Source organism: Microcebus murinus, chromosome 1 (assembly GCF_040939455.1).
Source record: "Microcebus murinus isolate Inina chromosome 1, M.murinus_Inina_mat1.0, whole genome shotgun sequence".
Lineage (NCBI taxonomy): Eukaryota > Metazoa > Chordata > Mammalia > Primates > Cheirogaleidae > Microcebus > Microcebus murinus.
Window position 1 is genome coordinate 133,340,975 of NC_134104.1, and position 1,153,433 is coordinate 134,494,407.

The 1,153,433-nt window shown below is 38.6% G+C and overlaps 4 protein-coding genes, 2 non-coding genes and 3 pseudogenes across 14 annotated transcripts; 4 read left to right on the plus strand and 5 right to left on the minus strand.

Moving 5' to 3' along the window:
• Positions 1-10,197: 10,197 nt before the first annotated feature.
• Positions 10,198-712,922, plus strand: RARB (retinoic acid receptor beta). 6 transcript variants are annotated; one of them, XM_076005783.1, is made up of 11 exons: positions 10,198-10,281; positions 40,147-40,224; positions 223,185-223,235; positions 337,569-338,024; positions 577,021-577,169; positions 614,871-615,012; positions 684,384-684,544; positions 694,901-695,077; positions 708,578-708,644; positions 709,461-709,619; positions 711,427-712,922. In XM_076005783.1, the coding sequence occupies exons 4-11, from the start codon at positions 337,847-337,849 to the stop codon at positions 711,621-711,623; spliced, it is 1,230 nt and encodes a 409-aa protein (XP_075861898.1). In that variant the 5' UTR covers positions 10,198-10,281; positions 40,147-40,224; positions 223,185-223,235; positions 337,569-337,846; the 3' UTR covers positions 711,624-712,922. The 6 variants fall into 6 exon arrangements, with proteins under 6 accessions (XP_075861898.1, XP_012641647.1, XP_075861901.1 ...); XM_012786193.2 differs by having other exon boundaries at positions 10,199-10,281; positions 708,440-708,644; XM_076005786.1 differs by lacking the exons at positions 10,198-10,281; positions 40,147-40,224; positions 223,185-223,235; positions 337,569-338,024 and adding an exon at positions 548,155-548,928.
• Positions 158,189-158,292, minus strand: LOC142874983 (U6 spliceosomal RNA). The gene has a single exon (XR_012922566.1). It is a non-coding gene; the product is annotated as a U6 spliceosomal RNA (small nuclear RNA).
• On the minus strand, positions 669,822-669,887 carry LOC142875473 (small nucleolar RNA SNORD5). The gene has a single exon (XR_012922826.1). It is a non-coding gene; the product is annotated as a small nucleolar RNA SNORD5 (small nucleolar RNA).
• A 52-nt stretch (positions 712,923-712,974) lies between the features above and the next one.
• TOP2B (DNA topoisomerase II beta) lies at positions 712,975-777,892 on the minus strand. Of its 2 annotated transcripts, none has more exons than XM_012786179.3 (36): positions 777,187-777,892; positions 759,142-759,297; positions 758,172-758,262; positions 756,831-756,894; positions 752,684-752,829; positions 751,419-751,516; positions 750,171-750,383; positions 747,597-747,770; positions 744,848-744,949; positions 744,629-744,766; positions 742,599-742,737; positions 742,108-742,265; positions 741,842-741,967; positions 740,808-740,918; positions 740,621-740,726; positions 739,594-739,703; positions 739,193-739,285; positions 738,976-739,090; positions 737,139-737,260; positions 736,781-736,929; positions 735,998-736,229; positions 734,184-734,318; positions 733,337-733,537; positions 732,125-732,320; positions 731,889-731,980; positions 728,975-729,130; positions 728,756-728,839; positions 726,396-726,590; positions 723,883-724,027; positions 723,481-723,642; positions 721,470-721,671; positions 720,075-720,154; positions 718,764-718,874; positions 715,969-716,094; positions 714,301-714,395; positions 712,975-713,464 (listed from the first exon to the last, which is right to left on the minus strand). In XM_012786179.3, the coding sequence occupies exons 1-36, from the start codon at positions 777,250-777,252 to the stop codon at positions 713,297-713,299; spliced, it is 4,857 nt and encodes a 1,618-aa protein (XP_012641633.1). In that variant the 5' UTR covers positions 777,253-777,892; the 3' UTR covers positions 712,975-713,296. The 2 variants fall into 2 exon arrangements, with proteins under 2 accessions (XP_012641633.1, XP_012641624.1); XM_012786170.3 differs by having other exon boundaries at positions 759,142-759,312.
• A 41,380-nt stretch (positions 777,893-819,272) lies between these two features.
• NGLY1 (N-glycanase 1) lies at positions 819,273-873,201 on the minus strand. Of its 3 annotated transcripts, none has more exons than XM_012786261.3 (12): positions 872,991-873,201; positions 866,386-866,500; positions 858,709-858,954; positions 849,474-849,639; positions 839,862-840,084; positions 837,610-837,731; positions 836,455-836,538; positions 834,372-834,493; positions 832,879-833,043; positions 829,412-829,597; positions 820,356-820,533; positions 819,273-819,986 (listed from the first exon to the last, which is right to left on the minus strand). In XM_012786261.3, exons 1-12 carry the CDS (start codon positions 873,119-873,121, stop codon positions 819,811-819,813), a joined length of 1,914 nt encoding a protein of 637 aa, XP_012641715.2. In that variant the 5' UTR covers positions 873,122-873,201; the 3' UTR covers positions 819,273-819,810. The 3 variants fall into 3 exon arrangements, with proteins under 3 accessions (XP_012641715.2, XP_012641707.2, XP_012641717.2); XM_012786253.3 differs by lacking the exon at positions 836,455-836,538 and adding an exon at positions 836,131-836,276 and having other exon boundaries at positions 834,372-834,482; positions 872,991-873,200; XM_012786263.3 differs by lacking the exons at positions 820,356-820,533; positions 836,455-836,538 and adding an exon at positions 836,131-836,276 and having other exon boundaries at positions 834,372-834,482.
• A 3,844-nt stretch (positions 873,202-877,045) lies between these two features.
• Positions 877,046-889,227, plus strand: OXSM (3-oxoacyl-ACP synthase, mitochondrial). The gene is made up of 3 exons (XM_012786283.3): positions 877,046-879,257; positions 880,113-881,126; positions 883,168-889,227. The coding sequence occupies exons 2-3, from the start codon at positions 880,123-880,125 to the stop codon at positions 883,568-883,570; spliced, it is 1,407 nt and encodes a 468-aa protein (XP_012641737.1). The 5' UTR covers positions 877,046-879,257; positions 880,113-880,122; the 3' UTR covers positions 883,571-889,227.
• A 35,774-nt stretch (positions 889,228-925,001) lies between these two features.
• LOC105883250 (heat shock cognate 71 kDa protein-like) lies at positions 925,002-927,008 on the plus strand (annotated as a pseudogene).
• A 20,572-nt stretch (positions 927,009-947,580) lies between these two features.
• LOC105883255 (ras GTPase-activating protein-binding protein 1 pseudogene) lies at positions 947,581-948,996 on the minus strand (annotated as a pseudogene).
• Positions 948,997-1,019,562: 70,566 nt separating this feature from the next.
• LOC105883261 (complex I intermediate-associated protein 30, mitochondrial pseudogene) lies at positions 1,019,563-1,021,114 on the plus strand (annotated as a pseudogene).
• Positions 1,021,115-1,153,433: the final 132,319 nt, after the last annotated feature.

Genomic DNA, 1,153,433 nt, shown 5'->3' on the forward strand with positions numbered 1-1,153,433 from the left:
CACCAATCTCTTCCTCTTCAGATCACTGAAAACACCAATCCTGTTAGCTCTACTTTCCTGCTGGTGAGAAAGCTGAGATGTCATTAGGGTGATCACAGAACTCACTTCTTGTACTGCTTTTCTTTCTTGTCTAGCCTATTGATCAATTCCTGTGAAAAAATAGTTTTTCCTAGTTTATAGTTTTTTTTGGTAGGAGGGCCTATCTGGTACCAGTTACACTGTCATAGTTAAAAGTTGAAGTCACTTCCAAATATGATGAAACAGTTTTCTGTAACATTTCTGTACTTTCTTAACAGTAAAATCAGATAGCATGTTAAGATATTTTAAATAACCCCCCAAAGAAACAAACAGAAACCTGATAACCCCCAATACACACACATTTGTCATATATATTATCAAAACAGAGAATTCTATTTTTTTGTATAACATGGATTAACTCTATTTTAATTAAAACATTAACATACTTGTGTTTCACAATTTGATTGGTGCCAAGATTTTGTATTTATACTCATGCAAAGATAGAAATATATCATATAAACTTCATATATTTATATTCATGAGCTATATTAAGCATTATGTTTTAAAATAGTATATCTTTCTTTAAGGAAGAAAAACTCCATTATTTTGATATTTCAGCAAATCACCTCAAAATAGTTTAAAAATTATGTCTAATTCAGATAACAACCTTTGTTTCATAAAGACAGGGTTCAACTAACCAAACCAATTTTCACCAGGACCTTTGCTTTCAGTGGAATGAAATTCAACAAATGACTTTGTTATTAATATTTATGTGTTTATGTACTAGAATAACAATCTACTGAAAATTTAAAACTATACTAAAAAAGCAGAATGTGGCATCTCAGATATTAAACCTAAAATTTAAGTAAAACTATCACCTGAAAAAGGTTTAAAAGTATTTACAATATATTTTACAGATTGTAGCTAAGAGCTTTACACAATTCATCTTACAGATATAGACACATTAATGAATTAAGTATATTAATTTTCCTCTAGCATTTAAAATTTATTATTGACTTGGTTTGGCAGTGAGAAGTTAAAAGGGGTTCAAGGTCCAAGTGAAATGGTTTTTAAGTGCATTGGGAATGATGAGTTATGTTCATTTTAGCATCACCAAGTTTTTTTTAAAGGCTCCATGTTGTCAATGTTAAAGTTTTCAAATCAGAACATCCTTTGATAAATGCCTCGGTGAAACAAGCAATCAAAAAAAAGCCTAGGACAGGCATTTAATAAACAAGGAAATACATTAGGCAATAAACTCGTGAAAAGTGCAATATTTTAAATATCTCCATCAATAATTAGGGACATGTGAAATAAAACCACAATGAGATCTTACCTACCCAACACATTGGCAAAATTTTTTTAAATGTAGGCAAGGATGTAAAGCAATAGAAAACTTTCATATACTACTTTCTTTGGTGAGTTGGTACAATCACTTGTACCAACTTGAAAAACAATTGGACATTTTTTAGTAAAGTTGACTGTATATATACAATACAACCTTGCAAATCCACTCAAAGTATACACTCTCAGATGAGTGGTGGGTTATTAACATCATGACGTGTAAACAAGAATAGTGATAACAGCATTGTTTGCAATAGACAAAAATTAGAACAAATTCAATATCCATCCAAAGGATAATTAATAAGGAAATTGTATTATATGTATACATTGGACTGATGTACTAAAAAGCAAAAAAATTTAACTACAACTACTCAAAAGAACATGGATGAATGTCTCAAGAATAATATTGAGTGAAAGAAACAATGTTAAAATAACACATATTGTGTTGTTCATACAAAACTCCAATAAGACAAACCAAACTACATTGTTTAGGGATGCATGCATCAGTGGAAAACTATAGAAAAAAGCAAAGCAGTATTGTAGAAATCAGGAGAGTGATTATTACCGAAAGTGAGGACAGAGAATGGGAGAGTGGTATGCTCAGGCCTCTGGGTAGATGGCTGTGTTTTATTTCATAATCAAAATGGTGTTTACAAGAGTGTTTGCTTAGTAACAATTCACTATACATTTATGTGCTGGATCATTTTCTGTAAATATGTTACTTTCATAATAAAAATGTTTTAAATATATCTACAAGAGTCAATATAAATTATTAGAAACAGAGAAAAAAGGAGAGAATGGATAAAAAAGCATTAAAATGTATTATGATGCTTTTGTCTATGAGAAGAGTACAACCTAATGCAAAATAATTGAAACAATAACTTTTATTATTTTATGAAGCAAGAAATCTGGAAATATGATGGTTCCAGGTTAGATTAATGTAAGAGCCCAACAATGTCATCAAGGACTCAATTTTCTTTACTGTATTTTTCATTGTATTATATTATCTAGTTGTTATGGTATGGTTGTCACAAATGCAGAACAGTGCCTATTTTTATTAATGAAATGAACCGTTTCCACATGTCCATACACACACACACACACACATACACGCACACTCTCACACACATATTTTTCCTCTTGACTCATTGACTGAACTGTATCCTATCTCCATGCTTCTAATGCAGGAAAGAGGCCACCATGATTGACATAGACCAATTATATTTTATCCTGTGTGGGATTTTGGCCTCCTCTCTCCTCTGAAACATAGTTTGAGAAGGAGTGCCCATAATGGAACAAAATCCAGGTTCAGTTAGATAGCATGAAGGAGTATGAATAGTATCTGTTACAAATTTTAAAATACAGACAATTTCCTTGAAAAGCTTGAGGGCTTTAGATGAATGCACTTTTAGAGTACCAATTAACATTGCCCAAAATGGTCCCTACCCAACCATTTTCTCAATACTTTTTTTGATTTTAAAAATTAAATTGCCATCAGGTAAATACCACATTACTCAAAGAAGAAACACAATCAGGTTATATCAGAATCTGAAAGCTAGAAATGATGGAAGAACCTCTACAGAATGTCAAGGGGAAAATACTCTTTATGTTTAGTTATATATATATATATATACACCTGATTAGTCCATTGTTTATGGTCAGAGCCAACAAAAAGATACTGACATGCAAATATTACCACCCCAAGAATCTTGATGAAAATAAAAATTGCTTGAAAAAGGTTGTCCCTGACTTTCTAGCCATGAAGGAAGGAATCAAACAAAAAATGTAACTGGGAAGGAGTTGTATTCAAAATGGCATTGGGTAATGAAACCTAAAATTTAGACCCTGCACCTACCTTATAGGGTTATTTTTGTATTAAGGGGAAAAAATACATATAAAATACTCAGTGCATTTACAGAAGCAGGAGAGTGACTTCATACCTATTAGTTATTTCAATAATTGTTATTAGTATTTCCTGCCCCAATCATAGAATCAGTCATTTCTCCAATAAACCCTGGTTCTATTTATGAGAAAATGGTATTAGAAACCAACATCTGAGTGCTAAGTGTGTTCGTTGCTCCTGTGTTGTCTTTGCTTCTAGGCTCCCCCAGTTGATAGAGCAAGAAGATATATACCTGTATACTAACAGATATATACTGACGATACAGATATATATCTGTACACTAACGTGTATATATTAATATTTCTACAAGTATTTCTATATAAGATCATCTGTATATATAATAAGCTAAGCATGAGTTTTTACTGATGTCTCAAACTCTAATCCATTACCTCATGGATCATTCTGCCTCCTCTCTTTGCTTATCTGCGATCTTCCACGCCAATAGTGAGATTCCTGTTTCCCACGACCTGCCAATCTAATATTTACTTAACTGTTTAATTCCAGTGTATGTGTATGGCAGCACCAAAATTGTTAACCCGTGTCCCATTAATTCAATTTCTAAACCTGATACAGATGTTAGATATACTTCTTGGAAGGGCACGTACAGAACTCAAAAAGGAGTAATAACATATCCAAATCTCACATTTCTCTATTTTTTTGTTGTTTTTATTTAGGATAATTTGGAGGAAAGCAGGTAATAAAGGTATGCAAAATTATTATCTCTCACAAGTAGTTTATTACAGATGTTTAATTCCTGATCAAGATAATGAAATATAGGTTAAAATGTCATTTAATAACATAGAATAAAAACTGGCCATTACAACTTCCAAATAATTAGAGGAAAAGGAGGGGAAATACTTAATCCTTCTAGTGAGAAATATTAAATAGAAATTTAAAAAATGAAAACAAGATTTAAATTCTAAAACTGTCTTTTGTACCAGGTACCATATTAATATGTAAGATTTCAATTAAAACGCCCAAATGATTACTTGTTTAGCAATCTACAGCTATAATTTTGAAGTTCATCTAGATAAAAATCTCATTATAATTGTGAATATAAAAAGTGTGTGGCATTTTAGAATATGCTAGTTGTAAAGAATTTCCATCATAATCTATGTAAGAGTTTATACAATCTGGGATTTTGGCTCTAAATCCCCAGCAAGCAGGGAGGGCTGTGTCTTGTTCATCTTTGTGATAACAATTTCTCGTACACAGGGAGTAGTCAATGAATATTAAATTGAAGATGAACTTCTTTCACTTCTAATTTAAGAAGAGGTGAATGATTTAATTTTAACTTTGTATAAAATCAAGAGAATTGTCCCATGGATGCACACGCAGGCACACACACACACACACACACACACACACACACACACACACAGTATAGTTTAGAATCACTGCAGACTTGTGATGGAATCTACTCCTAAGGTTCTTTAAATTAGTGTATACCATACAGGTATTTGTGTGTTGGTTTTACAGAGCATTAAATACTTCACAAAGAGACTCGACTTGTTTGTAGGCAGATGTCTGAAAATCTGAGGAGAAAGGAAAAAAGATACTTAAAATTGAAGCATCAGGATTTGAATATAGTGTTTTATGCTGAAATTAAAACACCTCTGTAATTATAACAGAAATCAGTTACACTACTGGTGTAAAATTTATAGAAATTTTATGAACATTTTTAGATATATCTTTTTGTGTTAATTGAAGTTGACTTAATTTCATCATTTTCTTATAAGCTAAAAAGAATAGAAATAAGATCTTTTGGGGGGCTGACTAAATCATTGGATGTTTTTACACATACACATATTTTAATATGTTGCAACATCCGCAACTTGGGATATTATGTGCATATGTTACACTAATAATTTAATTAATTAATTAATAATATACAAATAAATCGTGAGTTTACATTTGAATATTTCTCTTCCAAAACAACTATTCAATTTAGCTGAATTCATTAAGAAAAGAACATTTATGGATACAAAATTTGATGAGTGAATTATGTTAGACACATAGCATATTCCTCCACAAATACTGATTTTCTCAGGTAGATTCACATTTTCCCCTGTCACTGTTATTACTTTCCTGAAAACTCAGCCTTTAAGAAATAATTTGAAATGGGAGGGAAGATGTGTTTTTCAAGTGAGCAGTTTGAACTAGATCTTATGATTTTTTTTCAAGGAAATTTCAATCTTTGGGGGATTAGTAGCTCAGCCCCTTTCTGAGATTGTACAGTCTAATACTATGGTCAGTGAATAAACTTTGGCAACATATATTAAATTATTTTTTGAAAGCATTTCTTGGATAATCATACTAACTGACACCCTAAAAAGTGATATCAATAGGGGAAAAGGATAATCATGAGTTACTCACAGGTGGTGGATTGATTTTATGATCATTAAGGCAAGCAGGTGTGAGTTGATGCAGAGAGTAAGGAGGGAAGTAGTGGAAAACATCTTTATGGCATTCTAGTAAACCACAAACCACTCCACTTTTACTTCCATGATTGATGATGCCACTGAAAATCCTCCATAGGATGACTGTACTTTCTTGAAGCTCATACTAGAGACCATTCATTATGCTGTATATTTTCTACCCTGACCTGATATTGATGTACACTGTATTTAATGAATCATATTTATCACACTCTGCTTCAGCACAGGATATACTGTGTATCTTATCTTACACTCATGGTCCAAGTGGGAAATGGAGCAAGTGAGGTCTGGACATAGCATCTGACTAGAGGGCAGGTTAGGAAATGCCAGACAGGAAGGAAGAAGAGATAGAAAACTTGAGCTGGAATCTCTAGCTGCGGCTACACAGAGCATTCCAAACAGTGGTGAAAATGAACAGTGGGCTCTTGTCATTTGAATGGTGGCACAATGACAATGTCTGGAAAACCAGATTCTCCCAGCTTTCAGATTATCACGTGAATCAGTTTTCCACTAATGTTCGGAACAATTTCCCAAAGTGTTGAATCCATCTGCATATACCCAGGGTCAAACATTCCGACCAAAATAAAAGCAAAGTGTTTAAATAGATATTTTAAAGGAAATGACATATGAAAAGTGAGGAGAAGAAACTATTCTATGCACATTTCTAACATAGTGCTTTTCCTTAAAAGAAAGCAAATAATTTGACTTATATACAGTGTTTAACCACATATAGTTATATTATACATTTTCCTTAGTGCCTTGCTGAAGTTTTCAATATTTTGGGCACATGATGGTTGGGCAGGACAAGCCATGCCAGGCCACAGCCATCCCAATAAACACTGGTGTGAAGGCTCACTTAAGGTAGGGAAAGTTACTTGAGGACACATCATGGGAGGCAGCCAGAAGGAGTAAACTATTCCAAATACAACAAATTTATTGTACAAACTGAAGTATAAACATGAAACTATTATATTTCTCTTAAACCACTATCTCAATTGCATTATGTCAAGTCTCTCTTCCACATCAGGTTAGAAGACCCCTTAACAAGACCTTGGCAGGTTTCATAACTTCTGGGTTACTTTCAATTATTCACTTTCAGCTATTAAAAATCCATCAATTTCAAATTTCCAGTTTGTCTCCAATTCAGAGCTCTCTTTCTCTGATCACAGGCCAGTCTTGCGCCTAAGGAGCCTTAACTAGGAGGGGGACATGGCCCATTCTCATTCCTCTTTTCAAACCAGCAACAAGCATCCAAGGGGAACCCAGGTTTTGTTTTGAGATACCATATTTCCTTCCATTTTTAAGGCATAACTCCCTTCTTCTCTGGTCGAGGGCTGGCTGAGGGGGACTGAGAAGGGGGCTCATAGAGGAGGAAGAACAAATTCTCCCTATTTTACTGCCCTGTTGTGAGTTTGTCATGACTTCTCTGGCTAATATGGGCCAGTTGTCCATACATTCTTATGCCAGGCATCCAAATGCTGGCTCTCTTGGGTGACAAGGTTTTAAGGACACTGTGGAGTCTGCCTTCCTTTCAGTTCTCTGACATGACTTGACTTGGTCCAAGCCTCCTCAGTGCCCCCACTGTCCCACCCCATAGGACACCCCATAGCTGCTTTATGCTAAGGTTCCCTTTCTCAAGATTGAGCATTCTCAAGTAGGGGTTTTAGCCACTCAGCTCATGCCTGGTGGCCAAAATGGGAAATTCACCTACTGAAGTGGCGAAAGTCAGGAATCAGCTCAGATACCATGAAATCCTTTTTATTATTTTTGTGTGATATCCCACCTCTCCTAAATTTCTGAGTTCCATTGCTTTCAACAGCTAGCAACCTTGTCTTTTCTTTGAAGAAATGCCCTCGAGCTACTGGAGCTTACAAAAATTCCAAAAATTGTATTTCCCCTGGGAGGCTGTTTACCAATAAACTGTTCAGCAAGGAATATGAGTGCTCAGCTCTCTTCATTCAGTTTGGGGCAATTTAGAGGCTTAACTTAAACTTCAGAGCTTTCCTGCAGAATCAGGCCAAGCCCTGACTTTCACACCCTTGTTCAGCTTCTTCTGTTTCCCTGTTCTGCTTCCTGCCCCTCCTCCCAATTTCCTTCCTGGTTTCTCCTGGGAGCTTTCTTTTTTATTTATTTATTTATTTATTTATTTATTTATTTATTTTTATTTTAGCGTATTATGGGGGTACAAGTGTTAAGGTTATGTATATTGCCCATGCCCCACCCTCCTCGAGTCAGAGCTTTAATAAATCACTTGAATCCTTGCTCAGGTTTGTTCCTTTGGAATCTGACCCAAGAAACCTACCCCTGATATGCAGCTGGGAAAAGCATGGAGCTCTGTCACGTTGCTCCCCTTTTATCCTGCCACTTTTTTCCCAATTTTCTTTTGGATTAATTTCAAAGTACTGAGTAGCTATTAAGTTTCCTTTCCTTCCTTCCCTCCTTCCTCCTCTCTTCTGCCCTTTCTTCCTCCTTCTCTTTCTTCCTCTTCCCTTCCCTCCTTCCTTTCTTCCTTCATTTCTCCTTGTCTTTCTTTTTCTTTCCTATTCTATCTCCTTTCTAGAATGAGCACTGTGCTACCAGATTTCTAGTCTGTTCTCTTATATAGCACTCATGAAATTTTGGAGGGGAAGCTAAACTGCTTCTGAATTCTTTGATGAGCTGATTTTTTTTTTTTTAAATAATCAGGCTTCTCCTTTCATTACTTAAAATGGTAATGCTATTGGTGCTGAGAACAGATTGACATTTTTTATGAAGGAGAAACTGAGTAGAAAAGAGGTTTCTTGAAGGCCCACTTACTCTGGATACCACTGACAAGGCTTCTTTGAGGACCTGAACTTCAAGTTTCCAAATCTACCTAAAATAAAGTTCAAAGCCAGAATTAATTCTTAGAGCAAGCAGTGGAGGCCAAGGCAGTGCCATCATCTTCTTCCCTTGGCAAAGGATCATCAATTCCTCCAGTACAGAGAGTGCCAGGCACAAGATGGTTCAACTTATGCTTTTCCAATTTTATGATGGTGTGTAAGCAATATGCAGTCAGTAGAAGCAGTAGGATACTTCCTTGCGATGCTGGGTGGTGGTAGTAGCCACATGATCATTAGGGTAAACAACCAATGCCCTGCAGTGCACTGTGTTGCCAGACAATTTTGCCCAACTGTAGGCAAACGTAAGTGTGCTGAGCATGTTTAAAGTAGGCTAGGCTAAGCTATGATGTTTGGAAGTTTATGTGTATTAAATGCATTTTCAACTTATATTTTCAACTTATGATGGCTTTATTGGGACATAACCCCATCATAAATCTAGGAACATCTGTATTTAATAATGTCTAAAGATCCGGAAAGTGCAAGAGAAAGAAAGGGAAGGGGAACGCCTACAAATAAAATGGTAAAGTATGAATGGGTAATTTTTATGTGTTTTCTATAGTTTGAGTCTAATGACACCTCAGGAAGATGAAACAAGAAACCTGTACAACAGTTGGGTAATTAAAACGGCACATTGGCAAGAGATGGTTTCCCTAGTCTCTGATACATAGTGTTTATGAATGAAAGCATCAGCATCCCAGTGGCTCTCCTTTTGAACTGGCTCATCCATTACTGGGGTAATGATTTTCCGTCTGGGCAACAGCAAAGCCAAAGGCCTATTACACAGGCAACATAAAGTTAAAAAGACATTATGAATAAAACGTTGGCTCATGCCGGCTTTTGCCAAGCCTTCTCCAGAGAAGATTGCCTGATACCGACACTTGTTTATTACACTTAATAATGTTTACATAATTCTTCCTTGAGCTCATTAGAGCTGTCAGATCAGAAGTAAATGTGTTCCCCCCTCTGTTTATCTCTAAAAGACTTCGCAGTCAATAAAGCAAGATGAATGACATCCAGGGCTCAGAAAACGTACTCTTGAGCTTTGCAAACACTGCCAAGTTAAACCGTCGGCCCGGGTGGGCTCCTGGGTCTCAGGACCGAGGGAACATGTATCTGATCAACCACTTCGTTCTCTTAGCAGTGCTTCTCCAACTTTAATGTGCTTGGAATCACATCAAAGAACTGGTTAAAATACACATTGCTAGGCCCTATCCCCAGAGATTCCCATTCAATAGATCTAGGGTGGGGCCCAGAAATGTGCATTTCTAGCAAACTCGCTGGTGATGTTGATGCTGCAGGTGCATGGACCACGCTCAGAGTAGCACTATCCTAGAGGTCATTCCCAACTGTTTGTTGGCCATTTCGGACATCCTGGCTGGTCTATGGCATGCATGAGCAGCAGTGGTGACGGCGACAGGGGCCAGAGCAGCAGTCTGGGCAGCGGCAGCAGCGGCAGCAGCAGCGGCGGCGGCGGACGCTGTGGCCGCCGGCTCCGCAGCAGCTCACGCGGAAACCCCCTTGGGCGGTCGCTGGTGGCTCGGTGCGGTTGCGGGCCAGCGTGGAGAGGCGGGGCCTGGCGCCCGGGGGCGGGGCCTGGCGCCCGGGGGCGGGGCGCAGCGCGCGGGGCTCCCGCTGTCTGCTCTCCGCGGCGGCGGCAGGGGCTGAGGGCACAGCCAGCGGGCGGCGCGCCGCGGACTCCCAGGCAGCCCGCCGAAAGGTAAAGCCAGGAGAGCGCGCTGGCGGGTCTTCCTGCCGAGTGACTGCTGTCCAAGCCCTGAGCGTCTCTGGAGCCCCAAGATGCTTCTGGGCGCCCAGGGCATTTACATTGCATCCAGGGACCGGCTGCTGAGAGGGGCTTTTGCGTGTGCCGCGGCGGGGCCCGGGGCTGGGGGTTTGGGGGTCTGGGCGGGAGCCCGCGACCGATCCCAGGACATCGGGACTCGTAGACAACTTTGCGCAGCGGTCGTCTTCCAAGTTCCCTTTATTGCTATTGTCTTAGCGTCTCCCGTCTGACAGTCTCCCCGGACTCCAGCTTTGTTCTCATCAGGCCAAGCCCGCCGTCCCCAAGGGCGTGAACCCGGGAGTCGCTGGCAAGTTGCACCTGCCAGAGGATCTGTCCGGGCTCCGGTCGCATCCCTGCCGGGTCCAGCGCTGTTCTGCGCACACTAGCGCTCGGACCGCGAGACCCGGGGTCCATGGGAACAGGCGTTCTCGCCCCATTGCCCTGTGGGGTCTAAGCTCGGGGCTGGGGCCTCGGACCTCCAGCTTGAGCGTGATTTGGGGCCGGAGAAAGGGCGAGAAAAAGTTTGGCGCATTGGCTGGGCCTAAGGAGCCGGCAGCGCCAGGCTCCACATGGTAGGAGTTGGAAAGAGTGCTCGGGGCTCGGCGCCGGGCAGAGGGACCGGGACAGGGACAGAACCCTGGAGGCTGAGGCTCCAAGCCGGGACTGTCAGTGGGGATGGGGTGCTTGTTGGTTGCGCGCGTTGGCCGGGGAAGGCTGTGTGTGATCGCGGAGAAAATAGGTGAAAAGGAAAGAAGAGGGAGGTACTAGGGTTATATATAATTGTAGTGTACCCAACGTGCACTTTCTCCGCTCTGGATATTTTGAAAAAGCTGTGCACAGGATGCCTCCTACCCGAACTCCGGGAGATGGGGGTCGGGGTGGGGACGAGGGATAAGTTTTAGCCAGTGCTAGAGCTGGCTTGGAAAGCGAACAGGTGACAGAAGATGTGTGTGTGTGTGTGTGTGTGTACACGCGCGCAGCGACTGGGATGCCGCTGGTACAGGACCGCCCGCCGTGCGTCCACCCCGCCCCCTTCCAGCGCTCCGAGCCGGCGTGAGTTTCCCTGCCACTGCCCGCCGGAGACTGGCAGGCGAGAGGCGAAGTGATGGTCAGGGAGCGGAGCAGACAAAAGGGTGCACTTGGACGACCCTCGGAGGGCCAGGCGTCTGGAGTGTGTGTGTGTGGCTGGAGAGGGTCCCTTTCCTGCCTGCTATGGAGAGAGCCCTGAGAGAAGAGGGTGGAGGTAGGAGAGGGAGAAAGACAAGTGAGGTGGGGCGGAGGAGAAGAAACTGAATCGGAGGGAGTAGAGAGCCCGAGATTTAAAACCATCTTGCCGGTTTGGCGGTAGAATTATAAGTCGATTTTTTAAAAGATGAGAAAGAGAAAGAGGAGGTGGAGAAGAAGCAGGAGGAGGAGGAGGAGGAGGAGGAAGGAGAATGGAAAAGAAGAAGGAGAAGGGAGAAGGAGGATCTCAAAACCCCAAAGCTAAAATTTTGGGGAATGGGGGCTCAATAAGTTTGATTGTTTAATAAAGGCATTTTATCGAGCGATGTTAAAGTAAGTCTGAAACCTTCTCCGAAATTTATTGCTGGTTTTAGATAGTCTCCTTTGACACATCTTTCCAGCACCTACTTGGGAAGTACCTTTTGACTGTCAGAAAGAAGTAAAAGGCATATATACACAAATAAAATGCAGCTAAATGAAGTTTAAATGAAGCTTTGAGCAGGATTAAATGGCTTGTGTAACTGCTGAATGTTGCTAAAGTACTGTCAGAGCTATAAAATAGCCAGACAAAAATAAAGGAAAAAATAATTGTAACAAGAAAATGAAGGCTTTACAAGAACTTCAGTAATGAACACATAACAATTGATGGTATGATGCAGTAATTATTTTCGTATTTACGCCATTAACGATTGTAATTTAACGTTAATGTCCTGGTATTTTATTCCTTCTCATTTGCAGACAAAAGCACATCTGAGACGCCATCAGGGAGTAATTTGGTAATATAAAGTCATGAATAGAAAACACTAAACCATGCTCAGAACTCTGACAACATAAAGCGTGAAACAAAATAACCTCATTTGCTGTTTATTATCTGTCTTTATAATTCTGTTTACCATCATTTGCATAAATGAATAGCTAAATTGTATAGTATATCCCTTTTTGGAAAAAAATACTTGATGCTTATAGATATACTAGGGGAAAAACTAGTAGGTAATATAGATATATATAGTAGGGGGAAAACTAGTAGGAAAAAAACTTTGTGGGATTAGAAGGAAGCTGTCTGCAAATAATCAGAATGCAAATTTAGCCTACTTTAGGCATTCTTATTTTATTTAATGTGGCTCAAGTAGCTTTTATCCTTATATATGTAATTAGTAGATGGATAGATCCTAAACTTCTTTTGTAGCTAATCTTAACCAAACCAAACCAAACCAAACTGAAGTACTACACATTATATCATGAAACAGTTTTGTTAACCTGAAAAGCTCTTTTTTTTTCCTATTCAAACTTTCAAAGGGTAAATATTCTGAAAGTGAGAAGGAAGGAGTTTGTTAGAGGAAGCTCAAAACAAAATTTGTTTCAGCAGAAACTTAAGTTATTAACATTTAAAGGAAAATAAACATCAGAGTTCCTACATTTTTAAATTGTGCATGACTTTAACCTTAGGATATTTGTTAAAACTGCTTTACTCATATGATAAAAGGAACAATTAAAAATTGTATTAAAAGGGCTTTGAAGTAACATGCCAGCAAAACAGCTGAGTGAAATGTGTGGTGGGTTGGGAGAAATCACTCAATCACATGAATGTTTAAAAAAATCCATTTACTAGTACCAGGCACACACAATATCCCAATGATTGAATGCACCTTTTCCTTTCCATACAAATATGCTGGTCTCATGTGGAACAGCACAATGAAATCAGGACTACCTGAGAATGGATTCCATGTGGGAATAAGGACCTTGTATTTTAAGTACAGAGAAAAATAAAAGAATAAGTGGCAAGTGACCTGTTCATTTCAGTAGACTGGGGATTATGTAAGATTGGGGCAAGTTCTTAACAGTTTGCTGTTTATAAAGTTGGGAAGTGGGAGATGAGAACAAAGAACAATTTGAATGCAGGTTTAATTATAATATTCACCCTTAAAGAAAATTACTGTGTTATCACTTTTATATTCTAAATATTTGAAAGGCTGACCAATTTCTCTATATTTCCATTGTTCTTTATAACATTGTTTTGTAGAGAAGTTCTAGATTTTTCTTTATTTTAAAAGCCCAAATCTTGCTTTTGGTTAATTCAATCTTTATTCATTTCTGCAACATACATTGATTTAAAGTGTCCATTACTAATGACCAGATATTATACCAGGTACTTAGGACCCAAGAATGAGTTAGAGTCAGGCTCTCTTCTTGGAAAGTGAGTCTCATAATATATACACGGATTATTTTTCAATTAAAAATAAAGTAATATTTTATAAATGAGGGGGACAGTTATGTGTGTAAATAAATGCAATAAAATGTAAGAATTGGCAGTCTGTCCTAGAACTTTGGAATGAAATAGACTGGGTTCAACTTTCAGTTCTGCTTCTTCTTAGCTCTGTGAACTCGATTCAGTTATTTAACCTCTCTGAGCCTAAGTTTTTCTCATCTGGTAAATGGTGGAAATAACACTTTCCTAAATCACACAGTTGTTATGAAGATTATATGACAAGATATGTTTTAATGTCTTCTACCTTAAAAACAAATTCTGGATCCTATACCTCTCAGCATCCCTCAGTTCATTTCTCTGCTCCATGCTCCATGTCATTGTCAAACTTCTGGTGAGGCTTGTCTGCATATGCTGTATCCACCCCCACTCTACCCTATTTTCTGTCCCACTCCAGTGTGGCTTCTGCCTCCACCACTTATGAAAACAACTTCTCTTGAGGTCAGCAATGACCACAGTGATTCTTACTGTGAATTCTTCACAGTGAATCAGATCCAGTGATTCTTGGAGCATTTGAAAGAGTCGACTGGTCCCTTTCTGTCACAGGTTATCTTCTGTTGGCATCTTTCAATGACTTCCATGGCTTCTGTGAGATTATACACCTGCAGTTTCCCTTGCTAGGCTTTTATTATTTCTCAGTTGGCTCCTCCTTCATGACCTCATCTCTAAACAAAGGTCAGATCTTCCCAACCTTAGAGCTCTATCCTGGGCTCTCCTCTTATATCTCCTTCTCCCCTCTCCCATTAGGTAATGTCTTTCATGCTTCTGGTTTTAAGTCTTTCCAATGTGCTGACTCAATCTATGTCTCTGGTCCACACCTGACCTCTGAGCTCTAGAAACATCTCTTCAACTGCCTGTTTAACTTTTCCATGTGGATGTTTCACAGGCATATACAACTTTTTACCTCCAAAATCAAAGTCTATATTACCACTGCCAATAACCTCCTAAAATTATTCTTTCTTTTGTCTTCCTTATTTTGGGACATGACAACATCCTACACCCAATTGCTCAGTCCAGAAACTTAGATTTATCCCTTTGTCTCAACACATTTCTTAATTCTTCATCACATACATTGTATTCGGGGTAGGTGTTTGCCTGATACACACAGGTAGGCCTGCCAGTGTTAGGGGTTTATAGTCTGCATTTGTTCAGATGGGCCAGTGCTCTTGCCATAGCAGTTGGTAAATATTTTGTACTATTACCCCTGCTCATGCCTAGCTTCCTCCATTGCAACCCCCAGTGAGCAGGCCACTATCAACTCTCACCTATTATTTTTGTCCTGATATGATAGATAAAGTGATTTGCTATATTTTATAGATTATATAAAATAAATTTCACACAATCTAATATTAGGAGGTTGGACATCAATAAATAAAGACCTTTAACCTTGCAATGGTAACGCACTAATTTAATACTAAGAGGTTGAATACCCAAGTTCTGTATGGGCTGAGAAATATGCTTGGCGGATCCCATGCTAAAGCAACAAATTATGGAATTCCACTGTTGACAAATTTGGAATACAGTACTCTGCTTGCTTTGTAATCTTAGGAAAATGAAGTCATATTAAAGTTATACTACTAAAAAAGTAAATTTAAGTAATCATAATCTTAAATAGTCCATTTTTTTCTCCTAGCCTACAGAGTATATTTAATAAAATACCTAATCTAGTATAGAAATATAATGAAGAGACAAAGTAACAAGCATGTTAAATGTTGTGTACAGGTTTTTTTGACAAACAATAGAAAATGAAAGCAAAATAATCTGAGTGAGGAGTATCAGCGGCGTCAACTTCAGAACTGTTTGTTGTGCCAGTCTTCTGTTTCCTGGGAGGCCACTGCTCTTAGCAAAATGGGCTAAGTACATACTCCTTAAGGACACTTCTGTGCATCTGTGAAGTACAAGGTTTTACCTGAAAAGGGCAGTGACAACGTCAATGTAATCACGTAAATAAGACCCAAGTGATTGTTTAGTGATGTCATTGGAAGTCAAAGATCAAGAGAAGCCTAAGTTTCAATTTTCTAGAGATAGAGGTGTTTTCGTTCACAAAAGGGTCACAGGACCGCAGGAAGAATTTGTTCAAGTGCAAATGCACTTTATATTCTGTTAGTCTGATTGTGCCGATCCTGGATTTTACTTTTGCATTGCACTGGCTGTGGGACCAGTCTCTTAGTAACCTTCCTTTCTCCTTTTCCTTTTCTCCCTTCCTCCTCCTTTCTCTTCCACTATTTAGTTCCTCTTTTCTTCAGTTTGTCCTTTTGACTTCTTCATTTTCTATTGTGCCTTTTCACTCTTTCTCCCCTTCTCCTGTCCTTTATTATTTTTATTGTCTTGCTTTATCATTCTTATATAAGCAAAAACAAACAAAATAGGAAGCTCTGTGTGAGCTTTCACCCTGCCTGTTTCCACCATTATAGGATTTTGCCTGCCACACTGCCCTTGGCTTTCGTACTTGGTGATCTTTGCATCCATCACTTCAAACCGATACCAGAACCTTAAAATTCTTCCATCAGTTTCCCCTGTAACCACAAATAACATACAAGGGAGGGAAGAAAGGGAATTGATCAAATGTCTTTGTGGATCAATGCTACCCTGTTCTAGAATGACCTTTTTCCAATACATAGTTTTTACAGGCAGGTAATATAAAGGGCAGAAAGCCAGGCAAGTAACTTCCTGAGTTCAGATGCTGTTTTGGAAGATGCAGACCCATCTTCACAGGAATAGTGAAAATTAGAATAATGAGTTAAATGATGATACTATTTATTGACATGTATTATGGTCTTTATTCTTCACTCCTGGTAGGCCTATATTCTATGTGAAGAAACAGACTGAGCAAGGTTAAATGATTTGAGCAAAGATTGCAGAACTGAGAGTATGCGAGCAGCAATTTAGATCCTCTTAACTGGGGTACTCTACACTGTAGGAGAGGCACCTCCCCAGCAACACCCAGGTTCCCTCCATGAGTATATTCATATTGACAGTGAGCTTCAGAGACACCCAGACACCATAGTGCCTATTTTAATATGGATGGATGTAACTCAAAGAAATGATGGGTGGCGGGAGTGGTATTCATGGACCCTATGGGCTCAAGTTGTAGAGATTAATTGGGTAGAACTTAAAGTTAGATCTTTCACAGGAAAGCAGGGTACAGGCAACTCATCATAGACTCTCTCCAGTGTGGTTACTGAGGAAGCCTGAAAACTAGTGGGATCTTCACTCTGGGATGACCTAAGCATCAGAGGCTTTGGAAGTAATTTGAGTGGCTCCCTGCAAATGCTCTTCATTCAATGTACTTTTTAATTTTTGGATAAACATAATATAGTCTTTTATGAGAGTGAATGTGGATAACACTGTCTGAGCAGAAGAGAAATAAGATGACATTGTGTAAGTGAAATGAGCCCTGAGGAATGAGCAAAACAGAACCTCCTCTTCTGTAAACTGAGGCAATTGCAATTAGATTATCTCTTTAATCCTTTCTGCAGCAATGCCCCATGATCCTAGACATGGAGATGGACTGGGTATAAAAGAGAGGACAGTTGGCAATCAGTGCTGAGTGTCTTATAAGGGCTTCCAACATGACTCTTGTTTTCAAACAAAGTTTATTCAAGAACCTAGTTGGAATTACATAAGTGCATGGGCAAAGACCATGACAGTGTTCCACCAGCTTCTTAACTGGAGATCCTGTTTCCACTCTTGCCTTGCCTGGTGGCTATATTTGTCTTATTAAAATGTTCAACAGAATCTGATACTTATTATGCCAGGGCCCTCCAGCGGCTTCCCATCTCACTCTTACTAAAAGCCTAAGACCTTATAGGGTACCCTCAGGCTCCTTATGATCTGGCCCCTTGTAATCTCTCCAACTTCGTCCTTGGCCTGCTTTGTTAAATGAATGAGTGACTGAATCACTCTGGAGGAGCTAGAGAATTTCCAAGGTACTCAATAGTGTTCATTGAATAAATATAGAAGAGGAAAACTTACTGTTTTAACGAAGATACTTTGGAGACATTAGGGTTACAGAAAAGAGGGACAGTGACAATTTAGTGAGATAATGAGGATAAGAGTGCTATATTAGGACTTCTGGATGCTGCCCTAGATTTTTCATCATTTATTCATTCATTTAATAAGTATTAATATTTAATGAGTATCTACTATGTACCAGAAACTAATCTCAAGGCTGGATGTCCATCAATGAACAAAATGGCAAATTCACTGGCCCCTTGGAGCTGAAATTCAATTAGGAGACACACTGTAATAGATTAGACAAATAAAACTATAATTTCAGTTAGTAATACATCCTATGAAGAACACCTCAGCATAAAGTTTACCTCTTTGGCTTTATGCATTGGCCTCTTATGTTGAATGAATGAATGACTCTTGAGTTAGCCAGGGAATATCCAAGGTAGAGGATAGGTTTAAATGCAGTTCCATGTTTCCCTGGTATTAAATAATGAGTAACGTGGTCATCTGTCTACCTCTTCCCTGTGCTGCAAATGGTATAGATCACTTAAATGGGTAAAGTTCAGTCTTGTGTCAAGTGACTATATAGTCTTGTCTTCCTTAAGATTTTTCCACTAGTGAAATAAGGTATACTTTTAAAATGCTATTTCAAAAATCCACAGTTTGTTAATTTTAGAACTATATTAAATGTTTTATAGTTATAATGGCAATTGTAGTTTTCTTTTGATAAATAATTTAATAAAGAAGTAAAACTTAGGGTAGATAACTTTTTTCTTGCTTCATACATCAATACATTTAATATTATAGTTAGATAGTACTGAAAAATTTAAATTGAAGAACTTTAGCTTCCATGTGATTTGCACATTACTCTATTTTCTCAGTACCAATTTTGGCCCCTTTATTTTCTGTTTGTGTTAATTTTTTTATGGTAGTGATAGAAAACTAATACAGGCTCCAAATCACTATGATTGGCTTGACAACATAAATGATTAATGACATAGTCGCACCAAAAAGGAAACGATGATCCCTGTGCATGAAACTTTATGAGCCTTTCTGGTACTACTCATTAGAGTCACCAGTGGCCATGGGGCATGTATTAGTTTTCTATCACTGCCTTAATAAATTAACACAAACTTAGTGGCTTAAAACATCACAAATTCACTCTCTCACTCACAGTTTCTATATGTCAGAAATCCAGGCAGGCTTGGCTAGATATTCTTCTTAGAGTCTTGAAGTCCAAAAATCAAGGTGTCAGCCATCCTGAGCTTTTGGTTCAAGGGAAGAATTTGTTTCTAGCCTTGTTCAACTTGTTGGCAGAATGTAGTTCTATGTGGTCATGGAACTGAGGTCCCCATTTCCTTGCTGGCTGTCAGATGGAGATCATTCTCAACTTTCAGAGGCATTTTTTGGCTAGTGGTCCCATCCATCTTCAAAACCAGCCAACGGTGTTTGAGCCCTTATAGTTCAAATTTCCATGACTTTTCACACATTTCTTCTGTCTGCAGCCAAATCACTTTCTTTGCTTTTAAAAGGCTCATGTGATTAGATTGGGGCCACCCATAATCTAGGATAACCTCCTTTTTTAAAGGTCAACTGATTAGTAACCTTTAATGACATCTGCAAGGTTTCTTTTACCATGTAAGTTAACACAGTCACAGGAGTGACAGCTCAGTGAAAGATACCGGGGCCAACATTTTCCTTACCACAGGGCCCATGAGACCTATCTCTGGGAATATGGTTGTCAACTGAGACAGACCAGATAACCTGATAACTATCAGAAACTAAAACCCAACAACTATATTGGACAGCTATAAACTTTTGGCAAAGGAGAAAATGGTAGTTTTCTAGTACACCCTATAATAAAGCCACTGTAGATTAAAGATACCTACACTTTATTGTTAAAATTAATTGTTAAAATTAAACAAAACAAAAATAGTTTATTTAATTTTATGAGATGTTTCCTTCAAAAATAAGCTTAAATAAACAAAGAATGCTTCACGTGCTGGGGTGAAATATCCAAATGCTTTCAGGAGTCAGGAGGCAAGGGAAGCAGCAAGAATATCCGGCAACAGCAATATGGATTAAGAACATGAAAGAGGGCAGCCCTAACCCAACTCCAGGAACTTGCTGTCTTTGGAGCAATTTCAGCCTAGTAATGGCAAATGTCTGACTTTAAATGAGGATTTGGAAATATGGGTTTTTGTGGGAATCTGGAAATCTGTGTAAAATCTCCAGGTTTTTTCATGCCAACTAAATGAAAATTAAAAATAAAAGGAGCACCAAAACCTAATATATTTGGGGATTAAATTTGGCTGTGGGCTGCCAGTTAGCAATTTATGGTTTTAGTCAAACTGAGTAAAGTGCATATTTGAGTAAAAAAGTATTTAATATGATGGAAAATACTCAATTTAGGAATTGGCATTGACAAAGATACTAAATTACTCCAATATAGTAAGAGTAGGAAGTTTTTGGCTTCAGCTTTCAGTTGTAACAGTGCAACTTCAGTGGTCTACTTTTGTTAACCTATACTAAAAAAATAATAAAAAGATAAGATGATGTGATAATGTTGTTCCTGAATGTTTAACCTTACATGAGTATCTAGAATGCCATTTTTTTTTAAATGACTTATACTTTTCAGGTTTAGGTTTACACAAGCAAACGGGATCAGGATAAATTTTTATGAATTATCCACTGAATTTGAAAGAGTGGGAAGGAACAGTTTGGATAATTGAAACACATCCAGATCATTACAAAATTACATTCGTCTCAAAAGTGAGAGAGGATATCCTTTTAAAGTACATACTGATTTAAAATGAAAAATCCTTTTACAATGTATCAAAGGGAACAAAGAGGCTCAGAAAATTTATCCTACAGAGTTTGAGGTTCATAATTGAAAAAAGAAAAGTCTCCAACTGGGTGGGAGCAGGGAGTAGAATGGTATCACAGCTGAGAGCACAGCTTTGTGACTCAATCTAATCCAACTTTGGCTTATGGCTCTGCCACTCACTGGAAGAGTGACCTTTGATAAGGTCATTGCACTTCTCAGAGGCTAGGTTTTCTCATCTGCAAAATGGGACAATTAGCACCTAACTCAGAGTTTGTTGTGAAGATTGACTGGAATGATGCCTTTAAAGCCCTTAGATATTACTGCTATCATTCTTACATAATTCTAGATCTGGACACCTCACGTTTTTATCAACTACCATTACTTCTTAGGTGGTGGATTTAAAAATATTGCCTAGAGAAGACTAATACTTATCTGTTGCTTATTAAATGAAGTGGTGAGGGCTTGAAGGAACCAGACAGAGTCAGAATTGGTTGATCCTTCATTGCTTCTTTGGCCACTGCCACCTTAGTTGAGGTAGATGAGGAGTTTTCTTTTTCTCAGAAATTCCCAGCAAGGAATGTTGCTATGGTTGCATAGAAACAGTTTTGGACTTGGTGCCTAAGGACCTGGATGCAAGTATTGCTTTTACAACATTCTAGCCAAGCCATATGAATGTAGGAAGTGAAATTACATCCAAGTTCTCTGAGCCTTAGATTCCCTTTGTATGAAATGGAAAACCAAATTTTCTAACTCACTATAGGCTTGAAAGTGTTGTCTAAGACAATGTATATAAAAGCTTTTTATAGCCTTGGATTGTAAATGGTTAGTATCTGCTACTGCCCCTATTGGCCATTTTCTTCACTCCAGCATAAGTAAGAGGAAAAAAATAAAGATGACTTGGAGCACAAATGTAAAGATGACATCCAGCATAGCCATTTCTAAATCATTTAATAAATATTTACTGAGCATCTATCCTTTTCCAGTTATACTAAGTGAGGGGGCTAAACACACACACACACACACACACACACACACACACACACACACACACACACACACAGTGCCTAACACTTGGAAGTCATGTTCTGTATGGGAAAACAAACATCATAGTACACTGTGATTCACACACTAATGCAGGTTTTTGCAAAATATTTTTGAAGATCAATGGAACAGTAGTATGGAGAGCATGTCCAGGAAGACATCCTAATTGAAAAAATATTAAAATATTTTTTGCTTGTGATCAGATGTATCCTAGGAGATGCTCTAAAAGAAAAATCCATTAACCAAACAAAACTAAATGTTTCTCCATTTAGTTTCTTGAACTTTAATTACTGTATATTTAATTCAGCAATTCCATGGGAATTTTCTCATTGTTCCCACCTAAAGTAAAATCTCTAAAAATATTATATAAGATTTCAAAGCATGACAGATGAAAGGAATTTACCTGGTATATCTATAGCCCTAGTGACAACATCAACACAGATTGTACACAAACCCTGGTCTTCAGTCACAGCAGGTGGCCATGTGCTTGTAATTGATCAGAACTACTGCTTAGATGAGGGTTAGTAACTGCTACTCAAATTGTTGTAGTAAATGAGAAAATTCTTGTTTCATTTAGAATATTCCAGAAGGTATGTTGCAGTTTTGATGACTGTAAAAAGCCATAGATAGTAAGATCATACTGAGAAATATATTTTAAAGGGAAAAAAATTAAACCAAATTTATAGTAACCACTTATATAAAAAATTGAACACTATTCTGTCCATCTGATAGATAAGAAAAGAAATTTAGACTGACAAAAGTTTAGTTCATCACATAATTCTAATCCTAATAGTCTTTTAGGATGATTCTAATGTAACGGCAAATAACAACTAATAACATGGTTTACTATTAATGAAATAATTAGAAAACATATTTTACAAATATAAACAGGAGTTGTATATCTATGAAGGTTAGTAGATGTGCAGTAGGTTTAGAAAATGTATAACATACACATTTTAGAAATTATTTTGTATTTCTTTATTATGCATTTATTTTGTGAATTTTATATCCTTCATCTTTAATATTATTGCATAGACCTAATAAATAAAATTAAATGTGAAAGAACCTAGTGAGAAATGGCCCTTTTTTAGTTTTAATAATCAGAAGACAGAAAATATAATCCTGGATTTTTTTTTTTAATTGATGCAGTCTGTTTTCATGCTGTAAAGGCCTAATGACGCATTAAGAATTCTCCATTTTTGTTGGTTCGATTTTCTATTGAGCAACATTCCTGAGTTTAATAGAATGAAGTAGGGAAGGAAAAGACTGAGAACTGCTCAAGACTGGCTACAGTTATGAAAATAAGCAAATGATGGGAAATAATTCTGGTTATTTTCATTTTTAGTTTTATCAGAGAGTCACCGTATTTAGATACGAAACATGGAAACAATTCCATTATAAATTCAAAGCTATAGTTAGATCAGCACATTGAAAACTACTTTGAAATGGAATTATTTTACCATTTTGATTTCTTTATTTCCCTTATAGAAAAATAAATGCCAATTGGGCTGCAAATTTCTGAGGATTATCTTCTTTCCTTATAAGGGTTAGTAATATGAATATTATTTTGTGAGGAATTTGATTTGGCAGTTGAGGTAGTGATCTTATTAGCACAAGGCTCCCTTGGCCAATAATCTCATAACTATGGGATATATATTAAATCCTTTACTATTTATATTCTTTGGCAGGCCGTTATTCATTGTTATTGTGGAGATTTTGTTAAGTAATAGTTCTCCTGAGAAATCATGGGTACTTTTTCGAGGTCACAATTTCCTATGAACTTAAAGAGTGGGCCATACATCCTCTCTCTGTTAAGAATCCACTCTATACCCATTTTCTTTAACTCATACTTTATTTGTAAGGTTTCTGACACTCCTTTCTTCCGAGAACTTAAGAATGATATATCACTCTTTATTTTGTGAAGTAAAATTGATTAGAGGAAACAATAAACATAATTCTTTAACCACGAAACCCAATATATTTTGAATACTTGGCTGGACTGCATAACGATAGTCATATGTCCATTCTCTGGAGACTGAGGGGCTGAGCCAAAGGCTCCCAGTAAACAGTCTTCACAGTATTTCTTCTTAGAGTGGAAGGAATTTCACCCTTGGCCTTTATTATTATTATTTCCTTTGCTCTGACATGACAAAAATCCATCACCTTCTAGATATTGTTACCTGTTACCACTGCCAGGTCATTACCAAGAAGGGAAAGCCAGCTAATTCAGTGCTTTTTTTTTTTTTTAATTCACCTAGAGGTTTTAATGATAACCATGTGTTTAAAAATTGGATTAATTTTTAAATTAATGCTCCTGAGCGAAGAATCACATATTACGTTGTACTGAGAGTCAAGGGCCACATGAGGGCAACTCCTTCTTTTACATCTGAAGCGTTTCAAACAATCTATTGCACAAAGGAAGAAACCTTAATGGATGAAATGACCCCGTAGGGTAATAGGTAGAACATAGATTTTAAAAGACAGGAAGATAATTTCAAATCTTACCTTTAGTACTTACTAACTCTGGGACCCCCAGACAAGTTACTTCATTGCTCTGAATTTAAGTTTTCTCACCTGTAAAAGAGATGGAACAGCAGCACCTACCTGTGGGAATTAGTTGAATTTACGTAGTGAAAGTACCTGGCACATTGTAGGCTCATTATAAAGTGAGTTCCATACATTTATTTCCCTCATGGGCACATATAGCTCAGAATCAAATTTGTACCTCCGGCCTGCCCACACCACGTCAAACTAATATATCAGATCAGCATGAAAATTAGATAAGCCTTTTATCGCTCTATGGTCCTCAGATGAGCAGCATTACCATCATCTGGCTTATGGGAAATGTAGAATCTAGGACACAACCCCAGACCTACTGAATCCAAATTTGTAATGTAACAAGATACCCAGGTGATTTGTGCGTCCAGCAAAGCACTGAGACGGACCATGACATTCCTCTTGTGACAAAGTTGATCGATGGTGCTATTGGTTGTCCATTCTTTTTCACCATTCTCGTATTGTTTTGGTGATTTGGGGTGATAGACACACACACACACACACACACACACACACACACACACACACACACACAGGTATTCTCTCAGCACTTGTTCCTTGGGGCAGATCAACGCTTGTTCTCTTGCACACACATCAATGGAACATCCCTCAGCATAGGGCTTGGCACAAGTAGATCCTCAATAAATGTTTATTGAGTGAAATAAAACAGCCAACAGTCAGACAAGCAGACTCTCCCATCTGTTCTGCAGACGCACAGCAGCCCTAGAAGGGCCTGGAGAGAGATGAATGTGCTGGAGGTCTTTGCCAGGAGAAATTACCCATACCCAGTGGGGAGGAGGGGTTTGCTCTCTGCTGTTCTTGCCAGGAGATCTGCTGAGGTTCTGAAAGCCTGTCAAATGTGTGCAACCAGAACAAAGGACTGGGAGCTCTCTTTCTTTTTTCTTTGCCCTGCCTGGCAAGGCTGGTGCCACAATGCTTTGGGAGTTTTCTTTGGGTGATACTCTTTCTTGCTTTTAACAGGCAAAGGAGTAGGTACAATGACATTGCACCAGGGTTATGTTTTCCTCCATCTGGGACTAACTGGTTTATGTCTTAAAATCTCTATTGGTTTCAAATTTCCAAGTTGTTGGATCCCAGGCTGGCATAGGGTATAGTTGATGTAGGGGGAAAATGGGGAGCAGAAATTATCTAGAGAGAGAGGAAATAGCTGGAGTGAACTTGCTGCCTCCGGGACTGTGAGAAACAGGAAACTGTAGGTGTTTGAAGATTTGGGAAATGAAATTATAACCATAATTGGTTACATATTGCCCATAACCTTGGGCAAATAAAATATGGCACTTCTTTAATCTGTAAAATTGTGATAAATATATCTAAATTGAGTTTTATCCATTTATACACACTATATTTCAATGAAGTTCACATCAATAGTCTCTTCCCCAGTGAGTTAGCCCTTTACCACTCTTCTTTCTCCTTGCTGCCTAGGTCTGTCTTGGAAAAACTGTCAGGTCAGGCGACTTCTTTTTGGAGCCATCTCATATCACTTTCTGACTCTGCTTTGGCTTGGAAATCTGGTGAACTCCGAATGACCAGCATCTTCCTCTTCAGTAAAATCCTCCATCCTTGCTGCAAAATCTTTCTTCCTAGCCTTCTATCCAACAATCAAAGCTCTCATTTACTCAGTGTGGCCAATCCCAAACAGGAGTTAGGAGGAAAACAATCAGGTTAACATACCTACGAGAATCAAATCTCCCTAATCTGTACAAGGATCTCTTTCCTTTCTAACCTAGATGGAATCTTTAGTCATGGGAATTTGCAACAATCTAAGTGACATATTTAAAGTATTGCATAAGCAGATTTTTTGATAAAGGGGAAATTGCTCAGTATAATAGTTTGACTAATTCTAGCTATGGTATCAGGCAAATCCTCACGTTTCAGTGGCTTAATGCAATTAAATTTTAGGTAATATGTAGGAGGTAGTGTAATGATGGTATACCTGGACTAGGAAAGAACAGTAGATGAAAAAGTTATTCCATACAGTCATTCAGAGACCCAGAGAGACAAGGTCTCCACCATCTTCCATGTGTGGTTTTGTAGGTTCCTCCTGGTATTGACATCCAGTTGGCAGATGGGGCAAGAAAGAGAGAATCGTGCATGAGAGATGTTTATGTGGCATGAGTTCTCACATTTCATTGTCTAAAGCTGAATCTATGGCCACGCTTAACTGCAAAGGAGGCTGAGAAATATAACCTAGCTGTGTGCAACACTTGGAGATCATCAGTCATTGATTAGTCATTGCTGTACTCCTGTACTCACAGGAACAGCCCCGTTCCTTTTTTCTCTCTTTCCTGCAACTCCTCTGGGAAATTTGACATTCCTTCCCCTCGCTTGAGAGTCAGTTCTCTGCAGCAGGTAGACCCCCTCCACCCACCTGAAGAACAGGAATAGAATCTTAGCATGCCACATTTTAACAGTTGCCACCAATTAATCCAGACTCAATTTCCTATGTTTCACAAGGATGTTGTGAGCATTAATGAATTATTTGGAGTGATTATCACCCCTTTGATCATTGTCTTCATCCTGTGCCTTTATAGTTTATACAGTGCAGGCACAGACTTACATAATACCCCTGTAAGAGGCAGAGTGTCTATTGTTATTCTAATTACCACAAGAAGAAGCTGAGATGCACACAAGTTAAAAGACATTCTGTCCAGTGCAACAGGGTCACTTTCTATTAGTACAATTTTTTAAAAGCTAAAACTTTCTGGAAAGGAAAGGTAAGACAGGTAAGACAAAAATGATGATTTAACATCTTTCTTATTAACTGGATGAACTTGGGCAAGTTAATTAGCCTCTCTGTCTCAGATTCCCCAATGTGTAAAATGGATGTAATCATAAGTAGCTACCTCCTGGGTTGTTGTGTGGATTAAATAATATAATAAATGTTAAATATTTAAGATAATATCTGGGATATAACATGTGCTTCATAAATGTTAGTTATTACTATATTTTTAAAAAATTCCAGAACAATTGACATCTTATTCAGGAAACCAAAGAAGAAATAACAGTATATGTAGCCTTACATTACTGGTAAAAGGGAAGTAGAGGTAGAAAATGGGACCGTGGTGTTATCTATCTGCAGAAGGGAATGTGCTCTTTCTTAGTAAGGCAGACTGGCAGGAATCAAACCTTCCTATGAGCCACAGCCAATAAATTGCAAGAACTGTTGCAAAGGGCAGGGATTCTGAGGTGTGTCTGCCCAGTACATGGGCTGCTGGCACTGGCTGTGTCCAGATGTGCTTAGTCTGAGTGTGGTGGCTTCCCCTGGGCGGCTGCTTCCTCGGAAAGAACAGAAGACCTTATGTTCCTTGAGCCAGTGCAAATGCTCCTTCATTGCCAGTGAGAGCACTTTCTGTTTTCGGTGTTGAAGGTGAGTTGTTTCATCCATTCTGACATATGAATCTGTATGGCTATGAGGCTATGAACTTTCTCTTATTCTATGGATAAACTTAAAAAAAAAAAAAAAAAGGAAGAGAGGACCATAGAATACAGATCGGCTAAAAGAGATGGTTAAGCAGTTGTATTTATACATAGGATGCAGATTTAGCAATCCCTTAAGAGTGTCTCCTATATCAGTGCTTCCCAAACTTTACTGTGCAAGCAAATCACCAGGTTATCTTGGTAAAAATACGGATCCTGGCTCAGTAGATCTGGGGTGGGGCCTGAGCTTTTGCATTTTTAAAAAATTTCCTGAGATTTGCATGCCGCTGCTCTGGGGCCACACTGAATCAGGTGGTCGAGGGTGGGACCCAAAAGTCTGTATTTTACAAGCTCTGCAGGTGATTTGGACATCACTAAAATTCGAGAACCATTGCTCTACAGCAGCTATCTCTGGCTTTGAAAGGTTTGGGGATAATGTAACCAATCGCATAGAATGGCTCTGGACCCCTAAAGAATGTCTTCTGGTCTTTTTTTCTGTTAAGTTTCAAAATGGATTTCTTGGACTGCTATATCCTGGAGTGGAAGATCGGGTTTAAAGGAAGATTGTTCTTCGAAGTCTTGGTTTTCCATATGAATTCTTCCATCCTTGTTCTTCTACTTTCTTTATGTGGGGACCACATAAAACCAGAAGTGACTCCAAAACAAAGCCTGGGAAATAGTTTCAGGGTGCAGTGATCCCAAAGTGGTTCTTCAGTCTCAAGTCTTCCAGTTGAGAACTTCCTCTGGGTGTGGAATTTGGGTAAATGGGGTGACCAGTTGTCTGGGTGTGTCTGAGACTGCAAGGTTTTTCACTGTACTTTCAGTGCTTACCCCAGGCCTTGGGTGGTTGGTGACCCTGATTGTAGGTCATTGTTTCTCCAGCTTTACAGTGTGAATCGCTTGGAAATCTTGCTAAAACAGAAGCTCTGATTTAGTACCTCTAGGTTGGAGCTGGAGAGTCTTCATTTCCAACAAATCCACAGGTGATGTCAGACTGCCTATGGTCTGCACCTTGAGGAGAGCTGGCCTGTGTGCAAATAGATCAGGGGGGCCCCATAGTCACTCAAACTACAAGATGGGCTGCTCAGCCCTAACACATTTAGAGAGAATTTTAGGGCCACCCCCAAGAGTTTAGGATTATGAGTTTTACCTTCATATAAAGAGCAGCAATAAATCTACTTCTCTGGACTCTAAGTCTTTAACCCATCATATGCAAATGCTCTCTATTTTTACCTGTTCTTTAATACAAAGATAGGTGACTGCTGTGGCATCATGAATAGAGTATTCTTAAGCCCACTGACTCCTTAGCTCCTGTTGGAGTACTACTCAGTGCCTTTCCCTATTTGGGCTGAGCATCTGTAAGCGATGTGTTTATTTGTCATTTTTGGCCTTGTCTCTGCCTCACAAATGGTACATCTTGTCCTTCAGTTTACAGCTGTGGTTGACCACAAGGTCTTTTGCTGTTTGCAATGCTTCTGCTTTTCAGCATAATGAGCTTTGCTTTATCCATATCCCTTTTTCCTAATTGCAACACAGCAGCACATTCTATATCCCATCTGTTTCCATGATTGATTGTCTTTTACTTCAGGATGTCCTACAGGGTTATTTAAAAGAAAAACTCAGGCCTCAGTGTGACCTTTCAGATCATCATAAACTGTGTTTGTATCTATGTATAAACTGTCTGTACCTTATGGCCACCCCAAGGAACAAGCAACCATTTATTTGATGTTGAGTATGTGATTTCTTCTCAGTACTCACTCTGGACAGACTTGCACTGACTTGCATAATCATCCTTCCTGGCTGTAGTAGTCCCCCTTATTCACAGGGGATACTTTCCAAGACCCCCAGTGGATGCCCCAAAATGAGGATAGTACCAAACCCTGTGTATACTACTAGGGTTGCCTGGAAAGTATCCAGCCCTAATTTTCATAATTTTTCATATTACATGGCTGGGTACTTTCTGGACAGCCCTTCTATGTTTTTTCCTATACTTACAAACATACGATAAAAATTTTAATTTATAAATTGAACAGTAAGAGATGAACAAAAACTAATAACAAAATAGAACAATCATAATAATGTACTGCAATAAAAGTTATGTGAATGTGGTTTCTCTCTCTCAAAATATCATATTATACTCCACTCACCTAATTTCAGACCGTAGCTGATGATGACAGGTAACTGAAACTACAGTAAGGGAAACTTTGGACAAGGCGTGCTACTGTATTATACGCTTTATGTGATTATGGACAAAGTGAGAATGGTTGTGCCTGTAGTAAAGCTTAGTAATGGCTCTTAAGAAGTTCTGGTTCCAGTTATTTGTGGTCGTTTTGTTTTACAAAGTCACTGAGAATGCTGCATTAGCAAATACTGAGCCACTGTCCCTAGGGGAAGTACAGGGTTAGGTTCCTGTGAACCCCTGGTCACAACATTTTCATCAACTGATCAATATGTAACCTTGTTTTATGTGTGTTTCTGTTTAAAGACACCATATTTAATATATATTGATTCATTAACATTGAACTCACAGCCAGTAGCACTATAACTCATGCCTGAAGGAAGCTTATCTAAAGTGCATATTTTCTCTGTAAGGCACATCACAGCCTTCTTGTGCTTAGGGACAAGCAACAGCACTTCAGCCCTGTGCTTGGGTGCTATTTTGAACACTGAAATCACCAACAAATAGCACAAAATATGTGAAAAGCATAGCACTAAGAAGACCACAAAAAGGACATTTGTTTATGGTGTGAGAGCTAAAACAAGAGGGTATTGCCTTGTTTGAGCTCCGCTGATGTGCACATTGGGCAACTCACATTTTTCACAGCTTTATTCATATCCACAAATGACTGTGAAAATGCCACAACTATTATTTTGGGGGATTACTAATAAATTTTAGCAAGTAGACACATTCACAAATATGGACTCCATAAACAATGATGATATATATGTATTGTCCTATAACCATTCTCTCTTTTTTTTTATTTATTTCATTATATTATGGAGGTACAAATATTGTTAGGGTTACAAATATTGCCCCTGCCTCCCCCTCCCCCCAATGTGTCCAATCCCCCGGTGGTGTGCATCACACACGTTATGGAAGTATACACCCCTTTCTTCCTCCCCCTTACCACCTGCCCACCACCTGATAAAAAGTTTTGTTTTGATTTTTTTTTTGACATTTTGGTTACATTGTATATCTTTGCCTCTCCCTAAGAAGGGTTAAAGTTATGCCCTTCCCCTCCAAAATACTCTCCACCTCCCTAAGATTGGGTCTCCCCCCCACCCCCAATCCCTGGTGAGCATTGCCACCATTTGAAAACCATAGTTTTAATCAGTCAGTACCAATTTGATGACGAGTAGATGTGGAGCCCATTTCCCATGTCTTGTGTTGCCTCACTTTGGATAATGGGCTTAAGCTTAATCCAGGATAGCATAAACGGTGCTAGCTCACCGTCATTTCTTAGGATTGAGTAATATTCCATTGTGAAGATATACCACATTTTAATTATCCGCTCATGAATTGATGGGCTCTTTACCAATCTCTCTTGACAGCTGGTTCTGCTTACTCTATGAAAGGATAAGAATTCATTTATTCCACTCTCACTCAAAGGGGCAAAGGTGGTATAATAGCTGTTAGAGAATTTCAAATCCACCAAAGGTTGGTTAGCGTTTATCTCCCATTAGACTCCACATCTGTTTTCTTTTTATTTTTTATAATAAGATGTCAGCACCTAACACATAGTATGGTCTCAAAAAGTATTTATCTAATGACCATGGAGGTATTAGAGCTGGTCTCTCAAGACTTTTTTATATCATTTTCCAAATCCATAAATTTCTATGAGATATTTATCAAATGGAATTATACTACACAAGTCAATTAATTATGTCCCAGCTCTTAAAGACTTTAGTTTTGGTACACATTTTCCCCTCAATATTTTATTATGAAATTTTTCAAACAGGTTAAAATGATTTTGCAGGGAATGTCCATATATACATCATCTATATTCTATAAATAACGTTTTACTATCCTTGCCTTGTCATACACCTATCCATTCTTTTACTAATTCATCAATCCTTCTTACTTTGGGGGTGCATTTCAAAGTAAATTGAAGATATAAGTATATTTGTCCCCCAATGTTTTAGCATGTATAACATTAACTAGAGTTTTGTTTGGGGCATGACTTTTTAATATGTTTGTATAATAATTTCTTTATCTGTAAAAGTATAGGGTTGAGCTAAAAGATGTCCAATATCCCTGCAGGTGAAATTTCTGTGGTTTTGTGATTATTTCATGCTTGTTTTAGTTTGTATGGGCTAAGGTGTTAGATAAAAATAGCCTTTAAGTTTGAACCTTGAGCTAGTCAAGTTTTATCAGAACACCCATTGTCTTAGTCCATTTTGTGCTTCTATAACAGAATACCCGAGACTGGGTAATTTATAAAGAACAGAGATTTATTTTTCATAATTCCGGAAGCTAGGAAGTCCAAGATCAAGGGATTTGCTTCTTCTGGGGATCTTCTTGCTGTGTCCTAACATGATAGAAGTCAGGACAAGAGAAAATAAACCCATTCCTGCAAGCCCTGTTATAGCGGCATTAATCCATTCATGAGAGTAGAGCCCTCATGACCTAAACATGTCCCAAAAAGCCCTACCTCCCAACACTAGGAATATTGGGAATTAAGTTTCCAACACCTAAATTTTCAGACCATTGCAGCAGTTATACCCATTGACTCATGTAGTGTCCAAGGCTGCCTTCACACTGCCGTGGTAGAATTGAGTAGTTGTAAGAGAATTAGTATGATCTGCAAAGCCTAAAATGTTTACTATCTGGACCTTTACAGAAAATGTTTGCTGATCTCTGCTATAGAGAAATAAAAATCATAATGCAGACTGGGAATAATCTGGAAATTAGGATACGAATGATAATCCTTAAAAAATTTGGTAGAGTTGGCAGAGGAGGAAAGGGCAACCTAAGTTCTTGAGAATTCAGATGTGAGTGACCTCTAAATAAGATTCTTCTCTCTAGGTGTGTTTATTCCTAATTTTTTTATATTGAAAACAAGAAAACAGTGATTCAAAGCATATCAGTAAGTTTATGCTAAAATATGCTGTAACAAATGGTCCCAAAATCTCTGTTACTTTCAACAGCAAACCTAGCTGCCTTTCATAGGTCCCTTTTGGTTCTGTTCCATGTTGTCTTCTCTTTGAATATAACAGAGCCTCCTCCATGTGGGCCATCACTAAGCTTGTGACAGTGGAAAGAGAGAAAGGCCAAGGCGTCAACTGACTCTTAAAGCTTCTGCTTAGAAATGACATATATCATTTTGCTTACATTTCTTTGGCCAAAACAAATCATATAGGCAAACCTGGGTTCAACAGGATGGGGATGTTTAATACTCCCACAGGGAGAGGAAGCAGATAAATGTGAACAATAGTGCACTCTTCCTCAAAGGGGTAACAAAGTCAGGCGATTCTGTTGTTGATTTAAAAAAGAGTGGTTTTAGCATGTTTAGAGACACGGGGAAGAAACTCATGCAGACAGAAGAGAAGGAAGTGCTTTCTGAATGGTAAATGTCCCCTGCTATTACTCCTGGTAGGGACAGATTTTCAACTGGGTAATGTGAGGTTTGGAGTCTGTGAGTTAGACCTAAGAGTCTGTACTAAACTTAATAATCTAGTGCAGAGAACTAACCTAGGGGAGATTGTTAAAAATGCAGATTCTGATCAATAATAGTCAGGGAAGAGCCCTGAAATCCTGCATTTCTAACAAGCTCCCAGAGGATGCTGATGTTGCCATTCTGTGGAACATACTTTGAGTAGCAAGGATCTACATGACCAGATAGTCCAAAACAAAACGGGAGCACAAGTATTCATTAGCAAACCATCTGTGTCAAACAGAATAATCCAAAGGAAATGAGCAGACCTGTCCTGAAATGTGCATTTCAAGCCAGTGTTCAGAGAACCTTCAAGGCAGAGAAGAATTAGGCTGAGAGAGCAGGATGGCCTTTTGAATGACAAAGGACAGATCAGATGGAGTCACACTGGTGGTAGGAGAGTGAGTAGGTAGGTGAAGAGGTTATGGCCAGAGACGGCATCAAGGTAAAGATTTTCAGCTAGAGCAGTTCCATCCAGTGACTTTGGCCACCATTCTGCCAACAGCCTATTTGCAATGGAATACAAGCCAGATGAAACATCAATACTCTTCAGTCACAGGCGGGACTCCAGAAGCTGGCAATAAATGGTTTTTAAGTACTCAAACATGAACAGCAGTTGTCAGAATTTACATCTTTTGATGGTAGCAAATGATTCAGTACAGTCAATAAAAATCATTCAGCATTTTCATTGCTATGAAGTATGTTTCATTTGAGTTTTGATTGTCATAAATATCTTGCTGGTTAAATCCTGAATCAAAACTACAACTGTGGGACTGACATTTGAAAAGAAAATTTCAAGGTGAAATTGTTCTCTAGAATTTCAGTATAGTTTCTTCAAAGGATAATCTGTAGTCATTAGAAACAGTTGAATTTGTTTGTTTATTCCTCTTTTTAATGAACTTAGTGGAAGTACCTTGGCCATTATTAGTAAAATGAAGCCCATGCTTATATTTCAGATGTATCTTAATTTCTGCATGGGTAACTCTTGCATTTAAGTTTTGTGTCATATACATCTGGCATTGAATTCAGATTTTGCCACCAACTTGCTGGGATTCCATGGGCAAAATTTTAGCCTTTCTGAACTCTATTTTTTCATTTGTAAACTGTGGATGATATGTCATTTTGTTAATTATAGGTTAACAGTAATATATTTAAAGGACATTATACAGAGCTGCCCCTTAATAAATATTGGCTGTATTTTTATATTGGTGGTATAAATTTGAAAGTATTCTTTCTCACATTTCATCATTAAGAGTGAACCATGTATGACTATAATAAAAAAGATAGACAATAACAAATGTTGGAGGGGATGTGGAGAAACTGGAACCCTCATACATTGCTTGTAGGATTGTAATATGGTACAGCCACTTTGGAAAATAATTTTGCACCTGTTAAAATGTTAAACATAGATTTATCATATGACCCAGGATTTCAAGGAATCTACCCCAAAGAAATGAAAATATGCCCACACAAAGCGTTTACATAAATGTTCACAGCAGCATTATTCATAATAGCCAAACAAAATAAATATGTATCAACTGGTGAATAGGCAAACAAATTGTAATATATCCTTAGAATGACTGCTGTTTGGCTGTAAAAAGGAATGAAGTACTGATATATGCTACAACATAGATGAATTTCAAAAACATTATGCTAAGTGAGAGCAGTCATATACAAAGACAACATACTGTATGATTCCATTTCGTGAAATTCTCAAAAAGGCAAATCTATAGAGGTAGGAAGCAGATTAGTATCTGACTGTGGCTGGTGATAGGTAACTACAGTGGCCTTATCTTTTTGGGATGATGGAAATGTTCTAAAATTAGTAGTGATGGCTGCACAACTCTAAGTTTACTAAGAATCACTGGATTGTACACTTAAACAGGCGTAGTCTATGACATGTAAATTATACCCCAATGCTATTTTTTAAAGAATGAATGTGCTCATTTTTAGAGATTTTAATTATTTCTGTGTAGATCCTCACTGTTGTAAGGTAATGACAATTAGTGAAATACTTCTTCCAGCTTTCTGAAAGTGTTGGCTTCTCTGAGCTACCAAAGATGCTTCAGCTTTTTCCAATTCAGTGGAGAAGCCTTTGGTTTTTCAGGACAGTGAGCTTTACCCTGAAACTAATAGCCTGCAGGCTCCGGCAGAGGATACTAACATCTGAAAACAATAGAAAGTCCAATCAGTAAATGCAAATCAATAACACTGGCTGATGATTCCACATGAGTAAAAAGAGATTTGTAAGATGGAATGCCTTCACTTTAGCCATTAAACTTCTCATTCACCAGTTCTTCATTAAATGCCTGTCTTAAACAGGGCCATTGAATCTAAGATATCAGACATGTTTGAATTATGGAGATCAACCGCTTCATTGTTGGCCCTGGGCACAGGATAAAAGGAACTGAATTTAATATTCCCCCAGAAAATGATGTAAGGAGAGGTAATTGGCAGCACCTGGAAGATACCATCTTAAAGAGGACAGCTGCCAGAGATGAGGTTATGGAAGCGCAAGTACATTCAAGACACGCCAATTCCCAATTGTGTTAAAATTCTAGGGGCCCTACTCAAGCACCGGATTGAAGAACTAAGTCTGTGTGAGAGAAAGTGTGGTGTGTGTGTGTGTTAATTTTCTGGCCTTTATGAAAATTGGAATTGCATGACAGGTGGTTGTAGGACGGTGTGGTTTCATCATAAATAGAAAATGCAGGGACTTGCATTTGACAGTTTGTTTCTTTTGCACAGATCTCACCCGGGGGATGTAATCTGAGCATCCCTGGGCAGACTGTCAGGCCTGTTGGGGCAAACATGTGAACTCTCGTCAGACTTCTTTGGTTGGTAGTAAATGAGCTGAAGGGTCAATAGGAACAGAAGGGGTCTCAAATTTGCTGCCAAAAGAATAAACAAAAACAACTCTTGTGTCTTAATGTGTAATATAAGGATCCTCAGTGTCGAATAGCTGTGTGAGTGGTGGGGGAGTGCTGTTATTAAGAAATTAGAAACAAGTGACTGTACTATGCCACACTTTATTGCTGAAGAAAGAGAAGTAAGTAAAGAGACCATGATTCCTGCTTCAGGGAGCCTTCCTTCTGTTATTGTTCCCCAAGTTTCAGGCTGGGACCAATAGCAATTCACCTGGGTACTTAGTAGGAATGTAAATTTTCAGGCACTACATTGGACCTACCTAACAAAACAAACTCTGGAGGTGCAGGCTGACAATATAGATTTTAATAAACCCTCCAGGCCTTGATGCATAATAGTGTGTTTGAGAAGCATTCTTCTAGGACAGGGTTTCTCAACCTCAGCACTGTTGGCATGTTGAGCTGGATAATTCTTTGCTAGGGTGGCGGTGTGGGTGGTGCGGGCAGCGGGCTATCCTGTGCATCGTAGGATGTTTAGTAGCATTCCCGGCCTCTATTCTCAAGATGCCAGGTGGCTCCCCAACTCCGGCTGTAACAATAAAAAAAAGTCTCCAGATACTATGAAATGTTCCCTGGGGGCAAAATCATCCCTGGATGAGAACTAGTGCCTTATGGCAGGGCTGTTCAAAATGGGCTGCTGATCAGCACCATCAGCGTCACTTCAGTCGAGTCTCTGGGGCTGGGAATGAGTAATCTGGGCTTTGAAACGTCCTTCTGGGGATGCTGATGCTGGTAAGGTTTGAGAACTACCATCTTAGCAGGGGAGACAGGCAAGAAACCATGAAGTGTGTGTGTGTGTGTGTGTGTATATATATATATGCATATATATATAAATAAATAAAATAAATCCCTTAGAGTGATTAGTGTGCTTGCTATACACAAGGTTTGTAAGATGGAGTGTCTTCAATTTATTTGCTAAACGTTACCTCTCAGAGGATTGAGAAGGCAGGGAAGGAGAGCAGGGCGTCCTGTTGGAGGGCTGGAATTTTAAATACTATGGTCGTGGAAGGTCTCTCTGAGAAGGTGATGCTTGATCAGAAACTGAAGGAAGTGAAGAAGTCAAGAGATAATGGGGAAGAATGCTTCAGACATAGAGAAGAGAGAAGCAAAGGTCCTGGGGCAGGTGTCTGTCTGGTGAGTTCAGAACACAGTTTTGAGTACGCCAGAATAGGTGGCAGGTGTGGCAGAGAAATAGGAAGTGGTGAGAGAAAGAAACAATGAATGAACAAACTTACCTCCTTTGTGAACTTGACGTCTGTATGTACTGGCTGTGTGTGTGTCTTTGGGTGTGTTCTGTGATCTATTTGGACCTCAGCTTTTTCTTCTATAAAGTGAAATTAATACCTGTTCCCTATAGGTCTGCTCTGAGAAATAACACACTCAAATGATGATAAACTTTTGAGAAGGAGTAGTGCATATTTACATTTCTACACTTTCAGTTCTTAGCACATTATAGTGCTCGTAGTACACAAATATCACATGCATCGTTAAAAAACAATTAAGACTTACCACATCAGAATCTGATTCAATATTCCAGGTGGAGACTGGAGCACTAATAACAAGTTTCTCCAGGTGATTCTTATATATATATACAATATTTTGAGAATCTCTGTTCTTCTCATATACATGTACCATGATTCCCTCCTAATTATTTGAAATGCCCCTTGCAGGGGACTTTTTCAGGTAAGGACAGGCCAGGTTTTAGAGCCACCATGGAACTCTCAGGGGATTATGGTGAAGGACTATTAACTTCATGGTGAGACTTCCTGGTTTGAATATCAAGGGGACTCCTCAGAGGGAACTAATTCCTTTTTGGTTTGCTGAAGCCAATCAATAGTATTAAGGAATAGAAATACTTCTTGATCCATTATGTGATAAAAGTAACTCTGAGGTAGGTGTGATTATTATATCCCCCAGAATGACTTTGAGGTTGGCTGAAGTCATCCAAGACAAAAGATTCCTTGTACTGTATCTTGTACAAGGTATAAGATCTTTGTACTGTATCTAATTATCTCTTAAGTTTTCTTCTTCTCTGCACGCAACTCCCCTCTCTTGATTAGTTGTCCTGTTTATGTCATTATTCTTTGGTAACCTAATATGATTACCTTGAATTTCTGTAGCTTCTACCCTCCTAAAGGCTCCGTGTTCAGGGCCATTTTCAGTCCTTAAAAATAAAGCTTTCTTCAACATGTTACTCTGGTTATTTCCCTCAACCCTATTTGCTTTATGGAACCTCAAAGATGAAATCTTACCAAGTCTTGAGGCTGCAACAGTTTGAACTGCTAGGTTTTTCTGCCTTAATTTCCCCACTGTGAGTTCAGGAGGTCAGACATAGTCTGAGGCAACACTTAAGGAGTCTGTATGTTGAGAAGGCAACTGGATTAAGCTGGTTTGAATCCCTCTCCTTTTTTTCACATTGAAATGATGAGGCTGAGGGGGTGGGGGTGGAGCAGCATCAAAATGAGTTTTAAATTGATTTATTTGGTAGATAAAACACACCAAAGCTGAAGAGAAAAATGCCTTCTCATTATTAGTTGCTATACTACACCTGGGGTGTAGTTCATGATGGGGTCCAAGACTGGACCCGAACACACTCCGTTTTTGTTCATGTAATTTGCTTATAAATTAATTACACCAATCATTACAATTCATACCAAAACAGTCTAAGGAATTTCAAAAAATCAAGGATATTGCCATTTATCTTATAACCGGACTATCATTACTTCTAAAATTTCTCGTTGCAGGCCCATGCAACATTTAGATTTCAAACCCTCCATTTCTCAGATTGGAGAACTGAGGCTTGAAAGTATTTGAGGTCTGTTCCAAAGTTTTTAGGAACGTTTATCTTCCAAGATGAGGCACAACACACTTACTAAACTTTTTCCCCACTACTTGTTCACCAAGAATCATTTTGAATTGAACATGTTTCTAGGGTTGACAGATAAAATTCAGGATTCCAAGTTAAATTTGAATTTCTGATAAATATTTTAGCGTAATTATGTCTCAAATTTAAGTTATGTTCCAAAAATTGCATGGATATATACAAAAATGTGTATATTCAACACATGGTATAAACAACAAAATGTATTTGTTTTTTACCTAAAACTCAAATTTTCTTGGCATCCTGTATTTTTCCTTATTCTGGCAACTGAAGTTACTCCTCTTTGAATGAATCCTATTAAGACTTCAGGAATATTCAGCCTGTAATCATTAATCCTGAATCTAACAGCGTCTCTGAGACAAGTTATTTCGCTTCCCTATCAGAAGGAAATTAAGAAAACCTACTTATATTCTCAGAAAATAAAGGACAATTTAGAAGCTAACACTTTAAGAAAAAGCTAGGATTGGAAGCCATTGTCATATTTCCCTAAGATGGCTGAGGCAATAATTAGAGGTATTTCTCAGTAGACCCTAGGACTTATTTTATTATGTAAAAAAATGATGAAACCAAGAAGATTACAATAATTTTCCTTCTTTTAAATCTTTACGGGCCTGGATTATGGCAGAACTTCTATCCAATCTACTGTTAATTTGCTCACGGGTCAAAGGTCTACCCTAATGAGATATGCTCTATAATTAACATTTGCCACCTGTATGAATTATTTTACGTACTAAAGTACCTTAGCTCACAGCTGAGTTCGTTTGAAGCCCAGCACAAAGATGGCTACACCCGGTCACGTGATTTCTTCCCTCTTAAGGGTTATAGTTCAGTGGAGATGTTGCAGTTTGGCTTAAGGTCTAGCAGAGGAGCTTGGGGGTTGGTTTCCCCTCGTTTGGAGAAGGCTGAACATGTTACATCATGGAAAGGAGGTATGGTGAAGAAACAGGCAAAGACTTTGAATAATAAAGCCTATTTAAATTTTATTTTTCTGTCCTGTGATGTCTAAGGCTGCTAAATGAAGATAATTGCTATTGCAGGATCCTGAAGATCACCGTCAAAAACAGTCACCGACCCTGTTCATCTGGAGAATTGTTCCCAGGATCTACAGACAGGAGGTATGTTTGGATTTAGTCCTTTTAGACTTTGTACCACTTTTATTACAAGTTGTATTCAGCAGTTCCCTTTGTACTCAGCCCTATGTGGGTTTTGGAATATTCATTCCAGTTAATCAGTTTGATCCAAGGCAACAGTTTCTTGCTAGGAGGATCTCAGAGAGAAAAGTTGATAATCCTGCTATATGTTGAATTGTCTCTTAAAACAAGGTGGTCCTGGGGGTTTGAGAGTTTTGCTTCTGTTTAAGGTGGGGGGGGGGGGAGTTGTGACTGAGAGTGAGGATGGATTTGAGGAGTGGAATTTTGTCTTAGAGCTATGTGTTGAAATGTGCACTGAGTTTTTTATTACAACTCTCATGTTGTAATAGTTAAACATGAGAATGACTTGAGGCACCGTGTTATTGTACTCACCTGGAAGTAAAACAAAATGTTCTAAAGCTGTTCTCTCACCTCAGAGGATTTTCGTCTCAAATGACTTTATTCTGGCAATTCTAAGTGTGGTGATCTTTTTGGTTTAGTGTGTTCTACAGAATCCTAAACTAAACCGATGCACTCAGTATGCTTTGCTTAGTTCTTAAGGTTTTCCAGGGTGGAATATGCAAAGATAGTAAAATCTTAAACGTAAGCTTTATATACTTTGCTGGATGACTCAAAATTTAGATCATGTGTCTGCAAACATTTTCTGTAAAGGACCGGATAGTAAATGTTTCAGGCTTTTTGTGGGCCCAGTGTTCTCTGTCACAATTACTCAATTCTGCCCTTGTAGCAGTGAAGCAGCCCTAGATATAAAGGAGTGAGTGTGTCGTGTTCCAATAAAACTTTATTTTTGGACACTGAAATTTGAATTGTATTTTCTCATGTGTCCTAAAACATTTTCCTTTTTTTTTTTTTTTTCTTCCCTTCAGCTCAAAGGTTGAGAATAAAAACAAAAACTGGGTGGAGGAGTAGATTTGGCCTGTAGGTTCTAGTTTGCTCACCTTAGCTTTAGATAATAAAGCAAGTCAAGTTTTGTGAATCTCCGCTTAGTTCGTACTCCCTGACACTGTGGAGATCTTGTACTATGCTCATGTTATACTAACCGTTTCCCAAAAAGAGCTGGACCCAAGTCAGGGCAGTTAGTGCCTCCTAGAGTCAGGCAACTTACCTTCAGCTGTGTGTTGTGGGAGAAGGGAGGAACGCCAAATATCAAAGACACCTGAGGCATCTTGGGTATTGCTTCGGTAGGAAAAATCCTTTTGCGTTCAGGCCTCCTTCCCTCTCTCAGCTGCCTTTTAGCTCTTTGTCTAGTTAGCGGGACATGAGGGAATTGTTAGCTTGGCTGCTGCTTTTCAACAGGTCATTTGGCAGAAGGTCTCTTTACATTCTGTTTTTATTGCTTTTCTGTAGATGAAAGGGCTTCATTTCAAACACTTGGCAAGGATTGTTTGCCTATGTGTCAATGTAGGCAAACCCAAGTATAGGAAACTAATAGACCATATACCGCCCCGTCCCTTTTATGCCTTATACACACCTAAACAAATAAGCTAGAGCATGATTTAAAAAAATTCTTTACAGAAAGTCATTGCAGGAAATCCTTAAATAACTTTTAAAAATCATTGCAAGCCTTCTTTAAATAGTATACTCCTTAAATGTATTGAAATTAAGACTATTTAAAAATCAAGGCATAACTAACATGTATCAGCTGATAATGTGCTGTGTGACCTTAAATAAATTACTTTAACTCTCTGTACCTGAATTACTTTGTAAAAGGAGGAATTTTAGCTACCCGAATTCAAAGGGCTTCTTGTATACTCATGACTTAGAAAGGTAAGATAAGCCTTTAGAAATCACCAAATGGAAGAGCGTGAATTTCTTGACATGATACGTACTAAATTGTCTTAGCTCCAAATTCATACGTTGAAGTCTCAGTACCTTTCAGAATGTGACCCTGCTTGGAAGCAGGACCTTTAAACAGATAATCAAGGTGAAATGAGGTCATGTGAGTGGGCCTTAGTCTATGTGACAGTATTTGGAGACAGGACTGTCAAAGAGCTGATTGAGTTAAAATGAGGCCAGTAGAGTCCCTAATTCAATATGATTGTGTCTCTAAAAGAAGAGAGAGAGAGAGACCAGGGATGTGAGAGAGCACACAAAAAAATGGCCATGTGAGAAGGCCCTCTACAAGCTAAGGAAAGGGGCCTCAGGAGAAATCAAACCTGTCAACACCCCTCTCCTGGATTTCTAGCCTCCAGAACTATGAGAAATTTCTGTTGTTTAAGCTACCCAGTCTGTGTATCTTGCTATGGCAGCCCTAGCAAACTAATATGCATGCTATCAGAAAGGGTATGTGCAGGGACAACTATCTCTGAACTGGCCTCCTGGAGCAGAGGTGGTAGTATGAGCATTGCCCACTCCCCGTACCACCCAATCATGGGCAGAAGAGTTTGCTGGGGTTAGATTTGAAAGCAGAAGAGATTGGATTGTATGGACCTTACTTCCATCATTTGGAGAAAATGCTCAGTGTTCTGGTTATCAATGAAAAATAATGTGTTACGAGTGTTTCTTCACATGTTCTTAGCAAGAACTCAGTTCAACTTATATAGTCATGGGCAGCATAACATTTTGGTCAATGACGGGCCAAATATAAGCTGGTGGTCCCACAAGATAACACTGTATGTTTACTGGATCTTTGTTCAGATATGTGTAGATACACAAATCCTTACCTTTATGTTACAATTGCCTACAATATACAGTACAGTGATATGCTGTACAGGTCTGTAGCCCAGGAGCAATAGGCTAGACCAGGGGTCCTCAAACTTTTTAAACAGGGGCCAGTTCACTGTCCTCAGACCATTGGAGAGTGCACACTGTGGGCCCCGGGACGAGCCTGCTGCTAAGCAGGACAGGCAGCGGTGTCAAAAACACATGGCAAGCCAGATAAATATCCTAGGCGGGCGGCATGTGGCTTGCGGGCCGTAGTTTGAGGATGCCTGGGCTAGACCATACAGTCTTGGTGTGTGGTAGGCTATACCATCTAGGTTTGTGTAAGTACTCTGGGATGCTCACACAATGATGAAATCATCTAATGATGTATTTCTCAGAACACATCCCTGTTGCTAAGTGATGCATGACTGTGTCTTACATTTGGCAAATACAGTTGGCTTTTTAAGGGTTTTACATCCATGGATTCAACCAACTGCAAATGGAAATTATTCAGAAAAAACATCTATACTGAGCATATATAGACTATTTCTTGTCATTATTCCCTAAACAATACAGTATAACTATATAGCATTTATACTATATTAGCTATTATAAGTGATATTATAAGAGATACTTTAAAGTATACAGGAAGATGTGTGTAGGCTATATGCAAATACTAAGTCATTTTGTATAGAGACTTGAGCATCTGCAGACTTTGATATCTGCAAGGAGTCAAAAGCAAAGGACAATTGTGTTTATCTCATATCCTTATTGATATAGAGAAGCAGTTAACCAATGTTTTAGTGTAAGGACTCTCTTATACTCTTAAGTTGTCACAGATCTCAAAGATCTTTCATGTACATGGGTTGTATCTATTGATATTTACCATATTAGACACTGAAATAGAAATGCACATACTGCTTTATTTAAAATAAACTCACTATGTGTTAACAATTTTAATGAAAAATATTCCCCCAAAGCAAAAAAGTTAGTGAGAAACAAGGCATCCCCCCCCCCAATTTTGTAATTCTCTTTAGTAACTGGCTTAATAGAAGATAGCTAGGTTTGCATATTTGCTGCAAACTGTTGTGATATCACACATCACATGTAGCCTCTGGAAAACTTTACTGTACACTTATGAGAGGATGAGAATGAAAAAGGCAAATGACATCTTGGTATTATTATCAAAGTAGCTTTGGCTTGTTGGATGCCCTGAAGGGAACAACAGGACTCACTGGACCAGTTTGAGAATATCTGACATGGCAGTAAACCATGGACATATTTATGATTCTTTTGGTATAACTTGATCAGCTGTCCTGTTGACTAGTCTCAAACTTCCCACTGTGATTGAACTTTTGAAGTTGTGGTCTAAAGATAGTCATCAAAGGACCATTTTTAAGAAACCTAAGCTAACGTTCCAACATTAGCAGCATTGCATACGTGTGAGACACGTTGCTCTTTGCAACTCATAAGAAACGGCTAAAAACAAGAAAAATGAAGTTAAAGTGCTGGTGCTGCTGGTCTGAGTTGCCCTTAAGACTTGGGTTTTTTTTACTCTGGCTATGGATTTGTATTTATAGAGTTTAGTTTGATTCATCAGTAAGCAAGTGTTTGAGTGCAATTTAAGGCTGTACTTACTAGAATTACAGTTGTATGGATTTTCATCTCTCAAGTGAAGAAATGAATGTCCAAAGAAGTTAGGTGAATTGTCCAAGATTACCCAGTGAGGGTAATGCATGTACAGTAGTCCTCCCCCCACCCTTTATCGATGGTTTCTTTTTCTGTGGCTTCAGTTACCTGTGGTTAACTATGATCTGATAATATTAAATGGAGAATTCCAGAAATAACAGGTCTTAAATCACCCACCATTCTGAATAGCCTGATGAAATCTCTCACTGTCTCACCTGGGATGTCAATCATCTGTTTGTTCAGCATATCCACACTGTATACACTACCTGCCCCTTGGTCACTTAGCCATTTTGACCAGATTTTTTAAAAAAATTATTTATATATACATATAGATGCATATATAGGGTTTGGCACTATCTGAAGTTTCAGGGGTCCACCGGGGATCTTGAAATGTACCCCCTGAGTATAAGGGGGAACTACTGCACTGAACTTGAAATAGAAATAAGATTTTCTTTTTATATTGTGCTATACCTGTGGTATACCTTAGACAGCTTAGAGTCTCAAACTGGATGTTGTTCTGAACTGAAGTGTAGAGAGTAAATTCCAAGGCTGGACATTCAATTTTATAGAGACTTGTAAAGACTGGAGTCAGCTGAGAAAAATACTTTGGTGGGAATTGAGGCAGACTTTGAAGGGTGGGGAGGGATTGGGTAGAAACAAGAGTAATCAAAGTGGATGAAAATACTGGGGGAGAGGCACAGAGGCAGGGACAGCCAGAAAGGAGAACAGCCCCATGAACATGAAGAGTGAAAGTTGAAGAAGAGGAAAGAGGCGGATTGATGGGGTGCTGGCAGCCATATCCTCTTTAAGACAGGGGAGTCAATTCATGAGATGCCTCATCTAGCTGGGGCTGTGGATAAAGGGCTTGTGAACAGAGAGCCGTGCTAACAGAGCTTTACAAGGATTCCACCCAAGATTTTGGCCATTTAACTTCATGGATGAACCAACCAAGCTAACCAGCCACAGATGTTTTGTTTATAACCAGAGGAATTCATGTGAGCTTGGTGATGACAATTCCCTGTCTATAAAATGCTGATAGTTAAACAGTGATACTGTGCAAAGCACTTGGAAGTCTCTATCTTGAGAGGCAGTTCTTAAGTGTAATGGCTTAATGGTCATTTAGCATGATGGGCCTTCAGAGTGTAATATCATTTGCCTGCCAGTTAAAATGAACACTTCTCCGTGGGAAGTCAAAGATCGTGTCAGCGTAACCTGGGTTAGGTGAAGGAGAGCATCAAGAAATGAATGCCAAAATAGAGAATAGGGACTAAAACTTCTCATATGCCTAGCCCGTTCATAAATCCAGTATAATTGGAGAATGCCACTAATTTGCATTAACTGTGGGAAGATCTACTCTGAAGTGGTGACAACTTTGATTTATTTTTTTTAAAAGAAATGCTGTTTTATCTTCACTTTTCTCCTATCCCCAGCCTAACACCTTTTAAAATATTTGATAACCTTAGCCTAACACTTTTTAAATCTCATTTGATAACCTTAACTCCTACTTTGTTGGTAAAATTGATGTTATGAAAATAAGCTTAACTTCTTGCCCACCCTGACACTTCTGCAACCAGGTCTCCATTCCTCATGCTGCTATGTGGGTAGAGGGGGATGCTGCTTCCTGTCGAAAGCCAGTCCTTTCCCGGAGGCTTTTGGTGTGCCACCCCATCCCAATTCCTGTGTGACCCCAATACCTCAAGTCCACCCCCCTCTGTTATCTTTAATCTGTCTGCCCATGAATTTGAGTTTTGTTTTGCCCTAAACTTAGACAAGTTTCACCAACTTCTCCTCTGTTCTTTTGTTGCCCTTACTTTGATTGGCTGGTGATGTCCTGATCACAGGCATAATGGCCATTCAACCCTTATACTGCTGCAGGGGCTGGAACTCTTCATATCCCCATTCTCTCCTCCTCTTGACGTCAGGCGTGCTCTCCATCCTTCTTGGTGTTTGTCTCGTCAGCCTGGTTCTTACGTCTTGGTGTCTTGTCTTCCTTTGCTGTCAAGTCTTGGTGGTCCTCTGGGTTCCCTCCCTGGCAGTCCTCCTTGCTCATGCTCTGTGCCCCATGGGCAATGTTGTTTGCATGCACCATTTGAATAAGCATTTACCCTGTTTACTAAATCGACACCTTCAACCTTGCTGTTTCCTTCCATCTCCAGAACCAGATATTCAACTGAAAATTGGCATTTCTACCTCAAACTCATCATCTCAAACCCAAATTTAATTTATCCTTCAACTTTCTTGCTTCTTTGTTGCCAATCTCTGGTCCTGATGCCAGCTTCCTAGAGCAGGGGTCCACAAACTATGGTCAGGGGGCCAAATCCAGCCTGCACATATTTTGGTAAGCAAAGATTTGTTGGAAAACACCCATGCTCATTTTTGTGTTCTAAAAAAGATCAAACGGCCTGCAAAGCCTAAAATATTTCCTGTCTGATCCTTTAGAGAAAACTTTTGCCAATCCCTGTCGAGTAGCATAGAAATCATTTGGAGGGCTTGTGAAAACACAAATTGCAGGATATCAATACTTGATTCAGGGACCTAAGAATTTGCATATGTAACATTCCCAGTGCTGGTCAAGGAACCTCACTTAACAGCCTTTTTTAGCCATGCGCATCTGCCTATAATATGACAAGTTCTCAGGGTCTCCTTGTTACTCACAAATGTTTCATCAAGTTGAATAAGTTATAGATCTTAATAAAAGGATGGGGATGATAGTAGTATAAGCATGAGCTACGTACTCAGTATAGAAGGGGGATTGGTTCCAGGACCCCTTAGTATACCAAAATCTGTGCATATTCAAGTCTTGCAGTCTGCTCTGCAGAACCTTCTGTATAAGTGGTGTCACATCCTGAGACTACTGTATTTTTTAATCTGAGTTTGATAGGAAAAAAATCCACATATAAATGGACCTGTGCAGTTCAAACCCATGATATTCAAGGGTCAACTGTATTTTTTATTTTGTGCCAAGCACCTTACAACAGTAACTCATTGAATCCTCACAGCAACTCACTGTGATAGGAACTTCTATTATCCCCATTTTCCAGTTGAGCAAACTGAGTTTCAGTGACAATGCCACAGGGAGGCAGTGAAATCAGAATTTGAACTCGAGCAGTCTGGCTGCAGAGGCCACACTGTACTGAGTTTCTCATAGCACTCTCCCACCTCTCTGTCCCATGGTGATTTTGTTATTTTTATTATAACTTAATATGTACAAATATAAACCTAGATACTTTTATATGCTAATTTCTTCTGTACAATTATAAAACTGAACCAAAGAAAATACAAACACAATTCTTATTACAATTAAGGTGTCATATCAATTTAATGTTAACTTGCTGCTGCTTTTACTGAATAATTGGATTGTGTGTTGCAGCATGACTTGGTGTTGGTTTGCTACAATGTGGTTCTTGTGACTTTGACCTAATTGTGCAGCCTGAGGCATTTTATATCTGTTATTTCTTTTTCAAACTCCTGTGAAACTTTTATTTTCATACCATAATGTGATACTTGGCCTGAATGTGCCACACAAATATTAAGTAATATTAAGTCGACCTCTTTCCCCCTCATTAAACTCTTTCTAGAAGTACAACTTGTCGCCTACACAACCAAATGAAATACATTGGTCCTGAATGCCACAGGGATTGTGGATTTTAATGTGGTTAGCTATATAGTCCCCAATCTGAGGATGCTGGCCCCGAAGATGAACTCCTAGATTGCTGCTCAAACCCCTTAATGCCTGATCCTGCCCACCTCTCATTTTGTCTCACTCTCACACTTAAACCTCACCAATCCGAACTGCTTGTAAGCCAAGGTACACCCCTGATTGTCTCACTCTAGGCCTTTTCATGTCCTGTTCTCTGAATGATTCACTTTTCCAATCCTCAAGTCCACCCCTTGAATCCACTCTACTCCCAACTCCTATTCATCCTTTAAAATCTTACTTTATTTAGCACAGAGACCTCATGAATCATTAAACTGACATGCGTGGTGGATGCAAACTGACCCATTGTAAGGCACGGCCAGGCCCTCTGGGCTGTCTCTTCCCACTCGCCAGGGTTCAAGATGAATTCTAGCATGTCACACAACATGATTTAAGAAATTGGCTTCATGAGGGAAAAGGAAAACTGGCAAAGCCAGAATCGGAGTAGAGGAGATGTGAGTCTCCCAACTGTCCTCACCCACCAAGATGCTTCTGGGTCACAGTTATCTGTGAGCCTCGTAGCATGTGGAATTTTCTTCCAAATGCAGAGTATTCTTCTCTTATTCCTCTTTTCTTTCCAGGGAAAGCTTGAGGGGGCAATCTTCTCAGTGGAGGAATAGTCGGATCTGCTTGGAACCAAGCAGACTGGATTTTGGAGTAGCAGCTATTCAGAGTTGTCTTAGAAACCTGGCTTACCCAGAACCTGCATAAATCCCAGGGGAAGTTGCTTATCCTCCCCTGCAAGGGGAAGGGGCCATTGGTCCCATGGAAAGTGAACTTTGGGTGCAGGTCCCTCCTCTGGCAGAAGGGAGAGCTGCTTCAGTGTCCAGGCAACTCAGAATGAGACCTCAGGGTCACTTTTGGATATACTCGCTCATGTCTCCACTCTGTGTTCAGGTCCTGCCAGAATTTTTAGCAATCCATTAAATTGAAGAAAAAAAAATCAACTTTGGAAATTCTCTTGAGAGAACAACAAAAGGAAATGGGTAGAAGCTTGGGAAATTTCCACTGACTGCCACTGAGATCAAGTCAACTATTGGGCAGATTTCCAAGTCGAGTGTTGAATGATTCCCCATTGAGATAAAAGTAGTCACTATGAGATAACAAATGCCTATTGAAGTGATCAGGGTTGGAGATGATTCATCTTTAACCAAGGAAAAGGCAATTCTGTATCTCTGGATGAGTTGCAAAGAAAATGGGGCTTGATATCTGAGTTGTAAGAACTATCTATGAAATTACAATAATTTTGCTGGGACCATGTTAGCACTCACAATTCAATCTTTTTAATGCTGGTTCAATAAAACAGTATAAAACACATGTGTTGCATGTGAGTATTAGCCTCTTTTAAAATACATCCAGATGGTATTGTCCGGATATAGAAGATCTAGGTTTTAGAGATCAAAATAACTTAATACACAAGAAGAGAAGACACTTCAGAAACACATCCACACAAATGATGCCAAATTTAGTGTTTAATCCACTTAAAAGGCTGATAAGGCTTTAAAAAGTTAATCACCGTCAGGATACTTCATATGTCAACTCTCTTGTGGCTGCTTTCCACTTCTGTTTCTGTGAAGCAAGAATTCAACACTCTTCATTTTCTATCTTCCTTTTGTCCAGGAAACAGAATAATTTTTAATAAGGTGTAATCCCTTATTCACTTATGTAGGATGTCATTTTAAATGTCTTAAACAGAATATACAATTAAAATCATTAACTACAACTAAAATTTGCATGTGTAAGATTTTTCATAATGTGTCTTCAGTTGGTTTATAAATCTGGTAAACTTTGGCATTTGTGTGCAATATTTTTATATACTGGAAAAAGATTTTAAAGGAAGTGTTATTAGAGCACATTTTTAGAGTTTAGAATTTACAGTTGTCACGTAAATTCAAAATTTATTTAAACCAAATCAAATTATGTTTCCTGGTCTTTAGAAAATTGAGTATAACACTATTTTCTTTCGACTAAAGAATTACAACAAACTTGATGTTGAAAATATGGAAAATAGAAAGTCTGAAGGAGAAAATGACTCCCCTCACAAAACTTCCTAGCTTTTTAAAATGTACATACATATTAGTTAATCCCTCCCCAAATTAGAATCACATTGTAAATTGACAGTTCTGTAAGTGATAGTGTTTGTCATCAAATCTTTGAAACTGATTTTCAAATGTCTATTTCATTATACAGATGTATTATGGCATATTTAGCCATTCCCTTTTATTAGACTTTAAAATTTAATTTTTACATTTTATAAATAAGCAGTGAACATATTTGTACTTGTGTCTATCCTAACTCTGTTCCAAACAGAGCCTTAGCACTCACCTGAATTTTGTGTTAATGATGCCCTTGTTTGTGTTCTGTTATTTGTGTGCAAGCTGAGACAGTATATTAGTATTCCAGTTTTATGTTCATCAACCTTTTGTATTGCCAAACATCTTTATTTTTCCATACTTGGTTGGTGTGGAAAATCTCATTTTGACTTTAGTTGCCATTTATCTAATGTACTAATGAGGTTGTGTGTCATTTCATGTTCAGTGAATATTTGTGCTTCATTTTCTATGAAACACCTGTGATTCTATTGATTTCTAAAAGTTTTTTGTATATCCTGGAGACTAATTCCTGGTTAATTATACATATTTCAGATATCTTCTCCCAGTTTGAAGCATGTTGTCTTCCTATCTTTATGGTGTCTTTTGATGAACACAGTTTATTAATTTTAATGCATTCTAATTTTTCTTTTATGATCTACCTCTTGATAACACCTTCAAGTTTTGAAGAAAACATCTTCAAGTTTTGACTTTCACATCATTCATTTGGAATTGATTCTGTAGCTGATGTGAGGAAGGAATTCTATTGTTCTCATAGTAGGGAAACCAATTATTCCAACACTATTTTATAGTGTAAACTTATCTTTGATAAATATTGTTTATCAGATAAATTCAATCAAATTTCCGTGTGTCTTTCTAGGCTCTTAGTTCTATCTCATTTATAAGTTTTTATCAATAATGCTTTGTGTAATTACTGTTCCTTTATACTAAGTCTTGATTTCTGATAGGTTAAGCCTCTTATCTTACCCTACTTGAGAAGTGTTCTGGATTTTTTCCAAATTTCAGTATCAGCTTGTCAAGTTCCATGAAAAACTCTATAGGGATTTTGATTGGAATAGTTTCGGCTGTATGGATTAATCTAGGCAAACATAATGCCTTTTAATATCGAGTTTACTAACTTATGGATATGGTATTTGACTTTTTAATGTGTTTCAAAAACTTATTCATCTACATGGAAATTATACTTTGGTTTATTCCAATGCAGTACATTATTTTAGTGATATTATAAATGATAGCTTTTTTGGAAATCATGTTTTCTGTTTGTTCATAGCATATAAATAGAATTGACATTTATATTCAGAAAACTTTAGAAACTCATAGTAATGTTAATAATTTGTTATTGGCTCCCTTGGGATTATAGCTGTGATTCTCTTTTTCAATCATTTTTCCCTGCATGCATATGTTTGGGTGGAGAGGTGGATAAGTGCATCTTACTCCACTGGTTGAGAACTCTAGATATCCTTTAATAAAACTTGTGACAATGGCCAACCTTCTAATTTTTCAGAGAGCATTTTTGACCAGTGAGTTTGAAGGATTTTTTTTAATACAATAACTTATTAGGTTCAGGAAATTCACTTCTGTTTTTAATTTTTGTAAGAATTTTTATTGTTGACTTTAATTTTGTCCTTTTTTTCATCTAGCGAGATGATGTAGTTCTTAAATCTTTTGATAGATTGCATAGCTAGTTTTCACTCTTGTTTTATCTATCAGCTTCTGACAGAGTTTCTTAGTCGTTTGTTCCTGATACACTTTTTCATTTGGCTTTTTGGACCTTCCCTCGCCCTCACCCTCCTGGGTTTTCTCCTCTCGGTGATTGTTCCTTTTCAGAGACCCTTGTAGTTCTTCTTCTCCCTGATCTTTCTATTGGAGTGTCTCAGGGCTCAGTCTTTGAAATTCTCCTTTATAAACATTTGTGCTTTTGGCTTTCATGCCAACATCTGTCAAGTTTGTCTCATGCTCAGTGCCTTCTCCCGAACACCAGACTGGGATATCTAACTGCTCTAGTTGATGCCTAGTAGATCTCTCAGATTAACAGGTCTAAAACTGAACCCCTGATCTCCTTCCCACACCCACCAGACCTGCTCCATGAATGGCGTCTCAGTTTCTGTTATTGGTAACTTTATTCCTTGAATCAGTCAGACCAAATCCTTGGGGTTATTCTATACTCCTTTTTCTCTCAGACCTCACTTCTATTGAGTCAGAAAATCCTGTTAGCTCTTCCTTCAAAATAGATACAGAATCTCACCACTTCCACTGCTGTCACCCTAGTCTAATACACTGTCATCTCCTGCCTTTCAAAGGTCTCTGCTTTGTACCCTTGCCCCTCTACAAACTATTTTCATTATAGCCTTTAGTGTTTTCTTTTCTTTTCTTTTCTTTTTTTTTTTTTTTAGACAGTCTCACTCTGTTACCTGGGCTAAAGTGCTGTGGCGTTAGCCTAGCTCATAGCAACCTCAAACTGCTGGGCTCAAGCGATCCTCCTGCCTCAGCCTCTCGAGTAGCTGGGACTACAGGCATGAACCACCATGCCCAGCTAATTTTTCTGTATATTTTTAGTTGTCCAGCTAATTTGTTTCTATTTTGTTTTTGTTTTTTTTTTTTGGTAGAGACAGGGTCTCACTCTTGCTCAGACTGGTCTCAACTCCTGAGCTCAAACAATCCGCCCATCTTGGCCTCCCAGAGTGCTAGGATTACAGGTGTGAGCCACTGCACCAGCCATGTTTCTCTTAGAGAATATGTTAGGTCATGACACTCCTCTTCTCAAAATCCTGGGATGGTTCCCCATTTCACTTGGACTAAAAGCCAGAATCTTTAGAGTTGCCCACATGGACCTTCTACTCCACCCCACCTCCCCTCTAACACACTTCACCTCTCTGACCCCCTCCACTGTTCTGTCATCCCCCTTGGTGCACTGAGCCGGCCTCATTGCCTCCTTGCTGTGCCTGGAGCAAAGAAGGCTCACTCCTGCCTTGCAGCCTTTGCTTCAGCTCTGCCTTCTAGCTGGAACACCTTTCCACCTTACCATCCACTTAGATAATGCCTTCATCTCCTTCCAGTCTTGGCTCAAATCTCACCACCTTGTTAAAGATTACCCCATTTAATATTATAAACTATGCATGCATGCACATCCCTGACCCATCCCTACACTCTTACACTGATTTATTCTCTTCTCTCTTCCACAGTAGTTATTTTGCAACATTCTACATCGGGAATAGACTAACTTTCTTTAATGGTCAGGCATGATTTTTAGTTTTAGAGTGTGGTCTCTTTCACAGCTACACAACTCTGCAATTCTAGCATGAAAGCAGTTGTAGCACAGACAACCTTTAAAAAAAGACAACCTTTAAAAAGGCATGGTTGCTTTCCATTAAAACTTTATTTACAAAAGCAGATGGCAAGCCAGATTTGGACCATGGCCATTGCCTATTGAGCCTTTTTCTACATTTGAGTTATTATGCTTGTCCTTTTGCAAGATTCAGATTCTTATGTAAATGATTAGCACTTAAAGCCATCTAGGCCTAGCATTTTCTTTGTAGAAATACTTTCTTTGGTCCTAAAACCATTAATGAAATTATTCAGGTATTTCAGTTCTTCTTGAGTCAGTTTTATTTTAAATTGTTACTTACCTCTTTTTAATCTCCATACCTCTGATCATGTCATCTTTAAGTATTAATATATTCTTGGCAGAGAGTTTATTGCTTTGGGTGTTTTTTGTTTTGTTTTGTTTTTGTCTTTTAAGGGGATCAAATGGATTTTTCAGTGCTCTTAACAATAAGTTTTCTAATCAATTTATGTCATTGTTTTTATATAGCACTTTCTTTGGGTTTATTCACTTTTTCTGGATAATTCTCATTTATCCTCCTTTTCCCTCTAGTGTCTACATTCACAAATTTCTCTCAAATGACTCTACTCCATCCCACACATTTTGATACATGTGGCATCATTTTTGTTTAGCCTTAAGTGCTTTCTTACCTGTCTTTTCTTGACAATTGGGGAGGGTGTATTTTTAAATTTCTTAGTATAGATTAAAATGTTGATAATTAACTAAGTTGTACAGTTGGATTTCTTTATCCATGGGTTTTGCATTCGTAGATTTAGCCAACCACAGATTAAAAATATTCAGGGGAAAGAAATAACAATGGAACAAAAATACAATACACATACAGAATAACAACTATTTATTAGCACATTATACTAGATATAAGTAATCTAATGATTTAAAAAATATAGGAGGATGTGTGTATGTTACATGCAAATACTACTCCATTTATACAAGGGACTTAAGCATCTGTGGATTTTGCTATCTGTCAGGGCTCCTGAAACCAACACCCCACGGAGGAATGACTATTTTTATCAGAATAGAGTGAGGTGGTACTACTGACTCTTCAAAATTGGTTGGGACTTGCTTTATAGCCAAGTGTGCAGTTCAATTTTATAACTTGTGTTTGTGTGAAATGTATACTTTTTTGTGCTAAGATTGTTCATTAAATCAACCTTGCTAATTGTGCTCTTCATTAGTAATTGTTTTTACCTGCTAATCTATTGGTCACTGAGACAGTTTTGTTGGAATCTTCCCAGGTGATAGTGATTTTTTCCCCCCATATAGTGGTATTATAATGCCTTTCAAATATTTCAGTCATGTTAATAGGTACACACAAGTTTAGAGCTTGTATCATCTTCTTGAATTAACTCTTAATATTTTGCTGTGAATTTCTTTATTTCTAGCAGTACTGATATCATGAAGTCTAATATATCCTCATAAATCATTTTGATTAGACTCTGATTCATTTTACTATTTTTCTACTTTCAATTTTATCTTGCCCCTTTATATGAGGTGTTAGAGGAGTAAATGTCACATAACTGATTTTGATTTTATAATAAATTTTAAGTAAAGATAAAGACTAGTTCATTTGTTGTGATAGTAATTACTGCAATTTTAAAATTTACAGCATACTTTATCTTGATCTCTTTGTATATTCTTTGCCTTTTATTTTGTTTTTTCTCATTGCATTTTCTACTCTTACTCTAAAAGACACTTACTCATTTACTTCCTTTTAGTAATTACCTTAGAAATGAACAATTATGCCTAGCAAAAATCAAATGTTAAGATCTTTACCCATTCACAAACAATATGTGAGGCTTAGAATTAACAGGGGTAAATATTTTTCCAATTTATATACCTTTTTTAGACAGGATTTTAGCACTCGTTTTCTAATCTCACAAGCTTAACATTATTCCATGAGTTATATTTTTTAGATATATATACATGTGAGTCCTCTCATTTTAAACTTCTTTTGGAATCATCTTTGAAGTTACATTCTTTTACAGATTTTTATCAAAACCTGTGTTTGTTGCTCAAGTCCATATTTTATCTGCTGTGGGGTTAACTCTTTACAGAGTTTGACAAACCACTGATTATCGTCAGGGTTCGGTCATCTGTTAATATAGGTGATTTGATGTGTGTACAGTGAGTGATTCAGCCTGCTGGCTCTGGACTTATATTCTTTTAGGATCTTGTGGCAACAATATTGGGCAAGTTCCTTATACACTTTAAGCCTCAATTATTTTGTCTATACAATGGCAATTAGTTTCCATGTATAGTTTCATTGAAAGAATTGAATAAGATAATGCATTTAAGGTTCTTAAGACATTGCCTTGGCTAATGTAAACCTTCTGATGCAAGCTATTATTAGTTTGTGTTTATGACTTTTCAGTATTTTGTTTTTGTTTTTTAGTGTGAAATTATCTATTTTCAGGAAAGTTACAAAGATATTTCAGGGAATTCCATATCCTTTACCTAGCTTGCCCTCATGTTAATATCTTATATAACCATAGTACAATCATAAAAACCAAGAAAATAACAATATTACTAACTAAATTTAAAACCTTATTCAAATTTCACCAGTTTTCCCACTAATTTTCTGTTTCAGGCTGCACTGCAGGGTCCCACAGTTGACATGTCTTCTTAGTTTCTGATAATCCGTGACAGTTCTTTGTTCTTGTCCTAGATCTTCACTATTTTGAAGAGTACTAGTTACTTTTTAGAATGTCCCTCAGTTTGGATCTGATGATTTCTTAGGAATGGCCTCTGAGGTTGCCTATTTTTGCCTAGGATACCACAGAAGTGATGTGCAATCTTCAGTGCATCACTTCAAGGATAGGTGATGTCAATGCGTCTTCTTATTGATGACTTCGATGACTTGGCTAAGGTGGTATCTGCCGATTTCTCCACTGTGAAGTTACATTTTTCCCATTGTGATGAATAAGTATCTTGGAAAATTTGGGACTGTGCAAGTATCATGTTTCTCTTCAATTTCAACCACTGATTTCAGCGTCCATTGGTGGAACTTGCCTGCAACAAGTATTTATTAGAATGTTTGCTTAATGGTAACTTTCTACTTCCCTTATTTCTTCTACATTAATCGAAAACTTTCCCTATTAGTGAGAGATTCCTTCTTCCTCATTTAATGCAATTATTATTATGGGTTATAATCCAATGAAAATAAGTTATGATAACCTGAAAGGAAAGAGATAATCAGTCAGGTGACTTAGTCTCATGAAGTGTATTCAACTTATCAAATCAATGTTTGAGCATGTGAGCATATTACTGAGTAAGCATTAAATACTTTCCTTTTTAACCTATAAGTACCCTGGAAATAGGTCTTGGTATTATGAACTACACATCTTATTTCTCAGTCTCATGTGGTATAAACCAAAATGTGGCTTCTATTATAACTTTAAAAATATGTGTCCTTAAGGACCTCCATTAAGTCCTGCTGGAAATCTTAGCTTTAGGAAACAACTCACCATATTATAGCAAAACACAGTGTACTCTCATATATAGAAACAAAATGCTAATTAGAAAAACAGTTTAGACAGTGGCATTTTACTTACCAGATATTTACTACTATGGATATAAAAATTATAACATTTCATTCTCAGGCATCAGCATACTCAAAAGCAAAATATGTATTTATCATAAAATACTAAGCAAAAAAATTAACCCCAGTACCATTAATAGTTTAAAATATTAATAATATCTGACTCAGAGCTAATAGTACAAATGATATCTATAAATGTCATTGTTTTATCATGTATATTTCCTCTAATTTTTATTAGCAGTGTCCTAAGTTGGGAGAAAATTTAATGGTTTAGATATATGTGAAAGTAATACCTATATAATTTTTTTTTTTGCATTTGACTATTTTAAATTTAACTGGGAGCATTCCTTAGCTGCACAGTGATTCTTAGATTGGCTAAGTTCTCAAAGGTTCTCTTAGATTCTCTGTGTTCCCCAAAAAGACATACATTGAGCTCTGAGAAGTTTATTTCCTTGCACATCTGAAATTGGTCATAATAAATTATATATGAGAATGATTTTTTTAAAGTAACCTTTATCTTTTTATAAACTGAAAAATTTATTAGAAGTCTGTAAAGAAATAGCTTTGACTTTGGCCTCCTCCACAAAATCCTGAAGGTTCACTCATGAAGATTATGACACAACAAGAACATGCCAAGATAGCAGGTGCAGCTGAGGGTTGAAATACCATCCTAAAGGCTGGAGGTTTTAGTAAAAATCTACCTGCTGCAGATGGAGATCTCTAAGTCTGATCTCCCACTGATCTCTCAAAACAGTGACAGGCTGGCATACCTCTGAGAAGGGTGATTGAAGGTTTCTTTCTGAGAGGGAGAAAATAGACCTTTAGATAGTGGCAATTGAAGGCCTGTTAATGAAATAACCCACAGATCACTACACAGAAAAATCCGCCTATCCACAGGCTCCCAACATGCATGTGGATGGTCTAATCAGCTTTTAAACAGTAAGACTGTTCTTTATTTTCAAAATATACTGTTAACTAAGTATTTTGCAATGCAGACATGTATTTAGATGGAAATAAATTGGACCATTTTACTGCTCAGCTACCCTTCATCTGACATAAAGGAACAATATAAGTAATACATGTGCAAGTTTCCAAAATGAAAATGGTAAAGAAAGACACAAAATGTGTGTTTTGAGGCTATGTTGTTAGCTGCATACATGTTTAGAATTGTTATTTTGTCTTAATTAAGTCTCTTATCATAATGCCCCTTTCGTCAAGCTTTTGTCCTAAAGTCTTTTATCTATATTAATATAGCTAGACTAATTTTCTTTTTGTTGATAACTTCCTGGTATATCTCTTCCTATCTTTTTTTTAAACCTTTAGGTGTGTCCCTCATACACAGCATGCAATTGGATTTTGTTTGAAGTTTACATTTTCCTACTTGGCATGTTTCCAAGTTGGCTTTTTTTTTTCCTCTTTGCTTGCCTGTTTTCTTCATCTTCTATTTCATATGCCTTCCTGAGGTACCTGGTGAAAGCCTTGGTTGAGTGCTTATGATTTAGAGTGGAAATAAAAGCTGCCTGGAGGCCCTGAAAAGGTAGATGGGCCATAGCAATGGTGAGAATTGCCACAAGGCAGGATTCTCAATGTCGGCACTATTGACATTTGGGGCCAGGTAAGCCTTTATCAGGGGCTGTTTTGTGTACTGTAGGATTTTTAGCTACATCTTGGCCTCTGCCCACTAGATGCCATTAACACCCTCCAATTGTGGTAATCCAAAATGTCCCCTGACATGCTAAGTGTTCCCTGAGGTGGGGTGGGGTATAAAATCAACCTGATTAAGAACCACTGCTGTAAAGTGATCTGCATGTACCATTTGTTGGAGAGCTTTTACTGTCAGAATCTCTGCAGTTCCTCTTGGACCAGTAAAAATGCCCAGAGAGAGAACTTATTATCTTCTGCCTATAGACAAAGACCTGGTTGAAAATATTTTGTGTTTCATTTGACTGTTTTCAATTTTTTTCATTCATTTGTATAGTCTTACTTTCATTTCCTCATTTAAAAATATAAATATTTGTTGTGGATCTAACCATTTCAATACCTGAATTCATTGCCACTGACTCTCATATCTAGTTTTCTGTGTTTTATAGACACACATACATATATACACACATATGCATATACAGGTACGCATATACACATACGCATGTGCACGTGCATGCGTGCACATATACACGCACATACACACACATATAGTAGGTCTGTCAGGAGAGTATCCAACCATGTTAATATGAAAAATAGACATTTATTAAAGATAGAAAATAGAAGAAACATTGTACATAGGACAATGACACCTCAGTTCCCTTCAAAGTAGGCACCTCGAGACCTCACACGATTTTCCCAGTGTCTCTTAACCTATACATATTCAACGGTCTCAGGTGTTCTGCTTGTTGCAGGACTTTCAGAATGTGGATCACTTTCAACAGGTTCTTTGAAGCATTTGTGCTGCACTCATTGCATCATCCCCCAAAGCCTTCTGAATCATCTGAATAGTTTCCATGGAGGAATGTTCAAGCCTAACACAAAATTTGATGCAGATTCGTTGCTCTACTCACTTAGTCATTTTGAATGCAATGACCACACAGTACACAAGCCCACTTGGTGGCATCTAGCGTCCCACTGATTAGAACAGTGAAGTCATCACTGTTCACACATGTGCATCCGGTCCACTGTCCTTGGCTGCCAGGTTACACTGATGTCACATAAACCATTCTTGTTATATTAATAATGGCTGGATACTTTCCAGACCTCTCATACATACATATATAAAAATAAATAGACTTTTTTTACTCAGTGGATTTATGTTTCTTAGAATTTTATCTGTGGTGATCTTTAAGACCTAAGTTTTAAAATTGAGTTCCTCCAGGGAGAATCTACTGCTTTTTTTTTTTTTTTTTTTTTTTTTTTTTTATACCTAGGAGGACTACCAATCAAGAATCACTTTAAGTTCTTGACTTGAGAGGTTTAGGATCCCACTGGCAGGAGTTAATTCATGCTATAAACCTGGGTAAAGTCCTGCTAGAATTTACCAATTCTCAGTGGAGAAATTTTTCTTTCACATTTCACCAAGATTCAAGATACGTGGGTTCTGGTTTTAGTTTGCCGTTATGCTAAGGATGTAGAATTTTGGTGAGTGACCTATTTATTCAGGGAGTTTTGAACTGTTTGAGTCCCATATTACAAAATTCTTCAGCTTTGTGGTTATGCCGTCTGTACCCTACAGAGCCATGAGAACTGAAGCTCTTCTATTGAACCAGACACTAGAGATTTTCAAAAATGTAAAATGCCATTCTTCTCACTAATCTTATTTTAGAAAATACAGCTTTTTAAAAATAAAAGATGTTAAATATGAGCTTAATAAAAAAGCTTATTTTAGATTAAATATATATTTTCATTTTAATATCAACATGGTATAGATACAACCCTCATAAGCAGAAGCTCCTCATTTTTAAGCAGGTAAAGATTGTCTGAGATCAAAATGTTTTATAACTGCTGACCCAGGTAATTAGCCCAGGAGGTCCAACATCTGATAAATAGAACTTGAGAAAAGACCGATTTCTCAAATTCAGAACTTTTTAAGAGCAGACAAGAATTTGCAGATTGAGTGGACTCATTTAGTATTTAGCAATGTGAATTAATTTGCATACATGATACATGACTTTTCAAAACTCTAGAGACCAAGAGAAAATCCTGAATGTTTTCATAAGGAAAAAGCAAATTACATGTTAATGTTTGAGAACCATAACGGTACTGATCTTTTCAAAAGCAAAACTAGAATCCAGAAGCCAATGAAGAAGATGGGGGCTCCAAGCCAAGAAAGTGGGGGGGGGGAGAGCACAGCCCGTGTGCAGAGTTGGGAAAAATAGAGTCCCAGGAGTGATGACTCAAAATGATAAAATTGATCACTTCTCTGAACTGCTTAAAGAGAGTTGCACTTTAGAGTTTATGAATGAATGAATAAAATTAACAAAGCTAAACTAAAAATGGCTCAATTTTTGGCTCTAGGAAAAACAAAGTCTTATGAAAAAGATATGTAATCATGTACCACATGCCTTAGATGTAGATTATATAAATATCGTAATAATGAAATTGAATATTGAACAGATGCAAAATTTTCAAATAGTGACTTATATTTGGAGAATAAGTATCTACAGAGATGATAGGTAGAATGGCAGGGAAGAGTTAGGAAGCTAGTAAATAACATTCAGAATTGGAAATTCAATAGCAATATGATTTTTAAAGAAGATATATGAAGGGAAGGAGCAGAAGAAATAGCTAAGAGTTGAATTACATTGAATAAACATAACTGATTACAGTTGGCCCTCCATATCCAAGGTTTGCATTAGTGGATTCAGCCAACTGCCATTCAAAAATATCTTTTAAAAATTGTGTCTATACTAACCATGTACAGATTTTTTCTTGTCATTCCCTAAACAACACAGTAAAACAACTATTTGCATGGCATTTACATGTATTAGGTATCATAAGTAATCTAGAGACCAAGTGTAGGGGAGGATGTGCATAGGTTATAAGTACCACACCATCTTATATTAGTGACTTGAATGTCAGCAGAAGGTCCTGTAATAATCCCTCATGGATACTGAGAGATGACTATTTAGTTTTATTGTAACCTATGGAAACATAACCACATGCATTTCAATTTCAATGTCTTCTCTCCTTGGCTCAACTCAACTTTAAGCCAAATTTAATAGTTTGTGGCATATCTATTAAAGAACAGAATTGCTTACATTTTCCATAGTTCCACTGCCCCAACACCTTCAAGTCTGTATAGAAGGCCATACCTGTTACCCAGTCAACAGACATTTTCCACATCCTCTGTTGGTAGCATGCCCACTGGTTCAGGAACTCTACCCTCACCCACAGACATGCGCTTAACACAGGATGCTCCATTCTCCTGACCAATGATTGGTTGAGGAAGGCATGTGTGGCAGACTTCTGACCAGTTAGACGGAAGGGAGAGTCTCCATAGGTGTGATGGTGATGGGGTGTATTTGGAAAAAGTTTCCATATTTTTAACAAAACATAAGGATAGGTAGTTTTCTGATGATGTTGATGCCTTGAACTGCATGCAGCACCAGAGAGGGAAAGCTGGAGATGCAGAGCAGGGAGAGTAAGAATCCAAGACCTCATGGCATTGTGGAGCCACTAAATTAACCAACCCAGGAATCTAGCTCCAGATTTAAAACAAAACTTAGGTTTCTAAAGTCTCCCCTTTTTTTAAGCCAGTCAATTAAATCTGGATTTTAAAGTTCCAAATGAAGTCATTTTAACTGATATTTTTCCAAAAGCAAGTTTCATTTTAGAATTGACCTCTAATTAAATCCTTTCATATGCCTCTGGTCCTTTGATATTCAGGAGTGAAAGATTCACATTTACTTGGACATGTTGGAAGCCAGACTTTGAACAGTCAAAATGTGCACGTATGTTTTCTTTATGCCACTAAAGGAACACTTTTACACTCCAAGGAATCTTGGTCTACGAAGCAAACAAACTTTTAAATGTTATAAACTGAAGGAATGAAGAAAGAGAGCAAAGTGGGAACACTATTGTTTTGACATTCTAATTATAAATACATTAGACTTGGTGCAAAAAATCATCAAACCATCAGTCTTGGCGATGGTTAAGTTAATTCACTTTTTGAAGTTCAATAATTCATCTGCGAAGTGTCAGCAGCTGGGTCTTGTTAATGGTAAGCCTTTCATTCCTGTTAAATCAATTGTAAATAATAGAACCCCTCAGAGAAAAATGATGAAATAAGCATTGATTTCCAAATTGGGTGTCAGATACAGAGCATTAATAAAACACATTGCAAGCAAACAAGCACGTAATACACTCTGATCACTGAAATAGTAATCAGTGGGAGAAAAATCAATGATTTTTATGTAAGTTGCTAGTATTTTAACACTTCATTTATATCTGTGTATCATATCAAATTTCTCATTTTAGACCTTATGTGGTTAATTTTTATTTACAGCAAAAAGCAGGTAGTTTTGTATGTTGTTAGATTTGGTTCTCCCATCTAAATAGATAACAAACATCAGGTCGCATACGTGGTTCCCTGACACCTATGATTTTGTTGTATTTGATGCAATACAATAATCATTTACAGCAAGTCACATAAAGCACTGCAGAAAAATGTAACAGCTCTAATAAAACTTTTAAGGAAAATAAAGCTCTCTAGCAGGTGTCCATAAAAGTGCTTTATGCCCACAGACTCTATTAAATGTTAATGCTAGTGTCCTGTGAATACTACCTATGGGGTCTATGGAAAGGAAAATGTGTCTGAGACTGTAGATTTGTCAGCAAAGAAAGTTGGAAGGACAATGCCATATTATCTACTAGACTGAAGTATAAATGCATTAGAAGATCCACTCATTGTGCATTTTATGAAGGACTATTTTGAGGGAAAGTACATGAATTGTTTTTTAAAACCATAGATGGGACAGGGGGAAAATATTGAGGGCACAACTTTTCGAAGAACGTCACCAAACTTTTCAAAGTTGTGTAACACATTATTTTCCATGGATGGACTCTAAGGATAAAATAGCAGTGCCATAGTGATATGGTAGAATTTGGCTTGATTTTTATGTGTTTTACTGCTGTTTCCTCAAAATTCATTACCAATAGTATTCTGTTTTAGTCTATTGTGTGTTTTTTCTTATTTCCAGATTTCCTTCATGAAACTCCTTCATAGTTATTTAAATAACGTTTTAACAGTTATCAAATGGTTACATACCGTTGGGTGCTATTTAATGTCTTTGTCCTCAACAGGTTAATCAACTCTTTGTAGGAACCCCATTTTGAAAAGTAGGTAAGATACAAATGGGTACTGGAAAAGTAGTCAGAAATAGAAGCTATTACTCATAAGAAGGAACATATAACCAGAATGCAAGATGTGACGTGACTGTCAAATGCAAAGCAACATTCTTGGAGTACAGGGGATATGGGATCTTATCTTTCCCCCAAACCTCACAAAAACCAACTACGGTGTATTCAAAAGAGAAAAAGTTGGATGGTGATAGAACTTAAACTATGCCAGAGAAAGAATACTTGAAGGACCTTAACAGTACTAGCTAGGAGAAGACTCAATCAGGTTGTCTATCAGCTGATGAAAATCTGTCATATTAGGATTACTATAATTTTATTTACCAATTTGGGAAAAATTTGCATATAAAATGATTTTAATAACTGGATTGGGACAACCAGCCTATACAAGGATTGCACTGGGCAAACCAATTGTGTGATCATCCTGATTCTTTACAAAAGAGTATGATTGGCCTCAAAAGGTTCAAGTAGGGTCAAGTATGAGAGAGAGATCACATTGCAATATTAGGGAGATTTGTAAGGAAGGAACAGCTGAGTGGCTGAAAGGGGTTGCCTTTGGGAATTTGGTAGTTTCCTGTTAGTCAATGGAATTGCTCAAATGGAGATGGTGAGGCCATTTGATGAGTATATTTTAGTGGGGATTTAAGCATCAATTATGGCTGGACCAAATATGCTTTAATGTTGCTGAAAAACTTGAGAACCTGTGGTTCTAAATTTCAAATGGAGAATCCTCATGGAAAGCTGTAAACTCTAGGTCAAATTGTTTTAAATACGTGTTCATAGGATTGTATTCTAGAATCAGTGCCATCTAGCATGACTGTGGTGTAACTCTAAATCACTGACACCAAAATGAACCTAAATTTTGATGAAGAATGAGCTAGAAAAATACTTCAAGATCCTAATTTTGGGTTGCATGGCCCAGTGTTAGGATTCCTGAGCTGGAGTCAGAATTGAGTTAGACCTGAAATTAAGGTATAGATTGGAGATGTTGGGACATGAAGAAGAATTCCTTTTGCAGCAGGATCTGTACTCCTGTAGAATACTTTACTGGACATTTAGGAAGCCAGGTGGTATTTCAAATAAAATCACCTATCTGAAATTCTTTACAGTGAAGTTGGATCGTAAGTGCATCAAGCAACTTGAACTATATGCATATAAGGTAGTGCTATAAAACAGTGCTCTATATTTTTATGCATTATATACCATCTATTAACTTTGTGTTATATTATACTTCATAGGGTGACTTAGGATTTTCAAGGGTAAATCTTGACTTGATGGTTTTACCTTCATTTGCTGATGTGGATCTGAGCCCACATGTTAGGGGGCTTCTGACTTCTATCTGTCCAATACTTCCTTTTTTCCATGTCAGCTCATGCCTCATGGTCTCTGTGAAGTCTTCCCTACTATTTGTGGCTGAGGCTGGAAAACCCTGTCTTAGCCTCTGGCACTTCTTGTCTATGAGGCAAATTTTGGCATTGAAATATACCCGGCTTAATTGTTCATTTGTAGCTTGGATAGATCTGGACTCTAAATAGAATCTCCACCAAAAGATGTGCAGTCTAATTCACTCGTCTCCTTGGAGTATTCCCAGAATGTCATGCACCCTATGGATGGTTATCCAGTTGAGCTGGGCTCATCTAATCCTTAACTGCCCCGACCTCCCTGCTGAAAGTATCTCTAGATGAAACTTGCTACTCTTAGAGAGCTGCTTCCTCCATTTAGAAAGACTAATGATGCCTATAAAGGTAGTAACATAAAAGAGAATTTCTGTTTGTTAGATTAGTTTTAGGCTGCTTTCCTATATTAAGCTTTTAGTGTCCATAGTGAATAGATGATGTGCCTACAAAAGGTTTTGAATTGTTTTTAAATGTTCTATCTACCTTTGGGAGTTTTTCATACAAAATGGCTGATTTCATAGTTATGAATTCACATTTGAGATTCATATTTTACATAAAATATGGGATTCATAGTTTGAGAAGTATTTATCAGATAAGAACCATAGACTTCTACTTCTCTACCCATTCCTGCTTTTTTGAATTAATGCAATGGAGGCATGAAAATTGGTGTATTCTGAATGCCTAAAGATTCAGGTTTCATAAGTAAGGACCATCAATTACAAAATAGTCTGTGCATAATGGGATTGCAAAGGATTTAAAGTCACATTACTTCTGTTAACTAGTGTGCATGAGAAAAGATGATATATGGAGAAAACTTTCGTGGGGGAAAGAGACAAAAGGATACTTTTGAACACAATGGAAAATAATTTTTTATAAGCTATCACCTTGATGAAAGATTTATGTTTGTAATATATTCGAAGGTAAATTTTGGCTGAGGCCAATTTGTTATAGCATGTCTCATATTAACTCTGAGCAGTGCTTCATGAATGTGCATGTTGAGGCTTATATCTCTAAGTTTTGTTGCTCCTTAAGAGTTACAGTATTGAATGTACCTTTGAAGCTTAGCACTATTTTATGATAGAAAATCATGGTTATGCTATTATCTAATATGTATCAAACAGCTAGTAAATATGAGAAATAGCAATTGAACAATGGAGTTTTCACTTACTATAATGAAAGAATATCTGTAGGCCAAGTTTTGGAATAATCTAACAACTTGTACAACTGTTGCTGCTGGAAATAATGCTCAGTATTGTTGTTGGCTGTATGTTGTGACCCCTTAAGGCTTAAATTATCTTTTTACTTTGACTCCTTACCTACTGATATACTGCTGCTGCTGGCCACCTGGTGGAAAGGTACCATTGATTTGTATGTAGCAAAGCTGTCAGATTTGAGTTTTGCCAGCAGAGGTTTACTGTGTTCTTAGCATTCTTGGCATACGAGAGGAGGAAGCTCACAGCCTTGAAGGAGAGGCAGTGCAGCGGGATTAAGACAGCTACATCCAGTGGTTTTCTTCTGGGTCTTGGCCCATGTGTGTTCTGTGAGTAGCTGGTCCACCATCATCATTTGAATGCCCATAACATACAGGCACAGGTTGGATGCTCTTATGATTACATGACTTTTGGTCAGTGATTAAACTACCGTGGGTCTTTATTTTGGGGGATTAAAAAAACAGCATCCTTGCCGCATGGAAGTACTGGAATAGCCAGATATACAGCCCTTTCTACACATCCTAAAACCTGAAAGATGAGCTGGTTTACATAGGATATTAATTTTTTTAAAAAAAATATGGTAACTATTAATATAAAAAGGATAATGATAATAGCAAACCCTTGTATAGTTCTTGGTATGTGCTAAGCAAATGTTTTAATATTAAATTCACAACAGCTCTATGAGCATTGAGGCCCAAAGATGATATGTAAATTACATAGGTATTAATGATGGACCTGGGATTTGAACTCGGCTAGTTACAGCTTATATTCTTAACAACCATGCATAGTAGCTAAAATCTGAGGCCCTATAATAAATCAAAACTGGGTTTAAATGCTAGTAATGTGCTACTTAACACATACTTTTCAAAAAATCTGTAAAAAGAAGATAATAAAGTTTAACTATATAACATTGTTTTGGGAACTGTGGTATCTTTAATATGATCTTAGCTTAATGTTTATAATGATGGAAATACAAGAGCTACCAATTGGGTTATGAATCTGTCTGGTATGTTTCGCATATTGTGGACACACATGAGAGAAGAATTGTAGGAAGAAGTGAGAGGTGCCTGTGTTCTTGTTTTGGACTGTGTAGTTTAATCCTCTCCACGGGGTTCCTGTAGCAGGAGTGTGTAGGGAGACTTTGCCTCAGGCCTGTGGATCACCTTCCTGCATTTTTAGTAAGTTCAGCTCACTTTATAGCTGACAGTCCTAGATCTTACTCACCTGGAAAATGGCAACTGTAAGACTAATTTCTTCTTGATAATATTGTGAATTTCCTTTTCTAATTGGATAACAGAATTATAGGGAGTTTTGTAACTAGAAGACAGGACGGTCTACTGAGGGCAGGAAGGGATAGCAATGAGCTGTCCTGTCCGAGGGCCCACTGCACACAATCCAACCTACCAGATGGGGGGATTCATTAGAATCCCCCCAAACTACCTCTTTTCCTTTGTTTTGACTTCCTTTGCTTTCACCGCTGATGAGAGTGCTAGCACCACACACAGTAATTATCACCTCTTTTGGTGGTTTTGTTTTCCTTGACTAAGGGCAGTGGGGCAGATATTTTCACTAATAAGTCTACCTCATGGCTTTAAATCTGGGTTTTTCATCAGTGAGCCAAAGCAAGAGAGAAAATCTTGACTTTTGGAAAAACTATGTTTTTGCAACCTCCAGCTACTGCAGTGTTTACATTTTTTACCACCTTACATTTGTTAAAGGGAAGAAAATCAGCTAAGAAAATAGCAGAAGCACACCATAGTTTTATTATTTCCAAAGAAATGTTTATGCTGATGGAATTATATGGTACAAGACTTTCTGAATTTTAGTGCTTGTGAAATCTTTGTAACATTTGCTGAAAAGTATTTTTGTTTCATTTCTAATATTTGCATAGGGTCTTTCTCCTTTTCCCCTTCCTTTTAATTCCAAATACATTTAGTCATCTCTTAAATGTGTGTGTGTGTGCGCACATATTTAAAGGTATCTGCAGTAAGGGCACAAATTCTGATTTTTAGAGTGTACTTTTGTTTGTATTTTAAAACGTGATCCAAGATACGAAAGGGCTCTGGAAATAAGTTTCATACTATTAAAAGAGCTGTTGAGAATTTTGGCAGGCCATTCAAAAGTTACCTTCAGGCTGAGAGTAGGCATGTAAAAAAACAAAAATCAACTTGAGTTTCTTGGGTTGCCATGAAAGCAAACCTTAATGATGAATGTTATGTGGCATATCCATTTTTATAATGTGATCTGTAGTACACGAAGTAATTATTTATAACAACTCTCCATTACCAGATAAAAATAGTGAAGAATTAGGGCAATCTAGGTTAACTATGGTATACTACATATCGTAACATAGATGTGCTCCTTTCATTCCTAGAGATTCTTTATTGTGTTCCTAACCTCTGAAAGCACTAGCCTAACAGTCACCTTGCGAGTGCTGCCTACAGTGGTTCAGTGAGAACTGAGGTGCCTCTTCTTTCTTCCCAGTTGCTGAGCTGCAATCCGTATGTATTTCTAAGTTGTAGAGTTGCTGACTGTGGCTGGTGTGGAAGTGACTAAGACTTTGTTACTGATGAGGGGGCTTCCAGGAAACTCAAGACCCGCTTTCACACTGACCATATCTCAGGCTTTCTGAGAATGAGAATTTGGACTGACTTCTTTGGCAGCACCGTGGAGAAATGTGACCGCCATGTTTCTAATTGATGATAACCTTTAAGTACGGATCCCCGTTGGATGTAGGGAAACTTGGCTGAACAGAAAAATGGAAAGATCTAAGGAATATCTGGCCTTAAGCCAATTCTTGAATAGAGGGGTGTCCGTTCTGTCTCTTCCTGGACAGTTGTGTGGGTACGTGCTTCCTAAATGACTCAGCAGTATCGTGTGACCCGTGAGTGCAGGTCTGGAATCAGATAAGTTTGGTTTGAGTTTGAGTTTACTCATCAGCTGTGTCCTTGGACAAATTTCTTTCTTAAGCCTCCATTTAGTCATCTGCAATATGGGGATGATAAGGGATATTATTGGATAGACACTCATTAGCAGCCTGGTAAACCGTGGTACAACATTTGTGAATAAAGTAGCACCAAGGTTAACATGAACGTGGAAAAGCTCAGTACATTTAAATCTGTCTGGAAAGTCGTGATCAATGCAGCCCATAAAATTTGACTTTAAGCAAATGAATTCCTGAATGTAAAAAGTAATCCAAGTAAGGACTATAAATTTAAGTTTTGAAGTCATTATATATGTTTCTATATATCATTTAGATTGTCCTCTAAGCTAAGCTATGAGTCATTCAGCTTCAACTGGTACCCAGTTACCAGCAGGGGTTCTAGAGCCCTGACTGACTGCACTGGGAGCTTGTCTGTTCCACTTATTAGCTGAGTGGCTGTGGGAAAGTTACTTAGTATCCTTGTGCTTCAGTTTTTCCATCTTTCAAATGGGAAGAATAACAGTTCCCTTTAAGTTAGTCATACTATAAGACACTATTTTAAGTGCTTTGTATGCATTTCTCAGCACATAGTAAACATACAGTTAAATGTGACCCATTGCTTACGCACCCCATTCCTGTAAGTATATAGTTAATGCTTAATGCACATTTCACTTTTATCAGAATTTCTTTCTGTGGCTAAATAAAATATTGGCACTGATAGTGGGTGGGGGTGGGTCAGGCAAACATGGACAGATGCAGGGGATGCTAGAGAGAAGGCTAACCATTTTATGGCTTATGAAAAATAGGGTGATCCAGGGGAACAAAATGGTTAAACCTTCTTGAGTAGGTAAGTGCAGAAAGAATTGAAGGGTGAAGCGTCGTCGACTTTGTCTATAAAGGACCTGGGGACAGCCATCTCTCAGGCTGCTCTATAGCCTGGGGCTTACTTCTAAGGTTCAACTTTCTTGATTCACTCTTGATTCTGGAGCTGCACCCATAGAAGTCAGTGGGAGAGCATGGCTGAGAGTTTGCCAGAGGGAGTCCCTGGCATGTGAGAACAGAGGGCTGCTGCGAACACCGGGCCCAGGCCCAATGATGGCCCGGTGAGACCCGTGGAAGGGAAAGAACTTGTGGGGGGAAGACAGATGGTGGGTTAAGCCATCCCTGCGTATCCAGCAGGCAACGTTCTGGGGCCATGAGTAGCCAGATAAAGGAGGACTCTGTCCCCAGGGAGCCCAACTCATCCAGAGATAGGTAGAAAGCCCTTTCTCCAATTCACTTGAGTGTCATCTTAGAAAAAAGAGGGATGTGGGTGGCCTTCCCTCCATGCTGGACCTGACATACTTTTAGGGAGAGAATGCACTTAGGAGGTAGGAGGCTGAGGGCTGTTTCAGAGATGATAGATTTAGCTCTCTTGGATAGAAATGTATCATTAGGGTCTGCAATTGATGGTATAAACTGCTCAGTTGTTTCCTTACACCAACAAGATAGAGAGGACCTAAGAGAAAGGCCATATTAAGACAAAATAAATATGTTCTCTGCATTTTCAACTTAATCTGAATTAAATTTTGCAGCCTCAATCAGTAGGCAAGATATGTGGTTTGTGTGAATTGATCTGAGCATTTTATAGAAGTAATGACCAAAACATTCATTTTTATTCTCAAGTCAGTTATTTGAGTTACTCCTGGAACTCAAGAACCCTGGAATTAAGATTTTTGCCAAAGACGTGTGAAGAAAATTCTCAAGAGTATTTTATCTTAGAGTATAATTCTTGGTGTAAGGGGCAGTTCTTACCTCCTGTGTATTTTTTTTCCTGCATGCATTTATCTATAATGTGTGCTATTAAATATAAAAGATGCACACTCAAAACATGTTAAATTCAGTTAATGATATAACATAATATAGGGAGAGATGTTAGAGTTCTGAATCCATACGTCGCCTTAACCTGCCTGCCATTGGGTTGTCAGTGGGATATAAGTGACCTCTTGGCAATTGTTTTTCATTCAGGATATTGTTCTCCAAGGCTTCAGAGTGACCACACTTGGAGTAGCTAATTCAAGAGAATTCTATGTGTTTTCTCTGCCAGACATGTGTCACACCAGGGTGATGCTTAGTTATCAGGGGCTAAAGTCTTTCATATCTGCCCAAAGGATCCTTTGAATAAGCTCCAGTAATAATGGGACAATTGACAATTTCAAAAATGTTTCTCATCACTAGAATGTAATTAATTAACATCTGAACCATGTTGGGAGATGGTGTTACCAATTTGATGTCTTGACCTTGAAAAACATTGCAGTAGTCCCTGCAAGACATGTTAAGAAGGATCATTTTGTATTTGGTTACATGGCTCTGTTAAATAAACAAAAATATCAAAAATAGAAGAATAAAAGGAAGATTTAAAATGGATTATTTAATGTTCATTTGAATGTTGAAGACATTATTGATAGTTTTAATTTTTTTGACCACCACCCACACTCTGCAAGGTGCTATGGAATGTAAGATGAATAAGATGTGGCTCTTCACCCCAAACAGCCTACCCCTAGTGGGATAAAAATACCTGTAAATGTACAATTGATTTTATGCATGTAGATGACTACATGAGTTTTCCCCAAGGATGTTTATAACACTTTCATTTCCTTTCCAAACAAGCCAGTGACTACAAAAGCTCAAGAACAATCATAGTTTTAGTGTCCTTTTTGATGGTGATTATTCAGAAAGTTCTGTGACTTAGAGAGTTGACTTTTGGCTAGTGAGGATAAAAGTATACCAATAAAAAGGATTCAATTTTTTTAGCGTATTGTAGAGTAATTACAATATGGCCACTGTGTGTTAGGTGTCAGAGAAACAAAAATAAGGAAGATAATAATACTCGCCCTCATGGAGATCAGTATCCAATATAACAAAATGTGGTACATGCTATATCAGAGGTTTGAGTTAAGTATATGAGATAAAAGGAGAGTCAGATGAGATTTCTCGAAAGAAATGGCACTTAAATTGAGTTGAAGAACTTATGTGGAGAGACTCTTTGCTTTAGCCAAGGGGATATATTTAATTTATCCACTTGCTTTACTCTGTTATGTAGGATAAAAATGAATCATACAGGATTTAATATGCTTTATGACATTTAAAGTAAGGCTATTGATTAGCAGGTGATATGCTTAGTGCATTCCTAAGAATTATTTGATGTAATCAACCATTTAAATGGTGTTATCTCCATTCAGATGAAGAAAGTGAAGCTCAGAATTTTGTGGATTGTCTAATATCACACACCTAATTCATCAAGAAGGTGGGATAAAAATAGATTTGGTCAATTTATTTATTAAATAGATTACAGGTGTCTCCCAATTAGATTTGGGATCGCTTTTATTAATCCTGAGCTCTGGATTAGTGGTTCCCAAACTTTTTGTACATGAGAATCACCTGGAGGGCAGGAAACAAATTCATGGTTCTTACTCTTAGAGTTTCTGCTTTAGTAGGTCTGGGGTGGAGCCCTAGAATTTGGGTCTGCAGAGCACACTTTGATAACCACTGCTCTAGATTAAAGAAGATTTATTTATCTAAGTATTATTTAAAATGCACTCAGGGATTAATGCAAAAGTTACTTTTTCTTTTCATATACTATCTTTATCCAATTTGCTCCCTACAATTGGGCCTTAAAAGATACTGTGAACCCTTTAAGGATGGTTTTTACCAAATTGATGCGGAAAATGTCGGGAGCTGGGAGGCGGCCAATTGCTGCCTCCCCATAGTTCCGCATCTCTGGGGGCCAGTGCTGCGCATGGCCAGTTAGAGGCACGCTGCTAGGGCCGCCCAGGGCCCACGGCTGCCCTGGACCCCCAGTGCCGCCAGGACCCCTGCGTGCAGGAATGCCCCCAGGCCCTCAGCCACTGCCTATTTCCGGCCACGCTGTTTGCAGTGATCCTGATTGGGTAATTTTTGAATCCCACTGTTTTTGATTGGATGTTAAAGCTTGTTGATTGGATGTTAAAGCTTGTTGCTGATTGGATGTTAAAGCTTGTAGTTCATTGGATGCTTCTTGAGCCCTACCAAGGGTATAAAAGCAGGGGCAGAAGGGCAGGAAGGGGGAGAACATCGGAAGACATGAAGAGAGCTGTAAATACTAGGTGTGCTGAGCCTGCTATAGAAGAATAAAGGCTGTTCTCCGACTCTTCATTTGCTGCTCTGTTCTTTCGCCGGTCAAATGAATAAGAGCTGTAACAAGAGCTGTAATGCTAGCTGTACACACTGCCGCAACAAAATAAATAGAAAATAAGTGTGAGGATGTGGAGAAATTTGAATCCTTGCACATTGCTGGTGTGAATATAAAATGGTATATCTGTGGTGGGAAAACAAGGCAGTTCATCAAAAAATTAAACAGAACTAACATAATTCAGCAATCCCACAACTAGGTACATATACAAAAGAATTGAAAAGGGGGAATTCAAACAGATATTTATATACCCCATATTCAGGGCAGCATTTTCACAATAGCCAAAAGGTAGAAACAGATGTCTGCAGATGGATGAATGGACAAAATGTGGTATATACATATAATGGGATATCATTTAGCCTTAAATGGGAATGAAATTCTGATACATGCTGCAACATAGGTGAGCCATAATGACATACCCTAAGTGAAATAAGTCAGACATAAAAGGGAAAATACTGCATGATTCTGCTTATGAGGTACCTAGAATGCAGATCCGAAGAGACGAAGTTTGAAGCATGGTGTTACCACATGCTGGAGGAATAGGAGAAAGAAGAGTAATTATTTAATGGATACAGAGTTTCAGTTTGGGATGATAAAGTTTAGGAGTTATTTTAGTTTGGGATGATGAGGTTCAGGACAATGGTGATGGTTGCATAGCATTGTGAGTGTGCTTAATACTACTGATCTATACACTTAATATTGGTTAAAGAAGTAAATTTTGTATATTTTTACTATAATTTAAAAACAACTGTCAAGAATATGACACATACCCTTCCTATTCCTCTTTCCAGTATTTCTCCCAAGCATATTTGAATAGTCAAGATCAGGGGTCCTCAAAATTTTTAAACAGGGGGCCAGTTCACTGTCCCCCAGACCATTGGAGGGCTGGACTATAGTTTTAAAAAAAACTATGAACAAATTATGTACACTGCACATATCTTATTTTGAAGTAAAAAAACAAAAGGGCAAAAACATCCGCATGTGGCCCGTGAGCCGTAGTTTGAGGACGCCTGGTAGATGGTCTTATTTGAATGAACTTGAAATGGGGTAGTATATACTCCTACAGTGGAAAAATGAACCTATTTTAGATATGATTCATGCCAAGACTTAAGCTGTTATGGTAACTGAGCTAGAAAAGTAATGCATACATTGAGCTTGCCCAGAAGTTAACCCTTCACATTCAACTGGGGGTCAGGCTTTCAGGACAATAATATGTGTTGATTTGTCTGAATGGGAAGCCATTGTCGGTAAGTCTAGATCACAGAAAACAACTGGAAGTCAGAGACCGTCTGATTTGGCATCACAGAAGTCTGTCTCTGACACTTATGTCTAAATTAGACTGCTGCTAATTAAATAAACGCGTAAAGCCGGCATCGTGTCCTGTCTTTCCTCCTTCATAAAGCAGGGCATTGCCATTTTGGGTAGTTGTCTGTATCTATCATTTCATAATTTCTAACCTTAGGCGTAGCTGTTTAACTCAATTAAATGTGACCAAAATGAACTTTGCTGAAAAACCTAATAGTAAAATAAATGTATGGAGTGAAACGCTCAGGGGTGATTTCTGCAACTCAAGTTAGGGCTATTAATTTTGGACAGCATGTGTGGTTCTTGATTGTGACTTTTTAAAAAGAAATTTCTTCTGTCTGAATTATGCTTTTTTTAAAGGGGGAAATTCCTCTTCGGTTTAAATATCCTTCCTCTATTTTAATAAAAATTTGATCACTTTGAAGTGACCAAGCTTCTTCCTTGCAAATGCCATAACTGTAAACTATAAAAGTATATAAAAGATGAAAAACTATAAAAAAAACCATAAACATTTAGTTCAAATATTGAGTATAAGATTAATACTTGGTACAATAATAACTTTATGTGGTTATCATTCTTTTACTGGGTCTTCCATTGCTTTTATACTCAATAAAAATCTTAGAACCAGAGGGATTTTTGTTCAGAGAAGATCACAATATTTTCCACAGAACACAATGTTGTGAGAGCTATGAGTATTTTTTCTTGAAAGTGTTGTCATAGTTTGGCAAATTTTTTGGCTTAAACAAAACTTAACTGCCAAGTGTCTAAAAACCTTTACTTTACTAATTTGCATTGTGAACGGCCGAAGAGAAATGTGCTAAATTCAGCCATCCAAAACCTATTCATTCATTATGGAACCTTTTGTATTTTCCCACAGGCATCTCTTAGAAGTAGGAGAAAACATAATGGACCTTAAGAAAATTAGTACAACTTACTCCACTGGACAAATGGAGGAAATAAAGACTTTAGACCTCATGGTTTATTTGGCATTCTATGATCTTGAAAGTAGGTTCTTTTTCACTTTGGGATAGAGGAGTCAAGACCAGAGTTTTAGTCCCCACTGTGTTGGTTGGCTCACTGGCCCCCTTAGACATTTCTGTAACTCTGCTCCATCACTGCATTGGGGCATTGCTCCCTCTTGGACCCTACTCACAGGCCAGTTGCCAGCAGTGAGATCCCACTAAAGCAGGGACAATTTCCGACGATTATTACCATTGAAATGATCAGTGTAACTAGACAACAATACTTCAGTATGTGTTAACTGTGATTGCATCAAAGTACAAAATTTTATGTGTACTCTAATTACATGGTACTATTACAACAATGTAAACTACGTATAAAACAAATATTGGGAAGGCACAATGCCCACATGTTAGCAGTATTTTGTTTTGGTAAGGATTTGGGGGAAATGCTTTTCTTCTACTTTTCTTTTTTATATGCCAGTTGTAGTACATAGATTTCTTATTCTGATCATTTCTATTTTCTAGAAATTTCTCCTCCCAAAAGTAGATATATTAGTCCCAGAATCCCCTACTACGGTAGCAGCATTTAGCATTTTTTGCTAACATTTTTAACATCTGGCTTTTATACTCATTGTTGCAATACAGCTGCTTCACCACCAGGCCTCATATTGCATTTTAGACAGAAAGGGTTTGAGAATCTAGTTTCTGGAAGGGGGTTGTATTTTTATTGTGAAAGAGAGGGCCTGTCTCAGTAACCTCCTTTTACAACTCATTGGCCAAAATTGTTTCATGGCCACCTCTTGCTTGAAAGTAGCTTGGAAAATGAAATATTCAGTTTTCTAGTGTCTGGCACATAGTTTTCAGTGCTGTCCCCAGACCGGCAGCCAGTAGGATGACCTGGGATCTTGTTAGAAATGCAATTCTTTTAGACCCTGCCCTGGATCTTCTGTCAGGACCAGCAACTTAATTTTCAAGGCCCATTGCAAAATAAAAATGTATAGCCTCTCTTTCAAAATTCATTAAAAATTTCAAGACAATAGCAGAACGTGAAACCACGCATGGGGTCACACATGCATGGAGCTGGCCTTACCTTCTGTAACGGAGAGAGTAACAAGACTTCTGGGTGAGTCTGAAGCATGCTCACAGGCTTGAGAACCACTAGAAGAGCAGATCTGGCAGCCTGGAGTAGATACTTAGCTATTTCCCAGCCCTTCCAGCTTCTGGAGAAACCTACTAGGCTGTCGGTAGAAAGGTTCAGTCACCTATCAGTCAAGTGAAAGGCTGAACATTATATGATTTCCTTTGCTGCTGGTTAAAAGCATCTCTTGACATTTGTCTTTCTCCCTTACTGAGGACAAAAGCCTAGTGGGAACAGGGTAGGACCCAGAGGAGCTTCTGTCGGCCAACAGCTGTGGCCAAGGATAAATTCCAGACTAATAAGCTGGGTAGTGTTGCTCCCCTGATGAATGGTTGTTTCGAGGGGGGGAAAAAATTGCAGATGAGCCTTCAATGAAAGTGAAATTAAAGTCATTTATCCCAGATCATTTGGAAATATCAACTCCCTTCTTAAGGAAAATATAATAAAGCTCCCTCATAAAGATATAAAATATTTAACATGTGACTTCTGCTTTGTACCAACATCACCTCTTAATGGTCCCATTATTTTGTTATGTTTTAACTTCAATGAAAAATTTAGGAGAAAGGATAGGCGAATGTTTAACCCAAATCAGGATTTTTTTTTTTTTTTTTTTGCCTGAAATCTGTGATTACATCATTGGCACATTTATATTGCAAGACATTTTTACGATATAAGCATTTTTTCATTTGGACAGCAACCATAATAAATTGAAATAAAATTCAGTCTTGATTGATGTTGTAAGTGTCATGTACAGGGCAAGTCCCATCTATTAAGTGTGGTTTGCCAGGGCAGCAATAATAGTAGCATTTGAATGTTTTTCTTATTAAGGAGAAAAATGGTCAGTAACATCAGTGGACTCCAAGGACTGTGGTAAATGGAAAAATGCCTGCAGCATGTGTGACTCCTTCCCTGGCTTTAGGACGAAGGTGGTCAGAAGGCTGTACGCATTGTTTTTCCTTTTTTAAAAAAAAATTAGGATAAACTATTACAGTTTGTGGAATGAAAGAGAGAGGCTGATTACAACATAATGGAGTGTACCATATTCATCTCTTTGAAATATGACCTTACCCGGCCTTTTCCATTTTACAATCGATTCTCTCATTCCCTTAATGAACCTTTGCATTCATGAGTCTTCCTTGGAAGTATGCACATGAAGCATTGCTGGAGCAAAGAATAATTGTCTGCCAAGTAAGTAAGAACAAAGTGCCTCTCTTGTCGTTTGGTTCAATAACATTAGAAACTGTTAATGCATCATGTTGGGCACTGTATTGTTTTGCTTAATAATTATCTAATTTGCCAAAGCTTGCTTTAAAAAATGTTTTTTGAAAACTGGCACAATAGAGTTGTTTGCCTGTTTCTCTAGAGATGATGGGATGAGAGAGCCGATGTAAATGCGTTTAAGCACAATCTTAGTTCCTAAAAATGTTGCTAAAGCATGTCTAATTTGAGCAAAGTAGCACACTTAGTTTGAGCAGTGATAGCGTGAAAGTGATGTTATGATAAAATTATAGGGAAAAGTTGGGTGATTGTAGCAGGAATATGAAATAATAGCTCTTGGGGTTTTTTAACAACTATAATTCATTTACATAATTTGGAATGCAAGGTTCACTGATCCAGTATTGGAAGACAATATGGTAGGTTTCACATAACCCAACCAAGACTAAAATATGCTCAAGTCTCATCTTTTGGTGTCTTCCTTCCACTAGTAGGGATTTAAATATGCTCTGTTAAGTACTCTGCTTAGGTTTGCAACTCTTGGTATAAACTGAGTTGATGGCAGATGACATGGAAAAGGAAAGAAAAGGATCTAAATGTTATTGAAGTGATCAGTCACATGACAACTTCAAAGACCATGTCCTTTCCTCAGAAACCAGGAACTGCAGTAGCCAATGCATGATGGGACAGTTAAAGGAGCCCAGGCATACTATGGGTGTGGATGCAAACCAATTAAATTAATTTTTTCAAAGAAAATAAAAAGTAGAGGGAAAGACAGGGCATTATCATGGGACCACTATCTGAAAGGAGAACGATAGAACCAACACAAACCTATGGGAATTTTACTTATTTATGAGATGAGGTCCGTCTTGCCCAGGTTGGTCTCAAACTCTAGGGCTCAAGTGATCCTCTCACCTCAGCCTCCTGAGCATCTGGGACTACAGGCATGCACCACTGCACCCAACTCATATGGGGATTTTAAAAATAAAAATCTAAGTATGTAGTCACCAAAGCCGGTGGTAACCAAAAGTAACAATGTAAACTTTTCAACTATTGGATAAGAGCTTGTCCATGTATTTGAAACTGAAACACATAAGTATGAAATTTCTCTAGTATTTAAATAATACATTTTTATAGTTTTCCTTTACATTTGTAACAATCACAATACATTTGCCTTTTTTTGATATTTATAATTATAAATATTTTATATTTTCAACTAAAACTTATACTAAAAGTTTTCAGATGTCAGCTTAATATGAAAGGGGGTGCATGGTCCTTCAAACATGTATTTAAGGAATTATGCAAACAACACATTGAGAAAGACTGTTGTCTCATGCCTCCCTGATCTTGTCCAATACCCAGCATGGGGTCTGTAGAGCTTTAAGATCTTGATAACTCAATTGGAATGTATCATGTCTGATAAATATTGATCAGGGACAGAAAGGAGAGCATATTTAGAGAAATGTTAATATTTTGTGTCCAGTAACATGAAGAGACTGAAATATATTCACCATAGATTTTTAAAAGAAGCTTCGAAGTTTAAGAAAAAACATTTACCATTATAACAGAGTTTTAATGAGATAAATCATGTCTTATAGTCTATCCAGGTAAAAGTCATATAAACCCTAAAAGTAACAACCACATTGCTGAAGGAATGCTACCACTAGGTCATATATGAAGTCTGATTTTAAAGTTGGCCTTGGTTCCACCCCGCCATGTCTTACAGAATCAGCCTTCATCCTTAAGGTGGAAGAAAATCAAATGTTAATTTTAAAAATGACAAAAAAAAAAAAAAATCTTACCTAATTCTTCATTGTGGCTCACTAACCAAACAGAAGACTATGGTTGAGCAAGTTCTTTCACTTTTACCTCTTTCCCTCAAAATGGGAAAGATACCATTGGCTTTGTAAGATTATTTTGATTAAGTGATACAATATCTATGTTAGTCTAAATACTCTGAGAAGCAGACACCAAGATGGAGTGATTTAAATGTGCAAGGACACTTTTGGGGAAAAGTCTATGAAAAAATGGAAGAGGAAGCCAACAAAGACCATCATACTGCAGTGATGCGAGTCTGCCCTCATTTGCAGCTGGAAGTCTGAGATACAGCTTCATGACTGCCATAGTATATGAACGTGTCTGGCATATAGCTGATATTTTGTCCATTTCATGTTGCTTTTTATACTTTTAGTCATAGCTCATTCTTCTATGGCTTCAGCTTATTTTCTTAAAGTGTCTTTCTCTTTATTCCACTAAAAAAAATTAATGCCTCTACCACAGAGCTAGAGGTGAATCTGTGATTCATTTCATAGATAGTAGAGTAGATGGCCATCTCTTCCTTTCACAGGACGCTGGTGGTGGTGACGAGGGGGGGGTGGGTCTTGATTTTGTAGGTTCAGATGTAATGACAGTGATAGTAAGAATGAGTTTTCTACAAATCAAACTCAGTTATCTCACTTTACTCACCGTCTTAAGGCAGCTAGTTGCATCCTTTTAGCACAAGATGAAAACAACTCTGCTTGCTTTATGCATCTGACCACATCTTTTCTTACTCTATTCAACTTTCTGCTCCAGTGACAGTGCTGATGGTATTCAGTATTGATGGGCCGACTCATTCCTTTGTAGGGATTATGGCCAATGAAACATTGGAGGAGATTATTAAGTGGGGCTTTTGGATGAGCTTTTCCTTTTCTGATTAAGAAAAAAATAAATGGATGGTTTGAGCTTGCAAGTATTTTGTCCATTGCCCTTCTTTCCTTCTTACTTGCTGCACAGGCTTCAAACCTGGAGATGCAGTGGTCAGCTTGAGTGAGGCAGCAAGGACAAGAAACAACGCCACACAATAAGGATGGTTAATCATGGGCATAAATAGAGCCTGGGTCTTTGGACACATCTCTGAGCAGCTGTACTAGCCGAGGATGTTTCTCATCCAACTTAACATGAGTTTGATTAACATATATACTATTTAGTCAGATTTTTCTGTTTACTTGCAGCCAAATGCAATCCTGGCTATTTTACTATAGTAAAAACACCAATTATAGTAAGAGCACCAATTAAGACTTGGTGTTCTAATTGTTGATTTTCTTGTCTAAACTAGACAAGAGAATGAACTCTTTGATCAGTTTGCTGTGTGCAAGGCATTAATTTAAGCCCTGATACAGAAGTGGGGTCTGAGTTCCCCTCAGAAAATGCACACTACTCAACAAAAAATTTGAGCAAAAGAATGAATGTGGAAACATCCCGTAAGCATGAGGATCTAGTCTAGGCAGGGAGAATCTCACAGAGGAGGTAACTCGTCACCCGAGTATAAAAATAGCCAGGAAGGAGATAGTGACAGTAATAAGAATATGCAAAGTCCTGGAAGCCAGTGGGGGCTTGCTGTGTTCAAAGATCTGGAAAAACAAAACAAAACAAAACTGGGCATAGGATATAGATAGAGATGGATGAACGCACGGTAAATGGTGGAAAGGAGCAGGAGAAAAAGGGCCTTGAGGACCATGAGGAAGGATTTGGACCTTTTGACCAGTGGTAAGTTTTGATGAGATTTATGCAGGAGTAGGAAGGAGAGAGTCTGTGGCCACTTTTGCATTTTAGAATGCTTGCTGTGGCTAGAGCGGGGCAACAGGAGGGTGGAGAGTGTCTAGTAGGGAGAATATGTGAGATTCTATAGAGATACTGGAGCTTTGGGCTAAAATGATGGCAGTGGGTTTAGAAGAGGAGTAGATAGATCCTAATGTTTGGATTCACTGGATGCAGCAGATATAGGCAGGATGAAAATCCAGAATGCTTCAGATTTTTGGCTTAAGCAAAAATGGTACCACAAATGACCCAAGTCACAAATCCCCACTTTAAAGACATTATAGTTGAGACTGTTGGATCAAAAATACCTGAATGTGAATTGGAATTCTGCCCTTTATTAGCTTTATGATCTTGGGAAGATTAACTCTCTAATCTTCAAGATTCCTATCTTTAGAGCTAACACTAATCATATGAGACACTTCACAAGAAGCCTGGAGCACAGAAATAACATTCAGTGTTAATTATTATTGTTGGATTGAGTTAAGAGAAGGAAGAGAATGAGGGTGAATTTGAGAAGTGAAAGACAGTCAAATGTAAGTATCCAGTAGGAATATTGGGACCTGGGCTGGGGATGTAGACTTATTATTTGTTCATTTAATCAGCCAATATTTATGTAGCACCCAATATTCCATAGGTACTGTGCTGGGCACTAGAATTTTTATACATATATTAAATTTTTTTATGTTCTTTAGAGACAGGGTCTCATTCTTTTGTCTGGCTGGAGTGCAGTGGTGTGATCACAGCTCATTTCAGCCTCAAATTCCTGGGCTTAAGTGATCCTCCTGCCTCAACCTCCCAAGTAGCGAGGACCACAGGTGTGCACTACCACACCTGGCTAATTTTTAAAACTTTTTTGTAGTAACAGAATCTAACTTCTGGCCTCAGGTGATCCTCCCTCCTCAGTCTCCAAAAGTGCTGGGATTACTAGGCATGAGCCACCGTTCCTGGCTGTAATGCTGATGGCTATTAAAGCCAGGAGCAAAGCACCCTGGGTAAGCCCCTGAACAACCAGGATATTTAAGGACTATAGTCATAGTTCTCAAACTTTAGCATCAGAATCACATAGATGGATTGTTAAAAACAAAACTTTTATTCCTTATCCCAGTGATCTGATGTAGTAGGTCTGAAATAACAGCTGAAATTCTGCATTTCTGATAATTCCCTAGGTAACGCTGATGCTACTGGTTTAGGGACAGTCTTGTATCAGTACTGAGCTAGGAAAGAGATGTAAGACAACTAAGAGGGAAGAGCTAAAGGGATGTAGGACAAAGCCAAGAAAATGCAAGTTTTAAAAAGGGAGCAATAGATGTATCTGTTAAATGCTAAGTAGTCAAGCTAAAAAATTCAAAAACATCCCCTGGACTTAGTGAAATGGGCCAGAGGAGCTGAGTGGAAAGCTGGTTAGCATGACTGGAGGGAGGTGAGTAGTAAGGATACAGGACCGCATATGTAGTCAGCTTAAGAAACTTGCTTCTCTCCTGAATAAACAGAATCTTTGAACACTTTTTCTCCAAAAGTGCTATGGGGGAAGGGTAAATAAATTGTATTTGAAAAGAAAGGTTCAATAGGCAAGAAAATCTGGTAAATGCTGCCTGAAGTAAAGACAGATTTGTTTTTAGCAGCTACTCTACATCCATACCTTTTAATACACACATGAACTTTGTCGCCAATAGAGGCATCCAGTAAGCAATTTTTCCCAAAATTATTTAACAAAGAAATATTTTCCTATATGGCTCATAGGGACAAGAGGTATAAGGAGATGTTCTCTCTGTTATTTTAAATCTACTTTGTTGAGGGGAATCCCCAGAGCGAGGGGGTTTCACCTTTACCAGCGTCCCAGAGAAGCCCGGGGTTTGAGTGGTGTTCCTTTTATCCCAGCACTGTGAATGAGTCCTGGCACCATGTGGTCTATCAGTGCAGTATTACAGCACCTCCCAGTCCTCTAGATGGGGTCAGTGGAGAAAAAGTACTGGTATTTGGTCTCCTGGAAGTATACTTGAATTTTTTTTTTTAATTATTTTTTTTATTTTGGCATATTATGGGGGTACAGATTTTAAGGTTTCAATAAATGCCCATTTCCCCCCCTCCCCCCAAAAGTCTGAGTCTCCATCATGACCATCCCCCAGATGGTGCACATCTCACTCACTATGTATGTATATACCCGCCCCCCTCCCCCCTCCCACCTGCCCAATACCCTATTACTGTAGCACCTATGTGTCCACTTAGGTGCTACTCAGTTAATACCAGTTTGCTGGAGAATATATCTGGTGCTTGTTTTTCCATTCTTGGGATACTTCACTTAGTAGTATGGGTTCCAGCTCTAACCAGGAAAATATAAGGTGTGCTATATCACCATTGTTTCTTAGAGCTGAATAGTACTCCATGGTGTACATATACCACATTTTATTAATCCATTCTTTGATTGATGGGCACTTGGGCTGTTTCCACAGCCTTGCAATTATGAATTGTGCTGCTATAAACATTCGAGTGCAGGTGTCTTTTTTGTAGAGTGTCACTGGATCATTTGGGTAGATGCCCAGCAATGGGATTGCTGGATCAAATGGTAGATTCACTTGTATCGCTTTAAGGTATCTCCATATTGCTTTCCACAGAGGTTGAACTAGTTTGCAGTCCCACCAGCAGTGTAGGAGTGTTCCTCTCTCTCCGCAACCACGCCAGCATTTATTGTTTGGAGATTTTTTGATAAAGGTCATTCTCACTGGGGTTAAGTGATATCTCATTGTGGTTTTGATTTGCATTTCCCTGATGATTAGAGATGTTGAGCATTTCTTCATGTGTTTGTTTATACTTGAATTTTTATTGTTAGAGTGATTGACTTTAAGGCATTTTCTCCCTTAATTCTCTTTAAAACCGTGCCTAAAGTTGACCTCTGTGTAAAAACAATAGCTATATATCTTGGTGTTACTTTTTTCCCCCCAAATACCTACTTTCTTAAAAATATGTAGCAGTGAAATCTATACTGTAAGAGATTACAGTTGCCATATGCTCTGTACATTGAAAGCTAATACACTCACAGTCTCAGTCAACAAAAATCAATGAAGTAGGAACCTTAACAATTTGGATCTGTTCGTTGATAAAGACTAATTCTTGCATGTGGCTGGGTTCAATAGAAAGAAAAAAACTTAGCTGCTTTTGTTTGGAAATGCTTTTTTGAGGGGCAGAAATGAGGGTAAGTCAAGGATAGAGAGTAAATTGACATGATATACTAAAGGCTTTGTAGCTCTGAAATTAATAATTCTTGACGTAGCCAGTTCTGTGTATTTTTGACTTACAGTTAATTCACGTCATACAAAAAATCTAGGGAAAAACAAGTGAAAAAGGAAATGCATTGCCCTGTACTGGCCCTTAATACACATCTTACCTTTCTATTAAATAGTTCCATAAGCCACCAACATTAATGTAGCTAGTTGATTATTACTTGAGTAAAATTTTTTTCCAACTTCATTGCTTTGATCCATATTTTCTACCTTCCCAGCTCCTTTAACTGTCTATATTCAAGTTCCCATCATAGTCTAATTGAATCCTATTCTTTCCGTGAAGTGTTCATTTGCTGAGAACTTCAGCAGAAAAGGATGCTATTAATAATATTGATAACTCTCATTTGTTTAATGAATTAGAAATGTTAGAGGATTTTTCAAAAAAATACCCTGTTTACTCTTCATGATAACCCTGGGAGGCAAGTTATTATGATGATGGCCTCTTTGTGAGAGAAGAAAACCAAATCTATGAGAGATTGATAGTAAGTTGTAGAGTAGGGTCCAAGTCAAGACTTATGCTTCAAATTGTATGCTCTGTCACTTGCCTATTCTTGTTTTCACTGAACGTCTATGCACTTAGGCATCCATTCACTCAACAAATATGTATTGAGCACGTACTATATTCTGCTATAACACGTGTTTCTGTAATGTGAATTAGCATGAAAGATAAATAGGAGTGATGTCAATAAAATGGGGTCATCTTGTTTGTTTGTTTTTTTTAAACATTAACATTTAACATGTAAAAGCTCATTGACATAGTGAAATGTGGCAAGCTATGAAAGAATAGTTACATACATGAAACCCGTTTCCTACATTCTTCCTCAGACTCAGTGTGACAGGGTGTTCCGTCTTGGAAGCACTATTCTATTAATAGCTTTTTTCAACTTTTTACATTACCTTGTCTCCAAGACTCAGCTTTTCTTCTTTAACCTACTTCCAACAATCTAGCTCTTTTGTTGCTGTTGGTTGTTTATAAGTTAAAGTCCCTTTAAAGGTTATGGTTTTATTTACTTAGGGATTCATCCTGTCTTTGAATTGTGCCAGTTTTAAAATTAAGATTATTTTTGTGCTCTGGGTATGAGGTGCATCTATTTTGGGTGGTCTACCCTGACCTGTATTTTTGTCACCTCTTATTTTTGATGTATGATTTTGCCAGGACATAGGATTTTAATAATGTATATATTGCTTGTTAGCATAAATGTCTATTTTTGCTGAGTAATTAATATGCATGTCTATGTGTATGTATTCTCCACAGTAAAGTGCCAAACTTTCTGCATCTCTTTTCCTGAAACATTTGTGTCACAGAAGTAAAAAAGACTGTCTGCTTTCAACTGTTCTAGCTAGGGATTATTGAAAAGCTGCTACATACTAGGTATTTTGTCATTTTCCTTAATTCTCATAGCAACCATGTGAGTCTGAATCTTTCTATTCCCATTTTTGGCAAAGGATTTGAACTTCAGGCAGTCTAACTCTTCCTTTTTTTACTCTACCATATTGTTTCCATTTTCAATACACTAAATATAATTTTAAATGGAAAAATTGTTCTACCTAAGCCTAGAAACTTAGGAGGGGGGGGGTGCTGGTGAAAACATTAAATTATATTTGGCTTTCTACTATCTCCTCAAAGACTTTCGAGTAACTTTTACAGTTTTCCCACTCAGGTCCAGTCTCCCTAACCTTAACATCTAGCACTTTTTAACCTAAACTTTCTAATAACGAAACTCTTGGATGGAAACTCATTTAAAAATAAACACAGGAATAACTGGATGACGTGTCCTGATAAATACTGAGCACACATAATATGCTTTGCAATTTTTGAGGACCCATGAACATCTGTGCTTACAAAGGGGGGAACTATGTTAAAATAATGCTAGCTGTTGTAACAGACATTCACCAGCCCAATATCTCTGCAGCTTAGTAGAAGAAAAGTTTGTTACTCGTCTAACTGTCTAACTTGGGTGTTCCTGGTCCAACAGCTCTTTTCCAATCTTGAATTGAGACGCTGCATTTCCTTCCATTTTTTTTTAACCCTACTTTTTTCAATGCACAAGCCTCAGGCTTCCATGGGGATTTTCTTCATGACAGCCAACCAGATGCAGAAGCAACTATGGAGAGTTGAGAGGGAAGATTTTATATGGGGACCCCAAGATGGCATATGTCACTTCTGCTCCATTACACTGGCTAGAACTGAGTTTTGTGGCCACAACTAACCACAAGAGAGGCTGGTGGTCTGTGTGCCCAAAGGGAAAAGGAGCTTGGTTTTGTGCACACTAACCAGTTTCTGCCACAGGCCCAACGTAAGTTCTTAAGCAGCTCAAATTTTATGTCTAAAACCATTACTTCCAGCAGAATAAATTTCTCTTCGGCAAGCTGTGATAAATGTTATGACTTCATATTTTATTTTATAGCACCTCTGCTCCATTCCGTCTAAATTGCCTTATTGTGTTTCATTATGGGCACTAATGATGAATTAAGTTGGACTGCTTAATAATTAAAAGTATCTCTAGGATAAACCATCTTCTCTCTTGGAAGAAATGTATTTGGCTTTGTTCACAGCTGTAACACTCTAAGAGAGTTAGAATTAACAATTGAACCAACAGACCTCCAAGAAATGACATCGACAGGATTAGTTTGTCTAAAATTATAAAGGAAAGAAGTTTGTGTAAAATCAAAAGGAGCTTTTTACTACGATATACAAATAAATGATATAAACTTTTAATAACTTTGGGCATGCCAAACCTAGAATGGACTAAAATGTCTGAAAGAAAACTCTAGAAACAGCCCATTTCTGATGCATATTTGGGCAAAGATAGAAGAGAAAATAGTCCCATGGTTTGGGATCAAGCATAAATGTTACCTAATGTCAAACAGTTACCTGGTTTTTATTTATCTGCTTTTGCTATTAAGTAGTAACATCTTACATTAGAAAATTTTGAATAAACTTGGATCGTATGGTTCCCTCATGGACAGCATCACAGGACATTTGAATATGCCAAGTTGTGGGTTAAAATGTTTGGGCTCTCCTGGGAAGAAAGTCCACAGTTTTCATTAGGTTTTCAAAGCATCCTGTAATACTCTCAGTTTTAGGACTCTGATGTTAAGAAGACATGAATTTTAAGATTGGTGAAAACATACTCTGTAGGGTTGCTTTAAAGAAGTTCAAGTCTCCAGGCCTAGAAGATGACATTCCATAATGCTAAAAAGTGTGAACATGGGACCTCAGAACCATTTGTAGTAACATTTCCTTGTGTACATATTCACTAAACAAATATTGCTTGAGTGTCTGTTCCATTCCCCATGATGTGCTTAACTATCCTATGGTTAGAGTTGCCTGATATTTAGGAATTGAGGGAATGAGGCAGGGAGAAAACATGGCTCTGTAATAGTGTCCACGGGTCTCCAGTGTTGCCATACAGGGGTGCAAATCCCACATCCATTTATTATCTATCTGACCTTGGGTAAGTTAGGGAACCTCTCCATACCTCCATTTGTTCTGCTATGAAGGGAGGATTCATGTACCTATTTCTTTGTATTGTTATGAAGAGTAAATTAAATAATACACATAATATACTTAATATGGTACCTGACACACAGTAAAATCTTAGTAAGTGGTAGTTATTTGGTGTCTTCAAATATTTGGGGATCTGTTAGATATAAGGTGAATTGGGCTATTATGGCAGGCCAATGTGTCTGAGTTATAGGAAGGCATAGTTTACCTTAACATAGAGAATCTTATAATAATCATAGGGACATATAAATGTAACCAAGGCACAGGGAAATGAACTGCTATCACTGGGAGGATTTAAATAGAAAAAGCCACTACTTCTCAAGGGAAGAGAATCTTTGCATATGATTAAAACTTGTATCTGACATTCCATCTATTAATAAAATTAGTATTTCTATGAGTGTTTTCAATAACTACCCTATAGATAAGGGAGTCATAAAGAATTTGAATCTATTATAATGGTTTTGGTATTTGTGTGTGTCTCTAAGAAAAATGTTTTCAATGAGTAACTCATTAAATTTCTCAATTAAAGCAAGAGATTAGAAGATAGATAAATCATCTTATATGGGTACATATGTCACCTCTAAATGTGACCCATGATCTGCAGTGACGACGCACACACAAGGTAGTGATTTTTTGCTTAACAGTGGGTTCTTCCACTGGTATTTCCTTCAATTTACAGACAACTGTAGGAACCCAACAAATGTATGTAAGCAGTGACATACTCTTTCTTTTTGTCAGATCACCTTATAACAGTAAATCCAGAAATCCAACACGTGTCTCTCAGCTCAAGGACCGAGTGAAAAATGCACTTTCAGAAAGAATTTGTGTATCTATTTCTATAACAGCAAGATTGAAATCAATAACTCTATCAGAAAACATCATTTACAAAAAGTGGCTTCCTACTTGTGTCTGTCACAATTAGTGGATGGCCAAATGCCAGGATTTCTTCCATCAAAACGAAATCATGTCTTAAAGTGAAATGATATACTCATCTGAATCAGTTCAGTAGTCAACATAAAAATTAAGCTGATAATGGATATTCTTCATTATGGTCCTGTATTTTCAACATTTTGGAGAAAGATGTATCAAGATTAATTTTAATGATACAGAGTAACAATTCATAAATCTAAAAGTAGCATATAAGAATAGTGATGTCCAATCTAAAACAGTATTCCAGCACTACTCAGTAACATTCTGGATTTACTCACTATGTCTTAGAACTTTATGTAGAAACACAATATTTTATAAATTAAGCCAGATTGTCTGTCGCCACTTCTATACAATGGAAGTACAAGTCCTCCAATGTGGAAGGAAGCTATAGCCACAGGGAGATGGGCATGGCTAGTGCCAATCACACATGGAATCAATCGTGCAGTCCATGGCACTGCTTATATGACATTAGAAAGAGAAGGGATCTGAGATGCCAAAATTCCAAATCCTGTGCCACTGGACCCTCTGTATACCCCTACATGTTTTATTACAGCTCAGGGATCTGAGACATAGAATGCTTGAGTGATTCCACCCCCCACCCCCAATATCCCTTATTGATACAGCAAGGACCGACATATGCTCAAGTCTCTTGACTAGTAACATTTTTCTAGGGACTTACTGTGACATCTCAGTGATCAATAGGCCCTAGATTCAAAAATTTTGAATGTGAGGGCCGGGCGCGGTGGCTCACGCTTGTAATCCTAGCACTCTGGGAGGCCGAGGCGGGCGGATTGCTCAAGGTCAGGAGTTCAAAACCAGCCTGAGCGAGACTCCGTCTCTACTATAAAAAATAGAAAGAAATTAATTGGCCAACTAATATATATATATAAAATAGCCGGGCATGGTGGCACGTGCCTGTAGTCCCAGCTACTCGGGAGGCTGAGGCAGAAGGATTGCTTAAGCCCAGGAGTTTGAGGTTGCTGTGAGCTAGGCTGACGCCATGGCACTCACTCTAGCCTGAGCAACAAAGCGAGACTCTGTCTCAGAAAAAAAAAAAAAAAAATTTTGAATGTGGGTGTTGCTGTAGGATGACTGGAGGCAGGACAGCTGTGCCTTCTCAGATAGGCCTCACCTTGCTTATGGGAGGAGGCAAGTAAACTCCCTGGAATTGGCACCTAGAACACCTTCCACCAATTATGAGTAAAATATAGTCGTCTCTCGATATCCATGGGGATTGGTTCCAGGAGCCCCACAGATACCAAAATCCACAGCTGCTCAAGTCCTTGATATAAAATACTGTTGTATTTCCATTTAACCTATGCACATCCTCTGGTATACTTTAAATAATCTCTATATTAGATATACCCAATACAATGTAAATACTATGTAAATAGTTGTTACACTGTATTGTTTAGGGACTAATGACAAAAGCCTGTATCTGTCTGGTATGGATACAGCCATCCATCTTTTTTCAAATATTTTTGATCTGTGGTTGAATCCACTAATGTGGAACTCACAGATAAGGAGGGCCTACTGTACAGTGGCTAGAATGATGTGATAATCTCAGTACTAACAGATACTACTAGCCTGCCTCAACCACATGTATGTTACAAATATAATTCACTGATCTGTGCGTGTGACACTTCAGATCACCTTGGCTTTGCAAGGTGGACCCAGCTACCATGTGTAACATTATGGAGATACATGTTCTTTGGCTTTAGAAAGCTGATTTGAAAGACAGAAGTAACTATTTGAAACTATGCACCTAGTACAGGGAAAACACTAGTTCTGTTGGTTTTAGGAGGAGATGCTAAATTTGAAGTAAACAAGGACAAACTATTTTGAAAGACACTTTATTTTAAAATGCCATGGATCCCATGCTGTCCAATACAAGTGTGGTGTAAATCAAAAATGTAATTTAAAATTTTCTGGTAGTCACATTGAGAAGTAGACACAAGTGAAACTACTTTTAATAATTTAGCTTACTATATCCAAGATATTTCAACATGCAGTCAGTACTAAAAACTGACATATTTTATGTTTTTTATACTATATCTTTAAAATTCAGCATGCATTTTATACTTACAGTATTTCTCAATTCTTCAGAGCCACATTCCCACTGCCCAATAGTCATCTGTGCCTCATGGCACAGGGCTGCTCTAGACCAAAGGCCATGCTCCTAAATTGCTAGAAAACTATGCCTCAGCCATTGGAGCAATTTCAGACTGGAGTAAAATGCCCACATTTTGCTTAATGAAAAGGCTTTTTAAGCTCCTCAAAAGGGGAAAAACATCTGTAGACTTTAGGTATGAGTTGTCACATAGCATTGTTGGTGCTGTATATGACTTCAGATCAGCTCCAACTGATAACTGAGATGAAGTGACTTGTCTTAGCCATGATGAGCTCATCAAATAGCCTTCAATTGGAAATGCTCCTGTGTTGATCCTAGGTCTGTACACATGTAGGTGAGAAGGTAGGTAGTTGAATGATCCATCTGTCAAGAGATCATCCCAGGAAAAGGAATGGAGTTTCTGAAACCAAGAAATGAAGCCAGAAAAGGCAGGCTTATGATAGTGCATCAGGCGGGAGACTAAGAGAAGCAGGTCCACATGAGTCTGAGAGGCAGCTGCTGCAGGTAAGGCCTGCGTGGAGTGATACAGCACTTCAGAAGGAGAAAGCATTTGGAAGCTTGAAGGAGGTGGATTGACTCTGGCAGACAAGGAGAATTAATGAAAACTAGCCTTGTCAATAGCAGTTCATGTCTGTGTAATGAGAGGTACAAGCAGAGAAGTCTGTTATGTCTGAGCTAAAAAAAAAAAAAATTCACAGAAGGCAGTAGGGTACAGTAAAAAGAACCCCTTTTGTGACTTGGAGAGTAATATAGAGTATTCTTTTCCATTCCAGTCATAGGTGCAAAGAGAAAGGAGAAAGTTGGAAAGAACCTTAGAGACAACCAATCTTCTTTTCTACACCTGATTCTCTTAAAGTTCTACAGAAAGGCAATAGGAGAGCAAGATTCGCGTAATCTCATGTCTCCTGACTAGTGAGGCTTTATTCCAGTGCTTTTCCTACAGCATTTTAGTGTTCTAAGAGCGGCTGAGAAGGTTCTGGTCTCTGTCTGAAGAATGGAAGCCCAGATTGGTTATTGCCTATTCCTTCCAGGTACATTGGAGAACTATTCTTTTTAACCTCTGTGACACCCATGATGTCTGACATTCTAGTGAGTGAAATACACAGTATGCAAATTTTATCTTAAAAAATAAACAATATTGAACTCTAATGTTACATCCTTCAGCTTACTTTTGAAATGCATTAAAAGAGATGAACTCATTGGATGTACAGATGGATAGATATGTGATAGAGTACAGCAAATGTTAACAATTGTAAGATGGGTGTTCACTACATAATGTTTTCAACTCTTCTGTATTTGAAAATTTCTGTAATGTCTTAGGGGCGTGAAATTGTAAATACTGACAAATTAGTGGGAACAAGTTACTTTAGACTCTTACCCTATATCATATGCAAAAATTAATTCAAAATGGATCACAAATGTTAAGAGCCAAAAGTATAAGACTTTTAGAAGAAGAAAAATTCATGACCTTGGGGTTAAATAGAGGTTTTAGATATGACCCCAAAATCATGATTCATAGAAGAAGAAAAATGGATATATTGACTAAAGTTAAAACATTTACATTTACAAAACTAAATGAAAAGACAAGACTGCGGGAAAATATTTTTAAATCACTTATTTGATAAAAGGACTTATATCAGAATAAAGCACTTTACAACTCAGTCATAGACAACCCAATCAAATACAGGCAAAAGATTTGAATAATCACTTAAAAATATGCTCGATGTCATTAGTCTGTAGGGAAAACCACAATCTACTTCACACCCATTAGAAAGGTTATAAGCAAAAAGACAAAGCAAATAGTATTGTTGAGGATGTGAGGAACTTGAACCTTCGTGCATTGCTGGTGGGAATGTGAAGTGGTACAGCTACTTTAAGAAACAGCCTGTTCTCTAAAAAGTTAAACATGGCATTACCATTGTAAGCCTGGAAGTTCATACCTAGGATGCTATGCAAGAGAAATGAAAACATGCAACACAAAGGATTCAAAGTATTCAAAGGATTCAACGGCATTATTCTTAGTAATGAAAAATGGAAACAATCCAAATGTCCAACTGGTGAGTGGCTAAACAGTGTGGTACATCCACACAATGGAATATTACTCAGCAATAAAAAGGAACAAACTACTAATAGATGCTGGTTGAATCATGACTTGACCTGGTTCAACCTCAAAAACATATTGCTAAGCAAAGTCGGCCAAAGACCTCAATAGCATAAGCTTTCACTTATCTGAAATATATATATAAAATGCAAATCTATAGACAGAAAGTAGATAAACAATCTCCTAGAAGAGAACAGGGATTGATTGCAAAACAAAAAGAGGGGCCTTTGGGGGGTGATGGAAGCATTTTAACACATGATTGTGGTGATAGTTGCATAATTCTGTAGATGTACCAAAAATCACTGAATTGTACACTTAAAACAGGTGAATGCTTTGGTACAGGCGTCTTCAAACTACGGCCCATGGGCTACATGTGGCCCCCTGGGTGTTTTTGCCACCGCTGCCTGTCCTGCTTAGCAGCCGACTTGTCCCGGGCCCACAGTGCGCATGTGTGGAATGTGCACTGCACTCTCCAACGGCCCTCCAACGGTCTGTGGGACAGTGAACTGGCCCTCTGTTTAAAAAGTTTGAGGACCCCTGCTTTGGTAGATTAATATCTCAAAGCTGTTAAAAAAATAGTGACTAAAACTTTAAAAACTGATAGAACTCAATTGGATTCTCTCTAAAGCAATACAGTAGCAGAGTTGTGGCTAAGAGAACTAAATCTGGTATGGTATATAATATCCTTCATCCTTACTCTGTGACTTCTGGAAGTTACTTAACCTCTTTGTGATTTATTTTACTCCTCTATAAAATAGCAATGATAATATATACCTCATACTAATTAAGAAAATTGAAGGAGATAAACAGTACTTAGCATGACATTTAACACAGAGAGAGCTTAATAAATGTCAACTCTTACCACTATGATAATGATGATGTAAGGGAATTGGCCATAATTTCATTGTTTCTTTTTGGCTCAAAGTTGATAACCTTGAATAAAAGGCATTTGTTCCCAGAATTTGGTATTGGGTTGTGTAGATATCTTTTCTAAAAAGAACTAGAATGCCATGCTTTCCTAATTCCTTATCTGAGTTCTAATTTTATTTTATCTCCCTCTTGGCCATGGTTCCTTTAATTTCTTCTCATCAGACTTTTCAAAGTGCTGTCTCTAGCAGCTTCCTATTCCTCCTGCTCATTTGCAGCTTCCCGTGGTGCTGCTGAACTCTGAACAGCCTTGATATAATCACATATAAAAGAGAAATCCAAAATGGCTAACTGAAGGTCTGTGGTCTTCTCCTATAAAGCAAAATGTGTGGGTTTTAACATGTTCATTTTGCGATAACGTTGGTAGACACCAGTGTGTTTATTTTTTGGGATTTTTGTAAAGTAATTTGGGGCTTAGGTAAATTTAAATAAAAAAACTGCAGGAGATTGTTAAACTTTCTGGGGGGTCGGGTGGGTATGTGTGGTGAGAAGGGTTAAGAATTAAATCTCCGTTTACAGAGGTTGGGAGAATGCCAGTCATACAAGTGAAGAGACTGAATTTAAGACTATTTGAAAATAAAAAGCAAGTGTATCACTTTTCAATAACATTAACAATGTGAACTAGCTGTTAACCAAGTGTTTTCATGAAGAAGTCCTGCTGGGACTACTTTTAATTTGGCAATTAAGAGGCACCATTTACATACAAATAATGTGCTGAAATTCTTAAAAACAGTCCTACCTCTACCCCCAATTAGGGTCAACATCCAAAAGAAATCTGGTTAATCCTACTAATTTATGGAAAAAAATATTTCCTTAATAGACAATGGAAAAGGTAGTATTACAACCAGCTCAGAGAGGATAATCACAGATTTAAAATCAGAAAACTTTGAGTCAACAAATCTAAATATGTCAAAACCAGTAGCCTTTCCACTGTCACCTCCAATTTGCCATGTCTCTTAAACATTCCAGCTTCAGCTGTTGATTTCCTAAGGTTGTGGAAGCTAGGCTAAAGCTAGAAGTAAAAATAATCTACTCCAGTCCTCTCATGTTCCAGATAAAGAACTAAGGAGAGGGGTGACCTGACCTTGCTTGGTCAGAGAGCTTGTTGGCTTGTTGGTGGCTGCATTCGACTAGAACTCCTTCCTGACTGCAGTTGCATTTTCCATCCACTACCTTGTGCTCTGGTGGTTATGCCATGACTGTTTCCATTCTTCAGCTGTGCCAGTCATAACCTCCTCCAAAGAGCCAACTTGCACCCATGGCTCAGCTTTTATCAGTGATTAGTCTTGTGCTTATCTTGGTCATCTTCTAACTGGGTGCTGTGTTTATAGAGCATCTCCAACAAGAAGCAGAGGGAGGCAGCCAGCCCTGCTCAAGTGATATGAGTTGAGTGGCAAATTGAAGTCGTCCCTTTTGCTCCTAATTAGTTCTCTTAAGCCTTCTGTGGCATCACTTCCCCTCCTGCTGGCCTATAATTCCCATTATTATAGCTGTGCCTTTAGGTCAAGGCTTACTAGTGCAGTCGCCTACAAACCCCAAGCAGGTAAAAACAGGTCAAGGTGGCACCTGCCGGTTCTGCAGGGAGCTGTTATTGCTCAGCTCCAGTTAATTGCTGCCAGCATTACCAGATCTCCCTATATATTAAAAGAAAAAGGGCAAGATTAGCTTTCTATGTAAAATCTCCCAATTAGTATATTCTGGAAGATAATTCCATGTAACTGATCGATTATAGCTCAAACTGATAGCAGTTTTTGACTGTAAGTTTATTCATTATCGCACTCTAAATATATAAAGATATCCCATGATGTGTCCAGCACTGTGCTATATCCTTTGATTCTATAGCCAACGAAAAGCCAATGGAAAAAAATGCTGATTTTTTTTTTTTCCCCCTAGTGCAGTGAATTTGTCTGTATCTTCTCCTTAAAATTGGAGTTTCTGGAATAAGGCACTACACTACCCTCTTATCTCTCATAAGATCACCCCTACCCTAAACTCTGGAGCATATTTTTGTCTTTGGTTAGATAAAAATGAAGCATGCCTGTGACCTTGCATCGACACAGCCCATCGCTGGTCCTGCTGAGCTGTGCCGTGTGTTTACCAAGGAGCCTCCTGTCTTGCTCTGAGATCCTCTTCTCCTCCCTCTCCCTTATCCCAGCATCCAGTCAGTGCAGAGGTCCCTAGGGCTCTGGAGCCCCTCATTTACCCTCGATCCTCCAGCATGATGTAGCCTGGACCTCTGTATGTTTCTTCAGAGAGCTACCCTGATCCCCTTGACTTGAACGATAGTCCCAAACCCCAATTCATCCTACCGCTCTGTTCTAAGATAACAGTACTACAGACATTTTAAAAAGGAATGGAGGAGTGGGCCGTTACCGCTTGAGGTTTGTGTTCACTAACCTTGCCTTTTTTGTCATGTTGAGACTTACTGACATATCTGTGTACCTACACCAAGAAGTAAAAATAGGAAAAATACAATAATTTATTTAGAATAATCTCTGCCAATTGGTGATCCAATGCAGCAATTCTTAGATTATGCAATAGCTCTAAGAAATGATACATTTCAGATGCCCTGATTCTGGGATTAAGTGATCCATGCATTTGCTGACTTGGAGATTGCAGATTTGATGCAGCCTTACCTGCCCAATATTGCTGCTTTTCTCATAGATCTCAGTAGACAATACTGTTTTGGGCTCGGGAGATGCAATTGAGACTCTAGTTTTGCATGCTAGGATCCTTTGAGCTAAGGCAAGTTTATTTTGCTAAGGTATCATTTCCTTGTGTGTAAAATGCAGACGCCCCCCCCCACCTTCCTCATATCTGAAAGTCTGGGGGCAAGTGTTAAGAACATAGGCCCTAGAGTTCAACCTTCGTTCAAATCCTGATTCTGCCATGGCCATCTCTGTAAGCCTGTGAAAGGGAGATAAACATGGTTAGAAGGAATAATGTTTGTGAAATGCTTAGCGTAGTTTCTGGCACATAGAAGTATATATTAGGGAAGATGATGCCAATAATGGTGGAGGTGTTAGTTTTGCCTCTAACAGCATTCTTCATTTGTAGAGAAGAGATAATAATGAGAGCTAATGTATACTGAGCACTTGTACTTCCCCAGGTACTGTGCTGAGCACATTGTCACTTCATCCTCACAAGAGTGCTAGGCCGTAAGTATTTATAGGATGTACTTATTCTCATTGCACAGACTAAAACTGAGTTTGATTAGAAGTGTCTTGTCAACAGTAACACAGCTTGGGAGAGCTGGGATCTGCAAACAAGGATTCTGTCTTTAAATCTACTCTCTTAGCCACTAACTTATGCTGCTTCATGGATGGTGGAGAGAAGAGATCTGTAGAAGATGGGTCAGCTCAAAGGTTGATCAGGGAAAGGAGGGCTGCAGTGGGCAATTTAGAAATGTGACTCTCAAATACAGAGCTGTGCATTTCAGGATAGAAAGACTACCCATTGCTAGAGCTGGCTGCTTCTAACTCCGCCCCCATCTCCTTGGGAAAAAGGGATTGGGGGAGAGTGTCTCAGGGTTGTAGACATTTAAGGTCTTCATGGTCAACCTGGTCAGGAATAATCAAATCCTGGGACAGCTGGAGAAGACTAAATTTATGAGAAAAAAAATAATTTAGTAATCACAAATAAAAAAAATTAATTGACAGAGATTGTATTTTTTTCTTTGTTCTTGGATTCCTTATTTATATCCCACTAACTTCCAAAATGATGACTGGTGGCAGGTTACAACAAAAGACACACAAACAATAGAAATGTTCAGACAAGGGTAAAAGGTCAAGACAGTGGGTATTTGAGCTATTCATTTAGCACATTATTTTCCCAGCTGGGAAATCTGTAAAACCGCACTAAGATCAGAAGGGTGCTTCATAAATATATAGGTTAATTCTAGCAATATATTTGAAGTGCTTAGATAGCAAGCCTCCCTGTATTTCACTATAATGGCCCAGCTTAATTTGTCATCTTTTTTTCCCCTCCTTTTAAAGCATTGCTGAGACTTTAAGATACTCATTGTGAATTAATTTGGGATTTGGCATAATAACATTAATCATGCTAAAAGAATTCATTTGACAGTAATGCAGTATAATTAGTGATGTACTAAATCCATTGAGATCTACCAATAATTATAGAATCATTATTTTAAAACCTTATATAGGCACTCTTTTCTTTTTTCTTCTTCTTTTTTTTTTTCCTTTTCTATTTTGAATCTGCAGCATGGAGAGGCAAAGTCTCAGCTCTGACAATTTGCTTTTTGATATATTGGACAAAGGTATCAAGAATAAACCCCAGTAGACTTAGCACTAACCTTAGGAGGCCCTTTGCTTAGGGCAAGGTATAAGAATTGCCTTAAAGAGGACTATTTAATCCTGAAGACAGCAGGCCAAATCATGTGGAATTACTGGGAAGGCTTGCGAAAATAAACAGGACTGAGCAAACCTAGGGTTTAATAGTCCAGGAAGCTTAAAGACTGGTAAAGCATGAGAGAAAGTACCTAGAAATTCCTATTCCTAGATTGTGGCCAATGTTTAATCTTTCTTAAAAATACTAACAGTGAATTGGGAGTGGGAGGAGGTGAAGAGGGTGGTTTCTATGGTTGTAGATTTTTCAACAGAATGGAATCTCAGAAATCAACCAGCCCAATTGTATCATTTTAGTAATGAAAACTGAGGCCAATTAAGGTGGTATGGCTTGTTCAAGAATATGATCTGGTGACCCAGCCAAGTCTAGACTCCAAGTATCTGTACTCCAAAAACCACTGCTCCCTATTTTTGTAAGAGTTTAGAATCGGTTCTTTTGAACAGGACTTCCTAGGGAGGTATAAGCTCCAATATCTTAAAGCAGGCGTCCTCAAACTAGCACATTTATCTGGCCCTCTGGGTGTTTTTGCCACTGCTGCCTGTTCTGCTTAGCAGCCGACTCGTCTTGGGCCCAGAGTGCGCACTCTCCAATGGTCTGAGGTACAGTGAACTGGCCCCCTGTTTAAAAAGTTTGAGGACTCCTGTCCTAAAGAATCCTTTGCATCTAAAATGGTAATAACCATGTACTATATTTGAGAAAATAGTCATTCAAACGAATTTCCATTATTTTTTTATCTTTTTTTTTTTTTTTTTTTTTGAGACAGTCTCGCTTTGTTGCTCAGGCTAGCATGAGTGCCGTGGCATCAGCCTAGCTCACAGCAACCTCAAACTCCTGGGCTCAAGCTATCCTGCTGCCTCAGCCTCCCGAGTAGCTGGGACTACAGGCATGTGCCACCAGGCCCGGCTAATTTTATATGTGTGTGTGTGTATATATATATATATTAGTTGACCAATTAACTTCTTTCTATTTATAGTAGAGACGGGGTCTTGCTCTTGCTCAGGCTGGTCTCGAACTCCTGACCTCGAGCAATCCACCCTCCTCTGCCTCCCAGAGTGCTAGGATTATAGGCATGAGCCACCACGCCTGGCCACGAATTTCCATATTCTTTAGCTCAGCAGAGGAACCATGATTGAAAAAAGCCTTAGATTCTAGAATGGGACAGTATAATAGGACTTTCTGCAATATTGGAAATTTTCTATATCTGTGCTGTCTACTATGACTTTCTGTGATAATGAAAATGTTCTGTATCTGCACTATCCAGCATGGTATCCACCAACCAGATGTGGCTCTCCTAAGTACAGGAAACCTGGGTAGTATGTTTTAGAGGAAGTGATCTATAATTTAACTTTTTCTACTTTTAATTAATTTTGATCTAAAGAGGCATGTGGCTAGTAAATACCATATTGGTGGGCAGCACAACTTTATAAATATTTTTATGCTGAGTAAAAATATTTATGAAGTCACATAACAATTGTGTTGTCGATGATATTATACTACTGTATTTGAACATGCCTGAGTGTTTTAATCTCAATGCTGTGTTTGGGGAGGAGTATAGCATTGTACTTTACCTGGCATGATTTACAAGGCCAGGGTGTAAAACCTAGCTCTACCAGCTGTGTGTGAATGCAGGCTAGTATCTTAATCTTTTGTAGAGGAATAATCCTTACCCTATAGGGGTGGAGGGAAGAGTAAGGAGTATAGGGAAGCAGTTAAGAGATGTGAACTGCTTACGGCAGTGCCTGGCACACACAAGATGCTGACTGCATGGTGGTCAACCTCTACACACAATGCAAGCCTGTATCTCCTGTGCCTGGGCTGACTACCGCCACTGCCTTCTCCCCTTCCCCAATATCCTTTTGGCACAGAGGAGTAACAAAAGTCTAATGTTGTCATTGTCACTTTTCTCTTCCCAGCCCTCTTACTTGCATTAACTAGTAAAACAAAGATCATATCCCCACAACCTCACACTCTACCTAGCATACCCAAGACACTCAACTATCTACCAAATAGAAAGATAAGTGACTTCTCGATTTTTAAATGTAGTATTAATTATTAAATACTAGTTGTATAAATATACAGAAGATACGACAGACTCCATTTCCCCACAACTAGGTCTACAGAGTAATATTCTGCCATATTTTTAGATATCTCCTTTAAGAGAAATCTAATGATAGTATATAGTTTTGAAACCCCCTCCCACCATTTCTGGAATGCAGCAGGCTATTACTAGAGAGATATGTCTTTGCATTTTCATGTTCAAAACTTTTAATAGCTTATGCTTGCCTACAAATTTCACTCTAAAATAGAGTGTTCAGATTATTCTACGGTTTCATCCCAATATCCTTTTCTTCTTTTCCATCTATACGCTTGTCTCTCAGGTAGCTTGTATTTGCCAACATGTAAGTTACTTTGGTTTTAGAATTATTTATTCTTTAATGTTAATGTCCACTATCTCTAAGAACACCCACAGTGCTAATTATAGTAAGAAGCACACAGGTGATCTGAGAATATTTCCTTGCAAATCGAATTTGTTGTAGGACAACTCAAAAGACTTTGACACTTACAGAAAATGCAGTCTTTGGTATATTTTTTAAAATTCCATTTTTTAAATCTGCTTTGATTTGTAGGATCCTAATATTCAGTCTTCTTTGAACAGAGAATGGGGCAAAGCAGCAAGACATTAGTATATTCAAAATTAGGGGTATAGGAGGTATAATAGTTTGAAATAGAGATAGCAGTGGAGAGCATATGACATTGAAGTCTACTTTTGGAGTCTAGGGTACCCTGTGTGGTGGGAATCAAAATATTGTTTCATAGGAACTAACTTATTCTAAACAACTTGTTAAATTCTGTGGTGCTTTCAATACAAATGGCAAAATCTCTGCCCCCAAATACAGGTTCAACTGGAGAGAGATTACTGACCCACAAACATATCTGAATTGAGAAATGAAACAATTACCTGTGGATGCTAAAATATCACTGAAAATGTAGGCATGTCACAAGGACCTGAGGATTTACAACATAACTGTTAAACAAAAAGGATAAGTTAATGATGGCTTAAAGGTGTTTGAGACTAATTGAGAAAATGGGGAGAGAAATTGAGAAATGGGGAGACTAATTGAGAAAAAGGAGAGATGAAAAGTGAAAGCTATTTTTGTGGTAAGAGTGAGGAGTTTGATTTTGGATATATTAGGGTGGAGATGACAACAGGGCAGGCATATATAAACATATAGCATGCTCTTGAAAAACCAAAGCTCCTGGGTGCTATATTCTAGCTGCTGTAAGAACAGACCATACTGTTTAAATAGTTGTATTGTTAGATAAGGATAAATTACACAAATGAGGCTTAATATACTCTCAGCACTACCTTATTTGCAAACCAAATGTGCTTGGCTTAAGAAATTAAGTGAAAAGACCAGTCTGAATGTCATCTTCCCATAACTCATGAACTTCCAAATAAGAGTCAGTAAGTGTTGGTTCCATTAATATACAGACTATACACAAGATTCTTAAATATGGAGAAGAACGAACTCCTGTCATCTACCCTGTGAATACCCCAACAGGGCAGCTTGATCTGGTAATGATGCTACCCTAACCTCACAGATCCTCAAATTATACTTTTCTTATAGAATCATTTTTGTCCTTATGGTGCTAAATCAAATATTTCATCCAATATCTGGAATACTTAACTAGACTCTTGGATTTGCATTAAAAATTAGAAAAAAAATTAAAACCTGAAAATTTCCATGTAGTTTATCATTAAATTTATTTTTTTATGAAGGCATGACTTATTGTGAGTTGCTCAATTTCAAGTCCCTGAGTAAGTTTGTACACTATTGTCCCTAAAATGATAATTTAAAAAAGTAGTTGCATATAATGGACCTGTTTTCATAAGGTAATCCTGCAGCCCATGTGGTTTCTACTCAGCAATGGAATGCACGTGCATGATCTTCATCTTTGGTTACGGACACATTGCGGTTAAAAGCTCTATGTGACATATAGTTATTTATCAGGTTTTAAGAATTTGGATATCTGCAATAGTTCTGATAAGAACTGAAGACATATGGCCAGAGCCCCAAGAAACATGTAAAATAAGCTGTGGCTTGTAAAGTTTATGTAGCTAAGAATTATTCATACTCGAAACACATACTAAGACATACTGTTACTCTGAATTGATCTGTATATCTGTATGTAAATGCACCAGTCTATTCTTTTCCTCCTCATACTAATCTTGTTAAAGTGTATTTTTTAAAAGTGTACTACTTAAACTGATTTTGGTATGCATTCAAATGGGTTGCTGCGAGTAGGTGCTAGAAATTTTACATGTTTTCAATACATACTAGTGCCAGCTGGCAGAGAATAAGAAAACTTACTGTGCTCTACAGCAAATGTGACAAACACATAGCAAAGGATTCCACTTTTTTTTCCCTATAATATAGGTGTATTCCCAAACCAGACTTTCACTATCTTTGTTCAGAGTGATTGCTTTATTGATGGATCTAATAGGGAAAGGAGTGACTCAAGGGATTATAAATATTTTTGAGCAAAGCATTTGTAAGTCAAAGTTGATGTGTATTGATAATAGATAAACAATTTGCAAAAGCAAAATTCACATTGTGGTGATTTTGAGATCTAAGTGTGTTTATGCCATTGGAAGCCAGCAGCTGTAGACTGTCAGTTGTCAGTATTTCTATCACTTAAACAGTGCCATAAAGGGGTTGATTAACTTAAAAGTGTATCTGATCTCAGTGGACTTAAATGCCTTTTTTTTTTCTTTTTTTACAAGTATGATCCATCTATTAGGTACCAAAAGTGTGATTCATACCTGTACCAGAATATAATCCATCTGGTAAATAACTACACCTTAACAACTTTCAGTGTTCCATCAAATACAGAGATGGAAAGACCTAGGTATAACATGTGATCTCTGCCACCTGAAATGTTTGTACTTAAAAGATTTTTTTTTTCAATTTTAAAAGATTTCTCTTTTAGCTATGTGATTATTCCTTCTCCTCCTGTAGTCTTAATGAGTTTTTAATCGAGATTCAATTTCTGAAAATTCTTTCTTGTGGTTGGGGTTTTACAGCCTTAAGTTTCTTTCTCAGCGAAAAGTGTTGTCTCATTGTCTGCTTATGCTTTTCAAGGTCTCATGCAGCCGAGTAAGGCCCATATATCCCTCCACAGACAGATATTTGTGGTTAATTCCTTCCCACCCCCCAAATCCTCACTTAGATTCTATTATAGGGTAAATTTTTCTTCCATTTAGAGGTTCCTCTTCTTGTTTCCTTAGACCATACATTCTAAATAATGTAGCTTAACAAATCACCCTTATTTTGCATTAGTAATTCCTAGAAATTGGGTTGGTTTAAAGCAATTGTGTACTCAGACAACCTCGAAACACAATAGAAAGAGAATCTTGTTGCCCAGAAAGGATCACTATTAGTGTTTTGGTTGTGTTTTCTCCTAGTCTTTATTTTACACATTGAAATGCCTTTTTAGTTTAAGAGTAGCTTTAGAAAAGACATCCTGTAAAAGCAACAATATGAACATTTTCCCTGCTGTATTCCTGCCAAATTTACAATATCATTTGGAAATAATATATTAGCAAACACACATAGAAAGTATTTTCAAATAATTTCAAGAGGAAACAGAACAACAGGTTACTAATGGGATCTCCTAGGAGATGAACCCGGGTACTAACCTTACTTAATATTTCAATAAATGATTTGGAAGTTAGAGTGCATAGTGAAATCTTTGCATTTGCACATTATACCAGCTATTCTTATTTATAAATTATAGGAAAATCTCACCATGCTTTGAGAGTAAGCAGAAAAGTGACCCATGATCGTCAATAAAAATGCATTTTAGGGGGAAAAATGTTCTAAGCTGTAGATTATAATACGGTTTTGGAACTATCACTTATGAAAGAGCAAAGAGTGGTTTTTATTCTCCTGCCTTAAGATGATTTTAAAGCAAAACCAGCAAACACTGGTAATTATTCATTCATTCCACAAATAAGCGTTGAGTCCCCTTACGTAATTATAAACACCATGCTAGATTCTAAAGATGTAGCATTGAAAACAAAAGCAGCAGCAGTAATTGATGGTTCATTTCTAGCAGCTAGGTTACTGACTTCTTACTCGTCTCTTTTTATCCCATCTCTGAGATCTGCTCCTTCGCCCCTGTAGAGGGAACAGAGCTTCCCAACACGAATGCCAACGCCTCAGTTGTTAGTGTGGCCGGTCTGTAATGCCTGGCAGTGCTGCTGCATGGGCCAATGTGACTTCTTTGGGTTGACTTCTTAAAAATGTTTTCTTAGTACATATAAAGAAAGCACCTAGTAATTGCAAAGAGTGATTCTTAACAATTATGAAGAAGTGTGTATCTGATTCTACCTGTTTTAATATGCTGTTCTTAAGTCTCTTTTTCCTCCCATTTCTGGTGGTTCATTCCTGATTTGGTACAGAGTATGACTACTCAGTTACAAGTCTAGATATTTTTTAAAAGGGCTATTGACAGCACTCTGGAATCTCTTTTGATATGGAATATTTTAATTTTGATACAGAATATTTTAACTGAAAAATAGTGAGGTGTTTTCTTTTTTATTGGTCATACTGTCAAATAACATTCTAACACACTGAAATAGAAATGGGTCTATTAAAACAGAATTAATGACAAGAGGATATATAAAGTAAAATTCACACAACAGCTGTCTGAATTTAGGTGGAGTGCAGAGAGTTCTCCTTTGGGGGCTGAGTTGGAGGAGTCTTATCCTTTTATGATGCTGAATGAAAGCAAAATGGATCAGAGGTGGAATGCATCCACAGGCATGAGCTTTACCACCATTGTCTGTGCACATAACTGGAATTGCAAAATATGGTTGTACCTAGCATCATAAAATTCTCTACAATATTCCCTAAACCCAGATAATTTTAATTCATAATCATTAAAGAAAATCAATGAAAGCCATTCAATAGAGCCTTGAATGTTGCTTTGCTATAACTTCCATCATAGCAGGTGGTTCCTTATCTCTTCTTCAACCTGATATTTCCAATGCCTGGCATGTGATAGTTCAGTTAATACTTGCTTATCTGCCAAAAACAGTGCCTACTACATGCCAGACACTGTTCCAAATGCTTTCCAAATATTAGATATTTAATCCCTATGGCAACACTATAAGATATGCACTCTAATAAAAATGAGGAAACTTAAATACTGGAAGTTAAGTAATTTGCTCAAGATCATACAACTTGTAAGTTGCAGATTTGGGATTCAAACCCAGGCAATGTGGCTTCACAGTCTATACCTTTTCTATGCCTCAGTGAATTGAATATAGTCTGAGGAGAGCCACTGATTCATATAATTAGTGTCTCCATTCTCTATGTATATATTTTAAGTATATATGCTATTATTTCTCTCTACTGGCTAAAAATTCCCCCATCTTCAAACCACACAAGGCAAAGCTTATACTACTTGGCATGTCATTTAAGACTTTTTCTTATTTGGTTGTGTTTATTTTCCACCTTATTTCTCTGCACTTCCCCCATGACTAGGGTACAAGATGTATAAAGTATTCCAGTGTCCCAGATAGGCTGTTTTATACTTCAATGATCCTATCTTCCCTTTGTCAAACCCCATTTTTATCTTGGCCAAGTTCTACGGATCCATCAATACCAGCTTCAATTTTCCATAAAAGTCTACAGAGTTGTCTAATTTGTATATATGATCCAGAGTCTAGCACAATGGAATTACAGATATAGTCACAAAAATTTCCATTGAACAACTGTAGACTTCACGTCTTTGCAAGCATCTATGCATGTCTTTGTATATATTTTCACACCCATCTGCCTATGCATTCCCACAGTGTAGGATGGTGGTCCTTGGACTTGAGCAATGCAAACTGCTACAACAGTACAGGGCTTCCCTGCTAACAAGTAGTAGGGGCCAATGAGGTATTGTAGAATGAGAGTTAGGTGCTTGCATGCTTTCACAGGGCCAGAGAGTGATGACAAATCTGGCTCTGTTCCTGTTAGTTGTTTGGGGGTATCAACTGCACAGCCAGTTCCTGGACTTCCGTTTCTAAACTTACCTCCTCCCACAATACTATATTTGGTAGAACAATTGAGGTGATGCCAATTTCATGGCAAGCTATATCTTTTCATACCTTTGATTTCCTCCATGGTAAACAAATTCACAACTTGGGGAGCCCACTCGAAAGATAAAAGATCTTGATCTGTTTACCTAGTCCAAGTACCACATGCTCTGATGAGGAAGAAGTGATGGGCCTTGGGGTTTGGCCCTCTCACTCAGGATGACTGTAGTCTCTTCCTTGATCTACAAAGCAAGCAGAGAGAAAGGGGAGAAAGGCAGTAACTTCTAATAGTGTCTTAAAGTCGTTGCAAAACTGGACTGGGCCCCTCTCCCACTTTCAGCTCCCCAGAACTAAAACAAGGGGCCTGGGAAAATCTGGCACTGATATTTACAATAACTTTCACTTGTATAGTGACTTCTACTACCAGGGTCATTGAAGTTGTTAATATATTGTTTTATCATTTTAATATTCATATTCAATAGCAACTCTAAAGAATTCACTAAATGTGTATTTTAGTGTATTCTAAATACATACATATGGATGCATTTATATGCACACTGCTATATATTGAATATTTCTATAATTTTGCAGTGAGCTCAAACCCTTCTATATGTTTACATGACTCCTAAGTTAAGATTTATCTAATTTGGTATTTTTAGAAATTTTTAAGAATATGGGAACTGATAGCATTGTGCTTAACAAGTTACTCAGAGAGGACTGCTTGTTAATGAAGAGAGGTTTTGATATGTGGCCAGGAAAATACTATTAATTAAGCAAGAAATAGCCAGTGGGATTATATCACAATTAATTGCTACTTTTGTTGAAAAAACTGACTGACAGAATTCATGGAGGTGCTAATCTTTCTTTCATTATTTCCTTCATTCTTCATTTTTTATTTCTCTCCCTGTTCAGAAAAAATAATTAATGATTATGGAAGAGAGGAAACCCATATAATTTGTTTATCAATAAAATATCCTTAAAGGATACAGAAGAAATTCATTTAAGTGGGCAGAAGAAATCTCTCTTCCTTCAGAAAATTTAAACACAATCCTCCTCTAACTCATTTGTGACATTGCAATGTATAGCTACATTGTCATAAACAAAGGAAAAATAATTTTCTAGGACAAAGTAGAAACTTAAGGTTATGTTCCTATATGTGAATCTGTTTTATTAAAAGGCAATGAAAAATATGCAAATCCTACAAATCCTGCAAAACATTCTTTCAAATAACTCTCTGCATCTTTTCAGCCTCTTAAACAAGAATTGTTGACTTTTGATTTGAGAGAAAAGACTGATAAATGACACTTACTTCACTATAAACTTATTTTTAGATCTTTGTGAAAATGTTTGAAAAATGAATCTATTAGGAAAAACTATTTTGCCTTTCACATTGTTTTTCTAAGCCTATTCTAAAAATTTTCCTGAATGCTATTTTGCACACTGCTAAGAAATTTTTCAAGATGTCAGTTCAAATAAAATTGTTCTCAAACTTGTTAGCTTTGTTAGGTTCTCTGGTGACTTTCACCTTTCATGGTCTTGTCTTAGAGTTTTGCCTTTTGTATCATGATCTCTTGCAGCCAGGAGAGACAGTGAGGTTTCATGGGTAGAGCAAACGAGGATTCCACACCTCACACATGCACCTGCAGCTGAACAAAGATTAGAATACTGAGAGAAAGAAACAAATGTTCTATAAGGCCAAAGGCCTTATTCTTTATAAAATGGCTACTTTGACAATTTTTAAAATAGTTTGCTTTATTTTTCAAGGAAATTATCAATAGTTCTTTAATGATCACTTTTTCCATGATGTGTTTATTTTTTGGTAGTACGTAATAAGATGTAATGTAGTAAACAAGAACGCATCAGATAAAGTACTAAAAAACAAAAAAAAATATATTATAAACTCAAGTACACATAAAAATACATGCATTGATATTTCTCTGTATATTCCAGTAAGGTAATAAACTGTGTACAACCTAATAGAATAAAAATCATTCTTAATATCCTTGGAAACTTTATTAAACGACGTTTGTTTTGTTTTGTTAAGGAGACTTCCCACAGCTTCTCAATGCAGTTCCCTTTGAAGAGCCTGATGATAAATAACAGAGCTTTTTCAATTGTTATTTTGCCAAAAGGTATTGTCTGAGTTTTTGTGTTCCTCATGACTTGTGAAGTTCAGCTGTGTCCTGGTACTAGCTAGGCAGAGGAGTGAAGAGGCAAAGCCATTTCATTGTGCCTCTTTCTGGAGTGGAAAAGCAAATGCAGTGCTTTACCAGTTGTTAGTCTGATAACTGCTTGCCTACAATTCCGTCTGCAGGGTGGAAAAGTTACTGGTACATCTCAGGCTGATCAATGTTGCCCAGAGATATTCTGGCAGTTCTTTCTGGTAAGAATAGCTCTTCTTAATGTATTGCTTCGATGACTTTGAATATGTAAATTGCTTTTGTCTTTCTTAGTTATACATCTACAAAGGGATCATATCACATACTATGAATTTTTTACTAAACTGGATTTGATCTTGTTCTATCAATTGTGTATGAATAACCTCAAGTCTTGTCTCTTGATAGGAACTTCTGTCCTTTTTGTAGTTTTGTGCATGAAACCGATTTCACACTGCGTATGCTGCAGCTATATTTAGCGCTAGTGTTTTGCTTGCTTTCATAAGCAAAATATGAATAATTTTTCCTGCCATAAATAATCATATCAATTTTAATCTCCAGGAAGAAAATGCCTAGCCATATTCCTATATTGTTATGACCAAATACCATTTCATTTCCAAGTTTTTTTTATGGAGAAATTTGCTACACTGGAAAAAGTTTTTGAGCTATCACAAGGCATAAAATAAATTTAGCGCCTATGACTGACGACTAAGATTTATCAAGCAGCAAAAAGCAAATTGGTACATTTAAAAGTTAATGGTATTTTAGAGTACCAAATTACTGTAGGGATATGACAGAAATATTTTGCGATTCCAAAAAGCACCCTAAAGACTTGAAGCGTTTAACGAACTCTATCATGTGGTATTATAATATTGGTTTACATTCCTTTTGGACTATGATTGCATTTACTTATGTTTTCCAGAGGTGGAAATTTTTTGAAAGGTGGCTGTTTATTAATGTTTTGTCATTTTCTTTGTAAAGCTCCGTAATGGGCTGTAGCCGGCTGATTTAATCCATAAGGCACTTTCATATTCTGTTGCAGGTTTTAAAGAGAAGTCAAATTGCTTTGTTACATTCAGGTATAGAACAAAGACGTTATGTTATCCTATATGTGGATATCCTACCGAGCTCCAGTAGTTTAAAAAAAGAAAATAGTACTTAATTCCTTTCCATCTCTGGTAAGCAATAGCTATATGACCTCCAAAGCAAATAAAAAAAAATCTTAAGACAAAACTGTGGCAGTATATGAAAACCTAAAAGCCTGTCCTGTTTCAGCTCTGTCACTCAGCATCTCAGCCTTCTTTCGTATCACTTCCTTGCTCATAGAGTGGTCTGTTGTAAGTTCACAGCAGAAGTGAATTTAATTTTGAAAATCTGTTGGTAATATTCTGAAATATACCCCCTAATTCTATAGGCAAATATTGGAAAAGTAGGTTTGTGCTGATTTTTCACAATCCCTAGGACACAGAATGCACTGCCATATGTTAGAGTAAGATGACTAAATGATGGGAAACCGGTGCAGTGTTTTCAAGTAGGCCTGGCAGGATAAGGGAATCTCGTTAAAATTCAAAAATTGGATTGTTTGTTTCACTTTCCTGCATGATTACTCTAATATGGCACAATCATAACTGAATTGCAACAACATGGCAGTCTGTTGGCTTATTTTTATGGCAGGCCTGTTGGCAGAGAGCTCTGTCCAATTGTTCATTGTTTCTACTCATTTTTAATCTTATGTTAACCACCAATGAATTGGCTCAGGGTAGGTGAATTTCATTTCAGGATATATTGGGACAATATATAATTTGAAAAATTAATTTGAGGGGATCTGGATGTCTTCTGGGAACTTCGCTGTTGGAAAGCTCCTTTGGTTCCCGCAATTATATTTTAGAGATACCCCTTGACATTTGTTTTAATATTATAAATTGTATCACCCTGTTCATGGCCTGTGTTTATAAGGAATTTGACGTGGGTGCAAATGCTTCATAGGCAGCATGATAATTTTGAGATGTGTGATGGAGATAGGGGTATAGAATTATTCCTGAGATTCTGTTTGTATTATAAATTAACATCTTGTGTATAGAAGAGTTTCTGAATTTTATGCATTGGTCTTAGGTCACACAATAAAATAAAAATATCACAAGACTGTAATTTGTAGCATAATGTTATACCTTCCCAGGATACTCAACTTTAGATAATCTTCATTTAAAAGTCAGTAGTATAGAGGATTGAAATCCAGAAAGGCATTTTTCACATTAGCTTAACCAAGAGTCTTAACTGAGGCAGCTAACAGTCAGCCCAAATGACTAATTTGATTTTCTACTTCTCTTCCTTTCCTTAATCAGAATTCTGATAGAGGGATTAATTAGCAATAAAGCAACATGAGAAAGAGGGAAAGAAAATGAGGGCATAGATAATCCACAAACTATATATAATCATCTCTGCGTAATCAAAAGTTAACTGTCATTAACATGACATTTGCTTTTAGAGCCAGGCAGAAAATTATGATTTTTGGCACTAACCTAATCTTTAATTATAGCACAGTACCATTCTTTCCTTGTGTTAGTTCAGATAGTTATAAATTATATTAGTCTAGGGCTTTTGTGTCATTTCCTTTCCTTTTCCATGATTTATATAGTCGGAATACTGACCTATAATTAAGTGTACTTGAGAACGGTCTCCGGTTAATTAAATACTGTGGAGTGTGTAGGGTGTGCTTTGCCAAAATTCCAAAGGAAAAGGCCATTCCTGGGTTAAATATCTGAGAAGCCTGGATAAGTCTTCAGTGCTAGTCACATATGACTGTTGAAGCTGTCATGAGAAATAAAAATGAAGCTTTCTTGACTGCTTTACATTGTCTGTAAAAGAATGTAAAATTCATCTTTTTGTATAATTTAAGGCTATCACTTCAAAAAAGTGATTGTCTCATTTGAGGCATGTCCTGGTTTTTAACAACTGGGAAAGCAGATTTATTATCATAGGGAAAGAAAAAACAAGTTTTTGTCTACCTTCTCTTTAGTTTTGCTCTTTTATATTTCCCTATAACAAATCTCCACTCTCTGCCAGAAACTGCTAGTTGCCACTCAATTTGATTCGGTGTATGTTAGAGAATTCACTTCCACGTGCACTGCAGTAAGCAGGAGAGGAGCTCTCCACACAATTGGATCTTTTGTTCAAAGAGTCTATCCAGGTTGCAGAAGCTGCCCTAACTCCAAGAATAAGTTGAGATGATGTCCTACTTTATCTTACTCTTCATCCTTTCCACCCTCTCCCTGCAGTGCCCTCCCACTCAAACGCACCTACACGCCAGATGACATGAAACTTGTTTCTGTTTCAAGAGCCCAAGGCAAATCCTAGCACCTGGACCAACTAAAGAGGAAGGAAGGAAGGGAGCAGTGAGGGTATAAGATGGGATTTGACTTAAGAAAAGAAAAGTCTAGAACCTGGCCCAGGCTGAATCAAAACATTTATTGAGGCAACTGCTCATTGCAGTTGGGTCATCTCCATACAGCAGAGGACACAAACACTGGCAGGTATGTGGAGGGAGTTGGGCCCACAGTTGGTGAACTGGGCATGCAGAGTGTTTACAAGAAAAAAGGAGACAACATTTTAAAACTTAAGAGATTTCAATCTGAGGTCCAGATTTCTGGATTCTTTTTGAAAAGTCAGAAGATTGGCAACACAACGCCTGTCTTCTCCAAGCTGACCTTGAGAAGACTGAAGATGACAAGGGCAGCCGTGTTTCCTGATGACCTGCTGGATTCAGTACATTACTGCCTGGCCCTTGTGTGGATTGGAGGAGTGTGTATCCCATCCCCTTGTACCCACGTGCACAGTTAGTGATTTTCCTGGTGGGGGGTGGTGGTGGTGGTTTGAGGCGGAGATGGAGAGCTTGGGAGGTGACAAATTTTAACCTTGGTTGAACCCATAGTAAGATGACAGTGGGGAGGGTGTGGCAAGGTAGCATTCTAGGTGTTATATTGAATCATATAAAATTCATGTTTTTACAGATAAAAATCCCAAATATTGGTGACTTTATATTACAATCTACCCCTTCCCTTTAGGGTAAGTTACAAGTTTTTTTTTTTTTTTTAGAGTTTTTATTGCTCAGTGGGGTTGGCTAGAAAACTGTCTTCCTTTTAGACCCCTAGGATTTCTGTGTTCCCTGCTCCCATTTTAGGAAACATCTGTCCCCTTCATTCTGCCATAGATACATTTTTTATTTTAAGCCCAGCAGATATTCTGTTTCTCTCCAATTAAAGATAAAAGTAATAATTTGCAGATCTACCCAATTCTTTGTGATGCATAGGACCAATAACTCCAAACCCCAGAAAAACTATTATATATCCTTATTGTGGTAAAAATATAACCAAATTGATCATTTTTACATGGAGAATTCAATGGCATTAAGCACATTCACAATATTAAAAAGCCATCACCACTATCCATTTCCAAAATTTTTCTGTCCTAAATAGAAACTATGTACCCATTAGAAAATAATTCCATGTTCTGCCCTCCCACAAATACTGGTAACTTTCATTCTACTTTTTGTCTTCATGAATTTGAATTTGCCTATTTCAGGTACCTCATAAATGTGGAATCATACAATATTTGTCCTTTTGTCTGGCTCATTTCACCATGCATAATGTTTTCAAGGTTCATTGATGTAGCATATATCAGAATTTCATTCCTATTTAAGGCTGAATAATTGATTTTTTTTCCTGTATATATCACAGTTTGTTCTTTCATACGTTCACGGACATTTGATTTGTTTTCACCTTTTAACTATTGTGAATAATGAATTTTAAAGTACAAATGTGTGAGTCTTTGCTTTCAATTCTTTGGGATATATACCTAGAAATAGAATGCTGGATTATATGACAATTCTATGTTTAACTTTTTGAGAAATTATTACATATTTTATAGAAGGTGACAAATGCAAGCTGTATTAAATGGTCTTTTTAAATTTAAGTACAATATTCTCTTTATATTACAAAAAAAAAAGGTTTTTTTCTGTTTTTTGTACCATAGAAAATATTTATTGGGTCAGAAAAAGGCAAACTCTATGTAGATATTCTAATGAAAAAGTTTCACTGGAGTCAACTTTGATCAACACTTTCTATTTTTCAAGCTCCTATATATAGCACATTATGGTTTCACATGAACTGTTCTGGTAATGATATTTAAAATTTTAATTCCTCTATGAAAATCATCACAGATGATGAGCATGTTCTTTGCAAAATTAACAATTATACTCCTCTGGGCTCCCATTCTTCTAATGCTGGAAGTTAATTTGTTAGTACACTTTAACACATTCCATATACAGGTGACTTTATGTGATCGTACACGAACACATGTGATTTGGCCATGAGTAATGATACATGTACACATCGAGAAGTTCACAATACAATCTATACACACGAATTACATTTTGTGCCATGCTCTTGTAAGTAAATGCCACTCATTTTAGATAATTTTTTTGATTTCCATCAAAATAATGTTCTCCCTCAATTCAGCACACTTTAATGTTACAAATGAGCTCTGGGGATGACTGTAGAGTTAAAGTAAGTGCTGAAACCCTTCACTGTTTCAGTAGAAAAGAAATGTCATTGTTGGCAGTAATGTGGACATTTCTCCTTTAAATGGTGGCGGTGGTCTGTCTGCAATCAAAGGTGTGGCACGTCGTTTTATCTTTTCATAGTACAAAAGGAGTTTCATTTGACAATTTTATACCAAATAGTTCTTTCTATTCAGCCATGGAAATAATGGGAGCAGCTCAGTGGGTGGGAATTTCTTCATTGGCTCAAAAAAGACTCGGGACTAAGATACAGGTCTGTGATGTTGACGATGTAGAGGAGATTCATTGTGGGAAAGGAGGGAGCTGTCTTTTGTTTGAAGATCTAAATTAATTCAATTTCCTCCTTTTACAACAGGAGAAGGGAATAGGAAGGGAATTTCATACCATTTTCGTTTTAAAAATAGTCATTCCAGCGAACTGCCTGGCTGAGCAACAACTCAGATTTCCTCTCCTTCCAATTCCTTTCCTATGTTTTTTCCTTGTCTTGCATCTCTATGGCAATACTCCACAGGGCACCCTCCTTTCGCTGGACCCAATTGAGTTCCTGTCCATGTGTGTTCTTAGAATAACCAGCCAGTCTAACTTACCACATGCTGAGGGAAAGGCATGGACCGTAGACTCTCATTCTGCTGCCTGGCAGAGACAGGAAGTGGGGAAAGCGTGGGCTCTGGAGTCTGAAGTCTCGGGGCTGGGGTCTGTGGCTTTCCCTTACTCACTTTGTCAACTTTGGCAAGTCAGCTAACTTCTCAGAGTGTTAAGTTTTCCCATCTGATATGCTCTTTGTGAGAAACATAGAAATGTAGGGAGACAAAAAAAAAAAAAAAAAAAAAAAAGCTGGGGCCCAGGGAAAGAAGGTCAGGGAGGAAATTATCTAGGATGGAAACGCCCAAGGGATTTTTCAAGAGCAGAACCAACCAACATTAACTTTTAGATTGTTTTTAGCAGGCTACGCTGTAATATAGGACTTCCCTTCCATTACTACTAACTTGTAGGGGGAAGATATTACTCACATTGCTGGTACTTTAGAATGAGGATGAGTTTTTAAGAAGGAGTTCCATTTTTGAACCTATTTAGAGGCTGCAGGGAGAAAGGAACGGTCATAGGCGGAGGATATTGGATAGACAAGGAAATTCAGTAGAAACAGAAGACTAAAGTGATTATTTGGGGAAATGGTGCCTTCCTGAGCATTCTTAAAGACATTGGACTAACTTGAGCTGCCAAATTTTTATTATGTATAAGGGATGTTGTCAAAAAACATCATTTTTAAAAGAGAATATATTTTCTTTTTTCTTTTTTCCTTTTTCTATGTCTGAATATTATGAGGGTAGAAATGTCTTGGTTATATGGATTGCTTTCGTACTGTTTGAGTGAAAGTTGTCAGTGTGCCTATCACCCAGATAATATACATTGTACCCATTAGCTATGATTTCACCCATCCTATCCTCCCCACCTGCATGATTTCCATCAAGTTTAATTTACTACTCTCTGTACACATAAGTGCTGATTGTTTAGTTCTAATGTAACGATATACGTGGTGTTTGTTTTCCCAGTCTTGTGATATTTTACTTAGAAGGGTGGTCTCCAGTTCCATCTAACACCTAACCCCAGTGAGAGTGGCTTTTATCAAAAAGTCCCAAAACAACAGATGCTGGCATGGATGTGGAGAGAAAGGAACACTTACAGTGTTGGTGGGATTGCAAACCAGTACAACCTCTATAGAAAATAGTCTAGAGATTTCTCAAAGAACTAAAAGCAGACCTACCATTCGATCCAGCAATTGTACTACTAGATATTTACTCAAAGGAAAAAAAGTCATTTTATCAAAAAGGCACTTTGATTCGAATGTTTATTGTAGCACAATTCACAGTCACAAAGATGTGGAATCATCCTAAGTGCCCATCAATTCATGAGTGGATTAATAAAATATGTACACCATAGAGTACTACTTAGGCATAAAAAGAAAGGATATTTTAATGTAAAAATGTAAGATAATCAGAATAAGCCTTTTAAACTGAATAGAAATAGCTTCCTGTGTGGACTGTAGGATGCTTCATTCACAGACCAACATTTTAGAATATTGAATCTAGATTCCAACTCCTTCCTTTAAAGCTAAAGAGACAGATGCCTACATGAAGTAATTTACTCAATTTTCACAGTTGGGAGGCCAAAAACTTAAGGGTTAAAACCCAACTTTTGAATTTGCAGTTTTTTAAATGTCTCATCTAACTTCCTTGTGAGAACAAAGTGTAGCTAGTCAGGATTCCAGGCTGAAGAATTTAATTTTTTTTCCCAGAGGGAAAAAGTAGGTTCCACAGCACGGGAATGATTTAACCATATTGATGGAAGCTTTCTTAGATTTATTTAATCCTGTCTTCTCATTTCACAACTGTTTTCATTTAAGTTTAGAAGAGTTAAGTGATTTGTTCAAGATCACACAGCTGTTTTGTGGTAGAACCAGGATTGAACCCAGGTGTCTTGATTCCTGGTTCAGCTAGACATTCACTCATTTTAACACCTCTATATGCTGTCATTGCATTAGGTGCTGGGATATAATAATGAATCAAAACAGTTCTATAGCATTTTGATAATTGTTAGAATTGAGAAGATATCATTTAGAAAGCAATAATGATTGGAGTGTCAGATTTTAAATTTGAAATGCACCTTTGGATTTATTTACTTTAATTCATATTTGAGATGAGACCCTAATCTAAAGAGACAGCTTGGGATGGACACAGACATGAGTAATGCTAAGAGCCAGCAGGACTTGATGGCTAACATACCAGAAAAGCTTAAAGATACAAAAGTCAAAGATAAACAGAGAATTAAGAACTTGGCAGCAAGGTAGCATAGTGATTTAAAGCATGGACTTAGGAGCCTCGGCCATCACTACCTAAGTGACCTTACTCAAGTCATATGACCTCAACTTACTCATCTGTGAAATCGAGATAATTTCAGTTTAGAGGGTTTTGTGAGGATCAAATGGTATCATATTTAAGTGTGCATTAGGTTGCCTGGAAGGTAGCAAGTACTACTGTCAGGAGCATTAGTGGCATTGATTGAGGAAAAAATAAGGTATGTTGGTTTAGGGGAATTCTTTCTCTATTAATTGATGCATTCAATATTTGATTTGTGAAACCTAGAACCTGACTCCATCAACTAGCCATTCTTTTTCTTTTATCTTCCTGTTATCTGAAAGTTTTTTTAATTATTGTAGAGGAACCAGAATAGATTTGGGCTATTAGAAGTTTTGGAAAAGTCAGTATGGAAACAAGAATTCAATGAAAGATCAATAGGAAGACTGTCCAGTGCAAACCAGGAAAAAGTGGCCACTATGTATTCTACATTATAGATCATGAATCTTTAACGAATGATGCCAAAAAGGTTTTTATCGACTTAGATTCCTAAATCAGACCATGTAAAAGAATTTTGTTGGGGTAATCTTAATTGTGAGCACTAGTTTGTAAAATACTTCTGAGTTTAGGGGAGAAATAGTAACCAAAAGCATCACATAAAACAAACTTCTATTTCCTTTTATTGCACTTGGTGAAGGTTATTAAGAATGTAATTCTTTCTGCTTGCTATGTGATTAGCAGCCAAACCTTTTGGGGGTAAATTTCCATTGCTACGCTCTTGTTATCGTAAATGGAATTTGCATGCCTAATTCTCTTCCCTCCATATTGAATCCATACCCCTTCAGGTCTAACGGCATGCTAAAAATGATTCCAAATCTCCAATGTTGATTGTGGGCCATATGTTAGCACTAATTATATAAATGAGACTTGGTGGAAATGTGACATGCTAAGCATTCCGAGCTTAAGGAATTATCTAAATGAATTCTAGCTTGAGTTAGTGCTAGCAGAGGCAAGGAAATGCAGGCGCAGGTTTTGAGCAGATGTTAACAGGTCTGCATGGCTCTTCATTGTCTTTATTTGTCTAACGATAAGGACTGCTGATAGAACATTGTGTCAGAATATTTTAAGGTGCCATTTTCCTGAAAATTGCATTTTGCACCTACAGATGGATCCATTTTCTGAATAAGCAGAGTGGAATGACAGAATACCAAAGGATAGAATCTGCAGTCTTCTGTGCATGTGAAAATTTAGCATTCAGTGGGGTCAATTGTCATTATGTCATGGTGGCTGGAGACTTCTAGAAAGATATTTCATTTCAATATCAAACATTCCTAAATTTTAATCCTCAAAAGGAAAATGAATGAAGAAAAAAATGGTTTTGATTCAGAGCAAAAGTGAAAAATAACATTGTGAATATTCACTTTTTCTGTGTATAATAATTCAGGAAAATACTGCCTTGGAATGTATTGATTGAAGTGGCCAGGAGAGATTGGGGACCCTAAATCCTATCACAACTTAAGCCCAACTTGCCCTTTTTACCTGGAAATTATGAAGTCTTGGACCAGTCAATGATTGCCTGTTTCAGAGCCCCTGGCAGACATCTCTTATATTCGTGTTTCTCTCACAGACAGACTTTTTGAGGTTTATCTAACTGTCCTGTCTTATATGTTCTCCAGACTTTGATTGCCTTGAGAATATAAGCTCTGCTTTTCTTATTTGAGTCTCAAGCACAGAATCCAGTGCTTGATACACAATAAATAGTTGCTGAATGAAAGTTGGTAAACTCACAGAAATAACATTTATAGAGGACTCAACTATGACTCAAGCATTATACAAGGTATCCATGTAACAAAAATATTTGTACTCCCTTAGTATTTTTGAAATAAAAACTATGAATTAAACAGTTGACTAGCATTATCTCACTTAATCCATGTTATGCTCTTAGATGGGAGCTGCTTTTGTTGTCTTGCAATGTGGAATGCAAGGCTAAGGGGAGATTAGCCAAGGAACTTGTCTAACATCACAGAATTAGAACTGAGTGAACTGGGATTTGAACCTAAAAATGTCTGACTCTATGTCCGTTGTGCAGTCACGTAGATTATGAATTCTGTCTTTTAGAGCTACAGACCACAGCCCCCCAGCTGCAGATCAGTATTGGTCCATGGCCTGTGAGCAGCAAGGGATGTGTGAAGCTTCACCTGCATTTACAGCCACTCCCCATTGCTTGTATCACTGCCTAAGCTCCGCCTCCTTTCAGATCAGCCAGGGGCATTAGATGCTCATAGGAATGGGAACCCTACTGTAAACTGCACATGCGAGGGATCTAAGTTGTGCTCTTTTTATTACAATCCAATGCCTGACGATCTGAGGGGGAGCTGAGGCGGTGATGCTAGCACTGGGAAGTAGCTGCAAATACAGATGATCATTAGCAGAGAGGTTTGACTGCACAATAAACCTAATGTGCTTGAATCATCCCCAAACCATCCGCCTTCCTGTGTCCTATCCTCTGTCTGTGGGAAAATTGTCTTCTATGAAACCAGTCCCTAATCCCAAAAAGTTTGGAGTGTACTGTTTTAGACACTTCTGTGCAAAGTTGATATCCTCAAATCTGGGTCTTGATATATTCTTGAAGATGAGTGAGTTTCCTTGAGTGAGATGTCTGCACTTGTTTTTATCACAGTGGTAATTTAAGTAGAATGAATACAAGTGCATTCTTGATCATCTGGTTGTCATAGTGTGATGGTGTTTACTATGGTATTAGTGTCAACTAGCATTGTAGGTGTAGAACATTTTTCAGGGAAGAACAGCAGAGGCAGATTAGATATGGAGATAATGTGTTTGTGCCCACATAGGTTCAGCAACATTAAGGGTTTGGAGGGGTTTAAATAGAGAACAGGAGTGGAAAAAATTAATTTCCACGGGTACAAAGCAATAGTGAAGTGACAATACCATGGAAAATGTGCCCTTCCAGTCGGGACACATTCATATGGGAACAGTGGCATAGTTTCAAAACTACTCAACAATATTATCTATTATGTTGAAGTTATATGGTTAACTTTATTTTTCATTGTCTTATGGGCTTGTTTTTCTTTGTGAATTTCTTTTGGTTTATGGCTGTAGTGCACTTTAGACATAAAGAGTTTGCAATTTCATGTTTGTATATACGTCTATAGTAATAAACTGAACTTGTCAAGATTTGGGAGGGAGCCATAATATTCTCCCCTGCCCCCTTTCAAATGGATCTGTATACTCTTTGAGGTGAGAGTTGCCTACATCAGCCTTTGGGCATCAAATGATCCCCAAGGATGGAGCTGAAACTAGATCAGGATGACAGCAGTGTGTGCGTGCCTATGCATATGCTCCTGATAATGTCCACAAAACACAAGTGGCTGCAGTGGGAGTTTGAAAGGGTGGGTGGTGAGCATCTCCTTGAGTCCACCTATTGAGATCTTGACTCAAGAAACAATTTACGAAGCAGCTTTCCTCTCCCATATTATTCTTTCTCTGGATGTCTTATTTATCCAATCCATGTAAATCCAAAAGGCAACAAATGGATTTTCTTGAATGAATATATTTCCAGAATCTTATTCTTGGTGATCATCTTGCCAAGAATTAAAAGGGAATTCCCTTGGCACACTGGATCACTGCAACATCTTTATATGCTGGCCGCCAGCCACCAGGCAGCAAACCTGAGTGTAGACATATTTCTTGGTCTCCTTGACACCTTGTACAACTCCCTGCGGCTTTACTCCTCTCTAAAGTCTGTGAGGCATCCATGGGGCTTAAGGATGGTGAACAACGACACCACTTCATTGTAGTAAATATTCTGCTTGAAGCTGATGATTCATCCTCCAAGGTTTATCTGCTTCTTGTTCTCTTTGGAATTCACAGACTCTGATGTCTCAAGTCATCTTGAGAACCTCATAACGTATTTATATTAAGCATCATTGAATTTCCATTGGTTGTATAGTTAATGAACAAAATATTTTTTCCAGAGTTGAGTGTTAATTTTGTGAAAACTCAGCCAATTCAGAGTGATAAGAACATAACCAAACCCATTGCCTTTAAAAACAAAGAGGCAATGGAAAGTAGGGGACAGTCAGCATATAGGGAAGAATGTTATTCTTTCTTTGCAGAAGTTTTGCAAATACAGTTACCAAGCTATTTCCAATGCAGATGTTTCTGCTGTAACACAATACGTGTGTTTTTGAAAAAACCTGGAGTTCTGAAGAACGATACATTAATAATGACAAGGCTATGGGAAAAATAGAACAGACTTCCCAAAAGATAAGCAACCTTGTATTCTCAGCATGAATAAACCTAATTAAAAATTAGTGCTGTTGCAAAGACATGGTAAATTCCTCATAAAGAAGTGCTTTATATATATCTGAAACTTTACTTTAAAAATAATTTGATGGAGGGGTTGAGGCTGATGAGTTATGGAGATAAGACTAAATGGGGAGAACTATATTTATAAGCCTTTCTGGGATAAGGCATATGGCAAAATTGAGCCAGGAAGAGGAACATGGAGAACTGCGTAGAGTGCACAATGTTCTTCTGCAGAATTCTAAAGTAGAATATCTGGTGTTTAACTGCTATAATTTACTACTAAATATTAATGTACTGGGAAAAGTCATGTATGAACCTATATAATGTCTTTCTTAAGATGACATCATTTCTCCGTTTACCAATCCCAATCCCATAGTGTTAATTTGGATTACAGCTGCATATTTTGGAGCAAAAGAGACTGAGTGTATTGGGATATTGGAAACATAATTCATCTGATTGAACCTTGGATATTACGTGTGTGAAGACGAATGTTGCTTAATTTTGACAAATAGAACCGTGTAAATCATGAAGTCAGGCTAAGGGTGCTGCGGGCTATGAGCCAACATCTCCTTTACTTGATGAACACATGTACATCTTTATTTATGGTGATCTAGGGGATACCTTTTTATGGCTTCAAGGAAGGCTCACAAGTACAGATGACCTTCAGCAACAGTGGATTGTGGCAAAGAGTCTCCATCCAGTCTGGTATGGTAATAGCAGCATGGTTGGTTTCTTTACCCTAATAAAGCACAGTCTTTAGCTACACCAGTAAAAGGTAAGGAAATCAGTTAAGTCTTCTTGAGAGAGCAGATTCTCAAGTCAAACAGAACTTCAAGTCCCAACACAGCTGTTTAGTGGCTCTATGTGACTCTGGCTCAATTATTTAGAATGTTGTCTCCCTCCTCATGTCTATAAAATATATACCTCAGTTGGGTGGTTGTTAAGAGTAAGGCAGAGTTTGTGGTACATGTGCAATAACATTACCCATTATTACCTATTTATTTCAGAAGGCAGCTATGTAAATAACATACATGTAAGTCTGCTTAGGACCCCTCCTTGCTCCATCTGGACAAGCACATGATGATGTCTTTGCCATACTCCAGAGAAAACCCATGAGCCTTTTCTGGTCATGACCTTCTTTGAGAAAGAAGGACTGGTGCCTCCTGGGACCTAAAGTCTTTGTGTGCCTACAAGGTAAGAGTAGGGGTAGAAGGCAGATCCCTCTGCCCACAATGGTGGAAAGGCCAGGCAGAGGAAGGGGAAAAACACATGCAGATGTGATGAAAATTCTGGGTTCAAATTCTAGCTCCTTCATTTCCTAGCTGGATAACATTGGTTTTGTTTGGCCGTAGGATATGGAAAGTTGACTGCACAGGGTGTGCATGAATAGGAGCTGAGAGATACTTGTTTATGCCCATCCTTTCCATCAGGGTCCCTATCTCGTAGGCTAGGAAACCTCGAGAGCCTCTTTTCTATTAATCCAGACTGAAAGAAAATTTAAGAGGAAAAAATATTCTCCTGCTGTGATTGATGTTTTATGGCCTATCCCTACAACCCCTGTAATCGCTTCCCCTACCTATGCCCAGTGGGGAGATACTGTCTTAGTAGTTTTCCCTTCTGCAGAGCAAGGCCAGGAGATCCAACCTGATCCTGCTGAAGAACTGGGGCCTTCCCAGTCCCGAAAGCATTTGGCCCGTGTCATCAGCTGCCTCCTGACTTGGAAAACCTCACTGTACTTGCTCCTCCTCCTCTCGTAGAAGTATAGCTTTCCATTGTCAAAGCGACGGTTATAACTCCCACTGTAGAAAGGGAGTGGAGCTGCTTGTCCCTGCTGGTGACCTCAGGTGGCAGTGGCAGAGTATTAGCTGACTGTGGGAGGGGACAGTCATGATTCCCTTGCAGCTGTGTTACAGATGGAGTCACTGAAGGGAAAAATATTACAGAAACACACATTTTTCCCGGTCATAGCTAATGTGGGCACCCCAAGGACCTCCTCTGAAACAGGCAAAACTGTAATTCTCCTCCTCCCCCTGAGAAGATTGTGTAAAATAGGTAGACCTACAATTCGCATAGTTGGAAGAGACTGCATGGTGAAATTGAAAATCAAATTGGAGGAAAGAGGAATTGTCAAAATGACTTCATAGCAACCTAAATTTGTAAAGTGATTTCACATTTATATTTTATGCTCTTCATGAGGACATATGTTACATTAGAAAATTAAAAACAAAATGTCACTACTAAATTTTGAAGTGAGAGTCTATGCTTCTTGAATTCTTTGATTCATTCTAAAATTTATCTGAAACTTTGTTAAGCATTCCTGGGATTTCCCTCTGTGTAGGACATTACACTAGACCACTATCTCTGATGTAGAATAAAATACTCTCTATTTGCAAAAGTTAGAATCTAAGTTGGATTCTTTCTGGTCACAAGATGAATTTAATTTGTTCCTTTGATTTATTTTTTTTTTCCTTCAATATCCAGCAACTGGGTAAAAAAATAGTAGCCTAAATAGGAACAGGTAGGAAACTGACACACAATTCAACAGCCAGCCATATTTTTGTACCTTTGGATCACACCCAAGATCAGAGGGAAGAGTGAAGGGGCAGATTACAGCAGTTGTAACAATGTGTAACAAAAATATTGTGCCATTGAAATGCTAATGTAGGTGAGCATCACCTTGTAAAATTCATATTGTTAGAAAGCAAGCCTAACCGCTTGAATCACAAAGACTGATTTTTATGGGAGACCTCTCATTTTATTCTTTAGGTATTTCATTTTCATTCTGTGTTTTCTTTGGAATTAATAGAGCCTCTTAAAAACTGCTGTCTATAAATTTTCTCTCCTACATATGTCTCGTAACAGTTTCATTTCTTCATTTAAAACATTACAGCCATTTCAAAATGCCCTATTTTGTATTTAATTTCACCATCTCATATAAAATACATGTTCTTCACATAATTATGTAAAAATGGGTTTGTAAATGCCCTAGAGATCCATATGATGGGCACATTATAGGATTCTAAGTAATAATAATCTCCTGTTTACATGAGACCTGATTTTCATGCCAGTTTTTTACACTTTAATATATCCAGAACACAGCTTTGCTCAAATATGCTAGTTTATTCTGGTCCATGAAATGCATTTGAAATATCACAGATTAGTTTGCCTGGCAGAATGCACAGCTACATCTGATATTTTAGAGGTGAACATAATGGAGCCAGAGATGGGAGCCATTGTTGTCCTGTTAGCTATGAGCACAGCTAAACAAAGCCCAGCAGGGTGACTGGAAGACCTAAAGCACAGGCAGGAGAGGAGGAAGCAGGAGGGAAAGGGAAAAAAAAAAACCGGGGGAAAAATAGGTGATTGAGCAATAGAAAGAGGGAAAAATAGAGATTATATTATATAAATACTATTTAAGTGAGAGCTTGAGCACACCATAGGCAATTAATAAAGAGAGCACAGTGTAGAACAATGATTTTTCCAAGTGTGGACTATGGACCAGCACAGTCAGCATCATTTGGGCTTGTCAGAAATGCAAATGCCCCCACTATGTACTGACTCCAACAGTGGGGCTGATGTCCAGGAATTTGTGTCCATAAGCCCTGCAGGGTAAGCTGGAGCTTCCATACAGCCTGTGGAGTGTCCCAGAGATGCAATATGTATGCAGAGGGACACAGGCCAGTTTAAAGAACTGGGGACAGTCAGAGACCTAGAGGACAAGAAGGTGAAGAGCAGAGCACAGCTTGTGGAGATCTAGGGGAGAAGTTGTTCCCTTTGGAGAAAATGCATTGCAATTACCTTTTCAATGGCTTTTAAGATAACACAGGAGTTAAGGCTATTGTCAAAGGAGCTGTATGAAACCTGTGAAGGGAAGCTTGTCCTACAGATGGTTTTTGTTCCGTTGCTGGTTGTCCTCAACCAGGCTCAAGGTCACAGTGCTACAGTAGGCCAGATGTCCAGGAAGGGAGGCAGAAAGGAGGTTCTATCCAGAAGACACAGCCTGCACAGAGGAAGGGCATGGTGCTCTGGGGAATGGGATGTGAGTCAATGCATACAGAGCAGAAGAGGGGTCAGGGTGCCACAGCCAAAGACAAGGCCGTGTGTGTGTGTGTGTGTGTGTGTGCAGGGCTGGCAGGTCAGGTGTGTCCTAGGGCATTGGACACCCAAGGGAAGAGTATTACAGTCCTGGGAGCAATGTGATTAGTCTGTGAAAATTAAACGAGTGTAATAAAATGTTTGCAGAGAAATGCCATAAGATTAGTGTTCCCAGTGACAAAGCTTTGGGTCCTCTGATAAAAAAGATTGATGATTTTTTTATAATCCCCTCCTAGGTACCTATTGTGGGGCTATGGAAACCATCTCTGGTATGGTTACTCTGGTACACCTGGTTTTGATCTGGACCAAAAGAGCTTGTTTATATAGATACTTGAGAGAATGAAAATCATTTAGTCAATAGGAAACCAATGCCAAAGACCCCCACAAGGGGCAGATGATGTGAGAGAGAGAGATGCTGTTCCTTCGGTCATTCAGTCCCTTCTCTTAGATTTATCCTGAATATATTTATGAACATGTCAATTAGCCTTACAGGTAAAGCCAAGAGGGATTTGACTCACATTTGCTTTCTTGTTGAGAATAAATAGTTTCTATAAACTTGGATTATAGGAAACATGGTTATATGCCCTTGCTGTATGCAGTGCTTTGCAATTAAGCCTGTGTTAGAGGTGATTATCACAATATTTTACTGCCTGTTCAGCTAGATACAAACAACTAAGTCAACCTTCATAATTTTTCTTTTTATGAAGTGGCATTTGCAGCTGGGTATGGTGACACAAGCCTATTCAAGAGGCTGAGGCAAAGAGGATCTCTTGAGCCCAGGTATTCAGGGGCTAGTCTGGGCAATAGGGAGAGACCTCATTTAAAAAAAAAAAAAAGTGCTTAAAAGTAAGTTTGCTTCAGTGGTTTAAATTTAGACAATGATTAGGGACATGTATTCTAACAAATGTTTTATTTTTATCATTGCATAGGTCCCCCCCCCAGCTTCTGAGATTTTAGACTTGTTTTTGTCCTCTTCAATAATTCTGTTCCAGTTTTTTCTTTACTAAGATTTATTCTGTTCTCTGCTATGCCCCAGCGCCAACTACTTCCCCCCACTTAGCCCTTTGTGTACTTCAAATGGCCTCTCCCTCAAGTCCCAGAAGGGTGAGACCAGACCCTGTGGGTGTGGCTCAGCCTCTAGCACAGTGCCTGGCACAGCCGTGCTCAAGGAACGTTCGTGAAACTGATTAATTGCTACTGGAGACTGCTCTGTGTACCTGCCTTTTGAAGCTGTTCTCTCTAGAATTATCTCCTCTTTCCCTCTTTTCTTTATTCCTAATGGATTCATTACAGAGACATCAAACCCAATTCTCAATTTCTCTAAATCATCTATGGAACTCATTGAATTATGTTAAAAGGTAACAAACCCCCACAGTAAAAGTAATTTTTTTTTTTTTGCATCAGAAGCTGTGTAATTTAGGGATATAGCATAGCTCACAATGCATGTTAATTATGAAGGAATATATAGAATATCCTATTGAAACTATTCATTGTGGCAAAAAAAAAAAATCTTCTTGATTGTTTAGGATTAAATGGACTCCATTTAGCTGTAGCACCTTCCAGGGAGAGCTAATAGAAAGCAGGAGCTGGGGTTTGGGGGCATATAGATGCATGTAGATAAAAGAGTTCATGGGCAGGGTTTCATGAAATTTGAATGTGAAGTGGTATTATGCATCTCTTTCATTTAAATAACCTAAAATGAGTAATTCACTCCCTAGAACATTTGATAAAAATCCTTGGAAGTTTGCCAGCAGGCAGAGTGGGAGGAAGAAATGCATATTCAAAAGGAGATAAGAAAAAAAAAAAATAGGAAGCAAAAACCTGAAAAAGCGATGTATACCTGATTTATTTTCGAAAATAAATTAAAACGTCTTGGTTAGAATTGCTTTAAAAGGCCAGGGCCTCACTCTGTACCCCTAAGCAATGCAGCCTTCTGCAAATACAACCTTTGAAACACTAGTGCATTTAAGAAGGGCCCCCAAGAACACTTTCTTTGCATTGTGTTCACCTCAGGCGACAGATCCCCTGAACTCGAAGCTGGGTTCTGGAGTGTCAAAACACCTACCTGCAATGGTTATTGTTGCCATGGAGATAACTGGATGATAGATAGCTAGATGATAGATAGGCCCTGAATAGATAGTAGATAAATGATCTCATGTGTCAGAAGAGGCCTTTGTGCCTAGGAAATTAAAGATTTTTTTTTTTTTCAAAAACAATTCTTCTGTCAAAATCAAAAATAGAACTCTTTGCTCGACTCCCACCCGGTATGCATTCCCCTACTCTTCCAGAGATTTTTCTTATCACATTTATGATGTGCTACACCCATTCAATTCCTACTTGACTTCTTGTCTAGGTTAACTTATTTCAAAGGGTCTGATACTACCAGTGCTAGGGGACAAGAAGGTAGACTATGGCCACTAAGATAGCCTTATTTTATAATAAGGGCTTAATTTGTTATTTTTCTTTTTTCTTTTTTTTTGTACTCCTGCTAGTTTTTTTTTTTTCCTGCTTCCTTCCTTCTGTTTTTCTTTCTCTTTCTTATTTTCCTATCCCCCTTCCCCAGTCTTTTTCCCATCTGTGTGTCCCTCTGACTTCCCTGCCTCACTGTTTTCTGTCTCTGCTCTTTTTATGGGCACCTCTGTGAATTCTAGAAATTGTAACACCCTTGCCAGATTGAGTCCACTAGATTCTTGAAGTGATAATGGACAATTTCAGCAGATACATATATATGCTTTTTCAAACATGGTGAGCTAGGACCTTGGAAAGCCTACCTTAAAACTCGTCATATGTCCACTGGTCCAGATCATAGAAAGGACTTTGTGTAGAACCAGTGGGTAAGAATGAGGACTAAGTTCTATTATTTCTTCTTGTGAAATGAAGAATGACAAGGTTTATAAATTTGAGAAAGGAGAGAGCTTTATTTCTCAAAGGATTGCAGCCTGCAGGGTGGTCATTCTGACAGGCTGGGGAGCAATAGCCTTGGGCAAAAGCTAAGAGCTATGTACTTGAAGGGAAAGGCAAAGGGAACAGGAATTTAAACTGATGGGTGGAATTAAACTGGGGGTGGCCAAATATACATATTTAATAAGCTATGGGAGGAGTTATGAATATTTATGAAAGACACACGTGAAGGAGCAATTGAACTTCGTACTACTACATGGGATCCATGTTCAGAGAATAGCTGTATGGCATGATCTGAGGGTGAAGTTTTGGGCCCTGTACTGTCAAAAGGTGAAGCAGAAGGCAGAAAAACCCTTTGTGTGCATCTGTAGACTGGCCAGACAACTCCATGGTCAGTGGCCCATTATCAGGAAGGGATGCTGGTCAGTTGTAGTGCCAAAACTGCAGAAAGGGAGGAGCTGAGTACTCAGTTTTAAGGTTTCTCTAGGATCCCCTTAGCCCAGAGTGTGAGCCTGCTCAGTTAGTCGGGGAGCTTAGGATTTTATTTTTATTTCTCACTGTACAGCATAAACTCTGACAACCTAAAAAAATATCAGACACCATTTTATGTGAGACTGCACAGTGACAGATGGAGTCCTACTGTTCCTGAAAGGTGGGCACTTGTCCCCCAGGCCACATCAGAAGAACGAGGACAAGTGGTTTTAGGAGAAGCAAAGAGGAATTTATTAATTTGCCAGCAAATGAGGAAGTTGGCAGACTCCTATCTTAAAGTACCAACATCCTGCCGCTGAGCAGAAATACAGAGCTTTTAAAGGGGATTTTTCAGCTTCAGGCTATTGCTGTTCAACTAGAGTTGCTGGTTCTGATTCATCTCATATTTGGCTAAGACAATCTCATGACCTCTACCTGACCTCTACCTGACAATCTCATGACCTCTTCCCTTGAGCCATCTCCTGTGGTACAAAAAAACAAAGGATGCTTTCCCCCCGCCCCCCACCCCTCCTGACCACTAGCCTGGTGCAGGGATGCAGGTTTTAATTCCCAAAAGGAGTGGAGGATATTTTAGAGAGAAAAACATTTTTATCCTTTTGAGGCCATTCCCTGTTACACTACCTTGTGTTAGAAGCCATGGAAAATCATGAAGAAATCATGAGTTTAAGATGTGCTTCTTGGGGCAGCATTAGAAAATCATAAGAACAAATTCAATCCCCTCATTTACAGATTTAAAAATCAGGATGCAAATACCTTGTGATTTGCTTAGAGTTTTGTAACTGTGACAACTGCATGAGTCTAGAATCTGAGGATTCTGACCTGTAATCAAGTAATGGTTTAAGTCTACCCCATTATAGAACGGTGTGAAAGAATATAAAAAGGGGCTTGGGGGAGGAGGGAGCCATTACTGCTACTTAGATTTTGGGCTCCTCCCCAAGTTGAGGAAAAATGGAGAAAAACCTGTAGGGACCAAGAGAAACCTCCTTCACCTTCTGAAGGTCTGTTGAAAATTGACTGACAAAAGGCAGATTAATACGAAAAAAAGCAATCAAAATTTTATTTTAATATGCACAGCAGGGTAATGGCAGAGGAATGATGACCCAAAATGTCCTAGTGTGGTACAGAAGCTTCTGTGGTCTTTTTCATAGAGAAGATGGGAGGTGGGGAATGTGGACAGTTCTTTTGAGGGGCAGTAAATGATTAGGAAGAATGAATGGACCAGGAAGTGGGAGGCAGTATTAAGGGAGGGTGAGGAGCAGAGCTACACAGGGACAAAGGTGGTCTTATTATGCAGATAAGTCCCTTCTTAGAAGAACTAGTGAAAATTCTGTCTAGGTGCTCCCAGTCTCTTCTCTGAGGTTGCTCTTTCCTGGTTATTTGATGAGATTCCTAGGGAGAAGGTCTTAAGACAATTGCACTTAAGCTTCTTAGTCAGATAAAGAGATTCCAGAGAGTCCTGCCCAGCGCATCCAGAAAGAATCAGACATAAAGAGAATAGAGAGAAAGATTAGAGAGAGACCTTGGTTCTGAGGCTTATTTCTGACACCTTCCATTTTCAGAGCACTCAGCATGCTGAAGTGCCATATTTTGGGGAATCATTTTCTACGCCTCAACAAAAGAGGCACTTAAGTTTATCCTGCAGAGGATGAGACAGGAGAGGAACAATGTAGATGATAAGTAGAAACATTTCTGAGTCTTATTTTTGCCATGTGTCAGATGTGGACAACAGTATCTTCATCACAAGTCAGTTGACATGATTAAATGAGAAAATTATTTAGAGAACTTAATATATTACATACACTCAACAAATTGTAAATATTATTTTGGATTTGTGATTGAACTTTCTTTGTAACCACCCTCATGAAAAATAGTTAACATTCACATCTTAATGATTTGGAGTTGCTGGGGCTGATTTTGAACAGTGGAGTACAAACTATTTCTACTTGGCTCTGAAATAAGGATCTGAAACCTGGTCTCAAGCTGTTTGCCTCTTGTCATTGTAATCCCAGCCACAATTTGTGGCTTGAAACTTTTCTCTGGGAAGGTAACATATAGATGTGATGACTGTTTGCTAAAAATGATTAACTGGTACCACGTGCGTGAAAATACCTAAACCTTGTTCGTTCTTCTGATAAAGACTGATATATTGGATCTTCTTAACATTGTAATGACTGATCATAACCATAGGTCATATAGAGGCTTAGGAAGTGGACTTAAGTGAATTTCCCCAGGAAACAGACCCATCCGCTGGATATTTGTACATGGGAAGATTATTGAAAAGTTCCTTGGGTGTTCTTTTACCTGGAAGGGAATGAGGAAAGCTGACCCAGACAGAAGGAGAAATTCAATACAATTGCATCAGCCAGCGCGGTTCTCAGTCAGTTCCTCCGAGTTATGGAGTTGAGATGGTTCTTTGGAATGGTCCAGAATTGAGGCAGAGGAGTGGATCTTTGTACTTCGATATCAATCAGCTGTTAGATGCTGGCTGCTCCGGGAGAGGAGGAGTAACACTGAACAAGATATCTGCCTTCTGCTAAGGGAAATTGCCAGAGAGGCCCTTGGCCAAGTTTTGTCAGCAGACAACATTCCTGGCAGCAGAGATAATGAGTGCCGCACTTCTGAAGTGCAATCTGGACAGAGCACTACAAAATCCAATAAAGAAGCCCTAGCTACCTTGTAAATAGAGCAGCTTCGTGTGTTGATTTGCTGTTCTCAGGATACTATGAGTCTTAGAAGAAGGACTAAGGGCCTTTGAAATCCAAACAAAAGTATTATTTGTCCTTCCCCAAGAAATTTCAAACCAGAACTCCTACAAGTTTTAACACAAATTACTATTTTATAAATATCCTTGAGGGGGCCTAACTGGAAACTTTGACTATCATGGGCCCAACAGAGTTGTCAGTTTGTGGATGTTGGGAGATGCCAAATATTTTCCTGGTTTGCTTCAGCATTCTATTTTGCAGGTGACCAAATGGCAAAGAGAAAGATCCAATCTGCACAGCCAGAGTTGTGAAGGAGGAAGTAGCGAGACTGGCCCTGAGTAAAGCTATGATTACTTACGGAATTTGAAAAGACAAAACTATCTAGATGCTTTGAGCCTTCAAATTAATCTGTCATCTTGATTTGGAGGTTCCAAGCGAAGTCTTTTGATTGTTAGAATTTCCAGGCAATTTATTCAAGGTTGGCCTTGTTTTTTGGTACCATGGATTCAAGACTATTGCTCTAATATTCCATCTCTAGACCCAGTAATTTTCTTCTCACATATTCACCGAGAGTCTACACCCTCCAAATGGTTCTTTGTGTTAAGTCTCATCTCTATTTCTTTATGTAGCAATTTCTATGTCAATTAGATGTCAACTCAGTCATCTATTACATGAGTGAAGTGAAATGAAGGGTAAACCATTAAGTATGGACGAGTTAGAGAATATATAAATTGTGGTGAGCAGTAAAGACAATCTGGATAATTCAACTTTAACCCTGCTCTTGACACCAAATATGTTTACCAGGAACGTTAATAATCAACAGTTTTTTTTTTGTTTTTTTTTTTCCCCATGTGTGATTCTCTTGCTTAAAAGACACCTTTTTAGAAAACCCAGACTGAACATGGCTGAAGCAGGGCTGAGTGCCTCCCACTTCTCTTCCCTCTGCTCATCTCTTGCTGCTGCCTGTGCCTAGCAGTCAAGACTTGCTGAAACCATTAATGAACCCCATTTCTCGGAAGACAGCGCTGTCTTTCACCTAGTTATCAAAGACATAAATGTGGGAGTCATTTTAGATGGATTCTTTTATCTTGTACATCCAATATGTCACCAAATTCTCCCCATTTTGTCTTCTAAATATCTGCGTCTTCACAGTTTCTTCCACTGTCTGTCCTTTGGACCCAATTGTGTCTTGTCTAGATAGTTACAATAACAGGGAAATACTATACTTGGCTCAGTCCCTTGCAACCACTAGCATGAGAATGATCTCAAACAGATCCTTTATCGTTCCCCCTTTAAACTCCCTTCGATAAACTTTGGATCCCCGTGGATGTCAAAGGTTATTATACCTGATCTGACCCCTACCAGCTTCCTTACACATTTCCTGCCTTCATGGACTTCTGCTCCATTGACCCCAAACTATTTCCCCTCTAGGCTGTGACAGTTTTCCACAGCTAGCCATGCTCTTCACCTGCGGGCCACCAGCTATTCATCACCAAAGACTCAGCTTTAGCATCAGCTCCTTGATGAAGCATTCCCATGATGTCCCTGTGCCCACACCCCTCCCCTGCCAGACCGATTGCCTTGGTCTGGGCTTTCATATATTGATGAAGGCATTCAAATTGTACAAAAAAAAAAAATGGTCTGCATACATGTCTTTATCTCCAATTAGAAGGGAAATAAGCCTAAAGGGCAGAACTATCCTCTACTTCATGTTTACAGTGCCCAGAGCAGGGTTTCACACTTAATATTTGTCCAGAAATCATCATCAGTACAGCATTTTAGTGGATGAGGATGTTGTACATAGTGCTCATAGCTCCTTAAGGGAAGGGAAATTTGACTTTTAATTATAAGATAATATTAATCTCTTAATCAAATGAAACAAGATAAAAATTATTTTGATCAGGTTAATTTTTGAGTGTTTGGAGTTCTTATGATTATAAATGCAAGTTAACTTTCTTATGCTTTACAAAAGGAATAATCTATGAAAATAATTACCTATTTGGTTGATTCTAAAATTTAATATAATTTAGCAATTTACTTTCTGGATAATTGTGTTAGGTTTATTTTCTCCCAAAATCTTTCCAGTTAACCACTTCAGTTTGTATCTGGTTGTATGAAAAGGAAAGCCACTCAATCTATCTTGGGTAAGAGGCATTTACCATCAAAGTACATATGGGGAAATGGAGGAAACAGGGCCCCAAGAACAGGAGCCACCGTGCCTTGCAGACTTGGAGTATGAAACAGAGGGCAGGTCTGGAATTCCTCAGGGTGTATCATTAGCATGACTCAGATTAGTGGCCAGTCAGTGGATTGGCTGCTTTTTGGTCAGGTGCCCATCTGACATCCAATCAACTGTAGGGGCGGGGGCAGTCCCAGCATATGAAATGTGGCTGCCTATGATACAGGCAGAGTAGATGTCCTTAGGAAAGAATGGGTAGGTAGGACACAGTGATTCATGTTTTCAATATAATCACAGTAGTTCTCATTCCCATGATGATAATAGTATTGATACCTTATAGATAAAATAGATGTGAATAACCCCAAGATGATAGGAAAATATAACCAGAAGTTACCACATGGTGAGTTTTGAGAATTCATTGCCTTTGTCTTACTATAATTTGATTGTAAACTTATGTGATAATGTTTACTGGTGCTTGTGTTTAACAACCTGCCCACCCGAATCCCTGATAATTTAATGTCCAGCGTTCATGAACCAGGACAAGCCAGGGTCAGCACATCCCCAACAAGACTCCTGGAGCCCTGACTCTACAGCCTTTGATAGTTAAATTTTTGAACTCTTGAACTTTAGTGTTCACACTAAAGGGTAACGGAGAGACGTTCAAGTGTTGGACTTGTTAAAAAACATCACAGAGTCTGAGGAAGACCTGAGCCTTCCCCAGCTATTCAGGTTTGCTTGGCCATCACTGAGTACTCGGTGAACTTAAGAATTAAGTTTACTCAAAACTCATTCTCCTTACATGCCCTCTAATAAAGGCAAGGAGAAAACTGTTCTTTCTGTTCTTAATTAGTCATTTGGTTCCCAGACGTCTGCCAAAGCAACCATAAAGGCAATTTAATTAAACAAAAAAAATAGTCATTAAAATTCTCTTACATCCTGAGTTTTAGAAATGCATGCTACTCTCTTTAGGTTTTCATTTTTCATTTTCATTGGTTAGGAATGTCTCGATGGTTTCTTTCAGACTGACAGTAGGCAGTGCTAGTTTGCATAATGAGAGGTAAAGCTTATGGAGGATGCCACTCAAAAAAGCAAAGATCCCAAGCATGTGTTGAATTAAATAGAAGTTATAGACTCCTGGAGTTCATGCTATTTGAATTTGCTAATAAGATGTTTCTTGATGCCCAGTGGGATAAGGTCTTAGGCCATGAACACCACATAGCCACTTTCTTGGACTTGCACTAGTATTTGCACTTGAGATTTTTCATGTCTTTTCTAGGAGTATTTTAAGTCAAGCAGGTGGCTGGGAAGAAAACAAAAAAAGGGATAATTCACATACACACAAAGGTGGTGGGGGATTAGAAGCAAAGAACAAGAGGGTGAAGCAGGGAGGAAAATGCACCTCTAATGTGTTGCCAGCCCTTTATTTATTTTCATCTCACTCTCAGCAAGAACTCTATGAAATCAGTGTTGTCTTTACTTTTACATTTGAAAAAAAGGGTGCTGAGAGAAGTTTGGAGACTTATTCAAGATGTCTCCTTTGAAAATTGTATTTAGGGTTTGAATCTCAGTGTATCTACTCCCAAGACAATGGCTAATCCTCAAGAGATCGTACACATGCTGAACTATCAATAAGTCAAAGCAAGGGAAAGGATGGAACTGAACATGTAGAGACCTCCTCTTCTAATTTGTTGTACACTCTTCTTTCCTTTTCAAGTTCTTCTGAGCCTGTATACCTCCTGATAGTTACACTGGGATTATGGCTTTCTATTTGGAGGAAAAAGCTCATCTAATACTTAAATCAGTTTTTAATGCATGTATCTTTGAAATATCAGAATATTGCCTTTAAATGTTATTTAGACGCATCCTAAGAAATAGATATATTCTAGAAAAATATCCATGTTAGTGCTATCTGCTAACAGGAGTTATGCATCAGAGTGACTTTTATAAATGTTGAGATGTGTTCCTGGGAAAATTTTTGTTTCCCAGGGGAAAAAAAAGTCTCACTGAAAACATTTTCTCTCAACTTATGATGAGCTCCTTTGTTTTCAATTGACCAGACATCCGGCCAGTTTGAGTGTGTGCATGTGTGTGTTCACATGCTCTTTGTATGCATACTTGGGCTCAGGGGCAGAGCAAGGCAGAGAAGGCAGTAGAGGAGACAATATGGGAAATGGAAAATTGTGGACACCTTCCAGGTATGCTGAATTGAAATATGCAACTTATTGTTCCTGATTAAAACAAAACCAAAACAAAATGCAGTGGATGAAATGTCACACGTGGCAATGTAGTTACAACTATAGTTTGTGTAAAAGAATAGAAAATTGTAATTGTCATTTGAAAATTTGGTCTTTGGATTTTTTTTTTTGCTTTGATGTTTGACATGATACTTTCCTTTTTTTCAAATAAAACTAGGAATAAAATGTATGATTTTTAGGTAGAGTGTCTCTTATAAATATAGAATCTGTTTGGTGGGATTGGGAACAATGATTAGGAATGGCAGAAGGGAAAAGATAGCAGATTATGGTAGAGTCTGTGACAGGGCAGGCAAGGGTAGGATTTAAGCTCTTAGGTGTGCTTTCTTATTTGTCAAATTTGGTTAATCCAGTCTGTTTTGTTAACACTATTAAAGGAAAGAAGACCTGAGAAGGCATTTTCAAAAACTGCAAGTACTGTTTTGTCATTAGAAGCTACTTTGCTCTTATAATCATTAGTGATAAATAGGAACCTAGAATTGGATTGCAAATTTCAGTTGAGACACCCAAGAGTTTCTGTTGTTGAATTCAATAAATGTTTTTTGAGCATCTACTATTCCAGACACCCTGCTAGGATAATTATACGATAGCTCTAATTTTCTCCTCTTCTTCCAGACCAAGAGCAAATCTTAGACAAATATTGTGTAATGAATAACTGGAAATACCATTCATGTTCTTACTGAATTCTTCCTAACAGACTAATGGCTTCGTCACTCAGCTTCATGGGTATTAACTGATACTGAAATTGATAAATCACATTACAATTGGTCGTTCTCTGTATCTGAGAGAGTTTGTAAAAGCGGAATTAATTTTTTTAGATCAAGCAATCTTCTACTAATAAATGGTAATAACTCTTTATCTGTGGAGCGAATCATTTGAGACCTTCCAGGTTGTTCAGAGAGATGAATTCAGTGAAGCTCGCTACACAATGAATGAGAAAGGGAGGGAGGGTGGGCCACAGAGTTCTAATGATGGAAGTGTCTCAGAGTATTGGGAGTGATTGGGACCAACTCAGAATGTGGGATTGCTCGTGTGGTCAGGAAACTGAGGCTCCAAGAGGCCATTTGGCCACCAGCAAAACATATGGCGAAATGGAGTTAATTTGGATTATCTACTTTAAATCCAGGTTTAAGAACACCATGTACTTAATGTCTATAAAAACAAAGCATTTTGGTTTTCTAAAAGTGTGTGAGAAAAATTGCTATAACAGAATCTGCTTTCCCTTTGGGTTGCATGTCTCTTTTAAAGTATATCCTTAGATCAGGGTTTCTCAACTTTGGTACTGTATTGACATTTTGGACCAGATAATTCTTTATTGTAGGGGCTGTCCTGTGCATTGTAGGATATTTAGCAACATTCCTGGCCTCCACCTACTAGATGCCAGTAGCACCCCCCAGTCCTGGCAATCAAGAATGTCTCTAGACCCTGCTGAATTTTTCTGGGAGCAAAATCACCCCTGGTTAAAAACTACCTTAGATGGTACAATAAATAACATAAATGATTACTATCACATGCCAGACGTTCTTTTAATATGTTAACTCCTTTAATCCTCATAGCTACTTTATAAAGTAGATACTGTCATTATATCATCCCCACTTTACAGATGAGAAACTGATACACACACACAGAGGCTAAGTTACTTCTGGAGGTCACTCAACTATAATTTAATTCCTCCAGCCTGACTACAGAGCCCTACAATCTCAATCACTTACTCTTGTTTTGTTTTTGTTAAGCAATTTGTGCCTACTACTAAATCGTGCCTTGTAGTACCCTGTGGACGTCCCTCCTAGGTTTTTGATGTTCCTTGTTTTTTAAAAGCGAGTTGTTTTGGTGATGTTGCTATATGTTTAAAAGTGAGTTGTACCTTGTTCCACAAAGCATAGTGGATCTTTTCTTGGCTCTTGGAAATGGGATAAGCTCTGGGCAAGTTACGCCAGTGAATTAAAGAGGCTCTCAGAGAGGCAAGATATTGGGAACTCATCTATTTTTGTCCTCAGTCAGCTGTGCTGTATCTGAAGCACGAGGGCCTCATGGCTTCCCTTCCTTGTCACGCGCACGGCCTCTTGATCTAGTTTGCCTTTTTGTGCTTGCTTTGGTCTTACTTTAGCCTCCTCTGAAAGTGAGATTATTTTCCACTCCATTACAGCTATTATTTGCTTAATAAACCAAATTCAGGAAGCAGAATAACTTTTAAGACTAAACTCTCCAAATCCTGGAAAACACAGTGACCTTGGAGAATTTGAGAAAACTGGCTGAAGCTCACCTGTCAGACAAGAAACGTGTCCTGAGCACCCAGTGGAAAAGAGCTGGTCAGCGTGGACAGAGGGTCTGTGCCCAGGCATAGCTCTTACTTTCGGTCACAGAGATGCACCCATGAGAAAACGTCTAACCCAATTACGAGTCTAGGATAAGTGACTCTCTTCTCTTCAGAAAACAACTTGTTTAGGTTTAATCAATACTTAATTAATCTGTAAAAGAAATTTCAGAGACAAGTCCAACTGCAATTTTTTGGGGAAAAAAAGCTTTGCCTTGCTTATAAAGTCTTTTCCAGAGTTCTAATGAATCGCCTTGTATATAATCTTGACCAGCAGAGGGCTTCCATACCTGACAAATGATGCCTGAACAGAACAAAAGGGACACAGAATTTCTCAGTATTTTATGATTGACTTTCTTTCTCCTTGTTTTTTCTCCTGTTTTGATCACCAAAGTCCTTTCCAGCTGAGTTTTTACTGAACTAAAAAAAAGTTCATTTTTTGCCCACCCTACATATACTATGTGAGGTATAATCAGCCCTGTTTTGTTTGTAAAAAGTATGATTAGAATTGTGAGAATGTTATCTGCTAATTTGGTTAGATGAAGCCTGTTCCTAGAGTAATTGATATTTTTCAGGACTTTACAAATCAAATAGATTCATATAAATTGGTTCATTGCTAACTACTCATTAGGAGAGAAATACCATCTTTTTTACTGTATATATCACAGGAAGCATTAAAGCTTCATAATGCTATTAATATTTGCCTCTAGCAACTGCTCTTGAATCTTTTCAGTACCTTTCTGCCCAAGAGAACATGTTTTGTCAGACCACCACTCCCCATTTTATATTCTAACCCTTTTTAACATTGAGAAAACTTTAGATTCTGAAAGCACACCCAAGATTGGGAGGGCTGGTACATGGTTATTGTGAACATGCACAGGGGAGTAGATCGAGATGGCTTTTGGGTATGTTGATGCTCATGTTTGTCCTGTCTACAAGTTGGTACCCACAGGCTGCTGAAGTTGGGAGTGACCATTGGCTAATCTGATGAATCCTTCAGAGAAAACGTATGAGAAAGAGATGTGTAGAAAAGTACCCAAGCCATCTTCTGCCTGCTAGGCATCCTGCATATACCCATCATTGAAGTCCTCTAAAGGCAATACCCTTCCTTCATTTTCTCCCTCAAAGGAGTTCTCTAATACCAGGAGCTTTAGACCCTGTCAGCCTGCTGGGGAAGATATCTGTGGACAGGTTTCTTAGTTGACACTACATGGGCAGATACTTATTTGTACTGGTCTCACTTACAAGCTGTTTATGGTGATTGAAAGTATTGGCAACCAAAGGTAACATGAGAAAGTGAGTTGCTTTGATTCTAAAGACAGAACTGGAACTAAATGCTGGATTTCAAGAAACTGCCTCATATAATGCATTATCCTGTCTACACTGGGTGCTAGAAGTTTTAGAGCCACATTTACTAGGTTCACTTCCAGTAAGGACACAGGATCTCATGATATCAACATGTGTGCAGCTTTCATTTTTTCCCCCACTTATTTTCCTGTATTGAATATATTCTTGTCAGATACTTTGTATCCTTTTGGGTGCCTAGGATGGTATAAAAATAAATATGTAGTATTCCTAAATCCTGGAGTACAATGGTCATGCCACAGCGTAACAAAAAAGTCTAAATATTTGAAACCAGAAATATGTTTATTGGAGTCATTCATATTTAGAGGAAAGGCTAATGACTTTGTCTATCAATCTATGGAAAAAGTAGGTGGGCTTTGTCATCCAAGTTTGTGAGTTAAATGATGGTGGCAAAGCTAAGAGAACAATAGGTTTGGAATCAGGGAGCCAGAGTTTACATCGTGGAGAGGCAAATTTGATCATGGGGATGAAAAGCTCTCCAACATGGAGAAGCAATATTTTATGACTGTAGGAGCCTGGGCTCTGGGCCAGCTAAAATTTGGATTCCAGTACCAGCCCAGCGGTCACTGGATGATGGTCATCAAGTTACTTCTCTGTCCTTTAGTTTGGCCACCTGTAATATACAGAGAATTTAGTATCTGCTTCATACAGTTGTAGGATTAAATGAAATATATGTAAAATGTTGAAAAGGTGCCTGCTATGAAGTCAAAGCTCAGTAAATCCTTTTATTAGTATGACAGTTCTGTGGTTCTGTCACTTCAGCTGAATCCCAGTTTCCTCATCCCCCAAACCTCCAGAAAAAAATAATATAACTTCATAATATTCTTGTGAAGATTAAAGGAGATAATGGTGAAAGACGTTGTCATTGCAAAGCACCAAAGAAAAGCAATATGGTATTAGTATTTCATTTTTTTGTGTGTGTATGTCTTAGTTTTGTATTAGGAAAAAAAACACAGCTTAAGATTGGCTGGTCTGATGGTAGTGGGTTATCAGAACTTACATTAGTGTCACTAAAGTTGGTATACAATCCCCTACTGCTAAATTTGACTGGCTTAAAAAAAATAAAATAAAAAGGCACATTGGCCCAGATAGCCTCATTAAAGCATAGGAGTTGGGAAATTCATTCAAAAAATTTAGAATGCAGCTGAAGTGGCATCTCTATCTTTGAACCCTTTTTCTGTTATTTGAGGTTGCTAAATTGTTTTTCTTTGGCACTGACCTTTGACATTTTGAATACTTAATTGTAGAGCGATTTCAAAGCACAGAGTGAACATATAACTAGTACTGGAATTTGGGGAAGCCAGAAGGAGAGGGAGAAAGAGAAAGACTATTAGGTCAGCCAAGAGTAAGATTAAAGACCACTGCGGTGGGGAGTTGGAGGAGAGTAGCACCTAATTACTCACAAGAGATGATTTTAAAAAATGAAAGGGGGCAGGTATTGGTGTAACACTTGAGGATTTCTATTCATATTTGTCACTATCCCTTGTACGATATCAGCAGGTGGCTTGCATTTCTAACCAACCCCTCTCTCTCATTTCCCTGGTGATATTTTATGGTTTCCACACCTCAGTGTGTATTTTTCTTAGCACACTCCTTGGTCTGATTAAGTACAGGAATGTCAAGGGTCACTTCTGCCATCATCTGTGTCTGACCTTGGTTTACACTCTTCTCTCTCTGAAGTCTCTAACAAGAAGCAGAGCAGGAAAGATACTGGGCAGATGTTTAACAGACTGGGGGGATCTAAAGTAATAGCTAACCCACTTTAAAGAACAACAAAATTCACATTACATTTTTACCTTTTTGGTTATCGGTATACATTTTTTAAGTATTTAATAGACAATTATAATATGTTAATATTCAGATGGTTGTTATGTCCATTAAAAATCTCCTGCACCCTTTGACTATATTGAACCAAATACTTTGCCTTGAATTTGCTTTCCATTTTCATTTTTTTCCTACTTTGTTCATCCTGGAATACTTTCTATCATGGAAGTTACAAGTCAGAATTACAAATCCTACGTTCAAAATCTGTTGAATGCATTTCATTTGCTTTGTGTCTTTTATTATTAGGTACATGTACTTCAAAAGTAAACAACTTCACATAGTTATAGATGTCCATATTATCTTCAAAAATCAGAAGATCTGGCAACTCTGGCCCATGAGTTTTCCTAGCAATGGCCCAGGCTGCCTGGTAGCTGCCACTTTTGCCAGGGTAAATCTGATTGGTCACTGTTGCCATCACTCCCATTTGCTTTTCTTTCCCTTAGCTAGATTCATCACCTGAAAGTATCTGTCTCCTGTAAAGTTTGAGCTTATGGCCTTGGAATAGAAGCCCATCACCCCTCAAGGCTTCCCAGATTTGCCTAAGCCTCTCTTTTCCTTTAGCAAATTGTTAGAGTAGCATTTAATCTACCCCCTTCCCAATTGTAAATAGTTGCCTTGTAATTTGTCTCCACAACTCAGATGGTCAGCTCTTAATGGCAGAATCTAGTCCCTTCCCACTTTATCTCTAACACTAAGTACAGCGTTTTGCCGGTATACGTATGCCTTTTTCAGCACATTAGCCAGGGTAGAGAATGAAGTGGGTGAGTGATAGTAAGAGCCTAGGAATGAGTTATTACCCTATCACTGGCCTTTATGAGCTCCTCTGCAGTCATGTAATTAAGAAGGCATTCACAGTTTGCTTTATAGCACTATCAAAGTTTCCAAAATGAATAAAATAGCTTCATCATTAATAATTTGGATTCGTCATCTTTGACCCAAAGGCATCCCACGCTAGAGACTGCAAATATTATCTTAAGCAGTTTAATGGATTATCGGACAAGGAACTAATAGATTAACAGGTCAAATAAATTAATGGATAAATTGATGTGAACATGTGGTTGAATGACTTTCCAATTGTAATTGTAACTGTAAAAGGCAGACACCCTAAGGGGGAATTAAGCAGTAGCAACAAACACTATTATCATTAGAGTTTCCGGAAGCAAGCATAACAGACAGGATGTTTTCTAATGAAACTGTAAAACAATTATAATAGCTCTTTGGAGCTTTGGTGGCTTTTTTGTTTGGTTTGGTTTTTTTCCTAGTATATCCAAAGGAAGGAGCTGTGTTTGGATTGTCAGCCAGTTAAGTTACCACAATTATTATAAATAATCATCTACTAGAGGAGCAAAAGATGGACAGCAAAGTAGACAATTAAACATGTGCTATATAAATATGTATAAATCTAATGCCATCTGCCACATTGTCCAACTTGACTAGTTGTCTTTATATGCCTACCCACATATATCAGTTTTAAAGGGCTCCCTGAAGCAATGTTGCCTGTAATGACTGGGTAAAAGATCTTCATTCTTTTGCTAAGACTATAGTTCTCTTGTTTTCCCATGACAAAAATAACATACTTCTGAGGGTAGAGAATCAGTTAACTTTGCCATGTAATAAAACACCTTAGAACTTAGTGGCTTAAAATAACCATTCATTTAGCTCATGATTCTTCGGGGCAGTTTTTCTGGGCTAAAATAAGTTGGGATGATTTTAGCTGGGCTACCTCCTACTTCTGCAGACAGCTGACAGGTCAGCTGGGGGTTGGCTACTCCCTGAAGGCTGGCCTCACTCACATCTGGCAGTTGTCTGGTTGTTGGCTATGACACCATGGGTAAATGGTTTACATCTCTCTCATTCTCCTGCAGGCTAGCCTGGACTTGTTCACGTGGGGTTTGAGGGGTTCTAAGAGCAGCAAGAGAAGGCAACTCACAGTATGCAAGCACATTTTAATTTTCTGCTACAGAATTGCTACTGAACCATTGGCCAAATTAATCACATGACTAAACCCAGTGTGGGAGTAGACTACCCAAGGACTTGGATGCAAGGAGGCATAAATGAATGAGAGCCCATTACTCTACCATAAATATGCTTTCAAGTGTGTATCAATCAATTCACATTTATTGAATACCTCTTATGTACTAGCACTTTTCTGGGTAATTCTAAATATACTTGGCCATTTTTTTTTTAAGGTGATTTCCTATAGTCAATGAGTTATCCACTTAAGCATAGGAAGGGAAAAATGGTTATCTGTAATTCTGATACAATATACATTTTGAATCATTCATAAAATGTATAAATGGTAAATCTTTTGAAGTTGTACAAATCCATGTACATAAATATTATACAAATATAGAAATATTTGCATTGTCACATTTTTATTCATATTTCCCTCTTATCCTCAGTTTTCTTGCCTATGAAAAGAACATAGCAAAAGTACCTTCTCATGAGAGCTGTGATCAAAGTCAATGAAAACATTAATACAGTAGTCCCCAACCTTTTTGGCCCTAGGGGCCAGTTTCATGAAAGACAATTTTTCCATGGGCAGGGGTGGGGAGGATGGTTTGGGGATGATTCAAGCACATTACATTTATTGTGCAGTCAAACCTCTCTGCTAATGATCATCTGTATTTACAGCCACTACCCTTCCCTACCAACACAGCCTGAGCTCCATCTCAGATTATTAGGCATTAGATTTTCATAAGGAGCACACAACCTAGATCCCTGGCATGCGCAGTTTACAGTAGGGTCCACCCCCCTATAAGAATCTAATGCTGCCACTGATCTGACAGGAGGTGGAGCTTATGTGGCAATGGGAGTAATGGGGAGCGGCTGTAAATGCAGATGAAGCTTAGCTCACTGGCTTGCCAGTCACTTTCTGCTGTGCACCCTGGTTCCTAGCAGGCCATGAACTGGTACCACTGCATGGCCCGGGGTTTGGGGACTACAGCCTTAGCATAGTGCCCAATATGAAGTAAGCAATTTCTAAATGCTCTCTGTGAGGAACAATTTGACATAGCCATGGTGACTCATAGCACTGTCAACAGCTTCTTTCGTGGAAGTAAGATTTTGATTGTACAAGATCCATAAATCTATCTCTGTAAATCCAGCCATTGTTTCTCTGTAACTTGTCCACCTTTCAGATGTTAAGCTCAATCTCTGTATAATTTTATATAAGGGTTCCCTGGATCTTTTATTTATGTGCCATTTCATTTCACCATACCGGAGCTTAGATACTTAACGTCTTTCTCAATACATCAAATTGCCAACTAATTTTGTTTTAAGGAGGAGAAGTGAGATAGCAAGTGTGTTGAATTTCAATTACCATTTCCTCACTAAGCCTTCTCTAATTCCTAATAACTCTGATGAGGCAAGAAGTTCTGCTTCAGAGCTTTGGATAATAGGAGATGTGGAGAAGATGTTTCCTCAGAGAGTGGTGTGTCTATTTAGACCATTACAGTTTCATTGTTAAATATAGTCTTAGCTATGCATTTCCTTCCCAGTCAAACTTTATATGTAGCTGTGAAAAACTCTATCTACTATACAATGCTCAAAGTTGTCAGTTAAATCTTTCATTGGACAGGACATTATATGCCATGACCTAGTTGTTTTTTTTTTTTTTTTTCCCTTTAAAATTATCACCTAAAGCAGGAGTCATGAAACTTTTTCTATAAAGGACCAGACAGCAAATATTCTAGGCTTTGTGGGCTATACAGGTTCTGATACAGCTGCTCAACTTGGCTTTTCTGTAGCCACAGACAACAGATAAATGAATGGCTGTAGCTACGTTCCAATAAAACTTTACTTATCAAAATAACAGTAAGCCAGATTTGGCCTGAGGCTATAGTTTACCCATTCTTGACCTAGAAAGAATTCTAAATATTTTAAGCAATTATCAGAAAGAAAACAGCATCTATTTTCTAAAAAAGTTGCAGATGTTTTTGTAGTTTATGGGAGTTGAATTGAAACTACCATCCATGTCCCAGCTTCCTGTGGAGTATGATGCCTCCACAGTCATTTAAGATAACCAAACAAGATGATGATGATTCTGTCTTCTAAAATAAGTGCATATTTGGGGGTCTTCTCTGTGTCCTTTACATTTGGGAATTGGATATTGATAATGGTGTATTTAACTAGACTTCTGAATTTCAAAGACCAGTAAATAAAAGGAAAATATGTCAGACCAATACAGTTTCTGATTAAAATAAATTCTACTAAAGTCATGTAAACACATACACACACCCTTTGCCACCACCTACTATAGCATAGGAAAGGATTTTTAGTACTCACAGTAGAGAGAACTTAAAAGGGATAGACCTTTGAATTGAAAAAATAGTGTCATGTAAAACACTGTATTTTCCTTGTTTCTCATGAATAGTTTGTAATGGAATAATTCTAGTTAATAAGCTTGTATTTCAGACTGTTTGATTTAAAGACTGCTGTTTTATCTACTCTATTTTTGAGTCACAGAAAGGGAAGACCTCTCGGGAACTTGGTGACTTTCATATTAATTGAATAGCCTTCTACTGGATGCCTAAACTGTTCTCTCTCAGTCAGCTCATCAATTACAATTGTTCTTCTTTTAATTGTTACTTTAAGGGTTCTGATTGAATCTTCTCAAAAATCCTGTGAGAAAACGATATACTATTATATCAGTTTAAAAAAAAAAAAGGAAAATTCTGTGAGGTAGGCATTTATTAAATTATATTGATTCATAAGAAAACTGGCTTCGAGCATCTGAGGAATTTGCTGTAACCAATCAATGTGAGCTGGGGTTTGAACCCATATCTCTGATGCCAGGTGTGTTTCTTTTGCTACTGCTTCTCCTGTTGCCAGCATATGATGAGACCCCTAATGCTGTGATTCACCTTAGAGCTAGATGTGTCGTGTTGCTCACTCTGGTCCCAATTCTTCACCTCATTGCTCGAGATATAATTTTTCTAGTGTTCCATTGTACACTCCTATTGGGTTATATCCAGTGTGGGATACCTGGATATCATTTCAAATCTGGCACTAGTAAATCAGAGCCTAACAAATGAGACCGATAAATGACATCTCTACTGACAACTATTGAAGGGTTATGATGTGCTAGGTACCATGCCAGTTGTCTTCATGCATTATGTCATTTAACTTTCATGAATCCATGAACTGGATAATACAGTTGTTATTCAACAGATGAGGGAGCTATTTAATTTAATCCTTAGCTATTTGTTTTCCTTGATGTTTGGACTATAGCTTGATGTTATTTGAAAGAAAAATATGAGAAACAAAAACTTGTACATAGTGTTTTGGGTAATAATTATCCTTAAGAGTTTTTGAACATAGATATAACTTTAGTAATACGTTTAGGATAACATTAGTCTTTTAAATAAAAAATATACCAATAATACTAATTCCTTATGCATCTGATATTGTGGAATATTTATGAGTGATATTTCTAGATAATTAAAGCTTATTCTTTCAGTGTCAAACTTAACTTGAGGAAAAACTTGCTGTTTTAGAAAGGTGCATTGGTAGCCTTCTAAAAATTGGTAGTACATAGCTACCTAAGGGAGGTATTGATAAAGAAAGTGATCAACAGATCAGAGCAGTGGCTTCGGTTTCCTGGCATAGTAGGATATTCATCTTCTGACTTTAAAACAACTTTATCAGCGTAACTTGGGCTTGGTATGGGCTGGGTATTTGGTATACAAAATACATAACCTTATCCTAGAACCTTTTATATTCAAGGAAGTGAATAAAATTTGGTGATTCCATGTCATGCATTAAAGTAGTTTCAATCTCATGGGTACATAATTTTTTATTTTCATTGATACATAATATACATATTTTCAGGGTATATATGATAACTTGATACATACACATAATCAAATTAGGGTATTGGTATATTCATCACCTTAAATCTTTTCTTTACTCTACAAACATTCAAGTTACTCTCCTCTAGCTATTTTGAAATGTGCAATAAGTTAATGTTAACCTGTTCAGTAGATCAGCAGGGTAAATATAGTTTTCTTCTAACTATATTAGTAGCCATTAATCAACCTGTCTTCAATCCCTCCTTCTCCCTACCCTTCCCAGCCTCTGATAACTACCAGTCTACTCTCTCTTTATGAGATCTACTTTTATAGTTCCCACATGAGGGTGATAACATGTGATATTTGCCTTTCTTTGCTTGGCTTGTTTCACTTAAAATAGTGACCTCCAGTTGCATTCATATTGCTGCAAATGATGGGATTTTATTCTTTTTATGGCTTAAAAATATTCTATTATGTATATATACTACATTTTCTTTATTGGTGGGTAATGAGTTTGATTCTGTATTTTGAAATAATACTGTAATAAATTTGGGAGTATAGATATTTCTTCAATATATTGATTTTCTTTCTTTCGGGTATATACCCAGTAGTGGAATTACTGGATCATATGGTAATTTTAGTATAAAACTATTTTTAGGTTTTTGAGGAACCTCCATAAAGTTTTCTGTAGTGGCTGTACTAATTACACCTGCTGAATATATGTCTTCTTTTGAGAAATGTCTATTCAGATCTTTTGGTAATTTTAAAATTGGATTATTTGGGGTTTTGTTGTTGTTGAGTTGTTTAAGCTACCTATATATTCCGGTTATTAATCCCTTGTCAGATGGATAGTTTCAAATATTTTCTCCCATTCTCTGGGTTGTCTCTTTACTTTGTTTCCTTTGCTGTGCAAAAGCTTCTTAGCTTGATGATATCACACTTATTTTTTGTTTTCTTACTGTGCTTTTTAAGGACTTACACAAAAATCTTTGCCCATACTAATGGCCTGTAACATTTCCCCAATGTTTTCTTCTACATATTTCATAGTTCCAGGTATTACATTGAAGTCTTTAATCTATTTTGATTTGCTATTTTGATTTGCTTTTTATATATGGTAAGAGATAGGAGTCTAGTTTCATTCTTCTGTGTACGATTATCCACTTTTCCCAGCATCATACGTTGAAGAGGCTGCCCTTTCCCCATTGTATGCTCCTGGTGCTTTTGTCAAAAATGAGTTGGCTATAAAAGCATGAATTTATATCTGAGTTCTCTGTTCTATTCCATTGGCCTGTGTGTCTGTTTCTATGCTAGTACCATGCTGATTTGGTTACTATAGCATTGCAGGATATTTTGAAGTCAAATAGTGTGATGTCTCCAGTTTTGTTCCTTTTTGCTCAGGATTGCTTTTGCTATTTGAGGTCTTCTATGGTTCTGTATATATTTTACATTTTAAATTTTTTCTATTTCTGTGAAGAATCTCATTGGTATTTTAAGTTGTTTTGGGTAGTATTATGATATAGTTATTTCACATCTTTAGTTGATTCCTAGTTATTTTATTTTCTTTGAAGGTATTGTAAGTAGAATTGTTTTCTTGATTACCTTTTCAGATTGTCAGCTGCAAGAGTATACAAATGTTACTGCTTTTTGTATATTTTTATGTCCTGGAACTTTACAGAATTTCAGTTCTAACAATTTTTTGGTGGAGTCTTTAGGTTTTTCTAGATACAAGATCATGTCGTCTGTGAACAAGGCAAATTTCACTTTTTCCTTTGGATGCCTTTTATTTATTTTTCTTACCTGATTGCTCTGGCTAGGACTTCTAACATTCTGTTGAATAAAAGTGGTGAAAATGGGCATCTTTGTCTGATTCCAGATCTAAGAGGAAAGGCTTTCAACTTTTCCACATTCAATATGATGTTGGCTGCCAGTTTGTTCTATATGGCTTTTATTATTTTGAAGTACCCTGTTCGTTGAGGGTTTTTATCATAATTTGATGTAGAATTTTATCACATGCTTTTTAAGCATCTATTGAAATTGTTTGGTTTTGTTCTTCTGTTGATGTGGTGTGTTACATTTATTGATTTCTATATGTTGACCCATCCTTCCAAACCTGGCATTAATCCCTATTAATCATGGTTAATGATCTTTTTGATGTGTTGTTGAATTCAGTTTGCTAGTATTTAGTTGAGGATTTTTGCATCATGAGTATTAATTTCTAGAGATTCTGTCTCTGAAAAGCTCTCTGGAAGGGTGAGAGTTTTGCACAGTAGCTATTCCATTCATTTGTTTTTCACATTTCCTCATTCGTAGTTCTATGTACTTGAAAATATATGAACTGACAGGAATAAACTGACCTGACTCAGCACAAGCCTCTGAAGGAAAGGTGAAGAGAATCTATTTATTTTATTCAACATCACTCAATCACCTCTGTTAAATAATGCTTTCCCTCCCAATAAAGCTGTCTATGGAGCTGATACAGACAAATTAATCAACATATGCATAAGCAAATGTCCGATAGCCCTAAGTCTTAATATAGAAATAATACATAAGAAATTACAAATAAGTATCAGCACATGTAAAACTTAAACTTTTCTTAGCCACTGAGAGAGGTACAAGGAACGCTTTTGCTCAACCATTTACATTTTGGAGAAGAAAGCATTGGAGAGGTGTTCAGAAGTGGCTTGAAGATTTTACACTCCAGTCAGTGATATCAAGTAGAATTTTTGCCATGCTGGAAGTGTTCTATAAGGTTTTTTAACATCCAGAGCCACAGTGTCCAATCACTGTGGGAGCCACTGTCGCATATGATTACCAAATGGACACTTGAAATGTGGCTAGTATGAGTAAGGAAGTGAGTTTTAGTTTTATTTAATTTTAATTAATCAATGAGTTGCAATTAACTACTGAATGGATTGAAACAAGGATGCACTTATAACCCACTCAAAGTAAATAGCACAGGGATTTGGGGTTAGAATCTGTGTTGTTAGTATCACTTGAACTATTGAAATTAAATACTGGTTTTCATGGTGACAGGGTAGCATGGGTTGATGATTTTAATTCTATATCCTTAATGTTGCTCAATAAATGATAGCTTCTATTATAATTATTAGTATTTTTATTAAAGTTAATACTCTTGTTCTGCTTACTCAGGAAAAATTTCTGAACACCTACTTAGAACATGCCAGACACACTATTCTTGGTGTTGGGGATACACCAGAGAAGGAAAAGGTACAATCCTTGCCTTCAGGAAGCTTACAGTCCAGGGAATTACTACTAAGTTAAGTTATAATTCAGTGATTTAGTGACATGCAGATTTGTTTATGCTACACTGAAATACACAAAGAGAATGCATTGTGTGTATTGTGTTTAATTTTTCTATAAGTTGTTCTTATATTCTTCTCCCATTCTATAGGATGGGTGAAAGGAAAGACTTAAACACTTAATTTGGTTCTATCTAGCAATTTTGTCTGAGTCCAATGCAATAATTTAAAATTTATTTTGGAGAGTAACTAAAACTCACTTATTTAGGTAAAAATGCTCAGTCTCGTATATTTTTGTCTCCTTGCTGCTGAGCTCTCCTCGACGATGTCTGAGTGTCTAAAGGAGGAGTCTAGTTGCTGTGACCTTAAGCCAGTAAGGAAAGGCTAGGGAATCTTGGCTCTGCCTTCAATATATCCTGCGCTTTTCCCTGGGCCCTGGATAGCCTCAGTGGTGTCATATGTCTGCCTCCTCACTGCCTGCCCTGCTGGCATGTGTGGTCAGATGACATCTGGAGCTGGGGGGACTTGTGGCCTGGGTGCGCTCTCAGCTTGGTCAGGGTCCATCTGCTCTTTCTGGCTTACTTGGCTCCACCTCTGCTTTCACTGGTTCTACAGCCTCCCTTAGACCTGGCTGGGACTTTGACCCAGGTGGACCACCTTGTCTTCCTCCTGGTTCTACCTCCCAGCCTAATACCTTATCCAGGATCTCAGCTGAATTCTACTTCTCAAAGTGTAAGAGTTTCAGGATTACTTCCAAACCACAGAGGAACCAAGGCTAGTTTAGGAAAGCTAAACTCAGGCTCTCCTTCTGCCTGACCACACTGTGCTGCACAGTTAGCTTTGATGTGGTCATTCTCCAAGTGGAGCTAGGATGGGGTGGATTAGGAGGCCGTATCCTTTCTGAGACCTAAGTGGGAAGCAGAGTCTGTCTCCTTGGCTTTCCTTTCTGCTGTGTAATACATTCTCCTCTAGATAGAAAAGAGAATTGAGAGCCAAAGTATCTGACTCTTTCCCTCCATCATCTTCTCTTTACATAATTCCCTGGTGGTTTTTGTTTAACTCTTTCCCTCTGCCTAATGCCAACTTCTCCTCCATAAGTAGCTCTTAATATAATGAAAGTTATATTAATATCATACCTGGAGACATTTTAGAAATGCTTTCAGGTATATGGGGTTGGGATCATAGTGACTGAAAGACTCTATGAACATTTAGTCAAGGAAAGCCAAATGTCCTACTAGTGTCCCATCCCCGAATACACATGTCCTGTGTCTGCATGACCTTCAGATGTCCTTCTTGAAATTCACACAAGAATCCTTTTAACAATTATCTGAGCCTATGTTATAACTCGTTTTTATACAGAAACACATAAATATATTAAATAAACATTGGATTTTCAAGAATGTAGCAACCAAACAAATTGAAAGAAAATTTTGCTTTGTAAATTTACACACATCACTGATAGCAATGCCGCTCCTGGTATTTGAATTGCCAATAAAACACACACATGCTAGTCAGCATCTATAACTGTCACTTTCCTGGTGATATTGCATGTAGGTGTACACATCTGATGACCTTATGTATTCTGGTAGAATTATACCTGAACATGTATGTACCAAAATACATATTATACCTTCAATGCTTCCTTTTGTTTTATTTTTATCTTACTGTTACAGAACTGTTTCTTTGTGTGAATGATGTTTGTAGTTATACTTAATTTCATAGAAAATATAACCTATCTTATAAATACTATAAAAAGGTGAACCTTTGCTCTATCTTCTCTATGACCTCAACCTCATGTGTAAATCCTAACATGTGGAAGAGAGTGATCAACTTACCAAATGTGGGGGGGAAAGAGAAGCACCACTTCACTTAAATATGAAGATACTAAAGAAAATATAATTCAAAATCAAATAAATATAATTATAAAAGACATGTGGAAATAGTGTAATAAAATAAACCAAGTAAAAAAAGCAAGCAGTTTCCAATTCATTTTCTATTTAGTTTTCATTTTTTCCAATTCTCACTAATTCTAATTTTGGTTGTGATGGAACTATTTTGCCACTATCATTGGTATCATTATAGATTAATAAAATTATTTAGGAAAGCAATTTAGCTACATAATCCAGACTCATTACAGTATGCATTCCATTGATCTGGTAATTCTTTCCTGAAAATTTAAGCTAAGCCAAGCAAAAGAGAAGAAATAAACCAAACAAACCAAGTTGTTCGTTACAGTGTAAAAGTAACCTAAATGACAAAAGAACATGTGGAAATGTTAGTAAATATAAAGCAATAGCAACATAGAAGCAAACATAAAACTACATTACTACAAAAGTATGTTTATGACAAAAGTATGTTTATGTTTGCTCATTTGTTCAACTAATATTTGTTTATTATAGACTAATGAGAAACACTGTGTTAGGTGCTGGGACCATTTGAAGGATAGGAAAAGAGGAAATGTTTGGGAGGGTGGGGTTTCTTTCATATAACATCTTTATTTTTTAGTTAAACTTTGAATTTTTATTCTTAAATCATTTATTTTGCATGATCACACTTACATGTGGAATCTATCAAGTCAAATATATGGAAACAGAGTAGAATAGTGGTTACTAGAGTAGAATAGTAGCAAAGAGGTAGGGAAAAAACAGGTAGATGTTGGTCAAAGGCTATGAAGTTTGCAGTTACATAGCATGAATAAATCTAGATATCTAAAGTAAAGCATGTTGACTATAGTTAATAATACTGTATTTTGTATACTGGAAATTTACTAAAAAGATTTCAGATGCTCTAACCACAAAAAGCTATGTGAGGAAATAGATTAATTTGCTTACTACAGTAATCATCTTGCTATGTATATGTAAAACGTCATGTTGTATGCATAACATTTTTAGCTCAGTGAAAATGTAAGTTCCATAAGCAAGAGCCTATAACCTCCTATTGTGAACTCTGCTGCTAACCACCTGAGTTTCTCTGTGCAAGACGCTTCTCCCTTTCTGGGCTTAGTTTTCTCATCTGTAAAGTGGGAACTTTGACTTTCAGAATTCAAAGTGGTCATCTGGTTCATTTTATTCTACAAATGCCTCAAATACATGTTTGACCTTCTTGTCCATGTCATAAACTGTCACATCCAGTTAATGACACGTACTGCTAGAATGGAAATAGTGAGGGGTTCTTTGCAAAATATTAGCAGTCATTTCAGTTCATACCCTTTTACATGGTCATGTTCTAACTTACTAGTTACCTTAAATCACATAATTTCTCTCTTGCACCATAAAATCGAACAGCGTGTTGAGATTGCGTGTAAATATCTTAAACTTAAGAACAACTGGACCTGCTCTGATTCCATCACTGCTGTGGCATTTTGCTGGGGGTTATTTTTCACAAGAATATTTCCCAACTGAACAAAATTATGTTTGGGTTAAGCGAGTGAGATAGTTTCTGGGACTTTCCTGCTAAACTTGAGGAGAAAAACAAACAAACCTTTGGTATAATGTGTTAATGGGTAATTTTACACAAAACAATTTTACCTTACAGATTTTCTTGGGGGGGGGGAATTTTTCTGAGGATCATGATTCAAGAAATACAAAGTACATGTCAAGAGTCCCTTGGTTCGAACTTTTAGTTGGGCAAAATGTAAAGAAATAGATGTTGGCCTTTTTGAAAAAGGGGTGACATAGGTCTTTTGTCTCCAGAAATTTTGTTCATTTTTTCCACTTTGCAAGCCATGCCTTTTCCAGAACAGTCCCACTCTTTTGTACTTCACACAGTCACTACAGCAGCTGTGTTAATTAAATAGATATGTCACTGCACAGAGGCTGGTGCCTGCTGCCACGTTGGCAGCCATGGGCCTTCATGCATGGCAGTATCCTGCTGCAGCCCCAGTCCCAGACTAACAGGAAGGACAGGGCAAAATAGCAAAGAGAAAAACAATAAACTAAGAATAGAGACTTAGCACTCGTCTGTGTCCATATTAAATATACCATAAAATATTTATGGGATTATATATGAGCATGCTTTTCTCCCCAGCCTTGGAATATTTGAATATAATTCTAAGAACCATGGGTAAGATCACCTAGAGTGGTGGTTTTAAGTGCTAACCTATAAATTGCTTGATTCCGAACACTACGTAGTACAGTTCTTGGACTTAGAAAATATGTACTGAATGTCTATGAGTTCCTACCCTGTAGTGAGACTGAAAACGCAGGGGTAAGATAAAACTTTAAAATTATACAGAATGCGTTCAATTGCAATAAATGTTTCCACTGTGGTACAAATGCAAAATGTGTATGTACACGTGTATGACATTACTAACCAAATTCTCAACTTCCATCCCTTACGTCAAGAGAAAATCTATATCGGGCAGATATAGATCAAAGATCCAGAATGTGAAAATTATTTTATAAATATTAAAAAGTTCCAGTTCTGCAGTAAATTTTTGGCAGAGTTTTACCAAAAATCGGTCTTGGCTGTTTGTTGATGACTTTGGGATTAATGTCCAAATGGGTTTTGTGGGTTTAGTTAAAGAAATATTAATAGTAGTTAATGTTATGTCGCTGAAATTTAATTTGTCTTCTCTGGATTCTGCTTGCATAATGCTATTTTTTTTCTTCTAATTGATTCATAAAGATCATTAAACAAGAGAATAAAAACAATTTGTAGTTAATTTCTGGGAGATTGCAGCGTGTGTGTTTTATGGTTCAAATAACAGATGTTATTTTGGAGAAGCTAAGCAGTACTGTAACTTCACTGGAAATCAGTGTGGTGATTCACATCGCAGCCTTCCCCCTGTTAACTCCTGATTGCTGTGCAGTGAACTCCTGCCCTTTTGCCGAAACAGCAGAAAAGCAAACCTCAACAGTTTTACCTCTGTGGGGCTCTGAGCTTCAGCTGGGCCCAAGAAACTAAGAGTTAGCCTATCAACAATCTCATGACCTAAGAACATTCAGAATTCAAAGGGGGTCATCTTTTCATTCTCAGAAATCTGCTGCTTACTCAGAAAAATACAGATTTGATAAAACGATGTCTCTCTCTCAGGAAAATTCTTACTTAATCCTTCAGCTTTTAGTGCTATAACTCTCATTCGCTTTCCAGAAGTTACTTGTCTGAATCTTTGCTCAGTTGAGTGGAATATATATTTATAGCATAAAATTCAGGAAAAAATGTTTGTTTAGGAAAAATAAACATTTAGTAATCTATTTCTCTTGTGCTGGAAGTCTGTATTTCAAAATCAATATCTGTTTCTTTGGTATACCCCTCTTCTGTTTTTTATTAAAACATTTCAAGGTAAATATGACAACTAAGGCATATAGAAGGGTCACCAGGATAGAAGTCTAACAGGAAAGTAGTTTAGTGACTATTAAAAGGAGACCAGCAAAGAAGAAATCCCTTCGGAAGAAGCAATGATGCAGTGTGAAAAATGACCCCAGAGAAGTGAGATGGAATCTTTATCTTAAACACACACTGCAAGGGTTGGGGAGGAGAGGGGGACGGTCAGAGAAAGAAAGAGATGGTTCCTCTGATGCGAAACTATTATACTATTCACTTGCCTTTGGGCAATGTAAGAAATACATTCTATTTTTAAGACAAGAGACTTATATCCCTCCTGAGGGAGTGTACTACGCAGCTAACGGCCAGGTTGTGAGAGAAAATAGATGGAGAGATTATTTAGGTCTAAATCCTGGTGGGAAAAGGAAATGATTTTCTAAATTTGACTCCACATACTTTTAAATGGGCAAGTTGAAAAATAAGATGATAGATTTGAGCTTTGCCAACATAGTTCTCTTCCAGTCCCCTGTCTGAACCTTCTTGCTCCCAAAACAGATAGGACACAAAGGCCCCAAACACACATGTGCATGTGTAAGCACACAAAATTACATACACAAAGCAAAACCAAGACAAAATACAGACAACACCAACAAGAAAATATAGCTCTTTGCTTCTCTCCTTTAAGCATCAATTTTAAGGACTTTGCTCCATTTTCCCCTAATTATCGTCCTTAGTTGTAATTTATAATCTATTTTACTGTAAGTAATAGAGTACTTGAGAAATTGTCTTTACTTGGGAATGACCACATGGTTGAGATGTTAGATGTAGTTGTCTTGTGTATGCAACTCTTAACTAGATTCTTGAAACCTAATCCTTTCTCTGGAACACTCATGTCACAATATTTTCCATGGTTACCATGTATTTTCTGTATGTTACTATATATGAAAGTATAATTAATACAAATCTACTTGTTTACCATTTGGGATGATTGAACTTAAAGTCAAAATCATGGTGAGAGTACATATGGATATCTGTTTATTTTTTGGAAAATATGACTTTTTTCAGAATATTATGGGGGTACAAACATTTGGGTTACATGAATTGCTTTTGTGCCATTTGAGTCAAAGTTAAAAGTGTGTCCATCACCAAGACAGTGTACGTTGTACCCCTTAGGTATGAATTTACTCACCCTATTCTCCCCCATCCCACCTACTTGGTTTCTGCTGAGTTTTACTACCATATGTGCATGTGAGTGTTGATTGATTAGTTCCAGTTTAACAGTGAGTACATGTGGTGTTTTCCATTCTTGCAATACTTTGCTTAGAAGAATGGTCTCCGGTTCCATCCAGGTTGTCACAAAGGGTAGTTCACCATTATTTTATGGCTGAGTAGTACTCCATGGTATACATATACCACATTTTATTAATCCATTCAAAAATATGGAACTCTTCATGAATTTCCATGTCATCCTTGCACATGAGCCATGCTAATCTCTGTATTGTCCCAATTTTAGTATATGTGTTGCCGAAGTAAGTATGGATGTCTATCTTTTAATCAAGGTCAAGAATGCAAGGTTACTGGGTCATATTCTTTTTTATATTAATATATGTACCTGTTTTTAAAATTATATAATATTTCAAGTATACTACAAAATGTTCAGAAAAATGTAACATTGTCTTCCTTTCTACCAGACTTAATAAATATTACTTCAGAAACATTAAAATTAATTAACCAATGTACAGTCGAATATTTTTCCAATCCCATTTCCTTTCTTTGCTCCACGTGTAGGTAATCACAACCCTGAAGTTGACAAGTGTACTTCTTGTTCATGTGTCTGTTCTATTATAGCCTATTCTTGTTATCTTACAGTTTTGGTTCTTCTGTTTGAAAATTTTACCTTAATACTATCCCACCGTACCTTCCTTTTACAACTTTTTAAATTCAATTTTGTGTACTCAGTGCCATCTGATTATTAGATGTAGATCTAATCTATCAGTTTAACTGCTAAATTATAATGATCTGTTATGTGATTGTATAATTATTCATTCTCCTATGGATGGCAACTTACATTGTTTATTTTTATGTGATTCAGCAGTGATTTTCCTTGTACTTACACACATATTACTGCACTTATAGTGAAAATATTTAACAATCTGTATAGCAGAAATGCCTGCCCATCAGAATGGGGTACTAAATAACAAGAGTGGATGTCAGATACAAATAATCATCACAGCTGTATTAGATGTGCCAGCTGAATGATAGCCCTGGGTTCTTCAGTTCTTTTCAGGTAAATGCTTATTAGTAGGAATTATAGGGATAGGGAATTATAGTCATAGGGAAACACTACTCATTTAGAATTTTCTAACATTGTAGTATCAATTCTCACTTCCATCAGCAATACGCTAAAGTTCCCACTTCCTAACATCTTCATAAACACTTGATATTGCAAGATATTTTAATGTTTACCTGGATCATGGGTTTGAGATGTCATCTCCCCTGGATGTTTAACATATATTTTTCTGATTATCAGGTTGAATATCATTTCATTTATTTATTAACCATTCATATTGCTCCAGCTGTGAATGACTTATTCCTATCATTTACTCTCATCTATTTAGGTATTATTTTTTTGTGTTGGCTACTAGATCTATGTGAATTATATGCAAAGCAAATATAGGGCCCAGTCTATAGATTGATTTTTACATATTGTCATGTTTTTCATTTTAATATAGTTGAATTTTTTACATCTTATTTGAAAAAATAAATATTTGAAAAAATCATACTTAATCCAACATCATAAATGTACTTAGTTATACTTTCTTGTGAAGTTTAAAGTTTTGCTCTTACATTTTTGATCCACCTAGAGTTTTTTACAGCAATCAATGTGAAAGATCCGATTTGTTCTATTTTTGCATTTCTCTCACAAACCAAGTTTAGATTCATACATAGGTCTATTCTGCCACCTGCATTCTGTCTCATTTTGTCTACTTGTCTGGTTCTCGACCTGGACCATCGTTTCTTCATTAGTAGTACTTTGCTATTACCTCTTGTTTGTTTAGTGCTGCTCATTCTTACTCTTCAAAGTTTTCTTTCTACTCTTACTTTTTCTTGACCCTTTACTCTTCTATATAAATTTCAACTTAATATGACAAGCATCCAAGAAATCCTTCTTGGGATTTTGGTTTGGAACTGCATTGAATTGTAGACTAATTTAAGAAAAGATTGACATCTTTAAATATTGAAGCAAGGTTTTAAAATTTGCTCTATAAAGGTCTTGGACATTTTTGTTAGATGGATTGCTAAATATTTCATGGCTCTTACTGCTGTTGTGAACAGAGTTTTAAAAGTACATTTTCTAATTGGCAATTTCTATTGTACAGGAATGTTACTGTTTTTATGTTGGTCTTGTAACTAGCAGGCTTGCTGAATTCTTATTCTAATAGTCTGCAAATTATTTTTGAATGTTCTAAATAGGCAATTATCTATAAAAAGTATTTTGGTCCCTTCTTTCCAATATCCTTTTTATTTATTTTTTCTTATATTATTGCATTACAGTGAGATACAGTGTTCAAAAGAAAGTCAATCTTGCAATATCCATGTAGTTTTCCTAATTTTAAGGGAATTATGATGTTTCACATTAAGTGCAATTTGTACCACAGGTTTGGGAAATTTCCTACTATTGGTGTGATAAAACTTTTAAATGCATATAGGTAGCATATTGGATTATCAAATGCTTTTTCTGCATCTACTGAGTCAAATGGAGTTTCTCTCCCTCCACCCCTCTTTTAATGTCATATCTGACACTGCCTCTTTAGCCATTCCTTTACACACAGCTTGGCTGTGACACTGTGCTGGTCTGTTCTCTACTTCCCCCACCCCCAAGATTAACGCCCTCCCCCCAGGGTGACCAATACTCCATGCCAAACTGTCCCTCCTATTTGTACCCTTCCTCCCCTGCTAAGGCTCTGCGTCCTACCACTGCCTGTCTGATGGCCCATTTATCACTCCTCACACAGGGCACTCCCCAGGTGGGCACCCTTGCCACCCCACAAGGGCTCTGATACCTCTGGTTACCTTGACTTGCTCTCCCACCCCACCCTAATGTGTATGACTAATTTGCTTTGTCCCATGATAGCCTTTCCTTGTACAGAGGGGAAGGGAAAGAAGTAGAAGTAAATTTCTTAGTAGTCAATCATCTTTCATTTTGAGATAAACATTGCACTTGATTGTTTTTTAATATTTAGGACATTCGCATCTATGTTTCTAAGTAAGTTTGACATATGTTTCCTTTTTTGCCTATTTTCTCCCCTGGTTTTTATGTCAAGATAATTATAAAATGAGTTAAGCTTTCATCTTTCTATCCTCTTAAACAGCTTGTCTAAGACATTAATAGAGGTTGTCTATCAAGTAGTAGATATCTATCAAGTAACAAAAGAGTCTGATACTCATGGCTCTAAAGCCAAAGAAAATCTGGTGGGTATTTTTTGATACATTGAGAAAAAACATTACTGAACTGTTTCATGGCTACAGATTGTATTAGTTTGCTAGAGCTGCCATAACAAAATCCCATTGTCTGGGTGGCTTAAACAGAAATTTATTTTCTCACAATTCTGAATCTTACAGTCCAAGATCAAGGAGCTGATTTTTTTTCTGAAATTTTTCTCCTTGGCTTGTAGACGGCCATCTGCTCCCTGTGTCTTCCCACGATCTTGCCTCTGTGTACCCTAACGTTCTCTTCTTAGAAGGGCACCAGTCACATGGCATTAGGGGCCACTCTTGTGACCTCATTTTACCTTAATGGCCTTTGGTAAAGGCCCTGTCTCCAAGTACAGTCACCTTCTGAAGTGTTAGGGGTTAGGACTTCAACATACAAATTTTGAAGGAACATATTTCAGCCAATAGCATAGATCTATTTGAGTTTTCCACTTTCTTTGAGTCAGTGTTTGGTACTTACTAAGTTGTTTTATCTATGTTTTCAAATATTAGAATAAAGTTATTCATAATATCCACCTATGATTTTTTGTTTCAAAATACTAAGGGGTACAAATGTTTTGTTACATGGATAGCTGTTATAATGCTTAAGTCAGGGCTATGAGAGTGATCACCACCCGAATAGTGTTCATTGTATCTGATAGGTAAGTTTTTAGCTCTCCCCCTTCTTGACTTCCAATGGCCTGTGTGCTCATCAATTAATTCCAAATTATTAGAGAGTACATGTGGTGTTCCCTTTTGCATTCCTGAGATACTTCAATGAGGATAACTGTCTCCAGTTCCATCCAGACTGCAGGAAAAACATTATTTCATTTTTTTTATGGCTGAGTAATACTCTCTGGGGTGTGTGTGTATGTGTATGTATATATACACATACGCACACACCACATTTTGTTATGTATTTGTTGCAAACATTAATATAAAGATTAAATTGTGGCTTTCTTCAGTAGAGAGAAATTGTCACAGTTAAAGGCAAGTCTTAAAATGTCTTTACCCAAAATAAATAATACAAAACCAGCTGTGGTTTTTATTTCTGAGGGAAAACAGTTGCCAGGCATGAGAATATTTTAGCAGTGGCCCTGCTTCAAGAATGTGAAGACATTCCATCTAGAGTTCTAATTTGGTCAAAGGAACAGATGACTTTCATGAGAGGGTTTGATATGTTCCCAAACTACTCAGCAGAATAGTAATGTGAATACTTTTGCCTTTATTCTCTTCAACTGTCTTCTCTCCCTCACGGGGGAAAAATATGTGGGAGCGGTGGGAGAGATCTGTCTTACACATGGGTGTTGGTGAGCACCTCAGTGATGGACTGTGGCCCCATCTCCTTAGTTACCAGAAAGATGAGGTATCAGCCATGTGGTGCCACTTGCATCCTAATATGCACCACTGTGTTACTGACAAGAAATAACCCAGAATGGTGTGTCTGACTTCAGAAATGTTGATAAATATTGCTCCATCTCATCTCTGCTAACTGGAACTAATTTGCACATTTTTTCCTATCTCAAATTCCTTTTTTTTGTAGCTACTTTGATCATGGAAATGTGCTCACTGGATCCTATGACTACTGTTCATACATGGGCTTCACAGGGTGGTGGATTTAGAGAAGGGATATTTGGTTTAACCTGGGACATGACAGCATTCACTCAATATTTATTGTGCACCCCCTCTGTGACAGCCATACAGGGCAGGGTATGAAGACACAAGGGAGGGCACAGTTCACACTTTTGTGAGGTTTTCTATCTGCTTCAGGTGATACACAAGATCATTTGTACCTCACTGAAACATAGCACCCTGTAGACCACGCACCCTCAAACTGTGGCCCGCAGACCACATGCGGGTGTTTTTGCCCATTTGTTTGTTTACTTCAAAATAAGATACGTGCAGTGTGCATAGGAATTTGTTGATAGTTGTTTTTAAACTATAGTCCGGCCCTCCAACACTCTGAGGGACAGTGAACTGGCCCCCTGTTTAAAAAGTTTGAGGACTCCTGCTGTAGACATTTATTCTGACTCTGGAAATGTTCATATACTCCATCCCCAGTGCTTGGAACACTACCTGGCACAAAGGAGACACTGATGAGAAAGAGTGAATCATCTCAGGACAGTCACACCATCACACACTGGGCATCATCCAGCCTAGAAAGCTTTGAAGAGTTTAATTCACTAGGTTCTATGTGAATGCATCCATCTTATTTCATTTTTAAGTTAAAAATGGCCTTTGTGTAGATTATAAAGTTTATCATAGAAAATAGAGTTAAGTAATTTTAAAATTAAGAATCAGAAAGTCACTTAATCATTTGGCATATTTCCTATCAGCTTTTTCTATGGTACATATATACATGTATACATAATGTCTATACATATATGTATATGTGTTATATATGTATATCACTTATTTACATATGTATATAGATGTATATTCTGTGTGTACATATATAAAAACTTGAACAAATAACCTTAATGGCTTTGTTTCATCTATAATATGGAGATAAGAATATCTGTCTCACAGAGAGATCTACTAAATTTATATATAAAGTGCTTAGAAAAGTATCTGGTACCTACTTAATGTTATAGAAGCATTTGGTAGGACTATCTTTACAGTAAAAGATCCTTATACATAAACTTATTAGCCATGTAGCATTGTTTGAATAGATGCAATAGAACTTAATTATTCCTCAATCGTTGAATAATTTTTCTGATCTTTTGTTGTGTATAATGTTGTGATGCCATCAATTCACTTCTAGCCTTTGCTTGGCTTTGCTTCTCTGTGTTTTATAACTCTGCTTAAATTGTTGTTCTAAGGTAAAAGACTGTAATGCAAGGGGAAAAAACATGCTATTGAAATAAATTTCCTTAGGAATAATTACAGGGTATTTCATTAGGGAAGGAAAAGCAGAAAAGACATCATATAGTGAGACCAGCTTGGCAGGGAAAGCTCAGCATGTCAGGATAGACCTGGACTGAATGCAATTTATTAACATAGTACTGAAATTATAGTGTAGTCTGTTCTATTAAATGAAAAATAACCCTGGTAATGAAACATTGATATGTCATATTATGACAGCAATAGTACATGTAAATGTTTTAATGGGTACAACTACCAGCCTTATTAACATGTCCAACATTCATTTGGCACCTTCTATGTGTTAGGCAGTCAGAAAGGCAGAAAATGAAGATGAATACAAAGACCTCGCATTGAAGAAACTTGTAATTAAAATATGCTAAAATAAGGCTATTTACTAAACAAAAAATTTATGGAATGAATTAGTAAGGAAACCACTCTTTGCCTGAAGGTGATAGGGACAGATATATAGACAAAAAGCCACCAAAAAGGCTTGTAAAAGTTTGCCTCCATTTTCACTGATGGGATCAATACTTCTGGGCCCCTATAGTTTGGAGAAGTGGTACAGTTTAACAATAGCATTGAGCTCCCTTCTGGCCAAGGAATTAACCTGAGAAAACAGATTGGCCTCATCTGAGCATGTAGATCACACATGATAGTATAGGATAGGTTTTGCTGTGATAACAAACACCAAATCTTGGCAGCTTAGCCTAGGGAATGTTTGCTTCTCTCACAGTCTAATGCAAATTTCCTCCATGTGGAATTTCACGGTTCCAAGTTTTATCTTTTTGTGCCACCATTTCAACAAGTCCTAGTAGTAAGGGAAGAGAGAGCACGAAGGTTTTATGGAATGTCTTTGAAGGCCAGGTCAATTATGACCATGTCATTCACAGCCATATCTTATTGGGCAGAATATAGTCATTTGGCCTGAACTTAATAGCATGAAACTCTCAAAGATTCTTCCTGTATACCCAAAAAGAGAAAAATAGAATGAGATTTAGTGAAATGTGGCGTCTTAGTTTTTGTGCTGCTATGACAGAATACCTGAGACTGGGTGACTTACAATGAACAGAAATTTATTGGCTCATAGTTCTGTAAGCCAGGAAGTTCAAGATCAAGGGGCCAGCATGTGATGAGGGCCACCTTGCTGTGTCATCCTGTGGTGAAAGTCATCACATGGCAGAAAGGCAGAAAGAAGGCAAGAGTGAGGGCTGAACTTGCCCTTGTATGATGAATCCACACCCATAATAACAGGGTTAATCCATTCCTAGGGGCAGACCTCTCATGGCCTAATCACCTCTCAATGGCCTCACTTCTTAATAGTGTCACAATGACAATTAAATTTCAGCATGAGTTTTGGAGGGGACATTCAAACCATAGCCTATAGTATTGTCACTTCCACTGTGTGACATTTAGATCCCCATGAAACTGTCTAGTCTCCTCTCATTCCTAATAGTTAACCCTTCCCAAATTTTGAGTTGTTAAATGAGACAACTGAAAAGTTTAGTTGACAGTTTCATTGTTTATTACCTATGAAAGTCAACTACTGGATAGTATTTTTTTGAAGTGTTATAAAATACTCTTATTGTGACTCTTCAAATAGTGTTGGGAAGTTCTATGTACTTGATTATTTTGAATTCCAGTTTTCCACTTCTGTTTCTTTCAGTAGCTTCCCTTACTTAGCCAATGGAAGTTCCATTCTGCTGGTCATTCAAGCCCAAATCTTGTAGTTATCGTAGATTCATTTTTCTCATACCCCATATCAAATCTATAAGCAATATATTTAACATCTCAGCACTTCTCCCTATTGCTACCAATTAGTCCAGATTGCCAGGTTCTGAATGACTGAAATAGCCTCCTACTTAGTTTCTTTGCTTGTTCTCACATCACTGTTTTCACCCTTTCCTATGTCAGTTATCTATTATTATGTAAGAAATTATACCAATACCTAGTTCTCTAAAAAAAAACCAAAAAAACATCATTTCATTGTTTCTGTTGGTCAGGAATTTGGGAGCAGCTGAGCTGGTGGCTCTGCCTAACGGCTTCTCACGAAGTGACTAAAGACTTACCTAGGGCTAGAGGATTGGCTGCAAAGGTGACTCACTTAAATTGCTGGCAAGTTACTGCTGACTACAGGCAGGTAGTTCCTCACTACATGAGCCTCTCTGTAGGGCTCCATGAGTGTCCTTACAGCATGGTGGCTGGCTTCCCCAGAGCAAGTGAGCCAAGAGAGCGAGATGGAGGTCACAGTGTCTTTTATGACCTAGCCTTGGAAGTCATCTACCGTCATCCACATATATCCTGCTGGTTGGATGGGTCAGCCCAGTTCAGTGTGGAAGGGACTACACAAGAGTGTGAGACGAGAGGCTATCTTGGAAGCTGGCACTATACTCCTCATGGTATCATTTCTACCCAGTGTCAGCGCAACCTTTTTATGTGCAAATCACATGTCATTTTTCTGTGAACTTTTCAGTGGTTTCCAGTTTCACTTAACTTAGAAGTCAAAGCTCCAAAAGGCTTTATATTATGTAGCCCATTATGACTTCATTCCCACTCTTTCCCCTTTCTTACATACTCCAGCCACACTGGCTTCCTTGCTGTTCCTAAAAGAGGCCAATGATAGTTTCATCTCTGGGCTTTTGCACTCACTGTTGCCTCTGCCTGAAATGTTCTCCCGTCAGATACCCAAATGGTTCATGCATTTTCTTTTGGTCTCTACTCAAACGTCATCTTACATTTGGCCCTTTCTGACCACCTTGTGAAATAGTCTCCCTTCAGTGTATTTTCTCCATTTACAGCTTCATATGCATAGCATCTTATAGGCACTGATCCTTTAGTTTGTTTACCTAAACTCAGCCAAACTTTATAAAAACAGACATTTTGTCTATTTTGTTCCTACTCAGTATTTGTAAGTGTGCCTGGCATATTTTAGTTTGAACCGTAAGAAATTACAATGTGATTCACTTGATAGGAGAAAAAAATAAATGTTTAATCAATAGATATATAGCAGGTAAAATCTTTGCTCTTTCTAAAAGGTAAGGAAAACCATACATTCTGTAATCGAATGGTTGTGGAACTCAAACTTTGCTATTTAAAAATCTCTAAAAACAAAGTATCCTTTTATATTCTCTTCTAGTTGCTAGTTTAGGAACATTGGGATGGATGTTGCCCAAGAGATTGGAAATTGCATTTTTGGAGGTAAATTTGATAGCTCTTTCTATTTTTAAAATGATAAAACAGAAACAAGTAATCATAAAAAAGCCTTCAGTGTTTGGTCACTTCTGATTTAATCAAGGCCTATTAAATGTCCTATAATGTCAAGCAATGAGATAAAAAAATAATAGGTTTTGAATATAGATTTATTTTTATCTACTCTGTTCCTCTAGTTGAGACCACACTTATTCCAGGTGGACATTACACCTGTTTTGAGTGTTGCTGTTTAAAGTACTTACTTGATTTATAAACTCACCAAATGCAACTTTTTCAACAACACATATTTTATGTCCTAGAACTCTGTATATGAAAAGGGAAAAGGTCAGTGATTAAATGTCCTCTAATGTAATATATTGTAATAACCTGTAGTATTTATGTAGTCCTTTTGATTTTTGAGTATTAATTTTGCAAAGAATCCTAAAATGAACTGCTGTGACTTTCAATCCTGAGTTTGATTTATACTTTAAACTTTTAGCATCTGCCAAACCCAAAAGATGTAACACAAATGCAATGATATTTTTAAAACTTGCAATAAAGCAACAGGACACGGAGCCTGAATCTACAAATAGGAAAAGAAAGGAAATTGCAACATTGGCTTCTAATCTTGCCCTAGTCAGTGCACATCACTGAGGAGTACCTAATTTATAAATGATGTTATTCTAAATGTGGAACTCAATGCTGGCTACCAAAACCATACCAGTATTTTCTAAACGTGGTGCATACACTTGTTGTAAAACAATAAAATAGGAAAAAGAAGAAAACTTACAAAAGTTCCAGTGAGTATGGGCTTAGTAAGCCTCAAGTCCCATTGTACAGTGACTGTCATTCTTGAAAGGCACATCTTATCTTTGGTTTGGGGCTCAATGATGCTTTATCTTCATTCTGATTTGCAACATTTTAGGTACTTCGGTGCTCTGCAATCTGCATTGTTTTTGTACTGGGGAGAAGCCTGGACTTGGGGTCGGACGATCATAGTTGGATAGCATGTCCTGCCATATACCCATAGGATAACCTTAGGTAAATTTATAGAACCTGAGTATTGATACTATGATGACCATTCTATGCCTAACTGAGGGTTTTTATGGGTATGTTAAAACAAGAAAATGTAAGGCCTTAGCATAGCTTTTTGCCATATAAAATGCTCTATAATGTTAATTGAATCTTAAAGTCTCTTCTATAGATATTTGTATTTGTAGCTCCTGTAATAGGTAACCTAAACATAGATACCTTGGCCTGCAGGCTGAAAAATGACTCCTAAGAGTGTTTTCTTTGGGCAATACAGAGTTTTTAGGATATATGAATTTGAATGCCTTTAGGCAGGGCTTGCATATTTTACGACTTTGCAATAAGCCCTATCACTCCCTATAATTTTGTCACTTGGGTTGAAGCCTTCCTGTGCCTCCCTGATCCTACCCATTTCCTCCAGCACATTGATCATCCCTACTCTAACTTGAATCACCATAAATTTGTTTTGCCTGCTTTGTTTGCTACAAGAACTTGGCCTCTCAAGTCCTAGCTGCCATAGTAGCTCTGAACTCCAGTTCAATCTTGAGAAGATGATGAAAGCTCTGTCTAGGTTCTGCCTCTGAGTAGCTACCTTCCCATCTCTTCAGCTTCCTCAAGATAACTGCTTTAAAGGTTTTTTAATAACTTGGCAGAGAAATTGGTGTAGAATATTGAGTTCACCTCAGATTTTCTTGGTCCCTCAAGTCCTGGCTGCCTTGGTACTTCTCTAATACTTGGAAACAAGATCATCATCACCATTATTTCATCTGTTTTTTCTAGACCTCATCATCAAAATACTTTGCTCCAAGTCAGTCTACCTTTCTGGAAGATTTTCCTACCTTTTTAACCCCGTCTGATTCACATATTTATTACCAGCCTGACCCTCAAGATGTTTCATGTAAGCACTCCTAATTTAATGTAGCCCATGGCAGATATTTTTGTCATTGCAACATGACCTGTTCCTTTATATGCTTCCCAAATTCATATTTATCATTTCCAGTTTGTCATTATGTAGAACTTCTACAAGTAAATGATAACATTACAGTAGAATCCTTATTATAGCAATGAGTATCCTCTTCATTGGTTTTAATTTCTCAAGATCTGTTATTTCTAGTAATACTGAATTTGCTTCAGAGCTAAAAGCAAGGAAATGAAGTCTTTGCTGAAAAAGCAATGTGGTCTGTTAACTCCCTTGGTGTCTGGTACAGGGACCAAGAGACCAGATTTGGGATTTGTCACAATTGGTTGGTGTCTTTGAGCAAATCACTTAATTTTGGACATACTTGGCTAACTACAAAATAATATCTTTAAAATTCTGTAACTCTTAAAAAGAGAGAAGAAACCATGGGTGTAGGGATTAGGGATAGAAAGACTGACAGAAGATACATCTACTTGGGTCTATAATTCTTAGTTAATGGAGCAGTTTTCCCTTTAAAAGTAATCACACATGCCATTTTTACATATTAAAAATATTCCAATATTTAACCACATCCACAATTGCACTTAATCATGGCCTTCAGTCTCTCTCTTTTCTCCCTCTAGTCCTCCTCACACGTAAAATTGGGTAATGGTGATCAGCATAAAAGTTCAGATCCTATGGGTCTAGAATGCAGCTCTAACTTGAGGCAGTTGTTTTAAGATCTCTGATTTCAGGTCATTCCCTTAGGAACAGGAATCTGTAATTGTCAGGAGGCAGTCCCCACTCACACTTTGCCTTGGTATGTTACTGGCAACACTGGGGCACTGTGTCAGGCATTCCATAGCCTGAATCTCCAAGGGATTCCTACCCCAACCTCACCCTAACTGATCTTTCCTCACCACGTCTCTATTATCAGCTTTGGGATAAACCTTGTTCCAGAAGGCTTAGAAGAGGGATGGGAAATATGCTCCTTTGCCTTGTTCTGTCTGGCAAAGGTCAGAGTGGAATGACTGCAGTGTCAGGGTTAGGGGAAGCAGTGGAAGAGGAGACAAGCAGGAAGGAAGGGATAATTTAACTGAACCCAATTTGAACCTTTAAGCAGTTCAGTTCAGGGACGGCACTGACGTCAAAGCCGTTTCTTATTTTATAAAAGCCAGGCTGTCTCGTTCAAGTAGCCCCTCTTACCTTCTGCCAGTCCAAAATCCTGGGTCATGACCCTTTGACTGATTGTTTATTATAACCTTAGTTCAGGTAAAGGTTTTCTTAGTGTAACTTACCCTTTTCTTTCTCTTGTAATATAGGGTCCCAATATTCTGAGGCCCTAAGGAACAGAGGATCTAAGAAAGCCTTAAGAAACACATCTGATTAGTTTGACACCTTTACTCCATGAGAGTTCATATTTTAAATAGTCCATGCCTTTAGTGAATCCATGCCTTTGCAAAACTTAAATGAAAAATTTCTTTTTCTGTACTGTTCAAACTAGCACAAGTAATACTTTTTAAAAATTAGAATTAAAAGAATTGCTATGACAGTCAATTTTGTAACTATGCATTCACAAGGGTAAGAAAAAACTGTAATTACAACATACAATGAGTCTAATATATAAATATGAAAGTGTTGTCTTTTACTTTGTATGCATAGTTGTCTAGATACATGTATTTCCAGCAATTTAAATCTACGTCCACCATTATACTTGGTACTTTTGGGAGCAACAGATTATTGTAGGAATTCACATTCAACGAACACTGGAGGATCTTTTATCAGGTTGCACTAAAGTGAGCACTTTCATGTTTGTTACCTCACTTAACCTGTACACCTCCCCTGGAAGGGGGACTTTTTTCTTCTAGAAGAGCAAAGTGATGTTCAAGGTGGTTTAGTGATTCACCTAGTGTCACCGTTCTTCTTGGGTCAACTCCTAGGACACCGTCCATAAACCCTTCCTGATCCTTCTCTGGTCAGAACTAATCACTCCTTCCTTTCAACTCTGACAAAATATCGCTGTGGCTCTCCTTGATATTTAAGCAACTCTGCCTCGTATCATCTCTCCAGACTCTTCGTTGCCTCAAGAGCAAGGCCCTGTACCCCTTTTGTGACCCCTAAGGGCCAGCATGTACCATACTTGTTTATACTAGTGGCTCTGTTTGTGTTCCTTAAATTGAATCAAGCTAATCTATATCTGCTCCATTACTATTTGTTGATTCCTTGATTCAGCAACTATCCACTGAATGTCCATGATGTGCCTAGCAAGGTGCTAAGGAGATAGAAGGGAATGAAGCAGACAGAAACATTTGCCTTCATGGAGCTTGCATTCTAGTGAAGGGGAGCCAGCAATAAATGGAATAAACAAGTAGATGGTGATAGTGCTGTGGAGACCAATAAAAAGATCAGGGGGAAGTTGAGGAGAGGCTGCAAGCTGTAAATATAGCAGTCAGGGGAGGAGCTCACTGAGAAGGTGACATTTGAACAAAACCTGAAGATGAGGAAATGCGTTGTGTATATATGTCATTGACTTTTTTTAATTAATGAAAGCTTAAAATTTTTTTGATGGTAAAACCAAATGTATTTATCCATCCAACTGTAGCTATATTTAGTTAATATTAGGCTAGAAGAGACCTTAGGAGTTGTCTTTCCTTTCTCATCTCTATTTCATAGGTGAGAAACTAAGGCTCAAAGAGGGTAGGTGTGCAACTTTCTTTCTTCACCTTAGATTGACAAAGATCTCAGTAGCCAGCTGAAAATCCAATTAAACATTAAGATTCAGGTCATTCATCTGTCTATCCATGTACTTTCTCAGTGAGCAGGTTTTTATCTTGCATGCCTACTCTGGCAGTTACTGCTTCAAGGCTGCATGCAATGTCAAAGAAATTGGAATGTCCTTGGTGGACTTTATAATCCACATAGAAGACCAGCCCCACACCTGGGAATCATGTGTATCTAAGGCAAAATATGGATTTAAGTTAACAGCATAATCACAAAGGCATGGAGTTGGTCAGAGCTCTAAATCTTGATCCAGTCCCTAGAGAAAAGAGGTACCATTTTGTTCTAAGCAAAGAACATAAGGAGAGTACAATGTTAATAGGGCATACAGGGCTGACATTGCTCACACTGGATTAGAAATCCAACAATAAGAAATAGATGCTTCCAATTCAACATATGTCACTGGGGAACGTGGTAATTAAGCTTCATTGCAGACGTGGATAGAGTAAATGTCTCTGTCTTCATGTGTCTGGATTGTATTGGCCCCACTAAATACTGAACAGGAAATCAGAGGCATTTCAAAAGTGTCTTGATGCATATGTTAAATATTTCATGCTGATATTAACATCCTAAAATACTAATATGTAGAAAATCTTTGATTTTTAAAGCAGTTTGTTTCTTGTTAATAAGAAAGTGGTTCACAAATCTAGCTGCCAAGCCAAATCACCTGGAAAGTGTTTAAAAAGTTATTCCTTAGTCCCATACCCAGATGTTTTGATTCAGAAGGTCTTGAGTAGGGCAACAGAATGAGTATTTTCAATGAGCTCCATGTGAATGCAGATAATCAGCCAGGTTCAGAAACTGTAGTGGAGGGCTCAGTGTTCCACAGGATTGTTAGCTGCTCACTACTAGATGTTAGAAACTTGAATGATATACTGATTTCAATTTTGCTGTCTTATCACACACACAAAAGGCCTGAAAAGGAAAATGTCCTATCATTGCTGCTGCAGGTTGGCATATTTTGACTTTTTAATGAGTGAGGTTCTTCTAAATGTTGTTTGAGTTGATTTATATTTCTTTTCCTTTAGGTAGCAGGAAAAATGAGACACTTTATCCTATTTATATGGGAAAAGTAATCTACATAAAAAAGTGATAGGTACACAAAGGTTTTGTTTATAAAATAGAAAAATTTGATTTTCTGGCTTTGTACATGAACAATATACTGGGCACAACTAAACAATGGAAACAATAATAAGGCCAATTCCCTAGAGAAAATAAGAGATTGATTTTGAGTTGCTTGGTATAGTTTCTGGAACCATAGTTAGCATTCTTAATAATAATAGCTGCTAGTATTAAAGAATCTTCTTGATATTTTTCTCAGGTTGAAATCTGATTGACCTGGACACACAAAATAATTGGTGTATATGGGAAAAGGGTAGATGGGCATGTAAGGGATCCTAGCAAATTTTTACCTTGCACAGACCCACTTGTAGTATTGCTAACCTGACTAGTTCTGCTCAAGTCCAATTTCATTTCAATCACCACAGACCTAGGCAGCATGCTGCAAACAGCATTGCCTTGAAGAAGTAACCGAGTGGTTCCATTAGGTCTGGAGTCAGTGTGGGGTTTAAGATAAACTTTGGCATGAAGACCACAGTTTAGTTTTGCTTAAAACTCTTGGAACTATCTGAAATCCTTGGTCAACCTAGAAACACCTTTGGCTTGCTGAAATGGCTCAGATGAAACATGCATTTATATGCCATTACAGAGGTCTCCAGAAATGCACCTGGTTTCTCTGAATTCACCCTGATCTCTTCTGTTTTCCCTACTATTTGGCCATCTAATCTCCTACCTTTGTTATTTGTTTTCCTGTTTTGTTCATAAGCCTGCCATGTAGACCCCATGCTTGCTATTGCTTCCTGGGCCCTGACCTTTGACTTGGGCCCTTAATCACCATTTCCTCTCATCTCATTGACAATATCAGCATCAGCCATTGTGGATAAACCCTCAACCAGTTCTAGGCTAGGATAATTGAGGACAGTGTAACCTGCAGCCTGAAGATGGCCTTGCTAAATGGCTCTGCTAGAGAAGTAAGGGCTGGAGTTCAGACAATGCTCCCACCAAACTTTGGGGCTCAAGGGGGGATTGGACTAGTTCCTTTGCTGTGTACTGTGTCACTCAGGATTGTTTTGATTACAAGCGACAGGAACACAACTAAAACTAGCTTAAACATAAAAGGGAATGTTTTACCTCAAAAAAAATTGTAACGTCTAGGATAGTATTAGCTTGAGGCATGGTTGGATTTAAGAACTTAATATTGTCAGGCCGTTGTCTACCTTTCTCAACTCTGGGTTGGCTCCATTCTTTGTTTTTTACTCACGTGACAAGATGGCAGCCGGCAACTTGAGACTTATCCTATCCCCTTATCAACTCAAGCAGAAACAGCACTTTTTCCCCTGTTACGTGACTTAAGCCATTTTGTGGCTTTTCCCTCCAAAGATGGCCTTCAGTTCCACATGCCCTTTTTCAATGTAACTGTCTCTTCTCCCACCAAGAAATGTAGTCTGTTTCCCCTCCCCTTTGAAGCAGGGCTTTTCTTTTGACTTTGGTGGAACAATAGAATGTGCTGTGCCAGTTTGGGGCCCAGGTCTCAGGAGTCTTGGAAGCTTCTGCTTTCATTCCTTTTCTATCTTGAATTTTACATAAGAAAATTCAAGCCATCCATGTGAAGAGAAGCCTGTAGAGAGTCTCTGGAGGATCACGGACAAGGTGAAAATAAAGGTCGCATGGGGAAGAGCTGAGTTTTCCCAGCTGACATCTAGCACCAAGACCCCAGCCCTGTGAGGGAATTCATTTTCAATCTCCCAGTTGAGCCCAGATGTTATGCAACTGAATGAGTAAGTCCAGCCAATGTTGCATGGAGTGGAGATGCTCTAGCCCCACTAAGCCCTGCCCGTATTCCTGATATGCAGAGTTGTGAGAAATAAAATGGTTATTGTTTGAAACGACTGAATTGTGGGATAGTTTGCTATCCAGAAATAAAGGAATAGTCTTCATTCACCCATTCCTGGAGGTACAGGGTGTAGCAACTCGGCTACAAACACCAGGTTGAGAGTAGGGGCTTTGTGGCCCCAAGGAAAATGAGGATTTTATCACAGAAATAATTAGGCAGACAAAATCCTCTGATGTTTACCTTCCTGTCTGTTTTGTTTATATTTTTTTAATTTTGTACTTATTTCTATTTATCTTTATGGAGATAAATAGAAAATGAACCACGAAAAATGAACCATTTCTTCCTTTTTTTTGTTTTTCTCCAAGTATAACACAGGAAAAGAACATAGTTTATGTACAAATTTGAGTCCTTATAATTGGGAACTTTCCACATTTTGTGTACTATTGTCTTGAAAAATCTGGCTTTGAAAATGTGTGTATAAGAAGATGGTTTACATATAAAGCACACTGAAGAATTAAAGTTCTCTAGCCAAAATATACATGATGTGACTTCACCTCAGAAATAACCATTAATGCTAACCATAGTAACTTATATAAGATCAAAAGGCACAGGAGGAAATTAAAAATACTTATTGGTTGACATTCATTAAACACAAAGAATTTAACATTCATAGTTTTTCTAGTTCATTCTAAATTTCTCATTAGGGTATGTTTCATAGAGAGGTATGGGAAATACTTTGAACTTTCTAGAAACTGAATCTTTCATGAGGAGAGAATATTATGTTTATGACTGGTTAAAATAACTGAAATAAACTGAAGCTTTTTGTATTCAGGGTGGAAGTGCTAGATGAAACCCTCTTCCATTTATATGTAAGATTTTTGTTTCCTCAACCCTGTTTATAAAGGGAAACTCTTTAATAGGACCTGTCAGTAATTCCAAACTGATACGAGGAATTTATCTACTGTAATGTTCAGATATTGCCTACAAAATGAGCCTGGTTCCGTAGCCCCTCTTAATGCAGTCTAAAATTACTAAAAGCCATTTATTGCTCTCTATACTGCTAGATATTCCAACGAAGGAGCCTATTTTTTTCTGTTTCTGATCATATAGGAAGTAGATTTAGTGCTTTTTGACTATATGCACATGAATACGAACTGACAGGCATTTCAAGAAGTCAATGGACCAGCACATAGAGTGAGAACAGCTGATTGTAAACATTGTAAATATTGACCAACCCAAAGTGCTTTGCCTCCATGTAAGTAAATCAAGCCACATCATATTGACTCCTCCCACCAAAGCTCAGGTGTTCCCAGTGAGTTACTTTTTCTGATTTTGCTTTAATGCTATTTATAAGCAAAGCATTCTACAAAAACTTAGAATGTGTTACTTTGTCCCACAATCTCCTCATAAGGTCTTCAGATCTTTGGTAGAAAAATAGGTGCATACTATTTGTAGGCTAAATAAGTATGGTAGCATTTGGAGTTGGGCAAGGGCAAACTCAGTCTGGGTAAGGCAGGAGTTCCCTGTCTATAGGTCATAACAGTTTTTGGAAGTGCTAGCATTATTGTGTAGTATATAGGCATACCATACTTGTAATCTGAATGTGAAAGAAATGAAACAAAATTCTGGGATTAAAATATTAAACTAATTCATGTCTAGAGAAAGCTGTTGGGTGATTAGAGTTAAAATGGTGTTTCTCAACCTTGGCACTTTTGAGGTTTGGGATGTATAATTATTTTTTGTGGGAGGCTGTGCTGTGGATTGTAGGATGTTTAACAACATCACTGGCCTTTACCTGGTAGATGCCAGCAACACTCTCCCCCAAAATGAGGATAATTAAAAATGTCTTTGGACATGGACTCATTTCTGCTGGGGCACAGTGGGAGAAGGGAATCATTCAAGGTTAAGAACCATTGGTTTGGAACATTCACAGATATCACACTTGAGATTTGCAATCACATATCATGAATATACTCTGATTGGAACATCAATAAATAATCATTTTTCCTACGGGACAGTGGACACAGCTGACTACAAACGTGTGTCCCAGAAATACAAGTTTATTTTGGGAGAATTTGACTTAATTTCTATTGTGATACTGCCTCCAGCCTCATTCTGATAAGGTGGCAGAAACTTAATTATGGTCAATATAGTATTTCCCTCCCCCACCCCAGGGTCTGCTGAGCCACAGGGGACATAGTGCCTAGGAATCGGGCGTAGGAGACCTCCATTGAAACTCCTATTCTGTGCCATTCCCACTCTTCTTTTCTTTTTGAGACAGAGTCTCACTTTGTTGCCCAGGCTAGAGTGAGTGCCATGGCATCAGCCTAGCTCACAGCAACCTCAAACTACTGGGCTCAAGCAATCCTACTGCCTCAGCCTCCCGAGTAGCTGGGACTACAGGCATGTGCCACCATGCCTGGCTAATTTTTTCTATACTAGTTGGCCAATTAATTTCTTTGTATTTATAGTGGAGATGGGGTCTCGCTCTTGCTCAGGATGGTTTTGAACTCCTGACCTCGAGCAATCCACCTGCCTCGGCCTCCCAGAGTGCTAGGATTACAGGTGTGAGCCACCGCGCCTGGCCTCCCACTCTTCTTGATGACACAAGGAACAAATATTGATAATAGTTAAGCAGACACTAGTGGTTTATTATATTTACACTGTCTCATTAGACTCTCTACCATCTCTGTGTTCTGAGAAGGAGTGTCCTTTTCAAAAGACTAAGGCAGAAGTTACAAGGACTCTTTCAACCTAGCCTTAGAAGGCTATGAGCATCACTTTTGCTGCATCTTATTTGTTACAAATGCGTTGTTAAAGCCAGGCCTTGTTCAAGGAGAGGAGAATTAGATTCCCCTTCCTGATGTGGAGTGGCAGGGCTGCATTGCAGAAAAGCATGTGGGATGGGGAGATATTGTTGCTGTCATTGTTGGAAAATGCAACTTGTCATATTGACATTTAGGTGCTGGCACTGCCATTTAAAGGTTGGCTGTTTTTTGTTTTTGTTTTGTTTTGTTTTTTCTCTTTTAGAGCCTAAACCCCCCAAATTTCTAAAGTAATAGTTGAACTCAGTTATAACTAATTTTTCTTCTGGCTTTATATAAAATGTTCTCCATGTTTCCACATAGATCCCACATAACCCAGGCTATGTCTTCCCAAAGTTTAAACAAGTTATTCATCATGTTAAAAAAAGAAATAAAAGAAAAGAAAAATTGTGCCAGTTTGATGAATTTTCCATCAACATTAATTTAAACATAAAATTGAAAAGGATTCTGAAGGTTAGGGTTCTTATGGAGTACTGACTTGTCTGGAGCATTTTCAATATGTGTTCTAAGAAAGCAGTCAGTACACCTAATAACTATCTTGACTTCAGCTATTTGATCAAATACCTTTGAGTTCAAAGATGAATATCTATATTACAGGAGATAAGGTAGAAACGGGAAGACAGCTTGTTAATACTGTGTCAACAGTAATCTTTTTCTTTTAAGATAGCATAAAAGGCACATTTAATAAGTACTGCTAAATTTAGTGCCTCTGAATCAAGGCCAATCACTTTGTTTTTAAATGGAAGATCACAAAGAACAGTCTTAATTCTTACTGCTATGGTCTGAATGTTTATGTTCCTCCAAAATTCATATTGTCGAAACCTTACCCTCAGTGTGATGGTATTAGGAGGTTTGAGTCTTTGGGAGGTGATTAGATCATGAGGGCAGAACCCTCAGGAATGGAATTTAGTGCCTTTATAAAAGAGGCCCAAGGGAGCCTGCTTGTCCCTTCCACTATGAGAGTATGCAATGAGAAGGCGCCATTTGTCAGAAAGCCAGCCTTCACCAGACACTAAATCTGCCCATGCCTTGATCTAGGACTTCCCAGCCTCCAGAACTGTGAGAAATAAATTTGCTGTTTATAAGCCACACAGTTTATAGCACTTTGTTATTGCAGCTCAAATGGACTAAGAGACTTAACATGTAGGTAGATTGGAAGTTTTAGAAGGCCTACTTTTCAATGTTTAACTGGATGGATGGCCTAATTACTACACAGATGTGTTGCTGTTGAACAAACATATTGTACACAGGGCATAAATACAGTCAAATCAGACTCCCTGAAACTAAAAACTATTATAGGTAGTTAAGAGCATTGTTTAAAAAGGCAGGGCAATAATTCTTCCCTCTCTGGTCTCTCACCGACTAGAATTCCAGTTGTTGATCTGGTTATCATAGGCTGGGATCAAATATGACCACAGATGGGAAGAAAGATGAGTCAGTTTAGAAGGATTATTTTTAAAAGTTGTCAAGAATGTTAGTGTCTTGACAATGAGTCTCCAAAGTCTTAATGATGAAAAGGTATCAACTCTATTGACATACTTCCCTCTTGGAAGGCTGTTGCTAATAATAGACAATTATTAAAAGACATTGTACCTATATTCTCAGTTACTTGGGAGGCTGAGACAGGAGGATGGCTTGAGTCCAGGAGTTAGAGGCTGCAGAGAGCTATGATCGTGCATTGCAGCCTGGGTGACAGAGTGAGAACCTGTCTCTAAAAAAAATAATGAAAAAAAGACATTGACTCCTGTATCTTGAAACCTATGACATGTGAGCAAATCACATTCATTTAAAATATTAAGGTAATAATATTCCATATAGTTAAAAAAATTATTATTTATGTAGTCAGAAAATTGGGAAAACCCAACTTTAAATGTGTGACTCAGTCACCTGAGCAGCTATCCTGGTTGAAGTTTGCTAATATATACAATTGTATGATTCTTCCAGAGCTTAGGTTCTACTTCTATTGTCTCAAAATAGCAAGTTTTCTGGGTGATGGATGTTAGAATTTTGCAGGCACTAGCACTGAAGACACATACTTGAAAACTTTCATTTCAGTTATTTTTCCCCTTATCATCCTAACTCAAGAGTTTAGGTTTTTAAATGAGTGTATAGCATAAAGACTCCAAATTAAGCATATTCACATTTATGATTGGCTTAAAAGCACAGCATGTTTAAATTGTGAATGGAAGGAAAAATAGATCTTGTTCAAATATTGAGCTGGTTTTAAAGTTAAATGGCTTCAACTGAGAGATGACTCTGGGGAAATCACCTTTTCATTATAGCCATAGAGTTCCCACGTCATACCTCATTTGAACACTTCCCTGTAGCAAATACGGAGCTGTGGGAGGCACACAGAATTTTATGCTTCGTTTTGTTGAATATGATTGTTATTTTTTTAATGCCCTAAAAATGTTGAATCTAATCCAGAGCTATTTTTGAGTGTAATAGAAATTCAAGAAATAAAAATAAGGCAAAAGATAAAATAAAAAAAAGAAAGCCAATGTGATTGTTAGAGAAGCCCCTCAAAACAAAGAAAGATAGAATGTGACATGATGGATGAAAAGTAGCATAGAGGGAGAAAAGCCATGCAGTTGTGAATAGGGTCAGGTTGGAATTGGCATATGAAATCCAGTTTGTATTTAGGAGGGCGCCAGTGATGCTGAATTCCCTTCCTTTTTTCCCCTTCCTAGGTTTATAACCTTCTAAAAATAATTCTTTGTAGCTCAAGGTTCAGAAAGCTTAATTTGCATTAATACATGATGTGCTGTGAATGTGAATATCAGGGCTTTTTATCTGTACCTCTGAGAGAGAAGTGTAGACAATAACCAAACCTTGTAACTCTCTCAAAAGACAGACAGGTAGGGCATTCATTTCCATTCCCTTTTGCTGCAGGGGAGAGGGTGGAGGAGGCTTAGGCATAACACAATTATTTCCTTGCTGCTGAGGAAGATAACTGGCAAGGTACCTGACCAGGGCAAGATATTTTGGAAAGCAGTGTTACCCAGCTCAGGCTGACCAGAGCTGGATGGTTGGGGCTTTTAGTTGCTCTGAGTATTGTGAGGTCTTCCACGGGGGCACTTGCTTCAGGCAAATGGGAGGAAGAACTCAGAATTAGGACCTGGAGATTAAAGAGACTCACATCTCTTAGCCCAACTGGAACACTCTTAACTGTAGGGAGACACATCATGTCATCTTTGTGCATTTGTCTCACTGGGGACCTCTTCCAACCCCCACAGAAAATGTAGCTTTTCATATGTGAATGAGTATAAGCTGGGGATTTTACCCAAAACAAGCCCTCATAATAAAAGGTACATATTTACATGCAAGTCTTTACAAAGCATCTCACATATGGGACACTGTCATTGTCACTTTATTTTGAGCAACCAACAATCCTGTTTGGAGGAAAGAGATTAATATGTCCTCTGTTAATACTGGTCTTCAATACCTATGGGAGTCACCTCGAAAGAACTGCTCTTTTAAAAAGAGGCAAAGAAATTTAATACGGTGATGGCTTTCATTGGATACAGGCTTTTGAAGTTCAATTTCAAAAGCAACGGAGCAAGTGCTTATGTTTTGGAGATGAATAAACAAGTCACATATCCTGATATTTTTTAAATGAGTGCTTGAAGCTTAGCTTAAATTTTCCAGTGGCATCATTCTACTTGGATTCAAAAAGTGCAGCATTTCAAATGGAAGTAAAATGATGTATCCTGGAAAATTCTTATATTGTAAAAGTGCGGCTCTCTTGATGAAGATTTTGATGTAAAAGATGTACATGAAGAGTTTTGATACTATTGTTTCAAATGGGAAGGAATAGTACTTCTGCATGTAGTATATTATGAATGTAATTTAATTTTGCCTCCTAAAGTAGAAAATTAAATATCCTAAATAGGTATGTAATAGTCTAATCCCTAACCCTAGCAGTTTCTCTATTCAAATGAGTGAGGATTTTTTTTTTCTGTTAGAACTTGATTAGGAAAGTAGAAGATTGACTCACAAATGATAAGACTACAAATAAGTCAATTTTCTTACATTAGATCAAAAGTATGCTAAGATTTCTGCTGGTAAATGAGCTAAGAACCAGCTCAAAAGCTGTCAAGTCACCAGAACAACCAGATGCTGTTGGAGTCTGGGACTTACAAGTGATGAGTAAAGAGAAGCAGAAGTAGAGTCTGACAGGGTTATGATCTTATGACTTTAGGAATGGGCTTCTATACTTAGGTTTTTGCAACCACAGAGGGATAAATAAAATCAGATGTTTCATCTTTGTGTTTTTGTTCATTTGAGAGTATGCACACTTGAAAAACACTTAATCCAATTAAATGTGCATTCCATTTCCCACTTGTTCAATAAAACAACCACAAAAATTTGAGGGCCTATATGATATCTCGAATCTTGTACTGAGTGCCAAAGAAATGGTGGGGAGCTAGAGAAACACAAGACATTCTCTCCCTCAGCCAAATATGGGCTGGTCTTACAAAGTGAGTTCCTTTCCACATGGTCCTTGGCTTTCTAGGTTCGTGCTTTGGATTACTGAAGCTAGGTTGTGTCATCAAATAACCAGAGATTTACATCGAAGAGATGTAAAAATGTGTATTCATGCATTTATTAATTTGAATTTATCAAATATTTGGTAAATATTGGGTTAGGCACAAAGCAATAATGATTATTGCAAACCGAGCTTTCTGACCTCATGGAGCATTGCATTCAATCTAGACCGTAGAGAGCTACAGAGGCATTAGCCAAATGGTGATGCAAATCAGTAAAATCCAGACTGAGGTGGGGGTGGGGGGAGAGAGAGGGAGGGAGGGAGGGAGGGAGGGAGGGAGGGAGGAAGAGGGGGGGAGAACAAAGAATAAGTCTTTGTTATTGCTAGTACCTAAATATAGACATCTTGAAATGTTTTATCTAAGAATAAAACACATGTAGACAAGTGAACAAATCACAAATGCAACGCTGGTCGTGTTCAATTTGCTTTTTCACAAACAAATACAACATATGACCAGCATCAGTAGGCTCCCTTGGCCACCCTCTTCATTACTCACCCTCAAGGGTAACCAATATCTGGCCTTGTAAAATTATGGATTATTTTTTACATTTGTAAACTTTCTATAAAAGAAATCACATAATTTACATTTTTTGTATCTACTTTGTTTGCTCAACATTACCTTTGTGAGATTCATCCGTATTTTTGTATGTTAAGTTTTGAATAGTATTCCATTCTGTATGTACACTTCAATGTATTCTGTTGTTCTGGCCAGTGAGGGTAGTTTCTAACTTTTAAACTTCTTCTAATGTTCTACTTTTTAAAATTGTTGCTAAGCTGTATTCCACAGTGGCTGTGTCCTTTTGCATTTCCACCAGCAATGCAAGCGCATTGCAGTTCCTATACATGCTTCCTAGACCTTGATACTGTCTGTCTTTTTTTATTTTAACCATTCTACCGTGTTTTCCCCCAAATACGATAGGGTCTTATATTTTTCCTCAAAAAGACACCCTAGGGCTTATTTTCAGGGGATGTGTTATTTTTTTTAAGTACAGTACAACAATCTACATTTATTCAAATATAGTTAAGTTGTCGTCTTCTGGAACAACATCACAACTCTCCAAACACCAAATTCCATCCTGCATTTCTTGTGACTCTATTTCCTTTAGAACTGTTGGCCCCAGTCTCTCAGGTCAAGCTCTCGTGGGGCAGATGAGAAAGGCTGCTCTGCTCATCTTCTTTCCCACTCCCCAATGAAATGCATGGGTTGTGCAGATACGCTGCATAGCCATGCCCATCACCGGGTCTTATTTTCAGGGTAGGGCTTATATTGCGCAAATGCATAGAAATCCTGCTAGGGCTTATTTTATGGGTAGGTCTTATTTTCAGGGAAACATGGTGTTGAGTATATCGTCTCATATTGTAGTTGTGATTGCATTTCTAAAGAGGAAGAGCAGGGAATGCTCTCCTGAAGAGCCGACACTGGAGCCGAGACTTGAAACGATGGTATGACGATACTTAGTTAACTAGGAGAGGAGGAGAATGAAGAGCACTGAAGGAGGAAGTACCACCTCTGTATGAAGATAGGAGATGGCACGGTGGGGACGCTGGTGTGGAAGAAGCAGAAAGAGTGGGCAGTCAGAGGAGATGAGGATGGATGTGTCAGGAGTGGCCTGGTGGGGCACAGCCTTGGAGAACTTAAGGTGCTTTATCTTCATACTCAAGGCAACAGTAAGCCATCACCAGATTCTAAACAGAGAAGTGATCAGGTTTTCCCAGATCACTTCAGCTGCTGCAGGGTAGCAAATTGGAGGGGACCCCTGGGTGGTGGGAGGGAAAAGGATTCACATAGACTACTCAGGTATCCCAGGAGGCAGCTCCATTCTGGAGTAGAGAGTTCTCTTTCTATGGCTACTTGGCCTTCATGAACCTACAAATCCATACATAGTAGGCCTCATTTAAGAGCCTCGTGTCCCCACAATCTTAAGACTTTCTTTGATACATAACCTAATCCTCAGAGCTTTGGTGACTGGATTTTACTCCACAGTAATGTGAGAAAATTATGACCACAGTCTTAGCATCAGTCTGCTTAACCAAGAAACCTATTTTATAATTTCCAAGCACTTGAATAGGAGATTGATTAATTGACTAATGCAGTTAAAATGATGGGTTCCTTGTCTTTCCTTTATTTACTGAGGTTGAGGGGAAAGCTGGCTTTATCTTTTTATTGATTAAATAAAGGCCTGTGACTAATAGCTCAGTATGTGTTTATGAGCACTCACAGGATATACTGATGCAGCTGAGGTTTGCTTCAGCATAAGCAAGTGTAGGAGATATGACTTTATCATAAAGAAAGACTCTCCTTCCTGTGTGCCAATCAAAACTAGAGTTTGGGTTTGCAGACTCTGGCTTGCTGTTATTAGGAACTTGGGATGAGTCGTGCCACTGTGATTAGCCATGAGTATGAAATATATAAATGTGGCATAAGGATGTTTATATATGAGACAGCTATGAAAGAAAAGAGTGGAAGTTCTTTCTCTGAGGTCATCTAGTGAAAACTCAATAGATTAGAACAGCTATCTAAATAGTCATTAAAATGACAGCATAATGATCAAGAAATTAATTTAGGATAAATTAAGTAATATATGCAGGAATCTCTCTAGATGTGGGTGTTTTGGGAGGTGAGTGGAGGATGTACATGAGTGTGACTGTGCACATGTGTGTTATCACACTCTGAGGTTTACTATTAACTGTGTTATTGGGCAATTTACAGACTTTCTCCATATGTTGGTTTCCATATCTGTGAAGTGAAGGAATTGGCCTTAGATAAACCTTAAGGACTATAAAAGTCTAATGTCTGAGTCTTCTGTTATTAATCAGCCATAATAACATGCTCTCCAATGAGCCCTCCATAACAGCCTCATCCCTGACTCTCAAACTGGAAAATTAGGATGATTAAAACATGAAGAAATGCATAAGGTTTTTGTAGATTTCTTTTGTTGTAGCCCCAAGAAAAATTATAGATTTATCTTCTATGGTTTTTTTAAATGATCATTTGATTTAGTGGATGCAGCCAAAAATGCAATGATTTGGTTAGTATTATATATTGACTATTTGTCAATAAAACTATAAAAGAGTACTTGGGAAATATTTCTGTGTGTCAATTGCTTTAACTTTGAGACTATGGAGATATAATTGTTGTACTTTTTAATCTATATAAACTGACATGATTAAAAGTAATAACTTTTGAGAGTAATTATAGAGACGATTGGGAACATTAATTAAGCAACAAATTGTGCCTTTGAGATCAATTTCTATTTATTTTCTTTGCAGATAAGAGACCTAGGATAAGTTTCTTATCAATAAAGCAACCTAAAATAGTCTTTAAATATTAGAAGTAGCCTGGCAGGCTAGAAAGTCATTAGACAGTGATTTCAGCTGCAGCAAGATAAGAAATTAAATGAAATCTTGAAATTTATAGAAAGAAAAATTATTTAGGAAAACTATGTCTGCCAAGAAAAGTTCCAAGTATTCATATGAATACAGACTTGATATTCCTTCTTTGTTGTCCTTCTGAAATACAGGAATTATGATACTTAGTACCTCGAAGATGAACTTTAAGTGCAATTTAATGACATTCAGGTGATAGCAAATGCTTGTGAGAGTTGTCAGAAAATTATTTCATTAATAACTTTGAGACCAAATGATTTTGGATCTCGGAGCCTTTCTCCTTTTGATTTGTCTGCAAATGCTAAGTCATGTCTACACCCTGTCAAACTTAACCCTATAGGGTTGTGCTGAGCCCTAAGGGACCTACCTTTCTGGGCTTTCAATCTTACCCAAGATGATTCATTGTCTCTTTGTGTATGCCCAATTCTTTGAGATGTGGAGCTACCCAAAGTAGTAGAAAGTTAGGGTAAGAACTCTAAGTTACAGGGGTTATGCAAACAGATACACCGCAGGCAGGTATTACGAATGAGAAAAGTGGCTTGGGTGGAATATGGGGACAATCTGGAGCACGTGTTCCATGTAGTGGGAACAGCTACTGGGAGGGACATGGGCCCGTGTTACGTGATAAATCTTAAAGTTCTTAGGGTACTTAATTTTTAAATGTAGGTAACTAATTCAAACTACAAACAAACTTTGTAGAACAAACAATATGTTTGTCTGTGGCCCATATGAGTCCCATAAGCATCAGTTTGCAAAATCATTACACGCATAAGAAATCTGAAGGAGCATCTCAAGCTACATGTCAAATTCTGTTAAATTGAATTATAGGAAATGGCCATTTTTTTAGAGCTAAAAAGGTCAAATATTAATAATTTACTATAGTTCATGCTAATAGTTTGCGATTTGAAAATATTGACACTGATAGTCTGCATCAGGCGTCCTCAAACTACGGCCCGCCAGCCATATGCGGCCCACCGAGGACATTTATCCACCCACCGGGTCTTTTTGCCGCCGCTGCCGGTCCTGCTTAGCAGCCCACTTGTCCTGGGCCCACAGTGCACAGGTGTGGAATGTGCGCCACACTCTCCAACAGCCCTCCAACGGTCTGAGGAACAGTGAACTGGCCCCCTGTTTAAAAAGTTTGAGGACCCCTGGTCTGCATGGTCGAAACCAATGTATAAGTTAGATGAGAGAATAGCAAGTTCCCAGGTCTCATAAGTAATCATCCCCACTCCCCCACCCTGAGAAATTTAGTGAAAGTAGTAGACCTCCTTAGACATCTGTACTTCCACATAAATTTGTGGAATATGAGGAAAGGGAGTTAGAAAAACCTAGAAGTCAAGGATTTCAAGGTAAGAACCTATGTGTGAGGAGATCCAAGTATAGTGGTATATTAGTCTACTAGGCCTGCCATAGTAAAATACTGTAACTGGGTGGCTGAAACTATGGAGATTTTGTCACAATTTTGAAAGCTACAAGTTGAAGATCAAAGCATTGGCAGGTTTGGTGTTTTCTGAGGCCTCTCTTTTTGGCTTGCCTATATCCTTATAAGATATTTCTGCTGTGCACACCCATCCCTAGTGTCCCTTTGTGTGTCCAGATTTTCTGTTATAGGGACACCACTTGGATTAGGGTCACCTCATGACCTCTTTTAACCTTAAGTACCTCTTTAAAGGCCCCAACTCCAAATACAATCAGAGCTTGAACATAGGAATTTGGGATGTGACACTATTCAGCCCATAACAAGTCATGTGTTGGTAAATTTTTAAAAGCATCTCTCCAAGAGGAGAATCGTTACTTGCAGCATTTGCCAAATTTCTGTGGTGTGAATACTACCACCATGGCTGATTTCAGGTTGCCAGCATGATATCACTAAGCATGGACTTGGGAAGATGTGTATGATGTAGCATACCATTCCATAGCAATTCCACCATTTAGGTACAATAGACAAAAATAAGCTCAAGGACATGGATAACAGTAAAATGATTAGGAAGAAATGAGCTTTTAGTTTTTATATCATTTATTGTAAGTTTACAGAATTTAAGTTATAATAACAACTGTATTTAACAACCATCTAGCAAAATTCTTGAAAATTTAACAGTGGGCTCTCAAGAGCCAGTACAAGCCAGCCACGGACTACCACTGAGTCTTGTACCCCTTAAGTAGTGTTCTATCGTTAGGGATGAAGAAATAAGATAGCTTACTTAGGCATTATAAAGAGACAATCTACTGGACAGAATGACTGACAGGATGTGGGAGACCACAAGCAGTTAGAATACAAAATGAATAAATGAGAGAAGAGATGGAGAACTTGGAAGAGGGAGCTAGTTTGGATGGGGCAGTGAATCCGTGAGGCAGAGTGGACAGTGAGCTCTGGGATCAGGTGGCTTGAATTCCTATCCTAGTTCTTCCCAAACAAGCTGGGTGATTTGGGGCAAGATAGGGACTCTCTGAGCCCCAGTTTCCTCCTCTAAAATATATACCCCATGTGTGATTTCACAGGAGACATTCAACTCTAAAATTCCAGAATGCTATCACATACTGTACCACAACATTACCTAACATTTTTTTTCATTTTTCTGTCTCTAAAAGCAAGTTTAGAGAAAAAAATTTGTAATTGAGGAATGTGTCTGCTTTTCATGTATGATGCAGTCACCCCCAGAAGACATACTTTATGGAAAGGAAAAAGAGAATTCTGTCATTTCTATCAAAATGCACTTTGTTTTTGCTTATGGCCCACAGAGGCAGTTCCAGGTAACCCATTTTGATGTGCATCTGGCTTAGCAACAAGGTATGTGAACTATATTAGAGATTCAGGAACCCCAGAGGCATTCGCCTTTCAGTTCCGTAGTTAAGGCTCAGTGAATGCTTTATGATTTGACATCATGGCAGGGGGCCTGGTTGCTGTGCTCTTGAACAGGTCATTTAACAATAAAAATGGGGGTGTTGCACACTCAAGACCCTCTCTGAAAAAAACAAGTCTTCATTGGCTAATGGATTTTTTTCAAACTCTTCTGTAAGTATACGCCTTCACAACTGTCTAGAAATGGTTCTAGTCAACATATTGCTCTCTAGAAACAAAAATAACCAGTGTATAACTTGTTGGCTATACCATACTCCCACCTCCTTTGTGGTACAATCCTCATCCCAGTGCTTTTCAAGAAGTGTTCCCTGAACTAGTAGCATCGGTGTCACCTGGAAACTTGATCAAAATGCACTTCTCAGGCCCTACCTGAGACCTATGGAATGAGAATTTTTGTGAATGGTGCCCAGCAGTGAGTTTCAACAAACCCCCAGGTGATTCTACTGAAGGCTAACTGATGGGAAGCTCTGCCGTGTCAAATTGGTTAAAGTCAGGCTTTCTCTCATTTTTCTATCTCTTTATGCCAGTGGTTCCTAAAGTGAAGTCCCTGGACTGACAGTATCAGCATCCCTTGGGACCTTGCTGGAAATGCAAATTTCTGGGTCTCACCCAAATCTATTCCGTTGAGAATTCAGGAGAAGGGGGTTCAGCAAGAGGAAAAGTTATTGCCAAAATGTAATTTGAAATCATGGACTCGTGTAGCTCCATTTGGGATTAAGGTGAGAAAAACATTAGCCTGATAAAAACACATCAATCATGGGTACAGAGTGGATATTTGAAGGAGGAGAAGGAGCCGTCAGAAAGGATGAGTCTCGTTTCAAGCGTGTGAGAGTAAAGGGTGATTGAGCGAGAGGAGGAGAGCCATTTATACAGAAGGAAAGGTATGGCTTTTCCACCTGTTCTGTGCCTAAGGCAACATTGGAGGTTTTGTCATACAACTTTGAGGATGTCCTGCAGCTTTTCTGGAGAAGCCTGCTAGAGAGCTGGTTTTCTTTACTCATCACATTCTGGGACTCTGTAATGTACCAAACACGCCTGACCTTGTCATCTCACACGCTACCCTGCCCCCACCCCCTCCTTCCCTCTCCCGGCTCCAGCCCACCGGCCTGCCTGGCACAGGCACAGGAGAACCCAGACATGTCTCCCCACCATCCTGAGGTTGGGTTATTCCTGTTCTCCAAAGTAAAGCACCAGGGGGCATGTCCTTAGGCAGGCTTCGAGGCAAAATCCTGGCTGCTATGACCAGTTGTCTAACTTCAACTTCACTTTTGGACCTTTCTTAATCAAGTGGAACCAGATAGGACACTGACTATACTTCTAAAGAGGCCATTTTCCAAAGGAGGAAACTGTTCTGGAAAAGGTGTGCTCCGAAGCACAACTGAAGCAGAAACTGAATCACAACCCTTCTGTCACCCAGGACTTTCCCCACTAATCTCCTTACAATTCTCATAAAATCACAGGCCAGTGTTAAGGAGCCTAAGTGTCAAATGACTGCTAAGTTTCCTCTTCTTAGAAAGCAGGAGCCTCTGGCATAAAAGACAAACTCCAAGAATAAATAAATTTGATGAATTGATCTTGAGGTTGGCCCAACTCTGATTTGCATAACTGCTTCAAAACTCTAGTGACCTGGGAACAAATTCCAAGTGGAAAGTATTTCCAAGTTTTGTTTATGGATAAATGGTCCATGGGAGCCTTTTCCTGAGTCTTCACTGATGATCCACTTCAGGTTATTCAAATATGTGGCCAGCGGGGAGTTTCCTTTCCTCTATATGATTCTGACCCATGTCTCACCCACTTTGCTGACAACCCCAGAGCACCATTTAGCACTCCAAAATACCTTGCGTGTTAAAGATAATCCTTTGAGAGATCTGGGTCCATAAACCGGTGAGTAAGTCACGTGTGGCACAGCAATGCTGCTTTTCATCTTAGGAATGGGCAATGAGGGTCATGCTACTATTTCATCCAAATGGGAAAAGGAAATTAACATGGGACAGAGTAGAAGTCAGAAATCCTCTAGTTGCATTTAGCTTCCATAGAATGCTGGGTCCAAGAAATCATATCGGAGTGAAAATAGCTGCTTCATGATGTATGAGACAGGGCCACTGAATTTGGGGACGCATAGAATATGGTGTCAGGCAAGACAAATCACATCCTTCAGTTACAGTGCAGTTGGAAAGCCCTTTATTCCTCTGAGAGACAGATATCTCATGCCATCAAATTGAGCTTTCAGTGCTAGAATGGAGTCATGCAGGTGATCAAGTAGATTGTATTGCTGGTCAATACCTTTTCTATTATTATGTTACTGGAAAATAATTATTATTATCTTCAACTTGAGCCCGTGCAAGATTGAGAAAGATTGGGGAGAGGAAAAATACTGTACTGTTCAACTTGTGTTTTATATTCTGCCCTTACACATGTTAAAGCCAGCAATGCTAGCCGAAGATTACATATTTTTTTTAAATCATCACCCTGTAGTAGTTTCTTCTGCCTTTTAAAAATGACCATTAAACTAGATTGGAAATGAAATAATGAAATTCTGGAATTTATAATCAAAACACGAGTGTTGGACATATCAATATTTAATTTCACAATTCATAGGTTTGGTTTTGGCTTAAAACTGTACTTATGATCTTTTAATAATGATGTCAAAGATGTTTTAAAAAATTGTTGAATGAGGAAAACAGTTTTGAGGTTTAATTTAGTGAAGAGTTATAATTTGTATTACATTATCTTATGCCTTTTCCTGGCTACCATTAAAATTAATAAATTGGGGCCTAGAAAAGTACAGCTTTTTGCAGAGCTGGCATGCCTAACGGATGTTCGATGTTTTGCCGTATAACTTTGAGGAAATCCTGCCGCTTTCTGGAAAAGCTGTGGAGAATGTTGGGGCCTGCTGAAGAGCTACCTTTTACTTATGTCATGTTCTGAGACTGTCTTAGATTTACCAAATGTTCCTGTCTGGTTCCTATAAATGTAAGTTCTTCAAGAGCAAGGACCCTGGGGCATTTTTTCTAATTTGCCTTCAGTGCATTTTAAATACTCAAATATGTTGGTTAACTAAACAAAACAAAAATCCAAGAATCTCTTTTCCCTTTCGGTAGGGACATGCAGCAGAAAATGTCTCTGAATATTTTTATCCCCAGATATTTATTTGGTAGGCTTCTTCCCCATCATCTATCATGGGAATGAAATCCTTTGTTTTGATGGGCTGCAGTAGGGTTTCTCAATTCAGTGCTATTGACATTTTAGTCATAAGTTTTGTTGTGAAGGACTTCTCTGTGCATTGTAATGTGTTTAACAGCATCTCTGGCCTCAACTGATTGAGTGGCAGTAGCACCCTCCTCCACAAGTTGTGACAACCAAAATGTGTCCATATAGTGCTAAATGTCTCCTGGATTCTGCAACACCTGCCCCCTGCACATACCCCCATATTGAGAACCAATGGACTAGCTTGATGCCATTTAACACAGCTCAGTTCTCACACTATTAAACTGTTAGGAAACAGAGACACATGGGGCAGGTCCTGAGCTAGCTTAGTTGCCCCTTTTCTGGCCCATAAGCTTTTCCTACAAATTCCTAAAGGAAGAGAAGTGATTGTTCTGGTGCAAATATGTTATGAGTCCTCCCCCTTAGAAATATCTGGGGTAGAGAATTGCAGGGGTGGCTGGTAGGATGATGAGATGGCAAAGATTATGCAGTGAAAACTGAGTAGGTTCATTCATGTGCACTTACTGTCAAGCTCGAACTTTCTCTTACCTGATAGGTACTTTCCACCTCCCCTGACTGCGCAGCAAGCACTGAGGGTAGTGACCCAGGGAAGGGAACTGTCCATGGACAAAGGTGTTCCCATTAGCCATGCTTGACAATGTCAGAGTTTTTGTCTTACCACATAAAGTAAAAACAACTAAAAAGGGCAGCTGTAAATCGTTCCATGTCTTCATAAAATTGTTTCCTGTTTTAGGAATTACTATCAGTACTTAAACTAAAAATATAAAAACCTAGGCCTGACCTGAATAGAGTCTACATCAGGAAAAATATAACAGGAAAATTAATAAATTTGATTCTTCTTAACACTCTATTGTTATAGTTGATAATTTATTATTTCTGGGAGGTTTTATCTTGATTGAAGACATTAGAAGGAATTTTTTTTCTCAACAGCCACACCCATCTATTAAGCCTGGAATTGAGACATAGAATATCAGTAAAGCTAAAATTATTTTCTTCCCCCTCAAAAAACTATTCATGAGGCCATAATCATAAATTTACTAATGTTTTTCTTCTCACGCTAGCCAGTGTTGGTGACAATAGCCACCATTAAAATTGGAGTATAAAAGACATCTGCAATCAGTGAACTGTCTTATTCATCTTAATTAACTCATGGTCTGCACAATGGAGCCTGCTTTTCTCTACTTTCCTCTTACTAAGACAAGAATGGCAAAACAAAGACAGTAAAAGCTAATGTCCCTACGGGCTATGAAAATTAGCAGCACTTTTTCCCCCAAAGCCAGTTACAGTCATTAGTTGAAGTGCTACATAAATGCTAAGTATCCCTTGTTGGTTTATAAAGTTAATCCCATCTCAGGTTGAGACTGGCTTATTCACTGATTAGGTGGATCTGAAGTGAAGCAGAGATGAGAACTTCAGGCACTATTGCATATTCAAATGCAATGCTCACTTCAAACAACACTGGTATACCATTATGCTATCAGATTGGCACAGGCTGAAAAGTTTGAAAATACATTGCACTGGTCAGGCTGTGTGGGAAATAGACATTTTTAAATGCTATTGGTGGAAGTATAAATTGTTTAGAACTCAGACGGGGGAGGGTATTTTAGCAGGGGGAAGTGAGGTAATACTCAAGAATTACAGGTCAACCCACCCTTTGTTCTAGTAACTCAACTTCTAAGAATTTATTCTGTAAATATGTTCATAACAGCTCACAAAGGTATAAGTACTAGGTTGTGTTGTGGTAGCCACGTTTATACAAAAGAAAACAATTGTCAATTCATGAAGCAACATATGACCTCATGCAATATATTTAATATTTTGCAACTCACACTCAATGAAACCAGTTAAAGTGGATTGAAAAGTCACTCATCACATATCTACTTAACTCATTCCTTCTACTCAGTTATTAAAATAATCATTAAATGTCTTCTCATTGCCAGGTATTCATCTAGGTTTTAGATCTAATAACATTTGTACTTTTCTTTTAAAATAGAGAATTGGATGGTGCATGTCATATTAATGATTCTAAATTCTTTATTCAGTTAATATTAAGTATGATTTGCATTTTCCTGGTGGTTAGAGACGTTTAGCATTTTTTCCAAATGTTTATTGATCATTAGTTTACCTTCCGTTGAAAAGCTGCTGTTCATGTCTTTTGCCCACTTTTTAATGGGGTTGTTTGATTTTCTTTTTCTTGCTGGCTTGAGTTACTTGTAGATTCTGTTTATAAGCCATAATAAGATATCACCTAACTCCAGTGAGAATGGCTTTTATCAAAAAGATCAGAAACAACAGATGCTGACATGGATGCGGAGAGAAGGGAACACTTACATAGTTGGTGGGACTGTCAACTAGGACAACCTCTATGGAAAGTAGTAGTATGGATATACCTCAAAGAATTAAAAGGAGCCCTATCATTTTATCCAGCAATCCCACTACTGGGTATTTACACAAAGGAAAGAAGACATTTTATAAAAAAGACACCTGCACTCGAATCAACCCAAGTGCTCATCAGTACATGAATGGATTAATAAAATGTGGTATACAGTACTACTCAGCCATGAAAAAAAAAATGAACTAATACCTTTTGTAACAACCTGCATGGAACAGAAGACCATCCTTCTTAAATGAAGTATCACAAGAATGGGAAAACAAATGCCCCCATGTACTCACTATTAAATTGAAACTAATTGAACAGCACTCATGTGCACACATGGAAGTAAAATTCAATGGATAGCGAGGTTGGGAGTGGGGGAGGGAGGGGATGGGTAAATTCTCACCTGACGGGTATAATGCACACTATCTGGGTTATAGACACACACTTATAACTTTGACTCAGACTGTACAAAAGCAATTTAGGTAACCAAAATATTTGTATTCCCATAATCTGTGTTAAAAAAAAAAACTGAAAAAAGATTAAGTAGATACTGTTAGGGTCTAGAACAGGCATCCTCAAACTATGGCCCACAGACCACATGCACCCGGGTGGTGTTGCCTGTTTGGTTTTTTTACTTCAAAATAAGATATGTGCAGTGTGCATAGGAATTTGTTCATAGTTTTTTTTTTTTTAAACTGTAGTCTGGCCCTCCAATAGTCTGAGGGACAGTGAACTGGCCCCTTGTTTAAAAAGTTTGAGGACCCCTGAACTAGAGCCTTAAAAAGAAATAAGCTAGTCCTAGCTCCCAGGAACTTACAGGCAAATGGAGTAGAGACAATTAAAGTAGCAGTCACTTGTCTATTGTCAAAGACAGCTGTGTGGATCAGGGATAAGTGATATATTATAGGAATTAGCCTTCTCTCAATTGCGTGACAAGCTAGGAGGTTAAAGCCCGGAAGGGGGAGATGCTAAATCAGTGAAGTCACCAACCAGTGAATTGGAGAAGCAAGCACCTCCAGTCCCCAAAATGGGAGAGCGAAGGGAGTGTGGGGGGGGGGGGCTAAGAGAAGCCGTTGTCTCTATGCAGGTACTGCCTCCAAGCCCATGGCCAAACATCTGCTGAGAACCAGGAGACATTGTCAGAGAGCCAGGCCAACAGTCAAGAAGAGCTCCACATGGAGGAAAGCAGGTTCGAGCCTGAAGCATGTCTAAACACAAGGATTTCAGAAAGTAATGGCTGCTGCTTTATTTGTCTTTTGGATAGTGAGCATATTGCTCTCTTGACCAATCATAACTTGAAATCATACAGGGGAGGGGAACCAGGGAAACAAATTTCAGCCTTGCCAAGCTGGCACAGTATAAAATACCACAATAAATATTTGTTAGCATGAGCCTCTTAGCTTACATTACCGGGACAAACTTAATTTCAAGAAAGTACATGGGTATTCTCCTAGACCCTATTATCTCATCATGAAGTGAAAATTAGATGCTTTAAATGTTGGTAAAATGTATGTCTCCAGATGAGTGATTTTAAAAATCCTTATTTTTCTTAAGCCATGGGATCCAGTAACCCTCAATGGAGCTTGTGTTGCTCTGAGGGTGTTTTTGAGCCTCTGCTGAAATCTGTGAGGCCTGGATAGATCTCCGATTTCTCAGTTGTATGTCAAGAGGACCAGAGCATTGTGCTCTAAAAGGTGTTCTGCAGTTTAGCTCAAAAATGCAGTGTCTTTCACCTAATAGGTCAAAATAAATGCATGAGTGGGTGTGTATGTAGATGAAAAAACACAAGGACAGTGGTTTCTAAAGGCAGAGGAAGGTGGGTGCACATTTAATAGCTCAGTATTACTAAACGTGAATGTGCAAAGAGCAAACCATCAGCAAAAGTTTTTTTGTGGCTCAACAGAGCTACTTTCTGCCAATTCCAACACAAATATCTGCCATCTTCCTTGCCAGATACAAAAAATTCTTCTCCTTCCCTCCTTCCTCTTGTTCTCTTACCCAGCCAAAACATCAATAATGAAAACTAAAACCAAAAAAAACCTACTTGTATTGTTTTTGGCACACAGAGTGATTTGAAACGTTTTAAATCAGTTACCAACATTTAAAAATGGGAGGTTTTGTATAAGTATCCAAATCTCCAGTGTCTCTTGGAAATCCAGAAAAGCTGGAAACACTGGTGTGACATTCCCACGTGTCACTGCAGCTGGAGTATGGTGACAGCTGCTCCTTTTAGAAAGAGTGCTCTCCTGATGGCCACTGTCCCCACCACTTGGACTTGTCCCTCGACACACAGGCTGCACATCCCTTGCCATTTATCATTCCACATGTGCTACGATATTTCTTCTATGTAAAGAAATATTGATGGGTGATAATGATAAAGCTTCTACAATTTATTTAACCCTTATCATGTGCCAGGCACTGTGCTAAGTGCTTAACCTCCATTTTTTTTATTTAAGTCTCCTAACTTTACAAGGTAGTTAGTCCATCATATGGATGATAAAACTGAGATTAAGGGAGTTAAGGAACTTCTGAGTTACATCAAAGGAAGTGAAGTAGCCAGCATTTGGGTCCAGAAGAATAGAGTCTAACCTGAGAGCCCATGTTCATAAGTACTATGCTGTCATTGCTGCACCTGAGTTATGTGTCTATACAGCAACCAGCAGACTTTTTCTATGAAGGGCCAGATAGTGAATAATTTAGTTTCAGCATGTGGGCCCTACAGTTTCTGTGGCAATGTCTCAACTGTGCCATTGTAACACAAATGAAGCTTAAGGATATGTAAATGAGTGGGCATGGCTGTATTCCAATAAAACTTTATTTAAAAAAAGCAGGCATTGGCTGGATTTGGTCCCTAGGCTGTAGTTTGTAAACCACTGGTCAACTCCCAAATCCGTTCAGCCTCAGTGACTGCAAAAAATCAAGGGGGATCATACCTCCAGTAGTTACATGGTGAACTGCTATAGGGGACAGTGGATATCGTGATACGGCCCTTCACAACCATGGTCCTTCATAGCAGCTTGAAATATATAAAATTGTTGTTTGCAAATACTGGAAATTTCATCTAGTTCAACCCAAGTACTATGTCACTCTGTGAATGAAAACTGACCAGTATTTATTTCCTCATTATTTCTGGCTTTTTGTGTTACTTAAACACCTGAAATCCCAGCCATGGGGGCAAAAATAAGGAAATGAATACCAAAGTTCTGCTATGAAACAAGAATATCCTTGCAGCAATCTCATGAGATAGATATCATTAGCTCCCCTACTGAACTTTGAACTGAGAGTCAGAGACTCCTACAGGCCCAGCATGGTGGCTCACACCTGTAATCCCAGCACTTTGGGAGCCCCGGGTGGGAGGATCACTTGAGGCCAGGAGTTTGAGAGGAGCCTGAGCAACATAGCAAGACCCTGTCTTTCCAAAAGGCGTGGTGCATGCCAAGATAATTGCTTGAGGCCAGAAGATTGAGGTTGCAGTGAGCTATGGTGATGCCACTGCACTCTAGCCCAGGCAACAGAGCAAGACCCTGTCTCAGAAAATAAAGGCATACAAAATCAAACCACTAATCAAGTACCTCAAGTTAGAATTTGGAGCCACATGCCTGCGGCCCCAAATCCCAAATTCTCTTCATTTTACTGTAAAAATATGTGGTGTTTAAAACCATATATTTCTGAATTCACTTACATTCTTGAAAAGATACTACACCAATAGGTCATCTTTTTCTTTAAGTATTCATTTTTTTCACCATTATTTATTGATGGCCTATCATGTGCCAGGCACTAGGGGTGTGATGCAGAATAAAGTAGAAACACAAGCCAAAAGACTATTCCAGTGGAAAGACACAACAAATGTCTCTAAGCAGTGAAACCCCAGAACTGGCCACCTGGACCTCAAGCTCTGTGCCCGTGCCAGTATCTGAGTGTGGTGCCAACTGCATGAGTTGTCTTTGTGTGCAGGGCTGCTTGGGAGAGCGGTAGTCTGACTAGGATGTCAAAAGTATCACTGCAAGTCATGCAGCCCAACTCACTCTCAAGTGAGTTTGTTTATGTTCAGGGTGTGGCCTGGGGAATCTGGCCAAATTCTTTGGGTTTCTTTGGAGTCTTGTCCCAGAGATACATTCTTCTGTCTTACAAAACTGAGTTTTGTCTTCTAACCTGTGGTACTTTGAAGGTCATGTCTGAGAGGTGTCAGGTATGCTCAGTTAGGATGAGGATTTACTCAAGTTTGTATGTGTGATGGTTTTATTTCCCCCTTTTCAAAATTACTGCTGGTTCTAAAAGAGTCAAGAACTCAAACTTGCGTGAACTCTTCAACACCTTTCCAAATTCAACAAAACTGACATTTATAGCTTCGCTGAAGCGGAGACATGGCATTTGGCTTCAGATTGTTTGGACTGTAGAGTGTCAGTATAAATAGCTCTGATTGACTTTTGTATCGTGCACATCTGGAAGCAATTTATGGCATTCCAGCTAGATTAAAGCACGTTTTAAAGGAATTTCACCAGCTTTTTTTTTTTTTTTTTTCCTGTTGGCCATGGTGAATAAAGTTTCAAAGAAGGTTTAGCTGCTGTTCTTCTTAATGTAGACTGTGGTGAAGTCAAATTCAGGGCAAATGTGGGGTGGGGGGAAGAGGGAGGTTTGTTTTGCCAAAAGAGCTAAGCACAGAAGTGACTTTTTCTTGACTGTTTTGTTCACACTGAAATGAGAGATAAAACCTCAGACACCGGGAAACTGCTATCCCTACAAAGAAACCGTGAACTAAGTCATTTTTAAAGGGATGAATGGGTTGAGCTAGGAGAGTGAAAAGACCTAAATATGTGTCCCTTAGCTCAAAAACTAAAAGGGCTGGGGAAAAGCAAGAATATATTGACTTTTGTCTATTGACTACATACTGTGATGTTCATTTAGCAAGTGCTTATGGAGCACCTACTATGGGCTAGGGAAGAAGGAGAGATGGTGTGTGAGTGCACAGAGCTAAAGATAGAACTACTGCCCTCATGAAGCTTATACTCTGAAGTAGAAAGATGCCACATCACAAATTCCCTGCACATTATTTCATCAGAATTATGATTAACTTACAACAGAAGGACAGGGGGGTCCTGCGTGTTAGCGGGCCTGACTTAGCTGGAAGGAAGGGGGAAAGTATTCCAGTAAAGACATGAGATTTTATACAAGACATGAATGGGTAGCAATTAACCGGGGAAGAAAGTCAGAAGAAAGAAACAGGAGCAACATTCCAGGTGGTGGTGATGGGTCACTTTCAAACTCCCAGAGATGGTAAGGAGCAATGTGGCAAGTAGATAGTTTCCGTTTAGATACGAAGAAAATGACACTCAAATTGCTTATAGACCTAGCCAGTGTCACTCGGCTATTAACTGTCATCCCTATTTTAAAGCATCCCTTCCTTACCAGCCATTTAATCCTTTAGCACAGATGATAGTATGCATAGGTGAAGGCAAGTTACATTATATCTCTGGTCCTCACTTTTTCTAGTTTTATGATGAGAGAATTTGATAGACACTTGGTGAGTTGGACCACTTAGGAAGTCCAAGGAGTCTATATAAAAAGAAGTTGTGTATAATGTATAAATCATAATATGTAATTAATGCAATGGGAACACGACTGTTTACCACATTTAAAGATGAAAATTTTTCTAATGGACAAACGGGGAATAAAGCCTTTGGTGGAATGAGATCGCACCCTCAAGTTTCTCGAACTTAAATAAGAAAATGAAATATCTGTTATTAAATCTGACTCATACACTTGGAGAGACCAACCCTCACACATTGTTAGGGCTATAATATATAGGTCACTGTGGTCCTTCTTTTTCTCTTTGTTGCTGGAGGAAGGTGATGAAGTAGTGCCAAGAAAGTGGCAAATTGCCTTAAAAATCACATAAAAGTGCAATTTAGCACACACAGTTCTGCTGAAGAAAACCACCTTTGTTTCATTATTAGCTTCCCAGGGATTTCTTTCCTTGGTTGGCATTTAAGTGTGGAAACTTGTCCTTTTTTTCCTTAACATAATGAGACAGTTCTTACGTTTTAAGAACAATAGAGAAAGCATGAAGAGTGATCGATACATTACTTGAGATTTATTAACTACCAACTGGAGCCTTATTGCCAACCTCTGGGTATGATTTGAAAAGACAAGGAAGCATAAACGTCTGTTGTTTTAAGTAAAAATAGAAAGAAATCTAATCTTGGAGACCATAGGATGAAATATGTTCTATTAGGGATTTGCTTTGCCTTTTTACCCCTAATTCAGGTTCAGGCTTTGACCTATAGACAAAGGAGCAGCCACTTTACTTAAATGGTTTAGAACTAATGGGAAAGTAAACTCTGAAGTTATTTGTTGACATAATTTCTGGCAATATTTTCCCAGCTTCTGTTTCACTTCTCTTTCCACTTGTCTGTACAGGCTTGACAAAAATATATCAAAATAAAGCTGTGCTAATGTGCTCACATATCACATTTCATGTACTCTGCATTTGATTAGAGGGATACATAGGAAACAAAGAAGGGTGAGGCAGAGGCGAAGCGAGAAGGAAAGAATTTTGAGTCTTGTAAGTGGTAGCAGGAAATGGTTGGAGTTGAGACCAAACCTCAATGGAAAATGGTCTATGAATTAGACAGTCACGGGACAGATTAGTAAAACCTTTTTATTCTGATGAAAAATATGTTCTGAGTAGGCCTGGCCAGAGGGAGTTTATAGTGCAAATGATACATCCACTAACTTATTCATTCTTTTAATTCAACAAAACTTAAATGCCTCCAACGTGCCAAGAATTATATCAGGCAATAGGGCCACAGTAGTGAGGAGATGGATAGTAACTTAGAGCTCACACTCTAGGGGGACATGGACATTAAATAATTAATCACACAATGGTTTATATTGTTACAATTGTTTATACAATATTAAAAGTATGGAAAGCTAAGAAACCATTTGAGGATGAAAGCTGAGATCTGAAGGATAAGAAGCTTTTCTTTGCCTCTTTTATTATGGTTAATTTGCAAGTAGAACATTGAGCACCAAAGATCATTTTGGATTCCTGTCCTTGTTAAAAAGTTCCCAAGTCTGAAGAAGTATCAAGTGTGCGCATAGACACCTCTTTAAACAGAGGTGGGGGAAGTGGACAATCATTGCATATTTTCTGTAGAAAATTAGATTGGGCCCATGAGCAACTTAATTATATATCATTCTTAGCTGGATAGAAGACAAAATGGTCTTATGGATTTGGACAGAAAGTGAAGAAGAGGCAGCTATGCTCAGAGGAGAGTTTTACTTGGCTGAGAAAGAAAGAGATGTTAACTAGAGAAAGTCAACTTAATGGTGACAATGTCTTGATGTCCTGAAGGTGAGCCCTGCTGGCCAGGCCAGGGGCATTTATGGTAATGTGAGTTGCATGTACATTTTTATTTTCTGGTCTGAAATGTTGTGGAAGCAGTGAAAAAAAAAAATTAACAACATAATGAAGTGAAAAGTGGAGCTCCTTGGAGAGCAAATTATTCAATTTAGATGTTTCTATGATGTTGGAATCGAGACCCCTTTAGTACTTTGCTTGGCCTTTGTCATACAGTCTGTGAAGTCACCATTTTTCCAACAGATGTATATCAGGTTTGCATTAAGTTGAGGCCAATAGAAATATTTTGTGGCTCATAGGAGGATGGAATTCATTACTGTGGTTTCTTTTACATCATGACTGTCCAAATGAGTTGAATCAGTCATTGACATATTAGAATTTGCACAAACTTTGTAAAACCCTTTGATGTTACAAAGCATTTTCCTTGGCTATGGTCTTACTAGGTAGTCACAACAGTCCTACGAGGTGGACAGGCTGCCTGGTCAAAGGTCTGGAGTCCTATAAGCCTGGATAGTTGGAAGTCAACTCACTGTTGTAATATAAGCTCTTTGAGAGTAGAAATTTTTGGCTATTTCATTCATGCTGTATTAGCAGGTATCACCCAGAACAGTGTCTACCATAGAGAAGGAACTCAATAAGTATCTATTGAATTTATTGTATGATTAAAATTTTATTAAGAATTTTGCTTTCTCCTTAGGAATTAAAAGGGATGGGATGGTGAGCAGTGGAATCATCAGATCTATGTTGCCATCCAATGTTTAATATAAAAAACATCTGGGGCTGTTTAAACCTGAGGTTGTTGTGTTCTGGTTATCACTAATTGTTTCCAAGGCCTGGGGGATGTCACTAACCATCCTAAATCCCCTACCTTAAAATGAAGTGTCTTTTACAGCAGCGGTCCCCAGCCTTTTTGGAACCAAGGACCAGTTTCATGGAAAACAATTTTTCCATGGACCTAGGGGTGCGGGGATTGGTTTGGGGATGATTCAAGTGCATTACATTTATTGTGCAAATCTCTCTGCTAATGATAATCTGTATTTGGAGCCACTCCCCAGAGCTAGCATCACCTCCTCAGCTCCTCCTCAGATCATTGGACGTTAGAGTCTCATAAGGAGCGTGCAACCTAGATCCCTTGCATGCGCAGTTTACAGTAGGGTCCTGGCTCCTATGAGAAGCTAATGCTACTGCTGATCTGACAGGAGGCGGAGCTTATGCGGTGATGCCAGTGATGAGGAGCAGCTGTGAATACAGATGAAGCTTCACTGGCTTCCCCCACTCACCTCCTGCTGTGCTGCCAGGTTCCCAGCAGGCCGTGGCCCATGGGTTGGTAACTGCAGTTTTACAGCACTAACATTCTATGTTGGATTAATTTTTCTTCTGATACATATTCTCCACAGACTTTTCAAGTTTACCATTTAGCACTAAATATTTGAAACCATCACTTAGAACTTTCATTTGGAAAGTCTAGAGAGCAGGATTTCTGGATCTGGCAGCTCTCAGATGGGTATTCTGTCTTTGCGGACTAGCACAAATACCTAGTCTCATGTTTTTAAAACAGAGGGTGGTGGGGAAGACATTGGAGAACCCAGTTTGAGGGGGAAGAACATTTGTAAAAATAAAAGGTCTTACCCTTATTCCCCTACAATACGTAGAAGATCAAAATCTGAGTTGATACAGGGCTCTCCAGTGAAGGATTTCTTAAATTCCTGCTAGTCTTCTCAACTCTAAATTCCCCTTTTAGATTATAGAGTAATTAAGGATATAGAGATTATGCATTATACATCTATTTCTCCTCCCCCAACACACCAATTAGTATAAAACAATTCAAATCTATTAAGTGAATAAATATATAAGTAATTGAGCATGGAGTTGTAACTGTCACAAAATCCAGAATTAATGAAAATAAAGGTGTTCAGAGAAGCAGAGGTGGTAACATAGTGTCCATGGACCAGGAGAATGTAAAATACTAAGAAACACGGACTGAATGAATTGATGTTACAATTAAAGCTTGCAACTTAGGAATTGGCTGTCTCACAGCAGGGTACATACAGTTAAGAGAAAAACCCTTGCCACTGACATCCCTGGGTTATAACATCAGGAGTGGAAGAAACTATGGTAAAATAGGCATTACATCTCCATCATAGAAGCCACTGTGCTCCTGCTAATTGATGCTAATATGGGAACATGGTCAAAACTTCCTATTTTTCTAAAACAGCTGGATATCTAGCTTATGTAAAATCTGATTTTACACATTGGTAGTGATTTCTAATATTTATTAAATTTTGCACAGCCAAACAACCTCCCCCCTAGTTCTAGTTGTTTAGCAACAGATTTACTAAAGAGATAAAAACTATATTATTTATTTTGTTGATGTTGAAGGCATTTGGGCATGTAGATTAAGTTCTGAAATTGTGTCCAGAGCCAAGACTGTTGCCTCGCTAGAATGTTCTAGAATACTATCAGTGTTTAAACACCCAGTGGTTTTTTTGTACCTCAATGTCTGCTCATGACTCTCCCTTTGGCCAGTTGATCTGGGCCTTTTCTTTTTATCTGAAGCTGTCAATTCACGTTCAGATTAGAGAAATGACATTAACCTAACATCTAGATTTCTGATTGGATGGGACAGCTAGAGGTGGAAATGTCACTTTGGAGAGCTCTGGTTTGTGTCACTTGATGGACACCAAATAATACCTAACGCAATTATTGCGATATAATATGTGTAATTAGTTACTCAATGTCCACATCAACATGAATGGAGCTCCAAGAGTGTATCTGTCTCCTTCACCACCATGTCTCCATTATCTGAGATAATTTTCTCATTTTTTTTTTAAAATCGAACTTTTTATCCTGCATAACTGGAACTTTGTACCCTTTGATCATCATATCCCCACTTCCCCTACCCCTCCAGCCCTTGGCAACCACCCATTCTACTCTCTGCTTTTGTAATGTCTTTCATTCTGATGTCGAGATTTCATTGCCCTCTATAGGTAGAGCTTCAGATAGCCCTTGTCCAGTCCTTGTCTTCACAGGTGAAAGTACTGAGAGCGTAAGAACGGTTTTGTGACTCGGATGTGCCTTCATCCTGATGAAGGCAGATGTGTGACTGTCAGAGCCTTTGCAGTAAGAGGCTATTGTGATAAGCTCAAGCTTCCACATTGCTTTTCCTATAACATGATCGCCTTCTTTTGTCCTTTTTTTTTTTAAATAGCTTTAACTCACTAAAACCATGTTTTGACAAATACTCATTTTAACATTATTGGAATTCATTTCTTTTTTTAATGTTGAATTCACAAGCTGTATTTCTCTGACAATTATTTAGCAGTCACATAAAATGTGTATCTGGTCATTCTTAACAGGCTCATTTATACATGGGCCATGTAAAATTTGCATTCTTACACCAGTGACTCATTTATTAATAGTAATAAATACACCCGGCAACAGGCCAAGCACACTTCAGAGGCTTGTAACCTGAGAATGGTCAGAAGGGATGTAAAACGTAATGTGTTTTTTTTCTAAATAACATTTAAAAAAGAAAGAAAGAAAAAAAACTTTCAACAGGACTTGGAAGTGAATCAAAAAAAATAAAAGGAAAATTTGGGCTGATGTCTTAATAGATTCAAAAAGAAAGATCGTCTTTAGAAAGAAAGCTTATTCCTACCATGGAGTTCAGGGAGAGAGGAGAAAAGTAGGTATTACAGATCTTTGCTTTTTAAAGGAAGATCATTTATAATTTCACGATGATTTCATTAAACTTTATAAGGGAAAGCATCCTTAAACATTTATATGACCACCCTAAGGTGCCAAACAGGTTCACCCATGGGTCAGAAAAGGAGAGGAAACCTCAGGACTGTGGTAAGAGGTTGGACACATTCGATAAAAGGCAGTCATTTCATGAATATTGGTGAGAATTAATAGCACTTTATTTTGTGGCTCATTGAGGAAACGTGTGGTTGATGCTGTTCAGAAAAACTTAGTGGTTTTAATAGAAACCGTGTGCGAGGACGTGGAGTGCTCAGCCTCCTCACTAAGGAGCTGATGGTCTGCAGACCTCTCAGGTTTTCCCATTTCTTTTTTTAATTAAAGTTTCAGTCCACTGAAATCCTTTTAAAAGCAAATGAAAATGAGTAGACAGAAGGTAACCAAATTCAGGGAAGAATCTTAAACAACAAAACCCCTGCTGTCAATTTTTAATAAACTCTTCCCTCTTTTTTGGATGAAATTCTATTAAATACCTTACATCACCCTTTATGTCACCTTCAAGGACTAATGACAGCTGCAATTTTAGATGCATGTGTGATTCTTACCTTAATATCTTATTCCCCATTTGGGCAAAACATGGAAAATTGGCCTTGTATCACTGTTTTTAAGTGCCAGGAACTATATCTAGATCTGACCACTATTGTAGCCTCAGAGCCCAGCACTCTACGAAATGTATCTAGACCCTTCATTAATATGTTAAAATGGTGAAAGGAAGAAAAGAAGGAAGCCTATTTTTGTATATTATAAGGCTCCAAAACATTTCTTGAGCTTTTCTATAGTAATCAGAGCCTGCCATTCATACATCAAGGCTCTGTGTGCTAGGACCCATGGTGTAGGCATGGTGGCTTATCATAAATACTTGAAATATATTTAGGGAAGTCAGTGAGTCTGTGTGTCTCTTGTTCCCTGTGAATGTACTCAGCTTTGTGTAGATGAAATAAATTGCTAATTGAAATAAGTGTCCTAATATTACTGAAAGATTCCACAACTGTGTAGAACTTTCCCTTGGCAACATTGGGACCTGCAGAATGCAATAGGCAGCCAACTGTATAAGGCCAGTCCTAGAATCTCAGAACCATTCTTTCCCCCAAAGGGTGGTCCTATCTCTGTGACTCTCCATTGTTCTCAGTGAGTGTCCTATTTACATTGGACAGTTGATTGCTTGAAGAGGAATCACCAACCTTATGGTCAAAGTCCTCCAGGCATTTTTTAGTAGTTGTTCTACTTGGAGGAATGGACTATGACCAACAGCTTTTGAAAGACCAAGTTCATAAATCTTAGAAGTCTAGTTCAGTGACACTAGGAGGTGTGAGAGGAGAGGGATATGTCAGATCTGTTTCTAGGAAATCCCTGGTCTGAAAGCTGGGATAGCAAAGGCATGGTGCCTACCCTGCCAAAGCAACTGTCCTAGCTATTTGATGGAGAAAGAGTCTCAAACTTCCGAGCCCATAAGAAAACAAGATGTTGTGCATTTATAGATGTGTCAGTGAGATCCCTGACTTCCCTCTCCCTTTCTTCTCTCTCCTAATTAACAGAGATGAGGAAGATTGGGCGTCTGCACTGGGGCAGGAGGGGGTTGATCAAGAGGCCTTTCCAAGAGAAAGTGAGATAACTGCTGATACCTGAGAGGTTTAAGTTGATGGACAGCATGTTGGCTCCCTTCCCAACATTCAAAGCCAGAGCTCCCTCCCTCCAAAGAGGGTACTGTTTCTGTGTGTTCATTGTTTGGAGCCTCTGTTTGCATTCAACTGTCAAAACGACTTCAACTACAGTTTGTGTGTTGGTTTATATACCAGAACAATCAGACATGTCTGAACAGTTTCTTCAGATTTATATTTTCTGATGCCTTATGAAACTTTTTAAAAATGTGAGCTGTGAATTTGTAGAATACAAAATTCAGTGTCATGGGCTTGAATCAATTACTTCAGTAAATTACAAGCATATTAAATTCAGGGGCATTAGCAAAGCTTCAGACGTTCTTAAGACTTAATAATCTCATTCTAAATAAAAATGTAGCATTTTTCTTAAAATGTTTTAATGAATGTAAACTATGGAGGGCAGTTCTAAATACAGTCAAATTATGAACATGACTGAGTATTTTATACAGTGGAAAACAGCTTAATCAAATTTAATATAGATTAGGTTCCGCTGTTCAATAGCTTGAATAAATACGTGTTTCTTTTTATTAGAAATCTATCATACCCAGGGCATAGGCCACCATGTTTGCTTTGTAAATCATGCCATCTGCCCAGCCCTTTTGACTCTAGCACAGAAAGAGGCTTTTGCAAATCTTACATTTTGGGGGACTGACTTGGGAACTAGGAGAAGTAGGTCAAGAAAGGCATGGAGAGAAGACTGTGTTGGGCATGTTGGTTTCTGAGTACTACCTAGAGAATATCCCGGAGTAGATGGATAGGCTCAAAGATCATGGAATTTTCTTTCTTCATACACCTTTGAAAAACTGCAGAAAAGAATCAAAATGGGCAGTCTCCTAAATGATTCCCTAAGTGATTAGAGACGGAGTAACTACAGGTTATTCATAGAGCAATTTTAGAACCTATTGAAGCAGGGGGCCTGAAAACTTTTTAAACGGGGCCAGTTCACTGTCCCTCAGACCCTTGGAGGGCTGGACTATAGTCTAAAAAAGACTATGAACAAATTCCTATGCACACTGCACATACCTTATTTTGAAGTAAAAAAAAACAAATGGGCAAAAACACTAGCATGTGGCCTGCGGGCTGCAGTTTGAGGACCCCTGTCAGAAACCTTTGGTATTCTAGAAGATGGCACCCTCTAAAACTGATAAGGGGAACCCCCATCTGTTACTTGGTGCATCAGGCACTGGAAACCCCCACCACTAATGGAAGACCCACATCAGCATAATACTAACCTCTTTCCTGGCCCTTCAACTAGTCTATTGCGTGGCATCAGCATAACACTAAATCTATTGCCTGGTGTATCAACGTAATATTAACCTATTGCAAGACACACATCAACTAACCTACACCTAGTACCTCATGCCTCCTCAGACCACCCCAACTTAATAAAAGTGGGAAAAAATTGGGTAGATGGTGCTCAGAATTTGGTGGCGAGGCCCCTCTGAGCCCGCTAGCGAAATAAACTTTGATTCTCTGACTCGCCGTGTGCCCCCCTAGGCTTGTCCTCGGGACCACCCAATGTAACACTTGCTGTAACAAAACAAGGTACACTAGGCTTCCATTGGAGTATGGAAAAATATAATTTCTATTCATATTTGGGTTTTATAAAAATAAGTTTTCCATAATAGGTCAACCATAGCAGATGTATATAATTTATAAATACACATAATTGGGAATGTTTGCTAATTTTTTTTTTAACTAGTGAGGTATGTATTCAACCACTGCAGTTTTGGTTCAGGAACAATTATTTCTTAGAACCCAGTGGGGAGAATCTGCCTTATTATTTTATTGCATGCCTGGAGTCTTAAATATTTCTCCAAATGTATTTGTGGTGTATCATTGGACCACCCTTGTCACTAAGAGCTCCAGTGTCTCATTTGGCAAATGATAATATTATTCTAAATTCTCCTCCATTTGCAAAGACTTCTGGAGGAATTTCAGTCTTGAGCTTTACAGATTACTTACAGAAAAGAGCCCAGGAGTTATTGCTATCCATTGGGTAATTAGGTAGTTCCAAGGAAAATAATAAAACTATTTTGTGCCTGGGAGATTAGAATGGCACATGGTGACTCATATTAGTCAGCTGAGTAATTATGTAATTACAAAAGAAGGGGAAGAAAACCCTTCAGATTGTTTTTCCTAAGAGGCCCTTTTGGAAGCGTTCCAGCCCATCAGGTACTTATGTAATTAGGTCGGGGGCACAGTCCGTAAGGAAAAGCTAGGGGGGATTCATTAGAGAAATGTTTATGTAATAGAAACTGGTAAAAAGGAAAAAGACGTTTTAGAAGATTCACACAGGCTTCATACCAACTATTTTGGATACTATAGTAAACGTCGAGGAGTATGGTCTTTCACAGGATCTTGATGCCATACGTATGCAGGGGAAATGAAGGGCAGTAGCATATTTTGAAGTAATCACTATCTAGTTAGCCTGTGCTAGGTGCTCTCTCCCAATCACTCAGTGTAGTGGGTCTTGTATCTTCCCAGTTTTTGCAGATAATTAAACTGAGAGTCTCAAAGTATTTGAACCTGAGTCCTTTGAGTTTCGAAATCTACCCTTCCTGCTGCACTATGCTGCCTGCTAGCATTTCTGACCCAAATTATTCAGGTGGTTCTGCTTGTATAGATTAGCAGGATAATTCTTCGTTTCATCTCCTCACTTTGTATAAGTATTGTCTACACAGAGGAAAACACTGAATTGAAAAAGGGTTAACTTGGTGATTTGGGCCATATAATTTACCAATCTGGATTTCCTACATGGTCGATCTGCAGAGCTCTACCTTGATTAATACTTTGTACAAAGTGGCCTCCCTACCCAATATATAATATCTCAATTGAATGCATCCAACTTTCCCATGTATTAGTATGAGGATTAATACATGACATAATAGTACACATCAATAAAAACGATGTTTATTTTGAAGGAATATATTATGTCAAAGAACTGACTTCATTATACAGGTTTGCTTATATATATTTACTCAAGTTTTAAAAATATGTGTCATTATATCTATATTTCTGAGACATTGTGTGTTGACTTATGTTTGTGATGGCAGAAAACTAGTGGTTTCTTTGGCCAAACACACTTACTTTCAGATTTCTTACATCTTTATCTGATATGTTTCATCTAGCCATACTTTTGTAGTTTTAGGGAATAAAAAAGGTATTTATGCAGGGAAAGTTCACGCCACATTTTTATTTTAGTTCTGTAAAAGATATAATTGTCTCTGATACAGAAATATGAGCCATAGTTTTCAGCTGATTTGGAGAAATGTTGTGGATCAGGTCAGATTGAAGTCACTCAAAATAAGCAGTAGGTCTCCTTAGAGATACTTCTGCAAGAACTGAGATCCCAGGAACTGGGAGAAAGGAAATGGGTTTGGAAGGGCAGGCTGAACAGTTTCCTTTGCCAGTTCTGGAAAAAAATTATCTTCTGCTACTACAGACTGAAGCATTCGTGGGATTTGACTCAGTTGTCAAAGGTTTGCCAAATATTGATTTAAGTTTCCAAAAACTTCAGTGTTGAATCTGGTGGAATGTGTACAATTTGGATTGGCAAATTGTTGCTTATTTATACCACTTTGGCTCTTCTTTTTCCAATTGAGATACTTGTCATGGACAAGTTGGGAGGCTTTCTAGAATAGCCTGTGAAAGTCATAAAGGTAGGAGTGCATACTGTGAGTATTTTTTCTCTGTAAATGTATGTGTATTTACCACGTGCTTTTTATGTAGTGTTAAGAATTAAAGCATATTATTTTAGCTCAACATCTTCATGTTGGTTGGAACGTAACACCTAATCCAAGCTGCTATGTGGGCTATTGGTGATTTCCTGTAAATTGAGTGGTCATGTCAGGTACTTGATAGAAACTCTTCAATTTACTGAACTCATTTATTCGTTTGATAAATATTTTTGACACTGTCAAAAAGAATATGTCTTTCAAGGACCTCTTAAAGTCTAGTAAAGGGAAAGACATGTAAATAGGTAATCAGTTGTGAGTGATATGAATACTATAATCAAACATGGGAAGAGGACACTATTAACTATTTAGGGAGGGAAAGCTTCATAGACTAAGTGGCATTTCCTCTGGATTTTAAAGGCTAAGAGTTTTCTAGGCAAGTGAGAAAGGTCGTTTTGGAGAGATGGACATTTATCTTATATGCCAAGATGGATATTTTTTTTGTGCCAAGCTTGTATAAGTGTGGCGAGTATCTAGAGTCAGAGTTTTATTGTCAGGACATTCAACCAAAACCCGCCTGTTTGGCTTATCCCGCTCCTAAATTGAGCAGCTACTAATACTCATAGCTTGGTGAGGTGATTTGGCATTATACTTCTGATTTGTTGACTATCATGTAAATGAAGTAACTTTGGGGGCATACTTCTGATTGACTGACTACTATGTAAATAAAGTAACTTTTAGGACATACTTCTGATTGGCTGACTACTATGTAAATGAGGTGACTTTTGTGAAAACCTGCCATTGGCTAACTGCAACCCCCAAAAAGGTATAAAACTAAAAGAAAACGAAAAAGGGGTTCTCAGAATTTGGTGGCAGATAGAATGGTTAATTCTAAAGATAAGAGCCATAGTTCTTCCAGATAAATCTTTACTTCTTAGAAGACTCCTGATTTCAAAAAATTAACCTTATATACTGTGTAGTGATTTGGTTTTAGAACAAAAGTATTACATGTATTTGGTTTGAGAAGTCAGATAGTTCTACAAGACTTGTAACAATTCCATGCGTCACCAATTTCCAGCACTATTTCTGTTCCCCTGAGGCAACTATTTTCAACTTTTCAGCAATTTTCTTGTATTCCATTCTAATATTTCTACATTACTTGTTCACACTTTTAAAAATTCATTTTAGGCATCATTTACTGTCATCCAATTATAGAAGATAAAGATTTAACTCTTTGATATCATATTTATGTACTCATTTCCCCACCCCATTTCCAATATACTTATATCACAATTTTTATTTAATCAATATGCAGCATTTACATATGATTATGCAAATACTGCTCACAGACGCTAATGCTATATACTATGAGCACATATCTTTCTGTCATATAAATTAACTTGGTTCATGTTGCCCATCCACTCCTCTTCAACTCAACAATTTAATATTTTCATTCTATCTGGTCTTCAAAGTTTTCCATATGTTTTTCAGCTACTAAAATATTGTTGATATCTTTCATTTGCTGTTATCACCTCTCTCATTCTTTTTAACTTCATGGATTTATGCCTTTGGGGAAGAGGTCAAGATAAATGTATATCTTTGATATGCCATATTTAACAAGAGGAGGACTTTCTGTGTGAGGCCACAGAAAAGAAAGAACTAAGTGAAAATTTCTAGTCATCAGAGGAAAAGCAGGTGTTGAGATAAAGCAGAGTTTAAACCACTTGTCAGAGATAATAAGAAACACAGATAAACTACATATTATACATGTATGGAGGAGGAATGGAAAGATGTAATTGCTGTTGTGAACATTCTACTTGTTATCGTAGGAGAAAAGGGAGTGTTTTCAGCAATAAAATAGGTCTTGACCTGAGGGTTATAAGGAAAGAAAAAAGGAAGCTTATAAAACTTTTAAAGAACTATCTAAAGATGACATGCCTAAAATCCAAAGTTGAGTCCAACCTTTTTGAATCCTAAGTACATTTTTAAACAACTGTGAAAATACGAATATCTGGAAGAACCAAAGACATAATCTTTGAATTAATAAACATTTTATTAATAGAGCTTTGTTTTGTTACATACCATACATTCAATTCAATTGACATTGTTGAAGATACTATTAATTCATTAGGAACAGTGAGCTACCAGACAACAGACACCTCAAGGAAGTTATAGTTCAGAAAAGACCATGAGATAGGTATATAAATAAAATAATGCAAGGTAAACTATCATAAGTATAGAGAGAAAGGGGTGTGGTGGTAAAGAGAACACAATCAAGCTAAAAATTTATGCAGATGAGAAACTATTTCTATGCTTGAAGTAGCTAGCATCTAAAATGGGCTCTGAAAGAAACAGTATTTTGCAGTAACAAAAATACCAAGAACTGGATTCTGTGTGAAGAGACAGAGAATGCACAATGACACAAAGGCGTGGAGGGCTCGCTGCACATGGAGGACAACCAATAGTGAACTTTCAGTTTCATATTTTTAAGGAATTATTATAATGACTCATGAGGTAGATTGACACCCAATTGCAAAGGTGCTATTATTAGGGTGTTTTTGAGGGACCCGCCATATTATTTCACCTACAGGTTCTGAACATTTAGACACATAGAAATAGGCTAGTATGGGGGATTTGGTATGGAAACAGGAACCAGGCTTCCTAAACTTTTACCCACAGAGCATGTAGAAACACAAGCCCCTAGACCCAAGGGTGGAGTCAGTGGAGGCACGGAGACTAGGGACATCCCATAACAGATGACTTCCCCAAAAAATCAAGTGAAAGCTCAACTACTTCATACTGTATATATTTAATATTATACAAATGATCTTTATCTCAGTCTTACTAGGCTTGGCAGAAATGAGTACTCTCTCTAACACTGTTCTCCTTTGAAAGATAGACTGCAAATTGAATTCCTTCTATGGAAACGTGAAGAATTAAGTATCTCTGCCCACCCCCCACCAACAGCGTTGACTGTTGAAGGAACTGCATGGAGTTTGGGAGCACACAGAGAGCCACCACAAACATTAGACTAGGATACTAGGGTAGAGCTACCCGTTAGGAAGAAAAATTAGGCAGGTGTAGGTAAAATGTTTTAGGACAGGCAGAGTAGGGATGTGGGAAGTTGTGATAATAGGAGTAAAAATAAGAAGGAAAAATCTGAAGCAGCATATTGACTGTGGGTGTGGAAAGAAGGGACAGTATAAAACACACTCTAGGACAGTTGGAAGGGGAGAGCAAGAGAACTGAAAGGTCAGTGGTTCAAATTCAGGTAAATAGATGAATGATGACTCCATTCACAGAAATGGGAAAGGTATCAGGAACGGAAACTAGGGAGGAAAATGAGTTATCTGTAGGTGTGATGAATTTGAGTTATCAATGGGCTAACCATAGAAAAATGTCCAAGAGAATATTCGAAATGTGAGTCTAGATTACAGAAAGAACATCAAAGCAGAAAGAGGGTCTAGCCAGAAGGTCAATCGCTCACACGCTGTTTAGTTCAGTTGACTCCTCTTCCCCTAAGCAATTTTAGACTTTATCAATGAAATAAGTGATGTGTTGATTTACATTCTGATTGATGTTCCTTATCTCTTCACCAACTGGCCCTTTTAGTAGCTCTGAATACCACTGCCAAATCCCATGATGGAGACAGTCAATTGATTGAGGTCAGCCACTTGGTGTCCTTGTGCCTGTCTCCTCATGGATGAGATGGAGATAATAACAGTCTGTGGCCTGTGGTAAGTCCAATAAACATACTGTATCCTTGTGTTTTTATTTGGCTTTGGTTATTAATGAGGCGTTTGTATCTTACTGATTTTTATATTCCTCATAGTATTTATCGTCAAATTTAGCACACAACAAAAACTCATTAAACATTCACTAACCTGAATCTTGGGTTAAGAGAAAATCACCAACACCATATTTCTATGGATGCTTGGATCCACAGAACAAATCATCAAACATGATAAAGCTGATAAGTAGAAAGTTATTAAGACTTAAGTACAAGTCTTCTGATTTGAAATTCAATGCACCTTCCCATAAGAGCTAGGATATCCTACAAATTGCACTTATTTAGCCCTCTCCCCAAATATATTTGTCACTCATGCATGCTACATGCACACTACGAGATGCTGTTTATTGTGGATACTCAGGGACCCAGGCTAATGGAGGCTCAATCTCAGTTTATGCTTCCATGGTTACTAAGGGAGGAACAAGGGAACAGGCTCCCACACCCATTTCATTGGCCAAAGCTGTTGGGTCACACCTAATTTAAACTAAAGAGGAAATGGAATTGTACTTTACATCCTGAGGGGAGGAGCACGAGGAATATTTGGAAACAAGCCCCAATTATTATAAATACGTGACAGAAACAGGATGCAGATGATTGTGTGTCTGGTTCCAAAACTTCCACTCTCGACCATCCCACTAAACCATCTCCCAAATTCTATTACAGGCTCATTAAAACTCAATTTTGAGATACAAAGAAGTATAGTAATGGATTCTTGGACATGACAAGGGAAGAGAAACCAGGAATAGGAAAGGTGGGGTCACAAGAAAGAGGTGAAACAGAGTACTAATTTTTAAGAAAATAGTAAAAGATTGTAGACAAGTAAGAGGTAAAACAGTCACTTAAAAAAAAAAAGATCATAAACTTTGAGACGCGGAGAGAGAAGACAGTCTGGCAGAAGGCAATGAGATCATTCTCTCTCTAGGTTACCTGGACTCAACTTTTTAATAGCATGTTTATTTATTTATACTTTGGGAACATTCCTATTAAACTGAGATCTGAATTCAGAGCAGAACATTGAAAGTAATTAAAATTGGAAAGTGTCCCTGATAAAGAGGCAAACAAAAACCTGGTGTAGTCAGAGGGGCAATATTACTGTTTTTAAGCAAACACGGGCACATAAAGTCTGGTAGATAGCAGCACCCTGGACCACATGGAAATGTGGCCTATGGCAGGGTTTGACGGTGATAGAACTATTTGGTAAACATTATGGAAGTGTTCCTCCCTGCCTTCACCAACCTAAACCACCAGATGCACACATGTTCTCTCTTTTTCTCTCTCTCAAGAATTTAAGGACCAGTTCAGAAAATACATTTTTTAGCCTAGTTCCTCACCAATTGATTAGGTATAGGGAAAAAGACCAGGCACCTATCAAAACTCTCTCCAGCTCTTTGACTGTGTAATAAGTTATGAAATGAGAAACAATCTCTTCACGCAATCACATGCAACATTTTGTTCTCAAGAAAGGCTACTATAACTTCCTGCATCTGTCTTGTATCACACATAGTCATTTACCTGTCTTTCTCCCTCATGAGATCGTAAATTTTCCTAGGGGTAAGGATTGGGTTTTATTTATTTTTGTCTGATCACTAATCCAAAAGCAGTTCTCCTTGCTTAGCAGAGCCACAGTAGATGTGGCCCTTTTATAGAATAGAACAATAGTTTATTGAAGAGAACTGATTTGAATCCTTGGCAGCAGTGGCTAAGCCCCAAAGTATCACACTGGCATTGTAGCTGGAACCTTGGTTAGGAAAAGTCAGATATCCTTTGCTCTAGGAACCTATGAGCTATGATGAAAAACCAGTTATAATACTCTTAAATTATTTGCAAGTCATTTTTGTTTGTGTTTTTTTGAGTCAAAGTCTTGCTCTGTCACCTGGGCTAGCGTGCCATTGCATCAGCCTAGCTCACAGCAATCTCAAATTCCTGGGCTCCCGTGATCCTCCTGAGTAGCTGGGACTATAAGCATGCACCAACTCGCCCGGCTAACTTTTTTCTATTTTTAGTAGAGACAGGGTCTTGGTCTTGTTCAGGCTGGTCTCCAACTCCTGACCTCAAGTGATCTTCCCACCTTGGCCTCCCAGAGTGCTAGGATTACAGGCATGAGCTACAGTGCCCAGCCTGCAAGTCATTTTCAAGAGTTCCCGTGATACAAATGTTAATGAAGTTCTGAAGGGTTAGTGCTTTTCGAAATCACTTTGAGCTACATGCTTTGCTTTGAATGTTAGGTAAAAATTGTAAAGTTTCTGTAGCATACCCAAATTAAATAGGGACCCCCACGGCAAGGCTACAGTTTATAAGTAAGTCTACTATCTCTCTCCCTCCCTGACCTTAGAATGTGACCTCAGACACAGTGGTCCATGAAGCAGCCTGCTTGTACTCAGCTTTTGAATTGTAGCCTTTGGAAAGGAAAATATGAAATCACTGGGCATCATGATCCTGTTGGTTCTACAGAATGGCTTGAGCTTCTACACTGGGCCTGGTGCAGGTCATTGTCCTTGCTCTTGTAAAGTTTTCAGTTTAGTTGGGGCTGGGAGGGGATCTAGTTTCAGTATAACTTGATCAGGGATAAAAGCTATGGATAAACCAAGGCTCTCGGGTGAGTTAGAGTTGTGTTGGAAGAAGTAAAATAGTTTTACATAGCTAAAATGTGGACTCACAGACAAGCCTCTCAGACCAAATGCTCTTTCATTAATTCATCCGTTGGTTTATTCATTCAGACTTTTTTTTTTTTTTTTTTTTTTTTTTTACGGGAACATAGCTAAACACTATGTGAAATAAATAGATGAATGGCTTCTCATTCAGAAATGTAAGAAGCTGGCAGTCTGCTATGAAAGAGAAGGATGTAAGTGCCTCTAAATCAGTGTAAGAAGGTAAAGGAGCACAGAAGTGGTATAAAGAAGGCTGGGAGGAGAAGGATGCTCTCTTCTACCTGAGAAACTCTGCCAGGGCTCCCTGGAGATGGTGGTCTTGGGCATGAACCATAATCTCACTTTGGGAGTTTGGACTGGTAGGAAGAAGCCTACTTCAAACAGAGGGAAAAGGATAAGTGAAGTCAGAGAGACTAAAAATCTCAACAGTGTGTAAATGAGTGACTCCTATCTCTTGCCCTGCCCCCGCCCCCCCTCCCCCAGGTGGTAGGGAGGGAACAGGAGAAACCTGAGAAGTAGGGCAGCCATAGATGCTGAAAGGACATAGCAAAAATGCTGGGAACATGGAGTGCAAACTGTCTGCTTAGCTGCTTGCCAAAGGCCAGACAGCCCTGCTTAGGAATCTGAAAAGAAAACTCAGATTATTTATGTGCTACCACTAGCAATATATCGAAGGCCAAGAGGAGCTGAGAGTTATTGAGCTAGTTCAAAGCAATCTCGATTATTGAAAATGAATGAAATTGAATTCCACTTCCTACAGAGTCATTTATTGAGAGACAAAAGCAATTAATATTGAAAATAAAATAATTGTGAACTTCTGAACTAAATTACCATGCAGATATAATGTACTGTCTCATCAGTCTTTAAATACTTCATGTATTAGAAAATTGTAACACCAGTCTCTGAACCAGGGTCTTCTACATCGTTAGCACTTACTCATTTTGCTTTTGCTGGAAAGCAATTTTCAAGAGTAAAATATTAAAAGCCAGAGTTTCAGAACTATCAAAATTAAAATACACAATCATGTTGAGGTTTGGGATTTCGGTTTGTAAATTCATCCTGTCATTTGGTAAATTTAAAAAACTGAGAGATGAAGCTGACCTTGTGAGCTATCCCACAGTTCATTGATAGCAACAGAAATTTTTGCATATTATTGTAAATTTGGCATTGTCCTGGAGTACCTGCTGCCAAGAGCCACGCATATATTTAATGAATGATTCTGCTGTCAACAATAAGCATCATTGTAGAAATGATTTATGCAATGAGGGCCCTTAATAATTGAATGTACAATATATGTACAGAGTTGGTACATACGTTATAATTCACACAAGATCCAACTTGAGTCACTTTGCTTTATAAGAACACTTCAGGGTCTCTGAGTTAGTCACCCATTATCCTTATTCTTTCTCTGTGGAACTAGCTGTCTTAAGTAGGTTTCCCTAGAAACTAGAGCTTGTACTGAGGATTGGTGGAAGGAGTGGAACTGGAATGGAAAGGGAAGGGAGCCAATAAAGAGGCAATAGGAAGAAAAGTCCCATGGAGAGTAACTTTGGTTGATCCTGCCTGGGAGCTTTGGAATTATGATAGGGCACACTCTAGAATCATCTAACCAGGGGCTGGGGTGCTGACATATTTATACCTTCTCTCTGCAATGATCCTCCACAACAGTCCCAGGCACTGGCTGTTGGGAATGAAAGTGCATGGGGAGCTGATAAGCGATAAGAAGGTAAAGAGGTCTGGGAATATGTGGGCAGGTGCCCCAACAGCATCCACCTCACCAGCCGTGTCAGATACTCCCTGATTATTAAATGCTGTGGGAACAGAGTTTAATCTTGCCAATTGGTGGCAACAGCAAACAACTCTCTAGCAGCATGCTGAGGAACATGCCCAACTCTTGGCATTCTCTATTCAGAGCCTAGTGTTCAGGGAGAGGTTTCAAGGGGCCAGGAGTTCTATTTCGTGCTGGTAACAGGCTGGTCAAAGGGAATCAACACATGCAAGACAACCTATGTTAGGAAAACAGATGAGGAGAAGGGGCTCCAACCTCAACTGCCTTCGGAGGCCAGACAGATAACCTCACTGAGAGAAAGCTTTCCAATGGCTGGGTGTATGGCTGCAGGGAAGGGAAAAGCTTCTGGAAAGTCAGAGATTCTTCCCTAAAAGCAATGAAATTCAATCTTGAAGAGCACTGGTTCAAAAATATATTTTATAGACACAATTTGCCTGGTAGCCTATCAGTTTGCAACATTGAATGTCTAAAATAAATGACCTTTATATATGCATAAATCTGGTTTGGACATTGATAGAAAACCTTCCAGAGTACAGAAAGCCATTATGAAGGGAGGGGAGTGCTTAAATACGCTGGATTCTTGCCACCTGTTTAAAAGTTGGAACTCTGTCCCACAGCATTTAGATCCTCTTGGTAGTAGACTCCATTGTAATGAAATTTTAATATATATTTTATGTATATCAAATTTATATACTCATATATACCTCAGTATATCATACAATATATGTATGTATAATAGAATTGAACCCTTATTTTGACAGAGAGTTTTGGCATCAGCATTTTGAGAGGCTAGAATTCTTTTAATTATTCAACAGAATATAAAGTTGTCTCTTAAAGACAAAATACTGTCTTGGTGCAATCCGTCCTTTGCCCCTCCTCAGAATCACTAGAGAAAAATCTCCTTAATGACCAATAACCCGTAAAGTCTGTGTAAATTGGTTGAATGTGGTGCTAATTACTGTGCCTTAAATTAAACTACAGTGTTAGTGTTTGAGCCTTCATTGTTGGATCTTCCTGAAGTTGTATTTCATGGCAGTACTCTCCAGTATTTTCCCCATGTATGCGGACATCCTTGGGACTTGTGCCATGATTCATCATCAGTAATTGGGTAGATCATTTAAAGCCTTAGCTTCCAACCCTGAATCTTGTGGGTTGAGTCTAAATGGTCCTGCTGTTTCATTTAAGCATTATAAATATCTCTGCCGGAAGCTTCCATGCTTACTACATTCAACACACAAACCAGTGACTGTTGGCACTTACAAACCAGTAGGGACTAGAACTTTAAGAATCTTTTGCAATAAGCATTCTTGTGTACTCCTTACAACCTTTAACGTAAGATGCTCCATTGTTAAGAGACTTGTGTTTATCTCCACAATTTTTCAAATTATATTCGAGAATGGGAGTTAGGTTTTGGTGTCCTAGCCATTTTTCCCCACTTAAAATTCAAAACGTAATATTATCCTTGAGACTGAATTTTAAATCCCTAATCTTAGAAAAATCATAAGCAAAAATAGGTACAAAATAAAGCCTCAATTAACCTACATTGGCTTGTCTCACTGACTGAATTTGCCCGCTAATTGAGTTAGCTTTCCATTTCAATTTTTGCTTTGAAGACTTGGCATAGGAAAGGCTTACTCAAAGGATCCTATGGAATGAGAGCAGCTTCACAGGAAAAATGAGAAGAACTTCTTTTGTTTCAGTTTCTTGGCCTTTGATTTATATTTGTGCTTGATTTTATATTTTACAAATATGTCTTTATTCATTCAGACTTACTAGAGGAAGACTATTCCAAATGATCAAGAAAACTAAACTATCAATTACTTAAAAAGAAATTGAATATTTTTATTATGGACAATGTATTTAGAGCTTGACCAAAAAAGTTTTCTAAAAGAGCTCTTAGAGAAATTGAATTATTACTTAGATAAGAATGATTTATATAGAGTTGTTTAAAAAACAGATTGCTTACACTGTTAATTTGCTTAGAAAACTTGTTTGTACAGGTGATGCAAAGATATACTTCTAAACAATTAGCATTGTATTTGATTCTTTTTCCCGAATTAAACTATTTCCCTCTTGATATTGCCCAAACCAATATTTAATCATGCACTTCTACTTTGTTCGGGTTATAAAAATTGACTTTAGAGCATAAACTTCCTGTCCATTAACTTTCACCTAAATGGCACTGGGTTGCCATTTGGTTAATTATATTTGGAGTTCAAAGTTTTGATTATGTCTGATTTATCAGATGTAATCTTTTAAAGGCATAAAATTAAATAATGGCAGTACAGGTAAAGAAGGTTAACTTTCCCTCAGTCATCAAGATTAATGGTCTTGTTTTTCAGAAACATACTGAGTGTTGACAAAGTGTGCTTTGCTTTTGTATGGTTGGATTGTATAGCTCCAAATTGTGAAGTTCAGGGAATATTTGCCAATTTTACGTCATAGATTGCAGGAACTGACAAATAAATCTATGACTTCCAGTTTTAAATGTTACAAAGCTTAATTTTGTTCTTTTATCTCTTTACATTGAATAGATTTTAATGATATCTGTGCTAAATGAACCAAAAAGATATGACCTCTGCCCTCATGGAGCTTTGCTAGGCAGTCCAAAATAAAGTAAAAAGCAAATAAGTACAAATGCTACAATTTGTTAAAAAAAAATGCTTGGAAATTAAGAATCCATTGTTTTAAGACAATGATTGGGCTTGAGGGAATAGATGATCTTATTGTCTTATTTTCTTTATTGTTCATTATCACTAATTTTAATTGTCTATACAAATAAAAACCAGTTGATTATGCAGTAGATCAAAACTTTTTTATTAGATTCCATTAAAATTACATATTTTAATTATTGAAATGACTGGTTCCATACAGCTCTGTGATAGGTCCATGTGGATGGGCATAATCTAGACATTTAAAAATTATTTCTAAGTTTATAATTTATAGCTCCTAAATATTCTTATGGCAATATGATATGGAATTCAATGCAGAAAACTTAGAAGTTACAAAAAGATAAAAAAGACTTACTCATAATTCTGCCAAGACATAACGAGTATTAACATTTTTTTTTTTTTTTTTTTTGAGACAGAGTCTCACTTTGTTGCCCAGGCTAGAGTGCCGTGGCATCAGCCTAGCTCACAGCAACCTCAGTCTCTTGGGCTCAAGCGATCCTGCTGCCTCAGCCTCCTGAGTACCTGGGACTGCAGGCATGCGCCACCATGCCTGGCTAATTTTTTGTATATATATTTTTAGTTGGTCAATTAATTTCTTTCTGTTTTAGTAGACACAGGGTCTCACTCAGGCTGGTTTCAAACTCCTGACCTTGAGCAGTCCTCCCGGCTCGGCCTCCCAGAGTGCTAGGATTACAGGCATGAGCCACCATGTCCAGCCTGTATTAACATTTTGTCCAATATCCTAGCCACTTTCTGATACCATGCATAACTATTTACACATGTATACCTGTATAAGAAATAAAGTTCTACCATATATATTATTTTGCAACTGTTTTCCACTTTTTAGAATCAGAATTTTCCCATGATTTTTGACATTTTTAAAATAATTTTAATAGCTATATAGTATTTAATTACATTGTTGCATCTCAATTGAGTTAACCCAAGCCACTCTTAATGTACAGTTAAGTTGTTTCCAGTTTTTCATTTTTATAAATACTTGGATACCTATCTCTTTCCTTGCTTTTAATTATTTCCTTAGGGCACCCTCCTAAAGGTGAAATTGCTTGGTTAAACTCCTAAGACTTTGTATATGTAATGAAAAACATCCCCCAAAAGACTATACTGATGTAGACTTCCACTAGCTGGAGACAAGTCTACTCTCGCCATACGTCACTTTTACTGGGTCCTTGTTTTTATTTTTAACTTTTGTCATTTCAGTGGACAAAAAATAACCAACAAAAACAGTGTTCTTCACTTCATGGGAAACTAGAATATATATTTAATGATGCTTTATGATTTGTATTGTTGCTTTAAAAATAAAACTGGAAACAAAATCAAATTTAGAGGAAATGAAAACTAGGATATGAGCGTGAAGTTCAAGGTGATGCTGTTAACAAAAGCAAATCAACAAATTGCAAGAAAATGCAAGTAATAGAATCAGAACAACAACAAAAACTCCAGTTAAAAAAAAACAGGCAAAATCAAGGTAGAGAATTCTTCCCCCAAAATCAGAATTTGCTGTGATCACTAATGACAAATTTTTAGATTGAATTTGGTAAATACGGTTACACCTTAGCATTCCTGTAACTCTTGTCTTGAAATAGATTACAGTGAAAGAATCTAAATGATACTAAGAAAATTGAATGACTGTATTAAAGATAGTGATAGAATGTTAGAATTAAAGGGGAGTTGAAAGATTATCTAATCCAGCCCCTCATTTTACAGGTAAAATAGAGTGCTACAGGGATGAAGTGACTTGCCAAGGACTCATACCTGGTGAGTAACAAAAGGAAAAATAAATGCATCTAAACAAGTATTTTTAAAAACATGAAATTTCCCTATAATTTAACACTTCAAATATAACCATAGTTTGGCCTATGAATTTTGAGAGTGTTTCTTACGTATACATAAAAGCCAATGTTTATATTTTTTTCCAAATATGCAATCAGCCTATAAAAATTTTGTGCACATTGTTCTTTCGCATATATTTTGTATAGACAGAATGTCTTATTTTCTCTCAGCTAATGTGTAGATGGAATATAGAAGAGGCTGACAAACTTTTTCTGTAGGAGACCAGATGGTAAACATTTTAGGTTCTGTGGACCCTGTAGTCGTGTCTGTCACAACCGCTCAGATCTGCTGTTGTATCACAGAAGCAACTATAATTAATATGTAAACAAATGGTGTGACTGTGTTCCAATAAAACTTTATTTATAAAAGCAGGCTGCAGGCAATGTTTGTCTAGCAGGTTGTAGTTCACTAGTACTTGGAATACAGAAAGAAAGTTGTTTTGGAAAAAAATGCAGTATGAGGAGGAAACATGATGTTTATCCTGGTTATAGATGGTAGTGAACAGGTTTGAATTTCCATGTTAACTTGACCTTGATTAAGGTAGTTAAGGTACTCACTGGACTCATGAGTAAAGTGTGGGTACTAATATCTAGATTGCAGGTATCATTTTGAAGATTCATGTAATTCATCTTTTGGTAAGAAAACTTTCTTCTTCCCCGAGGGATGGAGGTTTAAAAGCAGTATTTATGCACTAACATAGATGAACCATTTGGACAATGAAGAAGTGGCCAAATTGATTTCTCAACAAGTCAAAGATTTATATCATGTAGATCCCTTTAAAAGTCATCTCTCAAACTGTTGGGTAAAATTGGGTAGACATTACTGTATCAGAATGGTTTTGAGATTTCCTCAGAAAGGATTAACATGCTTGGCATGAGAACTTTTGTAATAAAGGAAACACTGTAGTTTAATTCATAATGATTTAAAAAATAGAAGATTTTTGAGAGGGGAAATCTAATTACAGTGAAAATAAAATTTCATTTACTCATTTCCTTCATTTATTCTGGGGGGAGATAAATATGTAAGGGTATACAGCAAAGAAAAATAACATGTACTAAGACAAAATAAGGAATTAATGTAATGCTGCCTAACTATAAATTTTTCTTATTGTAATCATATTTGTATATAAACTTCAAATGAACCTATTGGGTAAGTTCAATTGGTATTTTAAGACAAAATTTCCATAGCAGTTCCAAATAACTTTATTGCTTTTTCTAATTCATTTTGAATGTAATGCATTTTTTATGACTTGATAACTTTATTTTCTTCTGCTTAGGTAGTTATACATTCAGTTGAGTACTTTAAGATTTGAATGCAGACAGCTTCCTTCTGTTTTGTTGCTTTTTATTCAGAGCTAGCTTCTTTCATCCAAACTTCAATGTAAAGTGGAATACTTTTATTAATTTATTGCATTTTAGTGTCAATATTGACCCCGTTAATTTTACATTTTGGGGGAATCAAAGCATTTTATCCTAAATATTATTAATGATGACTATATTTTACACTTAAGACGAGAAATGCTAAGTGATTCAAGATAATATGTTAATTTGTGAAAATAAGTATATGAATATAGTTGAGACATTTTTGAAAAAACTTACCCAATTTAATATCAGAGCATATACTCTAATAAAGCTTAATTAATTCAAACATTTTGGCACCAGCTTTTAAGAGTAAAGAATGAAATCAGTGGAACAGAATAGAATATCCAGAAAGAAATCTAAATATTGGAATTTAATACAGAATAAAAGTAGTATTTCCACAGAGGTTAAACTAGTTTGCAGTCCCACCAGCAGTGTAGGAGTGTTCCTCTCTCTCCACATCCACGCCAGCATTTGTTATTTGGAGACTTTTTGATAAAGGCCATTCTCACTGGAGTTAAGTGATATCTCATTGTAGTTTTGATTTGCATTTCCCTGATGATTACAGATGATGAGCATTTTTTCATATGTTTGTTGGGCATTCTTCTGTCTTCTTTAGAAAAGTTTCTGTTCAAGTCCTTTGCCCACTTTTTAATGGGGTTATTTGATTTTTTCTTGCTGATTTTCGTGAGTTCTAAGTATATTCTAGTTATCAGCCCTTTATCGGATACGTAGGATGCAAAAATTTTCTCCCATTCTGTAGGTTGTCTGTTTACTTTCATGACTGTTTCTTTGGCTGTGCAGAAGCTTTGTAGTCTCATCATGTCCCATTTATTTATTTTTGTTGCTGCTGTGATTGCCTTTGGGGACTTCATAAACTCTTTGCCTAGGCTGATGTCTAGGAGAGTGTTTCCAACATTTTCCTCTAGAATTCTAATAGTTTCATACCTTAAGTTTAAGTCTGTTATCCAGCGCGAGTTGATTTTTGTGAGAGGTGAAAGGTGTGGGTCCTGCTTTAGCCTTCTACAAGTGGCTATCCAGTTTTCCCAGCACCATTTATTGAAGAGGGATTCTTTTCCCCAGCGTATGTTTTTGTCTGCTTTGTCAAAGATTAGATGGCTATATGAGGATGGTTTTATATCAGGATTCTCACATCTGTTCCACTGGTCAATATTCCTATTTTTGTGCCAATACCATATTGATTTAATTACTACAGCTTTGTAGTATAGTTTGATATCTGGCATATTAATGCCTCCCATTTTGTTTTTGTTGCCTAGAATTGCTCTTGATATTCGGGGTCTTCTTTGGTTCCATACGAAGCGTAAAATTATTTTTTCTATATCTGTGAAGAATACTGATGGGATTTTAATAGGTATTGCATTGAATCTGTAGATCAGTTTGGGTAGTATAGACATTTTGATGATGTTGAGTCTGCCAATCCACGAGCATGGAATGGATTTCCATCTGTTTACATCCTCTGCTATTTCCTTCCTCAGTGTTTCATAGTTCTCCCTGTAAAGGTCTTTTACCTCCTTGGTTAAGTATACTCCTAGATACTTTAATTTCTTTGTTGCTATTGTGAGGGGTATTGAGTCTTTGATTTGGTTCTCAATTTGATTGTTGCTGGTGTATACGAATGCCTGATTTCTGTGTATTGATTTTGTATCCTGAGACTTTACTAAATTCATTTGTCAGTTCCAGGAGTTTCTTGGTTGAATCTTTGGGGTTTTCTAGATACAATATCATATCATCAGCAAACAGTGAAAGTTTGATCTCTTCTGCCCCTATTTGGATACCTTTAATTCCATTTTCCTGTCTGATTGCTGTAGCCAGGACTTCCAGCACTATGTTGAATAGAAGTGGAGATAGTGGGCAGCCTTGTCTGGTTCCAGTTCTAAGTGGGAATGCTTTCAGTTTTTCCCCATTCAGTATGATGTTGGCTATGGGTCTGTCATATATGGCTTGTATCATTTTTAGGTATGTCCCTTCTATGCCTATTTTCTTAAGTGTTCGCATCTACCCAAAAGATCCAATGACACTCTACAAAAAAGACACCTGCACTCGAATGTTTATAGCAGCACAATTCATAATTGCAAGGCTGTGGAAACAGCCCAAGTGCTCATCAATCCAAGAATGGATCAATAAAATGTGGTATATGTATACCATGGAGTACTATTCAGCTCTAAGAAACAATGGTGATATAGCACATCTTATATTTTCCTGGTTAGAGCTGGAACCCATACTACTAAGTGAAGTATCCCAAGAATGGAAAAACAAGCACCAGATATATTCTCCAGCAAACTGGTATTAACTGAGTAGCACCTAAGTGGACACATAGACATATAGGTACTACAGTAATAGGGTATTGGGCAGGGGGTTGGGGGGCGGGTATATATACATAATGAGTGAGATGTGCACCATCTGGGGGATGGTCATGCTGGAAACTCAGACTTGTGGGGGAGGGAGTAAAGGGCATTTATTGAAACCTTAAAATCTGTATCCCCATAATATGCCGGAAAAAAAAAAAAGATAGTATTTCAACTTGATAGGAAAATAATGGTAGAATCAGAATCAGTGAAGGGAAAAAAGGAAAACAAAAAAGTTTAAAGTAGCTTTCTGACAAAAGATAAATGAAGCTAAAGCACTTTTGTAAACAACAATGGAACATGTTCATGTAGACAGATCCATAATAACCATATAAACAATTCAGTTAAAAAATAGACAAACAACATTCACTGCATATTCCCAGAAGAAATATCAATGGCCAGTAAATAAAATGAAAAAAGTGTTCAAGCATACTGATATTTAAATGTATATAAAAAGTATATTTTGTATTTTGCCTTTTATTGGCAAAATGTAGCCTTGCTGACATCTAGCAATGGCAAGGCCATTGGGAAATCTGCACTCTCATTTATTGTAGATGGGAGTGTAGCATGAAATAACTGTTTTTAGAGTGAAATTGGTCAATATCTATTAAAATTTCAATATAGGCACCCAATAACTCAACTGCCTCACTTCTCAGAAAATATTCTGTGAGATTACTCAAGTTCATAAGATATATATTCAAGATTTTCTTTGCGCTTTATAATAGAAAAAAATAGAAAGCTGGTTGAGTAAATCATGATACCTTAATATAATGACATAATCTATAACTTTTATTAAAATACATTAAATATATGTCAGATGACATAGAAATATGTCCGTGGTAAGTGATAAATGCAAGTCACATGCACAGCATAATCGCGTTTTTATTGTGAACAAAACATTGCCATTTTAAAAATGCTTGTCTTTGGGTATGGAATTAGAGGAGTAAGTGTGTGGGTTTGCCCATTTTGTTCTCCATTATATTTTATACCTGTGCTGATTATAGGTGCTTGCTACTTTTTTCTGTTTTTAAATCAAAACATATAAACATATAAACATGGCAAAGTAAAGAAAAAGAAAGAATAGACACAGGGACCTATTTTATTCTTGTGCTGCTTGACTGCAAAATTATTTTGATATATAGCTTCAAAATGGAGTTTTCATAAAAAATACACACCTTCAAGAAATTCCACTCATGGGCATATACCTAAGAAACATGAAAATGTATATACACGTGAAACTTGTATCTACGTTTATATGCAGCACTATTCATAATAGCCAAAAAGTAGAAACAACTCTGATCTCCACCAGATGATGAATGGTGGGTAAGTAAAAATGTGGTACATTCATGTAATAGAATATTATTTGGCATTAAAAAGAAATGAAGTACTGAAGCATGCTACAACCTGAATAAACCTTGTGAATGCTATGCTAAGTGAAATACACCAGTGCAAAGGACCGCATGTTATATGATTCTATACATATGGAATTTCCAGAACATGCAAATCTGTAGAGACCAAAAGTAGATTATTGGTTGCCAATGGTTGGGGCTAGGAGGTGTGGGATGGTGAGTTACTGCTAATAGGGACTGCATTTCTTTTTTGGGGAAATGAAAATGTTCTAAAACTAGATCATGGTGATTGCACAGCTCTATGGATATGGGAACCATTGAATTAAACACTTCAAATAGGTGAATTTTATAAGATATAAATTATGTCTCAATATTTCTTTAAATGCACATTTTCAAAACTAGGAATAAGGAGACTAAGGGCATGCATCTCTTGGAGTTCATGAAACTTTCCTTTGGCTTTTCAGACAAAACAAGAACTGTGCAAATTAGAACAACTGCTGAGATTGCTTCTTAGAGATAAGGGGTAATAAAGGGTATCAGTGCTTCACTTGTCTAGAGTTGAGTCTGAAAATGGAACACAACGCTTTTTGATAGAGATACTTTCCCAGCAAATGGGATCTATCCTAGTGGTAGTACCTGCAATGATTTAAATCATACTAAATCCTGTAGCAAGGAAATTATTTTATTCCCCTTATAATTCTCCTCTAAAACTTCTTATTCTCTTGATAAGAAAGGTGGTTTGATGGCATTGTGTCTTCTATAGCTCTTCATAGCTAAGACAAGTCTGGAGACTGAGCTTTTCTCGGACCAAGCCATCTAATCAGGACTCAGTTACATTGTTTTGTTTCCGTCCTTTTTCCTTTTATGGTTTACCTTCTATTAGAGATAGGCAAAGCTGGTTTAGTATTACATTTATGGGAATTTCATAACTTGTGTATCTTCAATACGTTTATTAAGGTAAAACCAAAAATGTGCAAGCTTAACTAAAAATAAGAGTGAAAACTGCTTGCTGACAAAACAAAATTCATGCCAGTGGAGTGTGAATAACTGAAGTTTAAGAAACAGCTTAAAGACGATAGTAATCACAACATCTTGGGGCTCAAAGGTGTCTGTAGACCATTTACTTTGAGACAATCGTTTTACAGAAGAGAAAACAGACCCTAGAAGGGTTAGCATCGTGCACAGGGTCACCATAGGTCATATGTTCAGACACGGCTTAAAGGTAAGAAAAGCATTAGTAGCTGTTCTTATTCCTTATCACTGGGAGTCTCAGAAGATGTAGTTTCGGACATCTGAACCAGAATTAGGAACTCCTCTGTGACTTAGCAAGACCCCGTTAGGGAAGGCTCTGATTACCAAATGCCAAATTGCAATTATCTCCCCATTTCTGTTTGCAACTGAGTATTCTTGAAGTTTTGTTGTCCAGAGGCAGCCATAGAACAAGAGAAGGAATTACAAAAGCATGGGGTGGAGGGTGTTGGGGGGATGGGGTGGCTAGAACCCAGCCTGCCTTTTTGTAAATGCTACAGCTAATTTCAATGATTGCTTTAGTGATATAACGATAACCAAGATTAAAGCAAGCAGGCATCCACTTTAGGATATGAGAGCTGGAATTTTAGATTTCATTATAAGATTGCCATCTCAACAAAATAGTACTATAATGGCAATGGATTTCCATTTTTTCTCCATTTCTTTTGAAATATTATCTCATAAATATACTTTGATACAAAAGAGATCTCTCAATTTTATGAGAGCTCTATTTTATTCTTATACTGATTTATCCCCAAAATACCTTTTTGATGAACAGCTTCAATATTCTTGCCCATGTCCATGACATCAGCAATCAAAAATAGCATTTTTTAAAATGTCTTTTTCATATAGTTGTAGGTTATCCACACACAAAAAAAAAAGACTCCTGCTTAGTGCTCGCTGAAACTTTCTTACAGTATTAACCAGGGATGTTTATGGCTCATGTAGCTAATTATTCTAGAAGGGAGAAAGAAACATCCCTGAAAGGGGTCAACTTCACCCAGTGCTATTGTGAAAAGTGAGGGAATGGGGACAACAGGAAGGGAACTAATATCTTTATGTATATTATTTTATATATCAGAAGGAATTGTTTTTCCAAACTATAATTTAGGAATCCAGAGCTCTGAGACCACATAGCCAGAAAGTGGCAGAGCTCTGTATCTCTCTGTCTCTGTACCAGCAGCCCCACAAATCGAACTCAATACCATTCCCATATGGGTCAGCTTTCCCAGGGCTCAGAATGTTTTACCCACTGAGGCTGTTTACATACAAAAATAATGAATGCCATCATCTGTGAGATCCGTTTAATTGAAGAAAACAGATTGGTTAAGTAGACTTTGAGTACTATCCTAAAACTTTATATTTTATTCAATGTCTGGGGTCACTTCTACACTACTGTGAGGATTTTCTTGATCATTATTACTTTAGTTATTAAAACCCCTTGCAGAGACTCTGAGAGTATCCTGGTTTGTATATAATTTCTCTCTACATCAAGTGGTACCTTAGTTGAAACTCTAGCTCTGTGAAATACTGGCCTTAAAACACTAGTTATTGAGTTAATAACTATGCTTTTATTCTAGACAGTCCATTTAAGAAGAAAGCTGAATATATTTTGATACTCAGAAAATAATGTTAAGCTACTATAATAAAATAAATGAATCTTTGAAGTATACAAGCAGCACTAGCTATGCATAGTGCTAATAGCATTATACTGATTCAGGCACTATAAACATTTTTTCACTGGATGTACCAGGTATTCTAGTATTCTGTTCACATCATCATTGAACAATCTTGACCAAGATACAGACATGAACATGATTATTCCACCCAAAGGATGACTGGAATTTGTGACTTCATGACTACTTACCACAGTGGGCAGAGACTAAAAGTCCTTCAAATAAATACATAGTTAGGTGGTATTTGGTGCCATAGGTGAGAATCGGGGTTGTGAACGCCTTATACTAACCCAGCTGACTTGGACCACCTGCACGAAGAATGATGTCAAATGGCTCACAGGTGGAAGGAAGGCTGTGTTGGCCATTGTCAAACCTGATGGAGAAGGAAACCAGTGTTACCTGGCACACCTCATGATTTTAATACTTTGGCCATTAAGGTTACTCTGTAGATGACTCTCTTACCAAAAATGAAAGTTTTTTTTTTTTTTAAAGAAAGTACTTCCTCTATGATCTATTAACTAGTGTAGAAATGTCTTTTTCCCCAGCCAAATGCAAAGGAAAGGAAGTTCATGCGAACATGTAGAATAAACATACTTTTTTGTTTCTGAATGACCCAAGATTTCCTTATTACTGTGGTATCTAAAGCTGCTGCTTTTTCATTTTAATGTGGAAGACATGTAATTTTCTTGTTTTTTCCAAGGCCATCAGATCATAAACAAATTAATTGCCTTTGATGAAACATGCTTGCAATTTTTCCAATGTGATATTCAGTTTTAATGTTTATAAGGGGTATATTTTGATGGCTTGAATTGGTTGAGTAGGATGTTGGTGTCTGTTATCCATCAGTAAAGATTACGGACTGAGTTAAAATTCAAAAGAACATATGTTACTATCAAATTTATTCATAAATACTTTTTTGTAATTAATACTTGAAAATCAGGAGTGACAGGCCATTTGAATAAATAAAATTTCTTATTCTAAAAGTCACTTAGGAACAATCTGGGCAAATATTGGAATTTCAACTTCTGGAATTCCTGCTACTAGATCATATTCCTCTTTTACATTTCACTACCCTGACTGTATGTCTTTGTGTGTGTGTATACACACACACACACACATACATATACCTTTCTCTCTCTTGCCCTTTCATACATATGGCATATTTCAAAAGAACTTTGATTTTAAAAAAATCCCCAATTACAAGAGCAGTATATAAAATTGTAGAAAATTCTGAAAATATAAAAACCAGAAAAGTTAAAAATCATCTTTATTAATTTCCATATACATTCCTTTGTCCTTATCTTGTTTAAATCTCAATTAATAGATTGTCACCTGAAAAGTTGCTCTGGTAACTATCTTATCTTAGTTCACCTCCCTAGTTGTGTATTCACAGTGCTAAAGCAGAATGGCCCAGCGCCCCAGTGTGTGGGGTGGTGTGTGCCTTCCTCCCCCAAGCCCTGCCCCAATTCCAGCCAGCAGTTGAGCAAATGGTGAACACCTGCCACGTGCCAGACCCCATGGTAAACACTGAAAACACACAGCTGAATAATGAGCTGATGGATGGAGACTGACATATACTTACTGAGAAAGTACCCCAGCGAGGGTATGGCTAATTCTGAGTGGGGCCCTTAGGACAGGAAACATTCCAGGTGGATTGTAGAGCGAGAGGTCTGTCTGGAGAGAGGATTTGAGTGTCTTTGGTGTATTAAATGTAATTGATGCCAGAGGTTGAATGATGTTGCCTAAAAGAGTATGAAGAAGAGAAATGAGCACAGGACAAAACTTTGGTGAAGTTCCAGTTAATAGTTGACAAGAGAAGATGAGCTTGCAAAAAGAGACTGGGGGCCGGGCGCGGTGGCTCACGCCTATAATCCTAGCACTCTGGGAGGCCGAGGCGGGCGGATTGCTCGAGGTCAGGAGTTCGAGACCTGCCTGAGCAAGAGCAAGACCCCGTCTCTACTATAAATAGAAAGAAATTAATTGGCCAACTAATATATATAGAAAAAACTAGCCGGGCATGGTGGCGCATGCCTGTAGTCCCAGCTACTCGGGAGGCTGAGGCAAGAGGATTGCTTGAGCCCAGGAGTTTGAGGTTGCTGTGAGCGAGGCTGACGCCACGGCACTCACTCTAGCCTGGGCAACAAAGCGAGACTCTGTCTCAAAAAAAAAAAAAAAAAAAAAGAGACTGGGAAGTAGTTGGAAACCTAGAGAATGTGGTACACAGACAGCACAAGAAGGGAATGTTTCACGATGGAGGAAGGTGGTCTATTGCGTCAGACACTGACCAGAGAGAGCTATTTGATGATGGAACATACGAAATAAACCAGATCAACTGGATGTAGAGGTGTTGGCAACATTTCTATATGCCTTTTCATCACATTTTAATGTAATTATTGGATATACAGTTCTGATGTTTCCATTATTTAAAACATGCGTTCCTCGAAATGCATTGATTATCTGTTATCTCCATATTGCTAGTCATGGTACCACTCCTACGCTATACAAAGTGTTCAGTAAATATTTGAATGGGGAATAAATCTTCCTTTGCAAACCTTCTCCTCCTCTGCTTTCACCACTGTTTCCTCTTTGCCTTTGATTTCCTCTCTCTCCTTGCTTCCTACACTTGATAGGTTGTCAGGTTATGTCAATTCTTCTGTAACATCTATGTCACAGTTTTTGGCTAGGGACAAATTAACTTCCCTTCCTCCAGGAAATTAAATCTTCACTTAAGAACTAAAGTTTAATAAAATCTCTCCCTCCATGTCTCCCCCTCCCGTCTTCTGTATCCCCCTCCTTCCCTCTCTCTGAACACCTCACCCCTTTCCTTTCCTCTTCCCTTCCTCTTTCCCTTGCCATTTTTCTAAGAATTCAAGGTCCATTTCGACCCAGATATCTCAGTTTACAGGATATATAAGTTGAAGAGCTAAGGACAGATTTCTAATCACTACACTTGTCCCATGCAGAGATATTTGAAAGATAGCTTGTGGAGAGAAAACGAGATTGAGATAGAAACTAAGAAAACAAATCAAAGTAGGGGGTGGACTGTAATATCTGAAGAATACTTAGAGTAAATAAAAAGGCTTAAATTCCATATTCTATAAGTCTGCTGACTTCTTTTCTGCTTAATGACACCAAGAGAAAATTAACAGAAGTTATGAAATGGGGTATTAGCTGTAGCTTTCTTCTGTCCGCCCATGATAATGTTTTAATCCTTAGATACCCATTAACCGAAAAGGACTTGACGGAGCTTATATGTCCTGTGGTGCAGTCCCTCAGCTCAGAGCACTGCCTGGGCTGCTGAAGGATGGATGTGATTGAGGCAGGAAGCGCCATCCCTAATGGAGGCGTCATCTGTAATGGCGGCCCGCCCTCACCTCCCATGGTGCTCAGGGGAGGAGCAGCTTATCTTCAGGATGGCCAATTCTTTATGGTTAGTATCAGAAATGAGCCTATCAATCAGCCACATGAGACCTTTAAAGGGGCACCAGGGCCATAAACTTTATGAAAAAGGCTAGGGATTGCATTTAGCCCTCAAGCAGATACACAATTACCCTAAACCTAGTTCAGGGCAGGGAAACTAAATCTTCTTTAAAAAAAAAAAACCCCAAAAAACTCACAAAGTCCCCCCACACTCAGGATGGCTTTTAAAAGCTAAGAGGTAGGAGAGAGCAGTTGTCAGACAAATCTTTTCTCCTGTAGCTATGCAAAGAAAAGGGCAAAGAAGGAGAGAAACAATGAGAGAGAGAGAAAGGAAAAAGCAATCAATTAGGCTGGAGCATGAGGAGGAGAAAAGAGAAAGATTTTTTTTTTTTTTTGACTGTAAATACTAACCTGCTCATGAAATAAACTCATTGATATTGAGGGAACTTGAAAAATCCCACTGATTTATTCACTGTAGGCAGAAGTTAGAGAAAATCTCATTTTCATGAGCTTTCCTTCCTATCACTCAGTTCCCTGGTGACACAGAAAGTAAACCTTTTCTAAGGGCTTTCCCAGACAGTTTGACATTTTGTTGAATTAACTGGCATATATTGTACCAAATTTATATGCTGCATCTTTCCACCAAAGCAAGGAGTGATTTCATACTGGATAGAGTTCTTAGGTCACCGAGAGAACTCTGGAAACTTCCCAGAGAGATCTTGCTCCCCAAGCCTGTCTCAAAACCCCCCCATGTCTCACTGCCTACCTGCCTGGATGTAAAGGGGAGAGCATCGTAAATCTCCGTGGGATTGTACTCTGACACCCTGGGAGGCTCCCTGTGTACACACTGTCATAATGTTTTATCTGGCATATTTCAAGAACATCTCAAGGGGGGGGGACAGGAAAAGTAGGATGAAAGAGCAGTCTTTTCGATAGCACAACTGACTGTTTTGCCACTTCAATAGCAAAATACTCCAGTTATACATGTTGAGCCACAAAATGAGCACTGCGTTTTGTGCTGTGCTGCTCCATTCAGTAAGCCCATCCGACCCAACTACTGACATGAAGGACTCAGCGAGGCTGAATTGTGACTGTTGTTGCCTGGGGCTGTCGTGACAAAGTGACACAAACTGAACGGCTTAAACCAGCAAAAATGTGTTCTCTCACAGTCCTAGGGATTTAGAAGTCTGAAATAAAGGTATCAGCAAAGCCATCCTCCCTGTGAAACCAACGGTAAGAGTGTCCTTTCTTGCCTCTTCCTGACTTTTGTGTTTGCCAGCAACCTGTGGCATTCCTTGGCTTGCAATCTCATCATTCCAATCTCTGCCTTCACCAGCACATGGCATCCTCCCTGTGTGTCTGTCTTTGCAGAGTGGTCTCATTACAAGACTCCGGTCATACTAGATCAGATGCCTCCCCTACTCCAGCGTGATCTCATCTGAACTAATTATATCTGCAGCAACCCTATTTCTAAATAAGGTCACACTCAGGGGTTAGGGCTTAAACCTATCTTTTTTTGGGGGGGGAGGAAGGGATGAAGGGGAGTGGTTGTTAGGTACAATTTAACCCATAACAGTGATGTTTGTCTGAAAGCTTAATTGAATAAAGTTAAAGACACTCTTCTCATTCAGTTCAATAAGCACTTACGTAGAGATCATTGGTATCAAGGACTGTGCTAAGTGCTCTTTGAGTTACAGGTCATGATCAAAATAAGACCCCTTCCCCCATACTTACAAGTGCCTGAATACAACAATGTCCTGTTATTGAAGATCTTTTAGATAGAGGTACAATTATATAAAAAGCTTAGCACTTATAGTATAAAGGACATAGAGGATACAGCAGTAATTAGTAATAGTAGCTAGCATTATAGCACAGAAATATTTGCCAGACACAATCCTTGAGTGCTTTACATTCATTTAACCCACATGACAACCCTATGTAGTAGGTTCAAGGCAGGCAAAGCCTGTTATTTATGGAGCTACATCCTCAAGGCTTCTTGGGCTCTTTTTTAGTCCCTGTTGTCTTCACTCATTTTATGTGTAAAATAAGATGAAATAAACTCTATGGTCATTCCCTATTTTAATAAGCCCAATGTAGTAGTAATGTTATCTCCATTGCCTTGTTACAGTTGTAGAAAAATCCAGGTATTAGCATTTAAAACGTAGCCATTAACCTATCATCTTTAGAAAAGTTCCTGTTTCTGTCCTTTGCCACAAAAATCAATGGTGATCTAGCACCTCTTGTATTATCCTGGATAGAGCTGAAGCCCATTCTACTAAGTGAAGTATCCCAAGAATGGTAAAACAAGCACACGTGTGCTCACCATCAAATTGGTATTAACACTTAAGTGCATATATAGTAATACTCATTGGGTGTCAGGTGGTAGGGGGAGGAGGGGATGGGTATATACACACCTAATAGATGTGGTGCACACTGTCTGGGGAATGGGCTCCAAGTTCTGACTTGGGGAAAGGGCAATATACATAACCTAAACATTTATACCCCCATAATATGCTGAAATAAAAAAAACATAGCCAGAATGAATTCCACTCAAGATCTTCCTTTGACCTGGGCTGCTGAGTTGATGTTTACCAAACTGGGTCCTCTGCCACATTTGTTCTGGGTCTTGAGTGGCACTGACAGAAACTAGTGCAAAATGGAGCTGCTAAAACATAAGAATCTGATGGTCTTATTAAAAACAAGACCATTCAAAAGTGAGCCCTATGCAAGCTTGGATTTTTCTTTCTTCACTGCTATTTCTGCAGTACTGGAAAGTGAAGCCAGGACATTAGTAAGTGCTCAATAAATATTTCTGGAATAATGAATGCTGGTAAATAGCAGGAAATTTAGATTCAAAGCCCATGTCATACCAGGGAAAACAGTATTATTAGCTTTTGATAATTATAAGCCATTACTATGAAATTAAAAATATAAATATATCATGTTACTTTAGGTTTCATCTGAAACTTTGCTGAAAACACAACCGAACTAGAAAACCAGGTAACACGCCTTTCCCTCCACACCCAAACCACCACAGACTGATCCAAATGCCCTGTCTGGTGTGACTAGTTGTGTGTAGTGTTCCTGCTTGAACTCTTCCTTGTCAAAGTGGGAAAACATAAGCAGGAAGCTCCTCCTCAGAAACCTTAGTTCTTTCACTTCCCATCCAGACCATAAGGTTACACCATTTTTGGTAACAATATAATCACTTGGCTTAGATGGGTGATGGTAAATAATGGAATACTGACCTCTGATATGATTAAAAGGTAAAAAGTACAAATTGGAAAATACTTAGAGAAAAAACTCTAGTCTTAGAGTATAATGAGAACCATTGTTAAATTCTCCTTTCAGCCCAAGGTGATGAAGGATCAAATAAGTGGCAGAACATTTTGGTTTAAAAAAAAATCCCAGCTTCCCAAAGATGCTGGGGAACCATTGATGTTTTGTCTACGTGTTTGGGGGACCTCCTACTTTCAAGGCAAATCCTGCTATGCGTGGCATGTGCTATTTGGAAAATTCAGGTGGGGCACAGAACATGCTGCCTCTAACCTTTGCCCTGCAGAAAAATTCTTGCTTGTTCTAGCTCTTCCTCCTAGAAGGCTGCATGATGATGTGCCAAGTGTCCCTTGTGGTTTTCTGATCTTTTCCAATCTTTCTATTGCCTCAAAATTTACAAACTTAAAATATAATTTTAAAATTTAGAGAAGTTCAGTAACTAAGATATTTTTAATCACAAAGCTGGGTAGTTTAACATGTCAACTCAAAAGAGTAAACATGATATTTGGGGAAATGAATGAGAACCCATCTGGAGAGCCAGTAGCTTCCTTATGAATGCAGTCTGCTGTGGAGACCCAGTACTATTTGTTCGTAGATGAGAGAGTTCACTCTGGAACCCCATAGACTAGCAGGGCAGCCAGTCATTGGGAAGTGAGCCTAAAATGATATGAAATAGGAAATAAGGAGTGATACAATTTAAAAGTATAGACCCATTTGAAGGGAGCACAGATGAACCACTTCATAGAGGTAACTGGTAACACCCCAAGATTCCCATAATGTTTTAAAAGCTTTTGGATTTTCAGATACAAAGAATGGGGTAAATACCATTTGGATGCCAAGGGGCTGATAGAAGGATTTCTCTGTTTCTGTGAAGTCCAACAGGCATAGAGATTATTTCTCCTAGCTACAAAGGGGGTTTTACTTTTCATGCCATTTGCATGCTGATGTTCCTTTCTCCAAAAAGAGCATTAGAGAGAACTAAATGATTAAGATACCCCAGAACAAGAATTCCGAAATCAAGAATCTACAGGAAGCAGGCAAAGGGTGGGGTGTATGTGTATAAAATGACTTGGGAGTAATACAAGGGGAATGCCAGAGCCAAAACGAAGCAGAGAAAGCTCGCCCCTCAGGAAGGAGGTTAGCAAGGCTGATGCTATGTGGAAATGCAGGCCCACTGACATTTCTCTCTCTTCCCTTTAATGTGTGTGATCCCTCGGCGTTAAAATGCAAATTCTATGCAGGTCATCAGTTTGTAATCTGTGTGTTAGGATGTTGTCTCGGTGGTGTACCTCAGAACACTAGTTCTGCAAGATAGCGAAAACTTTTACCAAAATAGGTTTCATGGTTGTAACAGTTTGGGAAACACTGGGTTAAACGGAGTTAATTTGGTTTCTCTGCTGTAGGGTCTCTCAGAACCTTAAGTATGTCACTTACAAAGTGAACCTCTAAGAGTAAGCTCAGAGTATGAAGCATTTCCCAAACTCATCTGACCCTTGGACCTCTTTCTGTGGATAGTTCATCAAAGTACTTTGGAAAACCACACCATAATTTACTCTGCAGTAAATAATGTGAGAGTTATTTCTGTAAGTGAAAATCCTAAGGGAATTGTAGGTGTTGAAAAACAAATAGCCGGGCGTGGTGGCTCACGCCTGTAATCCTAGCACTCTGGGAGGCCGAGCCTGGAGGATTGCTGGAGGTTGGGAGTTCGAAACCAGCCTGAGCGAGACCTCGTCTCTACTAAAAATAGAAATTGACCAACTAAAAATATATATACAAAAAATTAGCCGGGCATGGTGGCGCATGCCTGTAGTCCCAGCTACTAGGGAGGCTGAGGCAGGAGGATCGCTTGAGCCCAGGAGTTTGAGGTTGCTGTGAGCCAGGCTGACACCACGGCACTCACTCTAGCCTGGCCAACAAAGTGAGACTCTGTCTCAAAAAAAAATAAAAAAACAAACACATATCCTGGCTACAATGAGGATGCCTGCAAGTGGCTTCGATAAATTAGAAACCTCAATATCAAGGTGTAAGGTAGAAATGGGGAACAATTGTGATTTTTTCATCATCTATCTTGTGAATTAGACTTTAACATTCCCAGAGTGTTTGGATTTTTAAGTTTTAAATTGAAGGTGCGTTTTAAGTATGAGACTAGATATGGTAAGTCAGGCCTTTATGAAATCTATTCCCTGGTACATGGCAAAGTCTTCTCTTCTGATACTCAACATAGATTTCTCAAGCACCTACTGTGTGTGAGGCAAGATGCCAGGCACTGAGTAGAGCCTGGATTTAATTACTTACCTAGCTAATGCCAGTTCTAACCTAAACCAGGAGTCAGCTTAAAGTGTATGTTTTCAATTCACAATTTATCACAACGGAAAACTGCTAACACACAAAGGAACAGTGTTTCCTTTCCATAAGGGTTTTTTTGACATTTGGAAAAAAAATAACTTGGTCCATGACTATGGACCAAATCATAGTATGACCTGCCATGGTGGGTTTCAGTTACATAGATGGCTAAAAATAGTGTTTGCTTCCCCACCAGCTACTAAAAATCAGAAGGATAGGAGCGTATTTGTTTTATCCTAGACGGTTGCTCCTGGCAATTTAAGAGTCCCAGTGCTGTTTCTTGTGGCTAGGAATTCACTTCTCTGTACATCCTGCTGGTATTTATTCTTCCTCAGTGTTACTCTGAATCTCCATGAAGCCCAAATGATATGCCACATCTATATCAAGTCACCTTTGAACCTTCCAGCTGGTGAAGGCTTCACCCTTCCAAGCCTGCGAAGTTACAAGTCTTTAACTTTCTTATGGCTGCTGATACTTTCTCCCTTATACAACAAATATGGATTCATTAATTTAGTCCATAAATGTATATTTAGGTCCTGTTATGTATACTGCACTATGATACTGCTGGCAATTGGGGAAGAAGCAGACACCAAGGGACACGTGATTCCTTTCAACCTGACAATTGTATCCTCATATGCTTTTGAATATGTCTTTGCTTAATTTAAGCTATCAGGGTCATTGAGGCCGGGACCTATTTTCTATACATGTAGGTGCAGTGACTTGTACATATTTACCAAATAATTTAATGAACATGAACTGGATTTTCCTCATATACCTCAGTCTTGGTTCCCAATATTATGGTTAGATGACACTCAGCAAAGAAGGTTAGCTTTCCTGAAAATAGTTTGTCAATCAGTTTTGAAAATCTGCTGACTCCCTCTCTTTATTTCTTAGATTTAAACTATATTTATAGGTAAAAACATACTCTGTGCTCAACCATTGAGCACAGAAAATGTACAACACAGTCTAAGATGCAGATGTGGGGTTCTTCCAAGAATTCGGCAAGTGCCTGCCATTTGACAAGAAAATTACGACTCAATTAGAGTTGTATCTGCATGCGTTTTGTCTTTGAGTTTGCTAAGCTTGTTTTCTCATGCAGATCCAGCTCTGCTCTCCTATACCTCAACTTTCTCTGTTAATGAAAATTGTCCTTCAATCCTCTGTTTATCCTTTAGCCAACAAACTAGTTTCAGTGGCAGCATTATGGTTACAGCCCACAGAAACCTTTTCTGCGCAGTAATTTAGCTGTCAGTCTGCAAGTGGTAAAATAGCAGAGAGATGGATGCTGAGCCTGGGGCGTGCCTGAGCTGATACCCTGTGTGTCCCTACGTGGATGTGCACTTATTAAAGTAGATAGGAAAAATATTTCCCCCAATTTATCTTGGCCATTGCTACATTGTAGCCAGAGGAAAATATTTTTACTGCAACTCTGCTAATTGCTAAGAACCCTGTTATTATCCATACAAGAGTGGGGATGGGAAGGTAGAGATCATTTAGTCAGAATTGTCCTTAAAAAAAAAAAACAAAAAAAACTGTAAAACCAAATGACTATGACATTTGTTGCAGAATCCCCTGATACAATATTATTGCAGCACACTGTTTTGGAGATATCTGGCACGGAAGAGAAAATATGAACTTGGGAGCTTTCTGTAGAAGAGCTTGTATGCAAAAAAATGATGATTTTTAGGCCCATCCACTTGACTGATGATGAGTCAACAAACTGGTGAATTACCTCTCTTGACACGTCAGTTTGTAAACTAACAAGTTATTTGTTTGTGCCATTGATATCTGAAACAGGATGCTGGAAAACCCACAGTCAGCCTCTGGTCATCAGAATGAATTTTCAAAAAGTAATTCAGATACAGTCTATAGCTTTATAATCTCAAAAAAGGTTTATTAGGATAAAGCAATCATAGATTCAAGAATTTAAGCCCTCAGTTAAATTACAAGCCTTTAAATCGAACACTAAGGAGTATCCACAGAAGCAGTTAATTTTTAAATTTGAAGTCATTATATATGCCTTCTACATATAATGACAGTTACTAGAATTCTGTGGCTATTTTAGATCTAAATTTGCCCACCAACCTTGTTTTCTGTGGACCTTCTGTCTGCTGAGACTTTTAGTGAATAAATGATTCCATGCTCAAATATATTAGAAAAGTTTTCCCAATTGTTTTTCCATTGCTAAAGAGTTACCCTGAATATTTGCATAGTAAAGATTCTGAGGTCTTGAAATTAAAACTTTCAAAATTTTGAAAGTTTGCTACAGACAAACATCATTGTAACTAGGGACGTTAGGTCGCTTCTTTGCTTTTCTAGTATTTTAGATTATTGTTAGAAAAAGAACCATTTCTCTTAGAGTCATTTGCTATGTCATCTAAAGTAAGCCAACTCTGCTTTGGGCCCAAAAAGAGAGGTTGGCCTTTCCCCATATGATCAAATCAACATTGATAATTAATGTGCTCTTCAAATAGCATGTGTATTCCTATTTTTCTTATAAGCCAAATGCTTTGGAACATTATTTTTTATGGTTCTATTAGTCAAGGTATAATGTGCTCATAGTAAAATGCACATATCTTACATATAGAGTTTAATAAATTTTGACATGGGTACATAAATGCAAACAATGTCCCTATCAGGATATATTTCCATCCCTTCAGAAAGTTCTCTTTTGTCCTCAGTCTCCTCCATTCCCCACTCCAAGTTCAATCAATGTTCTGATTTGTTAAGATTAATTTTTTCTTGTCTAAAAATTTTATGTAAGTGAATCTATCCTTTTGGATCTACCTTAGTATAATATGTTTTCTAGATTCCTCCATGTTGTATGATTTGGTCTTTTCCTTTTTACTTCAGAGAAGTATTCCATTGTATACCTCTATTGTATACCTCTATTTATTCATGGACATTTGATTATTTCCAGTGTGGGGTTTTATAAATAAAATTGCTACGAACATTTTTATACAACATTTTGTAGATACGTTTCATTTCTCTTGGGTGAATATCTGGGAGTGGAATTACTGGATCATACAGTATATGTATATTTAAATTTATAAGAAATTTCGAGCATTTTTCAACACTGCCTGTCTCTAATGAGAGCTTTGGTTACTCCATATTATCAGCAATGTTTGGTATTGTCATTGTTAATTATAATCATGATTTGGTATGAAGCAGTATCTCATTTTGGCTTTAGTCTGAATATACTTACTAATGTTACTGATCGTTTTTTCATGTACCTGTTATTTATTCATGTTTCTTCCTTTCTAAAATCATTATATAAGTCTGTTGCCTATTTTTAGGTGCATTGTTTGGCTTCTATTATTCTAGAGTTTATTTTCATATTCTATTTTGTGACATGTACATAAAAAATACTTTCATCCTATGGATTTCTTGTTCCTTTACTTTTTTGGTAAGCAGAAGTTTTTTGACTTACTGAATTCTAGTTTATCAGTTTTTTCTCTAATGGTTAGTGCTTTCTGTATTGTAAGAAATCTTTGCTTATTCAAAGGTTAATATTCTTGTTATTTTCAAGAAGCTGTAAGATTTTTATCTTTTATATTATGATCTTTAACTCACCATAAATTAATTTTTGTATGATACAAAGTTGGGATATATGTTCATTATTGATAAATATTCAGTTTTTGCAACACTTTTTGAATAGATTCCTTTCCCTATTTGAATTGTTTTGTTCCTTCATCAAAAATCAATTGACTGTTTGTGTGGTTCTATTTCTGAATTTTCTATTCTCTTTTATTGGTATATTTGTCTAATTAGCACATGCAGATCCAGCTCTGCTCTCCTATACCTCAACTTTCTCTGTTAATGAAAATTGTCCTTCAATCTGTTTATCCTTTAGCCAACAAACTAGTTTCAGTGGCAGCATTATGGTTACAGCCCACAGAAACCTTTTCTGTGTGGTAATTTAGCTGTCAGTCTGCAAATGGTTTTCCCATGCAGATTCAGCTCTGCTCTCCTGTCTAATTAGCACCAATATACCAATAAAAGAAAATACCGCACTGTCTTGATTACTGTCACTTTAAAATAAAGAAATGCGAGTCCTCCAACTTTGTGTTTCTTTTGCATGATTTGTTTTGGTTATTCTAGGTCCTTTGCAACTCCATATACATTTGAGAATCAGCTTGTCAAACTCTACAAAAGAGGCTGCTGAAATTTTGATTGGAATTGTGTTGAATCCCTAAATAAATTTGGGGAAAACTGACATCTTAAAAGTACTGAGTCTTCAAAGCCATGAATATTGTATATATCTATATTTAATTAGATTTTTTTAAATAACTCTCACAATATTTCATAGTTTGCAGTGTATGGATCTTACACATACTCTATGAAATTCACCTCTAAGTGTTTCATTTTTTGTTGGTATTGTATTTTACCTCAATTTCTAATTGTTAATATTTGGAAATAAAATTGATTTTGCATATTGATTGTATTTTTCCACTTTGCTAACTTTGCACAGACATTTTTTTATAAATACCTTAGGGTTGTCTTTGAGCACATCATAGTTGTGTTGTCTTTGAGTAAAGACCAATTACCTCTTCCTCTTCAAACTGTATGCTTGTTCTTTTTCTTGCCTTATTGTGCCAGATAGAACCCGTAGTTAATGTTGAATAGAAATGGTAAAAGTAGATATTCGTACCTTTTTCCTAATTGTAGGGAAAAAGTGTTTAGTCATTTACAATTAAGTATTATGCCAATTGCTGTTTATCATTTACCATTAAGTATTATGTTAACCTTTTATCAGGTTAAAATAGTTCTCTCTCAATTTCTAGTTTGCTGAGTTTGTAATAAATGTGTGTTGTAAATTGGTAAATGCTTTTTCTCCATATCTACTGAGATGATCATCTGTATCTTCTTTATTCTGTTATATGCTGAATAACACTGATTAATTTTTTTAATGTATTACCATTATTTTAGGATGAAACCAAATTGATCATGATGTAGTATCCTTTAATATATTGCTGGACTTAATCTGCTAAAGTTTTAAGATTTTTGTGACTATGTTCATGAGGGTTATTAGTCTATAAATTTCTTTTGTAATCATGTTTGATTTTCTTAACAGGAGTATCCTGGCCTCATACAATGAGTTGTAAAGAGTTCTTGTCACTTGTATTTTCTGAAAGAAATTCAGTGGCATTAATGTTGTGCAACCATAATCATTATTTCCAAAACCTTTACATCACCCCCAACAGAAACTCTGTAATTGTTAAGCAATAACTCTCTCATCCCGTATTTCCCAGCCCCTGGTAACTATGTGCTTTGACCCCATTAAATTTACATATTCTAGGTATTTCACATACGTAGAATCATACAATATTTGTCCTTTTGTTTCTGATTCCTTAGCAGAATGTTTTCAAAGTCCATCCATTTTGTAGCATGTATCCTTTTGATTGATGAGTAATATTACATTCTATTTATGTAACACATTTTGTTTATCCATTCATCTGCTAATGAACATTTGAGATGTTTCCACCTTTTGTTTAGTATGAATGATGCTGCAATGAATATTGGTATAAAAGTATCTGTTCATGTCCCTGCTTTCAACTCATTTCGGTATATACTTACGAGTGGAATTGCTGAATTACACGGTAATTTTATGTTTTCCTTTTGAGAAATTGCTAAATTTTTTTCACATCGGCTGCGCCATTTTACCTTCCCACCAGCAAAGTATGAGACTTTCAATTTCTTCACATTCTTGCCAACACCTATTATTTTCCACTATTTTTAATATAGCTATATTAGTTGGTGCATTATCATATAGCATTGTGATTTTTATTTCTTTTTCCCCTAATGATTCACTGACCAATGATGTTGAGCATTTCTTATACTTATTGACCATTTGTATACCTTCTTTGGAGAAATACCTATTTAAGCCATGGGCCCATTTTTGAATTGGGTTGTCTTTTTATTGAGTTGTAGTTCTTTATGTATTCTAGGTATTAAAACTTTATCAGACACATGTTTTACAAATATTTTCTTCTACTTTTAGGCTATTTTTTTTTTACTTTCTTGATATTATCCTTTGTACAAAAGTTCTTAATTTTGATGAAATTCAATGTACCTGGGTTTTTTTGTTGTTTTTTTTGTCGCTCACACTTGGGGTTATTAATTTTATTAATTTTTTTTAAAAAGACTTGATGTGGTCAACATTTCTGTATTTTATCTGTCTTTTATTGATTTCTGATTTGATATCTCTTATATTTATTATTTCCTTTTGTATATGCTGTGGGTTTAATTTTCTCTTCCTTTACTCTCTTATGGTGGAAACTTATATCATTAGATCAATTTTCCTCTGAGCACTGCCTTAGCTGCATCTCACAAGTTTTATTACATTGTGTTCTCTTATAATTCAGTTTGAAATATGTGTAAATTTTCTGTGTGCTTTTGTTTTTGATCCATGGGTTATTTAGAAATATGTTGTTTAATTTCCAAGTATCTGTTTGCTATTGTATCTAATTTAATTATGTTCAGAGAATATACTCTATAAAATATTTGATATTTAACATTTATTAATATTTTGTTTTATGCCCAGCATATGATATTTCATGATGACTGTTCCATATGCTTCTGAAAAGAATATATATTTTATAGTTGAGTATACTGCTCTTTAAATATTACTTTGATGGATATTACTTCTGCATCCATACTGATTTTTGTTTACTTGTACAGTCAACTACTGATAGGGGAACATTAAAATTTCTAACTGTAATTGTACATGTGTCTGTTTCTCTTTACTTTTGCTAATGTTTATTTCATATATTTTTAGGCTCTATTACTAGGTGCATATACATTTAGGATTTTTATGTCTTTCTGGTGAATTTACTCTTCATCATCATGAATTATCCCTTCTGTCTCTGCTAATATTCTTTGTCTTGAAGTCTACTCTGCTGATAATTATATAGCTACTCCAGCTTTCTGAAAATACCAGTTTCCAGTGTGTATTTTCAATCCTTTTTTCTTTTAACTTCTTTATATTTAAAATGTAAATTGTAATTGTAAAGTGTAAAGTATAAAATATTTATGCTTATAAAGAGTATGAAAGTGGAACTTACTTTTTTTTTTTACATGTAGCCAATCCCTTCTAATTAAGTATTTAGTCTATTTACATTTAATATAATGATTGATATGGTTGGGTTTATATATACCATTTTGCTATTTGTATTGTATCTCTCCCATTTGTTCTTTACAACTATTTTTCCTCCTCCCCTGCCTTTTTTCAATTGAGGTTTTGGTTTAGTTTTTAGTATTCTTTTTTTTTTTTCTTCCATAGCTTTCTTAACTATACCTCTTTATAATTTTATACTTTTTATAGATTATAATATGGATCTTTAACTCATATTGATTCCGTTCAAGTATTTTGATATTGTATCTCCCCAAGTATGATGTTAAAACCTTACATTATCTTTTTTATTCCACTCTTGTCCTTTGTATTACTACTACTCGAATATCTTTCACTCTGAGATCTTTTATGAACTCTAGAGTGCACACCGTTACTTTTGCTTTAAGCAATCACTTGTCTTTTAACAAATTAAGAAATAAGAGAAAACATTGCTTACACAGACCCACGTGTTTATCTTTTCTAGAGCTCTTCATTTTTTCATGCATTCTTGAATTTCCTTTTGATAGTATTCAATTTCAACTTGAAGAACTTTCTCTGATATTTCGGAGGAATATCTGTTAATATATATGATGTGAGTCTATATAATACATTTTTCCTGATGCTCAAGTATTTAAACTCTTGTTGATCTGGAAAGTGTTTTTATACCAACTTTGTTTTTGAAGAATATTTTTGTTGGATGTAGAATTCTGGTTTGAAAGCTGTTTTGTTTTTTAAATTTCAATAATTCAGAGATGTTTTTCCATTACCTTTTTGCCTGCATTGTTGCTGAAAAACATAGGTGTTATTTTTATCATTGTTCTTCTGCATATATTTTTTTTTCCTTCTGGCTACTTTTAAGACTTTATCTTTTTTTCCCAATATTTTTGATGGTGTTATTAGGTGTGGCTTGCCACCCTGTTTTTTGTTTTTTGTTTGTTTGTTTGTTTTCTGTTTGGGATTCATTAAGATATTTGAATCTGAATGGTTAAAAAGTAATTTTGAAGAATAATATGGAACATTACTGACCATTTTTTGTTCAAATATTTGTTTTGCCACTGTCTTTTGTCTGGGGACTCCAGTGACATATATGGTAAGCCATTTCATATCGTCCCAATGATTGCTGTGGCTCTATTTCTTCTTTTGTTCATTTTTTATCTTCTCTGTGCTTCATTTTAGGCAGTTTGTATTGATCATTCTTCAAATCTCACTGATATGTTCTTTCAGCATTTGAAATCTGCTATTGTTCATCCAGTGTTTTTTCTCCTTTTAGACAGTGTTTTTCAGTTCTGAAATTTTTATTTGGTTCTCTTTGCATTTCTCTGTTGGATATACCATTTGATTACTCATTATGTCCATCTTTTATTTAAATCATTGAATATACATCATAACTTTAAAAATCATTGATAATTCTAACATCTCTGCCATCTCTCTGTTCCTATATTGTGTCTCTCATGATCTCTTTTTTCCCTTGCTTTCATTGTCTAGTAATTACAGAGTATATGCTGGACATGGTAAATGCTGTATTATTGAAAGTCTGGGTTGTATTATCATCCTTTAAAGATGACTGGGTTTTGTTATGGTAACTGGAGTTTCAGCTTGGCTTTAGGTCTTGTTGGGACAAATCCAAAGTAGCTATTACTTTAGAGCTAGAGTTGCCATAGGTTGCCATACTCCTAAGTTTCAGCTAGATGCTCTGGGTATTCAGCAAGGTTTACGACTTTGGTAAAATTGAAATTTTTTCCAGTACTGTGTAGCCTTTGGAATCGTCATTCATCTCCCAGCTTCCCAGAAGTTATTCTCTAGCAGACATCACTTAGTCTCATCCTCTATTCGGTTATCTTAGTATTTGGTCATAACTCAATGACACCCCAATACAGTCCCGTGGGGCTCCTTCCCTATGCATCTCTACTTATATGGTACCCTATTCTTTAAGTTCTATCCAACTCAGCATCTCCAAGTTCCAGTCTCCTCTCTTTCTGCCCAGAAAAAACTGTTGCTTTCTGTTTGAGTTCCTCTTCCCTGTACCCATTTTGCAAATTTTTCCCCAGCAAGAACTGAACTCACTCATGTGTTTCCTTTCCCTCAAGGATCACAGTCCTCTTTTGTGTGCAATACTTGAAAACAGCTGCTTCATGTGTTTTATCTAGCTTCATAGCTGTTTACCATAGGAGGTTAAATTTGATACCTGTCACTCTGTCATGGCTGGTACCTATAAGTGTAGGAATGATTTTGTTTTTGTTATTTAATTTGTAATGTTGTTTAATTTGTAATGGTAAAATTTACCTCTTTTAGTTGACTTTTAATCATCTGTTCAGACTATACTGGAAATATGTTGATACCATCAATATTTATTCTTTACACATAATTCATCTTCCTATGTGCAACAAAATATTCTTAGATACTTTTATGACTAGAAAATTATTGCTATTTTGGGAGGGAGTTTGTGAAACACTATTTAAAAAGAAATGTGTGAGCTGTTCTTTTGGAATTCATCAGGAATTTTTGCTATTATTTCTCTGATTTTATATTGCTATAGCATTTTTCCTTTTTTATTTTCCATCTGTTTGGGGTTTTTAAACATTTGTTTCCATATCTTTGGATTTTATTTCTAATTTTAATATGTATATATTTTAATCTAAATTTTTAATTAGATTTTATAGTCAATTCATTTTGAGTACATTTCTAAAAGACCATTTGCCAACTCGTATAGACCTCACCATAAATCGATTTATTTCCTTAAATATTGACAGTTTTGCCACTATTTCACAATACATTCTCTATGCAATGATTATGACAAACAAGAAATCATTCGTCTATAGTCCTTTCAATACAAAATTATAAAGCAGAGCTTGCAGTTCTTTAAGTTGGATAAGCTATAGATAAATAGGTTCATTATTTTGAAGATGGCATAAGGCATGCATCATTCCCAAAACAGAATACTAAGAAATGATGACTATAGATGTGCCACCTGAGGTTAAAAATACTGAGTTATCTTATCAATTGCGATTTATTCTTTGACAAGCAACAGTGTCATCTATTTGAAATACGAAAATAAAACAATTTATTTAACAAATACAACAATGTGAATATGAGCCATAAAATGGTAACACATCCTACCTTGAAGCATAAACGAATCATTCTCAGGTTAGTTAACTTGTGGAGGGGGTTGTTCTTTTTTAATAATGACTATATTAATACTTTTATCCACCATTTCATCATATGAGAAAACTCTGAATAAATCATTCTTCAAGGATTTTCTAGATTCGGTAAGGAGCATGCTTGGGAAAATTAATGTAATTTTGTTTTATCACTTTCACAATTTTGCCTTTTCTCTTTCCTCCTCCTTTCCTACATTTTCCTTGTTCTATGCTCTCATCTGCCCCCTGCCAAATTTTTTTTATAACTTGACCCATTCAGTTTATTTCTCTTCTTTTATCATTTCCTGAATACAAAAGTAAAGGTAAACATTTCAAATTTAAAAAATATATATATATAATGCCCTGGTCTTAATCAGTGCCTACTTTCCCCTAAATGATGAAGTAATAAACACTTGGCTTCATCATCTTCCTTTTATCTTACTTGTGATCCAGCCCCTCCATAATTATCCAGATTTGTTTCAAATCCACTTCCATGATTTTCATTTTGGCTAATCTATTGAAATAATCTAAACTTAAAGTGTAGCTGAAATTCCTTGGTACTGTTATTGCATTAATGAAGGTAGGCTAAAGTCTTGTAACAAATAGATCAAAATATGTTTAATCCTGAAGCAAATTTATTTCTTGTTTATGTAACAACCTACAGTAGATGTTCTAGGTTTGGAAGCAGCTCTCTTTTATGTAATGATTCAGGGACTCAGGCTTCTTCCATATTGTGGCTTTGCCATCCCCTATACCCTTGAGTCCGTATGGTCAAGACAGGTTCACCATGTCCACATGTCTTGCTGAAAGAGGTAGGAAAACATAATGAAGGCTCACCCATGTCTTTAGTGGCCTCAGAAATGACCCAGATCATAGCCATTCACATTACCCTCTAGCTATGGGAATGTTGAATTCCAATTAGACTTCAATCCAGTTCACCCTGTCTGGTTCCCACAAGAACAACATGGAATGGACTATGCATAGGAAAGAGCAATTCTGTTATCAAGATAAGGAAAGCAATAGTAAGCAGAACAAATTCAGATGTTCAATACAACTTACAATTTTCCCTTCCATATTTACATATTGTATCATTTGATTTGATTTTTACAGCTTACTAATGTAAAAAAGTGACTAGGGGAGGTCAGGACATTTTTCCTTAGGAAAATGATTTACCTTATGAAGATTTTGAATGAAGGTTGAATGATTTGGTGAATACATATTTCTGTTTTTTTATGCAAAGGTGAAGCTAGGTGTAGTGCTTAAGATTATGGATTCAAGAAGCCATACTTCCTGTGTTCAGAGCTAGAATCCATCGTGTCTTACTTAAGCCATGTAACTAAGGGCAAGTTAGCCTTTTTATGCGTCCACTTCCTCTGCCATAAAATGGAGAGGTTAATAGTAAATACTTTATAGGTTTATTCTGAGGAATAAGTCAAATCATATACCTAAATTGCTTTGAAGAATAATAAATGCTCAACAAAAGTTATGGTAATGGTGATTGTTACTAGAATTATTCATTTTCTCAGCCAAGCACATACATATTTTACAGGTATGAAAAATGTTTGTTCTAAAAGAGAAAGCTCTTGGTTAATATTATATCTTAAGGATTTTAAAAACCCACAGGAAAATATAGCATTATTTATTTAATGTCATGCCTTCTGTCTGCTTTGCCTTCTGATGATATTTCCATTTGTTTTCACAGAAGTCAGTATTTTCCCATTTCTCCCCCTGTAAAATAGAATTTTATGTGGGGCATGTAAACAGTATCTGAAACAAGTGAAATTAAAGTCTCCCAAGTGTAACAACAAAATGTGAAGAAAGATAGGAGCCTGAAATCATGGTTCTCAGGAAGGTTGTAAAGGACAGTAGTTTTCCTAGCAAAGAAACCAAAAATAAATAGGAAAGGTGGATAAGAAATTTCATAATAGGGATCTAAAGCAAAGGGTCAAATTGACATGGATATCAACATTATTTGGTGAAAATTTGTTGCCTTGAAGGAAGAGCTTCATTTGGTTTCATATTAGCTTATTCACACTTCTCTTTGCTGTTTTCTCAATCAATTCTCCAGTGACTTGATATACCATGTCTAATTCTTCATAAATCAGCTAAACTTTAGAGTGATATTGACAGTGGCTTTCCCAACTCCATTGTTTTCTGTCAAGAGTTTTATTCGGCCTCAAAACAATCTGCCGTGAACACCCTTGTTTGCTTGCCACGCTGGTCTTTGTTCAGGCTGAAAACTTTGATTTATAACTGTATATAATTGATGGCTGTGGGGTAGGGGGACTATAGCTCTTGCTCCTCCTCTTTTAATCTAGCTTTGCTTAGAAATCCATGTAGTGGAGCATTCTCAAGGGAACCGGGCTGGGAAATTTTCCATATACCCAATGGGAGGCCATTAATCATGGTGAGGAGTGTGTTTGTGAAAGTAAAGAAAACAAAAGTCAGACCACCTCAAGATGGCTTATCAAAAGAATAGATGTTAAAGCTAATGTATTCATTGTGGGGCATTTCTAAAGCAAAGCTGAGCTATTTGGTGAACCAGATATATTTGCTACTCCAAAAGCAAAATTTGACATTAGTACTTCAAGTTATTAGTATTGAAAAGCTGCTCCCAGAGTCCCTGACAAGGTGCTAAGTCGTTGACTGGGGAGCAATTGAAAGCTCTTTTTAAATGGCACAAGTCTCTTTTTTTCTAATCACGAAAAAGGAAGGAAAATACAGATTTCTTTTGGCAGTTTTATCACAATGCAGCTTGCAGTACCTGTCATTCTCATATTTGCTGAATTTAATGCTATGTTCTCTCCCCACCCTGCCCCCTTTAAGTTTTACTAACTCAGTAAAAGTCTGTGGAACTTTCTAAATTGACATTTCTTTAGGGTGCAAAGATTGATCCTAAGTTTCTGAGAGTAATTACAGAGTCTTCTCAACGATTTAAAAGAATAGAAGGAGCCAATTTTTTTAAAAAAATATTCATTGTGAAGAACAGACTTTATAATTTATTTTGGGGTTATTTTGGTTTTCTGCCATAAAAATTACCTTGCAAGCTATTTCATTATATTTCAATAGCTTGCTCAGAAAAAAAAAAAAATATATATATATATATACATACATATATATATATTTGACAATGCCAAAATTAGAGTAATATTATATATCACAGGAATACAAAATTAGAGTAAATTAGATATGTAGTAAATTTTAGGTCATTTATTTACCATTTCAACATTTTAGGGATTGAGAATGTTGTTTCAGCAGGGATAAATAAAGGAAGTAACAAATAAAAGAGAGTCGTAAGCACTGGTGAAGACTGGATCATATTCAGTAAAAGTATCCCAAATTTTGAGAAGAGTATGTTGTGAAATGTTGCTTAATATCTGTTCACTCTATTTAATAAGTAAACAGCTCTTACCGTTGAAGAGGCACTTAAAATGGTCTGAAGCCTGAGTGTTGCAGTTCATTTCTTCATGCACGTATTGATACAGGCATTATTTAAAGTTGTGTTTTCTTTTTCATCATTTTATCTTAGCGAGGTTCAGCAATAGCAAGCCTTTCCTTGAAAGAGAAGCCAAGAACATACAATTCATTTCCTCCTCTTTAAAGGAGTTTGAACTGATAGTTTCCATGTGAATGATGCTGGAGACAAAATAGAAATAGTGCTTTTCATAGATTGTGTTTCTCATTAAATCCAAATCCTTTGAAATTAAGAAAAAGGCAGTTCCCAGATATTGGTACATTAGCACTTAGAGTCCCCACTTAATGACAGAAGAATCACTGGGCCTTGGAGGACAATCCCTTAACGTTGACCTGATGTGGGATGTGACTTCAGTCCAGGTCTACTGGTGTGACTTATCAGAAAAATATCCATTCACCAAATGACAGAAAGCAGTAATTAAAATCCATAGTTAATCTGAATGAAAGTACAAAATAACAGACACAGGACAACTTTGAAGAATTAAATATCCATTTCCTTGAAGGGTTTAAAGCTAAGATCTCAAGGAGCTGGTTTACCCCTTGGCACCTTTGATATCATAAAAAAAAAAAAAAAAAACTTCATTCAAAATAACCCCTCAGTGGAAACCATGCATTCTGGTGTTTTCTAGTTCTTTCCAGGGAAAAAACAAGTATTGAAGGAAAAATTCTAACATTGGATATTCTCAAATCTCTCCATACCTCTAACATTTGTTCTTTGTTCTAACAGCTTTGCATTTCAAAAATAATACTTGGTTTGCACAAATGTATTAATCTTAAGAACTATTGCACTGCCTGTGTTTAATGTGTAACTTTCCTGTCTTAAAAAAAATCTGTCACTTTTGTCACAATCCTCTGTGTTCTGAAGATGTTAAAGCTTCTGAACAAAATATTCTGGACATTTTCCACTGAACACTTTCCTGTTGTCTGATGCTGTCACATAATGTGGATGTGGTTTTTGCCTTAGGGGGCAAAATTTTTTATTTTTTTATTCGACTTTTGGGATACAACCCTTAATATAGACAATGAATCTCCTCTCACTTCTTGTATTCACAGTTCACATTACACAGAAACAAAATATTCATGGTACTAAGGACATGAGAATGCCCTCCCCCAAATAAAAGCTAACTTTTTTTTAACCATAAGCAGAGAATAATTTCAGAAACAGCCAATATGTACTTAAATGAATAATTGCTGTGTGGTGTATCACAACAACCATCTCTGGTTCAAACTCACACTCCATTTTTCATGTGGGGGAAAGAAATGGTTTCCTTCAAGAAATGTTTAAAATAATCCATGATCTCAAAAGTACTACATGTAAATTATTAAAGTAAAATATGAAGACGATTGGCTGTGTTCCAGGAAAGCTGAACTAGGTTAAAAGGACATAATGAACAGTTACAGCCTCGCGTGCAATTATTTAATTGGGGAATAGATTTTTCTATCACTGTCCCTGGCAGTAGAAGCCACTTGATCCTGGGGCTTGGATTAAATGTTTCATCAGTAGTGCCTATTTAAGGATCTTTCTGGAACAACAAGTCAGTCCCCTGGGCAAGCCCATGTCAACTGCAATAAAGAGATCTGCACGAGTGAGTTTTTTTTTTTTTCTTTTTTGCAAGATGCACAGAATGGAACATGCACGGTGCTATCCAGACGTTTTCTGAGGTTTGAGGGTATACTGTCTCTGGATGGCAAGGTGGGAGGCTGAACTGAGCCCATCCATGGAATTTTATGGTTTCCTTGGGAAAATGAATTCCTAAGCTACTTGCCCTCTTTCTAAGCTCAGGTGAGTCCTTGGCAAACAGGAAAAGTGTGAAGAAACTGTGACTTACCTTTTTTCCTAGGAAATAGCAGCTTGCAAACTAAACTTTAAACTGGACAGCTCATTGCTTTATGCCTTCTACAAAATCCACCATCTGTTTCACATGGGGTAGACATAAATTTTATAGACTTCACAATTAGGCTTTAGTTTGTTTAGGTTCCCCCCCCCACTTACTCTCCAAGTGCTCGTAGACATAAATGCATGCAGCTAAGGATGACTGGAATATTTGTGGAGTGGGCACTAAAAGGCATTGGTTACATTAAAACAGTTGGATACATTTAAAATCATTCTGGAAATTGAAATCTGAACATCTGTATAAAAAAAAGGCAAAAAAATATAATCTGCTGTTGCTACTATCAATATTCATGTAAACAGGTTTAATTTGGGGTTTATTTTTCCCTCTGTGGTGCTGTGATCATATTGGTTTGGTCTGTGTATTCTGCAAGTTATCTCAAAATTGATAGAAGTGCATCTTGCAGAGTGGTTGAATCAGAAGATGTTGAGTGGAGATTTTTTTTCAGGAACAGGGGGATTATGTTGGGGCATGCTGTTTCACTCAAGTTAAGAAACCAATTGCAACACAATGTTCTTTTATGGACTTGTAATATTTGGATAATTGAATGGCTATTCTCTGCCTCACTATAGCTTAAGAGGCATCTTTGAGATTGGGAAAAGTGGAAACAAGTGCTTTTACAGCCAGGCTCCAGGAATCTGCTGATGAGGCACTTAGGAGAGAAGAGGCGGTCCTGTTTGTTGCTCAGAAAAGTTCACAAAATCTTTCCCATCTGGTTAAGTGATGGGAAAAAAGTATTTGCAACCCTTTTGGTTGGATTGCAAACTATTGTGGTGTTCCAGCTCTTTTGAGAATAAGATGGCAAAGTAAATACTCCAAATGCCTTTTTCTCTTCCTTTCATTTGGGACTTTTTGTTTGTTCATTGGTTTACCTAAGATCTTAAAAAGTGAGGCTCTGTTCCTATATAAAGTGTTTCTATTCTGCTGATTTGTAGGCAGATATTCCTCCAGAATTTAGAGGAAATTGAGGCAAAAATAGTTGTCTCCCTCTTTTATTTTTGCTATTGTTTCTAATACTACCTTTCCCAGTTTGTCAGTAAGGTATACAATACTTGTTAACTCCAGCCCTCTCCTCAGGCTTGCTACCCAAACATTGTAATTTTTGATGCACGTTACATGCTTGCTCCTTTTTATTCCAGGAGAGAACATAGGGCAACATTTTATAATTATGCAGAAGTTTTGCAAATACCCTATTTTTGATAAAATATGCCTCTCAGAGAAGGATGTTTTCTTGCTATATAATTGGTGTTTGTTATGAGGACATTTTCCCACTGAATGGATTCCCAGATAATGTCACTTGAACGTGAGTTTCAGGTGTAAGGGAAGGATGTTTGATGCAATGATCGTTTTTCCTTGTGCCCTTATTCAGTGCCTCTAATGTTCATTTAGGAGGTTGGGGGAGAGGACTAAGTATACAACTCAGAAAAACTAAGACATTTCTTATGGCATTACTGAGATACAGGAGAAAAGGGATTTTAAATTATATTCCAGTTGTTTTGTTCAACTTAATGGCATTCTATCTTCACTTTAGAGCACAAGGGTTGCTCACAGTGATATTTATTGACTATGGATTAGTCTCATGCCATGGTCATCCCGTGTCCTGGTACAGGGGGTAAATCAGGATTCTCTTGCTCGTGGTGGACATGTTGTTATTCATGAGTTTTGCTAGGTTCACCCTCGGGAAGAGTAAGTTGTAATTGTTTTATTTTTAATTCTGTGATCCAGCATTATTTAAAGCTTTCTTATATTTCTCCTGTTATACAAATATCTGGATTGGCATAGATTTTTGTTGTTGTTTCTTTAATTTTTATTTATAAAATTAGGTAGGAGTGATACTTCTCAGGACCTCTGGTGAGAATGGAGCTTATAAACCATCAGCACAATGTTATGTAGTCTAAAATATAGAACTTCCTATCACTAGCATTACTCTGGGATTGAAACATACTTAGAGCACCTTTCTCTTCCTTGCTAATGTGTGTTGCATTGTCCATACTCTCATTGATTTGTCAAATGCCTACTATGTGCCTCTGGGTAGGGGATGCAGAGGTTTGGGGCAGCACTTCTCAAGCTCTAATGTGCATCAGATCACCTGCAGGTCTTGTGAACATGTAGATTCTGGTGTAGGAAGTCTGCGGAGGTACCTGAGTTTTTTTCAATCCTAAGAAGCACCCAAGTGATGGGGGTACTCCTGGTCTGGGAGTAGCAAGGGCATGGGACACCCTCTGTGAACTCACAGTATTTCATATCACATATGAGTTTACACAACAGAGGAGAAACTGTGAGGACGGAGACATTTCACAAACATCACTTACTCTGTGCAAGTCACGTGCTATGCTAAATGAATATAGGATGGTCCCTGATCTTTATGAAACCTTCTACCTAGTTTAAAAGAAAAGCATGTTAACCTTTAATTGCATTAGGGTGTGACAGGCAGAGCTGAGTACCAAAGATGGCAGTGGTAGCTGGGGAGGGAGCTCGTTTGCATGTGTGGGTCAGGAAAGCATCACAGAAGGTGACATCATGCATCTGGAACTTGTAGGGTGAGAGGTTTCCAAGCTGATGAGAGAGGAATGTGCCCATTCAAAGGTAAAGGCACAATGCAACCTAGAGGTTTGAGGGAGCTTACAATTTCTGGGGTAAGAGCTGAACATTTGAGAGTATTAGGAAATGCAGTTTACATTTGTAAATATAAATATATACACATATGTGCCTGTCATATGCTAAGCATTTCATATGTATTCTAGCCTTGCAACAAATCTGAAAGGGAAGTAGCATTGCTCCCATTTTGCACATAAACTGAGGGTCAGGGAGGTTACAGAACTTGTTAACGTGTTCACAACTTGTCAGAGGCTGGACTGGACTTCAGTCCCAAATTCCTATGACATCAAAGCCTCGGCTATTGATTGCTCCTCTGCCAAGCTTGGGGAAGTCAGCATAGGCTGGATCACAAAGAGCCTTGTAAACCACAAGGAGTTTAAACTGGATCCTGTGAGCAGTGGGAACCCTAGGAGGCTTTTAAGCAGAGAGATGGCATTTAGATTTTTGAAAGATGATTTTGGAAGCTTTGTGAAAGATAAATTTAAAGGCGGTGGCTGGGGGGCTTCTGGAGGTAGATGAGAAATTGATGAGTATTAAGCACCCAGAATCATCAGCCTATGCATGCTCTAGGAAAACATGAACTTTGTAAAATTCAAGGCATTTACGGTCTGGGTCCAGGAAAAACACTTATATCCCTGAAACAAAATATCAAATGTAAGATAAGTGTGTGCCCCCAAGTTCAGAGTAACACTCCAAAATGTTGTGTCTGAGGAAGAAACCAGCTTGTAAATGGGTATTGCATTTAGACCTGGCTGTTCTAAGGACTCTGCTGCCTTAAGGGACCTAGTCAGTGACTGACTTAACCTGAGTTGCATCTTCCCATGTCCACAGTTGCCTGTTGTCTGCATATGGGAGTTCTATTCAATGCTATTTTCTAGCCTATTCGCTGTTAATATAGAGAACCTCTGAAATTCTTCCTATGGGGATGCCTTCTCTGTTTCTAGGGATGGTGGCATATAGAGTATACACCCCCATCAAATACATCTAGTTGCCATTTATTGGGCACCTGCTATGTCCTGGGCAAATAGCATAATTACTCTGGAAGAATCCCACGAGGAAGGTGTAATGCTCATTCTCATTTTACAAAAGAGGAAACTGCAACACAAAAAGGAGTCAAATAACTTGCCCAGGTCACAGAACTACACAAAATCAGAGTTCTGACCTAGGTCTTCCTACAGCCAAAGGCCTTGCATTTTACTCTTGGCTGGACTCTCTCTCTCTCTTGATGCCTTACGTTTCTAGGCTGCTTCCTAATTTTCAAAACCATTTTACTTGAGGAAAAGATGATATGGTTATGCCATTTGACAGATGAGAAAAAAGACTGGGGAAATAAAAGAGTTTTCCCTAGATCACATTTCATTGTTGCTGCTATTCCTTCTTTTCTGGACTCTGGTCCAGTGCTTTTTCCCTTTGGCTCAAGACTCCATTCCAAGGCTGAGTGGTTCCCGAACTTGGCTGTATATTTCCATCACCAGGAGGTCTTTGAAAATTACCTATGACTGGCTTCTACTTCAAGATGTCTTGATTTACTTGGTAGAAAATGAATTGGAATTTTAAAAGCTCTTCAAGTGATCCTAACAATGCAGTAGAATTTGGGAACCAGTGCCATAGCTTTTGAGATAATAGGTTTGGGATTGGTTTAGAGCAGTGGTTCTCAAAGTGTGGTCCTTGGACCAGTATCATCGACACCATCTGCGAGCTTATCACAAATGCAAATTCTTGGGTTCCACAACAGAGCTATGAAACGGATACTCTGGAGGTGGAGCCCAGCAATCTGTGTTTTAATAAGCTTTCCAAGTGATTCCAATACGAGCCAACTCCCTTCCTTGGCCATACATCCTCCCAACAGGTTTATGATGTGGAACATGATGACCAGCTGTCTGCTATTTCTACTGAGGCCAGAGCTTGGGAGAAATATGTTTAAACCCAAATGACAGTACAAGGCATTCAGATTTGTATTGAAAGATGGATTTCCTGGTGGCGTAGGTTGCCAACAGGAAAAAAAAACTGAAGGAGGATTTTGGAATCTTTCTGGGGGTGGCCAGAATACCGCACCATCAAAAGAAAAGAAGAAATTGGCTTTTGGAAAAAAAATGAAAGCAATAAGTATTGTCATCTGACTTCACTTTAGTCATTTACAGTCCTTCCTGTGCTTTGAAGATAATGATGATGTCTTCTTAACTGGCACCTTTTGTTTCCTTCTGAAAATCTCAGTGCAGTTGGAACCTACATCTTCCAAACAGTTCTGTCCTGATGGCAGAAAACAGGTCTCCACTGCCTGGGAAGTGAAGGGGCTGGGTTATGGATGGCAAAGTGACTTCTCTCCTGCCTCTTTCCCATTACTGGGCTACTTAATTGGCATCATTTCCCTGCTGCTGCAATTATTTTTTTCAACATTATAATTTTAAGTAACTCAGTATATTAACCAATTTCCCTAATGCCCTGTGTTGCATGCTCATGCAATGTGGCTGGTTTTTGTCATATTTTTCAAGTATTCCCCACTGGACTTCACTCAGTAGCTGCTTGGGTTAGGTTTCATTGGTCCTTATGGCAATGATTTGTGAAAGAATTAAGATTCTAGAATATTGGGCTGGGGGAGGACTTAATGGACTACAATTGTTTAAACAGAACTTTCATTAGGTTGGTGCAAAAGTAATTGCAGTTTCAGACCCATGAATTTTAAATCATAACTAGGCTCAAACACATCTTTATTAATCAAAATAACCATTACAATCAACATGTTGTTGTCAATGATAAGTAAGTTTATTCCTGCAGCATAAGAATCCATGCTTCAGGATTTGACAAACTCTTGGAAAGCATTTTCTGCATCCTGCTGGTTATGGAAGCGTTTTCCCTGCAAAAAGTTGTCGAGATGCTTGAAGTGGTAGTCGGTTGGTGAGAGGTCAGGTGAATGTGGCAGATGAACAACTTCGTAGCCCAACTCATTCAACTTTTGAAGTGTTGGTTGTGTGACGTGTGGTTAGGCATTGTCGAGAAGAGTTTGGCCCTTTCAGTTGACCAATGCCGACTGCAGGCGTTGTTTTTTGGTGCATCTCATCGATTTGCTGAACATGCTTCTCAGATGTAATGGTTTCACTGGGATTCAGAAAGCTGTAGTGGCTCAGACCAACAGCAGACCACCAAACAGTGACTGTGACCTTTTTTTGGTCCAAGTCTGGCTTTGGAAAGTGCATTGGAGCTTCTTCTCAGTCCAACCACTAAGCTGGTCATCACTGGTGGTTGTATAAAATGCACTTTCCATTGCATGTCACAGTCTGATCGAGAAACGGTCCATTGTTGTGTACGGTAAAAGAAGACTTCAAAATGACGATTTTTTAAAAATTTTCAGTCGGCTCGTCAGGCACCCACTGACCGAGTTTTTTCACCTTTCCAATTTACTTTAAACGCTGAATGACCATAGAACGGTGGACATCGAGTTCTTCGGCAACCTCTCATGTAGTTGTGAGAGGATCCTTGCTCCCAGCTGGTTGTTGTCAACTTCTGATGGCCAGCCGCTGCACTCCTCATCCTCAAGGCTTTCGTCACTTTTGCAAAACTTCTTGAACCTCCACTGCACTGTACCTTCGTTAGCAGTTCCTGGGACGAATGCATTGTTGATGTTGCGAGTTGTCTCCTCTGCTTTACGACCCATTTTGAACTCAAGAAAATCACTCACATTTGCTTTTTGTCTAACATCATTTCCATAGCCTAAAATAAATACAAAATAAGCAGCAAGCAATAAGTCATTAGCAAAAAAGCACAAAGGGAGAAATGCACATTAAAATGATGTAGAACATAACCACACTTATTTAAGAATATATTCCAATATCAAATGGCAGATTTCAAGGACGCTAAAACCGCAGTTGCTTTTGCATGGACCTAATATGAAGCCTCAGGAAGGGAGAAAGGGGAAGGAGATGCTTATGCATGGCCGGAGACCATTGAAGAGATAGTGGCAAGAGTTGGGGGAAATTGTATAGAAGTTTATTGTAGCGATTCAAAAAACGCAGCTGTTTGACATTAGTCTCCCGTTCTAAGATGCTTTGTAATGTATGCAAAATATCCCCTTATAATTTAGTAGATTATTTTTAGTCATACCATTTTTAACCAATAACTGACTTTGAGTTTTGACTTGGACATCATTTGACTTCTTCTGTTTCAATCACATAGTGAAGAAACTTGTGTTTTAAATGTAGCAAAAATGCTGAAGAGAAAGAGGTAAGAAGGGGTGGGGAAGAGGGCAGCTTAGCCGCCTTTACCTGGGCTTTGAGTGGGTGTGTTTCACCTCCTAGTATCTCAAGATGATTAATCTGGGGGTGGACCTGCATATTAATCATCTGTCAGTTGAGGCTCCTGGGAAGACTAATCTATTCATAGACGCAACGTTGTCAAAAGAGAATAGGCTCCACAGTGGGGAAATGGCTTGCAACTACTTCATCAACTAAGAAGTGATACGGGACATAAAATGTTTTCCTTCCAGTTACCTTAAACCTCTCTGGTGGAGGCTTCCCCAGCCTGTGAGGTTTCTGCCTTTATCGCTCACAGCTGAAAATAAAAGAGGAGTCTCCGCACTCCTCAGTAACCTTGCTCTATGGGCTGTTACTTTTAGTTTTTGTAAGCGATTTAGCTAAAAGGGCACAAGTGATTTGAAAGGTAGAGAAAAAGCAAACAATCAGAGGCAGTAAATATTTCTGCCCTTCATGTTGGGCATGTTGGGCATCTTTGTGCCACCACTCAAAGGCGCCTTGAAATAATATGGATATGGCTTGATACACGGTGTGCTGGGGCTCTTCGTGGAGATGAACCCAAAACTATTTGACAGCACCCAATAATTTAAAGTGGAGAAACTGAAAGAGAAGCTAAAACTGGAAGAATGAGAAGTATGGGTTAAAATAAAAATCTAGTCAAAGCAAATCCCCAGGTTTTAAGAGAGTAACATGAAAAAACATTGAGGGGGTTACTAGAATATATGGCTTCATCGTGGGAAAGGAAGGAAAATGATTTCACGAACATTCTATATTAAAATATCTTCAATCAAAAATACTTGCCAACTCAGAAACCAAAAAGTTACTTCATGGAGGGCAGTGCCGCTAATAAAGTGACAGGAGACTCTTGGGTATTCCCCAAAGTAGGTCCCAGTTCCAGTCGAACCTGCCTCACTAGGCTCAGTTTCACATCCGTGCCTGAAGGCACAGGTGGTTCCTTTCAGGAATGTATTTTTCATCTCCCTTTATGCTCCTTCCAATCTTACCTACTTCTTGTGAGTTTTGAGCATTACTGCACATTAAAACTATATTGGGCCAGACTTCAGATTATAAGGGAAAACAGTGATCCCTGACTTTTGAGTTGCTCACAGTCCTTTGGGGAGTAGTACATAGAAATAACCAGTCCACAGTGCCATGTGGTAAGTGCTGTCAATTTTCATTTTACTTTTTATGGAATATAATGTACATGCAGAAAAGTACACGCACAGGGTTACTTAAGTGTTTAGGCCAGGAACAATGGAGCACTGTAGAAGGAGATTCTGAGTTTGCCTGAGAAATCTGGGGAGGTTTCCCATAGGAGGTGAAGCTGGGGGTGACACCTGAAAGGTGAGTAGTTACTATTTACAGGTAGGCAAGGGCAGGCAGCAAAAAGGAGGGTGGATATTCTAGGGCAGAGATTCTTTTCTAGCCTACCTTCTCCAGGAAGATTTCCATAACCATTCAAATCTCACTGATCAACTTCTTTTAGTCACAGCTAATTACCCAAATTATAGCACATAATTTAGAAGTCAGAGACCTCTACCATGCTGTATTGTCCATGCTTAATTTTTTGCCCTTTTGGCTTTATTCTCCAAGTAGATGAAGTCAGGGGTGTAGGGTGAGTTAGAGCAATTTCTACCTGTGTAACATTGGGGAAAGCAGTTCTCCTGTAAGGCTCAGTGTCTTCATTGTAAAGGATTACTGGGAAAAGATGAACATAGATCAGGATTAGCAAACTATGGCTGGAGGGCCAAATCCAGCCTGCCACCTGTTTCTGTGAATAAAGTTTTATTGGAACACAGCTACGATCATTTACACATTTTCTATAGCTGCTTTTGCACCACAATGGAACAGTTGAGTAGTTGGAGACTCTCTCGCCCACAAAACCTAAAATATTTACTATCTTGTCCTTTACAGAAAAGTTTTGCTGACCCCTGACCTGTATATGTAGCATGTATTTATTACTATTGTTATTAGTTCTTAGTAAATATCATTTAGTGCCTGATATATTATCTTCCTCCTCAATAGCAACTCCCACCTCTGCATCCAACTTAAATTATAAATGTTCTTCATTTTATAAGGTGTGTTGTTAAAGAAAAATTTTTAAGATGTCTTTCTCTAAGATATTTAAGATGCTACAACCCCCATGGCATCCCTACTTCGAGCAGCTAGCACATCAGCTCCATGAAAGCAGAGGCTTGGGTCCGTTCCCTGCTGCAACCTCAGTGCTTGACTGTGTGCCTAGCACAGAGAATGCACACAAGAGTGAGTCTGTGAGGGTGAAGTGATTTTAAGTAGTCACAACTGGAGGTTGTGAGCATAAAAGCAAAGATGGGAGCAGAACAGGGAGCCACTCGCCAGACCCCTCAGGTTTGCAGATAGCAGTTCATTTGTCTGGCATCCCTGAGGAAAATTGTCTGTTCTCTTCTTACCTTTTCTGCCTTGTTGACCAAAGTCCAAAGTTACCTGTCCATCCTGGTTTCAGGGGAGACATGGACCTATTGTGGACATCCATCGGTTTTCTTATGCCACCTTGGGTAAAGGAGAGGGTTGGATTGCCAGGACAAGCTTTCAAAGGAAAAATATTAATATCACAGAATATGAATGTTCTGAGTGAAGCATTTCATTTATAATGTCTTAGAAAAGAACAGCTTACTGGGGGAAAAAGTTCATCTGAAAAATACCAAGATTAAGATGCATATGTATCATTGAATCAAATTATATCTTCTTAGATATTATTATACTATTAACATTTTTCCATTACTGTCAATTTTCCTCTAACTTTCTCATGAGTATTTTCAGCATTAAAAAAAAAAAGCTTTCATTATGCATTATTTAGTAGATGATGCCTAAACATTTGAATAAAGGTTTTATGGATGTAGGTCTGTCCATTCAAGGTCATTGGAGTTACCCCTTTTTTTCAGTCCTCCAGTGCTCAGTAATCATGGACAAACCTGAACATGTCACATCTCAGAAATGCTTCTAGAAAGCTTGGCTCACCTCCACCCTACATTGTCTTGCCTCCATTCGGGGGTACAATCCCCTGCCTCGGAGATGCTGGAAAGCTGTGGGAAGACACTAGTGGCTGCTCATAAATAACATTTCCTTATGGGCCACCTTGGCCCTTTGGCCTTCAGTCTTTAGTCAGTTTAAAATATCATTTCCTGGGTTCACGTGGCCTTTTTCCTGCTAAACAAAAGCAGTATCTGCTTTGCCTTTTTCACCGTCCATCAGAACATCTAGCTACCCTTCTAGGGGATGAGAGGTGACAGCACTCATTCATCCCCTCCTTTGGTTGCCACGTCCCTCCCAAGTGGCAAAGTTACTGTCACTTTAAGTTTGACAATCAAAAGAAGCATTTGTTTTTATGACATCTACATTCTGAGGGTAGGGGATAATTCAACAATAACTGAATTAATAAGTTAAATGATAAGTGATATATAGTCAATTTAAATCTGACAGTGCTTGGGTGAAGGGACAAATATGGGTGCCATTTAAACTGGATCTAAATAAGAAGAGACTAGCCTGGCATAGATGAGGAAAAGAACAGTCTGGATAAAGGATTTAGCTGAAGGCTAGAATGTACTTTGGTTTTTTGGTTTTTTGTTTTTTTGTATTTTAAGTATTTGAAAATGGATAGCTTAAGGAAAGCAAAGAAGACTTTAAACTCAGAATAATAAAACCTGAAGTGTATAGTCAGGCATCCGATTCTTAAGAAATACATCTGCTAGCAACATAACCAACCAAATCGTTTTATTTCTTTTATATATCTCTACTGGACAGAAAGGGTACTATTAAACACAATATGTGTGGTCTGGCAATGAAAGTTGACTCTGTTTTTATTATTGTCTTTCTAATCCAATTGCAATACCAGGTAAGTTTATAGCAGAGTTAAATTTCTGGAATGAATTTGAATGGGTCCATAGAAATTTTCCTCCTGTGATTACTGTTCTGTTGAAAGTAGGAGATTCCCATAACCACTCAGGAAGTGTTGGAGGAGAAAACACACAGGTCATTATAGACCAAGATGTAAGCCATCTCTCCCATGCCTGGTGACAGGGGGGAAATAGGAAGTGGAAGAACTTGCTTCATTACACTCGTTGAGATTTAATTCTATTCATCAATCAAAGATTCCCATTGGCTCTTAGCACCACACTCAGAGCTGAAGCACAGATCATGCAATTGGATTAGAAAGGCCAAAATATATTAACGTGCCCAGGATACATTTAAGGAGTAGTGGGAGATGATTATTGGATATATTTGGTAGAAGGTCACCTTTGGAATTCCATGTCATCTCGGGAGTTTTATTGTTACTGACATATCTTGGGTGTATCTTAAGGTCACTAGAGGTCAAGATTAACAAGAAGGTTAGAGTTTTTGGTGGCTAGAGGCTTCCCTCCATGGCACTTCTAGTCTCAGGAAAGGTGTTTGATGACCTGGATGATACCTGAGCATGTGAGAATTCTACAGACTTTCTGGGAACCAATAGTATTAGCAAAACATGTACTCAGGAAAGACAAAAGTGATGAGCATGTACAACAAAAGGCAAAAGCTTCCATCTCTTACTGTCATCCCTAAGCATAACTACCTATCATTTTCCATAAAAATGTATAAGAAGAAAATTGTCTTGTATAGAATATAAGTATATCCTCAGAAATTGTAAGTCATATATACGAGGGTTGTCCGGAAAGTATCCAGCCATCTAATGGGAAAATTACATGTTAACAATGGCTAGATACTTTCTGACAGCCCTAGTGTTGTTATATATGTATTTTTATATATTATATACTGTCTTGCAAATTGCTTATTTCACTTAAAGATTTATCTTGGAGACCTTCCCATCTTATTATATACAGATTTATATCATTTTTGGTTTTTTAAAAGCAACATTGTGTATTATTTTATATAGTTTAACCAAAATTTATTTAAGTTTATTGATAAACCTTTAAATTGTTTTGATTTTATATTTTTCTATTATATTTGATATGGCTTATCCTTGTCATGGGAAGCTGGACAATGGGATTGCTGAATTAAAATTCATTTGCATTTTAAATTCTCAAAGAAAATTACAAAAAGCCTTTCAAAAAGTTTGAACCAGCATACATTCCTACTAAGAATGTATGAAGGTTCCTACTTCCCCGTATCCTCTTTCACCCTGGGTACTTCAACATTTTTATATTTTGGCTGCTCTATTAGGTTAAAACTTACCTCTTTGTTTTGATTTATATCTCTTTAAAATAATTCAGAATAAAGGGTAAACATTCAGAGAACATGGAGTTTCAGAACAAGATCTGTTGTAAGGCTGGTACAGGTCTGCAGATTTTTAGCCAACGCTTCTGGAGCCAGATTTATTTAAAAATTAAAACATTTTTGAATTTGAAAGATAATATGTACAGATGGCATAAATTAGGTACCACTCCCAACTCCGTCTGGGCCAGCACTCCTTAAACAAGCACATCAATACTTTTACAGCAAAAAGCATAAATGTCCCACAAAATGGTGCAAGTAAAGATGATAAATACCCTCATATCAGTTCAGGAAAGGTGTTTGTCATGAAATACATCCAGATTAGGTAAAGCCTTGCCTCTAAATGAGTTATGAAAAGGCAATTTGGTATTGAGAGCTTGTTCTGTTTCATAATTTCAGTTACGATATCATGAGCTTATCTAAAGAACTGCTTCATGAATAAAGAAGGAAGGAGACTCCGCTAGGATAAAGTAGACAGCACAGAGGTAGGATCTGTTGGGTGGGGGGAGCTTAGGATAAGGAACCTTAGAACCACACAGAGGTAGCTAAAAGGAGCTCCCAAAAGCATCTGATTATTTTTCCTCTGTTCTGTGTTAGTTTCTTTGGGCAGGAGCACCTTTGTACCATTGGCCAGTGTTTGTCCTCATTGTTGCTCGTGAAATAGTTTGAGGAGTTATGCTAAGGACTAAGAGTAAATATGTACTTCTTAAAACATATCAAAGGTGATATATACACCATTATGAGTGACAGGAGAAATGGCATGGCTCCTTGTAATTCCATCATGGAACCCCCTTCCCTTCGTCTTTCATGGTTCAAGATGATTTATATGATCCAATGTGCCTTGCTTTAGACAAAAATCAGGAAAGATCTTATTTCTTTGATGACTCAGTCATTTTCTAAACTCCTGCCATCTTCAGCAGGATTTTAAAGAGCTCACTAATTCAAGAACAGGTGGATTAGTAGAAATCCTGAAAGATTTGTCCCCAGGAGACAGAAAAGCACTTTTGAGCAAGGGAAAGGAAAATAGAACTAGAAACAGTATGGATCTTTTCTCAGTTGATTTTCATCATGTTTTCTAGAGATGAAGTAACTTGCCAGGGTCGCTCTGTTCAATGATTTGAACATTGCTGCTGTATAAACATTGCTATTGTAAAGCAAATCATAGCTATCTTATGAAGTCAATATCATGAATGGGGATCTTCATTTCTACCATGGTGAATGGTAGATCTGAAATTTTAACTTAAGGTAGTCTACCTCAGCCTTATCCACTCTCTCTGCCTCTGCTTTTGAAATGCTTCATCTGGTCAATGAGATTCTTCTTGTGAGTTCATTTCTGATTATTTGGGCATGTTTAATGAGTTGTGTTGGGAAGGATTCTGCAGCTGAATCCAGAATAGGTGCTCAATTAGCAGAGTGTTCTAACGGTATGGGAGAAGGGTAGGGCTCAAATGGAACAAACCTGCCATACGTTTGCTATTCTTGGACTGGATCCTCTTTGAGATTCTTTGCTGTCTCAGGATTCTGTAGAATATACATTTATTTCAAAATATAATAAAAAGTCTCACTCTGCTCAACACTGTTAGTCAGCAGGGAAATGTAAATTAAAACCACAGTGCCATTATACCACACACGCTAAAATGAAAAAGGCAATACCAAGTTTGGTGAGGATGTGATGTGGCTAGAACTCCTATATGTTGTTGGTGAGAGTATAAATTGATACAGCCACTTTGGAAAGGCTCTTGGTATCCATTAAAGGTGAACATGCATGTATTTTATGACCCATTGATTCCATTCCTAGGTATAAACCTAACCAAAAGGACTAATGTGTTCTCCAAAAAGCATTAACTAAAAGCTCTTAGTAATACTATTCCTGATAACCCCAAACTGGAAAATGCCTAAAGGTTCATCAATATTAGAATCAATCAATAAATTATGGTATATCCATAAATTGGAATATCATACATCAATGAGAATAAACACAGTATGACTGTATACAACATGAGTGAATCTCACAACAGTGTGTGCTGTTTGATATCAGCGAGTATAGACACTTGTGAACAACCAATTTCTAGTGTTGGAAGTGAGGGGAGTGATTCCCCTGGGGCAGTGGAGGTAATGACTGCAAGGGGAGCTTCTATTTGTTGGTCATGTTCTATTTCTTAATCTGAAAGGGGGTTACAGGGGTGGTTGTGGAAATTCATTGAGCTGTACACTTGGTTTACATCCTTTTCTATAAGTATAGTTTTATTTAGAAAGTATAAAATATTTTTAAAATCCTAATGATGAAGAAAAATCCCTCTAATTCAAACATTTTTACTCTACAGATAAAATATTTCCGTAATTATATTATTTTTAGTGTTCGGGAATTTTTCTTTTGGCTCCCCACAGTTTATACCACATACAAATATCCTGAATCCCCACAGAGAATCTACATGCTGCTGGACTTTATTCCTCCCCTACCTAATGAGCTTTAGGATGTGCCTCCAGGCTTCTCTGAGACCCACTGTAAAAGGGGGGAAAATATAGTAAAAAGGTAGTAAAACAAGTGCTTTGATAGCACTTTTAAAAAATTCATAACAGGTATAAAAAGAAGTGACAGCTGTTTAGTGTATACATGTGCGAACAACAACAAAAAAAAAAAGATTTGTGATGCCGTAAAGGGCATCAGTCATATGTTTTGCCAAGTAAGACTGTACTGCTTCTGATATAATAGTCTTAGTTCTTTCCTTGGCCTTTATCTTGTGAATAATGGATTCAGCTGTTTATAGGCCTCAGTGCATTTGGAGGGAGGGATTGGAAGAATATGATTACCGAATTTGCACTCCCCTGACATTTCCCTGGTTTGTCAGAAGCAGCAGCTGCTTTTATCTGCCTTGCAGTTGGGATTATTTCCCATTCCTTGTGTTTTTACTTGTCAATCTCTCTCTCTTCCTAGGCTGGCTGGTCTAAATCATAAATGCACATTTGGTGGTACAAGCATTGCTATTATAAAGCAAATCATACCTTACCTTATAAAATCAGCATTATGATCCAGGTATCTTTTCTATGCATTATAAGTTTTAATGTAAGAAGGAAATTAAAGCTTGCATTTTCCAAGTATAGAAATGAAATGTAATCTAAATGCAACCCTCAGGTCCATTGCAAGGCACAATTTGGTCGAATGGCTGTTACTCATCCCAGCAGGAAAGCAGCACAGATCAGTTACGCAATTCACAGTAGACTAAAACCCCAGAATGACAGCAGCGGGAAAGGAACAAACACGGAACGTGAGCCTAGGCAACAGCTTGTGAGAATGAGCTCTTGTGATTCACATCCACTGAAGAGGTGGTTTGTTTCACTTAAAATGGGATTAAAAATTTCAAAATGAAGGCTGCTCCTGATACTCTGCCTTGTATCAAATCTAAACCACACCTGAGTCTCCTGGAAAATTTATAGTTGTGATGTTTCAAAGGGCTTTCTCAGATAAATGCACAGTAACGTACCACCATTTAGGAATCTGCTGTTTCATATAAGTAAATTTAATGGGCAGCTAAAGCACATCCCTTAGGTAGCAGGATTATTTTTTAATGGTGACCATGTCAGTTGGAAAACGTTCACAGACATATTGTGACACTTTGTTGCTTTCTTAAACAGAGTTTAGGGTACATGCTTTAACTTTTTGATAACTTGGTCATCATTATAAACATCAACTACTGAAAGGAGCAATTATACTGTGATTCCCTTAAAGGTTGTAAGGGTTGGTGGAACTGTGGCCTTATACCAAATAGCCCCAGACAGCCTATTTGTCTTCTTATATGGTTTATGTGTTGCTTCTGCCTTGTCCTTTACCATCAAGCTATCTGTTGTCAGTTCTTGGTTTTGTTGGTGATCTTACTTAAGATAAATGTACTTTTTCTGGTTTTCTTCCCCTAGTATAGAGATTCTGAGAGAGGGCCGAGAAGGTCTTTCATAAATAAATACATGTAATACGCTTAGGCCAGTTCCTAACATTTTTAGTAGGAGCTTAATAAATATTGCTGCATTATTTTTTTAATATTGTTATTAATATAATTACTAAAACTCATGTACACATTAGTTAAGGATAAATCATGCAGTGGAAACAAATACAGTAATCCCCCCTTATCTAAAGAAGATACGCTCCTGGCCCGGCGAGGTGGCTCACGCCTATAATCCTAGCACTCTGGGAGGCCGAGGCGGGCGGATTGCTCAAGGTCAGAAGTCATCTCTACTATAAATAGAAAGAAATTAATTGGCCAACTAATATATATAGAAAAAAATTAGCCAGGCATGGTGGCGCATGCCTATAGTCCCAGCTACTCGGGAGGCTGAGGCAGGAGGATTGCTTGAGCCCAGGAGTTTGAGGTTGCTGTGAGCTAGGCTGATGCCAAGGCACTCACTCTAGCCTGGGCAACAAAGCGAGACTCTGTCTCAAAAAAAAAAAAGAGATGTTCCAAGACCTCCAGTAGATGCCTGAAACTGCAGATAGTACTAAACCTATACATACATATGATAAAGTTTAATTTATAAAAGTTTAATTTGTAAAATGTTAACAATAACAATATAATAGAAAAAATTATAACAATATACTGTAATAAATGTTACCACACATTGTGGCCATAACTTGTACAGTTTGAAGTGAAACAGCAAAACTAGCACAAATATTTTTCTTCAAAATTTTATAGCTCAAAGATTTGTTCTTACTGTAGATCTGAGCAACCTCAGCCTCTGATTTTTTTTTTTCTTTCCTTACTAGGTCAAGAACTTTCACCTTTTCATTTAAAGGAAGTAACTTTACAGCCTCTCTTTGTCGTATCCGCATTGCTAGCATTTACTACTCCTGCGCTTTGAGGCCATTATTAAGTAAAATAAGGGTTACTTGAACACGAGTGTGGCAGTATAACAGTCAGTGTGATGACCTGGACATTTACTAAGTGATGGATGGGCCAGTGGCATCTACAGCGTAGATATGATGGACAAAGGGATGATTCATGTCACTAGCTGAAGGATATGAGATTTCATCATAATGCTCAGAATAGCACACAATTGAAAACTTATAAATTATTTCTTTCTGTAATCTTGTATTTAATATTTTCAGGCCATGGTTGACATTGGGTAATTGAAACTAGGGAGAGCAAAACAGTTGCAGGGAGGATAACTGTACACTCAAACATGAAGTGGCTTAGTCATAATAGAAGTTTATTTGTCCTGTAGAAAAGTGTCCAGAATAGGGCTTAAGTCATCAGATAGTATTTTTCACAAGATGATTGAGTTGTCCAGGCTTCTTCCAACTTGGATGGCCTCTATCACCTAGAACCTTGACAATATCTGTATTCATCTAGAGGAAGGAGAAAGAGATGAAGAAATGATGGTGGAAGATTTTGTAGGCCAGATCAGGTGTCACACCTTACTCACTCTCCTATTGGCTAGGACTCAGTCATGTGGTCACACGTAACTGCAAGGGAGCCTGGGAAATATACTCTAATTCAGTGCCCAGGATAAAAAGGAGAATAGATTTTAATGGATGGTTTATCAGTTTCTGTGATGGTATTTTTTTTTTATTTTAATAGACTTAGGGGGTCCAAGTTGAATTCTGTTACATGTATATATTGTATAGTGGTGAAGTCTACGTTTCAGTGTCAAGAACTTTCACCATCACCTAGTGTCCTTTGTATCCCATGAGGAATTTCATATCCTAGATCCCCTCACAGCCTCTGCTGTTTTGAGTCTCCAATGTACATTATACCACTCTGCATGTCCTTGTGTAGCCATAGTTTAGCTCCCACTTATAAATGAGAACATGCAGCATTTATTTTTCTGTTCCTGAGATACTTCATTAAGAATAATGGTTTCCAGTCCCATTCACGTTGTTGCAAAAGATGTTATTTCATTCTTATCGCCAAGTATTACTCCATGGTGTGTATATACAACACATTTTCTTAACTCTTCAATTGATGGGCACTTAGGTGGTTTTCATATCTTTGCAACCATGAATTGTGCTATGACAAACGTCTGAGTGCAGATGGCTTTTTATATAATGATTTCTTATCCTCTGGGTGGGATTACTGAATCAAATGGTAGATCTACTTTTAGTTCTTTGAGAAGTCTCCATACTGATCTCCATAGAAGCTATACTCGTTTATATTCCCCCCAACAGTATAGAAGCGTTCCCTTTTCACCACATTCATGCCAACATCTACTGTTTTATGACTATTTTTCATTTTAGCATATATGGGGGTACAAGTATTAAGGTTATGTATATTGCCCATGCTCCCTCCCCCCTCGAGTCAGCCTCAAGCATGCCCATCCCCCAAATGTTGCACATCTCACTCATTGTGTTTGTATATACCCATCCCCTCCTCCCCCTCCCACCTGCCCTACACCCGATAAATGTTATTCCTATATGTCCACTGAGGTGTTGATCTGTTAATACCAATTTGCTGGTGAGTACATGTGGTGCTTGTTTTTCCATTCTTGAGATACTTCACTTAGTAAAATGGATTCCAACTCTATCCAGGAAAATACTAGAGGTGCTATATCACCATTGTTTCTTAAAGCTCAGTAGTACTCCATGGTATACATATACCACATTTTATTAATCAACTCATGAATTGTTGGGCACTTGGGTTGTTTCCACAACTTTACGATTGTGAATTGTGCTGCTATAAACATTCGAGCACAGGTGTCTTTTTCATAAAGTGACTTTTGATCTTTTGGGTAGATGCCCAGTAATGGAATTTCTGGATCAAATGGTAGATCTACTTGTATCGCTTTAAGGTATCTCCATATTGCTTTGCATAGAGGTTGAACTAGTTTGCAGTCCCACCAACAGTGTAGGAGTATTCCTATCTCTCTGCATCCACACCAACATTTATTGTTTGGGGACTTTTTGATTAATGGCCACTCTAATTAGAGTAAGATAGTATCTCATTGTGGCTTTAACTTGGCTTTGTTTGATTAGTGATGTTGACTTTAAGGGATCCTCTATCCCTCCTTGGAGCTATACAATGGCTACAGGTATGCCAGGGTTCCCTGGTGTCTAGGCTCTCGGAATGATGCCCAGCTCAAGCTGCCTGAGACCAGGATGCCTGTGGGGTTCAACATGGGTTTCCTTTCTGAAGCAACATCTCTGTGTAATCTCCAAATAGCTCCTTACGTTAGGCCCAAGACCTGCCTGGCTCTGGGGGTTCTATTGTAGCCAAGCTCATCTAAGAGTCTGGAGCCCTGGGGGCTTCTCTCTTACTGTTTCCCTGCATCCGGGAGCTTCTCCTCGTTCTTAACCAGACCATAGCTGGGCAAGTTGCCTGAATCGTCTCCTTTCCCACTTTGTTGACTCTTAGCATTCTGTCCTAGGCAATCAGTTGAAAATGTAAGAATCTGCTTACTCTTCTGGTTCCTCTCTATGGAGGAGGCACATACTACCTGTGTCTAGTCAGTCATCTTGATCCTCTGCTATGGTATTTTTGTGAAGGGAGTTTGCAGTATTACTTTCAATAACTTTGAAGTCATTTTTTTCTTCTCTATAGTTTTGACTATGTTCAAATTGTATAAGTTTTTAAAATTAAAACTGTATATGAATTAACCATAATACTTTTTCTTTTCACCATTAAGCTAACTTTTAAACTTACTTTGCTAAAACTGCTAGTGCTTAAAAATTAGCCTCATCATGTCCTAGCAGTATTTCTGTATCTCTTTCTGCAAATACTCTCTGCCAGTTTCTAAGTGGGCACTCCATATAGAATTAATCTTAATATATGAGAACAGTGAGTTATAGAGCAAAGATCTCAGGCTTTGGAGACATTCAGACCGTATTATATCCCTGCATTCTCACACATCAATTGTAATATCTTGAAATGGCACTTAACCTCTTGAAGTTGCATTTCAGTAAAAGACAGATAACAGTAGCTCTAAAGAAAGTAAATTAATGATATATGTAAATCACTAAATTCAGTGTTTGCCATATGATAAGCATTTACAAAGTAGATATTGTTACCTAATAATATATTATTAAAATGGTATAGTAATTTATATTATCTAAATAAAAGTATATAAATATATTAGTAACATGCTGATCTATTTGTGAATGTGTATATGATTGAAGGTATTAATTGGTTTGAGCTGTGTGCTTTTGTTTGCAACACCTGATGAAAATTGATGGGTCATTCTGGTTCTGTGCTTTATTTCCTAAGTAGAGTAAAACATTTAAAGCATGACCCACAGTATCTTCAGAAAAATCAGTGCCATTTGGAACTATGATCAAGGAGGATCAAATCAAATATCATAATAAAAAATGGTAGGAACTCTGGTTAAATAGTACGGCAGTACAAAACACTAAAACTTAAATGTTGTTTAAGGCACTCTCTTGGAAAGCAAAATCAGATACTTTAATTCAGTGCTTTCTCCCCTGCATTATAACTACCTTTCAGAAATGTTTCTAAAGTACCAAATGTTTCGTTTTTAGAGAAAATTTTGTTTTAAATATGAAGACTTCATTCAATAAGGGAATGGAGGGGCAACTGACCTGGCAAAGGGGCACCATAATCCAATAAATTTACTTAGTCTAGTCTTGTAGCTATAGCCAGCCTCAAAGGGTTATAATTATATCTTATTCTGGGAAAAAAGTAATTTTTGGCTTTTCCATTTTAAAAGATATTAAATTTCAAAATCTCAGGAAGGAGTATTTTGTGTATCGTAGCTCAGTTTAAACTAATCAAGTGTTAGTAGTAAGAATCTGTTCTTAATTACCCCACACAAATTAAATAATCTTATCATTGCCCCAGGTATCAAAATATCCTCATGTCTCAGGGAAACAATGAGCTGCATTATGGGAAAGGCACACAAAGCTCCAAATTTAAGTTTACTTTGACATAAGTAAGGTATACGTTTACAACTGTGTGTATAGATCATGTACATTTTTATGAGTTTGACAGGAGAACAGTGGGAATAGGGGGAGATTTCTAACATCTTGGCTCTCTTTCCAGCTTCTTGAGTCTTTCTAGGGCTTGGCAGGATTATTTTCTTACCAGTTAAGTACTTGTATGGCTACGGCAGCAAGGAAGTCCAGAATCCATATCAAATCCATCTTGTTTTTTCAGATGCAAGTAATCAATCCTAATATTGTTTTGATTTCATTTACTAAGAGATATATTTTTATAAAGCTTGTGGAGGAAAATTTAGTGGCATAATTTTAGAAAGTGCTTCAGTTGTCTTTGAGAGTCAAAACAACATTTCATTTCCGGAGTTAATTACCAGCAGCTATTTTTAAGTTGTCTATCATCTTGACCACTATTAGTAAAGTATCTGTTTTAGCCACCAAATTGCTGTTGACATAGGTAGCCCTATTTGTTGTTGTGCTTTGGAACTTCTCTCTCCAGAAGCCTAGCAAACTGACTTTAAATCATTTCTGAAAGGCCATGCCCTTTTGCAAGGGATTGTCCAAAAGAAAACTGACAACTCTATAATATAGATTGCAATGTACATTTCTTAAGCTAAACTGGCTCCATTTCTGACAAATTTTATATTCATTCTTCTTCCCTTTGACTTCCAAAACAAGATGAACCTTCTTCTTCCCTTTGACTCCCCAAACAAGATGAACCTTTGATTGGATATTATTGGAAGATATACATCAATTTTGGTATTGCTATCCTGCTTTGGAATGTCATACCCACCAACATCAGCATGTTTGTATTAGATTATGAATTCCTAGGTGGCAGAATTCTGTATTTTCTCTCACAGTCTAACTTGTCACCCCATCGATAGTAGCCAGCTGTTCATTGTTTTGATTATGATAATGATTTTAAATAAAAGAAAGAGCAGGCTCTTGTAAAAGTTAACAATTACTTGGACATCGGATAGCTTAAACCAGTCATCCTCAAACTACGGCCTGCAGGCCACATGCGGGTGTGTTTGCCCATTTGTTTTTTTACTTCAAAATAAGATATGTGCAGTGTGCATGGGAATTTGTTCATAGTTTTTTTTAAACTATAGTCTGGCCCTCCAACGGTGTGAGGGACAGTGAACTGGCCCCCTGTTTAAAAAGTTTGAGGACCCCTGGCTTAAACCAAGATCTGTAATTAAGACCAGATTCAAGTTACTGACGTGGACCTGAACTAGAAGTTGACCATCCTTATAGTTACATATTCACGGGGGAAAGACCCTACCAAAAATACAGGCAACATGATGAGCCATGCTGTTCATATCATGGGCCACAGAACAGCAGCTACAGCATCACCTGGAAACTTGTTGGAAATATAGATTCTAAGGCTTTGGTTTCAGCCCACAGAATCAGAATCTGCATTTACCTGCTCCGGATGATTTGAACATACTACGAAATTTGAGAAGAACTTATACAGAACATACACTGGCCTTGAAGCACTTTAATGATATTTATACTTTGCTAATAGTATATTAGCATCAAGTAACTTTCATACTTTTAAACATAATCTACCTAAACTACATTTCTACCTAAACTGCGTAATCTACCTAAATTATGTTGCAGCTTGAATAGCTTTCTCAAAATCTTGTAACTTAAATCTTCATTTAAAATTTGATATAAAAATTAGAGGCATTTCTGTGCATTATATACAAGTTTTTCTAATTGCATCATAGAGTATTAGATATTTCCTTATAAAAAGCGATAGTTTTCCTCACCCTTGTGTAAAGAAAATTGGTATTAATATTCCATTTTAGGGACAGAGTCATATCAGCCCAATTATATAAAATGATATAGACTGTAAAGTCTTCTGTGTTCTTTCTTAGATACAAACTTAATTTTTTTTCTGAATTTTAGAGTATTTTTATTTTTACCTAGTAAACGTCTGTTTTTATAGTGTTCTTCATAGGAGATAATCAGCTTCATAGAGAGCCAGTTTATTTTCATGTAGTTTTTTTCCTAACTTGCTGTTTATCTGGAAATGAATCACATTATAAATTGATCTGTCATATGGTTTATTTTTGTTCTGATTTTTTTTTTCTTCTTGTTCCCGTATCTCACTGATCATTTCCTTGCCTTTGCCCCTTTGTATCTGTATTATCTAAACCAATGTGGTCTGGTACCAATTGTTCCAATTAGCAATCAGTTGCTTTTCTGCATTCTCTTTAGGAATTCTTCTGCTTGGACACATTCTGTTCCCAGTTTCTCCTGGGAGACACTGATAAGGAAATTAAATTACCACTGAATACAATATATTTCAGCATCACTATAAGTTTCCTAAAAGTCTAATTTTATTCATTCCAGTTTATTTTGACAGTCCCAAAACCAACCGTTTCTTAACAATAAACATAGAGTGGAAATATTTTTGGTTGGTTTTCTTATTTGGGAAATGAAGTCATCTTCCCAGTATAAGTCCTAAGAGAAAGATGATTGCTTTATTTCGTAGAAACAGAATAACTTGTAATGTGTTTTTCTGTGTACAACTTCCTGTTAATAACCGACCTTCCACTTAATTCTCCAATGCATTAGCTTCATCTCATCTTGATAATCTCCACTGCGTGCTAGTTCCATGTGCCCAGAATGCTCTGAGCTAGCCCCTACCCCGGGGTTTCACAGTCAGTCCTGCCTGCAGCTGGGACGTAGACAACTGATTGAGGAAAGGATCTTGAATTAAAGGGTGCAATAGGTGGAAAGCAGTTCCAGAAAGTTCCCCAGCAAGAGGCAGTGGACACCAAGGCAGGAGGAAAGGACCCCGAGTGGAGAACAGGAAGGGTGGTTTACATTGCCAACACTCTTTCATTCTTCCTCAGAAGACCGAGGCCAAGACAGTGTGTGCAAGGGACCTCCCAGGATAGAAAGATCTGTCCTTTTACCCTGGAGACAACTGGTATCATTTCTAGATAGTATGTTGGAAGGAGATTGTTAATTAACCCAAAACGTTTGAGATCTAGAGATGGTATATAACTAGGATTTTGTCAACCTACATACCTCCTTAACTGGTTTGTGTCTTGGATGTTTCAAAAGAATGCAACTTGCATTGTCTTCATTATTTATAAGGAAAGGTGGAGGCTGGGGTAAGGCAATGATGTGTTTAAAATATTTATGTTTAAAGTCTTTTCTATTCCACCCACCCATCTCTATGCGGCTGGCAGAAGTGGAAAGTATCACCCTTCGTGAATCTTCTGCCGCTTCTGAATCAGCACTGCTTGCACTCAAGTTCGTTTTACTGAAGAAGTACTCCAGGTACCCACCTAGACACTTGCAGTAATTGAGGCTTTGGGTTGATTATTCTACCACTCAGATACTCGACTTGTAAGAAGCTGAGAGTTTTAACTAGTTTGAAAATGCTCTAAAAATGTATTCGATTTAAAATACTTATTTTAGCAGAATTAACAATCATCTAATCTTGTAGGGATTTTACTCTGTGTTCTGGGGTAACATTGTATTTCACTGATTATGAGATAAAATTCTTCCTTGCCATTCCCCTCCTCCCAACACACACCCATTTTAGTGTCCCTAAAATCAGAATCCAGCCTACAGTTTACAGCACGTTGCAGCTGTTGACAGCAGCCATGGCATAATTGTCATTCTTTGCATGCATGTCATTTCTAGTTGTATGTCTAGACAACTATGTAAGGACCATTTGAGGAAGGAATATTACCTTGCTTTCTGAACATCTTCTATTGACATCTTCTAGTAAGATCAAGAGAAGTCTGGCCTAAAACCTTGCCAAATGGTGGTTGGCAGCTTCGAAATAATAGTGGAACATTCTTTTGAGAAATACTATATTACCGTTGCTTTTGGTGTCATGGCAGGCATTAATAATGTTGTGTAAAAAAACGTAGTTATGAAAGACTGAGTTGAAAAGTGATTGGAAAATACTGGAATCAGAGTATAAAGTTTTAGGAGTACCTTAACCAATATACTTAGCTCAGATTTTCCTTTTAGTGCTCAAAGATGATAACTACTAAAAAAATCAATGTCTACCTAAATCTAAAAGAGATATTTGAAGAAGCATAAAACTTAAAAAATGTGTTAAGAAAGCACTGCATCACCATTTTATTGGTAGTATTTTCTGTTTCTTACTAGTACATAAAAAACAATGTGCTTTATAGTATTAATGACATTTTAAAGCCCATAAAATTCAGTAGTTAGAAGTAGATAAAGTAGGATGAGAGTATGTGCGTGTGTATGTGTAAAAGATGGCTACTTAATTGAGCTGAACCTATGTGCAGAAGAAGTCAGCATTTCTAATTTTCCTTAATATTCTTCAGTTTTTCATTGTTGAAGATAATCTTGATTCATCTCTAAAGAGAACCCTGAGGATTCTGTCTCACAGAGAATCCTCTATACTTTCTCCATAGCAGCCTGTATTTCAGACCATCCATGTGTTTGATGTCTCAGTAACTAAACTCTTGCTTTGCTAGTTCATATTCCCCTGGTTGCAAATAACAGAGGTCACTACAGAAGAGCACAGGGCAATCTCACAGGACATGGGAGTGGGCTACAGGTGAGTCTGAGAAATTGAGTACTATAAGCATTCCTGAGTCCTCTCTCCATCTGCAAGTAGCTGAGAGTTGTAACTAGTTTGGAAATGCTCCGTAAGCAGCCTTGAGTTAAAAGTGCTTGTTTTAGAAGAAGTAAAAGCAATCAGGCCTGTATTTTCTGCGTTTGTTTTTTTTGTGTGTGTGGTTTTTTTTTTTTTGCAAGTCATGACCCATGACCTAGGTGGTCCCATATGTATCAAATAGGAGCATTTCATTAGAGTTTATGAACAAGCAGGAGTTGAGAATGTGGGAAACAGAGAGAGTGAAGCCAAGATACCTGTTGGTCCATCCTAGACCTAGTTATGTGCAGGAATAGATATATGTTACATTGTCTTTCTTTGTGGTATGTTCAGAAAAGGTAACAGAAGTCTACTTAAAGTAAGGGTGGAAATGCTTGATGTCATGACAAGGTTGCATTACACTGACTATGCAAGAGGGTGTGAGGCTACCATTGACTTTGGTAAGTAAATGACATCTTTGGATTACTTGGTGTAGTTATCTCCTCTGTTTTCTCTCTCGCAGACAACCAAAGTCTTCCTTTAACTCTCATTCACTCAGTATCCCTTGATAAGAGAAAAGATCTCTGAAGATTGACTTTGTCTTTTATTGCTGCATTACCCTGGGTAATTTGTGGCAACTGAATAAGGAATAAGATTAGGAATGATATGTTGTGTGAATTTTCCTCTTCTCTATTTTAAAGCGAAAATATTTGAAGATAAAAAAGGAATGAGCAAATGTAATGAATTTTTTTTATATATTCAACTTCACAGGTTGTTTCATTAAACTTGTAGGTCCACTAATGATAAACCAGTCAGAAATCTTTCTGATGCTTTAATGATTTGTCTCATTCAGTCAATCATCCAGCCAATATTTGAGTACCTATAATGTGCTCAGCACTGCATTTAGCACAAGGGATAGAGCAGTGAATAGGGCAGACAGGATCCTTGTCCTATATCTGTACTTCCCAAGTAATAACTGCTTCTGAAGGCATGTAACAGGAATGTGTAACCAAATCTAAGATGCCAGGAAAAGGAACATGTAGACTGAGACTTGAGTAAAAGTTAGTTACGAGTGTGGAATAAGAGTGCTCCAGGCAAAGGGAACATGTGCAAATGTCTAAAACAGGAAGAAAGTAAAGCAGTGTTTTATGGACTAGACCAGAGAGCACTCATTCCATATTTTGTAGGGACATGTAAGGTCTACTAGGGAATTTGGACAGTATCCTAAGGTCAAAGAAAAGCCATTGTAGGGTTTCAAGCATGGCTGAGGGTGAAGAGAGTTAGTTGAATGGGGGCTGGCTTTGATATGAGGGGATAAGAACAGGTAAGCTATTACAGTGGCCCAGGAGAAAGGGGGCTGGTGGCCTGGATTTAGAGTAATGGCAGTGAAGAAAGATGTTGCTGAATTTGAAGGAGAATCAACTGCAGGCTTAAGGGGGAAGAAAGAGTCGAGGATGGCTTTCAGAGTTTAACGAGATCATTAGTGGAACCTGTCACTGGGGGGACAACGCCAAAGAAATTAATTCTACACTTTTTTGTTCAAAAAATCTGACTACAGTGTGTTTCTAAAATCTTTTCAGTATGACAAGAGAGAATAAAATCAGTTAATAGATGAAGGAAGAGAAAGTTGTGATTGGAGGGTTGAGACAGGGTCACTGAGTTGGGCCAGCACATTACTTGAAGTCTAACCTCCTCTGTAGAGAAGTGCCACGCGTTTGACACAGCTTTTCAGCACACCAAGATAGAAGGCAAACATGATTCATAGTGTTCATAAGCGAAATGAAACCAATTGCTTGGAGAGGCCCCATCCTGCCTGATATTGAGACCAAAGAGAAATTTCTCCAATAAGTTTTTCTAGGGAGGACATCGTATAATGTCATGAACGACATCCTCATCATAAACACAGTGATAACCTTCATCAGCTCCTTCCTATACAATTCCTCAATGTGGACCAGTGCACCTGCCAAGATGAAATTAATTAAAAATCAATTCTGTGGGAAAAAAAGGGAGTGTTTTCATCAGATTTGACCTGATGTGGTCCAGAATTTGTCACTTTCTCATGGTCTGCCATCAATCCCGGGATGGAATATGGAGTATCTTTTTCTTAGCTTGTGTCTGTGAGGTCCCTGAACTCTTATAAATAGTGGGTATATACACTTTGTGCAGGATTTTCTTCGGGGGGGGTGGGTGCCAAAATAGAAAAGACCACTGCATCTGAGCAATAGATGTAACTTTGAGGAGAATCTTCCATAAGTATATCTTTTCTCAGCCAAGTTTCTGAAAGATATTACTGGATTGGTAATGAGTTTAAGGTTATATTTTTGAGAAAGTATGTGGAGGGCAGCAGCTCTGCTTGTTAGGAATTGCTAAGCCATGTGCTTTTCCAGCTAAGTTGGGGATGGAATTAATATTGTCTTGTGGAGGTTGGAGTGTTTAACAATGAGCTATGTCTCAGTAGAAGGATATCTGGTTTTACTCAGCAATGAGCCATATAACTAGTCCCAGGCAACCCAAGATCCTCCCCAGAAAGTCATTTTAGGTCCATTATAATACAGACAAATGGGAAATGGAGGTCCCAGAGTTCCCTGTTTTAAGGCATAACTTTAATCTTTATCTCAGAAAAATTTTAAAGCAGCTATAACCAAATGCCCATTTCGGTCATAAAAAAATAAAAATCCCAGTAAATAAAGTATCTGGAGGACATAGAGCTTTGAGCAGTGTCATTCCCAGCACAGGCTGAAAAAAATAATGCAATTTTTTAAAATTTCCATCAAAATTTTTACCAATATTTCAGGATGTTTAAGCCTAGAAACAGTAAGCATTTATTGTTTTTTTTCATTACTAAGCTAGATAGGAATATGGGTAGTCCTGGGAATGTGGTAGTATTATAGTTACATTCAGTTTGACAGCTCACTCAATAGATTGCTAGCAACACCATGGATTTGAATGTGTTTGGACAAGAGGCTTGGTTCTGCTCGATGGTCACCTACTGATGAGCTGGCAGGGGTCAAGGGGTCAGGGGTAAGGAGAATATGCTTACAAATCAGATTTTCTGGGTTTGAATCCCTTCTCCTCTTTTTGACCTTAGCAATTTACCTAACTTTTCGTTCCATGGTTTTCTGAGCTATAAAATGAATATAATAATAGCATATGCTCCATGGGTGTGTTGAAAGGTTTAAACAAAATAATCAGTGTAAGAGATCTTTGGTGCAGACAGTGCTCAATGAATGTCGGCTGCTATCACGGATCTTAATTGAACTATGCACCCTGACCCCCATCCATCTTACAAATGCAGGCGACAGGACAGGTGTGGGTCAGATGAGTAGGTGTGACTTAGCCCAACTTAACACCACTAGTAGGAAGTGATCACAAAGACATCACTCCCCTGTCAATAGTAAGAAAGTTATCTTTCTATTTGAAAACCTGCTCATTCAGTCAGGTACAGCAAATGGCTACAATACACATTCAGATGGACTTCCTAATACAGCTTAAGATGCTTACAGCTGATGCCTACATTTTATCATTGAAAAATGAATGCATTTGCATGTTTAAAAAGATAAATCTGGTAAGTAGATAAATGAGATTACATGTGAGGCTGTGGATAATCAGAAGGCAGTATAAGGACTGGAGCAAAGGAGAAAGTGATGGTTCAGGCATAAATCAAAAGGAGAATTTGGGGCCCACGCTTCAAGGCATGCAGTCTTAAAATTCATTCATCACAGAAATTGGTATGCCTAACCCTGAGTATACAAGACAGGAGTAGCAAAGCATGTGTAGGTACAAAGAAAGTAAAGGACTTGTGGTCTGAAACATCCCAAGAATTCTTAATACCATATCAGAGTTGCAAACCCAAATGACAAAAGGAACCAGCCAGGTAACATGAAGAATGAGGCCAGGCAGGTATAAGAGGATAGATGGCAACTGACGTTTGGGCTGAATGTTGGAGAGAGACAATAGGAAGCAGTGATGCCTGTGGAAAGCTGGAGATATTTGCTGCTTTTAAAAGGGGCACCTGCTACTCAGACCCAACTGACTGTCACCATAGGGGAAGGTGGACAGAATATAGCCATGCCTTCTAACTTGTCAGGAAAAACAGCAGTTATAGTTCTTTTTGAAAATTGTTACTATCTCTATTTTAAAATATTGACCAAATAAGTCTAAAATACTGTATGTGTCAATACTACAGGTCCAAAACAAAATACATCTATGGGCCCAATCCAGTATGCTTTCCTGAACCTGTAGTTCACCCACTTCACATTAGATGTACGCTATATATTGTTAACTAAAGCCCTTTCCAAAACTTTGCAGTCAAAAATGGATCCTATTGTTCAGGTATCACCTCAGAATTTTGCGAAATGGCTGAAAGGGGACCCAGAAAATTCCTTGAAGACAAATGTGCCCTACAGAGACTTCATAAGCTCTATTGGTCTTACTGTCTTAAAGATTCAGATCAAGAGTCCTCAAATCATTACCTTTGGCCAAATCTTATCCAGCAGCCAAAGTTGTACTGAAACTAAGCCACATCCATCATTTGCATATTGTCTGTGGCTGCTTTCCAATGGCAAAGACAGAATTGAGTAGTTGTTACAGAGACCGTATGGCCCACAAAACCTAAAACACTTATTATAAGTCTCCTTCACAGAAAAAGTTGGCCAACCTCTGATTTAAGTAAACACATCAACCACAAAATGGTGATGTAATTTGAAAAGCGCTGTAACAGAAGCTTGTATGCATGAATCCGGGTGCTGTGTGCTCATAAAAAGTGCTGAGGAGTCTAGCAGAGGGGAGGGAGCACTGCTCCTGGGAGCACCAAGGAGGGCCCCACTTGAGACTGAAGCCTGGAAGGACAGGGCAGAGTTCCCCAAGTGGAAATGGAAGGACTTTCAGGCATAGCTCGCTTGGATCACAGCTAATGATTTAAACTTACAGAGGGTAGAAGGCATAAGAAGGGTAAAGATAAATCAGGAAAGCAGTGAAGAATATTGCTCACCTCCCTTTCAATTTTAAAACCCCTACGTTCATATTTAGATTTTTTTTAAGCAATAGCTCCTTTGACTCAACTTTAATAGTTGAAAAATAAAAAAACATTAATAGTTAATTAATGTGTGAGCAGCCCAGTAAAGAGGCACATATATAATACGTGGTCCCAAAGAAGAATGTCTAAACACACTAATCTATTTTCCCCCTCAGGGATTGAGATTAAAAATGCTGGACAGTTGATTTTTTGGCTTAGCAAGGTATTAAAACCCAATCAGTGGAATGTGGATTTGTTCTTCCTAAGAAGAGTTTGCAAAGAATATATTCTACATGTAGTGGTACTGTGTATTTTAATATCCAGTAACTTGTACATAGTAGGTGTCGAGTAAATACTTGGTGAATTAATAAATAGGCTATTCAAAACAATTTTTAGTTGTTGGATAACCTACTCATTTCTCAGGATTTAAGGTATCTAAAGGCCATGTGGAGGTTCATCATACTCTTTGAAGGATTGCATGCCGGAGTGTATCTGCCATTCTTTCACTTTCTTTCACATTCTTCTTTGTACATCTTAGTTCGGCCCTAAAAAAGGCAATAGTGTCTGAGGGAACTCCATATCTCATTCTCATTCAGCATGACATTTTCTTGTGTTTCTTTGAAAGCCATCCAAAAGTTTAGCCAATGTATTAGTTAGAATAACGTTAATTGTTACAACTAAGAAACTGAAAATGCAAATAAGATAGATCAGTTTCAACCTCAGGTCTCACACTGCATTCCTTTCAGTGATGTCGTGCTTTTGCAGAGCTGTGTTTTCAGCAATTGTGATTGTAAAAAGCAAGTATGGTGCAAAAATCAATATCGAATAGGAAATAAGGTTGGTGGTATTTGAGAAGTTGTGCAGTACTCAACAGATGGACAAATTTCATTAGTAATGATGGTTAACAATAAAATGCGGATATGTCTCACTCAATTTATTAAGACATGTATTATTTTAAGTGACTGCTAGATTGTTAGGACATATATATTTAAGTTTTTAAAAAACTAACTACTTTTAAATGTAATAACTAGATATTTCTTTTGGCTTGGGGGTCCTGTGAGACCTATAGGTTAAACCTAAAGGTGTCATGGGCTGAAGAAGTTTGGGAAGCTCTGCTGTGGGGCACTCTTGCATGCAGGATGTGTTTCTAGATAGTTTTTACATATGTCTATGTCAGACATATGGCAAGGGAAAGGAAAGTATGAGAAGCAAATCCACTCTCTTGAATGTCCCCCCCCGTGGTACTCTCGTATCACTTTACTTGTATTCTCTTAGTGAAATCTCATTGAAATGGTTGAAAGTAATGGCAAGAGAGGCTGGGAAATGCAGTGTAGCTAGCTAACTGCAGGCCCAGGCAGCTACAGAAGAGGGAGGATGGATTTTGGAGAGCATCTGAGTCTTGGCTACAGTCTACCCTCCTAGCCCCACGTAGAACATTATCTGCTTTCCCAGGGAAGAAACCAGAAATCCCCTAGTTACTACATCCAGCTTGAATCCAGGGTCTCTGGTGATGCTAAATTGTTTCCATCAGGTCTGGAGTTGGCTCCTTGTGGTCTGGGCATCTATATAATAAAAGACAAGTTATCCCAACCCACCCACCCGGCACCACAACAACACACGCAGTGGTGAACTCAGGGCAGTAACTGCTATTCAGTTCTTCAGCAGTAACTTAATTCTTCTGCACAGGCATTGGGATACACTTGGACTTGGCAGTGTGGGTGTTGGCAGGGAGGAGTTCCTTAACCTGTGTCTGCTGTCAGGGCAAAACTCCCCTGCCCACTGTTTTCTGTGGCCTCTGGCTCCAGCTGTGGACAGGTCCTTCTGGACCATTTTCCTCCATTGCTTCATCTGAGATAAACATTGGGGTGTGTGTTTCATAGCTCAGTTTCTGCTGATGGGCTGGTATAGTCATAGGGGTTTGTAGGCCAGTGCTGTGGTTTCTGTGGCAATATGCTTTCCTCAAAATCATAGTGGACTTCTTCTCATCTGTTTGTACCCAGTCACTTCCTCGTGCCAGGAACTACACCCAGTGTTCTTTGCTAAACATAACCCTCCACCTTCTTTGCTGCTGTGTTTCCTTTTTTTCCCCATGTCTCTCTTTCACACTAATGGTTGCTGTATCAAAGCTTCTTGAAACGTTCATCGTTGGGAGGAAATCAACAGCTGTATCACCTTTTCCAATCATCCAATTTAGCGCCTAGTTGCTGGACTACTCTCATTCCCATGTTTCTGCTTTGCAAACTGAAAACTTCTCATTGAAGCGCATCTCTTGTGATACCTCGTGAAAAGCAGCAAGGATTAGCCAACACCCACTAATAGGCTGGCTCTTTTAAACCAGTCATCTTATAGCTATAGGCTTAGTGTGTGCAGATCCATCTTTTCAACCATGTCATCTGGAATGTTCTTTTCATCTCCCCCATCTGCCATTTATAACGTTGATGGTTCTTCACATTCCTATGGAAGAGGCTAACTTCCTGTGGCTTTCTCTGAAACTTTCCAAAAAGTCAATAGCAAGTGTCTTCTCACATCTTACTGGCTAAAATATCTCAGTCCCGAACCAGTCAGTGCCAAGGATAACTGTGAAATAATCAGATATGCCCCTTCAGTACAGGTGAATTCTTCAAACTATGTTCCAAGTACTCAGCCAGGTAGGAGTGGAGTGGATGTTAAGAATGTGAGCTCTTCACAGGGTTCATATGAGACCTGGGATAGGTAGAAGAAGCACAGTGTGATGGCCCAAATGGCCTTTCAAAGTCTGTGCTAGCCCTAGACCTCTGATTATTTAGCAATGAATTTGTGAAAAGCTAGGGAATATTAATAACCCTAATTAGACATTCTTTTTCAACTCGAATGTATTCAATGCCCCACTTTGTATTATAAATCAATACACTAAGCTCCTTCTAGTAATCTTGGCAGGCAAATATATTAAACCGATGAATAGAAGACACTGCTCATTGCTGCCCATTTTTACCATTATCAGTGAGTCTGTGATCTCTGTGGATGTTAGCATTCATGGACGGTGTCCTTTATTTCTCTACTTCCCAAACTTTTGCAATGATCTTTATTACTTTTATAATGGAAAAGTACATTTAACAAATTGATATGCATTTGATCCCATACTGGGAATTTTATGGAATGTACATGCAAATCCCTCTTCCCACCCTATATGGGCCTAATAGATCTGGAGATTCAAATTGGCTGCTACAGAAGTTTTTTCTGGTTAGAAACAAAAGCGTTTCAGAATTTCTCCTGCCTGTTAATTCCAAACTTCTCTGTCTTGCTCCCTGTGAACCCATTAAATGTATCCACTGAAATGCAGCTTTGAGGTTTTGACCTGGAGACAAGTTTAAATTGAGGTATTTGCTTTCTTTTTCCGTTTGATTTATGTTACTTATTTGTGGTGCGTTGGCTTTATTTGCCTCATATCTGTTGTCAGCCTAGCTGCACCTGTGTTGTAGTTCATGTGCAAATTGGACACCACACTGCTGGCTCACCTTTGCGCTCCCTAAGTATTTTTACAAAAAGATTGGTCTTTTCAGGTTTCTTCTTGGCAACATATAATTCATTTGGTTAATATAGTAGACAACAAATAATTTTTTAAAATTTTATTTATTTTTAGCATATTATGGGGGTACAAGTGTTAAGGTTACATATATTGTCCATGCCCCCCTCCCCCCTCAAGTAAGAGCTTCAAGCGTGTCCATCCCCTAAATGGACAACAAATAATTTTAATGGGAATCTTGATACTGATGACTCATAAGTTGACCTTAATCGTTTAGTTTTTAGTAACTGATGAAAATTCTTCTTTGAGATCATCTAGTTGACTGAGAACAATCAAAAATTAAATAAAGTAATAAAACAGTACTAATATTGATGATTATTGAATGATTAGGACAGCTTAGATGTAGGATGAGAAGCCACATAAAAAAAAAATGTGGGTTTTTTCCCTGGACAAATACACTCTACCCAGACATACATACTGTTGCTGAGTGAATGAACAAATGAATCAAAAATTCAGAGAAAGATGAAGTTTAATCAAGGTGTCTGAAATAAGAAGGTGGCAATTACTGGAGCAAAGAAAAGATTTTGACAATTTAACATTCTTATGTATTCATTCAACAAATAGTTATTTACCTGAGAGGGTCCTCCACTAAGCAGCTGGTATTCATTGGAGAACATATCAGACCAGCCAGCCCTGTTCTCATGAGTATTATTCTAATGGGAAGACAGAGCACAAGCAAATAAAGATGCAGAAAATAAAACTACAGTGTGTAGTAAGTGCTATGAAAGGAACTATTAGGTTATATGAAAAAACAACAAGGGCAAAAATTGCCATTCGATTGAGTAGATAGAAAATATTTCCCTGAGGAGGGGGACATTTAAGTCATATTGCTAAATTCAGATATTTGAAAAGAAGAGGAAAGGAAGCCACCCTTAATTTAATACTCCAACAGTGGGATTAAATCTCCATAGTCTTGAGCATTTTAAGTTTTAAAGTTCACCTCTTTTGTCTTTGAAATTGTCAATGTGGAAATTTCTCAATCAGCAACTTTCAGTAGCTCTATGTGCACATAATTCAAAAAAAACTTAAGTATTATAGGTGTTCAATAAATACTTGTTGACTTGAACTTAACTTTGATTAATAACCTCTCTGTGCAAGCCAATACAGTGATATCAGCACCACTGCTCTGGAAAACATCTTGATTTGGTTTTTAAACAGATGGATTTTGCATTCAGTTTTTAGGTGACTTCTCCAGGAAGGAAACACAGATTTGGGGGGAAGTGGCCTTCTCAGGAAGGTTCCCCTGAACTCAAGGAAAAAATGAGCTGTATATAAATGGTTCCATTCTCCATACATTCACTGTCTGTTGCAAATGTAGTTGAGTACATAGATTTTTATTATAATTTTTTGCCGGTCTGGTGTGTGTGATATATTGAAGCACTGGCTCCTTTGCCTTTTTTTCATTAAAAACATCATAAAACATTTAGGGGTCTGTGCAGAAATTGCTGTGACCTCTATTTATAATTAAAGAAAGTAATGTTTCCTTTAAAATATTACTGGAGAGTAGTATGTCTGACCACAAGACCCTGAAGCCTGGTAACCAGATTTGTGCATATTTCCATTCTCTTGTGTGCAATTACTAAAATAATGGGAAAGTAAGACCATGGGAAAGGGAAAGAAATCTGGTAGGTAAGGTGATTTGAAGCAAGCTTATAGGAACTAGGTTTAGTGTTTTGTTTTGGAATTTTGCTATTGTTCTTGTATAAACCTCTGGTTTTTAAAGGTCACGAATGCTTAAATAAGCATGGTGCTTTTGTATATTTCTTAAAACAAAAGATGTGGCCCCCAATCAGCTAGAATATCTCTTTGCCCTTACATTTCAAATGTTTGCATGCACCTGCACAAAGACGATTCTGTTTCAGTGGTGTCTCGAGTGAGGGCAGAGACTCTGTCTTTCCAACCAGGTAATCCAGTGCTGCTGGTTCCCAGACAAGACTTTACGTAGCAAGGTTCTAAGTGATAACTTTCATGTCTCTTAAGGTAAACTACATCCCTGGTCAGTGGAATACCAGGTCTGTGTTTACAAGTCTGGCTAGTTTTTGCCATGTCATGAGACAGTTTCTTTTGCATACCTGGCCGGGATCTCTCAATTGAGTTACTCAGCACGTGCTGCTTTCATCTGAGAATGAGTCCTAAAGGCAACTAAACAGCAAGGCAAAACCTTTCATCCTTTTGGATCTTCCCTCTCCTTCACACCACAGCAAGTGCATCAGCAAGCTCTGTCAGCTGTACCTTCAAAACATACCCTATATCCATCCTGTTCTCTCTGTCTCTGCCACAACACAGATCCATCATCATCTTCACCTGGGCTCAGTAGACTCCCTTAACTCATCTCCCTGCCTCCACTCTCGCCCTATGGCAGCGAGATGATCTTTGAAGAGTATAGATCAGACTGTGTAACTCCCAGCTAAAAATCCTCCAAGAGCTTCCCACATTATCAGAATAAAACCCAGACCCATGGTGGTAGGCTACAAGTGGACCCTGATCTGGCCCTGCAAACGTCCCTCGCCACTTCCCAGGACCCTGTCCCTGCTGGGACTCACTCCAGCCACCAGCCTTCTGTCTCCTCCTGGAACTTCTCTGGGTGCTGGTGCTTCCTCATTCTGTGGCAAGCCTTCGAGGCCCTTTGTAAATTAGCCATGCCCCAATTGTCTTATATTTCATCTGCCTGCTGTATTTCCTGTTTAGCTCCTATCGCTGTCTGAAAATATGCTTTATTTTGTATCTCTGTTTATTTTTTGGCTCCCAGCTACCACAGTAGGCTATAAGCTCCACCTTGAGGGCCTGTGTTTAATAAGGGGGAGGGAAGTGCTGGGGAAAGCAGGGAGACAGGAAGAGGGAATGGGCAGGCAGGTCGGCTACCTTTGATCAAAATGTGCTCCATTTTTCAGTTTGATACAAAAGTGGTATTAGAAAATATTCTTGTGTTCTTGGGAAGACAGCAACAGACATTACCACGTGTAATTTAAAGCTTAATACACACACACACACACACACACACACATATATATATATTTTTTTTTTTGCAAAGAGTTCATTTCTGTGCTGAGTTTTAGTAACATCATTAACTTTTATTTCCAGAAACTCAAATGAGTTGAAAAAAGGCACCATTTGGGTAAATTTACATAAGAATGGCCCTCCTAATGAAGTTTCTCCACTATGGACAGATAATGCCTTTGTTCTGATAGAGCTCTAAGCTTGCTACGGGGACAAAAAGCAAACATTAGCTGAATGGTCACCTAAGGCTGAGATGGGCTGTGGTCACCAGCCGTAATGAAGTGCTCTGGTTCACTTGGGTATTAAATCCCTACTCTTGGCCTTCTACATGTTCTAACCTACTGACAACCGATGATAGAGAGGAATCACACCAAATAATTGACTACTTGTGGGGTGGTACAATGAGTGTGCACTTCAGAATCTCCTAAGTCAAACCTTGGCTCAGTCATCATTAGTTATCTGACTCTGCAAAAGTACCTGAACTTTCCTAAGCGTCCTTATTCTCCCCTATTACATCAAAATAAGAATCTCTTACAACATTTTAAAGTCATACATGTTAAGTACTTAGACTTATATAAAATATGTTATATATAACATTTTTCTACCATATTTTTTGTATTTGGGGGGACCTGGAAGACTACATGATCCCGGGAGGCAGCCTCTATTTTACAATCCATGTAATTGTCACTACCCATTCCATTTTATCTATGTGAATAGTTCCCAGGAGCAACAAATCAGGGTACATAATTTTACATGGAATATGATACAAATGGAATTATCCAAGGAGGTGGGCCTTGGTGAATTAGGTACCTAGATCAGTCCTCTCAATTAAAGCAACTAAATACTCTCAGAGAGTTCTGAGATAATCACCGTAAAGAGATCTAAAGGACTTGAGGACATTTTAATAAACATTTTTAAAAATCAAATCAAACATACAATAATTAAAAATTCAGTATGTGAGGCAATTAGAAGACTAGAATCTGCAAAAGAGAGAATTAGTTAACTGGCAGCTGGGTAGGAAGAAATTACATAACTAGCTGAGGAAGGCAAAATGATGAAATACAAAAGAGAAATGAAATGATGTGGAAGAATGGGTAAGAAGGTCCAATATAAGTTCTAATGAAGAGGCACTATCTGGAAAAATAATGTTTAATTCATTCTAGAAATTCAGTGAATTAGAATTTTATGTTTGGGAGATAATGTTTTTCTCTGTTATGCTAGGTGTGTTTCTTATTGCTTTATTTGTTGTAAGGAATAAACTATTAAAGCAGAAGACAAGTTTAGTCACAAAGGATTATTTTAATTATTCCATACTTTTGCCAAATTTTTTCCTGTTTGTAAATACTAGAACCCATGATTTTTATTTCTGAATTTTCATACAAAGATGGATTTTTAATTATCCTCAATATATAATTTTTAAAGCCATCAGTTAGTATGTGTGTCTTTGTAGAGAAATGGTTTCAGATTTCCTGAGCTTTCACTTATTTAAAACAAAGTCTAGAGGATAAATATCTAATAGGCATATTTAGAATCAGATTATGTAGGTTCAATTTGTGTTAAAGTAATCTCAAAAACCAAGTTAAAATAGTTTCAGTAGTCTTAGTCTTTGCATTTAAACTTATTCTCACCTTAATCTTTCAATTTGTCCAAATTAGAGTCTATGAAATATTTCATTATAAATGAGCACAAAAGACCAGAGCTATAACTAGCCCTTATCATATGGTTGGCACTTAATAAATACTTGTTGAATGAGTGAATTAATGGCTACTGTAAATCAATATTTAATTTTGGGAAGCTTCATTAAAATAAAAGTTTTAAAATCAAGGCATATTTTTATATCTGGTTGGAACTTGCTGTTTTCCTAAGTATTGTAGTCATCATTTGTCATTTTTGGTATTAATTGCACAGCCTTTAGGCACAGAGTGATGGAGGAAGAAGGTGATTAGAAATTGCTTAGAAAATTTTTCTGATAAAAAATTGGTTTTATAAGGCTTTATTCTGGAAGCCCTCCTTTATATGGCTTTTCCTTCACTGAACCTTCTTCAGTTCTCTTAATCATAATCAAATCTTTGGATTTGAAAACTCAGCTTGGAGTATCTGCAGAAAGACCCTAATAGAGGCCTTATTGACATCTTACTACATTAGTATAGGAAACTGTAGGCAACTTTTAATCTACTAAAATAAGTCTGTGGCATAGGACAAACAGGAACGTGAGGAGCGTATTGAGTGTCCAGTCTATTTTGTTCTTTTCCATGTAGAGAAATAAAACAAGTATTCCTTTAGTAGCACCTGTCTTTACTTTTACACACCTTTCACTGTCTTAGAATGCTCTCTTCCCTAGGAGAAACTGCCAAAATCCTGCTAATCTTTTAAGACCCAGCGAAAATGCCACCCACAATATACAGTGTTCCCTGAATGCTCTCAGCTGACCTCTGCTGCATTTTCCCTCTGTGACTAACTTTGACAGTTAGAAGCTTAAGAATTGTTCTAAGGAGCTGCTTTCTGTATGACTTTTCCGACAAGACTGAACATGTGTGATTTTTTTTTTTAATAAAATTGCAGCTGGATTAGTTACATACCACCTTGTATTTACTCTTTTCTTCCTGCCTTACTGTATTTTTTCTCTCTCTCTTTCTGAGCATTGTGTGTCACCTTTCATAGTTACTGGTATAAATGTCTTGCAGTAAATTCTAAGAGGCCAAAGCACACCGTCTCACTCATCTTATCTCCTGCAGTCCCCTCCTTGCATATAGAAACTACTTGATCTGGAAAAATATTGAATGAAAAGAATTGCTCATCTCTGCTTCTACCTCATGTAACATATCAGTGTGTCCCAACAGACCTGGCAATATTTATCATGAATTCTTCCAAACCTCTCTCTTCTTTATGCGAAATCAGACTCAGTCTTCTGAAAAGCACGCCTCAGGGAAAGTCAATTGAGATCTTAGGCCATGCCCAGAAATCAAACCCGAAAGTTATGCAAAGTAAGGTACCTACAGAATCCAGCCACATGTTGGACTAAATTCACAAATTTAGAGCCAAGGACAACAAGATTCAGTGAAGTCCTACTGGTTTCTGATCATTTTGTGTTTAGCTTGAGTCATTCACTCTTCAACATCAAGCTCTTCGGTGACTTGGCTCTCTCTGCAGATACTGCACTAAAAATCATGGACTTTGGAAAATAATCTTGGCACAGCCTTGTTTCTTTATAAACATTGTTGATCAAATGTAGGGTTTTATAGTCATATTGTTTGTGAAATGCCTTTTCTGTACATTTTTATCATGGCAGTGTTTATGTTGCATGTCTAATTAGCTTCAACATACCAGATGAATTGTTTAAACCCGTCTGGCATGCTATAATTTTTCAGTTTCTCATCTGCTAAGAAAAATATATTTGTAAAGGTTTCAGATTTCAGGAATCAAAAGTCTATGATGGGTCTTAGTCACCAAAAGAAATACATCAAGGCAGGTAGAGGGTGAAGCCATTTGCCAGGCTGGCCAGCGGGAGGGCAGACAAGGCTCCAAGCACTTTTGCAATTCTAATTTGAGAATTAGCTATTGCCAAGATCAATAGTTCCTCCCTTTTTCACTCCCATCCCCTCCCCAAAACTAAGGACAAGGAAATACTGAGCTGAGAAGTTTCTCAACATTACCAGCACTAGCTGTATTTGGCACAGATAAAGGCAGAGGAACTTGCAGATTCTTGGAAGAAAGGAGAAAAAACGGAATTAGTGGTGCAAAAGAGGGTGAGGTTCATGAAGAAGATGGGTTGAAGCCAAGAAAATAGCAAGGGTCTGAAGGTTGTGGCTCCATTCAGAGTCAAGTACTTGACTGCTACAAAGTCTTCTATCTTAACACATCACACTATATTGATACTCAGTTTCAAAAAATCTTACAAGTTAAAAGAACCGTAGAGACTATCTGATCCCAACCTCTCTTCCTCTCCCCAGTGAAGGCTTCAGTCTCTTCCTTATTTCAACCTCTGCTTGAACCCAAGTAGTCGTTTCTCTACCAAAGTGCTCATGATCATGAGAGGAGGATCAATGTTGTTGAACAGCACCAATTACTACGATAATTACGAACAGTAATAGCATATGTGTATAGCAGTTTTCCATTTCATGCTTTCATGATAATATTGCCTTTGAATATCCAATGGCCCTGTGGGGTCAGGCAAGACATTTTAGACTCAAGTTGGCATCCAAGAATTTTGTGACTTGCCCGTGTTAACGCATATTTTTAATAGGCACTTTTATTTATTAGTTATTACTATGTGCTAGACATTGTGCTAAGGGGCTTTCCCTGTATTACTGCTTGTCATCCTCACAAACACACTATGCGAGGTACTTTTATATCCTCATTTAAAAGACAATGAAATTAAAAATCACTATGTAAAATGATTTATCCAAGGATTCACAGATGAGAAGATTGATACAGCATGACGACTATAGTTAATAATGTGTATTTCAAAATAGCCAGAGGAATGGATTTTAAATGTCACCACAAAGGAATAAGTGTTTCAGGTGATGGATATGTTAATTAGTCTAATTTGATCATTCCACAATGTGTATGAAAACACATTGTATCCTATATATATATAGTTAATATTTGTCAATCTAAAATAAAACTAAAATTTTTTTAAAAAAATAAAAATCTTTAAAAATCAAAAAAGTAAATGATCCATGACTTGTTCCAGGTTTGTGTGACTGATGCTCTAAGCCACTATGTTACAGTATTTTTATCAAATCTAAACTAAGGTAATATCTCTGTAAGACATACTATTATTTTATGTACCTATAAGAAGTTAAAAATACTACCAAACTATGGCACAGTACTTTCTTATCACTTTGAATTTTTATTATTAACATAGAATGGGATCCTTTTATTTAGACAGATATTTTTATCATATCACCCATAACCATATATAAAAGGCAAAGTAAGAGTGAAATAAATTGGTTAAGATGTTCCCAAGTCTCTCCACATTTAGATCGACTCTCCTCAATTACTTTTTAGTTCAGAATCACTGATTATTTCCCCCAAGAGTATCATCCTCTGTGACATTAAAAACATGGGTATACAGTATATCTTGAGAGTGCTCCACTATTTTCGCCAGGAATTTTTTTCAAGCCTATGATACCCACCCTGCACGTTTTGAGGTGCATACACGGGCAATGACAATTACATCACAGCAGCACCCTGGAGGACAGGAACTGTAAGCAGAAATATTAAAAGGAGAACAAATATGTGGTTTAGAATCAATGATGTGGTTTACTGCCTCTTGGGTGGAGGTATAGCTGAGAATAAATCTCAGATACTTATGTCTTAAGTTAGCTAGAAAATTCACTCTAACCATGTCAGCCCTTTTTTTCCCTTTAAAGTTTATATTCATTTTTTTAAAAATTTGTTTTCTGTAACTACATAAAATCCATCTTGGTTTTTTTAATACAACAGCCCTTTAAAGATTCAAAAGGAGGATTATGAAAATATGATAGTTATTGGCAAAGCTACACATACATACACAGACACACTTCCAAGTAAAAAGCTTGATCAACACTGATGGAAAAAAAATATGTATATGAATCAAGGAGGAGGGGAAAGATGAGTGAAAAGATTGTTCATACTACACTAAAACATTTAAGAAAAATGAGTATAAAATGTCATAAGTTGATCCAGCTGTGAAGTTAATTAAATATTACAGTCCTGGTTGAACAAAAACAAAAACTGAGATTTCCTGGAGAGCACTGTTTTTATTAAAAAAAAAAAAAAAAAGACATTTGCCATGATTTAAAAGAGCATTCCTTTCTTGCAGCAATTTCTATCAATCTTCTTTTCTACTTTTTACATTTTCCGTTTATTTGCAAAGGTAGAGAAGTGAACTAATTGTCTGGCATTTTGTAAAATCTCTTTGGTTACTAGCACTTTATTTTAGTGAAAAGAGTGCTCGTAATGAAAATCAGGAGATCAGGTAACATGTAAACTGTTTTCTGAGCCAATGAAGAAAATACTGAATGATACCTAGTTGAGTTTGGGAATGGTGTGATGAAATCTTTTATCTAGTCAAGAATTCAAAAGCTCATAAATGGCACATAGGAGATTGAAATAGTGAAGACACACGTTGTAGAGCTGATCTGCCTGGGTTTCCATCCAGGTTTTGCTGCATATTAGCCAAATCACTTGGGTGGGTTGTGGGTTTTTAAAACTTTTTTGTGCCTCTGTTTATCTATTACACAATAAGAATATTAAAATGCCTTTCTAACAGGTTGGTTGTGGGAATTAAGTGAGCTAAGACATGTAAAATGCTGGTACATAGAAATCACTCAAAGGTGTTAGCTGGGATGGCAGCACAGTAATGTAATATGTGGTTATTCTCTCTCTACTAAAATCTTTTTTATTTCCCTGAAAACTTGATTTTCCGTTCTTCCTAATAAGGAAATATTCTACTTTAGGAGCAAAGAAAATAGCTGTGGGGAATCCAGATTAGATTAAAATTAAGTGATTTTTTTTTTCTCCCCCAAACAGGATGCTCCCTCACTCCCAGTCTTCACATCCATTACAAGAACAATCAGAATGTAGCCAGGAATGGATTTGCCTTTAACTATCACTGCCTCTCCCTGGCCTGAGTCATGAAACCAACATCACATCTAAAGCTTTCTTGCTGTTGCACAAACTTTTTCCCCTTTAGTAGATTTTTGTTCTATGAATTTCAAAGAAAGATTCATAGAAAGACTATAGGAAGATTAAACTCTACTTTATGACACCATTGTTTAAAAATTAGGTAATAAGAATTTGGGACAAGCATGATAAAGGTCCTTCACATCCCATCATTTCCTTCCATTTTCTTCTTTTTTATCAATCTAAGTTCAATAGGCCTAGAAACATGTATCCCATAATCCTTCAAAACATATTATCCAGCAAAATTTTCTGTGATGGTGGAAATCTTTTATCCATCTGATACAGTAGCCCCTAGCCATGTGTAGCTATCAAGCGCTCAAAACGGTGCAACTGGGGAACTGAATTTTTAATTTAATTTAGAATTAATTATAATTTAATTTGATTTCATTTTAAATATATGTGGCTAGCAACTATCATATTGGATGGCACAGTTCTAATGCATTCATTCTTCTTAGTATCATCTCTTTTTTCTTGGGAATCATGGAAATAACCTCACTTATCTGGACATCTGATTTTCAGGAAATATAAACATTGATCTCCTAGCTGAAAACTGGAGATAAGTAGGAAAAGCCTGAGAGTGGCAAGTAATGGACCATTATTACCCCACAAAATATTATTCCAAAAATTATTCTTGGTAATGTCAAAGTGTTCTCAACAGGAATAGGTTAAGCCACTCTGGAATTCTTGTCTGAACAATTGTGTGTAAAATAAAACAGCCAGAAAGTCCAGAAACACATTGATGTCAGTAAGAAGATACAGCTAAATGGTAGAAAGAAAAAAGCAAAGACTTTTTTTTTAACAGCAAGTACTGCATTAAGTCATTTTTTTTTTGAGACAGGCAGTGTATGAAACACAAATAAAAATGAAATAAAACAGAAAAAGTAGACAGTGGAACTGTAAGGACATATCAATCTGGGGCTATTCACCAAGGGGAAAAGCTCAATTTAGGGCAATCTCCAGGAATGTCACCAGTATCATGAACAGCATTTATAAATTGAAAACAAATTTGTCAAGAAAAAGCTTGGATTGTCTTTGTAAAATTCCTTTCATAAAATAAAATATGAAATGTTTTCTAAAAAACATTTAGGATGTCTTGGCATTAGGAGGGAGAAGCAACATTTATACACGGAACCACTACTTATCTGATCCAACCTTCTCGGGTTCAGCAACTTTCATTTCTGACACCTCCTTAGAATATGAGTAACATACAGTCTAAAAACCTCAGAATAGAAAGTATTTATTGGCCTATTGGCCCCTCAACGTGACAGGAAAATAGACTGAACCCTTGACAGACATATGACAGGAAGCTTTGCCCAAAGTTCTTATTAAAAGCTCTATTGAAAATAGTATGTGCAGGTTGAACTGTAAGATTAATACTCAGCAAAAGCCAGGGGCAGGGCTTGTGTGGATAAGCCATTTTCTTGTGTTTGTTTTTTATATATAGAAAAAAAAATCCCTTAGTTTTTAACTAAGAAATGGTTGTATAAAAATTTATATGATGGTCCATCTTTTAGTGGATTTATGGCTTATTCTGAAAACTTTGCTTGGTGTTTACCTTAATTAAGGCATCTAGTTTTTTTTAAAAAAAAAAATAACCAGTACAGAATGTTTGGTTGTTTTGTTTTATAAATGATAGTATTTCTATATTACTAGATTAACAACTTTATAAAAACATAATACGTTACTAGTTACATGACAATCATCGAAATGGCCATAGGAAACCATGATAAAAGAACCAGCGGAAAGCTGGGTGTATCCTGTGCCCCATACCTTCAATTAATAGTACAGATTACAGGCAATGTGTAAAAGCAGGAAAGGAAGGTGATTTAGTAGGTGTGGTAGGACTGGATTTCAATAGTGAAAGCTGAGGAGAGTTTGGGGATGAAGAAGGAAGACCTTGGATGAACGATCATTGGCTTAGAATTTGGGCAATGTTGGGGTAGATGGTGTCCACAGCAGATTATTCAGTAGAGAAGTAGAAGGAGATACATTTGGAGAGTTGGGCCAAGATTGTGAATGGCATCAAATACCAAGCCGATTTCTTGGGAGTACAGAAGATCCAATGATTTGATTGTACCTATTGTTGAAGAAAAAAATGATTGATAAAGGAAAAAAGTGTTCAAAGCAGTGCAGACAGATTTTCAAACTGTTTATGTAATGACTAAGGTGCTCAAACATTGCTTTCAGATGAAGGTACATTGATCTTAGATTGTCTAATGCAGACCAAAAGCCCTATTGTCACATTCAAACACTGAATATTTCTACCATTTCAAAAAAATGTTTCACTGTGCCTGAGTTGTATTTAAAAGGACAGCCTTACATGGCCAAAGAAAACAAGCTTTAAGGACTTAAAATTGAAGGAATTGTTAATGTAGCTGAAATGCTTATAATTTCTTACTTCTCACATAGGGCATAGCTTGATATTATAAGATACATTTGCTGCTTCAAATGTAAAATGAAACTTCAGTAAGATGTGGTTTCTGTCCCCTTTTCCTTATCTTTAGAAAGCTGATTAATGCTGAATTCAGGAATACTGGGTCATATATGTTGTGAGTTTGGGTTTGTTTATTAATATTTTGCAGTAACTTACAGAAAAACCCAGTGAAATCAATTTGGCTATATATGAAGGAAGCAAATGAGCTTTGGCTTCAGTATAAATTTTTGTTGTTTTCCAAGTGGATGTCAAAGTTTGAAGAGCTTTATAACCTGTAAACATATTCTTGTTGAATTCAACTGTGATTTTGTATTAATAGAGGAAATTAATATCTTAGAGCAAGATTTACTGGACCCATGAGTGCCTGTTAGTTGCAGCTTCATTTACTGCCATTTAAATAACAATGTAATAAGAAGCCATATACTGATATTGAGGTCCTATTGGTATTTCATAAAGAATGTTGGCCAAAGAATCTCCTCTTCTAATCCCCAATTATCCCTGTCTTTTCAGCCCTCATCCATGACTGAGAGGCGGAACCACTTAGTACAACACGAAGGCAAGGGTTGGTTGAGTTTAAAAGAAGTTTCTGCTTTTGAAAGACTAGAGCTCTCTCAAATAGCCTTTGTCTACCCAGGAGTAAAGATACTCAAAACATCCTTTTTACCTAAGATCAAATTTGAGATCTCATTTAAGGGAGGCATGGTCAGGTGACTAAAAGAGATAAAAGACTCTAGCAGAACAAGTCAAGAAGGCTTTGTTTTGACTTCAGATGATATACCTTGGGGTTATTGGGAATTCCGGTCTTCAGGGAGCTATAAGCCTGCCTTTCAAGCAATTCTCCAACATCTGGCATGGCCCAAGAGTCAGGAGGTGATTGGAGACTGGTGGGGAATGCTCAAATTACAGTTGTACATAGATGAAAGCAGATATATCCATGAAGAAATTACTAAAAGTTAGCTGTTTATATCTTGCCTGCAGGCTATGATACATCCTTTTTAAAGCAGTAACATAATTGAGATATTTTTTTAAAAGCCAAAGGAAAATTCTGCCAGTTTCTAGGTTGAACATTGCTTCAAAAAGGACTGCTCATTTTAGTCCCTGCCCCTGGTTTTTAATACCAGTGTACAGAATAATGCAAAATAGACCATTATGCAGCGTGCATTTAGTTTTTACTGTTTGTGTTTAAGATTGCTTTTTTTTTTTTTTTTATGGGATAAAATCTTGCTCTGTCACCCAGGCTAAAGTGCAGGGACTATGAAGGTGAGCTACCACACCAGCTCTATTTAATCTTTAAACTCAGCATTCAAATTAGTAACATAGTAACAATTAGTCCCCTTTCTTGATAGACTTAAGCACAAAGGGACATTTGAAAACAATATTAGTTTCTAAGAAAAGAAAATCAAGGTGGATGTTTAAGATTATGTTTATTGTAGTTATCAGTTATCTGCAGAAATTGTTATCCTAATGTATCTGCCTAGACAATTATTTATAACTGAAACCACATAAGCAAAAGAGAACAGTTAGTTTCCACCTTAGCTTGACTAAATTAGTTAACAATAAGATTTTTGTACAGGCATACCTCATTATATTGTACTTCACTTTGTTGTGCTTTTCAGAGACTGCATTTTTTACAAGTTGAAAGATTGTGGTCACCCTCGGTTCAGTTAAGTCTGTCCGCACCATTTTCCAACAGTATGTGTTGACTTTATGTCTCTCTGTGACATTTTGGTAATTCTTACAAGATTTCAGAGTTTCTCATTATTGTATCTGTTAAGGTAATCGGTGCTCTTTGATGTTACTATTTTGACTATGGGGGGCGCACCAAGAACCCCACACCCTTATAAGAACTCAATTGTTAAATGTTGTGTGTGTGTGTTCTGACTGCTCCATCTGCTGGCCATTCCCCATTCTCTCCCTCTCCTCCAGCCTCCTTCCTTATTACCTGAGACACAACAATACTGAAATTAGGCCACTTAATAACCCTACAATAGCCTCGAAGTGAAAAGAACAGTCACACGTCTCTCTAAGTAAAAAACTAAAAATGATTAAGCTTAGTGAGGAAGGCTTGTTGAAAACCAAGGTAGGCTGATAGGTAGGCCTCTTGCACCAAATAGCCAAGTGGTGAATGCAAAAGAAAAGTTCTTGGAGGAAATTAAAAGTGCTATTTCACTGAGCGCATGAATGATAAGAAAGTAAAACAGCCTTATTACTGATACAAACAAAGTTTCAATGGTCTGGATAGCTGATCAAACCAGCCACAATATTCCCTTAAACCAAAGCCTATTCCAGGGCAAGGCCTTAACTTTCTTCAGTTCTGTGAAAGCTAAAAGAAGCCAGAACGCTGCAGAAGAAAAGTTGGAAGCTCGTAGAGGTTGGTTCATGAGGTTTAAGGAAAGATGCCATCTCCATAAGGTGAAAGTGCAAGGTGAAGAAGCAAATGCTGAGGTAGAAGCACTTACCAAAAAGATGTAGCTAAGAAAATTGATAAAGGTGGCTACACTAAGCTCTATATTTTTAAGGGAGATGAAGCAGCCTTCTATTGGAAGAGACGCCATATGGGACTTTCATAGCTAGAGAGAAGAAGCCAGTGTCTGACGTCAAAGCTTCAAAGGACAGGTGGACTCTCTTGTCAGGGGTTAATACAGCTGATGACTTTAAGTTGAAGCCAATGCTCACTGACCATTCCAAAAATCCTAGGGTATTTAAGAATTATGCTGAATTTATTTTTTCTGTGCTGTAAATGGAACAACAAAGTCTGAATGACACTCCATCTGTTTACAGCATGGTTTACTGAATATTTCAAGCCCACTGTTGAGACCTACTGCTCAGAAAAAAAGTCTATTCAAAATATTGCTGTTCATTGACAAGATACTTAGTCACCCAAAAGCTCTGATGGGGATGTACAAGAGGTGAATGTTGTTTTCATGCCTGCTAACACATCTATTCTGTAGCCCATGGAGCAATGAGAATTTTAGGTCTCGTTATTTAATAAATACATTTTACAAGGTACAGCTACCATAGGTAATGATTCTTCAGATGGACCTGAGCAAATAAAGTAAATTGAAAAGCTTCTAGAATGATTCACCATTCCAGATGCCGTTATGAACATTAATAATTCATTGGAGAAGGTAAAAATATCAACATTAACACGAGTTTGGACGAAGTTGACTTCAACCCTCAAAGATGACACTGAGGAATTCAAAACCTCAGTAGAGGAAGTAACTGCAGAAGTGGTAGAAATAGCAAGAGAACTAGAAGTGGAGCCTGAAGATGGGACTGAATTGGTGCAATCTCATGATAAAACTTGAATGGATGAGTTGCCTTTTATGGATGGGCCAAAAAAAAAAAAAATTTCTTGAGACAGAGACTCCTCTTGGTAAAGATACTGTGAACATTGTTGAAATAACAAAAGATTTAGAATACTATATAAACTTAGTTGATAAAGCATCATCAAGGTTTGAGATGACCCCAATTTTGAAAGAAGTTCTGCTTTGGGTAAAGTGCTATCAAACAGCACCACATACTACAGAACAATCTTCTGTGAAAGGAAGAGTCAACTAATGCAACAAATTCTATTATTGTCTTATTTTAAGAAATTGCCACAGCCACCCAATGTTTAGCAACCACCACCCTGATCAGTCCACAGCCATCCACATCAAGGCAAGACCCTCCATCAACAAAATGGTTATGACACTTCAAAGGCTCAGATGATTGTTAGCATTTTTTAACAATAAAGTATTTTTAAATTAAGGTACATGAATTTTTAGACATGCTATTGAATACTAAATAGACTACGGCATATTGTAAACATAATTTTATATGTACCGATAAACAAAAAAATTTTTGAAACTCACTTTATTGCAATACTTACTATATTATGGTGGTCTGAAATGGAACACACTATCTCCAAGGTATTCCTATATTCAAAAAGGTCTCTTTTATCATATTCTGCATAAAATATAGTTCTTTAAAATATGATTCAAAAACACTGAGATGAAATTCATGGTCACAGGAAACTGATGTTTTCAGAACACATTTGCCTTTCCTTAGTTGACTTTGGACACTGACAATTATAACATTCTGTCACTATTTGAATTCAATATACTAGATGTATAAGCATGGTATGAATAGAATTAACTCTAGGTTCCTTTAGTTTGTTTTTAGCTTAACTTTATATTTCTAGTGGTTTTTGAAGAAGCACCTGACCTAATTAGATTGACCGAATTCACTCACTTTCCAGGTGGCCACTGCTGGGTAGAAAGATCTACCAATTTCAGAGAGACTTTGGAGAGGCAGCATCCATTGAAATCTTGCCTCTCATTGATGGGAGAAGCTAAAAGCCTAGGACCACAATAGACTTAGTCATTCAAATATAGAGAAAATAAAAGGGCTGTCATTTCAATCCTGTGGTATTCACTCCTTTCCACAATTTCCCAATTTAGATATTTCCCAGTTTAATTATAAATGGTCTCCTGTACTTCTGTATTTAAATTGGGACTTCAAAAAAAAAATCATATTTCCCTATTTGGAGAGTTTTCTACTTCTAGAAATCCTAAGGTGAATTCTTTTTAAGAGGTATAACTCAGTTTGGTAAATCCTGATTTTCATAAAATGAAGCTGCTTTTATAACAAATGAAGTATCTCCCTAACCTTCTATAAGCAGTGTAATGGCATGAAAATCAGGTGGATGGGGTATTTGCATGTGACAGATTTGTCAGTTGTAAGATAGGCATTGGAATGTATAGAGTATTCTTACAGTCTTGATAATCCACATGTGGTTCAAGACCAGCAGCATCAGCCTCACCTGAGAGCTTGTTAGAAAAGTGAAATCTTGGGCCCCACCTTAGCACTACAGAATCAGAATCTGCATTTTAACAAGCCCCCCAGGTGGCTGGCATGCACATGAATGAATGTTTGAGAAGTCCTGCCCTATACCTTCATAAGCTATGTCCTATACCAATTTGTTTATCTCTCACAATAATAAAGAGGCAAAGGTATAATCTCTGTGTCTTTCCTCCTTCTATTAGCACTCTCTCCCAATGCAGGAAATCACTGCTAGTATTTTGTTGTTGTTTGTAAATATCCCATAGATAGTGTATCTGAGAATATAGCCATTTGCTGTCATCTTTAGCTTTGGGGAAAAGTATTATAACTTTGAGTTGACAGACAGATGGTATTTTCACCTTTTTAAGGGGTAATGCTGCCCCCTGAAAAAGCATCCAGGGACCAAGAGCAGAACAGAGCTGTGAGCAGGTAGGCAGCAGTCCTATAGCTGGCAGGTTTGCATTTCATCTCAGGATATGCAGTCAAGACAAGGAAGAAAATGGGGCCGCCGAGGCAATGCAGCCTTTAGTAAACAAAACCAGAGCTGTCTCCATGTCTTGACCTCTGCTGGGTGGTTGGATTCTAACCTCAGAGGTAGGGATGTGTACATGGAATATACATTCATTTTTTAAAAGAATGTCATACCAGTGATAGGAATCTTCTGGACTGCTTCCGAAAGAAGAATCGAGTGCTGGAGCAGGCAGAAAAGTTGAGTTTTAGCTAAGGGGCATTGATTCTGAGTAAAAGTTAGCTTGTAGTATCCACTGATACCAAATAAATCATCACCTGCCAAGGAATTCTTTGCTTGCTTTGCCATTCTGGAGTCTGTACTGAGACACACATTCCCAACTCACCCAGCAGTTTCTCTGAGGTTATAATTTAGCTAGCAGCTGCTAACACACTGAGGCAAATTGAAAGAGGCAGCTACTAAACTGCTCTGACAACATAGGATGAAGAGGGAAGGTAAGTTGCTGAGGCAAGAACTGGATTTCCTGGGTATATCCCAACTAGAAACTATTTGTCTGCTTTCTTCCCTGCCCCTACATTTCTAAAACTCCTCTTGTTGCAACTCAGTCAAGCAGTATGATTGAGTTTGGCCTTGAGTTTCGATTTAGATCAATGTCTACCTGATCTAGCAAAGGGCAATGCAGCATCCATGGGGAGCATTCCCAAAGTGCATGTCACACGGTTTCAGCTTAGGGTTGGGTCACCTGGTACTTGGGCAGTGCTCCTGAACCCAAGGCTGCCACAACATGCCTTGGTAGCCTCTTTAGGTCTTTCCCTTCCCTCTTTCATAACACTGAACCTGAGCGACCCAGAACCACCTCACCTTCAGACCTAGAAGAAGTGTAACTCAGTGGATCAGTGGATGAGTATGTGTACTTTGGAATTACACTGCCTGGATTGAGAGGCTAGTGACTCTTGGAATTGTGTGACTTTACGAACATACGTAGCTCAACTTCCTTAAGACCTCAATTTCCTCGTCTGTACAATGGGCTGTTGTGAGGTTTAAGGGAAGTAATGGGTATAAGATGCCTGACATCAAGGAACGAAAGCTAGCACAGTGCCCAATGCTCAGCAATCTAGAAATGTTCATTTCCTTTCAGCTCTAAATGGGGGAAATCAACCCAGCTCACTTTCTATAACATATGCATAACCTTGCAGAATCCAGAAGAGAAATTGTTGTTGTAGGAACAAATTTGCCTTCCTCTTTATCTGGGTAACGTCACCTATTGCTGACAACCTTCAGTTCATACATTCAGCAAAATTTGTTGAGCAACTGTTCATGCAAGGTTTCCAGCCTCAAGAATTGTAAGTTCTTGCAAAGATGATTTATGTAAGTATCCAAAAGGTTAATACAGAGCAGAAGATGGCAGGGGAGTTAGCAGCCATACAGACCCAGTACTCTGTGGATTTGAAGCCAGGCAAAGAAGCTTCTTGAAGAAAATGGTATTGCCACCATTGGGATAAAGAAAGGCCCACAATCCTTTTCTGGGATTCTGAGCAAGAAAAAAGCAGTATGAAAGAGGTTCTGGAGTAGGGATGGGGAGTGAGAGGATTTGTACTGCAAGGCAAGCTGTTCCCAAAGCACAGGGTGCTAAAGGAAGAAGTGGTCAGCAAGGAATCAGAGACCAAAGTTCTCCAGGTAATTCAGACCAAATCCACATAATCCAAAAAAGAAAAAGTAGCAATGTGATGCAACAAGCCCCCCGCAGCCCCCAAGAAAGTTTTACTAAATTGTACACTCTGCAGATAATACCTGGGTACCTGGCATAGTGCCAGGTGCATAACATGCTTCTCTTGACTGACATTGACATCAGGTAGACCTAGCTAAGCTCTTCCATGGGTGAGTAACACCATTGCCAGCCTCATCAATGGCCTCATATTTTCAGTGTCTGGTATGCACTGTAAACAAAGCTCGAGTGTAGTCTGGCCCGTATGAGCATGTGGTCAGGCTTTGTAGCTTGAAGCTATCTATACAGGCTAATGAACAGTAAATTAAACCCGTGCAGGAATTTTGGTGGGGTGGTGTGACTCAAGACTCTATCCACCCTTCATTTACCTTTTCTGATTAACACTTGGCATTTAGTATGCCTAACTTTTGGAATACTACATTTTGAAATGCAAATTGACTAGAACAACATAGATCTGTTGTGGCTTTTGTCTGCGCCTAAGATGATGGGGGCTCTATTGTTAGTGGCAGAGGATCCAGAAGCTACTCCCAAGGCCCTGTTGTAGACTGGGTTCTCAGAGCATATAATTTATGTTTCCATTGCTTTATCGGCTTCCTGTAAAGCAAACTATTGACAATAAAATTGCGATTATTGTCTTCCCAGCCGCCGCGTGGTTTTTGTTCCTCTGCGTCTAATGGCTGCATGTTCTTCTCTTCCAACTGCCTCCCTGTTCCCTTGACAAAGAGCCACAGCGATGGTGATTCCAGAATAATATCTGTAATCTTTCCCAGCGAACTGTCCATCCTGCTGACCCTGTGGAAAACTAGGAGCATATTGAATACATCACGGAACACATTAAGGGTGTGAGGCTTGATGCAGCCAAGGAAGTGATCATAATGCCATATGTCTGGGAGCCTTGAGTGGTTCTCAGAGTTCCAGCTTACAGAGTTAGTCATATTGAACACTGTAAATTTCAAAAAAGAGAAAGAAATTGTATAGTTCAGCACTCACCATTTTTCAAGCTTGCAAAAAGAATGAATCCTTTTCAGTCTGACTGCTTCAGTGGACATGAGGCACAAGGGAAATGCAAGTGGTGGCTCAGATTGTTCAGACATCTGTCTGTCCTCCTGACTTACCACTCACTAGCTAGAAAATTGGAAGGATATTGCTCTTCTTTCACCTTGTCAAAAAAGACATGCTTAAGAGACATACCGATTAAACGGAAGTATGTATGTAGGTCCTAGAGTCAGACAGCCTGCATAGGGTCCTGCCGCGTGCCTCACAAGCTCTGTGACCTTAGACGAGTGTCCCAACAACTGCAAAGCGCTCAGAACCATGTCTTGTATATCATCAGTATTTATTATTTATCAACTATGCCTAATCTTAGATGTTCAGGAGTTGGTAAACTTTTCCTATAGAGGGCCAGATAATAAATATTTTGGGCTATGTGGGCCACCTGTTATCCCTGTCACACTCAGTTCTGTCATGGTAGGGTGGTAAGCAGCCATGGTAATAGGTGAAAACACGAGGGGGGTGTGTGACATGGCTATGTTCCAATAAAACTTTATTTACAAAAACACATGGGCTGCAGGGTTTGGCCTGCAGGCTATAATTTGCCAATCACTGACTTAACTTCTTTGGCTGCCTCAGTTTTTCCCTGAACTGTGGTACTGCATCTGAGCTCGTATACCAAAGCCCCTTCCTTTGACCTAGTGCAGCTGCTGTCTGACCTGCACAGGAGACTTGTCAGAGATGTTCTTAAAAATATTGGTGCCTGGACCATGTGCTGTGATATTTGGTTGAGGGTGGGGCTGGCTCCAGTGGTTGGTGTGATTCGGACACGCTCTCCTGATGATTGCATTCTGCATGAGCAGCCAGGATGCAGGACCACTACTAGTGTTCCCAAACTCCATGTGGTGGTAAAACTCTCTAGGGTTACTTATTTTAAAAAAAATTAAAAAAACTGATTTCCAGACCTCTTCCCTGCAAATTCTGATTCAATCTTGGTTGGGATCCAGGTTGTCTGTGTTTTAATGAACACTTCAGAAGATTCTTATCTTCAGGCAAATGAGGGGAACTTGTCCTTCACCGCCCGTTCTCTCCATTATATATTACTTGTCCTGTAAGTTCTAGACTCCGGCTAATTTGTGAATTTATCCATGCCAGGGCAGTCTAGTATTCTAAGGTTCTATGGCCACATTTCTAGGGGTGCCACATACTGGCTAACAGAGTTACCTCTTCTAGAACAGGAATTTTGAGTAGTGTTCCAGCCTAGAAAGCATGGTTACTCTGTGACAGATTTTCCTGGGGGATTGAGTTGAAGTGTTATGTCTCATTTTGAGAATAAGAATTCCCATTTTGAAAGAAGGAGAAGTGTTACTTTACCAGTTGGGCAGATGGTTTGGGGCCAGTAAGTCTTTCTATTATTTCTTGGCTATGGGGGATAAATAGAAATCACAGGAAACCTGACATCTGTGTGTAAGTGATAGAACTGTAAACTGGCACAAGGAATACCCAGGCATTGTCCCATATTGCTGTTTACTAAAGATGCTAAAAGAGCTACTCATTTTCCCAGCTTCACCTGCAGCAAGGGCTAGCCATGTGACACAGTTGTAGCCAACGACACTTAAGCCAAAATCTTCAAGGTCATTTTGAGAAAGCTTTGGTTTTCCTGGTAAAAGCTACTTTATACCCTTTTATATCCTCTGCTCTTTCTTGCATTGAACACAGATACCCTCTGTGACCATGAGGCAAAATCAAAAACAACATATAAACAAAAATAGGGAAAGATGAAAGATTGGAGGATCTAGGGTCTTTAGTGATTTCTTTGAACCACACTCATTTTCTTGTCTGCCTTGTCTGTAGCCTGCTGTTTATGTCATCTAGTCAAACACTTTTGCTGCTTTTAAACCACTCAGAAATGCTGTTACTTGCAGCCAAAAGAACTCACAACTTGGTATGTAAGCTATACCTTTCTCTATTACAGAAGGTGCAATAGTTAAGAGAAATTAACACCCTAATGTATTGATGTAGTAAACCTTCTGATGAGCCAGTCAGGAGGGCACTTTCTGGCAGGTCTGAAAAAACACATTTGTTCAATCCATTGGCCAGAGGCAGGATTGTTTCAACTAATAGTGGGCAGAAATTTTTAAAAAATGTATTGATGAACATGGCTGCTACTTAACACAAATAATTTTTAAATGCTGCTATAAATTATAATTTTGATGAATTACAAAATCATTGGATCAGTGGATCCTATTGAATCAGTGAGTTTAGATCAGTGAGAGACAGTTTTTCCAAAGATTTTAATGGCTCTCTATGCTGGATTTTCTTTTAATTTGATTTCCTACACTATTTACTGAGATAATCACTGTGGCTATTCTTTTACTGAAGCACGTGATGCAGTAAAAGAATACAGGTACAGACTTCCTTTTAAAGACTTGCTGCCTTTGTGATCTTGAGCATATCTAATTTCTCTGTGCCTCAGTTTCCTCATGTGTCAAGAGTGGATAAAAATTTATTGCCTCTCTGCATTACTGAAAGGATTGGACAAAATTATACAGGCAGTCCTCAGATTATAGGCAAGATATGTTTCTGAGAAGATCCTTAGGTCCGATTTGTATGTAACTCAGATCCCTGATCAACAGCACATATATGTCATAATAATACTATAGCAGCAGCTCACATGTGGCAATAATAATACAGTGTAATACTGTTATAATAATACCCCTATACTGTAATAAGGACTTACAGAATCTACTATGCTTTCTTTTCAAACAATCAGAATGTAAAAATAAACTCATACAAAAAATATAGATAGGAGATGAGAGAGAGACATTTTAAAAAAGAATGTTAAAGGTTAATATTTACCTAATGTTGCATCAGTGTCTTACTTCCTAGGAGGGGCATTTTTGAGGCAAGGAGGTGGCTAACATGCATTGGAAGATGATGGAGATGGTGCTGGAGAGGGTGGAGCCGGGGCTGGAGAATTAGGATTTGATTCTGCTGCCGGAGGAGGGGAGCTTACCACTGAAGTCACTTTCTTGAAAAAGGTATCTAGGGTTGTTTGCACAGCCTTTTTCTGTTTTTCATCCTAAATGGTTCTGTAGCAGCTAATATCCTTACTTAACTGTTCAGTAAACCTTTGTAAACAGCTCAATGTTAGGATCTTGCTCCTCAAGCTTAGCAAATCCTGCTTCAATGAGACAAAAGGCTCCAGCTAATTCTCGTGTTATAAACTTTCTGGGCTCTGGATCTTCTGATTCTTCCTCTCCTTGTATTTTATCAGCTGATTCTCTATCCATCTGTGAGGCTAGTTGCTAGTGTAAAGATGCCATGCCAAAGAACCACTTACGCCACATGGATTTGTTTACATGCACGCAAAAAAACTAGCTCCCGAATTATTAATTTAATTTAATTATAAATCATCCTCACAAGGAGCCTTGGGAACCCATTCATTAGTATGGAACACTGTAAGTCGGGTCATCCATAACCCAGGGACTGCCTATATGGGAAAAAATGCCCATCATAGAGCCTTGTACATTGTAAGTAGCTGCCAAATACTCCCTTTCCCCTTTTAAAGCCACAGCTTAGATGTCTACCCTTGCCCAGCTGCCCTCTGAAAGAGGCTGCTTCTGTTATCTTTTTCCATTTTATCTCCTTCCTCTTAGCTTACTTCAAATGTTCTTCTCTGTGTCTGGCCTATCTTTGTAGCCTCTGGGCAGTAGAAAGTAGAAAGACACAAGATAAGTAAAGAATTAGTTTTACTCCAATACACTAAGGACTGGAAACCACCTAGCAACAACCATCTTGTCACCTTTTTTTGAACTTCTTCCAGAAATAACACTCTTGAGCAGGGAAAAAAATTAATCGCCATGTTTATACATTTTGGTGACAGAAGGAAGATGAGTGAGGAGAAGGAAGAGGAGGATGTAGTCTATGGATAACATACATAGGGTCGTTACAAATAATCTTCCACAGGAATCAGTTCTAAAATTTGTGCAGAATGCTTCTGTTTGACAACTGAGTATTGTTAGAATTGCCTAGAAAGTTAAATGGTTCATGTCTGGTTTATCATCTGCAGTCCTTTGCAGTAATGTCTGTATGTCAATGTACAGCCTGTAGAATAATACATAGTAAATAATAAAGAGCACATATCCCAACCACAGTTTTACCAGAAAATGTGACTGTGGACATGTTACTGCTCTGAGCCGTTTCCATAATCTACTAAGTGGGGTGATGCATTGGAGCTGGTTTCAGGAAGTGGAGGGGGTTCCCAAGGGAGCATACAAGCCCAGCACCAGCTCTGAGAGCCCCGTGCCTGGCGGGCATCAGTCTACCTTTTCTTTGGACGCTCAAGCTAGTGAAAAAGGTCATGTTTAGTCTCTCATGATCCAAATGCTTTAGGTAGGGAGAGGATCATCTACAGACTCCTGGCCACTCAGAATGACAGATTCAAAAGAGATCAATCTGTCCTGACTTGTGGCAAACTACGGACAAGAACGTTTTCTCCTTTGCTCTCCTAAGAAATCCAGCCCAGCTTTCTTATGTATAATCATTTGAGAAAATGGTCACGGGTAAGATATTAGTGCATTGGCTGTGCATTCACAAAGATCTTTTTAAACAGAATTCCAGGAGACCAGGAAAGAACTTCTTTGACTTTCAAAGGAGGGGAACAGCATATTGTGAAAGTAATCCGAAATGCTTAAAGAATCCAGCCTTCTGGTAGTTTTAGAAACACATGAGGCAGGACCACAGTGTTGGCTCTGTTTAGGAAAAATACCTAGACAACTATTTGCATGGAAACAAGTAATATGTGAGCTGAACTATCCAAAAGGACCCATTTTTTTTGAGTTCCTAAGGCAGGTATGTGGTATGCACAGGGTGGGGGTGGAACCGATCTACACAATATTTTTCCATTTGCAGAAGTGGGCAATTGGCTCTGTGTACATACTCAGATCCCCTCTGACTAGATTGGCCTGGAAAAACCATTTTGTGTTCTGTCTTTTATGGAGATACAGCTGGTCACACCGCCCATTTTGCCCCTTGGCTTCCAATTTGGCAGACACTATGTGCAGGTGCCGCATCTCTGAACTAATGCACTGCATTTGGTTGGAGGAAGGGGAGGATGGAGCCTCCTGGAAATGTTTAGAGTGACAGTATGAGGGGAGTACTTTTGTCTTGCACAATTATTTGGTTTCTCTGACTGTCTTTGCATTCCCTGAGGCAAATGAGAAGAATACTTTGTTGCTTAGCCTGCTTTGGAAATGTTGTGTTTTTGTGGGTTTTTTTTTTTCACCATTTCTTTAATCATTCACAAGAGAGAAAGCCCCTTCATGCCAGGGCAGGAAAAGAAATAAGTTTCACTTAAGCAAGAAGAAATCCTCCAACATCTTGTAATACTTTTCCCTTTAAGAGTGTCATTTCTTCCCTCTCCAGCTGCTTTCATCTCTTTGATACATAAGGGTACACTAAGTTGAATCTATAAACAGAACCCACTAATTAAGAGTAATTGCTTAGGAGATTGGTACAGACGATTCAGCATTATATGCGTGTTCTTCTCAGATATCCATTAGCTGCTAATAAGATACTACAGATGTGCCAGTCTGTTTCCTGTTTCCGTCTATTGTACCTTTATTGCCATATATGGACCAATCGGATGGGCGGAACAATAAGTGGATGTCCTTTTGCTCCCTGAACACGTCTCAAAGGAATGTTTGTTATTAGATTGTTTTTTCTGTTTAGTTTCACATCAGTATGTTAATAAAGAAAACATAACACTGAGAAAGTTTTTTGTTGCTTTGCTTTTCTTCACTTCTACTACCGTTAACTGGTTTATTGTTTAATTAAATCCCTTTTTATAGGTTTTTTTAAAAGTACATAATGAAAGTGTGCCTGGGCAACATGAGCAGAGGGAAAATGACATTCTTCCTCCTTCTCTCTTGAAAAGAAAAAGTTTCCATCTAAATGTTTTAAGTACTTAAAAATTCAGCATGAATATCATGTTGCTATATTTGACTGATTTACACTGGAGGCTTGGTAAAAAGCCTATGAATTATTCATTCCCAAGTGATTCTATAAGCCAGAACACCAGAAATCATATCCCCTGTTGAAGTTTATAAAGTGAAATAGTTTAAATACTCTCTAGACATGTGGATGTCGGCAGAGTTGGGTTTTTTCTCTGATTTCAAATTGCTGTGTTTTTAACTCACTTGGCTTTTTATTTTAGCAAAACTTAGCTAAAGATGTTACCCTTTTCCACAATAAACTGAGTTAACATATTTTTAAGTCAGTGCAAAATGTTGTTATAAAGTAGATTAGTAATTGGTACTTCTCTGATCCAAAGAAGTTTCACTTTGTTGTAAGGAAGAAAAAACAACTGAAGGGAAAATGATCATTGACTGTCTTTTTCTTTTATTTATATTGAACTAAAAGTGAGAAGAAGTAAACTACAATTTATTAGATATAATTAAACACTACACTTAGAAAATGTTATTCCATGAAACTCTGTATGCATGAGCATATATGTATATACACACACAATATGTGTATATAAAATGTATATTTTAATACTTATATATACATATACATACATACACAGTAATACCAGCTGGCCCAGTACATTAAAACTACTTAATATTTTAAAAGTCTCTATACAGCTTCTATATTTTTGAGTCTACAAATGTGAGTCTTGGTGGTTGACCTTCTATGGGAGTATATTAAAATCACTTCAAATGCTACTAAGCGCAGTAATTCTTTGACCTCTGTGCTCATCAGAATTCATACACTAAAGAGGGTCAGGTGGGGCCAATAGCCAGATGATGCTTCCCAGGAAAATCTAAAGTTTCTAAAAATATGCAGACTGCAGTGATAGATAGGAACTTTCTCTACACATTATTTCACATAGAGCCATGACAAATTGTTTGAGGTGTGAGTCAAATTCCTCAGGGGAAAAGTATGGAAGAATTTTGACTCTATTGATAAGTCCAATTCATTACTACTTTCATGGAATTCTTCATTGCTTGTCCAACATTCATAATCCAAACCAACCAAGTATTAGAGACAGGTGAAGGGTGTGTGTGTGTGTGTGTGTGTGTGTGTGTGTGTGTGTTTTCAGTAGAGGAGAGTTGTCCTGAATTCTGATCCTTCGCCAAGAAACGTGTATAACATTTACGCATACACAGAGGCGCAAAAAGAGAAATGTTTTGTTTTGTGCGAATCATTCCCAGACCCTAAAGTAATTTCCAGATCAGCTTAGTCATCAAAATATACCAATACACTGTCTGCCAAAATGTGGTTCAGAATTTAATTCCTTACTAACAACATGCAGAGGTAATTTATTTATTGAGTTATTGGTGTAATGTACCCTGACTCAAGTCCATTTGTACAACTTTTGTTTCCAAAGGATTTATCAGAAGCTGACAATTCAGTGAAGTTAGGATTGGAAAGTTTTATTTTGAATGTCTGTGGGGTTTGGGCCAATATAAAACAGTAATAAGAATGTATAGCTATAATTAAAGAATGTGAATGTGAATGAATTTCTGATTTGTTTTGATAATGTTTGCTGGTGCAGTTGTTAATTTCTGTTTTCAGCAGGCAAATGTATTACATATTAGATTATTAAGTATGAAATGTCTGATTTTTTTTAACTTCTGGCAGTTTTGATATCTTTGACATTTCATTTTGACATATTCTTATTTTTATTGTGAAGGTATGTCCTCAGTTTTTCAAATGCACATTTTGGCTTGTGATTATCTTTCAAATTTTTTTTAAGAGCACTTTTTGTGAAACCATGGATAAGTCAAAAATACATGTTATTTTCAAATATGAGTTTTGTCATGGAGCCAATGCAGCACAGACAGCTTGAAATATCAACAAAGTGTTTGGGAAGGATGTGGCTAATGAGTGCACAGCGCATCTATGGTTTGAGAAGTTCCATTCTGGTGGTTTTAATCTTGAAAAGGAGCAACATGGACGACCTCTGAGACCAGGGTGCATAACGATGAGCTGAAAGCTGTAGTGGAAGTGAATCCATCTCAACCTATGCATGAATTAGCAGCAAGGTTTGACATTACTATTCCAACAACATTGGACCATTTGAAACAAATGGTCAAGATGAAGAAGCTAGATAGATGGGTTCTTCATGAATTTAATGAGTGTCGGAAGAGAAATTATCTGGAAGCTTGCCTTTCTTTGCTGTCTAGACATAAAGGTGAACCATTTCTACGCCATACTGTTACATGTGAAGAAAAATGGATTCTTTCTGACAATTGCAAGCATTTGGCACGATGGTTGGATACAGATGATGTGCCATAACACAGTCCAAAACCGAATATTCATTAAAAAAAGCTAATCGTGTGTGTTTTAGTGATTCAGCACTGGTATTATCTACTACAGCTTCATGAAACCTGGTCAATCAATGATAGTGAGTGTCTACTGCAACCAACTGGAGGAAATTATAAAGGTGTTTGTGATTCGGTATCTGAGACTGGTCAAAAGAGACAGGCCAATCCTCTTGCAAGTCGGCGCTAGTACGGGTGTGCGCCTCAACACTGAGGGTGTAGCAATGTGTGTGCTGGAAAGGATTCCTGTCCCCAGAGAGCTTAGACTCTAGTGGAGGAGTCAGCAAACTCCTGTTTTCTTTGCTCAAGATATTTTTATTGGATTCTGAAATACATAGACCTGTCAGGGGATGGAGAGAAGGAATAATCTCAATGGGAATAAAAGTACATGCATTGAATTGAAAATTAAAAGAAAAATGTAAAATCTGATCTAGTTAATAATATCAGTGTTCTTTTTGTCATCTTCCTTCTGGTACTTCATTATTGAAGATGTAACTAAAAGAGAAGCTCAAATCATAGTCATTGGTTAAATTATTGTGAGGAAGTGGCTATACTCACAAGCAGGATATAGAGTAGTTCTGATATTAGAGTAATTTAGGGGGAAACATGATTTTTGCCTTATTGGCCCCGGTTGTGTGTCTGCCTCATCTGAATTATGGGTAGCTCTTCCTACGCCAGCACTGGGATGAGGCAAGTGGGGCACCCATCTCAGATGTAAAATAGAAGGGGATACCAAAATACTCAGTAATCAAGATATTTTAATGCAATATTTTTTAAAACCAATGCAAAAAATCCACAGTGAAAAAATATCAAAATTTGAATAAAGACCAGCTCAGTATTACTGCCCACTGTTCACTGTGACTTTTTCTCCTACCTGCCTCGTGCCAAAATCCCATAGCGCTTTGTCCATTCATCATCTCCAGGCAGGTGTCATTGTATATTATGGCCATTTGCATCCATGCCCTATTAACCACAGCAGGGAAAGTCCTAGTTAGGGACAAAGCCTTCTCTATTTTGGTATTCCTCACTTCCCCAAATATTGTGCATTGTACTTAGCAAGTATTCAGTAAGTGTTGATTAAACAAAAGAGCCAGGCAAGTTAGAGCTCACATTGTGTTGACATGTACTGAGCCTTCTAAAGAACATTGTCTTTAAAGAGATGCATAAAAGAATGCAGATAATTCATGCTGCATTAAAGCCTTTTGCATTTGAACTTTATCTTTGTATGCTTTTTGTTTTTATGTTCATTCTAGATTACTCTTTTCCATGATTATGCTGATTTTTAAGCTAAGTTGGGTATACAGTTAAAGATACCTTGTGGGTTTTTTTTTTCTTTCTCTGTAGAGTTTGACTTGTTTTCATATCAGCTGATGCTGATGACCATCTCTACTGGTATTCTCCATGGGCACTTTGATTAACTCATCTAAAACTGCATTCATCCTTCCCTGAAACCTCTTGCTCCCTCTGTATTTCCTAGCTTGAGGAAGGGTGTACCATCATTTGGTTAGTTTCTTAAACCCAAATTCTGGAGTCAGCCTTGATTCTTGACTGTCCTTTTACTCCATGTGTCCAATCTAGATCTTGCTTTATCTTTGCTGCTCTCATTAATATCCTTTGGATTCATCATGGCTGAGACCAAAGTCTCAGGCTTTCTCAGCAGGACCATTGCAGCAGTCTCCTACCAGCTGTCCAGCTTCCAGGCTTTGCCACCAATCCATTCTCTACACAGCTGCCCAAGTGGCCTTTGCAAAATGCCAATCTTACAATGTCACTGCCCTACTTCACACCCACTGATGGCTCACTGGTAGGAGAACAGTCTTCAAAACAATGTGTGTAGGGTCTTGCACTCAGATCCTTCCTTTCCATTCTCATCTCTTACTACTACCAGGTTGATACCTTACATTTTCTGTGTTCTGTGTCTACACAGACCCTTGCCCAGTTCAGTTGTCACCTTTCCCTTACCAGCCCTTTGTTGGATTAGATACTTACCCTCTGTGCTTTCCTAATACTGGTCATCTACCTCCTTAGAGCATGGAGCAAACCCTAAAAGGTTGTCTTTTCCCCCCTAAATCGTGAGCTTCTTGGGAGGGAGTTAGAAGTGACATGCGCATGCCTTTTATTTTTATATGTCAACATCCAATGCGGGACTGACATATAGCAGTCATTCATGAAATGTGCCCAGTTCATTCAATCACTTGTTAAGTTATGTTATTCTCACATCCATCTCCATGTTATTTATTCTCATTGCCATCCTCTAGGTTAGATTTATCTAACTGTATTTCTGTACATCTTATATTCGATCTGAACTTGGACTATTGCTATTCCCCAAATATATCTGTCTTCTATTTACTGAATTCCTTTTTTGTGTGTGTCTTTCAATATTTATCTTCCATGCTCTCTGCTCTATCTTTGCTGCTTTCCTACTGTGAAAGTGATCCCTCCTTCTTTGACTAATTCTATCCTCCCACCCCTCACCCCCACCCCAGGGCACACACATTTTATTTCCACTGCATTTCTATAATTTGTGTAGCGGTCATCATTCCCTTGTTAGATTGTGGGCAGGGATTGTTCCTCCCTTGCTCTCTTCCCACCCCCCACCCCACGGGTCTATCTCAGTGCTTTGGTCATAGAAGGGGCTCAGAATTGAATTGGAACTGAACTGAATTGAATAAACTATCCATTTATGAAATAATTTGCTTTAGAGTTGCTAGAATTAAATGGCTACTCCAGTGGCAATATTACTCTAACTCACTAATATCATTTGATCCACTGAGGAGCTAGTTAATGAAGTAGGTGGATTAAAAATATAATCTGCTGGAGGAATAATGTTTTGGCTGGGACCCACACACTTTTTTTTTTTTTTAAAGAAAAGCATTATGATCTCTCAGCTATAATTCCTCTTGCTTTCCACCCAAAACAGCAATAGAAAGACTCTTTCCATATGACTGTTGATGGCTGGCTTAGGAATACAAGGCCATACACCTGTGTGCCAGATGTGGTCTGCAGCCTGGCTGCTACCCCAGCCCATCTGCAAAGCATACCCCATGCTGGCTCCTTTCTATAGCAAAAGGGGCATTGGTCCCTCCCAGCCTTTTTACACGATAGGTTCCCTGGTGCTTGCCTGTTTTCCTTAACTTAAAACCCCCTTCATTGAATTTCAATGTCTTAGGTGACCTTTGCCAACACAGGAGGCCTTAGTCCATTTGCTTATTGGTGAGTTCCCTTTTTCTCTGTGTGTTTAATTTGTGCCTGGCACTTTTTTGACTTGTGTCGCCACTTGTGAGAGTGCTATTTAGTCTTCTGTAGCCAAACCAGCCACATCAGCATCAATAGTAGTTAATAGATAATCACATCCTCAGGATTTCCATGCAGTGCCTGAAGAGTGTCATCTGATACTGAATGTAGCTTCAGCAGGGATGAATGGGATTTGATAACGAATGGGTCTGCATTGATGGACACTGGGGACCAGGGTAGCTTTGTGATCTTCTTTGTTTCTGTAAGAATGCCTCTGCAACCGAATCCAGACCATTTCTATGCCAATGTGCTAATAGTTGTGGAATCTCATTCATCTCAACAGAGGCCAGTTAGCACTGGAATCCCATCTGTTTGAGTGGATGCAATAAAATGTCATGGAAATGTGGCCATTCATTCACATCACTACTGAGAGCTTTCTTGCTATTAATTTCCTTTCATTTTAAGTGACTCTAATCACACAAATTCTTGCACCAATTGCAAAAAAAAAAAGCATTTGGAGTTTTCATTTAATTTTTTTATTTTAATTTTTAAAGTGCTTGTCCACAAAGGGAGAACTAAACAGTTATAAAAAGAATATGCAGAGTCTAAATGGAGATGCTCTCATCCCTATGACAGATTCAAAAAATGCCTCAGCCAGTATTTTTGAGTCTTTCTTAGCATAAGATGCCCAAGGCTGTGTTTTGGCCCAGAGGAATTTATAGGCTGAATTTTTTTTCCCTCCTGAAAATAGAGTTTAAGCAATACAGAAACAGGCTGAGTCTTAACTAGAACAAGGCTAAAAGAGGTGCTGTCTCTTGCAGATTGCTTGAGTGACACAATAGTTAGAAATGTGGCAGACCTTTCAGTTAAACTCCTGGCTAGCTGGATAGCTGAAATGCTGGAGCCAGGTCAGGCTAGAGATTGTAGCAGGTGCTTATAAAACCTCAGTCAGGGGAAATAATGACCATTTTCATACATTTGTCATTTTCTTAAGAAGTTTTCTAAATTGATTTTTAAGTCAAGAAATATGATTTTTAAACATACATCTGAAATAAATGGATGGGTAGATAATAATATAGGAGATAATAGGGTATTTGTTAAAATAAATATGAGGGAAAGTGGTTTATTTCCAGCTATATATGAACATGAACTGGCTTAACCAAATATGCTTAAAGTTATCAGGCATTTTCATGGACTGAACAATATTAAGAATATTTAGTGCTTCCTAAGTGCCAGACATAGTTCTAAGTACTTACATTAACTCATTTGTTCTTCATCTCAAACTTGCGAGCTGAGTATTATCATTGTTCCCATTTTTGAAATCAGGAAATTGAGACTCAGTGGAGATTTCAGCCTTTGCCTTTAATAATAGCTTTATCATTATGACATGTTTTCTTGAAAAAGATTCACCTCTTTTATTTTTAAGGAGGGAATTCACAAAGCAATGTGTCTACCAATTTTAATCAAACACACCACAACTGATGGAGGAAGACTGTTGTTTATCCAGAATGTCTGTAATTTGACACATTTTGAATTAATAACTTTTGCAAAATGTGGTTATCTTGACTTTGAAAGAATGCAACAGTTAATAAATAGCATTTTACCCCATAATATGATATTTATATAACTGAAGTTAAAATACTAGAAACATAATTTCCTGCCAAACACATAAACAACTAAAAAACATCATAGCTCATTCCTTACCAGCCAAACTGTCAAGATAATACTTCTGTATTTCCTTACAAACTTTCCTTTTCCTATCTGTATTCTGAAGAACTAGCTACTGTAATTTCATCTGAAAGATCACACCATAACCTTATGCCATACCAAAAAAAAAAAGACATGCTTCAATTATTAGAATGTTGCAGTTATTAAAATGGCAATTATTTTAAAATTTTATTTTTCAATAATTCTATGGCTTTAATTCTGTTATCCATTATAAACTCTCTCATGTATTCAAATGAGTGTTGTTGGTTTCAAAGATGATTCTTGGGGAAGCTGAAGACTTATTTCAACGTTGCTGCAAATGACCAAATTGTTTTTGGAATTCCTCTTTTTTGACTAAGTGGCTTTGTAGCAAGCATTAGTTTATTTGGGAAGGTGACATCTCTTCATTCTTAGGTTTGCTTTGAAAAAAATTTCAAAAGAAAATCTAGTTAATAGGGGCAGGGAAGATTTGGGAATAAATTGAAGTGCAAATGTAAACTCAAGTGATTATTTTTATATAATGAATGACTTTATTAGTCTAGTTATACACCTGAAAATTTCAGAGGCTCAACACAGTACAGATTTGTATCTCACTAATGTCACACTCCAGTGCTGGTCCGTAAGAATCCGTGCTCCATGCAGCCATTCAGGAACCCAAGTTCCCTCCCTGTGGTAGCTCTGATATATTCTGGGTTCTTAGAGTTCTGTCCTGGACCCTCTCTGCATCTAGCCGGCAATAGAGGGAAAGAGAGAGCCTGAAGGATTCCAAAGGAGATTTTTCTCAAGGCCTGAAAGTGGCATATGTCACATCCACCCACATTCTACTGGCCAGAACTCTGCCTTACGCCCCCAGCTAGTTGCAGGGGAAGTTGGGAAATACTGTTTGCCTGTATGACTGGAAGAAAAAGGAAATGGGATTTGGTGAGAGTAGAGCATTGTCTCTGCCACATTTCCTCTAGCAATGTCTTCTCCCAAAACAGTGTTCCAAAAGGGTCTTGAGTAATAGCAGCATAATCTGAATAAATGGTTGAGCCCCTTGCTATGACTACCTGAAAGGAAAAGGGCCACTTAGAAGGCCCTTCTGGTAGACTTGTTAAATTGGTTTCATGTTTTATCCGTGTTGCACACTTTGCTCTGTTCAGGTAAGGTAAGCAAAGCATTTCGAGATTGGTCCTTTTTGATCTCTCAATTGTCCTTTGGGCATCTTTCTGTCAAAAGAAAACGTAGAGAGAGGAGGTTCCCATGATGGCATTAGAGGTCATGTAGCAAAACTGCCAATATCAAGGAGAAAAAGCATTAGGATAACTGAAAATGAAAATAAGTCATTTCCTGATGCAAGACCAAACTTTACTATTCAAATGAGCTCAGACCTTTTATTTTTCTTCTAGCTACTATTTCTTCCCCTTGCCCCAAAAAGAATAAGAGGAGATAATTCAGACACATCTTTATTTGGGAGGAAGAGGTTACCACCTTCTCTTTCTTTTACTCCCAAGTCCCTTGAGAATCATAGATAGTAATTAAGACAGCAAAAGAAATTCTTAAGTAAAAAAAGTAAAAAAAAATTTTTTTAAAAACCCATGCTGAAGTTTGCTATTTTTGTTTCATACTATCTCTACAAACTCACACATGGGTGCACAAATCCCTCACTCTTGCCTTTAACTGTCTCCATCATATCCATTTCAGGTTAAATAGTTCTATCATACATTGTGCCTAGGCTCCGGCAATGTTCAGGATAGCTTTGAGGGTACAGATCAGTAAATGACCTTGCATAACTTCCACATCGCATGGCAGAGAAGCAAAATAGTCAAATGAACATTTTTAACACTTGTTCAGGAATGGTTATGTTACCACACTCTTGCATCTCCTGACATTGCTTTGACACCCCCGGCTGCTTCTAGAGCCCACATCTCCTGTAGAACTGACATTTGTCTTATCTCTGCTTCAGCATTGTAGAAGATTGTAGTAGCCAGTAGTGAGCACCTTCAAGTTTTTTTCCCACTGACTAATATCACACATTAGGCTTTCTCTCACACAAAAAGATACAAAAAATAATTCTAATGGGGCAAAACTGGCTGTTGACTTCAGGATATGTAATCTGTCAGTGTTTGTGTCTCAAGTTCTTGATTAGGTCCTTTAGGGCTCAGAGCAGGCTGATATATTGGTTTCCTATTGCCACTATAACAAATTGCTACACGCTTAAACCACACATATTTATGCTCTCATAGCTCTGGAGGTCAGAAGTCTGAAATCAGTTTCACTGAGCTAAAGTCAAAGTGTCACCAGGTTTAGTTCCTTCTGAAGGCTCTGCAAGAAGAATCTGTATCCTTGCCCTTTTCGGCTTCTGGTGGCTGATGATTGTCCTTGGGCTTTGGCCCCTTCCTCCACCTTCTAAGCACAGCACCCCAAATCCTGCTTCTACCTCATCACCTTCTATAATCAAACCTCCCTTTGCCTCCCTCCTAGAAGGATACTTGTGCTTACATTGGGCTACGTGGATAATCAGGATAGTATTCTCATTTCAAGATTTTTGATTTTAATCACATCACAGAGTCCCTTTGTCATATAAGGTAACATTCCCAGGCTTCAGGAATTGGGACATGGACACCTGTGGGGGCCATTATATAGTTTCACAGAGACCTAACTGCATGTCCTTTTTATGTTAAAGTAGGACTACAAATCAGAAATACTGCGGCTTCTCCAGACTTTCTTCATGGTCTCCACTGGCTCAGAAATGTAAAATTCTCATTGTCCTCTTCCGTGGTTTTGCTATCCCACTTTTCTTACTATATATTCCTGTGCCTACCTCTTTGCAGGGCTAGTTTTGTGTGTATCAATATCTTGATCACTTCTTTTTTTTTTTTCTTCAAAATATTGAATATATTTTAAGTAATGGATGCAAGTTTATAACAAAATATCTTCCAGGGAGAATAAGTGAAAGAATATTAAAAGTGCTGAATTGAAGAATTCAATAAAATGTATAATAGGTGCAGGAAGGAAAAAGGAAAGGTTTTCTGAAGATGAGCAGAGGACGGATGCCCATGAGGTCTGTGCATGGTGAGAACCCAGACCTATATCCCTGGCACATCCTGCTGCAGACGAGAGCCCTTCCTGGAGAAGTAACTTCATGTGCCAGTGGGGAGGCTAGACCCGGTGCCCACACTACAGAGACCAGGACAGCCAGACACACAGGACAAACTGACCTCTCACGTTGGGCATGAATCAGCAGAACCTGTGTGGGCTGAGCCCTAAGAGCCCCACGCCCAGGGGTTGGTGGGTTGGTTGGTGTATTTATGCATACCTATTTTTTTTATTCATTAAGAAATAATTCAAATAACATTCATCCTTTTAAGATGTACAATTCAGTGGTTCTTAGTCTATTTACAGTTGTTCTACCATCATCTCTAATTCCAGAATATTTTCATGACTCTAAAAAGAAACTCCCCCTACCCATATGCAACACTCCCCATTCCTCTCCCTACCTTCCAGTCCCTGGCAATTACTAATTTACTTTCTGTCTCAGGATTTGCCTATTTTTGGCTTTTTATGAACATAGAATTATTTACTATGTGGCCTTTTATGCCTGGCTGCTCTAATGTAATGTTTTCAAGTTTCATCCATGTTATAGTATATCACTACTTCATTCCCTTTTTATGGTCAAATAATATTGTATGGGTGGGGACCACATGTTGTTTATCCATTCATAAATTTATGGAAACGTGGAGATTGTTTCTACTCTTTGGGTATTATAAATGATGCTGCTATGAACATTCGTGTACTAGGTATTGCATGAACATATATTTTCAGTTCACTTGAGTTTATACCCAGGATTGGAATTGCTGGGTTATGTGATAGCTCCATGTCTAACTTTTTGAGGAACTGTCAAACTGTTTTCCAAAGTGGCTGCAACATTTTACATTCTCACCAGCAATGTTGATGGGTTCCAATGTCTTCACATGTCTATAATACTTGTTGTTGTCCTTTTTCTTATAGCCAGCCCCAATGTTTTGCACTATGTGAGACACCAGGTCCTTTGTATAACCCTGGGAGGGAGAGAAAACTCTAGTAATAATAGTTTGAATTCTCCACTACATGGTGATATAAGTATTTAGAGTCCAATTACATCTGGTTTAAAGAAAATCAGAAATTAGGCATTTCTTCCATACCTGAAAAATAAAACAATATATTTATTTGGTCGTGCCTTCCTTATACAGTGTTATAATTCTAAAGTAGTGCTTCCCAACCTTTTTCACACCCTACACACAGAAATTAATAATATTTTCATGGCCCATGGTGGCAATCAAATAATCTGCTGATGGATGGGCACATTAAATCAAGGTCCCTGTTCCACCTTCCTCATCCTCAGACTCTGTTCAGCCACTAGAAACTGGGAATATCAGAGTTGCTGACATATACTTCTAACCCATTTTTTTGAATACTAATTGAAAAGTTCTCTTCTACTGAATATAGCTGTGCTATTTCTTTTGATCTTGGGAGGTAAAGTTAATGGGGAATGAAAAGAACATGAGATAGGAGAAGACCTGAGCTATGGTAACTTGCCTAGCCATAGGTTTTGTTCTCAAAGGAGCTAACTGTATGATGCTCAGTGTCCACATGGATATTGATCCCTCTCCAAGAGGGCCCAGTATGCTAGATGGAGTATAGACCAAGCTACAGTGACTGCAGACAGAGGTGGAAGGTCAAGGCTATGTGGTAATAGTTCCAGATTACCTGTCCAGATTGACATGAATACACAGCCCCTGGAGCATGAGGATACAGTCCAGCCACTGGGGAGAAGGCAGCTGGAAAGAGCTGGGTAGAGTATGTTAACTTCAGCCAGAAGGTGCTGGGGGCCAAGTGACAGGGATCCTATCCCAACTGAGAAACTGATGAGAATGTGTTCAAGGATCACCCACAGCTCACTGGATATTGGGCAGCAAGAATAATCCAGGATCCTGACTGCCATCACAACCAGCCGCTAGGGTGCACTTAACCTGGTTCATATATAGGTGGAAAGACCAACATTGGTGCCAGAACCTGAGTAGACATGAAGTGGGCATGAGTAACCCATGTGCACAGTACCCTGACATTCTGTGGCAGCTCTGATGGTCCCAATTCCTTATTAAACATGGAAACCATGTGACCATCTCATATATTTGACAAATACAAATAACCCAAATGTACCTTGAAAAATTCTTGCTCTTTTTTTTGTCTTGACTTTGTAAATTCAAGTGAGCAAATTTGTTAAAAATATATTTATAGTTAGACCTCAGTTTCTAGAATAGATATACCCCCAAAAGTTATAAGCATGCTATAATATTTAAACACTATATTAATATTAAGTAGTATTTAAATTCACTACTTTGGTGACTCTATTATGACTTCAATTATATGAATTTTCCTATTATAAAATGAATAAACATAAATTCCCTTTCAAGTAAAATGGGTATGTATACATGGTGAGTTTGATTTTAGCAAAGTATCATATGTCTGTCTTTATACTCTCATTGTTAAATTATACACTGTAAGGGTCCAGGAACCTCAAATGTCTCTTTTGCTCTTTCCTAGTACAGTGTCATTCATAAATGGAAGCTTACAAATCCCACTTGATAGCATTATGTCAGTCGTAATCTCAATATAAAAGTTGATGTTCCATCAGTGGTCCATGATCACGGTTAACTGAAGGTTGAGTACATTTTCCTTCCCAAAGATGTAGAGTTAAATACTCGGTTAATAAGGTTCTTATGGGGTCTAAGACCTAGAGATGAAATTTAGAAGTTTGTTGTAAGGAAGAGGGGAAAAAGAAAAAGTATAAACCAATTTGAACAGTTGAACACATAGGTCTTACAAAATCCAGAATGCTTTTCTTGACAGGAAAGCCAAACTTAGCACCTTTGTAGCTATTGTGACTCATGTTTTCTGTTTTTACCAATACCTTGGTTCTCTGTTCTCTCGGTCTTGTGTCTCTTGTTTACACATGATTTCTCTAGTCTCATGACTTCTGCCAACTTACTTCTCCATATCTCTTTCCATTTCTATGCTAGTCTTTTCTCTGTTTTGATTGGTGTGTTGCTCATTCAAAACCAATCAATAGCAAAACTCTGAGAAGTAAGATAGATGGGTCACCACCAATCAATGTAGAGACTCCTCATTGGGAAGACTACTTTTAAGCTATCTCACAGGTCTCTAACCAGCCTATGGATGGCTGAATTTCTCTTGAGAACCAAACTCTAGTTTAGTCTTCTGCTTGGTTTGACAGAATTCTTTGACACACAGCATGGAGAGTATTATACAAAGAGTTGGCTGCTGCCACTTTTCTCAAAAACAAGCAGTGATACCAGCAGACATTTAGTTCAGTACATAATCTATACCTTACGTTTGGGAATCTATGTAAGAATAACCTTAGGTGAAAACTAACTCTTTGGATATGTGTGCAATGCTAGCATATGTAACAACTTTGGGCTGAGCGTTGACTCCCTAAAAACCCATATTTACATTCCTGTTCTCATAATTTATTGAACTAAAATCTTAAGAGTTTTATAAATTCTGGTATATGTGTGTTTCCACCTGTTATTTTTTTGAAAGTCATATTTTCATTTTGTGTGTAACAGATGGAATCTTATAAAAGTGGCCTAAAAAGGAACACAGGGACATTCTGTATATGCTTTTTAAAAATCTTTAGTATATCAAATGACCCCTCCTGATGTAGAGAAAGCTATTTAGATTTCATTCTGTGCTCACTTGGTGGTCTAAGGGACTCTAAATGACTCTGTTCTATTTCCTTCATTCCCAAATTAAATTAAAAGGAGGTAAGGAATATCTCTTGTTGGCCAAATTCAAGTTTTTCCATGGCAGCTTCTCTTTAAGATGAATGTAATTTTATCAGCAATATTTATGATGAAGATGCTGAATATAAGAAAGGCTGCAAAACCAACAGGCATGCACAACTGTCTTCTTTATAGCCATGTTTCTTTTCTATCAAGAACAACAGCAAAAGCAACTGACAGGATTTGTGCTGAGTCTGGCATTTTTGCTGAACACAGGTATTTGGCTGAATGCATTTGAAAAATTTTAAGTGGCATTACCTGGAACCAATGCCTTAAATAAATAGGGAAATTTGAGTTAAAATACATTGGAAAAGGAGGCAATATGTGTGTAGTGTCTGTTGAAGCAAATATTTTCCCATACCAAGTTCTAAATCAGCCACAGAAACACTGGAGAATTTCCTATACTCCCTCACAAGACATTCTAAAAATCTGTATTTTTCACTTATTCCTGTTTTTTATGTTAGCTACATCAGCCATGGTGCTGCTAAATTGTACAGGAGGAAATGGATACAGCTTTTTCTCCAAAAATCTCATCTATTTTGTCACTTGGATTACACTTGAAGGCAGCACAGTGAAAAACAAACACTTCTTGCCTGTTAAAGTGTTTGGTTCTGATATCTCAGGGAAGACTCTAATAAGAATGCTCTCTCCAAGTTGGAGTCTTCAAGAAGGCATATATCAAGTCATGAGTGCATTAAATAGTATTTCTAATTATCCAATATGTTTGCAGATGTATGGCTAAGGCAAATGAAATCCCACCTTTATTTATTTACTTGTAGGAATTACTTGACACATACCCCTGCCTGTCCATGATGGCAGGCCAAATCTCACTTTCTTTTGTTCCATTTTAGGTTGGGGCCATTACTGTCTTTCTCTTGCCATGTGGGAATAGCAATTTAGACATTGATTGATTTAATCTTACCTCAGTTGGAGTCTTCAGTGAAACTTTTCCTCATAGTTAGACTCTTCTTTTTTTTCATGGCATGGACACATAGTTCACATAGTTAAATTTTCTTCATCTCTCTTTCCACAGAATGAATTTAGAACTGAAAAGGATAAGGAATCATCCAATCTAGGTTTCCCAAATATATCTGACCACAGGTCACTTTTTTTTTTTTTAATTTAATGAACTTCCAGTGAAATATAATAAAGACATGCATTTTTTTCCTGGTCACTAATCTTCACTAAAGTGCCAGGGGAGGTAAAAAGCATAAACCACCAAAGATAGGAAACTAAGTAACAATAATTACAAGACATGGCAGCAACTGTTTTTGAAAATTAGAAAGTAGATGTGCTATGATAAATAAATTAACAAAGTACAAAAAGCAGACTAAGTGTCTAGAGAAGAAGACAAAAAGGAGAAGCAAGGGGATATAAGCAGTGAGTTCTTGGACATTCCCCAAGTAGAGATACCAGATATCCTGAAAGGTGGGAGATATGATTGAGATAGGAAAACCGGTTGATGTTCTGAATATGGAGCAATTAAATCCACTCCTTATCGTATCCTGGTGATTACTATAACCCAACCCTGGTAAGAAAGGTAAATCTACTTGCTGAAGAAACTGAACTAGAGGAGATACTTGAGTTCTTGACACCAGACAATGGTGTGGGGAGGAAGAAAACAAGGGGAAAACATGAAAGTCTACATATTTAATAAGTCCACCAGCAGCCCTAACCTCATTCCTCCCTTCAACTACCAGAGTCTTTCAATAAGGCTTTTTCTTTTTTCCCCACCCTGGGTAAACACTTAGAGGCTTTCTCAATGGAGTTATCAGAAAGTCCCAAATATAAAGCCCATAAATCTGACACTTGGGGAGTTCCAGAATGAAATATTCCAGTTAGATCACTTTATCATGAAAACTGGAGCTTGCAATAAGCTTTCTCTTTTAAATATGAGTGGACATGGCTAGAGAATTTGGCAGACAATACAGTTGAGAAATACATCTAATGTGAAAGGAAATAAAGCAACAGAAAAAAAGAAAGAGAAACAGTTAATGTAATCAGAATAAAACATTAAAAGGAACTATTCTTAATATAATAAAAGATATCAGAAAAGACATGGCAGTCATGACAAAAAACAATGTATAAATGAAGAAAAACTCATAGGTGTTAAAAATATGTTAGCATATATATAAAATTCAACAGAGTAATTGGCAGCTAAAGGTGAAGATACCTTCCAGAAAATAGTGCAAATGGATGAAGTGAAAATGGAGAGAAAATAAAATTAGAGAATCAATTCAAAAGATCTGTCATCTATATAAGATTTCTGAAGGAAAAGAACAAAATAGAAGTTAAGGAACATATTTTCAAAGGAAACGCAAGTTAAGTCTTCTCTAACAGGACATGAGTAGCAGATTGAACATCTCTACCAAGTGCATAGCACAAAACAAAAAAAGATACATAGGGGATAAATAGAAGATTATAAAGGATCAGAATTCAGATATTAGACTTCTCCAAAGTTAAAAGCTTGGGAAAATGGTACAACACACTTAAAATTCTGATTAAGAAAATTATTTCTAATCCATAATTTTATACCTAGCTAAACTATTAAGTGTGTGAGGTATAGCATAAAAATATTTTAATACCTGCAAAGTCTCAAAAAAGTTACCTCCCATCTCCTATTTTTTCAGAAAACTCTTAGGAAAAAAGCCACCCAAATAAAGGAGAAAACCAAGAGAGGAAGACATGAGATTCAGGAAACAGGTTCGGACAAATGAGAGAAGCAATAATAGAAAGTCCCAATTTGACATCTGTGCATGAGGCTAGAAAAGAAGCCAATGAGCCTGGAGCAGGAGGAATGTGTCCAGTTGTGGAATTCATTTATCATGTGACATATCTGAAAAAATTCAGAGTTAGAAAAGAATTATTCAAAGATACAAAGAAAACTAATCAAATTATGTAAATAAAGCAGTTAACTTCAGGAAACACAAAAAATTTTATAAGAAAGGAGCTGCTAACATAGCACATCATGTGGCTCAGCTATAACATTATCTGGGCATAATATAAATGATTTTTTATTAAAATTGTGATAAAATTATGTTGGGACAAGAGAGGAAGAGTTTTGCATGTGTAGGGGCAAAAACCTAAGATAGCTAGATCATATTTGTAGTAGAAATCAATAGTTAATAAAGAAAATTTTATAAAATTGTGAAAAAAATAGTTTATGTATATTATCTAGATATATACATAAAAAACAGAAAAAAGCCAAAAAAGTTTCAAGTAGTTCCTCTTACGGAGGGGATCTTAAGGGTGGGGAAGGGTAGAGAGCTGTTGTTCTTTAATCTAAAGCAGAGATCAGCACACCATGGCCTATAGGTCAAATTCAGCAGGCTGCCTGTTTTTGCAAATATTTTATAATATGTTAACATTTTATGTTAAAACATAAATAACATTTTATAATGTTTTGTTGGAATGCAGCCATGCCCACTCATTTATGGATAGTCTGTGGCTGCTTTTATGCCACAAGTAGTTGCTATAACAGAAGAGTTGAGCAGTTGAGACAGAAACTGTATAGTCTGGAATCAGAAATATTTATTCTTGCGCCTTACAGAAAAAATTCACCAACCTCATGTCAATATCGATAGTGGTAGTTCTCAAACCTTAAGTGCATAAGAATCCTCTGGAGGGCTTTTTAGAACACAGGTCGGAGGGGCTTATTCCAGAGTTTCTGATTCAGTAGGTCTCTCTTGGGTAGGGCTTGGAGAATTTGCATATTTAATAAATTTCTGAGTTGATGCTGATGCTGCCAGCTCAGGGACCCACTTTGAGAACCACTGGAGTAAAGGAACTATTTAACTTTTAAAAATCATCTGTGAGTATTATGTTTATCAAATAAATATTAAACGTTGAGAAGTATCCAGTTGACCACTTATGTGAAAATTCGAGCTAAAACTAATAAAAAAATAACCACTGGTGAATGAAATGTAATAAGAAATTACTAAAATGTCATTTTAAAGAGCATTTCAATGGAACCAAAACATTCACAAATTTGGAGACAATATACATAAATATCTATGGAGAAAATTATTTTATTAATGAGATATCACAGATGCAGGCATAAATATTGAGATTTGTAAAGATTACTGAGATCCCACCACTGAATGAGCATCTATCATTCAAGCAGTTGGTGGGTAGACCTATCATGCTACCTCCTGATTGGCATCCTATTCATCAAAGGCAGATTATTGCAAAACAGTATCAACTATGCAAACAATTATTTAAAAATATTTTCTCCTTAAATACTATTTCAGCATTTTTTTCCATTTAGTATGTTTTTGTGAAACACTCGTTTTAGACAATGCAGTTTAAGAAAGTTGATTTAAAGCCACCTCCACTTGACTCCCTTCACAAATGATGAAACTGATACCCAGAGAATCTCATGGGTGGTAGATCCAAGACCTCCTAACCCAATCCCACTTCCTTCCCCTCTTCTACCCTGCTCCTGTTTGCTTTGCCTCAGGTGGTAGAGGAAAGAGCCCCAGATGAGCCCAAACTCAAATCAGGCATGAAGAAAAAAAAGCACTGCTAATCTTTTTTTCTAAAAGCCTGAAACAAAGGAAATTCTCTGCTTCCAGGAATAGCCTTAATCAGTCACATATGTGAACATAGACCCAGTGATTGCTCAGACAATTTTCCACCAACCCAACGGGATTTTCCCAACACATTGCTTTTTTTTTTTCTTTTGCCTATTATAAGTAGCTAAAAAAAAAAAAAAAAAATCCCAGGCATGATAACCTTCTAGGCAGGCAAGATGCTGACAATCTGCAGAGTTTGAAAGCAAAAAGAAATGAAGGATTATTGAGGGTAGAAACTCCCTGGTTGGTAAAAAAACAAACAAACAGCTTTAAAAATCAGAGAATTGTGCCCTGCGGGGGTGGGTTTGCTGAACTGTCAGCTCCACCAGTTAATGAGGTAGTTTGTCAAAGGGAGATAGAAAGACCATTTATAACAATGCTGGGCTTTGTGTGTGATTTAAAAATCAAATTGAGTGGAAATGCAGCAAATACTAAATGGTTTTGTTTATTTTCTAATTAATTTGCTGCAAACTACAAAGTAAAAGTATTAGATACATTGGATGTGTATACCTTTTAGAAGAAAAAGCCACCGAAGACATTTACCTCTGAGATAACATAGACATAGAGTCCATATACTCTCTTTCTATAAGAGAAATCAGTTGTGGTTTGAAAGTTTGAAGAAGGCATTGGTAGTTGGAGTGGGACACCATTTTTAGAGTTAGTGTGTTACATAAGCCAACCAGGAATGTAGTCTCCTTTGTAAGGTTCTGCAGAGTTCCAGGGAGCCTGGGGCCATATGGTCTCACTGTTGACAATGTTCCTTGTTAATATTAATAAGCCAGGGATTCAAGGCCCTGGGGCAGATTATCATCTAAGTGAGGACAGAAGCAAACACCACAACTGCTCGTGGAGTTTTTCCTCTGTGGGGTACAACCAGGATAACATAGGCATTCAAAATATAGGAGCTCTGCCTAGCAGAGGAAGAAAAGCAGAGAAAGGGGGTTCAAATTCTGGCTTACCACAGGCTGGTGCCATGACATTAGGGGAAGTCACTAAATCTCACTGAGACTGATTTTTCTCATCTGGAAAAATAAGAATAATAGCTGCATCATGGGACAGTTCTAATGGCTAGAGGTTAGAGCCCATAAGTGAAGTGCTTGATACATGGTAATAATAAATGGAAGTTATTATCGATTGGAACATTTTAGGGTTTATAATAACTAAACTGGCTCACTTCACAAATGGAGAAATCAGTAAGCCTTAATGGGTCATTGTTTTCACTTTACCCAGATCCCTCCTTTTCTTCCTTCTGTGACATAAGTTTTATTCCTAACATCCTTTTTCTGGGGCTACTTTGATGTGGTCTCCTCCCTTCCCTGACCCCAAAGCCTCTTGTCTATTCCAATAAGCTTGTTCTGACAGTATATCTTTTGATGGTACAACACATATGTTAATAGCAAACTTGTACTTACTAAACACCAGGTGTAAATAGTAACTACTTTGTACGGGGCACTGTTCTTCTGTTGTATTTACCCCATTTAATCCAAATGATACCCCTCTGAAATAAATTCTATTATTATCCCCATTCTATAGGAAAAAAACTGACATACTGGGAAGTCAGAAGTAATTCTGCTCAAGGGGCAGAATTATGATTTGAACCTGGGCAGTCTGGCTCTGGAATCGTGCTGTTAACCACTCTGTGCGGGTGTTGAGGTGGTATTCTTATTTCTTGCCACATGGGGTCTATTAATACATTGAGAGTTTGCCCTTCCACAGGCTCCATGGGAGATTCTGATAAATATTGGCTATCAGAATAACCAATATTTATTGGCCAAGATGAACCTGTAAAGTCCACAGCCAGCCCACCCTAAAATCTATTTTCGGCTTCTTCCCTTCCCAGTCTCATGGAATCCTGTGTTGAGCATCCCTGGAATGTCCTTTGTGGGGGATGGGGCAGCTTAGACTTGCTTAACAATCTGACTTCAGTCAGGAGTTGTTAAAACTGGAAACTGCATTGAGGACAGAATACTAACCACGTTAGTATTCTTCTACACTGTATCTCCACTGCCTACTTTAGCAGCTGGCACACAATAGTAAGTTAAGAATTGATTGATGAATGGGTGATTGGACAGACAGACAAATGGGCAGAGGATAGTTGTATGGATCAATCAATGGATAGATGGATGGTGTCCTTACAGTAAAAGTGGGTATGTTAGTAATAAGGAACGGATATAAAATATTTCGCTGTGTCTGTCTTTCCTTAGGTTATAGTTTTCTCCTATGGTTTTTTTTGTTGTCGTTGTGGGGTATGTCATCCCAAATGGCTGCAGTAAAATCCAAAGTTCATATAAAATATGTAAAAGCTTAGAAGCCACATAGGTTAGAGGAGCACTACATAATCAATTTCCCTGAAAGAGCAAGAAGAAAATTTCATTCATTCAACAAGTATTCATTAAGCATCTATCATTTGTCAGGTACTCTTATAGGAGCTCGAAGCATAACTGTTAACAAAACAGAAACACTGCCCTCCTGGTGAGTATACGCTAATGGGGGAGACAAACAAAAATGAACACTCCCACATGTAATGTGTCAAGTTGTTTAAGCGCCATGGAGAAAAATTTAGAGGGTAAGTGATACAGGGAATGATGGCAGGAGTGGAAGGTTTTGCTATTTAATGTCAAATGATCAGTTATTTTGTGTCAGTTTTAATCTGCATTAGAATATGAGAACTTTAGAAAATTAAGACTCTTTGCACAACAGTATAGGGGAAAAACAATATTAGAGGGTTTAATCTGCATTAGAATATGAGAACTTTAGAAAATTAAGACTCTTTGCACAACAGTATAGGGGAAAAACAATAGTAGAGGGTTTTTTTTTTTTTACGTGATAGCTTGATATAGAGGGAAACATCTTGACTTTGAGATACATATATATATGTGTGTATATATTTTGTTTTTGTTTTCTTACAGGATTAACATGTCTAAAATTTGAGGGTGCTCCTGTTTCCCCAGCCTTAAACTGAGAAGCTGAACCAAAAGGCATCCTTCCTGGAATCAGCATAGCACAATGAGAGGTGCAGAAACCATGTTGGGACGAAGCAAGGTCATCGGCTGAGCAGTTTTGCCTTTGGCCCAGGACGCAGCCCAGCCTCAGCTCCTGCCCTGCCTGTGCCTCCCTCACTTTGGCTCAAGACCCGGAGCGATGTGTTCCTGCCCCAGAGAGCTTTTCGCTCTGTGAGGCCTGAAACATGACCACCAGTAGCCACGCATGTCCCGTCCCAGCGGTGAATGGACACATGACCCACTATCCAGCCACACCCTACCCGTTACTGTTTCCACCTGTCATCGGAGGACTTTCCCTGCCTCCGCTCCATGGCCTTCACGGCCACCCCCCTCCGAGTGGGTGCAGCACTCCATCACCAGCGAGTAAGTATTGCTGCCGTTTGTTCTCTGTTCTCTTGGGGGACTGGCTTAACAGACCTGAGAAAAAAGGTTGGTTGGTAGGCGGTTTTTTGTTGAGTGCTGGTTTCTCTTGGCCTAGAATTTGTACCTTTAGATCTGTGGGAGGAAATGTGATATATAAAACCAGGTAAGTGGTGAAGTTTTAGAGTTTTGCCCATTCAAAGCTGCTTTCGTATTTTGCTCTATTCCGTAAAATGCGAACTTATAAAATGATCAGCAGATGTGGCCAATATATCTAAAGAAATTGCCTACTTGATAAATAATGTGAGCAGTAAATTAGCAGTAAATTAATTTTTACTAATTATCATTAGTAAAAAAATCATTAATGATAATTCTAGAGTTAAAATCCATTCTGGTTGGGATTCTCTGATTTCCTGTGTGCAGATGATATCTGTAATTGTTCCCAACTTCCCATGGACATTTGCTGCCAGTTCACTTCACATTAAGTTTTTGTAATGTCTTTGACACCTTTGGATTCTGTACTAAGCTGTTTCTTACCTCTAATCTCCTCTTAAATTGTACGTCTAAAGTACTACGACATAACAGTAGCCAGACTTAGAAGACTGGTATGACTTAACACTAGTTAAGTCATCCATTTAATGTGATAAAAAAGCATCCATTTAATGTGATGGAAAGCATCCATTTATTGTGATAAAAAAGATTCTGCCTGTCTAAGGACAAGCTATGGTAGCCAGGGAGCTTTTCTACCTTCTGGAAACAATTTGCCTGGGATGGCATCTGGAGGTGAAAGGACATATTGACTCAACTGTGCTCTGCCAGGCACCCAACGGCGTGTTCTCCACGTTCTTCCTGGCTTGCAGAACCACAGAAGCTCTTTGCAGCTCTTTCTGGTCATGATTTCGCATTCTGCTTCTTCTAAGGAGTTCCTCCAAATATTAGCATGATCCTTAGAAGTTTATCTTTCGAAGTATCGCCTTAATCTTTCTGTGTTGCGGTCTTTGTGGCATAACTTCTTCCTCCTACTATATCCTTAGCTCCACGGGAGCAGGAAGCTGCTTCTACCTAAGTAGAATCACAAGTGTAGTGCCTTAAAAAATAGTATGGGATAAATGTTTGGAGGAGTGGATGAATGAACAGACAGACTGACTTTCACTAAGGGATGTTGATTAGAGTCACAGTATTATCATGCCTGATAAAGACTGACTTGTTTTCAGTCTTGGAATGACTTCACTATGATTCTTCTGTGTTTTGGATTTCTGGCCTGAGCGTGTGACTAATAATGTCTTTGGAATTGCTTAAGAACCGTTTTTTCATGCTTCTGCGGTTCAGTTTGAAAGTAGGTGCAGCTAAAGTGGCTTGTGGACTATCAGAAGAAATGGAAAGAGTACCTATATTCAAAATAGCCTGCTGGTCCAGGCTATTTTGTATAATGAGGTTGCTTTTAGCTAACACATGGGGTGGTGTAGCCAATTGTTAAAGTGATTATAATTTCACCCAAGAAATTATCTAATTTCTGTATCTAATTGCATAGCTTAGCCGGCCTGATAGTACATTTTAACAGGTTTCTGTCCTCAGAAGTCTATTTTGTAGATGTAGTCAAGGAATTAAGCCATGAGTAAGACTCACATCCTGGGTGATCAAATCTAGCAGATTGAAACTCTTAAGCAACCTAAAGCCCCTCAGCAGCCAACAGCAGAGCCCAGCACCTTTAGGTACTGATTCTAAGAAAAATGCAGAGGGTTTAAAGTGGAGGCATGGTTGAGTTATATCATATCTTAGGCTTCTTTCACCTCTAAATACAAGGCAATTCTTTTCATTTCACAATTACTGATGAAGCCCCAGATGCTAGATTGAATTATAATGCAGTTGCCATTTTTCTAGATATACTGGTCAAATATTGACAATTGCATATGATTCAACTTTTAGAAGGAGGGGGTTTGAATTTCAAAAAAAGAAAAAAAAAGGTTAAATAACTGATGACAGTTTTTTTCTGAGGGCCTTGTGGAAAGGGTGCTTGAATGGTGGTGGGAGAAGGGACAGGAAAGGGACAAAGTACAGAAAATTTAGGCTTGCATTGTCAAAGTTGGCTTACCTCAGACCCTAATACCTTGTGTTGTTTCTTGCTAGAGTCAAGGCAGATGAAAGCTGCTTAGATGGAAATCATTAAAAGAAGCCACCATTAATATGTAGTCTGGTATTTGGCTCTCAAAGAGGGAATTGCCTTTGTTGTTAAAGCCTGTGTTTTCAAAAGATCCTTATAAAGGGTAAAGTCTTAAAAGTTAACCTCAGACTTTGCTAAAAATAAATTTAAAGTTTTATTCTTGTACTGGGATTAGTTAGGGAGGCAGCCTCATTCTGTAAAGTCTCAGTAACTAGCAACACACATGCTTGGGTGGAAAAGCTGGCTAATGTAGAATGAAAAGGTAACAAAGATGTCAGGGAATGACTCCATAAAGAGGTTCATGTCATTAAGCTATGGGACTCGCTGCTGGTGTGTCTTTCATAATCGGTACACATCTAGATTCTGTAGCTCAGCCAGATGGAATAAATTCTCCTGCCCTGTACCAAGGTTCTATCAGCACCATGTAATTGTGAAGGCTCAAGAACCTTCCACCTCAAAAGTGAGAAGAGCAATTTCCATAGCAGCTACCAAGATTACATCTGTCCCTTACTCTTCCCCCATTCACTTCAGATTCTCTGGTTGCCTCATCTCCTAGACCAGGACCTGGATTCTATACATTCAACTTCTTTCAGCGTATAATACAATAGTCCTTTTCCCACATCTGATGATGTCCTTGATCCTATGTCTAGTTTATAGTTGTTTAACTTTCCTGAATTTCTGTTCTGTCAGCCATGAAATATTTTTCCTTAAAGGATAGTCTTTTATATAATATATTCAAATCTTGCAGGTTGAAGGTGGGATCTAAGTTAGAAAGAAAACTTATAAAGGGGTAAAATCAGATCATGTCCAAAGTATTTTCAACTCTAACAGGTGAGGATTCTACATAACTGAGGTTTCTCCTGCTCACCATGTCATTTGCAAGCAAATATCCTACCTTTCCTTGGTTTCTGCCAGTGGTGGGCCCTGTTCTTTTGCAGCACGGAGTAACTGGATATTGGTAAGAGTGTGTATGACCACTCACAATTGAGAGGGAAAGATGCAGCAAATTCTCAGAAAGTCTGTTCTCTAGCCTTCTACCCTAGAGAAGAAAAAAATTATCTGCAGGAGAGAAATGAGCTTGCAAGGATCTTCTCTGTGCATATGCCCTTATCTTTGCATTCTGGCCTAATTTTTAGGAGTCTGGAGTCTCTATAATCTTAACACACAGGAAATATATGAGAAAAGGTGGAGTTAAAATATATAATAAGAAAAACTCCTGGATCATTGAACACCACCTGGATCATTCCCAAAGAAGTCTTATTTTTATAAATAAAGAGCATGAGGCTTAGAATCAAGAACTTACAAATCCAGTTAATGTTGGGGTCAAACTCCAAACCCCCCAGATCTTGGGATCCCAAAGTGCATACTTTTCCCAGTGTTTGGGGCAATAAGGGCAATGTAACCCCTTGGATAATCCACAGCTCCACCAAGGGCATTTTTTTCCCTTGATGCTCCAGGGAGTCCTTGGAGATGATGGGTATTTAAAGGACCTTGCAACTCCTTTAGTTTCACCAACTACTGTGGAAGCAGCTCTCATTTTTCATCAAAATGGGGGGTTGGAGGTGGACCCCATAGTCAGGATGCCATGCTTCTGGGAGGCATGACTTCCAACGGGAGGAGAGCCTAATACGCTATGCCAGGGAACACTCAGTATTTTATGTTCCAGGGCTCTCTGTGAGAGTTGGACAACTGTCCGTCTGTCTCTCTTTATGTTCCTTTCATGGCTGCTTGTTCTGTTTTATTGCTGCACATGTGCTTTTTTATAGGTTGTTGCAAGCTGGAAAATATTGTTAAGCATTTTGGCTTCAGAGCCTCGCTCCAAATGATCTCAGTTTAACTCCAGCATCTTAAAATGAGAATTCTTTTCCCTTGCTTCTTTAATGATCAGAAAGTGCTCTCTTGTCAAAATCACAAAATAGGGTATTCGCTTAAAATTTCTCAACCTTCTGGAGAGACAGGCTGTGCAGTCTCAGAATTACCAATGACAGGACATAAAATGAGTCTTATTTCTATTTTTTTTTTCCTAAGCTAAGAGGAGCTTTGTTACCTCACTTGTCTAAAGCAGGATAGGCAGCCAGATTGAAATCCCGAAATTACATAAAAAGGACAAGTGACCCAGAGGTGTGGCTCATGTTTTAACTACATGCAGATTAATGCCAATTCAAACCAACTCATTGATTCGTATTACCTGTCACCCTTTGCTCTGTCGTCTTGCCTTTTTTCTGCTGAGCCATATTTGTCCTTAAACTTCCAAAGTGACCCCACTGGACAGGAATCAGATCTGGTATTAGGACGTTCAAGACTTAATATATTGTTGATATTTTGTGAATGTCAAACATGGCCCATATTTATGTATTCTTCACATTACGAAGCTAAATAAAAATAAAATGAGTGAAAGTAAAAGAAACTTCTTAAGAATTTGAGTCAACTCAGTTATGACAGTTTTGCCCATTTCAACTGTCTTTGATCATTGGCTTAGGGAGGTTATACTCTTTACCCAAATGTTTGAGAAATAGAGTTCACACTTCTGACATGATGGGATTATTTTAGTGAACTTGTGTAGACCCAGAGCCATGTATGTGTTACATAAGAGTCCATTCCTAAAAGGTGAGCAGGTATCGATTACTTCAGTCCCTCTCTCCCCCCCCCAAATAAAGGAAATTCTATGTCATCTTCATGTCTCTACAATTTCCCCAGATTCTGGTTGATTATAACATGTTACCTTCAGAGTAGTTCTACTGAGGAGCTGGGCTCATTCTGTTTGTTGAACTTTACCCCAAAGGGATCAAACATATATAAGCATGAATTAGAAACAAAGATTATTATTCAGTGTCATCAAATTAACCACAATGCCCAAAGGAGAATCCTAACTGTGGAGTGTGTCTTTAAATAGAATAGGCTTTCAGACTGTGAAGGTGATCCTAAACACAGGAATGGATTTACCTGTGAGTTACTCCTGTTAATGTTTTTTTCCTAGAGAGGAGCATCATCAGAAGAATACATATAAAGAAAGACCAAGAATGGAGAAAAGAGAGAAAGTGTGATGGCTTAAGAGTTTATATTAGAATTTCTTTAGATAAAGCTATTCTATTTAGATGGTTAAACAGAAACATTTCAAAGAGCATTTTTGACCTTATGAAAATTTGACCTCTGCAAAATGAGAATCACTACAGTGTCTGAGTTAGGTATGAGATGTGAGATTTCCTATGTGTTTCTAAGTTCTGCCTCAATGAACTCATCAATCTGTAGCTCCTATAGACTTCAGACAAGCTATATTCAGATGGCCTTGCGTGATGAGAGATTACCGTCCATACAGGTAGGCAGACACAAGGATAGGTGGAGATGCCACCAGGTAGCCACCCTCTGGGCCATCTTTGGGATATATCTCAGTCCACAGAAGCCCTGGTGGTTTATGCTGTGTCACAGATGTGATGCCATTCCCTAGTCTGTCTTTGCTTCTGTCTTGTTCTATGAGTTTTCACTATGTCCAAGGTATCAGTTAAGAGATGAACAGATTACTTACTCTACATGTCTTACTCTGCTGTCTTTAGTTGTTTTAGTAGCTTTTCTCCTCTGTTTATCTCTTTACCTGATACCTTGGACATAGTGAAAACTCATTACATGTTTGGGGAATGACTGAATCAATGGTTCTTCTTGGTGAAGGAATTTTGGAAATTTGTAGATGTGCTTTTGGATGTCACAATTACTGGTAGCACTGTAGGCATTTAGCGGGCAGAAGCTAGGGGCCTAGATGTCCTGCAGTGTGCACAATAGCTGCTAATAATAAAGATTTGCCTCACATTCTCATGACTTTCCAGTGTCCTACCAGACATCCATGAAAAAAAAAAAAACTCAAAAAGAAATTATGATGAATTGAACCTAAACCATAACTCCATTTTATATATAAACGCAAAACATTGTTGTATGCTTTAATAATACCCTGAATTATTTAGGACCATAATTGTTGTGCAAGTCAAGAGTAGGCCAATCTTTGTTTTATTTGGAACTTTTCTAAGAGTCATCCACCATTTTATAAAATCATGCCACTGATGGCACTGCTGTTCTTGGCATTTGAGTCACCAATACCACATACTTTTATCAGTACGGGTTTGTAACTAAAACTTTAGCTGAAATTCTGCATATAGGGGCAAGCATCTTACCACTTCTTTATGCCTGAGCATTTACACATTGGAATAACTATTATTTTATTACAAATTACTTTCTTTTCATTTATCCTTGATATTGCAGTCAGGGCATTATGTTGACTTCTTTGAAATTATATGTGTAGGTGGCCTGTATTATCTATGACTTTCATTTTGGGAGTAGTACAGCAGGTGTTATAAACTATGTTACTAAAAGAAGAACTGGGTCCAAAATGTTGAGGATTATTAGCATGAATAAATGAATGAATATATGAATGAATCAGTGGACAGTAATAAACAGTGCCAAATAAACTGCCTAGAAAATAAATGCTCTAGCTGTTGAGAGGAGAGGAAGGGAGATTATAAGTGGAATTGTCAGGGAAGGGCTAACAACAGCAAATACAGTGATTATGCCAGGCAGGGGGGCAGCAGACATGGTGCTGGTCAAAGCCCTATGCAGAAGACCCAGAAAAAGTAAGGAAGCGATTTAAGTTCCTGTCTTGAATGGTACATAGGGTTAGGAAGGAACCTCCAGCCCTTGCCTCCATTTCTTGCTATGTAGCCAGTGTCCTGAAGGTATACAAAAGGGAATCAAAGGTTTCATTATTTGTGAATTCACACTTCCAATATTTATTTAACACATATGTGTTAGGTATTATGTTAGGCACCTTAGAATCTCTGTAAAGGTTTTCTGGGTAAATCTGTCAGAGTGATCGGTTCTTACTTATGTGTCATGTCAGATTCTACCTCCAATGGTACAACATCTTAGCATTTTCCAGGAAAAATGTACAAAAAAACTATTATGAGTTGAATTGCATCTGCCCAAAAGATGTTGCAGTCTTAACCCCAGTACCTGAGAACATAGCCTTATTTAGAAATAGGATCAAATCAAGATGAGGTTAGTAGGGTGGGCCCTAATCCAATATGACCATGTTCTTACAAAAGGGAAATTTAGGCACAGATGGACACACATATGAAGATTGGAGTTATGCTGCCACAAGCCAGAGATTGCTGGCAAGTCACCAGAAGCTAGAAGACAGTCATGGAACAGATTCTACCTCTCACGGTCCTCAGAAGCAGCCAACCCTGCCAGCACCTTGGTTCTGGACTTCCAGCCTCCAGAGCTGTTAGTGGAATTATGTAACAGTAGCTCTAGGAAACTGATACAGGGACCAAAACTTCCTACCACTGAAAAAGAAGAAACTGCATTTGATCTTCCCAAAATATCTATTAATTTGTTTATTCATAATTCATAAAGAAGAAAGTGCATTTGATCTCCCCAAAATATCTATTTGTTTATTCATAATTCATAAAGAAGAAACTGCATTTGATCTCCCCAAAATATCTATTAATTTATTTATTCATAATTTTATCACAATGACTTTTTCTATTTTTGGCTTGAACTAATGCATAATATTTGAGGAAAAGGTTTTTTGTTTTGTATTGTTTTTGTTTTCCCCACATAACCAGTCTCTCTTGATCCTGGCAGTAATCCAGTAATCCATGGTAATCATTCACACTGTTCACAGTTTTTTTTAAAATTTATTTTAGTGTATTATGGGGGTACAAGTGTTAAGGTTACGTATATTGCCCATAGCCCCCCTCCCCCCTCGAGTCAGAGCTTGAAGCGTGACCATCCCCCAAACGTTGCACATCTCACTCATCTCTATTCCTCTCGTTTTCTTTTTGTCTTATCATTAGATGGCAAACTCCCATCCCCTTTCTTGACTTCAACAAGTTCTCATAAAGCTCTATTTTATTCTTCATTTTAAAACCTTTCCTGAAAACTCTTCAGTTGGAAAACTCACCATCAGTTGGAGTCTATGAGATTGTACAGAAGAACCACTCATTCATTTTGAAATTCCGGTCACTGAGGGACTATTTGTGGTAGGGATCTGGTCATTATAATTATCAGTTCTTTATTATCTTGAACATCACCTTGTCAGCTTATCTGGTAGTCTCTCTTTAGAATCTGGGTTATAAATTTAGTTGATTTTGTCTAACCTTTTAGTGTCCAGAATTCTTGGACACTCTTTGAAAAGGTAAATGATAGCAACTCCCCTGCCTGGCCCCTGGCATCTCTCCTTCAGTAATACACTCTTTTTCTTTATACTTAGGGCTAATTTTGTCATGTAATTAGTTCTGTACACTGTTTGTGTCACAGTCTTTATATCTACCCCCATTAGTTCTCCACACCTAGGATTTTTTTTAGTTCCTTGTGGCCAAAAGCCTGTTTAAGGTTTTCTGAAGCAACCTAGAGTTTCACCATATGTAAATATTACTGAGGGATTACGGGCCTAACTAAACTTTTCCCTGGTACTTTGCCCTTACCATTGTCTTTTTATGTAATAAGATGAATCAAATTTAATAATATTAAAATAGGCATATGTATTTTTTTCAATATAGTACCTAAATCTGAAAAAAAAACCATTGTACTATTAATATTTGGTGGAAATGACCGCTGAGAATGTGTATTGTTAATTTAGTGCTGAGATACCTTGCCAAATGCCCATAAGCTTTGCAAATGTGTAGACAAAATAAAATTTTAGGACATTTGGAGAACAAGGACAGTAGTTACCTGGGGACCTCTGGGTAGTGATGACAGCAGTAAGTTATCCAGCCATTGTTGCATGCTTAGTCACATGGGGTACCTTGAGAGGTACAAGGCTCCCCCTAACCTCTAGGACCTTGCGGTCTAACACAAAGTACTTATTAGGATAGCTCCATCTTGTTGAACCAAAAATGGTATTAATGTAGATAATCTGGGCATGGGGAGAGTTTGCAGGAGCACAGGAAGTTGGAAATAGGGACAAGAGAGAGGTTGCTGTTTCTGAACCCAGTCTATGTCCTTGTACAAGATTTTTAACCTCTGTGTGCTTCATGTTCTTTGTAAAATAAGGATAATAATGGTATGCTCCAAAGATCATGAGATTTCCATCAATTGATACAACAGTGTTATAAGAGCAAAAGCTCAACAAATAATAGCAGTCGTCATTATTCTTGTGTGTGCCCTGTAGTCATTATTCTTTCACTTACAGGCAAAAACTTCTGCTGTTACAGGACCGTCATTCCATCAGTTGTGCATTCTAACGTTGCTTCCAAAATGCAAAGGTCTTTCTACATGCACATATGCTCTTCTACATATTTCTAAAGTCTACATGAGGCATATGGAAATTTTCACTTCATGGAGTTCATACCCGGCCAAGATTTTTCTTTAACTTACAGAATTCTCCAAGGGGTAATCTTAAATTTGGGTGTTGGAAAAGACCCTTTTTCATGAGTGAACATGGCCTGATGAATACTTTTGTATTTATCACAAAGACATCGCATCCAAAAAATACACATGCATTCAAGGTTATCTTTCACAGATGAATGTTTTTTAGATTCAGAGAACTTAGTCAAAGGCTGAATTTCCCTTTTGTCTAGTCTGCAGTTCACTTTGTTCTTTATAAACAGCCTCTGATATTACTTGATTTCAGTGATGTTTATAATAATGAGTATTTCTCAAACACTAATGTTAATTGCTTAATGGTTATGAAATTGACCAATCAAAAAACAGTTACCTAAGGAAAAAACCCTGACATTTCACAAAAGTAAATAGTACTTTCATGGGAACCATATGGTTAAAAGGAGTTCTACCCTTAAGCATATTTAGTAAACCTCTCTTACCAGAATGAACCGATATATTCGACAAAATGGGAGTGACCTTCATAGCCTCATTGATTTATATCCTGATCTCCTGTATGTAATTTTAGGATTTCTCTTCTATTTCTTCTTCTGTGAGAAATCTTAATCTAGGACAAAAGCCAAATAGAAAATCAAAGAAAGTATGTACTACTATTGATTATATTATTTTGTTCAATTCTGAATGCCCGAATAGTTTTAAGTATAAGTGCATTTGATATGTATTATATCATAATTATATACACATAATCATGACTTAGCATTTGGCTGCAAAGGTTAACATCTTTAGTAATTGCCACCATTTTTTGATCCTAACTTTGAGAATAGAAGACAAATGTGTGTCCTAATATTAGCCAAACAGAGAAGTGATGTGGAATAATGGGAAAAGACTAATATTTGATGGTGGGAATCCTAGGACTCCAACTAAAATATGACTGACAAAGACAAAATATATGATGAATATGTAAAGAATTTGTACAAATCAGAAGAAAAAGACAATTCCAATCAAAAATAGACAAAAGACTTTATTTTTCTAAAAATGAATTCAAATGTCCTATATCAACCTCATATTCATAATCAAGGTGATATACATCAAGACAACCATATAACGCCATTTTAAATCTATTGTAGTTGCAAAAATACAGAAGTGTTAGAAGACCAAATGTTAGAAAGGATGTGGATCAACAGATACTTTGAGATACACTGCTGAAGAGAGTCTATATCAGTACAATTGTTTTGAAAATGACTTAGCACTGTCCTATAAAATTGATATTCAGATTACCTATGACCAAGCAATTTGATTTCAAGGTATTGTCCTAGAGAAACTCTTTAGTATGAATACCAGTATTTATGTTTGAGACTGTTCAGAGATTGTAAAAAAATAAACATTTGGGTGGTATTCCAAAAATTGGATATGATCCAAATATCTTTGAGCAGACAATATTTGAAAAAACTAGTGGCATAGTCACTAAATTGAGCATTATTCATCAGTGAAAGTTACATTACAGGCAACAATGTGGATAGAGCATAGAAACATAATGTTGAATAAAAAGCAAATCCTTTAAGACTAATTCAGGATGCTAACATTTTTATAAACTATAGAATAGAAATGATTTTTTTCCTCATCCATTGCTAGATCCATGCCTGAAGTGCCTATAATAAAAGATTAACAAGAGCAAAGCATACAAATATAAGTTTTATGTGACATGTATATATGTTACATTTTTGTAGTTATTAAATGTACATTCAAAAGATAAGGAAAAAGTAATGGCTATATCCTTCATATGTTAGAGATAGGAGAAAGGGAAAATAAAAAAAGGCAGATGGTTAATAAAAATATTTTTAAAGTTTCAGTCTTAAAAGTAATTGAATAAATGCAATTTTACAAAGAAATGTGAATTAAGATTTTATTTTTTATGAGAAGGCAAAGATTTAAAAGATTTCCAGTGTTCTGTAGGCTAGAGAGAAATGAACATTCATATAATAGCCTTGATGGGGAGAATGAAGATTGATATCTCCTTTCTATGGAGAGTCATTTTGCAGTAAGTAACAAGGGCTTTAAAATATTCTTAACTATGACTTTGCATTTTGTTTCTATGAATTTATTCATAAGAAGTAAATGTTTTAGTATGCTTAGGAGAACACAGATATTAGCACAGATATATTTGTAATTAAAAAACTGGAGATAACCTTCCTGGCTAATAAAAGGCAACTGATTAAAATATAGAGAGAATTAAAGTAATACACAGCCCTTTAAAATGTTGATGGACAAATGAATAAATGTAGTAAAATGAAAATGTTCAATGGGGAAAACAAGTTACAGAATTAATAGAATTAAGTATTAAGGCTACTTAATATTCCATTTTTAATAGTTATATATTGTATATATTTTGGGTGTCTATGTCGGTTTAGGACAAAGTGTGAGAGCATATTATTATAGTAGTGCTCATTTCTGGGCCATGGGACTATCTGTGATGTTTTCTTCATCTCAGTTCAGGGACAATGACCATCTTGCTCACCACCGCGTCCTGACTGCTTGGCGCTTGGCATATAGTAGGTGCTCACTAAATGTTTGTTATATGAATGAATGTGTTTAATAATAACTTGTGGAATAATTAAAATAAAAGATGAGAGACCTTTTATTGAGCTAGTCCAGTTGTATTCAGCTGAACCAAATATTCTACTGAAATCAGGCTCCTTGCTCTCCTAGAGCTAAGTGTCACATTAAAGATATTCATGCCCAGTGGCATTTCCGAGGAATTAACCCTTCAGAGGGAAATTTGCATTTTAAAATACTAACTTTCAGGCTAAGGTTCTGACTCTGCAGTGGTAGAATTTTCAAGAAGATATTTTGGAGTAAAAATGTTACTCTATCAGCCTCATCAGAAACTATACCATGGGGGAGAGCGTGCATGGTGGCTCACGCCTGTAATCCTAGCACTCTGGGAGGCCGAGGCGGGCAGATTGCTTGAGGTCAGGAGTTTGAAACCAGCCTGAGCAAGAGCAAGACCCCCATCTCTACTATAAATAGAAAGAAATTAATTGGCCAACTAATCTATATAGAAAAAATTAGCCTGGCATGGTGGCACATGCCTGTAGTCCCAGCTACTTGGGAGGCTGAGGCAGAAGGATTGCTCGAGCCCAGGAGTTTGAGGTTGCTGTGAGCTAGCCTGACGCCATGGCACTCACTCTAGCCTGGGCAACAAAGTGATATTCTGTCTCAAAAAAATAAAAAAATAAACAAAAAAAACTATACCATCTGATACCCATGTTCTCCATCCATGACTAAGTCCTTTTTTGTTTTAATTGACTCCAGATAGATTACAGTTATTATCATTACTATCTGTAATAGCTGTAATTACCACCCACATAAGAAACTATATATTATCATATATTTTTCACAGCAGATAAGGTATTTCTTAACCTATTTCCATGTACCATGTTTTATTTTTTTTTTAAAAAAAGGATTTTATGACCAATTACAAAAAGGTTGCATGTGCACCTTTTAAAAATCATAAATGAGTACATTTGAGGAAAGAGAAAATAAGTATGGCAAAATGGGTTGAAGCCTATTTGAGACCAGTGCATTAAAGTGCATCTTCTTATATAGATAATAAATATTGCTCAAATGACCTAAAAGCCTGTCCCAAGAAGAGGATCCACACAGTCACATGGTTGAAAGGGTTCATAAAATGAGCTTGCCCAGGCGCCTAGAGAAGCACAGATACCTGTATCATGAGCTACATCCCAGCTACAACTTTATAGTAAATATGATTCCTTATGTGTGTTTGTGTTTTTAATAACATCTTTCAATGTAGGCCAAATTAATCATTCCAAAGCTCAGCTAGTGAAAGCAGGTCCCCGCAGGGGTCCAAAATAGTGTCTCCAGGTACCTAGCTCTGTGACAATCTGAGTTTAATCCTCAAATAAATATTAGAGTGTCAAGATAAATAAATGATCTTCATAGCCTGCAGGCAATTCTCCATAAAAACTATTTTCCTCAACTAAAGGTTTCTGAAGCATTGAGAAGCCATGAATTTGAGGTTTTACCCTTTGAAAGGGACCTGAGGAACCCAAGGTCCAACCCCCACCCCAGGAACAGGGGACCAGGCAGTACGCAGGGAAAGGCCAAAATGTTCCCTCACAGAGCAGTTTTGAATCCGCTCCATCAGGCAACAGGTAATGGAAAATGTAAAGCAACGTGTTTAAAAGCTTAGATCTTGCGGTCAGAAAAGCCTCCCTTGTGGCCCAGCAATGTGAACTTGAATCAAAACCTCACCTCTCACTGTCCTCTTGGCATTGCTGTGCCCATTTTATTAATTTCTGTCTTGCGCAGGGCTGGCGTTAGGACTAAATGAATGAATATATGGGAGGTTCTCTGCATAGAGCCTCAGTCAAGCCCAATTTACCCCTTAGCATGGATCAGTGTATTGATTGGGAGGCAAGGGGTGGGGGAGGAGGGGGAATAAGAAGAACTTCAAGGCAAAGTGCAAATGGAGACCAGGCGCGGTGGCTCACACCTTGTAATCCTAGCACTCTGGGAGGCCAAGGCAGGCAGATCACTCAAGGTCAGGAGTTCGAGACCAGCCTCAGCAAGAGTGAGACCCCCGTCTCTACCGTAAATAGAAAGAAATTGGTTGGCCAACTAAAAATACATACAGAAAAAGCCAGGCATATGGTGGTGCATGCCTGTAGTCCCAGCTGCTCGGGAGGCTGAGGCAGAAGGATCACTTGAGCCCAGGAGTTGGAGGTTGCTGTGAGCGAGGCTGACGCCAGGACACTCTAGCCCTGGGCAACACAGTGAGACTGTCTCAAAAAAAAAAAAAAAAAAAAGCAAATGGAAAATCACATTACCTGAAGTGAAGACTCTTTCTCAGGGGAAGAAGACTACGTCAGTAGAAACAAATGGATTCAAGAGTGCATTTTTTTCACTTGAGTTTTCTTTGGACACAGGAAGAAACACCAGCAAGTATGACTGCATGTTTCCCTCTCCTCCCCTCCTGACCCCATTCCTGAGACAGTCACAGATGACAAAAGCACTCGTGGGAGAAGATGGTTTATGTTTCCAAATGCCACCTTTGGTGTGGCCATTTAGGTACTGATGTATATATACAACCATATATATTTGTTTTTAATTGGGAGGAAAACATGAAGTATTTCTAATCTTACTGTGGGTGTTGCCATCATAGAACACAGCAAGTGATGACGTTTAACTGGCAAGTTCTGTCTGAGGTGACAATGTGCTGCATTTTTTCATAGAAAGCTTCAACTGCTCAACTAAGGAATGTATTTAAGAGGCAAATGAAAAAGAGACTGCCAGGTGATTCCTTGAGGTATGCTTGATTAACTCCAATCTATTAACGTTGACAATTTTGTAGTTTTCAGTGATGAACAGTTGTCCCTTCCAAAAGGGCTTTCTGGGGAGAAAAGGGTCTTCTCCCCTGCCCCCAGATGTTTTCTTCTTTGTCCTTGGCTACTTCTATTGCGTGCCGCTCAGGATGAGTTCAAACAGCAATAGTCATAAATGATTTACACAAGTAATTCCTGTCTAATCACTTGGGACTTGGAGTTTTTTATGATGTTGCCAAATGTGCCATCAAACAATATCATCCGGTTCAGAAACTTGTGATAAATTGAGTCAGAGTCAATCCATCCCCTGAAGGCAAGTGATTGGTTTGCATGGATTTGCATTGGGGGCCTCGCCCATCTTCGTCTTCTCTTTATCTTTTTGTTCCAGCATGTAGGAAACGAGCTCTGTAAATAAAAGTTATTAGGAGGCTGTCAGCATGTGCTGCAGACTGGTATGACTTCCGTGTTTCTCTCGTGTGTTAAAAGGGCATTTTAGCCCAACAAAAGGATAAGAGGGGAAATCTTACAAAGCCCCAGGCAATCCTATTTCTTGTATAGACTCTGTCACTTGCAATACTGGTGCCAACGTTGCATAAAAACTCAGACGTTGCTTCTGGGATATATTCTTCCCATTTGAATGAAAGTTCCCCTGAGAACCTACCTTTACTTCCTCTGGGCCCATATCACATAAGCTTTATACCTCTAATAACGAATTTTGCGTATTCCATCTTATAATGTAGTCTTTGGTTCCATGAAACATCCGTTCCATGAAATTGTCCCTCGTTGAGGGCAAGTAGCACATTCTCTCCTTCACCAAGGATGATGCCTTCACCAGGGAGATTCTCGCTAATTTAGTCGAATGAAGGAACGAATCCAAAAATGGGTAACTATGAATTTTCATTCCAAAGCACACAGGGGAATAAGTAAAAAGCTCCATATCGAGCTTTTAAACCAATTCGCTGGACTGTGTTGCAGAAACTAGGCTGGGCAGTAGCTAAGTAGCTTGCATTGGAGGACGACTTTGACTCAGTCTATGCTATACCCTCTCTGCAAGGACTCGAAATGGCACCTCCTAAACCAAGAATTCTGCGTTCCTAAATTGTACTCCCTCAGTGGAGACTAAAACTTCCATGATCCAATGCAACAACACACAGTAGTGTGCTTTGGTGACAAATTAAATCTTTGGGAAAAAGTTCCCCATGTTAACTCTGATTATGTAGTCAAGGAATCCTGTGAATTTGCTGATGTGTAAGTTTTCCTGTAATGTAAAGCAGGCAGAGAAGGTAGGGGCTGGAGAAGACAGTCTTAGGGGAAGAGCCTGCGTGTCGACTTAAAGAGCCACAGCAGTTCTTCTGGAAGTACTTATTTAAACAGCTTTGCAGGACTGTAATGATGATTGAGAGCTTTGAATGTTCAAAATCTAATATTTACATGATTCTTTGTCTTTGGATCTTATAGAACATAAAGGTGGGGTATTTTTGCCTAATGATGTTGTGAATATCAGACTAGAAATAAGAAACCTTTTTGGTATGATTCTTTAAGTACAGCTAAATAACCTCTCATTGTTAAATAATTTATAGATCTGAGTAAAGCATTATAACCTCTTGGGGCTACAGCCTATGAGCTAAATATTCTTCAGATTTCCTGCTACTTTAAAAAGATTTTGATGGATAAAAATAGCATAATTGTTTGAAAACTACTGGTTGATAATTTTATGGCATAAGCTGTGTTTTCAGGGACTGTATTTATAGTAAAGATAGTTGGACATTGGCCACTACAATGTAGATCATTTTCTCACACAGTTATGATTGGATTGGATTTAAATTACTTTCTTTGGATACATTTTCAAGAATGAAATGACTGGCTTAAAGGTTTAATGCTGACAACCAATACCAATCTAATTTTGTATTTTTTTTTGAAGGTAGGAAAGAAAATTAATCAATGATTAATCTATATTTATGGGTAGACTAAGGATATAATTATTACTGAAAATTTACTTCTCAAAGGAAATCATTAAAAGTTTATATTCTCCATCTGTTCAGTAAATATATCACTTCCATGTAGAGTTAGGCCAAAATAAATCTGGATTTAAAAGATCTGGAAACAAGGTAAATATCCTCCCTGGTTAGTGGAAGAGAAATGCTTGAAAATCAGGTATATATCTTCAATAAAATACGACATAGCCATTAAAAGTAAACTTCTAATATGCCTCTAATTAAAACTTTGTTATCAAGAAACTACCATGCTATTTAGTAATATAACATTTAGTAACTCTCTTTACTCATGTGTGTTTTCCATCAGTGGTTCTCTACTGGCTTTAGAACCTTCCCCCTGCAGGTATTTGCAATTATGTAGGCGTGTTTTGACTTGCCATGATAACTGGGGGCTGCAACTGGCAATTAATGAGTGGCAGTCCAGGGTGTGCAGCACCTGTACTGCCCCACACAGCTCTGCACCACAAAACATCCCAACCAAAACAAAACTTGTTCTGCTCACAATGGCAGTGACCCCCATTGAGAAACACAAGTGTCTGTAGGCATGGTCTTACTGATCATTGGGAGTAGATGATGGGCATGGTGTCCAGTCTATTGTAGACAAATAATCCCTGAGCACCTACTATGTGTCAGACACTGTTCTAGGCACTTAGAATATACATCTGTAAATGAAACCAAGAGCCAGGCCCTCACGAAATTTACATTCTAGAAAGAGCCTCTTAATGAATGTTGCTTTTCAAGCCGAGTAGGTGGAAAAAACAAGATACAAACTTTCATTCACCATATGATACACAAAAGGAAACTTTGAGTAACAGGCATAGGGGCTTTCAGTGATTGCTAATATTCCAGGCAATGGGAAAGCATTTCATCTTTGGCCCCATCCGCCACTTTTGATCTTGATCCTTTGGGCTTAGCTGAGTGTCACCCTTTTGCCAGTGGGAAATTTCTCCTAACCCCTCGATTTTACATTCTTCCTCGTTGAAAGAAAATTATATTCTTACAGAACAGAAGCCAACTTCTCGTGAGTATTTAGATACATCAAAGATTGTTCTAAGGTAGAAGGAAGTCTTTAAAAAAATTAATTTTAAAGCAAAAAAATCTATTTTCACTGGAATGAAAGGCTAGAAGTATTAAAACATTAAGTTCCTAAAAAGTTCAGGAATCACTTCTCTCTGAGTAAGATGTTTCATTGTACCCACCATCTGATTGTGCTTTTTATTGTTTTATATGTTTCAATTAACTCAATTGTAATTGCTTGTCAGCATCTCATTCTAAGCAATAAATTTGTCATAAAAAAGAGTAGAAATTATCAAATTTTATTGTTCATCATTTTAGTATTTGTTCCTCTCATCTGTTGCTGCTACATTGGAATATATTCTTTGCTAGCAGCTGTTGTGATATATTTTATGGGGAGATATTTTAACAACTTCCATTCTAATTTTCTTTCCATTATGTATGTAGGATATTGTTTTTCAGAGTAAGAAAGAAAATGATCAGACGGGAAAAGAAAAAGGGAAACAGAGGAGACCAAACATGTACAATGTGGGTATTTTTTGTATTTAAATGACATATGAGTGCACTACTCATACTCAAAATATATATCAATAAATATTTAAAATTATTTATGTAATGAACCACTTAGTAAGATGATTATTTGGCTACACAACTTAGATGAAAACATTTATTTGTATTTTAATATTAGACTCTCCATTATTCACAACAGCCAAGATATGGAAACAAAGTGTCCCTTAAGTGATGACTGGATAAAGGAATTGTGGGATACACACACACACACACACACACACACACACACACACTGGAATATTATTCAGCCTTAAAAAAGGAGGATATCCTGCCATTTGGAGCAACATGGGTGAATCTGGAGGACATTATGCCTAGTGAAATAAGTCACACAGAGAAAGAAAAATACTGTATAATCTCACCTAAATGTGGAATCTTAAGAAAAGTTGAGTATATATTAACAGAAGTAGAATGGTGGCTACCAGGGCCAGGAAGGAGGAGAAAGTAGAAGGTAGGTAAAAGAGTACAAACCTGCAGTTGTGTGGAATGAGTAAATCCAAAGAGGTATAGCATGAAGACTATGGTTGATAATATATACTGAAAATTTGCTAAGAGAGTAGATTTTAGATGCTCTTACACACAAAAGAGGTAACTGTAGAAGGTTTTTTTTGCTTTAAAATTTAGATTTTTTTTGCTTTAAAATTTAGATTTTTTTGCTTTAAAATTAATTTTTTTAAAGACTTCCTTCTACCTTAGAACAATCTTTGATGTATCTAAGATAATTTGCTTGACAGTAATCATTTCACTATAAATATGTATATCAAAACATGTATACCATAAATATATACAATGAAAAATATTATCTGGAGACAAGATAACTTTAGTGTCTGGAGATGAGAAGCAGTCATAAGAGTATAATTAAACTGAGAGCTCTTTGAAGACACCATCCCTGTTTCTTTGATCATTAAATCTCCAGTTCCTGATGCAAAGACATTTCAAACAAATGTTTATTGACGAGAAGAATGAACGTATTTTTATGAGCATTCCAGGGTCATATAAATTAACACAATAATGCTTTTCTAATTAAAAAAAGATTGGAGCATATTGCTGGTATTGGTGAACCTCAGTATCAAGCTGTTGTCCTGGCTGCTCTGGTCTGGGCCTCCTTGAACACTCAGTGGTACTCTGCTCTTCTCCGGGCTCACCTTGTCAAAGGATGCTCAAGGAGGAGGGCAGGGTCACCCTACTGCTCTGGAGCCTGCACCCGCCCACCAGGGAGATAGCAGCTCTAGCCTGGCTCTATCACAAGAAGGTTGTTGATCATTACAAGTATCCCAGAAATATGGAGTCCCTTTATAAGACATCTAAGAGTGTTGTAGTTGGATTGATGGGGGCTCTAACATGTTGTGGTATAATGAAATTGCAGATTCAAGTGGATAAAATGGGAAAGGTGGTAGATACCAGGTATAAAATATTTGGCTGCAGCTCTACAATTGCCTCCAGCTTGTTAGCGCTGAATGGATGAAAGGGAAGAAGGTAGAGGAAGCCTTAACCTTGGAAAACACAGATATCTTCAAGGAATTCTCCCTTCCTCCTATGAAACTGCACTGTTCCATGCTGGCTGAATATGCAACCAGGGCCACCCTGGCTGATTACAAACTGAAACAAGAATCCAAGAAAGGAGAGGTGGAGAAGAAATGAGCACTTGGCAAAACCTCCAGCAAGTCACAACAACTGTTTGCCCACCTTATATTCGTTATGTAAAAGAATATAAGAGCAAAACAGAGCATGTTTGAGAGTGTGGTGGAAATGCCACTAATTCAAACTAAAGGGTAAATGACTAATATGGCTTGCTGTCTTACACCTGCAATGGATATTTTACTTCAACAAAAATAGAAGTTTCAACACAAAAGTGTAAAATGTGTCTTTAAAAGTAAGTGTTTATCAGTCAGTAATTAGAAGGCAAGAGATCTTTATAGTACCACTGAAATCCCATCCCACAAATTGTTGCCTATCTTCTCTGTAGACCTTGATATGAGAATTTCTCTTGCAAACAGTTTTACCTAGAGATATTTATTTCTTAGGAGCCTACTAATTCCTCATAAACTCAGGCCTATACTTGAAATTGGATCACTTAAGAATATGTAATGGCTTTATATGCTAAACTTCTGACAATAATTTATAAAGAGCTTTCTTACAGTTATTCATGGGCTAAGGAAATAGCTTTTTAATGACATTGGATTTGGTTGGTCGATTTCAGCAGTAACATGCTAAAGTAATATTTCTTAATATGATTCAAACACTCAAAAAAAGTACTGTGGCATTAGCGTGGTTATCCCTAATATCATATTCAATTTCTGAATTTATTCTAGATAAATTCATCAAATTTCGTTCCTATTACTATTTTCTTCATCTTTACTGAATTCCCAAGCATTTTCTTAGCACCTTATAAAGTTCAATGAATTTAAAGTGCTTTTTATGGAACAAAGGTACATTGAAAGTTTAAGATGATAGTGAATTTCAGTTCAGTGGATTATATTTTATACTATTGAGTTACTGTGAAATTATAATTTTATTCCCAGAATGAGGAGGGGCATTAAGTCTAAATTAAAATTACATGTAGAAATTCTATGAATCTAATCATAGGTTTAAAAAAATGTTTTGAAAAAAATATTGGTAGTGATAAAATATTAAATGTAAACATCTTCCATAAAATACCCAAAGCTACATATATTATATGTGAAGTATATGCAATGTGGTGTTTGTAACTCTCTTTTAGATCCAATTATTTGGTTAGTAAACAAATGCACACAAGCTGTTTTGGAATTTTGTGGTTATATTGCTTTGTTCTGTTTGCTTTAATTTGTTTAAAAACTCTTCGCTGTGGTCAGTATCTATCAATAGATTAGGTTAATTAGGATAATTATCTGAATCAGTTCTAAATTTTCTTTTATCTGTAGATGAGTATTTCTGCATAGCTCCTGCCTTTTATGTAAGACACTCTTTTCTTCCCCAGCATATTGTGGGGGTTATATAAATGTTAAGGTTACATATATTGCCCTTGTCCCCCCTCCCCCTCGAGTCAGAGCTTCAAGGGTATCCATCCCCCAATTGGTGCACATCGCATTCGTTATGTATGTAAGACATTCTTAACCCTTGCTATTATTATGTCACTGAAAGGGAATTATTACAAACCAGAAAAAAATAATAATCATTCCAGGTGCATGTGCTAGTTTCTTAGTTGGGGTTGCCTAAGTAGCAGACTCTGAGACAAATATTCGAGTTATATTAGGAGATACAAAAAAATTATAATAGGGGAATGGGAAAGTGAGACGGGGAGGTGAAACAGGGAAGAGAAGTCAATAAAGTGTGCATTATGCAAGTTACTCTGTGGGCAACTGGTACTTTATACTATGGGAGGACTATGAGAGACAGTATAGAACATGCATCCTTCAGTTACTCCACCCAAAGGGCAAGCAACTCGGATATTTATTCACCAACTCAGTGACCAAGGTTTGAGGGAGGATTGCCTAACGCTTCCTGCTACCTCATCTACGGTGGCTGTGGGCTCGAGTGGTCAGTGAAGCCTTCTGGCAGGAAAATACAGGTGCTGTCAGTTGGCACGCACTGAAAGGATCAGCGACGAGGGAATGTGGGCTGGTGTCCCCAGTGATGAATCTGCTACAGGAGTTACTTACTACCCGGGGCCATATAGTCTCTTGATCGTCAGAGAAGTATCGCAGTGCCATTGCCCTGCAAGATGGAATGATCGATGCACCAAAAATATTTACAAAAATAGGATAGATACCTATCCTCAGAGGCCTTTTCTGGTGTATCTAATTGCCTAAGTATCTATAAACTACAGGTGGTCCCCAAGTTGGGATGGTGCAACTTATGATTTTCTGACTTGATGGTGGTGGGAAAGCATGCAATAGAAACCATACTCGAGTACTCATATAACTTTCTGTTTTTCACTTTTGGTACAATATTCAAGTACATGAGATGTTCGAAACTTCAGTATAAAATAGGCTTTGTGTCAGATGATTTGGCCCAACTGTAAGTGTTCTGAGCACGTTTAAGGCTAAGCTATGATGTTTGGTAGGTTAGGTATTCTATATTAAGTACATTGACTTACGATATTTTCAGCTTACCAAGGGGTTTATCAGGATATAACCTCATCATAAGTCAAGGAACATCTGTATAGATGATAATATTATAGTTAAATATTTGCCCAACTCTAATTTTTCAGCACTGGAAAAATTCCATCTCAGGTTACCCCCATCCCTGGTTCTGTTTGCCCATGCAGTATAAAACAGCCTCTGGAATTTAAATTGCTAGACTCCTTTCGTTAACTTGATATTTTAAAGGCTTTAACAAGTGACATTTCTAATTCTAAAGAGGAAATCTCTATTGCTCATTAATTTTTAGTTATAAATTATGCAGGACACATTTTAACATTCAGGTAAAAATGTGTAAATCATTACTGCTTTACGTTGGAGATAAATGACGGGGTCCTTTGCCTATAGATACAGTTCTAGCTCAGTTCTATTCATAATAAGTATATTTTCATTTTGAGCATTTGCTGAGGAAATCTCTAGAAGTCATCCCCTGTGCCTCTCTACCCATTTCAGATTGCTTATCTTTCTGAGCTTCTTGCATCTTTGAGAAACCACTTAAAGACAAGTAGATTGCTGACTTAGTATTTGGATGAGACATAATAGCTCAATAAGAGACAAAAATTATGTTGATATTCATTGTAGAGGAAGGTACCTCAGAATGACCTAAATTATTTTTTCTCGAAAAAATATAGTAGAGTACGGCCACAGTGCTGGGGTGCTATGAATGCTCCGCATGCCTGACAGCTTCTAGGAGATGCCCCAAACTCTGGCTCTACTTTTTCTTACCCACATTTACCATTTACACCTGAACTGATGGCTACCTAAGAACTGGAATCAATTGCTAGTGCTTCTGCAGTAGGCAATCCCAGGCACACCTGCAGCTACTCCACCACATAAAGTGGATTACAATGAATTTCATGAAAGGAAGGACTTTGCAGGATTTCTCCTGGTACATTTCTTTTCATGGTTGCTTACCTCTCTCCAAATAAGACAATGGCTTATTCTTATAATCACAGAATCATGAGGTTAAGAAAGGAAGGAACTTTAGAAATAAATTATCATGTTCAATGCCATTATCTTAACAACGAGGAATTTTACATTGAGGGTGGCCTCCTACTTTGCCCGAAGTAACAAAGCTGGTCTGGGAAACATGTGGTCACATCTTCTCTTTCCTGTTTCAATGTTCTTTTTATATGTTATGAATAATACTAAGCAAGTTACATATCAAATACATAGAAAAAGCAAACTAGTAAATTTACAAAATAAAATAATAAAAATGTCACTATTTCCCTTCCTTCTTCCTTTATTTTCTCTATACTGCTTAAACCTTTCATTATACCGAACCCTTTACTTATTTCTTTTGTTTCTCTTTCCCTAATAGAAGGAAAAATCCAGATGAGTAAGGATTTTTGTTTATGCTATTCCCTGACATACCCTGAGCACTTACAAGAACATCATGGTGCTTAGTAAATGTTTGTTGGATGAATGAATGAATGCAATCCAGCCTCTTCAGAAGGATAGAATATATTATTGTTTTGAATTAAACCCTAAGGATTCAGGCGTCTATGTTTCTATCAGAGGGAGCTAATTTTTCTTCTTCTAATGTTCTGAAATTTTGAATGATCAGAAAATCAGAATAATTTGCTTTGGATATCAAGATACACCAAAAGACTCATCCACTTACAGCACCCACCAGGAGCAGGAGGACAGCTAAGGAGGGGTGGGAGAGCTGATTGCTCAACTCTATTCCAATGATAATGTTGGATTTCTGCTGTTGATTTGTCAGGCAAGAAATTTGCTCTAATTTTGCATCTCTTTGCTATATTTAAAAATTACACCAGTAAGGCCCACTTTAGAAGGTAGCCCCAAATCTGGGATGTAGTCTCATCCTAAATATCAGTGCCATTCTGTGCTGAAATAAAATATTATTCCCTTCTGCTCTTTTTATTTGTTGTTCTTTTATTTGTTGAGAATGTCCCACTGCACCATGTATTCATTCCAACTCTCTGACCTGACATTTTTATCTTCTTATTTGCTTTATAGAAGAAATGTATTTCCTTTCTTAATCAAAGCAGTAGGATCACTGAGCCCCTCAGACGTTGGCTGCCAAGTTCCCAGCTGCTGGACTTGTACCTTTTCTTGACCATCAGGGGAAGGTGACCTGGACACAGGGCCAGCCGTATTCGTGGGAAGCCCCTGACTGCTTCATTATCCTTCGAGTTCATGAAAAGGCCTTTTCCTCTTATCAAGGAACTTTTCACTTAATAAAGTGCCCCCTACAAAATTCATAAACAGCAAACTGCCCTGGATTTAGTCTAATGTTTGACAACAAACATGAATCGTGGCTCCTTGTGTTGAGACAAGAGCTTTAAGTTAAAGGGAAACAGAAAGCTAAACATGACGTGGTACCTGTTCTCGGTGTCATTATGGCAAGTGGCCACAGATATATGTGAGTCCACAGACACCAGTTCAGTCTCAGCTCAGCTTCACATTTTTGTGTGTTTCAACCACTTGACCTCTTCGTCAGTCAGCTGGAACTCTGTTTTGCTGATGACTGAGTCAGATTAGTTATGCAGAAGGTCTCTGGAGAAAGGTACTGACTTGGCCAGTTCATTGATTCTGGGTTACTATTACTTTATCTAACTTCTTTGTCAGGAGCTTGAGCACCTTCTTAGGGACACAGGCATCCTGTGGCTGTTGGAAACATCTGGAAGTTCATTCATCTTCTCTCACAGATGCACATGTACATGCAATGAAGTCCCGTAGTCATAGAGTCTAGGATGAGATCGTACTTCACATCCATCGAGTCACAACCCCAGCATTTACTGAAGTCAATGTCTTATAGGACTGCGGATAAACCGTGGGGTGCTTTTGTGAGAATTGCTAAAGGAATCACCCCAGAGGGAGGCAGACCCCTGGACACATGGCTTGGAGAGTACATTTCAGCCCTGCCACCCCTCCCTAGCTGGACCTCTGCCCCTGCTCGGTGCATCACGCACAACAGTGCAGAGTGAGTGGACTTGGGTGGTATTTCTCTCCCCCATCCCCCACCCCTGCTCCCCACCGCCTAACTTTGAAAATCTACAAAAGACGGAGTTCTCAGACTTACAACACAGTTCTATTCAAAATAAACTTGAAGAGACACTGAAAACGTCTCCCTTCCTTGTATTGAAAGGAGGTTAGTTGGCCTTCAGAATGAATTTCGGAACTTTTGCACCTGTCTGCCTTTTAATGCGACCGAAAACGTCGCCGGGCAGCTCTCGTTTTCCATCTTCCCACATACAACTTTGATTTCAAAGTTTAAAAATTCTGTAATAAAAAAGGTAAATTTGGGCCGGGCGCGGTGGCTCATGCCTGTAATCCTAGCACTCTGGGAGGCCGAGGCAGGCGGATTGCTCAAGGTCAGGAGTTCGAAACCAGCGTGAGTGAGACCCCGTCTCTACTAAAAATAGAAACTAACCAACTAAAAAATATATATACAAAAAATTAGCCGGCATGGTGGCGCATGACTCGGGAGGCTGAGGCAGCAGGATTGCTTGAGCCCAGGAGTTTGAGGTTGCTGTGAGCTAGGCTGACGCCACGGCACTCACTCTAGCCTGGGCAATAAAGTGAGACTCTGTCTCAAAAAAAGGTATATTTGATAATCCCTTTTTATGACATATTACTGTAGCCAGCTTCTTGCTGAAATTACCCCACAAGGAAGGCTCTCTCGGACATTTTTTACAAACATTTTCCTCCTAACTGGTTCTCCGTTCTGAAGGTGAGGTTTCAGAATAGGCTCCATCACTTCTCAGATGATCAATTTGAGACAGAAACTGATGGCATTTGGTATTAGCTAGCAGAAAAGGTGTGTGAGGTGTGAAGGCTGAGGAGGGAATCTCTATTGCAGTCTACAGTTAGTTGATTCTAAAGAAAATGATCGCCATACTTTCCTCACACCCAGCACAGTGCTAGGTACATAGAATAATAAAATTGATAGATTAGTAGGATCATATTTACCAAGGGTTGGCAAAGTACCACCACAGGCCAAATGTGATCTGCCACCTGCTAGGGTAATAAGATTTTATTGAAACCTGGCCCTGTCCATTCACCTATGTATTATCTGAGGCAGTTTTCTCACTGCAAGGCCTGAGGTTGCAGAGACCTGATCCAGTCTCCAAAACCTAAAATATTTACTCTCTGGCGCTTTATAGAAAAAAGTTTGCTGACTCTCACTCTAGACCCACCACATAAAAGTCCACTCAATTCGTATTATTTTTACTATTGACATGGATTCTTCTGGTCCAGAAACTAACTAGCTGCATGTCTTTAGGTAAATTGCCTTTCTGCACCTTTGTTTCCTCATGTTGTTAAAATGAAGACAATAGTGTGTATCTGATACAGTTGTGAGGATCACTTAATAAAGGCGAAGAGCTCAGAGTCATGCCTGGACATAGTAAGCACCCAGCGATGTTAACTCTTGTTCATCAGATAACTTGATTTCATTGATGCTGTGGATATGGTCCTATTACCAAGGACCAAGGCATGTTCAAGGCACTTGGTTTACACTATTTATTTCAGAATGGCAGGAAAATGAAGCAGAATAGGACCCTAAAACCTGTTCTGAGAACAGGCTGGATGCTGAGCACGGGAGAATTTTATAAGCCGCCTTGGTTAGCATAGATTTGTGCCATTTCTGCAAAGATGTGACAATATTTTCTGAATATATATCATCCTTATATATTCTGAATGTATAGCACCTTGGAGATTAATTACAAAAGCATTAGAAGGTATAGTGCCCTACATATAGTATATTTTGTAATATATTACAGAAGCATTATGGTCTAATGGAAATCTATTAATTTAAAAACATGTGAATTTCCTTGTAGCATGAGGACTCTAGCCTCAAGGATAGAATAGCCACCTAGTGCATCTCTCCATGGTTCAAATATGAAATTTAAAATTTAAATGTAAATTTTGTCATTTAAATCAGACGTTGGCAAACTTTTTCTGTAAAGTGCCAGATAGAAAATATGCTTGGCTTTAGGAGGGTCACATGGTCTCTGTTACAACTATTCAACTCTGCTGTTATAGCATAAAAGCAGCCACAAATAATACCGTGTTTCCCTGAAAATAAGACAGGGTCTTATATTTATTTTTCTCCAAGAAGACACCCTAGGCCTTATTTTCAGGGGATGTTATTTTTTTAAGTACGGTACAACAATCTACATTTATTCAAATATAGTTAAGTCGTTATCTTCTGGAACATCATCATAACTCTCCAAACCCCGAATTCCATCCTGAATTTCTTGCAATTCTATTTCCTTTAGAACCATTAACCCCAGTCTCTCATGTTGAGTAATAGGGCTCTCATGGGGCAGATGAGAAGGGCTGCTCGTCTTTTTTATTGCTCCGAGATGAAATGCATGGGTTGTGCAGGTACGCTGTGTGGCCACACCCATCACTAGATCTTATTTTCAGGGTAGGGCTTATATTGCACAAATGCTTAGAAATTCTGCTAGGACTTATTTTATGGATAGGTCTTATTTTCGGGAAAGCATGGTATATAAATAAATGAGTATGTGTCTGCTTCAATAAAACTTTATTTATAAAAATAGGCGATGGGCCAGATTTGGGTTCATGATTTATAATTTGCAGACTCATGATTTAAACAATTACAAGTCATATTTTCTTTTTCTTCTTTCCATCACTTTCCAATTCTCCTGTATACAATTTTATTTTCCTTAAAAATATTCCCATTTTCCAAGAACATAAGTTCTGAATGAAAAGATATATTTTACTATCTAAATTTCCATTTGTTATATTAAGTATTTCTGTTTAATTGGGTTGGAGTGGATGGTGAATTTTGTCAATTTGTTCTAATAAGTTGAAATGACATTGTCAAACACTAATGGATAAAAAACTGGCAATGGACTTTTATTAAAAAGTTTACCTAAACTCCATCCCTTTTTCTCATATTTCTAGAATTAAACTGAAAGGTAAATGAAAAAAATTACCTAAGTAAATAAGCTAAGTGCAGAAATAAATTCAATAACATAGACCATTTATGCTAAATTGAACATCAATAATTCTGACGGTTTGCTATTTTACATCACCTATGTTACAGAAAGAAATGAATATCTTATTAAATCTGAGACTGTATGCTATCCAAAACATTATGTTCCTGAATCTTCATATAATCTGTCAAATTATATCTTCATCTGGTGCTATGTCCATGAATATACCAATTATTATATTTTCCACTTGTTTATGAATGTGAAAGAAAAAATATATTAAAAACCTCTGATGATTAGCTTGAAGTCCATTTTCTGGTGAAATAAAAGACCAAAGTAATTTAACTAGGGAAACTCCAAGTAAAGCTATATAGAATAAAGCTCTTAATTACCAAAGGTCATTTACTTGGGAACCTGAACTCTACCCCAGAAAGGAAATAAGGGGTGCCCCTGAGCATCGTGACATCTGGTGTACTTCTAGGAGAACCTCAGGCTTTCCTCAGAGTTCACATAGTCTTGAAGACTATTTGCTTTTTTTTTCCTTTGTTCACCATAGCTTTTTTTTTTTTTTTTCAATAGAGGCATAATATACACACAGGATAGTATATATAAGAATATAGTTAAATGAATTCAACGGTGTAATCCAGTTCAAAAAAGAGAAAATTGCCTGCACCCGAGGACCCCCATTTCTCCTCACTCCTTTCCTGCTCCCCGAGATCCTCACTGACCCGTCTTCTGACAGCACAGATCTGTGTATCCTGTTCTTGTATCTACCTACTGCAGTCACACGGTCCGGGTCCCTGAGTGTCTGATTTCTTTAGCTCAATATTATATTTTTTGAGATTCATTGTACTGTCGCATATAGCCATAGCTTATTCTTTTTCAGTTCCCTGTGGTGTTCCATTGTATGAATATGCCATCTTTTATTTATCCATGCTATTGCACAGACATTTGAGAAGTTTCCGATTTGGGGCTATTATCAATAAGGCTACTCTGAGCATCCTTGGACATGTCTTTTGGTGACCATATGCACATTCCCACTGGGTATATACCTAGAAGTGAAATTGCTGAGACATGGAGCGGGCATATGTGTCCAGTTTTCATAGTTTCTGCAGGACAATTTCCTAAAGCCCACAGCAGTTCTTAAACAAATTGGAAGTCAGTCCTGCTGAGGGCAGGCAGACCAGTGGCAGCAGCAGTGAGAGCTGAATGACATTTCCAAGTGCTCTGAGCACAGACCATTGAGCACAAGGGCATCGCTCTACCATGGCATGACAGCAACAAGTGATTTCGACAATGATGACTTTGACTCACTGAGAATGTCCAACCACGGTTAGTCACATCCATCCAAAATGGTGAGAGTGGGCACTTTCCATAATGTAATGATTATTTTTTAAAGTCTGAACACTTATAAGCTTCTCTCACCTGGCAAGGTCGGTTTTATGAAACCACTCTTACCCAGGAGGATCCACTCTTTCCTCTGTGAAGAAATAAATGGATTTTGTGATATATTCCCAGACACACTGTTGGCTTGCCAGAGCATAAAAATACTAGGAAAAATTGTGACTGCTTACTAATCCACAGGGGCCAACTCACCAAAACCATGCCTATAAAGCATTTTCTTTTTTTTTTTATGGTTCACTATGTAGCATTGTATGTATTCATATTTATATATTTAATTATTTTTCAAAATATTACAAGAGTACAAATCTTTAGGTTACATATTAATACATTGCCTTTGTACCACCCAAGTCAGAGCTACATACCTGCCCATCCCCTAGACAGTGCACACTTCACCCATTAGGTGTCTGTATACCCATCCCCTCCTCCCCCCTCCCACCTGACCAACACCCAATGAATGTATTTCCATATGTACATATGTGTTGATCAATTAGTACCAATTTGATGGTGAGCACATGTGGTGCTTATTTTTTAATTCTTGTGATACTTCACTTTGGATAATGGGCTCCAGCTCCATCCAGGATAATACAAGAGGTGCTATATCACCATTGTTTCTTATGGCTAAGTAGAACTCCATGTTATACATATACCACATTTTATTAATCCACTCACGTATTGATGGGCCAGGATAATATAAGAGGTGCTATATCACCATTGTTTTTTATGGCTATGTAGAACTCCATGTTATACATATACCATATTTTATTAGTCCACTCATGTATTGATGGGCACTTGGGTTGTTTCCACATCTTTAGAATTGTGAACTGTGCTGCTATAAACATTCTAGTGCAGATGTCCTTTTTATAGAATGTCTTTTCTTCCTTAGATGCCCAGTAGTAGGATTACTGGATCGAATGGTAGTTCTACTTTTAGTTCTTTGAAGTATCTCCATATGACTTTCTGTAGAGGTTATAGCAGTTTGCAGCCCCACCAGCAGTGTAAGTTTCTGTGAAGATGCAGTACTTTGACTGTAATTTCATAGTCAGGAAGAGGACCTTGATAGATAGAAGTTTTGAGGTCAAATGAAAAGTGTGAGTTCTGCCAGCAAAGCAGCAGTTTAGAAATTTAGAACTTAGACCAAAGGCGTGTGCCATGACTCATAAGGAAGCTCTCTACTGATGCCCTGTCTTTGGTTTCTTTGCTTTCTCCTCCGTCCTGGCAGGGCTATTGTTAACTTCAAAGGGAGAGCCTCTGGCCAGGTCAAAGAAGCTCTTGAGGGATTAACTCCAGGTGAGCAAATGAGCTGTGTTGAAGCATTTGTCACCAGTAACTGCCTGTCCTAACTGAGAACACTTTGCTCATTTTGAAGTTACGTTAATAACAAGTATTTCAACTACACAGAGAGACAATATTTGGGTAATTGGGTTTGATAGTTTTTTTAAAAAAGTAAAATATCAGTAAATATTAAATATAAATACATGCAATATGAATATTCATTTATTTAAGTCTGTACTTTTCACATTGAATTCAGGTACCTGCAAGAAGAAATTTCCCTACTATAAGAATCCTGAGCATTTTGACTGGGTGTCATAAAATGCCCGTGGAAAGGACTTCAGCACTTGGTTGGAGTGGCACAAGTTACAAAGTTCCCATGTTTTGAGCTCTCACTATGAACTAGTTTCTTTTCGAATGTTGTTTCTCATCTTTGCCGTAACCCTGAAAGGATAATGTTGATGTTCCCATTTTATGTATCCAAAAACAGAGGCTAACCCACTTACCTAATGTCATGTAGTTAGCAAGTAGTAGAGCTGTCACCTTCTGCTATCTCACTCTTAACTCAGTGAGGAGTACCAGAAGGGTGTGCGTAAACCACGCACAATAGCTACAACATGAATAACCAGGCAAGGAGAAAATGGTGGGTCTGAACATATGTACATTGAATACCAAATCAAAAATCCACAAAGAAAAAATAAAACACCTATAAAACGGGGCTGGTTGATTTCGCTCAAGTTAGTAAAAATCCCAGCCAGTGATTCTCAATCCTGGCTGCATACAGAACCACTGGGACTCAGGCAGCAATACTTTAGTTTCTGTTTCAATGTCATTTTAGACTGAAAAATCTAAATCATGAATGTGATTTTTTTTTAAGAAAGGATAAAAATAAAAGCATATATGGGAAAAGGTTTGACAACCTGCAGACTGTCCCATGCATGACACTTTAATGAAATAATAAGTGGAAAAGAACATAATTTATGAAAGTCAACTGACATGCAGTTCGTCCATAGTAACTACCACTCACATAGTTGTGAATATGGACCAGAGGGTGAGAGCCCAAGTAGCCAGTGGTCTGTGTGATCACTGTATGGTCAGACAAGGCGGGAAGGACTGGGGTTGATGTGCAGGAGGAGGAGGAAGGTCACCCTTGAGAACACATGCCTGGGGGACTTCATGGGACTGACAGACACAGGCCATTTTGAAGGCTACTGAGGGGAGACTTTTCTTTCTGTGATGATTTGAAGCCAGGTTTTCCTGGTGCCTGGCCCAGCACAGTCCCCCTGGCCTTCTGTCTATGGAAAGGAAATTTGGAATGCAGACGAGCAGATGCTATAAAAAAGGTGGAAAAATAAGAGGCCACCAGGGTCTTGGAGTCAGCAGGATCAGAATTGTTCCCTGGAATGTTTGACAAATCGAGCATCTCTGTGATTTAAGAAAGTAATGCCTGGCATGTTTTGGTACCAGACTCCGGTGTTTGTTAAACCAAACTGGAAACTCACAGTTTATAGAGACAGAACCTTAGGATTTTCATTTTAAATAAGCCAAGTTTTAAAGAGGAAATCTTTCCAGAAGGGCATTTTGTACTCAAGGACAAGGAGTAACTTTTTTAGGGCCCTAAACTTAAAAATATGTGCTGGAAGTAAGAGAGGAGCGAGTATACATAAGTACTTACTGTTAAAATAACACAGATATGTGGCTTAGTTATTAAGGTAGACACCCTGGTAACCACCACCATGGAAAGAGCTAGACTTTACTAGATACCCCAGGCGGCCCCCCAGTTGCCACCTCCCAAGCACAACCCTCCCTGCAGAAAAGAGAAATCACTGACTTCTATGGTGATCAATTTGTTACTTTTCTCCTCTACTTTTCTTTATACTTTCATCACCCAAAGTTACATATCCATAAACACTACCATTAGTCTTATTAGCATTTTTTAAAAAAATATATCATTTAGATCTCTTTTAACCTATAGTTTTTCCCATTCATCTCTTTTTACTTCATTGCAATTTATTTGTTGAAGAAACCAGTCATCTCTTCTGTATGGTTTCCCTCAGCTTAGAGTCTGCTGGTTGCTTTCCTACCATGTAGATTCCCATGTTTTTCTGGCCTCCATATTTCTTACAAATCAGTAGTGGGATCTAGAAACTTAATTACGTTCACATTTGAATTGTTTGAAGATGGCTTCTGGGGTGGTGATGTGGTGTTTATCAAGAAGTACATACTTCTGACTGCCTTTTCATTGATTCTCAGTCCTTACATCCTTGATTCATTAGGGGTAAATGGTGATATTCCAATTTTATCATTCTTCATTTATTTATTGCAATCAATTTCTATACAGAAAAACTTCCCCTGATCTACTATTTGGTCACCTGGTGGTACAGTTTGTAGAAGAAAAACAGAATGAATGCTTGACTATTTCACTTTACCAGTGTTCCAAATAAACTGTCATTTCCCTAGCATCCTTCCAAAAAAGGTGGCCAATTCATTATTTTTGTAGCATTTGGATCTTGTGTATATTTGAGTTGTTTCAGTGCATTGTAGTTGTTTAATATCTCTTAGGAGAGTGTTTTCATGGTTGCACAATAGCTGAAATTATGCCTGTACAGCCAATACCCCAGAAACCATGGAGAAGGGATAAAAGGGGCCTGAAAATGTCTACCCATCCCTTCTGGTGCTTGAAAGTTACATGACCAAGGGAGGCAAGATGGCCTGGTGGAGAGAGGTCACTGACGGAGACTTGGGCTTGCATCTTTGCTCTGTCAGCCACTAGTGGTATGACCTTGTGTCTCCCACTGAATGTCTCTGAGACTCCTTATCTGCAAAAGTGAGAGTAATAACAATTGCCTTAACTCAGCGACATATATTAATACATATATTAATTGAGAACAGGCACAAAGCTGCAGCGCAGTGTCTGAGGCACAAGGTCTTCAGCCCAGGTTCTTTCCCTTTCCTGAACTCTCCTTGCAAAGCTCTAGGCTACACACTCAGTCCTAGAAGCAGCGAGTGAGTTCCGGGCCTGGCCATGGGCAAGCTCATGGAAAATGGAAGCACATTAAGAAGGGGTCAATCACTGGACAATGTGATCAAAGATTGAAGCCCACAAATGCATGTGGTTCTCCTTTTTTTTTTTTTTCTTCTCTCTACTCTTTTTTGTTTTCATCTAAAGGAAGTTTTCATTATTGCCATCCAATAAAGTTTATTTTCATTCCCTTTGTTTTCTGAGGAAAGTGAATTGGTATTTCCTAGAAGCCTTTTATTATAATACAAACCAGCTTCTCCAGCTTTTGAAAAGGATGCCCTTAGCTACAGCACCGTGGGCTTCCCAGGCAGAGGACAGTCACCCCCACTTTTATCTAGTTTGAAGGACTCCACATTCTAGGGAGGACAGTTTTCCCTGGCACTGTTTCAGAAACATGAGCCGCCAGCCTTGGACCCCCACCCTGCCGGGACACACACACTTACCCCTGAGGTTGCTTTTTTGTTGTTGTTACTCCCCCCCTCCCAAGCCCTCCTTTACATACCCAGGGTGCTGCTCTACATTTTCCAAGGTGTTTCTTTTCACTTCTGAGAAAGTATTATTGTAAAATATAAGCATGCTTCGACATGGCCGTTTATTTGCAAAGAGAAAGAAATTCTCCTTTCTGAGCGCTGTGGCTGAAATCAGAAGCAGCTAGACAGACGCCAACCAGTGGTTTACCCAGGCTGGATGACCTCTATCTAACCAGCAGAAGAGAAAGACCCCAGGGCACTCTGCCATAGTCACAGAAAACTTCATCAACCCTGAGAGAACAGAAGTCATTTGCTGTGGCTTTGCAGTGCTGTAGTGTTTGACTTTATCCAGGCAAAGGCTTCCAGGTTCCCTGCTGCCTATGGTCTTTACGACAATCCCGGGGAAGGCCATGGAGACGCTTCTGTTCCCATTTTATAAAATAGGAAACAGGCTCAGAAAGATGCCTCAGAGTCTCAAGGCTGCTAGATCCAGGTCTAACACTTGAAATTCCTTACTCTCATCCAAGGGTCTTTGTGCTTCCCCAGCCTGGGCCTCCACTTTTCTCCCAGCAGTGTGAATTCCTGCCTTTACACAGGCCTTGCTCCCCTGCTGAGATGGCCTCTGCCCCAGGACTTCTAGCTGATGCAGACATTTGAAGCTTATCACAGTCCCTTTGTCTCCTCCTCATGTAGGAGTCCATTCATTCAACTATAAGTATTTATCCAGCACCTCCTATGTGTCAAGCACTGTGCCTTCTTTAGTAGGGAGCCAAACACCTGCAAACTGCTCGTGGTCAAGTAGAAGAAAAATGTTATATATAAAAAATATAATAAATGCATAATGATATCTGAAGTTTTGTATTAAGGTCAATTCTTAATGATTTTCTCTCATGAATAAAAATTGATAAAGGAGTTGCCTCTAGGTTAAAAAATCAATGTGTATCCATGTGCCATCTTATAGCAAAGACTAAGGAGGTCTCAAGCTACCTTCTTTTCATTTCCTGGCTACTATTGTATACAAAAAGAAGAGTATAGATGCAGAAAGCTGGAGGATAATCATTTAACAGTTGTGAGTTATTTTGGGGCCTGAACCATTTTGAGTCCTTACAATTTGAAGCAATGTTAATTAATTGTGGTCTACAGTCAACAATTTGCTTTATAAAACCTAATGCATCTCTTGGTGCCAAAAGCCGGGATGTGGGGAGGGAGGACAGATGGGAGAGCTATCCCTTTATTGTTGTTTTATCACACTCGCTGAAGGGGCTGTGTGCTGTCCCTACCCCATTCCTCAAGCCCAACCCCCATTGTATCATAATCTTCAAATAAAACATGTGCTCACTGTTTTTGTTTTCAAAAATGATATTTTCTAGTCAATTGTGTTAAATCATGAACCACAACTTCAAGGCTTAGGCAAGTCCCATTAGATTTGTCAAAGAACCATACTCCTGAGTGGTTTCAGAATACAGGCTCCTACATGCTCACCCTGCCAGCTCCACTGTGGTTTTTTTAGATTGCTACAAAGGAGTCAAATGTGATGCTTGCTATGGAAAAAAAAATAATCTGGGAGCAAAAACAGAAGTGAATCTATATAATGTGGCACATGCTTTATTTTAAAACTATTATTACTGTGCTCAGAGTTAAATACTCGAGAGAAATGAATTTACTTTTTTCTAAAGACAATTATTGAATGGGGATATAGGATTATCTTAAATGGAAGAATATCAGCTTACACAACAGGAAATCTACGATTTAACATGTTTCATAAAGTCCTCATCTGCAGCCATTGATTAAATACTATTATTGAACTGCCTTTGGACTACTTCACTGCTAACTCAAACCCAACTAGCTGGTCTGACAGCTGTATTTCCCTAACAACAGTGGTTCAGAAGACATCAACTAATAGAAAACTTTCTTCTGTTTAATAGTTGGAAAAATTTTTTCATATGTGGGAATTCATCTTGTGGTAACTTAGCTGTTATGTTTTAGCCAATATTTAACAGTTACCAAAAGTCATTTGATTAGTATAGTGATTTTTATGGAGAAAGCATTATATTAGGGAAAGAGAACAGATCTTTAGGTTACAAGACCCAGGTTCAAAAGCTAACTCAACCATCTATTCTTTATGCGATATCGGGCAAGTCATCTAATAAGTAGAGATGGTCACTCATGGTCTTGGCTATCTAATGGGGTCACTGATGCAGGTCAAGTGAGCTGAACAAATAGCACTTGCAAAAGTGGAAAGTAATGGATGGTATAAGACATTTTTCTTTTGGTTTCATTAAGTCCCCCCTCGTGTGCATGTGCACGCACACTTGCATACACACAAACTCTCAACAGCTTTGCAAATCTACTCTTTTTGAGTTGTAATTTATGTTCCACTTTCCAAAAAAAAAAGAAGTAGCTTATAGCACAAGATGCAGATATAATAGAACTCATCAAACAAGGATGTGTGACCTGCAGCCAGATTCTGAAGGCAAGTGATATTAGGAGGAACTACTAACATTAAGCATAAAACTTCCCAAGCTTCCTTAGCAGTTAAAGCAAAAGAGAAAAGACACTTTGTGTGTGTGTATGTATGTGTGTTTTTTCAGGCTAATTGAGAGAGAGAGAGAACCCTTTTTGTCTTTGTGCTATATTAGCATGTAACTGAGTGCTACTAAGGTAGCTTCGTGTCTTAACACAGTCTTCATGAAACATTGCAAAACACTTCTTTAAGAAAACATGATGTCTGGTCTAGTTCCTTGCCTGACACAAAGTAGGCAACTAAAAAATGGTAATGATTACTATTAGAAGCTTAATAAATATTCCTCCTTTTCTTCCTCATGTTTTTCTTAGGCTGATACCAATCCTGTCAAAATTCTGCACAAGACTAAGACATTGGTGGATTTAGTTTTAAGTCTAATCCATATGAAAGTAATCTGTCATTGTGAGGAAACAACTTATATAATAAACTGTTTCTGCCAGTTTTAAAGGGAAGTCACTGTATTCCTCCTCCTCCCTCCCCCCATGTCTTTTAAACCAAATGTTGTTTCTAGGACAACTTGATTGACACAAGCACTTAAACCTGCGTCTTTCAGGTACCTGTTTAGAGATCTACTGTGGAAATGTGTTTGTTTCTTTCAGCCTAGAAACTAAGTGGATTCCAAGGTGCCTTCTCATCTTGAGATTGTGCATCCTCTGTGAACATTTCCAAGTGTATATAGCAGAGCAATAAATCATATTTTGATCAGTGCCAAAAATACGGTGCCAAGGAACATCTTGACATTACTATTAGCGTATGTTGTATCCTGTAATTAAGCAGAATTGGCTTGTAGATGAGTTCTTCTGAAGACAGAGCCCTCCTTTCATGGGAGTGTAATCGGAATGAGCTATAGCTCTCATTAAGTTACTTGGCAATACATCACCGGTGTGACCTGTCATTCTAATGATTCATTAGTGTAATTCATCAAAAGGGTGAATCCCACTAATACAGTGTTACTCAGAGCAGGCGTCCGTCCTCAAACTACGGCCCGCGGGCCACGTGCGGGCCGCCTAGCACATTTATCAGTCGTCCGGGTGTTTTTGCCTCCGCTGCCTGTCCTGCTTAACAGCCGGCTCATCCCAGGCCCACAGTGCGCACTCTCCAACGGTCTGAGGGACAGTGAACTGGCCCCCTGTTTAAAAAGTTTGAGGACTCCTGCTCCAGAGGCAGGGCTGTCCAGTGCAGAAACCATCCAAGGGCAGATGTGTGGTGACTGCAACGTAAGGCCCAGAAGGCTCTATACAAAGGAGCCTAACCTCCTCCTTACTATATGAAGTTTATCTAAGTTATCCAAATCAATAACCAACTGCCCCCAAACTCTTCTAAGTTTTCCTTTCTGACTAATCCATGATTCCTTTACTGGTCCAAGAATATTTGACTTTCATTTCTTTGGGCATTTAACTGAATCACTTGGTTCTTTCTTGCAGATTTATAATTCAAGGAGGATCAGTTTCATAGCTGAAACTCTCATAGGCATATAATCCAAGTGCCTGTGGATTTCTGTACGATTCAAAGCAGACACATCTAGATAAGTTGTTTGTTTGTTTGTTTATTTAAAAAAGACCTATACAGTGATGCCAGTTTAATAAAAAGAAGATAGGAAGAAATGATACTAAAATTCAAAGCTCGTATAGTTGATGCGATTAAATATTATACTTGTCTCTGAGCTCAGAGCAAAATTAACAAGGGATGATGGATTGAAAGAATGAACACTATTTCATTTAGAATCTTTCTTTCTAATACTAAATTCTTACAATTGTTTATTTAGGCCCTTATATAATGAACCTTAAAGAATTTAATGGACTTTTCCTTCAATGGTAATAACACTGAAAATGCAGTAACATTTCTCATAGTGATTTCTTAGTCTCAACTTCTGATAAAACCGAGGATATATTATAATTAGAACATTATCTGTTTAAGGCGTTTTGTGAAAAGCAAAGTTAATACAGTTCAGGTATATAACTTACTTTGGGAATAGACTTCAGAAAACTTAGGAAAAAATTCATTCCTCTATAAATGAGATCATTTTTTTCTGCTGTTTAATATCATTTCTCTCTTCTGAAGTTTTTTAGAAGGTGATTAACAGTTTATGATTTTTTAGCTTTACTGAGATATAATTAACAAGCAGTAAACTTTACTCTTTGTAAGTACACATTTTGATGAAATTTAATAACTGCATTTGCTCACATAACCATCACCACAATCTAGATGCTGAACAGTTGCCTTTGCAGTTTTCCTTTGCAGTGGATCCCATTCCTTGGCCTCCAGCCCTAGGCAAATCTCCTTCCTGTCATTATGATGTTGCCTTTTGTAGAATGTCATATATATGGAATCATTCATGTGGTCTTTGGTGTTTGACTTCTTTCATATAGCACCTATGTTGTATGTGGTCATATTGTGTTCACCTTTATTGCTGAACAGTATTTCATTAGGATTTATTTTTATGAGAAAAAAAGCTTTAAGGATATTAAGTGTAGTGGCTAGAAGGGATATCCATATGAATTTGATAACAAGCACAGAGGTGGTAATTTGTATTCTTGCTTGGGTAGAGAACAAATGCCTTCTATTCCAATATATTTTTTTAATACTTTACAATGACAAGCTTGAAAGCTAACTGATGGCAGGAACCATGCTCTCTAGCTTGCCATTATATCTGCAATATCTAGTCCAATGCCTGAATTTAACTAGGTGCTTAATAAATCATTGTTAAATGAGTCAATGAAGACATTAATAGATGCTCATCATCCATGTACAATAGTCACATGTGAAGAGAGCAGTCCCTCAAAATAAGTAACAGTAAAATATAAAGAGAAAAGTTACATTAGTTACCACTTATTGAGCACTTATCATAGAAGTGCTTGTAAGTGACTTGGTTCTCTGCACATATTTCAGATTCCTTTCAGATCTATTTTTAGCTCTGTCATCTGAGTATTTTTAAAACCTTTTTGATCTGGTGTATTTTATCCTGAATTCCCAGCTTTCGGATAGCCAACTCGGTACATTCACTGTGCACTGTCCTTTCATTTGCCCTAAGAGCATTTCTAAATATTTAGTAATTTTCTGAATTATGCACACTCTTCAGTTCCAAGAGTTTTTCTAAACATATAAAGTATAACCAAGAAATGATATGCTTGGAAACAGAACACCATAAAATGTTAACACTTGAAGATGGTTTAGTCTAACCACCCTCATGTTAACAGAGGAAGAAGCTGAACTCTTGAAAATGACTGGTCCCGATTCACACGTTTGGCAGAAAATTTTGTGCAATTGAATATTTTTTTAATAGTCTATTAATCCCAATAAGCAAGCAGTGAGTTTGCAGAATTGAACTGAAAACAAAAGAGATCACTTAGTTTGCTCACGTGTTCATATCCAAACTTTACTGAAGAGAACTTGGAGTGTGCAGTCTATCATATCAAGTGATACTTTAGAGCACCTCAAAGGGGAAAAAAAAAAAAAAAACTTTCACAAGGAGCCAGCTACAAAGCTCAAATTAGAATCCATGTGAAGGCAAGAAAAACAGACAAAAAAGCTAAATTCTGTACTGCAAGTACACCAAGCCTCAACTCTACCGGACATCTCAGTGAATTACAAAATATATTAAACATGTGCTTAAACTATACATTTGTTTGCCATTTAAGATTTTTTTCTCTCTGCAAAGTCACTAAGTATTTCAGAAATTAGGTTTTCAGGTAGAAAATGAAGTTCACCTGAAAACTCAATACATTAATTTTGCCTCTTATTATTTACCATGTCTGTTCACAAGGATTTATATTTAGCATATATAAAACATCTTCAGATGTAGGCTTCTGCAATACTCTGAATTTCATAGTTCTAGTGAATCATTAAGATAGAACTGAATTGTGTTGGTTTTACAATTTCAATAAGGTGATACCCAAATCAGTGCTATAGTGTCCCACCTTGCCACTAGATAAAACCCTGCCTTAATCCATTAATTCAAAAATTATTCATGAAATGCTTACTAAGCGCTTAGGTGCTATAATACACAAAGTGCTCTGATAATGCAAACAGAAGAACAAAGGGTTTCAGTGTGGAAAGGGAATTAAGGAAGACCTTGAGAGGAGGTGATCTGTGAGCTGGCCCTTGTGGGAGGAGAGTTAATGTGATGAAGTTGATTCCTGGAGATGCAAAGAAATGCTACGAAAAGGGCAATACACAGGATATCTTCTCTCTGGATTCCGTTTTGGAAAGATACAAATGCTTTCAAGGGGAGATGTGCATCCATAAGTCAAAATCACTCTGACCATATTTCAACACCTAATAGATGGAACTCAGCAGCATTGTAAGATCCTATACTTTCTGGGATCCTTAAATTCCCAATAATTAATATGCCATAATAAAAATGTTAAAGTCTCTCAAAATAGGATACTGGTAGAACAAAATGTCATGACTTGACCTAGAATTTTATGATATAATGTTAAAACTGAGTAAGAATTTTATGTACAACATGGCAGATAGATATAGATGATATAGACGTATAGCTACACCCACACATACACACCCATACTTGTGATAGAGATGACCAACACCAATATTGACAATAGTCCTTTCTGACCAGTAGGGTATTTTAAATTGCTTCAGTGGCATGATGATATTTTTTATTATTTCCCTTAAAAAGGAAGTTAGATTTGAACAACAACAACCTTTGTCAACTCACCCAACAGCCTAGCACCCCTTACAGATTTTTGTGTTGTGAACTTTGGTCATTTGCCAAATAAGGATTCATTTATTATCCTTAAACTAAAAAAATAGATATATGATAAAGTAATTGCAAAATCTCTGGTGGCTTAAATATTTGCGGATAACTATAATTGGTAAAGACAAATGTAGCCTTTTTAGGTAAACTGCCCATGTAAAAATTCAATTTTGCAGAATGCACAAGGGAAGGAGTATATACTTTTTAAAATTTTTTTTAAATGTTTCATTTTTCTTATTCACTCAGATAATCAGTTGAGTTACAAATTTCTTCAATTAGACTTTATGTTTATTCTGTAAGATGGGGCATTTCTATTACAATATCAAAGTTTATTTTAGTAGGTATTACAAGAACCTTTATTAAACAAACAATGAAGCTAGATTACAGTTACTTTAAAATACCAGTGAACTTGCTCTGACTCCAAGATAATTTAGTTTTACCTCCAAATAGCCCCATTGCAATATTTCTCTTAGGAAAAAAAGTACTGTGGCCAATCTCTTTTGAAGGGGGACTTAAAATCAGCTCTATAATGAATTTCTCAAACGTTTTATAGAGATCTCTGAACAAGTTTTCTTACTTTCTCAGAATAAAACCTGCCAATCTGCCAATCTTAATATCTTAGCCCAATCTATATCACATATATGACAGGCGAACAAATACAACATCTGCTGAGGGACATGGGTTTGATTTTTACATTCAACTTGTCTTCAGGCAGGTTGGCTCCTGTCTGAATTGCTGGTGGGTACTCAGTCAAAAATAGTATCTCCCTTCACTTTTCTGGCAGGTTCTCCCAAACTCCATGTTCTTTCCTATCAGGCTGTTCTGTGAATCGAACATAAGGAGCCACACTAAAAACAGATCAAGATGTTGTGACAGGTTCAAGAGGGCTGAATATAGCGACTTTGGAACTACCTACAGTTATCTGTAACTGCACCCCAGGAAGGCTTACCTCTGTGGTCTTCCTCAGAATTCAGAACATCACACTGTAAGAGATTAGTTATATGATAACCAGCAATATTTAAGCTTAGCATGATTATTGTTGATTTATTTAATTAGATGCTTTGCTTTCCTTGGTCAGCCTATTTACTTATTATTTCAAGTTTTAGTCTACTATTCTAGAAGTGGAATGTTAGACACCTTAAAGAAGTTGCTTAGGAGATCTCAGGTCTGAGAGAGCGTGTACCATTTAACAGATGGTAGCTTGATGGGCTCACTGATGAGGTAAGTATGTCTGCTGAAACTATGTTGAAAAATTTTTTAAAGCTTGAGAGAAATCAATGGAAAGTATGAATACTTTAGCTTGAGTTAAAATAAAGGAAATGTTTACAAGAAAATAAGTTATACAATAAAACAAATCATCAGCTTGTCCTGTTGGCTAAGCACAGTACGTGAGTTTATCCATTCAAATGGGGAATCTATTTGATATTAATTATAAAAGCACTACAGAAATTTTATACTGTTCATCAGTGTTAATGGGTCTAACTTATTAATCCTATCCCCCCACCCACCAAAAATTCACAATTAGGATAATATTACCTGTATATTTCAGTAACTATTTTTTTTTTTCATTTCTCATAACAGATATTCCGCATGTTGGCATATAGGGATTGATTACCTTTAGATGATTACGTTTAGAAAGGATGATCACCTTTAGAAAGTAATCATTGCTGTGAAATGTAAAGACAGTGGCTAACTTATATTTCTTCCCATTCCTGTTGCAACCACACCTTATGTTTGCTGTATTATTAGACTGGCATTATGAACATTTATAAAATTTACATTTTATAATCGTAATTCCCATGTTATTAATGGTTTATCATTAAGTTTCATCTCAATTTAGATGGGACCAAGTCTCACTAACAATTCTTTTATCTTACACTTTCTTCTTCCTGAGTTGTGTATCCACTTCATTCATTTCTTGATGGGCTGGATTCCATTATCAGTCAGGTTTTACCAAGTATTTACTGGTTTAGAATGACTTTTTTTCTGTCTTTAAAAGTGACTGAACCATAGGCTGGGTATATTAGTTTTGTTTTTCCACTAAAAATCAGTAGACATTGCTTTCCTGTCTTCTGGGAGTCAGTGTTGCCAAAGGGAAGTCTGAGGCCAGCCTGATTCTTATATCCTGTAAGCAATTTAATACTTTTTGTTTCATTACCCTCAGATTTCTTTCTCTATCCCTATATTTCAAGAACTTCAGAATACATCATTCTACTGATTAGTCTGTAACTACCTTGTATGGAAAACTGCTATGCCATTTGGATCCACAGAGAAAGAACTTCCTTTTTCTTTTTATTAATTTTTAATTATTATGGGTACATAATAGTTATATATTTTTGTGGAGTATATGTGATGTTTTGATAGAGGCATACAATGTGAATTAATCAAATCAGGGTATTTGAGGTATCCATCAGCTCAGGCGTTTATTATTTCTTTGTGTTAAGAACATTCCAATTCTACCCTTTTAATTATTTTTATTATTATTATTATTTTTTTTTATTTCGGCATATTATGGGGGTACAGATTTTAAGGTTTCAATAAATGCCCTTTCCCCCTCCCCCCACAAGTCTGAGTCTCCAGCATGACTATACCCTAACTTATTGGTTATAGTCCCTTTGTTGTATCAAATATTGTCCATTCTAACTAACTATATTGTTGCACTCATTAACTATCCACACTTTTTCCCCCTTCCCAGCCTCTGCTAGCCATAATTCTATTGTCTCCATGACATCAATTGTTTTTTAACATTTAGCTCCCACATAGGAATGAGAATATGTGAGATTTGTCTTTCCGTGTTTGGCTTATTTCACTTAGTATAACGCCAAACTTCCCTTTCGTTTGTTTTTTTTTTTTTTTTTTGGTTGTTCATTTGGTCCATTTCTCTACTTTAAGGATACTCTACTCTTTGTTTGCCATATCTAGTCTAACTTCCATTGATTTTCCTTTGCACTTGCTATGTTTTCATGCTTGCCCTTTTCATGATTGCCTCTATTTTTAGTAGTATACATTCTACTTCTGTTTCTAATATGATTTCCTTTTCTTCAGTGATGATTTTATGGCTTCCTTTAATCTGTTTTCTAAGCATGGGCACAGTGCCTTTCATCTCTTTAATTATTTCATCTCTTCTTTTATCTCCTGTATTGATTCTCTGATATTCTCCAAGCCTACTGAAGATTCCATGTTTCTTTCCATTTCTTAAGAGTATAGAGGAATGTTTGTCTGTAGTCTCCTTCATTTCCAATCCCCTGAAATGTATTGATTGCTTTTTATATTCCCTTTTGACTTTTTTTTGGTGGTAGAGCAGGCAGTGTAATGGTGACCACATGTAAGTGCCATGTTTGATCTTTGCTGAGGACAAGTCACGTATGTGTGACTTTCTGTTTGCTCACCACCAGTTTTAGTAGCAGCACCCATGTATGGAATAAATTGAAAGTGGTATATACACTCCCTCACTAATGTACCTTATGCTCTAGAAGAATGTTCTCTTCTGGGAGAGCAAATCACTAAAGCAGTGGTTGGGGGTGACTCCTAGTGAAGATTCTTCACCAAGTTGCTATTTGTTTCTCTTCTGTTTTTCCTCTAGTGTTTTTTCTGTTTCACTTCCAGTCTAATAAGTGTCTTCATATTACAAGGAGCAAAAACTCTGTAAGGATGTTTCTTTGTCTCTGATGTCCTGTCCACTAACTCAGTCCTCACTCTTCTAAGGAGTGGACTGTTGTCTGGGTCTCTCAGTGCCTGCTCGCTCACCTGCAGAAAGATCTATATCCTGGTAGAGAAGTTTGCAAAGATTTATTGACAGTTGGTTTTTAAAACTCAATTTGAAACAAATGATGTCTCAGGCAAAATGTCTTCTTAGCACATGATTAGTGCTTGTTTTCTAGTTTAATTATATATTATATTTTCTACCCTATATTTTATTCCTTTTGTTCATTTCTATGAATTTTAGGAAAGAGATATGCATAGCATTTCTTCATTATCTTTTACTACATGAATTTCTTGTGACTTCTTGAAGGTATACAAAAATACAAAGATTCCTAAATTGAATTTGACAAATACAAACAAGTTTTCTCTCAAATTGATGGTAGTAAATTATAGTCCTTCATATAAACTACCAGCATTTGCAATTATTGTTTACAAATTGGAATCTTTTATTGATTTATTGATTTTTGTCCAGCTAAATATATAAGTAAGCATTTCTACCTCAGTAATCACTGGCTATATTGTATAGTGCTATAAAGATGTGCAGATCTTTTGCTACTTTTTCCCTGTCAAAGATAAAGTGATGAGGGTGCATGTCAGTGAAATTAAGTTCTAGGCTTTAACTGGGTGATCTTTTTTTTTTTTTTTCTTTAATGCAACAGACTCTTTCTCCCCTCCAGCAGCCGTTGTTAGAAAGCATTAAATTGAGCATTGAAGATTAATTCCTTGGCAGGTCAAGAGGAGAACAGCATGTAGCCAATCCTACCTTCGTGTTCCTTCTTAATGGCTTCAGCACAGTGTGAAAAAGTAAACAGTTGTGACAAGAGATGTAATGGATGAGCTGGGTGTGACAGGTCACCCCAACTGAAGCTCATCCTCTCTTTAAGTATACTCTGTAATGAAGTGTACTGTAGCTTTGGAGATTATCAAAGACTTGGGTTGCAAAATATATTTCTAGAGTGGAGAAGGATCTTGAGTAAATATATTATGAATGATGGTGCCCAGTGACACTAAAGAAGTAAAAATAAATAATGAATGTAGTATGCTTATCCTGAAGTTTTAATAAGATCCCTCTTCTGTCTTCTCTATGCCTTCCACTGTTCTCTTTTAGGTACAAACACACTCTATTCCAAATAGTTTTATTTCATAATAATTATTTGGAGAGTGGTTTTATAATTAAGGCCAGCAAAATTATGGCATTTGTTCCCTCAAACCTAACATATCTCTTGCTCCTAACATATCTCATGATTTTTTACACACTGAGAACCCACGGATTTCTAGGAAATTAAGTGGGTTAGTGGTCAAGCTGTCCTTCCCCATTTCACGGAATTATAAATAAAAACGAGACACTTTCCCTTTCTCTCACCAGTCCCCAAATCTCAGGGAGATAGACTGACATGAAGAAATAAAAATAATGTTCTATTCGCCGACATAAATTGTTGCTCATTCTTGGAGTAAACTATTTCAAAATAAAGCTAAATTATTTCAGTTAGGTTATATTTGCCCAGTGGTCAGTTTCTAACAAGAATTATCATTATAATTAGTATCAATTTAGTATTTATGATGTGTCAGGCACACTGATAGGCATCTCGCACGCATCATATGGTTTAATCTTCCCAGATAGAAAGTATTCTTTCATTAGTTTATGGAAAGCTGAGATTTACCCAAGGACATAGAGTTGGAATGAAAACTACACCCTTCCAGACTGCAGGGCCCACAATCTTGTCTTTATTCTCCATGGCTACAGTGCTGTCCCATGTGGCAGTCACTAGCCGCTTGTAGCTATTGAATACAAGTGCTCAATAATGTAGCTAATGTGACTGAAAAACCAAGTTATTAATTTTATTCAATTTTACATTTGAGTCACCACACAGGACTACCATATTGGACAACACAGCTCTGGTTGGTCTTTTATAAGATTCATTTTTTTTTTCTGTTATGCAGCAATAGATAATCAATACACTGAACAAGAACTGTGAAACCTCTAAAATCCCTCTAATCTTAAAATGTTAGTAAAGAAGACAGAATAATGGCTAACAAACATATGAAAAAATGTTCAACATCTCTAATCATCAGGGAAATGCAAATCAAAACTGCAATGAGATATCACTTATTTCCAGTAAGAATGGCCTTTATCAAAAAGTCCCAAGACAATAGATGTTGGTGTGGATGTGGAGAAATAGGAACACTCCTACACTGCTGGTGGGACTACAAACTAGTTCAACCTCTATGGAAAGCAATATGGAGATACTTAAAGTGATACAAGTGAATCTACCATTTGATCCAGCAATCCCATTACTGGGCATCTACCCAAAAGATCAAATGACACTCTACAAAAAAGACACCTGCACTCGAATGTTTATAGCAGCACAATTCACAATTGCAAAGCTGTGGAAACGACCCAGGTGCCCATCAATTCATGAGTGAATTAATAAAATGTGATATGTATTTACCATGGAGTACTATTCAGCTCTAAGAAACAATGGTGATATATAGCACATCTTGTATTTTCCTGGAGAGAGCTGGAACCCATACTACTAAGTGAAGTATACCAAGAGTGGAAAAACAAGCACCACATATACTCACAGCAAACTGGTATTAACTGAGCAGCACCTAAGTGGACACATAGGAACTACATTAATTGGGTACTGGGTGGGTGGGAGGGGGGGAGGTGGGCATATACATACATAATGAGTGAGATGTGCACCGTCTGGGGGACGGTCACACTTGAAGCTCAGACTTGTGGGGGGAGAGGGGGCAAGGGCATTATTTGAAACCTTAAAATTTATACCCCCATAATATGCTGAAATAAAAAATGAAAAAATAATAAAAAATAAGATTCTTAGGAATATGAGAAAATCTTAAACAAAATAAATAACATGCCTTATAGGTGTGTTTCATTGGCTCTGAGCTACTGGGTATATCCCCTCCTTAAAACAAACTAACAAGCAAACAAATATTTCGCACCAAGTAACCAACAACACATTCACACTTTGCTGTTGACATTTTAAGGGTTATTCAAAAAAAACCCTTTGAAATTAAATACACTTGTGAAAAGTTATATTAAAGCACAGGCTAGCAAACCAATGCCTGCTTTTTTTAGAAAATAGAAGTGTTTGAATCTTATTTAAAGTTAGCTTCTTTTCCTTGTAACCACACTGATCTTTCCTGTTTAGAAGTGCCAAGGCAAGGTACCTTTAATCACTGTCTCCTCCAGTGATCTCAAGTCAAATCCACAAATCCTTGTAGACCTTAGTTTAACTTTCTCAAAGCCAAGCAATTCTCTGTTAGACAGCAATCAGTTCCCTGAGACCTTTGGGGTTGTTACTTTGAGAAGTTAAGCTATATCAATAACTATGAATATGTAAAAGTTCTGGTTGATCTGTGTCTTGCCGGTACTTGGTAATGTCTTTTGTTTTTAATATCAACCATTCTAGTATGCAGTGGTATCTCATTTTAGTTTAAATCTGCATTTCTTGAATGACGGTTAAAGTTGAGCATGTCTTCCTTGAAAAGTTCAAATCTTTTATAAATTTTTATATTGGATTCTTTGCTTTCTTGTTGAATTTTAAGGGTTCTTTATACAATCTGTCTATATGACATTTTTAGAGATGAGATTTGAAAATATTTCTTTCTAATTTGTGTTTTTTTTTTTTTTTCATTCTCGTGACAGTGTCTTTCATAGAGTAAAAGTCCCTACTTTTGATAAACTCAAGTTTATCATTTTTTTTCTTTTGGTATCATATCTAAGATATCATTGTCCAACAAAAGTCACAAAGATTTTCTTCTATATTTTGTTCTAAAAATAATATGGTTTTATGTTTAACATTTAGGTCTGTATGGTATTGCTTGAAAATCTTTTTTTTTTTGCATCTTGATGTCAAATTTTCCAAGGAACAGTTGTGGAAAAACTATCAGTTTTTCACTAAACTGCCTTTACTCCTTTGTAAAAAAAATTAATTGACTATAGTGTGTGGATCTATTTCTGGGCTCTCTATTCTGTTCCATTGATCTATATGTTTAACCGATACTATACTGTGTTTATTGTTATAGTTTATTGCAAGTCTTGAAATCAGATAGTATGGTTGCTCCAATTTTATTCTTTAAAATTGGCAACTTCATTTCTTTTGACTTTTCATATAAGTGTTAGACTCAGCTTGTTGGTGTCTACAACCTGATTCTGAATGTGATTGCATTGAGTCTGTAGACTCTTGTGGGAAGAAGTGGCACTTTGATAGTATCAAGACTTGTAATCCATGAATTTAGCATATGTCTTCATTTATTTAGGTTTTATTTTATATCTTTTATCAATGTTTTATAATCTTCATCATACACATCCTGCCCATATATTTTTTAGATTTATGTTTAAGTGTATTTGTTAATGCTATTATAATTAGTACTTTTAAAATTTTTTATTTCCAATACTTATTGCTGATACACAGTCCACAACTTACAATTTTTTCACTTTGCAATGGTCCAAATGTAATGTACATTGAGTAGAAACTGTACTTTGAGTACCCATGTAACCATTCTGATTTCCACTTTTAGTATAGTATTCAATAATTATATGAGATATTTAATACTTTGTTATAAAATAAGCTTTGTACTAAATGATTTTGCCCAGTTGTAAGTTACTGTAAGTGTTCTGAGCACATTTAAGGTGAGCATGGCTAAGCTATGATGTTGGGTAGGTTAGGTGTACTAAATACATTTTCAACTTAGAGGTTTTTCAGGATATAATGCCATCATAAATCCAGGAGCATCTATATAGGAATACAATTGATATTTTTTGGTGTGTTTACCTTATATCCTGCAATCTTGCTAATATCACTTATTAGTTCTAAGAGGGGTGTGTGTGTGTTTATAAATTCCTTATGATTTTCCATATAGACAATTATCTCTTAGGTGAATAGAGACAGTTTTATGTCTTCCCTTCTAATGTATATGCCTTTTACTTCTTTCACTTGCTTTTAGTTCATGGCTAAGAATTCGAGAGGCTAAGAGTTTGATAAGAGTAGTGAAAACAGATATACTTGTTCTGTTCCTGATGTTAGGGAAAAAAGCATTCAGTCTTTCACCCTACACTATAATCTATGGGGTGGTGAGAGTTCTCATTGTAGATGTCTTTAATTTGGTTAAGAACATTTACTTTTATTCATGGTTTGCCAAGAGTTTTTTTTTAACATGAATGGATGTTGAATGTTGTCTAATGTTTTTTCTGTTTCTATTGAGAATTATATGGTTCTTCTTCCTTAATCTGTTGATACCATTAATTAATTGATTTTTGAATGTTGAGCCAGCCTTGTGTCCCCAGAATAAACCCCAGTTTGTTGCTATGTATTATTCTTTTTATATTTTTCTACATTCAGTTTGCTAATATTTTTTGAGGATTTTGAGGGCTGTTTATGAGGAATATTGGTCTGTAGTTTTCTTGTAATATCGTTGTCTAGTTTTGTTATCAGGGTAATGCTGGCTTCCTGAATAGAATTGGGACATATTACTTTCTATTTTATGAAAGAGATTGTGTAGATTCGCTATTATTTCTTTCTTAAATATTTCCTAGAATTTACCAGGGAAATCATCCATATTTGGAGGTTTCTTTGTTGAATGTTTTTTAACTATGAATTCAATTTCTTTAATATATATAGATTATCCAGGTTATATATTTCTTGAGTGAGCTTTGTTGTTTTGTGTCTTTGAAGGAATTAGTCCACCTCATCTAAGTTATCAAATTATGGGTCTGTAGAGTCTGTAGTGATATCTCCTCTTTTTTTCTTAATATTAGTAATTTGTCTCTCCTCTCTTTTTTTTTTTTTTTTTTGTTGGTCAATCTGGCTAGATGCTTAACAGTTTTATTGATCTTTTCAAAGAACCAGCTTTTGTTTTCATCAGTTTTTCTCTGTTGATTGTCTGTTTTCAATTTCATTCTATTCTGCTATTATCTCTATTCTGTCGGTCTGTCTTTGAGTTTATTCTATGAGTGCTTGGTTTGGTGGCAAGCACGGAACTTGTTTCAGTTTCTAACACCGAGTTAGGGAATCCCCTTCTCTAATCCTCTCCTCCCTGGGATTTTCTCATACTCCCTGGTCCCAAAGGGATCACTTTTCCTCGTTCCTCTGACCAGAAACATGGGTTTCTCCCTTTAAACTCTTACACATTTCTGAGTGACTACATCTGCCTTTGAGATAAAGCAACAAAAGAAATAGAGGTTTCTCTCAGAGTTCCTGCTGCCCACGCCCACCACATTGTTCTCCACCTCAGGCCAGGACGATTATCCTCAATTAACCAGAAAACTTAGTGGGACTGGTCATCAAGTTCTGACTTTCCTCCCTATCTGTGCATTTGTTTACTTTTCAGAATCCTCAGATAACTTGTGTTTTTTTAATTCTGTCTGGACTCTTTGGTTGCAATATGTAAAGAGAGAGTCTGTAGTGGGCTTGCTCCATCTTGGTCAGTACTACAAGTTCTTGTTATCAAATATCACAAGCAAAATTTTACTCAGAAGACCAGAGAAGCTCCTGAAAGTTGGGATTAGAATGATAGTAGATTCAAAAGGTTGGAGACATTTGAAGTGAGTTAGAATACTGGACTATTAAAAAGAAAGCATCTTTCTCCTCACTGAATAGAGACCGGAGATATTTTCAGAGTTCCAACAAAGGTGAAGGGTGTTCAGTCGTCATTACGGTTGAACTTCAGCTACCCTTTATTTCTGTGTCTGTAATAGTCATCATGCTTTTTACTTACTCAAATCACAGACAAAACATTCTATAGCTGTAATAAGCAAGTCTGCTGTTTCATGTGGTTAACCACTTTTCTATTATTTATTATAGTTCTTGAGTAAGATTACAAGGTAACGTGGCAGAATAAAGACATATGTGCACACGTGTGCACACACACTACACAGGATGGAAAGCCTGTTATAAAGCCCTTCTTTGACTATTATTCACTTTTTTGCATTAAAATATAACTGGAAATCTCATAATTTTCTCCATAGTACTTATATCTGTGGGTGTACAATGCCACCTATTACTCCAGTATTTATTCAAATACTACAGACTTTCATCATCTGTTTTTTATATTTAAAATCAACTCCAGGGCTGTATAAATCAGACATCTCTAGATATTTCATAAGTTAACCAACCTCAAGTCTACATAGCCTGTAAAAGGAGTACATGTGAATAGTTCAGCTGATCTTAGTTTTATCTCTATCTTCTTTGGTCTTTCTAGATACAGTCTTTGTGTATTCCTCAGAAATATCCTTCATATTTATATTAATAGTTATATCTCATTGTATGAATAAATGACCTTATAAATACAACTATATGCCATGCTATGTTCACTCAACAAATATGAGTAGTAATTGTTAGAATTAGAGCAGTAAACAAAAACAATAGATGTGGCGGATAAGTAGGCACCTGCCAAATTTTACTCAATAATTCCAGATAATTTCAAAGGTGGTGATCTCCTGTCTATTATCTCAAAATAATAGATGAATAATGTGTTACTTTACATAACTGTGGCCAAATATTTATACTCTGCTGACCTTCTAAAGACTGAGAAGTCCTCTTCTAAACAGTCTTAAGGCCGGGCATGGTGGCTCATGGTGCCTGTAATCCTAGCACTCTGGGAGGCCGAGGTGGGCGGATTGCTCGAGATCAGGAGTTCAAAACCAGCCTGAGCAAGAAGGAGACCCCGTCTCTACTATACATAGAAAGAAATTAATTGACCAACTAATATATATAGAAAAAATTAGCCAGGCATGGTGGCACATGCCTATAGTCCCAGCTACTCAGGAGGCTGGGGCAGAAGGATCGCTTGAGCCCAGGAGTTTGAGGTTGCTGTGAGCTAGGCTGAAGCAGCGGTACTCACTCTAGCCTGGGCAACACAGTGTGAGACTCTGTCTCAAAACAAAAAAAAAAACAAAACAGTCTTAAATACCAAAACAGAAACCATGAACAAGGTGTAAGTGGTAGTTATCTTTTTCTCTTCTTTTTTTTTTATATGGTAATTCCATTTTTGATATTTTGAGGGACCACAAGACTATTTTCCACAGCGGATGACTATTTCACATTTCCACCAACAGTGTACAAGGGTTCCAATTTCTCCTCATAAGCCATCCGAATAGGTGTGAGGTGTTTTGAGTTGCATTTCCTTCATGATTAACAATATTGAGCATCTTTTCATGTGGAAAAGGAAGGAAGGAAGCATGGAAGCTAGTGGAGGAGGAAGGAAAGAAAAGAATAAGGAAGAGGAATGAGAAGGGGAGTATTCTTTTCTCCCCTTACTGTGTACTTTAATACATATGAAAGTGCTAGTGCTCCAAACTATTAATACATATGTGATAGGGAAAATAAATTCTAAATTTTGTATCAGTACATGTTTGCTGCTGTTTCAATTATTGAGCATTTCATATTGAATTTGGTATTTGGTGGAAGGTATAAAAAATACAGTGGATCTTCTCAAGCAATACATTTTACAAACATTTGCTAGGACCTTTTTTCACTTTAGGTGTTGTTATTTATCTATAAGATCTTGCATCATTTTTTATGGTTAATATGTTTTTCAAATATGATAGTACTCATTTAAAACCCCCCAAATTTTAAGAATAACATTCTGATAATTGTTTGCTGTCTTATCCTATGTCTCTACCTAACTCTAGATATAGGTCTCCCATTATTGAACTAGTCAGACTGTGCACTTTCCACATTTGATATTTCTCTGTGCTTTTGGTATTGCTTGAAAGAGAATATCTTATGCTATTATCATAATTGCTATCTTTCCACTTAATAAAGGTATTCTTTTATCTGAAAAGATTTCTTTTAACAGTTAAAAGCTTTCCTGCATTAATACTTCACAACAGAGGGCTTCTATATAGTATAATATCCAATATACTTCAGCTAATCCATTTAGAAAATTTGGTTACTAAAGAACCAAGGTGATCTCATAATAAGCTGGTGGCATCTATTAGACAATCCCTTAGGGTGGGCTCCCAAAACAGCATTATAAATGATATTATAGTAACCAGAATATTCTTTTAATAAATGTCCTACTTTTTTCTATGTCAACACTTTTGTCATTAATTTTTCTCTTTGTGCTTTAATATTCCAAATTTCACATCACATTTTACTATATCTTACAGAGGATGAAAACTATATACTTTAAACATTTCTTTGTTTTATATGGGCTGGTAATCTTTAAAAATCACCCTTCTAAAATACAGTGTACAAACTTTTGGTCAGAAACTCAGATATATTCTTTTTCTTTAAATAACAGCTTTATTGGGTTTTCATATCATAAAGTTTACCATTTTTTTCACTTATTTATTCATTTTATTAATTTTGCATTTTACTTTGTTTTACAGCTTTATTGAGATACAGTTCATATACCATAACCTCACTTTGTTAAAGTGTACAGATTAATGTTTTTTAATATATTCAGAGTTGTGCAACCATCACCACTATATAATTTTTCAATACTCAAAAAAAACCCCAAAACCCATACCCATTAACATTCATCTCCCCCACCCCTTCTCTACCCACCCAGATCTACATAACCACTAACCTACTTTTTGTCTCTATGGATCTGTCTATTCTGAAGTTCACCATTTTAAAGTGTACAATTCAGTGGGTTTTTAGTTCCTTCAGAGTTGTACAACCATCACCACTGTCTAATTCCAGAACATTTCATCATTCTGAAAAGAGACCACAAGGAGGGGGCAAGATGGTTTCTAGAAAATGCCGCTTACTAGAGGGTCCCAGAGGAAAGGAACAGCTTCAGATAAAGGAGAGGAGGGAAGAAAGGACACAGCTCAAGTATAGGTTGGAGAAAGAAGTACCAGAGCCTGCCAGGGACCTCACAAAGGAAAACTGCAAATCAGGGAAGGAAGAGGAAAAGGAAAAAAGGGGGGGATAGCATCAAGGATCAAACCCAGAAAGGCTCAGAGCCTAGCAAAGGGGTAAGAGGGGATCACTTTCTCCTTCCCACACTCCTTCAGTGATGGGCAGACTAGAAAATTATTAATACTTGGAGTTTTTTCCACCCCCATGAGCCCAAGCACTGTGGCAGCCACGAAATTGTGAGAACTTGCATGATTCCAGAGGTTGGACATTCCACGCAGGGTTCTCCTCCAAGGACAGTGACCTGAGAGGCTGGAGAGCCGGCTTTCTTCCATTCAGAATTATCCTCCCCACCTGCTCTCTGTCCCACTGCAACTAGGAGAGCAGTTTGAGCTGATAGTTTGGCTTGTCCCCAGATGGCACATCCTCCAGTCTGAAGTTTCCACAGAGAGTGGGGCCCACACCTTTCCCCTTGAGGACCTGCCGTGGACCTGGGGTACCCGATCTGAGAGCTCCCTGCCTGCTGGCATTTCCTGGAGAATACATGCCAGTGGGTCAGATACACAGGCTGAATCCTGTCCACCCAGGACTGAAGTGGGTTGGTAGTGGGCAGATTTGAGAGCCAGACTCGGGAGGCGAAGGAGCCCATACAGGTAGAGTTGACAGCAGACCACAGTTGGGGTCCGAGGTGTGGTGATCTGGGGGAGCACCCACCCTCCCACAGGAAAGCCACGCTGTCGGACTGGGGCAGATCCTCTAGCAGGAAAGATCGTAGCTTGCAGTGCCATAGCAACCAAGTGCTATAGCTTGCAGTGCCATAGCAACCAAGTGCAATGGGTTCAGGCACCCATTTGCAACTGGACGTTGGAGGAAAGGGGTAACACCAGAGGGGTGGAGGTCACTCCCAACAAGCCAGTTGGAGAACTACAGCCCCTTCCTGATGAGCAGCCTTCCTGGTTTGGAGAACCTGCCTTGACCCACCTCCCAGTAGCTTTCCCTGGCAGCTGGGAAAACAACCTTGGAGCCCTGCTGAGACTCGAAGTTACACTGCCCGACTAGGGCAGGTCCCCAGATGGGGAAGATCCCAGCCGTGGCACCATAGCAACTGAGTGTGGAGCATTCAGGCCCCTGTTTGCAACTAGACAATGGAGGGCAGGGATAGTGCAAGAGGGGCAGAGCTCACTCCCAACAGCCCGTGAGAAAATTATAACCCCTTTCTCATGAGCAGTCATTCCAGTTTGGAGAGACTGGCTCGACCCTCCTCCCAGCGGCTCCCCCTAGTGGCTAGGGAAATAACCTCCGACCCCTGCAGAGGCTCTGCAAAGCCTTCCAGGCTTGCACAACCTAACCACACCTAGCCTCGCTCCTCTACCCAACTCTGCTGGGGCAGAGATTAAGCAACTACCTGGGAGCTACAGGGCCCCTCCCAAAGCCTGGGCTATCAAGTCCTCCTCCTGAGGGACTAAAGCTTATTACAGGCACAAAGGGATATCTCTGCAGTTGGTTTGTTCCTATAAGCATCAACCTCTTGCGGGGAGAACTCTATAGTTCATTATAGTAGCTACCAACTCAGACAAACAGGACATGGCTGACTCTTACAAGCACCACCCACCATCTCAGAGATTGAGGTGGGGTCCCAATACAGTTCACACTGCTGGGAAGAGGGGAAGACAGCAGGATAGAAGCAACCTGAGAGAACACTGCTTTTTAGGAGAGAAACAAAACTTATAGGCAGCTCAATTTTTGAGGAGTCCCCTTTTTCCACTGCAGACCCCTGGGCTGATCGGGAAGCTACTCAGAGTCTTTGGAGAGACTTTTCACCAGAGAGCAGGTGCGGCAGAGATCTGGCACCTGCCAGTCCTAGGTTTCTGCAACCGACTGTATCCTGATCACTGTGACACATGGAGCCAGGGCCACTCTGGACCCACCCTTCCAGCAGTAGCCTTTGCATCACCCCTGCCAGGCCAGGAAGGGAAAAGACACTCCCCTGTGTCATGCCCTGTGACTGGGGGCTGAGCACACCTCCTCCCCCACATGGGAGCTGAACAGAGGAGGAGCGCCAGACACCACAAGCACCACCTGTGCTTCAAAAACTCAGTTAAAAGAAAAGGGGCATCAAAAACTCAGTTGAGGAAATTATTGAGGAAAACTTGCCCCTGTATTGCCAGAAATTCAGAAGTACAGATACAAGATGGACGTTGAATACTGGGAAGATTTATAACAGATAGGTCATCTCCAGTAGTAATCAACCTGGCCAAAGTCAAAATGAAGGAAAATATTCAACAAGCAGGAAAGCATCAAATAACATACAAAGGAAAACACACCGGGCTAACTGCAGATTTCTCAGTGGCAGCCTTACAAGCCAGAGGGATTAGGGCCCCATCTTCATTCCACTTAAACAGAACAACTGCCAGCCTAGAACTTTGTATACTGAAAAACAAAGTTTCACAGTCGACAGGGAAATTAAGTGTCTTCCAGACAAGCAAACACTGAGGGACCTTGCCATGACCAGACCTGCCCTGCATGAAATACTCAGGACAGCATTATGCACAAATCAGCACAATAGATTTTACACTGGTGCAGTGGTATTTGTAAGGATATGAAACTATCTTTGATTCTGGGCTCTGCCACCAATTGCCTTTCTAACCCTGGGCAATTTACATGTTTCTAGCATGTTTGGTGTTCCTCATCTTTGAGCATATTAATCATTACTTAAATTGATAAGGAATTTGTATGGACCATCCAGTACAGGGTCTGATATAACTAGTATGTTCTCAACAAATATTAGCATCCTGTAGCTGTCTCTCAGTCTGCACTACAGGCTTCACTCACTTGTTGCCTGAGAAGTCAAATTTGCTGACTAGTTTAAATTGGGACTTGCCTTTGGGGTCACCCTCACAGATTTCTGTCACTAGGCATGAGCATCAAGTGACTGACTGTCTAGTTAGTTCTCCCATACAGTCATCCCCCTACATTCACAGATGCTGTTCTAAAGAAATATGAATTTTTATTTGGAGGTCAGGACCTGGGTGTTTAATCTGTTTTTTGAACACAAAGTAGGTCCTTAGATCTACAGCCGTCTCAGCAGTAACTAGCAGTGGATGATCAGAGATCGTTCTTTGTGATGAAAACAATTTCCCTCACACCTTGAACATCATTATGAATTTGTCATGAGGCTCTGTTATTATCTGCTTTGTGTCACTTTTGTGAATTTCCTCCTCTGCCTTCCCCATCCCTGAGAAAGGGTACAATTACAAATTCACAAAACAATTGAACTTCGAGTTTGAAGCGGCATTTCACCCTTGGCAACCAGAATCTTTAATCATTATGCACCTTGTAAGTGAAAAAATAAAAGCTAATACTTTATCTTGGTGAATAAAAGTCAGTACTTGCTGTGTAGGGGTCTCAAAGTGCTTAATAATATACATGAAAAAAAGAGATAATTTTAGATTTTGATTGTGGAGACACATTGTATCATATTAAAGTGGTTTATACAGTGCATTTTTGTTTTTATTAGTTGAGCTGTTAAAGCCCAAAGACAACTGGAACCTGGTCTTTCTTAATGTATAACTTTTGAAAAAAACTAATGATTGATTACTTTTATAAACTTTTGATATAGGCAAGTAACATGTATATGTTTGTCAATGCACTTATTAATTTGTTGATTTACATTTATTAATGTACAATACGTTTGTAATGGTTATTTCCAACAGTTTTACTGACTTTTTAGTGAGATTGCTTAAAGGCAAACTTTTCCTCCTACATTTGGATTTATTTGTGACACTCTCGATCTCTCAGGTAAATGTCTATATGTTCGTCAATGTTTCTATGTAGTGAGGGTGTTACACAGGGAACAAATCTCCAGTATCTTAATTGCTTCAACTAGTGAATGAAAGTCTGCATCTATTTAAACAACAAACTGTTATGGTTGTTATTCAAAAATATTCAAAGAGCACCTATTGTATAGTTGCCACTCCACTATGGTGGAAACAAATGAACCAATATTCCACAGAAAAGACATGGTCCCTTCTTGCCATTAAGAACATTTCAATTTATGTGAGAGAAACGAACTAAGTTTTCACTTCTTAGAATTTTCATTTCATTCTTCTTAGACATAAAAAGTCTAAGAAGGGGGGAGGGTGAGAGTGAGGGATCAAAACTTACCTATTGGGTACAATGTACCCTGTTCTGGTGACAGGTACACTAAAAGCCCTGACTTCAGCACCATACGTTTCATCTATGTAACAAAAAATACTTATACCCCCTAAATCTACTGAAATAAGTTTAAAAAAAAGAAATGAAAAGAATCTATAGGACATGCTGTTATCTTATCTGTCTTTTCTCATGTTACTTCCTCTAGAAAATCTATTTACTTTTGTTCTTCCACCCTTGTTGACATAATCTCCTAGAATGCCAGGGAAGCAAAGAAGGAAACTTACTAAACCATTGAGGAGGTATTAAATGAATTAAAAAGAAAATGATTAAAGAGAGATCCTTTTAGGGGTGTCCATGTTGTTTTAAAATTCACATTGGAAACAAAACACAGTGCTCATAATCAGTGCCTCATAATTAGGCATATAACCATGACCTCAGAATTTTTCAATATTTGAGTAAATACAAGTATTTGAGTAAATATAGTAGAAATACATGACCAACAACTCAAATGACAGTCTTCTCTCAAAAAGGATGGGGGGGTGTCAGAAATGAAATTCTGACTGTGTAATCAGTGGAGTAGAAAAGATAAAGCAAACCCAAGAAACCGATTGGGCTGCATTATAGAGTTCTCTGATGAACTTGTATATAAAACTGAAAGATGGTAAAGAGTGGGGGAAAAATAAGAATATTCAAGGATGAAGATAAGGAGCAACACAGCCTGTTTTTGAGAAGCATTGAGTATTAGTTTGTGGAGTTCTGTTTCAGTCTTTTCTCATTCAACATAATTATCAAGAACTTAGATGGGCTGGGCGAGGTGGCTCACACCTATAATCCTAGCACTCTGGGAGGCCGAGGCGGGAGGATTGCTCAAGGTCAGGAGTTCAAAACCAGTCTGAGCAAGAGTGAGACCCCGGCTCTACTAAAAATAGAAAGAAATTAATTGGCCAACTAAAAATATACAAAAAAAAAAAAATTAGCCGGGCATGCTGACACATTCCCAGGAGTTTGAGGTTGCTCTGAGCTAGGCTGATGCAATAGCACTCTAGCCCAGGCAACAGAGTGAGACTCTCTCTCAAAAAAATAAAAATAATAAAAATAAAGAACTTACATGGCATCCTACTTGTCATCCTTGCTCAAAACTAGAAGGACTTTTCTAAAAGCTCTTGACATCCAGGAAAAATGGACCAGATCTTACCAAAGGAAATGTAAGCTGATCAATGTGAAGTTGTGTACCCACATTTAAAAAACATCTGCCCCTGAATGAAATAGGGAATGAGATTACCAGCAGCATACATGGTGGTTGACGGTAAGTTCAGCGTGACTCAGTAGTGTGGTATGTGTGCTTGGTAACCTTATTTGATGCTTGAATGCAGATCAAAGATTGTACTGGTGAACCACTCTTGGAGTAGTGTGTTCCATTCTGGGTACCACATTTTAAGGGGAATGTTGACCAAACGGAAAATGTCTAGCACAGAGGACTGAGATAAGAATGAAAAGAGAATCGCAAACAACCTCACAGAAAAACGCATATGAAGAAGGCATTTAGTCTGGAGAAGAGGAGACACTCTTGGAGATGTAATAATTATCTTCAGATTCTGGAAAGGTCGATCTCTGGAAAAGCAATTATGATTTATTTCTGTGTCCATGAGTGTAAAACCAGGACAGGAGGGTAGAAACTAAGAGTAAGGCAGGTTTGGGCTAAATATTAAGAAGACTTTATAATGTCAAGAATTGTCCATATAGAGAGTTGGTTTCATCAGGAAGTTTGTCTTATTAAAGATGTTTAAACAGAAGGCCCTGTGTCCAATCCCTCGAGGTCCTGCAGTCTACCTGCTGCCTCCACTCCTTCCCAGGCTCTGTCTGCCTCTATTTCAGAGTCCTTCCAGACCTTCCCTCTCCACCATCTCATCCTCCTCCTATCTTTTCTAGTCCCTTCATTCCTTCACAAACCTTCTAAGTCCCCTCTGTCCCCCAGTCCTTTATAATATTCCTGATACCATCCTAGCTTCTCAGTCTAGAGAATTCGGCCTTTTCCCTCAAAGCACAAATGATGTGTCTACTCTTGAAGCTAATTTAGTCCCTCCAGCATCTGTATTTCCACAGCTGTCCCTTCCTGCCATTTACCTACTTAGATTGTAATGATCCATCTGTATACCAGTCTCCCTTATTAAATTATGAAGTCAGGGACTCTGTTATTCATCATTGTGATGTCCTCAGCTTCAAGGCAGTGCCTTGAGACACATGCTGAATAAATGAATAAAGGTTGAAGAATAGCTGGCAGAGGCCTGGTAGAAAGGATCGAAGCATTAGATAGAACATTGGACTGGGGGACCTCTGAGGGTCCCTTGAGGTCAAAAATTCCATGTTTTTATATGACATTATGTCTGAAGATGATTCCAAAAGGAGAGTTCCAACACCATCTAAAGAAACGATAAGTTCATTACGCCATGTGGCTAGTCACCCCAGTGTGACTGTTTTGAATAGATAGCAGTCTCCCGTGATGTTGTACATGGTCGCATGGTCACCATTGATATTGTAAAGTAGATAGAATTCATGAATCCTAAAGGGAATGTTACTCGGAGTGGAAGCCATTGGGAGGTTTGTTTGATGAGATGATCTGATAACCTGATCCAGCAAGAGTTAAGAATTAGCTGATACCGTGAAATTCTGATTATGGTTCTCGGGGGAGTACCCATCCTGAAAGGGGCACTGGTAATGTATGGTGTTTTGAGTTGTCGTGGTATCTTAGTTTGTCTTCTGTGGCTGTAACAAAATACCGGAGACTGCATCATTTATTATAAAGGAAAGAGGTTTATTTAGCTCCTGATTCTGGAGGCTGGGAAGTCCAAGATGGGGCACCACATCTGGCTGTCTTCTGGAGAGCCTTGTGCTGTGTCGTAACATGATGGGGAAGCGGAAAGGGAAATGAGCACATCCAAAAGAGACAAAATAGGAAAGGCAGACCTACTCTTGTGTTTAGATGCAGCCACGTGACTGAGTTCTGACTAACCCATGATATGTAAGCAAAAGTATCATATATCACTTGTTGACCTGGTGAATACAAATCTCTTGTACAACCCTCCACTCTGTCTTCCCTTTATGCTATATGCTGGATGCCAATGCCCAAGGCAACCTGGACCCCTCATGTTGCAGGTGACAGAACTACCTTTAGCCTAGGTCCCTGAATGAATGCCTAGAACAGAGCATTGCAACTCTTCTTCCTATTTACCAATTGGACTTTACATGAGGAAAAATTAAGCTTCCATTCTGCGAAGCTGCTGGTGTTTCAGATTTATCTGTCACAACTAGCGTTATCTTAACTAATCCACATATTTTCAAATAAATGCTTCAGTTAGGCTGACTTCTACACATAAATAATATTAAAGATGTTCAAGCATTTCTGAACTTTTTTATGCAAACCCATTTTATCTTATGCATGAACCGAAACCATCTTCTTTCTCAGTAGAGTCAGAGCTCTCTACTGGTCTCTGTTACTGCTTTCCAAATAAGTCAAGAGATTTAAGCTCTCTTCCTGGGCAAGATCAGGGAAGCTTTTCTTTCTCAGGCTTTGTCTCTCAGGCATTTGGGAGCCGGGGCAGGGTGGGGTGAGGGGGGGAGTGCAGTCAGTGTGGAGCCATCTTCTCAGCCAGCCTTTTTCTCTCCTCAGTTTGTTTTTGAAACTTTTTTCTCTTTTCTTCTTCCCCCATGGTGTGAGTTCGTGTGTGGCTGGTTGTCTTGGGCACAAGGCCCAGCTGAGTTTTAGCTTTGTTTGTTGTTTGTACTAACTCTGTTCTGAGATCAGCCTCTGATACCCGGTGGTCAGTGTTCCCTGGAATCGGGACTCTGGTTGCATTCCTTTAAGCCTGGTTGGAAGATAGCGAGTGCAAGAACACCAGGGCTTTGCAAGGCTTTGTTCATGGAGGGGAAAAAAAAATCTGTAGTATTTTGGGTAGGATAAAAAATACATAGATATGTGTTTTTGGAACCTCCACGTTCTGTTTTAAGCCAAGAAAGAATTCCTATTTGAAAAGAGAACTATCCCAGATTATGGTAGCCTAACCATGCATACATAAACCAAACAACTAAAAAGTTGAATTAGTTGGAGTTTTTTCACACTCTTTATTATTAAAAGAAGAAATTAGCAAATCTCCAAGGAACAGAATTCCCCACAACCCCATAAGAGACAGAGACCCACCAGGCTGTCAATCAAAAGTCCAAGAGGCCACACCATAGGAATGGGAACAAACCAGAATTGAGCCAGAGTCTTAAAAACTGCAAACCATCCCCAATCCAGCTCCTCACTTCATCTGTCTACCAGAAGGAAGAGGGTTCCCCGTCTTGCAAGAGATGTCATCTGTTCAGTTGCACTCATGTTGATTGGTTTCGATGTGCAGACCAGTTTATTCAGACTGATCTCACCCATTCAGGCCTGGCACGAGCTGGGTGACCTTGGGCAAGCTGGTTAACGTTGCTAGTTCTCAGCTGTTTTATCTGTCTAATTAGGATGATGGCAGAACCTACTCACTGGCTCGTGTATGGCAAAAATTAAATGAGATGGGATGTGAGACAGGAGAGCTTAGTGGTTAAGAACATGGCCTCTGGAAAGCCTGGGCCCTATGACTCACTAAATGAGTAGGTTTTGGAAAGTCACTTAACCTCTCTGTGTTTCCTTTTTTTTTTTTTAATCTGTAAAATGGGGCTAATAATGGTGTCTACCTCATAGAGTTGCTGTGTGAATTAAATGAGTTAAAACTTACAAAGTACTTAGTTTTTGGTAGGAAGTACATGTTCTGTATGTGTTGGTTAAATGAATCATAGTTCTTAGCTCCTAATGAATGAATTTTTTTTTTTTTGAGACAGAGCCTCACTTTGTTGCCCAGGCTAGAGTGAGTGCCCTGACATCATCCAGGGCACTCCCTGTGGGTAGCTCACAGCAACCTCAAATCCTGGGCTCAAGCAATCCTACTGCCTCAGCCTCCCGAGTAGCTGGGAACTACAGGCATGGGCTACCATGCCTAGCTAATTTTTTCTATATATATTTTTAGTTGGCCAATTGATTTCTTTCTATTTATAGTAGAGACGGGGTCTTGCTCTTGCTCAGGCTGGTTTCGAACTCCTGACCTTGAGCAATCCACCCGCCTCGGCCTCCCAGAGTGCTAGGATTACAGGCGTGAGCCACCGCGCCCGTCCCATAATGAATGTTCAAGAAGTGCTTTTGTCATTGTTATTGTCATTGTTATTATATGATGATGATCATGATTTTGACCATCATTGTCATCATCATCACCATCATCATCATCTAATTGGTATCTTCCTAGACCCTATTTATTCCTCTCTCCTCCTTGAAACTCTCTGTTCTCTTGGCTCCTGGTACACCATGCTTGCTAGACCTCCAGGCTGTTTCCTTTTCATTTCTCCCCCAGCTTTTTCATGAGCATCTCTGTTCTCCAGCACCTCTTACGTGCTGCTGTCCCTTGTGATTCTAACTTCAGTCTATTCTTCTCATTCCGAAGTGATGTCATTCATTCTGTTAAATATTCTAGACTGTTGTAGTTATCTCCCATATGCAATGAGATAGACTCCTCATTTCTGATGTCAAACACATCTCATCCATCCATGCTCCCATAGGTTTCAGAGGCAGTCATCTGTGTGTCTCCATTTGGTCATCCCAGATCATCCAAAAGAGAGTGACCATTTTCCCCTTAAATCAGTTCCTCTTCCCTTATCCTGTAACTCCTTTGAAGGTACCCTCATCTCCCTGGTCACCCAAGCTAGAAATGCAGAGGTCATCTTGGATTCTTTCTTCATCCTCATGCCTCACATCATAGCCACCACTAATGCTGGGCAGTTTTGCTGGATGTTTGCTTCCTTTCTCTTTAGACTCCAGCTGCCCTAATTCAGTCTCCACAATCTCTCACCTGAGCCTCTTGTCGGGGATCCTTTCTCTTGCCCTTCCCTTTCCAAGCCTATCCTCCATCCTACTTACCCCAGTGATGTTTCCAAAACACAAAGCTGACCTTTGTTCTCTGGACTAAGTTCCTCTGAGGCCTTCTTTTTTTTTAACAGGTTAAAGACCAGACTTCCTGTTAGGGCAAGCTCTCTGTAACTGTAACTCTTTATGTCTATCCAGCCTCATATTCAGTGATTCTGCTCCTTAAACTGCATTCATTGAGTCAGTGGAACTTCACCTGGAAGTTCCAAACTGGAACCTCTGCCCAGAGTGAGTGCCCTCATTATGCATAATGACTGTTCATCCCCTAGCACTCGGCTTAGCTACGCCCCCTCCCAGAAGCTGCTGCCCTCCCCATCATTCCCCTTCCTTTCCATCTACAGGTTTGGTTCTATTCTATGTTAGTTTTCTGTATCTGTTATAACAAATGACCACAGATTTAGTGTCTGAAAACAATACAAGTTTATTGCATTTCTGTATGTCTGAAATCTAATAGGGGTTTCGCTGAGCCAAAATCAAAGCTTCAGCAGGGCTCATTCCTTTCTGTAGGCTTTGGATAGGATCCGTTTCCTTGCCTTTTCCAGGTTCTGGTGACCTCTTGCCTTCCTGGATTCATGGTGTTCCTCTCTCCATGTTCAAGTCCAGCAATGGCTGGTGGACGCCTTCTCAGATCACATCACTCTGACCTATTCTTCTGTTCCCCTCTCCTGCATTTAGTGACCCTTGTGCTTATATTGGGTCCACCTAGAAAATTTAGGATAACCTTTCTGTCTCAAGTCAGCTGATTAGTGAGCTTAATTCATCCATGACATGTAATGACATGTTTCATAAGTTCTAGGGATTAGAACATGGACATCTTTTGGGCAGGCTGTTATTCTGCCTACCATGGTGTCTATTTTCATGGGCTAGTAAAACTTTATGCTTATCTCTATCTTTCCACATAATAAGTCTTATAGTCAGCATTTGTGTATCGGTTAGTCTCGCTAACTTTGACCATCTTAAGATCGTATTCATTTTTTAACTCCCTATGTTAAAAGCAAATAGTAGACCTTCAGTAAGGTTTTTGATAATAATACAGATAACTCAAATATCCAGTGATAACCTAAGATCCCTCTAAGAATCAGCACTGAAGGGGAATTAACCTGTGCCCAGTAATTAGAGTTATTCATGTTAATAATTCCATTTCTATGAAAAGTCATTCCTTATGTGATATTTATAATATATGTTGCATTACTCTTATTGTTTTAGCTAACATTTATTGTGTCTCATTATACAGCAGACATTGTTCTTGGTACTTTTCATGTGTTCATTCATCTGGCTTTTACAACAATTTTCTGGTGTAAGTACAATGATCGTGGTTCACTTTATGAATATGGAAACTGAGGCATCAGGGATTAAATAACTTGCCTTGTGTCCGCCAGTTTAGGATACAGTAACTCTGAGTTAACCATTCTGTCTTGCCAACCTAAACAACCCCTTCTGTGTCCAGTCTACATAAATGGGAGGTCGCTGTAGTTAATTTGAAATTTTGTTTATTTCTCATGAAACCCAATAGCCTTTAGCCTCATGAGTTTAAGAAAAGAACTAAGTGAGTTCACTAGCTCCATCTGAGATTTTTCAGCCAGTCAACTTCTAAGACACACAGGCAATGGGCCTCTGGTATAAAAATGAGCTGTGTATTATCTTTCAAAGCCACCTTGGTCTTTGGGAAAATCCTTGAGCCTAACCGTGAGTCCACACATGATCATTTTGTCAGTTTGATGAGAGTCAGTCCCAGGGGAAGGCCAGTGCACCAGGGAGGAAGGATGGAGGGAAGGAGCACATTAAATCTGTGGTTGCTTACAGCATCTGCCTTTGATGCTGTCTCTGGGGGACACACTGATCGCCTCCTCTCCGTCAACAAATTCTATGTCTTCTCAGCAGTTCTGAAGGGGGAGAGCCCTTTAAGGCATTTTGTACTGACAAGCTTATTTCTCTTAGAGCTCTAGAATGTAATAGAAACCATCAAAGGCAAGGGATATTAGGAGGTTGTTTTGCACGACGGCAACAGAATTCATAAGTTTTCAGACGACTCCTTCACTTATATCAGCAGTTCAATTAGTGGCAGAGTAAAGTAATAATGTGTATTTGCCATTTGGGGCATTTTTTTTTTTTTAGACATTGATTCTGTTTTGTTACAAACCATTTTGTTTAGAAAACAGATGGTATTTTTTACTGAATGCAAAGCTCTTGATAAACTGTGATCTGGTTGATTTCTCATTTAAGGAGGAAGGGAAAAAAGCATGAACAACATTAAGTCGATACCGTCATCCCAGTATTCCCTCAAGAACCGTGAGATGAAATGGAAAACTGGTTTTCCTCGGCTCCATAGACATGGTGGGCATGAGCTGCTATTTTATTTTCTTATATGAGAGAAAGGCTAAGGCATGCCTTCTTGCAAAAAGCTTGAACAATGCCACATGAATTCCATCTTCCTCTTTGTTTTCTGTTTTGGCATCTTCAAATAGCCTGAGAAAGCTACATAGGATAACTTGTTCATGATTAACTTATTCTTAATTACTTTGAAGCCAAAAATGACATATCGTTTCATTTTATTTTAATGCAATCTAATGCAAATGTCTTTACCTTTCTAAATCAGAAACTAACACTTATTGATTTTTATAAAGTTTAAAAATTCTAAAAACATATAATTATGGTAGAAATTGGCATTCCCCTGTACTCTCACATGTAAGTATGCTGCCAATAATATGAGGATATATCCTTCCAGATGTTTTTTTTTTCCTTCTGTGTGTGCATGCTTACGCACTTCTTTTTGTCTTCAAAGCCAAATCACTGGAGAACATAGTTTTCTCTGATGATATTCAGTGAAGAGCTTTCACTCTTTGAATAGACGTAGGCCTTCATTATCCTTAGTGCTATAGACTGAATGTTTGTGTTCCCCAAAATTCATATGTAGAAGCCTAGTCCCCAATGTGATGGCATTTGAAGGTGAGGCCTTTGGGAGTCATGCAGGCAGAGAAATGAGATTCATGCTCTTACAAATTAGTCTCCTGGGTATGAACCCAAGAAATAAGCCCTTCCAAGACACTAAATCTGTTAGTGCCTTGATCTTGGACTTCCCAACCTCCAAAACTGTAAGAAATAAAGTTCTGTTGTTGATAAGCCACCCAGTTTATGATATTTTGTTATAGCAGCCCAAATGTACTAAGACACACAGCAATAGCTCTGTAGTATTCCATGGTTATGATGGGGCCCACTCAGGTTGTATCCAGTTTTCTTCTATTTGCAGGAATAGTGAAAGAGAAATTGATTAATTGTTTTCATGGAATGAATTCATGAAAGTTAGAATTTTTAGATACAAGAATATTAACATTTTATATGTGATAAATACTTACCTAATAATAAAAAGATTTGTATCAGTTTATATCCCAGCAAGTTTCCCCACTTACTGGTTTCCTTTGCTACTGTAACAAATGACCACAAACTTGGTGACTTAAACCACACAACATTTTTGATCTTACAGTTATGAAGGCCAGAAATCCAAATGGTCTCACTGGGCTAAAATAAAGGTGTTTGCAGAGCTGGCTCTTCTTCTTGGAAGGGCTGGGGGGTGGTCTCCACTTCCTTGCTTTGTACAGCCCCTAGAGGCCACCCACAGTCCTTGGCTCATAGCCCCATTGCTTTATTTCAAAGCCAGCTCGTTAGGCTTAGTCCTTCTTATGCTTCGATCTCAATAGTTCTCACTTCCCATTCCCCTTCCATCTTTGAGGACCCTTGTAATCATATTGGGCCCATCTGCATAATCCAGGGTAAATTCACTATGTTAGGGTCAACTGACCTTAATGCATTTGCAACCTAATATATTGAATACCACATAACCTAGCATTCAGAGGTTCTGGGTGTTAGAACATAGACCTCTTTGGAGGCTAATATTCTGCCTACCACAGCATTAAGCATTCTATGCCTTTGGAATCTAAAGTGGAACCTTTTTATATGGCTTAAATTTAAAAGTGTGATAATGTGTGGGTATCCTTTCATATCTTTGTCCTTTTTCAGTGATTGAATTATTCACACTTCTTCCTCTTATCTTTGTTAACCTTTTATTTTTTAATTGTTTATTCGAGTTTTTGTATATTAAGAATATTAATTATATGTATGTGACGTATGCTGCAAATATTTTTCTTAATTTTACGTTGTTTTGTGACCTCAGTACAGAAGTTAATTTTAATGTCCACATTCCTTGGTCCTTTTATGCATGCTTTGCTGTCATATCTTGAATTGAAACCATTGTGGCTATGGATTAAATTGTGTCCCCCTGAAATTCATATGTTGAGTGCCTAACCTCCATATTACTGTATAAGAGATAGGACCTTTAATGGGGTGATTAAGGTTATATGAAGTCATAAAGGGAGAATCGATCTGATAGAACTGGTATCTTTTTAAAAGGGGAAGAGACACTAAAGCTCACTGGCTCTCCCCACCATATAAGAACAGTGCAAGAAGGTGCCCGTCTTCAAGCCAGGAAAAGAGTCCTCACCAAAACCTGACTGACCATACTGGCGCCCTCATCTGAGAGTTCCATCCTCCATAACAGAGAGAAATACATTTCTGTTGTTTAAGCCATCCAATCTAGGATATTTTGTTGTGACAGTACAAGCACACCAATATAAACCAACTTGGAAATACTTAGCAACCGCAAGATGTCTATATTTCAGTTTTTCCCCTTTTTCAATAGTCTGTGATTATGAATCCTTCCCTGAAGTTCTTTGGGAATAAATGAGAAAACTATCTGCAAGTGGCTTGATACAATAAACTACTCGGCCAGGCACAGCGAATTGTGCTGAGCATCCCATCATGAAAAATTCTAATAGTGAAAGACTAATTTGATTTTGATTCAATATTTATTAAGCACCTACATTTACTCAGACTTTCTTTACAGAGTACATAATATTAATTTTGAGGAGCTGTGGTATAACAGGCGTTGTATGCTAATGGTGGCAATGCAGCCAATGATGGAAAGGCTTTGATTGTCACAGCAGTGAAGGCCTCCCTTGGAGGACAAATCATGGCCCCAACTCCACTCTGGCCTTTGGTAACTCCCTTCTCCCGCCTCACACTACTGTCCGTTCCCTCCAGAAGTCCTGAAGGTTTACATTTTTCCATCTTCCTCTCTAGGTTTAAACTATTTTCCTAACTCTCCCACCTACTTCTTTGATCTGCCTTCATTTTATTACCTCTTGTTCAGTGTTCTCTTTTTTTTTAGAATAAAATTCTATGCTAAACAATGGTGTTTGGAGGCAGGAATCCTACAGAACCCATTCTTCCCCACACTTGACTTAAGGTTCTTTTTATTCTGTAGCAAACATGACCGACTCCTTTTGGAAAGAGACTTTTAATGTTTGGATATTATTCTGAAATAGTCATTTACGTTATTCAAACTTGGGAGTTATCTTGGTGGGAGTTCATTGTATGTGAGCTGAAGGGCTATAATTTATGATTACTCCAGTATTTGGTTAAATATACAGTAAAAGTCAGAACAGAATATTTAATAATGACACAGAATTAAGTACTCTTATTTTCCAGTGTTTCTGGGTTAAGCTACTCAGAAACAACTATAGAAATCTATTATAATATGAAAAATTGGCAAATGTAGACACAATATGGAAACATTTATTTTCTTAATTTTGATCTCCAGGTTTTTGTCAAATGCTAGAAGAAAGGTCATATATTTCTTAAATTATCAGTGGTTATAATGTCAAATTTCTTGGAACATATAATTGAATGGTAGTTTTTTTTAACATAAAATTTTCCAATCTGAAAAAAACCAAAAAATGTACTTGAGCACACAGTATAATACAAACCCTGTGGATGCGCTTTTAATCTTTTTAACAAATCTCCATTGTAGATCTCTTTTATCCTTCTGCACTAGACAGGATTTGGTGACCAGCATTGATTTTTTTTTTTTTTTTTAAAGAACAGGTGGATCCATCCTTGAAGGGCTCATTATTTGATGTAAAAGGAATGAATCTTAACTTGTGTGGGATATATGGATATGTTGGTAAATGCACATATTAATAGTATCTACAGTCCAGATTTAGAAGTGCTTTACTCCCTGGATAATTATTTTTTGTTCAAATCACTTCTGATTCACAGTTCACCAGAAAATAGAAAAATAATTAAGGTACCATGTGCTCCATAACAACAGATCTATGTTTCCCATATTATTTGCCCCAACTCTGATCTTAGATATGGTATATTTCAACCCTGGTCCCCACTACAGTGTACCCCACCACATGGTAACAGTGAATCATGATATCAAATCATGGAGGATTCAAGGAATGGCAGAGTTAATGCATTTTAGCCCCTTTTCATGCTTTCCTACTCACCCTGCCTGCCTTGTTGGACAAACATTCCAGGGAGGCTCCTGTCTCAGAGCCTTTGCACTGGTTGTGCCCTTAGTCTGAGATGCTCTTTATCCGTTGTTCATTTTTTCTTGTTTCATTCTGGTCCTTCTCAAACATTGTTTCATTGTAGAAACCTTCCTTGACAGCCCTGTCTAAAATTTCAGCTCCTCCCCACCCCTTAGGACCTCTCTCTCACCTGCTTTATTCTTCTTCCTAGTCCCTACTGTTACTTGACATTGAAGTATTTATGCAATCATGTGTTCACTCTTTGTCATACCACCCACCCCACAACCTGGCAGAGCAGGGCTTTATCTGTTTGTAATCCTGGAACCTGGAAGAGCCCCTCACACATGATGTACATTCAAAGATTTGAGGAACAAATGGATGAGGTGCAAATACTCTCTTCTGGTAGTATATAAGAATGCTGAATACCAAAAGTGATTATGAAATTACCTTTCACCCTCTAGTGTAATGTCAAGCTAAGACAGAGTGATGTTGCAGAATATGATTTTTCAAGTTTGTACCAAAATACATCTCAACTTTGGGCTATTAAGTAGTAACAAATGAATAGACATATTGCCAACTCCAGAAGTCCATAGAATAGTCATAGAAATGAATCCATGAATCTTCTTAAGTATTATGAAATGAAAGATCATGAGCAATAACCTGTTATTTATTGTTCTCTAACATACATGTCCCATAGCTTCATCAGTGGATCATTGAGTAGCATCCATCAATGAGAGGTGGTAGAGTGTGGTGGTTGAGAACAAGGACTCTGGACCCCAGCTACTCCAGTCCAAACCCCATTTATTCCACTTCCTAGCTGCATGACCTTGGGGAAAGTTACTTAGTGTATTTATGCCTCAGTTTCCTCAACTGTAAAGTGGGGATACTAGAAAGACTAGCTTCATAGATTGGTGTGAATATCCAGTAAGTTAATACATGTGTACCAGTTTGCACAGCACTTGGAAAATGGTTAGTCTTCAGTCATGTTAGATAAAATAGCAATAATTATAAATAATAAAAATAGGAATAATAATGGGCTCATTTAAGCATTACTTTTAAGGAGATTATTCTGTTGCTGTTAGATCCTAAAGCTTTTTTTTTTTTTTTTTTTTTTGAGACAGAGTCTCACTCTATTGCCCAGGCTAGAGTGAGTGCCATGGCGTCAACCTAGCTCACAGCAACCTCAAACTCCTGGGCTCAAGCGATCCTTCTGCCTCAGCCTCCTGAGTAGCTGGGACTCCAGGCATGCGCCACCATGCCCAGCTAATTTTTTCTATATATATTAATTGGCCAATTAATTTCTTTCTATTTATAGTAGAGGCGGTGTCTCGCTCAGGCTGATTTTGAACTCCTGACCTCGAGCAATCTGCCTGTCTCGGCCTCCCAGAGTGGTAGGATTACAGGCGTGAGCCACCGCGCCCAGCCCTAAAGCATTTTTAAACAAAATGTATATATATTCATTGACACTAAGAATATCATGTTTAAATGGGCAAAGACCTTGAATACATATTTCTCTGAAGAAGACATACAAGTGGCCAATAAGCACATGAAAAGATGCTCATATCACTAATCATTAGAGAAAGGCAAATCAGTCAAATGAGAAAGGCAAATTAAATACCTCTGCACATCATTTAGTATGACTATTATTTGGGGAAAAAAAAGAAAAAGGGTTGGCAAGGATGTGAATAGATTGGAAATTCATTTCTAATTGCAGCATAAAATGCTGCAGCTGCTATAGAAACAGTATGTCAGTTCCTCAAAATATTAAAAATAAAATTACCATGCCATCCGTTAATTCCACTTCTTGGAATTACCATTCCATTACTTCTTGATATATACCGAGGACTCAAACAGATATTTGTACACCAGTGTTCATAGCAGCATAATAGCCAAAAGGTAGAATAGCTGAAATGTCCATTGGCACATGAATAGATAAGCCAAGTGTGGTCTGTATGTACAGTGGAATATTATTCAGCCTCGAAAAGGAATGACATTCTGACACATGCTACTATATGGTGGAATCTTCAGGACATAAGTGTCTTTACATATATTGTATGATTCTACTTATATGAGGTACCTAGGATAGTCCAATTCATAGAGACAGAAAGTAGAATGGTGGTTGCCAGGGGCTGGAGGGGAGGTAATGAGGAGTGATTGTTCAATGGGTCTAGAGTTTCAGTATGGCATGATGAAAAAGTTCCAGAGGTGGATGGTGGTGATGATTGCACAACATTATGAATGTACTTAATGCCACTGACCTATACACCTAAAAATAGTTAAAATGTTAAAATTCATGTTATACATATTTTACCACAATAAAAAAACATAGCTATGTATTTAAGACTGCCATGTTTGAAGCAAATGGTATGTGTACATATTGATTCAAATCTACCATAGACCTAAAAAAAAAAGGGTTTATTTGTAGGACTTAGTGGGGAAAGAATAGGCCATGTTATCCCATACTAATAACTAACACATAATACTTTCTGTTTACAAAGCACATACATCACCTTTTGATGTTCTCAGAGCCCTCCTGGAAGTAATACTGTTTTAACCTCTTTAGTGTAGATAAAGGAAGTAGATCTAAGGAAAATTAAGTGGTGTGGTGTTCAAGGTAATGTTATTGGTAAGTTTAGCATCAGGACCAATCCCAGCCTTTAAGCTCCTACTCCTTCTCAAAATTATACCACCCCTTGGCTAGGTCTTCTTTCACTCCATAAATGAAATACCCCTTTCAGCAAAATGCAAGTAATACTCCTTGGCATTAGTGTTGGCAAAGAGATCATGGGTTTCTTGTAGCCTCTTATTTTTACACCAGTAAAGTGATGTTGGTCCAAGATATTATATCCACCAAGTATGATGGAATGTGGCTTTAATTTTTATTCCCTCAATTTTTATTAGTGTAAATCAAGAAACACTGTCAAGTATTTAAGAATGAGATAAAATACCAAGATAGACATCACAGCAGGTTTGCATTTCCGTGGGCATGATATGGTTTTTCATATGAAAAATAACATGCTAACCAAAAATAACTAACTATTGGAATGTCATATAGGATAAGCATACCAGTATCCTAAGAATCTCATCTCAAATGCAGAGCCTACAAGACAGTGTTTGTTTCTGGAACTGAAAGAAGTGACCGGAAAGTTTAGTCATGTTCCTTGGCCAAGGACCTCTGCATTAGGAAAATTTGATGCTTTCTGTGTTTCTGGGAGAAGAAGTTGATATTGGCATACAACTAACTTTGTTTTGGAAGAGTTTATGTGGAAAGGTAGTTGGCAGATGAAACAATGGCTGCATCCCTGCTTCATTATAACTCTTGTAAGCATTTGAGAGGAAGGCTAAGAGATATACTTGATATTCCTAAAGCTCCTTCTCATCACATACTTTAATATTCCAAGGTAAGAAATTCCTTGTTCAATTCAGTAATCTTTTTCATTAAAAGAAAACCAACCAAACAAAAGCACTTTAAAAAAAATCAATGTTATCTGTGCCTTTATTATCAAAAAAACCTCACTTTCTAGTAAGGTTTTTTTAAATGTCCAATCTTGCTGAATAAGCTAAAGGAGTGAGTAGGCAACAGCATAGTTTTAAATTGAAATCTTTCTCTCTTTCATCTCCAAATTCTATGTCTCCTGCCTGCATGGGACAGTTCTGAAAAAATCTTTGCATTGTCCAATCAATACATTGTTCACTAACCAAATGTGGCCATTTAAGTTTAAATGTAAAATAGTTGCAATAAAATGTAAAAGTTCATTTTCTTTGTCATATTCGCAACATTAAGAGAACTCGGCAGCCACGTGCAGCCAGTGGGAACCATTTTACCGAGCACAGATACAAAACATGGCTATCAATTGCAGAAAGTTTTACTGGTAGTGGTGTTATAGACCTTTGAAAGCTGAATATGCCTGCTTTAAAAACGTACTCATCTTAGGTTGTGAACTATACTGGGGAACCCAGCACTGATGAGGGGGAACCCACTTGGACACCCACAAAGCTGCCATCCACTGAGCGGAGCTGGTGGATATGCTACGGTCTCCCTCTGTGGGCAACAGCAAGGTGACTTTGTAACTCCCAGGTGTCTGTCTGGCAAACAAAGTGTCATGGCCTAGATAATATTGCTGAGTTGATCTCTGCCTCTGTAACAGGCCTGTAGATGGACCTGGGCATGACAGTCACCTCAGGCAGGTGATGCCCTTTGAAAGCCAAGGTCTGTCTTTTCCTAGATCACACAGGTAACCCGTAGGCAGTGGCTCTCGGCTGTATATTAGAATCACCTGGAGAGCTTTCAAAAACACAGATTCCTGGGTCCCATTACTGAGAGATTCTGAATTAGTTGCTCTGGCATGTGATCAAAATTTTTCAAAACTTTCTTCAGAGGCCGGGCGAGATGGCTCACGCCTGTAATCCTAGCTCTCTGGGAGGCCGAGGTGGGCGGATTTTTTGAGCTCAGGAGTTCAAAACCAACCTGAGCAAGAGCGAGACCCCGTCTCTGCTATAAATAGAAAGAAATTAATTGGCCAACTAATATATATAGAAAAAAATTAGCCGTGCATGGTGGTGCATGCCTGTAGTCCCAGCTACTCAGGAGGCTGAGGCAGGAGGATTGTTTGAGCCCAGGAGTTTGAGGTTGATGGGAGCTAGGCTGACGCCATGGCACTCACTCTAGCCTGGGCAACACAGTGAGACTCTGTCTCAAAAAAAAAAAAAAAAAAAAAAAAACTTTCTTCAAGTATTCTGATTATGTGGCCAGGGGTACAGAACCACTGCCCTAAGGCCTGTTCTCACACCTCAAGTGGCTTTATTCCAAGGCTCCTGAGCCCTGGGTCAGCCACAGGCAGGTAGCGAGTCACATTAGAGCACTGAACAGGGACGCTGGAGACATGGGCCTGATTTCCAGCCCTTTCACTGCCTCGTTCTGTATCTCTGGATAAGTCACTGTTCCGGCCAAGCCTCAGTTTCCTCCCTTGTTCAACAAGAGGGTTACTCATTACTCACCTCTAAACTCTATCAGTTTATGAAATACCCATTCCTCCTTAATCTGAGCAGATAGAGCTCTTCATATCAAATTGTGGGGAGAAATCTTTTCCCTTTTGACATCCCAACCCGTTCATTTCCCTGAGCCTACCCAAATAGCCCCCAGCTTGTGTGGGGTATTGGGAGAACAGAAGGACCAATTCTACGCAGTTCCATACACCATCCTTAGAATCCAGCCAAATATTTAGCACCTTCTATGTGGACGCACATGTCATGTGAAGTGTGAGATCATCCCTGATGTCCGCATGTAACAAAGGGCTCTAGCTGGCCTCGGCTACTGCGCATGATAAGCTCATGTTTCATTTTACACCCCAAAGTCTTTCCAGCTGCTCACTTATGCAGTCATTTCATTTCTCACTCCAGAAATTTTTACACATAACCTCTAAAATCATCACCTAACGGGCACTAAGGTGAAGGTTATATTTATCACGACATTCTGGTATGGTTATGACTTGAGTTTCTTCCCTCTCGCCTGTTGCCAGAGCAGGCTTGCCTTCTTAGAGGCTGCCCATATGTCTTTGAATGGGCCCATACTTCACGGTGCTGTTAGAAGTGACATCTCCCTGCTCGGACCGTCAGAGACAGTGATAGGAGAGCACCTTTCAAGGTGACAGTGTTTGTGACAGCAGGCGGAAGGGAAAGTGTGCTCACTGGCAAAGATAAGGAATGCACTATCATTTGGTCTATATGTCTCATCACCGAAACTGCTTATGGTTTCAAATTGCCCATGAATCAACCTGTAAGTGCCTTAGAATAGGAAAGCAGTTGCTAGCCGGCACTTGACTGCACTATTGCAAATAATTCACCTCCTCTGCGTCTGCCAGTCTCCTCTTAGAACCTGCCACCAATCATCTCGGCATCTTACTCTCAGAGAGATCCTTTTCTGGCACCTCCAGGATGCAGCCGCAGCCCCTAAGCCTGGTGCTCGGCCTTCGTAACCTGTCCGCTGTGACTCCCTCTGGCCTGCCACCCATGCCACTGCCTGCCCTGTGTGCCCCACTGGGCTGCAAGGGACAGCCCGACCCCCTCCGGGATGGTTCTCATTCCTGGCTTAGCTCACAGCCTGGAAAACCTAGCCCAGAGCTGCCCGGTAGACATACACTCTGAGACACATATGAAATTTTAAACGTCTTGATCACCACATTAGGAAATAATACAAAGAAATGGGTGAAATGAATCTCAATATGTTTCATTTAACCCAGCATATTTGAATATTGTCATTTAAACATGTAGCCGGTTTAAAGATTATTAGTTTACATTTTCTTTTTCATACTAAGTCTTCAAAACCCAGCGTGAGTTTTATACTAATAACACATCTCAATTTGGACTAGATACATTTCAAGTGCTCGGCAGCCACATGTGACGAGTGGGTACAGCCTGTCGCGATGAACAGTGTGGGTACAGCCTCTTCCCACCTGCTTCTCCAGGCTTCTCCCCATTCATCGTATAAGACTCAGATCAGGAGTCACCTTTGAGAAGCTCCTCACTTACACAGAATGATCAGAAGGGGCTCTCTTACCCAGGACTTCTGAGAAGGAAGGAAAACTATTATAAGACAAACTTCTGGAGTCTGGGAAGGGGACCTGAGGCACAACTCATGCGTATTTGCTGTAATAATGCTGTGAAACAAACAACACCCAAATCTCAGTGGTTTATAACAGCAAACTGGTTTGTTGTGATGTTTTGTTTTGCCTTGTCTTGTCTTGTCTTGTTTGTGGGTCAGCTGGGCCCCAGAGGGCTTTGCAGAGCTGAATGGGAATCAGCGGGGCTTGGCTTTGCCTGTCTCCTGCTTCTGGGGCCAGCAGGTGCCTCTTGACATGCACACATTCCTCTCATGATGATGGCAGGAGAGCAAGAGGCAGGAAAGGAAACACATAAGGCATCTTAGGGCTGAGGCTTGGGACTGGCACACGGACGTTTCTACACACACTCCACTGGCCAAAGCAGGTGGACATGACCAAGCCCAACAGCAATGGATGGAGGAACAGTGAACTATGGCAAGGGTGGGGAGGAAGGAAACAGTGTGAGCCCATAGTCAACCTCTTATAGCATGTAAAAGTGTTTACCTGGTCAACCTTTGCTTGAAAGCTTGAAATTACTGTATTTTTTTTTTATTAAGATATAAGGCCTCTCTTGGCCCCATGTTCTTTGTGGCTTCCATTGTGTTCTCAGAGGTCCCTAAATGCTTCTCAATCACAGTGCTGACCATTTGATACTCACAGGCTCTCCATGCGGTTCCTGTTAAGAACTCAGGGTCCTAAGTCATTCAGTTCTGTATTTTTAGCACCTGGCTCATTGTCTAAACCCTCTAGAAGCTACTCCTTTATACAGCTAGCCGTAGGGGAAACCTTTTTCTCTGTCTGCTTTGATAATGTGTACCACCTTTAGAATCATGAGCATCTTGTCATGTACCTGCTGGCCACTTGTATATTTTGAGAAATGTCTATTCACATCTTTTGCCCGTTAGGTATGCTAACTACTCTGATTTGGTCACTATGCAGTGTATACATGCATTGAATCATCTACACTAAAGCCCATAAACAGTGAGATTGTTTCAGTCATTTCCTTTCCTAGCTCTAGTAACAGGTACTTAGAGAGGTAAGCCACAGAAAAGTGTACACATATGTCTCAAAAGAAATGTACAAGGTAGCTTGTAGCTGCCATGTTCATAATGGCCCCCAAATGGAAAAATCCCAAATGTCCATCCTCAGTGGGATAAATAAATACACACAAACAGAACACTATATCCTGTAACAATGAGAGCAAACCAGCTTCACAGCTACCCACACAGAAGGAATGAGTCTCTCAAATACTATGTTAAATGAAAGAAGGCAGATACAAAACAGAAAATACTATGTGACAACACTTATATAAGTACAAAAGCTAGCTGTAGGAAGTCAGGAGTGGTCATATTTGGGGGAGAGTAGTGATTAGAAAGAGGGATGGGGGTCTCTTCTGAGGTACAAAACATGTTCTGTTCCTTGACCTAAGTTCTGATTACTTTTGTGTTTAGTTTGTAAAAATTAATCGAGTGGTGCACTTAATGGGCTATATGTTAATAAAAATTTACAAAGAAATAGCACAGGGACCTACACCGGATAACTAACTTGTGTTTTACTACAGCAAAAAAAAAAAGAAAAGAAAAGAAACCAAACACTAATTACTATCTATTTTCACAAACTAAACATTTTGAGAAAGAAGAGAACACCACTCAAAATAGGAAGGATGCATAACTTTTACACTGCATAAATTAACTTTATGAAAAACTATTTGTGGATTAGCCTTATTTTGCTCATTGTACACTAGGCCCATGAGAGTCTTGTGAAGCCAAACAATTTGCAAACTATTTCTTTTGTTGTTGTTACATGGATACCTTATATAATGCTTACTTAAGTCAGGGCTTTTAGTCTGCCTTTCGGCAGCATAGTGTTCATTGTACCTGATAGGTAAGTTTTTACTACTCATGCTATTGCCATCCTCCCCCTTCTTGGTTTCCAATGTCCTGTGCATCTCTTTGTGCCTGTGAGTGCCAGTCATTTACTAGTGAGAACATGTGGTATTTGTTTCTCTATTCCTGAGATACTTCTCTTACAGTAATGGTCTCCATTTCCACCCAGGTTGCTGCAAGATATTATTTCATTCCTTTTTTATGGCTGAGTAGTACTCCATAGTTTACATATCCATATTTTATTAATCCACTCATGAACTTATGGGCACTTGGGTTGATTCGATATCTTTGCAATTGTGAATTGTGCTGGAATAAACATTCACGTGCAGGTGGTCTTTTTGATAAAATGACTTATTTTCCCTTGAGTAGATAACCAGTAGTGGGATTGCTGGATTGAATGCTAGGTCTACATTTATTTCTATGAGGAATCTCCATACTGTTTTCCATAGAGGTTGTACTAATTTTCAGTCCCACCAACAGTGTGTAAGTGTTCTGTTGTCTCTGTATCCACACTAGCATCTATTGTTTTTTGACTTTTTAATTTTGGCCATTCCGACAGGAGTAGAGTAGTATCTCATTGTGGGTTTTTTTGTTTTGTTTTGTTTTGTTTTTCTGAGACAGAGTTGCCTGGGCTAGAGTGCTGTTGCATCAGCCTAGCTCACAGCAACCTCAAACTCTTGGGCTCAAGCAATCCTTCTGCCTCAACTTCCCGAGTAGCTGGGACTACAGGCACATACCACTATGTCCATCTAATTTTTCTATATATTTTTAGTTGGCCAATTAATTTCTATTTATAGTAGAGACAGGGTCTCACTCTTGCTCAGGCTGGTTTCGAACTCCTGACCTTGATTGATCCTCCCGCCTCAGCCTCCCGGAGTGCTAGGATTACAGGCATGAGCCCACCTCACCCGGCCACATTGTAGTTTTAATTTGCATTTCCCTGATGATTACTGGTGTTGAGAATTTTTTCATATGTTTGTTGGCCATTTGTCTATCTTCTTTTGAAAAATTTCTCTTCATGTCATTTTTCCATTTGTTAATCTTTTTTTTTTTCTTACTGATTTGTTTCAGTTCTTTGTAGATTCTCTGTGGTGAGGATGGTTGAGCTCTAGTGATATCTTATATTGTTTTTTAGGCATTTCCTACTCTGCCTTGTGTTGTAATACCCCACTGGATGATTTTGTCCTAAGCTTTGATAAAATTATATTATACATGCTATGTCAGTGATGCTTTAAAAAATGAAGAAAGACAGGTCAGTCATGGGCCTGAAGAGGAAGGTCAAGTGGACCAAGAGGCTGAACAGAGAGAGAAGGTTGAGAGAGTGGTAGGAGAGGAAAGATTTCTTGCCCTCACCCATCACTAGATCCATGGCCGATACCCCTATAACAAAAGACAGCTTAACAAGAGAAAAGCATACAAATTCTATTAATCTAAGTTTTATATGACTCGGGAGCCTTTCTAAGGAAGTAAAGACCCAAAGATGGCCGGGCGCTGTGGCTCACGCCTGTAATCCTAGCTCTTGGGAGGCCGAGGCGGGCGGATTGCTCAAGGTCAGGAGTTCAAAACCAGCCTGAGCAAGAGCGAGACCCCGTCTCTACTATAAATAGAAAGAAATTAATTGGCCAACTGATATATATATAAAAAAAAATTAGCCGGGCATGGTGGCGCATGCCTGTAGTCCCAGCTACTCGGGAGGCTGAGGCAGAAGGATCACTCGAGCCCAGGAGTTTGAGGTTGCTGTGAGCTAGGCTGATGCCACGGCACTCACTCTAGCCTGGACAACAAAGTGAGACTCTGTCTCAAAAAAAAAAAAAAAAAAAAAAAAAAAAAAAAAAAAAAAAAAAAGACCCAAAGAAACAGGTAAACTTGTGTGTATTACGCTTAGGTTTGATGAAGAGTGGACAGTCACAGAAATATGACCAGAGGAGACAAGAGGCTATGATCTAATGATAGTAAACTGGGGGGAGACGGCGAGGAGAGGTTGACGGTGACCTTGCTGTTACTGTTTTCTCAAATGCCAAGGTGCCATGGTTTGGCGTAGTGTGTCCTGAACCCCATCAGAGTGCAGAACAGGAGTGCTGAATGAAATAACCCGGACATAAGCCTCCTTAGGAATGCTCAGAAATGTTGGAAAGGTCACTCAACTTCTCCCACAACATGGGATATGATATATGAGGGTCAAATCATTTCAGCTGGATATTGAGAAAAGCAGTGACCCCCACAAAGCTGGAGGACTCCATGACATAGGTTACCTAAATATATATATTGTATTATTCAAGTTAAGATCCAGGTACCCCAATCTTTGAAAAGCCTATGGATTTTTATTTTTGCGTTTTGTCACCTTCCGTTTTATTCTTGCAGTTACCCCTTGTTCTTATTCCACTGAAAAATGACACGGTTTACCATTATTTGCTTGCTTGCATGATCAACCACGGACGTGTGCAAAGCCAGAATCCTCGTGGTGTGGGACCTTTCTGGACTGTACCCGACCCTGGATCTCGGTGGGGTGTGGGGTGTACGTGTATGTGCGCCTAAGAGAAGGAATAAGCAGGATCACAAAAAGAAGGAAGATAATTTACCAGCTTAAGGACAAACTTGTTTACTCTTAAACATGCATTTTTTCCAGAGTCAGCAAAAGCCAGAGCCATTGTGCCTATGAAACTGCATTTGCATTTATAGTACAAACAAGAAAAATGAATTCTAGTTAGAGCATGTCCTTAAAGAGATTATAAATCCACTCTCTTGACTGGAGTGCGGGCAGTTTTTTGATTGGTATATGAGAATTTGTGTTGCACTTAAAAGTTAAGGCCAGCACGAAATTTGGGAATGGAGCCAAGTGGGGATATTTTGCCATGGGAACAATTTAGTGACAGAGAGCCATCTCTTCTATTGAAGCTGCTTCTACCTTGCTAACTTTGTAGACGTTTATTCCACGGTGAAGTTTGGCTGGTGATGGGTTAATAATTAGATACTCCTTGTGTATAGTTCAAGTGAAGGCCACTAGCTATGACTTCACTTTGGCTGGGGTTTCCCTGTAATCCATTTAGCAAATTAAAGAGATTACTTTGATTGGTGCCATTATCTCCTATTCTCTTGCGGGTGAACCACTTAACCTGTGCTTAATTGAAAGAGATAGAGAGGGTACAGTAACAAATACAATCAAAAGGAAGGGGCAATAGGATCTGTAGGCCAAACAAATGATCAGCACTGGGCTAACAATAGCAGATTAGAGGTGAGATCAATTAATTAGAAGCTATTGTAGGCGTTGGGTGGTTGCCAAGGTTTCTAATAGCCTAAGCCATCATGCCAGCTCTGTTTAGGAGGATTTTAATGACTGGGAGTTGATGTGGTTATTTCAATAATTACTTACTTTTATAATTACTTCATTAGAATACTAAATGTATTACTTCAACCAGGAAGATCTCTATCCCCCCACATACCCAGCCATATTGGAGGCTGTATCCTCCCACAGAGATGTCTCCTGTTTGGAAGAGGCAGTGGTTTGGAAATAGCTGTGCTCATGTTGTGTTAATAATCATATATTTAAGTGCCTCTTCTGCAAGGCCCCGGGCTAGGTATTCAGATTACAGAGATTAACGAGGCACTGTCTTGGGGTGGGTGCAAATAAAAAAGCATCATTTCAATGTGATTAGACAAGGGTGAGAAGAAAATTTTGCAAAGGCTATGCATCAGCCCCAGTTTAGTAGAGGAAAGAGAGCATTCTAGTTGTTTCAAGCAGAAAGGGATTTAATATAGGGAATTAGGTACTGGATGGGGCCGTCTATTACCTGACTGACCCCATCTCTTGACTACCCCATCCCTCCCTTGCCTTGCTGCAGCTACCCTGGACTCCTTCCTCCTCTTCAGATCCCCCAGTCACGCTCCCAGCGAGGGCCCTGTGCACTGGCCGTTCCCTCTGTCTGCAGTGTTCTTCCCTCAGATCCCACTTGGCCGACTATTTCATCCTTCAAATCTCTCTACGGATGTCACCTTCTCGGCAAGGCTTGCCCCCACTGCCTAATTTAAAATTGTTACTCTCAGAAAAAGTAAAATTGTTACTCTCATTTCCAACACTTCTGGCGCCTATTACACTGCTTTGCTTTTTCCATTTTTCATAGCACTTATTTTTTAAAGTATAGAATACTTACTGTGCTTATTGTTTGTGCCCCTACACACACTAGAACGTCAGCACCACGGGCAGGATTCTGTGTCTCTCTTGTGCACGGGTAAGTCCCAAAGGCCAGTGTTAGTGCCTGGAATATAGAGGTGCTTGCTAAATATTTGCTGAGTGAACCAGGTGCCTACAGCATTACCAGCAGAGCTGACAGAGAGGAGCAAGGGACTGCACTAGACATCTGGACTCAAGGTCACACCAGCCAGCTGTGACCCAGGGTTCAGGAAGCTATTGCTGCTGTACCATCAGCACACCACTGGGACAGCTCTCCACTGCCACCACTCATCTCTGGGAGCTTCCTTGTCCGCCTTTGATGCCACAAGAAGGTGGCTCTTGCTTCACTTCCCCCTTCCACATCTCAAGGGAGATAATCTGGGAAAAGGTAGTGTCAATGTTTTCAACTTCTGCAAATCAAAAGATGGTAACATGGACTCTGGGGAAAGCAACCCAGCTGTCCACCTCTGGGCATTCTAAGAACATGGAGGAGGGACACATTCTCCTCTTGACAAGTAAATATGTCACATAATTCCTAATATCAGAGTTGCAAAAATTGATATCAACAGTAGTTTTATCCCAAATTACAGACAAAGTCTCCATTTAATAAGAGTTTAACAATGTCAAGGCTGATATAAAATTAGGTGTATTTTGAAGTATGCAGTACCTTATTATTAACCATGGTCACATGCTGTGCCATAGATCACAAGGATGTATTCCTCCTGTCTGCCTGAACTTTGTACCCTATGACCAACATCTCCTTGCCCCGTCTACCTACACCCATCTCCTGGCAGCCTGCTGCCCAGAGTGGTTACATAACTTGCTTTTAGGTCTTTCAAGTAAGTCACGGAGCCAAGGTTAGCCCTCGGGGTCTCCTGATCCTGAAGCCCTTGGTTTACTCCAGATCATCCATTTTGGCTGCTCACAGCATAGTACTAATAAGGTCCAAAGCAAAAGTGTGAGTCCTCAGGAAGGCCTAGTTCCCTCCTAGAATCCTGGCAGTGATCTCTAACTTTTGCCAACCTGAACCAGACAAGAAAGCACAGCTGGGCTTGTGGAAAACCGATCAGAACTCTGAGGACAGCAAGTCAAAGCACGACCTTTTCCATGGCAGGTCGTTTCTGCCCCCATGCCCAGTCCACTTAGGTCAGAGAACATTAAATGGCTTCCCTCTCCATTTGGGGCCTGGCCCCAAAGTGGAAATTCTTCAGTTCCCCTGTATCTCAGCCACAGTGCCCCCTGAATCTGACAGGAAGCGACGTAATTGCTGAAATTAAAACATAATACCTGACTCCACAGAGGTAGCTCACTGGAATCTGTGAATATTTATTTAATGGAAATGGAGTAAGTATGACCTTAATGGGTCAGACTGTTTCTCTCCCTGGCATACCTGGTGAAGAAACAGAAGAATTTTAAGCCATGGATCAATAAGGCCACCTGGTGCAGGGCTGCTGCCCTGAGCTAAGTTATTCCATCATCGGGAACAGCTACAACCATTTCTAAGGGGCCAATTTGTGGCCCAAGCAGGATTGGGGCCACAGTCACTAAGTAGCTCTACTTTGCGCATCTGTGTGAGTGGGGCAGGCAGCCATCTGTGAGGGCTCTTGGTGATCCTCACCTCCTTGTTTCTCCTCCCTTGGGTGACCTCTTCCCCTCCCTTGTGTGTGTGGAGTAGACCTAGTGACTCCCTCCTGACAAATAGATAGCATGTAGCAAAACAGATCAGTTGTCATTTCCAAGCTTAGCTATAAAAGACTATGACTTCTCTCTTGCTGTTGTTAATCCCTCTCCTTCCCCATCCTCCTTCCCTCCTTCTCACTATGCTTTCGTGAATTAAACTGCCATGTTGGACAAGGCTGCTTGGCAACTAACATCTGTCAGGGAGCTAAGACCTACAGTCTAACAGCTCAGGAGGATCTGAAGCCTGCAAAGAAACAATGTGAACTTGAAAGTGAATCTTTCCCCAATCAGGACTTAACGATGACAAAACCCAGTCACCATCTTGACTACAGTCTGTAAGAGACCCTGAAGTAAAGGATCCAGTTAAGTCATGCCCAGATTCCTGACCTAAAGAAACTAGGAGATAATAAATGCTGTTGATTGTAGCCACTAAGCTTTGAGAAATATTTCTGTACAGCAATACTTAACTAGCATAGTGGGGGTGGGCAGCATTCTAAAACACAGATTCTTGGCACTCCATAAATCCCAGCAAGATGAAAGGTAGGGGTAGATTTCAAGATACTTAGTAAAGCCATTTGGACGTGCACTTGGGAACATTCGAGATGATAAGTCAAAACCTTGACTCATGTTTGAATAGTAACTACATTTACCAGATGTCCTTAAAGAGCAGTTGTGTGAGAGAGGTCCCGATGTTTGTTCATTCGTATGTAGATTCATATAGTCATTCATTCACTTCTTCCCCTTTGTATCTCCAGGAACTGTGTGAGTTACAAAAAGCCCTCATACGTGAGAGCAGCATGACCTCAGTGAACCCAACAGTTAAACCTGAGATAAGTTTTCTGAAGTAACAGAATAGTCTATTAACAAAAGATTTTTGACTCATACTGGGGTGGGGGCAGGGAAAGCTTTGCAGTGGAAGGGATGTGGTGAATTCTGGAGAATAAATGAACTAGGTAAATTGGGAAAGGAAAAGCATTCTAGTCAAAAGGAATAGTGTATCCAAAGGCCTTGTGTTGGGAAGGCCCATGTTTGTCTGAGGCGCTTGAGAGAAAGGAGGACAGATCGGTGGGACATGTAGGTGGAGGAATTCGTAGGGTCTATGACAACAGGAAGCCATTTAGGTGGGTAGTTGGTAGTGACATGATAACTTGGAAAAGGTCACTTTGGCTACAATGTGGAGAACTAACTGGGGAAGAACTCAAGTCGATGATGAGAGACCAATTAAGATGCCCTTGCAGTGGCCTGGGTGTCTTATACTAAGGCGATGGTGGAGGGCTGGAGAGGGGAGCATTGGAGAGACTTACCAGGTGAAGCAGACAGGCTGGGTGATGAATTGGAGGTAGTGTGACTATGCCCTGCTTACAGATGAGGCACTAGGCCTTAGAGGAGGTGCCAGCCTGTCCAGAGTCAACAGCAGAGCCAAACAGAGAAGGAAGATTACAGATGCTAAGATCCAATTTAGAAAAACTGAGCATGACACTTGGCTTTCTCCTCTTTCTGTCTCCATCCCTATAACCACTGATACACATGTACACATACATGCTCACTAACATGTACATGAGCATACACGTACACATGCAAACTCAAAAAATGCCTTACACCCTGTCGCTTTTTCTGCTGTCCTTATTTTTATTTTTTTTTTTAACCCCTCTGTCTCAGAGGCCATTGTCTGGCAACCCAACCCTATTTCAGCTCATTGCTAATCTTGTTCCTTCTCTTACAACCCCTCTTAAACGTATTCTGTGCCATCCCTCTCTACTGCAACCCCTCTAGTACTGCAGAAGCCTCATTCTTCTGCTCTCCCGTGTGCCCTGTAGTACATTGCTGAATTGGTTTTCTTCTTCATAACACACCCTGCTCCAAAACTTTAGTTGCTCCCCTCTACCTAAATTTAAAGTCCCACTCCGTACTCTGCCAGTTAGGCCCTCAGAGGGCAACTCCCTAGTTATTTTTCTGTATGATTCTTGGTTTCCCCAAAATTGATTTAATCTTTACCCACTTCTAAGTGGCCAGTTGAACACTTTGTCACTAGGAGTTGACAAAGTGCTTTCTAACGTTTACAACAACCTTTCAAGGTTCATGCTGTTACATTTCACATGGAAGCAAATCGAGGCTCTAAGAGATCAAGTCCACAGCCTTGAGTGGTACCTAGACTATAACTCTTTTCATATTTCTCTTTAAATAAATCTATGTTTTTACTTACATGTATTTATTTTACAAGGAAGGTGATATATCATGGAAATGAAAAACTCCCCGTTGCTTAGGATGTTCTCTCTCTCTTTAAAGGGAGGTCAGAGAGTAAAGACACCTGGCAGAGAGGAAGGACACCTGGCTATAAGTAGAAGCAATGGAAGAGGCAGTTTGCTCCCCACTGTGTGACTCAGTCGTGTCATTTGTATCTGTGTACCACATAGATGAATTCACATCCTACCAGGGGTGCAGGTCTCATATCGCCAGGAATGCATGTTGAAATGCATATCATCTTGAACAAAGTTAACAACTCATGGCACTTGACCGTAAATTGTGATGCTCCTCTTTTGCCAGCAGACACCACATTTATCCTCCTTTCTCCATCTGAAATTCATTTCTGACATGGCTTTGCTTTTCCCATATACTCTGTATTCCAAACCACATTTCTTCCTATGTTTCCACTTACAAGAATGAGAAAGAAGCTAAATTTTTGGAATAAGCAATTTCTCTACAGGGAGTCCCAAGGCTGCACTCATATCAAAACTAAATAACCTCTCATTCTAAGGGATGTTGGTCCCTCAGGCCAGAAGTGAGGTCATTAGGAGGGCAGGAGGGGGAAGTATGGATGGTAACTGCTTCCATCCATCCCGTCCTGGTCCACACATGGACAGACGCCCTCAGCCCACCTCAGTATTGAGCCAAGCAGCCTTGCCCAGCTTCAAAAGTCACTTCACAAATTCCACCTTCTTTTGTATGGATTTCAAAGAATTTAAAGGACTTTCCCCTTTGTCAACCGATAAAAATGCATGGAAAACCCTTTGTAAATTGGAGAGTAGCCTACTTAAATATAATGTCTTCTGTATTGCATATTTTCTACTATTCAGTTTTCTGTTAGACTGTATCCAGGAAAGATACAAATAGACATATTGAGAAATGATTGCAGTTTGTGATAGAGACATTTCTCTCCCATTTGTTAGCCATTTTCAGTTACAGCATGATGCCAGTAGATTGTGATCCTAAACGTTCAGACAGTGCAGGTAGGATCACAAACTTAATTCACTGTGTGTTGTAAAGTGGAAGGGGGAAGAAATTTTTTCACTTATTAAATTTTCCACATAGCCAGTAGGTTTTTAAAAATAAAATCCATATTTAATAGAAGTTAAATATCTAGTGTGTTCATACAATTAAAAATATCAAGTTTAGAATTAAAATCAAGTGTCGAATATAACACAATGTTGTCACAGAAATTCAAGCTGCGAGTACTATAATGCAACTACAGGGAATTGTCCAGTGTAGGTTATAGGTAGTACCACATTTAGCAGTAAATTTTGTTTGCACTGTAGGCCCCGTATTGGTGAGAAAGGAGGGAAATGGCTAAGATGTTCTGGACTATAAAAAGTAAAAATAGCAGCTAAAGAAATGATCTAGTGACACTCTGGAGCTGAGTTCCAAAGCAGACCATAAGGCAATTGATTTCTCCATTTCCCCCTAATCATGTGAGGTTGTGGTGGTGGGTATCACTGGGAGGCTTTGGAGCTAATCAAAGCAGGGAGGACACAGTCAATGTGCTGTTTTCTTTGGTCCAAGTCTTTAGTGCAGGACGTTCTTGGTATTTTTGCTGCCACTTGAAATCAAATCCCAGCTGCATTTATCCAAACAGCCCTTGAGCTCAGGATGGGACTTGGGCAATTTGCATGTGTGCAGGACTCTGCCCCAGGTGGCATCCATTTGGTGAATGATTACCTGGCCACAGAAGCTTCCTACACTGGAGATGCTTCCACCCCCTTCATCAACATAACTCCCTGAAACAGAAATAATAAAAGTGGAGAGCCAGGCAAAATGATCCCAGAGCTATCATCTCCTAAGAGAATTTATCATCCTTTGGAGCTGTCCTCTTCTAGTTTTTTTTTTTCCTCCTCCTCTCATAAAGATTGAAAATTCTGCTTTTGGCTGGGCACAGTGGCTCACACCTGTAATCCTAGCACTTTGCAAGGCAGGAGGATCACTTGAGGCCAGGAGTTTGAGACTAGCCTGAGCAATATGGCAAGACCCTGTCTCTACAAAATACAGAAAAATTAGGGCATAATGGTGCATACCAGCTACTTGGGAGGCTGAGACAGGAGGATCTCTTGAGCCCAGGAGTTTGAGGTTGCTGTGAATTGGGATGATGATGCTGCCCTCTATCTCAGGCAACAGAGCAGGACCTTGTCTCCAAAAAGAAAATTCTGCTTTTTTTTTTTTTTTTTTTTTTTTGAGAGAATGCCTCGCTCTGTTACCCAGTCTAGAGTGAGTGCCATGGCATCAGCCTAGCTCACAGCAACCTCAATCTCCTGGGCTCAAACAATCCTCCTGCCTCAGCCTCCCAAGTAGCTGGGACTACAGGCATGCGCCACCATGCCCAGCTAATTTTTTGTATATATATTTTTAGTTGGTCAATTAATTCCTTTCTATTTTTAGTAGAGACTGGGTCTCGCTCAGGCTGGTTTCAAACTCCTGACCTTGAGCAATCTGCCCACCTCGGCCTCCCAGAGTGCTAGGATTACAGGTGTGAACCCCCACGCCCAGCCAGAATTCTGCTTTTAATTGTCCCTCCAGAAATTTGAGACACTGGTCTTCATCCCAACTATTTTCTTATCTTTAGCCCTCCGATTTAGGCAAGTTTCTGAAGAACTGGCCATTTTCCAATAGGCAGATGACCAGAACTCTGTCTTATTTTCCTACCATTCATACTTCACCTGTATTTAGAGACCTTAATTTCTAGAATAATAATACCATGAATGAATGATGGTTATACTCAGTTATGCTGTCCCACCACTGAGGCAATGCTTCATGATGTCAAAGTACAGGTAGTTGGCTGGACCGGGAGAGAGGAAGCCTTTCCACGTGTCATGTAGTGGGGTCAAAGCCCGGGTTTAGAGCCAAAATTGAGTTCAAATATCAGCTCCAACCCCGTAGGCTATGGTACCCTGGTCAGGTTTCTTCGTGCATCTGACTCTATTTTTCCATTTGCTAAAAATGACAAGACATCCCTCACAGGGATGCTGTGAGGTTGAAATGAGATCTGTGTGCCAATGGTGGACATTTGGCAAATTCTCAACGAGGCTAGCTTTATTTACTAGGGGCTGTCCAAAACAGGGATTATCCATGTTCCCCATAACCACCAACCACCTTTCAACCAGAGTTCCCTTTTCCAGGAAAGCAAGTTTTTCCACAGATGTTTCATCGTGTTCTTGTATATGTTGCCTGACAAAACCAAGCTGCAAGAAGGTCTGGTTCAACACAATGGCATGCCATCATTTATTAAACTTTGGCAAAAGAGGATTCTGTCCTCCATAACTCACATCCACTTGAAATAATTTCACTTGACTTCATTAAGCTTGAAGAATTGCACTTTTCCTTCAACCCTTTCTTCCTCATAGTTACTTAGCCTTTATAACTCAAAAGATAATTGCTCTATTAACAAATGTTTATAGCATAATAAAGGAGTGGGATGAGGCAAAGGATTTTTTTTTTTCTGTCTGGGCCATTCCCTTCTGTTTCTTGGAAGTACTGGAGAGCAGTGGAATAAGCCATAATTAATTTTTGGACATAAACCAAAGGGTTTATTTTTCAGCCACTAGCAAGCAGTTCTTAGCTAAAGATTCCAAGACCTTCTGGGGAATGAGGCTACCAGGAATTCTTGGTGGCTGAAAGGGTGTCACCACAGCTCTGAGCTGGGGAGAAACCCTGGCTTTACTGGAAATGAGGAAAAGGCTCTGGCAGGTACTGGTTAGGGCCTTTGGAAATCCCCGTCTTGGTCCTGAGGTTGGAGATTTAAGAGAACTTTCTAGAGAACGAATATTCCCCTTTTCTTTAGGCTGATGAAGTGTTGGGCTGTTGATACAGACAGCTCCTTTAATTGTGTGTTATGGGCTGAATTGTGTACTCCCCACATTCATATGCTGAAATCCTATTTATCCCCCAGGATCTAAGAATGTGACTGCATTTGGAGGCAGGGCCTTCAAAGAAGCAATCAAGTTCAAATGAGGTCACTGGGGTGGGCCCTAATGCAATATGACTGGTGTCCTCATGAGAAGATGAGATTAGGACACAGACATACACAGGTTAGAAGCCCATGTGAAGATACCCAAAGAACAGACATCTACAGGCCCCAGAAAAGAAGCAACCCACACACACTTTGATTTCACACTTCTATCCTCCAGGACTATGAGGAAATTAATTTCTTTTGTTTAAGCCATCTAGTCGTGGTATTTTGTTATGGCAACCCCAGCAAGCTGAGTCACTGTGTTAAGGGACACAGGTAACATACCCTCATGACTGGGGAAGTGGAGTCCTTCATGGTTCCCCCAAAGCCATTCAGAAGGTGTTACAAGGAGTACCCTTGATATAAAAAGGCTCCACGCCAGGTACATGGTAACAAGGTTCAGGAGTCAGAAGTGATCCTGATCATATGCAGTTCACCTCCAGGAAGTGACAGTGTTTTATTGGTTGATAACAGTGTCTTGGGCTGTCTTTCCTCTTTTTTATTAAGGGGCTTTGACAGTGAAGGGGGTGTACTTAGCTTTCTGCTCAGTCCTCTGCTTCTTCCCTTCTCTTCCGCCTTCTCTCACTCTCCCCCAGAACATAAACTTTGATTTGTCTTCGAGCCAGCGATAATGTTTTCCTTGCGAATTATATGGGAAATTACACCATCATCAGTGTTCGAGCCCTCTCCTCACCTCTGACCCTGAAATTTTCTACAAATTGCTCGTGTGGTAGGGGAATGATGGCAAGAGTATTGGTAAAGAGACATATTGTGCCCTACCACAGATCACCTATGTCACACTTGGGTAAATCTCCTTTCTCAAATCCCTTAGCTTCACCTTCTGGAAAATATAGGGTTGAGGCAAAATTATCTTTAAGATTCCCTCCAGCATTAACACACAATGATCTAATTCATCTTTTCAGCAAAAATACACACAGGCACATGCATAGATACACACATGTATGTCTCCCCTTGGATCATGAAAGCACAGCTTATTTTTGAAGCTCAGTTTGAGTTTAAACATTGAAGACTGTGCATTTTGTAAAATAATTTAAGCAATAAACTGCACTTGCAGAAGCCGATTATTAAATGGTCCCATGTAGAATAATGAACTTTTCTTTGCACTTATGTTTTTAAGTGATCTAAAAATGCTTGCCCTAAGTCTTGGATGTAATAAGTCATAATTTAACAGATATGGGTGAAAATGCTTGAGCCAGATGTTTGATTTTTTTTTTTTTTAACACACAGCTTGTTTGCACACTGCCTTTTACTCGCTGCAGCAGTTCGGCCTCAGAGGATAACTAAGAAAAACCTCTGAGATTGTTAGAGGGGAGCTTCACCTGCCAGTCTGGGCTGCAGGATCTCTATAGCAACCAAACATAAATCAAGAAAATGGCCCCTTTTGTAAGTTGGTTAATAGGCACAACATGCTTCTTTAGAAAATCCAACCATTCTTTCAATAGACTTTGATTGAAAGTCAGCCTTTTCTTCAGACACATTCACATTCACATCTAGTAGCAGCTTGTATGGCTGTCCACGGGCTAATTTATTACCCTTTAAAGATCTGGCAAAGAAAAAATGGCTCTCAGAACAATGTTTACATTCAGAGGCATAAGCGCAGAGCCACAAAAGAGCATCCTTTTGTTCTGAACTTGGAATATTAATCTTTAACCCAGGACTTTAACTTTCCCTCTCTTATGGGGTTTGACAGGACCACTCCTCTCATTAAAATTTTACCAATTTAATACGATGGTATTTCTAATATTGGGGTGGGGGTAAATATTCCTCCCATTGTTTTGCCAAACCTTGATAGAGATTAATTGTTTCTCAAACTCCCTGCCCTTTGCTTGAAGAATACTCTGCCTGGGGCACTGCTGATGAGGGGAGCTGGCCCTGTCTCGTTCCCAGTAGGAGAATCTGGCTAATTAACAAAAATACAAGGGGTGAACTTCAACTATCGAGATGCGATGAAGGCAAGGCCCACTGGATGCGGAGGTGGCTCCCCACACCCACACCCCACCCAAATGTCATTTGGAAATGTACCTAAGACGTGTCCCACACTGAGCAAGTCCTCCCAGCATCAGAGTCCATGGGCGCATGGGGTGCACACAGCACTTCCTTTCATGTGGGCAGGGTCATGTCACCCGCAAGTGGTGAGCTTTCTCTCAAGCCAGGAGCCAAAGGCCATACCCTGTCTTCCTTTGAGTGGGGAGAGGAGATGGGGAAAAGCCTATAGAAACCAACCTTTGTAGTTTTGTTTTGTTTTTTTTTTTAACGTAGATTATGAGATGAAAAAAAATCTAAAACAAGAGGGAGCTTGCATTTGCTCTGTGTAACTTCATATCACAGACAGAGTTGGGCAAGAAAAGATTTATATTAATGCCTCCCTCTTTCGTTCCCTTAAGTCCTCAGAAACCAAAGTCTTCAGAAACCAGTCCCTTCGGGAGCTCCCTTCCCTTTGATATGGTCAGCTGTCCCCACTGGCAAGTGGGAAAGAAAGGGCCTTGGGTCGGTTTCAAAACGGGCTTGTTTAAACATGCCCTTTATTTCAGTTACAGCCCTGTGTTGTGAGAAAATGTGGTCCTGCCCTATTCAGGGTTGGTCACTTAGAAATAGCTTTTGCCTTAGCATCAGCCTGAAAATACCTCCAGGGTCTGTGAAACTGAGGGGCCTCCCCCAAAACTGTAATGCAAACTAGGCACGGGATGATCCCTGCAAGAGCCAAAAAGATTCTAGACACTCCGTAAAGGAGATCGAGTTTTGTTTTGTTTTTTTTTCCTGTGGCTGGAGATCCCATGGAGACAAAAAATTAGCCATCATAGTCATTCCCAGCCTGGCTGTGTGGTCAAACAACCAGATCAGACACCTTATGTATAATTTCCCACCATTTGCCTGTGTCTGTGTTCTGATGGAATACAGAGAAGCATAGAATACAGCACTTAACATGGGCAAAGGCACTGAATTATTAGTGTTCAAATCCCAGCTCTCCCACTTATTGTGTCACTGTGGGCAGAGACTTCACCACTCTGTGCTCAGTTTTATCATTTGTAAGATGAGGCTATAATAGTACCTACTTCATAAAGTCCTTATTCAACGTTTGATAATGAACCACTTAGAATGGTGGTGGGCACATCACAAACCCTCAAATGTTAGTTGTTATTAATCTTTTGAATGCTTCTGTTGTAGTTGATGCTGTTATATTGTTGACTACAGGAAGAATGCCCATTATCCAACATACAAATAACATTTTCCAAGTTCAGATGACATTTTGCAGAACACTGGATGAAAAGAAAAGAATTCCCCAAGGCTAGAGTTGCTCCATTAAAAAAAAAAAAAAAATCCAGAGATAGGAAGCAGCTGTGTCTATGACAATAACTAATCCCATTTGCCTAAAACTATTATCACCTGGTATCTCTATCCTTGCCTCAATCTCATAGAATGGAAGTATCTCAGGCTTAGGAGTTTTAGCTAAATGGTTGTACATGTGTGTCTTCTGTCTGTCCTCTGCCACCAAAATGAAGAACTGGTTCTCCTCATCTACCCGAGCCAGTCTCAGAGTCTACTTGCATTTTTGGAATTCAAGCCAAAAATGCTATGGCTCAATTTCACATGTGTCATTACTGGGAGTAGCTACTCAGAGCTCATTGCTTGTCCTCACACTGCTCATTTGTTCTAAGGGCTTTGTTCCTTTCAATAAGCCTCCTCAGCTTCAGCCCAAGTATCAAGGAGACAATAACTTCAGAGGAGGTAAAGAGGGGAGGTTCACCAAAGGATTCACCAAGAAAAATGCAGCCTGTTTCCCAGGAAAGAGCCCCACATCTGTAAGAATTTCATGAATAAATCAGAACTTTCCAAAGGATCAATGGAATTAGAAAACCAAAGGGAAGTGAGATAAAGCAAAAAAACAAAACAAAACCACTATATTTTGGTTGTCATTAGTTAAGAATTAAATTTACAAACATTAGGTACTCACAGAGAAACAGCATATCCTAGTAGTAAAGGTCCAGGCTTTGAAGAGGGACAATTGAACTCCAAGAGCTTAACTTTAGTACTTACTGCATGGCTTTGGGCAAGCCTTGGTCTTGAATTCATTCCAGCTGTCTATCAGTCAGCATCCAGTAAGGAAAAATAAACACCATTCCAACTATTCTAACAGAAGGAATTTAATATGGGGAATTGGTTATATGGTTGATGGAAGAGCTAAAAGAGGAAATGCAGAACTGAGGCAACCCAGACATTAGCCACAATAGGAAGCTGCTTCCCCTTTCTCTCCCCAACCCCTTGGTTGAAGGGACTACAGGAAGAGATGGTACTACTGGAGGTTAAGAGCAGAGGCAGGCAGTGGACTAAAACCACAGAAGAGAGTCAGTCATTGTAGGAGAAGCCATCTAAGGTAGAGGGAGAGAGACCCTGGCTTCTGCCCTCTCCTGCTTCCCATTGGTGGAAGCTTCCTGGAAGCCAGCTGGCAGCATATTCATGCTTTGCCAGTCTTTTCCCCTCCTTCTCCTGTAAAAGAAGGAAGGAGGAAGAGGAGGAAGAAGAGGAGCAGGAAAAATTTCAAGCTTTGCAGATTTGTCCTCAGATTCACCCCTTGCCCCTACCTTGCTCTGTTCTTTATCACAGAGTATCATGGCATGTACACAGATGATAGTGCCCCAGTTATCCCTGTACTATGTGATCAGTTTTGTTCTGTAATCTCATGGGATACCAGAAAGTGTTTCTGTTTTTCCCTCTAAAGATAGTCTTCATCTATTCATTTTCTTGAAAGGATGATATATAACCCTAATTATAAAGACTTATATGTTTCCATTTACCACATAAGTCTCTTATGCTAGAGAAGCATCCTGTTGTAGTGGTTAGGAACAAGAGCTCTTAAGTACTTGGGTTCAAATCCTGGTTGTGCTTGCTGTGTGATTTGGGGGTAATTTAACTGCTGTGGTCTGAATGTTTGGGTCCCTCCAAAATTCCTATGTTGAAATCTCAGCCCCAATGTATATGATATTAAGAGGTGGGATTTTGGAGAGGTGACAAGACTCTGCCCTTATGAATGGGATTAGTATCTTATAAAACAAGCTTGAAGGGAGCCCCTTTTGTCTTTCTACCACGTGAGGATGCAGTAAGAAGGCACCACTGTGGGCACCTGATCTTGGACTTCCCAGCTTCTATGACTGTGAGCAATACATTTCTGTTGTTCATAAATTACCCAGTCTAAGGTATTTCGTTGTAGAAGCCTGAATGGACTAATACATTAACCCCTCTGGTTCTCAGTTTCCTTGTTTGTACGGTGGGATTAAGAATAGTCCCAAACCTCATGGCATTTTTGTTTTATCTACCTGATATATTCTCCTATGCATTAACTGAAAGTTTCCTCAGGCCCTGCCTAATATTCTAACATATCAGTGGCCCACTTTTATTGCTGTGATAAGATGATAAAATGGGACCGTTTCTGCCTTGGTTTTGACTAAGGCACCACCTGTACACTATATACCAGGTCCCAACCCACGTGTGAGGCAGATCATACAAACCAGGAAAGAATGTGCTGAGAACAAGTTCCACGACTCTTCAACCCCATCGCCAGCAGCCACAGGAGAGTTCAGAAATACCAGGAGGGGGGAACAAGGATATATGGAGACGGAGGGTTTATTTGGAGAAAAGGGAGCTTAGCTTCACATACCAAAGGCATTTCTCAAAAGCTTATCTTGTTGACTAACTCAGTACTTGTCCATGGCTTTCTAGACCAGAGACTTTGGGACTAGTTGACTGGGGACAGGCACCCAAAGAGGCACAACTTGAGATTAGCCTTGAAAGAGAAAACTTAGAAAAAGGGTCAGGAGACAAACACATCATAAAATGTTCCAGAAACAAGGAAATGTCCTTGCCACCTCACAGTGGAAAATCTGAAGGGCACAGCAGCATGGAGTGTGCCAAAAAGAATTTTTGTCTTAAAAAAGCAGGAAATTAGGGTTTTTGCTGGGAGCTCCTGCTTAAAAGAAAATTGGCCTAGCCATATCTTACAAGACAGGTAGGGTGGGAAGTAACTTCACCATTTCCTGGCAATGAAAACTCAGGCAAATTGTCTTCCTGCCCTTCTGTTTCTTCTACAGAATGTTGATTTTAATTGTATGTACCTCTTGAAGGTGATGTGAGGTTAAAATGAGTTCGCCCGTGAGTGTGCCTAGCCAGGTAGCAAACATTCAAAAATGCTTAGTTCAATTATTTTAATTATTTGGTGGTTTATAAAGAAAGGGCTGGCAGAGAAGGAAGGGAATGATGCGGATCACTGGAGGAAAAAAAAAAATCTTCATTTTACCTAGGAGGGTCAACTTATTCCCTGACCAGAGTGCTTCAGTGTTTAATTTAGTGGTTCTCAGGATGCATCTCTAATCTGACCCATGAATTGGTCCATGTCATTATTACTTGTTGTAACTTGGAAGTCTTATTACTTTTGCTTTATTATCTGAATCATGATACATTCAAGTGAACCAGACTCCTCATGGCTGTGCCATCCCAGCAGTGCTTTACTTCCCGGCTGTTCTTGGCAGGATGTTTTACAGGGGCAGAGAAATGCGACTTCAGTACCATGGCTTGTCCATGAGGTCCATGAACCAAGGTGGGTCCTGGAGACTTTGAGTTTGGCATAGGGCTCTCATTCCCTACAAATATAGTGTCCATGGTGTAGCAGGGGTCCTCAAACTTTTTAAACAGGGGGCCAGTTCACTGTCCCTCAGACCATTGGAGGCCCGTTGGAGAGTGCAGCACACATTTCCACACATGCGCACTGTGGGCCCGGGACAAGTCGGCTGCTAAGCAGGACAAGCAGCAGTGGCAAAAACACCGGGCGGGCCAGATAAATGTCCTTGGTGGGCTGCATGTGGCCTGCTGGCCGTAGATTGAGGACCTCTGGTAGAGAAAGAGCTAAATGAGCTACAAAATAACTAAAGATCCAAGCCCTCTATCTGCCTTTTGTGGTTCTTTTTTTTTTTTTTTTTTTTTTTTTGGAGACAGAGTCTCACTTTGTTGCCCAGGCTAGAGTGAGTGCCATAGCATCAGCCTAGCTCACAGCAACCTCAATCTCCTGGGCTCAAGCCATCCTACTGCCTCAGCCTCCGGAGTAGCTGGGACTACAGGCATGCGCCACCATGCCCGGCTAATTTTTTCTATATATATTAGTTGGCCAATTAATTTCTTTTTATTTATACTAGAGACAGGGTCTCACTCTTGCTCAGGCTGGTTTCAAACTCCTGACCTTGAGCAATCCACCCGCCTCGGCCTCCCAGAGTGGTAGGATTACAGGCATGAGCCACCACGCCCAGCCAATGCCCTTTGTGGATTCTTAAGAATTCTAGGTATATAGACTTTACAAAATCCATGAACCTGTGTGATGGGTACCCAAAATGGTATGTGTCCATGCAAATGTATGTCTTTCTTAGGAGAAGATTAATTGCTTTCTTCATATTTTTAGATGGTTGAGAAATAACTGGTTCAAGATAAGGGAATTCAGGTCTAGGTTCCTTGCCAGCAAAATAATCAAACCTGCAATTGAAACATAGAATATTACAGGAAGAAAGCTTATAATCAATGCAGGTAGCTCTACAACATCCCTCTCCTTACTCCTGCCATTTTGTGATTGAAAATCTGAGGACCTGGAAGCCACTTTTCTTTTCTCTAACTTACAGTTTACTTTTAATTTTACTTTGGATTTAGACTGGTCGAAGGCATTCCTGCCTTCTCCACAGAGATGCAATATAATATAAACTCCTAAGAATCATGGTTTATTTTCTTGTAATCTGAAACAGCTTTTATCAAAAACCTAATTCCTAAGGAGAAGCTAATCATGTACAGGAAAAAGCAGATCTTTGTGGGGATTTTTTTTTTCCCTTTCCTTTAAGATATCAGGACTATATTTTTTCCTTTTGTTTTCTTCCCTTTTAAAAGCAAGAGTCAACCCAATTTTTTCCCCCTCATTCTCCAGTCTAGTCTCACGCATGGGACTAATTAGAGGAGACAAATCACTGGAAGAACATTTATCTTTATCCAGGAGGTTGTTTTCAGAATTTTTTGATGTTGTCCTAGATTTCGAGTTTTTTAGTGGCTTTTTGTAGTGACAGATGGGCTCAACTGCTTTTAATGCCTGGTGGGGCAAGGAAGAATTGCATTCACTTATGTGTGTATATACATATGAGAAACATTAATTTTTAATTTACTCTGTTTACCTTGAGAAACTGCCAGTGAGTGATTCAGATATTCCACAGAAAGGGACTTTTCTTTTGTAATATAGGACAGAGGACAGCTAAGCATGTGTTCTCTCTTCAAAGCAGAGGTTCAGGGTAGGGGGAATAGTATTTATTTGTGCAGCTTACAAAAGGACTACTTTGACTATGTAAACACTCATATAATTTTATTAAGAGTTGCTACCAAATCTTTTCATCTAGTGTGTGCTTAAAAACTAGGCTTAGATACAGTGACAGAGAGCCAGGGCAGGCTGTTCCCACATTCCTTTAATTCAACAAGCTGTTGTGTATCTGTGTTGCAGAATCTAACCTCAGGACAGTGATTTGCCTAGTGGTGATTTTTAGTCTCAAGGTATGACACTGACTTTGGGAATTCTAGCAGTTCTCCCTCCTCCTCTGCCTTGCACTTGGGTGCTCCAGAAAGCTAGATGCGTAGTGTCTGCTGATTTCAAGGAGGAGCACAACTTCTCAGTCTCCCCAGGAGAACTCAGGGATGGATACTGCAGCATTCCTAAGGGCTTTCCAATAACTGCTGGGTATAACCTGATTCATGGACTTGGAGGCCTCTTCAACTCTCCCCAAATTATGCAAGAGCACCCACAGGATTCTCCAGACTAAGGGGAGTCAGTCCTTATTTCTGAGCAATTCACTGCTATTGCAGCTGTGCAGCGCCCCGTATCAAGGCTGCCATGTATGATTGTGCTAACGTGCGTTCCACACCTAAGGGGACCCTGTTCATATCATAGATACCATAGACTTGTGTGGCTGTTGAAACCAGTTTTCTGACAGAAGGCATTAAGGTGACTTGTTCCAACAAGGCCACTCTATTAGCCCAGGTTTACATAATGTGAAAACTGTTGTTATTAGTGTAGGTATTGTTTTTATAACAAATAGCTAACATTTAGTGAGTATTTACTGGGGAATGGTGGTTAATTGCTTTTGACCTCTGTCTTCAGGACAGGCTTCTTAACCTGGATTCAAAGGATCCTTCAGCTTTGATAGCAAAAATGCGTCTTCATAATCCTCACTCCTAACAAATTTGCAATTGGGAATGGGACTAACCACAGTATTACAAGCAGTGCCTGATTTTTTTCTTCATATCATACTTAATTGTTATAATATCTCAAAATATTGTTTCTATTTATCAGTATTCCAAAATTATGCTAATTGTTAAGACCTACCACTAATATGTTATTTAATGAGTTAATAAAAGGGAACATCTATTATAATATCACAAATTTTTTTTAAAAACTTTGTCTTTTAAAAATATAGGTTAAAAAATACCATAAAATTTGTTTTCTTTGTAATCCTATATATTTTATTTTAGAAACATTATTCTGGAAAGAATTTATAGGCCTCCCCAGCCTACTAAAGGGTCTGTGACCAAAAAAAAAGTTAAGAGATTCTGCCCTAGAAATTAAAGATTAGGAAATAATAGATAATTTCTTTATCTCTCCTTTTCAAGAATCATTTGCACCCCTCTCAACTGACTGTGGAAAAGTCATAATAATTGTAAGAATCTACCTGAACAGTTTGCTTTTTATGCAGTATAATTACAACTATGCATAACATTAAATATGTGTTCAATTGATTTTTAGTTCATTTGATTCGATTTCAACACTAAGCTCTGTTCATTTAAGCATAGCCTTCACAGTTTCATAGTTTGTGTCTTGGTAAGATATGGTCGAGGAATAGATAATATCACCTGAAATAACTCAAGAACCACTTCTTTAAATATAACCTGTGTTTCCCTTATCGCCTCTCTTATATGACAAAACATGACACAATTTTCTGCAAAATGTCCTTGCATTACAATTTTTTCAGCACAAACACATATTCCTCAATGTGGACAAATGATTAAGATGCTTTAAAATGTGGTATACCTTCTAGATTGTGTTTTTATGGAGAAAGAGTGAATATCTGCTGAACAATACTCTGATTTTTCACAGTGTGCAAGGTCTGACCATGAACAGAGAAAATTTAGTGTCTGAATCATTAATTCCAAATTCTAGAAGAAAGAGTATAATTGTCCAAGTCCAGTGTCCTTCTTGGTCCATTCAGGAGCACAGAGGGGCTGGGTACTGTGGCTCACACCTGTAATCCTAGCACTCTGGGAGGCCGAGGTGGGCGGATTGCTCAAGGTCAGGAGTTCGAAACCAGCCTGAGCAAAAGCAAGACCCCGTCTCTACTATAAATAGAAAGAAATTAATTGGCCAACTAATATATATAGAAAAAATTAGCTGGGCATGGTGGCACGTGCCTGTAGTCCCAGCTACTCGGGAGGCTGAGGCAGCAGGATTGCTTGAACCCAGGAGTTTGAGGTTGCTGTGAGCTAGGCTGACACCACAGCACTCACTCTAGCCTGGGCAACAAAGCGAGACTCTGTCTCAACAACAACAACAACAAAAGGAGCACAGAGGACAAGGTCCCACAGTACAGACAGTCCTGCAGGGACCTCTGTGGGTAGAGGGCAGTTCTCTGGGAGGAATGGAGGGGGCCAGAGCTTTCTGTAACAGGCTAGTAAAGGCTTCCTAAGTAGACACCATAATGGTTACTCAGGGAGGCTAAGACTGTATGCATCCCTGCTGTCTTAGTCACTTCCTGCTGCTGCTACAACAAAATACAGACAATACCTGACTTACCATGGGTCAACTTATAATGGTTCACCTTAACTGTGAGATTATCAAGACATGGCCCCATTGTAAATTCAGGAGCATCTGGAATTATAATGGTTCTACTTAGAATTTTTCAACTTTGTGATGTGTTTATCAAGATATTAAATGCATTTTTGACTTATGATATTTTTGACTTACAATATTTTTGACTTACAATGGGTGTGTCAGAACGTGACCATTGTAAGTTGAGGAGCATCTGTACCACAGACCGAGTAGTCTGTAAAAAACAGAAATTTATGCCTCGTAGTTCTAGAGGCCAGAAAGTCATAGATCAAGACACCAGCAGATTCAGTATTTGCCAAGGGCTACTCTCTGCTTCTGAGATAGTGCCTTGTTGCGGTGTCCTCACATGGTAGAAGAGCAAGAGGGCACAAAAGGCCTGGCTGATTTCCTTTGGTCCTTTTTCAACGGTACTAATCCTGCTCATCACTTAATCTTCCCCTAAAGACTTCTCCTCTTCATTGGATCTTAGTTCTAACAAATGAATTTGGGGGAACATACACATTCAAACCATAGCACCCGCCTATGAGGACTGACAGGATATCTTCTTGGTGTTCCTGACTGGCACAGAAATCTGAGCAGAAAGACCAGGCTAGCAGTTCTTATATTTTCAGATATATAGTAGTCTCTTGGTATCTGGGGTGGGATTGGTTCCAGGACCACTATCAACCCCTCCAAGATACTAAAATACGCAGATGTTCAAGTCCCTCATATAAAATGGTGTAGTATTTGCATATACCTATGCACATCCTTCTGTATATTTGAAATCATCTCTAGATTACTCATAATACCTAAAGCAATATAAATACTATGTAAATAGCTATTATAGTACACTGTTTAGGGAATAAAGATGAGAAAAAAAATATCTGTACATGTTCAGTAAAAATGCAACCATCCGTTTTTTAGAAAATAATTTTGATTTGCAGTCTGATGAATTCACACATATGGACCCCAGAGATACAATGGGCTAGCTGTATATTCAGAGAACATAAAAGGACCTTTTGGCTAAGAATGGTGGCTTATGCCTGTAATCCTAGCAATCTGGGAGGCTGAGATAGGAGGATCGCTTGAGGTCAGGAGTTCAAGACCAGCCTGAGCAAGAGTGAGACCCCATCTCCACTAAAAATAGAAAAAATTAGCTGGGGGGCTGGCACACACCTATAGTAGCAAGTACTTGAGAGGCTGAAGCAGTGGGATTGCTTGAGCCCAGAAGTTTAAAGTTACAGTGAGCTAAGATGATGCCATTGCACTCTAGCCCAGGCGAGAGAACAAGACTCTGTCTCAAAAAAGGCAGGGGGTGGGGCCTTTTACATGAGTGACTCTGTGTTAGATAATCCTTATGTACATTGTCTCATTTAATTCTCAGATTTTCCCAGGCCACATTAGCCATTATTTCTCTGATGTCAATCTTCTTGTTTGAATTTCTTTATAGGATTCTAGTCCTCCCCTTTAAAGCCTCTTCAAACTATTTCTGGGAGTCCCCAGCCTCATACACAGGACAATTTCCTGACATCCCCTGTGGGTTTCTCATTTGTGACAGTCAACTTCACCCATGGAGGCCATTGTCTTCCTCTTCTGCCAGGTTCCATTGAGAGGAGGCAGTCACTGTTTCTGGGGCTACTGGAGGTATTTCTCCAACACCATGATTCCAGTGCTGACACCAATGGTGACACCTATGCCAAAGATACTTTCTCTGATCTGACACCAGTGCCACCTTCCACTGTCATTGAAGCCCTTGGAAATGGAGGCTGCCACCACCAGAGCCTCAGATGCCTCGGGGAATGAACACAGCCATCTTTGTTCTTCTCATCAACAACAGCACTTTTAAGTCCCACTGATATTCTGGAATCCTGAATGTTCTAACGCTCTGCCTTATTTCTAATTTAAGATGGTAATTGGAACACATGCAAAAATCAACTTCAGACCCACCCCCCACAAAATGCAGAAATAAGAAATATAATCAACAAATGAATTATTACATCCACAATGTACAATAAAACATGAAGAAGAGATATATTCCACTAAGTAAGAATGAAGGAAACAGACAAGACCTCATGTTAATTGTTATGAGAAGAAGACGGCCATGACACAACCAACATAAAGCTGTGAGTAACTCTGCACCTGCTGTAAGAGCCTGAGGCCGCAGTGCCTCAGCATCCCCTAAACACTAGGCTGTAATGGCCCAAACATGCAAGGGAGAGTCCTCCTGTGGGAGATGATCACAAAGCTGAGAGTCCCCCAAGTAGCTGAGGGAGACCAGCTCCATGAGAAAGAAACTGCAGTCTCAACAATGGAAGGACTAACACCAACTGAAGTATGAATATTGGAATAAATTTAAATGGACTTCAAAATTTAAGAAATGTAATAGCCTCAGACAGCCAAAGGAAGGAATCACATCACTAAAATCAGAGTAGGAGATTATATTTTAAAAGAACAGAGTTGTGAAAAAAATACACGCAATTAGAGATCTTAGAAATGAAAAATATGATTAAAGTTAAAAACTCAGTAAATAACCCAAATAGTATACTGGACTCAAGTGAAGAGGTAGAAGATAAATAATGAGATAGGAAGTATCAAAAATATTAAGACCCAAGGACAGATCCAGGACTTCCAACAGTCATAGAATAGTACAAAAATAGAGAATAGACACATGAAAAGGAGAAAAAATAGTGACCGTGAATGTTTTAGCACATGGGTCCTGTTGTAGTCCATTTGCGCCGCTATAGTAGAATACCTAAGACTGGGTAATTTACAAAGAACAGGAATTTATCTTCTCGTAGTTCTGGAGACTGGGAAGTCCAAGATCAAGGTGCCGGTAGGTTTGGTCTCCATTTCCTAGGTGGTGCCTCCTTGCTGTGTCTTCTCGAAAGGAGAAACACTGTGTCCTCACACAGCAGAACAGGAGACAGAAAGCCCACTCCTGCAAGCCCTTGGTATAACAGCATTAATCCATTTACAAAGGCAGAGACCTCCTGACCCGAATACCTCCCATCAAGGCCCCACCTTCTAGCACTGTTGCATTGGGGATTAAGTTTCCAACACATGAATTTTCCGGAGGACAAAAACATTCACACCATAGCAAGTTGTCCCACCAAGTTCATATTGATGCCAAGAAGAGTAAATAAAAGTGAGTCAGAGCCACCTTGAGATACCACTTTATACTCATTGCCGTGACCAAAACCAAACAGACAATAACAAGTGTTCGCAAGGATGCGGAGAAATTGGAACCCTCATACATTGCTGATGGGATTGTAAAGTGGTGGTACAGCAGCTTTGGAAAATAGTCCAGCCTTCCTCAAGAGGTTAAACATAGAGTAAGCATATAAACCAGCTCCTAGGATATATCCAAGGGAACTGAACATATATGTTCACACAAAAAACCTGACCATGGAAGTTTCTGCAGCATTATTCAAAATAGAGAAAAGGAGGAAACAACTCAAATGTTTATATCAACTGCTGAATGGATAAACAAATGTGGTATATGCAATAAATGGAATATCATTCATCCATAAAAAGAAATGAAGTGCTGATACATGTTACAACATGGATGAATCTTAAATGCATTATGCTAAGTGAAAGAAGCCAGTCACAAAAGGCCACATATTGTATAATCCCATTTAGATGAAATGTCCCAAATAGTCTAATGTGACAGAAAGTAGATTAGTGGTTACCAAGGTTTGGGGACAAGTGACTGTTAATGAGCGTGGGGTTTCTTTGGAAGATGATGAAAATGTTCCAGAATTAGATAGTGGTGATGGTCACATAACTTTGTCAATAGACTTAAAACCACTGAATTATAGACTTTAAAAGGATAAACTTTATGTTCTGTGAATTGTATCTCAATTAAGCTATTATTAACAAAAAAAAAAAAAAAAAAAAAAAAACAAACCTCTCCAAAGCTGGACTATGCCCCATGGAGGTCATACAGGGTCCTGTGAGAATAATTCTTCTTATCCGCAATTTTGTGGTTTGGGTGTTAAAGTGCTGTTCCCCATTTGTCGTGGAATTTATTTGTGTGTATGCAAGAGAGAGAGAAATTGCTTTTTCAGTATTTTTCTTCACATGTGAGTTTTTCTCAATTTCTCAGGGGGCTGGACTAGACAGTATTCTGAATGGCAGGCTCAGTGCTCTCTTTAGAATGACTCTAACCCTCCGTGGGCCATCGGAGCCCAAATTTATTCCCCTATTTCCTTGAGTGCTTTCCCAGGAGTCTCCTTGGTCCTTTATACAAACAGCCTCTTGACATGTTCAGCAATTCCAGCCGCAGAGCCCATTCCATTCGAAAGGACTCTGGGAAGTATCATCATCTCCGCTTGCAGGTGAGAAAACCCAAGCCCAGGGACATTGTGAGCTGAGAAGCAAAGACAACAGACACTGGTTTTTTTATCCTCACAAGTTTGCCAAGCCCCGTTAATCTGATTCTTCAAGTGCTTTTCACAATGAACTCCTGTTGACTACATTTGTGACAGGCCTTTCTGTTTGGTACGGGCTACAACTAAGCTAGAACATAATATTTGACGACTAGTCCAAAGAGTAAGTAAAGCAAAAGGCCAGGACTGAACGAATGCCAAAAAGAAGACCGGAGTGCTCCAACTTGAGCTTTTCTCTCTAATCTCCCGTGATCTTTAGCTGGGCAGACACCAGCCCGGCACCTGTCGTATGGTTGAAGCCTCATCAAGTCATAATGATTTCCTTTCTGCGTTGGTGGTGTTCTTCATCTCTCTCCTCTCAATAAATGGGTTGTTGAGTTGCTCAGGTTTTTCCCTCTTTGTGAGACTTGGATACAGTGACAGCTCACCACGATCACTGGCGGCATTTCAGGAGAGCTACTCCGGGCACCAAAGAGCCACAGCCAGCCTGGCAGAACGTTTGGATTTTGTTTGGTTTCATCTTGGTTTGTTTCTTAATTGCAAACTGCAGAGTGCAGGGTTCAAGGGTGAGGTGTGACCTCCCACAGGTTTAACAATGCTTGAGGACACTGCCAGGTCATATTCAATGCACTCCTGAGTCTTAAGGGAGATACCTGCTATGAAAAAGAACACCAGACAGCTCCAAAGCTCCAGCCAAATGAAGAACACGGCAGGTCCCCTCACGTCCATCTTGACCTCAGTAATATGAGGACGTGCGTAACTTTTCTTTACCAACCAGAAAAATAAAATATCCTTATCATAAACAGACAGACTTAGAGCAGTAGTTCTTAAACTCTGTGGCACAATAGAATTACCCCAGGAGATTTTTCCAACCTGATGCCCAGGTTTCAGCCCAGATCAATTAAACCAAGATCTCCATAGGCATTGAACCCAGGCATCCCCAATTTTTTAAAACTCCCCAGGTGATTCCAATGTGCAGCCACAGATGTGAACCAGTGCCTTGGGGGCAGATTTGCACCATATTCAGGGCTTGCTTACATTCTAATATCCAAGCCAAAAATTGAGAATAGAAAAATTATCCCTTTCAGAACCAAGATCTACAGGCATCAAGGAAAAATTTAAAAAAAAAATAAAAAAAGTTTAATTAATTAAAATAAAATAAGAAAAATTATCCTTGAAAATCCTTTTGATTGCCCATGAAGGTGAATATAAGTGGTTTTGTATTTATAGCCCTGAATGGCCAACATAAGTAAAGATGCTTAATGTGCTCAGAAATGTACAGCATATATTAAATGACACATATGCAAAATATAATTTTGCTATGTTCATTAAATAACCCAAATCGCACATTGAGTTGAATTCAGGTTTTTCAAATGCACAGAAGATGGGGTTCTAATGTCCAAATGAAGGAGGTCAAAATAGTATCATATAAGTGAGTAATCTAGAAATTTTGTATGACCCAGTGTCAATTTCAAGATCTTGCGAGTTTTTATACTATATCTCTGGTAGAAACAGGTATTTTTACAAGTTTCCTGAGGCTCACTGACTGAAGTGACCTGTCTTGTGATACACAGATTTTGGCTGAACCCAGAACCTGAGTGTTCAGACTCCTATTCCATTACTGAACAGAATTATCTGGCAGGGACCAGGCCTTCTCAAACCCCCAACTCCTTTATCGTCATTTTCAGTGGTGTTTAGGAAGGCTGCTTTACTCTGTTCTGCTGGTCTCCTCTTTCCTTGGCATTAAATGCCCTTTTTGTCCAAGCTTTTTCTCCTGCTTAAAATGCCCTTTAAAATCCCCCTACCTGCCCACAAACTCAACTCTCCCCATATCTATACCTCATCTGTCATAGCATCGGTGCCTAGCATTGGCCTCTTCAGTATTCAGCTTGTCTCTGTCTTCACTCTTTCACCCTTTTTCACCAATCTTGATCAATGCCAGTTGGTTAGCCTACCCCTTGGAACAATTGTGGGCTCTTTTATTCTCTCTTGCCCGATATCTAATGGCCTCTGTCTTTAGTGTCACCCAGGATCTGACCACTGCTTGCCACCTTCACCATGACCTCCCTAATTCAGGTATCTTTTGATGTCACCTGGGTTATTGTAATAGCTGCCTAATTAGTCTCCTTGCTTCCACTCTTGCTTTTACAGGGTGTGCTCTGCATAGCAGCTAGAGTGATCCTTTTATAATATCATGCAAATCCAGTCTTTTTGCTCCCTATTCAAAGCTCTCTGATGGTTCCCATCCCCTTTAGAAGGACATCCAATTTTGCCAGGTTCTGTCAAGACACAATAGCAATTCAAACTTTCTCCATCGGTTTCACTATTCATATTAATATTAGCATTTAACAAGTTTTTTCTCCTGTAGGAGGCGCTGTTCTGAGCCTTTGAATGTTCAGGGTTGCTGAACCCCATAGGGTAGACCCACAATTCAGAAACTGAGGCACAAATAAGTTAGAAGACCTTCACAACATGCACAGCCAGTAAGTGATGAGCTAAGGTTTGGACCACGAGAGTGTCCACTCTCCCTCCACCATTGCCCCACGCTGCCTCGGGACATAGGATACACTAAGACCTGCTGCAACCCACACAAGCAGACCTTCATTTGAATTTAAAATGTTTCAATAAGGATCCCAGCACTTTATTTGTTTTCTTAAGTTTGCAAATGTACCGATGTGTGAATTTAACTGAGGGAGGAGAGGTTTTACGGAAGGAAAAAGAGAAAAGGGCCGGAGCCTGCATTAATGAGGTAAGCCCACTCCTCCAGACAGCAGTGCCCAGAGCCAAGCTGGAAGCCAAGACATTTGTTTGAAAAATATGATATCTCCCAAGCTGAAGATTACGTCAAATGTATGGTGATATACCACCCAAAAGTCAAAACCGCAGTTTGCTTGTTTAAAGGCTTGTCTTAGGTTGGCTTGGCTGCTGCTCAGAGCTGCACCACAAGCAGTGGGCTACAGTTTCAGTGCATGTCTTGAGAAAAGGAACTGTGGTGCCACTCCGGGCTTTGTACCTTTAGTAGGATTGTCCCTGTCCCACAGACACTCAGGCCAGCCAGCCTGGTAGCTAGCTGTCATTATTGCCACATCTGAACAGTAGTGGCCACCACAGTCCTGCCTAGTTGGGGGGGGGGGGTGTGGAATTCCATTTATTGAGTAGCAAAAGGAGCTTGGGGATTAAAATTCCCTCAGAGGAGTAAAAAGTGGTATAAAAAAATAGGGAGGGGTAAGCGTCTTTGAGTGTTGTGTTAGTGGTCTAACAAGATTGGGGACTAAAAGGCAAGTGGCTGATGTTTGAAACATTCAAGCATTCAAGTGACCCATTCGTCTGGTACCCGTCTTGTCCCGAGTGCCAAGCTCTTCTGTTGGTTCTGGTAGTTAAGAAAGACGCTCTCCAAGTGGCCACTGGGGCAGTTTCACCGGAGCCTTGCTAAGTAAGTATGTAGGGGAAAGAGTTGGGGAGTGTTCGCCTGGCCTCTCCTCGGCTGTGTTGTAAACAGTTGTTATCTGACACAATTGAGAACTCAGGAGGCAAAGGCCCAATTACACACCAGGAAGTCTAGCACCCCGTTTCTGGAGAAGGAGGGGGCAGGGAGGGCATTGGGTTTCATTGATTGGGTCTCCATGGCAGGCCGGCTGCCCCCCAGGAAGGCCTGGTATTCCTGTCCTCTCCGTGAACCTGCCTGAAAGGGATACAGGAGTTATTGGGTAATCAGGACTTGTCAGCACCTCGGTTATGCAGGATGGTTCAATCCGATAATGTGAATGGAACCTGTAATAGGGCTGATGAAAAGCACTCCAGTTTCAAAAGGGCCTTGAATGATTTTTTGTTCATTTTCTGTTTACATGTAATGCGTTATTGATGTCATTAACTTATAATATGGCAGCTTGTTTCATAGAAAAACCGGGAATTATTCATTCTTTTTTAAAAAAAAAAAAAGGTGAAGAAGAAGAAAGGAAGGAAGAAGGAAAGAAAGAAACCCCGTTACGTGAGGAAAATTGCATTCGAATGCTGCAACTGAAACATATTGATTTTCTGGCACTCGACTTTTTAGATTAAAAATGCCAATACTAAATCCTTTCATGACCTATAGTTCATATGAAGTTCGCATGTCATTTACTATTATTCTGGGGGAAAAAAAGCTGAATTTTTAATGAAAACATAGTTGGAAAGAATGTCTGCCGTTTCCACAATTTGCATACCATTATAATAATGCCTGATTATGAGCTAAACACGCTGATAGTGGGATGGGTTGAACATTTTTCTTATTTTAAATCAAAAGCCATTTTTCTATTTGAATTGTCTGCTTGTCTTGGCTCCATCTTTGGTGGGAGCTGTGGATGTTCACTCTTTCGTCGTTCAGGCTTGTTAAGGTTGGCACGTTAAGCTACCCATGCTAAGAAAGACACATTCCTTCACATTCTTCTAAGGCCAGAAATCTCTGCACATCTGGTCTTACTGTAGTCCAGAAAAACTGATGCTACCTATTAGTTATTCATCCAATTTAGTTTAAGAATTGTAGTACCATCACATAAGTTCCTGGCATAGTCTTGGTTTTATTGCACGGTTACTCACCATCTCAGAAATCCCTCAGCCAACAAAAAATGCCTCGGTGGCATCTCTGGTTGCAGTTTTTTGTTTTCTTACAGTGTGCCATGAGCCAGGCTTGAAAGTTAAGCAAAAATATCTTTTCTGAAATCCCATTTCCTTTTATTATAGTCTTCTGTGTTTTCAAGCCATTATTGCAAATAGTCATGCTTTGTTCAGAGGATTCTCTACCTCCTACTAAACCAGGGATTATTTAGTTTCTTTGTCTTTGGACAGTGATAAGTAGGTCCTATAACATTTTGCCCTCTGTGTTTTTATCACTAGAATGAGGATGAGGCACTCAGGGGTATAGATTTCTTGGGATAAGCAGTTTTCTCTAGCTAGAATCCTTCTCCATGTCTATAGCAGGGATTGGCAAACTATGGTCCACAAACCAAATGTTCCCCAACACCTATGACAAGTAAACTTTTATTGAAACACAGGCATGTCCATTTGCTTACATATTATCAATGGCTGTTTTTGCACTGTAACAGCAAAGTTGAGTAGTTGCCATAAAAATCACATAGGTAGCGAAGCCTGAAATATTTACTATCTGGCCCTATACAGAAAAAGTTTGCCACTCCCTGGCTTATAGTATTGTATTCCTCTAAAACAGGGGTCCCCAAACTTTTTGGTACCAGGAACTGTTTTGTGGAGACAATTTTTCCATAGACCATGTGGAGGGGGAATGGTTTTGGGATAATTCAAGCACATTACATTTATTATGTACTTCATTTTTGTTATTATTACATTGTAATATATAATGAAATAATTATACAACTCACCATAGGTTGGGAACCCTTGCTCTAAAATGTCCTCCTAAATTGTGATGCCTAAGAGTAGCCACAGCTGCACTTCAAGGAGTGAGCCCAAGAGTAGGTAGATACTACAGAATTTATAATCATGCATTTTTTTTTTTTTTTTTGAGACAGAGTCTCGCTTGTTGACCAGGCTAGAGTGAGTGCTGTGGCATCAGCCTAGCTCACAGCAACCTCAAACTCCTGGGCTCAAGCAATCCTTCTGCCTCAGCCTCCCGAGTAGCTAGGACTACAGGCACGCGCCACCATGCCCGGCTAATTTTATATATATATTAGTTGGCCAATTAATTTCTTTCTATTTATAGTAGAGACGGGGTCTCGCTCTTGCTCAGGCTGGTTTCGAACTCCTGACCTCGAGCAATCCACCTGCCTCAGCCTCCCAGAGTGCTAGGATTACAGGTGTGAGCCACCGCGCCCGGCTAATCATGCATTTTTGAGTGAGAAGGAATCTTAGAAATCACTTAGCCTTAATTCCCAACTGACTGATGTTTGATTACCACAATAACATTTCCTGTGTTGGGAAAGCTATTAAATCCCCAAACATGCCATTGTGTATTTGATAATTCTGCTAGGCATTCTTCCTGTATCAAGTACAAATCCATCTCCTTATAGTTTTTTCCTTTGGTCATATTCCTACGTCTTGCAGTCATACAGACAAGTATGAACGTTCTTCAACATAATAATCATTCGGGTATTGAAAACTATTGTTATTGTCTCCCTGTGTATTTTCTTCTTCAAGTTAGATATTCCAGTTTACTTACTACCTTTGTTCCTCTTATAGTAGAGCATTGAGTCCTTTAACAATCCAGTCATGTTCCTCTGGATGCATTAATCCATCAGGAAATAATGCGATATCCCAGTAGTAGTTCTACCAACATGGACTTAGGCAGAATTATCACCTCCATCATTCTAGAAGTTATATTTCTATTAATGTAAACTAAATTTCTATTCACCTTTGGGGGAAAACACACGTTACTGTCGATTTAGACTGTGCATGAAATCAACCAAACTCCTTTGTTGATATATAGAAAAGTATCTTGCTGGTTTTCCTAACTTTATCCTTGTCTGTCTCCGGTCATTCCTGTCTGGACTGTGCCCCTATCTTTACAATGGAATCTCATTCTTTAACATCTCTTTTTTCCTAGGAAGGAATACAATAAATGTCTCTAATTCTTTCTCCCTTCATCTGTACATATGAAGGGTAGCTTCTTCAGATTGTTTTCTTTTCTCCAACCTACTTTGCCCACTTTAAATGGAAGTAAAGGAAGTGAAAGCAAAGATACTTCATGAGAGTCACAACAGCTGTTCTACGCTTACTTCTTACTTTTCTTTTGCCAGGGTGGTAGGATCACCCTTGCAGGCCTCCTGTGGTTGGGCAGGCCATGTGATGAAATCTGGCCTATGACTTTCGAGTGGAAATGATGTGTGCCACTTCCAGGCCAAGCATTTAGCTGCCAATTTAAAACCCTCCTGTGTTCTCCTTCTCATTGGCATGGTGACCTTAAGATGGTGGCTGTGTCACGAGGCAGGTCCCAGAGTAAGGTAGTGTGGAGCAGGGTCCCTGCTAACTTACGAATGCAGAGCATGAGTGAGAAGTAATTCTTCCTTTTTGTAAGTTGTTGAGATTCAGGGGGTTTTCTGCCATATAGCCCAGCCTGTATGACTGATACTCAGATTTTCTGGGCACTCATTCATTCAACATCAGGCACATTTCTTTTGATACTTACTATGTGAAAAGCACTTGGACTATCACAGTGAACAAAAGTCTCTACCCCTCTGGAAATAGAGAGTTTGGACATTTAATGTAAATGGCCACATCAGATGAAAATGTTAAAAGCTACAACACTAGCCATCTGTACTACCTTGTAGTATAGATCTTGTAGTAAAGGCTATCTTCATTTATTTCTCCATCAAAAAGGCCTCCCATAGCTAAAAAGAGCTTTGCAGATCTGGACCCATTCCTTTTGACACAGATTCTCAGTTTATAGTTTTTATTCAATTAACAATAGCTGTAGTAGCAAAGATGTAGATGTTCCCTCCAGACATTGTCCATGTTGGTGGCCGATATGGCACGTCAGTCTACGGGTGTCAGCTGAGGGTTTCCATGAGGGAAGCGAGGTGAGGCTCAGCCTGTCTGTGCACTGTAATGAGCTGTTTGTGGAAGGGAATTATGGAAAGGAGTGCCACTGCCAAGTGGGTTCCATTCTTCATATAAGGGATGGCTTTATTTTGCATTTCAATGAGAATGGCTGTCCCCAGGCTACATATGGTGCATAGACAGTTCAGGCTCATGACACAAACTCTCAAAAACGCCAGGAATGACAGTGGGGGATACAGACACTCAACTGCCCCTGCTCAGCCTCCCGGTTGACCTTCTAAGTAATCCTGCCTCCTCGTTCACATTGGATAGTTTCAAGTCTCCAAAGAAAAATTCAAGTTAAAACACAACTCATGAATGTACTCGGTTAGGAAAAAAGAGTAAAAAAATTATGTGAAAACATAAATGCTTACATTCAAAGTGTGAGTTCCTTGAGGCAGATGAGTTGTTTCCTGCAGTGTTAGGGGAAGTGGTTAATGAACTTATTGAACACGAGGCAATCATTTTTGAAATGCCAGAGAGGATGGGGGTAGAATCGGAGACGGAAGAAAAATTAATGTGTTATTTTCTATAAATGGAAAGGGGGAATTTGGGCTAATTACCTTTCTGAAAATTAAGGTGATCATTAAAAATAATATACTGACTTTCTGTAGATCTTGATAGTTTTCAAAACATGTTCAGATCCATTTGTTTCGTGGAATTCCCATAACAACCCTGGGAGGTAGACAGTATATTTTTTTATTTTTTATTTTTCTTTTTTTTGTTTTCATTTTCCAGATAAGGACCTAAGATTTTGCAAAGTTAAAGGACTCACTCAAGAATACATAACTAATAGGCAGTTACATCGGGACTAAAAACCCTGACCTTCTTACTTTGATTGGGTCAAGTAAAGAGGAAAAGCAAAGCCTGGGACTTAATAGTGGGTTTGTAAAATGCAATCCATTTAAGGGAGGAGGTATGGTGATGTAATTTCGTGGGCAAAAGAGCTCACTCTGGAGCAGAAATTGTAAATAGCAGCCTGAGGCCATAATCTAGCAGCAGATGAGTTGGCACAAGTATGGCCCAAACAATATCTACAAAGTTTTTTCCATTTTTAATCACATTTAAAAGTCAGAACATGTCACAATGAAATTCTAGATTTCTGACCTGTCGTTTAAAATCTGCATCCATGGCTTCATTGAGGGACATCCCCACACGCCACAACAGCAGGAGTTCAGGAGCAGCTGCCTCTTCTGCTGTTGTGGCATTGTGAGCATGTCCCCCAGTGGAGCCATGGGTGCAGATTATGAAAGACAGTTCAGAAATCTAGACAGACATTAGCTTTCTGGTTCGCCTCAATCTCACCGCTCCCTTTTGTCCTCATCTTAGAGACTAATGATCAGTTGAAGATTCTCACTACACTGTGCTGTTGCTTTTCTCCTACCCCTCGTTGGGTTCTGGAGGCATTTGAATTTGTGCCTTCAAGTCTGGAGACAGCCTCCGGGCTCTATCAATTTCTAGTTATATGCAGGCGAATTACTTTCAATCTTAAAGATTCCGTTTCTATTTCCATTCTCTGAAATAGAGATGATGATGGTGGCACTGTAGTGGATATTTGGGTATTTTTTTCTCCTTCAACATGATTGTTTCCTTTGGAAGTTCCCATCTTACGGGTATAAGGAGGCCCACTGCTTTTCCAGCCTTCTTAGCATTTATGGCGAGTGACCCTGGCTCTTCTACTTCCAGTGAAATGTAGATTTAAGAGTTAGTGACCCACACGAATGCACATGAGCATGGTTCATTCAGCAAGAGCTACAGCAAGTTTCTGGGGACAATCATGGCAGATGTGTTAGAGTACCGTTTGAAATCCATCATCAGTATGTTGCTAGTGTGAGCTGTGATGTGTGTGCCCAGTGTAGAGAGCATCTGAGCTTCCCTGGTATGATGTCAGCGATCATCTCTGATTGTGCAACTTCCACTCTTGGTTCTCTGGCCCTCTCAGAGAATCTGTGAGCCCCTTCATATATTGCAGTGCTTGTCTTTTGCCTATTGTCTCTCAGATCCCTTCCTCATCTTTCCCTTATTCCATTCTGTATTGCACAAGGTAACTCTATAAAATTCATTGTCCAAGCTCCTGTGTCAGCAGGTTTATAGGGCCTGATGTTTATGTAATTTGGGAACCCTCTTTAATGAAAATAAGACTAAGTTATAAATACAAAATTATGTGCAAAATGGAATATTTGTTTTTCATGAGCGACAAAGCACAACAAATTACACAAACTACCAAATTTACTTAGAATGCAAAAAACTGGAAATAAAAATTTAATTTAAAAAACAGCTAGAAAAATAAGATCAAATTTTATTAGTTAACTGTTGAGATATAGCTCATAATTTTTTCCTAGAATTTTTAGCTTGATACTGTTTGAGTATCTCTCTTTCTATGATTATAATTTTATATAGAAAAAGAAGAAATGCAATTGTCTTTCCTTAATATGCTGACTTGAATTTACTTTTTTTTTTTTTTTTTTTTTTGAGACAGAGTCTCGCTTTGTTGCCCAGGCTAGAGTGAGTGCCGTGGCGTCAGCCTAGCTCACAGCAACCTCAAACTCCTGGGCTCAAGCAATCCTGCTGCCTCAGCCTCCTGAGTAGCTGGGACTACAGGCATGCGCCACCATGCCCGGCTATTGAATTTACTTTTTATTACTGATAATATGTTTCCATTTATAGCATTATTAATGCTATTTAAATTGTTAGGATCATTGTCAATTGTGGGAAAGCCCCTATCAAGTTTCTTTCATTGAAAAGCTGTAAGATTTTAAAGCAATTTAAGTTTCTTGTGTTAGAATCAATAAGTTCGTCATCAGTGTCTTGGTGTTAAGAAATCCAAGGTGAATGCCAGGTAGAATAATAGCACAGCACTAAAAACCATTTTTTACCTATCTGAAAGTCTGATGGAACATTTAAAATTCATGCTAGATGTGGAAAAATTCTTAGGGGTATGACTCTGATCTCTATAGCATCCCAAGACTTTGTACAATAAGTGGTACTAGCAACCACAACCAGTGACTTAAGTCTACACGGAAATAACCATGAGCCACAGGTATATATCCTGCTAGTCAGGAACTAAATGAATCCTCAGCTCAATATCTAGCCAGCCCCTAAAAATTAGGATCCATCTAACTCAAGAAGTATGATGTAGGGGATGCCAGGGTACAAACAGAAAGCATTTGTAACTATTTGAGTTAAAATGCCATATTTTTTTCAAATTGAAAATATATGAGCATGGACACAATTTGCTAGCACTCCACCTAGGCCTTGGAAGGGATTGACACAGTGAGTGGCCCAGAAGCTTGAAGCTCAGTAACTTTGCTCTCAATCCACTTCTCCTTCAGCCTGGTTTGGCCAAAAGGAAGTGCTGGAAGGGATGGAGGGCTCCTGGCCTTTTGGATAAACCATCTCTTCCATTTATTTGTGCAGCCCTCTAGGATGGGTTGTGTTCCTTGCCTATGTTAACCATCGCATTCGGTTTTTAGATTATCTAAAATATTTATAACTAGTTGTCATATTAAATGTATTCTATTAGATCACCTAGATCTAGTAGACTAACTGGATCCTAATTCATATTTCTTTCTTTGCTTAAAGGAATATGCTTAGAAATATTTGTATATTTCTGAACTTGGCCTAAAGATTTTGTACAAATAGATGCCTGTTGTCTTTGTAAAATTTTTATGTGAGGAACCTACCTAGTGGAGCCCACAGGTTAATCTGAGGACTGTTATATCTATGTATCTTTATTACATATTTATATAATTCTGTCTATCTAAAGATAGGGACACTTTCCTCCATAATTGACAGAGCACACAAAAGCTGACATATGGTGGCATTAGAGTAAATCCTTAATGGTAGGTGAGCACAATCTAGAACCCCCTAAAAGCACACAATATAATAATACATGCAATAGGGCTAAATTATAAAAAATGGTACAAAGTGGTGTCTGTAAATATTTTAAACCAAGTAATCTAGTGAGATTAGAGCAAGGAAAGAAAATGAAATTTTATTTAATTTAGAAAAGCATGCCCAGGGGAAATAATATATAATTCATATGTATCGGGAGAAGAGAAAAGCCAGAATGATACTGATGCTGAAAGAGGTTTTAGAATAGTGGCAACAGCAAATTTGGTGTTAGCGCTGTAATCAGATGGTAATAATTTTTTAAAGAGCATAAACTGGACTGCAAACTGATGAGAGAACAGCAAATTTAGTTGATGGTAAAAAGACAAAGCAGTATGGATTGGATTGCAGTGGGGACTAACAAAATACGATAATGATATGATTTTGTACTTTTGTATTTTTTGTCTTTTTTGTGTTAAAGGCATTTTATAAATAGGACAGATGATAAAGGACAGTGAAAATGATTTATGTTGTAGAATTTGAGAAGAAACTCTAGAAACTGCCTGGTTAACCCTGTCATTGTATAGATGAAGAAATGAGAGCTAGAGAGGATAAATAATTCACATTAGGTCCTTAAGCCAACTTGGTTTATGTATAAATTTGCAACTCTGTAAATGTTAACTGAGGGAAAATATAACTGACTTCAAGTATTCTATGATTATAAATGGTGTAAAAGAACACAATGTTTTTGCATAGATGAAAAGAATAATGTAATCATTGAAAATATCTTATTACAAGGGTAGGTGCCCTGTCTTGTCTTCACTGTATACTTAGTGCCTACCTTGTGTCTGGCATGGAGAAGACATTAAATAGATGTTGGATATTTATTAAATAGGTCATTGGCTGATAAGTGGATGATTGGTTGGTTGGATGAACGGGAGAGAGGAAAAAAGGAGGGGAGACAAAAAGGGGGAATGGATGGGTGAGTAACTTTCAAAGGAGAAATTTAATCTGTTCTCTAATTTCCTGAGGCAGTATCGACTATGCCAGTTCTGGGCCATGCTATCTCAGATTGAACACAGCAACAAACATACTACTTAATAATCTTGAACAGCCAGGCGTAGTGGCTTACACCTATAATCCTAGCACTCTGAAAGGCCAAGGCAAAAGGATCACTTGAGCTCAAGAGTTCAAGACCAGCCTGAGCAAGAGCAAGACCCTATCTCTACAAAAAATAGAAAAATTAGCCAGCTACAGTGACACACGCCTGTAGTCCTAGCTCTTTGGGAAGCTGACGCAGGAGGATCACATGATCCCAGGAGTTTGAGGTTGCTGTGAGCTATGATGATGCCACTGCATTCTAGCCCAGGCTACAGAGTAAGACTGTGTCTCCAAAAACCAAAAAAATCCTTGAACAGCAAGGACTTCCCATCAGGTAACATAATAAAGTTAGTCTCGTTGCATGATCAAATCTCCAAGACTTGAGATTCAAGGGAGGTGTCCAGGAGTGTCAATAGCATGGATAGTAACCATCTACCTGAAATTCTAAACAAGACCTCACTATCCATGACTAAGTGGGCACATACCAAATTTGTGAGGAATCTGAATTATAGAATACAATATTATTCCTTTTAGATAAATATAGGAAATGGGAGTAGGCTAATAAAATATCTAGAAGAGATCATTGCAGAAAACTGTTTTTATTAATTGACAAGAATGTACAACTATCATCTCAATTATAAGGAAACGAATGCCTCCTACAAACTTTAGGATGTTTTTAAACAGTACTCTGGCATAAAAACATTCTTCTAGCACCTCTTTTACATGGTTAATTAGATGTGCAAACCTTTTTCTTGGCACTATCTAGCCTGTCTGAATTTTCATAAATTCATTGGAATTAGTAAAATTAGTCTGAAATTATGAAGCTTTCTAGGATACTGCCATTGTTGGAAACAACTGGCATCCCATTGAATAGTTAACTACGGATTTTGAACATGTATTCCTTACAAAAAGTTTCAGTTGAGCGTAAATTCCTCCAGCAAAGTTTGTCTGTCTCACTGATTGTGTAATTATTAATCTTGTACATTTTTTAAACTAATGAACAGAAAATTAGAGGAAGGTCTGACATTTTTCTCCCTCTTTCCTCCCTCTTTATGTGTAGCCGAGTTCAGTTACCATCACCACTAAATTCCATTCAGAGTTCACAGCCGTCACGATAGCTGGTGCAGTTTTAGGTTAAGCATATTTTATCCATAAATTGCTATATTTGGTTCTCGAGTTATTATTGCAGTTCCTTGGGGTACATTTAAATCCACCTTATTGTAATAGATTATGGAATATAGTGGCTAATGTGTCTAATGTAAAATAAATGACTATAATGATTTATGATGCGACACTTCATTTTTATTGAACATAAGGATCATTGTACTAAAATGGATGGTGTATTGCTGGTTTAGCATAAAATACTGAATAACATATTCAAGAAAATGAATGGCTCGGCCAGTTCATAATATTCTGCCCCTTCAGCTTAGAGGTCTTTAATAAGCAAGAGTGTCATTACACTTAGAAATATATGTGTAGGTAATCCATTATCTAGAACAATGACAGGGATCTCCTCAAGTCCTTATTAAAGAAGGGACTCTTTAGGAGAAAATGCAGAATTCTTTGGTCTTCCTGAAAAGATGATTTCCACCCAACGACATAGCTTCGCAGAATTGTAAGTGGCCCCCACATTTAAAAATTATCACTGTGGAACTCTTCTTTGACCTGCAAGAATTCAGAAAGGTTTTGATTTTTTTTTTTTAGCATTGTCATCAGGCAACATCCTTAACGTCCTTTTCTCTGTGTGTCCATTCACCAACCTTTTATTTTAACTCTTATAGCATCCGACGTATACAGTAACTCATGCTCTATCTTTCCCTGAACTTCACACTTATGTTGGATTACTGAATAATAAGGTATGTTTCGGAAGGCCTAATTTTGCTGTTAATTCTAATTAATTGTAATATTGGAGATGGTTTTCAGTGATACATTTGGCTAATTTGTTTTCATTCTCCGACCTAGGAGACGTAAGGAATTTCTTATATGGTGATTGATAGGTATAGATTAATGATCAAGTTTATTCTCCAGAAAGAAAAGGAATTGACATGCATGTTTTCTGACCTTCTCATCTTGATGATCCTATGGTCCTGCCCTCACAGCCCTGATACCCTCCTGGGACACAGTTTGAGGGCATGGCTAATTCCCATCTGATCACAAAGTTTTTGTGGGTGCGCCTTAGTAGCATCCATCTCATTCCCTGAAAAGATAACTATTTTCCCTCCTGTGGAATGGCCACGCTGAGAAGGGGTGAGGGAGTCTGAGGACTTTGAACCCTACTGCTTGAGTCATGGATAAGACTGGCATCAGCTCCATTACCCCTACCCCTCCTCAATGCGTTCTAAGTGTTAAGTCTTGGGTCATGGTGAGAAAGTAATCTGATGAGGGATGAAGTGAACACCAAGTTTGTGGAGTTAAGGAGTTTTATGATCGAGAACAGAAAATGTTGACAGTGGATTCTGTGCTGTGTGAGTTGCAGACGTTTATTTATTCAGGATACACTGTCAGGCCATTTTTTGGTTATTATTTTGAAAAGGTGTTATGGCCTGGAACTACTCATTATAGAAAATAACTGGCAGTGTCTTGATGTCACAACATAATTTAGGTAATCAAAAGCTTACTGTGAATCAGGCTATTTTCAGAACAGTGTGGTCATGTTCTCTGTAATCAGCAACTAAATATGAAAGTGATAAGGACCATCTTTTTGCTCATGGATGTTTTGCCTTTGGATCTCTTGACACTTTGAGGTGAAAGCTGCTGAGACACTTCCTACCCCAAAAGGTCCTCTGACCTCTACGATCCCCCACCTCGAGTCCCTAACCTTTAGGGTCCCTCTCCACAGAGTATTCTATGCAGTCATTAAAAATTGTCAGAATGCTTTCATAAAGAATATGAGGGTGTTTTCCTTTTTCCTCACACCTTCAGTATTTTCCCTCAAAATATTATAGTAAATGAAAACGGCTCAGAAGGTCTTACCACCGCCCTAAAAGACATTGTTTTCTCTGCATTAGTGTTCTCACACCAGCCTCAGTCTGAATTCCAGTCTGATCATCTTTGGGACTGATCCACAGTGTTGTGACTGCAGAAAAGGAGCGTGCCAGGAATAGAACACACCGTCTAAAGTTTGGCCAGTGAGAGGCCCTTCTGCTCTGATTCCATCACCAGGTCACCAGCAGTACTCCCCAGGACTTCTAGCACGTTTCCCTTCTGCCATTTCCTTGCCTTTTAAATTGCTCATCATGTCAAATAGTTACCTTATTCCTTCTAAATTCCATGTCTGTCTTCTAGTATCAAAGTAGTATTTAGAATCCAGACTTCCATTCATGTGAAGAATTACTAATGTTCTCATGTCTCTCAAAAAAGTGCTACAGGAGCTTTTTCTGAAACCTGGGATTTACACACACACACCCACACACTCATATTTTTTAAATCAGAGATATGATTTGGCATCTCCCCTGGTGAACTCATCCAACAACTTCTTCCTTTAGTTTTGAAGTATATAGTATGATCCCAGGTAAAGTTTTGCTGTTCATCACTTAATACTTTCAAAACATTTTGATTTACAGAACAGAGCATTGTCCATGGGAAATTTTGAGATACCCACCCAAGGTTGATATTTAAGTGTTGTTTTTTTTCCCCTTCGTATCTTCTTCCAAATGGTATGCTGTATAAGTCCATCAAAGGAGCTTTGTGCTTCTCTGTGGGATCACTGTTTTTCCAAGAGTTACAGCCCCAGTGTGGAAGTCTGCCTGGGCTCAATAGGCAGACTTTTGAGTCCTAGGTACAGTAAGTTTGGGACAAGCTTGGAAACCAACAAGGCTATCAAGTGTGGTTATTCCTGAGCTAACCAGGACAAATGACCCATGACAAGTAATGTGTGGTGCATTTAGACTTTGGGAGCTTGACCAAAATGACTTAGACATGTATGGGAAAAAGCCATAGGTGTTTCCTTGGACAGAGTGGTAATGTGTCTGCTTCCTTCAAGCCAGAGGAATTGACTATTTATTACACACTGCCTTTCTGTCAACCAAAAAAGTTAAAATACAGAGACCAAAGGAAAAAAAATTAAATTGTGTTGTAAGCCACTGTTGAATCCATTCACAGATACCTTGCTCTTTGGTGGGAGAGCTCAGTGTTGTGAAGTTGTGGCTTCTCCTAGAGGGAGATATACATTCAGTGTGATGTCCTCCGAAATAAACAAAAGATGTCTGGGGGATTTGTGGAGGTGGGCAGTTGGAAGATGCATGCTAACTGGATGTTATAATTCTGGAAAAAATTAAAAGATGATAATAGTGAAAGGAAAAAGTTTGTAAAAATAATAAAAAAAAAAAGACAAGGGAGGACATTCTTTCCATATAATAAAATGCATTATAAGCAGCAGCAATCAAAATAATGAGTTAGTGGAATAGCAAGATGAATGGTGCAGCATTGAGTCTGGAGATAGTCCCAGATACATATGGAACTCATTACATGAAGTGGCCATTTAAATGAGTGGTGAAAAGATGTACTATTTAATAAATGTTAGTGGGGGAAAATAAAACAAGCTTCCTATCCTACCTCATTCCTTCCATCAAAATAAACTTCAGATAAACAATAGAGAGATAAATGATAGCAATGAAAAAAAAAAAAAAGCTGACACTGCAAAATTCAAAAAAAAAAAAAAAAAAAGGACCTTTCTGGTAGTGACATGAAATGCAAGAGCTGTAAAATAAAATGTGGATATATTTGACCACAAAATAAAATTAAGTTCTCATCCAAAGTCAAAAGACAAACAACAAACTAGTAGTACGAGATATTTGTCATACATGCTACTGTGTCTAAGATCTGATTTTCTTATGGAGCCAAGTACATTCCTTTATATATGAATATATACATAGACACATATACATATATAAATATACATATACCATTTTAATTTCTCCAAATAGATTCCTAATATTTGTGTGCTCTGGAAGGAAAATAGAAAATTTTTACCATAGCTTTGGAGCAATCTTTTATTAAATATAATATTACAATTGTATGTTTATAATAGCATAAACATGTATTATTTTTATAAACAGAACCTGAAACCTGCGTTGACACTGTGTTTAACTCTGAAAGATCCATAGGTCAGTGGTTCTCAGTCTTCTTGGAGACAAAGACTCCTTTAAGAACCAGAAGCTGTGGGCTCTGTCCTTTCACAAGTACACATATGTACAGATGGCCAAAATGCTGTGCGAGTTATAAACCTCTGCTCTCTAAATAGTTCTTCTAAAGTGAGTTAGGTATCTGTTGCTGCATAATAAACTCACCCCAAGCTTAGTTGCTTAAAACAAGAACCATTTTATTGTTTATGATTTTGTGCATCAAAAATTCTGGCAGGATTTGGCATGTACAGCTTGTCTCTGCTCCAGCTGAGGCTGTCTGCGCATCACTCGGGGCAAAAGATCCAGGAAGGCCTTATGTGCATGCTTGGGCCCCTGGTCCTATCTGTGGGCTAGGATGCCTCAGTGCTCTTTTATTGGCCTCTCACTCCAGCAGAATAGCCTGAGCTTACATGGGCTCATCCTGGGAGGCTCGAGGCGAAAGTGGAAGGCACGTGATCTCTGAAGGCCTGAGCCCAGCCATCACACAGCAGCACTGTCACCACATTCTGTTGGTCAGAGGAAGTCACAGGGCCAGCCCAGATCCAAGGGGAAATGGACTGGAGGTAGGGGGAGGAATGACACAGTCATGTTGCAAAAGGACATGTGGGATGGGAGGGGTTGCTATGGCCATTTTTAAAACAATCTACCACAATGTCCTTCTCTGAAAATGTGCCACTTACAGCCAACAGACGAATTTGCTTATTTGTCCCCTAGCATTCATGCTCAACGAAACATAGTCATTTAAGGATGACTACAAAATGTAATAGTAGTCTACTCAATTTAAATACCCAAGGGGTTTTTGGCAACTTATTCAAAATCCCCCAAAATAAAATAAAAACTATGAATGTATACATGGAGTGGGAAAGTAGATGCTTGATAAGAAATATTTTGTCCATAACTTGGAAAGCTCTAGTTTGAGAACTTTTCAGAAATCCCCTACTGTCCTAGAAAATGAAGGGTCGCCAATTTTATGCTGGCCCATCATGCCCACACCAAGAGGAAGAGCTGGAGGGAACACACACACTATGGCTCTAAAATGGATGAATATAGTGATAAGATTGAGAAATTAAACCAAGTTTATGATGCCAAAGCCCAGAGGATGTCCAGTTAAATGTGGTAAGTTTAAGGACAAGTTTATCTCCCTTCTAATACACCACTCACACACTGGTACCTCACTCTTAAAATACCAGTGGGCATCAAGCATCACGAAGCATATGGGGAAAACTTTTGATGAACTAGAGAGCAAAAGTAAACAAGAGATGAAGCTGAAGGAAATAGAAATAATAAAGGAAATAGAAGAAAATAATGAAAATCACTAATGTGTAGTCTCAGATAAATGAGGAGATGTATATTAATAAAGAGGAAACAGGAAAGAAAGGAGAAAGTGCTCTCGGAAATAAAGATAAAATCGCCAAAGTGAAACAAGTTGTTAAATGCAAATTCTCAGTTTTAGATAAGTCCAAGATGAACAGATTCCAGATCACCTGTTTAGTCCATACCAGACAATGTGAGGCTGGCTTTGTATCCCTTATCGTCACCCACCTTAAGCATCTGTAAGATAAGATAAGATTTATTGAAGGGAGGCCAATAGTGAGAATTCCATAAAGAGAATTACCAGTGTGTTCTTTGTTGCTCATCTCCTTGTGGGAAAAGCAAGAGGATTGCTCTCATCTCCTTCTGGGAAAAGTAAGAGGATTGCTCCCCGTACCCATGACTGAAGTGAGTTGTTTTTGGAGAATCACTCAAAGATATTGCCATATATCTCCCTAAAATTCTTAGGGGCAGAATGATTGGTATCTAACTTGACCTGAAAAAGTCAAAAGTGGATGGGAGGCTATCTGGGGCTGCCCCTAGCAGCAGAACAAAGAGAAAGGGGTACGGGGCTGGGGGGGGGCTCACCACATCCCATTGATAGTTGAACAAAGGTTCCTGCTTCCTACGGGGTGCCTGTGGAAACCATGGGAAGGAGCAGAAATTGAGTCATCCAGAAAAGGACCCCTGGGAAGGCAAGATGTCCCCAAATGTCCATTGAGACAATTGTTAATTAAGATTATTTTAATACCCAGAAATGGCCCAAGCTCTTTTCAAGGTCAAGAAGTCAAGAAGAAGAAATTCAAAACAATATGGTTGACGGGCTATGGTATTAAAAATTAAATAACTTATTTCCTGATTTACACCTTACAAGTCCAACTATTTTTCAACAAACTTGCATTTGTGGTGTCAGCATTCTTTAGCATCTTCTTGGTACATCTGTTGGCACCCCTTGTTTTCTGCCCTTGGAGTCTATTGCAAAAGACTCAGATGATCAGAAAAGTCACAGTAAACATCCTTTTATGGAAGTGAAAATATTTAATAGGCCAGGCAATATCAAGAAATGTAGGATAAAGCAACAAAGGGATTATAAAATGGGATGGGCCAGGGAAGAGAGAGTTAGATCAACCCAGAGGGTTTAATATTTGTTAGGAATTCCAGAAAGAGACAAGAGAAAATCGATACAAGAAAATTATTTAAAAAAAAAAAAAAAGAAGATAAAGGAAAAGTTTCTAAGAACTGGAGAATATAAAGTTTCAGACTGGAAGAGCACAACTGTGTAGATCCATACCAATGAATACTACTGGGATATTTCAGAGTAACAGACATAACAAGACTCTAAAAGCATCCTGAAAACAGGGCGGAGGGTGGGGAGTCATAATCAAAGCAGTTAGAATAACAAAGACATAAGACTTTTTAATGGCTATATCTGAAGAGAAAAACATATAAAAGCAATATTTTTATAATTCTGAGAGAAAATTATTTTCAAACTAGAATTCTATACCTGCCTAAATTTTCAATCAAGTTTGAGCATGGAATAAAGATTTATTTGGATATGCAAGGCCTAGAATCTTTCTCTCCCCTTTCTCTTTCCTAATCTGATCCTTGAGTTTTGGCTTCAGCCAAATGAGACAGTTAACTCTGAGACAGAAAGGATCCATGGAACTAAGTATCTAACACAGGAAACCAGAAATGTAAATCAATATCCAGGAGCTAGAAAAGTCCCAAATGACAGCTGTACTATGAAAGAAATAAGTTCAGATCCAAAACAAATGTAATTGGTACATTATCTGGTCTGTTTGACTATGGGAAAATAATAATGAAGCATATGAAAGAAAATTAAGAATGGGCATACAGAAAACTAAGCAAATTTAAAAAGACAAGCAACTATGAACTTGCAGAAAAATTAACATTTGCACAAGAAATGAAAGTACCTTACTTGGCTCTGCAGTAAATGCTTATACCATACTTACACATACTATTGATTTAACTTTATCAGGAATTGTAAATATTCTTAATATATCATTAGAAATATATTTTTTAAATGGGATGAGAAGGAGAACAATATCAGAAAGCTAAATCTTCATGTCCCATAAAGGGTATCAATATACAAAGCATAAAATTGACATATGAAGAAACAGCACTATGAGACTTTTGGCAACCTGGAGGTCAGAATAAATGCCTAAGAGGTCTAAGTGGTTGCCTTTGAAAAGTAGAATGGGGAAGGGAAAGAAGTGGGAGTTCAGGGGTGTTGAGGGGGAATTTTTTTTTTTTTTTTTTTGGAGACAGAGTCTTGCTTTGTTGCCCAGGCTAGAGTGAGTGCCGTGGCATCAGCCTAGCTCACAGCAACCTCAAACTCCTGGGCTCAAGCAATCCTCCTGCCTCAGCCTCCTGAGTAGCTGAGACCACAGGCATGCGCCACCATGCCTGGCTAATTTTTTCTGTATATATTAGTTGGCCAATTAATTTCTTTCTATTTATAGTAGAGACAGGGGTCTCGCTCTTGCTCAGGCTGGTTTTGAACTCCTGAACTCAAGCAGTCCACCCACCTTGGCCTCCCAGAGTGCTAGGATTACAGGCGTGAGCCACCGCGCCCGGCCTGTTTTATCTTTATGTATATATATTGCTTTGACAAAGAAATGAAAAGGAAACAAAAAGAATAATATTCATCATGGCTTGATTCAATTCAAGCCCACATTATTTATTGGTCACCTTCTTTTCTCAGATCATTGTGACTTGTGGGAGATTTGAAGATACAACACAGTCATGCTTCTTGGAGGGTTATTTAGGGAAGGAGAGAGGGCATGGGGGAACTGAAGAACATGGCCTCTGGTGTCAGACACTGGTGTGAGTTCGAGCCTCTGCCTGTGCTGGTTGGCTGGGCAACCTCCCTGTTTCCTGGACTATAATATGGAAATGATAAGAGAACAAGCATATTGAGTAGGTTTGGTGGGGGGCTTAAAAGGTTGAACGGGTGTCCAGTGGGTGCTTCAGTGCCTAGAACATACTAAATGCTCAAGAAGCAGCAGTTATCACACTGTTTTAGTTAATAACACACACATCATGAAATGGTAAGCATGATGTTAGAAGGCCACGCAAAGTGCATATGAGGCAGAGCCCGTGGATTTTTGGAAACTGATTCTCAGATGAAAATAATTATAAGTACAGGCTGCTGATTATGAACTGAAAAGCTTGGCTGAGGCAGTGCCCCATGTGACTGGCTTCTGAAGCCCAGCACGTTGGCGAGTATTTTCTTGGCTTCTGTCTCCCGCCTTGTGTGTGTCAGGCCAGGTCTGGCACTTCGTTACCTTCTTTGGCTCCACAGTTCCATCATGCAGCCACCTCTTCAGTTTTCTGCCCTAGGGTAACTGCTAACTGCATTCTCCCCATCTTCTGGCTGTCAACTGGAAGGCCACCGTGAGTTCACTTCCTGAGAGGGGCCCTGCTGGAGACCAGATAACCCGGCTGAATTGCCAGAATCCCACGTGTTTACTTTTTGCCGACAGGGAAACACTGGGCTTCTGCCTCTGTCGACCTCATCTATTATGATCTCTGCTGTATTCTGTTATTGAACTGATATTTTGTCAACTATGTGACCAGGGAACAGACCACAGGGAAGCACAGTAGAAAGTGTGGAGCATCCAAATGCAGAAAGTCTATTGGAATATGCAGTAGCATAGCCATACATAAATTCTCAAAGTCTAATAACCATCTCATTTATTTGAGTATTTTTCAGCCTGTAAAACAGAGGTTTTAAAAATATCCCAAATACGCTATGATCTTAAGAGGAAAATAGGAAATAAAATTGTGTGTTCCATATGATCTTATCTATGTAAGAAGGAAAAAAAAACGGCAACTGGAAGGAAATGTTTTAAGAGAGATCATTCTGGGTTCAGAGATTGAGTGGGTTTTATTTTCTTCCTTATACTTCTTATAGAGAAACTCTATTATTTTTTCATGAGAAAAATATATGATTTAAAAATAAGTAGTAATAATGTCAAGATAAATAACATGATTAAATTTAATCCCACAAAAACTTGAATATTTATTATATTCTAATATTGCATTACATGCTTTTAGAATTCAACACACTTTGGTAATGACATGTATTTTATTTAATATTAAGCTTAATGTCTTACGATTGTCATATTTCCTCAGTAGATTTTAAACCTCTTGTAGGCAAAAAACAAATGTTAGGCGTGTCTGTAACACAAGTGTCTGGCCCAGTTCTTTGATATTAAGTGCTTATAAATATCCCAGCTTTGGACAGAGAGAGTGGGTGATGTTCCTTCCTCTTTGCTCACCAACTTAGGATGTTTAGAACAAATTCTCAACAATGACAGGACCGATTTGGACAATTACGGCCACCTCTCTCATTATCTGGACCTCCACTGAACTGTTCCTGAGTTTAGTGCCAATTACCTAAAGGTTAATGTGACCAGGCAATACCAGGAGAATTGGGGTTTTTCTGAGAAATGGTCTGTATCACATTATGTTCGGGCCGAGAGGGTGTGATTGACAATGCAGAGCTGCTCACTTGGGAGGCCCAAAGTGCCCTGCTGCATTCCTCTCAGTGTCGTGTCCTGCTCTGGGAAGCTTAGGAGAAGAAATTCAAAGGACAAGGACTTAAATGAAGCTGGGCAGTGTGTTTGCGTGCATTCAATTATATTGGAATCATGATGGATGCAGTAATGAAGAAACCCCTGCCCTCAATGAATTTACATTTTACATTCTAATGGAGCTAAACTCCAGTGGATCCCAATCTGTTAGAGTGAGATGTCATTGAAAAGTGAGAGCTATGGGCCTGTACTAAATCAGAAGAGGCAGAAATTAGAAATGCACATTTTACTCATATGTAAATATGTCAACCATTGTCACTACCATCCTGCTTTTTACCCATCCCCACACACACACAAAAAAACTTAGAATATAGTCACTATAGAATAGCATGGCAAATCATTCCATGGATCAACAATAATAAAGGCCTTTTTTAGGAACGTGATTCTCCAATTCAGAATCCTCATCACCACCCTCGTAGCTAATGTAGGAAGCATTTAGTTCTTCAGAGAGAATTAATAGCATTTATTTTAAAAGTTCCTCAATCTGGTGGGAAGACCTAATCTTGTTGGGGCTTTAGCAAGAGCCCCAGTTAGCCCCTTCCTACACTGTCACTCGCATTCACTCTGCCAAGGGCACTGGATTTCTCGATGTGACGGAAACACACCAAGATCATCCCCACCTCAAGGCTTTTGCTCTTTCTGCCTGGAAAGTTCTTCCACCAAATCTTGACATGCCTCCCCCTCTCATGTCTTTTTGGTTCTTTGTTCAGACATCGCCTCCTTACAAAGGCCTTGCCTGACCAGCCTCGTGAAGATGCCCAGCCCCCTCTAACCCCTCACTTTGCTTTAATTTTTTATAGTACTTACTATTACCTGAAATTATAAATACATATCTAGTTTTCCCCTAGAATATGAGTTCCAAAAGTTCAGGTTTCTTGTTTGCCCTCTTTCCCTCTTCATCCCTAGAGCCTAGAATGGTATGGAGAGGGCACTCCACAAATATTTGCTGAATGAATGAATGAATGAATGAATTTAGTTGAACTGAGTTTACCTAGAGAGAATAATTGAAAGCACAAGAAAATTAGATCTAAAAATTGTAAGTTGTCTCTACAAATAACCAACCCTGTATCTTTCATTGATCACAGGCTTCAGAATGAAATCACCACTATCAAGTACTACAGTCCACTTGTGCCCACACACACACACACACACACACACACACACACACAGAATTAAGCAAAGCCCCAAAATGTAAAATGTTTCCTGGGACCCATGAGCTACATTTTGGTCACTTGGAGGATAAAAGCCATCATTTCCAAATGCAGCAAACTTTTGTGTTTCAGCTCCTTGGGCAGCAGGCATCCATGGGAAAACTAGAGATAACATCTAGAGGCTGTGTTTACCAAGAGGATGCTCTGGCCTGGAAGTCCCCTGGCTATTGTCACACCGTTTGTTTTTCATGATTGGAATGTGTGGCACTACTGGAGGGTGGGCTGATGTCTAGATTGAATGGGTGAAGAGAAACAGAGAGACGCTCTCTTTTTGCCACCTTTGTAGGTAGGTGGCTGCGGAGTCAATGTACTGAATTACCCACTGTCAATTATTTATGGGTTTGGTTGGAATCGTTTACACTCTCTAGTTACTTTGACATGTGGCCAAAAGGCTGCTGCCAGCCTCCTAGAAACCTCCCTTTTATCCATAGGAAGTCCAAAAGAAAAGATTCAGCAAACCAAATTTACCCATATAAGCTTCTATGGATGTCTGGAAGACTTAGGACAACCTGATTATTCATAAGAGTCTAAGTCATGCATTTGTTCATTCATTCCTTTTATATTTTTGCCAAAGAAAGTAAGGCTGATACTCATCAGTTTGCGCCAATACAACTCTATTGGTTATTGAAATACTTACATACCACTTGGTAAGTGGCCACTATCCTTACCCCCCACTACCACCAAGGTCCCTGGGTTTTCCCACAAGAACCCCTTTCCAGACCCTCCACAAATCACCAGTAAAAGGTAATGCCTGGCACGGCAGGAGGCCTTTAGGAACAGGTCTCTGAGAGAATCACTGAGGTCCATATAATATTTTTTTACCACTCCACCCAAGACTGTAATAGCAATAAAACTTTTGCTTGAAAGTTGTATGTCCTTCATAACAAATCCAAGCCTATTTAACAGAAATGGAAGTCACATACTGAAAATATTAAACTGTTTTGAAACACCCTAAAGGAGAATGTTCCCAGGATCTAGTTCTTTTGCCTTGCCCTACAAAAACAAATCTCACACCCTTTGCCTAAAATGAGAGCATTTCCAAAGAAAGGACATTCTGATTTTAACACACATGCCCACAAACACACAGGGATCTCTCTCTCTCTCCCCTCTCTCTCTCTCTCTCTCTGCTGTACTGTAGCCATGGCTGGGATAGATGAGTCAACTGTATTACATTCCCAGGCTCCATAGCATTGCATTTCCAGAGAAGAGCTGAGGACTGGGTCCAGCTGACCACGTATACTGCAACGCTTGGCAACCTGTTCATTTTCTGGAAAAGAAGTTAGTCCTCAACAGCTTCCACGTAACTGCATGAATCTCACGTAACTCTGGTCACAGTTTCTGTGCTGTGATTTAGATAATTTCTCAAAAATAAATAAGAGCCCCACTGTGGAGACAACCATGAGCTTGAAGCATGCAGGAAGTCCTGAATCAGCTTCAAGGCTCTTGCATAGGCCTAGGAAAAAAGAAGACCTCCAACCTACTAGCTATTGGTAAGGAGCAATAGCAAGCTATTGCTATAGCAAGCAATAGCAAGCTATTGGTAAGGAGCAATGTAAAGCAAGAGAGAAAGCTTAGGACAAATATCATTGACATCGAAGTCCAAAGACCTGCTGACATGTTTCTTCCTCTGAAGAATAGTGAGGAGCCTGGTGCTGATCTACTCTGTTGTTACATTGGGCTGACTCCAAAGGATTCTGAAGGACTAATAGACGAAAAGGGGGTGACTTTATTGTACTACTGTGCTTACCTCCTTGCATTGTTTCAGTGATTTTTATTCCTCTAGGGAACTCTCTTGATGAGTTGCTTTTGCCTCCATGGGATTTGCATATAATTTCCCATTCACTTGAGGTCTAGATTTAACCACCCCTCCATTCTAAGCTCTGTTCCCTTTAAAATTTCAAGTCCATTCTTCAGTTCACAAGGGATCAGTTCACCATCAGGCTCCCTTTTGTAGAAAAAGGAAATAGAAATGCATGTTCTTATCAGTCCTTATGCCTCTGGTTTTATTTTACAAGCAGCTTGGACATGTGAATAAATGTGTGGTCCTGACCAAAACAAAACATTATTTAGGAAGCAAGAGAGGACATTGTTTTTTTTTTGTTTGTTTGTTTTTTTCACTTAAAGTATCTGGCTCTACAAGCAGGAAAGAAATACTTTGCCTCACTTCAGGTTTCCTGACTTGGCAGTTGACTTGGCTAGACAGGTAATAAACAGAGACTTCAGGGGGAAGCTCCATCTGGGGCAGCGGGAGAAGGAAGGAACAAGAAGAAAGTAGGTAAAAGTCTAGCAAGAAATTTTAGAGAGGATCTCACTTCGTGGAGCTATTGACAAAGTCTGAAGCAAATGAAAAGCAAGGCTCAATTTATTCAGCAAGTAATTATGAAGAATCAAGGTTGGTGGAATTTCCACTTTGGGTGCATGTTGTCCAAGTGAGTATAGAATCATTGTCATTAATCATTTAGTATCAGAATTATCATCAATCAAATCTTTTGCAGATATTCTCTCCGTAGCCTCTTAGGTGCTGAATTGTGAGCTCAATAGGCATTATCCTTGCCTCTCAATCTGTTTTCATTTGAAAGGACATTCAGCCAGCAGAAAATAAATGATTGAACACTCAACTTTGCTTCTACAACTCCTTCTATATTGTACCTGAGTGAAGCAAAAGAATGAGTTCTTGGAGACTACAGGTCTTCCCTTACTCATATTTAAACTATGGCCTCTAGGGCAGTGCCTGGCAGTGCTCAAAAGAAAGAAGTCTAAAGATGTCCATAAAGTCTGGAAACATAGGCGCATATACATAAGGTTATCATGAACATCTTCAATCTGTGAAAAAGTGAAATAACATATCTATGTTTCCATACTTCACAGACACCCTGTAGCTTGTGAAATGCTATGTAGAAAAAGGTTGTGGGCATACCATTTATTCAGGGTGGGAGCCAGAGGGAATTCGCCACCTATTTTTCAGTTATTTGGCAAAGACTTCTTAGAAAAAGTAATTTGTGAAGAAGCTCTTTGAATAAAGCAAGAGGGCTTAAAAAGATACCAAAGGAAGGGGTTGTGGTGGACACTGAACAAGAATGGATGATCTCTCTGTGACACGACTAAGTCCCCTAGTCATCTTCCGTCTTTAAATCAGTGGGCCTCCACTGGTGACAATTTTGTTAATGTTTGCAGCTATTTGGGGTTGTCACAACTGGAAGGGGAAAGTTATTGGCATCTAGTGAGCAGAGGCCAGGATGCTGCCAAGCATCCTAGCGGTGCGCAAGACACCCCCACAGCAAGGAGCTATCTGACCCAAAGCGTCAAAAGTGCCGAGGTTTAGATGCCCCAGTTTCAGTACATGTTGGGGATGCTTTTCCTGACACCCCTCAAACTATGCTAATTGCCCACAACATCCTCATTTACCTTGTACTTCCCCTCCGTAGCATCTATCCCAGTTGTAATTGAATATATTTTGTCTCAGTCACAAAAACCAAACTCCATAGAAGAAGAAACGTGTGCATCTCATTCACCACTGCTGTCCTAGTATCTGTTATGATGCCTGACACAGAGTAAATGCTCAATGAATAATTATTGAAGAAATGAATCAAGAAATGACTAATATTGGAAAGTGGGCAAAAGTGATACTCAAGTTGTTAAGTAGAGCTGTAGTTCGGTGAACAACTGAAGTTGGCCAGGTGGTCTTGGATTTCTCTATTACAGTTCAAGAAAGTGAGAGGTTCAACCACAAAATGAAGGAAAGGTAGACAATTAATACTCAAACTCATGTGTGTATACACTTTTAATGTATAGCCTTTCTGCAGTACTAGAACATTTTATCTCTTTATTACTAAAGGAACTTGGATGTCAACCATGACAAAAAAATCTTTGGGAGTTGAACCAGGATTGATCTCGTGGCAAAGACTCCTCATCGGCTGCCAGGACATCCATTCAGGCTCACTGTCTCATTCTCTTTCATGGCCATGTGACACCATTCTGGTCAATGGGATAAAAAGGAGATCTGCTGAGACAGGAGGCCTGGACACACTTTTGCTTTCCTGATAAAAGAGATAACAAAAGAAGTCAAAACAAGCACCAACCTTCTTTTTTCTCCTCGTTGGAACCAACATCAGCCAACTGCCAACACCTGGACTCATAAGTAAATGAGAAAAGTAACCCACCTGTGTTTAAGCCACTGTGTTTAGGTTTTCTCTTACCTGCCAGTGAACACAGTCCCACTTGATGATCATACTCCTGCCTTGGGGAGAAACCATCTTTCTCCATGGGCTATTTAAGGAGGCAAGGGCAGAAATAGAGATGGTAGCTAGCACAGCGTGACATGGGCTTAATCATCTGAAGCACAAAGTAAGTAGAAGAATCTAAGGTAGTAGAGGTTGGGGCCTTGAAAGATAAGTCGTGGAGCCCAGTGCTACTTTGTGGTGAGAATAATAAAGACGGGCCAGAGCTCATGGTTTAAGAGGGGAAAAATCCAAGTATTCATGATGCAAGGTGGACCTGGCTGACCTCCCATTTACATTGGTGGGCACTTTTTTTTCCTTGGTAGTGAGGGGGTGGTTAGAAGATGAGAATTTCAGATGCAGTTGTAAAGATTCTGCGTGGAGGGAAAAACCTTAGCACAAAGTGGCTACTCTACACACTGTTATGGATACAGACTTCATAAAAGTTCTGCCTCCTCCTGCTCTTCTCTCCATTCTTCTCTGCTAGGCTGTGAGAATATTGGAGATAGGAACCATATCTTGTTGCTGTCAGTTTCTCTGATCTCTGAATATCTTACAGTGACATGCCTGTAGCATATTCTCAGCCAGTAGCTTCCCAATTGGATACTTACACTTTTCTCCCTCTTAGTCTTTCAAGTGCATAGTTGTAAAAAAGAAGAGACATAATTAAAGTCTGGAAGAGGAGATTAGTTTCATTTCTTTCCCTCGTCTTTTTTTAAATCATCTCAAGAAGTAGTTCCTATGCTTTGAATAGAAGAGAACATGGAGCCCCGAATTAGGGAAAATCCTTAAGAGAAAAAAAAATTTATTTAAGAAAGGAATATTTTGAAGAGGGAAATTTCCAAAATTATATTCCTCAGAACCCAGTTCCTGTAAAGAAATAAATAAGTAGTTTGGGCCATACTAGTTTAAATAGTTACTGTCTTTTCTATGCTAGTGTGTGCTAAGTCTTTCCTAGAGGTATATGGCTTGTTATTCTTCAAATCTCTATTTAATTGTGTCACCCAAAAAGGGTTGCAGGATAAAAAAAATCATGAAATAATGATTAGCCAATTATTCATTCACTTGTGGCAAAGTTGGGAAAGTGCTGTTTTAGATCATAAGGCTTATGATGAGAATAAAGGGGCATATGGATGGAAGGAACTTAAAGGAAAGGAGAAGGCAGTTCAGAAAATGGGGAATTCAAGCAGAGGGAAAGTCACAGGAGTTATATCAGAAAAGTCTGAGTTTCATGCCTGCCATGACAGTCTCTAAATGAGTGGCTTAGCATGGAGACGGAAGAAAGTATGGTGGCCGCAGCTTTAAGAGAATAATCAGGAGCCTGGCAATGTATTCCAGAAACTGTAACTGACATGAGTCACTTCTCTAAGCTGATTGCCCCAGGAGTATTGGGGTGATTAAACTCTTCACTTCTTCTCTCACACAATAATAATTGAAATGAGTTAAAAGTTAAGTTGATTGAGAACATTTGAGTCAAGAACAGAGTCAAATAACATGCATGAAAAGACTTGGGACTTTGTTTAAAAAAAAATTTATTAATTTTTGTTTGAGTCCACTGAGAATCTTGGGCAAGTTTCATACTAAAAAAATCAAGAACAATTAATTTTTTTAACCTCATCTGGCAAAATGGAAGAACAATTAATTTCTAAGTAGTGTTTAGGTCTGAGAGATTTGCAAGTGGCTGGGCTAATAAACAAAAATGAAATAACTTATCAAAATGCACCTGTGTCAAAGTAGCACATTGAGCCAGGATTGGGACTACCATTCATGTTTCAGAAGTGTTGAGTTTGATATCTGTTGACAAATTTTAAAGTTCAAATAAACAAACACGTGGTTTTTCCCTTTGACTGAATTTAAAAGCTCCAAGATGAGAACCCTAAAGCCATAAACATTTACACAGCTTGGCAAGCTCCTCATTATGTAAATACTTTGTGAAAACAACTTCAGTCCATAAAGTATTAATGCTATTTGATAAAAATCAGTTTTTGTTTGGTGTGTCTTTTGAAGCTAGTGTAACTCCTGGTTATTCTATATGACTATAAAAGCTTTTTGGAATCAAATCCTAATCCCAACATGTTTTTCTTGTTCATTTAAACCTTTTATATACATGTGGGAGCCAGAGAGAGTGGAAAGCTTTCAGGGTTTAAGCTTAAATTGTCATTCTCATGCATGCTCTCTGAAAAGTATTTGGCATGTTTGTATTTGTAAGTTAAAATATACATTTATGTGCTTAAGCATTTTCTTCTTCTCTTTATGCTTATTTATTTGGTTTACAGATACAGACTGCCTTATAATGAGAAAGCAGACATGCTGAAGTTTGGATTGTTTGACTTACCACCTTGTAGAAAATATCTGTGGGTGTTGATTTTCTAGGTTGGCCCCTGATGCAAGCTTCCAAGGAGAAAAAATGTTCTCAACCCAAACTCAGTAGTAGTACTACTACCATTGTCCTGCCCTCAGGAGCATAAAAAAGCCTAAATAACATTCACAAAAGCTGTTTGTTCAGTGCTGTAGGAGTCAAATTTAGCCTCTGGAAAATTTTTGGTTTTTGTCATAAAAAAGAAGCAACTGAGGCTGCTAAGCAGAAATTCATAGCTCTTTATTCTTCTGCTATGGCTATGATGCCCAATAATCATAATATTGGCAGATACGGTTACACTATAGGAAATTCATCAAAGGACTAAATTTAAGTGGATTCAAGAAAAGCTAAAAAGATGTTTTTAATATCATAAAGCTAAGATTGAAATATTTGCTTCTCAGAAGGTGACTGTGAGTGAAATGAACTGCATCCATTAATTTTTGCTGCCTAAGAAACACCTCTGAGACTTACTGCTTAAAACAGCCACCATTAAATACATACAATTATCATATGGCAATTAAAAAACAACACTCATCTAGTTAGGTCATGATTCTGAGGTCTGCAGTTTTTGGTTGGCTCAGATGAGTGAAATTTGTGACCTGGACTGAAGTTGACTGATCTCAGTTGGATTTGCTCAGGAATCTGGTGGGTTAGTTGTAGATTTTCTGGTCTGTAGATTTTCTGAGTCAAGGAAAGACCGCAAACCCACAGGGCCAAGGCAAGAACAGTGGAGACCTCTCTCGATGTGGTCTCTCAGCCTTGTCCTTATTCAGATACAACTTCCATCTCTTTTCCATTTATTTTCAGTTTCTCCATGTCTCTAAATTTCTTTTGTCTTTTCCTTAATCTGGATCATATGAGAGCATCTCCAGAGGCAACACCTTCTATCTCAGTTGCCTGGATTTTCTTGAGACGAGTAGAGAGAAAGCCAACATTTCTCGTGACTTATTTTTAATAACCTTTATCGTTGTGGTATTTGTGTCTTTTTTATGGTCATCGGCTCCAAATGCTTTCAGGAAGGAACCACAGGCCAAACAAAACTAATTAATTAATTAGATGGTCAAATGATTAAAAATTGATGGCTAAATGAATTAGCATTTTTATTGCGTTTTATTTCTACTCCCCGTTTCCTGTGTGTCTCAGATGAGCTCACCGGTCCCGGCAGTTTTGTCCTTAGAAAGTTCATCTGATGGCAAATGTGGGACATCACTTCAACTCTGCAGCCACTGCAGAATGTGCCCTAATTGTCCTGCACCAATTAATCAGGAAGCTCGAAGTGACTGATTGCTGCCTCTGTCAACACAGGATGTTTTGACACAGCTGTTTGGACAAGGCTGTTGGAGGCCCCCTACCAGGCTCGCTGGCATTTGGGAAGGGGACATACCCAAGGGTCAAGGTTTGAAAGCAGCCACTCATTTCTCATCAAACAGCGAATGCTCAAATGCATATTGGGGCATCTGCCCTGTGAGAGGCTCCCAGAAAGAGACTGGTGAGCAAAACCTATGCCAGCTCTGTCCTCATGGGCTATAGATAGTCAAGTAAATAAGAGGCTTCTGCATTAGCAATCTTCCAAATAGGTACACAGACTCTAATGTGTGTTGTAAAGAGAAAGCATTGGGAATATAGGCTGAAGGAGAGGGAAGAAGGTTTAAAATGGTGGTTGTTGAGAATGAAGGAGCAGGTTCACAAGGAAAATATACCAGATTACCAGATGGTAAAACTGACTCCAGGGATTTCCCCCTAGGAAGGTTCAGCTGTCCAGATGCAGAGCCTAAGAAATAGGACAAGTAGATATATTCAGGGTTGGCTGGCTTTGTGCTGATTGGATCTGATGAAATTATTAGGGTACAAGAGAGTTTAAAAGATGCTAAGGGAGTTCTAAAATGAAGGCATGTGGAATGGAAGCTCAGTAATGTAAGGTGAAAATTGTTGAGGCTACCTACCCTTCGTGGCAGACACGATTAGCGATCTTGAGCCTTGCAGAGGTAGAGCTGGCAATCTTGACCTGTGGTATATCCTGTCTAAAGGTAGTCAGCACCGCTCACCTGGAAATGACACTTGATGATGGTGTTCTAAGAAAATTATCAATCATGTGTAACAAAGAAAATTGCTTTTAGTCACACTTAGATTTTTAAATGAAGTTTTATTTTCTCTGTCTTATTTATTACTACTTTATAAGAAAGTTCACTTTGTTCAAACTTATTTTTCCGAACATGGTGACAAGGGAGTCCAAGTTACCAGCCAAAACGCAGTGGAAAGATATAATAATGGAAACTTAAAGTTGAGATGTGTTGTAAAATAAGCAAAAGGCCTGAACCAGCCTATGCTATTTAAATCCATGCCAGTTTCCAGGATTTGTATTTCATGAAGAGGAGAATCAGTGGAAGAATGGATACAGTGACAGCTCTAATCATTCACTTGTGCTCATTCACTGCCTGCAAGACACACGGCAAATCCTAGCACTGGTGATATCATGGAAGACTCTTCTCAGGAGAGTTCTACCCTATCTGGCCTTACCGCTGCCTAGATTCCTTGATGACTCCGTCTTCCCAGAATCATTGCAAACTTTCTAATTAATATAAATTTCCAGCCTGGTTCCAATCTTGTGTGGTCAACCTGTATGTTCCATCATGATCTCCTTAGTATTCACAGGCTAAAAGAACACATTGGGATAGTCAGCTGATAGCAACAGGCTGTGAGGTCCAACAAATGTTTCAGAGTTTAAGTCTTGCCCTTAGATTTTTAGTAAATTTATGTAACCTCTCTGAGCCTCAGTTTCCTCATCTGAGAAATGGGATTGCTCAAATACTGAGTTGATGAAGATAAAAGCTAAATCACTTATTATATACAAGATAGCTTAAACTCTAAGGATCTGTGAATGTTTCTTTGTAGTAATTTCTGCTAATATTATTGATTAAGCACTGATAATTAGCATTGATTCCGTTTAAGCCATCCTTTGGTATTTCATATTTATACACTAATCTGTATGTGAGTATCCCACATTGCTCCTGATTGCTGTGTTTCATATCTTCCACTTGCCTTGAACAACAAACATAACTTGGCTATACAATGTCCAGAACTTACTGTGTATATCTGGACATATGCTACCAAGAAATTCAATTTAAAACAGTGCAGTGGAGTCTATCAGTATGTTCTGTCAATTAAAGGTATTGAGACGGAGTCCCCAAGACATGTACAGGTTATATACAAATGTATTCCTATACTAATATGTTTTTATATTATCAAACCATATAAAAATACATATTGAACTAAAAGATAAAATGCAGGAATAAAAAAAGAAAAAATAAATAAACTAAAAGATAAAAATGAAATAACACCTTAAATATTTTAAATTTCATTATATTAAATAAAAATTTTGTACTCATTAAGATACTATTTTCAATAATAGTTATAGTGGAAACCACATGATAGGGAACAGATGGTAAGAGTATCAACTCTGCCTATTTGCTTATCTGCTAGAGCTTGGTGGCTTCTTTGCAGGAATCTTTTAAGCCACTTGAGCATTTGAGACAAGTTAATGAAATTAAAACTAGGTAATATAACTTGTAAATCCATCGGTGGGCATAAACAGAGTTATACTTTACAATATGCTGAAAGTGAATGAAAGTAGGGAAAAAAATAATCTCAATTCCTTTAGGTTTTGGAAATTGCATATGACATCTGACCTAAGACTTGAGGAACAAATAACAGGAGAGTCAATGTTAAATGTTAGCAAAGCTTAATGCTTTTTCTTTTAAAATTAAAAATAAATAGAAGTTCTGATTTTTTTTATTCCTAAATTTCCACACATTAGTGGTTCCTAAACTTGAGTGTGCATCTAAACCAACTGGAGGGTTTGTTAAAGTGCAGATAGCTGGGTCTCACTCCAAAAGTCTCTGATTTGCATTTCTAGCAAGTTTTCAGGTGATGCTGATGCTTCTGGTCTCAGGGATCACACTTTGAGAAACACTGCAAATAGATCCCCCGGCCTGCGCGCAGTGGCTCACACCTGTAATCCTAGCACTCTGGGAGGCCGAGGCGGGCAGATTGCTCGAGGGCAGGAGTTCGAAACCAGCCTGAGCAAGAGCGAGACCCTGTCTCTACTATAAATAGAAATAAATTAATTGGCCAACTAAATATATATAGAAAAAATTAGCCGGGCGCGGTGGCACATGCCTGTAGTCCCAGCTACTCGGGAGGCTGAGGCAGGAGGATCGCTTGAGCCCAGGAGTTTGAGGTTGCTGTGAGCTAGGCTGATGCCACGGCACTCACCCTAGCCTGGGCAACAAAGCGAGACTCTGTCTCAAAAAAAAAAAAAAACAGATCCTCTGGAAGACTCCCTGGCTCACATCCTCTCCCAGATCTTAGAGGTATGTAACACAAATCTCAATAGGAACAGTGCCATCCGAAGGCGATATTCCCTTTATATTCCAGTTTATATGATGCATTCATGTCCTGAATTTCCCTACCACCCACTCCAGGCTGTCCAGTGCCCTTCCCCCACCCCATGGAGGCGGAAAAGGCCCAGAGGACAGGGGAAGGATGGTGCATCCTCTTTGTGAATGCATCTGACAGTTTGCACTACCTGGTGAATTCATGGCCTCAGCATGTTTCCCCGGGGTGAATTAATTGCTTTGCTTTTCCTTTTCCTTTGCATAAAGCCAGGCAGAATTGCCCCTTCTGTTTGAGCAAGACCTTGTTGCCAGCACTTTCGGAGGATGGCCAGCAAGTGGCTGCTGTATGAGGTTGATAGTGTTGTCAGGAATTCCAGGGTGGAGTGTTGTCACTTGAGTTGGGAAATGCTAACCGAGGTCAATTCTAGTTCAGCTTCCTACCTACAGAATTATGGCAGGACGTAAGTTTGGCCTGCGTGAGATGAATAGGTCAGCAGAAACGTATTCTTGTCTTCCTCGTAGGAGACATCTCTATTTTTAAGCCTTAAGTCAGAACGTATTTTTTCCCCTGTTTGAGATCCAGCAATTCAAGTCCTCAAATGAGGTTTTTTTTAAAAGCAAAGGCACAGACAACAAACAAAATTCTTAACAAAAAAAAAATTTTTTTAAGCTAAAGCTGTACATTAAAAAATTATATATGTTTTTATATGAAATTGAAAGTCATAGTTGTGGTTAACTATTGCTGAATAAGAAAACCACCCCAATATTTAGTGGCCTAAAGCAATTCTCTTGTTTCTTTGCTTATCAGTCTGCCATTTGCACAGTCCTCAGTAGGATGCTCCTCTATGTGGGCTCATGTTAAGTGTGGCTCAGCTTAGGCAGGACGATCTATTTCCAAGTTGGCTTCCCTCATTGGGATTGACAAGTTGGTGCTGGAATCATTGCCTGAGGCCTTGGTCTTCCTCTTTGTGGTCTCACCACATGGCTAGCTTGAGCGCCTCACAGCAGGTTGGTGCCAGGGTGGTAGAACTTCTTACAAGGTGCCTGGCTGTGTCCAGTACGCAAAGGCAGGCACTACCCGACCTTCCTAAGGCTTAAGCTTGGACTTGGCACAGCATTGCTTCCATCACATTCTGTTGGCTAAAATGAGTCACAGGGCCAGCCCAAGCTCAAGGGGAAGCTCATGAACACCAGGAAGTATGGGTCTTTGGGTCCCACCAAAGCGACAGCCTACTGCAGTCATGATGACCTTAGATTTTCGACTCCCTACTGTTTCAGAGCTCTTTGCATTCCACACCACAGTCAGGCCAGATCAGCATAAACAGAGGCAGGTTGTTAATCTCGGGATGGACAATAATGCTTCCCAAAGAGGGAAAAGTGGCTTTGACTTCAGTCGAGAGAAAATTGTCAAAGTGCAAGGACATGGATCTGCTGAACAGACAGCTCTGTTTGACTTCCTGCCAAACATTCTTCTAGTGACTCTCTCTCCCCTTACCCGTCGTTTCTTCTTCATAGCACTCCCCACTGCCTAATGGTTTATTAAGGAGTTGTTTACTCGGTGATTGTGTGTTTTCCCCAAGTCAGATGTAAAACTCCCTGGGGAAGTCACTCTGCCTCTTTCGTTCCCTGCTGGATGCGGAAGCCCTGAGAGCAGAGCCTGGCACATAGAAGGCTCCGCGTAAATATTTATTGAATGAATGAATATATAAATTTCACATTTGGGAATATGTGTGTGTGAGGCAGACATGACAACTCCAAAGTAAGTTGCTGTGATGCAGGGGCTAAGGCTGGGGCTGTCTCTCTCCATAGAGCCCAGGCTGCATGTCCCCTTGTTGTGCATGGTGTGTCCCCTCTGCCAGTTCCCATGGTGTCATTGTACGGAGGTGTCAATGGACATCAATCATGGGTTCAGAGCGTTTTTTCTGTACAGCCTCCAGCTCCTTTATTTGGCCAATTAGGCTTTGTGCTCCCGTTTCCAAACACAGAGGTGGGAGAAACCTGAACCTGGCTTTATCTAATGCCTTAGTTTTTAAGGAATAAGCCTCTGGTGCAACGCTATATTATTTCCAATTAAAACTTGGATATCCTCATCCTTGCTAAAACTGGTTAGTGAGCATTAGCTATTCATTCCTAAAAAGAGGCTTAACCAGATAGTTTTTCATTATGTTCTGCTTTTCACTGGGATGTGGGGAGGCGGGCGGGCAGGCCGGCGGGCTTGCTTGCTTTTTTTTTCTTCCTGTCTGTCTGTCTTTGCATTTTTCTTTCTTTTTGGCTTGCACTAATCTCTGTGTTTTTCTTTTCTTTTTTACTATGGCATCTCCTTGAAAACTTAGTGTTATTGGTTATAATCCTTGTTTGTGCTCATCCTCCTGTCCATTTGCTCTTTTGATTGTTTATTGATCACAGAAAAACAAATCAGATTTTCTTAATGAATTTTATGTGCTTGCATCTGATTTGGTTACAGGTCACCTATATCTGTCACTTGTGGGGCCCCTCTTTCTAATGCTCAGTCTGTTTCTTATCATTTACGGAGTCTTTATCTGAGACCCCTTCATCCTGGCTCTGTACAAGTGGTCCTCAGTGCTGTGGTTTTCAACCATTTTATCGGCCCTGAAAGCATGTGTGTGTTTTTGAATGAGGTTAAGAAATTGCTTTAAAAAGCATCTTGAAGATTTCTGCTGAGTTGTTGTTTTCCTCCATGTCTGTTTTCTCTTGTTCCTCCCCTCTCTGCACCCCGACTTGGGCCTCTGCTTGCATTACTGGGTTATGGCCACTCTACCACAGGACCCTCGGCCTAGCTGGGTTCCAAAAGGAGGGCATCTGGCTAAGAGTGTTCTGTTCTAGCTATGAAGACCTTAGCCAAGTTCTTCAAATGTGCTATAGCTGCATATCAGAGTTTTCTGAGGCATTTCAGATGCTAGCCCTAGAGTTGCTAGAATACAAGGTATGTTTTAAGTCCAAATAAGAGACCAACAATGTCCTGGGGAGTTTGCATCTTGCATGCAAACACCATTCCAAGCTGCTTACCCAGAACCAGCTGTGAGTTGGTGAATCTGAACTTCTGCACTGAAATGGTTCAGTTGAGCTTCTGAAAGTGAAGCAAGGCAAGGTCATGGGCATTGTAGGACTTCAACAAAATGGAGTGTGGAAACCCTAGTTCCCTTTGGAGTCACTCCAGCTTCCTTTTTCTCTCTTTCTCTCTCCCTACCTGATTCCTCATCTTTTCTGAAGTGACCTTGTTCCCTGGCTTTTCAAAACTAGGAGAGGGAAACAATCTCAGATTCTTTTGGCAATAGCAATCAGGCCTCTGATAATGGAAATCTACCAAAAGCTAGTTTAAAACCACTTATTATTTATCTTCTTGCCTCCCCTTTCTCAAGCAAGTCTGTCTTTAGCATTGCTTCTCTGATTCTTATAGGTTTAACCTGCCCTAGTTTGTAAGGAACTTAACATTTTCTTTGCCTTTTTCTTTTTCCAGTTCAGTAACTAATTAACTTATTGTTCATTATTCTCAAAACTCACCCATGTAATATCAGCAGCACACAGTTATTAGGCAGCTCTGAATAGGACTCCATTCAGCCTTATAAACCTTCCTTTCCAATGATTTACTGCATCGGTCTCTGGAATATATGATAATCACTTGTTACTTTCCATTTCCCTTTTGGGCTGTGTGTACTGAGGGAAGAACTTTAGACTGGGAGCTGAAAAGCCTTGAATTCTAGATGTGGATCTGTGGGCTACCCTTGGACGTTCACTTCTCCAAGACTCAGTTTTTCTCATCTGTATAACAGGAATGATCACGACTACCCTGCCTATTTTGGAGATAGTGAGCAGCCAAGTGAGAGGCAATAGCTTTCATCTACTCAGCAAACACTAGTTGGAGGCACTTCTATTCACAGAAATATAGTGAGACCCCTGCCTCCCTTTTGGAGTGAGTCTAAGCATTCTCATCAACATGTAGCTGTCTTTACTTCAAAGTTCAGACTCATGAGAGCATGGTGCCCACAGTTGGCCTCTTGTTGTCTCCTCCACCTCTCTTATTGATGGTGGGTGATGAGGTTGACACCAACAGGCAGGAAATCCAGTTCTGAATCCCCACAGTATTTCATTGGCACTGCTTGACAGAATCTGTTGAATGAATTGCATATCACTCTATCATAGAGTCTGCCATAGTAGGGTCTCAATGGAAACTTACTTAAATTAATTCATAAATAAACCACGGATAAGTGAATCAATGATGACATTTTATACTAGACCATTTAAATTTGCTTTCTGTGCTTGGCAGTATCAATGGGGGACCTTCCTGGGAAGTTCTCTTTTTCTTTTTACTTTCCTGTTTTCTCTAATTCCAGTTAGTTTCACTGGTAATTGAGTCTCTTCATTTGTTAAACTGAACTATAAGATTGATATCCCTGGGGGTAGGGCAGGAGTAGGAAACTGATGCTGAGATTTTTCATTTTAACCTAAGTGGATTCAGTAATATTTGTGAAAAAAACAAAGTAATTGAAATAAAAATTCACATAATTCCTTGCCTGTCTGATAACTCTTAATGTTGAAGGGGGTCATGATAGCTGTATATTTCCATACTTCTAGCCCCTAAATTTCCTTCTTTGGCCAGGTAATTATAAGGAGGCAAACAGTTGCTAGTGGTAGGCCCAGTGGTCTTTGATCCAGTGGTAACAATAAACCTTCAGGTAGTTCTATACTGTCATCTTAAGCTGTCCATGTAATTCCATTAGAGCCTGAATATACAAAATGCATTCTAAGGACAAAAGTAATTCATAGGTTTGTGACTCCCATAAAATAAAATGCAGTATATTATGACTATGCACCCATGCGTTTTTCTGGGGAGTCCATTCATAACTTTCATTGAATTCTAAAAGGGATCCTTGGCCTGCCTTCCTGTCCTTCCCTCCACCCCCAAAATGGCTAAGGATGCTTGATTAAAAGACTCTTGTCCACTTAGAGAATGTGATTTCCAATGACTAACATATTTTCCTCTTCCCAGAACTGTAGCAGTAATGAAAATGTAACCCTCCAAACTGCCTAGTTGGTAAACTTCAAATTAGGCAAGTCTATCATGTGCCCATGAAACTTGCTCATGCTTTTACATTCGATAATCAGAAAAATCCCGTGTAACTTTTTCATGCTTCTAAAGACAGTAATCAGGAAAATCCTTGAGGAGACTGTGGTTTTAAAGGATGCTAAATCAGGTTATGATCGTGTGTACCCTGATGATATGTTTTTCCTCTCTGGAATTTCCTCTTGGGGGTGGTCTGTTCTTCTCGTTTCCAAAACTTGTATCAACATCCTCTTGAACCCAGAAGTGTAAGCTACTCATTTATTTTATTTTATGTTATTTTGGATAAAGGAGAAAAGGAGTTATCGTAAGCCATGGAAAACCTTCCCATGGTACAAGCAAACCAAGTTATTATTCTTCTCATACGTTGTAGAACTGAAAACTGAATTTGCTGGTCTCCCCTTAAGGCCTGCATTTGAGGCACTCAAACTGTGCATCCCAAGTTACCTCTTCTGAGTTAAATGCCCTAATTATTTTGTTTTGCCTTTGCATTTGACAGATGGACACACTTAGGGACCATGGAAGTAATCATACTTAAACAACAGCCTGTATTTTGCCGCTATTCCATTGTTAAAGGAAGCTCGCTAGGATTACTGAGTTTCATGAAGTGGGAAAAGTAGGAGGTTTAAACCACGTATGGTCATTTACAATGTCTTTTTAAAATTTCCTTCCAGCATAGCATAGCACAGCAACCATGAACACATACTCTGGATTCGCTGTATGGGGGTGGAATCCCAGCTCTGCCACTTAACTGTGTAACTTTGGACAAGTTATAGCACCTCTCTGTGTCTGTAGCTATCATAGAGAATAAAGATACCATTACTGCTTGCCTCTTAGGGTATATAGGAAAACTACATGAATTAGTGTCTGCGAAGCTCTTAGAATGCTGTCTGGAATGTACAGACTGCTGCATACGTGATTTTAAGATAATTCTGATTACAGAGGGTAATATTGGAGGTTTGTATGGACGCATGCTGTCAGGGTTAAAGCATGACAGGCCCAATTACCACCATTGTCATTGTTGGGTTTGAGGGGTGTTTTTTTGTTTGTTTGGGGATTTTTTAAAATCTTTTCCGTCCATCTTTTCTGAGGGCAAGGTTTTCCTTGGCTGGCCTCCCATGCTCCAAGAACTTTCAGATCTGAGATAATCTGATGGAATCTCCATATTTTAACCTCTTTGTCTCACACAATGAGGCACTTCAATCAAAGCCATTTAGCCTCTTCTTGACAGGAGTTTCTTTGGCTGGAGGGTTTGTTTGTTTTTTGTCCGGTTTCCACCTGTGTTTGACTTCTAACCACTGAGCCTGATCTGACCTCTTTTTTAAGATTACCATTATTCCTCATTCTACAGACAGTGTCCCCAAATCAGTTTTAAGAAGAGCCATTTGTAAGTCATCACAATGTTCATGATTATATATGATCCTCTGCTCTTGGACTTGAAGAGAAAAGAAAGCAAGACATTGTAAACACAGTGCTTTTTAAAACCTCATAATTAGCTAAAATAGCTTTTTTCTTTTTCTCTTACATGTTGAGCTAAAATAGTTTTAATGTAAGAATCACAGGATCCAGTTTAGTCATGCAAATTGTATCCTAAATCTCGTGAAATACACTGGGGCCAGAACACTCAAGTAGTAGTTCTACTTGTAGCTGTTTGAGGTATCTCCATATTGCTTTCCACAGAGGTTGTACTAGTTTGCAGTCCCACCAGCAGTGTAGGAGTGTTCCTGTCTCTCCACATCGAAGGAGAGATACTTTCCATTTACAGGTCCTGGCAGTTGAAATATGAAAGTCTAACGGAGAGGGGTTTAAAACATAAAAGAACATTTTGATTCAACCTAACCAATGTTTTTAGCAAGCAAAACAAAGGGCACAAAATTGTATAGGACACAATTTGAGGACTTTAGTGTCCAGGAAGGAGGATGAGAAAAGTATACAGAAAACTATAGAGAATAATTTTATTTGCCTTGTGACTAGGTCTCTTATTGTTTTATAGGATGCATCTGTAATAGACTTAGCTGTTATTAATTTTTTAAAAAATGTTAAACAGTAACTAAGAAAATAACTTTTTTACCCCTACATAGAAAATGTTCAATATCATCTGAGAAAACTTTTATTTAAAAAAATTCTCTATTTGCAAGTTAATAGAAAGGAGTTGTGGTAAAGATTACTTACTACAAGATCTATTTCTTACTGATATATATATTCTGATCATATTTAGCTTTAAGCAAAGTAAATGCTGTATCTCTAACAATTTTAGTAATTTCACAAGACTCATTCTTAATTTTTCAAAAAGAAATATGTATGGTATTTTAGAATCTTCTAGACTAGTTTTTTCATCTTTTGGATGAGAAATCTGAGACTTACAGAGTGGTAAAGCTAAGTGCAAGCAGAGTATAAAAGATATTTTTAACTGTAGGAAGGGAAAAATATTTAAATGTTGCCTTTTTCATTTTTTCTAAGTTTTATTTACATTAAATATACTTGGTTTTTTAACAATAGTCTATTTTTATTTTCAAGAGAATTTTTTTTGATAATTTGATCATCTTTGGTAGTCTTTAACATTAAAGAGAAAATAAAGCAGCTTAGAATTTATGGCAAATGTTGGTAAGAAAAAAGTGAATTTTTATCATTTTTTAAAGTTTTTGTTTTTATTTCAGCATATTGTGGGGGTATAAATGTTTAGGTTACATATATTGCCTTTGCCCCACCCAAGTCAGAGCTTCAAGCATGTCCCTCCCCCAGATGGTGCACACCACACCAATAAGTGTGACTATACCTACCCCTCCTCCTACCCACCTGTCCAACACCTGATGAATGTTACTACTAAATGTGCACATGAGTGTTGATCAGTTAATACCAATTTGATGGTGAGTACATGTGGTGCTTGTTTTTCCATTCTTGTAATATTTCACTTAGTAGAATGGGCTCCAGCTCTATCCAGGACAGTACAAGAGGTGCTAGATCACCATTGCTTTTTGTGGCTGAGTAGTACTCCATGATATACATATACCACATTTTATTAATCCGCTCATGGACTGATAAGCACTTGGGTTGTTTCTGTGTCTTTGCCATTGTGAATTGTGCTGCTATAAACATTCTAGTACAGATCTCTTTTTTATATAATGTCTTTTTTTTCGTTTGGGTAAATAACTAGTAATGGGATTGCTGGATCAAATAGTAGTTCTACTTGTAGCTGTTTGAGGTATCTCAAAAATATCTATATTGCTTTCCACAGAGGTTGTACTAGTTTGCAGTCTCACCAGCAATGTGGAAGTGTTCCTATCTCTCCATATCCATGCCAACCTTATTACTTTCCATTTATAGGTCCTGGCAATTGAAATATGAAAATCTAATGGAGAAGGGCTTACAACATAAAAGAATGTTTTGATTCAACCTAACCAATGTTTTTAGCAAGCAAGACAAAGGACACAAAATTGGATAGGACACAATTTGAGGACTTTAGTGTCCAGGAGGGAGGATGAGAAAAGTATATAGAAAACTATAGTGCATGGGTGTGGTGTGCACCATCTGGGGGATGGACATGCTTGAAGCTCTGTCTCGGGTGGGGCAGAGGCAATATATGTAACCTAAACATTTTTACCCCCATAATATGCTGGAAACAAAAAGCTATAGTACAAAGAACAATGTAAAAATTTTCACTAGGGAGATACAGCCGATTGTTGTAAAGGGTCAGAGAAGGGTCGTAGGTTGTGGCTCCCCATAATATCTATAACTGATGGCTTTCCATTGTTCTCCAGCCAAAACTTCCCTGGAACTCTTGACTCACACATCAGCTGCCAACCAGACATCTCCACTTAGACATGTAACTTAGTGGGTCCAAAACTGAATCCCAACCTTGGCCCCCAAAACATTCTCCCTTCCAACTTTCCCCATCTGGGTTGATGGCACCTCCATCCTTCCAGTGGTCCAGGACACAGACCTTGGCAACAACATCTTTGTCTCCATCCTTCCTTCCCCGTAGCACATCTGATCTGTGAGCGAGTCCTACTGACTACAGCCCCTCCACTCCTCTGGGCTGGGCCAAGCCACCATTGTTTCTCGCCTAGATGTAGAAGTAGCCTAGTAGCTGGTTTCCTTACCTCCACCCTTTCCAGACCTTATAACATTTTCTCAGTGCAGATCAGATCACATCATTCATATCTGAGAAACTTCCCTGTGGCTTCCCACTCCTCTCAAAGTCCCGCATGTCTGTAGCGTTCCTCAGCCTCATCCCTGCTGCTCTTTACTTCCCTGACTTAGCTCCCGCCATGCTGGCCCCCTTGCTGTTCCTCTTATGTGCCAGGAAGATTCTCATCACTGGGCCTTTGCACCGGCTGTTCTCCCCATCTGGAATGCTCTTTTCTCAGATATCCATATCATTCCTTAGCTTCCTTCAACATATTGCCCAAATATCTTAATAGGTCCTATCCTGACCATTCTATTTAGAATTGCAATGCCTCCCTTAGCTCTTTGGGTTCTACTTACAGTTTCTTTTTGTTTTTTGTTTTTTTTTTTAGCATAGGATTTCTTACCTTTTACCATACTATATAATTTATATATTCATTCTTGTTTTGTTCATTATGTGATTTGTTGTTTACATTCTTCTGCTAGAATATGAGTTCCAGGAGGGCAAGATCTTTCTTTGATTTGTTCACTGCTATTTACCAAGTGCCTGGAACAGTGTCTGGCACATAGTGAGCACTCAATAAATACTTGTCAATAAATGAATAAGTAAAGGCCGGGTGCGGTGGCTCACGCCTGTAATCCAAACACTCTGGGAGGCAAAGGCGGGCAGATCGCTCAAGGTCAGGAGTTCGAAACCAGCCTGAGCAAGAGCAAGACCCCATCTCTACTATAAATAGAAAGAAATTAATTGGCCAACTAATATATATAGAAAAAATTAGCCAGGCATGGTGGCACATGCCTGTAGTCCCAGCTACTCGGAGGCAGATGGATCACTTGAGCCCAGGACTTTAAGGTTACTGTGAGCTAGGCTGATGCCACAGGACTCTAGCCCAGGAAACAGAGTGAGACTCTGTCATAAATGAATGAAGGAAGGAAGGAAGGAATGAAGGAGGGGAGAAGAAGATGGCTCTTAAACAAGTAGCCTGTCTCATGCCTTTTCATGCCAGCCAAAAGTTCATATTCCTTCTTGACAATCTAAATCTGTGAAACTAGAGATCTAAAGAGATTCTTTCTGGTATTTTCTCAGGTTGGAATAACACCAGGAAAAGCAAAAGACAGAGCCGCTTATCATCATTTACTTGAAAAATTGAGTTTTCAGTGTTGGCACAGAGCAGCATTTTTGCAGACAATTCCAAGCATTTGAGCAATCTCCTTTGATGCCCAGCATAATGGCATCAGTCACACTTAGTCACAAGAATGTTCTTCTTATGTTCTGGTTCTTGCCAGGAACTCCTTGCCCTGAAATGGCAAAAGGGAGCACAGGAATGAGCACATGTTAACTTACAAGATAACATTTCTGCTTTTTTATTCTTTGGCAAAGCACTTACTTCAGGGCTGAGAACATAGTAGAATCTCAACAAATGCTGGTGGAATTGTATCAGCCCCCTAGCCTAGTAGAAATGTGACTACTGGATTTCATAGGGGAATTTCAAAAGAATCAAAAGAGTATTGAGGCAGCCAGACTAGAAAGGTGACTCTTCAATACTGGTTCTCGAGTTGGGGCTTGCAGGTGATGAAGTTTTCAGTGCTCCTCTGAAATGAGAATATATAAGAAAATACTTTTTTAAACCTAAAATTTTTATAAACCAAAATTTCTTCAAGCTAAAACGCTTCCCTTTATTCTGAGAATGTTCTTCCTGACCCTTTTTGAGGGGTAGAGTCTTAAAAGTTCTGCTTTCTATGAAATGATGATGGCAGTAAATAAAAGTTGTTTTTCCTTCTTAATGTTTTCCCTTGGCAAACTGAAAAGTTGGCAAGTCGTGGAAGAATATGGAAGACTCCAAATTTGTTTATTGGTTAGCTGTTTTAATTAGTCCATAAAATATAAAGGTCTGAGAATTTCTAGATGAGGCAATTGAGAACTTTTCTCTTGCATTTTAGAGAAACTGAGGAATTCTTTAAACAGTACAGTAGACAACACTACCTGCTTTGAAAAAAAAACTTAGTATTTCTCATTCATATATGTCATTATTAGCATGTGTATTATGTATACAGCACTACACACAAGCAGGCAAGTTCACTGTAACACATTATTTAAATATGCACACTCAAACACTTTCATTACATGAAGACCACTGATATATCTATACACATATGCAAAAGGTGGCAATCTGCTTATAAGGAGTTATACATGTTTTCATTGAAAACCTCTGTCATCACGAGGCATTCCTGGTTCTTTGCATACTGATCTGCTGACACATCATACTGGCCTTGATAGATGAGTTCATTATCCCTTTCTAATTGCAAGTAGAATTCCAGGTGTGTCCATTACATTCTAATGTTGACCCAGTGGTCAGCTAGTAGGACCCATTGCTCCTCTTATTCTATCCTCTATTTCATTCCTGCAAATTCTAACAGATGACCCAGACCCCTTTGAGTAAGTCCCTACTGTAGAATTGACTGTCCACATACATTACTGTGGGATTGCAAGTAAGGAAACTGAGCTACATTGTTTTTCTATGTTCTTAGGGTATGGGGGGACTTCACTTTCATGTAAAACAATTCCATATTTAAAATACTGGTGGCTGGCTGGGCGCAGTGGCTCACGCCTGTAATCCTAGCACTCTGCGAGGCCAAGGCAGGCAGATCGCTCAAGGTCAGGAGTTCTAAACCAGCCTCAGCAAGCGAGACCCCATCTCTACTATAAATAGAAAGAAATTAATTGGCCAACTAATATATATATACAAAAAATTAGCCGGGCATGGTGGTGCATGCCCGTAGTCCCAGCTACTTGGGAGGCTGAGGCAGGAGGATTGCTTGAGCCCAGGATTTGAGGTTGCTGTGAGCTAGGGTGACGCCAGGGCACTCACTCTAGCCTGGGCAACAAAGTAAGACTCTGTCTCAAAAATAAAATAAATAAAATAAAATACTGGTGGCATGTTATGTACTGGATATGTGAAATCCTCAATTACAATTGTTTTCAATTGGTGGGGGTGGGTAAGTAGAGAGCATAGTTTCCATTTTTAAATGACATAGCAATTTTTTTCACCTATCCTGATTTTGATGAGCACCTATACAGTCATCACAGAACTGAAAAATATGGTGTATAGTGCTGAGAATGTTTTTATTAACTCAACAATAAGTATTTTTGAGCACACATTTTGTATGAGACATTGTAAGGCATCATGCACACAAAAAGTAATGGATGTAAGTAATGGATGAACCATTACTTCTGTCCAGAAGAAGCTCAGATTCTGCCAACAGGGAGAAATTGTCATCCATCGTGCAGATATTTATAAAATGCCTACTGTATGCCAGGTGCTATTCTAGGAAGCTGGGAATATGACAACGAATGAACAAGGTGCTGATCCTCATAGTGCTTAGACTCAGTGGATAAGTTAAGTAAAAAACATAAAGTGAGTACATTCACTCCAGGCCCATGGTGATGGAAGATTTGGCAGGATTTCTAAAATTTTAAATATGTGCATATTCCAGTGATTCTGCTGCTTTGTGTCTGCTGTAAGTAATGCATCTGCTTGGGATAAGCAAGCAGATTCAAAGATGTTTACTTTCACATTGTCTGTAGAAACAGCGAATTGGAAATAGCCTGAATGTTTGATTTTTATTAGAAAATCTGAGTGAAGAGGCACAGAAGAAAACAAAACACATACACTATTTATATAGCATGTGTTGTGTATATGTGTATATATACACATACATGGATATGTATGTATAACTTGTATTTGAAAACACACAAAATAATACTATGCATTTTATGAGATTTACTTATGTAGATAAACATAAGTAAATATGTAACATATTTAAATATGTTTTGCCATATCACATATCACATAAGTAAACCTGTGATATAGCATGTGTTGTGTGTGTATATATTCACATACATGAATATGTACATACAACTTGTATTTGAAAACATACAAAATAATACTATACACTTTGTAAGATTTCCTTATGTAGATAAACCAGATCTGAAATGCAAGCTATAACTCTGAGAGAAAAAGTAGGGTGGAGTTTGTGGGTAAAGGGGCATATTAGCTTTATCTGTAATCTTCTTTTTAAATAGAGATTGTATTTATGAAATATTTGATAATGTAAATTAGTAAAATTGGTAAAAAACAATTGATCATCAAAATACACTAGCATAAAAATTAGTGTTGGAGTAAATGTATGTACATCAAGTTATGGAACTACCATAAAAAAGTAATTGGTACCCTAAGAGTAGTAAGATACTCACAGAAGTACCTTAAGGCAGAGTGAGGAACCAGGGGACTCTAAGTTGGGCTTGAAATATGAGTAGGAATTTTCTAGCTTAACTAGAGTGGAAAGGGATTGGAGGAACAGGACAGGCAAAAAGACCAGCTTCAGTATGAGGGAGGAATGAGTTTTTGGAGAACATAATCCCCTCTGGCTCAAGCACGGCCTGTGGCCCATGTGGCGGTGCCAGGCCCAGGAAAAAGCACAGCGTGTGGAAATCAGTTACTGAACCAGAGGATGAGCAGGAGAGCAGGCAGAGACCCATGCCAGAAGAGCCTTTCGTGACAGCCAAAGAACTGTGTGGGTGCTCGTGTTAGTTTCCGGTGGCTGCTGTAACAAATGACTGCAAATTTAGTGGCTTAAAACAACAGAAATTTATTCTCCTACAGTTCTGGAGGCCAGAAGTCTAAAACCCAGCAGGGCTGCACTTCCTCTGGGATCTCTAGAGGAGAACCCTTTCCTGCCTTTTCCAGCTTTGGGTGACTCCAGGGACCCCTGGGCTTATAGCTGTATAGCTCCACTCTCTGTCTCTGTCTTCACATGGCCCACTCCCCTTCATCCAGGTGTCTCTCCTCTGTGCCTCTTGTAAGGACACTTGTCTTTGCATTTATTTATTTATTTATTTATTTATTTATTTATTTATTTATTTATTTATTTTTGAGACAGAATCTCACTTTGTTGCCCAGGCTAGAGTGAGTGCCGTGGCGTCAGCCTAGCTCACAGCAACCTCAAACTCCTGGGCTCAAGTGATCCTGCTGCCTCAGCCTTCCGAGTAGCTGGGACTACAGGCATGTGCCACCATGCTTGGCTAATTTTTTCTATATATATTAGTTAGCCAATTACTTTCTTTCTATTTTTAGTAGAGACGGGGTCTCACTCTTGCTCAGGCTGGTTTTGAACTCCTGACCTCGAGCAATCCGCCCACCTCGGCCTCCCAGAGTGCTAGGATTACAGGCGTGAGCCACCACACCTGGCCTTGTCATTGGATTTAAAGCCCACTTGGGAAAAAAAAAAAAAAGCCCACTTGGATATTGCAAGATGATTTCATCTAGAGATCTTTAACTTAATTATATCTGCAAAGACCATTGAATGTGTCCCCCAAAGTTGATGTGTTGGAAACTTAACCATCAATATAAGTGTTGAGAGTTGGGACCTTTAAGAAGTGGTTTGTTCATGAGAGCTCTGCCTTCATGAATGGATTAATACCGTTATCTTGGGAGTGGCTTAGTTATGGTGGGACTGGGCTCCTGGTAAAAGGAGTTCTATTCAGCCTCTCTTCCTCTCTCTCTCCCTCTCCCTCCCTCCCTCTCTCTCTCTCTCATACCTGTACCTGCACACTCTCTTATTCTTCCATCTTCTGCCATGGGATGATACAGCAGGTAAGGGTCTCAGCAAATTCAGGCCTCTTAATCTTGGACTTCCCAGCCTCTAGAACTAGAAAAAAGAAATCTCTGTTCTTTATAAAGTATTGAGTCTCAGTATTCTGTTAGAGCAGCACAAAATGGACTAAGACACCCTTTTTCCAAATAAGGTCACCATCACAGGTTCTGGGGGTTAGGATGCGGACAAAGCTCAGGGGCGGGAGGCACCGTTCATCCCACAACAGTGCTGATGGAGCGAGTCATAAGCAAAGCAGTGATTTGATTTCTTGAAAGATGGTGCTTAGCAGGTCAAGCCTGAGAGTTCCTCAAGGACTAGAGATGCTTTTGGGTTATTATTAAGAGCAAAGTACCTTTCACAGTTTCTGACTTACTGATTATTGAATTAATGAAGAAAAAAAGAATTTGTAAGCCAGTAAGGAAAAGATTGCAAACATTTAAAGATGAAGAAGGTACTTGTCTTGTGGGAGGGGTTCACTAAGTGCTTTTGAATAAATGTTGGCCCTGGGGCAAAAATTATTCTCAAATATAGGTGTTCCTTATTAGGCCACTCGAAAGCACACAAAGCCAGTCAACCTTTACTGCACAAGCATGAAGTTAATTCATTTAACAAATATTTATAGAGCATTTACTGTGGCCTTGTGGATAAAGTTTGAAAATGTTCCCAGCTCCCATAAGCTAACAATCAGTATATAAATAATAGGTAAACCAGAAAATAGAGTGATAAATGCAAAAGGAAAAAATGTGGTGTGAAAGAAAGTGTATGAGGGGTGTTTGAGGTTGGGTGGTGAGGGAAGGCCTCACTGAGCAGGTGCATTTGACATTGAACTCTGGGATATCTGGGTGTTGAGCATTTCAGGCTCACAGCTACTGCTGATGCCTTGAGGACTAAGCCTGGCCTGTTTGAAGGAAAGTAAGAAATGGGAAAAAAGGGTAGGTAGTGAGGCCCAAGGAGCATATAGGGGCCACATCCTTTGGAATCTTGTAGACCATGGTAAAAAGTTTGGATTTTAAATACAAACAGAAGCCACTGGAGTTTTTTTGTTTTTTTTTTTTGTTTGTTTGTTTTTTTTTTTTGAGACAGAGTCTCGCTTTGTTGCCTAGGCTAGAGTGAGTGCCATGGCGTCAGCCTAGCTCACAGCAACCTCAGTCTCCTGGGCTCAAGCAATCCTTCTGCCTCAGCCTCCCAGGTAGCTGGGACTACACAGGCATGCGCCACCATGCCCAGCTAATTTTATATATATATATATATGTTAGCCAATTAATTTCTTTCTATTTATGGTAGAGACGGGGTCTCACTCTTGCTCAGGCTGGTTTTGAACTCCTGACCTTGAGCAATCCGCCCACCTCGGCCTCCCAGAGAGCTAGGATTACAGGCGTGAGCCATCACGCCCGGCCCACTGGAGTATTTTAAACATGAGCATGACATGATCTGATTTTTATTGAAATTATGTATTTTCAACTTCGGCATTATTGACATGTTGGTCTGGACAATTCTTTGTTGTGGGGACTGTCCTGGGTATTGTAGATGTTTAGCACCATCCCTGGCTTCTATCCACTAGCTGCCAGTAGAACCTATCATCCACAGTTGTGCAAACCAGAAGTATTTCCAGACATTGTTAGATAACCTCAGGGTGTCAAACTCCTCCCAGATGAAAATCACAAATTTTAAGAAATCACTCTCTGGCTACTGTGAGGACAAATTTTTGTAGAAAACATGATAGTGGAAGGCAAAAGACCAATGAGGAGTCTGTAGTATGCTCCAGGCAAGAGAAGATGGTAATTATTAATTGCAGAAAGAGTGAAAGGGACATATTTGGAATATGTGTTGGAGGGAGAGTCACAGGAGGGACTGGAAGAGTGAGAATAAGGGAAAATGAGAATCCTAGGAGGTTTGTGACCTGAGCACTTTGGTGAATGGGGTTATCTTTCACTGACAAAGAGAAATTTGATACAGGAGCAAGATTTAGTGGGAGACACAGAATGAAGGGGAAAATCACATGTTCTGATTTGGAAGTGTTTGTCTGAAATGTGTATTAGACATCCAAGGAAGACAAAGTCAAGTAGGCTGTTAGATACAGAGTCTAGAGTTGACAGAGATTGTGGCTAGAGATATAATTTTTGGAGTCTATGGCAATGCAGACAGTAATTAAAGCCATGGTCAAGATGAGAGTTTTGAGGGGGAGAGAGAAAGAGAGAATATGGATACAGAAGAGAAGAAGGGATCCCAGGAGACTTGGCTTGGGGTCTGTTGTACTTAAGGTTCTGCCAGAGGAGCAACTAACATAGGAAATTAAGAAAGAGAGTCCAGTCAGTGAGGGTCCAGAAAAACGATGAAGAACATTGGAAGACATCTGGAAGATCTTTACACTTTTGAGATATTGCTTTGTTGAGTAGAAAGACAAGGACTGATAAGAAGTTCCCAGAAGTCAGAATAAACAATCTGATTAGTATTGAGAGATCCTTAATGCTACTTCATTTTAATCATTTTTAGCTATAAAATCTAGTCTGTAGGTCAGTCGCCCAATGTTCTAAAGCACTTAAAGAACTAATTGCTTCATGGTCTTGAGATGTGCATTTTTGGGTATTCTTCTCTGTAATTGAAAGGAAACTACAAACTACCTCTGCTACCACGACAGGGAATGGACCACATAACCTCTCACACTCCCCTTAACTTTGTGAGTCAGTGTTCCTGTAGGAGACCCAACAGGGACTTGAACTATCTCCAGACAGAGAAGCCATTTGTCTTCGTCTTGGTTTGACTTCCAGCCCCAGGCGATAGGGGACTAATAGGCAAGAACAGAATGAACCATAGATCAGGGTAGCTCACAGATGAGCAACCAGAGCAATACCTGGCTAGATAGAGTACCTGGCAATACCTGGCTAGATAGAGTTGGAAAACCATCATTTATTAAATTACCAAAAACAAAAAGAAAGTGAGAGAGCTCATGATTACATTAAATCCTTAGGTAGATTTGTCTGTTTCAAGCTACTCTAGACAAAGTCAAGTTCAAACTGGAATCCTACTTAGACTCTAGAGGCCCAAACAGAGTCATGAGCAGGAGGATGAATGGTGTGGGTAGGGCAGCTGAGTGGACAGAACTGGATGGGGAAGTACGGACTGGATCCCATCAGGAGCTAGAGAGCACCGCCAGGCACGCAGACACAGTCATTCATACACTATGCCCTGACTGTGTGCCAGGAAAAACAGAAAAGAGGGTCCGAGGGTTGGGAACAGGTAGTCAAGTCTCAGTACCAGCTGTGTCAGGGGAGACTTTGCATCAGGGAAGTTCCCAGTAGGAAACAGGTAGGCTAATTGAGGAGAATCCAAAGGTATGGGTGGGGTTAAGAGGGATCCATAAGAGATGATGAAGTACCCTGGTACTAGCGATGCCCAGGCTTGGTTAGCATCCCTAGAGCTGAAGGGTGAAGGGAACAGTTTCCAGGTCCTGGGGAGAGCCACCCACACAAACTGGGGGCCTTCAGCATATAGCCCACCTGCTGCCCCCAAGTGGAAGGGAACTGGGGAAATTAACAGCTCACCCTCAGTCTCCCTTTTTCTGCCAATCAATCTCCAATGAGAAGCCAGCATAGATGTTCACCTCCTGGGACAAGAAGAAGAGCAGAGAGTAGATCTAGAGGTTCAAATGGAAGACATCCCTCCCCCAAAGACTCCTCTGACATGAATAGATCCAGCCTAAATATGTGTTCTCTTCAGAATGAACAAGGTGTCTTTCTTCAGGTGCTAATGACTTTAGCAGAAAATTTAACTACACTGAGCAGTTCCAGCCTTTATTTTGCCTACAAAAGAACTACAGGACCACATCCAGAAAACACTGCTGAGAAGACTCTTAAGATTATTTTATAGTTTTTCTTATTTTTTGTGGGTCCCTTTTCAGAAACTCACTGCCTTTTATTTAGTGCAAGATGCACTGATCATCTTCCAGACTGAGAATAGCCTTTACTGAAAACTTAAAGCAGAGAGAAATAAACAAGGTTGTCAACAAACAATGAAAAATCATTACTCCATGGTGCTAGCCACCAAAACTGCGTTACAGGAGATCTGCCAGGGAGAAAATAAAGCCTGGAAAATTATCATCCATCAGCATATTCCACCTCTGAAAAATCATTAGCTTCAAACAAGGCAATAAATATAGGACCCTATGCATAGTAGGTGAGCCAATGCCTTCTCAGTGATAACGATGTATTTCTACCACCCTGTCGTTGGAGCTGAATTACCTCATAATGATGATCTATTTTATGTCTTGAGAACAGTGGGTATTCTAGGAGACATCACAGGCATCAATCCTTAACTGTGAGGGTTTCCTGTACTAGGTGCTATTATTATTTTAATATCAATGGTTACCACCTTTCTAAGGAGCTCTGCAGTAATAAGATGATTGGTGAGTCAGGCAAAGTGATCAGTTTCTTCTGGATCCCGAGGTTTGTATGACTAATTATTGGGATTGAAGAAGCATCCTTTCACCATTTTGATGGATAAAGGGACTCAATGAGGCTAAAATATATAGGTTAAATAATGAATGCATTCGTTTGAAGCAAACTTGGATTCTTTGGGGGTCTGCACTTCAATATCTATCAGTTAATAGATTATCACCACCAGTTAGGTGAGAGAATCAGTATAATCCCTTCTACCTCTAAATTCTCTATGTCTAAACATATAGATGTATTCTGGAGCACACATACCATGATCAGAATTGTGGTGTTACTTGTGGTCAGCTACAGTTAGCCATACCATATTTTGAAAGGGAATGATTGAAAGCTTGGACTCTGAAGCCAAACTTCCAGGATTCAAGTGTCCTCCTACCATTTACCAGCTATGTGGCCATGAGGGTTACTGAACCTCCCCATGGTTTAATTTCCTCATCTCTGAAATGAGGATAATGTTACATCTAACTCCTCAGGATTAATGAGGAGTAAATGAGCTAATACATGCAGAGCTCTTAAAACCACGCCTGGCCCATAGGGATCACTCTGTAAATATTAGCTCTTAGAGTATTATTTTATTGCAGGTCTAATGATACATGGCATTGTTTGTTAAGAAAACCTCAAAGTCAAGCTGTTATTAACTTGTGTAGAATCAGTCACATAAAATGGTATTTTGTTCACTCCACTTTAGATACATTACCATTCCCTTACCCACCATGATACTACTTCTCTACCTCCCTGGAAGCCTTTATTAATTGCCCAGAAAAGTGCCTAGGGCATAACACATAGTAGGGAACTCTATTAATGTTTGTGGGATGCATGTAGTCTAATGGGACATAATTCCAATTTGTTTCAAAATATTGTCTTTCGTTAGCGCAGAGCACACCGAAACAAGAAATTTTTTGTCTCTGAGAGTAATTACCAGTCTTTACGGCCCCAGATACAATCTTGTCTTTATGTCACCTTGTAATCCACTCCTTGCTCTGTGAAACTAAAGTCCACCTGGGAGAGTCAACAATACACATGCTGTTCCTGAGTAGTGGATTTTTTTATTTGGAAACAGGCTTTTGCTGACAGATGTGTAAAAGTGCACCTACCTATGCAATTCCCTCTCACTTCGACAGCTGTGGATAGTCACTGAACCACACTATTTCTTCTCAGCTGGCATTAATGGACACTTGAACTCTTCTCCCCAGGTCTACCTATTTCTAATGGCATCAGGCTGTCCCAAGAATTGTTTGGCTTGTTCCATCCATTTGGGTTTTCCACACCCCTGTGGAAGCAATTCCAACACAAATAGAGAACAGGTGCAGGTCTGAATTTCCATTTCCTTCTGAAGGAAGTGAGAGCTACCAGAGTGTCCTAAGACGCTGGTCCCATTTCCCACCCAACCCCATGGTCCCCAGAGTTGCCCACTATGCCATGTGCAAGATGTGGGCTTGGTGGGACCTGGGTGGCTCATGTCATAGTAATGTAAAATGCCTTGTTTTTCTTCTTCTTTCAATTTAATGTCATTTTTTTAATGTTTCTTGAAAATCACTGAGTTAGTGATTAATAACCCATTCTTAGTTTTGCTTTTTCTGTCACTGGCTTATAAAGAAATAATGTGACCTACAGATGTTTGGACAAATAGTACATTGTATTAATGACAGATTCTGCTCAGACATGCCACATGCAATTGAGCTTATCAGCAGCAAAAGAACAGATATTCCTGGACTTTGTCTAATTGCCTTTTCTTGGCTTTTCTTGTTAGACTATATACCAACCCACATTGAAAAGGTGACTTGACAAAACAGTGTTCAGAGCTGTGTGTTACTTTCATCCTTTACAAGGCAGCCAGAGGAAGAACTGTGCAGCCAGACGTATGTGGAGGTCATATTAACAGTCCTAACAGAATTGGGAGCATTCTTACATGCCAGGAATGGCACTGTGGACATTAGATATTTCTTTATATAAGTTGCTTTTTTAATTTTTAGTTAAAGGACAGTAATAGGAAATAGGTCATCTTAAGCAGATAAAAATTACCAACCAGAGTTAATTAAGTCATCTTTTATACTAAGTAGCTTCATTTAAAATAGGTGATTAATGATAGCTGAAAATCTCTGGGCTGGTTTATATAAAGGTTTAGTTGGGATTACATAGAAGAGAAAAAGGGAGGAGACACAATTTCCAAATTGGGTCATGTTCCCTAGACAAGAAAATTCAAACAAGGTTAGAAATACCCATGAGAGGAGTGTGGTGAAAATGTAGACCCCCAATTTTAGAACCAGCAGGGGCCTTTGAGTCGTTGAACCCAACACACCTTTTTTTCCAAATGGGGAAAATGAGGCCCAGAAAGTTCAGTCACATGGCCAAGGTCACGTGGCCCATCAATAGCCAAGAAATAGCCAAAATCCACTTTTTTTTTCAATCTGAGAGACTTACATTTTCCTACATTGCTGCCCACTACCTTTTCTAGTCACAATTTTTTTAATTCACAATTATTTGTCAAGCACATACTAGGCATAGGCACTGAAGTGTAGCAATTTAGATTAAAAAAACAGAACATAAGAGTTCATCACATTAGCCATCAAAGTTATGTTTTTCATCTGTAGAAGGGAGACAGCTGCAAAGCATTTGATCTTAACAATGACAATTAAAATGAAGCTTATTTGAAGTTGCAAAATCACCACGTTGCATTAGCACAAGACTCCAGCATGCATGCACGAGGGCACTCTGCAGATGGCTTGCAAAGGCTTCGTTTATGTAGGCACTTTAGGGAACAGATGGAACCTGCAGCGCCCCATGGTAAATGTGGATTTATAGCTCTACCATCATCAGCCAGAGTGGCTCTCTTCTACCTGATGGGACAGCTGAAACGGCGTGATGCCTCTGGCTTGTGAATTACTGGCATAGGAGTCCCTAAAGGAAATTCTGTCCCCAGTGGGACCACTGGCTTCATCCTGTACCCCTACAATGAATGCATCATTAATGGGTGTTTGATGTCAACAAAAGATCTATTTTATTTGAACTTTATAAAGGTTAAACAAGCATCATCCAGAAGGCTAGAAAGTTGAGAGAGAAACTTGCATTTGTCGATCTGTTCTCTGCTATTTTCATAAAATCCTATGTGGTATTTTTCCTCCTACTTTTGTGTTTAGTATGTCTTGTATCTTTTCTCTCCCCCAAGTTTTCTGTCCCCAAATGTTTTAAGGGCTCGAGATTAGAGAATTAAAGGAAAACACATATAAAGCTGAGCTTCATGAAGACTCAGCTAATAGGTAACTTCAAGGTGTTTTGTCTGTAAAATACTGATAAGAATGCGTGTCTTGGTTCTTCACAAGGTAGTATTTCAGTGTCTCATAAAGAAGCTATCAGAGAAGATAGCAGCTTGGGAGGAAAAAAAAAATACCCACACATAATATCAAACAAAAGGGATCAATGAGATGGATGCCAAAGCTATTATAGCAAATGTAGAATATCCTCTGTATGATGGCGTCTTCTCTAATTATTTAAGATTGCTTGTAAAATTGATTTTATGTAAACACAACAACAGTCAGCAACAGCCAGCTCCTCCACAGGCAGGATTTATTGACCTGTCGTTCACATGTGTTACTTTACTACCACTTAATGGTCTGTTTAGACAGTCTTGGTGTGTACAAACTCCCCACCATCAGCTCCAAGCACCACACGTTGACAGGTAGCTGCCACAGAGATAAAATAAGGGACCCCACGCCAGAGCATACGGGGGGGGGGGGGGAAGGAAGCATTTGTTATTTTCTAATCAAATGCAGGATTTTCCTCAGGAGCTGGAGTGGGGTGGAAGGAGTCCTTGTCTTTCTACCCTTTACTATTTCTTGAACATGGAAACATAAAAAATACTAGACGCTAGACGAAGAACTAACTTTCGGGTCCTAGTTTCAACTCTTACTGGTCACGTGGCATGGCTGTGTCAGATTGTGTCTCCAAGCCTCAGGTAGATCAGCTCTAAATAGGGAAAATCATTCCATACCTGCCCAGTTCCTGAATTTCCTGGGAATACTTAAGGGCAAAATGGCGATAAGGCATTATGCAAATACATGATCAACAATAAGGGTAAAGTCAATTCAAGAGTTGTCACAGGCTGGATTGGGAAATACAGAGACCTATTTGCCTTGGGGGGAGGGTGTGGCTTAAGAAGGGAAGGATGAAGACACAGTCACTACACTCCAGGAGCTTACATTGGACAGGGAAGATGCCACATTTTGAGGACCTAAGACATTGTTTATTTAACATTGTAACATCTCTGAAATTGAGGTGTATCTTATAACTAATGACATATCTGAGTGTAATAAGCATACTTTTTCTTTTGTAGCAGCCATGAAATAATGGGGTCTTAGATCCCACAAAATTTCATAATATTCCTCTCAGATAACTCTCCTCTGGGAGTGAAGGGGTCCTGAGAAAAGGGAGGTAGATCCCAGAAGAATAGACTCTGAAAGGCTGCAGAAACTAACATTGCAAGCTGCACAGCTGGAAAATTAATGTTGAACTGGATAGGAGCTAGTTTTAGGGGGAAAGATAAATTTTGCAAACATCTTATTTTATAATCTTAGACTTTCCTATTGCATCGAAATAGAAATGTAAATAAAGAAAAGAATCTGACAACTAATGGAACGGGGATAGAATAAAAAGCGAGGGCTGCCCTCCTCCCCACCCGCTATCTTTCTCCCCATGTAATGAAACAGCCAACTCCTGAGCAGGTCCCAGAGTGATGGGATCCTCACATGCAGGATGGCGGCCCTCAGACTGGAGCTGACATTATCCGTGCTCATTCCCACTCTGTACCCGTTGGATGAACCCAGTTCTTAATCTAAAACAGAATGTGCAGAGTCTCAGGCTCTGTGACTGGCCTCCAAAGCGACCCCAACTCGATCCCAGGGCAGAACAAACAGCCTTAATGCAGGTTTAGTTTTTCGCAGGCCTTTGCTTTCAGGAATGCAGTTATGTGGCCATTTCCCTGACCCGGCCCTTGTCATAATGAATCCTTCCTTCCTATTGAATTATTTTCTCCTCTTTCCTCCAAAAGATTTATCCCACATGCCAACCTTTAGTGAAACTTTTCTTGCTCAAGAAAAAATAAACAAGCAACCAGGACTTGAGCAGCCAGAGTTAGGACAAAATCAAATGGTGTTTCCTGTATTTTAAAAGATTGCAAAATATTCTAAAGATGAAGACAAATGTTAATATAGCTTAAATGCCCAATTATAATAACTGGAGTTCGAAATCCAATTAGTGGCATCTTTTGTCTCCCTCCCCTGCTAATTTCCTCTCCTCCTTGTTTCCTCTATTTTCTCCTCTTGACTGGTTTTCTCTTAGATTTTACATTTCTATTTTCTCAATGTGACATCTACCCAGACTTTTCTGTCATGCATGTTTAGTTTTTAGATTTTTCCCTCCTATCTTTATCTCACATTTTATCTACCTCGACCTTTCCATCTGGTTATTTTTACCCTTCTGCCTATTGCTTTGTTATTTTCTCCTTCCTGTTTATTATTTCTCTTCCTTCACTCATGTTTTTGTTTTTCTATTTGTCAAGTCTTTCTACATTCCTTGTAAAATGATAATTATTGAATCAGGCATACTCCTAAGATGACAGGGTATAAGGGCAAATGAGAAACTCTGCTCTATTATAGTTACTAGGTATTAAAAATAAACTTGACCAAGGCTAATATCAAACAGCCTTGAGATTTTTAACATCGCATTTCAGACGAAGCCAACATCACCCTGATACCAAAGCCAGAAAAGAACTCAACAACAACAAAAAACTATAGACCAATATCCCTTATGAATATAGTTGCAAAAATTCTCAATAAAATCCTAGCACATCGAATTCAGCTGCTCATCAAAAAAATAATCCATCCCAACAAAGTGGGCTTCATCCCAGAGATGCAGGTTAAACATACGCAGATCTATAAATGTAATTCACCACATAAATAGAAGTAAAAACAAAGACTATATGAGCCTCTCAATAGACACAGAAAAAGCATTCAACAAAATTTAGCACCCTTTTTTCCACAGATGTAGCCAATCAAAAAAAAAAATAAAAAATAAAAAAAATTTAGCACCCTTTTATGATAAGAACGCTTAACAAAATAGGCATAGATAGGACTTACCTGAAAATGACAAAAGCCATATATGACAAACCCACAACCAATATCATACGAATGAGGAAAAACTAAAAGCATTCTCACTTAGAACTGGAACCAGACAAGGTTGCTCTAGATCACGGCTTCTATTCAACGTAGTGCTGAAAGTCCTAGCCGGAGGGATCAGACAAGAGAAGAAAATCAAGGGCATCCAAATGGGGGCAAAAGAGGTCATACTACCACTCTTTGTTGATGATATGATCTTATCTAGAAAACCCCAAAGATTCTGCCAAGAGACTATTGGAATTGATAAATAAGTTCAGCAACGTCTCAGGTTGCAAAATCAATGTACACAAATCAGTAGCATTCATATATGCCAACAGCAGTTAAACTGAGAACCAAATCAAGGACTCAACACCTTTCATAATAGCAACAAAGAAAATAAAATACCTAGGAATATATTTAACTAAGGAGATGAAGGACCTCTGCAGGGAGAACTATGAAACACTGAGGAAGGAAACAGCAGAGGATGTAAACAGATAGAAAACCATGAAGAACCCATATAGCTAAAGCAACCATAAGCAAAAAGAACAAATTGGGAGGCATCATTTTACCAGACCTCAAGCTACAAAAGCATACACTGGGGAAAATAATTTCTATTCGATAAATGGTGCTGGAAAAATTGGATAGCCACATGTAGAAGACTGAAACAGGATCTGTACTTCTCACTTCTCACAAAAATCAGCTCACAACGTAGAACAAACTAAACCTAAGGCATGAAACCACAAGAATTCTAGAAGAAAATGTTGGAAAAACTCTTATAGACATCAGCCTAGGGAAAGACCTAGCAGAAGGTCAGCCTAGAAGAAGACCCCCAAGCAATCACAACATCAACAAAAATAAGTGGGACCTGATCAAATTTAAAAGCTTCAGCACAGCCAAAGAAACTATCACTAGAGTGAATAGACCACCTACAGAATGGGAGAAAATATTTGCACGCTGTATATCTAATGAATGGCTAATAACTAGAATCTATATAGAATTCAGGAAAATCATCAAGAAAAAACACAACTACATTAAAAAGTGGGCAAAGGACAGGAACAGAATCTTTTCAAGGGAGGATAGACTAATGGCCTATAAACATATGAAAAAATGCTCAACATCTCCACAATGAGATAATCACTTAACTCCATTGAGAATAGCTTTTATCAAAAATTCCCAAAACAAAAAATGTTGGTGTGGATGCAGAGAGATAGGAACACTAATACACTGCTGGTGGGACTGCAAACTAGTACAATCTCTATGGAAAGTAGTATGAAGATAACTCAAAGAACTAAAAGTAGAACTACCATTCGATTCAGCAATCCCATTACTAGGTATCTACCCAAAGGAAAAACAAGACTTTCTATAATGAAGACATCTACACTTGAATGTTTATAGCAGCACAATTCACAATTGCAAATGTGTGGAAACAATGCACGTGCCCATCAATACATGAGTAGATTAACAAAATGTGGTATATGTATGCCACAGAGTACTACTCAGCCATTAAAAAACTAAAAATGAATTACCTATTACCCTGGATGGAGCTGGAGCCCATTCTTCTAAGTGAAGTATCACAAGAATGGAAAAACAAACACCACATGTACTCACCATTAAATTGGTACTGATTGATCAGCACTAATGTGCACATACGGAGAGTAACATTCATACTGTGTCAGCAGGTGGGAGGGGGACAGTTGGGGATGGGTAAATCCACACCTAGTGGATGCAGTGTGTACTATCTGGAGATTGGCCACGCTTGTCAGGCGGTACAAAGGCAAGTCATATAACCAAAGCATTTGTACCCCCATTAATACTTTCAAAAAAAAAAAAAAAAAAGATTGCATTTCAGGGAGGTTCCCAAAGAGTACTTACTCTCTTATGGGAATTTTGTCATTTACCCAGGGATGAGGATAATGTTGGAAAAAAAAAAAAGAGTTGGAGGGAGAGGCAGTATAGAACAGTAGCCATAGCCTCTGGTGCCAGACTTTCTATGTTCGAACACAACTCTAATACTCACTTTAGGAAAGTTATTTCTCTGGATCACATCTATTAAATAGAAATGCTAATATAACCCCTCTCTTATACAATCTTTGTAAGGATTGTATGAGTTAGTTGCTTGCTAGATTTGATAGCCCCTGCATTGATAGCTTCTGCTCTCCTCCAGTATTTCCTCAGACTTCAGCAGTGCTACCTTTTATTGTGATAACAAAATGTTTTATATCTATGCTATTCAATATGGTAGCCACTAGCTGAGCAACTACATTTTTTGTTTTAAAATTTTTACTTTGATGTACTTTTAAAAATTAAATTTTTAATTTTAAATTTAGATGAAATCATTTTTTTCCAGCTAAGTGTTAGGATGGATTCTATTTGTAGGAAGAAAAAAAAAACAACATAATTTAACTTCTGTCCCTTAAACTCTTAAACCAACACGCAGAATCCACTTTTGCCCAAATACCCAACGTGTCTATTTAGAATGACCTGAGGTCATGCCAGGCACAGTTGCTCACACCTGTAGTTTCAGCTACTTGGGAGGCAGAGGCAGGAGGATCTCCTGAGCCCAGGAGTTCAAGGATACAGTGAGCTATAACTGCACCACTGCACTCTAACCAGCAAGACAGAGAGACACCCTTCTCTTAAATTAAAAAAAGGAAGAAGAAGAAGAAGAAGAATGATCTGGGGTTCATGGACCTCCCTGAAGAGTCCCCATTACAGCATGGCAGTCATTAAGCTGCCTGGTGTTCATCTGAAAAGTCAGTGCAGTGGCCACTCACGTTCTCTGTGTGCGTGTCTCTCTCAGCAAGCGTTATTTATTAGTGTTATTTCCTGTTAACCAACCGAGTGGGATAAGAGCCAGCATATAGACTAACAGTGAAAGAGTTGTCCTCGGTGTTCGGCAAAGGCTTTGTACGGAGAATTATAAATGGGGCTCTCAACTCCTATCTTTAAAAATGCAAAGGCACAGGTAGTGATGGCTCTACACAGCTGTTTGATGACAGGGGGTGGGGACCTGTTCCTCAGCTCCTTTTTTCTTTAAGGCATCAGAGCCCCAGCTCTGTAATCACACCCACATGCAGGACTGGCTCCCCTTTCTCTAGAATGAGGCTGACATCCCTTCTCACCTGAGAACTTCTTTTCTCTGCCAGGAGCTTGCAGTGGCAGGAGGTGGGCTGATGTGTGATATATTTGGCACCAGTGAGTTGCAGTTTATTTCAGTTGTCTGTGTCTATGTTTTTCTCCAGGAAAAAAAAAAAACAGTTCCAGACATTCGAGCCTTCTTTATGCTTTTAAGGGTAGAAGATCAGCTAGCCAAATTCTGTTCGTCCAGAAAGCTTGAAAGGAGATAAGAAATAAATTGTTTATCCAGTTAGGTGCATTTCTTTCCTGCAGTAGGAGGCTGATAATAATAATGTATGGAGGTGCACTGGTTTCAAATGATTACATTCTATGTAACATCTATGATCTGTTTTGGCGTAAATGCATCATAAACTTTCCTTTGAGGTCATACGTTGCATCGTACCTCATGGCCCTAATGGGTACTCATAGGCAGACTAAAGCATATACCCCTCACTTCAACTTGTTGCTATTTACTGTCTTTTGTGGTTTGTCACGCACTCCAAGTACCTGAAATTCTAATTGCATAGCCATTGAGCATTGCTGAGATGTTCCTCTTACCGTACCAAATTCAGACTATTCCCTTTTTCTCAAGCACCTTTTCCTGACTTCTCCACTTGCCAAAGATCCATAGAGAGAATCCTACCTTTACTCACTTATTCCATTCACACTGATGGAGCATCTCCACTGTATGTCAGCCACTGGGCAAGGCACAGACAATAACAAGGTGACAGCCTAGTGTCCTGTTTACAAATCAGGCTCTATCAACGTCTAGCTGATAACAACTTTGGGCATTCGGCTTAATACACCACACGTGGAAAATCATGAGAATGCTACCTCCCTTGCAGATTTGCCATAGAGGGACGAGATGACACCCCTTGACTTAGCTGAAAGGCTGGCATATGGTGAACACTGAAAAGTTGCTTCCTTCTCCTTCAAAGTTCTGCCCAAATCCCACCTATTCTAAGGACGCTCCCTAAGTTTACCTTGTTGGAATTCATCTCTCTCTCCTCATCATGCCTGTAGCATGCTTCAAATAAGGAGCACATAATTCCTTCTGTTTCGTCCCAGTTGTTTGTTTTTGAAAGTTTTATTTATTTATTTATTTTATTTTAGCGTATTATGGGGGTACAAATGTTAAGGTTACATATATTGCCCATGCCCCCCTCCCCCCTCGAGTAAGAGCTTCAGGAGTGTCCATCCCCCAAACGTTGCACGTTTTACTCGTTGTGTTTGTATATACCCATCCCTTCCTCCCCCCTCCCACCCTCCCGACACCCGATAAATGTTACTCCTATATGTTCACTTAGGTGTTGATCTATTAATACCAATTTGCTGGTGAGTACATGTGGTGCTTGTTTTTCCATTCTTGAGATACTTCACTTAGTAGAATGGGCTCCAGCTCTATCCAGGAATATATACAAGAGGTGCTATATCGCCATTGTTTCTTAAAGCTGAGTAGTATTCCATGATATACATATACCACATTTTATTAATCCACTCATGAATTGATGGGCACTTGAGTCCCAGTTGTTTAAATGATCTTTGGACCTCCTTAACCAGGCTTTGGGTTCTTAGAGGAGATTGGTTAGGTAGTCTGTCATGAAATTCAACTTATAATTATTAACTGCCTTCTTTGTGCCAAACACTGTGTTAGAAAAAAGTGAATAAACCGTATTTCCTGCCTGCACAGGAGCTGTGGCCAGGGAGACTGTACTGGGCATTGTTGTTTTTGTCTGCTTAGCACCTATTCCTTCCTCTGGAAATTGTATCACCCTTCCTTTGAAACATATTTCCTGTAATAGCTAGAAGCATTGGCCCCCAACCTTTACCCGCTTCTGGACCCATGCCCCTTGCCGTGTGACGCTGCAGTTCTTCCTACTAGAGGTAGGATACCCTTGCCCACCGTTTGACTTCACCCTCAGCCACGCGACTTGCTTTAGCCAATAGAATGACATAGAATTCAGTGTGCCACTCCCACGCCTGGTCCTTAAGATTCACTGTGGACTTTCACTTCCTCTCTTGCACTTCTATCGCTGCCATAAGCGGAGTCTGCACCTTCAGCCTGGGCCCCAGAATGAGCATTCATGGCATAGGCCTCAGCTTGACTCACCACAAGGAACTGGGCTCTGTCAGACCTGCGGATGAAACCAGAGAGCTGCCAGGTCAATACCAGCCAACCTGCTGTAGTTGCATAAAAAGTTTAAATGCATTCATGTCCAGCCCGGGCCACACAGCAAGACCCCATCTCTATTACAAAATAAATGCTTGTGGTGGTTTGCCATTGAGATTTTGTGGTGGTTAGTTTTGCAGCAGAAGGTGATGTACTTAGCAGGCTCCAGCCCTGCCCTGCTTCCGTTCTCCCCCATCCCCCTTCTTTTACCCATGGTCTTAAAATGCGGTCTGAGTAGGATTCGCCATCTTCTTTTATACTCCCTAAACCAGGGCCACAGTTCTTGGTCTAGGGCAAACACGTGACCCAAGAAGAAGAAATCAGAATTCCTACAGACACACCGAGACCAGTGGGCAAGGCCCCAAGGCAGAATCCAGAGATCTGGGAGGGGCTGTTTCTGCCCTCAGGCTTGTTTGTTCAGCATTTTCCTCAGTCTTGTGAGCTAACCCAGCCTCCAGTAAATTTCCTCTTTAGCTGAAGCTGATTTGAGTTGAGTTTCTGCCCCCTTGCAACCTTGGAAAATCCTGAGACAAAAAAAAAAAAAAAAATGACCAGGCAGTACAGTCTGGTAAAGACATGCCAGGGGCACAAAGGGGACTGTGGGAGCACAGGGAGGAGGGGGGGTGACCCACCTCAGGACGTCAGAGACAGCTTCTCAGGGAAAGGAGCAATTAAGCTGAAACCTAAAGATTGGCCAGAAAAGTGGAATGGGGGTGGAAAAAGAGGAACAGCCTCCCAAAAGCCCAGAGGGCGGAGGGTCACAGGGAGAGATGAGGTGGGAAGGGCTAACAGGGGCCAGCCTGGAGGACCTTGAAGTTCCACATGAAGAAGTGGGACTGTTCCTGATGGCAGGCAGGAGTGACTCAACAATTTTAAGAATGGGAATAGTAACCTTTTAGAAGGCTTTTATTATTATTAATTATTATTATTGTAACAAGGCTGCAGACTGAAGATTGAAGTCAAGAAACCAGTTAAGAGGCTGTTAAAAGCATCCAGGCATGAGAGGAAGGTATCCTGGATTCAGGCAGAGACCATAGGCTTTCAAATGGGGCCTTCTCAGAGTCAGTGTGCAGAATTTGTCTGTTGAATTGGAAATTGGAGAATTAAAGCCATTTTCTGAGGCTCCCTTTGAGAGGAGCCTTGCCTTCCACATAAGATTATGAGGAGCCATGCTTTGATAAGGGGACAGTTTTTTAGCCACTTGTTCCATATTTCTCCTTCCAGGTGACCCTTCTGAACATGTACAACCTGGGGTGTCACCGCCCTCGGGCCACCAACTCCTTCTCATTGTTCAAGATGTGCTGGGTGTTACATTTGCCCAGAATAAAATGATTCTCATTTACTTACCTAGCAGCTGTCAAAGCCTGAAATTTCATTCTGTAGGCGTAAGCAATTTTTCCCCTGTAAACGTGGCTTCATCTCGAGTTTGTTCTCTGCCAGCCTTTCTCCTATGAGCAACAGTTAAAGACCCATTCTGCTGGAGTACAAATGCATCTGTTAGCAATTGTCACTCTTGAGTCATGTGCCCAAGAGGTTTAATAGGTTTTCCGGAAGACCTCCAGATGAAGAAAGGGCTCAACACGAAGCATAAACCCAACAGGAGGATGCAGTGGCTTAGCTCCTTTTGGAGCTAGAGAGAAGCGTTCTGTTTCCGGGGTAGACCGGGAGACACCAGCTTTGGGAGAATGCAGGATCCAGCTCGTTATTGAGGAAGGTGAATTCAAAAAGAAGACATAAGGCAAAGTGCTTAGATGAGCAAATCTGAATTTCATCCAGATTGGTCTTATTCCTGCAGCACTTCTGGGTGCAAAACACATTGGGTGAATCACATCCAGAGAACTGATGTGGGGAGGAGGTGAAGCAAGAAGGGGGAAAAAAATTGGTTTCTGGGTTGTGCAGGCAATCAGTCCTTCAGGGTTTTATGGTGTTCCTCTCCCATTTATAATACCTTCCACGTACTTCTCTAGTGTAGACAAGAATGAGATCTGTCCCAGGCACCTCCCCGCCAGTCTCTGGACATAGGAAGGGTCTTGGCTTTGAAATCCTCTCCCAGCAGGCCCCTGTGAGTGTTAAGTGGTTCACCATCAGGTCCTCTTCCCCATCTCTTTGGGTCTTTTGACCACACACATAATGAGGTCTCACTTCAGCAATGTCTTTGTTCGACCCTAAATGGTGTTCCCACCCTCCTGACAAAGCAGCTTTTGTGTCTTATGTCAAAATAATCACTTGCCAAAAATGATGGCCAGGCTCAGAAATATCCCTGCTTTATCCCTAGGGAATAGAAAAAATAGAGTGCTAAATGTTTAACCTGGATTGATGAGGTTTGCTGAAACTATTGGATAAAATGAAAACTTTCCTAGAGGCATAAATCACAGGGGAGATTTTCCCCCTGTCTCATTGATTTTTGGATTCGGTTAATGATTCCAGCACCGAGAACATAAGGCTAGGTGGAAGTTAAAGAAATGGAAAGGCCACATTAACCTCTAAATTTTACCTATATGTTGTTTTTTGACAGTGAAATACTATAATTAACCCAGACTATTTTCCAAAGATTTAATTTTTTGCTGATCTTCAAAAGTATTGCAGAAAAGCTGATTCCTAATTATTACATACAGCATTGCATAAATTTCTTCCTAATTAAAAAGCCTCTAAATTCTAAATAATCAATTTACAAAGACATATGGTTTTGAAAAATTAGGCATTTAATTTCTAAAGATTTATTAGTAATTTGTACCATAGCTAATTAATTATGGTTATAATACTCTTGCAGTCATAGTAGAGATTGATGTAATGATATGATTGCAGATTTATTTTGATATGTCTTCTTTAATATCAGAGCATTACAATGTACTTAGTTTTCCAGCCCATTCTTAATTATGCTTGAAAGCATTCGTTTAATGAAAGATAAGAGGGCTTGATAAGTGTACCATCAGTATTTATTTGAAAAACTATTTGCAACATGAAACAAACAAATTATATTTTGCCCAGGCAAAATGATATTTGTAGTTAGTAATAAATTAGCAGATAGAAATGCCTTGAAATTAAATAGTATTTGATGTAGAACTTCTCATTAACCATGGTGACAATTCACAGAGAGCTTAGCATGAGAAAGTAGTTTAACTGTACAAGGGAAGCCTGCTGACAAAAGTGAATAGAACTCAACATAAACAATGATGGCCTTGTAAATGTTCACAAACGCGTGGGATAGGTGGGGAAGGTTTTTTTTTCCTATCTTGTTTGTCAGTGAATTTCTAGGCATTAAAAAAATCTAGAAACTGTTCTGAATATTACCAGTTTTTTCTCTGAAGTTGCAGGAGGAGAGAGAGGTTTGATTTAGTGATAGAAAATGCCACTGATCTGTTTCATTGAACACAAACACTTGATCCTTCTGAATAACATGGGGGACAGAAATGTATTGCCGGCTACAAGAAGAAAGGAAAAGGAAGATGGTAAAAATAGCTTTGTGTAGTAGACATGGAGCTCAGAGGACAGCATGCCACATCTAAGTTGGCTAAAGGACACATTTTCACATGCAGAGGCTCTAGGAGGGATTCCTGGGGAGGTGGCAGAAATTCTTAATATGCCCATTTTCCTGCTCCAATTCCAGTTACCAGAGTTGACTGGGTGACCTGTGAGGTCATTGGCAGCCCCACCTTCCTCATTTTACATGGTAACACATGGTAACACACATGGTAACATGTAACATGGTAACACACCATGTTACCACGGTAACACACCATGTTACCATGGTAACACACTTGGAACACATGGTAACACACTTGGAGTTTTTGTTCTGCTGTGTATTGCTGTGGTTATTGTTGCGACTTTTAGCCAGCCAGGTCCATTTTATTTCAAATTTCTTCTCTAGTTTTTTCATAGCACAGACATTTGAGAGATTTCTGTCACTGGCTGGCTGAGTCACTTTGAGAAAGTCACTAAACATCTCTCAAGTCTCAGTTTTCTCATCTGTTAAAGGGTGCCAGTAATAGAACCAGCTTTGTAGTGTTGCTGTGCTGATAAAATGCAGCGATGCATGCTAGCAGCTCTGCTTGGCACACAGAAAGCTATCATAGTACTTAGAGGAGAGGACCAGAGCTGAGAACTGGGTATTGGGACTGTGGGAGGCCTTGGTTTTTCATTCATTCATTTTACAAGTATTTACTGAGCATCCACTCCATTCTCAGTACGGGGATTATTTGCTGTGGACCCCAAAATAAATAGAATGTATACATATCTGCCTTCTCAAAATTCATAATCTAATAGAAAATGCAAGTGTGTACATAAAAATAAATAACTAGTTCTTTCTGGTGTATATTGGAGTGCAAGGGAGAGAAGAGTGTTAGAGAGCTTTGAAAAGGCCTAAAAAAGAAGATAATGACATTTGAGTTTCGAACGAAGACAAACCAGGTGGGGAAAAGTACAGAGTAAAGCAAGAATGGGGGTTCCAAGACAGGTGTTGAGGAGCCGTAAGAAGTTTGGGTTGGTTGTGGCTACAGGTATGAAGCAGGTTGCTGAAAGATGAATTTGAAGGCTTGAATAGGGGCTAGTGTTATTTATTGGGTACTGTGGTCTGAATGTTTGTGGCTCCCCCCAAAATCCATATGTTGCTGCCTAATTCCCAATATGGTAATATTAAGAGATAGGTCTTTAGGAGGTGATTAGGTCATAAGGGCTGTGCCCTCGTGAATGGGATTAGTGCCCTTTATAAAAGGGCCCGAGGGAGCCTGTTTGCCCCTTCCACCATGCGAGGTTGCATAGAAAGCACCATCTCTGAGGCAGAAGTACTCACCAGACACTCAATGTTAGCACCTTGATCTTAAGACTTCCCCTCCTCCAGAACTGTGAGCAGTAAATTTCTGTTGTTCATAAATTACCCAGTCTAAGATATTTTTCTATAGCAGCCCAAATGAACTAAGACTTTGGGTAAAAGATAACCCATGAGGATGTAAAAACACCAAAGGTAACTGTGTGAATATTAGAAAAACATTAGAATATTTTTCCTCTTCAAAAAAATAGTACAGGTTTTAAAACATATAGTAGAAATCTACTCCAGATGGAATGACTAAAAGCATATCCCATCATATTTATTAAGCTTAGGCTTCCCAGTAATAAAATGCTCATCAAAGGAAAAAATTAAAAATTACTCTTTTGGTGTATTTCATCACACCCACAATAAACTTGCAGTGTACTTCCTTTAGTCAACAAATATTTACTCAGCACTTATTAGGTATTGAGCACCCTGCTAAACCCTGTGTGACTACAGTAGTTTAACCTTTCCTAGTATTTTTCAGTAAAATGAGAATAATTTTGATAATAGTTTTATATAAGCTTAGCTTTGTGCTTTGCATTTTAAAACCCCAATATTGAATTTATTTTAAAAGCATTGAATATCCATCTGTCCCAGTCATGCATATATATTTGTCAAGTTCCACATTATCATAATGTTTTCTACGTCCGTGATCAGGGATTACAATTACCTGTACAACTTCAGGTAATTCATTTAACCTTGATGGGCCTCATTTTCCCCTCATTTATAAAATAAGTCCATTTCACAGCCCTTTTCCAGATCAAAAATTGTGTGATTTGTGAAAATGATTGTGCTCTTTTGACTAGCAAAAAATACATTTCTATAAATTTTAAGGGCTAATATATATGACCTTTAACTGGTTATAACTTTACATATAACTTTAAAAAGTTGTAACTTTTCATATAGTCTTTAGGTAAAATTTAGGCTGAAGCTATAATAAATCTTTTGGGTGAAAGTTCCCTCAACTTTGGAACCGCTTATCATATAATTTTACATGAAACTTATTTTCATTCCATCTCTCTTAATTTTATTTCTTTGTACTAGTTTCCACCAACATAAAAAAGGCAGAAAAGCTCCACGTTTGGGGACTAGCTAAAAGAGATGTGACCAGGTACCTTCCCATCCCCCTGAGAGCTTAAATAATTGAGACAGGCTCCTGAACTCCGGGCTGCGGTGTGAGGCTGGTCCATCACCATTAACTACTGGAGCCACATAACCACTCCGTATGCTCCAACATAACTCCCATTATTATCGATAAAAGTTGCACTACTATACCAAGGGGAAAGAAAGGCCGCAATAAGGCTTTTAAAAAGCTATTTAATATATCAGCTTTCACAAAGATAGACGGTATCACTAAGACAAAACAAGAAAAGATGTGCCCAACTTTACAAGGTATTGGCACTGTTAATCATATTTTGAAATATTGCCGGCATATATCTTGGAAAACACAACACCATTGCCATATTTCCAATGGGAGAGATGACAGTTTTAATGTTGAGATACACTGATAATTCCAAGCCCTCTTTTTTCCCTCCCTGTATGGGATAAACCAAGCCCTCTTTTTTTGCCCCTATATGGGAAGTAGATTAGGCAACCGGCTGAGTTCCAGAAGCTTAAGTCTTGAAGTGAAACATTGTAAATTCCACCACATTCCATTACAAAGATACCAAAGTTTCATTAAACAAATAACCACATACATACATATGTCTATATATGCTTTGTTATGTATTATCTACATTAATATATATTTTATTTACATATGCAAAATGTGAAGATATTATAAATTCATATACATATATAATTTTAGATTATTAAAATAATTACCTGTTTTTCATTCATATTTCTCCATTTTTAATTTTTTAAAATGGCATAACAAAATGCACAGATCACCAGATTTCAAAGCATTTCCACATTCACTATTTTGAACTTCCGAATTCTGTGAGATGGATAAGACACATGCATTGCTACCTGTTACACTTACAAGGAATGTGCCGTTAATATCTTAACCAAAGTTCCCCAGACTATATATGTGGCAAAAGCAGGATATGGCTCGGTTCTTCTGCTTCCAAATTTAAGGCTCTTTTCACTGTACCATCCTGGCTTTGCAACATGAGATTATTCACAGATAGGTAGATATATAGACCTGATCCAGGAGGACATAGGTTTCTTATTCCAGCTCCATGAATCACTATGATGCTTCACTGAGCAATGTGGCCCACTGGGCTTGCTGGTCTTTGAAGTTCTTTCCTCTGACTTCAGTTAGAACTTTAATAATTGTGGTAGATATTCTGGGTTGCTGTTCTCTCCTTAGTCCTTACTAAAAGCATCTTTATTTTCTTCAGTGTAGCAATGTGTCCCTTTAAAATATCCCATCTCTCAGACCCGCTTGCAGCTGGGGGTAAACCATGTGACACAGTCCGAGCCACCTCAATGTAGAAAAGTCACTGGGTGGGGCTCTGGGAAAGCTGTTTAAATGGGAGCAGAGTTTCTGGCTTTATTCTTTATCTTATCCCCTTCATCCTCTTTCTTCTTCCTGCCTGAAATACACAATACTGAGGAGATATCTGCCAGCTTGCAAGCAGGAGGGGGCAGTTCCATGTTTAATTAAGAGAGTACAAATGTTAGAAGGAGCCTGGTTCCTGCAGAGCATTCTGGAGCCACTGTGTGAGTCCTGAGCTGCCTACCTCCAGACCCCTTGTTCTGGTAAAAAAGCAAAACAAAAAAAAGCCACATAGGCCCTTAGCTTGTGAAGCCACTGTAGCTGCTGTGACCGAATTCACTTCTTATTGATACAGTAAAACAAACTAAAAGTGTGAAGAAGAAACATGTTAGCTGGAACTGGAAGAAAATCCAAGGTTGGTCTCTCAGACAGAGACTGTTACATACAACTAGCAAGTGTCCCTTCGACTATGTACCCCTGGCTGGGGTCCACTACCTGGAAGGCTTTGCCAGTTAAGAAACTGGGGTCCATGCTGGGCGTGGTAGCTCGCGCCTGTAATCCTAGCATTCTGGGAGGCCCAGGCGGGCGGATCATTTGAACTCAGGAGTTCGAGACCAGCTTGAGCAAGAGTGAGACTAAAAAGTTAGAAATTAGCTGGACAACTAAATATATGTGTGTGTGTGTGTGTGTGTGAGTGAGTGTGTGTTTGTGTATGTGTGTGTGTATAAATTAGCCGGGCATGGTGGCGCATGCCGGTAGTCTCAGCTACTCGGGAGGCTGAGACGGAAGGATCACTTAAGCCCAGGAGTTTGAGGTTGCTGTGAGCCAGACTGACACAACAGCACTCTAGCCCAGCAACAGAGCAAGACTCTCTCTCAAAAAAAAAAAAAGAAAAAAGAAAGAATCTGAGGTCCACAGTCAGTATGCCTTGAGTTAGAGCCTCAGCTCATGTCTCCAGAGAAGTGAACTTTATGGTTGGGTTTTTGCAACTTTACCACTCTATGCCTCTGCTTGCAAAATGGGGATAATAATAAGACCCATCTCTAAGGATTGTTCTGAAGATTTAATGAGATGATACAAATAAAGTGCTTAGAATAATACCAAGCGTACTGGAAGCACTTAATGCTACCCACTGTTACTATGATCTGGAAAAGGCTGATCATTATTGATTCTGCATGGCACACAGAACCAAGTCCCAGAGACGCAGTCCCAGCAAATCTCCCCTTTCCATAGACAGGACCCCATAACTAGAGTCACTTCCTTCTCCCCATTCTTTCCCACACAAAAGATGGAAGTATGCTGAGGGAGTGATCATGATGAATATATGTATGTGTGTGTGTGTGTGTGTGTGTGTGTGTGTGTGTGTTTACTATATAGTGATTTGGAGGTTTCAGCATAAGTATCAAACCTAGTTCTCTTCAAGGAATTCATGATCTGGTAGAAGAAGGGAGTAGAGAGTAAGGAATAGTTCGTTAAACAATTCAAGCATTGTGACATGTTCTGTAAGATTCTGGTAATAAAAATATGAGGCTTCATAGAAAGACAACCTCAATATATGCCTAAATCTTTCATCAAAGGTGTATTGGAGGTCCTGAACTGAGCATTAAAAATAAGCAAAAAGCAGGGTGCAGTGGCATACAACTGTAGTCCCAGATACTCGAGAGGCTGAGGCAAGAGGCCCACTTAAGCTCAGGAGTTCAAGACCAGCCTGGCAATATAGCAAGATACTGTTTCTGAAAGTAAATGAATGAGTGAGTGAGTGAGTGAAAAAGAGAATAAGACTGGAACAGAGCCAAACAAATGTACCTTAGAAGAGTTATGATAGGATGTGAATGCCCCCAGGGTAGGAATATTATTCATTTTAAAAACCCAATAAAAATACAGTTCCTGGCACATAAAATGAATCATCCCAGTTGGGTTTTGATAGTTTTCTGCCTCTAGGATTTTGCCTTTGCAAAAGCAACAGTTATTTAGCACTACTTCTTCTTGCACTCATGAAGCAGCTTGTAGCAGACCAATGCTCCCAGCAAGAACTAGAAAAGCCAGACATTATTGAAATGAAAATCTCCTTGAAGGTATCAGAGATCTGCCAAGACATCCAAAATTTGAGGGGCCAATCCCTCTAAGAAAGGAAGACCCCAAACTCTTTCCTCTTTAATAATTTTCTCATTCTTAGTTGCATAAGATAAGAGGTTCAGAAGCCAAGCAAAAGAAAAGCTGCCAAAACCAGAGTGGAGTTTTCAGAATCTCGTGGTGCCAGAAAGACAAAACTTGGAATTCAGGAGTCCAGGCTGCGGTAAACATCCAGGCTCCTCTTGAGAACTCCCTAGAGGGTAACACCTAAGAGCAGATGAACCCAAGGTAGAACCAGCCTGAAAAAATAAACTTTCTCTGTGGTCAGCTAAGCCCTTGATTTGATTAAGGTAAACTCCCCTATTCCAGTAATTAGGTTTACTTTCAAAGAGGCTAAATCCTTTCTGAGGGAAGACAGGATCATCCAGATCCTTTAAAATACACAGTGCTCCTCATTCTGCCAAAGTTTACCAAACAGGATCAAGAAAAAATAGATAACAGTAGAGGACCACGAGCAATCCAGATAGTATGCTTATCTTTAAAGCAAATGTGATTAGTATATTTAACAAATAAATGATAGGATGGGTAATTTCACCAGAAAACTGTACTTTGTTAAGGAATCAAATAGAAATTTTAGAAGTGAAATATATAGTAAAATGAAGATCTTTCATAGCAGATTGGGTTGGAAGCAGTGGCTGACACCTGTAATCCTAGCACTTTGGGAGGCCAAGGCAAGAGGATCACTTAAGGCCAGGTGTTCAAGACCAGCGTGAGCAACATAGCAAGACCCCATTTCTACAAAATAAATATAAAAATTAGCCAGGCATGGTGGTGGGCACCTGTAGTCGCAGCTACTCAGGAAGCTGAAGCAAGAGGATTGCTTGAGCCCAGAAGTTTGAAGTTACAGTGGACTATGATAACACCACTGTATTCTACCCTGGGCAATAGAGTAAGACCCTGTCTGCAAAAAAAAAAAAAAAAAAAAATAGCATATTGGACACAGCTGAAGAGTAGATTAGTGAACTGTAAACTAGGTCAGGAGAAAGAATTCAGACTGAGGCACAAACAGATGAAGGGATGAAAAATGCATATTGAAAAGTTTTAACATATGTATTTTGATTCCCAGAAAGAGTGAAGAGAAAGAATGGAACAGAAACAATTTCAAAGAGAGAAAGACCACAAATTTTCCAAAATTGGAAGAAGATACCACTATAGGTTAAAGAACACAATTTGAACTTCCAGCTGGATAAAACCCAATTATTCAAAGCCAGTTTCATCCAATGCTATAGATTTGTTCATGGTTTAGAAGTAAAGCCTTGTGAAGCCACTTGAATTCATGTTACTTAGACTAGAGAAGGAGATGTAGTGTTAAATTTGACCTTAACTTTGCCTTTAAACAAGAGAAATCCTAGGCAGATCAGGCTCGGATAAAGTTACCCTGGCTTACCTTTTGAACAAGAATAAAAATGAAAATTTCAGCTCTGTGATTTAACTTTTTAATACACTCTGAAGTGAGAAGACACTATGTCCCAAACTGTATTACCATCCTAATAGCTTTTTCAGCTTTTTTGATGAGTTCCGATATTTTCCTGGAAAATCTTGCCACCTTTGACATTTGAGTGCTGGGATTTAGCACCATTATTTTCATTTCTTTTTCTTGTATGAAATCAGCCATTATCTTCATTAAAAAGGAAAAAAAAAAAAGATGCCAAGTTTTACAAGCTATGAATTCGTTTTCCTTTAAAAGGATCAAAAAAAAAAAAAATTGAGTGTGCTTTTCCAGAAGCTCATGGCTAGAGGGCAAAGCTTCCCTAATAATTTTTACTGAATATTTCAGGATTTCTTTTTTTTTTTCTTTTTTTTCCAGGACAGGATCCACCTGTAGCCTTTCAGAGGCAGCTGATAAGGCAGGACGAGCCCAGTCTTGGACTGTGAAAACCTTATTTAGTAATTGCTCTTGCTTCAGCTGCTTGATTCTGATTTGAGGAAAGCAGGGAGGAGTGATATTTGTCAACATGTCTCTGGATTCTCCGGTTGCTTTACACTTTCTTGGGTGATCTTTGTTCCTTCACTCTTTCCAGGGCACCCTTCTCACCGATGAGTGCTCCTGGCAAAGAGCTAGCGGTTTCCTTCCACATTTACAAGTGTTGGCTGCACTCCACTCAGCATTCCAACAGGGTGAGCTTAGCTGCCCGGGAGGGGAGAGTTGTGTAGCCAACAGTAACACACTCCCTGGTAGAAAGTTGACTTGCTAATGCTTACCCTCCTTTAACTCCCTGGAGCCACTGTTTCTTCCAAGAGTCACTGCTGACTAGACCAAAAGGAGACATGATTGGCTAACGTTGTATCTTCCATTTTTAGGAAGGAGAGAATTCTAGGACATAGAGAATTGACTCAGGGTAGAGAAGGTGAGCCTAAATATTCTTCAGTATTCAACAATCAATGAAAAAAAAAAAAAAAGAATCAATGAAGAGGAGAGTTTGAGCATTTTTTTGAGCACCTGCTATTTGCAAAGTCCTTGGTGCAGAGACTGGCGGTGGGGTGCTGAGGAAGGAGATTCCAATCAATTAGGCCTGGCCTCTGGGTTTCAAGGGTTGGCCACAAAGAAAAAGACCCTCTCTGATGGTAGCTCAACTCATGTTGCAGTCACGTGAAACAAGTGAAGTTTTTCAATATTTCTATCCTGGAAGATCAACCTCCTCTTTATATCTAGTGCACCCCCAACCCCAGTTGTTGATTGATTCTCAAAGAACCTAATTTGCTTGCTATATATTTTTTTCAGGAACCCAGTAGGTCTCATGCTCAGCCAGTATTTGTGTTTTATCCTTTTTCCTATCCATGGAAAAGAAAATTGATTCTATAAAGACCTGAGGGAAAAAAAAATGCCAGGAATATAATCCTAAATCCCCTTAGGCTGATTGTAGGTCTGGCTAAATGGCATATGTAGAAATGACAACTGAGCTTCGTTTCATTTCTCTGCCTGCTGCATGAGACATGAGCCCTAAGAGGCCAAAGCTGTGTCTTAACCATCCCTAGGGTCTTCAGACACTGGAGCAGAGACCTGGCATCTAGAGGAACTCTAGATGAATGCCATCGAAAGCTTTTTCTTTTGAGCCACAAGATTGTCAAGTACTCTGCTGTATCAACAATCCAACACAACATGGCAGCCATGATTTGCTTGTGAGCATATCATAAGCATTGCTATACATCAGGCCCTGAGCTTGGTGATGTGGGACTATAAACTTACTTAAGAGAGAACCCCTGCTGTCACCTGCCTTGCTATGTGGCTGAAGAACGTCCTGTGCAGAGATATCCATCATCCAGGGCAGTGACAGATGAGGCCAGGGATGGCGCAGCCAACAGGCTATACCTGTGTTGCCAACTATGCTAGCTATAGCCACATGTGGCTATTGAAATGAAGTGAAAAATCCTGCTCTTCAGTTACACCGTCTTCATTTCGAGGACTCAATAACCACACGTGGCTACTGCAGTATGATACTGCAGTATGATAGAGCACAGACATTCCCATCGTCACAGACAGTTCTGCTGGACAGTGCTACTCCAGAAGGTCAGAGAAGTAAGAAAGCACTTCTGTTAGGTTGGTCAGGGGGGGTTCATGGCAGCTGTGGCGAAGGAACCACCTGCTGGGGTAGGGGCAGGACACTGATGAGAAGGTGGGAAGACCTTGCAGAGGGATGGCGTGAGCCAAGGGCACTGTGGAAGCATGTCTGGTGTGGAATTGGTAGCATGGTCATTATCCTGAGATGTTCCCTCTCTTCCTCCTTTGGATGACTCCCACCTCCTAGCCATGAGGAGAAGTGTCCATTTTTTTTTTCTCTCATTATTCTTTCTCTTTTTCGTGCAATTGCTGTCTCTTCATTCCCATGACTCTGATCTTTACCAACATGCCCGGGCATGCTTCTGTATCCAGGGCTGGCCACATTCAGGTCACAGGTGTACATCACCTCCTGTCGGATGTGCTCCAAACCTTTGGGGGTAAAGTAAGGGGTCACAGAAGACCTGACCTCCTCTGTGTGGGAAGGCTTCTCATTCTGAGGAAGCACATGGCCTTTATCGGGGATTGCATTTGTCTGCTCAGGCTGCCATAACAAAATACCACAGACTGGGCAGCTTAAACAGCAGAAATTAATTGTGTCACAGTTTTAGAGGCTGAAAGCCCCGGGTCAGGGTGGCAGCGGGGTTGCTTTCTCTTGAGGCCTCATTCCTTGGCTTGCAGACGGCCACCTTCTCACTGCTGTGTCCTCACGTGGTTGAACCTCTGCGTGGTGCACCTGCTCTATTTCTTCCTCTTCTTATAAGGGCATTGGATACTGTAGTCACATTGGATTGAGACCTCACCCTAACACCCATATTTTATTCAATCACATCTTTAAAGACCTTGTTGCCAGATGCAGTGACATTCCGAGACACCGGGGGTTGGGACTTCAGCAATATGCACTTGGAGGAACACAGTTCAGCCTGTAAGGGAAGAAGGGAGATGGAGACATCGGCGTTGAAGCCAGATTAACCCCAACATCGAGCAGGACTGCGGAGGCCATAGCCGCCACCGTCACGACAGGAGCCTGTGCTCAGACAGTCTGCATTGCCTCAACTGACTCGAGGTGACACCAAGGCATCCCCGTGGCTGCTAATCCACAACCAGCGCCTTGTTGTGTGATGCGTCTGAGTTATCTTCACTCCCCTCTCTCTGCCTTCAGTGTGGAGTGATTTCCAATCCTGTACCATTTTCTGGAGCAAATATTGTCTTTCACAACTATCTTTTTTCTGTCTCTACCGCCACGTTTTCTGACAGTTACCTAGTTGGCTGCCTCCACCGCAGTCTTTGCAGGGTACTTTTGCCAGCCACATCACGCGCCTCTCTCTTCGAAATGCCTTCAGTGGCTCCCCACCACCGACAGTCCAGTATTCGAGGTGTTCCTGATGGCCTCTGCAGGCCTCCCTGCTGGCAAACCAGTGGGCTTACTCTAGGCAGTGTGGTGGTCAGAAAAGCTCAATCTTCAGGGTCAAAACAGACTGAGATTCAAACTCTAGTTTGCCCATTACTCACTGGGGGTTTGGGGCATGTTAACTGAAGTTCAGTTTCCTTGTCTATAATAGGAGAACAGTAACACTTACCTTGAATGTGGCTGGAGAGGTACTTTATACAAGGTGCCTGCTTGAATATGATAGGTTCTCAGTTAAATGCACAATAATTATTATCATCCATGACCCTACTTTGGATATCTTCTTTCTGCCCCTTGAGCACACCATCCCACCTGCTGGCTGTGACCTATCCCCTTTTTATACCTATCTTAGTTCCATTCTTCAAGGTCCCCCACTTTTTATGTCTTTGAATGCACACACACACACACACACACACACACACACAGTTGTAGACAACTGTCAGAGTCCCCTTCATACCCTTTCATCCTCCCCCCTAAATGTCAAAGCCTACTTGCCAGGAACACCTTCGCTTCTCTGCATAAAGGCTTTTTTCCTGGCCATGAGAACATCTTTGGCCCTCATGCAATAGAAGCTGGAATCATCAGAAAATTAAGCAGCCCTCAACAAGGACAGATGGGAATTTGGTGGCTAAATCCTCTTGCCCTTCTAAGAGGGTAGCTCTCAAGTAGGTGTACGCTGCGCCGTCTCCCAAGCGTCCCAGCAGGATTGACCTCCGGTCGCCCACAGTGGTAACTTCTCCATAACACACCCTTTGCTGGCCTCTATCCCTTCGCCATTTCACTTCCCCACTTCTCTGCCATTGTTTCCCAGGATCCCCCACGCAAACTGCTTGCACTCAAAACCTTGCCTGGGTGTTTGTTTCTGGGGGCACTCAACCTAATACACAAACATAACACGTGTCATCTTTCATCAACTACACTGAACAGGCTCAGTCTCTCATCTCTTGTTTCTTCAATGACACCTAACAATAGCCGCAAACAGCTGGTGCTCATTCCACACAATTGCCACAGGAAGTTGGAGTTATGATTTATGCAAGGTTTCCAGTGTTACTGAATTTCTTTTCCATGAAAAAAAAAAAAAATTGTGAAGGGAAGACTTGCCTGGCTCTAGGCAGCAGGCAAATCAAGCAACAACAAAGTAAATGCTCCCACGGCATTAAAAAAAATAACAGCAACTGAAGCTGGGATGCTATCAAACGCTCAAGAATGAAAGTGCCAGTGCAGCAGGTTCTTGGTGATTCAATCTGATGACCTGGGACCCACTGGCCACAGTGTCCTAAGCCCATTGCCATGAGCTCTCTGTTCCTTATTCCTACCAGAGGAAAATGTATAGCTTGTGAGTATCTTTCACTGACACAAGAAAAAAAATTTTCACCTATGTTTTCTTATTGTTTTCTCAAGAGACGATACAACTGACTTTGCTTTTGTCATTGAGCATCTGTTAGCCAAGGCTCTGCAAACCTTCTTCCCCCTCATCAGATCACACACCATATGCCATCAGCTGCTGGGGTTGCACATTTTCCTGGTTGACAGTCCCTGTAAACTTTTTTTGTGTCTGGAACACATTCATCATCGACTCAAGACTTTATTCAAAATTTGTGTTAACTCTATAGTGCCATGGAGTATAAGGACCTTCTTTGATCAACTTGAATATTCGGGGTTTAGAGAGAACCTGAAAACTCAGAAACCCCTCCCTTTTAACATTGGCCAGTAGCACCTCTAAGGTGGGACTTTGTGTGAAGTTTCTGAAGATTTGAAAGCACTGAAGAAGTATGCAGAGTATAAACTCAGCAAAATTTTTCTTTCTTTTTTTGCAAAGGATTTTGTATTGGTGCCCTCTCTAATAATGTACAGAATTCAAAGTAGCTGAAAAGACTTAGGGCCATAGGCAAGCCAACAGAGCAATTCCCCCACCTCTGCTCTCCAAAAATTTCACCATTCATGTCGCCATAGTTAAGAAAGTACTTTAATGCCTTTTATGCAATGGGGTCTTACTTTCACATCCCAGAAATCCTTCACTGTTCTTTAGCAAGGAGTTGCAGAAGCAATGGAAATGTTGCTCATTTTGGCCTGGACAAATCCTAAGTCAGACAAGTATCTGCGTCAGTTTCCCTTTGCTAACAGATCTTGATCACTTTTTCATGTCTGAGCACACATACACCAGTCCAGTTCTTGTTTTCACCCATTCTTTTAGCCAGTGTAATCCATTCATCATTCTCTCTTGATGAGATTTTGTACTCTTGCCAAAACACATTACACAGATCCTCCAATCCTGAAAATGACTGATAACAGAACAACTGAGTGAGGATTAGCCTGTCTCTCACAATAGGTGGCCCTTTCTTTGATTAACAAACATTTTTACAAGCTAAGATACCACTGAGTAGGCCTCGTCTGCCTCCCATGAATTTCCATTGCCTGGTGAATTAAATGGTGCTTTTCCAGGTACTGCCCTTAAACAAGATCACAAATCTGTCTCCAGTGTTTTCTTTCAAGCTGGCAGCAGAATAAATGTTAGAAACATATTGCCATGTCCTTTAGCTCTCATCTGAACAAGGTGGGGTTTTTTTTTATCCTAGAATCTCAACTGCTATCAGCGGACTTTGTAAATAATTATTCAATTCATTCTTGCCTTCATTCTTTTTGAATCTCGGAGCGGTAAATTATCGGAGCCTTTCTTTCCCATATTTGTTTGTTTTATTTCTTCTTTGCCTCATTTCTTTTATGGTCCCCTTAAGCCCTGTTAGAGTAACCTAGAAAAATTGGGATATCTAGGCAGGTATTTGGTAACTAATGAGTCCTTAGATCCTCTCACCTGTGTCATTTCATAGGAGCTAATTTTTGGTTTCTCCATCCAACTCTATATCCAGTGATGTCATGTTGTTTGATTCTTGAAGTTGGCCACAGTCACAGTATTTGCACTGTGGAAATCAGCAAACACTGCAAATCAGGGCTTCTCTCCTCCTCCTGCCCTATTCCTCCCCCATAGAGAGCCACTTGTGAAATATTTACCAGCACACCCCTGGGCAAAGGTCAGCCTATATTTGGCATAGGAAATCAAGGCCTTGCAGAAGAATGTGAATAATTTTCAGAAGAATTAGAGCTGTTTCTCTAAGTCAGTGGCTGCCATCCCTTTGAGACCTAATATTTCCTTTATATAGTAAATATTTTATAACATATCCTATGCCATTCTGAAATGAAGTTCACCTGTGCGAAGCTTTTTTTAAAAAATCAGTGTAACATCCCAGTGATAATATAAGTGAGGGCCAGGCATGGTGGCTCACACCCATCATCCCAGCACTGTGGGAGGCTGAGGCAAGAAGCCAGGAGTTCAAGACCAGCCTGAGCAATAGCAAGACCCTGTCTCTACCAAAAATTTTAAAATTAGCTGGGTGTGGTGGTGCTCACCTGTAGTCCCAGCTACTCGGGAGGCATAGGTGGGAAGATCACCTGAGCCCGCAAGTAGGAGATTGCAGTGAGCTGTGATCACGCCACTATGCTACAGCCTGAGCAATAAAGTAAGACTCCATCTCTAATAAAACAAAAAGGAAAATATAGAGAGGGAAAATGAAATGAAAGTAATTTATAATAAAGTAGTTTGTATTTTAATATGTAAATGTTTTGGCAAGACTACACTGGAAGATAAGCCAGATGTTCATAACTTTATGTAGAACCAGGATGAAAGCAACAGCTACAATGCAGACTGACAAAGATGAGGTTTTGGTGAATAAATGTGATTTTCTTTTGTTGTTGTTGTTTGTTTGGGTTTTTTGAGACAGAGTCTCACTTTGTTGTCCAGGCTAGAGTGAGTGCCGTGGCATCACCGTAACTCACAGCAACCTCAAACTCCTGGGCTCAAGCAATCCTACTGCCTCAGCCTCCCAAGTAGCTGGGATTACAGGCATGCGCCTCCATGCCTGGCTAATTTTTTCTATATATATTAGTTGGCCAATTAATTTCTTTCTATTTATAGTAGAGACGGGGTCTCGCTCTTGCTCAGGCTGGTTTCGAACTCCTGACCTCGAGCAATCCGCCCGCCTTGGCCTCCCAGAGTGCTAGGATTATAGGTGTGAGCCACCTCACCCGGCTTAAATGTGATTTTCTGAAATGGTGAACAACTCTTGGTAAAATTCTACACAATACAAAATACAATCTTCCCTCAATCCATAAGGTAATCCCATCTTGGAAAATCCAATGCATGTTGAATCCATGGGTTTATTAATCCACTTAGTGTTGCTATAAAGGAATTCCTGAGGCTGAGTAATTTATAAGACCAGTGCTCTAACCCCTGAGCGATGATGGAGCCCCCATGAGGCTGGGTAATTTATAAAGAAAAGAGGTTTATTTGGCTTACAGCTCTGCAGCCTGTACAAGGATCATGGCACCAGCATCTTCTTCTGGTGAGGCCTTCAGGATGCTTCCATGCTTGGTGGAAGGGGAAGGGGAAACATGTGCAGACATCACATGATGAGACAAGATGAAAGAGAGAGAGGGGGAGGTACCAGGCTCTCAGGAGAACTAATAGTGCTAGAACTCACCCATTACTGCAAGGCCAGCTCCAAGACATTCATGAGGGATCCACCCTCTTGACCCAGACACCTCCTATTAGGCCCCACCTCCAGCATTGGGGATCAAATTTCAACATGAGGTTTGGGGAGACAAACATCCATCCAAACTGTAAAGGTGGCTATGTAAGAAGGAATTAGGTTCTAGGCTCAGGATATTTACGTGCATGAATTACCTGCGTTCTAAGTCACATGGGATGCGGATAGTTCTTCATTGTATAGAATAGCTGACATCTCTGGCATCACTAGCTAGATGCCAGTTGTGCTCTCAAACAGGCAACCAAGAACATCTCCTGAAGACTCTCAAGTCACCCTGGGAATAGTACTCCCCTGGTTGAGAACCAGAACTCTAAATCAAGGCCAAAGAACCCACCCCAGAGGGTCCTGACCTGTACCCCCTTGTCTTGGTGGGTTGGTATAAAAAGGAGAATGTATTGGCTGGAATCACAGAGACCCCTGGACATCAGAAATAAGGTCCCAAACTATCCAAACTCTCAGTGGATCTAAAGATGCAGGGTTAACTTTGGAGAGACCACAGGGGGCCTTGAGAAAGAGGGGCAGTATAACAGGTTATCTAGGATCTTGGGGGGCCAGGAAGAGGGCAGAAGCAGCTGACACTGGGGAAATGGGAAACTACAAGTGGCATCACCCCTTTTGCTTTGCAGAATTGTCTTTTGTAGCAATTGTCTTAAGTAGCATGAGGAGCAGTCATTATGAGCCATCACAGAACTGAAGACTCCCTGGAAATGACTTTGCAAATTATCTAATGGCCCATGGCTTCTAATAAAACTGTGGTCAAGGTGGTTCTTACTGTGGAATTGACAACAGGCAATTTCCTAAGGGTAAATAGATAATTTATTGTTCCTTTGCCCTCTGTCCCTCATTCTCTTCTTCTTCTTCTTTTTTTTTTTTTTTTTTTTTTGCCTTTATTATAATTACTGAGATATTTATTTTAAAGCTAAAAATTACATCTTAACACATTGAGGCTTTAGTGATTTTTCATTGGGGGCCTAGTTATGCAGATGCTGACATGCAGTTTTAAAATGCTCTTTGTACTTTAGAGTTAAATATTCAAAGCTGGTTCTATAGTCAGCCCCAGCCTTCCCTTTTCCCAGCTCCCAGTATTTGACCTGTTTGTGGTTGAGAGTTTCTTACCTTCTCAAGACTGTTGACCAGACTAGCTGTTCTCAAACTTTTTCAGTTCAAGGAGCAACCGAGAAGAGTTCTTAAAATCTGTGAGTTACCTGTCCGTCCACTCTTTACTTCTTAACTAAACACTTTTATTGAAATAAAACATACGTAGAAAGAAGTGCACAAATCATAAGTATACAGTTTAATGGATTTGGAGTTTGTTTGCAGCTGAACACAAACATTTACCCAGCACCCAAATCAAGAAACAAAACAGGAGCAGAACACCAAAAGCCACCTTGTACCTTCCTCTAATCTTTAACAAAGGGTAACTGGTATCCTAACTTCTAACAACATAAATTAGGCCAATTTTTAAATTTTATATGAATAGAATCAGAGTTGTATTTTTTGTGTATTTCTGGCTTCTTTCATGCAACATTATGTTTGTGGCATTCATTCACACTATTACATAGAGTTGAAGTTCATTCGTTCTCATTGCTGAGTAGTATTGTGTGGATATATTACATTTTGTTTATCCATTCTGCTATTGATTAGTATCTGAGTAGTTTTCTGTTTGGGGCTATTATGATTAGTACTGCTATGGCGATTTTTTTGTAAATCTTTTACATGAACATAAAAGTATTCTTTTTATTGAGTATATACATAGGAATGGAATTCTTAAGTCCTAGAGTTTGAAGGTATGTCAGATTTCGGTAGGTATTTACAAATGATTTTCCAAGATAGTTATATAAATTTTCATTTGTTTCAGCAGTGTATGAAAATTTGGATTTCTCCACATCTTTGCCAACCCTTGGTATCTTGTTTATTTTCATTTTATCCATGTTAGTAGATATATGGTGCTATTGCATTGTGGTCTTAAAATTTATTTCCCAGAAAACTAATGCAGTTGATCATTTATGCAACCAAGGCTGGTTACTATTCAGCTGCAATACGCTGGCATGGCCAGCATTTATTCTCAAGGGTTAGTGTCTGTAGCGTATTTGTTGATAAATAGCATATTTATTTGTTAAATGCTGTTTTCCATAACAACTTTATTGAGGTATAGTTGACATACAATAAATTGCACATTTTAAAAGTGTAAAATTTGTAAGTTTTGACAAACATGTATACCTGTGAAACCATCACCACCATCAAGATATGAACATATCCACCACCACCTTCCAGAAGTTTCTCCATGTGTGTTTATAATCTTGTCCTCCTGCTCCTTCCTTTCTCCCCAAGCCCTGTCTCTAGGCAACCACTGATTTTCTCTCTGCTACTGTACATTAGGTTGCATTTTTTTTTCAAATTTCCTAACATATATGGAACCATACACTTGATACTATTTATGTTCATCTTTAATTTAGCATAATTCTTGTGAGAGTCATCTACAATGCAGCATGTATCAGTAGTCCATTCCTTTCATTGCCAAGCAGCCTTCCAGTGTGAGGATATACTCATTTGTTCATCAGTTCACCTACTGATGGACAGTTGGGTTGTTTCTATTCTTTGGATATTACTACAAATAAAGCTGCTATGGACATTTATGTGACTGAATGGAAATATGCTTTAATATCCCTTGAGTAAACACCTAGGAGTGGGATTGCTAGATCACCCAGGAAGTACATGTTTAACTTTTTAAGAAATTTCCAAATGGTTTTCAAAGTGATTTATGATTTTATTAATATATGTCTGTGGCAGTGTATGAGAGTTCCAGTTTCTCTACATCCACTGCAATACTTTAGTATGGAAGTCTTTTTAATTTTAGCAATTCTGATAGGTGTATAGTAGTATTTCAGTGTGGTCTTAATTGACATTTACCTAATGACGAATGATGCTGAGCATGTTTTCGTGGGCTTATTTGCCACACGTATATTGTCTACAGTGAAATCGTTTAACCATTGTGGGTAGGGGGAAGGGTGCTTGCTTTGTTACTATTGAATTTTGAAATTTCAAAATTCTTGATACAAATCCATTATCATATATATGCTTTGCACGGTTTTTTATCCTAGTCTGTGAATTGTCTTCTCATTCTTTTACCAAAGTCTTTCAAAGAATAAAAGTTTTTACTTGCGATGAAGTTCAAATTATCAGTTCGGTTTTTTGACAAAGCATGTCATACTTTGGTATCATATAAGAAACGGTTTCACAACCCAAGATCACAAAATATTCTCCTATATTTTCTTCTAAAATTTTATGATTTTATGTTTTACCTTTAGGCCTGGGATCCATTTTTGAATGACTTTTGTATATGTTATGTGCTATGGATCATTGTTTGTTTTGTTTATTTATCAATTTGAACCAATAGCTATGTCATTGTTCTAGTACCATTTGAAAATACTGTCCTTTTTCCTGGTCTTCATGTAAGTTGAACTTCCTCATTAGTGAGTTAAAAGCACAACATTTTTAACAATGTCTTCTAAAAATCAGTCCTGATCTTATTTTAATTACAGTGAGGACATTCTAAGTGCCTTGAAACAATAGGTCATAGTTTTTGCCAATTTTAAGCTTCTACCAAACTGTACATTGCTCTAGTCCTCAGTGTCTTCCAAGAAGTACTATTTGTTCATTCATGTATTCATTCAACAAATATTTATTGATGATTATCATGTGTTGTGTAGTGTTCACATTGCTGGGGTCACGGCAGTGAGCAGGATTGAGTTGCTGCTCTTGAGACTTTACAGGAGATATACAGTGAAGAATAAACACATGCTAGGTAGGGCTATAAATAAAAAATGCAGGGCCAAGGAACATAGTGTGATGGACATGGCCTAGAGTCCTATTTTAATTAGGATCACCAATGTCTCAGTTAAGGCAACATATTCAAAAAGAGCTGGAAAAAGGGATAGAATAAGTCATGTCGATATCTAAGCAAAGAGTATTCCAGGCAGAGCAAAAATAAACTAAAAGACACTGAAGAAATGTACTAGGCATGTTTAAAAAAATAACTGCTGAGGATTCTCAAAGTATTTGAATTGAGAATTTTAGACCTTGAAGAAACCCTTGATATTATCTAGTTCTAGGATTTCTGGTAGATTTTATTTTCACAGCCAATTCAGTAGATTGGTAGTGAATGCCTAGAGTCAGCGTGTTTTTTTTTTTCTGTAAAGGTACAGGTTATATATATTTTCAGCTTTGGGGCCATACAGTTTCTGTTGCAATCCCTCCACTCCGTTGTTGTGTGAAAGCAGCCACAGACAACATGTAAGTAAACTTATGTGTGATTGCTGTGCTCTAATAAAACTTTATTAATATTTTACAACAACAGGGCCCTTTGTTTGGCCTTTTGAGTCTACAAATCTCTGGCCTAGAATATGGTGTTAGGCAGCCTTACCCAGATCTTTCAGAGGAGCACATTAGTAATTCTGTCATGGGCTTATAGGGGGCACGTTGGCAGTGTGTTTGGCATTGTGAGTCACAACAGCCTCTTCATATTACCCATAAAACCACAGAAGTTCTCACAGGCTGCTTAGTGGAAAGTTAGACTCTGGCCTCCCAACTTAGTTTTGTTACAATAGCCTGTCCTTACCCCTCCGTAAGTGCCACAAATCATTTCACATATTTGATGATGGAGCTTTGGGGCTGCCTCCCTGTCCAAATGCAGTCCCCATAGCCTGAACCAGCCCAAGCCTGGAACTGAGCCTTTCCTTAGAAGCCACTTGGTAACATTCAGAATTAGAAGTGAGGGCTTCTATGGAGCTCTGTCATATTCTGTTTATGCCACATTAAAAAAAAATAATTAAAAACTGTCACTTGTGTCTGAATTTAGAGCATGGGTGGGAATGGAAAACAGCTGTGTTGCCTGCCACTGACCAGCAATAAAGGAGGAAAGAACCTGGGGGAAAAGAGTAAGTCTGTAATGCAAGGGAGCTTTCACTGTGGTTGGGAAATTGTGTGAGAAACACAAAGATCATCTTTCTTCTTATTTTAAATTTTAAACAAATTAAAGAATATGTGATTAATTAGAAGATAGATTAAACTTGATTTTTTTAAAAAAGACCCAAAAATACGGTGGCATAAATAAGACGGAATTTTACTTCTGTCTAATGTAACAGTCTAGAGGTAGGTGGTCCAGGCCGCCAGGACATCTGTGCTCCACATGGACATTCAGGGACCCAGGCTCTTTCCATCTTGTGGCTTTGCCTTCCTGTAAGCTGCTGTGCTCATCTTTATGGTCTGTGCAGAGTTCCACAGCATTCCAGCTGTCAGGAAAGGGGCAAGACTGCAAATGGAAGGGGGGAAATTACTTTAAGGAAGTGACATAGAACTTGCATACAACACTTCTGATAATGCTTTGTTGACAAGAACATGGCCACACTAAGGAGTTTGGGAAATGTGGTATCTATCTAGGTGGCCACGTGCTCACCTAAAATCCTGTTATTATGAAAGAGGGAGATAATGGAGCATGGAGGAGGGCCCTGGAATTAAGAGTCTGCCACAGAGTTTATAAGAAGAAGTGAAAATATTTGTTTGTATATTTTTATCTAATGTGTGATTAGCATCACCTACCATGACATGGTACTTTAGAGTTTACAAAAAATATTTCTCATATATTACTGCATTTAATTTTTCAACATTGTCTTCCTTTGATACTATCATTTGAAGCAGACATTATCTTCATTTACAAAGAATAGTCTGGGCATGGTGGCTCACGCCTGTAATCCTAGCACTCTGGGAGGCTGCGGTGGGATGATTGCTCAAAATCAAGAGTTCGAAACCAGCCTGAACAAGAGCAAGACCCTGTCTCTACTAAAAATAGAAAGAAATTAATTGGACAACTAAAAATATCTAGAAAAAAAATTAGCCAGGCATGGTGGCGCATGCCTGTAGTCCCAGCTAGGTTGAGGCAGAAGGATCGCTTGAGCCCAGGAGTTTGAGGTTGCTGTGAGCTAGGTTGATACCATGGCACTCTAGCCCAGGAAACAAAGTGAGACTCTGTCTCAAAAAAAAAAAAAAAAAAAAGACTAAGTGAGGCTCAGAAATATTATGAGCTTACTAAATCCACATAGCCATAGCTGGTCAGCACAGAGTCAAGACTTGAACCCAGTGCTTTTCATACCAGGCTCACAGCTGTACCATTTCTGTTCCCCATAACCTCTTTCTTAATACCTGTTTATGAAAAAAAATTATTCATGACACTGTTATAGATGGTAAGGCAAACTTTATTCAAGGGGGACCATGGCGACAGGTGAAGGGACCACTGCAACTAGGTCTTGCAGTGGCAGAGGAAGACTGGACTCAACTCTGACTCCAGGGAGGACAAGTGGGGATTTATAACCCAGGAGCAGTCTGGGATCAGTGGGTGGAAAATCCTAAGAGGAAACATAAAGGATAAAGTGTTTCTGGCTAACCTGACTTGATAGGATCATTGCTAAAGACAGGCCCAGGTGATAAGATATCAAGAGTAGTCAGATGCTATAGGGGATGAGAAATGTCTTTCTTTCCCATCCCTAGGTTCATGGTTGAGGATTCTATAACAAAAGAAAGATTAACGAGAAAAAGGCACACAGATTTATTTAAGTTCTACGTCACATGGGAGCCTTCAGAAATGAGGACCCAAAGAAACAAGGAAACTTGTGCATTCTTGGGCTTAGGATGCATGAAGAGTGAACAGTTGCGCAGAAGTATGACCGGACAAAGGGTGTATGATTACATGGGAATAAACTGAGAGTGGGGGAAGAGGAAGGTGGTCTCAGCAAGGCCTCTTTGTCCAATTCTTCTCTGTGTCCCCAAGATAAGGGTGTTCCTTTCCTCCAAGCATAGGGAAGCCACCTCTCAACTTCAGGTCTCATGACCTGCCTCAGGGAAGAAAGACAAGGAAGGGGAAAGTGAGAGTGACCTTCCCCTGCTGTTTCCTCAAATGCCAAGGCACCTCATTTTGGGGCAGCATTTCCTGAATCCTCTCCATACCAAGAGAGAGAGATTTTCCCCCCAAATTGTGTTAGCAGAATTATGGCTCAAACTGGATTCTGCAAGGACAGAGAGGAAGCCTGATGTTGGGCCTAGTCAAGCAGAGGAGCCTGACTAAAGTTTTTGTCAAGGAGAGTTTTTGTCACACCTAATTTTCCAGAGGTTCACCTGTGTCTTAATGTTCACCAAGTGGAATATCACATCAGGTCCAAGGGTCTGACGTGGTATGGTGTGCAGAGTAAAACATGAGGATCCTGATTACAATGCAGATTACCAGACCCCAACCCTACAAACTTTCTAGGTAGCCTCGCTTGTGAAGCCCTAGAATGGCCATGCTTTCAGAACCATTGTGACTGAGCTTATTAACATTGTATCATCGCATTTTGCTTAAATAGAGAGGAGAGCTATTTCATATTTCTGTCTTTCCCTTTTTTTTTGCCCTGCCATGGTTATGTGTTACCTTAAATTTTAAACCGTTGCCTTCTGAAATATCTTTGCTGGTCTTTTTTGAAGCACCTCAAACTCAAAAACCAAGCAAACAAATGCAAACTGCAAAAAAATGCAAAAATCTAATTTTGGAAATTCTCTCAATGTCCTCTCCAAGAAAAGTTTTCAAAGTTCTTTATTGAGGTAGAAGTTGAGAAGGTGGCTTTACACCCTGCAGTTTGAAAAGAGAGAGAGAGAGAACTATTTTTTTCACCCAAAATATTTATTTTGTACTCGCACTGTGTATGTGTGTGTAATGTGCTTATAAACATATCATTGTTTCCCCAACAGAAATTTCACAGAGATTTCTATATGACTTAATGTTACTCTGACAATTCCCACTCAATCACATTGATCTTTTTTATTTGCCTTTTTCTCTGCCAGACACCAGGATGAATTTAAACTCCATTCCTTCTCCAACTGCCTCTCTGATGTATTTGCACTTTTTACATTCCCTTTCCCTGTAGAATCTCAAGGAAATTCCTCTGGGCCCCTAGCTTTCCCCACGGAGTCAGAAACTTTTGTGTTGCTAATAGAACATGCTTCATTAGCATTTCAATCCTGGGATGCTCTTAGAGATCAGAGTCACATCTGAGGGGCTCTCTAGCCACACAACCTGATATATCCAACCTGTTTAACTGAAATCCCCAGTAGCCAGTGCCTTTGACCTTATTTCTGCCAGCACATCACATCAGAAAATCCTTTTCAAGGATTCTAGAGAAAGATACATACATGATCTGAGAAGTTTTCCTTTGATCCCTCTCTATATTGCCTGCCAAAAAGCCATTCTCTGCTTCTTTATTTTCGAGGGTTAGGTCATGGAGAGGTGATGGGTCAGAGGATGGATGAATGGGTAGATGGGCAAGTGGGTGGATGGGTAACTAGAAGGGTAGATGGATGGGTAGATGAGTAAATGGATGGATGGGTGGATATCAGGTAGATGAATGGGTGGGTGGATGGATGGATAGATGAATGAGTAGGCAGATGGGATGGATGGATGGAAAGATAACAAAAGATAAGACAAGACAAGACAATATCCTTGCCATTTAATTAACTATAATCGCCTTTAAGTTCCTGAGGCTTAACACCACTTATGCAAAAAAACGAGTCATGTGATCAATTTCCTGCCTCCCACAGGAGCAACAGGGTGGGGCTTGTCAGATATTTCATTGCCATTCTGACTCAGTGTCTGCTTTGTGAAAGAAAAGAAACCATCCTCCTTTGTACAGTGTGTAAAAATGCCTCAGTGCAGTGGTATTTAACCAGGCATCTGCAGCAAAATCTCCTGGGGAACTTGCCCTCATTGCATATGTGTGGACCCAGGAAGCCTGAAATGTGCATTCTGGTTGCAAACAACTGCTCTGACAGAAGATTCCGTGTGTCTGGTGGCAGTAGTGCTTGAGTAGTGTTGAGCAACGTGCACCTGACTTCATTTCCTCCTTGCAGACATTGCACTGACATCTTCTAAGTACTAATTATATTTCAGGCAATGTTCTAAGTGCTTTTAACTTGTATTACCTCATTTAATCTTTACCACAACCTTTTGATGTAGGTACCATTAATATCTCCGTTTTACAGGTGAGGGAATCTAGAGGTTAAGTACCTTGCCTAGGGTCAGACAGCTAGCAAGAGGCGAAGCTGCAGTTTAAACACAGTCTGTGTACAAACTCTGTGGTCCCACCCACCGTGTTACACCGCCTCTCTAATAAATAAGCTGACCTTTCAGAGCACTGTGGTCCAACAGAACTTTCTGCGTTGACAGAAATGTTCTATATCTGCACTGTCCTATTAACGTGATAGCCACTAGCCACGTGAGGCTTTTGAGCACTTGAAATGTGGCTGATAGGACTGAGGACCTGAGTTTTTAATTGTTTGATTTTAATTAATTTAAATAGCACAGTTTAAGAGCCAGCTAATAGTCTCTGTTCATACATATGATCTCAAAAAAATGAAGTGCTGAACTAGGAATTAAGCAGGCTTCTCGGTTATAGACATCATTCTTTATTAACATGAAATAATTGCCAAGCACTCTTAGACTCCTTTGTGCTTCATTCCATCCTTGAAAAGAGTCTAGCTGTTCTTCTGAACACTCCACCAACTAGGTGGCACATCTAATCTTAGCTCACTGGAAGGTGTGTTGAGATGAGACCAAAAGAAAATTTAAAAATCAGGCAGAATAATACAGGAAAGTCAAGAACAAACTGCAGCATGGTAGTGCCATTGGCATTTATTCTCAGGAGGGACTGTCATATTTTCCATCTCCCAAATGCTGCCATCATATATGGGGGTGGTTTGGGGCGCTGATGGAAATAAGGGACTTTAAAGCAGGGTTTGGTGTTGGAAGAGAAAGAGTAGGGCATCTGTGCACACTTGGAGATCCCATCCAACACCTTTTCTTACAGAAGGAAGTAAAGAAGCCGGATGCAGTGGCTTGCACCTTTAATCCCAGCTCCTCAGAAGGCGGGAGGATCCCTTGAGTCCAGGAGTTCAAGACTAGCCTGGGCAACATAGTCATAGTAAGACCCTGTCTCTAAAAATAAAAGGAAGTAAAGAAATTACAAGCCAAGAAAAAAGATGATGATGATTCTGGATGAAATAATATAACATATTCTGGATAAATAATACAATAAAAGATCCATATTTTTCTTTATAATTTGTCTTTAAAAGTAGACAAAGCTTTTAAAGGCGAAGGAAAAGTAGAGTGTTAGCAAAACCCAAATGTATATAGCTAGGATAGAGACAAGGCAATGTAGAATTTAGCGAAATTGTTAAATGCCGGTTTAGAACAGAGGTGGACAAACTACAGCCCCTGAGCTAGACCTAGTCCACTACCAGTTTTTGTAAATAAAGTTTTATTAAGCACATCCATGCCCATTCCTTTATACATGGTCTATGCCTCTTTTAATACTACAAGGGCAGAGGTAAGCAGCTGTGACAGAGACCGTATAGCCTGCAAAGCCTAAAATATTTCCCATGGCCCTGTACTGACCTTGTTTTAGAACAGAAGAGAAATATATATTAGCATAACCATTTGGAATACAATTTTGTGTGGCTATCAAATGTTAAATCTTTGTCCTGGCAGCACTGCTACTACAATTTTATCCAGCAGATACATTGGTACATGTGCCCACAGGGCTTCTTGTAGTACTAAAACCTAGAAACAATCTTAACATCCGTTAGCTGGACACTGGTTAAATGAATTACAGTGCATTAATATAAAGAGATTCTAGTCAATTATTTTTTTAATGAGATAGTTCTACACATACAATTTATTTTGAAGAGATGTTCAAGAAATATTGCTAAATTTAAAAATGTTCAGGTCAGGTACAGTGGTTCATGCCTGTAATCCTAGGACTTTGGGAGACCAAGGTGGGAGGGTCACTTGAGCCCAGGAGTTGGAGACCAGCCTGGGTAACATAGCAAGACCTTGTATCTACAAAACATTTAAAAAGCCAGACATGGTCGTGTGCAATCTGTAGTCCCAACTACTCAGGAGGTTGAGGCAGGAGAATCCCTGAGCTCAGGAGGTTGAGGTTACAGTGTGCTGTGATCCCACCACTATTCTTCAGCCTGGGTGACAGAACGAGACCCTATCTCAAAAAAAAAAAAAAGTGTTTGGAACAATATGTATATACGACAATATCAGGCCAGGTGCAGCAGGTCACGCCTGTAATCCTAGAACTCTGGGATGCCAAGGCAGGAGGATCACTTAAGGTCAGGAGTTCGAGACCACCCTGAGAAAGAACAAGACCCCGTCTCTGCAAAAAATAGAAAAATTAGTCAAGTGTGATAATGTGTGCCTGTACTCCTAGCTACCTGGGAGGCTGAGGCAGGAGGATCACTTGAGCCTAGGAGTTTGAGGTTGCAGTGAGCTATGATGAAACCAGGGCACTCTAGCTAGGGTGACAGAATGAGACCCTGTCTCAAAAACAACAACAACAACAACCAATATTGCTTGTAAAAACAACAATAAACATTCTCCCTAAAAAAGACATATAGATATAGCCCAGCACCTATCACGTTGCCTGGCTTATGGTAGGTATTCAACATTTGATAAGTGAGTACAGAGGACTTAAGCATATGTTTTTACTTTGCACTTTATATCTTTTAGACTAGACTCTGAATTTTTATGCTTATATATTACTTTTTAAAAATCTAAATATAAAAAGAGAAATATAAACAAGAAGAAATAGCCAAAGGTAGGTCTCCCCAAAACTGATATTGAGATGACGCCACCAGGAGTGACAGTGGTGGCAGTGGTTGGGAGCTCTCAGCTCCATACTGAGGCATTTGGGAAGGGGTGTATTTAACTTTCAAGTTGGGATCAACAGACACTGTTGGGTTTGAAGAGGTGTCCTTTTTTGTTTTTGTTTTTTTTGACAGAGTCTCACTCTGTTGCCTGGACTAGACTGCCATGGCATCAGCCTAGCTCACAGCAACCTCAAACTCCTGGGCTCAAGCGATCCTTCTGCCTCAGCCTCCCGAGTAGCTGGGACTACAGGCATGCACCACCATGCCCGGCTAATTTTTTATATATATTTTTTGTTGTCCAGTTAATTTCTTTCTATTTATAGTAGAGACAGGGGTCTCACTCTTGCTCAGGCTGGTTTCGAACTCCTGACCTTGAGCGATCCTCCAGCCTCGGCCTCCCAGAGTGCTAGGATTACAGGCATAAGCCACTGTGCCTGGCCTTGAAGAGGTGTCTTTATGAGTCATATACAGCAGAAGTCCCAGAAAGACTAAAGAAAATAATTCAAGGCCGGGTGCAGTGGCTCACGCCTGTAATCCTAGCACTCTGGGAGGCCGAGGTGGGAGGATCGTTTGAGTTCAGGAGTTCAAGACCAGCCTGAGCAAGAGTGAGACCCCATCTCTACTGAAAAAATAGAAACAAATTAGCTGGGCAACTAAAAAAACCAACATATATATATATATAAAATTAGGCAGGCATGGTGGCGCATACCTGTAGTCCCAGCTACTTGGGAGGCTGAAGCAGGAGGATCACTTGAGCCCAGGAGTTTGAGGTTGCTGTGAGCTAGGCTGACGCCTCGGCACCCTTATCCTCGTAGAACAATGTTTACAAGTAACCACTTGTAAACAGTAAGAAATAGTTTGAAAACTTTGTGGAGGAAACCCTGAAAAAGCAGAGAGCTAAAGAGAAAGGAGCCAAATGAAGGACACAGTGGCCCACATTCAAGGTGGAGAGACACTTTTGAGGAAGAATACGTATATCTTGGGTTTCTAAGAAGACCCAGTCTGTACACAGATGTCTAGTGCCACCTAAGATCCGTGGACATCAAGAGTCCTGTCACATTAGCAAATGTTCATATTGCAGGGCCGGAAGCAAAGTTTCGACGTGTTGATTGGCGTTAGAACTTCTCCCTGCTGCCGACACAGAAGCAGCTCTGCCTGGTGACACGGCAGCCCTGGGAACACCCTCAGTACTTGCCTTGTGCTGGCAGTGTATCCCTGCCCTGGCTTCCCTACCGAAACACACACACGTCACTCACTACTAGCCTTTTATTCTTCTGGCAGAACTGTGGCAAGAAGGGATTAACAGAAAAAAAAAATTTTTTTTAAACAAACATAAATAAATCAAAGACAAAAAAAAAAAAAAAAACCACAAAAGAAGTAGGTGTGTCTTTAAAATAATCAGTGTCTACCTCCCCCAGCCCTACCCCTGCATCTGCCTGCACTTTGCATGCCTTGTGCCTGGCGGTGGGGGCTGGCGGGTGGGAAGGGATATGTCTGCGCCTGTGAGAATCTTATTTAGACATCACAAGGTATTAGCCCAATTTCTAACATGACTGACTATCATACTGGTGTACAGAGATGCCTGTTCTTTCTTCAGAAAACTCTCCAGTTCAAACATGTTTGCAGAGCCGTGATTCATGGTGTTTCTTTCTGGATTGTCCAGTGGGTAATTGCTGTACAAAAACCAGAGAAACAGATGTAGACCCTGAACCCTGGCTATAAATTTTTGTTTTATGATTATGGGTTTCAAATGTGCTGTGTCACACTGACAAATATACAGTTACTCTGAAACAAAATGGATTTTGCTCTCAAACTTTTGCTTTTTGTTTTTTCACTTTTTGTGTGCTCGTTGGGTGGAAATACTTTTATTAGATCATTGATCAAGCGCAAAGAAAATAGAGGAGATGACACGTATCAGAATGTTATTTTATGCCATGCCAAGAAGATATTTGGGAAGATTTCTTCCAACTGTTTGACTAATGTTTAAAATGGGTGTCAATAATTTAAACTTTATTACGGACAAATTAGTCCATTTTTAATTTTCTACACTATTCATCAGTTTTTATAGTATATCATTATGTATTTAAATAATTGTGGTTCATTCATATGTCTTCTTAATTTTACCTAAGATGAAGAATTTGGAGGAAGAATCAAGTTTTTAAGAAGTGTGAGAATTAGATTTACTGATGAAGAAATAATAAGAAATGTGTGACTAAATTATGGGTCTGCTTTATAAATTAATGCTTGGATTAATAGCTCTAATCATTGCTATCAGCATAATTAATTCATGATGAGAAATGATGAATTGACTAGTGAATACAGTCGCATTATAAGAAACTCATAATATTCCATTCACAAGGATTTAAATACTGATCATTCATTTCAAGGCCCAAGTTCATTTCTCTACAGGTAAGAGAACCTCAAGGTGATTATAAATTTAAGATTATTTTGTGGCCGGGCGCGGTGGCTCACGCCTGTAATCCTAGCACTCTGGGAGGCCGAGGCGGGCGGATTGCTCAAGGTTGGGAGTTCGAAACCATCCTGAGCGAGACCCCGTCTCTACTAAAAATAGAAAGAAATTAATTGACCAACTAAAAATATATATACAAAAAATTAGCCGGGCATGGTGGTGCATGCCTGTAGTCCCAGCTACTTGGGAGGCTGAGGCAGCAGGATTGCTTGAGCCCAGGAGTGTGAGGTTGCTGTGAGCTAGGCTGACGCCACCGCACTCATTCTAGCCAGGGCAACAAAAGTGAGACTCTGTCACAAAAAAAATAAAAATAAAAAAAATAAAAATAAAAAAAAATTATTTTGTGCAAAGAAAGAAAACATCAAGTCTCCAATCCCTACCACAAACAGAAACATACAAACTATGTTGTTGTTTCTGTGCAAATAATACAGTATAGTGGTCAGAAATTTGGGAGCAGCCATCTCTCTCCCTAGATGAGGCTAATTCTCTAGCTTAAAAAATGAGAATGAACAGAATTCTTGGGACACTCATTCCCATATTCACTTCCCTGTGACCAGTGCATCCCCACCCTTTGGGAAGACCTTAAACAAGAAGTGTGGCAGCTCCCTGGATAGGAGCTACCTGTATGCACATAGCTGTCCCTGGTGCCATGTTTCTTATCTCTAACTCAAGTTCCTCCCGCTATACTGTAAATGTAGCTGCTTCCTCCCTCTCATCTAACAACTTTTTTTCCACCTCCATTATCACATATAAATGGGCCCAGTTTCCAAGGAACTCTGAGGACCTTAAATAAGCATTTAGAGCTATAAGCCTCATGGAGCAAGTAGAAATTGGCACATAATGTAGTGCTTTGTGTATCTTTACAACTATCTTAATGACAGTGTGTTAAATGTTTTGTAAATTCCTCTGTGCTCCCTTGCTTAAAATGTGCGTTTTCTTTGTAGTTAAAGAGTTTCTTATAATAAGGGTCTATTACAAATATAAAAGAGAGAGGGAGAAAAAAAAAATGACAAACACAGATTCAGCAAAATCTCACCCCTTTATCGCCCTGAACTTTTCAATAGCAAGAACTGAGCTTGCTGGGCTGAAAATTGTTTTAACGTACCTTCATAAAAGGATCTTTGACTTGGTAAGTGTGTGCGATGCATACTTTTCATGTTACACCATGAGTGCCACTTAGCAACTCCGCTAGACAGAGCAGCTTCCAGCATGGGGTGGGGTGCCCCCTGACAGGCTTTTAAAAGGCCTGGATGCCAATGCACATTCCAGCACTATCCACAAAAAGGAGACTGGAGCAGAGCTCTTTCCTGCAAGGGGCAAGCAGGCTCTCCCTCCCTGCCCACCTAATTGCCCGCCTTGCTTTGTGGGAGAATTATAAGTAAATACTAGAAAAGTAGTGGAGGAGGGAGGATATTTTAATCCCTCCCCAGAGTTTCCTTTCTTTGATGTGTGTTGTATCCTTTAAGCAAGTTGTGCAAAGCGGTCTCGGGGTAGATTAGGTCTCCCTTTTACAGTTGTGAATATTGCATCTATCCTCAGCATTTTAAGACTGGCTGGAAATTTTTCTCCTTTCTGTTGGTTGGGTCAGTGTAGGAGGTATTAAAAAAAAAAACATTTTCTCATAAAATTACCCTATTTTAACAAATAGCCAAGATTAGGCAGGGACTGGTATGGGTGAAAACTGGTCCTCGAAAATATAAAACCCTCATACTTAAACCAGTTTTCAAAATATGTGTTGAAATATATGGTGAGCGGTGTGTACCTGGATGATGAGAGAAGTCTCCAACTTGGAGGCTATTTGGGCTGCAAGCCTGTGGGAACAGCAAAGAAATTTTCACATTGGATTGGGAACCCCGGGGAGCTGGGTTTTAGTCATGGTTTTGAGCTGTGTGTCCTCAGGTTCCCTGAGCTTCTGTTTCCCTAGTTGAATAATATAAGTCACAGGTAACAGTCATTCCAGGATATTTACTGAGTGCCATCCAATCATTATTTCTGTCCTCCCAGTAACCCAACTGAGGTGGGTAGAATTATACATGCCCATTTTACAGCTGGGAAAACTGAGGCCCAGAGAGGTTTATATACTTGCCCCAGAACCCACAGCTGGTAAGTGGTAGAACCGCAATTGGAATCTAGTTCAGTATTGACTCCCAAATCCATGTCCCTGATTGCTATGCTATGTTTTCTCGGGTCAGGATCTAAAATCTTTTTTTTTTATCTGTGTGACACTGTGTTTGCCGTGCGTGCTTTGTGGTGCAGTGGTAACTCATTCTCGACTACTCCAATAGGCTGCCTATAGCCTGGAAAAGGATTTTTAAAAGTAAGCGAATCCCCCCCGAAAGCTGGACTGGATGGATTGCGAGGCAAATGCGATCCCTTCAGCTGGGGCTTGCAAGAGGGAGAAAGAGAAAAAGACTACCGAATGGAAAGTTTCTTAACCCAAGGCTTCCCCAAGGGGTAGCCTTTTTCTCTGTTCTACAGCTCAGGGCTCGCATGTGCTTTTTCGGGAGTGGAAAAATACATTAAGTTACGAGGAATTTCACAGACAGCGAGGCGCACGGAGGAATTTAAAGGGTGGGCTAGGGGCGAGGCGAGGCGAGGGCGGGAGGCGAGCGGGCAAGGGGGGGATCGCTCGCTTCCAGGCTCAGCCGCAGCGAATAAAAAGGCGTAAAGGGAGAGAAAGTTGGCGCTCAACGTGAGCCAGGAGCGGAGTCCCGGCTCCTCCCCTGCTCGTTTTTTAAAAGCACTTCTTGCATTGTTTTTTAAGGTGAGAAATGGGAAAGCGAGCGCCGGCTTGCTTGCTTGCTTGCTTGCTTGCTTGCGCGCTCGCTGCCTGCCTCTCTGGCTGTCTGCTTTTGCAGGGCTGCTGGGAGTTTTTAAGCTCTGTGAGAATCCTGGGAGTTGGTGATGTCAGACTAGTTGGGTCATTTGAAGGTTAGCAGCCCGGGAAGGGTTCACGGAAAGTTCACTCGCATATATTAGGCAATTCAATCTTTCATTCTGTGTGACAGAAGTAGTAGGAAGTGAGCTGTTCAGAGGCAGGAGGGTCTATTCTTTGCCAAAGGGGGGACCAGAATTCCCCCATGCGAGCTGTTTGAGGACTGGGATGCCGAGGACGCGAGCGAGCCGGGCAGGGTTTGTCTGGGCACCGTCCGGGTAGGAGCCGGGACGCATTCGGAAGGCTTTTTGCAAGCGTTTGCTTGGAAGGAGAACTTGGGATCTTTCTGGGAACCCCCCGCCCTGGCTGGATTGGCCGAGCAAGCCTGGAAAATGGTAAATGATCATTTGGATCAATTACAGGCTTTTAGCTGGCTTGTCTGTCATAATTCATGATTCGGGGCTGGGAAAAAGACCAACAGCCTACGTGCCAAAAAAGGGGCAGAGTTTGATGGAGTTGGGTGGACTTTTCTATGCCATTTGCCTCCACACCTAGAGGATAAGCACTTTTGCAGACATTCGGTGCAGGGGAGATCATGTTTGACTGTATGGATGTTCTGTCAGTGAGTCCTGGGCAAATCCTGGATTTCTACACTGCGAGTCCGTCTTCCTGCATGCTCCAGGAGAAAGCTCTCAAAGCATGCTTCAGTGGATTGACCCAAACCGAATGGCAGCATCGGCACACTGCTCAATGTAGGTTTATTTTCTTCCCTTCTTCTACCAAGAAAAAAAAAAAATTAATTGTCTCTCTTGCATGCAATAAAGACATTGGAAATAAACTGCACTGGTAGCAAGACAAAGGGTTTAATGATTTAGTGCTGAAGGGGTGTGATATGCTGGCCGTGCATATTGATTCCCTCTGCTGAAAATTTCCTGTTGAGATGTTTTCTTCCCCAATAACCCCTCCCGCCCCCATGTTCCTCTCCTTACCAACCTTACAGTCTCTTTAAAACATTTTCTAAAATATGCATGGAGGGGGGAGGAAAGTGGAGAGTGACCACAGGACTTTGAAACATTCTTCAAGTAGGGCAATTTGACACATTGTGCAGTTTTTACTAAAATATATGCAGAGGGGAATTTAACTTTGCTGCTCTTTGGATTAGCTAGCTACTAGTTGTATATCTCCCCCCACCCCTTGTGTATTTCAGCAGTCCAAAGTAATTAAAATATGACATCTTCCTTGCAAGGAATTTAGCCTAATTAAGGTGGCTGCTGCTCCCGAAGTTCATAAACAACCAGTTCAGGCTGCTGCCTCCAATGTTTTCCTTGCTAAGGGAAGGCAATATTTCTTAGCATTGACCCTGCTGCCACCTTTGCGAGTCACTTTGTTGGTCTAAGAAGTTGCTGTTTTGCTAGAAAACTACTGGCAATGAACACCCCTTGGGCTGAGCCATCCATTATTTCCATATCTTACAATTCAGCCAGGAACCTGGACATCAGTTAAAGAAAAGGAAATATAAGTGGGGTAGCCCGGTTTTTAAAAAAAATATTGACTGTTTTGTTATCTGATGCTGACACGGTGCCGAGGCACGCATCTGGTCAACAGTAGCCTGGCTGCAGGCTTGAGAAATGACCAGGAGTCCCAGAAAATCCCACCTTCGGGTGGTTGTACTGGGAGCCTGCAGGATGCTTCGCTGCCCTGACAGTGATTTAGATAAATGGCTCAGCTATCTATCAAAATGTTTTTAGTACTTTATTTGACAATTCATTGGAGCATTAGCCTGAAAATGACATTTTAAATCTTTGTTTTCAAAGAGGTCAAAGTTTAACTGGAAGAAATTGAGTTTTCCTAATAACATGGTGGCTTATCTAAAGAGAGAGAAGAAAAAAGGAGAGGGGAGACAATGACAGGATTTAAACTGCGCTCTCTGAAACTTTTTCTTAAGACTACAGACTTGTTTCTTGGGCCAGGAGATCAACAGGTTTGTAGCTGAAAAATCAATAACCATTTGATGCCAACAGTCTGGCTATCTGACTTAACATTTCGTAGAGCAGTAAGCAGGGTAAAAAGAATGTGGTTTTCAGAAGGCGCCTTAATCTTCAGCTGCTCTCCAAATGCCTTTTCTTTCTTGCTGCCTGTTTTCCCTCTGGAGAACTCAAAGAATTTTCCAATCCACTAACATCTTTTAGACCTGTTCTCTCTATAGCAATTAAAAAAATATGAACGATTTCTGTTGGAATCCCAGGGAACTGGGGAGTCTCTGAAACTTTTTCTTGTTAGAGAAAGTTGTAATGAAACATACTTTTTAACAGAGAGGGGGAAAAAATTGCTCAGGATCCTCGCCAAGTTATTAGACTTAATAGAGCTTTTACATGTAGACATTCTTCCTTTTGTAATTAACCCTCCAAACATGCCTATTAAGTTGTAAGAATAGGGGGGAAAGCTTTGTTTGTTCTTGAACAAGTTAAACAAGGGATTTGCTTTATCTAGGGAGAGCGAGTGGTGAATGTGTCATTCGCCTAAAACTAGCCGATAAGCAAGAAGTGTTGATAACAGCAAAGTTTAGCTAATCAAAGAAACTTGCATTAGACAAAGTAAATAAAGGGATTTGACAAAGGGATTTCAGAAATTCCAGTGTCTTATTTTTGTAAGCAGGGCAATTAGTTCTTATTGTGGTCAATTTCACAAGGGTTTGAATCCCACACCCCAACTTTAGGTTAAATGAATAAAATGTAAATATATCTTGTGCCCCTGAAGAGTTGCTTTATCCTCCCAAAACCACTTTATGACTGGTTAGTTTAGTTGTTTCAGCAATTAAGTTGCTTTTTATTTTTTTAAGCATAAGTAAAACTAAAACGTTTTTTTAAAAAAATATTCTAACAAATGTCTGTGCCACACAGTGTCTGGTTCAGGGTGGTATACCTAGTTAGGGCTTTTGAAATAAAAGCATATTAAGGCTACGTTTGTATAAGTAAGAACATAAAACCACAACCTTTTCCATTTTACTTAATGGCTGTTTTGACGAGAAGCAGATCTGTTTGTGCTTTTAACACAGAGGAAACAGTGGGCAAAGGGATAGAGAAAAAAATAGCACTAAATTCCAACCAAAACTATTTTCAGTTCTGAGATTCTACTTATTTTTTTTTTTATGGGGTGTGTGTGTATAGAGTAATTAGAGTAAAACCTTTGAGCGTGGAAAACACCCCCAGAAGCTTACTTTGAAAGGTGTTAGAATATTCCCTTTATTTTCTTTTTAATTTTAAAGACAGAAAAATGATATGCCAACCAGCTGCCGTTTGTAGTAGGGCCTGTGAATTGCTTGTTATACTCATTCAAAGTCAGGATTAAGGGGCTACTAAGGGAATGTGGCATAAATATTACGATTGAAGACTACCCCTGGAAGATACAGGAGTACGTTTCTAAGATGCCCCCTGTATTGTCTTGGTTTTAGACTGCTCCAGCTGTTTTCAGCATTAATTGCTCAGTGGCCATAGGATAAATCTTAATATTTTGTGGTCTAAATATAGTTGCTTTTGGTGAAATCATGAGTGTGACAACTTCTTGGCCCCTTTCCCTGCCTTCTCCCTACTCAACACATCAAAAGGAAAAAGAAAAAATATACTTTCTTTTTGAAATAAGGTTTTGCCTATCAATGAGAAGAAATTATTTTTAAAACAAACGGTAGCGATGTGTGATTAAGTAATGAGAAAAGTCCCCTTTTTAAAACCCTGGGACCCAAATTTTGAGTATTAAACAGTATCTAAATCCTCTCCTAGTGAGATATAAATTGGGGTCAAAGTGGCAAAATCAAAGATACCCTCTGAAAGAAAGACTAAATAAAGACTGACAGCCACCGTATGAATTGAATGGGGTTTTGAATAAATATTTCAGTGAAAAGGCCCAATTGTTTTTCTAAAGTAGGACATAATTTTCTGCTTCTCAGCCACATGACGGTGGTAACTAATACCACCAGAAAGCAGAGAAGGAGGAGAGGGACTTTTGCTTAAATCTCTAAGAGTGCAGGACAGGGTTGTTTGAAAACAAGCGGAAGATTCACAAAGTTTTCCTTACTTGTAGGGAAAAAAATATTAAAATATTGTCAAGATCCAGATAAATTGGTACGTTTGACAGGGGAGTTTAAAGCATGAGTTTAAATTTTATTGCCAGAAAAGAGTGGATTCCAAAAAACAAAACAGTAGGAGAGGTAGACATCTGTTTGCTTAAACTTAAGCTACGGAATTGATTTGGAAGCTCTTGTTAGAATTTGACTTGCCAGCTCTAATATAAAGCCTTTGCGTTGAATCGAGCCTTTTTTTCCTTAATAGATAAATGACCAGAATGGCAATTTCTGATAGCTAGCTGACCTGAATCAGAAGTTTCCTTTTCATTTCTAGAAACCTAGTTCTGACCATATACAACCAGTCGGTATTGTCATGGACTTTTCTTTGAAGCATAAGAATGAAAGAAAGTTCTTCTGGATATCAGACACTTATAATATGCCTTAAACACATGTGTTAAGCTGAAAAAGAAAACCTTACTGTTTTCTCTTTTACACATTCCACAGATGTCATTAAACTCTATCCGTGAGGGGAAATACATGATTAATAACACAGATTATAAATTCTGTTCTCAAGGAATTTGTAATTTTTAAATCAATTTTTTAAATTAGAAACTTTTACTCTCTGAGAGGAATATGGAGTTATAAAACCAAGATACAAAATACAAAACTCTTCAAGTTGTACAGGACTTTAACAATAAACACAGTGTTCCTTTTAGAACAACTGAGAAAAAAATCTTCTATAGAGTAGGAGTTACACGTAAGTTTCAATAAATTTATCCTTAAATGGCATTTTTATACGTTAAATGTTCTAATATAAATTCAGTTAACTATCAATTAAATAGATTATTTCAGAAATGGGAGTTTTTGATGAAGGTTAATCAGAAAAATCTTGGCTGGAAACCTTTCCTAAGATACTAATGTAGAATCTTGCCTTTCAAATTACAGGGTAGTAGTTATGGCAATCATATATCTCTTGATTTTCTAGAATAACCCACTTTCAGATATACTGCCACAGTTCCCACATAAATCATTGAAATATGCCAGATATTTAATATTACGACATCTCCTAGGCTGCCCCTTGAACCCAGGAGTGGCACAGAAACTCTTTGTTTGGATTCTATAGTCAGTATAACTAGAGCACTCACAGCTTAATTTTTCCATTATGACTGAAGATCGCCTTGTGTTTCTGGGTCATTCTTCTGAAAATGAATTCCTTTTGTAGCAAACTATAGATCTGTAAACAGAAGGCATCCCCTGCAAAATGGTTTGGACTGTGGTTCTCGCTCTAGCACCTCTGTGTGTGTGTGTATGTGTATTGGGGATGGGGAAGAGAAATAGAATTAAATTGAATTGTTATGAACAAATCTGTATCAGCACTTTAGCCAGCTGCTTGTTAAAAAGTTGCAGTTGGGGGTGATGGAGGGAGGAGGGCAGAACTAACTCAGGTTTCAGATTTATCAGTATCCTGCCTGTAAGTGGCTTGGTCTAAGTACCTCTTGTTAAATGGGAGATGAGATAACCTGCCCCATCTGTAAGATCTAATGACGCGACCTCATCAGTCAATGTGTTGCCCTGAATTCTCCTCTCTTCATTCTCAGCTTCCTTACTTTATCATTAAGAACCATGGTTCTTATCCCATCCCACCCACAAATCTCTTTTCTTTTCTTTTTCTTTTTTTTTTTTTTTTTTTGAGACAGAGTCTCACTTTGTTGCCCAGGCTAGGGTGAGTGCTGTGGCATCAGCCTAGCTCACAGCAACCTCAAACTCCTGGGCTCAAGCGATTCTTCTGCCTCAGCCTCCCGAGTAGTTGGGACTACAGGCATGCGCCACCATGCCTGGCTGATTTTTTTCTATATATACTAGTTGGCCAATTAATTTCTTTGCATTTATAGTAGAGACGGGGTCTCGCTCTTGCTCAGGCTGGTTTCGAACACCTGACCTCGAGCCATCCCCCTGCCTCGGCCTCCCAGAGTGCTAGGATTACAGGCGTGAGCCACCACGCCAGGCCACACAAATCTCTTTAAATGAATGAAAAAGAAAGTTGTAAAAGTTCTCTCTACTTAGGAAGCAGTGGAAGGTGAGTCTGCAGGCATTTTATTATTTTTCTTAAGCTTTCAGAGCTTTTTAGATGGGCATTCAAACAGGCAGTGGAACTGCTGACTTGCTTTTTCTCTGGCCTTGCAGGGTGGGGAGCCGAAAGGGGGTCACTCAGCAAGATAAGACTCTCGGCCCCCTGCACGATAAGGCAAGGATAACAGGAACTGACGTCAGCCAGGCGACCCAACCTGGCCAAGCATTTCCTCTAGTCGGGGAACAGGGATCCCAGCAGTCTCCAGGCCTCCCACAGCAGCCCATGCGGCAAACTAGCTCAGAGCAGGGAGAAAGAAGAAAACCACTTATCATTTTTTTACAGGAGTGAGAGTGGGTGATAACGTTCACGATTTCCAAAAGCAGATTTCTCTAAAGAGAACACTTTCTTCTTCTTGGGGGTGAAGAAAGTGATTTTTTAATAAAAGCGGATGCTGAGACTGTTCGTAATTTTACATTGTCACAGAGTAGATATTTGTTTCACAGCTGTCAACGATTTCCCTGCTGATGCCTCTCATAAGACAGTTTATCTCGCGATCACCAAATATCACCCACCCACAGATCTTGCCAACTCTCCATATAGAACAAAATGTGAGGGAATTCACATTGTCAGAGTTAATCCCTGGTGCTCCTGTTTACTTTTGTTGTGGGTGGGGGAGGGAACGTTGTACTCATCAGATGACAACGTCCGCTGAAGCCATTTCGTTTGCCACCAGCCCTGAAACTACCTAGCTGTTTTCCTCTCCTCTTTCTGTCTTCCTTTTCTGTTGAACCCAGACTTTTTTTGCCTTCCGGAGTATCTCTGACTTGAGGTTTAGAGAAGGAGCAACCCAAATGAAGGGGCCTTATTTTATTTTTTAAAATTCACAGGTTCTCCTCTGTCTACTTTTGTCATAAAGAAAGATGGCTCCTTATTTTTCATGTTTTAGTACTGAACAAGGAGTTACTCTCCTAATTTGACCAGTATTTAGTGGAATATTAGTTTTTTTGTTGTTATGCTCAATTACTGTTCATCACAGATTAAAATTTTACCAAATCAGAAAAAAAAAAAAGCTAAATTCAAAATAACTGTGCAGGTAAGAACAAATAAAATGAATACATCAATTAACTGGGAACAGAAGATTTGGATCACATTTATCCTAATTTTTTTCCAATTTCTGGAGCAAATGAAGACCCGTATATTAGATCTATCTTCTCAAAAATATTAAAGCTTTCAGTGGCTACAGTACCTTTGTCATGTCATCAAAGTCCATAATTATAAAAGGGCTGATGATCTGAAGGCTGTTTCAGCTTCAAAAGATTTTTTAGGGTCTGGTCTATTGGAAAGCTTGGGGGTATAATTAACTAAAATGGAAATGGAGGCAGCGAAATTTAGTTCCTGATGTTTTAATTTAGCTCAGTACTGCCGTGTGTTATTGAAGAGAATTCTTAAAGGCAAACATAATTATTTCATTATGGTCCTCAGAATGCTTTCATTGGCTTTAATGACAAGAAGATGTATAAAAAGGCATACATTTTAATTAGTCCTTATATTTACATCAGATAAATAACAAATAATTGATGAAAAACAAGTCTTTGGAATGGATGATTTCACATAGCGCGCTGGTTACAGTTTAATGATGAAACATTTCTCCGTTGCTTTGCATTTTAATTATCTTTACATTACATTACAGTAGCGGTGCCATGGAGCTAAAATATCGTCATTGCCATTTTATTACAAAAAAAATCACGATTAATGCCTACAAATTGAAGGCTCAAAAAGGTAGCTAGACACATCTCCGAGGAAGTAAATTGCCAGTTCCATTAATTTTACTACGTTTGTTAGAACTCATTTTGATCACTTTTATCTTTTATGCTTCATCTTTTTGGGTTAAGACCGTCAAGGGTTTCACGTGCGTTTTTATGACCACATCTTCTGAACACCTTCCTTTCTCTCTTGCTGCCTGTTTTGAAGACTTAGGTGAAGGTGCTTTGCCAAATGTGTGCTGGAAATTCAGAGAGCCTTTTTCCATGTTATGGGCCGGTTTTTACCTTTGATTTTATTTTATGAAAACCCATTTCACATGATTCATCCGTTTTGGTGTACAGAACACTAATTGTTATTATTGATTTTAAATTCCGTGACCATTACAAGTAACCCAGATGACTGGCAGATAAAGGGTAATAATCCATGGAGTTCTGGAACTGTTTCATGTTTGTCTGGAGTACTTTATGTGATCAATATTAACTGCCCCATTGAAACTAACTGCTGTATCAAATAACAGTCAATCAAATGAATGTGCTTAGAGATTATTTATTGAAAGCTTTAATTGTTCACTAGGGCCCTGCTTATCAGAGGAAACAATAGGAACTAGAGATAGGATGAACAGGTTTGGATTTGCGGGGAAAGTTGGAGGATGCAGATGAACAAGGCATCTCTCTGCTACTCAGGCAAGAGTTCCCAGAGACTCATGTTGGGCTTATAGTGGGTTTACAAATACTCTTGCAGAGATTATATTCTGTCCCTGGAATGCCGTCTAGAGAAGAAGGTATAATAATGGTTTTTTTGCCCTCAGCAGAGGCTGTGAAAAGTTGTTTCTTTGTTAAGAGTTTTCTTGCTGCTTCTCGCCACTCCTCACTCTCCTCTGCATCTCTCTACCTCTGCTCCCCCGTTATTGCCTGATGGTCTGAGAGAATGGAATAACCTGGCTTGACACAGGATGGATTGTTATAGCTATGAAATGGGAACAATAGCATCTACATTGCAGGATTTGAGGAAGGATTAGAGATCCCTTAAACTAAGATTCTATTTGCGTCTTGAAAACATGCGGAAGTCACAGAGTGGGCCTGCCTGCTCTGATTTTGGCAAGACACTTGTGGCTTATGTGTCTTTGCTGAGAGTGAACAGTATTTTTTTTTTTTTGTAGTCATATCTAAATTAGTAACCTCTTTTCCTCAGTGAAGTGGTTCCTCTGTCTATAGCTCATAACCTAGGTGACAGTCCTTTCTGTTAGTCAGGTGGCACTGTGGCCTGATCCAGAGGCATCATTTACCAAACCCTCAGATTCCAGACAAATGATTGACTTTTACAAGGGGCCGTTGTCACCTTCAAGGTTGTCACAACACACTTAGCCCAGAGATGCTGTTGTGGCACAGTACATTTTTATTGCTCGCTGATGGATTAGATCTTGCAGTGTGCCATTCAACAAATGGCTCTTGGGCGTCTGCCATGTGCCAGCCTCTTTGATATGATCTGTGGAGGGCACCGAGATGAATCAGACTCTGTCCCTGCTCTGTTTGGACTTACAATGTAAAGGGAAGAGCTTGTGTACACAAGTTATTGTGACACAGCCCCTTTATTGACACCAGCGCAAAAGTCTCCTCAGGACTTTGAACCTGAGATTGATGAAGGAAAGAACTGAATACCACCGAGAACCACAGATGGCCCGTAGGCAGGTGATCAAGTGACTTATACATTTTTGTCACAATGGAGCAGGCATAAAGTGCTTCTCTGTGTAGGCCTCATAAGATAATCTCTAAAAGTAGCTCACAGAGAGGAGTTTTTTAGACCTATCTTGAGCGATGGAATATGTGCGTACCTTCCAAACTTGCTTCTTGAAGACTCTCACATGGATATTTCTGGAGTAAGTTAAGTAATTTATACTCTTTTGGGGTTGGGTTTGATTAACATTGAATTTTTTTTAAAATCATTTATTTATTTGTTTATGATTGTTTCTGTAATTTATTGTCGTGTAACAAGCCATCCCCCAAACTTAGTGGCCTAACAATTTATTATCTCATTCTGTGGAATGACTGGGCTCAGCTGGGCAGATCTTCTGCTCTGCAAGGTGTCCGCTGGGGCTGCATCATCCAGAGCTAAATTGGGCTGGAAGTCCAAAAGGGCTCACTCACACGGCTGGCAGTTGATGTCGGTTGTCGGCAGAGGGCTCAGCTGGGGCTGTCAACTGGAGCACTGAATCTGCATGTGGCTTGGGCTTCTCACAGCGTGGCAGCAATATTCCGAGAGGGAGCGGCCCAGGCATGAGCCTTCCAAGAAGGAGGCTGCAGAAGCTCCTTGTTCCCTTAAAAGCCAGATCCAGAGCTGGCGTGGAGTCGCTTTCACTGTGCTCTACTGGTCATGCAGTCACAGAACCAGCCCGCATTCAACGAATCTACCTTTCAGTGGAGGGGTAGCAAAGAACGTCCTGCCGTCTTCAGTCCACCATGACAGTCATAGCACCTGTGCCCTATAACGAGAAAGAAAACATCATCTTCTGAAAATGACTTAGTTGTAGAATGATTGTGAGGTTTTTTAGTGAGTTTGGGTTTTGACTGGTTAAATATTTAACAAAATTCTTCTCTAATGACTGTACATACATTTGCAGTTAATCCTCACAACCCTAAGCGGAAGATACTATCCTCAGTTTAAGGACGAAGAAATGGAGGCTCAGCGAAGCTGAGTAGCAAGCGTGTCTGCAGTCACGCAGGTAGTAAGGTGGAGAGCTGGGTTGCATGTCCCAGGCAGGGCTTTTCTCTTGCTCCATCTGCTGTTCTTCACTTGGGGGTCCTCACTTCAGCAGCTTGACTCTGCCGTTCCTGCCAGGGGAGTGAATCATTCCTGAAAAAAAATATTGAACGCCCTAATAATACCAAGAGAGGACCGTAGAGTGTTTTGGTGTGAGGGGAAAGGTAGAAAAGAGAGAGGTAAAAAACTATAAGTCGCATAATTTCCTCTGATTACATTATTTTCTCTAATATAAACCACAGTCTTTTAAATTGTAGAGGAAACTCTGCCCAAACTATGAGGCTGTTTTACTCTTTTGCCCTTTTGTTTTTACATCCTGTTTGCTGTCGAAGTCTATTCGGGCCTCATAAGTGCTGTGGCTCGTGGGGGTGAGGAGCAGGATTAGTCTGGTGTTTACTGAGGAGTTGCAAGAAGATGGGAGATGGGACATGTGGCTTTTCATGTGATTCTAGTTTACTCCTAACCCTCATCTAAAGATAGGTACTGATTGCTCATGCTAGATGGTGCCTCTTAGTTAAGCAGCGCTGTTTCGTCTTCCATTACCAAATAGAAATAAAAAAAGAAGAGGAGGAAGAAAGAAAACTTTCTGAGAGATAGTGAAGTTGATATTTGCCACCTATTTTAAGTATCCGTTGTGTTTAGAGGATCCCAAACCTAAGTTAACAATTAGTCTTTGGTGAAATTTACACAAATCATAATGATTATTAGCCTCTTAGATAATGCTCTTATTTCGGTGACTTCAAATATACTTTAAATGCAATATGTTATTATGTATTTTGGATTTGTGTATACTATGTTCTACCTGTGTTCTACCTGTTTCTTTTGTTTGAAATCTTACTGTTGTTGAATTATACGTTTTGAGGAAATAGAGACACACGAGGAAATTGAAGTGACTTGCTGGAGGTCATACAGTGGGTTCTAAATGGAAGCAGATCTAAATCTATAAGATTCTGACATGTGATACAGTGAAGTGCAGCGCAGTATTGTATGACACAGGGGAGTTGGGCAGACACCCTTCATGCGCTGCCCTTGCTGTGCGAGCTTGAGCTCCAAGTTGCCTCGGTTTTTTTCATCTGTAAAATGGATCCATAATGCTTACCTTGCAAGCTTAAGATCAGAGTCTTCATCAAAGACTTAAATAAGAGCGTGTACTTGGCACATAATGCTCAGTGAATAGATTCTTTTCCCCCAAGTGTTATTATGAAAACATTTTTTAAATGCAAAGAAGTTGAAAATTTTTACAGTAAACATAGATACTCACCACTGTATCTATCATTAAAATGACCAGGGTTTTTCCCTGTATTTCCACCCTTTTTTTACCTTTTGTGTGTGTATGCATGTTTTGTTTTGTTTTGTGTTGCATTGTTTTTGTTTTGTTGACTGGGTTCCCTCTCTAAACTGGGGAAGTCTTTGAGGTGTCAGGTATTGTGTATTTTCCCAGTGCTTGTGTAGTACTTAGTCTGTGATCAGCGCTCAGTGAACTATGGTCGAATCCACAGATGGGTTCAAGTAAACGACCCGTTCATGTACTCGCTATCAGTGCTCTCCAACAAAACTGTCTACGGTGATGGAAATGATCTATAATTCTATGTTGTCCAATACGGGAGTCACTAGCCATGTGTGGCTACTGAGCTCTTGAGATGCAGCTAATACATCTGAGAAAGTGAATTTTTTATTTTATTTCATTTTAATTTAATTTTCCATGACTACATGTGGCTAGTGGCTATTGTATTGGACAATGCAGCTCTATTTACTTCAGCCATTTTTTTTTTCAATATTTGTTCCATTCTCTTTGTTTATTTCCCTCTTTAGCCTTTTCTCTCCTGTTGCTATTAACAAGCTCTAATTATCTCTTTATGTAGCTGGTAAACAGACTGCTGGAGGATGTAAACAGAATACTGTAGGGTGGTGATTTCATTCATTGTTTAACTCCTTTTCCTTCTGGGTGGAACTATTTTTCCTGGGGCCTGGCAAATATTTAGCACTTATTTTGCTAACATTTATTTTTGCAGGGTTAAACCAAGATTTTTACAGAATCCCAGTTGGCTGGACTTAAATTATATTCCTTGTAGCAATCTTATCATGGTGCTGTATCCTGTGTTCCACACCTGCTTGGTTTTCAAATGGAAACCTGCTTGGTTTTCACAGCATTATCTTCCAACATTTGCAAGCTTTCAGCTCAGCTTGGAACATCTCAGTAAACTTCAGGGGGGCAGAGAGGAACAGGCCTTACTCTGTGGAAGCCTCAGGGTGCCTTCTAGAAAATGTCGCATGCTCTCTTGCATGAGCTCCTTCTCTTACTCATATATGTGTGCTGTGCTTCATAGCCTAGTCCTTCCACACAGTAGGTGCTCATTAAATATACTGAGTGTAGTTCAGTGACAATGAATTTGAAATTCGGAACATCTCAGGTAGTCTCTGCTTTACTTGCTTATATATTTTGGAGTCACCTCAAAAAACACTCTAAGCAAACTTGAGGGGTCGTCAAGAACTTTGGAGGTTCAAGTTGGCCCTTGCGGCAAGGCAAGCCCATATAAATGGGTTTGCTGTAAAACTGTTCTGAAAATACGAGAATGAAATATTTCTTTGGCTTCTGGCACTTACTTTGGTGTTATGGGAATACATTTTCTTATGGCACTTACTGTTAACCAGGACATTATTACCACTCCGTTCTACCTTTCTTTTTCTTTTTCTTCTTTTTCCCTTTCCATCCTAGAAATGGTGTGAATAAAGGAAAGTAAATAAAAGTAAAGCTAAAACAACAATCAAGAGAAACTTTTGAACCAAAGTTTGCTCCCCACCCCCCATGATTTCAAGTTGTGATTGATTTTTATTAACATGAAACAATCACTATTCTCATAAATAATGTTTATTAAGTGTTTACTATGTGCAAAGTTCTAGAAACAAACTGTTACCTGATCCTCACAACAGCCTGAGGAGAAGGGCACTGCTGGTCCCCTACCCCCATCTTACAGATGTGGACTTCTAGGCACCAAGGTGTTCCAAAAGCGACCTCAAACCTTCTGAGTAGGAGAAAGTACGTTGGAAGTTCCAGGCTCAACTTTGTAGAATGCAGGGTTTCTTTTCTTTGCCAACACTATGAATTCCCATTTTCTTGGTGGAGAGAAGGGGGACAGGGAAGGTTGGAAGCCTCAGAACCCACAGAATAATAAAAAGGTTTCCAAGTGAAAGCTGGAAACAATACATTTTTAACAAAATGGGCAGTTACTCTAATTGCTGTGCCCCTACTGTTCAATTCCTTTTTATGTCCTCATTCATTAAGTTATGTGCACACACAGGCTTATTATTTACAGATGTATGCACTTTTAACTGGCTCATATGGAACAGATGTTTCACAAAAGGTAACAGAGAACAAGTGATCGAAGCCCTCCTTTAGTGGGTATCAAGTGGGTATTATGGCCCATTACCTGTAAGTCTTTTGCTATTATTTTGAATTGCCATGTCCAGTGTGGGGAGGAGGATTCAGTTTGTCTCCTGGAGGAACAAATAAAAATATAGCAGCCCCCTAAGCAAACATCTGCATCTCAAAACAAAAGAGGGTGTGTGCAGGCAATGGACAGGTGGTGTTCACATGTGGGCTCAGGTGGATGTGTGAGTATTATAAGCAATTTGAGGAGAAGAGACTCATCGCAATAGCAGAAGTGTGGTTCATTGAGCAGACCATCTTCGGAAACCAGTACTGTCATACCCACTAGCTGCAGAAAGAAATGCATACCTCTTTTTCAAAACTAGGTGACATGGCCTAATAAAAATAAACACGACCCATTCACCACATTGACGCACGCTTGGTGGCATAGATCAGTAGAGAGTTATTTCAATACTTCTTCAGAATATTGGGGAGCAATAAAAATTGCCCCTCAAAGTCCACATGGGATTTATGGTTTATGAATTGTCAGGAGTTCCCTAAACAAAGAAAATTGGAGCAAAAAGATGGCTGAAATTGTGCCATTTTTGCACATTGAAAGCTGGAAACAGTCACAACTGAAATATAAAATGGGACATGAAATATTAAGTGACATATCAGGTTTATTGCATATATGACCATGAGAGTGCATTTTATTTTGTCTTATGGAGCTCTAAAAAAATCCATGTAATGGATTAAAGGTATTAAAACTCCCATATTCTGCCTGGCTCTAGGCCAGGGAACAAGGCATGATAAATAATCCCAATAGACAGAATATGTAGGAAGGAATTTTAAAATGTATTTATGGCAGACATATTGACCTCCTTAACTAATAAAAATGTATACATGAGGTTAGTTTTGGAGGAAACGTGTAGCCCTTACAACATACTATAGTGTTAGTATCTTTAAAATATTGCAGCCCATGTCTCTGTGACATTTGGCTGTCATACTCTGTCTTTACCTGAAAGTGAGGAAAAGCATGAATGTTATAGTAACATGTGCAGCCACTCTAAGGCAGTGTAGTTTTAATTTCCTTTATCTTAAAGCAAGAGTCAGCAAACTGAGGCCAATCTGGCCTGTAGCCTGTTTTTGTAAACAAGCTTTGCTGGGATGTGCTGTGTCTGTACATTTCCATCTTGTCTGTGGCCGCTTCTCCCCACAGTGGCAGAGTTGAGTGGCTGTGACATAGACCATAGAGCCCACAAAGCCGACAACAGTTACTCTCTGGCCCTTGCAGACCTTGCCTTAAAACATTAAAAAATTAGTAGGGGCTGTTAGGAATGGAACTGAGTGCTTTGTTTCTCATTTGTCCACATCTAATCTTGTATGTGGATTCAGGAGGCCAATTTGGGATCGAGCTATTTCCTAACTGGGTGACTGTAGCCAAGTCATTTAACTTCCTCTAAACTTCAGTTTCCCCGTGTGTATAACAGAATAAGAAAACTGACTGATCGTGATAATAGTCCCTGCTCTTCTTCACACTTGTGTCACGAGGAAAGCAAGTGGGATAATGTGAGTGAAAATGCACCACAAGGCCGGCGAGGTGGCTCACGCCTATAATCCTAGCACTCTGGGAGGCCAAGGCAGGAAGATCGCTCAAGGTCAGGAGTTCGAAACCAGCCTGAGCAAGAGAGAGACCCCATCTCTACTAAAAATAGAAAGAAATTAATTGGACAGCTAAAAATATATAGAAAAAATTAACCAGGCATGGTGGTGCATGCCTGTAGTCCCAGGTACTCGGGAGGCTGAGGCAGAAGGATCGCTTGAGCCCAGGAGTTTGAAGTTGCTGTGAGCTAGGGTGATTCCATGGCACTCCAGCAGGGGCAACAGAGTGAGACTCTATCACAAAACAAAACAAAACAAAAAAAAGGAAAATGCACCTGAAGTCATTGCCACCATGTGTGTGCTGTTCAGAGATTCTGCTGAATTGGCTGACACTATCATTTATTTGACATTGCTTATAAGGAGTTCTATGCAGATTTTATTTTTTCCATTCATTCAGTTTTTTTGACCAACAGTTATTGAACCCTCGATATATATAGAACACTCTTTTCAACCCTGGGTATTTAAGGGCAAGGTAGCCGAAACCTTTGTGTATGCTACTAGTACAGCCTCGGGCCTCCATCAAATCCTCCCTCTAGCAGCTAGGGCCTTTTTTGCTGTCTGGTATTTTTCACTTGTCTGTTTACATGGCAGGGGTTGGTGTCTTCTAACCTCCTTTAGAACCCAGCATATATCACAGGGTCTGTCCCCTGCCAGGTGCTCAATAAATACTTGTCGGCAGCTGGATGTTGGTGACTGACAATCACTGGTTTGTGCTGCCCCACCCGATGGTCCACCCAAAGGTTTGGGACTTTGAGTTTTGAACAGCGATCGCAGGCTCTCGAGAGATCACCGTGGTAAGGAGGGATTTAAAGAAGCCATTTCCGAGGGTGCCAGGCAGCATGGATTGGGGATTAGCCAGGAAAACCCATGAGAGAGGGCTGTTGCAGCACTTTGGATTAATGCCTTGTGGGGAAGGAAGGGACAGGGGGGAGAGAGGAAAAGCCGACATGGCTTGCTTTACTCACATTAGCTTGTAGAGACTCTCTTGGGTACATCAGGAGGGAAAACTATTTTGAAGGGGAAAACGGAAGTGAAGGTCAGCAAATCAAGACTCGTGTGAGACTGATGCACAGGAGAAAGATGGGAAGGTGAAGAGCACTGGGTTTCATCAGCACAAGTATGATACAGTCATGATTCTGCTTGTGTGACGCTACAGTGTGGCATGCATTGCGTCACGTGCTTTTCAATGATGTTAGCATTTAATGCTCGCAATGATCCAGTGGCGGTATCAATTTAAACTAGCAGAAATGGAGGCTTGGAGAGGTTACATAACTTGCCCAGAGTCACACAGCTAGTACATAGCAGAGAGAGGATTAAAATCCAGAATGGCTGGTTCCAGAGTCCATACCTCCAACCAACCACATGCCTCAGACAATTTGTCTGTAAAGATGGACAAGTTCTGGGAATATCCAAAAAAAAAAAAATCCTTGGAGCTTGCTCACAGTTGGAAGGTTGGTGAAAATTTCTTTGAATTATTTTTTCCAAGTTTTCCTTAGCAATTTTTAAAGAAAACTAAAGCCCTTTCTCATGTCAGGGAATCACTATAATGAAAGAAAAAAACAATCAACAATGTATAGCACTTCTGTAAACTGGACAATTCTATTAGATATAGAAACTTGAGAATCTTTTCAAATGAAATATCATCAAGCGCATCCTTTTGAACTGATGCATTATGCTCAGTTCCAGCAGTAATAATATTTTCCTGTTAGAAGGCACAGTAAGGATGTTCACTGTCTTTCTACTTCTAGTCACTTCTCCCACCCACCCTGGTCCCCTTGGGAAGAGAGTAAATCAGCTCCTCATTTGGGGCATTCTGATTCTGTAAGGCAAAGGCAGAAGAGCTATCACACAGCTTTAGAATTCTGGATAGTTGGTTTCATTCCTGCGCCAAATAAACTTTGGTTAAGGGAGTGCTTGTGGCCTTCAGGTGAGGGAAGGAGAAGCAGCTTAGGGACTGGGGGACACTGAGAGTCCTCCTCCCTCTGCCCCCCAGGAGAGCCCTAAAGCTGGTGGCTGCACAGACTGCATTTGGCCTGAGTTACTGGTCCTGACAGTGTTCAGCCACACACCCTTGGGCCACCGCCAGAGGCCTTTGGAACCTTGGTCTTAGCTGCTGCCATTCTCCCTGCCGAGGGTTGGTTTCTCGGCAGGGAAGATGCAGGAGGGGTTCGTGGGTATGTTTGTGTATGCCTTCTAATTCCTGTGTTTGCTTCTGGGGGACTTTCCTACTTTATTACTCTGACTGGAAAGAAAAGGGCGCATTATTTCTGTCTCCATAGCTTCTTTTTAGTTTTCCAGTTTGACTTTGGTCTATATGCTGGAATAACTGTGTGTAAGTGTGTCTGTCTATCTGATTTAGACATATTCTATATACTTGAAAACTTCCCGCCAGGGACAGCTGCTTGTGAAAGAAGTCCTGGGCAGTCGTGAGACAGGATGTCATTGTCTTCTCTCAATACCAGGGGCAGACCCATTCTCTGGAACCCAGCACCATTCAAGTTCAAACCCATGCTCATCAGTTAGTAACTATATGCCCTTGAGCGAGTTGCCTAACCACTCTGTGCCTCTGGTTTCTTTCCTGTAACAAAGAAATACTGAACCTAATAGCTACCTCTTAGTGTCACTATGGGGATTGAGTGAATGAATATATTTTCAACGCTTAGAACAAAAGAAGGGGCATGACTAGCCCATAGTACATGCTCCATAAATACCAGCTATTACTATTGTTGTAATGTTATTACTTTGGAGATATTTCTGTCATTTTCTGTGATGACAATATTAGTCACATAATTAAGAGACAGATTTACCCACCTTCCCCAGATAGTCTAATAATAAAGTGTTCGCTATTATTTTTATATGTTTTTATATTTTTTTGTAGTTTTAAAGTGTAAACCCTGAAGTGTAGCAAGCATGATTGGCATCTCCAGTTTTCAGATTAGGAAACTGAGGATCAGGAAGGACAAGTGACTGCTAGTAAGAGGCAGAATTAGGAACTGAGCTTATGCCTTTGCCCTCGAGGATTCTGCACTGTCCACTTCTGGAGTAAATTATTTTCTTTGCTGCCCCACTCCTTAGTCCCAGTCTCCCCACCAATTGTATCCTTACCCTAGATCAGGGTTTTTCAACCTGAGCACTATTTATAATTTGAGCCAGATAATTCTTTGGTTTTTCCTTTTTTGGGGGGAAGGGCTGTCCTGTGCATTGTAAGATATCGTCTAGCATCCCTGGCTTCCAGTTCCTAGATGCCAGTAGCAGCCCCCAATTGTAACAGCCAAAAACGTCTCCAGATATTGCAAAATGTCCCTTGAGGAACAAAACTGGTGCTGGCTGAGAAGCCTCACCTTAAGGTGAAAAGGAAGTGTGTTTGGGTGGAGGAAGGCAGGAGGTGAAGGTGGGAACTTGTAATTATTTATTGAGCACTTACTGTGTGCCAGGCAAATTGCAAATACTGTCTCCCTTTTACCAGCAGGAATTTGGGGATTATTTGCATTTTCAGGAAGGAAATACTGGGGCTCAGATAAAACCCTATGACCATTAAATTAGTAAATGCCAGAAGAGGGATTCCAATTCAGGTCCACCTGGCAACAAAGCCCATTAACTTCCCATCACCTCCTCCATACAATTTTCTGCAGGCTTGTGGCATTTTCTTTCTTTTTAGAAACCAAGAAAACCCACACAGTGAGGATTAAATTAGCTCCACATTTATTTTGAGGCTGTTCATATGGTACATACCTGTAAAAAAACAAAACAGAAAAACTTCTTTGCAGCAAACTTGTAACTGAGTAAGCAGAGCATTATTTTGTTGAGAAAGTGGGTTTTGGCTAAATTCCAGTATAATCAATCACACTTGAACCACTTCAGAGCTGAGAGGAGTCTGCGAGGCACGTGACAAAGCATAATTTCATTGTTGTCTTCCAAGTATCTCTCCATTACTTTTCTGTAAGGCCGGTACCAACATGGTTTTCTAATATGTTTACAATACATAAGCAAAGAATGTGTATCTGGAATTATATACATGGCAGTGCTTCTGTCTTAATCTACCTTGTATGCAGGAAATTTGACCAGATAAAAGAATGTCATTTATTGGTGTGATAATTGCTTTTTAAAAAATTATCAGAGTCTTGATTAGAAGCGAAATACTCTGGTTTCTCTCTTCAGATCGAATAAATCTTTCGCTTTTTACTAAAGAAGTGGAATATGGAGCTGATTCATTTGGTGTCCAAGATAAACTCTTCAGGGGACCTTAATATTGAGAAGCAATTAGCTTCATCTACACGCGACTCTGGAGACCTGCTCCAGCGTTTGTTCACTTAATGCAGTTCCATTTCCGATGCCTCACAGTTCAGATCATTAATAAGCAGTTAGATGTGTTGGCCTGTTAAGTGACTTTAAGGAAGAATTTATTTGAACCCTATCATAAGCTACCTTAGTGTGTCCTAGAAAACAGTGACATAAAACATTGTCTGTTTAAACCATCACGCAAAAACAACCCATGAGATAATTTTTGAGTATGTTCCTTGAAGCAAGAAGGCATAGTATAAAAATGAAATGTTGGTGTTAAACGTGTCATGGTCCCTTATGAAAATATGACAGCGCTTCCCATGGTAAAAGTCAATCCTGGGAATAATTTCTCCTGCTGGCCGTGAGCCCAGACAGGTGTAGCTACAACACAGAGTGATTAGTGGGTCTTGTGCCTCGCTGTCTTCCTAAGGCCTAAACTTATCTTGTCCAATTTAACCGTATCTTGAATAAAATCAGTGTTTGGAAAAACGATAACCCATGAATTAAAGAGTTACAAAGTTCTGCCGTTCTCAAATTTGAGTAAGTAGGCTTGACCAGACAAAATTCAGTGACCTTTCTGCCTAGAAAATAAAAGAAAATAGAAAATGAGAAGTTAAAAAGCTATAGAGGGTTTAGTGAAATAAGAGTAATACACATTAAGTCATCTAAATCTCATTTGAAAAGGCTAAAAGCATTGTTGTGTTTTTAAATTTCCTAATTCTAAGGTGCTGAGTTCCTCTTCCCTCCTTTCCCCAGGGTTTCGGGGAGGAGTAAATGAGTTAATATCTATTAAATACTTATCACAGCCCCTGACACATAGTAAGTGCTCAGTAAATAGTCATTACTATTAGTTTAGGCTCTTCCGGTGCAACTTTGAACCCAGTGCCAACTAAAAGCCACTGCCAAAATTCCATGGGAGAGAAGGCAGCTTCTGGTTTATGGTGAGCATAAACACACCCAGCCTGAAGATCTTAATGTATTAAGTACTTAACAAGGTGAAGTATTTAGTAAGGACCTGTGCGAGGGGGAAACTGACAGAGCTCCCAAGCCAAACTGACTCAGCAACTGTTTGAGATGACAGGAAGTTTGGGACAAGACATTTTTATGTTAGGGTGTCTCAAACATTAATGTGCATAAAAATGACCAGGGGATTTTGTTAAAATGCCTATTCTGATCCTGCATTTCTGAGCTGGGGCCCAGATTCTGCATTTTAACAAGTTCCCAAGTGATGCTGATGCTGCTGGTCTAGGACCACATTTTGAAAAGCAAGGCTTTTTCTTTAAAAACTCGAAAATCAAAGTGTTTTCCCCCAACCCCTCCTTTTGTCCCCTGCCTATGTTGGGCACCTGTTGCATGTGTGGTCAGAATAGCAGGGTTTCTCATAACCCAGCTCCAGCCCTCGGCCAGGATCCCGGGTGACCCGGGCAAACACACACTTCTTCAGGGTCATGGGCAGGTTACTGAGTCAAGACTGCCAAAGCCCCACGATGATGTTTTCCTTCACTCCCCAACCCCCTCCCTCCCTTGCCTGCCCCAAACCCGGCACTGATCTTGGAGCGGCTTAATAATAACAAAGCCAGCAGCCGGGTAAGGCAAGACAGTTTCAAAGCAAAGTTTTTCTTGTTTGTCAATTACTTAATTTCAGAATGAGATTCACAGATTTGCAAAACCCATGTGTGTGGAAACAAAGTGCTTCTCCTGAAAGGCGATTAAAAGCAGATCCCTTCTGGAAGAGGCGACATGAAAATTAAGTAAGCCACACCCCCACCCCCAAAAAACCGCTGGGAGGCATGTAAATTACATTTAATAAAATGTCTACACCCGCACTCACAAACGCATGCGCACATGCGAAGAAGCGGAGGGTCTGGTTCTAATTACTTGTACTTTAGTTGAACTTTGTCGTTTCCTTTGACTTTCTCCCTAATGTATGTGAGCTGTAGGCTTTGCAATCCTGCAGTGAATCCACAGAAAAAGACGGAAAAAATCCAGATCGGCTCCCTTTGGTGCCAACAAAAATGAAGAACAACTGAGTGTTTTGAACAAATGCAACACTTTGCTATTCTCCCTTAATTAGCTGAAATTACTCCCTCCCACGGGGGACCAGAGCACTGGGCTCAAAATTCCCCTGGGGCCATGCAGGAAATGTCTTTTGCTTTACAACTCCTTTTTCTTTTAAGGCTCAGCTGCCCAGAGAGTGCATTAAAATACTGTCTTAATCATGGAAGGTTCTAGTAAAAAGGCTGGGCTTTCATAATACATGATGCCTGCCTGCCTCTAATCAGGCCCAACATAAAATCCTGAAATCTGTCAACATGGTTTAGCCAGCCGTAAATTAGCTCTCACAAAGAAAAAAAAAAAAAGTATACTGAGCTCTCTTAAAAATGTTATCTGCTACTTAATCTAACCTTTAGAAAAATGCCAAGCATGTAAGGAATTGTGAAGGGAGCTATTGTTGGAGACTTTCTGTGTGTTTAAATGACACTCAGGTGTGTTGTAACAACAAGGACATTTATACTATGTTTTCTCAGGTGAGTTAAGTTCTTAAGTGCCGAGCCCTCCTAACAGGCAGCAACGTTAATTTCTTTTTTTTTTTTGCTTTTATTTTGGGAATGAATCCACCCCCTAGAGTTGTGGCAGTGTTGGAGGCAGCTGTGTCCGTGGGAGCCCTGGTATTCTGCTTTTGTGCCATCCCAGTCAGTGGAGATTTTGTTTAGCTTTGTTTTTGTTTTGTCTGTAAACAACCCTTGAGTTTGAAGTCCGTTTAGAGCAGCGCCTCTCAAAATGCAGTCTGTAGACTCGGGGGCTTGTTCCTGAACTGCCTGTTGCCAGTCCACGGTGAAAAAAGTGCCCATATCGAGAGAGAAAGTATTTTGAAACTTGTGCAGCAATTGGACAGAGTCATTTTATGTATGTTAAATCTAATTTTTTTTTTTAAGTTGGAGCTCATGGTTTGGACGTCTTTGTTCTTCCTCAATTCGTTTTCCATCGAGATTCATTTTTATTGAACGGTATCAGCCCACGAGGAGTTGTGGGCAGGGGAGACTACGAAATGATTCTTCATCATTGATAGTTTGAAAACCAACTTATTTAAAGCAGAATCCTGGCTGCCTACCCCCAGGATTTCTACTGCTAGTCTGCACTTTGAGGAGCATTGATTTAAGGGCAAATGAGTCCCATGACTAATTTTACAAGGAAGGTGACTCTAGCTTTGTTTTCCTTAGTGACAATCATCTGTGGGATGATTGTGGGAGTGGAGAGGTTTAAAATAGGGGCGAGAAGCTCCGGACAGTGCAGGTTTGTTCTCATTTCCCTTAAGGTTCCGTGTCTCCAGTCACGTGTGAGCAGCCCGGAGGAGCCCTGTCAGCCTTGCCGGTGCTGACTCGGCTCTGGGCTGGGGCCCCACAGAGCCGAGCATCCGTCTCAGCCGAGGAGCAGAAGTTCCTCGGACTTGGCCGTTCCCTGACGAAGCAAGGCAGCCCATCTGCTTAGCACTGTGGATGCCACACTGGAGGCTGCCGCTTGTTGGGCATGCAGTCACCACACGGAACTGAATAAGTCAATAAGTAAGCAAGGAAATAAATAAAAGCAGGAGACAAAAAGCAGATCCGTATTATTCCTCAAAGGCTGCTTCCCCAAACTGAAATCACATCAGGATGGCTGCATTGTCGTTGTTTTATTGAATGACACAAGCCTCTTTTCCCCCTGGGAAGTCTAAAAACTGCTTCTTTGGCCTGCCCGAGATCGCTGAATGAGCTAATACAGAACACATTGTCTGCTGAGCCGGCAGAGTTTTCGAGCAAAAATTTTATCATTCCATAGACTGATTGTGCTTGCCTGGAATAAGGAACAAAATGTTTGAGGCCTCTCAAGGGCATTTGATGAATCTAACTCTAATTTAAAGGGACTAATAGATTATTGATTTAAGCAGGATGACAGTGAACAGATCAATGGCTGAGCACTCTGTATCTACCTTAAATACCAAATATGACCAGTGAAAGGGGAGCCCTTGGGCTGCGCCCCTCCCTTGTTTCCCACTGTCTTTATTGGGGGGGTGAGAACAAAAAGGGAAGAAGAGCTCTAATAAATTTGCCAAAGTATGTTTTTGCTACATTACCAGAAAGGCAAGAGATTGCATTAAGTACAAATCTTTTATATTGATGCCATATCCTGGTTGTAATTCTAGAACTTGTCTTGGCATGTTTGCCTGAGGCTAGCTTTGGCGATCTGACTGACTACATCCACCACTGAAATTTTCTTTTCTGCCTTGCTTTGTTCCCAGTGTTATAGGCCACAGAGAGGAAATAAAGGACAGCGGACTGTCCATTTTGAAGGTGATATTTTAATGTAGAGTCAAATATTTAATTCTTTACTACCAGGGGGAAAATTCTTCCAAAGATGATTATTTTTAGTCATACGTAAGACTTTTCTATTTCTGTGCATGTGGGATTCACTTATTGCATTTGTAGGATTCAAATTATAAAACACAGTAGAAGGAACTAATTCATCCTTCAAAACACAGTCCGGTCACCTCTCTCAGGAGCCTTGCTTGATTTCTCCTGGGCTGAATAAGACCTGCAATTCTTTCTGTCGTTATATTCTATCACTGGTTCCCAAGCTGCTTCAATTTGGATTTACCTGGGAATATTTTTTAAAAATAGGGATTTTTGTCTTCCTTCCCCAGAAATTCTGGAACAGTGGGTCTGGGATACAATTTCAGCATTAGGATGTTTGAAGACTCCCCAGGTAGTTCTAATGTGCAGCCGAGTTTGGGAACCACTATTATCATATTCTAATTATTATTAGAACCACTATTAACCACTAGAACCACTATTATCATATTCTATTATTATCATATTCTAATCATTGGCTTATTCTCTATTAGGCCAGATTTGTCAAGGATAAAGGATTATACCAGGCACTGTCTGTAGCATATGTTATAGTCACTCAGCAAAACAAATGATTGAACACATGAACAGTCTGAGAATCCATGGTACTAATATGGGAAAGTTCATAGAATTACTGGTGAAATCACCACAGTCTTAATAAAAGTTTAGGGCTCTCACTATTGATTGCTTACAATAGAACATTTTTATTCGTGGCAACTGTTCAGGGAAAGCCTTCTGGATTCATTCATTTTTTATTAATGACTCTCATCCATAGAAAAAAGCTTTTACCAACCTTTGTTGAATGTTTGGGGGTTTTTTAACATCCAATAGGCCTCACCCTCTTAGTGTGCTTTACCCCAAGCTTTTTGGATATTAAATTATGCACAATTCTGCTTCCTTTAGGAGGATGAAATGCTGGACTCCCTTCAGTGTGTGTATTTGAAGTGGCATATTTATGGAAATTACCACCCACTTCTGAAATTCAGGGCATAGCTCTGACAGCTGAATCCAGCCCTAACAGAATTCTATTTACAACTTTCCTAGACGAGCCAGATTAGCTGTTCTACACGAGCAAGTAGAACATGAAAACACACACACTTCACCTTGCTTCTGTGAAGAACATAAAACAAGATTGATCCTAGCGGCAATGACATGGCTCTGTCAGTTGTTGAAACACATAGGTGAAAGTAGAAGCACGTAAATCGCACCAACCCAAAAGATTTGGAAGCATATAGAGAAAGGCTTACTTATTTATGCTGATGTTAGGGGTGTAAACTGAGACACCCTTTCTAGAAGTCAGATTATCAATGTGAATTAAAAACCAATAATATTTTTAAAGTAACATACCTATTGAGCAAATAATTACACCTCGAGAATTTATTCTAAGGAAATAGAGATGTGCTGAGATTAGCTACAAAGATGTTCATCACAATGGAATGTCTTATGGGAAAAATATTTATTGACAAGGAAATAAATGCATGACATCCTAAGTTGAACAAAGTCCCAAACAATCCCAGTATAACTAACACTTCCATAAAAAAACAAAACCGAAACATTTACATACATAGGAAAAAAGTCTGGAAAGTTATATACCAAGGTGATTACAGTGGATTTCTGAGTGAAAAGATTGTTGGTGATTTTGTGTATGTGTGTGTGTGTGCGTTTTCTTCAATTTTAACAAAGAGTGATATATTGTTTTATAATTTGAACAAGTAGTTTTTTCCTGTTAATTTGCTTTCAGTGAAGCTGATTAGCTCAGTGTGAGGAATGCTTTTGCATTTACAGCTTGATAGCTAATAAACCTTAGTGACATCTCAGATGCCAACCCGTCTATAAAACACTTGCCACCATCATGCCAAGTTATTCGCAATGAGAGTTTCCTATTTGCCGTAAGAAATAATGCACTCAAGATTGACATGTTCATCCCAGATACCTCAGTTCCAAAGAGTAAAGACTGTAATAGAGTTATCTACTAGGACCTGCACTACTCTAATGAATTCGTTCCAAGATTCCTCTGAATTATGAAAATACTATAATTATAGTTGATTCTGTTCCAAAGGGCTAATTAATTACTTTTTTTGAGGAAGCAAATGAGTATAAGAGAGCTATTTGATTTTTAATTTTATCATTTAACAACTTAGAGGGGTACTTAGTGCTTGGAATGAGGAAGAAAATGGAAAGGGAAAAAGTTCATACATTAATCCAACAAATATTTATTGATTACCTGCTATGTGCCAGGACTTTATATAGTCCTGGAGCACAGGTGTAAACAAGGCAGGTGAGTTTCTTAGCCTCATGAAGCCTAATATTCAGAGTGTGTTTGTGTATGGCCAGGGCGGGGGCAGGGTGGCAGCAAATGTAGAATATAAAATTGTGCACAAATAAGCTTTTAAAATTTGGACCCTAATTAGAGTTTTATAGAAATACAATAAAGTAATGGGATACAATGACCAGGAGTGAGAAGGGGCATTTTAATTAGAGAAGTCACCTCTGAGGAGGCAACATTTACTCTCAGATGCAAGAGATGAAAAATAACCAGATGTGTAAAGGTCTGAGAATTTCCAAGGAAGGAAAAATGTGTAGTGTAATAGCATTAAGTTAATATGAGAGCTTGGCCCTTTCAAAAGACAGAAGAGAAGCCAATTATTTAGAATTCAATCAGCGAGGGGAGTCATGGAATACGTTGATACTGCTGAGGGGCCATGGAGTGAAAAGCCTTGTGGAACATAGTAAGGAGTTTGACTTTGACCCGATTGGTGACTGTAGGAGGGCTTTAGATAGGCGAGTGAAGGAGATTGATTTTAGCTTTCGAATCATTATCTTGACCGCTTGTTTGAAGAGTGGACCCTGGGTAGGAGGAGTAGGCCTGAACAGACCAATGAAGAAGCTATTGCAGTAGTTCAGGCGAGAGATGATGGTGGACCACCAGCCTGGTGTGGTACTGGGGTAGTGCTGTGGGATTAACGGCTGGGGTAGAGTTGACCTGCCCTGCTAAAAGTTTGTCTATAGGATAATCCAGTCAGTATAATATCTTGGCAATTATAGCAGCGGAACAGCCAAAAATATTATACTCTGAAAATTCCACTCTATATTATAAAGTAATCCAGAGACAAGAAGATTCTGGAACATTATTAAACCATCTTTAATCACCTTCTTCCCAATTTCCATCATATTTTATGAGCATTTTTTTGCCTGTGATAGGAGTAAGTCCAGTTCTTGCTTTGTCTTTGAACAAAACCCTGAAGAATAGGTGCGGAGATCACTTTGGTGGTATATTTTGTGAATTCAATTTCCTTGTGGAATTTGGGTAGTTAGACAATGAAGCAGGAATCGTGTATTTTTAAATATAAAATAAACATCAATATGACCTAGAAGTGAACTGCACGGCTTTATGCCATCATGAGGTGTGTAACCCACTGCTTCTCAAACATTAATTGCACATGCGGTCAAACTGGGGATTTGGTCAAAATATGGATTCTGATTCCATGGGCCTGAGCTGGGGCCTGATACCATGTTGTCTAGTACGTTCTGAAGTAAGGCTGATGCTGATGGTCCGAGGAGCAGTCTCTCTGAGGAGCAAAGGCCTTACCGATATTGTTATCAATGAAGATCAGTTATGGCCACGTCATGCTGAAGGCCCTGGCCATATACTTACTTGTCGAATGACTGTGTTGAGCATTTCCATCATTTTTTGTAAGGAAATTGACTTTTGGTTGAATAAGCAGCAGATTCAAACAAGTCATTTGAGACTCTATATGTAGGGGAGACAGAAGAGTAGAAAGAGCCTGGGCTTTGCAGTATGAAGATCTGAACTGGCCTCTCAGCTCTGCCTCTGCCCTGTTGGTCTTGGACAAGTCACTGCCCTTCTCCGAGTTTCTGTGTCTGGAGAGTATGATGGTGATAAAAGCCATCACCATAGCAGTGCTATAAGAGAGACGTCTGAGGTTGCTCTCTAATTTGCAGAACACCACATCTGTGTCCGTATCACCACTGCTGTGGCTGCAATGATAACTTTTTTTTTTCTTTTTTTTGAGACAGAGTCTCACTTTCTTGCCCAGGCTAGAGAGAGTGCCATGGCGTCAGCCTAGCTCACAGCAACCTCAAACTCCTGGGCTCAAGCGATCCTTCTGCCTCAGCCTCCCTAGTAGCTGGGACTACAGGCATGCGCCACCATGCCCAGCTAATTTTTTCTATATATATTAGTTGGCCAATTACTTTCTTTCTATTTTTAGTAGAGACGGGGTCTTGCTCTTGCTCAGGCTGGTTTCAAACTCCTGACCTCGAGCAATCCGCCCACCTTGGCCTCCCAGAGTGCTAGGATTACAGGCGTGAGCCACCGTGCCCGGCCCATGATAACTTTTTTATGGGGTTATCCCTACTAGTGTTATTGCTGAATTTGGGGGGGAGACAAGTGAATTTACTTATGAATATAAAAAAAAAAATGAACTGAAATACATTTTCTCTTCTTTCCTCCCCCCCTGTCCCATCCCACTGTAGCAATTGAAACCCAGAGCACCAGCTCTGAGGAACTCGTCCCGAGCCCTCCATCTCCACTTCCTCCCCCTCGAGTGTACAAACCCTGCTTCGTCTGCCAGGACAAGTCATCAGGGTACCACTATGGGGTCAGCGCCTGTGAGGGATGCAAGGTGAGTACTCACATCTCTGTGCCTAACGAGCCATTTTCTCCCTGTACTCTCTGGAAGGGACCCACCCAGCTCCAGAAATGGGCTGGGTCTGTAACGTCACCTCCAATCAGTGTGTGGGTTCAACTGTATCTAATAGTTTTCATTACTTCTTTACATCTTCGTAGCGTAAAATTCAGAAACTTCTGCAAATGACTGATTGGGGCAAAAAGTTTTAGGGTCCTTAAAATATCCCTCCATAATAGTTCTTTTGAGATAACAAGAACCTATTGGAGGAATCTTGAAAAGCGTCACCCCATTTCTCTTTAGAACGTGCCGCCTGGTGTCTGTAGTTTTGTTTTATTTTTAAATATGACTGACGGTCCACTGAATCAACTTGCAGAGAGTCCAAGTTTGAAATTGGGATTTATATCCTGGCTGTTTTCTCAGCCCTGTGGCCTTTGAATTACAGTTTGATTTTCAGCCTGTAGAGACTTGCTACTGTATGTGAATCGTAAATTCAGCAGAGCTGGGTTTAAAATTCCTACCTACAGAGTACTAGAGGCTGAACATGTGTCAGAGAGTATATGGCTGCTTTGAATCAAGCTAGACAATTGTTATCAAGTCTAACAGGCTTAATCGAGTGAAAGAGCTGCTGCTTTTTTTTTTTTTTTTTTAAAGAGACAAAAGAAACAAAGAATGACTTCATAGGCAAATTCAACTCATCCATAAAAATTTCTCAGAGGAACTATGGCTGTCTTGAGCTAGCCCTTCCCTAGATATATAATTTCTTTAAGTCCTCTCTGGATGGTTGTTCAGATCTGTTGTTTATACATCTAAATTGCATGATTCATTTGTAATATGTTGAAATAATATTACAGGTGCTCTATGGCATTTTATATCTGACTTGTCAGAGTTAGCACTTACTGTGTGTATTGATTAGGCACTGTTGTGTAACAGATTGTCCTAAACCTTAATGGCTTCAGACAACGACTCTTTATTTAGTGTATAATTGGGTCAGCAATTTCGGCCAGGCTCATCTGCATGGTTCATCTGGACTTAGCTATGCTCCACCACGTGTCTCTGATCAGCTAGTTGGCCCTGCCATTGGGGATGCTGGCTGTTGGCTGGGGAGTCTCAGCTCTCCTCCATTTGGTCCCTCATTCCCACCAGGCTGGCCTTGGCTTATTCACAGAGGCAGGGCTCCAGAAGAGAAGCACACAAGGGTTCCAGAGGCCTTGGCTCAGAAGCAGCCCACTATCACTTTTGCCACAGTCTATGGGCCAAAGCAAGTCATAAGGTTAGTCTAAGTACAATAGGCAGGAACATAAACTCAGCTTCTTAATGGGAACAGGTTCAAAGTCACATTATAAGGGGTATGGATATAGGGGAAGGAAAATGGGGGTCATTTTTGCGTTCAGACTACCATATTGCATGTCTAATTGCATATGAACATAAAGTGGGTAGAGACCCTAGCTGCATTGCCCAGCGCCTCACACAGTCTGATGTGTGGCAGGCACTTAAAGAATGGAGATTCAACAAATGCATGAATGTCACTCAGCCCCTCAAAGTAATTTTATGGGATTTCCCTTCTTTTCAAATTAATTAAATAAACATGCTTATTATGGTTTATTACTATTCTAAATAAGGTAAGGCCAGTTTGGGGAAATTCATTAAAGACATAGGAACATCTGTCTGCCTCTGGGATTGTGCTGGTTATTTTAAAGGAATTCTCTTTCCTTCAGTAGTTTCTGGTATGGTAGTCAGGAAAGTTCTATGGGCAAGCCGGGTGGCAGCTGGCTAAAAAGTGAAACATTTGTGCATCTAATTATTGCTTTATTATTGGTAACCCTTAGTTGAACGTACTTAAATTTATCCTGCTATTTGTAAAGGTTTCAGCAGAATACCAGTTCACTTTGTCCATTTGTTGTGCAATATGTAAATAAACCATGTTCTAATGCTCATTTGAAAGTGAAAAGATACTCCTTTATTTCCAAAATTTTTTAAGTGATGACCATGTCCAGAAACCTGAATAAGGTATGTTAACTCAACTTACTTGTTCCCATGATGTCCTGGGGAAAGATAGTATCCAACGTGTCTCTGTAGCAGATACCAGAACATGCATATTGAGCTATTTCACAATCTGTACAGTACAAACTGTTTCAGTCAGCTCGTAGTCAGCTAATTCTCTGACCTCTTGTTTTAATTCGGAATTCTGATTCTTTTTAGGAAAAATCCCAATGAAAATAAAACCCATACCAGCACAAACAACTTTGATAAACTCAGTTAAGTGGACCGGAGTCATATTATGCTATATCTTTTTAACAGAGCCGTAAACCCAGTAAGGTCAGATGAGTTCACCAGCCAGTTGTTGAATTTGATAATTTCTGTATCGCGAGTGGACTGCCTTTCTCCCTGGTTATTGAGAAAGACTTGGTCCGCATTTAGGCTTGCTGGGAAAATAAAGTGCCAAAGTTTACAGAACTGAAAGACAGGAGCAAGTAAATGTAAACTGTAATAGTCAAAAGAAAAAAAGAAATATAACTTTTTATTTTTTTTATTTAAAAAAATTTTTTAAAAGCCAGTCAAATTTAGTAGTGAGGGGAAATATAACTTTTTAAAAAGAAAATGTAATTTTTATTGTCTTTGAAAATTATCTATATAGTACAGAATTTATGGTATAAAAATAGAAAATCCCATGATTCTACACTAGGAGAGAAGCCCTATTCAAACTCAGTTTTTCTATGAGTATATGCATGTTGCTATTTTTTGTTGTTTTCTTTTGTTTGTTTTTTACAAAAATAGGATTTTATGTTGTATACTAGTTTCAGTCTGCTTTTAACATTTAATCTCTCATGACAAAAATTTAACCAACTGTGTAGTTTTATGATTATACAATTAATATAGTGGTTTAAGATTATATCATAATTTATTTAACTAATTCCCTGTTATACAATTAAGGTGTTTCTAATTTTTATCTATTATAATGAACACTTTAATATATAGCCTTTAGGTAACTTTCTGATAATTTCCTCAGGATAAATTAGTAGAAGTGGAATTTCTAGGTCAATGAGTTTGTATGTTTTTAAGGCTTTTGAATCAAATTGTCAAAATGTCTTCTAGAAAATATGTATCAATTTATACTCTATCAGTCTGTAAAAAGTTAATCCTATTGGAAACTATCTATTAGGAATCTCTCCTTTGTGATAATAAGGTAGTAAATTAAGGAGCAACTTCTCTTCTGGAATTCTGCCTGTATTTAATTTGTGGTTTCCTATGAGCCTCATGCATGATACCAATTTAGACTACCGGCACATGTACCATGAGTCCTTGGTTGACCTGTAGAAAGTGACCTGACCTTTGGCTAAAGATCAAAGGTCGTTACTGTGGGCTGGGAACCTCTGCTCTATAGCTGGACTCCCAAAAAGAACCTAGTATATGCCTTCAAGAAGAAATGCCTACAGTGACTTCTGCTTGTCATAACCAGGATGACCTTAATGACTACTATTTGGGGGAGAGAACCTTCCATCTTCCTAGGGACCTGGTGGCAGTCTCAGCTTCTGCTGCAGCCACATGCTGGTGGTCAGAATTTAAGGAATGGGTTGTGGTCCACCTCTGGGGCTGGTAGTGGCTGCTGTATTGACACAGCATGCCATGGCAGCATGACCCCTAGACATGTTGTAGCGATGAGCCTTTTAGGGAATTTCCAGCTGAATGATGGCATTTTTTGTGAGGGACAAAGAATGCATAAAATGAATGTGTGATATAGTTAGCCAAAAAAGGTTTCACAATATAAAATAATAAAGCAATCTTAAAAATTAAGACAATATAAAATGTCTTTAGAAAGTAGTCTCATTGTTCATAGCTAAAATTCATGCACAATTTTGGCCTTAATCATATTTTATATTTCCACTTTTATAGTTTTCAAAGAGTGTGGAGTCTAGACTGAGAGTACTGGAATTTGAATACTAGCTAGGCTACTTGCTAGCTTGGTGACCTTGGGCAAGTCTCTGTTTTCTCATCCAGACAAATAGAGATAATACCACAAGCCTCATAGTATTATTGTGAGGATTAAATAAGTTACTATCCATAAAGTATAGAACAATACCTGGCACATAGTAAGTGGCATATATGCTTAGTTATTGTTTGTATTATCCTTAAGTTATTATAATGACTTTTGCACACAGTGATGTAACATCAGTTATAAGCATAGTATTCTCCTCATATGTTCTTTCAGCAATTCTCCATTCCTTTATACCAAAATAAACACTGCCTCTTTCCTTCAAGACCTAACCCACACCATGGAACCTCTGTGGATTATCCTAGTACAGGGGTTGGCAAATTCTTTCTGCAAAGATCCAGTTAGTAAATATTTGAGGATTTGAGGGCCATATGGCCTCTGTCATAACTATTCAGCTCTGTCATTGTAGCATGAAAGGAGCCATAGACAATATATAAAAAGGATGATGTGGCTATGTTCCAATAAAACTTTATTTACAGAAATAAGCAGTGGGCCAGATTTGACTCTTGACGATATGTCTCTTCTCTCAATTTCTAAAACTCAGAAGCTGGTAGCCCAAACCTCTCATGTCAAAAATGTCAGGCCAGCTGGTTTCGGTGGACTGGAGGCCTGGGATTGCTGCACCCCCTCCCTACTGCTGAAAAGAGTTGATGTCCACCTGCCTGGTGCATCATGGCTTTGAAGCTTCAAGCCATGTTTGGCCATTCCTCCACCTGTCCAATCACACTCACCTCCCACCCACTTCCTCATCATGCAGAGTCAGAGAAATTAGCAAGATCCTTGTAATTGACCTACTTCTAGAAATACCTGGCATCCCACTTTGGAGGAGTTTGTGGAAGGTATTCCATGAGCTGCTCTATCAGTTAGCTTTTTCTGCTTAATAAATAACCCAAATGGTTATTGGCTTACAACAGTAGGCATTTACTTTTCATTGTAATTGTGGGCACATCTTTTTGTCTGAGTGTCTTCACTGGGTGTCCAGGATGGCCTCACTCACATGACAGGGGGCTTGGTGGGATAAGTAGATCCTCTCCCCATGTTGTTGTTCACCACTAGCCTAGCCTGGGCTTGTTCATATGGTGGTGGATGGGTTCCCATCAGTAAGAGAAGGCAAACGTCAGTGTGCATACACTTGTCAACGTCTGCTTGCATCACATTTACTAATGTGCCCTTGGCCAAACAATTGCATGACTAAGCGTAGATTCAATGAGTGGAGAAATAGACTTCACCTCTTAAGGGGAGAAGTGGCAAAGTCACCTTGCAAAAGGGTGAGCCTACCAGAGCTAGTATTTGATTATACACTGTTTTCTAGTGTATAATCTCCCTAATTTCATGGACAAATCTCTTCTGACAACTGTAGTCACCATTCAGTCATCCTTTGCCATATATTTGTTGAGCACCTATTAAGTTTCAGGCCCTATGCCAGGTGCCAGAGATACAGCAGTGGAAATGACAAAAGTCCTCATGCAACTTTCTGTCAAATGCAAGGGACAAATGATAAACAGTTCAAAATTGGAAGAAAATAAACAGAATGATCTGATAACAAAAGGATAGTTGAGGGATATTCAATTGGGTAGGGGTTAAGGAGGCCTGATTTGATGGGGGAGGGGGGTCAGGTGGAATCTCATCGCTGAGAAGGAACCAGCTGTGTGAGTAATAGAGAGAAAGCATTTGAGGTGAGAAACCACATGACAGAAGCCATTTCTACCTGTCCTGGCTATGTCTGTTGACTTTTGTAGACCTAAGCAAATCCACAAGTTTGAACTCAGTCACATGCCAAATATAAACATAAAAATGGTGAGCCCAGTCGTTGCCTTGACTTCCTGTTAGGGATGGCTTATGTGGAGTGGGAGGTCCCTGGTGTTTGCAAATCCAAGTGTAGAATAGGGGACAGAGAAAACTACCTTTTTTGGATGGATCTCTCCCTACACTAGGCATTTGGGCCCATTTCATTTAATTCTCACCACAGCTCTGCAGGGTAGGCTTTATGACGCCCATTTTACAGACAAGGAAACTGAGGTTCAGAGAGGGTAAGGAACTGTCGGCCAAGGGCATGCAACTAGCCTTTGCTGGAGCTGGGATTAAAATCCTGTTCCTGTTGGAAAATATCCCACTCCTTCGGCCGCACTCAAACAGAGTTATGTTGTGGTTCTAGAGTGAGTGTTCCAGAGCCCACCAAATTGAAAAGAAAACAGGTAGAGGCAAACTTTAAAAAAGGAAAAAAAAAAACCAAAAACCTATTGTCTTGATGATCCCATAAAAGAAATGATATCTTTTACAACAGAAAAATTTAAAAGGAAGCACTTACAAGGCAATCTTTCCCAAGAAGGGACAATTAACAGACAGGACCCACACATGGGCACGTACCCAAATGTTGCTTTGTTCTTGCTCTCTCCACATTTGCCATCAGTGGGTGGAAACTTCCCATCTTTAAGCCACTGTTTGGGAGTCACCGGGCCCGCCCCGACTGCAGAAGCCCCCAGGGCTCAGCCTGGCTCAGCCATGATGGCTCTTCTCTGCAAGGGTGCAGAGGAAATGCTTGCTGAAGGTCATGTTGGTAGCTTTCTATTTAAAGCAGCCTTTAAGAGTTTAAACTCTTAAAGCCCCCTCAGTCCCTCAGGGCTAATTCTGTCCATTTTCTCATCTGCCTTTGTTTTGCTGGCCTCTGAAGAGAAGGGAGGTCCTCGTCTCCATGACTGCCTTGCGCTGCTGGGCTGGGTTTTCCTGGCAGGCAGCAAGTAGTATGCTAAGTCACAGAAAGTTTTGCAATCTGGAAGATGGATGTCTGCACTTAATTTTAGAACTTCTATTAAATACTATAAATGTGCTTAGTGATTTTATTTGACCAAGGCCAATTAAAACTACATTTTTTTTTAAAATTGGTGTGGCTAAACATGAACATTATGCTCTGTTTGGAGAGTATTTTTATCTTCCTCACTCTGGTAGTTGCTTCTGTTTTAGGGGTTTGCTACAGTATTGATCCCCAAGAACAATAGAACATACTAAAGGCAATAACAAAAACAGGACAATATCTGGGTGCTGTTCCAGCTAAAACTGAATCGTGAAGCCTGCACAAAGTTCATTATGATAGTCACACACGGAGTAGGTTCCATCAAAGACCCAAAGAGGTGTTCTTTATTGTTAAAATTGTCCAGCAATGGAGACTTTAATTATCCCTTCATTCATTAGACATTTATTATGCACCCTCTATGACAGTGGGCCCCTAACTTTTTGGCAGCAGGGACCAGATTCATGGAAGACAATTTTTTCACAGACTGGGATGGGAAGGAAGGATTTGGGGATGATTCAAATGCATTACATTTATTGTGCAGTCAAACCTCTCTGCTAATGATAATCTGTATTTGCAGCCACAACCGAGTGCTAGCATCACCACCTCAGCTCCACCTCAGGTCATCAGGCATTAGACTCTCATAAGGAGCACGCAACCTAGATCACTCATGTGAGCAGTTTACGGTAGGGTCCACCTTCCTATGAGAATCTAATGCCGCCACTGATTTGACACAGGAGACGGAGTTCAGGCTGTAATCTGAGCGACGGGGAGCGGCTGTAAATACAGACGAAGCTTTGCCAGCTCACCCGCCACTCACCTCCTCCTGTGTGGCCTGGTTCCTAACAGGCCACGAACCAGTACTGGTCCACAGCCTGGGGGGTGGGGACTGCAGCTCTGTAAGGATATAGAAACTAAATGATTTCGTGTATTTTGTTCCCAAAGTTGTATCCCAGTGCCTAGAAAGTACAGAGCCGTGCTTGTCAAATAGCAGGAACATAGTAAATAATTTGTTGAGCCGATGCATAAATGGACAGGCAAGGAAACAGTGCACTGTGCCAGGCACTGTGGCATTTGCCGTTAAGGGGAAGGTAGGCACAGGGCAGGAGCCTCAGATCTCTCTGACACAGTTGGGAAAGCTTTGTGAGAGATGGTTTTAGAAACGTAAGCGTTTTCCAGATGAGATAGGGGAGAGCCGTGTTCCAGGCCAAAGTCCAAGATGGGGCTGGAAGGCAAGAGAACTCAGAATGAAATAGGCTTTTGAACTATGGAAGAATGGAAACTTATCCATTCTGTGAACATTTATTTTGTGTAACCCTACGTAAGCAATTAGGGGTCCACAAGACCACGCTGAAGACATTCAAAAGGACTCATTAAATATCATTTCCTCAGGGACACCTTCTCTGGAACTCCCAGATTAGGTCCCCCTCTTTTACATTTACTACTGTTGTTCTTTGTGGCACTTAACACAATTAAAATTAATTCATTATTATGAGTCATTTATTTACTATCCGCCTCCTCCGTCACATTATGAACTCCAGGGAGAGCTGGGGCAGGTCTCTCTTGTCACAGTTATTTATTTATTTATTTTTTTACCAGTGCCTAGCACAGTGCCAGTGAGGCACGCAGGGCCTTAATGTATGTTTTTACCATAACTTATATCTAATTATGCAGTAACTAACAAAGTTATAAATTTCATGAAATAAAGCAGATATAGTTATATGATAATGTTTATAGTATAATTTTATACATTTTATCTAATTATGTAATGAATCTAATTACATAGGGTTTGTGATGAGACATTCATGTAAACTTTCATGAAATTTTATAAACAGGATAAAGCCTTGGGTGACCAAAGTCCAAAGTTCTTAGTAATTTCTGCCTTCCACGGCAGAGTTAACCTTCACTGCAAAAGATCTGTTCTCTTTGATAATTGTCTTTAAACAAACACTTAAGAACTGGCAGCTGGAATGATACACAGGAATAAAAGAACCCTGGTGGGCTCTTAGTGCTTTCAGGCCAGGCACCAGCACTGGGGCAGGGCCCTGGTATGGGGACTGCAGCTTTTAAAGAACAGAAAAACCTCAACTTACAGAGTCTATCTCGATGTCTAGGAATATCAAGACAGCTGACATGACAATCTAGCTTTTCCTAGTAAGAACTCCTGCAGGAGGAGAAAACGGTTTTCTTCTGTTGGACAAATTTCATTCTAAAATGAGAAATCATTTGGATTGAAAAAGCAAAAAAAAAAAAAAAAAAAAAAAACTGTCTTTTTTTTCCTTCTAGTGTATGAATAAACAGGAAGTGGAGGGTGAATTCTGAATTAGCCTGCAACTCTGTTTTTTTCTCCTAGTGTTGGTTGGGTAAAAATAGTTTATTTAATTTGGTGGTTTTCAGAGGTTTATACATTTTTTTAATGGTTAATAGTTCAGGAATGCTTGTTTAAATATTACTTTGCTTGTTTGTTATCTAGAGCACTTTGATTTGCTATGCTTGTTAAATTAAACAAACTAAATTGTTGGTAAAGTTTTTTGTCTTTGTCACGCAGTAGAGAAACAATTTCCAATATTCATGGTTAACTTGTCAATTCGAAAATGGCTCATGGCTCAATGATGTCACAAGTGTCTGTTTTTATGTTGTTTTGGTCAATTAAAAAAAAATCACCCAAAATCAATACTCCATTTTATGATTTGAAGCAAATGGTGGAGAATGCAATACGTTGCTTTCCCCAAATTCCCAGGGACAATCATCTAAAGCTGAATTGTGACAATGCTTTTACAACTACATCAACAAAACACACCTAAAATTCTTTTTTTTTTCCAGAGAAATGAAAGTATATTTTTAGACTTTCCTGAGAGTGATATAAATCATGACTGAAAATCATTTCTGTTTAAAATTTATACCATGAGCTGGGTGAAGTGACTCACATCTGTGATCCCAGCACTTTGGGAGGCTGAGATGAGTCACTTAAGGCAGGAGTTGGGGACCAGCCTGAGAAACATAGCAAGATCCAGTCTCAAAAAACAAAAAACAAAACAAAACAAAACAAAACAAATTAGCCAGACATGGTAGCTCATGCCTGTAGTTCCAGCTACTTGGGAGGCTGAGGCAGGAGGATTGCTTGAGCCCAGAAGCTCAAGGTTGCATGTGGTGTGCTAGGATTACACTACTGCACTCTAGCCTGGGTGACAGAGTAAGACTCTGACTCTAAAAAAAAAAAAAAAAAAAAAAAAATTGTTTCAATCCCCTTTCTTTCTCCACCTTTTACTAGATGGGTTAAACAGAAAGCTTTCTGTTCAATATTTCCTTCTCCTAGATGGACACTTGTAAAGAGGTGATAAGTAAAATCAGCTGGGGTGGCCTTCCTTTTTTATCACACACCTTCTCTTCAGCAGGGTAGGACTGTGAGTCTCTGGTCTTTTCATTCTCTCAGGTTGCCTCTTTCACCACCCGTATACATGTATTAATATAAAACCACAAAAACAATAAAATTATCTTATATTCCTATAGCCTCAGTGTTTCTAATACATTTTCATGTATGGAATTAAATTAGGCTAGGTTTAGCCAAAATAAAAATAAACTCCAAAATATACAATGCTTTCTACAGAATTTCTTTCTTTCTCATGTAATAGTCCAAGGCATGCATTCCTGGTTGGCAACCATCTCTCTTCCACACAGTAGTTAGAAACTTGGGCTCTTTCCAATGTTGTAACTTGGCATCTGCTAGGGCCTTAGCATCATTGGGTTCTAGCCACTGGAATGGAAAAAAGCACAGACGAGGCTAGATACCCACTTCTTAAAAGCCTGGGCCTGGAATGGGATACATCATTGGCTACAGCTGGTCGCATGACGAAAATCAACTGCAGGGTCGACTGGGAGATGTAGTTTAGCCATGTACCCAGTAACTGACTTATTATGGAAAGAAATAATGGCTTTAGTGAAGAACTAATGGTTTCTGCTTGTTTTAATTTTTTTTGATCCTCATAATAATAGATAAGTAGGCAGAATCCATTTTTCACCCCTCCATTTCACACATGAGGAAACTAAGAGTTTATGAGACTAAGTTCTACCATCCCTGGCCTTGATTTGTAATCTGATGTGTTATTAAAATAGTTACTGTGGAAACCTCCTTAGAAACCTTTCTGCAAGTTTCCCTGAAATATATCAAACTATCTTTTCAAAGCCTGTGATTCTAAACATCTCCGTATTCCCAGTAGGTTCCATTTCGACATCTTGAGAAGGCTGGGAAAGCCTTATCCAGTAGAGTTAGACCTTTATCAGGGGTTAGGTTCCAATGTTAGGCCAACGAAGCAAAAATCACATGTAGCCAAAAAGACTCCAGAAAATCTGTTTGGAAAACAAACTTTTGGAGACTGACATATGTCTCTCCATAGTCCCTACAAAGCCAGTTCTTCCTCCAGCTCTGAAAACAGATTGCTGTTGCTTATAAGGAATGCCAGATGAAATAGTTTTCTATTCTCATGTTGTATCAAAAATATATGTCCTTAAGCACAAGAATCATACTAGTACAACACAAAGCTCATGTCATGAAAATCACACATCCTTGTAGATGTTTTCTAGTCTGAGTTTCTTTTACCATAATAGTTTCCTTGAGATTGGAATTTTTCTTGTGCCTTTTATGAACTGTGTCTTTTGTTGTTGTTGTTGTTCAGTATTTTTCCACTTCAGAAAGAAGACGAGATGTGTCGTATGGATAAGCAATGCCAAAAAGGGGAAATTTTTGTTCCGTGGACCCTAGAACTTATCCATGAAAAAAAATCTAGAAAGGGGAATAAAAATCGGTGTGCATCTTCTGCCTGTACAATGCTAGCATTGTCTGGGGTGGAAGGGAAAAGCTGGGGTTCTGGCAGGCCTGCCCCATTACAGCCTTGTTTCTTGTTCCATATTGAAAAGATGACATTCCTCTGCTAGCAACGTCCTGCCCAGATTTCTGGCACCAGTTCTATGACCAGCACTATCGGCTGGGGCATTTTTGTTTGGGTTGGTTTTGTTTTATTTCAAAAGCAGCGAAGTGCAGGCTGCATAAATGTACAAGGTAGAACTGTTTTTATAAAGCTTGTCATCAAACTTGTCAGTACAGTCAAGGTGGCCCGTCTGCCAGGGCGTCTGCTTCCTATTCACTGTGTCAAAATTCGAGAAGGCGTATACAGAAAATTTAACTTCTTAACTTGTTCTTAAGTGTTCCTGAGGCAGCCCTTGTGTTTGAACACGGGCCCCCTCCTCCCTCTCAGGATTTCATGTAATGCTTCATTTATAACAGAGATTGGTGGATTTGCAAAGTAAATATTTCAATAAGAAAAAACACAATCTTCGGTGACCCTCTCAGTTCTGCTTCTATGGAGGCATTTTCTATGTCTGGGAAAAAAAAAAATCCTCTATATCGGCTGCAACTCTGAACTGGAGCGTGTAAAATGTACTTCTCAGGTTCTGTGAGCCTTAAAATAATGAGCAGTAGAAAACTCCGAGGTGGGTCAGCGACAGAGAGAATACCATAAAGGATTTTCATGGTTAAACAAATTGGGAGCAAACTAGAATGATCAAGCAATGTTCATTCTCCTCTGTGCTTTTGAATCTGAAAATAGCAGCAATTCTAAGCACACAACACCACCATTCATGCAGGCCTGGAAAGTCCCCCGAATCATGAAAATTATCCTTATTAGTCAAACCCAGCAGGGATCATCTGACTGTTCCTCAGGGGAATGAAAATTTTTAGTTTGGATCCCACATCTCTGTGTCTTACCCAAATTGTGGATGAGCTGTGCTCTATCTGGAGACTTTGGAAGAACAGGCATACTTTTTGATAAGAAATACTTTTGAAAGCTGCTACCCTTAATTGTGTGTGTGTGTGTGTGTGTGTGTGTGTGTGTGTGTGTGTATCACTCCTCATTAACATGAAGACACAGATTCAGAATAATAGCATTTTGAGGGAGGGGGCATGTTTGTTTTATGTTTATCAGTTTCTTTGTTGGGACCCTAAGTTAGCCACTATACAGTCCCAGTACTCCATAAGACATCTTTCGGTGACATCTATTTCATTTGGATCCACAACTTGTCATGTTTATGATTTCATCAAAAACATTATGCTAAAATATGTGAATAGCTTTCAGTATGTTTTTCCTGTCGAACTGTGATGGAAAAAGGAGGAAAGTTTTCAGTCTAATGCCAAGAATTATGGGAACAGGGTATCAGAAATTAAGAGATTCTGCTAATTCTGATTATTTCCCTGAAATGGAATTAAATGTACTATTCCTTATCCAATTATATTCTGGTCTTAAATTATCATTTCCTGCTCTAAGAGTTATCCTGTTTAAATGCTTATTTGGTGAGAATTCTTACCTGTTGAACAAAAATTTGAGTCTCGTATGTAATATATATATGTACAGATACTGAATTTATTTCTGTAAGTATTTGTGGCAGGTAGGATCTGTGCAAAATTATCAATTACTTAACAAAGCCTTAATGGGTCTTATTGTCATCACCACATATATTTGGTTTTAAACTCAAACTCATAATGAAGTGATTCCTCTCGCTATGCTCATATGTAGGATGTTTGCTGTTAGGGAGTTCACGGTATTGATATCACGGATCTGGTAGTTTAAGAAACCTAAAATACTGTTTTTGAATTAGCACCTCTAGATCAGGTGTTCCTTTGGTATTTCATTCTTTTCATCCATCTTATCCTTTATGAGCTCTGGGCCTCAGAAAGAGTATTCCTGTCCTGCACTAAGTACACTATTAGAAATAAGAGCGTTGGCAGAGGGATGATAGTGACCTCCAAGGAACCAAATGTTTCCCTGCATTGTGTCGGAGTGGGTAGGCTACTATCCACATAATAGAGGGGGGGAAATAACTGAAGGTGAGTTATGTTTAAGTCTATAAGTATTATATATTTAGTATTTTAGAAACTTATTTTAAATAATAAAGCTGGAATTCCTATAAGGATATATAAAACAATTTGGTTTTTTTTGTTTTGTTTTTTTTTTTTTTGAGACACAGTCTCGCTTTGTTGCCCAGGCTAGAGTGAGTGCCATGGCGTCAGCCTAGCTCATAGCAACCTCAAACTCCTGGCTCAAGCAATCCTCCTGTCTCAGCCTCCCGAGTAGCTGGGACTACAGGCATGCGCCACCATGCCCGGCTAATTTTTTGTATATATATTAGTTGGCCAATTAATTTCTTTCTATTTTATAGTAGAGACGGGGTCTCGCTCTTGCTCAGGCTGGTTTCGAACTCCTGACCTCGAGCAATCCGCCCGCCTCGGCCTCCCAGAGAGCCAGGATTACAGGCGTGAGCCACCGCGCCCGGCCTAAAACAATTTAAATAGGAAAGTAAAATGACTTAGATACATTTTCAAAATTTGCTCTTTTGTAACACTTGCTTCTTTTTCTTCGAGCCATCTGGGGAACACCGTCAAATGGGTGTGGGTAAAACCTTGGTTCTGAATCCTTGCTGCAACCACAAGTCACCTCCTTTCTCCCCATCATGAAGGACCTCTGCTGTGTACATGTTGAGCAAGAGTGTTCTGAAGTAGCCTTCAAGATCAGTCTCCTTTGCTCTGCAGTGCTAACGCTCCTGCTGGCAGCGAATCTGGGATTTCTTATTCTCACAGTGACATCCTTCCTTCCATCACAGTTGAGAGGATGGCTTATCTTTGCTTGGCGCTTTTTGAGGCTTCAGCTAATGAGACTCAACATTGGGGTTGACTTGATATGTGGGAGGTAAAATCATTGGAGGTGAGTCTTCAGTTATAGGTCTGGTAGTTGGTGTTGCCTATTGATTAAGTTCTCAGGTACAGCTGAGAACACCTACAAGTAGCTTCTTGATGTGACATAAAACCTCCTCTCATTGGGATAGTGCCAGGGTTAGTTTAAAAGAGCATCTGGTGAGGAGATATAGTTGTGGCCCCCCTCTGGAAAATTTAGCCTGCTGCAACTGGGTTTAGTTTTGAACCACAGGATATTTCTTCAATTAGATGCCAGATGAAGTAGGTGGCTGGTTCTTAAAAGCCTGTTGTAGGGGAAAATATGCTTCTTTATGTACTAGGAAGACTCATGGCTCTTCTGAAAAGCAGGTGGGAACTGAGAAAGGCTGAGGGAGCCATAGGTTCCCACCACCAATCTTGCCTTTCTTCAGGACATGCACTCACTGAATTAAATGGCAGGTGGACATGTGGCTAACACCACCCACCTTTAAGCCACCGTGAGTGGGTTCTGACTTCACAGGTAACTGAGAAAAATGAAATACACTTAGGATGTACATGATGCCCATGGCAAAAGAAAGGAAAAATGTAAATCAGAAGGCCCACATGAGACCATGCTCTGCCAGCTTTATGGAAACAGACTGCTGGCCAATCTCTCAGGGAGTGGTCTCCAGTTCAGGCCCCCTTTGTCCTGCCTTGCGTCAGATTATTACCATATTGATTCTAGGCCACTGAGCGAATTTTTTATTTTTACCAAATGTGGGTTCTACTGTGAGCTGCTCTGGTCCCTGTGTTTCCAGGGTGCTCCCTGCCAAGATAGTTATTTATTCCTTTTTGGGAGAGCTATTCCTGTGCATGGTCAGGGTGCTGAACTTTTACTGACTTCAACTAAAATTCTCTTTGGCCTCAGTTTGGAAGTTGTCTATGGGCCTTTAATTACACCCTCTGGCAAAAGAGAAAGAACACTTGAAACATGCATAAATTCTGTACATATTTCCAAGGCTAAGCTGTTTAAAAAAAAATGCTGTATGTCTGTCTGTCTTCTTTTTTTTCCTCTTTGAACTTGGACATGAATTTTTGTGAAATACAGCATGTCAAAGGAAGGGCAATGAGAAAATATGCAGGGATATTTACTTAAAAATTACTCAGTGAATCCATCATGGTATGTTCATGGGTTTCAATATGGTATACTGTTAGGAAATGAGGGATGTTTCACTGTATTTTAAGTGACTGCTTTTTAAAATCTCAACCTTGTCATGCTTGGTATTAAGCAGTCCATGTCTGTCTCTGTGGATTTTATTTTCCTTGTCTTCCTATTTCAAATTTTATTAAAACACAAGAAGCTGTTTATTAATTTGTTCCTATTTAAAATTTGAACACAAAACCAAATGGAATTTTGTTCAAGTCCTTATAAGTAAAGTACAGGCAATGACTTTTTATAAAGTATTGAATTTTATGTATTTTAAGGTGATCTAGAGGATGATGGAAGTGTTTTTGACAGCTCTTAATTATTACTTGGTTAGGCAGAGTTGAGAGATCTTAGAAGCCTTCAAATCTCATACTTGGTTCAAATATTTCATAGGGCTCCCACCTACCATTGCTCCATTTTCTCTTGTAAAGGAGGCTATATTATCACTGACCACATAATCAACAGGCCATATTATAATAACTCCACTGTATGTTTCAAATCCTTCTCTCCTGGATGTGTTTAAATAGTAGTCACATGAAACAGACAGATTTGACTTCCTCTCTCTTTTTGCTCCCATGCATGGATTACCAGCAATGCAATGACCAAGAAGCTGGAAAAGAACTTTAATGACCCACAACATGACCATTACCCCCAAATAAAAAATGGTTGGCTGTATTTTTCTGGAAGTGAGAGATTTTTATACTTTACAACAGGCTCAATTTTGGTGAAGTGAAATATTTTATTGGTGTGGTTTCTGCTTTTCCTATTATTGGTATGCATCCCCTCAGCTTGAGCTATTCTCATAGTTTCCACTGGACTGGGAATCAGATAACTTGGGTTCAAATCCTAAGTCCATCACTTCGTTGGACAAGCCACTGAAACTTAGTTTCATTTTTTGTAGAATGAGGATAATAACTTATGAACAGTGAAATTATTTTGAGAAATAAACAATTTTATATATGCATAGTGCTTTTTAAGTAATAAAAGTATATATGTAGAATTTACCATGTGCCAGACACATAGTAAATTTAATCCTTGTAACAGCTCTATGAAGTAGGTACTGTTACTGCCATGTTTTCCAGGTGGGACACAGTACCTGGACCAAGTCTGTGAGCCCCCAGGTTACTTCTCTTTCTCTTTTCCCTTACGAACATGATTCTCTATCTGTGAGATGAGCCAGGTGAGGTTCAAATGGCAACTAAGATTACTAACTTCCATCTTTAATATTCTCTGATTCATTACTCCTTGAAAGTATGGCAAGGATGCATTTTGGTCATGTTTCATATAATTTTAAAGGTAAGGCTGGGCGTGGTGGCTCATGCCTGTAATCCTAGCACTTTGGGAGGCCAAGGCGGGAGGATTGCTTGAGCTCAGGAGTTCGAGACCAGACTGAGCAAGAGCGAGACTCTGTCTCTACTATTAACAAAAAGAAATTAGCCAAATAACTAAAAATAGAAAAAAAAAAAATAGCTGGGCATGGTGGCACATGCCTGTAGTCCCAGCTACTTGGGAGGCTGAGGCAGGAGGATCGCTTGAAGTCCGGGAGTTTGAGGTTGCTGTGAGCTAGGTTGATGCCACGGCATTTTAGCCTGGGCAACATAGTGAGACTCTGTCTCAAAAATAAATAAATAAATAAATAAATAAATAAATAAATAAATAAATAAATAAATAAATAAATAAAATAAAGGTAAGAGTCAGTACCTATTCTAATACATTTAATTAAGTTTAGGTTTTCTGCAGGAATCAGCCCATTGAGTAGTTGTATTTACTTTTTCTTATTGGAGTTAATTTTACTTAATCAGGTTTGAGAATTCAGGTGCTTTTTGGGGAGGGCAGGGAAGTGAATGATCCAGGCTGATTTAGTACAATAGAGGGTGGTGGGGAATATGGCAAAGACAACAGCTGTCTTCTAATTCACTGCTACCCTGCGTCAATGGAGTACAAGCTTTGGCATGGATCAGAATCGCCTGGATGGCTTGTTAAAGGGTTGGATTTCAAGGTCCTACTCCCAGAGTTTCAGGAGATCTGGAAATGTGCATTTGTAACAAGCCCCCAGGTAATGCTGCGTGCTGGTCCAGGGACCACATTTTGAGAGTCACTGCTCTATGAGAATATGGAACTAGCATTGCCAGATTTTCCAATATTTCAAGAGAATCCCTCTGTTACTTGAGAACTGTGGCTTTTTCAAGGTATTTTCTGATTCTTTAGACATTTCACTAAAAACACTCAGATCATACAACGATTAGGCAAGAAGATATTAGGAAAGAACATCAAGTCAATTTCTTTCTTAATTGAAATCTAAGTTTTAAATGTTGGTGATGTATTTAAAAGTTTTTAAAAGACTGTGTTGACCTCTACTGTCTGAGCCAAAATAGATGTGTCCGTTAGCTCAGTTCAACTTGCAGATTCGCAGTTTGCAACCTCTGCTTTAGATGCTAGGAAGATATAATGGATGAGAATAACAGAATTATGTTTTTTGAATTTCTTTTTTGCAATTAAAACTATTATGAAAAACATTAGCACAATTAAAGAAAAGCTAGTCCAGAAGTTAGTCCAGACACCCACAGTGTGTGCTTTCTTTTTACGATCTGAAAAGGAAATCCATAAGCCATTAGAACTAAGAGATTGTTGCCTGGGTTAGGCATGTGTGGCCTGTGAGTTGTGGTCACTGAATGAATAAGCCTATCAGCTAGTGGCAGCCACAGTTTGTGTGAAAGATGCTAGCCGGGCCACGCTCTGCTCATTCTCAGCTTATTATTCCTGTGGGTAATAAGACTTTTTTCCTTTTCTCTCCACCTACATCCAACTCGCTTTTCATTGCTGGTCTCGCTTTACTCTTTGTTTCAGCTTCCCTTGCACCTTTTGCCATTTCCATTTGCTTTGTGAAAGCCTTTGTCTGCCCGTAAAGGTAGACTAGTAATACTAATAATAACTGATATTTTAAGGTACTATTTTAGGCTCTTCACATGTATTAGCTCATTTAATCTCCATAACAACCCCATGGGATAGAAAATAGTACTGTCTCTATTTAAAAGATAAGGAAGCAAGGCACAGAGAGGTTATGTGACTTGTCTGAGGTCACACAGCCAATAACAGGGAGAGACAGAACTTGAACAGAGGCTGTCTGGTAGCAGGGCCCAAGCCCACGATCACTAGATTGCCTCCACAGTAAAGCTTCCAATCCCTTGTTTTTCAGGTGCAGGCTGAGACCAGGATAACTCCTCTTTGAAATGTCTGGAGTTGCCTTATGGAACTCATATAGGAATTATTTGGTCAAAAGCTTTGCTATTATTTTTTTTTTTTTTTTTTGAGACAGAGTTTCGCTTTGTTGCCCAGACTAGAGTGAGTGCCGTGGCGTCAGCCTAGCTCACAGCAACCTCAAACTCCTGGGCTCAAGCAGTCCTCCTGCCTCAGCCTCCCAAGTAGCTGGGAATACAAGGATGCGCCACCATGCCTGGCTGTTTTTTTTCTATATATATTAGTTGGCCAATTAATTTCTTCCTATTTATAGTAGAGACAGGTTCTCGCTCTTGCTCAGGCTGGTTTTGAACCCTTGACCTCGAGCAATCTGCCCACCTCAGCCTCCCAGAGTGCTAGGATTACAGACGTGAGCCACCAAGCCCGGCCAAAAGCTTTGCTTTTGATAATAATAATAATAATAATAATAATAATAATAATAATTTTGGTCATTAGCTGAGCATGTACTCAACAAAAAGCTTCAGGCATCATTGCATTTAGGACTCACTAGACCAGCACCATCCAATGGAAATATAATGCTAGCCACAAATATGAGTTACATATATAACTTTAAATTTTCTAGTAGCCACATTTTTAAAACAAGTAAAAAGAAACAAGTGAAGTTAATTTCACTAATATATGAATACCTCATCTAATACAGTATCAAAAACACTAGCATTTCAAGAAGTAATATAAAACTCTTGGGAATTTTACATTATTGTTTCATACTTAGTCTTGAAACTTTGAAGTTTCACACTTCCAGAACATCTCAGTTTGGATGAGCCACGTTTCCAGTGCTCAATAGCCACATATGGGTAGTGGCTGCTGTATTAGACAGAACACACTGGACCAAAGAGATGTGGGAATCACACACAGCCAAGCAACACCGGCAGAAAACCCCGAAATGACAAGTGCAAATGGAGACAGAGTATGAGGCAGACAAGACTCAAGAAAATATCTGGACGGAACTGTTTCAAGGGTAGTGACTTTGAAGGAAGATAATGGGAAAACGTGGGGACATTTTGCTAATTGGTAGAAAATCTAGTTGAAAAAGTATATGTGTATGTTACACCCTTTACTGATTTTGTTAATTGAATATATTTTTATTTGAAGCTGGAAAAAGAATCGTGTAAACTGCAGTAGAGGATGTCAGAGCATAACCAGAGACAACTGTGGAATTATTTGAGGACAAGAGTTATTCCATTTGAATGACTTAAGCTTCTTGGCCTCTAGACCCCTTTTGCTTTTCTAGATCAGAAAAACATAATAAAATTTTAAATCATATTTCTTTTTTTCTTGAAAAAAAAAAAACAAAACAATGTGTGCCGTTAGTTCCCACAGAGCTTCAGGTTCAGATGGTGCAAATAAAACATTGGCTTTCTGGGCCTTGTTTTGGTAGCACAGAAAAACAAAACCAGAGATAAGAGCAAGGGAGACGGGAGGATGTGATTATGAGTAAAACTTCTGTGGATGCATAATGTCAGCAGCACAAACTGTTTTCATTCTCCATGTTAGTTAATGGCTAATCTAGAGATTGTACTGCCATTTGCTGATAGAGCACAGTTTAAAATATTTTATCATTAATGTGACAGGGAGTTGGATAAAGAAAATGAAGCGTGATTATAAAATGCTAATTATCGTTCTCAAGTGCATATTGGGCACTCACGAATATTTGCAGTGTAATTTGCTTTATTTATTATTTCAGTTTGGTTATAAATGTTAATTCAATTGCAGATGGTATGTTGGCAATTTACACAGCTATAAAGTTATTTGGAAATCCTAATATTTTCTACCAAAATGTTCCATTAGTGATGGATGAGCTAAATTAAAAAGCCCCTGCTCTTTAGAGTTAAATACATTAATTGGCAAGTAGGCTGTAGGGATTTCCAGATCCTTGCTGGCTACATTAACTCCTTAAAGGAGGGGAGGACATGATTTCTAATTTAGAGTGGGAATTTTCCTTATGAGAAGGGATCGGGAGGAAAGAGGAGGCCTCTTTTCCCTACCATCCTTATAATGTTTTTTAAAGGATGAGGTTTTCTTCACATCCTGGTTCATAGAAATAAAGAGACGTGCTTGAAGTCACATTTTTTGTGTACTACATCAATAGTTTCAGAGACCACAATGTTAATAATTGGGATATATGTATGCGTGTTTGTGTGTGTGTGTATGTGTGTGTGTGTGTGTGTGTGTGAGAGAGAGAGAGAGAGAGAGAGAGAGAAAGAGCAAGAGCAAGAGACTGGGAATAGGATGAAATGTGAAAAAATCTACAATAATTAAAATATAAAAGAAAAAAGTTTTTAAAATACAAAAATAAAAAAAAAATTTTTAAAAAGAGCAAGAGAAACAGATCGTGTTTTCTCAGACCTCACTGATTACTAAAAAATACACATATGTTTTAGACCAGAGGTTGTCAAACTATAGCCCATAGGCTAAATCTGGTCTGCCGCCTGTCTTTGTACAGCCTAGAGCCAAGAATATTTTGCACATTCTTAAATGCTTAAAATTTTTTTTAAATTTTGTGACACATGAAAATTACATGAAATTCAAATTTCAGTGTTTATAAATAAAGTTTTCTTGGAACACAGCCAGTCCCATTCATTTGTTGTTTGTGACTATTTTCAGCCTATGACGGCAGAAAGGCGTATTTGCAGCAGAAACTTGTGTGATCCACAGCCTAAAAAGTTTATATTTGTTTGGCCTCTTACAGAAGAAGTCTGCCAACCCCTGGATTAGACTATCTAACGTGTAGTTTACAAAATGGAAGCCCTAAATTTTATTTTATTTTATTTTTTTGCCTCAATTATAACATGCATGGAAGCATAAGAATTTTGGGAACAAATAGTTTTATAACATGACTCTTCATTTGTGAAAGCTGGGAAGATTATAAATATGAGTCCTACCTTCTTTTTTGTGGGGGTGTTAATAATTGAAAGTGTTATTATATTACTAATGTAAATTGTGTGTTTCACCCTCACACTCAATACATTCAAAACATTCTCTTTGCCCCCAAAATAAAGGATGAAAGTAAAAATTGTTTTCTTCTATTGTCAAATTAAAAACATAAACTAAGCTGTGTTCCTGAGTTGTTGTATTTGTGCTAATAATTAGGATCCGTACATGGAAGCACAATAATATCACGAAATATGGCTACCTTCTATAACTCGTTTGGAAAAATGTCATTCTTTACTAAGAAATACTGTGCTTAATTAATTCTTGCTCCTAGGAGGTCAACTTGGGGCACTCATTATGGCCTTAATTGGTGATATAAATCCTGAGACCCCGGAGGAAAAACACATTGAGTGGTTAGTGGTCTCTGGCCTTTTGGGTGAACGTGTGCTGGTGCCAGCCTCATCTCAGAAAGTGACAGCTTCTGGTTTTGGTGGCTTCGGGTCTAGCCACACTGATATTAGGTTTAAAGGCCAATGTGCAAAAAGAAAAGAAATGCAATGACTTGTACTGGTGTTTTGCATTAAACAGTGTGAGACAATCCAATACCTTCAGACTTGGAAAAATGTGTTTCTGTGAACTCCGGTTCTTTGTATTAAATTATATTCATTATACGGCCCATCTGGAGTCTCCTGCCAGGCCAAAAATCATCTTACAGACATTAGCAAAAGGAAGTTAAATGTAATTTTTTTTAATTGTATACTTTTCATTTCCATTTATTTTTTTTTTTTCCTTTTATTGGAGAAACCAGATGGAGAGGAAAGCAGGATCCTTTCCCTCACTCTGGTTCCCTTCGGGACCAGAGGCAGAACATTCCTGGCTGCCGCTCCTCTCACACGTTGGCTAGAGGTGATGATGGGGCTGTCTAGATTCCGGGGATAATTGCTGGAAAGGTCAGGAGTTCAGTGTGAAGCTCACACTGGTTGGGGTGGTGGGGTTTGGAGGGTAGGAACAGTGCCATAGCTAACATTGGGCTTTCATTGAAGTGGGTTGCTACAAATATATTTGATAGTGTAGAAATGAAACTCACAAATATCAAATATGATGCAGTTCACTTTTGTGTCCTGTGACCCACTTGGGTATTTTGCTGCGAGTTGTCTTTTTGCTGGATTTTGACTCGATGCAGCAAGGATTCATAACTGGGAGACTTGACTCTCTTCAGCTCCCTGCATCTTACTCAACCACCCACGTCCCACACAAGGCACAGAACTAAGGCTCCCATCGGGGACATGATGGCTGGGTGTTCCCTTTTTCAGACACAGGGAAATCTCAAACATCAGCGTTAGAAGGCACACAGAGATCATTTCAAACTTGTGAAATGGAACTACAAGGGAGTAGTTCAACAGTTTGCCCAGGATCCCAAACCCAGTTAAAGGCAGATAGCAAACTAGCCCGCAAACCCTTGGGCTTCCACTTGGGTGTTTTTTTTTCTCTTCAGCTATCCTACAGCCCTGGAAGAGGACATTTGGCAAACTGAGTCATGCCCCCATGCAACCCTCCACTTAACCATATGCACAATTATTTACTGAATGCCAGGTAAGATACTGGATTTGGTGCTGAAGATACAAAAAGCTGGAGAATTATGTCAAGTCTTCAACTTAAACAACTGTATCAGAGGAATTCTGCAGTCGTTATCTGTATATCCCCTACTACTCATCTGTCAGTTCGCCCAAATGAATTCCTGAGTTGCTGGGTGTGGGAAAGTCTTTTAAATTCTTTTAAATTTTATTTATTTTATTTTTTTATTTTTTATTTTTTTATTTCAGCATATTATGGGGGTACAAATGTTAAGGTTACATATATTGCCCATTCCCCCCCATCCCCTCCCACCTGCCCGACACCCGTGAATTCTTTTAAATTTTAAATGGTACTTTTGGGCAACATACCAACCTATCCAGCACGTGGTTGCACTTCTTGATAGTCTTGGGATTGAATGGAGAAAGATGGGTTAGGGCTCATTTTGAATTTCTAATAATGAATCCTGTATCCCATGGGTAATTTTATTTCGATCAGTTTCCAATCACAGATTAGTAATTTTATTGCATCATCTAATGCATGTTCATTGCTCTAAATATTTTCCTTAGATTAGGACAAGGTTTAGATTAGGTCAACCCTACTAGCGATGATCTCCTCTGATTTCTGTCGCTTTAAGACACACCTGAGATTTGGAGTGGAGAGAGGAGGGACTCTGGGCAAGTTCCCCTTCAGTCTCGTTCACACTCCCTGCTTCCTTTGTGCTCCGATGGTGGCGTGAAGCGTCTGGTGTCACGGATTCAGTCGGCTAAGAGCTTCTTCAAGGAACTCAGTCCTGTGCTACTCTCATTCACGTTTGACACAGTAAATAGACGCACATTACAGACATAAATAGCAACTCCGCGTTTTCCCTTCCTTAGCAGTGTGTTAAAGTTACGTCCACTAACTGGGTTACTTTGGCTTTAAATAATACACCCCATTGCTCCTCTGTTCCTCAGCGGGTGACGCGGTTTCACCTACCACTCTCCGCTTTCAACAAAGCAGATAAGGTATCAACACAATTAAAAGTGAAAAATAATCTGTCTGCTTTGCCGGTAGTGAATGCTTACAGAACACACACTGATACAATAGATTTTAAATAATTTATGTCCGGCACTTTTTTTTTTTTTTTTTTCCCCCAATCTGTAAATGAGGACACCTAATGCGGAATGGCCGGCATGATACTCTATCCTTCCCCCATTAAGATAACAAGATGAGAGGCAATGATTCAGATCGGTATATTTTTGGAGCACTGCGTGGATAAAAATTAAAAATTAAAAGAGATGATGTTCTGAAATACTTTGGGTAAGCAGGCTCATAAAAGCCGTTTGGAAACCTGAAATTACAAATTAATTCCGAATCTCCTTCTGAGGGGCTCCTAAAAGCCCTTTCTGTTTTCTTGGCAGGATGAAAGCCTTGCTTTTGTGTCACTGCGTGGTGTTTTCACAGGGTCTATTCTAATGCTTGCTAAGGTGTCATGCTCTGTTCTAACTTGTCTCTCGCAGCTGTCTTTGGTTGGAATCAAGTAAACTTCAGGTGATGTTGAAAACAAATAGAAATTAATATAGGATGCATTATGTCTGCCCTCTATAAGTACGTCAAAGCTAAAATTACCAGGATAATGTCTTATTCATGGCTTATTTTCCAGCCCTTGAGAGAGTGATTGGTTTGATCCTGAGGGATTTATTCAGCTGCTATAACTCTTACGGGCGGTAAGGAGAATTGTCCCCACCAATCCCAAAGTCCAGGGACAGTACTGTCCCACGGGAACAAAACTGCCAAGCTGTTTACAAAAGGTGATTCAGTCCTTTGGTGGTTAAATGTAGTTTAATCATGATTTATGGAGACCCAGATCTTTTTCCTACACCTGCCGGAGGACATCTCCTAATTATTCATTTGAGAAAACTCTGGATAAGAATACCAATCCTGAAAACGTGTGTGTTCCAATGAAGAAAGCCAACCATGGCCAAGGAAATGTTCAGTCCTGTTTGATCTAAGGAAAATAGTTCCCAAATTCCATACACAGGCAGATGCTTGAGAGAGACTGAAGTGCTTTTGGATGAGTTCAAAATAAACACACCCTCCTAAGTTATCTTCTTTGTCCTTCTGGAGAAAATTAGAAGGGTAAATGAGGTTCCATGGAATGATCATCTGAAGAGAGCAAAATTAGGTTGAAACACACGCCCCAAACTCCCCGATGAGTCTTCCTGGCCTGAAGGGCAGGATCTGACACCCCGTTTTCTGGAGTGGGTTATAACAGCAGGGACCACCACCCGTTAACAAGCCCATCCTGGGCAGCAGAAAGCTTTGTGAAGCCGGATGGGAAGTAGCCACCAAGGAGAAAAATGTAATTTTGATACAGGAAATAGAGGAAGAACAGTACAGCTTTTCTCTGAAGATGTATGTTTCTTCTATCTAAAGCCAGCAATTTTTGGAAAATGAAGCTAAGAGTTTAAAAATAAGGACTCTGTCAGGGAAAATAAAACAGGTCCCCCTACATCCATTAGGCTGCCTTTAATTGAAAACTGGAGAACAATCTAACTAATTGGCAGGTACCTCTTTTATTACTGGGACCATTCTCCCCCTTCTCTCTAGTGTAATCAAAAGGCTGCTCCTCTTTTTATCAACTACAGTCAGGTCCAAAATGGAAAAACAGAGAAGCAACACTTAAAAAATTAATTGTATGTATTCTGCTAAATTTTCTCTTACCAAATAGGTTTGGAAAGTACAAAAGTTAAGGTCTTTGAAACAGCAGTAGCTCCAGGAGTGTATTTTTATATAGCATAGTGCTTAGGTGGAAGCTATAATGTGCTAATTGCAGTCAAGTTCATGTTGTTTAAAAGAACCTTACCTTTTGCATGGGGGACCTATTTAATTTCAAATCTTGGCACCGTGCTGACATAATATAGCTACTTTAATTTTAAAGATCAAGAAAGGGGAGCCTGTGGGTGAAATTTGAGCCTATTTTTTGCTAATTTGGAATAAGAAAGAAGGGAGTTTGGGATAAATCATTAAGTTAGCATGGCTGCCTGAATTTATGATATTAGAGTTTTACCACTGAAAATACAACTTTCTTTTTCCTCTTCGTTTTTTTTTTTTTTTTTTATCCTCTCCCCCCTCTTCTTATACTTAAAGAATTTGGGTGGTGCTTATATTTATTGAGTTTAGGTGTCTTGGCCGATCTTCCTCCCCCCCTTCCTTCTACATGGAATATCCATATTATGATATTTTTTTAATTATAAAAGTAATATATGCCCCATCACAAAAAAGATCGTCACATCCCTGCCTACAAAGGACTCCTGTTTGGAAGAAGAAAGAGCCACAGAGATTAGTATTGCACTGTTGTAGTGTTTCAACAGCATGTGCTGATAGTTAGGGTCTGGGGGGAGCCTGGCCTCTCTTGGTGGCTGTATCTTGGAGCTTGAGCAGCCCTGAACTGAAAGACAGGGCAGGGAAAGGGACTTTGAGTCATAGGGCATGTGCAAAGCACGGAGAAGAGAGAGACACTCTAGGTTCGGAGGGTCTGGGTAAGAGTGACAAAGGCCCAAGCAACTTTGAGGGGCTTCAGAGCATTCCACTCCTGACCTCAGTATTTGGAGACTGATGCTCTCTCATCATTATCATGCCTTCGCCTGGAGTCACCACGGCTTTTCCATACAAGGAGAGAATCCATTTTGAGAGCTGGAACTTAAGCAATATTTTCTCAATAAACGTAGTGAGATTTTTGCACTGTCAGAACAGTGTCTGTGGTGAAGAGAAGCAGAAGGTTACATCTAATAAATCCTGTTATTTTTCCAGTTGTTGGACTCTTGAAGACTTAAATGCCTGACTGGCTTCCTTTCTCCTGCCCTCACATCCTCCATGATGTCTTCCTATTTTTCTTCAGATTCAGGAGGCAACCATGTATCAGTGAGAAAAATTCCAGTGAAAAGATCCCAAAATGGCTCTGAAAATTAAATAAACTTGGAAAAAAATACACCAAGTTGTAGACAAGCATTTTTTTCCCCTGTATTAATAAGGTCCTTAACATCATAAAGCAATGCAAGTACATCATAATTATTGGGCTCTCTGAAAGGCCTTTGAATTATGCGATATGCAGTGTTGCCATGGTGATGTGCATTGCCATCAACCAGCATGTTATGATAGACCTAAGTCCAGGCTTTGTTGATGGCGAAATGTTGCATACCAAACTTCTAAAAGAGCTTTTATAATTCATGATCTTTGGCCAAGAGTTTAAGTATATTTGAGCATGTTTTGGCTTTCCTTCTGCTTACCTTTTTTTTTTTTTTCTTTCCTTTTCAGTACAGATGAGAATCTTTAATTTGGGTCCAGATGAGACTTAGTAATTAATGTGCAAAGCAGCTGGGGCCTGCTAACTCCTGGGCTGTAGCTGAGGAGCTATTTTGGTGCATTTTCTCAGTAAAATAATTGAGTATTTAAAAACTTAAAATTCATTGGCTTGTTGCCCTGTTATATTTAGAGTAATCCTGATAATAAATCGGTAACTATGGGTTTCGCTGAGGAAGGGCACAAAATAATTGACCCAAGTAATTTAGAAAACAGATGTCTTTAGTTGGTTTAAAGTAAATTCTCAAGACCAGATTTAAAGGAAGCATGTGGAGCCCAATGAAATCTTCCATTTTAGAGTTTGTTTTTTTCCAGTTATATAGTTTTTCTTCCTACCACATCTTAACTCAAACTCTTGACAAGAGGTGAAGTGGTCCCCAAGATATCATATTTATAATACTTAACCTGCTGCACAAAAATTCTTTGGATAACCAATTACTCAAGCTCATTTTCTTTAACTTCTTTACCTTCTTTTTAATGCACTCTTTATTTCGGTGGCTCCCAAGGGGCAGAGACACCTAGGAGATTTATGAATGAGCTTTTGGAGATCTTCTTGAAATTGTGCCTAGATATGTGTGCTATTTGGGAGGAAATTTTATCCAGTTCCAAAGATGTTCTATGTGTTCTCCTCACTCTTCCCACTTCCACTGTCTCCCTCAGAGTCCCATGTCCATGTGAGAAATAAAGCCCAGTAGTAAAACATAAAATACCTCCTGAAAGGTTTTTCTTTCTGGCTCTTGTTGAAGTAGTGGAATTTCTCAGAAGCAACCCCAAGGAACCCTGGGGGAACAAGAGTGAGTGAGGTAGACGGCTTAATTCTGTCTGATCTACCGTCTTAAAACTAGCCTTCGGGTAAACCCGAGGAGAAGAGAGAAGGTTGAGAAGGAGAAGGAAAAAGGTTGAATGCTTTTGCTGTAGATCATATTCTAGAGCCAGGACTGGCTACATAATTTGCAGGACCCTGTGCAAAATGAATATGCTCGTCTGTTGATCAAAAGTTATTTAGAATGTCAAGACAGTGACAGCAGAGTAATAAACCAAGTGTGGGGCTCCTATAATTGTAGGGCCTTATGGAACTGCACAGAAACAGGCCTGTGAAGCCAGCCCTGCCCAGAACATACCTCTTCACCTTTGAAAACAGCCAGTGTTTACTTGCCTTATGAAATTTACCCCCCCCCCAAATTTTGTTTTGAGATGATTGGTCACAAAACCTGCTGGATTTGCTGCCTGCCCATTAGGAGGGGGTTATGATAATCCCCCATACGATACCTGCTACATTTTTTTTAAATTATTTTTTTATCCAAGGTCATGCTGGGAATACAAAAAGATATTTTTCCACCTAAATGAAAATATATCTTACCCAAACAAATCATCTCTCCTTACTGTTGGTTTCTAGTTTATGTGACCTACTATTATTTCTTCCCTGCATCATGTTCCTCTAATATAAAGAATGTTGTGAACTGAATATGTTGGCCCTGTGCCCTTCCTGGGACATGACAGAGTTTGGAAGTTTATACCTTGATCTCTGGTGATGCGAGTTCAGGTTTTCAGTTAAGAACATGGGCCACCTTTTCATTGGTATTCCCAGGGAATTTTAATTAATTGGGGATTAGAAGAATTGAGAGCTGTGGCCTCTGGGTCTAACAGGGGTTGAGCTCTCAGGGGTTCACCTGACAAGGTCAAGGAAAATGTAATCAAACTCTTCTAGAAAGATTAGTTTGCACAAAGATGATGTTTTTGCTAAATCTGTAAGCACTGCCTTCTTTAGAGCCATCTTTCTAGGCATCTTTCAGAATACAGACTTTGCCTTTCTAACATGGGCAAGAATAAGGAAGCTTCTGGACCAAAAGGATCAAAGGGAGATAGTTAGGCTTAAAATCCATGGTCAGGTTCCAAGTGAAGGGCCCGAAGAAACATCTTCTAAGACAGCAGGCAAGACATGCTGTGGCCTAATGGAGCTTATAGGAGCCGTGGCTATTAATAATCAGAGCACAGTCTTCACTGTGGCCATTCATCATTCATTCATCTTCACCAAATCCCCAGCAAAGAGATCATGGCCCAGAGGGGATTTATTTACTTATTATTATTTTTTTTAACACAAATAAATAATGCTGAGCCTTTACCCCTGGGAAAGCTCAGCTTTCTCGCTTGGAGTATGAATTTTGCATTGTTTTCTTTTTTTGTGGCTCAGAGTTCGGTCCCTTCCCTAACTTTACTTGCTCAGTGTTCTTTGCATGACATTCGTGCCTACCCTCCCTGCTCAGAAGGAAACTCACTGTCATCAAAATAGTAGCCTGTTTTTCTACTTTCTCCCTCCCTCTCACCCATTGTCTTTCCGTGGGGTGAAAAGGTCTTCACTTTTCTCTTTCTCCCCCCAAATTTTGCTATTAATAACTTAGACGTTGTCACGCATAGACTTCCACTCACGCCAGAGGGTGTTTTTTGTTTGTTTAAGGCAACGTGTTTCCTGGTCTAAAAAACCATGTTTCCCAGAGTAGCCGTGATGGGATTATTCCACACTCATCTCCTACTGGCAGCATCTTTGCTTCTGGCTGGAAATGGGAATTCTTGGCAGCTCCGCGCTGGCCTGGGGTCACGCTTCACAGCACCCGGCCTGACGGCATGGGGGAATGACTACCTGGAATGGCCACCTGGTTGCTCTTTGATTGAGATGAGGTTAGAGTCTTTTCCTTTTAATGACTGAGGAAAAACTGACTAAGTACTGCTTCTCACTTTCTTTTTTCCCACCCCTGCTCTGGCAGGAGAAATTTACCCTTTTGAACTTTGCATGGGATAGAAATTACCTCTGCGGTTGCCCAGGTCACACGGATGTGCTTCCCACGCCGCTTTCCAGGTGGATCTCCCCGGACCCGATACTTTTTATGACTAAATATGATGCCAACTTTACTTTTTTAAAAAAGGAAAAAGTTTTTACATGGTGCCTTTCTTCAAACAGTCTTGACACATTCCACACGTGTTAAACCGACGTAAATGGCTATTAAAGTTAAAAAAAAAACAGCCTCCATTCAAGACACCACAGTATGAATTCTCACAAGCAATTGTACAATTAAATATGAGTCAGCTGATTGCACTGTTATTTCAGAGAGCAAGGATTTGAGGCTACAGTCCTGCTCAGACCCCCAAGGGCAGCCTCAGGGTATTAGATATCTGTGCAGATACCCAGAGTTCAATATCTACTTTTAGTATGTGTTAAATTAATGTGTGATGAAGTCAGTGACTCACAGCTTCCTGAACAATCTTGGGAGACTATAATTCTGACCATAGCCCTCTCCTGCATAGGAGAGTGCAGTGTCTCCCTGGTAAATGCTTGGCATGGCCTTCAAGATCTTCCTCAGCCTGCACATCAACCCCCTCTTCCAGCTGTGCTTTACACACACACACACATCCCATCATGCCCGTCTCTGTTGACCTGGACCACTGGCTCCCTTACCTCTGACCTCCGTTGCTTACCCACAATAGTCCTCTTGGGGGAAAGCTTGCCATTCAAACCCTACACCTTCATAAGAGCTGCGATTAAGTGTTAGTCCCCTTCTAACTTCTTTGAATTCTTGTGGTCTTCATTTGCTCACTAAATACTTTATGTGTGCCAGGCACTATACCAGGCACGTTTTCACTTCTTGCTTCCATTACAGTTCTTACCACACTGCTTGGTGGCATGGCTTACATAGTGTTCACCTGGCTCATGGTTTATTGTAGATTGAGAAAGAACAGGTACCGTACCTTATTATACATCTGTGTGTACCTCAAGAGAGCTGACTATATCCATTCCACACAATGGGCCTTGAGTGAATGAATCCATAAGTAAATACAGAGATGGCCTTTGGAGTCATGAGGTTGTTCTTGCCCCCGTAAGAGCCTGTATTGTATAGAGATTCAGAACACTGTCCCATTCTATTTTGGAATCTTCATTTTAAACACAGAATGTATATAGGAAATTGCCCAAAAGAAAGCTTTGAGGAGAGAAGTTTTGTCAATAACAGTAGTTATCATTCACTGGGCATTTACTTGCTATGGGCCAGGTGTTGTGCTAATATTTTGCATACCATGAGGTAGGTACTTTGTAATCCCCTTTTTTACAGATGAGGAAATTAAGGCTTAGCCTAAATCACTCAGGATTATACAGATTTTGAGTGGTAGAGTCACAGTTCAAATCCTCATATGCACGAACTAAAGCCTAATTCTTAATGTCTAGGCCAGTATCTAATCAAACAAACAAAAAAATCCCCTCCTTGGGTGTTGGTGGAGATTCTTATATGTGATGGCATTTGAAACCTAGAAGGTGAAACACTTTGTGTATGGGGAAAAAAAATCTAAGACAACAATTTGAGAGCACTAGAAGAGGGAAGATGGTCCAACCTAGTCCCTTATCTATTAATAAATACAAAGAAGGGAAGAAGATGAACCACTTTTCTCCATGTCCTTTATAAATTTGGGATTTAAGACTAGTCCATCAAGAGAACTATGAATTTTGCATATTTAGGTATAGAAGGATATTTAGGTATAAAAGAGATAGTTTTCTTTTGCTTTAGGCTTGTTTTGGCACAGTCGATAATAGGAGATGATTTAGAGCAATGGTACTTTATACCCTCAGGGGAGAGAGAAGTATTCTGAGTAAGATATGGGCCTTCCAGAATTACTGCTAATACATGAACCAAATGGCTCTCATATATATATATGTATGGCCTTCTTTACTGTAAGAGTGTGTGTTTTTTCTTTTTGGTCAGACCCCAGCTCTTTGATACCAAGTGTAGAAGAGCATGAAGTAAGAAATGTTGAAAGATCCATGGTTAGAAAATACTTGACTCATTTCGTAATACAGATCTATCTTCTTGATCTAGGTAATTAGTGTTAATTGTGTTACTGCCTTTGACTATCACAAACAATAGAAATTATGGTTAATCAAGTCCTGATTTAGCAACAAAAGTCATAATTAACCAACAAAAGTCATGATTAAGGAACAAAAGTCATAACTAGCCAACAAAAGTCATGACTGAGCAATAAAGGTCATGTTTAACCAACAGAAGATTAATTAGCAAAAATCGTGATTAGCCAACAGAAACTGTGATTAACAACCAAAGTCATCATTAACCTGCACAAGTCATGGCTAACCAACAGAAGTCTTGACTGACTAACCTGATTATAACTCAAATTGGTGGGTCTTCTACTAACTTCACAGAAATCTACTTGTTCAGTTTCCTAAGTACAGATAATACCACCCTCAAGGAATACATTTACCAATGAAGAATATTTTAAGGAACTAAGGCATAATAAATCCAAGCCTATTACCCTGGCTCTTGTTATAGTAGGACTTCATCATTCATTCATTCAGTCAACAATTATTTATTGCGTATCTACCATGTGTTGGGTTCTGTCCCAGCCCTGGGATATTCAGCTGGCATGGACCAATACAATTTTATTAAGTGTTGAAAAATTGAAATACTTTCCTACCAGTTGTTGATTAGCCTTTGTCTTGAGTCTTCCCTCCTTCCCATCTAAGTACACTGTCTTGGTTCCAGAAAATCCATATGAAACACTGCCTGGAGGCCGCCTCAGGCCCACCAATTTATCGTCTCTGGTTCCCGGGAGCCAGCCTTCATGCTTTTCCTTGTCCTTTGTCAGGGAGGCATGGATACCAGTGAGGAGGATCGCATTCTTGGTGGCACTGTGAAACCCTAATGGAGAAATATAATGCATGTGCCCGTTGGAATCCCTGAGACTGTGACCACTGGCTACAGACTGGCATTACCCTATGTTACCCATGTAACCTCTGAAGCAGACTTTAAATATCATCCCTGAATAGGTGTAAAATGGAGGGAAAAACAAAATACCAAGGTTGCCAAGGGGAGGAAGCATTTGTATGTGCTTAGATCAGTCAGAGAAGACTTCCTGGCTGAGATGACCTCACAGAAGTTTCCTGGGTTTACTGGGAGAAGAAAGTTCCCATAAAATGAAAGCGTAAAATTGTGGTGTTGGCAGCTCTAGACTTGGTATCAGAAAACTAGGTCTTAAGACTTCTAGCCCTAAGCTCTTGGACAGTATTGAAGGGTTCCAACTTTAGTCCAGCACAGGTACTGAATCAGGTTCTGCACAGAGATGTTGTGATGCCTCAGTTCTGAGTTAAATGTAAATGCCATCTGAGAACACTCTTGTTGGTGTCCTTTAAGCTCCATGCTGTTCTCAAGAAAATGCCATTCTTGCCCATGCAAGTGGGGAATCTCTCTTTCCTTAGTTTTCAAACACTACCTCTTCCTTGGCCATTTTTTTTGCCCACAGAAACTCCCTCAGTCTCATTCTCAAGCCATCCCAACTCATCACTCCGTGGTGTGATGATGCACTTGGAATCCTCAAAACTTACAACTGGAAGGGACCTTGTAAACAAATTACCCAGGTCTCATTTAGGAGAGCATTTGGCCCCATGGGGTTGTGACTCGCTCGAGGCTTCACAGCAGCAATGAGAAGGCTGCAGCCCAGGGGCTCAACGCCTGGTCCAGCCTTCTTCTCCTCCTGTGTCTTATCTCCTCTCTCCTCTCAGGTTGCTGCTCCAGGTGGGACTAAATTCATCCTCTTTACATGGTCAGCTTTTCAGTCTTTCCTCCTCCAGATGTGTCTTCAAGAATTATCCCTGACGTGTCTACCCATCCATCAGCTTCGGGATTATCCTGCTTGAACTTAGTACTTCTTAAGCCTATTTTGACATGTGACAAGTTTTGGGTTACAGTTTTGCTTCCCAACGTATGAGACAGCTACTTTTAGCTGGGTCAGGTCCGTGGCTTTAAATCACATTGAATCACATAGTGAGAAACGTGTTTATTTTCTCTGAATTCCTGAAAGAGAAGGTCTTGAGTCAGCGCTGATATGTCTATACTACTTGTTCAGCTCCCTTTTCAGTAAGGAGGGAGGAGGCCTGGGGCTCCAAGCCTTCAGCAGACCTAGTATCCATACCCAGTGAGACTTAAATGACGTCTGATTTTTATATTATCTGGTTTATTCTATGAGCGCCTTCTAATATTGAAAGTTGTTACTGGTTTTCCAATGAAGCCAGAGATTAAAAATTTTTATTTTAAATAATGTTAAAAATAAAGGGAGGAGTCAAGTTAAAATATTAACTAAGTAAAATTCGGATGACATGGGGATATGTTCCCATCCCAACACACCACACACACACACACACACACACACACACACACACACACACTCATTCTGAGTCCTCAAAGCTGTGTTCTACAAGGGAGCAAGGTTTATGTAGCAATGTCTAATGTCCACCAAGGAGAAGTAGCACTTGTATGATGCAAACCTCTCTTTGGCTCAGAGGGCATTTCTGTGTACCCAACCCATGTATAAAAATACCTCCCAGCATGTATTTTAGTCAGCAAGTATTCTTCCATGGTAGAAATGATTTACTGAAACTTAGACCTTCCCCTGAAATCCAGCCAAAAATCTGATTTGGAAAACCAAGAAGTCCTATTGAGTTTCTACCATCCTTGTTACTGAACCACACTGACTGGGTAATTAGTGACATATAAAGTTCTTTAATTCCCTCTTCTTCTTTCCTTTGAGCATCATGAGATTGTTTTTCTCTCCTCTATGGTCACCCATGAAGAATTTGCTGAACTGAATATTTGGCTCTTAATAAATGGAGGGGGGTCACTTTTGCCCCTACCTAATTTTCTTCACACACGCAGGGAAGACTGTATCTTCCCTTGTGTCAGTGTTTATTGGCAGAAGAGCATTGGAGGTTTCTTTAAATTGAGTTTGTACATCTGGCAGCCAAAAGCAGCCCCGTAGGTATTTTTTTGCAGGGAAAGATATGTTTTGAGGTGACCACTCTGCACAGATTCTGTGAGGGTTTCAGTGTATTCGTAACCTGTTATTTTAGATTCTGAGCATATATATTTGTAGCTCCAGAGTTACAAAATTAAACCGTGTTTCTTTGGGAAATGTGTGTGTCTAGGATATGTGACTGGATTTGCAACCTTAAACAAGATTTCCAGGCGCTTACAGTTGAACCATGCCAGTAAAAATATGTTTATGTAGACATTAAAATCCTGGGGTGCCCACGTAAATATCCTAAACAATGTGCATTACATGAGCTTTCTTTGCTAATGTGCTTTAGCTTAGAATTGTTTTCAGTTCTGGCTCCTGCAGTGTTAATGTACTGCAAGGGAAGTTGAACTCAGATGGTGAGTCTTATTTTCTGTTCAGCACATTTAGTGGTGTTTTTCTTACATTCAAGAGAATTGTTTCTAGTGCGGGTTTAAGTCACCACTCAATAGTCATTCATCTGTGTATTCAACAAGCTTCACTCAGTGGTTTGTTGCCAGCAAAGCTGTATGGTAGGAAAGAGCAGGGCAAAGAGGTCGGGGACCCTTGCTCCTAGAGGCCCACATCTGCCTTATTTCACTAGTGTTGCACAAAAATGCTAGTGTGCCATGGCGTCAGCCTAGCTCACAGCAACCTCAAACTCCTGGGCTCAACCAATCCTGCTGCCTCAGCCTCCCGAGTGGCTGGGACTACAGGCATGTGCCCCCATGCCCGGCTAATTTTTTTTTCTATATATATTAGTTGGCCAATTAATTTCTTTCTATTTTTAGTAGAGACGGGGTCTTACTCTTGCTCAGGCTGGTTTCGAACTCTTGACCTTGAGCGATCCACCAGCCTCGGCCTCCCAGAGTGCTAGGATTATAGGCGTGAACTACCACACCCAGCCGATAAATTGCTTTTTGAGTCAAAATATAATTGTCAAAAAGTTTTTTTAAAAACCTCATTGAAATATTCAGTAAACACATGTCAAAGATTTATTTAACTCATTAATGAGGGGAACAGTAGGATGCCAAAGTTGGTTCAAAAGAGAATATGAGAAAAATACCCAAGTAGGTAAGTAGGAAGGAAAGAAGGAAAAAGGAATGCCGGAATAAAATTGCAAAGTTAGAAATAAAATGGTTAATGCCCTATGAGGCAATAAAACAGTAGTCTTTCGGGTTATAATTCATCTGTGCAGAAACTCTTTTCACCTACACTAGTCAAAATTCTGTGTAATTTACCAGTCTGCTACAGTCTGTACAGAGTCTGGATCCAATCAATAGTAAATAGTAAGTCAAACCAAGTTACACTTTTCAACAATGTTAGATGACTCTTAGATGGGCTTGTCAGTCAATGCTGCAGTATAATACTGCCCAATAGAACTTTCTGGAATAATGAAAATATTGTATGTATGTGCTGTCTAATATGGTAGCTACTGGCCAGATGTGGCTACTGAGCATTTGAAATGTGGCTAATGCAACTGGGGAACTTAATTTTTAATTTTATTTAATTTCCATTCATTTTTTTATTTAAACAGCCACATGTGGCTACCATATTGGATAGTCAGTGCAGCTCTAATATGCTATTAAATGGGCAGTCTTTTCTGCCTTGTTTCCAATTTTGGATAACTTTTTTCCAAACACTTCATAAATTAAATATTTTAAGTGATGTGACAGGAGCTAAAAACATAAAAGAACTCAGAGAAGACTCCTTCGAAAAAGACCTAATTCTTATATGAAGCAAATCATTTCTTCTGCAAATCTAATGCCTGACGTATTGGCTTTCTTGATAGTGGGCTCACCTGAAATTGCTCTGGCCAGCAAGGGAGCCAATTATGAAGCTAAGCCTGTTTGGAAGGGTCCCAACTCTGCCTGATGTTTTCCAAGTGAATCAACTTGGAATTAACTTTCCTTTGGCTACATATTAATGGTCGCATCTAGTTTTGATTACAAGGGGCCTTTTGGTTTGCAACAAAGGGAGAGCTATTGATATTTCACAAGGATTTTAAGATTTAAATAAGTTAGCTTTGCTGCTGCCATCACTTCATTATTCAAAAAGAGCAATCAGTGCATTGATAAGCTTGGCTTTGATTTCTCATGGAGCTCTGTTGATTTATTTAGTTTTCTCATCTTGCTTGCTTGCAGGGGTTTTTCCGCAGAAGTATTCAGAAGAATATGATTTACACTTGTCACCGAGATAAGAACTGTGTTATTAATAAAGTCACCAGGAATCGATGCCAGTACTGTCGACTCCAGAAGTGCTTTGAAGTGGGAATGTCCAAAGAATGTAAGTGGAGTCTCAAAAAAAAAAAAAAAAAAACTTTTCTCTGTTTGCCTTATCTCTAAATATGATTTGCTCAGCTTCCAAAATCAAATCATGAAGGACGTCAGTGTGTGGAATTCAGACTTGACACTAATGATATCTTGCCAACAGTAGGTGTAAACAGAGATGACATAAAAATGGAATAACTGTGGAGATTTTCAGATAAAAATTGAGTGGCAGTTGGTGAAAAGGCAGGAGTTGGGTGTCGTGGATGGCAGATTTGTATTGCAGCACAGTTACTCACTCACTGTGTATTCCGGAGCTGTAAGTAACTCAAGCAAAGCACTCAGCTATTAGTGACTCCATTTCCCCATCTTGACCATGGGTATAAGGATCTTTGCCTCTATTTGTGAGGATAAAATGAGATGAGAGGCATGAATATTACAAGGAGTAATAATTTGCCCTTTTGCAGAGGGGGAAGGATTGTATAGCTTCAGGTGTGGAAGAAACATTTCGAAATTGAAGGCATTGGCATTTTTCCATCCTTGACTTAGCTTTTCTCCTCCAAGCCATCTCCTTCCAAACAGTAATACATTTTCTTAATGCAAAAAGATTATATTTTAATAAACTAAAAATTGGCTAGTGGGCCATAAACATCTGATAAGAAGGTTTTGGAATGTATGTGCTTTAGTATAGACAGAATATATACACTACCAACAATTTTATTATTTATTATATATTTGCTCTTTGATGCATTCAAATGTAGGGAACAAGAAAGCAACAGGAGAATGGCTTGGCACGAGCAGGGCCAGGGAAGACAGGATTGTGTGCCAGGGGAAGAGCCTGTGGGATTGCTGATTTTTCATTTACTCCCCCCTGGGGATTCGGGGAAGGCCTACCACGCGTACAAGGCACTAGGCTCGGTGCTGTCCAAGCACCCTAGAGATGCCTGAGACATGGCCGCTGCTCTGAGAGCATGGGACAAAGAGCCAGGTACTCAGCCCATGATCCTACAATGGGGTTGGAGGGGATTATGTGATGAATCAAGGGCTCTTGGATTTTGGAACTGGGAAATGTGTCCCTGGGGAGAAGACTCAAGAGGGGAAACCCCTATAGCCAAGCAACAGCGATGCTCTGAGGGTGCTCAGCTGGGAGACTGGCCCTCTACTGGGAGCTGGTGCTCAGGGATTGTAATGGGTGTGTACTGCCACCTTTCCTAACCGTACTCAGATTTCAGTTTGCTTTTATACCCCTTGAAGTTTCTACACTTCAAGGAAAACCTCAAAGTTAGGATCAGTGCAGTTGACTCAAGCCAATAAGCATATTCTATGTTCTAGCCGCCGTCATGGTTCATTGTGTCAGCATGACACAATGCTCCACTGGGAGGGAAATCAAGAGTCAAATGTAGGATATTGGAACATGAGTACCCTCCCCTCTAATGTATGTGAACAAGGAAACAAGTAGCCACAAGCACCCCTGGTAGCTATCCTCCAAGCCAGCTACAGGGAGTCAGCTATAGGACAAAGCAGGCACTGTGGCTAGAAAAATAGCAATCAGGCCCTTAATGGCATCATTAAATTGCTAAACCAGCCAACTCTGGGAAGGCTACTGCCTCCGGGTCATTTTGTTATATTTGCCCAGAAGTGTCCATCAAAGCCTCTGGAATTAGGGTCCTGTTCATATTTAGAGTCTTCATGAACGAGAAGGGACCGGACCAGCAGACAGGAAAGCCTCCTGCATGTGCCATGCCTTTTAGAAGTGTCTTTTTCCTCTGAGCCACTCTCTCTCTGCACATGATGGGTTACTTGACCACATTTCATCCAGTTTCCTTTGATCTCTCCAAACGTTAGAGCTATTGAATAACTTGAAATCAATCAGTGTGGAGATATGGAGCTAATATTTAATTAGCCTCAAGCCCCAGATCCTACCACTGAGGAGAAAAGCATGATGACCTGAAACAGCCCGATTATTTACATGTGTGAGACTCACGCGTTGATCACCTAATGCTCCATCTTCGGTCTGGTGTTCTGTAGACGTGGATGTCATGCTGCATTTCTGCAGGAGAATTCGAGTTCAGGCTGAAATTATAAATGAGTAAGCCAGATGTGGACTCGGAGGAAAATCAGTGCTTTTGCATTATTTTGTGTGGGCTGGAGACCCATTTCCTGCTTACATTACTTAAAACCCATATCCTGCTGCTCTGTAAAAACTGGCAGCTTGGTTGGCAATTAAAAAAAATAATGTTTACACCCACAGGAAAACTCTAGCTTCAACCCTCAAGGAACTTATCACCTTAATTAGATTTAAAAATATAGAAATGGAAAGAAAATGGGGTCGTTATGTCCAAGTACACAAAAATAAATATATTTTTCTTCCAAGAAAATTGAAGGGGAAGAAATAAACACTTGGAGTATAGGGATTGGAAGTCTAATAGGATATTTTTAAAGTTGAAACAGAAGGAAGCAGGCAAATATGAGAATCAGTAACCAATTATACCACAGTATATGCAACTGAAACAAACCCAAGAATAATAGATACTCAGAGAATGTTAGAACTGAAAAGGGATCATAGAGATTGATTTTCACTCACCTCTCTCATTTGACATACAAGTACACTAAGACCCAGAAAGATGACACGGTTGGCCCAGCGATGCCCAACTGGCTAAAGACAGACCCGAGACTACAGTTGAAGTCTGCCGCCTCTCCTCACCTTCCCTGCAATGGCAGGATTAGCAAGATTCACATTCAATTCTGGTCATAGGACATGTCAGTTCATTAGTCTGTGTCAGAACCTTTTCACTGCAAGTGACAGAAAACCCAGCTCAAACCGGCTTAAGCTAAAAAATCAGCACATGTAACTCAAAAGTCCAGAGTGACAAGGCAGGATCTGAGGACACGAGGGTGTTGTTTCTCTTCAGCTCTCATAGCTGATTTTTGCTGTGTTGGCTTCATTCTTGAGATTTCCTCATTTGGCTAACAAAGATGGCCCCCAATGGCTCCAGGCCAATAGTCTACCCAGCAAAAAGGGAGAGACTGTCAGATCCCAGTAATTCCATCAAAGCCCAGGGACCTATTCTTATTGGCTAACGTGGGTCACGTGCCCCTCTGTGACTGCATTGCCTTGGCCTAGGGATAGAATATTGTCATTGGCTAGGTCTGGATCATGTCTCATCTCTAGACCCCAGGATCGAAGTTGCCTCCACCCAAACCATGAGGGCCTGGAGTATGGGAGGAAGAGTTCCTTGGTGGGAATCAGAAAGACAGGAGGAAAAAACAACCTCATGTCCGCCAGGATAAGTCCCATAGTGCTGTTCCCTGCGCATTCCAGAGAAATCTAAGAGTCATATTATAGTAATAGCTAAACTAGACAAGGTGTTTTCTGTGTGCCAGGTACTACACTAACCACTTTTAATGCTTTGTCCCCAGTGGGGACAATTCCTTATAACAGCCCTATGAGATAGGTTAGTGATAATCCCTCCTTCCTTCCCTCCCTGCTCCCACCCTTTTGGGGGCAGATATGGAAACTGAGGCACACAGAAGTTAATTAACTTAAGGTAACACAGGAGCAATGCTGGGATTTGGAACTGGGTAGTTTGATTATAAACTTTGCATTCAAACTGAAATATATACTGCATGCCATAAAAAGCAGCTTTTAAAATTTCTAGTTCCTTTTTATACTTTATTTTATTGCCTGTTAATAGAACAATAACCACACTCCTTGCTCTATATTAGAGATGTACCCCCTAGAAAATCATGTGCAAATTTAATTTTTGTAGATCAAATTTGATTTTAAATGTGTAAGAAGATTTACAAGTAAAAGAAATCCTTTAACATGGCCTACCAGAACAGTATGATTATTTCTTCTTTTTTCTGTTTCGTAAATGCTGATGAGTATACCTTATATTTTCCAAGGGCTTTATAGAACTAGGGGAAGTCGTTTTGTAGAGGAATAGCTATCTGTCAGACCATGGAATTTGAAAGTGGTAATGGCAAGTGAAAAAAATCGATTTTCAGCAGCATTCTAAAAGTGGTACAAAAATTTATGAAGAATTGGAGAAAGAAGCCAAAAAAAGCAAAATGATTCAAAGTTGAGTGATGAGTTTCTGCTGGTAGGGTGGGAGGCTTGTAACAATGTCAGCAAAGAAAAGCATGTGGCACAGCCCTCAAATAAAAATAAGAAATAAGAAATAAAAAGGAGAAACAATAAATAAAGGCATAACATGTGGGATTGTGAAAGAGATGTCCAAACTTAGGATAAAGATACACAGCTAATTGTGCATGATGAGGAAGAAGATTTATGACAATGCTATTTAGAGACTGTAGGAATGAATGAGTTACAGAAATACAAATGAACAGTTCAGATCTGTAAGTCAGGGTCAGCAAACTGTTTTTTTTTTTAAAAGAACTGGCCCTTTTTTAAAAAAATTTGAGATTTTAGAAAATATTTTTGGCTTTGTGGGCCATAAGGTCTCTGTGTCCATGACTCACCTCTACCATGATAGCACAGAAGCAGCCATAGAAAATATATAAACAAACAGGTGTGGTTCTGTTCCAATAAAACTTTACCAAAACAGGTGAAGGGCTAGGTCTGACCCACAGGCCATAGTTTGCCAATTCTGCTTTAATCCCTCCCCACCCCCGCCTCCCAGTAGCCAAGGATGCCACTATGGCTGCTGCTCTGTGATCTCATCCAGGTCACCTCCCACCAAGACACCCCAGCTTCCAGCCACACCGGACCATACTGACCCATGAGCCTTATGTCTCTGCTTTTCTAAGGCTTCCACCTTCCTCTCCTTCAGTTGAACCCCAGGAGCTATCAAAATGTCATTTTCTCTTTGAAGCCTTCCCAAGGCCTCTTCCCACACTCTAAGCAGAGTTATTTATGCTTTCCCCTATGTTCCCAGAGTGCTTTGCACATGCCTCCATGACCCACAAACTTACATATGTGTAAGTTTCACACGGACAATGAGTCTCCCTGGCTTCACCCTAAACTCCTAGAGGGCAAGCATCAGGTCTTTCTCACCTTGTAGCTCCAGAACTTAGCACGATGCCTCGCTCAGTGCAGTCAGAGTGGTCAAGTGCTTAAATGTGGCCGGTTTTGAAAGACAGCCAAACCCAGCTTGTCCCTGGCTTCACTTCCAGAAACATTGTCAGGCACAAAACAATTCTGGGTGTGTATCTGTTCAAGTCATAGTCATTCACTTGTCTGCTACAGACCCAGAACAAGTTATTCAGCTTCTTTGAGCTTGTGTTTCATACCCAGGTAAGAAAAACATTGATATTGACGAACAGCCCAGGCATGTCATGAGAATTGATGCTTTTAATCCTGTTTAGACAACAGTGTTTCCACAGACTGCTTCCTCTTCCCTGTTCCCTCCCCTAGAAGATATTAGATCTTCTCAGATCCAGTTATTAAAAGGATTTGTTCTGTAAAATTTGGATTCAGTCAAAAGGCTGCACTCAGGGATCCAAAAGGCCACACGTGGCCCCGAGACTGCAGGCTCCCCACCTTTGTATCTAATGCTTTTGACGTGAAAAATGTTGAGCTGTGCAGGCATCATGTGTGACCGTGTGTGGCAAGAGCCCAGTTAAGATGGGGAGGCCGAGATGGATAGGTGGTGAGGTCTGGGTCACCTTCATGAAACCTTGGTTATCAAGGTGCTCACTGGCAAAAGAAGGGGAACCAGGGATAGGTCGGGTACAGGGGTTTGCAGGCCAAAAGGAAAAGGGAAGACACGAATTAGGCCAGAATCAGGACTTGTTGCTATGATGAAGGGACAATGGTGGGCCCTGGATACCTCCAACATTTGGCTAGGTTCCTGTGGCACTCTGGTCTCCCACTTTGGATGCCTTTCACCCCATGTCTGTAACAAAGACACTCTGGAAGGTACTGTGGCTACCACACTCATTCTGTTTCTTCTCTGCTTTCTGAAAACCACTTGCCATTAATTCGCACACAGGGGACCTCTTTGTATTACTCCTCGAGGTTATGTTTATGTGGCCCATGCCCTTGAGTGGTGGGCAAAACCTGTCTTTGCTCTTGTTTGAGAATGCTGTTTAAGGTTTATTTCACAGCATTTTTTTTTCCTATGACAGTTTTGTAAGTGTATTTGTAGAATAGAGCAATTGAATAATCTCCAAATTTAAGAGTCCCTAAGCACTCATTGACACCTTCTCATTTGGGGCATATTGAGCTTAAAAACAGCTTTTCATAAAGTCTCTAAATTCCGATTTATACTTTAGACAGGAACGTCCCCATGGGTCGATTGGGTGGAATGAATGTGCTTTGTTCGGACACTTAGATACTTCCACGGGAGAATTTTGTTGTTCTGCGTTTCTCTCATTTCCCCTTTAGTGTTAAACTTACATTAAAACAAACCTTTTGGACTAAAGGCACTTAACCTCAGTTAAAATCACCTTTGCTGGTGCACAAATTATATTGATGTGCTCATTGGTTCTACTGCTGGATTTTACTGGCTTAATAACAAGGAAATTCATATTGTAGGTTGCCCTGTGTACTTGGGAAATTACATAAAAATCATCATCAGGGCACTTAATGTCTTTCTAATTTTAGTTTATTTCTTCATTTGTTCCCATGTTACATCCCAGCCTGTTACTACGTTTCCAAGGTTCATTGTGATCATTTTGTTCTGCTCAACGGAGACTACCATTAACCCCCACCTTCTCCACTCGCTCCATGGCACACAAATCCCCAAAGAGGCCCCCAGAAGGAAGCCAAAGGTTAGAAACCTCATATTTTTGTATAAAAAAAATGTCCTAGAAGCTGGAAAATAAAAACCTGCCTTTTTCTACTTGCCAAGTGTTAATATTTGCTGCATCTGTCCTGGAGATTAAAAAAACAAAAAAACAAATTCCGTTTGGGCACCAGCAGCCCAGTGATGTCAGTGCCACTGTGGGACTCAGAGCCCATTAACACTCACACTGCGAAGGAAGTATTAAAATTCCTTCAGCTTTACTAACACATTTCTCCCCACTGCCTGTCTCCTGGAGGAGGGACACTCGGTACATTCTCACCTCAGAAAAATGAGAAATTTCCATTACACAGCAGAACAGAGCAGGGGAAAGAACAAAGGGCTTTGAAGTTAGCCTGAGCCAGGTTCAAATCTGCCCACGCCCTCTAGCTTTGGGGTCCCCAACCCCTGGGCCGTGGCCTGGTACCCATCCGGCCTGTGGCCTGTCAGGAAGACAGGGCCCCACATCACCGCCTGGGGTCTGCCTCCCTCCCACCCCACCACCCCCAATCTGTGGAAACACCGTCTTCCATGAGACGGGTCCCCGATGCCAAAATGGTTGGGGACTGCTACGCAGCTGTCTCAACTTGGGCACGTTGCATACTTTTGCTTCAAGTGGAATGAGCTACCCCACGGCATGGAGGCTGTCACATCAACCTTGCAGGATTGGTTTGTGGATTGGACCTCACGAGGGTAGTGCGTTTAGCATCGTGCTCGGCCCACAGGGCGCGCTAAGCAGACGACAGCGGTTCTATCAGATTCTTCCTTCTGGGGGTGACTCGGGTTGGTGCTGCTGTTGCTGCCGCCACAGCTGTGTTTTATTATAGCTACCGCCTTGATTATACTTCAGGAGGAAAGTGAAGAGTATAGAGGCTGTGTTTGTTTTGAATTGTTTATAACGCCACAGTGTAGATGTACAGCCCCAAATATTACACCCCAGCATTAAAAATAAAGCTTGCGAGCGTAGTTTCTAAAATAAATACCCGCCTACCTTGGCTACTGCAAACGGAGAGGCAGATGGCTCGTTCACCCAGAGATGCCGAGACTTGTGTAATCAGAGAATGGGAGAGTATCCCAGTGTCGTGGAACCCAACTCCACGGAGAAAACCAAACTGGGGTGTTAGAAGGGACGCCCAGCTGCTCCTTGCGTCAGTCAGCTCAAGGTGGGGCCAGTGGGTCTCACAGGTAGTACTGAACCAAGAGCCAGTCGCCGCGGAAGCAAAGTCTCCCCTCCTTCCCAGCATCATCCTTTCTTCATTCATTTGGAACCTTCATCTCTCCTCCTGCTTTATTTGGGACCCTGTGGCCTGCCCTTTCTCTGAATCCATCATGTCCCTTCTCCCAGCCAGATCCAATCCACCCTCTGGCCTCTTATAACAAGACTGTTGGCAGTCAGCCACGTGAGAGGAAGACATCAATGATACCATGATCCTTAATGGCCACAAGGTACTTTGCCACCAGCACCGTCTCCTGTGACTTCGGGTCACCCCATGTGGCAGGTGGGACAGCAATAGCATTCTGATTCTCAGTTTCCTGAGATTCAAAGAGGGTAAGAGACCGGCCTAACGTCACAGCTGGTTTACACCCGCAGGTCTTAATTCCAGTCCCCAGCGTCCTTTCAACTATGCTTTGCTTCTAGAACAGTGGACTTCTTGCATGCATTTAAGGCTACAAGGTTCTCAGGGTCTTCACCCATACTTGCTCCCAGATCAAATATTCCATCATTACATGTGTGATTTGATTTGATATATATACTAGTATAACGCAGTATTTCCCTGAATGTAAACTCTATACGTAGTGCTATGAAGCATAACTTAAGGGAATAATGAATTTGGCATGGATAGTGATCAAATCATATAATGAAAAAGTTCTACCCTTTTCAATATTCAATCAGTCTTTTCATTACCAATGAGAAAAATCTAAGTTTGATGCCAGTACATCCTTAATTAATACCTTCCAAACCTTTGCTAGTCTCTCTTTTTAACAGAGAGAAGACAGGCAACGATACCTAGCTGGGACTATATTTATTTCAGAGGTCTGTAAACTGTTTCTTAAATGGCCAGACAGTAAATATTTTAGCTTTTGTGGATGGCTCAGTGCTTGTGGCAACTGCTCTATTACACTGTGAGTGCTTCACCATTGAGCATGGCTTTGTTCCAGTCAAACTTTATTTAAAAAAAAAAATGGCAGTTGCCCTGAAAACTCTGTTTATTTTTTACCCTACCTTTCTATTTATGGCAAATGATACTAATTTTCCCTTTATATTAGTAATATAAAATTTTCCTCTAAATTTTACTTAAGCAAAAAAGAAAAAAAAATCAATTGACTCAGAAATCATAAAGAGTATAGTGGCCTAGGATGTGTGCAGGATCATGAAGGCCATACAGAGAGGACTGAAGTTTGAGAAACACTGGTTTTATATGTTGGCAGGTCCACTGTTCTAGTACCTTAACAGGAGTAGAAACGGAGTCTGGGGCTCAGCCCCTTCTTGCCTTAGTTGCTGGTCATGAGCCCACGGCCCTCCCCTGCCACTGCACGCCCCACCCCACCCCACCCCCAGCCCTTCCTTATGTCCTGAATAGTGCACAACTTGCGTATGGGGAGTGAGGTCTTGCTTTTCTTGGATCCTCGGGGTTTAGCTCTGTCCTGATAAAACAGAAGTTCAGTAAATAGAAAATAGGTGAATCTGTCACAGTGGGATTTGAAGCAACCAGATGAACTGATGGAGGGAGCAGGATAGCTATGGGGACCCCTCAGGTTGTCCCATGTACTGCACCTCCTGAAGAGTGGCCGGGCAGTGTTATGGTTAAAGCATGAGTTCCAGGGGCAGCCTGGATTCAAACCCCAGCCCCCCAACTTGCTTGGCTCTGTGTGATCTTGGGCAGGTCACTGAACACGTGTGTGCCTCAGGTTACTCGTCTGTAACACGAAGAGAAGAATAGTGCCCACTTCATGTGGCTATTGTGAGGAGGAAATGAATTAACATATGTCAGTTGCTAAAAACAGTACTTAGCTAAGTGTTAGCTCCTGTTCTTCCTGCTATGATCCTGAGGCATCCTGGCCAACAAAGAATAGCATATTTGTTCATCAGTGGGCCTTAGTGACTGCACAGAACAGCTAGTGCTCTTTCCGGCCCAGTGGTCCATTTTCTCAAAACAAGAAGTACTCTTATGTTCCAGATTTGTCCTTAGGGGCTCAGGTCCACATCCACAGAGGGAAGTGATGGGTAGATGGGACCAGAAGCGAAGTTTCAGCTCTGAGCCAAACGATCCCGTGTTGGAATTCATGACCCTTCGTCACTTAGAGAATCAACTCCAAATGCATCTGTGGGGGCAGAGAGCCCTGCACAGCTGCCCCAGCATGCCCTGACACTGATCTCTTGTCACATTCCCCAAAAATGTGCCATGTAACTAGCCATCACTAACCACTTGGTGTCCCATCACGTGATGTAGCGGCCTCAGGGTGTGCCTGCTATTTTCTCTGCCTGCAACACCCTTCCCTTCCCCTGCTCTCCTTCCCTGTTCCTCCTTGAAGCCACCTCCCTCCTAAATGAGCGTGCGCACACAGGTACACACAGATGCACACACACAGACACAACACACTTGTCTAACAGAGAGCACATGTGGGTTACTGTCACCTCTCCACAATGCGACATGTTAATGGCACCTCTGTTGGGATGACTTTCAGAGTCGAACTTGGTTGTGAGTGTGTGTGTTGTGTCGAGAGAGAACCCACCACACGGCAGCTCCCTGTACTGACTTGAGGACAAGCACAGAGTTTGATTTTCATGTGGGTCCTCAATTGCGAGCCTGATGCCTTGTACTTAACAGAGATTTCCAGAATGGATTGGAAGCAATGGGTACTTGAGGACTTGGAGATTCTGGAACTTTTGTCTGATCTTTCCAAGAATTAGAGATACAAGCTCAAGAAACCTTTAGGTCCCATTGCTATAGTAAGCCCATTTTTACCTTTTCTACTTTGCCTCCTTTCCTACTTTGTACCGTCTGAATAATAGCATGTTACCCCTTTCGTGATATGATGTCCTGACATTGTTTGTTCCATGTTGGATATAACCAGATGGACCTTGTAAATAGGCCTAACAGAGAAGATTTGCTTTCTCTGAAAACTGTGTATGTGTACATGCACAAATATTTCATTCAATCTGTAATTAAAGATGCACTATTATTTTATGTACCAGTAAAAAGAAAACAGCACCAATTAAACTAAGAGACACCAAAGATTGTGAGACAGGTGGCAATTTCAGAGCAGGAAAGAAGAAAAGAGAGAGAGAGAGAGACACCAGATATCAACCCTATAAGAAAAGGGAAGCATTTCACATTCTAAATTGGAAATACTCTGTGTTTTCATCTTGAGGTATTTTTCATCCTGCTTTAAATAGACATTGATAAAACCTCAGTGCCCAAAGACAATCCCCAGCACAGAGAGTTGGCTGAATAAATATGCAAGTGCTTCTAAAATAGCTGGCAGAGAGCCCTTTGTTTGGAAACAAATGTCTCTGTGAAAATAGCAACCCGAAATTCTCCCGCAGTCCCTGTGTTCTGGGGCGATGAACACGGCCCTTTAAGTACCTTCTCCCAGTGACAGTAATTCTCTAGAGGGTGGCTACCTAAATCACTCAATAAATCCACGTGTAGAGTATGGTCTGGAATTTGCTCTTCTTGGAGTGGTATTGAGCACTTAAAGCTTGTCTCTTCTCCCTCTGCCATCACAAAATATTAACTATCACTGGTTATTTCTTTCATCCTTCTCCCTTTACAGCAGGAAAACAAAGAGTTGAGCAATTATCTGATGAACTAGATTAATGAAGACAGGCATCTTTTAGTACTGGGACCAAGGAAAGCAAACACCCTATTTCCTCAAGAGAAGGAATGTTTTTGTCCCAAATACCCTCTTGATTGTTCCAACGGTTCATTTTACCAGTGTAAAATACCTTCATGACTTTTGAAAAATGTCTATTTTATTTTAAAAATGATTTTAGGACAAAAATGTTTTATTGATATTGAAAAATGCAGGTGCCCCATTTTTCTTTGCTTTTTTTTTTTTTTTTGAGGGGCAGGGGATGGTTATAATGTCACTTGGTCTGACTTCTAAACAGTATTTTGATTCAGCAACATTGTTTAAATCTTAAAATAAAATTAAGGAATTTCGGTGGCATTTCAAAGTGGAGCCATTTAGGAGTCCGTCATGATATAGCCCCTCCAAAGGAAAAGATCAAAGTTGCTTCTAGTAAACTCTGTCGACTCAGGGGATTCAGTGAGGACAGGGAGAGAATCAAGTGCAAAATGTAATGAGTGAAGGATTCCCACTCTGCGTCCTGACAAGGCTCTTGCGTAATTTTAAACGGAGTGGAAACTTGGCTGTGGTGCCCTTGGACTTTGAGCTCTCAGAACTCTGCAAATATGCAGGCTCAGAATGTACCCCCACCCCCGCCCTGTTGGATGCACCAGCACGTGAGTCATTGCAAGAAGGGACATCAGAGCTTCCTCCTGGCTCCTGGGGCCAGCAGCAATCCCTGGAGATGGCCTTCCCCACATGCCTCAGGATAATAATGGTGTCCAGGTCTAGAGAGTTAAAAGCCCCTTTTTGTTCTTCCAAGTGGTACCTTCTGTGTGACTTTGTGTTCTTTAAAAATAGAGCTGCATCCATCAGATTGAAACATGGTGCTTTACTTTAGCAGAATGACTGATATTAAAAGGACTGACAGTAGCAGGCATTGGTAAACTATGAAGCAACTGGAACTCTCACATGTGGCTGGTAGGAATATAAATCAAGCCAAAGTTTAGAAAACTGTTTGGCAATATCTCCTAATGCTAAACATACCAGTGTGACCCAGTAAGTCTACTCCTGGGAACTTAAGAGAAATGAGTTTATGGACCCACCGAAAGACACATATAAGAATGTTCACAGCAGCTTTGTTGGTAATAGCCAAAACCTAGGGAAAAACCTGTATGTCCATCAATAGTAGAATGTGTAAATAAATTGTGACGTATTCAAGTAATGGAATATGCATGACAGTGAAAAAGGACAAACAGCATAGATAAACTCACAGATCGAATACTGGGCAAAAGGACTTAGAATAAAAGAGAAGAAGCATTCTATATGATTCTGTTTGTTTAAAGATTAAAAACAAGCAAAATTAAGCTATGTGATTGAGACGAGAACCGTGGTTACCCGCAAAAAGGGGATATTGACTGAAAAGAGGCACATGGGGTTGCCTTAATCTAAACCTCAATCCGATATAAACACATTACGATGTGTATATCTCATACTTCAATCAAAAAGAAAAAAAGATTAAAATGTGGAAGTAGCAGGGAGGCCATGGATAGCCCTTCCTTCCTGTGCATAGAGAAATTGTGTTGTCACCAAGCAGAAGTGTTAATACCTCTCATAAGAAGATTCTTCCTCCCTTTTAACACATTAAAATTTCCTTAGGAGGTGTTTGGACATCCCTGCATTTTGCCTTTTCCTCTGCTTTGAGACCCTTTTCACGTGGAACTTTGACTACCTGAGGAGCACTAGAGATGGGCTCTGATCCTTGACTTACTCTGAGTTCTCAGAGGGTGATTATCTAATACCCAGAATTGCATCAACCCACCTAACTAGCTTTTCCTTCTGGTGCTGTGCATTGCAGATTAATAGTCCATGGATCCAGTTACAACTTGTTATGTTTGAAAAATTATTTCAGCCATCAGATAATAAAAAGCTAAAAATAGATAATATACTGACACTACTGATGTTGTTAAATTTCGGTAGAGTCCGTGAATTCCTCTGATATGTAATATAATCAAAATGTGATTGATGAACTCATGAGGATTCTAGTTTAATAATTAGTTGACTGTTTTTTCCATAATTAAGACAAATAACAAGGTGTCTTTTCATTGTGATTCATTCATTAAAGGCAACTGGGGCTTGAAATTAGTAAATGATCAAACTGAGACTGGTTTAGGGAAGTTTGCAATAATAAAAGCATTTTGCTGGTGGGATAGACAACAACAAAATTTTTTTTTTTTTTTTTTTGCAGCCATTAGAGTAATTTGCTTGTAAGATTGCTTACACTTAAAGAAAATGTTCTGGATTTATCAAAAGTCCATCTTCATTTCCTTGTCCTTTTTTTTTTTTTTAAGTGCTTAATATATACATTGATAGCAGAAAAGAAAGCAGTAAAAATGGCACATTTTCCCCTAGTACCAGTAGGGAGAATATGAGCAATTAATCTAGCATCTGAACTTCAGACATAAAGACATAGAGCTTGTGGTTTGATGGCATGACAAATACAAGTTGATTTGGGATATGTAATATATCACTTTTAAAATACCAAAACTAGTGGAGTTAGTTATCTCTGCAACAAGGGTGAATATAAGCAAACTCCAACCCTTTTTTTATAAATAGATGTATTTATTTTAATGCTATCTTCAAAGAATACAATGGGGCTTACAAAAATATTGTTAAAAATGATTTTAACTCAATAGTAAAAAGACAAATAACTCAATTAAAAATGGGCAATGGATTTAAATAGACATTCCTTCAAATAAAATATGCGAATAACCAATAAACACATGAAAAGATGTTCAGCATGTTCACTCATCAGGGAACTGGAAGTCAAAACCATAATGAAATACTGCTTCACACCCATTAAGATGACTGTCATCAAAAAGATAGGCAGTAACAAATGTTAGGGAAGATGTGCAGCCATTTGAACCCACACACACTGCTGGTGTAGACATAAGTGGTATATGCCCTACAGAAAATAGTCTGAAAGTTCCTCAAGGAGTTAAACACAAAGTTACTATATGACCCATTGTGTCTGCTCCTAAGTATATAACTAAAAGAAATAAAAGCATGTCTACACAGAGACTTGACAGAAATCTTCATAGCAGCATTATTCATAACAGCAAAACATGAAAGCAACTCAAATGTCCATTAATTGATGAATAAACAAATAAAATATGCAAACACAGTGGAATATTATCCAAACATTAAAAGGAATTAAACATTGATAATATGTTACATACAATGTGGATGACCCTTGAAAATGTTATGCTTAGTGAAAGAAGCCAGATACAAAAGCTCCCATATTCCATGAATTCACCTATAGGAAATGCCCAGAAGGAGGAAATCCTTAGAAACACACAGTAAATCAGTAGTTGCTCAGAGTTGTGAGGGAGTAGCAGATGGGGAGTGACTGCTAATAGTTTCCTTTTTGGGGGGATGAAATATTCTGGGCTTGGTTTCATGACTCTGTGAATGCATTAAAAACTATCAAATAACACACTTTAAAAGGGTGAATATTATAGCATACACGCTATATCTCAATTTAAAAAAACAGCCAAAGGATTTTAAAACGTTATGATAATTGACTTAAAAAAATAGGAAAATAAAGCTTGGAGTGTATATGCTAGAAGAGGGCTCTTATTTGGTTCTGGTATTTCTGGTAGTCAGAAGTAAAAGGGGATGAGGTTGGTGACAAGATTCCTGGTATTCACAAGATGAAAACAGCCTCATTATTCAGAAGAATCACAAATTTCCTAGATACTGATGTTTGAGATGAATGTTTCCCATGGGTCCTTATAAAGAGAGTACTGGGAGATGTCATTTAGGATGTCCTTGACATTTTTCGTTGCTGTTTCTTAGGACATCCCTTCATGTAGTTAAATATTGTCTGTTTTCCAAATTGGAAAAAAAAAGGTATGGAAAAGTAAAGCAATCATTATGACCATAGCCCCCAAAAAGAAAAAAAAAATGAGCACAAAATTAAAGAAAGTACAATAATAAAGATGGCTTCCTCAAAACAAGAGTTCACCCTCCTCGTTTTGTTTCAGATTTTATAATCTAAAAGCTTTCTCCTTCAAATACTGCCTTCATACTTATTGTCTCGATTGCTATTTGCTTTTCCCTTTTAAAGTAAAAATCAACTGCATATTTTAGAACATTTCTTTTTTGAATTGAGGTATAACCTAATTAAGATATATACCTTATACCTTAATTGAGGTATGTCTTAATGGCATAGACCTTAAGTCTACTAGTTAATAAGTTTTAATAAATATAATATTAATATATACGTGCTTTAAACCATCTCCTAAGTCAAGAGTAGAAGCATATGGGAATCTTCTGGAGTTGGAACACTCTATATATTATTGATTTGAGTGGTGGTTATACTTATGGTAAACAGTTCCGATGTCTGTCACCATAGGTTAGTTTTGCTTGTTGAACTTCATATACCTGGAATCACATAGTCTGTGCTCTTTTGTGTTTGGCTTTTTTCATTTATCATTGTGTGTATAGGATTTTTCCATATTGGTGCTCGTCGCGATTGTTACTCATATTGCCGAGTAGTATTCCATTTGATAGATATGCAGTTCTCACTTTAATGGACATTTGGATTATTTCCAGTTTGGAGCTATTATGAATAAGGCTGCCATGAATGTCCTGTACATGCTTTTGGGGGGGACGTGGGCACTTATTTCTCTTGGGTATGGACGTAAGAGTGGAATTACTTGGTCACAGGGACACATGTGTTATTAAAAAGTCAGTTTTCCAAAGTGATTGTTCTGCCTACCGTTTTATACTCCTTTAGAAGTGTATGTGAATTCCAGTTGCCCGACATCCTTGCCAAACTTGATATTTCAGTCTTCTTTGTTTTTTTTTTTTTGGGACAGAGTCTCACTTTGTTGCCCAGGCTAGAGTGAGTGCCGTGGCGTCAGCCTGGCTCACAGCAACCTCAATCTCCGGGGCTCAGCGATCCTGTTGCCTCAGCCTCCCGAGTAGCTGGGACTACAGGCATGTGCCACCATGCCCGGCTAATTTTTTGTATATATATTTTTAGTTGGTCAATTAATTTATTTCTATTTTGGTAGAGATGGGGTCTCGCTTAGGCTGGTTTCCAACTCCTGACCTTGAGCAATCCGCCCGCCTCGGCCTCCCAAAGTGCTAGGATTACAGGCGTGAGCCACCATGCCCGGCCTCAGTCTTCTTAATTTTAGACATCATACTGGGAATGAAGGGATATTTCATTGTGGTTTTGGTGTGCATTTCCCTGATCACTAATGATATTGCTTTTCTTTTTAATTTAATAAAAACTCAAGCTATTGTTAACTTAGAAAATCTAAAACATAATTATGCACACTTTGATCTCATTGGTAAAAACAGAGCTTTTTGAGCTTTTATGTATTTTTATTTTGTTTAACCTTAGTGTACATTTGTTGGTTTTGTGATAAAAAGAAAAGCTATTTTATTTTTAAAAAGGGAGTTAACTCAGATTAATCTCAGGTAGAACTTCAGTTTTCCTAATTTGCTAACACTTTGAGTAACATTGGGTATTGACAATGCTTTAGATAGAAATGGTTGAGAATATTGATGACAATACAGTTTTTACATTTATTTTGTTTTCCCAAAGAGGATCCAAGCCATTCCTATATATTTAGACATCTTGATATCTGATATTGCACTTATCTCAATGATTTCATATCCATCTCTATGATATCATATTTAGGTCAATATAAAAGACTATAACTAGGGGTTAGCATACTTTAGCCTGAGAGCCAAATCTGGCCTGCTGCCTGTTTATATCAATAAAATTTTATTGGAACACAGCCACATACATTCATTTACGTTGTCTGCTGCTGTCTGCTCTAACAACAGAGTAGAATAATTGTGACAAAAACCATATAGTCCACAAAGCCTAAAATATTTACTATCTGGCCCTTTACAGAAAAAGTTTGCCAGCCCCTGCCATAATCTATTCACTCTCTTTAAATTTTCTATTTTAATTCAAACACTGGTTATGAGAGTTTAGTTTCATGCCAAACATATGTGCAATTTGTAACTGCAGACTTCGGTTTCTATCTGATTCACATAAGCTACTCAGAGGTTCGGTGCCTTACAACCATATCTTGACAATTCAGTAGGGACTTTCTGATTTCAACTTTGAACTAAAAATTTATAAACTAACCCTCTCCCAGCCACACTCTGAAATCCAGTCATTTTAGGAGCAGGCAAAGCAAAAAGGAATTTGTTCCAGATAGAAAGGCAGTTAACTATAAAGTTGTGTCACTTTTTAAAAAGCACACAGATGAGACTTAAACATCCAACTGATAACTCTTTTTTAGATAAAATAGTGACTGTGAATAAACAAGCTTGATTTCTTGTCTAGAAATTGGCTCCAAAGGCAGTTCTAGAAGAGAGAGAAAAATGTGGTAAGCAGTGACATTAGAGTTGGAATGGGTAAATCCCAGAATGACTTTTCTTAGTCTAAATAGTCATATGTTAAGTAAAACCCCACTCATTCATAGCCATACATTGTATACAGTGAAATGCTTTAATGTTTACATGTCAGCTCATGACAAACATATTACCCTTCACCGATGCCTTTAATAAACTACCAAAGAGGCACCTAAATGCCCTTAAATAAACTAGCAAAGTTTGGTCCAGTACTAAAATGGTACTGGACCATTTTAAAAGATGGACTCCAAGAAAGAACAAACAGCCACTGCATCCGTTTTATCACCAGTAATAGAAGATCTACATTTTTACCCTTTCCACAACCGAGGGAGTTTGTGAAAACAAAATATAAGGTGTATCAAAAAAAAACTGCAAGTGCTTTGACAAATCAGGATGCTTTAGAAACGAATATATAATTGTGGTTCATTTCCTTGGTCTGGACACTGTAGAGCAACCTCTTTCTGGGACTTCTTCCATCTGACAAGGAGGACCAGGTGTGTGTTACCTTTCAAGTGAAGCCCACATCACCCAACACTTCCCATCTGCAGAGCTCGTCTCCAGCGAAGAAACATTCACTCTGCATATTCTTGTCACAGGAGAACTTCCCCGGCCCACTTAGCTTTCAAACTTTGCTCATCTAGAAAACACATCTTTCTCAGAGTTCCCTCCTAGATCTAATTATACGAAACCGGGGGTGCCTCAAGCATTGCCTTCCATCCAAACTTATCACGTACCTTCCCTTTTCAAGGGTGAATCAACATGTGAACTTTTGCTGCTGCGGGAAGCTAACAGCTGCTTCTGAGTTATTACTGGTACCTCTGACAGTTTCTAGGGTGTCTGAGAAAAAAAATAAGAAATAAGAATCCACTGGGGCCTCGGTTCTGCTAGACTGTAATTCATTAATAACTGGAGAAGAGATGCAAGCAAAGAATAAAGATATAGTACCACCTTTAGCCTAAGGTGATAGCAATCTATTAAAAAGCCCTTCCCTGGGAAACTAGAATGTGAGCCCCAGGGGCTAGCCATGCCCAGCTAGCTTGGTGGCCATGGGCCAGTCCTTTATCCTCTCTGGCTACCACCCGTCTGTAAAACAAGGGTGTTGAGGCAATAATTGGTAAGATCCCTTCCAGACATTGCACAATCTGAGACAATAGACTGTGTAACATCCCTTTAATTAGAGTCAGTAAAAACTCTTCATTGAAAATCATATTTGCTTCCGGGACATAATTACAGTGAAACCTAATTTATACTGTGCTTTGCTCCTAATAAAGTAGACAGAGAGTTAAGTGGTTTTCAAACATAATGATGTGCCAAGATTGACTTTTCTTGCTGCTTTTTTTTCCCTCATATGTCACCTTTTTATGTGGGGATCTCTGAACATTTTTGTCATGGTGTGCTATAAAACAATATAGCACAGTATATTGCATTTCAGAGATGAAATACCTGAGACACAGAGAGGTTAATTACCTTGCCCAAGAAAATACATGAAAACAAAATACTTCAAGCAGAAGTGATTGAGAGGAAGACCTATATGCTTGGCGTGGGAGATAAAGTAAAGTTGTAATTATGTACTTTACATTTTCCAGGGGATCAACCATGAATATGTCGATTTAAAACTTCATCAGTAGTCCCGGCATGGTGGCTCACGCCTGTAATCTTAGCACTCTAGGAGGCCAAGGAGGGAGGATCGCTCAAGGTCAGGAGTTTGAGACTGGCCTGAGCAAGAGCGGGAGCCCTGTCTCTATTAAAAATAGAAACAAATTATCTGGACAACTAAAAATATATATACAAAATATTAGCTGGGCATGGTGGCACATGCCTGTAGTCCCAGCTACTCGGGAGGCTTAGGCAGTAGGATTGCTTGAGCCCAGGACTTTGAGGTTGCTGTGAGCTAGGCTGACACAATGGCACTCTAGCCTGGGCAACAGAGTCTCAAAAACAAAAACAAAAAATCTCCATCAGTAGATTAGTCTTTGCTGCACCCCCTGCCAATAGACTGTAGTTGGGAAGGCAGAAACTAAGAGAATGAGTCTAAACAACTCTTCAGTAAGGACAGGGAACGGGGCATGTTTTATGAGTAGGTGACAGTATACCCCCATCACCACTGCCCTGGGTCCCGAGCAAAGACTGTTTGTCTCTGGCTTCCCATCCTCAACATTAAAGGTTTTTCCTCACTTAGCAGTAAGATTTCTTTATAATCCCATGAAAATAGTTCTCCAGGGAAAGGTAGCAAGTTTAATCACTTCTTGATCCTTGAGAGGAAATAAAGTGTTGGCTCCTCTTACAGGAGGAGGGAGGAAAGGAGAAAGATTTGAAGGTACTTTGGAGGAGGAGCAAAGATGGAGCACAGTTGGGCAGGTTTGGCCAAGACACAACCATGGTTCAGAATTGCTGTCTAGAAGGACAACCTTGGGTCAGGGAGAGGTCTGTGGGTCCTCTCGGAGCCCTCCACTCATGAGGTGCCCCTGTCCTTCTCTCCTTGACCACACCTGTAAGGAGACCCCAAGCTGTATTTGAGTATATGGGTTGTAGCCCTAGATTCCTGGCTGAAGGTACTGTCCACAGAGCAGGAGAGCCAGGCTGATGGGTCTACAGGGCATGGCCTCCAGTAGAAACTGGATATGGAACAAATGGGCATGTGATTAGAATCCAGTTTAAATGTTCTACGCTTTTATGGTGCTGTCTAGAAAGTTCTTTTGGTCACCAGGGCTCATATGTTACACATGGAAATGTTTGGTGTGCTGACAGCTTTTCTCAAAAACACAATGTTCAACACATAAGTTGGGTCATAATAAACATGTACCTGAATGTTTGAGAATATCGCTGAGTTAAGAATATCACTGGTTTCCAATAAATCCTGCCAATGTAATCAGAAGTATTCTCTCTTTACATATGAGGAGTTGAAGACTTCTTCCAGAGGGATTGGTCCTCTGCCCTTATTTCTACTTGATTTCTGGCCTAGTGGGGTGAGACTCAAATCCTTATAAATAGAAGGCCTTTTTTTCAGATGCAAGGGATGAATGTGTAGGTAAATTTTGGGGGTTTTTGGTGTTTTTTTTTTTTTTTTGCAGAGTGAATGGTCATTTATGATATGAGTAATCACCTCCAGGTAGTTTGATTTTGGCAGGTTATCATGTGAAGCAAGCAAGGAAGATACTGAAATTTCTATTTAAAGATGCAGGAATATAAGATTTATAGGACTACAATGACTTGGCCAATGTCAATGGCTAATAAGTGGTTGTTCTAGAAATAGAACCTGGCTGTCCTGATTCTAAGGGGAGTACCTTTATTACCACAGCATCTGACTCTTTGGAGAGAGTTTTTATCAGCTAAGCTGAATAAACTGCAAATTTAGGAGTATCTAGAAGTCAGAGACCACGTCTACCCGATGTACTTTATGTGGTTCCCTCAGAAAAGGCTTAACAAATGCTTTTTGAAAATGATGAGAAAATAGCTTACCTATCACTTTCCTATTTGAATAGAGTCAGCCATCATTCACACTTTCAGAATTAAAAGGGGGAAAAGATAACTATAAAATTTCTGCATTGATTTTTACAAACTCTCTTGTGCACAAGACCTATTAGTAACACTGCAAGATTTTTTCAACAAGCCATTTTTAGCAATATAAGGGGGAAAAAGAATCTCTCATTCCCATTCCTATATTAAGCACAGTTTGAAAACTGCCTCTTAAAAAGTTGTAGCATTACCTCCTATGGGCAATGCCTAAGGCTGGTGCACATTGAATTTTCTGTGGGGTTTCGCTGCTGTGCCCTCAGTGCAGAATTGGTTGCTCATTGCATCTAGAAGGGAATTTGTTTAAAAGGTGAAGGGAATTCTTGAAGTATCCAAGAAGCATTTTGAAATCAGAACTAAATGAAATGCTGCCTTTCCATCCACACAATGTGTGGCGGATGCAAACACGCACTTTCTCAGGAGTCTGAGCTTAGGTAGTTACCTGACAGTTCTAATGGACTCAGAAAGACGTGCAACCAAATCACTGTGACCTACTTTTGTTACCATGGCACCCTGCATAAATGATCATTTTTAAACTACTTGAAAAATCAGATTGAACAAAAAGTACTTTTACAGTCAAGGTCAAGATGCTGGCCAGAAAAATAAGATCTAAAGAATCATTTTATTGGAACATTTTTCCAGCAGGAATTAAGGTTAGGTTTGAAAACTACCAGCAGCCCGGCTGGTACCACCATCTTCTCCATCTTGGTTGGAAGAAGGATGAGGCTTCTAAGTAGTAAAATTTTTTTGTTTGTTTGTTTTATAAAAGTTAAGGACTAAAACCACAGAGTAATAAGCACGTTCAAAAAAAAACAAGAAAAAAAAAACTCTTCCCTCCCTCCTCCTTCCTCGTCTCCTCTTTCTCTGTCTCTTTCTTTGCACATTTTTAAAAGGTTGTCTTTTATCGCTCTTGGGAATGAGATCAGAAATTATACTTTATGTAGAAATGTTCAGTTTGTTTCATAAATCATGAAGTGTTCTGACAAAGCTCTTCAAAAGTCCACACGCTCACGGTGTTGGATAGATGGGGGTGGGAATAGAGCCCTGTCCGTCTTGAAGGCAGAAACAAGACAAGCAGAATGAAAGCCTGGTGTCATCTCGAGGGAAGAAGGAGAGAACAAATGGGCAGAGAGCGTTCGTGTGGAAGGCGTGGAGAGAGGATGCAGGGAGGAGAAATTTATGAGACATCAAACTGTCCTTGTCTCCTGTCCTCAAACCCAAAGCTCCCTGAGGTTAGAAGTTTCACCTTCATTGTCGTCTTTGACCCCTCAGCAGACAGCTTCCTGCTGACACCTGCATGAGTTCACTCATTTAGTCATGTATTTCCCAAGTACTTACATTTAGTCTTTCAACAATCAGTACTGGCAGGGTGTGGTGGCTCACACCTGTAATCCTAGCAATCTGGGAGGCTGAGGTGGGAGCATCGCCCAAGGTCAGGAGTTCGAAACCAGCCTGAGCAAGAGAGAAACCCCATCTCTACTAAAAATAGAAAGCAATTAATTGGCCAACTAAAAATATATAGAAAATATTAGCCGGGCATGGTGGCACATGCCTGTAGTCCCAGCTACCCTGGAGGCTGAGGCAGGAGGATCGCTTGAGCCCAGGAGTTTGAGGTTGCTGTGAGCTAGGCTGATGCCACAGCACTGTAGCCTGGGCAACAAAGTGAGACTCTGTCTGAAAAAAAAAAACATCAGTATTTATTGTCTGTCTACTATATGCCACATGCTGTTTTAGGTGAGACAATTCCTGAGGTCATGGAGAGAGACAGGTGTGAGTCATAAGCAGTTTTATATAATATAATGTATAAGGTGGTCGTCGCTGCTTAGACCTGTCCTGTACAGTATGGTAGCCACAGGAATTTAAAGAAAAACATAAGGCAGAGCACCATGGGGATGATGGGGGCTGTTTTATAAAGAGTGGTTACAGAACATCTGTGTGGCAAGGTAACGTTTAGCAGGGACCTAAAGGAAGGAGGGAGTGAGGCAGGTGTCAGGAAGAGAATGTTCCAGGCAGAGGAATAGCAGTTGCAGAGCTCTGTGCTACCTGCTGGGGGTTGAGGGGTAAACAAAACAGGCACAATCACGGCGCATGCTCTTTTTTGGGATTTTCCTTTATAGGGAAGCAGGACATTCAACTAGGAAACACGTACATATGTAGTTAAAAATCAAGCTATGGTAGAGAATAAGTAGGGGAAGAGACTTAGGACTCACTGAGGAGGGAGAAGGCGTGAGTCTGAGAGGGAGCTGAGCACGGGTATGGAGGGAAGAGGGCCTGACAGGCAGTAGAGCACATGGGAGAAGGTCCCAAGGCAGGAGTAATTCTGGAGTCTGCTGGGAACCCAGATGAAAGAAGACCACTGGGGATGGGACACAGTAAAGGAGGAGAAAAGTGATCCAACCTGCCATCGGAGAGGAAGCCAGAGGCCAGTGCCCCTTTAGCCCACTTGAAGGAGTTTGATTTTTATTCTCAGTGTATTGTGCTCAACATTGAGTGATGTGGTCACAACTGCAGTTTGAAAATATTGGTTGCTCATTCTCCTGCATGGAGAGTAGATTGGGGATGGGGCTGAGAATGAAAGTAAGGTGGCCAGTTAAGAAGGCCCAGCAAGAGGATGATGATGGCTTGGACTAAGGTAGTGGCAAAGGAGATAAAGAGAAATGAAAAGTTAAATTTAAAAATGAAGAGAGGTGAGTAGATTTGATAAACAAATTGGAGATAGAACCAACATGAAATAACACATAAAAAGCACATGGAGAATGTTGGATGGATGGGTGGGTGGGTGGAAGGATGGATGGATGAGTGGCTGGTGACCAGTTCTCTGGCATCCGATACAATTCTGGCAGGACAGTCTCAAACTATAAAGAGAATAGGATGATATCTAAGCTGGTAGTTCTAGGTTTTCACTTCTTCAGGTAGATCCTTAGTTTCCTGTGATTCCTTACTCATGATTTTCATGATGGAGTTCTGCTGGTGAAGGTGGTGAATTATATTATTTACCAGTGAGTGTTCTTGCTAGAAAACCTGTATTTGTGGATAAGCATGCAACTGGGAGCAGGGTGGGTGGGTGTGGTTACCCCTCCGTTCAGAGCCAGCAGTGGGGATGATGGAGTTGCTGAGAGCAGTGCTTCCCAAATGGACGGTGCACGCATGTCCGTCATCCGGGGATCTTGGAAAAATGCAGATTCGGGAATTGGCCAGTCTGGGATGGGGGCCTGAAATCCTTGGGTGTTCTGACAGGCTCCCACATCATGCTGATGCTTCTTGCCCTCAGGCCCCACTTCGAGTAGCAAGGCCTTGGAGCAGTGATCGGCATGGCGAGATGGCAGATATTTTCAGCTTTTCAGGCCCTGTGGTCTCTGTCACAACTACTCGACTCTTCCATTAAGCGTGAAAGCAGCCGCAGACACTACCTAAGGGGGACGAGGATGGCCGTGTTCCAAGGAGACTTGATTTGCAAGATCAGGCAGTGAGCCAGCCCTAGAGAGTGGGAATCAGGGACGAGAGAGAAGGTATTTAGGACAGAGAGAGTGGTAAAGATGAGGGATGAGCCCCCGCCAACAAAAAGAAACTTTTAGGTTTGGAAAATGTGCTCACAGCACTTCAGATGAGTCCCGTCAGGAGTGGCCGTGCAAGGGCTCGGCGTGTGCCAGCCTGGAGGGGACGGCGCCTGCAGGAGGGAACACCCTGCTTGCCTTAAGATGTGAGGGTACAATAGTTGTCACATCTGAAGGGGGAGTGAGGGGGCTGCTGTGAGGGGTGGCTCTGGGTGTCCAGGTAACTGGACGAAGCAGCAGCTGTAGGTGTGTCTGCCTGCCTGCCCTGAGCTGCAGGGAACACACAGAACCCAGCCTCCCTCGACACTACATGCCACTTCCCTCCCTGGGGACAGTTGGGGCAGGACACGGTGGCACTGGGAGTAAAGGCCAAAAGCATCCTATAGAAAGCCAAGAAGAAGCTCTGTCTAGTGCCACCTCATGCTCTTGTCCACCCCACCCATACCCCCTCCCCCCACATTCATCTTCTGTATCTAGTGATAGGAATTTTCTCTTAAGGAAAAAGTTATAGTGACAAAATTTGACTGAAGCTTTAACACAAAAAAACTTTCTCTTCCTACAAAGCAGAGGAGAATGGGTGTTTTCCCCTCCATCCTAAATACACTCTTTTCCTTGTGAGCCCTTGAATCACCGTTTGCTCGATAGAGTGCTGTTGTCATTTCTCAGTGTGTGTGACGTCAGGATCCCAGGCACCCCGGGGCACCTCAGTTCCATGTTCCTCTGTCCAGTGTCCTCAGACCACAAGAAGGAAGTAGAGAGCGGACGTTTGTGGAAGTTCATGCTGCGCCAGGCACGGGGCTGGGTGTTTCTCAAAGGCCACTTCAGGTCACCATTAGAAGTGTCCTGTGAGGTCAATAAGGAGCCATCTAGCTCCTTATAAACCCAAGGAACCTAGAGCTTAGGGAAGCCAGGTCACAGGCAGTCAGTGGCAGGAATGATGCCCTCCCTAACGCAGATGTGCAGTTCAGAACCTCCACTGTCTACTCCAGTCAGCCAGATCTCAACCTCCAAAGTTTGTTTTTCTGTGGTAATTTAAGTGACCAAGATTTTGCACCTGGGCCCTAAACTATTCACTGTTCTAGCATCTTTCGTCAGTGAGGCAAAGGCTACAGAGGTCTCCTGTGAGCTAACTGCCAATGTAAACCCATGGCGGGCCCCTGACTATGGCTTGATGTCATCGTAGGGAAACCTGGCTGGGGAGGCCTGTGATTGAGAAACACCAAAAACAGTAGTGCATTACTGCATTTTTCATGTAAATCAATTCCCTTTAGGATAGAGGTTGAGAAAGCTGGCCTTTGAAGTTGGTCAGCTGTGGGCTCAAGTGTGACTCCCAACTGTCTGTGAAGGGGAGCTTCCTTAAGTACAGACTTCGATAGCGTGTTGTGAGAGAGGATTAGCTTATCCGGGAAGCATTTAGTCCAGAACCTTCCAGGCATAGGGTAAATGGAACAAGGGACAACTGTTATACCCTTGTATCTTAAGGCAAAAAGGGTCTTTTGAGGTTTATGAGGGTAAGTAAATGTTCTTGGCATTCCTCTAACAAACCTAAATGTGATTATTTCTCCTTGAGTGAATAAAAATTAACTGTAAGTGATTATCTTTGCCTCTATGGATCTTGAGAGAGGAGGGGAAAAAAAAAAGCGAAACTCGCTCTGTTAAACCTCCAAATGAAAGACTCCCCCTACCCCAACCCCCCGCCCAAGTTTCTTGCTGTTTATTTCTTTACCTCAGTCTCTTCTACTCACAGCATAATGGGCACTGTGTTTGCTCCAGCAACGAGGCCCTCCACAAAGCCAGGCGGGAGGCCTGCAGATGAGGTGCTCTGCAAGCTGAGCCAGGGGCCTGAGGAAAAAGCTTGCCAAACACTGATGTTTGACTAATTGGTCATGTCTGGGGAGTTGGCACTGGGAGAAAAGAAAGAAAAGAGGCTGGTGGACATTGATGAAGGAAGAAAGCCAGACTTGAAGCCAAGCATCGAGATCTTGGAGAAACAGGTTGGCCAACATGGAGTTCAGGGAAGTTTGGCACACTGTTTTGACATGGTCAATTAAACCCCTGGACAGTGTGCCCGCGTTGGCAGCGTTAGTTTTTAGAGGCGTTGGACTGCAGGAGACTGAGGCAGGAATGTGGGTGTGAAGTCTCAGGTGCGCCCTCTCGAGGCCAAACAACTCCGTGCAAAATTGTCCCAAGACTGTTACAGCCTCTTAGAGGCACCAGCCTGGGGCGGTGGGTCAGGGGAGTTCCAGCACTAGCCACGGGCTGCGTTTGGAACCAGCCTTCCTCTAGTTGTTAAGCTGAGGTAACTCACCCACCCAGATGTCTCCCTCTTTCCAGAAGCAGAGGAGGGTTCCCTTCCTGCCACCCTGGTCCATCAGGTATGACCCAATTAGGTGGAACCTCAAAGAGGTCTCCTTCCACTTCCTGTTCTCAAGAAGTTTTGAGTGCAGTTGCTCCCTTTCCTCTCCAGGGGCTTTCATATTCCCCGTAGGAGGGAGGCTGGAGATTCTTCTACTACAGTTATGTTTCTCCAGTGGACCACTCTACGCAGAATAACCTAGTGTGTCCACTTCCAGAAGTGGCAACCTTTAAAAGGCAGCCATTATTCTTAAAATGGAAACATAAAGACCCATCTCACTAGGAACCCTGCTATGAATGTGATCTGATCTTTTCAAGTTAGAATGTTTTTGTCCTTCACATTCTTTAGCCATGTTACTCCCATGTTTTCTCTTGGTCAGAGTAGTCTTTCTGAAGCACAAATAAACAAACAAATAATGTAATTGTGGTTCTCTCCACAATTACAATGAGATGAAGCGTAATTGGAATATTATTTACAGCTGGTTGGAGGATAAATGGAACAGCAGTTTTCAAAAACTACTTAGTATAATATTATCCAATAAAGTGGAAAATGCATATACCTTGTGACCCAGGAAGAAAATATATGTATATATATCTCCTAGGCATGTGTATGTATATATGTGATATGTGCATGTGTATCTCCTAGAAAAATGTGTACAAGAATGTTCCTAGTATCACTATTTAAAATAGCAAAATGTTGGAAACAACTCAAATTTCCAAAGCAGTAGAATACATAAATAACTCAAACAATGGCATACTATACAACAGTGAAATTGTACAGTAGAATACATGAATGAATCTTAGGATTCATCCTAACATAGGACTAATGCACAGAAAAATGTTTTTATTGATATAAATTTCAAAGCATACAAAACAAAAATGTTTTTTTCTTTTCTTTTTTTCATTTTTTTAATTTTAGCATATTATGGGGGTACAAGTGTTAAGATTACATATATTCAAACAATGGCATACTATACAACAGTGAAATTGTACAGTAGAATACATGAATGAATCTTAGGATTCATCCTAACATAGGACTAATGCACAGAAAAATGTTTTTATTGATATAAATTTCAAAACATGCAAAACAAAAATGTTTTTTTCTTTTCCTTTTTTTCCTTTTTTTTATTTTAGCATATTATGGGGGTACAAGTGTTAAGATTACATATACTGCCCATGCCCCCCCTCCCCCCTCAAGTAAGAGCTTCAAGCATGTTTTTTTTTTTTTAATGGATGGAAATGTGGTAAAATTCAAAAGGAAACTGAGGAAATGATAAACATAAAATTTAGAATAAGATTACCTCTAAAAGATGAGGAAACAGGAAGGGAATGGAGAAGTCACCCATGTGATGGAAAACGCGATGTACTGTCTAAAAAGTCCAGGGTGGGGGTGCGGAATTTCTGGAGGTGATGGAACTATTCTATATCGTGATCATGGTGGTATTTCCATCACTTTATACATTTGCCAAAACTCATAGAATCACGTGCTAAAAAGGCTGAACTTCATAGCATGTAAATTATAGCTCAGTTGAAAAAATCTTGATAAAGAAAAGTGTATGGTAGGCACACAGGTGCATTTATCATGCTGGGATTTTTATACTTTACATATAGTTTATATTCTTTTATATCCACTCAGTCTACTAAACAAGCGATTTTTAAAACCCCTGAGTGCTTCCCCATGTTTCTCAGGCTAGAGTCAAGCTGCTGACGTGGCCCATGCTGCCCTTCACGATGTCCTGGCCCTTGACACCTGTCCTGCCCTGGGCCAACCCACCCTCTGCTCTTCCTGCCGCAGGGCCGACCTTGCTGGACTGTAGTTGCCTGTGGACATCTCTGTATCCCACTGGACTGCAAGTCGCCAGAGTGTTATCTGCCCCCAGGGCTGGCATGTCATCCGGCACATCACAGGAGTTCAGCAAAGATTTGTGCAGTTGTGTTGGGATATGCCGGCATCTCCTTTGATTCCATAGGAGAAAAAGTAATGGGAAGAATTGGGTGGGAGGTAAAGAGTATATACATGGTGATAATTACTTCAAACTCAGCCAGCTCTGCAATTTTTATGGTTGGTTAGATTTCTGTTGCTGTAGTAACAAATAACCACAAATTTAGTGACTTGAACCAACACAAGTTTATCATCTTACGGTTCTGGAGGTCTGGAGTCTAAAATGTTTCTCATTGAGCTAAAATCAAGAAGTTGGTGGGGCTGCATTCCTATCTGAAGGCTGTAGGGGAGAATCCATTTCTTTATCTCCAGTTCTTAGAGACTGTCTGCTGCATTCCTTGACCTATGGCCCATCTCCAGCTTCAAAGCCAACAGTGGCCAATTAAGTCCCTCTCACATAGCATCACTCTGAATCTAACTCTTCTGCCTTCCTCTTAAAGGATTCTTGTGATTACACTAAGCCCAATGGATTATCCAGAATAATCTTATTTTAGGGTCAGCTGATTAGCAACCTTAATTCCACTTTGCCATGTAAGGTAATGTATTCACAGGTTCTGGGAATTAGGATGTGGACATCTTATAGTAGGTGGGAGGGGCATTTGGTATGCCTACCACCAAGGGTAAATAACTAATAAAATTGTCCTTTGAAATTTAAGAGAGTGACAGCATATAGCAGATGCCACCTCCTGGTTGCAAGATCACATTGGATTTATGTCTTAGTCATACACCCCAGAAACTATATGAGTGCATATAGTTTTTGTTTTGTTTGTGTGTTTGTTTTATATAATCCCTGGAAACACTGGTTTGGAAGGGGAAGGAGATAAGGAAACAAAGACAGCCAGTAGAGTGTGTTTTCTAGGCAGTTACACTGTGTGCAAGAGGAACAACCCGGGGAACTTCAAAAAGCAGTGGAAAATACAAGCCTCAGAGTTATCCCACCAAAAAGCATCAGTTAATTGTTGAGGGCTGCTCTTGGGAGAACTTAATTTTCAGGACCTGTGGACTACTTGGGCTCCAGGGCCAAAGCAAACCCTCAAGCAAAAAGATACAAGCATTGACAATTAGAAGTCAGGTCAGACAGAATGTGTTGAAAAAAATTAAGGCCAAGAGGGACATGGATACATATATGTTAATATATACATTCACACATGTATACATGCACACATATATGCACATGTATGAGGGATACCAACAACATCTGTTACAACTTGCATTGGACTTTGGACATCCAAATGTAGTAAAATCATGGTGCTGGGTAACTAAATGGGATCTTTTAATAATAGTTCAGGAACTTTCCAAGTATTTCTGGAAGATTTTGCAGAGACATCTCAGGCTTCTTGCAGGAAAGTCCCCAGCCCATCCTCACTGCAACCAGAAGAGCTCCAGTTTTCTGTTTTTTATTTTGATACATTTTGTTTGAGAAAAAGAAAAAAATATAAACACTTTTTTTAAAAAAAAGTGAGTACCCCTTTCTTGGCCTAAAAAATTATAAAAATTGTGTGTCAGGAATCTTTTCTGTGAGGTAGGAATTTGAAAGGGCCAAAGAAGAGCTTGGTTTAATTTCCCTCAGGGTCATTGCTGAAGGGACAAGAACAGAAATCTGGTTTTAGTTTTGTTGGTAAAAATAATCTTTCCACAGAAAAAAATGTAAAAAGCTACATTGTTCAGGATCTTTGGACCTATTCATTTCAATACAGGCTGAAAGGTGGGGGTGGGGAAAGGAGATTCTGAACTGTGTAGCTTTTAATGAAATGTTTAAGGCTGAAATAATGGTTCCATACAGCTCTTGACGTGATTTATTCTATTTTGCGTCAATTTGCCTAAAGTGTGTAATGTTGTGGCATTCCTCTGAGGGAGGGCTGTAAAGGGCTCTCACCGAGTCATGGATTATAATTTACATCTAGAAAGTCTACACATTCCATAATTATGGTGTGCTATGAATTAGTAGAGTAATATTGAATATCCCTAAACCCCTTATTATGGCTTCTCACTTGAAATATGTTTTCAATATACATTTATTCAGCAGTGCTTAAACATGGCAAGTCATAAACACATGCTTTTTAAATCATGTGGCTACATTTTCTTCCTGCTTAAATGTAAGATCAGATGTTATTAATAGCAGATGGGGAAGAAAATGAGAGGGGGTGGAGCTGTTAAAATACAAACAGTGATTTTTATTTTAAAAGATACATCTATTTATGATGTTGTTTCCCAAAAGCAAAAGAGGGGAGACTATTGTAGAGGCTTGTAGTAGTTTCTGTGGTAATTATTTACCATTGTAGCACTTTGCCTCCCAAGAGCAATGTATGTTTGAAATCTGCTGTATATTATGTGAAAATGCTTGACCAAACGATTTGGTTAGCAAATGCTCTCTGGCTAACATCCAGGAAGAGGAGCTAAAGATCCAACTCTCAGATTATTAACAACAATGGTCCAAATGGCTAGAGCCCTAAAGAGGCTTCCTATAACTTATCTCTAAAGTGAGAATTTAACTTCATTCTTTATGGAGAGTGGCCCAGACTGAGCCATAAGATGAGGAAATTCCTCTCAGGGAATACAGTTGCATATCTTGGAAAGATATTGCTCTCCAAGACATTTAAAAAATTCACTTTAGAGACTAGCCTCTGCATGTGTAGCACTCCTGAACCAGCTTGAGTCCTTTGCTTGCAATTTCAGCATACTGACACTAGGTGGCAGGCACTACCAAAGTCATGGCAAACTTTCTATTATACATAGCCACAGTTCCCTTACCTGAAGCCAATGAGTCAAAAGGTATTAAAGACTCAAAAGAGAATTCTTTATGAAAGAATAATATGTATAGGTATAGCTATAAGTACCTATAATCCCAGTGATTTGGGAGGCTGAAGTGGTAGGATAGTGTGAGGCCAGGAGTTTAATACCAGTCTGGTCAGCATAAGTGAGACCCACTCTCAGAAAATAAAAAAAAATTAGCCGGGCATGGTGGTGCATGCCTGTAGTTCCAGCTCATCTGGGGACTGAGGCAGGAGGATTGCTTGAGCCCAGGAGTTCAAGGCTGCAGTGAGCTACCATCATGCCACTGCATTCCAACCTGGACAATAAAATGAGACCCTGTCTCTAAAAAATAAATAAATATATAATGATACTTGCTAAAAATACTGTAAAGGCTGTCTCTACTTTTAAATCTAATGTAGTCATTGTGAAGGCCATGTCAGTGCACACTAACAAAAAGCTCTATTTTTAAATAAATATACTGAAAATAATGAGGTGGTTTATAAGGAGGGACATATTTTGTTTATGTAAACACAATATTATACTTTATACCATAATTCAATAAGATATAACAAGTTATATATATGTGGTTATGTTTTACAAGCCCTGAAAAAATATGAAATCCCACAGATAAATATATTGATACCAGGAAATGCTGGAATATAGGAGGATTATGGTAGTACTGAAAACATTAAGATAATGGGACAAACTTAATTTGATGAGTTGCCTGGCTTCTGGCTTATTATTTCACAAGAAGATAGCGCGGCTTATTATTTTACATCTTGGGCTTTTACTTTTCCATGGGTAGTACCAGCACATAGAATGCCAAATTATGTTTGACTCGTGAGAAGCAAGTGGGAAACTGGGGGATTGCATCTTATGTGTCGGCAAAAAGAATAAGCTCTTACTTTTCAAATAGTATATCTAGGTTTCTACTTTGATGCTTTCATTTTGCGCAGTCACTGGCAGAAATTACAAAATAATCAGGTAGAAGGAGCAAAAAGTAACCCATAGGTGTATATTAGACAGTGCTAAATGAACGAAGAAAATCAATTACAAAGTTAAAGTTAAAAGCAGAGACTATATAAATAAGTTACTATGCTATATAATTGAGAGCATGATGTAAAGAAATGTGAACTCCTGGGCAAAAGTAAATATCTTATTTCCTTACATGTTAACTCTTCTTAATTAACCTTTTTTTTTTTTTAGCGTATTATGGGGGTACAAGTGTTAAGGTTACATATATTGCCCATGTCCCCCCTCACCCCTCGAGTAAGAGCTTCAAGCGTGTCCATCCCCCAAATGTTGCACATCTTACTTGTTGTGGTTGTATATACCCATCCCCTCCTCCCCCCCACCCTCCCGACACCCAATAAATGTTACTCCTATATGTCCACTTAGGTGTTGATCTGTTAATACCAGTTTGCTGGTGAGTACATGTGGTGCTGGTTTTTCCATTCTTGAGATACTTTACTTAGTAGAATGGGTTCCAGCTGTATCCAGGAATATATATAAGAGGTGCTATATCACCATTGTTTCTTAAAGCTGAGAAGAACTCCATGATATACACATACCACATTTTATTAATCCACTCATGAATTGATGGGCACTTGGGTTGTTTCCATTAAACCCTGGTTTTCTCTCTTGTGCTAGTGACACTGACTCCCACTGAAACTTTCAGTGTTCTTATGGGGCTTCTCAGAGTTCCTCCATGGACGCAAAGCTAAGTCCTTGCTCATGTCTAGCATGTATCCCAATTTAAGAAATGCTTTTATTAATACTATATATTCCTTGAAGAAACACCAGATTACATTTGGCTCAGTGCAGCTCTGACTTCCCATAGAATTAAGGGTTCAATTTATTTTTTCACAACCAGTCATCATCAAGTGAGAATCTTATCAAGAGTATAAACTTTGGAATCCATGTGAATTGGAAACTCAGCTTCACCATTTGCTGACCATAGCCCTTGAGCAAATAACCAAGAGCATTTTTAAAATTAGAGTAATAATAGTACCTACCTTAAAGGTAGAAAAGGTTGGATGAGAACCTGTGTATCGTGCTTGGGTACTATGTGCCTGGTACATAATAAGTACTCGATTCAATAAATATTAGTTATTATTGCTATTATTATTATTAATGGGTTTTCAATTGCCTTATCTGAATTTGAGAAGTACTCAAAGTTCTTAAATTTTTTTTTTTTTAATACCATAAGTCAAAGCAGAGAAATGTCACTGCTTCACAAATCCTATGGCAATATCACGTGCACTTTTCCCACTCTTCCTACTTTTCCTTCCTCCATCAAGTATCTGGGTGTAACTGGTTCCCTCATCAGTGGCTCTCCTGGGCTCCCCTGGCACAGTGTTTACTGAACCCACCTGTTTGGGTGCAGACTTTTGTTTTGACAGAGACCAGATTCATTTTCAAGGAAAGCTTTATAAAACCACATTTCAAGTTTATATTTTGTTTTATGCAAAGAGTCCTTACATGTTATCTTTGAGATCAGCACCTAATAGTTGATCATCTTTAACTAGAAGGACAGACTACTGGGGGCTGTCAGTGCACTGAAAGCTGGAAGGAAGGAGCTCGTGTTTCCCCTGGAGAGGTGGCATCAGGGAGGGCCCAGTCAGCTCCTCCAAAGACCTTTCCTTTAGGAGGACTCAGCTGTGTTATTCTGAAATCCCAGAACCAAATCTACATACTTGCCAGTAAAGTGAATAAAAATGATCAAAACATCCATGTGGCTGTAGAAGAAACAAAATAAAGCAGATGGGATTCATTATATTAATATTAATGGTACAGAGTGGTGGGAGATGAAAGCAATCAGGGTTGGGTTTCCCAGAGAAGGAGAAGCCGCAAGGACAGGGGCTTGGTTTTCACCCAGCTATTATTAGCCAGGCCAGCTCAATGCTCTGTTGATTTTTTGATTTCTCAGGAGTTCAGGTCAATCAATAGTTATAGAACTTGTTTCTCTTTTTTTCTTTATTGACAATGATGAGTTCTGAATTGGAACTCTCTTGGTTGGGGTCAGTGGCCACTTACTTGGGGTGATGTCAGAGAGGGCAGTATTGTGTGGTGTTTAGGTGTGCAACCTGGCTATAGCTCCTGGCCCCACCGTCCACTGGCTGTGTGACATTGGACAAGTAACCTGTCCATGCCTCTTTGTCGTTACCTTCCAAATGGGACAGAATATGAATTCCTGCTTCAGCAGGTTGCTGTGTCAATGAAATGAGTCAATACAAATGGTCCCCAACTTAACAGTATTTATCGGGTTGTAACCCCATGGTAAGTCGAGGAACATCTGTACATACAAGTGGGTTACAAGAATGCTGGACAAAGAGAAAGCCATCTGTAAACATTTGTTAACTGAGGTGACAAGGATATAAAGGTGACAACAGTGATACCAGGCTCCCCCCATCCACCTTCACCACCATCAACTATCTCTTTTTCCTACCTACTATTTTACCATTCGAAATATATTCAGTAGAACTCAAGTGTTTGGGTTTACTGGGAAACACAAATGCATCTAATCTCATTTTAGGGATAAGAGCCAAAGCCAAGAATGGTTAAGTCCCACAGCTAGTTACAGACAAAACCAAGTCTAGAAACCATAGTCTGCAGAATTCCAATTCATTTCAACCCCACACACTAGCTTATGGCAGAGCCCATAGAGGATAGGGGGCACAAAAGCAAAATGGAATTGAGACGTTTGGAGAAGGGAAAAATGTTCCACGTCAAACCATTCCTCAGAAAAAGTAGAGTACAAAACTAGATAAGATTTGTGGTTCCAAAAAACAAGCAAACAATTGAAGTTTTTGGGGTTTTTTTTGTCTTTTTATCTCTGGGCTCTGTTGAATATGGGGGAATTAGTTTGTTACAGCTAAAAAAGTTAAACTGTAATGAAACATAAAATGCAGATGTGTTGCTGTTGTGAGCAAATGCAGCTGGGTATTTCTGGAAGAAATACTCCGAAATTCATCGGTGGGGGCACGAGGGGTAAGGTTTGTGAGGTAAGTGGTGAGGAGTTCTTCATGGGAGTTTTATGAGCTCCCAGGAGTAGAGGACAGTCACCATGAAATAAGAGTTTGAGAAGTCCCAGAAAAAGAAAGTTGGGAGTTTTCCAGTGAAACTTTAGATTGAGAAAGAAAATAAACCCATGTTGTTCTAAACAAGATGGTGGATCCAGTTCAGAGAAATTGAGTAAGCGATGAAATTTCCAGAATCACAAGAAAAATCTAATAACAGATTTTCCCCGAGGAGCACCCAGATCAAAAAGCTGACTCAGGGGGTCTCTCTCTCTCTCTACAGGTTGCTGAGGAGGGGCCTGCCGCAGTTGGAGGCTGGAAGGGGGGTGGCTTGGAAGTGAGTCAAGGAAAGACCCCAAACCCACAGGGACAAAGGGAGTTGAAAAGCGTGGTTTGGCTTAGTGGAAGGAAGAGAGGTTGGTCAAGAGAGGCCTGCTGACAGGAAAGCGGCCGAAAACAAGAAGCATCTGGAAAGGGCCACTTAATGCTTTAAACTCATGCCAAGCTAATTGAGTAATGCGAGCTTATGTTCTTGTAAATTATTTCAACTGTATATAGTTCTTCCCCTGAGATTGCCTTACCCTGCAGTTCAAGATTGGTCGTGTGTTTGAGTAGGCTGTGAGTGTGCTGTACTCTGAGTGTGCGTGCACACCATTTATTGATACAGTGTACATTCCCAATACTGCGCGCGGACTCGTTCAGTTTTCACAAGTGAATTATTTAACGTAGCAGGTACTGTGATTCCATGTTGCAGATGTAGACACGGAAGCTCTTCCTTGCAGGGCTGTTTGACTGTGGCACCCTTAATTCCTAACCCCACACTTTGCACAATGCTTGTGCAAAGAGGAGAATGTATTACGAGTATGTATTTCTGCAGCTCCGTGTTGCAAGGAGGCTCTCTTCTTTCAGCCCAGCTCTGAATCATGATGTCATTTGACTGAAGAACCTCTTCTTGAATGCCTGGACCATACCCCTCAGTTCCCAAAGCTGAGCATGGAGGTTCTAGCTGTGATCAAAATGAAGAATCTTGCTTTTCTTCACGCAGGGCCTTCCCCCAACCCGGGTCTCCTACCCCTTTGCTCTCCTCCCAGGCAGCTCCCAAAATCTCAGCCTTCCTGTTTCGTTTGTGCATGGAAGTCAGGAAATCTAGGTCAGTTTATCCAAGTAGAAAGTGTTATTTTATTGAGTTAACTCTGTGTAAACTGCGCCTCTTTGCTTTGTAGAAACAAAGTCCCTTGTGTCCAGGACATTGTCTCTGGAAGTTTTCAGAGCCTTCCAAGTAATCACTTAGATTAAAGTCAACAATGAAAACTCTTATTTTCTCTCTCTCTCTTTTTTTTTCTCAGAAATAGTGTTTCCCAGTAACAAGTGTCTGTCTTTTTGACTGTTTTATCAGACACTAAATCAATTCAACCTTTTGACTGTGAAAGGACTTTAAATTGCCAGTGCCACTACATCAGTGTCCGATCAGAGAAAGATTGGAATCCACCTGACAGAATGGGAGAAGCTTAGACCCGTTTCATAATTATAGAACTTCCTTATTATTCCTGTAAGTTGATCCAGCAAATATCATTAAACCCATCTGGTTATCAAAAGAGAAAGGGGGCCTTTCAGTTGCTAACCATCATTTTAAATTCTATTATCTTCTCATCCCAGTTATAGATATCTTATCATTGTGATTTTTTAAAAAAAAAAAGTCTTGATATTACAATAGTGCTGTTTATGATAAAACTTTTCAACATTTTAGAGCAGCGCTACTCAAAGTTTGGTCCGTGAACCAGAGCTGGCTCAGAAACCGTTTTGTTACCAGGCCCATCGAGATCAGGACAGAAGCTGAGGGTAGGCATTTAGAAACTGTTAGCAATTGGATATTGCTGCAACATTCAAGCAGCATTTCATTTTCCTAGTAGTTATTCTTTACTGTATTTTAATAAAAGTATTTGTCCAAGATAGATTAGAAATGCAGGATTAAAAAAAAATCACAAAAATCCTTGTCCTTTATCACAGTAGTTTGAGAAAAAAAACTGTCGTGTAGCATTCATCTCATTTGACGCTGCCTAGTTTTGCAAGGGAGCTGGTGATTGCATTTTAAGCCCCGTTTTACAGATAAATAAACTTGACGTCACTGGTGTTGTGTTTTAGTTCCTCTTACCAGAAACCAGCACTTTACAAGGTACCACTTTGCTAGTCATGGACAAGTTAAAGCAAGATCATGTGCAGACACTATTGCCTAAGCTTTCTGTAAAAGGAGGTTTCTCTGTGTACAGCTAATCTTGAATAGTCTATGAACAGATAACCTTTGATGACACTTGAGTTCTCTCAATTCATAAAACCATTTGGACACAAACAGACTGGCCCATTCCCTGTGCTTCCCTAAGCAGTTGAAATATCCTAATTGCCTACAAGTCTTAGGCTTGAAAGAGACCCCAGGGTTGACCACACAGCCCCCTGGCACTGACTCATCTAGAAGACAGCCTGGGTACCACGGGACAGCATTCTGTTTTGGGGCAGCAGGGATGATTAGAAAGTCCCTTCTCATGTCATTCCCACCCTTGCCTCTCTAACTCCTATCTCTTGGCCCTATATCTGTCTTCTCAAGGTATTGAAAATAAGTCCCAATATTTGGTCATAGACATTGTGCTCCTTCTGAATCTCCTTCCTCTACCCCAGACCAAATGTCCCTAGTTTTTTCAATGGTTCCTTATGTGGGATGGCTTCAAGAATGCCAGACTAGGGGGTGCCTAGTCTCACCACCCTGCCACACTCTGTACATTCTCTTTAGTCAAAGTCCATCCTAAAGTAGGGGAGTCCCATTGACCGAACCTGAGTATTCCAGAGGTGGTCTGTCCAGAATACAGGAAAATGGTCATGTCCCTCCATCCAAACACTATATTTTTTATAATTCAGTCTAATACTGTGTTGCTATTTTGCATCCTCAGCAGGTTGATGTCTTACAGTAAGATTAAAGTGTTGAGTTGTTTTAATATGAATTTCTCCATTTGGTTAATTACTTTATTATTGGCCCACTGATTTACTAATTGATTGATTGATTTCTTCCTTCACCTACCATCCAACGAAGCATCCAGCCAGTCAAGCAGTGGAATCTGTAATATCTACTTCATGATTTTAATCCCATAAGATATTTTGAGAAGAAATCATGCTCAGTGGAAGGAAAGCAGTTTAGGCCTTTTAATCTTCCCAGTAAGTTTGATCTGGAGTCTTAGTGTCTGGGCAGGCCCCAGTTCTTTGGTCCACACCTCAGGGTACAGTTAGCCAATTAACTAAATCCCAGCTAGCCAAACTCTCTAGAATCTGAGTTGATCAGTGAGCTCCATGGTAGACATTTGGTTGTTTTTAACTACCACCCTCATCCTCCTTCCTCTTTAGAATCACTAATCAAGGAGCTCTCTTTGCTGTTCATTTTGTGACATCTGTTTTTTTAGCATCCAGATCCAAATGTACCCAGCACCCCTGCCTCTGAGGACATGGTCACTGCATCCTAGAACCACACCAGACATTGTATGTGGGTTGGCTCAAGGGGCTGGGATGGAGGAGGAGTGGGAGGGAGATTAACATTATTGTTTCACATGTTATAATGAGCATGTATGATTTTGTAATCAAGAAGAGTAGTAACAGAAAAGATTAAAGAGGAGAAAGAAATCACCCCTACTGGCTTGTTGGCTAGGGTCTATTCGGATCACAGTGGGGCCTTCCTCCTTAATGGCTCCTTAATGGCTTACTCATGTTCCAGTCATTTCTTAATTCCTTGCATTCGGGCCTTTACCCCTACCATTCTACAAAAGGGGGAAAAATACTTTTTCTGAGTTCACTAATGACCTCTATCAGGGATCAATAAATTGTAGCCTGTGGTTCTAATCCAGCCAGTCGCCTGCTTTTGTTGATAAAGTTTTATTAGAACACAACAATGCCTATTCATGTATATGGTTGCTTTCCCAGTATAACCACAGAACTGAGCAGTTGTGACAGAGACTATGTGGCCCAAAAAGCCTGAAATATTCACTATCTGGCCCTTTCCCTTTACATAGATCATTATGTTGACTCTTACTCTATATCAATTAATCCATTGATTTGGCTGCTTCCTTGGCCCTGAATCATTTCTCACCCTCCTCAGCCTCTCAGCTGCCTTTGCCTCTTAGGACCCCCATTCTGGCAAATATCTCCCCTCACCCACTGTAACTGAATCTCGTTATTCTCTCCTGTTTCCTGTGACCATTCTTTTTTCTGTCTTCCATTCTGACATTTACTCACCTTTAAACGTACATGAGGGCGCAGTTTTTTGTCTTTTTTGTTCCTGTCTGTCTCACCAGTGCCTACAATAGCACCCGTTAAGTGGATGAATGAGTCTAGCGGTTGAGTCAGAACTCTTCCTTTCACATTACCTTGTAGAAAAGTCCTATTTGGACTTCATGGGTGAATAGGTAGATCCCAAAAGAGGAGAGTCAAAAGAGGAGAGTTTACCTTGGAATCATGAACATTTCCTCTTTTATACAGCCAAGACTCTGGGTTGGCTCTTTTATATAGCCAAGACTCTGGGTATTTAAGGAACCGCTTTCTAAATCTTTGGTCCCAACACTTGACTCCTTATTGTGACTTATTGGAAATATGTAGAGGATGCAGGCAGGCGGTAGTGCTTCCGTAAATCTACTCCTGTTCACCTCCTAACTTGGTTCAGTCTTCCCACGTCTTTACAAAACCACTCTCTGGTCCCTTCTTTCCATGGACTCCTAGGCCTCCTTGTGGCCACCACCATGGTACTAGATGAAGACTCTGCCATTCATTTTGGGAAAGTTGACTTACTTTTCCCCTGTCTACCCATAGCTGATTTAGATCATGTTTGTCAAATAAATTACCATCCTAAGAAGGAAGAGAAGGAGGGAGGGAGAAAGGAAAGCTAAGTATAACTTAAGCCGTTTCTTATTACAATTAGCGTTGGCAAAGAGGAGTTTTCACTTTGTGTGCTAATGCTGATCAGTTAGCAGTGGTTGCTGGGATTGGTTTGCTTCACTGGATTCTGAGGCTGTAGTGAGGTTCAGCGGGAGGGGGGGGAAGAGCTATGACCAATTAGTGCTGTCTGCTGTGGTTGTTGAAAGAAGGGAGTTGCAGCTTACAGGCCATATTTTTGTACTCCACTTTTGAGCTTTTAAGCCAATGTCTACAAAAATAGCTTTTAAGAATGATTATGTGAGTAGAATATTAGGCTGCCTGTTTTGGAACAATTGGGCCACCTCATTCTCTGCAATAAGCAAATGGGACAGGTACCTGGATTTTTCATCCTATCAAAATCATACCCAGTAGGGTAGAAGTAATTTTTCCAAAGGAAATTGGGATGATGGTAAGGTGGAGAAATAGACACAAAGAATTGCTCCCCCAATAACCAGCCAAACTGTCTAGGGCCCACTACAGGGTACAGTCAAGAGTCTCCTATTTCTATTATAGTATTAATAAAAGCTGTTCAGTTGAGTCTTAATTTATCTGAGAATGGCTCAAGACTGCTGGAGTTTAGCCAAAACACAAAATTTAATGTAATGAGACTTTGCAGCTATTAATACATGTGCAGACACTTCTGAAAAAGTCATCATCCCTTTACCCTCACCTGCGCCCTTGTGCAATGGATATTTCCCTGGATGCGGCTACGAACATGCCTAACAGCGTGAGTGACTGCCGCGGAGCAGGTTATTAGTGAGTTTATGGAGCGCTTGCTAAGGGCCCTATCAAGTACTTTACATCCGTTTTCTTGCATAATCCTCACAACAGCTCTGTAAAAGTATGAGTTATTGTCCCTGTTTGCAGCTGATGAGCCAGAAGCAAGGAAAGCTAAGTGGTTTGCTCACATAGTTAGTAGTGGTGGTGATCTGTCTGATTCCTAAGCCTGTGCTCTTGATCACACACTAATTCAACATTATAACATTTGTGTATGCCAATAAATCTGAATTGTGGGCAGTTTTGACGCCCAGAAAACATTGGCAATGTCTGTTGACATTTTTGGTTATTGCAACTGGTGAAGGTGCTACTGGCTTCTAGTGAGGTAGAGCCAGGGATGCCACCAAGCATCCTGCTATGCACGGGACGGGCCCCACGACAAAGAATTATCTGAATGAAAATGTCAGTCATACTGAGGCAGAGGAACCATAAGTATACACACACGTGTATGCATGGTTTGTGACCGCATAAAGTACACATGGAGCTTTGGCGTCTGAACAGGCAAATGACTTGGTTCTTAAAAGACAAAGCTCACTGTGAGTAGGGATTGGCTGCTAATATTTTCTTAATTAACTAGGAGTTGCCAGAAAGAAATCTTTCCTGATGTCCCCTCAGCTTCGACTCTCCTTGACACACATCCTCCAAAGAGGACAGAAAGTCCAGTGAGTCTGTTCAGGCAGTGAAACTGATTAAGTCCTGCACTTCAAGTTGGCCCTTCCATGAGTGCCTCAATAACTCTGCAGCCCGGAGGGGCAGCCTGGCAAATGCACTCTTTCTGGGTAGTTGGCTGTTTGCAATGCAAGGCTGAGGTTGGCCAAGGGGGTCATGGTTGTCCTGTAATCAGATTATGTTGCTATATCCGCCCATTGCCCCTCTGTGGCCCACCGGGGAACCATTAAGCCAGCAGTGCTGACCTAAGTGAGATGGACGATAGCAATGTTCCTTGGAATGACGGATTGACTGGAGGGGTGGTGTAATAGCATGCCAGTGGGGGTTAGCAGATGGGCTGCTCTAACAGGAGTGGAGCTGTCTGCTCTCCACAAAGAAGAGTGAGATTGGAAATGCCCAAGTGACCCCATCTGTAGAATGTATCCTACAATCTTCAAAGAAGGGTAAGCACCAAGCCCGCGGCAGACTGACCTAAGCTTAACACTAGAAACTACCTATGATTTGGTCTTGTATTGCGATAGCCTTTATAATCTCCTTCCTGGAAGCTATCTTAAAAAAATAATGAAAAATATATACAATGATGATGTATAAAGATGTTCATTGCAGCATTATTTATGTTAGCATAAAATGCATAGTAACACAAAGGACTAGCAAGAAAAGATTGGCTATATAAATTAACTCATACCCACACATGGGAACATTACATAACTATTGAAAGCAGTTTTTTCAAAGTCTATTTAATGACATAGAAAAATATCCATATATTAAGCTTAAGTGAAAAACAAAATCAGAAACATATGGATATTATATGATCTATGTTGAAAAAACATATAAAGACATAAAAAAAACAGTAGAATAAAATAAATCAAAATATCAATGGTTTATTTCTGGGACGTGGATTAATTATGATTTATGTTTTCTTCTTTGCAAATTTCAGTACTTTCCAAATTGTCTGCAATGAGCCTATGTTGCTATTTTTAAAAATAGTACTATTTTTTTCTTTCAAAATAAGCTTTTCTCTGATGCTGTTTCTCAAACTGTATGAGAAACTCTGGGAAGCTCGTTACTCAATACCTAATGTAGCAACTGTCCCCACCAAAAACCAATCACTGCCTAGAAGATTGCTTAAGTTAGTTCATCTCCTGCCTGTGTCTCTTGTCACACTCACCCCAATGTTAGCTGAACACCAAACAATCCTCCTTCTCTTTCTTGTGCAAGTCAACTGCATAATTTCTGGCGAAGTCGCTGTCTGGCCTATTTGATGTGGTCATTTCCCCAAAACCCCTCCTCATAGTGCTGCTCCAGTGCATGCACGCTGCAGGCTATATCTCCAAGGGGGTGGGTACCTTTTCTGAGCACTTCCAACTCCTTTCTTTTTGGACCAGCTCTCTCTGGAATGTGTAGGATTTTGTCCTAAACTTAGGACAGCTTTCCAAGCGGCAGCCTATGGCAGAATTGGCGGTTGTTGTCGTTGCATGAAGCTCACCTAATCTGTTGGTTTCAAGAACTAGGACATAAGAGATCTGGGGATTTGTTCTGTTCTGTGTCCGTTTTCTATTTGGCTCACCTTTGTACTTTTCTCCTAAGAAAGATGGCAGTGACGGGCTCTACTAAATTGCAAGAAAGCTCTCTTTGTCTGCTTTGTATCCTTGCCTCTTAGAGGTACTCAGGGTGGCTCAGGAGCCTGCCTGGGCCAGGCCTCTTAGCCTGTCGTGATTTGCCGCTGTATCTCTCCTCCCAAGCCAGGAGCTGCATGAGAACCTGGGTTAAGACTGTTTAACTAACACAGTGTGACTTGGAGAGGCTCCCTTCTCGGGCAGCCAGCGATCAGTTCACATGCCCTTCACTCTCCTTCCCTCTGTGCCCCTGTGCGTGTGGGTGGCATTGTTCTGAGCAGCAGGTGAACACAGAGAAGCAGGGCAGCCTTGGGATCAGGGCTGTGAAGATCAGACAGAATGTCTCTGCACTGCAACCCTCCCGCAGCTCCTACATGGGTAGCTGCAAACCCACAGACGAAGAACTGCACCTCCCCTCTCTGCCCAGCATGCGGCTTCCACTTCCAGAACCTTTATCTATAGCAAAGATTTGCTGATCGGTGAGGATGCATCAGACACTGTTCTGGGTGCTAGCGATAGCATGGGAAGAATTCCTAAGATTCCTGTCCTCCTGGAGCTTACATTTTATGGGGGGAGGGAGATGATAAAGAAGACAAGGAGTGAAATCCAACCAGGAAGGGGAAAAGGCTTGCAATTTTTTTTTTTGAGACAGATTCTCACTTTGTTTCCTGGGCTAGGGTGCCGTGGCGTCAACCTAGCTCACAGCACCCTCAAACTCCTGGGCTCAAGCGATCCTTCTGCCTCAGCCTCCCCAGTAGCAGGGACTACAGACATGTACCACCATGCCCGGCTAATTTTTTCTATATATTTTTAGTTGGCCAATTAATTTCTTTCTATTTTTAGTAGAGATGGGGTCTTGCTCTTGCTCAGGCTGGTCTCGAACTCCTGACCTTGAGCGATCCTCCCGCCTCGGCCTCCCAGAGTGCTAGGATTATAGGCATGAGCCATCGAGCCCAGCCAGGGTTGCAATTTTTGATGAAGTAGTCCAGGAAGTCCTCAGGAGACAGGAACATTGCATAAAGACTCGAAGGCGGAGAGAGAGAGAGTGGCTCTCCGGGAGGAAAGGAAAGCGTTCTAGGCAGAGGGAACAGCCAGTGTGAAGGTGCTGAGCTGGAGTTGTCGGATGTGTGGGGCCATCAGGGATTCCAGTGTGTCTAGAGGGGAATGGATGGGTGGGCCAAGGCAGGAGAAGGAATCCGAGAGGCCACAGGAAGAGATCCTGTGCACACGGGCCCATGGGACTTTGTGCAGACTCCTGACTTTCCTCCAGGTTCAACGGTGGCAGGTGTCTGGGGCAGGAGAGTGAAACTCATGGGTGAAGGATCTAGCTAGCTGCTCTATTAAGCACAAACTGATGGGGAGGGAAGGGTAGAAGCAGAGAGAGCTGTGAGAAGGCTCCAGAAGCTAAGCAGGTGAGAGACACTGGTGCTCTGGACAGGTGGGAGCAGCGAGTGGTGGGGAGGGATCCTCCTGTATCACAGCCCTCTCTACCACTCCCACATCCAGGCCTGGTTTTCTAAGACTCACTGAGAACCGGATTAGTGCTACAGAAAAGCTAATTTCTTTTGAACAACAAAAATACCCTTTTAACAATAATTGAAGCAACATAAGATAACTGCAGACAATTTGGAAAGGACTCAAATTTATAAAGAAGAAAATATAAATCACAATTAATTTCTAGAAATACACCTTGTTAAATTTTGATTTGTTCGGTTCTCCCCCCTCCCCATACACACACACACTCAGATTTTTCTGATCTCATGTTTTAGTTAAACTTAACATTGTAAATATTTCCCCCATGGCATTAGTCTTTGAAAAGATTGTTTTAATGGCAACATAATGTTCCTTCATAAGGACGTGAGTTAATTTATGTGGCCATTTGCTTATTGGAGGATGGAGCTTACATGGACAGGCCCTGAAGGACTTCCTAAAATATCACCCGCAAGTCAGATAAGCTCACCTGCCCAGTGAGGGCAAAGCTGGTACCTGAGAGCCTCTTCCCAGGGCAGAGCCTGCTCTTGGGAGCTTCTGCGCCATGCAGCAGTGGTCCCCAGCCTTTTTGGCTCCAGGGACCGGTTTCATAGAAGACAGTTTTTCCACAGATGCCAGAGGTGTGGGGGAGGCGGAGCTCAGGCAGTGATGTGTTGGGTAGCGGCTGTAAATACAGATGAAGCTTGGCTCACTTGCCCGCCACTCACCTCATGCTGTGCACACTCCTCCCCAAGTTTCATGCAAGACAATTTTTTCATGGATGGCAGAAGGGGTGGGGACGGCAGAGCTCTGCAGCCCAGTCTCAAACAGACCGAGGACTGGTACCGCAGGTACCAGAGATTGGGGACTGCAGTCTTGGAGAACAGGCCCATGCGCCCTTCCTGCAGGTAGGCAGGCAGGCACGGAGAAGGCCTGGAAGAGCTTGAACCCAGAATGCCAAGTGCCCTTCCTCAGACTCACCATGATAAGCCTCTCTTCCTCCCTGGGAAAATGAGAGAGGGAGGCCAGGAGTGGCACCCTGGTGAAAGAACTGTTCAAACATGAAAACCCAAGGCCAGGGAAGCAAAGCTGCCCTCCTTCCATTGTGGTTTCAGTGAACTAATGAATGTCAAGTACTTTGTCCTGGCAAATGCTGAATAAATGTCATCTTCCCCCTTTCCCTGTTACTGCCAGGGAAATACCAAAATTTCATAAAGTAAACATTCCCATGTGCCACTCTAATGGGTGAGGCTGAATTATTGGGCAGTCATTTCTATTTGTGCCAACCGAGTGAACCCCGTATAGAATGTAGGACCGGTTCTGTGAGTTTCCCTTGGGTGTCAGAGGTCACCCTTCTCAGCTTGCATACATTTGAGTATACTCAAGAGAAGAAAGAACAATGATCCCCCAAGCAGGCCAGTCTCTTGGTGACCTCAGTTGGAATTCAGTAATTCTTTATGGATGGATGGATGGACATGTGGAAGGAAGAAAGGGAAGAAGGAAGAAAGGGAAGAAGGAAGAATAGAGGGTGGTAGCTGAAAGGAAGAAAGGGTAAATTAAGATAAATTCATTGTTTCTTTTTTTTTTTCTCTGAAAAGATGTGAGGGGAGTAATGATTTTACATAATCCAGTGTAGTCTTTTTCCTCAAGTGATATAAAGCCCCAATATGAAAATCCCTCATTTCTATTGGAAGAAAGTAAAGGGTCACATTATGATCTAAATAGCATATTTTATCTGTTTGGGCCTAGGAGAGGGAGATGGGTGATTTTCTAGCTTGAGTGACATAAATCTGTGCCCCCCTAATACAATATATTGGTTTTGCTGTGATTCATTTGATTTTTTTTTTTTTTTTGAAGTGGACCATGGCTTGTGTGCAGTGGATGAAGTAATTGGAGTGAGTGCTTCTCCCTAGAGACAGAATCAATCACTGTTGTAGAAGACGGTGACATTTTAGAAAGAAACTCTGAAGAAAATGTCATGCTTAAAAAATTAGATTTAAACACACTGGCTCCAGATTGATTTTTATTACACTCAAATGGATCCCCTGATTGATTATCAGTCTTACAAATGTTTAGCACATTTCTCACTTCTCTAATAATCAGAATAATCTAATTTTCAATGTCATTTAATGTACTCTATTCAAGGTTATAATAGATCATATTTCTAATAAAACACAGCAATTATGTAATGAATAATACAGGAGGACCAGCGTTCAGATTCCCTTGATTTTAAGGCAGTGCCAAGGGAAGGCCTTAGACAAACCCATTCCTCTAAATGTGATGTGCATTCTAAGTCTTCGCCTGCACCATATAGGGTGTTTTTGGTTATTTGTTTTTCCTCCTTGCTGGTGACCTAAATGGTACTTTGCCAGAAAACTTGGCCCTACCCCACACACACAGAAAAAAAGCATTTTGGGGAGGAAATAGCAAGTTTTGAATCTTTTTAATATATGTTATCAGTGCATCTAAAGAAAAGTGCCAGGTTGCTAAGTTATTTATTGAGTCTTTCTAGTAATTGCTGCTTTCTTCCCATTTTTGATATACACTCCCTAGAGAAATACCATATTTTAGTTCTGAATATTTTTCCAATATCCATTGTAGCAGCAGCTGACATTATAGATGTTTTAGGGTAAGCCATGGGGTATCTAATTTGGGGGAGGTTTGACTCTGTATTTGGAGCCTAATACCTGATTATGTTTACTTTGGTTTTGTTTTTGTTTTTTCCCCCTTCAAGAGGCCTGACTCACTTTGGGAAGTAAGTTGTGCTTTTTATATTTGTGGCTTCTTACCAGTTCCAGTCATGTCCAAATCTAGTGATTATGGATTCCCCTATGGCTTGCAGCTCTGTTCGACTTGGCATGTATGAAGTGGTATCAAAACCTGCTGGCCCAATGAACAATAGCACTTGAGGAGTTCCTCTTTTTGTGCTGTGTTCTCAATGAGGGATCTTTAGGGACAGGCATAAAAAGGGACTGAATAGGTATCAGACCTGATGGTATTTAGAGACTAAACAGAGGGACGTTAGGCAGAAGGCCCATTCCTAAAATTGGTCCTAGATATGAACCTGGCAGAACAAGAACTTCAGGAGATCTGAAGGTTCCAGGAGATCTAAGCAGAACTAAATTGTGGGCCAGCACAAACAAGATACTATTTAACAGCAGGGAATATCAAGTCCTGATTCAGACTCAGTCACATCAGTAGTGGAAAAACAGGTTGAGGAAGGCCAGAGCTAAGGATCTGATGACCACAAGCTTGCCATGAACCAAGTCTAGGTAGTAATGTGTCCTCCCCTTTTAAGGTGTTTGATTAGTCAGATTATGAAAAACCACCACAACCCTCTGAATTTGTGGCTGATCAGAGCATACCTGGAAACATTATTGTTTTTGTTTTTGTTTTGCTCTGAGTACCTCATTTTAAGAGAGAGGTTATCTAGAACTGAACATTATCCAAACCAGGTTGACCACGATGGCATAAGATCATAAAGCTGTGTGCTATGAGACATAATTAAACACATTGGAAATTCATAGAATGGAGAAAACCAGATATAGGGAGAAGATAATTCCTCTAAACTGTTGTAGGGGCCATGAGAAAAAGGAAAGTCATAAAATTTGCTATCATTTATTGAATACTGGATCTTTTCAACACCCCTGTTAGATCATTATCACTCTTTGATGGTCATGGCAAGTAACACTGAGAGAGGCCAGATAAATTGTCCAAATTTAACAACTACTAAAACTCCAGAGACAAGATTTAAACCCAGGTCTCTCTCTCCCAGATTTTGTGATCTTGCCATAACTGAGACTCTCTGTAAACTGATTCTAGATAATATCCAAGGTTCCTTCCAGCTATAGAATTCTATAGGTTTCTATTCAGGATATGAGTTCAAAAATCATTTCCTAATAGTTGGAAACACTCCTTGCTTAAGGAGGGAATATCCTCTTCTAGTATTCAAAATAAGATGAGGTTAACCTGAGGTAAATGGAGGTTGAGAAAATAAGGTCCCATTTGCAATTAGGATCCTTGGCAGTAAAAGCTGTCTACACTGTTAAAAACATCAGTTGTTGAGACATCATGCAGTTTTCTAGAGCTTTGGGAAAAGGGAGTGTGTCCATTTTAGTTCATTTAGGCTAAGAACAGAATTTGATGTATCCCAGTTCTGGAGGCTGGGAAGCCCAAGATCAAGGTAAACAGCTGTCTTCTTGCCTCAGCTAGCCGAATGGGGAAGCAGGCTCTCTCAGGACTCTTATAAGAGCACTAATGCCATGCATGAGGGCTCCACTCTCGTGACCTCATCATCTTCCAAAGGCCTCACCTTTAAACACTATCACATTGGGGATTAAGTTTCAACATATGAATTCGAGGACACCAACTTTCAGCATATAGCACTGTCTGCCTTAAAAGATTGAGAAAGGGGATGGCTTATAAAATTTATGACAAAAATCATCTTTGAAGGTTTCAGTGGCAGGGTCTTAGTAGTTAGGGTGGGAAGGAGAAGTTTTAAATAATGTCATTATAATAAGAACCTAAGGTTACCTGAAAAGGCCACAGGATGGAGCCCCACAAAAGAGAATGAGTAAGGATCCATCTGTGGAACCAGAGAGACAGTTTTAGCTCTAACAGTATTATTTTTAATAATATTTTTTATTGTCTTATAATGTCTTTTCCTATCTTTTGCAGATAAGCTATTGTTTGCAAAGCAGGATGGGTCTGCCCCTCCCACTTGAAACATGGGCTCCCAGATGGATTATGGCACCAGTCACTGAGAAGGCAACATGGGGGGAGAGGGAATGATGTAGAGCAGCTAACGAGCCCCTTTTAGGGAGAGGATGTATAAGGTGCTAGAGATGTCTCATGGGCAGCTGAAGAGTCACATCTGATAGTTAGGAGACAGTCTGGATATATGAGTCTTCTGGATATATGTGCTTGATAGTGGAGGGCTTGGGCATGGACTTCAGGACACGTATGAGTGAGAAGCGGGCTAGGGACACTTCCAGAGACAGGGAAGCCTTTAAATGGACAGCCAGACAGGACTTATGGGGATCCCAAAATGCAGGTGTCTCAAGTTGAGTGTCTCTTGGCTTTCTCAGTCAAGCCTTCAATCTCTCATAAATCCAGGAGTCAGCAGTAGTTCTGAGAGAGGAGAATTCCAGTCCAAACCTACCTGCATTCCTCTTTTTAAAGTTACTTAGCTCAAGGCACTTTGTAATAACCACGTTTCGTAATTCTATTTTTTTAAAGTTGGGAGGCATCCTAAAACGTTCCCATAGCCCACTGACCCTGCCCTGTTTTTAAATAAACTTGCATATGAGCAAGAGCCCTGGGATGAGATAGCAAAGCCAGTAATCATAGTTGACCACAGGCCCCTCTGCAGTTAAGGTACATGGTAGCAAAAACAGTCTCTGTGATTGAAAATGGCAGTTCCTGGAGCTGACCAGCCATTGTGCAATTTCCTGAATTTGGTCAAAAGATTATGGGGTGCGTGGGGGAAACAGGCTGGGCAGGAGAAAGAAAGTCTGGTGAAATTAATGAGAAAAATATTATTTTAGAGTCCAGCATTCCTTTCCAGCTTACAGCAGGGCCAACCTTAAGTGCATGCAAAGTTAGGCCATATGTTTCTTAGAATAATGAAAATGGCTTGGATGGGGGGGGGGGGACTGCCAGTTCTTGTTGAAAGTGACTTGGTGTCTGGTGAGGGCAACTTGACCTCTCTGCGTATGTTCCAGATAACCGGGTCTGCTTTGAGTACATCAAGGTCAAGTGGCGCCTCACCATCTCTTTCAGTCTGGTTTCCCCTCTCAGGTTTTTAGAAGGTCAGGTATCGCTCTTGACCTCTCTCCCTACTAAAATCTACACGAGGAAGATAATACTTCACCCCACTGAAATGAAGCAAAGCTGTGAGAAAAGTTATGAAGGAAATAATTTTGAAATATAGGTGAAAACATTCAGTGTCTTGGGTTTACTTCAAAATAATCTTGGGGAGTATAGGAGTGGGAAGGAAATAAGTTTGGCTGTGAGCTGACCACTGAAGCCGGGTGCTGAGTGAATGGGGCTCATTATATCATAGTCTATAGTTTAGGTGTGTCTGAGATTTTTTTTATAACAGAGATGTTTAAATATAAATACATATTCCAGTTGTCAGGATTGGAAAAATTAATGACATGCCCCATAAGGTATGATTTTGTATTTTGAAGCTTTAAAATGAAAAGCCAGGGCCAGGCACAGTGGCTCACACCTATAATCCCAGCACTCTGGCAGGCCAGGGTGGGAGGATCTCTTGCACCCAGGAGTTTGAGACCAGTCTGAGCAACATAGTGAGACCTTATCTCTACAAGAAACAAGAAAAACAGAGAGATCTTACAAAGGAAGACATACATGCAAACTATAATTCATTTGGTGAATGTTACAAAATGCATGAAGAGTAAAAGTACTTAAATATTTAAAATTTTAGTTCTAGGGATATGATTTTTTTCTAGCCATCTTTTACATTTTTTTGTTTTCTGGAAAGATTTGATTATAAAAAACAGAACCATGATGATTGCTATCTATAGACTTTTCTGGCTATGTAGACCCTTATGAGCTTTCGTGGATGGCAGCCTCCTTGTAGGAAGGTGGCTTTTGCCTCTGGCACCGAGCCACACTCTTCAAGATCATTCATGGAACCCTGGAACGGTAGGCAGGGAAAGGGAACTTTTCTATGGAGAATACTCGGAATCTTTACACCCTTCCTCTTCATCTCTGTGTGACTTAGTCCTGGCTATTTATAAGGATGCCTTTTTGAATAGGTTACTTTCCAAAAGAACAGCAGCTAATACAGTGACTTTGGAGAACCTTTGAACACTTAAGAAGGAAGAATTTCAGAAGGAGAACTCCCTCTTTCACTGCCAAAAAAAAAAAAAAAAAAAAAATAGAAAGTCATCTGAGGTGTTGCTTCCTGAGAATTTGGAGTGAATAAACTCCATTCATACCATCTTACGAGTCAATGCTCCCTCAGCCTTGGCAGCGTCTGCACTCCAAAGGTGCCTGGCACGGGTCCGTTGCATGAATTTATATGTATTGTCATTCAGTTTGTACTACAGCCTGGCAGGTTTGGAGGCCAAGCTTTGTTTCCAGGCCCTGGGAAAACTAAAACATCCCTCCTATCTCCTGGACACCTCTCAAATACCACAAGCTCCTCAGATCCCTTACTCTCTTTATGTTCCCAAGATCTTTGCTTATGCTTCCCCCCCCCCAGCCTAGAATGTTCTTCTCCTAGTTAACTGCTGCTCAGCTCAAATGTTCCTTTCCCTGTACCGACCTCCCTGCTCTTTCCCAGATTGGGCAGAAGCCCAAGTCAGTGTGTCTGCTACACTGTCCCCCACGATGTTTTCAAGGTGTAATGAAACCTTCATCTGTTTGTGGTTAAGTAGGGAACGTCTGCCTCTACCTCTATACCAAGACTCTGGAAATACTGCTGGCTGTTGTTAGCATTGGGGACAGGGGGTTCCCAGAATCAAGTGTCTGTGTGTGGAGGTGGGGGGTGGGGAGCAGTTCATTTCTGTGCAGAAAAAATCAGTTGATATCTATATTGCCCAATAACTGACATAAAATGAAAAAACCAAACATGGGTGGCAGGTATTAATTGTTTTACTTTTTGTTAGTAATAAATTTACTTTCTTCCCTCCTTTGGATTGATTGCACAAACAACTTCTTAACAATCAAGGACATTTTGAGCATATGGGTCAGCAAACTGCAGCCCACGAGTCAAATCCAGCCCACAGCTTGTTTTAGTAAAGAAAGTTTTATTGGAACACAGCCTTGTGCATTTGTTGACATATAGTCCTAGACCTTTTTGCGCTGCGAAGACAGAGTTGCATAGTTGTAACAGATTGTGAAGGCCTGAAAAGCCTAAAATATTTCCATCTGGTCTTTCATGGGAAAAGTTGGCCACCCCTGGTCTAGACTGTGAGTCCACATCTGCCTCCTTCACCATGAACATCTCCAGCTGTCATTGTGGTGCCAGGCACAGCGTAGCATAGATACTGTCTTTGTCCTTTTTCTGTTGCTTATAATAGAGTTCCTGAAACTGGGTAATCTATAAAGAGAAGGAATTTATTGCCCACAGTTATGGAGGCTGAGAAGTCCAAAGTGGAGGGGCCACATCTGGTGGGGGTCTTCTTGTTAGTGGGCACTCTGTGTGGTGTCCTGACACCGTGTGGAGCATTAAATGGTGAGGGAGCTGAGTGTGGTTGCTCAGGTCTCTCTCTCTCTTCTCATAAAGCCTCCAGCCCCACTCCCATGATAACTCATGAATCCATTAATTTATAAGTAGACTCATCCGTTTGTAAGGGCAGAGCCCTCTTGATCCAATCACCGTTAAAGGCCCCAGGTTCTATAGTGCCACGTTGGGGATTAAGTTGCAGCATGAGTTTTGGAGGGGACAAGCATTCAAACTGTAGCGGGTTCCCTATAACTATTTCAGTAAAATTATTGAATAAGTGAATGCATGAATGAATGGGAAAATTGACAAACAGCTACTCTGGCTTGTAGACTGACTGACTGACTTATTTATTTACTTATTTTTGAGACAGAGTCTTACTCTGTTTCCCGGGCTAGAGTGTCGTGGCATCAGCCTAGCTCACAGCAACCTCAAACTCCTGGGCTCGAGCAATCCTCCTGCCTCAGCCTCCCAAATAGCTGGGACTACAGGCATGCGCCACCATGCCCGGTTAATTTTTTCTATATATTTTTAGTTGGCCAATTAATTTCTTTCTATTTTTAGTAGAGATAGGGTCTCGCTCTTGCTCAGGCTGGCTTTGAACTCCTGAGCTCGACCAGTCCTCCTGCCTTGACCTCCTAGAGTGCTAGGATTACAGGTGTGAGCCACCGTGCCCAGCCTGTAGATTTAATTTTTGAGAAGCTGATTCTTGCCACTAGATACAGTACTTCTACTCCCTAATATCGACAGCACTTGCTCCGTCGCCTCTCCCAGCTCTCTTCTCAGACCGCTGCTCCTGCCACACTGCATAACACAGGGTCCCCTGTTGACCTCTCTGTCTCCCGCCTTGTTTTTCTTCCTTCCTTCCTTTTGGCATTATATTGGATACGTATTTGTTTAGTGCCTGCCTTCCCCAAGAAGAAAATACACTCCAAGAAGCGGGGAGCATTGTTTATTCACTAGCACATCCCCGGTGTCTAAAACAGTGCCTGGAATATAGTGGACACAGTGGCGACTCAGTACATTTTTTTTTCCAGTTCTGTCAGAATCAAGTTTTAGTTTATGTCTATCACTCAGTAAATACTGAAATTAATAATTACATTTAGAATTGACTACACATGGCTCAGGACTGCTTTTCGTGTCCTCTAGTCATTTCTTGGTCGTGAACTGTCCTCCCACTAGATCCCAAGAGCGGTCTCATACTGATCTCACGCCCCCCAGGTTCAGATTGGTATGAAGTGGGTGTCCTCGAGAACCTCAGAGTCCTTCTGTACTGCTGCGGTCCCAGACACTGCCTTTCCTCTCTCCCAAGTCCTGCAGGCTGCCTCTAGCTTAGAAGGCATTAGCAGATGGCTTTTTGATTAAAAGGGAAAGAAAGCACATTCTGGGTGTGGGTGTTAGAGGAAGGGCAAAGGGAAGTGGATTGTGAAGCTCTGGCAGGAACGTTTTGCATGTTATTTCTTGGACTGTGTGTGTGTGTATGTGTGTGTGTGTGTGTGTGTGTGTGTGTGTCTTTGACCCCTTAGCCAAAGCATTCCAGGGAATAGAAACTGGATTCTCTGTTAATGTCAGACATCCAAGTATGTGGCTGTGAGCTATGCAGAGAATGGTAAAGATGGCTTTATTTTTTTTTTCCCCAATGACTCTCTGGAGAAATAAATACCTGAGAATTAAAGTTCTGTAGGCTGGAAAGAGGATTTTTGTGAACTCAATAGGATTCAGCAATCCTTTATAGACAGTGCAGTTTGGGGTGATCTATTTATATTGAGAAAGTGGTATGTGCACTCAGGGGAAGGCTACGTTGGCTACAATTCTGCCTAACACTTCATATGCTGAGATTGACTTGGGGGCCGTGACTTATTTCTGCTGTTTCATTTTTTAGCATTTTCTCTTAGTAACACATGTGGCCTGAGAGTGACCCCTCAATGGCATTCCGGGCAGCCAAGGCCAAGTAGAAACATTCCTCAGTTACGGTCCTTGTTACGTTCTTGTTACCAACACTAAGCTTTTGAAAAGGCAAAAAGTTTTAAGAATTACTTTATGAGCAATATATAGCTTTGGAATTATATAGACGTGGGTTCAAATTCTGACCCTGTGGATTGCTGGTTTAAATGTGACCTTTGAAGTCCCTTAGCCTCAGTTTCCTCATGTGCCACTTGGGGAGTAATAGTGTCACCTCCCACATGGAGTTGCCGTGAGAGTTAAATGAGACAATGTGGTGAACACTTCGCAGAGCAGAGCAGCCCTGAAGGGGAGGGACGGCGATGGGAGGGATGTTGCCTGTTCACGACAAACCTTCCTAGCAGTGGAGGGAGACATAAGAGAAGTCCAGGTCCACATTGCAGCCCTGATTTGAGAAACTGGTCTGTAACAGCGACGGATTTCAAGTTTGAATTTCCACAATGGGTCGGAATTTCAACGTCCAGGGCAAGGAATAGTTAATATTTTCTTGTAGTAATCCTTGTGCACAATTCCTGATGTCCATAGCGGGTCCCAGTAAATGATATGGATCCACCCTTGCATAAGGTGCTTGCTCACAATGACGGTGTGCCGTTAGGGAGTCTTCAGATACACGGGAAAGAACTTTCCCTTTGCTACCGCATGACTTTGCGTCCTGCCCACACTGCATACACACACGTGCACACGCACAATTTCCGTGGAAGCAGGGACTTTCAGTTTTGGTGTCCTCTGCATCCTCACTGTCCATACCGGCATCTCTTCCACGGGAGCAGCTCAGTGACTATTAGCAGAATGAATAAGTGTCGAGTTCCAAATTGAGTCTATTTCGTATTAAATCAATTCCTAGAAGTAAAGAGCTGGAAGAAACAGAACCCAGAGGGACTAAGGAGTTTGTCATCACTTTCCATGGCTGTCATTTTAGTCATAAGTGATGTTTCCCAAGCCTCTGTCTCCAGCCAGTCTCCTCTCCTGAACATGAGACCCAGAGAACCAATTGCATATGGCGCACACTGGACCACACCACTTGGATGGCACAAGGGCACCTGGAATTCCATACATCCTGCTCCTTCTCCTTTTCCTCCCTCACTCTTATGCAAGCTGGAAACCAGGTTGTCACCCTTGACCCTTCCCACTATCTGACACCCCACAGTCCCTCCCCTGGCCCTTCCCCACAGTCCCTCCCTAGCTCAGACATCACTCTTCTGTCACCTGGAATTTCTGGCACCTCCTCAGTAATCTCTCTCTATCCCCAGTCATTTCTTCACCATGCACACAGAGAGAGAGAGTTCTATTAATAAAAGGCAACTCTGATACTATCACTACCATTGCCACCTCAAATGAACTTGAAGCCCAAGTCTCCTTGGCAAGATTCACAAGATCACATGAGCTGTGGTCCAGCTCTCAACCCTGAACTGCAAGCCCCACCCGATTCCTTGTAAAGCCTCAAAGCTGCCTTGCTGCTTCCCTCTAGGCCTGCAAGCTTGCTCTCTCCTGCCTGCAAAGCACTCCCATCTTCCAGCCTCTGGTTAGCAGTCCCTCTCCATGCTTTGGATATACCTACATAGACAGCTCTTAAGTGTATGCGTCTTCCAAGGTTTCATTGCTCCAGACTGACCCTCCAGTGAGCCTCTGCACACGAGCAGTTTCAGGTTCTGTGGGAAATTCATACAGCCTTTCTGTGTTTGTAAACATGGGGTGGTTTCACTGATCTCTCTTACAGGGTTGATTGCAGAAAAACATGTTTTCCAGTGCTTGGACCCAGGTTTATTTCCTAGATTGATTTTTGAAGTACTTTCTCTGGCCTCATCTTAACCTTCTCCACCCCCCCACCCCCAGCCTGACTTCCATCCTCATTGCTCTGCTATAAATGTTCTCTTGAAAGTCACTTCTTTCTCCGTTGCCAAAACCAATGAATTTTGCTCCTCCTTCATTCTTTCTGACTGGTGGCTACACTGGCCACTTGGCCAGGCGGCTGCTGCTGCTGCTGCTGCTTCAAATTCTTTTCTCCGTTAGTTTCTATAGCTTTTTGATATTCTAATTCCTACCCAAAATTCATCTGCTTCCATTACAATGTCCTCTTTCCTTTCCTGCCAGCTTCTGGTCACTCCCAAGGATCAGTTCCTGGCCCTCCCCTTTCCCTTGTCTCTCTCCCCTGAGATTGCTCATGCCCTCTCACGTTGACTCCTAAGTCGTTTAACTTCTGAGCTGTTTTCTAGCCTGGTCCACAGGGCCATCGCCCTAACAAGCCTCTGGATTTGCCACCCGGGTTTCTGATTTACCTCCCCTCAAACCAGATTCATCATTTTCCTGCTGAAAATTGGATTCCCTACTCCCTACCAGCTCTCCCAAGTTTCTTCTCGTTTGTGGTGCCATCAGTAGTCCAGTACCAGGGTTAAAAGCAGGGTTATCGTTAACTCTAAGTCATTGTCTTCATCTGCATATTCAGTCTGTGGCCAAGTCCAGTGTCTTGGCCCTCCTGGTGCCCCCCTACACTCCCACTTCTCCCCCCGCGTTATATCAGTCTGGTCTTTTCTCCCCACCTGTCCCTGTCTCCATGTTTCCCTGTAGTCACAGCAGCCTCTCAAAGCTAACTTCGGTCATGTAGCCATGTTCTTTCCAACCCTTAGGCCTGTGCACGTATAGTTCCCTTCATCCGGAATGTCTCCTACTTCCTGCAAGTCCCATTCATTTAAGAAATATAAGTTGAGCATTTCTTATGGGAAAGACACTGGACTGGGCACTGAGGTTACCTGAGTGAATAAGACCTTGTACACTCTTGTAGGGCATGTCACTCAAGATTCCTTTCTCTAGTGATTTTTCTCCGTGGCTCCTCAGGCTAAACCATCAGCTCTCTCATCTGTGGCTCTAAGTGCTGACTCACAACCTGCTCCTTAGGTTTTTATATTCATATTGCTTATATCAATGAGTGAATATCTCATTTCTGGCATCTAGCTCAAGGCATGATAGTTATTTCTTAAGGTGACTGGGTCTTTTACTAGAAGGTGAATCTCTTGAGATGATACCTTCTCAATCTTGTTTTTTTAATATCTGTCATAGTTTCAGACACAGTTAAAGTACTTAATAACTATTTGACCAGAAGAAGAACGAAATAGATAGATGGATGAGTGGTTAGATGGATGGATGGATAAATTGATTAATGGGTGGAAAAATAGACATGTGGACAAGTAGGTGGACAGATGAATGGATGAAAACCTGGGAGGATGGACAAACAGATGGATAGGTGGATGGACAGACAAATGGATGCAAAAGTGGGACAGATGGATGCACAGCTGCATGGATGAACAAATGGAAAGATGGGAGGATGGACAGATGGATGGGTGAAGGAATGGATCAATACAAAGACTTGATAAATAGGTAAATAATTGGGTGGACAGATCGACAAATAGATTGATCTATAGACTAATGGATGGATTTAAAAAAACGAAAATTAAAAGAGATTTCAGAGCCATAATTATTAAGAAAGGAGGTTGGTTAATTGACTAATCATATCCAATAGTGGGCTAGCATAAATCTCATACTTGGACTGCCAATTCTCTAAAAATTAAAATTAATAGAATGCATTTAGAACAAAAGCTATACTAAACAAGATTTATACTTACTTGGAGATTCTGAAGACTCTTAGAAACTTTAGTACTTCAAAGACCTCAATGAGAATCACTTAGGGATATACAGGCTCACATAAACCATTTGAAATGCTGTGAGGTTTTTCATTTAAGCTAAATATGTAATATAAACATCCACATATCCACATGTAGACCATTTCTCTAATGATCTGAGTTTCTAACATTTATTTGACAACACAGATCAGGAGCTCCTCTACATTAATATCCAAAATCGGGTGTCTGGCAAACAACTGGCAAAATTACAACCCATTTGTCTATCTCTCTCAAATGCCTTATTGACACATGGATGGCTCAGGCAGAAATTCAGCAAGTATGTCAAGCAATATCTGAAAAAGTTGAATCCCAAAAAAGTGAATGTAGTCATATCTATCTGCTAAGCCAAGTTCAGATGGAAAGTCCTGACATAAGAGATGAACCCACTGAAGGTTTAAGAACTGCCAGTTCTTAAACTCTATCTTCCCCCTTAATCTCCAGTTATATGGCACCAGGCTGGAACATTGGTCTTGCATAAAAATTCTTTCCTCCCTCCCTCTCTGCCTCCCTCCCTCTCTGCCTCCCTCCCTCCCTCATTTTCTTCCTTCCTTTTCTACTTTCCTTTCCTCTTTCACTCCACCTTCCTTCCTCCCTCCACTGCTGTCTTAGCATTTCACATTTCAAAGCTTAAGTTCTATACTATATATCATGTGCATTTCATCTATTGAGGGGAAAACCGTGCTTTGTTTGACTCAGTATCTTTTGTAGCTATGAGCCTCAAGAAGTGTTTGGTGAATAAATGAATTGGTATAGGACTCCCACTATTTTTGTACATGTTACACTGTGTTGTGATCATTTATGTATCTAAATATATATGGGAATCCAGTGTGCAATAGACCAAAAAAAAATAATGTCCTTATTTTTTAGATGATGAAACTGAGGTTCAGAGATGTTAAGAGACTATCCTGGGTTTGTACAGTTAGTAAATGATGGGTTAAAATACAGGCCTTTGGAATTTGACCCCGGCGTCTTTCCTATTTGTTCAAAGTTCATTGCATATTATTTCACACCTTTGGGAAATAGTTCCATCATGGCTGTGTGTTGTAATAGACATGGGTGGGATCTGGAACTTTGAGTTGCAGGAATGATATGTTTTCTTTCTTGCCTTGACTGCTAAATTAAAGCAACCATTTATTCAAGTATCCTATTAGGTAAAAGGCATGTGGGCTTGTGCTACTGTTGTGTAAAACCACACTTTACATAAACTATATCAATTAGCTCTTGCTGTGTAACAAACTACCCAAAAATCTCAGTGGCTTGAAACAATAAGGGTTTATTATGGCTTACAAGACCATGGGTCAGCCAGGTTGTACTTCTGGCTTCATTGGGCTCTCTCATGAGTCTGTGGTCAGCTGCTGATTGAGTAGGCAACTCTGCTGATCTGCCCTAAGTTCTTTCTCAGGTTCAGGGGTAGGCTGGCTCCACACTGATCTAGAATGCTCTTGGCCAGGACAACTGGGCTTTCCTCATGGTTTCTCAGAATTTCTGCTTCTCAGAACTTTTCCTAAACTGAGAAAAACCTCATTTCTATTTTAAAAACCATTTTAAGAGGAAAAGTATGATGAGAATATCAAGGAAAACTTCACTTCATTTGCTGAACATTGATTGGGGTTAGAGAACAGTAGAAATGAAAAATCTTGCTATTATAATTTATTATGATAGAGACCGTTGTTTAATATTTGAAAGCACACAACTTGTTATAGAGAATCTGTGCAACACAGACCATGATACAAGTCTTTTACCTGGAACAGTCTTTTGCCTGGAAGAGTCTACTGCTGGGAAATTTCCTTTTGCCTTCCTGCCCTCCATCAGATACTATCTTGAAAGGCAGCCTATGCCTAGTCTATGAAAGAAATATAAAGGAATGTGGATATATTTCTACTCAACTTTTTCACCATAGATATATGTGACTCCTATTTTAAGACTACTGATTCCTGAACATGATGCTGCCTGCCTTTCAAAAAAGTTAAAAGATCCACAGAACAGTATTTCAGATACATAGGAGCATGTTAGGCTTCAGCACAAGTGAGCTTGGTGCAGCAAAGAATTTCCTGCCTATGAAAATTGCTGATGGAACTGGATACTAAACTCTTCTTTTTCTAGATCAGAGGTTTTTAAAAACAAAATGCATCAGTCATGCAGTAGCTGTGTTTACTCCTGACTAAAAAGGAGATGGCCAGCCTCGATGACTTAAATTTCCATTTTTTTAGCATTTTTTCACTTTTATGCCATCAATAAAGACCTTCATCTCAGCTCTTGCTCACTGCAGATAGCTCTGTCACAAACACGAAGCCAAAGACACATCCGCCTTCTGTGGCCAGGATTCAGGCAAAGCCATCATTGATAGTAACCCTTTGCTACCAAAGGGAATGTGCAAAGAAGTTCTGCAGATTAGGAAGGAAAGCACCTAGAATTGTATGCAGTTTCTCAACTACCCCCTGTTGAGCTCCTGCTTTGAATACATCATGCCAGAATGTTTTCTTTTCCCTCATCTCTGGGGTTCAACTTAAGATATTTCGATTAGTTCGTATGTCCAAAGAAAAGAATTTTTCATTTAAAACAGAACTCCCAAACTCCAAATCTCTTGCCTTGCAAGGATTCCCACCCACCACTGTCCAAAAATGAATGCGACCACAATAGCGCTGGCCACGCCAGCCCAGACAGGAGGAAAAATGTGTTTGGAACACTGACCACTCAAGAAGAGGTAAAATATCTCCATATCTGCAAGCAACCAGGGAAGGAAAATGTATTTTAAAATGGTTTTGCAAGTTTCGTTAGTAGAACATAACCACTTTAGAGGAAAAGAAGTATTTGGCATCTGCGCATTCTGGCATTTTTCTATAACTTTTTTGAATAACTTTAAGAAGCTGAGCTAGGCTGGGAGATCCTTGTTAAACTCTCAGAATGCTGTGTTGAGACTGTTTCCCCCAAGACTGGAATATGTAATGTTCTGTAAAAATTCTAACTATGCTCCTTGCTTGATTGCTGGCACAGCGGACACCAGCTCGTCCCTCACACCTGCGGCTGTGTGGAGCACGCAGTCGCCTTTTGAAGTCTTTGCACGTACGCTGCCACGTTGCGGGTTTGGAGCGGTCCTGCGATGATTCTGACCTCCACTCCTCACATCCTGAAATCAGGCGCTCACAGAATGAAAGGGCTTTCTTCATTCAACTGACACTCTTGGGTGCCCTACTGCTATCTGCCAGGTCTAAAAGGCGTGTGTCTCGTTAGTAGCAAGAAAACTTAGCTGCAGCCTCGTTTTCACTCACCTTCTTTCTCGATATGTTTGTTCAAATGTCAACTAGCATCTTTTATGTGGCAGGCACTGTGTCAGGAAAGAGACATAGTCCCCACCTTCAAGGGGATTCTGATGTGGTATTTACTTACCCCATCTTTACAGTGGGGTCTGCCGTGGGGACTGCTTGACCACCAACCCCCGCCCCCTCGCCCATCCCTTAAATTTTGGGAAAAGTGTGTCTCTAACAACTAGGAGTAGATCCACCTGCCTTCCAAGCTACGGTAGTGCACGTACATAATTAGTTTAGAAAATAATTTTTAAACTAAAATTAAACTGTGTGTTTTTCTCCTAAGTGTATCAGTATGTTAGTTACAGCTCATGCCCACTCATGACAACCAGATAGCTCTAATCACCAACTGTGACCCATTATTCTGGCAGTTAGTAAGGAGCCAAAGAGTCAAGATGAACAAATCCCAGACTTTAATTTTCAAGCAAGAATAAATAGACCATTATGCTCCCTTTGCTAAACTGAATATAAAGAACTTTATGAACAAAAATATTATCGATTGTATTTTTCCTTTTAGTTTTTTTTTTTTTCTTCCTTTGAAGGAATTTTTAGTGAAGCATTGTTTTCATCTCTTCTTGAATCCCGGTGAAATCCACATCTTTTGCATGTTTCCTGCATTTAATTTTTATTGTGTGCATGGAAATCAATATCCCAGATACATGCACAAGTGCACACATTAAAATGAACATGACTTCATTTATTTCCATGATTAGACATTCAAATAAAAGTGCTTGGGTGTCTGTTTTCATATTCATAGGTTGAGATCCGTACATCAGAGGTATTTGTATAAGTGACACTTTTATTACATTCATTTCATTTGCAATATGATAGTGGGTCATAAATATGTTACTTTTATGCCACCAAATCTGATTTGTAGCACTTAGCCCCTCACAAGGAGAACACTTGATATTTTATGGAGTCCCTTCCATCTAAGGAGCACTGCACAGACATAGGCTGGGCTCCGTCAGGTGTATAAATCACACCTGTGACCCTTTGGCTGCCCCACCTGCTTATCAACCTCCTGGCTGCCACTGTAGGGTGGACAGCAGTTAGCAAACCCCCTGCAGGCCCTGGGTGATAATGACGCCTTTACTTTCTGGAAGAAAGAGGCTCAGGTGAGCTCTATGTTGCCACACACAGGCCCTGACAGTGGTCAGAACTCCCCATTTAGTCACATGTCCGCCTTGTCATTCGCAAAACAGTGTTTGGGGGCCCCCACTGTAGGGCAGATGCTAGATTAAGCCCTGGGCACACAGAGACAAATAAAATATGGCCCTTGCCTTCCAGACATTCATAGACTGGGAGGCGAGGGCGAGTGGAGCAGGCTTTGCTGCAGGCGTGACAGTGTATGCCCCTCCCCCCCCTCCCCACGCCTTCCCATCGGTGCTTTCAAGCCTAAAAGCAGCTTATCAAAGCCCCAGGTTCCTCAGGGACATATGGGTGCATATAACAGCCAGTTGCAATCCAAGTGAGAGAAGAGGCCCACCACTGGACATCCCAGGTTGGCCTTTGGGGCTGAGATTCAGTTGCACAGAGAGAAGAGTCATGGGCTCCCTGCCCACCATCCCACACCCATTCCCAGCATCAGCTTCCAGTCAGGGACCAGCAGCCCCCCCTCCCCTCCAGTAATACGCACACAGAGCTGTAGCCTCCTCCACAGCACTTACTACTCTGGAATCGTGTGTGCATGCAACAGACACAGCAGAGCACCATGGTTAAGAGGGGCCTTGCAGCCAGGTTTCCTGAGTTCAGATCCTCATACGTCACTCACAGGATGCATGGCCTCAGGCAGGCTACTCACCTTCCTGCGCCCCCATTTCTCATCTGCAAAATGGGCATAATAATGATACCCACGCTCTCAGGTTGTTGTGAGGATTGAATGACCTACTGGGAATAGAGGGCTTCAGTGAGTGCCTGATGGCTCTGCAATAGTTGTAACTAACACCTTCACTATTATAGTCAATAATACTCTAGTATGTGAATTGCAGTACATATTGTAATAATGATGCCAATATTCTGGCTATTATTATTATCACTGTCATTGTTTGATATGATCAATGTCTATCTCTCCCATAAGTGAGCTCCATGGCAGCAGGAGTCGTCCTTTGTTGCAGTTGGCACATAGTAGATGCTCAATAAATACTAATTGACTGACTGAACAAAGCAATGAAGGCACAAGTGAGTACACCTGCTCGTTTGGTGCTGCTACCAGATGGCTCCTCCAAGCATAACTCTTTATGCCAAGTCTCCCCTGCCACTGAACAACCGTGGGTCCCACAGTGATGCCCCCAAGTCCTTGGCATTCGGGTCCAACCATTTTCCCACACAAGGTCCTTAATTCTTCTTCCCGCATAACTAACCCATGCAAGGCTTTCCAATAGGCTCCCTCTTTCCCACCTTCGATCCTTTTTATGATAAATAATATTCCGTTGTAAGGCTATACCACAGTTTGTTCATTCATCAGTTGATGGATGTTGAGGTTGTTTCCACTTTCTGGCTGTTATGAATAATGCCGCTATGAGCATTCATGTCCAAGTTTTGCATGGACATATATTTTTGGTTCTCTTGGGCATATACCTAGGGCAGGAATTGCTGGGCCGTGGGGTAGCTCTATGTTCACCACCCATACGTCTCTGTGTAGCTGCTACTGCTGTCCCAGAAAGAGAGGCTCTGAGAGGAGCTGACATTTCTGGGATGGGCTCCAGGTGGTAAGCAGTGAGCTAATACTTGTACCAAATCCTATGGCTTCCGCTACAGTCCCTGTGTCACCCCCCTACCCTCCACCCACGGTGGCCTACAAGGGGGCAAGCCTCTGCCCTGCCCCAGCAGCTGCTGACCATGTGTCCTCAGAGGGGCCAATGGCCCCTAGAAGCTGGACAAAGCCACCATCCGCAGTCCTCATGGCTTCCTGCATACCGTGTCACCTCCTTGGTTCTGGTAGTTCTTGACAGCCATCCCCACCCACGCCTGGCCCAAATGCCATGTCTGCTTCGTTCCACCACAGTTTGCAACCAACGAGTGAAGCAGTTGCTGAAGCCCCATACTTAGAAAATTTGCCACCAGCTTATGAAGCCTGTGTAACCTGGCGCATTATCGCCAGAGGGGTCACTGCGTTTTGTAGGTGCAGAGGAATTTCCGATAGTCCCAGGAGTGTTTTTTAGTCACAGACACAGTAGTGAGGGGACTTTGCTCGGGAGACAAGAGGAGTCTGCTAGGCAGCATGAAGTTACGCACCAGTCCCTGGGCAACCAGGCAGCTGCTGAGGGTGTTCCTAATGGGGGCCCCAAAGCACAGGAGACGGTGCCCTGGCTTTGTAAGCGAAGGAGCTGTCGCTGCACAGCCCAACCTCACCCCGCACTTGGTACTCAGCTGCAGCTCACCAGGGCTTCCTTCCCGCATGCCTCACCCCTGCCTTTCTTGGCCTGGTTCAGATGCCCTATGGTGAGAGCCACAGTGTCCCCTCCCTCCCAGGTAACCCTGTAGAGCTGTGTCTGCCCAGGGGTGGGTGGGGGGCAGTGAAGCAGAATGCTTAGGAGCACAGATATGGGTCCCCTGGGTCCCCCAGGGATGGGATGATGGGTGATCCTTGGGTGGGTGGGTGGGTTGATGGTCCCTCTTCCTGCTTTTCTGCAAATTCCACTGGAATCCTCACTTGAATACTTTCAAACAGGGTGTTCTTGGGCCTCAAGTTCCTTGAGTGTGGAACTCGGATCATAATGCCCACTTCACCCTGGTTACCGTGAGGTTTAGTGAGCTAAGATTCTTCAATCACTTATGGCACTAGCTAAACACTCACTAGATGGTATTACTGTCACTGCTGTGTTTGTATGTGCTCATAGGTGCCAGCTTGGCCTCTGATTCTGCTCATAACAGTTGCTCATGTTCAGTGACTTGTGACCTCCCTCAGGGCTCTGGGTTTTTTGGTGGTGGTGGTGTTTTGTGGTAGGTAATTCATGTAGCATAACACTCACCATTTTAAAGTATACAATTCAGTGGTTTGTCTTTTTGTTTTTTATTTATTTTTATAGAGACAGGGTCTTACTCTTGCTCGGGCTGGTCTCGAACTCCTGAACTCAAGCGATCTTCCTGCCTCAGCCTCCTGGAGTGCTAGGATTACAGGAGTGAGCCAGCACACCTGGCCTACAATTCCTAGTGGTTTGTAGCCTATTCACAAAGTTGTGCAAACTTCACCACTCTCTAAGTCCAGAACATTTTTACCTCCTAAAAAACAAACCTTGTACCCATTAGCACTCACTTCCTAGCTTCCCTGCACCCAGCCTTGGTAACTGCTAATCTTCTTTCTGTCTATGCCATGGCTTATTCTGGACGTGTAAACAGAATCATAATGCATGTGGCCTTTTGTGACTGGCTTCTTCCACTGAGCGTGTCTTCAAGTTTCACCCACGTTGTATATGTTCGTCCACTGATATATGTTATATCAGTACTTCAATCCTTTTTATGATAAATAATTTTCTATTGTAAGGCTATACCACATTTTTTTGTTCATTCATCAGTTGATGGGCGTTGAGGTTGTTTCCACTTTCTGGCTGTTACGAATAATGCCGCTATGAGCATTCACGTCCAAGTTTTGCATGGACATAGATTTTTGGTTCTCTTGGGCATGTACCAAGGGGAGGAATTGGTGGGCGGTGCAATAGCTCTATGTTTGACTTTTTGAGGAACTGCCAACCTGTTTTCCTCAGGGCTCTGTTTCAGAAGGACCCTTGCTGCTTAGATTTGACTTTGTGCTAGCTAAAGAAGAGGGTCATTGGCAGAGGCAGGGGAAGGAGGAAGTCTGGGAGCCTGTGGCGCCTTCAGCCATCACCAGCCCAGGCTCCATCCTCCTGGAGAGCCACCGGAGGTGCCACCACGCGATGTGCCTTCCTCCCTTGCTGTGTCTCCTTCGCTGACCACATGCTTCGTAGTCTCCCTGCTCTGAACCACGCCACCCTCTCACCCTGCGCCCTGCTCCTTCTGGGAGATGTCTGGTCCCAGAGGCCTCGACGGGCCAGTGTGCTCCAGAATAGAATACAGCTGAGGCTGAGCTACCCACTCATTTCGCCAGTGATCTGGAAATGTTCCGACCCATGAGCAGTGTCATTTCAGAGTCCTGGGGGAAGGAAGCCATCCAGAGAGATGTCCTCCTCACACTTCTCCACTTCCTAGGAATAAATGAGTCCAAGTGAGGGGAAAACTCATCAGCCACATGAACTTGAGAACATCCCTTAGCTTCTCTGAGACTTAGTTTCTTCATCTGTAAAATGGGTTTAAAATTGGCTACTTGATAAAGGGATTAAGTGAGGTACTGTGGACAAAGCTCCCAATACCACGTTCAAGAAGATACTAAAAAAAAATGTTCCTTTCCTTTCCTTGCCAGCTGCCCTCCCTCCGAGTCAGATATGCCTGGCTTATGCAGACACTGGTTTTTCAGTACCATCCACCCCCTTCCCCTTCTTTGTTTCCTTTTACCTCTTCTCTCCCCCTGCTGCTGCTGGTTTACTCTGCCCTCAGCTCTTAACCCAGCATGGGGGTTCTCATAACGTAGACCCAGAGAACTGCCAGTTCTCGAATCACCGATGTGCTCTCAGCGAGGCAGCTCAGGCCAGATCCTCTTAGGGCGGATCAGATTATGCCCCGGGTCATTTTGCAGCACGGATTCCCAGGTCACGGTGGTGGCATGCACGGCCAGGTGGCATCCAGCCTGGCACCCCCTGGGTCCCCAGGGAACGTCCCCGGAGCGGGTGGTGTGGTCTGGTTTCACCTGTCAGCCTCCCTGGGATTCAGTTTCCTTCCCCAGGAGATCCTAGCCAGGGGCTAGAGCTTTGAGTTACACTCGGATTTGAAGTCATCCAAGAGGCCTGCGCTGTGGGAGGGAGCGCGGGCTTCCTCCACACTGTGTGCTGGGCCTGACCGTGTGCCGGGCGCTGCGCTGGACGGGAGCGCGCAGAGGAGAGGGGCACACACCTGCCGAGGGGCCCGAGGGCCAGGTGAGGCGTGGAGGACAGTGAACACGTGAACGGGTAGTTTTCCAGGCTGAGGGTTTCATACTGCATCAGTTACTATTTTAAAACAACTTTATATATAACAAAAGATGGCATGGTTAATACAGAAAGTTTAGGAAATGGAAAAACACGAAGGGACTAAAACCATACTCCCATCATCTCTAAGATGAGTTTCTTCCCAAGTGCCAGTTAACTCAGAAAACTGAAAAGCAAAGAAACCAGAATGCTTCGCTAGGAAATATCAATTACGAGGCAATAGGGGCTCTGTTCAGGGACCTGACTCCGGGGCCAGGGGCATTCCCTGGCCGTGTCTCTCAGGGCATCCCCTCTAGAATGGGGAGGTAACGCTCTTGGGAAAATCCTTCTCTCGTCAAGGAATCAGTCCACATAGAAAGTTCTCTTGCAAAAAAGCCAAGACTCTAAGCCGCCTGGTGAGGCTAGGCTTCTGTAAGAACCGACCGGCACGTGCACACACACAAACCTAGCTCTGTGCCCGCCCCCCCGGCTGCCGAACCCCTTCTCCGAGGAGATGCCTTCACACCACCTTTCCCCACCGTTCCTGTTCCATGTGTTGGATGATTCCAAGGCCGTGTTGGGAGATGGCACCTCCCTGCTCAGGCCAGTGACCCCTGATTTGCTTTCTCTCTCGTTTCCAGCTGTCAGGAATGACAGGAACAAGAAAAAGAAGGAGCCTTCGAAGCAAGAATGCACAGAAAGCTATGAAATGACAGCTGAGCTGGACGATCTCACAGAGAAGATCCGAAAAGCTCACCAGGAGACTTTCCCCTCGCTCTGCCAGCTGGGCAAATACACCACGGTAAGAGACGCTCCTGCCCCAGGCAGCTGGGACAGTGGGCACAGGCCCTTGCACGAGCGGGCGCGAGTGTGTGTGTGTGTGTGTATACGGACATACACACACTCCCAGACTCTTTGTCCTGGGCCTGGCAGGGATTTCCACCCAAACGCAGCCCAAGACTTGCATTTCAGCCGAGTGGGGCCCATGCAGTGACCACTTCCCTCTATGGCGAGGGCTTTTGGCAGGCACTGAGCAAGATGAGTGTTTTCTCAATTCAGCTATACACACATGCGTCCACTCAAGATGCACTAGGTGAGCACTTAATACACGCCAAGCCTTGTGCTAGGCACTGGCACCATGAACTATTAATATTTGCTGCGGCTCTCAGGGACTTTGATCTGGTGAAGGAGTCAAGTGACACTGGTGAAGTATTGCATGGGTCACGGCAGACACCTGTACAGAGGGGACCTAGGGAAGCCAAGGTGGGAGACAATCTTTTGAAAACACCAATCCAGCTGTAAAATCCAGCCAAGATGGTCAAGGCCATCCCCTGGGCCGGGGTCTGCCCTCAGTGAGAGGACGTGGGTAAAACCCCTAACAGCACCTAGAAAAGCTGAGGGCAGCCGTGACCTGTCCCCCGTTGGGTGACTGCTCCCCAGCCTTCTGCTTTCACTGAGATCAGATCTAAAGGGAAGGGGAGAAAAGAGAAAGTGAGATAAAGAGGTAGGAGGCATGTGGTGTCTGGTCTACGTTGTGCTGGTAGAGATGTCACGCACGAGGTGCTTTAATTTTTTGAAGTGGATTTTTCATGTATTGTGTTCACTGATGTATATTCCTAGTTTATGGCACATAATAGATAATCAATAGATATTTGAAGAATGAATGAATATAACTAGACTGTTGTTCTGGCCTCTTTATTTTTTTATTTTATTATATTTTATTTTTTTGAGACAGAGTCTCACTTTGTTGCCCAGGCTAGAGTGAGTGCCATGGCATCAGCCTAGCTCACAGCAACCTCAAACTCCTGGGCTCAAGCGATCCTCCTGCCTCAGCCTCCCGAGTAGCTGGGACTACAGGCATGCGCCACCATGCCCGGCTAATTTTTTCTATTTTTGGTAGAGACAGGGTCTCGCTCTTGCTCAGGCCGGTCTTGAACTCCTGAGCTCAAACGATCCGCCCGCCTCTGCCTCCCAGAGTGCCAGGATTACAGGCATGAGCCACCATGCCCGGCCTGGCCTCTTTAAATAGCTTAGGTTGCTTACCTAAGATACTATAGTAAACATACTTTTTTAAAAAAAATCCAAATATCACAACATTTGCTGGTTTAGGGGCTGGTGTGGCAGCAAAAGAATAGCGTGAAAGATGCTGAAGATTGAAAAGGTGAAACGGTGATGCCAGAGAGAAAAGAGAACAGCGAGTGGAGGGGCTTTGAGGCAGTTCTTGGGGAGCACATGGTGTCGTGTGTTAGGATGTTGGTGGGACGGGTGACCAGGACGAGGCCCACGGCGTGGCCTGTGCGGACTGGCGTGAGCGCAGGCTGGAGCAGCCTCTCCGGTGAGCGTGAGGCTGCAGGGCTGGGTGGCACCAGCTTCTGATGGGCTGGTGTCTGCACGAGACAGTCAGGCCTCTGGGCCAGACCTTGGGCTCACCTGGAAGCAGAGGAAGAACCTTGAGCCGTGCTTCCCCACGCGCAGTGTGCACCTGGAGCGCCTGGCAGACTTGTTAAAATGCAGGTTGGGGGGCGGCAGGCATGGCCGGGGCGGGGGCTCTAACAAGCTTCCGGTGCTGCTGCTCTGCAGACCACACTCTGAAGAGCAAACGAGCTGTGCTTTGAGGAGCAAGACCCAGGACAACCTTCCGAGGCCTGCCCATCCTCAACCTTCCTGGGTACCAGGGAGCGGAAGGGATGCCGGCATGCAGGCCAGGCCGAGGGAGAGGCTTAGCTCGCTGGACCAGCCCCGCTGGGCTCGGGGAGCATGTCCCATCGCAGAGCAGGGACCCCCAGATGGACAAGGCTGGGCATCCTAGGGGAGCTTCCATTGTCACCTGCAAGGGAAAGCAGAGGCTGTGCGAGGTGGTACCGTGTCCCCCAAGCAAGGGCCTGGGAGCTCACCGAGTGTGGCTCAAGTCCTCCTCGGCCAACCTCAGCCCTGTGACTGTGAACAAGTTACTTCACTTCTCCCAGCCTCAACTTCCCCATCTATAAATCTGGATAGCGTAAAACGGCTTGGAGGGGGGAATTAAGCAATTTGTGGGACCTGGACATACCTACGCAGCAGCGATGTGACGTGAGTGACACCCGCCTGCAGGTGCGAGCTGGCGCTCGGGGCCCTGGCCCCACGCGGGGTCTGTCGGATGGTACAGAGAAGTTTGAAAGGATTCGTAACCAGTGCCAAGGAGCGTAGCGTTTTATTCCTTTTATAAATATTTGTTGAGCACCAGCCACAGCCCAGGCACTGTGTTGGGCTCAGTGACAAGGTGCATGAGCCCTGACCTAAGGAATGGGGACGTCAGGTCAGGCTGTGGGGTGGCGGGACACATGCATAAGGAGAGGAGAGGACACGGGTGCTGTGAGGTGGCAGGAGCGTGCTGAGCTGAGAGCGACTGGGAAGTGGGAACTGGAAAAAAGCCCCGCGGAGTGTTGATGCTAACTGAGGAGTCTGCATTGTAGTCTGTAAGGGATGGAGAGAAATCGGCAGTTTGAGATCAGAAGTCTTTATTATTGTCATCACCGTTAGTGTTACAGCTAATATTTATTGAACATTTTCTATGTACCGGGGACCATGCCAAATACTCTAGATACATTAATCTTTAGGACTCTGTGAGGGTGGGTATTGTTGCCCCCATGTTACAGATGAGTAAACTGAGGCACAGAAGGACTAAACAAATTTCCCCTTGCTTCGTCGTCAACAAGTGCTAGAAGTGAGACTTGACCCTGAACGGTCTGACTCCAGGGGCGGCTCTCTTTTAACCGCTGCATTATACACAGAAGACCTCAAGAGGGTTGTCGACTAGGTGAAATGGAAGCAGGAGCCATCGGAGACATCTGGCTGGGAGGAGGTGGCTGTCAACCAGGAATAAATCAAAGTTTGGGCTCTAGAAAATACAGAACAAAAGAGATCAGAGTGGGGAGTCCTCCTGGAAGAGGAGACTTCTGGGCCAGGCAGTACCTGGTGTCATTAGCTACTCTCTATCTCAGGGCCCCTCCCTCTTCCCCGGGTGGGGGTGTCAGAGCATGGCCTAGTTAGTCCCCATGGCGTCCGTGGCCCCCACTCTGATCTGGAGAAAGGCAGGACAAGCACAACTTGGAGCATTTGCCCCGTTCTAGAACACATGCCCTGGGGGTGACCTGGCTACAGGACAGCTCACATGTGAGGCATGGCCAGTCCCGGAGCAGCCCCACCACTGTTGGATAGAAGGTGGCAGGGGAGGAGGGGACGGTTAAACACCTCACCGACCTGTTCCTTGGGCAGGATAACTCTCAGGTGTTCTCTAAACCATCTCCCAGAGTTCCCAGCAAGTCTGAGTCCCGATTGCCCACCGTGGTGACCGGTACTGGCCACCTTCCTTCCCTCCCCCAGCCTCTGGGGATCTCTTTGCACAGAATCCACTTGCATTCAAATCCTCATCTTAGAACCTGCTCTGGCCTAAGACCGAGGGGCTTCCCTGGGGGCCGCCACTCACCCCACTTTGGGCATGAGGCACCCCTGGCCCTAACTGGGGCCCGCCATACTAAGCACTTTGTGGGGACTTTTTTTTGTCCCTCTTTCAGTCATGCAGGGAAAATAGAAACACAAGTTCAGTCTGCGGCAGCAGGCTCCTAACCCCCGGGCGGCCGACCTCCTGCGCGACCCACTCCGCCCTTCCCTGGCGCGGGGAGCTGTCCCTTTATCTCCGCTATCTGCACCCAGATCTAGCCGTGTTGTTATTGCCAGCGACTTCAAATCCTTTCTGGAAGTAGGTGGGGGTATAAATAAATAACAGCAGCCACCACACATTCTCTGCAAGCTCTTAGTTCCGAGTCAACAATTTTTAAAAAGAGCTTTTTTTAGATAGGCAGTTGCTTCCACTGCAAGAGGCTTCCTGTCATCCTCACCAGCCTGGCGTCCCTGTCAGATGCCTTTGGAATAAGTGGGAGGAGAGGAATAAAAAAAAAAAAATAAAGGCAGCCAGACGCCCACTACAGATCTTTGAAAGAGTAGTTCCTTTTTCTTCCCTAATTAGGGTAGATTCGGGGCAAGTGGTCAGGTCCCAGAGGGCGGCAGGAGAGGGTAGAGGAGACAGAAACTCACGCCCGCCTCCCTCCGCCTCAGGCCTGGGCCGGGCGCTCACCTCCAAGCCTCGGAGCCAGTACCCCTGGGACGGTGTCTAACCAGTGACCTTCCCTCCCACAAAAGTGGGGATGAATTCCACGTGGCAAGCATGAAAGCAGGAGCATCGCTATTTATAGATGGGCTCTGCAAAACGGAACCAGGAATGAACCAGAGGAAGTGTCCTAGCTCCGAGGATGTGTACTCTGCTTCCTTAGATCAAACCAGGGGTCCTCAAACTTTTTAAACAGGGGGCCAGTTCACTGTCCTTCAGCCCATTGGAGAGTGCGGCGCACATTCCACACATGCACACTGTGGGCCCGGGGACGAGTCGGCTGCTAAGCAGGACAGGCAGCAGTGGCAAAAACACTCAGTGGGCTGGATAAATGTCCTCGACGGACCGCAGTTTGAGGACATCTGGATCAAACCCTAGCAATAGTGTCATCTGGGCTCTAGGGGCCTCATAAACCCAGGTTCAAATCTTACCTCTGCACCTTAGGAGTTGCATGTCTTTGGAAAGTTGCATCCTCCTTTGCGCCTTCACCTGTATAGGGAATTTTAATGTACCTGCCTCATACCTGGAGGGTGCAATGGGAGAAATATGTCAGAGCCCTTTGCACAGTTTCTGGCACAGAAGAAATGTGCAGAATGGGCAGGTCTCCTCCTCTTTATCCTGTTAAGAACGGCTCGTCGTGTTTCCTAGCCACATGCCCAGGTTCCAGAAAAGTAAAGTGTGGGTGTGACAGCGAGACAGATTCCAGGCCGTGCCGCCCCGCTGGGGCCATCTGCTCGGGGCACACCTGCCCCCGCTGCTCCGCCATGTGCAGGCCGTTCATCACCGTGCAGGGCTCGATGGGACATAAGCCGTCCTCTGAGAGGCTCGTGCATGTGAACTATGAAGATTTAAGGGGCTCTTAATCTACCCAGAAAAATGACCACAAGCAGAATTATTAAACCACCGGAAGACTTTCTAGGAGATGGACTTCAGAAAGGGAAGGCTGTTGTGAGCAGTGACAGCCATTGGCAGATGTGGCTTTCTTTTTTTTTTAAAAAAATTAACACTTGTGATCAGCCAAGGGGAAGTCAGAACCTGAAACTCAGGGAGGCCGGACCCCCAGGAGAGACGCATCAGGAGGGGTGGAAGCTCAGTGGGTGGTCATGGGACCTGAGTTCCAATCTCTGTCACCTCTCAGCTGTCTCACCTTGAGCCATCACTTACCTTGTGAGCCTCAGTTTCTTGCCAGTAAGCACACATGTCCTTCCCGGGTCACCCAGACCACCCTTCCATTCTGCAGCGCGCGTGTGCTATGTACCCACAGTGGGAGTTTCCCAGAGATGCTGGAACGCAGAGGTACAAACCCGGTGGGCTGAGATGACATTGATCTGTTCTCTTACGGCCCTGGAGGCTAGAAGTCCACAGTCAGGTGTGAACAGGGCCGTACTCCACCTGACGGCTCTAGGGGAGGGTCCTTCCTTGCCTCTTCTGATCGTAGCTGATTCACCAGCAATCTTCGGTGTTCTTTGGCTTGTAGCTGCATCGCACCCATCCTCCGTCTTCACGTGCCCGTCTTCTCGCCGTGTGTCTTCACATCATCCTTGCTCTGTGCCTGTCAGCCTCTACCTATTTTTTTCCTTCTTATAAGTGCCCCGGTCACATTGGATTAGGGCCCACCCTAATCTTAACTTGATTACCTCTGGAAAGACCCTGTTTCCTAAGGTCACACTCTAACATACTGCGGTTTGGATTTCAACACATCCTTTGGGGAGACACAATTCCACCCATAACACCTGCTGAGTGCGGAATTGGCGTGCACGGGTGTTACCTTTCCACGCTTGCAGCTCTGTTGCAAAGGCTGGCTGAAAATCCTGTCTTGTCACAAGTGTTGTGAGCATTTAGGAACAGCACACATAAGTCCTCACCTTTTGAAGAAAAATGCACTCTAGGCACTGTGCTGAGTGCCCAGATCTTGCTGGGTGGTGGAAAAAGAAAAGACATTCCTGGCAAAGGGAATGGCTGAACACAGCCATTTTCTCTAGTTTGCAGGGAAAGGGCTAGAGAGCAGCTAAGTCTCAGGAGATCGGTTAAGGCCTGCTTGCTGGGGGCTTTGTGTGCTGGAATAAGGTATGTAGGTGTTAGCCAAGGGAAGTTTCTAGCCAGGAGGAAAAACAGGTCCAAGAAGGTGGCACCCAGGTGCACAGGGCAGAGCTTCTGATCTTTCTTAGACATGCCCCTGGAGTTCCAGAAGCCACCGTGCCCCTCCCAGCAGCTGGGACCACTCCAGAATTTCTAGCATTTCTTGGACATCCTCTAGAGGGCCTTGGTCTATATCCTCCACCCTACCCTGCACTCCGCAGAGGCCCCAGATCTCTGAGCCCCAGGTGAGCAGGAGCACAGCTGTGCAGAGGAGCCCTCCGGGCTCACGTCCCAGCTGAGGAACCTTAGACATTGGTGGTCCGGGAGCACCCCTGACACATTGCCTTCAGGAGAATCCTGCAGCAGCATCACCCTTGCTTTTAGGCAGACTGCTAGGAAACACTCAGAGGTCCTTAGAGACCCTCCTTATGCGCTCCTCCACATTATCGCTGGCTTGCACCATGGGCTACACCATACCTTTAAGACCATGCCCACTTTTCCACCCAGAGTTAAAGAGTGGCTGCCAACTGCCTTCTCCCCACCTGATGGAGGCATCCACTTCTGAGAAAAATGCTGCAAGTGTATTAGGGACCTTGTCCTCCCATGGGTGGACATGCCCTAGCTGGTACATTCCAGAAGCCACGTTGTCATAGTGCCTCATATGTGTCTGTTGACCACAAAGAGATGTTGGCCTGGCACATAAGGTTCTCTTCATAGCAGGGCTAGAGATCTTGTAACTACCTCCTAGAAGCCAGGAGGGAGTTTCCAGCCAGGAGGGACATCACAGAGGCACTAAGAGGCTTGAGGACACAGGAAGTTCTAACCAGGAAGCAGAATACGTGAGGAACCAAGAGTGAGAGGGGTGACAGGATAAAGTGGTGGGGAGCCTGGGTGCTTCTGCCCGACTGCCTGGGTGAATCCAGTCCCCTCTGCTTACCCCGGGGATCTTGCACGAGTGACTGCGCTCCTCTGGGCCTCAGCCCTCTCTCGTCAGCCACATGGGACCATAATGGGGCCTACCTCCTAGGGCTGTTGTGAGCAGTAAAGCAAGGTAAGAATCGTAAAGACTTAGAACAGTGCCTGGCACGAGGCAAGCCCTAGGTAAGCGATAGTTACGGACAAAAACACACAAACTGGAGGAATGGAACGTGGATGACTAGAACATTCTGCAAACAGGACCTGGAAGGACATCAGTCTCTCAGGATGGTCGCCCCCATGGATGAGCACAACATTCCCACAGCATGTGACTCTTTATTTTTTCAGTGGAAACTTACATATCCTCCTTAGCTAAAAAACAAAACTAGCAAGCAGCCCTGAATAAACCACTGAAACCACCGGAGCGCCCAGGAGCCGCCACAAATGGGGTTTTAAAGACACCGGTGTTTCCACCTTGGTTTATGGGTCTTGTTCCAAAAGTAACGCCACTGAGAAAAGAGCACATTGCCCCAGAGAACCAAACCAGCAGAAAGAAAGGGATCCATTTGCATGGCAAAAATTGCCATTTAATTGGATTTCATAGTGGGGTTGGGCTTTTCTGCTGTTTAAGATGGCCCTAGGGGCCTTGGGCTCCTGCAGGGGGCCCGCTGCCCTGCGTCCTGGGAGGCTGCTGCAGCTCCCAGGCCAGCTCCCATGCGCAGGGGTGGAAGAGGAGAGCCCCTTCCCCTTCTGCGCTGGCTGTTTCCTCCCCATCCTCCTCTCTCTCCCTCCTCCCCGGTTTTCCTCCCTGCACACTCGGAAACGCTGCTGAAAGCCAGCACCTCCCGGGCGCTCGCTGCACCCGCCTTCATTACCAACCCAAACAGGCCGGGCTCTCCATTTGCGCAGCTGGAAGATAATATATAAGCCATTTTAAGCCTCGTGCCTATGAATCCAGCAACCGGTATAATAAAACACCGGGTTATTTTGTGTTTTATTAACTGCCTCTTCCCTTCAGTTTGCATAATAGTGAGTTAGATTTACATGCCGTTAAGACGGCTGTGCATTATTTTTAATAGAAGGTGCGACAGGCTCCTCTCTCTGAGCCCCGGCGCGTGATAAAGTAACCTCATCCGATGTTGATGAAGATTTCGTTCACACTTGCTGGGTCGGGGCAATGTCTTTTTTTCCAGATGGATACTCTATTGTAAGATGATTTCCCACCGTAAGCTTGCCTCTCTGTCCCTCTCTTCAGTGTCATCTTCCTACCAACCGGATAAACTGCCTATTAAATTTAATTACAGCCCGAATGGCCACACATCTTGATCTTATGCTCCCCCGAGTGCACTGTATTCCACCAAGGTCCTTGAGGAAGAATGAGATAAATCTGGAGGATGCATGCCTGCTCTCTGCGAGGAATGCTGCGGAAGGCCGCGCCGGCTGCCACCGTTCTTACAGCTTCCGTGGCATTGCACGCAAACTTTTCCTTCTGGGTTTTTCCTGCCCGCGTTAAAAGCAAGAGCCCGTTTTATCGCCTTCTGCGGACTGATTTTAATTGAGGCGGGGAACGAAAAGTATCAGTTTGAGACTCAGAGTACCTTTACTGAGCCGTTTACATTTGCCAGAGGGCCAAACGCCAGGCGTGGGGAGCTTCGCCTCTCCTTGGACGGCACGTTACAAATATCTCATTATTTTATCTGTAAATATTTTAATATGTGTTCTAGATGATAGCAACCTCTACAAATAAAAGCAAAATGGCAATGGCATTACTATTGTCCTAATATAAAATTAATATCTCCAACACCTTAGTATCTCAAATTTCTAGTTTTATCACGTACGTCTCGATCTCTTTACAGTTTATTTGCTTGAATCATAATTCGGATAAGGTTTATACTTTGCAATTGGTTGATACGTCTCCTAAGTATTTTTTTTAGAGTCAAGATTATTAGAGACTAATTTACATAATTTACCTTTTTTAAAGGTATAGATTGATGAGTGTGACAGAAGTATGCAGTCAAGTAACATAACCCCAGCCAAGGTGTAGAATCTTTCCCTCACTCCAAAGAGTTCCCTGGTGCCCCTTGTGGTCAATCTCCTCCCCACCCTGCCCCTGGAAGACCACTGAACTGTTTATCGCTATAGTTTTGCTTTTTCCAGAATGGCATATAAGCGGAAGCATTTTGTGTGTAGGCTTTTATGTCTGCCTTCTTTCATTTAGTGTAATGCTTTTGACATTCAGCCTGTTGTAGCATGTGCCACTGTTTCCTTCCTTGTTAATGCTACCTAGCATTTTCATCGTGTGGTTGTAATCACTATTTATTTATCCATTCACCAGTTAATGAGCATTTGGGTCGAGCTGCTTTTAATCTTTGGGTTTCTCTCCCAATTTCTTTTTCCCCCTTGCAGTGAATGTGTTGAAGAAACCAGTTCATTGGTTTTATAGGATTTCTGGCAATGAGGATGTTGACAATTGCATCCCCATGGTGTAGTTTACTGTGTTCCTGTATTTCCTGCAGTGAAATCTAGAGGCTCAATCTGATTCAAGTTTGATTTTTGGCCAGACTATTTCATAGCTGGTGGTGGGTTTTTCTATTCGGGACACCAGCATGACAGGTTGCCTGTTTTAAGATAGTGGCAGCCTTGTTGCTGCTTGGCCTTTTGACTGAGATCAGGTATAAGATATCAGCAACCACTGGATGGCCAGTAATTCATCAGGGTTACACAATGGTGACTCCTCGTTCTCTCATTCCTTCTTCATTTATTGCCTGGACAACTGCATACAGCGAAACTCCCCCTCTTCTGTTACTTAATGGTGCAGTGGTAGAGCCATAAGATTTTGAGCATTTTAAAAAGATGAATCTGGCTAAAAACTCAGCCACCCCACCACGTGGCGCCCCAGTCAAGGCTAAAGTGTCAGCCCATTAATAGAAAACATGTTGAGTTCCCCACATACATACTACTGTGGGGCTTCCCCAAAACTACATACATACACCTGATGGCGTTTTCTCTCCCTCCTAGAATTCCAGTGCCGACCATCGAGTCCGACTGGACCTGGGACTCTGGGACAAATTCAGCGAACTGGCCACTAAGTGCATTATTAAAATCGTGGAGTTTGCAAAACGTCTGCCAGGCTTCACCGGCTTGACCATTGCAGACCAGATCACCCTGCTGAAGGCCGCCTGCTTGGACATCCTGGTACGTGCCTTTCCGGGTTCTCAGATGGGGCTGCTGAGGGAAGGAGGGCGGAAAGGAGGAAGGGAAGGAAGAGACCGAGAGAAAAAAAGATCTCCAGAGGAGGCTTCACTTTCCCCAATTTCCCCGGTTTCTCCGGCCTCACTTCCTGCCACCTCCTGCGCGCACCCTGTCCCATCCTCCCTGCGGAATCTCAGCTCAGTAGACAAAAGCTTAGAGACCCCCTGGAGTTGGACAGAACCTTCTCAGTGGTGCTGGCCCACTGCCTCCTGAGGCAGCCTTCTCCAATACGGGCCAGGCCCAGTCATGCCGGCAAGGTCATGGGCTGCCCCTGGAGCTTCACAGGCTCTTGTCCCTTTCCACGGGACAGCCCTGGAGCTACTGGAAAGACCATCAGGGTTCTCCCAGGTAAATCACTGGAGGGGGCCTGCAGTGCGCTGCTGCACACCCTCCACCCTGGATCTTGCACTACCTCCATCTTCAGCCTTGAGAAAAAACCCTTTTCTCTTGTCTTCGTTAGCTTGAGCTGCTATAACAGAGACCTGGTGGCTCAAAGGACACTTGTTTCTCGGCAGGAGGTCCGAGCGCAGGGAGCCAGCATGGTTGGGTTCTTGGTGGGAGCTCTCCTGCAGGATCAGACAGCTGCCTTTGCTGCATCCTCACCAGGCAGAGAAGAGGAGTTCTGGTCCTTCATCGCCTCACCAGGGTGCTAATCCCATCATGGGGGCTCCACCCTCCTGACCTCACCTAAACCTGGTCACCTCACCAAAGTCCTACCTCCTAATACCATCACATTGGGGATTAGGGCTTTAGTGTATGAAATTTGGGTGGATACAAATACGTAGTCCATAGCACTGCTGTGGGCCTCAGTTTCCTCATCTGTACAAGGGGATCCCTGAGGCCTCTAGGCTCCCTGTCCTTCCCACACTGGGGCTTCCAGAGCCTTAGAGAGGGTAAGGACGCCACCACATGTCGTCCTCTGTGGTTCTCTGCCGGCTGGACATCCTCTTTTTTCCCTGGCGGTGGCTTTAGGGAAACCAGGGTAACCAGTTCTGGCTGGGCCCACTCCTTGGATGGGAGCAGCTGCCATCAGAGGCAGCGGGGGTGTGTCCTGCCTGGGGCGTGCGTGCTGAGAGACCCATGGAGGAAGTGGAGGGGAGACGGGCCCCCTGGGATGCATCAGAAAACAGAGAAAGTAAAATTAGCTTTTGAAGTGCTTTACAGGCATACATTTTTCTTGTTATTACATCTTTCATAGCTTTGGGTATAAACCATTCTGCAAAGCAAATACAGTCACTGCAATGAAACACAGACATGCATAGTCCCCCTCGGGCGGATTGGGCCCTGCCAGGGTGCTTGTGCAGGAAGCTTGGGTGTTTGCGTGTCCTTGAGTTTGCTAAGCAGACCTGAGGGGGAGTGGCAGTGGTTACTCAGTGACCTGCAGGTGCCAGGGACCCTGAGAGCCTATCTGGTGTTTTCACTTCTCATAAAACCAGAGGGTCGGGGTGAATCTAGGAACATTCAGGAAAGCTGAAACATCAGAGCAGCCTTAATCTGTGGAGTGTGCTGACCTCACCTCATCTGAGCCTCACACAGCCCACTGGGCCTGAGGGACGGGGACTCGGCCACTTTGCAGGTCAGGAGCTGGTGGCTAGGTGACCACCCAGGCCGGGTGGATGCTGGAGCTCAAGAGCCAAACCCAAGCCCTGCGACTCCAATGACAAAAGAGGATGTAAAGGGGGATAAGAAGAACAAACAGGAGCCCTGGGGGTGGCAGAGTGATCCCAGAGAGAAATAGAGGCAACTTGGGCAAATAGATAACGAGGTTACCACTGAGCTATTAGAATAAATAACGACAATGCCAATGTCCAGGCTTGTTTAATGCTTTTCTGACAGGTGCCTAAAGCGTAATGCTCAGAGGAGTTTCCTCCTGGCTTCAGAACACCCTTAAGTTATCAGCAGACACTGCTTCTCTGCTTGTTTCTTAATCCTTCTCTTGCCTGGTTGCCAGACTGTGACAGTTTGTGATTGCCCCACCCCCAGCCTTTGGGAAACTTTGGGATGACTGGTGTGCATTGAGATCCTCCAGGAAAGTGTCTTGTTTCTGCAAAGCCCACGTGCTCAGAGAACAGGGCCCAGCCTCCTCGAGACCTAGCTCCCCTTTCCACTCCAGTTTGTTGGTGGATCCAAGAATTAGCCCTTAGCCCCTCGTGGATCAGGTAGAACAGGAACCAGTTTCTGTGACTTGGGTCAAGTTATTTATCCTCTCCAAGCCTCAGTTTACCTATGCACGAGATAGGAATACAAATCCATAAGGCATTAAATAAGGTAACTACTTCAATGGGATTAAATATAGTAATGGTTAGAAGCACCTAGCACGTAGTAGGTGCTCAGCCCATGATGTTGAAAGCAAAGCCAAACGTGGGTGAATGTGGGCAGTTAACTCCCTGTGGTAGGAGTCAGGAAACCTCCAGGCACACCTTCCTGGTCCCATGGGGGTGAGGAGTCTGAGTCGGGGTGCAGTAGGCAAATGAGGAAGAAGCCCTGGTAGGGGAAGGGCAGAGACCTCCAGTCATATGAGCCGAAGCAGAAGGAATACTTATTTGGCCCTAGATAAGAACTCACTTCCAAGAATTTGTAGCAAAGGCAATGAATCACAAGGTCCAGAAAAATGCACAACTTCAAAGAGCATCTTTGGGATGAGCATATCAACTGGCTGAGCTGTTTAGAAGAATCTTCTCATCTAAGCCATTGATGTATGGATAGAGTGAGACAGAAAAACCAGACGGATGGACGGACAATGGACAGACACAGGCTGAGGTCATTATCAGCCCCTAGAGAGGAAAGTCAAGGCTGCCCTCAGGACCACCAGTCCTGAGTGCCGCCTACTCAGCCAAGCGTCTCACTGGGGACTTCCAATGGGACAGGGAAGTTTCTGCCGGCCCGTCTGCCAGGGCAGGTGCAGTCGCAGTGGGACATGCCACCGATGCTCTGGGGAAAAGCTGATTTATAATCGTGAGGTGGGAGCCTCTCGGGACACAGGTAGAAAGGGAAGGCAGACCTCACCTGTCCCGCCCTTGCTGCTGGCCACGTCACCTTCCAGGGAGATGGCAGGGACCTCTGAGAGTGGGGCCCACAGCCAGGCTTCTCGTGCAAGGCTGAGAGGAGAAGATTCTGAGGCCTTGCTTTGGGTTTCATGATTTCCCACAGGGGCCAAGTAGGCAAAAAGTGGCCGTTTTGAAATAAGCAAACTCTTCATAACCACTGCAGGCAGAATTCATGTTCCTTTGTCTACCCAAGAGTCGTAGCACCCTAGGCCTGTGTCCTGGCACGCAAGGGAGCCCCCAGGAGTGGTCCCCTCACCTGAGCTCTGTCCTCATGTTTCCTTCGTGTTTAATCTCCATCTTCTACCTTGTTATACTCCCTCTCACCTGCCTCATCTCCTCTGCAGGCGGGAGCAAGTCTCTCTCACCTTCAAAATCATGAAAACAAGACTTGAGGTGTCCGGACCCTCTGATTTCCCTCTGCTCCCTCTCTCCCTCCTTCCCTCTCTCCCTCCCATCCCCTTTCCCTCCTTTCCTTCTTTCCTTCATTCCACGGAGATTCAGTTGAGGACCTGCCGTGTGTCAGGCACTCTTCTAGGCTGAGGATGCAGCAGGGAACCCCACAAACTAATGTCCCTGCCCTCATAGAGCTGGCCTTCCCCTGGGGGGAGACAGGCAATCAGCAAGCACCGTAGATTACACGGTGTCTTAAATGCTGCAAAAAAAAAAAACAGAAATGGAGGAATCAGGGACAGAGGTGACTGAGCTGGGCAGGAGCTGGTTTCTATAGCTCGGCTGTGGGTGCAGGTGGCGTTTGAAGAGACCCAAACAAAGGGACAGAAAGAGCCAGAGCCAGGAGAAGGACTGATGGGAGAGGGGTATGATGCATAGCAGGGGTGGCGTTCACAGGCCCAGGGGCAGGGCTGGGGAGGTGAGTGTGCCTGGAAGAGAGTGGCTGAGGGCAGCAGGACCTGCTGTCGGGCACATTTGCGTTCTCAGTGCCGTGAAGAGTCACTGGGTTTTGAGCAGAGACGTGCCGTGGTCTGACTCTTGATTTAGATGTTTGCTCTATCTTGTCCTATAGCACTGAATAAATATTGGCTGAAGTCATGATTCTCACACATATTTACTGAACACTTACTACGTGCCAGGCCCTGGGGATATCAGGGGAGACAAGAGAGTCCGCACCCTGCTGGAATTTACAGTCGGGCTCTTCCACCCAGCCCGAGCCTGCCCCAGTTTTACTACAGGATTTGGCTCCTCCCAGTCGTGGCTCCACATGGATCCTGCCCGGCCCAAGCTGTTGAGATTGGGCTCTGAAGCCAGCCTGCCTGGGTTCAAAATCTGGCTCTGCTGCTTACTAGCTGCGTGGTGTTGGGCAAGTTATTTCTTTTCTCTGAGCCTCAGTTTCCTCATATTTAAAATGAAGGTTACAGGCCGGGCGTGGTGGCTCACACCTGTAATCCTAGCACTCTGGGAGGCTGAGGCAGGAGGATCGTTTGAGCTCAGGAGTTGGAGAGCAGCCTGAGCACAGGTGAGACACTGTCTCTACTAAAAAGTAGAAAGAAATTAGATGGACAACTAAAAAAATATAGAAAAAATTAGCCGGGCATGGTGGCACATGCCTGTAGTCCCAGCTACTCAGGAGGCTGAGGCAGAACGATTGCTTGAGCCCAGGAGTTTGAGGTTGCTGTGAGCTAGGCTGACACCACAGCACTCTAGCCCGGGTAACAGAGTGAGACTCTGTCTCAAAAAAAAAAAAAAAAATGAAAAAATGAAGGTTACAATAGAAGCTTCCTTTCAGGGTCTGGAGAACAAGAAATAAGGTGATACGTAGGGCTTGGGACCGAATTTAGCACACTGTGGGCCTCAGTGACCTTCCATGTTATGATTGTTAAGCCTCACTACACCCTCAGGGGGTCGTTCTTATCCCCATTTTGCAGAGGAGGCAACTGAGGCCCAACTGGAAGCCAAAGACGCCTAGGGCTCCCCCTGAGGGAGTCTTCAGCCTCCAAGTAAAGGAGGGCAAAATTGCCTTCGCAAAGTGGAGACACTTGAGCCGTTTTCTGACGAGAAAATGACTTGCTTTGCCAGGTAGGACCGTGGTGGGGAACTCAGTGAACAGGTGTATTTTTCATACTGAAATGAAACCATGTGAGAACACAGCGCAGGGTAAAGGTTCACAATCCAAAAGACAAGAGTTTTCACATCAGACCATTTGGTGGATGACCAGGAAAGCCAGGGTGGCGCATGAGTGGCACCCAGGAGAGGGGTGACGGAGGCTGCCCTGCCTCCACTGGGAGGCCCTGTAACAGAGCCATCACCTGTGTTTCTCAGAACTGGGACCACAGACCTGGGGCTGCTTGCATTTGCCCACACGGGAAGCGCCCACCGTCCCGCCTCACCCGGGTGCGTCTCTCAGCTCAGTCCCCTCCTGTCACTCCCTGCAGCCTCAGTCCGGACTGAGTGCTGACTTGGAGCCTCTGCACCCTCCATTCCTTTCTCTGCCATCCCTGCCCTCCCCTCGCTCTCTTCCCCGCCTGCTCTCCTCCCCTCAGCTGAAAGGTCGTCTCTTCCCCGACCACCTGCTCCATTCCCACGGGCACACGGCTGGTCCCTCTCATGGCACTACAGACATCGTGTCATTGGAGGCGTGCTAGCCGGTGTCCTCTGCCCCAGACTGCGCTCGGCGAGGGCAGGGGCTGGTGGCTGTGGCGGAGTTCCAGGCGCGGAAGGGGCGTTCAGTGAACGCCCGTGCATGAACGGAGGCATGGATGGATGAGCCAATGAGTTCAAAGTCACAATCCAAATGCCAGCCTAAGTGCTGCTTCCCTAGTACGGTGTCTATGCGAGCTCCAAGCATGATGTCTTTCCCTAACGGGACACACGGCTTCCCTGGGTCCTGCCACCCACTGCCCCTCGCTTGCCCTGAGGAAAATGTTCCCACGCCAGTCCCAGCAGCACCTTGCTCCTGGTGGCACAACAGTGACGGCCTGCGTGACTTCAGAACACGATCTGTGGCTCCTGGGGTCCCGATGACGTGTGGCTGTGCACCCCCAGAGGCCAGTCCCACATGAAACTGTCCCTCCCTCCCCTGGGCTTCCCCAGGACTCGACAGGGACAAGAGCCCAGGCTGGAGAGGGGTGCCCGCCCTGGGTGCAGGCTCAAGCGTTGCACCTGGCCACCTGTGCCATCTCGAGGAGGCCCTGTGTCTCACCTGTGAGCGCAGAGCAATGGCCCCGTCAGTCACCTGGAATCGCTGTGAGGCTGCCAGTGTAGTGAGGAAGAGGCCAGGCTCTGCAGCCAGACTCCGTGGGTTCAAATCCCGGCCCTGCCACCTAGGAGCTGTGTGAATTTAGGGAAGGAAGCTAAGTGACCTCTCCGAGCCTCGGTTACCTCACCAGTGAGATGAGAACAACGGTAGCTCCTCCCCAGTTAGGTTGCTGGGAGAATTAATTGATTCCTGGCGCACAGTAAGTGCTCCTCTAAGTAAGCCATCATCACCCGTGTTGAGCAAGCCTGGGCTGTCTCTGTGAACTGTCGAGTACGGAGCTGCCAGGAAACAGCATCTGGAGCTGTGCTGGCCAGTTCAGCAGCCACGGGTCACCTTGAAACGTGGCTGAGCTGAAGCACGCTGTATTGCGAGATAAACCCTGGATTTCAAAGACTTAGTATTTTAAACAGTAAAATATCTCCTTAATGATTTTTTTTTTATATCAAGTACATGTTGAAACAAAAAAAATATATTTTGGATCTATTAGGTTAAAAATATAAAATACTTCCATCTGTTTCTCTTGACATTGTAAAACAATGGCTGCTAGAGTGCCGGTCTAGAAAGCAGTTGACAGTTACAAGAGGCTCTTGCTTCTAGCACATTTACTTCTCAGTGAAGGCAGGCTGGCCCCAGGTCTCACTGGGGAAAACATTTTGTGTCTTTTTTTTTTTTATTGTTATGATGTCATTAAAACATACTATGTCATTTTTTTATTATTATTATGTGTACACATTTATGGGATACATGAGCAATTTTCTTGCATGCATAGATTGTGTAGGGGTCAAGTCAGGGCTTTTAGAGTGTCCATCACCTGAATAATGTACATCGTACCCAATGAGTGACTTATTGTCCACCCCCCTACAGCCCCCTCACCCTTCTTAGTCTCCATCATCTGTCATTCCACTATATCCATTCAAGCATATTTTTAGAACCCTCTTTTGAGGGAGAACATGCAATTTTTGTCTTTCTGTGCCCGGCTTATTTCGCATGAGATAATGGCCTTCAGTTCCATCCATCCATGTTGCTGCAAAAGGCATGATTTTGGTTCATTTTTATGGCTGATAGTACTCCATTGTGTTAATATACCATATTCTCTTTATTCAATCATCTGTTGATGGACACTTAGATTGATTCCATATCTTCACTATTATGAATTGTGCTGTGATAAACATATAAGTGTAGGAATCTTTTTGATATATTGATTTCTTTTGCTTTGGGTGGATACCCAGCAATAGGACTGCTGGATGGAGTGGTAGGTCTACTTTTAGTCCTTTGAGATATCTCCACACTGTTTTCCATAGAGGTTGTGCTAATGTACATTCCCGCCAACAGTGTATAAGGCATTCTCTTTTCTCTGCACCCTCGCCAACATCTGTTAATTTTCTTTTTAATAGTAGCCATTCTGTGTTGTGGTGGTATTAATATCACTACTTAAACATTCCCACAAGCACTTGGGGATAGTCAAATCAGATCAGGACCTGCCCACAAGCTGCCAAACACAATCCGGGTGGAGACCAAAATGGGCAAGCAATTTGTGCTTTCCTTTCTGCCTAAACACTGAGCAATCTCTGGGTGCCCTCCTTTGGGGCTTGCCAGGTGGGGGACAGTGTGATAAGGGAATCCAGTTTGTTTACTCAACAAATATTCATTGCCCACCTACTGAGTGGAGAACACTGTCCTGGGTGCTAAAGGGATGGCCAAGAGTGAGGACAGAGAAAGAGCAATCTCATTCACAGAGCTCGTAAGTGATGGGTGCTATGAGGAAAATACAGCAGGGCGGTGGTTCGTGCTTTGGAATATCACACAGCAATGAAAAAGAACAAACGAATGCTGCGTGCACTAATTTAAGCCAGTCTCACAGAGACTGTATCGAGTGAATAAAAGTCAGACACCAAAGAGAGTATACTGTATGATTCTAGTGAACTAAAAGTCAAGAATAGGCAAACTTAACCTATAGGAATAGGGGTCAAAATAATGGTTACTTTGGGGGAGGAGGTTTGACTGAGAGGAGCCAAAGGAGCCTCTAAGGTGCTAGAAATATTCATATCTTGATGTAGGTGGTGGTTACACAGTATATAGTTAGGGAAAATGCATTAAGCTGGAGAGTTGTGTACGGTTCAAGGGAGGCACACTGTGTTAGTTACCTATTGCTACATAACAAATCACGACAAAATTTAGCAGCTTCAAACAATAAGCATATCATCTCTCATGGTCACTGTGGGTCAGGAATCTGGTACTGACCTAGCTGGGTGGTTCTGGCTTGGTGTCTTTCATGAAGCAGTAGTGAAGACACCAGCCAGGGCTGCAGTCATCTGAAGGACTGACTGGGGCTGGTACATCTGCTTTCAGGGAGGCTCATCACATTTGCCTGGAAGTTAGTGCTAGTTATTGGTGGGAGGGCTCTGCTTCTTGCTATGGGGCAGCTGGAGTGGCATTAGGACATGTCAGCCAGCTAACCCCAGAGCAAGAGATTCAGGAGACAGCAAGCAAGGAGGAGGCCACAGTCCCTTTCATAACCTAGTCCCAGAAGTCTCACACCATGACTGCCACCGTATTCTATTTGTTAGAGGCAAGTCTCTAAGGCCAGCCACACTCAAGGGGAGGGGAATGAGGGAGTAACTGCTACTTGAAGGGAGAATTTGCAGGCATATTTAAAAACTACTACATGTTATAGCTCAATTTTAAAACAGTCTTATTTCATATTTTTTTAAAAAGTGATAGAAAGTAATGGGTCTTAGCAAGCACATTCACTGAGCTTTCTGAGAAAGCACCACTTGCGCTGAGCTCTGAGAATGAAGATCAATCGGGAGGAAAGCATCAAAGGCAGAGGAAAGAGCAAGTACAAATGCTTGGCCTCAGCTGGGAGCTGTTGAAGGGTCACAAAGACCAATACGGTTCAAAGTTAGTGAGCAAGAGGACAGCAGGAGGAGTTGAAGTTGGGGAGGCAGGAAGGAAGCCATGGAGGCCCACAGAAAGAAGTGTGGATTTTATTCTAAAGAGGACTGGATGCCGTTGGAAGAGTGTTAGCACGGGACGGGTCTCCTCCGTTGAACGTTTTGAACAGGGTCTCTGGTTGCTGTGGATTGACCATACAGTACCCGAGCAGGAGTGGAAATAAGGGACCCGTTAAGAGGCCCTCCCCGGAGGAGAGGTGACAGTGGCAGCTTGGTGGACAAGTCCCTGGCTCTGCCTCTGAGTGTCACGCACTCAGATCCTTCCAGGGCTGCAAGCCTCAAGCAGGCTGCTCCCGGGAGGCACACAGAACACACACTCTCATCAAAAGCAGTAGAAAGAGGCACAGTTGTCTTTGCTGAAGGCAGGAAGAGAGGGTTTTTTTTTTTTGCTCTGAGGAGGATCAGCTTTGACCATCAACAGGAGCTTCGTGTTGCCCTACAGGGTCCTCTTTTGGGGAGTCAGCCTTGCCTACGCTATTTTTACCCATCTCGTGGGGTCTGCATGCTGGTCTTTCCTGATGAGATATCCTCCTCTCAAACAAAGAGTGTTTCAGCCCTAGAGAAGAACTTGGTGGTTGCTCCTGGCATTTGACTTTAGTGTGAGGAGGTGAAACTACTTGGTTTCTCTCCAGAGGCAGGGCCGGCCAGAAGCTGTGAGGGGGTTGCCTGCTGCACACTGGGCTCATCCTGTTTCAGGTGGAGGCCAGAGATGGAGGCTCCTCGGATGAAAGAAGACATTGAGTAGTCTTCCTTCTCAGGCCACGCGCATTTCCCACTGGATGGACCATTTATACTTGGTTTTCGTTTTGAACATTCTAGGGAGAAAGGTAATAGGACATAGTTTAGATGCTTCTTCAGAATCCAGATATATTTCAACTGTTGAGAAGGAAACCCCTTATGAACGTCTATGTGCTGCTGCACTTTGGACATGGATTTCTGAGTGAATTGTTGACAACTTGCAAAGGCCTAAATACTGGTCTTCTGTTCCTTTCTAACAAATCCCTGGTTCCTTTCACTCTTGCAGGGGACAGATCTTGTACATTCAAATCTTGGCAGCACCTTGAAGCTGCAAAGGCTTATTTAGTAACTATTTTATTCCAGACAAGAAAAGGGTCTGGGGATTTTGAGTGCATAAATATTGAGCATACTGACTTTTTGTCATATGGTAACTCTTCCCTGCGTACACAGCATTTCCTAATGTTTCTCCAAGGAGTTGAAGGAACATTAGGCTAGGGGTTGAGAGACCTGAGTTCTAGTCTCTGGCATCATTGCTTGTGTGATCTTGGGCACCACACTCTACCTCCTAGGGCTTTCACGGGAAAGGTAGGCTTTACACTCAATGACCTCTGGGTTTTCTTGCTGCTGATATTGGGAATGGCTTTGTACCTCATCAGATACCAAGATGATATTAAATAGGTCAGCCAATTGGGCACCCAGATGAAATGGCTGGGCCAGCTCAGACAGGTCCCTGGGCAAATGTCTGAGAGGTGAAACCAACCACCCATCCAATGACGAGAGATCTTTGTGAAGTTTTGATAACCACTCACATTCATGATCAGGCGCTGTACAGTTCACTGTGCCACTTGATCATACAACAGAAACATTAAGAAGTTTGAAAACATGTCCTGATTTAGATATTCAACTGCCCCTCCCCACAGAAAGTGACGTTTCTGTTTCCAGGCCACCAGCTCTGCACTCCTGACGCCAGGTAGACCACCATGAATAGCTATGCTAGTTATGTGCTATACAAAGGCACCTAGCCCATGGGACAAATAAGGCTGTTATCTAAATCAATGCTGGGACAGAGGTCATCCAACCTCGGGTGTCTGGGTTCAGAGATTGGCATAAGGGAAGAATGAGGCAGCTATGGCGCAATGGTTAAGGGCACAGGTTTTGGAAACAGCATGAATCAAATCATTCCACCTGCTAGTTTTGTGACCTAGAATAAGCTATTGAGGTTTGTTTCCCCATAAATGGGATAAGAGTCCTACTTAACTGATGGGTCAGTAGGAAAAATAATACATTAAAGTGGTTAGCATGGGACCTGGCATATAGATAGTAGGTGATCAATAAAACATTAGGTATTATATGTTAGGGATGAGGAGTGCTACTCATTCATCCTCCTAAGGTCCTATACCATCATTCCACAAGGCGTCCTGGTGCCTTCCTCCATGTCCACATGGGAGTTCTGTATGTAGGAGGAGGGTTGGCTCTTAGCTCACTGTCATCTTGGAGAGTCAGAGAACCAGAGCAAGGACACAAGAGCATGTGCCCTCTCCAGTGCACTGGTTAATGTGGTCCCGAGGGTATCAGGCTCTTGCTGATCACACTGCCAGTCAGATAGGACCGTCTTTCCCATGAGAAGCATCCTTGCTCCAAACCCCCAACACTGCCCTGACCAGGTGAGAGATCTGACATGAGTTCTTGTTTTATGAGCCCTGGTGGGCATATGGGTAGGGTGGTGGAGGGGGCTTTACTACAGGAGTTCCCTCATAGGTGGGGGTCCGGCATCTTCTCAGAGAGCCCCTGCTCTCTGCACATGGCCTTGTAACTGGAAGCATGCAGGTCCTTCTGATCCCAGCTGTCCTCCTCTAGGTTGAGAATAAGAGGGACATCCATGAGGGCTACACCCAGTCAAACTGAGCACAAGCATCTGGAAAAAAAACCTCAGCTTCCTCAACCTACCAGGTTATTCACTTCTAGCCAGGTGGGATTAACTTCTCTCTGTGCTTCAAGTAGCTCTGAACCTTTTTTCAGAAGGAAAAGTCAAGTATAGAAACCTGGTCAGCAGAGGCCCTTCCCCATTGTTGGTATAGAAATGTGATTCTGGGTGGGTGAGTGCTCTGGAATGCACAGAGCTCTTACCCGGCAGTTGGGATTAATAGGACAGTGGGAACATGAGGCGGGGCTGATGGCATTTTGAGTTTGTCATGTTCTGAGTGAGGCCTAGAGGTACAGTGCAGGGAGGAGTTTCCATATAGCAGGCACCCCAGGGTGGACAGCGGAGTTATGTATCAAGGGCACATCAGGTAGGACTGGGAGATGGTGGCAGAGCGACCCAGGCTTCTTGCTTATAGAAATCCCACCTACACTTTAGGGCAGGCGTCCTCAAACTATGGCCCGTGGGCCACATGCAGCCCACCGAGGACATTTATCCAGCCCGCCGGGTGTTTTTGCCACTACTGCCTGTCCTGCTTAGCACCCGACTCGTCCCGGGCCCACAGTGCGCATGTGTGGAATGTGCACCGCACTCTCTAACGGCCCTCCAATGGCTGAGGGACAGTGAACTGGCCCCGTTTAAAAAGTTTGAGGACCCCTGCTTTAGGGCTTGGTCAAAATGCCACCTCCTCTTTGTGGATCTGATTCCTTCTCACTATATATGTGTGGTTTCCTTCTGAACTCCGTAGCACCTTGCTGGTTCCATTCCTGTGCCTTGTATTATAGCTGTCTGTGTAACTGTGTGATCAGAAGCATCTTGGAATAGAGAGCCTAACTTGAGTTTGAGTCAGATTCAGTTACATGTTAACTGTGTGACATTGGGCCCATTGCTTAACCTTTGAGAGCCGTAAGTCCCTCATATGTAAGATAAGAATATTCACTTTACGGAATTGTTTGAAAGATTGAATATAGGCTTTGTACAGCACTTGATATATGCTAGGCATTTAATAAATGGTAGCTATGTCATTTATTTATTGCAGACTGTAAACTCTTAAAAAAAAAAAAAAAGAAGAGTAGAATCTTATTCATCTTATTATCCCCAGCAACTGGCACCATGCCTGGTACATAAGTAGGTACTCAGTAAATGTTTATTTGAATCAAACAATGAATTACTTTTAACAAAAAGATATTTCTCAAAATTTCTTGTCTTGTTTAATATTCCATAAATAACTTTGGCCCCTGTGTTTTGACTTCCGTAGTCTTTAAATGAAAGAGCTGGAGAAGACATTCAACGTCCGAAAGGGGGGCAGAATGCGCCATGTGATGCAAGAGCTCCTTGGAAATCTTCCATGTTATTTTCTGCTTACATCTGATTGGAGCTCTCAGAACAGGCTGGCTTAGATCATCCATCAATGTTATTGGTTTTTTCTTCCAGATTCTTAGAATTTGCACCAGGTATACCCCAGAACAAGACACCATGACTTTTTCAGATGGCCTTACCCTAAATCGAACTCAGATGCACAATGCTGGATTTGGTCCTCTGACTGACCTTGTGTTCACCTTTGCCAACCAGCTCCTGCCTTTGGAAATGGATGACACAGAAACAGGCCTTCTCAGTGCCATCTGCTTAATCTGTGGAGGTAACAATTACCTAGGAAACTCTCGTGAGATTCCATGACGAACAACTTACACTTGTAATTTATGGGAAATTCCTCATCTCCATTTCGGACTTATTTTGCATGGGAAAAGACATGTGAATAAAGACAGGCATACAAGCCTGGGCTTGTTGTATTTTTCCATGTTGTTATAAATTAAGTAACGGTATTTGGGATCCTTCTGCTCTGAAAGAAATGCTAAAATGAATTGCCACAGGTTTTTTATTGTTTGTTTTTTCTTTAAAGCAGGATCAGACTATTGTAAAATAAACTGGCTAAGGACACTTTAATGATGACCCAAGGGACTTGTATGTGCTGTTTACTAGTTAGTGGCTAGGAATACAAGTTATTGGCTGGGACCCCCCACCAACCCTTGGAGGACTGGGATAAAATATGCATTTCTTCCTTATAGTGACCCCTACTGGCTCACAGGAGGTTGAATCATAAGTGGTTAAAAAGTAATGGCTTTAATTAAAGGGCAGATTTACCTTGCTTTTATAAACATCCTGCTCAACATTTTTTTAAATTCAGTTCAGTAGTGACACCTCCTGGTCATAAGAGGTAATTCTTTCCCTGGGACAAAAGCAACCAGCCATCAAAATATGCTTTAGACTACTAATGGGGACAATTATTTTCAAGTGTCACTGCTTAAAGCAATTGCATCTATCTGCAAATTTGCTTACACGATTGAATTATCAAATTAATAAAGTCATAGTATAGCAGGAACAAGGAAATGAGTAAAAGGGGAAATGGGCAGAAATTCTGATATTAATTGTTTAATACTCTATTCCTGGTATCTAGACCGCCAGGACCTTGAGGAACCAACAAAAGTAGATAAGCTACAAGAACCATTGCTGGAAGCACTAAAAATTTATATCAGAAAAAGACGACCCAGCAAACCTCATATGTTTCCAAAGATCTTAATGAAAATCACAGATCTCCGCAGCATCAGTGCTAAAGGTATTACTTTATGCTCTACACTATAGTCACAAAGTGGACCTGAGGACCTTACTAGGTTGTGTTGTTTTATTAAACTCCTTGTTTTAAGTCAGGATATTTAATAGCTGATTTTTTTTTTTTTAAGTTTTGGAACTCATTTCTCATTAAAATCAAAAGGAATTAAATAGCACCCTCCCATTAAGGGCAAAAAAGAAAAGAAAACCTCAAATCTTGCCCTACTTGATAATCTCAACAGATGATTGAGAGCTTTAAAATTCAGGTGACTAATTAGAAAAACATTGTTTTCAAGAGAATATACTATATGCTGGGCTTTTTAATTTTTAAATTTTCTGTGTTTATACATTTCATTCCAGCTTTCCATATATCTCTGGTTTATGTAAATTTCAGTTTTTCCTGAACACCCAAACCTCAAGAAAATTGAATAGTACTTAGGGTAATTGTTATAGGTTAAGTTTCTCTCATTGTAGCCATATTGTTCTATTGTATATAGGGAGATTTATTACTGTACACTTCTAAGCAAAGGAATTCTTGCCTTCCTGAGAGGTATAAATATTCTTTGCCTAGTGATTTTCAGTTTATGTGGCAGCTCAAGCAATTAGAGAAGTGCCTAGAGCCATATCACAGGTAAGTGTTAGACTAAGGTTTTCCTATGTAGAGAGACAACTCGGCAGCTATTCTGGTACTAAATGTGCTATTGTCATTCTCCCTCTCCCTTAGTGTACACTACCCCTGAAGACAAGCCAAGAAACAAACTCTTATTTCAGAAAGTGCTTAAAAGCATAGTGAACTTGTTTGACAAGGAGTCTGAATTCTTGAGTTCCTTCTAAGAAGTTTCTTCAATTAGCATTCAGAATACATCCCTAGCATAGGATTAAAAGTAGAAACAAACAGCAGATACCAGTGCTTAAGCAATGTAATTATGGTATCTTTGATTTTAAAAATGAGGCTGTTTAATACCATCCTCCACAGATAGTTAAATCAGTGATATCTAACAGAATATACTGTGATTATGAAAATATTCTATAGTCTGCACTGTCCAGTAACTACTCACCACATACGGTTCTCAAGCACTTGAAATGTAGCTAATGCAGCAGAGCACTGCTTTTCTAATTGTACTTAGCAAATTTAAATTTAGCCACATGCGGCAAGTGGCTGTTGTATCGGACAGGGCATTGCTAGATCAAGTCACTGATAATCAGTGCACATTAATTACTCAATTCTTCCATAACTGGCATCCTTGTAAATGTCTCATTTTCAAGATACACTTCTTTTTGTAAATAACGTTGTTTCCTGAAACTGACTGAGGCATGGAACTATCAAATTTAAACATGTCACCACCTCTCCCCTGCTTGTCCATAAAGTAAAAATGTTTTAATGTTGTAAAATTAGAACAGTTGCTGGGAGGCACTGTTTGTATAATTTTCTGTTCTCAAGATGAACAATAGTATCAGCTGTTTCTGTAAAAGATGAGTGAAGTTCTATCAGATAATAGAGATCTTTTATCAGCATTCCGTCACTGTGAGCTGGTTAAGAAACCAATTGGATTGACTTTACAACACAGTAACATGATTTTTTTATGCAATTCCTATTCTAAATACATTTTTATGTTTGTATTTATGAGAGATATAGTAATGGATCATCCTTTTCAAAAAAAGATAGAAGCCACTTAATACCTATATTCTGTAACTCATTCATGAGCAAGGGTGAGTCTGAGGAAACACCTTTGTTAAAATAGATAAAAGTTGGTCCCTGGTTATCCAGCTTAACTCCTTATCTTAACCAGGTTTCTATTATCTCTTTTTAAAAGGTGCAGAACGTGTAATTACCTTGAAAATGGAAATTCCTGGATCAATGCCACCTCTCATACAGGAAATGCTGGAGAATTCTGAAGGACATGAACCCTTGACCCCAAGTTCAAGTGGGAACACAGCAGAGCACAGTCCCAGCATCTCACCCAGCTCAGTGGAAAACAGCGGGGTCAGTCAGTCACCACTGGTGCAATAAGACATTTTCTAACTACTTCAAACATTCCCCAGTACCTTCAGTTCCAGGATTTAAAATACAAGAAAAAACATTTTTACTGCTGCTTAGTTTTTGGACAGAAAATATGTTAAAACTCAAGAAGGACCAAGAAGTTTTCATATGTATCAATATATATACTCCTCACTGTGTAACTTAGAAATACAAACTTTTCAATTCTAAAAATCAGCCATTTCATGCAACCAGAAACTAGTTAAAAGCTTCTATTTTCCTCTTTGAACACTCAAGATTGCATGGCAAAGACCCAGTCAAAATGATTTACCCCTAGTTAAGTTTCTGAAGACTTTGTACATACAGAAATATGGCTCTGTTCTTTCTATACTGTATGTTTGGTGCTTTCCTTTTGTCTTGCATATTCAAAATAACCAAGACACCAAGGTTATGACACAGACTACTGTACATGTCCACCTAAGAAAGGTTCAGAAAGATAACTGTCTTGCTTTCATGGAATAATCAAGACATCAAGGTAAGAAAACAGGACTGTTGTACAGTATGACAAGATGATAAGACTAAAGATATTCTAATTTAGTTAGTATGGAAGCTTGTCCTTGCTCTTTTTGATGCTCTCAAATTGCATCTTTTATTTCATGTTGCCCAGTAAAAGTATACAAATTCACTGCACTAGCAGAAGAGAATTCTGTATAAGTGTAACTGCCAGTTCAGTTAATCAAATGTCATTTGTTCAATTGTTAATGTCACTTTAAATTAAAAGTGGTTTATTACTTGTTTAATGACATAACTACACAGTAAAAAAAAAAATACATTTTTACAGTAATGATAGCCTCCAAGGCAGAAACACTTTTCAGTGTTAATAAGTTTTTGTTTACCTGTTCACAAGCCATTAGGGAAATTTCATGGGATAATTAGCAGGCGGGTCTACCACTTGGACCATGTAACTCTAGTGTCCTTCCTGATTCATGCCTGGTCTTGGGATTTTTTTCCAGCTGCCTTGATGCCAAGGGGCTAACATTGATTCCCAAAGACATGGGCATAGGATCTGCCTCCTTTGACCTTGTTCAATCACTATGAAGCAGAGTGAAAGCTGTGGTAGAGTGGTTAACAGACACAAGTGTCAGTTTCTTAGTTCTCATTTAAGCACTAGTGGAATTTTTTTTTTTTTTTGATATATTAGCAAGTCTGTGATGTACTTTCACTGGCTCTGTTTGTACATTGAGATTGTTTAACAATGCTTTCTATGTTCATATACTGTTTACCTTTTTCCATGGAGTCTCCTGGCAAAGAATAAAATATATTTATTTTAAAGGTGTGTGGGAGCTTTTTACTACACTTTCATCTTCAGTAAAGAGACAGAGAACACAGTTCCATTTTTAATGTTTAAATTTCATTTCAAAAAGCAGGTCTGTAGTCTGCAACCATGACAATTAAAATCTGTGCTAATGCACGGCAGTCTATAACAATTCTACAAGCCATTCAGACAGTACATGACATTTCAATGAGTAAAAAAGAGCATAAAACTGTATGTGTAAGAACAAAATGTTAAAAGGCCTACCACAATAAAAAACCATCAATTACATCATCACATTAAAATAAGCCAGATGTACAAAAGTCTGAGACAGAAAAGACAAAAGGACAACACAAGATATTTGTTGAAAAATGTTTCTGTGCTCTTTGGGCACTTAATTAAACATTGCAAAATCAACATCTTCTTCTTCATCAGACTCTGTAAAATATTTTACTTCTTTCCTAGCTCGACCAGTCCGTGGCAGAGAAGGTGGTTCAGAAGTGAAGTCTGAGGGGAAGATGTCCACATCTGAATCCTGATCAAATGATGTTTTCTTCAGTTTCTAGACATTTTTTAAAAATAGATTTTTACACTTCATTCACATGTAGGAATTATTACAAATCATGGTGTTTTTAGCATCAGAATTGTAATGCTAATTGTACAACCTAATCATTTTTTGGAGGCAAAAAAGGATTACATATAATAATTTGCCAGCTTGGTAGTCCCGTATTTACCAAGTTCCAGCCTCGAAAATGGAACAGTGTTATTTATTTCTGAAATTAAGTACTATCCAAGTATGTAAAATGCCCAAATTAGTAAAAGTCCAAGTTGTCCTATTTATAAGTAAATATCAAAAATTCATAGGAGGAAAACAAGACTCATGCAGTGTGTAATACACACTATAAATGTTTGTAAAGAGTCACCGACGTGGAACCAGAGGCACAGAAGGTAACTGAATAGAAATCAACTCGGAAACCAACGTAAAGCTATAATCATCTATGTATTTCTAAGTTTTACTAGGAAGAGAAAAAAGGGAGGGGCAGCTGATCTCATACATTTACTTAAAAGAGTATACTGCTAGAGAAAGGTCAGACTAATTGGGAAATCCAAGTTAAAAATAAATAGTCTTAAGTCTAATATTCAGGTAGCATAAAACTCATACAGCTCAATGGATGAAATGAAAGATTCTAAGTACATTCATTTATAGCATAGTATTATCCAAGAAATAGTCCCAACTATATAAATTTACACTTGAATAATTTCTTAACCATATGTAAGCCCCCTATTACTAAGAGATGCTAGGTTTAAAACTGTTACAAGTAATAAGCAAACCAAGTCAGTTATATATAGATAATAATCTCAAACAAAACCAAGCATTAAAAAGATGTTCCTGATTACCTTGCTTGTTGTTTTGGGTATTTTCCTGGCAGGGTTATAATCACCTTCATTTTCAGAGCCAGATGCTTTCCTTTTCTTTGCCCCTCGGCCTTTACCTTAAAATAATACAGAAGGTTTTTTTTCTCCGAAGGTTAAGTGCAATATAAAAAGGTAAATGCCAAAACATGATAGTTTACTTCTATGGCATGACCAATCAGTGGGGCACTGCCATTCCGGTCTCTTAGTATGAAAGATGTACAAACAATTTTGCAGCATCATTTCAATTCTGGGATTGACATGACTAAAGAGTATTTCACAAATACATTTACACTAGTGGGAAAGTCCTGGAGACAAATGTACTGACCAAGGCTCTGATACATAAAAAAGAACATCTGTATTTTGCTATGAGGTCCAGTCTTTAAAACATGAAAAGGAAATCTTTTAAGAGTGCTTCTTAAAATTTTTTTCTAGTAAATATAATTTCTCATTTGTCATGGGCCAATACTTTTAAAAATAAAACACAAATTACTTTAAAAATTACATGCTTTTCTATTAACACAAAATTATTATAAAGGTTTAAAATTCTTACTCTCAATTTCACTTACCACAAACTAGTAACAACCAACTGCAGATCCCACTTTCAGTAGCACAGTCCTAGAATAAACTACCCACTATTAATCATAAAATAATCTGCCAAATCCATATTCCTTCTGGACTTAGCAAATGCAGCATTTTTTATCTATCTGATCTCTTATTCTCATCACTGGAGCAAGGAGAGGAAAAAGGTAATATTTAAGTGGGGGCTAGATGTTCTCCATCCCACAATGATGCCCATGAAAGAGAAAATGGAACTAAATTGCAATTCTAAATCTTAAAAAATTTCTTGAGAGCTATGACGTACTAGGTTGTACAAGTAAGAAAAGAGCCTAAATTATCCTGGGATGTCATTTGATCAAATGAATCAATAAAATAACATTTCTGAATTTTTATAAAGGTTTCAAACCATGCATACCTTAAGTATTGACCTCCCGAGTCACTTTCTTTCTTTTTCTCCCTCCTGTTCTCCATTTCCCTATAAGTCTATAGCTCCTTAACCCAGCTACCCCTTTAAAGAAGTAAAATGAACACTGAAGAAAATATCCTTCAGTTGAGTAAAAGGCTGAACAGCTACACTCAGAAGATATCATGTCTTATATATTAATACATATTTTTACAAAGCAACTGTAAGGGCTTTCAAGATTCTGGAGGAAAAAAGGACATGCTAGAGAGAACTGGTGCTGGTGCCTTGTGTAGCCTTAAGTACAGCTATTTCATTTCCTAGATGAACAAAAAGTTCTGATCTAAGAGTCTGAGATCTAGCCTACTCCATCCAATAAGTGTCACACTTTAGTATAGAGTCCAAATCTGCCTCTTTAATAACTTCCAGTGATTCCGCTGCAGGGGGACTATGAACCATTCTTAGGTATTCTTAATCTCTTGGAGTCTAATTTGTAAAACAAAGTGACAGGACCAAATTGTTACACTTCATATGAACCCTAACACAGCACTGACTCTGAAACACTGCTTATTGAGGAGTAAAGCAATTTAAAATAAAAAAGGCACTGGCCTCTCTAAATTCAATGATACACAAGAAACTTAATCTTTTCCACTCGGCATATGTTTAAAGGGTTATACAAAGATAATCCTCACCTTTTGGCGCTGTAGTCTTCTTTGGAATGCCAAATTCTGAATCTGAGTCAGAGTGTACAGTCTCTACTATTTTCTTCTGTTTGGGGGCTCTCTTAGGCTTAGAGGCTATGTCTGAAGATGGTTTTCCTATAAAGCAAATTTCCATTTCATAGGTCAATGTAATATACTTACCAACAAACCAAGCTAAAGTCAGTCCTATAACAATGAAATTTCTTACTGGTGCTATGAAATTGAATAGCCTTAAATAATGAAATGGTTTCTTTCTTCTTGGTTCCATTATAAAGGCAAACAATTTCTCAGAGATGAAAAAATGCTTTTTATTTAATTATATATAATTTGCCCTTGGATAATTCAACTGAGATATTTTAAGCAAGGACCTTTCAAATGAATTAACCAGTAACTTTTAAATATAGTATAGTCAAGACAAAAAGGTAGCATATTTGATATGTTAATTATAACCCAAGTATAACCATATAAGTTCTGCTTTTAAAATGTTTTAGAGGGGGGAAAAACAGTTTTATGGAATCCTCAAATACAATAAATAGAAACCAACTCACTTCCATTTAAAAGCTAAAATCCAGACTCCAGACTTAGCATTTTTATGTGGAAAGAAATATGAAAATCCTAGATAATTAGACAACAGACATGAGGCCTTTGCTTTCTTGACTTTTGTTTTAAAAATAGACCTTGTTTTTATAGCTTTATCTGCAATTCTATGTGAAAACTGATAAATCACTTTTTACTTGTATAATTAATAAAACTTAATTTGAAAAAAATGTACTGAATGAATCTAAATTAACTGCAGACTTTCCTATTAAAAATAAAAAACCCATGCTGATTCTGTGGAAAATGCATTTCCAGTCTCAATTTGAGACGCTAGAGATGATGCTCCTCAGTAACCAACAGCAGGAGGAGCCCTCGCTCTTTATGGCAATGGCATCCACAGATTTTGTGGCTTTCCCTGCTTTGAGTCAGCATGACTAAATCTACCATAAAAGCCAGAGGGCAGCTCCTAGCAAGAATACAGACAAACTGGGTGTTCTAGGAACCGCTTTTGTTCTTTGACAGTTTCCATGCCTGGAGTAAGGTGACGCTTTCAACTCTACCAGGCAAACATAGGTCAGATATCTGAGTACTATCAGCTGCCTTTTTTCTGTAAACTAGTGGAACTACAGAATTTTATTTGTATAATATATGTAATTTGGGGTTAACACAGACAACCCTACAGAGGGACATGATGTATCCTCTCCTTGAAATGATATTTTATGGGAACTGTATTTTGGGAAGAGGCTAGAGGAAGGCTGAGGACTTACTGGGCTCCCTGAGATCACACCACATATGCAGTCGTTTATTCAACTAAGACAAGGCCAGTTAGGCTATGGGAGAAACGTGCAAACAGAAGCAGTGGCATGATATCCTAGCCTTTTAGTTAATGCTACAGCTAAACTCTTAACTCATTAAGTTAAATATGGGTGAATAGCTTGATGAAGGAAATAGGATAATGTTTCAAGAAGTGACATGCTCCCAAGTTTTCAGGGTGTTTATAAGATACTTATGAAAATGATTTTTTTAAAAAAAGGATGCTTTGTGATTTTTTAAAAGGTAGGGGGGGGGGAGAAGGGATTATAGAGTTGTCTCAGTTTGGGATCCCCAGAAGCAGATTCTGCCTGATTCTAAGACAAGGATTCAAGTATTTATTTGCAAGGTAAAGAAAAATGAGTACAAAAATGAGACAATGAAGAGAGGGTAGCCAATAATGGGTAACTTATCAAGCCCATGATCACTCTGGGGGCTTATTCCTGTGAGGAATTTTGGGGAGCCAATATAAAACACACATCCCACAGTCAACTCACTTGAGAAGTGAGGACACTGAGATATTTCTAGACCAACTTTCTCCAATCACTGGTTAAGGGCAGCTGGGGGCAAGGGAGCGTTAATATTCCAGCAAGCGACAAACAGTCTTCAAACAAAGAAATGTAGATGCTGGAATAAGTGCAATAAAGGGGTAAAGGCAATGGGACATGGGTAATCACCCAGTGTGTTGGCTAGATAGACTCCTATAGCCAACCAGTTTTTCATTATAATCTTAGTGCATTTAAAGCAGGACTTTTTTGTTTTTCTGCTACATTCAATACACGTGTGTCTGGAATGTTGCTGTCCATTGTGGATTTTTAAGATCTTTGAGGGAACAGTCCATATTTTTTATTTATTTGCTGTCTTACATGTACCCATCTCAATCAGAAGTGTTTTGTTTTTTTTAAAAGATTATCTTTCAAACACAAAGCACTAACACTGACCTTCAAAAAGACCAAGTTACATATCTTGCTATACTAGTAACAGATTTATAAATCAACTCAAAGTGCTTCCTAGACAATCTAGGGCTATGGAAAAGAAAGAAGCTACATGACTCACAAAGAAAAAGAGGACCCCAACTGAACTGACTAATCCCTCCACATAAGGAGTTGAGGCATGATCAACATAGATAACAGAATCCAACTGCTAGAAGAAAAAATTTTAATCTGCTTTATAACCTAACAAGCATAAGGGAGCTTTAATAGAAAGCTATCTTTAGATATCAATGCATGGGATTATTTTATAAATATAACAGCTTTAAAATAAAGTCTTACAGATGTGGTTAAAAAACAAGAGGAATTCTCCCTATACATATTTATACTTTATAACTGTTTTACAGTGAAGTCCCCAGTGCAAATAGTTTCAAATTATACTGAAATTCCTTTTACATCAACTTTCTCTACATATTTTATGCAATGCTTAACACAGCTATAAGTACATACCCTTTTTAGCAGCTACTGTTTTACTTGGAACTTTATCTGTTTGTTTCAGACCAAATGATGGTGAAAAAACCGAAGCAGAATCTTCTTCATTACTATCGAATTTAGCTGAATCTAAAAATTGCAAAACTTTTTTTTAGTAAAGAGATTCTATAAAAATCTCTAAAGTAAACTTTGAGTTAACTGATGACTTCTCTTTAGCCAGGTAATTGATGTTATAAATTTCTATTTTGTGATCATATAATCCAAACTATACAAACAGCTGAAAATAAACTATAACAATGTCATACCTCAAAAATGTTAACTCTGTTGCAAAACATACAAATGCATAGAGTGGTGAAATTCAAAGTCCCAGAAGCTATTTAAAATATAACTGGCCAATTCAAAAATACATACTTATAATTTAACATGAGATATGAAAAAGTTCCACTGTGATTATTTCATTAACTACAGAAATATTAACCATTTCAAGAAGATCAGCAATAATGTTCAAATCTAAAAGAGTAATAAGTATTCATATTTTTAAATCAATAAATCATAGGTTAATTTAAAACGGTATGCAAGCTTACCACCAGTTTACTTTTGCATTCAAATTAGTTTAATCAATCAATCCATTCTTCCCTCCCTCAAACCATAGCAGAAGCTTTTAGAATAGCTACTTGGATATAAATAAATATTTTTATATAACTGTTTTGATATGCTTTCAAAAATGAATATCTATATATATACACAACATGGACGAAATCTAGGTATGTTTGCATGTATGGATATGTGTGTTACAAAATACATTACAGTAAATCAATTAAGTGACCTTAAAATTTCCACACCAAAAAATACAGGGAATAAAAAAAAGTATACTCTGATTAAATTTCCTATGAAGGTTTTGGTCTCTCATGTACTAGGATTTAGTGAAACAAGTGTGCACCTATATTGGTACCCACACACCTTTAGAAAACTGTCATATATACATAACATTGCCATTAAAATCAAATTTCAATCTTTTAAAATTTCTTTTTGCATGTCTTTTCTCTCATTAAAACACTACATACACACAAACATACTGCACATATGTACAAGTTTGCATCTGCCTGTCTACCTAAATGCTTCCATAATGCATATTTTGACCAGTAAGAAGTCACCTCAGAAAAAGTAAATAAACCTATTATCTTGAGCAAAATGTAAAAAGGTAAATTTTCTACTCATGAAACATTCTGAAATTAAATCATGACCTAGTGATTCATTTACTGTTTCTTCTCTACCACTAAAAGAGCAAAAATACAGTAAGTATACAATGAAGACACTAAGTGAGCATACCATCTTCTGACTTCTGAGAATATGAAGGAAATGAGAAGAGATTTCCAAAATCCTGACTTTTTTTGTCATGCGAAGATTTTCTATTAGAGAGAAAATAAACACCACAAAGAGGATATAATTTAAATAGCTGATTTCAACCCTGATAAGTTACATATAGTATGCACTGCAGGATTATAATCATAGAACAAAACTCTAGTTCTCTCATTTCTTTCTCTGTTAAACATAAGGCAAGCAAAGTTTTTTTCTCTTATGTGCACAAATATGCAACACATATACACAAACCATGTATACACATATATATGCTCAGAAATACCAGACAAATGATGTAGCATTAAAAAAAAAAAAATGGAAACTAAGCAACGGTCTAAAGTTATACAAAATGCCATTAAAATCAAATTCTATGATTGATAGAAATAATCATTCCATAATTTAATATCAGCAAATTATGGATAAAAACCCAAGGAGAATGATAGAATCCCCATCATGGCAGGCAACAATCCTATTTCTGATCCTAGACTACAGGTGGGCAGTTAATTCAGGATCTGGGCAAGGCCAGTTGTAATAAGTGAGAAAATATTTATTTAAAAAATCTGAGGGGCTGGGCGTGTGGCTCACACCTCTAATCCTAGCACCTCAGGAGGCCAAGGTAGGAAGACTGTTTGAGGCCAGGAGTTCAAGACCAGCCTGAGCAATACCAAGACCCCATCTCTACAAAAAACAGAAAAATTAGCTGGGCATGGTGGCACATGCCTGTAAGTCCCAGCTACTCAGGAGGCTGAGGCGGGATGATTGCTTGAGCCCAGGAGTTTGAGGTTGCAGTGAGCTAGATGACACCACTGCACTCTAGCCCAGGCATCAGAGTGAGAACTTGTCTCAAAAAAAAAGAAAAAAAATTGAAGTAGTTCACAGACCTCATACCTCATGTTAGTATTCACACTCACCAAAAGCAAGAAAAACCAATCAAGGCCAAATCTAGGGAAGAAACATAAACCTCTCAATTCTAAAGATTTGGTAACTTTTCTCAAAACCAAGTATTATCCAACTGTATCCCATGGACCTGCTATTTTAGTAAAAAATGTTTAATTGGAACATAGCTACACTTGTTTATTTACCTATTGTTTATGACTGCTTTCTTAACAGAATGGCAGCACTGAGTAGCTGTGACAGAAACCGTATGGCCTGTAAAATCTAAAATATTTACTCTCAAGCTCTTTATGGAAAAAATTTCCCAATCACACCTCTAAATTATAGCAATAGCTAAAGAAACAGCTGCAATATTAATAAAATGTATTCCTTCATGAGGAAGACCTTATCTAGAATGATAACTTCTTAGAGAGAGCTCACTGTAATAGGTAGATGTCTACGACAACTAACTGTACCATATTCATTACTTACTCTGGAGTAGCTTTTGATTTGCCTGGTGAAAACGTATATTCATCTTTATCTAAGCCATCTGATGGAATGAATTCATCTTCCCCATCATTTGTTATGGGAGATGCTTTAACTTTCAATTCCTCTAAATCATTATTGTCATCATCATCATCAGCATCATCATCCTCTTCTTCTGAGAAATCAAATGTGTATTTAGGTCTTTCAGCTAGGAGAAAAATAAAAAATATTAAATCTTAGCTTTATCCACATAAAATATTATTCCTGATAATACATTTGAAAAATATTTCAGCAATCTCTAAAAATACATTTAAAAAAGACAAGCATTTATAGAACAAAACCCAAAAACTTTGGCTTTAGTTATTTGATAGTGTTAATATCTGTCTTACATTTTCCAGGAGGCTATGAGGTAAAGTTGCATATGTTAGGAAAGCATAAACTGATGGGACTGTTTGATTTGGATGTTGCTTGTTATACTTAAATACTGCTCAAAAACACTGAGGAAAGTAGTCAATATGGCCTTGTCTCACATAGTCGTTATACAAAGCCCCGCTACCAACATAAGATTTTCCATTTCTACAATCACAACAAATTATACAGTTCTTTTAAAAGGGTTAGATTTTCTCTTAACCTCTTGGAAAAACTTCTATCTTCTCTTCACGGTTAGTTTTACTATGAAATAACAAAGACAGTCAATTTTCAGATGAATGAGAAAAAACAGGAGACATATAACTTCAATATATTAGCAAAATAATAATAATGCATAAAAAGGTACCAATTAAGGGGAAAAGCATACTGGTATAATCCAAATAAGTTTTGTTATAATTCCTAGTATGTATTATAGAATAAAATTTAAAAATTGCTTGGATGCTATATAATTTTATGCATTTTTTAAAAATTTCTTTCTTTTTTGAGACAGGGTCTTATTCTGTTCCCCGGGTATAAGGACAGTGATGTGATCATAGATCACTGTAGCCTCAAATTCCTGGGCTCAAGCAATCCTCTCCCACCTCAGCCTTCAGAGTAGCTGGGACTACAAGTGTGTATCCACCATGCCTGACTAGTATTTTTCTATTTTTTGTAGAGATGGAGTCTCACCATGTTACTCAGGCTGGTCTTAAACTCCTGACTCAAGTGATACTTCTGCCTCAGCCTTCCAAAGTGCTAGGTGTGAGCCACCACACCCAGCCCACATACGTTTAGACATATGGAAAAGCCTAAATATAGTTTTGAAGCATTTAATTAGTTTTCATATAACTTAAATTACTCATGTTAAAGATTCACCTACATTATGCTACTTATATATATTAGGAAAAGAAGTTCAACCACTTAGTGATTAGAGAACCAAAGAATTTAAGCCTGACATATAATTAAAAATGTATCTCCCAAAGGTTAACAATCATAATATTGTATCGTTCATTTTAATAAATTAGGACTTAACAAAATTTCAGAAGATTCTACAGAATAGAAAACTCAGATTTTAATTATTTGAATGCTTTATATTAATGAATATTCAGAAAGTATCAAATCACATGCTTAACAACAATATATAATAGCAGAATGGGATTCTGTAGTCTAACCGTACTACTGTAATTATCTAAAAGAGAAACAGAATCAGACTCTTAGAGTAGGAAGAAATTTATCTTGATAGGAAACAAAAACAAAACTACAAACCACTTCCATGAGATCCATCACTGCTGTGTATAATACCAAGGTACAAAGGTATGTTTTTTTCCAAACATCTTCAAACTATGCAAAAAATGTAACCCAAACTTTATAATAAAAATCAATAAGAATGCATGATTCACTTTAGAGAAATTTATTTTATGTCCAACTTTGCTAGAAAAGACTATTCTGTAAAAGAATTTTTTTCACCTTCATAACTTTCTGAAATAGTAATGGTTTAGTACTTTAGCAACATGGATACCATAATAATACCAACTTATATATGCAATAAAATAAATATAATACCAACTTATAATATCCAATAAAATAAATATAAAATGTATCACAATACCAGCTGCTCTCCTAAGCAAAGAATCTCTTGGTATAACCACAGGTTCTGTTTCTTCCAAATCACTTTCTGACTTGGATTCATCATCTGACCAAGGATTCCGTTTCTTCACTTTCTTTGCACCGGGTTTACCAGATGATGTAGGTGTTTTTCTCACCCTGGTACCTAAAAGTAGAAGAACAGCAACAAGGTATGTATCAATAGTTATACAAATGTCATTAATAAAAATAAAACTGTTATAATGAAAAGTTCATTATAAAATAATAAATGTTCATGAAAACAGAAAGCATTACTTCAACTGCTAGAAAAAAGCACAATCAAAAGAATCTATTAATAGTAATATCCTATATATATAGTTTTTCTCACATCAAAAACAAACAAACAAAAACTATAGTAATTCCTCACCCGGCTCCTTTCTCTCCCTTTTGGGCTTGGGACCTTTAGTTAGAGGAGCTGATGGGGTCAATGCCTCTTCTCCTGTGCCTTCTACTGGTGTTCCACTGAATTCTTCATCAAATTCCACTTTTACTGCTGTGGTATCAAGGTCACCCTACATATTAAAAAGAAAACCAAACCATGAATAAAAACAAAAATTAACCCCATATATTTTAGAGATACAGTTCCAGTCAAAAGATAATTTCAAGTAAAAAAAAAAAAAAAAAGTGATTCTGTTGAGGTCATAACAGTTAAATAAAGTAAAACATGGTCCAATCAAAGTTAACTGTATCAAATAATATTGCTAACTCTAATTTTCTAGTATACTCAATAGGATGACAGCTCTTTAGAAGAAACCATAAAAAATAAAGAGGTAGCTTTTGATTATCAAAAGGGATTTCCAGACCAATAGCTAAGTATACTAAAGGTACTCGGCAAAATAAGATCCTATAGTTCAAGAAGGCCTCTATATACTAGAAAACAAAATCTTCAAATTATTGAAAGAAAATAAGCAACAAATGCCATGCATTGCTAGGCACTATAAGGCAAAGTCCCCCACCCTAAGACTATGAAAAACACCCCCCCACACACAAACACACACAAAGTCATTACAATACAAACAACAAATATAGAGGGAGGTATATAGCAGTGGCCCAAGGGGAAAAGTGAGCAACTCCGCTTAAGGCAAGGTGAGAAAAGCTCCATGCAGAAGGGGCCTTTCTGACTGAGTCCTGAAGGAATCACAGCAAGTTTGTCAGGTAAGGAGGAGGGAAGAGCATCCCAGGCAGAAGGCACAAAAGCATGAAACATATTACGTTTAAAGAATTAGGTCTTGAAATAGGAAATGGTTTCACAGGATTCAAGGAAAGGTGAGAACAAAGAGTAGCCAGGAGTAGAAACATAGGAAGGCATACAGGTGCTAAATCACTATATAACAAAAGTCCCGTGTAGTCAGTTGGGAGTCACTAAAGGTTTTTAAGCATCTGTATAATAATCAGACTTACTTTTTAGCATAATCATTCTGATAATAAAAGAACTTAAAAGGAACTAAGTGGAGAAAGGTAGAAACCACAATTAAATGACTATAAATGAAGGGACTAGTTGAGAAGATCACTTTAAGTATCTCAGAAAAAACATGGAATTCTAAGCAAGTGCCAGTAGGGATTAAGATAAGGGGGTGAATTTTGGAATGACTTAGTAGGTAGTCAATATAATTTAGTGACTGATCGAGTGTGAAAATTCCCAGGTTTTTGGCTTATGTCAGTGATGGCTGATAGTGTCATTAACTGAGACAAGGCACAGAGTAGGTTTTGAAATCAGGATAATGAGTCCAGTTTCAGACATGCTGACTTTGAGGGGCTCTGGGCACTCAGGTGGCTATATGAGCCTGGCACTCCTGAAAACATTATAGCTTAGGGACATAGATTCAGGAGTCATAAATTTAGTTGTAAGTGGAATAAGTTCTGGCCACAGCTGAGGTTACTCGATTGAGGAGACTACGTAAAGTGGAGAAAAGAATACTGAGAACTAAACCTGAGAACCACCACCTGAAAAGGAGAGAAGCCATTTTCCTAAGGAGACAGGTAAGCATGCAGGGGTAAATGAACCTGTGTGTGATGGGGAACCAGGTAAGAGAAAAGTAGTATAGACTTCAGTTTGTCAGAACAGAAGTGCGTGCCTGCTCTGTGTCAAAATGCTCCTATGCTTCAAACATTAGCTCTGTACAGAGAACTCTCCAATCTCTAATTCTGGCTCTTAGGTTCATTTCCTAAGCTATGAATAGACTGACCCTATATTCCCAACTACTTATTGGACTTATCTACATATATATTCCCTGAATTCTAAAATCAACCTGTCCAGAAATATTTGCCTCTCTAAGATCAACATGCATCCTGCTTCCTCATCTCTGGACATTTTTCTGACGTCTCCTTCTTCTGGCTAACTCTGGCCCATCCAGCTCAAGGCTAGGTCAGTGTCATATTTCTAAAAATCTTCAATAGCACCCATCAGTGCCAATGACATAGAATGTGCTTCGTAACTGTTTAACTGAGGGCAAAAACACATAAACACTAAAAGATGATAGCTTACTTTGTAAGCCAAATAGACTCTTTTCCCCTATAAGATTTCCTTCATTGATCATGATATAGAACTGCAGTTTATATTTTAAAGTTGATATACTCATTCTTTTTCTTTTTGGGGGCCCAAGGTTTTAATATAGAAGGCTGTTCAGTGTTCTATCTCTTATTTTAAAAACTAAGTAGCTGTTTACATATACATGATCTTTCACCAGTGTTTTCCTTCTATGAATCAACTGCTCTCATAGAAAGAATAATTTCCTATCATAAATGAAATATATTAAAAACAAAATAAAGCATAATCTAAGTACACAGTAAAATTTATATAAATTTCACATATTCATATATATGTATATTCATTATTGAGATATAGTCTACTAATGAACTAAAACAAGAGATGTGTCATACCTTCTTCCTCTTCAGCAACTTTTTGCTGGCATCTGCCTTCATAGCAGTAATTTCAGGAATTATTCTTCGCCCATAAGGTGAGGGCATTGTCTCTTCCAATTGAAGTTTCTTCACCTTAGGCTTGCCTACTTTACCTTTTATTGCTTTTCCTGACATTCCAGCCAGAATATCTTCTCGTTCTTGCGCTTCAACTTTCTGAAGTGTAATTATAAGGGGATAGGGGGACCATAAACAACTTCTTAGAAAAGATGATCACTACTTCATAATTAATTGAAACAAATTTTATTCACTTACTAAGGAATAAAAAGCCTTCTTTTTAACTAATCTAATCCAAGATAAAGTAATGGAAAAAAACAAAGGATTTTAAGTCAGAAGACCTAAGTTGTAATCCTAATTTATCTAACTAGCTTCTCATTTGTAATACAAGAGGGTAACAGTGACTAAACGACCTAAATAGTCCCTTCCAATTCTAGGATCCCATGATGTATAATGGAATCAAGACCTCTGATGAACTAGTATCATTAGAATCCTAGCCAATCATACACAAAGGCAGTTCTGTCAACACGTATGAAGCTATTCTTTTCTACTGCTTCAGCCATAATAAAAAATATGAAAAAACTGGTTCATAAATTAAACTTAGTAGGATAACAATAAATGATGACATAATCACAATTAATGTCATAAAGTCTGCATTTTCTGAAACTATTCCTTCAAAAAATTAGCAGGCTTTGAATGGTCCAATAGAAAATGACATCTCTTTAAAGATTTTTAAAAGATCTTTGTAGCATAATAGTGTAATAACAATAACGTAAGATTTAAAATCAGACAGACCTGGGTTTCAATTACACTTCCACTTGTTATGTATCCTTGGGAAATAACAGATAATTTATAGAGCACCTACCATGTGCTAGGCATTTAAAAATCCTGTGATCCCCACTTTATGGATGAGGAAACTGGATCTCTAAAAAATGAGTAATTGCTCTTAACCATAATGATGTAATTCCTCTCTAAGTAAGTTATTTAACCTCTCTAAGCTTCAGGATCCTTATCTGTGTAACAAGTTAATAGTAACTTCTTTCATGGTGAGGGGTGGAGGTCACTCTGGGCATTACATAGAATGTAGTGCTGGCATATGATAATTAATGGTATCATTAGACTTGAAATGATACAGAAAAACAGAAATTTAAATCTAAAGATTTTTAGACTTTTAAAAAAAAAGACTATAGCCATAATTTAAAATTAGCTGTTTGGACGTACTTTGATAATAATCAAATAAAATAAAATGATAAATTAAAAGTAAAGAACATTTTTCACTAGGATTGTTTTGCATGATAACTTTTCAATAGTAAGCATATTTATAAGCATAACAACAAAAAGGTTCCTATGCTTCACTATATTAGTGATCAAACCAAGCAGTATCAGAATATCATTAGTACTGATCAGGAATAATTCTCCTTTTAATATATGCTTGCTTTATTTTTAACAGATATTAATTTTTTAATGAATAATATCAGCCAGCAGAAAATATATGCCTCAAATTTTTAAAAAATCTAATTAATGAGCACTATAAGAAAAGCATAAATCAAGAAAGACTTACATTGTGGCACTAGAATGATCACTGAGTGCTATTTAAAACAATACTAAAATATTCCAGAAATTCTTCTAGGCAACTAATATACCATACTGTTCTTAAGAGTCCTAATTCTGACTTAGCCACAAAAATAAAACTAGAGCATGTGGACAAAAATCAATGGAACTACTAAAAACCAGAAGTGATATCATATAAATAATAAGAAATGATAGTTTACCTTTTATTACTCAAAATCAGGTGTTTATACTGCTACCATTAATTTATTTCTAATATTTTCAGTGGGCAATTTTAGAAAAAGTTTACATTTTATACTTTTTCTCTACATTTTTTTAAAATTATAATTCTACTTTGAAAAAACTAGGTTATAATATAAAAACATTAACATTTCTCTGTTATAAATCTAAAGAGACTATTGTACTACTCCTAAAATCAAAGTACTTATATTAAATTATATACACAAATTGGTCTTACCTCCTTGCAAAAAAAATAAACTGAATCAATTAGCCAGTTTAAGTCACCTAAGAAATTTTAATAGAAAGTAGGATTTAATGTATTCTAAATTTCAACTCCACAGCATTTACATTCATCCACACCAGAAATAACTTTTCTTTATAACTTCATATAAATAGAAGCTTAATTCTAACTCAGCATGTATACACATTAACCCTCACAGAGTTGAAGAAAACTCTTAAGATAATTTAAAAACATTTTCATTCTTGTTTCATAAACATTACTTTTCCAAATATACTTTAATAAAGACTTAACCTACATCCAGTTCTTCAACAAATGCTGCTAAATCTTCTTTCCAAAGATCTGAAGGAGATTTTCTTTTAAGATCATTGACCTCTCGCCCCTATAATAAAAAAGGTAGTACAGTTTAAATATTCAATAGTTTTTAAATGTATAAAGGGTAAATAAAAATACTTTTGGAAAAAGATACAGATAACACTGAAATAGTTTCAAATTATTTAACCCACAAAGTTCATACTTTTGCATCTCTTTGTTTAATCAGTTCTTCAACTTTTTCTTTAGTAAGAGACCACAGAGACATATTTAAAATATAATTAAAATCAGGGCCTGAAGGAGTTCCTGAATCGGAGGAACTATCATCATGCAGGTTTTGTGTTTCTTCTTCTTCTGTTGCCTGTAAAAAATAATAAACTTTATATTAAAATCCTGTATACTATCAAATTAATGTTGAATGTTATTGAGTTAAAAATTCTACAAATGCTATGCTATTAATGCTATACCTTCAGGATGGAGGGGTTATTTTAGATTATCTAATAAAAATATATTTCCTATAAAAAGTTTAAAATTTTCTAAAGATGCACAATCTTCAGAAGGAATGGTATATTCTGTCCCTATTTATCTAGGAATTTGATGAAAAATTAATGCTCTCCTCAGGAAATAAGTAACAAAATGAGAAGATAACACATCTTAAAATTAATAGAGTAGAACTAATGTTTTATTACTGCATCTTGTCAGATTTTTATATTGGTAAATGAATGAACAATCTGAAACCCAAAATAAATACCACTTATGAAGAATGTTTTACAGTTGTAATAAACATGCTAAGATACATTCACTCACAAAAGATGAATTCTTAATAAAAATTCTATAAAGTAAGAATACTTATGTAATGACTCAAAAAGTTCACTTAAGAATTTAAGAGTTGAGTTAGAGTAAGAATTGTCAGGGCTTTGCTGAAATTTTGTTAAGACTTTTTCACAGAAATGGCTACAACAAAAAAATAGTCTATGCTAATATTAAATTTCAAAATACAGTGAATTTAATAAAAGTTATTTTAGGTGACATCACCTTTAAATTTTTAAAAACAACAACAGCCATTCAATAAAATTTAATCTAAGCTGCTTAAGGCACTCAGATAATTAAAAATGATTGAGTTAACCAAGACACTCCATAAACCAAAAAGTTCACTTTTGGTAACCAAAAAGGAAGAAAAAATTAGCTTTACAATCTAATCAAAATTTTAAAGTAAAACAATGTACATATAAAGTAAAGTTTAGATGTACTTTAGAAATAAAAGGATAAAAATTAAAATTGCAAAGCAAGATGCTTCATTACATAAACAAAATTATAAATTCAATAAAGCAACATTAGCACATTAAGGAATGCTGTTGTTGAGTTGACAGATGATTAATAAGTGCCTAGATAACTTATGGCAAATTAATAATTCTATAGTGTTTAAAAATTATTCATAAAACAGTGTGCTGCTATGGAGTATTCAGGTTGTTAGACTACTGCAAAATATTATCAGGGTGTCATAAAATCCTATTTAAGCCCACATTTTAGAAGTCTATTTGATCTAGGTTTTGATGACACCCAAAGTATTATTAATGAGTGCTCTATGAATATGTGTGTCTATCGTTGTTTACAAAAATATGACTAAGGACACTATCAGAAATGAAGAAAAATAAACTTTTCAAGTTCTAATGACAGAATTCCATTTCTTATAATTCGCTGCTTTATAATTTTAACCCTCTTCTCCAACTCTGAATGACAGGACACTCTTGTAAGAGCAGCTCCTTTGGTTACCTGAACCACCCCCAAAAGTGTACAAATGGCCAAGATGCTGAGAAAATTTTGCTGGTGACAATGCAATTACTAAAACCAAACTTGGCTTAACTCATGCATTCTACTTCCATCAGAAGGGCATTCTCAAACCGTAGACTCTTATTTTCTAAAGCTAAGCATTAAATTCATTAGCTTACTAATTTTTTAAAAAGATACAGTTTAAATCAACAGTGACACAGAAGGGCAAGTATTATATAAGCTATAATTTGGGGTTTAACAATACAATAAAACACACTGATATGGAAACAAAGTGCTTCAATCATCCTAATTCTAAATGTTCCCCAACTTGTCCTATCCCATTTTCTTCAAATGAGGAATATACCTATTATCTTAATATGTAATTGCTACACTATAAAATTGATTCTAATTTTATTCACTTTAATATATAGCTTTAATTGACTTCAAAATTGAAAAAAGCTCAAATATAAATAAAAGCAACTTTTCAATGTAGTATGATGAGAAATATGAAAACATTATGTCTGAGAACTCTTAAGTGTAGAAAAGTTTAAAATTTCAGTTCAAGTTATGTCATATAACTAATTTTAAAAGATGTTAATCATTTGAAATTTTCTTCGTTTTCTACATTTTTGTTCTCAATCACAATGTTGTATTGCCTTTTTAAATTCTTTTAATTATAAACATCAAAAAGCTAATTGAGGGGAATCTCAAAGTTTTAATAACCCACTAATTTAATTAGTATTACTACTTTATGATCTGAAATGGACAACTTAGTTAATAAAACATCAGACTTAAAATCTGAAGCTCCAGAGTTTAAATCTCTGGTCAAAAATCTAAGCATGCGGCAGAGCACATACTTGGTGCTTGATAAATACCATACTATAATAATGAACATTTTGTCTCTAGTCTTCCCAGCATTAACTGAAACCAGATTAAGTGAGTGATGACTGAATGCCATATTGTGACCAGAGACTGAACAGTGTGAAAAGATTCTGAATGCTACCAGTCTGGTTCCCAGATAGCAAACATACACCTACAAAAACCATTACCACAAATGATACCCTTTTAATGGCAGGCTCAGAAAAAAAGGCCAAGGAGACTGAGCTACCTTTTCACACCTGGAGTCATTTCTCCAGGCTCTGGTTGAGTCACAAAGGCAAAGTGCTTTGTTGTGGGTGTGCACTGCAAATTCCTGTACTGTATCTGTTCTGTGGATAAACAGAAGACTTCAGTCTCCAAATAGCCAACTCAACACCTCCAGCAGTACTAAATTTAAACGGGGAATTTTTTTTTGTTTTGGAAGTTGCTTTTAAAAGCTTCTCTGAATGTCTTTTTCTGCAAATGATTACCTTTTCTTGTGCTTCTTTCCAGGCTTTCACTGGGTCAGATTCATAACCTCTCTGGACTAACATTTGAATCAAATCTTTCTTTGACCTATTCTCTATGTGAGGGAAAAATAAAGTTAGGATCAAGAAAAGAGATTCAATTTGTATTTGTTTATATTCTACTGATAAAAATGTCTTCTATCAATAAAGATTTTTTTCCATTTTAACTAATATTCAAAATTTTAAAAGTTGTATCTTACCTATAGTGATTTTCCCTTGTATCTTCTCTAAAATGAAACGGGCTTGATTATTAAGCTTTGTAGATTCTGCTCCCAACATGCCTACAAGCCACTCCTTACGTAAACCATAATAACTTAATCGTAAATCAAAGAATTCTTTCAGAATGTCTTGCACAGTTTCATACTTCTTCAGACATCCCATATGATCAAAGAGTACCTAAGCAAAATGCACAGTTTTTGTAGATTACATACATCTGTACTGGTGTTTTAATGTATATGACACCTACAGTATTTAAAATAATTGTAATATACTGACATGCATACAGACTACCTCTCAAAGCCATAAACAGACCCAAAATTATTCAGCACTTTTCTGTAAATATCCCTTTGCTGATTGCAAGAAACCAATAAGTTCAATTCTCAAAACCATGAAAATATTTAAAACAGGAATAATTTTGAGAGGTCAAACTAAGTCTTTTAATAAAGAGTTCTTATTTAAAGGAGCTATAAAACCACCTAATAAAAATGATTTTTAGGTTTTATAAGAATATGTATAATGTAAACATATTCTATCTCTAAGTTTAAAACTGTTAAAGTTCTCCCTCTCCCATATATTTAGTGGATGTGCATTTGCTCCCATTTCTCTTTTATAATTACTTGTGCTATGATTCAGTCACTCAAATTCCCTCTCTATCCTTTTCCTCTTTCATACATACATCAGCCTCTCTTTAACAGATCACAGCACTTTTTCTCAACTCCTATGCTACTACTGATTTTTTTCTTCTACTCTTTTTTAAATCTAAAAGTTAATTTGAAATGGAATGTAGGTAATCATACACATTAACTTTCTACCTTTCTCCCCAATTATATATATAAGAATAAATATATAAATTTAACAAAGCAGATTAGAGTTATGAGGAAATACGTACTCTACAGTTAAAATGCTAATAGAGATGGGCACATGAAAACCTTGCCACAATTACTCTTACAACTTTCAGTCAGTGTGTGTGAAGGTGTTGTATCTTTTGTGTTCAAACCCAGGTGCATAAACGCAAAATTGAGAGTAAAGGCAGTGGATAACAGTAGAGGAAAGGAATGTGCCCCTAGATGCAGATATACAGAGGAAAAAATTCATTCAGGCTTACTATAGCTACTCTCATCATGAAGCCAAGTACAACAATCCAACTTATGCATGCAAGAAAGATTAAATTAAAAGCAAAGCTAATAACTTACCATGGAATTACAAGTAAGAGTAGTTTGAAGTTTAAAAACTTTATGCAATCCAGCAGCTTCTGCTTGTGCTAATTTCTCTTCAGTCATTTTCACCACAAATTTCACAGTTGTATCAGTATGATATTCTTTATAATCAGAAATTAATGCTGGTGTTTTGTCTGTTCCATTTAGCATAGGTTCTAAAACCTGCTCTTTGTATACCTGTAAAAGATTTTAAAAAATAATTAATTCTTTTCATGATACATTATCACGCTCTCATACTACAAGTCATACAATCTTTTAAAATTTCTCAACTCCCATGGGGGAAAAAAGGAAACCTCAACCTCTATTGTCTCCTGCCAATCACTATAGAACACAACATATGGAGATCTCAGCAGTGAGAAAAGACATAAAAGGTAATGGTTCTGATCTGCTCATACTCCAAAAGGCAAGATAAAGGTTGAAAGTATGAAGAAAACAACATCAACTAGAACTGACAAGAAATGACATGCATGCTTTTAGATCTGTAACAACTGATCCTGACATGAATTTGTTGACCATATTTATAAGGATTCAAAACATTATTTCTTATTCTACTTCTTTCATTTGAAGGTAAATACAAAGATAATAGTCTCTTAAAAAAAAAACACTCACCTAAATCATAATACATTATTTAGATATGTTTAAAAACTTTTTAACTACAATTTGAATATTCAAAGCAAAAATTCAAATGAATGAGTATAAAATACATCTGGGAATTTTTAAACACTATTCAAACTTAGGACAAACAACCATGGAATCATTCTTACCAGAAAGAATTGTTTAATGCAATGCCCTTCTCACAGGCAGCTCATATACGTATACTAACCTGTGTCCAAGTTCTAACTGGAAGCTCTGTAATTTCTACTGTGTTTCTATCCACTACAAATATTTCACCACTGACTGCATACTGGTTTTGACCAAGTTCTTGGATTGTGCCTTTAAAGTTTTTGTAGTTTGGAAGCTGCAGAGAAAAATGGAAATAACTTAATGTCCTGACTTCTCTCTGGAGTGCCAGTACCAAGTTTGCATGCCCTTTAGTCTGTACTCTACTGACATTGACAGACTAGCATGATGAACTGAATTCCTCATCATCGATTATTCCTTTCTGAATGACCAAAATTGAATTCATAACTTCTGTTAATACGATCTGAACATTCCCCAATCTCAAAATCTTAGCATCATCTTTCCTAGTCTTGCTAAAATAGTACTTTTTTTCAGCCTATTGCCTCCATACCTTCTTCTTCCCTACATTAATATGCCCTTTTAATTCAAACTCCTTGGCCTTACATTGAAAGCCTTCTACAATCTGGATCCAATCTAATTTTCTACTTTTTCTCCAATGACTTGTCTTACAGAACCACTATTTTTCTCCCACATTGTGTTTGAATATGTTGAATAATCTCACTTTTATGCTCTCTATCCATTGGGCTTGACACATATTCAGCCACCCATCCCATTCAATTTATCTACACAAATTTTACTCATCCTTCCCAACTGAACTACAAAGGATCTCTCTCTCTTCCAAAATTTTTGTTATTATCACTAATTAGGCACACAGCATAAGACATTCCTTTGAGCATACTGAGCAACTATTAACATTTTTATCACTGTAAACTTCAAGTCCTGATGTCCTGACAACAGATTAACTTTTTGAAGACAAAAACCGTAACTCTTTATCTTGCTACTTAGCACAGTGCCATACATATAGTAGGCACACAAAAAGCATGTCTTGATCAAATATACTAGCTTAAAACTCTAAAATATATCCCAAAATCCCAATAAAAATATATAAAACAGTTTAAATAAAGTACCATAAATCATAAACAGAACTTTGATGTTTACATTAGAAATATTTTAAAGTACTTTAAGATATTTAAGGGGAAAAATTGAATATAAATTATGTTCATAATAATCTAATTTTTATTTTAAATATAAACATGGAATAAACCTTTGAAAAAGTACATCAAAATATTAATTTGTTTCTTTATGGCGAGTTTATGTTTTCCCTCTTTGCTTATCTATATTTTCTACAATGAGCATTACCAGTTTTGAAATAAAAATATACATTTGTTTTAGTATATCATGATAAGGAAAATTTCCAGATAATTTTCAATCATGGGGAAGGGAGGATCATTTTCTTGAGAAATTTTTCTTAGAAGAGGTTTAGGGGAAGAAATGAGTACAGTGAATGATGTAAGAAAGGACAAGATAAAAAAATATGAGGATACATTAAAATATACAACGCAATGTGTTTGTTTTTATATCAGTACACTATCGAATACAATGTGTTTTTAAGCATCCTTACAACTCTAACAAAACTTGGTAGTTTGAGAATAAAACCAAAGTAACATATAATTATATCACAGAAGCATTATACTCTACATGATTTAGAGATTTGACAGCCTGAAATACAAGGTATTTTAAAATTTCAATAAACAGTTTCTCCCCATAAAACTTACCTCCAGACTCATTGCAAAGTTTATATCTTTTACTGTAAGCCCATATTTAATTACACACTAGTTAGGTCTTTATTGTCTATAATATGTTCTAAAATAAAAATATTCCATTACTTTTCTAAAATGACTGGACTTTGAACATTTGTTAAATAAACAACATAAGCAATAGATTCTAAATAATTACCATAGGATGAGGATCCAAGCCATCTAGCATTCGTCTGACATTGTTCACAATTTCCCTAGCATCATAGTTGGGTAGTTTACAGGCCCATCCAGTACCAATGCCCTCAGCACCATTTATTAAAACCATAGGAATTATGGGAATATACCACTCAGGCTCTACACGCTGATTATCATCATAAAGGAACTTAAGCAAGTTATCATCCACAGCAGGAAAAAGCAGTCTTGCTAAAGAGCTAATGAAAGGGAAAAAAGGAAAATGGAAAAATGTCAAGACTTTGGGAAATAAAACTTTGTATGTAATTAAAGACCTAACATTTCAAAAAAATTTAAAAAAAGAATGCATTTTTAATAATTTTAACTACCTGTGCTTAGCAATAAAATTTACCTAACCTTATTACCAAATGCACATTTCTCTCTGGCACAGGCCAGAATAAAATATCCCTATTTTACTTATATGTTTACTTACCTAAGTTCTTTAATTTTGATAAATAAATTTTTAAGAATTTCCTATTACTCTGAATAAAGCATATAACCCATCTTCTGCTTAAAGAGTAAAGCCGAGTCAGAAAAAAATCTATATATTCATTAGGACTGATTTCACCAATAATTCATTAAAATTAAGGTCAACAGACTTCATTGTATTTATGATCAAATAATTTGATATACTCATCCTCTAAACAGAATAACCAATCATCTCTCTCCACAGCTATAATTCTATTAAACATTTAGTTGGTTACAATAAACTTAAAATCAACCTTATGCCCTTATATCAGCAAATGTTTACCTTAACATTGTGAAAATATAACGAGGGCTTGCAGCATCTTTGCCACCATGAAGCCGAGTTCCAAACTGACCAATAGGCTGAAGCAAGTTAATGTTGTTACTTCCCACAAAGTTCTGAGCCAAATTCACAATAGTCATCATCAATGCTTGCTAGAATAGGGTAAGACAGAATATAACATTAACATTCTAAATTTTCTATAACTATTGCCTAATCTGTATTAAAATCCAAACTCTCAATTCTTTCACACTTCCAAAGACATTATAAAAGGAAAAGTACTTTATTATCTGTAATTATCATTCTTCAAGCCAATAATTCTTCAAGCCATCAATTCTCAATTGATTCCAATCTTAATGCTTACCTCTCCATGATGATAGGCAGACATTTCAGCAACAGATCCAGCCAACTGGGCAACTTTTACTTCACGTTTATCATTCCTCTTGAAACAGGTAAATAAAACTTTTCGTTGCCCAGGTTTAAAGCCTATCATTAAGAAAAGCAACCAAATAATACTTCAAGATATAGTTGTAACAATTCTTTTAGTGACAATAATGTTTATATATCAAGAGAAAACGCCAAAGACAGTTCACTTTTGAAGAATAATTGAATAAAATTGTCATTTAAGATTCTGTAACAAAGTAAGTACATACTAACACATTTTTATGCCATCTCCATCTATTCCAAAAGTGAACTACCAATTGAAAAATAACCTTCTGGTCTTAAATTGCCCAGAGGAACCAAATTCCATTCATAGGAGTTTCCAAACACTTATACAACTAAATTGCTGCTTATAACTAGAGTATCAGCAAATCATCAATGACCCTAAAAAATATTATAGGTATTCCAAATCAGGAAAATGCTTACAAGGAAGAGGTTTATTGTGGTAGTTAAGAATGCAGGCTTTGGGACCAGGCATGATGGCTCACGCCTATAATCCTAGCACTTTGGGAGGCTGAGGCGGGAGGATAGCTCAAGCTCAGGAGTTTGAAAACGAGCCTGAGCAAGAGGGAGACCCCATCTCTACTAAAAATAGAAAGAAATTAATTGGCCAAATAAAACTATATAGAAAAAATTAGCCAGGCATGGTGGTGCATGCCTGTAGTCCCAGCTACTTGGGAGGTTGAGACAGCAGGATTGCTCTGAACCCAGGAGTTGGAGGTTGCTGTGAGCTAGACTGATGCCATGGCACTGTAGCCCAGGCAACAGAGTAAGACTCTGTCTCAAAAAAAAAAAAAAAAGAATGTAGGCTTTAGAATCCTCACTAATCTGGATACTCTTTTTAACTTGACCATTTGCCATGTGACTGAGCAAATTACCAAACCAGTAAGTTTGTGTCCTCATCAGCATAATAGAAATAATTACCTTCCTAATACAGTTATCATAAGGATTACATGAGATGATGTGAGCAAATTGTTCTGCTTCCTTATCATTCTTCTCACTCTAGGCCAATGAGCATAGTAATAATCCTTTTAGTATATGCTAACTATCATTCTCATCATTATGGGCCCAGAAGATGGTAGAAACTAGAGGATGATAAAATATGGTCATTTCCTTGAGAATTTTATAATTTAATTGAGGAAACAAAATTAACAGATAACATAAGAGGCACACGATAATTGGCAAGATGTTTTGGCATCTGAGACCAATTTACATGGGAACTCTTAGAGAAGACTTCACAGAAGAGATGCAACTTAAGGCTAGAACTTGATGGATGTGTAGAACTATCGGCTATTAGCTAAAAAAAAACGGAGGAACACAAAGACCAACAAACTTGCTAAAAGTTATAAAACGGGAGGGAAAAAGGTTCTAGATAGAAGACCAAAATATGCTTTAACTAATGGGAAACAGTTTCTAGATATTCTGATATTTAAGAAATTATCAAGTCCCATTTTACTTTTTATTTGAGAAATTCTGTAGTCGACATGAGCAATAGCGTTAAAGATTAGTCTTAATTTTCCTGAAAAACTCAAAACGGGTTTAAAAGTTCCAAATTAAGAAATATTAAAGAGTTGAGCCCTACTAAAACATATCTCAAAAGCAACATCAAAAAGGTTTTAAATTCCTCTGAATCAGTTCTTCATGTTTTATAAGATTTCAAGAATTTAAAAAGGTATCATAAGGATGGCTTAAAAGTACATGAAATTAAACTATTCTCAACATACAAAAATGAGAAAGAATTTTAAACAATTGTTACTTACCATCAACAAGAGATGGTATAGATCTTTCATTGTCTGAGTTTGAGAAGAGAATCAATTCCTTGTTGATGAAATCATTGTAAGTCAAATGCTTTGTTGCTGTACCATATAAAAATTGCTAAGAGAAAAGTTTATATAGCAATATTGTCATTATTACTGCATGAAGTTTAGTCTTTCTCTCTTCCTTCCCCCAGATCACCACTCTTTATTTATGACTAACCTCTGGCAAGCCATGTAACCTACGCTGTCTCCGATCTTCCATGAAATTTGTTAACCATTCTTTTCTGTCATCAATCTTCTTCTTACTGAATGCCTGAAAGATTCCAAATAATGATTTCGCACATTAAAAATAAAATAAAATTTCATTAGAATATTAAAATGTATAATGACAAATAACTAATTATTAATTTCTGAGAAATTAAGGTTTTTTCACAATGTTATCAAAAATACATTTGAACTAAGGTCTTTCAATTAAAGAAGTAGGAGAGCATGGCATAAAATTAACTAGTTTGGGCATTAGAACTTCAAAAGACACTTATCATAGGAAATCAGGACTAGGAGGAAAAGGACAACAGGTAGGGAGATGGCTAACAAAAGCTTTTCAAAAATTTACTTAATTACCAAGGTAATGGCAGCATCATCTTCAGGACCAGCATATCTAAACAAGATGCGATGCCTTTCCATGTCAGCAAAATATTCCTTTGCTTCTTTAGCTGTACTGGTACCCAAACCTGTAAAATTTTAAAAATAAAAGTACGTCATGAATTTCAATGGCTGTTTAAAACTACCAAGCGAAAAGGTAGTGGGGAAGTTATAATAATATGATGGATCAAGCTGGTAAAATCTATACTAACTGATCAATCTTAACAAACAAAAAAAGACAATTCACATATTATATGCCTCCTGACATGTAAGTACACAACGCAACCTATGAAATGATTTTGCCAAACAAATCTAATCCAAACCTGATCACACCTCCAACTTAACAGAAAATAAGGGGAAAGAGCAAAGTGCTATATATTGAATACAATTACAGAGATACAAACAGCAAAATCCAGAATGTGGAAAATTACACCAAACACAACTTTTTAAACACAAATAAATTGTAAGGAAAAAGTATGAAAAGAGAAATGATATATTAAGAGATTTAAGAGCCTTATCAACCAAATGCAATGTACAGACCTTGTTTGGAACTTGACTAAAAAAAATCCCCAAAACAAACACAAAAAAGCTCTATAAACATTTTTAATTTAATCAATGGAATTTTAACACTGGCTAGGTATTTAAGCATATTAAAAATGGTATGATAATGGTATTATGGACTTTTTAAAATTCTTTTAGAGACATATTAAAGTATTGATGAAATACTATAATGTCTGGAAATATTAATATTTTAACCTAATGGAGTGGTAATAAGAGACGTTTAGATGAAACAAGACTGGCCATTGAAATGGTGATTCCATCCAATGGAATACATTATAATACTCTACTTTTATAAAATTTTCTATAACAATTTTTTAAAAATCAGCAATAGCTGTCTTCAAAGTCTAAAAGAGATGATCTTTCAAAATATTTTTTAGATTGCTCTCAAAAAAATAAACTTATATCAGTAATACTTCACAAAATTTAAATGTTTTAAAATACAAACCTTTGTAGTACTTTATTTTCCAGGCTTTCTGGTTTTCTATATGTTTTTTCCACTCATCAAATTCAGGAATACTGTAGAAGGAAAGTTCCTGCTTATTTTTGCTCGCCTTAAATTAATTAAAAAAAACATTAGTTTTTCTGCTATCCTTTAAGACAAAAGTATAAAGATATATTAATGCAAATAGTACCTTTACAATAGGTGTAATGAACTCTTCCAGAAAACCATGCTTCAAAAGTGATGGCCAATTGTGATGGATGAAATTAATAAGCAAGCCTTTTATGTGAGAACCATCTTGATCCTAAACAAATGTTAGTAAAGCAAAAAGTCTTATAATAATTTTAAAAAATATAATTACTTATACAACCAGATTTTAAAATGTATGAATGCTGCAGAGGCCAAATTTCATTCAAATTTTTGATTACATTTTATAAAACAATAGATATTTAGATGAGCATAGTATTTTTTTCCTAAAATGCAAATAAAGAATATGACTATTGATAGACTGACTCTTCCTGTCATCCCAAAATATATTATCATTACATCTCTTTTATAGTTTCCTAGATTTCACTAAAAGAATGATTTAAAGACAGAAAATACAAAAAATATTGTTATAATGCCATTCACTGGTCAATGGAAGGGGAAACCCAGAGTACGGGTATTCACAAGTCTTCTCTTAACATAAAAACTGCAAATTTTCTGCTTAAAACTTTGCAGCAGCTTTTTTCAGTTGAATATTTTCTCCACAAATACTTTTACTCAGAGTATGAGACAGTTAGCTGCATATAAAATTCTCCCTTTTCAATTCTCTAAGTTGTTTCTTGATTACTTGATTTTACTATCCAAGTCCTCCTAGTTTTTGTACATCCCATATCATTCCATTATATGCCAGTATTAACCATTATTCTATTAATTACTCTTTCTTCCTTGTTAATTCCATTTCATCCCTACGTGTACATAGGCTTCATCGCCATACTACTACACTGTGTTCTATTCTTCTCATGTTTATTACATTTTAAAATACTTTTAAATAACTAAAGATTGTAACTTCAAAAATTAGATAATGTAAAATGTGCTTCATACCAGCATTTTCATTAAACAATGTGTTTTCCCCCTTGATGTAGTCACTTTCACATATAATGTCATGGAGAAAGTCTCATAAAACAAATATTAAAAGGATAATCTAAAGATGTAAATTTTAAATATGGTAACTTTCAAACCAACCTGATCAGTCATAATCATAATCTTTCCATAACGTAAAGTTTTCAAAGATTCTGCATCATCATAACTCTTCTTATATTGTAGACCAACTATTTTAATAATATTGTTTATTTCTGCATTTTCCATGATCTATGCAAAAAGGAAAAGCAATGAAAGTATTTTAAAGTGTTGAAATACACAAAAAGTGAATCAGAATTTACATTTTACAATTTTAGTAAACTATTAGAAATGTCAGATACATGTGTGCAGATATATTTATATACTTATACCTGTTTATGAGAAGCTTCCCGTACGTTAAGAATTTTACCCCTGAGTGGAAAAACTCCATATCTGTCTCGCCCAATCACACCTAATCCAGACACAGCCAGTGATTTGGCAGAGTCTCCCTCTGTTAATATCAATGTACACTCCAGGGAATGTTTGCCACCTGAGAGAAATTAAAAATGACATATACTCAAAATTCCTCATAATTTTACCAATGAGAAAAAGTTAGAAAATTAACCATCACAATGCTCACAGTGAAAAACTAAGAGTCATCTTACACTCAATATAGTTTAAACATTAAGTATATTTTGTTGAATTCCTAGCCCCCTAAAAATAGTAATATGAAGTACATGTAATGATTTCAATGAAATAAAACTGTACTCTGTACAGAAAATTATATCCTAACTATATGTGGAAAAGAAAAATAATTCTAAAATTGGATAAATTAAAAAACAAACTTAAATCAAAATCTTTTTCAAAAATATCTGAATCTTACCAGCATCATTAGCATCATCCAGTTTGGGAATACCTTTGATTTTACTGTATTTTACTGAGGAACACTTCTTGTTCAACTGAGTCTGAGCCTTAAATTTCACCCAGTTCAGGATACTTTCTACAATGCCACAATTAGAGGCCTAAAAATCAAAACATAACGGTATACAAACAAGGCAGAAGTTCATACATTTAGTTAAAATTTATATGGCTTAATGCACTACCTGAAATCTGCAGTCTTAAGGTATTTTAGGACAAAATAAAATGGTGATAATGATGATACATGCTAATAAATTTCACTCAACAACAGCAAAACTAAGGCAGCTATATACAACGACCTATTGTATTAAATAAACACATGGAAAAACAATTTTACTACATATGAGAAAAATTCTATCATATAAACTCTATGAGGAATATTTATTATTCTTGTTAAAATTAATGCTATCAAAACTAATATAATAAAAGCTGATCTATCAATGAATTTACTAGTTGGCAAATTCTAGACATAGACCTTTCTGATATCCTTCAATAGAAGATATGAGTCTTGAATTCACTATGACAAATAAAAACAACATGAAGGGAACATTAGAATAAACTTGGTAACTTATGAATATGCCTTATTCTTTAAATAGCTTGGTAATGAGGATTTCAACATTACATATATCACATATTGTTTGCACCCTGCAGTGAATCAACATGTGACAAGTGTTAACCCAAAGAGAAAAAGAAAAAGAAGTTAAGCATATTCAATTCCAAGTCCTAAACGTTTTTATCATCCTGGGTGATCTGATTTTAGGCGTATGCAATATTTTTCTGGAATGTTTAAGATATATAAAGAAAAGAGGTGGGTTGTGTTGCCAAATATAAATTTACTCCATCTAAATGAAAAAGTATAAAATATAAAACCAAATCACTTAACCATGAGAACTGTTATAAGCACAGAAATTTGGGAAAGCATTAGTATAGGGTAATTTGTGCTCAGAATTCATTATGATTAAATCTAAAAGTACTATTTCTATAGGCCTTAGACCAGACGTCCTCAAATTATGGCCCGTGGGCCACTTGCGGGTGTTTTTGGCTGTTTGTTTTTTTACTTCAAAATAAGATATGTGCAGTGTGCATAGGAATTTATTCATAGTTTTTTTAAAACTATAGTCCGGCCCTCCAATGGTCTGAGGGACAGTGAACTGGCCTCCTATTTAAAAAGTTTGAGGATCCCTGCCTTAGACTATAACCTAAAAATCAACTTTTGTTTTTGTTTCTGATAACCTACCTTTGAAACGCCAATATTGGAATTTGACAAATATGTTATCTCTGTGGCAATTACATATCATTCTCCCACCAAACTAAACTTCCAAAGAGGAGGGGCTGTGATGATTCATTTTTATACTCTCACTGCCAAATGTGTTTAAAGGCACATTACAGTACTTCATAAATATTTACTGATCATACTGCTGAACAAGGGAACTGAAGCAAATCTTAACTACTGTATAGATTACAAGAAGCTACTAGCAGCCACAAGGCTCTGTTACAAATCTAAGATTTATTATTTATTTATATTCTCACCTTATTTTAGAAAAGTTAATATAGCCTAAAAAGTTGTATGCAAAGTAAAATGAAATTTTAAAATATGTAGAAAATATTTAGCTTAGGTATATATTACCACAATAAAAAATATGTAAAGTAAAAATCAGTAGGTGATGTTGAAATGACAGTAAAAAAGAAAGTCTTGTAAGGATCTGTACATTTGTTAGAGGGAAATCTGAGCTTTACAATGGTGAATGCAAAGCGAAAAACACAATTAGCTACATAATTCTCTACTTAAATGCTTGGCAAAACAATCAATTGTTCTATAAAACAATAAAATCTATCTTTTGAAGTTATCAAAATTAAGTACTTTAGTCTATAGTGTAAGCATGCCTATATCCACAGTTAATATGAGAGGAACTAATCAAAAATATAATAAATATATCAAGAAAACTATTTAATCAACTCTTAATAACACTGAAAAATAATACAAGTTTTACTCACTGCTTTAAAAAATTTTTCTGACAGTTGACATTTGGACCCAAAGCTTTTGGGCTGCAGAGTCATGTTTTCCTTGGTCTGAGAATCAAATGTTGGATTTTCAATAAGGCAATTAATAAAAACCCATATGTGGTTTTTTACCTGTTGAAAACATATCCAAAAAAAGTCAACATCAGAACTGATTATTTAGCAATTGACCATAACATATAAAACAACACTTACTTGAAATGGTTTCACTGATACACCAGCTTTGTTCTTTTTCTTAACTACTTCAATCAATTTACCGACAACTTGATCTACTACATAATCCACGTGCCGTCCACCCTAAAGAGGGGAAAAAAAGGTATGGAATCCAAAATATTCTATAGTTAGGGTAGCAAAATGCTTTGACATCAGTCTTATAAATCCTATTTTCTAAAGAAGTAATATGAGTCTCCAAATGAGAGTCAGGATTTTAAAAATAAGAACTTTTTGGCCACAGGGCCACTAAATAAGCTTCTGTGGTTTTTTTCTCACCCTACTCTGATACTAATTCCGTGATGTTTTCCATATCAACAACCAAGTCTCTGATTCACCATACACCAATTGGACGTTCAACCACGTAATTTAATTCTGACAATAACTACCTGGAGTTAGCATAAACTCCACAGGTTAAGGGCTCAGTCCACAAGACTGCCCCCCACCCCCCACTTTAGATGCCAATCACAAGTCCTAGGCCTCCTGTATTTCTGACCATCCAGCTATAAATTAAGGGTTCCCATGACCAACTTCTCAGGTTTTATAATTTGCTAAAATGGATCACAGAACTCAAATATACACTTTACTTTCATTTACCAGTTTATTATAAAGCATACAAGTCAGTATGCATAGGGTAAGGTATGAGGGGACAGGTGCACAGGGCTCCTATCCCCTTTCCAGACAGGCTACCCTCTCTGCACTTCAATGTATTCACCAACCTGGGAGTTCTCTGAGCTCCATTGTTTAAGGGTTTTTATGGAGCTTTTATCACATAGTCATGATTGATTTTGAACTCAATTTCCATCCCCTCACCACTCCCCAGAGACTGAGGGGAGGGAAAGTAGAGCTGAAAGTTCCAGGCTTCTAATCAAGGCTTGGTCTTTCTGGCAACCAGCTCCCCCATCCTGAAGCCATCTAAGGGACTGCCAAGAGTTGTCATATTAGAACAAAAGATGCTCCTATTACCCAGGAAACTCCAAGGGATTTAGGAACTTTGTGTCAGAAACCAAAGACAAAGATCAAATATTAGAACAAAAAATACTCCTATCAGGAAATTACAAGTGTTTCAGGAAGCTCTGTGTCAGAACAGGGCACAAAGATCAAACACATATTTCTTATTATGCCACACACCCCCATATTATTCCATACAGCCAACTCAATTATTTATATAAAGGAAAAACAGCAGAATACAAGACATGAAAGTTCAGAATGCAAACTGGTATGGATGGTGGTAAGAGTCACATGATTTGAGCCTAGAGATTGCAGCCATCACTGTCAGTTGCCCATCCAATATCCACTCTCCCATTACTTCATTAACAAACACAAATTATCTTTAACTGGGAATATGCCCTGTTAAAATGATTTGCTAATCTAGACTTCCTTGTAGTTAGGGATAGCCATTTGACCCAGTTCTAGCCCATGAAATGTTAGCAGAGATCCACTGGGGAGAGTGCTTCTAGGAAACTACTGCATTCCTGACAAAAAGAGACTTAGCTGGCATATGCACCTGCCAGACCCATTCTGTCTCTCTAAAACTTGGAAATGAAGCATGGGGTGTAGCAGGCATCTTCATGAAAGCCACATGCTAAGAGTGGCAGAAAAGAAACCCAGGAAGAGCAGAGGTTCCTGATGGCATTGTGGAGTCTAAGGTGCCAAACTAAAACTACATACCCTCAGTCCCTAGTTGTAAGACGAAAAAATTAAAACCTTTATATGGGCCGGGCGCTGTGGCTCACGCCTGTAATCCTAGCTCTTGGGAGGCCGAGGCGGGTGGATTGCTAGTTCAAAACCAGCCTGAGCAAGAGCGAGACCCCGTCTCTACTATAAATAGAAAGAAATCAATTGGCCAACTGATATATATATAAAAAATTAGCCGGGCATGGTGGCGCATGCCTGTAGTCCCAGCTACTCGGGAGGCTGAGGCAGAAGGATCACTGGAGCCCAGGAGTTTGAGGTTGCTGTGAGCTAGGCTGACGCCACGGCACTCACTCTAGCCTGGACAACAAAGCGAGACTCTGTCTCAAAAAAAAAAAAAAAAAAAAAAAAAAAAACCTTTATATGTTTAAGCCACTGTATATTAGGCTTCAATTACACAAAAATTGTAATCAAACTGACTCAGAATTTTTGTTGACTAGTGGGAGTGATGCTTGATTACTAAAAAATACTCTACATTAAACATCAAAAGAAGGTCAAACTTGAACAAGAGTGACAAATCACAGCATTAAACTATTCCAGGATATTGCATGCTTATATTGTCTAACATTTTATTATGAATAAATAAATGCTCTTTTTTTTTTTTACAGAGTCTCACTTAATAAATGCTTTTAAATAAGAATTTTGTTTGATTTTGAAATCTAAAAGTCTACAGAAGAAGGTTCAAACTCCTTAGAATGGTAGATAATATGCTCCACAATCTGACCCCAAAACTAATTCATCTATTATTATCTTCTACATCCAAATTCAAGACACAAATAAGGAATTTGTTATTTTAAATTACATAAATAAAAGTATGTTCAACTATAAACACTAACATAAACTTATTTCTCAATGGATATTTAAATAAATTGTAATAGAGTTATTTCACAGACAATAAGGTTTCATTTTCCTAAGTCAATTTTGATTTAACAAAAACAGATTCAGAGGGTTTTTCTGGTTGTTTTTGTTGTTAATTTTGTAGTTTTTAATGAAGTACTGTTCTAGCAATAACTTGGAAACAAAGAATTTGCATACTTACTTTTGTAGTTGCAATACTATTTACAAAGCTGATTTGCTGGAATCCTTTTTCACTCAATGTGAGACAAACATCCCATCTTTCATTTGCAAGTTCATGAATAACTTTCAGTGCCACCCCAGTTTCATCCAATTTGTCTTTCACATAAAGATCTACATAACTTCGAAATCCATTTACCTATTAAAATACAAAAATAATAAACAATTACTCTTATAGTGATAGCTCAAATAAGTGACATTAAGTATTTCTTATACTTATGCTTTCATTTATAATATAGCTCTTTATACATAAATCCAAATTTTAATGGCAATTCCCTAATCTACTATTTAACCCCTGCCCTTTTTCTATGTGTACTTGATAAAGAGAAGATATGAAGGGACAGGTAAACTGTTATAAAATCTTTCAAAAATTTAAGTTTTTAAAATGACAAAGTAAACTTCCAGTTTGAATTCAGTGAGGTGGGGAAAAAAAGCTTCTATCCTTAAAAGAAAACAGTTGGTCAGAAAACAAATTAATGACTTTTCATAAATCCATCAAAGAATAGAGATTACAGTCTAGCTGGCTGTCCTGAAGTCTGGAGAGACACAAGTATGTGTAAGAAACCACAGAACCTAAACTTTTGCTTACCATGAGAAGTTTAAGCTAGTAGGAACATTAAACTACAAATGTTGACTAATCGCTACAGGAACAACGTAGACTAGTATGAGTGTATATAGGGGTCGTAGTTATAAGCGGCTCATACTCTTTTGCAAGGTTTTTCCTCCAAAAACCCTACCAGATTCTCACAGGAAAGATCAGAGAGAATCTAGAAAAAAGTTCCCCCATGGGAAACAGCAGCCACTGGAAAATCTACCTAGACTCATTTCTTTTAAAAAACACAGAAGACATGAAGAATGCCTTTGACAGCTCATGAGTAGACTTGACACAGTAGAGGGAAAAATAAACAAAAAAAATCAGTGAACCTGAAGATATGGCATTAGAAATTAAACCAGCTGAAACAAAAACAGACAACGGAGTAAATAAAATAAACAAAGCATTCAAGAGTTTGAGATAATACCAAACAATATAACATATATACAACAGTAATACTACTTAAAGGAACAAAGCAGAAGAAATATTTGAAGAAATGGCGAGAAATTTTTGCAATTAGTGACAGACCTAAGTAACCAATCCAAGAAGCTCAAAGAACACAAAGCAAACAAACAAACAAAAAAAACCACACACATAAGCATATCATATTTAAATAACCAAAGACTGAGAGAAAATCTTCAAGGCAGCCAGAGGAAAAAGAAACACCTTATCAACAGGAGAACAAGGATAAGAACACAGCAGATTTCTCATAAACCATGTAAGCAAGAAGACAATGAAGTGACATCTTTAAAGTGTTGAAAGAAAAACATTGTCAATCCAAAATTCTAATTCTAGTGAAAATATCCTTTGAAAATGAAGGGAAAATAAAGACTTTCTCAGACAAAAATAGGGAATTCATTACTAGCAATGCTGTATAAGAAATGCTAAAGGGGCCAGGCATGGTGGCTCACGCCTGTAATCCTAGCAATCTGGGAGGCAGAGGTGGGAGGATGGTTTGAGCTTAGGAGTTTGAGACCAGCCTGAGGAAGAGCAAGACCCCATCTCTACTAAAAACAGAAAGAAATTATCTGGATAACCCAAAATATATACAGAGAAAAAAATTAGCCGGGCATGGTGGCTTATGCCTGTAATCCCAGCTACTTGAGAGGCTGAGGCAGTAGGATTGCTTGAGCCCGGGAGTTTGAGGTTGCTGTGAGCTAGGCTGACGCCATGGCACTCTAGCCTGGGCAATATAGTGAGACTTTGTCCCAAATAAAAAAAGAAAGAAAAGAAATGCTAAATGAAGCCCTTTAAGCAAAATGAATATGATTATTAAAATCAGAAACTTAGATCTAGTCTAAAAAATGAACAGCACTGGAAATGGAATAAAAATATGTAAAACATAATCTTTCATTGTATTTTTTAATTGCTCTAAAAAAAAAAATAACTGCTTAAAGCAGTAACAATGTCACTAATTTTGAGATTTTTTTTCTGCCACTGTTTTTTCAAATATTTCTTCTGACTCATTCGGTCTTTTCCCTCTGGTGTTTGGAACATATGTAAAAGTGAAATGTATGAGGACAATGACACAAGGAATAGGAGGGAGGTCCTGGGGTTATACTGTCATAAAGTCCTTTCGCTACACGTAATTTGAAGGTGGGCTCAAACCATTTACAAAATATATTTATTGTAAATCTTAGGGCAACCACTAAAAAAAATTTTTAAAGTAGTATAAATAAGTACACAGAAGAGATTAAATAAAATCATTAAAAATTGCTCGATTAAAACCAGAGAAAGCAGACTAAGAAGAAATAAGAAACAAAGAACAAATACAATGTATAGAAATCAGCTAGAAAAATGGTAGATTTTAATTCAAATATATCAATAATCACTTTAAATGTGAAACATACAAGCCAGTAAGAGAGATTATCAGATTTCATTAGCGATATCCAACAATATTCTGTGTACAAAATAACAAAGTATTAAACTATTTTAGAGGGCACTTACAGGCAATTTCTTTCCATTAAACATGACCTTGACTCCCTTACATGAACCAGCCAAATCATATGCTCTTCTGGTCATGAGAGCCACAATATCCTTGTCAAGTTTTTCCATCTTAAATTTGGGCAGATCTGGTTGGAATGTTATACATGTGTAATCTTCACCATCAAAATGTTTAATTTTGGCTTCAGAAGTCTTCATCATATTATTCATCCATGTCTTCAAAAGACAAATAATCAAATATTTCTATAATGCTTCTACATTTCATAATACAGACTCAGTTCATGAAATACATTCATTTACCACAACTATATCCATTTTCCAACCTCATAACAAACCAAACAAATCCTTGAAACTGATAGTATTACAGATGAAAAAATTTAAAATAGAGTCAACCCTCAATAACCATGGCTTCTGCACCTATGGATTCAACCAACTGCAGCTTGAAAGTATTAGGGAAAAATAAAATAAAATAAAAAATAACAATACAACAATAAAAAAATACAAAAAATGCTACATTAAAAAATGTAGCATAACTATTTACATAGCATTTATACTGCATTAGGTATTATAAATAATCTAAAGATGATTTAAAATATATGGGAGGATGTGCATAGGTTACACGAAAATACTACACCATTTTTTATGAGGGACTTGAGCACCCTCTGGTTTGGGTATGGGAAGAGGGATCCTGGAACCAACACCCATAAAGAACAACTACACTACTATTATAACAACCTCATGTCAAAAATGAACTGCACAACTTTATATACTATTAGCAAAATATCTTTGAAATTCTTCAACACGACTGCACAGACTTTCACAAAACAAACAGGCATGATGCCTTTCCCGACAAAACTGTTTTAGTTTACATAAAATGTCAAACTATTCGAAAGACCTACAAGAATAAAATAAGATAAAATTTTGAAATACGAATTTGATGATTCAATGGGGAATCTTTCAAATATCCAAAGGGGATGCATTGAAATGAGTTCTGTTAGGTTCAAGACATTTTCACTAATACTTAACCAAGTTAAAGGAAGTCTGTCAAAACATTTTGTTTTAAAGGAATGGTAAAGAGATAGGCTTATATAAAATCTCCCAGGCATTCTGACATCTCTTTACCCTTATGACTTGGTTAATGCTTTAAAAAAAAAAAGTTCTGTATGTATCACTGCAATTTACTTAAAATTCTATGAGCTCAGCAAAAACAATGTTATTTTTAAAAAAGAAATAGATATATTTCTCTCATACCTGCTTAAAACTGTGTTTGTACTCTTTGCAAGCTGTTTCTACCGTAAACTTTGTACTGAAAATATTACAAAGTTTTGCACCATAACCATTGCGACCACCTGTAAGAAAAATTAATGTAAAAGGTTTCGTGAAAATTATTTTAAAGGAACTTTCTTAACTTACCTACCATAGGGCAAGTCTGTTGCAAAACAGTTCCACTTATTGCATTATCTTATCAATCATCAATTGAATATTCTAGAGTATTTTTAGATTGTTTTTTTCATTTAAAGGAAGAGGAAGATATAATTAAGATTTAGCACATAGTAATGTAATTAAAATAGGTATTTTGTAGATTATCTTCAATCACAATTTCAAAAGTATTAAGCTTGGTATCTTTCATTACTCAATAAGTCTATGTGAGTATGAAATCTGAACATTTTTGTTTGTTTGTTTGTTTTGAGACAGAGTCTCACTTTGTTGCCCCGGCTAGAGTGCCATGGCATCAGCCTAGCTCACAGCAACCTCAAACTCCTGGGCTCAAGCGATCCTTCTGCCTCAGCCTCCCAAGTAGCTGGGACTACAGGCATGAGCCGCCGTGCCCAACTAATTTTTCTATTTTTGGTAGAGGGGGTCTCGCTCTTGCTCGGGCTGGTCTTGAACTCCTGAGCTCAAACCATCCGCCCACCTCGGCCTCCCAGAGTGCTAGGATTACAGGCGTGAGCCACCACGCCTGGCCAAAATCTGAACCTTCTATCAAGTTGCTTCTCTATTATAAAATTTTAATCTATATCATTTCCCAGAACCTTTTTTTTTTTTTTTTAAAAAAAAGAAACTATCAATCTTCTTGGGCAACATAAATAAGTATGAAAACATTTGAGTTTGGTCAAAGCACTTTCAAAGAGAATCTAGATTTTCAACCCTGACCATCTTAAGGAAAATAGTTTAAGAGTAATTTAATATCTAAAGACATAGTGCTTATGTAATAACAAATTCATATATATAGGCATCACACCAGTCTTATCTAAATCAAAACTCAAACTGTCAGCCAGGTTAAAGTTCCAGCATTTCTAAGATAAAAGTAAATGTACTACCAGACTTTAAAATGTCACTGTTAGATTATTATCAAGACAATATTTATACATGATAGATACTAATTCTGAAAAGGATTTTCGCATAAAAAAATTGCACAGGTTTCCTTTCCTATAATATTTTATATAAAAATAATATGTTAGAGATTTTGTTAAGAAAACAATTATTTTTCAATCAAAATTCTATTCAGACTTTACCTGTAACTTTTTTCTCATCATCATCATAGTTACTAGATGTTAAAAGCTGTCCAAAAATTAAAGCAGGAACATAAACTTTCTCTACTTTGTGTTCTACTACTGGAATGCCTTTCCCATTATTCCAAATGCTTATAATGTTAGATTCACTGTAAATAAACAAGCAGAGTTTAGAGCTTAAGATAGTTTAAAGATACGTTAATTAATTAAAAAGTAAAGTAATCTAGAATAAACCTGAATGATCATTTGCAAGATGCTAGCACCATCAATTAAAAGACACTGACTCATCTTTCAAGAAAATACTTGCTGAGGACACACATTTCTATCCCTGAGCCATAACTCAAATTAGGATCAATAAGGTCTGCAAGGTAATAATGCAATATTTCTCAAGAGAAAAAAACTCTTCTCAGCCTCCCAGAAAATAGTAAAAGAAGTGAGCTTTTATAAGAATTCAGCTATCGGTTCAGTTTTCTTTTCATATACATTAGCCATGATCTTCCTGCTTGATTTTACCAGCATATAACACCTGTGAACCACAGCTCTCCAGAGCCAGTGGGTATTACTATTTTCATTTCCTACCTAACTGCTATAGCAGAACAACTGGAAAAGGTACCAACAGCCTGAAATGTATCACATTCTCAGCCTAAATGTTAGAAGGCTGTTTGTCTTGTGTCAATCATTGTCATAAATTAATTTTAATGGTTTTAAAATGTGTAGATATTATCTATTTTGAGTCTTTTCAGCCTTTCTATCACAAAATCATCAACTTTTGCCCTGAATAGTGTAGAGGCTCCCATGGGTAACAGGAACTTGACATAAACAGTAGTTCAGATGAAAAATTTTACATACTCCATTGTTTTGAGTTCCATGATACCTTTATCCATTTAAGAGACAAATTGAAAAGAAACAAAGCTTCATAACCAACACTGAGAATTAGCTTAAAAAGCTAACATTTACCAATCTGATTCATAACTATTCCCAGACACACTGTTTTTCACTTACACATACCTTAATCTCTCAAGAATTATTAGAAGTAGTTATTACACTAAAATATTAAGTTATCAAAACCAAAATGAAAATCAAAGATTCAGGGGGTAATTAAATCTGAGGTAGAAAAAAAAATTAAACTTAACATATCATCCTCCTTCCCCAAATCGGCAATCAATTTTTCTCTCACTCTGCAACAGAGCTTCATTTCTCCTAGGTCTGCTAGGTTCAAATTTTGATATCATTCTCAAGAATCATAAATCATCAAACCTTATTAGTTTGCCCTATTGGATTCATTTCATAGCAGTATCTTTTCTTCATTCCAAATGTCAGTAGTCTAGATACACTAATATCACCTTAAATGTTGATTATTGCAAGTCTCCTTTATAGCCATTCCACTTAAATATACTTTGCGTAATTTTGATGTACTTAATGCAGCTTTCATAACACTATTTGCTCTAGAACAGAGCAGTATGTCCACAACTCCAACAAAATCAAGCTTAAGAATCCTCTACACTACATGTTCAAGGCCTGTTATCCATATCCCTGCTGGTAGCCAAATATAATTACCACTGTTCTGCAACATGCATCCTATTTTTCCTATAGGTCAATTTTATTACTTGTCCATGTTCACTCTCAAGTCTTCCATTTCATTGTTTATGGGTCTTTTCCTTACTGATAATGTCTTTTTCCTCTCTCCTTTGTCTAGCCAAATTTTAAAAAAACCTTTAGGGTCAGTTTATGACATCAGTTCTCCAGTAAGTCTTTAACAATCTTAAATGCTCCATCGATAATCTTCACAGAAATATTAGAAATAAGAATACTGTGTTTGAATAGGCTACAAATAAAGTTTCAAAAATAATTAAGGCTAAAAAGAAACATTTAAAACAATCTAAATATCCATTATTTACCAACTAGAAAGACGTTAAATAAATTATGATACATCAAAATAATGGGGAATAGTTTAAAAGAATTAAGCAGATCTGTATAAATAAGAAAGGCTGTCCATATGTTGAAAACAAATAAAAAGATATAAAATAATATACATGTTATGATCCTATTTGTTTAAAAAAAGAAATGTGTATGCATATATATTTTAGCATGAGTGTGTGATATTTTTTGAAAGCTATAGTTTTAGGGTTTCAACCCTAAATAAACAAGAATAACTAAGCTAGAGGAATATTATGAACTCTGGTTAATGTGCTTTTCACATGTTTGTTTCTTAATCAGATAGATGCCAGCAGATAAACTATTTCAATACCAACTGCTATGTTATTTAACAAGCTTTAAGCTCCCCAATAAGAAGCTGCTCTGATATAGTTTGGATATTTTTGCCCCCCAAATCTCATGTTGAAATTTGACCCCCAGTGTTGAAGGTGGGGCTAAGTGGGAGGTGTTTGGGTCATGGGGGCAGATCCCTCATAAATGGCCCAGTGAGCTCCCCACACTAATGAGTTAGTAAGTGAGTTCTCACTTTTTATAAGTTCACCCAAAAGCTGGCTGTTTACAACAGCCTGGCACCACCACCTCTTCCACTCTTGCTCCCTCTCTCACCACATGACACACCTGCTTCCCCTTTGCCTTCCGCCTTGATTGGAAGCTCCCAGAAACACTCGCCATAAGCAAATGCTGACACAATGCTGCTTCTACAGACTGCAGAAACTGTGAGCCAAATAAATCTCTTTCTTTATAAATTACCCAGTCTCAGGTATTCCTTTATATCAACGCAAAACAGACTAACACCTGCTCCAAGTTCTCTAACTTCTAAAAGAGCTGTCTAAATTCTACATGGTATGCCTTGCTAATATATTCTTATGCCTTTAGAACTATGACATTTTAGTTAAATTTTATACCTACATCATAGCGTACGATGGGGGAAAAATAAGAATAAAAGCTAAGCTGTGCTATATATCCTATATCCTATAAACTTAGCCCATTCGCTATTAAAAGTTAACCTCTCCTTCACACAAGTAGTTCAAATGCATACATGCACAAATAAAAACAAAAATCTGCTGTATAAAAATGTTAAAGAATGAAACTCAAAGGATACCAAAATGGACAGCAAAGGAAACTGGGTCAACTAGATAAACAGCATAACAATGCTTTTCCCATTTGAATTCTGCTTTAAAATGACTTCTTAAATTAAAAATCAACAAGCAAAAATTATATCTCTGAAATAAAGTCATTTTAATAAAAATAACACTAATTCTATAGTTTATATAGTAAGGAAAAAATAAGAAATGACTTTATGGGAGGAAATTCACAAGAGACAAAATGTTTTGGCTAAAATTCAGAAAAAAATATAAGAAGCGACATTTCTCACAAAATGCTTGTCTATTGCCACTTTAGATATACACAAAATTAAATTACAGACAGGGAAAAGACTCAATAATCTCTCATCAATGATTATTGAACAACAATAAAAGAAAAAAGAAGGAGAGGTGAAAAATATACTACCTTCACCCTTTCTTCCTTGGAACAGCTAAGAATTTTGGGTTTGTGTGTGTGTGTGTGGCACAGAGTGAGAAAGAATTATAACCAAACTGATTTGGTTCTTAATGGCAATCAGATATTAACTTCTTTTTTCTTATTTATCTTCCACCTCATTTTAACTACCTCTGCTAAAAACAAATTCTTTTATTTCAATATAAAACAAAATATGACAAATATAACAACTATGTTTCTAATTTAAAACTACTTTTATACCCTCTCACCCTCCCAAAAAATCATCACAGTGATAATTAGCTAAATACCTGATATATATTCTGTAAAACCAGCAGTACCTAATTTATTAAATGATGTTATAAATAAGGAAAAATCCAAATACCAGTCATGAAAGGCAAATTTAACCCATAATATAACTAGAAAAACACTAACAATAGTTCTTCAATCCTCAAGTAAAGGTAAGATGAAAATATAGAGTAACAGCTAAAACAGCATCCACAGCAACAAAGAAAAATGGTCTCTAAGGGCTCTCAGGGAAATACTCTGGGGAAAAAGGTAATAAATGTCACAGAAAAAAGAGGCAAAAATAACAAAGTGAAGCAACAGGGAAACAAAGGAGTACTACCACATACATTATTCATTTGAGGAGTATTTATAAATTGGGGATTACCTGAATAAAACAACTTAAGATAAAAAATTAAACTTGAAATATACTTACGGATCAATAGAAACTTTAATACAGGTCATGTTCTTATCCCTCTGTTTATTGTCTGCAGCATTAACTACAAAATTAAATATCTCGATGAGTAATATACAAAATTATATAAATAAACAAAATATGGTCACAACTGTATGTGCATCACTGCTTAATGTAAACATTTACATATGGTAATATTTAATGACAATAAATCTTATTTCCCAAATAATATTCCTAAATTTTATGTCATACCAAATTACTGTTGTATTTTCCACCACAAAAAAAGGAGGAAATATTTTAGTGATATACAAAAACAAATTAAGAGCAAACACCTGTGTTTTACAACCCCTCCATCCAGGTATAAAAGTAAAAAATTTTGTTTATATATTTTATCTTAGTAAATAATAATTACTTTCTATTGATCTCCTTCAATAAACTAGTGATTTTACAGGCAGATTGAACCCAAACCAATTTTTTTTAATTACAGAGAAAAAGTCCTAAACACTCTTAGAAATCAAAATTCTAAACTTTATGTACTATATAGGTGACAGTAAAAATATTTTCATACTCATTAACCTCTGCTTCAAGAAAATTTGAACACAATCAGAAGAAATATGTTCTTGACAGTTTGATCATCCTAAAATAAATAGTAAAATGGGTGGATAATTGGGGGGCAAGAGCAAAGGTATAACATGTAACCAGTTTTACATTCCTATACTTTTCCTAAAGACCAAGAAGCAGCAGCTCAGAGAAATTCATACAACCCCTCTATTTAAGAAACCTCAAGTTGCACTGATGAAGTAGCAGAGCAAAGAATCTCTATAAAGTCCTTGGTTAAAAACATTTCCAAAGTTTAAGCATTCTTTAGAAATCAATTAGACATTCATACTTTATTATAATTTAATTAGTCATGTGATTTGCAGGGGACAGAGATCACTTAGAATAGTACTAAACTTGGGTGCCCAACAGAAATACCTCATTTGTTGATGAGAACACACAAATTTATATGTCCCACCTCCAACTCACTGAACCTGCAATATCAGTCCCTTACATCTCCATATTTAACATGTCTCCAAGGTAACTGTGATGCTAGCAAATCCCAGATGACTACACATACAAGTACAGACCAACTATGGGATTACAAATATAACACATTTGGTTTATAGATGAGCAAAATGAAACACAAAGATATGAAACACATATGAAAATATTATAGCTAGTAGTATAAATTTTCTGAATAACATTTATATTTAGTATAAAAGCCAGAGATATACCTTTAGAATTCATACTAGTAAGTCTGGCTTTATATAGAGAAAGAGACATTAACAGAAACAGATAATTAAATCCTAAACAAGTACTCACCCAAAATTTCATCAAAGATCTTGTATAAACCTGGCACAAAGGTAACCTCTCTGCAATTCATCCCTATATCTTCATCATAAACCCACATTACCTACATGGAGAGAAAAATTCAAAACCACTTTTTTATTCCATAAATCTTTCACATCAATTTTTCATAATATAAATCCACATTATGTTCATTTACTCCATATAAATATTTAGACATTCAAAGTAAAAAAATGTATACAATTTCAGTAATAGTCAACTCACTACTATTACGTTTAAATAACCTCAAAACTGAGAAATTATTCATTTTATATCAAGTCTGTTTTCTTATTCATACATAAAGTCAGCTTTAACATAAAGCACCAAGAATTATTAGAAACAGAATAAAATAGAAAAATATAAAAACATATTGACTTTACACTTCTACTTCATACTTTATATCTTCCTATAGTGTAGGAGGCACAGAGCAATATAATATGAATAAAGTGTGATTTTTGACTTGACCTAGCTTTGAATCCCAGCTCTTACAAGTTGAGATAGCTTAGCAAGTTACTTAAAGTTATTTAAGGTTTCCCGTCTTCATCTATAAAATGGAGATAACAGTACCTACTTCCAAAAATTGTTAGGATCAAATGAGATAATATATGTAAGCCAAGTCCATAGGAAGCATTGAATAATAGTGCATATATACAAACCTTATAAGGTACTACCATTAAAATAAACCACAGCATGAACTTAAGGCCTTTTAAAAAGTTCACATGGCACCATTTTATACTATACTTCTTTCTTCTGATAGTTTTTATCTCCAGAAGGAAATAAAGACATTTCTACTTCTGCTATATCTCTCACTCAACTTTCCTCTTGCACACAGATATATGAAATTATGGACTTGCAAAATATATAATCATAATAATTATATCAATATATTAACAGGTAGATACAGATGCACATCTCCTAATTTCAATAAATTTTAGCAAATAATTACCTGGGTCAATGGCTCCACTGACCCAATGTATGTATCAGGACGAAGAAGAATGTGTTCAAGTTGTGTCTTCTTCTGATACACTCTCTCAACAGACAACTTCTTTGAAGAATCATTTTTGTTTGCAGTCTCTGACTCTTCATTTTTTGCAGCATTGTTCTGATCAAAAAGAGTCTAAAATTAACCAAAAAATCAAATTTAAATAACCTACCAAGGGGTAAACTAAAATGTGTATGGATACATGACATGGGTTTTCCTTTTTAATATCAAAATTATTTTTCAGACTCACCCGATTTTTAAGTTCTAAGGGGAACACAGATCAATTTACTGATAGTCTAGTTCTCTTTATAATACAACATGAAGCTACAGTTTTGACTGAGCCCAATATGTGGATACAGTAATCAGAATCACTAGAACAGCCTCCACCTATTCAATCCAAAAATATAAATATTTCCCAATTCTGGAAGATACCAAGTTAAGTTTTGTGGTCTTCAAAACTTCCCAAGGAATATAAGTTCTACCCAGGTTATAGAATCACAAGGACTGAACCTGGCTAGCTGCAAGCATCCCAAAAGCTTCTAAACGTAGGTTCCCTCCCATTAAGTTACTGAAGATTATAGTAAGGGATGGACAAAAACAGCCCCCACAAAATATTAACCTATGTAGTTAATAAACATTGATATGGTTGAGAATAGCACAGTTTATAAAAATCTTTCACACATTTATAGTTCCTGCCAATAATTCCTCACATACCAGCTCTGCGTGCCCCAATATTGCAGTACCCTATGATTCCAGCTTCTCTACCAGTTCCAAGGAGGCAGGGGTTGGTGATCCTCACTCAACCCATTTCCACAGTAGACAAGGACGCCAAATCAAATTCTCAAGGTCTAGAGATTCTTCTGTCTTAATAGCAACTGAGAACCTACTGCTATCCTCTGGAAATCCTTAATGCTAACAAATATGGCAACCAATAAAAGAAGGTTATTATGATGGCCTATTATTTTACAGAGTCAAAAAACAACTCAAATGTAAGACACAATGAAAACTGAGATTATCTTCACAGGCCTTCAAAATTTAGTAGAAATGAAAGAAACAGAAGACAAAAGTAGACAGATAATTTGGTGCATTTAAACAAGCAGTATTTAGGAAGAAACCTAGTGCTGTAAAAAAAAATAAATAAAAAAATAAACAAGCAGTATACAACTGCAATTTGGGTCCTAAACATATCATCATCTCTTAAGTTATTATTTTTAAAAAATACATCATCACATATGTTTAAAAATCAAAATGCATGACCTCTGAGTAGTCTAAACCAAAACAAGAATTAAAACATACCTGCATGAGAGCCCATGATGTAAAACTAAATAAATAAATAAGAATTGGAACCTGCATTCCAAGTGGAACACTAAAAAAATTAAAACATTAATTATAATTTCCTAATGCTATAAATATTATATAAAATTAGACACATAAGGGTTTAAAATAAGAGTACTAAAAATACCTCATTTTACTAGACTCTAAACTATATTCTTATACATGCCTTCATTTATATAAGTTTACTCATTAACACTGCTCAAGAGTCAATTAAAGATAGTGGACAAAGGAAAATAATTGTGTTTCATAAGGTTTTCATGTTATTCTTCTGCCAAAAGTTAGATGAACTAGCTGGCCAGAAATATAAACTATATTTTAAAAATACCAGATGTTCCTTGCTTTTTACAAAGTGACAGTGAATTTATAGAAACAAATCTAATAATTAAAACTATTTTAAAAATGGATCTTCAAAATAGAAGAAAGATCATAATGACTAAGATCCATTCTTTAAGAAAGTGCTCAAGGATGATAGATGCTATGGAATCAAAAGTGAGTAACTTTTTACCACTAACTTAGTACTGCAATTTCAAGTTTGCAATTATTGGCATAAAGGTTAGGGACATATCATAATCATACAAGTAAAGGCTTTCCTATCTCAGACTATTCTTTCAAAACAAACCCCATCATGAAGAAAATATTTTCAAGATTAGGCTCAACCAGAGATTCAGGCCTACCTAATTTGAACTTGTTCATTGGTCCTGATGAGTTACACTGAACTAAAGTAGCACACAAAGATGAAAAACAGGAGTAAAGCCCTTGCTCACTCCTTTTTCAAGAATTTACAACTTTTTTCCATAGTTCCTAACAATTGCCACTTTTTCCTTTCTACGTCTTTTCCCAAATGGATATTTGAGATAACAGAATGTTTGGCTCGGACCCACCAGATCCCTATCAAGTTCAAAAAGTTGTCATTCTTCCTAAGATAATGTCTCAGACATCAGAAAACATGTGAGAGGCTGGGCGCGGTGGCTCACGCCTGTAATCCTAGCACTCTTGGGAGGCCGAGGCGGGCGGACTGCTCGAGGTCAGGAGTTCAAAACCAGCTTGAGCAAGAGCAAGACCCCGTCTCTACTATAAATAGAAAGAAATTAATTGGCCAACTAATATATATAGAAAAAATTAGCCGGCATGGTGGCGTGTGCCTGTAGTCCCAGCTACTCGGGAGGCTGAGGCAGGAGGATCGCTTGAGCCCAGGAGTTTGAGGTTGCTGTGAGCTAGGCTGACACCACGGCACTCACTCTAGCCTGGGCAACACTGGGCAACAAAGTGAGACTCTGTCTCAAAAAAAAAAAAAAAAGAAAGAAAGAAAGAAAGAAAGAAAAAAAAAAAAAAAAAGAAAACATGTGAGGAAGGTCAGCAATGCAAAATAGAAAACCTCAGATCCTCTTTCCCCCATGAAGACAGGTATTTAACAACATACAATCCAATTGCCTTTGTGAGAAATCCAGAACACATTTAAGAAGTTCCTGTATCCCAGGTGAGCACAAAACTACAATCAAAGCCCATGATCCCACACACACACACCTGCCCCAGCAAGGGAAGATTGGGAGGAAACCCCAAATTTCCAACTTCTCCCTGAGGACGGAAAGAAGTTGAATATACCTCCAGTGGGGTAGGAGGTACTACCCTAGAAACTGGTTTCTGTCTTGCCTAAATCTAAGTACTGACAGGAACAGGGTAACATGTTGGGGGCCATTGAGAACAAAGGCAATCAACATGCTTTGGTCTAGAATCAAAGTCTGCAATATCAGAGATAGACACAAGGTGGAGCTCCAGTACCATGGCTTACTACAGCACAAGTGAGAAGCCACAGTATAGCATGCAGACACCCAAGTAAACACAGGCAAACCTCTTCAATTAAGAGATTACACGCACAATTCTAGAGAGGACGCATAGCCAGAAAAGATTTGCAAGGTCTCCAGATTCTCTAGCTAGATTAAGTGAAGAAACTCCTCCCAGTATGAAACCAGACTACAAAGACTGGAGAGATAGCTGGATTTTCAAATGCCAAGGTCCCAACAGAAAATGACAAGCTATACAAAGAAACAGGAAAATATAGCCTATTCAAAGGAACGATTAAATCTCCAGAAATTGACCATGAAGAAATGGAGATATGAGTTACCAAAGAATTCAAACTAGCCATCATAAGGGTTCTCAATGAATTAAATGAGCACAGAAAGACAACTGAATAATAGCAACAAAAAAATCTGTAAAGCAATGCATAAACAAAAGGAGGATTTTAACAGAGAAACTATGAAGAAGCAAGCATTATTTCTGGAACTGAAGAACACAATAACTGGGTTAAAAATATACTAGAGTGACTTGACAGTGCACTTGAGGCAGAAGAAAAAAAAATTAGCAAATTTGAAGATGAGACTTTCAAAATTGCTAAGGGAGAGGCGAAAAAAGAAAAAAGAATAATGAAAAATAAGAGAGCCTAAAAGACTTATGGGCTCCAGCAGTCAGAACAACATATATAATACATTATGAACTCTCAGAGAAGATAGGAAGCAATGGGTGAACAGTGCATTTGAAAAAATAATGAAGGAAAACTTTCCAAATCTGAAAAGAGAGATGAACATGCCAATTCAAGAAGCTCAAAGAACTTCAACAAGGATAAACATAAAGAAACCTATACCAAGACACATCATAATCAAACTGTTAAAAGTCACAAAGAGATTATCTTGAAAGCAGCCAAAGTGCTGGGAGCTTCTAGCATCATGTGCAATGGAGCTTCTATTATCTTATCACCAGTTTCTCAACAGAAACCTTGCAGGCTAGATGGCAGTGGAATGATATATTCAAAGTGCTAAAAGAAAACACTGCCAAACAAGAATACTATACCCAGCAAAACTGCCCTTCAAAAATGAAGAAGAAATTAAGACTTTCCTAGGTAAACAAAAGCTAAGGGAATTCATCACCACTACATTTGCTGAACAAGAAATTCTGAAGGGAGCCCTTCAACTTGAAGCAAAAAGACAAAAAAATAGCAAAACAAAACCAAACAAAAATATAAAACTCCCTGGTGAAGTCCAAAGAGAATTCAAAAAGTTCATGGAAAAATTGAATTAAAAGATAAAAATAAAAAAACTTACACTTTATTTCTCAATATAAGCTCCATCAAGGTTAAAGTACTTTTGTAAGCAACAATGCCAGCCATTAAATCCATCCCTAAAGAATTGATGGTCCTGGGAATTTAGCCATGTTGATACAGTCCTTTTTTTTTTTTCTTACATTATTTGAAGAAAAATGGGTGTCCTTTACAGATTTTTTTAAGATTAGTAAACTAAAAGAAGTCAGATGGAGCCAAATCAGGACTCTAAGGTGGATGCCTAATGATTTCCCATTGAAACTCTCACACATTGTCCTAATTTGACAAGAGGAATAAGCAGGAACATTGTTGTGGTGGAGAAGGACTCTGTGGTGGAAAAGGACTCTGTACTAGAGAAAGACTCTGGTGAAGTTTTCCCATTTTTCTGCTAAAGCTTTGGCTAACTTTTCTCAAAGCAGTCTCATAATAAGCAGATATTATTGTTCTTTGACCCTCCAGAAAGTCAGCAAGAAAAATGCCTTGAGCATCCCAAAACATTGTTGCTATGACTTTTGCTCTCGACCTATCCACTTTTATTTTGACTGGACCACTTCTACCTCTTGGTAGCCATTGCTTTGTGTTTTCTCTTTAGGATTGTACTGGTAAAGCCATTTTCACCTTCTGTTATAATTCTTCAAAGATATGCTTCAGGATCTTGATCTCACTTGTTTAAAATTTCCATTGAAAGCTCTGCTCTTGTCTGTAACTGATCTGGGTGCAAAGGTTTTAGCATGTATTGAATGCAACATTTATTCAACTTTAATTTTTCAGTCAGAATTGTGTAAGTAAAACTGAGATGTCTATAATGTTGGCTATTGTTTCTGCTGTTGTCAGTCCTCTTCAAATAGGACACAATCAAGAGTAATATAAATTTTTCCCTCACAAATAAGGGTTTTATTGATGTGGACAGTCTGCCACTAAGGGCTTCATCTTTACATACATCATCTCATCCTTTCTTAAAACAAGGTATCCAATTATAAAGTGCTAATTTCTTAAGGGTATTGTCCCCATAAAATTTTCATAAAGCATCAATTTCAATACTTCTTCCACCCAAACTTCATCATAAATTTGATGTTCATTCTTGCTTTAATTTTAGAATTCATATTGCCCTGACAGGGACTCTTTTCAAACCAATTCTGATCCTTCTTAGTGCTACAAACTAGATCCTATTCAAACATGTTATAACAAGTTAGTAGAGTTTATTTTGGTGCAAAAATTTTTGTAAATCAATACATAAGGGTTTTTTTTATAATACATTTTCCATGAACTTTTTGAATATCCCCTCATATATAGGCAAATATGGAATCTTCTAGTAATGTAAGTATATAGATCACTTTTAAATATGGTATAGAATTTTAAAAGAGCATAAAATCTATATTATACGATATATAACATAAAAAGACGTAATTTATGCCATCAATAACAAAGTAGGGAGGGCAGAGATATTAAGAAGTAGAGTTTTATGTGCAATTGAAGTTGTTATTAATCTAAAATTGATTGCACTCACTTTAAGATGTTTTATGTAATTACATTGGTAACCACAAAGAAAATACCTATAGACTATACAAAAAGGGAAATGAAAAGAATCAAAACATGTTACTACAAAAAATTAATGAAACACAAACGAAGGCAGCAAGGGAGGAAAGGGGGACAAAAAAATCTATAAGATGGTCAAGCACGGTGGCTCATGCCTATAATCCTAGCACTCTGGGAGGTCAAGGTGGGAGGATTGGCTCAGATCAAAAGTTCAAGACCAGTCTGAGCAAGAGCAAGACCTGTCATTACAAAAAATAGAAAAATTAGTCAGGTATGGTGGCATTTGCCTGTAGTTCCAGCTACTTGGGAGGATGAGGCAGAAGAATCTCTTGAGGTTGCAGTGAGCTACAATCTACCACTGCACTCTATCACAGGCAACAGAAGACAGACCATCTCAAAAAAAAAGAAAGAAAAAGAAAACAAAATCTACATGACATGAAAATAACAAAATGGCACTGGAAAGCCCTTCCATACCAATCATTACTTTAAATGCATATGGATTAAGAACCCAATTAAAAGACATAGATTGGCCAACTGAATAAAAAAATAAGATCCAACTAGATACTGTCTACAAAAGACTCAGATGCAAGGACACATAAAGGCTACAAGTGAAAGGATGGAAAAAGACATTCCATGCAAACAGGAACCTAATGAAAGTAGGGTGACCATTCTTATACCATATAAAACACACTTTAAGACAAAAACTGTCACAAGAGACTGAGGGAGATCTTATATAACACATTGACTACCATGTGAGTTGTATTTAGCTTATGCTAGTTTTGAGTCCAGGACCTTGTGAAGCATATGTTAATTCACATGTCTCTACCTGGGGAGCCACGTGAACTATTTTTCAAGATGCATATAACTCACACATAGAAAACAATAAAAAATAAAGTTTTCATTAAATTAGAAAGGACTGTTTTATTTTTGAAGTTTTTATTCTATTTTCATAATAAAACACCCTGGCCCCAAGGAAAAATTTTACTACTAGTGTGGGTGTCAATGTGATAATGATAAAAGAGTCAATTCGCCAGAAGACATAATAATTACAAATATATATGCACTCAACATTTGAGCTCCCAAATATACAAAGTAAACATTTTCAGAAGTGAAGAGAGAAACAGTAACACAATAATAGATTTCAACACCCTACTTTCAGTTATAGATAGAACAAGACAGAAGATCAATAAGCTAACAGAGGATTTGAACAACACTATAGATCAACTGGACCTAACAGACATGTACAAAACACTACACCGCACAACAGCAGAATACACGTTATTCTCAAGTATACACGGAACATTCTCTAACACAGATCACATATGAGATAACAAAACAAGACCTAATAAATTTAAGAAGACTGTAATCATATAGAATGTCTTCTCTACCTACTACAATGTAATAAAACTAGAAATTGACAACAGAAAAACATGAAAATTCACAAATATGTGGAAATTAAACAACTCACTCTTATATAACCGATGGTTTGAAGATGAAATCACAAGGGAAATTAGAAAATATCTAGATACAAATGAACACAAAAACACAATAGACCAAAATTTATGAGATACAGATAAAGCAGTACTACACTTAATATTGAAGACAAGAAACATCTCAAATCAACAACGTAACTTTATACCTCAAGGAAGTGGAAAAAGAAAAAAACTAAACCTAAAATTAGCAGAAGGAAGGAAATAATAAAGATTAGAGCAGAGATAAATGAAAGAGACCCAAAAAACAATAGAAAAAAAAAATCAGTAAAACCAAGAGTTGGTTTTTCAAAATGATCAATGAAACTGACAAACCCTTAGCTAAACTAAATAAAAGAGATAAAACTCAAATACCTAAAATTTGGAATGAAAGATGATATCATAGCTAATGTCACAGAAATAAAAAGGAGCATAAGAGATTTATATGAACAATTACACAGCAACAGATTAGACAATTTAGAAGAAAAGGGTCAGTTCCCAGGTACATACAATCCCAGGTACATACAAGATTGAATCACAAATTTAAAAATCTGAACAGATCTGTAACAAGTAAGGAGATTGAAGCAGTAATCAAAAACTTCCTAACAAAGAAAAGTCCAGGACCAAAAGACTTCAGTGAAAAATTCTACCAAATATTCAAGAACTAACACCAATCCTCCTCAAACTCTTCCCAAAAAACTAAGAGCAGGAAATACTTCCTGAATCATTCTATGAGGCCAGCATTTCTGATACAAAAATTAGGCAAAAACACAACAAGAAAACTACAAACCAATACTCCAATGAATATTAGCAGACCCAATTCAACAGCACATTAAAAGAATTATATGCCATGAACAAGTGGAATTTATACATGGAATACAAGGATGTTTGAACATATGAAAATCAATCATTGTAATAAATCATATTAACAGAATAAAGGGCAAAAGCCACATGATCATCTTAAGTGATACACAAAAAACATAAATTCAACACCCTTTCCTGATTAAAAAAAAAAACACCTAAACTAGGAATAGAAAGAAACTACCTCAACATAACAAAAGCTATATATGAAAAGCCAACAGCTAACGTCATATACACTGGTGAAAGACTAAAAATTTTTCCTCTAAAATCAGGAACAAGACAAGAATGTCCAAACTTGCCAATATTCAACATAATACTGGAAGTCCTAGTCAGAGCAATTAGACAAGAAAATGAAATAAAAGGCAGGCAAATTGGAAAAGTAAAATTGTATGTTCATAAATGGCCATGATCTTATAGCAGAAAACCCAAAAGTTTCTACAACAACAACAACAAAAAACTGTTACAACTAATGAATGATTTCAGCAAAGTTGCAGGATATAAGATCAACACACAAAAATCAGTTGTGTAATACAGTAATGATGACCAATCAAAAAAGGAAATCAAGAAAACAATCCCCTTTACTATAGCATCAAAAAAAGGATAAAAAACTTAAGAATAAACTTAAGGAGGTGAAAGACTTGTACAGTGAAAACTATAAAACATTGTTAAATGAAAGAAGATAAAAATGGAAAGATACTCCATTCTCATGTACTGAAAGACTTAAAATATTGTTAAAATGTCCACATTATCCAAAGTGATCTACAGATTCAATGCCATCCCTATTAAAATCCCAATGTTATCTTTTGCAGAAATAGTAAAACAAATAAACAAAAAATCCTAAGATTCACATGGACTCTCAAAAGGCCCCATATAGTCCAATCAATCCTTAAACAGAAAAACAAAGTTAGAGGCCTCACACTTCCAGGTTTCAAAACCTGATTTTATTACAAAGCAACAGAAATCCAAGACAACATGCCACTGGCATAAAGACAGATATTAATATATAGACCAATGGAAGATAATAGAGAATATAGAAATAAGTCCTTACATAAATAGCCAAATGATTTTTTACAAAGATTTCAAGACTGTACAACAGGGAAAGGACAATCTCTTCACAAATGGTGCTGGGAAAACTGGATATCCACATGCAAAAAAATGAAGTTGGACTCTTACTTTATACTCTACACAAAAACCAACACATCATGAATTAAAGACCTAAAAGTACAACCTAAAACTACAAACTCCTAGAAGAAAACTTAAGGGGAAAGCTTTGGATTGGGCAATGATTTCATAGATGTGGCACAAAAAGCACAGGCAACAAATGCAAAAATAGACAAATAGAACATCAATCTTAAAAAATTTTGTGCATCAAAGAAAACAACTGACAGTAAAAAGGCAACATATGGAATGGGAGAAAATACTTGTAAATCATTTAATTGGTTAATATCCAAAATACATCAGGAACTTTTATAACTCAACAACAAAATAACCTGATTAAAAAATAGACAAAGGACTTGAATAGACAATTCTCCAAATAAGATATACAAATGGCCAACAAGCATATGAAAAGATACTCAATGCCACTAATAATAAATGCAAATCAAAACTACAGTGAGACATCATGTCACACCTGTTAAGATGACCATCAGAAAATAACAAGTGTTGCCAAGGATGTGGAGAAATATGAAACTCTTGTGCACTGATGGTGGGAATATAATATGCTGCAGTCATTATGGAAAACAGAATGGAAGTTCCTTAAAACATTAAAAATAGAATCACCATATGATTCAGCAATCCCACTTTTGGGTATATATCCAAAAGAATTCAAAGCAGAATCTCAAAGAAATTCATACACCATGTTCATCACAGCATTATTCATAATAGCCAAGAGGCAAAAGCAACTCAAACGTCTACTGATGGATGAATGGATAAAGAAAGTGTGGTATATAGATACAATGGAACATTATGCAGTCTTTAAAAAGAAGGAAATCCTGTCATGTACTACAACATGGATGACCCTCAAGGGCATTTTGCTAAGCAAATAAGCCAGTCACAAAGGACAAATATTAATACTGTATGATTCCACCCAAACAAAGTATCTAAAGTACTCAAAATCATAGAAACAGAAAGTAGAAAGGTAGTTACCAAAGGCTAGGGGAGAGGAGGAATTAAGTTTCAGTTTCACAAAATGAGGAGGAGAGGAAGAATTAGTATTTAGTGTATATAGTTTCAGTTTTGCAAAATGAAATAGTACTAAAGATCTGTTGCACAACAAGGTAAACATATTTAACACTACTGACTTAAAAATGGTTAAACAGTAAATTTAATGTTATGCATACTTTTACCACAACTAAAAAATCTCAGAAAACATGTGAAATATAGTTTGCTTTGTCTAATTACTATCTGTTAGTTTCTCTAGGAAAACTATATAAAGATTGTAAGTGTGACAATATACTTAAAACATTTTGTGCCAAAATATTTTTCCTAAACATCAAATGACAGGTGTCTGGGAAATAAAGAGGTACCATTCTATTTAGAGTAATGAAAAGCTCTAAAGGATACATATTTATAGAATACCATAACAGAAGTCATTTGTAGAAATTTCAAATCAACTCTCAATTATGATATTAAAATAATTTCTAAAACTTGATATAAACCCTTAAATCTGGATATTTCATTGAGTAAATATGTTTATAATTCCTATACTAAAAATATTTGTTCATTATAATCTTATAGCTTTTATATAAAATTTATATTAGTAAAGATAATCAAGTATGTTTTAATTTAGCTTATTAAAACTGTACTGTTTAGTGGACATTACAGAAGAATATACATAAAACAGCCTATTTTTGTCAGAAAAAATTATGTATAATATACACATGTATAAGAAAAAATATGAAATAAACCCAACAGAGTATCAATAAAAACGATCTACAGGTAGTAGAAATATGGGTCATTTTTATCATCGTTTTTGATACACGTTTTTCTAATTTTTTACAATGAATACATAAAGGAATATGTTAAAAGCTTATTAACTCATGTATGTGAAAACATAATTAAGACAGAATAAAACCAAATGTTTCTTTTTCTGGGGGTACTGTTTATACCTACTTATTACTTCTGCAGCCCCAACTTTCTCACTAGCATCCAAGCAAAAAGGTAAGTAAAAACAAAATAAACAAATAAGACTGGCAGCTGTGGCAGAGTAGAAAGTAGAAATTAACACTGGAGTCTGATTTGTCTTTTATGTTCCCATTCTCAGCAAGTGATAGTCTGCACTGTTCACTGGCTCACCAGCAGCAAACGGGTTTTTTCCTGAGACATCTATGGGCTTTTCTAACAGAAAACTGGGGAAATGACCTCTTTTAGCTCCTATTAGCAGAAAGTTGCTCCCTCATAATGTCCAGGCCAGTGAAAATCAAAATCTTAGGGTAAAGAGAGAGAGGGCAACTTCCTCCAGTTAATAGGATGGTCCCATTCCCAGAACAGGTATGAATACAAACACTCTTGATCTTAGAAAAGAGAAGTTAAATAAGAAATCTGTTTTGCACAGTTTCCCCAGCTATTGACATTACTATCTCTGTCTTCAAATGTATAGCTCTTCAGTTTTAACACTGTTGCTAACAATATTCAGAAAGGAGAACAGGAAATTACCTCAAATGAACACAGACCAGTAAACTCTCATCTACATATTTATAAAAGCACTCTCAATGCCACAGATGATAAAAGACAATGATGTATATTTGACATCTGTAGGCTAACAGAATTATGCTCATTTTAGACAATGAAAAGAAAGAGTCTTTAATTATCATTATTATTAGAGATAGAGTCTCACTATGTTGCCCAGGCTGCATTCAAACTCCTGGGCTCAAGTGATCCCCTGACTTTGGCCTCCTGAGTAGCTGGGACTACAGGCACACACCATGCACCACACCTGGTACAGAGTCTTCTGACTTAACCTTTTCTTATTCTTACATGTTCATATCCTTATATGTACATAAGATATCATGTACTATAGTGATTGCTCTCAGTACTTGACATTGAATAAAAATTAATATGTCTTTAAAAATAATAATTTATCAAGATCATTCTGAATTTGCATTAGGATTAATAACAACTGAAAACTTAAGATTTAAGTTTATTTGTAATTTACTTTGATGCCTTAATTTGTGTGGACAAATTACCAAACTATTTATAGTAGTAAATAATTCTAGCACCCAATTACATTGGAATCTATGAAATCAAGACAACATTTTCATTCCCATATAAAATGAAAGACAATATGTAAAAGAACCACCGTATTAAGAAAAATAGCCTAAACACATCTACAAGTTGTTTTAATTCTATTCTTTGTGATTTATATACATATGACGATGCCATAACTGACTTCTTTTGAAATTCAAAGCTGGCTGCTAAATTAAACAATGTCATTATTGGGATTTTAATTATAAAATATCAAAATAAATACATACAATCTATTTTTAAAATACTAACTTATCTTACAGCACTTTTGCAATATTGCTAATTACTAACAAAAAAATATAGATTTAATACTTATCCAAGACTTGACCTTTATTAAAAATACTTCTCAACTACCAGAACAAAAAGAATAAAACAAGCTCCTATTTTTCAGAATAAGCATATACCAAGATCATTCTGTAAAAAAAAATTCTTCCATGCACAGAGTTGTCACCTGAGATATAGCAATTTGGGACAATCACCCACAGTTCCTGCTTTTCTGTGGGAGAATGAACTGCTGACAAAGAGGGGAAAAGAGATGATTTGCCAGTTGGTACTAAAAAAGAACTGAGCCACTCATTCACATAATCGGCACAAAAAGCACACCATCACCAAGCCAACGAGAGTGAAACTGGGGGCTGGAAGCCTAGCAACAAGCCCCTTCTCTTACCTTATATACAATCCCCTCAGACTTAACATTAACCTTTTGTGCCATTTCCTCTCTTTCTTTTCTCCCTGAAGGCTGCCATCTCATGATGTTCATTTTAACTATCTACCTACCATTAATGGACCAAAAAGTGAAAATCTGTCCCCCATCCACGCTCCTCCAGAAACACCCCCCCCCAAATCAAGAGACAAGGAGGTAGAAGATAAGGGATACTTAAGATAGTGAAAAATGCATAGATTTCTGCTGTGAAAATAAAAAATACACTTTCCCTATGATAAATGAAAATACTTATTACTGAACTTATTTAATAAAAAGAAAGAAGGCACACACGCACGCATCAATCTGAGAGTTACTATATGCCAAGCACCAGGGGAATTATGGATAATCTTAATTAATCCTTCTGTAAGAGCACCAGGAAACAGATGCTATTATGATTCTCTTTTTACAGATGAGATAACTGAGGACTGGAGAAGTGTTTTCCCAAAGCTAACAAAGCTAGTACTTGAAGAAGCTGAATTATGAAACCAGGTGATCTGATTTCATAGCCCATACTCTTATGCTATACTAGATACATATACCCTGAAAGGGAAACATACTCCTTAGCTTTTTATGTGAAAGTAAAAGTTTAGTAGAAAAATAGATAGGTATATCCCCGAAGTCTCTTTATTCTGTCACATAACAGACAGAATATATAAAAGAGTATAAAAGATGAGTGTTTTGCTTTTTAATGTTTTTAAAACGAAAGGCTGTGTAAATCATGGTTAAGAAAACAAATCTGGTTTAAATTCTACCTGTGCCTTATCCATGTGCCTAACAATTTGTTACCTAATCTCTAAGCCAGTCTCCTTCTCTGCAAATGGGAATAACTATACCTATCTCACCTTGTCTTTAAAAGGGAGTCCTATTTGTATTAATATTTTTAAAAACACAAGAGGCTTGTTTTTTAAAGCATACTTAGTAAAATGCAACTGTTGCCACCACCTAAGTATCTTATAGATCTGAAACTACAAGTGAACATACTTCTATCCAGAAAAGTTAACAGTTTGTAAAAACTGGATCTCAATACTGCTATTATGTTTACTTGAGACTGTATCTTTAAAACATTGCTACTTGTCCTACCAATGATAGAAGACTTTTCTGAAAGTTAGTACATCAATTATCCAACTTGTTAACAACTGAAATGGATGATGTATTATATATGCCAATAGTAAACATTATAAAGGACATAAACAAGGAAATACATGGTCTCTGACTTCAGAAGTTAATAATTGTTAAGGCAAAGTTCCCATGCATGAAAGTTACAAAGACTTATGTTTTCTGATTTATAAGAGTAACAAAAATTCAATGAAAGAAAAAGATGAGTTTAAACTGGAAAATAAATGATTTGGTAAGACTCATCTAACCTTGAAGAGGAGTTAAGATTTACACTGCTAGAAAGAAGAGAAAGGCATTCCTGAGAGAAGGTAAACATGCAAAGGCAAAGTGACAAAAACAAGCATGACTTGTGCAGAGGACAGTGAAGAGATAAATCTAATTATGGGTACTTTAGAAAATAAATTTCAATGACGAGGGCACATAGTTTATGCAAGCCTAGCTAAGGAATTTATACTTGCAATAATGTGCCACTAAAAAAAAATTCTTTAAACACATCTTTAAACAGTATTTAAATATACAGTCATGTTTCTTTAATTAGAAATATTCAGAGTCAAAAAAATTATTTCAATGAATTTTGCTTTTAAAAAACTACAGTGTTAATTGTGGTTATATATATTTTTTACAGAGAGACAACTTTTAGAGATAAATATTGAAATGTTTACAGATGAAGAGATATATTATGATTCTAGGATTTGCTTTGCTTCAAAAAAATGAGAAGGGAAAAAGTAGATAGTCTCAAGTTGATATTACTGAAGCCTGATGATAAATGGGGAGGGAGCTTGTTATACTATTCTGGCTACCACTTTTTGAAATGTTTAACATTTTCCATTACAATAGTTTTTTTAATCTACCAAATTAGAGTATTGCCGAAAAAAGATCAAGTCATATAACTATATTCTAATATTTGCAAAAGTTTGCTACAATCACTTAAACATAAAAGACTAACAGAATGAAACAGACTATAATTGTCCACTAACGAAAGCTTCACAAACTAAGAATTCAAGAAAACATTTGCTTCAGAGAAGATAGCTGCTGTCAACTTTAACTCAAAATAGTTTTACTATATTGATATTTTTTATTTTAATTATACAAATTTTGGTTAAGATACTGTAAATCAAACACAAGCAAAATAAATTATTAAAAACAGAACACCAATCTTAAGCCATTTTGCTTTGTGGTTTCATATGATGAAAGGTAAACTTTTCTGCAATGACAGCATTAACAACACATACTAGCATGCATCCCAACAGAAGTTAATGCCAGCAGCACATGGCATATGATCCCACTCCCACACCCAGAAGATGATATCAGGGCTAATTTCATTCTTATTTCTATTATCCACAAGCAGGTGGCATCATAACACCAGCTTCAATAAAGTTACCCCTCTTCCCCAATAGATGACTGCTGCAATAAACCCCCAACTTTTGTAAAGAAAAAATTTGCTTTTGCCCCAGCTAAAAGATATTTTATGCAAATGCAACTATAATCCATTATTTCAGAATCTGCATTTCTTGAACGTCACCAATAACATTTATTATTATATTTATTATTTATTATATGTAGCACTGTGCTACTATCCCATTTAATTCTCAATGCAATCTTATTCGAAAGGTAAGAAAGCAGGCTTAGGTTCCTTGTGAAAAGTTTCACCAACTATATGTGTTGCAGATAGGATCTGAACTACATCAATCTGACACCAAAGCCCATAACCACTTCACTATATTACCTACCATAAAATTAAACCAATCTATGATCACTGATGTATATTATAGACATAAAGATGCTCATATAACCTAACTTAAACTTAGAGTAAGCATTAAATCTTAAAGAGGACTTATGAGTGACTATCATTTTAATAAACTTCTAATTCAACAAGATATACTCTATAAATAAAAGACTAAGTAATTTTTACTTCTCTTTATTATACTGTATTTCCCATATTTCTCATAATTAGTTTTATAATGAAAAAATTCTTTAATCAGTGTGTCAATTTTAGTTTCAAAGGGATTTTTCTAATGTTAATGAGATCCTCCAAATTTTGATAAATTTCTTACATAAGTTTCCTGTTGAGCTTGAAAGAAAAAGTGGTCATTTAATTATCTACAAAGCTAAATAGCAGTATATTAAAATATTGCTATCAAATGTTAAAGCCAACCTATCCATCCGTGGAGCAAAATGTTTACCATTATAGAATCAAGAGGTCCTCAGAGGAAACACAGATCAGGCCTCCACACAATACAATCTGGCTACCTAACTTCATTTTCAGATGTTGGACTTTAATAACGGGGATAAGGGCCATCAACTTTAAAAATCATTATTTTACATTATGCATCCCCTCCTTCCCCTTATCTCCCTTCCACCCCTACTCCATCCACATGGACCACTAATTTATTATCTAACATTTTCTCTCCTAGCTCTAGTCCGTTTACACTTTCATACATTATTGGAGTAATATACAAAAATCGGAGAAATTCAACAGTAAGAGCCTATCAAGTTAATTTTGCAAAGTACCTTGGCATGCAAACAAAAATGGTTAAAAATATTTTTCTGCTGTAACAAACACCCTTTTCACAGGGAACACTCGTCAATGCACCGCAATTACTGCTCAACTCACCTAAATCTCACCCAAACAAAGAGAAAATGAAGAAAAATTAAGTAACAAAACCACCAACATGAAAGTTCCCTTGAGGTGTTTGGGTGCGGGATGGGGAACAGACTGAAAAATGAAACGCTTTTTCCCTGGGATACCCAGTCAGTTGACAGAGCTGGATTTTTTTTTTTTCTATAGGAAATGACCCTAATCTGAACTCTACGCTGAGCAAGTGAAACGCTGGTGAATTATCGATCTGTCGTGGGAATCCGGTCTCTCCAGTCCTTCCCTCCACTACTGACTGCTACTTCTACTTCCCAGCGGGAACCGAGCGACCAAATCCTTTAACTCCAGGACTAAGCACTTCAAGTCAGCCCTCGGGAACATCTATTCATCCCCCACCCCTTTTCACCTGAGATGCTGACGTGGGCAAGCGCTTCTTTCAATAATCCCGCCCTGACAGATGGGCGATCTACGGTATATTAACTGCTGAGAAACAGCCATCCCGAACGTGCTCTCGACTGAATGAGACTTTCTGAATTCAAGTGTAAATTCAATCCAAATTCATTCTTCTTTGAAAGAGAACAGCACCAGAAACGGCTGCATTTAGAGTACACACACACACACACACACACACACCCCTTTCTCCAGGGTTTTCTTAAACCCCGTTCGGAGCAAGTGCTGACCCAGACAGACACACATGCTTTACCGCCATCCCATCTTCTCAGGCCCGACTGCCCGGGAAGAGTCTGAGACAGCGGGAAAGAGAAGAAGCTGGGGCTACACGTCCCATTCACGATTTTGTCTCCCCAAAGTTTCAAGTGTACGTTATGCTCCTGCAGCCTGAGCCTCCAGCGAGGTGACGAGAAGAAAGAAAGAAAAGGCGCGGGGGTGGCGGGTTCTGCTGGCACCAGCCCCGACGGGGCGCACGTTCCGGGGACTGGATTTCCCTCTTTCCCCTCCCCCGCCCCCTCGGACCGCGGAATTCCTCCCCGCCGCACGCCGGGAACAATGCCGCACCCGGGACCCAAGCCCCGGCCGCCCGCCCCGGAAGCCCGCCACTCACCACCCAAGTCAGCGCCCCGTTGCCGCCCGCGCCGGCTCCCGCGCCGCCGCCACCCGACTTGGCCATGGCTGGTGCCTCCCGCTCACAGGCCCCGAGGCTGCAGCCGCCGCTCCCGCCTCCCTGCGTGCCGCTGGGCCCCGCCGCTCCGCACCGACCCCTCCGCTCGCCGCGCTCCTAGCCGCGCCGGCCCCCGCTCCCCATCGCGGAGACCCGGAGCGGACGTCCGGCAGAGCCCGCCGAGGAGGCCGCGCCGCCCGCCGCCCTCAAACTCGAGGCGCGGCAGCCGCGTCGCCCGGGCCTAGCGCGGAGGCTGAGGAGAGGGAGAAAGCAGGAGGCGCCGGCGGCGCCTGAGCGGCGGCGCGGCCTCCTCGCCCGCCCGCGAGCGCTGCAGCACGCGGGGCCGAAGCCCGGAGGTGCGAGCCGCGAGGGTGGCCGGGCAGCCCGGGGCGTCCGGACGTGGCAGGGACACTGAGGCGCCTTGTCCTTCTCACACTCCACGAAGGCCAGCCACTCGAGTCGCCAGAGTCGTCGTCCCGGTCGCTGCCGCTGCCTCAAAAGCCTCCTTCGTCGGCCACGCTGCAGCCCGGCTTCCTCACATTCACACACCGAGAGGGACAATAAACAGAGCCGCCGCCGCCACGGTCGCCTCCCTCTTGTCCGGCATAACACCGCACACACACATTTGCACACCGGGAAGAGAGGGAGGGCGCGGCGGCCGTCCCGGCTGTCAGTCAGCACCCTGCTGTCCAATCGGGGCCTTGTCGCCACAGCCTCTCGGCCAATCCCAAAATTCCAAGCCCCCGGAGGGGCGGAACCCGAGGGGAAAACGTCATTGCGGGTAGCAACCGAAGGGAAGACTTGGGGTTTTTTGTTTGTGTGTGTGTCTGTGGGTTTTCCATTTGAAGGGAGAGCAGGGGCTGCTGTCAAGGGTCAATTGAGGGCGGCAAAGGGAAAGAGTCGAATTGGCCTCAGGTCGATTGTAATCCTCTGAGCGTTCTGTTTACTCTAAGACCCTCCGGGAAGCATTTCTTTGCCTGGGGGCTCTACGGGTGGGGGTGGGGGGGTACAGGAAGAAGCCAGGGCCGTCCCAAAGGGAAATTATTTTTAAAGAGCGTTTCTAAACCGCAGGCAAAACGTTGTAGACCACTGGTGCAGGGAGAACCCCGTGACCCCGCCCTCCCAAGGGCCCAAATGAACGCTGCTGTGGAAAGAATCATCTGCTCAGACCTTCTTTCTCCTTCCTCCCTCTGCTCCCCTCAGCCCAAAGACAGGACATGGTCAGTTTGGAGAAAACTCCATTTAAAGAACTTAAATGATCAGTGACACACAGAGATCGTTCCAGGGGAAGAATACAGGGTGGGCTGAGCATTCTGTTTCTACCCTTTGTTGATTGACCTTTCTTCTCTGAACAATGCGGAGTTGTCACTGTCACTTTTCTTTCTCATCTTTTCAGGACTGTGCCCCCTACCTCTAAGAGGGCACGCTTCGTTTTTTTTAAAACTGCTTTCAGTGGAATTCTCAAATGCACACTAAGGAATGATTTCATTCACATTAAAGCTTTCTAAGAACAAAAATTACCCACACAGCAACAACCAAAGTCTTTGGCAGATGGGAGATGGCTTTACTTCATCCTGCTTCTGAATGTAATTCCACTCAACAAGTATTTATTGGGCGCGCACTCTGCCAGGCTGTGCCAGGCTCTGCCATGAGTTCAAAATAAAACAAGGCCCCTGATTTCAAGCCATTTATAATCTGGCTTGTGAGACAGACTAAAAGGGAGTTAACTATCACCAAAATGAGTTCTTGAGGGCATGAAGTGCCACCAAAGCGTTGTGACAAGAGAGCTTTTTATAAAGATGAAAACGGTATTGCAGCTTTGAGAAGAGGTGTTTTTGTGAACTTCCCTTCCAACTGTGCATTTCCTCTCAAGGGAAAACAAAAATGTCTTGGGTCACATCTTTCAGCTGCATTCTGAATCCAGAGGTGGGGAACTCTGAAACATGGAAATAATTTAAACATAGTTTTTCTTAATTAGCTCTCTGGTGGCCACATAAGCATATTGGGGACTTTGGTTCAGAACAGTAAGGTCTTTCTTTACCTTGAACTTGGGGAACAAGCTTTTAAGTCAGACCAGGGCCTAATCAGGGCTCTGAACCTGACCAACTAAGTATCCATAGCCTTGTTATTTAACAAAGCCTAAGTTAGGGCCTTGTTAAAATGAGGATTTTTCCTTGTGTACTTACTGTGACTTTATATCTCCAAATATATATTTTGTGTTTGAAAAGGGGTAGATATTTTTAAAGGCTGTAAGTTTTTTATAGAGATATATGCATTAAGTAGAGCCAAGCTATAAAATATATTGCTGTCTCCTTTTTTAAACTTCAGTTTTCAAAAGCTCTTTACCTTCAGATTTTTTTTTTTTTTTTTTTTTTGAGACAGAGTCTCGCTTTGTTGCCCGGGCTAGAGTGAGTGCCGTGGCATCAGCCTCGCTCACAGCAACCTCAAACTCCTGGGCTCAAGGGATCCTCCTGCATCAGCCTCCCAAGTAGCTGGAACTACAGGCATGCGACACCATGCCCGGCTAGTTTTTTCTATATATGTTAGTTGGCCAATTAATTTCTTTCTATTTATAGTAGAGACGGGGTCTCGCTCTTGCTCAGGCTGGTCTCGAACTCCTGACCTCGAGCAATCCGCCCGCCTCGGCCTCCCAGAGTGCTAGGATTACAGGCGTGAGCCACCACGTCCGGCCTACCTTCAGATTTTGAAATGAATAAAATAATGTATTCAAAAGCCAAATAGATTAAGAAAATGATGTTCATCATTTCACTTGCCTCATATATGAGGCATTATTTAGTCCTTTAGCTTTCTAAGTATGAAGAATAAATTTGCTCTGATAAAGTTACTACTTTTATTCTTAAGAAAATACTGACTCACCTAGAAGAATGGCAAATAAGAGTTGTTGAATATAAATGCAAATCAATATTTTAAAGCAGAGATTTGTGATGACTGGGAGAAAGTGATCAAAACTATCTCAGCTTCGAAAGAACTATTGGTCTTTTAACTGTATGTAGCAAACTTAACATATCTTTACGATAAAATTGATTATATCCAACTTATCACAGCTTTCCCTTCTGGGGTAATGTTAAGTAATTTCCATTTACATAGGAGTTGTAGCAGTAATTACCACATTAAAAAGCTTCTATATCAGGTTTGTCTTGTTTTGGATACTATTTACTTCATAGGTATATATTACATTTTATAAAGACTTAATTTCTACTCCATAGCAAGCATCAGCCAAAATGAAAAACTGTAGAAATCAAATTATTTTTATAAACTAAAAACACCAGGTCTTCATTTAATCAAACTTGCTGGGTAGCTTCCATGGGAGCTTGTCCTAGCTACTTCAAAATTTTTATTTTTAGATCTTACATCATAGCAATCAAAAAAAAAATTAAATGCATACTTTGTTAGGTACTCAGGACCTAGGAATTGAAAAAGGGGATCAAGATTCAGTCTGTCTTGAGTTCATACCTGTATTATATACTAATAGTTTTAAAGTAATCTTTTACGTCCAAAAGCAATTTTATTTTTATTCGTTTGCTATTTAATAAACAGTTTACTTCATGAGTCACACCTGTCACTGCACTTTATACACAATGGGTAAGTTAATAAATTATCTAAAGATAGCAACACAAAAATATACATCTAGGTATCTGGAAAATTTTCAATAGAATTTCCGCTTAAATCATGTATTGCTGCAGCATTGCAATTCAGTTGAGGGGGGAGGGAAACTAATATTTAAGCTAATGGCCATTTAGAGAAGTTAATATTTGAATTCAAAATTCAATGTCTGTAATTTTACCTCTCCCTTCTCATTGTGTTAATTTTTGTAGATCCTTAATATCTACAAAGTTCCTAGGCTAAAGAAGAAAAAAATCACATGTCTGGCCAACGGTAAACTCAGTGATTGTCCAGATAACTGTTAACTATTTAAATGTAATTTAATTTGTTATATTTCTTTAGAAGTGAGGTCAAGGTAAGGAAGAAAGTTACTATCAATGTAACTTTCTTGGTTTTCAGCATTTCTATAGTAAATATTGTAGTAGATTATTAACTGATTTTTCAGACCATTTAATTGCTCTGAATATAAGTATATTTTTATTTTTATAAAGGTAGTTAAGCACCAAAGGTAACAAATATTTGTAGATGTTTAAAGATATCAGTGATGACCATATTCATGTGTATTATTACCACTGAGAAGACAGACAAAAGCTAATGGCCTTCAATTTCCACCTATAATAAATGTGGGATATAGTATTTGTTTTGTTTGACTGTTATTTTGCAGAAGTTTGTTTTGATTGGTTTTGGCCAAGTAAGCTATACTGATCCTCTGGTAACATTCTACTTACTTATATAGATAAAAGGGACATTTTCACTTATTTTACATGATATAGATCAATTAAAATTCAGGGTTCTTAACTGCTCTAAATTATATAATGTGGAGAACATAATTAGTATATGCCTCATTTAAGAAAGCTGCTCTTGGCCTCATAAGGGAGTCTAATACTAGGATGGATTTTTAAAGAGGCATCATGTTCTGAGAAAACTCAACTTTGGGGGACACTGGATACTATCATTCACTTACCCTTCACCAACAAAATATTACACAGTCCTAGCATATGTGTTACTAAGTTGTATTTGAAGTTTCTGGTTGCCCAGAGTCATCTGGTTCTGATACTCTGTAGATTTATAAGACTTGGACCTAAAGAAATGAGATAGCAGTGGCTTTCCTACCTAACTCAACTGTTTCCATTTCAGAAGAGTGGGGAACTCTAAAGCCAGAGTTGTCAAGTCACTCCCATTCTGTAGTACCTTAAAAGTTTTTGATTTGGCAGGTATAGGAGCACAGGAAGGGTGAGAAACATCTATATCAGAAGATGTAAAGCCTTTGAGTTAGAAGAATTTCTGGATAAAGCAAAAAAGATACCTACAAGTTATCAATAGTGATAATTAAAAATCAGAATTCTCAATAGACATCATCTTTTAGTGTGCCAATTAATAACAAAACAGTAAATTATTCTCTATCTTCAAAACAGGTAAGAGATTAGCCCAGACATCTTATATAACTGATACTAATATCTTGTCTATCAACTTTCTTCTTTACTTTGAGAGGACTATCAGATTGTGGAAAGATCCAGAAGAAGGGTAAAGAAAGCTGACTCTTCAAGCAATATATTTCTGGTTTAAATGTTGTTTGGAAAAAGTAAAAGAATAAAACCAGCCTGTTTAGTAAATGGTGCACCACATAGTTCTAAGCTAGTCTTAGAAAGTGCCTGACATAGTCAATGTTCAATAAATAATTGCTCAAAGAATGGATTCAAGGTGTGTCAAGAAGCCCCTTGCAGTGAAATATCTTATGCACCATCCATGATGGTGCTGAAACGTGGCCACTTGAGATTCATTCTTCAGGATGCTTAAGACTTTGTGTTTTCAAGTGTTCTTAAACTTTGTTAACAGATTATCAAGAATTGGTTAAAGAATTCTTTCTTTTTAGGAATGAGAAACAGGATGGTGTGAGGAGGGAAGGAAGAAGAGAGATTATGGTGCCAGGAGAAAGAATTAAGGGAGAGAAGAGGTGAGACAAAGAGAACAAATGGATCCATTTGTGTGAAACTGAGTGGAGAAAGGAAACACATTCTGGCTGTGAAAGCAGGATCAACTGTAGCCTCGATAATACTTATGCTTCATTTCGTTAAGCAAAACCCCACTTATTGAGAACGCTGGTATCTGTTTAGTACAGTACTGGGCAGGCCTTTTCACACATACTGGCTTAATTAACTTCCAACAGCCCTAAGAGAGAGGTAGTATTATCCTTATTTCAGTCAAGAAAATTAAAAGTCGTAGAGAGAGCTAAGTAGTGGAACTGAAATTAAAACCCAAGTCTCTCTTACTCCAAACCACACCCTCTTGTCCCACTGCCATGTTGGCTAACATACTTGGCAGTATAGCAAATTTGGCAATGTGTTAGGAACTTGGCAACACTGGTGAATAATTCTAGCCATTGGCCCTCAGTAAAACCCTTTGGTTGTTAAATTTTATTGTTGAACTATGGTGACAAATACCTCTGATTTGTATGACTGGCTAGAAATTGCCTTTGAAACCAGCCTGAATCTGCTTTGTCTTACCTTGTTACAAAGTAAGTTGCTTTTTGAAGTCCAAAGGATCAAAGAGAACCTGAGGCCCAAGATCCTGTGGATTTTGTGATATCTTTCTATCTATGTGATTTTAAAATTTAAAATTCAAATGTAGTGTGCTCATTATAGAAGATACTCAAATAGCTAACTTGCAAATGCAGAGGGAAAAATACAGATGTACTATGGGATTACACTGTTGGGTTCACATTTTGGATTAACTTCAAACTCACAGAAGATATTGAAAGCAGCATAAAATTTTCTCAAATTATTTAGTTAAACAGGGACAATTTATTTGTGGACATTCCATCTGTAAGGATTATTTGCCTTTTAGTAATCTATTTTTATGTATTACATTTTTTGCTTCTCCCATTCCAGCATGTTTATGCAAATAATGTTTCTCAGTACACTAGGGTTCTTGAAGTATAAATGGGTATTTTGGAAATTTAAGTCCCAGAAACCATGCACACTACATTATAGTACTCATATGTAAAGGATTCATAAAAGCTCTTAGCATTTTTAAAGTCTTTGAGCAGTCCTACAGGAAACAAGACAAACTTATTTAGCAAGTCAAACTTATTTGAAACTATTTTTAGAAATATCTATTAACATCCCTGGAACTTATGTTTTAGTGAAAAGACTTTTGGAACTACTGCCACTTTTTATACTATTTTTGTTATTAGAACATGTTTGTAAGTTTAGAAACTATAAATAAATAAGCAAAGAACAAAATGACCCATGATTCCACCACTGAGATAATTACTATTAGCAGTTTGATGAATATCTTTCCACTCCTTTTGTAAATGCTTAAAACAATCGTTTCTCGGCCTTTTGGCTAAGATCAAGTATGTAATGTCAAGTGTAAATGCTTAAAACATGTACTTTTAAAAAAGAAAATAGGTTCCAATACGTTATTTAAAATTAAAAATGAATGCTATTTCATCAGAATGGCTAAAATTTAAAAGACCGCAATACCAAATATTACTGAGGATGTGGAGCAGCAGAAACTCTCATACACTGCTGGTATATGTTGCTTGCCACTTTAGAAAACACTTTGAAAAACTGTTTCTCAGTATCAACTAAAGCTGAACATTCACATATTTTATGAACCAGAAATTCCACTCCTAGGTATATACAAATAGAAATACATACATATATGTACCAAAAGACACACATAAGAATGTACATAACAACACTATCCATCATAGCCCCAAACTAGAAACAATCCAAATGCCCATCAATGATAGAATGGATATATTGTATATGTATACAATGGAATACTGTTCAGCAATAAAAATTATCTACAACTGTCCTTAACATGTATCCATCTCACAAATACAGTATCAAGCTAACGAAGTCAAACAGAAAAGAATGCATACTATGTAATTTCCTTTATATAACATTTTGAAACAGGGAAAACTATAGTAGTTATAGAAGTCAAGATGTGGTTACTGTGGCAGGGGGATTCTAGGTGCTGCTAATTTCTATTTGCTGAACTAAGTGGTAAAATACGAGCATGTTTGTTTTGAAAATTCATCCAGCTATACACTTCTAAATTTACACTTTTTTGTACAAAAGTTATGTCTTAATAAAAAGTTTACTTGAAAATGCTATATTACCAGTGCTTGACAGAAACAAGATGAATGTGTGTGGAAGAACAGGATCATCGAAGCCTCTGAGTTGATCAATGACTCAGAAGATTCACACTCTGAAAATAAGATGGTAGGAATACTCTTACCAATTTATTTCACTTACATTTTCCTTTTTATGTGCACAAAATGATGTAAGATTAAAGAATGTTTTAAGTATAAATTTCATGTGACAGAAAAATAAATACTACCCCATCTGAAGCTCTGCAAAGTCATTAATGAAATCTTTTAATTACCATGTTACCTGTATTCCTTTCACCCCAATTTCCTTGATTTTCAAGAAAAATATATAGAATTTTCATAATAACAATTATAATATTATTGGCACTTGCTATATATTGGCACTCTGACAACATATTACTTGCATTATCTACTTTAATCCTCACTAAAACTGTATGAATTAGGAATATGTTTCCAAAAGTTTTCAAAATTGTAAATGTAATGCCTTCTGGCTGTGAAAAAACAATAAAGTGTGTCTAGTAACATTTGGAAACACTCTAACATCTTCTCCCTATAGATGTCACTGGTTAACAAGTTGATAAGTGTCCTTCCAGATCTTTTTTGTGTACATGGAAACACACACATGCACACAGAAGAAAGGTCAGTAATAAATAGGATCGTATCATAAATACTGCTCTGTGAGTTGTTTCACTTATTTTAACTGCATCTCGTGAAAATGTTTCAATGTCAACACACAGATCTCTCTCATACTTTTAATGACTGTAGTGATTTACAGTGACTGTAGTTTACCATCTTACTATGAAAAAAGATTTCTCAAGCTCACCTTGAACAGTCTCTCAACTAAGACCATAATTCATTTTTTTGGACCAGATAATTTTTTAAAGACTTGTGCTATGCATTGTAGGATGTTTACCAGCATTCCTGGCTTCTACCCACCAAAAGCCAGTAGTATACCATTGCTACCGCTACCACCACCTCCATTGTGACAAACAAAAATATTTCCATTTTGTCCCTTGAGATACAAAATCCTTCCTTCCCACCGCCATCAAGGACCACTGGTATAGAAGGATGTTTATCTTGTTGTTTTCAACAATGTAAAAAAGATTCAATGAACATCTTGATATTATTTATTACAAACTACATCTTATAGATGAGAAAACTGAGGCTAAAAGGGTTGATCTGCTATTTAGTAGAGAACTAAAGTCCCACAGCTGTAAGTAGTTAAGGTGAAGTCTGAAACCAGTTCTTTCTCCTCCAGAGTTTGCGATTTTAAAGTCCTTTCCAATTCTCTAATTTTACTACCCAGAAGGTTGTTTTAGAGACCACTCCAAAGGGGCTGCTCAGAACAGTGAATATCAGTACTTGTTGAGAGTAAAAACAAATATGTTAAAATATCTTAACTCTAACAAACATCTTTCAGCTTCTTCTGACAGATCTAGGAGTTAAAACTTTTTAACTTTTAAACAGTGAATATCAGTACTTTTTGAGAGTAAAAACAAATAAATGTTAAAATATCTTAGCTCTAACAAACATCCCTCAGCTTCTTCTAACAGATTTAGGAGTTAAAACTTTTTAACTTCCTGAAAGTGCCCATAGCAGAAAAAGTCCTTTGCAATGAATATTTCAACTAAATAGAAAACTTCAAGATTTATTTAAATAGATAGCTAATGTAGTATCAGTTAATATGTTTAACTACAATAAAGCTCCCTGAGAGCTAACCTAGTTTATAGTGGTAATAGGACCAGAGTGAGGGTTCTAAACCTTGATGGACCAGCTGGTTTTGCTATTGTCATCATGATTAAAGATTATAGAAGTATATCAAGCTCTTACTGCATACAGTAGCACACTGCTAGTCCTTCGTACTACAATGCCAGGCAGTCATCTTGGAATCCCAAACAATTGATAACATGGCAAATCAAGCAACAGAGAAGAGGGAAACAAATGCAAAATTAATATAGCTGTTAATATTGATTGAATACTTACTATATACCAGGTATTTATAATAAAAGTCTTTTCCATGTGTTGTATCATTTAATTCATTCCACAATATTTATTAAGCATCTATTAAGTGTTAGGGTAGCAGGTGCTATCGATATAGGAATAAACGAGAGAGACTTAGAGCACACATCTCTGAAGCATATGGAAGACATTAAATAGTTGCTTAAATAAATAATTGATTAGTGGGGTAAGGGGGAAACAACAATGCAGGCATTGGAGGTTTTCCCAAGAGTATTATGTGAAGCTCTGAGGATGGAGTATGAGTTAACATTTCAAGTGTAACAAATAGCATGTGTGAAACTCCCAGGCAGGATGAAGCAGGACATAGTTGATAAAGTGAAAGAAGACAACTACTGCTAAAGAGAAGACAACCAAGGCCAGATCGAGCAGGGCCTACTGGGTCATTTTAGGGATTTTTATCTTTGGCCCTAAAAACAAAACAGAAGCACACAATGGAAAACCACTGAAGAATTTTTAAGCAGTGGTATGTCATAATTATATTTGGTGTTTCCTGGTTTATTTGCCATATTATTTTTATTATCCCATTCTTACAGAAAAGAAAATCAGGGCACAAATCTTAGAAATTAAACTAGCTTGCCTGCTACAAAATATTCTTTCCTTTCACTACCAGAAAAATAAGATAATGTGGATCAGGATTATTATTGTCTTCCTCTTACTAACAAATAATGTCTCTGTCGAAATATTGGCCTTAAAAATTTCTCCTTATGGCTGGGCACGGTGGCTCATGCCGGTAATCCTAGCACTCTGGGAAGCTGAGACAGGAGGATCACTTTAGCTCAGGGGTTCAAGACCAGCCTGAGCAACAGTCAGACCCTGTCTCTACCAAAAATAGAAAAAGTTAGCTGGGCATGGTGGTGTGCACCTGCAGTCCCAGCTGTTTGGCAGGCTGAGGCAAGAGGATAACTGGAGGGAGCCCAGCAGTTTGGAGGTTGCAGTAGGCTATGATGATACCATTGCACTCTACCCAGGCCATGGAGTGAGACTTTCAAAAAACAAAACAAAAAATAAATTCTCCTTATAAGAAATAATGAGACCTCTAGCTAAATGATGAACCAAGTCCCCAAAAGCCTAACAGAGGATATATTACTATTGATTCTATTTCCATTTTGTTCTTTTAATGTCACACCTGTAAAATGTTTCTTCTGATGAATAATCTGATGAAGAATAATATGATGAATGAGGAGTGAATGCTAGTAGAGTTCTAAGCACAAAAAACACCCAGTGATTCTAATATTAAGTCCAGGCAACCACCATTTGTGGGCTATCATTTTAAAATCTGTTTCCCTGTGCACATCATCCATAAATTCACTGTTTTCTTATGTTACCAGTGGCGAAGTAATCTCAATAATAGCTGAGTTGCCACTTCCCAGAGGGTCTCTGACAACCACATAACGATTGCTTCACTTGATTATGGACATCTGATGATACACAATAGTATAAGCCTGAAGTGCTTTGCCATTAGCTTGGCCATGAATTTCTCTCAGGAATTTGTCATACGGCACAATTGTTGCCCTGAAATTAAGCTATCTCCCCCCTTCGTTTTTTCACATTATGTCTCTTGTTTGTTCAATTGTCTCTAGTAACCAACCTCAAAGGAAAGATTTCACAGCTGTCTTTAATTCCTCGGCCTCAATTTTACGGGTTTTATTTGTTGAGTAAGTCTTTCAAAATATGAATTTCCTTGAGTCTCTAGTTCCTTCATCAATAAAATGAAATGGATTTGGTATTCCCTTCAAGTTAAATATTTCTGTGAATTATTTTTTACTCTTCCCATTAAGTGTAAGAGTAATAATTTGAGAAATATGACCAATTTTGCATTTTCTCCCTCACAGCTTGTTTGAGAACCTTCTTTTGGGTAACTTGGTACCAAACATTTCATATTTTACCCACACTGTTGGCTTCTGAAAAAAATGAATACAGCCAGGCTTCTTTCAACAGTGCTGAATGAGAGTGTCCATTGTTTACCAGTAGGGTTCAGAAATCAAATATTCTAGTTTAACAGTTAGGGGGGGAGAGAGAGAGACATGTGACTAGATCCATTTTGTGCTTGGTTTAGGTAATGTCAAAATGCCTTTGGCTGTTTAAAATGTTATTTTGCCCTTTTATTAGAATGTACTCTTCAAAGGTCACAGGGGGAAAAGTCATATTTCTGGAAGACTATTGTTTTACTTAATCTCGGTCATCCAACATCTTTTGCCACTGGAAAGAGCTGTGCCTGGAGTCCCAACAAAACAAATAGCTTGGAGTTAGAGCTGTTCAGGTCCTGAGTGAGCTAACCACTCACTTCACTCTTCCTGGGGAGGAGCTATCCAGACTTCCCCAGGCCCTTAAAGGTCTCCACATAGATAGACTGGATAAATTTTTATAGAATTGATTTCTTTTTCATTTCTGAAGCTCCCTTGTTCTACCCCTTGACTTTGTCTTAAATTTTAATCATCAGTTTAAAACAAGTCACAAAATCACTTGTTAATAAACTCAAATCATAGGAAGGTCAAGAATAATAATAAAAAAAAATCAATGCCATAGCTCCCAGTAACTTGCTGTGATTCTATTTTCACATCAACAGATATGTTTGGGAAATTATTGCCTCTAATTAAAAAAAAAACCTTCTGGAAATTGTAATATAATGAAGACACAGTTACATTTTTATGCCATATTGTTGGGCCAGAATTCTATTGACATTTTCCATCTGTCTACTCAGTCTCCTTGTAACTAGCTAGTCTCCTTCCTCCTAACACTAGAGTTAAACCCAAGAAAGCATAAAAAACCCAAGGTTGATGCTTTATTCCCCCCCCCAGAATGTTGGTAATCTAGAATCACATAGAAGAGGTGTAATGGAATTGATCAGGCAAACATAAAATCAGAATCATTAGGAAAGAATCACGTATTCAAAATAGAATTCCATACCTCTCACTGCCATCCATGACAAAGTTTCAAAATTTCTTTAACTATAAATAATGCCTTTCACTCCATATTTAGAGAGAACAGAATAATTGCAAATATCACTGCTACAGGTAACTTATTGACTCAATTTTGCTTTACATTACATTTCCAAATAGTTTTGTCATGATAGATGTCTGTTTCAGAGAGGAAAGAGGAAATGAGTTATAAGAAGACAGAAGAGGGAACACTGGAAATGAACTTCACCTGATTCTGAGTTTTGCTTGGGGCCAGCTTTGGCTATAGTTCAGATAGGTGGAACTCTTGAATTCACTCCCCTTAAGCAGACTCTAAGCTGGCCCCACAATTCAATCTCTAGTGTTCCTTTAAATCAGACACAAGTCTCCAGGAATGGATCTGAAGGGATATAGGTAAAACCTATACAAAAATGGAAATACTATACACCTCTTCTAGAAAACAAAGCCATTTACATTTAGTTATGTATGTACTGTGCTATGCATTTTATAAAATGATATAGCTAGTAAGACCATTTTATTTATTTATTTATTTATTTATTTATTTATTTTATTTTTTTTTTTTTTTTGAGACAGAGTCTCACTTTGTTGCACAGGCTAGAGTGAGTGCCGTGGCGTCAGCCTAGCTCACAGCAACCTCAAACTCCTGGGCTCAAGCAATCCTGCTGCCTCAGCCTCCCGAGTAGCTGGGACTACAGGCATGCACCACCACGCCCGGCTAATTTTATATATATATATATTAGTTGGCCAATTAATTTCTTTCTATTTATAGTAGAGACGGGGTCTTGCTCTTGCTAAGGCTGGTTTCGAACTCCTGACCTCGAGTAATCCACCCACCTCGGCCTCCCAGAGTGCTAGGATTACAGGCTTGAGCCACCGCGCCCGGCCTAGTAAGACCATTTTAAAGTGATGAAACTAAAGTTCAGCGAGGCCATGAGATATATCCACTAATACTCAAGTAATACACACAGAGCTGGAATTCAAATATAGGTGTGTCCATTCCTCAGGCCATGTCCCTTTTTGACGTCTTGCCTTTCTAATCTTAAAATTATTGTCTGTTTATCTAATGGCTTCCCCAAGCCCCATCGCTCTACTCCTAACTATCCTACTCTTACCATTATAGAATACTGATATAAACATTAGGAAAACTTCATTTAGGACACTCGACCCAAAGAAAAAACCTCAACAAAAGGAATTATTTCACTGTTTGAATTGATTATTTTTAGAGATGGGTTGTTGATATGTTGCCCAGGCTGGAGTGCAGTGGGTATTCACAGGCATGGTCACAGTGCACTATAGCCTTGGACTCTTATCCTCAAGCAATCTTCCAGCCTCAGCCTCCTGAGTAGCTGGGACTATGGGCCACCTCACCAAGCTACTGGTTGAATTTAAATGGCACTTTGAAAAAGAACAATTTTTACTGGTAATTAGTGTGTATTTTGTAACAGATATCATGACCAACCATTAATATTTACTATAGGCAAAATTATGCGGTAGCTTAACTTTGCCTTTGAAGACCTCAGCCACACAAATTCTGTATTTTATCACATCTTAAGAAGGATCTGGAAAATCACTTGCATTGAGGATTAAGCGCTTCAAAATAAATGAAAGGCTTTGCTTTTTATAGAATTTAAAGCGTCAAGGTTCTGTCTGACTTCTGAGGCCCTTCTGTATGTTTATGGGTATTATAAACATATTACACAGCATTTCCCAAAATTATTTTACTACAGAACACTTTTCTCCACATGGACTCTTAAGGAATGCATTTTGGGAAATGCTGGGCACCAGCCAAGTTTTCCCCACAATAGTTTCATTTTCCTTTATATGTCCTTAGGGAGTAACTATAAATGAATGATGCAAAAATGAAATTTAAAATTTTTCATTTATAATAGTATCAAAAAGAATACTTAGGAATAAGTTTAACAAAAGTACAAAACTTATATTCTGAAACTATAAAACACTGTTGAAAGAAACTAAAGAAAACCTATAATAAATGGAAAGACATAACATGTCCATGGATTGGAAGACAATATTGTTAAGATGGCAATATTCCCCAAATTGATCTACAAATTCACCACAATCTTTACCAGAATCTCAGCTGGTTTCTTTGTAGAAATTGACATGCTGATCCTAAAACTCAGGGGACCGAGAATAGCCAAAATAATCTTGAAATAGAAGAATAAAGTTGGAGGACTCAGACATCCCAATTTCAAATCTTACTACAAAATCACATTAATCAAGACAGTGTGGAATTGGCATAAGAATATACATGCAGGTCAATGGAATAGAGTTGAGAGTCTAGAAATAAACTCATATCTATAACCAATGATTTTCAACAAGGGTGCCAAGATCATTCAATAAGGAAAGAATAGTCTTTTCAATAAATGATGCTGGAACAATTGGATAGCCACATGCATAAGACTGAAGTCAGACCCATATTTCACATCATATACAAAAATTAATTTAAAGTAGATCAAAGACCTAAATGGAAATATCAAAACTATAAGACTCTCAGAGAAAAACATAGGGGAAAATCTTTATGACCTTGGATTTGGCAATAAGTTCTTAAATTTAACACCAAAAGCATGAGCAACAACAAAAATAGATAAATTGGACTTTATAAAATTAAAAACTTTTGGGCAAGCATGGTGGCTCATGCATATAATCCCAGCACTCTGGGAGACCGAGGCAGGTGGATCGTTTGAGCTCAGGAGTTCAAGACCAGCCTGAGCAAGAGCGAGACCCTGTCTCTACTACAAATAGAAAGAAGCTAATTGGACAGCTAAAAATATAGAGAAAAAATTAGCCGGGCATTGTGGTGCATGCCTGTAGTCCCAGCTACTCGGGAGGCTGAGGCAGAAGGATTGGTTGAGCCCAGGAGTTTGAGGTTGCTGTGAGCTAGGCTGATGCTATGGCACTCTAGTCCGGGCAACAAAGTGAGACTCTGTTACAAAAAAAAAAAATTAAAAACTTTTGTACTACAAAGGATACAATCTAGACAGTGCAAAGACAATCCACTAAATGGAAGAAAATATTTGCAAATCATATCTAATAGTGGGCTTGTTTCCGGAATAAAGAAGTCTTACAACTTCCAATGATAAAAAGATAACCCAATTTTAAAATGGTCAAAGGATCTGAATTGACATGTCTCCAGAGAAGATATCAAATGGTCAATAAACATGAAAAGATGCCCAATACCATTGGTCATCAGGGAAACACCACAAATCAAAATCACACTGAGATAACACTTCACACTCTGCTGGGTGGTGATAATCAGAGTCAGATGATAATTGTTGGTCAGGATGTGAGAAAAATCAGAACACTCACACTTCTGGTAGGAATGTAAAATGGTGCAGACACTTTGGAAAACAGTCTGACAGTTCCTCAATATTTAAACACAGAATTACTATTTGACTCAGCAATCCCACTCTTAGGTATACTTAAGAGAACTGAAAACATGTCCACATAAAAGCTTGTACATGGATGTTAATAGCAGAATTATTCATAGTATCCAAAAGGTGGAAACAACCCAAATGCCCATCAACTGATGAGTGAATAAAGAAAATGTAGAATATTCTATACAATGGTACATTATTTGCCCATAAAAGGAATATACATGCTATAATATTATTTTGAGAACATTATGCTAAGTGAGAGAAGTCAGCCACAAAACACCACATATTATACGATTCCATTTATGTGAAATATCCAGAACAGGCAGATATATAGAGATGGAAAATAGACTAGTGATTGATTAAGGCTGGGGGAAGTGGGGAATGAAGGACTGGGAGTGATAGCTTAAGGGTACAGGATTTCTTTCTGAGGTGATGAAAATGTTCTAAAAGTGATCATGGTGAAGGTCGCACAACTCTGAATATACCTTTTGTATACTTTAAATGGGTGAATTTTATAGTATATGAATTATAACTCAATGAAGCCACTTCCCCCAAAAGTCTACAGTACAGGTGTCAAAATCTGTTCAGTGGAAGGGTTCCTTTCACAGAACTGTTTGTTATTGGTCCATGAAGAGCTAAGGAGCTTGTACCACGACATAAAATTGTAAACAAGCCTTTCTCAAAAAGAAAGTATTATATGTTGATTATCTAAGCATTAGCTCATCTCATACCGTGAGTAGCCCTGGCCTACAGCACCACACGCCAGACAGAATGGTTTCCAGTATGTTTGGTGACGACGGCTACTGAGACCTAAAGTGAGGAGGGCAAGTAATCCTTCAAGAGTGGCTTACTCCAAAGTTTTCATGTTGGCAGGTGGAGCATGAAGTCCATGAAGGAGAGAAGAGAGCTGTTAGGAAGTGCCAGAGTTGGGAGCAGAGGTTGGGTATGGATGGGATCTGTGAAAGCGAAGAAATAGGAACAGAAATACAAAGCTAATGCGAGAGCCAGAGGTTGAACAAGAGAAGCACAACTAAGACAGAAGAAACAACCATGTATTCAAATTTAGCGTTTTAAAGAAGCATTTGGAGAGCTGAAAAATGTGGGTCCCATGTGCCACCCCCATGCCCTAGCTGGGATACAGAAGGACCTAAGGTGAGGGTCATCAGTAATCTGTACAACAAGCACCCCAGACAATTCCAATGCGAGTGGCCCTTGAACTCCACTTTAAAATAGTGAACTAGAGGAAGCAGCAGAAAATAAATGCACCTAGCAGTGGGTGAATACGTTTATGGAGATTTTAAGGTATTTTATGAAGAGGAATCCCTGGTAGTCACAGGAGGATTCAAAATTGAAACTGAGTTTTAGTTTTTGTAAAAAGAAAAATCTGTGCTTAACTGTTTTGCAATATAAGCTTTTGACTCATTCTAACTCTAACTGGAAATCAGGACTTCCAGCAATTCCCTATTTTTAATTCAAACATTAAACATAGAATTCAGTAATAAAGGATGGTAGGATGTAATAAAATTAGGTAAAAAGCTATAGTTAAAATGATTTTCAGCGCTTCTCAATGAAGAGTTACAGAGGTGTACTTTATCAACAATGTGTGACAAAAATAATTTCAATTAGGCTACATATTAGGTTAGGATGAAGAGAGCTACAGGTTAGGGTTCAAGTTTAAAGAGAGCTACAAACAGGGAGGTTAGGTCTTGAATAAATTAACCAACCTACAGGTATTTATTGGAACGCCAACCACGTAACCATCATTATATAGACACTATGGAAAAGAAGACAAATTTAAAGCATTGTCCTTGGCTCCAAGGGTATTATAAATATGAAGACAAGGCATTTAATAATAAATGAGAATCACTTATTCATTCAGCAAACATTTACTGAGCACCTGCTAGGCTGAAGGCTGGTAAGTTTTGAAAGAATAATTATTTTGTATTTATTATATTATCTCTCCTTTATAGCTTTTTGCATGTCTAAAATATTTTATAATGAATGATTTTTAGTACTAATTAAATTGTTCAGTTTTAGTGTTGGCTGATAACAACTGCTAATGACATTGATTTCAGGTTTTAGAAAATATAGCACTTTAAAATTAACACTAATTGAAGATTATGCCTTCAGCTAAACCTAATGTCAAAAATCTGGTAACTCCTTTTGCTTTGAATTACTTGTATTTACTTTTCTTTTTGAAATGCCTTTAGTTTTAACTTTTCATTTCATTCATTCTGGTACCCAGTGAACATACCGCCTGGTATTATTTTGTAAAACTTTACATAGTATTTCTTGGTTACGTGTCCATGTATTCCCATCATATAGCACCACTTTCTAAATATTGTTAATAACGATCCATTAAAATATAAAACAATCTTGTTATAAGCACAGTATAATTGGACAGGTGTGATACTTAGGCTATGGAATTGCCACATTATTTCAGTCTTTTACAGAATAGTTGTTTCTAAGAATGTGGGTGATGCTGTATTCAAAAGAAAAATAAACTATGAAATAATGGAATGACGCTGTTTTACTGAGAAGAATGATGGTAACACGTTTTCATGACAAAAATGATTAGATTTACAGATCAGTAAAGTCCATATACTTGTCCAGAAGAAAAGTCCAACATTGCACACAGAGAGATTAGCCAAGCTCCCTGTGCAATGTAGGGCTTTGCCTAGTAGAAATTTAAAACCTAGAGCAAATATAACAGGAACAAAGGAGACATTTAAAAAAAAAGAAGATAAAAATTTTAATGCATCCAGTTTAACTTTTGTGTATTTAGGAAGACTATAAACTGATTTGGAGTAATATTTTTCCTTTGATGTTATATATATGCCAATATTGGGTAGCTGAATTTCCATTTCAGCCTTTAGAAACAGCATCAGTTGCTTTTGACCTGTCTTGCCAAGCATATCTGATAACTTCGACCTACCTTCAGTTCTGTGAGTTCTTTGCTTTCACTCCATCAGATGTCTCCTCCAATCTTCAAGCCCTTCTCCATCCTCAGCAAACCAATATCTTCTTGCTTCAACTATTCTTTTTAACCTCCTCAAGTTCCCATTCCTCATTTTCCTCCTGTTGAACTGACCTGGCAAGACCCCAGCCCTGGCTCCGACTCTCCACCAGCTCTGCTCTGACCTGCAGAGCGGTGCTGGAGAAAATGGCGAAAACCGCCTCCTTCTAACGATCAACAGCATCAGCATCACCTGGGCACTTGTAGTACACGCAGAGTCTCGGCCCTGCCCCAGGCCCACTGAATTAAGATCTGCATCTTAACAAGAGCCCCAAGTGATTCATATGTATGTTACAATTGACGAACATTCTCAAAACACTGGTATTGCTATAAGAATCATGGTCTCCGGTGCCAACTAACCTCAGCACAGCCGGACATCCTAGGCACGTCTCCCTGGCCTGCATGCTATCCCATTCCCCAGGCCTGAGATATCAAATGTGATCCTTTCTTTGGAAATTCATGCAATCCTTTCACCCTATTATCAGCAAATAACATTACCTCTTCCTTTATTGCAAAAAAAAAAAAAAAATACAAAGCTTCAGGCAGGAAGTTCTCCTTTGCTTTCCTCACTGCCCAAATCCCATCCCATCACAGTTCCACTTACCTCTGTGCCCACTCCTTTCCCCTTCTCCTCAACAGAAGAGAGGTGGCTTTCCCACCACAGACCGTGGTCAGTGATTTTCCAGATCCTTCTTAAGATGTGATAAAATACAGGAGGCGGTTTTCGCCATTTTCTCCAGCACTGCTCTGCAGATCATATCATCTTCGAGTCGGTCGCCCACTCAGGGCAGCCCGGCTTTTCCCTTCACCATTCTAGGGACCCTGCTCTAGGGAACCAATCTCACTGTCCAGTCTTTGATGCTGTTCATCACTCTCTCATTGGGATCCTCTGTGTAGTTCTCCTTCAGGCTAGTTTTCCCTACGGTTTTGTTTTTCATGCTCTCACCACTCCTTCTAAGTCTCCTTCATGAATAGATAGATTAAATTTGTTGATGAAGTGAAAGCTGGGAAGTAAAAGGAGACGGATTTGAGGGTACAAAGAACTGAAGCGCCCGGTTCAGATCACACAACTCACAGGAACCTAAACTGTCTGTCTCCTGGCTTCTTGCTTTATCTACTTTAATATACACCTGAAGAAAAGCCAAGCTTCAACAGGTGTATCTTTGACAGCCTTTGTGGAAGAAGTAAAAACCAAATCGTCATTTTGTTATTTTCTAGAGAGAGAATGGCCAAACATGTTAACTGTAGAGGCAGGGGCAAGGCATGCCCAGAAGCCCTTGGAACCAAGCTCAGAGACATGCTAAGAATCCATGGTAGTCAGAGCCAAGTTACACCAAGGGACCTGCCTTGCAACTTGAAGTCTTCTCAAACATCTCAGCCCTTCAGGCAAGGTTTAATCCATACCTAATCCTATAGCTCTTTCCTAACTGAAGCATATGATTTTTACCTATTCAATATGCCATTTATTTAATATCAGCTCCAAGGAAATCAATGGTTCTTTTGTGGTCCACTTTTCAAAAGGTATACATTCAGGATAATGCCTTGAATACAAATTATTCACATGGGTGGGAGGGATGGGGAGGCCAATGTACAGAAGCTTAGAAAGAGTGTGCACATTCCGGGGAGACTGGTTATTCAGGAAATTTTAAAAATATCCCAGTGGATAGAAAGAAAACAGCACACCCAGGCATTATTTATCCAAATAACCCTCCTTATCCCAGGCCCATATCTGGCATCATTAATGATGCCTAATAAGTGAATGAACATGTCCCATCCTGAAATCCTGAACTTCTGCATACAATGACTTACATCATAAAGTTACTGATGAAAGCATGAGACAATGCCAGCCTGAAACTTTCAATGTACTAGGCTCTAATTAGATTTGGATGAGAGAAAAGAGGCAAAGGATCTCATGTTCTCAGCTTTTAATTCCTTTGCTTTTTTGTTCCCTCTAAGGATCCTAGGGTCTTGACTATTGAGGGAGACATAGATTTGAAAGAGAAATAAGTGAATACTGTCTGGGACATCTAAGTGGATATCTTCACTAAATAGGAAGTGGTGAATCTGAAACTCAAGACAGAGGTGTGGGCTGCTGGTAGAAGTTTGCAGCATGCAAGTAAATGTTTAGCAGGTGAAGCCACAAAGGTAGATGCACTGGCCCAGGAAGAGCATGCAAAGTAGCATGAGCTGTAGGGCAGGCAGGACAATCTGCCTGACTGTGTGATTCTTGCCAGCAGCCTGACAAATAGCAGGTAGTACAGGGGAGAACGGACCATTTGAAGAATAGGGATTGGTAGAGTGAATGAGGCAGATGCTGAAATGATTCCAGGCTGAGTAGGAAAGAAATCAATGCTATGAGAGATTTGACAGGCTTGGAGAAAAGACAGAAGTCAAGGGATTTGGTTGTAGCTATAACACTTACTAGTTGTGTAACCTTGAATCTGTCACTTAACATTCCTCTTAAAATTCATATATCCCATATGCAACTATGCCAGGGTTCTAGCTTCTGCTCTCTAACATGACAAATAAACCATCTGAATAGACATGTTAAGAGGAGTCGTCAAAATACACTCCCTTCACTCAAACACGTAACTCTTTCCAAGGGTGGAAGTCAGCCTGTTTGAAAAGAATGGGAGGAAGAGAGAGGGGAGAAGATATTCCAGAATATGAATAGTCTTTCTATCTTTCCCTTGACAAAACAAGTTACATACAACTAAGTCCAACTTCAATGGACTCACTTATAACCATCAAGGTGTATGGTTCTGTTTATAACACAAGTCTTGCACAAAACCTAGGAGTTGCAAGATACATGTTTCTGGCAGCAGCAATAAGCAGAGAGGCCCCCTACTCCCATAAACTTCACATTCTTTTTCCAGCTGCATGCCAGACCAACAATAACCAAACTATACTACTCCCTCAGGACAAGCAGGAATGTGAAAATGGAACAGAACTGAAATCTATTAAGATTCATATCCATGGGAGTTTTTATGAGGCTAACAAAGAACGTTAGAAAAACTAAGGCCAACTGCAGCACAACCCCCAATCTTTAAATTGGTTAGAGGTTGAATCGAAGTGCTCAACTTAATTAGAATTTCCTTTTTGGGAAAGAGAACACAGTTCAACAAAACTATTAGCTGTTTGGATATTAGGGGAGAAACTCAGTAATATATTATGCTTTGGAGAAAAGTATTAATAATAAAACACATTTATGATCTGAATTTTTAAAACCTCAAAACCTTATTTTATTTAATCCTGGATTTGTGCTTAGTGCTGTGAATGCTGCAAATGGAGAAAAAAGGAAAAGCCACACTTCTTGCTCTTAAAAACCCAAACCTCCATTCTAGACATGTCTGTATGTTGTTTCAACCTTGTGCTAGGGCTCCCTAAAACTGGAATGCAAAGTTGTTGTTTTACTTTTTTAACTTTTAAAACATGTTAAAAACCTTTTATGAGAGAACACTAACCAAAGAATGTCATTGAATTATAGAAAATAAGATGCATTAACTTCTGGTGCTTTGAGAGGCATGAGGCTGACAGTTTGTCAGTGGTTAACTATCATGTGGTCGACAATTAAAATACCCAAATGAGAGTGATGTGGACCTTCTGGAGGAATCAGTGCCATGCTGCCTTGGTATAAAAGAAGATCTCTCTGATGCTGGGGACCTCTGAGATACATGCACACTGTAGGGAGAAAGTGGGGAAACCTGTAGCCTCTGCCCAACAGGCTTCTTGTCAAATGACAGACAACTACCAAATGCCTTGTAATTGGCAGCCCAACAACAAACAGGTTGTTCTGGAGTATACCCAGTTTGCCATTCTTTACTTGGTCCAAGCAGAGAGGAACGTTAAAATCTTTGGAGAAGAAGACCTAGATTGTGTTTGGTATTGGCAGGAGGAAGTGGTAGGAGATATATTTATTTTCATATCCGCAGGATTGGCATACACTCAGCAAATGTTTCCATAAATTAAATAAACTAACTTGGGTTCCCATTTTGCTGTTAACTTATGATATGACTTTGGGCAAGTGATTAAGCTTGAGCCTCAGTTTCTCTATTTGTAAAGTTGGTATGACCTCGGAGATATTGCCTGTGAACAAATTTATGAACTTTAAAAGTCTATACACATGAAGGATGAAGAATGAGTTGTCTCTGTTTTGCTTCTTCTCAAATATGGGCAGATATTAAAGTGCCAAAAACAGTGCCAATATTCTCTATGACTTTCTTCTAATCCAAAAGCTTCTCAAATATTCTCAATATTGTACAAGCTTCTCAATAGCTTTATTCTTCCCCAAAGGCTAAATTCATTATAAAATTTTTGTAATTTTGTCTTAAATGTCTTTGTTTTTTCAGAATTGAATGTTACAAAAATTTTTGTTCACCTTAGTTTTAAATAAGATGGGTTTTTTAGGCTGCTCCACAAAAACTCATTTTAATCCACAGTGTAGTAATCTATATTCCAGGTGTTAATTCTAAGTTCTGACAACTACAGCTGTATCTATTACTTCTAGTCTATTAATGTTATTAATCAAATACTTACTATGTCCTAAGCACTGTGCTTTGCATTTTATGTATATTCTATTTAATCTTCATAACAACTCAGTAAGGAAGATACTATTTTTGTTTCACACATGTAAAAAGAGATCTGAAAGTTTAAGGGACTGAACCCAACAAAAAAATAATGGAAGCAGCATTTGACCAGGTCTGGCTTACTTCGGAGTCCTTGGGCTTTCTGTGGTTTCAACTAACTGACTTCAAACAGATTTATGAAACGCAACCCATTGGTAAATTAGAGCCTGTATATATGAATGTCAGAACTACTAATTCATTTTGAAGAAGGAGGAGGAGGAAAAGGAAGAGGGAAACAACTGTAATATGTAACATTCCCAAAAATCCCTACTAAATATGCCTCAGATTACCACACTTAATGCTTTTCATTGTTTGGTACAAACTGAATCAAATGAATAGTATGCATACACTCTTTCGACATTTTCTAATTCAAATAACAGCCTTGATAATACTAAAATAAACTAGAAAAAGCCTTCTGCAGAAGAAGGCTTTTTCTGCAGAAGAATGCTCCCTGATTAAAAATAATACTTTAAAAATTTTAAAGATAATTCCCACCATCAGGCATACAAAAGAGTTCCCTCCATCTTCCATCTGTTACATCATACATTCCTGATGATTCCACTTCAGCAGGGAATAGCTTGTTCAATGACTACTGTTGGGTCTTTGTAGTTTCTGCTACAGGTGTTGTCTTGTACTTAAGAATGAGTAACTTCTAGTATTATCACACTGGCTGGAGGCAAAACTCTTAAGAAACATGCAGTAGAACTTGGCTTAAAACCCTTTGAACACATAATTACTCTCTCAATTTCCAATCTACACAATAGCATTTTACAGTAGCAACATCATTGCAGCACAGTGAGAAAAATGATAAATTTAGCTTATTGGCAAAAATATATACCACAACTTAAAAAAATTATGCACATTTTAAATTACTTTGAAACATAAGCTAACTTCCCACATTTCTTCCCAGTCTTTGAAATGTGGGCAATTTGACACTCAGCCTACAGTTAGAAAATACAGAGTGTGCGATCAGAAAAGCTAAAAGAGCTTCTCACTATGAATCAAAGAAATATGCATATCATAGTCAATTATTCAGGAGTTAATTGTCCAGAATCATCCAATATTAGCTAGAACCATTCATATCTACCTCATTTCCCTCATTTTCAGTCACTGATCAGCAAGCTGTACATCTTCTGTAAGTCCTTAGAAAAATTGGGCTGAGAGAGAAAGGAGACTGTCTTATAAACTAATATTTAGGGCTCTAAAACCTAGGTAAAGAATGATAGCAGTAGTTATCAACTGGGGTAATTGAGAGGACATGATACATCAGAATCAGCCTGGGAACTGTTGCAATTAAGTCATTGGTTTTGTTCAATTTGTGAACTTTGATTATATGTATAATTTTTATCTGGGCTATATAATTATTCTAAAGCTCTTACTAAGCCTTGCTTAAAATTAAATTGTCATAACTTTTGGAAATCCTAAATGGGGAGTGGGGAAGAGGAGAAAACACTTACAATTCAAATGCAAACATTTAACATTTCATTTAAAATTTGTCTTCAATATAAAGTTACTAGACTCTGCATGCTCAATGTATTCAACTGATTTACAAACATTTATGCTGTAGCCAAAAACCCTAACGTTACAGTCCTGTTTAGTGATGGTCTTGCTCATAAGTAGCTCACAGATACATGATTGACAGGTTGGCTGGGTCTAAAAATAAAAGAATGAGAAGAAAGGTTGAGTATACACAGGAAAGTAGAAAATAATGAGACTGATTTCTAAGTGAGGGTTATGGAAATCAGGATCTTCAGCTTAAAGACACACATCCTTAATGATTCAAGTTTTAATGAGGTACAAGTTAGATTGTGACTGTGAATTATTTCACAAGTTGGAAGTGTAGTTAAAGCTTTAATCTCCCTAGTTTATTTCAGTGTCAATAATCATTTCACAATGCCACTGTGCATTTAACAAGTGGTAAATAAAAATAACCTGAATGAAATATAGTACCATAGTTATAAGTCCAAGCTTAGGGACTCATGTTTGATCTAAAATAAAACCAAAATGTTATATTTTGGAAATCAATCAGTGAGATAGTCCATCAGGCATTCAACATTTCTGGAAAATCTGTGTGCCAGGAATTGAACTAGGATTTTTCTTATGGAGAAACAAGGGGAGTTTGGGCTGAGAATTTATTTGATTAAAAAAATGTTTTTGAAAGAGCACAGGTCACTTTGCAGTGATATGGAGAATACATTAGAAGAAGGAGATACCAGAACACAGAAACCAATTAAGAAGGGATGAGGGCTTGGACCAAATTATGGGGTTAGAAAGGAAAGAGTGAAAGATAGAAATATTTCAAAAGAAGAATTAACAAGACAGACTTGATAAGGTTTCATGATGTAAGGTGATATTATTAATAGAAATAGGAAAGATGGGAAAGGGAATCATTTGGAGATGAGCTAGATTGGGGTTGGTGTGAAATACCTTCAATTTAAATTGATGGTGGCTCATTTAGATGGTTGTTGGATCAATTTAATTTACCATAAGAACCCAAAGGATGTGTGATTTCTTCCAGTGGTGCCTCCTATAATTTTATGCAGTGATAAGGCTGAGTTTGGAAAAAGGCAATCTATTAATTATATTTTTACACATTTACTTTCTATTAATTAATTAATACTAGTCAGATAAAATACTTATTCTAGAAAGCTGAGATTTAATTGTATCTTTGAATCCTCACTTATAATACAATGAACGTTTGAACGTTGTCTACATCTTATCAACATACAAACAGTAGACAGATTCAAACCTTGCCTGCATTGGCAAGTTGTCAGGAGATGGAAGGCTACACCTATCTTGCACCATGCTGAGTTGATCACAGGCTGCCATCATCTTTAAAACAGCTCACAGAGGCCAGTGTACTCAGCTCAATGCAGATCTCTGAATTCTAGAAATTGGAGCCTCCCTATCCATGCTTTCACGTAAACAGGCTGTAGCTCCAGGACCACCAGGCCTGCACTTAGCCATGGAGCTCTATTTTAATCTTACTTCCCCTTCAAAACTACTGTCACCTCGCAATGTCAAACATATCTGCCACAGATTACAGAAGTCCTTTCCAATTCTCATCATACTTCCTTTATCTTTGTTATATGAGATTAAGCAACAGATTGCTTTTTGTTTTTTAAGCAAATGTTAAGTAAGTAGGAAATGAGACCAGGAAGTGGTATATTTGATGTCTATATGTTTAGACTAGTTAATAGATTTGAGATTTAAATATAAAGACTATCTGTACTAATGATACGTGTACCACAAAATCCAGTTGATTTAATTTATATTAATGTAAACCAAAAATGACTTTTTAAAATCCCTGCTTAAACATTTCCTACCCTAAAAGTATTAGTCCCATACTGACAGTCCTATACTGAGTAGCTCCTTGAATGCTGGGATTGTATACTCAGTTCCCACTCTAGTATTTGGCATATAGGAGGTATGACAGAAGGAAGGAGGGAGGAATAAAGTGCCTTGGTGACAGTCACAGCAAATTGGTGACCTCTCTAAGATGTTCTTAAAATATGGGGAAACTGGACTGTAGCTATTAATATATCAACTCAGGAGAGGTTCTGTGTTTTGGATATTTTGATTTTTTTTCTTTGAAATATGTTTCTTGTCATTTTCTTTTTTTGACAGAGTCTTGTTCTGTTGACCCAGGTAGAGAGCAGTGACATCCTCATGGCTCATTGTAACCTCAAATTCCTGGGCTCCAGTGATCCTCCAGCCTCAGCCTCCTGAACAGCTGAGACTACAGGCATGCACCACCATGCCTGGATAATTTTTTTCTATTTTTTGTAGAGATAGGGTATCTCTCTTGTTCATGCTGGTCTCAAACTCCTGACCTCAAATGATCCTCCCACTTTGGCCTCCCAGAGTACTAGGATTACAGGTGTGAACCCCCAGCCTCATTTACTTCTGTCTCTTAAAAAACTTGGTAAAAACAAAGCAAAACAACAAACTAATCAAACCACTAAAAATCCAGCAGAAGATTGGTTTGCTTCAAATTACAATGTATCCACATAGTGGATTACTATGCAATCATAAAAAATAATAGAAAGCACATTATGATTCACTAACACATTTAAATTATAAAACATTATGCATAGTGCAATTCTATTTTTATAAAAAAAGCTATCTTAACTTTAAAATATGCATTTAAGGATTTATATTTTAGATAAATATGTATCTTGGTAAACACATATATCAAAGTCTAATCAGTGGTTATCTCTGAGGAATGCAATTATAGGTGGTTTTTAATTTTTGCTTATCTATATTTTAATTTTTTCTATATTGAATATATAGTATAAAAAATAGAAGAGAAAATAAAAATAAATTCCAGTTGCTTTCAAGTTAAAATACTTAATGCATGCCATTTAGGATTAACAATTTCTTCAGGATCTGATTTCCTTGCTACATTTTTGAAAATAACAACTGCAAATTTACAAAGAGATTTTACAGTTGAAGCAATTATGAATGAGGAGAAAGATATCTAAACATGAGCAGCCATGGCCAACATTCTGGAAGGTGAGGTTTGGCCAGGTCTGGCCCTCCAGGGAGAAGATCAATCCCAATGGCCACTACCATTCACTGAGCCCTGTAATATACCAGCATCATGCTAATGCTTTACATGAAATGTCTCTAATCCTCACTACACTATTGAAAAGTTGGAATTATTATCCCCAATATATCAAACAATAAAAGAGAATCCGAGAAGGAAATTGCTTAAAGCTATACAACTATGTAACAAAGTGGCCCCACTAGACTGACAAGACATTAGTGAATGCAAAGCAAGAGGGTAAATTGGCTCAGATAGAGACGGAAAGGTGCTGAGAAGCCCTGAGTTTCACTTCAGTATTCCCCCTTGTCAATGTTTGGTCCAACACCATTAGGCCAATGGTTGGGGCTCAACAACAGGTGGGGCCACGGTTAGCATCCCTGACAGCACATGGCAGAGCAAAGTATTTCATATGAAAAAAATGTGCATTGGTTTTATCCTGATGGCACATGATGTGTGAATAACAGTGTGAGAGAAAAGGGGATGCTTGCAGCTAGCTCAAGGTATTGTACGAAATCCATAGCCTATCTAAATTATTCACCCTTATAGTACAGAATGGTAATGTGTCCACTTTGTAACCATCATCTGCCAGAAAGCCACACCAAATTGTAGATCATGAAACTGTTTTTCTCTTTGAAATTTATCACTAAGTATGTGTGTATTTTGCCTAATAATCATCTCCCTCTACAACACAAATTCCATGAAGACGGGGAGTTTTGTGTGTTTTATTCATTGCTGTATTCTCAGTACCTAAAACAATGTCTGACACTGATTGAACTGTCAGTAATAATTATTGAGTGACTGGATGGACTATGTTATGAACATCAAGATGACTCCTACACAGTTGTTAACAAGAAGGTTGCTATAAAAAAAAGACAGGGCTGTGTTTGAGAATCACAGTGAAATATCTGCACAGAAATGGACCTCAGGTGGCTGGAGATATCAAACTCAGACATCACCGAGCTGTCAGAATGGGGTTCAACTGTGGAGTCATCTATGTCTAAGGTGATCAGTAAAACTATGAGATATATCCAGTTCTATAAAAGAAATAGGGCAATTAGAAAGAAGACTCAGAACTGAGCTTTGGCAAAGGACCTCACTAAGGAAGGAAAAACTGAAAGATGACTAAGAACTGACCATGACAAAAAAAAAGTTCTAAGAAATGTGGTATGTGTAAACACTAGACTTAAATGGAATTCTAGAACAAATGGGCCTAATAGACATTTACAGAACATTTTACCCCCAAACTACTGAATATACATTCTTCTTATCAGCACATGGAACATTCTCCAAGACTGATCATATTTTAGACTATGAATTATGGCTCAACAAATTCAAAAAATTGAAATCATACCATGTATCTTCTCAGCTCACAGTGGAATAAAACTGGAAATCACCACAAAGAGAAACACCCAATTTTACACAAAGTCATGGAAATTAAATAACCTCTTGCTAAATGATTATTGGATCAATGATGAAATTAAGATGGAAATCAAAAGATTCCTCTAACTGAATGACAAAGGGGACACAAGCTATCAAAATCTGTGGGATTCAGCAAAACCAGTTCTAAGGAAAAATTCATAGCCTTAAAATGCTTACAACAAAAAGAAAGATTTCAAATTAACAATATAATGACACATCTCAAGGAAATAGAAAAGGAAGAACAAACCAAACCCAAAGCCAGCAGAAAACAAATGACTAAGGTCAGAGCAGAACTAAATGAAATCAAAAACAATAAAACAATACAGAAGATCAATGAAACAAAAAGTTGTTTCTTTGAAAAGATAAACAAAATTGATAGACCTCTTACTAGATTAACCAGGAATAGAAGAGAGAGGATCCTAATAAACTCAATCAGAAATTAAAAAGAAATATTACAACTGATACCACAGAAATACAAAATATCATCTGTTAATACTATGGAAATCTCTATGCACATAAACTTGAAAATATAGAGGAAATGAACAAATTCCCAGAGTCACAAAACCTCCCAAGCCTCAATCAGGAATAGAATTCCTGAACAGACTAATAATGAGCAATGAGATTGAAGCAGCAATAAAAACTCTTCCAACAACAACAAAGAAAGACTTGGACCAGATGGATTCACAGTCAAATTTTATCAGACATACAAAGAAGAGTTGGTACCCATACTGCAGAAATTATTCCATGACATCAAGAATGAACTAATCCTCCCCAACTCATTCTACAAAGCCAGTATCACCTTGACACTAAAGCCAGGAAAGGACATAACAAAAAAAGAAAACTACAGACCAATATCCTTTATGAATATAGATGCAGAAATACTAGCAAACCGAATTCAACAGCACATCAAAAAACTATTCACCATGACCAAGTGGGCTTCATCCCAGGGATGCAAAGATGATCCAACATATATAAATTGATAATTGTGATCCACCACATAAGCAAAGATTCAAGCAGATTGGGAAAAAAAAAATTAAACAACTCTATCAAAAAGTAGGCAAAAGACATGAACAGAGGCTTTTCAAAAGAAGATAGAGAAATGACCAATAAGCATATGAAAAACACTCAGCATCACTAATCATCAGGGATGATTTTAACCATAGCTTTTAATTTAAATAATAATAATAGCAATATTAATAAATGAGCATTTTTCAACTGATTAGGGTACCAGAAAGCCAAGTTGAATTATACTGACAGATTCCATCATAAAAGCATCAGAGTGCAGGTTGAGAGAGATTGAGTCCCACTGACTGAGGGAGAATGAAAAGATACCATGTATCTGAGACTGCTACTTAGAGACTAAAATAAAGAAGAGCTCAAAAGCGGATACTCAATGACATTTCACAAGTTTATATAAGAATCTACGCACAGTGGGCGCAAAATTTTTAGAATTTGTCCCGGAGCAAAACTATTAAATATGCCCCCAAAGAGTAGCAGCTTGCTGGATAGCCAGGGAGTCTATGAAATGGGAGTCTATGAAATCCCATTTTGGGATCATTTTATTCTGTAGTTTATCTTACTGTTTTCTGCCTCTTGCTATGTCTCTCTTGGATACTGTGCCTGGAATTAAGTTCCTGGAATTAGGTGGCTTGCCATCTTGTGTTTTAGCAGAATGGATAGGTAAAAGACAAACTTCAGTGGACTCAAAATGAAATGGGATGCAAAGAAATGGGTACAGTTAACCTGAAACACCATCCCCCCTTCCTCCCTTGTTCCCTTCCTCCCTTGTTCCCTTCCTCCCTTGTTCCCTTCCTCCCTTGTTCCCCCCTTGTTCCCTTTGGAGGTAACCTTAGTTTGTTCTAAATGAGTTCAGAGAAGAGAACCATAAAAAGCTGAAGCTACTCCTTTTTTACGTTATATAAAAAAAAAAAGCAGCCAACACATAATGACACAAGGGAAATTACAACAACAATATCTGTTAATAAAATCTTGATAAAAATAAGAATGAGACAGGTTAGCAATGTAGAGTCTTCCAGATATTAGGCACTGGCCATGGAATTGCTAACTTGTGTGATCTTAGCCAATGTCTTGACATCTCTGACCTTCAATTTCCTCATCATAAAAACATGAGCATTAGGTTAGAAGAGTAGTTCTCAAATGTTTCTCCATTTAAGAATCATGGGCCTGTTAATAAACCAAATTCCCTAGCCTCAGCCCAAGGATTTTGACCCCAAATCTGCATGAGCCCCGGAAGTCTACATTTTAAACAAACCCCTCATATGGTGTGATGCAGTCGTTCCTCTGGGGAACACTGCCTGGAAGATCACGCTCTGTGCAAGCCTCCATTATGAAAGGGAAATAGCAGGGAAACATCTTGCAAATTCTCTCCTTCCTGTTTCTATTTATGCATTCCCATTGTATAATAATACAGTCACAAACAGTTTACACGAAGAATTATTTCATAAATAGACATATAATTTAATCTGTATGCAATTCCTTCTTCAGTGAAATGAAAATTGTACTTGTATCAGAAAATGAGGCTTATACACAACACTGCATTCAAACTAAGAAAAATAATTAACTTGCATTACAGAGCAAAATGAAAAGCTTCCAGAAGATATCATGAGCTATAATGTGGAGAGTAGAGTTTTTGAGAAATCAAATGTAAAATGTTTCCACGCTCCCATCATAAATATGTTTTAGGAGTCATCGTTATTAGGCATTCATGCAGCTCCTGTGTGTGTCCAGGGAGTGGCATGGAGGTATTCTGCAGAGAAGGGAAGGAGAGCAGGAAGTGAAGCACCCTGGTCCTCAGCTGGGGCCTTATGCAGAACAGTGTAGACACACACACCTCTCCATCTGGACATGGAAAAATGGTACTTGAAGTTTGTACTCTATTTTTTGGGCAATTCCTTTGCCACCTGACATTTTCAGGCTAATAGTATTTTATTTTTAAAAATACTATAGTTTCCCTTTAGTATAGTATCTTATTTTTAAATATACTATATTTTCCCTTAGTGGCAAAGACGCATGGCTTGATTGCATGACCATTTAGTGTTAACATTCCTCATTCTGTCAGATGATTTGAATCCAAAAGAAATTACAGCCCTCCGGCCGGGCGTGGTGGCTCATGCCTGTAATCCTAGCAATCTGGGAGGCTGAGGCGGGCGGATTGCTCGAGGTCAGGAGTTCCAAACCAGCCTGAAGTTTGAAACCAGCCTGAGCAAGAGCAAGACCCCGTATCTACTATAAATAGAAAGAAATTAATTGGCCAACTAATATATATATATATATAGAAAAAATTAGCCATGGTGGCGCATGTCTATAGTCCCAGCTACTCAGGAAGCTGAGGCAGCAGGATTGCTTGAGCCCAGGAGTTTGAGGTTGCTGTGAGCTAGGCTGACGCCACAGCACTCACTCTAGCCTGGGCAACAAAGTGAGACTCTCTCAAAAAAAAAAAGAAAAAGAAAAGAAATTACAGCCCTCATTTCCTTAACCATGAATTTTTTGAAATTCAGCTACTTCACGATTCATTTTACAAAGCTCTCCTGCCATCATTCTCCCTCAGCATTTAATCTGTTTCAAATTTAAGTTTATAGGAAGTTCGAGAGCTTTGATGCTTCCACATTTATTAAGTGAAGATCAAAGACCCTCTTCGCTTTTTTAAGTCTTTTACATCCAAAAGGGATAACAAAATATTTCAGATGACACAGTCTTTCTTTCCACCAAAGAATTCAGCGCGAGAATGCCTTCCTTTTCAAGCATTTACTTCTAAACATTCTCCAAATTGTAAGCATGCTTCCATCAGACATGAAATTTCATTCAGTATTAAATTTCAAGAACTCCAGGAATTTAGCACACCATTCTTTATTGCCACCAGATACTGGCTTTGTCCGTTTTCTTTCCACAAAGCCCTTTTTTTCTAGTAAGTTTGGCTTCAGTGCTTATAAAGAGGTATAAAGCAAAAGTTGTTATATTTTTAAATAGATCTTGTAAAGAAGATAGCTTTTGTTGTGTTGTTTCTGTCGAACAAAAGATCATCAATGAATTTAAAAGATGGACCACATATGGGGAGAATATTATAGAAACATGTAACGGACAAAAGATTAATGTCCAGAATACATAAAAACCTCTTAAGAATCAGTAAGAAATGGACAAACGATCCAACAGAAAAAGGGGGCAAAATATTTAAACAATCACAGAACAGAAAGCCCAAATGATCAATAAATGCGGAGGGATACTCCAATTTACCAGTAATCAGGAAAATACAAAGTAAAGCAGCAAAATACTATTTCACACAGATCACACTGGCAAAGATTATAACATTTAACAATACTACACATAGGCCAGGATGTGGAGAAGCAAGAATTTGGGTAAACTGCCAAGAGCACAGTGAGTTGGCACTAAACATCTCAGAGAATAATTGGCAAGAAATTTGAAAATGCACATACCCTATGACCTATCAGTTTTATTTCTAAGAATTAATCCTAGAGAAACTGCATTTATCCACAAGGAGATACAGATAGTGTTAGCTGGGACACTAATAATAACCGCTTGTAATAAACATTGAGAATGCCTCAACTATCCATCAAGTTGGTAAGGGAGAAACAAGTTGGGATAGAGTTAAATGATAGAATCTATGCAGCAGTTAAGTTATGCTAAGAAGACCTACATGTATCAACATGGACATAGAAAATGACTGAAAAGGAAAGTTGCACAACATTATGTACTATGTATAATACTATTCATGTAGATTTAAAGAACCAGAACACGTGGTTTGAAGAGGAGAGAGAAGTTTATTGCTTTGCCAGGCCATTCCCTCTGTTACATAATCCCCATTCTAAATGTTAGGCTTCCCTATCTATGGGAGGAAGGGTGACTACTTTGTTACAATAGGAGACTTCAACTTTGTATAAGTTCTGTTTTGTTTTTCATGATAGGATGAAACAAATAAAACAAAATGCTAATATATATTACTCTTGAGTGGAAAGTACACTGGTTTGTGTCACATTTTTCTTTGTACTTTGTATTTTTTTTATTTTTAAAACTTAAAATATTAACAAATAATAGCAGGGGATAATTAGAGTGAAAAAAACAACTAAAGATACTAACGGCAATTCCTTCAAACTGTGAGAGTGTTACTGTGTTCTAGACAGCTCTGCAGTTAGTTTCACAATATGCAGTGGTGATATTTACAAAGCATTCTGAGAATTACTCATTGCAAGAACCCAACAAGAGCTGTGTATATTTGCTTCATAGAAAATTGAAAGGAGTTGAGAAAAGATACAAGTTACAGAGATGAAGACATAAAATTGTTAATTCTCCTACAGTTTGTATTTGGTAACAGGAATGATTCCTATAATGTTAAGTAACTTATTGATGGATTCTAAATTTCTGCAAATTCAAAGACAACCACCTTACCCAAAGCTACACATCATGTCAAATTATCTTGCCTTAAGAACTTGTGACATAAGACAATTACATTAAACTTGACTGAAATACACACAAATAAAATAGTACATTCTTTTAAGGCAGAGTCATAAACTCCAACAGGCAGGTAACTTTCATGAGTAAAGTGATTGTAGGTAAAAATGAATGAACACCTAAATAAAATCATGCAATCCTAGCAGATTTGGGAACAGAAGAATATTTTCCTAAGAACAGTGGTGCAAATGTTACAGTAAACAGTGGGTGACACTAGATTTCAGCATTGGAGCTGGGGACAGGGGTGTGGGGTTTATAGTGAATGGGGAGTTTGGGTCCTATAGCAAGCAGTCCTGTTTAGTTAAAGGTGGCACAGGTACTCGTCAGGCTCAGCCAACCACTGCCACACAGGAATTATAGACACAGTGTTGTCACATTATCCAACTTTTCAATATCAGCTAAAAATCCAGATTTTATGTTAAAGTTATTGATTTTTAAATGTTAGTAGAAAAAGGCTAGACGCAACTTAATGTGAGCTATTATTCACACAAAGAAATTAATAGACAGTTGTATAAAAGATGAGTAAGTTCTTAAAATACTCATGTAGCATGATTTCCATGAAATACTAAGTAAAAAACAAAGCAAGGTGCAAAACAGTCTCTATGGTATAGATAGTGTCTACAGTCATGGAAAGGGGGAGAAATGTGTTTTGCTAATATTTTCAAAAAGGAAAAAATGGAAGAATAAACCCAAACTCATAAACGTGGTTACCCATGAGGGTGGGGTGGGTAGAAGAAGGGACAAGGAAGGGAGAGAGAACAACAGGATGCATGACTTCTGTGCATTCACCTTGATACGCAGTTTTGACTTTGGAACTATGAACATGTTTTATATAAGAAAAAAAAAATTAAATCATAAAGGAAAAAAGAAAATCCCTGAAAGAACTGAACCTTAATATTGAGCAGGGAGTGATGGGCTCTGGAATGTTCAGCATGTCTGCCTGCTTGACGTCTAGGCACCCTATGGTGAAGCTCTTCGATGGCCAGCCATCCCCAGTGCTAGACTATTCTGCAGTCAGCCCTCTCCACCAACTGAGGAGTCTGGTGAGAAAATTCCCTACACGGTGAGCGAGAAAACCCAGGCCAGCTACCGTTATTAATACTATCAGCTTAGTTCTTTTTTTTATCCATCACCTCAAACATTTATTATTTCATTGTGTTGTGAACATTCAAACTCTGCTTTTCTAGATATTTGAAAATATACAATAAACTGTTGTTAATTATCATCGCCCAATAGTACTATGGAACACACGAACTTACTCCTCCTCTCTGGCTTTACTTTAGTATTCATTAACCAATCTTTGGCTTGAGAAAAGTACAGCCCAAATGACTGTCACCTTTAGAACAACACTCTGATGCTTGTAGCTAAAAGAAATTTGACACAAATATTATTAATATACCAAAAAGCCTATTGAGAAATAAATGGAAAAGTGTGAGTCCCTATCTTTTTTTTTTAGCTTAGTGCTTAATCATAAATATAGTAGATCAAACATTTAAGAAAAACCAATAACATGAAAGAGAACCAAGATGAACAATATGACATGATCCAGGAGAAAACAGAAATAATTCAGTAACAAAAGACACCTCTAGAATAGTGCTAATTAGTAATCTCATAGAGATAGAGAAACACCAAACAAGTAAAAGTCGGTATGAAGGAAAGCAATCACAAACAGCTGGATATTAAACATGATTATCAAAACAATCCACCCAGTAGGCAAAGATATGGGTGTGTATATTTATAAATAAATTTTTATATATTATAAAGTATATTAATATATACATTTTAATATATAATTTTATATATAAAATACACATATACAAAAAATTTAAATAGGAAACAAAGTGGCTAATGAACATATGAAAAATTGTTTAGTCTCACAAGGAAATCTCATAAGTAAATATAAATTAAAGCTAGATTTTTTTCACCCTTCATAATGGCAAAAATAACATTGCTGTTACAGTAAGTACTCCAATGCGATATAAACAAATCACTCTGAAACATAATGTCTTTTTTTTTTTTTTTAATTTTTTTTTTGAGACAGTCTCACTCTGTTGCCCAGGCTAGAGTGCCGTGGCATCAGCCTAGCTCACACAACCTGAAACTCCTGGGCTCAAGCAATCCTCCTGCCTCAGCCTCCCCAGTAGCTGGAACTACAGGCACACGCCACCATGCCCGGCTAATTTTTTCTGTATATTTTTTTTAGTTGTCCAGCTAATTTTTTCTATTGTTTTAGTAGGGATAGGGGTCTCACTCTTGCTCAGGCTGGTCTCAAACTCCTGACCTTGAACCATCCTCCCCCCTCAGCCTCCCAGAGTGCTAGGATTACAGGCGTGAGCTACCACGCCTGGCCTGAAACATAATGTCTTAAAAAATCATTAATTGGCTGAGTGTGGTGGCTTATGCCTATAATCCTAGCACTCTGGGAGGCCGAGGCAGGCGGATGGTTCAAGGTCAGGAGTTTGAGAGCAGCCTGAGCAAGAGCAAGACCCCTATCCCTACTAAAAAAATAGAAAAAATTAGCTGGACAACTAAAAAAAATATACAGAAAAAATTAGCCGGGCATGGTGACGTGTGCCTGTAGTCCCAGCTACTCGGGAGGCTGAGGCAGGAGGATTGCTTGAGCCCAGGAGTTTGAGGTTGTGTGAGCTAGGCTGATGCCACAGCACTCTAGCCCGGGCAACAGAATGAGACAAAAAAAAAAAAAAAAAAAAATCATTAATTATCTCTCATGGTTTCTGTGTAATGCATTAGGAGGTCAGTGGTGATTTGGCTGGGCAGTTCTGGCTTGGAGAGTCTCATTCCCATGAAGCTACAATCTTTGAAGGCTTGACTAGGGCAGGAGGATCCATGTCCTTGGCTCATGCGTTGGTCCTGGTGGTTAGAGGGAGGGCTCAGTTCCTTCCTCTCCACAGATCTGCTTGAGCGTCCTAGTGGCAGGGCAACTGGCTTCTTCCAGAGTGAGCAATCCAAGAGAGCCAAGGCTTTTTATGACCTAGTCTTAGAAACACCACACAAGTCACTTTCACCATATCCTATAGAACACACAGGCCAGCTTTAATTTAATGTAAAAGGGACAAATGCAAAGGCATGAAGGCTAGGAGGTGCGGATCACCACAGGCTGGCTGCCTCAACTGCAACATTTAGTTTGAGCAAGAATGGGAGAAAATGGGTGCCCTCAAACATTCTTGCTAGGTGTGTAAATTGGTGTATCTCATTTAGAGGACAATTTGACAGTAGCTAGTTAAGATTTAAACTGTATATATCTTTGCATATATTCTTATGTGAAAGAAATATGTATAAGAACATTCTCCATAGTAGTGCTTATAACCAAAAAAGGGGGGGGGACCTAAATATCTGTAAATAAGGTAATGGACAAATTATGGAATACTGTGAAGCAGTTAAAAAGAATGTAGCAGATCCACGACTGACAATGGAGAGACCTCTAAGACTTTTTTTTTTTTGAGATAGAGTCTCACTCTGTTGCCCAGGCTAGAGTGCCATGGTGTCAGCCTAGCTCACAGCAACCTCAAACTCCTGAGCTCAAGCAATCCTTCTACCTCAGCGCGCGCCCTCCCGGCACCCCCCAGTAGCTGGGACCCCAGGGATGTACCACCATGCCCTGTTAATTTTTTCTATATATTTCTAGTTGTCCAGATAAAAATAGTAGAGATGGGTTCTCGCTCTTGCTCAGGCTGGTCTTAAACTCCTGAGCTCAAATGATCCTCCCGCCTCAGTCTCCCAGAGTGTTAGGATTACAGGCGTGAGCCACCGCGCCCGGCCCCTAAAACATATTTTTAAGAAAACAAGTGGGAAGAGGATATACTTCCATTTACACAGAAAGAAAAGGCCAAACACACCAAAACTAGTTTTTTGTAAGTATACATATATGAATACAAAAATCCACAGGAAACCTCTGGAAAGACACATGTAAAAATTTTGGCAGTTAACTTGAAAAACAGTGTAGAGTGTGAGGAGTGGAGGCAGCACTTTTATTTTATAGTATTTTCTCGTTTAAATTTTTAACAAAAATGACTTTAATAATTTAAACATTTAAAAATCAGTAAACAAGTTTTGAGTGACAATCTAAGAAGTCCTCTCATAGAAAAGCTTTAGTGGTTAGACATCAGGATACCCATTTTAGCTTTTCAGGGGCCCTGACTTACTTATGAATTTCTAGTTGATGCTGTAATTTTGTTGATCTCAGAGTGAGTCTTTAGAAAATTTAAAGAATAGAGCAAGGTCTCAACTTCTGAGTGTTTTCAATGTGGTGGTTTAACAAATAGGAAAGGATGTTAAGCATATAGGCATTAAAATACCGGCTTCTGCTTAGCCTCTGTTTTATCACCTATAAAAAGGGGAAAATATACAGTATCTACTATCCAACGCCACTGTGATCAAATGAGACATTGAAAGTCATTGGCACTTATTATGAACTCAAAGTAGCCACTATTACTTTACATTCATCCTAAATCTTTTATCAGAAATAAAGCACTGTTTTAGTCAATATAGAGGATGTAACTTAAAATATGCTATGTGGAACAATCATGATTTGTATTGGTTTACTCTTATTCTTCCCCCAAAAATATTTAAGGAAGTATGCTACCCAGCATACACTTATGAGAGTGTATTTGTCTGGACTACAAAATCAAAACACAACTTACTCTGCTGTAGAGGAATAAGATCTCTAGAAAAGTTAGATACAGTTAGAAAAAACATTGTTTCTAACTTCAATTGTAATATCTTCTCAACTTGAACATTTCTATTAAAATATCTATTCATGAAACATCTACTAAACCAGCAACCCACACACAGATCTATGATTCTATAACCTTGCAACTTGATATAAGGAAAGATAGATGTATAAATGAATCTTGCCCACACCACTGACTCATTGAATTGTTTGGACAGGTCATTTGACTTCTCTGAGGCTTGAGTTTTCTTCAGTGAAAAGTTAGAAGTCTGGGTTAAATTATCTCTAATAACCTTTCCTACCTCAAAAGTGTTCTATGGCAAAGTGTTCTCTAGCCCTCCCTTAATCAGAGGTTCTTCTTTTCTTTATAGAAAAGAAGGTGCTTTTTTTCTTTATAAATTGACCAAAGTATCAGGGTATACTTCTTATTCACCCCGAGAATGTGACCTCCAGCAAAGGATTTTCTTAAAAAAAAAACAAAACAAACAAAAACACTGCAACTAAAGGCACAATGTCTGTGGAATTCATCATGATGGGATCTGACCTGAAACCAGGATATAAATTCTTTTTAAACAGTGAGCAATGTCAGTGGAAAGCTATTCAATAAGAAAATTCAAAATGAATTTTACTATATAAAATATACCTTAATATTAGTGCTAGTTTATTGAGGGTTCTGTACTATGAGCCCTTCTTTGCCTAAGTTACTTTTGCCTTAACATATTAGGAATTATTTTGCCCCGTACTTACTGTAGTATTTCCAAACTTTCTGTATAATAAAATATCTATTGACATGTATTGAGTACCCTTGGGGTTGAAACTCCCATGAAATGCATTTAAGGATGCAACTCTCTTTTCTTTTCCAGTTTAACTCTATAAAATCATGGGACATTTGAACTCTCATCATTTTTCTGATTAAAGCCACAGTAAAAATTAGAATGTATCCTAATCTAAGATAAAGTATATTCTGTCGAGTGCCTACATTTCTATTACCATCTTTTTAAAACTGCTTGAAGATGTCTAGGCTTCCTCTGAGGGTTAAGAGGATTGGTCCACATGATCATCAAAATACTGTGCAAATACCAGACACCACAAGACAGGTGTCAAGTCTCTCTAACTTTAAGTACTTGGCCACTATACGCTGTTATGATTCAATCTAAGAATTCCAGAAAACTTTCTAATATCTAAGACATATTAATAATTTCAGATACATAAACTACTTCTTTTGAAACATAACTTTTTAGCAAAAAATCCCCAAGTTTGGTTGCAATTAAAAAGCAAATATATAGGATGCTGTAAACATAAAAAAAAAAAAAAGATAAAATTAAAAAAAAAAAAAGCAAATATAAGCTGGATGTGGTGGAATCACCTATGGTCTCCGCTACTTGGGAGGTTGAGGTAGGATTGCTTGAGCCCAGGAGTTTGAATCCATAATGTGCAAAATAGTGAGAACTCCCACCTCTAAAGAAATAAAATGAAAGCAAATATAAGACCTTTGTTTCAGAATCTTAATTACTTACTTTCTTTTTTTCTTTTCTTTTTTTTTGAGACAGTGTTCTGCCACCCAGGCTGGAAGACAGTGGCCCAATCAGAGTTCACTGCAGCCTGGAACTCCTTGGCTCAAGCGATTCTTCCACCGTGGCCTCCCAAAGTGCTGGGATTACAGGCATGAGCCACCATACGCAGCCCTTATTACATATTTTATAAGGCACGTAATGTCTACAGAGTTGCATAGGGTGAGACTCTCTCAGCATTTTCTTTTCTTGTAGGAAGATTGAGAATTCACTTTGTAAAACATCACAAAAAGAATTTAGAGGTTTGGGGCTCTGTCTTTTTCATCATTGCTTCCTCCATAGTGCTTTGCACACAAATGCTTAATTAATGTTCACTAAACTTTATTGGAGAGGTTATATGGAAAAAACAAAAAACTCTTGATATACTGTATAATAGTTACACAGTTTTAAAGTCAGGAATATTTTATTCAAATGAGGTAGATAAAAATACAACTCAAAGGCAAACCATTTTCAGGTGTCCACATATGGGATTTACAACATATCTTTGAATTTATACTATTAATGTTAAATGTTTTTCATAACTCATGTCTACTCAAGTGGTTTTCAATAGTTAGCAAACTTAATAAAGATTTTAGTTAGTCAAAGTAACCACTAAAAAGATATAAGGCAAAATAATTCATTTTATTTCTTAAATGCCTACATATTTACAATCATAAAAACTTTCATGCATTATATAACTTAGGAGATACTATACTTTCATATATTAAAAATTAAAAATCTTAGGAAAATCTAATTCAACCACTTATGAAGAAATTAATGGCTGATCAGAAAATGTCAAATTACTATTATTAGCCTAAGATTTTACCATAATCATGAATAGCATTTAATCATATTAAATCATGAATACCATCATTTAACTTTTAAAACTACACTTACAGTTTTTAGGTTAAAAGCTCATACTAGGGCAACAAGACTTTACTCCAAATTATAATCACATATGGAAGAGAGTTTTTAATTCAAGATTTCGTTATGGTTCACAGTATAAAGATATATTTTCACAAGGGTTACATGATGGATAGCTAGCAAAAGAATATAGCACAGGGTAGTAAACTGCCAACTAAACATGCACTGAACCAACAGACTACTTTAGACCATGGTAAGTCCTTGATTATTGCCAGCTTTTCTATAATGTTCAGATTCTCAAAGGTCACTGAATTTTATAATTATCTCCAAACAATTTTCTTCATGGTCATTTAAGCTTTGTCTAAACAGCTGGGTATGTTGCCAAGCAACATCACCATCTCCTCTGCTTAATTCTGCTTCCAAAATAACTTCAGTGGCACCAGAAAAATCATGATAGGAGTGAAGATTTTTATCTGTTGGAGAGGAAAAAAAAATTTAACACTTTGCTTTTTATAATATAAAGAGCATAAAGAGATAGTCTGGAATGCATTTTATATAGGTTGACTTCTAGGTTACAATCAACCCTTAAAAAATAAATACAAATTATTCTTTATGGAGGAATGCATTCTTTGGAACAAAGAAATGATTTTTCTCCTTGCATTTGCATTTCACAACAACAACAAAAAAATCAGCCTTTCTATTACAATGAGGTTACATAGGTTTTTACTGCAATATTATCAGTAACTCTTAGGTATGAAAAAGAGCTACATCTAAATAAGTACAATTAGTCTTCAGAGCGGTAAATACATACTTCACAATTAATTCTCCAGTCAGATGCTTACCGCCTGTCAGATCCACTCCTGCTGTATCAGATTGCAATTTCCACTGTACTACTCCGGTATGAAAGGTTTGACTACTTGTTCTAATGGAAATGCTATCTACTTTAAGGCCAACTGACCCACATTCAAACTTCCAGGAAATATAAGCAAAAGATGATCCTTCCTTTCGGGCTAAATATACCTATAAAGTGGGGAAAAGGGGGAGAGAAACTGTTAGAAATAATAGTAGAGAAAACAGAGTGAAAAGTCTTATCATCACAGGGTACTATGTACAAACTAATTTTTCCCCCACTGAAAAGATTCTTACTGCTAACATTTTTTTTCATTTTTTTCTTTAGCAACTTTTCCTTTGGCATCTTTTGCTCTGGAAGAAAGGTATTATTTGAATGCAGGTACCTTCAATATGTGCATCTCTAAAGAACTGCATGCTAACCAAATTCTGGTAAATCATATTTGTTTAAATTAAGAATTTTAGACATTTGCACCCAAATGCGTATGGCAGCACAATTCACTATTGCAAGGACGTGGAAACCCAAGCGCCCGTCAATTCATGAGTGGATTATTAAAATTTAGTATATGTTCACAATGGAATATTACTCAATTCTAAGAAACGACAGCAAGCTAGCACCGCTTATACTATCTTGGATTAAGCTTAAGCCCATTATCCAAAGTGAGGTGACACAAGATCAGAAAAATGGGCTCCAAATGTACTTGCCATCAAACTGGTACTGACTAACATTATGGTGCTCAAATGGTGGTAGTGTTCACCAGGGATTTGGGGCTTGGGAGGTAGACCCACATCTTGGGATGTGGTGAACGCTGTGGAGAGGGAGGGCATACCTCTAACCCTTGCTAGAGAGAGGCAAATATATAAAATGTAACCAAAATGTTAAAAAAAAACATTTATCGAGTGTCAGGCAGTTGGGAGGGGGTAGCCCGAGGTTACTGCCCAACTCACTCTAGGAAAGCTTATATGGAAATCCAGACTTAGAAGATAAAGAGTAATAGCATAACAGGATTCTTCATTTTCAGTATGTTTAATCCTAAACTTCTTCTTTTTTTTTAGTGCTTTTCTTTTTTTATTTCAGCATATTATGGGGGTACAAATGTTAAGGTTAGGTATATTGCCCTTGCCTCCCCCCTGGAGTCAGAGCTTCAAGCGTGTCCATCCCCCAGACAGTGCACATCGCACTTATTATGTATGTATACACCCATCCCCTCCCCCCACCTGCCTGACACCTGACAGATGTTATTCCTATATGTCCACTTAGGTGTTGATCAGTTAATACCAATTTGCTGGTGAGTACGTATGGTGCTTGTTTTTCCATTTTTGAGATACTTCACTTAGTAGAATGGGTTCCAGCTCTATCCAGGAAAATACAAGAGATGGTGCACCACCATTGTTTCTTATAGCTGAATAGTACTTCATGGTATACATATACCACATTTTATTAAACTACTCGGTATTGATGGGCACTTGGGGTGTTTCCACATCTTTGCAATTGTGAATTGTGCTGCTATAAACATTTGAGTGCAGGTGTCTTTTCCATAGAGTGGCTTGTGTTCTTTTGGGTAGATGCCCAGTAATGAGATTGCTGGATCAAATGGTAGTTCCACTTGTATCACTTTAAGGTATCTCCATATTGCTTTCCACAGACCCTCTCATATTTTCATTTAAAATTTCTAAGATGTTAACATGAAAACTGATATCCACAGCCTTTGTCTTTCATAGGTAACTCCATTCAACCATATTCAAACCCCTAAGAATCTGACTCTTCATTTACCCCTTATGCCTAAACTCCCATATAAATCTATTTATTTAAATAAGTCTTGGGAAAAAAGTCTTTTCTCATTTATACTGCACTTACCACTATTAGTTATGACTTTAAACTCATCTTAATGCAACTAACATTGCTCAATTGTAATTGATCTGATTAGATTAATGTTTTAAAAATCTCACTTTCTTCATATCATCTGCCTGGTCTAGAACATATAACAAGTACCTGGCTCTTGTATTAAGTGTATCCTATTAGCTCTCAAAATCCTCCATAATTTCATCCCACTGTGAACTGCCAATGTTCCTTTACCTACATGTAACTATTTTATTTCACATGTACTTGTCTGATCTAACTTAACCAAATCATAAGCTCTCTGGGGGCACAGATTATAGATTCACAAAAGGATTTAGTAAATATTAAGTATTAAAATTTATATATAAACATACATATATTCAAATTAGTCTTGATTCTTTTAGAAACATCTAACCCATACTCTTTAGCCCAGGGGCAAATAGTTAAAAGTACCATGTAAAACACATTTGCCAGGGAAATATCCTACTGCATGTACTATTCTCTCTTCTAGTCTTTACTCATCAAGTAAAAAATCACTGCAAGTATTCCAGTCACTATCTATTTGGCAACTTATATCTATTTTTTCCTCCAGCTTAAATATGCCTACAAATTTACTTTGAAAGTTTTTAGAATCAGTGAGTTAGAGGTTATGTAACAACTGAACAATCACTCTCCAAGGAAAATGATTTTAAACTCCTCAGACTAGATATGTATAGCCAACCACTGTTTGTTGCTGACAAATATAGATATGTGGAACTGTCACTGCTCCAGTTCAGAACAAGTTCACTATAACATCCTCTGGTGCTCATATGTTCCTCCTGCATGCTCTTAGAGCAGTTTATAAGGAAAACCTGGGGCTCAAAATTGTACCAGTATTCCCTGGGAGTTGTTAGTTTCACCCACACTAGACTACTGGGCATCTAAGGATTATCCATAGCTTAATTACTCCTTCAAAGGGGTGGCTAGTAAAAAGGGTTTTCTGGGAAATATGAGCCAAACAGTGGGGTAACTGGAAGAAAGAAGGTTGGAAGGAAGTAAAAGACTTAGGGAAAGCAATCCTGAGACAGAAATATTACAGATATACTCAAATTTATGTTTTAATTTATATACGTCTATGTCTTATATATTTTCAGAGCTTAGTAAGTTCAAACTCCAACCCAAAATGTAGGTATGTGATAGGTTGAAGTCAGATCAGCTCCAAATTTCTAGCTTATTCCAAGAACTGCCTTAATTACACTGTCTGGTTCTGGGTCAGAACTAGGAAGTTTATAATAATAGGAAGTTTATAATAACTGTTGAACACACCTGAGAGAATTGCTTGTTTAAAGACTTAAATTTTTCAGTTCTAAACATATCAACTTTTAAGATATTAGAAAGTAAAAAGATGAGATTGAATTCTTAAATGCTTAAACATTCAAACATACTGTAAGCAATAAAAGGTCTTTTATATTAAAGAAACAGTATATGGAGATAAAACAGACCCTATTTATATTGAAAATCCATATTATCTTTTTCATACCATATATCCTATCAAAGAATCATTTTTAGAGGTGTTTAGAAGTCACCATGAATATGTGTTCTCAGTTTGGTAATTTGAAATGTACCAAAATAATAGAATTTATATAAAAATTTCTGTGTTCCTATTTATGCATAATACCAACAGAACCAGAAACTATCATTTATTTGGGAATTGAGGGAATACTTTCTAAGCTCCCAAAGATTCACTTGTTTGGTCTGGATAAAAATAAACATTTTATAACTGTTGGTTGTTCATAACTTCCTAAGTTATCTGAGAGACAAACTTTTGTCTATTGGCTTTTTAAATTCATGAGTTTAACCTACCATATGCAGTTTTACATGTTCAGTTTTACAATTTGTGGTCTATTAAGAGGCGAATTGCTATCCTATTGTAGTAGGAGTGCTAGCATTATAAAATCAGAAATCAGGGTTTTTCTCCTGTAAAATGAATTCTATGTGAATTCTCACCCCTCTCACCAGGGATTCACCCTTGCTCGCTCCTTTTGGCATGTGTAAGCACATACAAGCATATACAACCTGTGAGAACAAAGACCAGTGTGTCTATGGCTTAAGGTCTAAGGTGTCCTATTCACAACATATACAAATAGAATTTGTCATTTGGGTTGTAGCTATAACCACTATTTCCAGGACTGACAACAATTTGTGTGTCAGCTTCTTTATGCATTTCACATTCTACAGAAGATCTTTGCATAAAGATTTTTTGATTACTACATGTCAGGCTGCTACGGTTCCCCGGAGGTTTGGTTTGTACTGCACTGTTTGAAGCAGTTCTTTAGTACACTCTTAAAAATTATTCTTCTACTTAGGCTGCTAAGATTCACTCAAATTAAGTCCACTATGCAGCAGGCACCCTGAAGTCAGTCATTCCTACAGATATCCAGCAGAGCAGTTGTGTTTTAAGCAATTTTAATTCAATGCTGGTAAACCAGTATTATTCATAAATCATGTTTTTGGTTATTCCATTTTATCACTGAAACCAAACATGAATCCACTGTCAGTTCCTATTGTGTTTAAATCTTTCTATGCTATACTTCCAATTTATTCCATTCGTAGACTCTGAGATTACCTCTCGGGAACACCAGTGTGATCATGTCCTTCTCCTGCCTGAACCCTTTCATGGTTTCCTATTACCTAATTGCAAGGTAATCAAAGTCCCTGGGACCTGACAACTGTTTACCTTTCTAGTCTCACTTCCCAGTATTCTTCTCCATATTTCCTATAGCTTACTCTTCCTTGAATCTATCAGGTCTCACCTCAGTGCTTTTGCAGATGCTACTTTCATGCCCCAAAACAACCTCCCCTTCCAAATCCTGTCCTTGTACTGAGAAACTCTCCCTCATGCTCCTCCTCCAAAAGTCCACTCGGATATTACTTCTTCTGCAAGGCTTTCTCTGACTCAGTACGAAATTATGGTGTGTGTGTGTGTGTGTGTGTGTGTGTGTGTGTGTGTGTGTGTGTATACACACACATACACACTGGTTTTTGTCCATGTTTCCTAGCTCATAACTCCCAGGGCTCTTGCTATTTCTCCCCAAGGCAGACCAGAGAAACTAAAAATACACTCTAATCTTCGCCCACCTTTCTGTCTTGCAGCTGGCCAGAAAGAAATTCTATGACCTACCTTGTTTGATTGTGGGTCATATGACCCCCATTTCAGAAAGGTTCCTGCCCCATGCTCTGGAGGAAGGCATGCTGCACAGAGAAGCCAAAAAGAATCTGAACAGATACTCCTTGCTAGGTTTCCCCACTCAGTCTATTAGTATCAGATCATACCCTTTTTGTCCAACCATACTTCTACACGGTTGTCAATCATGCCTATCATGAAGTCTCCATGAAAGGCCCCAAAGGAGAGGATTTGGAGAGCTCCAAGAATGCTAGACACGTGGAGGTCCCTGGAAGGTGACACACCCAGGAAGGGCATGGAAGCTGTTCACCCCTTTCTACACCTCACTCTATGCATCTCTTGACCTGTATCCTTTGTAAGATCCTTTATAATAAACCACTCAACATGTTCTCCTGAGCTCTGTGAGCAGAAGAAATTACTTGAACCCAAGGAGGGGGATGTGGGAACCCTTATTTATAGCTAGTTGGTCAGAAGCACAGGTAAAACAACTTGGAGCTTGTGATTTGCATCTGAAGGGGGTGGGTAGTCTTGGGGACTAAACCCTTATTAACTTTTGGGATCTGATGCTATCTCCAGATAGCTAGTGTCAGAAATGAATTGAATTAGAGGACATCTGGCTGGTGTCTGCAGCAGAATTGCTTGTTTGCCTGTTGGTGGGAAAAACCCCATATAATTGATCACATAGGCCTTCTGTGATGATTGTTGTTGTTGAGTGAGAGAATAGAAAAAAACACTGAGTTTTTTTCACTCAGACTCAGGAAGTTAGTGGCTTTTCTGTCTTTCCTCCTGCAGTATCATACACAGATGCATATTCTTCTAGCACTTACCCCATTAATGTAAACAGTTGGTCCCTGTATGTCTTTCTTTTACATTAGTTGATGAATACCCTGAGGCTTGGTTCTTAATTCACCATTACATCCTGAGTGCCAAATACAAAGTTTGACAATGTGCATTATTTGCTGAGTACTAAATACATTCTTGGCATGATGCCATGCACCAAAAAATGCTAAAATGACTCACTCTAGTGACAAAGAGAATGATAAAAGTGATTAAAAAAATGAAAAGTATCTAAGAGTATCCAAGGGACCCTATGAACAAAGAAGAGTATCTATACTGTTCTACATGGCCCTAGGGTGGTAGCAGAATTTATGCCACATATATTCAATTATTCTTACATTCAACAATCCTTACTAAACACTTACATATTAGGCACTATGCCAGATAAATGAATACTGTGAATACAAATATGAGTCGAAAAAGATAAGGTCTCTGCCTGAGAAATGATTATAATCTAGTGGGAGACACACAAATAACCTTTTTTCATACATATTTGTTGAATAAATGCCATGAAAGGGAGGGGCAATAAATAAATATATACAGAAGGAAATGGATTCAATCAGCTGGGAGCACAAGGGGCAGGGCTTAAGCCAAGTACTGAGGATAAGAATAAGTTAATCAAACAAAAAACGAAAGTAAAAGAGGTTCTGTGGGTAAGGTAGAGGGGCACACAGATGCAATGCAGAGAGCAGGTGAAGGCACAGTGCAAGGCAAAGCCAGAGGCAGCAGGACACGGGACAGACTCTGAAGACATTTTGAGCTTTTTCTTACTCTAAGAGCACTAAGTAACAATTGAAGTTTTGAAAATGTTCTTTAACTATAGCATGGAGTACATCTTTGAAAGGACCAGGGAAGATGCAGGGAAACTAGATAGGAAGTTATTAATATTGCTTTTATCAAAGTGTTATCACTCGCTCCCAAAAAGTGTATTAGTCTTCTTGATTTTGCTTTTTATATTCTTTTCAATTGAGACATTATTAAATAACGTATTTGCTAAGTAGTAAAATTTAGTGATCCTTTGTGTTCCTGGGAGTATACCTCTTTGAGAAAACAAGAATCTGTATTAAAAATCTGAGAGCAGGATGCAAGTGATTTGTCATGATACTGGGTTGAAGATGACTGAGTAAAGGTGTGACCAGAAATGGGCTTACTATTCAACAGAGCTAGAAAATTTCTAATTGGGGGTATATTAGTATAGAACCAGGAATACTGATTTAGATGGAATATTCAAGTTTTAATGGCCATTGTTGCTTCTGAGTTAATCATTCTCTACAAGTATAGTTCACATTCTAGTACTTTTCTTCATTTGAGACTAAATATTATATCTAGAAATGGATTTACTCAACTTTTAAAAAATGGTACCCTTCATAAAAGTACATCAAGGCATAGCTTTTCTTGAACAGGGGTCTGTTTTCCATTTAATGACCTTTGCATCATCTCATTTATATTATTTAAATCTTTCTCATACAATATACCCTCTCTGACCGCAATGTTCTATTTTGAGATCTCAAAACATGCCATGTATTCCATGGCTTTTTCCTGCTGTTTCCTTGCCTTACGAACACCTACTCATCCTTCAGCGTCCAGCTCAAATGTCGTCTGCACTGTGGAGCTTTGCCCAACTCCCACAGCCAGAGCTAATTACTCCCACTTTGGTGTTTCCATAGCAATGTGTTGATATCCTTATTATAGCACTCTGCATCGTGGTTAAGATGGCTGTTTATCCTTCAGTTTCCCCTGTTAGATTGTGAGGGCAGGAACAGTCTTTTTATCCATGTAGCTGAGAACAATGCCTGGCACAACAGGCACTCAGCAAATGTTTGCTGATGAACAAATGAGTGAATAAGACAAAGAAGAAATATGCCACAGAGTAGTCCTGTTTCTGAACACATCACATCTTCTGTGACACACCATTATTTTCTCCATCATTACTTTCTCTATTAACACTGCTGGTTAGGAAGAAATGCATGATTTTTCTCCAGTTCAGAAAGCACTAGTCCTTGGATAAATAATACATCCAATCCTGTTTTTTGTTCAGAGGGATTTTTAGGCTAAGTATGGTATTCTAGAAGATGTTCACCCTCTATATATTATCATTTACAGATATACACATTTTGAAATTTTAAATTTGATCTTGTTTTACTTTTCATGCACTTCTTTAGCTAAAGAAGAAAATTCCAAAATTTAAAATTTTAATAATCCTATAAGTTATTCTTGGTTTAATACAAAGGACCCCAACTTTTATTATTAGATAATATAATTTAAACTGAATATTTATATGTTTAAAGACCAAGATTAAGTTCTAGAATAAAAACTTATAATTGGGGATGGGGAAGCAGAGATCCTATCTCTGTACATCTTTTGTACTGATTAATGCCTAGTACAGTGATAGCATACAGTAGATGCTCATAAACACTAGCAGCTGTTAATCTGAGACTCACTTTTTAAATCTATCCAATATATCTTACAAGTGAACAACTTCCCTTCCCACTCAAATATCTTGGCAAGTCAACTTTAAAAGCTCCTTGTAAGTTAATTAACTCCTGTGAAAATCTATCAATATTATGGTCTGATCTATTGAGGTCATATGAATAGCTCTGAGTTTATTTTGGTGTGTTTCTAAAAACTAAGGCAGTTTAAAGGCAAAGCCGCTTACTTGTAACTGATAACATGACAACAATGTGCAAGTTGGTATAAGTGAACTACTATGATCCTAGCCTCCATTTACTTATTTATTTTATCAGGACACAAAGAAGAAATAACCAATATCACTGCTCAATCATCCACATTCTTATGAAATCAAAGCTTGTTAAATGGGCAGCTTCTTGGGATTTTGGACCAAATCGATTATACTCCCTAATGGCTTGCATTTAGCAGTCAATCAATGCATATCTTGAAGAAATTAAATAGTAATATACTTTATATAGTCACACAACAACAGTCACATGGATTTGTAATATACTTGATTATTTTTCCCAATGAGAGAATTAAATTCAACCTCTTTGATGAAAACGTACTTCCTTGATATAAATGCAAGAATTTCTAGTGGATTTTTGATTACATGTTGGGAATAGAATTTTCTTTTTCAGGTTAAAGGGCTACTAAAAATAATTTTGATGTATCAGTTTTCACATTTTGCTCAACTGAAAAATAAAGTCAATCTATATAGTAACAACAAAGGTTTAAAACAGTTTCATGCATTAAGTTACCATGTTCCAGTCTGTTTCAACTTTTCTGAATATGGATTCCATTTTCCACACGCCATTTTCCCATCCAGAAATGGTTTGATTGTTATTTGAAACTCGAACATAATGATCTTTCACAATATTGTAACAAAGGTGGAGCTGTTTAGAAATCTTCTCATTTTCAGAGGGGATAAACAGAGTTTCTCTTCTCTTAAAAAGAAAGCAGAATTAGTTTTTCAACTTTATGGAAGATGTTTAGGAAAAAAACCCGAGGAATTACTATGTATAGTGGTAAGAGACTCCTTCAAAAAATCAGCATCATCAAAAAATTTGGAAAATATTTCACAGGTTATAATATAATCAGCATGATGTTGCTGTAGCACCAAACATTACTAGAGAAAAAACAAGTTTTGAGTTCTGACTTATATTTTTGTGATTTTTGTGTTCAATGAATTCATTCATTTTTCTTCTTTTCTACCACCAGCAGCATCTCTCACTTGGACTACTGCAACTATCTCGTCAAGTTCACTCCTAGCTTTCAACTCTTACCTCTCCTATCCATGCTCCACCTGCAATGAAAGTGATTTTTTAAAAAAATGTAAACTGGGACATGCCACTTTCCTGCTTAACTCACTTCACTGACTTCTCACTGTACTTAAACTCCAACTCTTTATCAAGGCTAATAGGGCCCTAAATGATCCCTCCCCTGCCTACTTCTCCAACATCTCACGTTACTCTTCCCTTTCATCTATACACTCCTACCATATTACTTTTCCTTTAGTGTCTTAAAAAGGTCCAGCTGGTTTCTGCCTCAGAGCCTTGACATACACTGCTCCCTCTGTCTAGAATGCTGTTCTTTTTACTTTCCATATATTTGATTCTTTCTCATTTTCAAGCCTCAACCTAAAGTCATTTCATAAGAGTGTCCTTTCCTGATACCCTAAGCTAGGAGAGTGACAAAGGTATAGCTTGAAACAGTCTGCATGTGTAAAATTACTACAAAAGCTCATGTTTTACCTTAAAATTCCAGACAGTTTTTGCATTCTAGTACAAAATAACATCAATGTTTCAAAAAATATTTAAAATTTCAAATTAAGATAAAATTTTTCTTTCTGGAAATATCACTCATGTTTCCTTCTTTTTCCAATTCATTGCAAGATTTAGTTCCAAAATTTTTTAGGATTAACATTTTTCTATTGACTTTTAAAACAAACACTTTTCTAAAGGGGAAAATTATTTCTTTTCAAAACCATGGCCCTAAAATAGTCCGCAGCAATTGAGAAATTAAAAATATTTCCAAAAAGGAAAACAATTCTGGTATTTGACCCAATCTGTATTTTTAAAGCTAATCAATTTATATGCTGTGCAAGAGGTAACACACCGATCTATAAAAAGAAATGAGGACCTAAATAATATCCATGTTTTAAATTGAACACAGCTGTGAATTAAATTGGCTCTTTTTAACTGGCTTCATTTAGATTTATACTTGTAACATGCACTGCATCAGCAGTGATTTGAATTATTTGTTGAATTTAGATCTTGTAATTCTGTGGCTGAACCAACACTTCTAACTCCCTGCTACAGATGATGGGATAAATTAAAAAGCAAATATAAAATTTACTAGGGATAATTTATTCCTTTTGGACAAATTCCTTTACCAGAGAAGTGAGTTACAACAATGGCAAATCTAGAAAAAAGTAGATATAAAACTTTGTTTGGAACTGTTTGATATTGATACTGCAATGGGTTTTCTTTCCAAGCATTTTTCATTGCATATCTTCCTAAACCTAGACATTTAAATTAAATACTTTCCAGTGATTTAACTTTAAGCCCCTAAGGGCAAAGGATAGACTATTTTACTTCCTTAACATATTGACTGTCACACTAGAAAAAAAAAATTTTTTTCCTTGGGGCTACGGTGTTTCATTATGGAAGTAGAATAAAAACTTCGAAAATAAAACGATCCTTTCTAATTTAACGAAAAACTTATTATTATATTCTTATTGTTTTCTGTATATGAGTTACATGCAATTAACAAATAGTTCACACAGCTTCCGAGGTGAAGACGTGAGTTACATATGCTTCACAAGGCCCCAAGCTCAAAACTAGTGTGAGTTAAATACAACTCACATGGCATTTAATGTGTTAAAGTCCATTATAAAACCTAGCACATTGATTTTTACCTAGTCCCTAGTTATGAGACATAACTACAGAAATTATATTTCCGTTATTTAATTTTGAGAGATTAATAAAATAATATCTTAAAATAAATTTGATAATATAATAGCAATCACACTAAAAAATTTCTAGCAAATATTAGATGTGTGTAAGCATATGCTAAGAAATATAGACTTTCATCAGTTGAATTACTCATATTCTTCTTTTTTTTTTTTTAATAGGGGTGGCTACCAGAGAAGGGGCCTTACTTGCTGGCGTGGGGGATGTTGTGGCATGGGGCTACTCCCTAAATTCTATATTTTCCTCACTGTACTTTAAAATCTCATTTTAAAAAACCTGAACAAGTACTTTACAAAACAAATATCCAAAAATTTAAAGAACAGGTACTCAACTTAGTCATAACCAAAATGCATATTAAAATTGAAATACTACTACCGGTATATACCACCCGAATTGCTAAAATGAAAAAGACAGACAGTTCCAAGTGTACACAAAGATGTGCAAAAATGTCATATACTGCTAGCGAGAGTAAAAACTGGCACAACCACTTTGGAAAATTATTTGGCTATCGAAGCTGAACATAACCATACTCCTAGGTACATACCCAACAGAATACATAAAGATATTCACTGAAAACATGAACATGAATGTTTGCAGCAGCACAATTTGTAACAGCCAATACCTAGAAACAACCCAATAGCCATCAAATTATAGTACATTCATACAATGGAATATTATACAGCAATGACAATAAACATTGCAACATGTATGAATCTCACTAACGTAATGTTGTACAAAAGAAGCTATACACAAAAGAGTACATATTATTTAATGTCATTTATATAAAGCACAATGACAGGCTTTATACAGAACTTATATATGATGTTGGAAGCCATGATAATGGTTACTTTTAGGGAAGGCAGTGAGTGACTGGAAAGGAACTTACGCTTTTTGTTTCTGGGGTTCTGCTGATTTATTTCTTATTCTGATTGGTGGATACATGAGTGCTAAAATTGTAAAAATTTGTTAAGCTGTACATGTATCATTTGTGCATTTTTCTGTATACTCTTCAGTAAACACTAAAAATTTAAGTAAAGTAAAAAATAGAAAAATCCCATTTTAAAATGCTAATTCTTATATGTGATTAATTATGTCAATCAATTATTAGTTCTCTTCAAAGGTTTGCATTTGTAAATAATTACTCTACAAAATTAATTGAAATATCATAGCCAATGAAGTTTTCTGTAAGCAAACAGCACAGCATAGAATGCAGGAAAAGTAAAAAGATTATCATGCTAGAATGAATTAAATACCTCTAGACCCATTTCGCCTCGGGCTACTCTCCAAGCCACTGACCCAGATATTCTTCCACCAAGTTCTCCAGGTTTAGGGGTTTTGGGAGATATAAATTCAACAAGCTCCACAATTATCCTTTGGAGAAGTTCTTTTCTTCTGTTTTCTGACAAAGGTAGCTGCCTCTGTAATTCATGTTTTTAAAAAGTTGTTACCATTAGGGGAATGTAGAGGTCCGTCTCTAAGCAAGAATATACTTAAAACATTTCCATTTTAAAGGGTCTTAAAAAACCTAATCAGCTTTATTTTCATATATATATTATTTGGAAAATAAAAAGGATACTATGAAAAACTTAATGTAATTTTACAAATTTTATGTTGAGAAATCACTTAACACCTATTTCTGACTCTCCATGACCTCTACCTACTCTAGATTTATTCAAAATAAAGGGAAGCAACTTCTGTTTCTGGATTTGGTGTATTAGCTTACTTAAGACCAACTGTCTTGCTGAGAAAAGCTAGAAAAGCTAGAGGAGACGCACACAGAGCATACACATTCAAACACCTGTCTGAATGCAGCAGAAAGCTACCAAGGTAGCAAGAACTTGAGAAGTCAAGATCCCAAGGGAAGAAATGCATTGAGGTAAAGGAAGCATACTGCACCTCTTTTCAAAACCTTCCAGGCATTTGCCAATTATTAAGTGGCATGAGGAGAAGAGGCTGTGAAGCTAAGCACAAAATGGTGACTAAGTGCTGAAAACAAAGAGGTTTTAGCAGATTTACAGTGCTAGGTGGAAAATAAACTGGAGTTCAGAGTCTTCTGAGGCAAGGGGCTCTAGAAAATCAGGCTGGAATCTCTGAAAGACCTACACATTAGGAGTAAAAGCAAATTCAAAACTGAAACTTCACCTTAAATCTCAGCTGCTGATTGAATTAAGGTGATTTGCCCTGTTTTAATTGTCTATTAGAGTAAAATTAGTTTATTTTTTAAATTATAAAAAACCCCACATGTATAGAATTTAAAAAATCAATACTATAATATCAAAGTATAAAATAAAAACTAAATCTTCCATCTTGGACTCCTAGTCCCTCTCCTTAGAAGTAATCACTGTTGATAATCTCCTGTGCCTTGTTTCAGGCATTTCCATACATGGACGTGTGTGTGTGTGTGTGTGTGTGTACACATACATAAATATGAGTGTGTGTCATTTTACCAAAGGCACACTTACTTTGATAAACAGGACAACATACTTTTTATGTAAGGTACTACAAATATTGAAATTTTGGTTCATTGAACCTTTTGAAAAGATGTTAATTTAATCCAAAAAACCCTGTAATATTTAAAACGAGTTCTCAAAATTTTAAATAAAGAGACATTTAACATATTAAACTATTCTTGCTTGCAAAATAATGCTACTAATTTAAGAATTTCAATGGGTTAAAAATTGGCTAGTCTTGATTACATAAAAACCTTTAAATGTCCTCCCAAAAATGACAAATAGCCATCACATACCTGCTTATTAAGCCCATTAATAGTCTCTCGAAGTAATTCTTCTTTAATCTCAGTTCTTCTGGAGATCACTTCTTCATGTTTACAAGAATATCGCCAAGTGACATCAACTACCTGAAACAAAATTATAGAATATAAATATTTAACAAGATTACAAACATCAATCTTTATTTGCTAAATATCTAGAATATATGCAATTATTAAATGCCATTTCTAAAATACTATCTTTTTTTTGTTTAAAATTTAAAAATCTGTGTAAGAAATTGAAGAGAATCCACATTTTTTTTTTTTTTTTTTTGAGACAGAGTCTCGCTTTGTTACCCAGGCTAGAGTGAGTGCCGTGGCGTCAGCCTAGCTCACAGCAACCTCAAACTCCTGGGCTCGAGCGATCCTTCTGTCTCAACCTCCCGAGTAGCTGGGACTACAGGCATGCGCCACCATGCCCGGCTAATTTTTTTTTTTTATATACATATCAGTTGGCCAATTAGTTTCTTTCTATTTATAGTAGAGACGGGTCTCGCTCTTGCTCAGGCTGGTTTTGAACTCCTGACCTTGAGCAATCCGCCCGCCTCGGCCTCCCAGAGAGCTAGGATTACAGGCGTGAGCCACCGCGCCCGGCCGAGAATCCACATTTTATTCATTTTCTAATAGGTATACTTTCAAGAAACACTATGGTAAAATGATAACATTTTCAGATTTTAAGATTTATCTACAAACCTGACTCCATAAAATTCAACAAATAAAACCTTTTTCCTTTTTATTGTATTAAATTTATATTGTAGAACTGATTTTTGATTAAAATGCAAAGAAAATTCAATGGAGAAAGAATAATCTTTTCAACAAATCATGCTAGGACAACTCATTATCCATATGTTAAAAAAAAACAACCTTCAATCCACACCTTAGACCATATATAAAATTAACTCAAAATGTAAAACAAAAAATCTAAAACTTATAAAAGGAACAGAAAAAAACATTGTAACCTTGAGATAGGCAAAAAATTTTTAAATACAACATCAAAAAGTACAGTCCATAAAAGAACAAATTGGTAAACTGAACTTCATCAATTACTTCTCATCAAAAGTTATTAAGAGTTTGGAAAGACAAACTACAGAGATAAAAATCTTTACAAAGCATATATCTAATAACAGACTTACATAAGAATATACAAAGAATTTTCAAAACTCAATAGTAAGAAAACAAAACAGCCAATTTAAAGAAATAAGCAAAAGGGAACATATGAATGGCACATAAACACATAAAAAGATGATCAATATTATTTGTCTTTAGGGAAGTACAAATGAAAATACCACAAGGAGATACCATTACACACCTTTTAAAGGGCTAAAATTAAAAAGTTAGCCCATACTAAATGTTAGCAAGGATATGGAGAAATGAGAACTGGTGGTGAAAATGTAAAATGATACAATCAGTTTGGAATACAGGTTAGCAGTTTATTAAAAAATTATACAGACATCTACTATATAACCCTGCCATTCTACTCTTAGACATTAAACAAAGAGAAAAGTGGGCACATGCTCATCTAAAGACTGTGCACCCAAATGTTCACCAACCAATGAAATGATAAACTATGGTTCACTCATAAAATAAATACTGATTGCAGTGGTGAATTCATGGGTATATGCAAATGACAAAACTTATTAAATTGTACACTTTAAATATATATATGCAGCTTACTGCATGTCAATTATGAAAATATATTTTATTCTTGGAAAAATATTTTTTTCCTTTTATGTCCTACCTCATCTTTAGAAAATGCTATAATATAGGAAAGCTTCTTGCCCCATCCTATTTCATAAAGGAGTGGTTTGTCACAGACATCCTCACAGGCATCACAGTGCAGCCACCGCTGCTGAGAAGGAGAAAAGACTTCTGTCCAGACATGGTCTATTCAAGTACCACACAGGAGGGCAATGGAAAAGAAGAAATAAAAGTTTATAAAACCAGAATGACTTCCAATAACTATATACAAATCCCTAAGGCTCATATAATAATATTTAATATTCTAAATATTAGTTAATAAGAGTGACCATTTTGTGACAAGACTCTAGAATACTTGTATTACCTTCTCTCTTTGAGATTCCTGAAAGTGTTTCTGAAATAATTTCCTTTAATGCAGTCAGCTTTAGGCATAATGTGTGCCCTAACTCTTACGAAGGTACTGAACCGATACCGAACAACAGCAGCAAAAATATCAGGCTCAGTTAGCCACTATGAAGGAGTTAATGCCGCTTTTGAAACTACAGTCTCTCTGGACTTTAAGACCCAAAACCAGCAGATGGTCTAACAGGACCTCTGGTCACTGATGTTTCGTATTTTAAGAGAATAACTATTAACCAAAAGTTTTGTTTAATTCTAAAAAAACAAAAAATGAAAACACAAGTAAAACTCTAAGAATAAGGCAAACAACGTTTTTTAAAATTTCAAAATATTAAGGGGGTACAAATGTTTTTGTTTCATGGACAGACTGTATAATTAGCTGAAATCATGGCTTCCAGCGTGTCCATCACTAGGACAGTGTTCATTATACCTGATAGATAAGGAAAACGCTTTTCGATATGTAAATACAAGTCATTTCTAAGCAAGGACAACACAAATATCGCATGGCTTTTATTATATTATTTTTGTATACTGCAATTTAAGTTTACTAAAGTTTTTATAGTAATCCCTACAAAATGAATATTTATATAGCACACTATTATACATGTTCTCATCTGTATAGAAATAGCATTACTATAAATGCCATGGTCAATTGTTAAATGAAATAAGACCTAATGTTTGACAGATCAGTAGAGTCACTCTAGTTCACAATAACTTATTGCATATTTCCAAATAGCTGGAAGAGAATAATTCAAAAGTTTCTAGCATAAAGAAAAGACAAATGAATATCCCAATTACACTGATTTGATCTGTACAAATTAAATGATGTATTAAATTATCACATATATCCTCAAAATAGTACATATATTATACATCAATATAAATAAAATTAATTAAAAAGGAAAAAACAATATTTATAGTGCAAAGTATCAGCATGGTGCTAGATGTTTTATAAAATCCTTGTGATCCCTTCAAAAAACCTGTGAAGTTGGTATTATTATTTTACAGATGGCAAATAGAAGCTCAGACTGACAAGGCCAGAAAGTAGTAGACAGACTGTAAACCCAAACCTATAAGTCTGCAAAGCCACAGTACTCTCTGCTCACACTGTGTTCTGTACCTGTGTAATCCCAAACATAGCGAGCTTCAAACCCTAAAGCTCGGCAGCACAGCGTAAAACAATTGGCCCACTCGCCACACCGTCCACATCTTGTTTCCAAAAGTTTCTCAGGGTTATTGTATCTGGTTAAAAAAAAAAAAAAGCAGCTTTAAATTATTATCAAAATCAAGATTTTTAAAGAATTCATATTACCTTTATGCTAACAAAAATGTTTCTCAATTTCTTATTTTTAAATATGGATTAAAGAATCTAGGATATATGATTCTAATGTTAGAATCTTTGGTAAAAAATAGTTAAACAGTGGTACTGCCTTCAAGGTGTTTGCAATCCTAAGAGAAAAGGAATTAACACAAATAATTTTAATATATGGCAGAATGTGATGAAAACACTCAGATTTAGTGTTATGGAAGAGTTGTTTTATTTGAGCTGGGCTTTAAATGACAGGTAAGATTTGGACAGGCAGGTTTTCTAAGAAATCTGCTTAAAGCATTAGCATTAAAGTGGTATAATTAGCTCACTGTATTTAAAAGGTAAATAATTTTACTCAAAAAAATTTTAGTTTAGTGTAATTCAAATTTTACTTAAAATGTTATTTTTCTTTCTAATAATCATTTTGCCTAAAATTTTATTTTTCTGAAGTATTTCAAGGTGCTTGCTAATCTGGAAATTGTTTTTTGAAAAATATTTGCAACATTCCTTTCAAAAGTTAGTCCAATTATCAAATGATCATACAACTGGAGAACACTAAATTTTGCATATTGTGTCAAGAAGGGTTTTGAGCTGATACAGCTAAGCAGAAAAGTGCCCCAGATGAGCAGAGATGTCACCCAGGAATCTGCGAGGGAAAGGAAACTGTGGCATGAATGAACTGGCTCTGCAGTGTTTGTTAAGCAGATGCTCTTGCTTAATAAGTTAAATGAATTTAGAACTCAGGTAATTAAATCATTGAAAAAAGTTCTAAATTTACATTACGGAGTAGTAATGACAGAACTAGAGCAATCTATGCTCCATATTCTATATATACTACTAGTGCCAAGTCAAAAGACCAGATTGGCCTTTAATTGATAATGTTCATCATCCCGACCTTAAACAGAGAGCAGCTAACAGTAAATTAAGTAAATGATTAGAAGGAAAAGAGTAACACTTTGCATCAATATCTGTTTGCCTGTGCCATTTCATGCTGCATTATTAGTTTATATTCAACTACCTGGAGTTTATGAGGACAGAGATTTAATTATATACATATTTTTTTCTTCTAAACTTTGCAAAGTGTCTATGCAAATGTATGTTGAATGAACAAATAACGTACACCAATTTTAGATAATTATTGGGTTTAGATTCTGTTTACCCTATATTCTGTACATGGTAGGGCTGGTTCCAAATTAGGGACAAAACTGAATCTCTAGGCCCCTAAAATTAGGCATTTCAAAACTGTGGTATCTTTTCTTGCCTGATAATACACACTAACTTTATAAGTATTGCCAATTAAGGAAATTTAACAAGAAGCTTACAAATTATAGGATGGAAAAAGTTAACTGAAAAACTAAAATTTCCTTTGTTTCAAATTTAGAGATATGTGGGTTAAGTTAGGTTGGGCAGGGGAAGCACCTAATTAAAAGAAACTTCTGTCTTTAAAAAGAAAATAATATGATACTATAGTATCCTTCTATACTGCCTTCTATATTATATATATATTATGTATTATATATATCTTCTATATTATCATATATTATCATCTGATGATTATTTTAAGTATAGCATTGTATTTATTATCAAAATATCAGATTATTAGTATTGTTATTATGTGTGATCAATATTAAAGTTATTTGAAAGTTAAAAATTATATATTAAAAAAGAATACAAGATTTACACATTAAACATGCTATGACTATACTCAATTTGTATTCTAGAACAAGAATTTATAAATTTCTTAAAGGACAGAAGGTAAATATTTTAGACTTTGTAGGTCATTTGGTCTCCGTCATCAATATTCAACTCTGCTGTTGTAGCAGGAAAATAGTCACATACCATATGTAGATGAAATCAGCATGGCTATGTTCTAATAAAACTTTATTTACAAAAAAAGGATATAAGCTGGATTTAGCCTGCCAGCCACCGTTTGTTCACCTGTGTTCTACAGGAATATATTTTTAATTACTAAAAGAAAGATTTAAAAAATTTTCATTTAATAAAAATTCACCTCTAATCATTCCATTAAGAAATTACTCTGACTTTATTGTCCAGGCACCCACCTTGGAAATCGATTGCTGAACTGGCATGCATCACAGTAATGGTCTTCTACATTGTTTGCACCCCACTTCAGCTCATCATCATTGGGCAATAACGATTTACTTCTAGACCTAGTCTGTCCACCACATTTACTGCATAACATGTTATTCACCCAGCGAAAAAATTCTTGCTTAAACCAGTGCAAAAGCTCCAGCAAAAGAAAATCTCCATCACTTATATCAGTACCTGAGAAGTTAAAGGAGAACAAATAAGGTCTAAAGCTGACAAAATCTAAAAATAGCCACACATATTTATTCTCAAATATGAAGCTGAAATATATGAAAATATAGTTGAAATAGAAGGTTTGCACAAATAAGATGCAAGAAAGAATTGTCAGCATATTGTGAACTAGGCTGACATACAATGACACGTGTAACTGCCACATTTAGAACAGTAGGACGTTCACCACTTCATATCCTCTGACATTATGCATGAACAAGTAAGCTGACCATAATGACCTCTCGGGGAACCATGGTCACTTTGGAATTGATCCTAAAACACAAGGGAGGTAGAAAAATAAGTCTGATTTTGAAAAACATTTTTAAATGGCTGCATTAAATTTGTTATCAGGTTATATGCAAGTAAATGTGAAATAATCACAAAATCACAGGCAGAAATCACAGAATTCCAGACACTTTAAAAATCATCCTATTAGCTTTTCTATTGGGACTTCAACTGTACAGTATCCATCCATGGATACTCATCACAAAACACATAAAGACATAACCATGTCTATAGTGTATATAACAACCCTAGCAAGTAAACACGATAATATTATACCCACTTTACCAAATAATAGATATGGCATGATCATATTCAAGACCATGATATTTCAGGCAAGAAGGGAAGGAGAGGGAAAAAGAATCAGGAGATGTATACAGGAGGCTTACATCTCTATCTTTAATGTTTTATTATTAAAAAGTGATAAAATATATATGAAGGAACCATATGGTATAATGTGAAGATCTAATAAAGTTTGATGTTGGTCGTAGGTATTTGATATATTATCCTCTGTTCTTGCACTGAACAGAGTTCTAAGCAAACATACAGTATTTAAAAAAGTTAGCATTTCAGGCCAGGCGCGGTGGCTCACGCCTGTAATCCTAGCACTCTGGGAGGCCGAGGCGGGCGGATTGCTCGAGGTCAGGAGTTCAAAACCAGCCTGAGGGCCGGGCGCTGTGGCTCACGCCTGTAATCCTAGCTCTTGGGAGGCCGAGGCGGGCGGATTGCTCAAGGTCAGGAGTTCAAAACCAGCCTGAGCAAGAGCGAGACCCCCTCTCTACTATAAATAGAAAGAAATTAATTGGCCAACTGATATATATATAAAAAAAATTAGCCGGGCATGGTGGCGCATGCCTATAGTCCCAGCTACTCGGGAGGCTGAGGCAGGAGGATCGCTTGAGCCCAGGAGTTTGAGGTTGCTGTGAGCTAGGCTGACGCCACGGCACTCACTCTAGCCTGGACAACAAAGTGAAACTCTGTCTCAAAAAAAAAAAAAACAAACAAACAAAAAAAAAAACCAGCCTGAGCAAGACCCCATCTCTACCAAAATATAGAAAGAAATTAATTGACTAACTAAAAATATATATACAAAAAAAAAAAATTAGCCGGGCATGGTGGCGCATGCCTGTAGTCCCAGCTACTAGGGAGGCTGAGGCAGTAGGATTGCTGAGCCCAGGAGATTGAGGTTGCTGTGAGCCAGGCTGACGCCAGGGAACTCACTCTAGCCTGGGCAAGAAAGTGAGACTCTGTCTCAAAAAAAAAAAAAAAAAAAGTTAGCATTTCAAAGAAGTTCTAAGAGGATATGTAAATGATATGGATACAAGTAGCTAAGTATCAGATCCCTACTGTACTTCAGTAAAAAAAGAAAATCTCCTCTATCAATCAATCAATTTGGAATACTATAAAGTAGAAATAGAAGTTACAGGAGAATATGTTTATGATGACTTTGGGCTAGGGGAGGTATTCTTAAGCAAGATAAAAATTATAAAATCAATAATGAAAAAAATTAAATTTTCTTATGTTAAAATTTAAAACTTTTGGATTTTAAAAGATACACTAAATGAATTAACAAAGAACCTACAGATAAAAAATTGTAACATGTCTAGCAAAGAAGAGATAAATATCTAAAATAAAGCACTTCTATAAATCAGTAAGAATATTAACAAATCCATTAGAAAAATTTATGAAGGCCACAAAAGAAATGCAGTAATTTCATTAAGTGGAAACTTAAAACACTTAAGCTATAAATTAGAAGGTAATTTGTTTGCCAGGATCCATTATAATACAAAAATGTTACACATTTATGTAAATCTCACACAACTTAATATATATAGGAGATAATAAATTTATATATGAGAATAATGAGAATATATGAGAATGAGAATATATATGAGAATAATGAGAATAATAATAATGAGAATATATATGAGATAATAAATTTATGTAATCCCACACAACTATGTGGGATTTATGTAAATCCCACACAACTTAAATTATTTATTTTTATAGATAACTATTTATAGGCATAAATAGACATGAAAGCACACACACCATATAATAATAAGTGTTACCTATGTGTTACCTATGAAAGACGAAAAGGACTGAATGGCAGGGAAAGTTTGGCTTTTACTGTATGAGTTTTCCAACAAGAAGACATTCATGTGTTAGTTACATTAAAATTGAACATTTAGAAACAGAGTATTAGTATCTTCCTCCTCAGTCTAGTCCACATGTAGCAACTAGAGTGATCTTTTTAAAAATGCAGGCCAGATTATGTCACTCAAAACCTTCCAATGGATTTTTATCTCATTCAGAATAAAATTCAAAGTCCTTACTCTGGTTCTTTCAGCTGGCCCCCTGTGGTAGACTAAAAAATGGCCCCTCAAAAAGATATCCATGTCCTAATCCCTGTAGCCTGTGAAATGTATGAATAGTTACCTTACATGGCAAAAAAAAAAAAAAAAGAAAAAAGTGTTTGCAGATGTGATGAAGTTAAGGATCTTTAGGCAGGGAGATTATCCTGGAATATCTGGACTGGCCCTAAATGCAGTCACAGGTAACCTCTTAAGAAGGAAGCAAATGGGTTATTTTACACACAGAGGAGAAGGTAATGTGAAGATGGGGCCTTCAAGATACTGAAGATACTGTGAAGATAATGTGAAGATACTGGCCTTCAAGACTGGAGAGACATAGCCACCAAAAGCTGGAAGAGGCAACGGAGCACAGCTCTGCTGACACTTTGCTTTCAACCTATGTTAATGATTTTAGATTTCTGGCTTCCAGAACTGTGAGAGAATAAATTTCTGCTTTTTAAATTTATGACATTTGTGGTAATTTTTTATAGCAGCCACAAGAAACTTACATGCCCCATTACCTCTTTGACCTCAAACTCTACCCCCTCCTTCTGTCTTGGCTCATTCTGCTATAGCCACAACACCCTTTCTGCCATCCCTTAAGCATGTCAAACTCTCCCACTTCACAGTGCCTTTGCAATTGCTAGTGCCCTCTACCTAAAAGGGAAATCATTGCTTTTTAGAGAAGCCTTTGATAATCTTAAGCCAAATGGTGTCTTTTCTAGCCACTCACTCTCTAATCTGTTATTCTGTTTGTCTTCCTGGCACTTATCATTACTTGACATATTTGAGTATTTGGTGTGTTGGGGTTTTGTTTATTTGTTTGTTTGTTTGCTTTGGGTCTCTCTGTCTTTCATAGCACGTACTTCATTATGTTCACTTCTATATCCCCAACACCTACAACTATGCTTGTTATAAAATAGGTGCTCAAATTCATAAGTGAAAAGATGTAGAAACAACCTGAGTGCCCATCAATACGTGAGTGGATTAACAAAATGTGCTATATGTATACCATGGAATACTGCTTACCCATAAAAAGTGATGAACTACCTATAGTATTATCCTGGATGGATCTGGAGCCCATTCTTCTAAGTATCACAAGACTGGAAAAACAAACACCACATGTATTCACCATTAAATTGGTACTAATTGATCAATACCAATGTGCACATATGGGAAGTAACATTCCCAGGTGTCCGGCAGGGAGAGGGAAGGAAGGGATGGGTAAATCTACACCTAATGGATACAGTGTATGCTGTCTGGGTGATGGCCTTGCTGGTAGGGCAGTGCAAAGGCAATTTATGTAACCAAAACATTTGTACACCTGTAACATTCTTAAGTAAAAATTAAAATAAAAAAAAATAAAATAGGTGCTCAGTAAATATTTGAAAGAATGATGGAAGGACTGAACAAGCTTCAAAATACTACTTAGAATCACAAATGTTCACCAAACAATCATTATCAAGACAGGAAAATAAGGGAAAGGAAAACAGCTTATTTGCATTACACTTCTGTGTTACATACTCTAGCTATACATCAGCAGGTTTCCAGCTGGAAATATAACTAACAGTGAGACTACTGAGGGTCAGTGTTTCTCAGTTAAATAATAATATCCTTAATATGGCTCAGAGAAATGAAAATGGATTCCTGTATATACAGGATAGGAGGAGCTCAGAAATCTGAGACATGGAGGTTAAAGGAAGGTCTGACTTAGATGCTAAATTCTGTGAAGACAACATTTAGAATGCAGAGGGTTTATTTTTAAAGTATAATTAAAACTTCATATTTATAAACTTAGCATCTTCAAAAATACCATATAAATATAGATTTCTAGTAACTTCTCAGTGACAAAATAAAATCAACAAGCTTAGGCCCTAACTCCGCCCTCTGAAAACCACTGACATCAATGTACAAGAAAGAGAAATGAGAAGAAAATGGGTAAAAACATCCATAGAGGCAGCCTCATCCCTAGACACACCTTTAAGACTCAACATTCTGCACACCATGTCTTCATATCAATTTAGTAGGCCCACTTATATTGTTATCACTTTTCTAAAATGACAAGGTTCTTGCTCTTCCAAAAAGGTGTCTTACCTATATCTGGAACATTTAATCATGGCAAACCTTCAGACTACTAGGCCAGAGCTATCAAACTTCTGCTTCTCTGAGCTTTAACTATCTTTGGAGGTATCTTAGTGGGCAGGGTTACAAGGGCCCCACTTCTGCTTCAAACCAGAACACTTCCTAGTTCATAACCCAGAATAAGATTTTGTCTGGGGAGGCAAAAAGAGCCCAGTGAATGAAGGAAAGAAAATCACCAATCTGGCCAGTGGTGGCTTTATTATCATCTCAGTGCCAGTCACTAGGGCAGAGAGTGCTGGTTGCCACATAATATCCTTGCTACTTCATTTTTATTTATAGGGTTTTAATTTGGGGGGATGACAATGCACCAGCTAAAAGACTGCATGTCCCACACTGCCCTGCAGCTAAGTGAGGCTAAAACACTAAGCTTTATGTGACTCCAAGGAAAGCTACTTTAAGAGAATAGGTTCAGATTAGAGATATAACCTTTTTGCTTTTCCTCCCTTTCTTCCTCCTGATATGTGGTCTCCAAATGTAACAGCTGGAGCTCCAGCAGACATTCTGGACTATGAGGTGACCTGGAAAATGGAAACCATGTATGCCAGAGCCAAAAGACAGCAGCTTCTTAAGGCAGAGCTATATTACTAACTTTCTCTCCCCTTCAGGGCCCATTCCAAATACTCAACTCAAACACAGAACATGTTCTGTAAGTATCTGATAAATAGACATTTATGTCAGGCATCGTAAAACGGACCATAGCAATTTGAAGCTGGACAGGGCCTTCATGATTGCATATTGATAAGTATTCTTATTTTACATATAAAAAAGCCCCTGTTAATGCAAAAAGAGAACTATCTCAAGGTTAACAGACCTGTAGCAGAATTAAGTCTAAGATCCAGGCCAGTCATCAAAAATAAGGAAATGACACAGTATAATACTAAAATAAAGACAAAAATCACCAAAATACAAGGGGTAGCAAATGACACACATGAAAACTGATTAAATAGTTAAAAAGGAAAAGACACATATAGTTAACCCCTCAGAGGGATTCCTGGTTTCAGCTTCTGGGTTCTAAATAATAAAAAGCTGAACTGAAAAACAATGACTTTACTTAGATCCATTAAAGAACTGAGGTCACAAAGAAGATCCAGACAGAGAGGCAAACAGAGAGAATCACAGCCAAGATCTATTTACGTGGAGCAGAATCCACTAGAGCCACAAACTAGTAAGAACTTTTAAATGCTGGAAGCTAAGTATGGACTAGCTTGAGCATGAGAAATGCAGTCTTAGGAGAGGTCCCCATTCTTTTGTGGATTTTGCCTACAGGAACCCTATCAAGTTGTCATGATGAAGAACCAACACAGACCCCTTTGTCGCTCAAGGAAGGAAAAGGAAAGAGGAAGAATTGTGAAGTACACCAGGGCATTCTCCACAAGTAAACCTACTCTTTAGGGAAAAAGATTTTACCAGAGCCTTTTCTGAACTGGGGAAAAGCCATTTCCCTGACTCCAGTGCCTTCTTCCTAACTCTCCTATGCAGGGAAAAAGGCTTAGAAACGCTTGTGAAGGCCAGGGGGCCAGGGATATAGGCACACTTAAACACTGAGATTTTAACTCTGAGATCAAAACATTATAGAACCTTCTCCTCCCCCATATCTTCATCACTCAAAAAAGGCTCCAATACAATGACAGACAGCAGATTACAACTGAAAGATCTCCAGGATGCTGATTCTAAGAAGTTCTTAGGGAAGTCCAAAGACAATAGGAGAAAAAACAAGAATACCAGAGGAATTTGAAGCCTCTGACCTCTACAAATACAGGAAACATTAAAGAATAGAACATTATAGAACTGTGGAAAAATTCAAAATACACAGAACATCTAAGAACTATGGCAAATCAAGGCACAGAGCTAAATGAAGGTAAAATAAAATATACACTGGGATATCAGAAAGAAAAGAGAGAAAGAAGCAGAAGCAATATTTGAAGTAATAATGTCTGGGAATTTTCAAAAACTAATGCAACACTAAACCACAGATACAGGAAGCTCAACTCCAAGCAGTATAAATAAAAAATCGTCACCTTGGCATATCTTACTCAAACTGCAAAGAAAACCAAAATTAGAGTGAAAATCTCATTTTTCTTTTTTATTTCCTTCTTCCCTCTCTCCTCACTGAAAATCTTGAATAAGGAATACAGATAGAAAATACAGTATGCAGACTTTTCATCAGAAACAATGCAAACAAGAAGAGAATAGAGTGAAATATTTAAAATGCTGAGAGAAAAAACCCACCAACTTAGATTTCTGTGTCTGAGTAATATTATCCTTCAAAAGTGAAAGAAAAAAAAAAACTTTCCCAGGCAAACAAAAATGAAGGAAATTCACCTCTAGCAGAACTGCCCTGAAAGAAACAATATCAGTAGTTCTCCAGGGATAAAGAAAATGGTATAGTCAGAAACTTGGATCTCCATTAAGAAAGGAAGAACAAACAAGCACCACATATACTCATCAGCAAATTGGTATTAACGGATCAACACCTAAGTGGACATATAGGAATAACATTTATTGGGTTTCAGGTAGGGGAGCGGGGGGTCATGGGCAATATATGTTAACCTTAACATTTGTACCCCCATAATATGCTGAAATAAAAAACAACAACAAAAAAGAAATGGCTTAAGAGTTAAAAAGCAATTACATAAAAACTCAAAGTAAAAATGCTATAGTTGGGAAAATTTAACAACCAAAATTCCAAAGACTGTTAATGAAAACAATAACAAACACTGAGGAAGGAAATAGCAGAGGATGTAAACAGATGGAAATCCATACCATTTATATTTTAAACAGAAAAATTGAGACACAGAGACTAAATTACTTGCTCAGTGATGATGCACAGTAAGAAGCAGAGCTGAATTTATACAAAGACTCTTGGCTTCAAAATCATGTTTTTGTTTTGTTTTGTTTTTTTAGAGATCTGTCTGCTTCAACCTCATGAATACCTGGGACTACAGATATGTGCCACCATGCCCGGCTAAATTTCTTTTATTTTTTGTAGAGATGAGGGTCTCACTATGTTGCCCAGGCTGGTCTCAAACTCCTGGCCTCAAGTGATTCTCCCACCTCAGCCTCCCAAAGTTCTGGCATTATAGGCATAAGCCACCACACTAAGCCTCAAAATCCACCCTTATTCAGTAATAATGTCTCTCTATTAACAAAAGTGAGTCAATAGTCTAGTCAAGTGGGTTAATTCTAAATATGGTTTCTGTTAGATTCATTAATTCAAATTCACAAATGATGCCATCATATATTCCATGGGCTGAAGTTCTAATTTATCTAAAAACATTCACATGTCAAGGATTAAACTACAAATACATATTCAGGTAAAAAAAAAAACTTTTTAAAAAGAATGTTCAAGTAGACATTTCTCCAAAGACAGACAGATGACCAATAAGCACACAAAAAAATGTCACTATCACTAATCATCAGGGAAATGCAAATCAAAACTACAATGAAATGCTACCTCACCCCCATTAGCATGGCTACTATCAAAAAACGAAAAATAATAAGTGTTGATAAGGATGTGGGGAAATTAGAACACCTGTGCACTGTTAGTGGGATTGTGAACTGGTACAGTTCACTACAGTGGTTCCTCAAAAATTTTAAAATAGAATTACCATATGATTTAGCAATTCCACTTCTGGGTACATACCCAAAAGAATTGAAACCAGGGTCTCAAAGAAGTATTTGTGCACCCATGTTCAAAGCAACATTATTCACAATAGCTACAATGGAAGCAACGCAGGGGTCCACGAATAGATGAGTGGATAAACAAAATGTATCTATATACATACAATGTAATGTTAGATTTTAAAAGGAAGGAAATTCTGCAGCGTTACAACATGAATGAAACTTGAGGTTCATTATAAACCAAATAAACCAATCACAAAAAGATAAATACTATATGATTCTACTTACGTGAGATAGAGTAGTCAAAATAATAGAGGCAGAAAGTAGAATGGTAGCTGCCAGAAGCTAGAGGGATAGGAGAATGGGGAGTGACCGCTTAATGGGTATAGCATTTCAGTATGGGATGAAAAGATTATGGAGACGGATGGTGGTAATGGTTGTACAACATTATGAATGTATTTAATCACACTGTACTGTACACTTAAAAATTGTTAAGATAGTAAATTTCATGTTATGTGTATTTTATCACAGCAAAAATTGAAAGAAAATGTTAATGTGTTAATATATGTTAATAGAGGTATTTACAAAAAAATTATACTATTAAAATATTATTGCACTTCTTAAAAAATCTAAATTTAAATAGGTTAAATATTTACAGTGTATACAGCAAAAGGCACTAAAATTGTCCCTTGGTATTCAAAGAGGATTTGTTCCATGACCACCATATATCCTCAAGTCCTGCAAACATCCCTGCAGAACTCAAGGATATGAAAAGTCAGCCCGCTATACATGCGGGTTTCTCATCCCATGAATCCACATTTGGTTGAAAACAATTCATGTATAAGTGGACTCATGCAGTTCAAATCAGTGTTTTTCACAAGTCAACTGTATTTCAGTATTTCTGTTTATTTAGCAATGATACATATTTAGCAATGAATGATTATGCAAAGCCACTACCTTTATCCAATTTTCTAGCTCTAGATAACTTTTCTTGTGATTTCCTTTTTAGTTCTTGGACTGGAATACAAGCCAATGCTTTCTCCTGGAGAGCCAGATTTTCATAGACCAGCACATGCTGAATGTTGGACTGAAGAACTTTTAGAATGGTTGAATTAGCAGTAACCTAATAGAAAAAAAATATTGAAATTAGCTTTTCACGATATGCTGCAAAAATGACATATAATAAAAAACACTGTGGTTTTATGATTTCATAAAGGGAAATTTTTGGATTTACTGAAATAATTATATCCAATATCTTTATAACATTAGTATAAAAAGACAGTCATATTTGTGTCAGAGTCTAAGATCTGTGTTTTCCTTCTATATTGTTGAGTATATATTTAAAGAGGGCTATGCTGAATTTTTGAGCACAAGCTTGGATCAATATAGCACTCTGAGGAATGTATCTGATAACCCCTTCCACCTCAAATCCCTGTGAAGGATAGCATTAGCAAAGGAGGCATGCTTTTAAATAATTAGAAATCTTGAGAAATTCCTAAAAGAGAAAAGGCAGATATGAATGGACTAAAGGAAGACACCATGACAACCATCTGGAGATGGACGGTGGTGATGACTGAACAACATTATGAATATATTTGATAACACCCTCAGAGAGGGTGGTGATAAAAAGTAAAAAAAAAAGTTTTCTAAATAACCCCAAGGGAAAGGACCTCGGAGCAAGCATTAGGGAGAGTGGTTGGGCTTCGCAGGAAGAATAGCTAGTCATTTTGGCCTTTCCCTCCTTGTTATCTCATCAACAAAAGTCCACCTCTGAGTGGCTGGGGTGCATGCTTGGAGACCCAAAAGGAAAGAGAAGTAACAAGTCCAGAACAATTGCTTCTGTCACAACCCACCATGGTGTCCTGCCCTTCCTTACAGTTGCTAGAAGCAAATGCAGTATTCGCAGACAAGCTGGCGGGAACTCTCAAGTGCATACAGGTCTACAACAATAACTCATACTGTTGAGGAGATGCATTAGAATCAATATCAGAAAAGCTAATCCTGTAGCAATGGCAGTGAACACAAAGACAGACTAAAAAAAGTTCATCCTCAGAGATTCGAGAATACACTGTATTCAGAGAAAGACTCAACTATGGATCTTGGAAATAAAAATTTAAACATTAAAAGAAGAAAGTAACAGTAGAATAAACATAGCAAAAGAGTGAACAATCAATTAAAAAAACTGAACAAAGGCATTTTCTAAGAATAAGGCATAAAAAGAACGAATAGACATTGAGGATAAATCCATAAGTTCCCAAATCCAGTTAATAGAAATTCTAGAAAGAGTAGAAACAACAGAAGAAACTCCTCAAAAAAATAACAGAAACAAATTTCTGATAGCTGAAGAGCTAGTAGAATGAAAACAAAGTAAGCAAACAAATAAAAACTAGGCATATAATGGTGACATTTCATAACTGTAATACTAAAAAAAATCCTAAAGCCTTCAAAAAGACACACTACATGCAAAGAAACTTTATGTTAGACATTTCATTGAAAACAATGAAGCAAATTTTTTGAAATTCTGAGGGAAAATGATTAGGAACATAGAATTCACACCCAGCCAAACCAATGATGTAAAGGGGCAAAATAAATACATTTTCTGACACGTAACACAGAAAGCATATTGCTCCCAAATCCTATCTAAAAGAATTATTAAAGAAATTATTGTAGCCATAAAACATAATATAGCCTAAATAAATAAATAAGATACCCAGAAGTAAGATTTCAGATAAAAGCAGCAGGGATGTGTTAAAAACACAAAAATCAAACAAATAAAAAACCCAACTGGTAAAACTTACGTTTTGATTGGTATAAAAAACATCAGAAGTAGAAAGCAAAATCTTAAGATTTTTTCATAAGGAAGGTGATAAGAAAAAGAACAGAACAGAGGTTTCTGTAAGATGTTGGCAAAAAAACTTAAAATTAAATATTTGCATTACAAATTTCAGGTCAATAATTAAACGAGTAAAAAGATAATATTTAACTTCCTAACTCTTAGAAGGATAAAAATGAGAAAAAACTTGACTCATCTAAACAAAACATAATGGGAAAAAAGAAAAAAAAAGAAAGGACATAGACAACACAAAATAAGATATCAGAAGAAAGTTCAAACATATTAGCAATTATAGTAAACGTGAATAGGTTTAATGTGCATATCATAAGGTGAGACACATAAAACAAAAAATCATTACCAATTACTTTAATGTCAGGCACTGTATTAAGCACTGGGATGGGTGCACAAGACAGATATGATCAATTTAAGGTCAAGGGGGAAAAGGCATGAATCAAATAATGACAGAACCACTATAGAAATTCAACAAATAAATATTTGTCTGTGTGTACCGTACTGTGGAGTAGGAAGTAGAATGAACAAGTAGAATCAACAAGTTTTGGTGACTGTACTGTAGTGTCAGGAGTAGTTAAAAGATAAAAATATGTTAGGAATAATCCATTTTTTTAAATGATCAATCAGGTCAGTAGTTTAACCACTTGCAGTAAGAGAAAACTCACAAATTGACCAAATGATTATCGGATGGTCAAGTAAAAACAAACTAAAGTTGATTAAATTGGAGATTGTGGATGGCTGTAAGAAAACAGTTTTATAATAGTATTAATAAGGAAAACAAGTTGCAAGAGACTGAGTTGTACAAGTGGTATACAAAAGCAGCTATACAAAATGTTCCACTGAGATGTAGGCAGGAAATACTATAACTTCTCTTTATATTATTTTTTGGCCATAAGTAAGGCAATTAAGTTATAATAATATTAATATTTGGGTGAACAATGCTTCTCTCACAAACTGGAGAAGTTACCTTAAGAGAAGGGAGAATGACACAAAGTAGAAGGGTAACAGTGGTATGCTCACTCTTATTTCTGTAATAGTCATGTTACAAAGTTTTACAGTTCAAATGTGCCTGGTTAAGTGGATTTTTATAGATTATGTTATGTAGTTTTAACTAAATTAACCCTCAATATGGCTTAAAAAGATCACAAAGAACTCTAGGCATTAATGCTAATTCTAAATATGAAAATACATGTGAAGAGAGAAAAGGGCTAATACATCATATGCTTTTTACTATGAGTCCTTAAAAAGCTACATTTTAATGCAAAAAAGAAAATCATTAACGATCTGAGATCTGACAAAGTTAGCTCTCCAAATTCAAACCTATAAAGACAATTTAAAATATGGATTTGTCTACATTCAATAAATGATACACTGTTAATACATTTTTTAGAATTAAACATATTTACTCTTCAGCACCTCTTTACATTGTTTCATAATGTGTACAGTATATTGCTAAGTAGTACATGTATATAAATTGTAAACAAATACACAAAAACATAATTACAGTATATGCACAAAAATATTTTTCTGATAGGGCATATAATTAAAGTAGGGAGATACACTAGAAATGTATATGAGTAATAAAGATGCAATGATGAGTACTGGGAAGAGGATGTGAGAAATATATGACATGCAGGATCCCAGAATATTTGTATGCTGGCTTGTTTCTAGGACAGCAGAGCTTACAGGAAAGGTTCTCAAATCTGGGCTGGGTGCAGTGGCTCACACCTGTAATCCTAGCACTCTGGGAGGCCCAGGCAGGTGGACTGTTTGAGCTCAGGAGTTCGAGACCAGCCTGAGCAAGAGCGAGACCCCATCTCTACTAAAAAAAGAAAGAAATTAATTGGACAGCTAAAAATATATAGAAAAAATTAGCCGGGCATGGTGGCGCATGCCTGTAGTCCTAGCTACTCAGGAGGCTGAGGAAGGAGAATTGCTTGAGCCCAGGAGTTTGAGGTTGCTGTGAACTAGGCTGATGCCATGCCACTGTAGCCCGGGCAACAAAGTAAGACTCTGTCTCAAAAAAAAAAAAAAAAAGAAAAAAAAATGTTAATCTGCTTGTTAAAAATACAGATTCCCAAATTTGCCCTTCCTCCATTTTGATTCAGTCTGGTATTATGTTCAGAAATATGTATGTGATACCAGTGGAACAATCTTAAATGAAAACTGGCCAAAAGGAAGGTTTAAATGCCACTGAGAAGACCTCCCCAAGAAAAGAAGAAATCCAAGACTGGGCACTATCCACGTGAGATTCCATGGTAAACAGAGGAGACGGTAGGGATAAAGGGACAAAGGAGGGACTGGCCTTTATTAAAAGCAGACACTTTGCCTCCATTAACACAGGGATGAGTGTAACATCTGGTGGAAGAAATAGAGATTTGGTGATGACAAGTTCAGGTAATTTGCAAGGCAGAGGAATATCTTCCTTTATCAGAACTGATATGGAAATAGAAAAAAATGAAACGTAACTATTTTTATTTGAAAAATTCCTATAAAAATGAGGCACACTTACAGTGGTATCTTTTCCTTCAATGCAGATTTTCATCTACTGAGAGGGTAAGAATTCATCTAGAGCATTTTTATTTTAAATTTAATTCTTTTTCAATCTGGAAATTACCTTATTCATTATGGTTTTAATGGCATTCAAATAATCCTGAACAATAAAGTTTATTTTCTTGCCTTATTTCTTTACATATTCATTGGCACAACTCTGAAAAAGACTAAGCCATAAAAATAGAAGGTTGCTGATTGCATGGTGATCACAGCAGCTGGGTAACCATGTGCTAATGCAGCAGTTAATTGTCTGAGAGGGTAAAAGTTATTTGGAGTACAAATGGAAGTTTAAAATGTGAAATCTGTCTGTTTTAGATCAAAGAGATTTTTTCTTCACTAATCATATATCCAATTGATTTCTGATGTAAGATATATTTAAGATTCTTTGTAAGAAAAAAATACAATGTAAATGATTTTGTCAAATCGTTTAAATTAATCAGTGGAAGCTGGATTAGCAAATTTATTTCTTTAGTAAAAGATCAAGGCTTCCCAAGCCTACTAGCCCTCTTTCTATCCTTTTGTAGTCCTTTATTTTTGAGGCTTTTAAATTTAGAACCTGTTTTTAAACACAAAAGTTCTGTTTAATAATAAACTTTAAATGACAGCTGTAATCAACAATAAACTTATTTCTTAACCAAAAAACCTTTTTCTCCTATTTATAAAACTAATACATGTTGCTGCGAAAATATTAAGAAAATATTTGGTATAAATAATACGAAATCACCCATAATTTAACCATTCAGAGGAAATAATGGTTAAGATGTTTTGTATGGTCTTCTAAATCTTTAAAAAAATGAACATATATATGTATATTTTTAATAAGAAAAATCAAAATATTACACACATACAACATATATGGCATTTTTGACAGATTGCTAAGTATGTTGACAGAAGGATATATAATAATTTTAGTAATCCCCCATCAAAGGACATGTAGATAGATATTAGTTTACCTTTAAGAGTGGTAGGTTCATAAATAAGAAATTGGACATTTAAATCATATGTCCAAATAGAAGATTTCTTCTCTTATAAACATCACACATAGATTCAAACTAAGAGGTTGTCTTATTGTTGGTTTATGAGATAAAATTAGTTTTAAAATTAACCAGCTCATTTCATTTATCCTTATTATCTAATGATATATTTTTATAATTTCAATGAAATAATCACAAATTATGATAATTGTTTTAAATAAACACATGCCCATATACACAATGGACAGTAACTTCCAGAGTGATAAAAAAAGCTGATGAAAAGTTCTTAATAATTTCACATACATCTTAAAAGAAGTCATATGCCAAATAAAAGCATACATTTATACTAGCTGAGTAAAAAAGTGCTGAATGTATATTTTAAGAAAATCATACTGCAGAATCACACTTTCAACCTAGATAAAATTTCAAAATTGGAAACATAATGCTTCTAACATTCTGAGGTTCTAGGTCACTGAAAAACTGTCCTTACTACTTCACATCTGGTTTTCGAAGGCAAAAGGTATAAAAATACATAAAGGGTTATCAGGAAGTTACTTCTATTACGAACATCAAACACTTAGCAAATATAACCAGCAAATTTAAAAATCAGTTGAGATGTTAGAAAAATGCAAATTAAAGCCAAAATGAGACACACTTAACAGCCACTAAAATGGCTTTATTAAAAAGACAGTAAGTGTTGGAGAGGATATGGAGAAACTACAATCCTCATTTACTGCTGGTGAGTATATAAAATAGTATAGCAAATTTGGAAAACAGCTTGGCAATTTCTTAAAATAGTAAATATAAACTTACCATACAACTCAGTGGTTCCACTCCTAAGAATCTACCCAAGAGAAATAAAAACATATGTCTACAGACTTGTATGTGAATATTCACAGCAGCATTATTCACAATAGGCAAATATGGGAAACAACCCAAATGTTCATCAACTGATGATGAATGGATAATCAAAATGTGGTATATCCTTAAAATGGAATACTATTCAGCGATAAAATACTGATAAAGCCTATAAAATGAAGAACTTCAAAAATGTTACACAAAGTAAAAGAAGCCAGAAGCAAGACACTACATATTTTTTATTGCATTTATATAAATTGTCTGGAAAAGACAGCAAAATACAACCACCACCACCATTTACTGAGTACCAATATATTCCAGTACTTTATATCTTAAAAGAAAAGCTTATTGGCAAACCTCAATTTTAGTGACTATCATCTTGACTTGTATTTCAAAATTTTACTTGATATAGTTTTAACTGAAAAATAAATAAACAAAATAAGCTATAAAATTCACCAGATTTATTGAGTTTATGTAGAGGTGAAATGCTTTTTAAAATCTCTCTCTTTCTCCCTTACTTTGGTCCATTTTAATTCTCACTTAGTATCCCTACTCAAATTGGCAAGGCAGGAGAAAATAATTGTTAAGTTTTGTAGTATAGCCACTCATGGCGATAAAAGCTTAAGTAACAAAATAGTTTTTAAAAATATGTGTATTCCAGTGATCCATGGATAACCAAGAATTGTCTATAAAATACAAGATTCATTCTAATGTATTCCAACTCCTTTAGGGAACACAGAAATAGATATTTTGGCTCAAGGACTAGTAAGAGTTGATATGTACTAGCCTATTATTAGCATACATCTTTGAGAAAATTAATTTTCTTCTAATCTCTAGGATTTGTTTTGGCAATAGAATGATGTTTTGTTTTTTTGTGTAATGTCCAGAGGCTTTCTGGCAATTGACAGGGCTTTAAAGACGCCAAACTATCTGAACTGCATGGTTAAGAATCAAGAAAAGGAAGGCGTTTAAAGAAGATTCAGAAAATGTGAATGAATTTCCTGAGCCAGAACAATAACAAAATACTACTTGGGCCTAGAAGAGATATCTTATAAAATAAAATGTTTTCAACCTTTTTTGTAAGGTTGATTAGCAGTGAGCATTTTAAACTGTAATACTATTATACAATTAAAAAGATAAAGTAGGAAATCTTAAAAGATATATTCTAACGTGGTATTTAGAAAACTCCTAAGAAAAGGTGTTTAAAAGTCAAGAAAGATGTTAAGGGAGCTTCTGTCTCAGTACCAACCTTAACTGCAAAACTGATGAAGACCTAAGGTATTCCAAGATGGTACACACATGTTCCTAGATAGGGGGCATGGGTAGGTAGAGAATCCATGGGATGGTTTTAAGATTCACTTTTTATTTCACCCTTTAGTTTTTCACATGATTGTTGTATAAGGTACATAACAAATTAGTATAGAAGCATATAATTTATAAATAAATAAGACACTGGGTTATATACTCAACATTTTATTACTAGTAAGATATTCAAATCAAAAAGTGTGGAAACCACTGTTTTAATGCATGGAATAACTAGAGTTACTATTTTGTCACATTGGGGTTAAGCAGTCCTACTTTTCTGTGACAAGTTATAAGGAAGCAGAATTACTAAAAGCCAACCTTTAAAGTTATTTACAGTTTACAAAGTTTTAACATACGCTATCTCATCTGATGCCCACAGCCATTTAGTGTCATTATTAGTTGATCCAACACTATCCAGTAATAATTTCTCAGAAACATTCATGAACACTAGCTGTGTTTATTATTATAAACAAATACTATCTGTGAAGCTAATGATAGGAGAAAATATTTTAAACACTTACAGGTTGATTTAAGTCAACTGAGGCACAAAATAGTATGTTAGAGAGGTTAATCTTCCACAAAAAATTTAGAAACCACTCAACAAGAATGACATAAAGGACAGTAGCTTTCTCTGTCTCTTCTGCCAGCCCCTAACACTTCTATCCTTTATTTTTTAAGAAGTTTGGGACCTTCCCAGCCTAGACAAAGGAATGACTGCCAATCATTTGACAATCAAACAGAAGAGATTAAAAGCTCTGGAATTATTCAGCTAGAAAAGATTAAAGGTAGATCTAATAATTGACACTATATAAAGTTCTACTGTGTGGAAGACAGTGACAAGTTGTTCCACCAAAATTAAAATAGGAGGATATAAGTTTAAATAGCTACTGACACAGTTACTATAGAAATATCACAAAAGTTTTTCTGACAGTAAAAATTTAGAAGAACACTACTTAAGGATCTCTATCAAAACGGATTTTGATAAACAGGATAATCTATTAAATGGAATCATTTAAATTTACCAAGAATGCCTATAAGACATGAGAAGTTTGATTTCAGTTCTTCAGAAATACATATCTGTGTATACTAATAACTAAATTTCAGGAATTTGCTAGCATCCACTATCAGTAAATTAACTTTTTCTTATTTACCTTAACCTAAAGAAGTTGACTTTTTATTGAATTAAGGTGTTGATAATGATTGCGCTGTTGGAAATAATCCCCGTGGTAAAAGGCAGCAGGTAAAATTTAGATTAGAAATGTCAATGCAGTAGAGGAAGTCTAATCTAATGATCATATCTCTGTTCAACAAGTCTATTATTTTGTTTCAGGTTAAAGATATATGCTAATTTGTATAACTAATTTAAGTACCAAGGCAATGCATTCATTTATAAATGATAAACTAAACAAACTAAGCTGCCTCAGAAGCAAAAAGCCACAAGCCAAGATTTAAAATATAAATAAAACACAGCCAATTTTCCTACTTTTACCACAAATTTCACAATTTAAAGAGCTGAAGAAATTTGGATGTGATAAGAGTTGTAAGAACCAAGAATATAGGGGGCATAAATTCAGGAATAAATTATAACATATTCCAAAGCTGTTGCTGTTCAACACTCTGAAAGGAATAGTTAAGGAAAGTTTAATTCTAACATTACCATTGGAGCAGACGGTGGATTTGATGACTGCCCTTGGCGGTTTTCTGCATGCTGGGTTAACCCATTAGGATTTGAAGATTGTGTTGTAGGAAGCTGGGTGCTGGTTGCAGGTGGCTGAGATGATTCTACTTTGTGGCTCTTATTGGAAACATCCAATATGCTACTTCTCTCTATTGCAATCAGGTCACGAATTTTTTGCAGCTGCTCCACTGAAGCTTTCTTAGGAAAGATAAGGTGTGTTTCTCCCTGGAATTTATAAAATTAGGAAAAATTTTAACCTTTGCTTTATAATGAAATTCATATATATACAGATAGTTATATATAAAATGAAGTCAATACTATAGAATGCATCATATTTTAAAAAATCATACTGTTTTCTTACCATTAATGGCACTTTTTACAATACAGTCAAAGGTAAATAATCCCTAAACATAAACCAGAAAATTAAGAAAATTTGTTTCCCTGTTATAATGTTTAGCTTATTTAATGTGGTTCAAAGGACCTTTAGAAAAATATTTGATCTTTGAGTAAGAAGTCAAAAAGCCCCATAAGAGTCGCAAAAATGCACATTCCCATCTTCTCTGCAATAGTATATGATATTACTATTCTCTATGAAATTTCCTATGAAATAATAAAGATAGTAGATATATAACTGTACAAAAAGATCAGGGGTCACATAAAACCAACAAGAAGTAATATAACAACCTTTGAACCTTCTAAATCTTTAAAGAATACGTGATTAGAAGTCTGTGTATAGCAGCAGTCCTCAACCTTTTTGGCACCAGGGACCAGTTTCATGAAAGACAATTTTCCATGGGTGGGGGAGAAAAGGGAACTCAGGTAGTGACACACGGCCCTGTTTTCCCAACAGGCTACGGACCAGTACTGGGCCAAGGTCCAAGTGTTAGGGACCACAGGTGTATAGGGTCTACTAATTTTTCCAAAATAACAAACAGTATACCCTGATAGTCAATTCAAAACTATGCATTATAAACTATAATAAGAAGGTGGTCAAAACAAAACAAAACAAAAAAATCATGTCTTTGAGTTGTGATTCATTTAATGAATACCCATAGTATAATCAGAGAACTTTAAGATAAACATTACGACAAAACCCAAAATGAAAAGTCAGCCAATTACAAGATAAGAAAAAAGGTGAAATGAAACTATGTTCAATCAAGTTTCAAGGTGTTGAGAACCAAGTGTTAAAACTGCAATTCTACCAACTGCAAATCATATAAAAAAGGTTACAAACAGAACACAGAATTGTAGACCTTGAGTATTTAAATAAACTCCACAATCGAGAGTGATCTTATTCCTGTGGTGATGGTAGACCTATAGGAACCAAATGACTAAGAAATTCCATATGAATCCTTTTTAAAAAGCTGGAAGAGGTCAGCAAGCTCCATGCATTATCCATAATAGTTGTAAAAAAGACTACTACCATTTATTGTGCTTCTGTGTTCTAGGTATTGTGCTAGGCATCTTAAATACATTATCTCAGTAATTCTAACAAATACCCAGAAAGGTAAGTATTAGGTTTTATATGAAAATACAAAGGCTCAGAGAAGTTAAATAGCCTGCCTGAAGCTACAGAATAATTGGCAGAGCAGGGATTCAAACAGCATGACCACAATCATTATGCTATAATTGATTTCACCTCAGACTGAACAGGGACCAAAACCCATAAGATTGTACCAATAGTTGGAAAGGATGAGCAAACAGAAAACATCTTTACAACTGTAATGATTAGATGACTGGCTCAATTTGGAACACAATGACTTTTCCAACATTAGAAAGGAACCACCTTACATCTTTGATGAGGCAGGCCTGGGAAGAAAAACCAGATATCTGGTTTAAAAACAAATATGGAAGCATCTGATCTCACACTATTCGTGCAGCAGCACTGAGAAAGGCAAATAAAACCACAGAGAAGGAAAAATTGCATGACAGGTATCTGGATCTAGGTCTCAAGTCCACACCCCAGAGAGGGTTCCAGTAAGACAAAGATGCTGCTCATGCCTTGCTCCCTTCCCTTCCATCTCTTCCCAGCCAGTCCCAAAAGAATATATAATTATGGCCAAAGTGTCTATACCAAAAAATTTAATCAACAGCACTGTATTTTCACAAAAAGACAAATTATAAGCTTAATACACTAGATCCAATAACATTTTAAGGAATCAGTAAGAATTTTATTATTAACAAAGCTGTTTCCCAAGGTAATTTTGCTAAGAAAATTCTCAATGCAGGATGTTTAGCAAATCTGGCTCCTGACCACTAAATATCTTCTAGTCACTGAAATAACCCAAAATGCCCTCACAAATCCCATGCCCCATCCTTACCACGGTAAGGGTAGGTATGGCTCCTGATTGAGAACCATTCCACTAAGCTAACCTGTAGGGTCACATATCTATTTAGAGCCCAGTCTTTCTCAACCTCACTCTCAGAGTTTTCATTAAAAAAAAGAATATAGCCTCAGAAATAAGTGGGTCTATAAGTGTCCATGATTTTAACATACAGTTGTAAATTCTGGGATAAGTCTTAGATTCATACTTCATTTCAAAAGCCCATCATGCTGGGAAAACTAGTTAAGTCTTTATGCAGAAGAGTGAAACCAGACCCCTATCTCTTACTGTATATAAAAATTAAATAAAAATGGATTAAAGACTTAAATGTAAGTCCCAAAACTATGAAACTACTAGAAGAAAACATTAGGAAAACTCTTTTTTTTTTTTTTTTTTTGAGACAGAGTCTCGCTTTGTTGCCCAGGCTAGAGTGAGTGCCATGGTGTCAGCCTAGCTCACAGCAACCTCAATCTCCTGGGCTCAAGCAATCCTGCTGCCTCAGCCTCCCGAGTAGCTGGGACTACAGGCATGCGCCACCATGCCCGGCTAATTTTTTTCTATATATATTAGTTGGCCAATTAATTTCTTTCTATTTATAGTAGAGACGGGGTCTCGCTCTTGCTCAGGCTGGTTTTGAACTCCTGAGCTCAAACAATCCACCCGCCTCGGCCTCCCAGAGAGCTAGGATTACAGGCGTGAGCCACCTCGCCCAGCCAGGAAAACTCATTAGGACATAGATCTGGGCAAAGATTTCTTGAGTAAGACCTCAAAAACACAGGCAACCACAGCAAAAACTGATAAATGGGATAAAATCATTAAAAAGCTTCTGCATAGCAAAGGAAACAATCAACAAAGTGAAGAGGCAACCTATAGAATGAGACAAAATGTCTGCAAATTATTCAAATGGCAAGCGATTGAGAACCGGAATATATAGGAAGTCAAACAACTTAATAGTAAAAAAAAAAAAACAAAACTATTGAAAATGGACAAAAGATCTGAATAGACATTCCACAAAAGACATATTAGGTCATTAAAATGAAAGGTCTGATTTTGAATTAAAAGTTTAGTTTATTATATCTCAAACAAGCAGCAGTACAATTAATCAAAGTATGCACCTAAATTATCAGCACAGTTTTGCCATCTTTTTTTTTTTTTTGAGGCACAGTCTCACTCTGTTGCCTCAGGTGTCAGCCAAGCTCACAGCAACCTAAAACTCCTGGGCTCAAGTGATCCTTTCTGCCTCAGCTTCCTGAGTAGCTGGGACTACAGGCATGTGCCAGCATGCCCAGCTAATTTTTTCTATTTTTGGTAGAGAGAGGTCTAGCTCTTGCTCAGGCTGGTCTCGAACTCCTGACCTTGAGGGATCCTCCTGCCTAGACCTTCCAGAGTGCTAGGATTACAGGCGTGAGCCACCGCCACTGCCCCCCCCCCACTGTTTTGTCAGCTTAATGGTAGCTTGTTTATGCCAGCAGCAAAGATGCCTAGAGAGCAAGTGGTGATGAAATCACGAAAGGCATTATCCACAGCTTGTTGAGAATTGAGTATTTTTCCTTGCAAAAAGTGGTCCAAAGCCTGGAAGAAGTGATAGTCAGTTGGTACAAGGTCTGACGAATACAGTGGATGACAGAGAGTTTCCAAGTCCAGCCTCTGTAGTATTTTTTTTTTTTTTTTGAGACAGAATCTCACTTTGTTGCCCAGGCTAGAGTGAGTGCCGTAGCGTCAGCCTAGCTCACAGCAACCTCAAACTCCTGGGCTCAAACTTCTCAAGCCACTGATGATATTTCAAGCTGTCTGCACTGCACTGGATCCATGGCAGAACTCATATTCAAAAAACATGAATTTTTGACTTATTTATGGTTTCACAAAATTTGCTCTAAAAAAAAATTTAAAAGATAATCACAAGCCAAAAACCTTACGTTTGAAGGAATGAGAATGTACCTTACCTTCACAATAACACTAAAACAAGAAGTGTCAAAGTCAAAATGTCAGAGATGTCAAATTCAGTACTTAAGGAAATCAGACATTTGATACTTAATGACCTAATATAAATGGCCAACAACATATAAGAAAAAATGCTCAACATCACTAATCATAATGGAAATGAAAATCAAAACCACAATGAGATACCATCTTACCCCAGTTAAAAAGGCTGTTTATCAAAAGACAGAAAATAACAAATGCTGGCAAGGACATGGCAAAAGGAGAATGCTTGTACACTGTTGGCGGGAATATAAATTAATATAGCTACTAAGTTCACCCCCAAATTAAAAATAGAAATACTAGATGATCCAGCAATCTCACTGCTGGGTGTACACCCAAAAGAAAGGAAATCTGCATATTGAAGAGCTATCTGCACTCCTATGTTTACAGCAGCATTATCTATAATAGACAAGATATGAAATCAACCTAAAAGTGTCCATGAACAGATGAATAAAGAAAATGTGGTATACATACACAATGAATTATTATTTCACCATAAAAAAGAATGAAATCCTGTCATTTGCAACAACATGGACAGAACTGGAGGACATTATGTTAAGTGAAATAAGCAATGAACAGAAAGACAAATATCACAGGTTCTCATTCATATGTGAAAGCTAAAAAAGTTGATCTCATGGAGGTAGTAAACAAAAGGTGGTTACCAGAAGCTGGGAAGGGTAATGGGTATGAGAAGGGATTGGTTAATGGGTACAAAAATACAGTTAGACAGAAGGAATAAGATCGGTAACACAATAGGGAAATTATAATTAACAATAATTTACTGTATATTTCAAAATAACTAGAAGAGTAGATTTGTAATGTTCCCAACACAAAGAAATGATACATGTTTAAGGTGATAGATATCCCAATCACCCAGATTTGATTATTAAATCAAATCTTGTTTCAATCTTTGATGCATGCTCGTATCAAAGTATCATATATCCCATAAATATGTACAACTATTACATATCCATAAAAAAAACTTTTTAAAAAGCCCACAAAATTCCTTTTTGGAGGTAGAGTTCAATTTTAGCTTTATCGGTTCTTCCTGCAACTTAGTCACACTAATAAAGTATTTACTTCAGACAGGTCCTGAGATATAAAGTCCAAAGCCAACCAGAAACTTTAAATATAATTTAGTCTTATTAAAACATGTTAATCTTTTCAGAAATTATGACTTCATTTGCATCAAATACTACTACAAGTCTCAGTATGGCTTGTTATCTGGCAGTGGGGTGAACAACCATTAGTTTGCCTGAGACTGAGAGGTGTTTTGGGATTTGGACTTTCAGTGCTAAGATCAGGACAGTAATGAGCAAACTGGGATGGTTGGTTACCCTACTTAGCACTTGAATATTTGCTGAATGAAAGACAAACCTGATTCCGTTGAATCTGTGACACTTCAACAATAAAAATGGGTAGTCTCTAGCTGTCATTTACTCAATTTTCCTGTCCAATTTGAACCTCAAGAAAGCTGCGTTTCCTTGAACAAAATCAGCAATGCTCTTATTTGTTCTCCCTCTATAATTTTAAATTCTTTATGTTCTGATGTCTGTGTATAATCTACAATCAGATGACACCGTAATTTATATCCCTAGCCTGATCTCTCCTTTTGAGTTGTAGGCTCATATATCCATGTGTTTATTTGACATCTCTACTTGAATATTTAACAGCAAATGAGTCATAACTGTCCAAAAGATAGGTAATGATTTCTCCCCTGAAACCTGCTCCTCTGCAAGATTTCTCCATCTCAATTAATTGTACTCCTATGCACTTAGTTGTTCAACCCAAAACTTAAAAGTCCTTGATTCTTTCCTTTCCCTCATACCCCACATTCAATTCATCATTAACTCCTGTTGACTCCATTACAAAAGGAAATCCTGGATCCTTCTACTTTTCCCAATTTCCACTGCTATCAGTAGTTAATTCAACAAATGTTCATTAAGTGCCTAATATTTGTAATGCATCAACACTATTCTAGGAGCTAACAATGTAGGAACAAAACAGAAAAAAGCCCTGTCCTCACAGAACTTATAAAAACCACTACCATGTACTCAGACTAATAAACTTTCTAACCAGTCTACCTACTTCATCCCTTGTCCCCATTCCAGAACATCCAGCACATTCTCTTTACAGCAGCTAGGGTAGTCTTTGAAAATATTCTTTCCTGCTTAAAACTTTCCAATGGCTTCCCATCACACTTAGAATAAAGTCTAAGTCTTTGCCACAGTCCTCAAAATCCTATGTCCTGGTCTCTGCCTGTCTCTGAAACTTCTGTGTCAAAGCTAGTCCTGCCAGCAATCCTTTGCAGATGTTAATCCTTCTGCCTGAAATACTCTCACCTGAGAGTTTCAAGTACTTGGACTACTTCATCATTTATGTCAGTCATGTACCAGCTCAAATGTTATCTCCTCAGAGGCCTTCCCTGACCACTGCCTACCACTCTAGTTTTTTATTCTATTACCTTGTCTTCTTTTCTTCTTTGCACTCATATTCTCTGTGTTCATTTCTGTTTACTGCCTGTTTAACCTGTTAGAATGCAACCTCTGTGTGAGATCGGATTTTATCTACTACTTAGTTCACTACTGTTACCTTGGTGTGAAATGGAACCTGGGGAGGGAAGCAGAGAGGCAGGAAGGAAAGTGTATCTTACAGCAGCTCAGCATTATCTCTTTAACCATTTCTACAATTGCCAATTCTGACTGCCACTGACTACTAAGTCTCCATAACCTGTTTAACTTCTCTCAATACTCCATAAACTAGAAATAGTTAAGGATATAAAGAAAATTCATAATCTTAAAAACTACTTTCAATATGTCATAAAATTAAACTATGCCACAAGATTCCAGAAGATGGAAATACCAAACTTTTCTTTTGAAGTAGAAACAAAAAAAATACACTGAAACTCCTCTCCTGTCACAAAAGAAGTTTCCGTGTGGCAACTGAATTCAGCTTTTCTGCGTTCACTTCAGACTCTTCATTTCTTACTGGAGACAGGTAGTTATACCCTATTAGTATCCATCCATATGTGCTCACAAGTCAGGTTTTTGCTAAGAGTCTAAAGTGAACCACATTTGGTCCTTGGCTTACATGTTTGACCCTCCCTTATTCTAAAGAACTGAGACTTGTCAGAATTTCTCTGTGGAGAGTTGTTACATTTTATTACAATTTTAAAGTATATTTACTGATTTTTAAATGTCTAATAGGTGAAGAAATAACTACTTCTACAGATTCCCAAAATGATCAATTAATAAAACTAATAGAAATCAATTTAAAAAATTAATAAAAAGCACTATCTTAAACACTTATTCAATAACACAATAATGATTGCATTGTACACGCACATACTTACCTCTTCAAAGCCCATTTCAAATAAACATTCAACAGCTCCTCTGACAGGCAACAGTCTAGTGGAAAAAGTTGTGTTTCCAATCCGGATAGATCTATATTTTTCATCATTAGGGTTTCTGATGAAAAACCAAAAGTTTGTTATATAAAATAATTTATATTTTTCGTAGTGCTTTTACATTTCTTTTCACATTTCATACTGGCTAAACTCCTAGATGGTAGTATAGACTCCAACTTTAAAGAAAGAGAAAGCAGTTTGGAAAAGCAGTCCAATGTCCAATTTTGATTCTTACCTCAGTACACATCTAGTACAACCTCACTGTTTAATTTCATAGCTGATAATATTAATGCTGCCATTAGGAAAATTCATGTGACATTTTAATTTTGTGCTCTTAAAGCTAGACACTTTTATGAGTCTTTTACTTGTCAAAAGAAAAGAAAAAAATCCATGTAAGCTCCAGACAAGGGGCAGAAGATTTTTTTTATTCTAATGAATCCTCATCATCTAGCACAGTACCTGGCACATAAATGGTGGTTAATAAATATTTGTGAAATGAATGAATAAAAGTAACTAGCTATATAGAAATGGATCATAATTCCTCAAAGACTTTACTTCTGACAAACATGAAACTAGATATACCTTTACACTTGATTTTCTTTCTGCCTTACATCAGTGATTGTTTTTGCTATAAGTTCTGCTTCAGTTCAAGATATATTTTTGACACAAAAAAGTATGGTAATAAAAGATATAAATTTCTTTTTACCGTAATTAAGATTCTGAATAGTATACATGAGTAACCAGCACGTGAAAAGCTTTGAGATTTTTAATAACCCTGATAAATCAGAAAGATTTTTGTTTAATCAGAAAGAAGATACAAGGTTAAGATAATCATAGTATTATATTTAAAAGACCCTCAAAACATAGTTTAGGATGAAAAGTTTCATATCTGACACCAACTGCCTTAAAGTGGTTGTGGCTTCCATTAGCACTATGTTAAGAAGGATTCTGAGGCTGTGTCTGGAGTCCATATGACGTGTGCTGTGGCTATCTGCCTAAGGTATGAAATGGGGTGTGGGCACATGCTAGCAACTGATTTGTCATTCTTGTCTTAATTATACATGTTTTCTAGCTATTTGGATATAAAAACAAAACCCCCAAATATTTTAATTGTCCAAGTTTTAATAAGCTTTGCATGTTTTCCATCAATTCCTGATTGCCAAATGGTCATAAATACTAAAGGAATGTTATTAAGCTTCTTTTTCTTTCATTTCAAAATTTATTCAAGTTTATTACAGAATATTCAGAGACAAAAGTTCTAAAGTGCTCTTCAAAAAAATGTCCACAGATTGGTGCTGATCTATAAATTCTTAATTATCCATCCATGAAAAGAGTAGTCATTGAGAGTGTTCAGTAATTTTTATAGCAATTTGATATTGCCATGAAATTTTCACTGTATTTTACAAAAGTTACAGGTCCACAAAGCATTGGAAATTAAAAACAAAAACAACGTTCTTCACCACATGTAATCTGAGAATCACAGATAGTTGAAAAACAGAGAAAAATTTATCCCCTACTCTTCTATTAGATAAGGGTTTCTCAATCTCAGCATTACTAACATTTGGGGCCTTTGTCGTGGGGACTTCCCTGTGCACTGCAGAATGTTTGGCACCTCTGGCCTTTCTAACCCACAGGCTGCTACAAGTGGCCTCTCTTTCTTACTACTTCAACAAAAAACTGTAAAATAACTGCACATTTATCAAAGCTAGTTACAAGTAAATGAGGCATCTTTTCATGACACTCAACACATTCCACAGGGTCATAAATATGTCAGTACCACCAGGATGATACACCCTACTGGTTCAAATCTGTTTAACTATTTTGATCTATTTTTTTGCCAATATATCTCAGATCTCTACATACTTAGAGTGTTTCTCTCTGCTTGATTTTCTAGTGTTTCTTCTTTCTCTACTGTTCAGAAATTCTTATAAAACTTACACTAGATGCTAAGATATAGCTTATTTTGATATATCTTGTTTCAATGTAAACGTTGATATGTAGTTTAGATTTTCCTCTTTAATTTTTAATGAGCAATTTTTTTATAACATCTTTGAATCTCACATATCATTTATCTGTTTTTCTCACTAAAAGCATATTACAAATAGGGTCCAGTAATGAGTCAAATCCAGTTCTCCAAATCCTATCTTTCTCTTACGAAGTATGCTGAGCAAACCAGCCAACATCTGGAGCATAGACTAATGTCAACAGCCTGCCCCTGAAGCCCTGAAAGACTTAGAGAACTTGTCTGTAGGGCCATCAGACCTCAAACTTATGAGATCCTGTTTCCTGACCTTGGAAAAGTGCCATACAAATATTTTCTTAAATTCTTAACTTTTCAGCATCATCCCAGTGTGTACACCGTCCTTGCACTCATCACCACACTCCTTATCCTTCAGTATGTTAAAGTAATCCTAAGGATCGACTTCACTTTTGCTCAGTCTCTTCCATTAACTTAATTTTTTCTGAAGACTTTTCTCAGTTTTTGATGTAATGCATTGCTCTGTGTTTTTTCTATCTCTGCTGCCCACTAACTATCTCTGTAACTTGTATTATTTATGCTGCTTGTTAGCAATTATTTCGTACCTTTGCTTGGGATTTTTCTGAGTTGTTGATAATGCTGAATGAATAGGCTCTTGTAAGGGCAGCAAAATTTCCTATATATCACTCAAGCATCACTTTGAACATATTTTGGTGTCTTCCAAGTTTGTCATACCCCCCCCCCCAGTTATCAAATTATTTAACTTATGGAAAATTAGCCTGTGTTCTTATGGTATGAATGGTAGGAAAAAGTCACACTTTTCACTTTATATGTCATAGTCTACCATATTTCTAAGATTGTAAGACATGTTAATAGTAGGCAACAATAATAGCATCTCAGAAAAAAGAAAAAATTACCTATTCCATAATTTCAGAAACTTTGAGGATTAAATACATGTGATTGTTTACTAGCCCTCATCTTCTTTAGAAAGAATGATCTCAGAAAGGGTTCACATAAGTGGAAACTTAGTACATAAGTGCATCCTATAATCATGTATTTGTATTACCCATCACAAAAGCTGGTTTGCAGGTATCTTTAAATTTATATCTAGTTCTAAAATTCTGTTATTCTGAGATACACCTAAATTTTTCAAAATCTTCTCTTTGCCTTAAGAACCATTATGTGACCCATCTCTGGCTCTACCTCTATTATTCTGTGTTTCTAACAAGCAAAACTTATACACTTAATCTAGTTTAACATGAAACATGTCTGGTTATAAAACTTCCATGCTCTTTGCCACGGAAGCTGCCAACAAATTCACCAATCCTCAATCAACTATCCATCCTCAATTTCTCCAGGTGTCAATGGTAATAGAGTAGAAAACTAAAATTACTTTTGATTATTTTATCTTCTCCCATTACCAGTTCCACTCCATGCATTCAGTCATGGAGAAATGCCAATCCCTGACTACAACAATTCTTTCTCCATTAATCTCCATTTACATTTATGACTACACAATAGCTTCACAATTAGAAATCAATGCCTTGTGTCTCACATTATTCAACATGGAACTTTTTCATTATGCTTCTCTTTGACAACAGAAACTACAATTGCTTTCTCCTGCCTATCATGTCAGATACATGTTTTCTGTTACTCCATCAACCAGTCTCACCTTATCAAACCTACATTCTCAAAACTGTCCCATGTCAGGTTCCCTGCAAGTGCCTCACAAAAATATTTAAGTGCTTAAACATCATCTTAAAATTGTTCTCTAGATTTTACGCTGTAATTGTATTCCATACTTGTGCCTTTCTCCCAAATATATTTATGTTCTTTGAAGAAATCATTTTCCATTCTTGCCATTTTCCAAACACACCCAGTGCAGCTGTTAATTAATAACTGTGTGAAGTTTGCAAAGAAAATTAGTGGAAAATCTAATATACATTTTATGGAACCAATGAAGCAAAGTATGTAAGAAATCCCTATGGAATGTCAGGGAAACTATTACAAATTTTTGAGAAAGCAGATATTATTGAAAATAGCTCATTTTTATCTAGAAGTCAGTAAACTGAAAAAAAGGTAAAAAGTGGAAACTCATGGCACCTTGTGTATCCAAATTAGCATGTTTTATTTCATAATGATTCATGACTGCTAGTGAGAGGACATGATAAACATCATCCAAAGCAGTAATTTAAAACTTAATAAAAGTATTATTTTCACTTGAGATGCAGTGTATATAGCAAAAAGTATCACTGTTTCAAAAACATCAAATCTGCTAATGAAATTCTCATTTGAGCACTCATTCTATAAAATACCATAGTTTACATGGGGGATCGGTTTTAGGACACCCCCACCTCCATCCCCAAATCCATGCTACTCAAGTCCCACAGTCAGCCCTGTCTTATATGAAAAACTGGCCTCTGGGGAATACTGTATTTTTCATTAGTGCACAGTTGAAGAAACTCCATACATAAGTGGACCTGCCCAGTTCAAACCTGTGTTGTTCAAGGACTCAACTGTATATTGGACCCTGAAGTAGGAGCAAAGGGTATCAAGACAATATCCCTTATATAGTCCCTTAGCTCTAATGCTAGTGGATTTCCCCAAACAGCAAAAGGAACAGAAAACCTTGCTTTCCTCCACTCTCAAATAAGTTGGATTGGCAGATCTGTAAAGTTGTGTGGCTGCGGACCAAGAAGGGATCTGGAGCTTTTCTGTTAAGAAGTTAGCAAGTCCCTGAACTTGGGGGTTATCAGTCCCCTCCTTCCTCCCCACTGCAGCCTGAAGGAGATTGAATTCTAAGAGTATGAGGACAGGGACACTATTATAATGCCTAAGACAAACTAAAAAGGGAAATTTTTCATATCATCTCCAATTACATGAGTTCTAAATTCCCCTAATTTCTTTTTTAGATAAAAACTCTTCAAGATCAGAAACATAAGCCATCAGTAAAAACTGCAACTGACAGCATGTCAAGTGTCTTTTAGGAGTTTAGTAAACATTCATAATGGCGATTATGATGTTAAATGTCATTATTTGCATGCAAAGGTTTTCTTCCTCAAAACAACTGGATCTCAGCATTTTCAGTTTCACTGATTGAAAGAAGTTGGTACTCATTAGAAGGCCACCTCTCTTTTCTGAATAGTGAGGTTTTTATAATTCAGTGATTTTCCAGGTGGGAAGTCCCAGCTTATGGGTTTTGGGAGAACTCGGTCTCTTGGTTCATTCAGAGTCCACTGCCATCCATGAATTCTGAGGAGATGTAAGGCCTCTCAAGGAAGAAAAGGTGAGTTGAGAAGTTGTCACAGAGGATGGCTGTCCCCCCCATAGGTCACAATTGTAGCAATGAACAGGCCACATGCTGCATTGATCATAGCATCTGGCACATAAAAAGGGTTCAATATGTTTTCCCTTCAATTTACTTTAAAAATCATTAATATCACCCAAATGAACAATATTATTTCCATGGATTAAAAAAAACTGCTCTTGTAACCAATGTCTTTAAAAAATGAGTCAAATGAAACCTATAACCTTGAAACTGAGAAGAATTTCCTGTTAGACTTCATGCCAATATACCAACCACTTAGAAGAGCAAGTGTACCAAGGGGCTGAGGACAGAGAACCTAGATGATCACTGTAACCTGATAAACGAAGTAACACCGCTAAAGCACCTGGAGCTCCTTTAACCTAAGTTCTATTTCCCTCGTCCACACACCATGTCCCTCTTTAAGACACAATATCATTTGATCTGAAGAGTTGAGGGTGGGTAATGGTTCAAAATGAATAATCAAATTTGCCTCCCAATCCCTCAAATCTGTAAGGTCCCTTAAAGCTCTAGAAGTATATTTTTTGCTCACAGGAAGAATGAAGCAAACTACTCTCATCAAAAGTGATAACCTTCACTAATGCTTACTTATTTACAGGGTAATGTTGAATAGTAGAATCCAGCCATTAACATGAAACACTTAACTGTAAAATACTATGGTTAATGTTTCAATCAACAAAAATGCGCGCACACACACACACACACAAAAGCCATCAAAAATTCAAAACCCCACCACTTCGGAAGTATTATGCTTTAGTTCTAGGATATTCACAAAATGGGAAGAAAACATCACTTTGTCAGGAACTAACTTCTGATAAGGCTGTGGAAATGTAAGCCACCCTGCTCAGAAAAATACTCGCAGTGGGAACGAAACGCTGTTACCGTTTACGTGCTGACATTCAGGACAGTTGAACAAGGAGATGAGAGGCCGTGTCTGGGGCACGTCTCCCACCTCCCCTCCGCCCTGCCCTATCCCTGGGACCCCCAGTTCACGCCGAGCACCCCGACATGAGGTGTCAAGTCACAACTGCAAGGAAACTTCCTCTCCTCGGGCGGCGGTGGAACGCGGCCGGGTCCTGGGAACCCCTGGCCAGCCGCTCGGACGCTGAGCTGAGGCCAGGTCCGGGCCCGGGGCGCTCTGGGCCTCGCCGACCTCTGGCGTCCGGGCCGGGCGCCCCCAGACCCGGGCTGAGCAGGCGCCACCGCCGGCCTGCCCGAGCACCCCCGTCCAACCCTGTGGCCTCGCACCTGAGGATGTTGTCAGCGTATGTGAGCAGCAGCTTGGAGGCCTCCAGGAAGGTCTCAGGGGTGTTCTGGCAGAGCTCGGCCACGGCCGGGGACGCCGAGCCGGAGGAGCTGCCCAGCGCCGCGGCCGCCATGCTTGAGCGCCAGCGGCCGTCACCGCCCCCCGCGCGCCGCGTCCCGCACTGAGCAGGCGCCTCAGCGCGCGCGGCCACCGCGGCGGGCCGGGAGGGGCGGGGGGCCTCGGCCGCGAGCCGCGGGGACTCTTCGGGTGGGGCGAGGGGCTGTTCGAAAGGTGGGGGGGACCTGGTCCGGCAGGGCTGTTCGGGGAGGGGGAGGAAGGCCGGGGAGGCAGGTGGGTTCGACTAGGAAGGGTAGGGTGCCCGGTCGTAAGGGTTGGGGGGCTTGGGGGCGGTGGCCTGGTTGCGAGGGGCGGAGGCCTGGTCGGGGAGCGGGGAGGGGGCTTGGCCGGCAGGGGCGGCGTGCTGGGTCTTCAGGGCCTAAAAGCTCTCCTCAGCGGGGCGGCAGGCTTAGGCCTAGGCGGACACGCAGCGAGCAGGTGCTGTCCTGTGCCTCGCAGAGACGCAGGTTCATTCCTCCGCGACCCACGGCCAGCTTCCATTGATCGAGCTGCTAAGGCGGAGCACTCGCCTATACCGACCTCCATTCCCCACAAATAAAAACAACCTTCTCTTCTCTGGCTGTCAGGGCGTTCCAGAGACAGATGTCGATGAGAGACCCCAGAAGGAAGGAACAACACACGTTCAAAAACAAAAAGCGTGGCTGTAGGCTCTGCTGGGTTTACGATGTGTTGATTTCTTTTCAGAATTATGTAAAAGATTGAAAAGCTCTTATTTTAAAAGTCCCACCTCAAATAGTATGATTCCTCTGTGAAGAAGTGTTTTTTAAACCACAGGTTGAAAAATACATTAATGAGTGGGCTCATGAGTTTACCGTCTGGCGACTAGCATAAAACACATACATGGTAATAACAAAAGAGAACACAATAGAATAGGGGGCGGGGAGGATAAAAACTTGCATCCCACATTGTAAGGGTATTATTTTGTGAGTCTTGATCATTTGATCAGCGTCTTTTATTCCTATTAGAAGATGCATCCCTGACTACTTTAATGCAGCGTGTGCCTCACCAAGCCTTTGATAATATACTTCACCAATGGCTTCCTTCTTTTTAGAAATTCCTTTCCAAACCTCAACAAATATTTTTCTTAACCTTACGTTTTTTAAGATAAGTTATCTAAGTAACCTTGAAAGGTTGATATTTCATCTGTTTGCTTTTAAGATTTGAAGTTTTTTCCCAATATCTCTGAGCAAGCCCGTGAGCTATGCTATCCACTTTAATTACCATTAATCTGCCCAGTATGTATAAGTTTTTAATAAACAAGTAGGTTTTGGGACCAACTTGGAAGAATAGTGTGTTCAACAGATAGTATGTTGCTAGCAGCTGTAACTAAAATTTTCAGTGGCTTAATGCAAGATAAATTTCTGGCTCATATAACAGTTTAATAATGCAGTTGTCATTAGTCAGTGACCCCATGCTCCTTCCCTCCCTTGTAACAGTAGTCAACAAACATTTTCTGTAAGGAGCAAAGAGTGAATGTTTAGGCTTTATGGACCACAGGGTATATCTTAACTAATTAATATTGAAACTCTGCCTCTGCAGTTGCAACTCCCATAGGCAATACTTTAAAATGAGTGGGCATAGCTATGTTCTAGTGAAATTTTATTTACAAAAATAGGCAGCCTGCTGGGTTTGGCCTGCAGGTTGTAGTTTGCTAACTCCTGCCATAGAGCCTGAGAGACTTATGCATTTAGTCAGTGGTTGGGCAAAACAAAAAAGGGTACACCTACTTGTTAACCACATGAGCCCAGCAATGACATACAACATTTTGTCTACCATATGGTTAGCAAGAATGAGGCCCCATCTGGATAAAAAGGGTGGAGGCTTGGGAAATGTAGTCTCTGGCTGGACAGGTACCTCTCACAATTACATAATGGAATGAGAGGGTGGTAGTGCTGGGTGTCAACGGAAGCCAAACTCTGTAAAATAATTTTAAAGAGATTTATTCTGAGCCAAATTTGAGGACCATGACCTGAAGCCACTCCCAAGAGGCCTTGAGCAAGTGGATTTGCTGTGGCTGGGTTAGTTTGATTTTATACATAAAAAATCATATACAGCGGTTACAGGTAAAGTCATAAATCAATATGTAGGAGGCATACATTGGTTTGGCCCAAAAAGGTGGGACATCTCAGGGTGGGGGGCTTACAGGTTATAGGTGGGTTTAAAGATTCTTTGGCTTGTAATTGGTTAAAGACATGAAGCTTTGTCTAAAGGCTTGGAATGTTTTAACTTAAGGAGCTGTTATAAGAGATAAGCCACCAGACATAGATTTGCTGTGTAAATTGAGGACCTGCAGGTTTGTCTTGCATACCCTTAGGCCTGGTTAATGGGTTACAAAGGATGTCTCCAAGAAGGGAGGGGGGCATGATGACCCATTTCTGACCTCCCTCCCGCTGGCAGACAATTTAGTTTTAGGATATTCCTTTGGCCATGAGAGGTCCATTCAGTCAGCTGGTAGGGGGGTGAGCCTTAAAATTGTATTTAGTTCACATGAGGTTATAACTAGCTGTCTCTGCCACAAACTATACCTTAATTTGGGTTTCTTTTTTCCACTGGTACATTTATTTATCCTTACAATATATAAAAATATTATACAGTATTTATGATTTTTTTAAAGCAAAAGATCACTTTTTTTTCAAATACAATCTTAGCGTCTCTCTCTATAAAACACCAAAGTGGAAATGCTCTGGAATTGAAGCAAGGAGGATAGGGGAGGGGCAGAATGCTGTCAGCTCAGCTCAGCTCAGATATAATGGCCATAAAGTACTTTTGTGGGGGAATATGCCACCACAGTGTGAACACCAATGCCATAGCATTAATACTGTGATGATAATGTATAGTTCATAATATCATAGAAATCACCATTTAGTTTTTTAAAATCACCTGAAATTTGAGTCCTTCCAGATAACTCTTTACCAACATCTCTAAGTTGTTGAGTAACTAGTCTCTTTTGGATACCACCATTTATAAAGCCATTAAGGGAATTTATTATAATAAGGGGTTTTGTCTCACTCTTTTCCTTTTCTTCCATGTAAATCAAGTTGAAGACATTTTGATTCTTCAGTTTTCTTTACGCTACCCTGAATTTCTTTATATCCATCATTGCTTCAAACAACCAAAGGATAGTTTAGTATTAAATCAGCTTTGAACTTCCTATTCTTTTGAGGTTTTTTTTGTTCTAAAATAATGAATTTTTTTTCAGCATTCCACCTCCATTAAGAACATCATCTCTGGAGCTGACACATTGTGGCACTATTCTTTAATGAAATAGGAAAAAGAAATAACCCACTAAATTTTCCACAAGATTGGTTTTATTATACATATAAAAGTTAACCTCAATAAAGATCATCAGCAAGGAGAAGGGTTGAAGCCTTTCAGGAATTGGTGTGGTGATTCACTATTGTGTAACTGCACTAAGTGATTAACCAATGACTATTTATTCAGGGCCTACTGTGCTGTGCACAACGCAGTCTGAGATAGATGGCATACTTTTAATCTAGTAGGAAAGACAAATCTAATGATAATAACTTACACACAAATAGCCCTTTAGTTGAGGAAACAAGTTACTGTGAAGAGTAAAACAAAAGTCATTTGATAAGCAGTGCACAAAAAGGGCCCATACACTAGCAAATGTAAGAGTGTTTATTCATTCTTTCCATAATTCACTTATTCACCAGATATTTATGAAGTGACTACTAAATGCCAACCACTGTGCTAAGCACTGTTAAACAGTCAAGTAGATAAGCATGGTCCTTACTCTCATGGAAATTATAATGAGGCAGGTGTCCTCAAACTACGGCCCATGGGCCACATGGGGCTGTTTTTGCCTGTTTGATTTTTTACGTCAAAATAAGATACATGCAGTATGCACAGGAATTTTGTTCATAGTTGGCTTTTTTTTTTTTGAGACAGAGTCTCACTCTGTTGCTCGGGCTAGAGTGCCGTGGCATCAGCCTAGCTCACAGCAACCTCCAACTCCTGGGCTCAAGCAATCCTACTGCCTCAGCCTCCTGAGTAGCTGAGACTACAGGCATGCGCCACCATGCCCGGCTAATTTTTTCTGTATGTTTTTAGTTGGCCAATTAATTTCTTTCTATTTTTAGTAGAGACGGAGTCTCGCTCTTGCTCAGGCTGGTTTCCAACTCCTGACCTTGAGCGATCCTCCCGCCTCAGCCTCCCAGAGTGCTAGGATTACAGGCGTGAGCTACCACGCCCGGCCCATAGTTTTTTTTTAAACTATAGTCTGGCCCTCTAGACAGTGAACTGGCCCCCTGTTTAAAAAGTTTGAGGACCCCTGGTTTAGAGCAACGGTTAGTCCAGCATCACCAGCATCACCAGGAAACTTATCAGAAAGACAAATTCTCAAGCCCCATTTTTAAAGGCTGGGCCCACCAAACTGTAGTAACAAGCCCATCAGGTGATTTTGATGCAAAGTAAAGTTTGAGAACTACTAATTTAGAGGAAAAAAATTTAATTGAGCTGTAGTTTCATTGAGGAGGGTGAATTTAACATAATCCTCAGATGAAGTGAGAAGAGACAGAGGACTTCCTAGCTGTGAGAGAAAAACCCACCCCCACTTAATCAGGGACAATATCCTAGCAATATTTCCTGCTCAAGATCTCCTGCATCTCTCTTCCTTGCCATTGCCTTAGTTCAGGGCCTCATCATGTTCCATCCAGTTTTAAAATCTCTTCCCTGTGTTCATTCCCGCATCCTTCCAATCCATCCTGTACACTCCTGCAATGATAACCTTTCTAAAGCACACATCTGATCATGTTATTCTCCTGGTAAAAAAAAATTTTCTATGGCTCCTTTTACCCACATTCTAAAGTTAAATGGTGCCAGGAGCCAGGTAACTTAAATGTATAAAGTGGCTTTCTTCTAGGCAAAAAGGAGTAGGGAAGACTAGTGAAGGGAAAGAGAGTTTACTATGATATTTCCAGAGGAATTTCGATTTAGTAAAAAAGGGTGTTGCACTCCAAATTAGACCATGGCTACCAGCATATGATCTCTGACTCATGGGATCAAATCCAAAATCTTCAGTATGACACCCAAAGCTTCTGTGATCCAGCCTCTGCTTTACTCTCAGGCTTTTACTATTGCTTTGTCCTACACCTCATTTGACATTGATTATACTGCAATACTCAGCAGTTTGTGGAAGATACCACACAGGACACTTCTGCCTCAAGGCCTGTGAACAACAGATGGTCAAAAAACACCACCTAACTGACTTCTTGCTTTTTTATATTTACATGTTATAGTCTCCCTTTACAGATTCACAGCCAGCTCTGTGCAAATAAAGCTAATGAATTTTTCAGACACAAATAAATGCCTCCATTGTTGTCAGACATTAGGTGTGATATTTTGAACACTGCCCTAGATCTGGAAACAACTGTTAAAAACTAAAAACTGTTATAACTACAAAAGCATTACTTATTGTAAGCAGTAAATAAAGCTAAGCAAAAATAAGGACGGAAACATCAAAATCATTGTATATCCTTGCAGACCTCTAAAAAGTTATTTTTGAAAACATGGATATATGCTGTTTTGTAGATAGATATACCTTCTAAAAAATAGTCTCAACATCTTTGCACATTAACATTCACCTATAAAATCCTTTCAAATGGCTGCCTGACATTTGGATGTGCCACAAAATACACAATTTCCTGATGTTGGGCATTTTTGTTCTACTTTACTCATTATTATAAATAACTTTGGGAAATACAGTAATAACTTTGAGGCTACAATAATTTCTTAATTCTTTCCGAGGATTCCAGTAGAAAATGATGGTGTCCCTTCTCCGACAACACGCAAACCTTTGGGCATAACCAAAGAAAAATTCCCTTTTGCTGGGCAATAACGCTATCTTCTCGCGTTATTCGCACGTCCTTGATCATCTGCCAGTCTCCGTGGTTCCGACGGCGGTGTCTCAGGCCAACTAACGGCTACCCTGCCACCGCCCACCGTCTGACCTCCGCCAAGGTGACGCGGCGCAAAGAGAACCGGCTGAAGCCGGCTGGGACGTGACGCGTGCGTGCGAGCGCGCATGTGCTTACGTGCGTGTGCGTGCGCGCGCTCGGGAGCGTCATCACCAAGCACCCCTGGCTGCGCGTCCAGTGCTAGCCCTGTTACAGGTATCGCTCGTTCGCTGCTCTCCTCCTGCGCCCCTCCACAGCCCACTGTCGGGGATGAATTTTGAGAGGGGAGTCCGAGGGGGGGAGAGTCCGAGAGGAGGAAAGAGGGGAGTCCGAGGGAGGGAAGAAATCTTGGGACTGATTTCTTTTCCTCTCAACATACTTGCTTTGGGTGTGTGGTTGTGCTTGAGCCGGCGGTGCAGGGAGTGGCCACACCCTTTTACTCCAGCCCTCGGCCTTCGTAGTACCTCTGGGGTCCTAACCTTGCCTTCCACAGATGACCTGATCGGTGAAGTTTAGAGGAGTGGAAAGACCTCTTCCATTCTCCTAGTAGCAAGCCCAGTCACAGAGTCGATTGTCAACCCAAGAGTCCAAACGATCAGGCTAGGGCTTTGGGTCCTGGGTGGCCTTTCAGAAATGCTGGTTATCTCTAAGGACTGAAGGTTGATAAAGCCCACTTACTGCACCTCAAAGAACAGGCCCTGAAATATATTTTCTGTGCCACTGCCGCCAGAAATGGTATTTAGAATAAGTCCTCAGTAATCATGAAAAAAGATGCTTCCTGCAGCCCTGATCGGGTTAGGACTGCCTTTATAGTTATTAATTCTGATTTGGTGAATTCCATGAATAATTCACTTCTTTGTCTTCCAATGTCTGAGGGTACTTACAATCTAAAATGGGAGTTAAGTCTAAACAGGTGGTCTGAGGATAAAGTATAAATTGAAATGATGCACATTCTCTGTGCACATTAGCCCCTTATACCAAGCACCCAAAAGAACACCTTAGATGTTCTTTCTTTGGCCCTTAAGATTTTAAACAGTGAATACCTTCTGAGTGTATTGTGGTCTGTTACAGGAATGTGTTTATGATCATCAGAGTCTCAGCCATGTTGTCAGACTGCTTGCAGAATTTCCTGAAAATTACAAGCACTCATCTTCTATATCCAAGATTATGTCAGCGGTTAACAAGAAGTAAAAGGAAGTTTTTTGGGACTGTGCCAACATCTAAATTGCATAGGCGAGTTGTCATTACAGGCATTGGCTTAGTGACTCCTCTTGGTATTGGAACGCAACTGGTATGGGACCGTCTTATCCAAGGAGAGAGTGGAATTGTTTCAATGGTTGGTGAAGAATATAAGAGTATCCCTTGCAGTGTTGCTGCTTTTGTGCCAAGAGGTTGTGATGAAGGTCAGTTCAGTGAACAAAACTTTGTGTCCAAATCAGATATCAAGTCAATGTCTTCTCCCACCATCATGGCCCTTGGGGCTGCAGAATTAGCCATGAAAGATTCTGGCTGGCATCCTCATTCAGAAGCTGATCAAGCAGCTACTGGTGTTGCAATTGGCATGGGCATGATTCCTCTTGAAGTTGTTTCTGAAACTGCTTTGATGTTTCAGGCAAAAGGTTACAATAAAGTTAGCCCATTCTTTGTTCCTAAGATTCTGATCAATATGGCAGCAGGCCAGATCAGTATTCGATATAAACTCAAGGGCCCTAATCATGCAGTATCCACAGCCTGTACCACAGGAGCTCATGCTGTGGGAGACTCTTTTAGATTTATAGCCCATGGTGATGCTGATGTGATGGTGGCTGGAGGTACCGATTCTTGCATTAGCCCTTTATCTCTTGCTGGGTTTTCCAGAGCCCGGGCTCTGAGCACAAACTCAGATCCTAAGTTGGCATGTCGACCGTTTCATCCAAAAAGAGATGGTTTTGTAATGGGAGAAGGCGCAGCTGTACTGGTGCTGGAAGAACATGAACATGCTGTTCAAAGAGGGGCCCGAATTTATGCAGAAATTTTGGGCTATGGACTCTCAGGTGATGCTGGTCACATAACTGCCCCCAATCCTGAAGGAGAAGGTGCCTTAAGGTAAAGACTGGTTGTTTCTTTCAAAATATGTCTTCAGGCTGGGCGTGGTGGCTCTAGCAGTTTGGGAGGCCGAGGCTGGTGGATTGCTCAAGGTCAGGAGTTTGAAAACAGCCTGAGCAAGACCGAGACCCTGTCTCTACTAAATATAGAAAGAAATGAATTGGCCAACTAAAAAATACATATATAGAAAAAATTAGCTGGGCATGATGGCACATGCCTGTAGTCCCAGCTACTTGGGAGGCTGAGGCAGAAGGATCTCCTGAGTCCAAGAATTTGAGGTTGCTGTGAGCTAGGCTGACGCCACGGCACTCTATCTCGGGCAACAGAGTGAGACTCTGACTCAAAAACAAACAAAACAAAACAAAATATGTCTTCAAATAAGACACTTAAGTGGAGTCCCAAATTAGGGAAACTTGTAGTATCAGGCCTTGGTGTACATTATCTTTATTGTCTTTCCATTTTAGACTAAATATGGTTTTGAATTCTTTCCTTTAAACATTTGAAATATTTGGAAACATTTGAACTTCCTTACAAAAATTGCATTTGAGTTAAGGCCAGTAAAGTTGTGAAGAAGACCATATGTGTCTCTGCCAACTTTTCATGCCTCCATTTCTGCTTAACAAGCATCAGTGTGCTCCCTCCCACAGTTGTCCTCTTCCTTGATCCTTCCTCAGACTCAGTAAAATCAATCCTTCTAGATGTGTCTGGTCTCTGCTCCATTTCAACAGGCTTCTGTTCTTTTCAAATCAACAATTCTCAATCTTGAATTACCCAGAGGTATTATTAAAATGCTGATTCTGTGTACATCTAGGGTGGCACTTGAGGTTCTGTATTTCTAATAAGCTCCTAGGTGATGGTGATGCTGCTGGTCTAAAGGCCATACTTTGAAAAGCAATTTAACAATTGTAGAAAAGATAAGTAGTGTGTTAAAAAAAAACAAAAAACTGATGACATGTCAATATGTTAGCTAATAGCCTAGTGTTCTTAAATCATATTATGTTTTACTCAGTTAAATTAGCCAGGAGTTAGCAAACCTTTTCTGTAATGGGACAAGTAGTAAATATTTTTGGCTTTGTAGGCCATAGAGTCTGTTGCAACTACTCAACTCTGCCATTGTAGTATTCTGAATACTTTCATAGGAACACATCTATGGCCATTCATTTACTTGTTGTCTATGCCTGCTTTCAGGCATCTATCCAGGGCCATAGTTTGTCAACCCCTGGGAGTTACACTTTTGAATTTTAGTGAGTAGTTGCTGGTGCTAAAAATGTCAAGCATAGTAACAAGCTAGATGAAGAAATAGTAATATTTAGGAGAATCCTTTCAGCACCCTTCAAATTATACTCTAAGCTGCCTATTAAGAAATATCTGTATCGATGTAGATATAGATATATTTCAGGAACTAAAGGGATGTTAACATCTAAAAGGTGTTCAAAAGTTCTTCCATAGAAATTTTTTTAATTTTTAGATTTGTTTCTTTGCTTTTTGGTTTGGGGGACCAAAAAGGAATTTGGGAATTCTTTATTTATTTAGAATTCTTAATAGCCTAAATAAAGAAGATTTTGAAAGGTTATTTGAAGCACTGAAGTAGTAGATTATTGGGAAATATGCCAAGTTTTACATTTAAATGTGAAAGAAAACATTAAAATGTAGTTATAATGCTCATAAAACATTGCCACATTCATAAGAAATCCCTAGAAGAAAAATTGTTCTGGTCTTCACTCAACATGGTTTTTTCTTCAAGGAAAAGTGCCAATTCAAATAAATGGAATTACATTTTATTAGCGATTATACAATCCATAGGCTTATGTGTTTAACTCATAGTGATTCAGTCCCAGGTGTGTGATTCATAATTTCCATGCAAATGGCATTCTAACTGATGTGGTACTCCAAGATGGAATTCTGTTACTAGAGCGAAGGATTCTTTTCATTCAGTGCTAGGATAACTGTATTTCTTTCACATATGCCATATAGAAAAAGAATCTCCTGTTAAAATTAAACTTAGTCCTGATAAATTAAATTTCTTTTCTTATTTTATCAGATGTATGGCTGCTGCTGTCAAAGATGCAGGTGTACAACCTGAAGAGATATCTTACATCAATGCACATGCTACTTCCACACCATTGGGAGATGCTGCTGAAAACAAAGCTATCAAACGTCTCTTCAAAGACCATGCATATGCCCTTGCAGTTTCCTCAACTAAGGGAGCCACAGGACATCTGTTGGGAGCTGCAGGGGCAGTCGAGGCAGCTTTTACCACACTAGCTTGTTATCATCGAAAACTACCACCTACTTTAAACCTGGATTGTACAGAACCAGAATTTGATCTCAATTATGTTCCACTAAAGGCACAGGAATGGAAAACTGAGAAAAGATGTATTGGACTCACCAATTCCTTTGGTTTTGGTGGTACTAATGCAACACTTTGTATTGCTGGCATGTAGGACAAATCATTTGTAATTAAATATATTGATTTTTTAAATGTTATAAGTAAAGAGATAATATATATCTATATATCTATCTATCAATATCCTGATGCATTTTATGTATGTCAGGGTTTCTCAACCTTAATACTATTGATATTTTGAGTAGGATAATTCTTTGTTGGGGAAAGGGAGGTTGTCCTGTGCATTGCAGAATGTTTAACAGCATCCTGGTCTCTTCCTACTAGATTCTACTAGCATCTCCTTCCCCAGTTTGACAAGCAAAAATGTTTCTAGACATTACCAAATGTTTTCTGGGGGACAAAATAACCCCCGCATGAGAACCACTTATCTGTGTTTTCCTAATATTACAAGTCAAACAACTTTCTATGACCTTTCACGTACTCCCGTCCCTTTCATGGACATTTAGTGAGTAGCTACTCTGTGCTATGCAGGTTTGCTGCAATGAGCAACTCCAGGTGTACCATTCACATACAACATACAGGAAGAAATACAATATAACTGGTAGTTTGCATCCTTGATCAATATTCTTTTTTTTTTTTTTTTTTTGGAATGCTCTTGCTGTGCAATGATCAATATTCTTTGAATACATCTGTCAGCTGTTAATGGTCCATATACCCTTCACCTATCTAACTCTCTTTTCTATATATTTTCCTTACTGTAATTCAGTAAATTAATGAAATTTCCCTAAACCCCTAAGCCATTAGTTCTCTGAAAGAAGAAAATGAAATTGGTTTGGCATTATTTCTTACTCTTTTTGTATTTGCGTTGGCACATAGTTATTAATGGAGATAAAAGTCTTTGGGAAGTAGAGCAGAAATTATTGGTGACTCAGGCCACATCCCCTCAGCCCTCCTCTAACTTCATTGCAGCTTTGGTAGTTTCTTATGTTCTTCCAGCATACCACAAGTGCTGGTGGTCCCTCTATATTTCTGCCTTGGGGCTCTATATAATGCCAACAGATGTAGCTCATCTGCAGCCAGCTGGAAGTGTTGGGAGGGGTAGGAGGACAAGTTCCCCAGAGGCAACACTCACCCAATAAGGGATGGCAGTTGGTGCATAAGCGCCTCAGCCTCCTTTCACAGAGATATCTAAGGTTCTACACGGTTCCTGGGGATCCCCAGGGAGATGGAGCTTCGGTTGCTCACAGCATTAACTTACACTCTTTTTACTGGCTCTTTTTCCCCTTTCCTGTCACCTCCCCACACTTATTAGTTTTTAATCATGTTTTCTGGACTCTCCTCCCAAACAAACCACCTTTTCTTAGGCATTGCTTTCTGGGCGACTCTCAGGAAGTTAATGTTGTAATGAGAGTTTATATATCAACAGGGTAGGGCGAATAAGGGGATAAATAGGATCTTCAGAAATGAATAGGGCTTCCTATATTTTAATAGATGTTAAGGCAGTAAGGATAACCACTTAAGGTTAAGCCACTTAACGTTTGGGATGGCTTTGTAAAGTTGTCAGTTTGGCTGGGCTGAGCTACATTTCTCAGCATTCCCTGTACTGAATATTCTCGGTTAAGGTGGTCCATAAGAGATTCTTTTGGGAGATTTAGAGGATGGAGGTGAATCAGCAGCCATTTTGTAGCTCTTACATGTTGCTTACCTGCTGGCTTCCCTTGGTGTGAGGCAGTGGCTGAGCCTGCAACTGCTTCACCTTCCTCTGGATCTTCCTTGAGCTTCTCTGGCTCCTGGACCAGGTAGCTCTTTGTCCTATATCATCAAAGTCAGAGACAGTAAGAAATGACAGGTTTCAGTTCATTCTTGTGTTTTGTGGGTTCTAGCTTGTTATAGGAAATTTACATCCATCTTCTCTTCCAACTGCCTGCCCTGTGGACTTCACACTCCAGCATCAGAAGATAACAGGTGAACATAACAGCATTACAGGAACCATTTAACCAGTTCTCACAATTGTGGAAGGCCAGGTACCTATAACAAGTATCTATATCTGTTTTAGTGGTTCTGTTTCTTTGATTCAACCCTGACTGATACAGGTGAAGAATGGGAGTTATTTGGAGTGACATAATCATATTTACTTTTAAGAACATCACTGATGTCAGACTGAAAAACACATTGGAGGGAAGCTTGATTCCCTGAAGGGAAAACAGTGAGAAAGGTGTTATAAAATCCAGGTAAGGAAAGATTGTGGCTTGGATGAAGCAGAATATTTTGACCTAAGTTTCTTCCAACTTGAAAATTTGGTGTTTTTTTTAAATCAACTTTGCTAGGGCATAATTGATACATAATAAAATGCATCATTTTTAAAGTATATAGGCCAGTGAATTCTGATAAAGGTATGCACATACACAAGTAATCACCACCTCAATCAAAATAAAGAACATTTCTATCACCCCCAAAATTCTTTTGTGCTTCTTTATGGTCAGTCCCTCCAGCTCCAGACAAATCACTGAAGAGCTTTCTGTCACTATAGATAGGATTTACCTTTTCTAGAATTTTATATAAATGGAGTCATATAGGATATACTTTTTTGCTCCTGGCTTTTTTCATAATGTTTTTGAGGTTTTATCAGTAATTCATTTTTCTTTTATTGCTGATTTTTTTTTTTTTTTTGAGGTGGTCTCGCTCTGTTGCCTGGGCTGGAGTGCAGTGACATCACCATAGATCACTGCAACCTTAAACTCCTGGACTCAAGTAATCTTTTGTCTGGGACTCCAGGTATGTACTGCCACACCTGGCTAATTTTTCTATTTTTTGTAAAGACTGTCTTGCTTTTGCTCAGGCTGGTCTTGAACTCCTCACCTCAGTGATCCTCCTGCCTCTGCCTCCCAGAATGCTAGATTTACAGGCATGAGCCACTGTGCCCATCCTGAATTTTAAAAATTAATATAGATAACCTTGACTTTTACTCTGTTCCTAATCCTTATTTAGCTTATTTTTTAATTTTATACTTTGTCTCGCTGTTATTTTTTAAATGAATATGTATTGCTTTTTGAACAGAAGAAAGTCAAAGATTTTTTTAAAAAAATTTATAGAGCAAAAACATCTAGAGCAAAGAGTTTTTGTTGAAACTCACAAATGTAGATGGGGTTTAACAAAGGATACACACACGTATCATTCATTTACATATGTTATTGAGATTATCAAAAGTTCTACTAGATATTTGAGAATTCCCTGTAGCCTAGTGCCATGAGTATATGACTAGTTTTGGATGCAAATATTCCACCCTCATCCCCAGGGTATTTACATTTAAGGAAGAAAGAGAACTTAATAAAACAATAATAGCTATCTTTTATGTTAGTTCAGGTCCTCTGAGAAGCAGATACCGAAACAAGATTTTCTGTGTTAGACAGTTATTGGAGAAACACCTGTGAAGGATAAAGGAGAGAGCAGAAGAAGGCAGAGAGAACCTTTGGACGGTGATAAAAAGCTGACACCTGTGAAGATGAGGTGACTCAGGAATTGAAGAGGATTGGGTAGGAAAGCTCTCAGCTCAAGTTACATTCTAAGAAAGTTTTGATCAGTCTGATGGGGAGTTCATGATCCAAAATCTCATAAAGGAGTTCCACATCTCTCAGGAATGGGCCTGCCATTATTACCCTCACCGTGTCTAGTGATTGGCTGGGAGCTGCCTGGGCACAGCAGATCTGGACTGTGCATTTTCCACAGCCATTGTAATCCATCTCTTGTACCACAGAGATCTGTTTCTCCAAGCAGGTTCATGGGACAGCTCCTCCATGGTTCCCATGGGCCTCTCTTTCTGAGGGAACATTTCTTTCTTTTTTTATTTTTTAAAATTAATATAGATTTAGGGGGTACATGTGCAGATTTGTTACATGGATATATTGTGTAGTGGTGAAATCAGCTTTTTGTGTAACTCTCTGAGGGAAAACTTGGAAGAGGGAAGTTAGTAGGACAAGCTGTAGCCTCTGATGCTGCAGTTGGTATCAGTCTACAACTGGTACTCATCCTCTCCCTAACCCACTATTCATTCTAAATTCCCCTCACCCTCACTTATCATTTTGGCAGGCTTGGTGGCTTTTCCCTGGTGGTGTGACCCAAACCTTCATTCCTGAGGAATGTAAGCCTTTGATGATCATGCTAGACCCTTTTCAGGCAGCAGTTGCTGCATGTGTCATAGAGCACTGGAATCAGGAGGCAAGGGGATAGATAGTAGGAGGTCCCCAAGCAGACCATGTAGATGCCACATGCATTCTCCCTGTCCTAATTATGTGAACATAGCCCTACCTTCTTCAGCTGACTAGGGTCAAATAGCACAGCCAGGTCCTAGTGGCGTCTACAGCCTTGTTGAATGCGATACCTGCTTTGTCTCCTGGGAAGAGAGTATGTGCACTTTAGAGACCATGACTTGCAACATTGCAGAGCCCAGAGTTGCAAAGATGGGGAGCACAAAATTCCTTATTGTGATTGGATCATTGGAAATGATGCTAAGTGGGGCTACTCCTGTTTTCCAGTTCTCTTGGTTCCTGAACTTATCTGTGTTTGTTAGAGACTTAGCCCTATATAAAGGCCTTTGATTTAAGTATATGTTGCATCCTGAGGATGGCACCACATCCAGTCAGAATGTTGCCTCTGAGCTGTGATTCAGGTGTGCCTATGGAAGACTGTTCCAGCTTCACTGAGGCTGGCTGCTTATGGGTGATGTGATGTGTGATACAACCCGTGGATCCATGGCTACAGGCCTACTCCCATGGGCCTGTAGACCTTTGCTATGCAGTAGGTCCTCCTGCTCAGATGCTGTGTTGTAAGAGATCCCATGCCTGTGGATCACATATTCCACAAGGCTGCAGATAGTGATGCTAGCTGAGGCTGTGGCCAGGAAAGGCAAATCCACACCTGAAATAGGTATTAATGCCAGTGAGAATGAACCATAGGTACTTCCTTTTGAGATAGATTAGACATTCAGAGGCAGCAGTATCTAGACTGAACTTGGTAAATGGAGTCAGCAGTAGCTAGATGCATCCTGGCAAGTGGAAGTCCATATTGTTGAGTCCATATCTAGCCTCCATTTCTGCCACTGTAGCCTTCATTCATGTGCCTTCTTGCAAGTTCTGGGGCAGCCAGTGACAGAGACTGGCTAATGTCAATTGGTGGTCATTTTATCTACTTGGTTATTCAGTCCCTCTACTGTGATGGGTGCTTTCTGGTGGATATCAAGTGTGACATACAAGTCTTTACCCTTCATGAAGTTTTTATATATCCATCCACAGTCCTCTATTGAGATGTTCTTCTGTTCTTCTAGTTCTTTTCCTTCTAGACCCCTGACTAAAGGCCAGGCCTATGGACATTGCCCAGGAATTTCTATAGATTCTTACTTCTTGGGGCACTTCTGCTGCACAAAGTGAGTGACCACAGGTAGCACTTCCCATTGGGAAGGTTTTCCCTCCCCAAGATCATTCAGGTCCACCCTGAATATGGCTGTAATGCAGCTGCCACCTGTTTTTGACTTGAACTACTGCAAGACATAGTTAGGGGACAGAATCAACAGGATTTGGTAATTGGTTACCTTCATCTTCCTCCCCAAATTCCTTGCTTCTTTGTAAATCTTCCCTATTTTCTATCCTCCCTGAAATACAAATGCTACCAGAGTAGGAATTTTTGCTACTTCTTTCACTGCTGTAGTTCCTATTACCTAGAACAGTAACTGGTATAAGTTGGTCTCAATGAACATTTTTTGAAGGAACAATGAATGAATCTTAGTTAATTGCTCCACCAACCACCTTGTTGCTCATATCGCAAGACTAGTAAGAGTCATCCTTGATTTCTCCCTTTCCTCTCTCTCTTTCCTAATCCTTCAGCAATTCCAGCCAATTGTATTTTCAAAATATATCATGAGTAGTCACTGCTCTTAATTTCTACCACTGTTATCATTTTTGCAGGGGCTAACTTCTTGGTCTTTCTGCTTCCAATCCCCAACTGCTTCCCAAACACCATTCATTCTTGTCAGACAAATTGATCATTTTACAATATAAATCAAATCATGTCATTTCCTCGCTGAAAACCTGCTAATGGCTTCCCATTTGACTTAGGAAGAAATTCAAACACTTTACCAAGGCTTGTGAGACCCCACATGATCTAGACATGACTTCCCTCTCTAATCTCTCCTCATACCACTTGCATTCCAGCCATGCTGCTGTTGTGTTTGTTTTCTTTCTTTTTTTCCTATTCCTCAATAACCAAGTTCATTTCTGCTCTTGACCTAGAACACTATTTTTTATTTATGTGAAATTGGCTGCTGATTGTTATTTGAGTTTCAGCACAAACGTCTCTTTTGGAAAGAGACCTTCCCTAGCCACCCAATCTAAAGTAGCCCCATTTATTCTTTTCCAATCTCTTTCCATCCCAGAATCCTGTTTTGTTTCTTCATATCTGTTATACCAACAAAAATTATCTTTTTAAAAAATATTTATGTTTTAGGCTTTTTTATTCCTCTGTTAGAATATAAGCTTCGTAGGAGCAATCTTATGAACAAAAATAGCATTGTGAGGCTGGGTCCTGTGGCTCACACCTGTAATCCTAGGACTCTGGGAAGCCGAGGAGGAGGGATCGCTCAAAGTCAGGAGTTCGAAACCAGCCTGAGCAAGAACGAGACCCTGGCTCTACTGAAATAGAAAGAAATTAATTGGCCAACTAAAAATATATAGAAAAAATTCCCCAGGCATGGTGGTGCATACCTGCAGTCCCAGCTACTCAGGAGGCTGAGGCAGTAGGATCACTTAAGCCCAGGAGTTTGAGGTTGCTGTGAGCTAGGCTGACAGCACAGCGCTCACTCTAGCCTGGGCAACAAAGTGAGACTCTGTCTCAAAAAAAAAAAAAAAAAAATAGCATTATGAACAAAAATAGTATTCACAGAACTAAGCAAAGTGTGTGGCATATACACATGTACCCACATACATGTACACACACAAACACACATACCAATTCAAACAAAAAAATTTTAGTCCCAACAGTGACTGAAAATATCTGTTACAGGAAGGACAGCAAAGAGAAGTTCATTCATGGTCTTAGGAAAATGAGAGAGCTATTGTTTCTTTCAAGAGTAAGTACAGAGGATGGACCTTCTAGCCTTAATTAGCGGGAGGCAGTAATGCTTATTCTGTTACTTGAGTAATGCTTATTTTCTGTTATTAGTTACTTGAGACTCAGCTTTGATCTTTGGTGCCAAAGAGGAAAGGGTGATGATTATCTTGGTAATTTCTTTAGAATCGCTTAGCACAAGCAACATATCTTGACTTATAAGAGACTAAATGTTACCTTGAACAAAACTACCTCTAAGTCAGGATTCGGCCAGTTTTTTTCTGTAAAGGTCCAGTTAGTAAATATTTTTCTTTTTGTGGGTCATATGGTCTCAGTTGCAACTTCTCAACTCTGCCCTTGTAGTGCAAAAACAGCTATAGAAAATACACAAATTGTCGTGGCAGGATTTGGCTGGCAGGGGGCCAGATTTGGCCAGTGGGCTGTGGTTTTATGGCTCTTGCTCTAACTCTGCACAAAAGCACATTCTCTGACATGTTTAGCCAGCTAATTTTTCTATGTCAGTGGAGTACAGACATTTTGCAGTGTAAGAGTAGAATGCTAGAGTTCGGTACTGTAATAATACCACCACAAACAAGACAGATAGCTAGTGTTTATGTAGTACTTGTGTGCCAGGTATTGTTTCAAGTACCTTTCTTAATATCATCTCATTTAATCCTCACAACAGCTATGTAACTTTGGTAATCCTGTTGTCTCCATTTTATGGATAAGAAATCTGAAGTTTAGTGAGGTTAAAAAGCTGTTCTAAAGTCACATAGCCACAAAGTGACAGAACAGGGACTGAAAAGTGTTTTCTGACTCCAAAGAACAGACTCTTAACCTCACGAATATACCAGCTTCCCCAAGAGAATGCATGAACTGTCCCACCAAGGAAATCATATAGGTAGGGGCAGAGCTAACTCTTTTGGACCCTGTTCTGAGTTGGGAGAAGGAATGCTGAAAAGTTGATTGAACAAACCCTTTAGTTTGTTTGGAAAAGAAGAAAGCTATTGCCTGTTTCATTATTGAGGGTACTGACAAATTAAATAAAGTCCGATAATCAAACCCCAACCTAAAAATTAGAATGATCCTTCTAGAGCTATAAATATTCTACTGTTTTCAGGTTTAATATATGTGAATCTTTATTCACTTTTTAAAAAAATCACAATACTTTAAGGGAAGGACTCATTAATTTATAGGTAATGACACTGATGGTAAATTTATATATATAAAATATAGGTATTTAATATATATTATTTATACCATAGGTAAAATACAGATGACATATGATATATGCTCATTTTAAAAACTTAAAGAAGTGCAGCAGATACTAGTCACCCTTTCTCCACACCCTTCACCACTTGCTAATGACATTTTACAACCGCATAGTGAACTGAAATATATGTTGCCATTTTGGTCTGGTCTAACTCCAGCAAACAGCACATGAGAACTTTCTTTATCCTTTCACTGCTTAATTCCACCACGGCCAAGTTCTGTTAAAGGTGGTCACATGGCAAATAACCTACCAGAACATCTCCTTGCTTTTCCAGAGTGGAACGGTGAGAGAAATGGGAGATTTGAATTAAATAGTCCTGGATCTAAATCATTATCACTGAGCCTCAGTTTTCTCATCTGTAAAATAGAGTCAATAATACTACCTATCCAACAATGGTTTTGAGACTCAAATACAGTTGCTTGATATACTCAGTATAATCCTCTGTACAAAGAGTGGTTATTATATTAAAAGAAGAATGTGGTCTTTTTCATATTAATGAATTTTCCAGGGGCTTGATTGCTAAGTTTAGACAACTGTATTGGTTTTTTGTTTTATTATGATTTTTATATATCTATTTATTATTATTACTATTATTATTATTATGTTGTCCCTGTGACATATTATTAAATGGAGAAAATCTTTGTCTAGGTAACAAGAACCATATCCAGACTTTAGGAATTTCCCCTAAAATAAGCAGTCTAAGGCATTGGAATATTAGCAAAGAAGCTTATGAAATTTCTTCTGAAGAGATGAAAGGTTAGAAAGCTGCCTCTCTTGTCTAGCTTAAGCCCACCGCTTCCTAGCAGTAGGGGTGGATTAGATGACCTCTCAAGGTTCCTTCTAGCTGTGGTTTTGTTTTTTGATGTCTATTTAAAGATTATGCTAATATTGCTGATGTGAAATCCTTTGTACACAAAGATGATTGAAAACACTGGCTCATGATCTGAATCTATGCCTGCCTGGTTAAAATTGTATACTTGAAATTAACAGGACTCAAATGCTCATGTTTTATACAAACCATTAAGGTTTTTTCTTCTCAAGAAGATATTTTTTTTAGCTGTAGTTTGGTCTAAAGCAAGAGGGAAAAGGTTGATAAAAATGCGTTCAGATACAGAAGGAATTAGATTATTTTAATAACTAAGCTCAGTTATATTGTGGTTCAGAAAGATGAATGCATAATAATGTAGAGTGCAAAGATCCAGGAGGTAATCCCCTAGACAAGACATTGCTGGAGTGGCATATTAACTAGAAAAGAGCCATTGTTAGAAGAGAACAGGGAAAGAATTCTCCAGATCCATAAGCATCTTGTACCTAGTAAGTAACTTGTACAGTACTTATGAGAATAGGCTGTAAAGCCAGGCTGCCTGGGTTCCGATACTGGTTCTGCCTTTTTTGAGTTCTGTGACCTTGGCAATTTATTTCACTTCTTTATCTTTTTCATCTGTAAAATGTTTCTCTTCTGTAAAATGGAGATAATAATAGTACCTATTTCTTAGGGTTGCTGTGAAGATTAGATCAGTTAATACATGTAAAGTGGTTAGCACAGTACCTGGAATATAATGTGTTCAATAATAGTAATTAATCAAAATATTAGGTATTATTGAGTTTTATTTTATTTGCTTTTTGTTTTTGTTTCTTCACTTTTTACTATGGAAAATTGCAAACATATCCCAAAATAGAGAAGTTCTGAACAATAAACCCCTATATACTCATCAGTTACCTATTCATGGACAATCTTGTTTTACCTAAACGCCCACCCATAAGTCCTACTTGATTATTTTGAAACAGATTTCATACATCATATTATTTCATTTATAAATATTTCAGCATGTACCTCTAAAACAGAGGTAGTAAACTGTAGCCCAATGTCTGTTTTATAAGTAAAGTTTTGTTACAGTACAGTGAAGTGTTCATAAAAATAAGTTTGAGCTAAAAACATTTGAGAATAGGCTTTGTTTTTCCCTGAGCTTCCTTACCTGCCTAAAAGTAGAGCCTCTCAAAAGAGCTTAATTGTTATAAATCCCTTCCCTGCGAGTTTCTCAACTTGGGAGGATGACTCTTAACATTAGAGAGAAGTTGGTACCACACCTAAACGAACATTGTCACAAAACTATTCTGTCTCCCATCTAGCAACCCATTTATCTTTCCTAAAAGTGATTTGTTTTCCCATAAGTACCCCTGACCCTCCTTTCTCCCATTAAGATGGTATATAAGTCCTAAATTCTAATGGCCACCTCGAGTCACATTTTTTTGTGTGTGAATTTTCATGTATATATGTGAATAAAAGTCCATCTTTGCTTTTGCTAATCTATATTTTATCAGTTTAATTCTTGGCCCCAAATCACTGAAACTAAGAAGGCAGAGGAAAAGTTTTATCTGCCTCACAATAGCTATGCCCATTTGTTCACTTACTGTATAAGGCTGCTTTTGCACCATAATGGTGGAGCTGAGTATTTGTGACAGAGATTGTATGGTCACAAAGCCTAGAATATTTATTGTATGGCCCTTTGTAGAAAATGTTTGGCAATCTTATTCTAAAAGATAAGGAAATCTAATCACCTTTAAAATATATCTGCAATCCATCCACTTTTTTCACCTCCCATGCTCCTACTGTCCTCGTCCTTGTTCCTGTCATCTCATGTCTACATCACTGTGATAGCATCTTAACAAGTCTCCATGCTTCTGTACTGGCTTCTGTACAACCTATTATCAATCCTGAATAACCCTTTTAAAATCCAAGTCATGTCACATGACTACTTTGCTTAAAATCTTCATGTTGTCCCTGTCAAATAAGCACAAAGTTTATACAGTGGCTCACAAAGCCCTAAATAATCCATACCCACTCATGCTCACTCCACTCCAGTCCTGGTCATCTCTTTGCAGGCCCTTAAATACACCCATTATATCCCTCCATAAGGCCTTGGCACTGGCTGTTTATCCAGACTCCCACGTTATAATTCCCTTACCTCCTTCAAGTCCTTGCTCAAATGCCTTCAAAAAAATCACTAGCCTGATCACTCTATTAAATATTCCAGTTGACCCCCTACCTCACTCTACTTTTTAATTTCCCAAGGCATTAGTCACCTTATAATTTACCTATTTATTATGTCCGTTGTTTATTTTGTATTTGGTTCTGCCAGAAGGTCAGTTTCCTGATGGAAAGATTCTTTGTTTTGTTCACTAAATCATCCCATGTGACTAATCAATGTTTGGCACATAGGAGGTACCTAAAACGTAGTTGTTAAGTGAATGACTGAATTGCTATCACTCATACCTGCAGACAGAACACAACTGCATTCTATGAGTGAAAGGACCTCTGACCATGCCTCCCTATACTTTGTGTCTTTCTTCCTCCTAGGCAATCGGTCCATGCCAGGTGCTGTGTTAAGTGGTTTCTAAGTATTATCTCATTTAATCCTTCAAACAACCCTAAGAAGATAGAAAATATTATTATTCCCATTTCTAGATAATGCAACTCAGGCCTAGGAAAGTTTAGCTGCTGTTAAAATGCACAGCCAGGACTAGAACTCAAATCTGTCTGACTCGTAAACCCCTGCTTTAAACCACAGTGAGTGGAATAACTCTAAGTTTGGCCATTTATGGTACTTTCTCTATTTACTTATTCATTCAACAAATATTTATTGAGTCCTGACTGTGTGCTAGATCCTTAGAATAGGTCAGGGAACCAAACAAAGATCCTTCCCCTCATTGAGCTTTCATTACATCTAACTCTTAAGAAATATGATTCAGAGCTAATGTAGAAGGGGGACCAGTCAGTCTCCTAGGAGGTATGATTTTAGAGAAGCCTCCCCTTATACAAAATTGCCCTCCTGTTCCCCAACTTGTCATGACATTCTGTCTAAAGTACCTGGATTACTGATAGCTTTGGTGAGACTTCAAACTTGCATGAAAATGCATTTTTTTTTCTGTTTAGGTTCATCCCCAATTTGTATATGAGAAAACCATGGCTTGGGGTAATTTTGAGACATTCTCAAAGTCAGTAAATGGCAGAGCTGGGATTTCTGGCTCCAAATTTTGTGCTCATGATACTGTAGCAAACATCAGGAAAGAACCTGGTGAACTAAGTGATGTAGGAGGAGTGTTTCTGGGGAGCCAGGTCTACAAGAGGAAAAGTAGACAGGAAAATAAAGGGAGCCTGGAAGCCCCAATTGACCTATGTGTTTCCCTCTAGCTGGATAACAGGGTCATCTTGGTAGAATAGGAAGAACTGGGGCAGGTTCTTTTGTAGCCAATAGACCAATAGAAAAAATAGGAAAAAGGTAAAGCTGGGAGCCCAACTGAGAGGACTCTATGCTTGGGAGCATCAGGATACCTTATTCAAACTGATTTTTAGAGGGCATAGCCTCAAAGGAATCAGAGACAGATGCAGAGAAAGTCAACCCGATCTGGTCCATGGTCCTCCACCTTACCTTGCCTGGAACAGCTGGACCCAGCAGAACTCAAGTTACTATAGATAACCTCTCCACATTGGTTTAGACTAGAAATATCTAATGAGCAAGGACTCAGTTTACATTCCAGTCTTTGGGTCTACACTGGAGAGGGAGTAAGACAGAAAGAAACAAAGCTTTGGGATTAAAAAAAAGTTTCTTTAAATTCCAACTTTGTCATTTACTACCCAAATTATTATTAATCATCATGATTATTATTGTTATTATCTTTTGAGACAAAGTTTCACTCTGTTGAAAACTTGAAAATCTTTCCGCCCTTGACCCCATGACTCCAATATCTCTCCTGATTTCTACTATCTCTGCCACTTCTTAACAATTTCTTTGCAGGTTTTTTTTTTTCCTTTTCCTATTATTTCAATGTCATTGTTCCTCAGATTTTAATCATCTACCTCCTTGGTTTTCCATGTGTGGTCCATGGACCAGCAGCTCCACCATCATCTGAGAGCTTGATGGAAATTCAGAATCTGGGGTCTCACCCCAGACCTTCTGAATAAGAATCTGTATTTTAATGAGATCCCCAGGTGATTTTTGTGTACTTTCAAGTAAGTTTGACAGTGCTGCTTTATTCTTGTTTTTTCTCATTCTACACATTTTTCCTCAGTGATCTCATCCACTGTGACTCTCATTACTACTCATATTAATATATTAATGACTCTCAAATGTGCATGTGCAGCCCAGTTCTCTCTCCTGAGCTCCACCCACATATGTAAAATTGCCCACTGGACATCTCCACTTGTTTGCATGACAGGCATATCAAACTTCATATGACCCCACAGGTATTATCTGATCTCACATGTTCAGATAAGGGGAAGATCATGAGAGAGAGGATAATCATAAAAGACCTTATGTTGGGGTTGGGGTTGAACTTGAATTCTGAACTTATCTTCAGAAGTGATAAGTAGCCCTTTCACCCAAGGCAGTAGTCTCCTGCCAGGGAATCTAAGGAAGAGGTAACTGTTAAGGATTTCTTCAGCTTACATGAGAGTTCACCTAGATCTCTTGGTCTCTATCACCTTCACATTTCTTTTCTCTTCTTGAACAAATATTTTTTTGGTTCCTATGTGTCAGGTGCTGAAGATAGAGCAATGAACAAAACAGACAAGGATTACAATGCTCATATTCTTGGTAGCAATATTTGTTTTCCTCCCTTAATGAATCATTTAAAAAGGAATTATAATGCAAGGTGAGTCCTTTTGTAATCAATTCCCTGTCAAGCTTCAGGGCTCAAAAAGAATTACAGGATTTCACATGTAATACTTCAAGGCAAAGGCTTTAAATTGGGGAAACAGACAAGCAAGGGTCAGTAGGTAAAGAAGGCTAAATTCCCCATGTTCCCATTGCCTGTACAAAGAGGCTTGCTGGAAATTGCCACCCCTGAGCAACTGATTCATTTATTCAGTGCTTACACATGCTGGACCCTGATATCACAAAGAATAATGTCTCTGCCCTCTAGCAGAGCATGAGGCAAAGCATGCATGGAACTGTGCAAAGCCACCACCATAACTGAGAAACTTTTCCAAGTAGATTAAGAGGTTCATCAGTGTACATAAAAACAGTATGAAACATCGTTGTATCCTTATTTTATACAGATTTCACTTGTGATACATTCCCCATCACTTTGATAGATTAATTAAAACCAGTAACAGAGCTCAACTACAATAACGTACCCTATAACTAGGAAATATAAAACTAGTGACACATGCCCACAAATGTGAAAGTAATTTATTAGAGTTCAATTATGAGCAGAAAAACACTGATAACAGAACACTAACCCACAGAAAATTTATAGAGGAATTATAGAGTAACTGAGAAATGGGCCATTCTCCTGACACTTTCATGAGGTGATATTTTCCTCAAACCCTTTAAATATGTTTGGCAATTGTAAAAATTGGAACTGTGAATCACCACACTTATCTCTTTACATTTCTATGTTTATATTGCATCTTAGTACTAACAAAATAAAATAGAGGATAAAAAAGTAGGGCTTTGATAACAAACCTCTCACCTTTTTAGTTGATTTCAATCCCATTATCACATATTTCTAGAAATGCACAATAGTGCCAAATTGTTTTCTCTATCACGGGTTGGTTTCCCTGTATATTAGCTGTCAGTGCAAAATTACTGTGCCTCCTATATGGCAACTAAAATTCCAAATGATAGTTACTGGCAAATTTTTCTATAGTTCACTGATTCCTCAAAGAAAATGGATTTTCTACTCAGCTAAGATTAATTACTATTGTTACAGAAATTGGAATGCATCTGACAACTTGAATAGAAAACACTGTGTGCTTTGCTTTCCTTTTTATTGTGTCAGTAATCACATGCTCTAAAATCATTAGAATCATATAATCTTCCTAAAGAAATGGCTACCCATACACACTATCAAAACTTCAAGAGATACAGAAAGAGGGTCTGCAAGTTTGGGGATTGAAGGCAGGCATCTGGGGATAGCTCATCACCTTTAGCCTGCCCTAAGAATACGCAGGACCTAAGAAACTGATACTATGGTTCAAGGAAGCCCGAGGACGTTCCAGGGTGTCTGCATTTCTGCCTAACGAACCTCCCAAAACTTAGTGGCTTACAACAACAACCATGGTGTCTCATATATCTATATAGGTCAGCCAGTTTGTTGAGCTAAGCACACTCTTGTGCTCAGTCAGCTGGCAGGTTGGCTATGGATTTGCTGATCAGTAATGGATTCAGCAAGGACAGGGATAAGGTCTTAGCTCTGCTCGATAGGTTGTCTCACCTTTTAGCAAACTAGATCAGGTTTGTTCTCTTGGCAATAGCAAAGAGAGAGCAGAAACATGCAAGGTCCCTTGATGACTAGGCTTGGAAGTGGCATACCATCATGTCTGCTGCATGCCATTAGCCAAAGCAAGTCACCAGTCAGCCCAGATTCAAGAGGCAGGGAAACAGACACTACCTTTTGACACTTTGCAAAGTGCTTAAATATAGGGGTGAAAAATTAGAGTATTTTTGCCGCAAATCACCACCCATGAGAAATCCCTGGTTAGCCTTCCTGGGTATACCATTTCAACATGGCACATCCTTTGGGATCACGTCCTTGCTGAAACTTCATCTTACTGTGGCCCTATTTTGCAGATGCTGTTATACTCTAAAGGACAAGTCAGAAAAAAGATGGGGTAATAGGAAAAGAGGAAGATGTTGCCTATGTCTACAAGACTTTATTGTCCTTAACCCTCACCAATGATACATCAAAAATTGCTATAGCTTCACAGTAGGTGGAGTAAACCTCCCTAGCCCTCAACCTTGAGGGAGTCCATGTTTCTTGCTTTGGCCAATGGGATGTGCCACCAGAAAGGGCTTAAAATGCATGTATGCATGAAACTTATACTGTTGTACTTAGGCCACTGTCATGAGAAAAACAGACCCTAGGTAGACACTGCCTCTTTAGCATGGAGGAAAACCAGCCCAGCCAACTCACAGGTGGAGGAGCCAGAAATAAATGCTTATAGTTGTATGCAACTGAAGTTGTGTGGTTGTTATGCAGCAAAAGTTGACTGATTAAAAAAGTAAAAGAAGGCAAGAAAGAGAATGAGATTTCTGAAGGCAAGAATTTAGCAGATGGGATAAAATCACTGTCTTTATTCCTAGTTCATTCAACACATGAATTTTCTAGAGAGAAGTCATGCAGAGAGTCTTTTTCTTTCACTGAGCATTACAAGCATTGATCCAAGAGCATCTTTTCCACCGGTTGTGTGTGTAAATATGTTCCTTGTTTAATAGTACGTGCTGGTTGTAGCCACTCATTAAAAGAGAACTTTGCATTATTTTCGTTAGCATAACAGGATACATTGGTGTTTGCTCAAATACTGTCTTATATTCTCCTAACTGTGAAATGGAGATTAACATGCTAAGAAACCTCAAAGGCTTTGATTTTCGGTTTTGTGCTTTTTTCAAAGAGTAATAGAAAAAATAATTGAAAACATTTAAGAAACACAAAGCGATATAAACACTAAATAATAATTATTTGTGAGAACTAAAAAGAGAATTGCTCTGCCAAGAATCTTTAGTTAGATTATAGTCTCATTATTTGTGAGGAACAGCTAATAAGAATCTTCATTAAAATTTCTAATTTTCTACTGACTGACTCCTTATCAGATCCAAATGATTAGCAAAGCCACATCAACCATCGTGAAATGAAATCCAACTTAATTTTCTTTTGGGATACGGTTGACCAGGGTTGTCAGAAGTCACATAAGCATTGCAGAAAGATGTGGTACTTCCAGTTAGAGAGGAAAATGATCTTTTCTCCTGGCAGGCAAAGCTCTGCAGGGATACCCCTGAATGGTTGGAATGCTAACTGATGTGATATTTGTACTATTGCTATTCCAACAGATTTATTGATGATTTACTTGTGTACACTGCCAAGAGTAATAATAATAAAAATAATAGCTGCTATTTATTGAACAACTATTATGTGTCAGGCCTATCCCTAACTCCCCATATGTACAGTTCTTTGTACATAATAGATGCCAATAAATGTTTAATGAATGAATGGATATTTACAATGTAGGAATTGTTAACTCCTTCTTACAGATAAGAAAATGGCATTCAGAGAACTTAAATAATTTGGGTAGTAGGCCATATGTGGTAGCTCATACCTGTAATCTTAGCACTCTGGGAGGCCAAGGCGGGAGGATCGTTTGAGCTCAGGAGTTCGAGACCAGCCTGAGCAAGAGTGAGACCCCTGTCTCTACTAAAAAGAGAAACAAATTAGCTGGAAAACTAAAAATATATAGAAAAAAAATTAGCTGGGCATGGTGGCACATGCCTGTAGTCCCAGCTACTCGGGAGGCTGAGGCAGAAGGATTACTTGAGCCCAGGAGTTTGAGGTTGCTGTGAGCGAGGCTGACGCCATGGCACTCTAACCCGGGCAACAAGTATGCCCAAATCTGTGAGATGTTCCTGAGAAACTATAAGATAAAGTTAGAACAGGCTCTATTGAATTTTCCAGGAGGAAGTATCTGATGATTTTAGGGCAGTTTTAACGGAGTAGGGATGGTGCTTCAAAAAGATGCAGAGAAAGCAAGCAGTAGCAATAACTGGATGCATAGGATTTTCAAGACGAGAAATCTGAGCATATTTATATCCTGAAGAGAAAGAGGAAGCAGAGAAAGGAGAAAATGTTGAATATTCAAGGGATGGAGTAGTTGGTGGAGCAATTCCTAAGAACGTGAGAGGTGACTGGAATAAGTCTCAGACAATAGGCAAAAAAGGTCAAGTGGTATCTAAGTCTGAAGGTTGGAAGTAGGAAACAGAAGTTAGGAAATGGAGTTCTTACTTGAGGCTTCATTTCTCTATGAAGAAAGAATAAAGTTACCCATGAAAAAATGATAGAAATAGGTGGTATGTATGCAAAGATAGTATGCCTAAGGAAAATGGCGAAGATGTAAATAGCTGTTGAGGAAAATGGGAAAGGAAATTGATCAGGGACAGAATTTCTGATTAATACTGAGTTTCCACTTGAGATTTGAAACCTTGAATTTGTAGTGGTACCAATGCTCACGCTATGATATTTTCTCCAAGAGAGAGCTCAACTACCTGAGTGTAGGGGCAGGATAGGTGATTCATAGTTAAGTTTTCACTGGGCAGGTTTAATAGTCCACCAAAGGTGTTTCAGATTCTTGGCACGCATGCTTGCGTGCATCACAGCTACATGTAATATTGGAATTTTTCATTTAAAATCCTCAGGATAGCTGGGTGCCATGGCTCACATGTGTAATCCCAGCACTTTGGGAGGCTGAGGTAGGAGGGTGACTTGAGGCCAGGAGTTCGAGACCAGCTTGGGCAACATAGTAATATCCCATTGAGATAGTATAGGAGGTGGTCTTTGGCTACCTTCCTGAGCCTTGAACCAAAGCTTAAGTCTTCTTAAAATACTGAACAAAAGCTTTGAAAATGATTAGGACCCAGCTTCAATAGAAGGTTGTTCTGTTTTCCTTAACAGGCAACAATTGGAGCAGGTGTCTGCCGACCCCATCAAAGCCAGCACAAAATAGTTACTGTCAAGATGAAGCCCAAAGTTGACTGATCATAGACCTTTAATGCTAAAAATTACACCCAAGTGTGGAGATTTAACATACTAATGAAACATGCAATGTATGAAGAAGCATGATCCCTGTGTGGGCAGCTCCCATCAAAACTCTTTCTCTACATGCTATGATTTCAATGTTAGTGTCAAACTTTCTCCCTCTACCCTTTAAAATCTCCCCAGTGCTTTGTTTGGAGAGCCAATCTGGTTGCTCCTTAACCAGCACTGTCTCACTTTTGTGCTAGCAAAAGCATCCCCCATGAAGCCTTGCCTGTATAAATTCCTTTTGCAGTCGTGTGCCAATTTCTATTGACTCAGGGGCCAAGTAACATGGGTTAGTAATACTGTCTCTACAAAAAAATAAAAAAAAATACCCAGGCATGGTGGCATGTGTCTGTAGTCCTAACAACTCAGGAAGCTGAGGCAGGAGGATTGCCTTGCTTGAACCCAGGAGTTCATGGCTGCAGTGAGTTATGATGCACCACTGCACTCCAGGCCAGGTGATAGAGTGAGACACCATCTCTTAAACAATCCCTGGGATCCCACTATTTTACTAGTAAGTGGGGTTTTGGATCTAGGGAAATCACTGAGGTTCCTAGCTCAAAGAGATGTTAGGGAGCTGCCAGTGAAAATTAAAAACCAAGATGTTTTATTCTCTAGACCATCACTGTTCAATATGGTAGCCACTAGCCAGGCACATGTGGCTGTTGAGCATTAGAGCACTTGAAATGTGGCTAGTCAGATGGAGATGAACTGTTAGTAAGTAAAAAATGCAGATGGCATTCAAGACTTAATACTAATGAAAGTAAGTTAACTATCTCACTAATAATTTAAAAATAGTGATTACATATTGAAATGATAAGATGTGGGGTATATTAGGTTAAATAAAATATATTATTAAAACTAATTTCACTTTTTATTTTACTTTCTGAAATGTGGTGACTAGAGAATTTAAAATTACATGAGGCTCACATGATTTTGGATAGTGCTGTTCTAGATTTTTCTCTTCTTTTGGTCAACTAACCAAAAGTTAGTAACTCTCAATTACTTTTTGCTTCTGTTTGTGTGTAAATCATTGTTTCAATGGTATAGCTAGTCCAAATCTTTCCCTTCACCTGAAGTCAGACTACAGCTGATTTCACCATCCACTTTTTGCTTGCTACCATTTGGATGAGCAATTGAGTCATATCCTTGAATTAACCAGTACATATTTGTCAGAAGCCACCTGAATTGGCAACCTGCCAGTTATGCAGAAGATAAAAGCCTGACCCAAGCAATGCAATTAGAGGTTTTTTTTTTCCCTATGTGCTGAGCTTATTCTCTCTGATTGGAGATGGTTTTCTTTAACACTCATATAGTAACCAAGAGAAGGATTCTGATTGGCCCTACTTGGGTCACATGCACATTTCTGAGCCAATCACTGGGGTCAGGAGATTGTGGTACTCGACTGACTCCGTTTGAATCACATGCTTACACTGTGGCTAGTGAAGAGTTTGTTACAAGAAAGAACAGAGGAAAGTTTGTATACTGAGCAGACAAAAAGAGTGGCCACTTGCAGGCTCCTCTAACCAGCATGGAGTCTTTAAGCCTCAGCCTCTTACTTGAAGGGCAGATTGAGCTGTGCCTCTGCTTGTTGGTTTGCATGTCTGAGTTTAAGTGGGCTGGAGTTTGCCTACACAAATGTGTGCAACTAAGAGTACTAAATCATTCTGAATTGTAGTCTAGACGATCGGAAAATAAAACATTATGCTCTTGAATCATTTGCTCTGTTTAAAGAATACTGTGGTATTTGCATGGTCTCATTTGGCAAAGGCATAGAAAGTACTTAGCTGTAAATGCTGAGTAATTGTATTGTTACTATAAGCCACTGAGCCATTATCCACAGTAAGTTGGTGAGCAACCTGTCATAGAAAAAGAGTCTTTGGATTTATGCTGTAATTAGTCTACATTTGCTAGAACTATGCTCTAGGAAAATATCTCCTGGCCCACTTTCAGTATCTTTTAAGGAGAATAAAATCTCTATTATTTCAAATCATGCTATAATATTGTATGGAAAAAACTAATTATAGGATTGGTCAAATGAGGTTCTGGGAGTTCTCTTTTAAAGGAAGATAATACAGAGATTTATGAAATGTAATGCTCTGTTTTCATCAGCAGATTTTACTTTTGCTTTCATAATATCTTTTTCTCTTTACTTGTTGATTTGGGGATTTGAGGACATAATCTGTCAACAATTGAAAAAAAATGTGAGAATATCTTTAGCTTCAACTGGTAATTAAATTAATTTTTATAGCCATTTACTGTCCTTGATGTTTTTCCTTTCATTACACCAATCCTGTGTGGAAAGTTTTGGGAGATAGAGAATGGAGAATCAGTGATATTAAGAAGTTTTTCTAAGGTCACATAGATATTAAGTTGCAGAGCTGGGACTTAAGCCCATACCCTCTATATCAGATTGGATGCTTTTGGCTACACATGACAGGATACCTGGTGAATGGTAAAGAGAAGACTGGAGGCAAGTGGTTCCAGGTTAGTTCAAGAAGCTAGACTAGTGTCTCTGTTCTCTTGACCTTCCCCTCAAGGATACAAGATTTTTGCAGCAGCTGTAAACATCACATCTGCACATTAGCAAGAAGGGAGGTAAGAGAACTTTCTCTCCCCTACAGCCTTCTCCCTTTGTCCCTCTTACCATTTTCTCCTCTCTCTGTCTTACTCTCTCTCCCCTTCTTCCTTCTTTCTTCCTATCATCCCTGCTTTCTCTCTCTCTCTTTCTCTTTATCTCTCTCATTCCTTCTTTCTCCCCTCTCTTTAATCAGGAGGTATATCTTTCCAAGAAATCATTCTTTCTCCATTGGCCAGAATTGGTTACATTTTTATCCTTATTGCAAGAAAGGCTGGGAAAGTAAATATCTGACATTTTTAGTCTGCATCATTGGAGGCAGATTTTGCTGCAAAAGACAATACTATTGGGAAGTGAATGTGGAGTTGGTAGTCAACAGTATCTATTACATCTCTCCATTCAATGGCCAGTCTCTTCTAAGTTCATCTCATCAGATTTATTGTAATTGCTCAGAAATAGAAATAGAATTGATTCATTTTTTTTAGAAGTTATTTATTGAGAGCCTGCTCTTTACCAGACAGTGTACTAGATGTTCTGGAGCTACAAATTACTAATAAATGCTGTTCTTGTTTTTAAAGAACATACAATCGGAGAAGGAAGGACTTGAATGAAAATACTTTAAATGTAAATTGACATGTAAATGTGATTGCACTGGAAAATGAACTCTAGGGGTTTAGAGTAAAGAAACAAATATCACCTCCAGCTGGTATTTTGTATTTAAGAACTAAAGTGAATGTATCACCAATTCAGTATTCTACTAGGAAGTCTGGGTGCAATATGTTGCTTGGTAATAGTGCAAAGTCCTGCAGTGTACTTAAACATACAGGTAGCTGGAATCCCCATATTTGGTAAATATTAGAAGACAACGAATTGAAAATGTGCCAGCTAAATTTGTATGCATGGTCATACTAAGCCAAGACCAAGATATTAGACTATTTTGACAATAAACCATTCTCAGGAACTTTAAGTAGTCTTGGTGGATATGGATATTCACCTTGAAACACTAGCCAATTCTGGATCATTGTGCTAGGTTTCCAGGATAAAGTCTGACTTTTATTCTTTTTCTTTAATTGTATTCCTTTTGGTACCCTGTGGCTAAGCTGTTAGCAACTGGGACACAATCAGAGTTGGCTACTGGATGCTCCGTGGTTTCAGAGTAAGGTTTTAAGCCAGTAGTAGAAAGATGGAACCAGAACACTTATGTGGTCATTTCATCATTGATGAGAGTCCTGTAGATGAGATGGATCTTCCCCATGAAATCTAGCTTTGACAGATATTTTTAGAGGAAAAATTCTTCATATCATTTCCTACTTAGAACATACTTAGAACAGAATATGAAGCTTTTGGGCCAGGCATGCTGGTGGCATGTGCCTGTAGTCCCAGTTACTTGGGAGGCTGAGACAGGAGGACTACCTGAGCCCAGGAATTTGAGGCTGAAGTGCACTATGATTGCACCTGAGAATAGCCACTGTGCTCTAGTGTGGACAACATAGCCAGGCTCCATCTCTTAAAAGAGAAGGTAAAAAAAAAAGACAGAGAAGCTCTTGGCTTTTTGAGAGTAGACTGTTTATCATATATATTAAAATTTTCCCATAATCCTTGACACAGTGCATTGGTTATAGTAGGAGTTCAATAATTGCTTTATTAAATGAGGGCTTGTTTCTTAAAGCATCTAGCAAATTATTAAAAATAGTCTCAAATTTAAACATTTTCCTTATGGATATTGAAGGCCTCAGAACTAATAAAAATGGCATTTGTAATACAAATGTATTAAGTAGTAGTACAGGTTTGGTTTAAAAAAAAATTTAAATATTTATTATGAAATGATTATGATGTACAAAAAGTATAAACCATACATGACAAAAACCATGTGCTTTGCACTCAGTACAACAAAAAAAAATGAAATTTGTTTTTAAATGAATATTTACTTTCCCATTTATGGATAAAAAGTAGGACTTCAAGCGTTAATTTTGACAACCAATTAGAAATTAAATTGAGAAGAAAGGCTTACTTTTCCCTATATTTAATCTTAAAGATGAATTATTTACTTTTTTTTGCCACAAGACAATTCAGAAGAGACTTATTCTTTTTTTGAGCACTTTATTGCTTCTGTAAAAATAATACTTGTGCACTGTAGAAAATAAAGTACCACAGAGAAAGAAACAAGCATCTAAAACTGTAATTTCAGAGAAAATTTCAGATGACATTGTTTCAGATATTTCTTATGCACCAACATATATGGAAATACCATATATATGCATTTTAACATGAATAGGCTCATGCCATTTATTCCATTCTCTATGTTGCTTTGATTTTACTCCATAATATGTAGTGGACATCTTTTCAGCTAAAAAAGAAAAGGGTTGGGTGTGGTGGCACATGCCTGTAGTCCCAGCCATTCAGGAGCTTTGTTTGAGCCTAGGAATCCAGCCTGGGCAACATAGTGAGACTCTTGTCTCCAAGAATAAATAAATAAACAAATAAATAAATGAATAAATAAATACATAAAAAGAAAGGAATCTACAACAATTTTAGTAGCTGCCCAGATTTTCATTTTCTCATGTCATGATGTGCTTAAAGAGGCTCCTAGTCATAATTAAGCTTTTTAATTTTTCGACATTGTAGTCAGTATATATATTAATGAACATTTTTGTGCACAGTTTGGTTTTTTTTTATCATGTTAAAATATTTTCCTGGGTAAATTCTCACAGGAAATTATTAGATTGTACTAATGGTTACAATCAGCACTTTCCCACTGTGAGCAGGCGATAATTCCCCACTCATGGGCTTCCATGACTTGCTTTGGCCAATGCCGTGTTAGAAATGTGATTCAAGCAGAGTTGAAAAGTGTTTTTGCAATGAGGCCTCTGCCATTGCCATGAGAAGAATATTCCTAGCTAGCCTGCTGGTTTCAGAAGAACAATAAAAGCAGAACTACCGCAGCTAAGCTGATTTAATAAAATTCTGACTAAGTCAGAGCCACCCACCCAACCCACAGACCCTTGAGTGAGCCCAGCAAGATCAGCAGAACCACACAGCTAACCCACAGGTGTGTAAACGCTGAATGCTTATTTTTGTATGTAAATGGAGATTTGTGGTTGTTTATTACACAGGATTAATGTGGCGATAGATAACTGATACAGTGGGATTTAACTACTTTTTAATCGGTCCTTGTATTGATTTGTAGTGCTTTAAGTCTTGACATATTTTTCTGGATATTTTTCAAGGTAATAAAGGCAGTTGTGCTAAAGTGAAAATATATATCTAAAGACACCTGCACTCGAATGTTTATAGCAGCACAATTCATAATTGCAAGGCTGTGGAAACAGCCCAAGTGCCCATCAATCCAAGAATGGATTAATAAAGTGTGGTATATGTACACCATGGAGTACTATTCAGCTCTAAGAAACAATGGTGATATAGCACATCTTATATTTTCCTGGTTAGAGCTGGAGCCCATACTACTAAGTGAAGTATCCCAAGAATGGAAAAACAAGCACCACATATACTCACCAGCAAACTGGTATTAACTGAGCAGCACCTAAGTGGACACATAGGTGCTACAGTAATAGGGTATTGGGCAGGTGGGAGGGGGGAGGGGGCGGGTATATACATACATAATGAGTGAGATGTGCACCATCTGTGGGATGGTCATGCTGGAAACTCAGACTTGTGGGGGGAGGGGAGGAAAGGGCATTTATTGAAACCTTAAAATTTGTACCCCCATAATATGCTGAAATAAAAAAAGAAACTAAAAAAAAAAAAAAGAAAATATATATCCATTATAATTAGATAATAGTACAAAACAAATGGGCAAAAACCTCCTTGGTATTAATAGTTTCTAGCTTGGCTTTTTGCATTTATCTTGGCTTTTATTGTATATGAGAAAATCTTTTCAATAATGAAAAAGAAGATGAGTAATTCATTGTTTATTTAAAGAAAGAAAATGGAAAAGTTAAATTACTAAGAACAAGGAAATATTACCAAATTGATGAATAAAATTTATTTTAAAGTTGGCTTAAAAGATGTTAATTTTTTTTCTAATATATATATTTTTTGTCAGCCTCTTCAACCCTTTCAAATGCTGTGTGATTTAGTTTCTGACCATGATGAGCATTATTCTCAATAAAGTTAGGGTCATGTCTCTGGATCTTATTTTTAAAAAATCATTAAAACCCTTATTTGCCAACATCAAGTTTCTTTATTGGCTCTTGCCTCATTTTTCTAGCTCTACATCTGTGGGCCTATATTAATATTTATGCTGAACTACTCGAAGTTTTTGTCCATTCTCACTTTAGACTTTAAAATGAGATAATTAGTTCCCATAAGTTAAGCAGGATTGAATTTCATTGCATATTCAATCCAATTATCCTTGAAATCCAGAGATAATCCCCAAACCTCACGTGAGTGATTAATATCCCTCTTTTCTCTACCAACCCTTCCACCCAGAATTGTAATAAAGGAGTCATATAGACATTTTAAAGTTTTTTACCTCCTCGCCCCTTCTCAAACTCATCACTTCCTTACTGTCTTTTTTAAAATTTCAGGATATTATGGGGGTACAAAAATTTTGGTTACATGTTATGACTTTGCCATACCCAAACCCTGATTTGGGGTGTGCCTTTCCCCCCCTACAACGCTCACCGCATTCATTAGTTTTCAGACCACCAGTCCTGCCTCCTGGCTTCTTTACCTTACCTATTGAATCCGAGTCCTGTGATTCATCCTTTCAACCACATTTCTCACATCACCAAGTTCCTTTCTCTGTTTATCTTTCCACTGCACCTGCCATGGCAGCCCTCAACCCAGGGCAACCCAACCCTCCACAGAAGGGTCTCATTGAGGGGCACATCTACCCTTCCCCTCAGACCCTGGCTTCACTCTAAGCCCAGTATTATTGGCAGATGACCAGTTTTGAAGAGAAAATAGTGATCATCAGAACAGATATCCCTCAACTTTCTTTGTTCCTAATCTTCACAGCTCTAGACTTTCTTCCTTCCATCTACCCTCTATGCTGCCATTGCTTATTGTTCTAAAACATGGTCACAATACTTCACTGATTAAAAACACCAAATGAATCTCTTCTGCCTATAAATACCTATTAATACTGGGTAGGCCTTTTGCAATCTGGTGGCCACCTATTTTTGAGCTTCATTTTCTGCCTTTCAGCCAGGAGGGAGTGGAAGACATATGGAAACTAGAAGGAACTTAAGGGGCAACCAGGGTAGAACTGGCTGTCAAGCAAGGCCAGGTGAGTGACAATTTACAAGATGCCAGGTAGGCACCAGGTTCCAGGGGGCTCCTCCACTCTGGAGAAATAAGGGCACAGTTTGAAAGTATAGGGCAGTATCTTAGGCTTGGCTTCCCTTAAAGCAGAACTTGAGAAATAAGCTTGTGTGAAGTCAATTTATTTAGAAATATAATCACAGGGAGCAGAGGTGCAGGATGGAAGAATGAAACAGGGAAGTAGGGAAAGCCAATGCAAGGAGCCATTATTGAGTCGGCCCAGTGCCGCAGGTGTTTAGTGTTGGATCCAGTGGGCTGTTAAGAGGAGGCTTGTACAATTCATCTAAGAACTGTTTCCATGGGGAATGCAAGAAGGGATACTTTACTCATCGGCTTCTGTCCCCATGGTCAGTTATGGCTTCACTAATGTTAACTTCCCTGTACATCTGGATGAAGAGTGCATGAATTCCAGGTGACTTGCAAAACATCTTGAGCCAGCTTCAAAGGAATCCCTGGGCAGAAAGTAAGAGGTATGCAGTCGAGCTGAAGGCAAGGTGCAATCCAGTTGCCCTGGCACAAAAGAAGTCAAAGCCTGAGTAGAATTAGTAACTGCAGCAGTGGCTGAAGAAGAAAGTAGAACCAAGAAGGCTTTGAAATGTGCACAAGAGTCAACTGATCCAGGAGTTGATGTGCTGAGCCAGAGTCACTGAGGGAAATCCACTGAAACAGTGAGAAACCAAGCAGCACTCACTCAAGGGCTCTGCACAAAACCTTGCTACGGTTCCCTGTTTCTCTCATTGAAATAACCAAGTCTTTCCCTCTGTACCTCCCTGATTTCATCTCATTTCCTGCTGTCTGCCATCATACACAGTTACACAATGCTACTCTCCTGCCTCAGGACATTTGCACAGGCTCTGCCTGGAGCAAGTGCCATGATGACTGTTAGATCCCTAGAGGTCTAACTCTTACTTCTTTTTTGTTCCCATGCCACTCTCCCAGAGGCCTACCCTGATCACTCTATTAAAAAATGGCACCTTCTTACACTCTTACTGCTCCTTACCTTTCCTTTTTCCTATAGCACTTCATCACCTTCTAAAAGACCACGAAATCTACTTCCTTGCTAAGTGTATTATTTATTTTTCTCTCTCCCTCCACGGAAGGTGAGGCCCACGAGGGCTGGCACCTTTGACTGCTTTGTTGGTGTCTTTATGCCAAGTACTTGCAACAGTGACTGGCACTTTGTGGGTGCTCAAAAAATATTTAATTTTTGAATAAGAAAATGAAACAGCAACACTGTAGAGTGGGAACATTGACGTGAACTCTGCCTTTAGGTAAGGGCTCACCAGAGCTATTCCCTCTTTCGCTTTTTAGAAGCTACATAGTTTGCAATCCAGTCAGTAGGGACACCAGCTGCCTGCCCCTAATTGTAGCAGGGACAGAGATGAGACGTTTTACTTACAGTATGTTATCTAAGCTGTGTAACAATTATTTGTGGTAGGTAGGGATTAAGATTCCCACCTTACAAAGAAATGCTTATTGATACATTTGTACTTTAAAATAAACCTGAGGTAAAATTCATGTAACAAACTTATCCATTTAAAGTGCACCGCTCAGTGGTATTTAGTATATTCACAAATGTTTGCAACCATAGCCTCTATCTAGTTCCAAACGATTTTTGTCACCCCAAAGGGAAACCTCATACTCATTAAGCAGTCACTCTCCATTATCCTCTTCCTAAAGCTCTTGAAAACTCTGCTTTCTGTCTCTGTGGATATACCTATTCCTGGCATCATATAAATGGAAGCATACAATAAATATGCTTTTGTGTCTGGTCTCTCATTTAGCATTAAGTTTTCAAGGTTTGCCTTGCTTGTGGCATATATCAGTACTTCATTCCTATTTATGAGTAAATAATATTTCATTGTGTGATATACCACATTTTGTTTATCCATTCATTATTTGATGGCCATTTGGGTTGTTTATACTCTTTGGCTATTATGAATGGTGCTATTATGGACATTTGTATATAAATTTTTTTTAAACACCTGCTTTCAATTCTTTTGGGTATATAGATAGAAGTGGAATGTATATTTATTTTTGCTCACTTTATTCTGGGGATGTATTTTCTGTAAGACACAAACATTTATTGAGGTAGTATTGGATATATAAGCTAAATTGGATGTTAGGTAACATTAAGAAAAATATAAATACATATTAGAAATGAATATTGAGATGAGAAAGTAAAAATTTTTCATGAAAATATGTGAGCCATAGGTTCCACATGCTTGTTACAATTAGATGGAGAATTTGATTTGTAGGTACCTGGCAGGTGTTAAAGGCTTTTCTAAGTTAGAAATGAAACCCGAAATAAAATGATTAGGCAAGCCGTCAAAACTAAAAGACAGGTTTGCCTACATAAAAATGAAGAGGTTGTGTATAAAAACATGTGTATAAAAAAAACGAAGAGCTTGTGCATAAAAAAAAAGAGCTTTCCCTTGTGTATAACACAAGGGAAAAAAAGTTAAAAGATAACTAAGATACTATTTCCAACGTGAGTAACAAAAGTCAACATCTATAATATGTAATAAGTACTGATAACTCATTTTTAAAAAACCATAAAATATATTATATTAAAAGGCAAACAGACATTTTTAAAAAAAGAAAGACTTTTTTGGGAGAGGTCTAATAGACTGGAAAAACATTTAAAAAAACAGATAACATTCGGTGTTGCTTGGGATGTGGACAAAAGGTCAATGTAAGACAGTGTTAGTAAGAATGCATATTGATAAAACTTTCTTGGGGGTGCTATTGTTTGAATGTCCCCTCCAAAACTCACGTTGACACTTAATACTCAATGTAACAATATTAAGAGGTAGGGCCTTTAAGAGGTGATTGGGTGATGAGGCCTCTGCCCTCATGAATGAATTAATCTATTCATAGATGAATGGATTAATGGGTTATCACAGGAGTGGTTAGTTATCACAAGAGCAGATCTGTTATAAAAGCCAGTTTGGCTTAGTGTTCCCATCTCACCCTGCGATGCCTTCTGCTGTGTTATGACACAGACAGAACAAAGCCTCCACTAGAAGCCAACCAGATGTGGCTGCCTGGTCTTGGACTTCCCAGCCTCTAGAACTGTGAGAAATAAACCTCTTTTCTTTATAAATTGCTGATTCTCAGGTACTCAGTTATAGCAATAGAAAATGGACTAAGGCAGCAGATAAACTGATACCATGATATGGGTGAAAGAATAGATACATAGATTGGCATAGATCAATGGAACAGAATAGGGAGCCCAGAACTAGACCCCCACAGATCTTTGACAAAGTAGCAAAGGAAATTCTGTAGAGAAAAGATAATCTTTTCAACAAATGTGCTGGAACAATCATAAGTTCATATGCAAAAAAAAAAAAAAATATGAGCCGAGACACACACCTTATACGTTTCACAAAAATTAACACATTGTAGTGAAATTTCAAAATGCTAGGGATAAAAAAATTCTAAAAGCTACCAGTGATAAGAAATAGACTACCTACAAAAGAAAGAAAATCAGAGTGATATCAGACTTTTCATCAGCAATGGTTGATGTGTAAAACGAATGTGCAGTATATTGAGTATCAGTGAGAAAGTTCTCTGGACCTAAAGAAAAAAGACACCAACAGAACATATATAGCTAGACCATCTGGCTATGGGAAGAAATATAGCTTTGTGCAGCTTATATGTTTAGTCTTAAACCCAGACAGAAAACCAGACTTCAGCCTAAGCCTGGGGATGGGCATACAACAAGCTTTTAAGAAAGAGAATTGAAAGCAGGGTATGCTGAGTGCAAAATGATTAGTGCATTCAGTCTTGGCTAAGTTTAATTAAGTAACACGAGTCTGATTACCTATAATTTTCTCAACTGGGTATTTATTCTCTTTACACCAATTGTGGCGGAGCAGTTATCAAAGATATTCATTTAATCTCATTGCCATACTTTACTTTCTATAGAGCCTCTGGCAGCTGACAGGGTTTACTTTACAGAAAGCCTTCTGGTCAGTGTGATTGCAAAGAGCATGACAGCTCCTTCTGCTGTAAGACATGATTTGAATAGAAAGCTTTTACTCAAAAACAATGTAGTTTAGCCTAGTCAGTTCATCAAAAAGGGGAGTGCTAGGAGATGCAGTTTCATCATGTGGAAAACTTTCGATGCATTATCTCATCTCGCCAAATGCGATCTTCCAGTGAAAATCACCTCATATACTACCAGATGGAATTTTATGCAAGCACATGCAGAAGTGTGCCAGGGTAGTAAAAGGAGAAATTTCAAAGCACAGCTGCCAGCTCTGCCTAACATAGGACTGCAAGAACCAAATTTATAAGCGGGTGCCTGCCAGACAACAGACCCCTCAGTTAAGCCAATTATGTAAATGGACCTTGAAGAACGATTTGTACCAGGCACGGTTTCGGATGAAAGCACTGCTCTTGTAAAGCCTTATCCTGGGTCTAGACTGTTTTAATATTTTTTGCTTCCTCGCCAGTTTTTGATTTGATTTGATTTTCCCGACTGGCGGAGAAGCTCTCTCTCCTTAAGCAACTGTGGGCGTACAGAGTAAGACCTTTGTTAAATCGATAACCTTCATGAAGATGTAACATCAGCAGAAATTTTAATTACTCACTATGGTATGATTTTAAGGTCAAAAGGTAAGAATTCTCAAGAATTGGTTAATTAAGTTTTAAAGCAAAGACTCACCATGCGCATTATTTTTAGTTTTCTGGTTCCTTGAAGCCAAATCAAATCCCAGGATATTACTATCATGGAACATTCCTTTGGGACTGTGACCAAATGACCTATTTTTGTGTCCAAAAGGTATCCTGGGGCACCTATGCATTGAACGAGAGTTATCTTTATTGCAGAAATTCTAGAGAAGGGTAGCAACTAAGATTGAAAACAATTTTGAGTTCAATCCCTCAGGAATGAAAGGGGAAAGAGAGCAGGAAGCTGTAGAAGATTTCAGGCTGTGCTTGGTGCATTGTTCTGAGAAAGTGTCTCAAGGATTCAGAGGGGGCTACCCCCTACCCCCGGGATGCTGCAGTCACCCTGATGCAGCGGCAGCATCCGTAAGATCATCTCAGTGTTAGGTATTGTGCTTATGCCCAAGGTTTTCAAGGGGTGGGGAACCTGCAACCTTGGGGCCACGTGTGGCCTTCTGGATCCTTGAGTGTAGTCTTTTGACTGAATCCAAGCTTTACAGAACAAATCCTTTCAAAAAAGGGTACCTGGAGGGCCACATATGGCCTTGAGGCTGCAGGTTTCCCACCCTTACTGGATAGCAATAAAATTCCACCGAACTGCAATCATATTTAACAGCTCCTTTTTAGGTAAACAGAAGGAAACATAAAAAATAGAGTGGATAGGTACAGCTAACAAATTACTAGAAGCAATAACATAATTTATTAAGGTATCCAATTATAAGTTAATATATAAAATCAGAAGACTTCTTACATAAACATCAGCAAGTTTTATGTAAGCTATATAGAAACTTATATAGGAAATTTAATGGAATAAAATCTTCCATTCATATTGACATCACAAAATAATATACCCAGAACTAAACTAAACCAAAATGTAAAGGATCTTTTGAAAGAACACTGTAAAACTTCATTGTGGGGCCATAGAATTCTTGACTACATAAATTATTATTTCTTATTTTTATTTCAGCATATTATGGGGGTAAAAATGTTTAGGTTACATATATTACCTTTGCCCCACCCGAGTCAGAGCTTCAAGCATGTCCATCCCCCAGACAGTGCACATTGCACCCATTAGGTATGACTTTACCCATTCCCTCTCCCCCCTCCATCTGCCCAATACCTGATGAATATTACTACTATATATGTACATAATTGTTGATCAGTTCATATCAATTGGATGGTGAGTACATGTGGTGCTTGTCTTTCCATTCTTGTAATACTTCACTTAGTAGAATGAGCTCCAGCTCTATGAGGGTAATACAAGAGGTGCTAGATCACCATTTCTTTTTTGTGGCTGAGTAGAAATTCATGGTATACATATACCACATTTTACTAATCCACTCATGTATTGATGGACACTTGGGTTATTTCCATATCTTTGCAATTGTGAATTATGCTGCTGTAAACATTCTAGTGCAGATGTCTTTTTTATAGAATGTCTTGTTTTCCTTTGGGTAGATACTCAGTAACGGGATTGCTAGATCAAATGGTAGTTCTACTTGTAGCTCTCTAAGTTATCTCCAGATTACTTTCCACAATGGTTGTACTAGTTTGCAGTCCCACCAGCAGTGTATGAGTGTTCCTATCTCTCCGCATCCATGCCAACATTTATTGTTTTGGGACTTTTTGATAAAAGCTGTTCTCACTGGAGTTAAGTGATATCTCATTGTGGTTTTGATTTACATTTCCCTGATGATTAGAGATGTTGAGCAGTTTTTTCATATGTTTGTCTTCTTTTAAAAAGTTTCTACTCATGTCCTTTGCCCACTTTTTAATGGGGTTGTTTTGATTTTTTTTCTTGCTGAGTTCTTTATAAATTCTAGCTATCAGTCATTTATCAGATGTGTAGCATGTGAATATTTTCTCCCATTCTGTAGGTCGTCTGTTTGCTTTCATGATTGTTTCCTTGGCTGTGTAGAAGCTTTTTAATTTGATAAGGTCCCATTTATTTATTTTTGTTGTTGTTGTGATTGCCTTTGGGGACTTCTTCATAAACTGTTTCCCTAGGCCAATGTCTATGAGAGTTTTTCCAACATTTTCTTCTAGAATTCTTATAGTTTTATGCATTAGGTTTAAGTCTGTTATCCATCATGAGAGGTGATAGGTGTGGATCCTGTTTCAGTCTTCTAGATGTGGCTATCCAGTTTTCCCAGCACCATTTATTGAAAAACGATTCATTTCCCCAGTGTATGTTTTTGTCTGTTTTGTCAAAGATGAGATGGCTATATGAGGATGGTTTTATATTTTGGTTCTCAGTTCTGTTCCATTGGTCTATGTCTCTGTTCTTGTGCTAGTACCATGCTGTTTTGGTTACTATAGCCTTGTTTACTACATAAATTAAATACCTTGGTTTGAGATAATGAAACTCTTAATATTGATCATGTTTTTGTCATTTAAATAGAAGTCATAGACTTTTTTTCCTAAGGCAGTAGGTGAATTGTTACAATAGTCTTTTTATCAGTTGCATGGAATCTTATTGAATGTGTATATCCTACCCACACTAGTTCCTCATGATGAATTTTAGGTTGTTTCTAATTTTTCCATATTGGAAACAATATTACCAGAACTTGCCCATATACATATTTATATATATCCATGCTAGTACTTAATACATTTCTAGAAGTAGGATTCCTGGCTCAAACAGTAAAACTACCTCCCAAGAAAGATTTCCTAATTATACACACTCCTACTGACAGAACCTTTTTTCCACATTCTTATTAACACTGAATATTATCTCTCTTATAATTTTTTCTCAATCTTTAAGACTTCCACCCAAATATATTTTTTTCAAAATACTTGCTTACCCTTCAATACATTGAGTTGTCTTTTTCAAAAAATGATTTGTAGGTACTGTTTATTTATTATGTATATTGTCCTTTTGTTACCAATGTTGCAAATAATACATTCCAGTTTCCTCACTATCTTTTAACATTTTTTTCCCTTTTGTTGTACAGATGTTGTTCCTTTTTATGTAGTCACACCTGGTTTTTAGGTTTCATGGCTTGTGTAAATGTTTTACTTCTGGGTTTCATTTCTTACTTAGAAAAGCCTCCCCATCTGCCAGGTGCCTACAAGTCAAATACTTCAATCTATTAATAATTGTAGCCAACATGTGGAACCTGAGGCTACCAGTTTATGACTCCAGGGCTTTTGCTATAGGTAAGCAGATCTTGGCTTTGACTCTCTGGATGTACTTGTTGCTTCAGATTTTGGGGCAGTTGGGGGCAGTTATTTGCCCTGCTACCTCAGCCTCTGATGGGTCCAAGAAAAGTCATTGGTTTTCAGTTTGTTCAGCTTTTTCTTATTGTAAGAATGGAGCGATGACTTCCAATCTTTCTAGATATTGGAGATGCAACTGGAAGACTTTTTCTATAAGGTGTTTGTATTTAAGTGATAAATGGTTTAGATAGATGTAATTTAGTAAGACAAGGAGTTCTGGGTAAGGAACAGGTCTTGGGAATCAGTTTTGAATATGTAAAGTTTGAAAGAACTTGCAGATAACTAAAGAAAGATATCAAGTAAGTGGTTGTATACACACACACACACACACACGCACACGAGAAATGGAGTTTGGGCTGAAGACAAAAATTCTGAAGTCAGCATAAATATGGTATTTAAAGTTTCTGGAAGTTTCCTAACTCACTCAGCTTAAGTTCGTAGTACAGCCTATAAGATTTGAAATGATCTGGCTCAGGTTATTGCCCTGACCTCCACTCCTACCCTTACCCTCTTTTTCACTGAACTTAAGCCTCACTGACCTCTGTATTTTTTATTCAGTAAACAGGGTTTGCTTCTGTATAGCCTTTGCCCTTGCAGTTTCTTCGTTTTTTTTCTGCCTATAATGATTTTCCTCCAGGTATCTTTTCTTACTTTCTTTAGGACTCAAAAATCACCTACTTAATGATGCCTTGCCTAAAATTGCTCACCTAAAATGCAACCACCTGTCTTAACACTTCATATTCCCCTTCACCTTACCACGTGTCATTATCTTGCATTCTCTCTCTGATATATGTTGTTTATCTCCTATTTCTTCCATGAGATTGTACACTCCAAAGGGAAATAAACTTTTCCTGTTTGCTTCACTATATACTCAGGTTTTAGGTCCACATTATAAAGGCAAAAAGAAATAGGCAAAAGTATTTTAATAGTATGCTATATTTAGCCAATTATAATATCATTTCAACATGTAATCGGTATGAGATTATCAATGTGATCATTTACATTATTTTTATGTTTTAAGTCTTTAAAGTATATGGTATATTTTATATTAACAGGACATCTTCATTTACTTAAGCCACATTTTGTTTTTGGGAGACAGGGTCTTGTTCTGTCACATGAGCTAGAGTGCCATGGTGTCAGCCTAGCTCACAGCAACCTCCAACTCCTGGGCTCAAGTGATCCTCCTGCCTCAGCCTCTTGAGTAGCTGGGACTACAGGCATGCACCACCATGCCTGGCTAATATTTCTATTTTTAGTAGAGATAGGATCTCACTCTTGCTCAGGCTGGTCTCAAACTCCTGAGCTCAAGTGACCTTCTGCCTCAGCCTCCCAGAGTGCTAGGATTACAGGGGTGAGCCACCATGCCTGGCCTCAAATCACATTTCAAGTGCTAATAACCACATGTGGCTGGAGGCTACATGTGTTTATTGGACAGTGCTATGTGGCTTACAGACTATATTAGAATGGGGTAATTTTTTTTAGAAGAAGTGGGAGGTTTCTGAAGGGTTTCAGTTAGGGTTGAGGAGTGAGATGATCAGTTTTGTGTTAAGACAAACCACAGCAGAGTGGTAGCAGAGTAGAGAATGAACGGGAAGGAATCAAGAGTTTATATAGGGAAACCAATTTAGCAGGCCATGAGAGAGATCAGACAAGAGATAGACATGGGCACCTGAACTAGGGTGGTGGCTATGGGGAAAGATGGAAGAGGGAAGTGTCTGGGGACCAGCAAATTCCAGAGGGCTTAACAATAATTGGATTCACAGGCAAACTAACTTTATCAGTCAGATAATAGTTTGATTATAATAATCTTTTGTCCCTTAAAAGACTGACAACAGGCTTCACTAGAACATTAGTTTGAAGAATTTTCCCTGTATTTCCAGATATCGGCTATGATTGGAATTATGGAAACATTTTGGCTATGTAGAACTTACTTTAACTTTTAATGGCTAAATCTAAATGGTTGCAGTTGTCAGCAGGATGGGAAAATGGAGGTTTTCAGTTCATGTTCTCCCACACAAACTACAGTCTGGCAACCATTCATGAAAATGCCTTCGTGGGAGCTTTGGGATTCAGATAGAGGTTGTGAAACCATGGAGAAGCTCATAACTGAAGAGAGCTGCTTTGAGAAGGCACGCACATGCCCCAGTGGCAGGCTTGCTGAACATCATCCCAGACACAGACCACAAGCACCCTCAACCCCCTGAGGACTTGGCTCCAACTTTGCTTGGCTGCAATCCTGCAACTAGCCCTATCCACCAAGGAACCTGGGAGAAGTCACAGCAGTTCTTGCCCCTGGCAACAAGCCCACTGGCTGTGGACCTGACTGTGGATACTGAAATGGCCCTATGACCTGGCTCCAGCCCTTCTCTACCACCAGTCTGGAGTCAGTCATGTCTGCAGAAGGATCTTGCAAGAGACATGCTGTCTGTGCCCCTGGTTGTCAGGTTCTTATGATGGTCCCTGAAGTGCCCTTATTTCCATTTTGCTCACCCAGTAATATGTGTCCATGCCCCTAATATCAGGTCTGTTGCCCTCTGTTCCTGCTGTGGACCCTGAAGTCCGTTCTGGCTATGAACCCTAAAGCAGCTCTGAAACTCAGTTCCAGCCTCATTATGTTATGGCCCCAGTATAATCTTGCCTGCTCAGGGTCAGAGACATGCCGTTCCAAGACTGAAGTGGTAGGCCCACTGGCCTTGGACCTGACTGCATACCTTGTAGCAGCACTGTTAACTGGCTCCAGCATTGCTCTACCACAGTGCCTGAGGAAGTCCTGCCTGCTCAGGGACCCAACCAGGGACCTGGTGGGAGCCACACCCATAGCAAGTGTTCCCTGGTAGCAGGCCCACTGTCGGCAGACTCAACTGCAGACATAAGAAGCAGCCCCATGACCAGGCTCTAGCCCTGTTTGATCATGGTCCTGGATGTGGTTTCATCCCACTGGGGATCTGGCAGGACCCATACTTGCCCACACTTCTGGTAGTGCATCTGTCAACTATGGAATCAATTGCAGACCAGGCAACAACCATGTGACCCAGCTTGAGACCCTCTTGTCAGTGACCCTAAAGGCAGTCCCGTCAGTCTGAGAATGAGGCAGAAGAAGATCTTTATCTGATAAAAGCAGTCAATAAAGACAGGAAGGGGTGTTTGCTCCTTCAAATGAGCAAACATCAGTACAAAGCTACATGAATCATGAAGAACTAGCAAACATGACACCACCAAAGGAAATTAATAAAGCTCTAGTAACCAACTAATAGGAAATGGAGATCTATAAATTTCCTGACAAAGAATTTAAAATAATTATCTTCAAGAAGCACAGTGAGCTACAAGAGAACACAGAGGGACAACTGAATGTCTCAGGAAAATAATACATGAACAAAATGAGAGGTTGAACCAAGAGATAGAAATCACAAAAAAGAAACAAACAGAAATATGGAGGTGAAGAATACAATAAATGAAATAAAACATGCCATAGAGAGCTTCAACAGTAGACTTGATCAAGGAGAAAGAAAAAATCTGTGAACTCAAAGACAGGCCTTTTGAAATTATCCAGTCAGAGAAGAAAAAAGAAAGAAAATAAAAAAGAATGAGAAATCCTGTAGGATTTATTGGGCACCATAAAGCAAACCAACATGTGCATTATGGAATTCTCAAAAGGAAAAGTAAAAGAGGAAGGAGCACAAAGCTTATTAAAGAAATAATTATGGAAAACTCCCTAAATCTGGGGAAGAAAATAGACATCCAGATTCAAAAAGTCTAAACTCCAGATAGGTTGAACATAAAAGAGATTTATGCCAAGATACAAAATAATTAAATTGTCAAAAGTCAGTAATAAACAGAGAATTTTGAAAGTAGCAGGAAAAAATGACTTGTCACATAAATAGAAACTTCTATAATACTGTCAAGATACTATGCCTGGCAGGACTATCCTTTAAAAATGAAGGAGAGATAAAGTCTTTTCCAGAAAAAGCAAAATTGAGGGACTTGGTCACCACTAGACCTGTCTTACAAGAAATGCTAACGCAGTTCTTCAAATTGAAATGAAAACATGCTAAATAGCATTATGAGAACATGAGAAAGCATAAATCAGGTTAATGTGCAGACAAACACAGAATGTTGCAACACTGTAATGGTGGGGTGTAAATTACTTTTAAACTTAACCTAAAATTAAAAGACAAAAATATTAAGAATAATTATAATCATAAAATTTCTTAATGGATATACAATATAAAAAGAAGTAAGCTGCCTTTAAGAACACCAAGTGTATAGAAGGAGTAAAAATGTAAAATTTTATATGCAATTGTAGTTAAATTATCAACTTAAAATAGACTGTTATAACTACAAGGTATTTTATATAAGCCTGATGGTAGCCATAAAGAAAAAAAAAACCTATAATAGATATAAGTACAAGAATCAAAAGATAATAGCAAAAGATATAAGTACAAGAATCAAAAAAATCACTACAAGTAATTGTCAAATAACACAAGAAGATAGCAAGAGAGGAAGATAGGAAAAACAACGGCAAAACAGAAAACAACAAAATGGCAATGGTAAATACCAATAAAATAATATGAAAATTACCTTAAATGTAAGTGGATTAAACTCCCCAATCAAAAGACTGAGAGTGGCTGAATGGATGAAAAACATGATCTAGTGATATGATACAAGAGACTTATTTTAGCTTTAAGAACCCATATAGGCTGAAAGTAAAGGGATGGAAAAGATATTCCATGCAAATGGTAACCAAAAGAATGTGGGAGTGGCTATACTCAAATCAGGCAAAATAAACTTTAACTCAAAAACTGTCACAAAGAAGGTCACTATATAATGATAAAAGTGTCAATTCAACAGAAAAATATAACAATCATAAATATATATGCATTCAACAACTGATTGCCTAAACATATAAAACAAATATTGACAGATCTAAAGGGAGAAATTGACAGCAATACAATAATAGTAGGAGACTTCAATACGCCACTTTCAATAATGGATAGGACATCCAGACAGAAAATCAATAAACAGACCGCTGACCTGGACAATGCTATACACCAAATGGACCTCACAAACATACAAAACTTTCTTCCTGATAGCAGAAGAATACACATTCTTCTCAAGCACACAGGAGCAGTCTCCAGAATAGTGCACACGTTAGATCACTAAACAAGTTTTAACAAATTTAAGAAGAAATGAAATGAAAGAAAAGAAATGAAATCATACCAAGTGTCTTTTCTGACCATAATGGAATGAAACTAGAAATCAGTAACAGTAAGAAAACAGGAAAATTCACAAATACATGGAAACTAAACAATGTACTCTAGAGCAACCATTGAGTCAAAGCAGAAATTAAAGAAGTTTTAAAAATCTTAAGAAATATAAATATAAAACCACTGTATAACAAAAACTTATGAGATGCAGTAAAAGCAGTATATCAAGAGGGAAATTTATACAGATAAATGCCTATATTAAAAAGAAGAAAGATCTGAAATAAACAACTGAATCAAGAATAAATAGAAAGCTTGAACAGACCAGTAAAAAGATTGACTTGATAATCAAAAACCTTCCATGAAAGAAAAGCCCAGGACCAGATGGCATCATGGGAGAATTATATCAAACATTCAGAGAATTAATGCCAATCCTTTTTAAACTCTTCCAAAAAGTAGAAAAAGAGGGAACCCTTCCAAACTCATTTTGTGAAGCCAGCATTATCCTGATACCAAATCCAAATACACCACAAAAAGAGAAAAGAGAAAACTTCAGGTCAATATTCTTGATGACCATAGAGAGAATAATTCTCAATAAAATGCTATAGTATTCCTGATGGACATAGAGATAACAATTCTTCATAAAACACTAGCAAACTGAATTCAGTGGCACATAAAAAGGCTCATACATCATGACCAAGTGGGATTTATTTCTGGGATGCAAGGATAGTTCAGTATACACAAATCAGGCCGGGCGCGGTGGCTCACGCCTGTAATCCTAGCACTCTGGGAGGCCGAGGCGGGCGGATTGCTTGAGGTCAGGAGTTCGAAACCAGCCTGAGCAAGAGTGAGATCCCGTCTCTACTATAAATAGAAAGAAATTAATTGGCCAACTAATATGTATAGAAACAATTAGCCGGGCATGGTGGCGCATGCCTGTAGTCCTAGCTACTCAGGAGGCTGAGGGAGGAGGATTGCTTGAGCCCAGGAGTTGGAGGTTGCTGTGAGCTAGGCTGACACCATGGCACTCACTCTAGCCTGGGCAACAAAGCAAAACTCTGTCTCAACAACAACAAAAAGTATACACAAATCAGTCAATGTGATACACCATGTTAACAGAACGAAAAACTAAAACCAAATGATCATCTCAATAGAAAAAGCTTTTGACAAAATTCACCATCCATTCACAATAAAAACTCTCAACAAAATAGGTTTAGAAAGAAGCTACCTCAGCACAGTAAAGACCATATATGAAAACATCACAGCTAACATCATGCTCGATGGTTAAAAACTGAAAGGTTTTTCTCTAAGATCAGAAACAAGACAAGGATGCCCACTCTCTCCACTTCTATTCAACATAGCACTGGAAATTCTAACCAAAGCAATTAGACAATGAAAAGAAAAGTCAACAAAATTGGAAAAGAAGAAGCTAAATTGTCTCTGTTCATAGATGACATGATCCTATATATAGAAAACCCTAAAGACTCCACCAAAAAACTGTTAGAACTGGTAAACAAATTTAGTAAAGTTGCAGGATACAAAATCAATGTGTAGGTCTCATTGAATGTGGCAGCAGCTCCGGGATTTTGTGTGTGGTCTTTGCAAGCTGAACTAGTCCTACAAGTAAGCAACCATGTCTAAGAGACCTGCAGTGGGTATTGATCTTGGAACCACCTGCTCCTGTGTGGGTGTCTTCCAGCATGGAAAAGTAGAGATAATTCCCAACGATCAGGGAAACTGAACCTCTCCAAGCTATGTTGCTTTTACTAATACCGAATGATTGATAGGTGATGCTGTGAATAATCAAGTTCCAATGAACCCCACCAACACAGTTTTTGACGCCAAACATCTGATTGAATGCAGATTTGAGGATGCTGTTGTCCAGTCTGATGTGAAGGATTGGCCCTTCATGGTGGTGAACAATGCAGGCAAGTGCAAGGTCCAAGTAGAATACAAGGGAGAGATGAAAAGTTTCTATCCAGAGGAGGTGTCGTCTATGGTCTGACAAAGATGAAGAAAATTGCAGAAGCCTGTTTTGGAAAGACTGTTACCAATGCTGTGGTCACAATGCCAGCTTGCTTTAATGACTCTCAGCATCAGGCTACCAAAGATGCTGGAACCATTGCTGGTCTCAATGTTCTTAGGATTATAAATGAGCCAACTGCTGCTGCTATTGCTTATGGCTTAGACAAAAAGGTTGGAGCTGAAAGAGATGTGCTGGTATTTGGCTAGGAGGTGGTACTTTTGATGTGTCAATCCTCACTATTGAGGATGGAATCTTTGAGGTCTAATCTACAGCTGGAGATAACCACTTAGGTGGAGAAGACTTTGACAACCAAATAATCAACCATTTTCTTGCTAAGTTCAAGCACAAGCAGAAGAAGGACATCAGTGAGAAAGAGCTGTCTGACACCTCCATACTGCTTGTGAACATGCCAAGTTTGCTCTGTCTTCCAGCACCCAGGCCAATATTTAGATTGATTATCTTTATGAAGGAGTCCATTTCTATACCTGAATTAGCCATGTCCAATTTGAAGAATTGTATGCTGATCTATTCCATGGCACCCTGGACCCTGTGGAGAAAGCCCTTTGAGATGCCAAACTAGGCAAGTCACAGATTCATGATATTGTCTTGGTTGGTGGTTCTACTAGTATTCCCAAGATTCAAAAGCTTCTACAAGACTTCTTCAGTGGAAAAGAATTGAATAAGAGCATCCATCTGGATGAGGCTGTTACTTACAGTATAGCTATCCAGGCTGCCACCCTGTCTGGGGACAAATCTGAGAATGTTCAAGATTTGCTACTCTTGGATGTCACTCCTTTCTCTTGGTATTGAAACTGCTGGTGGAGTTATGACTGTACTCATTAAGCACAATGTTATCACTTCTACCAAGCAGACACAGGCCTTCACTACCTACTCTGACAACCAGCCTGGCACGCTCATTCAGGTTTATGAAGGTGAGCATGCCATGACCAAGGATAACAACTTGCTTGGCAAGTTTGAACTCACAGGCATAACTTCTGCCCTATGTGGTGTTCCTTAGATTGAAGTCACTTTCAGTATTGATGCCAATGGCATTCTCAATGTCTCTGCTGTGGATAAGAACACAGGAAAAAAAGAATAAGATTACCATCACTAATGACAAGGGGTGTTTGAGCAAGGAAGACATTGAACGTGTGGTCCGGGAAGCTGAGAAATACAAAGATGAAGATGAGAAGCAGACAGACAAGGTGTCAGCAAAGAATTCACTTGAATCCTATGTATTCAACATGGAAGCAACTGTTGAAGATGAGAAACTTCAAGGCAAGATAATGATGAGGACAGACAGAAGATTATTGACGAATGTAATGAAATTATCAACTGGCTTGATAAGAATCAGACTGCAGAGAAGGAAGAATTTGAGCATCAGCAGAAGATGCTGGAGAAAGCCTGCAACCCCATCATTACCAAGCTGTACCAGAGTGCAGCCGCCATTCCAGGATGAATGCCTGGGGGCTTCCCTGGTGGTGGGGCTCCTCCTTCTGGTGGTGCTTCCCCAGGCCTCACCATTGAAGAGGTTGATTAAGGCAACCCAAGAATAGTTGTACCATTGTTCTACACAGTAAAATATTGAAGGATCCAAATTTGTAGCAAATTTTGTGGTAGATTTAAAGTTGAGCTGCTATAGTAAATTACTGGGCATTTTCAATAGTTGAATATGAACCATGTCCACAGGGGAAAGAAGTAACATTTTACTTTATAAGCACTGTATTGTATCTGGAAAATGCAATGTCTTAAATAAAACTGTATTTAAAATTGGCATTAAACAACAACAAGAAACAAAATAAACATACAAAAATCACTTGTGCTTCTGTACACTAACCACAAACCTTCCAAAAAAGAAATTAAGGACACAATTTCATTTACCATAGCATAAAAAATACTTAGGAATAAATTTAACTAAGGAAGTGAAAGGTCCATACACTGCAAACTATAAAACATTGATAAAAAAAATTGAAGAAGACACAAATAAATGGAAAGATATCCTGTGTTCTTGGATTAGAAGAATTAATACTGTCAGAATGTCCACACTTTTGCTGTACAAAAGGTTTTCAGTTTAATTAAGTCCCATTTATTTATTTGCATTTACTTTTGGAGTCTTAGTCATAAATTCTTTGCCTAAGCCAATGTCCAGAAGAGTCTTCCTAGGTATAGTGGTGAATTTTAGGATTTTTATTATTTCAGGTCTTATATTTAAGTCTTTGATCCATCTCACTTTAATTTTTGTATATGATGAGAAATAGGGATCCAGTTTCATTTTTCTGCATGTGGCTATACAAGTTTCCTAGTACTATATCTTTAATAGGGTGCCCTTTCCCCAGTGGAAGTTTCTGTCTGCTTTGTCAAAGATCAGTTGGTTGTAGGCATTTGGCTATCTTTCTGGGTTCTTTCTATAGTTCCATTTATCTATGTGCCTATTTTTATACCAGTACCATGCTGTTTTTAGTTACTATTGCTTGTAGTATAATTTGAAGTTGGATAATGTGATGCCTCCAGCTTTGTTAGTTTTGCTTAAGTTTCAATGCCTATTTGGGTCTCTTTTTTGGTTTCATATGAATTTTAGGATTATTGTCTTCTAATTCTGTGAAAAATGATGGTATTTTGGTAGGAATTATATTGAATATATAGGTTGCTTTGGGCAGTATGGTCATTTTCACAATACTAATTCTTCCTGCCATGAGCATGGAATATTTTCCCATTTGCTGGTGTCTTCTATGATTTCTTTCATCAGTGCTTTGTAGTTCTCCTTACAGAGATCTTTCACTTCCTAGGCTAGGCATTTTCTTAGGTATTTCTCTCTTTTTTGCAGCTATTGTAAATGGGATTGAGTTCTTGATTTAAAAATATTTGCAAACTATACATCTAACAAAGGAGTAATGTCCAGAATCTACAAGGAACTCGAACAAATCAGCAAGAAAAAACAAATAATCCCCTCAAAAAGTGGGCAAATGACATGGACAGACATTTTCCAAAAGAAGATATATAAATGACCAATAAACATATGAAAAAATGTTTGACTTCCTCAGGGAAATGTTCAAACTAATCCTTAGGGAAATGTAAATTAAAACCACAATGAGATGGCTCCCTACTCCATCAGAATGGCAATTATTAAAAAGTCAAAGAACAGTAGATACTGGCATGGATGCAGTGAAAAGGGAACACTTATATACTGTTGATGAGAATGTAGATTAGTACAGCCTGTATGGAAAACAGTATGGACACTTCTTAAAGAACTAAAAGTAGATCTACCATTCAATCCAGCAACCCCAGTATTGTCATCTATCCAAAGGAAAATAACTCATTATATCATTGGTTTATGTGTCTGTTTTTATAGCAGTATAATACTGTTTTGTTTACTATAGCTTTGTAATATAATTTGAAATCAGGAAATGTGATGCCTCCAACTTTGTTCTTCTTTTTTGAGATTGGTTTAGCTATTCAGGATCTTTTGGGTATCCTATAAACTAAGACACCTGCACTAGTATGTTTACTGCAGCACAATTAACAATTGCAAAGATCAGGAATCAACCTAAGTGCCCATCAACTAATGAGTAGATAAAGAAAATGTGGTGTGTATCTATGTATTATGGAATACTATTCAGCCATAAAAAGGATGAAATAATGTCTTTTGCAGCAACTTGTATGGAACTGGAGGTCATTATCCTAAGTGAATTAACACAGAAATGAAAAACCAAATACCACATTGTCTCACTTATAAGTGAGAGCTAAGCTATGGGTACACAAGGGCCCATAGAGTGGTGCAAAGGACACTGGAGACACAGAATGGGGAAGGGTGAGGTGAGTCAAGGGAAGAAAAACTACTTATTGGGTGCAATGTACAGTATTCAAATGACAGGTACACTAATAACCTGGATATCACCACGATACAATTCATCTATGTAACCCAAAACCATTTGTACCCCTAACTCTGTTAAAATATACTTTTTAAAGAAAGTTGAATAGATAAATTCATATTGAATTATGCAAAAGATTTTATTTGTAATTTAAATATGCAAATTTATAATTGAAATAAAAATTGAGTGTAATAGGGAAAAATGTTCATGCTATCCAAAGTGATCTCAAATTCAGTGCAATCCCTATCAAAAACTCCAATGGCATTTCTTATAGAAATAGAAAAACAATTCTAAAATTTATACGGGACCCAATAGACCCTGAACAGCTAAAGCAATCTTGAAAAAGAAGAATAAAGCTGAAGGCATCACATTTTCTGATTTCAAATTATATTACAAAGCTATATTAAACCAAATAGTATGATACTGCTATGAAAACAGACATGTAAACCAATGGAAAAGCATAAACGGACCAGAAATAAACCCAGGCATGTACAGTCAACTAATCTTTGACAAAGGTGTTAAGAATACACAATGAGGGAAACAAAGTCTCTTCCATAATCTTGGGAAAACTGAATATCCACATGCAAAAGAATGAAGTTGTACCTTTTTCTTACACCATGCACAAAAATAAACTCAAAATGGATTAAAGACTTAACCATAAGACCTGAAACTGTGAAACTACTCAAAGAAAACAGGGGAAAAGTTCTTGACATTGGTCTGGGTAATGATTTTTTGAACAGGACACCAAAAGCATGGGTAACAAAAGCACAGTAACTGCATAAAACTAAAAAGCTCTGCACAGTAAATGCAACAATCATCAAAATGAAAAAAACAACTCATGTAATGGGTGAAAATATTTGCAAACCATATATCCTATAATGGGTTAATATCCAAAATATGTAAGAAACCCATACAACTCAAAGAAAAATTGCAAATAGCCTAATTAAAAAATGAGCAAATAACCTAAATAGACATTTTTCCAAAGAAGACATATAAATGGCCAAGAGGTATATGAAAAGGTGCTCAACACCACTAATCCTCAGAGAAATGCAAATCAAAACCCCAATGAGATATTACCTCCCACCTGTTGGATGATTATTATCAAAAAGTCAAAAGACAAATAGTGTTGGCAGGGATGGGGAGAAAAGGGAACTCTGTACACTGTTGGAGGAAATGTAAAGTGGTATAGCTGTTATAGAAAACAGTATGAAGATACCTCAGAAAATTAAAAACAGAACTTCCATATGATTCATCAACCCCACTGCTGGAGATATTTATAGAATCTCCAGATTATATAGAATTATATACAATCTATATATATTATAATCTATATATATTATATATAATATCCAAAGGAAATAAAATCACTACTCAAAGAGATATATTTATGCAGTATTATTCACAGTAACCAAGTGTCCATTGATGAATGAATGAAGAAAATGTGACACACACACACACACACACACACACACACACACAGAGAAATTATATTCAGCCTTTAAAATGAAGGAAATCCTGCCATTTGTGATAACATGGATGAACCTGGAGCACATGATGCTATATGAAATAAACACAGAAAGATAAATACCACATGATCTCACTTATATGTAGAATCCAAAAAAGTTGAACTTATAGAACTAGAAATAGAAGGCTGGGGTTTGGGGGAAATGGGGAGATATTGGTTAAAGAATATAAAGTTTCAGTTATAAGGTAAATGAATTCTGGAGACCTAAAGTACAGCACAGTGACTATAGTTAATAATTATGTGTTGTATACTTGAAATTTACCTAGAGAGTAGATCTTAGGTGTTCTTGCCATACACACCCGAATAAAATGCTTACTAAGCGAGGTGATGGATATGTTAATTAGCTTGGTTGTGATCATTTCACAATGTCTATGTATATCAAAATATCACATTGTACACCTTAAATATATGCAATTTTTGTCAATCATTCCTCAACAATCCTGGAAGATAGAAAATAAATCTAAATGGCCACATGATGGTGCCAAAACCTTGGAAGTTAATATAGCTTTTCAGTGGAACTTGCAATTTCTCTTTTCTACAGAAATGTTGCCACTTGTCTTAGTTTTCTTTCTTTTTTTTTTTTCCCCCAGAGACAAAGTCTCACTTTCTGGCCCAGGCTGGGGTGCAGTGGAGTGATCATAGCTCACTTCAGCCTAAAACTCCTGGCCTCAAAGGATCTTCACCCCTCAGCCTTCCAAAGTGCTGGGGATTACAAGCCTGAGCTAGTGCACCTGGTCTTAGTTATTTTATTAAAAAAAAACCATTAAACATAACTAATTTGTGTGTGTGTGTGTGTGTGTGTTTACAAAGTGATGTTTTATTTTCAGTCTTGTTCTTGAGTCAATAGGTAGACCTAATTTTGTCCTCATTACTTTATATTTGTATTTGTAAAATTGCAGTTTTCTAAACCCAGTGTGGCACATTCTCGGGGTGGGGCAAAAGGGAGATACAATCCTATGTTTATTTATTTAAGATGAAACAGTAGGATTTCTGTATAATAACATCCCCATTCCTTTGGGAATGAAGAAATTTCTATGTAGTACTTTTGGGACACCCACCAAGCTTCAATAAGAGATATTTATAAAGCTGGTGAACACAGACACTTAGACATGATATTTGACATGATTAGTTAGAAGTAGTTCTATACTTTATATATATAAATAGACTCTTAATTAATATTTGCTGGCACAGTGACTAAAAGTATGAATTAATGAAAACCCAAACCACTTGCTGGCCAAATTAAGTTGTAGGTTATTGAATACAAAATGTGGAGTGTAGAAATTAGTAAATATTAGAGGTGTAATTTTTAGCACCTCCTGGAGAACCAAGCAGGGATCATTTATTCACTCAACAAACATTCTCTGAGTGTTTGCTATGGGCCCAGGGCTATGATTTTAGGATTGGCAAATGACTTAATGCTATAAATCACCATCTCCTAGAACTGTAAATGCTACCAGCACTCAAGGCCACAAGGAAGCATAAAAACATAAGTGCTATCAAGGTCTAGAATCATAAATTTCACCCAGTGACAAGAAGCGTCTACCATGTATTGATTTTACAAAGTGCCCAAACACACCCAAACCTATAATTGTATGTGCCATTAAATTATTATCAAGTGCTACAAAGTATCAAGATATGGCTAGTGTCTCTGACATCTAGGATAAGTTTTACCAGCTTCCAGACCAAAGGACCAGGCAAACTATGTCCTGTAGGCCTAATATCTGCTTTTGTAAGTGAAGTTTTATTGGAACACAACCATGCCTATTTATTTACACTTTGTCTATAGCTGTTTTTTACTGTAATAGCAGAGTCCAGTAATTATAACAGAGACCTTTTGCCTGCAAAGCCTAAAGTCTTTACTCTATGGCTATTAAAGAAAAAAGTTTGCTGACACCTCCTCTAGGCTCACAAAACCACCAATCTATAATACGAAATGTCATTAATTCCTAGAACCAGATTTTCTTCAAATAGTTTAAATCAAAACTGCTACCAAGTGCAACAAACACCTAGAAACACAACTGCCTTAGTGAGTAGACATATAAAAAGCCACCTTAGGAGGAGTGATTAAGCACTGACAAAAGCTACCAAATAAGTTTGTAGACTCTATCTTTGCATTTCATTTGGAATAAGATTACAGAATTTAGACAAATATTATAGGTTTCTAAAATTAAAATTCTCAAGGTCTCATGTTAATTGTTACCAACTATAATTTTGACCTTTCTTAGAAATATTATTTTTGTATAGGAAGAAACAAAGAGGAGGAAGTAATATATTTTTTTCATGTATGAATTCTTCTTGGTATCGGTTCTCATTTTCAGAAGTACTGATTTCATTAACCTTGAAATATCAGAGTGTGGACAAAAGATTATGAATATAAATGAACTTAAGAGTTAAAACTTGTTGACATCTACTTTAAATAGCAATACAAACACTGCTAGAAGGAAAATGGTTGTTGTGGCAAGCCTGGTGACTAGGCTAATGTGAGAGCTTGAAGGCATGAATATTATGTCATGTAATGCTCATCTGTTACTTGATTAATTTAAAAAATAAAAAGGAAATGGTTTTATCTCTGTATAGCAGGTTAGAGCTGGGCCAGTGGGATCCTCAGACACAGAAGGAATAGATTGGTTATTATCTATGACTTAGAAGTCAGTCTGCAGATAAATGTCCCTAAGAATAAGCAGAAGTCAGAACGATTTATATAATGAAAGTCCCAGGAGATCCTTGGGTGTCATCAAAGATAAACAGCAAAAGGCATGAATTAGAGTCAGAAATGCTATTCAACCCATTGTGTGACATTAGGCAAGACACTTAAAGAATCTGAACCTTGTTTCTTCATGAATAAACTTAGGCATGTCGTCATCATTATCATATCATCTTCATTAATATTTGGAAGTTGCTTATTAAGAGTCACCTTCACATAGATCATCTCTTTTAATACTTACCATAAAGTATATATTATTTTCCTTACTTGACAGATGAGAAAGTTGAAACTTACAGTAAAAGTGACTTTTCCAAAGTGACACAGGAGTCAATGCCAGAGCTGGGCCTACTCTTTAAACCCTCTGCTAATGAAAGCTCTGCTCTGGAATATCCATACATTACTGGTGGCTATTTTTTGAAATAAAATATTTTATTTTTCCCTTTATATTTTTTTGCATATTCTAAATTTTCTCCAGTGATAGCATGCATTCTTTTTTTTTCAATTCGTATTTATTTATTTATTTAATGCATAATAATTACACGTATTTATAAGGTACATAATGAGTTTCAATACATACAATGTACAGTGGTCAAACCAAAGTAATTAGCATGTTCATCACCTCAAGCATTTATCATTTGCTTGTGTGGGGACATTCAAAATCTTCTCTTCTAGCTATTTGAAAAAATATAATAAATTATTGTTGACTATAGTCACCCTACAGTGCTATATTAATAGAATACTAGAACTTATTCTTCTTATCTAGCTCATTACTGGTGGCTTAGATATAACTTTTTTGAAAGAAATTTCCAAAGAATGTTAATAATTAAAGAGTGTTACTGTCCTTTTATCTGCTAATCTCACTTCTGGGAATATCATAAGGAAATATTCCTATAGAAGTAAAGTGAACAAAGGCATTCATTGCAGCATTACTTATCATGGTAAATAATTGAAAACTTCTTAAATTACCAACAAATGAGAAAAGATTAAGTAAATATTGATATATTACACAGCATTTTAAATAGTCACCATGAGGCCTGTTTAGTAATATAGTATAATGTGTGGGTCCATTATGTGATAAACTGAAATATGCAATTATATTCACATTATGGTGCCAATTCTTTGGAATTTTGCATACACATGAAAAAGGTATTGAGGAATATAAAGAAAAATGTCAAATATTACTTCTTAAGGTAGTGATATTTTGGGTGAATTTTTCTTCTGTTATTGTCATTATAATCTGTACAAATAAACACATTTGAAATGCAACATGTACCCCAGCCCTGTGTACCTCACAGGATCATTGCGAAGATCAGTTGACAAGTTGAGTCGATGGTATAAACTTGATAAACTGTAAGACAATTCAAACACTACCATTAAAAAGTCAGGCAGTTCTGGTTGGGAGAGGAGCTCTGTATTCAGACTGAACAGAACCCTGGGATCCCAGGACAAGCAGGTTTGCCTGCTTCTCTCATCCACCCTCATGATCTGGGCCAGAGATTGGCAAACTATGGTCCATGGGCCAAATCCTGCCCACTGGCTGTGTTTGTATGACTTGTGAAGTAGGAATGCTTTTCGGATTGTAAGTGGCCCAAAGGAAAACAAAATACCAAAGAATATTGTTTCAGGAATGAAAATTATATGAAATTCAACTTTCAGTGCACATAAAATTTTATTGGAACACAGTAATGCCCATTCACTTACATATTGTCTATGGCTGCTACAATAGCAGAGTTGCTACAGCAGCAGAGCTGAGTAGTTGCTATGAGGCTGTGTGGCCCACAGAGCTTGAAATATTTACTATCTGGCCCCTTACCAAAAGAATTTGCTGACCCCCTGATCTAGGCCAACTTCAGTTTCCCAAATCTTGTCCTGGCCTCATGAGAATTTTATTGTAGAGATTTTTTTCCAGCTACATTTAAATGGTTAAGATGCTGCCTTTTCTTAAAATGTAGGCTTTAAAAATATCTTTTCAAAACATTGGAGATGGGAGCCATGAGTGGCCACAACACTGCCTAGGGTTATATGGCAATGTTTGCTAACTTGCAAATACATGTTTTGGTAGCTGCGCAATGGGAGATATAGTTGTACTTTCTTGGGCATTAGGAGATCTAATCTTTGATCTGCTCAAAGTTTGACACACCTGGGCCTCTGTTCCCCCATCTATAATAATGAAGAAAGCTGGATGATTTCTGAGGTCTTGTTCTACATGTCCACAATGACTTGTGTCGTTTTAATAGTTGGCAGTTCTTCATGGCCATTGCTTCTTTGACGATCTCCCTTATCTCTGGGATAAGTAACCAATCAAGTTTAAGGTCAGGAATCAAACCTTACATGCCTGCAGGGCCCAGACAGGTAAAATAAATGAGGGAACCCATACGAGGTAAGAAAGAGGCCATGGCAAGCCTGGTGGCAGGCTGCAGAGTACAGCAGGTCCTGGAACAATGTTGTTTAGTTTAAAGTGGTTTTGTTATATCATCGATGAGAAAAACAATCCTATTTCTGGCCAGGGCCACTGTCTGTGTGGAGTTTCCACATTCTCCCAAGTCTGCATGGATTTTCTCCGGGTACTCCGGCTTCCTCCCACGTCCCAAAGATGTACACATTAGGTTCATTGGCACGTCTCCATGATCACAGTGTGAGTGAGTGTGGGTGTATGTGTGAGTGCATCCTGCCATGGAATGGCCTCCTGTCCAGCGTTGGTTCCCACTTTGTGCCTTGAGGGGTTCTGGGGAGGCCAACATTTGGGCAAAGATGCAGATGATGTGAGTAGGCCATTAGAATGTTTTAGGCAGAGAGAACAGCACAGTGCAAAGGGCTCGAGGCAGATTGCTTGGTGTGTTTGAGGGATGTTGAGGGGGGACAGTATAGATGGAGAGCAGTCGGCCAGGGGAAAATAATAGGAAATGAGATCCAATAGGTAGCCAGATACCATATTATGTAGGGTTGTGTGAACATGGTGAACACTTTTATTTTAAGAATGTGGGAAAGCCATTAGAGGACTGACATCATCTGATCACCTTTTAAGAAGCTCACTGTGGCTGCTGTAGGGGCAAGTGTTCGCAGAAGCTATACCTGTTAGGAGGCTATTGCAATGATCCAGGTAGATGGATGATGGACCAGGCTAGTAGTAGCGGATATGCTGAGAAGCAGTTGGATTTGAATAATATTTACAGTGGGTAGAGGTAACTTCTGTTTATTAAGGTAATTCAAAGGCTGCCTTCTCTGTGAGATATTTCTTAAACTCTTCCTCCATGCTAGGTTGGATCTTCTGTATTCCCAAGCAGCCATGGTTACTTCTTTTTGACTCATTATATTTTATTAAAGTGCTTTTTATGTGTCTACTGTTTCTGTTTGTCTGGGAATTCTCTTTGTTTTGTTTTTTTTTTTGAGGTCCAGGATTATGCCTTATTTCTTTCTAGTACCTGGCACTGTGCTTGCACATAATTGGTATTAAATGAATGTTTGTTTTATATATAAATGTAAATCAAAAAATTAATAGGAAACATAGTTAGGAAGAAGGAAATTGATAGAGAGATACACTGAATGAAATGTCACACCATCAGTGGTTTTAGTTTTGGTGAAAAGCTTTTCTGAGCTTCAAAGAGCCTGGATTTGCTTGGTGGTTGGACTCATCTTTGTGATTTTATATCTCAGTCAAACAGACTGGCTGAAAACTACCCTCTAAGTAGATAGAATCTAAAGACACCTTCTGTGTCTAGGAGTCCATGACATGGCAAATTAACAAATATGCAAACTTCTGAAATTTCATAAAAAAACACTTTAAACTTTTCTCTACCTTTGAGAGCAGGTTGTAATTTGAAGCTTATTGATGGTGGAGGGATAATTATAGACATGCCATTTATCTCTCAGCTCCTCTGAAACTGAAGCATTTAAATAATATGCTATATGTCTATACAGCCCCGTATCTCAAGTGTCAAATTTTCCTCTAATTTGAATATGAAATATAGAAGTAAAAAAATGTCAAAAATAATCTTATTGGAGAAATCTTTTTCTTGTTGTTCATTTTCATGTGCTAAGGTCATAAAAGGAATAACATGAACATGCTTTTGAAATGAAAAAGTATAGGGTGAGAAGAATTGAACCAATGGGTGGGCAACCAGAGACCACTATTCTCGGGCGGGACTTTATCATTGGCTGACTTTGTGGATTTGATCAGGGAATATGGGATAAAATAATAGTGAGCACCATAATTCATCTATTCATTCATTCAATTAATACATTAGCAAGCAATTGATGAGGCATGGTGTTTGCAATAGATGTGGTAAGTACCAAGTGGAGGGATTATATCAGTTAGGGTTTATCCATTGCAGGTAACAGAAAACCCAAAGAGAGGCCATTTTTCTCATACAATAAGAAAGCCAGAGATAGGCAATCCAGGGCAGTAATTGTTGCTTTATGAAAGCTCATTCTGGCCTTCTGTTCTGCCATCCCTTAGAATGTTGCTTTTGTTTTCACGGTTGCAAGCTGGCTGTTTCACCTCCAGGAATGTGTCTGCATTCCAGATGTTTTTTATGAATCCTCCACCAAGCACAATCCCTAGGTCATAGGAGACACTCAAATATTTATTGGATACATGAATAAATTGTGATTCAGTGAAAAAAATCTGAAGTTGTACAAAAGCAAAACTCAGCATTCTAAATTATTTAATGGCCAGTCTTCATCAGATGTTCTGGAGCAAGTTATTTTTGCATGATTATAGGTTGTATTCTCCAGAACTATGCATGAGGGTGTAGGTTGGGGTGCAAAATATTTATTAGGGATCAGTACTTATGAAAGGAAAAGGGTTGGGAGCGGCATCAATTGGAAGAAGAAGTTGACATGTAATGTAGGTCCAACAAAACCTCTGTAGGTAGCTCCAGAGCAAGCGTTGCCTGCTAGAGTGGTCTTACATTGGGTTCAAATGACTGGGTCTCCATACCCCTACTTCCCCACTTGCCTCACTAAGCCCCCACCGCCACTCTGCTCAATCACCTGCTTCAGGCTGCTCTGCAGCCAAGACTATGAAGAAGCTGACAGCTGGAGGCTGCTTGGTGATTGTACTCCCTACTGCTGGGTAGCAAGTCCTTTCTTGAAGTGTGATCTAGGTGGCATGTCTCCATATCTGCTATAGCATGGTATTTCACTTTACTTGTCATGACACAAATATGAAATGACAAGCTCCAAGAAATATAAAGGGAAAGAAGAAAGAGAGAGAGGCATAATGATAGCAGAAAGCTCACCTCAAGGAAAGAAAAGGGCCAAAGCTATGGCTGCTATAACAAGATACTATAGACTGTGTAGCTTAAACAACAGACATTTATTTTTCACAGTTCTGGAGCCTGAGAAGTTCAAGATCAAGGTGCCAGCAGTCCTGGTTCTTGGTGAGGACCCTCTTCTTGGCTTGCAGACGCCAGCCTTCTTGCTGTATCCTCACATGATGGTGAAAGAATTCTTTCCTTTTCTTAAGGAATAGCACATGTTCATAGCCTTCCTTCATTCTGCTCCATTTTTAATGCTTCCTCTAGTCCCAGCTGGCAGTGTTTCTGCTGATATAATCCCATCTCTATTTCTGGCTTCAGTTAAGATGTCTAATTAGGCCTGTGGTTCACAACCACACTAACCTCCTTATCAAATGATCAACCACACCCTTGGTGTTCTCTTCTGAACATGCTCTCTTATTTTTTCCAGAATGGAGAGGCTCGGAATTTTCCAAATCTTTAAGTTCTGGTTGCCTTTTGCTTAATAATTCTGTCTTGAAGTCATTTCTCTCTTCTTCCATTATAGTATAATTAGTCAGAAGGAACCAAACCAGTCCTCCAACACTTTGCTTAGAAATCTCAGCTAAATATCCAGTTTCATAGCTCGTAAGTTCTACCTTCCATAAAACACTAGAACATAAGCACAATTCAGCGTAGTTCTTTGCCACTTTCTAGCAAGGATTGCCTTTTCTCCATTGTCTAATAACAGGTTTCTCATTTCCATCTGAGACCTTATCAGAATGGCCTTTACCATATTTATACTAACATTCTCTTCATGATTATTTATCTTTTGAGAAGATGGAGGTTTTCTCTCTAGTTCTTCTCTTTTCTTTCTGAGCCCTACCAGCATCACCTTTAATAGTACCTGAACAGCAATCTTGGCTTTTTCTAGCATGCATCTCAAAATTCTTGAAGCCTCTACCCATTATTCAGTTCCAAAGCTGCCCCCCCAATTTTTAGATATTTATTATAGCAGCACCTCACTTCTTGGTACCAATTTCTGTCTTAGCTCAGGCTGCTATGACAAAATACCATAGACTGGGTGGCTTAAACAACATATATATATGTATACATATAAATATATAGATAGATATGTACACACACACATCTCATAGTTCTGGAGAATGGGAAGTCCAAGATGAAGGTGCTGCCAGTGTCAGTTCTTTTTTTTTTTTGAGACAGAGTCTCACTTTGTTGCTTAGGCTAGAGTGAGTGCTGTGGCGTCAGCCTAGCTCACAGCAACCTCAAACTCCTGGACTCAAGCGATCCTCCCGCCTCGGCCTCCCAAGTAGCTGGGACTACAGGCATGCGCCACCATGCCCGGCTAATTATATATATATATATATATATATATATATATATATATATATATATATATATATATACATATATATATATATATATTAGTTGGCCAATTAATTTCTTTCTATTTATAGTAGAGACGGGATCTTGCTCTTGCTCATGCTGGTTTCGAACTACTGACCTCGAGCAATCCACCCGCCTCGGCCTCCCAGAGTGCTAGGATTACAGGCGTGAGCCACCGCACCCGGCTCAGTTTCAGTTCTTGATGAGAGCCCTCTTCCTGGCTCGCAGACAGCCACCTGTATCCTGTTCTGACCTCCTGTAGCTGTAATCCCCCATGGTAGATATAGGAACTTCTCTTCTTATAAGGACACTGATTCCACCCTGGGGGTTATGACCTCATCTAAACCTAATTTCGTCCGAAAGACTCCACCTCCTAATACTATCACGTTGGGGGTTAGGGACACAACATTCAGTCCGTAACAGGCAATGATGGCTCTTGATACTGAAACTTAGCATTGACTTTGCCTGTATAAATGCAGCATTGGTAAAGAAGGGTTCTCAGTGGATGGGAGTCTATACCTCGGCAGAGTGGCTCATTGGCAGCCAGTACTAGTTAAAATTGACCTGACTGGAGGGGAATAGTTTATAAATGGGATTTCTAATGCAAGCTGCTGACTGTTTCAGCTCTGAGTGCAGCATCAGAGAATGAAGATCGAAATAGGGCCCCACCTTGTGGCTAATAGAGGAAGCAGCTCATCTCAGGAAGTCAATGGTTTGCTTTCTATTCCTTAATAGGATGGGATGAAGTAGATGCTTCTTTGATTTTTAAAAGCACATAAATAATTTTTTGAGTTTGATTATTATATCCATCTTCTGCACACAGTTACACATCTAATAGGCAGTGCTTGGTTTTTATGACCCTTTAGCTTTGCCTTTTGTTTCCCACATGCCTTCTTAAAATAGCCTGAGACACAGTCCCCTCCCCTGTATGTTATTTCTGATCACTTTCTTACTCTAAATGACTGCAACTAATCAAGGACTGAGCTGAATTTGGCTCAGGAAGTATATGTTTTTTAATAATGAAAGACTCTTGATAAGTCACACCCTAGGAAATGACTCAATAGTGGTGTATGTTGACCATTTTGGCTCCCGGTGGGAGAAATATTTGGGAAGAAGAGAAAGCAGGAAGAGAGGGTCCGGGCTTGTTTAAACCTAACTCAATCTATACTATCTCTGTAGGATATTTAAAAATATACATTTTTATTAAACATAACATAGTCTGTTTTGTTTCATTTCTTTTGAATATTGCAAATAATACATTTTTTCTTTTACCAGTAAAGGAAACCAAAACTATTTCACTGCAAAACTCACTACTTTGACATATTTCAAGATGGCCATTCAGAGGGCCTGAAGATAGTGATAGCTCTGAAAAGCTGCCCTTTGTGAAGGAGATTTGCATTTCTAGAGAAAAATCTACATTAGTGAAATAAACAGCTAGGCTTTCTCTGAGGCTCTCCCCCTTATCGGGATCTGGGAAAGAGATCCCAACTCAACCACAGGCCATCATCTATTCTTTCTGAGAGCTGCTACCTGTGAGTTTTTATCTATATAACAAGACCACTTTTGCTAGCCATGCCTTTCCTCTTGTCTCCCGCCCTAACCTATCTTGCCATGCTCGATGTCCCCATTCTTTCTGTAAGCTCAAGATGGTATAAAAGCATCAACCATCTGGCCCTTTCTTTGAGTTTTCATATTTTATGACTCCCGTGCACATATGTGCATATTAATGAATTCTGTATGGCTTTTCTCCTATTATTCTGCCTTTTGTTGGTTGATTTTCAGTAAAACTTCAGAGGGTGAAGGGGAAGTTTTCTGTTGGCCCCTACAGTTTTGGCGTAGTGGGCAGGATAACTGAAACTACACTGCTCCGCTGGAAGCCCTGAACAGGACCTGACAAGCTGGCAGATGGCTGAGACTTTCTTACTAGTCAGATTCCCCAGGTCTGTGGAATCCAGTCAAGCGATTAATAAAAATCATTGTTGTGTCTTTCCTTTTCCAAATTAAGATTAACGGGAGAAAAGCATTCATATTAGTCTTAGGTGTAGCAAATCTGGTGTATTTCTTGGTATGCATGTTCGTATGTCTGATACTTTTCCTCCTAGAAATAGTGTTTTTTCCCCCTTTGTCTCTTTCTGTGTTGTCATAAAGAGTCCCTCTCACCTTGTTTTATGTCCTTGAGACTTTGACTTGTGACCAAATAGCATGTGCCATGCTCGCAGGGTAGTTTCTCTTAATAAGATGTCTTATCCATAGGGCTTTTGCTGTCTCCACTTTTGTTGCCTGGTTAGTCCTGGGAAAGTCCAATTCCAAGAGAGCCTATCCAGTGGGTGTCATGGATAAACAGATCTGTGACTGGCGGCCACCTACAAATTTGTAGGATAGACACTACATGCACAAACACCCCCCCCCCTTAACCATCTGTGGCAACAAGAGTCTTTTGCTATCTTAGCCTATTTCTGGGAGTGAATTTTGGGGGGATCATGGAGGGCTGCATCTTTTATGCCCATTTAAAAAACACCACTATGTGCATGGTATTCTAAACCTGGAAAGCTACCTCTGGGACTTTCCATGAAAAAGACTTGTTGGCTTGAGTTGCTTATGGAATAAATAAATTGGCTATATTTAAAAGAAAACCTTTTTTGAGAGCTTAAATAGCTATCTTATTGGTAAATATGAAAAGATACAAAAGAAATATAGCCTTAAAAATTCCCTTGGCACAATTTTTAAAAGGGCATAAATCAGATTTAAAACAAAGTTAAAGTCCTTTGTATGCTGAAGCTGCCTGTTTTGGATTCTGCAGGATTTGCAAGAGAGGCATGCCAGCTAGTAGTCTAGGGGCTAGGATTCCCTACTTTTAACACTATGGCCTGAGTTCAGTTCCTGGTCAGGGAAACAGTTTTGGAAATGTAAATTCTTTCACTCAGGAGGAAAAAAATTATGAGAATTAGTTTGAATTATTTATTTTGAATTTATATGTGTGTGACTGTTGACTTTTCGGGGTACTCAATTATTATTGATCCTTTCCCCTTTTTGTGTGTGTGTGTCGAGTTTCTGGTTTATTTAAACTGGTTGTCTCGAGTCCCTTCAGGGGAAGATCTGGGCACCTGCCTAGCCTCGAAAAGTGAGTGGGCAACCTGATGAGAGCAATGGTCCTCCAAGCGAGCCAGAGTCACGAGCTGTTTTGGTTCCCTGTGGAACTGAAAGACTGTTAGAGGAGGCAGGTTAGTTAGACACAAGCAGGAAGGGAGGCAAGTGAACCGAGTACACAAGGAAGACAATGGAACTTTTCACGGGACTTTTGAGCACACCTGATGAGGAAACCCCCCATCTATTACTTGGTGCATCAGGCACTGGAGACCCCCACTTCTCACCCACATCACCATAGTACTAACCTGTTTCCTGGCCCATCAACTAGTCTATTGCCTGGCATCAGCATAACACTAAATCTATCAACTGGCACATGAACATAATATTAACCTATTGCACGAAACATAAACTAACCTACACCTGGTAGCCCACCTCTTGGACCACCCCAACTTAATAAAAGTGGGAAAAATTGGGTAGATGGTGCTCAGAATTTGGTGGCGAGGCCCCTCTGAGCCCGCTGCCAAAATAAACTTTGATTCTCTGACTCTCTGTGTGCTGTTCGTTTTTTTTTTGTCCTCGTGACCACCCGCTGTGACACTTGCTGTAACATGCTGAGTGGAGACCAGTGTGCCAAGTGCACATGAAGGAAGCTAGGGCACGGGCAGACACTCCACTGGACAACAGAAATAACATGGCCTTTCCTCGCCAGGTGAAAATGATAAAAGCTCAGGGACAAAGAGCTCACGAGCCCGGAGTCCCAGAGGATGAAGGCCCACGCCCACCCTATGGAGTGTGCTTCCACTTCCTACTTGCTTGTAATAAAATTTCTTTTCTACTTCTACTTTGTTGGCCTTTTTTTGTTTTTTGTCTTGTTGCCCACTAACATTCTTCATGGTGGGTAGACAAAAAACAAGGGATTTGGGACACAGCCAGTAACAAGATAACATCTTAACATATGTTTAGTTGTGTTTCAGAAATCCCCACTGGATGGAAAATGCAGACAAGGGGTAACTAAGGAACTGAATTGTGACTGCCATTATTTTTTCCAAATTTCCCCTGGAGGGTCCTGTGACATCCCATCTTAACATTCTTTTCCTATAATCCAAGAATCTCTTAATCCACCTATGCCAACCCCAACTTCAGGATATCCTGCATTTTGGGTCGTGGTCAATACACAACCTCCATGGATTGATTTGCAATTTTGCCTGCCAGAAATATATTCCTGTGTTTAAAAACCATGGCTTGTAATCCATCGAGGGAGTTCGGGTCTTAACCATTAGCTGCCCATTCTTCTTAAATGGTGCCATGCAATTAAAATGCCTTTTTCTCTGGCTGCAACTCTTGGCTTCACTGTCTGGCTTTGTTGCACTGAGTGTGTTGTCAAAACTGCAAGGGTTTTTTTTGTCTAGGTCTAGTTGCTCATTGACAAAGATCCAATTATTGAGACAATGAGATTGCCAAGGAATGTGAGACAGATACCTTGCTGAGGGAGTGGGAGGTGCTGCCTCAAATTCATCTCTCCAACTAACAGAGATCATGGGCTTTTAAAGGAGGGGACATGTGCTTTGAGGGCAGGATGTGGTGTAACTGACAATAGGCTACATGCATTGGGGCAGTTGTGGGGGATGGTGAATCTTGGTGTCAGGAAGTCAGCCTAGGAGTAGAATCTCAGCTCCTTTGTCTTGCAGAAAATCCACTATTTCTGGGAAAAATCTTAAAAGGTCAAGGAGTTACCGTATTTCCCCCAAAATAAGACAGGGCCTTATATTTATTTTTCCTCAAGAAGATACCGTAGGGCTTATTTTCAGGGGATGTGTTATTTATTCTTTTTCTGATGACACAAATCTAGATTGTTTTTATTATTTTTCTTTAAACAATTATCAAGACTGGAATCAAAGATAAATAGAAGGCACAACAATTTTGCTCTGTTTTTTTTGTTATTTGCATTTGGGAGATTTTTTTGTTTTTTGTTTTTTACAAATACAAATTAAACATGAAAAAACTCTACTTCAAAAAAATCTAACAGTTCAAGAAAAGCATATCAGTTGCAGTCTAGACATTTAAAACCTATCTCGCAATTTAAATTTTAATGGTAAAAACAGGTTTTAGAATTGTTTTGTGATCAAATATCAAAAGAAAAAACTCTATTAACACATTTTATTCAGTTTTTAACCATACCAGAGAGCATTAAAATTGTCAAATTTTCCAATGGCAATTTCTCCACACCAGAAGGTAGTCATGACTCTCAAAGAAGAAACAATTTGGGCTTTTCCTGCCTTCAAAATGTTTATCAAATCCCGTATTTCTTACAGGCTTTTGAAACACGTAGAAAATAAGTAAGAAATATTCCAATGAATGAAACATACCAAATGTCAGTAATGAGCGAGACATTCCTTTGGGGAAATGGCCGTTTAAAAAAAATAAAATCCAGTCAGTATATGCAAAGTAAGCAAGGAAATTCAGTCTTTTCTTCTTCTTTAAAAATCTGTTACTCCTGTTCAAGTCCTTTGCCCACTTTTTAATAGGGTTATTTGATTTTTTCTTGCTGATTTTCGTGAGTTCTAAGTATATTCTAGTTATCAGTCCCTTATCGGATGCATAGGATGCAAAAATTTTCTCCCATTCTGTAGGTTGTCTGTTTACTTTCATGACTATTTCTTTGGCTGTGCAGAAGCTTTGTAGTTTGATCATGTCCCATTTATTTATTTTTGTTGCCGCTGTGATTGCCTTTGGGGACTTCTTCATAAACTCTTTGCCCAGGCCGATGTCTAGGAGAGTGCTTCCAACTTTTTCCTCTAGAATTCTAATAGTTTCATACCTTAGGTTTAAGTCTGTTATCCAGCGTGAGTTGATTTTTGTGAGAGGTGAAAGGTGTGGGTCCTGTTTTAGCCTTCTACAGGTGGCTATCCAGTTTTCCCAGCACCATTTATTGAAAAGGGATTCTTTTCCCCAGCGTATGTTTTTGTCTGCTTTGTCAAAGATTAGATGGCTATATGAGGATGGTTTTACATTAGGATTCTCACATCTGTTCCACTGGTCAATATTCCTATTTTTGTGCCAATACCATATTGATTTAATTACTACAGCTTTGTAGTATAGTTTGATATCTGGCATATTAATGCCTCCCATTTTGTTTTTGTTGCCTAGAATTGCTTTTGATATTCGGGGTCTTCTTTGGTTCCATACGAAGCATAAAATTATTTTTTCTATATCTGTGAAGAATGCTGATGGGATTTTAATAGGTATTGCATTGAATCTGTAGATCAGTTTGGGTAGTATAGACATTTTGATGATGTTGAGTCTGCTGATCCACGAGCATGGTATGGATTTCCATCTGTTTACATCCTCTGCTATTTCCTTCCTCAGTGTTTCATAGTTCTCCCTGTAGAGGTCTTTTACATCCTTGGTTAAGTATATTCCTAGGTAATGGCCTTTATCAAAAAGTCTCCAAACAATAAATGCTGGCGTGGATGCGGAGAGAGAGGAACACTCCTACACTGCTGGTGGGACTGCAAACTAGTTCAACCTCTGTGGAAAGCAATATGGAGATACCTTAAAGTGATACAAGTGAATCTACCATTTGATCCAGCAATCCCATTGCTGGGCATCTACCCAAAAGATCCAATGACACTCTACAAAAAAGACACCTGCACTCGAATGTTTAGCAGCACAATTCATAATTGCAAGGCTGTGGAAACAGCCCAAGTGCCCATCAATCCAAGAATGAATTAATACAATGTGGTACATGTATACCATGGAGTACTATTCAGCTCTAAGAAACAACGGTGATATAGCACATCTTATATTTTCCTGGTTAGAGCTGGAACCCATACTATTAAGTGAAGTTTCTCAAGAATGGATAAACAAGCACCACATATACTCACCAGCAAATTGGTATTAACTGAACAGCACCTAAGTGGTCACATAGGTACTACAGTAATAGGGTATTGGGCAGGTGGGAGGGGGTGGGCATATACATATATAATGAGTGAGATGTGCACCATCTGGGGGATGGTCATGCTGGAGACTCAGACTTGTGGGGGGAGGGGGGAAATGGGCATTTATGGAAACCTTAAAATCTGAACCCCCATAATATGCTGAAATTAAGAAAAAAAGCCAAAACAAAAACAAAACAACAACAAAAAATCTGTTACTCCTAAAATATCATTCCACAAAAGTGGAAGTGAAGGACTAAAGGTCAGGAGAGGGAAGAGATGGGGAGGGAGCACACCTCATTAACACAAAATGAAAGTAAAATTGTACAAACTTAAGTACAGACTGGGATCATACTCCAAGATACCAAAGGCTGGCTGAAGAAATTCACCATTCTGCAGGATTTAGGGTGTGAACTGCTGTGTGAAGATCAGTGAAGAGCAATTCACTGCCTTGGAGCAATCCCCCTTCCCACTCCAAATCCTGGTTTCTGCACCATGCCTCCGCCGCCGGGAGGGTCTCTCATTCCACCACCCAGCCCACCTCGAAGGCCTCCAGGTCCCTGCAGGCAGTTATCTCCATGGTCCCCTTCCCTGGCAGCTCGAGTCTTCTTCTCTTCCACATTCAGACGGACCTCACTTCTGAACATGATGGGCCTGTTGCTAAGGACCTTCTGAGCAGGCTCAGAATCATCAAACACAACAAAACCAAAATTGGGTAACTTCTCACCGCTGTTAATGCGCAGCTCCACCACATTCCCATAGCTTTGAAAGAAATCTTTAAGCTCTGATTTGTCCACCTCATGAGGTAGGTTGCCAATGAAGAGTTGGTGACTGTCAGGGTGTCTCACAATTCTTCGGGGTATGACATCACCTTGCTCACCAGCCTCATGAATTGGTCTGGGGCCTCTCGGGGGCAGTGGGGAGGGGGGAATATTTATTAGTTGTTCTCGAACTCTTTGATCCCTCTGAGGTCTCCGTGGTGGAATCTGAGATTCAGGCTTAGACTCTGGGCGAGGCTGTGAATCTGGTACTTTAACAACATGAGGTGGTATCCCAGTAACTGGAACAGCTCCACTGGGTGGAAGGTTCTTACTGGTCACAGATGCCCAAGAAAAAGTCCTCAAGTCTTCCTGTACTGTTTGAGCTATGTCTGCAGGTACTGGAGAAGAACTCTTCTGAGTATCCTCAGGAGGAGTTTCTTCTAATACTGGCTCAGACTTTTCCTCTTGGATTTCAGATACAGGTTCTTGCTCTGGTTCTGGTTCAGGATAGGCTCTGGTTCAGCAACAGGCTCCTCTAAATGTTCTTCCATGTCATTACTGACAACAGTCTGATCATAGAAAGTTCCAGAATCATCAGGAACCACCTCAGGGGTCTGCTCTCTTTCTTCAGGTTCCTCTACTTATTCCTCAGATTCTTCCTGAGGCTCAGTGACAAAGCCACCAAAGACCTCATCTTGGTATCTGAAGATATCATTGTGAACATAGAACTTATTTGCAACAGAGCCCTCAGGAGCAAGGACAAATGTCTGCACGAATCTCCTCAAAGCCTGGTTGTTATTAGAAAGAAGCCCCATCACCTGGACTACCACACCATCATTCAGAGTGGCGTGAGCATCAACATGGCAAATCTTGGTGTGGCAGTTGGTGAAGTTTTGTGACATCATTTTCCTATGGATTTCCTATGTAGCATGTCTGGGACCTGGTTCAGCAGTGTATAATACTGTCTCACAAATTCCCGCTGAATCAGCAGAGGACTAGGCTTCTCCATCACCATTGCTTTGGTCAATTCAACCTGGAAAAAGAAAGTCAAATATGTCCAACCTGCGCAACAGAGCGGGAGAGGAACAAGCTTTGCTCCGCTGCATTGAGGATGGCAGAAATCCCGCACGCAACTGCGTCTGCACCTATTTTTTTTTAAGTATGGTACAACAATCTACATTTATTCAAATATAGTTAAGTTGTCTTCTTCTGGAACATCATCATAACTCTCCAAACCCCGAATTCTATCCTGAATTTCTTGTGACTCTATTTCCTTTAGAACCATTGGCCCCAATCTCTCATGTCCACAACAGAGCTCTCATGGGGCAGATGAGAAGGGTTGCTCATCTTCTTTACTGCTACGCCACGAAATGCATGGTTGTACAGATACGCTGCGTAGCCACACCCATCACTAGGTCGTATTTTTGGGGTAGGGCTTATCTTGCGCACATGCTTAGAAACCCTGCTAGGGCTTATTTTATGGGTAGGTCTTATTTTCAGGGAAACATGGTAGTTAAGGGAGAGGATTATTAAAAAAGAAATATAGGAGTTATTGAAATCTGTTCATGAAGCCAAACTGATCTCAGTTTGCTTTGGTAACAATTCCTTCATTTGGTGGTCAATGAATGAAAAATTGCCGAGAGAAAGTATGAAAGTTTTGATTATTACATAGAGTGATCTAAAAGAGAATTCAAGTGGCTTTCAGATCCTGAGGAACTCAGCCAAGTACTACTGATCCATTTTTGGATCCCTGTCTTCCTCATGCAGGTCCAAGAGTTGTGAGTGTATTTGTTAATGGACATTGCCCTGACCTCAGTGATCCAGTTACAGAACTGAATTAAATCACCACCTATCCAACCAAACTGGTCTCCACAGCACAACTTTCTGGCATTTAGCTGGTTATTTAAAAAATTTTTGTAAAACAAATTTACATCTATAAAGAAAATCTTCATTTGCAAGGGCATCTTCCTGTCTGTACTTAAACTACTAGAAACTTTTACATTTGGAAAGGCACTGACTTAAAAGTTTACATACCAAACTTTACCTTTGTTTAAGGTACGTTTCCTGTCTATCTTTCCTTAAGTGGGCATTTACCTAAGCCCTTCTTTGTCTTGGCAAATAATTATGTTTAGATCTGAGTTCTCTGTCTTTGAGATATAAATTTTCTACCTTGTTTCACCTAAAACTCATTGTTTTACAGGTGCACAGTTAGGATTGCCTAGCTAACAATTACTTAGAGCAATGAAACAAGTAATCAGAAGATTAATGGTCTGAATGGGTGAAAGAAAAACTATTTGGAAGCTGGCAAATGAAAAATCTTAATGAAAGCTGTAAGATCTGCTTCTTTTTATTTGTGTATCTGCATGTCTATATGTCTGTGTGTTTTATGTATATGTGATGTTTCTATGTGACCTTGTTGGCATAGGTAGGAAGGTAAGGCATGAGCAGAGGAAGTACAGTATGGGCAGTGTGAACAAATGGGATGCTGACTAAGAGAACATATTATAAAAACAACAAGATAAAGGTAACCACAAGCGTCGCAAGAAACATAACAGAAACGACACAAGGCACATTATAGGACAGTATGGTTTGCACCCTTCTACCCCCTGTAAAGGGGGAATGGCCTGAAAAGAGGTGAAAATGTTTTCTGTCTCTCTAAAACCTCCCCCACTCCTTTTAGGAATTAAAACCTACATCCCTGCCTCAGGCTAGTGGTCAGGAGGGGCAGGGAGATGGATAAAGGGAATCATCCAGGTGGAGGTCATGAGATTGTCTTAGCTGAAGATGGGATGAATCAGAATGATCAGATCTAGTTGAATAGCCATAGCTTGAAGCTGAAAACCTTCCCTTTAAAAGTTCTGCATTTTTGCTCAGGGGCAGGACAGGGGTACTTTAAGATGGAAGTCTGCCAACCTCCTTATTTGCCAGCAAATTAATAAACTTATCTTTCCTTCTCCTCAAACCTCTTGTCCTCATTCTTCTGATGCTGCCTCAGGGACAAGTGCTGAGGTTTTGGTAACACCCCCAGGTGGGCTTTGGGTGCCACAATACATCTGGGCCTAATGAAATAAGGTGAAAAACTCCCCCACCTATTGGCAGGTAGGAGACAACATCCCCTCTGCTCATGAAACAAGGGGAAAGAGACAACATCACGATGGATAGGCTGTCAGGGCGTTCCACCAACACCCACCTGTTTCGCTTATCCTGCTCCTAAATTGAGCAGCCACTAATACAGCTGGTGAGGTGATTTTGGGTCATACTTCTGATTGGTTGACTACTATATAAATGAAGTAACTTTTGGGACATACTTCTGATTGGCTGACTACCATGTAAATGAAGTAACTTTTGGGACATACTTCTGATTGGCTGACTACCATGTAAATGAAGTAACTTTTGGGACATACTTCTGATTGGCTGACTACCATGTAAATGAAGTAACTTTTGGGACATACTTCTGATTGGCTGACTACCATGTAAATGAAGTAACTTTTGGGACATACTTCTGATTGGCTGACTACCATGTAAATGAAGTAACTTTTGGGACATACTTCTGATTGGCTGACTACCATGTAAATGAAGTAACTTTTGGGACATACTTCTGATTGGCTGACTACCATGTAAATGAAGTAACTTTTGGGACATACTTCTGATTGGCTGACTACCATGTAAATGAAGTAACTTTTGGGACATACTTCTGATTGGCTGACTACTACGTAAATGAAGTAACTTTTGGGACATACTTCTGATTGGCTGACTACCATGTAAATGAAGTAACTTTTGGGACATACTTCTGATTGGCTGACTACTACGTAAATGAAGTAACTTTTGGGACATACTTCTGATTGGCTGACTACTACGTAAATGAAGTAACTTTTGGGACATACTTCTGATTGGCTGACTACTATGTAAATGAAGTAACTTTTGGGACATACTTCTGATTGGCTGACTACTATGTAAATGAAGTAACTTTTGGGACATACTTCTGATTGGTTGACTACTATGTAAATGAGGTGACTTTTGTGAAAACTTGCCATTGGCTAACTGTAACCCCCTAAAAGGTATAAAACTAAAAGAAAGCGAAAAAGGGGCACTCAGAGTTTGGCGGCAGGTATGCCTCTCTGAGCCCGCTGGTGAAATAAAGCTGACTCTCCAACTCTCCGTGTGCCACTCGAGTTTTTCTTGGGCCAAGAGCTGTTCACACCTGCTGGAACAAGGCTGGACAGAAGGAAAAGGGATGATACAGAAACCCCACAGAAACAGGGCCACTGTTCGTTTGAGTGTGTACCCACTTCTATCCTCTTAGGAGTGTACTATTGCTTACTAATAAACTTTTCTTGCTAATTTAAACTTCTGTGTCCCTTGCTTTCATTCTTTGATTGTGAGGAGACAGGAACCGAGGTGTTCACATCAATTGCTGGTTAACAATCTGAGATAATGTTTGGTGAATAAAGCTGGTTTGAAAATTACTGGTAAAATAAAATAGGAATGTCTTCAGAATTGTCAGTATTAAATATAATTCAGATATTTTTACCTGGATCTGGGTTGATGCTGTCTCTGCTACATGTTTAAATATCACAAAACTGCTTCTTCTGTAGTACTTTTGATGCTTTATTTGTCTGTAAGCTAAAGCTCTAAGGACTAGCTGCCAGGCTCCCCTGAAGCCTTACCCATATCTTACTGTGAGCTTATGTCTTTGGTTTTAAGCCTCTGGAATCTGGGGTCTGGTTATAGTAAGACCTGGGGGCATGTGTGTCTATAGCACCTGTACTATAAGCTGCCACCTTGACAGCACTATCCTCTCTCCTGGCCTCTATATCTAGTTTATAAATCCAGACCCAGACAGGCCCTTCCCTGCACAGCAGTCCTGGATGCCATGTGAGCGTTTCTCAGGATGGCTGGGAAGACATTGTAGGCGGGGTGCGGTGGGACCTGTGCCATAGTGTCAACATTCCTTTTAGTAATTTAAAATATTAAAGTCATGTTATATTAAATTAAGTAAGAGATAATCACAAATGTCTGAGTCATTTCTAAGCAAGTTAAAATACTGAAACACTAATTAAACATAAATGTAAGTTTATATGCTTTTGTTTCAGAGGTAAAGGTCTGAAAAAGGGCAATGAAATGTTTCATGGAGTTGTCTCTTTAAAACCCCTCTCTTTCTGGGAATTAAAACCTGCATTTTTTCCTGAGTCTGGTGATCAAAGGGGCAGAAAAAGGGTCTTTGTTGTTTGTTTTCTATTATCTTAAACTACAAGAGATGGCTCAATAGAATTGTCTGGACAAGGGTCACAAGATTGTCATCACTGGAAGTAAGGTCGACTGAAACCACCAATTATGGTTAAACAACAATAACCTGAAATCAAGACATGTGACCCAAGCCCAACTGCAGAAAAAAAAACCCTTTTAAAAGCCCCAGTTTTCTGCTTGAGGGCAGGTTGGTGGTCTTTGAGATGCTAGTCTGCCACCCTCTTCACTTGCAAATCTAAAAAGTTTGTGTCTTCAAAGAGGTTCATGGAAAAGACTACAAGTACTCTTAGATACAATAACTCTGAGATCATACAATTGGACTAGGTAATAATTTAAAAACTCCTATTGGAGGAAAATTGGATGCACAAAATTGCTAACCTAACATCGAGCAGAACAAGAACTAATTATATAAGACTGAACTGATGGAGGACTGAAATTACTTCTTTATTTTTGTTTGTTTGTAAAATTGCTGATTCTTTTTATGTATTGTTTTCTAGAGTTAAGAAAACATTTTTTTCTTTTAAGCTTTTATTTATAGATTATAGCAGTTGGGTAAAATATACCTTTTGAGCAAAATTGAAACATTTACCTTTTTCTCTACCTGATTCCTCCAGAATTTGGAAAATATTTGTGAATATTCTTATTTTATGGCAATACAGTTATTTGTGTAGGTTCAATAAGAATCTTGTTTCATTTGTAACAGGACACAGTTGGAGACACTGTTTATTTTACCAGTGCTTTGACTGAAATATCATATTGTCATACATAGCCACACTGCTTTGAGGGATTGTCATAGACTACAAAGCAAATAGACGTGAAACAAGACTGGCCTGGTACCTTGTCTGGTACCAGGTACCAGCTTTGTTACAAGGTTCCTAGCCCCTTGTGATAAGCAAAGAATGTTTCTTTCTTTCTTTTTTTTTTTTTTTTGGACAGGGCTAAAATGTACTGGTGTGGTGTCATCATAGCTCACTGCAACCTCAAACTCCTGGGCTCAAGTGATCCTACTGCCTCAGCCTTCTGAGTATCTGGGACTAGAGGTACGTGTCACTGTGCTTGGCTAATTTTTTTATATGATATTTTTTGTAGAAATTAGGGTCTCACTATGTTATTCAGGCTGGCCTTGGACTCCTGGCCTTAAGTGAGTCTCCCGCGTTGGCCTCTGGAAGTGTTAGAATTGTAGGCGTGAGCCGGGATGCCTGGCCTGGAATGTCACTTTTTGACTGTCTCAGGAACCTCAAGATATTTTGGGGATCTCAGAAAGAGAGGAATTCACCTTCTCATAGATATCACAGACACTGTCTTTGACTTTGCTCCTGAGCCTTCAGAAAGTTTTAAAGGTCTAATCCAAAATTCCTTATAAAAAAAATTCCAGCAAAGCCAGCTTAAAAAAAGCCTATATGGCCAATCGCTATTCTTGCTGTACTTTATGCAAATAATCAGGCCAAGTGTAATAAGACTAAAACTTATTTTGCAAATTAATTGGTCTTACTATGATTTATTCTTGCTAGAAATTGAGGACTGGAGAGAGAAAAATTATGTTTCAGAAGAAAACCTGTAGTATGCCTACTATTAGACTCTTGCTCATTTTTTTTTTTTTTTTTTAGATTTTACTATTTACCTGCAGTCTTGACTAAATCCTAAATTTTTAGTTCTTTCCAGTATCTGGCTGTGACTCTCCAGACTAACATTTCTAATTTTTCTTCCAATCTTCTGACTTTTTATAAAATAACTAGAAATTAAAACCATGAATTTCTTAAAGCCCTACAAACCGAAGCTGGGCGACTTGATATAAACTTCAGGAGAAATCAGTACAGTAACTTACCTATAAACAGCGTCTGTGGCTGTTAATGTATGTACTACTCAAAAAGTTCACTGAAACATCTGATTCAAACTACAATGAAGTACAATCTGTCAGATTGCCACATCTGCCCACTCTAGCTGAAGATGCTTCAGAGACCCTAAAAAAACTAGTTTATAGACTACTGTAGATATTAGTCTGTGTCTTTCTTTTCCATATAAATGCCTCTGACTAAAGATCTGCTTGCTTGTATCACATTAACGGATCAACACCTAAGTGGACATATAGGAGTAACATTTATGGGGTGTCGGGAGGGTGGGAGGGGGAGGGGTAGATACAACCACAACGAGTAAGATGTGCAACGTTTGGGGGATGGACATACTTGAAGCTCTTACTTGAGGGAGGAGGGGGCATGGGCAATATAAGTAACCTTAACACTTGTACCCCCATAATATGCTAAAATAAAAAAAATTAAAAAAAAAATAGAGGCCTAGCTTTGAGAGTCCATCTGCAATGCCAACTCCTAGAATGGGCACAACTGTTTAACAGAACTGACACATCCTCAGGACTAAGAGACTGATTCAGATGATAAAGGCTGCTTGTTCCAATCTGTGTTTGTTTGTTTGTTTTTTTTTTTTTTCTAAATTCCCCTTTGGCAATCTCGTATCTCACAACCTCTACCCTAAATCTCCTCACAACGACCAACTACTTAAATATGTGAAACTTTCTGAAAATAAAGTTTCAAATGGGGGACCAAAGAAAACCAAAAATATTTGATCTCAAAATATACTTCTTTGACATATTTCAAGATGGCTATTCAGAGGGCCTGCAGACAGGAATAGCCCTGAAAAGCTGCCTTTTGTGAAGAAGATGCGCATCTCTAGAGAAAAAAATCTACATTGGTGAAATAAAGATCCAGGCTTTCTGTGAGACTTCTCCTTTGTACAGATCTAGGAGAGTAATTCAAGCACAGGCTACCATTTATTCTTTCTCAGAGTAGCTACCGGTGAGGCTTCACCTGCATCACAAGAGAGAAAGAAAGGCAAGTGCCCTGTGCTTTTCTTTCTGTCTTCCTTCCATAACCTGTCTTGCCATGCTGCAAGGCCCTATTCCTTCTGTAAGCTCAGGATGGTATAAAAGCATCAGCCATCTGGCCCTTTGATTTGTTGCCGAATGGGGGTCTGGCTGCCTGCCACCTGACAGCCAGACGTGAGAGGCGAGTGTTGGTGAAGGCAAGGTGGTTTATTCACGTGCCAGCAGCTATAGGAGATGGTGGACTGCTGTTCTCGAAGACCTTCTCGTCTCCTCTGCTTACTGAGTGACATAGAAAGAGAAGGGGTAAAGGAGGTTGGTGGCAGAAAGCAAGCTTTGGGCAAGTCCTCATGACTTGCTTGATGATTATCAACAAACAATGGGTCATCTGGTGGGTCTCGTTGTCAGCGGTCTAGGGTTGCCCTATTCTGGACTCTGGATGTTTTTCCCCAGGGTCGTTTTCCAGTCTTGTGCCCAGCTGCTGTGTAAGCAAGCAGCAGGTTAATTCTAAACTTTTAAGACACAACAAACTGGAAGCATAGTGCAAGCAAAATGACTTCCCTTCAGCTAGCTTGGTGTTATAGCCTGAGCGGCCCTTGGGGTGCGCTTATTCTTTGAGTTTTCATATTTTTGTATGCCTCCCACGCACAAGTATGCATGTTGATAAATTTTATATGGCTTTTCTCCTACTAATCTGCTTTTTGTCGGTTGCCTTTCAGCAAAACTTCAGAGGCGAAGGGAAGGTTTTTCCCTTGGCCTTTAGACCAGTCACGCTCTTCCTAGAGGAACACTATATGAGCACTCTCAGAGATATCCAAACATGATCATGAATACACCATTAAGAGGGAAAAATAAAGTCATTTTGGCATTGGCTTTCATAAATCAAAACTATTATTAAAGAAAATAAGTTCCTTCTGATGATAGCCTAGACATTTTCAAGAATAATATCCTGTTTTTAATGAGATGACTTTGTTTTGATTTTGTATTTTATCCTTTTCATCATGTTTTATGTTGCCACTGTTTGTATTATTGCTTTTGAAGAGTCTGAATACTGTTTTAATTATTTTGGTAGAACTCATCATCAAAAACTAATTGCTCTTGTTAGAAATGTACTGTCGTGTTTTGTTATGGGAAGGCATACTTTTAAAAGGCTCTGCAAATTTATTTGTTTTTGTTTTTTAGAGACAAGATTTCACTCTGTCATCATAGCTCACTGTAACCTTGAACTCCCGGGCTCAAGTGATGCTCCTGCTTCAGCCTCTTAAGTAGCTTGGACTACAGGTGTGCACCACCATGCCCAGCTTCTGCAAATTTGTAAAGACAGTTTACTTCCAGCTACCTAAAATGTTCTGCCACATTTATGACCTTCTCTGATAGGATTAAAACCTTTACACAGACAAGATAGATAGAAAGAATGCCTCACAATTTGAATGATTTGCATTTTAATTAAGAAATAATTTTTTTTCTGATTTGAAAAACAAAGCAACCTAATATGTTATAGAAACTGAAAAATAGAGAACAACATACATATACAAAGTAAAAATTTTCTATAACATTACTACCCCAAAGAACCACTCTTAGTATTTTTATGTACATGTAGTGAGTGTGTATGTGTAATGTATACACTTAATTATTTAGAACATTAATATTCTGTTACAGCATACTTTTCAGTGGTTGCAATGAATTTTAACATATAAGTGGATCAATTCTCTTTGCACAATTGCTGCTTTTAGACATGAGGTTGTTTTTAGCTTTAATAGATACTTGCATGGAAAAAATTACTATTTATAGTTCTTAAGGTCAAACTTTTTCTTAGAATACATTCCTAGAAGTGTAAGTGTTGGGTCAAAGGGTAGACAGATGGTTGTATTTTTTGATACATATTGATAACTATGTTACAGAAAACGCATGACATTTTACGCACTCACTTGCAATATTTAAGGAAGCACATTTCCTAGTAGCCTCCACCACCCTGGGTATTGTCATTAACAAAAAAGAGAAAGAGAAACTTGCAGTTAGACAAGTAATAGAGTTACTAAAAAGGATGCTCATTTTTTTACATGGCAAATTGTGCTCTTCTTTTAGCCTTTTTCCCTTTTTCTGTTGATGTGCTTAGTCTTTCTCATTGTTTTAGTTCTTTAGCTATTAAGAATAGTAGTTCTTATATACTGTTGTTGGGAATGTAGATTGGTACAGCCATTATGGAAAACAGTATGGAGGTTTCTAAAGAAATTAAAAACAGAGCTACTGTATGATTCAGCAATCCCTCTTCTAAGTATATACCCCAAGGAAGTGAAATCATCACCTCGTAAAGATATCTGCACTCTCATGTTTATCGCAGCATTATTTTAGCAATAGCCAAGATGTTGGTCGAAAGATGAAAAAATAAAGAAACTGTGTGTGTATATATACAATGGAATATTATTCAGCCCTAACACAGAATGAGATCTTGCCATTGCTACAACATGATAAGGCATGATGCTAAGTGAAATAAACCACATGCAGAAAGAAAAATTCTGCATGAAGTTACTCATATTTGGAATCTAAAAAAAAAAAAAAATTAAAATATAGAGAGGCAGAGAATAAAACAGTGGTTACCAGGGGTGCAAAGAAAATAAGGAGATATAAGCCAGAGGATACAAAGCAGCAGATATATAGGATGAAAAAATCTGGAGATTTAATGTATAACACGAGGACTATAGGTATTCAGGTTGGTGCAAAAGTAATTGCGATTTCAGACCATGAATTTTAATTCATTAATAACCAGGCTAAAACACATCTTTATTAATCAAAGTAGGAACCATTGTAATCAACACATTTTTGCTTATGAGAAATAAATTTGTTTATTCCTATAGTGTAAAACTCCATGCTTCAGGATTCGAAGAACTCTCGGAAAGCATTTTCTGCATTCTGCTGGTTGTGGAAGCGTTTTCCCTGCAAAAAGTTGTCGAAATGGTTGAAGAGGTGATAGACAGTTGGTGAGAGGTCAGGTGAATATGGTGGATGAGGCAAAACTTCTCAGCCCAATTCGTTCAACTTTGGAAGTGTTGGTTTTGTGACGTGTGCTCTGGCGTTGTTGAGGAGAAGAACTGGGCCCTTTCTGTTGACCGATGCTGGCTGCAGGCATTGCAGTTTTTGGTGCATTCATTGATTTGCTGAGCACACTTCTCAGTGTGATGGTTTCACCAGTAATCAGAAAGCTGTAGTGGATCAGATGGGCAGCAGACCACCAAACAGTGACTGTGACCTTTTTTTGGTGCAAGTTTGGCTTTGGGAAGTTCTTTGGATCTTCTTCTCGGTCCCACCACTGAGCTGGTCATAGGTGGTTGTCGTATACAGTTTATTTTTTCATGGCACATCACAATCTGATCGAGAAATGGTTCGTCGTTGTTGCATACGATAAGAGAAGACAACACTTCAAAGCAACGATTTTTTGGTTTTTGGTTAGCTCACGAGGCACCCACTTACTGAGCTTTTTTACTTTTACAATTTGCTTCAAATGCTGAACCATCATAGCATGGTCAACGTTGAGTTCTTCAGCAACTTCTCGGGTAGTTGTAAGAGGATCAGCTTCGATGATTGCTCTCAATTGGTTACTGTCAACTTCTAATGGCCGGTCACTGTGCTCCTCATCGTTAAAGGCTCTCGTCTCCTTTGCAAAACTTCTTGAACCACCACTGCACTGTATGTTCATTAGCAGTTCCTGGGCCAAATGGGTTGTTGATGTTGGGAGTTGTCTCCGCTGCTTTACAACCCATTTTGAACTCAAATAAGAAAATCACTTGAATTTGCTTTTTTGTCTAACATCATTTCCATAGCCTAAAATAAATATAAAATAAACAGCAAGTAATAGGTAATTAGCAAAAAAACATAAAGTGAGAAATGTGCATTAAAATGATGTATAACATAACCACATTTACTTAAGAATGTATTCCAATATCAAATGGCAAATTTCAAGGATGCTAAAACCGCAATTACTTTTGCACCAACCTGATAAAATTTTTACTGTATTTGGGATTCAAGATAAAAGCATAGATTTTAGCTGCTTTTGCTCACAAAACAAAACAAATGGGTAACTATTTGAGATGATGGACATGTTAATTTGCTTCACTCTAATAACCTTTTTATTATCTATCTGTATCCCATAATATGTTGTATACCTTAACTATACGCAAAAAATTTATTTTTATAAAAAGAACAGTAACTATCATATATATTATAAACATGACTTCCAATTTAACTTTATTTGCCTATAAGTACATTTTGTTTTTTTCTAATGTGGTGCACAATTTTTTTTCTTTATCATTTCTTCTTTGCCCTTGGACTTGAATATTTTTACTTTACCAGAGACCAAAGTTTTCCTCTTAGAAATTTTAGGCCCCAGCCAGTAAACAGGGTAGCATTTTTGGTGTGTGAAGGAAGGTGGATAAAGCAACTGCATTTACTGTTTTTTGCTGCATATGCTGACTTCAAACGGTTGTTCTTTCATCTCCAGACTTTGATGTAGTATTAAAAAAGAATTCAACACCTCAAGGTTTTTCATTAAGCTATTTTATTGGTCTTTAATGTTTTTGCCAACAATTTCATGTCAAATTCCAAAAATGTGGAGCAATCATGTGTTGAAGAGAATATATACTTTGAAGTCAGAAGACATACCTGAGCTGGAATCTTAGTTCTTCTACTTACTAATTGGAGATCTTATGTACTTTATGTAAACTTCAGTTACAGCCTCTTCATCTGAAAAATGGTATTGAGAATATTCGTCCCATGAGGTAGTCGTGATGTATCAGGATGCGTTTTTCCTTCTTCCTTTCTTTTCTCTTTCCTTCCTTTTCTTTCTCTTTTCCCATCCCTTCCCTCTCATCTGTCCTTACCCCACTTTCTCTTTATATTTTCTGTTGCTTTAGCCAATGAGTGATTAATACCTGAATCTTAGAAATTATTCAATAGATAAAAGTTCCTCATTCATCTTTTAAATCATAGGAATATCTCAGGGTTTTATCTGAAATTCTCCTCAGTGCATCTAAGATTATGTTCCTTTGATTTTTTAGAACGGGTGGATTCCCTTTCCCTCACACTCACTGAAGTACATCAGTTCGAATTTTATCCCTACCACCTTGGCTTATTCGTACTCCACAGATCTTTGCTTATTTTCAAATATGAGGTTTTTTTTTGAACATTCACTCTTCATATAACTTACAAAAATATTAAATACACATAATAGTTAAAAATAAAATATTAAATACAAGGCCGGGCGCGGTGGCTCACGCCTGTAATCCTAGCTCTTGGGAGGCCGAGGCGGGCGGATTGCTCAAGGTCAGGAGTTCAAAACCAGCCTGAGCAAGAGCAAGACCCCGTCTCTACTATAAATAGAAAGAAATTAATTGGCCAACTGATATATATATATAAAAAATTAGCCGGGCATGGTGGCGCATGCCTGTAGTCCCAGCTACTCGGGAGGCTGAGGCAGAAGGATCGCTCGAGCCCAGGAGTTTGAGGTTGCTGTGAGCTAGGCTGACGCCATGGCACTCACTCTAGCCTGGACAACAAAGCGAGACTCTGTCTCAAAAAAAAAAAAAAAAAAAAAAATTAAATACAGAACCCATCACGTGGTCTGGAGAGATGCTGCTTAGACATTATCTTTTATCCAGAGCAATAGTTATTTTTCTCAAACTAAAAACTAGAGTAGTATTAGAGTCACTTCCTGGGGCATCTTCTCAACTCACAAATGATTTCTTATCTGCCTCCATAACCCACAGTGATGGGCCCTTGGCAGCCACCTTTGCACAGTGTGACCCCTGTCCCTGGGCCATCACTTTTTGGACCTGAGTGGGTCAATCAGACAGTGTCTTCTGGAGCTAAAGAGATGGAACTAAGGAATTCTAACTTTCTTTAGCCTGGCCTTTCAAGTGGAGCCAAAGTAATCTTAGGGTTGGATGTTGGCCATCATGCACAATTAGGTAGCCTGAGAAACAGTAGGATGCAATGCTGGGGGAGAAGGGGAAGGTAAAACATACTAAGAGAACCTGCCTAGGCTCTTAGAGGCTTCTGAGACCTTGGTCCCAGTCCCTTTTGGAGGTCAGATAGCACTTCTACATTTGGAGTTCTTGCTCATCCCTTCATTATGATATGTTATCATTTTTCTTACTTTAACTTTAATTATATTCCCTTACATGCAACTAAAGAGACCTTTATCTTTTTCCTCTTTGCTCACATATATAATATTTGGTTTTATCAGTCTTCTACTAGCTGTCCATATTCTGATTGCAGAAAGTACTTCCAAATTTCTCTTTCTCTCATTTGCCATAAGCTACTCTCTTCATTTACAATGACTCTCTAAAACCAAACAGAACCATTTGTACACAAGAAAGAATATGTCTAATTTGGGTTTGACTCCCACGAGTATTAATCTTAATGATATCCTACTTGTATAAAGTTGAACAGAACTATTTCTATACTTATTTTACAAAGAGAGCATAGGAAGGAAGGCAACAATCTTGGAACTGGATTATATTTGGTTCTCCTTGTGTAGATCATTGTTTGAGTTTCCCAAGCCTCCTTTGCACACCTGTGCTTTTCATAACCATAGAAACTATATTTAGGTACGTTGTCTGATGCCTGCCAAGTCCATGTTCTGTTCTCTGACAATTGTCAGGCCTATTTTGAAACATCTTCTAGCCTTGTCCCTCTGATCACAGCTTTGTAGACTAATGGACTCTGGACTCAGGCTAGATTATTTGGATTCTCTCTCCCAGGGATTTAAAATGTTAATATAGGGATGTTAGTGAGTTGGATTTGGGTTGTTAAAGCTGAAAAGCCCACATTGTGAGCACCTACTAAACTTTCTACCCTAACAGCCATATATATCGTCAAACTGGGGCTCTGCAGCTTGGGCAGTTGTGATCTACTGGCGTCTCAAAGCCAGGTTTGCATGTATGCACACAAAGAATGTTAAAAAGACTGTACAGAAAGAAGTGGAGATGAACTATGTGGTATAACAAAGAATGTGTCTGGTCTTTATCCCGGGTTCCTGGTGTAGAGCTGCTGAAATTCTTGGAATTTCCCAAGTGACAGAGGTATCTTTGTTATTTTTGACTCTCTTGTATCGTCTGAGTCTATGCTAATGAGATGACTCAAGGTCAGTCCTTAAATAGTATCAGGATGTGGCTAACAGTAGACCAACTACACGATTAGAGGGTTAGGACTCTAAGCCAGTTTAATCTCTGGGGAGAAGGGCTGAAGATTGGGTTCAGTCATGTGGCCAATGATTTAATGAATCATGCCTCTGCAATGAAATCCCAGTTAAAACTCTGGACATCAAAGCTCAGTGGAGGTTCCTGATAAATGAATACATCAATGAGCTGGGAAGTTAACCTCTCCTACTCCATGAAAAAAGGACATGGAAGCTCTGTGATGGTGACCTTCCCAGACCTTGCCCTGTGTGTCTCTTCATTTGGCTTATCCTGATCTGTACCTTTTAGAATAAAACTATTAATATAATCATAAGTGTAGCACTTTCTTAACTTCTGTGACTTGGTCTAAAAAATTATCAAACCTAAGGGCTTTGTGGGAACCCTCGAATTTATAGTCAGTCGATCAAAAGTGCAGGCGGCCTACAGACCCCTGATATCTGGCTGAAGTCTGGAGTGAGGGCAATCTTGCAGGGGACTGAGCTCCTCCCTTGTGGGGTCTGTGCTAACTCCAGGTGGTTAGTACCAGAATTAAATTGCAGTATACCTGTTGGTGTCATAATAAGCAATAATACAGCCTCAGAGAATCAAGGAGTAATATCAAGTACTGATGTTCCCATTTCAGTGTAGAAATTAATTTCTACAATAAAACCCTCCCCAATGGAATTTTTTTTTGTGTGTGTGTGTGTGAGAAAAGCATGATTTTCATATTCTATGAAATTGTACAACTTCAATCTACCATGGCAATTAGAGTTTACAGGTCCTTACTTTTTCTTCACTTTAGTATTTTGACTTTGAAGTCTTAGTGGTTCTTCGTCCAAGTCCAAATTGTCATAAACTCTTAGGACAAGAGTGCAGGAATGGGCACAAGGGATCATCCAGCTGATTCCTGTTATTATCACAAGTGGGGAATCTAAGGACCAGAGAAGTGACACAGCTGGCTTAGGGTCCCTATTACTCATTATTGGGAAAGTCTGCATTTGCATTATCTTTCTTATTTTCTGATTCAACAAATTGAATCTCACTTTTCAGCAATAGTCTGTTTGCTAAAGATTTAGCTTTCTGTACAGAGTTATAAATGAATGTGAATACTGCTGTTACGAATTTTTCAGAAATGGATGTGGCTATGAGTTGACACTGAATCTCACCAGGGAAGATGCTGCCCATGTGATGCTGCCCCACCAGGTCTGCCTTGGGGCCTGGTATTTAGGTAAGGTCTTAACTGATTTAAATAATTGAATCCCTAGTGTGACTTAAACCCACTTCTTTTCCGTGACTTTGTTTTTTAAGATGAGTTTATTTCTTGCTGAAACTTTGTGGAAATTTGTTTGCTATGGGTGAAAATGTCTATTTTGTTCTTTTTTTCTGTCCATGGATACCCTGAAAGAGGAGAGATTGAATTTTTATTTTAGTGTCAGGCACTGGGGTATAATTTACATACAGTCCAATGTATCCTTTTAGGTGCACAGTATGATGAGTTTTGACACACTCATCAGTTACAGCTTTGTAACTTCACATGGATGAAGTTATAGAATATAACTATAGAATAGTTATAGAATATAGTTATAGAATAGGATGAAGTTATAGAAGAATATAGAATATTCTGTCACCTCCCAGAGTTCCCTCATGGCCTTTGTAGTCTATACCTTCTTTCTACCCCCATTTTCAGAAGAACAAAAACAGTTTACTCCAAAATTACCCAAGGAGTATCTAAGGTCATAGTTCAGAAATCCAGAAATGTCTAAGATATTTAGTATTATTTCTATTTTTAATGTCATCAATAATTTTAAACACATTTAGTTTATAAACTCAAATAGTTGTATTATATCTAATCTTTAGGCTATAAAGTTTTCCATGTCTTGATACGCTATCTCCTCCTCATGGTGATTCATTTTCCTATATGATTTGCAATTTTCTATTGTGAGCTTATCTTTTCACTGCTTTTTTCTATTGTGCTGCCAGTGTCTGAGTTGCCGGTTGAGTTGGAAGCATCCCTTGAGAGTGCTGTTGTTTGCTCCTCTCAGTGCTTCAGGTGTTTCCTCAGTTCCAGACATTATTTTTCCCCCCGTACCTTAATTTCTTAGTTTGCAATTCCTGCCCCAAGAAGGAATTTGACTCTACCTCTGCACATAGGGCAAGCTTGAGTTTTTAACTTGCTTTTAGAAGTCTTTCTTTTTTCTGCCCAGAAAGCAAGTTTCCTTGACACTGTGGCTTCCATGGGGACAAAGTCTTTCTAGTTTCTATTTTATAATTGGATGCCTGGGACTAGGTTCTGGCTCTCTGTGGGGGTCCTAGTTCTACCATTATTCCCCTTACCCTGAACCCCATTCAGGCCACGATACTAAAATTCAAGCCCTCATTCTCTAGAGTCTATATTTGGGTCCAGTACCACTCTGGGCTGCCACAGTGTCAGGTAAAGTTAACTCTTTTGACCCATGTCTGGACTTTTATATAATAATTTGTATGGGAAGGTGGCCCATATCAGCTCAGTCTACCATGTACTCAGGTGTGTCCCTGATAATTTTAGTTCAGTGGATCTTATTTTCTAAATTGTTTTTCTAATTTTTCAAACGTCTTATTTTTTCCTTCACATTTATTTGATTGCTGATATCAAATTATCTGCTGTCTTTTTTTAAATTTGTCTCTGTGGGTTGACAGATAATTCTAGCTAATTGGTTATCAGTTATAGACCATTTTAATTTCTTCTCACTTTCATTTAGATTAAAAGAGGTTAGGTCTAATATTGTGCATCTTCATCTTACCTTACATTTTAGAAATTACAGTATATCTATTTGCCAGAGAGTCTCTTTTGATCTTTGCTTTTATCTATTTCTTTCCCTCCTGCCTGCCTATGCTAAGATTAATATTACCCCAGTGAAATGTATTCCTCAAAGATTACCACTAAAGTTAATTTGTGCATTATCATTACTTTATCTTCAACATGGTCTGTGTGTTCTCCGATTTAGAACATTCTACATTTTGTTGTTGCATCTTATGTGATGTCTGCAAATGCTTTTATGCTTTCATTATTATAGACTAATTTAAAGATTATAGACTAATTTTTTATTTACCTTTTAGTGTTCCCATAAGTTTGCCAGACTGTGGGATAAAATTCATTTCTTTGTTTAGTTTCAGCTGTCAGTTGAGAACCAGGCAAATGACACACTAGTGAAAGAGAATTAGAACCATCTGCCTGGAGTTAAGGTCCCTTAGCTACTAGTGAAGTCACCACCCCAAAGCTTTTTAATAGGCAGAAGTTGCAAGTCACATTGTAAACCATTTATGTTTCCATCCTGTGCGGCATGTAAAATATGAAGCAAAATTGGCTGGGATCTGTGTGTTCACATTTGAAGGCTCACATTTGGCAAAAGGCTATACTGATGGTGTGCGTGCTTTAATGGATGCCACAGAACAGGCCTTTTTAGTCAGTACTGTTTTTCCAGGGCTACTCTTCCTGTCTATACAGAGGGGAGCCATACATTCCAAATGAAATTCAGGTTATACTGACTGGTAGAATCGTAGCTTTGAGAACAAGAAGCAAACATTGTTAAAAAATTCTTGGGCATGTACCTTTTTAAATGACCTGCTGTGGTTGTTCTTTTCACTTTCCATTCTGTTTTAGTGCATGATGCTGCTACTGTTTGCCATTAAATGGTTGCTGGTTTCACCTCTAAGCCCAGGTGTTTGCCAGATAGGTGCAGTTGTGAATTAAAGAGGGTAAAGGCAAGGTCATTTGAGAGAAATACAACTTTTCTGAAAGCTAAATCACAGAGAAATTGCCAGAAATAAATACAGAGATGAACTATACATTAAAAAACTCATTTTATTTTATTTTATTTTATTTTCTTAGACACAGATTCTCACTCTGTCACCCAGGCTGGAGTGCATTGGCCCGATCATAGCTCACTGCAACCTCGAACTCCTGGGCTTAAGTGAGTGATCCTCCCACCTCAGCCTCCCAAGTAGCTGAGACTACAGGTTCACACCACCACACCCAGCTAATTTTTAAAACATTTTCTTGTAGAGATGAGGTCTTGCTATGTTGCTCAGGCTGGTCTGAAAATCCTAGCCTCAAGTGATCCTCCTGCCTTGGCCTCCCAAATTACTGAGATTACAGGTGTGAGCCACTGTGTCTGGCCAAAACACCCATTTTAATGGAAACATGTTATTATAAAAACAGACGGTTAATTCCAGTCATTTTATTCTAGAGTCTTAATTATAATGTTAAGCAACAAAATAGAGGACGGAAGCAAACTTCAGTTTTATTGTCTATAAAATAAGGATAATAATACCTTATAGAGTTGCCATAGGGACTAAATTAGATAATGTATATAAAGCACAAAAGACCGTCTGTAAATCTTTTTTTTCCCTCCTTACATGTAGCCCAAGACTGCACAGGAGGTGATTGTATATTTAGATTTTAAAGAACTAGTTGCTATGTCAGAAAAATTAAAATTAAACAGAATGAGTTTCCAGATGTGCCCAAATGTCAATGAAGCCAATATTTAAGCAGAGCTCTAATGGACTGTGCTGTAATTCCATAAACCTTGGATAATTGAGAATTGATTATAAACTGAGAATCATTTTATGTTCTGCATTATGTCCCTGCATTAACAGGGACTGAGCAATTGCAGGTTTGGAGGTAAGTGAAATCGCCTGGTGCCTGTAACATTTCAGGAGCAAATGCAGCAATATAACGAGCAGGACAGCCACTCCCATTAATTGTTTGAGAAAGGTCTTGTTTATCTCTCTGTAAAATGTCTCCCTGAGAATGCCAATTATCACCAGTGTGGATTCTCTACAGTATTCAGTAATCACTCAGTTATCTCCAGTGCTTGATCACCATCCTGGCCTTTTAATACAGACTGTTCTGCATTTTCCACTGTTCCAAGCTCTAGCCAAATCTCAGTTATGTGTAGCAATAGGCACTATAGAGACACCGAGAATCAAATTCCCCAGGTAATCTCAAATCTCATTTAACTTTCACGTTCATCTTCCACCAAACTTTTCATTAGAGCATCAAAAGGATGGGGTCAGGAGAATTGAGTGAATTTCTGTCTGCTAGAGGTGATAACTATGTCATGACCCCAATATCATTAGCCATGGATAGAGATAATTTTCAAGATCATCCTTCTAACTCCAGGTACTGATTACCTATTGATACAAAACAAGCCACCCCAAAACATACAACTTAGAACAACAATTTATTATTATATCTCACAGTTCTGTGGGTTAACTGGGCTCAGCTAACCTCCTCTGGCCTCCTCTCTTTTGAGTTGTCTTTCGGAAACAGTAGACCCTTCTTGCAGCGACGACATAATTAGAAGGCCTCACACTGCTGGATTGTTTAGAGAAGTCAGGGTAAGTGGCATTCCCCCATAAGTCTTGCCCAAGGACCCGTTAAGCAGCTTACTCCCTACCACCTGCATGTGCACAAGATGGAAAGGATGACCTATATTACCCCCCAACCCCGGGAAGGGTTTATCAGCCATTTTTTGATTGTGCGATCTGTATGCCAGTATGATTTCTCCCTGTGCTTGCATGCCCTGCACTCCACCCTGAACATGTAGTGATGCTCACTCCTCTCATGCATCATTCATTTCACCTCTAGAAAAACCTCTGACCCTGTCAGTCGGGGAGGCAGATTTGAGGCAGTCCTCCCACCTCCTTGTTGACATCATCTATAATAAACTTCCTTTCTTCCTTGACGATCCTCCTTATCTCAGTAATTGGCTTTCTGTGCAGTGAGCAACTGAGCCCAGGAAAAAAAAACCCTTTGTGGGTTCATTAACAACTTCTGCCACATTCTATAGGTCCACCAAGTCACCAAAGCCAAGCTCAGGGTAAGGTAAGGAGACTCCACTTCTTGATAAGGAAATGTCAAGGTCACATTGCAGAAGAGCTTCTTGGATAGGAGATACTGCCAGTTGCCACCGTTGGAAGATACAATCTGCCACATGAAGTTCTTCTACTCCTGTTCCAGCTGTCAACAGAACTCACCTGTATCCAGAATACTCCTGGGCTCCAGCGAGTTTAATTACTTCCCGCATTTGCCTGTCAACTGAGAACCATTCACAGTAAGTAAAACATATAGAGGAAATCAGAAAGTATCAGTTTGCAGAAACAAATCATGATTATTTCACAAATCAGATTTTCTGGGTGTCAGTATCTTGCTCAGTATGACATTCAGAATTCTGCATTCGTGTCTACATAGGCCACTGAAATTCTATTGTCCTCCTTACCTCTGCTTTGACCATTTTGCATTTCAAATGCTTGACTTGCTCCTGATCCCTGATCCCCAAGGCTCTTATCACATCTGCCTTCAGAGTTTGGCTTCCACGTCTTTGTATGACACCTGACGACTGCTAGCCTAGGCTCTGTAGCTTCTGCCTTTACCTTTTGGTTTATAGATAATTGCCACTGATATTCAGATTTTCAATCTTGACTCACTCCTACCCAGTCGTCTTCAGGTTTCCATTTTATTAACTTGGTCCCCTTGATGTCTACTTCTCATCAGGATGAAGCTATATCTATGTCTACAATCTGAATATCTCCCTCCTCAGTGAAAAACATAGATTCCCTGCCACATACCTTTTCATATCAGTGCCATAAGACTTCCCAATGTCTTCAATCGTTGACATCTCTTATATTATTATGCTATTATTCTCTCTAGAGGCTTGCTATTCCTATACTTGAATAATTCAGGAGTTGTATTTATTTTAGTGTTAGTAATTTAGTATGTTTTTGCAAAGATTCAGCAAAAGCTTCTGTTAACTAGTTAAACGTGTTAAAGGAAATACTTTTAGAAAGGGAAATAGGAGAAACCCCAAAGGTTTGAATAAGTGTTTTAATGGACTGAAAATAACTGATACAAATGAAACATAAGTGAATAAATGGTCAGAATATGTAACTTGTACTGATATCTCCTGGGTCTCTAATCTTGGAATGGGATAATAGTTAAAACACATTGGTAATTGGAGACTAGATTCTTTTTCCTATGAATTTTCCTTTTTGGTGGTTTCTTATTAAATTTCCCTATACTTAAGTCATCCACAGTTGTCTCTATTTTATATAGCTAGAAATTATTGTATAGAATATGCCTTTTCCAATTTGAGAAAATTGGAAACATTGTAACTCTTAAATTCAATTTGAAAGTTTTTTTTATTGATCATCTATCATGTCTTAGGCCACTAGAGATGTGTGTGACTATGTAGGTAAGGGACATCATTAAGATAAATAATCCTTGCCCTCAATGACTTTCAGTTCATTAGAAGACATAACACACTAATCCAAATAACCAGCATACAAGTACTGTGTGGTGTTTGCTATTGAGAAGCATATTTTTTGTTATGTATCATTTGAGATGTACCTTGAAAAGCAGGCTGTAATTTACCAGGAGGTACTGGGGAGTTAAAAGGGCACTCTAAGTGTGTGTGGGGGAAACTATCTTAAATAAAGGTATACAGGTAAGTCCACATGGTTCCTTTAGGAAAATGGAGATTAGATGAGTTTTGATAGGGTAGAAAATATAGTTAGGGAAATAATGGACTGTAATACTACAGAATTAGGTTTGAACCATTTGGAGTTGGATGGCTTTGAATGGATTAAATGGAGCATGTATATTATTCTGTAGGCAATAATAATACTTTTCTCTACTAATTTATAAGGACATCTCTGTCATATACTGAGTTGTAATACACAGATACATCTGGCTTTGAGCTTTCTTTTTCATTTTGTTGGTACACTTTTCCATCCCTTCATGAGTAGCGTACCATTTTAATTACTAAAGCTTAATAATAAGACTTTACATTAACTTATCCTTTTGCATGAGAAGCTATCTGTTTCTTGCATATTGGATAATATGTGCCTATAAAATCGTGGGGCATTAGGGTTCTCTTTTGGTAAAGATTTTACAAAATTAATACAGTTTCTTTATAGCTATTTATTTAGGAATTCCATTTTTCTTGAGCCAATTTTTATGTTTTTATGCTTTCCTAGAAAATTATTTTATCTAACTTTAAAAATTATTGATATATTCTTGTTCATATTCTTATCAATTACAGAATTGCTCAATTAGGGAAGTCACATCTTCAATTTTACTGGATATCCATAAATTACTTTTCAAGTCATTGCAACAATTTGAGTGATTATCTTCAAGAATATGACTTCCCTACCATATCCTTTATTCTATTTATATGGCACCATTGTTAGGTATTTTTTAAAGCCTCTCTCTGTGTCTTCGTCTCTGTCTCTGTTTCTTTTTTCTCTCTCTCTCCATAAAGATACAAGTATCTTTAAAATCCCTTTGTTTCTTTGTGCTGCATTCTGAGGGAAATTCCTAGACTGCCTTCCAACTTATTAATTATTTTCTCTTTGGGCTAAACTAGCGCTTTATTTTGTCTGTCTTTCTAAATTTCTCAAAGCTTAAAATTTGAATTTTACTAGTTTTTACTTATCATTATCTGTTGTTATTTTATTATTGACTGCTTTGGATTTAGGTTACTTGTTTATTTTTATGAGTGTTATTCCTTTATCTCTTTGAGAGTATCAAACAACTTATTTGTCATCCTTTCATATTCTGATTCAGGGACTGTCTTTTTTTTTTTTTTTTTTTTTGAGACAGAGTCTCACTTTGTTGCCCAGGCTAGAGTGAGTGCCGTGGCGTCAGCCTGGCTCACAGCAACCTCAAACTCCTGGGCTCAGCGATCCTACTGCCTCAGCCTCCCGAGTAGCTGGGACTACAGGCATGCGCCACCATACCCGGCTAATTTTTTGTATATATATTTTTAGTTGGTCAATTAATTTATTATTTCTATTTTTGGTAGAGATGGGGTCTCGCTCAGGCTGGTTTCAAACTCCTGACCTTGAGCAATCCGCCCGCCTCGGCCTCCCAAAGTGCTAGGATTACAGGCATGAGCCACCATGCCTGGCCTAGGGACTGTCTTTTTTAGCTATAGTTTTATTTATGTATTTTGGTTTTAAGGGTTTGCTGGCTCATCATATTATGTATTGAAGGTTGTCTCTTTCTCTGTACTTATTTCTCCCTATTAAGCAGTTTAGAGGTGCGCCCACCTGCCTCCCACCTGAGCCTTTGATCCTGGAGTATGGCTCATATCAGCGGTTCCCGGCTCTTGCCCTCAGTGATGACTGGGCTATTGCAGAATGATTCACAGAGTCGGAGAGGGCTTGGCTCAGCACCTTTACGCAAGGTGGTGTTTGTGTGTCCATCTGCCTCTTTAGGCATGAGGCTCATGTAAGCAGCAGCTGCAGGCAATGGTTGGCAGCATCTCTTCTTCCTTCTCTCAGGAGCAGAGAGGTCCAACTCCAACCTGTTTCCCAGCAGAAGCCAGATTCCCAGAATCCTCTACCTCCTTATGCATGCAAAGGACCACAGGCCCTTCTGTGTCCTTCTATTACTGAATGTTTCTGTGCCATTTGCTCCTTGGAGTTGATTACCTCAATTTTAAATGCAGTCATATTTTTTGATGTTCTTTTTAAATATTTTATTTATCACTGTTATATATTTTAAACACACAAAAGCCTCAAAATATAAGCACAGAATAAATTTTAAAAAATCCTTCTATAAATGGTTTACAGTTAGTTCACATTTATTTTGAGTAGCTGATTTTCATCCTTTTTATTTTTCTTGTTTGTCTTTCTGTGGTGATTATGGTGACTGATATTATAGCTACTTGTTAACTTTTACCTTTGAGCTTTATCTTTGTGTTTGCATTTGTGTTTGCTTCACTTGCCCAATATAATGTGATGTTGAATGACTCAAACATGTTATTTAGGCCCAAGTATAAACACTATAGTTCTAGTCCCAAGGAAATTATTGCTGGTTTTATCAAGAAAACAAAATTGTAAAGTTTTCTTTTGTAAAGTTAAGGTAGTACTTGGTTTACTTTTAGAGCTACTGCTATTTGCATTATGTTTTTGTTTTAGGTTTTATAATGGGAAATTTGAATATTCAGCTTATAGCTCACATCACAACATGTGAATGAGAATTAAATGAAGAAATGTATGTTAAAACACTTTGTAAATTTTAAAACTCCATTCAATTATGAGTTAATTATTATCTATTTTATGTAAACTATTCTATTTCAATTTCTGCATAGAGATGGTTTTAACAGATTTTGTTCTATAGAACAAAAGTTCTGTTTCCAAGTAATAGAAAAGTATATGAATTATCTTGGTTTGCATTTTAATACTATCATTAAAGCTTAATTGGCAATTGCTAATGTCTTATTAAACAATGAGGCAGACAATCATCATAAACTCAAGACTGTGGGTACTCATAGTCTAAAATTAATAGCCTTTCAGTTGGAAGAGCTGGATATTGCAACAATTTTTGCTATAATAGAATTGAAATATGCTAGAACTGTGAGGAGGCTTGGAGGTTGAACATTGATCAACTATTAAATAAATTAGTTTTGCTTTGAGCAGGCCAATCCAACTAAGTGGTAATTTTCATCAAAATTAAAGTTACAGAAGTAGACCCAAAGAAATTGTGACTTTGGTCTTTAGCACTGTGGTTGTTTAGACCCAGTCAGTATAACTTAGGTAGAACTTTCCAGAACCTAATTATAACAGTGCTGTTCTTGAAGTTAATATATGGACACCACCTTGGATATTAAACCTTTCATGTATGAACTTCTGGCACTTCCAACCTCAAACTTTTTGGAAGGGATCAGTGCTAGACCAACTTAATGAAAATATCTGCTCCCTGGAGCTTTCCTTGCAGCAGAATTGTGGTATATGCTTAAATTTGCCTTTTTTCTATTGGACTTAAAGAAAGACATGATTTTTATAAAATGCTGATTTATTTATGAAATGTTGCATGATCTCAGCCATACATTAGAGGTTTGTTTGTACTGAAATTTAAAGAGGACTTCAAATTCCTATGTGTTCTCTTAGGGCCAAATATGTAAACTTTTTTGAATGATTATATAATGTCCTTTTTTACTTAGATTTGTGAAATTTTGAATGACTTTCATCAGTGAAAGAAATAATACAGTTTTCCATGACTTGTTTATTTAAATCCTCTCTTCTCACACCCTATACTGCCTGTGATGACCATTTTGCGTGCTACTTCACAACTCAGTCTGTTTAATTTTATGTACACAGTACCTGTTAGTTATCAGGACTAATTGGGATGGGAAGCACTGATCTAGAGACTCCAAACAGCAATTAGTTTAAAATTTTTATTGTGATAAAATATACACAACACAAAATTTATCATTGTAATTGTTTTTACATGTTCAATTCAGTGGCATTAAATACATTCACAATGCTGTTCCATCATGATCACTATCCATTTCTAGAATTTTTTTATCATCCCTAACAGAAACTGTGCCCATTAAACAATAATTCCCCATTCCTCTCTCCCACCAGCTGTGGGTAACCTCTGTTCTACTTTCTGTGTCAATGAACTTGACTGTTTTAGATACCATATATAAGTGGAATCACACAATATCTGTTTTTTTGGTTCTGCTTACGCTCAGCATGTTTTCAGATTTCATCCATGTTGTAGTATGGATCAGAATTTCATTCCTTTTTAAGGCTGAATGATATTCTAGTGTATGAATATACTACATTTTGTTTATTCATTTATTTGTTGGAGGACATGTTGTTTCTATGTTTTGGTTACTGTGAATAATACTGCAATAACATTGTCTTACAAGGATCTGAGTCTGTTTTCATACTTTTGGGTATATGCATAGAAGTGGTGTTTCTGGATCATATGGTAATTCTGTATTTAATTTGTGGATATATCAGCTGTGGCAGGGCTTCCTGGTTCCCAGAACCATTTACTGGGTGGGTAAATTGATCCAGCTCAGGGGGAGGTAATAGGAAGCTTTGTTTCATCCTCAGGTTCAAGCACCCTCTAATGCAGCTTTGTCTGCGATAAAGCTGACATTTTGACTCCTGCCTGACTCCTGAGAATCTTTTTCTTGTTTAAGAATCCATAGAGAGAAGATATGTGCTCAGTAATCTTGTTATCTGTTCTTATAGCAAGAGATCCAGCCTGTGTGTAATAATTATCCCTTCCGAAAGCCCACTTTGCACCATTGAATGTATGACACGGAGAAGCTATAAGTGTCAAAACAGGTATGTATATTGAGTCATTTATAGCTGGAATGGTCAGGAAAAACTTCATGGAAGAGGTGATTGAGCTGATCTTAAAGGAACAGTTCATTTACATTGGCAGGAGTGAGTTGATTGGCAGTTCAGAAGAGCTCTGATGGGAGCAATGATGAGTCTCTGGAGAAGCCCAGCAACATTCAGCCAAAAAAGCAGTCAAGTCTGAGGGCTGTGGAAAGGTTTTTGTTTTGGTATAGTGGGAATTAAGGCAGGAAAATGGGCTGGGGGCCAGATCTAGCTGGTATTAGCATTTTAATAATGAAAGGTATGCTTTTGAAAGGATAACATATTGATTAATCAAATTGGAAATAATTTCTCTGCATCTTTAAAAATAATTATTTTAAAAATAATGTTTCTAGAATTTTATATTATTTTGTTTGGATTCTTCAGTTGGCTGCTCACAGAAGGTGGGACACACACGCACATACACTCACACACACTCACACCCCAGGAGACTTTTAGAAGTGCTCAGGGCTTTTCAGCTAACACTCACCCAATGGCTTTCACACCCCGTAAAGCTGACTTGCTGCTGTTTCCAACAGATATTTGAGAAGAGGCGAAAAATAATACAGTAATTACACTGTGAAACCAAACACCACTGCTATCTAATTCAGTGTTTCATAGTGATTCTGAGTCATAGTCACACCAACAAAATGGATCAAAAGGATAGGATTATAAAATACTATTAAGGGATTAACATTTCAATATTTCACAAATTAGCCACACAGCCTTTATTTGCTTAGCATACCATCAACGTTCTTATTTTCTACAAACCTTGTATAACAAGTATCTATTTTTAAAAATCTTTTGAATTAAATTATTGATATGCCAAATTTACAATTTTCTAGGGCAAGGTTGGATAAAGGATCCCAAAGATCCCAAGTACCTTCTGATAGGAAAAGGACTGGGGCTCCTGCTAAAAGATAATTTTTCAAAAAAGATAAAATCCTGACTGTCCTACAGATATAAAGATTAATACATGTTAAAGATTTTATTTTACTCATGTATAACAGAACCAGTCAGATCTTATATCCAATTCAAAGGAAAAGTCAAAAAGCACAAATTCATATGGAGCAATGGAATTGACTTGCAAATCAAAGTAAAACTTGTTTTTCTACAGAAGGGAGGGAAGTTAATAGAAAACCTACTGGAAGAGACAGAATTTGCATGTCTACTAACTTAACAAAGTTTTATAAAATAGCTCAAAGCAGTGGTAGGCTAGAATCTGATAACCTGAAAGGATGTGCTATCTGTAGACAACGTATAATTTTCCGATGAGACACAAACTTTTTCTATGCCCTTGGGAGTACAGGCAGGGCCAATGGGAAAGATGTTCTGGATGTAGATCTAGGAGGCGATAGGTTGTAGCCTAGCCTCCTGGCACAGGCTGGTGCCCTAGGAAGTAGATGTAATAGCGCTAGGTATTTTCCATTTGCTTCTCTTTACTTGCTCCCTTTCTCTACTCTGGTATGCTGACCTGTCTGGATTACATCACTGGGCTTCCTTGCCCTCTTTTTTCAAACTGGTTTGCCAATGGGGCACACCAGCAGGATACTGAAGGGGGAAATTTTGTATCTCCTTTTCCCCAGCTCCCTTTCTGTGGGCTTGTGGCAGGTTGGTTGTATCCTTCAACCAAAGATCACAGCTCTTGTCCAGCACCCTTTCACAGAGTCCTATCTCTGGTTTCCTGCATCCTCTCCCTCTCTCCAACCCTCAGGCCTAGCTCTGGAGTGTTGTGCTACCCCATAGGTTTCCCTGCATCATGCCTACACCTTTGACAACACTTAAAAAAAAAAAACTACTTGTTTTAAAATAACTATCTGTTGGGAATTTGACAGAGTAAGTTTAAAGCTATGAGACAAAGCACTGAGAGCACAGGCTAGTTTTGGCAAGGGGCACGCATGACTGACTGTAGCACTGACCAGGGTGAGTGTGCAGGGGTGTTGGAGAAAGAACCATCTTCTCTCGCATCTAGAAGATCTACTGAGACCTGGCCGGCATCTCAACTAGAGGCAGTGGCAGTGACTAGAACACAAGGTGGAGGCTTTCTCTGGATGCCCAGGTGTCGAATTCAACAACGTTTCAGTTTGGCAGATTTGTAGCTGTTTTCAAAGCAACTTGCTTCTGATGACAGGTGTCCTATCCTCCAGTCTCAAGATGGCACATCTGAGTTCCAGAACCTCCAAGAAGATGGTGGTACACCCATTAGTGATGAGGAAGCATCTAGAGAGTTTTGAGGTTCTTGATGGGAGGTGTGTCTCTGGAGAAGAGAATTACAATTTTTGTAAATAGGTGAGAAGAGGATTTGAGCTATTTTACTGATTATATTCTATAATTAACTTTAAATATAATGCTTCAGTATAGGCTGTGATGCATATGCATGTGTAGAGTAACTATAATTTGTACCCTGGGGAGGTTAATTAATACCTGAAGATACCTAATTGGAAATCCAAAGTTGATAGCTATTTGAATCTGCAAAACATAGTTCATTATTTAGCACAAGGGGTGTTAGAAATTCTTTTTTCATTGATTAAATGAATGTATTGAATATGGAAGATTTGATCTTCTGTATGTTTAGAAGATTAGTTGATCCCAGCATTATAGTATTGCATCTATTTCACAGTAAAAATTTCATTGAAAATACTTGTTGTAATAGAAAAAATGAACATAAAAGGGGAACTTCAGTGAACTTACAATGACAATTGTGTATTATTCAGGATAGGTAGGGTATGAGCACCAACAAATAGCCCCTAGAATCTCAGTCAGTAGCTTAAAACAACAAAATTTTTATTTTTTGTTTATATTATATCTCAATTGAGGGTCCACTCTACATTGTCATCACCCATACACCCTATCTCATAGAGCAGCCATTAACTGGAACATCGTTCATTGTCTTGGAACAGACATTGACAAAAGACATTGACAAAGACATTGACAAAGACAATGACATTGTTCATTGTCTTTGTCCCCAACCTTTTGACACCAGAGACAGGTTTCATGGAAGACAAATTTTTCCATGGATCAGAGGAAGGCAGGGGATGGTTTCAGGATGATTTGAGTGCATTACATTTATTGTGCAGTCAAACCTCTCTGCTAATGATAATCTGTATTTGCAGCTGCTCCCCAGCACTAGCATCACCGCCTCAGCTCCCCCCCAGATCATCAGGCATTAGATTCTCATAAGGAGTTGTACTGAGGTACGGAATATTAAGGACTGCTTGGGGTCATATAAATTTATAATGCTTGAGGTATGCGCCCATTTCCTGGAGAAGTTGGCCACTTCTTGAGGAAATGGGAATTGACAGCTCTGAGCTATGTGCCTGGGGATGTTTATCCTGGACTTCCTGGACTGCCTAGGATTGTTTATCCTGGGCTGTCCAGGGATGTTTACTCTAGGCTCATGCCCGGAACTGATATGTGAGACCAGTCACTACAGGCTCCGGCTTCTGGCCAGATCCAGGACCTCACGTGACCAGAGCATATGCCTTTTTGGTGCCAAAGCCTTCCTTTGTTCAGACCACTAGATAAACAGTATAAGAAAGTCCCCGAGCTGCTTTTTAGCCACTTCTCAGCCGCTTCTTCGCCGCCATTTCTTCCTAATCAACCTCCCTGCGTGCTGCTGCCTACCTGCTTGATATCCCAGCGTGTTGCCTTGCCGCTGCCTGAGAGACTTCCCTGTGATGGCTAACTCCGGTGCTGGCGCTGTAACTTCCCCGCGATGGTTAATTCCGGTGCTGATAATGGGATGATCCTAGTGGTATGATTACTCTTTTGTGTTCTTCCCCCGTGGTACTTGTCTCTTCCTTTCTCTCTCTTTCTCTTCCCCCTTAATCAATGTAAGTAAAACTGGTGTGGCTTGTGGTGGTGCGTCCTGCGGATCGAGCTTAAATTAGAAAAAAGTCTGTGCACAGCAATCGATAAAATTAATTATCAATACAGGAGTGCAACCTAGATCCCTTGCATGTGCAGTTGACAGTAAGGGTTCATGCTCCTGTGAGCATCTAATGCCTCCACTGATCTGACAGGAGGTGGAGCTTATGCCATGATGGGGGTGAGGGGGAGCAGCTGTAAATACAGATGAAGTTCCACTCACTTGCCTGCTGCTGTCCTCCTGCTGTGCAGCCTGATTACTAACAGGCCAAAGACTGGTACCAGTCCACGGCCTGGGGGATTGGGGACCACAGTCTTGGAAGAAGGAAAAAGAAAACACCCTCTGGAAGGTCTGATACTGAGCAATACAATGCTATGTTTTGACCACAAGACAGAGGGTTGAAAGTATTTGGACAACAGCACTATGTATGCCACAAGTTGCATGACTTCAATTTTGCTGTTACTACTTGTTAACAAGTGTCTATATATATGCATGGCAAAATTTAACCTGAGACCTAACTTTCATTATAGCTTACCACCTGGCAGAGAGGTTGTGGGACAAGAAACAAAAGCTTCCAGTCATCTTTAATAAGTGGAAGCCATTGATAGTGACCAACAAAGTACTGAACAATTGTTGAATGGACAAATTGACTTAGGTTGGTTTGCGTCAAGTCAAATATGAAAAGAAGACGTGACTTCCATGTGAGGAATAGAGATACTGGCTACTATATTTCATCTCATGTCATCTGTAGCCTAAATGCTTGTCAATGGCGATGGGGCACTGGAACGAAATGGTAAAAGTCTGAAGAATCCTAAGAATATCTAAGAATATTCTAGATCTTGCTTCCTGCCTGCCTTCCTTGCTTTCTTTTTTTTAGCATAGTTTGTGCTTAGTAAATATTTCAACATCTTGATTATTCTATAGGATCCCATGGCACCAAAGACGGCCTGTTACTTGGCTATTTGAGCAGGTGGGATCTTTAAAATAATCCCCTTGACTGTTAAGGATTCTGAGGGCCTATTTGGAAGTTCCTTTATTTAGTCCCCAAAGTCATGGAGTATTCAGAGAAACATCTAAATGAGAGTTAATTTCCAGCACACAGCATACTTGCATTTACTGCCAATTAACTCTAGCCTCGAGCTAAGCATCAGATTTGGGGATGAAACTTTTTTTTGGTAATGCAATACACAAAAAGCAATTATGGTATTTTTTCCCTATAATCAGTTAAGTAGTATAGAAAAATAGGACTGCTGCTTAGTAATCATCACACTCTGTTCAACTTCCTCCGTAATTTAATAGGTATAAGATTCATCTAAACCTCAAATTATCCGATAATTGAGCAAATTTGTAACTTAGATAAATCACCTTACATTCTTCTAGATTATTCAACTAGTTAAAATGATGAAGTTAAAATATACCACATCTAGAGCTTTTCTTAGAAATGTTTTTATTCTATAATGGGTTTTCTGAATGGAAAATAACCATGCTTGGAATTCAAAACAGCTGGCCTTACCTGTATCATGACTGAGTATAAGGTGTTACTAGACTACAGCAATCCACTAGTGGAAAAAAATAGAGACCTATGTGGCACATTGGTCTGACTTTAAAAAGAAAACTGCTTCAGAAGTGGGAATGGTATAATCTCTATGCATTGTATGCTAACAACAACTCATTTAAACACTTTTTTCCTGAATTTCAAAATACAAAAGTTTGCCTCTTTAAAAATTGAATGATTTATCCAATATGTTTTTGATGCAAATGCAATATTTTCTCTCGTATTTTCACAAGAAAAAATTTCCTAACCATAACATAAAATCAGGCTATAAACTTATATTTACGATTGAGTTGACTCCATTAAGAATCTATTCAATTTTCTGTCTTCTCTGACCTTTGGAATACCTAGAAATCCTGAGCAACATATGAGAATGCAAACAGGGTGGTCATGGGTGCATAGGGAGAGAGTGATTATGGATTGAAAGGAGTCCAGTCAGCCTTGAAGTCCTGTTTAGCTTTGTCAACTAGAAAACCATCCAGTCAAGCTCCCCAAAGCTAGGGAGTCTCATAAATTTGTCCAACTTCTGATCTTTTTTTTTTTTGCTCTTCTAAGGAGCTTCATACTCAGTCATTTGTGCCTTTAATAGAGCACATCTCTCCTTTGTTTCACTCTAGTACTTTGCAAGGTGGTAATGATTCAAAGAGAGTTTTAGATAAAATGTTAGAAAGCTGATGGGTTACCCTTTACAGTGGCATAATGCCCCAAGCCAGTGAAAATACTGTAGGCCCTAAGAATGTCTTGACAAGTCAGATTTGCTGACATTCTCTTTTATGAGACCATAAATGTGGAACTCTCTAGCACTATGCAGGGTACACTGGAAGACTTTCAATACTGTTAATTAAAAAAAAAAAATTTAAAGTACACATATTTGGTGAAGAAACATTCCACTCCTGTTTATATAATATAGAGATGGTTATCTATACTTAGAAAAAGAGTCATTTTATTCCTATCTGTAGAGATAATATGCTTTTAGATAATACTCATCATTAGGGCATTAGATGAATATTAGGAAGTAACTTGTTTACCAAATGTGCTTATTAAGCATGCGGATTATGGAGCTCATCTCAAACCTACTGGATCAGAGTGTCTGAGTGATGGCCCAGGAATTTGCTTTCTATTATGATTCTTATGCATTCTTAAGTTTCAGATCTTCTATCTCTCAGGGACATGGGGCCTTTGCACCAATGGTTAAACTTGGTTCAATGAACTAAGTTACGTTTAATAGTAGATACAAACACATAAAAAAATAGGGAATCTGAATTTTTTTTTCAGAGAGCTCATCTCTTTTCAAACTCTAATAATTACAACTTTTTAAAATTTCCAAATATTAAGGGGGTACAAATGTTTTTGTTACATGGCTTGAGTCAGGGCTATAAATGTGCCCATCACCCGAATAGTGTTCATCATACCTGTTATAGGTCATCACATGTGAGTTCTGAGGAGTGGAAAAGAGAAGTGAAAGAAACATGTGAGGCACCTCTAAGTGGAGGCACTTTCTTTTAAGAAGTCTTCCTGGTAGTCTCATATAGGATTTTCTCGTACTTCTCATTTGCCAGAATGTAGTCAACTGGTCACACTTAGCTGCAAGGGAGGATGGAACATACAATCTTTCTTCTGGACAACAGGGGATCAAACTAAAAATGGGGGTTCTTTTACTAAGGAAGAGAGAGAATGGATATAATGAAAATCATTTTTGCTACATAACTTTTCTTTCCTCCTTAAATGTTAACATCTCCTCCACACTTCCCTGCTCCCCACAAGCTTGCTTGTTTCATGGAGAAAATAGGAAAGTTGGAAGAAAATATTCATATAATTCAACCAGAAAATTAACAAACTCATCTACTTTCAATTCCACGTGCTCCTTTAGTTATGGTTCCATTTCTCTGCTCCCTTTGAGAGCAAACTTCTTAAAAACATGTCAATTGCCTGTTATACTCCTTTGCTTCCCATTTTCACTAGAATCTAGTCCAATCAGGCTTCTGTCTTCTGAAACTGTATTGTCAAGTTTACCAATGACCTCCTCATCATCTTACTTGATGTAGTTCTCTGATCTTACTTGGTTTTCATATTAGTTGATGTAGTTCATCACTTCCTCCTTCTTGAAACTCTTTCATCTCTTGCCATTTAATACCCCACAATGTCTTAGTTCTATGCCCACCTTTCTGGCTATTTATTTAGTCCACATTCTCTTTGCTGGTTCTTTTTTGTCTTCATGACTTCTCAATGTCTCCACATGGAGGCCTAATGGACATCTCAAATTTAACATGTCTGAAACTAAAAGTTTTTTTTTCATGACGGAGTCTCACTCTGTTGCCTGGGCTAGAGTGCCGTGGTGTCAGCCTACCTCACAGCAACCCCACACTCCTGGGCTCAAGCATCCTCCTGCCTCAGCCTCCCGAGTAGCTGGGACTACAGGCGCCCATCACCATGCCTGGCTATTTTTTTTCTATTTTTAGTAGAGACAGAATCTTGCTCTTGCTCAGACTGGTCTTGAACTCCTGAGCTCAAGTGACCCTCCTGCCTCGGCCTCCGAGAGAGCTAGGATTATTGGCATGAGCCACTGTGCCCAGCTGAAACTAAAACTTTTAATGCAACTATCCTCATTTTTCAGTCTTTGACATCTTAGTTGGTGACAATTTGATCATTACTGTTGCTCTGGCCAAAAGGTTTGAAGTCATCATTGTGTTTCCTCTTTGCTTCAGGTTCTATATCTTGTCTGTAAATCCTGTTGGCTTCACTCTCACAATATCTGACCTCAGAATAGCCTGACCTCTTCTCACTATCTTTACTGATAAGAGCCTAGTTCAAGCCTTATCATTTCTCACTGAGACCAAGGAAATTGAACTGTATGTTCCTGCCTTCTTCCTAGAATTTTCTTCTCAATATACCAGCCAGAGTAACCTTTTAAAAATATAAGTTAGTTCCCAACCTTTCTCTGCTAAAAAATTCTCTCAGAAGGGAACACTCCTACACTGCTGGTGGGACTGCAAACTAGTTCAACCTCTGTGGAAAGCAATATGGAGATACCTTAAAGCGATACAAGTGAATCTACCATTTGATCCAGCAATCCCATTGCTGGGCATCTACCCAAATGATCCAGTGACACTCTACAAAAAAGACACCTGCACTCGAATGTTTATAGCAGCACAATTCATAATTGCAAGGCTGTGGAAACAGCCCAAGTGCCCATCAATCAAAGAATGGATTAATAAAATGTGGTATATGTATACCATGGAGTACTATTCAGCTCTAAGAAACAATGGTGATATAGCACATCTTATATTTTCCTGGTTAGAGCTGGAACCCATACTACTAAGTGAAGTATCCCAAGAATGGAGAAACAAGCACCAGATATATTCTCCAACAAACTGGTATTAACTGAGTAGCACCTAAGTGGACACAAAGGTACTACAGTAATAGGGTATTGGGCAGGTGGGAGGGGGGAGGGGGCGGGTATATACATACATAATGAGTGAGATGTGCACCATCTGGGGATGGTCATGATGGAGACTCAGACTTTTGGGGGGAGGGGGGGAAATGGGCATTTATTGAAACCTTAAAAGCTGTACCCCCACAATATGCCAAAATAAAAAAAAATGTAAAAAAAAAATAAAAAATTAAAAATTAAAAAAATTAAAAAAAAAATTCTCTCAGAAATTCCCATCTTACTTAGAATAAAACCCAAACTTCTTAGTCTCTGAACACAACCTTCAAGAGTCTTATACAATCTGGCTCCTGCTACCCTTCTAACCTCACTTCCTCTTTCTGTTCCTATACGTCATTATGCTCTAGTCATATAGATCTACATGCTATTTTTCAAACATGCCTAGTACATTTTTACCTCAGGGCCTATGCACTTGTAGAATCTGTTCTAGGGCTCACTCAGCAAATTTATTTGTTTGTTTATTGTCTGGCTTTCTCCATTAGAATGTAAATTTCAACAGTAGAGAGATCTTATCTTTTTTTTTTTTACCCATCTCTATATTTCCAACACATAGAACAGTGCCTGGCATACAATAGGTGTTTAATAAATATCTATTGAACACATGACTTCTGTTAGAGACCAACTTGTGGATCCAGAGTTATACTGGATACCTTCTGAAGTTCTCATGAAATAGGTTGCAGACCAGTTGTGTTTGATCACAGATTGGCTCCTTTAGAGCTGCTTCCCAAATCCCTTTGGATGGATTTTCTGGCCTCACCACTGCCAAGATCCACGGTAGGGATGAAGGAGGAGGTGTGAAAGCAGACACTCTGGATCACAGCCACCCAGTTGGAATCCCTTTGGAATCTCCATGCCCTTCTCAGGATTTTTTCAGAAAAGACTGTGTGCAAATCGGGAATAGACTATTTAAGTAGACCTAGTGCTTCTGGCTTCAAGTACTAGATATATTTATTCTTTTTTCTTTGGCTACAACTATCTGAACATTCTCATGTTGTGGAAATTCATCATGGTTTGAATCTTGTTGAATACAGGGTGTTATCTCACATTGTGCAAACCAGAAATATCCAATATTCTCTCTACCTGGGGTGGAGGCTGGACAGTGGACACAAGACTCAGGGTTGGATAACCTACTGTTTCCCAGCGACTTTCAATTTCTGTTGAATGGTACAGAGATGATGGCACCAATATTCCATAATGGCAGCAGCAGCTACACTGCCTTACAGTAGCAGTGGTCTGCTTGTCTCAGCTCTTCAGCTACGTTGGTCCATTTTGCAGTTCTGGTCTTCCAAGTTTTTGTTGACTCTGTGATCTCTTTGTATTCTTCCAATATATAACACTGTATTTTGATTAAGACAACCAGAGTCAGTCTCTGTTGCTTGTATTCAAGAACTCTAACTGATATGAAAGACTAAAAATACCAAAAACCAAATAAAACAAACTTTGGTGATAACATATCTTTTATATTAACTTTCTATCATATCATAATTAATGCCCCAAATATGAATGGTACTATTTTCTTATATTACATTTTATATCTTAATAGTTGCTATGGTTAATTTTATGTCAATTTGGCTAGGCCATGGTATCCAGATATTTGGCCAAACATAATTCTAGATGTTTCTGTGAAGGTTTTTTTTTTTAGATGAGATTAATATTTAAATCAGTAGACGTTGAGTAAAGATTACCTTTCACAATGTGGGTGGGCCTCATCTAATCATTTGAGACCTTAAGAAAATGACTGACCTTCCCTAAAGAATGGGAAGTTTTGCTAGAAGACTGCCTTTGGACTCAAACTGCAACTCTTCCCTGGGTCTCTAGACTGTTGAACTACCCTGTGGATTTTGGACTTGCCAGCTCTGGTAATACTTACTCTTTTGTGCAATTGTGCATTCTCAACCCTTTTGTTGGATTAAAGGCAAAGATTCTTTTGGGAAAAAAAAACTCCTAATATAACAGTAAGCAGACCCATTTCCTGCTTAACATCACTTCGCAGAGGGCCTAAAGAAGGTCTGATTAACGTCCCGTCTGGGAATTTTATATATATATATATATATATATATATATATATATATATATATATTCAATTTATATACAGCCACCAGTGACGTTTCCTGAACCAACCCTTTCCAGGCTGCCAGATGGGAGTTGCACTCAGGAACAAGCACCTCATAAACCAGGGATGTCCCTCTAGGCACACTGTTGCCTGGTGGTAGGAGGCTCTGAGTGATTTTATATTAAACAAGATGTAGTCACTGCAGGAAATTCCAATAGGGTCATTGCATCTTCCTGGCTAGTATTAGAAATAGACTAAAAAGAACCAAAAAAAAAAAAAAATTTGGAGTTGAGGCAGGAAACAATGGACCAGCTTACTTCCTTGCTTCAAACTTGCCTGATGCCATAAGAATTAGAAGTTTAAAGGAGGAGATAAGAGAAAAACAAGTGGAGAATGATGGTCAACAGGGGGAGGGGATGCCTGGTCCATGAGGTGAGAGGAGGGACTCATTTTTGTAACAGAGAAACTGGCCTGAAAAGGGGTAAAAATGTTTTCTGTCTCTTCAAAACCCCCTCACCCTTTTTAGGAAGAAAACCTACACATCCCTGCCTCATGCTAGCAATTGGGAGGGACAGGAGAGCGTTCTTTGTTCTTTGTGCCACAAGAGATGGCTCAAGAGAATTCCCTGGGTGGACATCATGAGATTGTCTTAGCCAAAGATGGGACTCCGAGATTAATCAGAACTTTTAAAAGCTCTGTACTTCTGCTCAGAGGCAGGATGTTGGTATTATGAGACAGGAGTCTGTCAGCCTCCTGATTTGCCAGCAAATAAATAAACTTTTTTTTGCTTTGCCTCAAACTACTTGTCCCCATTTTTCTGATGTGGTGTTAGGTACACGTGCCGAACTTTCAGTAACATATTTGAGAATAAGTGAGACTGCTCTTAGGGAACGTGTGTATGAGGACTAGATTGTGCTCCGGGTTCCTACATCATGCAGGTGGGAGCAGCAAACTAATGCAATTTGACTTATTTCTCTTACAATGTCATTATATAGGTTTACTGTGAGGATCAAACAAATGACATGATGCATATGATGGTGCTGGATGAACTACAAACATGATGCAAATGCAGCTTAATAAAGGGTGTGTGGGAATGCAGGAGAAAAAAACATGGAAAGGAAAGTTAGCACATCATTTCTCCATTCCGCCAGCCTGCTCCTCTTCTTGGTTTTCCCTGATTTCAGACACTAAGAAGTGAAACCAAAGAGAAGGAAAGGAGGAGTAGCAAATCTTATCAGTTCTCATCTAGACTACTGCAACAGTCCCTCTCCTTCAGGAATTCCTGGAATAATCCTTCTAAAGCTAATCTGTTCATATCACTTTCCACCCATGGTAAACATGGAGATCCTCCTTCCAGGGAGAGCTTTATTCTCCATAGCAGGGAATGTGGTCAGCATTCAGTCTCGGCTCTCAGTTCCCAGATTTTCCCCACTCCCCTTCTGACCACACCCTAACCACTCTGGGTGGAAGTGGAGGGACGAAGGCCTGGTGATTTCTGCTTGAAGCAGTATGACTCTGAAGGGCCCTTATTGCTTCGGAGCTCCCTAACTGGGCTGGCAGAGGTTTTCTTGGGCCTGCATCTTTGTTTAATTTCTCTCTCTACCCACTTGTGCTTCCTCCCTCCTTCCCCCCTTCACACGTATTGATCTTTCATAAACACCCTGCACTCTAAACTGTATCTCAGCACCTGCTTCCAGAGAACCTATCTTTAACCATTTAAAAGGTTGCTCATTGCCTCCACAGAGCTGCTCAATAGGTGTATGTGATGGTGTGTTAGTCCAAACAGTGCCTGGCACACAGAAGGGGCTGCATAAATACTTGTTGCTGTTGGTATCCAAAGCCAAAGGATAAACAGGAGAAAACCATTCTCTCCTTAACTCCCTTTCTTGCCTATTCCTGGAGTATTGGTTTCTCAATGGAAATTAAAAACATTAAAAAGTGTTCAAATACACATGGCTATTTTAAAGACTAGCATATAAATGAGCATACATTTTAAAGTTAAAACATATGAATTTCAAATAATTTTTGCCCAAACAGAAAGTTGCTTTACTCTTCACATCAACCCCTGGGGAAAATATGTTGATTCGTCTGCGCTGTTAGAGACATTCATTAATAATCTGGGAAGTTCTGATCTCCTATATCCTGACCTACATAGCATAGCATAAAACCTTCTTCACTATCTTCTGTCACCGTCCTTGCAGCTAGACCTCCCACCCTTATGAATCTACTTGCCTCACCTTGAACACGTGGAACCATTGTGGGGTCCCAAACATAATGGAGTGGCCATGTGTTTTGGGTATGCCTTAAATATACCCACTCATTTTTGTTCTGGTCATTGCATCTTGACTCTTTATTTTTGTTGAGCATCCAAACCTTCCTCACCTATCTCCATGTGGTTTGGGTGGAGATGACTCTACTTTTGGCTCCAGGAGTGGGCTTGTGATCTATGTCTGGCCAATCAGAGTATCACATTCCCTTGACCATAGTAACAGGGGATTGTGTGATTCCATTGGCCACATGAGGCTCAATTTCAGGGATTTTATAGAACTATCAGAAAGGAAGAAACACTCCTTTCCACTGGGGTTATTGAGAGTCTGTGATGTGAGCCTGGCGCTGTTGCCAGCCATCCGGCCACCACAAAGGGGATGCCTGTCTCAGTATTGAGTCTCCATAGAGGAAAGTGGAGCTCAGGGATAAAAAGGAAGGTTAGTTCATAATGTGTTGAGGGACTCGATCTAGACATATCTGAAGGCTGTGTACCCTTGGATATTTTTCCTATGTGGAACCATACATTTTTGCCTGTGTTATTTTAAACCAGTTGAGTTGGACTTTGTGTATCAATTTGTATATGTATATATGCCATCCATAACACCTTTCCTCCCACCCCTAGCTGTGGTGAACACCTTTATTTGTTACGAGTGAGAACAAAATCACTTCCCAAGTGAATGTTAATACATTGGTTAGAGGGCAAAAAATTGCCTCCTTTGGTTTCTCGTAGCATCTAGCCTATTGCTTCATTAGGGCACATTTTGCTTGCTATGGTTTTCATCTGTTTACATCTTCTCCTGTTGGATAGTGATTTCCCCCCAGTTCAGGGATGATGCATTCTCCATTTTCTTATCCCCAGTGTACCACAGAGTACCTGGCACACAGCAGGTACTCATTATATTTGCATACATGAATAAAAAAGAGATAAGGGATGATCTATTATTGAAGTGTAGTTGCCCAAAAATATTGTATAAAGATTTTTTTTTTTGCCTCGATTGATGGGACTATATATGTTTTACCTTCCCAAGCAGCTTTACTTATTGGAAGCATTAGAAATATGATTATACAAGGTATAATTTCCAACTGGAAGAGATGGTTTCAAAAACAATATCTTGTGATCACATGCAGAATGCAGTGCTATGTTTCTCTCCATTGCTGTGCTTTCTGGAGGCAATTTCATTTCCTTGTTTTTGCAATGATTAGGAAATAGCTTTTGTTTCACACTTTTGTTGTGAAAAACAATTGATTCTTAGCAACAATATTGGAGGCTTCTTTATCCCAGAAGGATTTAAGGTGGATCCAAATCTGCCTTTTTCAAGTAATGCTTGAAGTTTTCATGCATATTGTGGGAAAACAACTGTTTCTCGTTTAGTTTAGTCTAAAATAAAAGCTGGTTAGTCTTTTGAACATTTTAATGAGTTTTTTTCTTGGTTGCTTAGATGGACTATCTCTGCATTTAAGCAAATATATTAGAAGCATGTACAAATCTGTCAAACTTGGTGTGTTGACTTTACTCAGAACTTTGTTAATAATAATTTCTTAATAATCAGCCCTTTAATCCTGGTTTTGTAGACTGAACCTTCTTAATATCAAAGGATGAAGAGAGAGACATACAGTAAACCCTTCTGTAAACACTGAGGGGAAGTCAGTAGGACACTCTCCAGCCCTGATGTGGTTTGCAAAATATATCAAAAGAGAGCAATAGGAAGTAATAACTATAAGCAAGGAATTGAAAATTGTGCTATGGATAGTTTTCTCTTCATGACACCATTTGACACAAATGGTTGGGAATAATAATAAACAGATTTTATTATTAAGAAGAACCAGGAATAATTTTGCCTTTTCATTTCACAACATGCAGGCAGACCTAAAAACTGTATGTTTCCTGTTTTTTCAAAAATTGTATTGTGATTTTACTATTCTTTGCAGTAAACTCACATTCTATAGGTTCATTCATTGCTCTACTTTTAATGACTATGGGTATGTGTGTATAACTGTTAGACAGCAGTCTCCAACCTTTTTGGCACCGGAGACCAGTTTCATGGAAGATCATTTTTCCAGGGACCAGGGTGATGGGGAGAATGGTTTGAGGATGATTCAAGCACATTACATTTATTGTGTATGTCATTTGTATTATTATTATATTGTCATATACAATGAAATAATTATACAGTTCACCATAATGCAGAATCTAATGCTGTCTCTGATCTGGCAGGAGAAGGAGCTTATGTGGTGATGCGAGTGATGGGGTGTGGCTGTAAATACAGATGAAGCTTTGCTCACTTGCCCACTGCTCGCTTCCTGCTGTGTGGCCTGGTTCCTAACAGGCCATGGACCAGTTTGCAGCCTGGGGGTCAGGCACTGCAGTGCTAGTAGGCAAAGCAAATTAAATTATAATTGTATTATTAAAGTACCAAATTTGCTAAGTAAGACTTGGCTACATAGGGTAAGGGGTAAAAATAAATATAATTTGGAATCTTTTTTAATGCACAGTGACATTTTAGAAGAAATATACTTAGTTGCCTATTTTTTGAAAATGCAAAGATCAGAGAAATGAACTGTGGGAGTGATTCTATTAATGTTTCTGGTAGATTTTTAAAATCTGAAGATTCTTTCAGATACATACACTAATAATTGTATAAAGAGGGCAGAGAAAACAGCAATTATTATGATGACTGGATTAAGTACCCTGGCATGGAACCGAGAAAAACAAGCATATCTGCAGATGGGAACATGGCCACATAATGTTTTCAGCAACAGATTTCTATGGAGGATTTTTGGCATGAAGGATAAACATTCATATTGCTGGAATTGCCATATGAGTTATACTGAGGGGAGGCTATTTTAAGATAAATTGGAACCTGTTAATTATTTCTTGGACTCTATAGTTCTGATTTATATATTGGAGGACAAGAAAAAAATGTAAGTTGTTGATGGCTTTCCCCTGGAGCGTTATTAGGCCAGGTGTTTGTGGGTCTGAAATAATTTGAAAATTAAAAAAAAAAATCCTGTTTAGCATTTCTAAGTCAGAAGGTATAAGAGCGTATTGATGATTCAAATAAAGAAGTCGTGATTAAGTCGATTCTAATTAGCAGAAGCAGACCAGAACTCTAAGATGGGACATTCCTTGTCATCTTTAACTTCTCTGATCCTGAGAACTTCATGAGGAAAATGTGAAAACGTCATACCAATCTGATAGTATGGCTACTATGAAGATTAGATGAAATAATTATGTGAAGAGCACTTTATAAATTACAAGGTACTAAATATAAGTGGTGTCTATAATGATCACTATTTCAAAGCCACCAGTGTTACTTCTAGCAGGTGCTCATGATGTACTGAACTGCATCGTTTTAGCCCATTTAATCGTAGGGCGGCTGAGATGGACACTTCCAAGTGAGTTACCAGCATCCGCCATCAAGCAAAGGATGTGACATCTCCCTACGTTGCTGCCCTTAGGGAGCATTCAGGGAAACCGCACAAGGCTGATCGGCCACATGCAGACACGACCTGGAAGTGTGGGCAGGTTAATGCCCTAAGGGCAGCCCTACCCCAAAGGCTGATGGGCGTCACTGTGGCCTTGTCTCAGGCTTCCCGTCCTCGGTGAAGACGAGTCTGAGGTACAGTCCACACAGCTCCCCAGTGGCTCTGCAGCAAGAGGGAACCAGTTGCCCCTCCTGAAATAACATGACCACACAATTGTGCTGTCTTTTCCCACTCTCCTGTTGCCTGCTCCCTCATTCTGCTTTCTGGGACCGCCTCCCATACAACCATCTGTACCCAGCCGTTGTCTCCAGCTTCGTTTTTTGGAGTTATTACCCGAGTCAAACTTCCTCTAGACTTATTAGCATAGTGCTGAAGCGGGGGGGGGGGGGGGGGGAAGACATCAAACCATAGCAAAATGAGATATTTCAGTAAGCACCCTATGGAGAAAAATCCTGGCCGTGAGTTTTACTACTGTATTGGAAGGATTAAGAGGACTGCTGTGATGACAGTCGATGGATCAGGACTTTTAAAGCTCAGAGCTGTTGTTTTCAGTATCTTTCAATCCTTTCATTATAGGAGAAAGTCTCGAATGTGGGGAGTGTGAGCTCCAATCAGTTCTGTTTGAATCATTCAATAAGACTGGGTAAAGGAGGCTGGTCAAAAGCACTGTGAATGGGACGGCCAAAGGAATGAAGAATAAAACATCAAAGGAGTGAGGGAGAAGGAAGAAAGGGAGTAATATGGATAATGGAGTCCTCAAACTTTGCCTTGTTTTAGGCATCCTTCCAAGCTAGCGTTTATCCCGCCATGGCTGGGTTTTAGGTTCCGAGAGGGCTGGGGACTCTGTGTATTATTCCCGTTGTGTTAGCTCACACAGCACCTGGGGCAGAGCAGCCGATAATAAGCACATTTGGAATAAATGAATAAATTAACGGATTGAATTTTCCTCTTTAGGAGTGTGACATGAAGGGGAGCCTTGGACCAGAAGGTGGCAGAAAGGGGTTCAGCTTAGGGTCTGTCATTAACCAGGCACACCAGCTGGGCAATTCAACCAACCCTGCTTGTGTCGGGGACCCCAAAACAGAGTTCTAAGGAAACCTGTTGAACAACTGGGCTTTGAGGTCAGGCAGAGATGGGCCTGAATCCAGTCCGAATAAGATGCGAGATCTTGTGAAAGTGAGTTTACTGTTCTATTCCTAAAGTTTTGAATTTGTCAGAGGTGTATAGTGATAACTTCCTCTCTGGATAGTGAGGATGTTAACATTTAACATGTAAAAAGTTTTTGGTATGTAGTAATTAATACTTTCTTTTATCCCCTGCTATCCTCTTCCATTATTATATTTTTGTGAGTCTCCATTTGTCTGACAAAGTACCCTAGACTGAAGGGGACTGTGAAATAGAAAGAGGAAATAGAAGAGGAAGAAAGAAATAGAAAGAGGAAAAAAAAGAGGACTGGATCATCCACAGCTTGGGAAAAAAACTCTTTAAATATCAAGGAGCTATTTATTGTTGTCACCGTATGTCCAAATATTATAGACATGTTATCAGGGAAATTGGCATGCATGCTAGTGGTTCATTTTCCAGAATGACTAGTATTTTTTAACTTTGTTAAAAGTTAAAAATAGGCATTTTATTTTTGTTCTTCCAGATTTCTATTGTCTCTTTGTTTTTTTGTTTTTTTTTCTTTCATGTTTTCAGATTTTGCTTTCACAGGTATTCTGCTTCCTTCTGTCAAGGGCTTGCCTTTCCTCCTATTGCCCTGGGGGCTTTGAGCCTCTCTGGGAGTTGGTGGTACTGAGGGAGCCTTGTGGTTCTTATGTTCTTGTGTTAACCTTTTCTGCCAGTTCCTTGGCTCTCCAGCCCCCTCCGTTAGAAGGAGCCAAGCATTCATTTGTCCATCAAGTGTTTATTTTTGTAGCTACTGAATCTTCCAGTTCAGTGGATGCATTCCAGGCCAGAGGCTGCCTAAATTACTTTTGAACAATTACTGTCCTCCAAACCCTCCTTTCTGGGTGCAAACCGAAAGATTGCCTGATGGGAATGAGAGTGTTTGGCAACAAAACTCAGAGGGGAAAACTGGTGATTTTGGTGAACTGGAAGCCTGGCTTTACTTATTTAAACCTGCTTAGATTTGTAAAGATCTTTTGGTGTTAGAAATAATTCTTTCTCTCATTTTGTATTAAACCCTCTACAAAGAAATATCGTTTTTGCTTAGAAGAGTTACTTGCTTCTGTGGCAGACTACAAAAATAGCTACCATTCTTCACCTTTCCTTATATGCCTTCCCTTTGCAATCGGAGACTTTGCAGCTTCTCTCATAAAGAGGTAAACTCTATTTCTCCAACCCTTGATCCTGGGCTGGGCTTGTGACTTCTCTTGACAAAGAGGATGCAGCAAAGTGATTGCGTGTGGGTTGCAGGCCTAGCCTCCAGAGGCCTAATGAGCTTTCGCTCTTTCTCCTGGGACACTGCCGGCCATCGTGGGAACAAGCCTGGGCAGGCTGGTGGAGAATGAGTTGCTGCGTGGACCAGAGAGGAGGCATCCTTGTTTTCCAGGCAAGACCTCAGATAGGTGAAAGAGCTTAGCCCAGATCAGCCAATCCTGGGCAGGTCAACAGAGCCATCTAAATGCTTGTAGATTCGTGAGTCATAATGAAAGGTTGTTTTAAACTACTACATTTTGAAATGGTTTGTTGTGCAGCACCAATTCTAAATGAATTTGGTTTTTATAAGCCCACCAAGATACATTACGTTAAATTGTTTAGACTCTAGGGAGACAATGACAGGTATGGATGACAATAAATAGCAGAGCAGAATTCCAGTATGCAAGGATTTTTTTTTTTAAATGTTGCCTTTATCTGATCCTACTGATAGATTTTTTAAAAAAATGCTGCGTTACCTGATCTTATTCATAGGTAAATCTTTAAGGATTCATGTTCTTTAGTAGTTTTCATATTATAAAACTTTTGTAACATCATCAACTACTGTTCCAGCCCAGGAGGTCTCAAACTCCAGGGTTCAACCCTCCTGTCCTAGGACTTCTGTGTGTCCTGGAGTTTTGCAAAAGATGGGTCCACAGGGCAAATCAGATGAGGACTGAACTAGTCTCAGGGCACTGCCGTTGAATGAGCAAAGCATAAGAGAAGTTTATTGAAACACTCTATGCCTTATATATTATATTTAATTGTGTGACTGTAAGAAATTATTTTTCAAAAAGTCATCTTTTGTTTCCAAATACCTGAAAGGTTTAACTAAAGGATGAAAATGGGTAGTTTAGCTCTTGTGAACTCAACATTTAATCTTGTTACTGGCTTACGCATGACATCGAAAGGATTTTTAAAAAAATTTTTTTATTTCATGGTATTATGAAGCTACAGCAATTAGACAAGAGAGGGGTATCAAGGGTACCAAAAGGTTTTAACACCTAGCTTAAAAAGAATTTAAATGAATTTGGTGTAGTAATTTCCTTTCTGAAATTTCTTTTCTTCACTTAGCAAAATATTATCTCCCCACAGAAAGCATATGCTATATGCAAGGTTTCCTCCCATTTAAAAAGTTTGAGGGGTGCTTTTTCCTTCGTCAGGTGACAACATACAGATTTTATTGGCTTTATCCAAAAAAAGAAAAAATAGGTAGTTTCTCATCACTAGTCAAACTCAAAATACTCAGAGAAGAATCTGGTAAGCTCAAGCAAAAGTCTCTAGGTAGTTGAAGTTATTTTTATATTTGTATTTCTTTTTCAGGAAATTTTAGAACTAAATTCAATTAATATTTTTTGATCTAAGGTGACCAACTTTCCCATTTTTTTTTAAAACAGGACTGTGAAATAGTCCTTACTTAAAAAAAGATATTTGGGATTCAAGAGACAGAGAAAAGTTAGATAGAGAAAAAACGCTGTTGTGAATCATATGCTTTCGAAAAGGGACATGTTCAAATTATCACAGTGCTGCCTGCTGTTTGGCCAGTCGGCTGTGCCAAGACGGGGTTGGCACTTTGCCTGCCACATTCCTTGGCTTCCCTGAGCAGAGTCTTGCTTGTACCAATACTGCAGTGAAATTCTTGCTATTTACTTAAGATACGAATCAACACAAAAGTGTACGCCTCTAGTCCAAGAGAACCAGAGAGAAAACTAGCCCTGACATAAATTGGTGACACTACAACTTGATTACTTAGAAGTCCATGTTAAAGCCGCTTCCAGGGAGAGAGGCACACAGAGACACTGCCCATTGACTGTCGCACGTGAAGGCTCTGGTGCCGAGATAGGGTGAAACCAAGAGCCTTGTCTTCCCTCCACCTCTTTGCTGAATGTCATGTCAGGCTGGCTTGTTTCTGCCCAGTTGTGCGATGTATTATACCTATAATCTAGATGTAGAGGATCAAGCAATGTAAGGTTTCCCTTTTGGAGGCCGTATTTGCATCCAAAGACAGGTAGCAGACCCCGCCGAGCATCTGTTCATCACTGAGTTTACCTCGCGTGGCCACAGGGAAATGTTATCAGAGAATGCTGAGCCTCCATTCCCAAAAATGGCCATTTCTGATTTTGCCGTCAGTCCTCAGTCATTGTTTTCTGGGTCTGGCTTTATCACGTTTCCTTCTAAATTAGCCTTGCAATAATTGATTCTTAATTAGGGCTTCCAAGGAATGATTCAGGGAGGCTGTGAAACCCATGGACGTATACGCAGAACTCCGTGTGATGAAGGCACATTTTTTCCAGGGAGAAAAGTCAAATCTCTCATAAGATTCTTACAGGGATGTTCCCTTAGTCCCCAAAGTTAGAGCACCATCACACAGGCTGGGCACTGTGATTAAAGATGCTCTATTTGCTATGACTCATGACTTCTTCCTCAGAGAAACTGGCATAAAGGAGCTCACTGTCTAACAGCTTAAAATTACCACCCATAGCACAATTACCAAAAAAGTTCTAAACAGTGTTGTACTGACCCATATATAATAGAAGGGTAGAAATAAAGAGAGATTCACGTGACCTGCAGTGGAGCTTTAATCCTGGTTAATAGCTAGGAAATTCTTATTCTTAAGACAATAGACAGTAAAAAATTCTACACAATGTTAACTGACAAATGCATTTTTAAAATCTCACATAAAAAGAGTAGAGATAGAAGTTTCCAGAGTTAGAATCAGTGGCTCAATTACATCAGAGCTCTAGGTTGGCATCTCCACTTCTTGCTTGTCCTAAGCCTCATGGTTATAAAATGGCTGCCACATCTCCAGGCATCACATCACATAAGGGCAAAAGAGGGATGACAGCCAGGATAGTGAATTTGATCTCTCCTCACATCCCTCTCTTCTCTTATGAGGGAAGAGAAAAAAGAAATCTTCTCAGAACACCTTTCTTCAAAATCTACCCAGAAAACTATCCTTTTTTTCTTAAAGGTAAAGACTATGTCATATGACCATTCCTAGAAACAGGAAGTCTGGGAAAGTGAGTAACTAGCATTATCAGCCTTTGCAATGGGAGGTGAGTGATGACTAAGGGGGTCAAGAATGGCTACTGGGCAGCAACATTAGTGTCTCTGCTGTGGCTGCCAAAATCAAAAAATGGAGAGATATCACATGAAAATCTGAATTACAGCACCTTTTGAAAAAATGAGAAAATCTGGAAATGCTGAACATTCTTGTGTAGAAAAGATAAGCCAGCTCTCAGTAGCAACTGCCACATTAAATTGGGGCATGAGAATTGATTCTGCCATATGCCTCAGTGTTACCCGTTTTCTTCCCATTACTGAGACTCTGTTACTAATATTTGCCATTCCTCATTGTATTTGCCCTGTTGTTTTTATTAGATGAGGAATCTTTCATTTGTTCGTGTTACATGGTGTGCCACTGTAGGTATTTCAAGATGAATTTCTTTAAATGGTAGGACCAAGAAAATACAACATCCCGTCGGGATCTTCTAGGGTCCCTGGCTGTACGTAAAGTTTTACCTTTAAAGAAGAAAAACCTAATTTTTAAACAGAGCATCTAGAATCTTAAGCTTTTGTAAATCAAGTGAAAGTAAGGCATTTGACTGGTGATATCAACTTGTCATGTCCAGCAGGGAAAGTTAAAGAGGAGAAGAAATCAATTTGGATCAACCAAGAAGAGGATCATATTTGCGCTAAAAACAGCACAGCTTTAGAAACAAAATAAAACCCAGTAGAATTTCCTTTAAATGAAGTTCACAAGTTTGTTCATTTCATAACAGTAAGGGAAACATGAAACACAGTGATTTAAGGGGACGTTAATGGATTCCCACATGAAAAATCTCATTAAAGAACTTAGAAAATAGCATCATGAAGTTGAGGATGTTTTTACTTGTGCCATTCTCAGGATGCTTCCAACTGATTTTCATTTTCATTTGACTTCAGGAACCCAGAACACCAAGATTGTACCATTCGATACAGAATGACACAGCAGCACCAATGCTCTCTAACTCCCGAAAGTGAAGAATACACTATATTCCTATATTTTTATATAATGTATACTTTTATATAGGCTAGAAATTCACAAGTATTTACTGAACGGATTAGATCACTGCAAACACGAAGAGCTCTTTAGACACTGCTTCTATCGACTGTCTCTCTACTCACAAGACTTCAACAGTCTCTTAATTTATACACATTACATCTTATCTCACCTGCTCAACTCATCAAGTTTGACTCCATACAGCCTCTCCCACAATCTCTTCCAGTATTTTCTGCTAACTCTTTTCACTCCAGAAAGATTAATTTCTTTACTATTTCAGGAGTATACTGATACTGGCTGCATTCTTCCCTATTCTATCTCATTCTATTTCTTTTCTTTGTCTCCAAAGCCAGCTGTTGTTCTACATCCAACTCCCATTCAAATCAAAGCAAATTTTCAAGGTCTAGCTTAGGACTTGACCTCCTGCAGGAGGCTTATCTCATTTTTGATATTATTAATATCACTTTTCATTGAGTTGCAGCACTCTATACAGCCTTGTAGAAAACATTATTGCTCTATGGTTAGAGATGATAGGCTGATCAAGGACAAGGATAGGACATTTTATTTCCTTTGTAGCCTCCACAGATGGACTCAATAAATGCTTGTGAATAATACTTCCCTGACATCTTCCTGCACAGTCCAGTGTTTCTTTTTTTTCCTTGCCCTACGAAGCATTGTTCAGAATGTCATTGGAGCAGTGGGCTCTATAAATACCTGTTTATAACCTGTCTCTTATACTGGACTATAAATCCTTGGTGATATGTAACTATATTATTCTCATCCTTAAGTCTCTAGTATTGTTCACTTTGCTGAGCATGTAGCAGGCTCTTGATAGATATTTGCTGAGCAAAGGTATGCATAATATTTTTTCAACTTAGAGTATCTAAGAACACTGAAGACAATTTGGTTACTAAAGTGTCATCCCTAATGCTTGATACTGAGGATGTAGAATTGTATTATATATGAGACTGGCAATTCTACTGAAGGGAAAAGTTTGCTGAGAAAGGGAAAAATTGTAAGGATAAATAATATATTTGGAAAAGTTGCCTCGTAAGAGTTTCTAGGTGTGATTTGTGAGGTTGGGAGTATTTGGGAGGTTATATTTTGTTTGTAGAGGTAATGAATAAATTAGACATTCATGACTTGGCTTGCAAAATGTTTAGACATACAGTCATCATCACAATGGAGAGATTATTGAATTTTTATTTTCTTGTAACCACAAGAGAGAAGATGGAATTAGAGGGAGTTTGAGAGTAGGTTACATAGGAGGAAATACCCAAGACTACTAGAGATATGGCTAAGTAATAGATACAAGGATATAAAGTATAGTGTAGGAAGAATGAGTGGAATGACGCCTTATCAATGAAGACATTGGTATTGTTATAAGACAGCATGAGGTCTAGTGATATAATCTCTGTTTACAAAAAGATCATTGTGTAGTTGAAGAAATGTGATATTGACAAATGCAAAGTAAATTAATAGACCACAAACACATGCCAGATGAATAAGCAATACATGATCTTGGGGTTTGTAAATGTGTTCCCAATCCAGGTTGCTGTAGTAAGAAATGGAAACAACATCTGTGGAAGCAGAAACCTGGAGAAAGAGGTGACTAGAGAATATTAGTTCCTGGGACTCCACAGAAATTTTCATAAGAGCTTTGCACATCTATGGGTCCTCTTACAACAATTGAATATCACACTGCCTACATCTTAAGGGAGCAGGAGAGCTCAGCTGACAAGTGCTTTGAATTTGTATCTCCTTATCAGTCCCATCCATCACTCTCACTCATATTTATCTTATATTCCTCATACCTAGCCCAGAGTGAAGCACATTGTAGAAGCACAGTATATTAGTTGAGTAGTTCTTGAATGCTTTTACTTTCTAGTTGTGTTCTTATTATCCTTAAACTGTTCCAGAGAACTTCATGATCCCAGAAGTTGCTCCCCGCTGTTCTTTGAAGCGCACCGATGACTTCCAAACTCATAGCTGAATACTCAAACTCTTCTTGGGTCGTAAGGCTTGTAAATCCAACTGCCTACTGAACATCACCAACAGGATGTCCCAAGGATCCTCAAATTTATCACACATAGAAGCACCAGGCTTAGGTGTCCACTTTAGAAATAGCACAGAAGAAGAAAGATCGTCTTGTTCCCAGCAACTGTAATAATAAAATAATTATTACAATTCTGAAAAAGCAAATGGTTCCAAATTGTCCCTGGGCCAATTTCTGTGCCTGGGGAGATGAGATAATCCAATTTGCTGACTTGGGTCACATGGACCACTTTGGAGCAGGCAAGACAAGACTCTTACATTGACAGCCTCATTAGAGGGTGACATGAATTAGAAGAGATGCAGTTCCCAGAGGGAAGTAAAGTGGGACAGATGAAATAACAGAAGCTACCTATGGTAGGAACTCAATAAATTTTTGTTAAATTGAATTGTGTGAGAATCTTCACAACCAAAAATTGTTCTTAACTTTGAAAAGATGACTTTTTGGCCCTACCTCTCCATACGAACTTAATTTTGTTGAGCTAGCATGCTCATCTTTGGTCTAGAAATTGTTAGGCTAAGTTTTAGCTCAGGCTATGTTAGGCAGATTTATAACCTCCTGAGATGCTGGCATTATAATGAAAATGCTGACAGCCCTTGTGGTTTTGCTGACAGGGAATGGCACAGCTGTGATAAAACTAGAAGATGAGTAGAAATACAGTGCCTCATACTTGCAGAGCTGTCATGAGTTTAGGTCAGAGAGAAACAAGTCCTTAATTAGCCAAGGGCTAGAAGAGAGGTCCTTCTCCAACATTTGAGCCCCAAAGTTGGTTTGCATTCAATTGTCTGGGTATCTTCCCAGGCCATTTTAAAACAAGCCTGAAAGAGTTGAGAGACATAGATCATTATTTTTAAAAAATCATTTCACTTTTGACTTTATTATATAAATCAGGAGGCAACAAAGTAGGGCCTATGAGCCAAATGTGGCCCACCACAGATTACTGTAAATAAAGGTTTAATTAGAATACAGATATGCCCATTCGTTTATATACTGTCTAGGGCTACTTCGGCACTATGGCAGATCTAGTTGTGACATAGACAATATGGCCCACCAACCCGAAAAAATTTAATATCTACTCCTTGATAGAACAAATTTGTGACCCCTTCATTTAAATACATGATTCCCAAGACTTTTTCACTGTTTCTTTGGTTTCATGATATCATACATTACCTCTTAGTCTTCTACACATATCTTTCTAATTATGCTCAAAATATGTAGTTATGTTTTTTTTTCCCTTAAAGCTAGTCAAATTTAGCAGTGGGGAGTTGATACCAACTTTAGTGACACCAATGTTTATAGATAACCCACTACCATCAGACCATCCAGTAGTTATATCTTAAAAAATAAAGTGACGTAGACTTGTTTAGAAAATTCCCTTGTAGTCCTTGAGATACTTAGAGACACCTGGGTTCCTAACATTGAGCTGATGACTTTTAACTTTTCTAGTAAGAGTGTTGGATGAATTTCAGCAAAGGTAAAAGAACCCAAAGAATAATTTTTCAGAGTCATTATCTTCCAGGGAACATAGGGCCAGACACAAAAGTTCAAAAAATTGTACTCAGATGGATTTGAATCATTTAACATTGGTGAATTTCCAAGAAAAGTAGATTAAGGCTCTTCCTTACAGTTTTATTTTTCTTTGTTCATGCTGCACGGGAGTGAAGTTCCACATAGAAATTCCACAAATGTTTGTAGAACTCCTGTTGTATTAGTATGTTGGACACTGTGGTGGGCATTCTTAATTTGTGTGCCATTTAATTGTAACAACAGCTACATGAGCTAGGTATTGCTCTTCTCATTGTTCACTTGAAGGCTCAGAAAAATAAAACAGCCTTCCCAAGGCTACCCTGTGAGAAAGTCGTGGTGTTAGAATTCAAATACGAATTTTCTGATTCTGTCCTATATTCCTAAAAGTCTGGGCTTAATTTTATACCACGATATCTGAGTTGTGGGTATAATAAGTTGCATGTGGTATCTTTCTGATCATTAGATATTCACTTTCTTCTCACTAACAGAGAGGCGGCATAGTGTACACAGTGGTTCTCAAGATGTGGACCCTTTACTAGGATATATGAGATCAAACCTATTTTTATAAAATCAGGACATTATTTGACTTTTTCACTGCCATTATCTCATGCATACACAGTGAGTTTTCTGGAGGCTACATGAAGAATGATCACATCATTCCTTTAAACACTAATGGTTGTATATTCTTATTTTCTGTTTAAAATTTTCTGTTTTAATATTAATATTATAAATATTGATAAACATCTACATAACTAAAAACTCTTTAAAGTCCTCAATAAATTTTAAGAGCATAAAAAGGCTCTCACCAAAGCATTTGGGAACTACTGGTAAAGTGATTAAGATAATATCTCTGACTCAGCTACCCAAGCCAGATCTCCTGGAATTGAAAGTCATATCTAAAACTCAGTGACTTGGGCAAGTTATTTTATCTATCCAGTGCTTGGTTTCTCATCTCCAACATAAGGCCAACACTAGTCCCTACTTTACAGGGTTGTCTACATGCATTGATATTTAATGTTAACATGTCTTTGTTAAATAAAATAATAAGGACTTCAGTTTTAAGAGCTTTGAGACAGTGTTCAACTTATCAAGAGTAATCACCTCCCCATCCAATGCCCTAAACCCTAAATAAATTAGCTTCTTATAATTGTTCACAATTAAATTATCCCGAACTTTTAAAACTGAAAGTTGTATTGCAGATAATATATGTAAAGTATTAATCATTACTATGCAGCCTAGTTAGCACAAATGAGCCCATTTATGTAACTACCACATCAAGAGGCAGAATCTTGTCAAACCTCAGAAACCCCATTTGCACCCTCCAGGTTACCATCTCCTACCTCTTTCCCAAGGACAAGCACTGTTCTGACTTATAACACTGTAAACTAGTTTTGCCTGTTTTCAAACTTCATACAACTAAAATCATACAGTAGGTAGGATTCCATATCTGGCTTCTTCCATTCGTTATTCTGTTTGTAAGATTTATCTATGTTGTTATGTGTAGTTTGTAGGTAGGTCTTTATTATTGTTCATCATATCTCATTGTTTGAATATACATAATATACATAAAAATATTCATCTATTCTACTCGTGATGGATTTTTTTTTAACATTTTGGCTATTATTAATAGTGCTGCCATGAACATTCTTGCTTATGTTTAGAGAAAAATTTCTGTTGGGGAAATCCTTAGGAGTGGAATTGTTGGGTTATGGGGATTACATATTGCTATGTCAATATTGCTGGGTCATAGTATGTATGTATGTTTAGCTTTCCAATAGTTTTCCAAGGAGTTATACAATTTTACACCCTTATTAGCAGTGTACGACAGTACAGTTGCCCAAACTTGGTATTGTCAGTATATTTCATTTCAGTCATTCTTGTTGCTGTGTGCAGATATGTCACTGAATTTTCATTTTCTTGCTGAGTATCTATTCATATGTTATTTGGATAACCTCTTCTGTGAAGTACTTGTTCAAAACATTGTTACTTTTTTTTCCTATTGACTTATCTCTTTTTTTCTTATTGATTTGAATAAGTTATTTATATATCCTGCAAGCACGTCTTTTGATAGTTCTAGTACATTTTTAAGATCCTCTAGAGAACTATTCTAGCATTCTGCCAGCTCAAACATTTAAAATTTAAAATGGCAAAAGAGCTTTATTGGTACAGCATGTAATTTCAAATCCATCTTTATAAGCTTTGCTATTATTACAGACATGCAAGTACAAAGTGTTGAGATGAGGAAAACAGAAAGGGTTTTGCTTCTGTACGTTAGCATTTACGTTTCAGCTGCTCTGTTTACACACCATTAAATGCACACTCCACAATGTGGTAGAACAAGAGAGACAATAATGCTGCACTTAGAACTGTCTGTAAGCTACACTTCATAGCACTTTACAAATGACCAGCAATCAGCTCTGAGCTGGTGGACTCAGACAGTGAGCAGAGGCTATCCTGATTTATAGACATAAATCCACCATCCAACTAAAGGATGGCTTATGGACAAATGTTCCAACTTACTTCCAAATCCAACTTTACACTCTTTGTTGTGGAAGGCAGGTACAGTTCATTGTTAAATGCTCTTTGCATTCACTGGCCAGACACTTACACAGAGGAATAATCAAACTTTGGAACTGAATAATCCTTCCTAAACTTCTCATTACTGGTTCTAAACTATGACTTCACATTAAAATCTCCTGGACAGTTTCTAAACAGTATTGGTGCTCAATTGTGGTACCGGACATCAATTTTTTTTTTTTTTTAAATTTCCCTAGATGATTCTAAGTGCAACCATGGTTGAGAACCACTGTGTTACGGTATCCAATGAGGTAGCCAGTGTGTTTTGGAAAAGAAAAATTCAGGAATAGAGTCTATAACCCATTCATCCCACTCCCCAGCCCTTTCAAAGAATGGATGTGAGATTGGAATTTCCTACCCTTATGGCAGCATTCCACTTGTCCACCTTTTGAAAGTCAATGAAGGACCTACTAAGGCTCTTGCCACTTCTGGTTCTCTCAAGGTTCTTCCCCTTTTCTCCAAGCCTTTGGTCTTTTAGTATCTTTTGCCTCCTCCCTCTTTTCTTCCCTTCTATGTTTCCTGTCCCAGGACTTAACATTTCCTTGTGCCTAGTCTCTGCTGAAAGTTTCTGATCATTATTCTAGATCTAGTTCTGCTGCTGTAGGCATCACAGGGCTTTGGATACTGGAGGTAGATTGGAGGTGGGTAGGGAGGATTAGGCCTTTAGCATGACCCATTCTTAAGAAGGAACATAAAAAAGGCCTTTCATACTGCCAAAACTAGCTTACTACTAATATATCTTTTGTATATTATTATGATGAAAGAAGTTCTGGCCATTTTTCCAACTGGAATTTCATTACCAAAGAACCCTTCTGTTATATTAGTTTGGGTATGTGCCTGGTCCCAGGAAAGCGTTGATTATGCTGGGTGGCAGGAGACACATTCCTTGGCAAGAAAAACCTAAGAAAAGCCAACTAAAATAATAATGAGCTACTACTCCTTTTTCTGTATTAAATTGACAAAATAGTGTTTTTCTCCCTATGTATACCCTATGTTGACTGCTATGATATACTTTCGAGGAAATAATTTGGTACTTTGCATCTGTAGCCATGAAAGGAGTCATGTAATATTCTTTTCATAATCTATCTAGGAAAACAATCTAAAAATGCAGAAATGACTTCATTTACAAAAGTATTCAATGTGGCTGTCACTATTAATACTGAAAAATTTATAATAGCCCGAGAGTATAACATTAGGAGAATGATGAAGCAATTATGGAATATCTATCTGAAGGAATATTATGTTATTTAAAAAATGATGCTTACAAGGCTGGGCGCGGTGGCTCACGCCTGTAATCCTAGCACTCTGCAAGGCCGAGGCGGGTGGATTGCTCGTGGTCAGGAGTTCGAAACCAGCAAGAGTGATACCCTGTCTCTACTATAAATAGAAAGAAATTAATTGGCCAACTAATATATATAGAAAAAATTAGCCAAGCATGGTGGCCCATGCCTGTAGTCCTGGCTACTTGGGAGGCTGAGGCAGCAGGATTGCTTGAGCCCAGGAGTTTGAGGTTGCTGTGAGCTAGGCTGATGCCACGGCTCTTACTCTAGCCTGGGCAACAAAGTGAGACTCTGTCTCAAAAAAAAAAAAAAAAAATGATGCCTACAAACTTCTGGTTTAAAATGATTTCTAGTTAGTACCTCTTAAAGCATACACTTTCACTAAAATATTCATGGTGACCACTCCTGAAAGTGAAAATCAACAAATTGATGCTAGAAGTTTTTAATTTGTTTTACTCAGAGAAAATATGCTCAAATTTGGCTTCATGATACAAAGCCCACCTGGAAAAAAAAAGAGGCACTCTTCACTGTTACCGCTGTCTGGTTTGACTCACAGGGATCGTATCAATCAGAAAAGAGGATGTACATCCTTCCATTGCAGTGGGTCTTAATGAGTGGCCCTGGACCAGTGAATCAGCATTACTTGTGAACCTGTTAGAAATGAAAATACTTGAGCATCCCTTCAGACCTACTGAATCAGAAACTCTGGGAATGGGACCCAGAATCACTGGCGGGTGATTTTGATACACCTAAAATTTCATAATCAGCCTAGGTGCTGGTTTTTGAGGCAGCCATATCATTCTTTTGGTCTCCCCATTGTTCACCAACTTTATTTGACAGGTCAGAGACAGCCATTCCTAGAAACTAATGACAAGAGAGGTCAGGGTATCTGCTAGTAGCCAATGGCACACTGGGGGGTACAGTCTCCAGGAAGAAGGCGCTAGAGAGAGAGTAGAGAAGTAAGAGAACTCGGCAGTACATTCTGTAAATGGTAACTTTTCTTGGTTGATTCGGAGAAGCACAGCACGAGGAAGGTGGTGTGAACAGGAGCAGCGGAGAGTGCTGTTCCAGGTGAGTGGCAGGCTCGCCAATGGACTGAAACCTGACCACTGCTGGGCAGAGAGCTGGGCCAAATGCACGTCAATATTGCCTCAGTAAGGATGAAGAAAGAGGAGAAATCAAGCCAACAATCAACACGGAGCTACTGGAAAAAATGTCATAGAATAAGTGACGAGAATTGACTCATAAAATCTCTCCAAAAATTATCTACTGTGGGATTTAGAATAAACTATGAAGAAGTGATATTCTCAGTAGCATGCAAAGAGACGTGGACCCTATGGAACAGCAGCCAAAAATTATAAAGGGGCAAAAAGCTCTGATAAAAAGACAAGGGGGTGAAATGCAAAGGGAGATGAATGGATTTCAAGTATATTAAAGATTAAATAGTAGGCCGGGTGCGGTGGCTCATGCCTGTAATCCTAGCACTCTGGGAGGCTGAGGTGGGAGGATCGCTCAAGGTCAGGAATTTGAAACCAGCCTGAGCAAGAGAGAGACCCTGTCTCTACTAAAAATAGAAAGAAATTAATTGGCCAACTGAAAATATGGAAAAAAAAATTAGCCGGGCATGGTGGTGCATGCCTCTAGTCCCAGCCACTTGGGAGGCTGATGCAGAAGGCTTGCTTGAGCCCAGGAATTTGAGGTTGCCGTGAGCTAGGCTGATGCCACGGCGCTCTAGGCTGGGCAACAGAGTAAGACTATGTCTCAAAAAAAACAAAAATTAAACAGCAAAATTAAAGTCTACATTGATGGCTAAAAAGTGATAATTTAGCATTCTGGAAAATCAAATCAATAAAGACACACTCTTCTCGAATATAGAAATAAAAGAAAAATTGATAAAAATGACAAGAAAGAAGATAATAAAAACAGAAGACAGAGAATAGAGACTCAACAGATAGATGATTTGTGTTCATTAGAAGAATACTAGAACAAAAGAAAGGAACATAAATGTAATAGATGAGCTGAAAAGACTAGTGTAGGCATATTGAACAATCCCATCATGATCCTAGAAAAATAATTGAAAAGGGACCATTATTCATACTTATCCAGGCCAAAAAAAAAGTACATTAGATGACAAAGGAAAACAATTTTATATAGCATCAAGCCGGGGAGGAAAGAATCTGTAAGTCTGGCATCTACAAAGATGTCAGCAGCTGAAAGTTAACACAGCAGGCCCAGCACCTCTTAGGCGTTCAACTGCAGATCCAACCCAAGCCCAGCCAGAGGGATTTTGTCACCATCATACAACGAAGAGGAGGCTCCATGGCTTTTTGCAGCAGTTCCCAAGTGGAAATCCCCAGAAGTTCATTGCCAAGCTGAAGTTTTCACCATGTGATTCAAATTTTACCATTTGTGGTAATGTACTTAAAGATACATAGCAAATTATTTATAAAGCTAAGTTTATTCACTCTTTTGATGTTAAAATGTCCCATCTTTTAGGAAATGGTGATGAGGGGTGTGTGTGTGTGTGTGTGTGTGTGTGTGTGTGTAATATCTTTCCTTGGAAAATCAAAAGGTGACAATCTTATGTTGATCCCCAAAATATTTTTGAAACTTTAAAGTCTGGAACCTATTTTTGTTTTAAGTATTAGACATCAGAGTTGGGAATTAGAAAAAAATCAGTTTTCAAATCTGGTGTGGCCACTTACATTCTACATGAAATTTCTTTATTTTCCTGGGTATTCCTATTTTTTTTTTTTTTGGCTGTAAACTAGGGAAGGTAACATTAATCTTGGGAAGATTAAATATTTTCATTCTCGTAAAATATTCAGAAAAATGGCTGGCACGTCATTTCCTCCCGATGGGCTTGCTACAAAGTCAGGGCATAATAGAAAGTTATAATGTGAACATTAATTCTGTGAGATGACTTACAAATCAATAAATGTTGGTTCCATTGCTTCTTGTTATTTCTTAGCACCACATAGCCATTTAACGAATTCCATTAGGTAGAGTCGTCTTGAAGAAAATGATGTTTTTAAATCATTTCCCAAAATGTTCTCACTTTATTCTTACACCTTGTAAAAATTAGATCTTAAAACTTTCATTGTGAGTTTTTAGCAGCAATTTTGAAGTAAATTCTCATATTCTGAAAAGTCCAGGTTTGCTTCAAAAGGATTGTTGTCCGAGTCATGATATTGTACTGTATTGTAGCTTGACTTTGTGGCAAATGTTTCCGGAGCTAACAAAGGGGGGTGAGTGTCCTAAGCTAAGAGGATAGTGCAGAAGTTGGTAATAGTGTCCATATGTTTGTGGAATGATAGAATATTAAAGATCATGTCACCTTGCTCTCCCATTTCATAGACATAACTCATGATGCCCCAGCTTCCTTGGCTCTGACATTTGTTTTCTCTCTACACACTGTTCCTGCTAGCCTGTGTCATCTTCTTTAATGGGTTAGGCACTGGGGTGTCTTGCTATCTTGCTTTCATGCTATTCTTCTATCCTCTAGACCAGGGGTCCTCAAACTTTTTAAATAGGGGGCCAGTTCACTGTCCCTCAGACCGTTGGAGGGCTGGACTATAGTTTAAAAAAAAACTATGAACAAATTCCTATGCACACTGCACATATCTTATTCTGAAGTAAAAAAACCAAATGGGCAAAAACACCCACATGTGGCCCACATGTAGTTTGAGGATGCCTGCTCTCGACCTTAAGAAATACTTTCTTAAGTCTTTGTCAAATTTTCCTTTAGATATTTTTTATATTGATGTAATTTTTTTCTTTTTTTTTTTTCTTTTATACTTCTTAGTTCAGGTGAAGTTTGTCAAGTTTTTACTTCTAAACAAAGAAACACTGAAACCTCATTTACTCAAGAAGTCATACTGGAAAGACTGCAGGTCAAGTTAGAATTAAAAAAATTTTTTTTGTCTATTATAAGAAATTTATACCTGAATCCTTTGACTAGGAGTAAATATTTGTTTTGCTATAGTCCAGAAACATAGAGGGTGTTGTTGGTGATGGAGTTATGATTATGAATATGATTTATCCTTTGATTTTATTTACTTGTCTCCTTGGGAAAAATTTATGTGAGAATCATGTGCTTGTTCGATATGTAAATGTAACATAAAGATACACTTCATTAATTCCCTTCTATAATGTTGAGAGAGAGTTGTCTCTTCAACGAAGTCAGGATTTGCTCAAGTGTTTTTAAGCACTTGCCATATGTAAGACACTATAGTAGAAAGAGTTGAATTCAGCAGTTTGCAATATCAACTGCTGAGTAAGACAATAAGGACAGAGATTGTCTGCAAAAAGTTATAGTTAAAAGTGGTGGGTTTTTAACATGTATTAGGACACAAACCCGACATGGTTTGTGATACTGTGTTTCCCCGAAAATAAGACAGGGTCTTATATTTATTTTTCCTCAAGAAGACACCCCAGGGCTTATTTTCAGGAGATGTGTTATTTTTTTAAAGTGCAATACAATAATCTACATTTATTCAAATATAGTTAAGTCATCTTCTTCTGGAACATCATCCTAACTCTCCAAACCCTGAATTCCATTCTGAATTTCTTGCAACTCTATTTCCTTTAGAACCATTGGTCCCAATCTCTCATGTCGAGCAATAGAGCTGTCATGGGGCAGATGAGAAGGGCTGCTCATCTTCTTTACCACTCTACGATGATGAAATGCATGGGTTGTGCAGATACGCTGTGTAGCCACGCCCATCACTAGGTCTTATTTTCGGGGTAGGGCTGATATTGCACAAATGCTTAGAAATCCTGCTAGGGCTTATTTTATAGGTAGGTCTTATTTTCAGGGAAACACAGTACTAGCTAACTGATTGTCTTGAGTGGCAGCCAGTTGATGTAAAACAAGTGGTTCACAAGTGGGGAAGAGCTAATTCTTTTTTACAAATTTTTAATTTTTAATTGACAAATAATAATTGTATATATTAGTGTGATACAATGAGATATTTTGATATAAGTTCACAATGTGGAATGATTAAATAAGGCTAATGAACAAATTCATCATGTCACATACTTGCCTTTTTTTGTGGTGAAAACAGTTAAAATCGATTCTTTCAATATGCACAGGGTGTCAATGGAGGCAGCTAGGGCCATTGAGCCAGGGTGTGCTGACCAGGGGGGCCAGGGATCTCGTCGAGAATGTCTGAGGGAAGTCTTGGAAAAAAGAGTGCAAGAAAAGGTTAAGGAACCAACCAATTTATTAAGCACCTACTATATGCTTTATATAGCATATAAGCTTACCATATAAGCTTATACTATATAAGCTTTATACAGGGCATCTTGGGTGTGCAAAAGGAATAAAACTATGTTCCATTCCTGGGATGAATTGGTGTTTAGAGGTAGAAAGAAATGTGTAAACAGATAATTAAAGAACTATGGGATCTAAAGTAGATGATTTTATTCATATGACATTTTTATCCAAAGTTCGAGTACCATGTTCTGGGTACAGATTTGGTTGGAAAGGATCATTCACGACATGTTTTTTTTCCTAGGGCTTTGGATTCCTCAGATTGGGCTTATTTTTGGTTTTATTGTTTGTTTTGTAGGATCCTGATAAGTCATGTTTTTTTTTTTTCACTGATACAAGCCTGAAACTATGTCTCTAGTTACAGTGGGAAGCTTAGCAGTTCCTAGGGTCCAACAGTGTGTTCTGATGAAGCCCAAAGTGCTATCAGGCACTGCATAAACTTTCATTCTCCACCAGGTGGTCTCATGCTCCAACACTGTAGGATTCACCTATTCCAGAGGCCCACATTGAGTGGGCAGGACTTTATTCTTTGGTTCAAGGTGGGTAGGCAATTTGTTTAATCCCAGGGGCCTTTGGACTTTGAGACCTGGGCTGAGAGAGCCAGTTATTTGAAATGAGGGTGGCTGGCACAGACAGGCTGAGGGCCCAGCAGGGAGGGGAGAGAAGCAGCAGAAAGCCTTCCAAGAAGCAGCTAAAAATTGACCTAGTTATTTAAATGGCACGCTCTGTTGCGCTTTCCCTTTGGGCCAAGCCCAGGCTCCCTGACATGAAATTGAAGCACTCATTGCCAAGGATGTGAAGTTTGGATATTTTTTTCAAAGTTTTTAAGTTTCTTTTTTTTTTTCCCCCAATAAAAATGCCCTGCTCTATCAAGAAATATCTGTCCTCTAGCTGAAAATAGGCATGGTAATTAGGATTATTTGTGTTGAGTCATTGCAATCAGAGAGGAGTGGACAAGCAGAGGGAGAGAGGCAGGGCCATCTGGCTTTTGTGCACCTTCCCTCCAGGATCCGGAGAGCCTATTGGGACATATGGGAAAGCTCACGGGCAGAGTGTGGGGGCTGCAGAAAGGGAGGCAGGTGCAGTCCTGCCCTTTGATTCTCTTGAGCTCTTTGCCAACAGCACACCCTCCATCCCTTTAGTGATAGGAACTGCTTTTTCTAACTGTCTATCTCTTTATTTCTTTTGGGCCATTTCTTGCCCTTGTAGGCCTAGCCTTGGCACAGGATTTATCAACAGTGGCACTGTTGTCATTTTGAGCCAGATAATTCTTTATTGGGGTGAGGGGGGGGCTTTTCTTAGCATTGTAAGATGTTCAGCAGTATCTCTGGCCTCTACCTGTTAGATGGGCAGCCCCTAGGTGCTCCCCTTTCCCAATTTATGACAACCAAAATTATCTCCAAACATTAGCAAATACCTCCTGGTGGGCCAAGTAAAGCTCTTTTGAAAATCAGTGCTATAGAGCTATGAAGCAGTTCATCCTGCTCAAAGGCTAAATGTGGAATGTTATCCTGCTGAATCTGGAGCAGAGGACCATCCAGATTCTTTCTTCAGACCCTTAATGCCATCGTATACAGAAATGATCATAATGCAACAACTCTCTAAAGACTTTATTCTTTAGTATTGTTACTATGGTCTCAGTAAGAAATACACACACTGAATCTGGGGGTGACATTCTTTTGTTTTGTTTTTGTGCTCTTCTTTTTTTAATTTTTTAATTTATTTTTATTTTTTCAGCATATTATGGGGGTACAAATGTTAAGGTTATATATTGCCCATGCCCCCCCTTCCCCCTTGAGTCAGAGCTTCAAGTGTGACCATCCCCCAGATGGTGCACATCTCACTCATGGGGGTGACATTCTTAATGGCTTATTAATTTTGAATAATTTACCAGATTATTTATTTTGATTCATCTGTAGCATGTATGAAATGGAATCCAGGGAAATAAGACTGGGAAGTCAAGTTGGTGTAGGACTCTCAAGAGCCTTGGCTATGAGGCTTAAGAGTTAGGACTTTATTCTGTAGACAATGAGAGACATATGGAAGGATTCCCTCAATCCTTGTTTGCTACCATTACTCTGCAACTTTTCACTCTGGCTAAATTGATCTTGTCAAAGATACATGCCTAAGCTGGGTTTATGTTTATTTTATGGAGGATGTTTGGTGCACTCTTCTAATGCCCTCTTAGGAATCCCCCTAACTATTGATAGCATTGCCTGCTGACCACTCATAGCTGAGTCCCTCTGCAGGAATTGCCCTAGCTGAAAGAAAGGTAGGTGGAAAGGAAGAAAGAAAGCATTCCATGCTGGTGATCATTGGAGGTAAACCGGCCTGATGGTTTGTCATAAGTAGGATTTCCTGGAATATTAAGACAGATTTATATACAGAAAGTTTGTTAGGGCTTGCTCTTAGGATCAACACCTGTGAAGGAATGAGGAAAGAAAGAGTAAACAGTGGGAGACATATCATCTCTGAATCCTGTGTTTCTGGACTGCTATGTGAGATGAAAGAGACATTTCAATGTTGTTTAGACCACTGTTATTTTAGGTCTCTGTATTAGTTAGCTGAGGTTAAGCTATGCTGCAAAAACAGATGATACTTAGATTTTAATAGCTTAAATCCTTTGGACTGCCAAAAGACCTTCAATCCACAAAGAGAACACATGTTCAATGCCCTCTTCAGATGTAACAAAGAAGTTTAATTGAAAAGGATACCTCTTCTAGAGGGCGGAGCCAAGATTCGTGAAGAATAATGGCCAGGTGAGCTACTCAGAGGTTGCAGAAGCAGAGACAAATGAAGGTACATTTTCCATCTCAGAGTCTTGGTCATAACATCTTCCCAGCAGGATTCCAGGATTGCAATGGACCAGAGATTGCTATGTGCCTGTTACCTTCCTCTTACTAAATGAAACACCTTATTTCTGAATGAAATGTTTATTGCACTTATCTTGTTCTTATTCAGCTACTGTATATTGCATATGGGGGAGGGCAGAAATGTATCCTTTTAAGTTTCTGGGGCTTTGGATGAAGAAGTGCCACCTCTGGATCTCAGAGAGAGATCCATACATCAGCTAGCGATTCTGGACTTGGAGCTTGGTACTTTTCTTTCTTCTCCATTCCCTGCTGGCCCCCTTCTATCTTCCCTTCCTCCTTCTGTCCCTCTTTTTTTCTTTCCATCCCTCCTCTTTTTCCTTCTGTGTTTTCCCTCCCTTTCTGAACCTCTTTCCTTCCTCACATTTCCTTTCCCTTCATTCCCTTTTCTCTTCCTCCCTTTCTCTCTCTTTCATTCTCTCCATTCCTTCATTTCTTCTCTCCTATTTTTACTTTTTATCTCTAGTCTGTCTATATGATTCTCATGGTGATTCATCTACCTCCCATTTAGTGTGTGAACCCTGACCAGAATTTCTCTTTGCTCACATTCAGTATTTATGAATTCTTCTTCTTGACTTTTTTCCTTGCACATCTGCTTACGCTTTTTGAGAACTAGAGTTTCGGGGACTGGTATTGTGTCTCAACCACTTTTCTATGGCCTGAGGTTTTGGGGGCTGGGAGATAAGAAGAATCATTTATTGGAGAATTAAGTTCATCCTGGTTTATAATACCATAGGATACTTTAGGCTCTTGTGATCTTCATAAGTATGAAATCATACTGTATGTTTTGTTTCTGAGTTTTTTCGTCCTCAACATTAAGTTGTGTAATTTACCCATATTGTTGTAGGTACTGACTGTTAGTTCATTCTCATTGCTTTGTAGTACCCTATTTTGGGAATATGCCACATTTTCTGTATTCATGTTACTGTTTATGGGCATTTGTGTACTTTCCAATTTGGGCCTATTTTGAATAGTGCTGCTATGAACACGTTTGGACATATCTGTTGGTGAGTACACATATGCATTTCTTTTGGGAGTACACATAGGAGTAAAATTTCTCCTATAGATGATAGAGTATGCATAGGGTATGTATACTTCCAAACAGTTTCCCCAAGTGGACCTACCAATTTAATTCCCAACAGCAGTGGACCTGAGTTCTAATCATTCCATATTCTTGCTGACATGTGGTGGCGTTTTCTGTCTTTCTCATTTTAGACATTCTATTGATTATGTTATGGTATCTCATTATAGTTTTAATTTATGCTCTTCAGCGACAAGTGAATCTGAGCCTCTCTCTCTCTCTTTCTCTCTCTCTCTCTCTCCCTCTTTTGGAATATAAAATGAATTATATTCTAGTTTTCCCTTCCTTCTTTCTATTATTACTAAAATGTACTTTAAATTTAATTGGGAGCTGAAAGGAAGGGAGAGGGATAGTTTTTCTGTTATAACATGAATTATTGACAATAATATTAGCTACTGGCTATTAAGGAATTACCATGTGCCAGGTACTTTGAAGATTCTCCTGCCATTCATTACCTTATTCTTTTATTCTTCTTAGTTCTAGGAAAATACATATGTTTTATGATTTGAACATCACAACACATGATACTATTATATCCATTTTACAGTAAGAAACAGAATCTCAGAAACATTAAAATATTTACCAAAAGACATGCAGGTAATGAATGGCAAAGCTCAAATCTGAACCCAGGTTATCTGATCCCAGAGTCCAGCCTCTTAATATCAAGCATGAACTCAACTATATAGATTTCTGCTTCAAAGCCAACTCTACAGAAACGACCTTTATTCCCATTTTAGATTCCAAAATATAAATGAACAATTTCTTTGTGTTGTTATAATCATAGTGAAATTTTTTTTTCTAAAAAATATTATCTTATTTTTAATGACAAACTGGTACACTAGATAAGGTAGGTATTATTAATGCCATATGTCCAATGAAGAAGATGACGCTTCTAGGAAAATAAGTAACTTTTCAGGTCCCCCTAGTAGGTAGCAGGTGGGTACTGGACTTCTAGGTCTGTGTCCCCACATCCACGACTTCCAATGCTGTACTTTGCTGTCTTTCCTCGTGGAGTGTTCTCTAACAAGAGCAATTTTAATTTCTTTTTGCATCTGAGAGTATGACCAACATTAATGATGATAAAAATGGTCCTTTCAGATTGATTGTGGAGGGTTGTGGTGTTTAGAAGGAAAAGTACTTATAATCTGTGGCGATAAATAAGAAAAAATTGAAAAAGGCAGAAATACCGAACAACCTGAAATATATGGACTAATTTGGTGGACTATAAGAATGGTAAGAACTGGGTGACGGGAATTCACTGGGGTCAGTTATATTTCATGTGAGATAAGTGACACTGTTGTATCGCAGGTGGAACCCTGAATCCAGTCAAGAATTTAACAATACATTGGCTGTGGACATGTTATTCTGTGAATTACAGAACAGTACTCTGTAGCTCCTTTTTGAATTTGACTTAAGAGTCACGGAGATTTTTTAATTTTTTAAATGCTTCTGATTATTCTTAAAGTTTACACCTTTAAATTTATTTTAACTTAGAGTCTTGCTCTTTCTTTTTCTGTCTCTTTCTTTCTTTCTATGGTATCTTCTACCTGAAGTTCTTTTGCCTATGTCCTTTTATTGGGCAAGAGGTAATTGATGGGTAAGCAATAATCTTTGTCTTCACCCAATTTCAAGCCCTCCTTGCGCTACAGTATCTGGGTTTCACATCCCTCAAACACACAGGTAGTAGGGGATTAATTTAACTGTGATGTGATTATGCTGGTCTCCATATGCTTTCTTCTCTCCCACCTTGCACCCAGCTGTCAATCTCTTAATGTGTAGTTGCCTCTCTGCCCAAACCATCTTCAGGATTCTCTTGACACTACTCTGTCCTTATTCTTCTTACTCCTGGGAAAATAGAAAAGAGGTACTCCTGCCTTCTCCTGTGATACGTAACTTCTCCCATCCCCTTTTAGAGAACTACTCCCAAATTAGGGGGAGTACTTAATCTGACTGCTCAGAATCCACTTGCTTGACTAATAAAACATGATGGAAATAACAATTTTCCAGGCCTATGAACTAAAATAAAATATTAAGCTCCCCCAGCTGACTGAAGGGATACCCTCTTGGCCAAGGGTATACCCTAAAACTGAGATGCTGGCCATGAGAAGGGAGGTCAGACATGCCTCATAATGCCCCCTTCCCTTCTTGGAGAAATCATTTGTAACTCATTAACTGGACTAAGTCTGTGCAAGACAAACCTGCAGGTCCTCAATCTACATAGCAAATCACTGAGTTGGGGAATATGTCTGGTGGCTTGTCTCTGATTAACAGACTTCCTTATCAACTTAAAGCATTTCAAGCCTTTCAACAAAGCTTCATTTCTTTAACCAATTGCAAATCAGAGAGCCTTTATATTTTGTGGTAGCCTATTACACAGCAAAAGAAAACCAGAACAAGGGCCATGTGGTCTCTGAGACTTAAGCAGAAATATCTAATCCAGCTTTCATTTATGAGTCTTTCATGAATGGCTGTAGGATACTTGTTCTGCTTCTTAGAAATAGGTGAACTATCTCCCATTTGGTTATTGTCGCTTGTGTATGAAGTTTTCTCAATTAGGAACTTCAAAGGGAGAAAAAGGTGAAGATAAAGATAACTAAAACTCTGTCCAGAATCCTTCAAAAAATATCATTGACCAAAAACATTTATTGAGAAAATATGCTGCTAGAGATTGGTGATAGGAAAAAGGTATTAAATGCTGGGTCTCAATCTTGACTTTCCATTGAATCACCCTGGAATCTTTGCAAAATACAGTGTGGAGGTCTGTGTCCCCCACCCCTCCCTGGATCCCAGAGGTTCTTGTTTAGTTGAACTGTGGCCTGGGCATTGCAATTTTGAAATTTCCCCAGGTGGGTCTCATTTGCAGGAAAGTTTCAAAACCACTAGTATGAAACACCATTACTTCCCTGGGAGGCTTCTAGTCTACTTGAGGAGCCAGAGATTCACATAAAAAGTTAAATAAAGTTCCAGGGAACACCCAGTATGTGAGATGGACAATCCTAACTGTGAACTAGACATTGAAAGGCAAACAGTGATTCCTATCATTTTGATTTCTTTTTTCCCTACAGCTGTAGCCTGTATTGTACAAATGTATGCATTGATTAGAGGACGTACATGTTTTCCACAATTTAATGTTTTTGACTAAGATGCATCTAACAAATATTGTGGATGTTTAAAATGCTGCTTTTTTCCTTAAGAGCTTGTTTTCTAAGAAATTGATGTGAGCTATAATTAGCAGTATCTGAGAATGGAAGAAACACAATATGAATTTTCTTTCACTTGTTGCTATCATGTATTCTACATTAGATTGTAAGATCATTGAGGACAAGAGTCAAGTGTTTTGCTACTTTTATAACCCCTCAAGCACCTAGCATAAAGCTAACACTTGGTACAGGCTCAATAAATAGTCACAGGTGATTGGATCCCCTTTTCTACTTTTTATTACTCAACATTTAGAAATTCACGAGGCTGGGAGAGATCTATGAATTATTTGCAAAATTCCAGAGAGAGAATTGTAGAGACCCCCACAACATATCATTTAATCAATTTTGGCGTTTAACATCTTGGAATCTGTGCACAATTTTCATTTAGAGCTTTATTAAGAGGTATTTCTTGTGGTTCTAATATTTTTCATAGGAGAAGACAAAGCATTTACACAACACTACTGTATATTTTCCTGAAGCATATAAATGTTGTCCCTGCAACATTTATACATGTTGTTGGCCTGAAGGATTAGAAGTTTTATAAATTGTCTTTATTTAGCATGCTTTACAGTCAGAACACACTAAATCAAGTACTGCTCTTTCCCTAAACACATTTCTTATGAGTACTACTGACACAGAATTATATTAATAAATTTAATCAACAAAGCTCTCAATATTCAACTTTCAATCAGTGGCTGGTACATGAAGATGATAAATCTTCCTTCTCTATCCTGCATGCTACCCCGGCTGCTGCTTTATGATTATATTTGTTTTACTTAGGGTGGCTGAAGAAATAGGAAGTTCTTCCACTAAATTTTTCTTAACTCTGTGACCGGCTTTGTTAACACTCATGCCGTAGTTGGCCCTATTTCCATGGATTCTAAGGGGAATTTTTAACTTCCTTGCTGATGTAGGCATAGAGAGAGTTGTACATACTATTCAGAACTAGCAGCTACCCACTGTGCTCACTTCTAGCACCACAAAAGTGGGGTGGGAGCCTTCTTTTCTCTTGGTGTTGCCACATTCTTTTTTCCCTCCCCCTATAGCTTTTTATTTACTAGAATTGTAACTTCCAGTTGCATTACCATTCTCCCTCTTTTTCCTGCCACCTTTCACAATGAAACAACATAAATACATGACTGGGCAAGGTGAGCTGTCATGAGCTGGTGATTGGAAGAATTGGGTTATTTGCTAAAGCTTCTTTCCATGGTAGGCGAGGGAGAGATTTACATTTTGACTTTTTTTTACCATGGCTTTGGTTCGCAAATTGCTGAATGACATTTAAATTCTCAGAAAATGTCCAAAGTCAAGTGCTGCTTTGCATCCATTTTTGGGTATTCACTTTGCAGACTGTTGTTCCAGTAGTCTTCAGAAACCAGTGGCTGCTTCTGGAAAGCCTCCCAATGAGGAAAACTGAATGTAAGTTTGCAGGGACAACACCAGAAGGAAGCTGCCTTGAATATAACTTCTCCTGAGTAGAAGCCTGAGGTTAGTTTTGATAAAGCAGTTAAAGATGAAATAAAGGACCAGTTTTGGCATTTGAAGGATGAACTTGTGAATCATTGGATAGGGCTGGAAGGCTGTCCTCTGCATGAGATCTTGCTGGAACAAGCCAAGGTTGTCTGGCAGTTCCATAGGAAAGAAGATCTGGATAAGTGGATAGTGACTTCTGATAAGACAATGGGAGGCAGAAGTGAATTGTTCTTGAAAATGGGCAAGAATAACCAAAGTGTACTACTCTATGGAACTTTAAGCTACGAGGTGCCTTGGAATGGGGAGAGTAGCTGAAGTGGGCACTGTGCAATGATGTCCAGAATTCAAAGGGCCCTTTTCAGAGGAAGAAGTGTTATGACTGGTCCCAGTTCAACACTCTATGTCTCCATGTCTGTGGGGATGGTTGGTCTTGGACGGTGAATATCAGGGAGGACATGGATATAATTCAGAGGAAGTATCACATGTACAGTTACTTCGTGTTTATACCCATGGGGGGCCCCACTGGCAGGGGGTCAAGATTCCTTTTTCCAGATTTTTCTTCTTGAATCAAGGAAGAATCTGGGATATTCAATGTCAGCTTCTGCTTGACAAGATCTCTTCTATAGGATTCACCGTGGCAGATAAAGTGGATGGTCCATTCTTCCTGGAAATAGATTTTATTGGAGTATTTACCAATGCGATTCACACAGAAGAATTTGCGTATGAAAATTATTCAGAACTTAACGTAAGAATTTTTAAATAAAAGTAATCACATGATCATTTTGTTTTACTAAACCAAGGGTTGTAGCACCCACAGTGATGCAGACAAAATAAAATAGGCTTCATGAATAGATGAGACCAAGCAGAAAAAAGAATCTCAGAACTTGAATACATGTCTTTTGAAATAATTCAGCCAGACAAAAATAAGGAAAAAAGAATAAAAAAGAGTGAGCAAAGACTCTGAGACATCTGGGACTACATAAAGTGACTGAATTTATGAATTATTCACAAACTATGTGTCCAACAAAGGACTAACATCCAGAATCTATAAGGGACTCAAACAAGAAAAAAAAACCCAAAGAACCAGGAAAAAAATGTTAAAAAGTGAGCAAATGACATGAACAGTCATTTTTCAAAAGAAGATATATGAATTTCCAATAAACATATAAAAAATGCTCAACATCACTAATTCTTAAGTAATGCAAATTAAATTCACAATGAGATACCATCTTAAACCAATTAGAGTGTCCATTATTAAAAAGTCAAAAACCAATAGATGTTGGCCCTGATGCAGTGAAAAAGAAACAGTTATACTTGTTGGTGGGAATGTAAATTATGAGTACAACCTTTGTGGAGATCAGTATGGAGATTTCTTAAAGAACAAGTAGATCTACCATTCTATCCTACAATCCCACTACTGGGTATCTACCCAGAGGTAAAAAAAAATCATTATATCAAAAAGATACTTGTACTGTGTGTTTATTGCAGCACCATTCCCAATCACAAAGATGTGGAATAAACCTAAGTGCCCATTAACTGATCAGTGGCTAAAGAAAATACAGTGTACACACACACACACACACACACACACACATAAATATACATACCATGGAGTACTATTCAGTGATGAGAAAGAATAAAATAATGTCTTTTGCAGCAACTTGGATGGAAATGGAAACCATTAGCAAGAATAGAAAAATAAATGCCACATGTTTTTACTTATAAGTGGGAGTTAAACTATGGCTACACAAGGGCATAGACAGTATTATAATGGACATTGGAGACTCTAATTGGGATAGGAGGAGTGAGAGAGTATAGAATTACCTGTGGGATACAATGGGCACTACTCAGTTGATACGTACACCAAAAGCCCAGACTCCATACAATATATACATATAACGGAATTCAACTTGTACTCTCTAACCCTATTAAATTAAAAAAAAAACCCACTTCTCTAAACTGAAAAATAAATAAATTCATATATACCTAGAAAAAGGTTCTAGAAGAAAACATGGGTGAATTCTGGTTTAACTGCAATGTAGGAGAAGTTTCCAAGTATGACTCAAAGTCAAGATGCAAAAATATTGTTATTTTACTACATTAAAAAAAACACTTCATATGGGCAAAAATATACTATAATCAAAGTCAAATGTCAAATGACAAATTATTAGAAAATATATGTAGTATATATCAGAGGCAAGGGGCTAATTTCCCTAGCATAGACAGAATTTTTAAAAATTGAAAAAAATACACACAAAAATCCTATTGAAAATGTGGAAGACATGAAAAAGAACTCACCAAAAAGATTTTTAAAAATGCAATGTTATCCTGGCCTGGATCTTGTATTAGAGGGGGAAAATATTATAAAACATTACTGGAACTCCACTTCCCTAAGTGGAGTAATTGAGTAGATAAGGGGGATATTTGCACAGATGTGGACAAGGTAAAGAGAAACCAAAGAAAAATGGCAAAGCATCCTAGGACTGGCAATCATTGGAAGGTTAAGAGTTTTATTCTTGAAGGGGTAAGGAAGGAAGCAATCACTGGAAACTGGAGTGAGCTGTCATGTGGGAGAGGATTGCTTATTGGAGCTATGGTTTTGATAGAGAAATGCAGCCAAGTTGCAGCAGTCTAGAAGGAAAGGTGTTGGAGGAATAAACACCTTGATCTCTTCTCCTCCCCTTTTGATTTTTAGCCAGTGTCTCCTATTTGCCAGACTTCATGGGAATCAGGGGTAAGGAGGCCCATGAATACTGTGATGACAGTTATCTCTCCTCAGGCACGGGATAGGGTGGAAGAGGAAGGAATAGATTTGAGAGGGTTTGCCCCTGAACATCTACTATTTTTTAGGAAAAAAAGTAAAAAATATGTGTTTTCGACACAGAGGCACACAAAGTTCCCTGAGATATGTATTATTACAGGGTCATGTCAATTCAGCTATACTTCCACCTGAAGTCTAAAATATTAGCCATGATCAGTGCTTCATGTAAGGTAGTAGGGAAAGCACTTAACATACACATAGTGGCCACATCTCCTAGATCTGATCACGAGGTCTAATTTGGTAATCTCATGTAGTCTGTCTTCTATAATGCATTTCTTGTTCTCCTAATCCTTTGCCAGTACCTTGGCTAGCCTCTTCTTTTCCAGAGGGTGATCCAAACTTTTATTCCTGAAGAATTTGAGTCCTTGGTTGGTTCTATTAATATATTTATTTGGTTGCTGAAGTTTCTATTGAGAAGCAGCATTGGCTAAGGGAATACGATTAGGCACCCTAGGGAATCACCTGAATCCCAAACATAGTCCTCTTTGCCCCATTGGGTGGTGGCATCCCAATTACATTTTGGTAATTGGAATCAATCAACTCAGCCTATAGAGTGACCCTCTTTTTTGCCAGTTGAGTCAGAACCATACAGCTTTTTAGTACCGGGGATCTTAATAGAATGATGCTTCCAAATATGGATAGAAGTGGTAAAGTACTGCTGATAGGTGGCTTTATGAACAGTTACCACTAATAAAGGGGTTCAGAGAAGGACATAAGAAGATTGGTGGTAAGCTTTTGTGAGCTACCTCCTGGGAGCCATAAAATATTTCTAAAAAAATTTAAAAAAATTTTTTATAGAGACCGGGTCTTACCCTGCTGCCCAGGCTGGAGTGCAGATGTGTGATCATAGCTCATTTCAGCTTCAAACTCCTAGGCTCAAGTGATCCTCTCACCTCAGCTTCTAGAGTGGCTGAGACTACAAGTGTGCACCACCATGCATGGCTAATTTTTTGTAGAGATACTGTCTCAGTATGTTTCCGGGTTGGTCTTGAACTCCTCCTGTCTTGGCCTCCCAAAGTGCTAGGATTACAGCCATGAGCCACTGCACCTGGGCCCACATGAGACACTTTTAGAGAGAATTCTGCAGGGGCATGTGATACTCCCTTATGCTGGTGAGAGAAAGACTCATTGAAATTAATTTTATTATTTATAAATTAATATAAAATTAATTAAAATAAAATTAATATAAATTAATTTTATTATTACTGTGATCAGATTTGCACCAACAGTGTGGTAAGACCATGGCATTCCCAGGGTAGAGCAACTTTCAGGATACAGGAAATAGTTCTTTCACATCTTCTAATTTATAAATTAAGGGAGAATTAGGTAGGAGTGGCTATGAGTTTATAAGCATGCTGTCAGCAAAAGATTAATTATGGACTTAACCTGTACAAAGTCAGGTATTCAATTTGGTGTGTGTTGCTGGCTTATGATTCTGAAGATCCACTTGGGACCACTATTGCAAAGGAAGTTCTGACTGATCCTTTTGCCCGCAGATTTCACTCTCCTTGATCCAACTCATTATGCCATGCAACTCTAGGTGTAAAATCAAGGTATAACATGACAGTTCTTTGTAAGGGCATGGCGTTTTAAAATGCACTAGCCTATGCCACTGTTTGAGAGATATTTGAATGAATCAACATTAGTTTTGCTCAGCCCTTCTTACTTTAATCTTGGCAAAATGAATTGTTGGCTGCTTACAAAGAGAGTGACAGCATGTATTAAATTAGTTACAAGACTGTCTTCTAAGTTTTATTTTTCAAGACAAATTAAAGTCCTGGTCTTGGTTGCTATATGTCCTGAGTTTGATGGGATAAAAATTGAGCACTGATATGACATCTCAATTAGTAATTGCCCAATCCTCTTCAAGTAGGAGAAATGATACTAAGGGCATCTAAATTCTGTGTATTTCTCTGGCTTTGTTTTTAAGTTGACAGGCAGATATTTTTATGACTGAACACTCACTGTTATTTAGTAAGTGGATTGGACTAAGATCACAGTGATCACTATCAATTTAAATAATAGTTACTTGAATGTAGCTAGAGAGCCTTGAATAATTTTAACAAAGCCATATGTCTCCCTAAAATAGTTTTGAGCTTTTTAGAACAAATCCCGGATTCCTTATGTTTTCTTTGATCCCAATATTAGTGGTCATGCTGCTGCTGCTGTGCTGTCATGCTGCACTCATTTTGAAGAGTTTTAGCAACTGAATGAGGGTGAAAGTAATTGTAGATAAATGCTACTGAAGTGATATGTGATTTTCTTCTTATGAATTATTCATATTAACACCTATTTCTGTAGCACTGGTTGTATAAAATATTATATGCTGTATATGTAAATGCCATCATCATATTTTATTTCTATGCACTATCTTAAAATTATTTGACAAAAACTCTATTCTAAAACAAACAAAAACCTCTTTCTTTACACAAAAATTTTCGTCCTCAAAAATATTAGTCATTTGAACAACAAATCTATCTTTCATGATGCTTTCATAATTTTATCATCTTGAGTCATTATTAAATATGTTAAAGCCAAATTTATTTTCTTTCCACCTACTTTTTCCTCAGTGAAGTATTAAAAGATTATTGCCGCTGTTTTCATGTGAGACACTGCATTTATCATTAAATTCCTTGTGGATACTTAGATAGTCCCATGGACTGTTCTAACTTCCTGTAATTATAAGAAAACCATCAATATTGCATGAAATTTTCTCTATATTACCTTTAGTACCCTTGGAATATAATGGGAAAAAACAGACTCTTGAATCAAGAAGTCCATGAGCTTGAATCCAGTCAATTTGCCATTGACTAGCTTTGTATTCTCAACTTCCAGTAGTCCCTTTCTTTCTTAACCTAAGCTCAAATATCAGTGTTTATTTCTCCTATTGGACAAAAAGCCATAATGGCCAATAGCAGACAAAATAATATCAGGGAGGCAGTTGGCAAGAGAGGGTGCATTTGCTTCTAATGCCTTGTGCTGAGTTTCTTAGGCCTCAGGCCCCAGGGATTCTTAGGTGTAGACCCTGGCATGGCCAACTTTAAGGGACTCCCAGTTTTCTCACTGCTTCAATTGTATGGGTAAAAGACTAAAAAGAAAAAGAAAAAAGAGGAGCAATCAGGATCCTATATAGCAAACTGAATCCCCGTTGGAGTCATTTAGAAAATACAACTATCGATGTTTCAGAATGCAACTACTTGTAAAGAGGGCTCACACTCCTCTTTGTTGGAATGTCATTTCTTGCCTAGATTCTGACCCTTGAGATAGAGATGGGTGGGAAGCGATGGTGGAGTGGTACTGAGAAGATGTGAACTCCTAGAAGCCAAATTTTGCTTCCAGACTTGTGACAATCTGGTTCATGTAGGCTTCATTATTAGAACACTGGGATTTATATTTTTGTTACCAGAAAGCAGGGTTTCTTTCTTTGAAATGGAGCAACTAATTTATAAATGATTTTTATAATTTTCTTTCCAGAAGGAAAATTAAGAACTTATTTAATCCGCCTATGCATCTCCCCTTTGGATATACCAGCTAATTGAGTCTCAGAATATTCAAATGGCTTGCCCAAAGTCACATAGGTACTCTGTGTCAGAACTGACAGCAGAAACCAAGTTTTCTGACTTCCCATTTAATGTTCTTTCTATTAAGCCACGCTGTTTCACAAATACTTTAACTCTTTACCGGCTATTGGTGAGGCAGGCCAACAAAAACAGATAAGACTCATGTTTCTATTTTTGCTATAGGTTAGTAGCCATTCAGGGAAAGAATTCTTCCCAAATATCTGACACTTTTTGACTTATCTTTCTAGATTTGGAAATAGCAGGTTTGGGGTAGAAGGAGAAATACAAACAAATAGAGGTGGGTAAGAGACACTAGATAATTGAGAGTCTTGTGGAAATAGAAGGCACACTCCAAAGGGAAAATTGAAGAAAATGTGCTATGGTCTGAATGTGTCTCTCCAAAATTCATATTGAAACCTAATCCCCATCGTGGTGGTATGAACAGGTGGGGACATTTGGGAAGTGATTAAGTCATGAGGGCAGAGCCTCATGAGGGATTAGTTCCCTTATTAGAGACGTTGGAAAGAGCTCCCCCGCCCTTCTGCCATGTGAGGACATAAAAGGTGCCATCTATGAGGAACAAGCCCTCACCAGACACTAACTCTGCTGGAGCCTTGATCTTGGACTTCCCAGCCCCCAGAAGTGGGAGCAATACATTTCTGTTGTTTATGGATTACCGAGCGTAAAGATATTTTGTTATAGCAGCCCCAGTGGACTAAGAAACAGTGCATTGAAGGGACCACATATAACATCGTGCTCAGGGTTAAGGAAGCCAGCAAGGGACGTAGAAGCACCAGGACTAATAATAGCAGGGTCAAGGGCAATGCCAGGTGCCAGTGCCAGAGTTTGAAGAAGCAGAAGCTTACATAATTTGAGATCTGTCTTTTTAAAAAGGAATACAAATTACAAATACAAAATTATATCAAATACAAATACAAAATTACATGAGCATATTGCTGAAGCTTCTCCCAGGGCCTTGGAACATGCCTTTACCAGTGATTAGCCTTTCAGGAAGCATGCTCTGCCTCTAGCTTGAAGGGGCATTACTTACCAGACTCTAGGGAGAGCTATGCCTGCAGGAGAAGGCTGCCAGACAGGAGCAGTGGCTGTTAGGAGAGAAATGCTACCACCACTAACCCATCTCCCAGCAGGGAGTGAGCCAAGGAAATAAATACCCCAACCTCTTTCTTCTCTCATCCTCTGATCTGCTCATGTCTCCTATTGGCTGAATCCAACTAAAAACCAGAGGGCGAGGGAACCCACTGATTCCAAATAGGTCAGCCTTCAGGGTGCAGAGCAGAGTGAAGGGAGAAGCATGGATCTAGATGGGCAGATAAATATCCAACATAGATGGTGAGCAGAGCTGCACAAAAATAGAGTGAGACTACTAGCTGAGCAAAGGGAACATCTGCAGAGTGACTGTTGTCCGTGCATTTGTCCAGTACGCAGAGTGTAAGGGAAAGTGGAATAAAAGAAGTAACAACGTAGCTGAGAAACTGTGTGTGGAAATAACATAGTAGTTGTGACTGAGGAAACACAAAGGTGAATCTAGAGCTGATAAAATTAAATGATGATTTCTCTATCATCTCCTTGGATAAAGATAGGCAAGGTGTTGGAAGCTTAGATGAAACCCATCTAGAGAGGAAATAAGAATCAAATTATGCACATATGCTTGTATGTGTTTCTAGAACTACTATATTGAACTTTGGAGTATGGACATGTATTGAAATGACATTATTGGTGAAAATGAATGAGAAGAAAAGGGGAGTGAGAAGTGAAATATGTTTTTTAGGCAGTGTGAGTGAAGAAAATAGCAAAGTATTAAAATAGCTTAAAAATGTGTCTACTGATAACCTGTTACATTTTATTTTATCATTACAAATCTTTAATTTTATCAAAGGCATACAGGCACATATATTAAAGAGTCAGTTGGTTATACAATGTTAATTTTTTTAATGCTCACTACCCCATATCCATTTTCCCAGGAGTGACCACTTTCGTCTCTTTTAATTGAGATATATAAAATTACAGTTATGTATCACTTAAAAATGGGGATATGTTCTGAAAAATGCATGTTAGGCGATTTCATCATTTTGTGAACATTATAGAGCTTACTTGCACAAACTTAGATAGTATACTACACATCTAGGCTATATGGTAGAGCCTATTGCTCCTACACTACAAACCTGTTCAGTTACTGTACTGGATACTCTAGGCAATTATAACACAGTGGTAAGTATTGGTGTATCTAAACATAGAAAAGGAATAATAAAGATACAATGTTATAATCTTATGGGACCACCATCATATCGATGGTCTGTTGTTGACCAAAAAACATTACTATGTGGTGCATGACTATATATAAGTGTGCATATTATTCACCTTCATAGCAATAAATAATTTGCCTTTGTGTCTTGTTTGTATTTTATTAATTTGGGCATTATATTTAGCCTTCTTTCTTTCTTTCTTTTTATTAGAAAGAAATACATTTAATATGACTAATTTTTGAAACAATAGCTAACATTTATTGTTATACTATATGCCTTCTTTCAGAAGGTGAAGATTTGGTTCTTATTTTCCTCCCATCCTACAACACATGTACACTTTATTTTAAAACTTACAAAGTTAACCACTTACAAATGCAGTTAAAATAGGCAGATAACTGTAGTTAGTAATGTTCATTAAACATAGGATTTGATCTACCTAGTTGGGAAATATACACCCTTCCTTGGAGGATATGATTGTGGTGGATTCATGTGATTTTTTAGGCATATGAGAAATTATTATTGGAGGAGTAATATGAGGATTAAAATTTCAAGTCAGAGGGATTGAGAAACTAGAAGCTAGTAGAAGTACTAGGGATAAGGAAGAGCCCATGTTTGTTGGACACCTATAATGTGCCAGCTATTGTGATGCGAGATTTTAATACATGCTTATAAATAAGCCCGGAGTGGGACTGCCTCAGTGTGAAGAGACAGAGATTGGACCCAAACGAGTTTAAGTACAAGGAAATTCAATGGGAATTTTTGGAGATGGCGTGCACTTCAGCCATGAGCAGATTCAGGGACTGAAGCAATGGTGCCAGGGCTCTGGTTCTCGCCCTCTCAGCCCTGGGTGCATCGACGTGGTTTCCTTGCAGGAGGGATCTCTCTTGCATGTCTGCCAACCTGTCATTTTAGCAAAGTGGTGGTTGAAGAATTCTCTCTTCCAGAATCACTGTTTTAATCCCAAGAAAGTCTCTGGTTGGCCCTGTTTGGGTCACCTGCCTACACCTCTTGAGGGGTGACCAGCTGTCATGGTAGACAGCTCCCCCCCGATGGGCAGATGGAATGAGGGAGGACTCATTTTCCAAAGAAAGTAATATTATACTTCAGAGACAAAGAACATGCATCTATTGCCAACTTCCTGAGGCAAACATCATTTCTATTTTCCACAGAATGAAACAGTTTGACAGAGGTTAAATCATTTACATCACATACCTCAATAGAACTGGGTTTAAGAGGTTACTCACATTTTTTTCCTCTATGTAAAACTGTTTGTGTACTGAACACTTTTATGGAAGGTCACTTAGTGCTATCTTTTTACTAATTCAATACAATGCTTAGGATACTTTCTACTTGACTATAAAAATATTTCTTCAAAAGAGCTTTTATATCTGAAGTTGTATTATTTAAAGAAATGGGGAAATAGTATTAACTTTATAGAGTTGCAACCTTATGTAATTACAGCCATCTTTACGGGGAACCATTTGTTCTTTGAAGTGAGAGACAGCTGCATCAAGACATGTAAGGGATGCTCCTGGTGCCTTGGCCACATGCCCCGAGAACTCAGCATTTGTTGATTGCTAATCCCATGGCTTCCCACTGTAAAAGCCTACTGCTCTTTGCCTGAAGGCTTTCTCTGGCAGCTAGAGAAATACCAGGTGTTACCAGTTCCTGGAAGTAGCTCTCAATCAATGATAGACAGGAGTTGGTAGATAAATACCCCAGATACCTCACTCCCTGGAGGTACATGTTGTACACTGCCTCTCAGAACCCAGTCTCAGTGGGCTTTATCCACAGTTGCCCACAGCACTCACCTGCTCAAAAATGCACTTCAGGCTGGGCACGGTGGCTCACACCTGTAATCCTAGCACTCTGGGAGGCCGAGGTGGGAGGATTGCTTGAGGTCAGGAGTTCGAAACCAGCCTGAGCAAGAGCGAGACCCCGTCTCTACTAAAAATAGAAAGAAATTAATTGGCCAACTAATATATATAGAAAAAATTAGCCGGGCATGGTGGCGCATGCCTATAGTCTCACTACTTGGGAGGCTGAGGCAGCAGGATCGCTTGAGCCCAGGAGTTTGAGGTTGCTGTGAGCTAGGCTGATGCCACGGCACTCACTCTAGCCTGGGCAACAAAGCAAGACTCTGTCTCAAAAAAAAAATTCACTTTATTGGGTTCTCTCCCTTTCTTGTGTCATGTACCTACTTCCTTTCTGAGGCTTCCTGGGATCACTTCCCAAATAAACTGCTTGTGCTCACATCTTTGTCTCAGGGTTTGTTTTTGGGAGAACACACCTAATTGTGCATCAGATGTATGGATAACTCTGGTTACTTCACCCAGATCATCTTCCAAATATGTTTATTTTAATATGTCCATTAGCCATAGTGGTGAAATACTACAAGGCAACTTCTGTTATCTGTTTTCTGATAATTAAATTTAGCCAAAATTAATAAAAGCACTCACATTCTTATGACAACTACTTTGCCTTAACATGGACTCTGAAGATGGACAGCCTGGGTTTGAATCCTTTCTAGTTGTGGTTCTTGGGCAAGCTTCTCATCCTCACTATGCCTTAGTCTCCCATCTGAAGTAGACTACTTCAGATGTTTGCTAGGAGCATCAGATGAGTTTAAATTTTTCATGTATTCAGAAGGGCACCTGGCGTATAATAAGTGCTATGTAAGTGTTATTAAACACTTGAATAAAAAATGAGGTCTAACAATGGCAAAAGTTAAGGCTCTACTTTCCCAAGTAGGCCACAGACTATTTCATTAACAAATTATTTTATTTTAATAATAAATTCTCTTCCATATTAATTATACATTTTAAACCAGAGCACAATTATGTTTTAGCTTCATGAGTTGTTCATCTTTAATGAGTACTGAGTTAATTAGCAAGACCTGTCTTTTTGGGCACTGCATCTGTTCTGCAACATTCAGTTCAGTATTCATTATTTTAAGACAGCAATTCTCTTTTTCAAAAATATTTGGAAAAGGAAATGAATAATTACTCTGGTACACTACCTCACTAAGTTTCAAAATGCACAAAATTGGAAAATATGTGTGTCAGCATGGATATACCTGAGAAGTGACTCCATATTTTATTAAATATAAGAAATACTTTCTTGCTTATTGAATTGATTCGGTTCATTATCTTTTTTCCTAAGGATTATTTTTAGTCTGTCAATGTCAATTTAATTTCACTTTTGTGAATCTGTAAATCATCCAGGTTTTCTTCCATTCTCAGAGGCACCAATTCCTCAGTACATAAATTAGGTCATCATTGGTTTGAAGAATTATAATTTCTCCAACGATGATCTCTCATCTTCTTTTTAGACCTATATTTTTAGCTGTCAATAGTAGGGCTGCAAATAATGGTCCATGGACTTGCTATATCAGAACCACCTGAGAAACCCACATATGTACACACACTCACACAGGTATCAAATAAACACACACACACACACACACACACAAATGCATACATACCAATATGCACCACTGCTAGAGATTACAATATAGGAGTTATAGGCTGGGATTTAGTAGTTTGCAGTTTTTGGAAATTGCTCAGGCAATTCTGTATCAAGAACAGCCAGGTGTGGGAACTCCTGGACAATGGCTCATCCGATGGTCCACTGTCATTTCAAACGATCCTATAACTTTGCCAAACAATCTGATTTTCCTCACTCTGTTCTTGTCATCATAACTGTACTGTAACTTTAGGGTTAAAGTTTTAGAATCATATTTTGTTTCACCTCCTGCTTCATTTCTACCAGCAGATATTAAATAACCCAGTAGCCTCTTCCCTGTCACCTTTTCTTCCATTTTTTTTTTTTTTTTTGAGACAGAGTCTCACTTTGTTGCCCAGGCTAGAGTGAGTGCCGTGGTGTCAGCCTGGCTCACAGCAACCTCAATCTCCGGGGCTCAGCGATCCTACTGCCTCAGCCTCCCGAGTAGCTGGGACTACAGGCATGCGCCACCATGCCCGGCTAATTTTTTGTATATATATTTTTTATTTGGTCAATTAATTTATTTCTATTTTTGGTAGAGACAGGGTCTCGCTCAGGCTGGTTTCGAACTCCTGACCTTGAGCAATCCGCTCGCCTCGGCCTCCCAAAGTGCTAGGATTACAGGCGTGAGCCACCACGCCCAGCCTTTTTCTTCCATTTTAACACCGCATGTTTTAGCTTAGAGTTATTTAAACACATTTTTTTATTTGCTATATTTGATTATGAACAACTGGGGATTGGAACCTATCTTATTCATGTGTAAATGTGCCTCTGTCTTGCATCTAGCACATATACCTTGCATGGAGTAGGCATTTAATAAATGTTTGATGAATATCCCTTCACGGTCAGTGTCCTTGCACCCAATCTTTCATTGCTTCCAACATGGCCCTATTTTGCAATCACAGCCTACACCTTGTGCCTTATTCGCCTTTCTCACTTATTGTTTACCCCAGTTGGAACACAGTTTCTTTTTTCTTCCTTAAGAAATATTGTATACTTCCTTCCCAGCTTGTTATGGAGTAATTCATTAAAACATAGACTGTAAAGAAGCAAGATAAGACTCTCTACTCACTGATATTTTACAAAGGTTTGAGGCTAATCATGGAGGTGTAGAATAGGAATTGGTTGAGGAGGAGAGTGAAAGGAAAAAGAGCATGATTATTGGGCCCATTTGAGCGAATTCCTAGGCTAGTAACCATGAATGTAAAGTAAGGTAAATGAGCCTGATTTTGAAATGTTCTCCAGCTGTATTCAGCTGTGTGGAGGAGAGAACAGAGTTGTGAAAGAACTATATTTAACCATGGTTGGGCTTATTGGGAAAGTATAAAGAAGGATGAAGGGCCAGGCGCGGTGGCTCACGCCTGTAATCCTAGCACTCTGGGAGGCCGAGGTGGGCGGATTACTCAAGGTCAGGAGTTCGAAACCAGCCTGAGCAAGAGCGAGACCCCATCTCTACTATGAAAATAGAAAGAAATTAATTGGCCAACTAAAAGTATATAGAAAAAATCAGCCGGGCATGGTGGCGCATGCCTTGTAGTCCCAGCTACTCCGGAGGCTGAGGCAGAAGGATTGCTTGAGCCTGGGAATTTGAGGTTGCTGTGAGCTAGGCTGATGCCACGGCACTCACTCTAGCCTGGGCAACAAAGTGAGACTCTGTCTCAAAAAAAAAAAAAAAAAAAAAGAAGGATGAAGGCACAAGGGAGTTGAAAACATATGTGAAAGGAAGAGACTGTAATGAGAGACCCTGTGCTATTAATTGGTATACAGCAAAGTCTGGATGTGAGATAATGAGTGAATAGTTGTAGAGTCAATGCACACAAGAAACTGGGAGTACAAGTAATTGTTGGAGTCAGGAGTAGTAAAGGGCATGAACTGAAAGAGGAGACAATGGTCAGAGAGTGAGGCTGTGGGAGGAGGTCTGTATAAGGTACAACAAAGAGAGTGAGCTGTGAGGGTTAAGGAGAAGATTGCTGGAGTGGTCAGAAAAATGAATTTCTGGATGTCAGCAGTAATTATGAACATATCAATGAATAATATTAATATATTTTCATTTAAATGTAAATGAAGATATGTAAATATGTTCATATGTGAACAATAATAATGATGAATAAACATAATGAACAATATTAATATCATCCCCATTTTCCATTTTGTGAATTGCTTTGAAATATGAATCTTCTTCTGATCAATTTATTAAAGGGATCCTATTACTTTTACAAGATGGTAACTCTTACAAATCTTCTTACATCTGCTTATGCTGTGTAGTGTATAAAACAATTTCACATATGCTATTTCACTTATATACTTTATCAGGTTCTCATACACTATTTCACTTATATACTTTACTTTACCTGTCTCTGGAATATTTTTGGTGCACAAAGTTAGTTATGTAGAGGGTGGACAAGGGTGTAAGGGCCGGGAATGAAAATGTGTGACATCTGGAAATACTCCAAATTCTCATTAAATAGTATTTTCTCTTGAGTTTTTTTTTTAAAACCTATTTTTATCATATTTTTCACAAGGTAGAACAGAGAAAGATTATCATGAAACTTTTGCCAAAAGCTTTGCAATAAACATTTATTACAGGAATCTATTGTATTGTAAGTGGAATGGCCTAGACATCCAGCTTCCCATTCGGGAAAGCACAGGAGAAGGCATTTGAAGTGTCTAATCTGGTCAAGCTGCATTTTCACTCTTATTGATGAATCAGCAAGAAGATAGTTTTATACATCAAAGTTATTAAATTTTGAACTGTTTGTGCAATGGGTATTTGCTGTTAATATTGGTAGAAACCATCAGGTTGTTGGAGATGACTTTCAGAGTGATTTTTCTTTCGTTGTCAAACAGAAGAGCAGGACAAGAAGAAACCTGGTAGAGAAAGAAGTAATGGCTTTTTCTTGTGTAAATAAAGGTCCTGCTTCTTACCCATTCACGACGATTTCTTTCAAGTGAAGAAATTGTACTGATGTGAGCTTTCAGATTCCTTTATGCTTTTTAAAAAACTCACTTGGTATTTACTTGATTGGTAAAATTGGAAATAATAACAGGCATGTCTAGTTCAGCTCTGCACTTCTTGTTTTACCTGGTCCATTACCACATGATCTGGGTACATGACTATACTTAATTCTGGGTTGTAGATTGCATGTCTTTGGTTTTCATGCTAAATTATGTCTTCTAATTAAGCTTTAACAAGTAAAAGATAAAATTTTGGTCTACTCTGCCACTTCATTACTTTATTCCTTAAATTGTTTAAAAGCTGGGACATACTACTGGTGGTGCTGTGATCAAGTTGTATGATACATTGTAATCCTTCTCAGGCCCTCTACATCTGGTTAGATGCTTCTATGTGCTTCTATGTACTTCCTTCTTTATACCTCTTAACACACTTTACTATCCATTTAATGCCTGCTTCTTTGCTAGAACATGAACTCCATGGTAGTGACCATGTCTGTCTTATTTAACTTCGTATTGCTAGAAACTAAGATTGTGTCAGACAAATAGTAGACACCCAATTTCTTGAATGAACGATTAGATGAATCAATGAGCTACTTCTTGAGAAAAGGCTAAGTTCTCAATTTACATAGTGAATGAGAAAAATAGAACAAATTTGGAGCTCTCCACTCAAAACATGAAAATAGTAAGGATAGAGACTAGATACTGTCCTTTCATGCTTTAATTTTGAGTACATTTAATTGTAGACATTAAAAATGTGTATCTTATTCAGTAAATCATGGTTGGACTGCACTAGGAAACTGTGGTTAACTTGGAAAACATCATGTCTTTTATAAGAATTGGCATTTCACTGAAGTTCAACCCTAATCCTAGTGTATTTTCAGCTCAGCCTCTAGACAATGGTCATTTCCATCCTCTAGAATTTTACATATTAAAATACAGGGATGAAAGCCCATAATTTAGAAAATGCTTTATACCATCTATTGCTCATTAATAATAACATTAAATCTTATTTAAGAAGACTTTTAAGGGCATACAGATATAACTGTTTTAGGAAGGTTTAGCTATATCTACATATAAAGAATTGAGGAATAGTAAAAAAGCAGATAATTGTGATTATTTTGAAAGAAAGTAAGATAATCTATTTCTACTTTGAGACTCTGAAACAAACATTAAGATGAACATTGAAATAAACTCTCAAGTGAACATTGGATCAAGACTCTGAAATAAAGCTTTTAGAATTGCAATACCTATTGTAAGACCATTTCTACATAAAATTTATATAGCAAGAATAGAAAGAAAGCCTATCTTGGTTTGCAGTTAATTATTTCTTTCAATAAGTGAAAGGCTATAGTATCTATTATATCGTGTTTCCCCAAAAATAAGACAGGGTCTTATACTTATTTTTCCTCAAGAAGACACCTTAGGGCTTATTTTCAGGGGATGTGTTATTTTTTTTAAGTACAGCACAACAATCTACATTTATTCAAATATAGTTAAGTCTTCTTCTGGAACATCATCCTAACTCTCCAAACCCCGAATTCCATCCTGGATTTCTTGTGACTCTATTTCCTTTAAAACCATTGGCCCCAATCTCTCATGTCAAGCAATAGAGCTCTCATGGGGCAGATGAGAAGGGCTGCTCGTCTTCTTTACCGTTCCACGACAAAATGCATGGGTTGTGCAGATACGCTGCCTAGCCATGCCCATCACTAGGTCTTATTTTCGGGGTAGGGCTTATATTGTGCAAATGCTTAGAAGTCCTGCTAGGGCTTATTTTATTGGTAGGTCTTATTTTCGGGGAAACACGGTATTACATGCAGGTTATCTATAATAAAATAACAAATCCTCAAAGATCTGGAGGTGCAAGCATTCACACTAATGATTCTTGCATCGGGTGTCTCATATGGTTGCAGTCAGATGGTGGCTAAGGATGAAGTCACATGTCTGGTGCCTGGTCTGGGATGGCTGAAATAGCTGTGAGCTGGTTAATTGCCTCTTTCTTTCCCTGTGGACTATCCATGTGGCTGCCTGGTACTTTCTCACTGCATGGCAGTTTCAGGAGAGCTGGACTCTTATATAGAGCCTGGCTCTGTCAGAGGGTGTTCCAAGAGAAAGGAGGTGGAAGCTATCAGTCTCCTTTAGCATGGACTCAGACATTGGAACAATGTCACTTCTGCTATATTTTCGTGGTGGAAATAGTTATAGAGTCCACTCATTTTCAAGAGGAGGCTCCGCTTCTTGATGAAAAGAGTGTCAAAGAATGTGTGGCTTTCCTTTACCTGTGGCATATGCTAATGCCCCCCCACCCCCAGCTGAAAATTGCTTACTAGCATCATTTGGTTGTAGTAGAATAAATGGAAGGTATCAGCATAAAATTTGTTCTTAAAAATTATGTATTCATGAAATCAGAAAGAATTAAATTTGAAATACTTGTCTATGGGTTATATGTATGCTGTTCATTGATGCTTATAGATCATTTAAAAGTGTAACTTCAAAAGGTAAGAAAAAAACGAAAAGTAGAATAGGTGAGATCTAATTTTCTATCAGTTTATGAAATTAATATGTATCTTAAGGCCATGATGGCTGGTGAAGTGATTGCTGCTAATGTCTTTGAAGATTTATTTTCCCCATTGAGTCTTTCTATTATGCACAAGCAAATAATTTTAGTGCCCTCAATGATTTTTCTTTTTCCATTTTTTCTTTTGTCTCTGGAGGAAATAAACTTACATATACGGGTCACTCCTTTCTCAATTACAGATGTTTAGACAATTAAAGGAGGGATTTGCAAAGCTCAAAGCAAAATTAATTTTGACCTTGGGAAAAAATATTGAAATGAACTTGTTCTTTTTCTGTCTTCCCATTAAAAAGTCAAGAAACCAATATTTGGTGTATGTTTTTCCCTATTGGCATAACCTGGATTCTGTCACTGTATAAAATCTCTACTTTTCTGGGTGACATAATTCATTGTCAATGCTATGATTTCATTGTATATGCGTTGTTAAAAATAATATTACTTTAATAATAGCTAATATTTGTTGAGCACAAATCATATGCCAGGTACTGTGCTAAGTGCTTATCTTTGCCTTATTTCAATTAATCCTCTCAACAGCTCTATGAGGTCAGTACTAATATTATCCCCATTTTCCATGTGAGGAAATGGAGGTGCTGAGAGGTTATGTCACTTGCCCAGGCTCTCATAACTAGTAGTTGGTGGTCTGGAGATGGAGTTGTTAATCACTTTATCATATACCCTCCAAATACACATTCAGTGACCCCAATGCCACTGAATGTATGAGTGGATCTCATACATTTTTGACTGTGGCTCTTATAGGCTGGTGAAAAACTATAGTGGTTCTTTAGACTCACTTCCCAGTTGAAAAAGGCCTTATAATAAAGAATTGAAGAGAAACAAGCATTGAAAAGTGGTGATTTATTTTATTACCCTATAAACTGAAATATGTTAGTAATTTTACCACATTGATCTTGAGAATATCTTATTAAAATAACCCAAATTCATAGGCAATGTATCACTAATAAAATATCTCCCACCACAAAAACAAAATTGTGGGCCAATTATATTCCTCCCCAAAGAGACTGGTATTCTGGAAGTGAAATAAGAAAATATACTGAGGAGGAAGGATTCTGTGTCAAATGCTAATAATAAAGTATGGTGAGGGCTGAGAATTAACCAATGGATTTAGCAATTTAGGAAAACTCAAATCCACTCATGCTAGATAGGAGATTTGTGATGTTGCTGAGTAGAGAGCTATTTTATTAGACTATTGAATGAGAATACTTAGTAAACTTTAGTGAAGTGCTAATTTTAGTTTATAAATGTCAAATTTCAATAACGTTTGATAGCTCAGGTAGAGGCAGGTTAGCACAGAGTTCTGTGGCCAGAATGCTACATTCATGGGGTTAGATTCTGGTTGCACTGGTTATTGATTAGGTGAACTTGGGCAATGTATTGTATTTCTGTGCATGTCTGTTTTCTCATCTGTAAATAGGAATGATAAAGTACCTATCTCTTGGGTTTGGTGTGAAGAATAAATGAGTTAATACATGTAAAGTACTTATTAGAATGCCTGGCAATGATAAACAATAAATGCTATTATTATTTCTATCATTAACATATTGCTAGAATATGATAAAAATAATAAAGTCTATGAAATTGTGTATCACTCACCTATAAGAACTGAAATTATAGATTATTTGGTGGCTTCTCAGGAGAATCAATGTATTGTAGCTCACTGATTGGGTGCTGACCACATTGTGAGTCTCCTTGGTTCATGTGAATAAATTGGAGGTTTTGTAAGAGTTCATTCTTGCTTGGGGTTTGAAATGGAAAGAAAAGGATCTGAAATTGATTTTGTAAATATGGACCTTTTTTTTTTCTGCTTTCCCTTTCCTCACTGGTTTTTCACCCCCCCCCCTTTTTTTTTTTGGACTTTTGGGAAGAATGGGAGAAGCAAAAACTAGAGAAAGGTAAAATTCAATAAGTAAGAAAGAAAGAGTAGAAAGGAAATGCAGGAGGAATACTTTGAAGACATTTACTTCTATTTATTTGTGAGCAAGAAGAATTTAAAAAATTACATGTTTGGATCGACTCCTTTATTGCCAAAGAGTAAAAAGGAAAAGGGTGGTGGTGGTAGTAAGTTGAAATGTTTTTATCTTTATAAATTTAGATGTAGGCATGCCTAGTGTTTGAGGTCAGACAATTTGTGCTTGAGTGGAAATGACTTATAACTAATGTGAATGTCTACGACCTCCAACTTTTGGGTATGTATTTGTTTTTCCTCTCAGTCTCCATCTAGAGACAGTGTGTGCAAATAAGACCTAAAGTCATAATAACATACAGCTGCTGGTGTTCACAAAATCAACCTTTTGTCTTGTAGGCAAGTAATGGGGGAGCTATTAGACAGTAGAAATTTCATCTTTTTTACCTGTTGTGCTACCAACTAGCATATGGCTTATAGCTCAATAAACATTCAATGGATAAATTAATGTGGAAAAATAAGTTACGAGCATATTAGATATGAAGTGATTGGACAGAAACCCATTGATTTCCAAGATTTGATTAAGCTGATCTAGTGTATTAAGAGTTTTTATATGTGTAAGGTGGCTGTGAATATCCCAGACTAACTACAAAATCCAGATGTGTGGAAGGTGTAGCTTCCTAAAAGTTTCCATAACTCAATATAATCTCTTTTTGGAATCTCTATTCTGTTAACAGCAGAAAAATAGCAATCTTAATAAAACTTGAAAACCCTTGTGTGTACAATACTGTCATGCCCCACATCATCTTTGCCTCACTACTAATTTAAGCCTTGTTGAGTGCACAGTTCCATATGGGCTTTGACTTACTCCCAACTGCCATCCTCTAGTCAGATGTCTATGTTCTGAGTTTTTGGGTTTTTGCCCAGGGGTTCCTTTAAATTCACAAACATTGGCTTGTGCTCACTTGGCCTGTGGTACACAGGCAGCTTAGAAATACAGAAGAGTGAACATCTCTGAGGGGTATGATGGTAAATTTTATGTGTCAACCTGACTGGGCCATGGGTGCCCAAATATTTGGTCTAATGTTATTCTGGGTGTTTCTGAGAGGGTGTTTTGGAATGAGATTAAGAATTAAATCAGTAGACGGAGTATAGCAGATTGCTCTCTCTAATGTGGGTGGCCTCATCCAATCAACTGAAGGTCCAAATAGAACAAAATGCATAACCTTCCCCTGAGTAAGAAATAATTCTCCCTGCCTGATGGCCTTTGAACTGGTACATTGGCCTTTTCCCGTCTTTGGACTTTATTTGAAACATCAGAGCCTGGAACTACATCAGACTGGAACTACACCACTGGTTCTCCTGCTTCGCAGGCCTTTGGACTTGGACTGGAACTGTACTTTTAGCTCTCCTGTGTCTTTAGCTTGCCAGCTCACCTTGAAGAGTTGGGACTTGCCACCCTTCATAACCATGTGAGCCAATTCCTTCTGATAAATCATATATATATATATATATGCACACATAAATACATGATTTATATTTATGTGCACATATATATATGTATATATATGATGAGGGCATCCCTTGACCACTGGGGGGGGGGTGGAAGCCAATAGATAAATGTCTCAGTCTCCCATCCTTCAGGCAGACAACTCTCATGACCCTCAGGAGGTCTCAGTGGAATTGAGCTCCTATTGCCCACAAGGGCTACCTCAATAACACTCTTTTACCTTGGCTTTGCCCCCTTCCCTGTCCAACTCTCCCAGTCCCTCACTCCTGCTCTCTGGATTCATTTCCCAATTGAACTACCTGCACACGAATCCTTATTTCAGGCTCTCCTTTTGGGAAAATCCAAGCTAAGACATGCAGTCATTTTAGATTTAACCTCAATCAGTTCAGACATTTCCCCTTCCCTCTCCTCCTTGAATGCTATGGACTGAATTGTGTCTCTCCAAAATGTATATGTTGATGCTATAACCCCCCAATGTGACTGTATTTGGAGACATGGCCTCTGAAGAGGTAACTGTGACTAAATGAAGTCATACGGTGGGGGCTCTGATGTGATAGTATTGGTGTCCTTAAACAACAGACAACAGATCTATTCTCTCACTCTCTCTCTCTCTTTCTCTCTCTCTCTCTCTCTCTCCCCCCTCTCCCTTTCCTTTTGTCTCTTGTCTCTTTTCTTTTCTCTCTTCTCTTTCAACCTGTGTAGACACAGTGAGAAGGCAGCCATCTGCAAGCCACAAAAAGAGCCTCACCAGATACCAAATTAGCTGGCACCTTGACTGTCTCCAGAACTGTGAGAAAATAAATTTTTGTTTAAGCCAGCCAGTCTGTCTTTTTTTTTTTTTTTTTTTTTTTTTTATGGCAGCCCCAGCAGACTAATACACCGAAGAAGCATTTATGATTTTAGGGACTTTACAGAGTGTATAACTTTAGAGGGAAGAGTCTGGAACTTGTTATCCAGCTATCATTATCCTTCCACCTGGACTTCTGCTGACGTCTCCATATTCCTACTGACCTTGGCTATCAGTTCTGGAACTCTGCTCCCTTCTCAGCGTGACCTTGTACCTTTCCTTGTCCATTTTTGTAGCCTTTCGTATTTTTATATGCTTCCTGACATCACCCTCTAACACCATTTTCAGTCTACTTGTGCCACTGTTCCAAGCTAGTGAGGCGTGTGTCAGGGGAACTCAAGGTCTCTGTTTGCATTCAAGGACCCTGTGAGGGACTTGAACATGGGTCCTTTCTGCCCTTAGATACCAGTGGGGGTTCAATCTTTCTTCCTCACACTGGACTTGGTCAGTGGGGGACAAAGAGAGGGGCCCATCTTAAAGAGCCATATGAGAATCTCATGCCCTTCCTACCCTCTGACTCTGTCCCTCCCTGCCTCCCCTCTACCCTCAAGCATGTTCTAGTGGTCACTATTGATGCCCTGCCCTATATTTGCTCATTCCCTTGCCCACCTGAGTTACATCTGTAGCCCATTTCGGCCACTTAACCTGTTCCCCACCTAATGTGTTGGCACCCATCTCTTTATTTTTCTCTGCTGAGGGCTTTTTTATTGGTGTTATAAAAGACCTTGCTCAGCTGTTCAGGTGCACCCAGAATTACATGATATTGACATCCCTGTGGGCAACTGTTGGCCATCAGGTGATGGGATTTGGTGGATAAAAGCCCCAGTCTCTTTGTTCCCCAGTAGGAGGATTCTGAGGATGCTTCACACTGTTGCTCTGAGGGTCCCCAGTGAGATTTAGCCCCACTTGCCCACAGCAGCAACCAGCTCCTTAGCACAACATTTATTGGATTCTTCCCTTTCCTGTCCCACTTCCCACTTGTGTTTCCCAGAATCACTTCCTAAATAAACAACCTGCACCCAAGTCACTGTTTTAGGCATGAAAAAAAAAATCTCTTCCATGTGTGGGAAAAGATTCTTTTTGCATGTATTCTTTGATGCCTTGCTATGATAGCTGAACTTTGAACTTAAAAGCCAAGTATTTTCTGTTTTTCTCCTGTGTTTTCTTGAAAAATCAAGTGGAACCAAAAGACTTCAGGGTAAAGGAAGTGAGGAAGACTGAAATCAAGCATTCCTCTTACTATGTATACAGTAGTTCTCCCCTATCCACTGTTTTGCTTTACGTGGTTTCAGTTACCCGCAGTCAACCATGGTCTGAAAATATTAAATGGATAATTACAGAAATAAACAACTCTTAGTTTTAAATTGCACACCCTTCTGAGTAGTGTCATGCAATCTCATGCTGTCCTACTCTGTCCCGCCTGGGTCGTGAATCATCCCTTTGTCCAGCTTATCCATACTGTATAAGTCTACTAGTCACTTAGCTGTCTTGGTTATCAGATCAATAAGAAGAAAAGGGTGAGTACTATACAATAAAATATTTTGGGAGAAAGAGAGAGAGAGTGCATATTCAGGTAACTTTTATTATTACAGTATATTGTCATAATTGTTCTATTTTTATAAGCTGTTAATTGCCTAGGGTGCCTAATTTATAAATTAAACTTTATCATAGATTTGTATGTATAACAACAAACATAATAGATATAGGAGTCAGTACTGTCTGTGGTTTCAAGCATTCACTGGGGTCTTGGAACATATTCCCCATGGATAAGGGGGAACTATTTTATCTGTCAACCAGGGCAGCCTTCCCGGATAAAGAAAAGCTATTCTTGGTTAAGGGTGTCTGTATAGTCATGCCCCACCTGGTACTGCTACTGTGGCATAGCAACTGAGCACACTGGGGTTTTTAGCCCATCTGTCATCCTTGACATGAGGAGCTATTCTCTGGTTATATCTGCCTATGCAAATAGGGCAACAGCCGGCATCCCTGAGGTATATGGAGACTTCTCCCTGGATAGCTGCTACTGAATGCAGAGGTGGGTACTCAAGCAGCCAACAAGCTGCTGCAAACAGGTGCCAGACTTAACCATTCAGGAAAGATTGATTTTATTGCTGGCTGGGTTTATGACTGGGGAATGTGCTTCACTGACCTGCTTTTCATTAAGTCAAAGAGAAGTGCTAAGGATGTTTTCTTGTTGAATGGGCGGAGCTCTCTGATAAACAACAGAACATCATGCAGAGGAATCAGCACTTTCTGTGAACAGTCTGCATCTTGGAGGCATTAACATATGTCAAGGTCATTCACAACTGCTTTCAATAACTGTCTCAGTAGGGGAAAAAAACCAGTATAAATTACAATGAAAGAGAGGCAATATGGCCTACAGGTGCAGGTCATTTCTTTAAAAATTGTTTGTTTCTACCATGTAGAACAGATAAGTAAAGAAGCTTTGGGAGGATGTTTTTGGCTGGGCTCTCCCAGAAGCAGACCTGAGATAAGGATCTGAATGCACATAGTCTATTTGGGAAGCCCAGGTTCTGAGTGGAGAAGGGTACAGGGAAAGAAAGGAATCCAATAAGTGGTATGATACTGAGCAGGCTGTCACTCTGGGCCACTGGGGAAATCTGGGAGATAATATAGACCGTGCCTTAGAGTTATCCTCCTCACCAGCCCCAAGCCTAAGAGCTGAGGAAGTTGGGGTATTTATTCTCCACCTCTCATCAGGCATTGGCTGGGGCTTGTCCTCTGGGGCATTGTGGAGGACATAATGAGATGCCACCTAGGTTCTCCTTTAAGAAGAGACCTGTTGCCCAGCTTGTGGGGTGCTGTAAGTGGACAGCCTTCATCTGTCAGCTCATTCAGTAATTATCTCAGCTGCAGAGAACCTCCTTGCCAAGATCATGCCCCTCCCTGGTGGCCCATATCTAATGATGGGTTAAAGTGGGTATATAATGGCCAACTTGGGACAACTCTAATTTGGCTCCAGAGCTCCCCGCAGGGCAGGCCAAGGCTGTCATTGGGACTACATTGCAACTTGACTTCTCCCTCCATCCCATGCTGCTTCCTTCCAGTTTCTTCCATGAGTGTCCATCCCAAGAGAATTCCTTAACACACATCTTGCACACTGAACTCATCTCAGTCTGCTCCCTGGAAAGTCCAATTTATGGACGTGCATGCAGGCAATCACAGGCGTTTTCGGTAGGAGGCTTAGGCATATGCCTAGATGGTGAGTGCTGAGGGCAGGGCACACAGGTTCTGCCATCTTAGTGTTAGGATGGTATTAATAGTTATTTCCTTGTTTGGATTGATCAGAGGAAGTGAGATCAAGTGAGGGCACTGAGAAAGAAGGGGTGGAATGAACAGCTGGAGAATTAGGAAGGGTACTCTGAGGTGTGATTTGGTGTCTGATATGATGATAGTGGACTCAGAGCCCCAGGATGTGAGTGGGAGGGCAGGTGGGCTAGCAGATAGATAGGTGTGGGAAGGTAGGATGTGAAAGAAAAAAATGAAGATGGTCCAGAACAGCGAAAAGTGAGACAATAGAACTGGTGGGTGGCACTTTATATATTAGCTACTTTTATTATTTACTATTATTATTTTTTTCCTTGGCTATTAAATCACTTAGAAAATCTTACTGATTCTGTCTTCTAAGTGTCCTGAAACCTGCCTAGTTCTGTCTTTCCCCATGGCTACCACTCTAATGTGAGCCTCTTTCACTTTTATTAAACTGGATCCCCATAATGGTTTTTTAGTGGGCTTCTTTTTGGTCTTGTCCCTCCTACACCTTCTCTCTGCAGTGAAGCCAAAATTGCCATCTTGTTCAAGTGAATATTTGATTATGCCAGTCCTACTAGTGTATGAAGTATTCCATTATTCTTGGAATAAGGGCTAAGCTTGTCTATGTGGCTCCCAAGACTCTTCTCAGCCTGGTCCCTCTCTGCTCTTCCATATCTTCCTCCTTCTCCTCTCCAGTTTTCCCTTCCATCCTTCCTCCAGCATCACACCTTTGCACACGTTCTTCCTCCTTCAAAATATTTCTTGTGTCCATCTCTCATATTCCTATCACCATGCATAGCTCATAGCAGGGACCTGCTGCCTCACACCTGGAATAGCCACCCCTGTTTTGGAAGTCAGAGGAGTTTGTGCATGGCTCTGTTCCGAACCTCTCATTTTATTAACCAAGAAAGCAAGACCCAGACAGGTAAAATGGTGCATCTCAGGTTATAGCATTAGTGGCGTAGCTGTGAATGGGACTCCTGTCCTTGACTTGGGGTGTGATTCTTTCCACCTCCTCACCTCTAGGCTGCCCTCACTGATCTCATTTTCTTCCACCGCCTGTCTTCATTTCATGCTGAGTCCAGTCACCTCTTTGTCTTTGATAAGTTTACTCCCATGCTCAGAAAGCCACTGTGGCTCCCTACTGACTCTCATACCAAGTCTTGAATATGACTGGTTTCCAGGAGGCTCCACAGACTTCTGTCTTCCCCCATTCATTTCCCAACAGGTACCATCCGGAGGGGGCAGACAAGCCATTTCTACATTGGTACTTTATTTTGTTGAATCTAAGATACCATCGATTTTGAACTGGATTGTTATTTTAATTTACCATCTAAGGTAGAAAAAAAATCATGCCCATTAAACTCAAATATGCCATTGATTGAAATATGAACTCCAACTCCAGAAACATAAAATGTGAAGATATTTAAGTCTTAGAATTAACGCTATAAGATTTGTTTAAAAAATCATTAGTTGGCTCAAGTTCTACCTGCTACATAAAATTCCCCTTGATTAAATCTTGGCCATATTTTCTGAATTCCTTACAGAACTTATTATCAGCCTATTACTCATTTTCCAACTTCGCTAATTTCTTTCCTTCTTCCTCGTCCATTTCACAAGTGATGGTTGAGTGCTTCCCGTGTGCTTGGCACTGGTGATGAAGAGCATCTCATTCCTGCACTTAAGGTCTTTTTGTGAGGAAGCAAAGAAATGCATAAGTAATTGTACACCATAAAATTCTATGAATGAAGTAATGCTGAGGATAGACAATAAAGGAAGGATGGTGGAGAGACATCTACTTAGGAGAGACATCTACTTAGACATCTACTTAACTTCGTGCTCCCTTCACATATCAACCTCTTCTTCAAAACCCAGCACACATCTTCATCTTCACTCAAATACTTGACTCTTTTTCTACCCCATACTTTTTAATCTTACAGCCTCAAAAAATCACTCCCTCTTCTAGCTTCGTATCTGCGCTTTTCTTTTGATAGATGCAGCATAGCATAATGTTGATAGCATGGACTTTTTAGAGCCAGGCTCCCTGGGTTCAAATCCCATCTCTGTCACTTACTGGTTGTGTGAAAAAAAAACCCACAAAACATGCACAGTGTTTAGAACAAAGCTGGGCATGTAGAAAACATTAGAAGGAACATTATGTCTACCCTGATCATCCTTGCTTGTATTCATGTTTTATCTCCCTTTTGGAATCTGAGCTAGCCATGGTTAAGAGCAAGGAATCTCAAGTAGAAGGAGATCAAATGCTGGTTGACCATCTTTTCCAGATACATGAGCTTGGATACATTACTTAGCCTTTCTGAACCTCACTTTCTCTATCATTTAGATAGCAGTTGTAGTGACCACATTTTGGGGTTATTCAGAGGAGTAGATAAGATAAATACGCAAAATGCCTGCTACCTCTGCCAGCTCTCAGTGGAGACTGCTATCATTCTTACCTCAACTTAGGAAGGCCAGAGTCTGCCTTATTATCTTTGTGTCCTCATTTCACTCAGAAGAACTCACCGTCCATGATGTCGATGATTTTAGTTGTGTTTGATAACAACCTGTGTGAAAGAGCCAGTGAGTGAGCAAACAGCAGTGTTCATTGGAGACCTCGTATTGGACACAGTTACAGTATTCACCCTCCCACTTCTGACTGTCTCTTTTCTGTGGACACATGATGAAGCATGTGGAGGTTTCTCTGGAGAAGGAATATTGCTTCTCTCCTCTACCTACTTCAATGTGTGGATTACACCTCACCTTACACAGAGTCACCAGATCATGCTGTCATCTCCTTCTAGAATTCTTGTTCTTCAAATCAATGGGCTTTTGTCAGGGGCACCAGGAAACTGGTATTTTTTTTTTTTCTTATATAATGTCAGTTAAAATTTCCACTGAAGAACACAATTATCAAGACCAGCAAAATATATGCTTCTAGCTTTGGTTTTTAAACTGGAACTTCTCCATTTGAAGACTTGTATGAACCCCACGGGATACCATGTTCCATGATTATAAGCCTTGGAAAGTCTTACTCTCAGAAAAGCCTGTGTTTGTAGCCCTGAATGCACAAAACTTGTATCATTTGATTCACAACTAGCAACATTTGATTTGCAGGCTCCTTCAGTTCTTTTATGTCACCATTGTCATGCTACTTTGTGACTCCCCATTAAACCTGACATCTGGCTTTCTTGCTTTTGTTAACTACTAATTTATTTTGGACAATTTCCAGGGCTAATCAACCATAAGCCAAATCCGTATGGCTCTGGAAAAACATTTTTCTTCTCACCTCGCCCACAGTGCATCATTTAGAATAAAATGCTCCATTAGACTAGATCTCAGTGACAGACACATGTCACAAGCTATTCCATCCCACAGCACTCGTAAGAGATCAGTATAAAATCAAACTGAAGCTAAAATGAAAATGGGTCCGTTTTGACAATAACTAAAATTCAAACGTATGTCATACTCTTGTACGACTATGATATTTTCTCCCTGTAGTCATTCTCTTTGGTAACATTGAAAAGCAGAAAGTGGAAATATTACACTGAATACTTAACTGCTCATTCCCCTCCTCTGCTCTCCGCACCCTCTCAGGACTCAATCAGTTTTCAAGTCTTCTTCACTATGTCCTAAATGCCTCTGAGGTTGGTTGGTTCCTCTCCACCCTCACAGGCTCTACCTCACATCAGGCTACCCATCTTCTCACCTGGGTTATTGTAATTTGAGTCTCACTAGTATTTTTGCCTTTAGGCTAGCTCGTTGTTTTGTATGTTAGACTGACTGCTTGCATGGTCCCAATTCTTCTCCTCTTCCTGTGTACATATATTTGCCATGAGCCTTTCAATTCTCCTCTCTAAGGAGAGAAATAAATCTATTTCTCCCCTTCTTAATCTGGGCTGACTTTATAACTTGCTTTGGGCAATAGAACGTGGCAGAAGTGAGGGAATGTCAGTTTCTGTCCTACTCCTCAAGAGGCCTCATGACTTACCATGCTGTCTTGCACCTCGGCTATCACTATGACAGCAAGGTCAGGCTGGCCTGCTAAAAGATGAGAGACCTCTGGAGCAGAGCTGAGTTGCTACTGTTAGCCGACTGAACCAGCCTAGATCAACCAACACCCAGCCCAGCCCTAGGCATGTGAGAGAGTCAGCCAGGATTAGCAGAGCCATCCTGCCAAAGCTCAGCTGACTCTGGACACAGGGGCAAAAAACATTTATTTTGTATGCCACAGAGATTTTGTGGTTGTTATTATAAAGCGTTATAGTGACAAAGGAGAAACTGACACACCCTCTAAAGTAGAATTTGATTATCTTGCTTGAAAGATTATGACAGTCAATCCTAATTGATTACCAAATAATTATTCTACCTTTTTTTCCTCCCTGTTTATAAGCTAACTTGATTTTGTTGGGGGCAAATTTTGTTTCTGTCAGTCTTGCTGACCACTTATGTTGGCTATGTCATATGGTTCTGGCCAATGAGATATAGGCAGAAATCACTGGAGAGGACCTTTGTTTTTAAAATAATAAGAGAAAATGTCTCTGGAAAGATCTAAGAAAGAAAAAAGCAATAAATTGCATTTCATAAAAATGTAAAAGGTTTCTACTTCAAAAGACATTATTTAAAAAATGAAAGATAAGCTACAGGCTGGGAGAAAAATGCTTTAAATTCTTTTGAATTACATATCTGATACAGGCCTTATATCCAGAATAATAAAGAGCTTGCTTTCACAACTCAATAATAAGAATAAAAATAACCCAAATAAAAAATTGGCAGAGGCCGGGCGCGGTGGCTCACGCCTGTAATCCTAGCTCTCTGGGAGGCCGAGGCGGGCGGATTGCTCAAGGTCAGGAGTTCAAAACCAGCCTGAGCAAGAGCGAGACCCCGTCTCTACTATAAATAGAAACAAATTAATTGGCCAACTGATACATATATAAAAAATTAGCCGGGCATGGTGGCGCATGCCTGTAGTCCCAGCTACTCGGGAGGCTGAGGCAGAAGGATCGCTTGAGCCCAGGAGTTTGAGGTTGCTGTGAGCTAGGCTGACGCCACGGCACTCACTCTAGCCTGGACAACAAAACGAGACTCTGTCTCAAAAAAAAAAAAAAAAAATTGGCAGAAAATCTGAATAGACACTTTACTAAACAAGATTTACAAACAGCCAATAAGCATGTAGAGAAATGCTCCAAATGCTCCATGTCATTAGGAAAGTGCAAATTAGAACCACAAATAGAAGACCACTTTATACCCACTAGAGGTTATCATTAAAGGGCTATCATTGAAAAGACAGATAATAATAAGTGTTGGCAAGAATGTGGAGATATTGGAAACCTTATACATCATGGGTAGAATACAGAATGGTACAGGTACTTTGGAAAACTGCCAATTTCTTAAAAAGTTAATCAGTTTATCATAAATTTATCGTATGACCCAGCCATTCTACTCCTAGGAATCTACTTAACAGAAATAAAAACATATGTCCACACAAAGACTTGAACATGAATGTTCATAGCAGCATTATTCAAAATAGCCCAATACTGAAAACCCAATACTGAAAAACTGAAATGTCCACCAACTGGTGAATGGATAAGCAAATGGTGATATTTTCATAAAATGGAATACTATTTGCCAATAAAAAAGAATGGACTAGTGATATATGCTATAACATGAATGACCCTCAAAAACATCGTGTGAAGAGAAAGAAGCCAAACACATAGAAAGGCTACATATATCATTTCTTTTATGCTAAATGTCCAGAAAAGACAAATCTATAGAGACAGAAAGTAGATTAGTGGTTGCCTGGGGCTGGAAATGGAAATTGAGAGTGAGTGAAGGAAAATAGGCGTAAGGAATCTTTCAAGGATGATGAAAATGGAGACAGATGTATAATTCTGTAAATTTATTAAAAATCATTGAATTGTACACCTGAAAGGCTAAATTTAACAGTATATGTGTTCTGTACCATTACATAATGGTATATTAGTAAAGTTGCCAAAAATAATATGGAAAATGAAGCAGTTAAGAGATTTCTCAAAATTTTTAGTAGAATACAAGAAAAAAACCCACCATGATTGTAATGATAGTATTTAAAAATAAAACAAAATGAAACATCTTGGAGTCTGGCTCACACTCTTGCTTTTCTGTGCCCTGTTTTAATAGAATACTTGGAAAGGCCCAACCTGGCAACTGGTATTGACAAGGTCTCTACTGTACATTCCTAAATGGCATATCCCATTTCTACTTACCCGTAATGATAAATGTAGCTTTATTTTGCTATGTCTCTGTTTAAACTTGGACTTTTTGGGATTATTTCCTTCCTAGGAGCTGCATTTTTATTTATTCCAGAAACCCCATGAATCCCTCATTTTGTTTTTCCTTTTAGTCCCAGCATGCCATGCAGCTGGTACAGCTGGGAAATCTATACCATCCCCCTGCTGAGGGATAATTACAGCAATTAAAGCCTAGACTGGTATTTCAAGGAAGCTGTATTTTCACGTCATCACTAAAACTGGTTTAATTTGCCATGTGGTTTGAATGGTAAACATTTTTCCCCAATTTTGTGAATTTTAAAATATTCTACTATCAGTACTACAGAAATCTGAAAAGTGTATGGCTTATAAAGATGCATTTATCCAGAGTACAAACAACAAGAAAAGTTCTGGTTGAGTGTGTCAAATTTTTCAGGCTGGTTCAGCTGTCTAAAGAAGGGATTTGGCAATTTGAGCAGAGCAATAAGAAATGCTTTTTTATCAGAAGATTGGCTAAAAAAAATGAACATAATTGGATTAAAAATTGGGAAGAAAGACAGTAATAAGCAAACCCTAATAATTTCTGTTAAATAACTTAAAGGCAATCAATCTCAAATAGGAGTCTTCGGTTCCAATAAAATTCAGTCCACCAAAAGTTGAATTTCCTTACTATGTATAAAATATTCATGGACTAAATTTCCTTTCATAGACTCCTTTCTTCTCCCCATGTTCACAAATTTAATGAAAAAAGTAACTTATCTATTAGAGTAACTCTATAGTTTCATGGCTTCCAGCTAATTATGATCTTAAGGAGCTAATGAGTTCCTCAAAAGTATCAACTTTAGGAACCCCGGTAATGGGAAAGGGGAAACTAAGTGAAGTTTTTTCCTCTATTGATTTTATACTAACCAGACCAATAGAAACTCTAGAAAAAGTAACTTTATCTAAGAGAAGAAGAGGATTTTCTTTTTAATAGCTTTATATATATATAAACTCATTAAGATAAGTGATTAATAGGAATCCACTTTCTTTCCCATAATTTATTCAGGGTATTAGCAAGTTACTAAAAACAGGATCTAGCAATTCCAGAGTTTATAAAAATTGGTCAAATTATTGATATTGCTGGAAAATGTAGCTATCCATATTTCCCTTTATTTGATCTATGTTTGTTTGATCTAATGTTTGGACACAGAGTTTCCTTAAGCAGACCACTTCTTTAGCAGGAAGTTTTCCATCCCACTTTCTTGAACATAGCATGTATCAGTAAACTATGGGTAAGATAATGTCCAAATAGAAAAAAAGTCACGAAACCTCAGCAGCATACATCCATAAACATCTATTTAGTTCATAATTTGGTAGATAGTCTGGGAGTCAGCTGATTGAGACTAGGCTTGACCATTTGGCTCAGATCCACGTGTCTCTCACCCTTCTTTGGGACAAGAAAACTAGTTTGAACACATTCTTCTCATGTCAGTGGCAGAATCTCAAAAAATATTTGAGTGAAAACATTCAAATGTTTCACTCTTTTTTTTTTTTTTAAGACTAGTCAAGTGCAGTAGTGCGGAGGGCTGGGGGAAGTAGTAGAACAAGGAGTTTAATCTGTAACTGACTGTGAACAATCAAGTGAGATAACTCACTACCTTCGGACCAGCCCAAATGTTTCACTCTTAAACCTACCTCTTAAAGGTAGACTTGTCCTTGATACCCTCTTACTTCTGCCTTATTCTATTAGCCAGAGCAAGTTACATAGCTAAACCCAATATTAAGGGATACAAAAATGTATTTCGCTTCTTTAATGTGAAAAATGGCAAAGTCACATGGGAAAGAGTGAAAACTTGCAAAAATTCCTGCAAAAATTTTTACAGGAAAGGTAAAAAATTAAGGCTAATTATGCCATCAAACATAGCTATTATGTGATTCAAGTGTAAAAGATGAAGGAAGACTTGATAAGTATCAAAGACATAAGATGGAAAGAAAGATATTGATTGATGGATGGATAGATTTTGCTACTTATCTATTGCTATACAACAAATTATCCTAAAACTTAGCAGTTCAAAATTACACATTTATTATCTTACAGTTTGTGTAGGTCAGGAATCTGGCACACTTGAATGTGTCCTCTAGCTCTGAGTATCATATGAGGCTGCATTCATATCAAGGCTTGTCTGGGAAGAATCCACTTCCAAGCACACTCACATGGATGTTGGTAGGATTTAATTCTTTGTGGTATGTTAAATTGAAGTTTCAGTTCCTCATGAGTTGTTGGCTTTTTTGATAGAGGTCTCTTGCAGCTCCTTGCCATGTGGGCTGCTCCATGAAGCATCTTACAACAAGGTACTATAGCAAGCAAGCAAGAGGGCAAGAGTGAATACCAGCAAAACAGAGGGAAAAGATGGAAGTCACAGTCTTCTGTAAGCCAATCATGGAAGTGACATCCTATGTCGTATTCTATTTGTTAGAAGTAAGTCACTAGGTCCATCCCATGCTCAAGGGGAAGGGACTACATAGAACTCATGAGTATTAGGAGGGTAGGGATCACTGGGAATCATTTCAGAAGGTTCCTACTACATTCAATCACTCTTCAATTTATGGAGATTCTGCTGTATGGAACACCCTGCGCTAGGAAGGTGTGTATACAGCAATGAAGGTACTATGAGTCTGACTTTGAGAAAATGGCCTAGTGGATTCAGTGACATCCATTCAAAAAATATCCATTCAGGCCCTAATAACTTCATGCTTGCATTGTCACATCATGGTAGCATCTTTGAATTTTTTGCTGTATTTAGAATCCTTTGCTGTACCAATAACATTCAGGATAAGAATCAAGCTCTTTGGGCCCTTTTTGATCCACACCTAGACATCTAGTTCCTGATTTTCTCCATCTCTAGTCCCTAGAATACATGAGCTATTATTAACATTTTATATTGATTATAAATGCTGGTTGAAAAAGTCAACCTGGTTTAGATACTAGAGGGTTTCTTAGAACCTTCAGTTATGCTAAAATATGAATTATAATCTGCTATGTTTCCTCAAAATATTACACATTTAGCCATTGAATCCTTTTGTTGTGGAGCTTTTCAGGGGACTCACTCATAATTCTGATGACTGTACTTTGAGAAAGACTACTCTCAACTCATCTTCTATTAAGTTACCTCTTCTATCCTCTGATTCAGCTTGTCTCTGAAATCAGTATGCACTTACTGGTTCCCAAATATCCTCCCCTTCTACCTAGCATGTTCTTTTCCCTTCCTTCATCTGGTTCATTTGAACAAGAGCTCAACTCATAAACCATCTTTTCCAAAAACTTTGCCCTGGTTTCCCCTTCTCTGTGCTAATTGTTTGTCTCCTTTCCCTATTTCCCTGAATTATAATCTCCTTGAAGAAGGACCCATGTATAGCCCTAGTGCATACAAAGTGTCAGGAATACACCGTCTGCTAAAGAAAATAATACTTTTTGGATACTAGAAAAAATGAATAACGGTTCTTTTTTTTTTTTTTTTCCTGTAGCAGAGACAGTTAATGCTCCTTCTGCATTTCCTAGCCTCCCCAGCCATTAGGTTGAGGTCAGGTGACTTATTCTAACCAAAGGGTTATTGTATAGTGAGATCATGGAAGCACAAAGGTTAGATGTAAGATGGAGAAAAGCCATCTTACATAAAATATTAGATTAATGAAATGAAACTTTGTCAAGTCACTAAAATTTCAGACTAAATCCTTGACTAAACTGTTATACCGAGGCTAGTAGAAATTTGACACAGGCAGGCATGTGTAGTATGGAGACATTTTGAAAGCCATTCAGGAGATCTAGACAGGTGCCAAGAGGTTGTTTTGGAGTTTCCTCAATTCTTTCTTATTCTGATTTCTAAGAAGCTGGTAGGTGCACATTTCCTTAGAAAATATGCCTGGGGAAAACTTATAGACATGATAGCAAAACCTGCTATGTTTTAAATTGACCTGAGTAATTTGACTCATTTTATGCAGAAAAAAAATGAAGTATGTGAAAAAGATGACAGAAAATCCAAGGAAATATATAATGGTTTCAGAAAAAGAATTTGATGAAGTGAATAACTGAAATTTAATGCCTACATTGGACAAATTGAATGAATAATTGCTCGCCTTAACCCTTGTTTTGCCTGGGCAGCCTAAATTTGAATCTCTAAGAAATTCATCTTGGATTAATCTGATTATAGCTGGATGCAAGACCCATAATTTTAAGAGATAGGAAGATTCCTTCTTCATTTATGGAGAAGTTGAGAATTTGGGGCTTTATTTCCTCAGGAAAGTGACTATGACAAATACCAAGGATTTTATTTTTCAGTCTGGATTCTTAGTTGCAAATAGTAGAAACCGCCTCTGAGCTGAAAAGGAATTTATTAGGAGGATATTGTGTACTCCCACAGAATCAGTGGGAAGGGTGGAGAACTGGACTTTAAAATGACTGAGAGACTGTAGGTGCAATTTGTAAGGATGCTTTGTCACTGTATACTGCAAATCCTTATCCAGAAATAGTGATTGGTCAAGTGAGAAAAAAAAAAAAAATCAATGTCCTCACCCTGATAGAGAGTCCAATGCAATCAGCCCGTTATAAGATAGGTATGTGGTTACCTTGCCCTTAACCCAAATAAAATGGTTTTATATTACGGGTTGGGCTTGGTTGCTGTTGTTGGCAATTAGAGTACTCATTGATGGTAGTGACTAGTCTGTTTATGTATGTGTGTGTGTGGGGATTCCTTTGTCACTGATAATCTGTCCAGTTCTGTCCATGGGGTCTTGAAGTCCCTGACAATTAAGATACTACTCTTTATTTCTTTTCTTAGATGTAGTAGAGTTTGCTTTATCAATCTGTGAGCTCCTGTGTTAGGTGCATATATATTTAGGATTGTTATGTCTTCCTTTTGAATTGCTTCCCCATGTGTGGACGCTTCCTCCAGGTATCTTCTGATCTTGCTAGGCAGATCACCTCTCCTCTTTCTCCCCCACTGTGGGTGTCTCCAGTCGCTTCTCTGCCGATTCACAAAGCCCTCTGTAAGACAGTTCATCTGTGGATGAACCTCTACCTGCAAGCTTTGATCCTCTCCTTGAGAGCAGTGAGTTCAGGCTGCTTGCCCATGTGTGATTTCTAATTAGCATGAAATCAGAAAAAAGAAAGAAAAGTATCTAGTGTGGCAGACGGAGTGAAAACTGAGTAAAAAGAGAGACAAGTCATATGTGGCCATGAAAGAATTGGTAGTGTTTCTGTAGACGCAATCTTGGGTATATTTGCTCATGGATTGGTCCATCAGCACACAACAGCCTAATAGCCCATTTAATCTGTAGCAGATCTCAACTCTTTTGGGGTCTTGGAACACTTTACAAATCCAATTAGATATGTAAAGCCTCTACCCTGAAACATCATAAACATAAAACTCTTTAAATAGATACAAGGGATTCACCAACTTGCTGAAGTTCATTTATAGGGGTCCAAAGACTCAAATTAGAATCCATGCTTCACAAGTCCTGACGGAAGTACATAGTCAAATGGGACAGGGTGTGGGTACTTTTATAAAGTTTGGGTTAGGAGGCTGGAAATCATTCACCTTCTTGACAAATAAGGCTGCTAATTTCTCTCAGTGGCATTTCTTTTTATCATTGTCAATATTTTGCTTATGGGTCCTTCTTTCCTTCTCTGGATTTGATTATTGTAATTCTTCATCATGAGCACACTCTTTGGGAACAAACACCTTAGGCAAACTCTTTAAATGTAGCCAGATGCTTTTTATTTAGAACCTAGCAGATAAAATAATTTTAGTACAATTGTGGAAAAATAAAATATTTATTTCTTTTGTGGAGAGCAATTATTGAATACAATAAAGTCTTTGTGATTTTTAGAAGACATGCTTCATGCGATGATATCAATATTTCCCAAAAACATATTGAGCAAATTTGGTACTGCAAAGACTGGGTTGGAATTTATCCTAAAGGGATATATTGAATATTTTTTCCTTCTTTCGTCAGTAATCACTTACAAAATCCCTGAGAAATGGCAGCATTTTAACACTTCATCTGTTACTTGGAATAGACTAGTAATTCAAAGTAACTTAATTTCAATAAATATTTACTAAGAATTTAATGTGGGACTTATGGCTTAAGTAAGGCCATCAGAATTTTAATAAAAGGCAATGTTGATTTTTGAAGAAGCATATGGAAGTTATGGTCACATAAGTAGCAAACTGAAATATATCAGTGTTTTAGCAATAAGTGGGGGTGGAGAAGAGAGGTGTGAAGACAGAAAACTTATTTGATCTTATTAGACACTGCTCTTTGAGTGGCACAGAGGTAATTATATTGTGACCTCAGGGAAGAAAATTTGACCATAGCTTACTATTTACCTATGCTGGGAACAATAATGGTGGGCACTGTCCATGCTGTCTGTTCAAGTCTCAGTCTCAATAGCATCCTACAGCAGGGTTCTGGGGACTTTCCCAGAGGTGCATGGGAGTGCCTGGGCTCCTCTATCCCTCCTTGGAACTGTGTGGTGGCTGCAGGTGCACCTGCAGTTCTCCAGTGTTGAGGCTCAGAGTGGTGCTTGGTTTAAGCACCATTTAACCACTTTGGTGCAGATGGGCCTGTGGTATTCTGCACTTTGGTGCAGATGGGCCTGTGGTATTCTGAGTGGGTTCCTTTTTTGGACTAATGTCTCTGTGCAATCTCTGAGCAGCTCCCTTTGTTAGCCCCAAGCCCTGTGTGGGTCAGGAGGTTCTCTTGTAGCCATATTGTAAAAGCTTGTCTTGGAGAGTGAATCCACGGGGGCTTCTCTCTTATCATTTCCCTGTGTCCAGAAGATTCTCTCAGCTTTTAGCCAGGCTCTGCCTGGGCAAGTTGCCCTGAACTCTCTCCTTACCCACTTCTGGTATTTCCCATCACTTCACTGGTGAATCCTAGCATTCTGTCCTAGGTGATCTATTTGAAATGTGAAAATCTGCTTCCTACTCTGGCTCCTTTCGGTGGAGGAGGCACATAGTACCTGGGTCTAGTTGGCCATCTTGATCCTATCTATCTCTGAGATAATCCTTTGATGAACTTGAGCATAATTTGTTGAAAGTGGTTCATTCTAAGGAATGGCACCATAAACTGTTGCTTTATTTTTGTCATTAGCCTTTGGGGCATTTTTAATATTTTAACTTTTTACATGCTTTAATTTGATTAAAAAAATAATTTTTTTTAAGGGAACCAAGCATTGAGGAGAGAGTAATGGATAACCCAAATTTCCTGGCCTGGGAGAATTTGCTTGCTATGTGATCACTTGCTGTGTGATTTTGCTAATGAAACATGACAACTGTCATTGTCTATATAAAGTTGAGAGTGTTGATCTGTTGTATTATTTTGCTGATCTGTATGGAACATTTTATCTTTTCAATTTGATCCTAATACCTTCTTAATTGTCATAGGACAAGAAAGCCTCCGAAGGGGCAGAATAGGGTTAGAGTTCTCCCAATCCCACTACATATATAACTATCATCATTTACCTATTGGCAGTTCCTTGGAAAATCCACTGACAAAACTTGTCGCTATTTGACCTGACTCAAAGCTGGCCCAGTGCAAAGAGACTATTCTCCAGGGTCATTTGTCCAAAGTAATCAGGGGCCATTATTAAACATTACAGCTACTTGAGGTGGTGATAGCAGTTGGGGCAAACAACAAGTTTCCCAAAAAACTTAAAAAAAATCTGGGGGGTGAGAGATACATACGGGGGCTTTGAACGCTTCAACATATTCCTAGGAATAGGAAAGACAAACACATATGTAGGGCTTTGCACATGTCCAGGGCTGTGCACACACTCAGGAAAGACCTGAGAAAGCTCTAAGCTCTCCTCTCCAGCTGACCTTGAAGTCTGTGCAAGAGGGAGGTAAAGGCTAAGACAAAGTTTTAAACTGCCTGCCTGAGTATTGAAGATGTGAGCTAGAACACACACACAGAGGCCCTCACAAAGTCTGGGAGACTTCTAGATTCTAGGCATTTAAAGACATCTTTGTCCAATCATGATATGACCATTAAGCTAACTGGACAGAGATTTCAATGGCTACACACAACAAAGAATGCAAATGTAATTAGAAAGCAGCTTATTTACAGAATTAGCCTAAGAAAGTCATTAAATGAACAAACACATTGCTGCACTAACAAAAACAAAGAGCAACAACAACAAATCCTAGAAAAGGGGGATCTGATTTTCATAGTTGCCACATTATGCTATTTAAAATATTCAGTTTTCAACCAAAAGTTAGGAAACATATGAAGAAACAAGAAATTATGACCCATATATAGGGAAAAAAACAGTCAAGAGATACTGTCCTTGAGACAGCTCAGGTATTGTACTTCTTAGATAAAGGTTTTAAATGATCTATTCAAAGAATGTATCTAGAAGAAAAATTAGAAGAGTGAGCTGTGTCTAGGGAACTAAAAGAAAGTATGTGAATAATGTCTCATCAAATAGATAATATCAATAAGGAGATAGAAATTATAAACAAGAACCAAATAGAAATTCTAGTTTGAAAAAAATATAACTGAAATGAAAAATTCCCTATAGGGGTTTAGAGCAGCAGTTTTGAGCCAGCAGAATAAACAATCAGTCAACTTGAAGATAGGCCAATAGAGATTATATAGTTTGAATAATGCAAAGAATAAAGAATGAAGAAAAAATGAACAGAGTCTCAGAGACTCTTTGAATAGCAAGTGTAAGAGCATACACATAATTACAGAAGGAAAGGAAAGAAAAAAAGGGAACATTTGAAGAAATAATGGTTCTTGGCAGGAAAATTATGTAACAAATAAAAGGCATCTAGATTGGAAAGGAAGAAGTAAAACTACCTCTTTTTATAGATGACAGGTCGTGTATATTGAAAATCCTAAAATTTGATGAAAAATGTGGTTCCATATATCTAGGAAGCTCAACAAACTCAGGATAAACTCAAAGAGATCCACCCTTAGACATATCATAGTCCAAAGCCAAATACAAAAGAAAATCTTGAAAGCAGAAAAAGAAAATGGCTCATTACATATTAAGGATTCTTAATAAGGTGAACAGTCAACTTCTCATCAGAAATCATGGGATGATCTATTTAATGTGTGGAGAGGAAAATAATTTCAACCAAGAATTCTATTTCCAGTAAAACTATCTTTAATAAAATAAAGGTGATACTAAGACATTCCCAGATAAACACAAACTAAGAGAATTAATTACTTACAGGCATCCCCTACAAGAAATACTGAAATGAAAGGATACCAGAAAGTGAAGAAATGAAAAGCACTAGTAAAGGTAAATATATGGGTAGATTTGAAACTCATGATAATGTATTTTTCCTTGTGATTCATTTATTTTACTCTTATCTAATTTAAAAGACAACCTTATAAAGCAATAAATCTGTGTTGATGGCCATACAATGTATAAAATGTACTTTATGTATAGTATCATGAAGGAAGGGGGAGAGAATTGTGCTAAAAGGAACAATATTTTTGTAGACTATTGAAATTACATATGTATTAATCTGAATAACTAATTATAATTTAAGAAATTAATTATAATCCCCAGAGAACAAAAGGAACAAACAAGACATAAGACATTTAGAAAATGAATGGCAAAATGGAAAATATTAATTCTATCTTATTAGTAATTACATTAAATACAAATGGATTAAACACTCAAACCAAAAGGCAGAGTTTGGCAGAGGGATAAAAATATTATCCAACTACATTTTGTCTACAAGAGACTTAATAATGAAAAACCTTTCCACAAAGAAAAGAGTAAGACCTCATGGTGAGTTTGCTGGTTAAAGAAAAATTAACACCTATCTTTTACCAACTCTTCTAAGAAATATTAATAGAAGAGGAGGAATACTTCCAAATTCATTCTATGAGGTTGCTATTACCCTCATACAAAAATCAGACAAAGACATCACAAGAAAAGAAAACTACAGAACAATATTATTTATGAATATACAGGCAAAACTCCTCAAAAAAGTACCAGCAAAAAGCACGTGCCACTAAATAAAATATATATAAATTTGACTTCATCATAATTGTTTTGGTTCCTTTGGGCTGCTATAACAGAATACCATACACTGGATGGCTTATAAACAACAGAAATTTCTTTCTCACAGTCCTAGAGGCTGGGAAGTCCAAGACCAAGGTACCAGTAAATTTGGTGTCTTGTGAGGGAATGCTTCTTAGTTCATAGACAATTGTCTTCTCAGTGTGTCCTCACATGGTGGATGGGGCAAGGGAGCTCTCTGGGGTCTCTTTTATGAGGTCACTAATTTTATTCATGAGGGCTCTACCCTCATGACCTAATTACTTCCCCAAAGCCCCACTTCCTAATATCATCACATTGGAGGTTAGGATTTCAACACATGAATTTTTGTGGAGAATGCAAATATTCAATCTGTAGCAATAGCTAAAAATTTTGTACTTCAAGGGACACTATCAAGAAAGTGGAAAGACAAGTCACAGAATAGGAAACATATTTGGAAATTATGTATCTGTAAGGGGCTAGCATCCAGAATATATAAAGAACTCCTACAGCTCAACAACAAAAATAAAAAAAAAATTAAACTTCAGGCAAAGAATATAAGTATACTTTTATTTTATAAAGATTCTATACATTTTATACATCTATATTTTATAAAGATATGACCATTAAGCTCAACATCATTTATCACTAGGAAAATGTAAATGAAAACCACGATGAGATGGTGCTTCACACATATTAGGATGGCTATTATAAAAAAGATGAACAATAGCAAGTGTTGGCAAGGATGTAGAGCCTCTATATGTATCAGATTTAGTGAATTGACTGGATTTTCTGGGTTTTTTTTTGTTTGTTTGTTTCATGTTCATGGCATTATAAATGGGACTAATCCCTCTGGGTATTTAGATAATTCTGAATGATGATAGAATCTCCAAGAAGAGAAACTACACATCTGATAATAAGGGAGGTGGGGGTTTGAGTGATTATCTGAAGAGGCAAAACATGTCCTATTTGTACTCCGAGTCGGTGAATTATGTCATAGGGATTGCAGAGGGTAGAGTTGGAAGATTGAGAGTTTATAGAATATTAAGAAATCCTCTGCTCAGAAAACTTCAGCCTACCAAATGGTACATGGCAGAAGGGAACAAATGGCAAAATAATAGCATTTTCATGCAATTCAGATTTGTTGTCATGATGTTTTAGTCAAACCAGTTAAGGCAATAGTGCAGGATCTGCTTGGGGTGGGGTAGCTTCTGGTCCAACTCCCATGTTCCGTTTGTCATCCTGTTTCCAAATTGTTCCCAGCATTTCTCATATTGTCATAGATACACCATTTGACTTCAAGTGTAGCATGCAAAGAAACCACTTTAGCTGGCCTACGCATGATGCATCAAATGGCACTAATATTTGGGGAAAGCATCCTTTTCCTTTTTTGTATATGTCCTTCCTTATGAAAAACTACAGATACTTCAAAATAAGAGGACTGTCATACAACAAAGCAGCCCAGCCTCTTTTCTTCTTCTCCTGGCTGAAAAACACTGGTTCTCTAGGGGCACCAAGTTTTGTGATGCCAGCTGCAATTACAGCAAACTCCTCAAGAGCAGAAGGAAACGCCTGACCTTGAGCAAAGCCCTCTGACTGTGTGGTGAAAAACAATGCTGCTATTTTATCTTTTCTCAGGGCCAGTGATAAGTTCTTTTGTTCTTTTGTTGTTTCTAGAGGTTTTCTGGGAAGGGAATTTATGGCAGGTGCTACCCTGGGATTACAGGACATTTTAAGGCCACAGTGATTTCACATAGGCCTGTAAATAGAGGGTGAAGTTTTTGCACAAATCTTTTTAAGTACTTACAACTACTTTTTTAGTCCATGTTTTGATGTTGACTTATCCTGGCTCTTTTCCAACTCTAGAATATCAGGAGGAATATGGATCTATGGCAAGTTTTCACATAATTAAACATTGTGGGAGCTTGAAACAGATTCATTAGAGTGGATTGATCAGCATGCTTGATTTTCTAACCATTATTCAACTGAGTTTAATATCTGTAACTTTTACAAAAATACTAGCTGCATGTTTTCCTTTGTGGAAAGCCACAGTTGCTGAATTCTTCGAGGTCATGTACAATGGTACAAAGCTGCGCCAGGGATATGCTCTGTATTAGGAATGGTGCTTTCAGCCTATCATGAAATATGTCAGTTTAAAATAGCTCTACCTAAGGGCTGTCCAAATGACATATATAAAAGGAAAAAGAAAAGTTAAACACCCTGGGGAACCGAAGTGCTCAACTCAAAGGAGTAGTAAGGGCTATTTCCCCTACTCTTTCCTCTGTTATTCTGTCAATCTTCACAACTGTATTTATTTTTAGAATCTTATTCTTAAATTGATGCCTTGCTGCTGTCTTTATTCCCCTTCATGTCATCTGCTAAAACAGTCAAGCAGATTTTTGTTCATAGGAATAGCCAGCATGTTTATTATGGACATTTTTGTAGTCCGTCCTTCAGATGGCCAAAAATCAATAATTTACATCAGCAAAATTCAGCTTCAAAACATATACCTGCCAGCTGAGGCATCTCTCAAAGGGTTGCTCAGTTTCTATTGACCAGGATGCTTATGTGTATAGCTAGCTGTCAGACATCAGCTGCAATCTTCCTCCTCCTTCGGATCTAGGAAAGATTGGTTTAAACCTTAAATATCTTACCCTGTGGCAGTCTTCAAGATCCCTGTAAATTTCCAGAGGGCTTTTTCTTTTATAGAAATTTTGGCTTTCAAAGTTTTTGCCCCTTTCTTTATGAACCAGTGCATGGTTCCACAAGTACTATTGCAGTTCTCTACGGTGTAGAAATAAACATACATTTGTGTGTGTGTGTGTGTGTTTTTAATTTCCACAAAAGCCTTCTACAATTTCTATGCGCCATAGTTTTAACTGAAGATTTGGTAGTGGTGGTGGTCTTAGGGATACAGAATTGGAATATATTTTTCAGCAACAGAACTTCAAATTAAACTTTACATTAGCTACTGCCTTCAGCTCCTCTTCCTCTCCCTCCTCCTTTCCCTCCTTCTCCCGGCCATCTTTCTGTTTGTTTCCTCCTTTCTTTTCTGTCCCATCCATTGAGAAGCAAAATCAGTTGCTTTTTGTCTCATCCACACAAGTTCAACCACCCTGCACCCTGCATACATTCATGTCCTTAGGTTTCATCTACTTATCCAAGTGGTACATTACAAATAAAGACATTTTCCTCTTTAAAAGAAGTTCTTGTATCTACTCTAAAGAAAATATATTATTTTTCACTTCTGTTTTTCAGATATCACCCAAACAATCAGGAGTTTTGTGTGGTCATTATAAGTTAAGCACTCAATGGTGACTTTGTAATTTGAGTCAACACTGGACTCCCTTAGTGAAGTTCTCAAGCATGCAAATGCCCAGGCCCTGATTGGGAGATCCAAAAGGTCCAGGTATAATTAAGACTAACAACATTTTTAATATGCTGTGCAATATAATTTCATTTAAGGCCAAGTGCCAATGCATCCATTATGATGCCCTCTTGCTGACTTTTAGGAAATTATCTGAAAACCAATCCTTTGGTTGATCAATTTACTGGAATATTTTTCTTCTGGGAAATGTATTCTGTCTAAAAAGTGACTTCTTACAGGTATTTTCATTTTCAATGGATTAATGAAATGATGTCTCATTTTCTCCCACTACCAGGTAACATTAGGAAGAAGATGGGACAATAAAAATTAATTTATTAAGATCACACCAGACCTACTCTGTTGATATTGAAGATTAACTTAACTCTGTGTGTGTGCATACACATTATATGCATATATATATTATATGTATATATATGTAGTACATATGTATATGTGTGTATTATGTATATGTGTGTATATGTATATGTGTGTATTACGTATATGTGTGTATATGTATATACACAATATTAATTTTTTAAATATATGTGTATATATAGCAAATGCACGTATATGTGGATGTGTGTGTAATTTTTTCTTTTTAATTAGGTGCTTGGGCAAAGAGATGATTGCCTGTCTGTAAACTCTGGGAAGGCCCTAGTACTTAGTCCCAGGAGATGTTAAAGAAGGAACTATGAATAATAGTCATTGGTAACTAGGTTCTTTTAAGACCCAGAGCTCATCTTGCTCTTGGGTAGGTCTAGCTGTGCCTATTGCATCAAGAGCCTCTCCAAACCCTGCCTGCCCTTAATTTGCCCCAAGATTCCCAAATTATATTGAATGGTATAGTCATTAATCTTTAAATTAATATATGATGTTAAATTAATATATGATAATATATGATGTTTGATGTGGTAACTCATCCACACCCCCTCTCATCCTAGAATATATTCCTAATAAAAAGTTTATGAAGGATAATACTGTGTGGGGTTGACTCAAGATTGTTTTTGGTCAATGATGCCGTGAAATAAAACATACGTTTGTCAAGCTACCAAGCAAGCCACAAAAAACCACAGAGGAAACTTAAATGCATATTTCTTAATGAAAGAAGTCAATCTGTAAAAGCTATTAATACATACTGCATGATTCCAATTACATGACATTCAATTTTATGGAGTAAATACCAAGGAACACGATTACTGTATTGTATTGCAAGAATATGTTTAATTTTGCAAGAAACTGTCAAATTGTTTTCCACATTGGCGGCACCATTTTGCATTTTTATCAGCAATAAATGAGAGTTCCCATTGCTCCACATCCTTACCAGCATTTGGTGATGTTAGTGTTTTGGATTTTTGTGATTCCAATGGGTGTGCATGCTAAATATTTTCACATACATGATTTCATGTAATTCTTCCATAATCCTGTGATGTATACTGTTATTCTCATTTCTTTTACAAATTAAAAAAAGGTTGAGAGAATTTAGTGACTTTCTCAAATTTTCAGGGTTGCTAGATGGCAGAGCTAGTATTTAAAACAAAAGTGTTTTTCTACTCTACTATGTTGTCTTCTATAAAGGGAATCATTTATTTATTTTGTTGGTTTCTTTATTTAAATATACCAGGACCAATTCACTTTTTCCCTCTACTTCTGATAACAACCCTGATTTTCTTTCAGTGATCCACTGCCCTGCCCCATCACTATCCTTCCTTTTCCCCATCAGATACATTCTCAGTCTATTGGGTTCCAGTAGAAGTGACTCCACTCCCAGTTCCAAAGAAAGCAACTGAGGCAGGCTTTATACTGCATGATCCTGAAAACTGTAATTATTCATGGATGGGTTCATAATCCAAGGCAGACCATTTAGAATAAATTTGACTGAGTTCTGGGTCTTTTGTGTGAACATCTGAGGAGGTGGGGTTGCTTTTTCCCCCACTGGTCCTAAATCTGAGATGTGAGTTTGGAGCTGTTTTAGCTTATCGCCATCTTATCACCACGGCTCAACAGCTTTATGATAGAGACAAGCTGAGTCCCAATGACCTGACTTGACTTCTGATATGGCCTTATCTAATGCTAAATCTTCCACTCAGAGTTACTTATATAAGCTAGGAAATTTATTTGTTTTCGAAGTTTAAGCAAGTTTGAATTGGATTTTTATGTCATTCACAACAAAAACTATTTGTTCCAATTTTCTTTCCTAGTTTATGAAAAATGTTGTGTGAATGTTCCTTTACTAGAGAACTGTACTTTTATATAGGCATAGCCCTTCACTTGTTCTTAATTTTTAGGCTTGCTTTTTTCCTTTGCTATTATATTCTTTTAGATTTGAGTATTCTCAAAACTCATGTTTGTCTAACCATTCTGTGTACTTTTTCTCTAAGCCGACATATCTACTTCCTAGGATTGATTGATTTCCAAATGTCTATTGTTAATCCTGCCTTTCTTCTTAGTACCAGACTTCCATTTCCACACAGATATCCTTTTTGTATCCTAGATTTAATATGTCCAAAGCCAAATCTGATGTCTTTTCATTCAAAATTAGTATTTATCTTACATTTCTTATCTCTATTGGTAGAAACACTATTTGTTATTGAGTCATCCAGTCTAGAAAGTTTTGATATTCATTCATGTTGTAGCATGTATCAGTAGTTCATTTTTAAAAATGGCTCGGTAGTATTCTAGAGTTTGTTTAGTCATATTCATGTTTCAGGGCATTTGGGTTGTTTCTAGTTTACAGTGATTATGAATAGACTGCTATGGAAAGTCATAGTAGTCATACTCTAATCATATGAGTATGATTCTTAATTTGCATTTCCTTGGTGATGACTGACATAAAGAACTTTTTCATGAACTTATTGGCCAACATGTATCTTTTTGGGGAAGTGTACAAGCCTCTTGCTTATTTCAAAAATTGGATTGTTTACATTTTTATAACCGAGCTGTTGAAGTTTTTTTAAGAATATATTTAGATACATACCCTTTGTCATATATATTTTTCAAATATTTTCTTCCAATCTGTGGCTTTTCTCTTCTTTTTTGTAATGGTATGTTTTGAGGTTACACTTTTTAACTATAATAAAAGTTATAAAAGTTTGCTCAAACCATTTCATCAGTGTGGAATGTCTTTGCTTTGGAAATTCTGCTCATTCTTCAAGGAACAGTTTAAATGTCCCATTATTTTTTTCTGAAGCCACTGTTTATTTTGGCAAGTTGAAATTAATTTTCTGTTTCCCTATATTTTAATATATAATCATATTTTTACCTTATTATAATAGTTATAAGTTTTGCTTTGAAGATGTTGTGTTATATGTCTTATTAATTTCTATATCTTCCCTGATGTCTAGCACAGCACATATATACTACCTAGCTATATGGTAGGTAATTGTTTCCTAAATACCCCGTCAGTGATTCTCTTGCATTAGAATGTTTAATGGGTGAATAGTCTCAATTAATATGAATATATTAACTGATTGTGTAAATGAATTGGGTGTCTGAGGCCATTTAATCAAATAATGATTTAAATTTCTAATTATCTCTAGGCCCAGAGGATCCAGTTGCTTGTGACAGAAACTTAGGGGTCATCCTTGACTTTTCCTTTTCCTCAACCCCTTATCCAATCAGCCTTTATTTATGATTTATAAATGCCTCCCACACCTATCCATTTCTCTCCATTTTACAGCACCTGATTCAGGCCACAATAGCATCACCCTGGATTACTGTAGCATTTGCTGTCTGCTCCCAGGCTAGTCCTTCTTCAATTCCTTTTTGTATGTTTCCATGTGGATCTTTCCAGAATGCAAATCTGACCATGTCATCCTTGTGCTTAAAGCCATTTGGTGTGCCTGGATCCCAAGGGTCATTTTGACAATTACTTTCCAGCTTTGGAAACTGCATAAAAGACTACTTCCAGATTTCTCGCTTACTTTTGGGGGCGAGGTGGAGTGTTTTTCTTTTTGTGGTGACAAAGAGATTGCATGGTGGAGATAGCAAGAAGAGAGACAGGGGGAAGGGAGAGAAGGAGAAGGAGAGAAAATGCCACTAATGCTGTTTGTGTCTGCTCTGCGTAATATGGTTTCTGGCAAGGCAATTAGCATGCAGACCAGCTGCACAGGGTCCTGCACGCATTAGCAATTGAACACCAGCTTTCCAAGCCCTTCTCTGCTTCTTCACAAATCTACACACCTTCTGGCTGTTCTGACACAGCCTCGGTCCAGAATCCATTAACCGGAGATTTAGGCCATGAACAAAAATGACTGTGCATGCTCATGATTAATGAGAAAGCTATTTCAAAATCACAAGATGCCATACTGGCTAACTAATATTAATTATTTTTAATCATCATTATATTGGGAAACCATTTCTTCAGAGCAGAAATAATTGTTCAAATTGGTTGGCTTGGGTAGGAAAGTGTACTGTGCATCATTTTGAAAAGCAAGCATTTTCTGATGTCTTTGATTTATGAAGTTAATCATGATAAACGTAGCCAAGAGTATATGCTTAAGTTATTTGTATGTCTTTATTTAATCCTCACAACAACTCTGTGAAGTAGGCAAGATTGCAATCTCTATTTTACAGATGAGAACACTGAGGTGAAAGGGTTAGGTCACACAAGGGTAAGTGATAGAGCCTGCATTAAAACAGGCTGCCTCTTGCCAGAGCTCACACATGAGCTCTTCCCCTATATGTATTGTATTAGGAAAGGAGACTACTTGTTAAGACAGCCACTGATTGTCAAACACTCTGGCCCATGCTATGTGCTGGGAACTAGTAGGGCAGGTGGGTTGACTGATGCTATGCTGTGCAGGGTTGCTAAAAATAACAACAACAACAGCAACAACAACAGCCCAGAGAGATAATATGTCTGACCCTGACCCTCATCCAGGATGAAGTCAGTAGTTCGTAATAATGACCTAAGACATTCACTGAAATCTGGTTCATATGGAAGTTTTCTAGCCTCTAATTTAAAGTATAGAGAATGGGAACATGGTCGTGGGTACTTAGATTACCAGCCAAGAAAACTTCTCCAATTTGCAGAGTGAGGGGATGGGTACCAGAAACAGGGTATGAGAAGAACTTGGCTGTGAGACATAGCATAGTGGCTCAGTGTACTAGCTTTGGGAGCCACACAGGACAGAAATTCAAGCCTGGCTCAGCCATTTACACTGTAAAGTAGGGCAAGTTTCTTAACCGCTTCAAATTTTAGTTTCCTCATCTGTAAAAAGAGGCTAAACCTCCCTATCTGAAAGAGTTATTAAGTGGATTAAATGAGATGAAGTTTACAACGGATACAGAATAGCTCAAAGCAAGAAGTAGACGCTATTTAAGTAGAAGTGCCTTTTAATGACAATGAAGGTGATTATAATGACGATGATGAAGATGATAAAATACTGGGTCTCCCATAGACTAGTTTGGAGTTCTATTTTGAATTTCACCCCAAAGGAGAAGCAGAGTAGGTGCTATGAATAAGGGATATGGTAGAAGGCCAGGCAGTCAAACCTGCCACACATAGTGGCCGTGGGCTGGGAAGGATGTACCCTGATCTTCCATAAGTATCCTAGAGCTCCAGTCTACAACCCCGTCACCATAGGCAATTGGCAGGCTCTTTGCAAGTACCAGGTACCACTGGAGAAATACTACCCATGATAATGCCAGGCACTTGTTGGGATAATGTGCTTGATTATGTTGTCAAATCTACACAATCACCACTTCCTTCTAAGGGTGGGGCTGTTTCCCAGAATACCTTTTCCTCTATAGTTCTGGGTTCAAGTTTACCATTGGCAGGATTTGCAGAGATTTGGAAAGTGAAAGTGAAGAAACCATGGTTCTTGGGAAATCTCTTAACTGCCAGGCATGGTGGCTTTGCAGATCTCTCCATGAGCTCCCTTTTCATGGTTGTGCAGCTAGATGTGGTGGTTCCTCAGTTTCTCATGAGCTCTGCTTTCTTTACCCACTCTGTGGCTTCAAACTGAAGTTAATGGTTAATAGTTTTCTTGATCCTCTAATGAAGCCTCCAGATCTTCGCTCTTCAAGCTTCTTCTCCCTTCCTGTAGGTTCTGATTTGTCTCAAATCCTCTAGTACCATGATATTGCAGTAGCTCAGTTTTTTGAATCACACTGAATATGATATAGCCTATTAGTCATTTACTTCCCGGGTGGTGCTAGTTATCAAGAAGAGAAGCTGGAAAACTTTTTCTTAGATGATGATAGTAAACATTTTAGGCTTTGTGGGACATTCAATCTCTGTTGCAAATATGCAACTATTCAGCTCTGCTGTTGTAGTGTAGTGTGAAAACAGCCATAGATAATACATAACAAATGTAGTTGTGGTTCAAAAAAACTAAATTTATGGATACTAAAATTTGAATGTTATATAATTTTTATATGTCATGAAAGATTACTCCTTTTTATTATTTATAAATGTAAAATTCATTCTTAGTTCTCAGGCTGTACAAAACTAAGTGATGAGCTGGTTTGGGCCATAGTTTGCCAACTTCTGATCTAAAGCAGGACTGGTGGAATCACCCAGACCTGGATATAAACATTTGCATGCCACTTACTATGCAATGTTGGACAATTTATTTATTCTCTGATCTTCACTTCTAAAATTAGGATATTTACATTGACAATGTAGAGTAGGGTTTTTGTGAGGATTAAATAAGAATGTATTAATATGTGAAATCTTTTGCTGATTACTAGTCACATGTTCATGATCTATCATTTATCACTACTATTGTGCAGGGAACCACTATTTATTTGGTTCTTGCAGCTTACTTATACAATAAAAAGGGAACTGAGGACAGTCTGCAGCCATTGGGACTTGTATTGGTCTTTGCACAGTCAAGGTAAAATGATGTTGAAGCAAACAAACAATGAGAAAACTCCTAAGGCTTTTCAAATTATCCACCACACTTGAATTAAATATAATAATGTCAACAGAGAGGGCTCGTCAGTAATTTAATCATCAATCAAATTGTTACTGGTGATTTCTTTTGGTGCAACAGTGAGGGTTAGGAATTAGAGGGCATAGGGATTAGAAAGATGATAGAGGCAGAGGAATAGAGAACTTTAATTTCATTATAAGATTGTTTTTCAGAAATGCTCAACATCTCTAATCATCAGGTAAATGAAAATCAAAACCACTATGAGATATCACTTATCTCCAGTGAGAATGGCCTTTATCAAAAAGTCCCAAAACAATAAATGTTGGTGTGGTTGCAGAGAGATAGGAACACTCCTACACTGCTGGTGGGACTGCAAACTAGTACAACTTCTGTGGAAAGCAATACAGAGATACCTTAAAGAGATACAAGTAGATCTACCATTTGATCCAGCAATCCCATTACTGGGCATCTACCTAGAAGAACAAAAGAGATTTTATAAAAAAGATGTCTGTACTCGAGTGTTTATAGCAGCACAATTCACAATTGCAAAGATGTAGAAACAACCCAAGTGCCCATCAATGTATGAGTAGATTAATAAAATATGGTATATGTATACCATGGAGTACTATTCAGCTATAAGAAACAATGGTGATATAGCACCTCTTGTATTTTCCTGGATAGAGCTGGAACCCATTCTACTAAGTGAAGTATCCCAAGAATGGAAAAACCAGCACCACATATACTTACCAGCAAATTGGTATTAACTGATCAACACCTAAGTGGACATATAGGAATAACATTTAGTGGGCAGACAGATGGGAGAGTGGAGGAGGGAATGGGTATATACATACATAATGAGTGCGAGGCGTTCATCTGGGGGATGGACATGCTTGAAACTCTGACTGAGGGGGGATGGCAACATATGTAACCCAAACATTTGTACCCCCATCATATGCAGAAATAAAAAAAAAAGATTGTTTTTCAATGGTAGAATTATGGGTGATAGCTCATTTCTTGGTATGTTTATTTCTCTTCAAATAAAATGTTAAAATTATACTATGGAAAAGTATTTAAAAATAGAAATACTTTTATAATATATTGAGTAAACATATTATAAATTATATAAGCCTGTATAAAAACTGTTCTAAAGTGTTAAAAGTAATTTGGCCACTATTTTTCAGCTTTCATCTTGAATGCTACCTTCCATAAGAGGATTTTCCTGATTACTTCATATAAAATAGCCACTCACTTCCATCCCTCAGTTACTATGTCTTATTATTCTACTTTTTTTTTCTGCATAACACTTATTACTATCTGACATGACTTATTTGTTGCCTGCTTATTGTCCATCTTTCTTCCATTAGAATGTAAGTTCCAGGAGGCAAGGGCCCTGCCTGTTTCCACGAGACTCAGAATGGCCTTCTTTTGACTGACAGGTTACCTCTCCTCTACAGGACAGAAGAGAAAGTAAAACATCAGTGTGCTAGAAGGTCAGACTGCTACCTATGCCAGCTGCAGCTGAACCAGCAGACTTCTTTGTGCCTGGTTGTATTCACTTTTTTTTTTCCCCCTGATAACATTTAAGGAAAAGAAAACATCTGGAAAATTGGCCTGACCACAGAAAATAATAAAGCACTTACACTCAAAGCAGATGGTACTGTCAAGTAACAACATCTGGTGCCAAAATTTCAGCTGACAACAGGAGTAATAGTCAGAAAATTTAAAGACTGTCCAAGTAGTTTATTTCAAAGTATATCTTCATCACTGCTGAATTCATGATTCAGTCAGCAGACAATGATTGACTTTTACCTTTGTGCAGAGAACATCCCTGGACCCTTTTCATCCTCTAGAAATGAGAGTCTCAGTGCTAGGCTCTTTTTGTGGCCCCAAATGGAAGTGTTTCTCTGAAAAGCCTTTTAAGATGACCACACCTTAAGAAGAAAATGCTTTTAAGATACTAGGTTTCGGTGAGTGTCTTTAGCAATGCATTTGCTGGAAGCCCTAATCTTTTCTTCTGAAGGGATGTATCTCATTATCTTTGAAATCATCTCCAAATGTCCTATTACTATCCTAGAAATGGGCAGAATGGTTAGAAACATGAGACATTTCACCCTCGAAGGCTTAGCCTTGCTGACTAATGCATTAGGTGGCTGAATTAGGGGAAGGAAAGAAAGGCAGGATGGAAGTCTATCCCAAATTAAGCCCTTCATATAGATTAACTCATGGGTATTAGATGAGTCCTGGTTGCTTTTCAACAGAAGACTCGCCATTTATTACATTTGGGCCTCCACATATTCCTGAGATGTTGACGTTTCTCTGGTGTCTATGAGCTGATTAGTGTTTTTGATTAGACGAAATGAACCTACATTTTATCTGTCATTTCTTCCAAATCAGAAATATCTTTTGTAATCTCAAAGCTATTCTTGTCTCATGGAGGAGATGGTCTTACATAAAGAGGAAAGTATATAAGAAGTTTATCCTTTACGGCTGACTAAAGAGAACTAGATTAGACCATTTTTTACTCCATGACCAGAGTAAGCAAGATCACAACTTAAAAATGGCATTATTTTATTTTGTTTATTTTTGAGACAGACTCACTCTGTTGTCCAGGCTAGAGTGCCATGGTGTCAGCCTAGGTCACAGCAACCTCAAACTCCTGGGCTCAAACAATCCTTCTGCCTCAGCCTCCAGAGTAGCTGGGACTACAGGCATGTGGCACCATGCCCGGCTATTTTTTTCTATATATTTTTAGTTGTTCTGCAATTTTGTTCTACTTTTTTAGTAGAGATGGGGATCTCCATGTTGCTAAGGCTGGTCTCGAACTCCTGACCTTGAGCGATCCTCCCGCCTCAGCCTCCCAGAGTGCTAGGATTACAGGTGTGAGCCACCACGTCCGACCTAAAAATGGCATTATTAGCCTATCTTTTTGAAAGGTCCTACTTGTAAAATACTGCAGTCCCCAAAGTGGAGAAAATGATGTTTTCCTCTTAGACTGGTTCCAGTTAAGTAGATTGCACGGTAAGAACAAAAATCTAGGGGCAGACTTTGTCTAAAGCAGCCTCACTTTATAAGGCTTTATTTTATGACTTTATCATCCCCAAAATTTCTCTTCTTGTATTACAAAGCACAACTGAGAAAAGAGTGTAGTGTTAACGTTTTATATTTTCCTACAGGGATTTACTCTTCTTCATAGAAGTCTCTGAAACCAGATACCTTTTTACAAACGTTTCATTTTTGAAGAATTTTTAATTGGCACCTAATAATTGTATATATTTTTGGGGTACATGTGATATTTGATACATGTTTATAATGTGTAATGATCAAATCAGAGTAATTGACATATCTATATCTCAGATATTTATCATTTCTTTGTATTAGGAACATTTCAAATCCTCTCTCCTAGCTATTTTGAAATATACAATAAATTATTGTTAACTATAGTCACCCTACTGTGCTGTAGAACACTAGAACTTATTCCTCCTGTCTTGTAATTTTGTACCCGTTAAACAACTTCTTCCTAGCCTCCACCCTCCCCTACTCCTCCCAGTCTCTGGTAATCACTATTCTACTCTCTACTTCTAAGAGATATTATTTTAGCTCCCACATATGAGTGAGAACATGTAGTATTTGTCTTTTTGTGCCTGGTCTATTTCACTTTATATAATGTCTTCCAGGCTCATCCCTGTTGCTGTAAATGACAGGATTTCATTATTTTTTATGGCTGAATAATATTCTATTGTGTATATAAACTACATTTTCTTTATCCATTCATCTGTTGGTGGACGTTTAGGTTGATTCCATGTCTTGGCTAGTCTGAATAATGCTGCAATGAATATGGGAGTGCAGATATCTCTTTGACATACTGATTTCCTTTCCTTTGGATATAATATCCCTTAGTGAGATTGCTGGATCTATGATATTAAATAGATCTAATTTTAGTTTTTTGAAGAATCTCCATACTGTTTTTAATAATGGCTATGCTAATTTACATCCACACCAAGACTGTACAACAGTTCCCCTTTCTCTGCATCCTTGTCAGCATTTGTTATTTTTTGTCTTTTTAATAATAACCATTCTGATGGGATAAAATGATATCTCATTGTGGTTTTGCTTTGCACTTCCCTGATGATTAGTGACACTGAGCATTTTTTCATATACCTGTTGGCCATTTGTATGTTTTCTTTTGAAAAATGTCTGTTCAGATCATTTGCCCATTTTTAAATTGAATTACTTGTATTTTTGCTGTTGTATTGTATGAGTTCTTTATATATTCTGGATATTAATCCCTTGTCTGATGAATAGTTTGCAAATATATCCTCCCATTGTGTATGTTGTCTCTTCACTGTTTGATTATTTACTTTGCTTTGCAAAAGTTTTTAAGTTTAACATAACTTATTTTGTTTTTGTTTATTTTTGCTTTTGTTGCCTGTACTTTTGAGGTCTTATCCAAAGAAACTTTGCCCAGACTAATGTTCTGAAGTGTTTCCCTTATTTTCTTCCAGCAGTTCTATAGTTTCGGGTCTTACATTTAAGTCTTTGATCTATTATAAATTGAGTTTTATATATGGCTTTTGGGTAGCACATACAGTTGTCCATTTGTTCCCATGGGTTATGCATCCATGGATTCAACCAGCCATGAATCAAATATATATATATATATATATATATATATATATATATATATATGTAAATAAAGGGTGGTTTTGTCTGTACTTAACATTCATAAATGTTTTTTCTTGTCATTATTCTTTAAACAATATACCCCCTGTGTATTGTTTATTCACATATAAATTGAAATCATAAACACATGGACTTAATGGCCACTCACCTACTTCAGAAGAGTGGGTATTGGGGGAGAAAGGAGAGGGATATATATCTAGATAGAGTCACAAGGCATAATTCAACTGAATTAATAAATTTTAATCTTGAAAAAAATATATGAAGCAAAAAAAATTTAAGATTGCAAACTGGCACTGCTTCTGAGTTAATAAAATGTTAATATATGCCTATATTTGAGAAGTAATAACTCAAATGCAGCTTTCAAATCTTTGAGCCACATCTCAAAACTAGCCAGGCTCAATGTAACCTACAGGCCATGCATTGCTTATTTCTTTTTGGCTCAGATCCCTTTCTCTGTGAACTCAGTCTGAGCTTCTCCTCCTTGTCAGGGGAAGCCCTGCCTGTACAGTTCTCACAGTTCCTACAGAACCAGGGCAAAATGTGAGTGTCTCTTCTTTGGAGCCATGCATTTGTGAAGCCAAAGAATCTGTATCAACAATGTCAATGGATCACTATGTGGATGACATTGGGTAGTCCACAGTCAGTGCAACTGCATATTGTGGCATGTCTGTGAGAATACTATAGGGTCAAAGTCGAAAGAGAATGTCCAAACCTATTACACACCAAATAAGGAAAGACTGGGATGGGTATAGAGAGCCAGCTAAGCTCATCCTGGTCAAGAAGCAGCAGGCAGACATGGGAGTTTGGGATGGGCATCTAACATAGTGCTGGGTTTCAGCTCGGTCTGTACCTAGTGGCATGCTGCAAGGGACTAGATCCATTTACAAGGTCTGAAGTAGAATGATCACCTCTGCCCCATGTCTCTCCATTCTGAAAAGGGAGGACAGGGTTAAAATTTTCCCAAGTTTGCTTAGTTAAAGGAGTTAAAATATGTTAGGATGTTTTGGAGACAAGGCAGGTTTCTTCTCTGGTCCTTCCAGTTGATATCCTTTCTGGAAGTAGTTACGATATTTGTAAGACTCTAGTACTTCTTTCTTGACTTTCTCAGAGGAAGACTCTAACACAGACAGGGGCCAAATGCTGATGTGAGGGGTAGAGGTGTTTATTGAATAAAGCCAGATGCAACAGGGAAGGATGAAAGATGATGGTGGAAACAATGGAGTGGTGACTTGAGTTAAAAGCTATGGATTTGCCAACTTAAGCTACTTAAAACAGTTATAGCCCAGCAGCAGTGTGAATGTCCCATTTGGATATAATTTCTATAGTGCTGGTTGTCAGATCCCTCATACTATCTCTTGGAGTGCCTGCAGGGAAGTATACTAGCCACCATTAGTATTGGGGTGTGGTCCTCCTTGGGGTCAGGATGTATTTTTTCTGGTTAGGGACAATTTTATTTTGCTTGGTTAAGATGAAAGGCTTGCAAAAGGTACTCAATGGATTGTGATGTGTTTTCCTCAAAGATGCCCTTGATCTCTCATTCCCAGGAGCAGTCTTGGATGGAATCAATCTCTGGAGAAGTCTGTGCAGAAGTTGTTGACTTCTGCTTCTACTCCCCATTCTGGGCAGGCCTAGACTTCCAGGAAGAAGTCTTGGAAATTCAGGAAAAACAATCCCATTCCTGGCTATACAAACCAACTAAATAAGCACCTTCCTTTTCTAAACCTTGCTCTTGAGTTTGAAGGTTTCTTTCTAAGCATTTAGGTGTGATTAGAAAGAGACACAATGTGAGCATACGCTACATGATGTATTTCTTGACACTGACACCAACCCAGTAGAAGCCAGTAGTCAGCAGAAGCAAGAGGTATGTATGTCCTGAAAGCTCTTTGTAGCCCTAGATGCAAAGGACCTTTTTAATACCTAGGTCAGGGGCAGGGTCTTCCCCATTTTGACATCATTCTTTGTCTTGTAGCACAAACCCCTCCCCAATCTACCTCCAAAGGGAAGTTAACTGTGTGGCTCTGCCATTAAAACAGTCTTTACTTGTATTTTTTCCATTATAATACCATTTCCATAAAGTGAGGATCCTATTATGACAGTTAAAAATGGAATATACGTACAGCTCTTAACTTTATTTGGGTATTATTTTGGGCTTAAAGTGATACACCTTTTCTTCCCTGTTTTGTCTCTGTTCTACCACAAGGTCTGACTTAGACAATTTCTCTCAAGTTTAGTAATTTAACTCCTATTTCTTTTGGCTAGTCTCTGCCATTCCCTATAGTTTCTTTCCAATCAATATTTCACCCTCATGATATCTATCCACCTTTTACAAGTGTTCTCCTATTTTTTTCTCTTACAATAAGGATTCCATTCGTGATTTTTCCCCCATCTGCTTTTCTCATTTCATTTTTACTTTGTATTGCTTTGCTGCTTTAATACATTACTATTGCAAGAATAGCCACATCCCCTATTATTAAAACTCCTCACACTAAACTATGTAATGTGCAATCTCTAATCCTCTCTTTCCAGGGTAATCTCTTCTTAACCAGGCCCAGGTGCTGGATTCAGAAATAACGTTGTCCCATTGCCAGACAGAGTCATGACCTAGTTCTCCAGCCCATTGTTCCAAAGGTTGCCACGTTACCATGGTTTTCTTTTTTTGTGATTCATTGGCTCCTCTAATTATAACTCTATGTTATTCTTATAATAGGCACCAAGGCTGAGGGTAGTTCTCCATAGCCACATCCTGGATATTTCTTCCATTAAGGACCATGCATTTCCTCTTCTGTGGGGATACGCATCCTGGAGGAGATGTCTAGACCAAGACAATTCCATGTGCAGTTTTCAAACGTGTCCCTCCTGAGGAAACACAAAATCAAAATCATTATTCTCATTCCCAATAGAAAGACTTCTTTCTTTCCCTTATCAATGTTTCCCTTATCACATGACAACACATTCCTGATCACTGGTCTCATAACCAGATTATATTTTATACTATGAGATCTCTTGCCACTTATCTATATTTCTGGGATTGATCCCAGGCAACCTAGCATGCAATCCATATGAACATGACCTCATAGGTCTGTAAATATCAGTCCCTGACTGCTCTTCCACAACTTTGCAGATCATGTAGCTAAAGTACAAGTTAGTCCATCCATGGAGCCCCAGGTGGGTTACTATGATTCAATTACAGAAAGCACAGCAAAAGCCAAACATATTACCAAGTTCCTAGGTTCTCTTTATATTGGGTTTCATCACCATGGATAGAGGACTCAGCTTTTAAATTTAAGAGCTTAGCAAGGTCGAAGTTCTACCCAAATCATGAACCTATGCACTGCAAAATATAGTAAATATATTTTTTAAAATATTAATTTCAAACCTAATTTTAAATATATTTTTTCTATGATATATAAGGTGAAATTCCCCTTTGACCCACATCCCTAATCGTAGCCCGTCATCAGCTCTCCAGTTTTTACTATGGTTTTCACTTTTTTTGGTGTTTATTTTTAAAACTTCACCTATAAATTTTCATAAATAACCATATTACCCATAAATAATACATAATTGCATTCTGCATTTTGTTGCTTTTTCCCCAATAACATGCCTTTGATTATTTTACCATGTCAGTATGTATAGATTATATTAATTACAATTAAATTTGGCAGGTAATAGACAGCCCCAAATAACTCTGGCTGCAGAATATAAAAGTTTATTTCTCCCTCTCATTTAGGAAGTAGAAAGACAGTTACCCTGGGCAGCTTTAGTGTTCCACGGTGTCAGTGACCCAGCCTCCTTCCAGCTTGTTGCTCCCCAGTGAGTGGCATCCCTTCTCAAAGTCACTTCATGATCCAAGATGGCTCATGATTCAAGATTGCCTGAGTTCACAGTCAGCTGGAAGGAAGATCTTTGAGAACATTTCCCTGAATTTATAGACTCCATTTGTACTTATGTACCATTGGCCAGAACTTAGTGACATTGCCTAACTTCCTGTGAGTATAGACAATGTTATCTTTTAGATGGCCACTTCCCCAGCTAAAATCTTGGAGTTCTACTACTGAAAAATAGGGGAAGGACAATCATTTGGAGAAAACTAGCAATGATATATAACCTTTTTTTTTTTTTTTTTTTACTGTTGGGTAGTTAGGGTGTTTTGATCCCTCTATTGATAAGAAAGTAGATGGCAAACAGAAGAGGGAGATACATTCCTGATATTTATTGTAAATACCAGAAATTGCCAGCCATTCTTGATTGTGTGGATATGAAATATTTTCCATTTGCATTTCCAGATTCACTCTCCACTTTCTCTTACTCCCTATTCTTTGCCTGTTGAGACTGTCTGTGTGCTCCCGTCTCTATGTTGCTTCCTTCCCTTGTCCCTTTGCCCTTTTAAGCCTACAAATATTAGTCTCTTCCACTGTTACTAGCTCTGGGCTACTGCACTGCACCTTGCGGTTTACTAACAATTCACCCATATCTGTATAAAAAGATAAAAATTATCCTAATTTGAATATGCCAAGTAATTCCTGTAAGATCTTGACTAATAAAAGTACTGAGGTCTGAGGCGGTTGTTCTCTAGTATTCCAGCAGCAACCTTACTTCATCCTTTGTTAGATTTCCCCCTTGGTTCTTGTCACTTATTTTGGCAACTTGTTTGAGCCCTATGGGGTTCAGTTTTTTCACATCCATAAGTATGAAACTGTCTGGAACAGTGATTCTCAAACACGAGTGTACATCAACATTACCTGAGGGTTTGTTAATACAGATTGCTGGGCTCCAGTCCTAAAGTTTCTGAATCAGTAGGTCTGGGCTAAGATTTTATATTTCTAACAGGTTTCCAACTGATGCTGATGCCGCTCGTCCAAGGACTACACTTTGAGAACCACTGGTTGAGAAGATGATCTCTAAGAATCCACGTCAGTATTCAAAGACCTAATTTCAACATTCCAATGTAGCATAGCTTCATTTAATTTTTCTCATGGATGAAATGATTCTGCTGATCATCTTTTATAAGAATGTCTCCGACAGTAGTAACTGCAGATAATGTACCATGACTGTCTGAATAAGATGGCCTTCAAGTTGAATTACTCAGAAAAAGATCTCAGTCAAAGTATCTATGCTTGAAAAAGTAAAGTCATTCAATGCTAGGTCTAATTTTAAAGCACACATTCATGGATTTCCCAGTTCCTCAGTAGGTTTCAATATCTAGATGTGTTAATTTTTCTCTCACTTTTTATTTGGCTTGCCTCTAAATTCTATGTTTGGTCAAAGAATGAAAGAATAAAAAAATATGTTTTCAAAGCACTCATTTGTTAACCTTTAGTAGACCTTCCAGAGACTACGTAAGACAGTTGTGTCTTTATTTGTGGTGAAGAGAGTCAGAAAGAGGTCTAAGGGGTTGGGCCCAGAAAGGAGAAGGAAGAATAATTGCATTTTTTCCCACTTTTTCTACTTGGTAATTTGGTGGAACTAAATAGGAAGAAATGGTTGGGGGCTACAGATACATAAGGAAGAGGCTAACGAATGTAGAACAGACATATAAAGAGCACAACAAATGGTTTTCCCTTCACAGGGCTGATCAGCACCCAGGAAGTTTGACAACATAAATTGTATATTTTAATGTATGTATTTATAAATACATACACAAATTATACATGTATAATGAATGTACATGTATAATGTATGTACATATGTCACAGACTGACAATATACTATTATTCTAGAATTCCTTATGAACAGCAACAAAAATAATCAGTTTAATTCAGGTGATTAGAATTGTTGCAGCTTATAGTCATGGTTCATTCTGCCCTGTATTATGCCCTGTATTATGGTTATGTAAGCGCTGGTAATTTTTGTGGCTAGGATAGGTCAAACCAATGGTCCCAGGGAGTGGTATGTACCTGAGAACAGCCCACACAAGGCAGGTCTGCCAGGAGCCAGGTGACTACACTGTGGGGCTAGTTGACATTGTTTATGGAATTCATGAGGAGGTGCCTCATGGACTTAAGCAAAAAAGTGTCAAAAGCCACAGATAGACTAGGGACCAGAGGTGATGGTGAAGGTAGCATGAAAAAAAGTTGAAAAGTAACTGCTCTTTAACTGTTGATGAAAGCTTTGCTATGACGTTTTCACCTGACACTCCTTATCATGGCTGGATTTTGTATGGGTTCACTTTTGCCCTGGGCCAATAGTGCCTAATAATTATTAAACATGTTTTAGCCCCTTAATAAAGTCTAAGACTGTAGACTGAGATTTATACCTGATTTTTTTTCTTCTCTGCCCAACAACTCCTATTAAGGTTTCCAGCATATACTAGGTAGTCAATAAATGTTACAGACTAAAACATACATAATGCCATGCAGGGAACTTTCTTAGGCCAGTTGTATGAAATGTTACAGTTATAACAGCCAGAGAGGCAATCTTTTATTTTGTTTTAATTTACTGATGCTGTTACCTATCATGAACACTGAGTTATATTGTACAATTTTTCAATAATGACATGCATTTCAGTCAGCTGTGTGTTTCAGATCTTTGCTAGTTATTCAATTCCTGTATGTTACATCCAATCATTGCCAAATTGAGCTCATTAATGTGAATTTTCTATTGACATTGAGCTCAATGCCAGCCTCTTAGATTCCTGCCAATCTCTAACTATGTGGACATTTATTCCTATCTTACCTGTTGGTCCATGAAAGAACAGAAAAGAGACATATACAAGTAAGAAGGATGGAAGCAGGCATATAATAGATTGCCTTATTATTTCCAGTTTCTAAAGTCTGCTGTCTTGGAAACCAAGTAGATAAGCCTGTGTTTTATTAAACCAGACTAAATCTTACCTAATAGGTTTTATATCCCAAACTCAAAATATCTCTGGGTTTATGGTAAAAGAGATGGCTACTCCTCCAGTAGGATCTGGTCTGGAATAGTATCTGTGGCCACTATTTTAGTGGCACGGGAAGATTTTCTGATGTTATATATTTCCTTACTCCTTGCCTCCTTGTCTTTCCTTATGAGGTAAGATTGTAAAAAAATTCCACTTTACCAAGAATAATTCTGGATTTGGTTGTAAGGAAAGAATAAGATTTGAACTTGCTTAGGAAAAAGAAGGACATATTATAGGCTTTAATTAACTCATTCAAGAAATATGTAGTGATTGTCTACTATGTGCTAGGCAATGTTTTAGATGCTGGGGATATGTTAGTAAACAAAAACATATAGAAATTCCTGCTCTCCTACAACTAATGACATCCCATGTCATCACCAAAGGGCAGGGTTAAGGCTGAGGTTCCGAGGGACCCAAAACCAACATGTTTTTGTTTATTGCCTCTACTTTTGTCACTGTGCTCCTTTATTCTTCTAGATTAGATTTCTCCACATGTTGGGGAACTTGGCTGCAAATAGCACCCGGACCTCCCATCTCATGCCTTTGCCATTAGAGGAGAACTATTCTCTTATCTCCATTGTTAGTGTGAAAAATCCTTTCATTGGCCTGGTTTGGGTCACATTATTGGGTCACAGATTAATTCACAGGTGTATTTCCTGCCCTAAAACTGTGGTCAGCAAGGTTGGCATCTATAACTGGTTATTCGCTCTTTGATGTTAGGATTGGAGGAGGAAAAGTGCTTTCAAAGAAGAAGGATACTATTCCCCGAGAAAGGTAGTAGTGCTGAGCAGATAAAATAATAGCAGTCTATTATGACATTCTCTCACAATACATGCTATATTCCTTTTTGTATTAAGGTTACTCTGGACATAATTTGTATTCCCAGACATATTCCTAAGATCCTTGGGGACAAAGACTGTTTCATTCATCTGTGTTTTCCTCAACTCAGGTAGCATAAAACCTTGCTCATAATACGTGCTTAGTAAATGATTGCCAAATGAATAATAAATGACTGTGGGTTGTTGAAATTTCTTCACCATCTTGGAACACATCCTGAATTATAATGAAAGCTAATGTTTACTGAGCACTTAGTCGTTGTCAGGTGTTATACTAAATGCTTTACAACTATTCTACCATTTAATCTGTGTAACAAGTCTATGCTGTGGATATATTTTAGAATTATTATTTTTACATTTTTTGGAAAAACTAAAGCTTGACAAGATTAATTAAATTTATTTAAGGTTAAACAAAGTTATACTCTTCTACATTGATACATCTAGACCTGCCTCATTTTCTTCTCATCAACTATATAGTATTCCTTAGGTATTTTCTTACATATTTCGCCATGTCTATTGAATGTGACTTAGACTGTTTTCAATTTAAAACTGGGACTGGGATTTGAACTCAGGAATCTCTGACTTTTAAGAATCTTCTGCAAACCAGAAAGCAATAGTTATTTTTTTTTTATTCTCATTTTATTTCTTTTATCCTGACAGATGTATTTTATGCCATTCTTTATTCTGTACTACCGTATTTCCCCGAAAATAAGACCTACCAATAAAATAAGCCCTAGCAGGATTTCTAAGCATTCGCACAATATAAGCCTTACCCTAAAAGTAAGACTTAGTGATGGGCGTGGCTATGCAGCGTATCTGCACAACTCATGCATTTCGTTGCAGAGCAGTAAAGAAGATGAGCAGCCCTTCTCATCTGCCCCATCGTGACAGCTACTATCCCAGAGGTGACCCGAAAGGTGCGGGCAGCCCCACCAACAAGGTCGGCTCCCCCTGTCAGGTCCCGGCCATCCTGTGCATGCTGCAAGCTGAGGCTTTGAGGGGAAAATAATACATCCCCTGAAAATAACCCTAGGTGTCTTCTTGAGGAAAAATAAATATAAGACCCTGTCTTATTTTGGGAGAACCACGGTATTTTAGCATAGGAATTAAAGAGCTTAAGATACATAGTAAAATTCCTAAGGAATACTATGCAGCTGATTAAAAAGAATGAGGCAAGTCTGTTTGTACTAACATGGAAGAGTTTCATGTTCCATTGATTAGTGAACAACAGCAACAAAATTCAGAAAGATATTGTTACAGCAAGTGTTACAGTTATACCAGGTGGTCCCGAGGAAAAATTAAGTGGCATACGGAGAGGCAGAGAATCAAAGTTTATTCACTGGTGGGCTCAGAGGGGTCTCGCCACAAAATTCAGAGTCTACCTGATTTTTCCCACTTTTATTAAGTTGGAGTGGTCCAAGGGGTGGGATATCAGATGACTAATGCCTGTCAGGTAATAGGTTAGTATTATGTTGATGCACCAGGTAATAGCGTAGTTGATGCACCAGGTAATAGGTTTAGTGTTATGCTGATGAAGCAGGTAGTAGATTAGTTGATGAGCCAGATAATAGGTTACTATTGTGCTTATTCGGGGTCTTCTGTGAGGGGTGGGGGTCTCAGGTGGCTGAAGTGCTGCCAAGTAATAGATGGGGTGTTCCTTATCAATATGTATAATATTATCCCATTTAGGAAACACAAAGACCAAAAAAATATATGTGTTATAATGTGTATATTCTACAGACAGGGAGTGGAGAACTACACCAAATAGTAGGAAGTGTATACCAAATAGTAGGAGCCAGGCTTGGAGCTAAAGTCAAAGAAAACTTCAGGTATTTATATGATAATTTGAAATTTCGAAAGCCAGCCAAAGAAACTGTTAAGAGAGCAAACAGACAATCCACAGAATGGGAGAAAATTTTCGCAAGCTACACATCTGATAAAGGGCTGATAGCTAGACTCTATTTAGAACTCAGGAAGATCAGCAAGGAAAAATAAAATGACCCTATCAAAAAGTGGGCAAAGGACATGAACAGAAATATTCAGAAGAAGACAGAATAATGGCCAACAAACATATGAAAAAATGCTCAACATCTCTAATCATCAGGGAAATGAAAATCAAAACTGCAATGAGATATCACTTATTTCCAGTAAGAATGGCCTTTATCAAAAAGTCCCCAAACAATAAATGTTGGTGTGGATGCGGAGAGAGAGGAACACTCCTACACTGCTGGTGGGACTGCAAACTAGTTCAACCTCTGTGGAAAGCAATATGGAGATACCTTAAAGTGATAGAAGTAGATCTACCATTTGATCCAGCAACTCCACTACTGGGCATGTACCCAAAAAATCAAATGACACTACAAAAAAGACACCTGCACTCGAATGTTTATAGCAGCACAATTCACAATGGCAAACTTGTGGAAACCACCCAAGTGTCCGTCAATACATGAGTGGATTAATAAACTGTGGTATATGTATATCATGGAGTACTATTCAGCTTTAAGAAACAATGGCGATAGAGCACCTCTTGTATTTTCCTGGGTAGAGCTGGAACCATTCTACTAAGTGAAGTATCTCAAGAATGGAAAAACAAGCACCACATGAACTCACCAGCAAATTGGTATTAACGGATCAACACCTAAGTGGACATATAGGAATAACATTTATTGGGTGTTGGGCGGGTGGGAGGAGGGAGGAGGGAGGAAGGGATGGGTATATACAAACACAATGAGTGAGATATGCAACGTCTGGGGGATGGTCACGCTTGAAGCTCTGACTCAAGGCGGGAGGGGAGGCATGGGAAATATATGTAACCTTAAAACTTGTACCCCCAAAATATGCTGAAATTAAAACAAAAACAAACAAATAAATAAATAAAAATATATTTACTGGGGAAAAAAAAGAAAAAAGAATAATGGTAAAGATGCTTCATGAAGAATGAAATAAAAATCCCTACACATTTATCAACTTAGTTCAGCCTTTTCTCACTTCAACCCAACAGCCCAGCAGTCCTACTTGGACTGATGATTCAAAGCCCCTTTGAAGTAAACTGGACTTATTAAAATGATTGTAAAATCTCTCTTGGTATTTCCCAAGGCAGTTTTCTTAACTGCATTGTGTAGTTCCGATCCACAATTAAGACCTTAACATTAGATGCAATTTTTCAGACAAAAACCAACTTGAAATTACCTTTGTTTGAGCAGGATGCTAAGTTGGAAGTTGCCTTCCTCACAGCCTAGGTGTCGCCATCTCCAGCTGTGAATTTTTGCAAGTGTTTCACATTTCCCTTGGCAGTGCTATCCTTCATTTCACGTTGGCTCCACTGTGCGAAAATCAAAGCAGGCAAGCACCGCAGGATCCTAATAAGTTTCTCAGTTTTGCAAGTGGTGTGACTTTTCTTACTGTGGAACAAGATAGCAAAATGAAACTCTAAACAACAAACATATTTCTACCAACAAAATCTGTAAAACTATGCAATGTAAACTTCAACTCCAACAGCCTTAATTTAGCCCACTTGAGAAACTCATCTCCTACCTCTTTATTTCTTTTTGTTACTTAAGTCTCTCTTAATCTCTTAGAAGGCCTTTGAGTTTCAGGTAGAGAAAATATTTTGAAGACATATGATGAAGAGATTTATGTAGGATTGACTATCTGCATGCATACTGGGAAAAGATGGGGCTTCTACCACTCAAACCATAATCTGAGTAACCAAATGTAAATAGCATGCACAGAGGGACTATTGGCCCCTTTTTTCTTCTTAGGATTTATATGGCTTACAGGTTTTAGGCAGAAGAATGCACAAAATGAACAAAGAATATATTTCATAAGGATATATATTCTTGTTAAGTTTTTCTTCCAAAGAACAGACTCACTGGCTATAATTTGGATATTTGTTCCCTCCAAATCTCATGTTGAGATTTAAAAATATGATACCCAGTGTTGCAGGTGGGTTCTAGTGGGTGGTATTTGGGCTGTGGGAGTGGATCCTTCAAGAATGGCCTGGTGCTGTCCTCATGGGAATGCATGAGTTCTTGCTCCTCTATTAGTTCCTGTGAGGAACTGATTGTTAAAAGGAGCCTGGCACCTCCTCCTCAACTTTCTCTTGCTTCCTTCCTCTCATCATGTGATGCTGCTCCATGTTGCCTTCCACCATGATTGGAAGCTTCCTGAGGTCCTCACCAGAAGCAGGTGCTGGTGCTATGCATTTTGTACAGCCTGCAGAATCATGAGCCAAGTGACCTCTTTTCTTTATAAATGACCAGCCTCAGGTATTCCTTTATAGCTGTGCAAAATGGACTAAGACACTCATAAAACTATTATCTTATAAAAGAGGTAGATTGATCAATAGTCGCTGAACTAAAGTTCAAAAAGAAATGGTATTACATTTAGTGAATGAAAAGAGATATAAAAATATTTTAATAGAGCCAAGTGTAACGTAGATTCTGGAAACTCATGCAAAGAATGTATAAAATGTCTAAAATCATATAGGTAAGTATATTACCATTTTGAAAAACAACTTTCTTACACTAAGCAATCAAATTTAAGTCACAGAAATGACTAAGAGGATCTGCTAAATATCACCTACTTTGGGAAGTTTTCTCCACTTCTATATGTTCAAACTATCTTCAAGTCATAATTTTGCACTTACCTCCTTAATACCTCTTAATTATAATTTTTTTCTGGATGATTTTTTGTTCACTCATCTGCTTCTTTTTTTTTTTTTTTTTTTTTTTGAGACAGAGTCTCGCTTTGTTGCCCAGGCTAGAGTGAGTGCCGTGGCGTCAGCCTAGCTCACAGCAACCTCAAACTCCTGGGCTCGAGCGATCCTTCTGCCTCAGCCTCCCTGGTAGCTGGGACTACAGGCATGTGCCACCATGCCCGGCTAATTTTTTTATATATATATCAGTTGGCCAGTTGATTTCTTTCTATTTATAGTAGAGATGGGGTCTCGCTCTTGCTCAGGCTGGTTTTGAACTCCTGACCTTGAGCAATCCGCCCGCCTCGGCCTCCCAAGAGCTAGGATTACAGGTGTGAGCCACAGCGCCCGGCCTTACTCATCTGCTTCTTATATTAGATAGGGTGATACGCCAAGACTGAGATTCTACCATATCCTCTTGCTGAGTGTGATGCCTGGGGGAGTTGAATGCTCAAACTGTTTAGTGAATAAATAAATCAATGGTGACATGGCTTGTTGCCAAGTGCTGGATTCAGATCTCAAGACTCTGTCACTAGCTGTAGATGAAATCCCTTCACATTGGCCTCTGTTTCCCTTATCTGTGAAATGAGAAGAGTTATCTGTTGTTTTTAAAATTTTAAAGTTCTTAATCCTTTCCTTATATATATTAAACGGATTTAAAAAACCTATTTTGCTTGAACTGGGAATTGAGTTGGAACAACTGGAACAAACTGGCTTAGCTTGGTGGCTTCAGGCAGGTCAATTTGAAATCCTTGGATTTCTGACCCTGTGAAACCAATCAGTGATTTTAAACTTGGTACAGATTATTGATCTACAAACGTTGCCTCTGGAATAATGTTACTGATAAAGTCTTATTCTGTGATTTCAACTCAATGCTAAAGTGAATTCAATGAGAATAAAATGGGATGGGTTGTCTTACAAACGTCAATGGATGGAAAGCTCTAGTCTCTCACCCCTTAAATCAAAAGGGTGAGTTGTCACATGATTAAATGATGATTGTTTGCCCCACAGGAAGAGAAGTAGAAAGCTGAAATCATTTCATCAAAACAAGTCAACAACCAATAAGGATAACATTAGGCTTCAAGGTTTCCTTTTGCCTGAAATTATCCGGTTTGGTGCTACACAGTAGATTTACTATCAATTTTTCCATATTGACTCATGAGGAAGAGTATCAATTATAAAAGATTCAGTTCTCTTCGGAATTTTTTCTGTTTTCTGTTAGGGAAAGTTTAACAAATTCACAAATGATAAAAGCACACATTTGGGTTTGGAGGAGAATTGAATTGAGACCACTGGCAAAAGAGTCACTTTTGATTTTTCTTTGCTACTTTAAGGAGGCATTTTTTTCCACTCTTTTTGCTCCATTGCTTTTATATAAATCTGATTCCTGCCAACCTCATCAATCTTGTCTCTCACTACTCCCCCCTTTGCTTATTCTGCTCCAGACTTGCTGGCCTCGTTTTCCTTGAATGCTCCCCAGGGCCTTTGCACTTGCTATTCTCTCCAGCCAGGTACTCTTTACTTGAACATTGCTTGTTCCCTCTGTTTTTAAAATTTCCTTTTGAATGCCACCTCTTCAGGCCTCCTTTGATCACTCCGTTTCTTCATTCCCCATTTCTCTCTAGCTCTTTTTCTTAGTTTATTTTTTTCCATAGTACTGATCACTACCTGATCATTATTACTTACTTTATACATGTATTATGTATATCCTCATTAGTATCTCAGCCAGCTCCATAAGGGAGGTTTTTTAATCCTATTTTTGCCACAGTACTCTCAGAATCTAGAATAGTACCGTGCACTGTTGTATGGAAAGAAGGAATAAGGGAAGGAAAGAGGGTAGGCAGCTTACCTGCAAATCTCTAGCCTACTTTAGACTGACAGGTGATCTGAGAAACAGCATCCGGTTGAAATAATGGCAATTTTGGTGATCAAGGGAAAAGGGAAGTATGTTGCATGTTAAGAGACTCTTGGATTTTGTGGAAGACTCACGAAAAATCTTTTCTTTAAATGGATTTTCTTGCTACATGGGAATTAGCAGCATGAATTTATTTGGCAAAGTATCATGGAGGTAATTATTTCCCTTAAATAATAAAATTCTTTGAAACTTTGGTTTTTCTACCACTTATATCAGGCTAAGTACCTCTGCATAACCTGTGTTCAGTGGTAGTTATTAGAAGGATCTGGTGGCACGGCACTGTCCTAGTGCTATGGAGAACATGCAGACATCCAAAGAGATTTCATGTACTCTAGGAGTTTACACTCTGCTTGGGGAGACCAGACTCTCATTTGCAGCATCTAAGACAGTGCATATATTATAAAGTACTGCAGTCTAAAAATACCAGGGAGATGCACAGGTGGAATGTGATGCATGCGGGCCAGAAAGGTAAGAAAGTCTTGTAGAGCAGATAGGATTTGCACCATGCCAGGAAGGAAAGGTAAGATTCTGCTGATTCAGAGGAATAGGAATGATGGAGATTATGAGTCAACATACAAAGGTGGGAATACCTGATGTATCTGAGTCACCAGGAGGGCAAGATTCTATGTCCTTGGCTGCCTTATTAGAGTGGAAGCAATTGCCTCTTGGTCCACTGTAGAAATCCATTCCTACATTTCATAACAGACCTTGCTATCTAACTTCTTTTTCAACTTGTTGTTAAGTTGGAGCATCTATTTTGAGACATTATTTGTTCTTGAGCAAAGGTACTCACTGCATGGCACAGGGATCTTCCTTTTCTAGGTGAAGCCTGAGCATTTTCTTGTCTCAGGTATGTGATGTTGGCTCCATCGTATATGTTTAGTTTGGAACTCTACAGCCATTGGTGGAAAATGCAAGATGACTACTTTCTTAATGTCTGTCTCTAGGAAGGTGATGTGGGACACTAGCTCAGCTAGTGAGGTCACCCCATGAAGGATGGGTGTCTTAATCCATTTGTGTTGCTATAACAACATACCACAGACTGGGTGGCCTATAAACAACAGAAATTTATTTCTCACAGTTTTGAAGTCTGGGAAGACTGAGATTAAGGCACTAGCAGATTTGAGTTCTATGGAGGGCTTGCTCTCCGTTTCATAGGCTTTTGTGGGCAAATCATCTTGTTCATTGGTAGGGCAAGGCAACTCTCTGGGGCCTCTTTTATAAGGGTATTAATCCCATTCATGAGGGTGGAGCCCACATGATCTAGTCACCTCCAAAGGCCCCATGTCCTGATGCTATCACCTTGGAGTGAGGATTTCAACATATGAATTTGGGGAGGGACATAAACATTCCGATCACGGCAGATGAGGTGATAGAATATCTCAAAATCAAAGTTGTAGGGAACAGCGAAATAAAAGATATCTTGGGAGCTCCTGCCAATCTTCCAGTCATGGCCTCATGAAGGGCTCTGAAGCCAGCTGGATCAAGCTTGGTTACCACATGCCTCTCCCGCCTTGGAGAATTAAAGTAATTCATAGCCAGATGTTGCAATTTCTCTGACAAGGTTCTGAGTGACAGATGCTCCCCAAATTAAAAAATAGTATACTGTGCCTATTTGCTGTTTCATTTTTTTCAATGAAGCAAGAAGAACAATTATTTATTCAATTTTTAGAGCAAAATCACTAATCCTGCACACCATCACCTGAGATATAAGTTGGATGATTTAGGTGTAATTTTGGTTTCAGTGATGGTACTAGACCCATAAAATGAATTCAATTCCAGATTTACAGGTTTGAGAGAGAGGCTCAGGATATGCTGTCATATATCCTGACTTCCCTCTATTTTTTCATCCACAGAAGGTTTCCCAGTTATTTTGGCATCTTTGCACCCTCACTATTCATTTCCCAGCTTCCTGCAGAGAGGTGATTGATGTCCATAAAACCCAGCTCCTCTGGGGAGTTTCAAATGCCACCAAAGAAGGCAGGGGGAGATCATGTAGAAGACACTATCGCACCTGCATCTGCTCATGCCAGGGGCACGTTAGTGGTTAAAAACATCATTTTGCCTGTTATTCATGGTGTGGTTTTAGAACTTGCCCTGGGACAAAGGTGAAGGCAATGAAGATCTGAGAACTGATGGAACTCAATTTACTTGACATGATAGACACCTATTGCAGAAATTATTGCTTTTGGAAGAAAGATATTTTAATTAAATGAGTCTTCGAGAGGGGGACAATATTTTATACTTGGCATTTCATATTGAGGGTCATTTCCCCTTTCCTGAAAATTTTTTTTCTATATTTTTCATGACATAGTATTAGTTCCTTTTCCCCTTCCCCATTCACTTCTAAGCCTCCTCTTTCTTGTTGCCCGATGCTCCTTAAGGACCTGCCATTGGGATGTGTCTATTCTCTTCCTACCTCTCCCCTTGATTCTCTTATCTTCTTCCATAGATTCAGCTATCGGTATGTGGATAGGTCCCTGAACCCATGATCCGGAATCCTGAGATTCTATCACTTATCTACTGACACTCAAATCAGAAGTCATGCCTTTCTCTCTCTCCTGAGCCTCATATGAGTGTTTACTATGGCCTGATGGGCGTCTCTATCAGGATGACCTATAATATAATCACGCCTTTTCATTTCTGCTAACCAGTTTCAAGTCTTGTGGCTAGCTAATTCTGTTGCATCAACATATTTTATTTGATGGACACACTAATTTTTGTTTGTTTGATTTCATAAATTGATTTTGAATGTGCACTTTCCAGTTCATCAAAGTCTATCCCTGACATTTTATATCTGCCACTTAGCATATTTCTGTTACAACCTGTCCCCAAAGATGTTTGAACTTGTGACCCCAGCCATAGAAGCATTTTTAAATTTTTTTCTCCCTTCCCATTTCACTCCTTCCCCTAATAAGATAGTTTGCAAGCCCTATTTATATTCTTTCCTTGGTATTCACCAAGTCCATGCCATTCTTTTCGATTTCTTCTGTCACTTAATTACGCGAATGTCTGCAATAGAATCCTAGCTCTGTTCTGCTCACCTGTGATTAATCCTTCTGAAAGCTACCTAAGGTAGTGGCAATTCCCTGATCTCACACTCTTAATTGACTCCAGACTTTGACCAAATTAAGTTAAGTCTCTTTACCCTGGCTCCCTCACCTGTTCCAGCCACCATTGTCTATTTTTTAATTTATCTCATTCTTAAACCCAAGCAGATTGCTCATATTTCCCTGAGCATCACCTGAATTTTTGTTCGTCTGTATCTTTGCCCTGGTCTCTCCTCTCTAGCTCTGTATGTTGACTTTCTGTCTGTCTTTTAAGGCAGACTCATATACATATAGGAGCAGGGCAGGCATGCAAAAGGAATGGAGCGGGCCCTGGGTTGAGTACAACAGAGTGTGGTGGCCACTGTGGCAACCTGGAGAGCCTGGGTCTGGTTTAAAGGGATAGCCAAGATTCCACTTTAGGTAATTATTACCAGGCTAGAATGTGGACCCAGAATATTCAGATCTTCTGATTTTGCAAGAGAAACCACAATTCTAGATATTTATATGCAATATTACAAAGTTTCAATGTTGGCAACAAATTTATAGAAAACATTTTTAAAATATAACATGCGCTGAACAAAACCCCTGCATGGGCCACCTTTAGCTGGCAGGTTTCCTTCCATTGCCAGCTCAGAATCCAGCCATGGAGGATTCTCTTTTGTGGTCTCTTTCTTCCACTGACACTACAAAGCCCTTTGCATGTCTTGCTATATGGCACTTACCTGCTCTGTGGGTGGGTGATGGGTGTGCTGGTTTTTCCTGGCCATGTAACCACCTTGAAAACTGAAACTGGATTTTCCTCAATTCTGTCTCAAAGTCTTCTAGAAAGTAGAACAGCACTTTGCAAATATTAGCCATATTTTATAATAAGTGGGCACATTTTTAAATGGAGTACATAGTGGTAACTTTGCATCATACATTCCTAATAATTAGGAGCTAATGATGGGGCAGATTGGACATATTAGGTAATGAAAATGTATATGCACTTTCCAATCCGCACTCCTCCACCAATATTTTGTACTTGCTTTTGACGTACGCTTAGCCCTCACTCTAGGTAGGAATTCTACTACTTAGGGGAATACTTCATACTCATTTTCCCCAGGCCTATAATTTTTTTCTAAAATTCCACCTGGATTTTGGATTCCTATTTAGAAAAACATGTATTTGAAATTTCCAGTTTTCAGCTTTACAATTACAAAGAGAGGTTGTTCTGCCTTTCATAGTATATATTCTGGTGGGAAAGAAAAGGTTTAAGAATAATGTCTTAAATAATAGTCTTAAAAGGTGTTTCTTATTGTGGGCTTGGGTTTGGGATTTTTTTTTTTTTTTTTCTGTTAGCTTTGGATATTCAATGCATTGCAGAATCTTGAAACCCAGAACTGGAGGTATTTTAAAGTGAACCTAAGAAGAATTTTCTACTTCTTTTGCCCTATTTTCCATGAAACAAAAAAAAAATGTTAATATAAGGTCAAACTTGAGTGCTTTGTATTAATATTAAAATTCAGTCAAGTCTCATGCTTTATAAAGTGCAGAAAAATAAAAGGGAAGATTTCCGTGGTAAAGGAGAAGCAACAGATGAAGAACGGGGTTCCTGCAGGACGAATGACTGAGCCGAGTCGCTGAACCGGATTTTCCATAGCCTGCCGGGACTGAGAAATGAAAATGCCACACAGCCAGCGTGTTTACTTGGGCTGTGAAATTGCACACGGTCACCCCAATGCCGAGGGTAACAGCTGAGAGAAACCTGAAAATAATGAAATGTGATTGATTACACTTGGGAAACATGGCAAGGCTTGTTGAAACTGGTATAAAAATAACGTAACGTGTGATGGCCCCAGAAATAATCGCAGTGTTCAGCCCAGGGCACGTTGTGTGAAATCACTCAGGTATTTCTGATTAATGTGACCTCAGGCTTCATTTGCTGGAAAGGCTTGTTCTGTGTGTTGGGGTGGGAGGGAGTATGCGCACGTACTCTGAGTACTTAGCGATTCAGTTACTTTGGTTGGCAAGCAGAAAGCTGACCCTTGTAACTGATTTATATATAGAGGATTTCTGTCTCTTAATTGGCCAGCCATGATACAAATCTCATTTTGTGAATGTAGAGGCTTTTGTATAAACATCGAGCTCGACGGGTCTTTTGGTTAAGGTCAAATTTTGTTCCTGTTACATTCTAGAGCCCCACCTCCCAGGGTGCTTTATGAAGGCTGAATTTTTAACATCCAGGTCTATTTTCTTCCCTGCCCTGTCCACCCCAGATCTTCCTCCTTCTGACCTAGGCTATTTTTTTTTTTTTTTAAAGAGAGTTAGATGTAGATTTCTTTCAATAAACAGATGTGTTCCAAATATCCTGGTCATGTTCCTTTCCCTGTATCAGCAATGGTATTTTGGCTGCCAGTAATAGACAGCAGTGCTGGTTAACTTGAGTGTCTTTGTTCCTATTGATATAACAAAGTAGCTTAGACTGGGTAATTTATAAATAGTAGAAATTTATTTCTCACAATTCTGGAGGCTGGGAACTACAAGATCGATGCACTGGCAGGTTTGGTGTCTGCGAGGGATGGCCTGTCTGCTGTGAAGATGGTGTCTTGCTGCTGTGCCCTCACATGGAAGAAAGGGTGGGAGGGGGAAAGGGATGGAAGGAGGAACTTACTCAAACCCTTTTATTTTTATTTTTAATTTCAAAATACTAAGGGGGCACAAATGTTTTTGTTACATGGATACTTTTTATAATGCTTAAATCAGGGCTTTTAGTATGCCCATCACCTGAATAGTGTTTATTATACCCAGTAGGTAGGTTTTTACCCCTGCCCTCCTCTCCTCTCCTCCCCCTCCCTCTTTCTTCATTTCCAATGAACTTTACATCTCTTTGTGCCTGTGTGAGACCATCGATTAGCTCCCAAATATTAGAAAGTACATGTGATGTTTGTTTTTCCATTCCTGAGGTACTTCACTTAGGATAATGATCTCCATCTCCATGCAAGTTGCTGCAAAAGACATTATTTCATTCCTTTTATGGCTGAATAGGACTACATGGTATATGTTAATATATACAACACATTTTCTTAATCCACTCATGAATCAATGGGCACTTAGGTTGATTCCACATCTTTGCAATTATGAAGTGTGCTGCAGTGAATATTTGAATGCAGGCATCTTTTTGACAAAATTACTTCTTTTCCTTTGGGTAGATACCTAGTAGTGAGTTTGCTGTGTCGAATGGTAAGTATATATTTATTTCTTTGAGGAATCTCCATACTGTTTTCCATAGAGGTTGGACTGATTTGCAGTCCAACCAACAGTGTATAAGCGTTCCTTTCTGTCTGCATCCACGCCAGCATCTATTGTTTTGACATTTTAATAATGGCCATTCTGACAATAGTAATGTGATATCTCATTGTAATTTTAATTTTTATTTCCCTGATGATTAATGATATTGAGCATTTCGTCATATGTTTATTGTCCATTTGTCTATCTTCTTTTCAGACATTTCTGTTGATGGCTTTTACTCTTTTATTCTTGCTGATTTTTTTGAGTTATTTGTCAATTCTGGGTATCAGTCCTTTGTCAGATATATAGTTTATCAATATTTTCTCCCATTCTGTAGGTTGTCTATTTACTTTATTGATTATTCTTTTGTTGTGAAGAATCTTTTTTAATTTAACAAGTCCCATTTATTTATTTTTGCTGTTGCTGTATTTGCCTTTGGGGCCTTGATCATAAATTCTTTGCCTAGATCAATGTCTAGAAGACTTTTTCCTACATTTTCTTCTAGTATTTTTATGGTTTCATGCCTTACCATTAAGTCTTTTATCTATCTTGAATTAATTTTTATATATGGTGAGAGATAGGGATCTTATATCATTCTTCTACATGTGGCTATCCAATTCCCAGCACCATTTATTGTCTAGGGCTTGTTTTCCCCAGTGTATGTTGTTATTTCGTCAAAGATAAGTTGGTTGTAGGAAGATGATTTTATTTCTGGGTTTCCTATTCTATTCCTTTGGTGTTGGTCTTTATATTTATACCAATGCCATTTGGTATATTATGCCATTTGTCTTTATATTTATACCATGCCATTTTTGTTACTACAGTCTTGTGGTATATTTGAAGTCTGACAATGTAATGCCTCAAAATTTATTCTTTTTGCTTAAGATTGCTTTAGCTATTTAGGCTCTTTTTGGGTTTTGAATGAAGCATAGAATTCTTTTTTCTAGATCTGTGAAATATGATGTTGGTATTTTGATGGGGATTGCATTTAATCTATAAATCACTTTGGGTAGAGTGTACATGTTAACAATATTGATTCTGCCAATCCATGAGTATGGGAGGTTTTTCCATTTGCTTGTGTCCTCTGCAATTTCTTTCATCAGTGTTTTATGGTTCTCCTTGTAGAGATCTTTCACATCCTTGGTTATGTATATTCTTAAGTATTTTATTTTCTTTGTAGTTATCATGAATGGAATTAACTTTTTTATTAGATCCTTAGCTTAACTATTATTAGTATATAGAAATGGTATTGATTTGTGTACATTGATTTTGTAACCTGAGATTTTGCTGAATTTGTTTATCAATTTGAGGAGTCTTCTGGTGGAGCCTTGTGGATTTTCTAGATACAAGATTATATTGTCAGTGAAAAGTGATAGTTTGACATCCTCTTTCCTGATTTGGTTACCCAATATTTCTTTCTCTTGCCTGATTGCTCTGGCAAGGACTTCCAGTACTCTGTTGAATAGAAGTAGTGAGAGTGGGCACCCTTGTCTTGTTCTAGTTCTTACTGGGAATGCTTTCAACTTTCCTCATTCAGTATGGTATTGGCTATCGGTTCATCATATATGGCTTTTATAATTTTGAGATATGTTCCTTTTATGCCTAGTTTTTTGAAGGTTTTTACCATGAAACAGTGCTGGATTTTATCAAATTCTTTCTCTGCATCTATTGAAATGATTATATAGCCTTTGTTTTTGCTTCTGTTTATGTGGTGAATCATGTTTATCAATTTGTGTATGTTAAACTGTCCTTGAATCCCTGGGATGAAACCCACTTGATCATGGTTAATTATTTTTTTGATGTGCTGTTGAATTTGGTTTGTTAGTATTTTGTTGAGGACTTTTGCATCTATATTCATAAGGGATATTGGATTGCATTTTTCCTTTTTTCTTGTGTCCTTTTCTGGCTTTAGTACCCAGGTGATACTGGCTTCATAGAATGAGATAGAAAGTATTCCTTCCTTCTTGATGTTATAGAATAATTTCTGTAGGAGAAGTACTAGTTCTTCTTTATAGGTCTGATAGAATTGGGTCAGTTCTTTTATAAGGACATAATCCATTCATGAAGGTGGAGCTATCATAACTTAGTGACTTTCCAAATGATCCCACCAATTAATACTATTACATAAGGGATTGAACATGAATTTTGGATGGACACAAATATTCAAACCATAGCATTGAGTAATAAAGGGAATTTATGGAAAGGATATGGAGTGCTCAGTAGAATTAGAGGAAAGGCAGAATAGCCATGCATCAGAAAGGAACCAGAGGTTTTCTGGGAATCTAGGTAGTGAAATATAAAACTAATATAACATACATTTTTTTAGGCTATCACTGATGGGGTAAATCTCCAACCATCCTCTATTGTTAATTTATACCAATTGAAGCAAACTAATAATGATGGTAAAGATATAAGGTAAGTGGAAGTGTGCTGCTGCTTAAGACCTAAGCTCAGACTAGTGCACTGCCACTTTAACTTACATTTATTTGCCAGAGCACATGGCCAAATTCAACATCTGTGGGGCTGGGGAAAATTTCTTGTCTCTAGCAAAGTTACATGACAAAGTGCATGGATACATGGAGGAGTAAGTAGTTGTGACCAGTCATTCAACTTACCACAAAGTCATTCCCTAAAGAGGATATGGAGTGGGGAGATAGATGCAAGGCAAGGAAACAAAGGTCTTCAATGGGATAACATTACCACTTATAATTTGTCTTGCACATTGAAGGTGCTTGTGAAGGTCCTTGATGAATAAGCTAGTAGGAGTGAAAAGAAGTTGTGGGTGACTTCTGGAGAGCAGAGTTTCCAGTTTGTACATGCATCTGTGAAGAACTTCTTCTCAGCTGGACAGTGAGAAGTGGTCCTGGAGTTGCCCTTCTTATCTTTGGGATAGGAAAAAACAGGCTTTCTTCTGACCATCACATCTGATGTTGCAGTAGGCAGAGGCTCAGAATTAAACATGCAACCAGCTCTTAGAAATGTGCTCATGCCATTCGCATGCTCATTTGATGCAGCTCTCATCCTTTAAGATTGTTCTTGGTATTCATTTTAACTCTTATTTGCAAAAAGATGTTGGAATTATAGGAGGATTACGTCATGGACATTCACATCTTTTATGGATGTTGTGGTTATCTATTACTATGTAACAGATTACCCTAAAGCTTAGTGGCATGGAACAACCATTTATTATGCTCATGAATTCTGTGGGTCAGGAATTCAGCCAGGGACAGCAGGATGGTTTGCCTCTCTTCCATAATGTCTGAGGATTCAGATAGAAGACTCAAGAGATAGAGGTGATTGATAGCTAGGACCTAAAATCATCTGAAAGCTTTGTTGCTCACAAGCTTGGTGGTTAATGCTGACTATTGGCTGAGATTTAAACCCCAGGAGCCATTGGCCTGAACATGTATATATTTCCTGTCCGTGTAGTCTGGGCATTCACTCCACATTGTGGCTGGGTTCAAAAAGCAAGCAACCCAAGATAGAGAGCTAGGCAGAAGCTGTATTGGTTGTTCAAACCTACCCTCTGAAGTTGACTATTTAGTGTTACTTCCACAGCATTCTATTCATTGAGGCAGTTACAAATGCCTACCTCATTCCAAAGGGAAGGGAATAGATTTTACAAATTGATGGAGAAAGTAAGAGAAGAACATTTGGAATCCAAAACATTGATGCATCTATTTTTGAAAATATAACTTGCCACAGTGAGTCACAACAATGTACTTCCCTTCTACATACTCACCCTTCCCTGATTATGGTATCAAGATCCAGGACGCTATCATCCAAATCAGGTCCAAGGCTAGGAAGGGCATAATACAGGAGCAGCAAGTCCTGGGCCGTGCTTACTTTTGTATCAACATTCAGTCACCCACACTGAGGTTCATACATTGATTCATCAGCAGTTGGGGTATACCAAGCTTGACCCAAATCAAGTGTGATGGTCTGTCAAAATTCAACATCAAGTAAGTCCAAGATCCATATTCCCTCAGCAGAGAACTGGAGTGACAAGTACGCTGGTACAGAGCAGAAAACCATCTGGGAGCAGGCCATGCAAATTAGGGCATGGTTAGGGAGCTTAGGTCATATGCTTTAAGGTTACCTCAGGGACTTAGGGAAATTCTGGGTGTATAAGACACAGGAGTGTTGGAGACATATTCTAAATAAAGCCAGGCCATACTTTTATGGCCATATTTTTATGAAGCCAGGCCATAGCTCAAGACTGACCATGTATGGGAAAGGGTAAAGCATGAGCAGATAGGTGTAGGTGCTTTGCTTAGATCACCGTCAATGATAATTTTATTTTGCTTTGTGTTTTAAGGGGGCCTGCTAGACTTTGTCATTACTCCATCTTTTTAATAGAACTTACCAGGTGAAAGAACTACACAGAAATACCTTTAAAAAAAAGTCGTTTTTAAGTATTCCCCTGGCTCAGATTCAACAGTAAAGATATTGCTTCCCCTTTAAGTAGGATACTCTGCCGTTAACATTTTTCTTGATCCTAATAACCTCCCCAGCTTATTGGTAATCAAACATTCCCCAAACCCCTTAAATAGAATCAAAGAATCTCAGTATTAGCAGGAATCTCAATGATCATTAGGCTCAAACAAGAGGTTGATCATAAAAATTTCAGTGTTCCCCAAGAGAGTATGAGGGGTTTACATGTCTGTGTGCATGTAAGAGTTTTAAAATGATTTCAAAAGTATGTATCAATCTTATTATGTTTCTTGTGTCTGACTGCCTCCCTCCTCTGTTTCAGAATGCGCCTGCTGAATGCGCTCTGGAGGCTCAAGTGAGCGAAAGCCACTTTAGCCTTGGTGAGGTCAGCAAGCAAAACCACATCATTAAGCAAAATCACAAAATGGCCTAGCTTTTCTTTGGTCTTTGGGTTGTCTGGTTGTATTCCTTGTTCTGTTCTGTGTTTACCTATTTCAGGGGCCCTAAAGTCCAAAGCTATTTTATTTCACTGGGGCCCAGCCTTCTTGTCACAGAGAAAGGCAAATATAATTCTTCCTGACTGTGCTCAGTAGTATTTACACATAAAAAGAAGTGACCAAAGAGGGATTCATGCATAAGAACCTGGCGTATTCATTAATAATGCAATTCTAGGCATCAGTAAGGTAATAGTTTATAGTGTCTTTATGCTTTTCCTGAAATCACAATCTATAGGCAACTGCTACTGTCAGCTCTGATTGTAGTGTTTGTTTTTCCATGTTTTCCTTCTCTTTCTCACTCTCTCTCTCTCTCTCTCTCTCTTTCCAAGTATATTGGGAAGGGAAAAAAAGATATTTCAGCTTTCTGGAACTACTCTTCTCCATCCACTGTTATAAGGCTTTGGAAATCTTTGCATTCAAAAATATAGCTATAATGACATGACTCAGTTCACAAATTTAAGTAGGTAAGAAATGTCTCATTTTTTTTTTTCTTCCTCTCAGTCAACCCAATTCGAACCGCGAGGACCCGTCTTCCTGGTTAAGGAAATTTAACTTCAGTCTTACCTGAGATTCCTCCTGCCTTTAGGGTCATACTGAGGCTCCAAGGACTCAAGGAGTAAGGGAAGGCACAAGGAGGCTCCATTATCCTGTCTGTAGTGTACCTGTGCTCATGATCCGCTAAGGTCCAGCTACCATTCCATTTAGGGGGACAAAGGAATTGTTGACAGTGCTGCAAACCTCAGGGCTTAGGATATGGCCTTCCTGGCAATACCACAGAGCTATATACCTTTGAGGCTTCACCATCTGCCTGAGACCTCACAGGGAGCAGAGCCCCAGCCCTACTGCTCAGCAAGTGCCCCCCTATGCCCTTTTCACTTGTTGTGACTTTTCTCCTCCTCTCTCTTGACCCTTAGGATCATCTCACCAATCAACCTACACTTTTGCAAGCAAAAGCCAAGGCAGGAAGTGTGTTGTACAATCTCTGCTTTCGGATGTATTTCCCTACCTGCTTGACTTTGGAAAAGTCAAGACAAGACAGGGGACAGAACAAAGGAAGACACACATATTAATATTTAAAAAAAAAATCAGCCCAAAGAAGCATCTGAAAATTCCTCTATCAAGGGATTCTTCCCTACCATCAACCAATGACAGTGACAAGGATGAATATTTTGTCTTCTGTGATGGTAGGAAGTTTTTGCCTCTCATCCACTATAGCCATGTCTTCCTGAGGACAAAGGAAATGTTTGTAAGTATAGATTCATGTTACAGAGAGTTTCATGCTTGCCTCTGTCAGAAGAGAGAGGTGAGATGGAGGCATTTTTAATTGCCAGGACCAACCTGGAGTTGCTAAAGCTGAGTAATTGCCCTAGGGGATAGCTTTAGCTTATTTTGTTTGTTTCACTGCTAGTCACATTCAAATTCTACCTCTTTTGACTCAGTTCCCTTTTGTTCACCCTGATTTAATGATGAAAATTGTAGGGTTATTTTGCTTCCATGGGAATACGATGTCCCCCTGTACAAAATCTAAAATTATTAATAATTATTTATATACTTCTATATATTAAATATTAAAATTTTATATGTATATATTTAGCCTCAATAACATTTCTTGGGCAAGAGTTTCTCAAAGTGGCTTCTCAAAGACTGAATTTTCTCTATATTTTCTGTTTTCTCTTAAAAATAGAAATCTGTACCATCAAGTTTTCTTAAGCCAGTCTGCCCAGATTTTAATCCTCACTCTGACTCTTGCTAGCTCTGTGATTTGAACAGGTTGCTCCATCTCTGTTATTCAGTTTCCTCTTCTGTAAAATGGAAACAGTGATAAGAGTATCTACCTCACTGGGAAGTGGTGATAATGGAATGAGTTAATACAGAAATCACATGTAGAACAGTGCCTGGCACAGAGTATGCACATACAGGAGGTGATAACTATTATCCTCTGAACATCTCTATTATTAGATCAGTATTTCAAAAACATAAATGTAATGAATGTTGGGGAAAATATATAAAACATTGTCTCACTCCTCTGCTAAACACAAACAAATGAGCAAAACAAACAAACCTCAAGGGTTCCTCCTTTTACCCAGAATATAAAGTCTTAAGCTCACGATCAAAACATTCAAAGCCCTTGGAAGCCCACACCTGCTTCATCTCCACCTTGGCCCCACACTGTCTAAGCTCCAATCACACTCAGCTTCTGTTCACACTTGTCCTTCTGCAAGCATGTCACATATGTCTTTCCTGACGCCACCCCTCTCTGGAGGGGTGCGCTTATCATCTCTCTCTGCCTGTTACAAACTTGTCAATTTTGAGGATTATGTAGCACTTCCTTTGTGAAGTCTTCCTGTTTTCCCCAAGTCAGGAGGAATAGTCATTATGCTGTTTGACTCCAATAATACTTAGATAAACAAGCAAACAAATAAAGTTGTATTTTGGCACTTATTTCCTCTATCTCGTTTCATAATTAATTGTATATTTATACTTCTTACTCTGTTGGAGACTATGATATTAGTATATTATTCTATTGTATTTTTTCCCAATTTTTTAGTTCGAGAATTTTCAGACACATAGAGAAGTCGAAGGAATAAAAGAACTGCAACCCTTAAACCCACCACTTTTATTCAAAATTGTTATCATGCTGTCACATTCACTTCATGTAGATATATATTTTTTTCAGTGAGCCACTTGAATGTAAATGTCAGACATCGTGACACTTTATTCCTAACTATCTCAGCACATAGCTCTCAGAAATAAGGATGAACTATTTCCTAATCATTATGCTATGCTACCGTCTAAGAAAATCAACAGTAGTTCTTTAATGTCATCTAATACACATTCCATATTTGGTTTCCTCAATTGAGGAATGACCACATCTTCATTCCTATTTGTATCTTAGTGGAGAATATTGGTTTATGTTGAACTGAAATATGTGAGTGTGCTAGCATCCTCAGGAGATATTTTCTTGCAGCAAGTATGCTTCTCTAGTATACTTTGAGACACATTTCTTCAGGCCTTGTTAGCTTTGGTCTTCTTCTTCTTCTTCTTCTTTTTTTTTTTTCACCAACACTCTCATACTGTGGAAATGAAATACAATGGTTTCATTTAGAGATAGGAATTTTAGGAAGATTGACTTGTGTTTTCTTTCCACTGGGCAGCATCTTGTTCACCTTTTTGAGGGTTCCGGTGTTTTTTATAAAGTAATAGTCTTGGAGGCTATGACAATCTAGTCACCTCTAACCTGGGGATTGGCTACTCAGCCAGTGTGTTCTGCAGAGATTTTGCTTCTCTTATTTTCTTCTGTCTGCCTGCAGGCCATTTTACTGACTGAAGCTTTTTCATGACAGTAAAAATCAAAGGAAAAGAAACTGAGTATGTATTCCCTTATTATTATGATTTTCTTTTTAGCAGCTCTGGTCAAAGAGTTGGTAGTGATTGAGCCTCAGGCTAAATTTAGGTTTGTGGATCATGACTATGTTTTTCTTTCCCAGCATTTCTTTTTTCCTATTATTGAGAACAATAAGGAGTTATTATACTTTTAATAAATAAAATACCTTAAAGAATTTAAAGAGTTCATGTCAGTATCGGAAATGATTGTTATAAACATTTTCAAGCAAGAAATGATTTCTACCACTAATGGGAAAGAAATGGAGTCTGCCATGCTCAGAGATATCTTCTTTATTCAATGTTTTCAAAGCTAAATTCAATTCCTGAGTTAGGATTATAATTCATTTCTCTGCTACTATTCTACCTTTCCATTTTCATGAACTTTGTACAAGATGTTTTAAACACTATATCAAAAATATATTAGTATTATTAAAAACATACATTTGTATATTTCTAGGTAGCCTAGTGAAAATGGATATATTTTAGTTATGTTGTGTGATTTGTGAAAACAAAGCTTGCAATCAAGCTTCGGCATGATTGAATCATTGATTCTCAGACTCTCAGCTTGCTTGGACATAAGCTCCAAAATAAAAAGTACTAAAGTGCTATGAGATTACTCTAGACTCAGAGAGTCCATTCCAGAAGAAATACAGTCCTTGTTGACATTTATTCAACTCAGAAAAGCAAAATGAATGCCTAAAGTGACAAGAAAGGAAAATGACAGTAGAAAGAAAGTATATAGTACAAACCAGTTTTAAAACATAAAAAATGAAATTGAGATTTATTTCATCAAAGTATATATGCACCAAGGCTATATGTTTTATCACATTAATCTGTTTTGCTTTCTTCAGTGCCCTTTGCAAGACACAAAAAATGGTACTAGTTAAATAATGGCTAATGTTTTTTTTTTTTTTTTTTTACTTTGTTCAAAACTTACTTTATTTTCCCTATTTAAATGAGAATTTAGCAAGCTGTTGTTATGTATAAAGCTCTCAGAGTTAGGTATAAAACAGAAAAGGGGATCTAAGAACTCATCTAAGAACTCAGCCCAAGTTTCCCTTTAAATGAAAACTACTCATTGATAATCCTGACCTTCCATGCTTCCAAGGAAACAGAGTTGATAGCAAACTAAAGAGAGAGGACATTTCTGACCAACTTTGTGCTTTGAATCACATTGAGCTGTGACATTATCTGTTTTTTTCAAGTTGCAAGAAGTCAAGCATCTCATGAATTATGGGACACTGAAATTTTCCAGTTTTTCCCTAAGCAGATCTTCATAATGGAGCTTAATCATTATCTTTATAACAATTGGCACATTAGGAATACTCCTGGTGCTTTGATCTTAGTTTAAAGTGTGTTACTGAAAAATAGTAAGGATCTTTGGGTAATCCAAGTTATAGAGTCTCCATACCTACCACTTTCATTATTAAAAAGGATCTGTAGAAATTGTCCCTGAAGTTTAAGAAAACTCAAGTTCAAGGTCATTGAACTTGAGTAACCAAGAGATTATTGCCTTTTCTCTGTAAGGACTCATAATGCACTTTTTTATTTCACAAGAGACAGGAAGTCTAGATTGTTTCTCCAAAGCCATGTTGGGGACACAAAACAGAACATATTAAGCTCTGAAATTATAGTCATAAAAATAAAATGTTTCATATGAGTTTTGCTTTGACTCTCTTACAAGAATATGGTTGGTCCTTTTAAAAATTCTATTCTCATGTAGGGAAACATTCAGCTCTTTGTATAGGTGCTGGTGATTTCTGGGGTATCCTCATGTTTGTTAATCTTAGCAGCTTTCTTATTCTTTCAGTAATGCACTATTTTGAACTATCCCTGTTCGAGCTTGACCTTGCAAATAACAGAAATGAACTGAGCAGCTCTGAATCTCATGGCTGAGGTCTCATTTTGAACCTAAATGAACATGAAATTGTTCCAACTCCAGTGATGTATGACTCTGTAAATACCATTGGTCACAGGATCAATGGGGTCAAAAGAAAAACTACATCTCCTCCAGTGTTTATTTTTTACATTAAACCCAAGTCATGCTTTGAAGATGAAAAGTCCCCTCCTATATTTCCAGAACCCAAGTAAACTCCAACAGAGAAATCTCATAGCTTGACAATGGCATTCTCCTTCGAACCCGCAATTATATGATCCTTCTTTTTTCCCTCTTTCATGGAAACAGCATGCCCCTTTTCACTGGATTCTTTCACTTGGTTCTGAGATTCTGAATTAGCAAGAGAGTGAAGGATGCCAGGTTCCTGACATTTTCTTTTGAGAATCATTCAGGTTGCCCCTGAAAGCAGGAGGCAGTAGACAGGCACCGTCATTTACCTTCTTTCTTCTGACAAAAAAAAAAAAAAAAAATTCCTCTGTGTATGTCTGCCCAGACTCACATTGATCAGGCAGGTCAGTCACTGTCCATTCCTATGGGGGACATGCTGGTGATGTCTTGGTTTCATAAAGAAAAGGAGAGTTCAGGCTTTTAATTCCACTCAGACCCTCAAGCAATGCATGGTTCAGACAGATAAGCTTTGAGGATGACAAAGACGTGCTTGTTCTCCCAAGGATGGAAAAGTAAGGAGAGTGAGAGTCAGAACATCAGCTTTCCTAGCTTTCTTATACCGCTTTTTGATTTATTCATAGAACAAGAATTTATGAAGCCCCTATTCTGTGTCTAGCATGGCTCTGTTCCTTGTCACTTTAAAGATGCTGAGCCCCTAGAAACTCTTGCCAGCTATACCAACCCTCCTTCTTACTCTCTTCACAAACAGCAAGAAGAGGGATATGGATTTGCTGTCAGAAGGAGCTGGGTTTGAATCCTGTTTCTGCCACTTGGAAATAGCAAGGGTTCAAAGGTGTAGATGGTGTTTTTCTCACTCTCCTTCCTAATAGCACATGATTTCCCTTAAGGATATTATAGTGCCCTTCTTGTGCATGTTTTTATTTTTATTTTTTATTTCTTTTTGAGAAGGAAAGAGAAGTTTATTAATTTGCTGGCAAATGAGGAGATTGCAGACTTCCGTCTTAAAGTACCAATGTCCTAATCTTGTCCCATTTGTGGTCATTCTAAGTGTACTTCTCTTTCCTAGCCAAGATAGGATGCTTATTTCCTCTCCTAGGATTTGTATTTTGAGCAGGGCCTGACAAAAATGGTCAGGCTCATTTATCCTGACAGATATTCGAGTAGTTCCTGGTGTGGAGAGTTTTTCTGGTTCTTGTCTTGTTTCCTAGTTCTCTGTGAATGCAGGAAGCTACCAACTTTCTGCCAACAGATTCTCCTTTCTGCTTCAGTTTGCCAGAGTTGGTTTCTGTGGCCCACAATCAAAGAAACCTTGGCGTATGCCCCATTTGGGCAAGTTACTTAAATCTGAACCTCAGTTTCTGCATTTCTAAAATTGGAGAAACAATGCAGGATGGGGTATGTGGCAAAGAACATGGCATGGTAAAGATCATGGCACAGTGACCAACGCAGAGGGGGTGCACAATAAATGGTAGTCACCATCATGATTCATCCTTTTCACACAGACCCACTTAGAAGCTCTGCCTTGGGGAGATTCCATTCTGAGTTCCTTCAAGTGCACCTTCCTCCTTCAGAGGTGACCTGGCAGCCTGGATTTATTAAGGAAAGACAGGCTCAGAAACAGAAAAAGTAGAAACAGTGTTTGAACCTCAAAAGCAGTAAGGAAACCAACAGAGAAAAGAGGTGGGAGGAAGATGGAGGTATTGTTGGGAAGTGAAGAGTGAGCCAAGAGTGGAAGTGGAGGTGAAAAGGGTGCCTTAAAACAGATACCTACTCTCCATTCTCACTGTCATAGTTACAGATGTTTGAGCCTTCTGTAACTTCAGATATATTTTCTATGATACTGCTAGTGGAAACTGGCTGCATTTCATTTCGGCCTAAATTATATCCATAGGCATGGATATATTTACTTAACTAAGAAGCACTTATCTCTTTCTTATTTTTGTCTTGGTTAATGGAAAGAGCATCTTTGCAGTCTTGCCTAGTGAGAAGTGGCCCACTGCTTTCAATTGTTTTAATTTTACCCCTCTCTCTAGGCATAAGCGGTGCTAAAAGATTTTCACTTAGGGGCAGCCCCTAATGGCACAGTGCAGAGGTTTATCACAGCTGGTCTGCTTATGCGCAAATCAAAGCTTTTCCACTAATTAGCTGTGAGACTTTAGGAAAATAATGCAACCTCTCTCCGTCTCAGTTTTCTTTTTTTTTGCCTGTAAAATAGGCTGATAATAATAAGATCATGTAATAAAAATCAAATAAAAATGGATTAAAGACTTAAATCCAAAACCCAAAACTATGAAACTACTAAACAAAAACATTGGGGGGAAATGCTCCAGGATATTGGTTGAGGCAAAGATTTCTTGAGTTATTCCTTGAAAGCACAGACAACCAAGTAAAAAATGAGAAATGGGATCATACCAAGCTAAAAGGCTCCTGCTTAGCCAAAGAAACAATCAACAAAATGAATAGACAAAACTCACAGAATGTGAAAAAATATTTCCAAACTACCATCTGACAAGGGATTAATAACTAGCATACATAAAGAGCCCAAACAATAGGACAATATCAAATAATCTGATTAAAAAGGGCAATGGGCAAGAAAGATCTGAATAGACATTTCTCAAGAGAAGACATACAAATGGCCAATGGGTATATGAAAAATGCTCAACATCATTAATCATCAGAGAAATACAAATCAAAAGTGCAGTGAGATATCAACTCACCCAATTAAAATGGCTTTTATCAAAAAGACAGGCAATTATGAATACTGGTGAGGATATGGAGAAAGGGGAACCCTCATACACTGTTGGTGGGAATGTAAATTAGTACAACCACTATGAAAAACAGTATGAGGGTTCTTTAAAAAACTAAATATAGGACTAACATATGATCCAGCAATTCCACTGCTGGGTATATATCCAAAAGAAAGGAAATCATTATATTGAAGAGACATCTGGCTCCCATGTTCAGCACTATTCACAATAGCCAAGATTTGGTGTCAGTCTAAATGTCCATCAGTGAATGAACCAATAAAGAAATTGTGGTACATTTGGTATATTACAATGGAGTGGAATGTTATGTAGCCCTAAAAAGAATGAAATCCTGTTATTTGCAGCAACATGGATGGGATTGGAAAACATTATGTTAAGTCAAGCACAGAAAAACAAAGCTCACATGTTGTCACTCATACGTGGGAGCTAAATACTAAAATAATTGATCTGATGGAGACAGAGAGTAGAATGATGGTTATCAGAGGCTGGTAGGGGAAGCACAGAGGGGGGATAAAGTGGGATTCGTTTATGGATACAAAAATATAAATAAATAGAAGGAATAATTTCTAGTATTTGATAGCACAACAAGGTGCCTATAGTCAATAATAAGTTAAAGTATACTTTAAAATAACTGAAAGAGTAGAGTTCAACTGTTCCTAACACAAAGAAATGATAAATGCTTGAGATGGTGGATATCTCAATTACCCTGATTTTAGTATTATACATTGTATGCCTATATCAAAACATCACATATACCCCATAATTATATACAACTATTATGTAACTATAAGTAATTATAAATAAAAAATTTAAAATAATAATAGTACCAGTTGTGAAGATTAAGAAATAATCATGGCAAAGCATGATACTTATAAGTGCACAATGGATAGATTTGCTAAGATTACATTTGTTGCCACCAAGATGAATGGACATTGCTTAACTTAAGAAAAAAGGAGGAAATGATTGGAAAGATACAGGGGTCATTCTCAGAATTTAAGAGACAGCTGATATCTCTGGTTTTAGGAAGTGGGAACCAGGCAGGGCAGGGCTGGACCATCAGGAGGAAGAGTTCCTAGATAATTCCTCTAGAGCCCTGCCAATGAAGTGACACTTCTTATGAGTCTGCTGGGCTCACTGCCTCTTCTTTCAAATGCACAGGATCCTAAATATCAAGCGATGGAATAAGAACCAGTAAGACCCCAGATTGTATCACATAGGGGAGGTCACTTCAGGCCCAGATGCTGGTTTAGCCTTTTGAAAAGCATCAGCTTGCATCCATTTCCTGCTTATCAAAAATGAAATCAGTGTTAATAAAGGGCAAAGCACAGGTTGAGCCTGGTGAGACAGAAGCCCTGCAAAGCCCTGGCTCCTTTTAAATCCTTGCTCAAGGAATAATCCCCATGGAGAAAAGTGATTTTATTAGCTCTGAGATTATGGCTGAGAAATTCAGAAAGCTGCAGATTGTCTTTGATCTCAAAGGCCTTGGCCAAACAAAAGTTTTCATATTCTCTCCTATAATATGGCTAAGCGGTAGTGTTATTTGTTGAAATATCTTTGTTTTGTTTTATGTTGCTTAAAATACAGTATGTACCCTGGGTGTTGGAAATTTGCATGCAGGGGACAGAATTATAAAAAATGTTCCAAATTGTTTTGGAGTTTATAAATAATGAAGTAGGTTCTTTTAGTAGGTAATCTACAACTATAATTTATAATCTTTTTGGAAAACCTTTTGAAACAAAGTGCACCGAGGCAATGCGTTATTAAATATTGCACTAGTGCCCTGTTCAGTGAAACACAATTTCCAAAAGTATAAAAGGTGTCAATGCAGAGAGTGATGATGATGATGATGGCAGCTAATACTAGTTACACACTTACTCTGTGCCATGCTAAGTGCATTATGTATATTAATTTGTTGCTTCTCCCAATGATCTGTGAAGAGGTTACGAATATTACCACCATTTTATAGGTAAGGGAACTAGGGCAATGAGAGGTGAGTTAACTTACATAAGACTATGCAGCAAGTGGCAGAGGTGGATATAAACTCAGGTCACCTAAGGCCAGAGCTCAAGCTCCCAGCCAGCTATACTCCACAGCAGCTTGTGGCCTGGGAACATCAGGTTCCAGGAGGAGGAGAGAAAGGGACTCAGAAATGAAGTGAACATATTTAGTGCATGCTGTGTGCCAGTCCATACCATATATACACTGCCTTGTTCCTGCCAGCAAACCTTTGAAGAAGGAAGCATTGTCACTATTTCATAGAGAGGTAAGGAGGAGCCACTCATTGTCACACAGTACAGCAAGTAGAAGGGTCAAACTCAGGCATGCTGGACTCCATGGCGTGTGCTTTTTCTTTTCCTTCTTCTTTTTTTTTTTTTTTTTTAACATATCATACAGTATTCTGAATAAAAATGATTGAAATGTTTTTTGTCTCCAACTTCTTTGAATGTTCTCAATATGATAATATTCTGATGTGTTTATTATATATAAACAATACATTGATATAGTAAAAAAGAAGCCTTTGAGAAGTGGGCTCTTGGAGTTGGGGTCTAGAGTCAAGTCACAGGGCGGGAGTTCTCGAATACTAGCTTCTCGTGATGGTTTCATCCTGAATTTCTGAGAACCATTAGTCATAGATCGTGTGTGGAATTAAGTCCGCCCACGGGGATTTTTAGCCCTAACCTCTGAACAAACACCTGAGGACACTTGCCACATTGGTGATAAACGGAATGAAATCTTCTCCTGACAAAACATGTACTCTAAAAAAGTGAATATAAAGTTGTCAAAACAAACAAACACCAAAAACAAATGAAGAAACAAAACACCAATGCTTTTGAAATCAGAAAGTTATACATGCATGAGCAGATGGGTCAGGAACCTAGGAAGGAGGCCTTACAGACTCATAGAAGGTTTGGCTTTGAAATGCTACCTCAATTCTCTCATCAGAAAAACAGAATCATAATATTAACTCATTTTATATGACAAAGATGAATGAACGGGATACAATGTTTCTCTATTATGTGAATTTAATGTAAGTTACCATTTTGAATAGATGACATGCTTCTAAATATAGTCAATGAATCTTTAAAAATGGTCAAAGCCAGCCACTAGAAACAGACTTTCTTGGGATCTAGAGTTTGGCATTTCTATGGCCTTGAGCATGATAAAATACACGGACTACCTTGGTAAGCGGCCTGCATCTGGATTTATGAAAAGACCGCTTGTGCTCAAAGGTCCTGTCTAGACACCAAATAACATTATTAACAGGTGAGGTTGGGGTTGGTCTAGCTTTGGGATTTTCTTAAGGGTGTTTCCATCACTGTGAGCAAGGCTTGGAAATGCCAGCTCACACCGTCAGTCCCTGCAAACATCCTCTTTTATCTCTTTTGATAATGTTTCTGTGTGAACTAAGATCCAAGCTCAAATAAAAGAGCATTAAATGTACAAGAGAGATATTTAGTTTCCAAGTTTGCCGCCTCCACGTTAAGTCAACAAGCAGACACTGGGGGAAATTTTAGAAAAAGAAAAACTCAGGCAAAGTAGCATAGCTAGCCAAAAGAAACAGAGACAAGTCAAATGGGCTTTATTTTATACACCCCTTCTTTTATCTATTCATTTTGCAATGCACCTTTACTGAATGTCTATCTTATTATCATAGCCTAAAAACATCACATACAGTACCTCATTTACAACTTATGAGGCAGGGAAGGCAAGTGTTCTTACCTTATACAAAAGGAAACACAGGCTCAGAGAGGGAGAGTAACACAGCCGAGGTCACACAGCCATCATGTGATGGAGCCTGGATTTGAATGTTGGGCCCTTCGGTTTCAAAGTCCGCACCTGGTTCTTCCAGTTCAGTGTCTCAAACTTTCCAGTGTCAGAATTCTCTTGGGGAAGCTTCCCTGAGTGCAGATTCCAGGGCTTCACCTCTAGATATTCTGATTTGCTTGTTCTGGAGAGTGGGGTAGGAATCTCCGTGATTCTGATGCCTTTCATTAGTGGATTGCACTTTGAGATACGCTGCGCTATATTACATTGTCATCTAACAAGCAAAAGTTTCTTTCTGAGCAAATCAGAGCTCACTCCCATAACCAGTCTCAATATCTTCACCTAAAAACTAAAATAATACAGCCTACCTCAATCCCTGGTGGGAAGATCCAAGAAGATGCTATATGGAAAGCAGTGTGTCTGACACGTAGAAATTTCTTTGGAAATATTTCCTTATCCCAACAAGGCAAAACGGACCAGAATATTCAACATTAAGAACTCTAAAGAATGACCAATTTATGAGGTGACTCACTGGCCTGACCTAAATCAGGGTTAAGGAACAGAAAAGAGATATAAGAATGGAGTTTGCCTAGGCAAGAAATCATGGCAATGGAAGTACAGTTAATCATAGAAGCAAAATTAATTGAAAAGCTAGGAATCCTTAATACTAAGGTAGCCCAGGGGAATCTCATGAATGACAGCCCCACTGCTGGCCTTTGTGGGACCATGGTCAAGTTATTTCTCTCAGGACATCACTTCCTTCAGCCATGAAGCCGAGATAACAAAGTATTTTCCACAGAGTTGTGAGGATTAAGTGGAATAAGAGAATACAGAAAAGAGTCAGCATGAAACTACCAAGTCATCTGGCACATAGCAGATGGATGAAAACAGTAGCTCTGGAGACTATGATTGTGTTATGAGGAAGAGAATTACCATTATTACCACATCATTGGTAAAAGTAGTAGTAGTACAAGCTCATAATCCTTTATGGAAACACTCCACACCACAGTATATGAGATTTGGGAGTTTTGGAAAGGTAATATGGTACATTTACTACATATCACATAACACATCAGGGACAGAGAGATCACCCTGTGATCAAACACATCAATCTTTCTACAGTAACATGGATGAATACTCACATTAAGCAGCAAAAGTAGCCTCATGTCGGTTCAGGTCAGGTGTTGCCATCAAATGCTTTACAATAAGCTTTCAATTTTTATAGCTTTTTGCATCTCAAAATTGCAGATAAAGGATTGTGGATCTGTCTAATAGTTCCATTAACATTATGCTCCTTTTCAAATCTAAAAAGTGGGCACAATATTAGTAGTAATCATAATATGTCTAAAAAAATTAATATATTTTTATGATATTGGAGTTTTACAGATTATTAATTAATGGAATAAATTAGAGGATTACTGTTTCTTTTTTTTAGAAAATTATAAAAATAGAATAAAATCAGAGAAAGTTTAGAAATAAGAGGGAAAAAATTACCCTCATTATGCAAGCATCCTAAAACACAGCTACTATCATTTTTTGTACATTTATTTATAGTTTTATACATATTTTTATGTAAATGTAAATATAATGCTCATATAATTTTGTGCCTTGCTTTTTTTTAAAAAAATATTTTTATCTTATAACAATATTTTCATAGCAGTCATTTTAAAGTTTGCTTATTATTACATATTATCATATTTATATAACAATTCCTTTATTGGTAGAAGTTTTCACTGTTACCAAAATGTTCTGATAAACCACATTTGCTCTTAGCCAAGGTTTTATTTTCTAAGATTCATCTCAGCATGATGATGTAAAATTTTGGCACAAAAGATGTAAATAAAGATCTTGGACCAAAACCAGGGGAAGGGATGGGAGCAAATGGTGTTAAGAGATGTGTGTAATCCTGGTCTTTAAGTTCAAAAAAAGGGAATCTGGGTAATTATCTCAGTTTTGGGTGGGAGGAGAAATTTACTCAAAGCTGCAGAAATGAGGAAAGCTGAGCTTAGAGGGATGAGTGGTAAGCGAGGGCCTTGGAAAGCAATCTACGGGATTGTGTGGGACAGGCATTATCGGCAGCACAGCCAAGTGGCCTTGTGAGTGGCAACCCTGCTTAGTGTACAGGGACAGAGGCAGAATTGGGATATCTAGAATATTTCTTTTCTCCAGTATAGCCTTTCTTCCTGTTAAGCAATTACTTTGTTGACTGTATTTGTTGACTTTATTTCTACCTGACCTTAGTCTAAGTCACCATCTACTTTCACCTAGGCTCCTGCAAAATCATCATAACTGGTTTCCAGTACCCACCCTGGAGCTTCTGCAATTCATTTCCCAGGCAGCGACCAAAGGATCTTTTCGAAGTGAAAATGTACTCATCCATACCCTGCTTAAAACCTTTCAGTGGTCTTACTAGTGTTCCTACTAAGTATAGAGATAAAAATACTTAATGCAGATCAGTTTAGGCTCTTTTGCTTATAAATAACAAGCAATCTAATGCAGGTTGACTTAAGTAAAAAAGGAAATGTTCATTTATCGGGTGTCGGGCAGGTGGGGGCAGGGGATGGGTATATACGTACATAATGAATGCGATGCTCACCAACTGGGGGATGGACATGCTTGAAGCTCTGACTCGAGGGGCGGGCAAGGGCAATATATGTAACCTTAACATTTGTACCTCCACAAAATATGCTGGAAAAAAATAAAAAAATAAATTCATTTAAAAAAAAAGGAAATGTTATTGGGTAATTATATCCAACAATCAATCAAGGCTCAGATGGACACAGAATTATGAAAGATTTAATAAAGATATGCTTCCTCTTTCCATTTCTTCTATATTAGCTCTTTTTTCAGATAAGATCTCTCCCTATGGCCATAACACAACTATCAACAACTCTGATTTATGTGCCAGTGGGAATAAACTTTTACTCCAGCAGCCTCCATCAAAGTCTTGCAATTCACTTTGATTGGACTGGCATAGGTCACGTGTTCTTCCATGAACCAATTACTATGGCTATGGGAATAGGATCTGCTGATTGGCCTAGAATGAATCACATGCTTTACCTAGATTCTGCCTCACACAAGCCACATGGACTGAAAGTAGGGGAAGCACAGATACCAGCAGTAAAACTGGAGCTCTTGCTTTAAGAAGAGTGAATATGTGTTGCAGTGGAAAGGCGGGCTTCAAATGTTCACTACTATATGTATACATAGGGCTTGACATTGTCTTTTCCCTACCTATTTATCATGCTTCATCTAGCAGAGCATTCTCCTTTATTTTCTGCAGACCAGCCACATTGGCTCTTGCATCAGATAGTTATTGCTGCGTAACAAACAACTCCCAAACTTAGTGCCTTAAAACAACAACAATTTAGTATCTCTTATCAGTCCGTGGGTCAGCTTGGTGGTTTTGTTGATTGGAAGTGAGCTTGACTAATTCTGCCTGGACTCAATCTGCATCTGCGGTTAGGCCAGCAGAGGGGGGCTAGAATAGCCTTAACTGGGATGACATAGCTCTGGTCCATGGAACCTGTTAATCTTCAGTAGGTGAGCTCTGGTTTGTTTTCACAGTGGATTCTGGGGTCAAAGAGAACAAGCAGCAGTGTTCAAGGTGTTTTGAGGCCTATAATTAGAATTGGCACTTCCACCGCAAGCAAGCCACATGGCCAAGCCCAAGGTAGTGTGGGAGAGTACTACCAAATTTCATGACCAATGTAACCTTTCTTCAGTGGGCATTACTGATTGAGAATTAATGAATGCTCATATATGTTTTAACTCATTCATCTATATATTCAATAAACATTTATTGAGGACCCACTATTTGTCAGAATGTGTAAATGTAATCATGCATCTACATGTAAAGGAGTGAAATCTGTAAAAAAGTTTGCTGAAAATAAAAACTCAACCTATGAATATACTCATTGAAATACTGTTAATATCTGGGTTTTTTTTTTAAAAAAAAAGAACAAAGATGATCTTTTACAGAGATTTCTAAAATATGCTTTTTTAGATATAAGCTATTGAAGAGGAGGTTGAATTACAGTGTCAAAATGAAAAATTAAACCTGCTGAAATATGAAGAAGAATATTGGAACTTGAGAAAAGAGAGAGAAATACGATTCAATGTAAATGATTCCGTCTGCTGCAGTAAAAAAATTTATGTTTCTCCATTCTACAAGTACTTCCATATTTCTAAAATGATGACCCTTTCATTTCGAATAGGTTCAAGCTTTATGTAAGAGCCAGCCACAGAAATAAGAGAAGTTTCAAAATTTCCTGAGGGACTGCAGGAATATCATGCACTGGGTAGAGAGGGTAAGCAGTAACCTTCAGGTGCTCAATGGCTCTGTGGGCTTGATGTGGACAGTCCTGAGACCAGGGAGACTTGAAGCCAGCTGGGACAAAGAAACTACTCATCACTTACCCCTCAGGCAGCAAAGTAAATTGCAATGAGGGTGCCAATTCTTCACCCTTCCCTCTCCATGCCCTTCCTCATGTTATTTTGCAGTTTTCTCCCAGTGTGGGCAGTGTGACCTGCCCCGAGGCTTGACACTGGGCACCATGGAAGTCACTCTGGCCAATGAGATATTAGCCACCAATGCAAGCAGAGAGGCTTGAAATGGGCTTCCACATGGGCACTTACCTTTTCTTTTGAACTTCTGCCATCACCATGAAAGCAAGCCCACACTGGTTTGCTGGTCTCAGGGGAAGGGTGAAGGATGCATGGAACAGTGGTGAGCCGAGAATCAGTTAAGTTCAGCCTAGATCAGTCAATAGCCAGCCAAATCCAGAAATGTGAGTGATGCCAGCCATGGACAGCAGATCTGCTCAGGTAACTCCCAGGTGACCTCAGATGCACGAGCACTAAAGCTTGTTATTACATGTTGCTGATGTTTTGTAATTCTTATGCAGCAATAGCTAACTCATACAGGATATGGTGACCTTCTGGACCTTCATTTGGTTGCTTGATTGAATCCGGAAATGCAGAGTGGGGTTAGATAAAATACTCAGGAACTTAAACCTCAAGTACTAAGATCCTAAGATTGGTGTTCTTACTGAATACAAAGGTTAAATGACATAATTTGAAAGGAAGTGAGCTGGGATCCAGAAGATGTGAATTCAGGCTCCGACTTCACATCGACTGTATTACTTTGGATAGTTCCCTTCACTTCTCTGACTTCAGCCTCCCCACTCTCTAAAATGGGTATAATAACACTCACTTCAGGCATCTTATTATGATAATTAATTAGGATCACTCAGTAAGACATATGTCTAAAGCAAAATGTATGTGTCGTGGGTTGAATTGTGTTCCCCCAGAAGGTAGTTGAAGTACTAACCCCCTGTACCTGTGAACATGACCTTGTTTGGAAATAGCGTTATTGCAGATGTAATCAAGTTAAGATTACGTGGGACCTCCTCCAATGACTGGTGTTCTTATAAGTAGAGGGAAATATGGACACATGCAGGGAAGAAGGCCACATGACAATGGGGGCAGAGATTGGAGTGATACAGCCAAAAGCCAAGGGTTGCTGAGGTATGCTACGAAATAACAGAAGCAGACTGTTCCGTAGAGCCTTCAGAGAGAACGTGGCTCTGTCAACATCTTGGTTTTAGACACCCAGCTTCCTTGATTTTAGTCTCCTAACTAGGTGAGAATAAATTTTCATTGTTTTAAGCCTCACGGTTTGTGTTATTTGTTAGGGCAGCCCAGGGATCTAATACAATATGAATGAGGTATTATGCTAAATTATGAATTTTATCATAAAATAGTCAACTTGTTTATGGGTATGTGGGGATCTAATACAATATGAATGAGGTATTATGCTAAATTATGAATTTTATAAAGAAAAACAGTCAACTCATTTATGGGTATATGTGAGTCACCTTTGGGGACTTGAGAAATATTGATGGGTAGGATGAAATTTAGAGTGCTGATTTCCCACCGGTAAATAACTAAGCTTGTAAAATTTGAGCAGTAATGTTAATGTGAGCTCAATTGTACCCCCACAAGAGTAAAGCTGAGGGAATTTCTAGTTTCTTAGGGGAACAATAATATGTAAAAATATTTAATAATCACTAATATTTATCAAGTTGAAAGTACTATTTTTAGTATTTTTATGTATTAACTCATTTAAACCTCCCAGTGACGCTGTAAGGTAACTGGATTGCTCAGGTTCTAACTAGGTCTGACCAGGAAATCCTACCTCGAATACTTCAAAACGGAGGGTATTTAATGCAAGAAATTCTTTACTCAGATGATGAAATTGATGGGAAGCCAGCAGGTGATGTTGCAGCATCTTAGATGAGCAGCAGAAGGCAGCTGCTGACACTCCTAGGCTGAATGAACAAAGGGAAGAGGCATTGTTGCAGAAGGTCAGAGGTGGGGGTCACCTGGTTAAAGTTGGAACCCTGGCAGACCCATCCCAAGAGAGCCTGAGGCATGGAGAAAGTACAGCCACTGCAGGAGGGCCTGCCTGAGGAGGAGAGGAACCCCCTAGTTCTTCTTCCCTTCCACCCCCCACTCTCACATTAGTGCCACCCGTTGGCTGAACCCAGCAGAAGCCAGTTGATGTGGGACCCAGAGAAATGCAGCCTGAAGGGGAAGCACCTTGTGCTACACAACAGAGAAGGGTATTAACAGTTCCCGGATCAATTAGGTATGTGCTACTATTATCTCCATTTTCGAGATGAAGAAACTGAAGAATAGAAGGGTAAAGTAACCTGCCTGAGGTCACTCAGCTGGACCTGAGAGTCAGCTCAGGCAGTCTGGCTCTTAGCCCCTGCCCACAGTGCTGCCGGACTAGATTCTGGAGAGTGGAGGCAGGGAGCCAGGTGTGGAGATTATTACGATCCAGCATGGATTAGATTGGTATCTGTGAAATTGAATAAATTTCCTTGAGAAATATTACAAAGGAAAGAGTTGTTTGTTTAAGAAAATGAGAAAGAAAATAGCTTTTGGCCATATGAAAATATTTGAAAAGAGAGAGACAATTTATTTTAACCGCAACAGTATTCAATTTCAAGCCAGAGAATAAGTGAGGCAGCATGATGAAATAAAAAAAAAAAAATCCCATATTCATTATAACAAATATCCCCTCCACAAAATAATTTAAGATGTCTGAAAGGCTGCATTTCCCTTTTGTGAAACTTCCAAAGTTGCTTCTCTTGTATGATTTCCTTTTATAATCTGCTTTAAGACACAAGCTGGTTATGCTATTCTCAATAAAAATACAGTATTTTAAGATAAATTTTTTTTCTTGGCAACTTGGCAACCGTAAGCCTAAGATGACAGAATTAAAATTAGAAGTGTTGTTTTATGCACAATTTACTTTCTAATCTAGGTGGCATGGAATAAAATAAGAAATAATTAACTGGACTAGGAAAAACTGTTGCATTTTTCTGTCTTTTTAAAATGATTTGTTAGCTAAGTTTAATGAAAATCAACAAGTCTGCTAGAAACTGATAATTACTTGAATAATGGGTGATACAAATTCTTTCTAAAATTATAATTTGCAAAAGAGGAAGAACCATCTAAAGGAAGCCTAAATGTTCTTTCTAATGAATGTGGCATATGGGAGAGACACTGTATGTACATATTAAGTAGAGAGTGAGCATCCATTTCAATTTAATCGAAACAAATTCCAATATGGATGATATAGAAAACCCTGAATTCCCTTTACTTCAATACGTTGTCCCATCGACTTGAATTATCCAGATGATTGCTTTAACTGTCTCCTATACTCTGCCTGTGCAGCTGAACATGGGGTACGGTGATTTCCATCTCACACAGGTGAGCTAAAGCAAAACTACCCAGTAAATGCCAGTCAAGTAGATCTGCACTTTCCTTCAGCATTAGATATTATTTAAAGACTACCTTCTCACTATCAAATTGGTATTAGCAGATCAACACTTAAATACATATATAGTAATAACACTCATTGGGTGTCGGCAGGTGGGAGGGGGGAGGAGGGGATGGGTATATTCACACCTGATGGGTGTCGTGTGCACAGTCTGGGAGATGGACATGCTTGAAGCTCTGACTTGGGTGGGGCAAGAGCAATATACGTAACCTAAACATTTGTACCCCTGTAATATGCTGAAATACAAAAAAAATTTTTAAAAAAGACTACCTTCTCTGTGTCAGTAATGGAGTAGGAAAAGGCTAACAGTCTTTAGTTTCAGGCAATGGAAAATATGTTAGATACAAATGTCTGCATAGTTTGAATTATTAACATCCCTGTCAGTTTGATTTATTCAGGCATAGTTTGGACAATCATTGGGCAGGGTCATTTTAAAGAACAGCCTCAAATTAAGCATCCAGTTGTATTATTTAATTGAGGTTTTATTCAACTCTGTGATTATATAAATGTCTGAAATCTAAGAGTTTTGTCTTTTCAAACATAATTGAATCTTGTGGGATTAAAAGTAGTCACTTAAGGCCCTCCTTTCTGTGGGAGTGATTAATAAAGTGATTCTGAAGGAAACAGAAGCCTATGTCCATTTGGTTCTGTTCTATTCTGTTTCCTTTTATGTATCTTTGGATGGCAATTCTAGTTAAGGAGCTGTTCTCTGACATATATTCACCTAAGAGCAGAGAGTTTAGACTGCAAAGGAAAATGGATTTTATTGGAATCAGCATTTCTAAACTTGGAACACCTGCAGAACCACTCATGAACAAAATAATTGGTGCCACTGAATCATGTTCAACATTTTGAAAAAGTTGAAGTGAATTTAAAAATAAAAATAAATTTAAAAACCAAAATATCTCATTGAAAGTTACATATGCTTATGCTCAATAAATATTGAGGAATCCAAACTAAGTGCAGTCTTGGTGGGTAAACATTTTTAAAATATGGAGTTTATGAGAAAAAAGTGAGAAGTTGACATCGCTGATCTTGCCCAACCCCTTGTTTTTCCCAGAGGAGACAACAGAGGTCAGAGTAGAAAGTGGCTTACCTAAGGTCAGAAAGATTTATAGTGGTAGTGCTAGCATTGGATGTGAAATCTAGAGATTTCTACTGAACAAAGGCTAGAACTCACATGTTAACTTTCTGAAAGAAATATCAAGTCTAGAAAACTTTCTTGTCCTCAGTGATATTTGAGTTTGCCCAGGACAATTTATATCCATGTAAATATTTTGTCATAAATGTTTTCAAAATTATCTCTCCCACTGCTCTCAAGATTTATCTTCTCCACTGATATCAAGACTCATGTTCAATAGAAAGTTAAAAATACAGGTGTGTTTAACACTTAGCAAACCTGTGCATATATTCCTTTGCTTATGGTTACCTTTTATAGATAAATCTTTCAGAGGATGAGAGTGTCAAAAGCCACAAAGACAATATAAAAGCAATTATCTGTTATATTGTGAAACTGTAAAGACTAAAATGTGTGCACAGAAAATCAACTCTAAGGCTCCAAATTGAAGAAGTGAATAATTAAGGTAAAGTATCTACATAAAGTGGTTTATAGAAACTCTGTTATTAAAGATAAACAGATAGTTTAGATGCACTTACGTATTATCAAGGTACATTTCATCTACTCTAAGACATTGTATTAGTTAGGATTCTTACAGGAAAAGATGAACCATGCCAGATATTTCTAATAGAGACAATAGGGAACTGATTATGCAAGTATTGGAAGGATAAGAGTGGATGTTGAAATTACCTAGATATGGTAATTTTCTCTACCATTGTTGGGAATAAAATGAGGTAGGTTCACTAACCTGGGAGCTTGGCCCTGTGTGTCTGGTGCTAGAACCTCTTAAAGGGGTCACCATGTGACTGGTATGGGCATGATTGGCTATCACTCCAGGGACATGCTGTATGGCTGGCTTTGGAACTGCCAAAAGCATCTGGAGGCTGTAGCTACAACTGTCCTCTGTTATTTGAGCAATGCTGACAGGAACCAGAACAGGAAATAAGTCCTTCCTCCTCTCTTTCCACCTTCTAGTCTCCCTGTTGGGTCTCTCATTGGCAGAGCTTACCAGGAAGCTATGCTCACGGAAGTGTAGTATGTGAAGTTTCCATACCCTACTTGCAGGATCACATAAGGGAGAGCCTGAGGCTGAGAAGAATAGGTACATAATCTGCGCAGATGGTCCTAATTGTAAGATACCTCCTTGTTTTACCTATCACTAGGAAAGAAAATCCCACAAACTACAACACAATGCTTTAACAACTTAGAATTTTCCCACAAATTTTTGCCCCCGGTGCCATCAAAGTGCTGTGAAGCTACATTTCTTGAAATGTCCTTTGCTATCGTTACTTGCATTTTTCCTCCAGGTTGCGGAAATCCATTGTGCAAATGTTGATGCTGGTGTTTTTATGATCTTACCAGAAGATGTCTACTCAAGATTTTCAGACAACAATCAGTGTTATGGGCTAAAATGTGTCCCCCCAAAACCCATATGTTGAAGCCCGAACTCCCAGTACCTTAGAATGTGATTATATTTGGAGATATATGGCCTTTAAATAGATGATGAAGTTAAAATGAGGCAGTTATTGTGGACCCTAACTTAATCTGATTGGAGTCCTTATAAGAAGAGGACATTTGGACACACAAAAGAGAAAAAGGAATGAGAAAATGCCATATGAGGGCACAGTAAGACATTGGCTGCCTGTGAGCCAAAGAGAGAGGAGAGAGGACCCGGGAAAAACCAACCCTGCCAGTACCTTGATCTTGGACTTCCAACCTCCAGAACTGTGAGAAAATCAATTTCTGTTGTTTAAGCACCCAATCTGTGGTATTTTCGTATGGCAGCCCTAGCAAACTAACACAACCAGGAAAACATTTTAAACAACATTTAAAGTTATATTCTAAAGGACCAACAATTCACATAACTCCCCAAAGGGCTAACAATGTGAACATCTATGAGAAGTTCACCCTGAATTACATTGTCACTGTGGCCTGTCCAATTGTAAGATACAGCCCGACTTCTGAGATCTGAACTGAGAAAAAAATATGTACATTTTTAGACTTAATGGAATAGAGTCATTCCTTCAGTTTTTCACCTTTCATGTACTACAATTTCCTCTCATGTCTCTTCTTTCCAGACTCTGATCTTTTCTTTTGTCAATACTTAATATTTAGTGAGTTCTAAACATGTGTGTTTGTGTGAATTGACTCTGGAATCCAAATAAGAGAAAATGGATAATTTAGTACTGAGTTGCAAATTAAAAGCAACTTGAGTAGGTATAATTTTAATACACAAATTAAGAATCTTCTTACCAGAATAATTTAGTGTGTGCAAGTAAATGGAATCCTGATGGTGCCAAGTGAAGGGGAGCTATGGGTGAGGGAGGAAATTGATGCAGTCATTCCATGGATTGAGTCCTGCTTCTGTCTGGGCAGCAAGATGAAGGGCAGAGTGGGGATTTCTGCTTAGAAGCATACACAGCAATTTCTGTTCTATTATTTTATCTAGAAGTTCAGGCTTTAGCATTTAAAATGACTTGAAAATATAAGATTTTGTTATATCCAGAATGTTTGTGAAAATAAACACTTTAAATTTCTTTCATTAAACTGCCAACTTTTCATCTCTTTGTTGTTCTTATTCATCTCCTCTAAGGCTCCTGGGAAAAACATGCTTTTCTAAAAAATATATATATAAGCAAGTTAACAGAATATTATGGAGTCATCACAGAGAACAATAATCTTCAGACAAGGGATTTCAGCTTTTGCCAACTCGAGAACAATCAGTAATTTTCTTCTATGCAGTCCCATTGGGGTGAAATGTCCTCATTTACAAGTGCTGTACCCAAACTGTAATTAAGCAGTTATCTTCTACTTTCCAGCACTGAATTTTTAATTTAATTATATTCTGGACTCTGCTTGAATGGGATTATTTTCAGATGCATTCAATCCTTGACCCTGGTGCCCAAAACTCCATCACCTTTTGGCTTCTTCATGCATTCAACCCATTCAGGTGCTGTGTCATTAGAAACTTCTGCTTGCAAGTAAGAGAAAATGAGAGTCAAACTGGATTCAACAATAAAGAGGATTTATTGGCTCACATTACCAAAATGTCCAGAAATAGGACAGGTCTCACACATGGTTTATTTTGGGTTCTAGTTTCTTTTGTTGCAATACTCTGTACTTTGCTTTCTTAGGTTAGTTTTCTGGGCCCTCATGGGCACATAATGGCAGCCAGGGTGGGTGTAGTTTCTACAATTACTGAGCAAAATTACTGAGCAAAACTGTACTGTGCAGACTGGACTACCCCAATGCAAATCTTTGTCTAATATAATGAAACACCTGGTTGGTTTATATGGGAAATTACCTTTGACAAAGGAGTTGGGATTTTCATGATGAGTTTACCCAATCAAATCCTTCTCTAGAGCTGGGGTTAGGATAGTAGAATAGATATTGGGGAGCTAACCGCTATAAAATACTCTCTAAGCTGAAGATTATTTCACTTTCCCCTGGGTATATTTTTTTCTCATACCCTGCAAGGTTTTCCCCCTTATTTTTAAAATGTAATTAACACCTTAAATCTTCTCTCTAATTTTCATTCATTAAATGTCTTGCCACTTGGGCCTTGGAACAAGGAAGAACATCCTAAGCTAAGATTCCTTCATCCCAATCAGATGTGACTTGCTGATCCTGAACACTGCCATTTCAGAATGGTTATCTGTTTTGTGTTTAGTTTTAACTGAAAGTAGACTCCTTTTCTCTTCTAACCGCACGAGCACATAAGGAAGGAGAAAAGCAAAAGCAAGCTTTCGTGTTCTTTCTTGTGCTCCCTAGACACAGTGGAGAGCAGAAGGAGGTATGATGAGCATATCTTAGCAGCCCGCAGATCCTCAAGGACCTGGTTAGGCATCCCCTGGTCAGGGAAGCTTCATCAATTGTGCCAACAGGCCGCAAGCGAAAAAGAGAGAACATAATCTCGAGTGTCTAGGAGAGAGAGCTGGGGGATTTGCCACTTTCATAGGATATTCAATTAAAGTTAAGAAAAGTCAAAGTTGTTAAGCATGGCCAAGAACTCAGGGGCTACTCTGGGAAAACAAACATAATACAACAATCCTGTCAAATTATGTTACTAAGTGGCATTACATTCTTAGAATTTGAATACAGCATTTGTCCTTAAATAAAAACTATAGCATTAGAATCATGTTGCACCTTTCTTGTGTCTTAAGTCTGGCAGGCTTTGACTAATTGGGGAATAGGTCTGGTATCTATCCACACTTGTATAGGTATAACATAAGCCATCCAGTGGAGTCAAATGGTTATTTATAAAATATTAACACATTTGATGTATATGTTGCTATGTTTTATTGCAAACACTATCAGACTGATAAAAATACTAAATTAAAAAGGGGTTAATATTTGGACTCATTGAGTTTTGATTCTGAAAAGAACAAGATGGCTGGCAGTGTTTAATATAACAATGTTCTTCTCACACACATTCTCTTTCTTCAACTATTCCAAGACTGCAGTTATATTATAATGTTGTGTTAAATCAATATTGTGTTTCCATTATCATATCTATGTAAATATTACTCCTGACTAAGCCAACTTGTATAATATGATTGCATTTCCTTTCTTGTACCTCCTGTTACTTTGTCCTGGAGTTTTAATAATTTCCCCACCTTTTTTATTGCTCAGTTCAGTCTTTAGACACCACGAATTCTGCTTCCCCACTTTCAGTCTTTGCCTGAGCTGAGCTCTTCTCTGCACAGCCCAGCACGCCAGTAACCACCAACTCTGTTTTTCTCCAGGGAAGTCCTCTCTGAGCCCTGCCTCTTGCTGCTCTACCAAGGACTGGCTGCTTCTGAGGCTGCTGCACAGTTGTAGCCTAGGACTTTCTCTAAAGCTGAGATTTCGAAGAACGCAAAATAATAACATTACCCTGGAAGGTACAATGGATCCTATCAAAAATCTGTCCCTGTTACTGTTGATAGAGAGGCTCATTGGAAAGGCTCAAGACCTAGAAAATGAACATCAAAGACATGTTTTTATCAGAGGGAATGAGACTTGTATGCAGGTGACATTGTTGAAACGAACAAACAAAAAAATCTACGTTCTGCTTTTCCATATTATTACAGCTGGATGACCATCTACATTTAATATTTTTATTGGGTTTATCCAGCTGTATTTCTCCTTTCCAAGTGTTTTTCTATTTACTCAATGCCATTTACCCATCTTCCTGGCCACAGATTTTGATACCATTTCTGTGTTCTATTTGATCTCTCTTCTAAGACCTCAAGGTTATCATACCCAGTGCTGGGGGTCAGAACACAGTACCCTAAAGTATGGTGCCTTAGCATGCTAAGTAATTCTGACCTAAAGGAGACTGGGAGGGCCACAGAGGCAAAAAGATTTCTCCGACCTTCTTCCTGCCTCCCTTCTCCACCAAAGCAGGTGATAGAAACCAGAATTCCTCACCCCTGATACAAGTCATAAAACCTAGGAAGGTCACTTTCTGAACTTCACCCTTCTCCCCTGAAGATGCTCATGTGTCCTGCTGCATGCCTAGGGGGAAGGAATGTCATAGAGAGACACAGAAAAGAATCTGAACACACAGGCCTTGCTGAAGTTCCCTCCAGTTTATTGCCATTAGATCATACCATTTTCATCCAATCATATTTCTCCACAACTATTTATTTCTTTAATCAAACTTAGAATAAAAATATATAGTTTTCCCTGGGCCTTAGAGTCTTCATTTCTGAAATCTCCCATGTCATATAAAACTTTGATTAAATACATTTTTTTTACTTTTCTCTTGTTAGTCTGTCTTTCATTACTGGGATGTCAGCCATGAGCCTTGCAATGGGTGAGGAAAAGGTATTGCTTTTTCTCCCTTACAACCATTTAGCTTCTTTTATACCCCTTCAAACTTGTCAATGTTTGATTAAATCAGTAAAGTTGAAAATAAATGAAAAGATTGATTAAACAAATGTTCAGATATGTATACAATTAATCTAAATATCTTATATACTATATTGAGTTTGAAGTAGCATGTGTTTAATAAAGCATATTATCAGCATTACAAGCTTAATTTTTTTAAAAATTAGGAAGTTAGGTGCTTAGAAATACATACAGTACATCCTTACAAAGTTGTCTCTTTATGTCACCTGTTAATGTCAACATTTATCAATCAATAGTATCACAGGAAGCTTACCTGTCCATCGACTTGAAGTGCTCCTATGAAATTCACTCCTAACTGAACCAACCTGAGTATACCTGAAACATACCTGAGATATAGATGTATATGTATGGAAAAAGAGATGGCTTGATAGGCATCTGCATTTATTATGTGCAAGGTACTGTTCTAACTGCTCTACTTGCATTAGCTTGTAAAATAAAATCAATGTTAGGCCAGTAAGCTTCTGCACTAGGATGCAACAGACAAATCCAATGTATAGTCATTCATACTTAGGTTAGGCTAAGGTTCCATGTCACCAACTAAAACCTAAGCTGTTTGCTTGTAAGACCTTACCTTTTGAGAAATCAAGAGAGAAATGGTAGACCAGTCCCCCTAAACAGGCCAGTTTTCCAAAAAATAGGAGATTCACAGCAACCAATCAAAAGGGGCCCAGTCAGCCGAGCCAGTATGATAAAGAAGATCCCTTCTGCTTTAACCCAGACAAGGAAAGTAACTTTAAAATGACCAATTCACTTTTTTCCCCCTTATTTCTGCTTTCTTCACCATTTTCTGCCTATGAAGCCCACTCTATCGGCTCAGCTAAGCAGAGCATCTTTCTATTTTGCAAATGGAATGTTGCCCTGTTCACGAATTGCTAATAAAATCCAGTTAGATCTTTAAAATTCTATATCTTAAAATTTTATTCTCTGACAAACTTGATGAGTTCTCATTGCAATCTCATGAAATAGGTAATGCTATGACCTCCATTTTAAAGACAGGAAAACTGATGTTTAAGTGACTTGTCCAAAGCAAGATAGCTAGCAAAATGGTAAAGCCAGGTTTTTAACATCCTGACTGATGACCCTGACTCATATCTGGGGCTCGCAGCACACTACACCCCAGAGCTCTAACATGCTCTAACACCAAGAATCTGGAAGTTATTGATTGGGGCTCATGTGTAGAGTGTTGATTTTCAAGTACCACATTATACTTGATCTTAGGCAAAAGGCAGAGAAGCAACTGAAGCACTACATTATAATCAACATGTATATGAACACTCTTTTATGTGTCTTTTGGTGAAAACATGTACACATTTGTCTTGGGTATACCTGACAATGGGATTGTTAGGTCATATAGTAAGTATACCTTCAACTTTGGTAAATACTCCCCAAAATTTTCCAAAATTACCAATTCATACTCTTCTTCCATTAGCAGTGTTTGAAATTTCCAGTGGTCCCCGTCTTTGTGAGCGACTGATATTGTTGGTTTTTATCATTTCAGCTTTTTGGGTGGGTATCAGTGGTGTCTCACTAGGGTTTCAGTTTGAGTCCCTTGATGCATAACGATGTTGGGTACCTTTTAATGTTTATTGGTCACTTGGATACCTTGTTTTGAGAAATGGCTATTCTAATCTTTCGCTCATTTTTCCATTTGGTTGTCTCAATGGTCATAGTTAATCACCTAGATTATAATTTGGTACCACATTTTTAAGAGCATAGACCAATCTTACTATTGTAGGGCTGGACACTTTGCCTGTGTATAAATGTTGCAGTTTATTGAGGGTAACTGAGTAGTTCCAAGCTGCCTAAGGTAAAAATGCCTCTCAACCTTTCTCCACAAATTAAAAGCTGTCATAAGCAATATATATATTTTTGGCGACTAACATTTAATACTTGACATGTCATTGAGGTATTTTCGTCTATCCCAATGGCCATATGCTCCCAGGTGACAACTCTGAGAATGCTCACCCCTTGGAAAAAAGCTGACCTGTCACTGCTTGACATATGGTGAGTGGTGGGTGGAACCTTGCTTCCCTGTAGGGCATCTTCCCCCACTGCTTTCCTGGTAAGGTCAGCATATTCTGGGGCATGTGTCTATCTAATTCCTATAGCAGTGACACTTCCCTTCCCAGCACAGCAAGAAGCTGAGCTTGTATCAGTGGCTGCACTAGAATTTCTTTACATGGCATGAACTGGGAAATGACTTTGTAAGAAGCAGAGGTTTGAGCATTGTTTCATCATTAAAAGGCAGGAGTAGAAGTACCATAAACACTGACATGGGTTGCTCAGCCTCTATGAAACTCAGTTTCCTTGTCTGCAAAATGGGAATAATTATACAGGACCCACTTTCAAGGTTGTTATGAGGTTAGAGGTAATGCATGCAATGTGCCTAATCTGGAGGAGTATTCCAACTGTGAACAAAGGGCATAAAAGACATTGTTTCTGTTATCTATGGCACATTACATTTTTTTTTTTTTTGAGACAAGTCTCGCTTTGTTGCCCAGGCTAGGGTGAGTGCCATGGCATCAGCCTAGCTCACAGCAACCTCAAACTCCTGGGCTCAAGCAATCCTGCTGTCTCAGCCTCCCGAGTAGCTGGGACTACAGGCATGTGCCACCATACCTGGCTAATTTTTTTTATATAGATTAGTTGGCCAATTAATTTCTTTCTATTTATAGTAGAGACGGGGTCTCGCTCTTGCTCAGGCTGGTTTCGAACTCCTGACCTCTAGCAATCTGCCCGCCTCGACCTCCCAGAGTGCTAGGATTACAGGTGTGAGCCACCGTGCACATTACAAACTATCTCCAAACTTAGTGGCTTAAAATAACAAGGATCTTTTCTCAGATTCTATTGATTAACTAGACTTTACTGGGTAGTTCTTCTGCTTCACGTGCTGTAGGCTGCAGTCACTTATGTGGCTACATTCAGCTGGAAGCTTGTCTGAGATTGGAGTGTCCAGAAGCACCTCTCATTCTCTGGGCCCTAGATCCATGTAGGGACAAAACACAGAAGTAGACAAAAGTCTCTCTCTCTCTTCCCCCCCCCCTTTTTGATAGTGTGGCTCTGAGTTTGACTTAATCCCACAATTATCATGGGAGAAGCTCCCCCAGTTTCTATTGGTCAAAAAAAGCTCTATTCTCTGTTACCGGGTGACATAGCTGCTTAAAACAACACCCATTCATCATGTCACAGTTCTGCGGGTCAGAAGTCCAGACAAGCTCTACTGAGCTCTTCGCTTTTAAGGCCTCAAAAGGCTGAAGTCAAGATGCTGGCTCAGGCCGGGCGCTGTGGCTCACGCCTGTAATCCTAGCTCTTGGGAGGCCGAGGCGGGCGGATTGCTCAAGGTCAGGAGTTCAAAACCAGCCTGAGCAAGAGCGAGACCCCGTCTCTACTATAAATAGAAAGAAATTAATTGGCCAACTGATATATATATAAAAAATTAGCCGGGCATGGTGGCGCATGCCTGTAGTCCCAGCTACTCGGGAGGCTGAGGCAGAAGGATCACTCAAGCCCAGGAGTTTGAGGTTGCTGTGAGCTAGGCTGACGCCACGGCACTCACTCTAGCCTGGACAACAAAGTGAGACTCTGTCTCAAAAAAAAAAAAAAAAAAAAAAAGATGCTGGCTCTGCTGGTGCTTGTCTGAAGGCTTGAGGAAAGAATCTAAGCTCGTTCAAGTTGTTGGCACAATCCAGTTCCCTGTTCCCTTGTTGGCTGTCTGCTGGGGACCGCTCGCTGCTTCTAGAGGGCACCCACATTCTTTCTCACCGTGCCCCCTCCATTTTCAAACCAGCAGCAGCACATTTGAACCTCTCTATGCTTCAAATCTCTCTGTCTCATTCTGTTGCCAGCCAGAGACAGCTCTCTGCATTTAAGGGCTCTTGTGATTAGATTGGGTCCACTCAGATAAATCCCCCTCTTTTTTTGTTGCTGTTACTTCTAAATAATTTTTAAAAATTTTAATTGACAAAAATTATATATGTATTTATGGGGTACAGTGTGATGTTTTGATATATGTATACATTATAAAATGATTATATCAAGCTAATTTAACATGTCTACCATCTCTCGTGCTTTATCTTTTTTTTTTTGTGGTGGGAACATTGAAAATCTTCCCTCTTTGCAATTTTGAAATGTACATTACATTATTATTAATTATTGTCACCAGGCTGTGTGATACATCTCAAAAACTGGTTGCTCCAGTCTAACTGAAACCTTATTCCCTTTGATCAACTTCTTCCAATCCCTCCCTCCCTGGACCCAATCCCTGGTAACCACCATTCTACTCTCTACTTCTATGAGTTTGACTTTTTTAGATTCCACATATAAGTGAGATCATGTGGTATTTATCTTTCTGTACCTGGACTATTTTACTTAGCATAGTGTCCTCTAGGATCATTTATGTTGCCACAATGGCAGGGTTACCTTGTTTTATAAGACTGAATAGTATTCCATAGTGTATATATGCCACATTTTCTTTATGTGTTCATTTGTTAATGGACATTTAGGTTGATTCTGTATCTTAGCTATTGTGAATAATGCTGCAGTGAACATGAGAGTGCAGATCTCTCTTTGACATACTGATTCCAAGTTTTTGGATATATTCCCAGAAGTGAATCGCCCTATCTTAAGGTTAACTGAGCCATATAACATAACACAATCATGGGGTGGGTACCATCTTAGCAGGTCACAGGGCCAGCCCAGATTCACGGGGAGAGGATGGGAGGGTGGTACATGTGTATAGGAAGGGCAATTTTGGAAGTCATACTTATAAATTAACTATCACAGGCTGGTTTTGACTAATCAAATAGTGGTTATGGATCTTTGAAAGAGTTGTATAACCAAGCAAAGTGAGCAGCAGAAAGCTTTATGACTTTCTCAGCCATTTCCTTCCATTCCTTTGAAATGGGTAACCCTTGATATGGGACCCATAAGAACAGATCATCTGTCCTGTTCACTGCTGCATTCCTCATACCTAAAAAGTGTCAAAGTTCAAATAAGTGTTTGTTGAGTGAATGAATTACCATTTAAAATGTGAAGTGATCCAAACCTAGGTATAGGATAGACCTGGGATAAACTTTCACAGGTGATGTTTACTCAACTCTTTCGTTCTCAGAGTGTTCTCATACAAATTAGTTATCGGTGAACAACTCTGTATTGAGTGCCTGATCTAACGCAGATCCTGGAGGGAGAGTCAAAGAAGGGCCCATTTCTACTCTCAGGACCAGCTTACGATCTACTTGGGAAGAAAAAAATGCACAAAATAAAGACCATAGGCAATGCGAGTCGGTATAATTATATAGTGAGACATAAAGTCAGTAGAGAATATGTTGAAATAAAATAAATAAATAAATATTCAGAGGAGGGAGTGAATGCAGCCTTTAATGAAGGAAGTGCACTTGATTTGGGTCTCAGAGAGTAAGTAGAATTTGGATGCACACAATGGAGGGTGAAGGTAACCTTAGAAGGGAAAAAAAATAAAACTGCACCAAAGCAATAAGATGAGAAATAAATCAATGTATATTTAGGAAAGAAATATTAATTAATATAAATATTAATTAATTAAAAGAAAAAAGTTCATTTGGTTGAGAGCGATGGAGTAGAGAGATGCTGGGTAATACCTTTGGAAATGTAGGTGGGAACCTAGTTGTGGAGGGTCTAGGATTCCATCCTAGAGAATTGGACTTTACCTTAGACAATAAGGAAGTGGAACAGATGGTTAGTTCCCAGCCCTTACCCTTTAGACCATTCCAGCATGCTCTATCAACTTCCAACTGCCAGTTTTTGTACTCTCTGCCTGAGGACTTTTCTGAAACCTTGAAAAGCTGCTCTGCCTATGCGTGACAGTCAAAAAGTACTGTGCACTTAAATCTCTCCCCCAAGAAGCGGTCCTCATCCAGTGACTGATGGAAAAGTAGTGCCTCAATGCCCTCACTCAGTGTATCAGAACTATAATGGGAGAAATTTATTGTCTCACAGTTGTGGAGGCTAGAAGTCCAAAATCAAGTTGTTGGCAGGGCCATGCGGGGCTCTGAGACTCTGGCTAGAATCCTTCCTTGCCTCTTTCTAGCTTCTGGTGGTAGTCGTCAACCCTTGGTGTTCCTTGGCTTGTAGTTACATAACTCCAATCCCTGCCTCCATCTTCACATAGTATTCTTCCTTTGCACCTTCATACCATCTTCTTATAATGACACCAGTCATATTGAATGAAAGGCCAACCCTACTCCAGTATGATTACATAGTAAATAATTATACTTACAGGGACTCTGTTTCTAAACCAGGTCACATGCTAAGGTACCTGGGGTTAGGACTCAAGATACCTTTTTGGGGGGGGACACAAGTCAACTCACAACATTTAGTGTGGGAAGATTCTGCAATATGAGTTTCATGCCATTTCCCAGAGTTTCTGCATAGGATTAAGCTCCGGTTGCCCACTGTCATAGGTGACTCCATAACACATGCTTATTGGCTGCCTTCTCTTCCCCCTGTCACTCCCCTATTTCCCAGCATCACTTAAGTAAACTGTACACTCAGTCCTTGTCTCAGGTCTGTTTCTGGAGGAAACCAAACAAAAATAATGAGTCACTAAAGATATTTGATGGTGGGCTGACACACTCCAAACTCACCTTTTGGACTTTAGTTGTCAGTATAACAGTGTTTAAGCTTCATGGGTGGCACATACAGTGTGCTGGAGTTGAATAGAGGCAAAGTGATGCTGCATTTATTTCAATTCTACACTGGGCACAAGAATGATAGACCTTGTTGGTACACAGGAGGGTATCCAACTTCCTATAAATCCTGTTGGTATCTGCTTCTCAAGTTCTGATTAGAACCAGAAGGTTACACGCCTCCATCAAGCACCCTAACAAGTAGCTTTATGCCCTTAATTACATTGTCTGAGATTTATAACAACAGTCGTGGTAGAGGCGAGGTTCAACTCGGTCAATTTAAGGATCACTCCTTTATATGGATTAGCCTCAGGGTTTCTTATACTCCTAGCTTACCTAAGGATTGCTAAACATGTTATTTCTGAAAAATTCTCTTTGTCCCAATTCGTCCGTCAATTTAATTTAGCACTTATTAAATATACTGCAAGGAGTTATGTCAAAGCAAGAAAGTAGAAAACAAATGGCTGTGCCTCAAAAAACAAAACTCAGTCTCTGTGTCCTGTGCCTTTCAGAGAATTCTCCAGTAGTGATCATGAATGCAATAGCTATAAATCCCTTTCACATATGAACAATCATTTGTGACAACCTTGAAACTAAGATCTAGATGAGCAAAGAAATATGTAATCAACCCTTTGATCTTTGTGTAATGGTCCTTTCTGATTCATTTAGCAGCTGAATCTCTGAGAAGTTGCTCCTCGTTTTCTTAGCCAGCAATCTGGCCAGGAGTGGGATCCTTTGCCTGCAAAGTTATGTCTTTTTGGAGCACTATATTTGAGATCATGCCTTCCACGTTTATCTAGCTGTGGCAGCATTAGCACTAGAGCCGGGATGAAGGGAGCCACAAGTTCAGTTTCTGATTAGGTGTGCTGTTTTTATGCTGCATGGTTTACAGTTCATGTATTTATTATATCAGATATTATGTTTTGTGTTTTGTTCCAGAAATGGTTCATTTATATACATAACCTTAACTCTTAGCATTGAAATTTACCCATAGGAAATGCTTAATATATGCTTGTTAAATAAATGGATTGCTTAGAAATCTCCTAAGATGATGCATATAACAGAAGATAAAACCCTGATGGGTGAGCTTAGAGTTCAATATAACACATGGAAGATGAGATTGGCCACCATGAAAAGGAGCCACAAAATCGGCTGCTAAGAATGGAGGGGGGCAGGTGTATACATACATAATGAGTGAGATGTGCACCATCTGGGGGATGGTCATGCTGGAAACTCAGACTTGTGGGGGGAGGTGGAGAAAGGGCATTTATTGAAACCTAAAATTTGTACCACCATAATATGCCGAAATAAAAAAAAAGAATGTTGACTATGCATAAAGAAAATATGAAAATAGTCCTTAAGGAATCATAGCTTCGTCTAGGTACTTTTTTACTAGTAATATGTAATGTGTTTGGGAGCTAACTCTATTTAATTTGGGTGGACAAATGATATTTACTTACCAAGGGAGCTGGGGAGTAACAATGTAAGAAAAAGGAAATGGAGTGAAGAGACTTTAGCAAATGTGTTTTGTTCAGTAGTGATGGATGTTTTGCATCAAATAAAGCCCAATTCTTAGAGGAGATTGCCCTTACTTAGAAAAGCATCTGTTCTACTTATGATATGTGTGTGTGTATGTGTGTGTATATATATGTACGTATGTGTGTGTATATACACACACTATATGTATAGATGTACTATATATACTATATATACATACACACTATATATATATATTCTCTCTCAAATCTTTGTGTAATGGTCCTTTCTTACTTATTTAGCAGCTGAATCCCTGAGAACATGCTTCCCTGTTTTTCTTAGCCAGCTCTCCGGCCAGGAGTAGAGTCTTTTGCCTGCCCCCCCCTCCCACACACACATATATACGAATAATATACAAGAGCTGTCTGAGAAGTATCCAGCCATTGCTAATATAACAAGAATGGTTATGTGGCTGGATACTTTCTGGACAACCCTTGTATGTCTCTCCCCAGTATATATGTAGGTATATACTATGTACTACACTATACCAGATACTATGTAGTACTACTATTTGTAGTACTACTATTTGTAGTACTATGCTACAAATATATACATGTGCACACATGTGTAACTTACTGTTGATATCTTATTAAAACATGGTCATGTAATGGTTAAATTGTCATGTCTTTGGCATGCTTTATTCATGGAAGCTTAAGTGGTGTTAGCCAGGGAGAAACATTATGTTGCCCAGAGTAGGGAGACAACATGGGGGAGTGCTCTATTGAAAGAGGCTGGATTATCAGAGAGATACGGGTCATCCCTGGGCTCACAAACAAAGCAGGTGGCCTTTTTGTTTTATGTACCAGAGAGGCGAAGCCTCTGTAAAGATTACACTGAAAGAGAGGGTTATATGGTGGCAGATGCAGAAACTCAGGATTATTTTCAAATAGTAAGCAAAGACCCTGAAACAATACAGCAGCCACCATCGGTAGAGCTCCCACTCTGTGTCAAACATCACATGTGCCTCACTGGTAAACCTCGGCACAATGCTGTCTGACAGGTGTGCCCACATTTTAGAGACAAGAAGGTGGATGTGAAGTGGGCTACAGGTAACAACTTGTAAGAGGCAGAACAAAAATTAAAAACTAGGCTTGTGTGGTTCCACGAATCTGAAATCTTCACAATACACTGCCATGTAATGCTTTAGCACAGAATAGAACAAGACAGGCTCTATCTGATATGTCAAAGAGGGCCAGCAAGCTTGTCAAATGAAAGACAAACTCACATCAGGAAATCTCCACAATAGAGGTTCCAGGCTGTTGGGAGATTGCTAATAAGGAGCGACTTGGACTGGTATTAGAATCCACCGAATATCCTTGTACTTGTAAATGAATAACTCTATTTTTGTCATTTAGGAATGCATATATTTAAAAAAATCTCTTTCAGAACTTATCACAGATATTGATCTTGCTCTAAAGAGGGAATCTAAGACTGCCCTCCAGAGCAGCCAAAACCCTTTGATCAGTGGCCCTTGATTTAGACTGCTGTCATTACAGGGCTTGGTCACTCTATAGGCTGCAGTTGCCTCAAACAAACAAAAGTTGCTCTCTTCCGGGAACTTCCCTGTATGAAAAACAGCCTTAAACTTGTGAGAACTGACCACACTTGTCTCCTTTCTATGAGAACTCCTGCATTTTGTCACACCATGAGACCAAAAGGCTCCAAGTTTATGAAAGACATGGAGTGGTCTTCACACGTCCTATACAACATGTCGTTTGAGACTGATGTGACAAAACAGAATCTGTAGAGAAATACTAAGTAAGATTTATAAAATGGATCAGCATTTAAACAAATAAAAATAGCACATATGGTTCCATCAGAGAGGCAACAGTTTATAAATGTTATTAGGGGTGATCATCCTGTTTCTGGACATAAAAGGTTCACTAGCTAAGTCAGGAAGAAATCTCTTCCTCCTGCTACCTGGGCAAGATATTTCAAGTCTTCCTCCTGTCTTCAACCTGGCGTTTGCAGTTGGCAGATCCCACTCTGTGACCCACAGATCAGTCTCTGTAAGCAGCAGAAAATAGAAAGTATCTGTAATCAAGCCTGGAGGAGCTGTTCCAAGTCTGAATTTACCCAAGGGGATCTTCAGAAAGGGCAGAAAGAAAGCCAAGGTATGCAAATAAAGCCAGGCAGGGGGAAAGATTAAATGTTGCTATTTGAATGCATAAACCTCTTCATGTTTAATAAGTACTCACAGATCTGGGAAAGAAAAAGTTTCAGAGAAAATATTTATAAATAGTATTCCAGCTGAGCACCTTGTACCCTGAGGCCAGTACTGGGTCTCTATATTTATAGTAGTACAGGAGGCTTGCTTTGGTTTCTAGGTTAGTATCCTAGTTTTCCAAGCATGGGCTCCCAATTTGCACTGTTTTACCTGCCCAGTGTCTACCACCACCCCAATCAATATTATCAACTTGAATTATTTTAGGGAACCATTATGTCTCCAATATTGATCCAGGTACTTTGGGTAGAACTGGCCTATTCCTTGCTCCCAGGTCTAGGAGTGGGCACATGACTCAGACTTGCTCACTCGGTTGTCCCACAACTGGTCAGTACCCTAATTCTGATGAGTGAGAGGGCACATGACTCAAGTTGGTCCAAAGAGATTCAATCGTGAGAATTTTTTTTCCCCTGGAACTATTGAAAAAGAAGAGCTGTCTTCCTATTAGAGTTGATTTCTGAGCTGGTGGGAGGTAAACGTAGAGTGGTGGGCACTTTGCCACCATAAGGGGGAGCCATCATGTAGGAAAGCAGTGTCCAGCAATAGGGAAAAACTGAGTCTTGATGACATCCAAGTTCCCAAATCGGGCCACACCTGCAGCTAACATATCTCTGGATTTTTAGGTACTATTCTAATGGGTCATCTTTCATTGCTCAGGCCATTTTATTTTTGTGATTAATAGACTTTATTTCTTGGAGAAATTTTAGGTTTACAGAAAAGTTGAACAGAGTACAAAAAGTTTTCTTATAAGGAATTCCCAACAGTTCTTCCTATTATTAACATCTTGCATGGATGTGCTATGCTTACTAGAATTGACAAACTAATATTAATACATTAGTATGAAGTAAAGTTCATAGTTTCCATAAGAAAACATCGTTGGGTTGTACAGTTCTATTGGCTTTGCCAAAGGCATAATGATATGTATTCACAATTATAGAATCATACATAATAGTTTCACTGCCCTAAAAATTTCCCTGTGCTCTACCTATTCATCCCTTCCCTCTATTCCTAGTTTTTTTTTTATTTCAGCATATTATGAGGGTACAAATGTTTAGGTTACATATATTGCCTTTGTCCCACCAGAGTCAGAGCTTTAAGCATTGGTATTAACTGATCAACACTTATGTGCACATATAGTAGTAACACTCATTGGGTGTTGGGCAGGTGGGCAAGCAGAGGAGGGCATGGGTATATTCATACCTAATGGGTGTGGTGCACACCATCTGGGGGGTGGGCGTACTTGAAGCTCTCAAGTCTCTTTTAGAGTTTGTCCCTAAACCTCAGCCATCCTAGCTGGCATTCTGCTGTGACACCTTTTTGATTCTGGGGATTACTATAAATCTTCTAATTTGTTCCTTTAGACAAGTGGGGTGACTCAATGGGTGACTTTGCTTCCTAAGAGATATATGGCAGTATCTGGAGACATTTTTGGTTATCATAAATGAGAGTAGGTGGGTACAGACCAGGGCTACTGCTAAACATTCTGCAATGCAGAGGACAGCCACCTGCAACAAAGAATTATCCAGCCAAAATGTCATTAGTGCTGCTATTGAGAAACTGTGCTTTAGATATTACAATTGGGCTGTATCCTAGGCACTAATACTGTCCACCCCTCAGTCATTCTTCACTCATTCAACAGTCATACGTGAGGCACCTCTGCTAAGCATTGTGATAATATCTGGGGACGCAGCAATAGTCAGAGCACAGTCCTTGCTGTCAGGGAACTCAGAGATGTATTAATATTTGACTCACTGGTCTTATCCTCTTACTGCTTGCCTTAGCTGTCCTCCCTGAGCCTCTGATCCACCTTGGGACTCTGTCTAGTCTCTGGATGTTGAACATCTTGAACATGGTCCATTCTGTTTCCTCTTGAATTGAATCATGACAAATAACATTCATTATCCCAAATAGCTGCTTTTAGCACAGCAATGCATTGTCAATTGTAATGGCAGTGGAGAATTTTGCATGGGTTAAAGAAACCTGAGCTTTTTCAGGTTTTTTTTTTTTTTTTTTTTTTTTAAGCTTCATGGAAATCTTTCTCTGGAGAAGCGGCAGAACATAATTATGCCTTTTTGGCTCCATGATGTGGTGAGTAATGGATGCTGGATGAAAGGAGACCATTTATAAGAGTAGGGGAAGTGAATGCAAATTTGGTGTTCTGTCTCGAGTATTTGTAGTATATAATTTTGGAGAACTGCTTGCTAATGTCTTGTGGGTAACCTCTCAAGGTGTCCTTTCAGCAATATAATGCTAGTGGTGTATTTCAGATCTCAGGAATTCAATCTAAGGAACTGGATCCGTGTGTGAACAAGGGGCAGGGGAAGAGTGACAGGAGTGTATGGTTTTTTTTTTTTTTTTTTTTCTTTCCTCAGTGAATCAGATGGACAAAATAGGCACTGTGGAATGTTTTGTGATCGCTGTTTCGAAAACCTGGTCATATATTTTTAGCCTACAAAAAACCTCTGCTCTGACAAGTTTCCTCATGGGGACAAGCTGCAGGTGCTGAGAAAAGGGAAGCCCAGCGCTGCTTTCTCAGGATGTGACAGCAGGCAAGGAAAGCCCTTTTGAATTCTAGCCGTGATATTCCTAGAGTTTACATGGCCATGGACTCTAGCTTTGCAAAGTTATTCTTTAAAGATAAAACAAAGGTGCCCTGGGGTCAGGCTGGCTGCTAAGAAGGGCAGGCAGGGAAGATTGAGGTGATGAAGGAGTGAAGGCTATAATCTAATAAAGGCAAGTCAGAGCATTGCTCCTTCAGAGCAACATGTTTATAAGTTATAATTGAAGGTGGCCAGAGGCATGACCCCTCTGAGTTTCTTAATTCATCATCGTTAAATAGCTCTACACTCAATGAAGCTAGAGACATAGTTCAGCCTTACATGACTTCTACAGAGTTGGAGTGTGGTAGGGAAAGAGGCTCCTCACAGGCCTTTTAGTCAGATCATTTGTCAGGAGTAGAGCTGGGATGTGCCATTGCTTTCATCACGTGTGAACTCCAAGTGCTGCCAGATTGAAAATATGTTCCCCTTTCTTTTCTTCCTTTTAATTTTGCACTAGTGCAGAGAGACTATTCAAATGGAGTCCAGGCTGGGCACGGTGGCAGTTATGCCTGTAATCCTATCACTTCAGGAAGCCAAGGCAGGAGGATCGCTTGAGGCCAGGAGTTCAAGTACAGCCTGGGCAATATAGCGAGACCCCGCTTCTACAAAAAATTTAAAAGTTAGCCGAGCTTGGTGGCCTGTGCCTGTAGTCCCAATTACTCTGAAGGCTGAGGCAGGAGAGGCAGGAGGATCACTTCAGCCCAGGAGTTCAAAGTTGCAGCAAATTATGATCAAGCCACTGCACTCCAGCCCAGATGACAGAATGAGACTCTATTTCTAAAAACAAACAAACAAACCCCAAACAGACAAATAAATAAGTAAATAAAATGGAATACAATTTTCTTTTTTTGAACTCACAACACTATTGAAGATGTCTAAGCAATGAAAGGTACAAACAATGAGAAAACATATTTCACGCTTGTCAAACACTGTGCATACTACATCCATTATTTAATTTAATCTCTATGAAACAGATGCAATCATTATTTTCATTTTATTGATACAAATGCAGTACCTTTGGTGTAATTCATCACTGTATCTCTCCTGGAATAGTGCCTACAATGTAGGGGGTATCAAATGAATATTTGCTGAATAATTTATAAAACAAATGATGATATAAGAAAGATGAAGTACGTTTTCCCGCTACCCACTTCTTGTGATGGTAGAATATCTTGATGCAGATACCTTTCAACTGAGAACAACTAACTGGATGGAATATTGAAAAAATAATATGTTGGAAGTTAAAAAACAGCGACCCGATCAGTTCTTCCTCAGAAAAGTCATAAAGAGATAAAATTCTGAATGGAAGGGAGGCATAGATACAGGGGACCAAAATTGCTACATTCCTTTCTCCTTGAAACAAGTGCCTTCCAAAGCAGGGGAAGAGAACCCGAGAATGTGGGAAGAGCTTTCAGAAATTTTACAAGGCTGAGGTACAAATACAGGAGCTCATTTCCCACCAAGATGAAGAGTTCCTACAAACACTGTGAAGATGCTGAGGTTCTGCAGATCTGATTCAAATTCCAGTTCTACTATTTTCTAGCTAGACATGTTAGTACACATTGGTTTTCTTTTGGTTCTTGTTAATATACTTATATTGAAGCATCATCATTGTATACCTTAAATTGACACAAAGTGAACATACACATTTAACCACTACCTGGATTAAGAAATAGAATCCCTGGAAACCTCTTTCATGCCCCATTTTCCCAAAATAATCACTACCCTGACCTCTAATACCATAAACAAATTTGCCTGTTTTTTTAGCTTTATATAAATATCCGGCTTTTTTTAAATCCACTTTTTGTTTGAGGGGTTCATCTCTATTGCTGTATGTGGCCATATTTATTTATTTTCTGTTGCTGTATATTATACCACTTTATGGCCCAACATAAAGCAAATTTTGGTAAATATTCCACGTGCACTTGAAAAGAATGCATATTTTGCAAGCATTGGGTACAATATTCTATATACATCAGTTAGGTCAAGTTTGTTGTTTTTCTCTGTCCTTACTGATTTTCATGGTATTTTTCTGTAAATTACCGACAATTGTGTACTAGTATTTCTCATTATAAGTTGGAAGGAACTTAGAAACCACCTAGTTTACTTTTTTAATTTTACAGGTTATAAACTGAGGTAAAGAGAAGGAAATAGATGGACTGCACTTTGACTAAATAAATACCATATGCAGGCAATGACCAACGCTCTTTGTACCCATTGTCTCATTAAATCCTCATGGGAACACTATGAGGTAGGTAAGTTCTTCAAAATTTGACAGATCAGAAAACTGAGACACAATGATATTAAGTAAGTTTTTCAGATCTTTCTGGATGCTACAATGTACCATCTTATATCCTAGGGCTCAATTCCTTGTCTACATATTCACAGAACCTTGGATTGATTGTCAGTCATTCCACAGGCGTTAATTCAGATCTCCCTGTGTTGCTCAGTGTTTTGGGAGCTGGGGCATCGAGATTAAAAGAAAAAAGGCATGGCCGATTTTCCTGCAAAATTCACAGGCATATCAAGATGTAAATGAACAGTTATGAATTCCACCCAAAGGAAAACCTCTCATGTCCTAAACATGAGTTTGGATTTTATCTGGAAATCATTGGGGAAACCCTACAGAATTTTTGCCAAGGGATGGAGGCAAGCATTAATTCCAGCAAAAGTTGATGGCAGCCTGAATTGTGGCCATGGCAGTAGAGATCGAGATTGAGTTATAGACCAAAGGGGGATGTACACAGCACACCTGGGAGTAAAATGGTGCTTTTTCCAGCTTTACAGTCACTGGTGTAGATATGTCCTCTGGAGATGTGTTTCTCATGACTGGAAAAATCAGTGCAGATTAAAGCAACTTCTTACAGCAGAATCTCAGTAACCCTAACTTCTCAGAGCCATTCTCCCTGTGGCAGAACAAGGACTCAAGGACTACAGCAGGAGCATCTGAAAGCAGAGTAAATTTGGGCACAAAGAAAGGATCAGGGGATACCTCTCATCCCTGATCACACCCTTTCCCACCAAAACGGTCAATAGTTTGAGAAGCTTGCTTCATGCTCATACATGACTGCCGACTAATAAGTGTGTGACCATCCTGTGGGGTTTTTCTTTTTTTCTCTACTTTGTCAGCATCTGGTCAACTCAAGGACTGAGAGACTTGTAGATTCTCCTGTATTACTGGGAACAGAGCATTTCTGAATAGGCCAAACAGTCACCAGTGAGTTCCCCTTCATCTTATCTGCAATAGGATTGAGCTCTGCACACTTTCTGGCTTCAGAGATAATCTCCTTTGGGAGCACTAAGCCTTTGTCTGAACAGCAACTTGCTCACATTTCGGCTCACACCCAGCAATACTGGCCTTGTTCTGTAATCTGGTTTTCCAGTTGTTCTTTAAGGGCCTTATATTTGTTTTAAATTTTATTTTCTTTTAACACCTCCAAATAGGGATCTTTCTAAAATACTTTATTCCTTTTTTTCTATTAAAAAGCATAAATTAAAATTGTGGAATTTTTTTGGATGATGTAAAATTAGTATCATGATCACCAATGTTTATGCTAGCTCTGATAGTACAATACCCTCGTTGCTCTTGAAGTGTTTGATGTTATACAAAATGCCTCCATTCTATTACATTTTAATATATTAATATGCAGCTCTGTCTCCTGGCTTTACAGTTATGTCTTGGTAAGGACATTGCATCTTTAGCTTCTAGACTAATACCATGTTGAACACAACAGGGTCATGTTTGTATCCCCTTCTGAGTAACGCATGGGTTTTGTGATAGCTGTGACCACATCATATTTCACTTGCTGAAAGACTGAAACCTATCTTGGTAATTGATGATAAATGGTAGAATAAAGAAGCAGGTGAACTAGTTTGCAGTCCTACCAGCAGTGTAGGAGTGTTCCTCTCTCTCTGCAACCACGCCAGCATTTATTGTTTGGAGATTTTTTGATAAAGGAAGCGATACAAGTGAATCTACCATTTGATCCAGCAATCCCATTGCTGGGCATCTACCCAAATGATCCAATGACACTCTACAAAAAAGACACCTGCACTCGAATGTTTATAGCAGCACAATTCATAATTGCAAGGCTGTGGAAACAGCCCAAGTGCCCATCAATCCAAGAATGCATTAATAAAATGTGGTATATGTATACCATGGAGTACTATTCAGCTCTAAGAAACAACGGTGATATAGCACATCTTATATTTTCCTGGTTAGAGCTGGAACCCATACTACTAAGTGAAGTATCCCAAGAATGGAAAAACAAGCACCAGATATATTCTCCAGCAAACTGGTATTAACTGAGTAGCACCTAAGTGGACACATAGGTACTACAGTAATAGGGTATTGGGCAGGTGGGAGGGGGTGGGCGGTGGGTATATACATAACATAATGAGTGAGATGTGCACCATCTGGGGGATGGTCATGCTGGAGACTCAGACTTGTGGGGGGAGGGGGGGAAATGGGCATTTATTGAAACCTTAAAATTTGTACCCCTTTAATATGCCGAAATAAAAAAAATTAAAAAAGCCAAAAAAAAAAAAAAAAAAAAAAGAAGCAGGTGAACTTTCAAAATAAAGGATACATTTCTGGAGGCATGCTTTGTCTATGTTTGCAGTGAATTATACCTACTTGGTTAATCACTGTCCTATAACTTCTCTTTCAGATTTTTAAAATTGTTCCTAACTTCTGCTTCATCTTAGAATGTTTGATATTCAGAGTCCCAAAATTGAAGGTCTCTTGGTGTAAGATGATGCTCTTGCTCCCCTAACACCTTTCTTTCTCCTTTAAATTCAACTTACTTCCATGTACAGATATATTCATGATTAATTTAGGATACACCAAATGTCTACAAGTGATAGTGTTGGGGACTAGGATGATGATTTTAAACAGTGGTACCCAACCTTTTCGGTATATGATAGATATCAATATTAGGATAGCAAATATTAGGATACCTAGCACAAATTCAAAATGATACTAGCTAAGACAGATGTAACACAATCACATCTACAAAGCACAGCAGTGTCTTGCAGCATCTATGAAAACATTCACACTTCCTCATTTTGTCCTCTGTTAGCATCAGACTATTGTTAAATAGAACTACTTGCTGCCCTGATGTCAGACTCTTAGAATATACTTAGAAGACAGACTCTCATGTTTTAGGAGACACCCAGTCTTCCAGCTTAATAATCTGCATGCCTCTGCCTCTTGCCTCAACATCACAGCAATCATGCCCATGCCCCAAAGAAATAAAAATAAGATTTTACTTGTTGATCAAAAGAGCAATGTGCTGGTGAAAAATTCTTATTAAAGTATTATATGCAGTGCTGTTGTTGACTATATTTAATTCTGTGGGAAAATCTACAATTTTCTATGGACTATAGATTGACTATAGATTCTTATTTTTAACAACTGTAATTCACATCTTCCCACTGCCCTAATTAGTATATTTTTTTCATTTTCACAGATGAAAGAAAGAAAGAGAATGAGGAAGAAAATGGGTTCCTGAGTTGTCCTTTTTTTTTTTTTTTTAAAAACCAGGTATTATGTGCTTAATAGGTCATAACCTAGTAATGTGTGTGTATCATTTAAAAATCCCACATAGAAAGGGGTGAGCATATGACCATTCCCTTTTTGTTTTATTTTGTTTTCCAGTGAATACTACATCCTGGAGTAAGGTCCGTTTTACTCATGTAGCACTACCTTATTTTTTTAAATGACTGTATACTATTGCTTTTTATGGTAATATCATGATTTATTTCATCATACTCCAAATAGGGGTCTAGGTTGCTTCTACATTTTTGCCACTGCAAATAACACCGCAAGGTATGTTCATATATTAATTTACAGTCTACAAGATACCTATAAAGATAACATCTGAATTTCCCCAAGTCCTATAAAATTCTACTGGCTCTATAACACCACTTCACAGGTACGAGAGGAGAAACCGAGACAGTAGAGGTTAAACCCCACCCACATCACCACTGTAACCTGCACTGTTCTTATTTATTCCCCATTAATACCTCACTACTTGGAACTCCCCTTAACATGCCGTACTGGTTCACAGCTTCCTGCTTGCTTTCAGGAGTGCTTTCTGCATTGAACACCTAACAAACTTCTATTCATCTTCTAAAAACCTATTCACACATCACCATTCCTGTGAAAACATCTTCCCTCTGCTACGGGAGTTAATCATCCCTTTTCAATCCCTTCTTGGCAGTGCCCCCTACCTTGTACATACTTCCTTCTATAACTGCCCAAATAACATTTATTATAATTATGTATGTACCTGTTTGTCTTCCCTGTCGGAATCAGGGATACCGGAAGGTTTGGACTATGATTTATCTGTCTTCCCATCTTTAATGCTGAGTGAACTCATTCTTTTTTATTATTGTCTATCCCTGTCCCTGACATAGTAGATCCTTGACTAATGTTTGGTAAATGGCAAGTGATAACATTCTGAATGAATTTGGCTGGATTTAAAAAAGAAAAACATTAGGGGCCGGGAGACAATAGTTAGTTGTGGATTTTGAGGAGCTGATGGGGAGCTCTTGTGGTAGAAAGGTCCCCTTGGCATGGTGCTGGCCTCAGCTTTTCTTCCTGCCTACTCTGTGTGAGTTTTTGGCATTCTATTTTCCCTGGGATTCTTTAGCTTGTCGACATTGTGACTTTGGATGCTTTGTTCAGCTATTCAGAAAATTTCAAGTTTCAAAGAAACATAATACAGTTGATAGAAGGGACAGGATTGACACCAAATTAAAAATCTTGGGCAAGAAAGAAAGGATGACCAAAAAAGGCTTAACGGATCTAAGAATGTTTATTATATGTAATGAGGTTTGAAAAGGAACATGTGTCTACACGAGATTATCCAGAGGAAATCCTTGTTCTAAGTGTGCTGCATTACCATTAATTCTATTAAAGCAGAAACAAATGATTTCTGCTCTCAAAGTGTGTGTCAAAGGCTCATTTTTAATTTTTAGTATAATTGCCCTCTATACTTCCAGTATTCTCAAATAATATTCTAAATGACTGATTTTTTAAAACCACAGATTACAGACAAATAAACCTTTAATTTAAAAAAGAAAGCATCTACTTTAAAATACTGTGCTTGATTTATTTTTTTGCAAAGAATAAACTTCAAATTAAATAGCTCTTTTCATAATTAAATGGAAATTTCTTTCAAATAAAAGTATTTTAAAGCCAAATTTGCAGTTATTGCTGTAGTGAAAAAATGGAGACTCAGACTTTTGGGGGGAGGGGGGAAATGGGCATTTATTGAAACCTTAAAATCTGTACCCCCATAATATGCCGAAATAAAAAAAAAAGAACTTGTAAAACAATATATTAGACACAATATATTAGTGTCTTAGATTAAAACTAAAACCCTACACCCATTAAACAATAAATTTCCATTTCTTTCTTCCCCCAACCTCTGGTAACCACCATTCCACAGTCTAATCTCTATGATTTTGACTACTCTAAGTATCCCATATAGGTGGAATCACACAGTATTTGTCATTTTGTGACTGGCTTATTTCACTTAGTATTGATATAGTGTCCTTAATGTTCATCCACATCATAAGCATATGTCAGAATTTCCTTCCTTTTTAAGACTGAATAGTATTCAACTGTATGTGTATACCATATTTTACTTGTCCATTCATCCATTGATGGATACTTGGGTTGCTTCCACATTTTAGCTATTGTGAATAATGTTGCTATGAACGTGGGAATGCAAATATCTATTCAAGATTTTGTTTTTAATTCTTTTGGGTATATACTCAAAAATAAAATTGCTGGATCACATGGTAATTTTTTCAGGAATAGCCATACCATACTCCATAGCTGCAATACCATTTTCCTTTCCATTTCCACAAATGTTACATGAGGGCTCCAATTGCTTCACATCCTCACCAACACTTGTTATTTTCTGGCTTCCTTCCTTCCTTCCTTGCTTTCTTTCGATAGTGGCTATCCTAATGGGTATAAGGTGGTATCTCATTGTAGGTTTGATTTGCATTTCATAATTAGTGATGTTGAACAACTTTTCATATGCTTGATGGCCATTTGTGCATCTTCTTTGGAGAAATGGCTATTCAAGTACTTTCACCATTTTTAATTGACAAATAATAATTATACTTATTTATGGGGTACATAGTGATGCTTTGATATAGTTAATGTATGGTGATCAGATCAGGGTAATTAGTATATCCATCACCTCAATTATTTACCACTCATTTGTGTCAGGAATATTCAATATCCTTTTTCTAGCTATTTGATGTATTATTACATATACATAATCTATATAATGTATTATTGTTATATAATGTATTATTGTTAACTACAGTCATCCTTCAGTGGCATGGAACACTAGAAGTACAACTATCTAGCTGTAATTTTGTATCCTTTAAGAAATCTCTCCTTATCCCTCTCTTCCCCCCTTAACTTCTCAGCCTCTAGTATCCTCTATTCTACTTTTTACTTCTATGAGACCAGCCTTTTTTTCAGCTTCCACGTATGCATGGGAACAAGCGATGTTTAATTAACTGTTCCTGGCTTATTTTACTTAATATAATGTCCTTCATGGTGCCATGGATGACAGGATTTTATTCTTTTTTCTTTTTTATGGCTGAAAAGCATTCCATGGTGTATATATACCACATTTTCTTTACCCATTTATCTGTTGTTAGATACCTAGGTTGATTCCATATCTTGGCTATGGTGAGTAGTGCTACAATAAACATAGGGTTGCAGCTGTTTCTCCAATATAGTGTTTTCCTTATCTTTGAATAAATATCTAGTAATGGGATTTCCGGATCATACAGTAGTTCTATTTGTAGTTTTTGAGAAATCTCTATACTGTTTGCCAGTTTGCAAATATTTTCTCCCCTTCTGGAGGTTGTATTTTCACTCTGTTGATTGTTTCCTCTACTGTGAAGAAATATTTGAGTTTGATAAAATCACATTTATTTTTGTTTTTGTTGCCTGTGCTTTTGAAGTCTTATTCTTAGCTCTTTTCCCAGACCAATGTCCTGAAGCATTTCCCTTATTTTTTCTTCTAGTAGTTTTGTTATTTTGGGTCACACATTTAGGTCTTTAATCTATATTGAGTTGATTTTTGTATAGGGTGAAATGTGGGGGTCTAGTTTCATTCCTCTGCATGTGTATATGTAGTTTTTATAGTACCATTTATTGAAGAGACTGTCATTTGTCTGATAAGTGGTTTTGGCAGTCAGTTAGCTGTAGGTATGTGAATTAATTTCTGAGTTCTCTATTCTGTTACATTAGTCTAGGTGTTTGTTTTCATGCCAGTAGCATGCTATTTTTGTTACTATAGCTTTGTAATATATTTTGAAGTCTGGTAGTGTAATACTGCCAGCTTTGTTCTTTTTGCTCAGGTTTACTTTGGTTATTCAGGGTCTCTTGTGGTTTTATATACATTTTATGATTTTTTTTTCCTATTTCTGTGAAGAATTTTCATTGATATTTTGATAGGGGGTTGAATTGAATCTGTGAATTGATTTGGGTAGTATTGTCATTTTAATAGTATTAATTCTTCCTATCCATAAGCATGGGATATTTTTTCCATTTGTTTGTATCCTTTCAGCAGTGTTTTGTAGTTTTCCTTGTAGAGGTCTTTAACCTCCTTGTTTAAATTTATTCCTAGGTATTTTAATTTTTTACATAGCTATTGTAAATGGGATTGCCTTCTTGATTGCTTTTTCAGCTCGTTTGTTGTTCAGGTATGGGAACACTCTTGATTTTGAGATATTAATTTTGTATCCTGCAAGTTTACTGAATTAATTTATCAATTCTAAGAGTTTTTTTGTTAGAGTCTTGGGGTTTTTCTATATATGAGATCATATCATCTGCAAACAGGGATAGTTTGGCTTTCTCCTTTCCAACTTGGTGCCCTTTATTTCTTTCTCTTGCCTAATTACTCTGGGTAGGACTTCCTGCACTATGCTGAATGAGATTGGTGAGAATGGGCATCCTTATCTTATTCCAGTTCTTAGAGGAAAAGATTTCAGCTTTTCCTTATTCAATAAGATATTAGCTGTGAGTTTGTCATATATTAATATAACCTTTATTATGTTGAAGTACTTTCTCTCTATACCTAATTTATTAATAATTATTTATCCTGAAAGGATATTGAATTTTATCAAAAGCTTTTTCTGCATCTATTGAGATAGTCAGGTGGTTTTTATCCTCATTCTATTGATATGATGTATGAATACGCTGAACCACTCTTGCATTATCCCTTGCATTCCTGTGATAAATATGACACTATTATGGTGTATTATCTTTTTGATATGTTGTTGGATTTGGTTTGCTAATATTTTATTGAGGATTTTTGCATCTATGTTCATCAGAGATATTGGCCTGTTGTTTTCTTTTTGCTTTTTGTTGTGTCCTTATCTGGTTTTGGTATCAGGATTATGCTGGCCTCATAGAATGAGTTAGGAAGAATTTCCTCTGCTTCAGTTTTTTGGAATAGTTTGAGAAAAGTTGATAGTAATTCTTCTTTAAAAGTTTGATAGAATTCAGCAGTGAAGTCATCCAGTCTTGAACTTTTCTTTGCTGGAAGACTTTGTATTATATATTACTGATTCAATCTCATTACTTGTTATTGGTCTGTTCAAATTTTCTATTTCTTCTTGCTTCAGTCTTGGTAGGTTATACATATTCAGTAATTTATCCTTCTCTTCTAGGTTTTTGAATTTATTGGTGTATAGTTGTTTATAGTAATCTCTAATAATCTTTTGTGTTTATGTGTTATCCACTATCATGTCTCCTTTTTCCTTGCTGGTTTTATTTATTTGCATCCTCTCTCTTTTTTTCCTCCTTAGTCTATTTAATGGTTTGTTGATTTTGTTTATCTTTTTTAAAAAAACACCTTTTGTTGATTTTTTTTAGTCTAAATTTTGTTTATTTCTGCACTGCTCTTTATTTCTTTTCTTCTACTAATTTTTGGATTAGTTTGTGTTTGCTTTTCTAGTTCCTTGAGGTGAATATCTTTAGGTTTTTTATTTGATGTAGGTATTTATTGCCATAAACTTGCCTCTTCATACTGCTTTTGCTGTGTTCCATAGGTTTTGGTATGTTGTGTTTCTATTTTCATTCACTTCATGGAATTTTAAAATTTTATTCTTTCATCCTTAATTTCCTCCTTCACCCATTGATCATGCGGGCACATGTTGTTTAATTTCCATGTATTTTTAGGGTTTCAAATGTGTCTTTTGTTATTGATATCTCATTTTATTCCATTGTGGTCAGAAAAGATACTTGCTATAATATTGATTTTTAAAGTTTTTGAGACATATTTTGTGTACTAACATAGTCCTGGAGAATGTTCTGTGTGCTGATGAAAAGAATGTGTATTTTGTACCTGTGGGGTGAAATGTTCTGTAAATGTCTGTTAGATATATTTGGTCAATGATCTATTTGGTCATTGTTTCTTTGTTGATTTTCTGCTTAGATATCTGTTCAATGCTGAGAATGAGGTGTTAAAGTCCCCAATATTATTGTATTGCGGTTTATGTCTCCCTTCAGATCCAATACTATTTTCATCTGGGTGTTCCAGTGTTGGGTACATGTACATTTATAATCATTATATTCTCTTGCTGGTTGATCCCTTTATTATTATATAGTACCCTGCTTTGTCTTTTTTTATAGCTTTTAACTTGAAGTCTATTTTGTCTGATATAGGTATAGCTACTCATGCTCACTGTTGGAGTCCATTTCATGGGACATTATTTTCCATTCCTTCACTTTCCGTCTATATGTGTCTTTATAG

Bases quoted from the DNA above. Each gene is read 5' to 3' on its own strand.
- RARB (XM_012786193.2), top strand. From the start codon at position 337,847: ATGACCACCAGTAGCCACGCATGTCCCGTCCCAGCGGTGAATGGACAC. The intron at 577,170-614,870 runs GTGAGTACTCAC...GCTTGCTTGCAG, and splicing joins GCGCCTGTGAGGGATGCAAG to GGGTTTTTCCGCAGAAGTAT. The intron at 615,013-684,383 runs GTAAGTGGAGTC...TCTCGTTTCCAG, and splicing joins AGTGGGAATGTCCAAAGAAT to CTGTCAGGAATGACAGGAAC.
- TOP2B (XM_012786170.3), bottom strand. From the start codon at position 777,252: ATGGCCAAGTCGGGTGGCGGCGGCGCGGGAGCCGGCGCGGGCGGCAAC. The intron at 750,384-751,418 runs GTATGAGAGAAA...TGTCTTTTGAAG, and splicing joins ACAAACACAGTTTTAAGCAG to ACATGGATGAATAATATGAT. The intron at 731,981-732,124 runs GTAAGATACAAC...TCCCTCACATAG, and splicing joins ACAAGGGAAAATCACTATAG to AGAATAGGTCAAAGAAAGAT.
- NGLY1 (XM_012786253.3), bottom strand. From the start codon at position 873,121: ATGGCGGCCGCGGCGCTGGGCAGCTCCTCCGGCTCGGCGTCCCCGGCC. The intron at 833,044-834,371 runs GTATGTGATGGC...CATGAATTACAG, and splicing joins TTAATGGGCTTAATAAGCAG to AGGCAGCTACCTTTGTCAGA. The intron at 819,987-820,355 runs GTAAGCATCTGA...CCTCTCCAACAG, and splicing joins AGGAGTGGATCTGACAGGCG to ATAAAAATCTTCACTCCTAT.
- OXSM (XM_012786283.3), top strand. From the start codon at position 880,123: ATGATCATCAGAGTCTCAGCCATGTTGTCAGACTGCTTGCAGAATTTC. The intron at 881,127-883,167 runs GTAAAGACTGGT...TTATTTTATCAG, and splicing joins GAAGGAGAAGGTGCCTTAAG to ATGTATGGCTGCTGCTGTCA.